The following is a 1,060,093-nucleotide window of genomic DNA, read 5'->3' as shown; positions in this document are numbered from 1 at the left end:
AACTCTTATTCTAAACTCCAATGAGTATAGGCCCAAACCTGCTCAAACTGACAACTCCTTCATCCCAGGAATTAGCCAAGTGAATCTTGTCTGAACTACTTCCAATGTTTTAAGCAAGAAAAACTGTATACAATACTCAAGGTACAATCTCACCAATGTTGTAGCAAGACTTCCCTACTTTTATACTCCATCCCCCTTGCAATGAAGGCCAACACACCATTTGCCTTAATTACTTGCTGTACCTGCATACTAACTTTGTGATTCATGTACAAGGACACCAGGTCCGTCTGCACTGCAACATTCTGCAATCTCTCTCCATTCAGCTAATATTCTGCTTTTCTATTCTTCCTGCCAAAGTGGACAACCTCACTTTGCCACATAGTCCATCTGCCAAATTTTTTGCCCACTCACCTATACCCCTTTGCAGACTTTTTATCCTCCCATGACTTGGTTTCCGACCTATCTTTGGATCGGCAGCAAATTAGGCCACAGTCTGTGCCTCCATCCAAAGCTTTAAGATAATTCATGAATAGTTGAGGCCCCAACACCAATCCCTACAGCACTGCATAAGTTGAATTTGCCAACCTGAAAATGACCCGTTTATTCTGACTGTTTCCTGTTCATTAGCCAATCCACTATCCATGCTAATATATTACCCCCAACACCATGAGCTCTTGTCCACTAACCTATTATATGGCACCTTACTGAATGCCTTTTGGAAATCCAAATACACATCTACATCTATCCTCAAAGATCTGTAATAGATTTCCCTTTCACAAAACCATAATGACTCTGCGCCATTCTACTATGATATTCTGAAAGTCCGAACTACTAACTCCTTAATAATGGATTCTTGCATTTTCCTAATGACAGATGTTAATCTAACTAGCTTATAGTTAGTTTGCTCTTTTCTGTCTCCCTCCTTTCTTGAATAGTATGTTTTCCAATCCACTGGACCTTTCCAGAAACTAGAGAATTTTGCAAAATTACAACAAATCCATCCATTATCTCTGCAGCCATTTCTTTTAAGACCCTAGGATGCAGGCCAGCAGGTCAGGAGAATTGTGATCCTTTAGGAGCATTATCTTTTTTTAAACACTTTTTCCCTAGTAATAATGATTGTTTTATATCCCTCCCTCCCTTTTGTCTGTTTTCTACTTTTCCTGGGATGCTTATTTGTCTTCTACTGTGAAGACAGATACAATATACATGTTCAAAGTCGCTATTTCCTTATTTCTCAGTGTCTAAGGGACCAACACTAACTTTAGTTGTTCTCCCTTTTTATATATGTGTAAAGTTTTTACTGTGTGTTAATATTTCTTTCTGGTTTTCTCATATGCTCCAAATTCTCCCTCTACCACTTTTTTAGGTCATCCCTTTCTGGTTTCTAAAATTTTCCGAATCTTCTGGGTTACCATTAATCTTTGCCACTCTACATATTTCCTTTCAGTTTGACACCATACTCAATTTTCTTAGCCACAGATGGTGCACCCTTCTCATAGCATCTTTTTCTCAATTGAATATATTTTTCGTGAGAACTATGAAATAGTTCCTTAATTGTCAGCCACTGCTTCTCCACCATATTACCTTTTCACCTATTTTCCCATTCCACTTTAGGCAATTCGGTCTTCATATCTTGTAATTGCCTTTAAATTAAAACATTAGTTTCAGACCCAAATGTCTCACCTTCAAACTGAATATGAAATAGTATCACATTTTCAGAATCTCAGTGCAGAAGAGGCCCTTCGGCCTATTGAGTCTGCACCAAAATGAAAAACACCTGACCTACCTACCTAATCCCATTTACCAGTACTTGGCCCATAGCCTTAAATGTTATGACATGCCAAGTGCTCATCCAGGTACTTTTTAAAGGATGTGAGGCAATCCGCCTCCACCACCCTCCCAGAGAGTGCATTCCAGACCATCACCACCCTCTGGGTAAAACAGTTTTTCCTCACATCCCCCCTAAACCTCCTGCCCATCACCTTGAACTTGTATCCCCTCGTGACTGACCCTTCAACTAAGGGGAACAGCTGCTCCCTATCCGCCCTGTCCATGCCCCTCAATCTTGTACACCTCAATCAGGTCACCCCTCAGTCTTCTCTGCTCCAACGAAAACAACCCAAGTCTATCCAACCTCTCTTCATAACTTAAATGTTTCTTCCCAGGCAACATCCTGGTGAATCTCCTCTGCACCCCCTCCAGTTCAATCACATCCTTCCTATAATGTGGTGACCAGAACTGCACACAGTACTCCAGCTGTGGCCTCACCAAGGTTCTATACAATTCCAACATGACTTCCCTACTTGTAATCTATGCCTCGATTGATAAAGGCAAGTGTCCCATATGCCTTTTTCACCACCCCACTAACATGCCCCGCCACCTTCAGAGATCTATGGACACACACGCCACGGTCCCTTTGTTCCTCAGAACTTCATTAAATACTTCCTTGTCAAATTACTCCTTCCAAAGTGTATCACCTCACATTTTTCAGGGTTAAATTCCATCTACCGCATGTCTGCTGCCCATTTGACCATCCCATCTATATCTTCCTGTAGTCCAAGACACTCAACCTCACTGTTAACCACCCAGCCAATCTTTGTGTCATCCGCAAACTTACTAATCCTACCCCCCACATAGTCATCTATGTCGTTTATATAAATGACAAATAGGGGACCCAGCACAGATCCCTGTGGTACGCCACTAGACACTGACTTCCAGTCACTAAAGCAGCCTTCGGTCATCACCCTCTGTCTCCTACAACTAAGCCAATTTTGAATCCACCTTATCAAATTACCCTGTATCCCATGTGCATTTGCCTTCTTTATAAGTCTCCCATGTGGAACCTTGTCAAAAGGCTTTGAGAAATCCATATAAACTACATCAACTGCACTACCCTCATCTACACACCTGGTCATTTACTCAAAAAATTCAATCAAATTTGTTAGGCATGACCTCCCTCTGACAAAGCTATGCTGACTATCCCTGATCAAACCTTGCCTCTCCAAGTGGAGATAGCTTTTCTCCTTCAGAATTTTCTCCAATAGTTTCCCTACCACTGACGTGAGACTCACTGGTCTGTAGTTCCCTGGCTTAGCTCCACAACCCTTCTTAAATAGCAGAACCACATTAGCTGTTCTCCGGTCCTCTGGCACCTCCTCCATGGCCAGAGAGAGGAATAAAAAATTTGGGTCAGAGCCCCTGCGATCTCCTCCCTCAGCAGTCTGGGACACAAATCATCTGGACCGGGAGATTTGTCCACTTTTAAGCCTGCCAACACCTCCAATACCTTGTCACTCCCTATATCAATTTGCTCAAGAACCTCGCAGTCTCTCTCCCCGAGTTCCATACCTTCATCCTCATTCTTTTGGGTGTAGACAGATGTGAAGCATTCATTCACTGAATCACTCTTACTGCCTAGAGGATCCTTTACTATGAGGTCATTAATTAATCCTGTCTCATTAGACATTACCAGATCTAAAATAACCCATTTCCTGGTTGGTTCCAGAATGTATTGTACTGAGAAACTGTCCAGAATACACTCAATGAACTCATCCTCCTGGCTACTTTTTGCCAATTTGATTTGTCCAATCTATACGAAGAGGAAAATTAAAATCTCGAATGATTAATGCAATGCCTTTCTTACATGCCATATTTTTTGGTTTATACTCTGTTCTTATACTGTAGCTACTGTCAGGGTACTAAACTAGCGCATTCTTGAGTGCAACAGTCACCAACACACTACATAATCCCTGCCAACACAATCCATACAAACTCAATACCAACACAGTCAGAACTGGCACTGTGTCTGCAGACTTGGTCACCACCTGTACAAAATTTAACAGCATAAGTACTATCGACAGCAGAGTCTCTACTCTCAATCACAACAGAGACTCTGTCCCAATAGAAACTGTGCTGATAGACAATCTCCAGCAGCATTAAAATGAAAAAAAATACTGCTTACATAATAACATCCAGCACTGTCTGCCGAACAATATGTCAAGGAATCAACTATGGAACAGGCTATTTCATATCTATTATGTAATGAGACAGAGTTAATTAGTTACCTTATGGTACAAGATGCTGTGGGAAGAGTAATCATAATATGGAATTTCATAAGTTTGAGAGTTGTGACTAATTCTTAAACTAGGGTGTTATGTTTAAACAAAACCAATTATAACACGAGGGGCACATTGACCGAGGCGGATTGGAAATTTGGATTAAAAGATGTCTAAATAGCACTCTTCACAAACAGTATAAATTGTTGTTTTCCCCTTATATTGGTATTCTTGCAAATATCTTGAGTGCAAGTTGAAAAACATAGACATCTTTTTTCAGCAATACTCAAGTTCTGTACTACCAAACTACTATCCAATGAATTTGTCAAACATAATTTCCCTTTAATAAATTCAGCTTAATCATATTATGATTTTCTAAGTGCCCTGTTACTATGGTTTTAACAATAAATAGATTCTATCATTTTCCCTACTACTGTCAGGCCTACTGACAGTTCCCTGTTTTCTCTTTTCCTCCTTTGACATTTACATCAGGATTACATCTGCAATCTTCAAATCCACCAGGATCATTCTGGAATTAGGGAATTCAGGAAGATCAAAACCAGTGCATCTATTATCTCTGCAACCACCTCTTAAGTTCTGGGGATTGGTTGGCTCACAGTCCCATTAATTTCTCCAGTGCTTTGTCTTTACTAATATGGCACTTCTCAAACCATTGAAAAACTCTTGCTTCTTTCTTACTCAGGCAGGTGCTGTTCGCCCAACTATCTGCACAAACTTGCAGCTAAAAACCGGCTCCAGAAGCAGCAGCACTTTAAATCCTGCTGCTCTACAATGGTTCCTGCCAACTCTTCCCAATCATAAGCTCATCCCCATTGTGACTCTGACCTCAGGAAAGGTGCCTCAGAAGTTGTTTCACACTGGGTGGTGCTACCTGTGGAATATCAGCAGTGAGTGGTAGCCACAGCTTCCTTTCCTAATCCATTCACTTCAAACAACTCCACAACTGCAGGACATTTATTGTCTGGGTCCAGTTACTTTATAGCTGCAAAGTAAGAGGTAGTTTGAAATAAAAGAACCTTCTGCAGGTTGAATTGTTGGGTTTCAGTTTGGAGAGAGCAGAGTTTACAAGGAGAGGGGGGGGAAGAACACAAACTGCAGGGGCATTTGCACAGCAACATTGAAAACCTATAGCGAAACGTGAATGTATATAACCTCTAAATCCCTAATACTTTGGTAGTTTGAATTAGCCAGTGTTGCATGTGTCAATTTGAAACCCTGACTCTGCTGTTCATCAACTGCATTGGATAAAAGGCACTGTTCAGTCAGCAGTCTGCTGTGAACTGACATTGCCTGTCAGTCGCCTCTGTTGTCTCATGGATTTAAATGTGAAAACAAGGACTCTGCTTTGTTAAGTTTTATTTCTAGTGAAAGGCTGTTCATCTTGCTGAGCCTTTTGCTTCGGAGGATTTGGATATGGCAGCGCCTGCCCCTCATTAGCATAGCAGCTGTCAGGGCTGAGCCCAATGATGAGAAAGGGAAATGAGGGAAGCGCAGGCAGGCATCACAATCAGGACGGCCTACAGTGTTAGTTAGTCCAGGACAATCAGTCAACTGGAGAAGGCCAGACACCCAGGGAGAAGCATCTGAATACAGTCACCCACTCCCTTTAACTGGGATGATGGCCAGATGCCCAGAAAAAGGCCATCTGATGGCTGCTGCCACAGGGCAGGCTGATAAAATCAGAAATGCACCAAATCTCAGTCAGCTGACAGCACAGAAATAATGAGGATTGAGCCTGCCCTTTTAATAAATTAATCAGAGAATCACTAACCATTCTTAGCAATTAGAGAAAGGCATTAAGTTTACTAGGAGTGCAATTGAGGGTCAGATATTTATGAAGAGTATTATTAATTAAACAGACAGACCTTCCAGCCAGAAAATTCAGGGCTGCAGTTGTGTCCATCCAGGAGATTCACATCTGATTTAAAAGCTTTGCTTTGAAAATGATCTCAATTGACAGGAGATAATGGAACTAGACTAAGAACATGAGAACAGGTTTCAGCTCTTCAGATACAATATAGTGACATGGAGGATAGGAATGGGCACTTCATAGATTTCCCTAAACTCTTAATTTGGTCATAGCCAGTTTGAAATCCTGATGGAGTATCTCTCTCAAATAAGAATCACGTGGAGATAGGCAGCATGGTTTATGGAGCAATTTGTCATTCATAATCAGTGTGGCACATTTCTTTAAGATGATGTTGAGAAATAATGGGGAGAGTAAGGACGATCTAAACACTGAGACAGAGAGTGTGAAATGGTACCCGATGCATCTTAGTACACAGCTGACACCAAATGAAGGACATGCTAGATCAGCAGTTCAGTCTGCAGGGAAATGGCAGCACCAGTTTAATAGAGTAGGGAAACGTTTGGAAATGGTAGTGTTGACCATGCAGTAGTTTAAGGGGATATGGTACCACAGTGGTAACATCAATAGGACATAGTAACATGCACTCTGGGGCCTGGGTTCAAAACCCACCATGGCAGCAGGTGGAATTTAATTTCAATTAATAACCTCAGAATAAAAAAAAATCTGGAATTGAAAACTAGTCTCAGTAATGGTGGTGACAATGAAACCATCATTGATTGTCATAAAACCCATCTGGCTCACGAATATCCTTTAGGGAAGGAAATCTGCCATCCTTCCCTAGTCTGGCCTACATGTGACTCCAGACCCACAGCAATGTGGTTGACTCTTAACTGCCCTCAAATGGCCACTCAGTTCAAGGGCAATTAGGTATGAGCAACAAATGCTGGCCTTGCCAGTGACACCCACATCCCATGAAAGAGAGAGACTCAGCAAGTTATCAAACAGTTCAGGTCATTAAATGTAGAAATACAGGAGTTTACACAAAACAAGCACATAAGGGTACAGGCAACAAGGTAACCAAGGGCCATACATGCAGCCAAAGAAGGTAACAGCAGAGATACAGACAGCAGGGACAGTACATACAGCACAAAGAGAAAGGTGCCAGTACAGGCAGCACATGGGCAGAGTGTAGGTACAGACAGCATGCAAGGAGAAAGAGACAGTACACAGAGGGTTGGTACAGGCAACACTCATGGGGTACAGATGGAAGGCACAATACAGGCAGCAACGCTCAGGCAGACATGTGAGCAGAGTGGATAAAGGCAGAAACATAGAAACTAGGAGCAGGAGTAGGTCATTCGGCCCTGCTGCGCCATTCATTATGATCATGGCTGATCATCCAACTCAATAGCCTGCTCCCGCTTTCTCCCCATACCCTTTGATCCCTTTCGCCCCAAGAGCTACATCTAATTCCTTCTTGAAGGGGACAGGCAGCATATGTAGGTCCAGGGCAGCACATGCAGACAGAAGGAGCACAGGAGGCAGCTTAGTATATCCGACAGGGGAGTACAGGCAGCAACCCACACCCCACATGGACAAATACATGCAGACAGTGACATTACAGGAAACACCGGTGGAAAGAACAAGCAGGCTGTGTAGGCAGGAGGCATAATACAGACAGTATGTGCAGGCAGAGTGGGTAGCACACATGAACATAGGGAATATATGCAGCAGTGTTGGTGCAGGTAGCAATATTGGCAGGGGGTATAGATTGCACACAGATAGGGAGCATTAAAGGCATGCAAGGGCAGATGGGGCAGTTCAAGCAACCTGAGAGTGCGCGCATATACGGAGCTGGGGTGGTACAGACTTCGCATGCAGGCAAAGGGGTTTGGGGGTAGTGGCACCGGCAGCTGAGTAAGCATTCACAGATAGAAGGGGTTACAAGCTCTGTTACACTCTGGGGTACAGGGGGGGGTGGGGGGCACAAATACTCCTGGGTACGGGGGCGAGGGGTACAAGCAACACTCCCGGGTACAAGATGTTTAAAGCAGCACATGTTAGGAGAGTTGGAGGCAGCTCACGCTGCCAGAGCGGGATTCCGGATAGTGACAGTTGACAGGGAAGGAGTCTCTGTCCGGAATGGATTGAGAAACATTTGAGAGATGGGCTTGGGCACTAGAAGCAGAGGGGAATGGTCTGGAGCTGCTCGGCCGGACTGGACGCTAACACCGCTCACCGTGTTTTATAGAGTTTATTGTTACATTAGTGACCGCAGCTAAAACAACAACAACAAACCCACAGTGTCTATCCCGGGAGCCCCGAGCCGGGGCACGGGGAGAGGGGGGCCGCTCTGTCTCTCAAAGCCGGGAGTCCTGGCCCCTCTCCCGCGGCTCAGTCCGTGTCCTGCCCTCCGCCGCCAGGAGGCTCCGCTCCGGCCCAGTGAGGTAGATGGCGGCGGGCCGGCCCAGTCCAGTCCGGGGCCCAGCCCGGGGTCCGCTCCTCACCGGCCGCCGCTCGCCCCGTACTTGGCCTTGGTGATGAGGTAGAGGACGATGTCCTGGTGCCCGCCGAAAGCGGCGATGTGAAGGGCGCTCCAGCCGTCGCGGTTGGCCAGGCGGATGTCGGCTCCGAATTTGACCAGCAGCTTGACCAGCTCCAGGTTGCCGGCGATGACGGACTGATGGAGCGCGGTCTGGCCCTCGGGCCCGAATGAGTTCACATTGAAGTGACAGTCCGGCATGTTCTGCAGCAGCGACTGCAGCTCCCGGGTATTGCCGCGCCTCACCGCCTCCTGGAACATCCGCTGCGGGGCTGCGGCCGGCGACACCTCGGCCTGGCTCATGGCTCCGCACGGCCCCCGATCCACTCGCGCCGTGTCCGGGGCTTCCTCAGCCCCGGGGCTGCTGCGTCGCTGGCGGCCTCCCGCTCCGGCTTCCGGGCCGCCCTCTCGTTCCTCCCGGGGCTGCGGACTCTCTCTCTCTCTCTGTCTGTCCCCGGGGCTCCGGGCCTCCCGCTCTCTCTCTCTCTCCCCGGGCCTCCCGCTCTCTCTCTCTCTCCCCCCGGGGCTCGGGGCCTCCCGCTCTCTCTCTCTCTCCCCCCGGGGCTCGGGGCCTCCCGCTCTCTCTCTCTCTCTCCCCCCGGGGCTCGGGGCCTCCCGCTCTCTCTCTCTCTCCCCCCGGGGCTCGGGGCCTCCCGCTCTCTCTCCCCGGGCCTCCTGCTCTCTCTCGGTCTCCCCCCGGGGCTCCGGGCCTCCCGCTCTCTCTCTCTCTCTCCCCCCCCCCCCGGGGCTCGGGGCCTCCCGCTCTCTCTCTCTCTCTCCCCGGGGCTCGGGGCCTCCCGCTCTCTCTCTCCCCGGGCCTCCTGCTCTCTCTCGGTCTCTCCCCGGGGCTCCGGGCCTCCCGCTCTCTCTCTCTCCCCCCGGGGCTCCGCGCCTCCCTCTCTCTCTCTCTCTCTCTCTCCCCCCCCCCCCCCCCCCCCCCGGGGCTCGGGGCCTCCCGCTCTCTCTCTCTCTCCCCCCGGGGCTCGGGGCCTCCCGCTCTCTCTCTCTCTCCCCGGGCCTCCTGCTCTCTCTCGGTCTCTCCCCGGGGCTCGGGGCCTCCCGCTCTCTCTCTGTCTCTCCCTGGGGCTCGGGGCTTCCCGCTCTCTCTCTGTCTCTCCCCGGGGCTCGGGGCCTCCGGCTCTCTTTCTCTCCTCGGGGCTCCGGGCCTCCCGCTCTCTTTCTCTCCCCGGGGCTCCGGGCCTCCCGCTCTCTTTCTCTCCCCGGGGCTCGGGGCCTCCTGCTCTCTCTCCCCGGGCCTCCCGCTCGCTCTCCCCGGGCCTCCCGCTCGCTCTCTCTCTCCCCGGGCCTCCCGCTCTCTCTCTCTCTCCCCGGGGCTCCGGGCCTCTCTCTCTCCCCCCGGGGCTCCGGGCCGCTCTCCCCCCCGGGCTCCGGGACACTATATCTATCTCAGCTCCCTCGCTCTCTCTGTGAAGCGGCCGCGCCGCTGCTGCAGCTTTTGACCGCCGAGTAGGGTGGTTACCATGACAATGGAACGCTGGACTCTCGGTATTCTAAATAACTAGCCAATCACACTGCAGCACCCATCCCCCCATCGGACTGATTGGCTACCGACCCACGTGGCGCGGGGGCGGTGCTTTTTGACAGGTGGGCGGGGCCTCAGCTAATTCATTAAAATTCTAGAGCGTGGGAACCAAGAGAGCAGATCTTCCCAGAGAGAAATACAGACAGACGTATTCAGATAAAAACAGAGATATTCAGATAAAAACACCAGATATTCAGATAAAAACACCAGATATTCAGATAAAAACACCAGATATTCAGATAAAAAGAGATATTCAGATAAAAACACCAAATATTCAGATAAAAACAGATATTCAGATAAAAACACCAGATATTCAGATAAAAACACCAGATATTCAGATAAAAAACAAGGATATTCAGATAAGAACTGAAATATTCAGATAAAAACAGAAATTCAGATAAAAAGAGACATTCAGATAAAAAAAAGGATATTTCGATAAAAACAGAGATATTCAGATAAAAACAGTGTAAAGAACATATCTTTTTATTTCTGTTGGACTGTGGATTAAAATTACAATGGCTGAAGTTTGAAAGAAATATCCACTGGAATAGTGTGAGGGATATGTACGATATTGCTGTCCTGGGACAGAGTGTGCTGTGAAAGACAGGATGGTCCCAGGAGTCTGGTCTAATGGGGAACTGCCTGGCAACAACATTTTAATTGGCTCCTGACCAGGTGACCAGGGTCTGTGTGAGAGCAGTGCAGCAAAATAGCTCCTAGCCTGAAAGGAAAAAGACCTAAAACCTCTTGCTCCTGTATGTGTAAGATTCCAGTAATTCCACAATAATAGCTAACTAGCCTTTTCTCCTCTTATCTCTATAACCTGTTGTCTCTCTGAAAACCCCTGTCAAGAGGCAAAGGGGAAATTCACTGTTAGAGACATTGAAAGGCAAATGCTCAACCAGTGAGCTTAAGACTGAAAGTGCTGGAAGACCACCACACGTCATCAACAAAGAACTGAAAGGAATTTGGAAGACATCGATCAAAATCGACACATCGAATCCTGTACTCCAGAATTGGTGCTATTGAACTGTTCCATCCCACGCTTAAAATCTGTGTTTTTGTGTGTCTTGTCTGTGTGTGCATAAGGATTTAAGAAGGGTTATAGAGTTAGAAGTTAGCAGTTCATATTTCTTTCTCTTGCCACTGATTAAAACAAATTTATTCAATAAGCAGTTGTTTACTTATTAAGTTTACAAACCTGGTGCTCGTATTCTGTTAACCTAAATTAAACAATTAGGTGGGAGGGAAGCCCATGGAACTTATTGGAGTTCATAGGAGAGTCTGAAAAGGAAATTCAAAAAGAAAATGCCGCTGATGAAATTGTAGCTTTAACCACAAATAAGGATCTGGAGGTAAACACCGCTGTGAATGCAGGTGAAGTGAATAAGAGATGAGAGATATAAAGGGTTTTTGTCTAAAGGAAAGTTAACCACTTTTTCATCAAGTGATGCAGCCAAACCCATAACTATATTAATGGACACATGAGCTACTCAAACTCTTTTGCTGGAGAACGACCTAGTTTTCCCTCCAGAGAGTTCAATGAAAACTAAAGTATAGGTAAACGGGATAAGTGGAGAGTATATTCCAGTTCCATTATACAAAGTGCAATTGGAATGTGATTTGTTGTCTGGATCAGTGGTTGTAGGAGTGGTTAAGAAGTTACCCTTGGATGGAGTTGATTTACTCCTGGGGAATGATTTGGCAGGAGTGAAGGTTATAGATTTGCCCATAATTACAGAAAGTTCAAGAGAGGCTAAAAAGACGGAGCAGTCACAAGAACAGGTTCCTGGTATTTATCCATTATGTGTGGTGACCAGAGCAATGGCTAAACAAAGTCCATCACCAGAGGTCAAAGGAATACCACGAGCAGATGTTAGAGTAGCCGAAACCTTCTTTAAGGATGAGGATAATTCAAAGGAAGTGTTTGGCAGGTCTTCATTAATTGAGGCTCAGAAAGCAGATCCAGAGTTAACCAAGTTAGCACAGTCAGCTCACACTGAAGCAGAGGTGGAAGGAGATCCAGAGTGCTATTACCTTAAAAATGGAGTTCTGATGAGGAAGTGAAGACACCCTCTCAGACCTGTGGATGAGGAATGGACGGTTGTTCATCAGATAGTGGTACCGCCCAAATATCGTAAGGAGATATTGCGAGTGGCACATGAAATTCCTATGGCAGAACATAGAGGAACATGGAAAACACAAGCATCGATAAACAGGCATTTTACCTAGCCAAGACTTCGTAAGGACATTGTGCAATTTTGTAAAATGTATCATATATGTCAGGTAGTAGGTAACCTCAACATGTAATCAAACCAGCAACTTTAATACCCATACCAGTCTTTGAAGAACCATTCAGTCAGGTATTAGTAAGTTGTGTAGGAACATTACCCAAAATAAAAGCAGGACCATCAGTATATCCCTACAATCATGGATATGACAAACTGATTTCCAGAAGCTATTACTTTAAGGACAATTACAGCTAAGGTGGTAGTGGAAATGTTAACTCAGTTTTTTACTCGTTATGCCCTATTGATTTAAATACAGGGCTGAATTTTCTCAGAATTGCACTAAGTGCCTTAGCGGGTGGGTAAAATGGAGTCCTACCCGCAGATGAATATAGCAGTTTTCACACAGTACCTTCCCGAGCCCCGCCTCATTGTTTATTCACTCCCGCGAAACACTCTGTTTCCATGGCAGGCGGGATCTCATTTCCCGCTCACCATCACCCCGCTGTTACATCACACCAGCCGCTATTTTAAAAGGCAGCCGCCAGCAAAGCGCTCATCACCACCAGCTCACCACCGCTGCCCGGGAGACATGGCCAGCAAAGGAAAAAAGACTGCAGCCTCCCGCTTCAACGACGGGTCCCTTGAGCAACTGCTGGATGCTGTGGAGGCCACTGGGATGTGCTGTACCCTGCTCTAGGCGCAGGATGGGTAACAATGTCACCAACCCGGCTTTGGAGGTGGTGGCAGCGGTGGTCAGTGCCAATGCCCTTCAGAAGAGGGCAGCAACCCAGTGCCACAAAAGGATGAATGATCTCCTCCGTCCACCATCCACAACACTCACCTTCCACACAGACCAGATATACTTATCATCTGACCCGGCAGGCATCCTGATACACTCTCCCTATCTATCTCTATCCATGCAGAACAAGCTGAAACACAACAGGAGGGGAAGGTCACAGACAGGTGGAGGGATGCCGGAGATCAAAGTTCTGACAGAATTTGAAAACAGAGCCATCCAACTGGCCAGCGATGACTGGGACCTGTCCTGTGCTGACGGTGAGGTCGGTGCTGCTCTACCAAGTGACGATCCAGCAGTGCAACATCCATCAGACAACCATGCTGTGAGTGATACGCCCTCTTTCACAGGCCACTGCCGTGCACTAATAATCTCCCCTTGCTTTCTCAGGCACATCTGGGAAGCAGCCGAGAAGTCCACAATCCGGAGTCTCCAAGCAAGCTCCAAAGAAACTTCTGAAGAGGAATCTGAAGACACCTTCCCTGAAGTCATGTCGCAGCGCTCACCCACACCCTCCACCGGCACAGAGACTAACACCTCAGTGGGAACTAGCTTTAGAATAGCCTCGGGATCACAACCTGGTGAGCAAATCGCACTGTCTGATCCACAGCAGGTGCAGGCAGGGACTTCCCAGGTCCCCAGCACTTGGAGGACTGCTGGAGGGCAGAATATCGCTGAGCCAGAGTCAGATAACGAGCCTCTGGACTCGGTCATGTCACAGTAGCTGAAGCTGCGAAGGCAAGCTCAGGAACATCAGGAAGGGATGCCCACTGCACTCCTCAGATTGCAAAGCACGATGGAGGAGTCTGTCCGTCTTCACTCTGAGGTGGTAGTGCCGGCATGCCAATGCACCGAGGTCAACACTGGCAGGATGGCGGCTGCCATGGAGACCTTGGTCCAGGACATCACTCCTGCACTGCTGCGTGGGCTTAACTCCATCGCTGATGCCATAGTTGGCCTCCAACAGTGTGTATGCCAGAGGGGTGCTGGGCAGCTTGATCTCACTCCATCTACCCCTTCCGCATACAGAGTCAGCCAGGGGCCCTCAGGCACCCATAGGGAGGAGGATCAGCGGGTGCACGCTCCAGGGCCATCCGCCCAGGTGACTCTGGGAGTGACCAGCCCATCTGATTCCCCTCTTCCTGTGACCTCTGCAGATCCAGCTTCACAGGGCGAGGAGGGTGCCACTACCACACAGAAGGACCCCTAAAGCAGGCCAGGGCCCTCCAAGCCTTGGCCCTCCAGAGGACGCCTGCCAAGGTCATCACAGACAGGGCGTCACAGTCAACAGGCTGCCTCCACCTCCGCTGTGGATGTCCGGGGAGCACCAAGACATAGCAGCAGGGTCAGGAAAGTTAAGGAGAATTAATTGCATAGCCTGGGCACGTGTTAATCACTTGTACATAACGTTCTCTATTGTCATCAAACTCCTAAGAATGTCTTCCTGCCTATGGCTCCTTGTTCTGATGAGCAGTGTTCTTGTCACTCAGATGTGAAACCTTTCTGCACAAGATAAAAGGCAGGTGTCTCAGTCCAGGGCCTCTTCCATTGGCTCTGTGCAACCTTCAGACCACAGTGATGGTCCAGCCTCACACTCCCTGGAAACATTACTGATGCCTGCATCTCAGCAGTGCTTGTCATTGCTGCCAAAATGTAGTGAGTAGGCGCCACAGAGTTCTCTCATACTCTCTGTGTGCTCTCAGCACCTTTAAGGTAGGGCTGGCCCCCTTCACAACAGCATCTGCGACCAGTGATGCTGTGCACCAGCTCCTGAAGGGCTGAGGCGCTGAAGACAGACACAGCATCAGATGCGTCCAAAGTTTCATGGCTGCGTCTCTGAGATGGTCCTGATCATGGAGCGCAAGTGAGCTGCCCTCGGCCAGACAGGAGTCAGACATTCTCAGAGGCCATGTGAAGATCTATGGAGTGTCTTCACTGCATGTTGTCATCATCCTCCTGCAATCGAGTGACTATTAGGGCCCCTACTGCTTCTCCATGACAGGGGCATTCTCACAGAGGGTATTGGCACTGACATAAGCCAGACTGGAGACAAACATCCACAACTGCAATGTGAGGATCTATGGGACACCTCACTGCATGTCGTCATCATCCTCCACAAATCTGGCAGCTATGAGGGCCTCCTGAGTGCGCCTGCCTCATCTGGCCACTGCGAGAGACTCATCCCCATCATCATCACAACTGAGGACCCTCTCATCCTCATCCCCGTAAGCGTCCTCCTCATCATTTGTATTTACTTTTGGAAACTCATCCCGACCGTTAGGTTAAACGGGCAGTGAAAAATTCAGCACAATTGATAATTTAACGGCCTTAATAAGCCTTTTAATTGTCGGCGGGAGTGCTGCCAGCTCCGGCGCACGTCCGCCAACCAAACTATTGCACGACTGCGGATTGATGTTGGCATGCTCGGCCAACGTCATCGCACGTCATTTCACGTTCGGTTGGGTCGGGCATGCGCCCACCCACCGAGCTAAAAATCCTACCCTCCAGCATCGTTGTTGTCTCTTCAATACTTTGAAGTGTATGTCCAACATGATAGCAAAGAAACACTAATCTACACTGACCATAATCCGCTGGCGTTCATTGAAAAGTTTAAAACTCGAAATGTGAGACTATTTAGATGGAGTCTATTGTTTCAATCATTCGATGTAAAGGTGGTTCCCATTGCCGACAAAGATAATGTGATCATGGAGGCATTTTTCTGGGTGTAAAATACTGAATTAAGTTAAAGGGATAAGAAATGCTGAAAATTGTATAAGGGGAGAAAGGATGAATGGAAGTAAGTCTCATGTTTTGTTACCCATGTGTCACATACCTAGTGATGAAACACATCTTTGAAATGGCATTTCATCTCTGTTAAGGGTAGAGGCATGTAAAGAACATATCTTTTTATCTCTGTTGGACTGTGGATTAAAATTACAATGGCTGCAGTTTGAAACACATGTCCACTGGAACAGTGTGAGGGATATGTAGAATATTGCTGTCCTGGAACAGAACGTGCTATGAAAGACAGGATGGTGCCAAGGAATCTGGTACTGACCAGAAACTGAATGGGACCAGCCATATAAATACTGTGGCTAGAAGAGCAGGTCAGAGGCTAGGAATCCTGTGATGAGTAACTCACCTCCTGATTCCCCAAAACCTGTCCACCATCTACAAGGCACAAGTCAGGAATGTGATGGAATACTCCCCACTTGCCTGGATGAGTGCAGCTCCCATAACACTCAAGAAGCTTGACACTGTCCAGGACAAAGCAGCCCACTTGATTGGCACCCCATCAACACACATTCACTCCCTCCACCACCTGCACAGTAGCAGCAGTGTATACCATCTACAAGATGCATTGCAGGAATTCACCAAGGCTCCTTCGACAGCTCCTTCCAAACCCATGACCACTACCATCTAGAAGGATAAGGGCAGCAGATAGATAGGAACACCACCACCTGGAAGTTCCCCTCCAAGTCACTCACCACCCTGACTTGGAAATATATCGCTGTTCCTTCACTGTCGCTGGGTCAAAATCCTGGAACTCCCTCCCTAACAGCACTGTGGGTGTACATACACCACATGGACTGCAGTGGTTCAAGAAGGCAGCTCACTACTACCTTCTCAAGGGCAACTAGGGATGGGCAATAAATACTAGCCCAGCCAGCGAAGCCCACATCCCGTGGATGGATTAAAAAAAACAGCGATATTCAGATAAAAACAGGGAAATTCAGATAAAAACAGATATTCAGATAAAAAGCAATATTCAGATAAAAAGAGAGATATTCAGATTAATTCAGAGATATTCAGAGAAAATCGCATATACTTGATAAAAACATAGATGAAAAAAGGGATATTCAGATAAAAACAGATAGATTAAGATAAAAACAAGGATATTCAGTTAAGAACAAGGATGTTCAGATAAAAATAGAGATATTCAAGTAAATAGAGAAATATTCAGATAAAATCAGAGATCTTCAGATAAAAAGTGATAATCAGATAAAAACAGAGAAATTCAGATAAAAACAGGGAAATTCAGATAAAAACAGGGAAATTCAGATAAAAACAGACATTCAGATTAAAAAGACATCTTCAGATAGAAACAGATACTCAGATAAAAACAGAGATTCAGATAACAGCAGGGACATTCAGAGAAAAACAGAGATATTTAGGTAAAAAAAGGGTATTTAGATAAAAACAGATGTTCTGATAAAAATAGAGATATTCAGATAAATACAGAGATATTCAGATAAAAACAGTGATATTCAGATAAATACAGAGACATTCAGATAAAACCAGAGACATTGAGATAAAACCAGGGATATTGAGATAAAGACTGAGAGATTCAGATAAAAACAGAGATATTCAGATAAAAACAGAGATATTCAGATAAATACAGAGACATTCAGATAAAACCAGGGACATTGAGATAAAGACTGAGAGATTCAGATAAAAACAGTGATATTAAGATAAAAACAGAGATATTCAGATAAATACAGATATTCAGATAAAAACAGAGATATTCAGATAAAAACAGGGAATTCAGATAAAGACAGAGGGCAGAATATTCTCGTTGTGTGGGGCCCGGCCCCGCACGCCCGCACGTAAAATGACGAGCAGTGACGTCGGGCGAGCGTCCCGATGTCACCATGTGCCATCGCAATATTTCGCTGGGCGGGCACGCAATGATGTCCAAAGAGCGCCTGCCATTAATTAACGGGCCACCTAAGGCCCTTGAGCGACCAATCGAAGCCGATTTTTCGGCACCTGTGCAATCAACGGGTCGGCACACTGGTGCAACGGGCAGGTGGGTAGGACACTTTTGTATAAACCTCATCCACAGGCGGGATAAGAGGGCTCACTAGGGTCGCAAATGTGCACAGTCAAGTATTTATTTTTGAAAGTTTTTCAAACTTGCCTGTGTGATCTGCAGTACTTCAAAACGCATACCAGCTGCTTTTTCTGGGCTCTTAGCCTTCAGGTCAGTACTCTGCAGTGAGTAATCTTTTCTGGGGCTGCAGGTTTCAGGAAGCCTTCCCTTAGCCTGGGAATGGGAGCTGAACTGTCCACTGGAGGCAGCTCCCCTGAGGAGGAAGGGAGGGCTAGATGGGGGAGGAGGCCAGGAGTGCACATTCAACCTCCAGAGGAGCCACCTTTGGGAGGACAGGTGCGGGCACAAGGGGTGCAGGGCCAAGAGGTAGTCCAAGGTGGAAGGGGCCGCAGAAGACGCCACTATCTTGCTGCCAGTGTTTACAGGCGGCGAAGCAGCTACCTCAATATGTCTGAGGTGCAATGCCGAAGGAGGCTTCGTCTCTCAAGGGAGACAGTCAACTATATCTGTCAGATGATTGGCCCTGAGATCTCCCCTAACTGTGTGGGCAGACACCTCATGCCAGTGGCTCTTAAAGGTCACAGTTGCCCTCCACTTCTATACCTCTGTCTCCTTCCAGGGCTCAGTAGGTGATCTTTGCAGCGTCTCCCAATCAGATGTTCACACTTGTGTCAAGCAGGTCACAGACGCTCTGTTCAGGTGTGCATTGACCTTCATCCACTACCGCTGGGACCAGGCAAGCCAGGCACAGCGAGCCAGAGGCTTCGCAGCCATTGCTGGCTTCCCCCATGTCCAGGGTGCAATGGGCTGCACACATGTGGCCATCAAGGCGCCAGCAGGTGAGGCTGGTGCCTTCGTCAACAGGAAGAGCTTCCATTCCATGAACGTGCAGATAGTGTGTGACCACAGGATGCTGATTCTACAAGTCTGTGCAAGGTACCCAGGCAGCTCCCACAGCGCCTACATCCTCAGACGCTCCCAGGTGCCGAGGCTCTTCAGTGCTCCGGCTCGGCTTGATGGATGGCTGCTGGGTGACAAGGGCTATCCCCTCAGAAGGTGGCTCATGACACCTCTCCACCATCCAAGAGCAGAAGCTGAGCAGCGGTACAACAGGTTCCAGGGCACCACAAGGGCTGTGATAGAGAGAACCATCGGTCTTCTCAAGATGCGCTTCCGATGCCTGGACCGCTCAGGGGGTGTACTCCAATACCCCCCAGATCGTGTCTTGGTGATAGTGGATGCATGCTGCGCTCTCCACAATCTTGCGCTGGAAAGGGGGGATGCAGTGGACAATTAAGACGTCGACACAGTGGATGCGGCTGCACACAATGAGTCCAGCAGTGAGTCCGAGGATGAGCATGCACAGGGAAATGCTGAGGGGGTAGACGCTGACCCGGGCATACTCCAGGGGGGCAGGGACACCCGGGAGGCTTTAATCCAACAAACCTTCAGCTAGCACACCACATATGGTCCACCTGGGCTGTTGGCACGACACCTAAGTGCAAAATCTGCCAGGTTAGGAACTGTAACTAAGGGCCTTGTTAATAAAGCTGAATGTCCAACAAAACACTCGTTAGTTTTGGAAACCATACACATGCAGAAGAAAAGAGGCACCCTCAGCCATGGTGACATTTCTGAATTTAATGTGTCAAACAAAGCAGCTTATAACAAAAAAAGACAATAGTGTTACAAGTCAAATAAAATCATAAGGGCCTCATCTTGGGCCAACACAAAAGCACCAGTGAAAAACCCGTGGTGTGCCTAAGGTACCTTATGCTTTCGTTACTGAGTGCTACGTCTTGGTGCCACCCCATCGCTCAGAGTGGCATCTGAGACAGCTTGCAGACTCTGCTGTCCTGTTGGCCTCGATGACCTTGGCGGCTATCGTCTGGCCCGTGGAGCCTGTGCTGGCCCCGCCTGGGAGGGAGCGGCCAGTTCCACAGCTGGCATCTCCCCAGTCATCACAGCCTCATCGGATGATACGGTCACTGGGAGAGGGGCGGAGGAGCTGCCGCCCTCATCCAGAGCGCCCTGAGAGGTGCCCATAGAGACCAGGCAGCTGCTGCGCCAACGTGAGGTCACTTTGGACCTCGCTGCTCACAGTGGATGGATGGGCACCGAGCTGGGAAACTTGATGCCCACAGCACCTCCCACACTGGCACTGACCAGCTGAGGTCAATGCCGATGTGAGGGCTTGCTGGTCAGAGCGCATCCCCAGGAAGCCCTGATGAGTCTCCTGGAGGAGCCTCTCCATGAGAGTCGCCACTCTCTCCATGGAGAATGCATGGCACTCGGACATGTGGCTCATTGCTTCAGCAAGCGTCCCCGTAGACTCCTGCACCACAGAGACCAAGCCAAGCATAGCCTCATGTATCTCCTCCAGATGCTCCCACGCACCCGGCCGCATTTCCTGCACCTGCTGCGTTGCGGACAACTCCAGAGGCACATCATCAGGCACCGACTGAGCATGTGCCTGGTCCCCTGCAGTCCTCTGACTGCTGGTGCCATGGGCACTCTCTGTCTCTGCCAGCTCCTCCAGCGATTGCGAAGTGCCCTCACCACTGTGCCCTGGGACACCGGCCGATGTTCGAATTCCCACCGAGGTGCTAGTATCTGCGCTGGTGCCTGCCTCACAGAAATGGAGTGACGCAGGTGAGACTTCAGAGCCCTCAGGTGTGAGAGGGGGCCTCTGCTGCTCCCCCTCCCAGCCCTGCTCCGATGATGCTGAAAGGAAGATCAAGGACATTGGATAACTTAGCGTGGAGACAATGACAGATCCAGGGCCTCCTGCTCGAAGCAGCTAAGAATGGCGATCTGCACCCGGCCACTGCCAGTCCTCGCACGCTCTGCCGCGTTATGAGCATTCTTCTCCTGAAAATGAGAGACGAGCAGTGATTAGTGCAAATTGCACATGGACTCTGTTCGCGCACGGCCCAGCCCAATCAGAGTGAGACATATCAGTGCTCCAGAGCCTCCTCACCCCGCTGCTGCCAAACACTCACACAAAGACGCTAGGCCTGCTCCACACCCGCCCCCCCACCCCACCCCCCGCCACCCCAACATGCCACATGTGGAGCACAGAGTGTAGCAGATGCTTCATTGCCACGCCAGCTTGAAGCTCCCCTCCCATGTCATCACCCTGACTAGTACATGTGCAGCTCCCCCAGGTTGCCCCCAAACCAGTCATGTGGGACTCAGTGTAACACATGCTGCAGGGGCAAAACACATCTCCTCAACACCCTACCCTCTGGCCTGGCCTGGCCTGCCCCGCTGCCCTACCCTCTGACCTGGCCTGCTCCACTGGCCTACCCTCCGGCCTGGCCTGCCCCGCTGCCCTACCCTCAGGTCTGGCCTGCCCCGCTGGCCTACCCTCCGGCCTGGCCTGCTCACCAGAAGCCCTCTGCTGTGGCCTTGCACTTGCCATTGTGAGCAGCCTAGAAAAGACTGCCAGGCCTTCATCAAAACATTCTGCCGGGTCGCCATTGGACCCGGTGTGGTTTGTGCATGCCCGCCTCTGCCCGCCCACTCTCATTATCCTCGGGAGTCGAGAAATATGCTGAGCGGGCCTTAATTGGCCCACCCTCATAAAATGGCAATGTGGACCCGATCGCGGGCAGCAATCAGGTCCGCACCCGCCCATGCCCGCTCCCATTCCATCCACCCCCTACCAACCAGAAAATTCAGGCCAGAGACATTCAGACAAAAACAGAGGGCAGCATTTTTCCTGTGTTGTGGGGCGGGGGCAGTTGGGATCCTTACCCGCCGCCAGTGATTGGCTCCGCACTGCCATTTTAAGCGGGCTGGCCAATTAAGGGCCGCCAGCATAATGCGCACCTCTGGGATCAACGTGAAGCGGCGAGCAGGGGTGGGAGCTCAATGTCCGCCGAGTCCAATGGTGTCCCAGCGGCCTATTCAGAAATGGTGCAGGCAGCTGTGTGAGGGCTGCCATTGACTTTGCAGCACTGTAGCGATGCAGAACATCGTTGCAGAACATGGCAGGTGGGAGGGCGGGTCAGTGGGGCAGTTGGCCCCAAGGTTTTCTGACGAATGTCTCGCTGCCTTCCTGAAGGAGGGGCAGCACGCCAGGATGTACTTGTCCCCGGGGACGGGAGGAGGAGGCCCCCCCACCTCACCAAAAAGGCCTGGAAGGAGGTGGCAGCCAGCGTCAGCGGCCGTGATGTGGTGAGGCACACATGGGTGCAGTGCCCGGAAGCAGCTCAATGATCTGCTGCGCTTGGGAAGAGTGAGTACCGTGTTGGCATGGGTCACTTAGCACAGCAGTTAGGTGCGCCCCCCCTCCCCCCCCAAGACCTTAGAGGTGTTAGAGTGTGAGTGGCAAATGTCAGTGAGGCAGGAGCTGGCCAAGGGGGTGAGCCCTGGCTGCTTGGACTGAGTGTCTTGCGGCTCCAGGGTCACGAATCAGCTGAGCCCTGTGAGGTCTTCCTCAGGTGGGGTTGGCCAGGCTGCACTGGCGCTGCAGGTAGAGAGTGGACTAATCAATGTTCCTCTATCCTTTCAGGAGAAGACAGCCCACAATAATGCTGAAAGGTTGCAGACTGGCAGGGGACCCCACATCTTCTAATCTTGTCCAGATATGAGCAGGAGGCACTGGAGCTGGAGAGGCGCCAAGCGCCTAGGTCAACCAGCCGCGGTGAGGTTGGGATGCCACAGGGAGGTAAGAGTGCAGTGCACTGAGGTCAGAATGTCTATCATAGCGACCATTCCACTGTTGTCTCTACATTGAGGTGAGTCTCGAACATTGAATCCCCATTGAAATTGGAAAGATGAGGGCACCCTGATCCGGGTGCCAGGCATGCACAGTAACAGTGTAACGAATTTAAGGTGAGAGGAGAAAACTTTAGAGGAGATGTGCGGGACAAGTTTTTTACGCAGAGGGTAGTGAGTGTCTGGAATTCGCTGCCAGAGGAGGTGGTGGAAGCAGGTACGATAGTGGTGTTTAAGAGGCAGCTTGACAAATACATGAATAGGATGGGAATAGAGGGATACGGACCCCGGAAGTGCAAAATGTTTTAGTTTGACGGGCAATATGATCGGCGCAGGCTTGGAGGGCCAAAGGGCCTGTTCCTGTGCTGTACTTTTCTTTGTTCTTTGTTCTTTGACTTCAACTAATGACATGTCCTTGTTCTTCCTTTCAAGCTCACCGGATGCTCATCAGGGTGAGGAGCCTGAAGGCTCGCCGCTCACCCCAGAGGACACAGACGATAGAAACGCACCTGCATCACACCCTCTCAGCCAGGCAGGCACCAGTGCAGATACCAGCACCTCTGTGGCATTAGATTGTTGGTGCATAGTGATGAAAATACTTCACACTTGCTTGAGGTGCAGGCAGAGGCAGAGAGTGCCCAGAGCACCGGCAGCCAGAGGACTGCTGGGGACCAGGAACATGCTCAATCGGTGAGTGATGATGGGCCCCTGGAGTCGTCCATGAGGCAGCAGATGCTGGATGTCCAGCAGGGTGTGAGGGAGGGTCTGACAGAGATACATGAGGGAATGCGTGCCATGGTGTCTGTTGTGGAGGAGTCCCTGCGGAGCCTGAGCAATGCATTGACCCTCATGGACAAGCATAATACCTCCACCATGGAGAGAGTGGTGACTCTCATGGAGAGGCTCCTCCAGGGACAGAATCAGGGGTTCCTGGGAATGCCCTCGGACCTGCAAGCCCTCACATCGGCAATGACCCCAGGTGGTCAGTGTCAGTGTGGGAGATGGATTGGGCACCCAGTATCCCAGCTTGGTGCCCGTCTATCAATGGTGAGCAGGGAGGTTCAAAGTGACCTGATGTTGGCACATGAGCTGCCTGTCATCTCTATGGGCTCCTCTCAGGGCGCTCCGGATGGTGGCAGCAGCTCCTCTGCCCCTCTGCCAGTGACCGTGGCATCCAATGAGGCTGCGGCGATTGGGGAGATGCCAGCCGTGGCACTGGCTGCTCCCTCCCAGGCGGGGCCAGCACAGGCTCCACAGGCCAGTGGATACCCGCCAAGATCATCAAGGCCAACAGGACAGCAGAGTGAGCAGGCTGCCTCCAATGCTAGTGCCAGTGAGGGGGGAGTACCTGGACGTAGCACCCGCAATCAAAAATGCAAAGTACCTTAAACACAACATGGCCTGATCACGGGTGTTATCTTTTTGCCCCACTTTTAAGTTATTTATAAGTACGTGTGATGGAGAACACCTTTCCATTTAATTTGTATTATGTATGCCAGGCACCACAGCATTAAATGTGTTTGTGTTCAACAAGCTCTGGGTGCTTCATTAGTTCTGCAGGTGCAGGGTAACCCATGATGTTATGGGTGACTGTTTGTCATTGAGCTTTATTGAAATGGCACATAGTGCATGTTGTTCAGCAAGCAAATGTTCCTGTCAGGTATCGAGTATGGAGCCTGCAGCCCTGGCATGTGGTGGTGGTTCATCTTTGGCAGCCTAGTTGAAGGAGCATTGGGTCAAAGCCTCTTGGGTGTCCCGGCCTCCCTGTAGGTTACCTAGGTCTGCGTCTATCCCCTCAGCATTCTCTTGACCGTGCTCGTCCTCAGACTCACAACTGGACTGATGAGTGATGACCTGCTGCCAGAGCAGCTGCATCAAGATCTTCTTCCTCCACTGGGTCCCCCCTTTCCAGATTGTGGAGAGTGCAGCATGCAACCACTATCAGTGACACCCAATCTGGGGGCTATTGGAGTGCTCCCCCTGAACAATCCAGGCATCGGAAGCTCATCTTGAGAAGACCTATGGTTCTCTCTACCACAGCCCTTGTGGAGCTGTGGCTCCTATTGTACCGCTGCCCGGCCTCTATTCTTGGATGGCAGAGGGGCGTCATGAGCCATCTTTTGAGGAGATAGCCCTTGTCACCCAGCAGCCATCCATCCAGCCAGGCTGGAGCACTGAAGAGCCTCGGGACCTGGGAGTGTCTCAGGATGTAAGCGTCATGGGAGCTGCCTGGGTACCTTGCACAGACGTGCAGAATCTACATCCTATGGTCACACAATATCTGCACGTTCATGGAGTGGAAGCCCTTCCTGTTGGCAAACACACCCGGCTCACCCGTTGGCGCCTTGATGGCCACATGTGAGCAGTCGATTGCACCCTGGATGCGGGGGAACCCACCAATCACTGTGAAGCCTCTGGCTCGCTCAGCCTGGCTGGCCTCGTCCATATGGAAATGAATGAAAGTCAATGCGCACCTGAACAGAGTGTCTGTCACCAGCTTGATGCAACTGTGGACAGCTGATTGTGGAGTCTCCCAGAGATCACCCACTGAGCCCTGGAAAGAGCCAAAGGCACAGGAGTTGAGAGCCACTGTGACCTTCAGCGCCACTTGCATGGGATGTCCACCCACACAGTCGGAGCTGATCTCAGGGCCGATCCTCTGACAGATGGAAGTCACTATCTCCGTTGAGAGGCGGAGCCTCCTTTGGCATTACACCTCAAACATATTGAGGTAGCTGCATCGCCACCTGTAAACCCTGGCAGCAAGATAGTGGCGCCTTCTGCGCCCCTTCCGCCTTGGACTTCCTGCTGGCCCTGCCCCCCTTGTGCCTGCGCCTCTCCTCCCACAGGTCGCTCCCCTGGAAGCTGTAGTGGGACACGTGGCCTCCTCTCCCTTTTGCCCCTCTCTTCCTCCTCAGAGGAGGTGCCCCCAGCAAAGAGCACAATCCCCATTCCCAGGGTAAAGGAAGGCTGTCTGATACCTGGAAGACCCCAAGTGTTATGACTCCTTCGGAGTCCTGAGCCTGTTATTTCTGTCAATGCAGCTCGGAAGCGAAATGAAGTTGTCCTGTTCACACAAGCAAGAAGCAGCAAGCTTTAATCTAAAGTACTAACAACTCACATTAGAGAGCCCCTTCACCCCTCTTATCCCACCGTTGGATGAGGTTTTTGAAAATGTGGCCTACCCGCCTGCCCATTGCACCCATGTGACATCCTGAAAATCGCACGGGCTGCGCAAAATCGCTGTCAATTGCTGCCTCAAGGGCCTTAACTGGCCCGTTAATTAATGGCGAGTGTGCCTTCATCCTCATTGCACGCCCGCCTACCGAGATATCACGATGCTGCGCGGTGACGTCAGGAGGAACGCCCAATATCATCGCGTGTCGTGTTATGTGCTGGCGTGTCAGGCCCAATCCTGCACACACCTGGCCAGGGATATTCAGATAAAAACAGAGGGCAGAATTTTACAAACCTGCTGGCGGCGGGCGTGATAGGTGGCGTACGCAGAAAATGTGGCGGAACCCACTTAATGACGGCATGAAGACAGGTCCTGATCGTCCACTCAGCCCACTGATGGTGGGCCGCGTATCCTGCCATTGGTTGGCGGAAGCTAATTATAATACATTAGCATATAATTAAAAGGCCATCCCACCAGGCTCTTGGAACCCCACCGTATCGTCCGTCCATGTCAGCAGCCCACAGGCGACTGCACTTGGCGGCCTTCACTTTGGGGGAACTGAGGTGAGTGAGCAGCAGCGTTCTCCACAGCTCGACTGTTTTTTACAGGCCTCAGAGGCGCCGGAGGGTGGGGGCAGCTGAATCCTGGCCTGGGAGGAGACTGTTGAGAGGGCATGAGGGCGGGTGCTGGCCAGCCTTGGAGGCGACTGCTGAGTGGGGTGAGTACCATGTTGGCAGAGGTCACTTAACACAGAGGGTAGGCTTTTTCTCCCAGCAGCCCCCCCACCCTCCGCCCGCAACTCTGAGTGTAGTTACTGCATTGAATCCTTCACGGCATGTTTCCCTTGCTGGGTGGGCCAGCAGATATTGCCCATGCCTAGTTCACCCTGGGAGGGCTGTGCTGGGATGGGTTCTGCACCTGCAGCATGTGTGACAGTGACACCCAGAGTATAGAATTGGGGGCAAACTCAAGGATCCGCACCTCGGCACTGTGCTGGAACTGGGAAGCATGTCAAAGTCAGGGTGCTAATATGCTGGGAGGGGAGCTTCCAGGTGGCAGGGCACCCATTCATCTGCTTCCCTTGGCGTTCCACGTGCTTGTGCATCCTTGCTTTGCAAGGTGGAACCATGTGGGTGGCAAATGTGATGGAGGCAGCATGTGAGCAAGGGGGTCAGCCCTGGCTTCTTGGTGTGAGTGTGTGGCAGCTGTGGGGTCATGCTTCACTGGAGCCCTGCAATACTTCACTCTGGCTGGGTTGGGAATCCAGCTGCAGGGTGGACTAATCAATGCTCCTCTCTCCTTTTCAGGAGAAGACCGCACACAACACTGCCGAGCAGATGTGGACTGGCGGAGGCCAGGCCCATTTGGCCATAATCACCAGATACGAGGAGGTGATGGAGCTGGAGATGCGCCATGTGCCCAGGTCCATCGGTGGCGGTGAGGCTGGGGTGCCACGGGGCAGTAAGAATGCCGTGCACTGAGGTCACCATGTGTGTCCCAACAGCCATGGCATTGCTGAATGCTCAGTGATTGAAGTTTGCAACATGGGTTGGCCATTGATTATGGAAGGATGAGCGCATAATGATCCGGGGGACAGGGATGCACATTGACATTGTCTCCATGTTAAGTAGTCAAATGTCCTTGTTCTTCCTTTCAGCATCACCAGAGCAGGGCCAGGAGGAGGAGGCAGAGGGGCCACCTTTAACACCTGAGGGCCCAGAACAAATGGAATCACCAGCGTCACACCATCTCTGCCAGGCAGCCACCAGGCAGATACTTGCACTTCGGTGGGAGTTAGATCATTTGCTAGTGTCCCGGTGTACAGCGGTGAGGGCACTTCACACTCGCTGGAGGTGCAGGCAGAGACAGAGAGTGCCCATGGTGACGGCAGTCGGAGGACTGCAGGGGACCAGGCACGCACTCGGTCAGTGGCTGATGACGTGCCTCTGGAGTTATCCATGAGGCAACAAACTCTGGAAGTGCAGCAGGATATGCGGGACGATCTGGCGGAGATACATGAGGCTATGCGTGGCATGGTGCCCATGCTTGAGGAGTCTACGCAGAGCATCACCCATGCAATGATCTTCATGGCTGAGTGCCATGCTTCCTTCATGGAGAGAGTGGCAACTCTCGCGGATAGGCTCCTCCATGGGAACAATCAGGGCCTCTTGGGCTCGTGCTCGGACCTGCAAGCCCTCACAGCAGCATTGGCCTCAGCTGGTCAGTGCCAGTGTGGGAGATGGTTTGGGCACCAAGTATCCCAGCTCGGTGCCCATCCATCAATGATGGGCAGGGAGGGAGCAGCTGCCTGTTATCTCTGCGGGCTCCTCTCAGGGCACTCCAGATGAGGGCGGCAGCTTCTCTGCCCCTCTGCCAGTGACCATGGGATCCGATGAGGCTGCAGCGACTGAGGAGATGCCAGCCGTGGAACTGGCCACTCCCTCCCAGGCAGGGCCATCAAAGGCTCCACGGGCCAGAGGACCAAGGTCATCAAGGCCAACAAGCCAGCACAGTGAGCAGGCTGTCTCCAATACCGGTGCCAGCGAGGGGGAGCACCTAGACATAGCACCCGCAAACAAAAACTTAAAGCACCTTAGGCACAACACGGGCTTATCGCTGGTGGTTTTATGGTGCCCCGCTATTAGTTGATGACCACTTGCTGTGACGCGTAACACCTTTGCATTCATTTTATTTTCTGCTTCATTTTGTTAATTCATTAAATTGTGATATGTGAGCATGGCTCAGGGTGACTCCTTACTTCTGCAGGTGGACAGGAACCCATGATGTTATGAGTGACTCGTTTGTCATTGAGCTTTATTGACAAGGGCCTTAATCAATGTTAGTATCCAGGCAGATGTTGCTCTCAGGTATCGAGTATGGAGCTTGCAGCCCTGGCTTGCGTTGAAGGTCCATCGGTGGTGAGCAAGTTGAAGGTTTGTTGGATTAAAGCCTCCCAGGTGTCCCTGGAGTATGCCCAGGTCAGGGTCTACCTCTGACTCACTACTGGACTCATTGTCTGCAGCCAGAGCATCTGCGTCTAAATCTTCTTCCTCCACTGCATCCCCCCTTTCCTGCGCCATATTGTGGAGAGCGCAGCATGCAACCACTATCAGTGATACACGATCTGGGGGGTATTAGAGTGACTCCCTGAGCGGTCCAGGCAAGGGAAGCGCATCTAAAGAAGACCTCTCTACCACTGCCCTTGTGGAGGTGTGGCTCCTATTGTACCGAGGCTCAGCCTCTGTTCTTGGATGGCGAAGAGGCGTCATGAGCCACCTTCTGAGGGGAAAGCCCTCATCACCCAGCAGCCATCCATCCAGCCGGGCTAGAGCACTGAAGAACCTCGGCACCTCGGAGTGTCTCAGGATGTAAGCGTCATGGGAGCTGCCTGGGTACCTTGCACAGACTTGTAGAATCAGCATCCTGTGATCACACACTATCTGCATGTTCATGGAGTGGAAGCCCTTCCTGTTGACAAAGGCTCCTGGCTCACCCGCTGGTGCCTTGATGGCCACATGTGTGCGTCTATTGCACCCTGGACGCGGGGGAAGCCAGCAATCACCGCGAAGCCTCTGGCTCGCTCTGTCTGGCAGGCCTTGTCCCAGCGGTAGTGGATGAAGGTCAATGCACGCCTGAACAGGGCGTCTGTAACCTGCTTGACACAAGTGTGGGCAGTTGATTGGGAGACACCGCAAAGATCACCCACCAACCCCTGGAAAGAGCCAGAGACATAGAAGTTGAGGGCAGCCGTGACCTTCAGCACCACTAACATGGAGTGGCCACCCACACAGTTAGCACAGATCTCAGGACCTATCATCTGACAATGGAGGTTGCTGTCTCCCTTGAGAGACGGAGCCTCCTTTGGGACTGCACCTTGGGCATATTGAGGTAGCTGCTCCACCGCCTGTAAACCATGGCAGCAAGATAGTGGCATCTTCAGCGGCCTCTTCCGCCTGGGACTTCCTCTTGGCCCTGCACCCCTTGTGCCTGTGCCTCTCCTCCCAAAGGTGGCTTCCCTGGAGGCTGAATGTGCACTCCTGGCCTCCTCCCCTTCTGGCCCTCCCTTCCTCCTCAGAAGAGGTGCCTCCAGTGGAGAGCACAACTCCCATTCTCAGGCTAAAGGAAGGCTTCCTGAAACCAGTGGGGCCTCAGAAATGATCTTTACTGTAGATTCCTGACCTGACCTGAAGCCTGTTACTCCTGTCCAAGCAGCTGTGAAGAGATATGAAGTATTCCTGCTCACACAGGCGAGTATCAGTAACTTCCACAATTAAATATCTAACAGATACTACTTGCCACCCCACTCACCCCTCTTATCCTGCCCGTGGATGAGGTTAGTATAAATGTGGCCTACCTGCCTGCCCTTTGCGCCCGTGCGACGTCCTGAAGATCACATGGGCCCTGAAAAATTGCAGTCAATTGCTGCCTCAAGGGCCTGAAGTGGGTGATTAATAGCGGGTGCGCATCCGAAAACATCGCGTGCCTGCCCGCCTAAATATCACGAAGGCATGCAGTGAATTCGGGACACTCGCCTGACGTCACCGTGCATCATTTTCCTTGTCGGCATGGGGGGCCCACCCTCGCAACCCGACAAGAAAATTCTGGCCCCTGTTTTAATCTTAATATCCTAGTTTTTATCTGCATATCTCTGTTTTTACATAAGAACATAACTAGGAGCAGGAGTAGGCAATTCAGCCCCTCGAGCCTGCCCCGCCATTCATTACGATCATGGCTGATCTCATTTTGGCCTCTACTCCAATTTCCTGCCCTCTCCCCATAACCTTTCAACCCATTACTAATTAAAAATCTGTCTATCTCCTTAAATTTATTCAGCGTCTCAGCATCCACTGCACTCTGAGGTAGTGAATTCCACAGATTCACGACCCTTTGAGAAAAGTAATTCCTCCTCATCTCTGATTTAAATCTACTACCCCTTAGCCTAAAACTATGGCCTCTCATTCCAGAATGCCCCACAAGGGGAAACATCTGCTCCACGTCTACTTTGTCTAACCCCTTTAGCATCTTATATTCCTCAATTAGATCTCCTCTCATCCTTCTAAACTCTAGCAAGTATAGGCCTAAACTGCTCAATCTCTCCTCATAAGACAAGCCCCGCATCTCTGGAATCAATCTAGTGAACCTCCTCTGAACCGCCTCCAATGCAACTACATCCTTCCTCGAGTAAGGAGACCAAAACTGTGCACAGTACTCCAGGTGCGGTCTTGTACAGTTGCAACAACACTTCCCTATTTTAATACTCTATTCCTTTAGCAATAAATGCCAAAATTCCATTTGTCTTCCTTATTACCTGTACCTGCATACTAGCTTTCAGCGATTCATGCACGAGGACACCCAGATCCCTCTGCACTGAAGCATTCTGAAGTTTCTCTCCATTTAAATAATAAGTCGTCTTTTTATTCTTCCAACCAAAATGGATAACCTCACACTTATCCACATTAAACTCCATCTGTCAAATTTTGGCCCAATCACCTAACCTGTCCATATCCATTTGTAAATTTCTTATTTCTTCATTGCAACTTACTTTCCCACCTATTTTGGTGACATCTGCAAATTTAGCTATAGTACCTTCTATCGCTGAATCCAAGTCATTAATACAGATTGTAAATATTTGGGGCCCAAGGACCGAACCCTGTGGCACCCCACTAGTTACAGCTTGCCATCCAGAAAAAGACCCATTTATCCCGACTCTCTGCTTTCTGTTGGTTAGCCAATCCTCTATCTAAACTAATGTATTACCCCTAACTCCGTGTGATCTTTTCCTGTGTATTAATCTTTTGTGTGGCACCTTATCAAAGGCCTCCTGAAAGTCCAGATATACCACATCTACAGGATCCCCATTATCCACTTTGCTTGTCACATCTTCAAAGAAATCTAGCAAATTAGTCAAACACGATTTACTCTTCATCAAGCCATGCTGACTCTGATGGATTGCATTTTGACTTTCCAAATGCCCCATTACTACTTCCTTAATAATGGATTCCAACAATTTCCCAATGATAGACGTTAAACTAACTGGTCTATAGTTTCCTACTTTCTGCCTCCCCCACCTTTTTGAATAAGGGCATTATATTAGCATTTTTCCAATCCACTGGAACCTTTCTAGAATCCAGGGAATTTTGGAATATTATAGCCAATGCATCCATTATCTCCACTGTCATTTCCTTTAAGACCCTGGGATGTAGGCTATCAAGTCCTGGGGACTTGTCACCCTTCAATCCCAATAGTTTGCTCAGTACTTTTTCTCTAGTGATGGTGATTGTTCTAAGTTCCTCCTTCTCTATACCCTCTGCACTACCTGTTACTATTAGGGTGGCACTAGTGTCCTCCACCGTGAAATATGAGGCAAAATTTTGATTAAGCGTCTCTACCATTTCTGCGTTCCCCACTATTAACTCCCCAGTCTCATCCTCCAAGGGACCAACATTCACTTTGGCTACTCTCTTTATTTTTATGTACTTGTGGAAGCTTTTGCTATCAGTTTTTAAATTTTGCGCTAGTTTTCTTTCATAATTTACCTTTGCTCTTTTTATTATTTTTTAAGTAACCCTTTGTTGATCTTTAAAAGTTTCCCAATCTTCCAGCCTGCCACTGACCTTTGCAATTTGGTATGCCTTAATTTTTGCCTTTATGTTATCTTTAACTTCCTTGCTTGGCCATGGATGCTTTTTCCCCTCTTACCATCTTTCTTCCTCTTTGGAATATATTTTACTTGGGAGGAATTGAATATCTCCTTAAATATCTGCCACTGTTCATCAACTGTCCTACCTTGTCTTCCTGCCCAGTCCACTAGGGCCAAATCTGCCCTCATGCCTATGCAGTTACCTTTGTTTAACTCCAGAACACTAGTGTGGGACTCAAGTTTTTCATTCTCAAACTGAACTTGAAATTCTAGCATGCTATGATCACTCTTCCCTAGAGGATCCTTTACTATGAGATCATTAATTAATCCCATCTCATTACACCAAACCAAATCCAGAAAAGCCTGCTCCCTGGTTGGTTCCACAACATATTGCTCCAAGAGACAATCTTTAATACAGTCTATGAACTCTCCCTCAAGGCTACCCTTGCCAATTTGATTAGTCCAGTCTATATGCATATTAAAATCACCCATGATTATTGCCGTGCCTTTCTTACATGCTCCCAGTATTTCCTGGTTTACACTGTGTCCTGCTGCTGAACTGTTTGGGGACCCATAGATTACTCCCTCCAGGGACTTCTTTCCCTTGCTATTTCTTATTTTTACCCAGACTGACTCTACGTCTTGCTTTCCAGTGCCTATATCATTCCTCACTATAGCACTGATCTCCTCCTTTACTAACAAAGCTACACCACCTCCTTTTCCTTCCTGCCTATCCTTCCGAAACACCGAATACCTTTGGGTATTCAACTCCTAAACCTGTTCTCCCTGTAACCACGTCTCAGTAATCACCACCAAATCATACCTATTTATCTCTATTTGTGCTGTTAACACATTAGTTTTATTCCGAATGCTACGTACATTCTGATACAAAGCCTTTAAGTTTGCCCTATTGTCAATTTTCCCTACTCTTGAATGATTCTTTGGTGCAATATGGTGTTCACAGACTCTGTCCCTTCCTTTCACTTTTTGATAACAATCAGCCTCGTCACTAACCTGCACTCTTATCCTTTCCTTAAACTTTGATTTTTTATATTTCCATGCAACTGAACTCTCCCCCCAGCTATTTAGTATCTATTTATCTGAATATCTCTGTTTTTACCTGCATATCTGTGTTTTGTTCTGAATATATCAGTTTTTATCTGAATATACTTATTTTTATCTGAATACCCTGTTTTTATTTGAATAACTCTGTTTTGATCTGAATCTCTCTTTTTATCTGAATATCCTTGATTTGATATTAATATCCCACATTTAATCTGAATATCTGTTTCTCTCTGAATATCCTTGCTTTCATCTGAATCTCTCCATTTTTATCTGAATATCCTTGTTTTTATCTGAATATCTCTGGGTGGAATTTTCCCTGAATTGTGTTAAGTGCAGTAGCAGGCGGGTAAAATGGAATCCTACCCGCCGATGAAAATGGCGGGTTTCACGCTGTATCTTCCCGAGCCCCACCTCATTATTTATTCATTCCCGTGAAACATGCCATTTCCGTAGCATGCAGGCTCTCATTCGCCAGCCTGCCATCACCCTACTGTTGTATCACGCCGACCGTCAACTTTAAAAGTCAGTCGCCAGCAAAGCGCTCATCACCACCAGCTCACCTCCACTGCCCGGGAGACATGGCCAGCAAAGGAAAAAACACTGCAGCCCCCCTGCTTCAATGACGGGTCCCTCGAGCGACTGCTGGATGCCATGGAGGCCGCCGGGATGTACTCTGGCCGCAGGATGGGCAGTGGCATCACCAACCCAGCTTGGGAATAGTGGCAGTGGTGGTCAGTGCCAATGCCCTGCAGAGGAGGACAGCCACCCAGTGCCGCAAAAGGATGAATGATCTCCTCTGTTCCATCAGGGTAAGTCACTTTTTCATCACTCCCAACTCACACACTCACAAACCCATCCCACATCCACAGCGTCCTCACTCAGTGCCAGTACAAGGGACATCACTATTCACTCTTTCACACACACCGTCACTGTCTTCATCCCGCCCATGGGACCACTCACTACCCACACAGGCCAGGTATACTTATCATCTGGCCCGGCAGGCATCCTGATACATTCTCCCCATCTCTATCTATGCAGGACAAGTTGAAACACAACTGGAGGGGAAGGCCACAGACAGGTGGAGGGATGCCAGAGATCAAAGTTCTGACAGATTTTGAAAGCAGAGCCATCCAGCTGGCCGGCGATGACCGGGACCAATCCTGTGCTGACGGTGAGGTCGGTGCTGCTCTACCAAGTGAGGATCCAGCAGTGCAACATCCATCAGACAACCATGCTGTGAGTGATGTGTCCTCTTCCACAGGCCATTGCCATGCTCTAATTATCTCTCCTTGCTTTCACAGGCACATCTGCCAAACAGCCAACAGAGTCCATGACCCAGGGCCTCCAATCAAGCCCCGGAGAAACCTCTGAAGAGGAATCTGAAGGCACGCTCCCTGAAGTCCCATCTCAGCGTTGCTGGAGCTGCAAAGGCAAGCTCGGGAACATCATGAAGGGAAGCTTAACTCCACCACTGATGCCATAGTTGGCCTCCAACAGTGTGTACGTGAGAGGGGTGCTGGGCAGCTCGATCTCACTCCAACTACCCCTTCCGCTCTCAGAGTCAGCTAGGGGGCCTCGGGCACCCATAGGGAGGAGGATCAGCAGGTGCACGCTCCGGGGCCATCCACCCAGGTGACTCTGGGAGTGACCGGCCCATCCGAGTCCCCTCTTCCTGTGACCTCAGCAGCTCCAGCTGCACTGGCCGAGGAGGGTGCCACTACCACACAGCAGGACCCTGGAAGCAGGCTGGGGCTTCCTGCAAAAGCAAGGAGTGATAATTAGAGCACGGCAATGGCCTGTGAAAGAGGACACATCACTCACAGCATGGTTGTCTGATTGATGTTGCACTGCTGGATCCTCACTTGGTGGAGCAGCGCCAACCTCACCGTCAGCACAGGACCGGTCCCGGTCATCACCGGCCAGCTGGATGGCTCTGATTTCAAAGTCTGTGAGGACCTTGATTTTGGGCATCCCTCCACCTGTCTGTGACCTTCCCCTCCTGTTGTGTGCCAGCTTGTCCTGCATGGATAGAGATGGGGAAAGTGTATCAGGATGCCTGCCGGGTCAGATGATAAGTATGCCTGGCCTGTGTGGGTGGTGAGTGGTCCCATGGAGAGGGCAATGGCGGTGTGTGTGAGAGAGTGGCTGGTGATGTCCCTTGCATTGGCAGTGAGTGAGGGCCCTTTCGATGTGTGATGGGTTTGTGAGTGAGAGAGTTGGGAGTGATGAAAAAGTGACTTACCCTGATGGAATGGAGGAGATCATTCATCCTTTTGCAGCACTGGGTGGCTGTCCTCCTCTGCAGGGCGTTGGCGCTGACCACCGGTGCCACCACCTCCCAAGCCAGGTTGGTGACATTGGTGCCCATCCTGCGGCCAGAGCAGGAGTAGAGCACATCCCAGTGGCCTCCACAGCATCCAGCAGTCGCTCGAGTGACCCATCATTGAAGCGTGGGCTGCAACCTTTTTTCCTTTGCTGGCCATGTCTCCCAGGCAGCGGTGGTGAGCTGGTGGTGATGAGCGCTTTGCTAGTGGCTGGACTTTAAATGTGATGTAATAGCGGGGTAATGGCCAGCGGGCAAATGAGAGCTCGCTCGCCATGGAAAAGGCCAGTTTCCGGGAGTGAATAAATAACGAGGTGGGTTTGGGACAATACGGCATGAAAACATTTGGGGAACTGTATCACTTAGGGTAACTGTATCACTCAGGGTAACTAAATCACTGGGGGGTAACTGTATCACTCAGGGTAGCTAAATCACTGTGGGGTAACTGTATCACTCAGGGTAACTAAATCACTGGGGGGTAACTGTATCACTCAGGGTAACTAAATCACTGGGGGGTAACTGTTTCACTCAGGGTAACTAAATCACTGTGGGGTAACTGTATCACTCAGAGTAACTAAATCACTGGGGGGTAACTGTATCACTCAGAGTAACTAAATCACTGGGGGGGTAACTGTATCACTCAGGGTAACTAAATCACTGGGGGTAACTATATCACTCAGTGTAACAAAACCAGTGTGCAAGGTAGGGAGGGAGCAAAATTCTTAAGTTGCATCCAGAAGAACTCTCTTAGCCAGTACGTAGAAAACCCAACAAGTTGGGTGCAGTTCTGGACCTAATATTCAGAAATAAGCCTGGGCAGGTGGAAGGCGTATCAGTAGGGGAGCATTTTGGAGATAGTGACCATAACTCAGTTAGATTTAGGATAGTTATGGAAAAAGATAAGTTTGGCCCAGGAATAAAAGTTCTAAACTGTGGAAAGGCTAATTTTACTAAGATGATATGTTTTGTTCCAAATGGACTGGGAGCAGCTACTTGCAGATAAAACTGTGTCAGAGCAGTGGGAGGCATTCAAGGAGGAAATATCATGAGTACAGGGCAAATATATCCCATAAAGACAAAGGGGGGGACCAAGTCCGGAGAACCCTGGGTGCCAAGGGACATAAAGGTTAGGATTAAGAAAAAAAGAAAAGCTTATGGCAGATACAGAGGGCTCAATATGGCAGTCAGTAGAGGAGTATAAAAAGTGCAGGGGGGAGCTTAAAAAGGAAATTAGGAAAGCTAAGAGAGTGCATGAGAAAGCATTGGTGGGTAGATTAAAGGAAAATCTAAAGAGCTTTTTTAAATATATAAAGAGCAAGAAAATAATTAGAGAAAGAGTAGGGCCAATTAGGGATCATAGATGTAATCTGTGTGTGGACCTGGAAGACGTGGGTACAGTCCTCAATGAATACTTTGCATCGGTCTTCACAATGGAAAAGGACGATACAGGTATAGATATCAGGGTGGAGAACTGTGAAATATTAGACATAGAGAGAGAGGAGGTACGAGCGCATTTAGCGGCCTTAAAAGTGGATAAATCCGCAGACCCGGATGAGATGTAACCCAGACTGTTGAGGGAGGCAGGGAAGAAATATCAGGGGCCGTGGCAGTGATTTTCAAATCCTCTCTGGCCATAGGTGAGGTGCTAGAAGACTGGAGGACTGCTAACATTGTCCCATTATTAAAAAAGGGAGGAAGGGATAGACAAGGGGCAAAATTTTTAGCTTGGCGTCGGGCATGCACCCAACCCGCTTGATCATAAAATGATACGCATTGACATCGGGCGAGCGTCCTGACATCAACGTACATTTGCGCAATATTTCGGTCGGTGGGCACATGCAGGAATTGGCAGCGCGCCCGCCGACAATTAAAAGGCCTGTTAAGGCCATTAAAAAGACAATTGACTGACATTTTTCACTGGCTGTTACGGTTACCTCTTACAGTTGGCGGGCAGGTGAAAAGGCCAAGTAGCCTTTGCATTTTTTAGGAAACCTCATCCACGGGCGGGATGAGGTTTCCAACAGCAAATAACAATAAAATAGAAATCTTAAAAATTAATTAATAACATGTTCCGCAACTTTGTTAATTTTTTTGAAAATGCTTCATCTCCCTGAGGCAGCTCAGTGCTCACCCCACTCGCACTCCCCACCGCCCCACCAGGGGTGCTTGCACAGGCAGCGCTGAGCGCTGCTGCTGACGTTCCACACTGGGTGGGCCTTAATTGGCCCGCAAGCATGAAATCGCCTTCCAGCCTCGATCGCGGGCGGTTCCGTCAGCCCCTGCCGAGCCCACCTGACAAGGGCAAAATTCTGCCCCGGGAAATTACAGGCCAGTCAGTCTAACCTCAATGGTGGGAAAGTTACTAGAAAGAATTCTGAGGGGCAGAATATATCTGCACTTGGAGTGATACGGATTAATCAGGGATAGTCAGCATGGATTTGTTAAGGGAAGGCCGTGTTTGACAAATTTGATCGAATTTTTTGAGGAGGTAATCAGGAGTGTTGATGAGGATAATGCATTTGATGTGGTCTACATGGACTTCAGCAAGGCTTTTGATAAGGTCCCTCATGGCAGACTGATCAAAAAAGTAAGAGCCCATGGGATCCAAGGCAAAATGGCACATTGGATCCAAAATTGACTGAGAGGCAGGATGTAGAGGGTGATGGTAGAAGGAAGTTTCTGTGACTGGAAGTCTGTTTTCAGTGGGGTTCCGCAGGGCTCGGTGCTGGGACCTTTGCTGTTGTGGTGTACATAAATGATTTGGACTTAAATGTAGGGGGTATGATCAAGCAGATGACATGAAAATTGGTAGGGTGGTAAATAGTGAGGAGGATAGTCGTAAACTGCAGGAGGATATTAATGGACTGGTCAGGTGGGTAGAGCAGTGGCAAATGGAATTCAACCCAGAAAAGTGTGAGGTAATACACTTGGGGAGGGCTAACAAGGCAAGGAATTACACTATGAATGGTAGGACCCTGGAAAGTACTGAAGATCAGTACAGTAAAGATTGGTGTACATATCCACAGATCCCTGAAGGTAGCAGGGCAGGTGGATAAGGTGGTTAAGAAGGCATAATTGCCTTTATTAACCGAGGCATGGAATACAAGAGCAGGGAGGTTATACTGGATCTGTATAAAACGCTGTTAGGCCACAACTGGAGTACTGTGAGCAGTTCTGGTTACTACATTATAGGAAGGATGTGATTGCACTGGAGAGAGTGCAGAGGAGATTTACCAGGATGCTGCCTGGGCTGGAGGGTCTGAGCTATGAGGAAAGATTGGATAGGCTGGGGTTGGTTTCCTTGGAGCAACGAAGGTTGAGAGGGGACCTGATAGAGGTGTATAAGATTATGAGGGGCATAGATAGGGTGGATAGGAAGGCACTTTTTCCATTAGTAGAGGGATCAATAAACAGACGCATAGATTTAAGGTAAGAGGTAGAAGGCTGAGAGGGGAGTTGAGGAGAAATGTTTTCACCCAGAGTGTGGTGGGAGTCTGGAACTCGCTGCCTGAAAGGGCGGTAGAGTCAGAAATTCTCGTAACATTTAAGAAGTATTTAGATATTCACTTGTGTTGCCATAGCCTCCAGGGTTATGGGCCAAGTGCTGGAAAATGGGATTAGTGTAGTCAGATCTTTGTTGACCAGCGCAGGCATGATGGGCCGAATGGCCTCGCTATGTGCTGTAGACGTCTCTGAGTCTATGGTCAGAATTTTTAGCTCGTTGGGTGGCCATGCGCCCGACCCCAACAAACGTAAAATGACGCGCGATGACATCGGTTGAGCATTCTGACATTACAAGCACTCACGCAATATTTCGGTCGGCGAATGCACGTGGGAGTCAGCCGCACGCCCGCTGACAATTAAAAGGGCTGTTAAGGCCATTAAAGAACCAAATAGATTAAATTTTTTGCTGTCCGTCCAACCTTACGGTTGGCGGGTAGGCAAAAAGGCCAAGCAGCCTTTGCAATTTTTAGGAAACCTCATCGACAGGTGGGATGAGGTTTCTAACAACAAATAACAATAAAATAAAAATTTTAACATTTCATTAATAACATGTTCCTACTCATGTGACAAAGTCACATGAGGGGACAAGTTTTATAACATTTTAGAAGACTTTATTTTTCATTTTTAAATCTCCAGCTCCCTGAGGCAGCTCTGTGCCTCAGGGAACAATTCCTCCTCGCACCTGCCGCATGCGCGAACTTGCACGCTCGCCCTACTCCCCCTGCCGCACCACACACAAGCAGCGCTGCAGCATGTGTTTCATGCTGGGTGGGCCTTAATTGGCCCGCCAGCGTGAAATGCAATCGGGCGTCGATTGCAAGCGGCGGGCGGCTTCCCAACCGCCCCGCTCACCCCTGCCGCGCCCACCCGACAAGGTCAAAATTCTGCCCATTGTTTCACTTGGGCTGTAACTATCACTTGAGGGTAACTGTAACACTCCAGCATAACTGTTTAACCAGTAACACTATCACTCAGGTAACTGGATCATTCAGGGTAACTGGATCACTCAGCTAACTGGATCAAACGGGTTAACTGGATCATTCAGGATAACTGGATCATTCAGGGAACTGGATCGCTCAGGGTTATTTTATAATCAGAGTGCCTGTATCATTTGAGAGTTACCTTAACTCCTTAGTGGGGGAGCTGAATCACTTGAGGGACAACTCTATAACTTGGGTTGTAAATGTATCACTCAGGATTTAACTGGATCACTTAGCTAATGCTTTCACTTGGGCTAACTGTATCAGCCTGAATGTAACAGTATCAAATGGGAGTGGGTGGGTAACTGTATCATTCTGGAGTAAGGATAATGCTTGGAAGGTAAGCATCATTCTGGTGGAGGTAACTATCACTCAGGGATAGGTAACTGCATCACTCAATGGGGGAGAGGTAACTATCACTCAGGGGAGGGATATGTTTCTCTTGGGGGGCTAACTGCATTACTCTAGGTTAACTGTACCACTGGCTGTATTGTTCAGAAAGGTAGCTGTTCAACTTGGGGGGAGGGGAAGGGGTTCTGGTGGAGAACGGCAGTGAGTGTAAACACATCACTCGAAGTAACTGTATTAATTGGGAGTAACTGCATCAAATGAGGGTAACCAGATCACTTGGGTATAACTGTCTATTCAGAGAAGTAACTATATCACCTGTTGGAGTAGCTGAATCTCTTAGGGTAACTGTGTCAAACAGGGTTGACTGTCTATCTCTGTAGAACACTATTAATTGGGAGTAACAGTATCATTTGGGGCAACTATCTCTCAGAGTCACAAAAGTGTAGTCATTTTATTATAGATTTTTAAGGGCAACAGTTTGAAAAGCACGTGTTTACCAATGAAAACTTTTCAAAAACCTTTGTTCAGAAGAATGATGTATGGACAGACAACATGGCACCTTTTAGTGTTGGTTCAAAAATCTTATCAAACTGCCTATCCCAAGAAAGATCACAAAATACATTATTCAATGAGTGTTCCACAAGTGTAAATGAGATCCTTCCAATTGCTGGTCTTCTTTCAGAACATAAACAATTCACTAATGAGAACTTTAATGTAAAGCTGGAAAAGAACCCCAGGTGGGAGAAAGGCTGTTTGATTGGCCAATACCAAATGATTCATCAGCTTGGGAGCAGCCATCTTTGGGTTTCATTCTATAAGAAACTCTGGAAGCTGTCTAAAGGAAGAAACATCTTGAACACCATGAGAGAGACACCTTTAAACAGAAACTGCTTCTCAACAGGAAGAGATGTAGGAAAGTTTCCAGAAACAGCCACTCAGCCACTAGATCAGGCCACCAAGGGCCACCACCTGCAGTACTGTAAAATGAAAACAGGAGCCTTCACTTACTCCCAAGACCTGTTCTGCTTGTTGAATCCACCTGCAAAGGCAAACTCCAACTCTTCAACTACAGAAGTCATTGCAGCTGCTAAACTGAACCTGAAGGGATTTCAATATCTTCACTTCAGAAAGAAGGAATTCAAGCAACGGGCCCACAATAATATCTCACAGAGACATCTTTAAGTATCTTTTTATCTTTATCTGCTTTTAGTCTTTGTACCAGTATGTTAGTTTCCAAGTTTATCACTTTTATCTAAGTTATTTTCAGCAGTAGCTTTTCTAATAAACTAACCTTTATCTTGTTTAAGACAGAAGCTTGTCTGCTGGGTTATTTTCCAATTGAGTTACTTATAAATTAAGAGTTTTACAAACACACATACAAATCCTTAGCTGACAGACCACTTTAAGGAAACACCTTTTTCTTGGTTGTGACATTCAGGTTGCATCAATTGGATTGCAATTCTCGGTGGGGTGGCTGAACACTCATGAGTAACTGTTATCACCTAGGTGATAATCATGTCATTTGGGGGTAACTATAATCTGGGGGCTAGCTACTTAAATTGGGTAACAATGACAATGTAATAATTAATATTAATATAGACTGGACAAATCAAATTGGCAAAAGTAGTCTGGAAGATTAGCTTGCAGAATGCTATTATGACAGTTACTGGTATAATATGTTGTGCAACCAACTGGGGAGAAAGTTATTTTAGATCTAGAATTCTGCATTAGAATTGGTACTCTCATAGTAAAAGATCAATTGGGAAATAGTGATCATAATACAATTCTCCATATTAATTCCATATTAAGTTTGAAAGTGACAAATTTCACTCCCGAACAAGAATTTTAAACTTAAACAAAGTCAATCACATACGTATGAGTGGACAGCTGGCTATGGTTGTTTGGATAAATAGACTGAAAGGTATGGTGACAAATAAACAGTGGTAAATAGTAAAAGAAACAAATCAAAATGTTGAAGAAAATACATTTAAAAAAGAAAGTTCTACAACAACAATCAATCCATTACTTACTAAGGAAGCTAAGGACAGTATTAGAAGAGGCTTATAATGTTGCAAAGAATAGTGGTCAGTCTGAGGATTGGAAGTGTTTTAGAAACCAGAAAAAGGCAACTAAACAGTTAATAAAAAGGGCAAAAATAGAATGAGAGTAAACTAAACAAGAATCTAAACATAGGTCTAGGAGCTTTTATGAGTATATAAACAAGGAGTGTAGCTAAAGCTAATGTTGGTCCCTTAGTAGCAGAGACAGGAGAAATGATCATGGGGAATGAAGAAATGACAGAGGCATTGAACAAATATGTTGTGTCTGTCTTCACAGTAGAAGTCGTAAGTTCCATATCAGATATAGAGGGAAACCTAGGGGGCTAATAAGAATGAGGAAATAAAAGTATTTAATGTCAGCAGGGAAACAATACTGCAGAAACCCAAAGGGCAAAAAGCTAAAAAGAAAACCACCAGGACCTGATGGCCTATATCCTAGATTTCTAAAAGAAATAGCTGCTGAGATGTGAATGTGCTGGTTATGATTTTCTAAAATTTCACAGTTAATTGGAAGTTAGCAAACAAATTAGCGGTAGCACCGCTATAGCAGAAAGGAGAGAGAAAAAACACAGTGAACTACAAGCCAGTTAGTCAAGATATCTGTCATTGGGAAAGTGTTGGAATCTAGTACTAAGGAAGTCCTAACAATGCACTTAGAAAATCCTAGCATGATCAGACAAAGTCAACATGGTTTTAGCAAAGGGAAATCCCGTTTGACAAATTTATTGCAGCGTTTTGCGGATGTAGCTAGTAGGGTAAATAAAGAGGAACCAGTGGATGTAGTATACCTGGGTTTTCAAAAAGCATTCAATAAGGCCTCACATAAAAGGTTGATACACAGGCTACAGGGATCAAGCGGGAGAGTGGGACTGACTGGATTGCGCTACGGGAGTGATGTGATGGGGAGGTGGTAGCATAGTGGTATTGTCACTGGACTGTTATTCCAGAGACCCAACGCAATACTCTGGAGACCTGGGTTCAAATCCCAGCATGGCAGATGTTGGAATTTGAATTCAATAAAAATCTAGAATTCAAAGTCTGATAATAACTATGAAACCATTGCTCTTTGTCATAAAAACACATCTGGTTCACTAATGTTCTTTAGGGAAGGCTGTCCTTACCTGGTGGTCTACATGTGACTCCAGACCCACAGCAATGTGGTTGACTCTTAAATGCCCCCTGAACAAAGGCAATTAGGAATGGGCAATGAACAGTGATGTCCACATCCAATGAATAAACAAAAAGCTGGCATGTACTTGATGGGCCAAATGTCCTCCTTCAGTGCAGTAAATGACTTTATGACTCTAAGATAAGGGTTCATTGAGGTAGGGCTAAAATATTAGCATTGATCAAGGATTGGTTAACGGACAGGGTGGGGATAAATGGAGCATTTCCAAGTTGGATGTCTGTGACTATTGGAGTGCTGGGGCCTCAGCACTGATGACAAAGAGACAGAGAGTAACGTGTCTAAATTTGCTGGCTATACTAAGCTAGGTGGAAATGGGAGCCGTGACAAGGGCACAGAGAGGCTGCAAAGAGATAGAAACAGGTGAAGTGAGTGGGCAACAAGGAGGCAGATAAAGTATAAGGCTGAATTTTATGTTTGGAAATCAGGACTGCTGCTGTCTCGTACACGTGTAAAATCTGGAGTGATGACATCCGGTTGCGAACTCTACATCAACACACCAGTTTCCCATAATAGGGAAGCCTGACAGACATTGAAACTGGCAGCTTGCCTGCCATTTTGAAAAAAACAAACTAACAAGCTATTAAAAAGCCAATACACCCGAATAATATGTTGCCCATGCCAAAATGCGGTGGGTATGGGGGAAACACGGGCAGTGGGAGTTATGTTTTTATCAGGAAGTGCTGCAAAGATGGATATAAAGGCTGCAAGCAGGACTGGCTGACTTCAGTAAAACATGGCTGGGAGAGTGTGCTGGTGCTGTTCATTTTCTTTATCATTGCATTTGAAAATGCATTTAGACATTTCCTCAGGGAGAGGGCAAACAGCAGTGCTGCCAATAACATTGTGCACGACAGCATTTGTTCTGTAAATGACTGTCCCCTAGGGGGGGTTGCCTATTCTGCTGGAGGCTCCCCCTCCAGGGAGGAGCAGAAAGAGGAAGAAAACTGGCCAAGGACAGGGTGCTCTATGGTACAGGGAATTGCACAACCTGCTGCTGTGCCAGGGTCTGCAGAGGGGAGGCAACAGCAGCTGCCAGGAATCTGGAGAAAAAGGCAGTATCCTGCCAATAGAGTTTATCGGTCAAGGCTGACATACCTACAAATGTCAGTGTGCCAGTGCCCGAGAAGACTCTGTCTCCCCAGAGAGACAGTCACGTCAATCTGTGACATGCTGCCTGGGGAGACAACATCAAGTTGTATAGTTAGCTACCCGATGCCTGCGGCCTTGAAGGTCACAGTGGCCCTGAATATTTTCACCACAGGGTCCTCCCAGGTGTCATGTGTAGAGCCATTTGGGATAATGCAGCCAGCGTCGCATCACTGAATCACGGTGTTCACAGATGCTATGTTCAGGCACGCCCATGAATTTATCTCATTTAGTGAGGAAAACCAGTCAGGCAGAAAGATCCCAGATTTCCAAAGGTCCAAGGTATTATTGACCATTAAAATGCCTCAAAGAGAGCCAGCAGGACTCGTCAACAGGAAGGGATATTATTCGATTAATGTTCAGCTTGTGTATGAACATACGAACAGACGAATTAGGAGCAGGAGTAGGCCACTTGGCCCCTTGAGCCTGCTCTGCCATTGAATAAGATCATGGCTGATCTGATTGTGACCTCAGCTCCACATTCCCACCCACCCCCTATAACCTCTCACGGCCTTGCTTATCAAGAATTTATCTAGATCTGCCTTAAAAATATTGAAAGGCTCTGCTTCCATCACCTTTCGAGGAAGAGAGTTCCAAAGACATTCAACCCTCTGAGAGAAAAAAATTCTCCTCACCTCTGTCTAAAACGAGTGGCCCCTTATTTTTAAATAGTGATCCCTAGTTCTAAATTCTCCCACAAGAGGAAACATCCTCTCCACAACCACCCTGTCAAGACTCCTCAGGATCTTATATGTTTCAATCAAGTCACCTCTTACTCTTCTAAACTCCAGTGGGTACAAGTCTAACCTGTGAGAACTTTCCTCATAAGACAATCCTCCCATTCCAGGTATTAGTTTGGTAAACCTCCTCTGAACTGCTTCCAACGCATTTACATCTTTCTTTAAATAAGGAGACCAATACTGTACACAATACTCCAGATGTGGTCTCACTACTGGCAGTAGGCCCTGTACAACTGAAGCATAACCTCCTTATTTTTGTATTCAATGTCCCCTCGCAATAAACGATAACATTCTATTAGCTTTGCTAATTACTTACTCCACCTGTATACTAACCTTTTGCGATTCATGCACTAGGACACCCAGATCCCTCTGCATCTCAGAGCTCTGTAATCTCTCACCATTTAGATAATAAGCCTCTTTTTTATTCTTCCTGCCAAAATGGACAACCTCACATTTTCCCACATGATGCTCCATTTGCCAGGTCTTTGCCCACTCAACTAACCTATCTATGCCCCCTACTAGCCTCTTTACGTCCTCTTCACAACTTCCTTTCCTACCCATCTTTGTGTCATCAGCAAATTTAGCAACCATACCATCATTCCCTTCATCCAAGTCATTTATATAAATTGTAAAATGTTGAGGCCCCAGCACTGATCCATGTGGCACACCACACATTACATCACTTGTTACATCACTTATTACTTCACACCACTCTCTGTATTTCTTTTTATTCATTTACGGGATATGGATGTCGCTGGCTAGGCCAGTGTTTATTGACCATTCTTAGTTGCCTTTGAGAAGATGGTGGTGTGCCGCCTTCTTGAACCACTGCAGCCCATGTGGTGTAGGTACACCCACAGTGCTGTTAGGGAGGGAGTTCCAGGATTTTGACCCAGCGACAGTAAAGGAACGGTGATATATTTCCAAGTCAGGATGGTGAGTGGCTTGGAGGGGAACTTCCAGGTGGTGGTGTTCCCATGTGTCTGCTGCCCTTGTCCTTCTAGATGGCAGTGGTCATGGGTTTGGAAGGTGCTGTCTAAGGAGCCTTGGTGAGTTCCTGCAATGCATCTTGTAAATGGTACACACTTCTGCTACTGTGTGTCGGTGGGAGCAATGTCCTTGCAGGGAGGTTCACTAATGTGGTTAGGGAAGGTTTATTTACATTGGCAGGGGGAATGGACTGCAGCATATAGGAGTGGAAAAGAGGAATAAGGTGCATAAAGTGGGAGTGTTGGATTGTACTAGAGAAGGAAGTAGTTCCATATTAGGTAGCAGCAGACTACTAAGGACTACAAAATATTCAAAGACAGGATTGCAATGCATGTATGTAAACACAAGTGACAAGCGCAAATAGCTGTGTGGGAATGTGATATAGCAGAATAACAGAAACATGGCTTAAGGTTGATGAGGACTGGGTGCTTAATATTCAAGGATACAAAGGGGAAGATTTTACACCAGGCGGGTTAGTGAGACTGGCAGGGGTAGAAGCAGGCAATGTACCCCCTCCTGCCCAGTCTCGTGCTCCCACCGCAATTAGGCCCTGGGCAGCCAATTAACAGCCTAACAGCAGGACTGTCGACCAATAGGAGGCCCAGGGTGGGAGGCAGCGATGGAGGGGTGGGCACAGATCTGGGAGCAGCTGCTGTTGGGAAGGTTAAAGGCTCCTGGAAGTGGGCAGCAGGCTATCAGAGGGGCTGCATCAGGAGGGCAGTGTGAAGTTCAGGGGCACTGAGTGACAATCAACTGCAGAGGTGCCACCAGCCCAAGTCCTCCTGAAACACTCACTATCACTGCTGACTGTCTCCACTTCTTCACCCATTGGTAAAGCTAATGAAAAGGCCATCCGACTGCCCGCCTGGAGTAACGGCAGAGGCATGGACATGGGCAGCCCCAGGGTCCATTGCTGCTTCCCTCCGCTTCCCCCTCCAGGCTGTGGCTATCCTCACATGGGATGGGAAGAGGAGACATCCCTGTCTGAGCAAGCAAGCCTGGATTGTGGGGACAGAGGAGGTTGGAGCCAATGGGGCCATCCATAGGAGGTGACTACAATGCCACAAAAGGCTGAACAGCCTTCCCCATGCTACAAGGGTGAGTGAGGATCAAAACACTTCTTGTGAGTGCACCCCTATTGGAGAGTCTGTTGTTGGTGGGCGTTGCTAACCAGGGGAGTGGGTGAGTGAGTCGCACACATGCACTGGCAAGTCAAGGATCCTTGGCATTTTGTCAGGCTTAGGGGGGCTGGAATGTGGGGGTGGGGAGGGTTACATGGCACAGGGTGTGTGACGTGCACAGAGGTGAGAAGACCGGTGCTTGTGGGAGCTGCCCCCAGGGAAGGTCGGGGGTGGGGGGGGAGCAGTGGAGAGGAGGAAGGTTGATCCCTCCACATATGGAACTTTGCCCCATTGTCTTTGCAGGAGAAGAGAATTCACAACACGTGTGAGAGGATGGGGACTGGTGACAGAGTGCCCAATCTGACTGTCCTGACAAAGATAGAGGAAGATATCCTGGATCTAGCCACTCAAGGAGGGGCAGATTAGTTGGTTGTGATGAGGCCAGAGTGAGTGCTGGGGGCTGGTGAACATCTGATAGGATAATTATCAGCCCAGTGGTGTGAAAGAGTGTGTCTGGTACAGGGGAAGGGGCCATTGTGTGTCTGGCAGTGACTGGAGACAAACGCCTCTGTGACAAATGTCACTGTGGATCTTCTCTGTCTGAGATGCAGTGACCTTTGCAGAGTGTTAATATGTAGTGTTGAGTGTTACTCATCTTTGAGCTCTCTTCAACAGCTCAGTCACTGTCCCCAGCAGCCACTAGCCCTGAGAGGCTGGAGTTGGCCTCAGAGCAAGAGGAGGGCTCCTCAGAGCAAGAAGAGGGGTCCTCAGGGCAAGAGGAGGGGACCTCAGAGGGTGCACTGCCCCACCCTTACTCTGCACCTTCCACCAGCTGAGATACATGCACTTCAGCGTGTATTCACACATTGGCCAGTGCAGTAGCACCAAGTGGTTTGAGCACCGAACAATTGCTGGACCAACTATTGGAGGTTGTAACAGCCCAGGCCTCTGACTCTTGGAGGTTTGTCGGAGCCCAGGAAGATGCTGCGACCCTGGCAGATGACATCTCTGGAGTTGTCCGAGAGTGGCACACATTTGCTCTCTAACGGGAGATGCATGAAGATCTGGCAGATTTTCCAGAGGGTATGCATGCCTTGGCAAGGAGAGTAGAGGAGTCCACCCAGGCCATGAATGCTGCAATCACCCTCCCTTCTTCATGTGTGGTTTCTTCCATTGAGAGATTGGCGATTCTCATGGAGAGCCAGAACCAGCAGCACACTCAGGGGGTGCTGGATGTACATGCAGAACTGCAAGTCATTGCATTGACATTGAGGTCAATCAGGCAGTGCCAATGCTAGAGATCGAAGAGGCACCTGACGTCTCCACAGGTTCTCATCCCTCTCAGGTAAGCAGGGAGAGTCATTTGGACCTCATAATGGTGGACCTGGGGGCTCATCTCCTGATGCTCCTGATGGTGACAGGGTCTCCTCCACCCCTCTGCCAGTGACAACAGTGCATATGGGTTCCACAGCAGCAGTGGAGACCCCTGCCACTGGGCATGGCTCACTAAGAGTGCTGGGGCCCTCATGGCTTCAGGTAACCAGAGGGCACCTGTTAGAATCATCAGGGACAACCAGCTAGTAAAGGTGGGGGAAAGTACCATGGGGCAGCACATGCAAATAAATGAAGAAATCATAGTGGACACACACACATGGGTCATCATGGGTGCTCACTCAATATGTAAGACTGTGCGCAATGTTACATAGAAACATAGAAACATAGAAACTAGGAGCAGGAGTAGGCAATTCGGCCCTTTGAGCCTGCTCTGCCATTCATTATGATCATGGTTGATCATCCAACTCAATAGCCTGCTCCCGCTTTCTCCCCATACCCTGTGATATGTTGTTGTGATGCACTAGAGTGTGCGTTATGTTGCTGTGATCCATAGACTGTGTGTTATGTTGTTGTGATCCACTAGACTGAATGTCACGTTGTTGTGATCCACTAGGCTGTGCATTATGTTGTTGTGATCTACTAGATTGTGCGTTATGTTGCAGTTATCGACCATAGCATGTCATGTTGTTGTGATCACGAGACTGTGCCTCATGTTGTGATCCACTACACTCTGCATAATATTGTTGTGATCTACTAGACGGTGCATAATATTGTCGTGATCCACTAGAATGTGTGTTATGTTATTGTGATCCACTAGACTGCGTATTATGCTGTTCTGATCAACTAGGCTGTGTTATGTTGTTGTGACCCACTAGACTGTGCATTATGTTGTTGTGGTCCACTAGACTGTGTTATGTTGTGATCCACTAGACTGCGTAATGTTGTTGGGATCCAGTAGACTGCGCATAATGTTGTTGTGATCCACAATACTGTGTGTTATGTAGTTCTGGTCTAGTAGACTGTGTGTTATGTTGTTGTGATCCACTAGACCGTGCGTCACATTGTTGTGATCCATAAGAGTGTGCATTGTTGGTGGATCCACCATACCGTGTTCTGTTGTTGTGGTCACTAGACTGTATGTTATGTTGTTGCAATCCAATAGAATGTACATTATATTGTGGTGATCCACTAGGCTGTGTGTAATGTTGTTGTGATCCACTAGAATGTGCGTTATGTTGCTGTGATCTACAGACTGTGCATTATGTTGTAGTGATCTACTAGACTGTGTTATGTTGTTGTGAGCCACGAGACTGTTATGTTGTTGTGATCCACTAGACTGCGTGTTATGTTGATGTGATCCACAATACTATGTGTTATGTTACTGTGAACCATTAGACTGTGTGTTATGTGGTTGTCTTCCACTAGACTGTGTGTTATGTTGTTGTGACCAAGTAAACCGTGATTCATATTGTCGTGATCCACTAGACTGTGTGTTATGTTGTTTTGATCCACTAGACCATGTGTCATGTTGTTGTGAATCACTAGAATGTATGTCATGTTGATTCAACCCACTAGGCTATGCACCATGCTGTTGTGATCCACTAGACTGTGCACCATGCTGTTGTCATCCAGTAGACTGCGTGTCATATTGTGATCCACTAAACTGTCCGTTATGTGGTTGTGATCCGCCACCCTGTGTGTAATGTTGTTGTGATCCACTAGGCTGTGTGTTATGTTGTTGTGGTCCAGTAGAATGTGTGTTATTTGGTGTGATCCACTAGACTGTGTGTTATGTTGTTGTGACCCGCTAGAATGTATCCATCAGACTGTATGATATGTTGCTGTGATCCACTAGACCGTGTTATGTTGTTGTGATCCAGTAGGCTGTGTGTTATGTTGTTGTGAAACACTAGACTATGTGCTATGTTCCTGTGAACCACTAGAATGTGTGTTAAGTGGTTGTGATCCAATAGACGGTGTGTCTTTTTGTTGTGACCCACTAGACTGTGCGTTACATTGTTGTGACCCACAAGACTGTGCTATGTTCCTGTGAACCACTATCATGTGTTATTTTGTTGTGATCCACTAGACTGTGTGTTATGTAGATGTGATCCAGTCAACTATGTATTACGTTTTTGTGAACCACTAGAATGTGTTTTTTGTTGTTGTGATATACTAGACTCTGCTATGTTGTTGTGATCAACTAGACTCTGTGTTATGTTGTTGTGATTCTCTAGACTTTGTGTTATGTTGTTATGAGCCACTAGACTGTGTGTTATGTTGTTGTGATCCATAGACTGTGTGTTACGTGGTTGTGATCCTTTAGTCTCTGTGTCATGTTGTTGTGAGCCACAGGACTGCATGTTATGTTTCTCTGATCCACTAGTCTGTGCGTTATGTTGTTGTGATCCACTATACCTTGTGTCATGTTGCTGTGACCCATGGAATGTATGTTATCTTGTTGTGATACACTAGACTGTGCGCCATCATGATTTGATCCACTTGACTGTGCACAATGTTGTTGTCATACACTAGGCTGTGTATTATGTTTTTGTGATCCACTAGACTGTGTGTTATGTTGTTGTGATCCACTAGACTACGTGTTTGTTGTTGTAATCCACTATACTGTATTATGTTGATGTAATCCACTAGACTGTATGATATGTTGCTGTGATCCACTAGACCATGTGTCATGTTGTTGTGACCCACTGGACTCTGCATTATGTTGTTGTGATCCACTAGACTGTGTTATGATGTTGTTATCCACTAGACTGTGTGTAATGTTGTTGGGATCCACTAGACGGTGCACTATGTTGTTGTGATCCACTAGACTGTGGAAGTGAACCCCTGTGGAAGACATAAAAACAAAAAGCTAAAAGCTACTGCGGATGCTGGAAATCCAAAACAAAAACAGAATTACCTGGAAAAACTCAGCAAGTCTGGCAGCATCGGTGGAGAAGAAATCAGTTAACGTTTCGAGTCCTCATGACCCTTCGGCAGAACTGAGTATAGTTAGGAGAGAGGTGAAATATAAGCTGGTCTAAGGTGGGGGGGCGGGGGGAGAGAGAAGTTGAGAGTGGGTTGATTGTGGGGATAAGCAAGCAGTGATAGGAGCAGATAATCAAAAGATGTCACAGACAAAAGGATCAAAGAGGTGTTGAAGGTGGTGATATTATCTAAGAAAAGTGCTAATTAAGAATGGAAGGCAGGATACTCAAGGTACAGCTCTAGTGGGGGTGGGGTGGAAAGACTAACAAAGTTTTAGTTTTAGATTTAAAAATAATGGATTTAGGTGGGAAAAGAAGAATCTATATAAATTATTGAAAAAAAAGGGAGGGGGGAGAAACGGGGTGGGGATGGGGGGAGGGGGAAGTTTAAGATCTAAAGTTGTTGAATTCAATATTCAGCCCGGAAGGCTGTAAAGTGCCTAGTCGGAAGATGAGGTGCTGTTCCTCCAGTTTGCGTTGGGCTTCACTGGAACAATGCAGCAGGCCAAGGACAGACATGTGGGCAAGAGAGCAGGGTGGAGTGTTAAAATGGCAAGCGACAGGGAGGTTTGGGTCTTTCTTGCGGACAGACCGCAGGTCAGACACACTTTCTCATTCCCCTCCCCACACTCACAGACACACTTACTCATTCCCCCCCCTACAGTCACAGACACACTCTCTCATTACCCCCCCCACACTCACAGACACACTCATTCCACCCCCCAACCACATAGACACACTCTCTCATTCCCCCCGACACTCTCTCATTTCCATTATTTCCATTATTTTTAAATCTAAAACTAAAACTTTGTTAGTCTTTCCACCCCACCCCCACTAGAGCTGTACCTTGAGTGTCCTGCCTTCCATTCTTAATTAGCACTTTTCTTAGACAATATCACCACCTTCAACACCTCTTTGATCATTTTGTCTGTGACATCTTTTGATTATCTTCTCCTATCACTGCTTGCTTATCCCTACAATCACCCCACCCTCAACTTCTCTCTCCCCCCGCCCCCCCCCCACCCCACCCCCACCTTAGACCAGCTTATATTTCACCTTTCTCCTAACTATACTCAGTTCTGCCCTGTGGAAGACATCTGAGAGGAAGCATCAATTTGGGGGAAGATTCCAAGGCGAGTTCTTGGAGATTGGAGATTGGGATCCATTGTGTGAAGGACGGAGTACAGTGAGACTGATTGGCTCATGGTGTGATAAGCATCTGGGGGGAGTTGTGGAGAGATTCATAGCATCTGGTTGAGGTGGCATCTGTCACTTGGTTTCAGAGTGTGGTGTGTCTGACCACAGGGTGCCATAGGTTTACATGGAATGGGTACTTACTGTGAACATTAGAGTATAAAATAGCTTTTGTAACTTGTGTTATCCTTACAAATCTGTATCTATTTGTAAAGGTATAGTTGTGGATGAAGGAGTATTGTAATATAATTAATCTTTTCTTGTTTAATAAATGGTTTATTGTTTTGTTAAAAGTTCATCAGCTGACTCCTGTGACTCTGTTCAATAGCTACTCTCCACGTACCTAAACAAACAAATAAAAGTTAGGATCTATCAGGCTGAGTTCCACTCTGGAATCAGGTTTGTCCAGGTGTAACCTCAGCTGGGATCGTAGCACATGTTATGTTGTTGTGATCCACCGGATGGTGTTTTATGTTGTTGTGATCCACGAGATGGTGTGCTATGTTATGATGATCCACTAAACTGTGTGTTGTGTTGTTGTGATCCACTGGATTGTATGTTACATTATTGTGAACCATTAGTCTGTGTGTCATGTTGTTGTGATCCACTAGTCTGTATGATAGAGGGGAAGTGAAGAATCCAAAAAGTAAAGCAAAGAGACAGCATGAAAAGAGGCTGGCATCAAACATAAAAGGGAATCCCAAGGTCTTCTATAAACATATAAATAATAAATGGGTGGTAAAAGAAATAGTAGGGCCAATTAGGGACAATGAAAGGGGACTTACATGTGCAGGCTGGAGAAATGGCGGAGGTGTTGAACGTGTACTTTGCATCTGTCTTTACAAAGGAAGAACTTGCTACCCAGGCTGAGGGATGAGAGGAGGTAACTGGTGCACTGGAAGAACTTATAGTCGAGAGGAAGGAGGCATTGGAAAGGCTATCTTTACTTAAAATAGATAATGTACCAGAATTGAATGAGCTACTGATGGAAGTGAGAGTGGAAATTGCAGAGGCACTAGTTATAATCTTCCAGACTTCCTTAGACACAGGAGAGGTGCTAGAGGACTGAATAATTGTGAATGTTACACCCTTGTTCAAAAAGGGGTGCAAGAATAAAGCTGGTAACTACAGACCAGTCAGTTTGACATCAGTGGTAGGAAAACTTCTGGAAACTATAGTACAGGATTAAATCAATAGTCACTTAGATAAGAGCAGGATAATTAAGGAAAGCTAGCTTGGATTCATCAAGGGAAAATCATGTTTAACAAGCTTGCTGGAGTTTTTTGAGGAAGTAACAGAGAACGTTGACATTGTGTATATGGATTTTCAAAAGGCGTTTGATACAGTGCCACACAACAGACTTGAGCAAATTTCTAGGCCATAAGATAAAAGGGAAAGTAGGCACTTGGATAAGAAATTGGCTGAGTGACAGGAAACAGAGAATAGCGATAAATAGTTGTTTTTTCAGATTGGGGGAAAGTTTGTAGTGGAGTTCCCCAGGGGTCAGTGTTGGGACCCTTGCTTTTCCTGATATATATTAACGACCTAGACTGTGGAGTTCAGGGCATGATTTCAGAAATTGCAGATGATATGAAGATCGGATATGTTTTCAACTATGATGGGGATAATATTGAACTTCAAAAGGACATAGACACATTGGTGGATTGGGCAGACAAGTGGCAGATGAAGTTCAATGCATAGAAATGCGAGGTGATTCATTTTGACGGGAAAAGTATTGTGAGACAGTATAAAATAAAGGGAGAAACTCTAAAGAAGGTGCAGGAATAGAGGGACCTTGGTGTATACGTACATATGTCATTGAAGATGGCAGGGTATTTTGAGAGAACAGTTAATAAATCATATAGTATCAGGCTTTATTAATAGGGGCATTGAGTACAAGAGTAAGGAGGTAATATTGAACTTGTATAAGACACTAGTTAGTCCCATCTGGAGTACTGTGTCCAGTTCTGGGCACCATACTTGAGGAAGGCATTGAACAGAGTACAGAGGAGTTCCACAACAATGATTCCTGGGATAAAGAACTGTAGCTATGAGAATAGATTGGAGAGGTGGGACTGGTTTCCTTGGAGAAAAGAAGGCTGAGAGGAGACTTGATAGAGGTATTCAAGATCCTGAGAGGTATGGGCAGGGTAAATAGTGAGAAACTGTTCCCACTCAAGAAAGCATCAAGAACAAGAGGGCACAGATTCAAAATAATTGGCAAAAGGAGTAAATGTGATGTGAGGAAAAGTGTTTTCACCCAGAGAGCGGGTGGAGTCCGAAACAAACTTCCTGAAAGGGTGGTGGAGGCAGGTTCGATTGAGGATTTCAAAAAGGAATTTGATTGCTACCTGAAAAGAGAGGATGTGCAAGGTTACAGTGAGGAGAATGGGACTAGGTGGAATGCTGTTTCAGAGAACCAGTGCAGACTCTATGGGCCGAATAGTCTCATTACGCACTGTAAAGATACTGTGATATGTTGTTATGATTCACCGGACTATGTGTTACGTTGTTGGATCCACTAGGCTGCGTGTTATGTTATTGTGATCCACTAGTCTGTGCGTTAGGTTATTGTGACCCACTAGATTGTGTGTTACAGTGTTGTGATCCACTAGGCTGTATGTTATGTTATTGTGATCCACTAGACTGTGTGTTAGGTTATTGTGACCCACTAGATTGTGTGTTACAGTGTTGTGATCCACTAGGCTGCATGTTATGTTGTTGTGATCCACTAGGCTGCGTGTTATGTTGTTGTGATCCACTAGACTGTATGTTAGGTTATTGTGACCCACTAGATTGTGTGTTACATTGTTGTGATCCACTAGACTGTGTGTTACGCTGTTGTGGTCCACTAGATTGTGTTTTACGTTGTTGTGGTCCACTAGACTGTGTTATGTTGTTGTGATCCCTTAGATTGTGTGTTATGTTGTTGTGAGCCACTAGACTGTTTGTTAGGTTGTTGTGACCCACTAGATTGTGTGTCATGTTGTTGTGAACCACTAGACTGGGTGTTGTGTGGTTGTGATCCACTAGACTGTGTGTTATGTGGTTGTGATACACTAGACCACATGTCATATTGTTGTGACCCACGAGAATGTATGTTATGTTGTCGTGATCCACCAGACTATGTGTTACATTGCTGTGATCCACTAGACTGTGTTTTATGTTGTTGTGATCCACTAGACCATGTGTCATGTTGCTGTGACCCGCAAGAATGTATGTTATGTTGCTGTGATCCACTAGACTGTGCACCATGTTGTTGTGATCCGCTAAACATTATTGTTACGTTGTTGTGATCCATTAGACTGTGTGTTATAAAAGCAAAATACTGCGGATGCTGGAAATCCGAAACAAAAACAAAAATACCTGGAAAAACTCAGCAGGTCTGACAGCATCTGCGGAGAGGAACACAGTTAATGTTTCGAGTCCGTATGACTCTTCATCAGAACTAAGGAAATAGAGAAATGAGGTGAAATATAAGCTGGTTGAGAGGGGTGGGACAGGTAGAGCTGGATAGGGGGCCAGTAATAAGTGGATGCCAAGAAGAGATTGCCAAAGATGTCATAGACAAGAGGACAAAGGGGTGTTGATGGTGATGATATTATCTAAAGGAATGTGCTAATGGGACATTAAGGGTAGCAAACAGGACAAGCTAGTGGCAGATGGCCCTAGTGGGGGTGGGGTGGGGGGAAGGGATCGAAATGGGCTAAAGGGTAGAGATAAAACAATAGATCGAAATAAACTTAAAAAATAGGAGGGAAAGAAAATATGTTTTGTTAAAAATTACAAATTATTGGAAAAAGGGGATCGGAAAGGGGGTGGGGATGGAGGAGAGAGTTCATGATCTGAAATTGTTCAACTCAATATTAAGTCTGGAAGGCTGTAAAGTGCCTAGTCAGAAGATGAGATGCTGTTCCTCCAGTTTGCGTTGAGCTTCACTGGAACATTGCAGCAGGCCAAGGACGGACATATGGGCATGAGAGCAGGGTGGTGTTTGAAATGGCAAGCGACAGGGAGGTCTGGGTCATGCTTGCGGACAGACCGAAGGTGTCCGGCAAACCCGTCACCCAGTCTGCATTTGGTCTCTCCAATGTAGAGGAGACCGCATTGGGAGCAGTGAATGCAGTAGACTAAATTGAGGGAAGCGCTGCTTCACTTGAAAGGAGTGTTTGGGCCCTTGGACGGTGAGGAGGGGGGAAGTAAAGGGGCAGGTGTTGCACCTTCTACGGTTGCATGGGAAGGTGCCGTGGGAGGGAGTTGAGGTGTAGGGGGTGATGGAGGAGTGGGCCAGGGTGTCCCAGAGGGAATGATCCCTGCGGAAATCCGCCAAGGGAAAGCCGAAAGGGAAGATGTGTTTGGTGGTGGCATCATGCTGGAGTTGGCGGAAATGGCGGAGGATGATCCTTTGAACACGGAGGCTGGTGGGGTGATAAGTGAGGACAAGGGGGACCCTATCATGGTTCTGGGAGGGAGAGGAAGGTGTGAGGGCGGATGCACGGGAGATAGCCAGACATGGTTGAGTGCCCTGTCAACCACCGTGGGTGGAAAACCTCAGTTACGGAAGATGGAGGACATGTCAGAGGAACTGTTTTGGAAAGTGGCATCATCGGAACAGATGCTAGGGAGGTGAAGGAACTGAGAGAATGGGATGGAGTCCTTACAGGAAGCAGGGTGTGAGGAGCTGTAGTTGAGGTAGGTGTGGGAGTCAGTAGGCTTATAATGAATATTGGTGGATAGTCTATCACCAGAAATTGAGACTGAGAGGTCAAGGAAGGGAAGGGAAGTGATGGACCATGTGAAAATGATGGAGGGGTGGAAATTGGAAGCAAAATTAATAAATTTTTCCAGATCCAGACAAGAGCAAGAAGCAGCACCGAAGCAGTCATCGATGTACCGGAGAAAGAGTTGTGGGAGGGGGCCTGAGTAGGACTAGAACAAGGAATGTTCCACATACCCCATAAAGGGACAGGTATAACTGGGGCCCATGCGGGTACCCATAGCCACACCTTTTATTTGGAGGAAGTGAGACGAGTTTAAGGAGAAATTGTACAGTTAAGGAGAACAAGTTCAGCCAGACGGAGGAGAGAAGTGGTGGATGGGGTTTGTTCGGGCCTCTGTTCAAGGAAGAAGCGGAGAGCCCTCAGACCATCCTGGTGGGGGATGGAGGTGTAGAGGGATTGGACGTCCATGATGAAGAGGAGGCGGTTGGCCAGGGAATTGGAAATTGTTGATATGATGTAGGGCGTGAGAGGAATCGTGGATGTAAGTGGGAAGAGACTGGACAAGAGGAGAGAGAATGGAGTCAAGATAGCAAGAAATGAGTTCCATGGGACAGGAACAGGCTGACACGATCGGTCTGCCGGGACAGTCCTGTTTGTGGATTTTAGGTAGGAGGTAGAAGTAGGCCATCCAAGGTTGGGAGACTATGAGGTTGGAAGCTGTGGAGGGAAGATCTCCAGAGGAGATGAGGTCAGTGACAATCCTGGAAACAATGGCTTGATGTTCAGTGGTGGGGTCATGGTCCAGGGGGAGGGAGAAGGATGTGTCTGCGAGTTGACGCTCAGCCTCTGTGAGGTAGAGGTCAGTGCACCAGACAACAACAGCACCACCCTTGTCAGCAGATTTGATGACAAAGTCAGGGTTGGACCTGAGAGAACGGAGTGCAGCAAGTTCAGAAAGAGACAGATTAGAGTGGGTGAGAGGAGCAGAGAAATTGGGATGACTGGTGTCACGCCGACAGTTCTCAATGAAAAGATCAAGAGCAGGTAAGAATCCAGAGGGAGGGGTCCAGGTGGAGCCCACCAATATTTATTAAAGCCTATCGACTCCCACAGCTACCTCGACTACAACTCCTCACACCCCGCTTCCTGTAAGGACTCCATCCCATTCTCTCGGTTCCTTCGCCTCCGTCACATCTATTCTGATGATGCCACTTTCCAAAACAGTTCCTCTGACATGTCTTCCTTCTTCCGTAACTGAGGTTTCCAACCCACGATGGTTGACAGGGCCCTCAACCGTGTCCGGCCCATCTCCCGCACATCTGCCCTCACACCTTCCTCTCCCCCCCAGAAACATGATAGGGTCCCCCTTGTCCTCATTTATCACCCCACCAGCCTCCGTGTTCAAAGGATCATCCTCCGCCATTTCTGCCAACTCCAGCATGATGCCACCACCAAACACATCTTCCCTTCTCCCCTCCCGGCGGCTTTCTGCAGGGATCGTTCCCTCCGGGACACCCTGGTCCACTCCTCCATCATCCCCTACACATCAACCCCCTCCTAAAGCACCTTCCCATGCAACTGCAGAAGGTGCAACACCTGCCCCATTACTTCCCCCCTCCTCACCGTTCAAGGGCCCAAACACTCCTTTCAAGTGAAGCAGCATTTCACTTGCACTTCCCTCAATTTAGTCTACTGCATTCGCTGCTCCCAATGCGGTCTCCTCTACATTGGAGAGACCAATGTAGGGTCACTGGTTTGCGGAACACCTTCGGTCTGTCCGCAAGCATGACCCCGACCTCCCTGTCGCTTGCCATTTCAACACACCACCCATGCCCACATGTCCGTCCTTGGCCTGCTGCAATGTTCCAGTGAAGCCCAACACAAACTGGAGGAACAGCACCTCATCTTCCAACTAGGCACTGTACAGCCTTCCAGACTTAATATTGAGTTGAACAATTTCAGATCATGAACTCTCTCCCCAGTCCCCACCCCCTTTCCAATCCCCCTTTTTCCAATAATTTATCATTTTTAACAAAATATATTTTTCTTTTCCCACCAATTTTTTAAGTTTATTTCGATCTATTGTTTTATCTCCACCATTTAGCCCATTTCAATCCCTTCCCCCCACCCCACGCTGACTAGGGCCACCTGCCACTAGCTTGTCCTGGTTGCTACCTTTAATGTCTCCATTAGCACATTCCTTAGATAATATCACCACCATCAACACCCCTTTGCCCTTTTGTCTATGACATCTTTGGCGATCCCTTCTTGGCCTCCAACTATCACTGGTCCCCTATCGAGCTCTACCTGTCCCACCCCCCCTCTACCAGCTTTTATTTCACCTCATTTCTCTATTTCCTTAGTTCTGATGAAGAGTCATACGGACTCGAAACATCAACTGTATTCCTCTCCGCAGATGCCGTCAGACTGTGGGTTATGTTGCTTTGATCCATAGACTGTTATATTGTGATCCACTAGACGGTGTGTTATATAACAACAGTGATCCAATTGATTTTGTGTTAAACTAATGAGAGGTACAAGACTGTGCCATGTTGTTGTGATCCACTAGACTGTGTGTTATGTCCTTGTGATCCACAGACTGTGTTATACTGTGATCCAATAGGTTTTGTGTTATATTGTTGTGATGCATTAGATTGTGTTAGGTTGTTATAGTCCACTAGACTTATTACATTGTGGTCCACTAGGCTGTGTGCTACATTGTTATGATCCATAGACTGTATGTTATGTGGTTGTGATCCTCTAGAATCTGTGTTATGTTCCTGTGAGCCACTGGACTGTCTGTTATGTTGTTGTGATCCACTAGTCTGTGCATTATGTTGTTGTGATCCACTAGACCATGTGTCATTTTGTTGTGACCCACTATGATGTATGTTATGTTGTTGTGATCCACCAGACAGTGCGCCGTGGTGTTTTGATCCACAATATTGTGTGCCATGTTGTTGTGATCCACTAGACTGTGTTATGTTGTTGTGGTCCACTACACTGTGTGATATGTTGTTGTGATCCGTAGACTGTTATATTGTCATCCTCTAGACTGTGTGTTATGTTGTTGTGATGCACCAGATTGTGTTATGTTGTCTGGCTACAGGTGAGATCCCAGAGGACGGGAGAATGGCCAATGTTGTTCCATTGTTTAAGAAGGGTAGTAGGGATAATCCAGGAAATTACAGGCCGGTGAGCCTTACGTCAGTGGGAGGGAAATTATTGGAGAAGATTCTTCGTGACAGGATTTACTACCATTTGGAAGCAAATGGGCGTATTAGTGAGAGGCAGCATGGCTTTGTGAAGGGGAGGTCGTGTCTCACTAACTTGATTGAATTTTTCAAGGAAGTGACAAAGATGATCGACGATGGAAGGGCAGTGGATGTTATATACATGGATTTCAGTAAGGCCTTTGACAAGGTCCCTCATGGCAGACTGGTACAGAAGGTAAAGTCGCACGGGATCAGAGGTGAGCTGGCAAAATGGATACAGAATTGGCTTGGTCATAGAAGACAGAGGGTAGCAGTGGAAGGGCGCTTTTCTGAATGGAGAGCTGTGACTAGTGGTGTTCCACAGGGATCAGTGCTGGGACCTTTGCTGTTTGTAGTATATGTAAATGATTTGGAGGAAAATGTAACTGGGCTAATTAGTAAGACAACACTAAGATTGGAGGAGTTGCAGATAGTGAAGAGGATTGTCAAAGGATACAATGGGATATAGATCGGTTGGAGACTTGGCGGAGAAATGGCAGATGGAGTTTAATCCGGACAAATGCGAGGTAATGTATTTAGGAAGGTCTAATACAGGTAGGAATTATACAGTAAATGGCAGAACCCTGAAGTGCATCGACGGGCAGAGGGATCTGGGCATACAGGTCCATAGGTCACTGACAGTGACAACGCAGGTGGATAACGTAGTCAGGAAGGCATATGGCATGCTTGCCTTCATAGGCAGGGGTATTGAGTATAAAAGCTGGGAAGTCATGCTGCAATTGTATAGAACCTTGGTTAGGCCACACTTGGAATATTGCGTGCAATTCTGGTCGCCACATTACCAGAAGGATATGGAGGCGTTGGAAAGGGTGCAGAGGAGGTTTACCAGGATGCTGCCTAGTCTGGAGGTTATTAGCTATGAGGAGAGGTTGGAGAAACTCGGATTGTTCTCACTAGAGCGACGGAGATTGAGGGGCGACTTGATAGAAGTTTACAAAATTATGAGTGGCATGGACAATGTAGACAGTCAGAAGCTTTTTCCCAGGATGGAAGAGTCAATTACTAGGGGACATAGATTTAAGGTGAGAGGAGGAAACTTTAGATGTGCAGGGCAAGTTTTTTTACGCAGAGGGTAGTGAGTGTCTGGAATTCACTGCCAGAGGAGGTGGTGGAAGCAGGTACAATAGTGGTGCTTAAGAGGCAGCTTGACAAATACATGAATAGAATGGGAATAGAGGGATACGGACCCCGGAAGTGAAAAATGTTTTAGTTTGACAGGCAATATGATTGGCGCAGGCTTGGAGGGCTGAAGGGCCTGTTCCTGTGCTGTACTTTTCTTTGTTGTTCTTTGTAGACTGTGCACCATGCTGTTGTCATCCACTAGACTGTGTTATAGAAACATAGAAACTAGGAGAAGAAGTAGGCCATTCGGCCCTTCGAGCCTGCTCCGCCATTCATTATGATCAAGGCTGGTCATCCAACTCAATAGCCTGCTCTCGCTTTCTCCCCATACCCTTTGATCTCTTTCGCCCCAAGAGCTATATCCAACTCCTTCTTGAAAACATACAATATTTTGATCTCAATTACTTTCTGTGGTAACGAATTCCACAGGCTCACCGCTCTCTGGGTGAAGAAATTTCTCCTCATCTCAGTCCTAAATGGTCTACTCCAGATCCTCAGACTGTGACCCCTGGTTCTGGACTCCCCCACCATCGGGAACATCCTTCCTGCATCTACCCTGTCTAGTCCTGTTAGACTCTTATAGGTTTCTATGAGATCCCCCCTCATTCTTCTGAACTCCAGCGAATATAATCCTAATCGACTCAGTCTCTCCTCATATGTCAGTCCCGCCATCCCAGGAATCAGTTGGGTAAACCTTCGCTGCACTCCCTCTATAGCAAGTACATCCTTCCTCAGGTAAGGAGACCAAAACTGCACACAATATTCCAGGTGTGGTCTCACCAAGGCCCTGTACAATCGCAGCAAGACATCCCTGTTCCTGTACTCGAATTCTCTAACTATGAAGGCCAACATCCCATTTGCCTTCTTTACCGCCTGCTGCACCTGCATGCTTAGCTTCAGTGACTGGTGTACAAGGACACCCAAGTCTCATTGCACATTCCCCTCTCTCAATTTATAGCCATTCAGATAATAATCTGCCTTCCTGTTTTTGCTACCAAAATGGATAACCTCACATTTATCCACATTATACTGTGGATGCATTTGCCCACTCACTCAGCTTGTCCAAATCACACTGAAGCATCTCTGCATCCTCCTCACAGCTCACCCTCCCAACCAGCTTTGTGTCATCTGCAAATTTGGAGATATCACATTTAATTCCCTCATCTAAATCATTAATATATATTGTGAATAACTGGGGTCCCAGCACTGATCCCTGCGATACCCCACTAGTCACTGCCTGCCATTCGGAAAAAGACCCGTTTATCCCTACTCTTTGTTTCCTGTCTGCCAACCAGTTTTCTATCCATCTCAATACACTACCCCCAATCCCATGCGCTTTAATTTTACACACCAATCTCTTATGTGGGACTTTGTCAAAAGCCTTCTGAAAGTAAGCAAATAAACCACATCCACTGGCTCCCCCTCATCAACTCTGCTAGTTACATTCTCGAAAAATTCCAGTAGATTTGTCAAGCATGATTTCCCTTTCATAAATCCATGCTGACTGTCCGATTCTGCCACTGTTTTCCACGTGCTCAGCTATTAAATCTTTTATAATGGACTCTAAAATTTTCCCCACTACTGACGTCAGGCTGACTGGTCTATAATTCCCTGTTTTCTCTCTGCCTCCCTTTTTAAATAGTGGGGTTACATTAGTTACCCTCCAATCTGTAGGAACTGTTCCAGAGTCTATAGAACCTTGGAAGATGACCACCAATGCATCCACTATTGCTAGGGCCACTTCCTTAAGTACTCTGGGATGTAGATTATCAGGCCCCGGTGGTTTATCAGCCTTTAATCTCATCAATTTCCCCAACATCATTTCCCTACTAACACTGATTTCTTTCAATTCCTCCCTCTCACTAAACCCCGTCTTCCCCAACATTTCTGGTATGTTATTAGTGTCCTCCTTTGTGAAGACAGAACCAAAGTATGTATTTAGTTGGTCAGCCATTTCTTCGTTCCCCATTATAAATTCCCGTTTCTGACTGTAAGGGACCTACATTTGTCTTCACCAATCTTTTTCTCTTCACATACCTATAGAAACTTTTACAGTCAGTTTTTATGTTCCTGCAAGCTTACTCTCATACTCTATTTTCCCCTTCCTAATCAATCCCTTGGTCCTCCTTTGCTGAATTCTAAAACTGCTCCCAATCCTCAGGTCTGTTGTTTTTTTCTGGCCAATTTGTATGCCTCTTCCTCGCATCTAGTACTATCTCTAATTTCCCTTGTAAGCCATGGTTTGGCCACCTTTCCTGTTTTACTTTTGCACCAGACAAGAATAAACAATTGTTGCAGTTCACCCATGTGCTCTTTGAATGTTTGCCATTGCCTATCCACCCTTTAAGTAATGTTTCCCGATCTATGTTAGCCAACTCGCGCCTCATACCATCGTAGTTTCCTTTATTAAGATTCAGGACCCATGTTTCAGAATCAACTACGTCACTCTCCATCTTGATGAAGAATTCTATCATATTATGGTCGCTTATCCCCAAGGTGCCTCGCACAACTAGATTGCCAATTATTCCTTTCTCATTACACAATACCCAGTCAAGGATGGCCTGTTCTCTTGTTGGTTCCTCAATGTATTGGTCCAGAAAAACATTACACACAGGGTTGTGATCCGCCACCCTGTGTGTAATGTTGTTGTGATCCACTAGACTGTGTGTTATGTTATTGTGATCCACTAGACTGTGTGTTATGTTGTGATTCACTAGACTGTGTTATGTGGTTGTGATCAACCACCCTGTGTGTAATATTGTTGTGTTCCACTAGACTGTGTGTTATGTTGTTGTGATCCACTAGGATGTGTGTTATGTGGCTGTGATCCACTACCCTGTGTGTAATGTTGTGGTCCACTAGACTGTGTGTTATGTTGTTGTAATCCACTAGACTGTGTGCTATATTGTTGTGATGCCCTAGATTATGTGTAGTGTTGTGTTCCACTAGACTGTGTGTTATGTTGTTGTGATGCCCTAGATTATGTGTAGTGTTGTGTTCCACTAGACTGTGTGTTATGTTGCTGTGAACCAATAGACTGTGTGTTAAAAACAAAAACAGAATTACCTGGAAAAACTCAGCAGGTCTGGCAGCATCGGTGGAGAAGAAATCAGTTAACGTTTCGAGCCTTCACGGCCCTTCGGCGGAACTGAAGCATAGTTAGGAGAGGGGTGAAATATAAGCTGGTTTAAGGTGGGGGGGCGGGGGGGGAGAGAGAAGTTGAGGGTGTGGTGATTGTGGAGATAAGCAAGCAGTGATAGGAGCAGATAATCAAAAGATGTTACAGACAAAAGGGTCAAAGAGGTGTTGAAGGTGGTGATATTTGTCTAAGAAAAGTGCTAATTAAGAATGGAAGACAGGACACTCAAAGTACAGCTCTAGTGGCGGTGGGGTGGAAAAGACTAACAAGGTTTTAGTTTTAGATTTAAAAATAATGGAAATAGGTGGGGAAAGAAGAATCTATATAAATTATTGAAAAAAAAAAGGGGGGGGGAGAAACGGGGTGGGGATGGGGGGAGGGGGAGTTTAAGATCTAACGTTGTTGAATTCAATATTCAGTCCAGAAGGCTGTAAAGTGCCTAGTCGGAAGATGAGGTGCTGTTCCTCCAGTTTGCATTGGGCTTCACTGGAACAATGCAGCAGGCCAAGGACAGACATGTGGGCAAGAGAACAGGGTGGAGTGTTAAAATGGCAAGCGACAGGGAGGTTTGGGTCTTTCTTGCGGACAGACCGCAGGTGTTCTGCAAAACGGTCGCCCAGTTTGCGTTTGGTCTCTCCAATGTAGAGGAGACCGCATTGGGAGCAACGAATGCAGTAGACTAAGTTAGGGGAAATGCAAGTGAAATGCTGCTTCACTTGAAAGGAGTGTTTGGGCCCTTGGACGGTGAGGAGAGAGGAAGTGAAGGGGCAGGTGTTGCATCTTCTGCGTGGGCATGGGGAGGTGCCATAGGTGGGGGTTGAGGAGTAGGGGGTGATGGAGGAGTAGACCAGGGTGTCCCGGAGGGAACGATCCCTACGGAATGCCGTCAGGGGGGGTGAAGGGAAGATGTGTTTGGTGGTGGCATCATGCTGGAGTTGGCGGAAATGGCGGAGGATGATGCCACCACCAAACACATCTTCCCTTCACCCCCCCTGACGGCATTCCACTAGACTGTGCACCATGATGCTGTGATTCACTAGATTGGGCGCCATGTTGTTGTCAGCCACTAGACTGTATGTTATGCTGTGATTCACTAGACTGTGTTATGTGGTTATGATCTGCCATCCTGTGTGTAATGTTGTTGTGTTCCATTAGATGGTGTATTATGTTGTTCTGATCCATTAGACTGTGTGTTATGTTGTTATCCACGAGACTGTGTGTTATGTTGTTGTGATCCACCAGGATGTGTGTTATATGGTTGTGATCCATTACCCTGTGTGTAATGTTGTGTTCCACTAGACTGTGTGTTATGTTGTTGTGATCCACTAGGATGTGTGTTATGCGGTTGTGATCCACTACCCTGTGTGTAATGTTGTGTTCCACTAGACTGTGTGTTACGTTGTTATCCACTAGACTGTGTGTTATGTTGTGATCCACTAGACTGTGTCATGTGGTTGTGATCCACCACCCTGTGTGTGATGTTATTGTGATCCACTAACCTGCGTGTTATGCTGTGATCCACTAGACTGTGTGTCATGTTGTTGTGACCCACTACAATTTATGTTATGTTGTTGTGATCCACTAGACTGTGCACTATGATGCTGTGATTCACTAGATTGGGCGCCATGTTGTTGTCAGCCACTAGACTGTATGTTATGCTGTGATCCACTAGACTGTGTTATGTGGCTGTGATCTACTACCCTGTGTGTAATGTTGTTGTGTTCCACTAGACTGTGTGTTAGGATGTTGTGGTCCAATAGACTGTGTGTTATTTTGTTATCCATTAGACTGTGTGTTATGTTGTTGTGATCCACTAGGCTGTGCGTTATATTGTGATCCACTAGACTATGTGTTATGTGGTTGTGATCCACAACCCTGTGTATAATGTTGTTGTGATCCACTAGACTGTGTGTTATGTTGTTGTGATCCACTAGGCTGTGTGTCATGTTGTTGTGACCCACTAGAATTTATGTTAAGTTGTTGTGATCCACGAGACTGTGCACCATGTTGCTGTGATCCACTAGACTGTGTGCCATGTTGATGTCATCCACTAGACTGTGTGTTATATTGTGATCCACTAGACTGTGTTATGTGGTTGTGATCCACCACACTGTTTGTAATGTTGTTGTGATCCACTGGACTGCGTGTTATGTTGTTGTGGTCCACCAGGCTATGTGCTATGTTCCTGTGAACCACTAGAATGTGTGTTATGCATCTGTGATCCACTACTGCGTGTGTTATGTTCTTGGGATCCACTAGACTATGTGTTATTTTATTGCGATCCACTAGGCTGTGTCTTATGTAGTTGTGATGCAATAGGCTATGTGTTATGTTGTTGTGAATTACTAGAATGTGTTTTTTTTTGTTGTGATCCAGTAGACTGCTATATTGTGATCTCCTAGACTGTGTGTTAGGCGGTAGTGAATCTCGAGAGTCTGTATTATCTTGTTGTGAGCCACTAGACTGTGTTATGTTGTGATCCACTAGACGGTGCACCATGCTGTTGTGATCCACTAGACAGTTCGCCATGTTGTTGTCATCCACTAGACTGTGTGTTATGTGGTTGTGATGCACCACCCTGTGTGTAATGCTGTTGTGATGCCCTAGATTATGTGTTATGTTGCAATGAACCACGAGACTGTGTGTTATATTGTTTTGATCCACTAGACCATGTGTCTTGTTTTTGTGACCCGCTATAATGTATGTTATGTTGTTGTGATCCACTAGACTATGCACCATGTTGTTGTGATCCATTAAACTGTGTGTTATGCTGTTGTGAATCACTAGACTGTGTTAGGTTGTTGTGATCCACTAGACTGTGTATTATGTTGTTGTGATGCCCTAGATTATGTGTTATGTTCCTGTGAACCACTAGAATGTGTGTTATGTGGTTGTGATCCACTAGACTGTTTGTTATGTTGTTGGGATCCACTAGACTGTGTGTTATGTTGTTGTGATCCACTAGACTGTGTATTATGTTGTTGTGATGCCCTAGATTATGTGTTATGTTGCTATGAACCACTAGAATGTGTGTTATGTTGTTATGGTCCACTAGACCGTGTGTCATGTTGTTCTGACTCGCCACAATGTATGTTATGTCGTTGTGATACACTAGACTGTGCGCCATGTTGTTGGGATCCACTAGACTGTGTGTTATGTTGTCGTGATCCACTAGACTGTGTGTTATGTTGTTGTGATGCCCTAGATTATGTGTTATGTTGCTATGAACCACTGGAATGTGTGTTATGTTGTTATGATCCACTAGACAGTGTGTCTTGTTTTTGTGACCCGCTAGAATGTTTGTTATGTTGTTGTGATCCACTAGACTGTGTGCCATGTTGTTGTGAACCACTAGACTGCGTGTTATGTTGTTGTGATCCACTAGACTATGTGTTTATGTTCCTGTGAACCACTAGAATGTATGTTATGTCCTTGTGATCCACTACCCCGTGTGTTATGTTGTTGGGATCCGCTAGACTGTGCGTTATTTTGTTGTGATACACTAGACTGTTATGTAGTTGTGATTGAGTAGACTATGTATTATGTTGTTTTGAACCACTAGAATGTGAGCTTTTTATTGTTGTGATCCACTAGACTGTTATTTTGTTGTGATCCACAAGACTGTGTGTTATGTTGTTTTGATCCATAGACTGTAATATTGTGATCCCCTAGACTCTGTGTTATGTGGTTGTGATCCTCTAGACTCTGTGTTATGTTGTTGTGAGCCACTGGACTGTATGTTACATTCCTGTGATCCACTAGTCTGTATGTTATGTTGTTATGGTCCACTAGACTGTGTTATGTTGTGATCTACTAGACGGTGGTCTATTGTTGCGATACACTAGACTGTGTGTTATGTGGTTGTGATTCACTACCCTGTGTGTTATGTGGTTGTGATCCACTGGACTGTGAGCCATGCTATTGTGATCCACTGGACTGTGTATTATTTTGTTGTGAGCCACTAGAATGTGTGTTATTTTGTTGTGATCCACTAGATTTTGTGTTATATTGTTGTGAGTCTTTCTCTTTAATTTTTGTAAGTTCAGTAGTCTGGTTAAAAGGTTGGTAAGGTAGCTGACTGTCTGACAGTTAACTGTAAATCACCTGAAGCCTGATTAGGGCCTGAATAGGTGTTAATTACTATTTGAAGCTTAACTAGTGTGAGTCACCTCAGCTCTATTTAAGAAAGGGATTACTTAGAAGCATTCTACAGTGTGATTGCACACGAGAAGGGGAGAGAGCTCATCGTGAGTGAGATACAGCCAGAGTGAGTGTGGGTATTGGCAATTTGGTGAACAGTAGGAATTCAGTACACAGGGGAAGAGGTGCTCTTTGCATTTTTTCCTTGCTATCCAACTTCTTAAATCTTCAGAGCGTGGTCTTGCCCTGCTGCAGCAGCAGCGGCTACAAGGGAAAGGAATGACTGGTAAGTAGTGGGAAGGTCGGGTAAGTATTTACTACTTTTATCGCTTATAGTTTAAGGTCTTTTTGTGGTTTATAGTTTGTATATTTTACAGTAACGAAGATCAGGAAAGAAGGGCCCTAGAGTAAATGATTTAAAATGTTTAATTTAAAGAGATAAGTCATGGCAAGAGAGCTCAAAGCCGTGGTGTGCTCCTCGTGCTCCATGTGGGAAGCTGGGAACATTTCCAGTGCCTGGGACCGCATGTGTGCAGGAAGTGTGTCCAGCTGCAGCTGCTGGAAGCTCGGGTTTCAGAGCTGGAACGGCGGCTGGGGAAACTGTGGAGCATCTGCGAGTCTGAGAGCATTGTGGATAGCACGTTTAGAGAGGTGGTCACACCACAGCTGAAGGGACTTGAGGAAGGAAGGGAATGGGTGACCACCAGGCAGTCCAAGAGAAACAGGCAGATAGTTCAGGAGTCCCCTGGGGTCCCGCTTGCATATCGGTATTCCATTTTGGAGGCTGATGAGGGCGCTGGTTCCTCCAGGGAGTGCGGACAGAGCCAAGCTTCTGGCACCACAAGCAACCTGTCTGTACAGCAGGGGAGGAAGAGAGGAAGAGCAATAGTAATAGGGGATTCTATAGATAGACGCGACTGTGGCCGTCAACGTGACTCCAGGATGGTATGTTGCCTCCCTGGTGCCAGGGTCCAGGATGTCACTGAACAGCTGCAGGGCATCCTCAAGGGGGAGGGTGATAAGGCAGAGGTCATGGTACATGTTGGTACCAATGACATAGGTAGAAAGAGGGATGAGGTCTTGCATCAAGAATTCAGGGAGTTAGGCAGTAGAGTAAAAAGCAAGACCTCTCATAATACAGTAAAACAATCAAGTCAGAGGGAGTACAGCTGCATTAATTTTCAAGGGATTAAGGCAAGGCTGGATGGCCTACTTTAATGCCAGGATTATTACAGGTAAAACAGATGAGTTAAGGGTGAGGATTGACACGTGGAATCATGATATAATAGCCATCACTGAGACGTGGTTGAGGGAGAGGCAGGATTGGCAGCTCAACATTCCAGGATATAGAATCTTCAGGTGAGACAGAAGACGGGTTAAAAGAGGAGGAGGCATTGCATTATTAATTAAGGAGTCAGTTACTGCAGTAAGGAGAGATGATATCTTGGAGGGGGCATCGAATGAAGCTTTGTGGGTAGAGCTTAGGAATAAAAAAGGGGCAGTCACATTGTTATAGGTGTTTATTACAGACCCCCAAAGTCAGCGGGAAATTGAGCAGCAAATATGTGCACAATTTGCGGAGGTGTGTGAAAACAATAACAATAGGGTAATTATATTAGGTGATTTCAACTTTACCAACATTAATTGTGATAGACATAGTGTGAAGGGCTTGGATGGCGTGGATTTCTTGAAATGTGTACAGGAGAACTTTTTAGGCCAACAAGGAACGGCACAGTGCTGGACCTAATTCTGGGGAATGAAGCCGGACAGGTGGCTGAGGTGGTGGTGGGCGAGCATTTTAGTGATAGCGACCACAACATGGTACAGTTTAAGTTTGTTATGGACAAAGAAATAGAAAAGTTGCAAAAAAATATTTTGTATTGTGGGAGAGTGGATTTTAGTAAAATAAGGCAGGATCTGGCCAGAGTAGACTGGGAACAGCTACTTGTGGGGAAATCTCCAGAGGAGCAGTGGGGGGTGTTCAAAAAGGAAATGGGGAGGGTACAGGCTCAACATGTTCCCGTGGGGTGACAGGAAGGAGTAACAATCCCAGAGAACCATGGATGACCAGAGGTTACGATGAGAAGGAAAAGAGAGGCTGTTAGCAGGTACAAGGGAAGCAAATCAGCGGAGTCATGAGTGGAGTACAGAAAGTGTAGGGTGGAGCTTAAGAAAGCAATTAGGAGAGCAACGAGGGGATATGAGAAAGCTTTGGCTGGTAAAAGTAGGGAAAGTCCCAAGATATTCTATAAGTATATCAATGGGAAGAGGATAACCAGGGAAAGAGTAGAGCCCATAAGGGACCAAGGGGGCAATCTATGGGTGGAGCCAGAGGACATCGCTAGAGTGTTGAATGAATACTTCACATCCGTCTTCACCCAAGAGAATGAGGATGAAGGTATCGAACTCTGGGAGAAAGACTGCAACGTTCTTAAGCAAATTAATATAGGGAGTGACAAGGTATTGAAGGTGTTGGCAGGCTTAGAAGTGGACAAATCTCCCGGTCCGGATGATTTGTGTCCCAGACTGCTGAGAGAGGCAAGGGAGAAGATCGCAGGGACTCTGACCCAAATTTTTAATTCTTCTCTGGCCACCGGGTAGGTGCCAGAGGACTGGAGAACAGCTAATGTGGTTCCGCTATTTAAGAAAGGTTGTAGAGATAAGCCAGGGAATTACAGGCCTATCACGTCAGTGGTAGGGAAACTATTGGAGAAAATTCTGAAGGAGAGAATCCATCTCCACTTGGAAAGGCAAGGTTTGATCAGGGATAGTCAGCATGGCTTTGTCAGAGGGAGGTCATGCCTAACAAATTTGATTGAATTTTTTTGAGGAGGTGACCAGGTGTGTAGATGAGGGTAGTGCAGCTGATGTAGTTTATATGGATTTCAGCAAAGCCTTTGACAAGGTCCCACATGGGAGACTTATAAAGAAAGCAAATGCACATGGGATACAGGGTAATTTGATAAAGTGGATTCAAAATTGGCTTAGTTGTAGGAGAGAGAGGGTGATGACAGAGGGATGCTGTCCCAGTGTCCAGTGGCATACCACGGGGATCTGTGCTGGGTGCCCTATTATTTGTCATTTATATAAACGATATAGATGACTTTGTGGGGGGTAGGCTTAGTAAGTTTGCAGATGACACAAAGATTGGCCGGGTGGTTAACAGTGAGGTTGATTGTCTTGGGCTACAGGAAGATATAGACGGGATAGTCAAATGGGCAGATAAGTAGCAGATGGAATTTAACCCTGAAAAGTGTGAGGTGATACACTTTGGAAGAAGTAATTTGACAAGGAAGTATTCAATGAACGGTATGACACTAGGAAGTTCTGAGGAACAAAGGGACCTTGGCGAGTGTGTCCAAAGACCTCTGAAGGTCAAGGGACATGTTAGTGGGGTGGTGAAAAAGGCATATGGGACACTTGCCTTAATCAATCGAGACATAGATTACAAAAGTAGGGAAGTCATGTTGGAGTTGTATAGAACCTTGGTGAGGCCACAGCTGGAGTACTATGTGCAGTTCCGGTCACCACATTATAGGAAGGACGTGATTGAACTGGAGGGGGTGCAGAGGAGATTCACCAGGATGTTGCCTGGGATTAAACATTTAAGTTATGAAGAGAGGTTGGATAGACTTGGGTTGTTTTCGTTGGAGCAGAGAAGATTGAGGGGTGACCTGATCAAGGTGTACAAGATTATGAGGGGCATGGACAGAGTGGATAGGGAGCAGCTGTTCCCCTTAGTTGAAGGGTCAGTCACAAGGGGACATAAATTCAAGGTGAGGGGCAGGAGGTTTAGGGGGGATGTGAGGAAAAATTTTTTTACCCAGAGGGTGGTGACGATCTGGAATGCGCTGCCTGGGAAGGTGGTGGGTGTGGGTTGCCTAACATCCTTTAAAAAGTACCTGGATGAGCACTTGTAATTTCATAACATTCAAGGCTATGGCCCAAGTGCTGGTAAATGGGATTAGGTAGGTAGGTCAGGTGTTTCTCAAATGTCAGTGCAGACTCAATGGGCTGAAGGGCCTCTTCTGCACTGTGCGGTTCTGTGATTCTGATGCATTAGACTGTGTAGTATGTTGTTGTGATCCAGTAGACTGTGTTCCATGTTGTTGTGACCCACTAGAATTTAAGTTATATTGCTGTGATGCACTAGGCTGTGCTTTATGTTGTTGTGATCCACTATACTATGTGTTATGTTATTGTGAACCACTGGAAAGTGTGTTATGTTATTGTGATCCACGAGACTGTGTGTTATGTTGTTGTGATGCGCTAGATTCTGTGTTATGTTGGTATGGTCCACTAGGCTGTGTTCTGTTGTGATCCACTAGACTGTGCGTTATGTTGTTGTGATACACTAGATTTTGCCCTATATTTTTGTGATGCACTAGCCTGTGTTATGTTGTTGTGAACCACTAGAATGTGTGTTATGTTATGTTATGATCTACTAGACAACGTTATGTTGTTGTGATTCACTAGACCATGTGTCATGTTGTTGTGATCCACTAGGCTGTGTTACGTTGCGACCCGCTAGCCTGTGTTGTGTGGTTGTGATACACTACCCCGTGTGTTATGTTGTTATGACCCACTAGATTGTGTTGTATTGTTGTAATCAACTAGACTTTGTTATGTTGTTGTGATCCACAGACTATGTCATATTCTGGTCCACTAGATTGTGTGTTATATTGTTGTGATCCACTAGATTTTGTGTTATAGTATTGTGATGCACGAGACTGTGTTATGTTGTTGTGGTCCACTAGACTGTGTGTTATGTTGTTGCGATCCACTAAACTGTGTGTTATGTTGTTGTGATCCACTAGACTGTGTGCCATGTTGTTGTGACCCACTAGAATGTATGTTATGTTGTTGTCATCCACTAGAATGTGTTATATTGTGATCCATTAGACGGCGTGTTATGTTGTTGTGATCCACTAGACTGTGTGTTATGTTGTTGTGATCCACTAGACTGTGTGTTATGTTGTGATCCACTAGACTGTGTGTTATGTTGATTTGACCCACTAGAATGTATGTTATATTATTGTGATCCACTAGAATGTGTTATAATGTGATCCATTAGACTGCATGTAATGTTGTTGTGATCCACTAGACTGTGTGCTACGTTGCAGTGATCCACTAGAATGTGTGTTATTTTGTTGTGATGCACTAGGTTTTGTGTTATGTTGTTGTGATCCACTGGACTGTGTGTTATGTTGTTGTGGTGCGCTAGATTCTGTGTTATGTTGGTATGGTCCACTAGGCTGTGTTCTGTTGTGATCCACTAGACTGTGCGTTATGTTGTTGTGATACACTAGATTTTGCCCTATATTTTTGTGATGCACTAGCCTGTGTTATGTTGTTGTGAACCACTAGATTGTGTGTTATGTTGTTATGATCTACTAGACAATGTTATATTGTTGTGATCCACTAGACCATGTGTCATGTTGTTGTGATCCACTAGGCGGTGTTACGTTGCGATCCGCTAGCCTGTGTTGTGTGGTTGTGATACACTACCTCGTGTGTTATGTTGTTATGACCCACTAGATTATGTGTTGTATTGTTGTAATCAACTAGACTTTGTTATGTTGTTGTGATCCACAGACTATGTTATATTCTGGTCCATTAGATTGTGTGTTATATTGTTGTGATCCACTAGATTTTGTGTTATATTATTGTGATGCACGAGACTGTGTTATGTTGTTGTGGTCCACTAGACTGTGTTATGTTGTGATCCACTAGACTGTGTGTTGTTTTTGTGCTCCACTAGACTGTATTCTATATTGTTGTGATCCACTAGACTGTGTGTTATTTTGTGGCGATCCAGTAGAACGTGTGTTATTTTGTTGTGATGCGCTAGATTTTGTGTTATGTTGTTGTGATCTACAAGGCTGCATGTTATGTTGTTGTGATCCATGAGACTGCGTGTTATGTTGTTGTGATCCACTAGACTCTGTGCCATGTTTTTGTGACCCATTAGAATGTATGTTATGTTGTTGTGATCCACTAGACTGTGTTATGTTGTGATCCACTAGATTGTGTTATGTTGTGATCCACTAGACTGTGTTATGTTGTGATCCACTAGACTGTGTTATGTTGTGATCCACTAGACTGTGTTATGTTGTGATCCACTAGACTTTGTGTTGTTGTTGTGCTTCACTAGACTGCATTTTATATTGTTGTGATCCACTAGACTGTGTGTTATTTTGTGGTGATCCAGTAGAATGTGTGTTATTTTGTTGTGATCCACTAAGTTTTGTGTTATGTTGTTGTGATCTACGAGACTGTGTGTGTTATGTTGTTCTGATCCACGAGACTGTGTGCCATGTTGTTGTGGCCCACTAACATGTATGTTATGTTGTGATCCACTAGACTATGTGCTATATTGTTGTGGTCCACTAGACTGTATATTATGTTGCTGTGATCCACCAGACTGTGTGTTATGTGATTGTGATGCAACACCCTGTCTGTTATGTTGTTGTGATCCACTAGACTGTGTGTTATATTGTTGTGATCCACTAGACCGTGTTCCACGTTGTTGAGATCCACTAGAATTTAAGTTATATTGTTGTGACGCACTGGACTGTGTTTTAAGTTGTTGTGATCCACTATACTATGTGTTATGTTTTGTGAACCACTGGAAAGTGTGTTATGTTATTGTGATCTGCTGGACTGTGTGTTATGTTGTTGTGATCTGCTAGATTCTGTGTTATGTTGGTATGGTTCACTAGGCTGTGTTCTGTTGTGATCCACTAGACTGTGCATTACATTCTTGTGATACACTAGATTTTGCCCTATATTTTTGTGATGTACTAGCCTGTGTTATGTTGTTGTGAATCACTAAAATATGTGTTATGTTGTTATGATCTACTAGACAATGTTATGTTGTTGTGATCCACTAGACCATGTGTCATGTTGTTGTGATCCACTAGGCTGTGTTATGTTGTGATCCGCTAGCCTGTGTGTTGTGTGGTGGTGATATACTACCCCGTGTGCCATGTTGTTGTGACCCACTAGATTATATGTTGTATTGTTGTGATCATCTAGACTTTGTTATATTGTTGTGATCCACTAGATTTTGTGTTATATTGTTGTGGTGCACGAGACTGTGTTATGTTGTTGTGGTCCACTAGACTGTGTGATATTTTGTGGTGATCCAGTAGAATGTGTGTTATTTTGTTGTGATGCATTAGGTTTTGTGTTATTTTGTGATCCATGAGACTGCGTGTTATGTTATTGTGATCCACTAGACAGTGTGTTATGTTGTTGTGATCCACTAGATGTACGCCATGTTGTTGTGACCCACTAGAATGTATGTTATGTTGTTGTGATCCACTAGAATGTGTTATATTGTGATCCATTAGACTGTGTGTTATTTTGTGATCCATTAGACTGTGTGTTATGTTGTTGTGATCCACTAGACTGTGTGTTATGTTGTTGTGATCCACTAGACTGTGTGTTATGTTGTGATCCACTAGACTGTGTGTTATGTTGTTGTGATCCACTAGACTGTGTGTTATGTTGTTGTGATCCACTAGACTGTGTGTTATGTTGTTGTGATCCACTAGGCTGTGTTATGTTGTTGTGATCCATTAGACTGTGTGTTATTTTCTGGTGAGCCACTAGAATGTGTGTTATTTTGTTGTGATGCACTAGGTTTTGAGTTGTGTTGTTGTGATCTACGAGACTGCCTGTTATGTTGTTGTGATCCACTAGACTGTGTGCCATGTTATTGTGACCCACTAGACTGTGTGTTATGTTGTTGTGATCCACTAGACTGCGTGTTATGTTGTTGTGATCAACTAGAATGTGTGTTATGTTGTTGTGATGCACTAGACTGTGTGTTATGTGTTGTGCTCCACTACACTGTGTGTTATGTTGTTGTGATCCACTAGAATGTGTGTTATGCGGTTGTGATCCACTAGACTGTGTGTTATGTGGTTGTGATGCACCACCCTGTCTGTTATGTTGTTGTGATACACTAGACTGTGTGTTATGTGGTTGTAATCCACTAGACTATGTGTTATGTTGTTGTGATACACTAGACTGTGTGTTAAGTGGTTGTGATCCACTAGACTGTGCGTTATGTTGTTGTGATCAATTAGACTGTGTGTTATTTTGTGGTGATCCAGTAGAATGTGTGTTATTTTGTTGTGATGCACTAGGATTTGTGTTATGTTGTTGTGATCCACGAGACTGCGTATTATGTTGCTGTGATCCACTAGACCGCGTGTTATGCTGTTGTGATCCACTAGACTATGTGCTATATTGTTGTGGACCACTAGACTGTATATTATGTTGCTGTGATCCACCAGAATGTGTGTTATGTGGTTGAGATGCACCACCCTGTGTGTTATGCTGTTGTGACCCACTAGACCGTGTTCCATGTTGTTGTGACCCACTAGAATTTAAGTTATATTGTTGTGACGCACTAGACTGTGTTTTAAGTTGTTGTGATCCACTATACTATGTGTTATGTTATTGTGAACCACTGGAAAGTGCGTTATGTTATTGTGATCCACTGGACTGTGTGTTATGTTGTTGTGATCTGCTAGATTCTGTGTTATGTTGGTATGGTTCACTAGGCTGTGTTCTGTTGTGATCCACTAGACTGTGCGTTATGTTGTTGTGATACACTAGATTTTGCCCTATATTTTTGTGATGCACTAGCCTGTGTTATGTTGTTGTGAATCACTAGAATGTATGTTATGTTGTTATGATCTACTAGACAATGTTATGTTGTTGTGATCCACTAGACCATGTGTCATGTTGTTGTAATCCACTAGGCTGTGTTATGTTGCGATCCGCTAGCCTGTGTGTTGTGTGGTTGTGATACACTACCCCGTGTGTTATGTTGTTATGACCCACTTGATTATATGTTGTATTGTTGTGATCATCTAGACTTTATTATGTTGTTGTGATCCACAGACTGTATTATATTCTGGTCCACTAGACTGTGTGTTATATTGTTGTGATCCACTAGATTTTGTTATATTGTGATGCATGAGACTGTGTTATGTTGTTGTGGTCCACTAGACTGTGTTATGTTGTGATCCACTGGACTGAGTGTTGTTTTTGTGCTCCACTCGACTGTATTTTACATTGTTGTGATCCACTAGACTGTGTGTTATTTTGTGGTGATCCAGTAGAATGTGTGTTATTTTGTTGTGATGCATTAGGTTTTGTGTTATGTTGTTGTGATCCACGAGACTGTGTGTTACGTTGTTGTGATCCACTAGATGTATGCCATGTTGTTGTGACCCACTAGAATGAATGTTATGTTGTTGTGATCCACTAGAATGTGTTATATTGTGATCCACTAGACTGTGTGTTATGTTGTTGTGACCCACTAGACTGTGTGTTATGTTGTTGTGACCCACTAGACTGTGTGTTATGTTGTTGTGATCCATGAGACTGCGTGTTATGTTGTTGTGATCCACTAGAATGTGTGTTATGTTGTTGTGATCCACTAGAATGTGTGTTATGTTGTTGTGATCAACTAGACTGTGTTATGTTGTTGTAATCCACTGACCGTGTTATGCTGTGATCCACTAGGCTGTGTTATGTTGTGATCCACTAGGATGTGTGTTATGTTGTTGTGATCCACTAGACTGTGTGTTATGTGGTTGTGATCCACTAGACTGTGTTATGTTGTTGTGATTCACTAGACTGTGTGTTATGTTGTTATGATCCACTAGACTGTGTGTTATGTTGTTGTGATCCACTAGGCTGTGTATCATGTTGTTGTGATCCACTAGAATGCGTGTTATGTGGTTGTGATCCATTACCCCGTGTGTTATGTTGTTGTGATCCACTGGACTGTGTTATGTTGTTGTAATCCACCCACTGTGCTATGCTGTGATCCACTAGGCTGTGTTATGTTGTGATCCACTAGGCTGTATGTAATGTTGTTATGATCCACTAGAATGTGCATTATGTTTCTGTGATCCACTAGACTGTGTGCCATGTTGTTGTGATGCACTAGACTGTATTATTTTGTTGTGATACACTAGACTGTATTTTATGTTGTTATGGTCCACTGGACTGTATGTTGTGATGTACTAGACTGTGTGTTATATTGTTGTGATCCACTGAATTGTGTGCTATGTTGTTGTGATCCACTTTACGAAACTAACTAACATTATGGTATCACTTGGAGGTGGTGGGGGGTGTCTAGTAACTGCATCTCTGCAACTATAACTCAGTGCACCTGAATCAAATGGGATCACTATCACCTGGGGGTAATGGTACCAGTTAGGGATGGTAACTGTATCCCTCCATGGTAAGTATCTCACTCAGCAGGCAATGATCACTCAAGGTAACTATTATCACTTGGCAGATGACCATATCCTTCCCGGAGTTAACTGTTTCACACAGGGCTAAGTGTATCACTTGTGGGTGGGTGGGCTGCGTAATGGTCGTTGACCATACCTATCTGGGGTAACTGCGTGATGCAGTAGTCAGGGATGACTATCACTCAGGGGATAACTGTGTTACTCAGGGAAGTACAGGGGAACTGCATCACTCAGGATAAAGAACATAAAGCAGTGGTATACAGTCAGGAAAGGGTGCATTCCGGAGTCCTCAACATTGACCCCTGCTTATTACCAACTATTACCCTCCCTCAGCTGATGAATCTGTACTTCACCATATTGAGCACCATTTGGGAGAATTACTGAGGGTAGAATGGACAGAGAACATACTCTGGTAGGGATCTACAATGTCCATTACCAAGAGTGGCTGGGTAGCACCACTGCTGACCGAGCTGGTCAAGTCTTGAAGGATATATCTGCTAGACTGGGCTTACAACAGGAAAATGAGAAATGCAACTAAAGGGTGAATTATAATTGGCTTCATCCTCGCCAACCTACATGTCCCAGGTGCATCTGTCCATGACAGTATAGGAAGTTCTAAAGAAGAGTCATATTGCTCTCGAAACATTAACCCAGTTACTTTCTCCACAGATGCTGCCAGACCTGCTGAGTTTTTCAAACATTTTCTGTTTTGTTATTGTATAGGTGGGAGTGGCCGTGTCAGGAAGGGACAGGGGGTACAAATCTAAAGGTAACTCTGCAGATAAGGCTAGAAAAATAATAAAGGGACAAAACTAAAAGCTCTGTATCTGAATGCATGTAGCATTCAAAACAAAATAGATGAGCCGATAGCACAAATAGAAATAAGTAAGTATGATCTGATAGCCATTATAGAGACATGGCTGCAGGGTGACATAGATTGGGACCTGAATATTGAAGGGTACAGGATATTTGGGAAGGACGGGAAGCTAGGGAAACATGGAATGGTGGTTCTATTAATTAATGATGGTATTAGCGCAATAGAGTGGGATGACCTAAGTTTAGGAAACCAGGGTATAGAAACAGTTTGGGTAGAGATGAGAAATGATAAAGGCAAGAAGTCACTTGTGGGAGTGGTGTACAGACCCCCTAACAATAACCATACAATAGGATGGGATACAAAGGAAAAGATAATGGGAACTTGAGAGAAAGGTATGGCGCCAACCAGGGAGCAGGCTGTACTAGACCTGGCATTGTGCAACGAGGTAGGATCAATTAATGACTTTATAGTGAAGGCACCTCTAGGTATCAGTGATCATAATATGATCGAATTTAACATTCAGTTTGAGAGAGAGAAGACTAGGTGTTAGACTAGTATTTAAAACTTAAATGAGGGCAATTATGAGGGCATGAAAGCAGAGCTAGCTAAAGTAAACTGGCAAATGAGGTTAAGGGACAGGTCAATGACATTTAAGGGAATATTTCAGAATACACAGAATAGATACATCCAACGAGAAAGAACAGTTCCAAGGGGAGGACCAACCATCCATGGTTATCTAAAAAAGTTAAAAATAGTATCAAACTTAAAGAAAAAGAATATAATTATGCCAAGATGGGTGGCAGGTCAGAAGATTGGACAGAATAAAAAAAACAGCAAAGAATGACCAAAAGATTCATAAGGAAGAAAAAATTAGAATATGTGAGACAACTAGCTAGAAATATAAAGACAGATAGTAAGAGTGTCTATCAATATTTAAAAAAGAAAAGAGTTAACAAAGATGAGTGTTGGTCCTATAGAAAGTGAGTCTGGGAAATTAATAATGGAAAATAAGGAGATGGCAAGTGAATTGAATGGGCATTTTGCATTGGTTTCACTATAGAGGATACAAGTAACATCCCAGAAGCAGCTGTAGATCAGGAAATAGAAGGAAGGGAAGAACTCAAGAAAGTTACAATCATCAGGGAAGCGGTACTGAGCAAATTGTTGGGGCTGTGGGCTGACAAATCTCCAGGTCCTGATGGACTTCATCCTAGGGTCTTAAAAGAAGTGGCTAGTGAGATAGTTGTTACATTGATTTAATTTTCCAAAATTCCCAAGATTCAGGGAAGGCTCCATCAGATTGGAAAATAGCAAAAGTAACTCCTTTATTCAAAAAGGGAGGGAGACCGAAAGCAGGAAACTACTGGCCTGTTAGCTTAACATCTATCATAAGGAAAATGTTAGAAGATATTAGTAAAGCTGACATAGCACTTAGATAAATTCAAGGTAATCAGGCAGAGTCAACATGGTTTTGTGGAAGGGAAATCATGTTTAACCAATTTACTGGAGTTCATGGAAGAAGTCCATATGCTATGGATAAAGGGGAACCAGTGTCTTTGAATATTTTTAAATCAGAGCTAGATAGATTCTTGATAAGCAAGGGGGTGAAAGGTTATCGGGGGTAGGCAGGAATGTGGAGCTGAGGTTACAATCAGATCAGCCATGGTCATATTGAATGGCGGAGCAGGCTTGAGGAGCCAAATGGCCTACTCCTGTGCCTAATCCGATGTATGTATGTTCATAGAAACATAGAAACCTAGAAAATAGGAGCAGCACTAGGCCATTCGGCCCCTCAAGCCTGCTCCGCCATTCAATATGATCTTGGCTAATCCTCTCTCTCATTGCCATATTCCCGCGCTCTCCCCATACCCATCTATGCCTTTAGAATACAGAAATCTATTTCTTTCTTAAATATATTCAGTGACCCGGCCTCCACAGCCTTCTGTGGTAGAGAGTTCCACAGGTTCACCACCCTCTGTGTGAAGAAGTTTCTCCTCATCTCAGTCCTAAATGGCCTGCCCGATATCCTGAGACTGTGACTCCTTGTTCTGGACCCCCCCAGCCAGAGGAAATATCATCCCTGCATCCAGTCTGTCCATTGTGTCAGAATTTTATGCGTTTCAATAAGATCTCCTCTCATTCTTCTAAACTCCAGTGAATACAGGCCTCGTCGGCCCAATCTCTCCTCATACGACAATCCTGCCAATGCATCCACTATTTCCATGGCCACCTCCTTTAGTACCCTAGGATGTAGATTATTGAGCCCTGGGGATTTATCAGCTTTCAGTCCCATTCATTTCTCCAGCACTATTGTTTTAATAATACTAATTTCCTTCAATTTCTCCTGCTCACTAGACCCTTGATTCCCGGGTATTTCTGGGAAGTTATTTGTGTCTTCCTCCCTGAAGACACAACTAAAGTCGTTGTTTAATTCCTCTGCCATTTCCTTGTTTTCTATTATAAATTCTCCCATTTCGGACTGTAAGGGACCTACATCTGCCTTCACTAATCTTTTTCTTTTTACATACTTATAGAAGCTTTTACTATCTGCTTTTACGTTCCTTGCAAGTTTACTCTCATACTCTATTTTTCCTCTCTTAATCAATATCTTGGTCTTCCTTTGCTGAATTCTAAACTGCTCCCAATCCTCAGGCTTGTTGCTTTTTCTAGCAACTTTATATGATTCCTCTTTGGATCTAATACTATCCTTAATTTCCTTTGTTAGCCATGGTTGGGCTACTTCTCCTGTGGCATTTACGATCCAGAAAGGAATGTATAACTATTGCAACGTGTACATTCATTCCTTAAATATCAGCCATTGTCTATCCACCTTTTAATGAAATTCCCCAATCTATCTTCACCAACTCACGCCTCATACCTTCATAGTTTCCGTTGTTTAGATTTAGGATCCTATTTTTGGATCAGACTACTTCACTTTCCATCCTAATGGTATCCCTTGAGGGTCACTCTCGGGGGCAGGGGGGGTGGAGAGGAGGAGAGGTGTAACTGTATCACTCCGGGGTAATTGTATCACTCAGGGATGACTGTCACTGGGGGGTGACTATCACTGAGTAACTATATCACTTGGGATTAACTGCAGCACACAAGCTTAGTTTCATTTCTCTGTCACAACTCCATCAGTAGGGAGTAACTGCAGCTTGGGAAGTTAACAGCATCATGGTATGGGGGGGGGGTGGGGTGCGTAACTGTATCATTCTAGGGGTATCTTTGTTACTTGGGGTAACTTTATCATTCAGGGTTAACTATTACATGGAGTATCACTCGGAGGGTTACTGCATCACCCCAGGGAGCCACTGTACCTCCTCAGGTAACGTTTCAACAACGCTGGTGATCTGCTGAAGCACAGATTGCTAGGCTGATGCTAAAGCCTGTGTTGCCATGATCTGAGCTTGGTGGCAGCCCTGAGGTGTTTGGTGGTTTCTTCTGGTGCTGCAATGGAAGCTGAAACATTGGCAATCAGGCACTACATCATGGTTGGGTCTGCAAATGTCACTGAGTTGATCACCACTTCCATGCTGGAAAATATGGGCTCCAAGCTCTCCAAGGTGCCCTGTCCCAAGTTGAAGCTGGACTTCTCTATGCTCCTTGACAGTGACATCTGACTCTGTGGCAAACCTGCCAATGTGCCAAGTGTCTCTGTGTACATGTCCATCAGGATTCTCCTGGATGCCAACCCATAAACATCCTCAACCAAGTACCTTGTATTAGAACTCATCTGCAACCCTATGTTCTCCCTTCCCCCTGACCGGGCTGCAGCCCACTGATACACGGTGATTCACTGCCTGCTGATCCCATCTCTATAGCAGCCTCTGAAGTACATGCAATGCTTGTATCTGAACTGGTAACTGCAAGTCTTAGATCAAATGTTGGTGATTCTCTAAAAGTCTGCTTTTGCTCCCGTCTACAATGGTGAAGTTTATTTGCATGGCCAGGCATCAGGTCTTGAGTAATGAAAGCCTAAATACACAACTGTGGAAAGCAAGGGGTTGATAGACATACCATCTGCAGCTTGCTCACCATGCCAGATGGCAGGATGAGGGTGAAGTGGGAATTGAGAGGGTACAGAGGGCAGGAACATATCAGCATCCTGAAGAATTGTGCTCTAGAACTAGCCGAGCCCCTAGCCAAGTTACAATACCAGCATCTACCGACAATGTGGAAAATTGCCCTGTCCACAAAAAACAGAACAAATCAAATCTGGTCAATTGCAGTCCCATTGGTTACAGGTTGTAACTGTATAACTCGGGCATTAGTTCGTAACACGCTGGTGGTGGTGGTGGTGAGGTTTGGGGGGTTGGGGGGGGGGGGTGGGGCGGGGGGAGGTGGCGGGGAGTAGGGGTGGTCAGGGGAGTAACAAACATTCTGGGTGAACTGTATCACTCGGTGGGTAACTGTGGCATTCAGTGCACCTGTAACAATTGGGTATCTATATTGGGGGTAACTGTATCTCTTAGGTGTAACTAACACTCCAGTAACTGCATCACTAGGGGAGGGGAGAGGCTAACCGTATCACTGGGGGGATAGCTGCATTATGCCAGGGGTAACTTTATCACAATCCAAACTGGCCAAAAACCACCCCATCGTCTGCTCTCAAACATCAGCAAAGCAATGAAAGGTGTTGTCGATAGTGCAATCATCGAGTGGCACTTACATATCAACAACCTGCTAACTGATGCTCATTTTTGGTTCCACCAGGGCCACTTGGCCCCTGACCTCATTACAGCCTTAGTCCAAACATGGAAAAAAGAGCTAAATTCAAGAGGTGAGGTGAGAGTGACTGTCCTTGACATCGAGGCCACATTTGACCAATTGTAGCATCAAGGAGCCCTAGCAAAACTGGGGTCAATGGGAATCAAGGGGAAAACTCTCCACTAGTTGGAGTCATACCCAGCACAAAGGAAGATGGTTGTAAATGTTGGCGGTTAATCACCTCAGTCTCAAGTCATTGTTAAACATCGCCCCTTGACATTCAATGACATTACCATTGCTGAATCCTCCACAAGCAACATCCTGGGGGTTACCATTGACCAGAAACTGAACTGGACTAGCCATATAAATACTGTGGCTACAAGAACAGGTCAGAGGCTGAGAATCCTACGGTGAGTAACTCACCCCCTGACTCCCCAAAGCCTGTCCATCATCTACAAGGCACAAGTCAGGAATGATGTATCTGCAACAATGCTTAAGAAGTTCAACACCATCCAGAACAGAGCAGGCTGCTTGATTGGCACCCCATCCACCACTTTAAACATTCACTTCCTGAACAATGATGCACACTGGCAGCAGTGTGTACCATCTACAAGATGCACTGCAGCAACTCATCAAGGCTCCTTCGACAGCACCTTCCAAATCCACAACCACTACTATCTAGAAGGACAAGAGCACCATCAACTGGAATTTCCCCTCCAATCCTCTCACCATCTTGACTTGGAAATATATCGCCGTTCCTTCACTGTCGCTGGGTCAAAATCCTGGAACTCCCTCCCTAACAGCACTGAGGGTGTACCTACACCACATGGACTGCAGTGGCTCAAGAAATGCTGCCTTGATGTCAAGGGCAGGCATTCTCGCCTCACTTTGTTCATTTCATCTAGAACAAAGAACAAAGAAAAGTACAGCACAGGAACAGGCCCTTAGGCCCTCCAAGCCTGCGCCGATCACATTGCCCATCAACTAAAACATTTTGCACTTCCGGAGTCCGTTCTATTCATATATTTGTCAAGCTTCCTCTTAAACACCACTATCGTACCTGCTTCCACCACCTCCTCTGGCAGCGAATTCCAGACACTCACTACCCTCTGCGTAAAAAACTTGCCCCGCACATCTCCTCTATAGTTTTCTCCTCTCACCTTAAATCTATGTCCCCTAGTAATTGACTCTTCCACCCTGGGAAAAAGCTTCTGACTATCTACTCTGTCCATGCCACTCATAATTTTGTAAACTTCTATCAAGTCGCCCCTCAATCTCCGTCGCTCTAGTGAGAACAATCCGAGTTTCTCCAACCTCTCCTCATAGCTAATAACCTCCAGACCAGGCAGCATCCTGGTAAACCTCCTCTGCACCCTCTCCAATGCCTCCATATCCTTCTGGTAATGTGGTGACCAGAATTGCACGCAATATTCCAAGTGTGGCCTAACCAAGGTTCTATACAGCTGCAGCATGACTTCCCAGCATTTATACTCAATACCCCTGCCAATGAAGGCAAGCATGCCATATGCCTTCCTGACTACCTTATCCACCTGCGTTGCCACTTTCAGTGACCTGTGGACCTGTACGCCCAGATCCCTCTGCCCGTCGATGCACTTCAGGGTTCTGCCATTTACTGTATAATTCGTGCCTGTATTAGACCTTCCAAAATGCATTACCTCGCATTTGTCCGGATTAAACTCCATCTGCCATTTCTCCGCCCAAGTCTCCAACCGATCTATATCCCGTTGTATCCTTTGGCAATCCTCTTCACTATCTGCAACTCCTCCAACCTTAGCGTAGTCTGCAAACTTACTAATTAGCCCAGTTACATTTTCCTCCAAATCATTTACATATACTACAAACAGCAAAGGTCCCAGCATTGATCCCTGTGGAACACCACTAGTCACAGCTCTCCATTCAGAAAAGCACCCTTCCACTGCTACCCTCTGTCTTCTATGACCAAGCCAATTCTGTATCCATCCTGCCAACTCACCTCTGATCCTGTGCGACTTTACCTTCTGTACCAGTCTGCCATGAGGGACCTTGTCAAAGGCCTTAGTGAAATCCATGTATATAACATCCACTGCCCTTCCATCGTCAATCATCTTTGTCACTTCCTTGAAAAACTCGATCAAGTTAGTGAGACACGACCTCCCCTTCACAAAACCATGCTGCCTCTCACTAATACGCCCATTTGCTTCCAAATGGTAGTAAATCCTGTCACGAAGAATCTTCTCCAATAATTTCCCTACCACTGACCTAAAGCTCACCGGCCTGTAATTTCCTGGATTATCCCTACTACCCTTCTTAAACAATGGAACAACATTGGCCATTCTCTAGTCCTCTGGGACCTCACCCGTAGCCAGTGAGGATACAAAGATTTCTGTCAAGGCCCCAGCAATCTCCTCCCTTGCCTCCCTCAGTACTCTGGGGTAGATCCCATCTGGCCCTGGGGATCTCTTGTTCATTTTGAGTAATCTCAGTGAAGCTGTGTCTTGCTGTCCTTCTGAACTTTGAATGAAATCAGAGCAATGAAGAAATCCTCCTGACATACCTATTAAAATGTGTGTTTTGACCCTTGACTAAGGGCTGAGGACTCCTTTGACACTTTGTGTAGCAACATTAGAATCTGTTCTTTCACAGTTGAAAGCAGTGGCGGGGAGTCAGTGGGAGTCAGAGAGTGAGCGAATTTGTCAGTGTGATGTCAGAGAAAAGTGAATAAGTGATTGGTTGGGAAGTATTTATTTTTCTCTCTCTGGTCCTACGTTAAACAAGGAGCTGGGAGATTAAAATTGTAACTGGAATTTTCAAAAAGACCGGGAGCTGAGAGCCAGAGAGATCAGGCTGAACCAAAAGCAAAGTGACATCACAGAACAAGGAGTCACATACGGTGAGCTTTGTGGTCAGTTATTATTTTAATGAAAATTAACCAACGATAAAGTAAGGCTAAATTGATTGATCAATTAATTAATGCATATACTAAAAACTGAAACCATTTTAATACTACATCATATAATTACAATCAGTGTTCAATCAACTAATCAGATCTAGACGATAAAGTTATAATTAAATAATTAACAAGGGATAGAAACACTGGCTGAGTAATAGGAAACAGAGGGTAATGGTCGAAGGATATTTTTCAGGCTGGACGAAGGTTTGTATTGGAGTTCCCCAGGGGTCGGTACTGGAATCCTTGCTTTTTCTGATATATATTAATGATCTAGATCTTGGTGTGCAGGGGACAATTACCAAGTTTGCAGATGATACAAAATTTGGAAGCATTGTAAACTGGGGTGGACAGTGTAGAACTTCAAAAGGACATAGAAAAGTTGGGGGAGTAGTGTTATGACACAGTCGATGGTAAATGCTGAGTTGTTCAAATCCCAGAGGGAAACTTGAAACAACTGTCACAACTAATTTTCAATTTGTATAAATTTCGAGATGCGTGCTTTGAATTCACTAGTAATAGGACCACCAAGTCTTACAGCTTTTTATAAAACTAGATTAAACATTTATTAATAAGAGAAATGACTTTAAATACATACACAGATCTGCAAATTACTACTATGATAACTTCTAAATCCCCTAATCAATCTAACTCCTAGTTATACTTTCTTTAAGGCAACAGTAAGACATAGATTTTAAAAGACCCAGGCAAAGAAACATGATACCCTGGTCCTTTGAGGACAGCAGTTTGAGGCATAGATGCTGAAGGCTTTTTCACACGCTTGTAAGATCTTAAAAATGACTTCTCTTACACACAGCCCTTGCTCCTTCTTGATACATATCTCCCTCTTTGAATGCAAATACCCACTGTTTCACTATGTCTTTGGACTTTATACTCTTGATAATAAAACCGTCTCAAAGCACTGAGTTTTACCATTAATCTTTGGGAAAGATAAGCACACAGGCCGGAATTTTTCGGCCCCTCCATGGCGGGGCCTGCCACGGGAAATTCAGTCACCCAGCCAAAACTCCTTTGACTTTCAGCGGGACCAGAAAACTCCAGCCACTGTTTCTAAACTTCATTTGCCTAGGTGACACTTTCACCCCACCTTTGAAAACAATCTAGTCTGGTTTATTTCAAAATGCAAATGTTCCCTTAACACCTATGTTTTTAAACTTCCCTATGTTTGCCTAATTTACATTAAAGCCTTTAGACCAGCTGCCTTTAATCCAATCAAGTCTTACACACACATACACAGACACCTATAGACACACAGACACACCCCACTATTACTTTATTTTACAATAAATTCCAATAACATTATCAGAATTATTACATCTTTTTGACAGTGGACAGATAGGTGGCAGATGAAGTTCAATGCGAAGTGTGAGGTGATTCATTTTGGTAGGAAGAACATGGAGAGACAATGCAAAATAAGGGGTACAATTCTTATGGGTGTGCAGGAGCATAAAGACCTGGGTGTAGATCATTGAAGGTGGCAGGTCAGGTGGAGAGAGCAGTTAATAAACCATACAGTATCCTGGGCTTTATTAATAGAAGCATAGAGTACAAGAGCAGGGAAGTTATGCTGAGCTTATATAAGATGCTAGTTAGACCTCAGCTGGAGTATTATGTACAGTGCTGGGTGCCACACTATAGGAAGGATGTGAACGCATTGGAGAGAGTGCAGAAGATTGCACAAGAATGGTCCCAGGGATGAGAAACTTCAGTTATGAGAATAGATTGGAGAGGTTGGGACTGTTCTCCTTGGAGAGGAGAAGGCTAAGAGGAAATTTGATAGAGGTGTTCAAAATCATGAGGGGGCTGGACAGAGGAGAGAGGGAGAAGTTGTTCCTGCTCGTCAAGGGATCAAGAACGAGAGGGCATAGATTTGAAGTGATTTGCAAAAGGAGGAAATGTGATATGAGAAAAAACCACAGCGAGTGGTTCGGGTCTAGAATGTACTGTCTGGAAGTATAGTGGAGGCAGGTTCAATCGAGGCATTTAAGAGGGCAATAGATGATTATTTGAATAGAAACAATGTGCAGGGTTACAGGGAAAAGGCAGGAGAATGGCATTGAGTCATAATGCTCATGCGGAGAGCTGGTGCAGACTGGTGCGCTGGGAGTGACTGTAAACATGTTTCTGTAATGCTACATATCGGGCAGGAGTGTGGCAATGCACAAAAATGTTTCATAAGACATATTTCTGTTGTGTTATTGAATGAAAAACTTACCTTTTTCTTTAGTTTGATGTTTTAGTTGCCTGTTAATTAATGATGGATTGACGCTGATTTTAGGTTGTTTATTACAGTGAAAGTCTTAAAAGTGAAATTTTGTCCTTCACTTTATTTCCGTTTGGGAAATGTATTTCTTCTTAAAAGTTACTGGTCTATACATGGATCGTAGCATAAAAAATAATAAAGGTACAATTACATTGTTTGGTGTAGTCTATAAGCCATCAACTAGTGGAAAGGAAGCCAAGGAACAGATTTGCAAGGAGATTACAGAGAAGTGCAAGAATTATAGATTACTTATAATGGAGGGCTTTAATTATCCTAATATAGACTGGGATAGCGACAATATAAAGTGCAGAGAGGGGAAAGAAACCAAACATTTGTTTGCGGCATCACTTTGACCTCCGATAATGGACCTTGCTTAGCCATTGCTCGAGTCATCACACTAAAGGAAAAATTCCTGGAATCTTTTCCTGTAACTGCTCTGTCTCTTTAACCTCACTTGGGCTTTCCGTAATTATGGTAGAAGCTACTACCTTCACTCTGGCTAAATCATTTTCCAGGATTAAATCAACTCCATCTATGGGTAACTTCTGAACAACCCCTACTGTCTCTGTCTCAGACATTAGGTCACACTCCAGGTGCACCCAGTACAAAGGTACGTCTATATACTCTCCACCAAAACCGTTGGCTAACACTTTGGCTTTTAATGCGCTGGTGGAAAAGTTATGCCTTTCCTCAGCAAAAATGTTTGAGTGGCTCCCATATCTCTTATTTTGATTACGGGTTTAGCTATCTCATTTGAAGGATATGGGGTTACTTTTCCCCTCGACAAAGGTTCTTTATAACTCTCATGTATCTTATTCATTTCACCTGAACTCTCAGCATTGTTCACACTCGGTTTCATTGCTGCAGTTAGCACTACAACGCAATTTGTTGTACTTTCAGTCAGGGTTCCTTTTCCTGAATCGCCTTTACTTACCCCAATAAGTACCATGGATTTACCACGCAACTTCCAGCAATCAGTACAAACGTGTCCCACCTTGTTACAATGGAAACACTTAGGCCTTCGAATCTCACTTGTACCCTCAGCGCCTTCCTTTCAGGTCTGTGGAGGAGTTTCCGGGGAATTCCCAGCTGTCCCTTCTCTTCCCTGGCTACTTGCCTTCCTTTCACTTTCCCACCTTCTATCATTCTCAGGTTTGTGGGGATGACGGAAAAAAGGTTTAGATTTATGGAACAGCTCATAATCATCAGCAATCTCTGCTGCCTGTCTAGCTGTTACAACCCTCTGGTCTTCAACATGGGTTCTAACTAATGGAGGGAGTGAATTTTTAAATTCTTCCAGGAGAATTGTTTCCCTAAGAGCTTTATACATTGTCTCTATCTTTAATACCTGTATCCAACAGTCAAAATTACTTTGCTTTACCCTCTCAAATTCAATATAGGTTTGCCCAGGCTGTTTCCTTATGTTCCAAAATTTCTGCCTGTATGCCTCAGGGACCAACTCATATGCACTAAGAATAACCTTTTTCATGGCATCATAATCCACAGATACTGCTTCTGATAGTGATGCATATACCTCATGAGCTCTACCTATCAACCTACCCTGTGCAGGTAGTGCAGATTTCTTTTGGCCATTTCATTTGCTTAGCTACCTTCTCAAACAAAATAAAGAATGTCTCTATATCTCTTTCTTCAAACTTTGGAAGGCCTTGTACAAAGTTAAACACCTTCCCTCTGGGCTCTGGTTTGGAGGTAAGTTCTTCCCCAACATCTGGTGGCTCTTTTTCAAATTCAAGCCTTTCTCATTCCTTCTCCCTTTCCTCTCTTGCTAACTGCTCTCTGTACCTTTAATTTGAAAGTTTAATTTTCTCTCCTAAATAGCCAATTGTCCAGAATAAAAGAGTCTTCAACCAAGCTTCTTTTAATAAACTCAGAAACATTGTTTATTATAAAACAAAATTTTTTAAAAATTAGTTACAAGTACTGGTTAACACACAATTGTAATCGGGATGTATAACTATTTCTCTTCCTAAAGAATTCCTCCAGCACACACACAAGACAAACAAAGGGCAAACAGATAGAGTCTCTCTGCAGAGATGGGCTTTAGAGGATGGGCGTTATAAAATAAAGGATAAAGTTTGCAGGGTCTCAATGCTGCCGACCTGGAGTTCCTTCGTGTGAAGACGGACTGCTGGTAATGGTGGACATCTGGAAGTTCTCACCGATTGGTCTCAACCTTGTAGGTCCAAATAGGACCAGTCACACTCAAAGGAGGGTTCTCTGGCTTCAGGTTGATAGCCACACATAATTGCAGGCAAAGTGGAGAGAGAGAGAGAGAGCCAGTAGTCTTCCTTCCTCAGCTTCTTCCCCAAGACTGTCTTCAAAACCAGCAGGATCACAACTGAAGTTTTCTTTCTCTCCCATGTGACTTCCAGCAAGTCACCAACCTTTGCCTTTTCAGTTTTTTTCCCATCAATTAAAGTGACTGTTCAAAAAAAAACCAGATCTTCCTCAAGTACCCGAAAGGTCAGGTGATTTCTTGGAAGAGGCCTGCTTGTTGACAGTTCCGAGGTGAACTTATGAATACAGATGTACTGTCCTTCCATTTTGTAAAAGATAATTTCAGTCTTGTAAGATATGATTCTAACAAAGGTGATTGGCAAAAGTCAATGGATCAATGGCAACATTAGGAAAAGCCTTTTTTGATGTAGAGTGTGGTTTGGATCTGGAATGCACGTATGATCCTGAGGGTGTGGGGGAGGCAGGGTCAATTGTGGCTTTCAAAAGAGAATTGAGTCATTGTCTGGAGAGAAAAATTGCAGGGTTACGAGGAAAGGTTGGTGGAGTGGGATGTGGTGAGCTGCTCTTGCAACTCAGAGCACAGACATGACAGGCCGAATGGCCTCATTCTGTACCATAACAATTCTATGATTCTATGCAAATATAACATTCTTCATCTGCCTAGAATTTTTCAAGAAATATTTGAGGAAATCTTTAGCAACACAAGTTATTACATTGTGACAGAACCATTCTCTTATTTGACTAGCACCAGGCAGTACTACATCTTTGCAAGCATCCATTTTATTGATTTAAAATGTGATACAGTAACCCCATAAAAAAGAACTACCTGAACTTTGCAGAACCTCCCACAGGAGACTGGGAGAATTCCTGCAGAATGTCCTAGCCTTTGATTCAAAGCAGTCTTTGAGCCCATTAAAACAATAGTTAAAACAACTGAGGAGCCAATAGTAATACGCAGCAGCTTCAGAACAGGCTCCTTCTCACCTGCGGTGGGTAGGGTGGGTCAGTGGGATAGTGAGGGGTGGGTCAGTGGGATGAATAGTGGGTCAGTGGGATGGTGAGGGGTGGGTCAGTGGGATGGTGAGGGGTGGGTCAGTGGGATGAATAGTGGGTCAGTGGGATGGTGAGGGGTGGGTCAGTGGGATGGTGAAGGGTGGGTCAGTGGGATGGTGAGGGATGGGTCAGTGGGATGAATAGTGGGTCAGTGTGATGGTGAGGGGTGGGTCAGTGGGATGGTGAGGGGTGGGTCAGTGGGATGGTGAGGGGTTGGATGGGGCGGGTGGTAACTTGTACTACCCAACAGTTGCTGCAGGGAAGATCGTGTGTATTATAGGAACCCCTGGAGCTGTAGTTCAATCTGGCATTGTCAGCGAGCATATTGTAAAAGATGCAATGCATGGAGAGAGGTGGAGAAATAAAACACCAAAGCTGGGCAGTGCCTCACCGACAAGATACAAACTCTCATTTTCTGTACCTAATCTAAGGCTAGCATTGGCTTTCAGATGGAGGTTAAATATCAAGTGCAGCATTAAGAGTTGTTACAAATGGTAAAATGTCATATCATCGGTGACATGCAGAACCTCCTGGAATTGGGACACCACTCGGCTGAAATGGGAACCCTCCCAGAACACTTTGCCACACGATGTGCAGCAGTAAAACATGTCGACCCTGTCCAGGATCCCAGGTGGAATGGCCTCCACCTGCAAGGTCGCACCACTCGTAAATCTCAGAGTCTTCATGTTGAGTTGTGAACTCTCTGCCCAGTGACAGCTGGGATTGTATGAGCAGCTGCCAGTCTGACCCAGGCAGTTCCCAGTGTCTCTCTGTGAAAACATCTTGGGCTGGTTTGTACCAGGGAATCTTCTCACTGCAGTAGGCGGATCTGGAAAGAAGGGCACAAAAAACTTGAGAGTCACGATTCTCTCACCTCAGCACCATTTGACGCAAGAACCTCATACACGCTCCCAAATCTTACACTTCAAAACTATTCTATTCACAAGTCCAATAGAATCGAGGGCTCTGGGCATATTACGATAGTGTAAGTGCATCAGGCACGCTGCCCCAGTCGGCATGTACTTTCATGCTGTTCTGTTGAGTAATAAGGAGGACAGTTTGTTCAGTGTATCCCAAACAATGCCTTATTACGGGACTGAATCACACGCAGTTCCTGACTATATACTGAGATGATCACAGCTGGGTCAGTGATAAAGGCACTGTAATTGGCCTCTCAACCCTTGGATTAGGCAGCGGAATCACAGAATTGTTACAGGAGGTCATTCGGCCCATTGTGTCTGCACTGACTCTCCAAATGAGCAATTCACCAAGTGCCGTTCTCCCACCTTCTCTCTGTAACCCTGCACATTCTTCCCTCTCAGATAACAGTCTAATTTTCTTTTAATGTTTCAATTGGACCTGCCTTCACCATATTTTCAGGCAGCGCATTCTAGACCTTAACCAATCACTGCATGAAAAGGTTTATCTTCAGGTCGCTTTTGTTTCATTTACCAATTACTTTAAATCTGTGTCCTCTTGTTTTTGATCCTTTCACGAGTGGGGACAGTTTCTATTTCGAGGTAATGCATTTTGGAAGGTCTAATACAGGCAGGAATTATACAGTAAATGGCAGAACCCTTAAGTGCATTGACGTGCAGAGGGATCTGGGTGTACAGGTCCACAGGTCACTGAAAGTGGCAACGCAGGTGGATAAGGTAGTCAGGAAGGCATATGGCATGCTTTGTTCTTTCTTTCTTTCTCTCTATCTGCACTGTCCAGTCTCCTTATGATTTTGAATACCTCTATCAAATCTCCTCTCAGCCTTCTTTTCTCTCAGGAAAACAGTCCGAACTTCATAATTGAAGTTCCTCATCCTTGGAACCATTCTTGTGAATCTTTTCTGCATCCTCACCAATGCTTTTACATCCTTCCTAAAGTGAGGTACCCAGAACTGGACACAATACCCCAGCTAAGGCTGAACTAAAGACTTATACAAGTTCAACACAACCTCCATGCTCTTGTACTCTATGTCCCTATTAATAAAGCCTAGGATACTATATGCTTTTTTAACCACTCTCTCAACCTGCCCTGCTGCCTTCAATGATTGATGCGCATATACATCCAGGTCCCTCTGCTCCTGCCATCCCGTTAGAGTTGTACCCTTTATTTTATATCGTCTGTCCGTGTTCTCCTGCCAAAATGAATCACTTCACATTTCTCTGCATTAAATTGCATCTGCCACTTGTCTGCCCATTCCACCAACTTGTCTATGCCCTTTTGAAGTTCTACACTTTCCTCCTCAGTTCACAATGATTACAAGTTTCATAGTAACTGCAAATTTTGAAATTGTGCCCTGTATGCCAAGGTCTAGGTCATCAACATATGTCAGGAAAAGCAAGGGTCCCAACACTGACCCCTACAAACTTTCCTCCAGCCTGAAAAACATCCATTCACCGCTACTCTGTTTCCTGTCACTCAGCCAATTTTGTATCCATTTTGCTACTTTCCCTTTTATTCCACGAGCTCTAAGCCTGTTGTATCAAACACCTTTGGAAGTCCATGAACACCACATCAACAGCATTACCCTCATCAACCCTCTCTGTTACCTCTTCAAAATACTCCAGCAAGTTAGTTAAACATGATTTTCCCTTAAGAAATCCATGCTGGCTTTCTTTAATTAACTCCTATTTGTCCATGTGGCTATTAATTTTTCCCCTGGTTATTGATTTTAGAAGTTTCCCCACCACGGAAGTTAAACTGACTGGCCTGTGGTTGCTGGGCCTATCTTTACCCCCTTTTTTGAACAAGGGGCGAATGTTTGCAATTCTGCAGTCCTCTGGGACCATCCCAGAGTCTAAGGAAGACTGGAAAATTATGGCCAGTGCCTCTCCAATTTCCACTCTCACTTCCCTCAGTATCCCCGGATGTATCTCACCCAGCCCTGGTGTCTTATCAACTTTAGGTACAGCCAGCCTATCCAATACCTCCTCCTTATCAATTTTAAACCCTTCTAATATCTGAATTACCTCTTTTTTCACCATGGTCTGGGTAGCACCTTCTTCCTTGGTAAAGACAGATGCAAAGTATTAATTTAGTACCTCATCTATACACTCTGTTCCATGTATAAATCCCTTTCTGATCCCTAATTGACCCTACTCCTCCTTTTACCACCTTTATTTATTTGCCTATCAGAATTTGACTTTGGAATTTCCTTTTATGTTAGCTGCCAGTCTCTTTTCACATTGTCTCTTTGGTTCTCTTATTTGCTTTTTCAAGTCTCCTCTGATCAATGTTCAGTAACCCTTGGGTTAGAGAGATGGGAAAGCAGCCCGGGTTCCTGACCCTGATCAATGTTCAGTAACCCCTGGGTTAGAGAGATGGGAAAGCAGCCCGGGTTCCTGACCCTGATCAATGTTCAGTAACCCCTGGGTTAGAGAGATGGGAAATCAGCCCGGGTTCCTGACCCTGATCAATGTTCAGTGATCCCTGGGTTAGAGAGATGGGAAATCAGCCCGGGTTCCTGACCCTGATCAATGTTCATTAACCACTGGGTTAGAGAGATGGGAAATCAGCCTTGGTTCCTGACCCTGATCAATGTTCAGTAACCCCTGGGTTAGAGAGATGGGAAATCAGCCTGGGTTCCTGACCCTGATCAATGTTCAGTAACCCCTGGGTTAGAGAGATGGGAAATCAGCCCGGGTTCCTGACCCTGATCAATGTTCAGTAACCCCTGGGTTAGAGAGATGGGAAATCAGCCTGGGTTCCTGACCCTGATCAATGTTCAGTAACCCCTGGGTTAGAGAGATGGGAAATCAGCCCGGGTTCCTGACCCTGATCAATGTTCAGTAACCCCTGGGTTAGAGAGATGGGAAATCAGCCTGGGTTCCTGACCCTGATCAATGTTCAGTAACCCCTGGGTTAGAGAGATGGGAAATCAGCCTGGGTTCCTGACCCTGATCAATGTTCAGTAACCCCTGGGTTAGAGAGATGGGAAATCAGCCTGGGTTCCTGACCCTGATCAATGTTCAGTAACCACTGGGTTAGAGAGATGGGAAATCAGCCTGGGTTCCTGACCCTGATCAATGTTCAGTAACCCCTGGGTTAGAGAGATGGGAAATCAGCCTGGGTTCCTGACCCTGATCAATGTTCAGTAACCCCTGGGTTAGAGAGATGGGAAATCAGCTCGGGTTCCTGACCCTGATCAATGTTCAGTAACCCCTGGGTTAGAGAGATGGGAAATCAGCCCGGGTTCCTGACCCTGATCAATGTTCAGTAACCACTGGGTTAGAGAGATGGGAAATCAGCCTGGGTTCCTGACCCTGATCAATGTTCAGTAACCCCTGGGTTAGAGAGATGGGAAATCAGCCCGGGTTCCTGACCCTGATCAATGTTCAGTAATTCACGCTGGAAATTTACTGGATGTAATCATCAGATGACAATTAGGTTTGGAAATTACACCTGTGCTAGCTCAATATTCTGCAAACACTCACTTTTGAGGTAACCTGCGATGGTGGAAAATGCTAGACTTTTGTGGAGCTGTAGGCCAGCAAGAGTCCTCCCTCTTCAGAGAGGAGTAGAGACTACCCCTGCAAGGGCACAGTCCCTTAATAGGGGAGGAGAATACTCCAGCGTGAACACATTGCTGTGGGTCTGGAGTCACGTGTAGGCCAGGCTAGGTAAGGACGGCAGATTTCCTTCCCTAAAGGGCATAGTGAAACAGATGGGTTTTAACGACAATCATGGTCATCACTACACTTTTAATTCCAGATTGTTAAAATTGAATTCATGAATCTGCCGTGATGAGATTTGAACCCGGATCCCTGAAGCATTATCCTGGGTCTCTGGAGTACCAGTCCAGTGACAATACCACTATGCCACCACCTCCCCTGATCTGTGTACCTGGACTCCAAATCTTTTTGTACCTCTATTGTTTCAAGCTTTTCACCTTTTAGAGAGTGCCCTCCTCTATCCCTTTTAGATCCAAAATGAGTGACCACACATTTTCCCACACTGAAATCCATATGCCACAGTTCTGTCCATTCACGTAATGGAACACATCTTCCGTGGAGTGGCAAGCACCATCGGGCCTCCTATGAAACGCGCAGTACAGCTGCGCCTGGAGCCCCTTCAGTCCAGGGCAGCAGCATCAAGAGAAGTGAAGCCATGCCCCCTTTTTACTTAACTAGCTGTCATAAACCGCTAAGGTATAAAGGTCTCAGTCACTTTGACAGGCTACAGAGAGAAGGTAAGAGGGTGATAAAGCAGGATGTTAAGGGAGGGCAGGGTTGAGTGGGGTGAGGTGGATTTGGGTGGTCAGGAGAGTGGGGTTCATGTGGTCAGGGGGCAGTGGGGTGGGGATGGGGGAGGTCAGACGGTCAGGTGAGTTGGGGTGGCCTGTTTGGGGGGCAGGGGGGTTGGGTAAGGGGCATCAGGTGGTTAGAGGTGTGTAGGAGGGGGTTGGGTGCTCAGGAGGGTGCTCAGGGAATGGGGGTGAAGACTGTCCGGGGCAGATGAGGAAGCCAACATTGTTGGGAAAAAGGATGTGAATTTACTGTGGGTTCGACATTCTAGCTGATTTACTGAGTTTTGCTGGTGTATACCTGTTATGAAAAGCTCTAAGTAAATCCATCTTAAAACCAGGATAAATAAAGGGTAAACAGCCCCATAGCACGGGGGTGTTCTGGCCAATCACAGAGCAATCGGGTAAAACCAGCAATTGGAAATTTAAGCTTTCTGCTTAAGTACCGAGGATGTGCTTACATTGGGACTTCTGATGGGTTCTGTGCAATTCTTTCGGGGTACCTCCAGTCTCCGACTATCCAGGGGCCAGAGATCTGCACCAACATCTCTTTGTAATGTTACACTTCTACCTACACTCCTTACAATGCCGCCTGTCTTTGTGTCATCAGCAGATTTGGATACGTGGCTTTCCATTCCATCATCTGATTCATTAATGAATACAGGGAATAGTTGAGCTCTCAACACAGGTCCTTGCAAAACACCACCAGTCACATTTTACCCATTATCCCTGTACTTTGCCTCCTGCCACTCAGCGCATTTCCCAACCAGGTCAGTGCATTGCCTTCAATTCTATGAAATTCAACTTTAGCCAGCAGTCTGTTATGAGAGACTTTATGAAATGCCCCCTGGATGCCCATATAAATAACATCCACAGACATTCCCCTGTCCACAACTTTAGTCACCTCTTCAAAAGATTGAATCCCATTCATTAGGTGGGATCCATCCTTTACAAATCCATGTGGCTCACTGATCAGCTGAAAATGTTCAAGGTGCTCAGTCACCTGATCATTAATTATAGAGTCCAGTAATTTCCTGATAAATGTTAGGCTAACTGTCTATTTTCCTGGTTTCTCTATCCCACCTTTCTTAAATGGTGGAGTGTCATGCACAATTTTTCAATCCAAAGGAAAAACTCTGAAATGAAGAGGACTTTGGAAGATTATAATTAGGGCATCTGCAATGTTCTCACATCCTACATCCTTAAAACCCTGGCGTGAAAACTATCTGGTGCTGGGGATTTGTCACTCTTCAGTGCCATTATTTTCTTCCTTACTGTTATTGTACTTATGTTAATTTTGCTGAGTTCCTGAATTAAATATTATCTTCCTTGGGGTTTCCGACAAGCTGAATACTCCTCTACTGTAAATACACAAAGTAATTATTCAGCATGTCCACCATTTCCTTAATTTCATTGAAAAGTTGTCAAGGGACCCACATCGCTCTTCACCTCTCTCTTTTTCCTAACTTAAATGTAAAAAAATGTTTAATTTGATATCTCTTGCAAATTTCTTTTCATACTCCCATTTTGTAACTCTTACTATCTGTTTTGTCACTCTTTGCTATTCTTTGTATCTTTCTCATTTGCTATAATAACTATTTTTTTGCATTTTATATGCTTTTTTCTTTTAGTTTATGTCTCCTTCCATAGTTACCCATAGTTGTCATTTTTGGCAAGTAGATCCCTTGCCCCTTCAGGGTAGAAACTGGTTCTGTATCATCCTTTTTGAACATCTCCCACTGATCTTCCATTCTTTTACCCATTAACAGACTTGCCCAGTTTACTGTGGACAATTTCTGTCTCATCCCATTGAAGTCAGCCTTACCTAAATCTAGAATCTTAATAACTGTTTCTCCCTTTCAAATACTTTTGATCATATTATAATCACTTTTAGATAAATGTTCACACATCACTAGGGCTGTTAACTAAATTTTCCTCATTCTCACTATGAAAACTATTATGGCCATCCCCCTTGTTGCTTCGAGGACATATTGTTGTAGAAAACTATACAGAACACATTCAAAAAATTCACTACCTTTCTAACGTGCTAGTCTGCTTATCCCAATCTGTATGAAAGTAATGTTCTCAACTAAAGTCCTTGTGACCACCTTATATGTCCTTTCTACTACGACCCTGGTCCTAGCCCAATTCAGTCAAGCCCGCCCCAACAGTACAGCTCCTTCCTGTTCCAGTACTGGTGCCAGTGTTCCATTAAATGGAATCCCTCTTTTCCACACTACTACTTTAGCTGCAAGCTTACCAGCCTGGTCTACTTATCCCTATGCCAATTTGCATATGGCTCAAATAATAATCCAGAAATTATATGCCTCAAGTTTCTGAGTCATCTCCAAAAAGGACTTCTTGCCTACTTTTATGCTTTTATGCTGCACTCTTTTCATGGCCACACTGTGTTAGCAGATACTGCTTACTTTATACAATTTTTGCACCACACTCATGTTACAAGTGAAGATGATTTGGACCCTGTTTTCCCATTACCCATCCTGTCTTCCCCTCGATGTGACAGTTCCCAGGCTAAGGAAGAGAAACTCAGCCTGGGCTCCCATTTCAGGTCATCATCCCTGGAAAGTGCAGGAGTGCGGAGGTCAGAGGAAGGTATATGTGGCTTTGTAGTGATGCCCCTCATGTTATCGCCTGATGACACTTATGGAGTGGAACAACTGGCCTGGTTTCAGTGAGTATTTGATAGGAAAAGGTGGGGAAATGAAAGGAGTTGCTGGTGAGATTAGCAGTCCATGCGTACAGCATGGAAGTCTGCAGTGTTTTCAAGGGTTTCACAAGGAGTGTCCTGTAATGTGCCTGCATGAGGTGTAAGGGCACATGGGAACATCACAATATATAGCATTGTGAAGTGTCACCATTTACAAAAGCCTCAAAGATTTGAGAGAGGAGAGGCCCCATGTTCCTATTCAACACAGCTCACTACAATTAGAAGGTAGAGAATGAAGGATGAGTTTGGGAGCAATTTTGACACAAGTGTCTAGGCAGAACTTTGGAGAGGTTCCCTTCTCATGTAATATGAGCTAGACTTGAAGGAATGTTCTGTGCAAAATGACACACCTTTAATACCAGTGTAAATGCCTGTGAAATATTTGTGGTTTTACAGGGCTGTGAGAGAGTGCAGCAGACGAGTAGTGCCAGTACACAATGTTCCTGCCCACGCCAGCCTCTGACACTGAGAAACTGCAGCTCCTCCTAAACACAATAGACTCTCCTGTTAATAACCTTTCTAATACCTGTACTCCTGTCAGGATTGTCATATTATGCTGATGATCTCCAGCATTTCTCTTGCTACGGTGTGAAAGAACAAACTATTTCTGGCATGGACTTGATGGGCCAAATGGCCTCCTTCTGAGCCATAATGACTCTATTGGTATGCAATATCCCAGCATGCATAGCCATGTAGGGTCCTTGTTAAGAGTATTAGGCATTCAGATACAAATCCCACAGGTAGACTGAGAGCAGAGAACATAGGGCAGAATTTTCGGGTAGGCGGGCGGCCACGATCGTTGGGCCTAGTGCTCCGAGGGAACCGACCGTGATTTCATGTTGGCTGGCTAATTAACGGCTAACCAACGTGAAAGGCTCAGCGCTGCCGGGGTAGGGGCAGGGGAAGAGCGAGCGCTGAAGTCAGTCCGGGCATGGGGGAGCACAGAAGGAAAGTTCCCTGAAGGCAGAGAGCTGCCTCAGGGAACTGATGAATTTAAATTCGATAAAAACGGAACGTAAAACCAGGAAAAAATGTCCACGCGTCAGAATGAGACACCTCAACATATGGATGATAAAAATCTTTTCAAAACATTTAAATATTTTTAAAAATTTAATCACGGAAACTTCACTCCGCCCTTGGATGAGGTTTCCTCAAAAATGCAAAGGCCGTCTGGCCCATTTGCCAGCCTGCCAACTGTAACGCTGTATGGGCAGTGAAAAATCACTGTCAATTGCTACTTTAATGGCCTTAATAGGCCTCTTAATTGTCGGTGGACGTGCTGCCGACACGCACGCGCGCCCGCCCACCGACATGTAACACGAGTGCTCACCTGACGACATCACGCGCTATTTCACTATTTCAGGCGCGTGCCCGCACGTCTGCCCATAGGGAAAATACCAGGAAAACAACAGTATAGGTTATCTGGACAGTGCTGTAGTCTAGGAAACATATCCTATAACCTCCTTCATAAACCTCTCTCTTTAATTTACTGATAAATTAAGTTCTGAACTACAACCATGAACAGTTCCCACACACTCACCAGCCTCTGTTAGGTAGTTAAATCTGAACTCTCTGTTCAGTTTACCTCTCCCGAGATATTACCTGCGCCCTCTTGTAGAACCTATGACTCTAAGAAACATGCTGACGTTAACTTTTTCTCTGTACCATATAGGATCCTGAATCCATCTATAGATCGCCTCCTGAACCTTCTCTTACCCTGTTTAAACATGGCCAGCTTCTGTAGTCTCTCCCCATAACCCAGGTGCCTAACTTGAACTGTCAGTTTAGTTGCCCTGAGCTGACACTTACTGCAATGCTGGATATTCACATAATACCGGGCCCAGAATTGGACTCAGTTCCCAAGATGGGCCTGGGTGAACATTCTGTACAAGCTCAGTCTTTGAGTTCTAAGCTCAATCCCTAGGCCCAGGATCTTATTGGCTCTCTGTACTACTGCCACACTCTGTGCACCCTCACTATCACTGGGGGAATAATTCCACAGGCACTCAGCAGGCAGGGAGATAGTTTTAGTAGAGAAAAAGGCAGTTATACACAAGAAGGGGACAGTTACACTAGAGAGAGAGGTAAGGGCACTAAAGAGTGAGAAGACAGAGAGAGCTACGAAAGAGAATGTAAATTACATTAGAGAGAGAGAGAGACGCAGCTACAGTATAGAGGCAATTACACTAGAAAAACAGGTATTTACAGCAGAGAGAGAGAGCACCGGCAAAGAAATAACTGGTTATACTAGAGAACGACAGAGACAGTTACAGCTCAGAGAGCCTGTGACGGCAGAGAGAGAGAGAGAGGGCCTGTGACGGCAGAGAGAGAGAGGGCCTGTGACAGCAGAGAAAGAGGCACTCCCGGCAGAGGGAGAGGCACTCCCGGCAGAGAGAGTGTCAATCGCGGCAGAGAGAGAGGCAGTCGCGGCAGAGAGAGAGGCAGTTACTGTAGAGGGAGAGGATGTCACAGCAGAGGGAGAGGCAGTTACAGCACAGAGAGAGGCAGTCACGACAGTGGCTTTTACAGCAGGAAGAGTAGCAGCTGTAGGTAAGAGAGAGGCACTTACAGCAGAGAGTGGCAGTTACGGCAGAGAGCGAGAGGCAGGTAGGGCACAGAGAGAGAGGCAGGTACGGGAGAGAGAGAGAGAGGCAGGTACGGCACAGAGAGAGAGGCAGGTACGGCACAGAGAGGAGCAGGTACGGCACAGAGAGGAGCAGGTAGGGCACAGAGAGAGAGGCAGGTACGGGAGAGAGAGAGAGAGGCAGGTACGGCACAGAGAGAGAGGCAGGTACGGCACAGAGAGGAGCAGGTACGGCACAGAGAGGAGCAGGTACGGCACAGAGAGGAGCAGGTACGGCACAGAGAGAGAGGCAGGTACGGCACAGAGAGAGAGGCAGGTACGGCACAGAGAGAGAGGCAGGTACGGCACAGAGAGAGAGGCAGGTACGGCACAGAGAGAGAGGCAGGTACGGCACAGAGAGAGAGGCAGGTACGGCACAGAGAGAGAGGCAGGTACGGCACAGAGAGAGAGGCAGGTACGGCACAGAGAGAGAGAGGCAGGTTCGGGAGAGAGAGAGAGGCAGGTACGGGAGAGAGAGAGAGGCAGGTACGGCACAGAGAGAGAGGAGCAGGTACGGCACAAAGAGAGAGGCAGGTACGGCACAGAGAGAGAGAGGCAGGTAGGGCACAGAGAGAGAGAGGCAGGTAGGGCACAGAGAGAGAGAGGCAGGTAGGGCACAGAGAGAGAGAGGCAGGTAGGGCACAGAGAGAGAGAGGCAGGTACGGCAGAGAGAGAGGCAATCACAGCTGAGAGAGAGGCAATGACGCGAGAGAGAGAGGCAATTGCAGCAGAGAAAGGGGCAATTGCAGCAGAGAGAGAGGCAATTGCAGTAGAGAGAGAGGCAATTTCGGCAGAAAGAGAGGCAGTAACAGCATAGAGAGATGCAGTTACTGTAGAAGGAGAGGATGTCACAGCAGAGGGAGAGGAAGTTAAAGCACAGAGAGAGGCAGTCACGACAGAGTCTTTTACAGCAGGAAGAGTAGCAGCTGTAAGTAAGAGAGGCACTTACAGCAGAGACTGGCAGTTACATCAGAGAGAGCGGCAGGTACGGCACAGAGAGAGAGGCAGGTACGGCACAGGGAGAGAGGCAGGTACGGCACAGGGAGAGAGGCAGGTACGGCACAGAGAGAGAGGCAGGTACGGCACAGAGAGAGAGGCAGGTACGGCACAGAGAGAGAGGCAGGTACGGCACAGAGAGAGAGGCAGGTACGGCACAGAGAAAGAGGCAGGTACGGCACAGAGAAAGAGGCAGGTACGGCACAGAGAAAGAGGCAGGTACGGCACAGAGAAAGAGGCAGGTAAGGCACAGAGAGAGAAGCAGGTACGGCAGAGAGAGAGAGGCAGGTACGGCACAGAGAGAGTGGCCTGTACGGCAGAGAGAGAGGCAGTTACGGCAGAGAGAGAGGCAGTAACAGCAGAGGTAGAGACAGTTACTGCAGATAGACATGCGGTTACGGCAGCGAGAGAGGCAATTGCGGCACAGAGAGAGGCAGTCACGACAGAGAGGCTGTTACAGCAGGAAGAGTGGTAGCTGTAGGAAAAAGAGAGGCATTTACAGCAGGGAGTGGCAGTTACATCAGAGAGAGTGGCAGTTACGGAAGAGAGAGAGTCAGGTACGGCATAGAGAGAGAGGCAGGTACGGCAGAAAGAGAGAGAGGCAGGTACGGCAGAGAGAGAGAGGCAGGTACGGCAGAGAGAGAGAGGCAGGTACGGCAGAGAGAGAGAGGCAGGTACGGCAGAGAGAGAGAGGCAGGTACGGCAGAGAGAGAGAGGCAGGTACGGCAGAGAGAGAGAGGCAGGTACGGCAGAGCGAGAGAGGCAGGTACGGCAGAGCGAGAGAGGCAGTAACAGCATACAGAGAGGCAGAGCCTGCAGAGGGACAAGCAGTCAGGCAGAGAGAGGCAATTGTGGCAGAGAGAGGCAATTGCGGCATAAAGAGAGGCAGTATCAGCGTAGAGAGATGCAGTTACTGTAGAGGGAGAGGATGTCATAGCAGAGGGAGAGGCGGTTGCAGCACAGAGAGGGGCAGTCACGACAGAGAGGCTTTTACAGCAGGATGAGTGGCAGCTGTAGGTAAGAGAGAGGCAATTACAGCAGGGAGTGGCAGTTACATAAGAGAGAGAGTCAGGTACGGCAGAGAGAGAGTCAGGTACGGCAGAGAGAGAGAGTCAGGTACGGCAGAGAGAGAGAGGCAGGTACGGCAGAGAGAGAGAGGCAGGTACGGCAGAGAGAGAGAGGCAGGTACGGCAGAGAGAGAGAGGCAGGTACGGCAGAGAGAGAGAGGCAGGTACGGCAGAGAGAGAGAGGCAGGTACGGCACAGAGAGAGAGGCAGGTACGGCACAGAGAGAGGCGCAGGTACGGCACAGAGAGAGAGGCAGGTACGGCACAGAGAGAGAGGCAGGTACGGCACAGAGAGAGAGGCAGGTACGGCACAGAGAGAGAGGCAGGTACGGCACAGAGAGAGAGGCAGGTACGGCACAGAGAGAGAGGCAAGTACGGCACAGAGAGGGAGGCAGGTACGGCAGAGAGAGAGGATGTTATGGCAGAGAGAGAGGCAGTAAGAGCAGAGTGAGAGCAGATTACAGCAGAGAGTACAGTAACATTAGAGAGATTGTTAGTTACGGCACAGAGAGAGAGGCAGTTACGGCAGAAAGAAAGAGGGAGGTACGGCTCAGAGAGAGAGAGGGACAGGTACGGCAGAGAGAGGGACAGGTACGGCAGAGAGAGGGACAGGTACGGCAGAGAGAGGGACAGGTAGGGCAGAGAGAGGGACAGGTAGGGCAGAGAGAGGCACAGGTACGGCAGAGAGAGAGAGGCACAGGTACGGCAGAGAGAGAGAGGCACAGGTACGGCAGAGAGAGAGAGGCACAGGTACGGCAGAGAGAGAGAGGCACAGGTACGGCAGAGAGAGAGAGGCACAGGTACGGCAGAGAGAGAGAGGCACAGGTACGGCAGAGAGAGAGAGGCACAGGTACGGCAGAGAGAGAGAGGCACAGGTACGGCAGAGAGAGAGAGGCACAGGTACGGCAGAGAGAGAGAGGCACAGGTACGGCAGAGAGAGAGAGGCACAGGTACGGCAGAGAGAGAGAGGCACAGGTACGGCAGAGAGAGAGAGGCACAGGTACGGCAGAGAGAGAGAGGCACAGGTACGGCAGAGAGAGAGAGGCACAGGTACGGCAGAGAGAGAGAGGCACAGGTACGGCAGAGAGAGAGAGGCACAGGTACGGCAGAGAGAGAGAGGCACAGGTACGGCAGAGAGAGAGAGGCACAGGTACGGCAGAGAGAGAGAGGCACAGGTACGGCAGAGAGAGAGAGGCACAGGTACGGCAGAGAGAGAGAGGCACGGGTACGGCAGAGAGAGAGAGGCACAGGTACGGCAGAGAGAGAGAGGCACAGGTACGGCAGAGAGAGAGAGGCACAGGTACGGCAGAGAGAGAGAGGCACAGGTACGGCAGAGAGAGAGAGGCACAGGTACGGCAGAGAGAGAGAGGCAGTAACAGCAGAGAGAGAGGCACTTATAGCAGAGAGTGGCAGTAACATCAGAGAGAGAGGCAATTGCGGCAGAGAGAGAGAGGAAGTGACGGCAGAGAGAGGGGCAATTGCGGCAGAGAGAGAGACCGTTACGGAAGAGAGAGAGGCAATTGCGGCTCAGAGAGAGGCTGTTACGGCAGAGAGAGATCAGCTTCAGTAGTGAGGGGCAGTTATGGCAAGGAGACAGGCAGTGACGGCAGAGAGAGAGGCAATTGCGGCAGAGAGAGAGGCAGTTATGGCAGAGAGAGAGAGGCACAGGTACGGCAGAGAGAGAGAGGCACAGGTACGGCAGAGAGAGAGAGGCACAGGTACGGCAGAGAGAGAGAGGCACAGGTACGGCAGAGAGAGAGAGGCACAGGTACGGCAGAGAGAGAGAGGCACAGGTACGGCAGAGAGAGAGAGGCACAGGTACGGCAGAGAGAGAGAGGCACAGGTACGGCAGAGAGAGAGAGGCACGGGTACGGCAGAGAGAGAGAGGCACAGGTACGGCAGAGAGAGAGAGACACAGGTACGGCAGAGAGAGAGAGGCAGTAACAGCAGAGAGAGAGGCACTTATAGCAGAGAGTGGCAGTAACATCAGAGAGAGAGGCAATTGCGGCAGAGAGAGAGAGGAAGTGACGGCAGAGAGAGAGGCAGTTACGGCAGAGAGAGGGGCAATTGCGGCAGAGAGAGAGACCGTTACGGAAGAGAGAGAGGCAATTGTGGCTCAGAGAGAGGCTGTTACGGCAGAGAGAGATCAGCTTCAGTAGAGAGGGGCAGTTATGGCAAGGAGACAGGCAGTGACGGCAGAGAGAGAGGCAATTGCGGCAGAGAGAGAGGCAGTTATGGCAGAGAGAGAGGGAGAGGCAGTAACTGCAGGGAGAGTGGCAATTACAGCAGAGAGATGCAATTACAGCAGAGAGAGGCAGTTAGGACAGAGGGGGCGGTTGCAGCAGAGAGAGGTATTTACGGCAGTGAGACGCAGATATGGCAGGGAGGGAGGCAGTTACGACAGAGAGGGTGGCACTTACGGCAGAGAGAGCGGCATTTACAGAGAGCGGGCACTAACTGCAGAGAGAGTGGTGCTCTCAGCACAGAGAGAGGCAATTATGGAAGAGAGAGAGGCAATTATGGAAGAGAGAGGGGCAGTTGTAGCAGTGAGAGAGGCAGTTGAAGAAAGTAGGCAAGTAGTTGTAGCAAGAGAGAGAGGCAGTTCGGGCAGAGACAGGCAGCTCGGGCAGAGAGAGGCGGTCACGGCAGACGGAGAGGCGGTCACGGCAGACGGAGAGGCGGTCACGGCGGACGGAGAGGCGGTCACGGCGGACGGAACGGGCGGTCACGGCGGACGGAACGGGCGGTCACGGCGGACGGAACGGGCGGTCACGGCGGACGGAACGGGCGGTCACGGCGGACGGAACGGGCGGTCACGGCGGACGGAACGGGCGGTCACGGCGGACGGAACGGGCGGTCACGGCGGACGGAACGGGCGGTCACGGCGGACGGAACGGGCGGTCACGGCAGACGGAACGGGCGGTCACGGCAGACGGAACGGGCGGTCACGGCAGGGGCGGTCGCGGCAGGGGCGGTCGCGGCAGGGGCAGGGGCGGTCGCGGCAGGGGCAGGGGCGGTCGCGGCAGGGGCAGGGGCGGTCGCGGCAGGGGCAGGGGCGGTCGCGGCAGGGGCAGGGGCGGTCGCGGCAGGGGCAGGGGCGGTCGCGGCAGGGGCAGGGGCGGTCGCGGCAGGGGCAGGGGCGGTCGCGGCAGGGGCAGGGGCGGTCGCGGCAGGGGCAGGGGCGGTCGCGGCAGGGGCAGGGGCGGTCGCGGCAGGGGCAGGGGCGGTCGCGGCAGGGGCAGGGGCGGTCGCGGCAGGGGCGGTCCCGGCAGGGGCAGGGGCGGTCCCGGCAGGGGCAGGGGCGGTCCCGGCAGGGGCAGGGGCGGTCCCGGCAGGGGCAGGGGCGGTCCCGGCAGGGGCAGGGGCGGTCCCGGCAGGGGCAGGGGCGGTCCCGGCAGGGGCAGGGGCGGTCCCGGCAGGGGCAGGGGCTGTCCCGGCAGAGAGGCAGTTACGGCAGAGAGAGAGGCAGTTGGAAGTGCCTCCCTGTGTATTGTAGCAGAGAGAGAGGCAGTTACGGCAGAGAGAGGCGCAGTTACGGCAAAGGGAGAGGCAGTTACAGCAGAGAAAGAGGCAGTTACGGCAGAGAGAGAGGCAGTTACGGCAAAGGGAGAGGCAGTTACGGCAGAGAAAGAGGCAGTTACGGCAGAGGGAGAGGCAGTTACGGCTGAGGGAAAGCAGTTACGGCATAGGGAAAGCAGTTACGGCAGAGGGAAAGCAGTTACGGCAGAGGGAAAGGCAGTTACGGCAGAGGGAAAGCAGTTACGGCAGAGGGAAAGCAGTTACGGCAGAGGGAAAGGCAGTTACGGCAGAGGGAAAGGCAGTTACGGCAGAGGGAAAGGCAGTTACGGCAGAGGGAAAGGCAGTTACGGCAGAGGGAAAGGCAGTTACGGCTGAGGGAAAGGCAGTTACGGCTGAGGGAAAAGCAGTTACGGCAGAGGCAAAGGCAGTTACGGCAGAGGGAAAGGCAGTTACGGCAGAGGGAAAAGCAGTTACGGCAGAGGGAGAGGTAGTTACGGCAAAGGGAAAGGCAGTTACAGCAGAGAGAGCAGCAGTTACGGCAGAGAGAGAGGCAGAGAGACAGGCAGGGAGGCAGTTACGGTAGAGAGTTAGGCATTTACTGCAGAAAGGGGGCAGTTACGGCAGAGAGAGGGGGCAGTTACGGCAGAGGGAGAGGCAGTTACGGCAGAGGGAGAGGCAGTTACGGCTGAGGGAGAGGCAGTTACGGCAGAGGGAGAGGCAGTTACGGCAGAATGAGAGGCAGTTACGGCAGATGGAGAGGCAGTTACGGCAGAGGGAGAGGCAGTTACGGCAGAGGGAGAGGCAGTTACGGCAGAAGGAGAGGCAGTTACGGCAGAGGGAGAGGCAGTTACGGCAGAGGGAGAGGCAGTTACGGCAGAGGGAGAGGCAGTTACGGCAGAGGGAGAGGCAGTTACGGCAGAGGGAGAGGCAGTTACGGCAGAGGGAGAGGCAGTTACGGCAGAATGAGAGGCAGTTACGGCAGAATGAGAGGCAGTTACGGCAGATGGAGAGGCAGTTACGGCAGATGGAGAGGCAGTTACGGCAGAGGGAGAGGCAGTTACGGCAGAGGGAGAGGCAGTTACGGCAGAGGGAGAGGCAGTTACGGCAGAGGGAGAGGCAGTTACGGCAGAGGGAGAGGCAGTTACGGCAGAGGGAGAGGCAGTTACGGCTGAGAGAGGCAGTTACGGCTGAGAGAGGCAGTTACGGCAGAGAGAGGGGGCAGTTACGGCAGAGAGAGGGGGCAGTTACGGCAGAGGGAGAGGCAGTTACGGCAGACGGAGAGGCAGTTACGGCAGAGGGAGAGGCAGTTAAGGCAGAGGGAGAGGCAGTTACGGCAGAGGGAGAGGCAGTTACGGCTGAGAGAGAGGCAGTTACGGCAGAGAGAGAGGCACTTACAGCAAGGGGAGAGGCAGTTACGGCTGAGAGAGAGGCAGTTACGGCTGAGAGAGAGGCAGTTACGGCTGAGAGAGAGGCAGTTACGGCTGAGAGAGAGGCAGTTACGGCTGAGAGAGAGGCACTTACAGCAAGGGGAGAGGCAGTTACGGCAGAGGGAGAGGCAGTTGGAAGTGCCTCCCTGTATATTGTAGCAGAGAGAGAGAGGCAGTCACATCTGATAGAAAGGCAGTTTCATCAGCATGAATGAGTTTCACGGAGCAAAAGGCAGCTGCAGCAGAGAGAGTAACATCTTTAGTGTAGGTTTGATTTTAACTGGTTGGAGCTCACAAAGCTGTAAACATTACCTATCATACATTGTGAAATTGAGCTCACAGCGATCATTGGAAACAAAGAATTTAGCAATGTGGAGATCTGTTACTTTGCTGATTGATGTGGTATGCCTCTAACGAGGTTGAGTGGAGGAATGCACCTCTAGTGAGATTGAGTGAATGAGTGCGCTTCTAACGAGGTTGAGTGGAGGAATGCGCCTCTAGTGAGGTTGAGTGAAGGAGTGCGCTTCTAACGAGGTTGACTGTTAGAATGCGCCTCTAGCGAGGCTGAGTGAAGGAGTGCGTCTCAAACGAGGTTGAGTGGAGGAATGCGCCTATAACGAGGTTGAGTGGTGGAGTGCGCCTCAAACGAGGTTGAATGGAGGAGTGCGCCTCAAACGAGGTTGAATGGAGGAGTGTGCCTCAAACGAGGTTGAGTGGAGTGCGCCTCAAATGAGGTTGAGTGGAGGAGTGTGCCTTTAGCGAGGTTAAGTGGAGGAGTGCGCCTCAAACGAGGTTGAGTGGAGTGCATCTCAAATGAAGTTGAGTGGAGGAATGCGCCTCAAACGAGGTTGAGTGGAGGTGTGCACCTTTAATGAAGTTGAGTGGAGTGTACTTTTAATGAGGTTGCGTGGAGTGTGCCTTTAATGAGTGTGAGGGGAGGAGTGTGCCTTTACCGAGCCTGAGGGGAGGAGTGTGCCTGTGCCTTTAATGAGTGTGAGGGGAGGAGTGTGCCTTTACCGAGCCTGAGGGGAGGAGTGTGCCTTCAATGAGCATGAGGGAAGGAGTGTGCCTTTTACGAGGTTGAGGAGAAGAGTGTGCCTTCAGTGAGCATGAGGGGAGGAGTGTGCCTTTACCGAGCCTGAGGGGAGGAGTGTGCCTTCAATGGGCATGAGGGAAGGAGCGTGCCTTTTACGAGGTTGAGGAGAAGAGTGTGCCTTCAACATGGCTGAGAGATGAATCTATGGGGGAGGCAGTGGCATAGTGGTGTTTTCACTGGACTAGTATTCCAGAGACCCAGGATAATGCTCTGGGGACCCAGGTTCAAATCCACTATGGCACTTGGTGAAATTTGACTTCAATAAAAATCTGGAACTAAAAGTCTAATGATGACCATGAAACCATTGCTGATTGTTCATAAAAACCCATCCGGTTCACTCACTTTAGGGAAGGAAATCTGCCATCCTTACTTGATCTGGCACTCTGAAGGGCAATTAGGGATGGGCAACAAATGCTGGCCTAGCCAGCTATGCCCACATCCTTTGAACAAATTTTTAAAATCTCTATTTCCTCCTTTCGCAGAGCTTAGTAAGTGGCTGGTGGATAGCAGCATGATAGAACCAGGGCGGAGGAGGCTGAATGCAGCAAATATACCCCAGCCCTTTCATGTGGTGTGTGGAAGCACCAAGCAATTGCTTTTCACGTTAGTGAGTCTGTGACTGAGGTGAAGGTTCTCACAGTCCTGCTCAGACCCACAGATACACAGTTCTCAGCGGTTGCAGATTTTTAAAGAAGAACATTCTTTCACAGGGTGCGGGTGTCACTGGCTACACCATCTTTTACTGCCCATCCCTAATTATCCTTCAGAAGGTGGTGCTGTGCCGCCGCCTTAAACCACTGCAGTCCATGTGGTGGGACCACAAGTTTCAAAATTCCATCTTATTACCTCACAACTGGAGCTAATATCCTACACCAGTAATGGACTAGAAGGACAAATCAGAGATCTCACAGACCTACACAACATAGAAAGATGCTATTCGCCCATCTGTACCCTCTTAGATAGCTGGCTTTATTGGGATAAAAAGCCTTTCCTGTTCATAGGCATCTCCAGGTTTAGTGTTCTGCTGAGACTTGCCTTGAGGTACTGTGCCATTAGAATAAGAAAGATCCTCACCAAGGTACAGAAGTAAAATCTGGAGACTGGCCCTTCTAGCATGTGGTGCCACACGGTCTAGTAGCACAAATGACAAATGTTGAGTGAGGTATTGGTGTTGCCTGCAGCCACTAGAATTCATATCTCAGCATGTGTCAGGGAGAAGAGTGGCAAACGGGAAACATGGGTATATTAGGCAAGTACAGAGCAGAAACACTGGCATTGACTAGCTGGACAAATGGCCTGTTTCTGTGTACTTATTAAGGTACTACAACAACAGAACTCAGAGTGAAGCAATAGGTAATCCATGATCAAATACAAAGAACACACTGAGGCATGGAGAGAATACCCAGCAATTTACTTTGATCCCAGTGATGAGGAGAGTCCTGAGAAACTGGGGTTCTTTTCAGTAGAACTGAGAAGATGGAGGAGATCTGATAGAAGGGTTCAAAATGAGGGTTTTGATAAGGTAAATATTGTCAAACTATTACCATTTTGTGTGAAGTTTTTTCTCAATTCCCAGTTTACTACTTGTTTCCTTGCTCAATGGAAACAATATTCCTTGACTGGTTTTAACCATTCTACATTTTTGCTTTGATTTTCTTCCTTCACAGGAGGCATTGACTGAGGAAACCATACACATACAAATCTTATACGTTCTACTTCTACAGATGTCACTGGACAGAAACCACAAGCAGGGATGGACTGTCCCCATTTTCACACCAGGGATGTTGAAATCAGCTAACAGGCCAGGCCTCGGCTAGCAGGCCAGACCGGAGGCCTGGGTCTCGGCTAGCAGGCCAGACCGGAGGCCTGGGTCTCGGCTAGCAGGCCAGACCGGAGGCCTGGGTCTCGGCTAGCAGGCCAGACCGGAGGCCTGGGTCTCGGCTAGCAGGCCAGACCGGAGGCCTGGGTCTCGGCTAGCAGGCCAGACCGGAGGCCTGGGTCTCGGCTAGCAGGCCAGACCGGAGGCCTGGGTCTCGGCTAGCAGGCCAGACCGGAGGCCTGGGTCTCGGCTAGCAGGCCAGACCGGAGGCCTGGGTCTCGGCTAGCAGGCCAGACCGGAGGCCTGGGTTTGTTAACAGGCCAATCCAGAGGTTGGCCTTGGGGCTGATTTCCTGTACAGCTCCCATGAAGTGGACATTAATAACAGGGAGCAGGAGAGCACACCTCCCAGTGGCAAGAAAAATGTAGTGGGACTGCAATCAGGAGAGATCTGAGCATGTAAATGCATAATATTGGAGATACAGTTTGTGGGGTGTGAAACATAGTCAGTGACTCTCTGCTGTAGAAACAATACCGAATAACATAAGCACACCTTCAATTATGGACCTTGGTTTGACGAAAGGAAACTCAATCCTACCACTGTTACTTTGTTTCACGATTAAATTTCTCGGTCTTTTTGAAGGCATGGGGATTCCTCAAACCACCAGGAAAGCCCATATCCACCCACCAACCCCCTGAGAAACCCTAAGACCACCCCAATCCCTGACCCTTGGGAAACCACGCACACCCTCCACCACTGACCCTAGAAAACCCCTTAGCACCCCACCGACACATGGGAAACCCCATGGCCCCCAATCCTACCCCTGGGAAACCCCATGACCTCCCCCATCTTCCTTTCTCCATGGAATATTCCTTTGCTGAGAGTTATCAAATATCTCCTTAAATGTCTACCATTGCTTCTCTACCATAGAGTAGCATTATAGAATCATTACCATTTTTGCTTTTAACCTATTTTCCCATTCCACTGTAACCAACTCTGTCTTCATAACCTTGTAATTACCTTTTAGTTATTTAGTAGCACAGAACTTGAGAATTGCTGAAAAAAGAGACATGCTGTCGAAGCTTTCCATCCTGTACCCATCAGGAAAGATTCGCAACAATACCGTTGCCATGGAGAATGCATGGACATGCTCCTTATGTCTGCTAGCTACATATGTTCACATACACGGCTATGTCCTTCATTTAAACAAAAGCTTGGGGTACAGCCATTTCCTGGTTCATTCCCTATGGCAATGCCTTGACCAAATAAGAATCAACCTGCCTGGTTTGAATTTAAACAAAAGCCTAGCAGTTAATTGTTTCCTAGTGCATTCTCCATGGCAACGCCTCCACCGTTCTGAGTCCACCTGCCAACCAATCAGCACTCTCTTCTCACGCAGTGTAAGTTGTCGTTCCCTTTACAATTGGTATTTCTGTGAATCTTTCCTGATGAGTGCAAGACGAATGCTCCAATAGCATGTCTTCTTTCAGCAATACTCAAGTAATTGCCTTTATTTAAGCTTAAGGCTCTAGATCAACCCACATTTCTCACCCTCAAACTGAATCTGAAATTCTATCATATTATGTTCACTCTTACTTAGAGGATCCTTCACTTTGAGGATATTAATTAATCCTGTCTCATTAGACACTACCAGGTCTAAAATTGCCTGTTCCTTTGTTGGTTCCAGAATGTATTGTTATAAGATATTGTCTGGAATACAGTCTCTCATCTCATCCTCTTGGATACTTTTGCTAATTTGATTTGTCTAGTCTTTTTGAAGATTAAAATCTCCCACTATTATTGCAATAATTTTCTTATAACCACCCAATATTTCTTGATTTATACTCTGTTCTACTATGTAGCTACTGTCAGGGGGTCTATAAACTACTCCCCACCAGTGATTTATTTTCTTTGCCGCTTCCCTTCTCCACCTTATATGATTCTATATTTTGATCCTCCAAACCAAGATCATTTCTCACTACTGTACTGATCTCATGCACCTCCCTTTCCTTTCTTCCTGTTCTTTTGAAACGTCAAAAACCCTTGAATATTCAGCTCTTAGCCATGGTCATTTTGCAATCATGACTCTGTAATGGCTATTATATCATAGTCATTTATTTCTATTTGTCCTATCAATTAGTCCCTCTTGTTATGAAAGTTGAGTCTTGAGAATTGATAGTGGAAAACAAGGAAATGGCAGATGAATTGAACAGGTATTTTGCATCAGTCTTCACGATAGAGAATACAAGTAACATCCCAGAAGCAGCTATAAATCAGGAAATGGAAGCTGGGGGAAAATTACAATCACCACAGAAGTGGTACTGAGTAAATTGTTGGAGCTGAGGGCTGACAAATGCCAGGTCCGATTGATTTTCGTCTTAGGGTCTTAAAAGAAATGGCTAGTGAGATAGTTGGTGCATTGGCTTTAATTTTCCGAAACTCCTTGGATTCGGGGAAGGTCCTATTAGATTGAAAAGGTAACTCCATTGTTCAAAAGGGGAAGGTGACAGAAAGCAGGAAACTACAGGTCACTGAGCTTAACATCTGTTACAAGGAAAATGTTAGAAGCTATTATGAAAGAAGCTATAGCAGGGCACTTGGATAAGTTCAAGGTAATCAGGCAGCGTCAACATGGTTTTGTGAAAGGGAAATCATGTTTAACCAACTTATTGGAATTCTTTGAGGAAGTAAAATAAGCTGTAGATAAAGGGAAACCAGTGGATGTACAATACTTAGATTTCCTGAAGGCATCTGATAAAGTGCCACATCAAAGGTTACTGCTTAAAATAAAAGCTCATGGTATAGGGGGTAACATATTGGCATGGATAGAGGATTGACTGGCTAACAGGAAGCAGAGAGTAGGCATAAATGGGTCTTTTTCAGGTTGGCAAGATGTAACAAGTGGTGTGCCACAGGGATCAGTGCTGGAACCTCAACTGTTTACAATTTATATAAATGATCTGGATGAAAAGATGGATGGGATGGTTGCCAAATTTGCTGATGACACAGAGATGGGTAGGAAAGTAAGTTGTGAAGAGGCTACAAAAAGATATAGATAAGTTGTGAGAGGGCAAAGATCTGGCAAATGGAGTATAACGTGGGAAAATGTGAAATTGTCCATTTTGGAAGGAGAAATAAAGGAGAAGGAAACTACCTAAATGGTGAGAGATTGCAGAGCTCTGAGATGCAGAGGGATCTGGGTGTCTTAGGCATGAATTGCAAAAGGCTAGAATGCAGGTACAGCAAATAATTAGGAAAGGTAATAGAATGTTATCATTTATTTGAGGGGAATTGAATACAAAAGTAGGGCTCAGTTATACAGAGCACTAGTGAGGTCACATCTAGAGTACTGTGTATAGTATTGGTCCCCTTATTCAAGGAAGGATGTAAATATGTTGGAAGCAGTTCAGAGAAGGTTTACCAGACTAATACCTGGATTGGGTGGGCTGTCCTATGAGGAAAAGTTGGACAGGCTAGGCTTGTATCCGCTGGAGTTTAGAAGAGTAAGATGTGATTTGATTGAAACAAGAGCGGTCTTGACAGGGTGGATGTGCCAAGGATGTTTCCTCGTGTGGGAGGATCTAGAACTAGGGGTCCCTGTTTCAAAATAAGGGGTCACTGTTTAAAATAAGGGGTCACCCATTTAGGACAAAGATGAAGTGACATTTTTTCTCTCAGAAAGTCATGAATCTTTGGAACTCTCTTCCTGAAAAGGTGGTGGAAGCATACTCTTTGAATATTTTTAAGGCAGAGATGGATAGATTCTTGGTAAGCAAGGGGTTGATAGGTTATCGGGGATAGGTGGGATGCAGATGAGCTTACTATCAGATCAACCATGATCCTAATAAATGGCAGCGAAATCTCAAGGGGCCGAATGGCCTATGCTCTTTGTATGAATGCTGAGTACATTCTGTCTTTTCACCCTTTTTCCCTACTCTGACCTTAATTGCTGGTGCACTCATGTGCAATGCTCTGTCCCTCTTGTCACTCTCTGGTTATCATTACCTGTATCACTACCCTGCTCTATTGCCTTGACCTTTCTCTTTAACTTTCCAAAACTCCCCTCACTTGAACTCTCTACCCCATGACTTAATTTAAAGCCCTCTCTACTAGTTATATGATTCACTAGCACACCAGTCCCAGCACGGTTCAGATGAAGGCTGCCCCAATGGTACAGCTCTCTCTTTCCCTAGTACTGGTGCCAGCTCCCCATGAATTAATACCCATATCTCCCACAAATTCAACTCTCCAATCCTAATAGCTCTCTGCCAATTTGCTCGAGGCTCAAGTAGTAATCCAGAATTTCTTACCTTTGTGGCTCTGCTTTTTAATTTAGTCCTTAGCTGCTCATATTTCCTCAGTAGAACCTCCTTCTTAGTCCTACCTATGTCACTGGTATCCATGTGGACCAAGACAACTGGATCCTTCCCCTCCCAAGTTCCTCTCCAGCCCTGAGGAGATGTCCTTAACCCTGGCACCAGGCAGGCAACACAGACTTTGGGACTTACGCTCTTGGCTGCAGAGAACAATAACCATTCCCCCAAGCAATACTGACCCTACTACAGCTGCATTCCTTTTTACTCCCCCAACTTGAATGGCTCCATGGTCAGTTTGTTCATCCTCCCTGCAGTCCCCGCTCACTCAAACGGCAAGAACCTCAATCTTGTAGACAATCGCAAGGGCTGAGGCTCCACCATTGTTACTTCTGGATACCCATACCTGCCTCATTCACAGTCACACATCCTGTCTCTGACCATGGACCAAATCTGAAGTACCTAGCCTAAGGGGCATGACTGCCTCCTGGAACAAACTGTCCTGATGCATCACAGTGTCTGAAACTTGGACTCCAAATCATCAACTCAGAGCCGAAGTTCCTCGAGCTGCAGAAACTTACTGCAGATGTGGTTGCCGTGGATCACACTGGTGTCCACCAGCTCCCACATGCTACAGCTGTAACACATCACCTATCCTGACACTTAATTGTGTTATTTTAAATAATTAGGTTTTGAGTGTATAAGTGTAACTCAATTGTTATCTGTAGTTATACCAAGTAGTTTAACCAGTGAAGCTACAAATTAAATGCTTACTTATATTTCCCCAGTGCTGGTTTAAACTACTGCTCATGTATGAAGGGATAAAATCTTAAAAACTCATCAAATAATCACCTAGCTGGTCACCTAATTAAAGCCTTGAATAATCAATAATCTGGAGGCTAAAATAAAAGAAATAAGAAGTAGCACCTCTTTCCCTCTTTGCACTGAATTCTCAAGTCAGCACTAATACTTAGTCAGATTCAGGCCTCGGAAAACTGTGCTGCCATCTCTGAACCCTGGAAACTTCATGACAAATCCCCAACCCCACCACGCTGGAAACTCCTTGTCCTTTCCCCACCCCCTCTGCCTCAGAAAACATCATTCAACACCCCCCTCCTGCCACCATCACCAACCCCTCCCCACTGCCACCAATCCACCCCCCCAACCCCTCCACCAGTCTCTCCCCACAGCCACCAACTTCTCGCCACTGCCACCAACCCCTCCCTGCCCCCTCCCCACCGCCACCAACCCCTCCACACCGCCACCAACCCCTCCACACCGCCACCAACCCCTCCACACCGCCACCAACCCCTCCACACCGCCACCAACCCCTCCACACCGCCACCAACCCCTCCACACCGCCACCAACCCCTCCACACCGCCACCAACCCCTCCACACCGCCACCAACCCCTCCACACCGCCACCAACCCCTCCACACCGCCACCAACCCCTCCACACCGCCACCAACCCCTCCACACCGCCACCAACCCCTCCTCACCGCCACCAACCCTTCCCCATCCTCTCTCCACAGCCACCAACCCCTCCCCACCTCCACCAACCTCTCCCCACAGCCACCAACCCCTCCCCACCGCCACCTCCCCAACGCCACCAGCCCCTCTCCACACCCTCCAACCCCATCCCACCTCCACCAACCCCTCCCCACCCCCTCCTCACCTCCACCAACCTCTCCCCCTCCCCACAGCCACCAACCCCTCCCCACCCCCTCCTCACCGCCACCAACCCCTCCCAACCCCTCCCCACCTCCACCAACCCCTCCCCACCTCACCAACCCCTCCCACCCCCTCCCCAGCCCCACCACCCCTCCCCACCCCCACCCCACCCTCCACCACCCCTCCCCACCCCCCCCCCCCCCCACCCTCCCCCCCCCACCACCCCTCCCCACCCCCTCCACCCCTCCCCACCCCCTCCAACCCCTCCACCGCCACCAACCCCTCCCCGTCCACTCCTCACCCCCACCAACCCCTCCCCACCCCCTCCAACCCCTCCCCACCCCCTCCAACCCCTCCCCACCGCCACCAACTCCTCCCCGTCCTCTCCCCACCCCCACCAACCCCTCCCCACCCCCTCCAACCCCTCCCCACCCCCTCCAACCCCTCCCCACCGCCACCAACCCCTCCCCGTCCTCTCCCCACCCCCACCAACCCCTCCCCACCCCCTCCAACCCCTCCCCACCCCCTCCAACCCCTCCCCACCGCCACCAACTCCTCCCCGTCCTCTCCCCACCGCCACCAACCCCTCCCCACCCCCTCCAACCCCTCCCCACCCCCTCCAACCCCTCCCCACCGCCACCAACCCCTCCCCGTCCTCTCCCCACCGCCACCAACCCCTCCCCGTCCTCTCCCCACCCCCACCAACCCCTCCCCACCCCCTCCAACCCCTCCCCACCCCCTCCAACCCCTCCCCACCGCCACCAACTCCTCCCCGTCCTCTCCCCACCGCCACCAACCCCTCCCCGTCCTCTCCCCACCCCCTCCAACCCCTCCCCGTCCTCTCCCCACCCCCACCAACCCCTCCCCACCCCCTCCAACCCCTCCCCACCCCCTCCAACCCCTCCCCACCGCCACCAACCCCTCCCCGTCCTCTCCCCACCGCCACCAACCCCTCCCCGTCCTCTCCCCACCCCCACCAACCCCTCCCCACCCCCTCCAACCCTCCCCACCGCCACCAACCCCTCCCCGTCCTCTCCCCACCGCCACCAACCCCTCCCCGTCCTCTCCCCACCCCCACCAACCCCTCCCCACCCCCTCCAACCCCTCCCCACCCCCTCCAACCCCTCCCCACCCCCTCCAACCCCTCCCCACCGCCACCAACTCCTCCCCGTCCTCTCCCCACCGCCACCAACCCCTCCCCGTCCTCTCCCCACCCCCTCCAACCCCTCCCCGTCCTCTCCCCACCCCCACCAACCCCTCCCCACCCCCTCCAACCCCTCCCCACCCCCTCCAACCCCTCCCCACCGCCACCAACTCCTCCCCGTCCTCTCCCCACCGCCACCAACCCCTCCCCGTCCTCTCCCCACCCCCTCCAACCCCTCCCCGTCCTCTCCCCACCGCCACCAACCCCTCCCCGTCCTCTCCCCACCCCCACCAACCCCTCCCCACCCCCTCCAACCCCTCCCCACCCCCTCCAACCCCTCCCCACCAACCCCTCCCCACCCCCTCCAACCCCTCCCCTCCGCCACTAACCCCTCCCCACCTCCACCAATCCCTCCCCACCGCCAACAACCCCTCCCCACCCCCTCCAACCCCTCCCCATCCTCAGCCCACCGCCTCCAACCCCTCCCCACCGCCAACAACCCCTCCCCACCCCCTCCAACCCACTCTGAGTTACCTGAACACTCTGTTCTGTCTGAGCCAGCATTTAACTGCACAGCTTGTACCATCTCCTCCACTGGCAGCTTCAGGTACTCGGCTCCATTACAGACCTGGCAACAGAAAAACAACAGATGGGGGTTATTTGGATTTAGGGCCCTCCCCTGCTGACCACTGGTATCTTTAGTGAGCTGATCGTGGTTAACCAGCCACTGAAATGAAGGGACAGATGGTTATGAGCAATATGCTCGTGATCCCAACTACATTGAGCTCCCATCACTAATTTCAGGAAATTAGCACCGAAATCAGCTGCTTCCATCAATGGAATTGGGGAAGGTGTGGGTGGGCTGTAACAGGGTGATAATGTCACTCACTGGGGGGAACTTTACATCCAACTCATAGCATATTTGGAGATGGAGTGGGGATTTAATTGGGCAGGAAGGTGGCAAGGAACCAAAATTAAGTCCAGGGAGAGAAGGTCTGAGCTCAATTGAGACCCTTGAGTAGCCAATGAATGACCACTTAAGGGGCTGATCCTGCTGCCACTAATATTTTCTGTTTTTGTTTCTGTTCCTTAGCTATTGACTCCATCCTTCACCCTGGCAACAGTTTGAGATTAAGCCAGTGTTGTTTGCAACCTTGGTGTCATATTTGATCCTGAGATAAGATTCCGACCTCAAACTCGTGCCACCACTAAGACCACCTATCATTACCTTCATAGCATCACCTGACATCTCCCCTGTCTCAGCTCATCTGCTGCTGAAACCCTCATTTATGCCTTTGTTACCTTTTGGCTTGACAATTCTAACCAACTCCTGGCTGGTCTTCCACATTCTACCTTTCTCAAACTTGTGGTCATCCAAAACTGCTCTCTGTGTATTAACTTGCACCAAGTCCTGTTCACCTATCGCCTTTGTGTTTGTGGACCCACACTGGCTCCCAATCAAGCAACGCTTGGGTTTAAAATTTGCATCCTTGTTTTCAAATCCTCCACGGCCTCGCCCCTCCCTCTGTAATCTCCTCCAGCAACACAAACCACCAAGATATCTGCGCTCTTCTAATTGTGATCTTTTGATCATCCCCGATTTTAATTGCACCACCAATGGTAGCCACATCTTCAGTTACCTAAGCCCAAATCTCTGGAATACCCTCCCTACCCAGGTTTCTGCCTTTAACATGCTCATTAAAACCTAGCTCTTTGACCAAGCTTTTTACCATCTGGCCTAATATCTCCTTATGTGGTTTGAAGCACTTTGAGATTACAGTATAACCTGAACGTATAGAACATTTTTGAATGATGTCACTAAGGGGCAGCTTATGGATGAAAGTAGGGGTTGCCAAGTGTCACGTTAATATAATATCTTGGGCTTATTCACGGTACAAGACACAAGGCACCAATTGCTCAGAAGGGATTGGGTAAACATGTTGTGGGTTTATTTATTAAGACTAGGCACATGAGAACAGTTATACATAGGTATAAAGCTTGAAGACATCAGAGCTGTGTGTGTGTGTGTGTGTGTGTGTGTGCATGCTCTGCTCAAAGCAGAAGTGAAAATAAGACTGGAGTACATGACACACTTCCCTCCTAATGATAACATGCTGATATCCCTTAAACACATATTACAACACCAAGGATAGATTCTCTTGAGGCTCCTTGAGGTAACTGTGCAGGAATGGGAACAGAAGCTATAACAGGTGAGTGCCTGGCTACATTTAATGGCTAAGAATGGAATCAGGCAAGTGCCCACTCAATTGAATGATGGAGGAGAGGTGTTGGAGGAGAAAGGTGTGGTCAACTGAAGACTACAGATAGGTTGAACATAAAAAATAGGAATAAAAGTAGGCCAGTCAACCCCTGAAGCCAGTTCTGCCATTCACTAAGATCATGGCTGATCGGATTGTGGTTTCAACTCCACTTTCCTGCCTGTCCCCTGTAACCCTCGACTCCCCTTGAAGTTCAAACATTTGTCTAACTCAGCCTTGAATATATTAAATGATCCATGCTCCACTGCTCTCTGTGGAAGAGAATCCCAAAGACATACCTCTGAGAGAAGAAATTCCTCCTCATCTCCATCTTAAATGGGAGACCCCCTATTTTGAAACTGTGTCCCATAGTTCCAGATTCCCCCACAAGAGGAAACATCCTCTCAGCATCTATCCAATCTACAAAGCATAAGTCAAGAGTGTGATGGAATACTCTCCACTTGCCTGGATGAGTGCAGTTCCAACAACACTCAAGAAACTGGCAGGGCAAAGCGACCTACTTGATTGGCACCCCTTCCACAAACATTCCTTCCCGCCACCACCGATGCAAATCTACAAAATGCACTGCAAGAGCTTACCAAGCTTCCTTAGACAGCACCTTCCAAACCCACGTTCATGCCATCTAGAAGGACAAGGGCAGCAGATAGATGGGAATAACACCGCCTGGAAGTTAACCTCCAAGCCACTCACCATCCTGACTTGGAAATATATCGCCGTTACTTCACTGTCGCTGAGTCAAAATCCTGGAACTCCCTCCCCAACAGCCCTGTGGGTGTACATACACCACATGGACTGCAGCAGTTCAAGGTGGCAGCTCACCACCAGCTTCTGAAGAGCAATTAGGGATGGGTAATAAATCCTAGCCTAGCCAGCGACACCCATGAATGAAAAAAAAATCAAGCCCCATCAGAATCTTTTCAATAAGATCAACTCTCATACGTTTAAACACCAACAGCTGTACAGATGAAGCAAAACTTCCCTACTTATATATTCTATCCCCTTCCAATAAAGGTACTTGCTGTACCTTCAGGCTAACTTTTAGCAATTCATGTACCAAGTCATTCATCCGAGTCATTAATATAGATTGTAAATAGTTGAGGGCCGAGAAGGATGAGGAGAGATGGTTTACATCCATCACTGGTTTCTCACCTGCTCAACTCTATTACTGATGCACAGACAGTAAATGATGGATCAGAAGGCAGAAACACTGGCTAATTTCCACACTCTCTAACCCAGGGTTACGGAACAGACATCTGGAGCAGGAATCCAGGCAGATTTCCTCTGCCTAACACAAGGGTCACTGAGGCCGACTATATTTGAGGTCTTTAAAATTCAAAAAGTTTTTGATAGAATAGTGTGACGAATATCTAGTTTATCATTCATGTTAATATTTTAGAGGTAATGTTTAGTTCTGGCGAGATTATTGTTACGAAGTTAAAGTAACTAAAATGCCGGTTTTTAAAAATTCCAGAACACCTAAAAGAAAATGGCAGTTCAGTACGTTGCCCATAGTTGTTTAATAGAGTTAGAGTAGAAGAGATGGAGCCATCAAATAGCAGGTGGGCCTACTTAGCTGGAGAACTGGAGATGTGGTGTCTATACTGCTTGCAAAAGAGTGCAGTCCAGAGACATGTTTTATTTTGGGAGTTAGAGCTAAATTGGTTTAAAAACAGAATAACCCTGAAAGGCTACATCGTTATGGAGATGGGTGGAGCTTAAGAAGGTTCTCTGGTTCCAATTTACCTGAGTGTTCTGCAGCAGGGGAACAGCCTAAACTGAAAGGATGCTGCTGTTAGAAAGATCCAGGCAGTTAGTGCTCAGAGAAGTCCTGGGAGCCATTCATAGCTCGGTGCAGCCAGGAGACTGGAGTTCAGTGAAATGCAGGGGCAGTGCCAGCTTAGTGAAGCTAGTGGTCTGCGACGGAGTTGGAAGTGTGCTGGTGATTAGAGGTGGAGTACAGCTTTGTGAATCCCGTGGAATGCAGTCTCAGGAGAGACTGACCCATTGGGAGCTGAGTTGTTGAGGTAATCTGATTCTGGTGACTTTTGAGGGGATTCAGAGACTAAATCTTCAAAACTGAAGCGTTGAAATCCCTCATTGCAAAGACAGGATTTTAGCAAGAGATTGTGATTCGCAGTGGTTACTGACGTCCGGGTAGGTTGCTAAGAAATCCATGGGATCTGTCTTGGTCACATCAGTCATTTAATGTGTAATGTGGTGTGTTCAACCACAGTTTATCTGTTAACTAATATTTACCTTGTGTTAATTCTGAATGACAGAGTATAAGATAGATATTGTAAATTGTTTTACTTTTCTGACTATGTAAAGTTTATTTTGTGTGTTTAAAACTCTGGAATCTTGTGGCTTCATTCACCTAGTAGATAACTAGAATTTCAAACCTTGTCTACTTTAAACAAAAAGTTACTGGTCTCTAACCAGATCGGAACATTGGGCACAGAGAGAGTGTTTCCACTATGCGAAAGAGCCATCAGTATAAGGAAGTCACCAAGAAATCAAATAGGGGATTCAGAAGAAACTTTTTTAAGAACAAAATAAATAGGAGGAGGAGTAGACCATTCGGCCCATCGAGCCTACCCCACCATTCAGTACGATCATGGCTGATCTTGGGCTTCAACTCCAATTTCCCGCCCACTCCCCATATCCCTAGATTTCCTGAGACACCAAAAATATGTCCATCTCAGCCTCAAATGTATTCAATGATGCAGGATCCACAACCCTCTGGAATAGAGAATTCCAAAGATTCACAACCCCTTTGAGTGAAGAAATTCTCCTCATCTCTGTCCTAAGTGATAGGCCCCTTATCCTGAAACTGTGTCCCCTTGTTCTAGATTCCCCAGTCAGTCAGTGTCTACCCTATCAAGCCCCTTAATAATCTTTAATGTTTCAATGAGATTACTTCTCATTCTTCTAAACTACAGAGAATATAGACCCATTTTACTCAGTTTCTCATCATAGGGCAACCCTCTGTTCTTAGGAACCAATCTAATGAACCTTCTCTGCACTGCCTCCTATGCAAGTATATCCTTCCTTTAATATGGAGACCAAAATTGCATGCAGTATTCCAGGTGTGGTCTCACCAAAGTCTCGTCCAGTTGTAGCAAGACTTCTTTATTCTTGTACTCCAATTCCCTTGCAATAAAGGCCAACATGCCATTTGCCTTCCTAATTACTTGGTGTACTTGCATTTATTTTTGTTCTTTCATGGGATGCGAATGTCGCTGGCAAAGCCAACATTTGTTGGCCATCCATACGCTAACTTTTTGTGTTCTTTGTATGAGTACACCCAACTTTAAGTTTCATGCCTTTAAAAAAAAATCTGCTTTTCTATTCTTACAACCGAAGTAAATAACTTCACACTTCCTCACATTATACTCCATCTGCTTTCTTGTTGCTCACTCATTTAACCTGTCTATATCTCTTTGTGTCCTCCTCAAAGCTTGAATTCCTACCCAGGTTTGTATTGTTAGCAAACTTAGATACATGACTCTGTTTTTTCTGTTTAAGTCATTAATATAGATTGTAAATAGCTCAGGCCCCAGCACTGATCCTCGCAGCACTCCACTAATCACAGCTTGTCAATTTGAAAATGTTCCATTTATCACAACCCTCAGTTTCCTGTCCGTTAACAAACTTTCTAGCCATGCTACTGTCACCCCAACTCCATGAGCCCTTACCTTTTGTGAGGCACCTTATTGAATGCTTTTTGAAAATCCAGGTATACAACATCCACTGTTCCCCTTTCTCTACTCTACATCCTTAAAAAGCTAAGAAATTTGTCAAACAGGATTTGCCTTTTGTAAAACCATGTTGACTTGCACTATTTTTCTAAGTGCATTGTTAAGACTTGTTTAATAATAGATTCCAACACTTTCCCGATGACTGTTGTCAGGCTAGCTGGCCTGTAGTTCATTGTTTTCTCTCTCCCTCCTTTCTTGAATAGCGGTGTTACATTTGCTAACTTTCACTCTGCTGGGATTATTCCAGAAACTATGGTAAATTATAGCCAGCACGTCTACTATCACTGCAGCTATCCCTTTTAGAACCTTGGAAGTGGTCAATCAGGTCCTGGGAATTTATTTGATTTTAGTCCCTTGAGTTTGTCCAATACTTTTTTTCTGCTGGTATTAATTACCTGAATTCTCTTACTCTTATTAGCTCCTAAGTTATTTTCCATTTCTGATATATAACAGGTATATTCTACTGTGAAGACAGACACAAAATATTTGTTCAATATCTCTGCCATTTCCTCATTCCCCTTGATAATTTCTCTTGTCTCTGCTTCTAATGGAAAAATGTTTATTTTAGCTACTCTCTACCTTTTTATATACTTGTAAAAGCTCACACTGCATCCCACTGGGGTACAGTTCCACAGACACTGACTCTCACTGGGGTACGGGTTCCACGCACACTGACTCTCACTTGGGTACAGCTCCACATACACTGACTCTCACTGGGGTACAGTTCCACACACACTGACTGTCACTGGGGTGCAGTTCCACAGGCACTGACTGTCACTGAACCACAGAATCACACAGTGCAGCAGAGGCCCTTCGGCTATTCGAGTCTGCACCGACATGTGAGAAACACCTGACCTAACTACCTAATCCCATTTACCTGCACTTGGCCCATAGCCTTGAATGTTATGATGTGCCAAGTGCTCATCCAGGTACTTTTTAAAGGATGTGAGGCAACCCGCCTCCACCACCCTCCCAGGCAGCGCATTCCAGACCGTCACCACCCTCTGGGTAAAAAGGTTTTTCCTCACATCTCCCCTAAACCTCCTGCCCCTCACCTTGAACTTATATCCCCTTGTGACTGACCCTTCAACTAAGGGGAGCAGCTGCTCCCCATCCACCCTGTCCATGCCCCTCATAATCTTGTACACCTTGATCAGGTCGCCCTTCTGCTCCAACGCAAACAACCCAAGTCTATCCAACCTCTCTTCATAACTTAAATGTTTCATCCCAGGCAACATTCTGGTGAATCTCCTCTGCACCCCCTCCAGTGCAATCACATCCTTCCAACTAGGGTGCAGTTCCACAGGCACTGACTGTCACTGGGGTACAGTTCCACAGGCACTGACTGTCACCATTCAATTCAAGAAACTGACTCATACTGGGGTAAAGTTCCACACAAACTGACTATCATTGGGGTTCAGTTTCAAAACCAGCTTATATTTCTATCTGTCCCACCCCCCTCAACCAGCTTATATTTCACCACATTTCTATATTGCTTTAGTTCTGATGAAGTCATACGAACTTGAAACGTTAACTGTGTTCCTCTCTGCAGATGCTGTCAGACCTGCTGAGTTTCTCCAGCTATTTTTGTTTTTGTTTCAGATTTCCAGCATCCGCAGTATTTTGCTTTTATCACAAATCCTGAATCCCACTGAGATTCTGTTCTGCACTTGACATACTGGGATACAGGGTGCTGACAGCCCTTTGGGATCTCTCTCAGGAGAATATTTGCTTATTTGCTGTAGGAGTCAGACAGTGAGTGACAGCAGGGCACTGGTAACCAAAAGTTACGTTGCATTTCAATCGGGGATTTAAATAACAGAACTAAGCAGTCTGGTGTAAATATCATTTGACACATCCCAGGTGCTGGGCTCAGAAAGCCAGTGAACTCGCAGAGAAAGGAGTAAACTACCCGACCTGTGAGAATAGCTGAAAGGGCTGTTTTCTCTCAACAATTGACAAATGCTGGCCCTCTCCTCACATCTCTCCATTTATACAGGAGTGGAGGGGAGCGGGGGTGGGCAGGGTGTGATGGTCTCACCAGGCTGTATATTTTCCCAGCCTGTTTGAGAACCACATTCGAAGCCTTGTTGGAGCAGCACCCAGGATAAAGCTCACCACCATCACAAGGCCTAGCCTCACACAATGAACCTCACTCGGAATAAAAGCTTATAAGAAGGCCACAGCCCACGCTCTAAACTCTGATTCCTTTCCCAGGACATGGGCTCTGTAGTCGCTCCCTGTGAATGGAACATTATTGGGGCCTGGCATTTCATGACAGGGCAAAAGTTCAAGGGTTCAGCAATTGGAGTCAAAGGTTAACATGCAAATGTTGGACTCCAATCAGTGCAGGTTTGCAATTCCTCTCAAACAATGGGACTTAGATGGCGATCTAATTTACAGTCATATACTCAGTGCTATCTCTCATTAACAACGTCTCCATTTATACACAAACTGCTCATTCATTTTGCATTCTCATCAGTGGTCAGTTTGCATTGAACAACGAAGTTGTGGCTGCTGTGCTTCATTATCCAGCCACTTTGGTTGCAAGCTGATTCACGTGCAGATGGTGTGATCCTTCCATCTGTGGGCCAATGTGCCCAGCATTGCCACTGTCCTTAACTCAGCCCTGCTGCCCTCGACATCATGACAGGGTACGCGAGAGAGCTGATGATTGGGGGGTCGTTTTCCAGCTATAATTTGCTGCCCTCATTTCCTGAAGGGGTTCATTCATGCAGGACATATCTGGTGCAGAACATTTGATCTTTGATGAGCTAAATAGCCACTGTCAGGTGGATTGTAAAGAGAATGGGGGCGATCACACACCCTGCTTGATGTTGGTCCGGATGTGAAAGATTTCCCACTTAAGACTGTTGCAATTATATCATCATGAAGCCATTGCAGGATTGTGAAGAAGTTACCTGCACATCCAAGGGTGGAATCGTCCCAGATTTGCACTGTGTGATAATGGGCAGGTAAGACAATGGCGGCTTTTCATGCTGTATCGTCCCAATCACGCCGCATTAATTATGTATTCCTGGGAAACAAGCCATTTCCATGGCGGGCAGGCTTTCATTCGCTTGCTGCGCCATGACCACACTGCTTCATCATGTCAGGCGCCATATTTAAAGTCCAGCCCCAAGCACACCTCTTGGTGCTTCCAGCCCAGGACTGCTGCAAAATAGACATGGCCCCAAAAGGCAAAAAGACTGCAGCCCCCAGGTTGAATGGTGTGTTCCTCAAGTGCCTTTTGGATGCCATGGAATCCCACTGTGACGTCCTTTACCTCTGCTCTGGCCGAGGATGGGCAGCAACCACTCTAATCTGGCTTGAGAGGCGGTGGCAGTGGTCGTCAGCGCCAATGCCCTTCAAAAGAGGACAGCCACCCAGTGCTGCAAAAGGATGAATGATCTCCTCCATTCCGCCAGGGTAAGTCACTCATCTCATCACTCTCAACTCTCAAATCCGTCACAGATCCACAGGGCCCTCACTCACTGCCGATGCAAGGGACATCACCATTCACTCTCTCGCACATGCTTGCAATGTCCTCATTCCGTCCCTGGAACAACTCACTACCCATACAGGCCAGGAACACTTATTATCAGCCCTGGCAGGTGTCCTGCTTACACTCTCTCCATCACTATTCATGCAGGACAAGCTGGCACACAACAGCAGAGGTCGCAGATCAGTGGAGGAATGCCTCAAGTCGAGGTCCTCACAGACTTTGAAAATAGAGCCAATCAGCTGGCCAGAGAGGATTTGGACCATTCATGTGTTGATGATGAGGTCGGCAATGCTCTACCAAGTGAGGATCCAGCAATGCAACATCCATCAGACAACCATGCTGTGAGTGATGTGTCCTGTTTCACAGGCCACTGCTGTGCGCTAATTATCACTGGGAAACAGACGACTGAGTTCACCTGGGAAACAGCCGACGAAGTTGATAACCCAGGGCCTCCAATCAAGCCCCGAAGAAACCTCTGAAGAGGAATCTGGAAGCACCCTCCTTGAAGTCCCATCACAGCATTCACCCACACCCTCCACCAATGCAAAGACACACACCTTGGTGGGACCTAGCTTTACAGTAGTCTCAGGATCACAACATGGTGAGTACATTGCACTGTCTGATCCACAGCAGGAGGTGGTGAGGACTTCTCAGGTGTCCGGCACTTGGAGGACTGCTGGAGACCAGAAATTTGCTGAGTCCGAATCAGATGACGAGCCTCTAGACTCAGTCACGTCACAGTTGCTGGAGCTGCAAAGGCAAGCTTGGGAACACCAGGAAGGGATGTCGCTGCACTCTTCAGATTGCAAGGCACGATGGAGGAATCTGTCTGCCTTCATTCCGAGGTGATAGTGCCAGCATTACTACACACCGAGGTCAACGCTGATAGAATGGCAGCCGCCATAGAGACCTTGGTCCAGTTCGTCACTCCTGCACTGCTGCACGGGCTCAACTCCACCACTGATGCAATAGTTGATCTCCAACAGTGTGTATGCGAGAGGGGTGTGGGACCGCTCGATCTCACTCCAGCTACCTCTTCTCAGGTGACTCCGTGAGTGCCCAGCCCATCCAACTCCCCTCTTCCTGTGACCTCAGGAGTTCCAACTCCACAGGCTGAGGAGGGTGCCACTGCCACACAGCAGGACACCGAAAGCAGGCTGAGGCCCTCCAGGTCTCAGACCTCCAGAGGACACCCACCAAGGTCATCACAGACAGGACGTTGCAGTCAGCAGGCTGCCTCCACCTCTGCCGTGGATAGCTGGGGAGCACCAAGACATAGCGGCAGGATTAGGAAAGAAGAAGTAGCTGCACAGCCTGGCCATGGGTGTTAATCACTTGTACATAAATGTTCACTATTGTCATAAACTCCCAAGAATGCCTCCCTGCCTATGGCTCCTTGTTCTGATGAGCACTGTTCATGTCACTCAGATGTGAAACCTTTCTGCACAAGGTAAAGGCAGGTGTCTCAGTCCAGGGCCTCTTCCCTGTGCTTTGAGCAGCCTTCAGACCACAGTGATGGCCCAGCCTCACACTCCCTGGACACATTACTGATGCCTGCATCTCGATTGTGCTGGTCATTGCTGCCAGAATGACCAGTTGTGAGCAGGCGTCACAGGGTTCCATTATTCTGTCTGTGTGCTCTCAGCCTCTTTAAGGTGGGGCTGGCAGCAGATGACAAAGATGCGTGACACCCTCTGCGGACTGTATTGCTGGGCTCCACCAGACCGGTCCAGGCACTTGAACCTCATTTTCAGCATCCCGATGGTCTGCTCCATCAAGTTGCAGCATGAGCCTTGTTACAGCTTCACTCTGCTGCAGTCTGAGGCTGCTGCATGGGTGTCATCAGCCACGCCCTCTGCGGGTAGCCCTTGTCCCTACGAAGCCATCCCTGCAGCCTCTTTGGACTATGGAAGACTTCAGGGAACTGTGACTGACTGAGAATGTAGGAATCGTGCACACTCCCTGGAAACCCTGCGCACCCACCTGCAGGATGTGTTGGTGGTGGTCGTACACCAGCTACACATTCAGCGCATGGAATCCCTTGCGGTTGACATAGTGGACTGCATGTTGCGATGGAGATCTGAGCAAATGAGTGAGTGAGCGCAGTCGATCGCACCATTCACCTGTGGGAAACCCGAGATCTGGGCAAATCCAATCGCTCTTGCATCCTGGCTGTCTTGGTCCCAGGCAAAATGCACAAAGTCATGTGCCCTCGCGAAGATGGCATCCGTGACCTCATGGATGCATTTGTGGATGGAAGCTTGTGAGATCCCACAGAGGCCACCTGTGGAGCCCTGAAAGGAGCCACTGGCGTAGAAATTGAGCATCGTGGTCACTTTCATGGCCACAGGCAGTGGATGCCCTACATGTCCCCGTGGCGCCAAATCCTGCAGTAGCTGGCAGATGTGACTGATCATTTCTCTAGATATGTGCAGTCTTCGGCGACACTGGTTCTCGGTCATCTACAGGAGCAAAAGGCGGCGTCTATGGACCCTGGGTCTAGCTAGGCAGCGACCAGCGATGGCTCGCTGTAGCTCTTCAGAGGTGTGTGCAAGAGCCCTAGCTGCCCCTTCTTCCAGAGGGAGACACTCCTCCCTTTGTGCAGCCAGGCGCCTCAGACGCTCTCTTTTCAGTCATCTTTGCTCTCTCTCTCTGTAAGCCACGAGGCATACAGCTAGATCACCAGGCTCCATGATCCTGATGTACACCTACTGCAGGATGAAAGAGAGAGATGCGTAGGTTAGCATGGGTGTACTAGGAACCTGTCTTGGTTAAGTCTGAAGACCCCTTAATGCATCCCGGAGAGTGCTGGCCACCACTTGGATGGTCAGAGATTAGTGTGCTACATGGCTAACCCCGCCTACCGCTGTCCCACTCCATCAGACCGATTGACGGCAGCTTTGCCCACTGGACTGCATGCTGTGCTCTCAGCTCAGGCTCATGCATTCTCCTAAGCCACGCTGCAAGGCTGCGCTGTTAGCTTGAATCAAATACTTTGGTCAAGTCGATGAATGCAATCACAGAATTTTTACAGCACTGAAGGAGGTCATTTGGCCCATCATGTCGTAACTGACTCTCCAAATGGGCAATTCACTTAGTGCCATTCTCCCATCTTCTCCCCATAACCCTGCACCTTCTTCCTTTTCAGATAACTGTCTAATTCCCTTTTGAATGCTTCAGTTGAAGCTGCCTTCACTACACTCCCAGATCTTAACCAACAGTTCCCAATGTTGTTCTCAATATTTTTTTGTGGAGTTGTCTGGCAACAAGGATCATATCAGAGGTTCCTCTGGAAGGTCCAAAGCTGCACTGTGTCTCTGGGAGGATTTCATCAGCCACAGGAAGTAGGCGATTCAGGAGAATGTGTCAGGATTGTCCCTACTGTGGGAAAGAGGGAAATACCTTGATACTTTCCACAGCATGATTTATTGCCCTTTTTCACCACACCACACTGAAGTATCAGTGATACGTAAGAGTGCTAGAGAAATTCCATCAATATGCCTCTGCTGCATCCTTTGGATTCATGGGAGGGTCACTTAACAAATGCTAGTTTCTTTATTGAAGCCAAGTCAATAAGCATACAGGAAAATCTCCTGCACAATCAACTTTGATGAACTGGACACTATGTCCAGATGGCCGAAAACCAGATTTTGTTTTCTCAAATCTCAGGTGGCCAATGTTCCAGAGGAGGATAAAGAAAACACTTAATGACACTCTGAAGCTTTCCTTGAAGCATTGACATTAATGACTGGGACAAATTTGCTACCAATCGTTTAAAATAGCAACACCTTGTCCATGAAGCTACATCAATGCTTTGAGTCCAAGTGCCTTAACAATGAGACAGAGTGGCGGCAATGAAAGAAAGAAAAGGAAGCAAATCCTGCACTCCGGACCCCATGACCCCGTGGGACGTCCTATCCCATGTGCCCAAAGATCTGTGGTAGAAAATGAGTTCAGTCACATGAAGATCCATGGCAGAAACTCATGATCCTGAATTGACATCCTTGGATGGTGCAGGGACCTCTCATGTTTTTCATGTGTAGTAATATTTTTTGTTTATAAGTCCCATAGTGTGTCACTGACAACAGAAGAATTTAGTCTTTAAAGCAAAGGAGATAGTGGAGGATCAAACAAGTAGGTGATAAGGAGAAGGAAGAAGAGTCATACAGACTCGACTGACAAGCCTGCTGCGTTCTTCCAGCATTTTCTGTTTTATTTCAGATTTCCAGCATCCGCAGTGTTTTGCTTTTACCTTAGGTTATAAGGAGGGTTGTACAGCAGGTGAGGGAGTTGGAGATTTATTGGAAAGCAATTCCAGAATGTGGGGCCAAGGTGTTGAAAGCACAATTACCAAGTGGGAGACAAAGGGAGGACACAAGAGGTTAGAATCAGAAGAAAGGAGAGTTTGTGAGTAGGTTGTAGAACTGAGGAGATTACAGAGATAGTGAAAGACAAAGCAATAAAAGGATTTAAGCATTGGGATGGTAATTGTAAATTTGAGCTTTATGAGGAGCGTGAATTATTCAAATTGACAGCACAGGGGTGATGGGCAAATTGGTACTTGGTGGGAGTTAGGAGACGGGCAGTAAGATTTTGGATGAGTTGACATTTACAAAGAGTGCAAGGCGGGGCCAGTCAGGAGAGCATTGGAATTGTCAAAAACAAGAAACTACTGCGGATGCGAATTGTCAAGTCTGGAAGGAACAAAGGAAGAAGAAAGAACTTGCACTTACAGAGGCTGAGGGCTTCAGATGGGCTGAGGCAGGGATACAGATGGCAATATTACAAAACATTAGTTTGTGAAGTTCAAACAAGGAGTTGTGGAAAACGTGGGCACAGATCTTTGGAGGCATCAACACATTCAAGGACTTTGGAGAGAAAAGAAAGGTTAGTGATTCAAGGGGAAAGGGTGAAGGCTAGGTTTTTTGGAGCATACTTTTGAAAAGAGGGGGTCAGGTACCAGCTGTATGTTGATGGAATTGTAGGACGATTATATTCCTGAACCAGTTTATTCTTGAAAAACTCAGAATCCGTACTGGGATTTTGTGAAGTTCCGAACCTCTTAAAAGAAAACTAAATGCAAAGAGACTCTCACACAGCAGAGCTAAAAATGTGAAATTGAGGAAGCTTGAAATCACAAAGGTTATAAACCTATTCAGGGGCCAGCCTACAAAGTAGACAGATGGGACAAATGTAGACACATTGGTGTGAAATAAACATAAGGGCTTTTAAGGAGACTTCAAAGGTGGCACAATGACCTCCAGTTGTGGCTAGTTGCAACGGAATGTTAAAAGGTGTAAACACAAATTGAATGTCTGGCCTCAGTCAAAACATACACAAGTTGACCATCAGAATTGTGACAAATGGCCATCAAAATTGGTACATTGGAACAGAGTCACAATACCCAGTTACCTGTTGTAACTGGGTTTTGAGACTTTATCCCAGAAATTAGTTTATCTCAATGAGCTTTTACATATTAAAATATAAAAAATCTTTTCTCAACCAAAAGGGAACTGAGAAGAAATTAGGGAGGAAGGAAGGGAGGGAATGATGTAAAGCAAGAAAAGAGGGGAAAACACCAGAAGTTAGAGTATTAGGGAATTTCTAAAGGGACCAAAGTATTTAATTAATGCCTCAAACTCCTGAGACAATAGAAGATTTTAAGAGTTCAAATTGTAAGTTTATGTTAACCTCCTCTGTCATCCAGCTGGGTGCAACTTTACTCACCTGGTTTCATTCTTGTCTATTCAGTCCTAGTCGGAGAATCACCTGCATTGACTTCTCTCCCTGTTCCCGCACCATTACATCTGGAGGCCCTGAAGGATCTATTTTTGGCCCCCTCCTATTTCTCATCTATATGCGACATCTCCCAGGAACACAAAGTCAGGTTCCACGTGCTGATGGTACCCAGCTTTACCACTACTTCTCTCAACCTCTCCACTGCCTTCGATATATCGTGCTGCTTGTCCAATATCCAGTACTAGACAAGCAGAAGCTTCATTACAAACAATAGCACAAAATCACAGAATTTTAATGGCACAGAAGGAAGCCATTCGGCCCATCGTGTCTGCACCGGCTCTTCAAATGAGCATAATGACCTAGTGCCATTGTCCTGCCATTTCTTCGTACCCCTGCACATTGTTTCTATTTAAATAATCATCTAATGCCATCTCGAATGCCTCAATGGAACCTGCCTCCACCACACTTCCAGGCAGTGCATTCCAGACCTGAACTACTCGCTGTGTGAACAAGTTTTTTCTCACATCACATTTGCTTTCTTTGCAAATCACTTTAAACCTGTGCCCTATCATTTTTGATCCTTTTACGAGTGGAAACAGCTACTCCCTATCTACTCTATCCAGTCTCCTCATGATTTTGAACATCTCTATCAAATCTCCTCTTCGGGAAGAACAATCCCAACTTCTCCAATTGATCTTTGTAATTGAAGTTTCTCATCCCTAAAACCATTCTTGTAAACCTCTTCTGCACTTTCTCCAACGTGTTCACATCCATGTAGCGCCCAGAACTGTACTCCAGCTGAGGTCTAACGAGTGTCTTATATAAATTCAGCATAACTTCCTTGCTCTTGTACTCTATGCCCCTATTAATAAATCCCAGGATACCATATGCTTTATTACTTGCTAACTCCACCTGTCCTGCCACCTTCAATGATCTATGCACATATACACCCAAGACTTTCTGCTCCTGCACCCCCTTCTAAATTTCGCCCCTTATTTTATGTTGTCTGTCCATGTTCTTCCTGCTAAAATGCATCACCTCACACTTCTCCGCATTAAACTTCATCTGCCACCTATATGCCACTCCACCAACTTGTCTATGTCCTTTTTAAGTTCTATATAGTCCTCCTCGCAGTTTACAACACTCCCAAGCTTTGTATCAACCGCAAACTTTGAAACTGTCCCCAAACACCAAGATCTAGATCATTAATATATACCAGAAAAAGCAAGGGTCCCAATACCGACCTCTGGAGAACTCCACTACAAATTTTCCTCCAGTCCGAAAAATATCCATTGACCATTACTCTCTACTTCCTATTTTTCAGCCAATTTTGTATCCACGCTGCTATTGTCCCTTTTATTCAATGAGCAATAACATTTCTCACAAGTCTGTCATGTGGCACTGTGCCAAATGCCTTTTGAAAGTCCATGTATACCACATCAACAGCATTACCCTCATCGACCTTTTCTGTTCCCTCTTCAAAAAACTCCAGCAAGTTAGTTAAACACGATTTCCCCTTTAGAAATCCATACTGGCTCTTCCTCATATACCCATATTTTTCCATGTGAAAACTAATTCTATCCCAAATAATTGTTTCTAGAATCTTGCCCACCACTGAAGTTAAACTGACTGGTCTGTTATTGCTGGTTTTATCCTTACAACCTTTTTTGAACAAGGGCGGAATGTTTGCAATTCCCCAGTCCTCTGGCACCTCCCCTGAGTCTAGGGAAGACTGAAAAACTATGGCCAGTGCCCCTGTAATTTCTACTTTCACTTCCTTCAATATCCTTGGATGCATCTCGTCTGGTCCCAGTGCCTAGTCAACTTTAAGTACCGACAGTCTATTCAAAACTTCCTCCTCATCAATTTTGAACCCTTCTAGTGACAGAGTTTCCTCGTCTATCACCATGGCCTGGGTAGCATCTACCTCCTTGGTAAAGTATTCATTTAATACCTCAGCCATGGCCCATCCGTCCATGTGTGAATTCCCTTTTAGGTCTCTAATTGGCCCTACTCCTCCATTTACTGCCCTTTTACTATTTATATACCTACGGAAGACCTTGGGATTCCCCTTTATGTTGGCTGCCAATCTTTTTTCATAATCCCTCTTCGCTTCTCTAATATGCTTTTTCACCTCCCTTCTGAACCTTTTGTATTCTTCTCAGTTCTGAATTGTATTTTCTACCTGACACCTGTCATAAGCGCATATTTTCTTTTTTATCTCAATTTCTATCTCCTTTTTCATCCAGGGAGCTCTGGATTGGTTTGCCCTACCTTTCCCTTTCGATGGAATATACCTTGATTGTACCCAAACCAATTCTTTTTTGAAGGTAGCCCCTTGTTCAGCTACAGATTTTCCTGCAAATCATTCGCTCCAGTCTATCTGGCCCAGCTCTGATCTTGCCCCATTGAAGTCGGCTCTTGTCCAGTTAATTATTCTTACTCTGGGTTGCCTATCGTCCTTTTCTATCATCATCCTAAAATGTACAATACAATTATGAGGGGAATAGATAGAGTGGACAGGATAAAATTGTTTCCCTTGATGGAGAATTCTAGAACCGGGGACATAGATTCAAGATAAGTGGCAGAAGGTGTAGGGGGGACATGAGGAAGAACTTTTTTACGCAGAGGGTAGTGGGTGTCTGGAATTCGCTGCCCAAGTTTGTGGTAGAGGCAGAAACTTTAAACTCTTTTAAAAAGTACCTGGATCTGCACCTAAAGTGCTGTAAGCTGCAGGGCAATGGGCCGGGTGCAGGAAGGTGGGATTAGAAAGGGCACCTGGGTGTCCTCGGGCTGGCATGGACAAGATGGGCTGAATGGCCTCCTTCTATGCTATAACTTTTCTATGGTTCTAATGAACAACCTCATTTCCAAGAACCAGGTCCAACAGTGTTCTTTTCCTGTTGGATTGGACACATACTGCTGTAGAAAATTCTCCTGAACACAATCTAGGAACTTTTGCCCCTCTCTGTCCTTTATACTACCACTGTCCCAGTCTACATTCAGGTAATTAAAGTCCCCCATTATAGCTACTCTATGACGCTTGCACCTCTCTGTAATTTCCCTGCAGATTTGTTCTTCCATGTCTTTCTCACTAGTTGGCGGTCTATAGACTACACTGAGCAATGTAACTGCATGCTTTTTGTTCCTTAGCTCTAGTAAAATTGATTCTGTCTTTGAACCCTCTGGGACATTCTCTTTCTCCAGCACTGCAATGCTCTCCTTAACCAATACCACCAGCCCTCCTCCTTTCCTTCCTTTCCTATCTCTTCTGAACACTTTGTACCTGGGAATATTTAACACCCAGTTCTGCCCCTCCTTGAGCTAGGTCTCTGTATTCGCCACAACATCATATTTCCACATGGCAATTTGCGCCTGTAACTCCCCAATCTTATTTACTATATTCAGTGCATTCACATACATACATAGGAACACTGATTTAGATTTTGTTACTTTCTCCCTTACCCCGACTTTACCTATCAACTTACTATTCTCTATACTAGCGCTATCTGTCTCTCCCAGTATTTTGTGCACCTAGGTATTCCTCTCTAATATTTTCTCTTGGCTCCCATACCTCTGCCGAGTTAGCCCTCCCAACAGCACTAGCAAAGCGCCCTGCATAGAACTCAGTCCCAGTTCTATTCAGGTGTAACCTGTCCGGCTTGTACAGGTGCCATCTCCCCCAGAGCCAGTCCCAGTGTCCCAGGAATCCAAAGCAACTCCCTCCTGTACCATCTTTCCAGCCATGCATTCATTTGTCTTATCTTCTTATTTCTGTACTCATTGGCATGTGGGACTGGGGGTAAACTGGAGATTACTACATCTGAGGCCCTGCTTGTTAATTTTCTACCTAGCTTCCTAAATTCTGATTGCAGGACCACATCCTCCTTCCTACCTGAGTCATTGGTACCAATGTGGACTATGACCTCTGGCTGTTCACCCTCCCCCAGAAGAATGTCCTGCAGCCTCTGTGACATTCTGGAGTCAAGACTACGGCCACAGAAACGCCTGTCTGCTCCCCTAATCAATGAATCCTCTATCACTATTGCTCTTCCTTTCCACTTCCTCCCCTCCTGTACAGCCGAGCCACTCGTGGTGCCACACACCTGGCTCTGACTGCACTCCTCTGAGGAACCAGCGCCCTCACCAGCTTCCAAAATGGAAAATCGATTTGTGAGTGGGACCCCAGGGGCCTCCTGCACTACCTGCCTACTTCTCTTGGACTGCCTAGTGGTCACCTATTCCCTCTCTGTCTCCTGGCCGTTAAGCTGTGGCGTGACCACCTCTCTGAACGTGCTATCCATGTAGCTCTCAGCCTCATGGATACGCCACAATGACTCCAGCCGCTGCCTGAGCTCTGAAACCTGGAGCACAAGTTTCTGCAGCTGGCAGCACTTCCTGCACATGTGGTCGTCTAGGACACTGGTAGCGTCCATGACTTCACACATATTACAGGACACACATTCCACTCAACTGGGCTGCGCTGCCATGTCTTAACTCTACTTCCCTTACGTTAACTTTATTCTACTTTGGATTATTTATTTAACTTTATTATATTGGCCCTAAATTTCCTTTATTCCTGGCGCTTCTCAGTTAAACCCAAGTATATTTAAAATATTTTCTAATTTACTCATCAATTCCTACTTACTAAGGCCACTGCTCTTCTTTCTGAGGAAAGGTAGAAAAGGAAAGGAGCATCTCCTCCCTTCTCACCGAACTCCCTCAGTCACCTCTGCTCTCGAAATCTCGCCGCTTCATGCGCTGTTTTATAGCTCTTCTGCTCTCCTCAAGGTACTGTTGACTGCCTGTCCCAGGGTCCTCCTCCCCCACTCTCCTCTAGGTGCTGCTGACTGCCTAGCTCAGGGTCCTCCTCTCACACTCTCCTCTCTTGGGGCATGGTAGTGTAGCATAACTGTTGTGTTACTGGACTACTAATCCAGAGGCCTGGATGAATGAACTAGAGATATAAGTTCAAATCTCACCACAACAAGGCAGTATAATTTAAATTTAATGTATGAAATAAAACCTGGAATAAAAAGCTAGCATCAGTAACCATCATAGTAACCATGAAATTACCGGATTGTCACAAAAATCCATCTGCTTCACAAATATCATTTAGGGATGGAAATCCGCTGTCTTTACCTGGCCTGTATGTAAACTAGGACTATTTAAATGCCCACTGAAAAAGCCTAAATAGCCACTTAGTTCTATTCAAGAAAATGGCTCACCATCATCATCTCAAGGCAAATAGGGATGTGTGATAAATGCTGGCCTTGCCAGCAGCACCCACGCTCCACAGGTGATGAAAAAAACCTAAATATTGAGAAGATCAAAGCCATTGTTTTCAGTTCCTGTCACAAGCTCTGCTCCCTTGCCACCAACTCAATTCCTCTTGACAGCCTCTTGGTACTTTTGGTAATTTCCCTAAACTTGAGACATCAAAAATGTGCTGTCCATATCCTAACCTGCACTAGGTCCTGTTCACTCATCACCCCTATGCTCCCAGTCCAGCATCACCTTGATTTTAAAATCCTCAAACTTGTTTTCAACTTCCACCAGGCCTCAACCCTCCCTATCCCTAGCTTCCTCCAACTCTGTAACTCTAAGATATTTTTCTTTTAATACGAACTTCTTGAGCATCCTAGATTTTAATCGCTCCACCATTGGTGGCTGTAACTTCAGATGCTAAGGCTCTAAGTGCTGGTATTCACTCCCTAAGCTTCTCCATTTCTCTACCCCACTTTCCTCCGTTAAGGCGCTCCTTAAAACCTCCTTATTTGACTCGTGTCATATTTTGTTTGATGGCATTCCTATAAAGTGCATGAATATATTACTATATTGAAGACACCCTATAAATGCAAATTGTTCTCATTGGCTGACGTGAAGTGTATCACCATTGTAGGTGATTGCTCTCATCTCAGGACAGTATGAGAGCATGGCATACAGGCATAGCAAAGCAGAGAAATACATGTGTGTAAGGTTAGCTAAGCCAACAGGGGAACAGCGTTCAGATATCCAAGGGGTCAGATGTCTGGGATCAGATGTCCAAGGTGTCAGATGCCTGAGGCAGAGTGTACACAGCTGCTACATGAACTCCTCTTCCCTGCAATCACTAATGATTGTTGGGAACCCAGTGGAGTTGCCATGCTACACACTGGGTTTAGAGCAGAGTTTGCCAGAACATGTATCCATAGGTCCATGCAAATAAATCAGCAGAAAATATAGAACAAAAAGAGAAAGAATAAGGGAGAAATGGCAACAACAGGCACCACTCCAAACACTGACCAGACTCAACTTGAAGAATAAAGCTTCTGCATTGAACACTGTGAAACGACCAAATGTAGCAGCACCCAGAGTGAGCCACTGAACACATTGATGGGGGAGTCACTGTGTGACAACTTAAAATAAACACCCAGACTAAACTGAGGCTGGACTGTTGTGTTTTTCAAGCACAACACTCTGGAGTCTACTGTTAGAGTAATATTTTGGCAGTGATGCTGAGAGATGGAACTTTTGCTGCTCTGTAGTAACCCAGACTTTGAAGCATTTTGTGTCTCTGCTGCTTCCACTCCATAGGCCATCTGACCTTGATGAGCACAAGCATAACAAAACATGGACAGGAACTCAATGAAGTGTGATAACTCTGCCAGGCTTCACTTCACCAGCTCAAAGCTTCATCCTGTTTATCAAATAATGTCTAGTACAGGTGTACAGTCAGATCATTCCAGTAAACTGGGGCATTCCAACATGAGACCATAGCCCACACATCTTGCTCCCTGCCCCGTAAACCTGAGGCGACATTGGAAGGTGAGTCCATGAGATTCAAACCCAGATTATTTGATGAGTATCAGAATTTGTGTTATGGGTGTTACGATGGGGATATTAGGATCGGGTGTTTGTATGGGGGTATTAGGGTCAGGTGTTTGTATGGGGGTATTAGGGTCGGGTGTTTGGGGTTATTAGGGTCGGGAGTTTCTCTGGGGGTATTAGGATCAGGCGTTTCTATGGGGGTATTAGGGTCGGGCGTCATTCTGGTCGTATTAGGATCGGTTGTTACTAAATAAAGACTTTCATTTATATAGTGCCTTTTACAACCTCAGAATGTTGAGCACTTTACATTTAATGATGTACTTCTTGGTTAAGTGTGGTCACTGCTACTATAATGTAGAAAATCGCAGGAAAGAGACAGCCTTCTGTCTCGTAGGATGATGGTTTGCACCATGGTGGTCCACTCTGTGTTAGCCTCAGCTGGTGTGACTCAGCAGCCCAATCTGGTACAGCAGTCTCTGCTGTATTTAGCTGAGTCTTAAGCACCCTCTTAAATTGCCTAGCAAGAAACTCAGTTGTATCAAACCGCGAAAATGACTCAAAGGAGTGAAACTGGACGGACCACCCAGCATTGACCAAGGCACTGAAAATGACAACTGCATCTCAGTTTCAGGACTTCACTGCAGGAGTTCCTAGGCACAAGCGTCTTCAGCTGCTTCATCACTGACCTTCTTTCCATCATAAGATCAGGAGTGGGGATGTTCACTGATGATTGCACAATGTTCAGCACCATTCACGACTCCTGAAGCAGCCATGTCCAAATGCAGCAAGACCTGGACAATATCCAGGCTTGGGCTGACAAGTGGCAAGTAGCATTCACGCTCACATTTGCCAAGTAATGACCATTTCCAACAAGAGAGAATCTAACCATCACCCCTTGATGTTTAATGACATTACCATCACTGAATCCCCCACTATCAACATCCTGGAGGTTACCATTGTCCAGAAACTGAACTGCACTAACCATATAAATACTGTGGCTACAACAGCAGGTCAGAGGCTAGGAATCCTGTGGCGAGTAACTCATCTCCTGACTCCCCAAAGCTTGTCCACCATCTACAAGGCACAATTCAGGAGTGTGATGGATTCCACTTGCCTGCATGAGTGCAGCTCCCACAACATTCAAGAAGCTTGACACCATTCAGGACAAAGCAGCCCACTTGATTGGCACCATATCCACAAACATTCACTCCCTCCACCACAGACACACAGTAGCATCAGTGTGCACTATCTACAAGATGCACTGCAGGAATTCACCAAGGCTCCTTAGGCAGCACCTTCCAACTCCATGACCACGACCACCTAGAAGGACAAGAGGCAGCAGATAGATGGGAACACCACCACCTGGAAGTTCCCCTCCAAGTCTCTCACTATCCTGACTTGGAAATATATCGCCTTGCCTTCACTGTCGCTGGGTCAAAATCCTGGAACTCCCTCCTTAACAGCACTGTGGATGTATCTACACGACATGGACTGCAGCAGTCCATGAAGGCAGCTCAACACCACCTTCTCAAGGGCTTGAAAATTCCAGCTATGAGGAGAGATTGGATAGGCTAGGGTTGTTTTCCTTAGAACAGAAGAGGCTGAGGGGTGATCTAATTGAGGTGTACAAAAATTATGAGGGGCCTAGATAGGGTAGACGGGAAAGTCTTGTTTCCCCTAGCTGAGGGGTTAATTACCAGGGGATTAGATTTAAGGTGATTGGTAGAAGGATTAGAGGGAACATGAGGAAAACTTTTTCACCCAGAGGGTGGTGGGCATCTGGAATTCACTGCCTAAGTTGGTGGTTGAGGCTGGAATGCTCAACTCATTTAAACGGTACCTGGATCTGCATCTGAAGTGCTGCAACCTGCAAGGCTATGGACCAGGGACTGGAAAGTGGGATTAAAAATGAGCGACTAGTTTCTTTTTCCTCTCTTTTGGCCTCTTTCTGCACCATAACTTTTCCGTGGTTCTTTGGTTCAAGGGCAATTAGGGGTGGCCCAACCAGCACTGCCCACGTCCCATGAATGAATAGAAAAAATAACTTGCTGCAGGTGAAGACAGTGTGCTGAGAAGGTGCACAATTCACTGGCCTCTGTTTTCTCTGGGCCCTCTTCTTGGCCAATTGAGGTTTCTCTTTCTGCACGCCTCTTCAATGCCCTTCCAAACAGTCAGCCTCCAGAGGTCACGGCCATCAGCAGCTGTCTCCCAGTTGTCAATGTCAATGTCCGCCATCTTCATATCTTGCTTGTAGGTGTCCTTGTAGCGGGGGTATGGATGCTCTGAAGATTGTGACCCAGTTACCAGCTCTCCATACAGAAGGTGTTAGGGTATACAGCTGTCATGAATCCAATGAAATAAAAGCAAAATACTGAGGAAGCTGGAGATTTGAAACCAAAACAGAAAATGCTGGAAAAACTCAGCAGGTCTAACAGCATTTGTGGAGAGAGAATCAGAGTTAACAGCATCTGCGGAGAGAGAAACAGTTAACGTTTCGAGTCCGTATGACTCTTCTTCAGAGCTAAAGAGAAGTAAAAATGGGATGAAATTTATACTGTTTAAGTGAGGTGGAGCAGGTAAAGCTGGATAGAAGGCCAGAGATAGGTGGGGGCAAAGGAGAGATTGACAAAGATGTCAGGAACAAAAGGACAAAGGAGTGTTAATGGTAGTGGTAAGGGCTAAAGGAGGTGCTGGTAGTGGCATAAAGGTAAGAAAGCAGAATGTGATACTAGCAGTACAAGGGTAAGGACTCTGAAAAGAACAACATGAACAAGTAACAGGTGGCCCTTGTGGGGGTGGGGTGGTGGGGAAAAAGGATCGAAAATGGGATAAAAAGTGGGGATAAAAAAATGAATAAATGAATAAAAATGAAAATAAAGAAAAATAAAAATGTGGGTAAAAAATAAAAATGAACTTTGAAAAAAGGGGTGAGGAAAGAGGAGAGTTCATTGTCTGAAGTTGTTGAATCAATTTTAAGTCCAGAAGCCTGTAAAGTGTCTAATCAGAAGATGAGGTGCTGTTCCTCCAGTTTGCGTTCTGCCTTCTATTCAGCTTCACCTTCTCCACCCCCTTAAACAGTGTAAATTTCTTCACATTTTTACTTCTCTTTAGCTCTGAAGAAGTCATACGGACTCAAAACATTAGCTCTGTTTTTCTCTTCACAGGTGCTGTTAGACCTGCTGACGTTTTCCAGCATTTTCTGTTTTTATTGCAATAATCCAATGAGCGTGACCAACGTCATTGTCTTAGTAATGAATGTGTGCTGATGGAATTAGCACACTCCAGGATCTCTGTGTTGATGACCTTGTCCCACCAAAAGAAGCTGAAGATATGTCTGAGATAGCCATAGTGGAAACTGTTCAGCATTTTCTCCTGCCTAGCTGTCCATTTCTCACCACTGCAGAGGAATGCACTGATGACACAGGCTTGTTAGACTCACAGTTTGGGTTTCTAGTCAAGTTTCACATTCTCTTTACTCAACTTGGACATGACAGTCAAGTGACAGATTGCTGGTGATTGTGGAGCCGAAATACGTGAAGCTATCAACAATCTCCAGTGTCAGGTTGTCAATGCTGATAGCTGGTGGTATGGCAATATCCTGGATGCTGATGGTCAAATCAAACTCTTTACAGGTGAGAGTGTCTGTCCATTTGCTGCTGAAGGTGTTGCTCAGTGTGGAATATTAGTGCAGCATCATCAGGTTAGAGCTGATGATGAGGACTTGGCACACCTTTGTCATGGATCTCAGGCGAGTAAGGCTGAGCAGCTTTCAGTCAGTCCTGATATGTAAGTAGACCCTCTCTGTTGATGACCTGAAGACATATGACAGCAGCAAAGAGAAGAATATGCCAAAGGCTGTCAGTGCCAGAACACAACCCTGTTTGACCCCACTGCAGGTCTCAAACGATTCCGCTGTTGCCCCATCATAGCTGACCTTACCTATCATGTTGTCATGGAAAGAGGACATACAAGCATGCGAATTAGGAATAGCATAGGCCACTCGGTCCCTCGAGCCTGCTCCACCATTCAATAAGATCATGGCTGATCTGATTGTGACCTCAACCCCGCGTTCCTGCCTACCCCAGATATCCTTTCAAGAATCCATCTAGCTCTGCCTTGAAAACATTCAAAGACTCTGTTTCCACTGCCTTTTGAGGAAGGGGGCTCCAAAGACTCGCTATCGTTTGAGAGAAAAGATTTCTTCTTATCTGTCTTAAAAGGGTGACCCCTTATTTTTAAACAGTGACCCCTAGTTCTAGATTCTCCCACAAAGGGAACACCTTCCCACATTCACCCGGTCCAGACCCCTCAAGATCTTATATGTTTCAGTCAAATCACCTCTTACTCTTCTAAACTCCAGTGGATACAAGCCTATCCTGTTCAATCTTTCCTCATAAGACAAGCTGCCTATTCTTGGGGTATTAGTCTAGTAAACCCTCTCTGAACTGTTTCTAATGAATTTACATCCTTCCTTACATAAGGAAACCAGTACTGTACACAGTACTCCAGATGTGGTCTCGCCATGACCCTGTACAATTGAAGCGTAACTGCCCTACTTTTATATTCAATTCCCTTCACAATAAACAATAACATTCTATTAGCATTCCTAATGACTTGCTTTACCTCCATATTAGGCTTTTGTGATTCATGCACTAGGACACCGAGATCCCTCTGCATCTTAGAGCTGTAATCTCTCACCATTTAGATAATATGCTACTTTTTTATTCTTCTTGCCAAAAATGAACAATTTCACATTTTCCCACATTACACTCCATTTGCCAGGTCTTTGCCCACTCAATTAAACTTTGTAGCCTCCTTACATCCTCTTCACAACTTACTTTCCTACCTAGCTTTGTGTCATCAGCAAATTTAGCAACCATTATTCTAGTCATTTATCTCAACCCTTCGTCCAAGTCATTTATCTAAATTGTTAAAAGTTGAGTCCCCAGCACTGGTCCCTGTGGCACACCACTCATCACATCCTGCCAACCTGAAAATGACTCATTTATGCCCAATAAGATAAAAGCAAAAAACTGTGGATGCTGGAAATTAAACCAGCTTATATTTCACCTCTCTTCTGTTTTTCCTTAGCTCTGTTGAAGAGTCATACGGACTCAAAACTTTAACTGTATTCCTCTCCGCAGATGCTGTCAGACCTGCTGAGTTTTTCCAGGTATTTTAATTTATGCCCACCCTCTGTTTCCTGTTGGCTAGCCAATCTTCTATCCATGCCAATATATTTCCCCCTATACCATGAGCTTTTATTTTCCACAATAACTTTTGATATGGTACCTTATCAAATGCCTTCTGGATATCTAAGTACAGCACCTCCGCTGGTTCCCCTCCTTTACCCACAGCACATGTGCCTCCTTCAAAGAACTTCAATAAATTGGTTAAACATTATTTCCCTTTTATAAAACCATGTTGACTCTGCCTGATTGCTTTGGAATTTTTCTAAGTGCCCTGCCATAACATCTTTAATAATAGCTTCTAACATTTTCCCTATGACAGATGTTAAGCTTTGTGTCTCCATCCCTTTTTGAATAGAGGTGTTACATTTGCAATTTTCCAATCTAATGGCATCTTCCCTGACTCCAGGGAATTGTGGAAAATTAAAACCAATGCATCAATTCTTGGCCACTTCAATATCCCAGGATGAAGTCCATCAGGACCTAGGGATTTGTCAGCCCACAGCTCCAACAATTTACTCAATACCACTTCCCTGGTGTTTGTAATTTTCCTGAGTTCCTCCCTCCCTTCCATTTCCTGATTTACAGCTATTTCTGGGATGCTAATTGTGTCTTCTATAGTGAAGACTGATGAAAAATACCTGTTCAATTCATCTGCCATCTCTCTACTTTCCATTATTAATTCTCCAGACTCACTTTCTATCGGACCAACGCTCACTTTGTTAACTCTTTTCTTATTTCAGTATCTATAGAAACTCTTATTATCCATCTTTATAGTTCTAGCTTTCTCTCGTACTCTAATTCTTCCCTCCTTAGTAATCTCTGTCTTTCTTTAATGGTTTTTGTATTCCCCCAATCTTCTGACCTGTCACCCATCCTTGCGCAATTATATGCTTTTTCATAAAGTTTGATACTATCTTTAAGTTTTTTATTTCACCACAGGTAACGGGTTCTCCCCTTGGAATTTTTCTTTCTCATTGGAATGTATCTATTCTGAATGTATTCTGAAATGTCCCCTTTAAAATCTGCCACTGCATCTCTATTGACCTATCCCTTAACCTCATTTGCTAGTTCACTTTCTGTTTTCATTCTCACAGAATTGCCTTTATTTAAAATACTCGTCTTGGACCCACTCTTCTCTCCCTCAAACTGAATATAAAATTAAACCATATTATGATCACTGCTACCCAGGGGTGCCTTCACTATGAGGTTATCAATTAATCCTATCTTGTTGCACAATACCAGGTCTAGTATAGCCTGCTCTCTGGTTGGCTCTAGAACTTGCTGGTCTAAGAAACTATCCTGAAAACTTTCTATGAATATATCATCTAGGCTACCTTTACCCATCTGATGTTTTTCCAGGCTATATGTAGATTGAAATCCCTCACGATTACCACCATACCTTCCTGACAAGCTCCTATTATCCCTTTATTTATACACTGTCCTACCATGTAGTTACAATTCGAGAGCTTGTACACCACTCCCACAAGTGACTTCTTGTCTTTATCATTTCTCATCTCAACCCAAACCATTTCTGGTTTCCTGAACTTAGATCATCCCTCTCTATTGCACTAATACCATCATTAATTAGCAGAACCACCTCTCCACATTTTCATGGCTTCCTATCCTTCCTAAAAGTCATGTAACCTTCAATATTCAGGCCCCAAGCTATGTCATCCTACAGCTATTTCTCTATAATGGCTATCAGATCATACTTATTTATTCTATCTGTGCTATCAGTTCAACTGTTCTGTTTAGAATGCTTTGTACATTCAGATACAAAGCCTTTAGTTTTGTCCTTTTATTATTTTTGTAACCTCTAGCTTTAACTGCTGCTTTATTCTTAGATTTGTACTCTTTATCACTTCCTTTCACATTCTGTTCATCATTTCCCATATTAATACCTTTCTCTCTTGCCTTGTCTCTACTCTTTGATTTACCACATCTTCACAAATTTGATCCCTTGCCCCCACTATTCAGTTTAAAACCCTCCCTTCTGCCCTATTTATGCAGCTCCCTAGAACACCAGCCCCAGCACGGTTCAGATACAGACTGTCCCAATGGTACAGATCCCATAGTCCCCAATACTGGTGCCAGTGCCCCACAAACCGGAACCCACTTCTCCCACACCAGTCTTTCAGCCACGCATTCATTTCTCTAATCTTATTTGTCCTTTGCCAATTTGCACGTGGCTCAGCCAATAATCCAGAGATTATTACCTTTGAGGTTCTGCTTCTTAATTTAGTGCCTAGCGCCTCATACTGACTATGCAGAATCTTTTTCCTAGTTCTACCTTGTCATTGGTACCTACGTGGTCCGCAACAACTGGGCCCATCCTATCCCACTGCAAGTTCCTCTTCAGCCCTGAGTAAAGCAGTCCATGTCCAAATGCAACAAGACCTGGGCAATATCCAGGCTTGGGCTGACAAGTGGCAAGTAACATTCGCACCACACAAGTGCCAGGCAATGGTCATCTCCAACAAGAGAGAATCCAGCCATCACCCCTTGACATTCAATGGCATTACTATCGCTGAATCCCCCACTATCAACATCCTGGGGGGTTACCATTGACCAGAAACTGAACTGGACTAGCCGTATAAATACGGTGGCTACAAGGGCAGGTCAGAGGCTAGGAATTGTGCGACGAGTAACTCACCTCCTGACTCCCCAAAACCTGTCCACCATCTACAAGGCATAAGTCAGGAGTGTGATGAAATACTCTCCACTTGCCTGGATAAATGCAGCTCCAACAACACTCGAGAAGCTTGGCACCATCCAGGACAAAGCAGTCCGCTTGATTAGCATCCCACCCACAAACATTCACTCCCTCCACCACCAACGCACAGTGGCAGCGGTGTGTACCATCTACAAGATGCACTGCAGCTACTCACCAAGGCTCCTTAGGCAACACCTTCCAAACCCACCACTGCTACCATCTACAAAAGGCAAGGGCAGCAGATAAATGGGAACACCACCATCTGGAAGTTCCCTTCCAAGTCACTCACCATCTTGACTTGGAAATATATCACCGTTCCTTCGCTGCCGCTGGTTCAAAATCCTGGAACTCCATCCCTAACAGCACAGTGGGTGTACCTACATCGCATGGCGGTTGAAGGCGGCAGCTCACCACCACCTTCTTAAGGGCAATTAGGGATGGGTAATAACTGCTGGCCTAGCCAGCGATGCTCACATCCCATGAATAAGTAAAAACAAAAAAGATGTCCCAAACCCTGGCACTGGTCAAGCAACATAGTCATCTAGACTCTCACTCTTTGCTGCAGAGAACAATGTCAATCCCCCTCACTATACTATCCCCTACTACTACTACATTCCTTTTTGCTCACTTGAATGGCTAATTGTACCACAGTGTCATGGTCAGTCAGCTCATCCACCCTGCAGCCCCCCACCACCCCGCCCCACGCTCTCATTTAAACAAGCTGAGAGAACCTCAAACCTATTGGACAATTGCAAAGGCTGTGGCTCCTGCACTCCTGCCCTCTGGGTCCCCTTAGATGCCTCACTCGCAGTCACATCCTCCTGTCCCTGACCACTAAACAAATCAGAAGGCCCTAACTTAAGTGGTGTGACCTACTCCTGGTACAAGGCCTCCAGGTAACTTTCCCCCTCCCTGATGTGTCACAGTGTCTGCAGCTCAGCCTCCAACTCAATGACTCTGAGCTGAAGCTCCTCAGGCTGCAGAACCTTTCTGCAGATGTGTTTGCCCTGGATCACAATGGCATCCAGGAGCTCCCACATGCTGCAACTCTGACACATCACCTGTCCTGCCATCCTTAGGGTGTTTTATTGCTGAAAAAAGAGACATGTCGAAGCTTTTCATCTTGCACTCATCAGGACACTTCGCAAGAATACTTGCCCTCATCAAGACACTTGTGAAGTGTCCTGATGAGTGCAAGAGGAAAAGCTTCGATGTCTGTTTTTTCAGCAATACTCAAGTTCTGTGCTACCTAGCGATTATTAACGTGTTTTAATTAATTACTTAACTATATTATTCATAGGTTGGGTGTTGCTATGGGGGTATTAAGGTCAGGTGTTACAATGCGGGTGGATATTAGGGTTGGGTGTTACCGTGGTGGGGTATTAGCGTCAGGTGTTACTACAGGGGTATTAGAGTTGGGTGTTACTGTGAGGGGGATATTAGGGTCGGGTGTTGCAATGTGGGTATCAGGGTCTGGTATTACAATGGGGGGCATTATGGTCAGGAGTTACTGTGGGGGTATTAGGGTCGGATGTTGCTCTGGGGGGCATTAGGGCTGGGTGTTACTGTGGGGCTATTAGGGTTGGGCATTGCTATTGGGGGTATTAGGATCAGGGGTTGCTATGAGGATATTAAGGTCTGGTGTTTCTGTGGGGGCATTTGGTTGAGTGTCACTGTGAGCGGTATTTGGGTCGGGTGTCACTGTGAGGGTATTAGTGTCGGGTGTCACTGTGAGGGTATTCGGGTCGGGTGTCACTGGGAGGGTATTAGGGTCGGGTGCTACTGTGACGGCATTAGGGTTAGGTGTCACTGTGAGGATATTAGGGTTGGGTGTAACTGTGAAGGTATTAGGGTCGGGTGCTACTGTGAGGGTATTAGGGTCAGGTGTCACTGTGAGGATATTAAGGTCGGGTGTCACTGTGAGGGTATTAGGGTCGGGTGGCACTGTGAGGGTATTAGGGTCGGGTGTCACTGCGAGGATATTAAGGTCGGGTGTCACTGTGAGGGCATTAGGGTCGGGTGCTACTGTGAGGGTATTAGGGTTGGGTGCTACTGTGAGGGTATTAGGGTTAGGTGTTTCTGATGGTCTGGTCCCTGCGAGGGTATTCAGTAAATGTAAAATAACATGGGTCAGAATATATCTGCGGGGAGTGGTCTGGTCCCTGCGAGGGTATTCAGTAAATGTAAAATAACATGGGTCAGAATATATATGCGGGGAGTGCCTGGCTGCGGGGAGTGCCTGGCTGCAACTTGGCTGCGGGGAGTGCCTGGCTGCAACTTGGCTGCGGGGAGTGCCTGGCTGCAACTTGGCTGCGGGGAGTGCCTGGCTGCAACTTGGCTGCGGGGAGTGCCTGGCTGCAACTTGGCTGCGGGGAGTGCCTGGCTGCAACTTGGCTGCGGGGAGTGCCTGGCTGCGGGGAGTGCCTGGCTGCGGGGAGTGCCTGGCTGCAGCTTGGCTGCGGGGAGTGCCGGCTGCAGGGAGTGCTGGCTGCAGTGAGTGCCTGGCTGCAGCTTGGCTGCGGGGAGTGCCTGGCTGCAGCTTGGCTGCGGGGAGTGCCCGGCTGCAGCTTGGCTGCGGGGAGTGCCGGCTGCAGCTTGGCTGCGGGGAGTGCCGGCTGCAGCTTGGCTGCGGGGAGTGCCGGCTGCAGCTTGGCTGCGGGGAGTGCCGGCTGCAGCTTGGCTGCGGGGAGTGCCGGCTGCAGCTTGGCTGCGGGGAGTGCCGGCTGCAGCTTGGCTGCGGGGAGTGCCGGCTGCTGCTTGGCTGCGGGGAGTGCCGGCTGCAGCTTGGCTGCAGGGAGTGCCGGCTGCGGGGAGTGCCTGGCTGCAGCTTGGCTGCGGGGAGTGCCGGCTGCAGCTTGGCTGCGGGGAGTGCCGGCTGCAGCTTGGCTGCGGGAAGTGCCGGCTGCAGCTTGGCTGCGGGGAGTGCCGGCTGCAGCTTGGCTGCGGGGAGTGCCGGCTGCAGCTTGGCTGCGGGGAGTGCCGGCTGCAGCTTGGCTGCGGGGAGTGCCGGCTGCAGCTTGGCTGCGGGGAGTGCCGGCTGCAGCTTGGCTGCGGGGAGAACCGGCTGCAGCTTGGCTGCGGGGAGTGCCTGGCTGCGGGGAGTGCCTGGCTGCGGGGAGTGCCGGCTGCAGCTTGGCTGCGGGGAGTGCCTGACTGCGGGGAGTGCCTAGCTGCAGCTTGACCGTGGGGAGTGCCGGCTGCAGCTTGGCCGCGGGGAGTGCCGGCTGCAGCTTGGCTGCGGGGAGTGCCGGCTGCAGCTTGGCTGCGGGGAGTGCCGGCTGCAGCTTGGCTGCGGGGAGTGCCGGCTGCAGCTTGGCTGCGGGGAGTGCCGGCTGCAGCTTGGCTGCGGGGAGAACCGGCTGCAGCTTGGCTGTGGGGAGTGCCTGGCTGCGGGGAGTGCCTGGCTGCAGCTTGACCATGGGGAGTGCCGGCTGCAGCTTGGCTGCGGGGAGTGCCGGCTGCAGCTTGGCTGTGGGGAGTGCCGGCTGCGGGGAGTGCCTGGCTGCGGGGAGTGCCGGCTGCAGCTTGGCTGCGGGGAATGCCTGGCCGCAGGGAGTGCCCAGCCGCGGGGAGGCCTGGGCCGCGGGGAGTTCCAGGCTGCGGGGTATAACTGGACAGTAAGCAGTTACAGTGGCTGGAATTGGGCTGGTGTGTGGTATCTGAAGAGATGGATTGCTGCTTATGGAAGCAGCTCTCCTGACCCTCTGTTTGTTTAGCAACCCTGGGAAAGTAGTGTCCAATTTTGGTATCTTCACATTGCCTGAACCAGTTGAATAAGATTGGAATATTGAAGGAGTGCTTGCGTAACACAGCTCCAAAGTCCATCTTGTTAACTCTTTTTTGTTGATATCCTTTCATCCTTTCCTCATCTGACAATGAGATACAGCTCTTTGAGTGGAATGCTGCCAATAGGAACATTTAGAACAGAGGTGCTCCAACTACTGAGATTGGTTAACCCCTTGCAGACCAGGGACAGGGCCTGTGATCTTACCATTCTGCACAGCTCTGTTATACTGTGTCGATCATGTAAAATGATCTGCTCAGTTACAGGAATGTCCACAGGATGTTTCAGGGACAGGAGCAGGGGCATAAGGGACAGGAATAGGGACAAGCTGAAGTCACAATCCAAATTGTACTCGACAGAACTAAACTGCTCTAAGTATTAGCTGCTGTGTGAACCAGTCACGTCAGATTCTTCCCCTCAGATTGTGGTTCAACTCCCTGCATTTATATACCACCTTTCACAATCTCAGGGGGGTCCAGTCAATTAGGTATTACTGAAACGTAGCCATTGTTGCCAAGACGGCACCTCTGACAGCACAGCATTCCTTCAGTACTGTACTGAAAGTGTCAACCTGGGGTATGTACACAAATCTCTTGAGGGAAACTTGAACCCACAACCTTCTGACTCAGAGGCGATAGAGCCTCAGTCACTGCTGACACCTGATCTCCCTGGAGCAGAAATTCCTGGATAAGGAGCATCTGTTCCCAAGTCTGAAGAGACTGAGCTGTCAGCTTCTTAGGACCATTCTCTGGGCTTGGAATGATTGCTGGTTTATTTGAGCTGAATGACCCAGACAGTGTGAAATTCACACGCTTGCAATTACTGGCCAATGTCCAGGTCTGTTCTGGCACCAACACTTGATGTGTCCGTGAGTAACAACCAGGCATTGCATTTCAACTGACACACACTTAGAACATTCCGTAATGATGGCATTTCCTAACGTCATTTATGATTGGTCACCTGCTGCTCTCTCAAACAGAGGCAGATAAATCAGTGAAGCTCCAAATACCACTCAAAACATAACAGTGTGCAAGTATGACAGCAGCAAAATAGAAAGGATAGAGGAGCTCAAATAATACACCACAGACAGTGATACCAGAGAGCTCCCAGTGAGTCAGTGATACCAGAGAGTGCTCAATGAGTTGGTGAGACCAGACAGCTCCCAGTGAGTCAGCGATACCAGAGAGCACCCAGTGAGTCAGGGATATCAAGTAGCTCCCAGTGAGTCAGTGATACCAGAGAATGCCCAGTGCGTCAGTGAGCTCCCAGTGAGTCAGGGATACCAGAGAGCTCACTGTGAGACAAAGATGCCAGAGAACTCCCAGTGAGTCAGTGATATCAGGGAGCTCCCAGTGAGTCAGTGATACCAGAGAGGTCCCAGTGAGTCAGTGATACCAAAGAGTGCCCAGAGATTCAGGGATACCAGAGAGTGGCCTGTAAGCCAGTGATACCAGAGAGCTCCCAGAGAGTCGGTGATACCAGAGAGCTCCCAGAGAGTCGGTGATACCAGAGAGCTCCCAGAGAGTCGGTGATACCAGAGAGCTCCCAGTGAGTCCGTGATAACAGAGAGCGCCCAGTGAGTCAGCAATGCCAGAGAGCGCCCAGTGAGTCAGTGATACCAGAGTACCCACTGAGTCAGTAATACCAGAGCTCCCAGTGAGTCAGGGATACCAGAGAGCTCCCAGTGCGACAGTGACACCACAGAGCTCCCAGTGAGTGAGTGATACCAGAGTGTGCCCAATGAGTTGCTGAGACCAGGCAGCTCCCAGTGAGTCAGTGATACCAGAGAACGCCCAGTGCGTCAGTGAGCTCCCAGTGAGTCAGGGATACCAGACAGTGCCCAGTGAGTCAGGGATACCAGAGATCTCCCAGTGAATCAGTGATACCAGAGAACGCCCAGTAAGTCAGTGATACCAGAGAGCTCTCAGCGAGTCAGTGATACAAGAGAGTGCCCAGTGAGTCAGTGATACCAGAGAGCTCACGGCGAGTCAGTGATATCAGAGAGCGCCTAGTGAGTCAGGGATGCCAGAGAATGCCCTGTGAGTCAGGGATGACAGAGAGTGGCCACTGAGTCAGCAATGCCAGAGAGCGCCCACTGAGTCAGTAATACCAGAGCTCCCAGTGAGTCAGGGATACCAGAGAGCTCCCAGTCCGTCAGTGATACCAGAGAGCTCCCAGTGAGTCAGTGATACCAGAGAGCTCCCAGTGAGTCAGTGATACCAGAGAGCTCCCAGTGAGTCAGTGATACCAGAGAGCTCCCAGTGAGTCAAGGATGCCAGAGAATGCCCAGTGAGTCAGGGATGCCAGAGAGTGCCCAGTGAGTCAATGATGCCAGAGAGCTTCCAATGAGTCAGTGATACCAGAGAGCACCCAGTGAGTCAGTGATAACAGAGAGCTCCCAGTGAGTCAGTGATACCAGAGAGCTCCCAGTGAGTCAAGGATGCCAGAGAATGCCCAGTGAGTCAGGGATGCCAGAGAGTGCCCAGTGAGTCAGTGATGCCAAAGAGCTCTCAGAAAGTCAGTGAAACCAGAAAGCTCCCCGCGAATTGGTAATACTGGAGGGTGTCCAGTGAGTCAGGGCTACCAGAGAGCTCACAGTGAGTCAAAGATGCCAGAGAATGACTAGTGAGTCAGGGATGCCAGAGAGTGCCCAGTGAGTCAGTGATACCAGAGAAATCCCAGTGATGAGTGATACCAGAGAGCTCCCAGTGCGTCAGTAATGCCAGAGACCACACAGTGAGTCAGTGAAACCTGTGAGTGCCCAGTGAGTCAGTGATACCAGAGTGCTCCCAGTGATGTGATACCAGAGAGCTCCCAGTGATAAGTGATACCAGAGAGCTCCCAGTGAGTCAGTGATGCCAGAGAGCTCCCAGTGAGTCAGTGATGCCAGAGAGCTCCCAGGGTGTGTCAATGAAACCAGTTTGTGTCCAGTGAGAGTCAGTGATTCCAGATGGTGCCCAGTGAGAAAGTCAGTGATGCCAGAGAGTGCAGTCAGTGTTAATGATACCAGAGACCCCACAATGAGTCCATGATAGCCAGAGAGTTCCCAGTCCATTGAGAGCCAATGATACTACAGAGCGTTCGGTGTGAGTGTCAGTGATACCAGAGAGCGTTCAGTGAGAGTATCAGTGATACCTGAGAGCATCAGTGAGAGTGTCAGTGATACCAGAGAGTGCCCAGTGAGTCAGCAATACCAGAGAGCTCCCAGTGAGTCAGTGATATTGGAGAGCTCCCCGTGAGTCACAGATACCAGAGAGCTCCCAGTGAATCAGTGATTCTAGAGAGCTCCCAGTGAGAGTCAGCGATACCAGACAGTGTCCAGTGAGGTTCAGTGATACCAGAGAATGCCCAGTGAGAGTCAGTGATATCGGAGAACGTCCAGTGAGAGTCAGTGACAACAGGGAGCGTTCAGTGAGAGCATCAATGATGCCAGAGAATGCCCAGTGCAACAGTCAGTGATACCAGTGAGCACCAATGAAAGTGTCAATGACACCAGATTCTGTCCAGTGAGAGCGTCAGTGATATCAGGGTGCAGGCAGTGAATGTGTCAGTGATACCAGAGTGAGTCCAGTGAGAGCGTCAGTGAAACCAGGGAGCACACAGTGAGAGTGTCAGTGATACCAGAGTGTGTCCTGTAAGAGTCAGTGATACCATAGAATGTCCAGTGAGGGTCAGTGATACCAGAGAGTGTCCAGTGAAAGTCAGTGATACCAGAGAATGCCCAGTGCGACAGTCAGTGATACCAGAGAGCACACAGTGAGAGCATCAGTGATACCAGAGTGTCTCCTGTGAGAGTCAGTGATACCAGAGAGCGTTCACTGAGAGCATCAGTGATACCAGAGGGTGCCCAGTGAGGGATTCAGTGATACCAGAGAGCACCTAGTGAGAGAGTCAGTGATACTAGGGAGCACCCAGTGAGAGTCAGTGATACCAGAGAGCACCCAATCAGAGAATCAGTGGTACCAGAGAGCACCTTGTGAGAGCGTCAGTGATTTTAGCGAGCACCTAGTGAGAGAGTAACTAGAGATCCTTTAATTCAGATTTATTTTGGCAGTAGCTGCAATTTGTACAAAAGATAAGAAATAAGATCACTTTTGGATAAAAACAAGAAAGTTCTTCCCACAGTAGCCTGCTGTTTCCTCAGGAGCTGGGCAAGCTGGAACTAGTGGTGTCGGAACGTTGACAGGCTTCAGCCTGACTAGGAGGTGGAAACCATGTCTCACCTGCAATTGAGGAAAGCAACTGTGTCTGTGGCAGAAACAGATGGTGATAAAATGATTTGCTCGTGATTCCCACACTCAGGGCTGAGATTGATCTTGGATCCAATCCAGGGAAAATGGCCTCTGGCCAGGGGAACCAGATAAGGCCTATAGGTTGCATCATGAGATTAGAGAGCGGGAGGATCAATGTTAAAATAAGAGAACAGCTACTAGTAAACTAACATTACAAGGAGTTGTTACTGTAGGCCATACAATCAGCTAGAAATATAAATTAATGCAGGAATAGAGTTGCCAACTTTGGTTGGACTACTTCCAGGAAGTTTCATCACAAGGCCTCCAATCGCCCTAATCCTGCACCACCATCCTTTCAGTGGCTCACCTCTACTCTCCTGCCATTGGTCACACTGACCTGCTCATCCTTATGGTTCCCCATCCCCTTCCTCGTGGTGCCCAGCCCCCACTCTCACAAAACTGATTGCCCAACATATCAATCCCCACAGTGCCCCTCATTCCTGTGCCATGGAAAGTAACAAACTCTTTGCTCCTGAGTGGAGAGTCTTGACTGTTGGTCAAACAGCCTTTTTCCCATCTTCAATAACTTTATAACTAATCGATGAAAGTACTGAAAAAACATTTTTTTAAAATTGGATGACAGGAAGACAGAGCTTTGGTTTAACCTGTCAATTGGATGTAAAAGATCCCATGGCAATACTTAAATGAAGGGCAGGGGAGTTCTCCCTGATGCCCTGGTCAATATTTATCCCTCAATCAACACCATTAAATTATCTGCTCATTATTTCATTACAGTTTGTGGGATCTTGTTTTGAGCAAATTGACTACCATGTTTTCTCCATTACAATGATTATACTTCAAAGGTACTGGAGTGGATGTAAAGATCAATCTTTAACTCCTGGAGTGTTGGTAATCCTATGCAGGAACTAAGTATTCAACTTCAAACAAGGAATAACCAGGGCCTCTTCCTTTAAATATGTCAGCTGATAGTCCAACTGCCAGGCCTGGTCTTTTAAATGTAGGGGTACAGTGTGACACCTCACTCCACCCAACAATTGCCCGATTTATCAGATTACTTATTTGACATCCAGCACTGGATGAGCAGAAATTTCCTACAACTAAATATTGGTACGATCGAAGCAGTTGTCTTCTGTTGCCACCACAAATTCCATTCCCTAGCTACCAACTCCATCCCTCTCCTTGGCAACTGCCTTCGGCTGAACCTGACTGCTCACAACATTGGTGTCATATTCAATCTCAAAATTAGTTTCTGACCACATATCCATGTTATCACTAAGACTGCTTATTTTCAACTCCATAACTTCAGCCAACTCTGCCCCTGACACAGCTCACCTGTTGCTGAAACCTTTGTTGCTTCTATATTTAATTACTCAAATGCCTTCCTGGCTGCGCTCCCATTCTATTCTCCATAAACTCAAGCTCATCCAAAACTATAGGAGCAAAGCTACAGGAAAATTACAGCAAGATGCAAAAACTATAGAATAGTTATAATGGGGGACTTCAATTATACTGATATAGACTGCAATATTAATAGCATAAAGGGCAGAGAAACAGAAGAGTAGAAGTATATTCAAGACAATTTTCTTGATCAGTGGATTAAGAGTCAGTTATGTGACAGAAGATTTTTGGACTCCTTTTTATGTTAATTGCCAAGTCTTTACCCCACTCTTTGCCTCTCTGATATCCTTCTTCACTTCCTCTTTGAACTTTCCATATTCAGCCTGCTTCCCTCTTGTATGATCAAACTGGCCTCTGTCATATTCTGCCTTTTACTACATCATCTTACTCTTTTTTTGTCATCCAGGGAGCTCTAGATTTTCTTGCTCAGCCTTTCCCATGGTGGGAAGGTACCTTGACTGTACCCAAACCATTTCCTCTTTAAAAACAGCCCTTTGTTCCATTATAGATTTGCCTGCAAATCTATGATTCCAATTTACCTGGGAACAGATCCATTCTCATCCCACTAAAATTGGCCCTTCTCAAATCTTTTATTTTTTACTTTAGATGGCTCTTTTTCCATGGCTAACCAAAACCTTATTTTACTATGATCACTGTCCCCTAAAAACTCCCCTCCTGACGTGTAATCCACTTGACCCACCTCATTGCCCAGAAGCAGTTCCATCAATGCCTCCTCCACTTTTAGGCTGGAAACATACTGATCAAGAAAATTCCCTTGAACCGCTTAATGAAATTACAGTGAGGGCTGATGAGGGTGATGTGGTTGATGTAATGTATATGGGCTTTCAAAAGAATGAAAGGAAAACTCACTGCATCAATATGTAGTTAGCTAAGTGATAAAAATAGAGAATTTATTTTTAGGACGAGTCCATGGAGTTTGGCACTTGGACCACTGCTTTCCTTGATATACTTTAATGACTTGACATAGGTGTGCTGGGCACAATTTCAAAATCTGCAGATGACACAAAACCTGAAAGTGTAGTAAACTGCGAGGAGGATAGTGATAAACTTCAAGAGAACATGGACAGGATGGTGAAATGGGCAGATACGTGGCGGAGAAATATGAAGTTGTATTTTTTGGTAGGAATGACAAGGAAAAGAATATAAAGGCACAAATCTAAAGGAAGTGCAGCAACAGAGAGACCAGGGGGTGTGTGTGCACAAATTGCAGAAGGTGGCAGGCAAGTTGAAAAAGTGATTGAAAAGGCATATGGGATTGGGATGTTATAAATAGACGCACAGAGCACAAAAGCAACGTGACAAAAGAATATGTTGGACCTTTATCAAAATTTAGCTCAACCTCAACTAGAGTATTGCGTCCAATTCTGGACACCACACTTTAGGAAAGATGCAAAGGCATGAGAGCAGATGCAGAAAAGAATTCCGAGAAAGATTCTAAAGACACAGGGCCGGCTATTCTCTATAACATAAACAGGAGCTGCTTATCTGTATAATACACACAGGAGCTGTGAATCTCCATAAAATACACTGGGACTCCTAATGTTTTAATGTACACAAGGGCACCTTATCTCCATGACATACAAAGGAACTGCTAATCGCAGTTATGTAGCCAGGGACTGCTCATCTCTGTAATATACAGAGGGGTTGCTAATCTCTTTAATATAAAGAGGGTCTGCTATACTTTGTACTATACACAGGGGCTGCTAATCTCTAATATACACTAGGGCTGCTCATCTCTGTAATATACACAGGAGCTGCCAATCTCTAATGTACACAGGGGCTGTTATTCTCGGTAATATACACAAGGACTGCAAGTTTCTAATATACACAGGGGCTGCTCATCTCTGTAATACACACAAGGACTACTAATCTCTGTAATACACACAAGGACTGCTAATCTATGTAATATACACAGGGGCTGCTAATCTCTGTTATGTACACAGGGGTGGCAATACTTTGTAATCCAAACAGAGGCTGCTAATCTCTAATATAAACAGGGGCTGCTAATCTCTGTAATATACACAGGGGTTGCTAATGTCTGTAATACACACAGGAGCTGCTATACATTGTAATATAAACAGGGGCGGCTAATCTCTAATTTAACCCAGAGGCTGCTGGTCTCTAACATACATAATCTTTGAAATATACACAGGGACTTCTAATCTCTATAATATACACAGGGACTTCTAATCTCTGTAATATACACAGGGACTTCTAATCCATGTAATATAGACAGGGGCTGCATATCTCTGTATTACACACAAGGACTGCCAATCTCTGTAATATAGATAGGGGCTGCGATTTCGGTCAAATACACAGGGACTGTGATTCTCTGTAATATACGTAAGAGCTGCTAATCTCTGTAATATACACAGGAGCTCCGATTCTCAGTAATATACATAGTGACTGCTAATCTGTGTAATATACATAGGGGCTACGATTCTCTGTAATATACATAGGGACTGCTAATCTGTGTAATATACACAGGGGCTATGATTCTCTGTAATATACACAGAGACTGTTCATCAATGTAACAAACACATGGGCTGTGATTCTCTAATATACACAGGGTCAGCGATTCTCTGTAATATACACACGGGCTGCTAATCTCTGTATTATGCGCAGGGATAGCTAATATATACTGGAGCTGCCATTCTCTGTAATATACACAGGAACTAATTTCTGTAATATACATAGGGGCTGCCATTCCCTGTAATATACAGAGGAACTGAGAATTTCTAATATACACAGGGGATACGATTCTCTGTAATATACACAGGAGCTGCTAATTTCAGTAATATATATAGGGCTGCCATTCCCTGTAATATACAGAGGAACTGAGAATTTCTCATATACACAGGGGGTGCGATTCTCTGTAGTATACACAGGAGCTGCTAATTTCAGTAATATATATATATATAGGGCTGCCATTCCCTGTAATATACAGAGTAACTACTAATTTCTAATATTCACAGGGTATGTGATTCTCTGTAATATACACAGGGATTGCTAATCTCTAATATACACAGTGACTGCTAATTTCTGTAATATACACAGGGACTGCGACTCTCTGTAATATATATATACACAGGGTCTGCTAATCTCTGTATTAGACACAGGGGCTGCGATTCTCAGTAATATACATTGTGACTGCCAATCTGTGCAATATACACAGGGGCTGTGATTCTCTGTAGTATACATAGTGACTGCTAACCACTGTAACACACAGGGGCTGCGATTCTCTGTAATACACACAGGGGCTGCGATTCTTGGTAATATTCACAGAAACTGTGAACTTCTGTAATATACAGAGGAAATGCTAATTTCTGTAATACACAGTTTTTTTTTATCCATTCACAGGATGTGGGCTTCGCTGGCTGGGCCAGCATTTTATTGCCCATCCCTATTTGCCCTTGAGAAGGTAGTGGTGAGCTGCCTTCTTGAACCACTGCAGTCGTTACACTTGCGATTCTCTGTAATATACACAGGGACTGCGATTATCTCTAATATACACAGGGACTGCTAATCTCTGTAATACACACAGGGACTGCAATTCTCAGTAATATACACAGTGGCTGCTAATCTCTGTAATATATACAGGGGCTGTGATTCTCTGTAACATTCACATTGGCTACTATTCCCTGTAATATACACAGAGGCTGCAATCCTCTGTAATATATACAGGGGCTGCTAATCTCCGCAATATATACAGGGGCTGCGATTCTCTGTAACATACACAGGGGCTGCAATTCTCAGAGTTTACACAGGAACTGCTAACTTCTGTAAAATACAGAGGATCAGTTAATTTCTGTAATATACACAGCGATTCTAAGGCCGTAAGACAGGGAGGAGCAGAAGTAGGCCATTTGGCCCATCGAGTCAGTGAGATCATGGCTGATCTGATAATCCTCAACTCCACTTTCCTGCCTTTTCCCCATAACCCTTGATTCCCTTACTGATTAAAAATCTGTCTATCTCAGCCTTGAATATACTTAATGACCCAGCCTCTACAGCCCTCTGAGAGAAGAAATTCCTCATCTCTGTTTTTAGTGGTCATCCCCTTACTCTGAGATTATGTCCTCTGGTCCTAGACTCTCCCACAAGGGGAAATAACCTCTCAGCATCTACCCTGTCAAGCCCCCTAAGAATCTTATATGTTTCAATAAAGTCACCTCTCATTCTTTTAAACTCCAATGAGTACAGGCCCAACCTACTCAACCTCTCCTCATAAGAAAATCCCTCCATCCCTGGGATCAACCCAGTGAACCTTCTCTGGACTGCCTCCATGCCAGTTTATCTTTCCTTAGATAAGGGGGCCAAAACTGTTCACAGTGTTCTAGGTGTGGTCTAATTAGTGCCTTGTATAGTTTTAGCAAGACTTCCCTATTTTTATACTCTATTCCCTTTGAAATAAAGGCCAACATTCCAATTGCCTTACCTCTATTGCCTGCTGAACTTGTACGCTAGCTTTTTGGGATTCATGCATGAGGGCCCCCAAATCCCTCTATGCTGCAGCTTTCTTCAGTCTTTCTCCATTTCAATAATATTCAGCTCCTCTATTCTTCCTGCCAAAGTGCATAACCTCACATTTTCCCACATTATATTCCATCAGCCACGTTTTTGCACACACACTTAACCTGTCTATATCCCTCTGTAGACACTTTGTGTCAACCTCACCACTTGCCTTCCCACCTATTTTGGTGTCATCCACAAACTTGGCGATAGTACATTCATTTCCCTCATCTAAGTCATTAATGTATATTGTAAATAATTATGGCCTCAGCACTGATCCCTCTGGCACTCCACTAGTTACAGGTTGCCATCCTGAAAATGCCCCCCGTATCCCAACTCTGTCTTCTATTAGTTAGTCAGTTAGACATCCATGCTAATACACTACCCCCAACACCATGGGTTGTTATCTTATTAAGTAGCCTTATATGTGGTACTTTATCAAATGCCTTTTGGAAATCCAAATAAATTACATCTACTGGTTCCTCTTTATCTATCTTGCTTGTTATCTCTTCAAAGAATTCTAATACATTTGTCAGGCATGATTTTCCCTTCATGAAGTCATGCTGACTCTGCTTGATTAAATTATGCATTTCTAAATGCTCTGCTATTACATCCTTTATAATAGACTCCAACATTTTCCCAGTGACAGATGTTAAGCTAACTGGTCTATAGTTATAAAAATAAAAAACTACTGCGGATGCTGGAAATCCAAAACAAAAACAGAATTACCTGGAAAAACTCAGCAGGTCTGGCAGCATCGGTGGAGAAGAAAAGAGTCGATGTTTCGGGTCCACACGACCCTTCAACAGAACTGAAGTATAGTTAGGAGAGGGGTGAAATATAAGCTGGTTTAAGGTGGGGGGCGGGGGGAGAGAAGTTGAGGGTGGGGTGGTTTTATATAGATTTTTCTTTTCCCACCTATTTCCATTATTTTTAAATCTACAACTGATGCCTTGTCAATCTTTCCACCACCCCACCCTCACTAGAGCTGTACCTTGAGTGTCCTGCCATCCATTTTTAATTAGCACTTTTCTTAGATAATATCACCACCTTCAACACCTCTTTGATTCTTTTGTCTGTGACATCTTTTGATTATCTGCTCCTATCACTGCTTGCTTGTCCCTACAACCACCCCACCCTCAACTTCTCTCCCCCCCGCCCCCCACCTTAAACCAGCTTATATTTCACCCCTCTCCTAACTATATTTCAGTTCTGTTGAAGGTTCGTGTGGACCCGAAACGTCGACTCTTTTCTTCTCCACCGATGCTGCCAGACCTGCTGAGTTTTTCCAGGTAATTCTGTTTTTGTTTTGGTCTATAGTTACCTGTTTTTTGTTTCTCTCCCTTTTTGAATAAGGGTGTTACATTGGCAGTTTTCCAATCCTTTGGGACTTATCCAGAAGATTACTACCAGTGCATCCACTATCTCTGTAGCTATCTCCTTTAACGTCCTAGGATGCAACCCATCAGGTCCAGGTGACTTATCGGCCTTTAGCCCCATTAATTTCCCTAGTACTTTTTCTCTAGTGATAGTTATTGTATTTGTTTCCTCCCCTACTTTTGCCCCATAGTTATTTAGTATTTTTGGTATGCTATTAGTGTCTTCTACTGCAAAGTATTTATTTAACTCCTCTGTCAATTTTTGGTTCCCCATTATTATTTTCCCAGCCTCATTCTCTGAGGGGCCTACATTGACTTTGGCCTCTCTCTTCCTTTTTATATATTTAAGGAAGTTCTTGTTGTTAATTTTTTATTACTTGCTAGTTTACACTCGAAGTTCATTTTCTCCTTTTGTATTTTTTTGGTCATCTGTTGGTTTTGAAAACTTGCCCAATCCTCTGGTTTACCACTAATCTTTGCCACATTGTATGTTTTTCTGTAATATATACAGGGGCTGTAATTCTCCATAATATACATAGTGACTACTAATCTCTGTAATATACTCAGGGACTGCTAATCTCTGTAATATACACAGGGACTGCTAACCACTGTAATATACACTGGAGCTGCTAATCTTGGTTATATAAACAAGGGCTGTTCATGTCTGCAATATAGACAGGTGCTGTTCATTTCTGTAACATACATAGGGGCTGCCATTCTCTGTAATATCCACAGGCGCTGCCAATCTCTGTAATAAACACAGGAACTGCTAATCTCTGAAATATACACAGGGACTGCTAATCTCTGTAATATACACAGGGGCTGTGATTCTCTGTCACATACACAGTGACTGCTAATCTCTGTAGTATACACAGGGCCTGTGATTCTCTGTAATGTAAACAGGGATAGCTAATCTCTATAATATAAACAGCCGCTGCCATTCCCTGTAATATACAGAGGAACTGCAAATTTCTAATATACACAGGGAATGCGATTCTGTAATATACACAGGGACTGCGATTCTCTGTAATATACACAGGGACTGCTAATCTGTGTAATATACACAGGGGCTGTGATTCTCTCAAATACACAGGAGCTCCGATTCTGTGTAATACACACAGGGCTGCGATTCTGTGTAATATACACAGTGGCTGCTAATCTCTGTAATATCCACAGGGACTGCTAATCTTTGTATAAAGGGGCAGCAATTCTGTGTAATATACACAGGGACTGTCAATCTCTAATATACACAGGAGCTGTGATTCTTTGTAATATACACAGGTGCTGTCATTCTCTGCAATATACACAGGAACTATTAATTTCTGCAATATACATGGGGGCTGCCATTCTTTGTAACATACAGAGGAACTGTAAATTTCTAATATATACAGGGGATACTATTCTCTGTAATATTCAGAGGATCTGCAAATTTCTAATATACAGAGGGGATGCGATTCTCTGTAACATACACAGCTGTAATATACAAGGGCTGCTAATCTCAGTTATGTACGCAGAAGTTGTTCATGTTTGTAATATAGACAGGTGGTATACATTTCTGTAATATACACAGGAGCTGCCAATCTCTGTAATATACACAGGAACTGCTAAGCTCTGTAATGTACATAGGGACTGCTAACCACTGTAATATATACTGGAGCTGCTAATCTCGATTATATACACAGGGGCTGTTCATGTCTGTAATATAGACAGGCGCTGTTCATTTCTGTGATATACATAGGGGCTGCCATTCTCCGTAATATCCACAGGGTTTGCTATTCCCTGTAATGTACACAGGGACTGCTAATCTTTGTAATATACATAGGGGCTGCAATTCTCTGTCAAATACACAGGGTCTGCAACTCTCTGTAATACACACAGGAACTGCGATTCTCTGTAATATACACAGGGACTGCTAATCTGTGTAATATACATAGCGACTGCTAATCTCTGTCAAATACACAGGGACTGCTAATCTGTGTAATATACACAGGGACTGCTAATCTGTGTAATATACACAGGGGCTGCGATTCTCTGTCAAATACACAGGGACTGCGATTCCCTGTAATATACACAGGGACTGCGATTAACAGCGCAAATAGAGATAAATAGGTATGATTTGGTAGCAATTACTGAGACATGGTTACAGGGAGAACAGGTTTGGGAGTTGAATATCCAAGGGTACTCAGTGTTTCGGAAGGATAGGCAAGAAAGAAAAGGAGGTGGTGTAGCATTGTTAGTAAAGGAAGAGATCAGTGCTATAGTAAGGAATGATATAGGCACTGAAGAGCAAGACGTAGTGTCAGTCTGGGTAGAAATAAAAAATAGCAAGGGAAATAAGTCCCTGGTGGGAGTAATCTATAGGTCCCCAAACAGTAGCTTAGCAGTCGGGCACAGTATAAACCAGGAAATACTGGGAGCATGTAAGAAAGGCACAGCAATAATCACGGGTGATTTTAATATGCATATAGACTGGGCTAATCAAATTGGCAAGGGTAGCCTTGAGGGAGAGTTCATAGAGTGTATTAGAGATTGTTTCTTGGAGCAATATGTTGTGGAACCAACCAGGGAGCAGGCTTTTCTGGATTTGGTTTTGTGTAATGAGATGGGTTTAATTAATAATCTCATAGTAAAAGATCCTCCAGAGAAGAGTGATCATAGCATGACAGAATTTCAAGTTCAGTTTGACAGCGAGAAACTTGAGTCCCACACTAGTGTTCTGGAGTTAAACAAAGGTAACTACATTGGTATGAGGGCAGATTAAGCCCCAGTGGACTGGGCAGGAAGACTACAAGGTAGGACAGTTGATGAACAGTGGCAGATCTTTAAGGAGATATTCATTTCCTCCCAAGTATGTGACCATATTATGATAGAATTTACCCTGCAATATGAGAGGAAAAAGCTGGAATCAGATGTAACGGTATTACAGTTGAATAAAGGCAACTACAGAGGCATGAGGGAGGAGCTGGCCAGAATTGACTGGGAGATGAGCCTAGCAGGAAAGACAGTGGAACAGCAATGGCAGGAGTTTCTGGGAGTAATTTGGGAGACACAGCAAAAATTCATCCCTAGGAAGAAGAAGCATGCTAAAGGGAAGACAAGGCAACCATAGCTGACAAGGGAAGTCAGGGACAGCATAAAAGCTAAAGAGAAAGCATACAATGCGGAGAAGAGCAGTGGGAAACCAGGGGATTGGGAAGCCTACAAAGACCAACAGAGGACAACTAAAAAAGAAATAAGGAGGGAGAAGATTAAATATGAGGGTAAACTAGCCAGTAATATAAAAGAGGATTGCAAGAGTTTTTTTTAGATATATAAAGGGTAAGAGAGAGGCAAAAGTGGGCATTGGGCCGTTGGAAAATGGCGCTGGAGAAGTAGTAGTGGGGAACAAAGAAATGGTGGAGGAACTGAATAGGTACTTTGCGTCATTCTTCACGGTGGAAGACATGAGTAACATCCCCAAAGTTCAAGAGAGTAGGGGGGCAGAGGTGAGTATGGTGGCCATTACCAAGGAGAAGGTGTAAGCAAAACTGAAAGGTCTGAAGGTGGATAAATCACCTGGACCAGATGGATTACACCCCAGAGTTCTGAAGGAGATAGCTGAAGAGATAGTGGAGGCGTTAGTGGTGATCTTTCAGGAATCACTGGAGTCAGGGAGGGTCCCAAAGGACTGGAAAATTGCTAATGTAACCCCCCTGTTTAAGAAGGGAGTGAGGCAAAAGACGGGAAATTACAGGCCGATTAGCCCGACCTCAGTCGTTGGTAAGATTTTAGAGTCCATTATTAAGGATGAGATTTCAGAATACTTGGGAGTGCATGATAAAATAGGGCAAAGTCAGCATGGTTTCATCAAGGGGAGGTCATGCCTGACAATTCTGTTAGAATCCTTTGAGGAGGTAACGAGGAGGTTAGACAAAGGAGAGCCAATGGATGTTATCTACTTGGACTTCCAGAAGGCCTTTGACAAGGTGCCGCACAGGACGCTGCTCAGTAAGATAAGAGCCCATGGTGTTAGAAGCAAGGTACTAGCATGGATAGAAGATTGGCTGTCTGGCAGGAGGCAGAGAGTGGGGATAAGGGGGTCCTTCTCAAGATGGCGGCCGGTGACTAGTGGAGTTCCGCAGGGGTCAGTGTTGGGACCACAACTTTTCACTTTATACATTAATGATCTAGATGAAGGAACTGAGGGCATCCTGGCTAAGTTTGCAGATGACACAAAGATAGGTGGAGGGACAGGTAGTATTGAGGAGGCAGGGAGGCTGCAGAAGGATTTGGACAGGTTAGGAGAATGGGCAAAGAAGTGGCAGATGGAATACAACGTGGGGAAGTGTGAGGTCATGCACTTTGGTAGGAAGAATAGAGGCATAGGCTATTTTCTAAATGGGGAGAGAATTCAGAAATCTGGAGTGTAAAGGGACTTGGGAGTCCTAGTCCAGGATTCTCTTAAGGTTAACTTGCAGATTGAGTCGGTAGTTAGGAAGGCAAATGAAATGTTGGCATTTATTTTGAGAGGACTAGAATATAAAAGCAGGGATGTGCTGCTGAGGCTCTATAAGGCTCTGATCAGACCACATTTAGAATATTGTGAGCAATTTTGGGCCCCGTATCTCAGGAAGGATGTGCTGGCCCTGGAGAGGGTCCAGAGGAGGTTCACGAGAACGATCCCAGGAATGAAAGGCTTAACATATGAGGAACGTTTGAGGTCTCTGGGTCTATACTCGATGGAGTTTAGAAGGATGAGGGGGGATCTGATTGAAACTTACAGAATACTGAAAGGCCTGGATAGAGTGGACATGGGGAAGATGTTTCCATTAGTAGGAGAGACTAGGACCCAAGGGCACAGCCTCAGAGTAAAGGGAAGACCTTTTAGAACAGAGATGAGGAGAAACTTCTTTAGCCAGAGAGTGGTGAATCTTTGGAATTCATTGCCACAGAAGGCTGTGGAGGCCAGGTCATTGAGTATTTAAGACCGAGATAGATAGGTTCTTGATTGGTAAGGGGATCAAAGGTTACGGGGAGAAGGCCGGAGAATGGGGTTGAGAAACTTATCAGCCATGATTGAATGACGGAGCAGACTCAATGGGCCGAATGGCCTAATTTCTGCTCCTATGTCTTATGGTCTTATAGTAAAATATATCCCAATGAGGAAGAAAGATGGTGAGAGGGGCAAAAAGCATCCATGGCCAAGCAAGGAAGTTAAAGATAATTTAAAGGCAAAAACTAAAGCACACCAAATTGCAAAGGTCTGTGGCAGGCTGGAAGATTGGGAAACTTTTAAAGATCAACAAAGGGTTACTAAAAAAATAACAAAAAGAGCAAAGGTAAATTATGAAAGAAAATTAGCACAAAATGATAGCAAAAGCTTCTACAAGTATATAAAAGGAAAGAGTACCGGAAGTGAATGTTGGTCCCTTGGAGGATGAGACTGGGGAGTTAATAGTGGGGAACGCAGAAATGGCAAAGACACTTAATCAATATTTGCCTCAGTTTTCACAGTGGAGGACACTAGTACCACCCCAATAGTAACAGGTAGTGCAGAGGGTATAGAGAAGGAGGAACTTAGAACAATCACCATCACTAGAGAAAAAGGTACTGAGCAAACTATTGGGATTAAAGGGTGACAAGTCCCCAGGACCTGATGGCCTACATCCCAGGGTCTTAAAGGAAGTGGCAGCAGAGATATTGGATGCATTGGCTATAAAATTCCAAAATTTCCTAGATTCTGGAAAGGTTCCAGTGGATTCGAAAAATGCTAATACAACACTCTTATCCGAAAAGGGGAGGAGGCAGAAGGCAGGAAACTATAGACCAGTTAGTTTAACGTCTGTCATTGGGAAATTGTTGGAATCCATTGTTAAGGGAGTAGTAATGGGACATTTGGAAAGTCAAAATGCAATCCATCAGAGTCAGCATGGTTTTATGAAGAGTAAATCGTGTTTGACTAATTTGCTAAAGTTCTTTGAAGATGTGACAAGCAAAGTAGATAATGGGGATCCTGTAGATGTAGTATATCTGGACTTCCAGAAGGCCTTTGATAAGGTGCCGCACAAAAGATTAATACACAAGATAAGATCACATGGAGTTAGGGGTAATACATTAGCTTGGATAGAGGATTGGCTAACCAAAGCAGAGAGTCGGGATAAATGGGTCTTTTTCTGGATGGCAAGCTGTAACTGGTGGGGTGCCACAGGGTTCAGTCCTTGGGCCCCAACTATTTACAGTCTATATTAATGACTTGGATTCAGGGGTAGAAGGTACTATAGCTAAATTTGCAGATGACACCAAAATGGGTGGGAAAGTAAGTTGCATGGAAGAAATAAGAAATTTACAAATGGACATGGACAGGTTAGGTGAATGGGCCAAAATTTGGCAGATGGAGTTTAACGTGGATAAGTGTGAGGTTAAAGAAGAATAAAAAGGCGACTTATTATTTAAGTTGAGAGAAACTTCAGAATGCTTCAGTGCAGAGGGATCTGGGTGTTCTCGTGCATGAATTGCTGAAAGCTAGTATGCAGGTACAGCAGGTAATAAGGAAGGCAAATGGAATTTTGGCATTTATTGCTAAAGGAATAGAGTATAAAAATAGGGAAGTGTTGTTGCAACTGTGCAAGGCATTGGTGAGACCGCACCTGGAGTACTGTGCACAGTTTTGGTCCCCTTACTTGAGGAAGGATGTAGTTGCACTGGAGGCGGTTCAGAGGAGGTTCACTAGATTGATTCCAGAGATGCGGGGCTTGTCTTGTGAAGAGAGATTGAGCAGTTTAGGCCTATACTCGCTGAAGTTTAGAAGGATGAGAAAGGATCTAATTGTGGTATATAAGATGCTAAAGGGGATAGACAAAGTAGACGTGGAGTGGATGTTTTCCATTCTGGGGCATTCTAGAATGAGAGGCCATAGTTTTAGGCTAAGGAGTGGTAGATTTAAATCAAAGATGAGGAGGAATTACTTTTCTCAAAGGGTTGTGAATCTGTGGAATTCACTACCTCAGAGTGCAGTGGATGCCGGGACACTGAATAAATTAAGGAGGAGATAGACAGATTTTTAATTAGTAACAGGTTGAAAGGTTATCGGGAGAGGGCGGGAAATTGGAGTTGAGGCCAAAACGAGATCAGCCATGATCGTAATGAATGGTGGGGCAGGCTCAAGGGGCTGAATTGCCTACTTCTGCTCCTAGTTCTTATGTTCTCTGTAATATACACAGGAGCTGCTATTCTCTGTAATATAAACAGGGATAGCTAATCTCTATAGTATAAACAGGCACTGCCATTCTCTGTAATATACACAGAGGCTGCGATTCTCTGTCATATACACAGGGACTGCTAATCTCTGTAATATACACAGAGGCTGCGATTCTCTGTTGTATACACAGGGACTGCTAATCTCTGTAATATACACAGGGATAGGTAATCTCTGTAATATACTCAGAAGCATCGATTCTCTGTAATTTACACAGCGACTGCTAATCTCTGTAGTATACACAGGGACTGATAATCTGTGTAATATACACAGGGGCTGCAATTCTCTGTAATACCCACAGGGACTGCTAATCGCTGTAATATACACAGGTGCTGCGATCCTCTGTAATATACACTGGGACTGCTGTTCTCTATAAGAAACACCGGGGCTGCGATTCTCTGTAACATACACCGGAGCTGCTGGTCTCTGTGATATATACTGGAGCTGTCAAATCTGTAACATACCCAGGGGCTGCTATTTTCTGTAATATACACAGGGGCTGTTAATCTCTGTAATATACACAGGGGCTGCTGTTCTCTGTAATATACACAGGGGCTGCTAATCTCTGTAATATACACAGGGGCTAATATTCGCTGTAATACACACAGGATCTGTTCATCTCTGTAATGTACACAGGGGCTGTGATTGTAATATACACAGGGACTGCTAACCTCTAATACATACAGGGACTGCTGTTCTATATATAGTATACACGGGCTGTTAAATCTCTGTAATATATATCGGGATTGCTAATCTGTACAATATACATAAGGGCTGCTGTTCCCTATAGTACACACAGGGGCTGCTAATCTCTGTAATTGACACAGACCAGTAATCTCTAATTGTCGTAGCATTTGCTAATCTTTATCGTAGGCACAGTGGCAGCTAATCTCTATAATATACGCAGGAGTTGCTTTTCTCTATCATACACGCAGTGTTGTGATCAGTTCTGCCAGAGTCAGTGTCAGTACTGTGCTGCACTAACAGGATCAAAGGCAGGTTGTGCAAGGTGCTTCTGCAGTGGGCGAGAGTTGGGTTTGTGGGGAGGTGGGTCTGTCCTCGGGGTTGATGTGTTGGATTGTGACGGGTGTTAAGTAAGAAAGACAGGGCCTCAATTGCTGACAGCTTTGGATATTTGATATGTTGTTTCTGACAATTTTCTGTTTGAAAGAACGGGCACAGCGCAACAGGAGATCTGCTGGGAGAGAAAGTGAGACAGGGGCAGCTGGTGAGAGAGCAGAGGCGAGTAGTTCACAGGCTCATAGAGAAGCAGACAGACCGGCATGCCCTCTTCCTGGCCCCATGGGAGGTGTGTGTGAGAACCTGCTGACTCTGAACCACTGTGGGAAAGTGGGGGGAAGGGCCTGAGCACAGCAGAGACGGGTTTACTCAAGAGTTGCACAGTGGGAAAAGTCTGCACTCCAAGGAGAGGCCAGTGCTGGGAAATGCTCTTTATAAAAGGCAGGCACATCACAGGAAACCAGAGTTTATATCAGGCAAGTGTTTGTAACACTGTTAAAAACAGAGTTTATGAGTCAGTCTCTAATACCTATTTTAACCAACTATTTTCTTAAAACTGACAATTTTCTCCCCTTTCCCCACAAGGTACTACTCTTGCTGGCTCTAAAGTCCACAGATGCTGACCATCTCCCATATTTCAGTCCGATGCACAATCTTCCTGTGGGGCTGACAGACTGGCTGACACTACAGTATTTGACATTCTTCCTGTTTCCAATAACTCATTTCTGTTTGACAGGGAGCACTGAAACCATTGTCTCTCACACTTGAGCTACCTGACAGCTTTGTCCAATCCCACAGTGATCAGGAGCAGGAACCCTGGCTGATTTCCCCTCTCTCTAACCCAGCGGTGACTGGACAGTGATCAGGAGCAGGAACCCTGGCTGATATCCTCTCTCTCTAACCCAGTGGTGACTGGACAGTGATCAGGAGCAAGAGGCTGCTTTTCCCTCTCCCTCTAAACCAGGATCACTGGACAGTCAACAGGAGCAGGAACTATTGCTGATTCTCCCTCTTTCTGCATTCTAAATCTATCCATCTTCATGATTTCCTATCCCTTTACCCTGCCTTGACTAGAAAAATCTATCATTCTCTGATTTTAAATTATTAATTGAAATTGCATGTACTACTACTTATGGGAGAGAGTTGCACACTGCTACCACCCTTTGGTGAATGCCTCTCCTGAATGGTCTGCTTCTGATTTTAAGGTTATGGTGCTTGTCCTAAACTCCTCCGCCAGTGGATAAAGTTTCTCTCTATCTATGCTATCAATTCTTTACAAAATTCTAAATATCTCAATTAAATGACTCATTAATTTTCAGTATTTCAGGGAAAACAGCCTAGTTTATGTAATTTCTCCCCATACTTTAACCCGTGGGGACCAGATATTATTCTGGTGAATCTGCTCTGCACCCCTTCCAAAACCACTATATTCTAAAAGACAGTGTCCAGGATAGTGCTCCGGATGTGATACAACCAGGGTTTTGTATAGCTGGAGCAAAACTTCCTCACCTTTGTATTCCAGCCCTCGAGATTCCACCAGCCTCTTTGATTACTTATTGTCCCTGACTAGTACATTTTAGTAATCAGGGTGCATGGACCCCAAAATCTCTTTGGACGTTAACTGTTCCTAGATTTTCACCATTTAAAAAAAGACTCAGATTGATCTTTTTATGGTCCAAAATGGATAACCTCACACTTATATTGAAATGTGTCTGTCATGCACATTTGTCTGTTTTGCACATTTAAACATTTTTATTAATTCACTAGTTGTAGGCATCGTTGGTAAAGTCAATATTAAATGGCCATCTCTCACTGATCTTGAGAATATACATCAGTAAAACTAAGTGGCTTGCTAGGCCATGTCAGAGTTGAGAGTCAACTACATTGTAGTGGGGCTGGATTCACAAACAAGCCAGACAGAAAAAAGATTGCAAATTTCCTTTCCTGAGGGACATTAGTGAATCAGATGGGTTTTTACAATAATCCAGTAGCTTCATGGTCATCAGTACTGGCATTTGCTTTTCATTACATTACATTATTTTGGGATTTGAACTCAAAATTCCATATCATTATTCCAGGCCTCTGAATTACCAGTTCAATGACATAACTACTTTGTTACATTGGAATACCGGGCACCATCCTGGACACTGGTTTCTGTAGTACTAGGCACAGGACTAGGCCTACTACCCACATCTAGAGTACTGGACACTGTTCTGGCCACTGGTACCCACATCTTGAGTGTCAGCTGCGGCTCAGTTAATAGCACCTTTACCTCCGAGTTGAAGGTTCAAGTCCCACTCCAGGGCTTGAGCACAAAGACACACCAGTGTAGTACTGAGGGACCACTGCTCTGTTGGAGGTGCCGTTCTTTGGACAAACTCTGCCTTCTCAGGTGAACATGAAAGATCCCACAACACTATTCTGAAGAATAGCAGAGGAGTTCTCCCTCAATCAACATCACAAAACGGATTATCCAATCATTACCACGCTGCTGTTTGAGGTACTTGCTGTGTGCAAATTAGTTGCCTGGTTTCCTACATTACAAGGATGTTACAGACAAGAGGGGGTTTAATTTAAAACAGCCCTGATTTCTCCTCTCGCTACACATCCATAAACAGAAAGGTGTTCTTGATTTTTGATTTCCCCTTTTATAAGTGGTGACATATTTCCTTCCTGGCACAAAGGAAGACAGTTGTGGTTGTTGGAGGTCAATCATTTCAGCTCCAGGACATCACTGCAGGAGTTCCTCAGGATAGTGTCCTTGGCCCAACCAGCTTCAGCTGCTTCATCAATGACCTTCCTTCCATCATAAGGTCTGAAGTGGGGATGTTCACTGATGATTGCACAATGTTCAACATCATTCGCGATTCCTCAGATACTGAAGCAGTCCATGCCCAAATGCAGCAAGACCTGGACAATATCCAGGCCTGGGCTGACAAGTGGCAAGTAACATTCGTGCCACACAAGTGCCAGGCAATGACCATCTCCAACAAGAGAGAATCCAACCATCACCCCTTGGCGTTCAATGGCATTACCATCACTGAATCCCCCACTATGAACATCCTGGGGGTTACCATTGACCAGAAACTGAACTGGACTAGCCATATAAATACTGTGGCTACAAGAGCAGGTTAGAGGCTAGGAATCATGTGACGAGTAACCCACCTCCCGACTCCCCAAAGCCCGTCCACCGTCCACAAGGCACAAGTCAGGAGTGTGATGGAATACTCCCCACTTGCCTGGATGAGTGCAGCTCCCACAACACTCAAGAAGCTTGACACCATCCAGGACAAAAGCAGACCGTTTGATTGGCACCACATCCACAAACATTCACTCCCTCCACCACTGACACACAGTAGCAGCAGAGTGTACCATTTACAAGATGCACTGCAGAAATTCACCAAGGCACCTTTGACATCACCATCCAATCCACGGCCACTACCATCTAGATGAACAAGGGCAGCAGACACATGGGAACACCACCACCTGGAAGCTCCCCTCTAAGTCACTCACCATCCTGACTTAGAAATATATCACCGTTACTTCACTGTCACTGGGTCAAAATCCTGGAACTCCTCCCTAACAGCACTGTGGGTGTACCTACACCACATGGGCTGCAGCGGTTCAAGAAAGCAGCTCACCACCACCTTCTCAAGGGCAGTTAGGGATGGGCAATAAATGTTGGCTCAGCCAATGAAGCCCACATCCCGTGAATGAATTTAAAAAAAATTCCCCAACACTTCAGTTTTTGGAGTGATCCAATCCTCTATTAATAAACCCACAGCAAACTCAAGATAGGGTAAAATTGGAGGGTTAGTTTATTTTACACACACTCAAAAAAAATGCGGAAATGGTGATTCGCGCATAGCCTCTGGTACATTCACACAATAAAAGAGGGATAAAGAAAAGAAAGCAGTACAGGGTAAAGACCACAGAGAAAATAAGGTTTATTGTTTCACGTCAGTCCAGAGTCCAGAATCAAAAGTCCAATGATGTATTCCTTCAGAGAGGTTAGCCAGCTGAAACTGATGGGGGCTGATCCACTTTTCTAGTACAGCTGACATCCACAATAGGAGAAGCATGTAGAGATGAATCAGTTTTGCAGTAGTCACTGGTATGGAAGTTCAGACGTTCCAGTAGAAAACAGTGTAGATGAGGGCCAGGCAATTTGAACCTGGACAGAGCTCTGTTAATGGAAGATGGGGGATTGCCTGGATTCAGCTCCATGAGGCAATATTACAAATTCTAGCAACTTTGGTGATACGATAGGGTGGTCAGGTAACATAACTCCCACTTCTTCCCTTTAGTTTGGACAAAGGATGTATATTCCCGGTCTGGATTCTTGAGATGGTTAATGTTGCATCCATTAATAAGTTTCAGCGGTTTCAGGGACCCTTTATCTTCGCAGACATATCGTCTCCATTGGCCAGAGATCTGCCTTAGAAACGTAAAGGGTCTTTGTGCATTTCCTTGGAATTTGATTCCTGCGGTCACAGGGGGCATTAGCATCTCTTTAGAGATAACAAGATCCTTGCTGTTTTCTGAAGGCTAGAAATTCCTTTTGTGAGAGCTGTAGCTAGTCAGGCTTCAGCCAGTGTAAAGCCTTTGCCGCTTAAAAAAAAATTATAAAGTAGCAAGGATGATATAGACATAAATATATATTTTATTCTTCATGTCTTCGGGGCATGACAAGCATGACTACACTTCATAAGTACTTGATTGGACACAGTGAGGTCTGGTGGCCATGCAAGGTGCTTTAGAAATGCAAGACTTTGTTTCTTTTCTGGTGTAACGAATAGAGCTCTGGGCACTGGTAGCCAAACGAGGAGCACTAGACACAGCTCTGGTCACTAGTAAACATCCACATCCAGAGCACTGGGCACAGCTCTGGACACTGGTACCCATCCACACCTAGAGTACTGGGCACAGATCTGGTCACTGGTACCCATCCACACCTAGAGCTCTGAGCACAGCTCTGGACACTGGTACCCATCCACACCTAGAGTGCTGGGCACAGCTCTGGACACTGGTACCCATCCACACCTAGAGTACTGGGCACAGATCCGGTCACTGGTACCCATCCACACCTAGAGCTCTGAGCACAGCTCTGGTCACTGGTACCCATCCACACCTTGAGCACTGAGCACAGCTCTGGACACTGGTACTCATCCACACCTAGAGCACTGGGCACAGCTCTGGACACTGGTACCCATCCACACCTAGAGCCCCGGGCACAGCTCTGGTCACTGGTAATCATCCACACACAGAACACTGGACACAGGTAGCTACCAACACCCAGGGCACTGGGCACAGCTCCGGACACTGGAAACCATCCACATCCAGAGCACTGAGCAAAGGTCTGGTCACTGGTACCCTTCCACATCTAAAGCACTGGGCACAGCTCTGATCACTGGTAACCAACCTCACCCACAGCACTGGGCACAGCTCTGGTCACTGGTACCCATCCACACCTAGAATACTGGGCCCCACTCTGGTCACTGGTAACCAGCCACATCCAGAGCACTGGGCACAGCTCTGATCACTGGTAACCATCCACACCTAGAGCACTGGGCACAGCTCTGGTCACTGGTAACCATCCACACCTAAAGCACTGGGCACAACTCTGGTAACTGGTAACCATCCACACCTAGAGTACTGCGCACAGCTCTGGTCACTGATACCCATCCACACTTAGAGTACTAGGCACGGCTCTGGTCACTGGTAACCAGCCACACCCAGAGTACTGGGCACAGCTCTGGTCATTGGTAACTACCAACACCCAGGGCACTGGGCACAGCTCCGGACACTGGAAACCATCCACATCCAGAGCACTGAGCAAAGCTCTGGTCGCTGGTACCCTTCCACACCAAAAGCACTGGGCAGAGCTCTGATCACTGGTAGCCCATCTACACCTAGAGCACTGGGCAAAGCTCTGGTAACTGGTAAACATCCACAGCCAGATCACTGGGCATAGCTCTAGACACTGGTACCCATCTACACCTATAGCACTGGGCACAGCTCTGGACACTGGTAACCATCCACACCCAGAGCACTGGGCACTGTTCTGGACATTGGTACCCCTACAAACCTAGAGCACTGGGCACAGCTCTGGTAACTGGTACCCATCCACACCAAAAGCACTGGGCACAGCTCTGGTAACTGATACCCATCCACACCAAAAGCACTGGGCACAGCTCTGGTCACTGGCAACCATCCACACCCAGATCACTGGGCACAGCTCTGGTCACTGATGACCATCCACACCCCGAGCACTGGGCACAGCTCTGGACACTGGTACCCATCCACACCTAGATCACTGGGCACAGCTCTGGTAACTGGTACTCATCCACACCAAAAGCACTGGGCACAGCTCTGATCACTGGGAACTATCCACACCTAGAGTACTGGGCACAGCTCTGGTCACTGGTACTCATCTACACCAAAAGCACTGGGCACAGCTCTGGTAGCTGGTACTCATCCACACCTAGAGTACTGGCACAGCTCTGGCCACTGTTAGCCATCCACACCTAGAGCACTAGGCACATCTCTGGACACTGGTACTCATCCACACCTAGAGCACTGGGCACTGCTCTGGTCACTGGTAAGCATCCACACCCAGAGCATTGGGCACAGCTCTGGTCACTGGTAACCTTCCACACCCAGAGCACTGGGCACAGCTCTGCCCACTGGTACCCATATATACCTAGAGTACTGGGCACAGCTCTGGTCACTGGTAACCACCCACACCCAGAGCACTAGGCACTGCTCTGGATACTGGTACCCATCTATACCTAGAGGACTGGACACAGCTCTGTCGCTGGTACCTATCGACACCTAATGCACAGGGCACAGCTCTGATCACTGGTACCCATCCAAACCAAAAGCACTGGGCACAGCTCTGATCACTGGGAACCATCAACACCTAGAGTACTGGGCACAGCTCTGGTGACTGGTACTCATCCACACCAAAAGCACTGGGCACAGCTCTGGTAGCTGGTATTCATCCACACCTAGAGTACTGCCACAGCTCTGGTCACTGGTAGCCATCCACACCTAGAGCACTAGGCACAGCTCTGGACACTGGTACTCATCCACACCTAGAGCACTCTGCACTGCTCTGGTCACTGGTAACCATCCACACCCAGAGCATTGGGCACAGCTCTGGTCACTGGTAACCATCCACACCCAGAGCACTGGGCACAGCTCTGGACACTGGTAACCACCTACACCCAGAGCACTGGGCACAGCTCTGGATACTGGTACCCATCATCACCTAGAGTACTGGACACAGCTCTGGTCACTGGCACCCATCCACACCTAGAGCACTGGGCACAGCTCTGGACCCTGGTAACCATCCACACGTAAAGCAGTGGGCACAGCTCTGATTACTGGTAACCATCCACACCCAGAGCACTGGGCACAGTTCAAGACATGGGTAACCATCCACATCCAGAGCACTGGGCACAGCTCTGTCGCTGGTACCCATCCACACCTATAGCACTGGGCACAGCTCTGGACACTGGTAACCATCCACACCCAGATCACTGGGCATAGCTCTAGACACTGGTACCCATCTACACCTAGAGCACTGGGCAAAGCTCTGGTAAGTGGTACCTATCCACACCTAATGCACTGGGCACAGCTCTGATCACTGGGAAACATCCACACCCAGATCACTGGGCATAGCTCTAGACACTGGTACCCATCTACACCTAGAGTACTGGACACAGCTCTGGTCACTGGTACCCATCCACACCTATAGCACTGGGCACAGCTCTGGACACTGGTAACCATCCTCACCCAGAGCACTGGGCATTGTTCTGGACATTGGTACCCCTACAAACCTAGAGCACTGGGCACAGCTCTGGTAACTGGTACCCATCCACACCAAAAGCACTGGGCACAGCTCTGGACACTGGTACTCATCCACACCTAGAGCACTGGGCACAGCTCTGGACACTGGTACCCATCCACACCTAGAGCCCCGGGCACAGCTCTGGTCACTGGTAATCATCCACACACAGAACACTGGACACAGGTAGCTACCAACACCCAGGGCACTGGGCACAGCTCCGGACACTGGAAACCATCCACATCCAGAGCACTGAGCAAAGGTCTGGTCACTGGTACCCTTCCACATCTAAAGCACTGGGCACAGCTCTGATCACTGGTAACCAACCTCACCCACAGCACTGGGCACAGCTCTGGTCACTGGTACCCATCCACACCTAGAATACTGGGCCCCGCTCTGGTCACTGGTAACCAGCCACATCCAGAGCACTGGGCACAGCTCTGATCACTGGTAACCATCCACACCTAGAGCACTGGGCACAGCTCTGGTCACTGGTAACCATCCACACCTAGAGTACTGCGCACAGCTCTGGTCACTGATACCCATCCACACTTAGAGTACTAGGCACGGCTCTGGTCACTGGTAACCAGCCACACCCAGAGTACTGGGCACAGCTCTGGTCATTGGTAACTACCAACACCCAGGGCACTGGGCACAGCTCCGGACACTGGAAACCATCCACATCCAGAGCACTGAGCAAAGCTCTGGTCGCTGGTACCCTTCCACACCAAAAGCACTGGGCAGAGCTCTGATCACTGGTAGCCCATCTACACCTAGAGCACTGGGCAAAGCTCTGGTAACTGGTAAACATCCACAGCCAGATCACTGGGCATAGCTCTAGACACTGGTACCCATCTACACCTATAGCACTGGGCACAGCTCTGGACACTGGTAACCATCCACACCCAGAGCACTGGGCACTGTTCTGGACATTGGTACCCCTACAAACCTAGAGCACTGGGCACAGCTCTGGTAACTGGTACCCATCCACACCAAAAGCACTGGGCACAGCTCTGGTAACTGATACCCATCCACACCAAAAGCACTGGGCACAGCTCTGGTCACTGGCAACCATCCACACCCAGATCACTGGGCACAGCTCTGGTCACTGATGACCATCCACACCCCGAGCACTGGGCACAGCTCTGGACACTGGTACCCATCCACACCTAGATCACTGGGCACAGCTCTGGTAACTGGTACTCATCCACACCAAAAGCACTGGGCACAGCTCTGATCACTGGGAACTATCCACACCTAGAGTACTGGGCACAGCTCTGGTCACTGGTACTCATCTACACCAAAAGCACTGGGCACAGCTCTGGTAGCTGGTACTCATCCACACCTAGAGTACTGGCACAGCTCTGGCCACTGTTAGCCATCCACACCTAGAGCACTAGGCACATCTCTGGACACTGGTACTCATCCACACCTAGAGCACTGGGCACTGCTCTGGTCACTGGTAAGCATCCACACCCAGAGCATTGGGCACAACTCTGGTCACTGGTAACCTTCCACACCCAGAGCACTGGGCACAGCTCTGCCCACTGGTACCCATATATACCTAGAGTACTGGGCACAGCTCTGGTCACTGGTAACCACCCACACCCAGAGCACTAGGCACTGCTCTGGATACTGGTACTCATCTATACCTAGAGGACTGGACACAGCTCTGTCGCTGGTACCTATCGACACCTAATGCACAGGGCACAGCTCTGATCACTGGTACCCATCCAAACCAAAAGCACTGGGCACAGCTCTGATCACTGGGAACCATCAACACCTAGAGTACTGGGCACAGCTCTGGTGACTGGTACTCATCCACACCAAAAGCACTGGGCACAGCTCTGGTAGCTGGTATTCATCCACACCTAGAGTACTGCCACAGCTCTGGTCACTGGTAGCCATCCACACCTAGAGCACTAGGCACAGCTCTGGACACTGGTACTCATCCACACCTAGAGCACTCTGCACTGCTCTGGTCACTGGTAACCATCCACACCCAGAGCATTGGGCACAGCTCTGGTCACTGGTAACCATCCACACCCAGAGCACTGGGCACAGCTCTGGACACTGGTAACCACCTACACCCAGAGCACTGGGCACAGCTCTGGATACTGGTACCCATCATCACCTAGAGTACTGGACACAGCTCTGGTCACTGGCACCCATCCACACCTAGAGCACTGGGCACAGCTCTGGACCCTGGTAACCATCCACACGTAAAGCAGTGGGCACAGCTCTGATTACTGGTAACCATCCACACCCAGAGCACTGGGCACAGTTCAAGACATGGGTAACCATCCACATCCAGAGCACTGGGCACAGCTCTGTCGCTGGTACCCATCCACACCTATAGCACTGGGCACAGCTCTGGACACTGGTAACCATCCACACCCAGATCACTGGGCATAGCTCTAGACACTGGTACCCATCTACACCTAGAGCACTGGGCAAAGCTCTGGTAAGTGGTACCTATCCACACCTAATGCACTGGGCACAGCTCTGATCACTGGGAAACATCCACACCCAGATCACTGGGCATAGCTCTAGACACTGGTACCCATCTACACCTAGAGTACTGGACACAGCTCTGGTCACTGGTACCCATCCACACCTATAGCACTGGGCACAGCTCTGGACACTGGTAACCATCCTCACCCAGAGCACTGGGCATTGTTCTGGACATTGGTACCCCTACAAACCTAGAGCACTGGGCACAGCTCTGGTAACTGGTACCCATCCACACCAAAAGCACTGGGCACAGCTCTGGTCACTGATGACCATCCACACCCAGAGCACTGGGCACAGCTCTGGACACTAGTACCCATCCACACCTAGATCACTGGGCACAGCTCTGGTAACTGGTACTCATCCACACCAAAAGCATTGGGCACAGCTCTGATCACTGGGAACTATCCACACCTAGAGTACTGGGCACAGCTCTGGTCACTGGTACCCATCCACACCCAGAGCATTGGGCACAGCTCTGATCACTGGTGCCCATCCACACCTAGAGTACTGGGCACAGCTCTGGTCACTGATAGCCATCCACACCTAAAGCACTGGGCACAGCTCTGGTAACTGGTGCTCATCCACACCAAAGGCACTGGGCACAGCTCTGATCACTGGTAACCATCCACACCTAGAGCACTGCGCACAGCTCTGGTCACTGGTACTGATCCACACCAAAAGGACTGGGCACAGCTCGGGACACTGGTACCCATCCACACCTAGAGCCCCGGGCACAGCTCTGGTCACTGGTAATCATCCACACACAGAACACTGGGCACAGCTCTGGTCACTGGTAAACACCCAAACCCCGAGCACTGGGAACAGCTCCGGACACTGGAAACCATCCACATCCAGAGCACTGAACAAAACTCTGGTCGCTGGTACCCATCCACAGCAAAAGCACTGGGCAGAGCTCTGATCACTGGTAGCCAACCTCACCCAGAGCACTGGGCACAGCTCTGGACACTGATACCCATCCACACCTAGAGCACTGGGCAAAGCTCTGGTAACTGGTACCTATCCACACCTAATGCACTGGGCACAGCTCTGATCACTGGTAAACATCCACACCCAGATCACTGGGCATGGCTCTAGACACTGGTACCCATCTACACCTATAGCACTGGGCACAGCTCTGGACACTGGTAACCATCCACACCCAGAGCACTGGGCACTATTCTGGGCATTGGTACCCCTACAAACCTAGAGCACTGGGCACAGCTCTGGTAACTGGTACCCATCCACACCAAAAGCACTGGGCACAGCTCTGGTAACTGATACCCATCCACACCAAAAGCCCTGGGCACAGCTCTGGTCACAGCTAAACATCCTCACCCAGATCATGGGGCACAGCTCTGGACATTGGTACCCCTACAAACCTAGAGCACTGGGCACAGCTCTGGTAACTGGTACTCATCCACACCAAAAACACTGGGCACAGTTCTGATCACTGGGACCATCCACACCTACAGTACTGGGCACAGCTCTGGTCACTGGTACTCATCCACACCAAAAGCACTGAGCACAGCTCTGGTAGCTGGTACTCATCCAAACCTAGAGTACTGGCACAGCTCTGGTCACTGGTAGCCATCCACACCTAGATGACTAGGCACAGCTCTGGACACTGGTACTCATCCATACCTAGAGCACTGGGCACTGCTCTGGTCACTGGTAACCATCCACACCAAAAGCACTGGGCACAGCTCTGGACACTGGTACCCATTCACACCTAGATTACTGGGCACAGCTCTGGTTAGTGGCACCCATCCACACCTAGAGCACTGGGCATAGCTCTGGACACTGGTAACCATCCACACCCAGAGCACTGGGCACAGCTCCAGACACTGGTAACCATCCACATCCAGAGCACTGGGCACTGCTCTGTCGCTGGTACCTATCCACACCTAATGCCCTGGGCACAGCTCTGATCGCTGGTAAACATCCACACCCAGATCACTGGGCACAGCTCTGGAAACTGGTACCCATCGACACCTAGAGTACTGAACACAGCTCTGGTCATTGGTACCCATCCACACCTATAGCACTGGGCACTGCTCTGGACATTGGTACCCATCCAAACCTAGAGCACTGGGCACAGCTCTGGTAACTGGTACCCATCCACACCAAAAGCACTGGGCACAGCTCTGGTCACTGGTAACCATCCACACCCAGAGCACTGGGCACAGCTCTGGTCACTGGTACTCATCCACACGAAAAGCACTGGGTGCAGCTCTGGTAACTGGTAACCATCCACACCTAGAGTACTGTGCACAGCTCTGGTCACTGGTACTCATCCACACCAAAAGCACTGGGCACAGTCCTGGCAACTGGTAATCATCCACACGAAAAGCACTGGTCGCTGGGAACCATCCACACCTAAAGCACTGGGCACAGCTCTGGTAACTGGTAACCATCCACACCTAGAGTACTGTGCACAGCTCCAGACACTGGTAACCATCCACATCCAGAGCACTGGGCACAGCTCTGTCGCTGGTACCTATCCACACCTAATGCACTGGGCACAGCTCTGATCACTGGTAACCATGCACACCCAGAGCACTGGACACAGCTCCAGACACTGGTAACCACCCACACCCAGAGCACTGGGCACAGCTCTGGATACTGGTACCCATCTACACCTAGAGTACTGGACACAACTCTGGTCACTGGTACCCATCCACACCTATAGCACTGGGCACAGCTCTGGACACTGGTAACCATCCACACCCAGAGCAATGGGCACAGCTCTGGACACTAGTGTCCATCCACACCTAAAGCACTGGGCACAGCTCTGATCACTGGTAACCATCCACACCCAGAGCACTGGGCACTGCTCTGGTCACTGGTAACCATCCACACCCAGAGCACTGGGCACAGCTCTGGACACTGGCACCCATCCACACCTAGAGCACTGGGCACAGCTTTGGTCACTGGTAACCATCCACACCTAGAGTACTGGACACAGCTCTGGTCACTGGTACCCATCCACGCCTAGAGCACTGGGCACAGCTCTGGTAACTGGTACTCATCTACACGAAAAGCACTGGGCGCAGCTCTGGTAGCTGGTACTCATCAACACCTAGAGCACTGGGCACAGCTCTGGTAACTGGTACTCATCCACACCAAAAGCACTGGGCACAGCTCTGATCACTGGTAACCATCCACACCCACAGCATTGGGCACAGCCCTGGGAACTGGTAGCCATCCACCTAGAGCACTGGGCATGGCTCTGGTCACTGGTAACCATCTACACCCAGAGCACTGGACATTGCTCTGGACACTGGTACCCATCCACTTAGAGCACTAGGCATAGCTTTGACACTGTATCTACATTTGGAATACTGGGCACAGATCTGGGCATTGGTATCTACACCTAAAATACTGGGATCAGTCACGTTGGGGAAAAAGTGGGATCCGAAGAGGTTACTCTAGCATTCAGGGTCTGAAACTACCATTAGTTCAGTGCTAGATGGCAAGAAACTGGCACTGAATGTTGCTGTCGGAAATACAAAGTATCAATATCACACCATCAGACAGGCTCAGTGCAGGCTGTTCCCTCCAGAGGTAAATTAACTGAGTGGGCAAAAATTTGCCAAATGGAGTATAATGTAGGAAAATGTGAACTTATCTACTGTGACAGGAAGAATAGAAAAGCAGCTTGTTATTTAAATAGAGAGATATTGCAGAACTCTGAGGTGCAGCGGGACCTGGGAGTCCTGGTACATGACTCACAAAAAGTTAGCATGCAGGAGCAGCAAGTGATTAGGATAGCAAATGGAATGTTGTCATTTATTGCAAGGGAAATGGAGTATGAAAGTAGCGGAAGGTTTGCTACAGTTCTACAGGATGTTAGTGAGCTGTGTACAGTTTTGATCTCCTTAGTTAAGAAAGGATACAACTGCATTAGAAGCAGTTCAGAGAAGGTTCACCCGTCTGATTCATGGGATGAGTCTTTTCTCATGAAGAAATGTTGGACAGTTTGGGCCTGTACTCATCTGAGTTTAGAAGAATAAGAAGAGATCTTATTGGAACATATCAGATACTGAGGGCACTTGACAGAGTGGATGCTGAATGTTTCCCCTTATGGGAGAGACTAGAATTAAGGGTCACAATTTAAAAATAAAGGGTCTCTCATTTAAAACTGAGATGAGGAGGTTTTTTTTCTTTCAGCAGGTCATTAGTCTGTGGAATTCTCTTTCCCAGAGAGCAGTGGGAGGCTGGGTCATTGAATACTTTTAAAGCTGTGTTAGATAGATTCTTGATAAACAAGGAAGTCAGAGTGTTTAGGGGTTAGAGAGGAAAGTAGTTGAGGCCACAGTCAGATCAGCCATGCTCTTATCGCATAGCAGAGCAGGCTCGAGGGGTCGAATGGCCTACTCCTGCTCCTAATTCGTATATTTGGATGTATGTTTGTATATAAGTTCATATGTTGGTATGAATGAATGTTGGCAACCTCCATGGGGAGGAAGGGCTTGTATACAACAACATGGAAATTCTGCTGCTTCTGCGCCAAGGCATACAGACCTGAACAGTGACACTGCTGTTGGCTGCCACTATTAAACAAGATTGGCGTTGAGCACTGCACTGACAGCGACATCAGCAAGAACTGGCACAGTTTATACAAGCTCCCCCATTGGTTAAGTACAGCACATGGAGATAGGTTAAACCCAACAGCTATCACCTAATAAAGGTTGTGCACAGCATTGTGAATTCCATGTTTCCATAATATTTAACACCTATTGTCTGCATGAAAGATTCAAATTCTGATTCTTGTCTTCAATTCCTCAAGGCCATTGGGAGATCATAGAGGCCATCTAGAGAGAAGTCCCAGTGCTTTACAAGCTTCTGAGATCTCTGCGCTCTTCTAATTCTGGCTTCTTAAGCATCCCCAATTTTAATTGCTCTGCTTTTGGTGATTGTGCCTTCAGCTGCTTGGGCCCTAAGCTCTGGGATTCCCTCCCTAAACCTCTCCGCCTCTCAATCCTTCTTTAGGGTGCTCCTTAAAATCTACCTTTTTGCCCAAGTTTTTGATCACCTACCCTAATATCTCATGCGAATGGGTGTAAAATTTTGTTTGACAATGTTTTTGTGAAGTGTTTGGGATGTTTTACTATGTTAAAAGTGCTATATAAATACAGGTTGTTGTTATTAATGGGTAAGATAAAGAAAGCTATTGGCTCCTGGGAAAACATCCTCCTGCAAGTCCCACCTTTGGGAAAGGAGCCAGCATTGAGAGAGATTAGGAAGCTGACTCTCAGTGATATGAATAACACTCAGGGGAATTCTAAACCAGCTGCTACATTTGACAGCACTGTAAGAGAGATTGCTCACACACATCGCACGCTACGCGTTGAGGAGAGAGGGGAAGGAAGCTGATAGAGAGCAGTTCCAGTTCACATTCTGCATCTGTAGGGAAAGAGCAACATGTGATGGAGCAGTTTTAAACTTCCAACCAGACCATAGAGATCCTGGCACCTTCACTAATTCGGTAACTAGCACTGAGAGTGGTTATGTCAACCTCTAGATGATGGGTCATCATTAAGATTACAGTACTGGGGTCACAAGTCAGCACCACCCTCTTGACCTCCCCAGTCTGATGTCATCAACTGCAGCTGAGGTGAGTCAAATATTTAGGGTCCAGGAGCAATGGACTTTCCTTTCTCTGGGGTTGCGGGTGGTGATTTTGTTTTAAAAAGAAACCAGTTAAAAAACCAAATGGGAAATCCAGATGTGAGTATGTGCACTGGACACGTGGGGGTGAAGGTCATCCCTCAACGGGGCCACGAGAGCCACCCCTTCCTCACCACCAACATAACCAAAATACAACTGCAGACAAGTTGTCATTGAGTAACATCACACAGTGATCTCGGAGTGAAAACAGGGATTTACTAAGAGAAAGCATCAGAGGGAAAGGTCAGCTATAGGCTGAAAGGAAAGGTACTGTGAGAAGAAAAGAGATTTAAAGAGGTTGCTGGGCACAGTGCTGCTGTCCCAGGGGAATACCAATGCTATTGTGTGTACTGTGACCCAGCAATTAACAGTGTGGGAAAGTGAGGCCTATCAGGCTCCATGTGTATGCACACTGCTGTATACAGCATCACGATCACAGTGAGAGCAATGATAGAGGCCTGGGAAATGCCGTGATGGGAACAGAACAGAGCTGCCTATATCAGTTTACACCTCACACTCTCACCCACTTTCCTACAGCTTTGTTTTGGAAATAAATAGCATTTTGGTTTTGGAATTGGCTCTGAGAAAATCTTATTTTGGGGGAGGGGTGGGGCTGACAGATGGGCGCAACCATACCAGCCTCTCTCACCCCCACGTCACAATAATCACAGCCACCAGGTGGCAACCATGCCCGCCAGACAGTAAACACGGCCGCCAGTTACCACACCCACCACAGTAACCACACCCGCCACACAATAACCGCACCTGTCTGTCACACAGTAACCGCACCCGTCGGACAGTAACCGCACCCGTCGGACAGTAACCGCACCTGCCGGACACAGTAACCGCACCCGCCAGACACAGTAACCGCACCCGTCACACAGTAATCGCACCCACCGGACAGTAACTGCATCCGCCGGACAGTAACCGCACCCGTCGGACAGTAACCGCACCCGTCGGACAGTAACCGCATCCGCCGCACAGTAACCGCACCCGCCGGACACAGTAACCGCACCCGCCGGACACAGTAACCGCACCCGCCGGACAGTAACCGCACCCGCTGGACAGTAACCGCATCCGCCGGACAGTAACCGCATCTGCCGGACACAGTAACCGCATCTGCCGGACACAGTAACCGCACCCGCCGCACAGTAACCGCATCTGCCGGACACAGTAATCGCATCTGCCGCACAGTAACCGCACCCGTCGCACAGTAACCGCACCCGTCGCACAGTAACCGCACCCGCCTCACAGTAACCGCACCCGCCTCACAGTAATCGCACCCGTCGCACAGTAACTGCACCCGCCGCACGGTAATCGCACCCGCCGCACGGTAACCGCACCCGCCGCACGGTAACCGCACCCGCTGCACGGTAACCGCACCCGCCGCACGGTAATCGCACCCGCCGCACGGTAACCGCACCTGCTGCACGGTAACCGCACCCGTCGCACAGCAACCACACCTACCATATAATAAACACGCAGCCCCCACCTCACCGCCTCACATACCCACCCACCCAGTCACGCACAGGCTGCTGTAGCTCACAGAGTGGTATTCCAAATCTTCTCCTCACAAAGTTAAAGAATGCTATATTTTGATTGAGGGCAGCGTGTTTGAAGTTGGGGATTAGTTATTCTCCTGCCCTTGGAGTGCCTCTTCCTGTCTCCCTATCACCGTGTTGGTGTAAGTGTCACTGCCGTCCACATGGCAGTGAAGTGTTAAAGACAAGAGATTCGCAGGAACAGCAGTGCCTGCTCAAACACTACCGCTGAAAGACCCATTTCATTGCTCCTTAGCATCTCCGTGACGTACCTGACCCGTGGCCAGACAAGACTGCAACTACATTATCCCTGATGAGAAGTGACACTGCCTTCTGCTGCTCACTGTGTTTTGAATGCACAGCCTGTATTTAATGCCAGGGCTTTTAGTGGTTACGAGTAGCAGAGGTTGCTCTGCAACATCAGAAAACAATGGTTTAACCAGTGTTCAACGTTTGAAGGCAGGTGTAAGTTGGATTATAGGGAATGCAGCAAAGAGACCAGCTTTGGCCCTTGCACATGTTGAAGGATAGTGAGGGTCTGGAGATGGTGCAGAACACCATGGGCTGAATTTTGCCCTTGACGGGTGGGCGGGCCCGACCGACTCGGTGGCGGGCGGGCAGCCGATCGCCGCTGCCAAAATGGGCCCCGCCGCCATTTTAAGTGGGCGGGCCAATTAAGGCCCGTCCAGTGTGATGTCCACCGGAAAGCGCTATGCGTTTCCTGTGCGGGCGGGGGGTGGGGTTCCCCAAATGCGAGAGTGCGTTCTTTTGCGCATGCACACGGAAGAGCGCACATCTCCCTGAGGCAAAGTGCTGCCTCAGGGAGATCACTGAAAGTTGTTCAAACATTAAAAATAGAAAAATAAAAAAATCATTAACTTGTCCCCCTCATGTGACAATGTCACACGAGATGAGATATGTTAATAAATTGCACAAAAACTTTAATAAACTTTTTTAAAACCGGCATGAAACCTCATCCCGCCAGTGGATGAGGTTTCATGTTTTTTCAGAAGCCCGCCGGGGCTCCTGGCTTGCCCACCAACCTTCAGGTTGGACGGGCAGGTCCTTTAATTATCTTGTCAATGGCCTTAATTGGCCCCCGCCTTCCTGAAGATTTAAATGGGGCAGGATAACATCATCCCATGTCATTTTCGCGTCGGTAAGCAGGCCCCGCCCTCTTCTCGCCGACGGAAAAATTCAGCCCCATGACTGAGTTAATACCATCCCACAGCTCTCCATGGGGGAGGACCGCAGGTTAGCAGGAGAAAAGATGTTGTGGACAATGGGTGTGTGGGGAGAGGGGGGAAATCAGCTGTAGGCGGAAAACGGGGTTGGGCAGGGAAAGGGATTGGATGGTGAGGCAGAGGAGGAGAGAAGGGAATGGGGGAGAAGGGACTGGATGGGAGGGCAGTGGAGTCATGGTGAGAGGAGTGGAGGAGGTGGTGGATGAGGGAAGGGAAGGGGGAGGAGAACAGGAAGGTTGGTGACAGTCTGGTTTCTTGGAATGTGCTGATGGAGTCTCAGTCTCAGGTTGCGTGTAAGGCAGTGGCTGCAAAGCCCCTACCCCAATGAGGCAAACTATCAGTGACAAGAATGAACAGACAACGACTGGAAATTTAAACTCAATGATTTAAACGTGACAGCCCGGCACGATGGCAACACAGAACATGCACTTGCAGCTGTAGTGTGTGGGAGCTGGTGGACACCAGTGTGATCCATGGCAACCACATCTTCAGTAATTGTCTGCAGCTCAAGGAACTTTGGCTCAGAGTTAACGAGCTAGAGTCCAACCTTCGGAAACTGTGATGCATCAGGGAGGAGAAAGCTACCTAGATACTTTATTCCAGGAAGCAATCACACCCTTTATGTACTTCAGATTTGGTCTGTGGTCTGGGACAGGAGTGTGCAAGTGAGGCAGTTATGGGGATCCAGGAGGTAACAATGAAGGAGTCATCCTTGTACTTCTCAGACAGGTTCAGGTTTCTTGCAGCTTGTGTGGGTGAGAGCAGTGACTGCCGTCTGTGAAAGAGTGAATGACTGAAAGTGTGCGTATATATATGTGTGTGTGTGTGTGTAAATGTGTGTTTGTAGGCCCGTGCGTGTGTCCGTGTGTTTCTAGTGACAGAGCACTGAGGGAGGAAGAAGAGAGTTGAGTGTCTTCCTTCTTTGCCTGGGAAAGGCTGGTGTTTAGTTTTTTGGGTGGGTGCTGGAATGGGACAGAGTGTGTGTATGAGGACCTGATTCCAGGACGATGGGAGCTGTGCTTTTAGCTATACTTGCTGTGTTGGACACAGTTAACATCTCCTGTTGAAGCTGGTGGGTAAGGGGCTGAGTGAAAGGCCTTTCAGTGTGGTATTTCCTGTTTTTCCCCAACCGTTTCATCCTGAAGTTTTTGATATTTTTGGCATTGAGCCATCACTGAAAATATCCCTTTTTTAATGATCTTCACAAGCTCATTCCTTCTCCGGTGATTCCAGGCTCTTTGACCTATGCACTTCTTCCTAATTTAAAGACACGGGACAGGGTAACAGTAGCTGACCTGCCATCTCATGGAAAACAGGGACCCATAGATCAGCTGTTATAAAAAGAATGGAGAATGCTCTGGGAAAAGCTTGGCTGGACTCCATGGACTAGATTCCCACAGAAACATTGCTGATCATTAACTCTCTGTGTCCTCTCTGCTTGGGCCTGGGTTTCAGTGCCATTTAGTCACCAAAATGATTCCTTCCCTGCTATTCTGAATGAAGGTCCTGACTTGCACTGGGCTACAAATCCCACATTGACTCCTTCCATTCCTTAGCAAATGGCCATTCTCCATGTGTGAGCCCACTAGAATGTGTCAGTAGTAGCATAACAGCTAAGCAGAAACTGATTCACACACACATGCTGACACTGGTGCACGCCAACACAGACCTACACACACACGCCCCATCACCTACACAAATGTGCACACGACCCTATGCCTACACACGCGCGCACATACATACCTACGCCTATGCGCAAATACACCTATGTCTACGCTCACACACACCTACCCCTACATGCACACACACCTACCCCTACACACATGCACACACGCACGCCCCTATGCCTACACAAATGCGCGCGCACCCCTATGCCTACAACATATGTACATGCCCCTACACCTACACACATACGCCTCTGCACACATATACACGCACATGCGCCTACGTCTACGCGCACACACACCTACCCCTACACGCATACACACCTATCCCTACAAGCACACAAACCTACGCCTACACGCACACACCTATGCCTATGCGCACACACCTATGCCTATGCGCACACACCTATGCCTACGCGCACACACCTATGCCTACGCGCACACACCTATGCCTACACACAAACACAGCTATATCTACACACATGCGCACACATCGCTATGCATACACACATGCGCATACACACATTCACCTACGCCTGAACACACACACACCTACAACTGCACACACAGCTGCACACACATATCTATGCCTGCACACACACTTGCACACGCATCTACACCTACAAACATGCACGTACACTTACACCTGCACAAGCACCTATGCCTGCATACACACACACCTGCAAACACACCAACACCTGCACACATGCGCACACACCTGCGACTATGCGCACGCACACACATGCCTATACCTAGACACAGTCACACACACCTGTGCCTGTGTGTGCACGCACAAACACACACACACCTGCACTCATACCTACACCTGCATACACACATACACCTGTACACACACCTATGCTGCACACACACAGCTACCCCTGGACAGACACACACACACACACAAACAAACACACCCACCTACACCTGCATACATACACACCTACACCTGCATACACACACACACCTGCTCCTGTGTGCACACACATACACACACCTACGCGTGCACGCAGCTACGCCTACATGCACACACAGCTATGCGTACACACATGCACACATCCCTACGCATACACACATTCGCCTATGCCTGAACAGACACACACCTGCACACACACACAGACACTTGCACACGCACCCCGACGCCTGGACACGCACACCCCGACGCCTGGACACGCACACCCCGACGCCTGGACACGCACACCCCGACGCCTGGACACGCACACCCCGACGCCTGGACACGCACACCCCGACGCCTGGACACGCACACCCCGACGCCTGGACACGCACACCCCGACGCCTGGACACGCACACCCCGACGCCTGGACACGCACACCCCGACGCCTGGACACGCACACCCCGACGCCTGGACACGCACACCCCGACGCCTGGACACGCACACCCCGACGCCTGGACACGCACACCCCGACGCCAGGACACGCACACCCCGACGCCTGGACACGCACACCCCGACGCCTGGACACGCACACACACACACCCCTACACCTGGACACAAACACACACACACACACCCCTACACCTGGACACACATACACACACTCCTACACCTGGGGACACACACACACACACACCCCTACCCCTGGACACACACACACACACCCCTACACCTGGACACACACACCCCTACACCTGGACACACACACACACACCCCTACGCCTGGACACAAACACACACACACACACCCCTACGCCTGGACACACGCACACACACCCCTACGCCTGGACACACGCACACACCCCCCTACGCCTGGACACACGCACACACACCCCTATGCCTGGACACACGCACACACACCCCTACGCCTGGACACACGCACACACACCCCTACGCCTGGACACACGCACACACACCCCTACGCCTGGACACACGCACACACACCCCTACGCCTGGACACACGCACACACACCCCTACGCCTGGACACACGCACACACACCCCTACGCCTGGACACACGCACACACACCCCTACGCCTGGACACACGCACACACACCCTACGCCTGGACACACACACACACCCCTACGTCTGGACACACACACACCCCTACGTCTGGACACACACACACCCCTACGTCTGGACACACACACACCCCTACGCCTGGACACACACACCCCCCTACGCCTGGACACACACACACCCCTACGCCAGGACACACACACACCCCTACGTCTGGACACACACACACCCCTACGTCTGGACACACACACACCCCTACGTCTGGACACACACACACCCCTACGTCTGGACACACACACACCCCTACGTCTGGACACACACACACACCCCTACGTCTGGACACACACACACTCCTACGTCTGGACACACACACACACCCCTACGTCTGGACACACACACACACCCCTACGTCTGGACACACACACACCCCTACGTCTGGACACACACACACCCCTACGTCTGGACACACACACACCCCTACGTCTGGATACACACACACCCCTACGTCTGGACACACACACACACCCCTACGTCTGGACACACACACACCCCTACGTCTGGACACACACACACCCCTACGTCTGGAAACACACACACCCCTACGTCTGGACACACACACACACACCTGTGCCTGTGCACACACAGCTATGCCTGGACGGACACCCACCCACCTACGCCTGCATACGTACATACACACACACACACACACACACACACATACATACCTACGCCTGCACACACACACGCCTATGCCTGCAGACACACCTGCACACAGACCTGCAAACACACACACAGCTACTCCTGGACACACACATACCTACACCTGGACACACATACACACACCCCCGTTTGCTTGCACGCACACACACACCTACGCCTACAGGCACGAGAGTGTGGAGACTTGTGCTCCAGGACTTGCCGCGCCCCTGGCCAAACTGTTCCAGTACAGCTACAACACTGGCATCTACCCGGCGACGTTGAAAATTACCCAGGTATGTCCTGTACTCAAAAAGCAGGACAAATCCAACCTGGCCAATTACCGGTCTACTCTCCACCATTAGTAAAGTGATGGAAGGAGGTCAGCAACAGTGCTATCAAGTGGCACTTGCTTAGCAACAACCTGCTCACTGATGCCCAGTTTGGGTTCCACCTGGGCCACTTAGCTTCTGACCTCACTACAGCCTCGATTCAAACATGGACAAAAGAGCTGAGCTCCCGAGGTGAGGAGCGAGTGACTGCCCTTGACATCAAGGCCACATTTGACCGAATGTGGCATCAAGGAGCCCTAGCAAAACTGGAGTCAGTGGGAATCAGGTGGAAAACTCACCACTGGTTGGAGTCATACCTAGCACAAAGAAAGATGATTGTGGTTGTTGGAGGTCAATCATCTCAGCTCCAGGACGTCACTGCAGGAGTTCCTCAGGGTAGTGTCCTTGGCCCAACAATCTTCAGCTGCTTCATCAATGACCATCATAAGGTCTGAAGTGAGGATGTTCGCTGATGGCTGCACAATGTCCAGCACCAGTCGCACCTCCTCAGTTACTGAAGCAGTCCATGCCCAAATGCAGCAAGACCTGGACAATATCCAGGCTTGGGCTGACAAGTGGCAAGCAACATTTGTGCCACACAAGTGTCAGGGAATGACCATTTTCAACAAAAGTGAATCCAACCAATGCTCCTTGACATTCAATGGCATTATCATCACTGAATCCTCCACTATCAACATCCTGGGGGTTACCATTGACCAGACACTGAACTGGACTAACTATATAAATGCTGTGGCCACAAGAGCAGGTCAGAGGCTAGGAATTCTGTGATGAGTAACCCACCTCCAGGCTCCCCAAAGCCTGTCCACCATCTACAAGGCACAAGTCAGGAGTGTAATGGAATACTCCCCACTTGCCTGGATGAGTGCAGCGTGAACAACATTCAAGAAGCTTGACACCATCCAGGACAAAGCAGCCCACTTGATTGGCGCCCCATCCACAAACACTCACTCCCTCCACCACCGACGAACAGTGACAGCATTGTGTGCTATCTACAAGATACACTGCAGGAACTCACCAAGGCTCCTTAGGCAGCACCTTCCAAACCCACGACCACTACCATCTAGAAGGATGAGGGCAGCATATAGATAGGAACACCACCACCTGGAAGTTCCCCTCCAAGCCACTCACCATCCTGACTTAGAACTATATCACTGTTCCTTCACTGTCGCTAAGTCAAAATCCTGGAACTCCCTCCCTAACAGCACTCCCTACTTACACTACAGGGACTGCAGCGGTTCAAGAAGGCAGCTCAACACCACCTTCTCAAGGGCAATTGTGACAGGCAATAAATGCTGGCCCAGAGTATCCTGTAAATGAATTTTTAAAAAACACACACACCTATCACCACACACACACACATACACACAAACCAGTAAAATTTTGGATATGACTGGTACGGTCTGAACTGGAGGCGTGGCTCTGCTATTTGATGCTAGTATTTGAGCATTAGTGAGGGATGACCTAAGTTCAGGGAACCAGGATATAGAAGCTTGAGATGAGAAATTACAAAGGCAAGAAGTCCCTCGTTGAAATGGATGGCTTCAATGCAATGGGACAGAGACTGAGTCACAGTAAACTGGATAGATCTGTCCCTGAGCAAAGTGACAGTAGGTGTTATAAAAATAATTTGTGATACCAAACCAATTCATACATTTAAGGGGCAAGAGTTCCACTTGCCAAAAAAAAGCAGCCGTGACTGACAAAAGAGGTTAAAGACAACACAAAACCCAAAAGAAAACCCTTCCAAAATACAAAAAAATTCACAGAATCTGACAAAAACAGGTGATACAAAGAACAACAAAAGGCGATAAGACAGACAATAGGAGCTACAAAAAGAGAGTGCGAAGAGAATGCTTACCAGGAATATCAAAATCAACACAATTTTTTTTCAATTATATTAGGAAAAAGAGGGTGGTCAGGAGCAATATGGGCCCCTTGAAAACTGATAGAGGTGATATTGTCAATGAAAATAAGGTAAAGACCGATATGCTGAATAATTACTTTACATCTGTATTTACAGTAAAGGAAGAGGTGAACGTGCTGGACATCTCAAGCAAACTAGGATTGAATCAGTGTCGGGATTTATCAAAATTACTGTAACCAAAATAAAAGCAATGACAAATTTCCAGGGTAAGATGGTTTTCACCCCATAGGTTTAAAGGAAGTCTATAAGAACATTGCTGATGTCCTAATTACAATCTTCCAAGATTCCCTTAGTTTGGGAACCATTCCTTTAGATTGGAAAATTGTGAATGTTATTCTGCTATTCGGGAGAGGGAAATGAAAAACAATACAGCATCTTTAAGGTGACAAGTGTACTCCAGGGGAGCCTTATAAAGCAAAAGTTGATAGCAAGCCACATAAAGAGAAATTAGGGCAGACGAACAAAAGCTTGGTCAAACAAGTACGTTTTAAGGTGTGTCTTAAAGGAGGAAAGAGAGGTTTTAGAAAGGGAATTTCAGAAGCTTTGGACCTCAGAAGCTGAAGCCACACCCACCAGTGGTGGAACAATTAAAATCAGGGATACTCAAGAGGTCAAAATTACAGAGATAGGGAGGGGTGAAGCCATGAAGCGATTTGTAAACAAGGATGAGAATTTTAAAATCAAGGCATTGCTTAACCATGAGTTAGTGTAGGTATGTGCACACAGGAGAGACAGTGAAAGGTCTTGGTGTGAATAGGGACATGGCCAGCAGATTTTGGATGATCGCAAGCTTATGCAGTGTAGAATATGAAAGGCTGACAAGCACTGTAATTCGATAACACAAGTCTAGAGGTAACAACGGCACAAGTCCCTTGCTGTTTGTGGTGTACATTAAATGATCTGGACATGAATGTAGGAGGTATGATCAGTAAGTTCGCAGATGACATGAAAATTGCTGGTGTGGTAAATAGCGAGAAGGAAAGCCTTAACCTACAGGACAATATAGACGGGCTGGTCAGATGGGCAGAGCAAACGGAATTTAATCCTGAAAAGGTGATGCATTTTGGGAGGGCTAACAAAGCAAGGGAGCACAAGATGAATGGTAGGACCCTAGGAAGTACAGAGGATCAGAGAGGCCTTGGTGTCCATGTCCACAGATCCCTGAAGGCAGCAGGACAGGTAGACAAGGTGATTAAGAAGTCTTATGGGATACTTGCCTTTATTAGTCGAGGCACTGATTACAAGAGCAGGGAGGTTATGTGGGAGATGTATAAAACACTAGTTAGGCCACAACTGGAATACTGCCAGACTTTAAGAACTGATTATCAATCCAGGGAGATGAATTGAGAGATCAGAATGCTGTATTGAAAGGTTGCAAAGAAGCCCTCTCTCTTGAAAGTATTATGCCAGGGTTTGTAAAGTAACCACCCTGAGAAGAGAAATTTCCTGCAAAACAAGATCTTTTGGGAATAAAATGTGGAAATTTGCTCTATACAATTACACCCAGGAGTACAACTGAACAACATGGCCACAACACGGAATCACCACATCAAGATCAGCCAAAGGACAATTAACCATATATTCTTTTGATTGTTTAATGTTCATGAGCTGTAAAAAAATCTTTAAGCCGATCCTTTTATTCTAACATCTATAGTAGTGCGTGACGTATGAATAGTGGTTGAGATTTATCTAGGTATTTTAAATGTTTACAACTTCATACATGGGATGTGGGCTTCGCTGGCTAGGCCAGCATTTATTGTCCATGCCTAATTGCCCTTGAGAAGGCAGTGGTGAGCTGCCTTATTGAACCACTGCAGTCCATGTGGTGTAGGTACACCCACAGTGCTGTTAGGTGGGGGGAGTTCCAGGATTTTGACCCAGCGACAGTGAAGGGATGGCAATATATTTCCAAGTCAGGATGGTGAATGACTTGGAGGCGAACTTCCAGACTCCTATGAGTCTGTTGCCCTTGTCCTTCCAGATGGTGGCAGTCGTAGGTTTGGAAGGTGTTGTCTAAGGAGCCTTGGTGAGTTCCTGCAGTGCATCTTGTAGATGGTACACACTGCTGCCACTGTGCGTCGCTGATGGAGGGAGTGAAAGTTTGTGGAAGGGGTGCCAATCAAGTGGACTGCTTTGTCCTGGATGGTGTCAAGCTTCTTGAGTGTTGTGGGAGCTGCACTCATCCAGGCAAGTGGAGAGTATTCCATCACACTCCTGACTTGTGCCTTGTAGATGGTTGACAGGCTTTGGGGAGTCAGGAGGTGAGTTACTCACTGCAGGATTCCTAGTCTCTGACCTGCTCTTGTAGCAGTGTTTATATGTTTAGCCCAGTTCAGTTTCTGGTTAATGGTAACCCCCAGGATGTTGATAGTGGGGTTTCAGTGATGGTAATGCCATTGAATGTTCAGGGATTATCTCTTGTTGGAGATGGTCATTGCCTGGCACTTGTGTGGCACATCCCCACTTCTGACCTTATGATGGAAGGGTCATTGATGAAGCAGCTGAAGATGGTTGGGTCTAGGACACTACCATGAGGAACTCCTGCAGTGGTGTCCTGGAACTGAGATGATTGATCTCCAACAACCACAACCATCTTCCTTTGTGCCAGGTATGACTCCAACCAGTGAAGAGTTTTCCACCTGATTCCCATTGACTCCAGTTTTGCTAGGGCTCCTTGATGCCACACTCGGTCAAATACTGCCTTGGTGTCAAGGGCAGTTACTCTTATCTCACCACAGGATTTCAGCTCTTTTCTCCATGTTTGAACCAAAGCCGTAATGAGGTCAGGAGCTGAGTGACCCTGGCGGAATCCAACCTGAATGTCAGTGAGCAGGGTATTGCTAAGCAAGTGCCACTTGATAGCAAAGTTGATGACCCCTTACATCACTTTACTGATCGAGTGTAGACTAACAGGGAGGTAATGGCCGGGTTGGATTAGCCCTGCTTTTTGTGTACAGGACATACCTAGGCATTTTCCACATTGCCATGTGGATGTCAGTGTTGTAACTGTACTGGAACAGCTTGGCTAGGGGCGCAGCAAGTTCTAGAGCACATCATAGAGTCATAGTTACACAGCACAGAAACAGGCCCTTCGGTCCATCGTGTCCGTGCTGGCCATCAAGCACCTATCTATTCTGATCCCATTTTTCAGCACTTGGCCCATAGCCCTGTATGCTATGGCGTTTCAAGTGCTCAGCTAAATACTTCTTAAATGTTGTGAGGGTTCCTGCCTCTACCATTCCCTCAGGCAGTTGTTCCAGATTCCCACCAGCCTCTGGGGGAAAAATTCTTTCCTCAAATCCCCTTTAAACCTCCTGCCCCTTACCTTAAGTCTATGCCCCTGGTTATTGACAGCCCTGCTAAGGGGAAAGGTTTCTTCCTATCTATGCCCCTCATAATTTTGTATACATAGAAACTAGGAGCAGGAGTAGGCCATTCGGCACTTCGAGCCTGCTCCGCCATTCATTATGATCATGGCTAATCATCTAACTCAATTGCCTGCTCCCGCTTTCTCCCCATACCCTTTGATCCCTTTCGCCCAAGAACCATATCCAACTCCTTCTTGAAAGCATACAATGTTTTGGTCTCAACTACTTTCTGTGGTAACGAATTCCACAGGCTCACCACTCTCTGGGTGAAGAAATTTCTCCTCATCTCAGTCCTAAATGGTCTACCCCATATCCTCAGACTGTGACCCCTGGTTCTGGACTCCCCCACCATTGGGAACATCCTTCCTGCATCTACCCTGTCTAGTCCTGTTAGAATTTTATAGGTTTCTATGAGATCCACCCTCATTCTTCTGAACTCTAACGAATTTAATCCTAATCGACTCAGTCTCTCCTCATATGTCAGTCCCGCCATCCCAGGAATCAGTCGGGTAAACCTTCGCTGCACTCCCTCTATAGCAAATACATCCTTCCTCAGATAAGGAGACCAAAACTGCACACAATATTCCAGGTGTGGTCTCACCAAGGCCCTGTACAATTGCAGCAAGACATCCCTGTTCCTGTACTCGAATCCTCTGGCTATGAAGGCCAACATACCATTTGCCTTCTTTACTGCCTGCTGCACCTGCATGCTTACCTTCAGCAACTGGTGCACAAGGACTCCCAGGTCTCGTTGCACATTCCCCTCTCTCAATTTATATCCATTCAGATAATAATCTGCCTTCCTGGTTTTGCTACCAAAATGGATAACCTCACATTTATCCACATCATACTACATCTGCCATGCCCACTCACCCAGCTTGTCCAAATCACACTGAAGCATCTCTGCATCCTCCTCACAGCTCACCCTCCACCCAGCTTTGTGTCATCTGCAAATTTGGAGACATTACATTTAATTCCCTCATCTAAATCATTTATTTTGTGAATAACTGGGGTCCCAGCACCGATCCCTGCGGTACCCCATTAGTCACTGCCTGCCTTTCAGAAAAAGACCTGTTTATTCCTACTCTTCGTTTCCTGTCTGCCACCCAGTTTTCTATCCATCTCAATACACTACCCCCAATCCCATGCGCTTTAATTTTACATGCCAATCTCTTATGTGGGACTTTGTCAAAAGCCTTCTGAAAGTCCAAATGAACCACACCCACTGGCTCCCCCTCATCAACTCTGTTAGTTACATCCTCGAAAAATTCCAGTAGATTTGTCAAGCATGATTTCCCTTTCATAAATTCATGCTGACTGTGTCTGATTCTGCCACTGTTTTCCACTATCAGTTTTCCACTGATACATCTATCAGTTCCCCACCTCAGCCTTCTCTGTTCTAAGGAAAACAACCCTAGCCTATCCAATCTCTCTTCGGTACTATTGCTGGAATATTGTCAGGGCCCATAGCCTTTGCAGTATCCAGTGCCTTCAGTCATTTCTTGATATCACGTGGAGTGAATCGAATTGGCTGCAGACTGGCATCTGCGATGCTGGGGACCTCCGGAGGATGCCGAGATGGATCATCCACTCGGCACTTCTGGCTGAAGATTGTTGCAAATGCCTTGATTTTTGCACTCGTGCTGGGCTCCCCCATAATTGAGAATGGGGATATTTGTGGAGCCTCCTCCTCCAGTGAGTTGTTTAATTGTCCACTACTGTTCATGACTGGATGTGGCAGGACTGCAGAGCTTAGATCTGATCAGTTGGTTATGGTCGCTTAGCTCTTGTCTATCATTTCTGCTTTTGCTGTTTGGCACACAAGTAGTTCTGTTTTGCAGCTTCACCAGGTTGTTTGGTATGCTGGTGCTGCTTCTGGCATGCCCTCCTGCACTCTTCATTGAACTAGGGTTGATCCCCTGGCTTGATGGTAATAGTAGAGTGGGGGATATGCCAGGCGATGAGGTTACAGACTGTGATTGAGTACACTTCTGCTGCTGCTGATGGCCCACAGCACCTCATGATTGCCCAGTCTTGAATTGGTGTTCAACATGGAGGAGCACTGATTCATCAACTGAGGGAGGGCAGTATGTGGTAAGAGGTTTCCGTGCCCATGTTTAACCTGATGCCATGAGACTTCATGGGGTCTAGAGTCGATGTTGAGGACTCCCACGGCAACTCCCTCCTGACTGTATACCACTGTGCCGCCACCTCTGCTGGGCCTGACCTGCCGGTGGGATAGGACATACCCAGAGATGGTGATGGTGGTATCTGGGACATTATCTATAAGGTATGATTCCATGAGGATGACTATGTCGGGCTGTTGCTTGACTAGTCTGTGAGACAGCTCTCCCAGTTTTGTCACTAGCTCCCAGATGTTCATAAGGAGGGCTTTGCAAGGTCGACAAAAGAATGTTTTGGATTGGGGGAGAGCGGATTTTAGTAAAATAAGGCAGGATCTGGCCAAGGTAGACTGGGAACAGCTACTTGTGGGGAAATCTACAGAAGATCAGTGGGGGGGGCGTTCAAAAAGGAAATGGGGAGGGTACAGGCTCAACATGTTCCCTCTAGGGTGATAGGAAGGAGTAACAAGCCCAGAGAACCATGGATGACCAGAGATATTCAGGATACGATGAGAAGGAAAAGAGAGGCTTTTAGCAGGTACAAGGGGAGCAAATCAGCGGAGGCATTAGTGGAGTACAGAAAGTGCAGGGTGGAGCTTAAGAAAGCAATAGGAGAGCAAAGAGGGGATATGAGAAAGCTCTGGCTGGTAAAATTAGGGAAAATCCCAAGATATTCTATAAGTATATCAATGGGAAGAGAATAACCAGGGAAAGAGTAGGCCCATTAGGGACCAAAGGAGCAATCTATGGGTGGAGACAGAGGACATCGATAGAGTGTTGAATGAATACTTCACATTCCTCTTCACCCAAGAGAATGAGGATGAAGGTATGGAACTCGGCGAGAGGGATTGCGAGGTTCTTGAGCAAATTGATATAGGGAGTGACAAGGTATTGGAGGTGTTGGCAGGCTTAAAAGTGGACATATCTCCAGGTCTGGATGATTTGTGTCCCAGATTGCTGAGGGAGACAAGGGAGGAGATCGCAGGGGCTCTGACCCAAATTTTTAATTCCTCTCTGGCCACGGGGGAGGTGCCAGAGGGCTGGAGAACAGCTAATGTGGTTCCGCTGTTTAAGAAGAGTTGTAGAGAGAAGCCAGGAAACTATGGACCAGTGAGTCTCGCGTCAGTGGTAGGGAAGCTATTGGAGAAAATTCTGAAGGAGAGAATCTATCTCCACTTGGGGAGGCAAGGTTTGATCAAGGATAGTCAGCATGGCTTTGTCAGAGGGAGGTCATGCCTAACAAATTTGATTGAATTTTTTGAGGAGGTGACCAGGTGTGTAGATGAGGGTAGTGTAGTTGATTTATCTGGATTTCAGCAAAGCCTTTGCCAAGATCCCACATGGGAGACTTATAAAGAAGGCAAATGCACATGGGATTCAGGGTAATTTGATAAGGTGGATTCAAAATTGGCTTAGATGTAGGAGACAGAGGGTGATGACAGAAGGATGCTTTAGTGACCGGAAGCCCATGTCCAGTGGCGTACCACAGAGATCTGTGCTGGGTCCCCTATTTGTCATTTATATAAACAACATAGATGACTATGTGGGGGGTAGGATTAGTAAGTTTGCGGATGACACAAAGATTGGCCGGGTGGTTAACAGTGAGGTTGAGTGTCTTGGGCTACAGGAAGATAGAGACGGGTTGGTCAAATGGGCAGATAAGTGGCAGATGGAATTTAACCCAGAAAAGTGTGAGGTGATACACTTTGGAAGGAGTAATTTGACAAGGAAGTATTCAATGAACGGTATGACACTAGGAAGTTTTGAGGAACAAAGGGACCTTGGCTTGTGTGTCCATAGATCTCTGAAGGAGGAGGGGCATGTTAGTGGGATGGTGAAAAAGGCATATAGGACACTTGCCATTATCAATCGAGGCATAAATTACAAAAGTAGGGAGGTCATGTTGGAGTTGTATAGAACCTTGGTGAGGCCACAGCTGGAGTACTGTGTGCAGTTCTGGCTGCCACATTATAGGAAGGATGTGATTGCACTGGAGGGGGTGCAGAGGAGATTCACCAGGATGTTGCCTGGGATGAAACATTTAAATTAGGAAGAGAAGTTGGATAGACTTGGGTTGTTTTCTTTGGAGCAAAGAAGACTGAGGGGCAACCTGATCGAGGTGTACAAGATTATGAAGGGCATGGACAGGGTTGTTAGGGAGTAGCTGTACCCCTTAGTTGAAGGGTCAGTCACGAGGGGACATAAGTTCAAGGTGAGGGGTAGGAGGTTTGGGGGGGTGTGAGGAAAAGCTTTTTTACCCAGAGGGTGGTGACGGTCTGGAATGTGCTGCCTGGGAGGGTGGTGGAGGCGGGTTGCCTCACATCCTTTAAAAATGATCTGGATGAGCACTTGGCACGTCATAACATTCAAGACTATGGGCCAAGTGCTGGTAAATGGGATTAGGTAGGTAGGTCAGGTGTTTCTCACGTGACGGTGGAGACTCGATGGGCCGAAGGGCCTCTTCTGCACTGTGTGATTCTGTGATTCTGATTCTGTAACAGGGCTGAGTTTGCCATTGTGGTTTCCAGTGCCTAGGTCGTTGCCGGGTGGTCCATCCGGTTTCATTCCTTATTGAGTGGCTTGCTAGGCCATTTCAGAGGGATTTTAAGAGTCAATCACATTGCTGTGGATCTGGAGTCACATATAGGCCAGACCAGGTAAGGATGGCAGATTTCCTTCCCAAATGGACATTAGTGAACCAGATGGGTTTTCACGACAATTAACAATGGTTTCATGGTCATCATTAGGTTCTCAATTCCAGATTTTCATTGATTACATTTAAATTTCACTATCTGCCATGGTGGCATTCGAACCCAGGTCCCCAGAGCATTACCCTGGCTCTCTGGATTAGTAGTCCAGTGACAATACCACTACACCACTGCCTCCCCTTAATAATGTCAATAAATTTAGTAGTGTCAATAAACTTATCTTGATCTTTGTTTAAACTCAGCAAACCTTCCTGACTATTTCTTTGTAATCTTGAAGCATACATAGTGAGACTCCTGTAGTACTAGAAAGCACATCCTTCTAAATTCACAAAAAAACACTGTTACCTTTGAGTGGTGGGATAGGGGAGTCATTTTTTACCCCTCCTCACGTGGTCATAAGAAAGGATATACAGGCCTTGGAGAGAGTGCAGCATAGATTTACCAGAGTGATACCTAGTCTCCAAGGGTTAAATTTCAAGGAGAGATTACAAAAATTAAGATTGTATTCCCTGAAATCCGTGGTTTCAAAGCTCATATTTTATGAGATAGACCCTAACTGGAACTGAAACAGAAACTTCAGCTTAGGGAAAATCAAACTTCAGCTTTCTAGGAAAGCTAGAATGGAAATGGCAACTTGATGCTTTCGGAGAAACTGACATTGAGTGAAACAAGATAAAAAGACACAGAGCCATTTGAGCTCAGATTCCAGTGGTGCAGTACAGGCAGGCTGACCATATGAATTAGTAGTAGGAGTAGGCCACTTGGCCCTTGAGCCTGCTCTGGCATTCAATAAAATCAAAGTTGGTCTCATTATAACCTCAGCTCCACATTCCCACCTACCCCAGATCCCCTCGTTAATCAAGAATCTATCTACCTTTGCCTTAAAGATATTCAAGGGCTCTGCCTCAATAACCTTTTGAGGAAGAGGTTTCCAAAAGCTCACAACCCTCTGACAGAAAAAAATTCTCACCTCTGCCTTAAATGGATGACCCCTTATTTTTAAAAAGTGACCCCTAGTTCTAGATTCTCCCACAAGAGGAAACATCCTTTCCACATCCACCCTGTCAAGTCCCCTCAGGATCTTATGTTTCAATCAAGTCACCTATTGTTCTTCTAAATCCTGTGGATACAAGCCTAGACTATCCAACCTTTCCTCATAAGACACCCCACCCATTTCAGGTATTAGTCTAGTAAACCTTCTCTGAACTGCTTCCAATGCGTTTACATCCTTACTTAAATAAGGAGACCAGTACTGTACACAGTACTCCAGATGTGGTCTCACTGGTATCCTGTATAACTATAGCATAACTTTCCTATTTCTGTAATCAATTCCCCTTGCAATAAATGATAAGATTCTATTAGCTTTCCTAATTACTTGCTGTCCCTGTAAACCAATCTTTTGTGATTCATGCACTAGGACACCCAGATTCCCCTGCACCACAGAGCTCTTCAATCTTTCACCATTTAGATAATATGCTTCTTTTTATCCTTCCTGCCAAAATGGATAATTACACACTTTCCCACATTATACTCCATTTGCCAAGTCTTTGCCCACTCATTTAACCTACCTATGCCCCCTTGTAGCCTCCTTACATCTTCTTCACAACTTACTTACCTACCTATCAGCAAATTTAGCAATCATGCCTTCAGTCCCTTCGTCCAAGTCATTTATATGAATTGTAAAAACTTGAGACCCCAGCACTAATCTCTATGGCACACCAGTCGTTACATCTTAGCTACCAGAAAATGACCCAATTATACCAACTCTCTGCTTTCTGTTAGCCAGTCAATCTTCTATCCATGCCAATATGTTACCCCAACGCCATGAGCTATTATTTTCAGCAATAACCTTTGATGTGGCACCTTATCAAATGCCTTCTGGAAATCTAAGTACAGTACATCCACCGGTTCCCCTTTATCCACAGCACATGGACTCCTGCAAAGGACTCCAATAAATTGATTAAACATGATTTCCTTCTCAAAAAACCATGTTGATTCTGCCTGATTAGCTTGAATTTATCTAAGTGCCCTATGATAATGTCTTTGGTAATAGCTTCTAACACTTTCCCTATGAAGATGTTAGGCTAACTGGTCTATAGTTTCCTGCTTTCTGTCTCCCTCCCTTTTTGAATAAAGGAGTTACATTCGCTATTTTCCAGTCTAATGGAACTTTCCCTGAATCTAGGAAATTTTAGAAAATTAAAACCAATGCATCAACTACCTCACTAGCCACTTCTTTTAAGACCCTAGGATGAAGACCATCAGGACCTGGGGAGTTGACAGCCTGCAACTCCAACAATTTGCCAAGTACCACTTCCCTGGAGATTCTAATTTTGACTTCCTCCCTCCCTTCCATTTCCTGATTTACAGCCATTTCTGGGATATTACTTGTAACGTCTATAGAGAAGACCGATGCAAAATACCTGTTCAATTTATCTGTCATCTCCGTATTTTCCATTATTAGTTCCCCAGACTCACTTTCTATAGGACCAATGCTTACTTTGTTAACTCCTTTTTTATATATCTATAGAAACTCTTACCTACCTCTCTCTATATTTCTAGCTAGCTTTCTTTTATACTCTAATTTTTCCCTCCTTATTAATCTTTTAGTCATTCTTTTCTGTCATTGTGGTCAGTTACCTGAGGTAGGTTGTTGCGGTTCGATGGTTTGGTGCAACTATGCATGAGGAAGAGATTAACAGCCTCAGGGAAGGGGATTGACAACAGCTCACAGAGAGTCAGCTCCATCAATGTCTTTAAACAGCTTCCTATCATCAGCACAGACAGGCGACCTACTCTTTGCTATGCCTTTCTCATGTGCTGAGGGGCAGTGTGTCCCGTGTGTTGAGGGGATGTGGATCCCGTGTGTTGAGGGGATTTGGATCCCGTGTGTTGAGGGGATGTGGATCCCGTGTATTGAGGGGGTGTGAATCCTGTGTTGAGGGTATGTGGATCCCATGTGTTGAGGAACTGTGTGTTAAAGCCTTTGGAATTTGAAGAAAAATCTGGATACTTTATTGAAATTGTATTGCTGAGTGTTGGCTGATATCAGACTGAGGCAATGGCAATACTGGTTAGTAAACTCAGCATATAGACAATGACTGAATAGTATCCATTGCCAATGCCCTAATGAGAACGTGGGCTTTGTTTTCCGTCTAAAATAAACTACTAACCTGTCAAAGGAAGGCTGGACCGTTTGTGCAATCATTCTAGTCTAAAAGGCACTAAGCTCCTAATACAGCAATTCCCATCCCCTGCAGTTCCAGTGTCACACCACACTGTCTTCCTCAGAGTCAGTGCCAGCTCCTTTCCCAGGACTGGGCTTATTTCACAGAAATAAAAAAATTAAATCATGCATTCTTTAATATCGCAACGTATGTACTCTCCCAGCATTCCCCTGAGCCCACTGCCAGACAGTACCCAATCCAATTTGTACGCTCACTGCCAGACAGTACCCAATCCAGATCGAACACTCACTGCCAGACACTACCCAATCCAGATTGAACACTCACTGCCAGACAGTACCCAATCCTGATCGAGCACTCATTGCCAGACAGTACCCAATCCAGGTCGTACGCTTATGCCAGACAGTACCCAATCCAGACTGAACACTCACTGCCAGACAGTACCCAATCTAGGTCGTACGCTCATGCCAGACAGTACCCAATCCACACTGAACACTCACTGCCAGACAGTACCCAATCCTGATCGAACGCTCACTTCCAGACAGTACCCAATCTAGGTCGTACGCTCATGCCAGACAGTACCCAATCCACACTGAACACTCGCTGCCAGACAGTACCCAATCCTGATCGAACACTCACTGCCAGACAGTACCCAATCCTGATCGAACGCTCACTGCCAGACAGTACCCAATCCTGATCGAACACTCACTGCCAGACAGTACCCAATCCTGATCGAACACTCACTGCCAGACAGTACCCAATCCTGATCGAACACTCACTGCCAGACAGTACCCAATTCAGATCGAGATCACTGCCAGACAGTACCCAATCAAAATCGAACACTTGCTGCCAGACAGTATCCAATCCAGATCGTACGCTCACTGCCAGACAGTACCCAATCTAGACTGAACACACACTGCCAGACAGTACCCAATCCTGATCGAACACTCACTGCCAGACAGTACCCAATTCAGATCGAAATCACTGCCAGACAGTACCCAATCCAAATCGAACACTCGCTGCCAGACAGTATCCAATCTAGATCGTATGCTCACTGCCAGACAGTACCCAATCCAGACTGAACACACACTGCCAGACAATACCCAATCCTGATCGAACACTCACTGCCAGACAGTACCCAATTCAGATCGAACTCACTGCCAGACAGTACCCAATCCAAATCGAACACTCGCTGCCAGACAGTACTCAATCCAGATCGTACGCTCACTGCCCGACAGTAACCAATCCTGATCAAACACTCACTGCCAGACAGTACCCAATTCAGACTGAACACTCACTGCCAGACAGTACCCAATCCTGATCGAACACTCACTGCCAGACAGTACCCAATTCAGATCGAACGCTCACTGCCAGATAGTACCCAATCCAGATCGTACGCTCATGCCAGACAGTACCCAATCCAGACCGAACACTCATTGCCAGACAGTACCCAATCCAGATCATCGCAACATAGGCAAAGGAGAAGGCCATTCAATTTATCGAGCTGCTCCGCCATTCAATACGATGATGGCTGATCATCCACCTCAATGCTTTTTTCCCCATACTATCCCCATAGGCCTTTATGTCATTGGTATTTAGAAATCTGTCAATCTTCGCTTAAAACATACTCAATGACTGAGATTCCACAGTCCTCTGGGGTGGAGAATTCCAAAGATTCACAACCCTCCGAGTAGAAAGCTTTCTCCTCATCTTGATCCAAAGTGGATTCCTCCTTATTCTGAAATTGTGTCCCCTGGTTCTAGACTCCCCAGCCAGAGGAAACATCTTACCTACATCTACCCTGTCTATCCCTTTAATTATTTTGTAGGTTTCAATGAGATCACCTCTCATTCTTCGCAACTCTAGAGAATACAGGCCCAGTTTCCCCAATCTCTCTTCACATGGCAGGCCCACCATCCCCAGAGCAAGTCTGGTGAACCTTCATTGCAGTCCCTCTATGGCAACAATATCCTTCCTAAGGTAAGGGGACCAAAACTGCACACAGTACTCCAGGTGCGATCTAACCAAGGTTCTGTAGAATTGAAGCAAGATTTCACTACTCCTGTACTCAAATCCTCTTGCGATAAAGGCTAACATACCTTGAGCCTTCCTAATTGCCTGCTGCACCTGCATGTTAGCTTTCAGTGACTTATGGACAAGGACACCAAGGTCCATTTGTACATCTACACTTTCTAATCTCTTACCATTTAGGAAATACTCTGCATATCTGTTCCTCCTACCAAAGTGGATAACCTCACATTTTTCCACATTATATTTCATCTGCCATGTTCTTGCCAACTCACTAAGTCTGTCCAAATCCTCTGAAGCTTCTTTGCATCTTCCTCACAACACACATTCCCATCTAGCTTTGTGTCAACCATGAACTTTGAAATGTTACATTTGGAACACACATCCAAAAATCATTGATATATATTGTGAACAGCACTTTCTGCCAGACTGTACCCAATCTAAGTCATTCACTGCCAAATCTGTTCCCAAGACAGACATAGGAGCAGAAGTAGACTATTCAGCCCATCGAGCCTGTTCCACCATTCAGTATGATCATGGCTGTCCTTGGGCTCCAACTCCACTTTGCTACCCCCTCCCCATATCCCTCAATTCCCTGAGACACCAAAAATCTGTCTATCCCAGCCTTAAATGTATTCAACCATGGAGCATCCACAATCCTCTGGGGTAGAGAATCCCAAAGTTTCACAAGTCTCTGAGTGAAGAAATTTCTCCTCATCTCAGTCCTAAATGATCGGCCCCCAGCCTGAAACTGTCTCCATGTTTTAGATTCCCTGACCAGCGGAAACAATTTCAGTGTCCACCCTATCAAGCCCCTTCGGAATTTTGTAGGTTTCAATGAGATCACCTCTCATTCTTCTGAACTCCTGAGAATGTAAACTCATTTTCTCAGCCTCTCACCATAGGACAATCCCTCATCCCAGGGACCAATTTAGTGAACTTTTGCTGTACTGTCTCCAATGCATGTATATCCTTTCTTAAACGCACAGTCCAAAATTGCACACAATACTCCAGAAGCGGTCTCACTGAAAACTTGTACGATTGTAGCAAGGCTTCTTTATTTTTGTTCTCCAATCCCCTTGAAATAAAGGTCAAAATGCTATTTGCCTTCCTAATTGTTGCTGCACCTGCAAGCTAACTTTTTGTGTTTCTTGTACAAGTACACCCATGTCTCTTTGAACATCAACACTTACAAGTTCCTCACCTTTCAAAAAATATTCTGCTTTTTTATTCTTACAATCAAAGTGAATAACTTCACACTTCCCCACATTATACTCCATCTGCCATCTTGCTGCCCACTCACTTAACCTGTCTATATCTCTTTGCAGTCTCTCTGTGTCCTCCCGACAACCTACCTTCCCACCTAGCTTGGTATCATCAGAAAACTTTGATACATTACTCTCTGTCTCTTCATCTAAGTCATTAATATAGATTTTAAATAGCTGAGGCTCAAACACTGATCCTTACAGCACTCCAACTAGTAACAGCCTGCCAATTTGAAAAAACCCTGTTTATGCTCACTCTCTGCTTTCTATCCATTAACCAATCCTCTATCCCTGCTAAATTATTACCCACAACTCCATGAACCTTATCTTGCCTATTAAATTTTGTGTGGCACGTTATCGAATGCCTTTTGGAAATCCAAGTATAATACATCTACTGGTTCCCCTTTATCTACCCTGCTAAGTACATATTCAAAAAACTCCAGTAAATTTGTCAAGCTGATTTCCCTTTAGTAAAACCAGATTGACTTATTCTAATCATGCTATGCCTTTCTAAATACATTGTTTAGACTTCTTAATTTTCCCAATGACTGATGTTGGGCTAACTCGCCTGTAGCTCACTGTTTTCTCTCTGACTCCTTTCTTGAAAAGCCATGTAACATTTGCCAACTTCCAAACTGATGGGAACATTCCCGACTCTAAGGAATTTTGGAAAAAATTTTGAAGAACGCTCACTGCCAGACTGACCCAATCCACATCAAACAGTCACTGTCAGACAGTACCTAGTCCATATCACACACTCACTGCCTGACTGTACCCGCTCCGCGTCAAACACTCACTGCCAGACTGTGCCCAGTCCACATCAAACGGCTACTGTCAGCCTGTACCCAATCCGCATTAAATATCCACTGCCAAACTGTACCTAGTCCACATCAAACATTCACTGCCAGGCTGTACCCAATCTGCATCAAACACTCAATGTTAGACTGTACTTAGTTCGCATCAAACACCCACTACTAGATTGTACCCAATCCGCAAACACTAAATGCTAGACTTTACCCAGTTCACATCAAACACTCAATGCCAGACTGTACCTAGTCCGCCTGAAACACCGACTACCTGACTGTACCCAACCCGCAGACACTCACTGCCAGAGTGTGCCCAATCCGCATCAAACACTCAATGCCAGACTGTACCCAGTCCGCATTAAATATCCACTGCCAAACTGTACCTAGTCCACATCAAACATTCACTGCCAGGCTGTACCCAATCTGCATCAAACACTCAATGTTAGACTGTACTTAGTTCGCATCAAACACCCACTACTAGATTGTACCCAATCCGCAAACACTAAATGCTAGACTTTACCCAGTTCACATCAAACACTCAATGCCAGACTGTACCTAGTCCGCCTGAAACACCGACTACCTGACTGTACCCAACCCGCAGACACTCACTGCCAGAGTGTGCCCAATCCGCATCAAACACTCAATGCCAGACTGTACCCAGTCCGCATCAAACACCCACTGCCAGACTGTATCCAATCCACAAACATTCAATGCCAGACTGTATCCATTCCGCATCCAACACTCACTGCCAGACTGTACCCAGTCAGCATCAAACACCCACTGCCAGAATGTATCCAATCTGCATCAAACACCCACTACCAGACTATACACAATCCGCAACATGCACCCACTGCCAGACTGTACACAATCCGCATTAAATACTCACTGCTAGACCGTATCCAGTCCGCATTAAACATCCACTGCCAGACTGTATACAAGTCACATCAAACACCCACTGCCAGACTATACCCAATCTGCAAACACTCAATGCCAGCCTGTCCCTTGTCCACATCAAACACCCACTGCCAGACTGTACCCAGTCCGCATCAAACACCCACTGCAGGACTGTACCCAATCCGCAAACACTCATTGCCAGACTGTCCCTTATCGCATTAAACACTCACTGCCAGACTGTGCCTAATCGTCATCAAGCACCCACTGCCAGACTGTACCCAATCTGCATCAAACACCCACTGCCAGATTGTACCCAATTTGCAAACATTCAATGCCAGGCTGTACCTAGTCCGCATCAAATACCCACTGCAAGACTGTACCCAGACTGCATCAAACACCCACTACCAGACTGTAACCAGTCCGCATCAAACACAGACTGCTAGACTATCCAATCCGCAAACATCCACTGCCAGACTGTACACAATCCATATCAAACACTCACTGCCAGACTGTACCCAGTCTGCATCAAACACCCTCTGTCAGACTGTACCCAGTCTGCATCACTCACTGCCAGGCTGTATCCAATCCGCATCACTCGCTGCCAGGCTGTACCTAGTCCGCATCACTCGCTGGCAGACTGTACCCAGTACGCATCACTCGCTGCCAGGCTGTACCAAGTCCGCATCACTCGCTGCCAGGCTGTACCCAGTCCGCATCACTCGCTGCCAGGCTGTACCCAGTCCGCATCACTCGCTGCCAGGCTGTACCCAGTCCGCATCACTCGCTGCCAGGCTGTACCCAGTCCGCATCACTCGCTGCCAGGCTGTACCCAGTCCGCATCACTCGCTGCCAGGCTGTACCCAGTCCGCATCACTCACTGCATGGCTGTACCCTGTCCGCATCACTCACTGCCAGGCTGTACCCTGTCCGCATCACTCACTGCCAGGCTGTACCCTGTCCGCATCACTCACTGCCAGGCTGTACCCTGTCCGCATCACTCACTGCCAGGCTGTACCCTGTCCACATCACTCACTGCCAGGCTGTACCCTGTCCGCATCACTCACTGCCAGGCTGTACCCTGTCCGCATCACTCACTGCCAGGCTGTACCCAGTCCGCATCACTCACTGCCAGGCTGTACCCAGTCCGCATCACTCACTGCCAGGCTGTACCCTGTCCGCATCACTCACTGCCAGGCTGTACCTTGTCCGCATCACTCACCGCCAGGCTGTACCCAGTCCGCATCACTCACTGCATGGCTGTACCCAGTCCGCATCACTCACTGCATGGCTGTACCCAGTCCGCATCACTCAATGCCAGGATGTACCCAGTCCGCATCACTCACTGCATGGCTGTACCCAGTCCGCATCACTCACTGCCAGGCTGTACCCAGTCCACATCACTCACTGCCAGGCTGTACCCAGTCCGCATCACTCACTGCCAGGCTGTACCCTGTCCGCATCACTCACTGCCAGGCTGTACCCTGTCCGCATCACTCACCGCCAGGCTGTACCCAGTCCGCATCACTCACTGCATGGCTGTACCCAGTCCGCATCACTCACTGCATGGCTGTACCCAGTCCGCATCACTCAATGCCAGGATGTACCCAGTCCGCATCACTCACTGCATGGCTGTACCCAGTCCGCATCACTCACTGCCAGGCTGTACCCAGTCCGCATCACTCACTGCCAGGCTGTACCTAGTCCGCATCAAACACCCACTGCAAGACTGTACCAAGTCTGCATCAAACACCCACTACCAAACTGTAACCTGTCCGCATCAAACACAGACTGCCAGACTATCCAATCCGCAAACATCCACTGCCAGACTGTACACAATCCACATCAAACACTCATTGCCAGACTTTACCCAGTCCGCGTCAAACACCCACTGCCAGGCTGTACCCAATCCACATACACTGACTGCCAGCCTGTCCGCAAAGAATCAATACCAGACTGTACCCAGTCCGCAAACACCCACTGCCAGATTGTACCCAAACCACAAACATTCAATGCCAGACTGTACCCATTCTGCATCCAACACTCACTGCCAGGCTGTACCCAGTCACCATCAAACACCCACTGCCAGAATGTATCCAATCTGCAACAAACACCCACTACCAGACTGTACACAATCCGCAACAAGCACCCACTGCCAGACTGTACACAATCCACATTAAACACTCACTGCCAGACTGTATCCAGTCTGCATCAAACACCCACTGCCAGACTGTATACAAGCCACATCAAACACCCACTGCCAGACTGTATAAAAGTCACATCAAACACCCACTGCCAGACTGTACTTAGTCCGCATCAAACACGCACGCCCATATTATACCCAGTCTCCAAACACCCACTGCCAGATTGTACCCAAACTGCAAACACTCAATGCCAGACTGTACCCAGTCCGCATCAAACACCCACTGCAAGACTGTACCCAGTCTGCATCAAACACCCACTACCAGACTGTAACCAGTTCGCATCAAACACAGACTGCCAGACTATCCAATCCGCAAACATCCACTGCCAGACTGTACATAATCCACATCAAACACTCACTGCCAGACTGTACCCAGTCTGCATCAAACACCCTCTGCCAGGCTGTATCCAGTCCGCATCACTCACTGGCAGAATGTATCCAATCCGCAGCACTCGCTGCCAGGCTGTACCCAGTCTGCATCACTCGCTGCCAGGCTGTACCCAGTCCGCATCACTCACTGCCAGGCTGTACCCAGTCCGCATCACTCGCTGCCAGGCTGTACCCAGTCCGCATCACTCGCTGCCAGGCTGTACCCAGTCCGCATCACTCGCTGCCAGGCTGTACCCAGCCCGCATCACTCACTGGTAGACTGTACCCAGTCCGCATCACTCGCTGCCAGGCTGTACCCAGTCCGCATCACTCGCTGCCAGGCTGTACCCAGTCCGCATCACTCACTGCCAGGCTGTACCTAGTCCGCATCAAACACCCACTGCAAGACTGTACCAAGTCTGCATCAAACATCCACTACCAGACTGTAACCAGTCCGCATCAAACACAGACTGCCAGACTATCCAATCCGCAAACATCCGCTGCCAGACTGTACACAATCCACATCAAACACTCATTGCCAGACTTTACCCAGTCCGCGTCAAACACCCACTGCCAGGCTGTACCCAATCCACAAACACTCACTGCCAGCCTGTCCGCAAAGATTCAATACCAGACTGTACCCAGTCCGCAAACACACACTGCCAGATTGTACCCAAACCACAAACATTCAATGCCAGACTGTACCCATTCCGCATCCAACACTCACTGCCAGGCTGTACCCAGTCACCATCAAACACCCACTGCTAGAATGTATCCAATCTGCAACAAACACCCACTACCAGACTGTACACAATCCGCAACAAGCACCCACTGCCAGACTGTACACAATCCACATTAAACACTCACTGCCAGACTGTATCCAGTCTGCATCAAACACCCACTGCCAGACTGTATACAAGCCACATCAAACACCCACTGCCAGACTGTATAAAAGTCACATCAAACACCCACTGCCAGACTGTACTTAGTCCGCATCAAACACGCACGCCCATATTATACCCAGTCTCCAAACACCCACTGCCAGATTGTACCCAAACTGCAAACACTCAATGCCAGACTGTACCCAGTCCGCATCAAACACCCACTGCAAGACTGTACCCAGTCTGCATCAAACACCCACTACCAGACTGTAACCAGTTCGCATCAAACACAGACTGCCAGACTATCCAATCCGCAAACATCCACTGCCAGACTGTACATAATCCACATCAAACACTCACTGCCAGACTGTACCCAGTCTGCATCAAACACCCTCTGCCAGGCTGTATCCAGTCCGCATCACTCACTGGCAGAATGTATCCAATCCGCAGCACTCGCTGCCAGGCTGTACCCAGTCTGCATCACTCGCTGCCAGGCTGTACCCAGTCCGCATCACTCACTGCCAGGCTGTACCCAGTCCGCATCACTCGCTGCCAGGCTGTACCCAGTCCGCAGCACTGGCTGCCAGGCTGTACCCTGTCCGCAGCACTCGCTGGCAGGCTGTACCCAGTCCGCATCACTCGCTGGCTGTACCCAGTCCGCATCACTCACTGCCAGGCTGTGCCCAGTTCGCATCACTCACTGCCAGGCGGTGCCCAGTCCGCATCACTCACTGCCAGGCTGTACCCTGTCCGCATCACTCACTACCAGGCTGTACCCTGTCCGCATCACTCACTGCCAGGCTGTACCCAGTCCGCATCACTCACTGCCAGGCTGTACCCTGTCCGCATCACTCACTGCCAGGCTGTACCCAGTCCGCATCACTCACTGCCAGGCTGTACCCAGTCCGCATCACTCACTGCCAGGCTGTACCCAGTCCGCATCACTCACTGCATGGCTGTACCCAGTCCGCATCACTCACTGCATGGCTGTACCCAGTCCGCATCACTCGCTGCCAGGCTGTACCCAGTCCGCATCACTCGCTGCCAGGCTGTACCCAGTCCGCATCACTCGCTGCCAGGCTGTACCCAGTCCGCATCACTCGCTGGCAGGCTGTACCTAGTCCGCATCAAACACCCACTGCAAGACTGTACCAAGTCTGCATCAAACATCCACTACCAGACTGTAACCAGTCCGCATCAAACACAGACTGCCAGACTATCCAATCCGCAAACATCCACTGCCAGACTGTACACAATTCACATCAAACACTCATTGCCAGACTTTACCCAGTCCGCGTCAAACACCCACTGCCAGGCTGTACCCAATCCACAAACACTCACTGCCAGCCTGTCCGCAAAGATTCAATACCAGACTGTACCCAGTCCGCAAACACCCACTGCCAGATTGTACCCAAACCACAAACATTCAATGCCAGACTGTACCCATTCCGCATCCAACACTCACTGCCAGGCTGTACCCAGTCACCATCAAACACCCACTGCCAGAATGTATCCAATCTGCATCAAACACCCACTACCAGACTGTACACAATCCGCAAAAAGCACCCACTGCCAGACTGTACACAATCCGCATTAAACATTCACTGCCAGACTGTACTTAGTCTGCAATAAACACCCACTGACAGACTGTATACAAGCCACATCAAACACCCACTGCCAGACTGTACTTAGTCCGCATCAAACACGCAGGGCCATATTACACCCAGTCTGCAAACACCCACTGCCAGATTGTACCCAAACTGCAAACACTCAATGCCAGACTGTACCCAGTCCGCATCAAACACCCACTGCAAGACTGTACCAAGTCTGCATCAAACACCCACTACCAGACTGTAACCAGTCCGCATCAAACACAGACTGCCAGACTATCCAATCCGCAAACATCCACTGCCAGACTGTACACAATCCACATCAAACACTCACTGCCAGACTGTACCCAGTCTGCATCAAACACCCTCTGCCAGGCTGTATCCAGTCCGCATCACTCACTGGCAGACTGTATCCAATCCGCAGCACTCGCTGCCAGGCTGTACCCAGTCCGCAGCACTCACTGCCAGGCTGTACCCAGTCCACATCACTCACTGCCAGGCTGTACCCAGTCCGCATCACTCACTGCATGGCTGTACCCAGTCCGCATCACTCACTGCCAGGCTGTACCCAGTCCGCATCACTCACTGCATGGCTGTACCCAGTCCGCATCACTCACTGCATGGCTGTACCCAGTCCGCATCACTCACTGCCAGGCTGTACCCAGTCCGCATCACTCGCTGCCAGGCTGTACCCAGTCCGCATCACTCGCTGCCAGGCTGTACCCAGTCCGCATCACTCGCTGCCAGGCTGTACCCAGCCCGCATCACTCACTGGCAGACTGTACCCAATCCGCATCACTCGCTGCATGGCTGTACCCAGTCCGCATCACTCGCTGGCAGGCTGCACCCAGTCCGCATCACTCACTGCCAGGCTGTACCTAGTCCGCATCAAACACCCACTGCAAGACTGTACCAAGTCTGCATCAAACATCCACTACCAGACTGTAACCAGTCCGCATCAAACACAGACTGCCAGACTATCCAATCCGCAAACATCCACTGCCAGACTGTACACAATCCACATCAAACACTCATTGCCAGACTTTACCCAGTCCGCGTCAAACACCCACTGCCAGGCTGTACCCAATCCACAAACACTCACTGCCAGCCTGTCCGCAAAGATTCAATACCAGACTGTACCCAGTCCGCAAAGACCCACTGCCAGATTGTACCCAAACCACAAACATTCAATGCCAGACTGTACCCATTCCGCATCCAACACTCACTGCCAGGCTGTACCCAGTCACCATCAAACACCCACTGCCAGAATGTATCCAATCTGCAACAAACACCCACTACCAGACTGTACACAATCCGCAAAAAGCACCCACTGCCAGACTGTACAAAATCCGCATTAAACATTCACTGCCAGACTGTACTTAGTCTGCAATAAACACCCACTGCCAGACTGTACTTAGTCCGCATCAAACACGCAGAGCCATATTACACCCAGTCTGCAAACACCCACTGCCAGATTGTACCCAAACTGCAAACACTCAATGCCAGACTGTACCCAGTCCGCATCAAACACCCACTGCAAGACTGTACCAAGTCTGCATCAAACACCCACTACCAGACTGTAACCAGTCCGCATCAAACACAGACTGCCAGACTATCCAATCCGCAAACATCCACTGCCAGACTGTACACAATCCACATCAAACACTCACTGCCAGACTGTACCCAGTCTGCATCAAACACCCTCTGCCAGGCTGTATCCAGTCCGCATCACTCACTGGCAGACTGTATCCAATCCGCAGCACTCGCTGCCAGGCTGTACCCTGTCCGCAGCACTCACTGCCAGGCTGTACCCAGTCCGCATCACTCACTGCAAGGCTGTACCCTGTCCGCATCACTCACTGCCAGGCTGTACCCAGTCCGCATCACTCGCTGCCAGGCTGTACCCAGTCCGCATCACTCACTGCCAGGCTGTACCCTGTCCGCATCACTCACTGCCAGGCTGTACCCTGTCCGCATCACTCACTGCCAGGCTGTACCCAGTCCGCATAACTCACTGCATGGCTGTACCCAGTCCGCATCACTCACTGCATGGCTGTACCCAGTCCGCATCACTCACTGCCAGGCTGTACCTAGTCCGCATCAAACACCCACTGCAAGACTGTACCAAGTCTGCATTAAACACCCACTACCAGACTGTAACCAGTCCGCATCAAACACAGACTGCCAGACTATCCAATCCGCAAACATCCGCTGCCAGACTGTACACAATCCACATCAAACACTCATTGCCAGACTTTACCCAGTCCGCGTCAAACACCCACTGCCAGGCTGTACCCAATCCACATACACTGACTGCCAGCCTGTCCGCAAAGAATCAATACCAGACTGTACCCAGTCCGCAAACACCCACTGCCAGATTGTACCCAAACCACAAACATTCAATGCCAGACTGTACCCATTCCGCATCCAACACTCACTGCCAGGCTGTACCCAGTCACCATCAAACACCCACTGCTAGAATGTATCCAATCTGCAACAAACACCCACTACCAGACTGTACACAATCCGCAACAAGCACCCACTGCCAGACTGTACACAATCCACATTAAACACTCACTGCCAGACTGTATCCAGTCTGCATCAAACACCCACTGCCAGACTGTATACAAGCCACATCAAACACCCACTGCCAGACTGTATAAAAGTCACATCAAACACCCACTGCCAGACTGTACTTAGTCCGCATCAAACACGCACGCCCATATTATACCCAGTCTCCAAACACCCACTGCCAGATTGTACCCAAACTGCAAACACTCAATGCCAGACTGTACCCAGTCCGCATCAAACACCCACTGCAAGACTGTACCCAGTCTGCATCAAACACCCACTACCAGACTGTACCCAGTCCGCATCACTCACTGCCAGGCTGTACCCAGTCCGCATCACTCACTGCCAGGTTGTACCCAGTCCGCATCACTCACTGCCAGGCTGTACCCAGTCCGCATCACTCACTGCCAGGCTGTACCCAGTCCGCATCACTCACTGCCAGGCTCTACCCAGTCCGCATCACTCACTGCATGGCTGTACCCAGTCCGCATCACTCACTGCATGGCTGTACCCAGTCCGCATCACTCACTGCATGGCTGTACCCAGTCCGCATCACTCACTGCATGGCTGTACCCAGTCCGCATCACTCACTGCATGGCTGTACCCAGTCCGCATCACTCACTGCATGGCTGTACCCAGTCCGCATCACTCACTGCATGGCTGTACCCAGTCCGCATCACTCACTGCCAGGCTGTACCTAGTCCGCATCAAACACCCACTGCAAGACTGTACCAAGTCTGCATCAAACACCCACTACCAGACTGTAACTAGTCCGCATCAAACACAGACTGCCAGACTATCCAATCCGCAAACATCCACTGCCAGACTGTACACAATCCTCATCACTCATTGCCAGACTTTACCCAGTCCGCTTCAAACACCCACTGCCAGACTGTACCCAATCCACAAACACTCACTGCCAGCCTGTCCGCAAAGATTCAATACCAGACTGTACCCAGTCCGCAAACACCCACTGCCAGATTGTACCCAAACCACAAACATTCAATGCCAGACTGTACCCATTCCGCATCCAACACTCACTGCCAGGCTGTACCAGTCACCATCAAACACCCACTGCCAGAATGTATCCAATCCGCAACAAGCACCCACTGCCAGACTGTATAAAAGTCACATCAAACACCCACTGCCAGACTGTACCTAGTCCGCAACAAACACACAGGCCCATATTATACCCAGTCTGCAAACACCCACTGCCAGATTGTACCCAAACTGCAAACACTCAATGCCAGACTGTATCCAGTCCGCATCAAACACCCACTGCAAGACTGTACCAAGTCTGCATCAAACACCCACTACCAGACTGTAACCAGTCTGCATCAAACACAGACTGCTAGACTATCCAGTCCGCAAACATCCACTGCCAGACTGTACACAATCCACATCAAACACTCACTGCCAGACTGTACCCAGTCTGCATCAAACACCCTCTGCCAGGCTGTATCCAGTCTGCATCACTCACTGGCAGACTGTATCCAATCCACAGCACTCGCTGCCAGGCTGTACCCAGTCCGCATCACTCACTGCCAGGCTGTACCCAGTCCGCATCACTCGCTGCCAGGCTGTACCCAGTCCGCATCACTCACTGCCAGGCTGTACCCAGCCCGCATCACTCGCTGCCAGGCTGTACCCAGCCTGCATCACTCACTGCCAGGCTGTACCCTGTCCGCATCACTCACTGCCAGGCTCTACCCAGTCCGCATCACTCACTGCATGGCTGTACCCAGTCCGCATCACTCACTGCCAGATTGTACCCAGTCTGCATCACTCACTGCCAGACTGTACCCAGTCTACATCAATCACTGCCAGACTGTACCAAATCCACATGTTGTTTGAGACAAGTACTCAGGCCTCTCCCAATCATCATCCTTACAAGCTGTGATTGAAGTCTTTTCTTTGGCTACTAAGATCCTCAGATTTCCTCCTTTTCTCCAAGATATACAACGGCTATACTCCCTGTGGAGAAGTGCTTCTGTTAGTGAGCTAAGTCCACCTTGAACACCACCACTCTGGGAGAGCTGTCAAGTGTCTGTGTGGAGATTTGAGATGAAGCAAGTTTTGTGTCAGTATCTCTCCCACGCTACACTGGCACCTGGCCCAATTGCAACGAATTTCACTTCAGGTCCTGTTCTCACTTCTCGTTCTTTGGTGTTTTTTGGATAAAAGACAAGAAATTAATTCAGAAAATATTCTGAAGATTAAGCCCAACAGACAGTTCGACAATTCAGATAATGGAGAAATTATCTCCTTTTATTTTAAGAATCCTGTCCCTTCCACAAGTTACAACACTTTACAGAGTTAAAATTTTACACATTTTTTTCCCATTAAACTGCCTGAAACCATGACGGGTAAAGTGATATTGAACCACACACAGCCGATATCCGGTTTGCATCTCAGTCTGTGCTTGGGGCTGCGGCTGAACGCTAGCCCGGCAGGACTCAGGGCCCTGCGCCCCGGCGGGACTCAGTGTTCTCACTGAGGATGAAATAGGGAAGTGTTGTTGCAACTATACAAGGCATTGGTGAGACCGCACCTGGAGTACTGTGCACGGTTTTGGTCCCCTTACTTGAGGAAGGATGTAATTGCATTGGAGGCGGTTCAGAGGAGGTTCACTAGGTGATTCCAGAGATGCGGGGCTTGTCTTATGAGGAGAGATTGAGCAGTTTAAGCCGATACTCGCTAGCGTTTAGAAGGATGAGAGGAGATCTAATTGAGGGATATAAGATGCTAAAGGGGATAGACAAAGTGGACGTGGAGCAGGTGTTTCCCCTTGTGGGGCATTCTAGAATGAAAGGCCATAGTTTTAGGCTAAGGGGTTTAAATCAGAGATGAGGAGGAATTACTTTTCTCAAAGGGTCGTGAATCTGTGGAATTCACTACCTCAGAGTGCAGTGGATGCCGGGACGCTGAATAAATTTAAGGAGAAGATTGACAGATTTTTGATTAGTAATGGGTTGAAAGGTTATGGGGAGAGGGCGGGAAATTGGAGTTGAGGCCAAAATGAGATCAGCCATGATTGTAATGAATGGCGGGGCAGGCTCGAGGGGCTGAATTGCCTACTCCTGCTCCTAGTTCTTAAGTTCTTATGAGGGGGGCAAATACTCACATCGGCTTTGAGGTAAAGTTGCACTCCATGTCAACCGTTGCTAGCTGGAATCATATTGTCAGGTCACTTCCAACCTTGTTAATGTCAGAAACCACGGTACCTCACATCCTGCCAATAGACTGCATGAATGCGAATGAGGATCAGAGACTGAACAGGACAGTGTGAAAAAACAATTAAGGAAATGAGGGCTGACCTCAAAGAACAAAGAACAAAGAAAAGTACAGCACAGGAACATGCCCTTCGGCCCTCCAAGCCTGCGCCGATCATATTGCCCGTCAACTAAAACATTTTGCACTTCCGGGGTCCGTATCCCTCTATTCCCATCCTATTCATGTATTTGTCAAGCTGCCTCTTAAACACCACTATCGTACCTGCTTCCACCACCTCCTCTGGCAGCGAATTCCAGACACTCACTACCCTCTGCGTAAAAAACTTGCCCCGCACATCTCCTCTATAGTTTTCTCCTCTCACCTTAAATCTATGTCCCCTAGTAATTGACTATTCCACCCTGGGAAAAAGCTTCTGACTATCTACTCTGTCCATGCCACTCATAATTTTGTAAACTTCAATCAAGTCGCCCCTCAATCTCTGTCACTCTAGTGAGAACAATCTGAGTTTCTCCAACCTCTCCACATAGCTAATAACCTCCAGACCAGGCGGCATCCTGGTAAACCTCCTCTGCACCCTCTCCAATACCTCCATATCCTTCTGGTAATGTGGTGACCAGAATTGCACACAATATTACAAGTGTGGCCTAACCAAGGTTCTATACAGCTGCAGCATGACTTCCCAGCTTTTATACTCAATACCCCTGCCAATGAAGGCAAGCATGCCATATGTCTTCCTGACTACCTTATCCACCTGTGTTGCCACTTTCAGTGACCTGTGGACCTGTACATCCAGATCCCTCTGCCCGTCAATGCACTTAAGGCTTCTGCCATTTACTGTATAATTCCTGCCTGTATTAGACCTTCCAAAATGCATTACCTCGCATTTGTCCGGATTAAACTCCATCTGCCATTTCTCCGCCCAAGTCGCCAACCGATCTATAACCCGTTGTATTCTTTGACAATCCTCTTCACTATCTGCAACTCCTCCAACCTTAGTGTCATCTGCAAACTTACTAATTAGCCCAGTTACATTTTCCTCCAAATCATTTATGTATACTACAAACAGCAAAGGTCCCAGCACTGATCCCTGCGGAACTCCACTAGTCACAGCTCTCCATTCAGAAAAGCACCCTTCCACTGTTACCCTCTGTCTTCTATGACCAAGCCAATTCTGTATCCATCTTGCCAGCTCACCTCTGATCCCGTGCGACTTTACCTTCTGTTACCAGTCTGCCATGAGGGACCTTGTCAAAGGCCTTACTGAAATCTATGTATATAACATCCACTGCCCTTCCATCGTTGATCATCTTTGTCACTTCCTCGAAAAATTCGATCAAGTTAGTGAGACACGACCTCCCCTTCACAAAACCATGCTACCTCTCACTAATACGCCCATTTGCTTCCAAATGGTAGTAAATCCTGTCACGAAGAAATCTTCTCCAATAATTTCCCTACCACTGACATAAGGCTCACCGGCCTGTAATTTCCTGGATTATCCCTGCTACCCTTCTTAAACAATGGAACAACATTGGCCATTCTCCAATCCTCTGGAACCTCACCAGTAGCCAGTGAGGATACAAAGATTTCTGTCAAGGCCCCAGCAATCTTCTCCCTTGCCTCCCGCAGTACTCTGAGGTAGATCCCATCTGGCCCTGGGGACTTATCCACCTTAATATTCTTCAAGGCGCCTAACACCTCTTTTTTGATCTCAACATGATCCAGGCTATCTGCACACTCTTCCCTAGACAAATCGACCGCTAAGTCCTTCTCTTTGGTGAATACTGATGAGAAGTATTCATTTAGTATCTCTCCCATTTCTTCTGGCTCCACACACAGATTCCCACCTCTGTCCCTGAGTGGGCCTACCCTTTCCCTGGCTACCCTCTTGCTTTTGACATATGTAGAAAAGGCCTTGGGATTTTCCTTAATCCTGGTTGCCAGTGACTTTTCATGACCCCTTTTAGCCCTCCTGACTCCTTGCTTAAGTTTCTTCTTACTTTCTTTATATTCTCCACGGGCTTCATCTGTTCCCAGCCTTCTAGCCCTTACGAATGCTTCCCTTTTCTTTTTGACAAATCTCACAATATCCTTCGTTATCCAAGGTTCCTGAAACTTGCCATGCTTATCCTTCATCCTAGCAGGAACATGCCGGTCCTGAATTCTTATCAGCTGACGTTTGAAAGCCCCCCACATGTCAGTTGTTGATTTGCCCTCAAACATCCACCTCCAGTCTAGATTCCTCAGTTCCTGCCTAATATTGTTATAACTGCCTTCTCCCAGTTAAGCACCTTAACCCGAGGACTCCTGTTATCCTTATCCACCAGTACCTGAATTATGGTCACTTTTCCCGAAATGCTCCCCTAATGAAACTTCGACCACCTGGCCGGGTTCATTCCCTAATACCAGGTCCAGTATTGCCCCTTCCCTAGTTGGACTATCTACATATTGTCTCAGGAAGCCCTCCTGGATGCACCTTACAGATTCTGCACCATCCAAACCCCTAGCACTAAGTGATTCCCAGTCAATATAGGGAAAGTTAAAATCTCCCACCACAACAACCCTATTGCTTTTACATCTTTCCAAAATCTGCCTACATAACTGTTCCTCAATCTCCCGCCGGCAATTGGGAGGCCTATAGTAAACACCCAACATTGTGACTGCACCCTTCCTATTCCGGAGCTCTACCCATATTGCCTCGCTACATGAGCCCACTGAGGTGTCCTCCTGTCGTACAGCAATTCTCCTTAACCAGCAGTGCAACTCCCCCACCTCTTCTGCATCCCTCTCTATCCTGCCTGAAACATCTAAATCCTGGAACGTTTATCTGCCAATCCTGTCCATTCTTCAATCAAGTCTCTGTAATAGCAATAACATCATAGTCCCTCTCTGTAATAGCAATAACATCATAGTGCCTCAACATCTCCTTCAAATCAGGATTTGCACAATTCTCTTCCCATCTCTTCTGAAGTTGTTGATTCTACAAATGTCCTCTGATAGCTCACTCAAGTGGCCATTGTTTATGATTGAATCTCGACATTGAGTATCATCAGGTTATTCAACTTGAATCATAGTCAAACACACTCCTGCCTGACGCTATACACAGAGAACTATTTCCCTGTTGGGGTCACTGGATGGTGATCAGTAATATACACATATTCTGTAAACCAATATTCTGTTAGACTTTCCATAGCCTGATCTAGTTGAGGTGCAGGTTTGATAGCAGTGCTGCAGGTTGTGTGTTCAAGTGCCATTCTGGACCTGGGTAGGGAATGTTACTTTGTCACAGGTGCTGTTCTTTAGGTGAGATGTTTGGCTAAACCTCTGTCTATCCAAACCTCTATCTATCGGTCTGACTGCAAGCATTACCCAGACCTCCCCGTCGCTTGCCATTTTAACACTCCACCCTGCTCTCACGCCCACATGTCTGTCCTTGGCCTGCTGCATTGTTCCAGTGAAGCTCAACGCAAACTGGAGGAACAGCACCTCATCTTCCGACTAGGCACTTTACAGCCTTCCGGACTGAATATTGAGTTCAACAATTTTAGATCATGAACTCTCTCTTCCATCCCCACCCGCTTTCCGATCCCCCCACTTTTTTTTCCAAAATTTATATAGATTTTTCTTTTCCCACCTATTTCCATTATTTTTAAATGTATTTCCATCCATTGTTTTATCTCTACTTTTTAGCCTTTTTCAATTCCTTCACTTCACCCCACCCCCACTAGGGCTATCTGTACCTTGCTTGTCCTGCTTTCTACCCTTAATTAGCACATTCCTTAGATAATATCACCACCTTCAACACCTCTTTGTCCTTTTGTCTATGACATCTTTTGGCTATCTCCACCTATCACTGGCCCTCTATCCAGCTCTACTTGTCCCACCCTCCCTTAAACCAGCTTATATTTCACCTCTCTTCTATTTTTACTTAGTTCTGTTGAAGAATCATTCGGACTCGAAACGTTAACTGTGTACCTCTCCGCAGATGCTGCCAGACCTGCTGAGTTTTTCCAGGTATTTTTGTTTTGGATTTCCAGCATCTGCAGTTTTTTGCTTTTATCTCTGTCTATTCAGTCTGGCTGAAAAGATGGGCTTTTTGCTTCTTTGGCTAACAACCCCCTCTCAGGTTTAATTGTGTTTCTGGAACACACTGGCCACAAAACAGCTTGCACATAACAACACTTAGAACAACGTAACAAAACTTAATAATTAATTGTAATTCATTCAGTGTGATCCAGGGCAAACACATCTGTAGTGTTTGTGGCTCGAGGAGCTTTGGCTCACAATCATTGAGCTGGAGGCCTAGCTGCAGACACTGAGACACATCAGGGAGGGGCAAAGTTACCTGGATGCTTTGTACCAGGGGGCAGTCACACAGTTAGGACAGGGTTTTCTGATTTGGTCAGTGGTCAGGGGCAGGAGGGTGTGACTGCGAGTGAGGCAGATAAAGGGACCCAGAAGGCAGAAGCGCAGGAGTGTCAGCCTCTGCAATTGTCCAACAGGTTTGAAGTGTTTTCAGCTTGTTTGGATGAGAGCAGGGGCTGCAGGGTGGATGAGTTAATTGGCCATGGCACTGTGGCACAGGAAGCCAACCAAGTGGGGTGAGCAAAAAGGAATATAGTGTACTAGGGGACAGTATTGTGAGGGAATTGACACTGTTCTCTGTAGCAAAGAGCGCGAGTCCAGACGGCTGTGTTGCCTGCCCAGTGCCAGGGTTCAGGACATCTGCTCAGGGATGGAGAGGAACTTGCAGTGGGAGGGGGAGGATCCAGTTGTCGTGCTCCATGTAGGTACCAACAACATAGGCAGAACAAGAAAAATGCCCTGCATAGTCAGAATGAGAAGCTAGTCACTAAATTAAAAAGCAATAATCTCTGGATTATTACTTGAGCCATGTGCAAATTGGCATAGGGTACATCAAATTAGAGAGATAAATATATGGCTCAAAGACTGGTGTGGGAGAAGTGGATTCGAGTTTGTGGGGCACTGGCACCAGTACTGGGGAAAGTGGAGGCTGTACTGTTGGGACGGTCAACACCTGAACCGTGCTGGGACTGGTTTTCTAGCAAGCTACATAACTAGGGAAGTAGAGAGGGCTTTAAACTTAATAGTGGGGGCAAGAGATCAAATTTGGGAAGATGTATTAAAACAAAGCATAGAGACAAGGCAAGAGAGAAAGGTATTAAATGTGGGAAATGATAAACAGAGTGTGACAGGAAGGGACAGAGACTACAAAGCTAACAGTAAATCAGCAGATAATGCTAGAGGTTGCAAAAATAATAAAAAGGCCAAACTAATGGCTCTGTATCTGAATGCACATAGTATTTGAAACACAACAGCATTAATGTAAATAAATAAGTACGATCTGATAGGCATTACAAAGACATTGTTGCAGGATGACATAGATTGGGACCTGAATATTGAAGGGCACATGACATTCAGGAAGGACAGGAAGCTAGGAAAAGGTGAAGGGGTGGCTCTGTTAATTAAGGATGATGTTAGCATAATAAAGAGGAATGACCTAAGTTCATGAAACCAGGATGTAGAAGTGGTTTGTGTTGAGAAGAGAAATGATAAAGGCAAGAAGTCACTTGTGGGAGTGGTGTACAGGCCCCCTAACAGTAATCATATGGTAGGACAAGGCACAATGGAAGAAATAATGGGAGCTTGTCAGAAAGGTACAGCGATAATCATGGGGAATTTTAATCTACATATAGACTAGAAATATCAGATGGGCAAAGGTAGGCTAGATGAGAAATTCATAGAATGTTTTCAGGACAGTTTCTTAGAACAGCATATTCTGGTGTCAACTAGAGAGCAGGCTATATTAGATCTGGTTTTGTGCAACAGGATAGGTTTAATTAATGACGTCATTGTGAAGGCACCCCTAGGTAGCAGCAATCATAGTGTGATGGAGTTTAACATTCAGTTTGAGGGAGAGAAGAGTGGGCCAAAGACTGATATTTTAAACTTAAATAGGGGTTGTGAGGGCGTAAAAGTAGAGCATGCTAAAGTGAACTGGCAAATTAGGTTAAGGGATAGGTTCATGTAGATACAATGGCAGACTTTTAAAGGGATATTTCAAAATACACAGAATAGATACATTCCAACGAGTAAGAAAAATTCCAAAGGGAGGGCCCACCATCCACAGTTAACTAAAAAAGTTAAAGGTAGCATCAAACGTTAAGAAAAAGCATATAATTGTGCAAAATGGGTGGCAGGTCAGGAGATTGGACAGAATATAAAAACAGCAAAGAATGACTAGAAGATTGATAAGGAAGGAAAAAAATAGAGTACAAGGGAAAGCTGGCTAGAAACATAAAGACAGATAGGAAGAGATAGACATTTAAAAGAGAAAAGAGTTAGCAAAGTGAGCATTGGTCCTATAGAAAGTGAGTCTTGGGGATTAATAATGGAAAATGGGAGATGGCAGGTGAACTAAACAGGTATTTTGCATCAGTCTTCATTGTAGAGGATACATGTAACATCCCAGAAACAGCTGTAAATCAGGAAATGGAAGGGAGGGAGGAACTCAAAATTAGAATCTCCAGGGAAATAGTGCTGCTAAAATTGTTGGAGCTGCAGTTCTGACAAGTCCTTGGGTCCTGATGGACTTCATCTTAGGGTCTTGAAAGAAGTGACTACTGAGGCAGTTGATGCATTGGTTTTAATTTTCCAAAATTCCCTAGATTGAGGAAGGTTCCATTAGATTGGGAAATAGTGAATGTAACTCCTTTATTCAATAAGGGAGGGGGACAGAAATCAGGAAACTATAGACCAGTTAGCCTAACATCTGTCACAGGGAAAATGTTAGAAACTAGAATTAAAGATGTTATAGTAGGGCACTTAGATAAATTTATTAATCAGGCAGTGTCAACATGGTTTTGAGAGCGGGAAATCATATTTAACCAATTTATTGGACTTCTTTGAAGTAACATATGCTGTGGATAAAGGGGAACTGATAGATGTACTGTAACTTAGATTTCCAGAAGGCATTGACAAGGTGATTGCAAAAAATGAATGCTTATGGTATAGGAGATAACTTTTTGGCATGGATAGAAGATTGGCTAGCAAACAGGAAACAGAGAATAGGCATAAATGGGTCATTTTCAGGTTGGCAAGGTGTAACAAGTGGTGTTAATGCTGGAGCCTCAACTTTTTACAATTTTTACAATTTATGTAAATTATTTGGATGTAGGGACCGAAGGTATTGTTGCTAAATTTGCTAATGACATAAAGATAGGTAGGAAAGTACGATGTGAAGAGGACATAAGGAGTACAAAGGGATATAGGTAGGTTAAGTGAATGGACATGGATCTGGCAAATGGAGAATAATGTCGGAAAATGCGAAATTGTCCATTTTGGCAGGAAAAATAAAAAAGAAATGGCGAGAGATTGCAGAGCTCTGAGATTCAGAGGGATCTATGTGACCTAGTGCACGAATCACAATAAAGGTTAGTATGTAGGTACAGCAATAAATTAGGAAGGCTAATTGAATGTTATCGTTTATTGTGAGGGAAATTGAATACAAAAGTAGGGAGGTTATGCTTCAATTATACAGGGCATTGGTGAGACCACATCTGGGATACTGTGTACAGTATTGGTCTCCTTATTTAAGGAAGGTTGTAAATGCATTGGAGGCAGTTCAGAGAAGGTTTACTAGTCTAATACTTGGAATGGGAAGGTTGTCTTATGAGGAAAGGTTAGATTGACTAGGCTTGTATCTGCTGGAGTTCTGAAGAGTGAGAGGCGACTTGACTGAAACGTATAAGATCCTGAGGAGTCTTGACAAGATGGATGTGGAGAGGACGTTTCCTCTTGTGGAAGAATTTAGAATTAGAGGGTCACTGTTTCAAAATGAGGGGTCACCCATTTAAGACAGAGCCGAGAAATTTTTTCTCTGAGGGTTGTGAGTCTTTGTAACTCTCTTCCTCAAAAGGCGGAGGAAACAGAGTCTTTGAATATTTTTAAGGCAGAAGTGCATAGATTCTTGATAAGCAAGGGGGTGAAAGGTTTTATGAGGTAGGTGGGAATGTGGAGTTGAGGTTACAATCAGATCAGCCATGATCTTATTGAATGGCAGATGGGGCTCAAGGGGCCAAGTGACCTACTTCTGCTCCTAATTCATATGTTCATATGTTGTATGTGAAACACACTGAGAGTCTAAGAGCCAGGAGTGGTGCAATCTAAATACAGAAACTTACAGCACAGGGTTTGTCTGATAGCACAGGAGGTTTCCTGTTTAGGATTAGGGTCCGAGTTAGGCCCAAGTTGGTGGTAGAGGCAGAAACTTTAAACTTTTTTAAAAAGTACCTGGATCTGCACCTTAAGTGCTGTAAGCTGCAGGGCTATAGGTCGGGTGCAGGAAGGTGGGATTAGAAAGGGCACCTGGGTGTCCTTGGGCTGGCATGGACAAGATGGGCCGAATGGCCTCCTTCTGTGCTGTAACTTTTCTATGGTTCTAAGGAGAATGATTTATCCTCAGGCACTGTCCATTCTCTGAAGTGGTTACCAAGAATTTGGTTGCGAAACTTCCATGTGATGGAGGGATTTTCACCAACCATTGTAAGGGCCCAGGAAGCCGAACACTAATATTTGTGTGAACAGCAAATGAAACAGTATTACAGATACAGGCAAGGTTCCAGACAGTCAAATGTCAATGGGCTGGAATCATGTTTGGAGGATTATCCCAGTTTCCCTGTGTGATCAGATCTTAGACACCTCTCCCTCTGCCCCTCGCACACCCAGAGCCAGCATCAGGTCCGTCTGAATGCCCTGGGTGGAAATCAGGCCCCTCCACACCCCATATCGCTTCTCACGTAGGACCAGACCCCCTGCCCCTTCCCTCAAGATTAGGCCCCTCACGCAAATGGAGACTGGATAGCACTGGAGAAAAAGCATAAGGAATTGTTACTTTTCAAACATAGATAGTTTACAGTAGCCTAAAGAGATCAGAACAGGAAAAATACAAACCTGCCAGGAAAGATGGAAGTTGTTTGGTAGCAAAAAAAAAAATCAGAATATTTTTGAATGGTGAGACTGGGAAATGTTTACACTCACAGCGACCTGGGTATCCTTGTATATGAATCATAAAGTGAACATGTAGGTACAGCAAGTAATTGGGAAGGCAAATGTTATACGTTAGCTTTTGTTGCAAAAAGATTGGAGCATAAAAGTAAAGAAGTCTTAATGCAATTGCACAACGCATTAGTGAGACCATAGTTGCAGTACTGTCTGCAGTTTGGTCTCCTTATCTAAGGAAGGACATACCTGCCCTAGAGGGAGTTCAGTAAAGGTTCACTAGACTGGTACCTGGAATGAGTGGCTTGTTATATATGAGATGGGAGTAGATTAGGCCTACATTCTCTGGAGTTTAGTTTAATTGAAACATCTAAAGTTCTTAAGGGGCTTGAGAGGATAGATGCTGAGAAAATGTTTTCCCTGGCTTAGAAATCTAGAGCACAGCATCACAGAATAAGGCGTCAGCTGTTAGGACTGAGATGAGGAGCAATTCCTTCACTTAAAGAGTTTTGAATCTTTGGAATTCTCTGCCTCAGAGAGTTGTGGATGCTTAGTTGTTGAGTACATTGAAGACAGAAGTCCATAATTTTTGGGTATTACAGGAATTAAGGGATATGGAAACAGTGTGGGAAGGTGGAGTTGTGATGGATGGTCAGCCACAAGCTTGTTGAATGGTGGAACAGCCTCGGAGGGTGAAATAGCCTGTTCGAGCTCTTATTTCTTATGTTATTTTGGTAAATTGGATTGTCAAGGTTGAGTCCACAGGTTAGATTCAATGGGGCTCTTTCAACTAAGGCCAAATGTTCTGTGGCAATGATTTGGAGTTGATTTGGATGTGGCTGATCTGAACAGTGTAACTTGAAGCTTCAATGGTTACATTCCTTAGTTTGAGCGGAGTTGGAGTCATTTGTGGGACCATGTTGTGTACAGGTTTACTGCTATGCTGGTTATGAAAAGTGATCCATAAATGCAAATTCTTCGTTCTTCCTAAATTAAACTTTTGGCTTAATCAAACAGTGAAACAATCAGTCTCTCGTCAGGTTATTCCAGGGCAAACCAGAGAGTGAACCTCAATGGCTCAGTTATGGCCTTTTAGCTGTTCTTAAGGGGGCTTAACTTTACATGATTCTATTTACACTTAACTTTGTCTGACATTGACTATTTTCCCATACAACACCCCATGGTTACCCTCACGCATTGACAGCCCACTCCACCACAGACTATCACACGCACACAGAACAAAAGCCACACCCACCTACATACTTAACACACACGCGCGCACGCACACACATACACAAACTCTCACAGACGTGCACACACAAACTCACACACATTCAGGTGCACACTCAGGGACGCACACTCACACAGGCACACACACACATACACAGATGCACACTCTCAAAAATACAGACACACATATCCACGTGCACATACCCATTCACACACAAACTCACATTCACACACACAAACTCAGACGCACGTTCACAGATGCGCACTCACAGACATGCAGACACTCATCCACACAAACTCTCAAAAACACAGGCACACACATCCACACACACACATCCATATAAAAACACACACAAGGACACACCCTCACATTCACACACACTCCCAAACACACATCCACACAAAAACACACACAAGGACACACAAGGACACATACTCACATTCACACACACTCCCACATTCATACTCTTAAGCAGAAACACACAAAAATACACTGACACACTTCCACATCCATGCACAAAAACATAAATGCACACGCCATGTGGAATTCTTGTTATTTGAGTGCCAGCAGCACAGCTCTTACTACACCTCACATGTTACACCTGCAATAGTCCCCAGGCAGCATTAGGAATGTGCCCAGTCCACCCATCACCATAATGGAATGCTGATTGTTTCACAACGAGCAGGATCGTGAACTCAGAGCGCCAGGGCAAAGGTCATGCCTCCAGCTGACAAAAAGATCACTGCATTGAGATATCTGTGAATGTAATGTGGAAATTAACCAGAAGAACAAAGCCCCATGGCATTGTTCACAGAGAAACTGTGCTTGTTGTTGGAGGCCTTGCTCATCCCAAGTTACAGTAACAACTTTGGAACTCAATGCAAACTGGTTATGTTTATCAATGACTCCAAATTAGGAGGGCAGCTGATTCTGGGGAAACAGCTCAGGAAAGGCAAAATGAGTGAGGTAAAACATGTAAATCATTGTGTCAGTGGTCGCTGAGAATTAGTTTCCTAAACTACACTTCAAAATTACTTCATTGGCTGTGAAGTACTTTGGGATGTTCTGAGGTTGTGAAAGGTGCTGTAGAAATGCAAGTTCTATTTTTGTTTAGATGAGCAGAAATTACTTCATAAAATAGATAAAACATATGGTAATTAACATAGGAAGGGACGTCCAAACTGTTTCTATTCATGGACCACTCACTTGTGCATCTTACACACCACAGATGGCACGAACGTCAGGATTTCCCGCACTTTCCACATTCTCTTGACACTTTGACACATCTCCTGCCATCCTCTCCCCACCCCCAATTCCAGGTGGCATTCATGATTGTATTACAACAACTTGCATTTAGAAAGAGTCTTCAGCAGAGTAAACTTACCAAGGCACTTCACAGGAGCACCAAACATAATTTGACACTGAGCAATATAAGGGGATATTGGGCCAGATGACTAAAAGCTTGACTACAGAGTTAGATTTTAAAGGGTATCTTAAAGGAGATAAGAGAGGTAAAGAGCCAGAGAGATTTAGGGAATGGATTCCAGGGCTTTGGGCCCAGGCCACCATTGGTGGAGTGATTAAAATTGAGGATTCTTCATCTATACAAAGCTCTAGTTAGACCACATCTGGAATACTGGCAGCAGTTCTGGGCACCACACCTTAGGAAGGATATATTGGCCAACTGGAGGGAGTGCCTGGATACCTCGACTCCAAGGGTTAAATTACGAGGACAGATTAAACAAACTACGTTGTATTCCTTAGAATTTAGAAGTTTAAGGGGTGATTTGATCAAAGATTTCAAGTTATTAAGGGGAACAGAGAGGGTAGCTAGAGAGAAACTATTTTCACTAGTTGGTGGTCTAGGATCAGGGGCTATAAAGTTAGAACCAGGCCTTTCAGGAGTGAAATTAGCAAACACTTCCACACACAGAGGGTGGGAGGAGTTTGGAGCTCTATTTTGCACACAGCTAGTGCTGCGAGACCAATTACAAATTTTAAATCTGAGATTGGTAGACTTTTGTTATCCAAAGGTATTTAAGGATATGGGGCAAAGCGGTATATGAAGTTAGGTAGTAGATCAGCCACGATCTCATTGAATGGCGAAAGAGGCTCAAGTGGCTAAAGGGCCTAATCATTTTCCAAGATGACTATCTAGCTTCCCCTCATGTACATGCATGCTATTCACCGTATTACTATCACCAGGGTCCACATTTCAGCCTCATTGGTATTCAATTTGTACCAAGAGGCAGTGCAGCTCGCTCCATGTATCATAAAGACCTGACTGTTGCATTCAGTTGCTGCGGTCAAAATCCATTTACCCAGTAGTGCAAACATAAAATGCAACACATCTCATCATTCAAAGAAATTGGCAAATAAATCCTCAGCAATGGGATGAAGCCTGGAGCAAAATGACCAAGGCTGAGCCAACATCCACCAGAGTTCTTAACAGCAGAAAGGCAATCTAACGCATGAACATGAAGCTCATTTAATCAAAGTGAAACCAGATTTGGAGAGTTAATTGGCCCACAAGCACAGTAAAGAAGGGTCAAGCCAAATGTATGAAGACAAAAACCAAGCTAGGAGGCAATTACCAAATCAATGACATCCAAAGAATGCTCATATAAATATATAAAGGTCTGGTTTCTCAATGAAGGAAAGCACTCTTGTTCCACAGTAATATCACCCAGCAATGCAGCACTCCAAGGTATCTTCCCAACTCCAATTCTGGACTATTAAGTATCCCCGATTTTCATGCTGCACCATTGGCAGCCTTACCTTCAGTTGCCTCAGTCATAAGTTCTGGAATCTCCTCCCTAAATTTCACTGCCTCTCAACCTCTCTCTTCTGCAAGATGTTGCTTAAAACGCAGCTCTTTGATCAAGCTTTTGTCCAATATTCGCTTATGCAGCTTGATTTCAAACTTTGAAAATGCTCCTATGAAATGTAGGGCTTCTGACTACATTGACTACAATAAAGATGCTAAATAAATGCAAGTTTCCATTGATCTATGAATAACATCTATGTACAACAGATCATCTGCCAAGAATGCCGCAGGAATAGGTGAGCAAGGAACGGATATCTGGAAATAATTCCGTTGAAGTAAAGCAACGCTCGGGGACTGGAACTGAGCACAGTGAATTGCACCGGATGGTACAGCGAGTCCTCGCAATGCTTTACTGCCATTTCTGAAATGAATCAGAGTAAATAACACAAGTGCAGACTGACTTGATCTAACTAGACACAGGCCAGGAATCAAACTGCACTTTCCAGCAGCTAGCACCTGTCAGAGCATATTAAAATCCACCAGAAGATTACTCTCACAAATTATTACTGTTTCATGTAAAATTGAAGGCTACAGTTACAAAATTTCTTTTTTTTAGTCTTGCGCTGCATTCCCTCTCTCTCTCTCGTCCCGTGCTACATTCTATCTCTCTCTCATTCCGTGCTGCATTCTCTCTATCTCCGTGCTACATTTTCTCTCTCTCCCCTGCTGCATTCTCTCGCTCTCCTCCTGCTGCATTCTCTCTCTCTCCCCGTGCTACATTTTCTCTCTCTCCCCTGCTGCATTCTCTCTCTCTCTCCCCGTGCTGCATTCTCTCTCTCTCTCCCCGTGTTGCATTCTCTATCTCTCTCCCCGTGCTGCATTCTCTCTCTCTCTCCCCGTGTTGCATTCTCTATCTCTCTCCCCGTGCTGCATTCTCTCTCTCTCTCCCCGTGTTGCATTCTCTATCTCTCTCCCCGTGCTGCATTCTCTCTCTCTCTCCCCGTGTTGCATTCTCTATCTCTCTCCCCGTGCTGCATTCTCTCTCTCTCTCCCCGTGTTGCATTCTCTCTCTCTCTCTCCCCGTGCTGCATTCTCTCTCTCTCTCCCTGTGCTGCATTCTCTCTCTCTCCCCTGCTGCATTCTCTCGCTCTCCTCCTGCTGCATTCTCTCTCTCTGTGCTGCATTCTCTCTCTCTCTCTCCCCGTGTTGCATTCTCTCTCTCTCTGCCCTGCTGCATTCTCTCTCTCTCCCCGTGCTGCATCCTCTATCTCTCTCCCCGTGCTGCATTCTCTCTCTCTCTCCCCGTGCTGCATTCTCTCTCTCTCTCCCCGTGCTGCATTCTCTCTCTCTCTCCCCGTGCTGCATTCTCTCTCTCTCTCCCCTGCTGCATTCTCTCTCTCCCAGTGCTGCATTCTCTATCTCTCTCCCCGTGCTGCATTCTCTCTCTCTCTCCCCGTGCTGCATTCTCTCTCTCCCTGTGCTGCATTCTCTCTCTCTCCGTGCTGCATTCTCTCTCTCTCCCCGTGCTGCATTCTCTCTCTCTCTCCCCTGCTGCATTCTCTCTCTCTCCCCGTGCTGCATTCTCTCTCTCTCTCCCCGTGCTGCATTCTCTCTCTCTCCTTTCCCGTGCTGCATTCTCTCTCTCTCTCCCCGTGCTGCATTCTCTCTCTCTCCCCGTGTTGCATTCTCTCTCTCTCTCCCCGTGCTGCATTCTCTCTCTCTCCCCGTGCTGCATTCTCTCTCTCTCTCCTCGTGCTGCATTCTCTCTCTCCTTTCCCGTGCTGCATTCTCTCTCTCTCTCCCCGTGTTGCATTCTCTCTCTCTCTCCCCGTGCTGCATTCTCTCTCTCTCCTCCTGCTGCATTCTCTCTCTCTCCCCGTGTTGCATTCTCTCTCTCTCTCCCCGTGCTGCATTCTCTCTCTCTCTCCCTGTGCTGCATTCTCTCTCTCTCTCCCCGTGCTGCATTCTCTCTCTCTCCCCGTGTTGCATTCTCTCTCTCCCCGTGCTGCATTCTCTCTCTCTCTCTCTCTCCCCGTGCTGCATTCTCTCTCTCCCCCGTGCTGCATTCTCTCTCTCTCTCCCCGTGCTGCATTCTCTCTCTCTCTCTCTCTCTCCCCGTGCTGCATTCTCTCTCTCTCTCCCCGTGCTGCATTCTCTCTCTCTCTCCCCGTGTTGCATTCTCTCTCTCCCCGTGCTGCATTCTCTCTCTCTCTCTCTCTCCCCGTGCTGCATTCTCTCTCTCCCCCCGTGCTGCATTCTCTCTCTCTCTCCCCGTGCTGCATTCTCTCTCTCTCTCTCTCTCCCCGTGCTGCATTCTCTCTCTCTCTCCCCGTGCTGCATTCTCTCTCTCTCCCCGTGCTGCATTCTCTCTCTCTCTCCCCGTGTTGCATTCTCTCTCTCTCTCCCCATGTTGCATTCTCTCTCTCTCTCCCCGTGTTGCATTCTCTCTCTCTCTCTCCCCGTGCTGCATTCTCTCTCTCTCTCCCCGTGCTGCATTCTCTCTCTCTCCCCGTGTTGCATTCTCTCTCTCTCCCCGTGTTGCATTCTCTCTCTCTCTCTCCCCGTGTTGCATTCTCTCTCTCTCTCCCCGTGTTGCATTCTCTCTCTCTCTCCCCGTGTTGCATTCTCTCTCTCCCCGTGCTGCATTCTCTCTCTCTCCCCGTGCTGCATTCTCTCTCTCTCTCTCCTCCTGCTGCATTCTCTCTCTCTCCCCGTGCTGCATTCTCTCTCTCTCTCCTCGTGCTGCATTCCCTCTCTCTCTCCCCGTGCTGCATTCTCTCTCCATGTGCTGCATTCTCTCTCCCCGTGCTGCATTCTCTCTCCCCGTGCTGCATTCTCTCTCTCTCTCCTCGTGCTGCATTCCCTCTCTCTCTCTCCATGTGCTGCATTCTCTCTCTCTCCCCGTGCTGCATTCTCTCTCTCTCTCTCCCCGTGCTGCATTCTCTCTCTCTCCCCGTGTTGCATTCTCTCTCTCTCTCCTCGTGCTGCATTCTCTCTCTCTCTCCCCGTGCTGCATTCTCTCTCTCTCCCCGTGCTGCATTCTCTCTCTCTCCCCGTGCTGCATTCTCTCTCTCTCTCTGTGCTACATTCTCTCTCTCTCCCCGTGCTGCATTCTCTCTCTCTCCCCGTGCTGCATTCTCTATCTCTCTCCCCGTGCTGCATTCTCTATCTCTCTCCCCGTGCTGCATTCTCTCTCTCTCTCCCCGTGTTGCATTCTCTCTCTCTCTCCCCGTGCTGCATTCTCTATCTCTATCCCCGTGCTGCATTCTCTCTCTCTCTCCCCGTGTTGCATTCTCTATCTCTCTCCCCGTGTTGCATTCTCTCTCTCTCTCCCCGTGCTGCATTCTCTCCGTCTCGCCCTGTGCTGCATTCTCTCTCTCTCCCCGTGCTGCATTCTCTCTCTCTCTCTCTCTCCCCGTGCTGCATTCTCTCTCTCTCTCCCCGTGCTGCATTCTCTCTCTCTCTCCCCGTGCTGCATTCTCTCTCTCTCCCCGTGTTGCATTCTCTCTCTCTCTCCCCGTGTTGCATTCTCTCTCTCTCCCCGTGCTGCATTCTCTCTCTGTCTCTCCTCCTGCTGCATTCTCTCTCTCTCCCCGTGCTGCATTCTCTCTCTCTCTCCTCGTGCTGCATTCCCTCTCTCTCTCCCCGTGCTGCATTCTCTCTCCATGTGCTGCATTCTCTCTCCCCGTGCTGCATTCTCTCTCTCTCTCCTCGTGCTGCATTCCCTCTCTCTCTCTCCATGTGCTGCATTCTCTCTCTCTCCCCGTGCTGCATTCTCTCTCTCTCTCTCTCCCCGTGCTGCATTCTCTCTCTCTCCCCGTGTTGCATTCTCTCTCTCTCTCCTCGTGCTGCATTCTCTCTCTCTCTCCCCGTGCTGCATTCTCTCTCTCTCCCCGTGCTGCATTCTCTCTCTCTCCCCGTGCTGCATTCTCTCTCTCTCTCTGTGCTACATTCTCTCTCTCTCCCCGTGCTGCATTCTCTCTCTCTCTCCCCGTGCTGCATTCTCTCTCTCTCTCCCCGTGCTGCATTCTCTCTCTCTCTCCCCGTGTTGCATTCTCTATCTCTCTCCCCGTGCTGCATTCTCTCTCTCTCTCCCCGTGTTGCATTCTCTCTCTCTCTCCCCGTGCTGCATTCTCTATCTCTCTCCCCGTGTTGCATTCTCTCTCTCTCTCCCCGTGCTGCATTCTCTCTCTCTCTCTCTCTCCCCGTGCTGCATTCTCTCTCTCTCTCTCTCCCCGTGCTGCATTCTCTCTCTCTCTCCCCGTGCTGCATTCTCTCTCTCTCCCCGTGCTGCATTCTCTCTCTCTCTCTGTGCTACATTCTCTCTCTCTCCCCGTGTTGCATTCTCTCTCTCTCCGTGCTGCATTCTCTCTCTCTTCCCCGTGCTGCATTCTCTCTCTCTCTCCCCGTGCTGCATTCTCTCTCTCTCTCCCCGTGTTGCATTCTCTCTCTCTCTCCCCGTGCTGCATTCTCTCTCTCTCTCTCCCCGTGTTGCATTCTCTCTCTCTCTCCCCGTGCTGCATTCTCTCTCTCTCTCTCCCCGTGTTGCATTCTCTCTCTCTCCCCGTGCTGCATTCTCTCTCTCTCTCTCCGTGTGTTGCATTCTCTCTCTCTCTCCCCGTGCTGCATTCTCTCTCTCTCTCCCCGTGTTGCATTCTCTATCTCTCTCCCCGTGCTGCATTCTCTCTGTCTCCCCGTGTTGCATTCTCTCTCTCTCTCCCCGTGTTGCATTCTCTCTCTCTCTCCCCGTGTTGCATTCTCTCTCTCTCTCCCCGTGCTGCATTCTCTCTCTCTCTCCCTGTGCTGCATTCTCTCTCTCTCCCCGTGTTGCATTCTCTCTCTCTCTCCCCGTGTTGCATTCTCTCTCTCTCTCCCTGTGCTGCATTCTCTCTCTCTCTCCCTGTGCTGCATTCTCTATCTCTCTCCCCGTGCTGCATTCTCTCTCTCTCCCCGTGCTGCATTCTCTCTCTCTCTCTGTGCTACATTCTCTCTCTCTCTCCCCGTGCTGCATTCTCTCTCTCTCTGTGCTACATTCTCTCTCTCTCCCCGTGCTGCATTCTCTCTCTCTCCCCGTGCTGCATTCTCTCTCTCTCCCCGTGTTGCATTCTCTCTCTCTCCCCGTGTTGCATTCTCTCTCTCTCCCCGTGCTGCATTCTCTCTCTCTCTCCCTGTGCTGCATTCTCTCTCTCTCTCCCCGTGTTGCATTCTCTCTCTCTCTCCCCGTGTTGCATTCTCTCTCTCTCTCCCCGTGCTGCATTCTCTCTCTCTCTCCCTGTGCTGCATTCTCTCTCTCTCTCTCCCTGTGCTGCATTCTCTCTCTCTCTCCCTGTGCTGCATTCTCTCTCTCTCTCCCCGTGCTGCATTCTCTCTCTCTCGATGCTGCATTCTCTCTCTCTCGCCTTGTGCTGCATTCTCTCTCTCTTGCACTGTGCTGCCTTCTTTCTCTCTCTCACCCCGTGCTGCATTCTCTCTCTCTTTCCTCCTGCCTCGTGCTGCATTCTCTCTCTGCCCGCAATGCTCCATGCTCTCGCTCTCTTGCTCCGTGCTGTATTCTCCCTTCTACTCTTGCTTGCACTTTTCTTTCTGCTTGATTTTACCACTGAATAATTTAAATGCTCTCTATTCTAATCAGTTTATAATGTGATTGCTGTTTCAGAGCAAACTTTGAATGTCATACGGTGCCTGGCAATTTTCAAGGTGCAGGAAGTATTTCCACATCTGACGCAATGCTCATTGTGTCTGTCTCCCCCCCATTTTTGAACTTGAGCCATAACAATCCTACCCTCCAGTCAGGCTGAGTCCTGCTTCCCAGCGTTCCCAACACTCTGGCTTGCGCTGAGAAACAGTCACCCCTCTGCACTTCCTGTCCCCAACAGACACAATCCTGGCCCATAGCCATTTACAATTCAGCACAACCTGAATGGCAACATTATTTCTCAGGCTTACAGCCCCACCCATACACTAAAGGTCAGAATGAAGACTATTACTGTAATTACCGAGCTATTCCCTTTCTCACTCCCTCTCTATAAAACTTCAGAATAAATACACCATCAATAGGACATTAGAATGAGTGCAGATGGAAATGGGAACTTCTTGCAAACTGACAGCGTAGAAGGAGTAAAATTCTCAGAACTACAGCCTCTGTTAAAATAATAGAAGAATAATTACAGTCACTACATATGCCTGTATGATCATGCCATGCTCTCCCTCTGCTGGGTGCTGACTAATGCTGAGTGAGTCAATCACATTTAGTTTTTAAGTTCATTTAAAAGCTTCACCTGTATTTTGGACGCAGATTGTGCAATTATTCTCATCTTTCTGTGGGACACGTAAATCAATGGCCTTGTTAATAGTCATCAAAGAGAAAATCCTAAACCATCAATATAGTATTTCCCCCACATTGCACCTCTCTCAGATGAGAGGCCCAGTGGCCTGGATGAGTCTCCATGCACAGCATAATACTCCAGAGTATGACGAGTGTGCACTAAATAGCACAACTGAGGAATGGGGCAATGTGGCACACACACCGTTGTGCATCCATCACGTGCGGGAGCACCTGCCCTGTACTCACTGAGTCCCATTTGGCTGCTAAGAATAGCAAAGGTGAGAGGACACTACCATGTCCTGTACAACCATGCATTATAGGATATGCTGTTTGTATGCTATAGGATAGACTGTCCATACATTATAGCTTACACTGTGTGTATGCTATAGGATAGACTGTCCATACATTATAGGATACGCTGTCTGTATGCTATAGGATAGACTGTCCATACGTTATAGGATACGCTGTCGGTACGTTATAGGATGCGCTGTCCGTACGCTATAGGATACGCTGTCCGTACGCTATAGGATACGCTGTCCGTACGCTATAGGATACGCTGTCCGTACGCTGTAGGTTACACTGTCCGTACGCTATAGGTTACACTGTCCGTGCACTATAGGATACTTTCTGTATGCTATAGGATGCGCTGTCCACGTGCTATAGGATACACTCCCCGTGTGCTATGGATACACTCTCCGTACGCTGTAGGGTACACTGTCCGTACGCTGTAGGGTACACTGTCCGTACGCTGTAGGGTACACTGTCCGTACGCTGTAGGGTACACTGTCCGTACGCTGTAGGGTACACTGTCCGTACGCTGTAGGGAACACTGTCCGTACGCTGTAGGGTACACTGTCCGTACGCTGTAGGGTACACTGTCCGTACGCTGTAGGGTACACTGTCCGTACGCTGTAGGGTACACTGTCCGTACGCTGTAGGGTACACTGTCCGTACGCTGTAGGGTACACTGTCCGTACGCTGTAGGGTACACTGTCCGTACGCTGTAGGGTACACTGTCCGTACGCTGTAGGGTACACTGTCCGTACGCTGTAGGGTACACTGTCCGTACGCTGTAGGGTACACTGTCCGTACGCTGTAGGGTACACTGTCCGTACGCTGTAGGGTACACTGTCCGTACGCTGTAGGGTACACTGTCCGTACGCTGTAGGGTACACTGTCCGTACGCTGTAGGGTACACTGTCCGTACGCTGTAGGGTACACTGTCCGTACGCTGTAGGGTACACTGTCCGTACGCTATAGGGTACACTGTCCGTACGCTATAGGGTACACTGTCCGTACGCTATAGGGTACACTGTCCGTACGCTGCAGGATACATTGTCCATACGCTACAGAATACACTGTCCGCACATTAAAGAATACATTGTCCGTACATTATAGAATACACCGTCTGTATGCTATAGGAGAGACTGTCCATACATTATAGGCCTGGCATATCCCACACTCTACCATTACCATCAAGCCAGGGGATCAACCCTAGTTCAAAGAAGAGTTGAGGAGGGCATGCCAAGACCAGCACCAGGCATACCTAAAATGAGGTGTCAACCTGGTGAAGCTACAACACAGGACTACTTGCATGCCAAACAGCATAAGTAGCAAGTGATAGACAGGGCTAAGTGATCCCACAGCCGATGGATCACATCTAAGCTCTGCAGTCCTATCACATCCAGTCATAAATGGTGGTGGACAATCAAACAACTCACTGGAGGAGGAGGCTCCACAAATATCCCCATCCTCAATTACGGAGGAGCCCAGCACATCAGTGCAAAATATAAGACTGAAGCATTTGCTACAATCTTCAGCCAGAAGTGCCGAGTGGATGATCCTTCTTGGCTTCCTCTGGAGGTCCCCGGCATCACAGATGCCAGTCTTCAACCAATTCGACTCACTCCACGTGATATCAAGAAATGGCTGAAGGCACTGGATACTGCAAAGGCTATGGGCCATGACAACATTCCGGCAATAGTACTGATGACTTGTGCTCCAGAACTTGCCGAACCCCTCGCCAAGCTGTTCCAGTACAGCTACAACACTGGCATCTACCTGTCTACATGGAAAATTGTCAAGGTTTGTCCTGTGCACAAAAAGCAGGACAAATCCAACCCGGCCAATTATTGCCCCATCAGTCTACTCTCCATCATCAGTAAAGTGTGGAAGGGGTCAACAACAGTGCTATCAAGCAGCACTTGCTTAGCAATAACCTGCTCACTGACGCCCAGTTTGGGTTCTGCCAGGACCACTCAGCTTCTGACCTCATTACAGCCTTGGTTCGAACATGGACAAAAGAGCTGAACTCCCGATATGAGGGGAGAGTGACTGACATTGACATCAAGGAGCCCTAGCAAAACTGGAGTCAATGGGAATTGGGGGAAAACTCTCCGCTGGTTGGAGTCATACCGAGCACAAAGGAAGATGGTTGTGGTTGTTGGAAGTCAGTTATCTCAGCTCTAGGAGTTCCTCAGGGTAGTGTCCTCAGCCCAACCATCTTCAGCTGCTTCATCAATGACCTTCCTTCCATCATAAGGTCAGAAATGGGGATGTTCGCTGATGATTGTACGATGTTCAGCACCATTCGCGGCTCCTCAGATACTGAAGCAGTCCATGTCCAAATGCAGCAAGACCTGGACAATGTCTAGGCTTGGGCTGACAAGTGGCAAGTAACATTCGTGCCACACAAGTGTCGGGCAATGACCATCTCCAACAAGAGAGAATCCAACCATTGGTTCAATGGCATCACCATCACTGAATCCCCCAATAAAAACATCCTGGAAGTTCCCCTCCAAGTCACTCACCATCTTGACTTGGAAATATATCGCTGTTCCTTCACTGTTGCTGGGTCAAAATCCTGGACCTCCCTTCCTAACAGCACTGTGGGTGTAACTACATCACATGGACTGCAGCAGTTCAAGGGCAGTTAGGGATGGGCAATAAATGCTGGCCCAGCCAGCAAAGCCCACATCCTATGGATGAATGAGAAAACGGATACACTATCTGTGTGCTATAGGATTGACTGTCAATACATTATAGGATATGCTGTCCGCATATTAATGTATACACTGTCCATGCATCATAGGATATATGTCTGTATGCTTTAGGTTAGACTGTCCATACATTAAAGAATACACTGTCTGTACGTTATAGGATACGCTGTCTGTACATTAAGGAATACACACTCCGTATGTCAAAGAATACACTGACTGTATATTATGGAATAAACTCTGCACATTAAAGAATATACTGTCCATATGTTTTAGAATACACTGTACATTAAAGAATATATTGTCCATACATTAAATAATCCACTGTCTGCATGCTATAGGATATGTAACATATTATTATTAATGAATACACAGCCTGTACATTATTAGATACACTGTCTGTACATTAAAAAATACATTGTCCGTACAATAAAGAATATACTATCCGTACCCTATAGGATACGCTGTCCGTACATTAAAGAATACACTGTCCATATGTTATAGGATAACCTGCCCGTATGTTATAGGATACATTGTCTGCACATTAAAGAATACACTACTGTACATCAAAAAATACGCTGTCCATCCATTAAAGGATACACTGTCCGTCCATTAAAGAATACACTGTCCGTCCATTAAAGAATACACTGTCCGTCCATTAAAGAATACACTGTCCGTCCATTAAAGAATACAATGTCCGACCATTAAAGAATACACTGTCCATATGTTATAGGATAACCTGCCAGTACATTATAGGATACATTGTCTGTGCATTAAAGAATACACTGCTGTATATCAAAGAATACAAAAGCAGCAGGTTAGCGTGTTGGGGGCGGGAGGTGTGGATTCAACTTCATGGAAAATTATGAAAAAACTGAAAAGAAAGGAGAGCCCAGGAGAGGCTATTAAATTCTCCAGAACACAAAATAGGACAGTGTATTTGGAAAGGGCTAGGAATTTAACTTCAAGCACATCAGATAAAGGGACGACAATGAGAAAGGGGATGGGAAATACAGGACTGAAGGTGTTGTATCTGAATGCACGCGGTATACGAAATAAGGTAAATGAGCTTGTGGCACAGATTGAAATTGGCAGGTATGATGTGGTGGGCATCACGGAGACATGGCTGCAAGGGGATCAGGACTGGGAGCTAAATATCCAAGGATATACAACCTATCGAAAAGATAGGCAGGTTGGCAGAGGGGGTGGGGTTGCTTTGTTAGTAAGAAATTAAATTAAATCGATAGCGAGAAACGACATAGGGTCAGATGACGTAGAATCTGTGTGGGTAGAGTTGAGGAACCGCAAAGGTAAAAAAACCACAATGGGAGTTATGTACAGGCCTCCGAACAGTAGTCAGGATGTGGGGCACAAGATACACCAGGAATTAGAAAAGGTGTGTAAGAAAGGCAAGGTTAAGTAATCATGGGGGATTTCAATATGCAGGTAGACTAGGAAAATCAGGTTGGTAGTGGTTCCCAAGAAAAGGAATTTGTGGAATGTCTACGAGCTGGCTTTTTAGCAGCTTGTGGTGGATCCCACTAGGGCACAGGCAATTCTAGATGTAGTGATGTGTAATGAGGCAGATTTGATAAGGGAACTTAAGGTGAAGGAACCCTTAGGAAGAAGTGACCATAATATGATAGAATTTACCCTGCAATTTGAGAGGAAAAAGCTGGAATCAGATGTAACGGTATTACAGTTGAATAAAGGCAACTACAGAGGCATGAGGGAGGAGCTGGCCAGAATTGACTGGGAGATGAGCCTAGCGGGAAAGACAGTGGAACAGCAATGGCAGGGGTTTCTGGGAGTAATTTGGGAGACACAGCAAAAATTCATCCCTAGGAAGAAGAAGCATACTAGAGGGAGGACGAGGCAACCATGGCTGACAAGGGAAGTCAGGGACAGCATAAAAGCTAAAGAGAAAGCATACAATGCGGCAAAGAGCAGTTGGAAACCAGGGGTTTGGGAAGCCTACAAAGACCAACAGAGGACAACTAAAAAAGAAATAAGGAGGGAGAAGATTAAATATGAGGGTAAACTAGCCAGTAATATAAAAGAAGATTGCAAGAGTTTTTTTTAGATACATAAAGGGTAAGAGAGAGGCAAAAGTGGACATTGGGCACTGGAAAATGACGCTGGAGAAGTAGTAGTGGGGAACAAAGAAATGGCGGAGGAACTGAATAGGTACTTTGCGTCAGTCTTCACGATGGAAGACACGTGTAACATTCCCAAAGTTCAAGAGGTGAGTATAATGGCCATTACCGAGGAGAAGGTGCTAGGAAAACTGAAAGGTCTGAAGGTGGATAAATCACCTGGACCAGATGGATTACACCCCAGAGTTCTGAAGGAGATAGCTGAAGAGATAGTGGTGATCTTTCAGGAATCACTGGAGTCAGGGAGGGTCCCAGAGGGCTGGAAAATCGCTAATGTAATCCACCTGTTTAAGAAGGGAGTGAGGCAAAAGACAGGAAATTACAAGCCGATTAGCCTGACCTCGGTTGTTGGTAAGATTTTAGAGTCCATTATTAAGGATGAGATTTCAGAATACTTGGAAGTGCATGGTAAAATAGGGCAAAGTCAGCATGGTTTCATCAAGGGGAGGTCATGTCTGACAAATCTGTTAGAATTCTTTGAGGAGGTAACGAGTAGGTTAGACAAAGGAGAGCCAATGGATGTTATCTACTTGGACTTCCAGAAGGCCTTTGACAAGGTGGCACACAGGAGGCTGCTCAGTAAGATAAGAGCCCATGGTGTTAGAGGCAAGGTACTAGCATGGACAGAAGATTGGCTGTTTGGCAGGAGGCAGAGAGTGGGGATAAGGGGGTCCTTCTCAGGATGATGGCCGGTGACTAGTGGAGTTCCGCAGGGGTCAGTGTTGGGACCACAACTTTTCACTTTATACATTAATGATCTAGATGAAGGAACTGAGGGCATTCTGGCTAAGTTTTCAGATGATACAAGTATAGGTGGAGGGACAGGTAGTATTGAGGGGAGGCTGCAGAAGGATTTAGACAGGTTAGGAGAATGGGCAAAGAAGTGGCAGATGGAATACGACATGGGGAAGTGTGAGGTCACGCACTTTGGTAGGAAGAATAGAGGCATAGGCTATTTTCTAAATGGGGAGAGAATTCAGAAATCTGGAGTGTAAAGGGACTTGGGAGTCCTAGTCCAGAATTCTCTTAAGGTTAACTTGTAGGTTGAGTCGGTAGTTAGGAAGGCAAATGCAATGTTGGCATTTATTTTGAGAGGACTAGAATATAAAAGCAGGGATGTGCTGCTGAGGCTTTATAAGGATCTGGCCAGACCACATTTAGAATATTGTGAGCAATTTTGGGCCCCGTATCTCAGGAAGGATGTGCTGGCCCTGGAGAGGGTCCAGAGGAGGTTCATGAGAACGATCCCAGAAATGAAAGGCTTAACATATGAGGAACGTTTGAGGACTCTGGGTCTATACTCGAATGAGTTTAGATGGATGAGGGGGGGATCTGATTGAAACTTACAGTATACTGAAAGGCCTGGATAGAGTGGACGTGGGGAAGATGTTTCCATTAGTGGGAGAGACTAGGACCCGAGGGCACAGCCTCAGAGTAAAGGGAAGACCTTTTAGAACAGAGATGAGGAGAAACGTCTTTAGCCAGAGCGTGGTGAATCTATGGAATTCATTGCCACAGAAGACTGTAGAGGCCAGGTCATTGAGTGTATTTAAGACTGAGATAGATAGGTTCTTGATTGGTAAGAGGATCAAAGGTTATGGGGAGAAGGCGGGAGAAGGGTTGAGAAACTTATCAGCCATGATTGAATGGCGGAGCAGACTCGATGGGCCGAATGGCCTGATTTCTGCTCCTATGACTTATGGACTTATGGTCTTATAATACGCTCTCCGTACATCAAAGAATACTGTCCGTCCATTAAAGAATACACTGTCTATCCATTAAAGAATACCCTGTCCATCCATTAAAGAATACAATGTTCGTCCATTAAAGAATACAATGTCCGTCCATTAAAGAATACAATGCCAGTCCATTAAAGAATACACTGTCCATATGTTATAGGATAACCTACCCGTACGTTATAGGATACATTGTCTGCCTGCACATTAAAGGATACACTACTGTATATCAAAGAATACGCTCTCCATACATTAAAGAGTACTGTCCATCCATTAAAGAATACACTGTCCGTCCATTAAAGAATACACTGTCCATCCATTAAAGAATACACAGTCCGTCCATTAAAGAATACACTGTCCGTCCATTAAAGAATACACTGTCCGTCCATTAAAGAATACACTGTCCGTCCATTAAAGAATACACTGTCCATCCATTAAAGAATACAATGTCCGTACATTAAAGAAAACACTGTTTGCACATTAAAGAAAACGCTCTTTGAGATGTACACCTGCGGATTATTGAAGAAAGCTGACAGAGAAAAACCAGGGAATCATGGCCGAGTTTTCAGCTGGTCAGGGGGAACCGGCATGGATTTGTAATTTGTAATCACACCTTGTAATTTGTAATCACACCTGACGAACATGATTGAATTTTTTGAAGCAGTGACTGAAGTACTGCACAGTGGATTGTCTATGGACTATAGGAACATAGGAACAGGAGAAGGCCATTCAGCCTGTCGAGCCTGCTCCACCATTCAATATGATCAGGCTGATCATCTACTTCAATACTTTTTTCCCCACACTATCTCCATTACATCATGAATATTTAGAAATATGTCAATCTCTACTTTAAACCGACTCAATGACTGAGCTTTCACAGTCCTCTGGGGTAGAGAATTCCAAAGATCACAACCCTCCGAGTAAATAACTTTCTCCTAATCTCGGTCCTAAGTGGCTTCCTCCTTACTTTGAAATTGTGTCCCCTGGTTCTAGACTCCCCAGCCAGGGGAAACATCTTACCTGCATTTACCCTGTCTATTCCTTTAAGTATTTTGTAGGTTTCAATGAGATCACTTCTCATTCTTCGCAATTCTAGAGAATACAGGCCCAGTTTCCTCAATCTCTCTTCACAGGACAGTCCTGCCATCCCGGGAACAAGTCTGGTGAACCTTCGTTGCAGTCTCTCTATGGCAACAATATCCTTCCTAAGGTAAGGGGACCAAAACTGCACACAGTACTCCAGGTGTGATCTAACTAAGGTTCTATAGAATTGAAGCAAGACTTCACTACTCCTGTACTCAAATCCTCTCGCGATAAAAGCTAACATTGCATTAGCCTTCCTAATTGCTTGCTGCACCTGTATGTTAGCTTTTAGTGACTTATGGACAAGGACACCAGGATCCCTTTCCAAACTCTTACCATTTAGGATATACTCTGCACATCTGTTCCTCCTACCAAAATGAATAATCTCATATTTTTCCACATGATATTCCATCTGCCACGTTCTTGCCCATTCACTAAGTCTGTCCAAATCCCCTTGAAGCCACTTTGCATCTCCCTCACAAACACGTACTCCCATCTAGCTCTGTGTCATTGCAAACTTGGAAATATTACATTTGGTCCCCACATCCAAATCATTGATATATATTGTGAATAGCTGGGGCCCAAGTACTGATCCTTGCGGTACCCCACTAGTCGCAGCCTGCCAATGTTTTTTGTCCGTCTGAAAATCCAAGTATACTACGTCCACCCTTTATCAATTCTGTTAGTAACATCCTCAAAAAAACTCCCAACAGGTTCGTCAAACATGATTTCCCATTCATAAATCCATGCTGACTTTGCCCAATCAGATCATGTTATCTAACTGTCCATTTATCACATCCTTTATAATAGATGCTAGCATTTTCCCTACTACTGATGTAAGGCTCACAGGTCTGTAGTTCCCTGTTTTCACTCTCCCTGCCTTCTTAAACAGTGAGGTGACATTTGCTACCTTCCAATCTTCAGGAACCGTTCCAGAATCTATAGAATTTTGGAAAATGATCACCAATGCATCCACTATCTCCATAGCAATCTCTTTCAACACTCTGGGATGTAGATCATCAGGTTCCAAGACTTATCCACATTCAGTCCCATTAATTTCTCCAAATCAACCTTCTTACTAATACTAATCCTTCAATTTCTCATCCTCCCTAATCCCTTGGATCTCTAAATCTGGGAGATTTCTTGTATCAGTGAAGACAGACACAAAGTAATCATTTAGCTTCTCTGCCATTTCTTTATTCCCCACTATAAATTCTCCTGACTCTGCCTGTAATGAGCCCAGATTTGTCATAGCCAAATGTTTCCTTTTTATATACCTATAGAAGCTTTTACAGTCTGTTTTTGTTTTCGGTTAGGTTACATTCATATTCTATTTTCTCTCTCTTTTTCAGTTTCTTGGTCCTCCTTTGCTGTATTCTAAAATGCTCCCTCCTCACGTTTATTATTTCTAGCAATATGACCTTACATATGACCTTCACCTGGCATTTAATAATGCCCTTCAGAAGAGTCTGCTTTGCTAAAATTGAAGCTCTTGGAATTGAAGGCAAATTACTGATCTGTTTAGGAAATTGGCTGAGTGGCAAGAGTAGGGATAATGGTCTGGTACTCGAATTAGCAGATGTGGCTAGCATTGTCCAGGCAAAAATCTGCATTAGGGCACAACTAGTACTTACTAATGACTTAAATGATGGAGTAGAAAGCCACAGATCCTAATTTGCCGATGATAGATAGAGGGCAATGTAAGCAGTGTAGATGGAAGCATAAAATTACAGAGATATTGGCAGATTGAGTGAATGGCATATGAATTTTAACATGGGCAAATGTGAGGTTATCCACTTTGTTCTTTCCTTTGAGTACTTTCTGAATTGTGAAAAGCTGGATACAGTGGAGATGCAAAGAGACTTGAGGGTCCAGGTACATAGATCAGTAAAACATCATGAACAAGTACAGATAATAATCAAAAAGGCTAATGGAATGCTGGCCTTTATATCGAGAGGACTGTAATACAAGGGGGTAGAAGTCATGCTTCAGCTATACAAAGCCCAGCTAGACCACACCTGGAGTTATTGTGAGCAGTTCTGGGCACCACACCTTAGGAAGGATATGCAGGCCTGGAGGGAGCGCAGCATAGAATTACCAGAATGATACCTGAATTGCAAGGAGAAATTTCACAAACTTGGGTTGTGTTCCCTGGAATTTAGAAGGTCAACGGATGGATGCGATCAAGTGTCTTCAAGACATTACGCATAACTGTTGGGGTTGCTAGTTGGGGGCAGACAAAGTCTAAAAATTAGAGCTAGGTCTTTCAGGGATGAAATTAGGAAACACTTCTGCACACAGCGGGTTGTAGAAATTTGGAACTCTGTTTCATAAACAACAATTGACTCTAGGTCAATTTTAATTTTAAATCTGAGATTGATTTTTATTAACCAAAGGAATTAGAGTTATTGGGACAACGGTGAGTATATGGAGTTACATTGCAGATTAGCCATGATCTCATTGACTGGCAGAACAGGATCTACAGGTTACATGGCCCTCTCTTGAGCCTATAGGATATATTGTCCTCTACACTTTATTTTGTGTAAACTGTCTACTGGCCAGGACCACCCCAGTGTTACCAGAGCCAGGGCCATCAAACAGCCTCACTCACTGGCCCCTCGATTTTCTTCCAGTCCAGGCCTACAGACATGTTGAGAGCTATCAGCAGTTCATTAACACTAGAACACATGAACAGTTGTGCTCCAGTGCTGACAATCTTTTTCCCAAAGACATGTCCCTCTCTTGGCAAAATAGTTCTGGTGTTCATTATACTCATGACAGAAGTTACCTTACATTGCGCTTTGGGTGTTGTAATCTAGAGCCTTTGGACATAGTGAGCTCAGCACACCCAGGCTGTGTGTTCAGCTGAGCCTCTCCCATTGGTTGGTATGTGACAGACTCTGCTGACCTGCCTTCCCACCATTTCCCAGTGCTTTTTTAGAAATTCGTATCCTGCTTTAGGTTTAAAGGCCAACTAGTTAGGTCAGCCTGTTGCTGGTAGCCATCTTTTGTTTTGATTTCCTAGCTAGATATATTAGTTGGCAGATCGATTGTGGATAGAGTTCCCACACTGAAAATAAGGCAATGATAAGAAGCAACAAAGGGCTGGCACAGGGAGACACAATTTTCTGAGGCTCTGCCCTGAGAACAATCTCCATTTGGCACAACAGCAGGATTTTTCTGACTGCTAATTTGATCGTTACACATTCTTGCAGTCTCAATTCTGCAAATATCTAGTTCAGTGTGGGGAAAAAAATTCAGTCATGTTAAGGTTGCTGTATCTGTCAATATTTTCTGTTGGCAGTCAAGAACATCAGGGCACAGTCAACAATATTATCCAACAGGCAGGATATCACCCCTCATTCAGCCCACCACCAGCAGCCACGGCATTATTAAGTTAATAGAACAGCCATTTTCATATTTTTGTTTGTTTAACTTCTTTCCTCTTCACCCCATGGCTCCTGAAAGCAGTGAATCTTACTGAAGTACAAACTGCAGGCACATACATGAGGGACAAACCACAGGCAAACATGGTGGGGTACAAACTACAGGCAAACATGATGACATACGAATGACAGGCAAAGAAGCTTAGGTACAAACTGCAGGCACCGATTACCCTACTATAAAAGGAATAAGCACCAAACAGTCTAAAGTATACAATATACCCAGAGGACAGCTTAAGGTACAAATGACAGCCAGCCATCAAACAGAGAGGTACGAATGAGAGGCAAACATACTGATATACAAACTATAGGTACCAAAGATGTGGAGGTATGAAATACAGGCACCTAACACTTCAAGGTACAAACTGCAGGCACCAAACATATTGAATTAAAGGAACAGACAGCAAACAGCCAAAGATACAAATACAGCCATCAAACACCGTGAAGTACGAGCTACAAGCACCAAAAATGCTAAGGTACAAATTAAAGGCACTACACACTGTGAGGTGCAAGCTATAGGCACCAAACACCGTGAGATACAAACTACAGGTACAAAACATCGTTAGGTATAAACTAGAGGCATGAAGCACTGCAAAGTGCAAAGTAGAGACACATAAAATGCTGAGGTGCAAGCTAGAGGAAACAAACACAGGAGATGCAAACTAGAAGCACCAGTGCCAATAGGTACAAACTACAGGCACCAAATACTGTGCGCTACAAAGTAGAGGCATCAAACATTCTAATGTGCAAATTACAGGTGCCAAGCATGCTGAAGTGCACACTAAAGGCACCAAATATCATGAGGTATACACTACAGGCAACAAACACGCTGAAATACAAACTACAGATACCAAACATCACGAGGTTCAAAGCAAATGCACCAAACACTGCGAGGTAAAATCTACACAACTAAAGATGCTGAGGTACAAACTACAGGCCTAAAGCTTCACAAGGTTAAAAACTATAGACACCAAATATGCAGAGGTATAAACTACAGGCACCAAACATGTTGATGTACAAATTATAGGCCACAAACATCTCAAAGTACAAATTACAGGCACCAAACGTTGGAAGATTAAAATCTACAGACATGCTGATAACAAACTAAAGGCACGAAGCACGCTGAGGTATAAACAACACAAGGTACAAACAACAGACACCAAACGTGTTGAGGTACAATCTACAAGCACCAAACATGCTGAGGTACTACAGATACCGAAAAGCAAGAGGTACAAATTACAGGTACGAAGCACCACGAGGTATAATTACATGACAAAATACAACAAATTGGAAACTACAGGTACACGAGATGCTGAGGTACAAACTAGAGGCAGTAAACATATCAAGGCACAAACTACAGGCACTAAACACAACACTATGCAAACTACAGACACCAAACATGCCCACGAACAAACTATAGCTGCTAAACATGGTGATGTACAAACTATGGACACCCAACACCAAGAGGTCCAACCTACAGATACCAAATATGAGGACGTACAAACTATAGGCAATAAGCACTGTGAGGTAGAAAGCTGAGGCATAAAAGAGGCTGAGGTGTTCAACAGGTTGATATGATGTGTGTGGGTGAAAACAATTAGCATGCTTTCTGCTTTTAGTATGGTAGTATGCTTCTCTTCTTCATCTTACACCGCTGGCTAGCAGCAATGTGAAAAAGACACACAAATGCGTAAGTCTCTCCCTGTCAGTACACAGACTCTCCATGAACAAGTCCTCAACTGTGCCTCCACATGGAAACTGAATCCCTCACGGGCCCAGGCTAAAGCTTCAGAGGAGATTTGGCCCTCAGACATGCAGCGTGCAGAGCCACCGGCATGTGGACACACCTTGACACTCATGAGAGGGTGCAGATGTTTCCAGGGATAAGGAACTTCACTTACATAGATACATTGGAGAAGGTGAGGCTGTTTTCCTTGGAGCAAAGAAGGATGAGAGGTTAGAGATATTCAAAATGGGGTCTGGACAGAGTAGGTAGGAAGAAACTGTTCCCATTGGTGGAAGGATTGAGAACCAGAAGGCACAGGTTTAAAGTAATTGGCAAAAGAAGCAATGGTGACATGAGGAGAAACTTTTTAATGCAGCGAGTGGTTAGGATCTGGAATGTGCTGCCTAAGAGTGTGGTGGAGGCAGGGTCGATTGTGGCTTTCAAAGAAGATCATTACCCAAAGAGAAAACAATTGCAGGTCTAATGGAAGAGGGACTAGCTGAGTTACTCTTCCAGAGAGCTAGCACAAGCCCCATGGGCCAAATTGTCTCCTTCCGTGCAGTATCAATTCTACATCAATTCGACATCTGCACTCCTCTAATCTAATGGCTTCTTGACCATTCCCAATTTTAATTCCAATGGTGGGTGTGATTTTGCTTGCTTGGGCTATTGAAGCTAAGCTCTGGAATTCCTTCCCTAGACCTCTCTGCCTCCACATCTCACATACTCCTGCTCCTATTTCTTACATTCTTCAAGATATTCCTTAAAACCTACTCTTTGACCAAGCTTTTGGTCATCTGCCCCAATATCTCGCTAATGTGACTCAGTGTCAGACTTTGCTTTGTAACACACCTGTGGAGCACCTTGGGACATTTTATTACATTAAAAGTACTTTATAAATACAAGTTGTATCATCTAATCTGCTATTGAGGAATAGGTGACATTGAGTGGCAGGTGATCAGCACTGCTCCATTTTATTCCTTGGACTATGACTCCAGCAAATATTACTGTATTTCAATAGCCCATTGGTGGCTAGAAACAGGCTTGGCTCTGACCCTCTAGTTGGTTGGATTTGGGAGATATTCTTGGCCTAATCGTCGAACAGTGATGAGCCAGGGTCTTTCGGGATCAGAACACTTCTGAGGAATACATTTTCCTGCTGCGGTTGTCTGCTGATCTGATCTTAGGTTCCTTGGCTGCTGTAATGGTGGGGGTGGGGTGGGGTGGGTGGGGGGGAGCAGTGGGGAGTGTTTCCAGTTTCCAACAGCGACTCTGCTTTGGTCAGTGTCATCCATGGGACATTGTGGAATGAATGTTACGACTGGTCATTGTCAGATGGCAGGACACTGAGACACTTGGATAATTGTAGTGCCATAGTGAAGGATCAGAGTTCAATGGCAACGTAAGTGAATTCCAAACAATCTCTATGCAGCCATCAAGGAATTTCGCTTTCACCCTTCATCATTTGGTGAGCAATGAATCAGCCTGTGGCCATGGCTTAGTTCCTTGGAAAACTCAACACCACCTCAAGCTACAGTTACACAGAGACAGACAATGACAAATATTATTCGCATTATAGGATTACGCAAAAAAAAAAAATCTTTTTTTTTTTTACTTTCTCCTAAGTGTATCCAGAGGGCCTGTCATTTGATTGTGATCTAATGAATATTAAGTATCCACTACTAGAGCCAAGTAACTTTGGGCCGATGAGTAACCAAGAATAAAATAACTGTAATCCTGCACTGTGAAGAGGCACACACTGACTGAGTTGCCACAGTCAGCTACTTTAAAGCCTCAGATGTTGTTCCAAGTAGTGTCAGGGTTACCGAGCATTTTGAAGCTGTGGGAACAGGGAACAAATAATGGAATATTGCAGGGTTGGGGCAGGATCTGTAAGCGCTGAGGCAAAGGGAACTGGGATCACTGGGAGAGGTGTCCCGAAGTCTGGAAGCACTGGGAAAGGGCTTCCAGAGTCAGAGAACATTGGAAGAGGGGTCCTAGTGTCTGTGAGCACTGAAAAACGAATCCTAGACTCTTAGAGCACGGGGAAAGGGGTCCTATAGTCTGGGAGCACTGAAGGAGGAGCCTGAGTCCGGGGAGTCCAGATCATTTCCAAAGAAAAGTCATATTGGACTCAAAACATTAATTCTGCTTCTCTCCTCACAGATGCTGCCAGACCTGGAGTTTACCAGCACTTTTCTGTTTTTATTCTGAGCTTGGGAGCACTGATTCAAGCAGTCTATGCTCTAAGCAGCATGCATGTGTGCTTCTATTGGACAGCATTCTACATTCCCAAATAGGACCACCATGCTGTGATACATATTTCTTATTAAATGGTAAGTGTCTGGTGATATATATTAAAGGGGCAATGCCTGGTGTTTATGCATTAAAAGGGCAGGTTCTGGTGACATACCTACTGACATTATTGTATGTATTAATGGGCCAGTGTGGGCATCACTGGCTAGGCCAGCATTTGTTGCCCTTTCTTAATTGCCCTCATTCAGAGGGCATTTTTTTTTTAAGAGTCAACCACATTGCTGTGGGTCTGGAGTCACATGCAGGTCAGATCAGGTAAGAACAGCAGATTTCCTTCCCTAAAGGACATTAGTGAGCCAGATAGGTTTTTACAACAATCTTCAATGGTTTCATGGTCATCATTAGACTTTTATTTACAGATTTTATTGAATTCAAGTTTCACCATCTGCCGTGGTGGGATTTGAACTCGGGTCCCCAGGGCATTACGCTGGGTCTCTGGAATACTAGTCCAGTGACAATACCACTATGCTACTGCCTCCCCTCAAAGGATGTATCAAAGGGCAGAGTTTTGATGGTATATAGTATATATTAAAGGACCGTGCCTGGTGATATATGATTATTTTTAAAAAGGGCAGTGACTAGTGGTATATAAAGGAGAGTTTTTTTTATATTCTTTCCCGGGATGTGGGTATTGCAGGCAAGGCCAGCATTTATTGCCCATCCCTAAATGTAGAGTACAGAGTGATTGGGGGACAAAGTGCTTCATAAACTGAGTGCTAATGCCAGGAATTTGGTGCAAGTGGGGATTCGGGGCAGAGGGGGAAGGGGGTTCTATTTTTAATTCTTTTTGTTTTACCTCCAGTAGCTGGGGAATGTTCCTCTTTTGCTTCCAAGCTAGGAAATTAATAATTAGTTAACTAATGAAAAAAATAAATAGGGATAAACAGAGGTGGCAGAGCAGGTGCAACAGGTGGGAATTTTTGGAGAGCATTGTGATCCTGGACAACCATACCTGTGGTAACTGTCCACAGCACAAGCAACTTAGGCTCAGAGTTGTTGAACTGGAATCTGAGCAGCGAGCATTGTGGGGCATCAGGGAGGGGGAACAGTTACCTGGACACTTTGTTCCAGGAGGCAGTCACACCCCTTAGGTTAGCCAGAACCTTAGAGTTGGTCAATGGTCAGGGACAGGAAGATGTGACTGCAAGTCAGGCAGGTAAAGGGAACCAGCATGTAGTGATGAAGACGCCTCGGATCTTGACTTTGACCAACAGGCTCAGAAGATCAGGCCATAGGATCAAAATGGGCGAAGATTAAGAATAACAAGGGTCAGAAAACACTGGCAGGAGCTGTTTATAATCTCCTAACAGCAGTTATGGACCTTCTTACAGGGGAGGATGAAGAGCCGGGGGTCATAATCCACATTGGTACCAATGGCATAGACAGAAAGAGAGACAAGGCCCTGAAAGCAATTTTAGAGAGCTAGCAAAAGAGAAAGCAGGACTTCAAAGGTAGTAATCTCAGGATTACTCCCTGTGCCATGTGCTAGTGAGTACAGAAATAGGAGGATAGAACAAATGAAAGTGTGGTTGGAGAGATGGTGCAGTAGGGAGGAGTTTAGACTTCTGAGACATTGGGATCGGTTCTAGGGCAGGTGGGACCTGTACAATGAGGACAGGTTACACCTTAGCAAGACTGGGACCAATATCCTCACAGGGAGATTTGCTAGTGCTGTTGGGGAGGATTTAAACTAGATCTGCAGGGGTATGGGGACATGAGAGGGAATTCAGATTGGAGGGAAGCAAAGCTGGTAATGGTTGAAAGAATAGTTGTAAGCGAAATTGGAAGGCAGTGGAAACAAAGGGGAGAATTCTCCCCCCGTCAGGAGGGTTGTGAGAGGGTGGGTGGGGGCTGGTGCGGACCCGATCGGCGCCCCCGATCGGGTCCATGCCACCATTTTACATGGGTGGGCCAATTAAGGCCTGCCCAGTGTGACGTGTGCTGAGCACTCCCTGTGTGGGCTGGCGGGGGGGTTCCCTGAGTCGGGGCCTGCACTCTTGTGTGCAAAAGAGTGCAGAAGAGATTAGTTTAAGTTTTAAAAATCTAAATAAAGAAAAGAAAAAATTTTTAAGACATTTCCCCTCATGTGACAGTGTCACATGAGCTGGGACATGTCAATGAATTTTCATAAAAATTTTTATTCAATTTATAAATACTTCATGAAACCTCAGCCAGCCCGTGGATGAGGTTCCGTGAAAAATGCGAAGGCCGCCTGGGCTCTTCGCCTGCCCACCAACCTTAAGGTTGGGCGGGCAGCTCAGTTAAGCACGTTAATTAGTTTTTAAATGGCCCTAATAGGCCTTTAACAGTTCGGCGGGCGCGCAGCCGACTCGGCTGCACGCCCGTTGAACCGAAAATCTAAATGACATGCGGTGACGTCGGGACGCATGCCTGATGTCACCCTGCGTCATTTTACGCCTCGGTGAGCGGGCCCCGCCCTCGCTTGCCGAGCCGAAAATTCTGGCCAAAGGCTTGTATCAAATAGGGTCAAAATATGGAAAAAATGTTTAAAAGGCAAAATTAAAGACACTCTATCTGAATGTACTCAGCATTTGCAACACGGTAGATGAATTGATGCCACATAGAAGTAAATGGGTATGATCGAGTTGCCATTACGGAGAGGTGACTACAGTGTGACCTAGGCTGGAAACTGAATATTCAAGGGTATTCAACATTTTGGAAGGATAAGCAAAAAGGAAAAGGAGGTGAGGTTGCACTGTTAATAAAGAATGAGATCAGTACATTAATGAAACAGGATCTTAGATTGGAAGATCACATTGTAGAATCAGTTTAGGTGGAGCTAAGAAACAGCAAGGGACAACAAACGATGGTGGGAGTTGTTTATAGGCCACCAAACAGTAGTGGTAATGTAGGGCACAGAGGTGCATGTAACAAGGGTAATACAGTAATCATGGGGAACTTCAATCTACCGATAGGCTGGGTAAATGTAATTAGCACTAATGCTGTGGAGGACAAATTCCTGGAATGTATATGAGATGGTTTTCTAGAACAGCATGTTGAGGAACCAACTACAGAACAGGTTATTTTAGATCTAGTATTGTACAATGAGAAAGGGCTAATTAATAATCTCATTATACAGGAGCCCTTGGGAAACAGTGAACACAATGTAATAGAATTTTACATTAAGTTTGGAAGTGATGTGGTTCAAGACAAAACTAGGGTCATGAATCTAAACAACGGAAACTACGAAGGTATGAGGGGCGAGTTAGCTGTGGTAGATTGGGAAACTACATTAAAAGGTGTGACAGTAGATAGACAATGACTAACATTTAAATAATTAATACATGGATTACAACAAATATACATTCATTTATGGCACAAAAACCCAACCCTGGCTAACAAATGAAGTTAAAGATTGTATTAGGTCAAAGGAAGAGGCTTATAAAGTTGCCACAAAAAGTAGTAATCCTGAGGATTGGGAGCATTTTAGAATTCAGCAAAGGAGGACCGAGAAACTGAAAAAGAGAGAGAAAATAGAATATGCAAGTAAACCAGGCAAAACATTAAAATGGGCTGTAAAAACTTCTATAGGTATGTAAAAAGGAAAAGATGAGCAAAGACAAATGTGGGTCCATTACAGGCAGAGACAGAAGAGTTTATAATGGGGAATAAGGAAATGGCAGAGAAACTAAACAAATACTTAGTGTCTCTATTCGCGGAGGAAGGTTAAAAAAAACCTCCCAGAGGTACTAGAGAGCCAAGGGACGAGTGAGAATGAAGAACTGGAAGAAATTAGTACTAGTTAAAAAATTGTACTGGAGAAATTAATGGGACTGAAAGTTGGTAAATCCCCTGGACCTGGTGATCCACATCCCAGAGGTGCCTGTAGAGATAGTGGATCTTCCAAAATTCTATAGGCTCTGGAATGTTTCCTACAGATTGGAAGGTGGCAAATGCAACCCCGCTATTTAAGAAAGGAGGGAGAGAGAAAGCAGGGAACTACAGACCTGTTAGCCAGAAAGCATGCTGGAATCTATAATAAAAGATGTGATAACTGGATACTTAGAAAATAATGGTAGGATTGGGCAGAGTCAACATGGATTTATGAAAGGGAAATAATGTTTGACAAAACTCACGTTTGGAGTTTTTTTTGATGATGTAACTAGCACAATAGATAACGGGGTTCCAGTGGATGTGGTGTGTTTGGATTTTCAGAAGGCCTTCGATAAGGTCCTGAACAGGAAGTTAGTAAACAAAATTAGAACATGTGAGATTGGCAGTAATATAGATTGAGAATTGGTAAACAGACAAAAAACAGAGATTAGGAATAAAAGGGTCATTCCCAGGTTGGCAGATTGTGACTAGTGGACTACTACAAGGATCAGTGCTTGGGCCCCAGCTATTCACAATCTATATTAATGATTTGGATATAGGGACCAAATGTAATATTTCCAAGTTTGCTGATGAAGTAAAACTAGGTGGGAATGTGAGTTTTGAGGAAGATGCAATGAGGCTTCGAGGGGATTTAGACAAGCTAAGTGAGTAGGCAAGAACATGGCAGATGGAATATAATGTGGAAAAAATGCAAATTATCCACTTTGGTATGAGAGTGAGAGTTTGGGAAGTGTTGATGTCCAAAGGGACTTGAGTGTCTTTGTTCATTAGTCACTGAAAGCTAACATGCAGGTGCAGCAAGCAATTTGGAAGACAAATTGGCCTTTATCATAAGAGGATTGAGTAGAGGAATAAAAATGTCTTGCTGCAATTGTATAGAGCCTTGGTGAAAGCATTCAGTATTGTGTACAGTTTTAGTTTCCTTACCTAAGGAACTTGCCATAGAGGGACTGCACCAGGTTCACCAGACCTGGCTGTTGGGGTTGCCCTATGGGGAGAGATTGAGAAGACCGGACCTGTATTCGTTGGGTTTGGAAGAATGAAAGGTGATCTCATTGAAACATACAAGATTCTTACAAGGTAGATGCAGGGGGATTTTCCCTTGGCTGGAGGTGGGTGTCTAGAACCGGAGGACACAGTCTCAGAATAAGAGGTTGGCCAATTAGATGAGGAGGAATTTCTTCACTCAGAGGGTAGTGAATCTTTGGAATTCTCTATTCCAGAGGGCTGTGGAGGTTCAGTCATCCAGTATGTTCAAGACTAAGATTGATGGATTTCTAGATATTAAAGATACCAAGGGATATGGGGATAGTTTGGGGAAAATGGTGTTGAGGTAGATGATCAGCCATGATCTAGTTGAATGGCAGAGCAGGCTCAGGGGCTGAGTGACCTACTCCTGCTCCTATTTCCTATGTTCCTAAGTTATAATGTTGGATAGAGCATTAAACAAGAAATAGTTGGAGCTTGTTAACAAAGGCAATGTAATAATCGTAGGAGATTTTAATCTTCATATACATTGGACAAACCAAGTTGACAAAGGTAGTCAGGAAGGTGTGTTTGTGAAATGCAATTCACGGCAGTTTCCTGAAACAATATATGGTGGAACCAACTAGGAATAAAGATATCTTAGATCTAGTATTGTGCAAAGAGGCCAGGTAATTAGTAATCACATTGTGAAAGATCTGCTGTGAAACATTAAGCAAATACAACTGAATTCCATATTCAGTTTGAAAGCGACACACTTCAGTCCCAAACAAGTAGCTTAAATGTAACCGAAGTCAATTGTATGGGTGAGGGGAGAGCTGGCATAAATAACATTAAAGGTATGCTGGTATATAAACAGTGGGAAACATTGAAAGAAACAATTAAAAATATTCAACAGAAGTACATTTCATTAAAATTCAAAAATCCAGCAAGAAAGATCCAACATGCATCTGCATGTTAGCTTTCAGTGACTCATGAACAAGGACACCCAAGTCTCATTGGGCATCAACACTTCCCAGTCTCTCACCATTTAATAAATACTCTGCATTTCTCTTTTTCATAACAAAGTGGATAATCTGCATTTTTCCACATTATATTCCATCTGCCATGTTCTTGCCCACTCAGGTTACCTACTCGGGAAGTGAAGGATAGCATTAATATTAAAAGAAAAGGCTTAAAGTGTTTCCAGAATAGTAGTAAGTCTGAGGATTGGGAGTGTTTTAGAATCCAGAAAAGTGCAATCAAAAGTTAATTAAAAAGGGGGAAAAAAAGTCATCTAAAACACAGGGACAAAGCTTCAGGATAAGTGAATCAATCATTTAGAACTGAAATGGCGAGAAATTTCTTCACTTGAAGGGTTGTGAATCTTTGGAATTGTCTACCTGAGAGGGTATATGTCAGCATATTCAAGACTGAGATTGATAGGTTTATGATCTCTCAAGGAATCAAGGGTATGAAGAGTTGGCAGGAAGTGGAGGTGAAGTAGAAGATGGTCGCATGGTCGCATCGATTGGCACAGCAGGATCAAGGGGCCCTTCGGTCTACTCCTCCTATTTCTTGTGTTGTGTTCTTCATGTGATGTATATTAAATGGTAGTGCCTGGTGCTCTGAAGAAGAGTCATACGGGCTCAAAACGTTAACTGTTTCTCGCTTCACAGATGCTGTTGGACTTGCTGAGTTTTTCCAGCATTTTCTAATTTTGTGCCTGGGGTGATATTTATTAAGGAGGCAGTGACTGGTGAATTTTTTTTTATTCGTTCATGGGATGTGGGTGTCACTGGCTAGGCCAACATTTATTGCCCATCCCAAAAATCTCTTGTTCAGAGGGCATTGTAAGAGTCAACCACATTGCTGAGCTCTGGAGTCACATGTAGGCCAGACCAGGTAAGGTTGACAGATTTCCTTCCCTAAGGGACATTAGGGAACAACAATCGACAGACATTCTAATACCAGATTTTTATTGTATTCAAATTCTACCATCTGCCATGGCGGGATTTGAACCTGGATCCCCAGAGCTTTACCCTGGGTCTCTGGGTTACCAGCGCAGTGACAAAACCACCATGCCACCACCTGTCCCCTTATTAAGGGGGCAGTGACTGGCAGTAATTATTGAAGGGTTAGTGACTGGCGATAAATATTAATGGGGCAGTACCAGGCGATATTTATTAAAGGGTAATAACTGGTCATACTTATTAAGGGATTAGTGACTGGTGATATTTATTAAAGGGGCAGTGACTGGTGATGTTTATTAAGGGGGCAGTAACTGGTGATATTTATTAAGGGATTAGTGACTGGTGATATTTATTAAGGGATTAGTGACTGGCTTTGTGTTAAGGGGGTAGTGACTGGCATTATGTGTTAAGGGGCTAGTGACTGGTGACATTTATTAAGAAGGCAGTGACTGGTGATATTTATTAAGGGGGCAGTGACTGGGTGATATTTATTGAGGGGGCCGTGACTGGTGATATTTATTAAGAAGTTAATAACTTGTGATACTTATTAAGGGGTTAGTGATTGGTGATATTGATTATGAGGGCAGTGACTGGTGATATTTATTAACAGGGCAGTGACTGGTAATATTCATTAAGGGGCAGTGACTGGTGACATTTATTAAGGTGGTAGTGACGGGTGATATTTCTTAAGGGATTAGTGAATGGTGATATTTATTAAGGAGTTACTAACTGGGCATATTATTAAGGGATTAGTGATTGGTGATATTTATTAACAGGGCAGTGACTGGTGATATTCACTAAGTGGGTAGTGACTGGTGATATTTATTAAGTGGGCAGTGACTGGTGATATTTATTAAGGGGACAGTGACTGGTGATATTCATTCAGGGGGCAGTGATTGGTGATATTCATTCAGGGGGCAGTGACTGGAGTTATTCATTCAGGGGGCAGTGACTGGTGATATTCATTCAGGGGGCAGTGACTGGTGATATTCATTCAGGGGGCAGTGACTGGTGATATTTATTAACAGGGCAGTGACTGGTGATATTCATTAAGGGGCAGTGACTGGTGTTAATTATTAAGGGGGCAGTGACTGGTGATATTTATTAACAGGGCAGTGACTGGTGATATTAATTAAGAGAGGCAGTGACTGGTGATATTAATTAAGAGAGGCAGTGATTGGTAATATTTATTAAGGAGTTAATAACTGGTGATACTTATTAAGGAGTTAGTGACTGATAATATTTATTAAGGGGGCAGTGACTGGTGATATTTATTAATAGGGCAGTGACTGGTGATGTTCATTAAGGGGCAGTGACTGGTGTTAATTATTAAGGGGGCAGTGACGGGTGATATTTCTTAAGGGACTAGTGAATGGTGATATTTATTAAGGAGTTAATAACTGGGGATATTTATTAAGGGATTAGTGATTGGTGATATTTATTAACAGGGCAGTGACTGGTGATATTCACGAAGTGGGTAGTGACTGGTGATATTTATTAAGTGGGCAGTGACTGGTGATATTTATTAAGGGCCAGTGACTGGTGATATTTATTGAGGGGTATTGACTGGTGATATTTATTGAGGGGGTATTGACTGGTGATATTTATTGAGGGGGCATTGACTGGTGATATTTATTAAGGGGGCAGTGACTGGTGATATTTATTAAGGAATTAGTGACTGGTGATATTTATTAACAGGGCAGTGACTGGTAATATTTATTAAGGAGTTAATAACTGGTGATACTTATTAAGGGGTTAGTGACTGGCGATATTTATTAAGGAGACAGTGACTGGTGATATTTAATGAGGGGGCAGTGACTGGTGAAATATATTAATGGGGCTGTGACTGGTGATATTTATTAAGGGGTTAGTGACTGGTGATATTTAATGAGGGGGCAGTGACTGGTGAAATATATTAATGGGGTATTGGCTGGTGATATTTATTGAGGGGGCATTGACTGGTGATATTTATTGAGGGGGCATTGACTGGTGATATTTATTGAGGGGGCAGTGACCGGTGATATTTATTGAGGGGGCAGTGACTGGTGATATTTATTGAGGGTGCAGTGACTGGTGAAATATATTAAGGGATCAGTCAGTGGTGATAATTTTTATGGGTTAGTGGCTGGTGATATTGATAATGAAGGCAATAACTGGTGATACTTATTAAGGGGCTAGTGACTGGTAATATTTATGAAGGGGGCAGTGACTGGTGATATTCATTAAGGGGCAGTGACGGGTGATATTTCTTAAGGGACTAGTGAATGGTGATATTTATTAAGGAGTTAATAACTGGGGATATTTATTAAGGGTGCAATGACTGGTGATACTTATTAAGGAGGTAGTGACTGGTGATATTTATTAAGGAGGCGGTGACTGGTGATATTTATTAAGGGGGCGGTGAGAGGTGATAACTTTTAAGGGTTTAGTGGCTGGTGACATTTATTAACAGTGCAGTGCCTGGTGATATTTATTAAGGGGGAAGTGCCTGAGATATTTATTAAGGGGGCAGTGCCTGATGAAATATATTAAGGGGGCAGTGACTGGTGATATATATTAAGGGGGCAGTGACTGGTGATATTTATTCAGGAGGCAGTGACTGGTGATATATATTCAGGAGGCAGTGACTGGTGATATTTATTCAGGAGGCAGTGACTGGTGATATTTATTAAAGGGTTAGTATCTAGTGATATTTATTAACAGCGCAGTGACTGGTGATATTTATTAGGGAGGCAGTGACTGGTGATATTTATTGAGGGGGCAGTGACTGGTGATATTTATTACAGAGGCAGTGACAGGTGATATTTATTACGGAGGCAGTGACTGGTGATATTTATTACGGAGGCAGGGACTGGTGATATTTATTAGGGAGGCAGGGACTGGTGATATTTATTAAGGGGTTAGTGTCTGGTGATATTTATTAGGGAGGCAAGGACTGGTGATATTTATTAAGGGGTTAGTGTCTGGTGATATTTATTGAGGGGGCAGTGCCTGGTGATATTTATTGAGGGGGGCAGTGCCTGGTGATATTTATTGAGGGGGCAGTGACTGGTGATATTTATTGAGGGGACGGTGACTGATGATATTTATTGAGGGGGCAGTAACCGGTGATATTTATTGAGGGGGCAGTACTGGTGATATTTATTGAGGGGACGGTGACTGATGATATTTATTAAGGGGGCGGTAACTGGTGATATTTATTAAGGGATTAGTGAGTTGTGATATTTATTAAGGGATTAGTGACTGACGATATTGATTATGAGGGCAGTAACTGGTGATATTTACTAAGAGGACGGTGACTGGTGATATTTATTAAGGGGGTGGTGACTGGTGATATTTATTAAGGGGGCGGTGATTGATGATATTTATTAAGGGGGCGGTAACCGGTGATATTTATTAAGGGATTAATGAGTTGTGATAATTTTTAAGGGGTTAGTGGCTGGTGATATTTATTAAGGGGGCGGTGACTGGTGATATTTATTGAGGGGGCAGTGACTGGTGATATTTATTAAGGGATTAGTGACTGACGATATTGATTATGAGGGCAGTAACTGGTGATATTTATTAAGAAGACGGTGACTGGTGATATTTATTAAGGGGGTGGTGACTGGTGATATTTATTAAGGGGGCGGTGAGTGGTGATAATTTTTAAGGGGTTAGTGGCTGGTGACATTTATTAACAGCGCAGTGCTTGGTGATATTTATTAAGGGGGAAGTGCCTGAGATATTTATTAAGGGGGCAGTGCATGATGAAATATATTAAGGGGGCAGTTGCTGGTGATATATATTACAGAGGCAGTGACTGGTCATATTTATTCAGGAGGCAGTGACTGGTGATATTTATTCAGGAGGCAGTGACTGGTGATATTTATTAGGGAGGCAGTGACTGGTGATATTTATGGAGGGGGCAGTGCCTGGTGATATTTATTGAGGGGGCAGTGCCTGGTGATATTTATTGAGGGGGCAGTGACTGGTGATATTTATTGAGGGGACGGTGACTGATGATATTTATTGAGGGGACGGTGACTGATGATACTTATTGAGGGGGCAGTGACTGGTGATATTTATTAAGGGGTTAGTGACTGACGATATTGATTATGAGGGCAGTAACTGGTGATATTTATTAAGGGGACGGTGACTGGTGATATTTATTCAGGAGACAGTGACTGGTGATATTTATTAAGGGATTAGTGACTGATGATATTGATTATGAGGGCAGTAACTGGTGATATTTATTAAGGGAACGGTGACTGGTGATATTTATTAAGGGGATGGTGACTGGTGATATTTATTAAGGGGGCGGTGAGTGGTGATAATTTTTAAGGGGTTAATGGCTGGTGACATTTATTAACAGCGCAGTGCCTGGAGATATTTATTAGGGTGGAAGTGCCTGAGATATTTATTAAGGGGCCGGTGACTGGTGATATTTATTAAGGGGGCAGTTACTGGTGATATTTATTCAGGAGGCAGTGATTGGTGATAGTTATTCAGGAGGCAGTGACTGGTGATATTTATTCAGGAGGCAGTGACTGGTGATATTTATTCAGGAGGCAGTGACTGGTGATATTTATTAACAGCGCAGTGCCTGGTGATATTTATTAAGGAGGCAGTGACTGGTGATATTTATTAAGGAGGCAGTGACTGGTGTTATTTATTCAGGAGGCAGTGCCTGGTGATATTTATTCAGGAGGCAGTGACTGGTGATAGTTATTAGGGAGGCAGTGACTGGTGATATTTATTCAGGAGGCAGTGACTGGTGACGTTTATTCAGGAGGCAGTGACTGGTGATATTTATTAAGGAGGCAGTGCCTGGTGATACTTATTAAGGAGGCAGTGCCTGGTGATATTTATTACGGAGGCAGTGACTGGTGATATTTATTAGGGAGGCAGTGACTGGTGATATTTATTAGGGAGGCAGTGACTGGTGATAGTTATTAGGGAGGCAGTGACTGGTGATATTAATTAAGGGGGCAGTGCCTGGTGATATTTATTAAGGCGTTAGTGTCTGGTGATGTTTATTGAGGGGGCAGTGCCTGGTGATATTTATTGAGGGGGCAGTGCCTGGTGATATTTATTAAGGAGGCAGTGACTGGTGATATTTATTAAGGGGGCAGTGCCTGGTGATATTTATTAAGGAGGCAGTGACTGGTGATATTTATTAGGGAGGCAGTGCCTGGTGATATTTATTAGGGAGGCAGTGACTGGTGATATTTATTAAGGGGGCAGTGCCTGGTGATATTTATTAAGGGGTTAGTGCCTGGTGATATTTATTAAGGGGTTAGTGCCTGGTGATATTTATTGAGTTTGCAGTGCCTGGTGATATTTATTGAGGGGGCAGTGACTGGTGATATTTATTCAGGAGGCAGTGACTGGTGATATTTATTAAGGGGTTAGTATCTGGTGATATTTATTAACAGCGCAGTGCCTGGTGATATTTATTAACAGTGCAGGGCCTGCTGATATTTATTAACAGCGCTGTGCCTGGTGATATTTATTAACAGCGCAGTGCCTGGTGATATTTATTAAGGAGGCAGTGACTGGTGATATTTATTGAGGGGGCAGTGCCTGGTGATATTTATTGAGAGGGCAGTGCCTGGTGATATTTATTGAGGGGTTAGTGCCTGGTGATATTTATTGAGGGGGCGGTGACTGGTGATATTTATTAAGGGGTTAGTGCCTGGTGATATTTATTGAGGGGGCAGTGACTGGTGATATTTATTGAGGGGGCAGTGCCTGGTGATATTTATTGAGAGGGCAGTGACTGGTGATATTTACTAGGGAGGCAGTGCCTGGTGATATTTATTAATGAGGCAGTGACTGGTGATATTAATTAGGGAGGCAGTGACTGGTGATATTTATTAGGGAGGCAGTGACTGGTGATATTTATTAGGGGGGCAGTGCCTGGTGATATTTATTAAGGGGTTAGTGCCTGGTGATATTTATTGAGGGGGCAGTGCCTGGTGATATTTATTAAGGGGTTAGTGCCTGGTGATATTTATTAAGGGGTTAGTGCCTGGTGATATTTATTGAGGGGGCAGTGCCTGATGATATTTATTGAGGGGGCAGTGACTGATGATATTTATTGAGGGGGCAGTGCCTGGTGACATTTATTGAGGGGGCAGTGCCTGGTGATATTTATTAAGGGGTTAGTGTCTGGTGATATTTATTAGGGAGGCAGGGACTGGTGATATTTATTAAGGGGTTCGTGTCTGGTGATATTTATTGAGGGGGCAGTGCCTGGTGATATTTATTAAGGGGTTAGTGTCTGGTGCTATTTATTGAGGGGGCAGTGCCTGGTGATATTTATTAAGGGGTTAGTGTCTGGTGATATTTATTAGGGAGGCAGTGACTGGTGATATTTATTAAGAGGACGGTGACTGGCGATATTTTATAAGGGTGTGGTGACTGGTGATATTTATTAAGCAGGCGGTGAGTGGTGATAATTTTTAAGGGGTTAGTGGCTGGTCACATTTATTAACAGCGCAGTGCCTGGTGATCTTTATTAGGGGGGAAGTGCCTGAGATATTTATTAAGGGGGCAGTGCATGATGAACTATATTAAGGGGGCAGTTACTGGTCATATTTATTACAGAGGCAGTGACTGGTGATATTTATTCAGGAGGCAGTGACTGGTGATATTTATTCAGGAGGCAGTGACTGGTGATATTTATTAAGGGGTTAGTATCTGGCGATATTTATTAACAGCGCAGTGCCTGGTGATATTTATTAACAGCGCAGTGCCTGGTGATATTTATTAACAGCGCAGTGCCTGGTGATATTTATTAACAGCGCAGTGCCTGGTGATATTTATTAACAGCGCAGTGCCTGGTGATATTTATTAAGGAGGCAGTGACTGGTGATATTTATTAGGGAGGCAGTGCCTGGTGATATTTATTAAGGGGTTAGTGTCTGGTGATATTTATTAAGGAGTTAGTGACTGGTGATATTTATTGAGGGGGCAGTGACTGGTGATATTTATTGAGGGGGCAGTGACTGGTGATATTTATTGAGGGGGCAGTGCCTGGTGATATTTATTGAGGGGTTGGTGACTGGTGATATTTATTAAGGGGGCGGTGAGTGGTGATAATTTTTAAGGGGTTAGTGGCTGGTGACATTTATTAACAGCGCAGTGCTTGGTGATATTTATTAAGGGGGAAGTGCCTGAGATATTTATTAAGGGGGCAGTGCATGATGAAATATATTAAGGGGGCAGTTGCTGGTGATATATATTACAGAGGCAGTGACTGGTGATATTTATTCAGGAGGCAGTGACTGGTGATATTTATTAGGGAGGCAGTGACTGGTGATATTTATGGAGGGGGCAGTGCCTGGTGATATTTATTGAGGGGGCAGTGCCTGGTGATATTTATTGAGGGGGCAGTGACTGGTGATATTTATTGAGGGGACGGTGACTGATGATATTTATTGAGGGGACGGTGACTGATGATACTTATTGAGGGGGCAGTGACTGGTGATATTTATTAAGGGGTTAGTGACTGACGATATTGATTATGAGGGCAGTAACTGGTGATATTTATTAAGGGGACGGTGACTGGTGATATTTATTCAGGAGACAGTGACTGGTGATATTTATTAAGGGATTAGTGACTGATGATATTGATTATGAGGGCAGTAACTGGTGATATTTATTAAGGGAACGGTGACTGGTGATATTTATTAAGGGGATGGTGACTGGTGATATTTATTAAGGGGGCGGTGAGTGGTGATAATTTTTAAGGGGTTAATGGCTGGTGACATTTATTAACAGCGCAGTGCCTGGAGATATTTATTAGGGTGGAAGTGCCTGAGATATTTATTAAGGGGCCGGTGACTGGTGATATTTATTAAGGGGGCAGTTACTGGTGATATTTATTCAGGAGGCAGTGATTGGTGATAGTTATTCAGGAGGCAGTGACTGGTGATATTTATTCAGGAGGCAGTGACTGGTGATATTTATTCAGGAGGCAGTGACTGGTGATATTTATTAACAGCGCAGTGCCTGGTGATATTTATTAAGGAGGCAGTGACTGGTGATATTTATTAAGGAGGCAGTGACTGGTGTTATTTATTCAGGAGGCAGTGCCTGGTGATATTTATTCAGGAGGCAGTGACTGGTGATAGTTATTAGGGAGGCAGTGACTGGTGATATTTATTCAGGAGGCAGTGACTGGTGACGTTTATTCAGGAGGCAGTGACTGGTGATATTTATTAAGGAGGCAGTGCCTGGTGATACTTATTAAGGAGGCAGTGCCTGGTGATATTTATTACGGAGGCAGTGACTGGTGATATTTATTAGGGAGGCAGTGACTGGTGATATTTATTAGGGAGGCAGTGACTGGTGATATTTATTAGGGAGGCAGTGACTGGTGATAGTTATTAGGGAGGCAGTGACTGGTGATATTAATTAAGGGGGCAGTGCCTGGTGATATTTATTAAGGCGTTAGTGTCTGGTGATGTTTATTGAGGGGGCAGTGCCTGGTGATATTTATTGAGGGGGCAGTGCCTGGTGATATTTATTAAGGAGGCAGTGACTGGTGATATTTATTAAGGGGGCAGTGCCTGGTGATATTTATTAAGGAGGCAGTGACTGGTGATATTTATTAGGGAGGCAGTGCCTGGTGATATTTATTAGGGAGGCAGTGACTGGTGATATTTATTAAGGGGTTAGTGCCTGGTGATATTTATTGAGGGGGCAGTGCCTGGTGATATTTATTAAGGGGTTAGTGCCTGGTGATATTTATTAAGGGGTTAGTGCCTGGTGATATTTATTGAGGGGGCAGTGCCTGATGATATTTATTGAGGGGGCAGTGACTGATGATATTTATTGAGGGGGCAGTGCCTGGTGACATTTATTGAGGGGGCAGTGCCTGGTGATATTTATTAAGGGGTTAGTGTCTGGTGATATTTATTAGGGAGGCAGGGACTGGTGATATTTATTAAGGGGTTCGTGTCTGGTGATATTTATTGAGGGGGCAGTGCCTGGTGATATTTATTAAGGGGTTAGTGTCTGGTGCTATTTATTGAGGGGGCAGTGCCTGGTGATATTTATTAAGGGGTTAGTGTCTGGTGATATTTATTAGGGAGGCAGTGACTGGTGATATTTATTAAGTGGACGGTGACTGGCGATATTTTATAAGGGTGTGGTGACTGGTGATATTTATTAAGCAGGCGGTGAGTGGTGATAATTTTTAAGGGGTTAGTGGCTGGTCACATTTATTAACAGCGCAGTGCCTGGTGATCTTTATTAGGGGGGAAGTGCCTGAGATATTTATTAAGGGGGCAGTGCATGATGAAATATATTAAGGGGGCAGTTACTGGTCATATTTATTACAGAGGCAGTGACTGGTGATATTTATTCAGGAGGCAGTGACTGGTGATATTTATTCAGGAGGCAGTGACTGGTGATATTTATTAAGGGGTTAGTATCTGGCGATATTTATTAACAGCGCAGTGCCTGGTGATATTTATTAACAGCGCAGTGCCTGGTGATATTTATTAACAGCGCAGTGCCTGGTGATATTTATTAACAGCGCAGTGCCTGGTGATATTTATTAACAGCGCAGTGCCTGGTGATATTTATTAAGGAGGCAGTGACTGGTGATATTTATTAGGGAGGCAGTGCCTGGTGATATTTATTAAGGGGTTAGTGTCTGGTGATATTTATTAAGGAGTTAGTGACTGGTGATATTTATTGAGGGGGCAGTGACTGGTGATATTTATTGAGGGGGCAGTGACTGGTGATATTTATTGAGGGGGCAGTGCCTGGTGATATTTATTGAGGGGTTGGTGACTGGTGATATTTATTAACGGGGCGGTGAATGGTGATAATTTTTAAGGGGTTAGTGGCTGGTGACATTTATTAACATCGCAGTGTCCCGTGATATTTATTAGGGGGGGAAGTTCCTGAGATATTTATTAAGGGGGCGGTGACTGGTGATATTTATTAAGGGGGCAGTGACTGGTGATAGTTATTCAGGAGGCAGTGACTGGTGATATTTACTCAGGAGGCAGTGACTGGTGATATTTATTCAGGAGGCAGTGACTGGTGATATTTATTCAGGAGGCAGTGACTGGTGATATTTACTCAGGAGGCAGTGACTGGTGATATTTATTCAGGAGGCAGTGACTGGTGATATTTATTCAGGAGGCAGTGACTGGTGATATTTATTAACAGCGCAGTGCCTGGTGATATTTATTAAGGAGGCAGTGCCTGGTGATATTTATTACGGAGGCAGTGACTGGTGATATTTATTAGGGAGGCAGTGACTGGTGATATTTATTAGGGAGGCAGTGACTGGTGATATTTATTAGGGAGGCAGTGACTGGTGATATTTATTAGGGAGGCAGTGACTGGTGATATTTATTAGGGAGGCAGTGACTGGTGATATTTATTAGGGAGGCAGTGACTGGTGATATTTATTAGGGAGGCAGTGACTGGTGATATTTATTAAGGGGTTAGTGTCTGGTGATATTTATTAAGGGGGCGGTGACTGGTGATATTTATTCAGGAGGCAGTGACTGGTGATATCTATTCAGGAGGCAGTGACTGGTGATATTTATTCAGGAGGCAGTGACTGGTGATATTTATTAAGGAGGCAGTGACTGGTGATATTTATTAAGGAGGCAGTGACTGGTGATATTTATTAGGGAGGCAGTGACTGGTGATATTTATTAAGGGGGCAGTGACTGGTGATATTTATGACGGAGGCAGTGACTGGTGATATATATTAGGGAGGCAGTGACTGGTGATATTTATTAACGGGGTTAGTGTCTGGTGATATTTCTTGAGGGGGCAGTATCTGGTGATATTAATTGAGGGGGCAGTATCTGGTGATATTTATTGAGGGGGCAGTGCCTGGTAATATTTATTAAGGGGTTAGTGTCTGGTGATATTTATTAAGGGGTCAGTGTCTGGTGATATTTATTGAGGGGGCAGTGACTGGTGATATTTATTGGGGGGGCAGTGCCTGGTGATATTTATTAAGCGGTTAGTGTCTGGTGATATTTATTGAGGGGGCAGTGCCTGGTGATATTTATTAAGGGGTTAGTGTCTGGTGATATTTATTAAGGGGTTAGTGTCTGGTGATATTTATTAAGGGGTCAGTGCCTGGTGATATTTATTAACGGGTCAGTGCCTGGTGATATTTATTGAGGGGGCAGTGACTGGTGATATTTATTAACGGGTCAGTGCCTGGTGATATTTATTAAGGGGGCACTGCCTGGTGATATTTATTGGGGGGGCAGTGCCTGGTGATATTTATTAAGCGGTTAGTGTCTGGTGATATTTATTGAGGGGGCAGTGCCTGGTGATATTTATTAAGGGGTTAGTGTCTGGTGATATTTATTAAGGGGTTAGTGTCTGGTGATATTTATTAAGGGGTCAGTGCCTGGTGATATTTATTAACGGGTCAGTGCCTGGTGATATTTATTGAGGGGGCAGTGCCTGGTGATATTTATTAAGGGGTCAGTGCCTGGTGATATTTATTAGGGAGGCAGTGACTGGTGATATTTATTAAGGGGGCAGTGCCTGGTGATATTTATTAAGGGGTTAGTGTCTGGTGATATTTATTGAGGGGGCAGTGCCTGGTGATATTTATTAAGGGGTTAGTGTCTGGTGATATTTATTAAGGGGTTAGTGTCTGGTGATATTTATTAGGGAGGCAGTGACTGGTCATATTTATTAAGAGGACGGTGACTGGCGATATTTTATAAGGGGGTGGTGACTGGTGATATTTATTAAGCAGGCGGTGAGTGGTGATAATTTTTAAGGGGTTAGTGGCTGGTCACATTTATTAACAGCGCAGTGCCTGGTGATATTTATTAGGGGGGAAGTGCCTGAGATATTTATTAAGGGGGCAGTGCATGATGAAATATATTAAGGGGGCAGTTACTGGTCATATTTATTACAGAGGCAGTGACTGGTGATATTTATTCAGGAGGCAGTGACTGGTGATATTTATTCAGGAGGCAGTGACTGGTGATATTTATTAAGGGGTTAGTATCTGGCGATATTTATTAACAGCGCAGTGCCTGGTGATATTTATTAACAGCGCAGTGCCTGGTGATATCTATTAACAGCGCAGTGCCTGGTGATATTTATTAACAGCGCAGTGCCTGGTGATATTTATTAAGGAGGCAGTGACTGGTGATATTTATTAGGGAGGCAGTGACTGGTGATATTTATTAAGGGGGCAGTGACTGGTGATATTTATTACGGAGGCAGTGACTGGTGATATATATTAGGGAGGCAGTGACTGGTGATATTTATTAACGGGGTTAGTGTCTGGTGATATTTCTTGAGTGGGCAGTATCTGGTGACATTTATTGAGGGGGGCAGTGCCTGGTGATATTTATTGAGGGGGCAGTGCCTGGTGATATTTGTTGAGGGGGCAGTGCCTGGTGATATTTATTGAGGGGGCAGTGCCTGGTGATATTTATTGAGGGGGCAATGCTTGGTGATATTTATTAAGGGGTTAGTGTCTGGTGATATTTATTGAGGGGGCAGTGCCTGGTGATATTAATTGAGGGGGCAGTATCTGGTGATATTTATTGGGGGGGCAGTGACTGGTGATATTTATTGGGGGGGCAGTGCCTGGTGATATTTATTAAGCGGTTAGTGTCTGGTGATATTTATTGAGGGGGCAGTGCCTGGTGATATTTATTACCGGGTCAGTGCCTGGTGATATTTATTAAGGGGGCAGTGCCTGGTGATATTTATTGGGGGGGCAGTGCCTGGTGATATTTATTAAGGGGTCAGTGCCTGGTGATATTTATTAGGGAGGCAGTGACTGGTGATATTTATTAAGGGGGCAGTGCCTGGTGATATTTATTAAGGGGTTAGTGTCTGGTGATATTTATTGAGGGGGCAGTGCCTGGTGATATTTATTAAGGGGTTAGTGTCTGGTGATATTTATTAAGGGGTTAGTGTCTGGTGATATTTATTAGGGAGGCAGTGACTGGTCATATTTATTAAGAGGACGGTGACTGGCGATATTTTATAAGGGGGTGGTGACTGGTGATATTTATTAAGCAGGCGGTGAGTGGTGATAATTTTTAAGGGGTTAGTGGCTGGTCACATTTATTAACAGCGCAGTGCCTGGTGATATTTATTAGGGGGGAAGTGCCTGAGATATTTATTAAGGGGGCAGTGCATGATGAAATATATTAAGGGGGCAGTTACTGGTCATATTTATTACAGAGGCAGTGACTGGTGATATTTATTCAGGAGGCAGTGACTGGTGATATTTATTCAGGAGGCAGTGACTGGTGATATTTATTAAGGGGTTAGTATCTGGCGATATTTATTAACAGCGCAGTGCCTGGTGATATTTATTAACAGCGCAGTGCCTGGTGATATCTATTAACAGCGCAGTGCCTGGTGATATTTATTAACAGCGCAGTGCCTGGTGATATTTATTAAGGAGGCAGTGACTGGTGATATTTATTCAGGAGGCAGTGACTGGTGATATTTATTAAGGGGTTAGTATCTGGCGATATTTATTAACAGCGCAGTGCCTGGTGATATTTATTAACAGCGCAGTGCCTGGTGATATTTATTAACAGCGCAGTGCCTGGTGATATTTATTAACAGCGCAGTGCCTGGTGATATTTATTAACAGCGCAGTGCCTGGTGATATTTATTAAGGAGGCAGTGACTGGTGATATTTATTAGGGAGGCAGTGCCTGGTGATATTTATTAAGGGGTTAGTGTCTGGTGATATTTATTAAGGAGTTAGTGACTGGTGATATTTATTGAGGGGGCAGTGACTGGTGATATTTATTGAGGGGGCAGTGACTGGTGATATTTATTGAGGGGGCAGTGCCTGGTGATATTTATTGAGGGGTTGGTGACTGGTGATATTTATTAAGGGGGCGGTGAGTGGTGATAATTTTTAAGGGGTTAGTGGCTGGTGACATTTATTAACAGCGCAGTGCTTGGTGATATTTATTAAGGGGGAAGTGCCTGAGATATTTATTAAGGGGGCAGTGCATGATGAAATATATTAAGGGGGCAGTTGCTGGTGATATATATTACAGAGGCAGTGACTGGTGATATTTATTCAGGAGGCAGTGACTGGTGATATTTATTAGGGAGGCAGTGACTGGTGATATTTATGGAGGGGGCAGTGCCTGGTGATATTTATTGAGGGGGCAGTGCCTGGTGATATTTATTGAGGGGGCAGTGACTGGTGATATTTATTGAGGGGACGGTGACTGATGATATTTATTGAGGGGACGGTGACTGATGATACTTATTGAGGGGGCAGTGACTGGTGATATTTATTAAGGGGTTAGTGACTGACGATATTGATTCTGAGGGCAGTAACTGGTGATATTTATTAAGGGGACGGTGACTGGTGATATTTATTCAGGAGACAGTGACTGGTGATATTTATTAAGGGATTAGTGACTGATGATATTGATTATGAGGGCAGTAACTGGTGATATTTATTAAGGGAACGGTGACTGGTGATATTTATTAAGGGGATGGTGACTGGTGATATTTATTAAGGGGGCGGTGAGTGGTGATAATTTTTAAGGGGTTAATGGCTGGTGACATTTATTAACAGCGCAGTGCCTGGAGATATTTATTAGGGTGGAAGTGCCTGAGATATTTATTAAGGGGCCGGTGACTGGTGATATTTATTAAGGGGGCAGTTACTGGTGATATTTATTCAGGAGGCAGTGATTGGTGATAGTTATTCAGGAGGCAGTGACTGGTGATATTTATTCAGGAGGCAGTGACTGGTGATATTTATTCAGGAGGCAGTGACTGGTGATATTTATTAACAGCGCAGTGCCTGGTGATATTTATTAAGGAGGCAGTGACTGGTGATATTTATTAAGGAGGCAGTGACTGGTGTTATTTATTCAGGAGGCAGTGCCTGGTGATATTTATTCAGGAGGCAGTGACTGGTGATAGTTATTAGGGAGGCAGTGACTGGTGATATTTATTCAGGAGGCAGTGACTGGTGACGTTTATTCAGGAGGCAGTGACTGGTGATATTTATTAAGGAGGCAGTGCCTGGTGATACTTATTAAGGAGGCAGTGCCTGGTGATATTTATTACGGAGGCAGTGACTGGTGATATTTATTAGGGAGGCAGTGACTGGTGATATTTATTAGGGAGGCAGTGACTGGTGATAGTTATTAGGGAGGCAGTGACTGGTGATATTAATTAAGGGGGCAGTGCCTGGTGATATTTATTAAGGCGTTAGTGTCTGGTGATGTTTATTGAGGGGGCAGTGCCTGGTGATATTTATTGAGGGGGCAGTGCCTGGTGATATTTATTAAGGAGGCAGTGACTGGTGATATTTATTAAGGGGGCAGTGCCTGGTGATATTTATTAAGGAGGCAGTGACTGGTGATATTTATTAGGGAGGCAGTGCCTGGTGATATTTATTAGGGAGGCAGTGACTGGTGATATTTATTAAGGGGGCAGTGCCTGGTGATATTTATTAAGGGGTTAGTGCCTGGTGATATTTATTAAGGGGTTAGTGCCTGGTGATATTTATTGAGTTTGCAGTGCCTGGTGATATTTATTGAGGGGGCAGTGACTGGTGATATTTATTCAGGAGGCAGTGACTGGTGATATTTATTAAGGGGTTAGTATCTGGTGATATTTATTAACAGCGCAGTGCCTGGTGATATTTATTAACAGTGCAGGGCCTGCTGATATTTATTAACAGCGCTGTGCCTGGTGATATTTATTAACAGCGCAGTGCCTGGTGATATTTATTAAGGAGGCAGTGACTGGTGATATTTATTGAGGGGGCAGTGCCTGGTGATATTTATTGAGGGGTTAGTGCCTGGTGATATTTATTGAGGGGGCAGTGCCTGGTGATATTTATTGAGAGGGCAGTGCCTGGTGATATTTATTGAGGGGTTAGTGCCTGGTGATATTTATTGAGGGGGCGGTGACTGGTGATATTTATTAAGGGGTTAGTGCCTGGTGATATTTATTGAGGGGGCAGTGACTGGTGATATTTATTGAGGGGGCAGTGCCTGGTGATATTTATTGAGAGGGCAGTGACTGGTGATATTTACTAGGGAGGCAGTGCCTGGTGATATTTATTAATGAGGCAGTGACTGGTGATATTAATTAGGGAGGCAGTGACTGGTGATATTTATTAGGGAGGCAGTGACTGGTGATATTTATTAGGGGGGCAGTGCCTGGTGATATTTATTAAGGGGTTAGTGCCTGGTGATATTTATTGAGGGGGCAGTGCCTGGTGATATTTATTAAGGGGTTAGTGCCTGGTGATATTTATTAAGGGGTTAGTGCCTGGTGATATTTATTGAGGGGGCAGTGCCTGATGATATTTATTGAGGGGGCAGTGACTGATGATATTTATTGAGGGGGCAGTGCCTGGTGACATTTATTGAGGGGGCAGTGCCTGGTGATATTTATTAAGGGGTTAGTGTCTGGTGATATTTATTAGGGAGGCAGGGACTGGTGATATTTATTAAGGGGTTCGTGTCTGGTGATATTTATTGAGGGGGCAGTGCCTGGTGATATTTATTAAGGGGTTAGTGTCTGGTGCTATTTATTGAGGGGGCAGTGCCTGGTGATATTTATTAAGGGGTTAGTGTCTGGTGATATTTATTAGGGAGGCAGTGACTGGTGATATTTATTAAGAGGACGGTGACTGGCGATATTTTATAAGGGTGTGGTGACTGGTGATATTTATTAAGCAGGCGGTGAGTGGTGATAATTTTTAAGGGGTTAGTGGCTGGTCACATTTATTAACAGCGCAGTGCCTGGTGATCTTTATTAGGGGGGAAGTGCCTGAGATATTTATTAAGGGGGCAGTGCATGATGAACTATATTAAGGGGGCAGTTACTGGTCATATTTATTACAGAGGCAGTGACTGGTGATATTTATTCAGGAGGCAGTGACTGGTGATATTTATTCAGGAGGCAGTGACTGGTGATATTTATTAAGGGGTTAGTATCTGGCGATATTTATTAACAGCGCAGTGCCTGGTGATATTTATTAACAGCGCAGTGCCTGGTGATATTTATTAACAGCGCAGTGCCTGGTGATATTTATTAACAGCGCAGTGCCTGGTGATATTTATTAACAGCGCAGTGCCTGGTGATATTTATTAAGGAGGCAGTGACTGGTGATATTTATTAGGGAGGCAGTGCCTGGTGATATTTATTAAGGGGTTAGTGTCTGGTGATATTTATTAAGGAGTTAGTGACTGGTGATATTTATTGAGGGGGCAGTGACTGGTGATATTTATTGAGGGGGCAGTGACTGGTGATATTTATTGAGGGGGCAGTGCCTGGTGATATTTATTGAGGGGTTGGTGACTGGTGATATTTATTAAGGGGGCGGTGAGTGGTGATAATTTTTAAGGGGTTAGTGGCTGGTGACATTTATTAACAGCGCAGTGCTTGGTGATATTTATTAAGGGGGAAGTGCCTGAGATATTTATTAAGGGGGCAGTGCATGATGAAATATATTAAGGGGGCAGTTGCTGGTGATATATATTACAGAGGCAGTGACTGGTGATATTTATTCAGGAGGCAGTGACTGGTGATATTTATTAGGGAGGCAGTGACTGGTGATATTTATGGAGGGGGCAGTGCCTGGTGATATTTATTGAGGGGGCAGTGCCTGGTGATATTTATTGAGGGGGCAGTGACTGGTGATATTTATTGAGGGGACGGTGACTGATGATATTTATTGAGGGGACGGTGACTGATGATACTTATTGAGGGGGCAGTGACTGGTGATATTTATTAAGGGGTTAGTGACTGACGATATTGATTATGAGGGCAGTAACTGGTGATATTTATTAAGGGGACGGTGACTGGTGATATTTATTCAGGAGACAGTGACTGGTGATATTTATTAAGGGATTAGTGACTGATGATATTGATTATGAGGGCAGTAACTGGTGATATTTATTAAGGGAACGGTGACTGGTGATATTTATTAAGGGGATGGTGACTGGTGATATTTATTAAGGGGGCGGTGAGTGGTGATAATTTTTAAGGGGTTAATGGCTGGTGACATTTATTAACAGCGCAGTGCCTGGAGATATTTATTAGGGTGGAAGTGCCTGAGATATTTATTAAGGGGCCGGTGACTGGTGATATTTATTAAGGGGGCAGTTACTGGTGATATTTATTCAGGAGGCAGTGATTGGTGATAGTTATTCAGGAGGCAGTGACTGGTGATATTTATTCAGGAGGCAGTGACTGGTGATATTTATTCAGGAGGCAGTGACTGGTGATATTTATTAACAGCGCAGTGCCTGGTGATATTTATTAAGGAGGCAGTGACTGGTGATATTTATTAAGGAGGCAGTGACTGGTGTTATTTATTCAGGAGGCAGTGCCTGGTGATATATATTCAGGAGGCAGTGACTGGTGATAGTTATTAGGGAGGCAGTGACTGGTGATATTTATTCAGGAGACAGTGACTGGTGACGTTTATTCAGGAGGCAGTGACTGGTGATATTTATTAAGGAGGCAGTGCCTGGTGATACTTATTAAGGAGGCAGTGCCTGGTGATATTTATTACGGAGGCAGTGACTGGTGATATTTATTAGGGAGGCAGTGACTGGTGATATTTATTAGGGAGGCAGTGACTGGTGATATTTATTAGGGAGGCAGTGACTGGTGATAGTTATTAGGGAGGCAGTGACTGGTGATATTAATTAAGGGGGCAGTGCCTGGTGATATTTATTAAGGCGTTAGTGTCTGGTGATGTTTATTGAGGGGGCAGTGCCTGGTGATATTTATTGAGGGGGCAGTGCCTGGTGATATTTATTAAGGAGGCAGTGACTGGTGATATTTATTAAGGGGGCAGTGCCTGGTGATATTTATTAAGGAGGCAGTGACTGGTGATATTTATTAGGGAGGCAGTGCCTGGTGATATTTATTAGGGAGGCAGTGACTGGTGATATTTATTAAGGGGTTAGTGCCTGGTGATATTTATTGAGGGGGCAGTGCCTGGTGATATTTATTAAGGGGTTAGTGCCTGGTGATATTTATTAAGGGGTTAGTGCCTGGTGATATTTATTGAGGGGGCAGTGCCTGATGATATTTATTGAGGGGGCAGTGACTGATGATATTTATTGAGGGGGCAGTGCCTGGTGACATTTATTGAGGGGGCAGTGCCTGGTGATATTTATTAAGGGGTTAGTGTCTGGTGATATTTATTAGGGAGGCAGGGACTGGTGATATTTATTAAGGGGTTCGTGTCTGGTGATATTTATTGAGGGGGCAGTGCCTGGTGATATTTATTAAGGGGTTAGTGTCTGGTGCTATTTATTGAGGGGGCAGTGCCTGGTGATATTTATTAAGGGGTTAGTGTCTGGTGATATTTATTAGGGAGGCAGTGACTGGTGATATTTATTAAGTGGACGGTGACTGGCGATATTTTATAAGGGTGTGGTGACTGGTGATATTTATTAAGCAGGCGGTGAGTGGTGATAATTTTTAAGGGGTTAGTGGCTGGTCACATTTATTAACAGCGCAGTGCCTGGTGATCTTTATTAGGGGGGAAGTGCCTGAGATATTTATTAAGGGGGCAGTGCATGATGAAATATATTAAGGGGGCAGTTACTGGTCATATTTATTACAGAGGCAGTGACTGGTGATATTTATTCAGGAGGCAGTGACTGGTGATATTTATTCAGGAGGCAGTGACTGGTGATATTTATTAAGGGGTTAGTATCTGGCGATATTTATTAACAGCGCAGTGCCTGGTGATATTTATTAACAGCGCAGTGCCTGGTGATATTTATTAACAGCGCAGTGCCTGGTGATATTTATTAACAGCGCAGTGCCTGGTGATATTTATTAACAGCGCAGTGCCTGGTGATATTTATTAAGGAGGCAGTGACTGGTGATATTTATTAGGGAGGCAGTGCCTGGTGATATTTATTAAGGGGTTAGTGTCTGGTGATATTTATTAAGGAGTTAGTGACTGGTGATATTTATTGAGGGGGCAGTGACTGGTGATATTTATTGAGGGGGCAGTGACTGGTGATATTTATTGAGGGGGCAGTGCCTGGTGATATTTATTGAGGGGTTGGTGACTGGTGATATTTATTAACGGGGCGGTGAATGGTGATAATTTTTAAGGGGTTAGTGGCTGGTGACATTTATTAACATCGCAGTGTCCCGTGATATTTATTAGGGGGGGAAGTTCCTGAGATATTTATTAAGGGGGCGGTGACTGGTGATATTTATTAAGGGGGCAGTGACTGGTGATAGTTATTCAGGAGGCAGTGACTGGTGATATTTACTCAGGAGGCAGTGACTGGTGATATTTATTCAGGAGGCAGTGACTGGTGATATTTATTCAGGAGGCAGTGACTGGTGATATTTACTCAGGAGGCAGTGACTGGTGATATTTATTCAGGAGGCAGTGACTGGTGATATTTATTCAGGAGGCAGTGACTGGTGATATTTATTAACAGCGCAGTGCCTGGTGATATTTATTAAGGAGGCAGTGCCTGGTGATATTTATTACGGAGGCAGTGACTGGTGATATTTATTAGGGAGGCAGTGACTGGTGATATTTATTAGGGAGGCAGTGACTGGTGATATTTATTAGGGAGGCAGTGACTGGTGATATTTATTAGGGAGGCAGTGACTGGTGATATTTATTAGGGAGGCAGTGACTGGTGATATTTATTAGGGAGGCAGTGACTGGTGATATTTATTAGGGAGGCAGTGACTGGTGATATTTATTAAGGGGTTAGTGTCTGGTGATATTTATTAAGGGGGCGGTGACTGGTGATATTTATTCAGGAGGCAGTGACTGGTGATATCTATTCAGGAGGCAGTGACTGGTGATATTTATTCAGGAGGCAGTGACTGGTGATATTTATTAAGGAGGCAGTGACTGGTGATATTTATTAAGGAGGCAGTGACTGGTGATATTTATTAGGGAGGCAGTGACTGGTGATATTTATTAAGGGGGCAGTGACTGGTGATATTTATGACGGAGGCAGTGACTGGTGATATATATTAGGGAGGCAGTGACTGGTGATATTTATTAACGGGGTTAGTGTCTGGTGATATTTCTTGAGGGGGCAGTATCTGGTGATATTAATTGAGGGGGCAGTATCTGGTGATATTTATTGAGGGGGCAGTGCCTGGTAATATTTATTAAGGGGTTAGTGTCTGGTGATATTTATTAAGGGGTCAGTGTCTGGTGATATTTATTGAGGGGGCAGTGACTGGTGATATTTATTGGGGGGGCAGTGCCTGGTGATATTTATTAAGCGGTTAGTGTCTGGTGATATTTATTGAGGGGGCAGTGCCTGGTGATATTTATTAAGGGGTTAGTGTCTGGTGATATTTATTAAGGGGTTAGTGTCTGGTGATATTTATTAAGGGGTCAGTGCCTGGTGATATTTATTAACGGGTCAGTGCCTGGTGATATTTATTGAGGGGGCAGTGACTGGTGATATTTATTAACGGGTCAGTGCCTGGTGATATTTATTAAGGGGGCACTGCCTGGTGATATTTATTGGGGGGGCAGTGCCTGGTGATATTTATTAAGCGGTTAGTGTCTGGTGATATTTATTGAGGGGGCAGTGCCTGGTGATATTTATTAAGGGGTTAGTGTCTGGTGATATTTATTAAGGGGTTAGTGTCTGGTGATATTTATTAAGGGGTCAGTGCCTGGTGATATTTATTAACGGGTCAGTGCCTGGTGATATTTATTGAGGGGGCAGTGCCTGGTGATATTTATTAACGGGTCAGTGCCTGGTGATATTTATTAAGGGGGCAGTGCCTGGTGATATTTATTGGGGGGGCAGTGCCTGGTGATATTTATTAAGGGGTCAGTGCCTGGTGATATTTATTAGGGAGGCAGTGACTGGTGATATTTATTAAGGGGGCAGTGCCTGGTGATATTTATTAAGGGGTTAGTGTCTGGTGATATTTATTGAGGGGGCAGTGCCTGGTGATATTTATTAAGGGGTTAGTGTCTGGTGATATTTATTAAGGGGTTAGTGTCTGGTGATATTTATTAGGGAGGCAGTGACTGGTCATATTTATTAAGAGGACGGTGACTGGCGATATTTTATAAGGGGGTGGTGACTGGTGATATTTATTAAGCAGGCGGTGAGTGGTGATAATTTTTAAGGGGTTAGTGGCTGGTCACATTTATTAACAGCGCAGTGCCTGGTGATATTTATTAGGGGGGAAGTGCCTGAGATATTTATTAAGGGGGCAGTGCATGATGAAATATATTAAGGGGGCAGTTACTGGTCATATTTATTACAGAGGCAGTGACTGGTGATATTTATTCAGGAGGCAGTGACTGGTGATATTTATTCAGGAGGCAGTGACTGGTGATATTTATTAAGGGGTTAGTATCTGGCGATATTTATTAACAGCGCAGTGCCTGGTGATATTTATTAACAGCGCAGTGCCTGGTGATATCTATTAACAGCGCAGTGCCTGGTGATATTTATTAACAGCGCAGTGCCTGGTGATATTTATTAAGGAGGCAGTGACTGGTGATATTTATTAGGGAGGCAGTGACTGGTGATATTTATTAAGGGGGCAGTGACTGGTGATATTTATTACGGAGGCAGTGACTGGTGATATATATTAGGGAGGCAGTGACTGGTGATATTTATTAACGGGGTTAGTGTCTGGTGATATTTCTTGAGTGGGCAGTATCTGGTGACATTTATTGAGGGGGGCAGTGCCTGGTGATATTTATTGAGGGGGCAGTGCCTGGTGATATTTGTTGAGGGGGCAGTGCCTGGTGATATTTATTGAGGGGGCAGTGCCTGGTGATATTTATTGAGGGGGCAATGCTTGGTGATATTTATTAAGGGGTTAGTGTCTGGTGATATTTATTGAGGGGGCAGTGCCTGGTGATATTAATTGAGGGGGCAGTATCTGGTGATATTTATTGGGGGGGCAGTGACTGGTGATATTTATTGGGGGGGCAGTGCCTGGTGATATTTATTAAGCGGTTAGTGTCTGGTGATATTTATTGAGGGGGCAGTGCCTGGTGATATTTATTACCGGGTCAGTGCCTGGTGATATTTATTAAGGGGGCAGTGCCTGGTGATATTTATTGGGGGGGCAGTGCCTGGTGATATTTATTAAGGGGTCAGTGCCTGGTGATATTTATTAGGGAGGCAGTGACTGGTGATATTTATTAAGGGGGCAGTGCCTGGTGATATTTATTAAGGGGTTAGTGTCTGGTGATATTTATTGAGGGGGCAGTGCCTGGTGATATTTATTAAGGGGTTAGTGTCTGGTGATATTTATTAAGGGGTTAGTGTCTGGTGATATTTATTAGGGAGGCAGTGACTGGTCATATTTATTAAGAGGACGGTGACTGGCGATATTTTATAAGGGGGTGGTGACTGGTGATATTTATTAAGCAGGCGGTGAGTGGTGATAATTTTTAAGGGGTTAGTGGCTGGTCACATTTATTAACAGCGCAGTGCCTGGTGATATTTATTAGGGGGGAAGTGCCTGAGATATTTATTAAGGGGGCAGTGCATGATGAAATATATTAAGGGGGCAGTTACTGGTCATATTTATTACAGAGGCAGTGACTGGTGATATTTATTCAGGAGGCAGTGACTGGTGATATTTATTCAGGAGGCAGTGACTGGTGATATTTATTAAGGGGTTAGTATCTGGCGATATTTATTAACAGCGCAGTGCCTGGTGATATTTATTAACAGCGCAGTGCCTGGTGATATCTATTAACAGCGCAGTGCCTGGTGATATTTATTAACAGCGCAGTGCCTGGTGATATTTATTAAGGAGGCAGTGACTGGTGATATTTATTCAGGAGGCAGTGACTGGTGATATTTATTAAGGGGTTAGTATCTGGCGATATTTATTAACAGCGCAGTGCCTGGTGATATTTATTAACAGCGCAGTGCCTGGTGATATTTATTAACAGCGCAGTGCCTGGTGATATTTATTAACAGCGCAGTGCCTGGTGATATTTATTAACAGCGCAGTGCCTGGTGATATTTATTAAGGAGGCAGTGACTGGTGATATTTATTAGGGAGGCAGTGCCTGGTGATATTTATTAAGGGGTTAGTGTCTGGTGATATTTATTAAGGAGTTAGTGACTGGTGATATTTATTGAGGGGGCAGTGACTGGTGATATTTATTGAGGGGGCAGTGACTGGTGATATTTATTGAGGGGGCAGTGCCTGGTGATATTTATTGAGGGGTTGGTGACTGGTGATATTTATTAAGGGGGCGGTGAGTGGTGATAATTTTTAAGGGGTTAGTGGCTGGTGACATTTATTAACAGCGCAGTGCTTGGTGATATTTATTAAGGGGGAAGTGCCTGAGATATTTATTAAGGGGGCAGTGCATGATGAAATATATTAAGGGGGCAGTTGCTGGTGATATATATTACAGAGGCAGTGACTGGTGATATTTATTCAGGAGGCAGTGACTGGTGATATTTATTAGGGAGGCAGTGACTGGTGATATTTATGGAGGGGGCAGTGCCTGGTGATATTTATTGAGGGGGCAGTGCCTGGTGATATTTATTGAGGGGGCAGTGACTGGTGATATTTATTGAGGGGACGGTGACTGATGATATTTATTGAGGGGACGGTGACTGATGATACTTATTGAGGGGGCAGTGACTGGTGATATTTATTAAGGGGTTAGTGACTGACGATATTGATTCTGAGGGCAGTAACTGGTGATATTTATTAAGGGGACGGTGACTGGTGATATTTATTCAGGAGACAGTGACTGGTGATATTTATTAAGGGATTAGTGACTGATGATATTGATTATGAGGGCAGTAACTGGTGATATTTATTAAGGGAACGGTGACTGGTGATATTTATTAAGGGGATGGTGACTGGTGATATTTATTAAGGGGGCGGTGAGTGGTGATAATTTTTAAGGGGTTAATGGCTGGTGACATTTATTAACAGCGCAGTGCCTGGAGATATTTATTAGGGTGGAAGTGCCTGAGATATTTATTAAGGGGCCGGTGACTGGTGATATTTATTAAGGGGGCAGTTACTGGTGATATTTATTCAGGAGGCAGTGATTGGTGATAGTTATTCAGGAGGCAGTGACTGGTGATATTTATTCAGGAGGCAGTGACTGGTGATATTTATTCAGGAGGCAGTGACTGGTGATATTTATTAACAGCGCAGTGCCTGGTGATATTTATTAAGGAGGCAGTGACTGGTGATATTTATTAAGGAGGCAGTGACTGGTGTTATTTATTCAGGAGGCAGTGCCTGGTGATATTTATTCAGGAGGCAGTGACTGGTGATAGTTATTAGGGAGGCAGTGACTGGTGATATTTATTCAGGAGGCAGTGACTGGTGACGTTTATTCAGGAGGCAGTGACTGGTGATATTTATTAAGGAGGCAGTGCCTGGTGATACTTATTAAGGAGGCAGTGCCTGGTGATATTTATTACGGAGGCAGTGACTGGTGATATTTATTAGGGAGGCAGTGACTGGTGATATTTATTAGGGAGGCAGTGACTGGTGATATTTATTAGGGAGGCAGTGACTGGTGATAGTTATTAGGGAGGCAGTGACTGGTGATATTAATTAAGGGGGCAGTGCCTGGTGATATTTATTAAGGCGTTAGTGTCTGGTGATGTTTATTGAGGGGGCAGTGCCTGGTGATATTTATTGAGGGGGCAGTGCCTGGTGATATTTATTAAGGAGGCAGTGACTGGTGATATTTATTAAGGGGGCAGTGCCTGGTGATATTTATTAAGGAGGCAGTGACTGGTGATATTTATTAGGGAGGCAGTGCCTGGTGATATTTATTAGGGAGGCAGTGACTGGTGATATTTATTAAGGGGTTAGTGCCTGGTGATATTTATTGAGGGGGCAGTGCCTGGTGATATTTATTAAGGGGTTAGTGCCTGGTGATATTTATTAAGGGGTTAGTGCCTGGTGATATTTATTGAGGGGGCAGTGCCTGATGATATTTATTGAGGGGGCAGTGACTGATGATATTTATTGAGGGGGCAGTGCCTGGTGACATTTATTGAGGGGGCAGTGCCTGGTGATATTTATTAAGGGGTTAGTGTCTGGTGATATTTATTAGGGAGGCAGGGACTGGTGATATTTATTAAGGGGTTCGTGTCTGGTGATATTTATTGAGGGGGCAGTGCCTGGTGATATTTATTAAGGGGTTAGTGTCTGGTGCTATTTATTGAGGGGGCAGTGCCTGGTGATATTTATTAAGGGGTTAGTGTCTGGTGATATTTATTAGGGAGGCAGTGACTGGTCATATTTATTAAGAGGACGGTGACTGGCGATATTTTATAAGGGTGTGGTGACTGGTGATATTTATTAAGCAGGCGGTGAGTGGTGATAATTTTTAAGGGGTTAGTGGCTGGTCACATTTATTAACAGCGCAGTGCCTGGTGATCTTTATTAGGGGGGAAGTGCCTGAGATATTTATTAAGGGGGCAGTGCATGATGAAATATATTAAGGGGGCAGTTACTGGTCATATTTATTACAGAGGCAGTGACTGGTGATATTTATTCAGGAGGCAGTGACTGGTGATATTTATTCAGGAGGCAGTGACTGGTGATATTTATTAAGGGGTTAGTATCTGGCGATATTTATTAACAGCGCAGTGCCTGGTGATATTTATTAACAGCGCAGTGCCTGGTGATATTTATTAACAGCGCAGTGCCTGGTGATATTTATTAACAGCGCAGTGCCTGGTGATATTTATTAACAGCGCAGTGCCTGGTGATATTTATTAAGGAGGCAGTGACTGGTGATATTTATTAGGGAGGCAGTGCCTGGTGATATTTATTAAGGGGTTAGTGTCTGGTGATATTTATTAAGGAGTTAGTGACTGGTGATATTTATTGAGGGGGCAGTGACTGGTGATATTTATTGAGGGGGCAGTGACTGGTGATATTTATTGAGGGGGCAGTGCCTGGTGATATTTATTGAGGGGTTGGTGACTGGTGATATTTATTAACGGGGCGGTGAATGGTGATAATTTTTAAGGGGTTAGTGGCTGGTGACATTTATTAACATCGCAGTGTCCCGTGATATTTATTAGGGGGGGAAGTTCCTGAGATATTTATTAAGGGGGCGGTGACTGGTGATATTTATTAAGGGGGCAGTGACTGGTGATAGTTATTCAGGAGGCAGTGACTGGTGATATTTACTCAGGAGGCAGTGACTGGTGATATTTATTCAGGAGGCAGTGACTGGTGATATTTATTCAGGAGGCAGTGACTGGTGATATTTACTCAGGAGGCAGTGACTGGTGATATTTATTCAGGAGGCAGTGACTGGTGATATTTATTCAGGAGGCAGTGACTGGTGATATTTATTAACAGCGCAGTGCCTGGTGATATTTATTAAGGAGGCAGTGCCTGGTGATATTTATTACGGAGGCAGTGACTGGTGATATTTATTAGGGAGGCAGTGACTGGTGATATTTATTAGGGAGGCAGTGACTGGTGATATTTATTAGGGAGGCAGTGACTGGTGATATTTATTAGGGAGGCAGTGACTGGTGATATTTATTAGGGAGGCAGTGACTGGTGATATTTATTAGGGAGGCAGTGACTGGTGATATTTATTAGGGAGGCAGTGACTGGTGATATTTATTAAGGGGTTAGTGTCTGGTGATATTTATTAAGGGGGCGGTGACTGGTGATATTTATTCAGGAGGCAGTGACTGGTGATATCTATTCAGGAGGCAGTGACTGGTGATATTTATTCAGGAGGCAGTGACTGGTGATATTTATTAAGGAGGCAGTGACTGGTGATATTTATTAAGGAGGCAGTGACTGGTGATATTTATTAGGGAGGCAGTGACTGGTGATATTTATTAAGGGGGCAGTGACTGGTGATATTTATGACGGAGGCAGTGACTGGTGATATATATTAGGGAGGCAGTGACTGGTGATATTTATTAACGGGGTTAGTGTCTGGTGATATTTCTTGAGGGGGCAGTATCTGGTGATATTAATTGAGGGGGCAGTATCTGGTGATATTTATTGAGGGGGCAGTGCCTGGTAATATTTATTAAGGGGTTAGTGTCTGGTGATATTTATTAAGGGGTCAGTGTCTGGTGATATTTATTGAGGGGGCAGTGACTGGTGATATTTATTGGGGGGGCAGTGCCTGGTGATATTTATTAAGCGGTTAGTGTCTGGTGATATTTATTGAGGGGGCAGTGCCTGGTGATATTTATTAAGGGGTTAGTGTCTGGTGATATTTATTAAGGGGTTAGTGTCTGGTGATATTTATTAAGGGGTCAGTGCCTGGTGATATTTATTAACGGGTCAGTGCCTGGTGATATTTATTGAGGGGGCAGTGACTGGTGATATTTATTAACGGGTCAGTGCCTGGTGATATTTATTAAGGGGGCACTGCCTGGTGATATTTATTGGGGGGGCAGTGCCTGGTGATATTTATTAAGCGGTTAGTGTCTGGTGATATTTATTGAGGGGGCAGTGCCTGGTGATATTTATTAAGGGGTTAGTGTCTGGTGATATTTATTAAGGGGTTAGTGTCTGGTGATATTTATTAAGGGGTCAGTGCCTGGTGATATTTATTAACGGGTCAGTGCCTGGTGATATTTATTGAGGGGGCAGTGCCTGGTGATATTTATTAACGGGTCAGTGCCTGGTGATATTTATTAAGGGGGCAGTGCCTGGTGATATTTATTGGGGGGGCAGTGCCTGGTGATATTTATTAAGGGGTCAGTGCCTGGTGATATTTATTAGGGAGGCAGTGACTGGTGATATTTATTAAGGGGGCAGTGCCTGGTGATATTTATTAAGGGGTTAGTGTCTGGTGATATTTATTGAGGGGGCAGTGCCTGGTGATATTTATTAAGGGGTTAGTGTCTGGTGATATTTATTAAGGGGTTAGTGTCTGGTGATATTTATTAGGGAGGCAGTGACTGGTCATATTTATTAAGAGGACGGTGACTGGCGATATTTTATAAGGGGGTGGTGACTGGTGATATTTATTAAGCAGGCGGTGAGTGGTGATAATTTTTAAGGGGTTAGTGGCTGGTCACATTTATTAACAGCGCAGTGCCTGGTGATATTTATTAGGGGGGAAGTGCCTGAGATATTTATTAAGGGGGCAGTGCATGATGAAATATATTAAGGGGGCAGTTACTGGTCATATTTATTACAGAGGCAGTGACTGGTGATATTTATTCAGGAGGCAGTGACTGGTGATATTTATTCAGGAGGCAGTGACTGGTGATATTTATTAAGGGGTTAGTATCTGGCGATATTTATTAACAGCGCAGTGCCTGGTGATATTTATTAACAGCGCAGTGCCTGGTGATATCTATTAACAGCGCAGTGCCTGGTGATATTTATTAACAGCGCAGTGCCTGGTGATATTTATTAAGGAGGCAGTGACTGGTGATATTTATTAGGGAGGCAGTGACTGGTGATATTTATTAAGGGGGCAGTGACTGGTGATATTTATTACGGAGGCAGTGACTGGTGATATATATTAGGGAGGCAGTGACTGGTGATATTTATTAACGGGGTTAGTGTCTGGTGATATTTCTTGAGTGGGCAGTATCTGGTGACATTTATTGAGGGGGGCAGTGCCTGGTGATATTTATTGAGGGGGCAGTGCCTGGTGATATTTGTTGAGGGGGCAGTGCCTGGTGATATTTATTGAGGGGGCAGTGCCTGGTGATATTTATTGAGGGGGCAATGCTTGGTGATATTTATTAAGGGGTTAGTGTCTGGTGATATTTATTGAGGGGGCAGTGCCTGGTGATATTAATTGAGGGGGCAGTATCTGGTGATATTTATTGGGGGGGCAGTGACTGGTGATATTTATTGGGGGGGCAGTGCCTGGTGATATTTATTAAGCGGTTAGTGTCTGGTGATATTTATTGAGGGGGCAGTGCCTGGTGATATTTATTACCGGGTCAGTGCCTGGTGATATTTATTAAGGGGGCAGTGCCTGGTGATATTTATTGGGGGGGCAGTGCCTGGTGATATTTATTAAGGGGTCAGTGCCTGGTGATATTTATTAGGGAGGCAGTGACTGGTGATATTTATTAAGGGGGCAGTGCCTGGTGATATTTATTAAGGGGTTAGTGTCTGGTGATATTTATTGAGGGGGCAGTGCCTGGTGATATTTATTAAGGGGTTAGTGTCTGGTGATATTTATTAAGGGGTTAGTGTCTGGTGATATTTATTAGGGAGGCAGTGACTGGTCATATTTATTAAGAGGACGGTGACTGGCGATATTTTATAAGGGGGTGGTGACTGGTGATATTTATTAAGCAGGCGGTGAGTGGTGATAATTTTTAAGGGGTTAGTGGCTGGTCACATTTATTAACAGCGCAGTGCCTGGTGATATTTATTAGGGGGGAAGTGCCTGAGATATTTATTAAGGGGGCAGTGCATGATGAAATATATTAAGGGGGCAGTTACTGGTCATATTTATTACAGAGGCAGTGACTGGTGATATTTATTCAGGAGGCAGTGACTGGTGATATTTATTCAGGAGGCAGTGACTGGTGATATTTATTAAGGGGTTAGTATCTGGCGATATTTATTAACAGCGCAGTGCCTGGTGATATTTATTAACAGCGCAGTGCCTGGTGATATCTATTAACAGCGCAGTGCCTGGTGATATTTATTAACAGCGCAGTGCCTGGTGATATTTATTAAGGAGGCAGTGACTGGTGATATTTATTAGGGAGGCAGTGACTGGTGATATTTATTAAGGGGGCAGTGACTGGTGATATTTATTACGGAGGCAGTGACTGGTGATATATATTAGGGAGGCAGTGACTGGTGATATTTATTAACGGGGTTAGTGTCTGGTGATATTTCTTGAGTGGGCAGTATCTGGTGACATTTATTGAGGGGGGCAGTGCCTGGTGATATTTATTGAGGGGGCAGTGCCTGGTGATATTTATTGAGGGGGCAGTGCCTGGTGATATTTATTGAGGGGGCAGTGCCTGGTGATATTTATTGAGGGGGCAATGCTTGGTGATATTTATTAAGGGGTTAGTGTCTGGTGATATTTATTGAGGGGGCAGTGCCTGGTGATATTAATTGAGGGGGCAGTATCTGGTGATATTTATTGGGGGGGCAGTGACTGGTGATATTTATTGGGGGGGCAGTGCCTGGTGATATTTATTAAGCGGTTAGTGTCTGGTGATATTTATTGAGGGGGCAGTGCCTGGTGATATTTATTAAGGGGTTAGTGTCTGGTGATATTTATTAAGGGGTTAGTGTCTGGTGATATTTATTAAGGGGTCAGTGCCTGGTGATATTTATTAACGGGTCAGTGCCTGGTGATATTTATTAAGGGGGCAGTGCCTGGTGATATTTATTGGGGGGGCAGTGCCTGGTGATATTTATTAAGCGGTTAGTGTGTGGTGATATTTATTGAGGGGGCAGTGCCTGGTGATATTTATTAAGGGGTTAGTGTCTGGTGATATTTATTAAGGGGTTAGTGTCTGGTGATATTTATTAAGGGGTCAGTGCCTGGTGATATTTATTAAGGGGGCAGTGCCTGGTGATATTTATTGGGGGGGCAGTGCCTGGTGATATTTATTAACGGGTCAGTGCCTGGTGATATTTATTAGGGAGGCAGTGACTGGTGATATTTATTAAGGGGGCAGTGCCTGGTGATATTTATTAAGGGGTTAGTGTCTGGTGATATTTATTGAGGGGGCAGTGCCTGGTGATATTTATTAAGGGGTTAGTGTCTGGTGATATTTATTAAGGGGTTAGTGTCTGGTGCTATTTATTGAGGGGGCAGTGCCTGGTGATATTTATTAAGGGGTTAGTGTCTGGTGATATTTATTAAGGGGTTAGTGTCTGGTGCTATTTATTGAGGGGGCAGTGCCTGGTGATATTTATTAAGGGGTTAGTGTCTGGTGATATTTATTAAGGGGTTAGTGTCTGGTGCTATTTATTGAGGGGGCAGTGCCTGGTGATATTTATTAAGGGGTTAGTGTCTGGTGATATTTATTAAGGGGTTAGTGTCTGGTGATATTTATTGAGGGGTCAGTGCCTGGTGGTATTTATTAAGGGGTTAGTGTCTGGCGATATTTATTAGGGAGGCAGTAACTGGTGATATTTATTAAGAGGACGGTGACTGGCGATATTTATTAAGGGGGTGGTGACTGGTGATATTTATTAAGGGGGCGGTGAGTGGTGATAATTTTTAAGGGGTTAGTGGCTGGTGACATTTATTAACAGCGCAGTGCCTGGTGATATTTATTAGGTGGGAAGTGCCTGAGATATTTATTAAGAGGGCAGTGCATGATGAAATATATTAAGGGGGCAGTTACTGGTCATATTTATTACAGAGGCAGTGACTGGTGATATTTATTCAGGAGGCAGTGACTGGTCATATTTATTAAGGGGTTAGTATCTGGTGATATTTATTAACAGCGCAGTGCCTGGTGATATTTATTAACAGTGCAGTGCCTGGTGATATTTATTAACAGCGCAGTGCCTGGTGATATTTATTAACAGCGCAGTGCCTGGTGATATTTATTAACAGCGCAGTGCCTGGTGATATTTATTAACAGCGCAGTGCCTGGTGATATTTATTAACAGCGCAGTGCCTGGTGATATTTATTAATAGCGCAGTGCCTGGTGATATTTATTAATAGCGCAGTGCCTGGTGATATTTATTAACAGCGCAGTGCCTGGTGATATTTATTAAGGAGGCAGTGACTGGTGATATTTATTGAGGGGGCAGTGCCTGGTGATATTTATTGAGGGGGCAGTATCTGGTGATATTTATTGAGGGGGCATTATCTGGTTATATTTATTGAGGGGGCAGTGCTTGGTGATATTTATTACGGAGGCAGTGCCTGGTGATATTTATTAACGGGTTAGTGTCTGGTGATATTTATTGAGGGGGCAGTGCCTGGTGATATTTATTAAGGGATTAGTGTCTGGTGATATTTATTAAGGGGGCAGTGTCTGGTGATATTTATTAAGGGGTTAGTGTCTGGTGATATTTATTGAGGGGGCAGTGCCTGGTGATATTTATTAGGGAGGCAGTGTCTGGTGATATTTATTAGGGAGGCAGTGACTGGTGATATTTATTGAGGGGGCAGTGCCTGGTGATATTTATTAAGGGGTTAGTGTCTGGTGATATTTATTAAGGGGTTAATGTCTGGTGATATTTATTAAGGGGTTAATGTCTGGTGATATTTATTGAGGGGGCAGTGCCTGGTGATATTTATTAACGGGTCAGTGTCTGGTGATATTTATTGGGGGGGCAGTGCCTGGTGATATTTATTAAGGGGTCAGTGTCTGGTGATATTTATTGAGGGGTCAGTGCCTGGTGATATTTATTAAGGGGTCAGTGACTGGTGATATTTATTGAGGGGGCGGTGACTGGTGATATTTATTGAGGGGGCGGTGACTGGTGATATTTATTGAGGGGGCGGTGACTGGTGATATTTATTGAGTGGTTAGTGTCTGGTGATATTTATTGAGGGGGCAGTGCTTGGTGGTATTTATTGAGGGGGCAGTATCTGGTGATATTTATAAAGGGGTTAGTGTCTGGTGATATTTATTGAGGGGGCAGTGCTTGGTGGTATTTATTGAGGGGGCAGTGCCTCGTGATATTTATTAAGGGGTTAGTGTCTGGTGATATTCATTGAGGGGGCAGTGCCTGGTTATATTTATTAAGGGGTAAGTGTCTGGTGATATTTATTGAGGGGGCAGTGCCTGGTGATATTTATTGAGGGGGCAGTGACTGGTGATATTTATTGAGGGGGCAGTGTCTGGTGATATTTATGGTGGGGGCAGTGCCTGGTGATATTTATTGAGGGGGCAGTGCCTGGTGATATTTATTAAGGGGTTAGTGTCTGGTGATATTTATTGAGGGGGCAGTGCCTGGTGATATTAATTGAGGGGGCAGTGACTGGTGATATTTATTGAGTGGGCAGTGCCTGGTTATATTTATTAAGGGGTTAGTGTCTGGTGATATTTATTGAGGGGGCAGTGCCTGGTGATATTTATTGAGGGGGGCAGTGCCTGGTGGTATTTATTGAGGGGGCAGTGCCTGGTGATATTTATTGAGGGGGCAGTGCCTGGTGGTATTTATTAAGGGGGGCAGTGCCTGGTGGTATTTATTGAGGGGGCAGTGCCTGGTGATATTTATTGAGGGGGCAGTTCCTGGTGATATTTATTGAGGGGGCAGTGCCTGGTGATATTTATTAACAGCGCAGTGCCTGGTGATATTTATTAAGGAGGCAGTGACTGGTGATATTTATTAGGGAGGCAGTGCCTGGTGATATTTATTAAGGGGTTAGTGTCTGGTGATATTTATTAAGGAGTTAGTGACTGGTGATATTTATTGAGGGGGCAGTGACTGGTGATATTTATTGAGGGGGCAGTGCCTGGTGATATTTATTGAGGGGGCAGTGCCTGGTGATATTTATTGAGGGGGCAGTGCCTGGTGATATTTATTGAGGGGGCAGTGACTGGTGATATTTATTGAGTGGGCAGTGACTGGTGATATTTAACGAGGGGGCAGAGACTGGTGATATTTATTAAGGGGGCAGTGCCTGGTGATATTTATTGAGGGGACAGTGTCTGGTGATATTTATTGAGGGGATGGTGACTGATGATATTTATTAAGGGGGCGGTGACTGGTGATATTTATTGAGGGGATGGTGACTGATGATATTTATTAAGGGGGCGGTGACTGGTGATATTTATTGAGGGGGCAGTGACTGGTGATATTTATTGAGGGGGCAGAGACTGGTGATATTTATTGAGGGGGCAGTGACTGGTGATATTCATTGAGGGGGCAGTGACTGGTGATATTTATTAAGGGGGCAGTGCCTGGTGATATTTATTGAGGGGGCAGTGCCTGGTGATATTTATTAAGGGGGCAATGCCTGGTAATATTTATTCAGGAGGCAGTGACTGGTGATATTTATTAAGGGGTTAGTATCTGGTGATATTTATTAACAGCGCAGTGCCTGGTGATATTTATTAACAGTGCTGGGCCTGGTGATATTTATTAACAGTGCAGTGCCTGGTGATACTTATTAACAGCGCAGTGCCTGGTGATATTTATTAAGGAGGCAAAAACAGAATTACCTGGAAAAACTCAGCAGGTCTGCCAGCATCGGCGGAGAAGAAATCAGTTAACGCTTCAAGCCTTCACGGCCCTTCGGCAGAACTGAAGCATAGTTAGAAGTTTTTATTAAGGAGGCAGTGACTGGTGATATTTATTCAGGAGGCAGTGATTGGTGATATTTATTCAGGAGGCAGTGACTGGTGATATTTACTCAGGAGGCAGTGACTGGTGATATTTATTCAGGAGGCAGTGACTGGTGATATTTATTAAGGAGGCAGTGACTGGTGATAGTTATTCAGGAGGCAGTGACTGGTGATATTTACTCAGGAGGCAGTGACTGGTGATATTTATTCAGGAGGCAGTGACTGGTGATATTTATTCAGGAGGCAGTGACTGGTGATATTTACTCAGGAGGCAGTGACTGGTGATATTTATTCAGGAGGCAGTGACTGGTGATATTTATTCAGGAGGCAGTGACTGGTGATATTTATTAACAGCGCAGTGCCTGGTGATATTTATTAAGGAGGCAGTGCCTGGTGATATTTATTACGGAGGCAGTGACTGGTGATATTTATTAGGGAGGCAGTGACTGGTGATATTTATTAGGGAGGCAGTGACTGGTGATATTTATTAGGGAGGCAGTGACTGGTGATATTTATTAGGGAGGCAGTGACTGGTGATATTTATTAGGGAGGCAGTGACTGGTGATATTTATTAGGGAGGCAGTGACTGGTGATATTTATTAGGGAGGCAGTGACTGGTGATATTTATTAAGGGGTTAGTGTCTGGTGATATTTATTAAGGGGGCGGTGACTGGTGATATTTATTCAGGAGGCAGTGACTGGTGATATCTATTCAGGAGGCAGTGACTGGTGATATTTATTCAGGAGGCAGTGACTGGTGATATTTATTAGGGAGGCAGTGACTGGTGATATTTATTAAGGGGGCAGTGACTGGTGATATTTATTAAGGAGGCAGTGACTGGTGATATTTATTAGGGAGGCAGTGACTGGTGATATTTATTAAGGGGGCAGTGACTGGTGATATTTATTACGGAGGCAGTGACTGGTGATATATATTAGGGAGGCAGTGACTGGTGATATTTATTAACGGGGTTAGTGTCTGGTGATATTTCTTGAGGGGGCAGTATCTGGTGACATTTATTGAGGGGGGCAGTGCCTGGTGATATTTATTGAGGGGGCAGTGCCTGGTGATATTTATTGAGGGGGCAGTGCCTGGTGATATTTATTGAGGGGGCAGTGCCTGGTGATATTTATTGAAGGGGCAGTGCCTGGTGATATTTATTAAGGGGTTAGTGTCTGGTGATATTTATTGAGGGGGCAGTGCCTGGTGATATTTATTAACGGGTCAGTGCCTAGTGATATTTATTGAGGGGGCAGTGCCTGGTGATATTTATTAAGGGGGCAGTGCCTGGTGATATTTATTGGGGGGGCAGTGCCTGGTGATATTTATTAAGGGGGCAGTGCCTGGTGATATTTATTAGGGAGGCAGTGACTGGTGATATTTATTAAGGGGGCAGTGCCTGGTGATATTTATTAAGGGGTTAGTGTCTGGTGATATTTATTGAGGGGGCAGTGCCTGGTGATATTTATTAAGGGGTTAGTGTCTGGTGATATTTATTCAGGGGTTAGTGTCTGGTGCTATTTATTGAGGGGGCAGTGCCTGGTGATATTTATTAAGGGGTTAGTGTCTGGCGATATTTATTAGGGAGGCAGTGACTGGTGATATTTATTAAGAGGACGGTGACTGGCGATATTTTATAAGGGGGTGGTGACTGGTGATATTTATTAAGCAGGCGGTGAGTGGTGATAATTTTTAAGGGGTTAGTGGCTGGTCACATTTATTAACAGCGCAGTGCCTGGTGATCTTTATTAGGGGGGAAGTGCCTGAGATATTTATTAAGGGGGCAGTGCATGATGAAATATATTAAGGGGGCAGTTACTGGTCATATTTATTACAGAGGCAGTGACTGGTGATATTTATTCAGGAGGCAGTGACTGGTGATATTTATTCAGGAGGCAGTGACTGGTGATATTTATTCAGGAGGCAGTGACTGGTGATATTTATTAAGGGGTTAGTATCTGGCGATATTTATTAACAGCGCAGTGCCTGGTGATATTTATTAACAGCGCAGTGCCTGGTGATATTTATTAACAGCGCAGTGCCTGGTGATATTTATTAACAGCGCAGTGCCTGGTGATATTTATTAACAGCGCAGTGCCTGGTGATATTTATTAAGGAGGCAGTGACTGGTGATATTTATTAGGGAGGCAGTGCCTGGTGATATTTATTAAGGGGTTAGTGTCTGGTGATATTTATTAAGGAGTTAGTGACTGGTGATATTTATTGAGGGGGCAGTGACTGGTGATATTTATTGAGGGGGCAGTGACTGGTGATATTTATTGAGGGGGCAGTGCCTGGTGATATTTATTGAGGGGGTGGTGACTGGTGATATTTATTAAAGGGGCGGTGAATGGTGATAATTTTTAAGGGGTTAGTGGCTGGTGACATTAATCAACAGCGCAGTGTCCCGTGATATTTATTAGGGGGGGAAGTTCCTGAGATATTTATTAAGGGGGCGGTGACTGGTGATATTTATTAAGGGGGCGGTGACTGGTGATATTTATTCAGGAGGCAGTGACTGGTGATATCTATTCAGGAGGCAGTGACTGGTGATATTTATTCAGGAGGCAGTGACTGGTGATATTTATTCAGGAGGCAGTGACTGGTGATATTTATTAAGGGGTTAGTATCTGGCGATATTTATTAACAGCGCAGTGCCTGGTGATATTTATTAACAGCGCAGTGCCTGGTGATATTTATTAACAGCGCAGTGCCTGGTGATATTTATTAACAGCGCAGTGCCTGGTGATATTTATTAACAGCGCAGTGCCTGGTGATATTTATTAACAGCGCAGTGCCTGGTGATATTTATTAAGGAGGCAGTGACTGGTGATATTTATTAGGGAGGCAGTGCCTGGTGATATTTATTAAGGGGTTAGTGTCTGGTGATATTTATTAAGGAGTTAGTGACTGGTGATATTTATTGAGGGGGCAGTGACTGGTGATATTTATTGAGGGGGCAGTGACTGGTGATATTTATTGAGGGGGCAGTGCCTGGTGATATTTATTGAGGGGGTGGTGACTGGTGATATTTATTAACGGGGCGGTGAATGGTGATAATTTTTAAGGGGTTAGTGGCTGGTGACATTAATCAACAGCGCAGTGTCCCGTGATATTTATTAGGGGGGGAAGTTCCTGAGATATTTATTAACGGGGCGGTGACTGGTGATATTTATTAAGGGGGCGGTGACTGGTGATATTTATTCAGGAGGCAGTGACTGGTGATATCTATTCAGGAGGCAGTGACTGGTGATATTTATTCAGGAGGCAGTGACTGGTGATATTTATTAAGGAGGCAGTGACTGGTGATATTTATTAGGGAGGCAGTGACTGGTGATATTTATTAAGGGGGCAGTGACTGGTGATATTTATTATGGAGGCAGTGACTGGTGATATATATTAGGGAGGCAGTGACTGGTGATATTTATTAACGGGGTTAGTGTCTGGTGATACTTCTTGAGGGGGCAGTATCTGGTGACATTTATTGAGGGGGGCAGTGCCTGGTGATATTTATTGAGGGGGCAGTGCCTGGTGATATTTATTGAGGGGGCAGTGCCTGGTGATATTTATTGAGGGGGCAGTGCCTGGTGATATTTATTGAGGGGGCAGTGCCTGGTGATATTTATTAAGGGGTTAGTGTCTGGTGATATTTATTGAGGGGGCAGTGCCTGGTGATATTAATTGAGGGGGCAGTATCTGGTGATATTTATTGAGGGGGCAGTGCCTGGTAATATTTATTAAGGGGTCAGTGTCTGGTGATATTTATTAAGGGGTCAGTGTCTGGTGATATTTATTGAGGGGGCAGTGACTAGTGATATTTATTGGGGGGGCAGTGCCTGGTGATATTTATTAAGCGGTTAGTGTCTGGTGATATTTATTAAGGGGTTAGTGTCTGGTGATATTAATTAAGGGGTCAGTGCCTGGTGATATTTATTAACGGGTCAGTGCCTGGTGATATTTATTAAGGGGGCAGTGCCTGGTGATATTTATTGGGGGGGCAGTGCCTGGTGATATTTATTAAGCGGTTAGTGTCTGGTGATATTTATGAGGGGGCAGTGACTGGTGATATTTATTAAGGGGTTAGTGTCTGGTGATATTTATTAAGGGGTTAGTGTCTGGTGATATTTATTAAGGGGTTAGTGTCTGGTGATATTTATTAAGGGGTCAGTGCCTGGTGATATTTATTAAGGGGGCAGTGCCTGGTGATATTTATTGGGGGGGCAGTGCCTGGTGATATTTATTAAGGGGTCAGTGCCTGGTGATATTTATTAGGGAGGCAGTGAATGGTGATATTTATTAAGGGGGCAGTGCCTGGTGATATTTATTAAGGGGTTAGTGTCTGGTGATATTTATTGAGGGGGCAGTGCCTGGTGATATTTATTAAGGGGTTAGTGTCTGGTGATATTTATTAAGGGGTTAGTGTCTGGTGCTATTTATTGAGGGGGCAGTGCCTGGTGATATTTATTAAGGGGTTAGTGTCTGGGGATATTTATTGAGGGGGCAGTGCTTGGTGGTATTTATTGAGGGGGCAGTGCCTGGTGATATTTATTAGGGAGGCAGTGACTGGTGATATTTATTGAGGGGGCAGTGCCTGGTGATATTTATTAAGGGGTTAGTGTCTGGTGATATTTATTAAGGGGTTAGTGTCTGGTGATATTTATTGAGGGGGCAGTGCCTGGTGATATTTATTAACGGGTCAGTGTCTGGTGATATTTATTGAGGAGGCAGTGCCTGGTAATATTTATTAAGGGGTTAGTGTCTGGTGATATTTATTAAGGGGTCAGTGTCTGGTGATATTTATTGAGGGGGCAGTGACTGGTGATATTTATTGGGGGGGCAGTGCCTGGTGATATTTATTAAGCGGTTAGTGTCTGGTGATATTTATTGAGGGGGCAGTGCCTGGTGATATTTATTAAGGGGTTAGTGTCTGGTGATATTTATTAAGGGGTTAGTGTCTGGTGATATTTATTAAGGGGTCAGTGCCTGGTGATATTTATTAAGGGGTCAGTGCCTGGTGATATTTATTGAGGGGGCAGTGCCTGGTAATATTTATTAACGGGTCAGTGCCTGGTGATATTTATTAAGGGGGCAGTGCCTGGTGATATTTATTGGGGGGGCAGTGCCTGGTGATATTTATTAAGCGGTTAGTGTCTGGTGATATTTATTGAGGGGGCAGTGCCTGGTGATATTTATTAAGGGGTTAGTGTCTGGTGATATTTATTAAGGGGTTAGTGTCTGGTGATATTTATTAAGGGGTCAGTGCCTGGTGATATTTATTAAGGGGTCAGTGCCTGGTGATATTTATTAAGGGGGCAGTGCCTGGTGATATTTATTGGGGGGGCAGTGCCTGGTGATATTTATTAAGGGGTCAGTGCCTGGTGATATTTATTAAGGGGTTAGTGTCTGGTGATATTTATTGAGGGGGCAGTGCCTGGTGATATTTATTAAGGGGGCAGTGTCTGGTGATATTTATTAGGGAGGCAGTGCTTGGTGGTATTTATTGAGGGGGCAGTGCCTGGCGATATTTATTAAGGGGTTAGTGTCTGGTGATATTTATTGAGGGGGCAGTGCCTGGTGATATATATTAAGAGGTTAGTGTCTGGTGATATTTATTGAGGGGGCAGTGCCTGGTGATATTTATTAAGGGGTTAGTGTCTGGTGATATTTATTAAGGGGTCAGTGCCTGGTGATATTTATTAACGGGTCAGTGCCTGGTGATATTTATTGAGGGGGCAGTGCCTGGTGATATTTATTAACGGGTCAGTGCCTGGTGATATTTATTAAGGGGGCAGTGCCTGGTGATATTTATTAAGGGGTTAGTGCCTGGTGATATTTATTAAGGGGTTAGTGTCTGGTGATATTTATTAAGGGGTTAGTGTCTGGTGATATTTATTGAGGGGGCAGTGCCTGGTGATATTTATTAGGGAGGCAGTGTCTGGTGATATTTATTAGGGAGGCAGTGACTGGTGATATTTATTGAGGGGGCAGTGCCTGGTGATATTTATTAAGGGGTTAGTGTCTGGTGATATTTATTAAGGGGTTAGTGTCTGGTGATATTTATTGAGGGGGCAGTGCCTGGTGATATTTATTAACGGGTCAGTGTCTGGTGATATTTATTGGGGGGGCAGTGCCTGGTGATATTTATTAAGGGGTTAGTGTCTGGTGATATTTATTGAGGGGGCGGTGACTGGTGATATTTATTGAGGGGGCGGTGACTGGTGATATTTATTGAGTGGTTAGTGTCTGGTGATATTTATTGAGGGGGCAGTGCTTGGTGGTATTTATTGAGGGGGCAGTATCTGGTGATATTTATAAAGGGGTTAGTGTCTGGTGATATTTATTGAGGGGGCAGTGCTTGGTGATATTTATTAAGGGGTTAGTGTCTGGTGATATTTATTGAGGGGGCAGTGACTGGTGATATTTATTGAGGGGGCAGTGCCTGGTGATATTTATTAAGGGGTTAGTGTCTGGTGATATTTATTGAGGGGGCAGTGACTGGTGATATTTATTGAGGGGGCAGTGTCTGGTGATATTTATGGAGGGGGCAGTGCCTGGTGATATTTATTGAGGGGGCAGTGCCTGGTGATATTTATTAAGGGGTTAGTGTCTAGTGATATTTATTGAGGGGGCAGTGCCTGGTGATATTAATTGAGGGGGCAGTGACTGGTGATATTTATTGAGGGGGCAGTGCCTGGTTATATTTATTAAGGGGTTAGTGTCTGGTGATATTTATTGAGGGGGCAGTGTCTGGTGATATTTATTAAGGGGGCAGTGCCTGGTTATATTTATTAAGGGGTTAGTGCCTGGTGATATTTATTGAGGGGGCAGTGCCTGGTCATATTAATTGAGGGGGCAGTGACTGGTGATATTTATTGAGGGGGCAGTGCCTGGTTATATTTATTAAGGGGTTAGTGCCTGGTGATATTTATTGAGGGGGCAGTTCCTGGTGATATTTATTGAGGGGGCAGTGCCTGGTGATATTTATTAACAGCGCAGTGCCTGGTCATATTTATTAAGGGGTTAGTGTCTGGTGATATTTATTAAGGAGTTAGTCACTGGTGATATTTATTGAGGGGGCAGTGACTGGTGATATTTATTGAGGGGGCAGTGACTGGTGATATTTATTGAGGGGGCAGTGCCTGGTGATATTTATTGAGGGGGCAGTGCCTGGTGATATTTATTGAGGGGGTGGTGACTGGTGATATTTATTAACGGGGCGGTGAATGGTGATAATTTTTAAGGGGTTAGTGGCTGGTGACATTTATTAATAGCGCAGTGTCCCGTGATATTTATTAGGGGGGGAAGTGCCTGAGATATTTATTAAGGGGGCGGTGACTGGTGATATTTATTAAGGGGGCGGTGACTGGTGATATTTATTCAGGAGGCAGTGACTGGTGATATCTATTCAGGAGGCAGTGACTGGTGATATTTATTAGGGAGGCAGTGACTGGTGATATTTATTAAGAGGACGGTGACTGGCGATATTTATTAAGGGGGTGGTGACTGGTGATATTTATTATGGAGGCAGTGCCTGGTGATATTTATTAGGGAGGCAGTGACTGGTGATATTTATTAAGGGGGCAGTGACTGGTGATATTTATTATGGAGGCAGTGACTGGTGATATATATTAGGGAGGCAGTGACTGGTGATATTTATTAAGGGGGCAGTGCCTGGTGATATTTATTAAGGGGTTAGTGTCTGGTGATATTTCTTGAGGGGGCAGTATCTGGTGACATTTATTGAGGGGGGCAGTGCCTGGTGATATTTATTGAGGGGGCAGTGCCTGGTGATATTTATTGAGGGGGCAGTGCCTGGTGATATTTATTGAGGGGGCAGTGCCTGGTGATATTTATTAAGGGGTTAGTGTCTGGTGATATTTATTGAGGGGGCAGTGACTCGTGATATTAATTGAGGGGGCAGTATCTGGTGATATTTATTGAGGGGGCAGTGCCTGGTAATATTTATTAAGGGGTTAGTGTCTGGTGATATTTATTAAGGGGTCAGTGTCTGGTGATATTTATTGAGGGGGCAGTGCCTGGTGATATTTATTAACGGGTCAGTGCCTGGTGATATTTATTGAGGGGTCAGTGTCTGGTGATATTTATTGAGGGGGCAGTGCCTGGTGATATTTATTAACGGGTCAGTGCCTGGTGATATTTATTAAGGGGGCAGTGCCTGGTGATATTTATTGGGGGGGCAGTGCCTGGTGATATTTATTAAGGGGTTAGTGTCTGGTGACATTTATTAAGGGGTTAGTGTCTGGTGATATTTATTAAGGTGTCAGTGCCTGGTGATATTTATTAAGGGGGCAGTGCCTGGTGATATTTATTGAGGGGGCAGTGCCTGGTGATATTTATTAAGGGGTCAGTGCCTGGTGATATTTATTAGGGAGGCAGTGACTGGTGATATTTATTAAGGGGGCAGTGCCTGGTGATATTTATTAAGGGGTTAGTGTCTGGTGATATTTATTGAGGGGGCAGTGCCTGGTGATATTTATTAAGGGGTTAGTGTCTGGTGATATTTATTAAGGGGTTAGTGTCTGGTGCTATTTATTGAGGGGGCAGTGCCTGGTGATATTTATTAAGGGGTTAGTGTCTGGTGATATTTATTAAGGGGTTAGTGTCTGGTGATATTTATTGAGGGGTCAGTGCCTGGTGATATTTATTAAGGGGTTAGTGTCTGGTGATATTTATTAGGGAGGCAGTAACTGGTGATATTTATTAAGAGGACGGTGACTGGCGATATTTATTAAGGGGGTGGTGACTGGTGATATTTATTAAGGGGGCGGTGAGTGGTGATAATTTTTAAGGGGTTAGTGGCTGGTGACATTTATTAACAGCGCAGTGCCTGGTGATATTTATTAGGTGGGAAGTGCCTGAGATATTTATTAAGAGGGCAGTGCATGATGAAATATATTAAGGGGGCAGTTACTGGTCATATTTATTACAGAGGCAGTGACTGGTGATATTTATTCAAGAGGCAGTGACTGGTCATATTTATTAAGGGGTTAGTATCTGGTGATATTTATTAACAGCGCAGTGCCTGGTGATATTTATTAACAGCGCAGTGCCTGGTGATATTTATTAACAGCGCAGTGCCTGGTGATATTTATTAACAGCGCAGTGCCTGGTGATATTTATTATCAGCGCAGTGCCTGGTGATATTTATTAACAGCGCAGTGCCTGGTGATATTTATTAACAGCGCAGTGCCTGGTGATATTTATTAACAGCGCAGTGCCTGGTGATATTTATTAACAGCGCAGTGCCTGGTGATATTTATTAACAGCGCAGTGCCTGGTGATATTTATTAAGGAGGCAGTGACTGGTGATATTTATTGAGGGGGCAGTGCCTGGCGATATTTATTGAGGGGGCAGTATCTGGTGATATTTATTGAGGGGGCATTATCTGGTTATATTTATTGAGGGGGCAGTGCTTGGTGATATTTATTACGGAGGCAGTGCCTGGTGATATTTATTAAGGGGTTAGTGTCTGGTGATATTTATTGAGGGGGCAGTGCCTGGTGATATTTATTAAGGGATTAGTGTCTGGTGATATTTATTGAGGGGTCAGTGCCTGGTGATATTTATTGAGGGGGCAGTGCCTGGTGATATTTATTAAGGGGGCAGCGCCTGGTGATATTTATGAAGGGGTTAGTGACTGGTGATATTTATTAAGGGGGCAGTGCCTGGTGATATTTATTAAGGGGTTAGTGCCTGGTGATATTTATTAAGGGGTTAGTGTCTGGTGATATTTATTAAGGGGTTAGTGTCTGGTGATATTTATTGAGGGGGCAGTGCCTGGTGATATTTATTAGGAAGGCAGTGTCTGGTGATATTTATTAGGGAGGCAGTGACTGGTGATATTTATTGAGGGGGCAGTGCCTGGTGATATTTATTAAGGGGTTAGTGTCTGGTGATATTTATTAAGGGGTTAGTGTCTGGTGATATTTATTGAGGGGGCAGTGCCTGGTGATATTTATTAACGGGTCAGTGTCTGGTGATATTTATTGGGGGGGCAGTGCCTGGTGATATTTATTAAGGGGTTAGTGTCTGGTGATATTTATTGAGGGGGCAGTGCCTGGTGATATATATTAAGAGGTTAGTGTCTGGTGATATTTATTGAGGGGGCAGTGCCTGGTTATATTTATTAAGGGGTTAGTGTCTGGTGATATTTATTGAGGGGGCAGTGCCTGGTGATATTTATTGAGGGGGCAGTGACTGGTGATATTTATTGAGGGGGCAGTGACTGGTGATATTTATTGAGGGGGCAGTGCCTGGTTATATTTATTAAGGGGTTAGTGTCTGGTGATATTTATTGAGGGGGCAGTGCCTGGTGATATTTATTGAGGGGGCAGTGCCTGGTCATATTTATTGAGGGGGCAGTGCCTGGTGATATTTACTGAGGGGGCAGTGCCTGGTGATATTTATTGAGGGGGCAGTGCCTAGTGATATTTATTGAGGGGGCAGTGCCTGGTGATATTTATTGAGGGGGCAGTAACTGGTGATATTTAGTAAGGGGACGGTGACTGATGATTTTTATTAAGGGGGCGGTGACTGGTGATATTTATTAAGGGATTAGTGAGTTGTGATAATTTTTAAGGGGTTACTGGCTGGTCATATTTATTAAGGGGGCACTGACTGGTGATATTTATTAAGTGGGCACTGACTGGTTATATTTATTAAGGTGGCAGTGACTGGTGACGTTTATTAAAGGGACAGTGACTGTTGATATTTATTGAAGTGGTTGTGAATGGAGTAAACTATTCAGGAGGTAATGAGTGGTGACATATTAAAGGGGTGGTGTCTGGTGATAAACATAATATACTAAAGGGGCAGTGTTGGATGATAAGCTGAATTGCAGATTGTCCTTGAACAATCTAATTAAATCTTTTGATAAAGGAACAGAGAAGGCTGTAGGGAATGCAGTAGATGTTGTTGGCATGGATTTCAAGGAAGCCTTTGACAAAGTGCCACATAAAAGGCTGGTTAAGAAAGTTGAGGCTCATGGAATAGGAAGGGCAGTGGCCTGGATAAAAAAAATTGGCTTAAGGAAAGAAAACAGTAAGCTCTTGTAAATTTCTCTTTTTCAGAAAGGAGGATGGTATACAGTATTGTTCCCCAAAGGGTCAGTACTGTGTCCCGGCCATAAAACTGGAAAGAATATATATGTATCTACATCAACGTGGCTACTTGATAAAATTATTGTTTTTATTTTAAAAATGGACAAGGCTTTACCCTGACTAGCCATAACTCATACCAGAGGAATGTCTAACCTTCAGAAACCAGCAGGGACCTCGTTATCTTTAAAGAGGTGATACTGCCCTCTGTGACAGCCAACAATCAAATTCCAAAGAAATGCACCAACCCCTTTTGCATTTCTAAGGCAGAACTCCAGCCAATGGAGATAGTATGTCTGCAAAGGACCAAAGGGGCCCTCACTCTTCTATCAAACACCTCAAGATTCCAGACCTGGGAAAATACATCCTTTGACCAAGACCCAGGAGAAGAAGGCTGGAAGATAGTTTGCAGTGGAGTTCTGCAGGAGTCCATATTAGGACCCTTGCTTTTTCTGCGATATATAAATGACCTAGATCCTGGTGTGCAGGGGACAATTTCAAAGTTTGCAGATGACACAAAACTTGGGAGAATTGTAAACTGTGAGGACAGTGTAGAACTTCAAAAGGACTGACATATAGGTGGAGTGGGCAGATATTGATGAAGTTCAATGTGGGGAAGTGTGAGGTGATACACTTTGGTACAAAGAACATGGAGACACAGTATAAGATAAAGGATACTAATCTGAAGCAAGAGCAGAGAGGCCTGGGTGTATATGTACATAAGTCATTAAAGGTGGTAAGACAGGTAGAGGGAGCTGTTTCTAAAACATACAGTATTCTAGGCTTCATTAATTGGGGCATAGAGTACAAGAGCAGGGAGGTTTTGATGAATTGATATAAGACACTGATTAGACCTCAGCTGGATTATTGTGTACAGTTCTGGGCGCCACACCACAGGATGGATGTGAACGCATTGGAGAGAGTGCAGAAGAGGTGTGCGAGAATGGTTCCAGGGATGAGACACTTCAGTTATGAGGAAAGTTGGGACTGTTTTCCTTGGAGAGGCGAAGGGTAAGAGAAGACTTGATAGAAGTTTTCAAAATCATAAGGGACTGGAGTGGTGTTTTGCTGCAGTAGAGAGCTTCAGTTGGAGATTGGTGACTCAGGGAGTTTAAGGGTTAAATTCTATCTAAAGTATAGTCTTTCTTTAATTTAGCAATTAACCAAAAGTTGCTGTTAGGGTTGGAAGAAGGTGAGTTTTAGACTGGAGAGGAGTGGCCAGTGAGAACGGTACAAAAGGGTGTGAAAAACAGAGCCAGAGACCAGAGAGGAGAGGTGTACCCTCAGGACCTTCAGGCAGTGGAGTTTGATGTCACGATTCAAAAAGTGACGTGGCGCAGGGGAGGCAGCTGATTGGTAAGTAAGGTCAGGCGAGCACTTCCACTTCTTTTTCTACTAATTAAACTGCTGCAGTCCATTAGCTTAAACAAAATAGGGAGAGGACTTTGGACTGTAGTGGGAGTGTTTGGAGTGGAATAAGGCCCCTAGCCTAGTTAGCATTCTTTAAAGGGAGTAACTAATGAGCTTAATTCAAAGGGAAGTCATGGCAGCAGAGCTCACACCCGTGATATGCTCCTCCTGCACTATGTGGGAATCAACGACGTGCAGAAATATGTCCAGCTGCAGCTACCGGCTAACCGCATTTGGGAGCTGGAGCTGCAGATGGATTCACTGTGGAGCATCCGCGATACTGAGATTGTCATGGACATCACGTTCAGTGAGGTGGTCACGCCCCAGGTAAAGACTGAACAGGCAGAAAGGGGATGGGTGGCCACCAGGCAGAGTAAAGGAAGGTAGGTAGTGCAGGAGTCCCCTGTGGCCGTCCCCCTCTCTAACAGATACACCGCTCTGCATACTGTTGGGGAGATGACTTCTCAGGGGAAAGCAGCAGGAGCCAAGTCCATGGCACCATGGGTGGCTCTGCTGCACAAGAGGGGAGGAAGAAGAGTGGCAGGGCTATAGTGATGGGTGATTCAATAGTAAGGGGAACAGACAGGCATTTCTGTGGCAGCAAAAGAGACTCCAGGATGGTATGTTGCCTCCCTGGTGCCAGGGTCAAGGATGTCTCAGAGAGGCTGCAAGGCATTCTGAAGGAGGAGGGTGAACAGCCAGTGGCCCTGGTACATAATGGCACCAACGACATAGATTAAAAATAGGGATGAGGTCCTACAAGCTGGATATTGGGAGTTAGGACGTATATTAAAAAGTAAGACCTCAAAGGTAGTAATCTCAGGATTACTACCAGTGCCATGTGCTAGTGAGAGTAGAAATGACAGGATATATCAGATGAATACGTGGCTGAAGAAATGGTGTAGAGGGGAGGGATTCAAATTCCTGGGCCATTGGGACCGATTCTGGGGAAGGTGGGACCAGGGCAAACAGGATGGATTGCATCTGGGCAGGACCGGGACCAATGTCCTCAGTTTTTGGAGGGGGGGTGGGGGGGGAGGTGGTTGGGTGTTTGCTAGTGCTGTCGGGGAGGGTTTAAACTACAATGGCAGGGGGTTGGTAACCTGAGCAGTGAGACAGAGGAGAGGGAAACATGGATAGAAATGAAAGACAGAAAAGGAGCAAAAATGGAAGGCAGAAAAAACGAGGGCGAAAAACAAATGGGGTCATAGTGCAAAATAAATCTAATAAATGACTAAGAAGGTTAAAAAGACAAATCTAAAGGCATTGTATCGCGGAGCATTCACAATAAGGTAGATGAATTAACAGCGCAAATAGATATAAACGGTTATGATATAGTTGCAATTACGGAGGCATGGCTGCAGGGTGGCCAAGGATGGGAACTGAACATCCAGGGGTATTAAATATTTAGGAAGGACCGACAAATAGGGAAAGGAGGTGGGGTAGCATTGTTAGTAAAGGAGGAAATCAATGTAATAGTAAGGAAGGATATTGGCTCGGAAAATCATGATGTGGAATCTGTTTGGGTGGAGATAAGAAACACCAAGGGGTGGAAAACATTGGTTGGGGTTGTCTATAGGCCCCCAAACAGTAACAGAGATATAAGGGAAGGCAATAAACTGGAAATTAGAAACGCATGGAATAAGGGTACAACTGTAATCATGGGTGACTTTAATCTGCATATAGATTGGACAAACCAAACTAGCAATAATTCTGTGGAGGAGGATTTCCGAGAGTGGGTATGTGATAGTTTTTTAGGTCAACACATTGAGGAACCAACTAGAGAGCAGGCTATCCTAGACTGGGTATTGTGCAATGAAAAAGGATTAATTAACAATCTTGTTCCCTTGGGGTAGAGCGACCATAAAATGATAGAATTTTCCATTAAGATGGAGAGTGAAGAAGTTGAATCCAAAACTAGGGTCCTGAATTTAAATAAAGGGAACTACGAGGGTATGAGGTGTGAGTTGGCAATGATAGATTGGGGAACCTTACTAAAACGTTTGATGGTGGATAGGCAATAGCTAATATTTAAGGAATGTATGCATGAATTACAACAATTATTCATTCCTATATGGCGCAAAAATAAAACAGGAAAGGTGGCTGAACCATGGATTACAAAAAAAATTAGGGATAATATTAGATCCAAAGAGGAGACATATAAAATTGCCAGAAAGCCTGAGGGTTGGGAGAAGTTTAGAATTCAGCAAAAGTGGACAAAAAGATTGATCAAGAAGAGGAAAATGGAGTACGAGAGTAAACTTGCAGAGAACATAAAAACTGACTGTAAAGGCTTCTATAAATATGTGAAGAGAAAAAGATTAGCAAAGACAAATGTAGGTCCCTTACAGTCAGAAACGGGCGAAATTATAATGGGGAACAAAGAAATGGCAGAAGAATTGAACACATATTTTGGTTCTGTCTTCACAAAAGAGGACACAAATAATTTCCTGGAAATGTTAGGGAACCAAGAGTCTAGTGAGTGGGAGGAATTGAAGAAAATCAGTATTAGTAAAATAATGGTGCTAGAGAAATTAATGGGGTTAAAGGCTGAAAAATTCCCAGGGCCTGATTATCTACATCCTAGAGTACTAAAGGAAGTGGCCCTGGAAATATTGGATGCATTGGTGGTCATCTTCCAAAATTCTATAGGCTCTGGAGCAGTTCTTACAGATTGGAGGGTGGAAAATGTAACCCCACTATTTAAAAAAGGAGGGAGAGAAAAACAGAGAATTACAGACCAGTTAGCCTATCATCAGTAGTGGGGAAAATGCTAGTGTCTATTATAAAAGATGTAGTAACAGAACACTTGGAAAGCATTAACAAAGTCAGCATGGGTTTATGAAAAGGAAATCAAACTTAACTAATGTACTGGAGTTTTTTTGAGGATGTAACTAGTAGAATAGAAAAGGGAGAACCAGTGGATGTGGTGTATTTGGACTTCAAGGAGGCTTTTGATAAAGTACCACATAAGAAGCTAGTGGGCAAAATTAAAGCAAATGGGATCGGGGATAATATTCTGGCATGGATTAAGAATTGGTTGACAGAACCAGAAACAGAGAGTGGGAATAAATGGGTCTTTTTCCGGATGGCAGGCGGTGACTAGTGGTGTACTGCAGGGATCAGTGCTTGGGCCCCAGCTATTCATGATATATATAAATGACTTGGATGAGGGAACCAAATGTAATATTTCCAAGTTTGCTGATGACATAAAAGTGGGCGGGGTTGAGAGTTGTGAGGAGGATGCAAGGAGGCTTCAGGGCGATTTAGACAAGTTGTGTGTGGGCAAATACATGGTTGATGCAGTATAACGTGGATAAATGTGAAGTTATATGCTTCGGTGTGACAAACAGAAAGGCAGGGTATTTAAATGGTGATATATTGGGATATGTGGGTGTACAAAGGGATCTGGGTATCCTTGTACACAAATCAATGTAAGTAAACAGGCAGGTGCAGCAACCAATTAGGAAGGCAAATGGTATGTTGGCCTTCATTGCAAGAGGACTTGAGTTCAGAAGTAGAGATGTCTTACTGCAGTTACATAGAGACTTAGGGAGACCACACCTGGAGTATTGCATGCAAGAAGTGGGAGGTATGTCACATGATCTCTCCCAAGCTGCTAGAACCTGTAAAATTGCCATGTGGAACTGAGCCCAGGCAGTCTACCGTTTTATCATGTAACAGCAGATAGCAGCAGGTAGCAGCAGGATGAGCTCTGCCCAGGTGAAGTGCCTGGCCCTCATCTACACTGTGAACTACTGGAACATTGGACCTTCTGCATCTTGCCTTCAAGACGAATTCATCTCTAAGTGCCTCCTCCCATCATGGAAGCCCTTGCTTCTGGAAAGTTGGATCACCCTGCAACAATTTCAGCCTGCTAACCTCTGAAGGAATATGCATTAGACCTTTGATTCTGGACTCTGAACGCACGTGAAACAGTAACTTATTTTTTATCATGGTCTTGCCCTGTACCTCTTTCTTTCCCTCTTTTATTGTGCAAAAAAAGGCAGGCATTGCAAAACCCCTTTCTTGGGTTTTGTGTGTGTGTAAAATAAACCAACCCTTTTATATTACCTTATCGCGAGTTTGCTGTGGGGTTATTAATAGCGGATTGGATCACCCCAAAACTTAAAGATTATGGAAAACTTGAAAAGGGGGGAAATCCAAAATCAAAAACATCTTTCTGTTTATGATGGGTGGTGAAGGGGGAAACCTGGGCTGTTCAAATTAATCCCCCTCCAGTCTAAGAGAAATGGGGACCTCAAGCCCAGAAAAACCCAATTTGGCCAGTGTCCAAAATTTTAACATGAGTCTGAATTGGATACTGAAAGAAACCAATTGAAAGCCAGAGGGAAAATTTGGTGGCAGGAACTAATTTTAAGACAAGTAACTTACCACAGTAATTTCCTTGTCCTAACACTCAGAAAATGGCGCCCTTTGATGCCCAAATGTTTGTTCAGCAAGAAAATCCAAGTGGCGAAAGTTTGGAGACCCTTAGCACCAATCAATTGAAAGCTGTAGCTGGGGAGATATTGTTCAAATTGCCCAGCAAAATCAAAAGAAACAAACTAATCCTGGCATTGGTAGAAAATCTGGGTCTGACGTCACCAGTTCAGCAGTTAGATGGAGGGCTCAATCATGACTCGAATCCCCATCCCTCACCAATTTCAAGGAGAAAAAGCTTAAATTGGAGCTAGGATTTCAGAATAAGGAAAGAGAGAAAGAAAGAGAGGCTCAGGAAAGGGAAAAAGAGGGAAGAGAGCATGGGAACAAGAAAAGGAAACAGAATTCCAGCTCTGAGAATTGGAAACGGAGCTCAAAGGGAGAGAGAAAGCAGACAATTAGCCCTGCTAAGGAAAATCTCTCTCTACCCAACAGCATCCTCTATCTCTCTAACCCGGAAACACACTCTGAGGCCTTCAAGATTTCTTCCCAAATTTGAAGAGAGTGATGTGGAGTCAATTTTTTTACCACCTTCCATTTTTTACCTACCCGTCCCAAAATGTGAACAAGTCCGTGGTACTGCAGGGGCCACTCAATCCTTAATGTTGGAGGGAAACTTAAACCTACCCCCTGAGTCCTTCCTGAAGGCCAAAGCACTGACCAGTGGAGTGGGAGGATCATCTGTGTTTGCCCCCCTACCTACAGTGTAACCTTGTCTCAGGCCCTGTCACAGTAGCGATTGTCTTTAAGCTACAAACAGCAGGAATCAATTTCCTCCTTGGGAACGATTTGGCTGGCAGCAAAGTGCTAGCCAGCAAAAGAAGAGGCCAAAGTCAACCAGCAAAAATCTGCTGAAGGGCAGAAAGCTGGAGAAGGTCCAGAAGCCCAAAATGGTGGGCTAGCACCCACAGTTTTCAAGCAGGAGCTGTTCGAAGGTAGCAAGGCCGAAGCCAGGCCAGTAAAGCTAAACAGAGTCCAGAGAAGACCCCTAGAATCTAAAATAGATTTCCCAAATTAAATAGGGACCAGAGAAGTCCTAAAGCAGGGAAAGAAATACTAAGGGAGATGCCCCACCTAGCCAAAGAGCCCAAAAGAAGACAGCAATTAAGCCCAGAAAGGAAAAGGGTAAGGACTTGCCTGAATATGGCTGGCAGAAACCTTCTTTCTGGCATTAAATAGGGACAAAGGGAGTTTTCAAACCAATAAGTAGATAGGGAGGGAGATGCCTTCCCCAATCAAAAAGCCACCAGGGAGGGTAACTGGAGCTGCACCTCCACTTGAGGGCAGTGCTGTTCCAAAGGAAATGGAACATGTTAGGAGAGCCAAAAGTCGTGGCCAGGAAGTCAGTAATTGATTTTGCTGACCACTTTATGGCGAATTTAAATGTGGACCAGAAAAGTTCCCACATTGGCCCAGAATGAGTGAGGGTGATGCCTCACCCAGTTGATAAGCCTCCCAGACTTACAGCAAAAGTTGATCATTCCTCAGAGGGCAGTGGTGTCCTAAAGACACTGAACCTATCAAGCAACTGGTCAGTGGAGCGACCCCAACCAGATTGGACCCCACGCTCACCCACCATCACGCAGAATTGCAAGTGGATCGGATAGAGTTAACCGCCCCCTTTAAAGTGATCTGTAACCCACCATCAGGCTACAGCCCTGTAACCATATCCGGTATGGATGTGGGAGAGGCCCCTGCAAAGGTTATCTTGCTGTCATTCCGGCCCAGAAAGGCTGGCCCAAGTTCAGGGGCTGACTCCCTGCCTGTTGCTGTGCCAACCAAAAGCACCTAGCACCAGAAGCTGAAACTCTCCAGTTGTGCTAGTGCCCAAGCTGGACTCCGAACCGGAATCCCCTAAAGAGGTCAAGGTCCCTTTAAAACACCCCATTCTCCTGACACTCAGCTGAACCCCAGTCTCTGGGTCCGAACACTGGAGCCCACAGGTTACCAAAGTGGACAAGCAGGAACTAAACTGGACAGGAGCTGCTCAGTTCTAAGAGTCCAGGGCCGGGCACCCACAAAGTGAGATGTTCAGCACTCCCGGCGGATCACCTAGCGAAGCTTGACCATCACTCACCCCTGAGTGCTAACCACTCTGTAAAACCCATGGACCCTTTCTGAGGATACTTAATCAGGAAATTGGAATGCCTGACCTCCCCGCCTCTGCTGCCACAAACAGAGGGGAGTCAACTTCAGCACTGAATAGATTTCCCCATGCAGCAGGGAACTGCCATTTCCCCTGCTAACTCCGTGTCTGATGTGCCAGTATGAATGAGAGAATGCCTGTATACTTTTACACTCCCTATCCTTCCTTCCCTCAGGCCACATTAAAAACAAAAAAAATTGAAATGAAATGGAATTAATTTCATTTTCTTCCAAAGGGGGAGGCATGTCCTGGCCAGAGGACAGGAAGAAAAATATACATACATATCTACGTCAACCTGACTACTTTATAAAATTATTTTTATTTTAAGAATGTACAAGGCTTTATCCTGATTAGCCATGACTCATACCAGAGGAATTTCTAACCTTCAGAAACCAGCAGGGACCTTGTTATCTTTAAAGTGGCATTAATGCCCTCTGTGATTGCGACAATCAAATTCCAAAGAAATGCACCAACCCCCTTTGCATTTCCAAGGCAGAGCTCCAGCCCAGGCAGTCTACCATTTTATCATGTAACAGGTAGCAGCAGAAAGAGCTCTGCCCAGGTGAAGTGCTTGGCCCTCATTTACACTGTGAACTACTGGAACATTGGACCTTCTGCATCTTGCCTTCAAGACGAATTCATCTCTAAGTGCCTCCTCCCATCATGGAAGCCCTTGCTTCTGGAAAGTCGGATCACCCTGCAACAATTTCAGCCTGCTAACCTCTGAAGGAATATGCATTGGACCTTTGATTCTGGACTCTGAACGCACGTGAAACAGTAACTTATTTTTTATCATGGTCTTGCCCTGTACCTCTTTCTTTCCCTTATCCCTCTTTTATTGTGCAAAAAAAGGGCAAACGTTACGAAACACCTTTCCTGGGTTTTGTGTGCGTGTAAAATAAACCAACTCTTCTACTTTACCTTATCGCGATTATGTTATGGGGTTATTAATAGAGGATTGAATCACCCCAAAATTAAAGGGTTATGGAAAACTTATAAAGGGGGAAATCCGAAATCAAAAACACATTTCTGTTTACGGACAGGTGCTGAGGGCTGTTCAAATTAAGACACCCTCCAGCCTGTAACAGCTGGGGTTAATTTTTTTGCTATATACAAATGACTGGGATATTAGAATACTGAGTAAAATTTCAAACTTTGCCAATGATACAAAACTTGGAGGAGTTGCAAACAGTGAGGATGATACCAATTGACTGCAATAGGTCATCGATAGAGCAGAAGATTGGACAGACAAGTGGCAAATAGAATTTAATACAGAGAAGTGCAAGGTGATGCGTTATGGCAGGGGGGATGGGGAGAGGCAACACAGACTTCGTGGCACAGTTCTAAAGAGTGTGCAGGTACATGGGGGTCATATTGAGGGAAAAATTAGCGAAGCAATGGAATCTTGTGCTTCTTAAATAGAGATACTGAGTACAAAAGCAGGGAAGCTTCAGGGATGCTGAACCTTTCTCAAACTCTGGGTAGGACACAACTAGAGTATTGTGTCCAATTCTGGTCACCGCACTTTACCCTTGTAAAGGTGCAAAGGAGATTTACCAGAATGGTTCCAGGGATGAGGGAATTTAGCTACAAGGTTAGACTGGAGAAGCTGGGGTTGTTCCTCTTGGAGCAAAGGAGATTGAGGGGAGGTTTGACAGAGGTGGACAAGATTATGACAGGTTTAGAAAAGGTAGACACAGGCTTAAGGCTCAGGGCAAGAGTTATGGGGGGTTACGAGGAAGAACTTTTTTATGCAGTGAGTGGTAAAGATCTGGAACTCACTGCCTACGAGGGTGGTGGAAGTGGAGATGATCAATGATTTAAAAAACAAATTTGATGGGGAGAATTGAAGGAAGTAAATGTGCAGGGCTGTGAGGATAGAGCAGGGCAATGGGTTTACAGAGAGCTGACATGGATTCAGTGGGTTGAATGCCCTCCTTTGTGCCATAATGACTCAATGACTCTGGCCCAGAGCTTCCCAGCTCTGGATGGTCGTACCTCAGACATGTGCTGGGGGATTCTTGAAGTCCCCATGCACTGACCACATGGGAATTGCCTGGGAAGTCTGCACTTCCGATGGGCAACTACCCTGAGGCTGGAACCCTATGAAACTCTGAGTTAGAATTCGAGACTTTAGATGGTTCCACCTTACTTACCAGAATAGTTACCCAGGAAAAATTAAAACCAGTTCTAACTCCTGGGTAACTAGACTACTGACCCCCAACTCCAGGCTGGACTCCCCAACTACCCTGGAAACTCCCGACAATTCCCCTGAGCCAACTATCCCCCCAACACATGACTACACCCCCTGACCCAACTATCCCTAACTCCCGACTACCCCAATTCCCCCACTCATCCATTTACCTGCCACCTTACCCCCTCGCCCACCTGCCTGCCACCCTACCACCTCACCCACCCGCCAGCTGCCCTACACCCTCATCCACCCATCTACCACCCCACCCACCCATTTACCTGCCACCCTACCGCCCCACCCACCTGCCTGCCACCCTATCACCTCACCCACCCTCCTGCCACCTCCCCGCCTGCCACCCCACCCACCCATTTACCCGCCACTCTACTGCCTCACCCACCCGCCTGCCACCCTGCCACCTCCCCCACCCACCCGCCACCCCACCTGCTACCCGACTCCCTCACCTATACACCCACCACCCTACTTCCTCATTCATCCATCCTCCACCCCACCCTCACCCACCAGCCACCCTACCTACTCACCCATTTACCTGCCACCCTACCCCTCACCCACTTACCCAAATTCCTACTCCCTCGCCCACTTACCTGCCATCCTACCCCCTCACCCATTTACCTGCCACCCTACACCCTCATCCACTTAGCCGCCACACTAGCCCCCCACCCACTTACCTTTCACACTTACCTTCTCTCTGTAGCCTCTCAAAATGGCTTTGGGACTTTTAGACTTAATACAGCAGCTAGTGCTGTAAAAAGAGGGCGTGGCTTGGCTTCCCCCGATACTCCTGCGCCACACAGAAGGACTCCCAGAACAGGTATGCTCCACATTTTGGAGGAGGGTCAGTTTGGAAGTCGGGGTGAGAAATGCAGAGCTGCAGTGCAAGGTAAGTAAACAGGAGCGGAATGGCAATCCAACGGTGACTGTCACTCCACGGAAGATTCAGCCTTCTATGTATTAAAAGGGCAGTGTCTGGCGATATGAATTAAAGGGCCATTATCTATTGATATATATTAAAAGGCCAGCGCTCCAGTAAATCTACAACTAAGCAACATGATCCCCCACACTACCAAAATACAGCCTACTTATTAGAAGCCATTTAAAAATTGAAGTGTTAGACACCATTCAGAGAATACAGTGCTGAAATCCATCTCAGGGCCAACAAAAAAAGAGTCCCTATAATATCTCTGCAGTGTTCTCTGTCTGTCTGATAATTACCACCTCACAAAACTCACTCCTTATCTCTCTCACAGCCTGGAGATCAATGGTTTATTTGTTTTGTGCCCTTCACGGAGTTCTATTGATATTGAAATGATTATTTCCATTTACAGTTAAGGAATCATTTATGGAGCTCATATTTTTGCAAATATTTCAATCTCCTGCTCAGCCCTTCCAAGGTTGCAGAATTCCAAACATTTAAATCAGCTTAGGAGGGAATAGAAACTCACTGTGCACTTTACATTGTAAATTTGTGAAGATGATGTGAAATTGCGACAGTTGTCAGCTTGCACCTGCTGCAATTGCACAGCGCGGTGTCCTGAACCCTCAGGCATGGGCTGGTTGGTGTTTCAGAAATGGTTACCCCTGCCGTCCTGTGACACAGAACTGACACTGGTTGAAGCAGCATTGCGGGGCATTGGCTGAGGACAGGATTGGCCTTAGCGAGACTGTCCTCCACATCTCTAGCCAAGCTGTTCCAGTACAGCTACAAAACTGGAATCTATCTGAGAAAGTGGAAAATTGCTCAGATATGTCCTGTCCACAAAAAGCAAGATAATCCAATCCGACCAATTGCTGTCCCAGCAGTTTACTCTTAATCATCAAAGTAATGGCATGCGTCATTGATAGTGCTATCAAACGGCACTTATTCACCAATAACATCCTTTTCAATACTTAGTTTGGTTCTGCCATGACCATTCAGCTCCTGGCATTGTTTTAGCCTTGGTCCAGTCTAGGACAAAAGAGTTGAATTCAAGAGGTGCTACTTGGGTGCGGAACTGAATGCTGGCCATCCCCAAGGACTGTACGCCCAGTAAGTCAGCAAGAAAGAAACAGAAACAAGGAGGAGTAGGCCATTCGGCCCTTTGAGCCTGCTCCGCCATTCAATATGATCATGGCTGATCCTCTATCTCAGCACCATATTCCTGCTGTCTTTCCATACCCCTTGATGCCCCTAATATCCAAAAAATTATCAATTTCTTTCTTGAATATACTCAGTGACCCAGCCCCCACAGCCTTCTGTGGGAGAGAATTCCACAGGTTGACCACCCTCTGAGTGAAGAAAGTTTTCCTCATCTCAGTCCTAAATGGCCTGCCCTGTATTCTGAGACTGTGGCCCCTGGTTCTAGACTCCTCAACCAGGGGAAACATCCTCCCTTCATTCAGTCTGTCTAGCCCTGTTAGAATTTTACAGATCCCCTCTCATTCTTCTAAACTCCAGTGAATACAGGCCCAATCGAACCAATCTCTCCTCATACGGCAGTCCTGCCATCCCTGGTATCAGCCTAGTGAACCTTCGCTGCACTCCTTCTATGGCAAGGATATCCTTTCCTTGGTAGGGAGACCAAAACTGCACCCAAAACTCCAGGTGTGGTCTCAGCAAGGCCTTGTATAACTGCAGTAAGACATCCCTACTTCTGAACTCAAATCCTCTTGAAATGAAGGTCAACATACCATTTGCCTTCCTAATTGCTTGCTGCACCGGCCTGTTTACTTTCATTGACTGGTGTACAAGGACACCCAGACCCCTTTGTACACCCACATTTCCCAATATATCACCATTTAAGTAGTACTCTGCCTTTCTGTTTTTCACACTGAAACGTATAACTTCACACTTATCCACGTTATACTGCATCTGCCACGTGTTTGCCCACACACACACAAAACTGTCAAATCGCCCTGAAACCTCCTTGCATCCTCCTCACAACTCTCAACCCCACCCACTTTTGTGTCGTCAACAAACTTGGAAATATTGCATTTGGTTCCCTCATCCAAGTCATTTATATTTATCGTGAATAGCTGGGGCCCAAGTACACCACTAGTCGCTGCCTGCCATCCGGAAAAAGACCCACTTATTCCCACTCTCTGTTTCTGGTTCTGTCAACCAATTCCCAATCCATGCCAGTCTATTATCCCCAATCCCATGTGCTTTAACTTTGTCCACTAGCCTCTTATGTGGGACCTTATCAAAAGCCTTCTTGAAATCCAAAAACACCGCATCCACTGGTTCTTCCTTATCTACGCCACTAGTTACATCCTCAAAAAACTCCAGTATATTAGTTAAGTTTGATTTCCCTTTCATAAACCCATGCTGACTTTGTCTAATCCTGTTAATGCTTTCCAAGTGTTCCATTACCATGTCTTTTATAATAGACTCTAGCATTTTCCTCACTACTGATGTTAGGCTAATTGGTCTGTAATTCTCTGTTTTTCTCTCCCTCCTTTTTTAAATAGTGGGGTTACATTTGCCACCCTCCAATCTGTAAGAACTGCTCCAGAGTCTATAGAATTTTGGAAGATGACCACCAATACATCCAATATTTCCGGGGCCACTTCCTTTAGTACTCTGGGATATAGATTAACAGGCCCTGGGGATTTTTCAGCCTTTAACCCCATTAATTTCTCTAGCACCATTATTTTACTAATACTGATTTTCTTCAATCCCTCCCTCTCACTAGTCCCTTGGTTCCCTAACATTTCAGGGAAATTATGTGTGTTCTCTTTTGTGAAGACAAAACCAAAATATGTGTTCAATTCTTCTGCCATTCCTTTGTTCCCCATTATAATTTCTCCTGTTTCTGACTGCAAGGGACCTACATTTGTCTTCACCAATCTTTTTCTCTTCACATACCTACAGATGCTTTTACAGTCAATTTTTATGTTCTCTGCAAGTTTACTCTCATACTCCATTTTCCCCTTCTTGATCAATCTTTTTATCCACTTTTGCTGAATTTTAAACTGCTCCCAATCCTCTGGCTTGCTGCTTTTTCTGGCAATCTTATGCTGCCAGTTCCTGTTCTGGGACAATCAACTTTTGTTCCTCTTCATTACAAGATCTTCAGACTTCTTTCTGCCTAACTAATTATTTTAAATGTTCTCCCATTGGAGGCCATTTAGCAGACGGAGAAGGGAGGAGATGTTCTTGGAGTGGGGGGTGAGACATTCTATTAGACGACAGAGGGGAGAAGGAAGCAGATGTGCTGGGAGTGGGGGGCACCCTATCGTGGCATAGGAGGGTGAAAGCGGAAGAAAAGAGGGAGCCTGTGGGGTTCAGGGAAAATGGAAAATCTCTATTGTTTTGGGGAAATGTTCTTGGGAGTAGGATGTGACCTTGTGGTAAGGGTTAACAGGTCCATATTATAACCCCCAACTGGGTCTGATTCATTATGAGGAGCACTACACTCAGTAAGAAACTCATTTCATACTAAAGAAAACAGAGACTGTGTCAATCATACATAGCTGTGTTTATGTCATAAAGATTTATGGGAATTATCCCCATCTAAATTACAAGCAGTTCAGTTTGCTTGACAGAGCTGTGCTAAATTTAGAAAGAAGTAGTCGTGTGGTGTAAATTGGGTGTTTAGTCAGGGATTTACAACACTACACAACTGTTTTACACAAGATAATGAACGGGAATGTTTGTCAAAAGCTGCAAGTGATTGTAATGAATGTGATTATCTCAAACTAACTTTCCACATGAGGAAGTAACGATCTTTCGATACGTTTGCAGCGTGAGCTGTCAGTGGCTGGGTTCAGGCTGACTGGAGCTGAGCTAGCTATTTCTCCCAGTTGAAGTGAATGGTATTTTAATTGTTTGTCATTGAATACTGTCTAAAACCAGCCTGACAATGGGATCTGGGGCCTGTATTGTTCCTCAGCAATGCCTCATTATTGCCTTTCGAATTTCTCACCGTCTGCTCCTAAAGTTCCCTTTGGTTTTCCATCCAGAACATTCGCCTTCAAATCTCCTGAGTGCGCAGTAGCCCGGCCCAGCTTCCTGCCTGCTCCCTGCCTCGTTTGCATACCAATTGGCCTCAGGGCTCTTTCTCACCAGCCCACTCTGCAATTACAAAGTTTCAAGTGAGGTTTCCACCCTTTCACACACACCAGCACCCTGACCCTATTCAAAGGAAGTCCTGGAATAGGACATAGCTCACATTAAGTATTCATCTTTTTCACTGATCAAACTCACCAATCAAACCCTGCCCTGTTTATCGGAATCTTCTGTCTTTGCGTGGGCACAGGGTGACAACAAGCTATGACCAACCCACACTAATCATGGGAACAGCATTACACTGCATTTATTTGCTCTTGTACTAATCTGTGCCGCAACAAGCAACCTGACACTGATCCTCACATAGGAGTTAACTTTTTAATTGCTCCTTAACTGTTCAGCAAACAATCATCAGCAAAACCTACTGTTTACTCTCCATTCTCTGCTGCTCACATCAGGGATGGACAACTTTTGGATGCACATTGTAGGTGGGGCGGGGTCATAAATACTCAAGAATCAAGAAACTAATAATTATAATAAAGATAAATTTTGATACAAATAAGCATAAACCCTTTTTGATAACTATACCACCATAACAGTGCATTACATACAGTAACAAAACAAAATGTACTTCTTTTTCATGTCCTCTTGCCTTAATGTCACCCCTCTTTACAATGGCAGCAAAGACTCTTTTTCCTTCTCCACAGATGCTGCCTGGCCTGCTGAGTACTTCCAGCATTTTCTGTTTTTATTTCAAGTTTGCAGCATCTGCAGTATTTTGTTCTTGTCTTGCCAATATAAGCTGCTTTACTGTGATCTACAGTAAGCTGCTGCAAGAACCACCAAGGAAAAATCAGTAAAGAAAAGGGAAAGAAAATTTGGAGAGGCCAGAAGACATCTCAAAGGCAGTGACCTCTTGGGAAGGACAGTGATCTGTGTCCTCTCTTATTCCTAGAGCTGGGATTTAACAACTGCACGGCAGCTTTTAAAAGAGGCACTGCCAAATGCATCTGTAATCTGTTCCACACCTGTGAGGGAACACATTCCTCATATTCAATTTTCTCAAAACACAAACCTAAAACCACACACTCCTTACTTTCAATTATATTCATCAACCTTCTTCTAAAAATCTAAACTTTAGCTGCACCTCCGACAGGAATGAAAAGATGCTTGTTCAACTCTAATTTTTGGAAGTGCATTCGTAATTAGTGAGAATGAAAAGCAAAATGCTGCAGATGCTGGAAATCTGAAGTAAAAACAGAAAATGCTGGAATTATTCAGCAGGTCAGGCAGCGTCTGTGGAGAGAAATAGAAACAGGGTTAACGTTTCAGTTTGATGACCTTTCATCAGAGCTGGGAGAAGTTAGTGATGTAATAGGTTTTGAGATAGTAGTGGGTGGGACAAGGGCAAAAGGAAGATCTGTGATAGGGTGGAAGACAGGAGAGATGGAATATCAGAAGAGTTAGTCTGACAGGGCCAAAGGGAATGGAGATGATTAGCCAACTCCAAATTACTTTGAAGTACTTCCCTTGAAGCTCTCCATAAGATCTTAACATTTTTTTCACATCTTCTCATTGTGAACAGCCTGTTCCAAGGAACAGTTGCATATGCACACTCAGATGGCACTGTGTCAGCCTGCACAAGCTTGCTTCCTCACACTGCTGGTCAGGGTATGGCAGTGGTGTGACCTGCCTGCTTTCCCTGGTGTAACCACAGGTGGATTAGAAGCTTCTGTGGGCCGGGTATGGCCTAAGGGTTGTAGTTTGCCCAGGTCTGGTTTATACAGAACGTACAGCATAGAAACACCATTCAGCCCAACTGCTCCATACAATGCTTATTCCCCAAAGAAGCCTCCTCCTATTATATAAGCATATCCATCTATTCCTTTCTCCCCATGTATGACTCAAGCTTCACCTGAAACGCAGCAATGCTACTTACATCAATTACTTCCTGCAGTCGCAAGTTCCACATTCTCATCACTCTTTGAATTCCCTATGGGTTTTATTGGTCACTATCTTATTTATACTTATGCTCCCAAGTTTTCTCCTCGTCCACAAGTGGAAACATTTTCTCTACGAGATCCTGTTTGAAAGCCTCTATCAGGATAACCCTCAGCCTTATATTTTTAAGAGGAATGAACACCAGCTTGACCAATCTTTCCCAATAGTTATAATCTCTTAAATTCTGGTATCATCCTTGTAAATCATTTTTGCACCTTGTGCGGTGCTTCGACAATGTTTATATGATATGGAGGTCAGAGCTGTGCACATTACTCCAAGTGTGGTCCAACCAAGGTTTGATACAAATTTGCCATAACTAGTGATTGTCCGTGGTATAGGGATCCATGGGTGTTGGGGGCACACAGCTACCTGTTCCTGGTATAGGGGTCCACGGTGCTGGGGGCACTCGGCTACCTGTTCCTCATATAGGGGTCCTTGGGTGCTGGGGGCACTGGGCTACTTGTGCCTGGTATAGGGGTCCATGGGTGCTGGAAGAACTCAGATACCTGTCCCTGGGATAGAGGTCCATATGTGCTGGGGGCACTTGGCTACCTGCCCCTGGTATGGGGGGGTCCATGGGTGCTGGGGGCACTCGGATACCTGCCCCTGGTAAAGGGGGGGGGGGGGGTCCATGGGCGCTGGAGGCACTCGGCTACCTGTCCCTGGTTTACAGAACCATGGGTGCTGTGGGCACTCCAATCCTTACCCCTTGTGTCAATTGTAAATTAAGATCTAAATCCTTCTGAGCAGCATTTGAAAAAGATTTTTTGTTCTTCCTTTCAAAGTGAAGAATCCCACTTTATACTCCATCTGCTATCCTTTGTCTCATCAGTGAATCTGAATACTTGGTCTGTTAATCAAAGTCACTTCCATCGATTGTAAATAGCCGAGGTCCAAATGCTGATTCTTGGGGCATTCCACTAGTTACAGCCTGCCATCCGGAAAATGACATGTTTACTGCACTTTCTGTTTATAATCCTTTAATGAATCCTCTATCTGGGTGCTTTTATCTTACACAACAACAACAACTTAAATATAGCACCTTCACTGGAGCATTCCGAAACAAAGTATGACACTGCAGCATTTAAGATACATTAGGCCAGATACTTGGTCAGAGAGGTCGTTTTAAGGAGTGTACAAGTGGAAAGCGAGGTAGAGTGGCAGAGAGGCTAGGTGGGGGGAACTTCAGAGCTTGGGGCTGAGGCAACCAAAGGCACGGCCACCAATGGTGCAGTGATTAAAATTGAGAATGCACAAGATTAGGGGAGCACAAATATCTTGGAAGGTTGTTTGGGAAGGAGGGGCAAGGTCATGGAGGGATCTGAAAACAAGGTTGAAAATTTTAAAGTCAAGATGTTGCTTGACTAGGAGCCAGTGTAGGTCAGCAAGCACAGAGGTGATAAGGGAACAGAACTTGCAAGTTAAGACATGGGCAGCAGAGTTTTGGATGATTTCAAGTTTACAGGGAGTAGAATATGGGACACCAACAACCTTTCCGCGAGGCACCTTATTGAATTGCTTTTGTAAATCTAAATAAACTACATTTACTGATTCCCCTTTATTTACCTGGCTAGTTGCACCCTCAAAAAACTCTTAACAGATTTCTCAAACATGATCTCCCTTTCAGAAAACGATGTTAGCTTTGCTTAGTCATATTACAAATTTTATCAGTGCCATGTTATCACTTCCAAAGATTGATTTCAGGTCAACTGGCCTGAAGTTCAGTTTTCTCTCTCCCTCCTTTCGTGAATGGTGGTGTTACATTTGCTATCTTCCAATCCACTGGGTCCACCCTAGAATCTAGGGAATATTGCAAGATCACAACTCATGAATCCACTATCTCTACAGCCACCTCTTATGTGGCCCTGGTGATTTGGCAGCTTTTAGACTCATTAATTTCTCCAGTACTTTTTCTTTGCTAATATTAATTACTTTAAATTCATAATTCTCAATAGACCCTTGGTGTCAATTATTCTAACAGTTTATATGCGTTATATTATGAAGACAGTTTCAAAATATCTGCTTGATGTATCTACCTTTTCCTTATTCCCCATTATAATTTCTCCAGTCTCAGACTTCAAGAGACCCACGTTTACTTTTCCTACCCTCTTCCTTTGTACATATTTTAGATTTTTTATTTCTTGCTGGTTTATTCTAGTATTCTATTTTCTCCCTTTTCATCAATATTTGGCAATCCTTTGCTACTTTTTAAGACTCTTTTTGGCAATATTGTAAGTCTTTTTTTTTCATCTAATTCTATTCTTAACCTTTTTAGTTAGCCACCTAGACAGCCCCTTTTTCCTGGCCTCTTTCTAAAATAATTCATGAGTGGTACCAATAACTTCAACCTCAATTCACCAACAGTCCCACACTCTTTACCTTCTCTCTGTCACTGACCATCACATTCTCTTCTTTCCCAGAATGCAAAAATAACCTAATACAAACTACACATTCTAATCCAAATTTTTAAGTTACATTGTGCTTTATTATGCATTCCCTCTCATCTCTTCGGCATGCCTTTGTTTGTCCTAGTGCTCTCAAATTGCTTCCCTAGTGGCTGCAGCATCGTTGGTGGAAGGTTGCTGATCTTCAGTTTTCAGGCTGCAGATGGCTCGACTTTGGACTGTATCACCTTGGCCCGGGCTGTAGCAGTCCGGGCTGGCTGGCTGGCTAACACAGATGGATCACTTTGCCCGGAGAGTTTTTATTTCTCAATAGAATGTATATTCATTGAGAATTATGAAAAAATGATCTAAATGTTTGCCATTGCCTTTTAATCTAATTTCCCAGAGTACACTGCTTTAAACATTGAGGCTCACCAGTTCTTCGAAGGGACCCTTTTAAGGCAGTAACTGCTCTTTTCAGAGCAAATTTTACATGTTGTAACCATAAAATCGTCTTACTTAATGATGGTTAGACGCTCCACTATTTCCTCCCTGGCTTCTTTTAACAGTCTGGGGCACATTTCATCTGGCCCTGGTCATATATCCTCTTTCAAGGATGCTAATCCCATTAACACTTCCTTTCTCCCTATGTTTATTACATCCAAGACCGGGCTGTAATAGTTTTTCAATTCATCAGAACACTGATCCCAGCTTGATTTAAGTGGAACCTGTGCCAATGGAACAGCTTCCTTTTTCCTGAGTACTGGTGCCAGTGCCCCATGAATCAAACATTAGTGTCTCCCACACTAATCTTTAAAGCACACATTCAACTCTCAGATCTTAAGCCAATCTTCATGTGGCTGTGGTGGTAACCATGAACCTTTGAGGTTCTGCTCTTTAATTTGGACCCTAGCTTCGCAAGCTCTCTCAGCACAGCCTCATTCCTGGTTCTATGTTGTTGATTCCTACATGAACCACAACAAATGGGTCCTCCACCCATCCACTCCATGTTCATCTCCAATGATGAGGACATGTCTTAATCCTGGCGCTAAGTAACTACACAGCTTTCCTGGTCTCGGCTGCATAGAACAATATCTATCTCTCTGAAAATACTGTCCCCTATTACTACTCTATTTCTTTTAATTCCATCCGCTTGAACATACCACAGTGCCATAATCAGTTAACTCAACAAGAGGGGGGTGTTTCAGGTATTGTAGTTAACGGGGGGGTGGGGGGGGGGGGAGTGTGAAGACGAAACGCACCCCTGGCTGTTAAAAGGAGCCATGGAGGAAATTGTGGAGGGTCTGCCCATCATTTTCCAATTCTCACTGGATATAGGTGTGATGACGGAGGATTGGAGGGCTGCTAACATTGTACCTTTGTTTAAAAAGGGAGCGAGGGATAACCGAATAATTACAGGCCAGTCAGTCTGACCTCAGTAGTGGGCAAACTATTGGAATCAATTCTGAGGGGCAGGATAAACTGTCACTTAAAAAGGTGTGGATAAATCAAGGACAGTCAGCATGGATTTGTTAAGGGAAGGTCGTGCCTGGCTAATTTGATTGATTTTTTGAGGAAGTAACAAGGAGGATTGGTGAGGATAGTGCAGTTGTTGTGGTCTACAAGGGTTTTAGTGAGGGTTTTGACAAGGTTCCACATGGCAGACTGGTTAAAAAAAATAAAAGCCCGTGGGATCCAGGGGAATGTAGCAAGCTGGGTACAAAATTGGCTCAGTAGCAGGAAACAAATGGTAAGTATTGATGGGTGTTTTGGCGACTGGAAGGCTGTTTCCAGTGGGGTTCCGCAGGGCTCAGTACTGGATCCTCTGCTTTTTGTGGTTTATATTAATGACTTGGATGTAAATATAGGGAAACTGATCAAGCAGTTTGCAGACGACACAAAAACTGGCCGCGTGAGGAGGGAGCTGTAGACTAGAGGAAGATATCAATGGGCTAGTGAGGTGGGCAGAAAAGTCGCAAGCGGAATTCAATCCAGAGAAGTGTGAGGTGATGCATTTGGGGAGGTCAAGCGAGGCAAAGGATTACACAATAAATGGGAGGACACAGAGGTGTAGAGGAAGTGATGGACTTCGGAATAAATGCCCACAGATCCCTGAAGGTAGCACGGCAGGTCGAGAAGGTGGTTAAGAAGGCATATGGAATCCCTTCATTTATTAGCCGAGGTATAGAATATAAGAGCAGGGAGGTTATGCTGGAACTACAAAAAACACTTGTTAGGCCACAACTTGAGTACTGTGTGCAGTTCTGGTTACCTCATTACAAAAGTGATGTAATTGCATCAGAGAGGGTGCAGAGGAGATTTACAAGGATGTTTCCAGGACTGGGAAATTGTAGCTATGAAGAAAGATTGAATAGGCTGGGGTTGTTCTCCTTGGAACAGAGGAGGCTGAGGGGAGTTCTGATTGAGATGTACAAAATTGTGGCGGGCCTGGATAGAGTAGATGGGAAGGGTCTATTTACTTTAGCAGAGAGGTCAGTGACTAGGCGGCATAGATTGAAAATGATTGGTAGAAAGGTTAGAGGGGAGATGAGGAAAAATATTTTCAACAGAGGGTAGTGGGGTATTGGAACTCTCTGCCTGAAAGGATAATAGAGGCAGAAACCCTCAACTTATTTAAAAGGTGTCTGGATATGGACCTCAAATGCCGTAACCTGCAGATCAAATGCTGGAAAGTGGGATGAGGCCGGGTGGCTCATTTCTCGGCCGGCGCAGACACGATGGATCAAGTGGCCTCTTTCTGTGCCATACGTTTTCTATGATTTCTTTCTATGTTTTCTAACCAACTTGCAGTCTTTGCTCTCAGGCAGCAAGAACCAAGGCAAGGTCTCAGGCTCCTCCAACACTGCATCTGGAAAACCTTTGCCTACATGACTTGAAATTACACCCTCCTGTTCATGATCATGAACTAGACCCACATCACTACATAACCTAAGGGGTTTGACTGCCTCCTCCTGGGTCCAAGAGTGCCTATCTGATGCCCCACAATGTTTGCATCTCAGGCTCCAGCTTAACAACTCTAAACTGACTCAAGATGAAGGCACTTACTGCACGTGGAACTACCCGAGATCACATTGCTTTCCACAAACTCCCACAAACTGCAGTTGTGGCACCTGTACTGTCATCCCTATATAACCCTGTTCTAGTTATTTAATTGAAATTTATGTATGCATCAACCTCGTTTTGAGATTTTTAAATAATGCTTGATCTAGTTTAAGTTACAGGTATATTAAATCAAATATAGAAACATAGAAACTAGGAGCAGGAGTAGGCCATTCGGCCCTTCGAGCCTGCTTCGCCATTCATTATGATCATGGCTGATCATCCAACTCAATAGCCTGCTCCCGCTTTCTCCCCATAACCTTTGATCCCTTTCACCCCAAGGGCTATATCTAACTTCTTCTTGAAAACATACAAAGTTTTGGTCTCAACTACTTTCTGTGGTAACGAATTCCACAGGCTCACCACTCTCTGGGTGAAGAAATTTCTCCTCATCTCAGTCCTAAATGGTCTACCCCATATCCTCAGACTGTGACCCCTGGTTCTGGACTCCCCCACCATCGGGAACATCCTTCCTGCATCTGCCCTGTCTAGTCCTGTTAGAATTTTATAGGTTTCCATGAGATCCCCCCTCATTCTTCTGAACTCCAGCAAATATAATCCTAGTCGACTCAGATGTCAGTCCTGCCATCCCAGGAATCAGTCGGGTAAACATTCGCTGCAATCCCTCTATAGCAAGCACATCCTTCCTTAGATAAGGAGACCAAAACTGCACACAATATTCCAGGTGTGGTCTCACCAAGGCGCTGTACAATTGCAGCAAGACATCCCTGTTCCTATACTCGAATCCGCTGGTTATGAAGGCCAACGTATCATTTGCCTTCTTTACTGCCTGCTGCACCTGCATGCTTACCTTCAGTGACTGGTGTACAAGGACACCCAGGTCTCGTTGCACATTTCCCTCTCTCAATTTATAGCCATTCAGATAATAATCTGCCTCCCTGTTTTTGCTATCAAAATGGATAACCTCACATTATACTGCATCTGCCATGCATTTGCCCACTCACCCAGCTTGTCCAAATCACACTGAAGCATCTCTGCATCCTCCTCACAGCTCAACCTCCCACCCAGCTTTGTGTCATCTGCAAATTTGGAGATATTACATTTAATTCTCTCATCTAAATCATTAATATATATTGTGAATAACTGGGGTCCCAGCACCGATCCCTGCGGTATCCCACTAATCACTGCCTGCCATCCGGAAAAAGACCCGCTTATTCCTACTCTTTGCTTTCTGTCTGCCGACCAGTTTTTTATCCATCTCAATACACTACCCCCAATCCCATGCGCTTTAATTTTACACGCCGATCTCTTATGTGGGACTTTGTCGAAAGCCTTCTGAAAGTCCAAATAAACCACATCCACTCGCTCTCCCTCATCAACTCTACTAGTTACATCCTCGAAAAATTCCAGTAGATTTGTTAAGCATGATTTCCCTTTCATAAATTCATGCTGACTCTGTCCGATTCTTCCACTGTTTTCCACGTGCTCAGCTATTAAATCTTTCATAATGGACTCTAGAATTTTCCCCACTACTGATGTCAGGCTGGCTGGTCTATAATTCCCTGTTTTCTCTCTGCCTCCCTTCTTAAATCGTGGGGTTACATTAGCTACCTTCCAATCTGTGGGAACTGTTCCAGAGTCTATAGAATCTCGGAAGATGACTACCAATGCATCCACTATTTCTAGGGCCACTTCCTTAAGTACTCTGGGATGTAGATTATCAGGCCCTGGGGATTTATCGGCCTTCAATCCCATCAAATTCCCCAACACCATTTCCCTACTAATACTGATTTCTTTCAGTCCCTCCCTCTTATTAAATTCTGTGTTCCCTAACATTTCTGGTATGTTATTAGTGTCCTCCTTTGTGAAGACAGAACCAAAGTATGTATTTAGTTGGTCAGCCATTTCTTTGTTCCCCATTATAAATTCCCCCGTTTCTGACTGCAAGGGACCTACATTTGTCTTCACTAATCTTTTTCTCTTTGCATACCTATAGAAACTTTTACAGTCAGTTTTTATGTTCCCTGCAAGCTTACTCTCGTACTCTATTTTCCCCTTCTTAATCAATCCCTTGGTCCTCCTTTGCTGAATTCTAAACTGCTCCCAATCCTCAGGTCTGTTGTTTTTTCTGGCCAATTTGTATGCCTCTTCCTTGCATCTAGTACTATCTCTAATTTCCCTTGTAAGCCATGGTTTGGCCACCTTTCCTGTTTTACTTTTGCGCCAGACAGGAATAAACAATTGTTGCAGTTCACCCATGCGCTCTTTGAATGTTTGCCATTGCCTATCCGCCGTCATCTCTTTAAGTAACGTTTTCCAATCCATCACAGCCAACTCACACCTCATACCATCATAGTTTCCTTTATTAAGATTCAGAACCCAAGTCTCAGAATCAACTACGTCACTCTCCATCTTGATGAAGAATTCTATCGTATTATGGTCGCTCATACCCAAGGGGCCTTGCACAACTAGATTGCCAATTATTCATTTCTCATTACACAATACCCAGTCGAGGATGGCCTGTTCTCTCGTTGGTTCCTCAACGTATTGGTCCAGAAAAACATCCCGTATACACTCCAGGAATTCCTCCTCTACGGTATTGTTACTAATTTGATTTGCCCAATCTATATGCATATTAAAGTCACCTGTAATTACAGACATTCCTTAATTACATGCATCTCTAATTTCCTGTTTAATGCCATTTCCAACATCACTACTACAGTTTGGGGGTCTATATACAACCCCCACTAACGTTTTTTGCCCCTTAGTGTTTCTCAGCTCTACCCATACAGGTTCCACATCGTCGGAGCTAATATCTTTCCTCACTATTGCGTTAATTTCCTCTTTAACCAGCAATGCAACTCCACCGCCTCTTCCTTTTTGTCTGTCCTTCCTAAATACTGAATAACCCTTGTTTTTTCTCCATAGTCCTGTAAAGTTTTCCCCTTTAAGTATTTATCTAATTCCCTTTTGAATGTTATTGTTGGATCAGCTTCCACCACCCTTTCTGGTAGTGCATTTCAGATCACAAGTCACTAATAAAATTCTCATCTCCCCTTTGGCTCTTTTGCCAGTTAGCTTACATCTGTGTGCACCGGTTACCGACCCGACACCACCCCCACCAGCCACTGGAAACAGTTTCACCTTATTTCAAAAACCCTCCATAACTTTGCACATCTCTATTATGTTTTCCCTTAACCTTCCCTCCTCGAAGGAGAACAACCTCAGCCAACTCTAGTCTCTCTGTGTAATTGAAGTCCATCATCCCTGGTACCATTCGAATGTGAGGCTGTAGAAGGCTGGGTGATCTTTGCTGAAATTAGCATTAGTCAGTAGTCACCATCCCATAACCTGCAGCATCTCATCTATCATACTGACCTGAATCCTGCAGCTCAGACCTGTTATAAATAAACAGCATTCTTGTACAAGCCAGTTTCAAGGAGTATAGAGCTCAATTGATAATAGATCAGAAAGGCCCACAGTCTGTGAAGGGACCCTTTCACTCTAGGCCAGAGCCGACAATAAACTAATGGTGAATTCTTCAGCTCCAGATCATTGTGCCCTGGAAGGCTATTACAACTTCCAGCTCAGAACCAGGGAATGAGTGGTTGGCAATATAGGGTTCACCTTTAAGCCACCATCATGATAGAACATTTACTTTCACAATGGTGGAACAAAGGAACGTTTTCAGTTGGCACATACTTTAGCTGAGAGAAAGAAATGGATTATTGCAGCCCAACTCAGCTGCCCTTTACAGTCGCCATTAACCCCAGCTCCAAACTCCCTGCAGCAGCATGTTACTTCAACATTGAGAAATAAGACAGCTAAAAACTGTTCCCTCACTGTGAAAGGACAGGTGGGGCTTTTCACAATATAATAACTAGTCCTGTTCTGCTCAGACAGCCTGACAGTAACAACAGCATCATAACAGCACAGGGTGGCTGCAACAGTGACAGCATACCATGATAGCAGACTCCCCTCAACAAATTATTAAACCAGCAATAACTCATGAAAAGCCCAAACCATGTTCAAAACACATCAAAAAGAACACTGCGTCTATCAATTTTTTTTACTCATTCACAGGATGTGGGCATCGTTTCAAGGCCAGTATTTATTGCCCATCCCTAATTGGCCTCGAGAAAGTGGTGGTGAGCCACCTTATTCAACACAACGGAGTAGCTTGCTTGGCCATTTCAGAGAGCAGTTAAGAGTCAACTACATTGATATGAGTCTAGAGTTACATATAGACCAGACCAGGTAAGGAACCTGATGGTTTTTTTTTACATCAATGCAGTCATTTCATGGTTGTCATTACTGCTACTAGCTTTTTAATTCCAGATTAATTGAATTTAAATTTCTTAGCGGTCATGGTGAGATTTGAACTCACCTCTCTGGATCATTAGTCTAGGCTTCTGGATTACTTGTCTAGTACCATAACCACAATGTTACCTTACCCCTAGGTTCCCCTAGGTATAGGTACCAAAAATGGGTACTGAGTACCAAAAATGTTCCCTTCATGAACAGCCTGTGATTGTCACTCAGCCAAAGTGCTTCTTCCAGCCTCATGTTGTACATTGTTTTTTTACATTCAGTACTTGGAAGCATGAACAGTATTCATGGGCACTCTGTTCCTGTAACATGCGCTGTCGACAGGCGATGTGGTGAAGGATCTCTGTGATACCAAAACTTAGACCTGAGAAATTCTTGAGGCTCCTTGATTTTCTCAGGATATAGTAAGTCTGAGCTTCCACTGTAACTAATGCTGGTTTCTGGGATAATATCCACTCACTCACTCTTGCTTACAGCCAAACTTTGGTTAAAACATGGTTCAGTCAAAAAAAAAATTGAGGCCTATACATTCACAGATACCATTCACCAGTCAGTCCCTCCTGCTCCTCACCCAGAACATTCTTCCCTACCTGACAGCGGCTGAAGATGTCTTTAGGAGTGACGCGCACATTGAAGTGTTTCAGCACAGTAACCGCCTGATCCTTAGCCTTCTCGGAGCAATTCAGAGAGAGGCAGCGGTCTTCCCCCACCTGAGAACGCAGCTGAAGAGAAGATAAGAACATCAGCAACTGTGCAAGATCGCACAAAGGCTACACCCCATCATTTCGCTCCTCCTGTCCCTCTCGTCACAACTCTCTCCTTCTCTGCAGTGCTTTCTCTTCTTTCACTGAGTTTGGAGATACCCGGCCCAAATTCTTCAGGTGCAAATACAAACAGTGAGAATATAATCCTCCCACTGAGCACAACTGACTCCAGGAATCAAAGCTGAGGCCTGACGGCTCTGCACAGTTCAGCTCCCCACTGGGACATTTTCCTCAGCCTTTGTGAGAAGCCTGACGTGTTATCGCAGAACCAGACACCATCTCAGACCTCATTCAAAACTCCTGTCTGAAACCATGTTCGTACTCTGGAACCACACATTGCCCCCTGCCCACACACTAATTACAGTCTGCATGTTGAATGCATGCATGCTGCCCGCACATTGCCCCATGCACACATGGTAACCACAGACCACATGCTGATCACAGACCGCACACTATACACATGCTGAATGCACACTTCATGGCATGCTGTCTGCTGCTGCACGTTGGCTGTGCACTGCCTGCACCCTGCCCACTGCTGACCATATGCTGCCAGTATCCTGTCCACTGCCCGCACAACACTCCATAACTTTTGTAGTGCGATAATATGTGCACTCACCGTCTGGTAGGGTAAGCCACAGGTCAGAATAAATCTGTTTTCTTCACGAGAAATCTGAAATAAAGAAAGGAGCACAGGCTAATGATGTTTCAGAGCATAGCTATTGTCATAAAATGGTATGTCACACTTCATGTGATACGCTTACATCGCACTAAGCTGAAGGCAGAGTTCTTGCAGTTGATTAGATCATCCTCCAATCCTGTATGCTGTCTCTATATAGCGCATCTTACAAAATATTACCAACTATTTACAGCACAGAAATAGGCCATTTGGCCCAACAGGCAAACAGTAAGCAACGGTTTGAAGCACTGATCCTTGAGCAACACGACTTCCCAACATTTACTAATTAGAGAAATACTTTTGGCCCCAACTGTAGCCATGTAGCCAGGTTGCTCCCCATTTTGCTACAGTATATCCTTTACCCTCCTATATACTGTTCTCTATAGTGTGACCGTTACCCTCCTATATACTGTTCTCTATATGGTATATCGTCCTATATATTATTCTCTGTACATTATATCCTTTACTCTCCTATATACTGTTCTCTATATTGTATATCCTCTTCCCTCCTATATATCATTCTCTGTACAGTATATCCTTTATCCTCCTAAATACTGTTCTCTAATGGTATATCCTTTACCCACCTATATACGGTTCTCTATATGGTATATACTTTACCCTCCCATTTACTGGTCTCTGTTATACCCTTTACCCTCCTATATACTGTTCTCTGTCATATCCTTTACCTTCCTATGCACTGTTCTCTATACAGTGTATCCTCTACCCTCCTATATACTGTTCTCAATACAGTATATACTTTACCCTCCTATACACTGTTCTCGATACAGTATATCCTTTACCCTCCAATATACTGTTCTCGATACAGTATATCCTTTACCCTCCTATATACTGTTCTCGATACAGTATATCCTTTACCCTTCTATATACCGTTCTCGATACAGTATATCCTTTACTCTCCTATATACTGTTCTCGATACAGTATATCCTTTACCCTTCTATATACTGTTCTCTATACAGTACATCCTTTAGCTTCCTATGTACTGTTCTCTGTCCAGTATATCCTTTATCCTCCTATATACTGTTCTCTATATGTTATATCCTTTACCCTCCTATACACTGTTCTCGATACAGTATATCCTTTACCCTCCTATATACTGTTCTCTATACAGTATATACTCAATCTTCATTTATATCATTCTTTACATGATACATCATCCTAACAGTATTGGACGACATTTAACGGTCTCTGCTCCAGTGGGAAAACCCCAAATATCTCAACTCTTGTTCCACAACTGCAACTACTCATCACTGACAGCAGCCCAGTGAAAAGATTCAATTTCAACTTCTTCTCTATCCTTTCTATAGTGGGGGTGGGGGGGGGGGAGACGTCTAAAGCTGTATGCAATGTCCTAACTGCAATTTCAAGCAACTGTACAGCTTTGAGCAACATTCCTACTTTTTTATTCTGTGATTCTGGGTACAAAATTAAGTTTTGTTTGTCTTTTCATCGCCTTATCTATTTATACTGTCACCTTTAATGACCTGAAGATTCCTTAACTTTTTATTCCATAAAAATCTTACCATTATGTGTATTTCCTTCATTTATCCCGTAACAGAGACCACACTTCAAAGTACTTCATTGGCTTTAAAGCACTTTGAAGCATCCTGAGGTTGTGCAAGGCGCGATATCAATGTAAGTCATTCATTTTTCTTTCCCTTTAAGGGGATCCTGGCTGGTCTCCCACATTCTACCCTCCACCAACTTGAGGTTATCCAAAATCCTGCTGCCCATGCCTTAACTTACTGCAAGTCCCATTCCGCTATCACCCCGGTGCTCGCTGACCTACAGTTGACTCCTGGTCAAGCAACGCCTTGGTTTTAAAATTCTTATCCTTGTTTTCAAATCTTTCCATGGCCTTGTCATTCTCTATCTCTGTACTCTAACCCCACAACTCTCCATGATATCAGTGCTCCTTTAATTCTGGCCTCTTGTGCATTTCCAATTATAATTGCTCCGCCATTGATGCCTAGGAGCCTAGCTCTAGAATTCCCTCACTACACCTCTCTGTCTCGCCTTCCTCATTTAAGACACATTTTAAAACCTTCCTCTTTGACCAAGCTTTTGGTCATCTGACCCAATATCTCCTTACGTGGTTTGGTGTCATACTTTGTTCAGCAATGATCCTGTGAAGCCTCTTGAGGTGTCTCATTATGGCAAAGTTGCTATATAACTATAAGTTTTTGTTGTTCTAACCTGAACCCTTTCCTTTTACATCATCTCTCTAACCTCCACCCATCCGGTCCAGACTATTCCAGCCCCAGAACTGGACCCAATATCCCAAAACCTAAAACCTTCCCTCATGCATCTTCTCTCCAGCCCCCATGCTGGCCCCAATATCCCAGAATCTGAAAACCTTCCCCCTACACCAATTCCCCAGTCACACACTTGCCTCCCATATCTTACTCTCCTTATGTTAATGATCACCTGGCACCAGGAGTAAATCAGTGATTCATACCCTTCTTTAGTTTCTATTTGCTGGAACTCCCTTTGCAGTACTCCAGTTATATGTCTACCTGATCTTCTACCCGTTTCCCTCCTTTTCAAAACTTTTTTGCTTCAACTCTGTTATATCCTTTACCCCTGCACCTGGGGGGCAACACTTCATTCAGGACTCTTGGCTACAGTCATCCTTCCAGGGCCCAATCTTCTGAGCAGCATTGTTGTGGACCCAGAACAATTCCACTGTGCATGTTAGCAAATTCCATGTAGCCCCAAGGTCCATGAGTCACTGACTCATTCACGATCTCACCTTAGAATGTATTGTGTGGCGTCTGTAATGACAGCTCAGGAAAGAGCAGTTCATTCACAGCTTCCAGTGTAGACAGTGACCGAAAGCCTCGAATGAGTGTCCGACACAGGATGCTAGAAAAGTCCATACATGCCAGGTACTTTCAGCTTCGAGTGAAGGCTGGAAAAGCTGACTGCTCACATATAAAGTGGACATCTCCTTTAACAGTGAATGGACACATAAACAGTGTCACAGTATCTTTACAAATTGCTCTGGATCCAACGGGCTCTTACCTTCTTGACCAGTCTCCGATATGAGACCTTGTCAAAAGTCTTACTGAAGTCCATGTAGACTACATCAACTGCACTACCCTCACCTACACACCTAGTCACCTCCTCGAAAAATACAATCAAATTTGTTAGACATGATCTCCCCCTGACAAAGCCATGCTGACTATCCTTGATTAATCCCTGCCTCTCCAAGTGGAGATTAATTCTGTCCTTCAGAACTTTTTCCAAAAGTTTCCCTACCACTGATGTTAGACTCACTGGCCTACAGTTCCCTGGTTTATCCCTACTATCCTTCTTGAATAATGGTATCACATTAGCTGTCCTCCAGTCCTCTGGTACCTCTCCTGTGGCCAGAGAGGATTGAAAATTAATGTCAGGGCCCCTGCAATCTCCTCCCTTTCCTCCCACAGCTGCCTGGGATACATCTCATCTGGGCCTGGGGATTTATCCACTTTTCAGCCCGCTAAAACCTCCTCCCTCTCAATGCTAATTTGTTCAAGTAGATCACAGTCCCCCTCCTTGATTTCTATACCTACATTGTCCTTCTCTACAGTGAATACAGATGCAAAGTACTCATTTAAAGCCTCACCTACGTCTACCAGCTCCTCACACAGATCACCACTGTGGTCCCTAATGAACCCTATTCTGATGGAAAATGATACGTTGGCCTTCATTGCGAGAGGAGTTGAGTACAGGAGCAAGGATGTCTTACTGCAGCTGTACAGGGCCTTGGTGTGACCACGCCCAGAGTAATGTGTGCAGTTTTGGTCTCCTTACCTAAGAAAGGTTACACCTGCCATAGAGGGAGTGCAGCAAAGGTTCACCAGACTGATCCCTGGAATGGCAGGATTGTCGTATGAGGAGAGATTGGGCCTATATTCACTGGAGTTTAGAAGAATGAGAGATCTCATTGAAACATATAAAATTCTGACAGGGATGGACAGACTGGATGCAGGGATGTTTCCTCTGGCTGACGTGTCTAGAACAAGGGGTCACAGTCTCAGGATACGGGGTATACCATTTAGGACTGAGATAAAGAGAAAGTTCTTCACTCAGAGGGTGGTGAACCTATGGAACTCTCTACCACAGGGCTGTGGAAACCAAGTCACTGAATATATTTAAGAAAGAAATAGATTTCTGGACTCTAAACGCATCAAGGGGTATGGGGAGAGAGCGGGAGTATGGTGTTGAGATAGAGGATCAGTCATGATCATATTGAATGATGCAGCAGGCTTGAAGGTCCGAATGACCTACCCCTGCTCCTATTTTCTATGTTTCTATGATTATGTAGGACCCCTTCCTAAGACTAAAAGTGGGAACCAGTATTTACTGACAATGACTGATGTGTCCACAGGATTTCCAGAAGCAATACCTTTAAGGAAAATCACAGCAAAGGTGATTGCAGAAGAGTTGACCAAATTCTTTACAAGATATGGGTTACCAAAAGAAAAGCAGTCGGATTGGGTTTCAAATTTTATGTCACAGCTGTTTAAAGAAGTAATGAACAGCCTAGGAATAAAGCAATTTAGGTCATCAGCCTATAACCCTGAATCACAAGGTGCTTTAGAAAGGTGGCATCAAACATTAAAGATCATGATTAGAACATATGGTCAAGACTACCCATGTGAATGGGATCGAGAGATTCCATTCTTGTTGTTTGCTATTAGGGATGCCCTTCATGAGTCAACAGGGTTCAGTCCTTTCAAGATAATTTATGGTCATGAAGTAAGGGATCCACTCAAATTGATTCAGGAGAAATTAGTCAAAGTTCTGAAACAACTCTCCTGGATTATGTGACGAAATTCAAAGAAAGATTGAGTAGGGCATGTGAGCTAGCTAGGGAACATTTAACAAGTAATGAAGGCAAATGCTGATAAAAGGGCAAAGGCTCATAGTTTTGTGGCTGGGGAAAAAGCATTAGTATTGTTGCCAGTGTCAGGCAAAGCATTGAAGGCAAGGTTTAATGGGCCTTAGCAGATCGAAAAGAGACTGAGTGAGGTAAACTATGTAATAAAGATCCCAAATGGAAGAAAGAGTCAGCGAGTGTGCCATGTAAACATGCTAAAAAGGTACTTTGACAGGGAGGATAACAGAAAGAGATACTGGTAGTGGTAGATAAGGAGGGGGAAAACAGAAATCAAAGATTATGAAATTGACTTTCCTCTAATTAAATTGGACAATGAGGAAGTACTTAAGAATCTAAATGTGATGTTAAGTTACTTTCCAGAAAACTGTCAAACTGATTTACAAGAGTGTTATAAGTCACAAAACAATTTGTGGAAATAGACCAAGGAAGACAAATTTGGCTTTGCATGATGTGGATGTGGCAACTTCAGTTTCAATAAGATTATAGATTAATAATATAGATTAAATCCAGTAAAATTGGCTCAAGTGTGGAAAGAAATTGAATTTATGCTTGAAAATGACATCATAGAGCCCTGTCACAGTAATTGGAGTTTACCCATTGTAATGGTACCAAAACCGGATTATCGAAAAGTGAACACAGTAACAAAGGTGGATTTGATACCCTATTCCACGATTGCAGGATTGTATGGAAAAAGTGGGACAGTCAGCATTTATCACAAAAATTGACTGGCTGCAAGGATATTGGCAAGTACCCTTATTAGGAAGGGCAAAAGAGCTTTTGTGACACCAGATGTTTATATCAATGCAAAATGCACCAGCAACATTTCAGAGACAAACAAACAAAGTAATTGAAGGACAAGACAATTGTGTTGTCTACATTGATGACTTAGTGGAATTCAGTCAAACCTGGGCATTTAATGCAACTGTTTGACCAACTACAGGAACGGAATTTGGTTCTAAGTTGGCTTAAGGTGAATTTGCGAAAACAAATATTTAGGTCATACTGTTGGATGTGGTTGTGTGGCCCAACGAGATGCAAAAGTAGAAGCTATTGTAGAGTTCCCAGTGTCTACAAAAAAAACGGGAAGTTTTGAGCTTTCTGGGCCTGAGTGGATTTTGTTGGAAATTCGTGCCAAATTTCAGCAGTGTAGTTGCTCCACTGACTGGATTATTGAAAAGGAACAGGAGGTTCCAATGGACACAGGAGTGTCAGGCTGCAATTGACAGTTTGAAAGTTGTATTACCATTACACCTATTCTATTGTACAAAGCAGTTTAAAATGGCTGTTGACACCAGTGATGTGGGTTTTGGTGCTGTGTTGCTGCAGGAAGATGAACTGGGGCTTGAGAATCCAATGAGGTATTTCTCACAGAAGTTGAAGTACATCAGAAGAAATATTCAAATATAAAAAAAGAGGCTTTAAGTTTGGTTTTATCTTTGCAGCATTTTGAAGTGTATGTTGCAAACAACTCTTCAGAGACAGCTGTATATACGAATCACAATTCTTTGAAGTTTCTGGAAAAGTTTTTTAAAAATGCCAGTCTGTTTGGATGGTGTTTGTTATTGCAACTGTTCAATTAAAAAATTATACATGTGGCTGGAGGAGAGAATTTAATTGCAGATGTATTGTCAAGAGCTTAAATTCAAAAAGACTTGGATGTTAGGAAATTGAGAATGGACTGGAATGACATTTATTCTTACAAGAGAATTTTATTTATATATATATATATATATATATATATATATCTTCATAGTTGATGCAAGTACACCATAATGTAATTTTGTTTGTGTATAGATAAGGATAATAAGTGATAAGAAACGGGTTGAGAAAATGAAAAGTCTTTTTCAAATATGACGTTTCATTTTATTCCGTTAAGGGAGGTGTGAAGATGGATGTTATTATTTTAATATTATTGGGAAACAGGTGGCATTCTGTAAAGAAGGCTGTGTGTGTGTATGCGTGTGAAAAATGATTTAATTAAGCTGGAGCAAGGTTAGTAAAGATAGCCTGTCTGTGGGAACTAAGATGAAAGGTAAAAGAGCTAGATGCATGCATTAGTAATGAGAGGTTATGGTGAAGTTGGAATTACAAGTAAATAGGTTAGGTTTCGAAATCTGCATTAAGAAATAGAGACTTGCCTATTCAGCTGTTAAATTTCAACGGGTGTCAAAGGGACTTTTACAATTTACAAATGTTTCATAAGTAAACAAGCGAATGTTATTAAAATTTATTTGGCCTGAAAGTGGAGGCAATAGGGAGGCATGAAAGATTTTTATATTTTGGAAAAGTGGAATTCAATGGGTTTCTTAGGACAATGGAGTCTAGCATGAATAGAAAAAAAGATATTTACAGAGAGAGTTTAGTTGAGTAAGGGTGGTTGTGTGGGGGAGATGTCCTGAAAGCAGCTCTGTGCTGAGGATTGTGAATTTGAAGCAGCCAAGTACATTTTTATAAAATATATAGATATCCCCATGACTATGTTCTAAAGTTTTAAAAACTGGGCAAAGACTTTAAAATGACTGAAGCCATGTCTGGCTGTGACTTTTAAAGAAAAGGAACTTTCTGGCAATATCAGAGAATCTGACAGCTTTCTATCTCTGAAGAGACGCTACAAAGCCCGGAGGGCTTCAGAGACCAAATTCAAAGGGAATTATACAAAAGCCATCTACATTTTATAAGCCAGGCCTGGACATTGGAGTCTACTAGCCTGCTGGGGCAAAGGAACCTGCAACATCCTTTCAAATTCTTAATAGTTGGAACTTTAACAATCACAGGAACCCAAGGTGGAGAGGTGGGTGTCATATGACATGCCCCCCCACCCCGCACTCCCCCACTCCACTAGCTGGAGGAATCAGTTATACTGTCCTGCTGCACTGCAAATCAGACTGCAATCTTCCATCTATCAAGCAGCAGCACAGAAAAAGGGCTCTGTCCAGGTTTGAATGCCTGGCCCCATCTACAAAGTTTCTACTGGGACTTCTGAACTTTTATGCCATCACCTACAAGGTGCACTGTCAGCGAGGAGAGACTGCAGCCTGAGAGAGAAAGACCAAGTGAGTACATTTGGAAATTTGGTTTTAAGTGGGAATTCAGTGCATGAGGGAAATAGGTGCTTTGGGTAAGGTTTACTGCAGGAAGTAAAGTGTGCTAAGTGCAGAGTTTGGTGAAGGGCAGGGAAGAGCTGCTTTTTCTTCTACTTTTTTTCAGCTTCCAATATTCGATTTCCACTTGGTGCAGCAGAAGGAGCAGATAAACCAGTAACTGGTATTATTAGTTTTATCAGTATTGAAAAGTTCACTGGCAGTGCCGAAACCTATTGGGATGTACAGGCTTTATTGATTAAATTAATTAATTAGCAATTATTAATTAATTAACACATATTGGAGATGGCAGGGCAGTTGATGTGCTGCGACTGCAGGATGTAGGGGCTTTTGGATATTGGTGTGATCCCGGGCAAAGACATCTGCAATAAATATTTGCAGCTGCAAGGACCTTGGCTCCAAGGTATTGAGCTGGAGGCCGAGCTGCAGACACTGCGGCATATCAGGGAAGGGGAAAGTTACCTGGACACTTTATTCCAGGAGGTGGTCACGCCCACTTAGGGTAGGAACTTCTGATTTGATCAGAGGTCAGGGACAGGAGGGTGTGACTGCAAGTGAGGCAGATAAGGGGACCCAGAGGGCAGGAGCACAGGAGCCTGTGCCTTTGCAATTGTCCAACAGGTCCGAGGTTTTTTCATCTTGTTTGGATGAGAGTGGGGGCTGCAGGGTGGTTACAAGGAATGTAGGGGTAGTAAGGCACAGTATAGTCAGAGGGATTGACATCGTTCTCTGCAGCAAATAGCGCAAGTCCAGAGGGCTGTGTTTCCTGCCCTGTGCCAGGGTTCAGAACATCTGCTCGGAGCTGGAGAGGAACTTGTGGTGGGAGGGAGAGGAACTTGTGGTGGGAGGGGAGGACCCAGTCATCGTGGTCCATGTTGGTACCAGCTACATAGGCAGGACAAAGGAGGAGGTTCTGCTTAGTCAGTATAGGAGCCTGGCACAAAATTAAGAAGCAGAACCTCAAAGGTTATAATCTCTGGATTAATACATGAGCCACATGCAAATTGGCATAGGTCAAATCAGATTAGGGAGATGAATGCGTGGCTCAAAGACTGGTATGAGTGAAGTGGGTTCCAGTTTGTGGGCACTGGCAACAGTACTGGAGAAATTGGGATCTGTACCGTTGGGACGGTCTAAACCTGAACCGTACTGGGACTGGTGTTCTTGAGAGCCACGTAAATAGGGAAGTAGGGAACTAAGTAGTGGGGGCAAAGGATCAAATTTGGGAAGATGTGATAAATCAAAGAGTAGAGACAAGGCAAAAGAGAAAGGTATTATTACGGGAAATGAAAAACAGACCGTGACAGAAAGGGATAGAGTGCGCAAATCTAACAGTAAATCAACAGATGGGACGAGAGGTTATAAGAAGAATAAAACCTGGTCACTGACGCCCAGTTTGGGTTCCGGCAAGGCATGAAGCATTCGAAATAAAACAGATGAACTGAGAGTGCACATAGAAATAAATAAGTACAATATATGCTCACCAATCGGTTTTCCAATTTGGATACCGGTGAGGGCATTGGTTCCTTGGAGGAGTGCAGTCAGAGCAAAGTTTGTGGCTCCACAGGCAGCTCTGCTGTACAGGAGGGGAGAAAGAAGAGGGAAGAGCAGTAGTAATAGGGGATTTGTTAGTTAGGGGAAGAGACAGGCATTTCTGTGGCAGTAGAGGTGACTCCAGGATGTTATGTTGCCTCCCTGGTGCCAGGGTCAAGGCTGTCACGGAGTGGCTACAAGATTTATGGAGGAGGGTGATCAGCCAGATGTTGTGGTCCACGTTCATACCAATGGCTTGGGTAGGAAAGGGGATGACATCTTGAAAGCAGACTAGGGAGCTAGGAAGGAGATTGAAAAGCAGGACCTCTAAAGCAGCAATCTCAGGAAACGACATAGATGACTATGTGAGGGGTAGGATTAGTAAGTTTGCGGATGACACAAAAATTGGCTGGGTGGTTAACAGTGAGGTTGAGTGTCTTGGGCTACAGGAAGATATAGACAGGATGGTCAAATGGGCAGATAAGTGGCAAATGGAATTTAACCCTGAAAAGTGTGAGGTGATACACTTTGGAAGGAGTGATTTGACAAGGAAGTATTCAATGAATGGCATGACACTAGGAAGTTCTGAGGAACAAAGGGACCTTGGTGTGTGTGTCCATAGATCTCGGAAAGAGGAGGGGCATGTTAGTGGGGTGGTGAAAAAGGCATCTGAGACACTTGCCTTTATCAATCGAGGCATAGATTACAAAAGTAGGGAAGTCATGTTGGAGTTGTATAGAACTTGGTGAGGCCACAGCTGGAGTACAGTGTGCAGTTCTGGTCGCCACATTATAAGAAGGATGTGATTGCACTGGAGGGGTGCAGATGAGATTCACCAGGGTCTTGCCTGGGATGAAACATTTAAGTTATAAAGAGAGTTTGGATAGACTTGGGTTGTTTTCGTTGGAGCAGAGAAGACTAAGGGGGCGACGTGATTGAGGTGTACAAGATTATGAGGGGCATGGACAGGGTGGATGGGAGCAGCTGTTCCCCTTAATTGAAGGGTCATTCACGAGGGGACACAAGTTCAAGGTGAGAGGCAGGAGGTTTAGGGGGATGTGAGGAAAAGCCTTTTTTACCCAGAGGGTGGTGACGGTCTGGAATGCGCTGCCTGGGAGGGTGGTGGAGGCGGGTTGCCTCACATCCTTTAAAAAGTACCTGGATGAGCACTTGGCTTGTCATAACATTCAAGGTTATGGGCCAAGTGCTGGTAAATGGGATTAGGTAGGTAGGTCAGGTGTTTCTCACGTGTCAGTACAGACTCGATGGGCCTCTTCTGCACTGTGTGGTTCTGTGATTCCCAGTCCCAAGTACAAGTGAGTATTGAAAGAGGAGGATTAAATGAATAAACACGTGACTGGAAAGCTGGTGTAGGAGGCATTGGGACCAGTTCCGGGGCAGGTGGGGCCCGTACAAGCCAAACGGTCTCCACCTGAACAGGACTGGGATGAATATCCCTGCAGGAAGATTTACTGGTGCTTTGGGCCAGGGTGGGGGCGGGGTTCAAACTAGATTGGCAGGGGCTGGGAACCTGAGGGCAGGGAACAGGAGATGGAGAATTAGTGAGTGACTGAAAGAAAGAAAAAGCACAGGTTAAAAAGTGCACAGCACAGGAATTTGACAGTGTTAAAAGGTATATTTGTAAATGCAAGGAGCTTAGTAAATGAAGCCGATGAGCTGAGGGCACAAATAGTCACATGGCAGATGATATCATCACTGTAACAGAAACTTGGCTTAAGGAGGGGCAAAAATGGCAGCTCAACATCCATGGATATAGAGGCTTCAAGCAGGATAGGGAGGGGGATGAAAAAAGGTGGGGGTGTAGCGTTATTGGTTAAAGAATCAATTACAGCTGTGAGGAGGGATGATATACTAAATGAAGCATCAAATGAGGCCATATGGGTTGAGCTCAGAAATAAAGGGGGTATGCCACGCTACATGGAGAGCTCTTTGGACCCCCAAATAGTGTGAGGGAGTTAGAAGAGCAAATATGTAGGAAAATTTCTCAGTGTAAAAACAATAGGCTAGTATTCATTGGAAACTTCAACTACCCTAATATCAGTTGGGATACAAACAGTGTGAAGGGCACAGAAGGCACAAAATTCCTGAACTGCATTCAAGAGAACTTTCTAAGCCAGCACTTAACAAGCCCAATGAGGAGGGGGCATAATTCTAGATTTAGTCTTAGGAAATGAAGCTGGGCAAGTGGATGAAGTAGCAGTGGGGGAGCATTTGAGAGATAGTGGCCAAGATATAGTTAGATTTAGCATCATTATGGAAAAGGGCAAAGATGGAACAGGTGTAAAAGTTTTAAATTGTGGGAAGACACATTTTACAAAGCTGAGAGGTGAGCTGACGAGAGTGGACTGGATACAGCTATTAAAAGGAAAAACGGTGTCAAATCAATGGGAGGCATTCAAAGGTGAGATTCTACGGGCACAGTGTAGACATGTCGCCACAAAAGAAAAGGGTGGCACTGCCAAATCTAAAGCCCCCTGGTTATAAGAAGCATACAGGCCAAGGTAAAGCAGAAAAAGAAAGCTTATGACAGTCACAAAAGACTTAATAACGTAGAGAGCCTAGAGGAGTATAGAAAGTACAGGGGTGATGTAAAAACGGAAATTAGGAAAGCAAAGGGAGGATACGAAAAAATATTGGCAGGCAAAATCAAAGAAAATCCTAAGATGTTTTACCTGTACATTAAGAGCAAGGGAATAACAAAGGAAGAGGCAGGGCCCATCAGAGATGTACATGGTAACTGTGGGTTGATGCTGAAGATGTTGGCAGAGTTCTCAATGAGTACTTTGTCTCTGTTTTCACTAAGGAGCGGGATGATGCAGACGTTCTAGTTAAAGAGGAGTGTGAAATATTAGATACAATAAGCATAGTGAGAGAGGGAGAACTGAAGGGACTGGCATCCTTGAAGGTGGATAAATCACCAGAGCAAGGTGGATTGTATCCCAGGCTGTTGGAGGAAGCCAGGGAGGAAATAGCGGATGCTCTGAGGATCATTTTCCAACCTTCACTAAATACAGGTGAGGCCTCAGAGGATTGGAGGTCTGCGAACATTGTACCATTATTTAAAAAGGGCGAGAGGGAAAGGCCAGAAAATTATAGGCCAGTCAGTCTGGGCAAATTATTGGAAACAATTCTGACAGACAGGATAAACTGTCACTTAGAAAGGCACGGATTGATCAGGAATAGTCAGCATGGTAAAACAAAAACAGAATTACCTGGAAAAACTCAGCAGATCTGGCAGCATCGGCGGAGAAGAATAAAGTTGACGTTTCGAGTCCTCCCTTCAACAGAACTGAGTAAAATTAGGAGAGGGGTGAAATATAAGCTGGTTTAAGGTGGGGGGGGAGAGAGAGAGAGAAGTGGAGGGGGGGTGTGGTTGTAGGGACAAGCAAGCAGTGATAGGAGCAGATAATCAAAAGATGTCACAGACAAAAGATCAAAGAGGTGTTGAAGGTGGTGATATTATCTAAGAGAATGTGCTAATTAAGAATGGATGGCAGGACACACAAGGTACAGCTCTAGTGAGGGGTGGGGTGAAATACGACTAACGGCATAAAAGGTATAAATTTAAAAATAATGGAAATAGGTGGGAAAAGAAAAATCTAGATAAATTATTGGAAAAAACAAAAGGGAGGGGGAAGAAAGGGAAAGGGGGTGGGGATGGAGGAGGGAGTTCAAGATATAAAGTTGTTGAACTCAATATTCAGTCCAGAAGGCTGTAAAGTGCCTAGTCGGAAGATGAGGTGCTGTTCCTCCAGTTTGCGTTGAGCTTCACTGGAACAATGCAGCAAGCCAAGGACAGACATGTGGGCAAGAGAGCAGGGTGGAGTGTTAAAATGGCAAGCGACAGGGAGGTTTGGGTTTTTCTTGCGGACAGACCGCAGGTGTTCTGCAAAGCGGTTGCCCAGTTTGCTTTTGGTCTCTCCAATGTAGAGGAGACCGCATTGGGAGCAACGAATGCAGTAGACTAAGTTGGGGGAAATGCAAGTGAAATGCCACTTCACTTGAAAGGAGTGTTTGAGCCCTTGGACGGTGAGGAGAGAGGAAGTGAAGGGCCAGGTGTTGCATCTTTTGCGTATGCATGGGGAGGTGCCGTAGATGGGGGTTGAGGAGTAGGGGGTGATGTAGGAGTGGACTAGGGTGTCCCGGAGGGAACGATCCCTACGGAATGCTGCCAGGGGGGTGAAGGGAAGATGTGTTTGGTGGTGACATCATGCTGGAGTTGGCGGAAATGGCGGAGGATGATCCTTCATGCTCCCGTCGGGACCTGGAAAAATTTATTAATTTTGCTTCCAATCTCCACCCCTCCATCATTTTCACATGGTCCATCTCTGACACTTCCCTTCCCTTCCTTGACCTCTCTGTCTCAATTTCTGGTGATAGACTGTCCACCAAAATCCATTACAAGCCTACCGACTCCCACAGCTACCTCGACTACAGCTCCTCACACCCCGCTTCCTGTAAGGACTCCATCCCATTCTCTCAGTTCCTTCGCCTTCGTTCTGATGATGCTACCTTCAAAAACAGTTCCTCTGACATGTCCTCCTTCTTCCTTAACCGAGGTTTCCCCACCCACGGTCGTTGACAGGGCCCTCAACCGTGTCCGGCCCATCTCCCACGCATCCGCCCTCACGCCTTCTCCTCCCTCCCAGAAACATGATAGGTTCCCCCTTGTCCTCACTTATCACCCCACCAGCCTCCGCATTCAAAGGATCATCCTACGCCATTTCCGCCAACTCCAGCATGATGCCACCACCAAACACATCTTCCCTTCACCCCCCCCGGCAGCATTCCGTAGGGATCGTTCCCTCCGGGACACCCTGGTCCACTCCTACATCACCCCCTACTCCTCAACCCCCACCTATGGCACCTCCCCATGCATACGCAAAAGATGCAACACCTGGCCCTTCACTTCCTCTCTCCTCACCGTCCAAGGGCCCAAACACTCCTTTCAAGTGAAGCAGCATTTCACTTGCATTTCCCCCAACTTAGTCTACTGCATTCGTTGCTCCCAATGCGGTAACGTTGGCTAACATAAAAGGGGAGTCCAAAGATCTTCTACAGGCATACAAATAGTAAAAAGGTGGTCAGAGAAGGGGTGGGGCCGATTAGACATCAAATGCGGGATCTATGCCTGGATGGAGAGAGCATGACTGAGGTGCTAAATGAAGACTTTGCTAAGGAAGATGATGTGAAAGTTGTAGGAAAGGAAGAGATAACTGAGAAACTGGATGGGTTAAATCACCAGGATGGAATGCATCCAATGATGCTGAGGCAAGTGTGTGCGGAAATTGTGGCAGCACTGGCCACAATCTTCCAATCCTCCTTGGACATGGAGTTGGTGCCAGAGGACTGGAGAATTGCAAATGTCACACCATTGTTATAAAAAACGGTATAAGGATAATCCCAGCATCTTCAGATAATTCAGTTTAGCTTCAGTGGTGGAAAAACCTATAAAAACAATAATGTGGGACATTAACAGTCACTTCGACAGTTTGGATTAATTAAGGAATACAAGGGTAAATTTGTTATAAGAAAATTGTGCTTAACAAGCTTGATTGAGTTTGTTGATGAGGTAACAGAGAGGGTTGATGAGGGTAATATGGTTAATGTGGTTTATATGGACTTTCAAAGGCATTTGGCAAAGTGCCAAATAATAGGTTTGTCAGCAAAGTTAAGGCCTATGGAATAAAAAAGGACAGTGATAGTATATGTATGAAGTTGGCTGAATGACAGGAAAGAGTAATGTTAAACAGGTGATTTTCAGACTAGGGAAAGGGTCCCTAGGTGTTCAGTATGAGGACCACCTTTTCTTGATATATATACATATATTTATAACTTAGTTTTTGGCACAATTTTAAAATTTACAGATGACACAAAAATAGCAGTAAAAAGGTTATCAGTTAATAAATAAAGAAATGGCAGGGCTGCTCCAACCTCGAGTGCTCGCATCCTGTGCTATGTGGGAATTCCAGGGTGCTTCCCGTGTCCTGGAAAACCATTTGTGCAGCAAGTGTTGTCAGTTGCAACAGCTTGAGCTCCAGGTTTCAGAACTTGAGCAGCAGCTGTCTTCACTGCAGTACATCCATGAGGTTCATGGCGTAGTGAATAGCACATTTATAGATGTGGTTACCACCCTGCAGCTTAAGAGTATGCAGGGAGAGGAGAAATGGGTGACCACTAGACAATTAAAAAGGAATAGGCAAGTAATACAGGAGTCCCTTGAGAGCATTCCACTCTCCAAACAGTATTCAGTTCTGAATATTAATGAGTGTTATGGTTCACCTGGGGAGTGTCACCAATAGCGACAAGTGATTTATTAGTTAGGGGAATAGATAGGTGTTTCTGCAGCCACAGATGTGAATCCAGGATGGTATGTTGCCTTCCTGGTGCTAGGGATGTCATTGAGCACTTACAGATCAGAGGAGGGAGGGTGAACAGCAGCAGTCATGGTCCACATTGGTACAAGTGACATAGGCAGAAAGAGGGATGAGGTCCTGCAGTCAGAATTTAGGGAGCTAGGTAGGAAATTAGCTAGCAGGTGCAGATTGTCATGTATGATGTTGTGGCTATAATAGGGAGCTGGCTCAAAGGAGGGCAGGACTGCATGTTAAATATTCCCGGATACAAGGTGTTCAGAAAAGGAAGAAATGGGGGACGTGTAGTGGTATTGATTAAGGAGAGCATTGAGTGCTGGAGAAAGAGGACATCTGAGAGGGGTCAAGGACAGAACTGATTTGGCTAGACTTAAGGAACAAAAAAGGAACAATAACATTGCTCCGTGTAGTCTATAGGCTACCAATTAGTGAGGAGGATGTAGAGGAACAAATTACAAGGAAATTACAGAGAGTGTTTCTCACATGTCGGTGCAGACTCGATGGGCCGAAGGGCCTCTTCTGCACTGTGATTCTGAGTTGCAATAATTATAGAGTAGTTATAATGGGGGACTTTAATTACCGATATATAGACTGGGATAGTCATAGTGTAAAGGGCAGAGAGGGGCAAGAGTTTCTAGATTGTGTTCAGGAGAATTTTCTATAGCAGTATAGTCTAGTCTAACGAGAAAGGAGGCACTGCTAGACCTGGTTCATGGAAATGAGGTGGGCCAAGTGGATCAAATGTTAGGAGGAGAACATTTAAGGGACAGTGATCATTGTATCATAAGGTATAGGTTGGCTATGAAAAAGGACAAAGAACAATCCAGAGTAAAAGTAATTAACTGGGGGAAAGCCAACTTCAATGGGGTAAGAACGGATCTGGGTTGGGCAAACCGAAGTCAAAAGTTGGCATGAAAAACAGCAGCTGAACAGTGGGCTACCTTCAAAGAAGAGATAGTTCAGACACAGTGAAGAGGAAAAGGTAGGGCAGAAAAATCCAGAGCTCCCTAGATGACAAAAGAGATAGAAATTAAGATAAGTAACAAAATGTATGCTGATGACAGACATCAAGTAGAAAGTACAACTGAGAACCAGGCTGAATATAGAAGGTTCAGAGAGGAGGTGAAAAAGCAAATAAGAGAGTCAAAGAGGGGGTATGTAAAGAGACTGGCAGCTAACATAAAAGAGAATCTCAAAGTCTTCCACAGGCATACAAATAGTAAAAAGGTGGTAAAAGGAGGAGTAGAGCCTATGAAGGACCAAAAAGGGATTTACACATGGAGGCAGAATGCGTAGCTGAGTTATTAAATTTGTGCTTTGCATCTGCCTTTACCAAGGAAGAAGATGCTACCCAGGCCAGGGTGAAAAAGGAATTAATTCAGACACAAAAGGGTTTAAAATTAATAAGGAAGAGGTATTGGATAGGCTATCTGTACTTAAAGTTGAAAAGGCACCGGGACCAAATGAGATACATCCAAGGTTACTAAGGGAAGTGAGAGTGGAAATTGCAGAGGTACTGGCCATAATTTTCCAGTTTCCTTCGACTCAGGGGTGGTGTCAGAGGAGAATTTGTTCAACAAAGGGTGTAAAGCTAAGCCCAGCAACTATGGGCCAGTCAGTTTAACTTCATGGGTGGGAAAATTTCTAGAAACAATAATTTGGGACAAAATTAATAGCAACATGGATAAACGGGGGTTAATTAAGGAAAGCTAGCATGGGTTTCTTAAGGGAACATCATGTTTAACTAACATGCTGGGGTTTTTTGAAGAGGTAACAGAGAGGGTTGATGAAGACGATGCTCTTCATGTGGTGTACATGGACTTCCAAAAGGCATTTGATACAGTGCCGCACAACAGAATTCTGAGCAAAGTTATAGCTCACAGAACAAAGGGGACAGTAGCAACATGGATACAAAACTGGCTGAATGACAGGAAACGGTGAGCAATGGTTAATGGATGTTTTTGTGCTGGAGGAAGGTATGTTGTGGAGTTCCCAGGGGTCAGTGTTTGAACTCTTACTTTTCCTGATATATATTAATGACCTAGACCTTAGTGTACAGGGAACAATTTCAGAATTTGCAGATGATACGAAACTTTAAAGCATTGTGAACTGTGAGGAGGACAGTGTAGAACTTCAAAAGGACATAAACAAGTTGGTGGAATGGATGGACAAGTGGCAGATGAAGTTCAATGCAGAGAAATGTGAAGTGGTTCATTTTGGTAGGAAAAATGTGGAGAGGCAATATAAAATAACATACAATTCTAAAGGGGGTGCAGGAGCAAAGGGTCCTGGGTGTATATGTGCAAGACATTGAAGGTCAGGACAGGTTGGGAGAGTGGTTACAAAAGCATACAGTATACTAGGCTTTATTAATAGGGACATAGAGTACAAGAGCTAGGAGGTTATGTTGAATTTGTATAAGTCTTTAGTTTGGCCTCAGCTGGGATATTGTGTCCAGTTCTGGATGCCTCACTTTAGGAAGGATGTGAAAGAATTGAAGAGAATGCAGAAAAGATTCAAGAGAATGGTTCCAGGGATGAGGAACTTCAGTTATGAAGTTAGATCGGAGAAGTTGGGACTATTTTCTTTGGAGAAAAGAAGGCTGAGAGGGGATTTGATAGAGGTATTCAAAATCATGAGGAGTCTGGACAGGGTGGATAGAGAGGAACTATTCCCACTTGTGAAAGGATTGAGAATGAGAGGGCACAGATTTAAGGTAATTTGCAGAAGAAGCAAAAGCAATATGAGAAAAAGGCTTTTTCACACAGCCAGTGGTTAAGGTCTGGACTGCAGTGCCTGAGAGTGTGGTGGAGGCAGGTTCAATCGAGGCATTCAAAAGGGAATTAGACTGTTATTTGAAAAGGAAGAATGTAAAGGGTTATGGGGAGAAGCCGAGAGAATGGCACTTAGTAAATTGCTTATTTGGAGAGCTGGTGCAGACGTGATGGGCTGAATGGCCTCCTTCTGCATTGTAACAATTCTGTGATTCTGCGAAAATATTCTGAACTGTGATGAAGATAGCAGTAGACTTCAAGGGGAGATAAGCAAGTGAAATGTGCAAACATGTGGCAGATGAAATTTAATGCAGAGCAATGTGAAGTGGTACAATTTGGTAGGAAGAATGAGGAAAGTCAAAGTAAACTAAGGGAGCAATTCTAAAGAGGGTGCAGGAACAGAGAGACCTGGGGGATATATATCACAAGTTGTTGAAGGTGGCAGGTTGAAAAAGTGATTAAAAAGGCATGCGGGATCCTGGTCTCTATAAATAGAGATATAGAAAATAAAAGGGAGGAAGCTCTGGAGAACCTTTGTAAAACGCTGCAACCTGAACTGGAGTATTGTGCCCTGAACATTTTAGGATGGATGTGAATGCTTTGGAGAGGGAGAAGAAAAGATTTATGAGAATGGTTGCAGGGATGAGGGACTTCAGTTACGAGGATAGATTGGAGAAACTGGGGTTGTATGCTTTGAAAAGAGAAGGTTAAGAAGAGATTTGATAGAGGTGTTAAAATCATAAGGGTCCAGACAGTATATAGAAAGTAACTGTTCCCATTGGCAGAGGTCAAAAGCCAGAGTACACCATTATGAGGTGGTTGGTAAAGAATGAAACTGTGACATGAAAATATTTTCTTATGCGGCGAGTGATTCAGGTCTGCAATTACTGCCTGAAAGTGTGATGGAGGACAGATTCAATTATGGCTGAAGATAAAAATTTTGCAGGGTTACGGGGAAAGGATGGAGGAGTGGAATGAACTGAATTGCACTTGCAAAGAGCTGGTGTGGGCTCAACAGGCTGAATGGCCTTCTTCTGTGCTGTAACAATTCTGTGATTGCTTTTACTAGCAACTTCAATGATCAGATAGAAAGCCCATATGCAAATTTTCCAATGACACAAAGATGGGCAGCATTAAAAGTAGTACAGGTGAGGACATAAAATTACAGAAAGATATGATAGATTAAGTGAATAGGCAAAGCTAACAAATGAATTTCAATATAGGTAAGTATGAGGTCATCCACTTGGGACCTAAAAAGGACAGAACATAGTACTTTCTAAAAGGTGAAAATCAAGAAATAGTGGAGGTCCAAAAAGCCATGGGGTCCAGGTACATAGATTATTAAAATGACATGGACAGGGGTAGGAATTAATAAACAGAGATAAGGTGGTAGAATTCATGCTTCAGCTATACAAAGTCCTGGATAGATACAGTTGGAGTGCTGTGGGCAGTTCTGCGCACCACACTTTAGGATTGATATATTGGCCTTGAAGGGAATGCAGAATGATACCAGAATGATACATGTACTCCAAGGAGAGAATATACAATCTAAAGTTGTATTTCCTGGAATTTAGAAGCTTAAGCGTTGATTTGATTGAAGTTTTCAGGATATTAAGCAGAACAGATAGCATAGATACAGTGAAACGATTTCTGCTGGTTGGAGAGTCTAGGGCTAGGGGGCATAGTCTAAGAATTAGAGCCAGACTTTTCAGGGGTGAAGTTAGGAAATACTTCTATAGACTGAGGGTGGTAAAAGAGTGGTGAATCCTTTTCCACAAATGGCATTTGATCCTAGATTAACTGTTCATTTTAAATCTGTGATTGATAGATTTTTTGTTAACCAAAGGTAATGGGACACAAGCAGTGGAGTTAGATCGCAGATCTTCCATGCTATTATTGAATGATAGAATATAATATCATGTCTCATCTGATCTTGGCCTTAACTCCATTTTCTTGCTGGTTCCCCTGACTCACCTGGAAAAACTCAGCAGGTCTGGCAGCATCGGAGGAGAAGAAATCAGTTAACGTTTCGAGCCTTCATTCGGCAGAACTGAAGCATAGTTAGGAGAAAGGAGAAATATATGCTGGTTTAAGGTGGCGGGGGGGGCAGGGGGAGAGAGAAGTTGAGGGTGTGGTGATTGTGGAGATAAGCAAGCAGTGATAGGAGCAGATAATCAAAAGATGTCACAGACAAAAGGATCAAAGAGGTGTTGAAGGTGGTGATATTTGTCTAAGAAAAGTGTTAATTAAGAATGGAAGACAGGACACTCAAAGTACAGCTCTAGTGGGGTTGGGGTGGAAAGACTAACAAGGTTTTAGTTTTAGATTTAAAAATAATGGAAATAGGTGGGGAAAGAAGAATCTACAGTCCCTACGGAATGCCGTCAGGGGGGGGTGAAGGGAAGATGTGTTTGGTGGTGGCATCATGCTGGAGTTGGCGGAAATGGCGGAGGATGATCCTTTGAATGCGGAGGCTGGTGGGGTGATAAGTGAGGACAAGGGGGACCCTATCATGTTTCTGGGAAGGAGGAGAAGGCGTGAGGGAGGATGCGCGGGATATGGGCCGGCCACGGTTGAGGGCCCTGTCAACGACCATGGATGGAAAACCTCGGTTAAGGAAGAAGGAGGACATGTCAGAGGAGCTGTTTTTGAAGGTAGCGTCATCAGAACAGATGCGACAGAGGCGAAGGAACTGAAAGAATGGGATGGAGTCTTTACAGGAAGCGGGGTGTGAGGAGCTGTAGTCGAGGTAGCTGTGGGAGTCGGTAGGCTTGTAATGGATATTGGTGGACAGTCTATCATCAGAAATTGAGACAGAGAGGTCAAGGAAGGGAAGAGAAGTGTCAGAGATGGACCATGTGAAAATGATGGAGGGGTGGAGATTGGAAGCAAAACTAATAAATTTTTCCAGGTCCCGACGAGAGCATGAAGCAGCACCGAAGTAATCATCGATGTACCGGAGAAAGAGTTGTGGGAGGGGGCCGGAGTAGGACTGGAACAAGGAATGTTCCACATACCCCATAAAGAGACAGGCATAGCTGGGGCCCATGCGGGTACCCATAGCCACTCCTTTTATTTGGAGGAAGTGAGAGGAGTTAAAGGAGAAATTGTTCAGTGTGAGAACAAGTTCAGCCAGACGGAGGAGAGTAGTGGTGGATGGGGGTTGTTCGGGCCTCTGTTCAAGGAAGAAGCTAAGGGCCCTCAGATCATCCTGGTGGGGGATGGAGGTGTAGTGGGATTGGACATCCATGGTGAAGAGGAAGCGGCTGGGGCCAGGGAACTTGAAATTGTTGATGTGACGTAAGGTGTCAGAGGAATCACGGATGTAGGTGGGGAGGGACTGGACAAGGGGAGAGAGAAGGGAGTCAAGATAACGAGAAATGAGTTCCGTGGGGCAGGAACAGGCTGACACGATCGGTCTGCCAGGACAGTTCTGTTTGTGGGTTTTGGGTAGGAGGTAGAAGCGGGCCGTCCGAGGTTGGGCGACTATCAAGTTGGAAGCTGTGGGAGGAAGATCTCCAGAGGAGATGAGGTCAGTGACAGTCCTGGAAACAATGGCTTGATGTTCTGTGGTGGGGTCATGGTCCAGGGAGAGGTAGGAGGAAGTGTCTGCGAGTTGACGCTCAGCCTCCGCGAGGTAGAGGTCAATGCGCCAGACAACAACAGTACCACCCTTGTCAGCGGGTTTGATGACAATGTTGGGGTTGGACCTGAGAGAACGGAGTGCAGTGAGTTCAGAGAGAGACAGATTAGAATGGGTGAGAGGAGCAGAGAAATTGAGACGGCTAATGTCACGCCGACAGTTCTCAATGAAAAGATCAAGAGAAGGTAAGAATCCAGAGGGAGGGGTCCAAGTGGAGGGAGAATATTGGAGGTGGGTAAAAGGATCCGTTAAACGGGGAGAGTTTGTTAGTCTTTCCACCCCACCCCCACTAGAGCTGTACTTTGAGTGTCCTGTCTTCCATTCTTAATTAGCACTTTTCTTAGACAAATATTACCACCTTCAACACCTCTTTGATCCTTTTGTCTGTGACATCTTTTGATTATCTGCTCCTATCACTGCTTGCTTATCTCCACAATCACCACACCCTCAACTTCTCTCTCCCCCCGCCACCCCCCCCACCTTAAACCAGCTTATATTTCTCCTTTCTCCTAACTATGCTTCAGTTCTGCCGAAGGGTCGTGAAGGCTCAAAATGTTAACTGATTTCTTCTCCACCGATGCTGCCAGACCTGCTGAGTTTTTCCAGGTAATTCTGTTTTTGTTTTGGATTTCCAGCATCCGCAGTAGCTTTTAGCTTTTTGTTTTTACCCCTGACTCACCTAATGGTTCAAAAATCTGTCTAACCCAGCCTTGAAAATATTCAATGTCTCAGTCTCCACTACTCTCTGGGGTAGAGAATTCCAAAGATTCACAACCCTCAGAGAAGAAATCCCTCTTCATCCCATCTTAAATGGGAGAGATCTTGTTCTGAAACCACACCCTGAGTCTTAGGTTCCCACGAGGGGCAACATGTTCTCAGCCCCCTGTCAAGCCACCTCAGAATCTTATATATTTCAATAAGATCACTTCTTATTCTTCTAAACACCAATAAGTATAGGCCCAATCTGCTAAATCTTTCCTCATAAGGCAACCTCTTCATCCCAAGAATCAACCTAGTGAACCTTCTCTGAACTACAATGCAAGCATATCCCTCCTTAAATAAGGAGACCAAAACTGTATGCACTACACAGCGATGCACTACACAGCTGTAGCAAGACTTCCCTACCTTTTTTTTTTAAACTCCATCCCCCTGCAATAAAGGTCAAAGTTCCAATTGCCTTCATAATTACTTGCTGTACCCTCCTTGACTTCAGCCACATGCCACCCTGTCTCTACTGTGGTGGCCCGGCTACAAAACCCATTGTTTATTTGAAGTTTTAAAAAGGTTTGTGAAAGGGCACCTCCAAGTGAAGCATCCTCTTCCTTACTTACCCTCTATTGCAGCCTGCTGCTCATATCAAGCTGGAAGGCACCTGATTGGTCCTCCAACTTCTGCAGCCCTCCCAGAATCGGTCTCCAAGACAATTAAGGGAGGGCCTCTATCAAAATCCCAATGAGTGACAGTTACCCCTCAGAAGCTGAGTTGGGACCAGGAGACATTTCTGATTTCTGTTTCCTGCCCCTGAAGGGAAAATCCAGCCCTTTGTATCCTCCTCATAACTTGCTTTCCTACCTATCTTTGTATAATAAGCAAATTTGGCTACAATCCACTCAGTCCCTTCATCCAAGTCATCAATCTAGATTGTAAATAGTTAAGTCCCAAGCATTGATCCCTGTGGCACTCCAATAATTACAGTTTGCTAAACTCTCTGTTTTCTGTGAGCCAATCTTCTATCTATTACCTCCAATACCATGAGCTCTTATCAATAATCTTTTATGTTGCAATTTTTTGAATGCCTTTTGAAAATCCAAATACACTACATCTGTTGGTTCTTCTTGTTTGTTATATAGAACTTTAGTAAATATGTCAAACATAATTTCCCCTGCATAATACTATGCTGACTCTGCTTGATGTTATTATAAATTTCTAAATGTCCTGATACTAGTTCCTTAATAATGTGTTCCAGCATTTTCCCAGTGACAAATGTTAGGTTAACTGGCCTAGCTTCCTGCTCTCTGCCTCCCTCCTTTCTTGAGTAGGGGTGTTACATTTGCAGTTTTCTAATGGAATCTTTCCATAGTCTAGGGAATTAAATTCTTGCCTCCCTTTTGCCGCCCTATTTTCTACTATAATTGTTTTTGCTGTCTTCTACCATGAAGACAGAATATTTGTTCAAATTCTCTGCCATTTCCTTGTTTACCACTATTAATTCCCCAGTTTCATCTAAGGTATCAAAATTACTTTAGCCACCCTCTTCCTTTTTAATTTACTTATAGAAGCTCTTACTTGCTGTTTTTATATTTCTTGGTAGTTGGTAGTTTACTCTCAAACTATTTTATACCTTTTTTAAGTCATCCTTTGCTGGTTTCTAAAATTTTTCCAATCTTCTGGCCTGCCAACAATTTTCACAACACTGTATACCTTTTCTTTCAATTTTATTTCATCCTTAAACTTCCTTACTAAGCCATCTTTCTCAGAGTCTCTCTCAATGGAATGTATCTTTGTTGAGGGTTATGAAATATCTCCTTCAATATCTGCCACTGCTTATCTACTGATTTATCTTTTAACTTATCTTTCCAACTCTGTCTTCATATCCTTGTAATTGCCTTTATTTAATATTAAGGTGCTAGTTTCAGGCCTAAGCTTATCACTCTCAAACTGTGTGTGAGATTCTATCATGTTCTGACCATTCTTCCCTGGAGGATTCTTTTCTAGGAAGTTATTACACATTATCAGATCTGAAAATTCCCTGGTTGGTTTCACAATGTATTGTTTTAAGAAACTGTCTTAATACACTCTATGAACTTGCCCTCAAGACCTACCTTTGCCAATTTGATTTGTCCAATCTATATGAAGGTTGAAGTCGTTCATGATTATTGCAGTACCTTTCTTACAAGCCCTCATTATTCTGTTAAATAGCAGGGCTCCTGTTCCTAAATGCTATTTACCCCAGCAAGCATCTGTATCAGCTGGAGAGGAGGGAGAAGCTAGGAAAGGTCTGTAGCTGTAGTCCAAATATCATCACTGTAGGCATCTGGTGATACCAAAAATATAGCTTTAAATGTTTCCATTCAGCCACTTCACTATTGTACTTGTACTGAGAGTGATTATCCATCAGTACATGATCCCGATACAAAATATTTGAGGATTGCTCTGTCGTACTATTGCGGGTAATGTGTTAGGCACCTCCCCTGAAATTTATACGGCCTATGTTCCTAGATTGGTGGTCAGGGAGGAAGGGTGAGGATACAGGAATAGTTTCTCCCTGGGGTGTAAGACCTTCAAGAGTGTATTTTTGCTCTCCAAGAGGTTCTCAGTACAGTGCCCTCCTGCCTTTTCATCATCTGCGTCATGTCTGGCAGTTTATCTCTTCCTCTCCTCTGTTGAAGATGTTCTGTCTTCAGAGAACACTGCCATGGAGGTTCTCTGGTAACAGTCCTTGTGAGGAACTGGACAGTGAATGCTATTGGATTACTCGTTGTGCAGGGAATCACAACCAAAATTAATCCTGCCTTCACTCAAAATCTCTATGCACACACACACACACACGCACACATATTATTTCCAGAAATCACGAGTGAAAGTTCTGGCTTGCCTTCTCCTCTCTAGGTCAGGGGAACTGTGCACCTTTATCACAACCATAGCTGTGACTCACAAACTCTTCAGAGCAGAACTCAAAACTGGGACTTTGCTGATGGGATATGGCTCAGGTAAGCAATGTCTAAACCAGCTGAGATCCAGTGTATGAGATGCCCCACACCCATGCCTGTGTACAATTACAGCAATCTACAGAAATCTGAAAGGTGAAGATTATTCAAATATATCATACTTTCTGCATCAGTAAAAGGAGAATTTAGGATCACTGAAGTCATTTATTAGCACTAGGTTATTGATATCAAACACGCTGTGCCAAACCTCAGAACATACAGGCACAAATTAAGAATGGAGGATCTTCCTGGAACAAACAGTTCTCTCCCAGCACAATGCAGTCAAGATCACTGTGGCTGAAGACCTCTATCTGCTCTGTGTTTCTTAGTATTTGCTGATAATACAATATCTAAACAGACCAAAAACAACAAGGTCATTTTCAAAGGCCTTTTTTTTTTGCAGCTATTGACTTGTGCCCCCTCTGGGACTGGTTATACCCAGTCCTCAAGACAGGCCAGGTTTCAGGAAATGCCTTTGTTGCTATGAGATAGCATTCCCCGCCAGATGGCTGGGCTCTATCAGTCACATACAACAAGGCATCGGTCCAACAGCACAGCAAGCATGTTATTTACTGAGAGCTTGCGGAGGGGGCAATGCAGCTGACAGATCCACAATCCAAATCTTTCAAATAAACACTTAACATCAATCCTGGCTCTCTGGTTTCTCAAAATGGCCATTGCTTCCTACGTCTCTCATCAATTTCTAAAAGCAACACTTTCTGCTCTGCAATGAATTGAACGCTGATACAACTTTGAAGCGGAATTTGGTACTTGAGCTGATAACCCACAGGCTAGAAATAGGCACTGAGTTCACTGGTTCTGGTTTACTACACTCCCCAGGTGAGGACCCATTCCCAAATGACAGGGGTGTGTTCAGCTCCACTGCAGTAGAATTGAATCTGGGACCAGCAGCAGCCCATGTTGTAGAGGCTGCTTGTGCAGCATTAAGGAGGGAGCGGGGAGATCACCTGAAATGGCGCACGGTGATTTAACTAACCCAGAAATACAAGAGACAGGAATGGGTCAATACAGAACCTAAAGTAGGCAATTCAACAACAATGCAGGCAGGTAACACAAAAAGTATATGTACAGGACTGCCACTTGCCAGTCCCCACACTCCATCCTCCTCTCCCACCACCCTACAGCACCCACTTCACTCCCCATTTCCGTCCTTCCACCTACCACTACATCCCATCTCTGCCTGTCCTCTTGCATTTCTGACACCTCTTTTACCCTTCTTGAACTCCTGACTGTAAAATGCGCCCCCTCCGCACCCATCACCAACACTGCCCTGCCATGAAGCCCAGTCTATAGGAGTGTTGGACCCACAGTGCCCAAGATCCGCACATACCCCTTCATTTTGCACTCCAGCACAGTTATGGAAGGACGTAGATTTCAGTCATGCATCAGCCAATACCCCACAAGCTTGTGTGTGGATCTGCAGTGGTACATCCTTCACCTGTAATCATAGCTGTGTAATGCACACACACCCTGGCAGAAAAAGAGCAAGTATGAAAAATAAACACAAACAAAACTGAAGGAGTCAGTCACCCCTGGCACACAACTGAAATCAGGCTTCTGTTTAGTTAGTGGCTAACTACAGGCGTTAAACAGGTGGCATGACTGAAGCAGGTACCCAGAGAGGTCAGCCCAAGGAGCACCCAAAACTGATCTTAGAGCCTTGCCTCAATAATCAGCTCAAGCTGCCAGGGCTTGTCACCCCTCCACAGCATGTTCATTTCCCACTCAAGTCACTTGGACCACCTGCCTCAAAATGTGGCCATCACCCAAGTCCTGGGGAAGGGTGTGGGAGAGGGCTGGGGGAAGGAGTGGGCAAGAATGGTGGTCAATCATGGATCAAAAACCCAGTGTCTGTGGAACTGGAAGGGACAATTCTGCTCAGAATCTGGGAAAACTAGTTGGAGCTTCTGACAAATATTGCATTTACATACCACTCCCATATCCTTCAAATGCTCAAAGCACTTTACATCCAGTGAGGTGCTTTATAAGTGTGGTTATTATTGTAATGCTGCATTACTCCTGAAATAGGCCCTGCCCATGTGGTACTGAGCTCCACACACCAACACATCAAGTTCCACACCCTGTCTGAGTGGGTAAGAGAGCTGGGGGCATCATTTCAGCTGTTACAATTGATCAGAGCCTCTCTGGATTATTGTTGCAGATCCTGCTCCTGATTGTTACCCATCACTCCAGCTGGGAAGTGCATGTTCAGGCCTGGCGCAAAGCCAGGACTGGGCTTGACTATGTCCAGTAATGTATAAATGTTCTACATTAATCCTTGCACTAGAGCAGCAAGACTTTGCCAGCCAAACCATTAGTGCCAGTCACTGATACTTTAGCAAATGGTTCCACTTCACTCCTGAATCATTATACCATGGTGAAGTGTAACCAGTTAAAATTAGGAAATGTTTTTCCCAATGCCCAATTTAAACAGTGGTATGTTAGCACTTGTAACATGAACCACTGAGTACTGAATGTTCTTTGTCACTTTCACAGTCTGTGCAAATATTCATTTTGTTATAATGCATCTTCTATATCAGGCTGAGAGGGGCACACACACAGTGGGCTCTGATTAAATCACGAGGTGCAGTAAACTCAAAGCCCTATTACGAGCATCAAACACACAGCCACAATCTTTATACAATTCCAGTAGATACAAATACTGCCTTCTAATTCACTCCTATCTCTTCCTGGATGAGTTTCGATTCTACAGGCACTTCTGCTCACTTGTGCAGTGTTCACTCTTCATGTCCGATTCTAAACTCGATGGGTCCAAAGGGAATTCTAACTATCACAGCTGAGCATGTTCCTAACCTCATTTGTTCACACATTAAGCAGCACCAGGCATACCTAAAAATGAGGTGTTAACACAGGACTACTTGCGTGCCAAACAGCATAAGCAACAAGCATTAGACAGCTAAGCGATCCCACAACCAATGGATCAGATCTAAGCTCTGTAGTCCTGCCACATCCAGTTGTGAATGGTGGTGGACAATTAAACAGCTCACTGGAGGAGGAGGCTCCACAAATATCCCCATCCTCAATGATGGGGAGCCCAGCACATCAGTGCAGTAGATAAGGCTGAAGCATTTGCTACAGTCTTCAGCCAGAAGTGCCGAGTGGATGATCCATCTTGGCCTCCTCCGGAGGTCCCCAGCATCACAGGTGCCAGTCTTCAGCCACACCACGTGATATCAAGAAACAGCTGAAGAAACTGGTTAGTGCAAAGGCTATGAGACCTGACAATATTCGGCAATAGTATTGAAGGCTCTTGCTCCAGAACTTGCCATGCCCCTAGCTAAGCTGTTTCAGTACAGCTACAACACTGCCATCTACCCAGCTATGTGGAAAATTGCCCAGGTATGTCCTGTACTCAAAAAGAAGGACAAATCCAACCCGGCCAATTACTGCCCCATCAGCCTACTCTTGATCATCAGTAAAGTAATGGAAGGGGTCATCAACAGTGCTCGCAAGCGGCACCTGCTTAACAATAGCCTGCTCACTGATGCCCTGTTTGGGTTTCGCCAGGGCCACTCAGCTCCTGGTGTCATTATAGCCTTGGTTCAAACATGGACAAAAGAGCTGAGCTCCCAAGGTGAGGTGAGAGTTACTGCTCTTGACATCAAGGCAGCATTTGACCGAGTGTGGCATCAAGGAGCCCGAGCAAAACTGGAGTCAATGGGAATCGGGGGGAAACTCTCCACTGGTTGGTGTCATACCTAGCACAAAGGAAAATGGTTGCAGGTGTTGGAGATCAGTCATCTCAGTTCCAGGGCATCACTGCAGAAGTTCCTCAGCTGCTTCACCAATGACCTTCCTTCCATCAGAAGGTCAGAAGTGGGGATGTTCGCTGATGATTGCACAATGTTCAGTACCATTCGCAACTCCTCAGATACTGAAGCAGTCTTTGTGCAAATGCAGCAAGACCTGGACAATATCCAGGCTTGGGCTGACAAGTGGCAAGTAACATTCGTGCCACACAAGTGCCAGGCAATGACCATCTCCAACAAGAGAGAATCTAACCATCGCCCCTTGATGTTCAAAGGCATTACCATCACCAGATCACTCACTATCAACATCCTGGGGGTTAGCATTGACCAGAAACTGAACTGGACTAACTATATAAATACTGTGGCTGCAAGAGCAGGTCAGAGGCTAGGAATCCTGCAACGACACTCAAGAAGCTTCACACCATCCAGGACAAAGCAGCCCGCTTGATTGGCACCCCTTCCTCAAACATATATTCCCTCCACCATCTTTGCACAGTAACAGCAGTGTGTACCACCTCCATGCAGGAATTCACCAAGGCTCCTTCAACATCACCTTCCAAACCCATGACCTCTACCATCTAGAAGGACAAGAGCAGCAGATGGATGGGAACACCACCACCTGAAAGTTCCCCTCCAGGTCACTCACCATCCTGACTTGGAAATACATCACCGTTCCTTCACTGTCGCTGGGTCAAAATCATGGAGCTGCCTCCCTAACAGCACTGTGGGTGCTACACCACATGGACTGCAGTGGTTCAAGAAGGCAGCTCACCATCGCCTTCTCAAGGGCAACTAGGGGATGGGCAATAAATGCTGGCCCAGCCAGCGAGGCCCACATCCCTTGAATGAATAATTTAAAAAAACACAATTGTCCTTTGCAAATCCATTCTGGCTTTCCTTAACAAATCCATCTTTGTACTGGACTGCCATTGTCTTTCCCACCATGAAGGTTAAACTGACTGGCCTATAGTTGCTGGGCTTAGCTTTACACCTTTTTTGAACAAGGATGTAATATTTGCAATTCTCTAGTCCTCTGGCACCCTGTACCTAAGGAGTATTGGAGGATTATGGCCAGTGCCTCCACAATTTCCACCGTTACTTCTCTCAGTATCCTTTGATGCATCTCATCTTGCCCTGGTGACATAGTTAATAAGTCATATTATAGTTAATAAAAGGGCAGCTAATCTATCCAATACCTCTCCTTTATCAAATTTTAACCCATCCAGTGTCTCAACTACTTCCTCTTTCACTATGACTCAGGCAGAAAGGGAAGGGAAGAGTCAGAGGTGGACTAGGTGAAGTTGTGAGAAGGGTGGAAATTGCAAACCAAAGTTAATGAAACTGTTCAGTTCAGCATATGATACTATGATCACTGTCCCCTAAATGTTCCCCTAATGCCACTTGAGTTACTTGACCCACCTCATTTTTCAGAGCCAGATCCTTTTTGCTCATTGAGTTAGGAACATATCGATCTAGAAAGTTCTCCTGAAAATACTTTATAAACTCTTCCTCCTCTCTGTCCTTTATATTATTAATATTCAAGTCCATATTAGGATAAATTCAAGTCCCCCATTATAACTACTCTATAGTTCTTGCACCTCTCTGTAATTTCCCTACAAACTTGTTCCTCAATTTCTTTTCCACTAGACTAGGCCTATAGAATGTACCCAGTAGTGTAATGGTTTCTTAGCTCTAACCAAATAGTTTCTATCCATGTCCCTATAGGACAACCATTCGCACTATCACTGTAATGTTCACCTTAATCAGCACTGATATCCCTCTTCCTTTCTCTCCTGAATATCCAGGAATATTAAGTACCCAGCTTGGCCCTATCTTGAGTTAGGTCTCTGTTCTTGCTACATCATATTTGCATGCGGCTATTGTGACAGTCATGACATGCCTGCAAGGATATTATATTCCTTATTTTCAAAATAGAGACAATGCAGACTTTTAAAAATTGATTTTACAAAGTGGTCAAAATGCTGCCCAAGATAGCCACCAAGGATCAAGTGGTTACTCTTTGTAATTTCTGCACAAAGAATTAACTCATGTCTGAGCCTGCTTCTGGAAAGTTCTCAAATGCAAATGAGTTCCCCAGGTGAAAATTGACCACCCTTATCAGCTCAATAGAAGAGATTTAGCAGACAGTGACTACCAGATCTGCTGGGGCTGTGAAGAGGGAATATCAAATAAGGCCTTCCAGAGAGCTAATCATAGCTGGTATGTTGATGGGTTATCATCACCCTGGCTCCAATGCATTATGTTAGACAATGAAACTTGCCATCATGTGACCGAAGCTGGCTTAATAAAATAATGGATCTTATTACTCCAAAAGGGAACCCAGCAAGTCATCTGTACACCAACAGGACAAGAGGGACCATCCTCCAGCAAGAAGAGAATCCTGCCCAACAACCAGTCAACCCAGGCAGTGGAGAGGGGAGCTAATTTGTTTTCACTGCAAAGTTTTGCCTCTAAAAAGACATGGCCACAACTTTATCTAGAGACCCAGAGGCTTCCAACATTCACCCAAAGAACCACAAAGTAAAAGCCATCCAAGCCTGCTACATGTGCATTTTTAAAGAACTTAATTTGGACACATGACTTACTTCTTGTATTTTCTTTTATTAATAACCTAAAACATAGGCTTTGTCTCTAGAATTATCTTTACCTGTGTGTATGCCTGTCTGCATGAGGGAGTGAGTGTGTTTTGTTGCATACATCTCAGGGCGCTGTGTGTGAATAAATATCATTTAAACATGCAAACATCAATAAACATCCACAGTAAATTTAATTTAGATCTTATTTCATTCCCCTTTCCTTTGACCCCACCTAATATCAAACTATTTCCTACACAAGTGCTATCTGTCTCTCCCAATTCTCAGTGCACCTTGTTTTCCCTCATTAAAATTTCCTGGTTCCCTCACCACTTATAAAATAGTTTAAACTCTTCCCATTAGCACTAGCAAACTGCCCCACAAGTGATATTGGTTTTGATTATATTCAGATGCAACCCATCTTGCCTGTAAAGGTCCCATCTTCCCCAGAACCGGTCCTAATGTCCCAAAAATCTAAAGCTCTTCCCTACTGCACCATCTCTCCAGCCACACATTCATCTGCTCTATCCTCCTATTTCTATACACACTTAAGCATGATACCGAGAGCAATCTGAAGATTATTACCTTTGAGGTCCTGCTTGCTAGTTGTTATCAATATGGACCATGACCATTGCCTGTTCACCCTCCCCATCAGTGCTCTGGAGTTGCTTAGTGATCTTGGCACCAGGGAGGCAACATACCATCCTGGTTTCATGATTGTGATCACAGAACACCCTGTCCGCTTCCCTAAGAATTGAATCCACTATCACTATTGACTTCCCAATCTTACTCCTGCCCACCCTGCATAACTGAACCAGCCATGGTCTAGGCTCTGGTTGCATTCAGAACAGAATATTGGTTGGAGAGTGAGATGCATGCAGGGGACTGCTGCACTACCTCCCTGGTCCTCCTTGACTGTCTGGTGGTTACCCATTCTGGCTGCATATCTTTAAGCTATCTATAAATTCGCTATCCACAATTTTTTTGTTCCAATTCTACATAAGCCCCCTCCCTCAACTGCCATTTCCTGCTCTCACTTTGAACTGTAAAACTTTACCAATTTTGCTTTCAATTTCCAGCCTTCCCTCACCTTCACATGGTCTATCCTTGACTCTTTGCTTCTTAAATACTCCTGCTGGGTGAAACATCAATTTATAGGTCCTTCTTTCAATTTGATGCATTTCATTTGCTGCTAAAAATGCTGTCTGATGATCCATAATAACAAAAGCAAAATACTGCGGATGCTGGAAATCTGAAATAAAAACAGAAAATGCTGGAAAAATCTTCAGAGCAGACCTGCTGAGCTTTTCCAGCATTTTCTGTTTTCATTTCTGTCCGATCCATATTGGGCTCACTAAACACAGATTGGGTCACCGCTTTACTGAACAGCTGCATTCATTTCGCAAGCCTGACCCCAAGCTTCAGTCAACCTGTTATTTTAATTCTTCATCTTACATTCACGTTGACCTCTCTGTCCTTGACCTCCTGAACTGTTCCAATGAAGCTCAACATAAGCTTGAGGAACGGCACCACATCTTTCAATTATGTACTTTACAGCTTTCTGGACTCATAACTGAGTTCAACAATTTCAGATCCCATTTTGTTTTCTCTTTCTTTGCAGGCTTTGATTTTATTCTTGTTTTTCTCATGTTTTTGCTTTTGGACAATAGCTGTTCAACATTCTGCCATTCATCCTCCTGTTTGTTTTTACACTTCTTCCAATACCACTCCCTTTGGCCTTGCATCACCAACTCTTTTGTCATTTAATCTCTCCTGCTTTCCACCGCGTCACAGACCTTTCCTGCTGTTCGATTTCCACCCTCCCTCTTTCACTTGCTCATAACCTGTTACATTTCTAACATGTCCCAGTTTGAATGAAAGGTGCTTGACTTAAAACATCAGTGTTTCTCTCTCCACGGATGCTGCCAGGCCTGCTGAGTATTTCCAGCATTTTCTGTTTTTATTTCAGACTAGCAGAGAATCAAAATATTTGGGTCAAAGGAATATCTTTATTGCAACAGTATTTCTTTAAAAACAGTATTTCTTGTTACTCTTTCACCAAAGAATTTAACAGAACCAGGACTTCTCACTCTGGTAACAGCTACATAAAATTGTTCATGTGTTAAAACAGGCCTCAGAATAGACATGTAAATTTGTCAAGAGTCTGGGCTTGTGAATTGTTTGTAGTCAAAGAATCTAGAAGTCTAATTGGGAATTGATTTCTTCCAAGTTGTAAAAGCAGATTTCCATCGAATAGGCACAAAATTGTTCAAGCAATAAACACTCTGTATCCTTGAAATCTGCTGATTATAATCTCGTCATCCATCAATGAAGAAAACGGCTTCTTAACTACCAATCTGGCTCCACGACAAAATCCCATGTTTACGATTCAGGTTTCATAGCAACATTGTACCCAGGACGACCAACAATCCTTTATGTTATGGGATTGTCCCGTATCTGAGTCCACTGTCCTGGGCTGCATGGTGCCGGAATACGGCTTGTCCCACAATTCAGATCTTTAAACAGTACACGCTCTCCCCTGTTTATACAGTCTCACTGCTCTGGCAGCACCCCTCCCCTCGCCCCCGACCCCGGCTCTCACAGCTCTGGCAGCAACCCTCCCCTCACCCCCGCTCTCACAGCTCTGGCAGCACCCCTCCCCCACAGCTCTGGTAGCACCCCTCCCCCACCCTCCTGCTCTCACAGCTCTGGCAGCACCCCTCCCCCCACCCTCCTGCTCACAGCTCTGGCAGCACCCCTCCCCCCACCCTCCTGCTCACAGCTCTGGCAGCACCCCTCCCCCCACCCTCCTGCTCACAGCTCTGGCAGCACCCCTCCCCCCACCCTCCTGCTCACAGCTCTGGCAGCACCCCTCCCCCCACCCTCCTGCTCACAGCTCTAGCAGCACCCCTCCCCCCACCCTCCTGCTCACAGCTCTGGCAGCACCCCTCACCCCTCCCCACACCCTCACAGCTCTGGCAGCACCCCTCCCCACACCCTCACAGCTCTGGCAGCACCCCTCCCCACACCCTCACAGCTCTGGCAGCACCCCTCCCCACACCCTCACAGCTCTGGCAGCACCCCTCCCCGCACCCTCCTGCTCACAGCTCTGGCAGCACCCCTCCCCGCACCCTCCTGCTCACAGCTCTGGCAGCACCCCTCCCCCCACCCATGCTCTCACAGCTCTGGCAGCACCCCTCCCCTCACCCTTGCTCTCACAGCTCTGGCAGCACCCCTCCCCCAACCCTCCTGCTCACAGCTCTGGCAGCACCCCTCCCCCACCCTCCTGCTCTCACAGCTCTGGCAGCACCCCTCCCCTCACCCCCCTGCTCACAGCTCTGGCAGCACCCTTCCCCCCACCCTCACAGCTCTGGTAGCACCCCTCCCCCCCACCCTCCTGCTCACAGCTCTGGCAGCACCCCTCTCCACACCCCTGCTCTCACAGCACTGGCAGTATGCCACCCCCCCTCCCCCTCCCACTGCTCTGGCAATACCCCTCCTCCTCCTCCCACACCCCCACTCTCACAGCTCTGGCAGCAACATCCCCACCTCCCCACGTGTACAGATCCAAATGGCTTTGCCTTAATTTTCTCTATGAGAGTTCGTCACCTAGATTCCTCCTTCAGTCTAAGTTTTGCAGTGGCTTGTGCATTGAAATTAGACTGTGTAGAAACACCGGATGGTACAGACAGTTATCATAATCATCCAGAGAATTAACACCAACGCATTCTTTAAATTCATCAGAAAGATGTTAGAACCATAGAACACTACAGCACAGAAAAACAGGCCATTCGGCCCTTCTAGTCTGTGCCGAAATATTATTCCACTAGTCCCATTGACCTGCACCCAGTCCATAACCCTCCAGACCTCTCCCATCCATGTATCTATCCAATTTATTCTTAAAACTTAAGAGTGAGCCCGCATTTACCACGTCAGATGGCAGCTCGTTCCACACTCTAACCACTCTCTGAGTGAAGAAGTACCCCCTAATGTTCCCCCTAAACCTTTCCCCTTTCACCTTAAAGCCATGTCCTCTTGTGTTTATCTCTCCTAATCTAAGTGGAAAGAGCCTACTCGCATTTACTCTGTCTATGCCCCTCATAATTTTGTAAACTTCTATCAAATCTCCCCTCATTCTTCTACCCTCCAAGGAATAAAGTCCTACCTGTTTAATCTTTCCCTGTAACTCAACTCCTTAAGACCCGGCAACATCCTAGTAAATCTTCTCTGCACACTCTCAATCTTACTGATATCCTTCCTGTAGTTAGGCGAACAGAACTGCACACAATACTCCAAAGTTGGCCTCACCAATGTCTTATACAACCTCACCATAACATCCCAACTCCTATACTCAATACTTTGACTTATGAAGGCCAGTATGCCAAAAGCTTTCTTTACAACCCTGTCTACCTGTGACGCCACTTTCAGGGAATTATGTATCTGAACTCCCAGATCCCTTTGTTCTTCCGCACTCCTCAGTGTCCTACCATTTACTGTGTATGTCCTACCTTGGTTTGTCCTTCCAAAATGCAACACCTCACACTTCTCTGCATTAAATTCCATCTGCCATTTTCTGGCCCATTTTTCCAGTTGGTCCAGATCCCTCTGCAAGTTTTGAAAGCCTTCCTTGCTGTCCACAACGCCTCCAATCTTAGTGTCATCAGCAAACTTGCTGATCCAATTTACCACATTATCATCCAGATCATTGATATAGACAACAAACAACAATGGTCCCAGCACAGATCCCTGAGGCACACCACTAGTCACAGGCCTCCAGTCTGAGAAGCAATCATCCACTACCACTCTCTGTCTTCTCCCACACAGCCAATTTCGAATCCAGTTTACAACCTCTCCATGGATACCAAGTGTCTGAACCTTCTGAACTAACCTCCCATGTGGGACCTTGTCAAAGGACTTACTAAAGTCCATGTGGACAACATCCACAGCCTTTCCTTCATCTACTTTCTTGGTAACCTCCTCAAAAAACTCTACAAGGTTCGTTAAACACGACCTACCACGCACAAAGCCATGCTAACTATCCTTAATCAGCCCTTGGCTGTCCAAATAATTGTATATCTGATCTCTCAGAACACCTTCCAATAATATACCTACTACTGACGTCAGGCTCACTGGCCTGTAATTACCTGGTTTACTTTTGGAGCCTTTTTTAAACAACGGAACAACATGAGCTACCCTCCAGTCCTCCGGCACCTCACCCGTAGCTAAGGACATTTTAAATATTTCTGCCAGAGCCCCTGCAATTTCTACACTAGTCCCCCTCAAGGTCCGAGGGAATATCATGTCAGGCCCGGGGGATTTATCTACCTTTATTCGCTGTAAGGCAGCAAGCACCTCCTCCTCTTTAATCTCTATATGTTCCATGACACTACTGCTTGTTTCCCTTCCTTCCTTATACACCATGCCAGTTTCCTGAGTAAACACTGATGCAAAAAAACTGTTTAAGATCTCCCCCATCTCGTGAGGCTCCACACATAGATGACCACTCTGATCTTCAAGGGGACCAATTGTGTCCCTTACTATCCTTTTACTCTTAATATACTTGTAGAAACCCTTCGGGTTTACCTTCACATTATCTGCCAAAGCAACCTCATGTCTTCTTTTTGCCTTCCTGATTTCCTTCTTTAGTATTTTCTTACATTTTCTATACTCTACAAATATCTCATCTGCTCCTTGTTGCTTATACCTGCTATACACCTCTCTCTTCTTCTTAATCAGATCGCCAATATCCCTTGAAAACCAAGGTTCCCTATGCCTGTTAACTTTGCCTTTAATCCTGATAGGAATGTGCAAACTCTGCACTCTCAAAATTTCACCTTTGAATGCCTTCCAGTTACTGAACACATCCTTGCCAGAAAACAACTTATCCCAATCCACTCTTCCTAGATCCTTTCTCATTTCCACAAAATTGGCCTTTCTCCAATTTAGAATCTCAACTCGAGGACCAGACCTATCCTTATCCATAATTAACTTAAAACTAATGACATTGTGGTCACTGGACCCAAAATGTTCACCTACACATACCTCTGTCACCTGACCTGTCTTGTTCCCTAATAGGAGATCAAGTATTGCATCCTCTCTCGTTGGTACCTCTATATATTGATTTAGAAAACTTTCCTGAACACATTTGACAAACTCCAAGCCATTCAGCCCTTTTACAGTATGGGAGTCCCAGTCAATATGTGGAAAGTTAAAATCTCCTACTATCACAACTTTCTGTTTGTTACATCAGTCTGCTATCTCTCTACAGATTTGCTCCTCCAATTCTCTCTGACTATTGGGCGGTCTATAATACAACCCTATTAGTGTGGTCACACATTTCCCGTTCCTCAGCTCCACCCATATGGCCTCTGTAGACAAGCCCTCCGGGCTGTCCTGACCACGCACAGCTGTGATATTTTCCCTGACTAGTAATGCCATTCCTCCCCCTTTCATCCCTCCCCCTCTAGCACGTCTGAAACGTCGGAACCCCGGAACATTGAGCTACCAGTCCTGCCCCTCCTGCAACCAAGTCTCACTAATAGCAATAATGTCGTAATCCCACGTGCCAATCCACGCCCTAAGCTCATCTGCCTTTCCGACAATACTCCTTGCATTGAAATGGATGCACCTGAGAACATTTCTATCATGTACAAACCTTTGATATCTGTCTATACATGCATTCCTCGCTTGACCTTTATCCTCCTCCATCTCACTATCTGCTCTAACATTCTGGTTCCCCTCCCCCTGCAAATCTATTTTAAACCCTCCGGGGCAGCACTAGCAAACCTACCCACAAGGATGTTCGTCCCCCTCCAGTTCAGGTGCAAACCGTCCCATCGGAACAGGTCCCACCTTCCCTGGAACAGAGCCCAATTGTCCAGAAACATGAAGCCCTCCCTCCTACACCATCTCCTTAGCCACGTATTTAGCAGCATTATCTTCCTATTTCTAGCCTCACTAGCACGTGGCACGGGTAGCACTCCTGAGATCGCAAACCTGGAAAATATTTTCATTCAAATCTCGTGAATCTCCTTTTTTAACATGTAAAATAGCTTTCAAATAATAAGTTGTATCGAATAATTGTCCCTGCCATTTTGTCACTCAATCAATTGCATCGTCTCATTCACCCATCCTGGCTCAACCCTCCACATGGCACTCTCTTGCTCCCACACCATCACTATTCCATCACTACCATCAACTCCATCCCATCCCTCATGGAAACAATCTCTCCAACCAGACTAACTTTGTTGCTGGGCTGCCCTTACCTTCTGCTGTTTTTGTTCTCCATCAAAGATTCCCCCTTCTCCACCCTGCCACCGCCACAGCCATAGGAGGCAGCAGTTGTATCATGCACCCAATAAAACCATGCATCCCATGTGCCTCCACATGTTCCAGGCACCGCACACCAAACAAACCCACCAAAAGATACGCCCCTTGAACTGACCAATTAAAACAGTCCAGATAGAAAAAAATACAGTATTTTTATTATAGATTTCCAGCAACTGTAATTTTGCTCTTGTATGAAGAGGAAAAACACTGGCTGATTGCCTAACCCAGGGACACTGAGGCCAAAATGTTCTTCCACCTGAGCTCAGTGGACTCAGCACAAAGCAATGCTCGAGTCTGGGAGCTCCCTGGTCTGCTCCAGGGAGCCAGGCTCCAGAATCAAAACTAAAAGTATTTGTAGAATGCGATGACACATGAGTCTGCATGAACCCCTAGACAAAGACTTTCAGCCAATATTTTCAAAAGGGAACATTAACATTCAGATACACACAAATACAAATGGCAATTGGGAAACTGAAAGTTTTACTCCTTGCAAAGAAAGAGAGATTAATGTTAACATCGAGTCTTTAACATTTTAACAGTCTAAGGATGTCCCAAAGCATTCCACAGCCAGTTAAGTACTTTTGAAGCATAGTCACAAATGGAATATCGGAAATGCAGCAGCCAGTTGGCACATAGCATGCTCCCATGAACAGCAATGAGATAGTAACCAGATGATCGATTTTAGTGACACTGGTTAAAGGATAAATGTCGACCAAGGATACTGGGGAAGTGGTGGCGAAGTGGTATTGTCGCTGGAATGATAATCTAGAGACCCAGGGTAATGCACTGGAGATGGTGGAATTTGAAATCTGGAATTAGAAGTCTAATGATGACCATGAAAACCCATCTGGCTCATTAATGCCCTTTAGGGAAATCTGCCGACCTCACCTGTTCTCCAGATTTGCAGAAATGTGGTTGATTCTTAAAGTGCCCTCTGCAATGGCTGAGAAAGCCATTCAGCTGTGTCAAATAGCTAAAAAGTCAATAAAAAGGAATGAAACCAGACGGACCACCCTAGGCACTGGAAATGACAATGGCAATCTCAGCCCTGTCGACCCTGCAAAGTCCTCCTTACTAACATCTGGGGACATATGCCAAAATTGGGAGAGCTGTCTCACAGACTAGTCAAGCAACAGCCTGACTCACAGGTCATAATCACAGAATCATACCTGACTGATAATGTCTCAGACACCACCATCACCATCCCTGGGTATGTCCTGTCCCACTGGCAGGACAGGCCCAGCAGAGGTGGCGGCATAGTGGTATACACTCAGGAGTGAGTTGCCCTGGGAGTCCTCCACATGGACTCCGGATCCCATGAAGTCTCACAGCATCAGGTCAAAAGGAAACCTCCTGATGACAACCACATGCCGCGCCACCACCTCCCCCACCCTTCAGCTGGTGAATCAGTGTGTGTGCTTGTGCTTGGGTGTGTGTAAATGATTTAATTAAGCTGCAGAAAGGTTGGTAAAGACAGCTTGTCTGTGGGAATTGAGAGATGAAAGGTAAAGGTGCTACATGCATGCATTTGTAGGAAACCTCCTGCTGATTACTACATACTGCCCACCACCATGCTCCCCCCCATCCCCAGCTGATGAATCAGTGCTCTTCCATGTTGAACACCACTTGGAAGAAGCACTGAGGGTGGCAAGGACACAGAATGTAGGGGACTTCAATGTCCATTACCGCATGCCAAGCTGGCTGAGTTCTAAGGATAAAGCTGCTAGACTGGGTCTGCGGCAGGCGGAGAGAGAACCAACAAGTGGGGAAAATATACTTGACTTCATCCTCACCAACCTTCCTGCCACAGACACATCTGTCCATGACGGTATCAGTAGGAGTGACAACCGCATAGTCGTTGTGGAGACAAAGTCCCATCTTCACATTGAGAATACCCTCCATTATGTTGTGTGGCATTACCACCATGCTAAATGGGATAGATTTTGAACAGATCTAATAACTCAAGACTGGGCGTCCATGAGGCGCTGTGGGCCATCAGCAACAGAATTGTACTTGAACACTATCTGCAACCTCATGGCCTGGCATATGCCCCACTCTACCACTACCACCAAGCCAGGGCATCAATGAAGAGTGCAGGAGGGCATGCCAGGAGCAGCACCAGGCTTACCTAAAAATGAGGTGTCAATCTGGTGAAGCTACAACACAGGTCTACTTGCATGCCAAAGAGCATAAGCAGCAAGTGATAGACAGAGCTAAGCGATTCCACAACCAATGGTTTAGATCTAAGCTCTGCAGTCCTGCCACATCCATTTGTGAATGTTGGTGGACAATTAAACAACTCACTGGAGGAGGAGACTGCACAAATATCCCCATCCTCAATGATGGAGGAGCCCAGCATATCAGTGCAAATGATAAGGCTGAAGCATTTGCAACAATCTTCAACCAGAAGTGCTGAGTGGATGATCCCTCTCAGCCTCCTCTCGAGGTCCCCAGCATCACAGACGTCAGTCTTCAGCCAATTCAATTCATTCCACGTGGTATCAAGAAGGGGCTGAAGGCACTGGATACTGCAAAGACTTTGGGCCCTGACAATATTCCGTCAATAGTACCAAAGACTTGTGCTCCAGAACTTGTTCCTGTACAGCTACAGCATTGGCATTTACCTGGCAATGTGGAAAATTGCACAGGTATGTCCTGTACACAAAAAGCACAAAAACACACAAATCCAACTCAGCCAATTACCGCCCCATCAGTCTACCACAGAATCACAGAGTCGTAAAGGCATAGAAGGAGGCTATTCGGCCCATCGTGTCTGCACCGGCTCTCATAATGAGCATTATGACCAAGTGCCAGAGCCTTGCCTTTTCCCCGTACCCTTGCACATTGTTTCTATTCAAATTATCATCTAATGCCCTCCTGAAAGCCTTGATTGAACCTGCCTCCACCACATTTCCAGGCAATGCATTCCAGACAAGAACCACTCGCTGTGTGAAAAAGTTTTTCCTCACGTCACATTTGCTTCTTTTGCAAATCACCTCAAATCTGTGCCCTCTCGTTCTTGATCATTTTACGAGAGGGAACAGCTTCATCGTATCTACTCTGTCTAGCCCCCTCATGATATTGAAAATTTCTATCAAGTCTCCTCTCAGCCTTTTCCTCTTCAAGGAGAACAGTCCCAATCACTCCAATCTATTTTCATAACTGAAGTTTCTCATCCCTGGGACCATTCTTGTAAACCTCTTCTGCACTCTCTCCAATGTGTTCACATCCTTCCTATAGTATGGTGCCCAGAACTGTACACAATACTCCAGCTGAGATCTAATGAGTGTCTTATATAAATTCAGCATAACCTCCTTGCTCTTGTACTCTATGCTCCTGTTAATAAAGCCCAGGGTACAATATGCTTTATTAACTGCTCTCTCCGTCTGTCGTGCTACCTTCAATGATCTATGCACATATACACCCAAGTCTTCCTGCTCCTGCACCTCCTTCTAAATTTCAGCCCTTATTTTAGAATGTTTGTCCATGTTCTTCCTATCAAAATGCATCACCTCACACTTCCCCGCATTGAACTTCTCCTGCCACCTATTTGTCCACTCCACCAACTTGTCCATGTCCTCTTGAAGTTCCACACTATCCTCCTCGCAGTTCACAACACTTCCAAGCTTCGTATCATCCGCAAACTTTGAAATTGTCTCCTGCACACCAATATCTAGAACAAAGAACAAAGAAAAGTACAGCACAGGAACAGGCCCTTCAGCCCTCCAAGCCTGCGCTGATCATATTGCCTATCAAACTAAAACATTTTGCACTTCCAGGGTCTGTAGACCTCTATTCCCATCCTATTCATGTATTTGTCAAGCTGCCTCTTAAACACCACTATCGTACCTGCTTCCACCACCTCCTCTGGCAGCGAATTCCAGACACTCACTACCCTCTGCGTTAAAAACTTGCCCCGCACATCGCCTCTAAAGTTTTCTCCTCTCACCTTAAATCTATGTCCCCTAGTAATTGACTCTTCCACCCAGGGCAAAACATTGGACACATGCTGCTGTAGAAAATTCTCCTGAACACAATCTAGGATCTTTTGCTCGTCTCCGCTCTTTACACTACCACTGTCCCAGTCTACATTCGGGTAATTAAAGTCTCCCATTATAACTACTCTATAATGCTTGCATCCCTCTGTAATTTCCCTGCAGATTTGTTCTTCTACGTCCTTCTCACTAGTGGGCGGTCTATAGGCTACACTGAGCAATGTAACTGCACGCTTTTTGTTCCTTAGCTCTAGCCAAATTGAATCTGTCCTTGAAGCCTCTGGGTCCTCCTCTTTCTCCAACACTGCAATGCTCTCCTTAACCAATATCGCCACCTCTCCTCCTTTCCTATCTCTTCTGAGCACCTTGTACCCGGGAATATTTAACACCCAGTTCTGCCCTTCCTTGAGCCAGGCCTTTGTTATCGCCACAACACCATATTTCCATATGACAGTCTGTGCCTGTAATACCCCAATCTTATTTACTATGCTCCGTGCATTCACATACATACATAGTAACCCTGATTTAGGTTTTGTTACTTTCTCCCTTGCCCCAACTTTACCTATTAACTTACTATCCTCTATACAAGTGCTATATGTCCCTCCCAGTATTTTGTGCACCCTGGTATTCCTCTCTAATATTTTCTCTTGGCTCCCACACCCCTGTCAAGTTAGTTTAATGCCCTCCCAACAGCACTAGCAAAACACCCCACATGGAACTCAGTCCCAGCTCTGCTCAGGTGCAATCCATCCACTTGTACAGGTTCCATCTCTCCCAGAGCCAGTCCCAGTGTCCCAGGAATCTAAAGCCATCCCTCTTGCACCATCCTACCAGCCACGCATTCATCTGCCTTATCCTCCTATTTCTGTATTCACTGTTACGTGGCACTGGGAACAATCCAGAGATTACTACACTCGAGGCCCTGCTTGCTAATTTTCCACCTAGCTCCCTAAATTCTGATTACAAGGCTACATCCCCCTTCCTACCTAAGTCATTGGTCCCAATGTAGACCATGACCTTTGGCTGATCACCCGCCCCCTTGAAAAGTGCCCTGCAGCCGCTCTGTGACATCCTTGGCACCAGGGAGGCAACATACCATCCTGGTGTCATGCCTACAGCCACAGAAACACCTGTCTGCTCCCCTAACCAATCCCCTATCACTATTGCTCTCCCTTTCTTCTTCCTCCCCTCCTGTACACCTCATGGTGCCACAAACTTGGCTCTGACTGCACTCCTCTGAGGAACCAATGCCCTTACCAGCTTCCAAAATGGAAAACCGATTTGTGAGCGGGACCCCAGGAGTCTCCTGCACTACCTACCAACTTCTCTTGGACTGCCTGGTGGTCACCTATTCCCTCTCTGTCACCAGGCCCTTAAGCTGCGGTGTGACCACCTCTCTGAACGTGCTATCTACGTAGCCCTCAGCCTCACGGATGTGCCACAGTGACTCCTCTCGAGCTTTGAAACCCAGAGATCAAGTTTATGCTGCTGACAGCACTTCATGTACATATGGTTGTCTGGGACACCGGTAGCATCCATGACTTCGCACATAATGCTGGACACGCATTCCACTTGACTGAGCTGCCCTTATATGCCTTATCTCTACTTCCCGTACATTCACCTTATCCTACTTTGGATTATTTATATTAGTTTATTTATTGGCCTTAGATTTCACTTATTCCTGTGGCTTCTCAGTTAAATCCAAGTATAGGAACCTTAAAAATATTACACTTTTCTCATTTACTCACCAGGGCCTATTTACCAAGGCCGCTGCTCTTCTTTCTGAGGAAAGGTAGGAAAAGAAAGGAGCACCTCCTCCCTCCTCACCAAACTCCAACTGAAGCTCTCTACTGCAGCCAAAGTTAGCACTATAAGATATCCTGCCTTTATACACTCTGAACCTAGCCTCTAAAAACCTGATTATGCCAGTTATCTAATTAACTAGTTGCAGCTGCAAGCAAGCCGGTATCAGCCCTGTTTTAAGGCTGGACTAAATCTCACCTCCACCCTAACAGCAACTTTTAGTTTTAGTCTACTCTTGATCATCAGTAAAGTAATGGAAGGGTCATCAACAGTGCTATCAAGTGGCACTTGCTTAGCAATAGCCAGCTCACTGACGTTCAGCTTGGGTTCCGCCAGTGTAACTCAGCTTCAGACCTCTTTATAGCCTTGGTTCAAACATGGACAAAAGAGCTGAATTCCAGAGGTGAGGTGAGAGTGACTGCCCTTGATATCAAGGCAGCATTTGACCGAGTGTGGCATCAAGGAGCCCTAGCAAAACTGGAGCTGATGGGAATCGGTGGGAAAACTCTCCACTGGATGGTGTCATACTAGCACAAAGGAAGATAGTTGTGGTTGTTGGAGGTCAGCTATCTCAGCTCCAGAACATCACTGCAGGAGTTCCTCAGGGTAGTGTCCTTGTCCCAACCATCTTCAGCTGCTTCATCAACGACCTTCCTTCCATCATAAGGTTAGTAGTGGGGTTGTTCACTGATGATTGCACAATGTTCAGCACCACTCGCGATTCCTCAGATACTGAAGCAGTCCATGTCCCAATGCAGCAAGACTTGGACAATTTCCAGGCTTGGGCTGACAAGTGGCAAGTGCCTCACAAGTACCAGGCAATGACCGTCTCCAACAAGAGAGAATCTAACCATCGCCCCTTGACGTTCAAAGGTATTACCATAGTTGAGTCCCTGACTATCAAATTCTGGGGGTTAGCATTGGCCAGTGACTGACCTGGACTAGCCATATATAAATACTGTGGCTACAAGAGCAGGTCAGAGGCTAGGAATCCTGAGGCGAGTAACTTACCTCCCCCCAAAGCCTGTCCACCATCTACAAGGCACAAGTCAGGGGTGTGATGGAATACTCTCCACTTGCCTGGATGAGTGCAGCCCCAATAACACTCAAGAAGCTTGACGCCATTCAGGACAAAGCAACCCACTTGATTGGCACCCCTTCCACAAACATTCACTCTCTCCACCACCAGTGAACAGTAGCAGCAGTGTGTACCATCTACAAGATACACTGCAGGAACTCACCAAGGCTCCTTAGGCAGCACCTTCCAAAACCAACGACCACTACCAACTAGAAAGACAAGGACAGCAGATAGACGGGAACACCACCACCTGGAAGTTCCCCTCCAAGTCACTCACCATCCTGACTTGGAAATATATCGCAATTCCTTCACTGTCGCTGGGTCAAAATCCTGGAACATCCTCCCTAATAGCACTGTGGGTGTACCTACACCACATGAACTGCAGCGTTCAAGAAGGCATCTCACCATCAAAGGCAATTAGCGATGGACAACAAATGCTGGCCCAGCCAGCGACGCCCACATCCCGTAAATAAATAATTTTAAAAAAGGAATCCGGGAGAAGTTACCTACTCTTCTTTTGAACAGTGTCATGAGATTTTACAACTCCTCTTGATGATGTTAACCTCAGCAAGATCATAGTCAATGGAGATCTATTCACAGTATGCCCATAGAATCAGACTCATTGCAAGAGTGACGACTGCCCATAGAATCTTACTTACAGTAAGGGAGAAGGAAAACCAAATGCAGGTAAAATGCCAAATGTCCCTAAATAATGAGAGATTGGTCAGTTTTCACCAGAGACTCAGTCATCACATTAAACAACTTCATCAGCTGCAGGTTTGTGCATTGAACCAGGTCAAGGTCTACACTCTGCTTGTAACTGGGTTCCAAGCTCAATGAGCGTATGTTCAAAAACACATGGGACAATAACAGCTGCTAAAATGCTGGAAAACTTGGAATGGAATCGAGGAACAATGGATTCCCTTGCAGCTTTACCAATTTGCCCTTTTTCTTACCAATGTTTTCTGGCATTTTTTTCATCTCCCTGGATGTGTCTTGCATTTAAGCTCTCCTATATTGGAACCCTAGCTAAGACAAACAGTGACCTGCAGTCGGACACTTAGCATTGGATGAATAATTGAAACGACCCCACTTGATGCATGAGAGTGACCAACACCTATTGACTCCCGCAAGGGCAATCCATATTGAGGACAGCAGCCTGCTATCAACCTTAATCTACACACTGCGATTTCATACCTGACTCATCTATAGCCAGAAGGGATCAAATTACATCCATACTCTCCCTTCACCCCCACTTCCCCTCTCTCATTCTCCCACCCCCTCACCCTCTCTCTCTTCCTCCTTTCCCCACACCCTGTCCCCCCTCTCTCCCCTCTCCCTTTCTCCCCTTCCACTCACCATTTTGCCTTCCCCCAATCTCTCTTTCTCCCTTTGCCCCTCACCTTCTACCTCTCCCTTCCCCAACCCTCTCTCTGCTTTCTCCTTCATGCTCCTTGTCCCTCTCACCCTCTTTCACCTTCGCCACTCATCTCTGACCTTTCCTCCTTACCCTCCTTCCCCCTCTAGCTCCTCATTCCGGATCCTTCTTTCCCCGCCTCACTGTCTCCCTTTCGCCTCACCCTTTCTTTTCTACCCTTCACTCTCTCTCCCTTCCCCCTCACCCTCTATTCTCGTCACTCCTGCTCCCCCTTTTCTCCCTCACTCTCCCTCCCCCTTACCCTCTCTCCCCATCCCCATTCACTGACCTCTCCCTCCTCACCCTCTTCTTCCCCCTCACCCTTCCTCCCCTCCCTTTTGCCCTCACAATCTCTCACCTTCCTCCACTCACTCCAAGCTCTGACTCACCTCTGCTGCCTTCCTGTGATCATCTTCATTCTCCAGAATCTTCACATCCACTCCGAGACAGCGGAGGTATCGGCCCAGCCCCTGCAACATGTTGTCACAGATGACACTGAATTCTGAGGGTGATATTGGAGGGAAGGATGATATCTTTCTCGGTGCTGGCTGAGGAGTCTGCACACTCTGCATAAATAAAGAGCATCAAAATGTGGCTGAGAAGAAACTCAATATCAGCAGCGCATTTTAAAATTAAGCAAGGCAGAATTAACGGGAGATGGTGGCGTAGTGGTAATGTCATTAGGCTAGTAATCCGGAGTCCCAGTCTCAAATCCTACCAAGGCAGTGGGTATAATTTAAATTCAGTTAATGAAATATAAAAAGCCAGTCTCAGTAATAGTGACCATGAAACTATCATCGAGTGTTGTAAAAACCCATCTGGTTCACTAACTAATGTCCTTTAGGGGAGAAAATCTGCCATCCAGACCCAAAGCAATGTGGTTGACTCTTAACTCTGGCCCTCTGAAATGGCCCAGCAAGCCAAGGGCAATTAGGGATGGGCAACAAATGCTGGCTTTGCCAGCAATGCCCACATTAAGTGAAAGAATAAAAAAAGAGTTACTGACCCAAACCCTGCTCTTTGACCCTTGCTAGAACTACCTCTCTGAAAAACATGACAACACTCCCAATGCCCTGTTCAAGCCACAGCTAAGCATCAGGACCCATAATCTATCCAGCAGCAAAACCGTTTCTTTAAACACTGCAACATTAACTGCATCCAGACGCCATTTCTGAAATCTCAATCTATTTCACTCTGTATCAAACCCATGTGGAACCAGCCCACCAAGGCTCCACACCACCCTATCCATCATTGCATCTCTCCCTTTCCACTCCCCTCCCCCTCTGCCTCCTCCCTCTGCATCACTACAACTTCTCTGATACTTCACCCTCCCTCTCCCTTAAGGAATCCCAGATGTTCATTCCATCAATATTCATGTCCTCCAATGAAACACACATATTTAGTGATAGTTGATGGATTTTAAACAGCTGTGCTGTCTCCTACCTGAAATGGGAAGGTGGGACTGCTCTTGTTTTTCTTTGCCTTCTTTTCCCTTCCCCTCTTTTCCATTTTCAACACCATACACTCTTCAAGGCTGCAGCTCAGTCCAAAACGTTGTGGTTCCTGTTGCAAGGCATCATAAACATCCAACAGGCAGTAGGCATCAGCCGCTGCAGAGAAAGCACACAGCAAAAGGCAACAATTTATTTACTCTTCCTCTCTCCATTTGTTTCCCGTCTCTTCATCTCTTGAAGGCACTGACTCTCACTGGGGTACAGTTCCACACACACGCACTCTCACTCGGGTATGATTCCACAGGCACTGACACTCATTGGGGTACAGTTTCACACACACACACTCTCACTCGGGTATGGTTCCACAGACACAGACTCTCACTGGGGTACAGTTCCACACACATTGACTCTCACTGGGGTACAGTTCCACACTGATTCTCATTGGGGTACAGATGCACAAGCACTGACTCTCACTGGGGTACAGTTCCACAGGCACTGATCTCACTGGGGTGCAGTTCCACACACACTGACTCTCATTGGGACACAGTTCTACATGCACTGACTCTCACTGGGGTACAGTTCCACACACACTGACTCTCACTGGGGTACAGTTCCACACACACTGACTCTCACTGGGGTACAGTTCCACAGGCACTGACTCACTGGGGTACAGTTCCACAAGGACCAAGTCCCCTCTAATATCTCACCCAGTACGGCTAGTTTCATGTGGGTACATGATGACAGGATTTTCATGCACGGCTATCACAGCTGAGCCCAAAACTCCACCTCCACATGTGCAATTTCCAGCAGACATCATGGGAAATGTTCCCTTTAAAATTTAGTTCTTGTGCATGGCTATATTTTTCAGTGCACAGTTCCTTCAGCATTCTTGGCGCAGCCAAACTCTTGCTCAACTTAGCAGAGGTGTTGGTAAAGGGTGGTAGTCAGGTGTGAGAAGCTGGAATGATTTTCCCCCACCTGGCTAGTGCTGTGACCTGTGACTTTCTGATCAGAACAACCAACACTATGCTGAGCCTTTTGGCCAGTCACATCCTGCGTACTGCCAAACTGGGATACGGTTCCACATACATTGACTCTCACTGGGGTACAGTTCCACATGCACTGACTCTCACTGGGATACAGTTCCACACACACTGACTCTCACTGGGGTACAGTTCCACATGCATTGACTCTCACTGGGATACAGTTCCACACACGTTGACTCTCACTGGGATACAGTTCCACATGCACTGACTCTCACTGGGATACTAAGTTCAGTCATAAAGGTCACAAGGTTATGGTTGCAGGGCAAGGAAATATGAAGCTGGACAGCCATTTTGTGACTCCCACAAACAACAGTGTGAAAATAATGTTGGTTGAGGGATAAAGATTGGCCAGGGCATAGGGAGAAGTCCCCTGCTCTTCTTCAAATAGGAAAACAGAGCGAGACTTCCGGGGAGACTCGGGGCTGATAGCGGCGCGAGGACAGAGCGAGAGTTCCGGGAAGACTTGGGGCTGAAAGCGGCACGAGGACAGAGCAAAAGTTCTGGGGAGACTCGGAGCTGAAAGCAGCATGAGGACAGAGTTCCAGGGAGACTCGGGGCTGAAAGTGGCATGAGGACAGAGCGAGAGTTCCGGGGAGACTCGGGGCTGAAAGCGGCGCTAGGTCAGAGAAAGAGTTCTGGGGAGACTCGGGGCTGAAAGCAGCGCAAGGGCAGAGCGAGGCTTCCGGGGAGACTCGGGGCTGAAAGTGGAGCGAGGACAGAGCGAGAGTTCCGGGGAGACTCAGGGCTGACTGGAGAGGAGAGGCCAACAAGAGCGGTATAAAAGGGCATGAAAAACAGAGGCCGAGACTGGAGGAGTGGCCAGCGAGAGCAGTATAAAAGCGCGCGAAAAACAGAGGCCGAGACTGGAGAGGAGAGCCGTACCCTTGGGGCTTTCAGGCGGTGGACTTTAAGGGACGTCATGATTCAAAAAGTGGCGCGACGCAGGGGAGGCAGCTGATTGGTGAGTAAGGTCAGGTGAGCACTTCAACTTCTACTTCTTCTACTAATTAAACTGCCGCAGTCCATTAGCTTAAACAAAATAAGGTGAGGACTTTGGACTGTAGTGGGAGTGTTTGGAGTGGAATAAGGCCCCTAGAGTAGTTAGTATTCTTTAAAGGGAGTAACTAACGAGCTTATTTAATCTAAAGGGAAGTCATGGCCGCAGAGCTCGCGTCCGTGATATGCTCTATGTGGGAAGTCATGGACAATTCCAGTGCCCTTGGTGACCATGTGTACAGGAAGTGTGTCCAGCTGCAGCTACTGGCTAACCGCGTTTCGGAGCTGGAGCTGTGAGTGGATTCATCTGTGGAACATCTGTGATGCTGAGATTGTTGCGGGCAGCATGTTCAGTGAGGTGGTCACACCGCAGATAAAGACTGAACAGGCAGAAAGGGGATGGGTGACCAACAGGTAGAGTAGAGGAAGGCAGGTAGTACAGGAGTCCCCTGTGGCCGTCCCACTCTCTAACAGATATATTGTTTTGGATACTGTTGGGGGAGATGACTTCTCAGGGGAAAGCAGGAGCCAAGTTCATGGCACCACGGGTGGCTCAGTTGCACAAGAGTGGCAGGGCTATCGTGATAGGGGATTTAATAGTAAGGGGAACAGACAGGCGTTTCTGCGGGTACAAAATAGACTCCAGGATGGTATGTTGCGTCCCTGGTGCCAGGGTCAAGGATGTCTCAGAGAGGCTGCAGGGCATTCTGAAGGGGGTGGGTGAATAGCCAGTGTTCGTGGTACATATTGGTACCAGCGAGATAGGTAAAAAAAAGAGATGAGGTCCTACAAGCTGAATATAGGGAGTTAGGACATATATTAAAAAGGACCTCAAAGTAGTAAGGATTACTACCAGTGCCACGTCCTAGAGAGAGTAGAAATAACAGGATACATCAGATGAATACATGGCTGAAGAAATGGCGTAGAGGGGAGGGATTCAGGTTCCTGGGACATTGGGACTGTTTCTGGGAAGGTGAGACCAGTGCAAACAGGACAGGTTGCATCTGGGCAGGACAGGGTCCAATGTCCTTGGGGGGGTTTTTGCTAGTGAGGTTGGGGAGGGTTTAAACTAGAATGTGAGGGGGATGGGAACCTGAGCAGGGAGACAGGAGGGGGAAACAAGGATAGAAATGAAAGACAGAAAAGTAAGAAGCAAAAGTGGAAGGCAGAAAAAACAAGGGCGAAAAACAATTGGGGTCATTGTGCAAAATAAAGCTAAGGTGACTAAGGAGGTTAAAAAGACAAGCCTAATGGCATTGTATCTTAATGCGTGGATCATTCGCAATAAGGTAGATGGATTAACAGCGCAAATAAATATAAACGGTTATGATATAGTTGCAATTACGGAGACATGGCTGCAGGGTGACCAAGGATGGGAACTGAACATCCATGGGTATTCAATATTTAGGAAGGGCAGTCAAGTAGGTAAAGGAGGTGGGGTAACATTGTTAGTAAAGGAGGAAATCAACGCAATAGTGAGGAAGGATATTGGTTCAGAAAATCGTGATGCGGAATCTGTTTGGGTGGAGAAACACCAAAGGGCAGAAAATGTTGGTGGCCCCCAAATAGTAATGGAGATGTAAGGGAAGGCATTAAGCAGGAAATTAGAGACGCATGCAATAACGGTACAACTGTAATCATGGATGACTTTAATTGACATAGATTGGACAAACCAAACTAGCAATAATATTGTGGGAGGAGGATTTCCGGGAGTGTGCATGTGATGGTTTTTTAGACCAATACGCTGAGGAACCAATTCGAGAGTAGGCTATCCAAGACTGGGTATTATGCAATGAGAAAGGATTAATTAACAATCTTGTGCCTTGGGGAAAAGCTACCATAAAATGATAGAGTTGTTCATTAGAATGGAGAGTGAAGAAGTTGAATCCAAAACTAGGTCCTGAATTTAAATAAAGGGAACAACGGGGCTATGAGGCGCGAGTTGGCAATGATGGATTGGGGAACCTTACTAAAAGGGTTGACAGTGGATAGGCAATGGCTAATATTTAAGGAACATATGCATGAATTACAACAATTATTCATTCCTATCTGGCGCAAAAATAAAACAGGAAAGGTGGCTCAATCATGGATTACAAAAAAGTTAGGGATAGTATTAGATCCAAAGAGGAGACATATAAAATTGCCAGGAAAAGCAGCAAGCCTGAGAATTGGGAACAGTTTAGAATTCAGCAAAAATGGACAAAAAGATTCACAGAATCACAGTGCAGAAGAGGTCCTCGGCCCATCAAGTCTGCACTGACATGTGAGGAACATCTGACCTACCTACCTAATCCCATTTACCAGCACTTGGCCATAGCCTTGAATGTTATGACGTGCCAAGTGTTCATCCAGGTACTTTTTAAAGGATGTGAGGCAACCCTCCTCCACCACCCTCCCAGGCAGCGCATTCCAGACCGTCACACCCTCTGAGTAAAAACGTTTTTCCTCATATCGCCCCTAAACCTCCTGCCCCTCACCTTGAGCTTGTGTCCCATCATCAACTAAGGGGAACAGCTGCTCCCTATCTGCCCTGTCCATGCCCCTCATAATCTTGTGCACCTCGATCAGGTCACCCCTCAGTCTTCTCTGCTCCAACGAAAACAGCCCAAGTCTATCCAACCTCTGTTTCATCCCAGGCAAAATCCTGGTGAATCTCCTCTGCACCCCCTACAGTGCAATCACATCCTTCCTATAATGTGGCTACCAGAACTGCACACAGTACTCCAGTTGTGGCCTCACCAAGGTTCTATACAACTCCAACATAACCTCCCTACTTTTGTAATCTATGCCTCGATTGATAAAGGCAAGTGTCCCATATGCCTTTTTCACCAACCCACTAACATGCCCCTCCGCCTTCAGAGATCTATGAACACACACACCAAGGTCCCTTTGTTCCTCAGAACTTTCTAGTGCCATGCCATTCATTGAATACTTCCTTGTCAAATTAATCCTTCCAAAGTGTATCACATCACACTTTTCAGGGTTAAATTCCATCTGCCACTTATCTGCCCATTTGACCATCCCGTCTATATCTTCACCTCACTGTTAACCACCCAGCCAATCTTTGTGTCATCTGCAAACTTACTAATTCTAACCCCCACATAGCCATCTATGTCGTTTATATAAATGACAAATAATAGGGGACCCAGCACAGATCCCTGTGGTATGCTACTGGACACGGGCTTCCAGTCACTAAAGCAGTCTTCTGTCATCACCCTCTGTCTCCTACAACGAAGCCAATTTTGAATCCACCTTATCAAATTACCCTGTATCCCATGTGCATTTACCTTCTTTATAAGTCTCCCATGTGGGATCTTGTCAAAGGCTTTGCTGAAATCCAGATAAACTACATCAACTGCACTACCCTCATCTACATACCTGGTCACCTCCTCAAAAAATTCAATCAAATTTGTTAGGTATGACCTCCCTCTGACAAAGCCATGCTGACTATCCCTGATCAAACCTTGCCTCTCCAAGTGGAGATAGATTCTCTCCTTCAGAATTTTCTGACGTGAGACTCGCTGGCCTATAGCTCCCTGGCTTATCTCTACAACCCTTCTTAAATAGCAGAACCACATTAGCTGTTCTCCAGTCCTCTGGCACTTCCCCCGTGGCCAGAGAGGAATTAAAAATTTAGATCAGAGCCCCTGCGATCTCCTCCCTTGACTCCCTCAGCAGTCTGAGACACAAATCATCCGGACCTGGAGATTTGTCCACTTTTAAGCCTGCCAACACCTCCAATACCTTGTCACTCCCTATATCAATTTGCCCAAGAACCTCACAGTCTCTCTCCCCGAGTTCCATACCTTCATCCTCTTGGGTTCAAGATTGATCAAGATGGGGAAAATGGAGTATGAGAGTAAGCTTGCAAGGAACATAAAAACTGACTGTAAAAGCTTCTAAAAATATGTGAAGAGAAAAAGATTAGTGAAGACAAATGTAGGTCCCTGACAGTCAGAAATGGGGGAAATTCTAATGGGGAGCAAAGAAGTGGCAGAAGAATTGAACACATATTTTGGTTCTGTCTTCACAAAAGAGGACACAAATAATTTCCCAGAAATGTTTGGGAACCAAGGGTCTAGTGAGGGGAGGAATTGAAGAAAATCAGTATAAGTAAAATAATGGTGCTGGAGAAATTAATGGGGTTAAAAGCTGAAAAATCCCCTGGGCCTGATAACCTACATCCCAGAGTACTAAAGGAAGTGGGCCTGGAAACATTGGACACATTGGTGGTCATCTTCCAAAACTTCTATAGACTCTGGAGCAGTTCCTACAGATTGGAGGGTGGCAAATGTAACCCCACTATTTAAAAAAGGAGGGAGAGAAAAAACAGAGAATTACAGACCAGTTAGCCTAACATCAGTAATGAGGAAAATGCTAGAGTCTATTATAAAAGACGTGGTAATAGAACACTTGGAAAGCATTAACAGGATTAGACAAAGTCAGCATGGGTTTATGAAAGGGAAATCATGCTTAACTACTGTACTGGAGTTTTTTGAGGATGTAACTAGTAGAATAGTTAAGGGAGAACCAGTGGATGTGGTGTATTTGGATTTCAAGAAGGCTTTTGATAAGGTCCCACATAAGAGGCTAGAGGGCAAAATTAAAGCAAATGGGATCGGGGGTAATATACTGGCATTAAGATTAAGAATTGGTTGACGGATCGGTAACAGAGAGTGGGAATAAGTGGGTCTTTTTCCGGGTGGCAGGCAGTGACTAGTGGTGTACCGCAGGGATCAGTGCTTGGGCCCCAGCTAGTCATGATATATATAATGACTTGGATAAAGGGACCAAATGTAATATTTCCAAGTTTGCGGACAACACAAAACCGGGCGGGGTTGTGAGTGAGAAGGATGCAAGGAGGCTTCAGGGTGATTTAGACAAGTTGTGTGTGTGGGCAAACACATGGCAGATGCAGTTTAACGTGGATAAATGTGAAGTTATACCTTTCAGTGTGAAAAACAGAAAGGCAGAGTATTATTTAAATGGTGATATATTGGGAAATGTGGATGTACAAAGGGATCTGGGTGTCCTTGTATACCAGTCAATGAAAGTAAACAGGCAGGTGCAGCAAGCAATTAGGAAGGCAAATGGTATGTTGGCCTTCATTGCAAGAGGATTTGAGTTCAGAAGTAGGGATGTCTTACTGCAGTTATACAGGGCTTTGGTGAGACCACACCCAGAGTATTGTGTGCAGTTTTGGTTTTCCTACCTAAGAAAGGATATACTTGCCATAGAGGGAGTGCAGCAAAGGTTCACTAGGCTGATACTGGGGATGGTAGGACTGGCGTGAGGAGAAACTGGTTCGACTGGGCCTGTATTCACTAGAGTTTACAAGAATGAGAAGGATCTGATTGAAATGTATAAAATTCTAACAGGGCTAGACAGACTGAATGCAGGGAGGACGTTTCCCCTGGTTAGGGAGTCTAGAACCAGGGGCCAGTTTCAGGATATGGGGCAGGCCTTTAGGACTGAGACAGGGAAAGATTTCTTCACTTAGAGGGTGGAATTCTCTACCACAGAAGGCTGTGGGAGCCGGGTCACTGAGTATATTCAGGAAAGAAATTGATACATTTTTGGATATTAAGGGCATCAAGGGGTATGGAGAGAAAGCGGGAATATGGCGTTGAAATAGAGGATCAGCCATGATCATATTGAATGGTTGAGCAGGCTCGAAGGGCCAAATGGCCTATTCATGCTCCTCATTTCTATGTGTCTAGTACCATGGAGTCTCTTACAGCCACCTAAATTAGATGTTTGCTATCTCTTCTGTACCTCTGACAGTGCAGAACTCCTTCAGTTTTGCATTCATGCGTTTGCCTACATTATGTGCTAAAGTCTCTGGAGCGGGATTGGAACTCTTCTAATTCAGAGGTGAGCGGGACCACAGCTGACACCACAGGTTGTGTATCCCAGCATCAGGCACTAGGCTCCCCTCAGGAAGCTCAGTCTCACATTCGGGATATAACCAGACAATGGACAGACCTGGATTTCTGTTTCTATTAGTCTCCAATTTCTAAAGGTTCAAAAATATTTCTTGTGTCAAATCATCACAATCCTCTTGTCTGAGTTGTAAAGAGGTACAAGGGGTTTCTGGGCACAAACGCATGCCAGTGCGGGTATTTTCCACAAGGAGCAGTTAACAAGCTTACAGGAGCTGCTCACCTGCGTAGAGGATCTGTTGAAGTCGGAGAGGCCGTTTCTCCCAGTTAGATAACTGTTCTGTTTTATCCAGCGGTTTCCCCAGCACACACTGCACAAGGAGACTGAGCCCCTTTTCACACTGTCTGTTTCCCAAGTTTGCATCATCCTCTACTGACAGCAGCACATCCAAACCTCTTCTTTTGTCTTGTCTTCGAACTGGCACTCTCTGCAGCTGAACACAGAATTCATACATTTCAATTATTCAGTAAGGGTGGCTTCTGTACAAACTCTCACTTCAGAGCTGGGTGCAGGCTCCTTGCGCTCACTCACTAATTCAGCATCAAATGACAATCTCACTCAGATTGAGCAAGGGCACCCCTGACAGGGGAAATGCAGAAAGCTTGGGGCTGTTCCACTTATTGTTCCTTTTCCTATTTTTCTGTTTCTTTCCATTTTGTGGTTGTTTCCACGTACTCGAGGAATATCAAGTTTACAGATTCACAGAATGGTTACAGCACTGGAGGCCATTCAGCCCATCATATCTGCACCAGCCATCCAAACGAGCAAGGCACCTAGTGCCATTTCACTGCCTTCTCCCTGAATCCCTACACATTCTTCCTTTTCAGATAATAATCCAATTCCCTCTTGAATGCCTTGAATGAACCTGCCTCCACCACACTCACAGGCAGTGCATTCCAGATCTTAAACACTCGCTGTGTGAAAAAGTTTCTCATGTCTCCATTGCTTCTTTTGCCAATCACCTTAAATCTGTGTCCTTTTGTTCTTGATCCATTCACCAGTGGGAACATTTTTCCCTATCTACTCTGTCCAGACCCCTCATGATTTTGAACTCTATCAAATCTCCTCTCAGCCTTCTCTTCGCCAGGGAAAGTAGCCCCAGCTTTTCCAATTTATCTACGTAACTGAAGTCCCTTATCCCTGGAACCGTTCATGTGAATCTTTTCTGCAATCTCTCCAATGTCTTCACATCTTTTCTAAAGTGTGGCACCCAAAATTGGATGCAGTTGAGGCCGAAGCAGTGTTTTCTACAAGATTAACATAGCTTCCTTGCTCTTTAACTCCATGCCCCTATGAATAAAGCCCAGGATACTGTATACTTTATTAACTACTCTCTCAACTTGTCCTACCACCTCAATAACTTATGTACATTTTTTTTATATTACTTGTTCATGGGATATGGGCATTGCTGGCTAGGCCACCATTTATTGCCCATCCCTAATTGCCCTTGTTCAGAGGGCACTTAAGAGTCAACCACATTGCTATGGGTCTGGAGTCACATGTAGACCAGACCAGGTAAGGACGGCAGATTACCTTCCCTAAAGGGCATTAGTGAATTAGGTAAGTTTTTACGATAATAGCCAATGGTTTCGTGGTCATCCTTAGACTTTTAATTCCAGATTTTTTTATTGAATTCAAATTCCACCATCTGCCGAACCTGGGTCCCTAGCACATTGCCCTGGGTCTCTGGATTACCAGTACAGTGACAATACCACTACACCACAGCCTTCCCAGGTCCCTCTGCTCTTGCACTCCCCTTATTTTATATTGTCTCTCTGTGTTCTTCCTACTGAAATGAATCACTTCACACTTCTCTGCATTGAATTTCATCTACCACTTGTCCACCTATTCCACCAACCTGTGTTCTTTTGAAGTTCTTCACTATCCTCTTCACAGTTCACAATACTTCAAAGTTTCATATCACCACCAAATTTTGAAATTGTGCCCTGTACACCAAAGTCTTGGTCATTAATATATATCAGGAAGAGCAAAGTTCCCAACATCGCCCCTTGGGCAACTCCACTACAAACCATTCTCCATCCGAAAAACATCCATTAAGCACTACTCTGTTTCCTGTCGCTCAGTCAATTTTGTATTTATGTTGCTGCTGTCCCGTTTATTCCATGAACTCTAACTTTGCTCACAAATCTGTTGTGTGGCACTTTATGAAGTACCTTTTGGAAGTCCATGTAAATCAGAACAACAGCATTGCCCTCATCAACCGTCTCCGTTACCTCTTCAAAAAACTCTAGCAGGTTGGGAATACACGATTTGCCCTTAACAAATCTGTGCTGGCTTTCCTAACCTGAATATGCCCAAGTGATGATTAATTTTGTCCCAAATTATTGTTTCTAGAAGCTTCCCCACCACCAAAATTAAAACTTAATATACAAACTACAGAGGAGATCTTAAAAAATGGAATAAGAGCAGCAATGAAGCAATATGCAAATAGTGGTTAACATAAAATGGAATCCAAAAGTCTTTAATAAACATAGAAATAGTAAAACAGTAGTCTAAGGAAGAGTGGGGCTGTTTTGGGACCAAAAAGGAGGTCTTCTCATGAAGGCAGGGGGCATGGGCTGAGGTATTAAATAAATACTTTGCATCCGTCTTCACCATAGAAGAGGATACTGTCAATATAGCATTAAAATAGAGGGCAATATAGGTATTGCATAGGATAAAAATAAAGAGAAGGTTGGCAGAACTCAAAATAGAAAACTCAACCTGGTCTGGATGAGATGCATCCTGGGTTACTGAAGAAAGTAAGGGTAGAAATTGCAGAGGTGCTGGCTATAATTTCCCAGTCCTCTTTCGATATGGGAGCAATGATGGAGGACTGATTGATTGTAAATGTTACACCCTTGTCCAAAAAAGGTAGAGGATTCAATCCAGCTAGTGCAGACCAGTCAGCTGGTGGGAAAACTTTTAGAGACAATTACTTGGGACAAAATGAACTGGCAATTGCAAAAGTGTGAGTTCGTAAACTAAAGTCAGCACAGGTTTGAAAGGCAAATCATATTCGACTAACTTAATTGAGCTCTCTGAAGTAACGTAGAGTTGATGAAAGTTGCGTGATAAATGTTGTCCATGTGGACTTACAAAAGGCATTTGACAAAGTACCAAATAAAAGATTTGTCAACAAAATTAAGAACCTTGGAATTAAAGGGAAAAGGACAGCACGGATACAAAACTGTCTAAGGGACAGAAAGCAGAGACTTTTGGTGAATAGTTTTTCAGACTGGAGAGATGTATTCAGTAGTGGTCTCTAGTATTAGGGTCGCTGCTCTTTTCATATAAATCAATGACTTGGACTTGGGTATACAAGACATCATTCCAAAGTTTGCAGATGGTATGAAACCTGGAAATGTAGTAAAAAATATGGCAGACAGTAACAGGCTTCAGGGGGGCACAGACATGAAATTTAACACAGAGCAATATGAAGTGACACACTTTCATAGAAAGAAAAAGAGGCAATGTGGACTAAATGGTACAATTTTATAGGGAGAGAATAGAGACCTGAAGGTTTATGTACACAATTATCTGAAAGTGGCAGGACAAGTTGAGAAGCATGTTAAAAAGCATATGGGATGCTTGGTTTTATTACAAGAGGATTACAGTGTGAAAGTAGGGAAGTTATGATAAACCTTTATAAAGCACTGGTTAGGCCTTAGTTGGAACACTGCATCCAATTCTGGGCACCAAACTTTAGAAAGGATGTTAAAGCCTGAGAGAGGGTGCAGAGGAGATTTACTAGAATGCTATCAGCGATGAGGGACTTCAATTATGCTAAGACACTAGAGAAAATGGAGTTGTTCTCCTAAGAACAGAGAAGGTTAAGAGGACTAAGTTCTGATGAAAGGACATCAGTCTGAAACATTTACTCTGTTTCTCTCTCAACAGATGCTGCCTGACCAGCTCAGTATTTCAAACATTTTCTGTTTTACTTTAAGATTAAGAGGAGATTTGATAGCCAAGGAGTAAATAAGGAGAAACTCTTCCAAGTGACAGAAGGGTTAATAACCAGAGGACACAAATGTAAGTTGATTGGCAAAAGAACCAGAAATGAAATGACAAAACATTTTTCTTTTACACAGTGAGGTGTTGTGACCTGGAATGCACTGGCTGAAAGGATAGTCGAAGCAGGTTCAATAATAACATTCAAAATAGAATAGGAAAATACTTGAAGGGAAAGGAAAAAAATTACAGGGCTTTGGCAAAGGGGCGATGAGTGGGAGTAATTGAATCGCTCTACCAAAGAGCCAGCACAGGCACAAAAGGCTGAATGGCTTTCCTCTGTGCTGTATCACTCTATGATTCAATGAAATGAAAGAATTTGCAATTCTAGAGCCCCTTTCACAACCTCAGGACAACCCGAAGTGCTTCACAGCCAATGGAATACTCCTGAAGTGTAGTTACTGCCGTAATGTAGGAAACATGACAACCAATTTGTGCATAGCAAAACCACACAAATAGCAATGCAATAATGATCAGATGGTCTGTTTTCATAATGTTGGTTGAGGAATAAATATTTTACAGGACAGTGAGGAGAACTTACCACATGTTACAATTGTGAGGTTTATGATGTTCTAGGACTATATATTTTAGTTTATAAGAATGTTATAGTTTGGGACTGTACCTTTAAATTTAGGTAAAAGGAAAGGAGTCATGTGTTAGAGTCTGTCTGACAGTAAGCCTGGTTGGTTTAATTGTTAGAGATCAGAAGAAAACTCCAATTGTTTTGTTCAGAGGGAGGTGTAAGTTATTTACATTTGGAGATAATGCAAGCAGTTATTGATTATACCTTAAAGTCTCCAAAGTTCCTGAAAGGTGTCATAGCTATTAAGCTGTAAACAGTGGTGTTGTAAACTATTGCTTTGCTTCTAAGATGAAAGGAAAACTGGGATTAGAGGTAACTGATTAGTATTTCTACTGAGATACAAAGGCAATAAGAAAGGTGGCAGAGAAAGCCATTTTGAGGTCAGATTACAGGCTTCCCTATAAATCCAGAAATACCACAGACAGAAAGGGTTGCAGCTTTGATCTCGTATGTAGGATGACCAGGCTTTCAAAAGTCAAAACCAGGACACATTGAAAAGCCTTGGGAAGGCAGGACTCCATGATGATGACATGTTGGACAACTAATGGCAGGAAGCGAGGTGTGATGACATGTCCTGGAATATGTCCAGCCAGAGTTGGCAACCCTATTAAGACACCCAATTATTGAAGACAGCAGTCACAAACCACATTCTTTTGTTTCAATTATATTCCTGCCTCGTTTTCTTAAAAAAAGCAGAACCATGGTTCAGTTGTCACAAGATACCAGCCAGAATCCTCTATCCCACTGTAACTTTACTGTGTAAATGCACAATGATAAGGCCAATCTCCATTCAAAAGCCTAATTTATTTTCAAACTTGATGGGTTTGAACAATAAAATAAACATTTTGTGGGTTTTTTGAAGAAGGCTGTGATGATGGTCTGACAACACAGAGGCATTGAAGGGGGTCAGGCTGGATGTTGTGAGCATATATGCCGTAAACTTACTGTCTTCCAACAGGCAGTATTGTTAGAATCGTATCTCACAAGACTGAAGTTTTCCTTTACAAAATGGAAGGACCTGGCATTTGAATGCTAACCTCGGATTTTTTTTTAAGTGAAGGTCATAAGTTCACTTTGAAACTGTGAACAAGCAGTTCTCTTCACCTGGCCTTTCTGGTAGTTGAGGAGTTGTTTGTTTGAACTGCAAAGCACTTAATGAAAAGCTAGGAGACAAAAAAGGACAGTCACATGGGAGAGAGGGAAAAAACTTAAGTTGTGAACCTGCTTGTTTTGAAGGCAGTTTTGTTGGAGAAAATGCTAAGGAAAGAAGGCTACCTTGACTGGCTCACTCTCTCTCTACCTTGCCTAAAATTGCGTGTGGCTATCAATCTGTGGCGAGAGAACCCTCTTTTAGCTTTTTGTTTTTATCTCATCTGAGTGTAACCAGCCTGTATTTTGACCTGCAAAGCTAAGACCAGTGGTGAGAATGTCCAGGGAAGACCAAGTTCACAAGAGAACTCCAGGTCGACAGTGTCGAGATCCTGCGGACTTTATCCTTTGTTTCATAACGCCCATCCTCCAAAGACCCTCTCTGCAGCGAGGTTCTAGGAGGAATTCTTTAGGAAAAGATAGATAGTTATACTTCCCAGTTACAACTGTATGTTAACCAGTACTTGCAACTTGTCAAAAGAAGTCATGTTTTAAAATAAATTAATCATTCTGAATTTTTGAAAGAAGCCTGGTCAAGTCTCTTTTCTCCTAGGTACTACAGGTATAGGTACACAATTGGCCTTTTTGGTAAGAAAATTAAACATATAAATTAATGGTACAGCCTGCGGAGTAGTGAGGCTTGACAATTCATTCACTCCTCTCATCCTGGTCGTAACAGTATGAAGATGCAAAATATTGTTACACATGAGAACTGCTCGTTAGCTCATCTAAATTCATCCATGTCAGTTAATCTGTTATTTGATGGCGCTGGTAAGGAAGGAATGTTGGCTCAGACAAGGGAATGTATAAGACTAAAAAATCCAGCCAGTCTCCTTGTCTCGGAATGATCATCCTTATGCATCTTTGAACAATATTATGTGATCTTTTACCTCCACCCAGAAGAACAGGTGTAAAAACAGAAGAAGACCTTGATTTAATATCTTATCTGCAAAATGGCACACAAAGTGCTTACGATCACAAAGAAAATGTACTCTTACTTATGGACCAGCTAAAGGAAAGGAATGTGAAAAGATATACTTATGCAGCTGCCCAATGACCAGAAATAAAAGGGAGCTTTTATTTAAAAGCTACTCACTTGGAAAGTAAAAAGATAAAAGCCAAAACCTTCTTTATACGAAAACCTGCCTTGAATTGAAGTGTAAACCCAGATTGAATGCTAAAACCTGGGTTCAAAACACAACTTCCTGACGTAGGCAAATGTCACCATATATATATATATATATATATATGTATGTATATATGTATACATATAAGGCATGGTATTAATCAGGAGATTAGGGAAGCAAGTAGCATGGGTAATACAGTATTCAAGGGGGACTTCAATCTGCATATAGACTGGGTAAATCCAATGAGCACTAATGCTGTGGAGGACAAGTTTCTGGAGCGTGTTAGGGATGGTTTTCTAGAGCAGTGTGTTGAGGAACCAGCTAAAGAGCAGTTTATTTTAGATCTAGTATTATGTAACGAGAAAGGGCCAATCACTAATCTTGTTGTGAAAGAAATTTTAGGGGTGAGTGACTATAATATGATAGAATTTTACGTTATGTTTGAAAGTGAGATAGTTCAATCTAAAGCCAGGGTGTTAAGTTTGAACAAAGGAAATTATGAAGGTATGAGGGGTAAATTGGCGGGGTGGGTCGGGAAAATACATTAAAAAGGTATGATGGTACACAGGCAATGGATAGTCTTTAAGAATTAACATAGTTAAAAGCAATAACAAGGCACAAAAAGCCAAAAAGAAAAGTCAGTCAACGTGGCTAACAAAGGAAATTAAGGATAGTATAAGATTAAAAGAAAAGTTACCAGAAATAGTAGCAAACCTGAGGATTGGGAGGATTTCAGAATATAGCAAATGAGGACCAAGAAACTGATAAAGGGAGAATAGAATATGAATGTAAACTAGCAAAAAAACATGAAACAGGCTGTAAATGCTTCTATAAGTATGTAAAAAGGAAACATTTAGCTAAGATAAATGTGGGTCCATTACAGGCAGTCAGGAGAATTTATAATAGGGAATAGAGAAATGGCAGAGAGGCTAAATGATTACTTTGTGTCTGTCTTCACTGAGGAAGATATAAGAAATCTCCCAGAATTAGAGATCCAAGGGACTAGGGAGAATGAGGAACTGAAGGAAATAAGTATTAGTAAGAAAGTTGCACTGGAGAAATTAATAAATCTCTGGGACCTGATATTCTACAGCCCAGAGTGTTGAAAGAGGTAGCTATGGAGTTGGTGGATGTATTGGTGATTATCTTCTAAAATTCTACAGATTCTAGAATGGTTCCTGAAGATTGGAAGGTAGCAAATCTCACCCCACTATTTAAGAAGGGAGGGAGAGGGAAAACAGGGAACTACAAGCCTGTTAGCCTCATATCAGTGGTAGGGAAAATGCTAGAATCTATTAAAAAGGGTGTGATTAATGGACAATGAGAAAAAATGATCTGATTGGGCATAGTCAACATGGATTTATGAATGGGAAATCATGTTTGATGAACCTGCTGGAGTTTTTTTAAGGATGTTACTAACAGTATTGATAAAGGAGAGTCGGTGCACTTGGATTTTCAGAAGGCTTTTGACAAAGTCCCCCAGAGGAGGTTGGCCAGCAAAATTAAGGCACATGGGATATGAGCTAATATACTGGCATGGATTAAGGATTGGTTAACAGGCAGAAAACAGAAAGTAGGAATAAATGGGTCATTCTCATGTTGGCAGGCTGTGACTAGTGGGGTACCACAAGGATCATTGCTTGGGTCCCAGCTATTCACAATATATATCAATGACTTGGATGTGGGGACCAAATGTAATATTTCCAAGTTCACGGGTGACACAAAGCTAAACAGGAATGTGTGTTATGAGGAAAATGTAAAGCGGCTTCAAGGGAGTTGCACAGGCTTAGTGGGCTGAATTTTTCCATTGGCGAGAAGCGGGCGGGGCCCGCTCGCCGACGCGAAAATGACACGGGATGACGTTGGGGGCAATCCCTGACGTCATCCCGTCCCATTTAAATCTTCAGGAAGACGGGGGCACAGCGTGATCAGTTGTCCGCCTGCCGACCTGTCAATGGCCAATTGAGGCCATTGACAGGATAATTAAAACAATTAAAGGACCTGCCTGTCCAACCTGAAGGTTGGTGGGCAGGCCAGGAGCACCGACGGGCTTCTGAAAAAAAATAAAACCTCATCCACCGGCAGGATGAGGTTTCATGTCAGTTTTTTAAAAGTTTATTGAAGTTTTTGTGCAATTTATTAACATGTCCCATCTCGTGTGACATTGTCACATGAGGGGGACATGTTAATGATTATTTTATTTTTCTATTTTTAAAGTTTGAAAACCTTTCAGCGATCTCCCTGAGGCAGCACTTTGCCTCAGGAAGATGTGCGCTCTTTCGTGCGCATGCGCGAAAGAGCGCACTCTCGCATTTGGGGAATCCCCACCCCCCCCGCCCGCACAGGAAGCGTATAGCTTAAAATGGCAGCGGGGCCCGCTTCTCCGGCGGGGATCGGCTCCTAGCCTGCCGGAGATTGGGTCAGGCCCGCCCGCCCAACAGGCAAAAAATTCAGCCCAGTGAGTGGGCAAGAACATGGCAGATGGAATTTAATGTGAAAAAATGTGAAGTTATCCACTTTGGTAGGAGGAACAGATGTGCAGAGTATTTCTTAGATGGTAAGAGATTAGAAAGTGTAGATGTACAAAGAGACCTGTGTGTGCTCATCAATAAGTCACTGAAGGCTAGCATGCAGGTGCAGCAAGCAATTAGGAAGGCTAATGCAATGTTAGCCTTTATCGCAAGAGGATTTGAGTACAGGAGTAGTGAAGTCTTGCTTCAATTGTATAAACCTTGGTTAGATCACACCTGGAGTACTGTGTGCAGTTTTGGTCCCCTTACCTTAGGAAGGATATTGTTGCCATAGAGGGAGTGCAACGAAGGTTCACCAGGCTTGTTCCCAGGATGGCAGGACTGTCCTATGAAGAGAGATTGGGGAAATGGGGCCTGTATTCTCTAGAATTGTGAAGAATGAGAGGTGATCTCATTGAAACCTACAAAATACTTAAAGGAATAGACAGGGTAGATGCAGGTAAGATGTTTCCCCTGGCTGGGGAGTCTAGAACCAGGGGGCACAATTTCAAAATAAGGGGGAAGCCACTTAGGACTGAGATGAGGAGAACTTTTTTTACTCAGAGGATTGTGAGTCTTCGAAATTCTCTACCCCAGAGGGCCGTGGAAGCTCAGTCATTGAGTATGTTTAAAGCAGGGATTGACAGGTTCCTAAATATCAATGACATAAATGGACGTTGGGATAGTGTGGGGAAAAAAGCATTCAAGTGGATGATCAGCCATAATCGTACTGAATGGCAAAGCAGGCTCAATGGGCTGAATGGCCTACTCCTGCTTCGATGTTACATAAACCTACAAGCATTAAACCATGCTAGAAATTAAGCTGGAATGTTTTTAAGGCCATGCTGCTGTGGATCCTCAGCTGACATCTACAACATAGGCAACTGAGACTTCTCTCCATCATAACGTTGCAAAGCACCAGGGCCCCTCTGACAAGAGACTTCAGTCCAGACCAGAAATCAATAAGGTTGAGTTGACAGACACACATATCAAACTAAGCAGAACATTCCCAAATTGCCAACCTGAGTCACAGGGCTCTCACCAAGTCTTTTAACACACAAAAAATGGCCCAATGTAATTCAAAATATTTTCCCATATACAATATTAGTGGGAGACAGTGTGTAGTGATAATGTCACTGGACTAGTAATCCAGAGGCCCAGGATAATGCCCTAAGGACATGGGTTCAAATCCCACCATGGTAGCTGGTGAAATTTAAATTCTATTAATAAAATCTGAAATTGAAAGCTAGCATCAGTGATGGTGATTGTGAAACTATCATCGATAGTTGTAAAAACCCATCTGGTTCACTAATGTCCTTCAGAGAAGGAAATCTGCCATCCTTACCCGGTCTGGCCTACATGTGACTCCAGACCCACAGCAATGTGGCTGACTCTTAGTTAACCACAGATAGGCCCTCTGACGTGGCCTAGCAAGATACTCAGTTCAAGGGCAATTAGGGATGAGCAGCAAATGCTGACCTTATCAGTGACACCCACATCCCATGAAAGAATGAATTACAAAAAACAGAAACTAGATTCATCTAGAAGGTGGAGGAATGGAAGGTTTAACAAATGGAACAATTGGGAGTACTTCACTCACTTATCACCAAAGTCCTTCTACCAGTAGTCACTATACGGTTCACAACCAGCCCAGGGGCAAGCTTGCACTCTTCCCGAGTTGTAAGCTATGCAGTGTGGGGGAAATTCCTTCCATCCAGAAGCTGGAAATTAGTGAATGTACCTCAACTGTGGGAGAATTGTACCCAGAGCTGCAACCAGAAAAGCACACGATCTTCCAAATGAGAAGTTTGCTTGTGTGCCATGGCTCAACCAAACTTACCTCCCGCCTCTCTCAGCACTGATTGGCAGACACTGCTGCCAATCTTCTTTGGTCACCCAGTTGATTCCCTCCTGGGTCTGGATGCCAGGAAGGATTTCTGCACATGCGGGAGCATCTCGGCGTAGCCGCTTAACAGCCAGCGAGTGGGCCACATTCCAATTGGCAGGGTCCAGTACGAGAGGGGTATTTTGCTGACAGTAAATGGAACATAATGGGGTAAAGGGGCGGGGACTCAGGGGAGAGAAAGTGTAGAGAGACACGCTGGTGCTGTGCGAAAGCCAGGCAAGGTGAAAATCAAGGCATCTGAACAATTCAGAGAAAACTAGTAGGATACTAAGACCTTTAACAAAAAAATCCAGGACTGTCCCAACAAAACCAGGACATCTACTCAACATACTTCTGTGGTCTGCAGTCAAATGAGTGGTAGAGAGCAAGATGATTGAATTTGTCAGGCGACCTTAAGCAGAGAAACTCTATGATTCACCACACACAATGAGGGTGGGAGCTTGCATTCAGTTTTAAAACTGAGTTCGTGAAAAATTAAAATGGGCTGGAAGATTTGCCTAGCTTGGATCTAGAGGAAGAAATCTATAGCATTACCCTCACAGTTCAGAGATTAGAAGTTACCAAACTGGCAAACTGGAAGTGAAGCAACCCATTGAAAGCTGGGAGCAACTGTGAACTGTTTGCTGTCAGACTTGTAATTCTAGGGAAAGTGATAAGGAACAAGAAACGCTTCATTTGTATACTTTAAGTTGCCTTCATAAGAAAATGGTGTTTAGTCAAGAGTGTTTTTTACTCATTTGGTAGTCGAGATTTAAAATGTGAAATCATGACGTCCAGCTAATAACTGCAATTTTGAATTTCTCTTTCAAAGTGATCAGTCTCTACCCAGGTTGTAACACTTCATTAGAATAGCGTCATATCACAGAATCACCGAACTTTAATGACAAAGAAGGAGGCCATTTGGCCCATCGTGTCTGCACCGGCTCTCATAATGAGCATTATGACGAAGTGCCGTTGCCCTGCCTTAACCCCTACCCTTGCACATTGTTTCCATTCAAATAATCATCTAATGCCCTCTCGAATGTCTCGATTGAACCTGCCTCCACCACACTTCCAGGCAGTGCATTCCAGCCCCGAGCCACTCGCTGTGTGACCAAGTTTTCTCTCACGTCACATTTGCTTCTTTTGCAAATCACTAAATCTGTGCCCTCTTGTTCTTGATCCTTTTACAGGCAGGAACAGCTTCTCCCTATCTAGTCTGTCCAGCCCCCTCATGAATTTGAACATCTCTATCAAATCTCCTCTTAGCCATCTTCTCTCCAAGGAGAACAGTCCCAACCACTCCAATCTATCTTCATAACTGAAGTTTCTCATCCCTGGAACCATTCTTGTAAACCTCTACTGCACTCTCTCCAACGTGTTCACATCCTTCCTATAATTTAGCGCCCAGAACTGTACACAATACTCCAGCCGAGATCTAACGAGTGTCTTATATAAATTCAGCATAACCTCCTTGCTCTTATACTCTATGCTCCTATTAATAAAGCCCAGGATACTATATGCTTTATTAACTGCTCTCTCCACCTATCCTGCCACCTTCAATGATCTATGCAGATATACACCCAGGTCTTTCTGCTCCTGCACCTCTTTCTAAATTTCAGCCCTTATATTATGTTGTCTGTCCATGTTCTTCCTACCAAAATGCATCACCTCACACTTCTCTGCATTAAACTTCATCTGCTACCTATCTGCTCACTCCACCAAAACAAAAATAAAAATAAAAATACCTGGAAAAACTCAGCAGGTCTGACAGCACCTGCAGAAAGGAACGCAGTTAACGTTTCGAGTCCGTATGACTCTTCAACAGAACTAAGTAAAAATAGAAGAGAGGTGAAATATAAGCTGGTTTAAGGGGGGGTGGGACAAGTAGAGCTGGATAGAGGGCCAGTGATGGGTGGAGATAGCCAAAAGATGTCATAGACAAAAGGACAAAGAGCTGTTGAAGGTGGTGATATTATCTAAGGAATGTGTTAATTAAGAGTAGAAAGCAGGACAAGCAAGGTACAGATAGCCCTAGTGGGGGTGGGGTGAAGGAATCGAAATAGGCTAAAAGGTAGAGATAAAACAATGGATGGAAATACATTTAAAAATAATGAAAATAGGCGGGAAAAGAAAAATCTATATATATTGGGAAAAAAAAGGGGGGGGATCGGAAAGGGGGTGGGGATGGAGGAGAGAGTTCTTAATCTAAAATTGTTGAACTCAATATTCAGTCCGGAAGGCTGTAAAGTGCCTAGTCGGAAGATGAGGTGCTGATCCTCCAGTTTGTGTTGAGCTTCACTGGAGCAATGCAGCAGGCCAAGGACAGACATGTGGGCGTGACAGAGGTTGGAGTGTTGAAATGGCAAGCGACAGAGAGGTCTGGGTCATGCTTGCGGACAGACTGAAGATGTTCTGCAAAGCGGTCACCCAGTCTGCGTTTGGTCTCTCCAATGTAGAGGAAAATGCAGACTGGGTGACCGCTTTGCAGAACACCTTCGGTCTGTTCGCAAGCATGACCCAGACCTCCCTGTCGCTTGCCATTTCAACACTCCACCCTGCTCTCACGCCCACATGTCTGTCCTTGGCCTGCTGCATTGCTCCAGTGAAGCTCAACGCAAACTGGAGGAACAGCACCTCCTCTTCCGACTAGGCACTTTACAGCCTTCCGGACTGAATATTGAGTTCAACAATTTTAGATCATGAACTCTCTCCTCCATCCCCACCCACTTTCCGATCCCCCCCCCCACTTTTTTCCAATAATTTATATAGATTTTTCTTTTCCCGCCTATTTCCATTATTTTTAAATGTATTTCCATCCATTGTTTTATCTCTACCTTTTAGCCCATTTCGATTCCTTCACCCCACCCCCACTAGGGCTATCTGTACCTTGCTCGTCCTGCTTTCTACCCTTAATTAGCACATTCCTTAGATAATATCACTACCTTCAACAGCTCTTTGTCCTTTTGTCTATGACATCTTTTGGCTATCTCCGCCTACCACCTATCTATCCAGCTCTACTTGTCCCATCCCCCCTTAAACCAGCTTATATTTCACCTCTCTTCTATTTTTACTTAGTTCTGTTGAAGAGTCATACAGACTCGAAACATTAACTGTGTTCCTCTCCGCAGATGCTGCCAGACCTGCTGAGTTTTTCCAGGTATTTTTATTTTTGTTTTGGATTTCCAGCATCCGTAGTTTTTTGCTTTTATTTTTGCTCACTCCACCAATTTGTCTATGTCCTTTTGAAGTTCTATACTTTCCTCCTCGCAGTTTACAAAACTCCCAAGCTTCGTGTCATCCTTTGAAATTATCCCCTGCACACCAAGATCTAGATCATTAATATATATCAGGAAAAGCAAGGGTCCCAATACCCCTGGGGAACTCCATGACAAATCTTCCTCCAGCCCGAAAAGCATCCACTGACCATTACTCTCCGCTTTCTATTCTTCAGCCAATTTTGTATCCACGTTGCTACTGTCCCTTTTATTCCATGAGCAATAACTTTTCTCATGTCTGTTGTGTGGCACTGTATCAAATGCTTTTTGAAAGTCCATGTACGCCACATCATTTTTTGCGGCCTTGTGGAGTCCATGGACCACGCATATGTAGGATGATATAGGCTGCAATCCCTTTATAGATTCTTGAAAAATCTTTTGCCGTTGTTTTGTTTGCACCTCAGTCCCATGCTCCTGATCTACGGGGGCCAGGAGGGAACAGGGCCTCCTCGTAAACCTGCTCCTGGGCTTGGCCAAGTTGGCAATCAACAGCTCCAGGCAGCGGGTGATCGAGGGGTCACCCGACCCAAATGTATGCGCCTCTTTCGCAGCCGGGTGTCCCTGGAGACGGAGTGCGTGGTGTCGGCTGGCACCATCGGGACCTCCTTTGCTCAGTGGGTGCCATGGGGACTGGGGTGCTTTATTGACTCTTTTGATCACATTTTGGTTTAATGTTTGTAAATTTTCTTTAAATTGTCTTTTGTTTTTGCAGTTTCTCTTTAAGGGTCTGCCTTCTACTTGTCCCTGATTTTGTTAATTTAGTTTATTTGTTTGTAACCTGAAAGAGTTACACCACATCAACAGCATTACCCTCATTGACCATTTCTGTTACCTCTTCAAAAAACTCCAGCAAGTTTGTTAAACACAATTTCCCTTTTAGAAATCCATGCTGGCTCTTCCTTATCAACCAATATTTTTCCACGTCATTACTAATTCCATCCCAAATAATTGTTTCTAGAATTTTGCCCACACTAAAGTTAAACTGACCGGTCTGTAATTGCTGGGCTTATTCTTACAACCTTTTTTGGACAAGGGTGTAATGTTTGCAATTCTCCAGTCCTCTAGCACCTCCCCTGAGTCTAGGGAAGACTGAAAAATTATGGCCAGTGCCCCTGCAATTTTCGCTCTCACTTCCTTCAATATCCTTGGATGCATCTCATCCGGTCCCGGTGTCTAGTCAACTTTAAGTACCAACAGTCTATTCAAAACTTCCTACTTATTAATGTTGAGCCCTTCCAGTGTAAGAGTTTCCTCATCTGTCACCCTGGCTTGGGTCGCACCTACTTCCTTGGTAAAGACTGATGCAAAGTATTCATTTAATACCTCAGTCATGGCCCCTTCGTCCATGTGTAAATTCCCTTTTAGGTTCCTAATCAGCCCTACTCCTCCATTTACCACCTTTTTACTATTTATATGCCTATAGAAGACTTTGGGATTCCCCTTTATGTTGGCTGCCAGTCTTTTCTCAATCCCTCGTCTCTTCTCTAATATGCTTTTTCACCTCGCTTCTGAATCGTCTGTATTCCTTTTGTTTCTCAATTGTATTTTCAACTTGACACCTGTCATAAGCGAATTTTTTCTTCTTTATCTTAATTTCAATCTCCTTTGACATCCAGGGAACTCTGGATTTGTTTGCCCTACTTTTTCCTTTCGATGGAATATACCTTGACTGTGCTCTAACTAATTCTTTTTTGAAGATGACCTAGTTTTTCAGCTAGTTTTTCCTGCCAACTTTTTGTTCCAGTCTATCTGGCCCAGCTCCGATCTTGCCCCATCGAAGTTGGCTCTCATCCAGTTAATTATTCTCACTCTGGATTGCCTATCGTCCTTTTCTATCATCATCCTAAAACGTACAATACAATGATCATTGTCCCCTTAATGTTCCCCCACTGACACTTGATCTACTTGGCTCGCCTCATTTCCAAGAACCAGGTCCAACAATGCATCTCTTCTTGTTGGATTGGACACATGCTGCTGTAGAAAATTTTCCTTAACACAATCTAGGAACTTTTGCCCCTCTCCACCCTTTACACCACCACTGTCCCAGTCTACATTTGGGTAATTAAAATCTCCCATTATAACTACACTATAATGCTTGCATCCCTCTGCAATTTCCTTACAGATTTGTTCTCCTACGTCCTTCTTACTAGTTGGCAGTCTATAGACTACACTGAGCAATATAATTGCACCCTTTCATTGCTTAGCTATAGCCAAACTGGTTTTGTCCTTGAACCCTCTGGAACATCCTCTTTCTCCAGCACTGCAAGCTCTCCTTAACCAATACCACCACCCCTCCTCCTTTCATATCTTTTCTGAACACCTTGTACCCAGAAATATTTAACAACCAGATCTGCCCTTCCTTGAGCCAGGTCTCTGTTATCGCCACAACATCATATTTCCACATGGCAATCTGCGCCTGTAATACCCCAATCTTATTTACTATACTCAGTACATTTACATACATACATACATAGTAACCCTGATTACTTTCTCCCTCACCCTGACTTCATCTATTAACTTACTATTCTCCGCCTGAGCTCTGAAACCCAGAGCACAAGTTTCTGCAGCTGGCAGCACTTCCTGCACATGTGGTCGTCTAGGACACCGGTAGCGTCCATGACTTCGCACATATTACAGGACATGCATTCCACTTGACTGAGCTGCCCTGCCATGTCTTAACTCTACTTCCCTTACGTTAACTTTATTCTACTTCGGATTATTTATATTACTTTATTTTATTGGCCATAAATGTCCTATATTCCTGGCGCTTCTCAGATAAATCCAAGTATAACTACTTGTTTAAAAATATTACACTTTTCTAATTTACTCAGCGCTGTCTGTCCCTCCCAGTATTTTGTGCACCCTGGTATTCCTCTCTAATATTTTCTCTTGGCTCCCACACCCCTGCTGAGTTAATTTAAAGCCCTCCCAACAGCACTAGCAAGATGCCCCGCAAGGAAATCAGTTCAGGTGCAACCCGTCCGGCTTGTACAGATGCCATCTCCCCCAGAGCCAGTCCCAGTGTCCCAGGAATCTAAAGCCCTCCCTCCTGCACCATTTTTCCAGCCACGCATTCATCTGCCTTATCCTCCTATTTCTGTACTCACTGGCACGTGGCACTGGCAGTAGTCCGGAGATTACTACATTAGAAGTCCTGCTTGCTAATTTTCTACCTAGCTCCCTAAATTCTGATTACAGGATCACATCCCCCTTCCTACCTAAGTCATTGGTCCCAATGTGGACCATGACTTCTGGCTGTCTACCCTCACCCAGAAGACGCCCTGCAGCCGCTCTGTGACATCCTTGACCCTGGCACCAGGGAGGCAACATACCTGGAGTCACATACAACATCCTGGAGTCACAACTACAGCCACAGAAACGCCTGTCTGCTCCCCTAACCAATGAATCCCCTATCACTATTGCTCTTGCTTTCTTCTTCCTCTCCACCTGTACAGCCAAGCCGCTCGTGGAGCCATAAACCTGGCTCTGACTTCACTCCTCTGAAGAGCCAATTTCCAAAACGGAAAACCAATTTGTGAGCAGGACCCTAGGGGACTCCTGCACTACCTGCCTTCTTCTCTTGGACTGCCTGGTGGTCACCTATTCCCTCTCTGTCTCCAGGCCCTTAAGCTGTGGTGCGACCACCTCTCTGAACATGCTATCCACGTAGCTCTCAGCCTCATGGATGCGCCACAGTGACTCAGCCACCGCCTGAGCTCTGAAACCCGGAGCACAAGTTTCTGCAGCTGGCAACACTTCCTGCACATGTGGTCGTCTAGGACACCGGTAGCGTCCATGACTTTGCACATATTACAGGACACGCATTCCACTTGACTGAGCTGCCCTGCCATGTCTTAACTCTACTTCCCTTTTGTTAACTTTATTCTACTTCGGATTATTTATATTACTTTATTATATTGGCCATAAATTTCCTTTATTCCTGGCGCTTCTCAGATAAATCCAAGTATAACTACTTGTTTAAAAATATTACACTTTTCTAATTTACTCACCAGGTCCTACTTACCAAGACCGCCACTTTTCTTTCTGAAGTAAGTTAGAAAAGGATCCTCACCTCATAGGATCATTTACATCCACCTGAGAGAGCAGACAGCGCCTCAGATTAACGAAATACTGCCTCCTGATGGTGCAGTACCCCCTCAGTACTGCACTGGAGTGTCAGCCCAGATTATCTGCTCAAGTATCTGGTGTGGGCCATGAACTCATGTGTCCATTCTTCACTTGAGCGTAGGCATTGAAAGACAATGGGGTGCGTTACCCAAGCTCAATCCCCTCCCCATCAATGTTCCCACCCACCCACTTTCCAGAAAGAGTTAGGAACCCTGACCATGGAATGCTGTGGTCAAATGTCAGCCCTGGGCTGAAACCAACCATCAATGCAGGAATTGCTGTGCATGCCTCAGTCCCTTAAATACCGTGTACTTACGCAACAAACCCAAGGTTCCCAGTCTGACCTGGAGTGTCAATGACATAAGGCTGGATTTTCACTACCAAAGCAGGTAGCTCAAGGGGGCAATTTCCCAACTCAGCAGACCCATCTCACTATAAAGGGCCCCATCACACTTATTTTTCACTTTGGGAGGGCAAGGGTACGATTGAATCAGGCCTGCAGATGCTGGAGGCAGTTCGGAGGTGGGCAAGTGCCAAGTTGAGCTAGTTAGAAAGCCTGCCTCTGTTCTCTGAGACTTCAGCCCAGTTTAATAATAGGCTAATAGGCCCTCTAGCCCTCACCCATCCCCATGCTACCTCATACCTTCTATTCCACATCATACCACAGATGCCAACTCCATGCCACTTCATACTCCCCAGTGGGACTTCCATAGTGATTCATGCAGTATGCGCCATGGTCAGACCTCAGGGGCCATTTGGAGGTGAAAAATAAACATCTAACAAGCTAATAGAGTTCTCACTCATACACAATTGATTCTGAGAAAAAAAACTCTCATTCATTAAACCCATTCAAAGATTTTAAATCCCCTCAAGTGGGGAATCTGCTATAAAGACGAATAAACTTTTATTCACAAACTACATCAAAGACAGCTAATCCTTTAGTAGCCTCTTAAAACTGTCAAACAAAATGCGAACTCAGCCCCCTGCCCGGCTAAGTGCTTTTGGAATGCAACCAAGCATTCCTAATGGGCTCAGCTGTAATAACAGCCCTTGGGAAAGGTCAACAATGAAGTCCACTGAAACTGCTGGAATAAATGCCTAATGGTTTTTTTCTAAGCTACACCAGATGGCCTATCATCCAATGCATTACAGCAGTGTGTTCTTTTAACTCTAACTTACAGCTGCAGCCTCGATTTTTTTTTTGTTTTTAAAGGGCTAAGGATTTAAATAACTTCAGATCATAACATTTAAACAGACCTTATCTGCCCATCAAGAGCATTTACGTTTTCTCCATAAATTCATGACTTCCACATGGTGGGTTAAGACTCTTGGAACACCGTAAAAGGAGTCTGTTCAAACTCAGCGCTAATTTAAAATGGCCCAGATGAGTTTGGGTTTCCCACCTGTAAGATTTACCTCCTAGCCCCTTTCCCCGCCAGCAAAAAAGGAATCTGCCAGAAATGAGGGTGGGACTTCCACATCCAGGTCCCAACCACCATTTCTGAAGGCCTCTGGAGTTGACCCAACTCCATGAAAATCCAGCCCATAGTATCAGGCCAAATGGAAGGCGAGAATGGTGAGCAGACTGCTCTCAAGCTCCCTAGTATAGAACAACATGGCCATAAACAGGGGCAGCCAGATGTCTCTCAGTCAAGGGCCATGTGAGCTGTAGGGGCTAAAAGGAAGAATATGATCAAAATCAAACTCTAATCTAAACAAGAAGTCTGACCAGCAGACCATAAACAAACCTCTTTGTGCACATTTAAAAGGTCCAAAACTCCTGCTGTGAACTGCACCACATTCTTTAACATGGGGTAGGCTGTAGATAGAGTCCGCAGATCCCCAGCTGTAGCATAACCTGTAAAAACAAACAGGTAGTCAAAACAAGATTACAAACCATTCCGAATCAACTGGCTCGGCCTCAACTAGAAAGGTGAGGTCTTTCTGAGCTGTCCGTCTACAGCTGGTTCTGGAATGAAGGAGCATTGGGATTTGTGTCCCAGACCTGTTGTGTAAAGTGTCTGCTCAGGAACCACTCTGGGTTATGAGTTCAGCTCGCTATCCGGAATCTGCACCTATCAAAAGGGCAGATAATGGGGCCTGACAAAGCGTCTGAGCAAGCCAAGTTCAACTGTGATACTTTCCTCTAAATACTACAATGGATTGGGGGGACACTCACAGATACACACAGCAACATTACTCCAGCTGGGAGTGTAATAGGAACTGGATGCCAGCCTGAGCCTCAGAGAATAAAAACATTGTACACATCCTCAGGCAGTACTTCTGTTTAATATTTACCTAGTTTAGTTATAGTTTGGTCAGTGAATAAAGTCTGTATGAAGTGGATAAGTTCAGCTTGCCGGCTCTCAGACTCTGACTCTTTTACAAGTTGAGGCAAGTCCAGGAGGTACACACAGTCTTTCATCGCAATTTGTATGACGGACACCCGTGTATTGGTCAGCACTCCAAACGTGGGCCTCCATTCCATGTCGATTCCTACAACATGACCAGCCTGCAGCGGAGACACAGAATTCACCCGTGTCATAGCATGGGTACAGGCAGCATTATTTATTCACAGGTACAAGCAGCATCATTCATTCATTAACTACAGGTTCTGTGTCGAGTTCACTGATCTCACTCAAGACATTAACAGGTTGCTTTTATTGCCCTCAGTGTATCTGGGTTAGATGGAGGCAATAAAGTAGTATTTCCATTCCTGATCGTCAACTGGTGATTCCTATTTGACCCTGCTAGGCTGGGAGGCTCTGGGTAATGACAGGTTTTGGATTATTGGGATTCAATAACCCTTTGATTCCCACTGTCTGAGATTTACTGGGACTCAGTAAGAGTTGGGGGCAGGAATAGAGAGGAGGTCAAAGAGAGTGTAAGAGAGGTTGGGGGTAGATTCTGAGGGGCACGGGAGGAGGATGGGGAGAGGAGAAGTTAAGGAAAGCAGGGGGGTTGGTTGGGAGGGGCGTTATGGACAGAGAAGAGGATAGAGCGTGGGGAGGATAGCGCACAGAAAAGAGGCAAGGGGATATTGTCCCGACTCACGGGTCAGCGCGCTATGATATCAAGCCTAACTGTTCCCCGAGCTGCGACAAATGTGAAAAGGTTTGATCAAACCACCAGAATGCCCCGATTCTACCTAACTGTTTAATTTAAGTTAATTTAGAGCACCAGATTTGTAAACTTAATAAGTAAATAATTGTTTATTGAACAAATTGTCTTTAACTAGTGGAAAAAAAAGAAATATGAACTGCTAACTTCGAACACTATCACTTAAACTCTACCTCTCAATGGGTTGATTTTGATCGATGTCTTCCAAATTCCTTTCAGTTCTTGTTGATGACATGAGGTGGTCTTCCAGCACTTTCAATATTTAGTTCACTGGTTGAGAGCTTACTTTTCAATGTCTCTAACAGTGGTTTTCCCCTTTGCCTCTTGACGGGGGTTTTCAGAGAGAGCAGGTTATAAAGATATGCAGAAAAGAGATTTCAGATGTTTTCTCTTTGCAGGCCAGGAGCTTTCTGCTACACTGCTACTACACAAAACCCTGGTCACCTGGTCAGGATCCAATTAAAATGCTGTTGCCAGGCAGCTCTCTTGGTCCAGAACTCCTTCCAGCACCATCCTGTCTTTCATGACACACTCTGTTCCAGGACTGCAACATTGCATATATCTCTCATCCTGTTCCAGTGGACATGTCTTTCAAATTGTAGCCATTGCAATCCCAATCCGCAGTTCAACAGCAAATAAAAATATATGCTCTTTACAACAGTCCAACAGAAATAAAAAGATATGTTCCTTACAATATAAAAATAAAACCTGGATCTGGAAAAAATGTTTACATGAGATGTCTCTTCAAAAGGTTGATCCGAAACTCTACTAATTTTTGAACTTCTTCCAATGCACAGCATTATAGAGGGCGGTGGGGAGGGGGGGATAGGGTGGTCAATGGGACAGGGTCAGATAGTCGGGGGCAGGGGGGGGTCAGGTGGTCAGTGGAGGAGGTTGGATTGTTGAGGAGCAGGAAAAAAAAATCAGATGGGGGGTTGAAGGGAGTGGTTGGTGAGGTTACTCATGGAGGTGGGAGTGTGGTTGGGAGGTCGGAAGGCAGTCGGGGATCCCTTGGGGAGGGGGGAGGGTAATCGAGGGAGTGGTCAGGAAAACAGTTGGAGGGTGTGGGGGGGTGGTCGAGGGTCCGGTGTGGAGGTCAGGGTTTGTGGGGGGGTCAGTATTACAGTTACCCAGGCATTAGAAGTGGTTTTGATTCTTCTAACTTTTCCTGGGTAACTATTCTTGTAAGACAGTTGGAACCATCCGAGGGCTGCGATTTAAATCAGTATCAGATGGTTCCCAGTGCGGGGCAATTGCCCAAAGGAAGTTTAAACTTCCCGGGTAATTGCTGTGCAATCCCTTACATGGGGACTTCCGGGCAGGGTCCCCCAGCACATCTTTGGGGTATCACCAGATACAATGCCTCTGAGATTGGACGTTATGGGCTATGATGTTATATTTAGCAGCTTTGTCAAAAGCAATAGTATTTCAAATGTGGAATAGAATATTCATTTTGCTTCTGCAGGTTGAAGTAGGTGGACACACACAGAACCCTTTGGATCCATCAATGACATCATAAATGAGCTGTGATTTAGCACTACTGTTTTGTTCTATTGCTTGAGCACCCTCACAATGTGGATGAGAGAGGACAGACTGTAGGGAAGAGTGAGAAAGGGAAGGGGGAGACAAGAGAGGGTCTGGCAGACACTGACACACTACCAGAACATCTCTAAGTCCTCCTCTGTTCCTTGCTACACCAAGTTGTTCACCATGGCAGGGATTGTATAAACATTTTGTGCTGCTGACCTGTAATACACGAGTTGCACAGCTCTTTAATTGATCCAGGTGGTCCAGGAAGTGAATACTCTCTGTCGGAATCGGTAGCTGATAGTAGAACTTCCTCTTGCTCTCTCTCTCTTCTAGATTCTCCTCTGCACATCTGCTCTTTAAACCTATCCTGTAACAGTGAGCGGCTTCTTTTAAAACCTGGGACATAGACACCAGAACAAGCAACAACAGTAACAACATAATCCAAAGCAAAATACTGCAGATGCTGGAAATCTGAAATAAAAACAGGAAACCCTAGGAAAACTCAGCATGTTTGGCAGCATCTGTGGAGAGAGAAATAGAGTTAATGTTTCGAGTCTGTACAACTCTTTCAAAAGAGTCTTACGGACTCAAAACATTAACTCTATTTCTCTCTCAACAGTAACAACATGACCGGCTCACACAAAGCATGTGCACAGAGGAAAATTACTCTTCAGTGTAACTCATCGCATACCTGTAGTGGAAGCAGGGTCCTTCCTTTACCCAAAAGGACACCGTTAGTTTTCGCATGTAGACAACCAGCTCTCCCTCACCACCAACTTTCTTGACTCATCCACTATTGCTAAATTATCAGACTGTTTATCCAACATCCAGTACTGGATGAGCAGAAATTTCCTGCAATTAAATATTAGAAAGACTGAAGCTGTCGTCTTGGGTCCTCGCTCCAAACTGCATTCCCTAGCTACCAACTCCAACCCTCTCCCTGGCAACTGTCGAGACTAAACCAGACCGTTCGCAACCTCGGCATCATATTTGAACCAGAGATGAGCTTCCGACCACATAGCCATGCCATTACTAAGCTCGGCTATTTCCATCTCAATTATATTTTTGCCCCTGTCTCGGCTTATGTGTTGCAGAAGTCCTCATTTGTGTCTTTGTTACCTTTAGGCATGACCATTCCAATGCTGTCCATGCCAGCCTCCCCCAGTCTAACTTCTGTAAACTCAAAGTCATCTAATCTTTGATATCCATGTTCTTACTCGCACCAAGTCTCATTCACCTATCACCCCAGTGTTCGCTGAGCTTTATCAATACTCCAGAAAACCATTTGATGGAGGATATAACCAGAGCTAATCTTTACACACTTCTATGTCACTGGACTAGTATTCCAGAGACCCAGGGTAATGCTCCGGGAACCCAGGTTCGAATCCTACCATGGCAGATGGTGAAAACTAAATTCAATAAAAATCTGAACAGAAAAATCCACGAAACATTACTGATTGTCATAAAAACCCATCTGGTTCACTAACGTCCTTTAGGGAAGGAAATCTGCCCTCCTCATCTGGTCTGCCTACATGTGACTCCAGACCCACAGCAATGTAGCTGATTCTTAAATGCCCTCTGAACAAGGTCAATTAGGGATGGGCAATAAATGCTGGCCTAGCCAATGACGCCCACATCACATGAATGAATTAAAAAAATTACAAGCATGCACCTAGCCCAACAACCAGTCTATTTATAGGGGCAAAAGTGAATTCCCAATTATTGCCCACCACCTGCATACAATTAAACACAATTAATATACAATTAACAGATTTCCTTCTTTCTTTAAATAAAAATTAAAGTTTATATGTACAACTGAAATTTCAAAACAAATTGAATCAAAAACCTCCCTATTCGTAGAAAGCATTACACTGAGACACCTGGCCTCTAGGATACCCCCCTATGAATTCTTTGTATATCCATTTCTTTTTATAAAAGAATCAGTCAGTTGATGATTTGCATCGACCTATTTATTTTTAGAGATTTCCTTTCTCTTCAGTATCTGTTTTAAACCAGTGAGGTCAATGTGTGACATATACTCATTGATACTTTTGGTTACAGTGCATATTATCCCACAATGAAACATTATCTAAAGAACATTCAATAAGTATACCATCTTCAATATGCCCATTGCACAGGATCAGAATTAAAATTTATGGCAACTAGAATCCCATATCCACTGCCTCCAGAAGAGCCAATGTTTCAGAAACCGAAGTACTTTTGACAAATTATCTGATTTTCTTCGCTTCCCAAGCTGAATGCCAACATTTCCAATTCTCATCATTAAGAAATTTTATGAAACCAGATGAAGATGAAGATGAAGATGAAGATGAAGAAGAACTCAGCAGGTCTGGCAGCATCTGTGGAGAGGAGCACAGTTAACGTTTCGACTCCGAATGACCCTTCAACAGAACTAAGTAAAAATAGAAAAGAGGTGAAATATAAGTTGGTTTGGGGGGGTGGGGGGAGGGACAAGAAGAGCTGGATAGAGGGCCAGTGATAGGTGGAGATAACCAAAAGATGTCACAGACGAAAGGACAAAGAGGTATTGAAGGCGGTGATATTATCTAAGGAATGTGCTAATTAAGGGTAGAAAGCAGGACGAGCAAGGTACAGATAGCCCTAGTGGGGGTGGGGTGGGGGGAAGGGATCGAAATAGGCTAAAAGGTAGAGATAAAACAATGGATGGAAATACACTTAAAAATAATGGAAGTAGGTGGGAAAAGAAAAATCTATATAAATTATTGGAAAAAACAAAAAGGACGGGGAAAATCGGAAAAGGGGTGGGGAGATAGAGGAGAGAGTTCAGGATCTACTTCCATTATTTTTAAGTGTATTTCCATCCATTGTTTTATCTCTACCTTTTAGCCTATTTCGATCCCTTCCCCCCACCCCACCCCCACTAGGACTATCTGTACCTTGCTCGTCCTGCTTTCTACCCTTAATTAGCACATTCCTTTAGATAATATCACCACCTTCAATACCTCTTTGTCCTTTTGTCTGTGACATCTTTTGGTTATCTCCACCTATCACTGGCCCTCTATCCAGCTCTTCTTGTCCCCCCCCCACCCCCACCCCAAACCAACTTATATTTCACCTCTTTTCTATTTTTACTTAGTTCTGTTGAAGGGTCATTCGGACTCGAAACGTTAACTGTGCTCCTCTCCTCAGATGCTGTCAGACCTGCTGAGTTTTTCCAGGTATTTTTGTTTTTGTTTTGGATTTCCAGCATCCGCAGCTTTTTGCTTTTATCCATCTGAACAGCCATCAGCAAGATTAGCATGTGAAGCTTCACTAAAAATGACTAGTTTCATGTTCTTTGGGTTACCTAAGTATGGGAATTTAAGTGTACATTTCTGCAGATATAATTTTTTTAATGCTTTATTTCCCTTAAAGCATTCTTAATTTTCGGGTGTTTCATCACAGTACTAAACTCTAACATATCAAAATGAGCGTCTAATCTAGTCTGAGTGCACAACCAGTTTAACTGATCAGTCAAGTTTTACAATTGCTGTGTCTCTTCTGTGGATTGTCACGAGGCTATGTCCCTCTAATTTTGAAAATATGATTTTCAAACCTTCAACTGACCAGGAGTTTATAATTTGAAATGAGACAGAACAAAGTACTTAAAAATGCAAGGCCACCTCCGAAGGTGAAGGTGAAAAACAAAAGTCACCCTCGGGGGCCTGCAAAGAAAGAGACATTGCCTATAATTCTGAGACCAATCAAAACTCATCACTGTCCAAGGAAGAGACATTAAGATGCAAAGTGCTGGATATTGAAACAATGGCTGCCATAAACAGACCCACCCAAAATCCCTTGGAAATCTACAATGGGTTGAAGTATAACAGGTCAGGCTGCGTTCACTGCAGAGAGATTGCAAGAAAGACTTCAGCAGAAGAGACAGGCTGAAAGCTCTCTCTCTCTTTTAGAACAAGTGTATTAACAGGTTCAGAAGGCAACTTTACTAAAAATCTACCAGTGAACTGAGATCTTACAATAGTTGCAACATCTACATCTGACCACATCCAAGACACCAGTTAATCCAAATCGGCCGCAACGTTTTAAAAAATCTATGCTTCCAGGACAATCAGAGGACACTTAACTGCATATTCTTTTATTTGGACTCTAAATTCCCTTATTTATGATACCACTGTGTACGGCGTCGCATTTTTGTTATTTTTTCTCTCAGGTTTAGTGGTTAATAAATTTGCTCTTTCTTTAATTCAAGAAAACCTTGTTGGATTAGCTCCTTATTGCTCACAGCTTCAATAGTTGAACACATTTGAATTCGGAAAAGGCATGTCATTGTGAAAAAGAAACCCAAACCTTTGTGACCAACCAAGGAAGCTGAATAGAGGGAAGCCAGTTCACCCCTTTTCACCCGGTCATTACAGATGTATCATATTTTTGTGATGATTTAGTAAAATTAGCTGGGGTGGGTGTAACACTCTCTCACTAGAATTGTTCATTTCAAGTTTTACCAGGCCTACTTTCCTAATATCTTAAACAATATATTTAAAGGCCTCAATGGCCTGACACCCAATTGCAAACTTCATTCGAATCTTATTCATAATACATTTATCAAATTCCACAGTACCATCCTTAAGTGATCATCAACATGCATCATGAAGGCGCTTAAAAATTTACCCTTATAATAACAATAATGCTTGTAGGATCTGCTTTTAGTGAAAAACAACCTACTTCCAGCAAAACAGATTTCACCGAAAAATATCAATCCTAGAAGCATCATTCAGGCCACAGATGCATTTGTTTAGTTTCCATAGTTTTCCTTCTATATCTGCTGCCTCTTTGAGCAGTTCAGAAACATCTCTCTGAACAGTGGAAGCCCGCATAAAGCGTATTTTCTGTTGATTGATCTACACTCCCATGAATATGCAGCCAAATGAGCTAAAAGGATTTTCAACATTACTTTTCCCACCATGAGAGAGCCCAGTCTGACATCGGTTTCAGCCAACTGCTCTTCAAAAGCAGAAACAACTTCAGCCTTAAAAGGCCCATCTGCCAGGACTCTTTCAGTACAAATCCACCTATGTGACAAAGATAGTTACCCCTTATTTGGAACCTCAGAATAAACTCCAAGCTCTCTAAAACTATCTAATTCCCTCTTCTTTGTTTCTCTTATTAATTTTTATTATCAGCCACCAAAACTTCACAATAATGAGGACTTCTGTTCAGACACTGTTCTCTGGCCTTTATTTCATTGTTTATGTATTCAAGCTATGGCCTCTACTTGCACTTTTTTTTAAGTCTGTTCGGAACTACTGCTGCTAGGTCTCCCTCTTGCACTTTGAGGGTCTTTCTCCGATAAGTGATCATTTCCTGATGCAAGAGTCATTTCCAGATCCACTATCATTACTTGCACTGCGTTTTCTTACTCTCCAGTCTTCCACCCAACTCTGCCAGTCCATGGAGTTTGCTGCTTCAGGTATCATCCTGAAAATTCAATATTTAAACTTAGTAGCTTTTCCTGCACCTCCCATGTCCCTCTGTTCATTGGACCACTCTGGAATATGTGTCAGAGTATCCACGCTGAGCAACTGGCCTGTGAATGTGATAGCTCTGTCCTGTGTGTCATGATTGCTCACATTACCACTGTAAAGCCCTTGATCCACAGGAACTTCATCACAAAACACTAAGCCTTTGAAGTACAAAGTGCCTCGTTTACTTTGATCAGCTCCTCAGAGTGCGAGATTTTGTATATAATTCTGATTAATCATGAAGAATGAACCATAACAGTTTGATATGCCCTGTTTGATAAGTACAGTGTTATCATAATGGCCCATTATCTTACCAGGGCCTTTCAGTCCTTATGATCCTTTCTTTTATAATAAACCAATATCCCAAATTAGAATCTTATCCAATGCCTCTGTGGTCTTGTACGATGTCTCAGAGCTCTCCAAATTTTCTCTAAGGCCTCAGCCTTATCTCATTGCACGCGAAGCATTCAAAAATGCAGAAAAAAATGGAGCTGACTGTAGTACTTTCTAGAGTAGGAGGGCAATTACAGAGCACAGAAGGCAGTTTGGGATTTTGCCCATAGACTAATTGATAGGAATTATATCTTCCAACCATCTGGAGTGTATATTTTGCATGAACCATCCATGCCAGCGTGATTGTCAACTTGCAGTCTGATTGATCAGCTAAAATTTTATACAGCACTTATTCCTTTCATAGAGTCTACTGCATACTTTCAGCTGTGGTATTCATGGCCATAATGTTAATCTTGTCACACCTCTCTAAATTCGTCATTGGCAAATTTCACTCCATTATCAGTCAGAAATTTTGTCTTAGTCCCAAGTCCAGCTCCAAGTCCAGTTTCTCCATGATTTTGTCTATAATTATCCGAATGTCCTCATCAAGTATTATTGTACAAAGACTAAATCTAGTTGTCAGGTCTACAAAATGTAGAATGAATGTTTAAGTCACATGCTAATGGAAGGTTAACAACAGCTATGACAGTGTCCTCCTGTGTCCTGGTATGCTCTTCATTAACCTTTTAGCAGGTTTTTTAACTTTTGACACAGAGGGTAAGCAAATTGTCCGTGTAATTTTAAGACAATTTGCTTTTTTCTCTGATTCTGATCACCTGATGCAATTAATATTTGTCTAACACTCTGATGACAACTATCAGGATTTGATAAGGAGAAACGATAATGTCCCATCTGGATAAACTGCAGATCCATTGACTTTCTAAAAATAATTATCCTATCATGTTCCATGTCAAGTCTCATTTGTGCCATTTTCATAGAATTTACTCAATAGCATAGGTAGCTCACCACAGATTACATCAGTATCTATAAAATGGCTCATTACAGCTATTTTACATGAAATTACAACTCCCTTTAGTCACCTCAATGTGCTGTCATCACCAAACCTAATGCGTGGCACTTTTGTATCAATCCTCACTGAGTGAATCAAGGTGACATTTTAACCAATTTGTTCCACATACAGTCAAAGTGCAAGCACTACCTAGTGCTGCACAGTTAAAGGAGTCTATGAGTAACACATTCATTACAGGTCTATGACTCCTTGTGATCAGTATAACCTGTTTGGATTCATCATTATCTTCATGCTATCACATGAAGTCTGAAGGAAATGACTGTTTCCCCAGAAAACAAGTTATGGCATTGCCGTGAGATGGATCCCCATTAGTTGAATTCCCATTGGTTGAATAGTGAGTAAGGTTTGGACCTTCTATTAGAGTTTTTAGGTGAACTGTACAAGAAACATAATCTGTTACATGTCTATGAATTTTGATCAAAATTTGATCAATTTCATAAAATAGATGGTCAATCCATGGAAGAATAAACCATGGGCTTTAAGAGATTATAATAAAAGACTGAACCAATTCAATTAGGGAATCCCTGGATTAGTACTAGCATTTATATGGCTAGATTTTGGCCAAGGGGTCTTGCATATTCTGACTATTTACACGTTCATTCCACCATTTTCCACAATGGCCTCTAGGATTTTAATTTTCTATCTGAAAAAAATTTCTTGGGTCACAAACTGCACCGTTAGGCAAAAATCTTCTGGTACCATGTTAATACTCCAGAAAATCAGTTAGCGAAGGATAGAACTGGAACCAATCTTTACATACATTTAGAAGCATTTATTTATATTGCTGAACATTACAAGCATACATCTTCTAACCCAACAACCACAGTTTCAGTATGTGTCCATTCATCGGATCACAAGTGAATCTCCAGTTAATGCCCACAATCTGCATATAGTTAACCACAGTTAATATATAACTAATAATGAACGTTAGCCTCCAGTCAAGCAACACCTCGATTTTAAAATCCTCAACCTCGTTTTCCAATCACCCTTTGCGATCTCTATAATCACCTCAAGGCCTAAGACCCCTGGGGTTATCTGTGCTCATCTAACTCTGACCTCTTAAGCACTCCAACTTTTACCACTGGTAGCTGCGCTTTCAGCTGCCCAGGCCTTAAGCTCTAGAATTCCCTCTCTCAACTTCTCTGACTCTCTACCACTCTTTCTTCCTTTAAGACATTCTTTAAAAGCTAGGCTTTATCCCTCAACCGTGTCCGGCCCATCTCCCGCGCATCCGCCCTCACGCCTTCTCCTCCCTCCCAGAAACATGATAGGGTCCACCTTGTCCTCACTTATCACCCCACCAGCCTCCGCATTCAAAGGATCATCCTCCGCCATTTCCGCCAACTCCAGCATGATGCCACCACCAAACACATCTTCCCTTCACCCCCCCGGCGACATTCCGTAGGGATCGTTCCCTCCGGGACACCCTGGTCCACTCCTCCATCACCCCCTACTCCTCAACCCCCACCTATGGCACCTCCCCATGCCCACGCAGAAGATGCAACACCTGCCCCTTCACTTCCTCTCTCCTCACCGTCCAAGGGCCCAAACACTCCTTTCAAGTGAAGCAGCATTTCACTTGCATTTCCCCTAACTTAGTCTACTGCATTCGTTGCTCCCAATGGGGTCTCCTCTACATTGGAGAGACCAAACGCAAACTGGGCGACCGCTTTGCAGAACACCTGCGGTCTGTCCGCAAGAAAGACCCAAACCTCCCTGTCGCTTGCTATTTTAACACTCCACCCTGCTCTCTTGCCCACATGTCTGTCCTTGGCTTGCTGCATTGTTCCAGTGAAGCCCAACGCAAACTGGAGGAACAGCACCTCATCTTCCAACTAGGCACTTTACAGCCTTCCGGGCTGAATATTGAATTCAACAACTTTAGATCTTAAACTCCCTCCCCCCATCCCCACCCCGTTTCTTCCCCCTCCCTTTTGTTTTTTTCAATAATTTATATAGATTTTTCTTTTCCCACCTATTTCCATTATTTTAAAATCTACAACTAATACCTTGTCAGTCTTTCCACCCCAACCCCACTAGAGCTGTACCTTGAGTGTCCTGCCATCCATTCTTAATTAGCACATTTTCTTAGATAATATCACCACCTTCAACACCCCTTTGATCCTTTTGTCGGTGACATCTTTTGATTATCTGCTCCTATCACTGCTTGCTTGTCCCTAAAACCACCCCCGCCACCTCAACTTCTCTCTCCCCCCGCCCACTTTAAACCAGCTTATATTTCACCCCTCTCCTAACTATATTCAGTTCTGTTGAAGGGTCGTGAGGACTCGAAACGTCGATTCTTTTCTTCTCCACTGATGTTGCCAGACCTGCTGACTTTTTCCAGGTAATTCTGTTTTTGTTTTTATCCAAGCTGTTAGCTATCTGCTCTAATATCATCTCACTTGATTCGGTGTCTAATGTTGCTTTATAATGGTCCTGTGAAGCTCCTTGGGATCTTATTATGTTAAAGGCACTATATAGGAACAGATAGGAACATAGGAAATAGGAGCAAGAGTGGTCCACTTGGCCCCTTGAGCCTGCTCCACCATTCAATTAGATTATGGCTAATCTTCTACCTCAGTGCGAGAAAATGGCATTATCCCCAGAAATCTTTAATATCTAGAAATCTATCGATCTCAGTATTAAATATGGTCAATAACTGAGCCTCCACAGTGCTCTGGGCCAGAGAATTCCAATGATTCACTACCATCTGAAGAAATTCCTCCTCATCTCAGTCCTAAATGTCTAACCTCTTATTCTGAGATGATGTGCCCTGGCTCTAGACCTTCCCAAGCCAGGGGAAGCATCCCCTGCATCTACCCTGTCGAGCCTTGTAAGAATTGTGTATGCTTCAGTGAGATAACCTCTCATTCTTCTAAATTATAGGGAATATAGGCCCGGTCTCCTCAATCTCTCCTCATAGGACAATCCTGCCAATCCTAGAATCATTCTAGTGATCCTGCATTGCACTCCTTCATTGGCAAGCATATCCCTCTTTAGGTAAGGAGACCAAAACTGCACACAACACTCCAGGTGCGGTCTCAGCAAGGCTCTATACAATTGCAGCAAGACATCTTTAATCCTACACTTAAATCCGCTTGCAATAAAGGCCAACATACCATTTGCCTCCCTAATTGTTTACTGCACCTGCATGTTGGCTTTCAGTGACTTATAAGTAAGGACACTCAGGTCCCTTTGGACATCAGCATTTCCTAATGTCTCTGTTTACTCTGGTTCTCTCTCCACAGATGCTGCCAGGCCTGCATTTTCTGTTTTTATTTCAGATTTCCAGCATCTGCAGTATTTTGCTTTTATCTTCCTAATGTCCCATTTAAGAAATACTCTGCATTTCTGTTTTTCCTACCAAAGTGGGTAACTTCATATTTTTCCACATAATATTCGATCTGCTAAGTTCTTGCCCACCCATTTAGCCTGTCTAAATCCCCTTGAGACCTCTTTGCATCTTCCTCAATATTCACATTCCCACTTAGTTTTGTGTCATCAGCAAACTAAATAATAAGTTGTTGCTATTGTTCCTACTGTGAAAGCATCACTGCCATGAGGTAGTGGAGTGCCTCCAGCAAAGGAGCGCATGTTACCATTTACCTAGTGTGTGTCACGTGTTCCTTGATGGTATGCAAGGATGCAATTAAGTGACATTCAATACTTTTAAGCAGTTATAGGTCATTAGAACAGCAATAATTACAACTAAATTAAATTTTCATTGAATGCAAGACAGGAAATTCTTTGTAATTTTTGAGGAGTGCTAATGCTTGTTTTGTTTTGGGCTCCTATTGTCCTGTCAAAACCCCTGGGCAAATGAAGTTCCCGCTATACTGTGCCATCAAACATGCCCACAAGAGATAAAAGTACCAGCTAGATACAGGGAAAAGCTGTCCCGTGTGTCTCAAACGGATCTCTAGAAGAGTACTGGGATGAAATTCGCCCTATTCAATACTAGTTTCTGTGTTCTCTCTCTGATTCTTATTTTACTGGCAGTAAGTGGTAATTTGAGGGAATTCTGTGATATGGCTCTGAGACTAGGAGATTTGGAATACAATTTTATAACCATATTTGTTTAACACAGCATTCATTCATCCTATATAGTTGGTGTGGATTGAGGGCTGGGCCAACAGCAGATAAACCTCTTAACATAAGAAATAGGAGCTGGAGTAGACCACACAGCCTGTCGAGCCTGCTCCACTATTCAACATTATCATGAAGGATGGCATGCTTCAGTTATGCAGGGCATGGGTGAGACCGCATCTTGAATAGTGTGCGCCGTTTTGGTTTCCTTGTTTAAGGGAAGATGTAAATGCGTTGGAGGCAGTTCAGAGGAGGTTTATTAGGTTGATACCTGGAATGAGTGGGTTGTCTTATGAGGAAAGGTTGGACAGACTGGGCTTGTTTCCACTGGAGTTTAGAAGAGTGAGGGGTGATTTGTTTGAAGTATATAAGATCCTGAATGGTCTTAACAAGGTGGACGTGGAAAGGATGTTTCCTCTTGTGGGTGAGTCCAGAATTAGGGGGCACTGTTTTAAAATTAGTAACCACCCTTATAGGACAGAGATGAGGAAATTATTTTCTCTCAGAAGGTTGTGTGAATTGGGAACACTGTCTCAGAAGGCGGAGGAGGCGGGGTCACTGAGTATTTTTAAGGCAGAGGTAGAAAGATTCTTGTTAGGCAAGGGAAGCAAAGATTATCAGGGGCAGATGGGAATGTAGAACTCAAAATACAAACAGATCAGCCATGGATTTTATTGAATGGCAGAGCGGGCTCGAGGGGCCGAAAGGCCTACTTCTGCTCCTATTTCATAAGTTTGTAAAGCTCATCTTGAGCTTCAACTCCACTTTCCCAACTGCTTCCCATATCCCTCGATTCCCTGAGGCACGAAAAACCTGTCTATCTCAGCCTTAAATATATTCAATGATGGTGCTTCCACAATCCTCTGGGGTAGAGAATTCCAAAAATTCACAGCCCTTCGAGTGAAAAAATGTCTCAGTCCTAAATAATTAGCTGTTTATCCTGAAACTATGCCCCCATGTTCTAGGTTTCCCAGCCAGGGGAAACAATGTTTCAGTATCTATCCTATCAAACTCCTTCAGAATCTTGAATGTTTCAATGAAATTGCCTCTGATTCTTATAAACTCCAGAGAATATAGACCCAATTTACTTAGCCTTTCATCACAGGACAACCCTCTCATCCCAGGGATCAATTTAGTGAACTTTCGCTGTACTGCCTCTAATGCCACTAAATCCTTCCTTAAATATGTAAACCAAATTTGCACTCAGTATTCCAGGTGTGGTCTCACCCAAGTCCCCTACAATTGTAGCAAGACCTCTTTATGCTTGTACTCCTGTCACATTGCAATAAAGGCCAACATGCCATTTGCCTTCCTAATTGCTTGCTGTACCTGCATGCTAACTTTCTGTGTTGCTCGTTGAGAACAACCAAGTCTCTCTGAACATCAACATTTAAGTTTCATACCTTTAAAAAGATATACTGCTTTTCCATTCTTATCATCAAAGTGAATAATATCACACTTGCTCACATTATACTCCACCTGCCACCTTGTTGCCCACCCACTTAACCTGTCGGCATCTTTGTGTCCTCCTCACAGCTTATGTTCCCACTTTGCTTTGCATTGTCAGCAAACTTAGATACATTACTCAATCTACTTGTCTGTCACTAATATAGATTATAAATAGCTGAGGCCCCAACACTGATCCTCAAGGCACTCCACTAGTCACAGCTCGCCAACTTGAAAATACTCCAATTATCCCGACTCTCTGCTTCTTGTCCATTAACCAATCTCCTATCCATGCTAATATACCTCCCATATATCCATGAGTCCTTATCTGTGTAGTAACCATTTCTGTGGCAGCTTACCAAATGCCTTTTGGAAATCTAAGTCCACTGAATCTGAATGAGTCCACTGGCTCCCTTTTCTCCACCTCATACATCCTCAAAAAAAATCAAAACATGTTTTTTTTTAAATGCTCAGCCAGCATTTATTGCCCATCCCTAATTGCCCTTGTTCAGAGGGAATTTAAGAGTCAGCCACATTGCTGTGGGTCTGGAGTCACATGTAAGACAGACCAGGTAAGGACAGCAGATTTCCTTCCCTAATGGACATAAGTGAACCAAATGGGTTTTCATGACAATTGGCAATGGCTTCACAGTCATCATGAAACTTTTAATTCAAGATTTTTATTGGATTCAAATTCCACCATCTGCTGTGGTGGGATTCGAAACCAGGTTCCCAGGCCATTACACCTGGGTTCCAGGTTGCTGATCCAGTGGCAATACCACTACACCACCGCCTCTACTTTTGGAAAACCATGTTGGTCTGCTCTAATCATACTATGCTTTTCTAAGTGCAGTAAGACCTTCTTAGTAATAGGCTTCAGAACTTTCCTGATGACTGATGTCCTGGCCAGAAGCCAGGAAGGAAATATATATATACAAATATATCTATGCTAGCCTAGCTACTTTATGAAATTTTTAAAATGTTTTCCAAAGTGGACAATTGCTGGACTGATAAAATGGCCGCAGGTGACCACATAGTGGTAGTTCTGGAAGCTCCTGAGCAGTTTAAACATGGACAAAAGCTAACACATCAAAGCCCTGGAATGTAACATGCCTTGCGTCACACAAACAATCCAGTTAACCCAACACAAAGGATTCGCAGGTGATACGTCTGTACTATCCAGCTCTGGGCAGAGTTGTTTGGGACTCGTCATCTTCAATGTTGTATTAATGGTTCTTCAGTTAGCTGCTCAAAACACAATGGGTTTAACAAGGGTGCCTTAATAGTTCGATCCAAAACCACCCTGTCACATGACTGAGAATTGAGCTTTTGAATTTTACCTTCTGTTGAGGTTTAACTTCTGAAGAGAACTGGATTCCAGGCGAGCAGCCTGCCTTTGACCTCCATCTCTCTGAATCTGATTTCCAGAAAGAACCCAGTATTTCCCCTTCAGAGTGAACTAATACCCAGGGTATAAGAATGCTTTGCTGCATCTTCAACAGATTCAACCTGCAACCGAGTTACTAGGACCAAGGCCAGCAATTCTGCCAGACAAAGCCACCTAAAAGTCGCCACTGGACTTTTGATTCCAGAGTCTGGATCCATGTGAAACCATAACTCTTATTTTTATCATGGTCTTCGCCCTGAACCCCTTTCTTTCCCTTTTCTGTCTTTTATTGTATGAATGCAAAAAAGGGCTAATGTTGTGAAACCCTTTCCCGCATTTTTTGTGTGTGTAAATAAACCAACCCTCTTATTTTACCTTATCTCAAGTTTGCTGTGGGGTTATTAATAGAGGATTGGATCATTCCAAAACTGAAGGGTTGGGGAAAATACAACACCACTAATAAAGGGGGAAATCAAAAATAAAAAATATCTTTCTATTTACGGACAGGTAGTGTGTGGAAAAATCAGGGCTATTTAAATTAACCCCCCCTCTGATCCGTAACAGAAATTTGGAGTTCACATCTGGGATTTGATCCAATCTGAATTTGACCAGAGTCCAAGTTGAGAGACGAGCCAACTTAGATATAAAGAAGTCAATTGGAAGCCAAAAGAGGGAAACTTCAGTGGCTGAAATTATCTGTAAGATAAATACGCATATCGCAGTAAACTCTTTCATCTCACATTAGAGCAATGTGGTAAATTATACCACAAAGATGAGTATGGAAAAGGAAGTACTGACTTTAGCCTCCCTAAGTCTGGGTACAGGGCAAGACCACGATTAAAAAAAATTATGGTTTCACGTGAGTCCAGAGTCCAGAAACAAAAGTCTAGTGGCGTCTTTTAAGCAGGATTGCTGGTCTTGATCCTAGAAACTCAGTTGCAGGTTGAGTCCCTTGAAGATGAAACAAAGTATTCTTCTATCCTGGGTATTAGTTCACTCTGAAGGTGAAATACAGGATTCTTTCTAGAAGTCAGACTCAGAGATGGAGGTCAAAGGCAGGCGGCTGCTAGCTTGAAGTCCGGTTTTCTCTTCTGAGGCTACATCCTTCCTTAAATAAGGAAATCAAAACTGCACACAATATTCGAGATGTGGTTTCACCAATGCCCTGTATAACTGAAGCATAATATCCTTACTTTTAATGTTCAATTTCTCTTGTAATAAAGGAAAGCATTTCATTAGCCTTCTTAATTACTTGGTGTACCTACATACTAACTTCTTGTGACTCGTACTAGAACACCTAGATCCCTCGGCACCTCAGAATTCTGCAGCCATTCTCCGTTCAAGTAATATTCTGCTTTATTATTCTTCCTGCCAAAGTGAACAATTTCACATTTGCCTACATTATACTCTATCTGCCAGATTTTTGCCCACTCACTCAACCTATCTATATCCGTCTGCTACCTCCTCATGTCCTCTTCACAACATACTTTCCTACCTATGTGTCATCTGCAAATTTAGCTACCATACCTTCACTACCCTCATCTAAGTCATTGATGTAAATTGTAAAAAGTTGAGGCCCCAGCACAGACCCCTGCAGGGCTCCACTCGTCACATCCTGCCAATCAGACAAAGACCCATCGATGCATACTGTTTTCTGCCAGCCAGCCAATCTTCTATCTATGCTAATACATTACCCCCTACACCCATGCACTTTTATTTTCCTCAATAACCTTTGATGTGGCACCTTAACAAATGCCTTCCGGAAATCCAGGTACAGCGTCCCCTTTATGCACAGCCCATGTTACTCCTTTAAAAACTCCAATTGATTAAACATGGTTTCCCTTTCACAAAACCATGCTGACCCTTCCTGACTACCATGAGTTCTCTAAGTGCACAGCTATAACCTCCTTAATTATTGATTCTAATACCTTGCCCACAACAGAGCTAACTGGCCTATAGTTTCCTGTTTTCTGCCTCCCACCCTTCTTGCTACTTTCCAGTCTGATGGAACTTTTCCAGAATCTCACTAATTTTGGAAAATCAATACCACCTCATTATCCATCTCCTTTAAGACCTTAGGATGAAGTGCATCAGGACCCGGAGACTTGTCTGCCCGCAGCTCTATCAGTTTGCTCAGTAGTGCTTCCCTTGTGATTGTAATTTCATCAAGCTCCCCTCTGCCTTCCACCTCCTGATTTACAGCTATTACTAGAATGTTTTTGTATCCTTTATAGTGAAGACAGAAGCAAAATATTTGTTTATTTCATCCGCCATTTCCTTATTATCGTAGGCGCAATCTTCAACTGCTTCATCATAAAGTCAGAAGTGGGGATCTTCAATGACGGCTGTACAATGTTCAGCACCATTCACAACTCAACAGATACTGAAGCAGTCCATGTCCAAATGCAGCAAGACCTGGACAATATCCAGGCTTGGGCTGACAAGTGGCAAGTAACATTTGTGCCACACAAGTGCCAGGCAATGACCATCTTCAAGAAGAGAGAATCCAGCCATTGCCCCTTGACATTACCATCACTGAATCCGCCACTATCAACAGCCTGGGGGCTTAACATTGGCCAGAAATTGAACTGGACTAGCCATATAAATACTATGGCTACAAGAGCAGGTCAGGGGCTAGGAATCTTGCTGTGAATAACTCACCTCCTGACTCCCCAAAGCCTGTTCATCATCTACAAGGCACAAGTCAGGAGTGTGATGGAATACTCTCCACTTGCCTGGGTGAGTTCAGCTCCAACAACACTCAAGAAGCTCGACACCATCCAGGACAAAGCATTCCATTTGATTGGCACCCCATCCACAAACATTCACTCCCTCCACCACAACAGTGGCAGCAGTGTGTATCATTGACAGGATGCACTGCAGGGATTCACCATGGCCCCTTGAGACAGCACCTTCCAAACCCACGACTGCTACCATCTAGAAGGACAAGGGCAGCAGACACAGGGAACACCACCACCTGGCAGTTCCCTCCAAGCCACATACCATCCTGAATTGGAAATATACTGCCATTCTTTCACTGTCGCTGGGTCAAAATCATGGAACTCCCTCCCTAACAGCACTGTGGGTGTACCTACACCTCAGGGACTGCAGCAGTTCAAGAAGGCAGCTCACCACCGGCTACTCAAGGACAATTAGGGATGGGCAATAAATGCTGGCCTAGCCATGAATGAATAGAGGGCCAACACTCACTCTACTTACTCTTTTCCTTTTTAAATACCTGTAGAAACTCTTGCTATCCGTTTTTACATTTCTAGCTAGCTTCCTCTCATACTCTAATTTCTTTCTCCTGATTAACCTTTCAGTTATTCTCTGCCGTTCTTTACATTCTGACTGATCATCTGACCTGCCATTCATCTTTGCACAGTTATATGCTTTTCCTTAAGTTGGATTCTTTAGTTAAGCACAGATGGTGGGTCCTTGCCTTAGAATTCTTCTTTATATTAGGAATATACTTATTCTGAGTATTCTGAAATATCCCCTTAAATATCTGCTACTGCTTCTCTATTGATCTATCCCCTAGCCTAGTATCCCAGTTCACTTCAGCTAGCTCAGCTTTCACGCCCACATAGTTGCCCTTATTTAAGTTTAAAATACTAGTCTTAGTCCCATTAACTTCACACTTATCCACATTATACTGCCTCTGCCATGTATTTGCCCATTCATTCAACTTGTCTAAATTGCCTTGAAACCTCTTAACATCCTCCTCACCATTCACATTCCCACCTAGTTTTGTGTCGTCAGCAAACTTGGAAATATTACATTTGGTTCCCTCATCCAAATCATTGATATATATTGTGAATAGATGGGCCCCAAGCACTGATCCCTGCGGTACCCCACTAGTCACTGCCTGCCATTCCAAAAAATACCCATTTATTCCTACTCTCTGTTTCCTGTTTGCTAACCAATTCTCAATCCATGCCAATATATTGCTTTTGCACCTCTTATGTGGGGCTTTATCAAAAGCTTTCTGAAAATCCAAATACAGCACATCCATTGGTTCTCCCTTGTCTATTTTGCTAGTTATGTCCTCAAAAAATTCCAATAAGTTTGTCAGACATGATTCCCTTTCATAAAACCTGTTGGCTTTGTCAAATCCCATTGATATTTTCTAATTGTTCTGTTATCACATGCTTTATTATAGGCTTAAGCATTTTCTCTGCCACTAATGTTAGGCTAACCGGTCTATAATTCCCTGTTTTTCCCCTCCCTCCTTTTTTAAATAGTGGGGTTACATTTGCCACCCTCCAATCTGTTGGGACTGTTCCAGAATCTACAGAATTTTAGAAGATGACAACCAACACATCCAATATTTCCATGACCACCTTTAGTACCCTGGATGTAGATTATCAGGTTCTGGGGATTTAGTGGCTTTCAGTCCCATTAATTTCTCCAGCACTATTATTTTAGTAATACTAATTTCCTTCAATTCCTCCTTCTCACTAAACCTTTGGTTCCCTAGTATTTCAGGGAAGTTATTTGTGTCTTCCTCCGTGAAGGCAGAACTAAAGTTGTTGTTTAATTGCTCTGCCATTTCCTTGTTCTCTATTATAAATTCTCTTGTTTCGGATTGTAAGGGACCTACATTTGTCTTCACTAATCTTTTTCTTCTTACATACTTATAGAAGCTTTTACAGTCCGCTTTTATGTTCCTTGCAAGTTTACTCTCATACTCTATTTTTCCTTTCTTAATCAATCTCTTGGTCTTTTGCTGAATTCTAAACTGTTCCCAATCCTCAGGCTTACTACTTTTTCTAGCAACTTTATATGACTCCTCTTTGGGTCTAATACTATCATTAATTTCTTTTGTTAGCCATGGTTAGGTCACTTTTCCTGTCGTGTTTATGCGCCAGGAAGGAATATATAACTGTTGCAATGCATACATTAGTTCCTTAAATATTAGCCATTGCCTATCCATTGCCTTTTAATGAAGTTCCCCAATCTATCTTAGCCAACTCAAGCCTCATACCTTTGTTGCTTCCTTTGTTTAGGTTTAAGACCCTATTTTCGGATCGGGCTATTTCACTTTCCAACCTAAGGAAGAGTTCTATGATGTTATGGTCACTGTTCCCTAATGGACGCCGCACATCATGATTATTAATTAACCCCTTCTCATTGCATAATGCCAAATCTAGGATAGCCTGTTCCCTAGTTGGTTCCTCAATGTACTGGTCTAAAAAAAACCATCTCGTACACACTCCAGGAATTCATCTGCCACAGTATTATTGCTAATTTAGTTTGCCATGATTACTGTAGCACCCTTGTTACATGCATCTCTAATGTCCTGTTTAATACTGTTCCCAACCTTACCACGACTGCTTGGAGGTCTACATACAAACCCCGCTAATGTTTTCCGCCCCTTATTGCTTCTTAGCTCCACCCTGACTGATTCTACATTTAGATTTTCTGAGCCAATATCCTCTCTCACTACCACACTGATTTCATCCTTAACTAACAACACAATGCCAGCTTCTTTTCCTTTTTGCCTGTCCGTCCTAAATATCGAATACCCTTGATATTCAGTTCCCATCCTTGGTCACCCTGCAGCCATGTCTCTGTCATCGCAATCATATCATACCCGTTTACATATATTTGCACTGTTAGCTCATTTACCTTATTGTGAAAGTTCCATGCATTCAGCTAGTGCCTTTATACTTGTCTTTTTACACATCATTTTTTTTTGTACTATGGCCCTATGCTAGCCCCCGTTTCCTCTGCCTTCCACTTTTGCTTTTTACTTTTCTGTCTTTCATTTCTATCTTTGTTTCCCTCTCTGTGCCTCCCCACTCAGGTTCCCATCCCCCTGCCACCCTAGTTTAATCCCTCCCCCACAGTACCAGCGAATACCCCTGTGAGGATATTGGCCCCAGTCCAACTGGGATGCAACCCCCGTTCAGCTATACAGGTCCCATCTTCCCCAGAATCGGTCCCAATGCCTCAGGAATCTAAATGTTTCCCTCCTACACCATCTCTCCAGCCACGCATTCATCTGGTCTATTCTCCTATTCCTGATCTCACTAGAGCGAGGGACTGGGAGTAATCCTGAGATTACTACCTTTGAAGTCCTTTTTAATTTATTTCCTAGCTCCCTATGCTCTGCTTGCAGCACCTCATCCTTCTTCTTACCTATGTCATTGGTACCGATATGGACCAGGACTTCTGGCTGTTCACCCCGCCCAACTTCAGAAAGTCCTGCAGCCGCTCACTGACATCCTTGACCCTGACACCAGGGAGGTAACATCCCATCCTGGTATCACTTCTGCAGAAACATCTATCTGTTCCCCTTTCCATAGAATCCCCTATCACTATTGCGCTCCCACTCTTTTTTCTCCTCATCTGTGCAGCTGAGCCACTCGTGGTGCCACAGACTTGGCTTTTGCTGCATTTCCCTGAGAAACCATCTCCCCCAGCAGTATCCAAACCCGCAAATCTGTTCGAGAGGGAGATGGACGCAATGGACTCCTGAACTACCTGCCGAGTGCTTTTACTCTGTCTGGCAGTCACCCATTCCCTTTCTGTCTGTGCACTCTTTACTTGTGGTGTGACCACCTCACTGTATGTGCTATCCATCAAGATCTCAGCCCTGCAGATGCTCCACAGTAACTCGAGCTGCTGCTCCAGATCCGAAACACGGATTTCAAGTAGCTGCAGCTGGAGACACTTCCTGTACACCTGGTCACCATGGGCACTGGAAGTTTCCCTGGCTGCCCACATTGCACAGGAGGGGCATTCCATGTGATCAAGCTGCCCTGCCATGGCTTACCCTTAAATTACTCCCTTTACTTTTACTTCCTCTACTTTAGAGGCTATTAAGGACAGTAGAATTGCTCACTAAGTCCTACTTACCAAGGCCGCTGTTCTCCTTTCTGAGGAAAGGTAGAAAGTGAAAGGGTATCCTCCTTTCTTTGTCGCCAAACTCCCTCACTCACCAAACTCCAACTGTAGCACTCTAATGCAGCCCAAAAGCAGCACTCCAATGAAGACAAAAGCAGCACTGTAGATGGCTTGCTTTTACGCCGTCTGTATCTAGCTTCTGAAAACCTGTTTAAACCAGTTAACCAATTAACTAGCTGCAAGCAATTGCAAAGTCTGAGGCTCCTCCACTACTGTCTGCTCGTTCCCATTACCTGCCTCACTGATGAACACATCCTCCTGTCCTTCACTGCTGACCAAAACAGACAACCCTATTCTAAGAGGTGTGACCTTCTTCTGGAACAAAATGTCCAGGTATTTCTCCCCCTCCCTTATGTTGCGCAGTGTCTGCACCTCAGCTTCCAGATTAATAATCCTGGTCCAGAATTCCTCTTGATGCTTACACTTTCTGCAGACCTGTTTGTCACGGATTGCCTTGATTTCCAAAAGCTCCCAAATTCCACAGCTGCAATATAACACCTGCTCTGCCATGTTACTTATGTTAATTAGTTAACTTAATTACTCAATTAACTTAGAATAATTCCCATGCATGCGACACCTCTTCCCCGTGCACCAAATTCCCATGTGAACCTAATTCACTACTCACTCAGTCGCTTGTCTCCTCGCGCGCACCCTACAGACCATGCGGTTTGAAAACCCTGTCTCTTTTATAGGCCTTCTGATGACTCACTAGCTAGTTTAGATTCCTGCAACAGTAATTAACACCACTGCAACCAACTGCTTTCAGGTAATTGACAGATAACTGCCACTCCAGGCAGTTCTCTGCTAACCCAACTTACTTGAAGGTTAGTACTATGTCAGATCTTAATTCTTAATCTATAGTTAAAACCTGAAAATGACATAGCAGAAACACATCCCCGCAGTTATTTAATGTTTCAACAAGCGTTAAGTGGCAGGAGGCGGGGTTTCCGTCCCTCACTTGTGAGGAAGTCCCACCTCGGAGAGCTGCCAGCCCACCTGCAGCAGCAGAAGCTGCAGTGGACAGGACTGGGACTGCAAACAGTCTCCAGAGCAGAAATCTCGGGAGTCCAGGACCAAGTTAGTTTGGGGAACTCAGGTGAGGTGGGGAGGTGAGGCCCAGGGGGGTGGGCAGAATGGGTTGGTGGTGTTGGTGGAGAGGTCAGGGGGAAAGGAATGAGGGGGAAAGGAGGACCTGCATGAGATCAGTCATCTTGGGTGGGGGGCATCTGGTGTTAAAAGGGGGCTGAGGCCTGAACAAGGTGACTTCTCGGGCTTAGCCTTGCCCCTGAGCCCCTCCAGCCAGCCTGAAAATTGAGGCTGGATTGGAAATGGCCTTTAAGTGGTCACTAATTGGCCACTTACAGGCCTTAATTGGGGCAAAGGCGGGCCAAGGCCTCACCTGTCCTAGTTAAAAATTGCGGTGAGGTCAGGGCAGGCGGGAACTCGATGGGAAGGCCATCTGAGAAATTTTATGGCCACCCTGCCTACAAACCCGCTGGTGGGTGGAAACATAAAATTCTGTCTCAAATCTCAAAGCGAGCAACAATTTATACTGCATAAATAGAAGATGCTAATTGGTTGGCAAGTAGACTCTGATTGGTGCATTTTCCATGGCAACATCTTTACCAGGGAACAGTTAACTACCAAACTTGGTTTAAATTTAGATCAGGTAGTTTGACTCTGGTTGGTAAAGGCATTGTCATGGATAATGAATCAGGGAATGGCTGTCCCCCCACGCTTTTGTTTTGTTGAGAAAGGCGCAACGTATGCACATGTCTGTTTGCACAAGACAAGGCCTTGTGTGTGAATATATGTAGTTTCTAGCAAGCGTGAGTGAGCCACGCTGTGGGCCTGACTGATCATCTTATATTGGTTGGCACAATCAGGGGTGTTTGGCAAGTATTGTCCAATTGCAGAATCACATCTAATACCAGACATTATGTTCTAAATTTTGCAAGTAAGGGCTGGTTGAGTACAGTCAGTACTTTGCCTGTTGCGAACAGTTGAAGGGACATGCTGTTTGATATGATCCCTTAGTTGTTGGGATGTATGACCTACGTACCTGCCGCACTGAAATTCATATACCACATAACTCATTTGTACGGTAGGCAGGTGGTGTTTCCGGCTTGAGAAACCACTCATGTTGCTACTGCATAGTTAGCAGCGTGAAACAGCTAGCTTCACCTGTTGCTCAAAGTTTTGAGACACCTCATCCTTCCAGGGTAATCTGAGGTAGACTGGGCACTTTTCAGGACCAAAGGTGGCAGCCTTAGGCTCATTCATGAGTTTGCACAATATACAGCAAGCAATGATCTGATTAGGGTAGCCATTATCCCAGGGTAGCTTTGATGCACCTTATTTCAGTATCAAGCTTGCATAGTGAGCAAATGCTTGGGCCCTATTTGAGGTTGTCGATAAGGCAAATCTTATAGCACATGGAACTGTAGGAATCCCAATGCATATACTGACCAGTGAAAGTTAGCTTGCAGTGGACAGTAGTAGAGAATCCATTGGCATAATTTTGATCTTGCATGTCAAGGAAAGGGAGCTCATTTGACTGCTCCATTTCAAAGGTGAATTTGAGTGCAGGATGGAGCCCATTAAGGTGTGTAAGAAGTTCTTACATGCAGCTACGTATTCAAATATGGCAAATGGATCATCCAAATATCAGAAATATGCAACGGGTAGGTGGTTAGGGGTCATTCTATTAAAGACTCGTTTCTCGTGTAAACCGACAAAGATATTGGCGTCAAATGGCCTAGAGGGGATCCCATGGCTATACTGTCTATTTGGACATACACAGTTGCATGAGTTGCTGAGTTCATAAGTTCAATTAATACAGATTTAGACAACAACAGCGTATCTAGATCGCCATGATAAAGTGATACGGTGCAAATGTCTATGGCTTCCTTGAGCGAAATAGTAGTGAATAGGCTAGCAATGTCAAATGAGCACATGGAAAAGGCATTGCTATCGATATGCAAGTCTTGTATGGTCTTTGCAAAGTGAATGCTGAGAGGAGACTTAATAGAGGTATTAAGATCCTGAGGGGTATGGACAGGGTAAGCAGTGAGAAACTGTTCCCTCTCAAGAGTATATCAAGAGCTACAGGGCACAGATTCAAAATAAAGGGCAAAAGGAGTGATGTGAGGAAAAGTTTTTTCTCACTTTTGAGAGTCACAAAAATTTAGTATGCAGGTACAGCAAATAACTAAGGTGGCTAATGGAATGCTATCCTTTATTACAAGAGGGATTGAACATAAAAGTAAGGATAAAGGCAAAATACTGTGGCTGCTGGAAATCTGAAACAAAAACAAAAATTGCTGGAAAAACTCAGCAGGTTTGACAGTATCTGTGGAGAGAAAGGCAGAGTTAATGTTTCAAGTCGAGTAAAAGTAAGGATGTTATGCTTCAGTTATGGGCATTGGTGAGACCGCACCTTGAATACTGTGCGCAGTTTTGGTCTCCTTATTTAAGGAAGGATGTAAATACATTGGAGGCAGTCCAAAAGAGGTTTACTAGATTGATACCTGGAATAAGTGGATTGTCTTATGAGGAAAGGCTGGACTGACCGGGCTTGTTTCCACTGGAGTTTAGAAGAGTGAGGGGCCATTTGATTCAAGTATACAAGATCCTGAACGGCCTCGACAAGGTGGACGTCGAAAGGATATTTCCTCTTGTGGGTGAGTCCAGAACTAGGGGGCACTGTTTTAAAATTAGGACAGAGATGAGTAATTTTCTCTCTGAGGGTTGTGCGACTTTAGAATTCTCTGCCTCAGAAGGTGGTGGAGACGGGGTCATTGAATATTTTTAAGGCAGAGGTAGATAGATTCTTATTAGGCAAGGGAATCAAAGATTATTGGGTTTAGATGGGAATGTGGAAATCAAAACACAAGATGATCAGCCATGATCTTACTGAATGACGGAGCAGGCTCGAGGGGCCAAATGGTCTACTCCTGTTCCTATTTCTTATGTTCTTTTTCACCCAGAGGGTGCTTAGAATCTGGAACAAACTTCCTGAAAGGGTGGTGGAGGCAAGTTCAATCGAGGTTATTCAAAAGGGAATTGGATTGATATCTGAAAAGTGAGAATGTGCAAGGCTAAGGGGATAAGGCAGGGAAGTGGGATTAGGCAGGATGCTCTTTAAGCAAGCCAGTGCAGACTTGATGGGCTGAATGGCCTCCTTCTGCACTGTAACGATTCTGTGATTTTGTGAAGGAATCCTTCATCGTGTTATGTGGAAAACTTGCTCAGAACTGGTTGTAGCAATTCACTGAACCATTTGGCCAATTCATGTTGTACAGAACTAGTCCTAGATAAGATAGGGTGCAAAGGGACATCACTTTTCTGTGTCCACATATGTATGGGCCGCTCAAGACACAATGAACTGTGCCATTTGCTCACCGTGCAAGCTTGATGCTGAACTAGGGCACATCAAAGCTATCCTGCGTGATAATAGCAACCCCAATCAGATCACTGCTCATTGTATATCACACAAACTCATGAATGGGCCAAAGGCGCCACTTTTGGACCTGAAAAGTGCTCAGTCTACCTCAGATTACCCTGGAAAGGAACAGTGTGTCATGTTACGGACAGGAGAGAGACAGACAAACTGCACTGATTTCCTCTTAACACCTACCTATCCGTAAAGCAGAAGGTGTTTTAAATTAGATTTTAAAAATAGGCTGCGGCATGTTTACCCAATCCTTTCATTTTTCTGATCGAATTTACTAATAATCTGCAGTAAACTCGAGTTAAGAGTAAGTCAAGAAGTTTAGTTTATTTTCTACGGTCAAAACCAGGAGGAGTGTTCATAACATTCCACTATAAACACACGCACACAGCAAAAAGGGGATAGAGAAAAGGAGTTTTAAAGTTACAAAAATCGCTGAAATGAATATTAGTTCACATAATTTCCAGAGTCCAAAGTCAGAATTCAATGAGGAATTCTTTCAAGTAGGCACTTGAGTTCAACTGGCTTAACACCAAAGTTATAGTATTCACTTTTCAGTTGGTGCTGACTGCAAGATGAAGTAGGTACACAGCAACTGGGTCAGTTATGTAGGCAATGGTACGAAATATTCCAGCAGAGACAGGTTTCAAGGTACAGGCTGTTGTAGTGCCGGTGGGGGGTGTGGGTGGGGGGGGGGGGGAGGGGGCTGCTTCTTGGTGGCTCACTAATTGGATGTTAAAACAGCAGACTGACTAGTTCTTAGTTCCCAGTTCCCAAAGGCATATAAGGGATTTCAAAATGGTCACTTCAGTCATGTGACCTTCCTTCTCTACCATGATTTCAAAAGCGATCTTTCTCCAGCATCTGAAATTGACTTTATTTCAAGGTTGATAATGTCCCAGTTATTAGTGGTGGAGTTATCATCTATGTTGAGGGTCCAGTGTTTGGGAAGCCATTGTCTAGGCAGACCCACTGACTCCACCAGCAAGGTGAGCTTATCAGACGCAAATGACATCCCTTTTCAGCCGGGCCTGGTAAGTCCCAAGTGTGATATGAATCGGTTAGCAGCTCTGTAGACATAACGAGTTCTGATGTGCAAGTCTCCTGGCCTTTTGCGATTATAAGGGGTCTGTACAATGAAGTGCAAGATTTCAGAAGCTGAGCAAAGAATTATTTTGTTCTTGAAATTCCTGGTGGTGGTTCTCAGACGAAGGGCCAACCCTGCGGTCAGGCAACTTGTCATCTTTTTGGTTCAGCAAAAAGTCCATTTTTAAAAATAGCAATAAGGATAAAGTTTTGAACACAAGGTGTTAGAGTTCTTCTCATGTCGTAGGAACTCACTCAAAAATCTGTGCAGCAGGTTTCATGCTACGACTATGTGGTAGTAGCACGAGTGTTTTCTCCACTAACAGGATGTTGCTGTGAAACCAAAACCTACCACATGAATGAGTAATGTGGTGCAGGTATAGAACCCCTTATCCATCATCTCAAGAACCAGAACCCAAAAACCAGCTATGCCTGGCGATGGCGCCATGAGTAGCAATTTGAAAATGGCGCACAGTATACTTCAAGCTCCTGCTTTATTTGGTGGTGCCACACAGTTTGAACAAGTGTCTCTCTGTAATTTAAGTCTTTACTGCATCATCATGTTGAAGAAGCCAGCAGGCAGTCCTGTGGCTAGCAGGAATGCCAAAAGGAAACATTTGTCACTGAGTATTAAGCAGAAAGTGGAGTTTCTTATGTGTCTAGAGAGGGCAACTCAGTGAAATGATTAATGAAGAGTATGGTGTTGGTACATCAACAATGATTTGAAGAAACAACAGAAGTTACTTAAATAGTGACGTGCCCAAATTAATAGATAATAGGAAAACACTCCATCGGTCAAAGATTGTCCACGTAAACAGTGTTCCTCGAGTGGATCAGGCAGCATCGGAGTGAGAAATATTCATTGGATTGCTTCATTATTATAGCCCAAGCGAAAGTGTTCCATGAAGAGCTAGGCCTAACAATACAGTCCAAATACTCCTCAGGATGGTGTAACAAACTTAAAAAATACCATGGTGTATGTCTGCTAAAGTATGTGGTGAAAAAGCTTCAGCTGACCATGAAGCTGCTGAGACATACTTGGATGAATTTTGCACGATAATATCAGAAGGTCTGCCGCCAGAAGAGGTGTACAATGCTGATGAGATTTCATTACATTGGAGGTATGTTCCCAGGAAAACCTACATAACTGCAGATGAGACAGCACCAATGGGATTCAAAGATTCTAAGTAACAGCTTACTGTACTCAGATGTTCAAATGCAACAGGTACCTACAGGTGTAAATTGCCTGTCATTGGTAAAAGTCAGAATCCTAGGTCTTTCAAGGGGATCAGGGTTGTTCCAGCTGTTTATGAGGCCAATAAGCTTGCATGGATGACTCGACCAATTTTTCTTGATTGGTACAATAACCATTTGTCCCCAAGGCCAGGGCTTATTGTTGGTGTGTGGGTCTTCCAGAGGGATGCAGAATTATGTTACTCCTTGATAATTGTTTTGCATGCCCCCAAAGCAGAACTCCTCATCAGGGACAATGTTTTCTGAATTGATTTGCCCCCCAAACTGCATATCCCTCATCCAGCCCATGGATCAAGGCATTCTGTGGGCATTCAAGACCAGGTTAAGGCTGAATTCATGCATAAAATGCTCACTGCGTGCAATAGAGGCTTGGGATTTAATGAATTCCAAAAAGAATTCAATGTGAAAGAAGTACTCTGGAGCGCTGCGAAGGCCTGGGCCAATCTACCCAAGATAATTTGATAAATGGATGGCACAATGTGTAATCAGTTATCGTGTTCCTAAATGGTGATGGTGCAAATGAGCCTGATTTTAGTGGCTTCCATGTGTCTGAGGAAGGAGTTGTTGTTGCAGATTTATTGGCATATGTGAAAGGCTTGCCATGCGCTGGAGCCAAGTTATTGGATGAAGAAGCTATCGAGGATTGTCTGAATATTGAAAATGGTGCTCCGGTTCATCTCCAGCTCAGTGAAATATGCGACATGGTCATGAATAAGAAGAGGAAGAATAAAGAGAATGAGAGTGATAATGATGAAGATGAAAATAGTGTGTTGGATAAATGGGGGGAAAAGTATCCATTGTCATGTGCATAAACATTAGGGGGGAATTGATTCGCGGGATGGAGCAGAAGAGTCCAAGAGGTGTTTCTGAAAGGAAGGCTCACATGTTTGAAACAACTTAAGCTGCAGGACATGTCTAAAAGAGGCACAACAGGGCCTGAACCTTCAACTTCCACAGTCCGTTCCTGTGCAACAGCTGACTCTTCTTCGGTCGAGATGTGAAATAATAAAATAAAAAATAATAAAACAGTAAAAATGAATAAAAGCCTTTTTAGTCTCTCATTTTTCAAAAATGTTTTATAAGTGCATCGTGCATGACGCAAAATCTGTAAAATCCCCGAATCCAGAACACATCAGGTCCCGAGCATCCCAGATACCGGTTTGGTACCTGTATATGAATTTCAGAGCCCGTATGATGCCAGATATGTAGGTCATACATCCTAACGGCTGGCAGATCATACCAAAGAGCCCTTCAACTGTTCGCAACTGGCAAAGTACTGACCGTTCTCAATGAGGCTGTGCTTGCAAAACTCAGAACATAACGTCTAACATTAGATGCGATTCCCCTATTTGACAACACATGCTAAACAATCCTGATTGTGCTAAGAATTACACTGGCAGCCAATTTAAGATTCAGTCAGGCCCGCAGTGTGGCTCACTTACGTGCGTTAGAAGCTACATATATTCATACACAGGGCTTTGTCTTGTGCAAACTGACCATGTGCCTCTCTCAACTAAGCAAAAGCTTGGGTGACAGCCATTCCCTGGTCCATTCCCTTTGGCAATGCCTTGACCAGAGTTGAACTTCCTGATTTAATCTTAAAGCTGGGCAGTTAATTGTTCCCTAGTGCATTCTCCATGACAACGCCGCTACCAGAGTCTACTTGCCAACCAATTAGGCACCCTCTTTTCATGCAATATAAATTGTTGTTCCCCTTGAGATTTGGTAATCTTGCAAATCTGTCGTAAGGAGTTCAAGACAAAAAGCTTCAACAGCATGTCTCTTTTCAGTGATATTACCTTAATTTTCTCTTATTAGCCCCTTATTACCCTCCTGCATAACTTGTGTCTTCTACTGTGAAGACAGACACAAAATATTTGTTCAGTGACTCTATTTTCCTCACTCCCCATGATAATTTCTCCTCTCTCTGTTTCTAAGGGACCAACTTTAGCTGCTCTCTTAATTTTTATATATTTGTAAAAGCTCTTACAATCTGTTTTTATACTCCTGGCTAGCTTACTCCCATTCTATTATCTTTCCTTTTTAATCAACTTTTTAGTGTCCGTTTGCTGTTTTCTAAAACATTCCCAATCCTCAGACATACTATTATTCCTTGCAACTTTATAAGCTTCTCATCAAATAACATCCTTGACCTCCTTACTAAGTCATGGGTCGATCTTTCTTACTAATTTTTGTTTTGCAATGAAACATTTTTCTTGAACATTTTGAATTGATTTTTAAAAAATGTTTCCCACTGTTTCTTTACTGCCATACCTTATAACCTGTTTCCCAATCAACCATAGCCAGCTCCCCACCTCATATCTATGTAATTGGTTTTGTTCAAGCTTCAGATTCCTGTTTGTGATAAGTTTGACAATGGCAAATTCCAATGCAGAATTCAATTGTATTATGATCACTATTTCCCAGTGGCTCTTTTACTATGACATTACTAATTAACCCTGCCTCATTGCATAATACTAAATGTAAAATAGCTTTATCCCTAGTTGTTTCCACAATATATTGCTCCAGGAAACTGGCATGAAAGCATTCTACAAATTCATCTTCCAGCCTGCCTTATCTAATTTGATCGGTCCAGTCTATAAGAAGACTAAAGTCCCACACAACTATTGCATTGCCTTTGTTATAAGCTCCAATAATATTTTATTTAATGCTTTCCCCAACAGTATAAGTACTGTTAGGAGGCTATAAACCACTCCGTGTTTTCTGACCCTTGCTAGTTCTAATCTCTAACCATACTAATTCTATTTCATGATTTTCTGTGCCAAGATCCTTTCTCACTAATGGCCTTATGTCAAACTTTAATATCAGGACTAGCCATCCTCCTCTTCCATTCTGCCTGTCTTTTCAAAATATTGTTATTTCCCAACCTTGGTTACCTTGTAACCATGTCTCTGTAATGGTGATTCAATCTAAACCATTTATCTCTCTCTGTGCCAATAGTTCATCCATCTTATTGTGGATGCTCCCCGCATTCAGATAAAGTGATTTCAATTTTATTGTTTTACTACCAATCCCAGCATGAACCTTACTCTTTGAATCGTAGTAAGTTTACAGGGCAGAAGGAAGCCACTTGGCCTATCACGTCTGCGTCGGCTGAAAAATGAGCCACCCAGCCTCATCCCACTTTTTAGCATTTTATCCGTAGCCCTGCAGGTTACGGCACTTGAGGTCCGTATCCAGGCACCTTTTAAATGAGTTGAGGGTTTCTGCCTCAACTACCCTTTCAGGCAGTGAGTTCTAGACCCCCACAACCCTCTGGGGGTTTTTCCACATCTCCCCTCTAATCTTTCTGTCAATCACTTTAAATCTATTCCTCCTTATCACTGACCTCTCTGCTAAAGTAAATAGGCCCATTCCATCCACTATCCAGGCCCTTCACAATCTTGTACATCTCAATCAAATCTTCCCCCAGCCTCCTCTGTTCCAAGGAGAACAACCCCAGCCTATCCAATCTTTCCTCATAGCTGCAATTTTCCAGTCCTGGCAACATCCTTGTAAATCTCCTCTGTACCCTCTCTGATGTAATTACATCCTTTATGTAATGAGGTGACCAGAACTACACACAGTACTTAAGTTGTGGCCTAACTAGTGTTTTATATAGTTCCAGCATAACCTCTCTGCTCTTATATTCAATGCCTCGGCTAATAGATGAAAGAATTCCATATGCCTTCTTAATCACCTTTTCAACCTGTTCTGCCACCTTCAGGGATCTGTGGACGTCCACTTCAATGTCCCTCACTTCCTCTACATCTCTTAGTATCCTCCCAATTATTGTGTATTCCTTCACCTCGTTTGACCTCCCCAAATATATTGCCTCACATTTCTTTGGGTTGAATTCCATCTGCCACTTTTCTGCCCTCCCGACAGTGCATTGATATCGTCCTGCAGCCTACAGCTAACCTCCTCGCTATCTATCACACGGCCAATTTTTGTGTCATCTGCAAACTTCTTGATCATTCCCCCTACGTTTACATCCAAATCATTAATATATACCACAAAGAGCAGGGGACTCTGTACTGAGCCCTGTGGAACTCCACTGGAAACAGCCTTCCAGTCACAAAAACATCCATCAACAATTACCCTTTGCTTCCTGCTACTGAGCCAATTTTGTATCCAGCTTGCTACATTCCTCTGGATCCCATTAGCTTTTTTTTTAACCAGTCGTCACTTCTAACCTGAAGCACTATCACCGTTAAACTCTGTCCCTTCCTGTCCCACTCAGCTTGTCATTACCTACATGGATAAACATTTCTATTGCCTCAATTTTTAGCATTGAATTTCTAAATCTCCCTTTGCCTAAACTCTCTTCCCCACTCTGTTGATTTAAAACCATATTTCCCTACTCTGACTATATTTGCTGTGCACTCATGCTCTGACCCTTCCCGTTACAGTCTAGTTACCATTATCCGGATCTCTACTATCTACTATTGCCTTGTTTTTTCTCTTTAACTTTCCAAATCTCCCTTCACAAGAGCCTTCCACATCACTATTTGTTTAAGGTCCTCTCTACAGTCCTAGTTACATGACTAGCCAGGACACTGGTCCCAACACAGTTCAGGTGAAGACCATCCTAACAGTACAGCTCTCACTTTCCCCAGATGCCTGCGCTCCATGAACTCTTCACCCAGGCTAATCTTTTAAGGCATGCATTTAACTCTGATTTTTTTTACCCTATGTCAATTTGCTCATGGGTCAGGTAGCAATCTAGAGATTATTACCTTTGTGATTTTTTTTTAAATGTAGTCCCTAGCTGCTCATACTTCCTCAGCAGAACCTCCTTCTTAGCCCTACCTATGTCATTGGTATCCATGTGGACCACGACAACTCGATCCTTCCCCTCCCACTGCAAGTTCCTCTCCAGCCCTGAGGAGATGCTCTTAACCCTGGCACCAGGCAGGCAACACAGCCTTTAGGACTTGTGCTCTCCACTGCAAAGAACACTATCCAACCCCCAACTACACTGTTCCCGACAACAACTACATTCAGAGTAAGGGGAAAAGTAAAAAAGCCTAAATCAGGGTTATTGTGCATATATATTAATAAGATTGGTGAACTACAGGCACTGGTTGACAAATGGAATTATGATATTATTGTTATAACAGAGGAGCCCTGGCTGAAAGAAGGGCAGGGCTGGGCGTTAAATGTTCCTGGATACAAGGTGTTTAGGAGAGACAGGAAAGGAAGGAGGGCGGGGGGGGCCGTGGCATTGAATAAAGACAGTAATGCCTTTATAAACAGCAAATTTATTTATTAACAAATCCCTGTAAGCTGTAGACCCTGAAGCTCATCATCAACCGCATCCATTTACATCCCTTCACTGTTTCTTTACTCCCTTCTGTCCCTCTCACTCAGGCCTCATGCCTTTGTAAAGTGTTTGGTGTCTGATCTGCTCACGGAACATTCAGCTGTGGGACACATTACTGAGTGGGAATGAGTAGGAACGGGTGGGTTTAGGACAGAGGTCGGTTAGGAACAGGACCCAGAGCTGACAAGCAAGGGAGCAGGCCAGTGTCTGGGAAGTTTCCAAGGCAAATAATGGCAAATCACAAAAACATTGCTAGCTGTTACGTGCTGGGCCAAAATTGTGACAGGCAGGGCAAAAATTGCGGCATGTGGAGAGTACTGTGAAACAAAGAAAATATGAGAAACAACTTGCAAACCAGCTGTAAGTTTACATGTATATTTAAATATTTATCTATTGTGATGAAGCTTACAATTTGACTTTCTCCAGCTCCTTTAATCTTTCAGCAACGTGATGGGACAATATTTCCTGGGGCACACTGAGCCTCAGGGCCCAGGCAGCGACTGTGTCCACATCTGTGTACCTCGCCAGCAAGCTCACAAATTGCGCCTGCAGCTGCGGGTTCTCTCCCACTACAGCCTGAAAGACAAACAGTTACATAAAGTGAAGTCCACAGCAAGGCAGCAGAGCTGGAACTTGTTAACTGGGAGCCCTGCACAAATCACTTCAAATCTTGGGCATGTATCTAACATGTGGCTTTTTAAAGGAAGAGAATTGATTCAAGTTGTTCTAAAAAAAGCCTATACCTCCTGCAATGCCACCAGAGGAACATAAAGAACAGACATTCACACAATGCTGTAAAAGTAGAGAGTATGTAGTCTTAGTGTAACTCTGAGTCAGACAGAAAATATTTCAATATATACCTAGAGCTATTTATTTAATAGAATCATTGAATATTTCAGCTCCAAAAGGCAGCCCATTCAGCCCATCAAGACTGTCCTAGCTCTTTCCAAGAGCAACCCACTCTCTCCTCAACGCTGCAAAGTTTTCTCCTTCAAGTATTTATCAAATTCTCCATTTAATGCTATCAATGAATCTTTATCCATCACATTATTATATTCCAGTGTATTCCAAATCCTAAACACGCACTGCATAAAAAACATTCTTTCTCACATTGGCAAATAAACCAGAGACAATTACCTTAAATCTGTGCCCTCTCATTATCAATCTTTAAGCCACTAGAAACAGTCTCGCTTTATTTACTCTCTGTTCATGATTTTAAACACCTCCATAAAATTTCCTCTTACCTTCTCTGCTCTAAGGAGAACAACCACTGCATCTCCAGTCTATCCATGTAAATATCCTTGTTACCATTCTCAAAGCTTTTCTCTACACTCTCCAGAGCCTTCATTTTTTTTTTTAGGAGCAGCACCCAAAATTGGAGACAATATTCCAGCTGGGACTGAACTTTGTATAGGTTTAGAATATTCCTGCCTTTTTACTCTATGCCTCTATTTCTAAAGCCCAATAACTCATATGCCTTATTAACCACTTTGTTAACCTGTCTTTCTACCTTCAAAATACTGCAAATGCTGGAAATCTGAAACAGAAAATGCTGGCAATACTCAGGTCAGGTAGCATCAGTGGAGACAGAATAAGAGTTAATGTTTCAGGTCAATAACCTTTCATCCAACAGGTTAACTCTATCTTCCTCCACAAGTGCTGCTTTGCCTGCTGAATATTTCCAGCATTTTCTACCACCTTCAAAGATTTATGCACAAACACCTCTAGATCTCTCTTTAAAACTGAACCATTTCACATGTATGTGTCTCTGCTCATTCACTTTGCTGTACTGAATTTCATCTGTCAAGTGTCCACCCATTTCAACCTGTTTGTGTCCTTGAGGTGTATTACTATCTTCCTCACTGTTTACTGCACTTCCAGGTTTCATGGCATCTGCAAATTTCAACCCATCTCACCCCCTCCCCCCCCCCCCCCCCCCCATAAACTGTACAAGATGTGACTGTACAAGTGTGAAACTCGTTGAAGACAGGAAAACTAACCTCAGTGTGTTCCGACCAGTTCTCTTCGCTCATACTCTTCTGCGAGGATGAAGAACATGGTGTTAGAGAAGGCAACACATGACCCTCTGGCCTCCCCCCATACCGCCCTTCTGAGCTCACACCCAGCCCATCGTTAGTCTCGGTACCAACCAACTGTCACTATAGTCAGTGATCAACTTCCACTGCAAGATCTCCCAATGATCTGGGGGCAAAGTGATCACTCACTCGGCGCAAAGGGAGCATCTGGTATGTAATTTAGCCAATGTGAACAAACTGTCAGGATTGCGTTGCCAGACTCTAGAATCTACAAATTGGCAGTTGGGTCTTTATTATAATAAAAACAAAACACTGTGGATGGTGGAAATCTGAAATAAAAACAGGAAGTTCTATAAAAACTCAGCAGGTTTGGCAGCATCGGTGGAGAGAGAAACAGGGTTAATGTTTCAATTCTAATGCAACATGGCTTTGGCATTTTACAATTGGATAAGGAGTAAAATCAATCAGTGTTCCTGCTCCTGATGGAAAAGTCTACACTAGGAAAAGGCAGCATGTGATGTCCAACACAGTCAAAAAAATTCTCCTGAGAATGTGTAGACTCACAAAAAAGAGCCAGTTTAGTATGTAACTGCACCTGGTTAGTAGTCAGTTTTGAGCAGAGGTGGAGGAATATTGAAGTGTAATTTGAAAGGAAAAACAGGATAAAAGGGGGAAAGAAAGAGTGCATAGGATTCAACCAGAGGTAGAGAAGCTTAGACCGAGGGTACAGAGGGTTAGACCAAGGGTAGAAGAGCGGGTTAGACTGAGGGTAAGAGGATAAAGAGGTAAAGACAGAGGGTAGAGAGGGTAAAAGTCTTTAATAATTTTATCTGTTACAGACTGGAATATCAGGGGAGCTACACCAGTGAGTATTAGCAGTCCAAGTGGGAGCTGATTGATGGGGTTGCTATTTCAGATCACCAAGCTCAGAGCAGAGTGCAAACTGACATCCTGGACAAGCCAAACACTTGATCCCCACCCTTCCACCAACCCATAATCGGCACAAGAATGAATGGGACTTACCTCCAGAAAACGTTTATACAAGAGGTATTTGATGGAAGCCAGGTAGCGCTGGTTCACAACATTTGGGCAGAGCACTGCAGACAGCAAAAATACAAGATCCTTTCAGCAATTTACTCAAAATTTCCCTGCTCTTCCCTCTTTTCCATTTTGCAACTCTTGGTTTTTGCTGGGATATAATTCCACAACACCAGCCACTGTCCATCATCTGGACATTCCCCATACATGTGCCCAGGCAAGGAGTCTCAACGGCTATACACCTGAGGGGCTTTGCTGCAGAGTCCATATTTCAACCCGTTTTCAATCAACACAAACATTTTGGCAGGGCCAGTGGATGGTGATCAGCTATATCTTATGCAATAAAGGTGATAAATCACTGTCAGAAATATGGGAACATGAAGCATGGAAAGGCTCAGATAAAAAGTGTAAATACGGTGAACATCTGTCTGGCAAAGGCAGAAACTGGAGAAGTCTTAGACAAAACCCAGTATAATGCATGTCCAGACTACTTTTCCCACACAGGTGGGAACTGGTTCTTTTTTTCTGTGCCCTAACTTTTCCCTAAATAGTATCAGCTGCTCTGATATAATTATAGCATGCACTCAATTATCACAAAAATCCTGGAACTCCTTCCCTAACAGCACTGTGGGTGTACCTACACCACAGGGACTGCAGCGGTTCAATAAGGCAGCTCACCACCACCTTCTCAAGGGCAATTAGGGATGGGCAATAAATACTAGCCTACCTAGCCCACATTCCGTGAATGAATTTAAAAAATCTTTGTGAAGTGGCTTGATCTCATCAGTCTGTGTTCTTTCCCTCTGGATACCAGAGATACTAAGTCTCATGGTAATCCATCTGGATTCAATATATCGATTCCCTTCTGGGTCTCAAATGGTTTGTTAATCCATCCACAAATTTTATTTGCATGTATAAAATGGATAAGCCAAAGCAGGATCTGATCCCAGAGTATTCACTTTACCCTGAAGGATTATACTTATCAGGATTCATTCTGTCACACTTCCACTAACTGGCCCACATCCATGTAGCCTGGTTCAATTACTGTGAGGGGAATGTGTCCCCACTGGTCACAGATTGCAACTACAACCTGACAGGTTTAAATGCAGTTACAAGAATTTAGAATGGCAATACAAAAACAGTCTGAATGTGAGGCTAACATTGGGTCTGATGTCTGTGTTCACTGTTCCAATTCCTAACCTGCCCCCAAAGCACCTTGACAAGCACTGCACTCAGTCGACTGTGCAATGCCACAGGACATTGGTTAGTATGTAAAGAAAGTATATTCAGCAACCCACTGCAAGGATTGTCACAGGCAACTTACTCAAAAATGCCTTTCATCACTTGGGACAATGTTAATACTCAGTCTGTAAAACTTGGATTTCCCTCCTCTCCAATTTGCTGCTCTAGAGCGGGGATCTGGCGATCCTGGGCTGGGGAATGATCCACGGGCAATAGTCACTGCTCACAATCTCACCTGAATGGTCATCCTTCATTGCATGATCAAATAATCACATTTCACAGAAGATTCAATAACTAAGTGGCTTAATAGCCCCATCAGTGCACATCTGCTTTCCATCAGGGCCAATGGATTGTGATCAGGACCACCAGTACAAAGTCTATTTAACCTTCTGTAGCCCAGGAACGCAAAGGTAAATAGTAGCACCCAAATGCATAACAGTCCAACGTGATTGTGGCAGGGTGTGTCTCTCTCAGAGGGTCATTAGTCTTTAGAATTCTCTCCCATAGAGAGCAGTGGAAGCTCGGTCACTAAATATTTTCAAGGCTGAGTTGGACAGATTTTTGATTTACAAGGGAGTCAAGGGTTATGGGGGGCAGGCAGGAAAGTGGGGTTAAGGTCACAATCAAAACAGCTATGATCATATTGAATGGCGGAGCAGGCTTGATGGCCTACTCCTGATCCTAATTCTTATGATTTTATAGTTCAATAAGAAGCCCAATAGAGCAATTTCCCACCAAGACATCTATGAGGCTTTATTTTGTGATTTAAAAATGGCCTTCTCCCAATTACAGGGACCCTGATTAAAAGTAGCAGCCCCGCCTTTGTGTATAGAATGGAGAGCCCCACTGTGCACCTTGGATTGTTTTTATAACAGACATTCCCACTCACCAGAAATTCCTCCTCTAAATTATTTGCATTTTCTACAAATGTGCTGTCACATTTTAATCCAAGTGAACAGACGTAGCAAAATTGATGAGAAAACTGGATGGTGTGTTTACTTAAACCATGAGGAGCTGTCAATGTGGGAAACATTCTGAGTGTATCCGATGGGTCTAACTGCCTGCCCGTGGCATATGTACTTGCAACACAAACTTTCTGGAATGCAGTCAGAGACATCCCTGCAGGGTAAGGTTCAGCTGTGGAAATGTACAACACATTTCACCAGCACCTGGAGTTCTTAAATAAAAACATAGCCCAGGGTGTTCTCAATCCGGCCCTCCTCCTGACACTTTCCAGGGAAGTACAACATCTGAATCAATGGAAAAGTGAGTACATTGTATTCCAGACGACAAAATGAAAATCTTCTCCCAGATTTGATTCCTGGTCTGTGCTGAGTTTGCTGATCGCAACCAAGTCATAGTGGGACTTTATAACTGGATTCAGTACCCTCAGGACCAACCGCAGTTCTTGTTCCCATCATCACCCGTCAGAAGCTGGTGTGATTGAGATTTGAGAAACAGTTAAATAAGCTGGCAGCACTCACCCTGAGCTCACACAGTGGGGACTGACAGTGTCTTAGATTACAGTTCAACACCTTCAGAGAGGACACACTGCCATCTATCTGTATTTGAAATGACAAACAGCAGCTGCAGATTGAAACACATACCATCACCATATAGACAACAGGGGAAGTTCATTTCCAAAGTATGGTGCAGCCATGAATGGTACCACACTCCTAACTATTAACTTGCAATCAGACCAAACTACATTCTAATAACGATTAAACTTCAAAGCGCTAAATTGGTTGTAAAGCACTTTGGGGCAAGCTGAGGCGGTGAAAGATTTTGTAGAAATGAAGGTTTCTCTCTTTCTTACTACTTTCTATGATGCATAGAGGTTAATTAAGTTAATGCATTCTACAAGCAGTGCATCAGTGGATCAGCAATCAAGAAAAGAACAGAAATGTGTCCCTATGCCAAACATCCTGCTTTCCTGGACAGCATTTCCTTGTTGAACTTGATAAAGTCCCAAAACCTGCTTGACAATAAGATAAAGACCAAGACTGGCTTCTTCAAACAGAGTTTTATTTTGGTGCATAAAACTCAACAGGATCCTTGTCTCATCTGTTTTCCCTTTTTACTCTTTTAATTAAACCAGTTAAACTAAAATTAGTAAAAATGAGGAGCAAATTAAGAAGCAGTCCCTTAAAGGGATATTGCAAAGGCAAACCTTAAGAGAAACTTACAAAACTCAAATCAAAATGTGATTAAGCGGGTCAATAAAGTACCCCATTCCCGAGGTGCCCATCGGGCATGGAAGGCCGCGATCACGTTGGCAGATACCATGTGCTCCCTTTCCAAGGGCACCCGGCCACGAACACAGCCGCAGAAGAGGGGCAGACAGTCAGGCCGGACGACCTCCCTCAGGCGCCCACTGCCTGGACCTGTTTGATGGCCAACTTGGCCAGGCCCAGGAGCAGGTTCACAAGGAGGTCCTCCTCTCTCCCCACCGCCTGTGCCTGAAGATCACGACCATGGGACTGAAGTGCAAAAAATACAAGAGCAATGAGCAAAAGGTTTTAAGAAACTAAACAGGGAGTGCAGCCTATAACACCCTACATAAAAAAATGCAGGTGTCTTGGGAGCCCGTGAACCAAACCAACCTATGGTTGTACGGGACGTTTTCTCTTTTTATACATAACAAATGGGTACTTAGCTTGTTAACTAATAATTACCAATTGAACTCCTTGTGAGTCAACTGTTCCTTCCCCAACAGATTCCCCTCTTCTTAAGATGAAATTAACCCTCAAGTATATATCAAAAAAATAATAAAGATGGATCTTCTTTTCCATTCAATAAATCCTCCTTATTCCCCCTTAAAAAAAAAGAATGGAACTGTCTAAGAAAAAAATATATTCATTTTTGTCTACTCAAAGGAAAAGATGTCCCTCTTTGAGGATCGCCAATAACATTTTGGAGTTTGGTCCTCTTTTCGTGAAGCAGTCGGACAATTGGTAGCTGCCATCAATCCATCTGATCTTGGCAATCTCCTCATTCTCTAGGATAAAAGCAAAATACCGCGGATGTTGGAAATCTGAAACAAAACTCAGCAGGTCTGACAGCATCTGTGGAGAGAAAGACTGAGTTAATGTTTCGAGTCTGTAAAGCTAAAGGGAGGTAGAAATGTGGTGAAATATATTCTGTTTAAGGGGGGTGGGACAGGTGAAGCTGGATAGAAGGCCAGCGATAGGTGGAGGCAAAGGAGAGATTGTGAAAGACTACATAAACAAAAGGTCATGGGGTTGTTAATAGCGGTCACCATTAGCATCTCCTTTAGCCAGTACCACCTCTATTAACAACCCGTTGACCTTTTGTTTATGAAATCTTTCGCAATCTCTCCTTTGCCTCCACCTATCGCTGGCCTTCTATCCAGCTTCACCTATTCCACCCCTCTTAAACAGAATATATTTAATCACATTTCTACCTCCCTTTAGCTCTGAAGAAGAGTCATACGGACTCGAAACGTTAACTCTGTCTTTCTCTCCACAGATGCTGTCAGACCTGCTGAGTTTTTCCAGCATTTTTTGTTTATGTTCCTTACTCTCTACCATCTGTTTTATGCTTGCAATGTAAATTTGCAATCTCCTTTTGTTAACACACTTTGTAGAGTGAACATTTTCCTGAAGTGATTTATCATCTATAAGACATTCCTGAATACTCTTTTCCATTTAAAATTTTTGCCAGCATCTTTGATATAAAGAATGCCATATCTACCGCCTCAACAAGGGCAAATCTCCACTGCAAATGTACTTTTTACAACTCTTATCTTTTTTAGCTTCCCATGCCAAAGGGCAACATTTACCTTTTTTCATGAGAAATAAATCCTCCCACACTTAAACTGATCACAGAGGTTTGCATAAGGTGCATCACTAAACACAATCAGTTTCATTTTTCTAACATCACCCATTATCAGTGAGGAATTTTGCTGGTGGTCCCAATCTGGTCCCTATCCACTTTTCCATTACCTGATCCACAATTATTTTCTTTTCGTTACTGTGTATGATTAGCGACTGGCTAAACCTTGTGGCCAAATCTACAAAATGTGAAATAAAAATGTTCTTTTCTTTGTCCCACAACTTTAAATCTATAGCCACAACTTCACTGAAATCCCTAAGGGTAGACTCACTATTGGCTGTGACGGTGTCCTCCTGTATTTCTTACATATATTGCATCTATCGCTTATCTCCTGCATAAGATTAGCGTACTCTCCATCCCTTAGCAAAATTCTTAATCTTTGGGAAGAAGGGTGGGCAAACTACCGATGCAATTTCAACACAATCAGCTTTTTGCCTTCTAAATTCCTATCCCCTGACACCAATAGCACTTCTTTAATCACCTCATTATTTCTAGTTACTAATCTCCTTCCGTACTGACGCCTGTGTCCTGTTTCGAGATGATCTCGCCATCCCGTTAACATTGTATCCTCCATTTTCTGTCTTACCACCAAATGACCCACTTGCGTCATGGACGCTGCCGGGAAGGAATATTTTCCAAGGAATTTTTTTTTTTAAAGAGCTTCTGACATCAGTTCTAGCAGTGTGTCTCTTTCCGTAAATTTAACTCCGATCAAAACTAGAAGTCTGCCCATATTCAATACTTTGGCACAATCTAGTAACTTAAATGCCAGCACTGATTTCAAAAATTCTGTCTAGAGGTTCCCCAATCTTGCATATAGTCTACTGAATTCCATTATATAATCTGCTACTGAACTAATCTGCTTCCAACTTCCTAAATTTGTCAAAATCTGACCACGCTTTAAGTCATCCTTCTGGTAGATCTTATCCATAAAACCAAATAATATTTCCAAACCTTCATTAATGTTCAAATGCTCAGGCTCCAACTCCGAAAATACTTTGCATCTTATTTTGCTTTTGTATATTAATGAAAGTGCTAAGGCCATGTCTTGTTCCTTTCTTCAGCAAGGACGCAGACGGTGTCCACACAGTTACTTTGTTCTTCCATTGCTCATAGGGCTCACTCTCAGAAAACATCAGTAGGTACCCTGAAACTCTACATTTTGATTCAGCCATTTTCCAAAGTTACTCCAAACCACTCTTCTCAAAGTTAACTCCAAATACAGTCTTTTGTCTGAAGAAAGTTTAGTTTCCACCCTTTAACTTACAAGCAGGAGCCATCCTCTGCTGCCACTGATAAAATACCAATACCTGCTTGACAATAAAGATAAAGACCAAGACTGGCTTCTTCAAACAGAGTTTTATTTTGGTGCATAAAACTCAACAGGATCCTTCTTTTACCTGTTTTCCCTTTTTATACATACCAGATGGGTACTTAGCTTGTTAACTAACAATTAACAATTGCACTCCTTGTGAGTCAACTGATCCCTTTCCCAACAGAACTCACATTATTTAAACAAATTATTAAGGTGTAGCATTGAATCAGGAAACAATATGCAAGTTGGATATCTGGTTAATTGAAGGAGTCAGACAAGGAGCTCCGCTCGTCATTCAGGGGATTCTATATACAGAGTATACATCAGTGCTGTTCCTATCAGTAATGTAAAAAATGTATGTAATTTTCATAGATTCCAACCAGGCAGTATAATTATTAACAAAAGTTATACATAATGAGAGTATTTGGAACTATATGACACATGGTTGAATTGCTGGTGGATACATTAGTCAATGATGGGAGCCATGTGAGGGGAAATACAACAAGCACATATAACATGTGGCACAACACATATTGGCTGAAATAATTATTGTTATAATGAATGGAGTGGTGAGAACACTGACCAGGCTCCTGCTGAACATCTGTCATAGAGAAAATGTTAGAAGCTATTATTAAAGATATTATAAACAGGGCACTTAGAAAAATTCAGGGCAATTAGGCAGAGACAACATGGTTTTGTGAAAGGGAAATCATGTTTAACCAATTTATTGAAGTTCTTTGAAGGAATCACATGTGCTGTGGATAAAGGGGAACCGGTGGATGTACTGTATTTAGATTTCCAGAAGGCATTTGATAAATTGCCACGTCAAAGATTATTGTGGAAAGTAAAAGCTCATGGCGTAGGGGGTAACATACTGGACAGAAGGTTGGCTAGCTAACAGGAAACAGAGAGTTGGCATTAATGGATCTTTTTCTGGCTGGCAGGATGTGACGAGTGGTGCGCCACAGGGATCAGTGCTGGGGCTTCAACTTTTTACAATTTATATAAATTACTTGTATGAAGGGACCGAAGGAATGGTGGCTAAATTTGCTGACGACACAAAGATAGGTAGGAAAGTAAATTGCGAAAAGGACATAAGGAGGCTACAAAGCGACATAGATGGGTTAAGTAAGTGGGCAAAGATCTGACAAATGGAGTATCATGTGGGCAAATGTGAAATTGTTCATTTTGGCAGGAAGAATAAAAAAGCTTATAATCTAAGTGGTGAGAGATTGTAGAGCTCTGAGATTCAGAGGGATCTAGGTGCCCTAGTGCATGAATCACAAAAGACTAGAATGCAAGTACAGCAAGTAATTAGGAAAGCTAATAGAATGTTATCATGTATTGTGAGGGGAATTGATTACAACCGTAGGGAGGTTATGCTTCAGTTGTACAGAGCACTGGTGAGACCACATCTGGAGTATTGTGTACAATATTGGTCTCCCTATTTAAGGAAAGATGTAAATGCATTGGAAGCAGTTCAGAGATGGTTTACCAAACTAATACCAGGAATGGGCGGGTTGTCTTATGGGGAAAGGCTGGACAGGTTAGGCTTGTATCCACTGCGGTTTAGAAGAGTAAGAGGTGACTTAATTGAAACATGTAAGATCCTGAGGGGTCTTGTCAGGGTGGATGTGGAGAGGATGTTTCCTCTTGTGGAAAAATCTAGAACTAGGGGTCATTGTTTAAAAATAAGAGGTCACTCATTTAAGACAGTGATGAGGAGAATTTTTTTTCTCTTGGGGGAAGTGAGTCTTTGGAACTCTGTTCCTCAAAAGGCAGTGGAAGCAGAGCATTTGAATATTTTTAAGACAGAGCTATATAGAATCTCAATTATCAAGGGGCTGAAAGGTTATCGGGGGTAGGCAGGAATCTGGGTTTGAGGGTACAATCAGATCAGCCATGATCTTACTGAATGGCAGAGCAGGCTCGAGAGGCCGAGTGGCCTACTCCTGCTCCTAATTCATATGTTTGTATGTATCATACACACCTGGGTCAATGTCATAAAGCTCCATCAGTCTGAGCACCAGTTTACTTAAGGCTTTGCGATTCAATTTATTCCATCTCAGATGTGATAGCCTTCCATAACGTCTGCAAGAAAGTAATAAGATTACTGAATAATAAAATAAATACAGCAAAACAAATCCTAAACACTGAATTCCCAATCTCAGCCTGGCTCCATGAAATATTTAAATTCTTTTTATAGCAGTATGCCTCTGGTCCAACAAGGACCATTGATTCATTTGGTTCTGGGAAATGAACAACAGCTTGTATTTATATAGTGCTTTTAATGTAAAATGTTCCAAGGTGCTCCACAGGAGTGTTCTCAAACAAAATGCAACATATAAGGAGATATTAGGTCAAATGACCAAAAGCTTGGTCAAAAAGGTAGGTTTTAAGGAACATCTTAAAGGAGCCGTGAGAGATATAGTGATGGAGAAGTTTAGGGTGTGAATTCCAGAGCTTAAGGCCCCAGCTGCTGAAGGCACAGCTCAGTATAGCACTACGCCATATCCTTCCATAGTTATTACTGTTTCCAACTCTTCAATTTTGCTTTTGTACTCCTCATTCCAATTAATCCTGATTCCAATTTGTTTGAAATGCTAATATTTATTATTTTGTTTTCTTATTTCAGTTTGTTGGGTTTTTAACTCTTGTCTTGCTCAAAGCTTTTTCTATTCCCTTTCTCCTCTGATAAAATAATAGAATGATGCAGCACAGAAATGGGCCATTTGACCCATCCTGTCTGTACTGGCTCTTTGGTAGAGTTATCCAATTAGTCCCACTCCCTGGGATTAGTCCCATTCCCAAAGTCCTGCAAATGAATATTATTATAGGTATTTTCCATTTTATTTCAGCAAAGCTCTCCACTTCTATTCAAACAGCTTTGTTAACCCTGTTCTCCTTCTTTAATCCCAAACCATGACCTTCCCTGAACCCCTTCCACATTAGTTTAAATCCATCTACCTACTTCTCTATCTATTTCTCTGCAATGGTTTTGGTTGAGTTGAAGTCTGTCCCTTGTGTTTAGCCTCTCATTGGACCACAATGTACTCCAATGCCCCAAGAAGGTGAATCCTTCACTTCTATGCCAACCCTCTACATTCACAGACGCACTAGAGAGAAGGACAATAGCATGACTGCAGTATTGTGTGCAGTTCTGGGCATCTCAATACAGGCCAGAATTTTCCCTCATTGGGCGGGCTCAGCGAGAGCGGGCGGGGGCGGTTGGGAAGCCGACCGCCACCCGTGATGGGCTCTGCTCCGCAATTTTACGCAGGCAGGCCAATTAAGGCCCACCCTGTGTGGATCATGAACGGCAGCGCTCAGTGCTACCTGTGCGGGCGGGTAGAGGAGGGAGAGCAGGCCTGGCATGCAGTCTACGTATGCATGCGAAAGAGCGCTTCAATCACCCTGAGGCACAGAGCTGCCTCAGAGAGATTGAAGCGCTTGTTAAAAAAATTAATAAAGAAAGATAGTAAAAATTTTTAAAAACATGTCCCTTCATGTGACTGTCACATGAGCTGGGACATGTTTTTAATTCAAAAATGAAGTTTTTAAGCTAATGTTTATTTGCTTTAGGAAACCTCATCCCGCTCGTGGATGAGGTTTCCTAGAAAATGTAAAGGCCGCTTGGCCTTTTTGTCTGCCCACCAACCGTACAGTTGAATGGGCAGCGTAAATTTGATTTTAATTAGCTTGATAATGGCCTTAATAGACCTTTCAATTATCGGTGGGTGCACAGCCGACTCCGGCACATCCCTACCGAACGAAATATCACACGTCATTTTACGTTCGGGCGTGTCAGGCACGCGCCTGCATGCCAAGTGTAAAATTCTGCCCATAGGATGGGAAAGGAGACAGTGAAGATTCACTAGAATATCATTAGGAATGAGAAGCTATACTGATGGAGGCTTGAAAAGATGGGGCTTCTAAATGGGTTTTTATTAAAATTTTCAAAATTAGGAAATATTTTTAGAGGATAACCCTAATTCCCTCTGTACAATATACTTTTAAGTCAGTTAACAGATTAATGATCGTACTAAATTAGTCCACAGAGGAATTTACACAAACATTAATCGTCATGCCAACACAGTGCACAGGAAGTAAATTCACACGAAGGCAATGAAGTCAGGCTTTGATGACAGCTTTGAAGTGCTTAAGAAAATCATTCTAATACACTTGAGACGCTTCCAGACAAACACAATCTTTCTCTGAGCCCCATACCCTATAACACACTCGCACATCCATCAGTTGGAGTGCAGCTCTGTTATGATGAGTTCTCAAATAGAATTGCCTCAGGAGCTCTGCTCTCGATGTAGAATGTAGCATCAAAGTCAATGGCTGTCCCTTAACGAATGCTACTTTACAACACCATAAATAAATGCTACTAAACAAGGTTACCAAACATTTTGTTAAAAACAAAAAGAGCAGAACACTCACGCTCCATGGTCTAGTCTTAAAATCATTGGCTGACACACCAGGAGATGTAGATCACAGGTTCAATTCCTGGTCTATGTATCAGCCTGCCAACACTCACTGCCTCACACCAGATTAGCCGTTTAGGGAGGTTGGAACTGTATGCCATCAAGATCAAAACCTTAGCAGCTTTGGAACAGAAGAAGGGAGTGAAAGAAAAATAAAGCAGGACAATTGGAAAAAGTATTAGAGCAACAGGTGGAGAGGGGAAGGTGCAGAGAAATTTTTTAATATAATTTATTGATTCACAAGATGTGGGTAGCAATGACAAGGCCAACATTTATTGTCCATCTGCATTATTATTTTATGTAGTGAGTTATGATGACTTGGAATGCACTGCCTAAAAGGGCGGTGAAAGCAGATTCAAGACAACTTTCAAAAGGGATTTCGGTAAATACTTGAAAAAAGAAAATCTGCAGGGCTCTGGGGGAAAAGCAGGAGAGGGGATTAATTGGATGGCTTTTTCAAAGAGCCAGCACAGGCACAACGGACCACTAAGCTTCTTAAGCTTCAAAATCCAGTACTGGATGAACAGAAATTTCATCCAACTAAATATCGGGATGCCCAAAGCCATTATCTTTTGTTCCCATCACAAGCTACAGCCCGTAGCCACTGACTCCATCCCTCTCACTGGCATCTGTCTGAGGTTGAACCAGACTGTTCACAACTTGTGTGTCATATTTAACCTCAAGGTGAGCTTCTGACCACATACCCACACTATCACTAAGACTGCCTCGATCTACCTCAGTAACATTGCCCAACTCTGCCACTGCTTGAGCTTATCCGTTGCTGAAATCTTCATTCATGCCTTTGATACTTCTAAACTTGGCTATCCTAATGCACTCTGGCTGGCCTCCTCATTCTACCCTCTGCAAACTTGAGGTCATTCAAAACTCTGCTGCCTGTGTCCAAACTCACATCAAGTTCTAGTCACCCATCTCTCCCCTGTGCTCGATGACCTACAAATGGCTCCAGGTTAAGCCACACATCAATCTTCACATTTTCATTCTTCTTTTCAGATCCCTCCTTGGCTTTGCTCCTCCCTATCTCTAGAATCTCCTCCAACCTCACAGCTCCCAAGGTCTCTGCCTTCCACCTGTTCTGGCATCTTGGGTATTGCCAATTTAAATCGCTCCACCATTGGTGGCCATGCCTTCAGCTGACAAGGCCCTAAAGTTCTAGAATTTCCCTCCCTAAGCACTCTGCTTCTCTACCCTCCTCTAAGCCATTCCTAAAAACTTACATCTTAGACCAAGCTTTCGCTCATCTGGCCAAATATCTCGGAGATAAAAACAAAAAGCTAAAAGCTACTGCGGATGCTGGAAATCCAAAACAAAAACAGAATTACCTGGAAAAACTCAGCAGGTCTGGCAGCATCGGTGGAGAAGAAATCAGTTAACGTTAACTGATTTCTTCTCCACCGATGCTGCCAGACCTGCTGAGTTTTTCCAGGTAATTCTGTTTTGTTTTGGCCAAATATCTCCTTGTGTTGCTTAGTGTTAAAGTTTTGCTTGATAATTCTAGTGAAGCACCTTTTGATCTTTGGACGCATTACAGGCACAATATAAATGCATGTTGCTTTTGTTTTAAGATTCGATGAAAGCTGCATCGACAGGTAGTGAATGTGATTAATGTCATGGGAGATCAGTATCGCCGAGAGTGACTTCTGACCCATCAGTCTAAACTGAAATTTATAATCCCCCACTTTAGCAACAGTTGGACTCTTGAATATTCAGGTTTTCCCCTCCATCATCTTCCTCAAGACATTCCAGATACCAATCACTGTGTGAAGACATCAGCACTCATTCTGCTTATTTCTAATCTCTGTGTGTGCCGCCTTGACCTACAGTTGAGGTTTAATCTCAAACAGTCACTCTGGTTCACCCATTCCTATTCACTTAGTACCTGAAGCTGCACTGACCATTGTTGTCAGTGTGTTGTTGGAAAGTGGACTCAATACCATCCTCTTCCCAACCACTGGCTTTAGCTAAACACCAGCTTCTATTTGCAGTTGGTGTGGCCTCGTTGGGAACTGGCAGCCATCAGTTTGCATCTATATGTAACATAAAAGCAGCTGCTTCCACTCACTCTCTGTGCCTTTTTTTTCAGGGTTGAGGTTTCCAATCAATTTCCCTTTGAAATTCAGTGAAAATCTGTATAAATAAGCTCCGTGCAAATCAGTTAATTGTGCAGCACTGACTCAATTCCTTTGTCTCAGGCATCAGATGAGATCAAAGACAGTCTTTATCCTGAGCTGTCACACACAGGCTTCAGGAAAGGCTGTGCTGCCCTCTGATCACCAGCCAGCAGATCCTCTGCATGAATGCACTCAGCATTTCATTTGAAATCATACAGACAGAGGTTGCCAGCTCCAGAAGCTCACTAGGATTAAGAGCTATGACAGTGAAAATCTCAATTCTAGTCACACACATGCAAATGGTTTAAATGAATGTCATCTTTATCCTTTTTTTGAATAAATATTTCCAAAACTCCACTGATGGTGAATGTGGCTTACAGCATGTGACAAAAAAACAAACAGAACAGGTTCCTTCTCGGCTCTGACACGAGGTGCACAATTGCAAAAGGAGAGACACACTAGAACCAGAAAAAGTGGCACAGAGAGGACCAAAGAGACAGAGAAAACCAGAGTTAACGACGGGAAACAGAGGCAGACAGTGCAGAATGGACAACGGAGAAAGAAACAGGACCGGAGATAGAGAGAGACAGGACCGGAGAGAGAGAGAGACAGGACCGGAGAGAGAGACAGGACCGGAGAGAGAGAGAGACAGGACCGGAGAGAGAGAGAGACACGACCGGAGAGAGAGAGAGACACGACCGGAGAGAGAGAGAGACACGACCGGAGAGAGAGAGAGACACGACCGGAGAGAGAGAGAGATACGACCGGAGAGAGAGAGAGACACGACCGGAGAGAGAGAGAGACACGACCGGAGAGAGAGAGAGACACGACCGGAGAGAGAGAGAGACACGACCGGAGAGAGAGAGAGACACGACCGGAGAGAGAGAGAGACAGGACCGGAGAGAGAGAGAGACACGACCGGAGAGGGAGAGAGACACGACCGGAGAGGGAGAGAGACACGACCGGAGAGGGAGAGAGACACGACCGGAGAGGGAGAGAGACACGACCGGAGAGAGAGAGAGACACGACCGGAGAGAGAGAGAGACACGACCGGAGAGAGAGAGAGACACGACCGGAGAGAGAGAGAGACACGACCGGAGAGAGAGAGAGACACGACCGGAGAGAGAGAGAGACACGACCGGAGAGAGAGAGAGACACGACCGGAGAGAGAGAGAGACACGACCGGAGAGAGAGAGAGACAGGACCGGAGAGAGAGAGAGAGAGAGACAGGACCGGAGAGAGAGAGAGAGAGAGGCAGGACCGGAGAGAGAGAGAGAGAGAGGCAGGACCGGAGAGAGAGAGAGAGAGAGGCAGGACCGGAGAGAGAGAGGCAGGACCGGAGAGAGAGAGGCAGGACCGGAGAGAGAGAGGCAGGACCGGAGAGAGAGAGGCAGGACCGGAGAGAGAGAGGCAGGACCGGAGAGAGAGAGGCAGGACCGGAGAGAGAGAGGCAGGACCGGAGAGAGAGAGGCAGGACCGGAGAGAGAGAGGCAGGACCGGAGAGAGAGAGGCAGGACCGGAGAGAGAGAGGCAGGACCGGAGAGAGAGAGGCAGGACCGGAGAGAGAGAGGCAGGACCGGAGAGAGAGAGGCAGGACCGGAGAGAGAGAGGCAGGACCGGAGAGAGAGAGGCAGGACCGGAGAGAGAGAGGCAGGACCGGAGAGAGAGAGACAGAGAAACAGGGCTGGAAGAAAAGTCTACACGGGAGAGAGACAGAGACAGACAAGACCATAGAAATAGACTGTGCCAGAGAGTGAGAGAGAAAGTGTGTGCCGGAGAGCGAGAGAGAAAGGGTGTGCCGGAGAGAAGGACGGGCAGTACCAGAGGGAGGGACAGGCAGTACCAGAGGGAGGGACAGGCAGTACCAGAGGGAGGGACAGGCAGTACCAGAGGGAGGGACAGGCAGTACCAGAGGGAGGGACAGGCAGTACCAGAGGCAGGGACAGGCAGTACCAGAGGGAGGGACAGGCAGTACCAGAGGGAGGGACAGGCAGTACCAGAGGGAGGGACAGGCAGTACCAGAGGGAGGGACAGGCAGCACCAGAGGGAGGGACAGGCAGCACCAGAGGGAGGGACAGGCAGCACCAGAGGGAGGGACAGGCAGCACCAGAGGGAGGGACAGGCAGCACCAGAGGGAGGGACAGGCAGTACCAGAGGGAGGGACAGGCAGTACCAGAGGCAGGGACAGGCAGTACCAGAGGCAGGGACAGGCAGTACCAGAGGCAGGGACAGGCAGTACCAGAGGGAGGGACAGGCAGTACCAGAGGGAGGGACAGGCAGTACCAGAGGGAGGGACAGGCAGTACCAGAGGCAGGGACAGGCAGTACCAGAGGGAGGGACAGGCAGTACCAGAGGGAGGGACAGGCAGTACCAGAGGGAGGGACAGGCAGTACCAGAGGGAGGGACAGGCAGTACCAGAGGGAGGGACAGGCAGTACCAGAGGGAGGGACAGGCAGTACCAGAGGGAGGGACAGGCAGTACCAGAGGGAGGGACAGGCAGTACCAGAGGGAGGGACAGGCAGTACCAGAGGCAGGGACAGGCAGTACCAGAGGGAGGGACAGACAGACAGTAAGCGATTAGGAAGAGCAAAGAGGGGATATGAGAAAGCTTTGGCTGGTAAAAGTAGGGAAAATCCCAAGATATTCTATAAGTATATCAATGGGAAGAGGATAACCAGGGAAAGAGTAGGGACCAAGGGGGCAATCTGTGGGTGGAGACAGAGGACATTGGTAGAGTGTTGAACAAATACATCACATCCGCCTTCACCCAAGAAAATGAGGATGAAGGTATCGAACTCGGGAAGGGAGACTGCGAGGTTCTTGAGCAAATTGATATAGGGAGTGACAAGGTATTGGAGGTGTTGGCAGGCTTAAAAGTGGACAAATCTCCAGGTCCAGATAATTTGTGTCCCAGACTGCTGAGGGAGGCAAGGGAGTAGATCGCAGGGACTCTGATCCAAATTTTTAGTTCCTCTCTGGCCACGGCGGAGGTGCCAGAGGACTGGAGAACAGCTAACGTGGTTCCGCTATTTAAGAAGGGTTGTAGAGAGAAGCCAGGGAACTACAGGCCAATGAGTCTCATGTCGGTGGTAGGGAAACTATTGGAGAAAATTCTTAAGGAGAGAACCTATCACCACTTGGAGAGGCAAAGTTTGATCAGGGACAGTCAGCATGGCTTTGTCAGAGGGAGGTCATGCCTAACAAATTTGATGGAATTTTTCGAGGAGGTGACCAGGTGTGTAGATGAGGGTAGTGCAGTTGATGTAGTTTATATGGATTTCAGCAAAGCCTTTGACAAGGTCCCACATGGGAGACTTATAAAGGCGGCAAATGCACATGGGATACAGGGTAATTTGATAAGGTGGATTCAAAATTGGCTTCGTTGTAGGACAAAGAGGGTGATGACAGAAGGATGCTTTAGTGACTGGAAGATCATGTCCAATGGCGTACCACAGGGTCCCCTATTATTCATCAGTTATATAAACGACATAGATGACTATGTGGGGGGTAAGATTAGTAAGTTTGCGGATGACACAAAGATTGGCCGGGTGCTTAACAGTGAGGTTGAGTGTCTTGGGCTACAGGAAGATATAGACAGGATGGTCAAATGGGCAGATAAGTGGCAGATGGAATTTAACCCTGAAAAGTGAGGTGATATACTTTGGAAGGTGTAATTTGACAAGGAAGTGTTCAATGAATGGCATGACACTAGGAAGTTCTGAGGAACAAAAGGACCTTGGCGTGTGTGTCCATAGATCTCTGAAGGCGGAGGGGCACGTTAGTGGGGTGGTGAAAAAGGCATATAGGACATCTGCCTTTATCAATTGAGGCATAGATTACAAAAGTAGGGAGGTCATGTTGAAATTGTATAGAACCTTGGTGAGGCCACAGCTGGAATACTGTGTGCAGTTCTGGTCGCCACATTATAGGAAAGATGTGATTGTACTGGAAGGGGTGCAGAGGAGATTCACCAGGGTGTTGCCTGGGATGAAACATTTAAGTTATGAAGAGAGGTTGGATAGACTTCGGTTGCTTTCGGTGGAGCAGAGAAGACTGAGGGGTGACCTGATCGAGGTGTACAAGATTATGAGGGGCAAGGACAGGGTGGATAGGGAGCAGCTGTTCCCCTTAGTTGAAGGGTCAGTCACGAGGGGACACAAGTTCAAGCTGAGGGACAGGAGGTTTAGGGGGGATGTGAGGAAAACGTTTTTACCCAGAGGGTGGTGACGGTCTGGAATGCGCTGCCTGGGAGGGTGGTGGAGGCGGGTTGCCTCACATCCTTTAAAAAGTACCTGGATGAGCACTTGGCATGTCATAACATTCAAGGCTATGGGCCAAGTGCTGGTAAATGGGATTAGGTAGGTAGGTCAGGTGTTTCTCACGTGTCAGTGCAGACTCAATGGGTTTCTGCACTGTGTGATTCTGTGACAGTACCAGAGTGGGGGACAGACAGCACCGGAGAGAGAGAGACAGGCAGCAGCGGAGAGAGAGAGAGACAGGCAGCACCAGAGAGAGAGAGACAGGCAGCATCAGCGAGAGAGAGAGACAGGCAGCACCGGAGAGAGAGAGAGAGAGAGAGACAGGCAGCACCGGAGAGAGAGAGAGACAGGCAGCACCGGAGAGAGAGAGAGAGAGAGAGAGAGACAGGCAGCACCGGAGAGAGAGAGAGAGACAGGCAGCACCGGAGAGAGAGAGAGACAGGCAGCACCGGAGAGAGAGAGAGAGAGAGAGAGACAGGCAGCACCGGAGAGAGAGAGAGAGAGAGAGAGACAGGCAGCACCGGAGAGAGAGAGAGAGAGAGAGAGACAGGCAGCACCGGAGAGAGAGAGAGACAGGCAGCAGCCGAGAGAGAGACAGGCAGCAGCCGAGAGAGAGACAGGCAGCAGCCGAGAGAGAGACAGGCAGCAGCGGAGAGAGAGACAGGCAGCAGCGGAGAGAGAGACAGGCAGCAGCGGAGAGAGAGACAGGCAGCAGCGGAGAGAGAGACAGGCAGCAGCGGAGAGAGAGAGACAGGCAGCACCAGAGAGAGAGAGACAGGCAGCACCAGAGAGAGAGAGAGACAGGCAGCACCAGAGAGAGAGAGAGAGAGAGAGACAGGCAGCACCGGAGAGAGAGAGAGAGAGAGACAGGCAGCACCGGAGAGAGAGAGAGAGACAGGCAGCACCGGAGAGAGAGAGAGAGACAGGCAGCACCGGAGAGAGAGAGAGAGACAGGCAGCACCGGAGAGAGAGAGAGAGACAGGCAGCACCGGAGAGAGAGAGAGAGACAGGCTGCACCGGAGAGAGTGAGAGAGACCGGCAGCACCGGAGAGATAGAGACAGACTGTAGCGGACAGAGAGAGAGACAGGCTGCAGCGGAGAGAGGGACAGACAGTGCCGGAGAGAGAGAGACAGGCAGCACCGGACAGAGAGAGACAGGCAGCACCGGACAGAGAGAGACAGGCAGCACCGGAGAGAGAGACAGGCAGCACCGGAGAGAGAGACAGGCAGCACCGGAGAGAGAGAGAGAGAGACAGGCAGCACCGGAGAGAGAGAGAGAGACAGGCAGCACCGGAGAGAGAGAGAGAGGCAGGCTGCAGCGGACAGAGGGACAGACAGTGCCGGAGAGAGAGAGACAGGCAGCACCGGACAGAGAGAGACAGGCAGCACCGGACAGAGAGAGACAGGCAGCACCGGACAGAGAGAGACAGGCAGCACCGGACAGAGAGAGACAGGCAGCACCGGACAGAGAGAGACAGGCAGCACCGGAGAGAGTGAGAGAGACCGGCAGCACCAGAGAGAGAGAGACTGTAGCGGACAGAGAGAGAGAGACAGGCTGCAGCGGAGAGAGGGACAGACTACAGCAGGGAGAGAGAGCAAGACAGGCTATAGCGGAGAGAGAGAGAGAGACACAGTGCCGGAGAGAGGGACAGACAGCACCAGAGAGAGAGAGAGACCAACTGTAGCAGAGAGAGAGACAGCACCAGGGAGAGAGAGATTGTAGCGGAAAGAGAGGGAGACACACAGACTGTAGTGGAGAGAGAGAGGGAGCGACAGCGCCCGGAGAGAGAGGGGGAGCGACAGCGCCCGGAGAGAGAGAGGGGGAGCGACAGCGCCCGGAGAGAGAGAGGAGGAGCGACAGTGCCCGGAGAGAGAGAGGGGGAGCGACAGCGCCCGGAGAGAGAGGGAGCGACAGCGCCCAGAGAGAGGGAGCGACAGCGCCCAGAGAGAGAGGGGGAGCGACAGCGCCCGGAGAGAGAGGGGGAGCGACAGCGCCCGGAGAGAGAGAGGGGGAGCGACAGCGCCCGGAGAGAGAGAGGGGGAGCGACAGCGCCCGGAGAGAGAGAGGGGGAGCGACAGCGCCCGGAGAGAGAGAGGGGGAGCGACAGCGCCCGGAGAGAGAGAGGGGGAGCGACAGCGCCCGGAGGGAGAGAGGGAGCGACAGCGCCCGGAGAGAGAGAGGGAGCGACAGCGCCCGGAGAGAGAGAGGGGGAGCGACAGCGCCCGGAGAGAGAGAGGGGGAGCGACAGCGCCCGGAGAGAGAGAGGGAGCGACAGCGCCCGGAGAGAGAGAGGGGGAGCGACAGCGCCCGGAGAGAGAGAGGGAGCGACAGCGCCCGGAGAGAGAGAGGGAGCGACAGCGCCCGGAGAGACAGAGGGGGAGCGACAGCGCCCGGAGAGGGAGAGGGGGAGCGACAGCGCCCAGAGAGAGAGAGATACAGTACCGGAGACAGAGACAGGGTGAGAGAGCCAACCAGACTGAAAGACAGTCAGTACCAGCGAAAGAGACAGAGTGTACCAGTGGGAGAGACAGACAGCACTGGAGAGAGCGACAGGAAGACAGTACCGGAGAGGCTGCGGGACAGACAGTGCCAAACAGAGGGAGACAGACAGTATCGCAGAGAGAGACAGACAGTATTGCAGGCAGAGAGAGACAGACAGTACTGGAGAGAGAGAGAGACAGAGAGAGAGACAGATGGTACCGGAGAGAGAGCGAGAGACAGATGGTACCGGAGAGAGAGCGAGAGACAGAAGGTACTGAGAGAGAGAGAGACAGACGGTACCAGAGAGAGAGAGAGACAGACGGTACCGGAGAGAGAGACAGGTTATATCAGACAGGGAGATACAAACAGACAGTACAAGAGAGAGACAGACAGGCAGACTGAACCAGAGGGAGAGAGGAGAGGCAGACAGACGGGGCCGACAGGGCCGGGAGGGAGGGGCCGACAGGGCCGGGAGGGAGGGAGGGGCCGACAGGGCCGGGAGGGAGGGAGGGGCCGACAGGGCCGGGAGGGAGGGAGGGGCCGACAGGGCCGGGAGGGAGGGAGGGGCCGACAGGGCCGGGAGGGAGGGAGGGGCCGACAGGGCCGGGAGGGAGGGAGGGGCCGACAGGGCCGGGAGGGAGGGAGGGGCCGACAGGGCCGGGAGGGAGGGAGGGGCCGACAGGGCCGGGAGGGAGGGAGGGGCCGACAGGGCCGGGAGGGAGGGAGGGGCCGACAGGGCCGGGAGGGAGGGAGGGGCCGACAGGGCCGGGAGGGAGGGAGTGACAGCACTGGAGGGAGGGAGGGACTGACAGCGCCGGAGGGAGGGAGGGACTGACTGACAGCACCGGAGGGAGGGAGGGACTGACTGACAGCACCGGAGGGAGGGAGGGACTGACTGACAGCGCCGGAGGGAGGGAGGGACTGACTGACAGCACCGGAGGGAGGGAGGGACTGACTGACAGCGCCGGAGGGAGGGAGGGACTGACTGACAGCGCCGGAGGGAGGGAGGGACTGACTGACAGCACCGGAGGGAGGGACTGACTGACAGCGCTGGAGGGAGGGAGGGACAGCGCCGGAGGGAGGGACTGACAGTACTGGAGGGAGGGACAGCCGTAGTATCAGAGAGATAGGCAGACAGTGTCGGAGGGACAGGCAGAAAGCACCAGAGAGAGAGACAAACAGACAGTACCAGAGAGAATGAGAGGAGAATGGACAGACAATACTGGAGAGAGACACTGAGGGTACTGGAGAGAGGGACAGATTCTACGGGGCAGGGAGATACATAGAGACAGTACAGGAGAGAGACAGACAGATAGACAGAACCAGATAGTAGGACAGACACTACCAGAGGGAGAGAGAACAGAGAGACATACAGACAGTACCAGCGGGAGGGGCAGACAGTACCGGAGAGAGAGACAGACAGCACCGGAGAGAGAGACAGACAGCATTGTTGAGAGAGATGCATACAGAAAGTACAGGACAGAGATGGACAGACAGTAGGACAGGCAATACCAGAGGGAGAGAGAAGAGAGAGACAGACAGACAGTACCAGAGATGGGGCAGCCAGTGACGGAGAGAGAGAGAGACAGAAGGACTGTAGCGGAGAAAGACACATAGACAGTGTGCTGGAGAAGGACAGGCAGACATTAGTGGAGAGAGACAGAGAGAGGCAGACAGTGCCGGAGAGAGAAAGAGAGCAAGAGAGAGAGAGAGAGCGAGACAGACAAACAGACAGTACCGGAGGGAGAGAGACCGACAGTACCGGCGGGAGAGGGACAGAACCGGAGAGTGAGAGACAGACACTTTACACTTTAATGCTTGACGATGATTGAAATCATGGAAAATTTAAGAAGGGATGTCTAGACAGGGCCGGGAGGAAGCGGGAATGTTAGATAGGGCCAGGTGGAGGCAGGAACATTTAGACAGTGCCAACAAATGCGGGAATGTTAGAAAGGACCGAGAGGAAGCTGGAATGTTAGGCAGGGCCGAGAGGAAGAGGGAATGTTAGACAGGGTAGAGTGGAAGGAATGTTGGCCAGGGCCGAGAGGAAGAGGGAATGTTGGACAGGGCAGAGAGGAAGTGGGCATGTTGGACAGGGCAGAGGAAGCGGACATGTTGGACAGGGCAGAGAGAAGGCGGGAATGTTTGACAGGGCTGAGAGGAAGTGGGAATGTTAGGGAGGGCCTCCCGAATAATAGGCAGGTTTGGGAAGAAACAGGAATGTGAGACAGAGCCGAAAGAAGGCAGGAATGTTAGACAGGGTAGAGTGGAAACAGGAATGTTGGACAGGGCAGAGAGAAGGTGGGAATGTTTGACAGGGCCGAGAGGAAGTGTGAATGTTAGACAGGGCCGGGAGGAAGTGGGAATGTTAGGGAGGGCCGGGAGAGAGCAGGAATGTTAGGCAGGGTTGGGAGGAAACAGGAATGTGAGACAGGGCAGAGAGGAGGTGGGAATGTTAGACAGGGCAGAGAAGAAGTGGGCATGTTGGACAGGGCAGAGGAAGCGGGCATGTTGGACAGGGCAGAGAGAAGGGGGGAATGTTTGATAGGGCTGAGAGGAAGTGGGAATGTTAGACAGGGCCGGGAGGAAGCAGGAATGTTAGGGAGAGCCAGGAGGGAGCAGGAATAATAGGCAGGGTTGGGAGGAAACAGGAATGTGAGACAGGGCAGAGAGAAGGCAGGAATATTAGACAGGGTTGAGCGGAAGCAGGAATGTTGGATATGGCAGAGAGGAAGCAGGAATGTTAGACAGGGCAGAGAGGAAGCGGGAATGTTAGACAGGGCAGAGAGGAAGTGGGCCTTGCCACTATTATTCCTGCTCCCTTCACAGTTGTCCTGAACGTCTTCGCAATGAAAAAATTTCCCAACCTCCTAGGCTCAGGGGTGAGAGAGTTTGTGATAGTGAGTGCATATGTAAGTGAGTGAATGTGTGTAAGTGAGTGGGTGAGAGTGACAGTGAGAGTCAGTGTGAGTGAGAGTATGCATGCGTGAGAGTGAGCGTGTGAGAGAATGTGTGTGAGAGTGCATGAGAGAGAGTGAGTGAGTGAGAGGGTGTGCTTAAGAGTGTGTGTGTGAGAGTGTGTGTGTGTGAGAGTGTGTGTGTGTGTGAGAGTGTGTGTGTGTGTGAGAGTGTGTGTGTGTGTGAGAGTGTGTGTGTGTGTGAGAGTGTGTGTGAGAGTGTGTGTGAGAGTGTGTGTGAGAGTGTGTGTGAGAGAGTGTGTGAGAGAGTGTGTGTGAGTGAAAGTGAGTGAGTTTGTAAGCGTGTGTGTGTGTGAGAGTGTGTGAGAGAGAGTGCGTGTGTGAGAGTGCATGAGTGAGTGAGTGAGAGGGTGTGCGTAAGAGTGAGTGCGTGAGCGTGAGTGTGTGTGAGTGTGTGTATGTGAGTGTGTGTGTGAGAGTGTGTGTGTGAGAGTGTGTGTGTGTGAGAGAGAGTGTGTGTGTGTGTGTGTGTGTGTGTGTGTGAGAGAGTGTGTGTATGAGAGAGAATGTGCGTGTGGGAGAAAGCGAGCGTGTGGGAGAAAGCGAGCGCGTGGGAGAGAGCGAGCGCGTGGGAGAGAGCGAGCGTGTGGGAGAGAGCGAGCGCGTGGGAGAGAGCGAGCGCGTGGGAGAGAGCTAGCGCGTGTGAGTGAGCGAAAGCGTGTGAGTGAGCGAGCGCGTGTGAGTGAGCGAGCGCGTGTGAGTGAGCGAGCGCGTGAGTGAGCGAGAGCGTGTGAGTGAGCGCGTGAGAGTGAGCGAGCGCTTGAGAGTGAGCGAGCGCTTGAGAGTGAGTGAGCAAGCGCGTGAGAGTGAGTGAGCATGCAAGTGAGTGAGCGTGTTTGTGAGTGAGCATGTGCAAGTGAGTGAGAGTAAGTGAGTGAGCGTGTGAGTGAATAAGAGTGAGTGAATGAGTAATTGTGTGTGAGAGAGTGAGCGGGTGAGTGTGTGTAAGCAAGTGAGTGTGTGTAAGCAAGTGAGTGTGTGCGAGTCAGTGAGTGAGTAAGTGTGTGTAAGTAAGCGAGTGGGTGTGTGTGAAAGTGAGTGAATTTGTAAGTATGTGAGTGAGTATGTGAGCATGTGTAAGAGTGTGTGTGAGAGTGTGAGACAATGTGAGTGAGTGTGAGCGAGTGTGTGAGAGTGAGTGAGTGGGCGTATGTGAGTGTGAGCATGTGGGCGAGTGGGCGTGTATGTGAGCGAGCAGGCGTGTGTGTGAGCGAGCAGGCATGTGTGAGAGTGAGCGGGCATGTGTGAGAGTGAGCGGGCATGTGTGAGAGTGAGCGGGCATGTGTGTGGGCAAGAGGGCGTCTGTGTGGGCAAGCGGGCGTGTGTATGGGCGATTGGGCATGTGTGTGTCTGTGAGTGAGTGAGCGCGTGAGATTGAGCGAGCGCCTGAGAGACTGAGCGAGCGCCTGAGAGACTGAGCGAGCGCCTGAGAGACTGAGCGAGCGCATGAGAGACTGAGCGAGCGCGTGAGAGACTGAGCGAGCGCGTGAGACTGAGCGAGCGCATGAGACTGAGCTAGCTTGTGAGGGATGGAGCGAGCGCGTGAGAGTGAGCGCGCGCGTGTGAGAGCGAGCGAGCGCGTGTGAGAGCGAGCGAGCGCGTGTGAGAGCGAGCGAGCGCGTGTAAGAGCGAGCGAGCGCGTGTGAGAGCGAGCGAGCGCGTGTGAGAGCGAGCGAGCGCGTGTGAGACTGAGCGAGCGCGTGTGAGACTGAGCGAGCGCGTGTGAGACTGAGCGAGCGCGTGTGAGAGTGAGTGAGCTTGCGTGTGTGAGGCAGAGAGAGAGAGAATGAGTAATTTTGTGAGTGAGAGTGAATGTGTGTGTTAGAGAGAGTATGTGTGTGAAAGTGCTTATGTGTGAGCGTGTGTAAAACATAGAAACAAAGAAAATAGGAGCAGGAGTGGGCCATTCGGCCCTTCGAGCCTGCTCCGCAATTCATTATGATCATGGCTGATCATCCAACTCAATAGCCTGCTCCCGCTTTCTCCCAATATCCTTTGATCCCTTTCGCCCCAAGAGCTATATCTAACTCCTTCTTGAAAACATACAATGATTTGACCTCAACTACTTTCTGTGGCAGCGAATTCCACAGGCTCACCACTCTCTGGGTGAAGAAATTTCTCCTCATCTCGGTCCTAAATGGTCTACCTCGTATACTCAGACTGTGACCCCTGATTCTGGACTCGCCCACCATCGGGAACATCCTGCCTGCATCTACCCTGTCTGGTCCTGTTAGAATTTTATAGGTTTCTATAAGATCCCCCTCATTCTTCTGACCTCCAGCGAGTATAATCCTAACCGACTCAATCTCTCCTCATATGTCAGTCCTGCCATCCCAGGAACCAGTCTGGTAAACCTTCGCTTCACTTCCTCTATAAAAGAGTAGTGTGTGTGAGAGTGAGTGAGTGAGTGAGCGGGCATGTGAGAGAGTGAGCAGGCATATGTGAGTGAACAAGTGTGTGAGAGAGTGTGCGAGCTTGTGTGAGAGTGAGAGTGTGTGTTTGTGTGTGCGTGTGCGTACATGAGTGAGCGAGCGTGTGTGTGAGCGAGCGATCATGAGAGTGAGCGAGCATGTGTGTGAGTGAGCGAGCATGTGTGTGAGTGAGCAAGCATGTGTGTGAGCGAGCAAGCATCTGTGTGAGCGAGCATCTGTGTGAGCGAGCATCTGTGTGAGCGAGCATCTGTGTGAGCGAGCGAGCATGTGTGTGAATGAGCATGTGTGAGTGAATGAGTGAGTAATTGTGTGTGAGTGAGTGTGATTGAGAAATCGTGTGAGCGTGAGTGCATATGAGAACGATAGTGAGAGTGATTGAGTAATTGTGAGTGAGCGAGTGAGTGTGTGTGACAGCGGTCACGTGTGTGAGCGAGTGAGCATGTGCGAGTGGGTAAGAGTGAGAGAGAGAGTAATTGTGTGCGAGTGAAAATGATTGAGTAATTGTGTGAGTGAGTGAGTGTGTGTGTGTGAGTGAGCAGGCATTTGTGCAAGTGAGCTGGCATATGTCTGTGTGAGTGTGTTTTATTTTATTCATTCACGGGATGTGGGCTTCGCTGGCTGGGCCAGCATTTATTACCCATCTCTAGTTGCCCTTGAGAGTGAGTGAGTGTGTGAGAGTGAGTGAGTGAGTAATTGTCTGTGAGTGAGAGTGAATGACTAATTGTGTGTGTGTGTGCATGAGAGGGAGAGTGTGAGAGTGTGAATGTGTGAAAGAAAGTAGGCATGTGAGTGAGTGAGTGTGAGTGAGTGAGCGAGCGTGAGTGAGCCTGTGCAAGCGTGTGCAAGTGAGCGAGCATGTGAGCGTGTGTGAGTGAGTGAATGAGTGAGTAATTGTGTGTGAATGAGAGTGAGTGAGTAATTGTGAGAGTGAGTGTGTGTGAAAGAGTGGGCATGTGTGAGTAGGTGTGAGAGTGAGTGAGCGTGTTTGAGTGAACGAGCATACTTGTGAATGAATGACCATGTTCTTGAGTGAATGGGTGTGTGTGAGAGTGAGTGGCTGTGTGAGAGAGTGAGTGGGCGTGTGTGTGAGTGAGCAAGCATGTGTGCGAATGAGTGGCTGAGTGAGCATGTGAGAGAGTGACTGAGTGAGCATGTGTGTGAGTGAGTGAATGTGTGTGTGTGAGTGAATATGTGTGTGCGTGAGCGAATATGTGCGTGAGTGAGTGAGCGTGTGTGAATGAGTGACTGAGTGAGCATGTGTGAGTGAATATGAATGAGTGAGTAATTGTGTGTGAGCGAGTGAGTGTGTGCGTGCGCGAGTGAGCGGGCATGTGTGAGAGAGCGGGCATGTGTGTGAGTGAGCGAACGTGCGTGTGTGTGTGTGTGTGTGTGTGTGTGAGAGAGCATGTGTGAGAGTGAGTGAGTGAGCACATGTGAGTGAATGAGAGTGAGTGAGCAAATGTGTGAGACAGTGAGTGACTAATTGTGCGTGAGAGTGGGAATATGAGCGTGCATGAGAGAGTGAGCGAGTATGTGTGACAGAGTGTGTGTGAGAGTGAGTAAGTGTACATGAGAGTAAGTGTGCATGAGAGAGATTGGGTGAGTACGTGTGAGCAAGTGCGCGCGTGTGAGCAAGTGCGCGCGTGTGAGCAAGTGCGCGCGTGTGAGCAAGTGCGCGCGTGTGAGCGAGCAAGAGTGAGAGTGAGTGAGTAAGAGAGAGTGAGTGAGTGAGCAGGCGTGTGTGTGAGTAAGTGGGCATGTGTGAGAGTGAGCGGGCGTGCGTGAAAGTGAGAGGGTGTGTGTGAGAGTGAGCAGGGGTGTGTGTGTGCGCGCGGTGGTGTGTGTGTGAGTGAGCGTGTGTGAGCGCGGGTGAGTGAGCATGTGCGAGTGAATGAGATTGAGTGAGTGAGCGTGTGTGAGATAGTGTGTGTGAGAAAATGAGTGTGTGAGGGAGAGTGGGCGTGTGTGAGAGTGAGTGGGCGTGTATGAGAGTGAGTGGGCGTGTATGAGAGTGAGTGGGCGTGTATGAGAGTGAGTGGGCGTGTATGAGAGTGAGTGGGCGTGTTTGAGAGTGAGTGGGCGTGTTTGAGAGTGAGTGGGCGTGTTTGAGAGTGAGTGGGCGTGTTTGAGAGTGAGGGGTATGCTTGAGAGTGAGAGGGCGTGTGTGAGAGTTTTAGTGGACGTGTGTGATTGGGCATGTGAGAGTGCGGGTGGGCGTGTGCGTGAGTGAGCATGTGAGTAAGCATGTGCGTGTGTGTGTGAGTAATTGTGAGTATGAGTGAGTGTGTGTGTGAATAAGTAATTGTGTGTGAGTGACAGTGTGAGTAATTGTGTGAGAGTGAGTGAGTAATTGTGAGTGTGAGTGAGTGAGTGAGCATGTGCGAGTGAATCAGTGAATGAGTAATTGTGTGTGTGAGAGTGAGCGGGTGTGTGTGTGAGTGAGCGGGCATGTGTGTGAGTGAGCTGGTCTGTGTGAGAGTGAGCTGGTGTGTGTGAGAGTGAGCTGGTGTGTGTGAGAGTGAGCGGGTGTGTGTGAGAGTGAGCGGGCATGTGTGTGAGGGTGAGCGGGCATGTGTGTGAGTAAGCAGGCATGTGTCCGAGCGTGTGTGAGCGCAAGTGAGTGAGCATGTGCGAGTGAATGAAAGTGGGTGAGTAATTGTGTGTGGGTGAATGTGTGTAAGATAGAGTGGGCGTGTGAGAGTGAGTGGGCGTGTGAGAGTGAGTGGGCGTGTGAGAGTGAGTGGGCGTGTGAGAGTGAGTGGGCGTGTGAGAGTGAGTGGGCGTGTGAGAGTGAGTGGGCGTGTGAGAGTGAGTGGGCGTGTGAGAGTGAGTGGGCGTGTGAGAGTGAACGGGCGTGTGAGAGTGAGTGGGCGTGTGAGAGAATGAGTGGGCGTGTGAGAGAATGAGTGGGCGTGTGTGTGTGTGAGTGGGCGTGTGTGCATGTGTGTGAGTGAGTGGGTGTGTGTGCATGTGTGTGTGAGTGGGCGTGTGTGCGTGTGTATAATTGGGCGTGTGCGTGTGTGTGAGAGTAAGTGGGCGTGTGTATGTGAGTGAGTTGGCATGTGCGAGTGAGTGAATGTGAGTGAGTGAGCATGTGCAAATGAATGAGTGAGTGAGTGTGTGTGTGAGTGCTTGTGTGAGATAGAGAGTGAGAGGGTGATTGTGTGAGTGAGAGGGAGAGTGTGAGAGAGTGTATGTGTGAGTGTATGTGTGAGTGAGAGTGAGTGTGTTTGTGTGAGCATATGTGTATGAGAGAGGGTGAATGAGTGTGTGTGCGTCAGTGAGAGTGTGTGAGAGAGTGTGTGTGTAAGAGAGACAGAGTAAGCATATGAGAGAGTTTGTGAGAATAAATGTATGTGAGATTGAGTGTGAGAGATTGAGTGTGTATGTGAGAGTGAGAGATTGAGTGTGAGTGAGTGAGAGTAATGGTGTGTGAGCGAGTAATTGTGTGTGTGTGTAAGACAGTGAGCATGAGTGATAGAGAGTGAGCGTGCGTGAGAGCGAGAGCATGTGTGTGAGCCTCAGTGTATGTGAGAACGTGTGCATGAGTGAATGAGAAATAAAGTGAGTGAGAGTGTAAATGAGTATGTGTGAATAAGCATCTGTGCCAGTGAGTGAGCATGTGTGAGAACGAGCATGTGCAAGTGAATGGGAGTGAGTGAGGGAGTAATTGTTTGTGGGTGAATGAGAGTGAGTAATTGTGAGAGTGTGAGTGAGTGTGTGAGAGAGCAAGTGAGTAAGTGTGTGACTGAGTGAACGTAAGTGTGTGAATGAGTGTAAGTGTATGAGTGAGTATCTGCGTGTGTAAGTGGGTGAGTGTGTTTGAAAGTGTGTGACTGAGTTTTAGTGAGAGTCAGTATGAGTGTGTGTAAAAGAGAGTGTGTGTGAAAGTGAGTGTGCGTGAGAGAGTGTGTGAGAGAAACAGTGAGTAAATGTATGTGAAAGTAAGTGTGCATGAGAGAGTGTGTGTGAGATTGTGTGAGTGAGTGTGCGCGTGTGAGTGAGCGAGTTTGTGTGTGTGTGACAGTGTGAGTAAGTGAGCATGTGTGTGAGTGAGCGTTTGTAAGTGTGAAAATGAGTAAGAGTGAGTGAGCAAGTGAGTGAGCATGTGCGAGTGAGTGAGTGAGAGAGAGTCTGTGTGAGAGACAGAGAGAGACAACCTTGATACTGGGAGTGAGCTGGATGCACGCACGCACGCACACCCTCCCTCCCTCCCCAAAAACCTATCCACACCCCAGGCCAGGTGAGGGGGAAAACCCAGGCCAAAAAGCAACCCACTTCCAACCCCCACTTTTGCATGAATTCCGCCAAGGTCAGCTCAGAGTGTGTGGCGAGTGCAAGGTTGGTTTTAGTTAAAAACAACTCCTTAGCTCGGTCCCGGTCCCCTTCCCCTTCCTTGGTGACCAGGGCTTGAGGCCCCGTCTGTCTGTCTCTCTCTCTCTACCTCCGCTTCTTAAATGAAAAGGCAAAAGAGATTTTATTTAAAAAGGTGATTGATTGACGCCGATGGTTGTATTGGCAATAGAGGGATAGTTTGGAACAGAGAGAGACGATGGTATTTACAAGAGGGATTTTTTTTTGCTGGGGTAAGTTTTCAGGCAAGCTGGAACCCCTCCAGTACCTTAACCTACTGGTTATTTTCAAGCCTGATTTTACACATTGAGTGTGGGTAAACTATTGGAATGTAGCATCATTGTCAATTCCAAACCTGACCTCCTGACATCCATGCATGTGCAGTCTGCAGCAGAGGTCACTAGACACTAGTAATGATAAAGACCCTGGCTGACTTAAGTCTGCATGACTTAGTGCTAGTACCACACCAGGCACTGTGTTTACCGAGCAGACGAAGCGGAGGAGCTGTTAAGCATCTCTCAGTGATGTCTCTTGAGCTGACCATACCTTTGGATGTCAGCAGTGTTGACCGCTGGATGGCACCACGAATCCAGCAGCTGCAACAAACAATGCTGTAGCTCTGGATAATCAGATACATAGGCCTCTACCAGGCTCACTTTATCCTGAAGGAGCAATGGAATGCACACCTGCATCAAGAGAATTAAATTGTTAGTGAGGGTTCCTTCTATTGTATTGTGAATGAAGAATGATGAGAGGTCAGGTCCTGGGATTGAATGGAGAAAAGACAGTTTGTCCACTTCTACCTCCATATAATTCTCCTGCCCTGAGTTCACAGACAGCAGCACTCTCATTTTCCCCTTGGCAGATACCTCCCAATTTGAATCTTGGATGGTAATTTGCATTTAAATTGTGCTCCTGAAGGAACAGAACATCTTACAGAGGTGTACAGAGGGGCAGGACACTGAGCAGGCAGTGTAGGGAGGAAGGGGGTGAAGTAGGGATAGATTATTCAAAACCAGCATAGGCAAAGTGACGTGTGGGAGTTCCAGAGGGCAGAAGAAAACAATAGAAAGTTGGGCCTCGTGAGGAAGCAGTGCAGGCCAGGCACTGGAGTGAGTTCATATCATCATATGGTACAGGAGGCCATTTGGTCTGTCATGTCTGTGCTGGCTCTTTGAAAGAGCTATCTGATTAAACCCACTCCCTCTGCTCTTTCCCCACAGCCATGCACATTGCTCCCCTTCAGAATTTATCCAATTCTCTTTGACAGTTACTATTGATTTTGCTTCCACCTCCCTTTCAGACAGCACATTCCAGATCACAGCAACATGCTGCATTAAAAAAATTCTCATGTCCTGTCTGGTTCTTTTGCCAATTAACTTAAATCTATGTCCTCTAACTATTGACCCTCCTGCTAGTGGAAACAGTTTCTCCCTATTACTTCATTAAACCCCCTCATAATTTGAACACCTCAATTAAATCTCTCCTTAAACTTCTCTGCTCGAAGGAGAATGACCTCAGCTTCTCTCACCCTGCAGTTAGCGAGACGGTTTGTGTCATCTGTATCACAGGGATAGACAACAGTACTGGGCAGGACCATGGAAGAAAAGTACAGTGAGGAGCCTGAAATCAATTCACTGAATTAACGTAGTTTGGTGAGAGTGCAGTGCTAGTATCTGGGGCTTTGGCCGGGATTTTCCGGCCCTGTCGTGGGTGGGACCCACCGCGGGCGAGGTGACGCCCCAGCCAGAAGTCCATTGACTTGCGGCAGAACCGGAAGATCCTGGTGGGTGGGTGCGGAAAATCCCACCCTTTGTGTGGGGCGGGCTCTGGTTGCAGAGTTCAAAACCAGCTAAGGTTCAGGAGAATGAGAAAAATCAGTTCAATGATTGTTTGGATTTCAGCCATGTAGTGAGTGATAGAGGCATCGCAGGCTGGAGAGTGCCAGAGTGATAGAGGCATTGCAGACTGGGGAGTCCCAGAGTGATAGGGGCATCGCAGGCTGGAGCATCCCAGAGTGATAGAGGCATCGCAGGCTGGAGGGTCCCAGAGTGATAGAGGCAACGCAGACTGGAGAGTCCCAGGGTGATAGAGACATCGCAGACTGGAGGGTCCCAGAGAGATAGAGGCATCGCAGACTGGAGTGTCCCAGAGTGATAGAGGCATCGCAGACTGGAGAGTCCCAGGGTGATAGAGACATCGCAGACTGGAGAGTCCCAGAGTGATAGAGACATCGCAGACTGGAGGGTCCCAGAGTGATAGAGGCATCGCAGACTGGAGGGTCCCAGAGTGATAGAGGCATCGCAGACTGGAGGGTCCCAGAGTGTTAGAGGCATCGCAGACTGGAGGGTCCCAGAGTGATAGAGGCATCGCAGACTGGAGGGTCCCAGAGTGATAGAGGCATCGCAGACTGGAGGGTCCCAGAGTGATAGAGGCGTTGCAGACTCGAAAGTCCCAGAGTGATAGAGGCATCACAGACTGGAGAGTCCCAGAGTGATAGAGGCATCGCAGGCAGGGCAGACCTTGGGCGGAATTTTATGAAGGCTACAAGAGCCGAAAAGTTATGTGCTTAATTAGGCGGAATGCGGGATTTCAATTTCCCAATGGAGGGTTGAGATGCAGAGATAAAGTCAGCAGCATGCCAAAGTTATGCCGGCCTGCGGCAGGTTCATACTTGTAATACATTTGTATGCCATATATACTCATTAACCTGAAACAACTTTCAATGAAAACTGAACCTCAGGATTAAGTCAGTGGTGTACGAGAATCTCAAGGCACCCAGTTCACAATCATTTAAAGGTAGTGTGCAGCAGTCAGCTCTATATAATTGTGACAAAGGTAAGTAGGTTTCCACGGTGAACTCTGTGGCACAAGGCAGTGGGTGTTGAAAGGTTGGTTCTCAAGGGCAGGGAGGTACGATGGAGGGAAGAGAGCGTGGGCAGAGATTGGTATTCGGGTGCAGGAAGGTGCGATGGAGAGAATAGAGTGTGGGCAGAGATTGATGTTCGAGAGCAGGGAGGTACGGCAGGGGGAGGAGAGTGTGGGCAGAGATTGGCGCTCGAGAGCAGGGAGCTACGATGGAGTGGGGAGAGTGTGGGCAGAGATTGGTGCTCGAGAGCAGGGAGCTACAATGGAGGGAGGAGAGTGTGGGCAGAGATTGGCGCTCGAGAACAGGGAGCTACGATGGAGGGAGGAGAGTGTGGGCAGAGAAGGCAGGTGAAGGATGTTGGACGGAGGCTCCAAGATGACAGCAGAAAGGTTGAGGGTGACAGATGGAAGGTTGAGGGTCAATGGCTCTGGGTCAAGGTAGATGGTAGGATGGTCCAGAATGATGAGGGGGAGGAGCAGAATAATGTTGGGAAGGTCAGGCGAAATGAGAGGAACCTCGAGGGTCACAGTGTTAGAGTTTCTCAACATGACTGCTGAGAAACTGTTACCTCGCAGGAGGTCAGGCTATTGTGGGAGGCAGACATTGTAGAATGGGAGGAATTCTGAGGGTGGCCCATGGGAGGGCCATGCATTCTCATTGGTCAACTGCAGGAATGAAAGCCAAGCCAACAGAGGTGCTCACATCTTTTCCTGCCTTCTTCACATAATTCACTTTGTGGATTTGCAATGGGTCTCTTACACCCCATCTTTTGCAATCAAGAGTGGCGGAGAAGAGGATTCACCACAGGAGGGCCTTGGTCACACAACAACATAGGCCACAAGGCCATCAGCCAGCACCAGCCGAGTGGGAAGGTCAGGAGGAAGCCAACCAAGGCCATCTTCATCACCAAGGAGCACTGGTGGGTCAACGCATATTCAGAACATGCACCAACTACATCCAGATACGTGAGAAGCATTTGCCAAGATGGCTAAGCCTTTCTCGGGAGGTGGTTACACACCTGGGTGCGCTCCTACAACAAGACCTGCAGCCCTGTAGTTTAGCAGGGAACTGTATGCCAGTTGTCTTCAAGGTAACTGTGGCCCCAAACTTCAACTCCAGGGGCTCATTTCGGGGCTCCACAGGAGACGTGTGGCATTTCTCAGGCTACAATACATTGGTGCATATGGGAGGTAACAAATACCTGTTCAGAAGGGCCAACAAATTCATCAGGTTCTCAACAATAGCCAGGCTAATAGCCAGGTCGTGAGAATAGTTGGCTTCAGGGCTATCACGCAGTTCCCACAGTGTTTAATCGACTGCACTCACGTGGCCATTAGAGCTCCCCGGGAACAACCAGCTATATTTGTAAATCGGAAGGGGGTTTCACTCCCATAACATTCAAGTTGTCTGTGACCACCAAGAAACAATTATGCAGGAGTGTGCTCATTTCCCAGAGAGCTCCCATGATGCATACATCTTAAGGAACTCCCAGCTGCTATTTGAGGCCCCGGCTGAAGTGCAGGGTTAGATCCTGGGTGGCGAGGGCAATGTTCTCAGAACGTGGTTCATGACACCATGTGTCATCCCCAAAGCCCTGTGGAGCAGTGTTACAACACTGCACATTGCTCAACAAAGGCAAACATAGAGAACAACATTGGATTGCTTAAAATCCATTTCTGATGCCTTAACCGGTCCAAGTGGAGCTTTACAATATTCGCCACAGAGGATTGCTGCCATTTGCTGTGCCTTGCACAATGTGGCATTGCAAAGGGGAGAAGAATTGCCAATCAAGGAATAGAGGAGCTGCTAATCTCCTCAGGTGAGGATGACAGGGAGGAATATAAGAACAAAAAAAATCGAACAGCCACTCTTCCAGATGCCATGGCCAAGCAGAGGTGTGTCAGGGCTGTCAGAGACAACCTCATCTTCAATCATTTTGACCAAGAGTGATGCAACTACCTGACCATCATTTTCTCACCTGCAAACCTTTGCCTGCTCCGATTGTGCGGACACCTCTGCCAGCCTCCATTTGGAGTTACCTCACTACAACATGACCTCTACCCCACAGATTACCAAGGAGGGTGGGCCATTCTCAAGTGGGGTGAAAAGATATGACTCCTCCCGAGGATACCAGCTTTGCACCGACACTCAAATCAATGAAGCTATCACAAGGCATCTCTCTGCTCCTTGCCCACATTGTCAAAGGCACGTTGCACGAGCAGCACATCGATTCTCATGCTTGTCAGTGACCTCGGCTAATGTGTTTGGGGAGACAAGCCGATGCTGCATATTCAGCTATGTCGCATTGCCTTGGGAATAGAAATCATGCCACACACATTACCATCCAATGAAGACAAACTTCGAACACAGTGCCACATTGTTACCTACACAGATGAGATGTCCCTCACTTTGTCACAGAATCACAATCAAAGAAATGAGCACCAGCTCAAAGAGGGTATTAAGAGGGTATTATAAAATCCAATTAGGATTTTAAAGTGTGTCTAAAAGGAGAAAGAGACAGAGGTAGAGAAGTGGAGAGGTTTAGGGAGGGAATTTCAGAGCTTAGGGCTTATGCAGCTGAAAACATGACCACCAATCATAGAACAATCAAATTCAGGGATGCTCAAGGCGGCCAGAATTACTGCCGTGTAGAAATAGCGGAGTTTGTAAGGTGAGAGGAGAGTACAGAGATAGGGAGGAGTGAGGCCATGGAGGGATTTGAAACAAGGATGAGAATTTTAAAATTGAGGAGTTGCCAGTAGGTTAGCGAACAGAGTGATGTTGGGTGAATGGGACTTGGTGCGATGAAGGACATGGGCAGATTTTGGATGATCTCAAGTTTCGAGGGTAGAAAATAGGAGGCCAACAAAGTAGAGTGTTGAAATAGTCAAGTCTGAAGATAACAAAGATATGGATGAGAGTTTCAGCATCAGATGAGCTGACCAGAGGAAGAATCAAGCAATGTTATGACAGTGGTTTCAATTTAGTCAATGATGGTGCGGATATATGGTGGGAAGCTCATCTAGAGTTCAAATACAACACCAAGGTTTTGAACAGTCTGATTTAGCCTCAGGAGTTGTCAGGATCAGGAATGGAGTCGGTGGCTAAGAAGTGGAGTTTGTCTTCATTGGATGGTAATATGTGTGGCTTTCTATTCCCAAGGCAATGTGACATAGCTGAATATGCAGCATCGGCTTGTCTCCCCAAGCACATTAGCCGAGGTCACTGACAAGCATGAGAATCGATGTGCTCCTCGTGCAACGTGCCCTTGACAATGTGGGCAAGGAGCAGCGAGATGCCTCGTGATACTTCATTGACATGATAATGTCTTCAGTCTTCCTAATATTTAGCTGGAATAAATTTCAGCTTATCCTGTATTGGATGTCAGATAAGCAATTTAGAAACGGTGCAGGGGTTTAGAGAGGTGGTGGAGAGGTAGAGCTGGGTGTCAGTGTACATGTGGAACCTGACCCATATATACATCCCAATAGCCTGAGCTGAAGTCAACCTCAGTTGTCAGAGATGAAGGCATTGTATGTTAAACCCATCCATTGCTGCATAGCTCACATCATGCAAAGCATAAAGGCACATTGACCTAGAAGTGTGTCTAGGTGCTGCCAGTGTTTTGTAAACATCAAACTTATCAACAGCATCTTCTCACTCCCTCCCCAAGCACAAAACTCTCCACTACACTCCAGTTCATTCTTCCTGAAGCCCTAACCCCAATGGAAAGTAATGATAAGATTTGGATTTTTCAGTATGCTTGGAATTTAGTTAAGCTGTACTTTCCATTATTCTAAGCCTGAAGATTCACTGGGACCAACTGGCAGTTACTGGGATTTGTAGGCGTTTTTTGCTCTCTTCTTCCTAACTCTGCCATTTCCTAACACAAATGCAGCAGTTTGCTTACCTCTTCCATATCCAGGTGTGGCTGCAGGTTCAACTTTATACTCAGTAACACAGCCTGTGAATTAATAGAATAAACACATTCAGGATCTCAAAACAAAGCCATTGATCAGTTATCAATAAATGGTCTGTATTGGAATGCCCCTTGTTTAAGTCAGAGGTGCCTAGCGTTTTCTCCTTGGTGTGACAGTGTGGATGTCTTAATAAAGGTTGTGGGCATGTGCCAGAGAGGCTCCAGTTAGGTGGTCCCATTCACTCAATTCTGAATCAGGGGCTGGGGAGGGATCAATAACCTGCGGGCAGAGGAATAAACCGGAGCATGAGCTACAAGCAACTACTGGTGCACCCATCCCAGTGACTCAAAGGACAGTAGGACTCACAAGCTTGGAAAATGGAGAAAATTATTGATTTGCCCATTTTTTTAAATACCAGCAGCTTATTAATTTATACATCATTGCACGAACCCTTTCATTATACACCTCCGTTGTAACACATTGTTACATTCTTGATAAAATCTTTGCATTCACTGGTCAGCCACTAGATCACACTGGATTTTTAATTTCAATTTAGGCAAAAACAACAAGTATTCAAAAGCTTTGACTAAGATGTAGAGTTCAGTGTGACATGAAGCTCCTGACTTTTCCAGGTGGTGAACGGCAGGATGCCAAGCAGAGATGGGCATTTTGGAGTGATGGGAAAGCTCCTGCATCCAGTGTCCAAGCAGCTCCTGTCTAAGAGTGAATTGCAGACCAGGCAGCTCCTGTCTAAGGGTAAATCGCAGACCAGGCAGCTCTTGTCTAAGAGTGAACCGCACCAGGCAGCTCCTGTCTAAGAGTGAATTGCAGACCAGGCAGCTCCTGTCTAAGAGTAAATCGCAGACCAGGCAGCTCTTGTCTAAGAGTGAACCACACCAGGCAGCTCCTGTCTAAGAGTAAATCGCAGATCGGGCAGCTCCTGTCTAAGAGTAAATCGCACCAGGCAGCTCCTGTCTAAGAGTAAATCGCACCAGGCAGCTCCTGTCTAAGAGTAAATCGCAGATCGGGCAGCTCCTGTCTAAGAGTGAATCGCACCAGGCAGCTCCTGTCTAAGAGTAAATCGCACCAGGCAGCTCTTGTCTAAGAGTAAATCGCACCAGGCAGCTCCTGTCTAAGAGTAAATCGCACCAGGCAGCTCCTGTCTAAGAGTAAATCGCACCAGGCAGCTCCTGTCTAAGAGTAAATCGCACCAGGCAGCTCTTGTCTAAGAGTAAATCGCACCAGGCAGCTCCTGTCTAAGAGTAAATCGCACCAGGCAGCTCCTGTCTAAGAGTGAATCGCACCAGGCAACTCCTGTCTAAGAGTAAATCGCACCAGGCAGCTCCTGTCTAAGAGTGAATCACACCAGGCAGCTCCTGTCTAAGAGTAAATCGCACCAGGCAGCTCCTGTCTAAGAGTGAATCGCACCAGGCAACTCCTGTCTAAGAGTGAATCACACCAGGCAGCTCCTGTCTAAAAGTAAATCGCAGATCAGGCAGCTCCTGTCTAAGAGTAAATCGCACCAGGCAGCTCCTGTCTAAGAGTAAATTGCACCAGGCAGCTCCTGTCTAAGAGTGAACCGCACCAGGCAGCTCCTGTCTAAGAGTAAATCGCACCAGGCAGCTCCTGTCTAAGAGTAAATCGCACCAGGCAGCTCCTGTCTAAGAGTAAATCGCAGATCAGGCAGCTCCTGTCTAAGGGTGAACCGCAGATCAGGCAGCTCCTGTCTAAGAGTGAACTGCACCGGGCAGCTCCTGTCTAAGAGTAAATTGCACCAGGCAGCTCCTGTCTAAGAGTAAATCGCACCAGGCAGCTCCTGTCTAAGAGTGAATTGCAGACCAGGCAGCTCCTGTCTAAGAGTAAATCGCAGACCAGGCAGCTCTTGTCTAAGAGTGAACCACACCAGGCAGCTCCTGTCTAAGAGTAAATCGCAGATCGGGCAGCTCCTGTCTAAGAGTAAATCGCACCAGGCAGCTCCTGTCTAAGAGTAAATCGCACCAGGCAGCTCCTGTCTAAGAGTAAATCGCACCAGGCAGCTCTTGTCTAAGAGTAAATCGCACCAGGCAGCTCCTGTCTAAGAGTAAATCGCACCAGGCAGCTCCTGTCTAAGAGTAAATCGCACCAGGCAGCTCCTGTCTAAGAGTAAATCGCACCAGGCAGCTCTTGTCTAAGAGTAAATCGCACCAGGCAGCTCCTGTCTAAGAGTAAATCGCACCAGGCAGCTCCTGTCTAAGAGTGAATCGCACCAGGCAACTCCTGTCTAAGAGTAAATCGCACCAGGCAGCTCCTGTCTAAGAGTGAATCGCACCAGGCAACTCCTGTCTAAGAGTGAATCACACCAGGCAGCTCCTGTCTAAAAGTAAATCGCAGATCAGGTAGCTCCTGTCTAAGAGTAAATCGCACCAGGCAGCTCCTGTCTAAGAGTAAATCGCACCAGGCAGCTCCTGTCTAAGAGTAAATCGCAGATCAGGCAGCTCCTGTCTAAGGGTGAACCGCAGATCAGGCAGCTCCTGTCTAAGAGTGAACTGCACCGGGCAGCTCCTGTCTAAGAGTAAATTGCACCAGGCAGCTCCTGTCTAAGAGTAAATCGCACCAGGCAGCTCCTGTCTAAGAGTAAATCACACCAGGCAGCTCCTGTCTAAGAGTAAATCGCACCGGGCAGCTCCTGTCTAAGAGTGAATCGCACCAGGCAGCTCCTGTCTAAGAGTAAATCGCAGATCAGGCAGCTCCTGTCTAAGAGTAAATCGCACCAGGCAGCTCCTGTCTAAGAGTGAATCACACCAGGCAGCTCCTGTCTAAGAGTAAATTGCACCAGGCAGCTCCTGTCTAAGAGTAAATCGCAGATCAGGCAGCTCCTGTCTAAGAGTAAATTGCACCAGGCAGCTCCTGTCTGAGAGTAAATCGCACCAGGCAGCTCCTGTCTAAGAGTAAATCGCACCAGGCAGCTCCTGTCTAAGAGTAAATCGCAGATCAGGCAGCTCCTGTCTAAGAGTAAATCGCACCAGGCAGCTCCTGTCTGAGAGTAAATCGCACCAGGCAGCTCCTGTCTAAGAGTAAATCGCACCAGGCAACTCCTGTCTAAGAGTAAATCGCACCAGGCAGCTCCTGTCTAAGAGTAAATCGCACCAGGCAGCTCCTGTCTAAGAGTGAATCGCACCGGGCAGCTCCTGTCTAAGAGTGAATCGCACCAGGCAGCTCCTGTCTAAGAGTAAATCGCACCAGGCAGCTCCTGTCTAAGAGTAAATCGCACCAGGCAGCTCCTGTCTAAGAGTGAATCGCACCAGGCAGCTCCTGTCTAAGAGTAAATCGCACCAGGCAGCTCCTGTCTAAGAGTGAATCGCACCAGGCAGCTCCTGTCTGAGAGTAAATCGCACCAGGCAGCTCCTGTCTAAGAGTAAATCGCACCAGGCAGCTCCTGTCTAAGAGTAAATCGCAGATCAGGCAGCTCCTGTCTAAGAGTAAATCGCAGATCAGGCAGCTCCTGTCTAAGAGTGAACCGCACCAGGCAGCTCCTGTCTAAGAGTAAATCGCACCAGGCAGCTCCTGTCTAAGAGTGAATCGCACCAGGCAACTCCTGTCTAAGAGTGAATCACACCAGGCAGCTCCTGTCTAAGAGTAAATCGCAGATCAGGCAGCTCCTGTCTAAGAGTGAACCGCACCAGGCAGCTCCTGTCTAAGAGTAAATCGCACCAGGCAGCTCCTGTCTAAGAGTAAATCGCACCAGGCAGCTCCTGTCTAAGAGTAAATCGCAGATCAGGCAGCTCCTGTCTAAGAGTGAACCGCAGATCAGGCAGCTCCTGTCTAAGAGTGAACTGCACCGGGCAGCTCCTGTCTAAGAGTAAATTGCACCAGGCAGCTCCTGTCTAAGAGTAAATCGCACCAGGCAGCTCCTGTCTAAGAGTAAATCGCACCAGGCAGCTCCTGTCTAAGAGTAAATCGCACCGGGCAGCTCCTGTCTAAGAGTAAATCGCACCGGGCAGCTCCTGTCTAAGAGTGAATCGCACCAGGCAGCTCCTGTCTAAGAGTGAATCGCACCAGGCAGCTCCTGTCTAAGAGTAAATCGCACCAGGCAGCTCCTGTCTAAGAGTGAATCGCACCGGGCAGCTCCTGTCTAAGAGTAAATCGCAGATCAGGCAACTCCTGTCTAAGTGTAAATCGCAGATCAGGCAGCTCCTGTCTAAGAGTGAACCGCACCGGGCAGCTCCTGTCTAAGAGTAAATCGCACCAGGCAGCTCCTGTCTAAGAGTAAATCGCAGATCAGGCAGCTCCTGTCTAAGAGTAAATCGCACCAGGAAGCTCCTGTCTGAGAGTAAATCGCACCAGGCAGCTCCTGTCTAAGAGTGAATCGCACCAGGCAGCTCCTGTCTAAGAGTAAATCGCACCAGGCAGCTCCTGTCTAAGAGTAAATCGCACCAGGCAGCTCCTGTCTAAGAGTAAATCGCAGATCAGGCAGCTCCTGTCTAAGAGTAAATCACACCAGGCAGCTCCTGTCTAAGAGTAAATCACACCAGGCAGCTCCTGTCTAAGAGTAAATCGCACCAGGCAGCTCCTGTCTAAGAGTGAATCGCACCAGGCAGCTCCTGTCTAAGAGTAAATCGCACCAGGCAGCTCCTGTCTAAGAGTAAATCGCACCAGGCAGCTCCTGTCTAAGAGTAAATCGCAGATCAGGCAGCTCCTGTCTAAGAGTGAACCGCACCAGGCAGCTCCTGTCTAAGAGTAAATCGCACCAGGCAGCTCCTGTCTAAGAGTAAATCACACCAGGCAGCTCCTGTCTAAGAGTAAATCGCACCAGGCAGCTCCTGTCTAAAAGTGAATCGCACCAGGCAGCTCCTGTCTAAGAGTAAATCGCACCAGGCAGCTCCTGTCTAAGAGTGAATCGCACCAGGCAGCTCCTGTCTAAGAGTGAATCGCACCAGGCAGCTCCTGTCTAAGAGTAAATCACACCAGGCAGCTCCTGTCTAAGAGTAAATCGCACCAGGCAGCTCCTGTCTAAGAGTAAATCGCACCAGGCAGCTCCTGTCTAAGAGTAAATCGCACCAGGCAGCTCCTGTCTAAGAGTGAATCGCACCAGGCAGCTCCTGTCTAAGAGTGAATCGCACCAGGCAGCTCCTGTCTAAGAGTAAATCGCACCAGGCAGCTCCTGTCTAAGAGTAAATCACACCAGGCAGCTCCTGTCTAAGAGTAAATCGCACCAGGCAGCTCCTGTCTAAGAGTAAATCGCACCAGGCAACTCCTGTCTAAGAGTGAATCGCACCAGGCAGCTCCTGTCTAAGAGTAAATCACACCAGGCAGCTCCTGTCTAAGAGTAAATCGCACCAGGCAGCTCCTGTCTAAGAGTGAATCGCACCAGGCAGCTCCTGTCTAAGAGTAAATCACACCAGGCAGCTCCTGTCTAAGAGTAAATCGCACCAGGCAGCTCCTGTCTAAGAGTAAATCGCACCAGGCAGCTCCTGTCTAAGAGTAAATCGCACCAGGCAGCTCCTGTCTAAGAGTAAATCACACCAGGCAGCTCCTGTCTAAGAGTAAATCGCACCAGGCAGCTCCTGTCTAAGAGTAAATCGCACCAGGCAGCTCCTGTCTAAGAGTAAATTGCACCAGGCAGCTCCTGTCTAGGAGTGAATCGCAGCAGGCAGCTCCTGCATGAAATGTCAGAGTAGTTCCTGTCTTAGAATGAATCATTTGAATGAGTATTGCATGCAGTTCTGGAATCTGCATTATAGGAAGGATGTGATTGCACTAGAGAGAGTGCAGAGGAGGTTTACCAGGATTCTGCCTGGGCTGGGGAGTTTTAGTTATGAGGAGAGATTGGATAGACTGGGATTATTTTCGCTGAAGCAGAGGAGATTGAGGGGGGACATGATTGAGGTGGGTGTATAAAATTAAGAGGGGCAGACTTTTCCCCTTGGTGGAGGGATCCATAGCCAGGGGGCATAGATTTAAGGTAAGGGGCAGGAGGTTTAGATGGGATGTGAGGAAGAATTTTTTCACCCAAAGAGTGGTGGGAATCTGGAACACTCTGCCTGAAAGGGTGGTAGAGGCAGAAACCGTCATAACATTTAAGAAGTATTTGGATGTGCACTTGCGATGTCATGGCATACAAGGCTATGGGTTTAGTGTTGGAAAATGGGATTTGAATAGTTAGGTACTTGTTTGACCGGTGCAGACTCGGTGGGCTGAAGGGCCTTTTTCTGAGCTGTAGACCTCTATGACTCATTCCAGCTGTCCTACACCATTTCAGAGTAGCAGGAGATAGAGGGACATGATAATCCCAACATCTTCCTGTGATGAGGAGCAGCTCCAAAGCTAGGTATTAGCAACATGCTACAGGTTCAGAAAATATAACCCGCCTGTACACAATGTTACTCTGGTGCATCTCCAGTCATTGAAATAACCCTGTCTAATTCCTTCTTGAATTTCTTTAAAGTTTTTTGTTCCTGCCCTGGTGCCAATAATCTGTTCCACAGACTCACCATAAAAAAATTTCCTCTGAGATTTCCTAATTTCTTCTTGTGCTAAATCTGAACACAACAGAAAAATGTTATTGGATCTAATCTATTGAAACATTTCATAATTATAAACGGTTCCATCATTTTGTGTCATTACAAATAATCAAGGGTCATCAATAGGGGAGACAATGGCGTAACAGTAATGCCACTGGACTAGTAATACAGAGGCTCAGGCTAATGCTCTGGGGACACGGGTTCAAGTCCCATCACGGCAGCTGGTGGAATTTAAATTCAATTAATAAATCTGCAATTTTTAAAAAAAGGTAATGGAGACCTTGAACCCATTGCTCATTGTCATAAAATGCCATCTGCCATCTTTACCTGGTCTGGCCTACATGTGACTCCAGACAGCAATGTGGTTGACTGTTAACTGACCTCTGAAATGACCTAGCAAGCCACTCAGTTGTATCAAACGCTATGAAGTGTTGAAAAAGAATGAAACCAGACAGACGACCTGGCATCAACCTAGGCATTAGAAATGACAACAGCAAACTCAGCCCTATCGACCCTGCAAAGTCTTCCTTGGTAGAGCTGTCCACATATTAATCAAGCAACAGCCTGACATCATACTCTCAGAATCATACCTTACAGACAATGTCCCAGACACCACTGTCACAATCCCTATCGGTGGAACAGGGCACACATGGCGACACAGTTGTATACAGTCGGGAGAGAGTTGCCCTGGGAGTCCTCAACATCGACTCCGGACCCCATGAAGTCTCATGGCATCAGGTCAAACATGGACAAGGAAACCTCCTGCTAATTATCACGTACCACCGTCCCGCCCCCTCAGCTGATGAATCAGTGCTCCTCTATGTTGAACATTTGGAGGAAGCACAGAATGTACTCTGGATGGGGAGCTTGAACGTCCATCACAAGAGTGCCTCAGTAGCACCACTACTGGTCCGCAGCTCAGTCGAGTTGGCTAAGTCCTAAAGGACATAGCTGCTAGACTGTATGTGGCAGGTAGTAAGGGAACCAACAAGAGCGAAGATCCTCATCCTCGCCAATCTACCTGTCATAGGGTCATCTGTCCATGATAATATTGGCAGGAGTGACCACTGCACATTCCTTGTGGAGATAAAGTCCTGTCTTCACATTGTCCATCGTGTTGTGTGGCACTACCAACATGCTAAAGGGGATAGATTTCCAACAGATTCAGCAATTCAAAAATGGGTATTCACGAGGCACTGTGGGCCATCAGCAGCAGCAGAATTGTATTCAACCACAATCTGTAATCGCATGGTCCGGCATATCCCCCACTCTACTATTACCACCAAGACAAGGGATCAACCCTGGTTCAATGAGCAGTGCAGGAGGACATGCCTGGGGCAGCATCAAGCAAACCTAAAAATGAGGTGTCAACCTGGTGAAAATACAACGCAGGACAGAGCTAAGCGATCCGACAACCAATGGATCTGATATAAGCTCTGCGGTCCTGCCACATCCAATCATGAATGGTGGTGGACAATTAAACAACTAACTGGAGGAGGCGGCTCCATAAGTGTCCCCCATCCTCAATGATGGGGGTGCTCAACACATCAGTGCAAAAGGTAAGTCTGAAGCATTTGCAGCATCTTCAGTCAGAAGTGCCAAGCAGATGATCCATCTTGGCCTCCTCCTGAGGTCCTCAGCATCATAGATGCCAGTCTTCAGCCAATTCGATTCACTCCACATGATATCAAGAAATGCCTGAAGACACTGGATAGTGCAAAGTCTATGGACCCTGACAATATTCCAACAATAGTACTGAAGACTTGTGCTCCAGAACTTGCTGCGCCCCTAGCCAAGCTGTTTCAGTACAGCTACAACACTGACATCTAGCCGGCAATGTGGAAAATTGCCCAGGTATGGTCCTGTACACAAAAAGCAGGACAAATCATCAGTCTAATCTCAATCATTAACAAAGTGATTGTGTCATCAACAATGCTATCAAGTGGCACTTACTCAGCAATAACCTGCTCACTGACACTCAGTTTGGCTTCCGCCAGGGCCACACAGTTGCTGACCTCATTACAGCCTTGGTCCAAACATGGACAAAGGAGTGAACTCCCAAGGTGAGGTGAGGGTGACTGCTTGATATCAAGGCAGCATTTGTCCAATTGTGGCATCTAGGAGCCCTAGCAAAACTTAAGTCAATGGGAATCAGGGGGAAAATTCTCCACTGGTTAGAGTCATAGGAGCAAAGGGAGATGGTGGTGGTTGTTGAAGGTCAGTCATCTCAGTTCCAGGACATCACTGCAGGAGTTCCTCAGGGGAGTGTCTGAGTCCCAACCATTTCTGAAGAAGGGTCATACAGACTCAAAACGTTAACTCTGTTTCTCTCTCCACAGATGCTGTCAGACTTGCTGAGGTTTTCCAGCATTTTCTGTTTTATCCCAACCATCTTCAGCTGCTTCATCAATGGCCTTCCTTCCATCATAAGGTCAGAAGTGGGGATGTTTGCTGATGATTACAAAATGTTCAGCACCATTTGCGACTCCTCAGGTGCTGAAGCAGTCCATGTCCATACGCAGCAAGGCCTGGACAATATCCAGGCATGGCCCTATAAGAGGCAAGTAACATTTGTGCCACACAAGTGCCAGACAATGACCATCTCCAACAAGAGAGAATCTAACCATCTTCCCATGCCATTCAATGGCATTACCATCACTGAATCCCCCACTATCAACATCCTGGGGTTTACCACTAACTAGAAACTGAACTGAACCAGCCATATAAATACTGTGGCTACAAGGGCTGAGTAACTCACCTCCTGACTCCCCAAAGCCAGTCCACCATCTACAAAGCTACAATCTACAGTCAGGAGTGTGGTGGAATACTCTGTAGATGCACTCTGAATACAATCAAATCTTCCCAAATTTCAGAGGGGCTTTCAGCATTGTGAGGAAAGACCCCAGGGTACTGCCTGGGAATAGACTTGTACTTTAAGTTGAGCACTCCACGAGAAGATAGACAATTAAGAGTCTGCAACCTTTGCTCTGATGAATTTGACCTACTAAGGTCCACATTAAGAAAAAGGAATATAATTAACTCCGTGGTGGTCACATAATTTGAGAGACAGGAAAGCACGTTGTTACAATGCTCTGATTGATGCTATGTCCTGGTGAATCGAAGGCAACCTACATTATGTATTGGTGTCAGTGGGTCAGATGGTCATGGATTCAATCCCACTCCAGAGAACTGAACACACAAAGCTGACTGAAGGAGCCACTCCATTGTCGGAGGTGACATTAAATCGAAGCTTGTCCATTTGTTGTTTTCAACACTAAACAACTAATGTGAAGAGGAGAAGGAAGTTCTCCCTGTGTGCTGGCCAATATTCATCCCTTAACCAAGATCATTAAAAGCAGATGTCAGGTCTCAGATCTCCCAGCTGTGTGTGGAACAATGGTGGTGTAAGACTGGACACCACACTATCCCAAACAAAACAGTAAACATACTTCAAAATAAAGGCCCATGAACAAGTTTCAACATGAAAGGCACTAGCTGTTGCAATATTATTACTGTCACAGGGTCAACCACGTTTCATGTAATCAGTAGACACAGAAACAACGGCTGTTTCACTAATTTTTCACAATTTTTTAGCAGCAGAGTAACAGGCAAGAAAACTGGAAGTATCTTTTTTATTCTTATTTTTACGGGATATGATCATCACCAGCAAGGCCAGCAATTGTTGCCCATCCCTAATTGCTCTTGAGAAGAGCCCCTTCTCAAACCCCTGCAGTTCATGTGGTGCAGATATGCCCACAGTGCTGTTAGGAAGGGAGTTCCAGGATTTTGATTCAGATTTTTAACTAAAACAAAGAAGGGAGATTTAATGAAGGTTTGTTAAATTATGAACGGTTATGAAAGAGCATATCGTGCTTCGTGAATTGGTAATAAGCAGTAGGGGGTGAGGATTGTAAGTGGAAGAATGGATGGTATTGAAGTTTTTTTAAACACAGAGTGTTATTAGGACAGGGGATGATTGCTATATCACAGATGGCTATTGAAGTAGAGATCCTAATATTAAGTCCAAATGGGTTCCAAGTCAGGATAGTGAGTGGCTTGGAGGGGAACATACAGGTGGTGGTGTTCCCATGCGTCTGCTGCCCTTGTCCTTCTAGATGGTAGAGGTCACGGATTTAGAAGGTGCTGTCAAAGAACCCTTGGTGAGTTGCCGCAATGCATCTTGTAGATGGTACACTGTCACTGTGTGCTGGTGGTGGAGGGAGTGAATGTTTAAGGTGATGGATGGGGTGTTGATCAAGCATGTTGCTTTGTTCTGGATGGTGTTGAACATCTTGAGTGTTGTTGGAGCCACATTCTTTCAGGCAAGTGCAACATTATGCCATGGTGGTGTGTCTGTATCTTCATTAGGCCAGAGAGAATATTACACACACATCACAACAACATGAGATGGAAGGTACTTGTATTCTCATTTTCTCTCGTATTTCGTGTCCACTTAATACCTGGTGGGAACACATCTGGAGCAGTGGGCGCAAGCTGAGTCTCCCTATTTAAGAAAGAATATGCAGTTATTCTAGACGGGGAATGAGACAGGATATTCAGTTATTGGAGGGGATGCATAAAAAGGCCACATGATTAATGCTCACATTTAAGGGAATAGCATAGGAGAGATTGATTTTTTTAAATATTCACTTATGGGATGGGGGCATTGCTGGCTAGACCAGCATTTATTGTCCATCCCTAATTGCCTTTGAGAAGGTGGTGGTGATCCACCTTCGAGAAACGCCACAGTCCATGTGTTGTAGGTACACCCACAGTGCTGTTAGGGAGTTCCAGGATTTTGACCCAGCAACAGTGAAGGAACGGCGATATATTTCCAAGTCAGTATTGTGAGTGATTTGGAGGGGAACTTCCAGGTGGTGATGTTCCCATTTATCTGCTGCCCTTGTCCTTCTAGATGGTAGTGGTCGTGGGTTTGGAAGGTGTTGCCTAAGGAGCCTTGGTGAGCTGCTGCAGTGCACCTTGTAGATGGTACATGTTGCTGCTACTGTGCGTTGGTGGTGGAAAGAGTAAATGTTGAAGATGGTGGATAGGGTGCCAATCAAGTGGGCTGCATTTTCCTGGATGGTGTCAATTTTCTTGAGTGTTGATTGAGAGCATTTCATCACACTCCTAACTTGTGTCTTGTAGATGGTGGACAGACTTTGGGAGTCAGGAGGTGAGTTATCCTCTGCAGAATTCCCAGCCTCTCTTGTTGGGGATGGTCATCAACTGGTACTTGTGTGAGTTGAATGTTACTTGCCACTTCTCAGCCTAAACCTGAATGTTGTCCAAGTAGCTGAAGTCACTGCGGAGCATCAGGGAGGAAGGGAGTTTCCTGGTTCTAAGTGGTGGTCACCCCACAGGCAGTGAAAGTTCAGGACAGTAGATAGTAGGCCATGTGAAAGAGTAAGAAGTGCAGGAGGCCTCAGGGTATGTGCCTCTCTCAAACAGGTATTCAGTATTGGAGACTGCGAGGAATGAGGACACCTTGAAGAAGTATAGTTCAGATCATCACTCTAATAGCCAAGGGACTGCACAGAGGAGAACAGCAAAAAATGCAGTCCCTCCTCCATCGTTACCCCTTTTTTAATCCTTTTTTAAAGTTTTATTTATTTTTATTCCCACACACAAAGAGGGCCATCTGTCACTTGTTTCTATGTTTTGCTTTCACAGAGTGCTGTCCTGCTATTAACACATTCTGCTATCTTACCTTTATGTCACTATCAGCACCTTCTTTAGTCTTTAACATTACTATCAACACTCTTTGTCTTGTGTCCATGACATCTTTATCAATCTATCCTGAGCTCCCATCTAACCCTGGCTTTCTATTTTGCTCCATCCCCTCTTAAACAGTATGAAATCCATTACATTTCTATTTCTCTTTAGCTCTGAAGAGTTAACTGTTTCTCTCTCCACAGATGCTGCCAGACCTGCTGAGTTTTTCCAGCATGTTCGTTTTTATTTCAGGATTCTAGCATCCGCAGTATTTTGCTTTTATATTATTTCAGAAATGCAGTCAATGTAGGAGATTCCATAGTTAGTGAGAGGCAGGTATTTCTGTAACTGTCATCATGAATACCACAAGGTATGTTGCCTCATTGGTGCCTGGTGTTAACTGTATATTAATTGTCTTTAACTATGTGTAGATAGTGGGCATTAACTAAAGTTTCACTTGAGCAGAAATAAAAAGACACTTATTGAAACTATGCGGTAAGTTAGAAGGTATATCCTTGTAATATTTAACTCGGTAAATAAATGTCAGACCATGTGAAGGTTGGCTCCAGTATAATCCTTCACCAGCTGGCATATTATAAAATACACTAGGGCATTGGACATCAGGGAGGCAATGGCATAGTGGTATTGTCGCTAGACTAGTAATCTAGGGATCCAGGGTAACGCTCTGGGGATCCGGGTTTGAATCCCGCCACGGCAGATGGTTGAATTTGAACCCATCTGGTTCACTAATGTCCTTCAGGGAAGGAAATCTGTCTCCTTTACCCAGTTTGGCCTACATGTGACTCCAGACCTACAGCAATGTGGTTGACTCTTAAATGCCCTTTGAAATGGCATCAAAGTCAAAAAAAAGAAATGAAACCGGACAGACCACCCAGCATCGACCTAGATACCAGAAGCGACAACAGCAATCTCAGCCCTGTCGACCCAACAAAGTCCTCCTTACTAACATCTGGGGGCTAGTGCCAAAATTGGGAGAGCTGTAAAGCAACAGCCTGTCATAGTCATCCTCATGGAATCATGTCTTATAGATAATGGCCCAGACACCACCATCACCATCCCTGGAAATGTCCTGTCCCACCGGCAGGACAGACCCAGCAGAGGTGGTGGCACAGTGGTATACAGTCGGGAGGGTGTTGCCCTTTGGAGTCCTCAATATCGACTCCAAACCCCATGAAGTCTCATGGCATCAGGTCAAACATGGTCAGGCCAAACATGGACAAGGAAACCTCCTGATCACCACGTATTGCCCTCCCTCTCTCAGCTGAGGAATCAGTGCTCCTCCATGATGAACACCACTTGGAGGAAACACTGAGGGTGGCAAGGGCGCAGAATGTACTCTAGGGGACTTCAATGTCCATCATCAAGAATGGCTCGGTGACACCACTACTGACCGAGCCCTAAATGACACAGCTCCTAGGCTGGGTCTGCGGCAGGTGGTGAGGGAACCAACATGAGGGGAAAAGCATACTTGACCACATCTTCACCATACCGCCTGCTGCAGATGCATCTGTCCATGACAGTATCAGTAGAAGTGACCACTGCACAGTTGTGGTGGAGACAAAGTCCTGCCTTCACACTGAGGATACCCTCCTTCGTGTTGTGTGGCACTACCACTATGTGGCATGTAACATTTGTGCCACACAAGTGTCAGGCAATGACCATCTCCAACAAGAGAGAATACAACTATTGCTCCTTGATGTTCAATGGCATTACCATCACTGAATCCCCACTGTCAGCATCCTGGGGGTTACCATTGACCAGAAACTATGCTAATCCCCAGCCCCTGCCAGTTTCGTTTAAAATCACCCTAAGCGCACTAGCAAACCACCCTGCAAGGACATTGGTCCCATCATGTTGAGGTGCAAACTGTCCCTTTTGGATAGGTGCCTTCTGCCCCAGAACTGGTCCCAATGTCTCAAGAATGTGAAGCCCTTTTTGATACTCTTTATCTTCCTATTTATCTATTTATATTTGGCTAGCATGTGGCACTGGGAGTAATCCAGTAATCTAGAAATTACTACCTGCGAGGTCCTGTGTTTTAACATCCTCCCTAGCTCCTGAAAGTCTCACCCTCGGATGCCAATACCTGCTCTCTCTATTGGTACCGACGTGTACCATAACTTCTGGCTCACCCTGAAGAATATTCTGCACCCTCTCCGTGATTTTTTTTTTATTCATTCACGGGATATGGACTTCGCTGGCTGGGCCAGAATTTATTGCCCATCCCTAGCTGCCCCTTGAGAAGGTGGTGGTGAGCAGCCTTATTGAACCGCTGTAGTCCATGTGGTGTAGGTACACCCACAGTGCTGTTAGGAAGGGAGTTCCAGGATTTTGACCCAGCGACAGTGAAGGAATGGCGATACATTTCCAAGTCAGGATGGTGAGTGACTTGGAGGGGAACTTCCAGGTGGTGGTGTTGCCATCCATCCGCTGCTCTTGTCCTTCTAGATGGTAGCAGTCATGGGTTTGGAAGGTGCTGTTGAAGGAGCCTTGGTGAATTCCTGCAGTGCATTTTGTAGATGGTACACAGTGGTGGAGGAAATGAATGTTTGTGGATGTGGTGCTAATCAAGCGGGCTGCTTTGTCCTGAATGGTGTCAAGCTTTTTGAGTGTTGTGGGAACTGCACTCATCCAGACAAGTGCGGAATATTCCATCACACTTCTGACTTGTAGTGCCTTGTAGATGGTGGACAGGCTTTGGGGAGTCAGGAGGTGAGTTACTCGTCGCAGGATTCCTAGCCTCTGACCTGTTCTTGTAGCCACAGTATTTATATGGCTAGTCCAGTTCAGTTTCTGGTCAATGGTAACCCCCAGGATGCTGATAGTGGGAGATTCAGTGATGGTAATGCCATTGAATATCAAGGAGCAATGGTTGTATTCTCTCTTGTTGGATCAAGGGGCTTGCTGGGCCATTTCAGAGGGAAGTTAAGAGTCAAGCACATTGCTATGGGTCTGGAGTCACATACCAGATAAGGACGACAAAATTCCTTCACTGAAGGACGTTAGTGAACCAGATGGGGTTTTACAACAAGCCGGTAGTTTTATGATCATCGTTAGGGAAACTAACATCTTATTTGAACTCATCTCTCTAGAGAATTAGCCTGGGCCTCTGGATTACTCGTCCAGTAACATTATCACTGCACTGCCAATCACATTTGACCTTAGCCCTTGCTATAGGATGTATCTCTCAGAACTAGTCACTGAAGATACACCTATATCTGAGGATGCATGTTTTTATGCTACATTAAAAAAGCAGCAGCACATGGACCACAGGGCAACACGTGGGTCAAAGGGCAGACAGCAGTTCATGTTGCAAAGGGAAGGGGTCAACACATGGGTCAAATATGGCTAACAGTAAACATATGGCTGAGTCTGATACCCGGTTTGAGAGGAATCTTCAGAAACCAAGGTTTTCCATTGAAATAAGGAAACATCAAAAGAATGGGAAATGAACTGACTGCAGTAAAGCGGGATGAATTGTTAATGGACAAAGCTACAAACAATGGGAAACATTCAAAGAATTATTGGGTACAATACAAAACCTGCCCATAACCTGCTAAAAGGCAAAGGACAGAGTCATCCCAGATTTGCACTAAGTGCGGTGGCGGGTGGGAAAAAGGGCGTTTTACCCGCTGGCTGCAATGGCGGCTTTTCACAACATATCGTCCCATTCCCGCCTCAATAATTATGCTGCCACAGGAAACACGCCGTCTTGCTGGCAGGCAGCCTCTCTTTTGCCCACCACACCATTACCTCGCCGCTTCCTCATGCAGGGCAGCATATTTAACCAGCAGCTGCGCGCACACTTCTCAATGCTTGCGGCCCAGGAGGCCAGCGGTGAAGACATGGCCCCAAAAGCCAAGAAGTGTGTTGCCTCCCAGATTCAGTGGCATATCCCTGGGATGCCTTCTGGATACTGTGGAGGCCCACCACGATGTCTTCTACCCATGTTCTAGCTGCAGGAGGCCCATCAGTCTCACCACTTCAGCTTGGCAGAGGTGGTCAGTGCAAACACTGCACACAAGAGGTTGGCCATCCAGTGCAGAAAACAGATGAATGATCTCATCTGTGCCACCAGGGTAAGGCAACCATCTCATCACTCTAAACTCTCACATTCACTGGCATCTTACTCACGGTCAGCTCAAGGCACATCACCACTCACTTTCTCACACAAACCCTCGCATCACCATCTGACTTCATCTCCTCTGGAGACTGCCTCCTCAGCCCTTACCATCTTGAGGCTACTTGCACAGAACAACATGTGCCCCCACACACACCTTGGGATACCCCCCGCACCCCCCCCCAACTTCCCCAGTACAGCCCTCGCCTTGTAGCCTCTTCCCTTGCCTGAGGTCACTTCGCCCCCTTCCCCAAGCAAGCCCTAGCCCTGCAACCGTTGAAACAGCTGGCCTGGTAGGTAGAGAGCTGCCCGTGAACCTTTTTAAAAGTGATGTGGTGCTGCCTGGTTGCTAATGACCGCAAGTGCTGCCTGAAGAAAGGTAGGCAAACAAACCTTGAAATCCCGAGTGAAGTGCAGTTTGCCAGGTGCACTTCGCTTATGTACAGTTGTGAAACACGTCGGTGTGATAGTGTCAGGGGATGATTCCGGCGAGCAGGGCTTATAATGATATGCATATATATTACAGAGAATACAGAGAAAGTGAGAAGAGGCTTAAAAAGAGAATATGCAAAAAAACTTGCAAGGGAAACAAAGCAAACAGTGAAAGTTATGAAGATACAAAATAGGAGCAGTAGGTCATTCAGCCCCTCCAGCCTGCTCCACCATTCAATAAGATCATGGCTAATCTGTTAGTGTTCTGAATTCCACTTTCCCACTTACCCCCAATAATCTTTGATTCCCTTGCCTATCAAGAATCTATCTATCTCTGCCTTAAAAATATTCATCTTTGGCAATCTCTTCTTTGCCTCCACCTATCACTGGCCCTTTATCCAGCTTCACCTGTCCCACCCCGCTCAACTCATCTCATTTCTATTTTTCCTTAGTTCTGATGAAGAGTCTTACGGACTCGAAACGTTAACTGTATTCCTCTCCACAGATGCTGTCAGACCTGCTGAGTTTTTCCAGCTATTTTTGTTTTTGTATCAATCTAGTTAACCTCCTTTGAACCGCCTCCAATGTGTTTACATCCTTCCTTAAATAAGACCACCAAAACAGCATTAATTTTTGAGATGTGATCTCACTAATGCCCTGTATAACTGAAGCATAACATCCTTACTTTTATGTTCAATTCCTTTTGTAATAAAGGACAGTATTCCATTAACCTTCTTAATTACTTGCTATTTTTATAAATCTATCAAGAGATAGAGATTGGTTAAAGAGAACGTGGATCTGTTAAAGAAATATGCAGCTGAGGATATATTGGATATTGCAGACTTGATGAATGAGTTCTTAAATCCTTGTTCACAGTGGATGAAGAAAACAAAATAATAATGGCACACAGGAACCTAAAATTAAATCAAGGAGAGGAATTTAGTGGATTTAATATTTTAAAAAGTTAATGGAGAAAATATTGGGACTTAAGATAGACAAATCTCTAGGGCCTGAAGTTTTCCAACCCAGGATATTTTTTAAAAAGTAATTAGTCATCATTTTCCAAAATGCTCCAGATTCAGGAATTCTTACCTCCAGACATGACAATTCTAATGTTCCCCTGGCCAGCCTCTCATCTTGCACCCCCCAGAAACCTGAGATCATCCAAAACCCAGTTTGCACTAAGTCCAATTCACCCGTGACCCCTGTGTTTGCTGATCTACATTGGCTCCCAGCTAAACAAGGCCTCAAAATCCTCAAATTTAAAAATTTCACCTTGTTTTCAAATTCCTCCAAGGTCTCGCCTTTCCGTATCTCTGTAGCCTCCAGTCCTATCCATGGTCCTCCAATTCTGACCTCTTGACTGTTATAAATTTAAATCGCTCCACCATTGGTGGTCATGCCTTCAGCTGCCCAGGCCCTAAGCTCTGGAATTCTCTCCCAGAACCTTTCTACCTTCTTCTTGTTATGCAAATTATTCCTCAAATGCTACATCTTTGACCAAGCATTTGGTCACTTGCCCTAATATCTCATGTTGCTCAGTGTCAATTTTAATAATCTCTTTCATTGCCATTACGACAACTTTGCAACATTAACGGCGTCATGCAAACCCAAGCTTTTGTTGCTGGTGTTTGTTGCCCATCCCTAATTGCCTATGAACTGAGTGGACACTTCAGAGGGTACTTAAGAGTCAACCACATTGCTGTGGGTCTGGTGGATGAGAGTTCCCCTAAACTTTGGGAAGGACACTCCTGATGGTGCAGGAGTGTTGTGATATTATACAATGCTCTTGTACATACAACAGATTTTAGGCCAGCCTTCAAAGCTGTGCAGAATACACACACACAATATACCCCAGTGATAGGCTCCTGACCTGAGCTGTACTCTCCTTCTAAAATCTGCCCCTCTATTCCTACTGTCACAAGATGTAAAGCTGAGAATGGAGAGATTCATGCAGCAACAACATCTAGCATTTATATAGCACCTTTAATGTAGTTTAAAAACCCAACATGCTTCACAGGAATAAAACAAAATTTGACCCAAAGACACATTAAGAGATATTAGGACAAACGGCCAAAATCTTGTTCAAAGAGGTAGGTTTTAGGGAGTGTTTTTAAGAAGGAAAGAGAGATAGAGAGTAGTTGTTTAGGGAAGAATTCCAGGGTTTAGGGCCTTAGCTGTTGAAAACACAGCCACTAATGGTGGAGTGATTAAAGACGGGGATGCACAAGAGGCCAGAATCAGAGAAGCAATTATATCTCAGAAAGTTGTGGGGCTGCAGAAGATTACATAAATAGAGAGGGGCAAAGCCATGGAGGGAGCTGAAAACAAGATGGGAATTTTAAAATTGTCTCTGGTTTAAAATCAAGGCTCTGCTTGGCCAGGAGGGAATGTTGGTCAGCGGGCACAGGGGTGATGGGAGAACATGACTGGTGTGAGTTAGGGCACAGGCTGCAGAGTTTTGAATGACCTCAAGTTCACGGAGGGTTGAACATGTGGAGCTGGCCAGGAGAACATTGGAATAGTCATGTCTGGAGGTAACAAAGGCATAAATGAGGGTTTCAGCAGCAGGTCAGTCAAGGGAGGGTCAGAGTCAGGCAATGCAACAGGAGTGAAAGTAAGGTGATTTTGGTGAAGGCGCAGACGTGTGATTGGAAGCTCAATTCAGGGTCAAGTACGAGCTGTCAAACAGTTGCCAAGGAGAGGGATAGAGTCGGTGGCTCGGTAACAGTGTTTATGGATGGAACCAAAGACAGTGGCTTCAGTTTTTCTAAATTTTAGTGAGAAGAAGTTCCTGCTCATCCTGCACTTGATGTTAGACAAGCTGCCTGATAATTTAGAGACAGTGGAAGGGCTGAGAGGGGTGGCAGGGAGGTACAGCTGGGTGTCATCAGTGTACTTGTGGAACCTGATGTTTTCCAAATCATGACGCCAAGGGGAAGAATGTGGATGAGAAACAAGAGGGGATCAATGATAGATCTTAGGGACACCAGAAGTAACTGTGCAGGAGGTGGAAGAAAAGTCATTGCAGTTGATTTCAAAATTTGCAGATGATATGAAGATTGGAAATGTTGTCAACTGTGATGAGGAGAGTCTTGAACTTCAAAAGGACATAGGCATGTTGGTGGATTGCGCAGGCAAGTGGCAGATGAAGTTCAATATAGAGAAGTGTGAGCGCTTCATTTTGGCAGGAAGAATATGGAGACACAGTATAAAATGAAGGGAGAAAGTCTAAAGGAGGTGCAGGAACAGAGGGACCTTGGTGTATATGTACATAGGTCATTGAAGATGGCAGGGCATGTTGAAAGAACAGTTAATGAAACATATGGTATCTTAAGCTTTATTAATAGGGGCATTGAGTACAAGAGTGAGGAGGTCATGTTGAACTTGTATAAGACATTAGTTAGTCCCACCTGGAGTACTGCGTCCAGTTCTGGGCGCCATACTTGAGGAAGATGTGAAGGCATTGGAGACACTGCAGATGAGATTCACAAGAATGATTCCAGGGATAAAGAACTGTAGCTATGATTGGAGAGGTGGGGCTGATTTCCTTCGAGAAAAGAAGGCTGAGAGGGGACTTGATAGAGGTATTCAAGGCCCTGAGGGGTGTGGAGAGGGTAAATAGTGAGAAACTGTTCCCATTCAAGATAGCATCAAGAACTAGCAGACACAAATTCAAAATAATTGGCAAAAGGAGTAAAAGTGATGTGAGGAAAAGTTTCTTTCACCCAGAAGGTGGTTGCAGTCTGGGACAAACTTCCTGAAAGGGTGGTGGAGGTGGTCTCAATCGAGGATTGCTACCTGAAAAGAGAGAACATGCAGGCTTACGGGGATAAGGCAGGGGAGTGGGACTAGGCTGAATGCTGTTTCAAAGAGCCAGTGCAGACTCGATGGGCTGAATGGCCTCCTTCTGTACCATAGAGATTTTTTCATTCTGTGATATTCTGGCTACAATTAGATAGATAAGAATGGAACCAGGTGAATGCAGTCCCACCCAGGTGGATGATAGGGGAGAGGCATTGGAGATGTGATCAACCATGCCAAAAACTACAGACAGGTCAGAAGGACGAGGAGGAATAGCTTACAAATCACAATCACACAGGATGCCATGTGTGACTTCAATAAGGGCCATTTCAATACTGTGGCAGAGGCTGAAGCTGATTAGAGGGATTCAAACATGGGGCAGAATTTTGCCCTTGTCAGGCAGGCTTGGCGGGGGCCGGCGGGGGTGGCCGGGAAGCCGCCCACCGCCCGCGATCGGGGCCAGACTGCGATTTCACACTGGCATGCCAATTAAGGCCTGCTCTGCGTGAAACGCGAGCGGCAATGCTCAGCGCTGCCTGTGCAGGCGGGGGAGGGCGGCGAGCGAGGAACTTCATGCATGCGTGCGAGCAAGCGCTTAAAAATCTCCCTGAGGCACAGAGCTGCCTCAGAGAGGTGGAGAGTTTTGAAAATTGAAATAAAGATTTTAAAAATGTTATAAAATATGTCCCCTCATGGGACTCTGTCCCATGAGTAGGGACATGTTATAAATGAAATTCAAAAAATTTTATTTTATTTTTATTTGATGTTGGAAACCTCAACCCACCCGTAGATGAGGTTTCCTAAAAAATGCAAAGGCCTCTTGGCCTTTTTGCCTGCCCTCCAACCGTAAGGTTGGACGGGCAGTGAAAAATTTAAGTTAATTGATACTTCAATGGCCTTAATAGGCCTTTTAATTGTCAGCAGGCGCGCTACCAATTCCCGCGAGCGCCCTCTGACCAAACTATCGCGCGATTGGGCATTGATGCCCGGATGCTCGTCCGACATCATCACATGTCATTTCACAGTTGAACGGTCAAGTGCGTGCCTGCTCGCTGAAGTGAAAATTCTGCCCATGGAGTTCAGGAAAGATGGATATAGGTTTGTGAAGCAACAGCACATTCAAGGCCTTCGGAGAGAAAAGCGAGGTTAGAGATAGACCGGTGGTTGCGAAAAAAGGCTAGTACCCTGAATCTATCAAATATTCCATCAGTAGCACCAACAGGTGGTTATTACCCAAGGGCAGGAGTAAACTTCTGCCCCATTCTGATCTCATTTGAATACTTTATAAATCCATTTAAATGCATCCCTATATACTTATAAACAAAGCTCCATAATAATATCCTCGATGGTACCATTTAAGTCTCTCCATCTCCTAGCTGGCACGTGGGCTAAAACGTGCATCCAAAATTCTGAAACTGATGGTTGTAAGGTGGATGGCCAAGTCCACACTGAGATTTCACTGCACTCCCAGGCAAATCAGTGACAGTGTGCTGCCACCTCACCACATACCAAAGCTTTGCTTCTCCTGTGGCTGCTAACTCTGGCAGGGTTCCTGTCACATTAGCACAGCACCTTCTGTATCTCATGATAGTGCCCATTCTTTAGGTGAGACTAAAATCAAAGAATTATACAGCACAGGAGGCCATTCTTTGAGTGAACTGTCTAATTAGTCCCACTCCACAGGTCCTTCCCCATAACTTTACATGTTCCTCTTTTTCGAGTATTTATTCAATTCCCTTTTGAATATTATTACTGAATTGTTTCCACCACGTTTTCATCTATCACAGTCCAGGTCATAACACATCACCGTGTAAAACAAAAATCCCCCATCTCCTCAATTCTTTTGCCAGCTTTCTTAAATCTGTGCGTCCTACGGTCACCGACCTTCCTATCAGTGGAAACAGGAGACAGTGAGTGTCAGCAGGCTTATCAACAATGGGGTGTATCACAGCCCTGTCCAGTTCTGTGCATGTGTTTCCCAGCAGAGTTCACTCAAGAGCAATAGGGAGCAGGAACCCTAGGTTCTGGCTTATTTTCCCACCCTGTAGCCCAACCATTTGTAGCTTCAGCTGAAATCAACCGACTGAGCTGAAGCCAGGGCCCTTCGTCAGCAGAGTTCTTCCTTACCCAATATCTACATCCACATACTTCCCAAAAGGGGCAAGTGAGGGAACAGGAATCCTGGCTGATGCAAAAAGTGTGGGAAAGATTTACTGCGACGATACCAGAATTGGGAAGATGCAACTGTCAGGAAAGATTGATCAGGCTGGGGCTCTTTTCTCTGGAAAGAAGGCTGAGGAGTGACTTAATGGGGGTCTTTGAAATGATGACAGAATTCAATAGGGTAGATGTGGCAAACAGTTTCTATTTGTGGGGGAGCCAGAACCAGGGCACAAAAAGGTAAAATAGCCACTAACATATCAACATACAAAAGCAGGGATGTGACGCTGGAACTATAAAAAACGCTGATTAGGCCACAGCTGGAATTTGTGTATTGTTCTGGTCACCACATTACAGGAAGGACATAATTGTTCTGCAGGGAGTGCAGAGAAGATTTACAAGAATGTTGCCTGGGCTGGAAATTTGCAGCTATGAGGAAGGATGGGATAGGGTAGGGTTGTTTTCCTTAGAAAAGGGTGCTGAGGGGTGACCTAATTGAGGTGTGCAAGATTATGAGAAGCCTAGGTAGGGTAGACAGGAAAGACCTGTTTTCCCTAGCTATAGGGTAATTACCAGGGGCGATAGATTTAAGGTGATTGATAGAAGGGTTAGAGGGCACATAAGGAAAATCTTTTTCACCCAGAGGGTGTTGGGGTCTGGAATTCGCTGCTTAAATTGGTGGTTGAGGCTGAAACGCTCAACTCATTTAAAAGATACCCGGATCTGCACCTGAAGCGCTGTGACCAGCTGCTGGAAAGTGGAATTAAAAACGAGCGGCTAGTTTCTTTTTTCAGCCGGCACAGACAGAGGCTGAATGGCCTCTTTCTGCACCATAACTTTGCTATGGTTCTAAAGAATTTAGAGGAAATTAATTTACACAAAGGGTGCTGAGAAGATGAAACTCACTGCTTTGTGGAAGAAGACAGCACTGTTGTACCTAAGGGGAAACTTGCAGCAAACATGAGAGAAAAGGAAATAGAGAGGAAGATGGATTGGGAATAGAGTGGGAGGAGCGTTGTGTGGAGTGCAAACACTAGCATAGACCAGTTGGACCAAATGGCCTAGTTCTGTGCTGTAGATTCTGTGTATTTTATAATTCTTTCCATTCCCTTTATGGGGAAACATAGGCTAACTCTGAGACCACAGCCACTAGCATAGGTGAGACCAGGTAACTTAGCACAGCCTGGCCTGCAGTGCTCAGTACCACACTGAGCAGCGCACTTAATCACTGAGCCACGCACTTAATCACTGAGCCATCAGGTCAGTTATTTTATCATAGAATGAGGCAATGCAGAAGGTGGTTATTTGATCCATCATGTCTGTGTTGACCGTTTGTGAAAGAATTATCCAATTAGTCCCACTCCCCCTGCTCTTTCCCCATAGCTCTGCAAATTTCTCTTTTTCAACTATTTATTCAATTCCCTTTTGAAAGGTCCTATTGAATCTGTTTCCACCATCCTTGGCAGTGTTTCCCAGATTGTAATACCGTGCTGTGTTAAAAACATTCTCATCTCCCCTCTGGTTCTTTTGCCAGCTCAAATCTGTGTCCTCTGGTTACTGACACTCCTGCCACTGGAAACAGATTTTCCTTATTTACTCTGTCAAAACCCTTTGTAATCTCCAACAGCTGTATTAATTCATTAAATAAAATGTCACAAAGAAAGTTCTACCCAGAGTTAATGAACATTTCCCCCAAAACACAGCAATATGATTCTGGCAGTGCCAGAAACAAAGAGTGGAACGTAGACTGTGTGAAGGGTTAATGCCCAGCTCTGATAGATTGGACTATAACAGGGTGCAGATAGAAACAAAGCAAAATAATTGACGGGGGCCTTTAGCACACGCTGCCAGATTTTTCTGTTCTAATAATAACATTTGTGAATAAATTCCCAGCGTACATAAAAATCACTGCAAAGAAAACACTTGGGTCAAATTAAGATACTTTTCTCCTCTTGGAGACTCACAAAAGCAGGGGAGGAGCAGGGAAATGAGAAAGGCTTTTGTGTTCTCTTCCCTCTAGGGTTCGTTAGGTCAGGGTGATGCAGCATTGACTAACGATCCCAGCCACAGCACACAATGCTGAGCATTGAGTCCAGGGGGAGGTCGCCACTGCTGGCTATAAAATATCACAGCTAATTGCATTGTGATACCCTCAAATCAAAAGTGACAAGGCCTGAATGTGGATTCTCGGCAGACTCAGCGATATCATGGGGCAGTGAACCATGCCCTGTCTGCCAGGCTGCCCTGCTCATGTGACAATAGCCTCTTTTCCCTCTCCGATAGCTGACAGTGACAACAGACTCTTTTCTTCTCACAGGAATGTATAGAAAGAGCTGGAGAGTCTCATTTATTCACAACCAGACACCCTTTCAGAGCCTGAAGTGCAGCAGATGACCGTGACACACTAGCTGCTCTGTCAATCATCCCCCTATTCTCCCTGGCACAGTTTGGCTTGCTCAGATAGTTGTTAGGAAATATCACAAGAGCAGCAACACTCCTTACACTGGCTCTATCCCAGTTATAACTTGAATGAACCATAAACAGCCAGGCTATCTCCATAATTTGCATTGAAAACAGACTGAGTATGTGTGATGACAAAGTGCCAAAGTCAGTGACACCAAAATGTTCAACCATCTGGGAAGTTGTATGTTGGAGGAGGAATGCAGCAAAGCTCTTGATTGGATTCAACACTGCAGGTAAAAGAGAACCAAGCACACAAATGTTGCCATTTACTACAGTGGAGAAAGGCAAAAAGGAGTACAACACCTCAGGCATCGACTGAAAGAACTGATCTTTCCATTTTGCTGTGAAATGTCACTTGGTGACTGTTGCAAAATACACGCAGCTCCAAACTGCAACGCATAATATTCCTTTGGAAAAAATGGAGGGTGCAATTGAAGAGAGGATTCAGGCCATGCTGATGAGGATTACGAACTGTCCAGCTAAATGTGCCCAGCCACAAGAGAGGAGTAAAATTACTGAACATCTGCATACTGTGAAACAAAACCCACTGTGGAAAAATACAATTTCCTGCAAAAAGCAGGATCCTTCTGAATATTCTCCAGGTTTATCAAGCTACCAGATATCCTTGAAAAACTCAGCAGGTCTGGCAGCATCGGCGGAGAAGAAAAAAGTTGACGTTTCGAGTCCTCATGACCCTTCAACAGAACTGAGTAATATTAGGAGAGGGATGAAATATAAGCGGGTTTAAGGTGGGGGGGTTTAACCCTCCCCTAATATTACTCAGTTCTGTTGAAGGGTCATGAGGACTCGAAACGTCAACTTTTTTCTTCTCCGCCGATGCTGCCAGACCTGCTGAGTTTTTCCAGGTAATTCTGTTTTTGTTTTGGATTTCCAGCATCCACAGTTTTTTGTTTTTAACCAGATATCCTTGGCCTCTTTCAAACTTGTCCCCCAAAGGGGAGCTACAAGAAGACATTGGAGACTGGCAAAGAGAATCACCACATATTTATAAAAGACAAATGACAATGGTCAGCTGAGTTTCCCCAACAATCCACACATTCCAGGATACACCTCACCTCTTTGTACTTGCCCTTGACGCACAGATCATTGATCAGACCAAGCTGGGAGGATGGGTCAGCCTTGTCCACTTCATACAAGCTGATCAGCTGATCCAGCATGTTAGCAGGAACCTCAGTGAGCAAAGAGAAGACTCTCGCTTGCTGTGTGGCTGGGTTCAGGAATGACTGTTAACAGGAAAACATGATGAAGGGCAGGAACACTGGAGAAAGGGCACAATGCCATTGTTACATCAGTTAAATTATGTTAGTTACATAAATCTGGAATATAAGCTAGTGTCAATAATGGTCAACATAAAACTACCAGATTGTCATTAAAAACCCCACAGATTTACTAATATTCTTTAGGGAAGGAAATCTGTTGTCCTCACCCAGTCTGGCCTACGTGTGACTCCAGACCAACAACAACGTTGTTTGCATTTAACTGTCCTCTGAAACGGTTTAGAAAGCCACTAATTTTTATCAAAACTGTTATGACAAACTGCAACAATTCAAGGTGGCGACTCACCACCACATTCTCAAGTGGAATTAGGATAGGCAATAAATACCGACCTTACTAATGATGAGTAAAGAAACAAAAATTGAACAAAACAGCTTGCACATGACTATTTATCATCACTGAACAAAACTACTCATACAATTAATGATCATTATCGAGTAGAACTATTCACACGGTTTCATGAACCATACATATTTACTGGCAAACGTTGGGGTACAGTTCCATCAGCCTCATTCTATTTATTGACAGATGTTGGGGTGCAGTTCCATCAGCCCCAATATGTCTATTGATAGATGTCGGGGTATAGTTCCATGACTCTCACTCTATCAATTGATGGATACCTGGGTACAGGTCCAAGACCCTCATTCTATTTATTGATGGATATCAGGGTGCAGTTCCATGACCCTCATTTGATTTATTGATGGATGTTGGGGTGCAGTTTCATGACCCGCATTCTATTTATTGATGGGTGTTGGGGTGCAGTTCCATGAAGTTCTCTCTATTTATTGATGGATGTTGGGGTGCATTCCATCAGCCTCATTTTATTTATTGATGGATGTTGGGGTACAGTTCACTGGCCCTCATTTTATTTATTGATGGATGTTGGGGTGCAGTTCCATGACCCTCATTCTATTTATTGATGGATGTTGGGCTACAGTTCACTGGCCCTCATTCTATTTATTGATGGATGTTGGGCTACAGTTCACTGGCCCTCGTTCTATTTATTGATGGATGTTGGGGTGCAGTTCCATGAAGTTTACTCTATTTATTGATGGATGTTGGGGTGCATTCCATCAGCCTCATCTATTTATTGATGAATGTTGGGCTACAGTTCCATGAGCCTCATTCTATTTATTGTTGGATGTTGGGGTGCAGTTCCATGAAGTTCAGTATATCTGTTGACAACTTTGTGTTTATTCATACTGTGGTTTGGGTGTCAATAGTGAGGTGAATGGGGGGGCTGCAGAAGAGGAGTTTACAGAGATAGGGAAGGGGCTAAGCCATGGGGGTTTCAAGCAGAAGGGTTCTAATGTTGCCTTAGCACAGGGCACCGTCTTCCTTTTTTCTTGGTTTGTTGGGGAAGTTGGGACTGTTCTCCTTGGAGAAGAAAAGGCTGAGAGGAGATTTGATGGGGGTATTCAAAATCATATGGGGTCTGAACAGAGTAGATAGGGAGAAACTGTTCCCACTCATTGAAGGATTGACAATGAGGGGGCACAGAATTAAAGTAATTGGCAAAAGAAGCAAAATCAACATGAGGAAAAACCTTTTCACGCAGCGTGTGGTTAAGGTCTGGAATGCCTCCACCACACTGTCAGGCAGTGCAAGTTCAACTGAAGTATTCAAAATGGAATTAGACAGTTATATAAAAAAGGAAGAATATGCATGGTTACAGGGAGAATTCTGGAGAACTGCTCATTCAGCGAGCTAGTGCAGACACAATGGGCTGAATTGCCTCCTTCTGCACTGTAACATTTCTGTGTTTCCCTTAAACTGGTGTTCAGAGATAGAGAAACACAGAGGCAGGGACAGACACACAAACAGAAAGACATAAATATTTTTTAAATGGTGTATTTATTTATGAAGCTACCAGAGGAAATGCATTACAGGAGACAGAATGAACTCCCAAACGTAGTATTTTTCAGTCCAGTTTGATAGGTTTCCTTCAATATAACTGACCAATAAGTTGCAATATTGACCACCCCCTCACTGATGCTAGAACTCCCTATGACCCGATGTTCAAGGTAGTACAGAATTCAATGTGCAGGACTATTTGCTCCTTTGCCAACCTGCTGGATTCTGGCATCCTCTTTAATCCAATTGCTGAACTGGTCGATGATGTAATGTGCCAGGGACTGCGCCTTTCCCTTTCTCCAGTCGTGGCTGTTCTCCAACATGACCAGGAGCCCTTCCAGTGGGTCAGTGAGGGAAGCAAATCCTCGCCTTGCTTCTTCTGGGAGCTGAGGAGACAAAGGGAGGGTGAACAAAAAGAGGGAGGCCCCTAATCTGCAAGTAGACAAAAGGAGCCTGCTAATTTATTCAGCGAAGTAACTGTTGCTCTCTGTCACCCATCCCACTTGCTGTGACAGTGTACGGCAATCCAGATTCCTTAACACTTCATTTCACCGCAACAGCAGCCTGTGAAAAGGCAATTGTCTGCACTAATTATCCCGTAAACATGCAAAATGTCACAATGCCCTGCACCACCAAAGACAAAAGGTGCTTTCAGTGCCTGGCAATCACAGGGCAGACAGATGCTTTTTAGGGAGCTGCTTTGCAAAGGCCACATTCCTTCAAACTTCCCTTCCATCAGACTGTAAGGAAACAAAGAATGAGGACAAGTGAAGCACTCACACTCGCTAACCACCTTCCCGTAGTCAAAACAGGCAGTGTGCACACTGGGGCATTTGAGAAGCAGGGATGTAGGTGATGAGGGATTATGCGTGGCAGTCTTTATTGCCCTTATATTCCGCCACAGTTTTTCCCCAATTATTCTTTTGTACATCATTACAAGTTATAATTCGTCACACACACAATCCCAACCAAGCGCCCCGAGGGAGAAATCCCCAATCATACAAACCTCACAGGGAGACAAACCCCTGATACAACACACTGATGGAGTTTGAATTCTCTAACTACTGCCCCCTGAGGTGAGGTAAGGCAATGCAAACAAGTAATGGAAGCTCATGCCTCTGGTCCCTCAGTGCCACACTGTGTAAGTGGGCTTCATTCTTTGAATCTAGGGGAAAGGGAAAGGGAAAAAAGGGGAAACTAAGATTGTGTTTCATTCATTTTATCGTTCTGAACGTTGATGAACATTTGATAATTACTAGAACCACAAAATGGACAAAGAAAGAGGCTATTCAGCCCACTGCACATTTACATTCCTCCTTGCCAAATACATATTCAATTCCTTTTTTAGGCATCAGTAACATCTCAGGATTTAGAAACTCTTGCCTCTGAGTTAGAAGGTAGTGAGGGAGTACGCCTGAGCTGCCATCTTTCAGCTGAAACATATGGTTTGTCCTCTTAGATCCCACAGCCACTATTCAAAGAAAAGTAGAGGCATTCTCTCCAGCGTCTTGGCCAATATCATCTAAAAACAAATATCTGGTCATTATCACACTGCAGCTAGTGGGATCTAACTGGGTGCAAATTGGCTGCCTTGTTTCTTACATTACAACTGTGGCTACACTTCCAAAGAACTTCAATGGCCCCCGCTAACTCATAGGAATCTCTGGCTTGTGACCAATTAAAATGGCTTATTTGGAAAGGCGCCAAACACACAGAGACTTTATCGGCAATGTGCAGAGTTACAGTCAAGGCAGCAGAGGGAACACACAATCTCCAAACAACCCACCTAACTAATCCTTCAAGCACCACCTGTCCCGCAGGTGGCAGAGTCTGTAGATCTTCAATTGGGCTTAATCAGCCATCTCAGAACTCATCAAATCATCCTCAATCCTGAGGTTTGCTTAAGAAGAGTGGACTTCATTGGTTTTAAAGTGCTTTGGATATCCTGACATTGTGGAAAGGGATACAGAAGTGCAAGTCTCTCATTCTAATTGATATTCTGATCTCTGCTTAAAGAGCCAATTGTGGTAAAAGCATCATCCTGTTCTAATCGCCCTCTGTGTGAAATAAACTTCAATACTGTCTATTCTTCCACTTAGAATCCTCACTCTCTGCCCCTTATTACCAATTCACAGGACTCTATTACTTTCTCATATGAGATGTCCCATGTGCTTTGTGGGGGAAAAAAAGCTATATTTTATGTTGGGTGATGGTCCCTTTAAGAACTCAGTTTCTCTGAAAGAAGAGTTTTTGTAAAAAAAACAGCTTGCCTCCAGTAACTGATCATAGAGTCATAGAGATCTTACAGCACAGAAAAAGGCCCTTCGGCCCATCAAGTCTGCACTGGTCAAACAAGTACCTAACTATTCTAATCCCATTTTCCAGCACTAGGCCCATAGCCTTGTATGCCATCCAAATACTTCTTCAATGTTATGAGGGTTTCTGCCTCTACCACCCTTTCAGGCAATGAGTTCCAGGTTCCCACCACCCTCTGGGTGAAAAAACTCTTCCTCACATCCCATCTAAACCTCCTGCCCCGTACCTTAAATCTATGCCCCCTGGTTATTGATCCCTCCAGCAAATGGAAAAGTTCCTTCCTGCCTACCCTATCTATGCCCCTCATAATTTTATACACCTCAATCGTGTCCCCCCTCAATCTCTTCTGCTCCAGGGAAAATAACCCCAGTCTATCCAATCTCTCCTCATACCTAAAACTCTCCAGCCCAGGCAACATTCTGGTAAATCTCCTCTGCACTCTCTCTAGTACAATCACATCCTTCCTATAATGCAGATTCCAAAACTGCACGCAATACTCTAGCTGAGACCTAATCGGCGTTTTATACAGTTCCAGCATAACCTCCCTGCTCTTATATTCTATGCCTCGGCTAATAAAGGCAAGTATCCCATATGCCTTATCTTAAGGGGCCAGTGGACATGCACACCAAGGTCCCTCTGATCCTCGGTACTTCCCAGGGTCCTACCATTCATCGTGTATTCCCGTGCCTTGTTTGTCCTGCCCAAGTGCATCACCTCACACTTATCCAGATTAAATTCCATTTGCCACTGATCAGCCCATCTGACCAGCCTGTCTATATCCTCCTGTAATCTAAGGCTATCCTCCTCACTATTTACCACCCCACCAATTTTTGTGTCATCCGCGAACTTACTGATCAACCCTCCTACATTCAAGTCTAAATCATTTATATATAGCACAAACAGCAAGGGACCCAACACTGATCCCTGTGGAACTCCACTGGACACAAGCATCCAGTCACAAAAACACCCCTCAACCATCACCCTCTGCTCCCTGCCACTCAGCCAATTCTGGATTCAATTTGCCAAATTGCCTTGGATCCCATGGGCTTTTACCTTCGTAATCAGTCTCCCATGCGGGACCTTATCAAAAGCCTTGCTGAAGTCCAAGTAGACTATGTCATATGCATTGCCCTCATCTACGCACCTGGTCACCTCTTCGAAAAATTCCATCAAATTAGTCAGACATGACCTCCCCTTAACAAAACCATGCTGACTGTCCTTGATTAATCCCTGCCTCTCCAAGTGTAGATTAATTCTGTCCCTCAGAATTGCTTCCAATAGTTTCCCCACCACTGAGATTAGACTGACTGGCCTGTAGTTCCCTGGTTTATCCCTTCCTTCCTTCTTGAATAACGGTACCACATTGGCTGTCCTCCAGTCCTCTGGCACTTCTCCTGTGGCCAGAGTGGTATTGAAAATTATTGCCAGCGCCCCTGCTTTCTCTTCCCTTGCCTCAACTCAACAGCCTGGGATACATTTCATCCAGGCCTGGAGATTTATCTACTTTTAAACCTGCCAGACCACTTAGAACCTCCTCCCTTTCTATGCTAATTTCTTCAATTATATCACTGTCCTTATGCCTGATTTCCATACCCACGTCGTCCCTCTCACTTGCGAACACCGACACACTCAAGTATTAATTTACAACCCTATCTATCATGTGACCAAATGCCTGGAAGATAAACAATAAGAAAAAAAGGGTCAACCAGAAGTTAGTTATAGGGGTGAGTAGGTCCCTGGATGTGATTCTGTGTTCAAGCAGTTTTGGGTTTAGTTTAGAATGAACTGGCCAGAAGGAACATTTCTTTCCAGCAGGATTCAGTTGAAATTGTGTGTGTTGGCTAAAAGAGCTTTTAAAAACCTGGTTAACTGAAGGACTATACTAACTGTGGATTGAACTTCTGGGATAACCAAGATGAGAAGAGCGAGGGAGAGAGAAAGAGAGAGAAGTAGAGAGAGAGTTCATGGATACAAGACTCCAGAGTTAATCAACATTTAGAACCAGGAGAGTTCTGATCCGAGCTGGCTATGCTTAAGACACTAGCAATACGCGTGTTGAATGAGGAGTCTAAAACTGTATGACAGATTGAGGGGATTTGAAGGGAGAACCTTGTCAGAAGTAAATGGAAGGTCCAAGAAATCTCAAACCTTATACAAACCTTTGAAGCAGTACTAAGACCAAGTGGTTAATCTTCCAATTTTGATAAGTATCTGACTTGAGTTTTTAGGGTGGAAGTCAAATGGGTGTAGAAGGAAATTTGAGTTAAGAAGTTCAGTTTAGAGTATAAGTAACTGTGCTCATTGTACTTTTAATATTTTTAATGTAATGGGCTAGTTTAGATAGAATGTAGTCATTAGTATTCTCATTATTTGAGTTTTTGTGTAGTAAGATGCTTTTGTTTTAAACCGTGAACCTTGGGGCTTCAATTCTTTTAGTAAAAGCCTGGGTTTTCAGATTTTCAAAAAAGTAATAAACATTTTACTGGGCTGTACTGAGATCATAAAACATAACCATTCATTACTTGGAAAACCTTCATTAAATCTCCCTCATCCAATCTAACATCTCCATCAGCCTTGTCCCCAAACAGCAAAGGCAACAAGAGCAATGTTGCAAGAAAATTAACATTGAAATCCTCACAGATCCCACCAACACAGCCCTTCTCAGTCAGCAGTTCACTGCCAACCTCTCAATCTCCAGCCAAAAGGAGTTACAGTGTGCCCATAGTGCCTGGTCAACCCTAAAAGTCCACCATAACAAGCACCTGTGAAGAGGTCCTTGGTCTCTCTACAGGAAACATCATGACTGATTTTTTGCATTTTATATAGTGCCTTTAAAGTCCTCCATGATCCTTCAAAGGAACATTTTTTTACAAAACCTGACACTAAACCACATACAACTGAGGCAGATCTTACAGGTGAAGTGAGACTTAGAGAGCTAGAGAGGTTTAAGGAGGGCTTTCCAGAATTTAGGGCCCAGGCAGCTAAAGGCACGACCAACAATGATGGAGCAATTAAAATAGGTAACATGCAAGCAGCCAGAATTAGAAAAGCGCAAATATCGCAGAGAGTTGTGAGGCTGGAGGAGTTTACAGCAATAGGGAGGGTGAGTCCATGGAGGGATTTGAGAACAAGGATGAAAATTCTTAAATTGAGGTGTTGGCAGGGCATGACCTAATGTAGAGCAGAGGGGTGATAGGTGAACAGGATACTGACAGCAAATTTTTGGATGACCTCATGTTTATGGAGGATGGAAGACAGGAGGTCAGCCAGGAGAGGATTGGAAGAGTCAAATCTAGACATAAATAAGGAATAGGTGAGGGTTTCAGCTGCAGAGAAACCAAGGCTAGGGCAGAATAGGAGACAATTACGGAGGTGGAAATCTGTGTCTGCATGGACATGTGGTCTGTGGCTCATCTGAAAGTCAAATACAACACAAAGGTTGCAAACTGCCTGGTTTCATCTCAGACAGTTGCCAGGGATAGGGATAGAGTTGTTAGCTAGGGAATGGAGTTTGTGATGAGATGCCTGCACATGGAGGTGTCACATCTTGCCCATCCTCAAGTCGTCTTTCCTGTAAACATTGTGGCTTGGAGCATAGTCAGTGGCACATCACCTTGTTTGGTGTGTCACTTGGCACGCATGCAAATGCCTATCATTGCATGCCATTGATGTGGGTGTGTCACCGTGGGCGTATCGCCTTGCACATGCATTAATGCAATTGTCGCCTGGCACAAGCATAACTGAGTGTCCACTTCTAAGCACCTTACCACAGGTGTCTCACGTTGCATACTCATGAATGTGAGCCTGTCAATTTGTACATGAGCCATTCTGAGTGCAACGCGTTGCACATGCATTAGCTCGAGTGCACGTTGTGTGTATTGCCTTGGATGAATATTCATGTGGGTGTGAGCTTGCATATACGCTAATGTGGCTGTGTCATGTTGCATGCCCGTTGACATGAGCGAATCGATTTGTGTGCGCCTTTTGAACATGCGTTAATGTGAGTATGAAATTGCGTATTTGGGTTCATGAGTCTGTTGCCTTGTATGCGCTTTGTTGTGAGTCTGTGACCTCACATACACATGTGTACTAGTGGGGGAAGATGCCTTGCTTATAAGCACTAGCAGTGCACAATGACTTGTGCCAGTGGGAGCAGTCAGATTGCCTGCACACACACGAATACACAGGAGGGAGGTGTGGAGGAGGTGGAGAGGGAGTCGCTTCTGTTGAAGAGTAATGAGGACTCGAAACGTCAACTCTTTTCTTCTCCGCCGATGCTGCCAGACCTGCTGAGTTTTTTCAGGTAATTCTGTTTTTGTTTTGGATTTCCAGCATCCGCAGTTTTTTGTTTTTATCAAGGGAGTCGCTTTACATGCTTGAGAAAGGTTCTTGGGAATGAGCTGGGTCAAGTGGATCAAGTATCAGTAGGGGACATTAAGGGGCCAATGATCATTGTACCATAAGGTTTATGTTAGCTATGAAAAAGAACAAGGGGCAACATCGAATAAAAATAATTAAGTGAGGGAGGATAAACTTCAATAGGCTGGAAACAAATTTGGCTCAGATAAATTGGAATCAAAGATCGGCAGGCAAAACTCGAATGAATAATGAGTTGCCTTTAAAAAGTAGATAACTCGGATGCAGTCAACTTGTACATGAACTGTTGTGAGTGCAGCACGTTGAACATGCATTAGCTCGAGTGCACGTTGTTCCCTACGAGGGGAAAGGTAGGGAAAACAAATCCAGAACTCCCTGGCTGACTAAAGAGTTAGAGAGTAAGATGAAGCAGAAAAAGGGTAGATATTACAAATATCAGGTGGATAATAAATTGAGAATCAAGTTGAATATAGAAGGTGGGTAGGGGAGTTAAAAAAGGATATAAGAGAAGCAGAGAGGCAGTATAAGAAGAAACTGGCGGCTAACAAAAAAGGGAATCCAAAAGTCTTCTATAAGCATATAAATAGTAAAAGGGTGATAAAAGGGCGAGCGGAGCTGCTTCTGGACTTAAAAGGGGATTTACACGTTGAAGCAGGGGACATGGCTGAGGTACGAAATGAATACTTTGCATCTGTGTTTACCAAGGAAGAAGATGCTGCCCAAATCATGGTGAAAGAGGAGGTAATTGAGACACTTGATGGGTTTAAAAGTGATAAGATGATTAGATGGGCTGGCTGTACTTCAAGTTGTTATGTTACCAGGACTGGATGAGATGCATCCAAGGAGACTAAGGGAAGTGAGAATGGAAATTGTTGAGGCACCGGGAATAATTTTCCAACCTTCCTTAGGTACAGGGGTGGTGCCAGAGGACTGGAGAATTGCAAATGTTACACCTTGTTCAATAATGCTGTAAAGATAAGCCCAGCAACTCGAGGCCAGTCAGTTAGTTTGCCAACCTCAGTTGTGTGGAAACTTCTAGAAATGATAATTTGAGACAAAGTTAAAAATCACTTGTACAAATGTTGGTTAATTAAGGAAAGCCAGAGCAGATTTGTACAGGGAAAATTAAGTTTAACTAACTTGAGTTTTTTGAAGAGGTGGATGCGGATAATGCAGTTGATGTGGTGTACATGGATTTCCAAAAGGCATTTGCACAACAGAATTGTAAGTAAAATTAGAGCTTATGGAATAAAAGGGACAGGAGCAACATGGATAAGAAATTAGCTGTGTGGCAGGAAACAGAGTAGTGGTGAATGGTTGTTTTCCAGGACTGGAGAAAGGTTTGTAATGGGATTCCTCAGGGGTCGGTGTTAGGACCCCTTCTCTTCTTGATATATATTAATGGCCTAGACTTTGGTGGAAGGGCACAATCACAGAATGGTTAAAGCACAGGAGAAGGCCATGTGGCCTGTCGTGACTGTGCTGGCCCTCTAAAGGAACAATTCACCTAGTGCCACTCCCCTGCCTTCTGCCCATAGCCCTGCACATTTTTCCTTTTCAGATAATAACCAAATTCTCTCTTGAATGCCTAGACTGAAGCTGCCTCCACCACACTCTAAGGCAGTACATTCCAAATCCTAACCACTCGCTGTGTGGAAATGTTTTTCCTCATGTGGCCATTGATTCTTTTGCCAATTGTCTTAATCTGTGCCCGCTGTTTCTCAATCTTTCCACCAATGGGAATAGTTTCTCCTTATCTATTCTGTCCAGACCCCCTCATGATTTTGAATACCTAATCTCCACTTAGCCTTCTTTTCTCCAAGGAAAACAGTCCCCGCTTCTCCAATCTATGTAACTGGAGTTTGTCATCCCTGGGAATAACTCTCATGATTTTTTTCTGCACTCTAATGCCTTCACATCCTTCCAAAAGTGTGGTGCCCAAAACTGGGTGCAGTACTCCAGCTGAGGCCGACTCAGTATTCTACACAAGTTTAACATAACTTCCTTGCTTTCATACTCTGTGTCCCTATTTATGAAGCCTAGGATGTTGTATGCTATATTCGCCGCGCTCTCAACCTGTCCTGTCACCTTCAATGATTTATGCACATATACACCCACATACTTCTGCTCCTGCACCCCGTTTTAGTGTTTTATCCTTTGTTTATATTGTCTCTCCAAGTTATCCTACCAAAATGAATCACTTCATACTTCTCTGCATTAAATTTCATGTGCCATTTGTCCACCTATTCCACCAAACTGTCTATGTCTTTTTGAAGTTCTATACTTTCGTCCTCACAGTTCACAATGCTTCCAAGTTTTGTATCGCCTGCAAACTTTGAACCTGTGCCCTGTACACCAAGGTCCAGGTCATTGACATATATCCCAGCACCAAACCCTGGGAAACCCAATATAAACATTCCTCCAGTCCGAAAAACATCCATTAACCGCTACTCTTTTTTTCCTGTCACTCAGCTAATTCTGCATTCATGTTATTACTGTACTTTTTATTCCATGTGCTATAACTTTGCTCACAAGTCTATTGTGTGCCACAGTATCAGGTATTTTGGAAATCCGTGTATGCCACATCAACAGTATTGCCCTCATCAACCTCACTGTTACCTCAACAAAAAACTCCAGCAAGTTAAACACGATTTACCCTTAACATATCCGTGCTGGCTTTCCTTAATTAACCCACATTTGCCTAAGTGACTATTAACAAAATTTAGTCAAAATAAATAGAAAAATAAAAAGCACAAGTGCAAGGGTCACCATAAGAGTGCGGGTGCTTGTGAGGAGGTCACCATGAGAATTTGGGCATAGTGCGGGGGTCACCGTGCAAATTCATGTGCTTGTGCAGAGGTCACCATGAGTGCGCAGGCATTTGTGTGGGGGTCACCATGAGAATTCGGGTACTGGAGCAAGGGTCAGCCTGAGTGTGCAGGCACTAGTGCGGGGGTTACCATGAGAATCTGGGTGCTAGTCTAGGGGTTCATCATGAGAATGCAGGCACATGTGCGGGGGTCACCATGTGAGTGCGGGCCCTGGAGCAAGGGTCAGCCTGAGTGTGCAGGCACTAGTGCGGGGGTTACCGTGAGAATCTGGGTGCTAGTCTAGGGGTTCATCATGAGAATTCGGGCGCATGTGCCGGGGTCACCATGAGAATTCGGGTGCTAGTGCCAGGGTCACGATGAGAGTTCGGGGGCTTGTGCTGGGGTCACCGTGAGAATTCGGGCACTTGTGCAGGGGTCACCGTGAGAATTCAGGCGCTTGTGCCGTGGTCAACATGAGAATTCAGGTGCTAGTGCCGGGGTCACCATGAGAATTCAGTCGCTTGTGCCGGTGTCAGCATAAGAATTCGGGTGCGGCGGCCCGGGGTCACCATGAGAATTCGGCTGCTAGTGCCAGGGTCACCATGAGAATTCGGGCGCTTGTGCCAGGGTCACCATGAGAATTCGGGCGCTTGTGCCAGGGTCACCATGAGAATTCGGGCGCTTGTGCCAGGGTCACCATGAGAATTCGGGCGTGTGAGCCAGGGTCACCATGACAGCATGGGCGCTAGTGCCTGAGCCACCATGATAATTCGGGCACTTGATTGGGGGACACCATGAGACTGTGGGCCCTTGTGCTGGTGTCACCATTAGGATTCTGGCGCTTGTGCGCATGTCACCATGAGAATTCGGGCACTAGTGCGGGGCTCAGCATGCGAATTCGGGTGCCAGTGTGGGAGTCACCATGTGAGTGCTGCCATTAGTGTGGGCGTTAGTGGGCCCTTGTGCCAGAGTCACCATTGGAATTCTGGCGCTTTTCCGGGAGTCAGCATGAGAATTCAGGCACTAGTGTGGGGGTCACTGAGAGAACTCGGGTGCTAGTGCGGGGGTAACCATGGGAATTCAGGTGCTAGTGTGGGGGTCACCATGAGAATTCAGGTGCTAGTGCAGGGGTCGCTATGAGAATTCAGGCGCTAGTGTGGGGGTCACCATGAGAATTCGGGTGCTAATGCGGGGGTCATCATGAGAATTCAGGCGCAGCTGCCGGGGTCACCGTGAGAATTCGAGCGCTCATGCGGGGGTCACCATGAGAATTCGGGCACTAATGTGGTGGGTACCATGAGAATTCGGGCACTAGTGTGCGGGTCACCATGAGAATTCGGGTGCTAGTGCGGGGGTCAGCATGAGAATTCGGGTGCCAGTGTGGGAGTCACCATGTGAGTACGGGCGTTAGTGCGGGGGTCACCATGACACTGTGGGCCCTTGTGCCAGAGTCTCCATTGGAATTATGGCGCTTTTGCGGAAGTCAGCATGAGGATTCGGGCATAAGTTCGGGGCCACCATGTGAATGAGGGCACGAGTGTGGTGGCCACTGAGAGAACTCAGGTGCTAGTGCGGGGCTTGCCATGAGAATTCGGGCACGAGTGCAGGTGTCACTATGAGAATTCTGGCACGTGTGCGGAGTTGACCATGACAACACAGGCGCCTGTGCTGGAGTCACCATTGAAATTTGGGCACTAGTACAGGGGTTAACATGAGAGTGTGGGAGGCTGTGTGGGGGTCACCATGAGTGCACGTGCCTTTGTGTGGGGGTCACCTTGAGAATTCGGGCGCTAGTGCTGGGGTCACCATGAGAATTCTGGTGCTTGTGAGGGGGTCACCATGAGAATTTGGGCGCTAGTGCGTGGGGCACCATGAGAATTCGGGCGCTAGTGCGTGGGGCACCATGAGAATTCGGGCGCTAGTGCGTGGGGCACCATGAGAATTCGGGCGCTAGTGCGTGGGGCACCATGAGAATTCTGGCGCTTGTGCGGGGGTCACCATGAGAATTCGGGCGGTAGTGCAGGGCCAGGATCACCATGAGAATTCGGGCGCTGCTGTGGGGGTCACCATGAGAGGGCAGGCTTTAGTGCAGGGTTCACCGTGAGAGCGCGGGCGTTAGTGCGGGTGTCACCATGAGAATTCGGGTGCTTATGCTGGGTCACCATGAGAATTCGGGCGTGTGCGCCAGGGTCACCATGACAGCATAGGTGCTAGTGCCGGAGTCACCTTGATAATTCGGGCACTTGACTGGGGGTCACCATGAGACTGTGGGCCCTCGTGCCAGTGTCACCTATGGAATTCTGGTGCTTTTGTGGAAGTCAGCATGAGGATTCGGGCACTAGTGTGGGGGCCACCATGTGAATTCGGGCACTAGTGTGCGGGTCACCATGAGAATTTGGGTGCTAGTGCGGGGCTCGCCATGAGAATTTGGGCGCTAGTGCAGGTGTCACTATGAGAATTCTGGCACGTGTGCAGGGGTCACCAGGAGAATTTGAGTGCTTATGCTGGGTCCTCCATGAGAATTCGGGTGTGTGCGCCAGGATCACCATGACAGCATGGGCGCTAGTGCCTGTGCCACCATGATAATTCGGGCACTTGAATGGGAGCAGCATGAGACTGTGGGCCCTTGTGCTGGAGTCACCATTAGGATTCTGGCGCTTGTGCACATGTCACCATGAGAATTCGGGCACTCGTGCAGGGGTCAGCATGAGAATTCGGATGCCAGTGTGGGAGTCACCATGTGAGTGCGGGCATTAGTGAGGGCGTTAGTGGCCCCTTGTGCCAGAGTCACCATTGGAATTCTGGTACTTTTGCGGGAGTCAGCATGAGGATTCCGCACTAGTGTGGGGGTCACAGAGTACTCGGGTGCTAGTGCGGGAGTAACCATGAGAATTCAGGCACTTGTGTGGGGATCACCATGAGAATTCAGGTGCTAGTGCAGGGGTCGCCATGAGAATTCAGGCGCTAGTGTGGGGGTCACCATGAGAATTCGGGCGCTCATGCGGGGGTCACCATGAGAATACCGGCACTAGTGTGATGGGCACCATGAGAATTCGGGCACTAATGTGGTGGGCACCATGAGAATTCGGGCGGTAGTGTGCGGGTCACCATGAGAATTCGGGTGCTAGTGCGGGGGTCCGCATGAGAATTCGGGTGCCAGTGTGGGAGTCACCATGTGAGTACGGGCGTTAGTGCGGGGGTCACCATGACACTGTGGGCCCTTGTGCCAGAGTCACCACTGGAATTATGGCACTTTTACAGAAGTCAGCATGAGGATTCGGGCACAAGTTCGGGGGCCACCATGTGAATGAGGGCACTAGTGTGGTGGTCACTGAGAGACTCGGGTACTAGTGCGGGGCGTGCCATGAGAATTGGGGCACCAGAGCAGGTGTCACTATGCGAATTCTGGCACGTGTGTGGAGGTGACCATGACAACACAGGCGCCTGTGCTGGAGTCACCACTGAAATTTGGGCACTAGTACTGGGGTCAGCATGAGAGTGTGGGAGTCTGTGTGGGGGTCACCATGAGTGCACGTGCCCTTGTGTGGGGGTCACCTTGAGAATTCGGGGGCTAGTACGTGGGGCACCACGAGAATTCGGGCGGTAGTGCAGGGCTGGGATCACCATGAGAATTCGGGCGCTACTGTGAGGGTCACCATGAGAGGGCAGGCGTTAGTGCGGGGTTCACCGTGACAGCGCAGGCGTTAGTGCGGGGGTCACCATGAGAACTTGTGTGCTTATGCTGGGTCACCATGAGAATTCGGGCGTGCGCGCCAGGGTCACCATGACAGCATGGGTGCTAGTGCTGGAGTCACCTTGATAATTCTGGCACTTGACTTTGGGTCACCATGAGACTGTGGGCCCTCGTACCAGAGTCACCATTGGAATTATGGTGCTCTTGTGGAACTCAGCATGAGGATTCGGACGCTAGTGTGGGGGCCACCATGTGAATGCGGGCACTAGTGTGGAGGTCACTAAGAGAACTTGGGTGCTAGTGCCGGGGGCACCATGAGAATTCGGGCGCTAGTGTGGGGAGCACCATGAGAATTCGGGCACTAGTGCCGGGGTCACCATGAGAATTCGGGTACTAGTGCCGGGGTCACCATGAGAATTCGGGCGCTAGTGTGGGGAGCACCATGAGAATTCGGGCACCAGTGCTGGGGGCACCATGAGAATTCTGGCACGCGTGCAGGGGTGACCACGACAACGTGGGCGCCTGTGCTGGAGTCACCATTGGAATTTGGGCACTTGTACAGGGATCAGCATCAGAGTGTGGGCGGTTTTGTGTGGGTCACCACAGGAATTCCTGTGCTTGTGCAGGTGTCACCGTGAGAATTCGGGCGCTAGTGCGGGGGTCACCGTGAGAATTTGGGCGCTAGTGCGGGGGGCACCGTGAGAATTCGGGCGCTAGTGCCGGGGTCACCGTGAGATTTCGGGCGCTAGTGCCGGGGTCACCGTGAGAATTCGGGCGCTAGTGTGGGGAGCACCTTGAGAATTCGGGCGCTAGTGCCGGGGGCACCATGAGAAATCGGGTGCTAGTGCGGGGGTCACCATGAGAATTCTGGCACGTGTGCGGGGGCGATCACGACAACGTGGGCGCCTGTGTTGGCGTCACCATTGGAATTTGGGCACTTGTACAGGGGTCAGCATCAGGGTGCGGGCGTTTTTGTGGGGCTCACCACAGGAATTCCTGTGCTTGTGCGGGTGTCACGGTGAGAATCCGGGCGCCAGTGCGGGGCTCACCGTGAGAATCCGGGCGCCAGTGCGGGGCTCACCGTGAGAATCCGGGCGCCAGTGCGGGGCTCACCGTGAGAATCCGGGCGCCAGTGCGGGGCTCACCGTGAGAATCCGGGCGCCAGTGCGGGGCTCACCGTGAGAATCCGGGCGCCAGTGCGGGGCTCACCGTGAGAATCCGGGCGCCAGTGCGGGGCTCACCGTGAGAATCCGGGCGCCAGTGCGGGGCTCACCGTGAGAATCCGGGCGCCAGTGCGGGGCTCACCGTGAGAATCCGGGCGCCAGTGCGGGGCTCACCGTGAGAATCCGGGCGCCAGTGCGGGGCTCACCGTGAGAATCCGGGCGCCAGTGCGGGGCTCACCGTGAGAATCCGGGCGCCAGTGCGGGGCTCACCGTGAGAATCCGGGCGCCAGTGCGGGGCTCACCGTGAGAATCCGGGCGCCAGTGCGGGGCTCACCGTGAGAATCCGGGCGCCAGTGCGGGGCTCACCGTGAGAATCCGGGCGCCAGTGCGGGGCTCACCGTGAGAATCCGGGCGCCAGGGCGGGGCTCACCGTGAGAATCCGGGCGCCAGTGCGGGGCTCACCGTGAGAATCCGGGCGCCAGGGCGGGGCTCACCGTCCGAATCCGGGCGCCAGGGCGGGGCTCAGCGCCCGAATCCGGGCGCCAGGGCGGGGCTCAGCGCCCGAATCCGGGCGCCAGGGCGGGGCTCAGCGCCCGAATCCGGGCGCCAGGGCGGGGCTCAGCGCCCGAATCCGGGCGCCAGGGCGGGGCTCAGCGCCCGAATCCGGGCGCCAGGGCGGGGCTCAGCGCCCGAATCCGGGCGCCAGGGCGGGGCTCAGCGCCCGAATCCGGGCGCCAGGGCGGGGCTCAGCGCCCGAATCCGGGCGCCAGGGCGGGGCTCAGCGCCCGAATCCGGGCGCCAGGGCGGGGCTCAGCGCCAGAATCCGGGCGCCAGGGCGGGGCTCAGCGCCAGAATCCGGGCGCCAGGGCGGGGCTCAGCGCCAGAATCCGGGCGCCAGGGCGGGGCTCAGCGCCAGAATCCGGGCGCCAGGGCGGGGCTCAGCGCCAGAATCCGGGCGCCAGGGCGGGGCTCAGCGCCAGAATCCGGGCGCCAGGGCGGGGCTCAGCGCCAGAATCCGGGCGCCAGGGCGGGGCTCAGCGCCAGAATCCGGGCGCCAGGGCGGGGCTCAGCGCCAGAATCCGGGCGCCAGGGCGGGGCTCAGCGCCAGAATCCGGGCGCCAGGGCGGGGCTCAGCGCCAGAATCCGGGCGCCAGGGCGGGGCTCAGCGCCAGAATCCGGACGCCAGGGCGGGGCTCACCGCGAGAATTCGGGCGCTAGTGCGGGGCTCACCGCGAGAATTCGGGCGCTAGTGCGGGCCTCACAGCGAGAATTCGGGCGCTAGTGCGGAGCTCACTGTGAGAATTCGGGCACGTGTGTGGGGGTGACCATGACAATGCAGGCGCGACCATGACAACGCGGGCGCCTGTGCTGGAGTCACCATTGGAATTTTGGCACTAATACGGGGGTCAGCATGAGAGTGCGGGCATCTGTATGGGGGGGGGCACCATGAGAATTCGGGCGCTAGTGCAGAGGTTACCATGAGAATTCAGGCACTAGAGTGAGGGGCAGCTTGAGAGTGTGGGTGGTTGTGTGGGGTCACCATGAGAATTTAGGTGCTCATGCAGGGGTCACCGTGAGAATTTGGGTGCATGTGCAGGAGTCACCATGAGAATTCGGGTGCTTGTGCCGGGGTCACCATGAGAATTTGGGCACTAGTGTCGGGGTCAGCGTGAGAGCGCGGGCACTTGTGCAGAGGCCACTATATGCCTCACATTAATTTGGTCAGGTCACATTGCATGGGCACACGTTAGTCTGGAGGGTTAGCCTGTATGTGCGCATTACTCGCGGGGTCAAGTTGCAGGTGCACATTAGCCGGGGTTGTTCAAGGAGGTCACATTGCACGGGCACGCGTTAGTTAGACCATAAGACATAGGAGCAGAAATTAGGCCATTCGGCCCATCGAGTCTGCTCCATCATTCAATCATGGCTGATAAGTTTCTCAACCCCATTCTCCCACCTTCTCCCCGTAACCTTTGATTCCCTTACCAATCAAGAACCTATCTATCGCGGTCTTAAATACACTCAATGACCTGGCCTCCACAGCGTTCTGTGGCAATGAATTCCATAAATTCACCACTCTCTGGCTAAAGAAGTTTCTTCTCATCTCTGTTCTAAAAGGTCTTCCCTTTACTCTGAGGCTGTGCCCTCGGGTCCTAGTCTCTCCCACTAATGGAAACATCTTCCCCACGTCCACTCTATCCAGGCCTTTCAGTATTCTGTAAGTTCCAATCAGATCCTCCCTCATCCTTCTAAACTCCAGACCCAGAGTACTCAAACGTTCCTCATATGTTAAGTCTTTCATTCCCTGGATCGTTCTCGTGAACCTCCTCTGGACCCTCTCCAGGGCCAGCACATCCTTCCTGAGATATGGGGCCCAAAATTGCTCACAATATTCTAAATGTGGTCTGACCAGAGCCTTATAAAGCCTCAGCAGTACATCCCTGCTTTTATATTCTAGTCCTCTCGAAATAAATGCCAACGTTGCATTTGCCTTCCTAACTACCGACTCAACCTGCAAGTTAACCTTAAGAGAATCCTGGACTGGGACTCCCAAGTCCTTTTGCACTCCAGACTTCTGAATTCTCTCACCATTTAGAAAATAGTCTATGCCTCTATTCTTCCTACCAAAGTGCATGACCTCACACTTCCCCACATTGTATTCCATCTGCCACTTCTTTGCCCATTCTCCTAACCTGTCCAAATCCTTCTGCAGCCTCCCCGCCTCCTCAATACTACCTGTCCTTCCACCTATCTTTGTATCATCTGCAAACTTAGCCAGGATGCCTTCAGTTCCTTCATCTAGATCATTAATGTATAAGTTGGGAGGGTCAAGCTGCGCACGTGTTAATCATGGGGTCAAATTTCACACGCACATTAATCAGGGTGCTCAAACTGAGCGTATGCTTATCTGCGGGGGTCAAGTTGTGCACGAACATTACTCGTGGGATCAGATTGCACACATATGTTAATTGGGGGGGACGAGCTGCGTGCACGGACACTAGTGGGGGTGACTCACTGTCCTCAGATGCCATATTGTTTGACACCTTGCGTGTATACTGTTGCATGTCGCCTTGCATGAAGGTTGTTAAATCTTGTGCATACATTATAGAGTCAGAGTTATTTTTGGCACATAAGCAGACCATTCAGCCCATCAATTTATGCAGACTCTTCACGGAGCCCAATCAGTCCCTTTTCCCCTGCTCCATCTCCATAGCCCTGCAAGTTTATTTCCCTGACGTGTCCATCCAATTCCAATTGAAATCAATCATCTCTGCTTCCACCACCCTCGTAAGCAGTGAGTTCCAGGCATCCACCACTAGCTGTGTAAAAAAGTTCCCTTGCCCAAAATCTTAAATCTGTGTCCCCTTGTCCTAGTGCCATCAGTTAATGGAAGAGTTTTTCCTTTTCTATCTTAACAAGCCTGTCATAATCTTGTACACTTCTATTAAATCTCCCCTCAATCTTCTTTGGTCCAAGAAGAACAATCCCAGCTTCTCCAACCTAACCTTGTAGCTAAAATCCCTCATCCTTGAAATGATTCTGGTTAATCTCCTCCGCACCCTCTCAAAAGCCCTCACATCCTTCCTAAAGTCTAAATTGTTTCTCTCTATCCCTTCTGCCAAAATGCATCACTCCACGCCTCTCTGTAGAAAATTCCATCTGCCACTTGTCAGCCCATTCTGTTAGCCTAAATAGGTCCTGTTGTAGTTGATTCATATCATCCTCACTGTTTGCCACACTTCAAAGTTTGAAGTCATCAGCAAATTTTGAAATTCTACTCTGTACTGCACATGCATCAATATTGCATGCCTATTAATGTGAGTGTTGCCTTGCACGCGTGTTAATGTGAGTGTGTCACTGTGTACACCGGTTAATGTCACCTTGTATGCACATTGCACATCTGTGGCCTTGCAAGCACATTAATGTATGTCACCTTGCACATGCACTCTGGTGAATGTGTCACCTTCTTTTCACATTAATGCAATTGCATCGCCAAGTATATGTCCACAGTCCTTGGAATCAAAGAAAAGACATATCCCAGCCTGTTTTTATTCCTCGAAGAGAACTTGGATACTCTCCCCCACCCTTCAGAAGCCAGAATGTTCCTTTCATAACTAGATAAGTGACCATTCCAGCCTGATTCAATCACAAATCAGAACCATTATCCAACCTGGAGCCAAGATAATGAGTTGAACAATTTAGTGAGCTTCAGTTTTGTGACATCCCCCTTTTCTGAAATCTCACCTTGCTCCTGCCAGCTCCACCCTCTGCCTCAGTTACACTTACCAGTGCAAACCCCTAATGCAACTCAACATGAACTTGCATAAATAATGGTTCCCCATGTTAGCGCTGAAGACACGCACTGCATAAATCCCAAGGCCTATTATGAGATTCTATCAATAGGGGACTTACCTCATGAATCTCTTTCTTTGTCCAATGTGCTTGCAGGATGTGCAACAAGCGGAGAGGGTCCAGGCCTGGGGAGAAGCAGATTGATCGCCTGTGACAAGATGCACTTGAAACACTGTGGTATTGTTACTGAGTACAGAATGGGCACTTTGTGCCACCTTGAAAACTGTTAACCTTCGAGCTGTCACTCAAGATTAGCAACTGAACCTCATTCACAATCCAAACAAATCTCCAACAAACATCACTATGTCAGTGTTTTTATTAATAGTCGCAGAACTGTCCCCACTCACTAATGCCAAGGGTGTACTCCCAACATTTAAACAAATTGCCACCCTGCACAGCAGTTTTGTGTGTTAAGCACATCACTGGAGAGATAGCTTGGCACAGTTTGTGTAGATGGAGAGGAGGATAGGTTTATTTAATCGATTTTTTATTTAACATTATTCCCCCTCTGCCTTTGTCTTTTCCATCTGTTGTCCCTGACCCTCCACCATATTTCCTGTTGGAGAGCAACATCATCAGAAGACAAGATAGCCCAGATCAACACTTCAACCATCAGCCAACAGTATACTGGGTGTTCCAAGGCAGGCTCAGTGCAACCAGTGCCCCCTTTCACCCTTTTCCCATCTACCACTCACCTCACCCTCCTCCCCTCCACCATGCACCTTCCTTCCTCTCTTTCCTGCCCATCTCCCTCCCTTCCATCCTCCCTCTCCCACCCTCCTCTACCTCTTCCCCCGCCCCCCTCACCCCAATCCCTTCCCTGTGTGAGAGTTCAATGTCCTATAAACTGTTTTCTGGACCTCTTGATGTCGAGGGATATTGAAATCAGATTGTTGGAGTGGATTGTCATGTCATTAATGCAGACTTGGTCACTCAGTGAGTGTTGCTTATTTCCATCACCATGGGATTAGGGGTCAATGCTGCTGTCCAGTCATGTAATGATACAGGGATAACGGATCCAACGCACCATCTCACTGATTAAAATGAGGATTTGAACTTGGCTGTGCTGCCAAGGGAAAGCAGCAAGGGAGGCTGGGTATCTCCCCACATGGAGGGGCACTCCTCCTAGTGACTCGCTCAGAACCAATCATGCTAAAACCCTGGGAAGATGCTGTCCCTCAGCTGTGAACAGTCTCACATTAATTGGAGCTTCCTGTAACACTCCTGTGAAGCACCTTGGGACATTGTATTATGTAAAGATGGTATATAAATACAAGTTGTTGGTTTTGTTCTTGAAGTCACTTTTTGAAGTCACTTTTGTAGGAAATGCAGCCATTTTGTGCATAGCTCCCCCAAACTGCATTCTGACAATGACCAGACTATCAGTTTGAGTGATGTTGATTGAAGGAAAAATATTGATCAGGGTACTGGGGAGAACTCCCGTGCTTTTCTTTGAATAATGCCATGGAATCTTTTGCATCCACCAGAGTGGGCAGACAGGACCTCGGTTTCACAAGTCATTTCAAAGATGGCAACTCCAACAATGCAGCATTCTCTCAGAACTGCACTGGAGTGTCAAGCTGGATTATGTACTCGGGTTTCTGGAGTGGATCTTCAGCCCACAACCTTCTGATTCAAGCTACATGGTCATTTTGACTGATAACTGACATTCATAAATTTTTAACACGAATCAAATTCTCAAACTGCCATGGTGAAATTTGAATTAACCATCTTTGCACTCCTAGTCAGGAAACATAATCACAACAGGACAGATTCACAAGAATACCAAACCTCAAAGGGAACAGCAATTTATATTGCATAAGAACAGGGTGCTGAGCGGTTGGCAAGTGGACTCTGATTAGTAGAGGCATTGTCATGGAGAATGCACCAAGGAACAGTTAACTGCCAGATCTTTGTTTAAATTCAAACCAGGCAGGTCAACTCTGAATGGTCAAGGCATTGCCATGGGGAATGAACCAGGGAATGGCTGTTCCCCCAACCTTTGTTTAGTTGAAAAAGGTGCAATGCATGGACATGTTCTTTATGTATACAAAGGACAGGGTCCTGTGTGTGAATATATGTAGCTTCTAGCATGTGTAAATGAGCCACACTACGAGCCCGACTGATAATCTTAAACTGGTTGTCAGTGCAATTCTTAGCACAAACAGGATTGTTTAGCAAGTGTTGTCCAATTGCAAATCATTTCAAATGTTGGACATTATGTTCTGAGTTTTGCAAGTACAGTTGATTGAGTACAATCAGTACTTTGCCTGTTGCAAACAGTTGAAGGGACGTGCTGTTTGATATGAACCCCCAGTTGTTGGGACTTATGATCTACATGCACGCCGTCACACTGGCACTGAAATTCATATACCATATCACTCATGTGTGTGGTCGACAGGAGGTCTTTTTGGCTTGAGGCAGCATCCTATTAGTGGAGTAACCACTGATGTTGCTACTGCATAGTAGCAACTTGAAACAGCTCAAATATTTGAGGCACCTTCCCTTCCAGCATAATCTGAGATAGACTGGGCACTTATCAGGACCAAAAGTGGCAGCCTTAGGCGCATTCATGAGCTTGCACAACATGTAGCAAACAATGATCTGATCAGGGTAGCCATTATCCCACAGGATAGCTTTGATACACCCTATTTCAGAGTCCTAGGCACTTGGCTAGTGACAGAATGTAACTGAGGCAGAGACCAGGGAAGTGCTAGGAGCAATCTTCAATCTGGCCCAAGATAGCAGATCTCACCCAGGGCAGTAGTAAGAAGAAAATAAATGCCTGCACAGGGTTGGAAAGCGGGCCATCATCCAGGGTAGCCCCTCCAACTCATTATCCAGAAGCTTTACTGGAAGTATCTCAGCATAAATAATAGCAGGACCAGCTATGATGATGATCCTTGTTATCAAATAGCTTGCAGTTGCTCAATACTGAAGTGCACACATCAAGTACAATAACTTGGGAGGAGTACTAGCATCTCTACTGCAGTACAAAGACAATCAATAAGAGCCAATCTCACTGTATAATATTGTGGTGCATTGCTGTCTCTCACTATATAATACACTGGGACATAAGAACAAGAGTAGGTCATTTAGTTTCTCGAGTCAGTTCGGCCAATGAGATCATGACTGATCTGTGACCTAACTCCATATACTTCTCCTTTGCCGCACATCCTTTAATGTCTTTGGACAACAAAAATCTATCAAACTCAGTTTTAAAATTAACAACTGAGCAAGCATCGATTGCAGTTTGTGGAAGAGAGTTATATGTTATATAGTGATAATTTGTGCAAGAGAATTCCAAACTTCCACCACCATGTGTGTGTAGGAGTGTTTACTAATTACACTCCTGAAAGGTATAGCTCTAATTTATTGATTATGCCCCCATTACCTAACTCCCCAATTAGCGGAAATAGCTTTTGCAATCTACGTTATCTGTTCCCTGTACAACTCTTGTACCTTAGGGATATAAACTGGTTCTGTATCACATTAAATTCCTTTTTGAACACCTCCCACTGATCTTCTGTCATTTTACCCATGAACAGATTTGGCCAATTTATTGTGGACAGTCTCTGTCTCATCCTATTGTAAGACAGCCATACGTAAATCAGGAGACAGTAGCATAGTGGTAAAGTTATTGGACTAGTAATCCAGTGACCTGGACAAATGCTCCAGAGTAAAGTTCAAATTCTGTCACACTGGCTGGGGGAGTTTGAATTCAATTAATTAATAAATCTAAAGGCTAGTCTCATTAATAACTATACTGTTCCCAACTACCACTACATTTCTATTAACTTCTCCCTCTTAAATAGCTACCTGTGCCATGGTGTCATGGTCAGCTTGCGATACTACCTTTTCCACCTGAGTCTCCTTCATCAGTTTATACTGATTTTGACTGCCTTATTTATACTTGCCGCTTAGGGCCCTGGTGCCAGCCTGGTTCAGGTGATGCCTGCCTGAATGATACAGTTCCTTCCTGCCCGATACTGGTATCAGTGTCCCATGACGTGGAATTCCTCTTTCCCACACCACCCCTTCAGCCCCTTACTCCAAAGTGCCATGGTTTACATGCTGGCTGTCTTTCTAACAGTCTTTACCCTTACCCTCACAGGCAGCCAACACATTGTACCTGTTTGGATAAGATCAGTTTCTGAGAGTCCTCATTCTCTTTAGTACCTTGGTTCCCCTTACTCTGTACACTTGTTTGTCCTTCAAAAAGATTGCACGGCATCATCATCTGGGGTGTTTGGTTGGGTTCCGTTGGGAAGGCAGGGGACTGCTAAGGCCGATTGGTGCCCAGCAGGTTCTGCTGGAAATAGAATAGCATGCAACAGACAACTGAGTTTTGGACGAGTTTTGGCTTGGAATCTTCTCGCCTTGCCTTTTGTCTCTGCCTTTGCTACATGCTTGCTTTCGAAGGAGGCTGTACTGTTTTTCATTTGATTGTGCCAGGCACAGCAATCATGGGTACGCTTCTCCCAGGACTCAAAGTCATTATCAAGCTCCTAAGTGAAACCTTCAGAGTGTCCTTGTCAAGCTTCCTTTGACTGCCATCCCAGACTTAGGCTCTCCGAGGAAGATTGGCTTGATAAGCGAGTGTCAGGCATTCAGGTTGCATGATGAGCCCAACTCAGTTGTGACTGTCTCAATATGGTGTGGATGCTTGGCATGCCAGCTCCGGTGAGCACCTCACTGTCTGGTATTTTGTCCTGCCATCTTATCTTCAAAAGCTTCTGAGTGCAGTTCAACTGAAAGTGGTTGAGCTTCTTGGCATGCCACTGTTACACAGTTCAAGTCTCGAATGTGTAGAACAGAGTGTGGAGGGCTATTGCTCTACAGGTTTTCAGTTTGGTATACGGACTTACTCCTCTTTGTTCCCACACTGATGTTCCAAGTCTGCCAAAGGCTACTTTTGTTTTGGCAATTCTTCTATGTGTCCGTCATCAACATAGACAGCTCGAAAGCGTGTGCTGCGAGATAAGTGAACTTATCCACGGGAGACAGGTTCTAGACATGGACTGAAACTTTGGGCTCATGATAGGGCTTTCCTGGAGCAGGATGGCACATCACTTCAGTTTCCTTCATGCTGATCGTAAGGCCAATGCTACATTACATGTCCAGCTCTGAAGCAGCAGCTAGTGCACAGTCATTGCAAAAGAGGAAATCGCAAGCTATGTCCTTGGAGATCTTGGTGTTTTCCTGGAGTCGCCTCAGATTGAGCAGCTTCCCATCCATGCGATATCTGATTTCAATGCCAGGATCACCATCATGGAAGGCATCGGGCAACATGGCAGAGAAAGCCATGCTGAAGAGGGTTGGGACCAGCATGCAGTCCTGTTTAACTGGAAATGGTTCAGGAGACTCACCACCATCAAGGACACGTATGAGCATGCCATAATGGAACTGTCAAGCCATTGTGATCTGGACACCATTAATCACACCAACACCATTTTGAGCCTGTACATTTCTACAAGATGTGATCGAAGACAAGAGCCAACTGTCCTGATACCACTCTCCCTCCCTCATGTGTCAAGAGTGTCTCCAACTCGCACTTGAGCTCAATGACTCTGAGCCAGAGAGATTTGAGACAAAAATGTCCACTGTAGATGTGTTCACTCAGGACTGTCTCTCTGTCTATAAACGCCCACATACTGCAGTCCAGACACACAATCTGCTGTCATATCTTAGTCTAGATTATTCCACCCCTCTTTACCCCACCTTGTCCACACCTAACCCCTACCGCTCCTCTCTTGCCCCTTCCCACTCCTCCTGCCACTCCTCTCCCCTCATCTCCCCCCTCCCGCCATGATCCTCTCATCTGTCATTCCCTCCCCTCCACCCAGTCCCTCTGCCTCACCTCGCCCATCCCACATACCTCTTCCCCACCTCTACCCTATCTCCTTCACATCTCCCAACCCTACCCCCCTCCTCCCATTTCTCACTCCTACTGCTCTCCACTCCACTCCCCCTTCAAATCCTAACAACTTCCTCCCCACACCTATCCCTTCACCCAGCCTTAACACCCTTCGCCTCCCCTCTCCCACCCTTTATCCTCTTCTCCTCCCACCTCCATGCTCCCTCCCCACTGCCCCCTCGTGCTCCACTCCCTTCATCCTCCGCCCCTCTTCCATGTCCCCTCCACTTCCTTCCGCCCTTCTCGCCTCTCTTCTATCCCCTCCGCCTCCTCCCCCTTACCCTGTCTCACCCCCTTCCTTCTACCTCCACTCTACCCCTCTATCCCCCTCCCTCCTTTCCTCCCTCTACACCCTCCCTTTTTCACCTCCCTCCCCCTCTTCTCTCTCTCTCCCTTCCCCCCTTCTCTCCCTGTTCCCTCCCACTCACTCCCCTGTTAATTCACCCACCCATTCCTCATTCCCCCCCCACTCCTCTCTCCCGCTGGATCCCACTCCTCCCCCTACCTCCCTCCCTGTCCCATCTCCCCCACTTTCACCCTTCCCCCTGCCTCTCCCCAACTCACCATCCTTTCCCCCAACAAATCCAATTCTAATGGATTAACTGGGCCCTTCAACTAGCCACATCAGGCAGTATTTAATGGAGGCAAAGGGGAGGTGGTGGCATAGTGGTATTGTCACCGGACCCAGGGTAATGCTCTAAATTCTACCATAGCAGAAGGTGAAATTTGAATTCAATAAAAATCTGGAATTAAAAGTCTAATGATAACTATGAATCCATTGTCGATTGTCATAAAATCTCATCTGGTTCACTAATGTCCTTTAGGGTAGGAAATCTGTCATCCTTACCTGGTCTGGTGCCGGGTCCGCAGTAATGTGGTTGACTCTAAAATGCCCTCTGAATTGGCCTCGCAAGCTACTCAATTGCATGAAGTCGCTAATCAGTCAAAAAAAAAAATGAATGAAACCAGATAGACCAACCAGCATCGACCTCTGGGTCTTTTTCGGAGTGGCAGGCAGTGACTGGTGAGGTAGACCCTAACACCTACCGCTCCTCTCTTGCCCCTTCCCACTCCTCCTGCTACTCCTCTCCCCTCATCTCCCCCCTCCCGCCATGATCCTCTCATCTGTCATTCCCTCCCCTGCACCCAGTCCCCCTGCCTCACCTCGCCCAGTGCTTGGGCCGCAGCCATTCACAACGTACGAGGGAACCAAATATAATATTTCCCAAGCTTGCTGATGACATGAAACTTAGTGGGAACGTGAGCGGTGAGAAGGGTGCTAAGAGGCTTCAAGGCAATTTAAGCAGGTTGAGTGAGTGGACAAGTACATGGCCGATGCAGTATAATGTGGATAAGTGTGAAGTTATCCACTTTGGTAGGAAAAACAGAATGGCAGAGTATTATTTAAATGGTGATAAATTGGGAAATGTTGATGTACAAAGGGACCTGGTTATCCTTGTACTCCAATCACTGAAAGCAAGCATGCAGGTGCAGCAAGCAGTTAAGAAGGCAAATGGTATGTTGGCCTTCATTGCAAGATGACTTGAGTAAGGATGTCGTTCTGCGGCTGTACAGGCCTTGGTGACACCACACCCAGAGTATTGTGAACAGTTTTGGTCCCCTTACCTAAGAAAGGATATACTTGCCATAGAGGGAGTGCAGAGAAAGTTCACCAGACTAATTCCTGGGATGGCAGAATTGTCATATGAGGTGAGATTGGGTCGGTTAGGCCAGTTAGAGGGGATCTCATTGAAATGTATAAAAGTCTGACAGGACTGGATGCAGGGATGATGTTTCCACTGGCTGGGGGGTCTAGAACAAGGTCACAGTATCAGGATACAGGGTAGGCCATTTAATATGAGATGAGGAGAAACTTCTTCACTCAGAGATGGTGAACCTGTGGGATTCTTGACCACAGAAGGCTGTAGAGGCCAAGTCACTGAATATATTTAAGAAACAGATAGATTTTTAGACTCTAAAGGTGTAAAGGGGTTTGGGGAGAAAGCGGGAGTACAGTATTGAGATAAAGGATCAGTCGTGATCATACTGAATGGCGGAGAAGGCTTGGAGGGCCAAATGACCTCCTACTGCTCCTATTGTCTATGTTTCTATGTGGTCATTGGAAATAACAAAGGCAAAGCTAGCCCTGTCGACCCTGCAAAGTCCTCCTTGACTGGGGGCTAGTGTTAAAATTGGGAGAGCTGTCTCACAGACCAGTAAAGCAACAGCCTGACATTGTCATACTCATGGAATCATGCCTTACAGATCATGTCCCAGACGCCACTATCACCATCGCTGGGTATGTCCTGTCCCACCGGTAGGATAGATCCAGCAGAGGTGGCGGCACAGTGGTATACAGTCGGGAGGGAGTTGCCCTGGGAGTCCTCAACATCGACTCCAGACCCCATGAAGCCTCATGGCATCAGATCAAACATGGGCAAAGAAACCTCCTGCTGTTGACTATGTACTGCCACTCCCCCCACCCGACGCCAATCCTCAGCTGATGAATCAGTGCTCCTCCATGTTGAACACCACTTGGAGGTAACACTGAGAGTAGCAAGGGTGCAGAATGTACTCTGGGTTGGAGACTTCAACGTCCATCACCAACAGTGGCTCAGTAGCACAATTACTGACTGAGCTGGCCGAGTCCGAAATGACATAGCTGCTAGACTGGGTCTGCGGCAGGTGGTGAGGGAACCAACAAGAGGGAAAAACATGCTTCACCTCATCCTCACCAACGTGCCTGCCGCAGGTGCATCTGTCCATGACAGCATCGGTAGGAGTGACCACCGCACAGTCCATGTGGAGACAAAGTACCGTCTTCACATTGAGGATACCCTCCATCATGTTGTGTGGCACTACCATTATGCTAAATGGGGCAGGTTTCGAATAGATCTAGCAACTCAAGACTGGGCATCCATGAGGCGCTGTGGGCCATCAGCAGCAGCAGAATTGTACTTGAACACAATCTGTAACCTCAAGGCCCGGCATTTCCCCACGCTACCATTACCACCAAGCCAGGGGATCAACCCTGGTTCAATGAAGGGTGCAGAAGGGCTTGGCAGGAGCAGCACCAGGCATACCTAAAAATGAGGTGTCAACCTGGTGAAGCTGCAACACAGGAATACTTGCATGCCAAACAGCGTAAGCAGCAAGTTTTAACAGAGCTAAACGATTCCACAACCAACGGATCTGATCTAAGCTCTGCAGTCCTGCCACATTCAGTTGTGAATGGTGGTGGACAATGAAACAACTCACTGGAGGAGGAGGCTCAACAAATATCCCCATCCTCAATGATGGAAGAACCCAGCACATCAGTGCAAAAGATACGGCTGAAGCAATCGTAACAATCTTCGGCCAGAAGCGCCGAATAAATGATCCATCTCGGCCTCCTCCAGAGGTCCCCAGCATCACGGATGTCAGTCTTCAGCCAATTCGATTCACTCCACATGACATCAAGAAACAGCTGAAGGCACTGGATACTGGGCCCTGACAATATTCCGGCAATAGTACTGAAGACTCATAGATGTCTACAACACAGAAGGAGGCCATTCGGCCCATCGTGTCCATGCCAGTCAACAAAGATCTGACTACACTAATTGCATTTTCCAGCGCTTGGCCCATCACCCTGGAGGCTATGGCAATGCAAGTGAATATCTAAATACTTCTTAAATGTTACAAGAGATTCTGACTCAACCACCCTTTCAGGCAGTGAGTTCCAGACTCCCACCACCCTCTGGGTGAAAAAGTTTCCCCTCAACTCCCCCCTTAGCCTTCTACCTCTTACCTTAAATCTATGCCCTCTGGTTATTGACCTCTCTACTAATGGAAGAAGTGCCTTCCTATCCACCCTATCTAGACCCCTCATAATCTTATACACCTCTATTAGGTCCCCACTCAACCTTCACTGCTTCAAGGAAAACAACCCCAGCCTATCCAATCTTTCTTCATAGCTCAGGCCCTCCAGCCCAGGCAGCATCCTGGTAAATCGCCTCAGCACCCTCTCCAGTGTAATCACATCCTTCCTATAATGTGGTGACCAGAACTGCACGCAATATTCTAGCTGAGGCCTAACCAGTGTTTTATACAGTTCCAGCATAACATCCCTTATCTTGTATCCTATGCCTCAGCTAATAAAGGCAGGCATCCCATATGGCTTCTTAACCACCTTATCTACCTGCCCTGTTACCTTCAGGTCCCTCTGATCTTCAGTACTTTCCAGGATCCTACCATTCATAGTGTAATCCCTTACCTTGTTAGCCCTCCCCAGGTGCATTACCTTACACTTTTCCGGCCACTGTTCTGTCCACCTGACCAGTCCATTAACATCCTCTTGCAGTTTACGTCTATCCTCCTCACTATTTACCACCCTACCAATTTTCATGTCATCCGTGAACTTCTTGACAATACCCCAAACATTTAAATCCACATCAATTATGTACACCACAAACAGCAAGGGCCCCAGCATCAGGCCCTGCGGAACCCCACTGGAAACAGACTTCCAGTCACAGAAACATCCCTCCACTTCATGCCTCAGCCAATTTTGAATCCAACGTGCCACTTTGCCTTGGATCCCATGGGCTCTTACTTTCTTGACTAGTCTGCCTTATCAAAAGCCTTACTAAAGTCCATGTAGACCACAGCAAATGCATTACCCTCATTAACACTCCTGGTTACCTCCTCAAAATGTTCAATCAAATTTGTCAAACACAGCCTTCCCTTAACAAATCCATGCTGACTATCCCTGATTAATCTGTGTCACTCCAAGTGCAGATATATTCTATCCCTCAGAATTCTTTCTAGTAAATTCCCCACCACCGAGGTTAGACTAACTGGCCTGTAATTTCCTGGTCTATCCCTTCCTCCCTTTTTTAATAATGGGACAACGTTAGCAGTCTTCCAGTCCTCTGGCGCCTCACCTGTGGCCAGAAAGGATTTGAAAATTACTGCCAGGGCCCATGATATCTCTTCCCTGCCTCCCTCAACAGCCTGGGAGACATCTCATCCAGGCATGCGGATTAATCCACTTTTAACGCCGCTAAACCCGCTAGTACTCCTCTCTCTCGGGGTTAATTTCCTCTAATATTTCACAGTCCTCCACCCTGGTGTCTATACCTGTGTCGTCCTTTTCCATTGTGAAGGCCGACGTAAAGTATTCATTGAAAACTGCACCCATGTCTTCCAGGTCCACCCACAGATTACCTCCCTAATTGACCCCACTCTTTCACCAGTTATTCTCTTGTTCTTTATATATTTAAAAAACCCCTTTGGGTTTTCCTTTAATCTACCCACCAATGCTTTCTCATGCACTCTCTTAGCTTTCCTAATTTCCTTTTTAAATTCCCCCATGCACTTTTTATACTCCTCTAGGGACTCTGCTGTATTGAGCCCTTGGTTTCTGCCATAAGCTTCTCTTTTTTTCTTAATCCTAACCTTTATGTCCCTTGACATCCAGGGTTCTCTGGACTTGGTCCCCCACTTTGTCTTTACGGAACATATTTGCCCTGTACTCTCGCTATTTCCTTCTTGAATGCCTCCCACTGCTCTGACACAGTTTTATCTGCAAGTAGCTGCTCCCAATCCATTTGGAACAAAACATATCTCATCTTAGTAAAATTAGCTTTTCCGCCGTTTAGAACTTTTATTCCCGGCCAAACTTATCCTTTTCCATAACAATCCTAAATCTAACTGAGTTATGGTCACTATCTCCCAAATGCTCCCCTACTGATAAGCCTTTCACCTGCCCGAGCTCATTTCCGAATATTAGGTCCAAATCTGCCCCCTTCCTTGTTGGGCTTTCTACATACTGGCTGAAAAAGTTCTCTTGGATGCAACTTAAGGATTTTGCTCCCTCTCTATCTTGCACACTAAAACTATCCCAGTTATTATTTGGGTAGTTAAAATCCCCTACTATTACTGCCTTATTGTTATTATTCTTGTGCTCCAGAGCTTGCTCCCCCCCCCACGTGAAGCAATATCCAAACCCAGTTATGTGAAAAATTGCCCAAGTATGCTCTAAATACAAAAAACAGGACAAATCCAACCCGGCCAATTACCTCTCATTTGATCTACTCTCCATCATCAGTAAAGTGAAGGAAGGGGTCACCAACAGTGCTATCAAGTGGCACTTGCTTAACAATAACCTGTTCATTGATGCTCAGTTTGGGTTCTACCAGGGTCACTCAGCTTCTGACCTCATTACAGCCATGGTTCAAACATGGACTAAAAACCTGAACTCCAGAAGTGAGGTGAGAGTGACTGCCCTTGACTTCAAGGCAGTATTTGACTGAGTGTGGCATCAAGGAGCCCTAGCAAAACTGGAGTCAATGGGAATTGGGGGAAAACTCCGCTGGTTGGAGTCATACTTAGCACAAAGGAAGATAGTTGTGGTTGTTGCGGGTCAATCGTCTCAGCTCCAAGACATCACTGCAGGAGTTCCACAGGGTAGTGTCCTCAGCCCAACCATCTTCAGCTGCTTCATCAATGACCTTCCATCCTAAGGTCAGAAGTGAGGATGTTCACTGATGATTGCACAACATTCAGCACCATTTGCAACTCCTCAGATACTGAAGCGGTCCATGTCCAAATGCAGCAAGACCTGGACAATATCCAGGCTTGGACTGACAAGTGGCAAGTAACATTCGCGCCACACAAGTGCCAGGCAATGACCATCTCCAACAAGAGAAAATCGCCCCTTGACGTTCAATGGCATTACCATTGCTGAAACCCCCACTATCAATATCGTGGGGGTTACCATTGACCAGAAACTGAACTGGACTAGCCACATAAAAAGTGTAACTACAAGAGCAAGTCAGAGGCTAGGAACTCTGTGGCAAGTAACTCACTTCCTGACCCCCCAAAGTCTCTTCACTATCTACAAGGCACAAGTCAGAAGTGTTATTGAATACTCTCCACTTGTCTGGATGGGTGCAGCTCCAACAACAATCAAGAAGCCTGACAACATCCAGGACAAAGCAGCTCGCTTGATTGGCACCCCTTCCACAAACATTCACTCCCTCCACCACCGACGCACAGTGGCAGCAATGTGTGCCATCTGCAAGATGATTAACAATAACCTGTTCACTGACGCTCACCAAGGCACCTTGGGCAGCACCTTCCAAACCCCGGATCTCTACCATCTCGAAGGAGAAGGGCAGCAGATAGATGGGAACACCACCACCTGGAAGTTCCCGTCCAAGTCACTCACCTTCCCGACTTGGAAATGTATTGCTGGATCAAAATCCTGGAACTCCCTCCCTAACAGCACAGTGGGTGTACCTATGTGGCAGGCACTGCAGCGGTTCAAGAAGGAAGCTCACCACCAGCTTCTCAAGAAAAATTAGGGATAGGTAATAAATGATGGCCTAGCCAGCGACATTCACATCCTGTAAATTAATTTTTAAAAAAGGATCACCGAGGGACCCAGGTCACAGGTGACTGATGGAGGGATGGGGGTGGTTCCCAGCAGGGCCCCCTCTTCCCAATGCTGGGTCCCTCGATCAGGTACTGAATGCCTCAAATGTGGGACATCCCCTGAATGCCCGCAAGCAACCCTGAAAGGATTTGCCTTTCAGGCTTCCTCCACAGTGAGTTCCCCCATCCACCGCCGGGTGAATACCAGGGGCAACAGGATGAGGCTTATAAGTGGACATAATTGCCCACTTAAGGGCATCAATTGGTGGTCTTAATCGGTGAAGAGGCAGGAACATAACTGAATCTGCACCCTGCCCTCCTCCCCCGATTAACTGCCCACCCTGCCACCAAACTCACCTCAGGAGAGGGCATTAAATTCCGCTGATGAAAACACCAGCCTCCCCACATATGGGAGCGAAATCCTCCAAACTCCACTGTCACGAATAAACCAACAAACAATCCTCCATTTAGCACAGGCCAGTGTCACAAGCAGCACACTCCAGCACTACAGAAGCAAACTGTATGTAACATAAATAAGCTCAGGGAAAAACTGACAGCAACCTTCCCTTTGTCAAAGTACATTATGTGGAGAGCGAACACTCTGGCATCTCCGTCCCACCGACCTGTAACCTGAAAAACTAAGGCAGTGTCAGCTCAGCAACTCTTGTGTAACCAGGAGCTCCAAGTAGTTCAAGGTTCAGATATGGAATCTACTCAAACCTGTTCTCTATTTAGGGCACAATTTTCTTCGAATTTCCTTTTGTGCACATTTTTATTCTGATCCTAAACCCTGTTGCAAGTTGCAGTCGTGAACAGGAGCTTGTCAGTTCAGCTGCTGGCCAGGATTCCTGAATGAAATGGTCAACAAGTTTCAGAATTTGTATCCAGTTTAAGAATGCAGTCAGCCACATGAAGATATCCAAAGTGATAAATTATTGCTGCAGTGTAGGGGGAGTGGAAAGGATCAGAGAAAAATATCACTATCATCTCCTCAATGGAGCTCTTACAGAAAATAATTAATTTGATTAATAAGAGTAATCCAGCAGAAATAATGTATGGCATTTCATGTGAATTAAATGGTACAATTTTAAAATGGGTGCAAGAGAGACCTGGAAATGTATCTACACAAATCTTTGAAGTTGGCTGCGCAAATTGAGAGAGCTGTTGTTTTCCTTAGAGCAGAGACGATTAAGAGAGATTAAATAGAGATGTTCAAATTTATGAGGAGTATTGATAGACTGAATGATTAGTAACTGTTTACAGTGACAGGAGGTTCAGTAGCCAGATGACACTGATTTAAGATGATTAGCAAAAGAACTAGTAGGGACATTAGGAATAGTCTTTTTAAAGCAGCGATCTGGTGTGCAATCCTTAGTGGGAGCAGATTAAATAGTAAATTTCAAAAGGAAATTGCATAAGCAAAATGCACTGAGCAGTCTATCTTGTAACTTATGACTGTAATGTACAATTCTATGAATTAATTGTATGAAGTTCCATACAAAAGGCTCAGAAAGAAAGTTACAGTTGTTGCAAATTAACAACAGTGTGTGCACCCCAGAGTTAACTAGCACCTGTGCAACTGTATTCCAGCGAGAGTCAGTGTGGAACCCATATCCAAGGGAGGGTCGGTGTGCAGGGAACTGTATCCCAGTGAGAGTCAGTGTGTGTGGGACTGTACCCCAGTGAGAATCAGTGTGTATGGAATTGTACCCCAGTGAGAGTCAGTGTGTGTGGGACTGTAACCCAGTGAGAATCGGTGTGTATGGGATTGTACCCCAGTGAGAGACAATGTGTGTGGAACTGTACCCCAGTGAAATTCAGTGCATGTGGAGCTTGTAGAAACACTCTCTGGGAGGCTTCTTAGTCAAACAAAACAAACTTTATTTACACAAGAGCTTCGGTGACTGCTTGTATCCAGCCAGCCCCTCATACAGCCAATTTCTTCCGAGGGAACCCCTCCATAGAATTTATTCCCCCACACTAGCCACATATTGGTTGAACAAATCACGTGACTCCCTCCTCAGTTGAACTGATCTTAAAGTGATGGCATAACAGAAATATTTTAAAATTTTTTTTATTTTATCGTGTCCATGGACAGCTTATACATGGCCCAGCCAGAACTGGACACATTTTTGCGCCTTGTTGTTGAATTCGGCAAGATCTGCAACAGTGCAGGGTCCCTCTAGCGATAGGCATTGCAGGAGATGTTGCATAGTCTGTGCCTCAGTTCCACATTCACAAGTTATCGGGCTGGTTGTATATCCCCATTTGCTTAGTGACACCTTTGAACGACCTACACCAGTCCTATACAAAAACAGAATTACCTGGAAAAACTCAGCAGGTCTGGCATTTTCCAGGTAATTCTGTTTTTGTTTTGGATTTCCAGCATCCGCAGTAGTTTTTTGTTTTTATCACCAGTCCTATGTCTGTTAAGGCACTTCCAGGTTGCCCAGTTGCAATTAGCTCCAGGGGGAAGGCTTTCATCTGGTAGAATTTTCATCGCTGAGGATTATTCGAGACTGGCGAGCCGGTCTTTCCACAAGGCGATGCGGGCTTCAGATGGAGTTGATTGTAATGGAACAACACTGTTCATGAAGCTCTTCCTTGACTTTAGGCAGCTGAACAGAACATAAATATAACTCAGTGAGAGTCAGCGTGTGTGGAACTGTACCCCAGTGAGAGTCAGCATGTGCTGAACTGTACCCCAGGGAGAATCAATGCATGTAGAACTGTATCTCAGTGAGAATCAATGCGTGTAGAACTATATCTCAGTGAGAGTAGTGCGTGTGGAACTGTACCCCATTGTGAGTGGTGCATGTGGAACTGTACCCCAGTGAGAATCAGTGCATGTAGAACTGTATCTCAGCGAGAGTAGTGCGCGTGGAACTGTACCCCATTGAGAGTCAGTGTGTGTGGAACTGTACCCCAGTGAGAGGCAGTGTGTGTGGAATTCACCCCAGTGAATGTCAGTGCCTGTGGAACTGTGGAATCATGCTAGCACAAGAATACCTTCAGTAACATTGTGGGGGAGTGAAAAGCTGCGAGAATCAGATGAGAAAGATGTGAGAGTGCAGTTTAGAATGCAAATGTAGTAACATTTGCTTTTATTGCAGGGCTGGAGTGCCCTCAACTGGTGTGTAAAAACTGCCCATGCTCTCCTGTTTCATCTGCCTCAGGCATAGAGTGGGCCTGTGCTGTTCTATGAGCATTTGCTGGGAGATTGTACAGTGGCCTCAGGGACACCCATTCTTCCCACAGGGTTAAAAACAAAAAACTGCGGATGCTGGAAATCCAAAACAAAAACAGAAATAACTGGAAAAACTCAGCAGGTCTGGCAGCATCGGCGGAGAAGAGCAAGGTTGACGTTTCGAGTCCTCATGTTCTGTTGAAGGGTCATGAGGACTCGAAATGTCAACTTTGCTCTTCTCCGCCGATGCTGCCAGACCTGCTGAGTTTTTCCAGATATTTCTGTATTTCTGTTTTTGTTTCCCACAGGGTGCTTGAGATCCAGTAACTGGCCACATGCAGACTCATTGCTACAACTGCACGGCCCACAGAGCAGGCCCCAGGCACACACAACTTAAATAACTAACCACCTCGATTGCAAGAAGTGTAGCAAAAGCTTTGGATAATATTATTCTGTGCAAGAGCTACTTCTGACCCCCTACTCACCTGAAGTCCCTGCCCAGCCCTGATATTTATTATGTGAATCACACCAAGTCTGGCCTGACAATCCAATCAGTATTCACAGCAGCCCAGTTCCTGCTGGTTTACAATTCCTTTAAATGGAGAGAGGGCTTGCTACATCCTTGCAGCACAATGTGGTCATCGAAGTCATCCCATACATTTGGCTTAGTCGTTGTAAAACACTGCTCGTTTATCTCATGTTTATGCAAGAGGCTTTCTTGCATTTAAATAGAGTGTTTTAGTCCTCTGGCGCATATCCTGGGGATGACAAGTGGGGCAGGGAGTGTCAGCAAAGAGCTTCACACATACTAAATGGCAGACCCAGACCATTGTGTGCACAACTTGCTCTGCCATTTGTTAGGTATAGTGGGATGGACATTATATCATTGACTTGTGACCTGGCATGAATGCACCATCGTTCCAAGAAGAGAAAGGCCAGGGTGGCTGTCTCTGCTAAAACCTCTGAGTGAGATTAACCGTTTATGTTGGGTTGGCTGCACTATTGTTTGATCCAATAGTCCCAGAATGTAGCTTGCAGTGCTGGGACAGGACGGGCTGCTGAGAGATGAAAGAAAGACAGGCAAAGTCCGTGCCAAGCCAAACAAAGCCCTACTTGACTGATACCATCTGTTGGAGCCTGTTACACTGGAGGCCTCACTGCTGCTCTGGCTCACCCACTTTATGCTCCCTGCTGAATTACATTACACAGCATTTCAGCATATAGACAGCAAACTACTCCACCGACAACTAACAATTTCACATTCACTAGCCACTCTCAGTCAGCAACAGGGAGCAGCTCATCAATAGACAATATTGCAGCAAACAAACCAACCAGGGCTCCTGCTCCAGATCATCATCCAGAGGCTGGTGGGAAAGAAAGAGAGAATATATGTGTAAATGTGGCTTAGTGGTAGCTTTCTCTCTCTCACCCAAGTCTGTAAATTCAAGTCCAAGTTCCATTCCAGAGGCTTGAGTATGTAATCCAGGATAACATTCCAGTGCAGTACTGAGGGAGTGCTGCACTGCCGAAGGTGCCGTATTTTCAAATGAGACCGTAAACCGAGGTCCCGCATGCCCTCTCACGTACCAGATCTCTCAGCCACTCCTGGAAGAAGAGCATGGGATCTCTTCCCAGTGTCCTGGTCATTAATTATCTGTAAACCAAGATCACTAAAATAGATTGTTTGCTCATTATCACACTATTATTTGTGCATAAATTGTCTGCATAAACATTATTTGTGCATAAATTGTCTGCTGCATTTCCTACACTACAACAGTGGCTCCACTTCAAAAATATTTCATTGGCTGTAAAGCGCTTTGAGACGTCCTGAGGTCATGAAAGGCTTGACATAAATGCAAGTCTTTTATTAACGAAGGAATGTAGCCTGCTGACAGTATGGGATCTCCATTCCCACACACTCAGTGTGAGAGCATCATGACAGCTGAACTTTGGCCCCTCTGCAAAGTCAACACAATGGCAAGGAGGATGCTGGTCCTCCCTGGGGCCATCAACTGCAGTGAGACATCGCAGTGTTGAACTGCAGGTCACTTGTTGCTTGGGACCCACTTCTGTCGTCCTACATTAAGATATAGGCCAAGGGAAAGGCTTCCCCTCACACACAGGAAGGAACCCAAGCAAAGAGCATCTCCTTCCTGCCCACCAGTTCCTCAACCCAACACAACAAACTATTCTCACAAAGAAGGGAAGAGCACACATATCACAGGGCCGAGGGAACATTGCAATAATAGGACCGACAGCTTCATCCTGCTGTATCCCTGCCCTTAACCATTTCAGCCCCAATAATAGCTCAATAACCAATCACTGCAGCAACTTCGCCTAGTGCTATTTTTGCACCGAATGTTTTGAATTGTCCAATATGCTGAATAAGCAAAAATACAGCAAAGTGGAAACTTAAGCACCTCAAAGAAAGACAAGTAAAATATGAAGATTTTATTCTGCAATATGAAACAGGAAGAGCTCAGTTCTTTCTTTGTGACGTGATCCCTGCTGAGAGTGAGACATAACTATGAGCTGATATACTGTGGCCTGGCTCCAAGGCCTGTCTATGCTTTGGAACGGGAACTCATCTGTTCGTTGCAGGAAATGGTGTTGTTGGTGGGTGTTTGAAACACCTCCAGCAGATGAAGAGGGTGAGGAGTCACTGCTAAACTCACAGCAACAAAGCAGGTCTCTTCTCTGAGTGCCAGAGGTTGTTAAAGGGGCTGCGCACTCAAGCAAAACACTTTCTGGTCACAGAGTTATTACTACACAGAAGGAGGCCTTTCAGACCATTGAGTCCATGCCAATATTTGAATAAATTGTTGCTCGTACCTGAAATATACTGAGGGATAGAGAGGGATAGAGGAGTATAGTGCTCAGTCAGTGATTCACAAGGCATTTAGATACTACACTGGGGTTTGCAGCTATCCATAAACTGATGAGTTAGATGGTTGAATGGCCTTTCTCAAGTGGCTAAGGGGATGTGTTACTGGCCATCTAATGTTCAGCCTGAGCATCGAAACAGACACACAAACATAGAAACAGCTGTTAAATATTAGACAAATGAAACCTTTTTATACAACAGTTCTATAGAGACATCTGAGAGAGAAGATTCAATCCAAAAAGTGACAGAGCTGATCTTTTGCTCTGAAATGTATATTATTTCTCTAAAGCACTGGACTCTCTAGGGTCTGTTGTGTGGGGTGTTTTCACTTTCCAACATTGGTAAAAAGCTCAATCTTAAACAGGCTGAATCACATCACTCAATACGATCTGTTAGCGTCCCACAAAGGAACGGTTTTAAGCTCACACATGACTTCAACATGTACTGCCACACGAACAGGGCATTTTTAAAATTCATTTATGGGATGTGGGTGTCGCTGGCTGGGCCAGCATTTATTGCCCATCCCTAATTGCCCTTGGGAAGATGATGGTGAGCTGCCTTCTTGAACCGCTGCAGTCCATGTGGTGTAGGTACACCAACAGTGCTGTTAGGGAGGGAGTTCCAGGATTTTGACCCAGCAACAGGGAAGGAACAGCAATATTTTTCCAAGTCAGGATGGTGAGTGACTTGGAGGGGAACCTCCAGGTGGTGGTGTTCCCATGTGTCTGCTGCCCTTGTCCTTCCAGATGGTAGCGGCCGTGGGTTTGGAAGGTGCTAAGGAGCCATGGTGAGTTCCTCCAGTGCATCTTGTAGATTGTTCACACTGCTGCCACTATTCGTCAGTAGTGGAGTGAGTGAATGTTTGTGGAAGGGGTGCCAATCAAGCGGACTGCTTTGACCTGAATTATGTCAAGCTTCTTGAGTGTTGTTGAAGCTGCACTCATCCAGACAAGTTAAGAGTATTCCATCACACTCCTGACTTGTGCCTTGTAGATGGTGGACGGGCTTTGGGAATTCAGGAGGTGAGTTACTTGCCGTGGGATTCCTAGCCTCTGACCTGCTCTTGTAGCCACAGTATTTATATGGATGGTCCAGTTCAGTTTCTGGTCAATGGTAACCCGCAGGATGTTGATAGTGGGGGATTCAGTGATGATAATGCCATTGAATGTCAAGCAGCGATGGTTAGATTCTCTCTTGTAGGAGATGGTCATTGCCTTGTGTGGCATGAATGTAACTTGCCACTTGTCAGCCCAAGCACTGAACAAGAATATATAAAAAACACTAAGTTTACAGAGCTACTTGGCTGAGGTTGGGATGGGGAAGCTCAGCTTTGCTCCCTGCCATTCTCCTGATCCTGATCATTGTGCATGACCCCGACAGACTGTGAGGCGAGAATGAGGCTAGTTGTGATATCTCCTGCACTCATCAACTTGCTCACACCCGGTGTCCTGGGCTCAAACACAGAGGTAACTAAAGTCAGCCACAGCCCATAGAACTGAGAGTCAGCGAGAGATCAAAAAGGGAAAGCAGATGAACAAAATGTCATAACTATGAGCAACATGTAGTAACCCTGTACTGGTTACCTCACTGCACTAACATATCCCATTGCTATGCGCAACATGTAGCTGCTGATTGTATGCATGTACCTGTACACCTATCACTCATCATCAGGCTGGCTCCACAAATCCAGGAAACACACCAAATCCTGCAACAAAACAACACAGGCTGAGATAAGCAGAGCAAAGAAAGGCACACATTACAGCCCCAGCAGTCCCAATCCGCTCAGACACATTTACACACTGGAGAATATATTTTAAAGGCATAATGGTCAGACAGCTTTTTGACGAAGTAACAAAGAGAGTTGATGAAGGCAATGCAGTTGATGTGGTGTACATGGACTTCCAAAATGTGCTTGATAAAGGGCCATATAACAGGCTTGTCAGCAAAGTTAAGCCCATGGAATAAAATGGACAGTGGCAGCATGGATATGACATTGGCTGAGTGACAGAAAACAGACAGAAGTGGTGAATGTTTGTTTTTCGGACTGGAGGAAGATTTATAGTGGCGTTCCCTAGGGGATGGTCCTAAGACCTCTGCTCTTCTCGATATATATCATTAGTCTAGTCCTAGACTTTGGTGTGCAAGGCACAATTTCAAAATTTGCAGATGACAGGAAACTTGAGAGTATTGTGAACTGTAAGGAGGTTATAAGATAACTTCATAAGATATAGGAGCAGGATAGGCCATTTGGCCCCTCGAACCTGCTCTGCCATTCGATAAAATCATGGCTGATCTGATTATTCCACTTTCCTGCCTGCCCTCCATAACCCTTGTCAATCAAAAATCTGTCTCACTCAGCCTTGAATATATCCAATGACCCAGCCTCCACTGCTCTCTGGGGGAGAATTCCAAAGATTAATGGCCTTCTCAGAAGAGGAGGAATTTCTTCTCTCTGTCTTAAATGGGACACCACATATTTTAAACAGTGGCCCCTAGTTCTAGACTCCCCAATAAGGGGAACATCCTCTCAGCATCTACCCTGTCTAGCCCCCTCAGAATCTTAAATGCCTCAATAAGATCACCTCTCATTCTTCTAAATTCTAATGAGTATAGCCCAACCTTTCTTCATAAGATATTCCCTTCATCCCAGGAATCAGCCAAGTGAATCTTCTCTGAACTGTCTCCAATGCAAGTATATCTCTCCATAACTAAGGAGGCCAAAACTGTACACAGTACTCAAGGTGTGGTCTCACCAAAGCCTCACATGTCGCAAGACTTTCCAACTTTTATACTCCATCTCCCTTGAAATAAAGGCTGACATTCCCTTTTTTCCTAAATACTTGTTGTCCTGCATGCTAACTTTTTGCGATACATGCACAAGGACACCCAGGTCCCTCTGTACTGCAGCACACTGCAGTCTCTCTCCAAATAAATAATGTTCTGTTTTTCTATTTTTCCTGTCAAAATGGACAAACTCACATTTTCCCACATTATGCTCCATTTGCCAAGTTTTTACCCACTTGCATAACCTAGCTATATCCTCTTGCAGGCTCTTTGTATCCTCCTCACAACTTGCTTCCCTACCTATCTTTGTATCAACAATAAATTTGGCTGCAACACACACAGTCCTTTCATCCAGGTCATTAATATAGATTGTAAGTAGTTGGGGCCCCAACACTGATCCCTGCAGCACTCCACTAGTTAGTCTGCCAACCTGAAAATGGCTCACTTACCCCATTCTGTTTCCTGTTAGTTAGCCAATCCACTATCCATGCCAATATATCACCCCCCCAACACAATGAGCTCTTAAGCAAAGAGGATAGTGATAGGCTTCAAGAGGACATAGGCAGTCTGGTGGAATGGGTGGACACGTGGCAGATGAAATTTAATGCAAAGAAGTATGAAGTGTTACATTTTGGGAGGAAGAGTGAGGAGGGGCAATCTAAAATAAATACAGAATTTTAAAAGATGTGCAGGAGCAGAGGGACCTGAGGTTTTGTGTGCACAGATCGTTTATAGTGTTAGACTTCACCTCATTGACACGGTGCTGTCATTAAAAAGGCTTAAGGTATCAAATTGTACTGCACATAAGCTTAGTGATGAAAAGCCATAATTTGTGTGTATTATTGGATGTTGTTATTAAGTTTGTTACAGCCAGGTGAGGAAGGGTGGAGGGGCTCCCCTTTTTCCTCACTCCTTGGTTGATTGCAGCAAGGTTTTTAAAAATTTATGAGGATGAATGTGTCAATTCAGTGTATGTACTTAACTGTTTATGTGCTGATTGCAAAGAACTCAGTCCAACAGGCCTTCTTGAGTTCTAAACAAATAAAGGGTTAGTTCTTATTGTGCTAAAAACCCACCCAGGTAAAGGTATTAAAACATTAAAAAAACAGGTAAACATACATATCGACCATCGCAACACATACACACACGCACGCAAAAATACAAGTTTTTTCCAAATTGATTCATGGGACATGGGCTTCGCTGGCTGGGCCAGCATTTATTGCCTCACCATACTTGCCCTTGAGAAGGTGGTGATGAGCTGCCTTCTTCAACTGCTGCAGTCCATGTGGTGTATGTACACCCACAGTGCTGTGAGGAAGGGAGTGCCAGGATTTTGACCCAGTGACTGTGAAGGAATGGCGATATATTTCCAAGTCAGGATGGAGAGTGACTTGGAGGGGAACTTCCAGGTGGCAGTGTTCCCATCTATCTGCTGCCCTTGTCCTTCTAGATGGTGGTGGCTGTGGGTTTGGTAGGTGCTGTCGAAGGAGCCTTGGTAAATTCCTGCAGTGCATCTTGCACATGATACACACTGCTGCTACTGTGCGTCGGTGTGGAAGGAGTGAATGTTTGTGGATGTGGTGCCAATCAAGCTGGCTGCTTTGTCCTGGATGGTGTCAAGCTTCTTGAGTGTTGTGGGAGCTACACTCATCCAGGCAAGTGGGGGGTGTTCCATCATATTCCTGACTTGTGCCTTGTAGATGGTGGATAGGCTATGGGGAGTCAGGAGGTGAGTTACTTGTTGCATGATTCCTAGCCTCTGACCTGCTCTTGTAGCCATAGTATTTATATGGCTAGTCCAGTTCAGTTTCTAGTCAGTGGTAACCCCCATGATGTTGATATCGGCAGAATCAGCGATGGTAATGCCATTGAATGTCAAGAGGCGATGGTTAGATTCTTTCTTATTGGAGATGGTCATTGCCTGGCACTTGTGTGGCGTGAATGCTACTTGCCACTTGTCAGCCCAAGCCTATATATCGTCCAGGCCTTGCTGTGTTTGGACATGGACTGCTAAGGTTAGGTTGTTGAAGGGAAGCCAGGACCACTCTTCGCATTGGTCAAGAATTGCAAATATTTGGTTAGACGTTATTAGTTGTGTCAACACAAGTACACAGACTTGAGCTGAATGTTGCAAAAGCTGCCTGCAAAAGTATAAAAATAAAAAAGCATCACTAGGGTCCTTTGCACTTGCCAGAGGATAGTCTTTGTCAGAGGGCACTTGCTGAGGGAATTTGTCGAGAGAGAAAGTTAGGCGTAAGCAGTAGAGCACTTGCTAGAAAGTTAGTACTTGCATGGGTCATTGCGAGTCAACGAGTAATTGTCATAGGTTGGGGCTTGCCGTAAGAACGCAGATCAGAATTAGAATCCAGTATTGGGATTAAAGATAATTGCCTTGAGAAAATAAGCAGTCTTTTTTAGGACACTGCTTTCAGCTTGAGTGAAACACTCAGCAGCAGCTGTAAAACGTGCAGCTTGAGAGAGAGAAAGAGAAAAACATTCAGCAAACAGCTGTGAAATGTGCAGCTTCTGGAGTAAGGAGGACAGAAAGCTACAGCAGTTAATACATCACTGTGCTTGCACACGAGCAGAGGAGAGACCTCATCCTGAGTGAGACACAGCCTGAGTGAGTGTGGGTATTGGCAATTTGGTGCACAGTGGGAATTTGGTGCAGAGGGGAATAGGTGCTCTTTGCATTTTTCCTTTGATTCTGTGCTATCCAACTTCTTAAATCTTCAGAGCGTGGTCTTGCCCTGCTGCAGCAGTGGCGGCTACAAGGGAGAGAAATGACTGGTAAATAGTGGGTAAGGTCGGGTAATTATTTACTACTTTTACCGCTTATAGTTTAAGGTCTTTTTGTGGTTTATAGTTTGTATATACTGTAGTAACAAGGATCATGAAAGAAGGGCCCTAGAGTAATTGATTTAAAAGGTTTAATTCAAAGGGATAAGTCATGGCAAGAGAGCTCAAAGCCGTGGTGTGCTCCTCGTGCTCCATGTGGGAAGCCAGGAACATTTCCAGTGCCTGGGACCGCATGTGTGCAGGAAGTGTGTCCAGCTGCAGCTCCTGGAAGCTCAGGTTTCAGAGCTGGAACGGCGGCTGGGGACACTGTGGAGCATCCTCAAGTCTGAGAATTTTGTGGATAGCACGTTTAGAGAGGTGGTCACACCTCAGCTGAAGGGACTTGAGGGAGGAAGGGAATGGGTGACCACAAGGCAGTCCAAGAGAAACAGGCAGGTTGTTCAGGAGTCCCCTGGGGTCCCGCTCGCAAATCGGTATTCCATTTTGGAGGCTGGTTCCTCCAGGGAGTGCAGACAGAGCCAAGCTTCTGGCACCACAAGCAGCCTGTCTGTACAGGAGGGAAGGAAGAGCAATAGTAATAGAGGATTCTATAGTCAGGGGAACAGATAGGCGCGACGGTGGCCATCAACATGACTCCAGGATGGTGTGTTGCCTCCCTGGTGCCAGGGTCCGGGATGTCATTGAACGGCTGCAGGGCATCCTGAAGGGGGAGGACAATCAGGCAGAGGTCATGGTACATGTTGGTACCAATGACATAGGCAGAAAGAGGGATGAGGTCTTGCATCAAGAATTCAGGGAGTTGGGCAGTAGACTGAAAAGCAGGACCTCTCGGGTTGCAATCTCTGGATTACTCCCAGTGCCACGTGCTAGCGAGCACAGAAATAGGAGAATAGTGCAGATGTATACGTGGCTTAAGAGTTGGTGCAGGAGGGAGGGTTTTAGATTCTTGGATCATTGGGACCGTTTCTGGGGAAAGTGGGACCTGTACAAGCGGGACAGTCTACATCTGAACCAGAGTGGGACTAACATCCTTGCAGGCAGGTTTTCTAGTGCTGTTGAGAGGAGTTTAAACTAATTCGGCAGGGGGAGGGGACACAGAATGTTAGCAGAATAGAGACACATCATAATACAGTAAAACAATCAAGTCAGAGGGAGTACAGCTGCATTAAGTTTCAAGGGTGTAAGGCAAGGCTGGATGGCCTCTACTTTAATGCCAGGAGTATTACAGGTAAAAAGGATGAGTTAAGGGTGAGGATTGACATGTGGAATTGTAATATAGTAGCCATCACTGAGACGTGGTTGAGGAAAGGGCAGGATTGGCAACTCAACATTCCGGGATATAGAATCTTCAGGCGAGACAGAAGAGGGGTTAAAAGAGGAGGAGGCATTGCATTGTTAGTTAAGGGGTCAGTTACTGCAGTAAGGAGAGATGGTATCTTGGAAGGGGCATTGAATGAAGCTTTGTGGGTAGAGCTTAGGAATAAAAAAGGGGTAGCCACATTGTTAGGTGTTTATTATAGACCCCAGATAGTCAGCGGGAAATTGAGGAGCAAATATGTGCACAATGTGCGGAGGTGTGTAAAAACAATAACAATCGGGTAATTATAGTAAGTGATTTCAACTTTCCCAACATTAATTGGGATAGACATAGCGTTAAGGGCTTGGATGGAATGGATTTCTTGAAATGATACAGGAGAACTTTTTAGGTCAATATGTAGAGGGTCCAACAAGGGACGGCGCAGTGCTGGACCTAATTCTGGGGAAAGAAGCCGGACAGGTGGCTGAGGTGGTGGTGGGGGAGCATTTTAGTGATAGCGACCACAACATGGTACAATTTAAGCTTGTTATGGACAAAGAAATAGACAAGTTGCAAAAAAAATGTTTTGGATTGGTGGAGAGCAGATTTCAGTAAAATAAGGCAGGATCTGGCCAAGGTGGACTGGGAACAGCTACTTGTGGGGAAATCTACAGAAGAGCAGTGGGGGGCATTCAAAAAGGAAATGGGGAGGGTACAGGCTCAACATGTTCCCTCTAGGGTGATAGGAAGGACTAACCACCCCAGAGGACCATGGATGACCAGAGAAGGAAAAGAAAGACTTTTAGCAGGTACAAGGGAAGCAAATCAGCAGAGGCATTAGTGGAGGACTGAAAGTGCAGGGTGGAGCTTAAGAAAGAAATTAGGAGAGCAAAGAGGGGGTATGAGAAAGCTCTGGCTGATGAAAGTAAGGAAAATTCCAAGATATTCTATAAGTATATCAATGGGAAGAGGATAACCAGGGAAAGAATAGGACCCATTAGGGACCAAGGGGGCAATCTATGGGTGGAGCCAGAGGGCATCGGTAGAGTGTTGAGCGAATATTTCACATCCTTCTTCACCCAAGAGAATGAGGATGAAGGTATGGAACTCAGGCAGATGGACTGCGAGGTTCTTGAGCAAATTGACATAAGGAGTGACAAGGTATTGGAGGTGTTGGCAGGCTTAAAAGTGGACAAATCTTCAGGTCCAGATGATTTGTGTCCCAGATTGCTGAGGGAGGAAAGGGAGAAGATCACAGGGGCTCTGACTCGAATGTTTAATTCCTCTCTGGCCACGGGGGAGGTGCCAGAGGGATGGAGAACAGCTAATGTGGTTCCACTATTTCAGAAGGGTTGTAGAGATAAGCCAGGGAGATTCACGTCAGTGGTAGGGAAACTATTGGAGAAAATTCTGAAGGAATCTATCTCCACTTGGAGAGGCAAGGTTTGATCAGGGATAGCCAGCATGGCTTTGTCAGAGGGAGGTCATGCCTAACAAATTTGATTGAATTTTTTGAGATGACGACCAGGTGTGTAGATGAGGGTCGTCCAGTTGATGTAGTTTATATGGGTTTCAGCAAAGTCTTTGACAAGGTCCCACATGGGAGGCTTATAAAGAAGGCAAATGCACATGGGATACAGGGTAATTTGATAAGGTGGATTCAAAATTGGCTTAGTTGTAGGAGACAGAGGGTGATGACAGAAGGATGCTTTAGTGACTGGAAGCCAGTGTCCAGTGGCATGCCACGGGGATCTGTGCTGGGTCCCCTATTATTCGTCATTTATATAAACGACATAGATGACTATGTGGGGAGTCGGATTAGTAAATTTGCGGATGACACAAAGATTGGCCGGGTGGTTAACAATGAGGTTGAGTGTCTTGGGCTACAGGAAGATAGAGACGGGTTGGTCAAATGGGCAGATAAGTGGCAGATGGAATTTAACTCTGAAAAGTATGAGGTGATACACTTTGGAAGGAGTAATTTGACAAGGAAGTATTTAATGAAAGGCATGGCACTAGGAAATTCTGAAGAACAAAGGGACCTTGGCGTGTGTGTCCATAGATCTCTGAAGGCGGAGGGGCATGTTAGTGGGATGGTGAAAAAGGAATATGGGACACTTGCCTTTAACAATCGAGACATAGATTACAAAAGTAGGGAGGTCATGTTGGAGTTGTATAGAACCTTGGTGAGGTCACAGCTGGAGTACTGTGTGCAGTTCTGGTCACCACATTATAGGAAGGATGTGATTGCACTGGAGGGGGAGCAGAGGAGATTCACCAGGATGATGCCTGGGATGAAACATTTAAGTTATGAAGAGAGGTTGGATAGACTTGGTTTGTTTTCGTTGGAGCAGAGAAGACTGAGGGATGACCTGATCGAGGTGTACAAGATTATGAGGGGCATGGACAGGGTGGATAGGGAGCAGCTGTTCCCCTTAGTTGAAGGGTCAGTCACGAGGGCACACATGTTCAAGGTGAGGGCAGGAGGTTTAGGGGGAATGTGAGGAAAAACTTTTTTACCCAGAGGGTGGTGACGGTCTGGAATGCGCTGCCTGGGAGGGTGATGGAGGCGGGTTGCCTCGCATCCTTTAAAAAGTACCTGGATGAGCACTTGACACGTCATAACATTCAAGGCTATGGGCCAAGTGCTGGTGAATGGGGTTAGGTAGGTAGGTCAGGTGTTTCTCACGTGTCGGTGAAGGCTCAATGGGCCGAAGGGCCTCTTCTGCACTGTGTGATTCTGTGATTCTGTAATGTAGACTGGGAAACTAGAGTTGAAGTCTTAAAGCTGAAAAGGGATTTATATGTATGTTAGAGTTAAGCTGACTAAGTTAAAATCTCAAAAGATGTCGTGAATCAAGAGACCAAGGAGAAGAGAAGACTCCATAAGTCCCACAATCCACGGAAAAACAGACATGTTGAACTTGTGTATTATGCCATGCCTCGACGAGTAGAATGTTAAATATTAATCTTTGCTGTTCAACAAACCTCGGTCGTTTGCATGCTAAATTTATCAGCCCTTTTTGCTGATAAAGTTATTCCTCGATAAGAATTTTCTTACTCTGGGGTTTAGTATAGAGTCCAAATCCCTACAAAGGTCATAGTCATAGAGTCACAGATGGCCGCCTTTTGGCCCATCAATTCCATGGCAGCTCTCTGAAGAACAATCTAAAGCTTTTTGTCTTGCACTTATCAGGGCAACGCAAGAATGTCATGTTTCAAATGATCACAACAATATGTCCTGCCAACTTCAAAGGTGGCAGGGCAGGTTAGGCAAGCAGTTCATAAGGCAATGGGATCCCGGGCTTAACAAATAAAGGCATAGAGTAGAAAAACAAGGAAATTATGGTGAACATTTCTAAAACACTTGTTTGGTCTCAATGGGAGTATTGTGCCCAGTTCTGGGCATCACACTTTAGGAAGGATGTGATGGCATTAGAGAGGGTGCAGAAAAGGTTTATGAGAGTTCTCCCAGGGGTAAGGAACTTGTTTGTTACAAATGCAAGATTTTACATGATTGTTACATTTTGGGACTTTCTCTTTAAAGGTAAAATGGAGGGATGAAGGAGGTCATGTGACCTTTTCTGAATTCTGGCTGGCAACAAGCCTAGGTGGCTTGGTCGTTAAATATTAAAGGGGAGCCCAGGTTGTTTTACTGGTAAGAAGATGCAAGATATTCACACCTGTAAACAATGATTAGGACAGCTATGCTCATGGAGGATAGACTGTTAATCTCCAAATCCCTGAGAGATGTTAGGGATGTCAGGTTTCATAAAGGGTTATGCTTTAAACTGTCTATTTCATTTCAAGATAGAATGGAGTTGGGAGTCTAAAGGATAGCTAATTATTATTTCTACCTGGAATAGAGGCCTACGTGATCCATGTTACCATGAAGATGGGCTTTGAACGCAAAGAGGTCAAATATGGTATCTGGACTGAGATTAGGCCCATGGTCAGATACAGTAGCTGCAGGCTGGGATTAGAGATATGATTCAGATACAGTAACTATTACAACTGCAATTTATATTTATATAACACCTTTAAAATTAAAAAAATCTCAAGGTGCTTCACAGCAACATTATAGAACAAAGTATGACACTGAGTCAAAGTATAAAGAGACAGAACAATTCACAATAATGGTTAACGCATGTACCAGAAAGGGAAGTTGGGTGATCAGCCGTTTAGTGCAAACAGGGTCAAGGGAGGGGGAGGCAAGACTTCTGGACAAGATGAGCTCAGAAAGAGCATGAAGGGAGGTAGGAGAGAAACCTAAAGAAAGAAGCCAGTTCAGGACTAGGGCAGGGAGACAGATTTTTGTCATAGGTCAGGTACAGTAACTGCAGGCTCGGATTAGACATGGGTCAAGTACAGTTACTTGCCTGAGGTTAGTGACAAGGGTCAGGTACAATACCTGGAGACTAAGATTAGTGACATGTTCATTGAGAAAGACAAACTGTTTGACATTCATTCTGACCTTGAGTCTGGTGTTACATCAAGGTTCCATTCACAGTGTCTGGTGTTTCAGGTGGGCTTTGAGAAGATGCCATGGCATTCTCTATAAAGCTAGGAGTTTCCCTACTCACTGATTAGCATGCTTCCTTCAATCAACATCGTCAAATACCGCATAAGTGGTCATTTTTGTCATAGAATCTTGTAGAGCACAAGATGGCTGATGCAATGATCCACGTAACAGTCATTACAAGTCCAGCAATGTCTTACAGATAGTCTCCTATTTTACATGTTTATGTAGTAAATGTTAATATAAATGAAAATGTCCCGAAAGCCAATTTCCAACCTCCTGGAGCCTGGATGCTCCACAGCCTAAACTCTCCAAATTCTCTTTACTTCTGTGAATTGTCACTGAATCAGTCCAGTTCTCAGCTGTATGCACCCTTTGTATAGAATTTAAATATTTCTGACCCTGCCTTTCTGTAATCATGCCTATACAATGTGAAAATCCACAACAAGTACAATGATATCAGCTGTTGTTGCTTAAAACACATGGGAATATAAAACGGTCAGCATTCCAGAATTGGGAAATTTTTTAGATTGCTGTTTGTGATTACATGGAACAATGTTTTCTGTGGATTACTAGCCCTCCAGGATTCTCCTTTCGGGAGGGAACACATGCAAACTGGCAACACACACACACCAAATATATTAAACTCTCCAGTACCCACTGTGAGATGAGACAATTTCAGCATGCGACAAGATGTCCTTAACAATCTCTCCAACAGAGTTATTGATGAGGGAATAAAAGGCACCAAAGTCTATGTCAAATAGAATTTTGCAATACAGCAGAAAGCCTTTCAGCTAATTGTACATGTCCTACTGCCCAATCTTGTCCCCAAGTCCTTTTTCAATTTGTTGTCATCAAAGATTTATCCACTTCCTTTTTTAAAATCTGCTGTAGCTCTGCCCCTATCTGTTATCCAAAATCCTGTGGCATAGAATATATTTCTTCATATATACATATAGAATATATATACCTTCAGCTATAGGGAGAGAGTGTGGCAGTAGGATTAGCTTTAGATTAATAGAGGACAACATGAAGGGAATGAGGCAGTGGCATTAGTTTGAGATTGGACTAGCAAAAAGCAGTAATAGTCCAACATTGACCTGTCAGAGTAGCCAATTCAACCCCTGGTCCATATTCACCTGATTGGGAATCATCCAAGACTGGGATGTTGTTGCTGAGACATGTTCAGGGACACAGGCACAGTACGGTGATGGACTGTTAAGCAACTATTGGGAGGAGGCAACTTCTCAAACATTCCCAACCTCAGTGAAGGCACAACCCAGTAATCAGTGCAAAAGACAAGGCTGAAGCATTTGCAACTATCTTCAGTCAGAAATGCCAGGTAGATGATTCATCTCAGCCTCTTCCCGAGGTCTCCACCAACACTGGGGCCAATTTCATTCACTCCACACAATATCAAGAAATGGCTGAAGGAACTGGATACTGCAAAGGCTATGGGCCCTGACGATATCCCAGATGTAGTGCTGAATACCTGTGCTGCAGAAATAACCATACCCCTAGCCAAGCTGTTCCAGTACAGCTATAACACTGGCATCCACCTGACAATGTGGAAAATTGTCAAGGTATGCCCTGTCCACAAAAAACAGGACAAATCTGAACTGGCCAATTACCACTCATCACTCTACTCTCAGGCATCAGCAAAGTGATGGAAGGTCTTGGCAACAGTACTTTCAATCAGCACTTTGAGAGCAACAACCTGCTCACTGATGCTCAGTTTGTGTTCCACAGAGATACTCGGCTCCTGACCTCATTAAAGCCTTGGTCCAAACATGAACAAAGCAACTGAATTTCAGCGACAAGGGGAGGGTGACTGCCCTTGACATCAAGGCAGCATTTGACAGTGTGGCGCAAGAGAGTTTGGATAAAATTAAGGCCAATGGGAATCGGGGGGAAAATTCTCCACTGGTTGGAGTCATACCCTGCACAAAGGGAGATGGTTGTGGTTGTTGGAGGCCAATCATCTCAATCCCAGGACATTGCTGTAGGAGTTCCTCAGGGCAATAACCCAGGCCCAACCGTCTTCAGCTGCATTAATAACATTCCTTCTAGAAGATCAAAAACGGGGATGTTCGCTGATAATTGCAGAGTGTTCAGTACCATCCGGGTACTGATGAAGCAGTGTTGTCTACGTGTAGCAAGACCTGGGCAACATTCAGGCCTGGACTGATAAGTAGTAAATAACATTCGCATCACACAATTGCAAGGCAATGATCATCTCCAACAAGAAAGTATCTAACCATCTTCCCTGACAATCAATGTCATTACCATCGCTGAATCCTCCATCAACAACATCCTGAGGGTTACCACTGACCAGAAACTTATCGAGCCCAGACACTGATGTCAGTGTGGCTACAAAAGGTCAGAGGCTGAAAACTCTGCTGTGAGTGACTCAGCTATTAATTCCTCAAAGCCTTTCAGCCACTTACAAGGTACAAATCAGGAGTATGATTCAGTTGCCTGTTTGCATGCAGCTCCAACAACACGCAGAAACTTGGCACTATCCAGGACAAAGTTTGTTTAGCACCCCATCCACCACTTTGAACATTCACTTCCTGTACCACCGGCGCACCATGGTTGCAGTGCATTCTATCTACAAGATGCACTATGGTAACTTAACAAGGTCTTCAACAGCACCTCCCAAACCTGCATACAGACACAGCCATACAAGTGCACTCACACATACAGGTATTGTCACGACAGTGGATTACAGCCCCAAATTACTTACGGGCATGTTGAACTTTTTAAGGAAGCGTGTTTAATTTTTAAAAAGACGTACAAGACACTGAGCAAAAGACAGCTGAAAATGTAAAGTAACCACCCTCTGGAAAATTCTCATGTGGATTAGACTTGTCCTGAGAACACATGGAATGTCACATCTAAAAAGGTGTCAAGGCCTACTTCAGACAGAGACACTTGGAAGGAAGAGATGAAATGCAAAAAACTAAACTTTGATCTCCTGTGGTGCATAGACAATGTAAACTGATTACCACATCTCAGCAGTCATCGAAAACCCATCTCCCGTTGATTCATATCTCAGAACGTGGAAATGGTCTGAGTTGAAAGGAAACAGACTCCGGGCAAAAGACAAGTTTGTTTCTTTCCTTCCAGGAATGCACAAGAAAATGGGTTAAGAAGCTAGCTGCAGACCTGATCTATGTGTGCTAGTGTGCTGTGACATCAGAAGATGATCAACTAGGCACCCCCGCAGATTGCAGGCAAAGGCTCTCTCTCTCTCTCTGCTGCTGGAAGCAAGTCAGCAAGGCCACAATTAAAATGGAAATAGGACAGATTCTTCAGCTAATCTGCAGAACCAAGCATCTCCAAACCAACTGCCAAAGTCAGCTCTACCGGAATCATCCAACTTAATGGCCGCAACATTCTGCCATCTACACCTCATGGACAAGCCAAAGACTGATTCATTTATCCTTTTTAACTTTTATTTGGACTCAACTTCTCATTTCTGATCTGTGTATATGTGTGTTGCATTTTTATTATTTTTTCTTGGGATTTTAGTAACTAATAAACTTACTCTTTTTTTGACTCAAGAAAGCCTGGTGAAATTGGATCTTTCTAAAACATAAATACATTTGGACAGGAAAAGGAATCCACGGGTGAAGGGGTCCTTTTTAAATTAACCTTGCTGCGACCATCCGAGGGGATTGAAAAAAAAGGGGGAGCCAGCTCACTCCTCTTCACCTGGGAGCATAACAAAGTTGGGATCCCATTCAGGAAATTAACAAATTGGGGAACCTCATCTGTGGACTGGTCGTAACAGTATTTATTGACTGCACGTTGAGTTTTGGGTATTTATAATTCAAAAATGAATTACAGCAGCTGTTTAATTAGTTAATTCTCTCATTTTTATCACCCTAACAAATACACTACATTTAAAATTTTACCTGAATAAAGCTCTTGAAGTTGTTGTCTAGCTTTTCAAGTACCTGTAAAAAAGCACTGAGTCTGTCAGAGGCTATGAGAGATGTCAATTGTTAATTTGGCAAGTTAAATATTACAAATGCATTCTGAAAAATTGTGTAGGTTACAGACACTTAGCACTGTGTCATTTTATTAGTTCATTAACAAACCACAACAAGGCAATGGAGGAATATATATTATAAAAGATTTACACAGACAGTTTCAATTGTAAATCTGGCCCAGATGCATTGGAATCAAAGATTAGCAGGTAAAAGAGTCAATGAGCAATGGAATGCCTTCAAAAAGATGATCATTCAGGTACAGACTAAACACATTCCTAGGAAGGGAAAAGAAATTACATCAAAAGCTGGAGCACCATGGATGACTCAAGATATTGAGCCTAGAATTAAACATGAAAATAAAGCTTACATTAAAGACTTAGCAGAGAATCAAACTGGATAAAGTATGTTCAGAGGCAAACTGAGGAAGGAAATAAGAGAGGAAAAGAGGTGTGAGACAAGAATAGGGGGTAACATAAAAGGGAACGCTAAAGTCAACAGCAATAACTTGCATTAAATATAGTAAAACATGGGAAGGTGCTGCACAGGAGCATTATCAAACAAACATTGGAACTGAGCCACATAAAGAGATATTAGATCAGGTGAGGTAGGTATCAAGGAATGTCTTAAGGAAGAGAGGTGGAGAGGTTTGGGGGGGGCAATTCCAGAGATTAGAACCTAGGCAATGGAGGGCACAAGTGCCAATGTTGGAGCAATTAAAATCAAAGAGGCTCAAGAGGTCAAAATTAGCGGACTATTGAAAGTAAGAATGGAGGAGATTACAGAGAAAGGGAGGGGCAAGATTATGTCTTTTGATAGAGAGCAAGAAACTGTTGCCACTGGCAGAACAGCCTGCAACCAGAGGCCATTGATTTAAGAAAGCTGGCAAAAGAACCAGAAGGGAGGTGAGAACTTTATCTTAACACAGCAAGCTGTTGTGATCTGCACTGCCTGACACATGGTAAAAGCAAATTCAATAACAACTTTCAGAAGTGCTTTGAATAAGTACTTGAAGACTATGGGGGCAATAGCAGAAGAGTGGGGCTAACACGATGGCACTTTCAAATAGCCAGCACGGGCGCAATAAATCCAGCAGGGAAAAAATTAAGGGGCACTTTGGTGTGGTAAACTGTACAAGGGGGCAGGGGGTTCTGCTGAATCTGTAAGGGTGGGGGTGGGGCAGGTGTGGGGGTGGTACTGTGGAATATGTCATATCAGGCAGCTGGGGGTAGATGCATACTGCACATTCATGAAAGTTAAAAGTCTGAAATACGGGAAAGACAGCATCCGAGCAACATACAACCTGGGATGTGGGACAATCACCTCAAGTACAGGACGATCCCATAAAATCTGGGACGATTGGTCACCTTGATTGGATTGTTCAGCCTCATTCTGTGCTTTGTGACTCTAAATCATGACAAGTTTGTAGACAGGATGTCAGCGCATATACCTAAAAAAATAAAGCTGCAAATCGCAATAGAGTGAAAAAGTGAAAATACAACACTAGTGTAGTGCAAGGTAAGGAGATGAGGAGTGGAGCTCAGGGCAGAGAGAGTGGATAGATTATCAGGCAGAGACATGGACAGAGACTCCCTAAAGGGAGGTTGTGTTGAAAAATTCACCTTTAGGCAATTTTAGAAAGAGATAGACACTCTTCTCCTGAAATTATCCTTATGGCCATGTGAGGACTCCCTCTCTTTTTCTCACTCCTCGGTTGATCATAACAGTTTTTTTGAAATTTAAAAGGATGAATGTGCCAATTCAGTACGTTCCTGGCTGGGTGCAGTTTGTAAGAACTAAGCCAGAGAGATATTCTTGAGTAAAACATGTAAAGAGTTATTAGTTTTATTGCTAAAACCCACTCAGGAAAAAGCGTTAAAAATGTACAAATATGTCCTACTTCCCACTGATGCCCAAAAACACACTGTAAGGAACATATCTTTTTATTTCTGTTGGACTGTGGATTAGAATTACAATGGCTGTGGTTTAAAGGACATGTCCACTGGAACAGGATGAGAGGTATATACAATGTTGCAGTCCTGGAACAGAGTGTGCCATGAAAGACAGGATGGTGCCGAAAGGAGGCCTGAACCAAGGGAGCTGCCTGCCAACAGCATTTTAATTGGCTCCTGGCCAGGTGACCAGGGTTTTGTGTGGTAGCAGTGTGTAGCAGAAAGCTCCTGACCTGTAAAGAGAAAACATCTAAAATTGCTTTTCCTCATATCTCTATAACCTGCTCTCCTTCTGAGGAACCGCTGTAAAAAGGAAAAGGGGAAATCCACTGTTAGAGACATTGAAAAACAAGTTCTCAACCAGTGAACTAAATGCTGAAGCTACTAGAAGACCACCTCGTGTCATCAACAAGAACTGAAAGGAATTTGAAGACATCAATTAAAATCAACCCATTGAATCCTGTACTCCGGAATTGGTGCTATTGAACTGTTTTATCCCACCCTTAAAATTGTGTGTGTGTGTGTGAGATTGATATATGCCTGGTGCTCGTATGTGCCTGGTGCTCGTATTCTGTTAACCTAAATTAAATAGTTAGGTAGAACTGGGGCAGTCTGGTGGTTTGCTCAGACTTTTCACATTTGTTGCGGCTCGGGGAACAGTGGGGCTTGATATTACACACACTCAAACTCTCAAGCATGCAGAAATACAAATTACAGAATAGAGGAGGGTGTTTACTGAAGTTTATTAGTTCCATCCCACATACCGTGAATTATACTCTCAAATCACAATTCAAGAGACAGTGACAGCCTGTCTCATCTGCAGCACAGAAGTGGCCCACATAGCACACCCTACAAAGAACAAAGAAAAGTACAGCACAGGAACAGGCTCTTCGGCCCTCCAAGCTTGCGCCGATCATATTGCCCGTCAACTAAAACATTTTGCACTTCTGGGGTCCGTATCCCTCTATTCCCATCCTATTCATGTACTTGTCAAGCTGTCTCTTAAACACCACTATCGTACCTGCATCCACCACCTCCTCTGGCAGCGAATTCCAGACACTCACTACCCTCTGCGTAAAAAGCTTGCCCCGCACATCTCCTCTGCAGTTTTCTCCTCTCACCTTAAATCTATGTCCCCTAGTAATTGACTCTTCCACCTTGGGAAAAAACTTCTGACTATCTACTCTGTCCATGCCACTCATAATTTTGTAAACTTCTATCAAGTCGCCCCTCAATCTCCATTGCTCTAGTGAGAACAATCCGAGTTTCTCCAACCTCTCCTCATAGCTAATAACCTCCAGACCAGGCAGCATCCTGGTAAACCTCCTCTGCATCCTCCCCAATGCCTCCATATCCTTCTGGTAATGTGGCGACCAGAATTGCACGCAATATTCCAAGTGTGGCCTAACCAAGGTTCTATACAGCTGCAGCATGACTTCCCAGCATTTATACTCAACACCCCTGCCAATGAATGCAAGCATGCCATATGCCTTCCTGACTACCTTATCCACCTGCGTTGCCACTTTCAGTGACCTGTGGACCTGTACACCCAGATCCCTCTGCCCGTCAATGCACTTAAGGGTTCTGCCATTTACTGTATAATTCCTGCCTGTATTAGACCTTCCAAAATTCATTACCTCGCATTTGTCCGGATTAAACTCCATCTGCCATTTCTCCGCCCAAGTCTCCAACCGATCTATATCCCGTTGTATCCTTTGACAATCTTCTTCACTATCTGCAACTCCTCCAACCTTAGTGTCGTCTGCAAACTTACTAATTAGCCCAGTTACATTTTCCTCCAAATCATTTATGTATACTACAAACAGCAAAGGTCCCAGCACTGATCCCTGCGGAACTCCACTACTCACAGCTCTCCATTGAGAAGAGCACCCTTCCACTGCTACCCTCTGTCTTCTATGACCAAGTCAATTCTGTATCCATCTTGCCAGCTCACCTCTGATCCCGTGCGACTTTACCTTCTGTACCAGTCTGCCATGAGGTACCTTGTCAAAAGCCTTACTGAAATCCATGTATATAACATCCACTGCCCTTCCATCGTCGATCATCTTTGTCACTTCCTCGAAAAACTCGATCAAGTTAGTGAGACATGACCTCCCCTTCACAAAACCATGCTGCCTCTCACTAATACGCCCATTTGCTTCCAAATGGTAGTAAATCCTGTCATGAAGAATCTTCTCCAATAATTTCCCTACCACTGACGTAAGGCTCACTGGCCAGTAATTTCCTGGATTGTCCCTGCTACCCTCCTTAAAGACACAACACAATTCTGCTTTCATCTAGATTCCAACAGTCATACTCAATAAATGTGTGGCACTGACTCCCATGCAGTTACTTCACAGATATCCACGAGGAAGGACAATAATAAGACACTACAACTCAACTCAGTGCCCCTGAGTTAGGGAGGGGAGAAAAACAATCAGCCAGGGTGTTCCTCTTTCTTGATGATCCCTCTCCCAATCACTTACAAGTGATCCATGCTGGAAAGGCTAGACCTACCTGAGCTCATCTGCTGCTGAAACCCTCACCCATACCTTTATGATGTCCAGACTTGACTATTTCAATGCATTCCTGGTCGATCTCCCATCTTCCACTCTACATAAACTTCAGGTCATCTTCTGCAACCATATCCTAACTTGCACCAAATCACATTTGCCCATCATCTCTGTGCTCACTGGCCTATATTGGCTCCCCATTGCCCGATTAATTAAATTTAAAATGCTCATCTTTGTGATTAAATTCTATGGACTTGTGCCTCCTTATCTCACGCACCTCTTCCAACCTTACAATCCTCTAAGATCTCTGCATTCCTCCAATTCTGGCCTAATTGTCCAACTCCCACTTTTCTTCAACTCACCAGTGGCAGCCATGACCTAAGTTACCTGGACACCAAGTTCTGGAATTATCTCCCTAAGCCTCTTTGCCTCTCTAGTTCCTTCTCTTCCCTTAAGACACTATTTAAAACTTAACCCTTTGACCAAGCTATGTATCATCTGCCCCAATGTCTCCTTTTCTGGCTCAGTGTCAAATTTCTGTCTGACAACTCTCCAGTGAAGCGCCTTGGGACACTTTAGGGATATAATTGCATTTTGCCACTGTTCGTTTTTTTTCTTTATCCTTTCATGGGATGTGGTGTCACTGACAAGGCCAGAATTTGTTGCCCATCCGTAATTGCTCTTGAGCTGTGGCTTGCTAGGTCATTCCAAAGGGCATTTAAAAGTCAACCACATTGTTGTGGGTCTGGAGTTACATGATGGCCAGGCTAGGTAAGGACATCAGACTTCCTTTCCTAATGGATATTAATAAACCAGATGGGATTTTAATGACAATCAGTGACCGTTTCATGGTCACAATTATGGAGAACATCATTATATTCCAGATTTTATTAATTGAGCTCAAATTCCACCAACTGCCGTGTCCCCAGAACATTAGCCAGGGCCTCTGGATTTTAGCTATGAAGAAAGCTACAAGAAACTCTCTAAATATCAGGCTATTTCCCTTAATTTTGAGAACAGGAAGTGAGACCCTGTATTAATCTATGCTGCAGGTTCCTGGAGAATAACAATCTCAGTCACCAGAATGCATTTACATTGCACACTGCAATCTGAGAACAAGTCACTTGAATTCTCTGCCTGCTGGGCAGGTGATTTACACTGACTCTACCCTTCTCAGTACTGCTTCATAAAGTTTAATCAACACTTTATGACACAATGTCACATTACAAAGAATGATAAGATTAGACCACAAGTTGTTCAAGACTACAATCTATCTGCAGCTGGAAGTTGTAATTTCAGTATTTCACTCAAGTTGCCAGAGTACGGCTCAGATTGGGGGCTTCATTCCAGCTTCAGAGGTAGTGACTTCTCATTGTCAGGCCAGCAGGAAAGGCCAAGAGCACAGAGCTGTACAACGGTTGCTGAGGGGCAGTGCTTCTTTACCATGTGGGGAATAGAGAGTCCATTACCTCACCTACCCATCACTATCTAAAGAGGCATTATACCCTTTGGATGCAGGCAGGTTGTCACCATGGATACCAGCAATACAACCAACCAGAAACCTCACAAAGCTGACCTCCAAAGAAATTATTCAAACAACATGAATATAGGCAACATTTATCACTCAGTCAAAATCATAAAAAATTTATCTACTCATTAATCATGTTGGTGTCTGTGTGATCTTGCTGCCTGCAAATTGTCTGCTGTGTTTCCTTCCCATAGAAACAGTGACTACACTTCAAATTTTCTTCACTTTGAGGTGCCCTGAAAACACCATCTAAATACAAGTTCTGTCTATCATAAGGGCTCAGTGGCTTAGGAAGTTAAACCCTGTTTTATTACTTGGCATTTCAGGATTCTTACCAGGGTTTCAAGATCACCATTCACTTTTTTGTCTGAAATGAAATGAGTTTTTCCAGGTAATTCTGATTTTGTTTTGGATTTCCAGCATCCGCAGTAGCTTTTTGTTTTTATCTCTGTGTTTAATTGACTGCCACTTCTCTTCAAGAAATGCCTTCCTTGAAGAAGTATTGCTCTGTTCTCCGACAGGATTTCCGCCTGTCTCTTCTGCCCTGTTCACCTTCATTGCTATCCATTTCTCTCCTGGTGTTTGACAAGGTGTTTACTAAAACCCACTTTCACAGCCATATTTCCTTTCTCAGTGAGTGTCCTGCCATCCATTCTTAATTAGCACTTTTCTTAGATAATATCACCACCTTCAACACCTCTTTGATCCTTTTGTCTGTGACATCTTTTGATTATCTGCTCCTATCACTGCTTGCTTGTCCCCACAACCACCCCACCCTCAGCTTCTCTCCCCCCGCCCCCCACCTTAAACCAGCTTATATTTCACCCCTCTCCTAACCATACTTCAGTTCTGTTGAAGGGTCATGTTGGACTCGAAACGTCAACTCTTTTCTTCTCCACCGATGCTGCCAGACTTGCTGAGTTTTTCCAGGTAATTCTGTTTTTGTTCTGTAAAAGAACTTGCCTGTTATGTGAAAACAAGTAGTTAAGTTGCGAGTGCAACAGGACAGGAGCTGGTTGTAACAATTTCCAATGTATTGAACACTTATACTACTGGAAATAGACAGTGAGTGTAGACATTCATGAATGGGATGTGAGCACTGGCTCAATTCCCTGGGGCTTGGCCCTGACAAACGATGTTTGGAATTTTTCTATATTCACCAGATAAAGGCACCGACAGTTAATTCCCACAAATGGACTGCAGATTTGCACTTGGTAAACTTGGGGATCCCCTTACAATCATCAGATACATTAAAAGGGAAGAGAGCATATGCTTACATTCAAATCAACCCCAGCATAGTTTTGCAACTCCACTAGCCTGTCACGTACAATTGTTTAGCATGGAGCCACGATGGAAATACTGAGATCTTGCCTGGCGTGTGGGTGAGCTGATCCAATTTTGAACCTTTCAAAAACTCAGAAATCCACCTTCCCCTTTAAGTAGGCAGTTCCCACAACAACCACTGGCTGAAAAGGAAAATGTTTAAAGTTCACATTACGTGGTACAAAAACACCAGATAAGAGAGTGATTGCAGGAAAATGATCTCATATCAGGATCAGGAATGGCTTGAAACTGCTCCAACATTTTCCTCATGCTCCATAACATCATCTAAGTCCTGGCTGGAATTTCTGCTCAGGCATCCTCCCAATCCGATAATGTGAAAAGTGCTCTCAGAAATGATCTCTATCTGCAGTTTAATGCTTGAATCATTCACACACAGGCTCCAAAACTAATTTATACTTCCTCCCTCCTCTGCCAACATTCTCTCATGCACTCTGCTCTTTTTGAAGCAGACTCCGAGAGCTGACTTTCTTCAGTTGCTTCGCAATTCCAACATCGGACTCATTTTCGGGTCAGGAACCTGGAAGTGACTGGAAGCAGAACGCTGGTCACAGTCTTCCTGGAGGTGGCCAATTAAGAAACCACCTCCAGGAGCTCCATCCAAACTAAGAAGGGCTTACAGGTCAGGGAACCAGGTGGCCTAATGGACCAGCAGCCACACAGGGAGAGCAGGGCACTGCAGATGTAGGTATCAAGATGGAAAGCATCCTATTTAATGTCCCCAAAAATGTTGCATCTTACTGACTGACCCCATTTCCCTTCCCAGCTGACTGTCCATCATTATGTTCAGCCTTAATAATCTCAGTGTGCTTCTCTCAAGATGGAGGCAGCCTCTGAAGAAATATTAATGTGTGGCCACAGTTGCCAGGCCATCATTGTGGAGGGAAACTACTTCATAGGATGGCTTGCAGCCGCAACTCTGGTGCCAATGTCTCTGAGGGGCTTGGTGTGGGGGAGGGGTGGATTTAAAGGAGACATTATCCAGGCTTGGGCTGAGAAGTGGCAAGTAACATTCGCGCTACACATGTGCCAGTGTTATGACACAGCGATTGGAAAAAGCTGTTTAAAAGCTATTTAAAATCCCAGAGGGAAACTTTAAAAAAAACTGTCATAACCTATATTTTTAAGTGGTATGTTTCAGATGCAGCTCTAAATTCAGAAATAAGACCACCAGTTCTCAAGAGGTTCTTATATCAAACGACACGAGACATATATTAATTTACACAAGTTAAACATACACACATGACTACAAATTGCTACTAGCAAAACTTTTTAACAAATTCCCAAACCAATCTCCACTAAGGCAACAACAACCCATAGGCCAGGATTTTCCCCTCGGCGATTTGGGGGCGGGGCCCGCTCGCTGAGGGGAAAATGATGCGTGATGACGTCGGGAGGAATCCCCGACGTCATCCCAGTTCCTTTAAATTTTTAGGAAGGCGGGGGGACAGCGACATCAGCTGTCCGCCTGCCGACCTGTCAATGGCCAACTGAGGCCATTGACACACTAGTTAAGATAATTAAAGACCTGCCAGTCCAAGCTTAAGGCTGGCGGACAGGCCAGGAGCCCCAGCGGGCTCCAGATTATTCATGAAACTTCATCCACTGGCGGGATGAAGTTTCATGTCCGTTTTTAAAATATGGAATAAATTTTAAGTGTTTATTATTAACATGTCCCATCTCGTGTGACATTGTCACATGAGGGGGACATGTTAATAATTTTAATATTTTTCTATTTTTAGCTGTCGCGAATCTCCCTGAGACAGCACTTTGCCTCAGGGAGCAGTGCGCTCTTTCGTGTGCATGCGCTAAAGGCGCACTTTGACAGATGGGGAAATCCCTCCCCCCCACACAGGAAGCGCATAGCACATGACTACAAATTGCTACTAGCAAAACTTTTTAACAAATTCCCAAACCAATCTCCACTAAGGCAACAACAACCCATAGGCCAGGATTTTCCCCTCGGCGATTTGGGGGCGGGGCCCGCTCGCTGAGGGGAAAATGATGCGTGATGACGTCGGGAGGAATCCGAGGGCAAAATTCTGCCCATAGACTTTAAGCAGACACTAAGCAAAGCATTTTCACCTTACAAAATCAAAATAAGATTCCTTTGCAGACAGTTGTAGGCTTACAGCTGATTTTATGATCCATGCCTTTGCCCTGCACACACAAAACTATCCTTCTGTTACGCCCAGCACTTCTCTTTGAATGTAAATTCTCATTGTATCATCAGGCCCTTTGAACTCCACCTCTTCTAACAATATAACCCCTTTCATAGTGCCAATTTTATTAGTAACATAAACATTGATTGGTGTCTCCTAGCTAGGTGCAAGATTTCACCCCCAGTCTTTGAATGCTCCATTCGACAAATGCAAATGTCCTTTACCTCTGTGTTTACATGTCAAAACTACTATACATAAAAACACCCAGACTAGCTGGCTTTAATCTAATTAAGACGCACAGAAACAGCCACAGACTAAATCTCTATTTAGAAAAAAAAAATTTCCAATAACATTATATGCATTAATAGCTTCATGCCCATCTCCTACGAGAAAAAATCTAATCATCACCCCTTGATGTTCAATGGCATTACCATCACTGAATCCCCCACTATCAACATCCTGGGGGTTACCATTGACCAGAAACTGAACTGGACTAGCCATATAAATACTGTGGCTACAACAGCAGGTCAGAGGCTAGGAATCCTGTGGCAAGTAACTCACCTCCTGCCTCTCCAAAGCCTGTCCACCATCTACAAGGCACAAGTCGAGAGTGTGATGGAATACTCCCCACTTGCCTGGATGAGTGCAGCTCCCACTATACTCAAGAAGCTTGACACCATTCAGGACAAAGCAGCCCGCTTGATTGGTACCACTTCCGCAAACATCCACTCCCTCCTTCACCAACGCACAGTAGCAGCAGTTGTGTACCATCTACAAGATGCACTGCAGGAGCTCACTAAGTCTCTTTAGGCAGCACTTTCCAAACCCACAGCCACTACCATCTGGAAGGACAAGGGCAGCAAACACATGGGAACACCACCACCTAAAAGTTCCCCATCCTGACTTGGAAATATATCGCCATTCCTTCACTGTCACTGGGTCAAAATCCTGGAACTCCCTTCCTAACAGCACTGTGGGTTTACCTACACCATATGGACTGCAGCGGTTCAAGAATACAGCTTACGACCACCTTCTCAAGGGCAATTAGGGGTGGGCAATAAATGCTGTCTTAGTCAGTGATGCCCACATCCCGTAAAACAAATAAAAAATATGGACTCTGGTCCGCCACTGGGAGGCTGCGTCCAGGCGACAGCCAGGCTTTGGCCTCAGCAGGGAGCTCATCTGCTGTTGGGAAAAACCCAGCAGCATTATCAACTTGAGTCTAATTAACTTCCCACTGGTGCCAGGGATGTAGCTGATACTGGTCAAAACATGCTTCCAGTAAAATCATTTGGTGGTGGGATCAAACAGGGGAGCCACCCCAACATGAGATTCTTTAATTTTGCTCCTGATGTCATCTCCAAGCCCACCTCTACTGGACCCGGAAAATTCATCCCCTTGTTTCATTGTCACTGGCATCCCTCACAGAGCGGTTCATGGTTATATCTTTCTAGTGCAGGTCTTGCAGTATGAGGTGACGGAACTGCAAGCTGTTGAAGCTTAGGCTCTCTCTCAACACACTCTGAAGTAAATCCCACAGCCCATACAAAATTCTGTGTATGATGTTTCTCCTTGCTCTGTTCTAAATCTCTTCCATTTAATTTTATATCTTGGCCCTCGTTCTTCGCCCCTTGACTGCTGGAATGGTCTGCTTCTTTCTACTCTGTCCCACCGTTACATAATTAAAAACAATTCCATTACATTCCATTGTAGAGCTGGGGTGTTTTATCCTAGTTCGAAACAGAGCCCCCAGACAGGTCTCTGGCCACCAGGTTCCTGGCACAGGCTGGTGAGGGGCAGCAAGAATTGAGGGATTGACCCAGCTGGGCAAAGTCAGAGGATGTTTAGTTAGTCGGGGGAGGCTCAGTGTATGACGGAGAAGGCCCCTGGCTCCATCAGTACACATGTCTCTGCTGCCTGTAAACACTGGGAATGGAGCATGTTATGTAATGGTCTCTGGAGCCTCCTACTGTTCCTTTAAATTAAGGAGCTGAATGCCCGAGATTCCAAGAAATGGTCCTCACATCCTTACGACAGCAAGGAACATGAGAAGCTACACCCTCAGGCATTAAACAACGAAGTGCCCTATAAACATTACAGCATTCTACACATCCTCGGACATTTTCTAACATTAAGGCCATAAAGTAACAAACAGAGTGTATTTAACCCAAAGCTTAAACCCCAAGCTACGACATTACCGATAACCTTTCACATTTATATAGCACCTCAGACATAAGACTTCCAAAGCACTTTACAGGAGTGTTACTTTGATACTGAACCAGGTAAGGGAAATTAGGTCAGATGAACAAAGGTTTGGTCAAAGGTTTTAAGGAGCAATTTAAAGGAGGAAAGGGAGGTAGAAAGGCTGAGAAAGTTAGGAAGGGAATTCTAGAGCTTAGGGCCGAGGCAGCTGAAAGCACAGCCACTAATTGTTATCCTGTTCTGCCTCTTAAACTGTGATTATGCAATGAGATATACCAGTTGGAGGGGGAATATCATATATTTAGCAGAACTTGTTAGGATCCAAGCCCTTCTCTTCTACTCTGACTCTATTAAAATTGTATTGCTCAAGAAGCCAGATTCCGAGGTGCGCAGAGATCTAGATGGATTGGAGGAGGAAATTACAGAGATAGGGACCTGAGGTCATGGAGGAATTTGAACACGAGGAATTTGAACACAAGGGTGAGAATTTTAAAATCTAGACATTGTTTGACCAGGATCCAGTGTAGGTCAGAAAGCACAGGGCAATGGGTGACTGGGACTTAGTAGAAGTAAGGGAATAGAGTTTTGGATGACCTGAAGTTTCTGGGGAGTAGAATTTGGGAGGCCAGCCAGGAGTGTGTTAGAATAGTCAAGTCTAGAGGTAATAAAGGCATGGATTACGGTTTCAGCAGCAGGTAAGTTGAGGCAAGGGCAAAATCAGGAGATGATACAGAGGTGAAAATAGGTGACCTTGGTGTTGCTGTGGATGTGTGGTAGGTAGTTCATCTCAACTACTGATGTCTATCGGATGGATCTGACTAAAATGCAAATAGATGAGCATCGAATGGGTGCAGTCAGGGGAATCTTCATCTTTTTAAATGTTATCGTCAATTTTCTCTCTAATTGACGAGGTTCAGTTCTAGGGGCACAAAGCTCCAGTATCTTAACTAAAAAAACATTGTACATCTATTAGTCTCACCACAGAGAAATCACAGACTAGCCAATTTTGTCCTTACTCAATGTCCATATACAGAATTGCCAGTCACTATCCAGATGCACGTGACCCCAAGTGAAATTGGATCCTAACAAGTTCTGCTAAATATATGATATTCCCCTTCCAACTGGTATATCTCGTTGCATAATCACAGTTTAATAGGCAGAACAGGATAACAATTACCCCTGGATTACAACTGGAAAAAGGATCTATTCATATACTAAAAATGTTACATCCACTTCCTGTCAACTGCTTTTATTATAAATTTCTAAGTCCCAATTTAGAATGGGAACTGCCCATGAAAACTTGTCACACTGAAATTACATCCTCCTACCACTAGAAACACTGTAATGTCACAGATGATCAATTCATATTTCAAATAAAGGCCAGGCAATTACAGTGTATTCCAGAATGGGCAGAGTTGAGAGTTCAACCTCAAATTCACCAACATAAAATTTCAAAATACCACCAATAAAATCCGACTTATTCAGGCTGTAAATCAGAGGCCTTGATGTGAGCTTCCACCTATACAAACACCCCTATCATTATGAAATAGTGAGCCCTCCCATCTACAATGAGAAGAACCACAGGAGTCTACTAGCACATCAAAACTCTTGCATGTAGCGCACACTTGTTGCAAGTATCCTGTTATGAACATATGATTCATGTTAATATTTTAGAAATAATGTTTTGTTTTGGGAAGATTATTGTGAAAGTGAGGTCACTAGAATGCTGGGATTTAGAGATTACCAGAACACCTAAAAGAAAATGGCAGCTCAGAAGGTTACCCATGCTTGTTCAATAGAGTCAGAGTAGAAGAGAAGGACCATAAAACAGCAGGTGGACTTAGTTAGATGGAGAGATTGTAAAGGAGAGATAATTAACTTGGAGGTCAGTTTGAGGATTGGCCAAAGCAGACTGTGTCGTCATGGAGATAGGTGGAGATTAAGGTGGTTCTCTGGTTTCAATTTATCTGCATGTTTTCTGGGGGAGGGTGGTTAGTTGCAGTTTAACCTGATATGGTTTGCAGTTCACAGAGAAGCCCTGGGATACTGAAAAGGGGCTGCTGTTCACGGGGTCCAGGCAGTTAGGGCTCAGGTAAGTCGTGGGGAGCTGACAAGGTGGCAGACAGTTCCGTTGAAGGGTCATGAGGACTCGAAACGTCAACTGTGCTCTTCTCCACCGATGCTGCCAGACTTGCTGAGTTTTTCCAGGTATTTCTGTTTTTGTTTTGGCAGACAGTTGCTGGCTCCATTTTGGTAAGCGTTAGGGCTTAGAAGCCCTGGGAGCCACTTATAGCTCAGTGCAGCTGGGAGATTGAAGTTCAGAGAAACCCAGGGGCAATGCCTGCTTAGTGATGCTAGCGGTCTGCGAGTGAGTTGGAAGTGTGCGTGTTATTAGAGGTAGGAGTGAATCCTTTGGAACATAGTCATAGGGGAGGAGATTGAACCATTGGGTAGTGAGCAGTCATTGAGGTACTCCAAGTTAGAGCAGCTTTTGAGGGCAGTCAGAGGCTAGATCTTTGAAAGTGAAGCATTGAAATCCCTTGTGAGGTGGACAGTTTTAATAAGATTTTGTGACTCACAGTGGTCACGGACATCTAGGTGGGTGGCTGAGAAATCTGTGGGATTTGCCTTGTTCACATCTGTCATTTAATATGCAGCGTATTTAAAGATTTGTTCAAGGGATGTGGGCATCGCTGGCTAGGCCAGCTTTTATTGCCCACTCCCAATTGCCCTCGAGAAGGAGGTGGTGAGCTGCCTTCTTGAACTACTGCAGCCCATGTGGTGTAGGTACATCCACAGTGCTGTTAAGGAGGGAGTTCCCAGGATTTTGACCCAGTAGTGTGTCAGACCACATTTTACCTGTTAATTCATATTTACCTCCTGTTAATTCTAAATGTTAGTGTATAACATAGATTGATTTATTTTTTGACTTTATTTTGTTTGATTAAAACCATGGAATATTGTGGCTTTATTCTCCAGTGGAAAACTGGGATTTCAAACTTTGCCTACCTTAAACAAAAAGTTACTGATCCCTAACCAGGTCATAACAATCCCATTTCTCTCATATTTCTGTCACATTAAATACTCACCATGAGTAGTGGCACAGGAAATCTGCTTATTTGTGTATTTAAAACAAGTCGAATATACATCTGTCAGGCATCACATGCACATTTCTGGATCACACTTGCTTTTAATTGGATCAAACTGTACGTTCATAAAACAGCAACAAACAGCTGAAAAGGTCAGAAACCTACTTATGAAAACAACTACCAAAACTGATCAGCTGCCTGAATACAGGTGCAGATGATTTTAGGTTCAAGCCCCACTCCAAAAACTTGAACCTTTAATCCCAGCCAACACTCTAGTGCAGCACTGGTGACCCCAGACTGTCTACCCTCTCAGGTGGATGTAAAAGATCCCACAGTCAGTGTTTGAAGAAGAGCAATGGAGTTCTCCTTGGTAGCCTGGCCCACTGTTCATCCCTCAATCAGCATCACTAAAACAGATCATCTAGTCATTGTCACATTTGTGGGAGCTTGCTTGGTATGCTTTATATACACAAGTTCTTTCTTTTCCTAAGAGGTCTCCCTTCTGACACAGCAAGATTATTTTTAAATATAGCAAGGCAGGTATTCACAAGCTCTGAAGAAGAGTCATACGGACTCGTAACGTTAACTCTGTTTCTCTCACCAAAGATGCTGCCAGACCCGCTGAGTTTTTCCAGCATTTTCTGTTTTTATTCAGACTTCCTGTTTCATTGGTTAATTCTTCTTTATACGAAGAGAGATTTAAACCAATCTCTGCAAGGTTGATAAAACAATACAACTCCCTTGCTCTTCTTCAAACAATGACTGTGGGATCTTTTACATTCGCCTGAGAGGGCAATTCAAGAGGCCCATAAAGGTAACTGATGAAAGTTGCCACTTTGTACACCACAATCTGTACAATCATTTCTGACAATTTAATCTAAAAGAATTGTATTTTGTTAAGAAACAGAGAAAGCTTAAGTAAGTTATATTTGTATTTGTGGGTGTTAAGAATAAGTTTTAGCTTTAATGTTTAAGTTTGATTTGTATTTCTGTACCTGTATTTTAAGAAAAGGTCAAATTGAGTTTTAGTTTCACTTTAAAAGGTGCCTGCATTTCTAATGAGAGTTTTGTGACCATTGCAGCTAAGTTAACTAAAAAAGACAACTAAAAAAGAAATAAGGAGGGAGAAGATTAAATATGAGGGTAAACTAGCCAGTAATATAAAAGAAGATTGCAAGAGTTTTTTTTAGATATATAAAGGGTAAGAGAGAGGCAAAAGTGGACATTGGGCCGCTGGAAAATGACGCTGGAGAAGCAGTAGTGGGGAACAAAGAAATGGCGGAGGAACTGCATAGGTACTTTGCATCAGTCTTCACAGTGGAAGACACGAGTGACATCCACAAAGTTCAAGAGAGTCGGGGGGCAGAGGTGAATATGGTGGCCATTACCAAGGAGAAGGTGCTAGGAAAACTGAAAGGTCTGAAGGTGGATAAATCACCTGGACCGGATGGATCATACCCCACAGTTCTGAAGGAGATAGCTGAAGAGATAGTGGAGGCGTTAGTGGTGATCTTTCAGGAATCACTGGAGTCAGGGAGGGTCCCAGAGGACTGGAAAATCGCTAATGTAACCCCACTGTTTAAGAAGGGAGTGAGGCAAAAGACGGGAAATTACAGGCCGATTAGCCTGACCTCGGTCGTTGGTAAGATTATAGAGTCCATTATTAAGGATGAGATTTCAGAATACTTGGAAGTGCATGGTAAAATCGGGAAAAGTCAGCATGATTTCATCAAGGGGAGGTCATGCCTGACAAATCTGTTAGAATTCTTTGAGGAGGTAACGAGTAGGTTAGACAAAGGAGAGCCAATGGATGTTATCTACTTGAACTTCCAGAAGGCCTTTGACAAGGTGCCACACAGGAGTAAGATAAGAGTCCATGGTGTGAGAGGCAAGGTACTAGCATGGATAAAAGATTGGCTCTCTGGCAGGAGGCAGAGAGTGGGGATAAGGGGGTCCTTCTCAGGATGGCGGCCGGTGACTAGTGAAGTTCTGCAGGGGTCAGTGTTGGGGCCACAACTTTTCACTTTATACATTAATGATCTAGATGAAGGAACTGAGGGCATCCTGGCTAAGTTTGCAGATGATATAAAGATAGGTGTAGGGACAGGTAGTATTGAGGAGGCGGGGAGGCGGCAGAAGGATTTGGACAGGTTAGGAGAATGGGCAAAGAAGTGGCAGATGGAATACAACGTGGGGAAGTGTGAGGTCATGCACTTTGGTAGGAAGAATAGAGGCATAGGCTATTTTCTAAATGGGGAGAGAATTCAGAAATCTGGAGTGCAAAGGGACTTGGGAGTCCCAGTCCAGGATTCTCTTAAGGTTAACTTGCAGGTTGAGTCGGTAGTTAGGAAGGCAAATGCAATGTTGGCATTTATTTCGAGAGGACTAGAATATAAAAGCAGGGATGTACTGCTGAGGCTTTATAAGGCTCTGGTCAGACCACATTTAGAATATTGTGAGCCATTTTGGGCCCCATATCTCAGGAAGGATGTGCTGGCCCTGGAGAGGGTCCAGAGGAGGTTCAAGAGAACGATCCCAGGAATGAAAGACTTAACATACGAGGAACGTTTGAGGACTCTGGGTCTGGAGTTTAGAAGGATGAGGGAGGATCTGATTGGAACTTACAGAATACTGAAAGGCCTGGATAGAGTGGACGTGGGGAAGATGTTTCCATTAATAGGAGAGACTAGGACCCGAGGGCACAGCCTCAGAGTAAAGGGAAGACCTTTTAGAACAGAGATGAGGAGAAACTTCTTTAGCCAGAGAGTGGTGAATCTATGGAATTCATTGCCACAGAACGCTGTGGAGGACAGGTCATTGAGTGTATTTAAGACCGAGATAGATAGGTTCTTGATTGGTAAGGGGATCAAAGGTTACGGGGAGAAGGCGGGAGAATAGGGTTGAGAAACCTATCAGCCATGATTGAATGGTGGAGCAGACTCGATGGGCCGAATGGCCGAATTTCTGCTCCTATGTCTTATGGTAAGTAGTAAAGAGTAAAAGAGTAAAAGAAACTAGGCTGTTGCCTAGCAACAGGGTCCAGAGAGGCAGGTCCCTCCCACAGATGCACGCAGAAGAAACTAGAAACAGCAGTTTGATTTGGAAGCTGATTAAGTTGGTTTTGAAAGTAGCTACCAGGAGAGACTGGAGAAAAGGGAACAGATAGCCAGCCCCAAGCTAAAGAAAAGACCCCAAAATCCAGGGGAACAGGAGACAGTCGCAAGAAGACCTTCTAGTCAAAGGGAAGGACAGGAACCTGGAAGAGGTCCTGTTAAGTGAAGTTAAGAGAGAGGGGCAGAGATAAAGGCTCCAGGCTTAGATTTAAATAGACAAAAGCTGCAGAAAGCAGATTTAAAGCAAAAACAGTTTGCAAAAGGCCAGAAGGTCCAAAGAGACAACTGAAGGTCTGTAACTCTTTGCTCTGGGCATGTGAAGCAGTGGTACTGTTGACAGCTGAGTCAATGAGAGAGAGTGCGTGGAAGACAGCTTGATTGCATGTGGTGACCCAGAGGAGAGGAACATCGGAAGGAGAGTTTGAAACCCTAGAGGTGAACCCTTGCGGAAGGTGTCTGAGAGAAAGCATAGGTTTGGGAGAAGATTCCAAAGTGGTTCTTGGAGATTGGCTCACGGTGTGACAAGCCTCTGGGGGGAGTTGAGGAGAGATCCATAACATCTGTGTGGGGCGGCATCTGTCACTTCGTTTCAGGGTGTGGTGTGTCTGACCACAGGTTGCCATAGGTTTACATGGGCTGTGTACTTACTGTAAACATTAAAGTATAAGATAGCTTTTGTAACTTGAGTTATCCTTACACATCTGTATATATATATCTGTAAAGGTATAGTTCTGGGTGAAGGGGTATTGTAATATAGTTCATCTTTTCTTGTTAAATAAACGTTTTATTATTTTGTTAGAAGTTCATTAGCTGACTCCGGTGACTCTGTTCAGTAGTCCCTCTCCACGTATCTAAACAAACAAATAAAAGTTAGGATCTATCAAGCTGGGTTCCACCCTGGGATCAGGCTTATCCAGTGGTAACCTCAGGTGGGAGTCATAACATTTATATGGACAGTTAAACTCTCTCATAAGTTAGCCTAGTATTTTCTATTAACCTCTCATGATTCCCAGTTTTATAGCCCCGAGTGATACGTGCCACTTGCCAATGTCAATCCTTAATACACCAACTAGCACTACAGAAACAGACCTGCTGAGAGTAATCTTTTTATCTCCTTATATGAATTTCATTGATCTCGATTCCAAATTTCCTCTTATTATTGAGATTTGGAAGACTGAAGCAGTTTCTATCTCTCCCCTTAAGTCCGTATCCTACCACTAATTCCATCTCCCTCTATGGCCACACTCAGGCTCAGCCAGACTGTTCACAAAATCACAGTGCAGAAGAGGCCCTTCGGCCCATCGAGTCTGCACCAACATGTGAGAAATATCTGACCTACCTACCTAATCCCATTTACCAATACAAATCTCTGTGTATTGTTCAGAATTAAGCTTCAATAACTCCTAGCTACATCCACCTCCATAACATCATCCAGTTCCACCCCTATCTCAGTCTCACTGCCACTGAGACCCTTGTTACTGCTGTCTCCCACCAGTGCTGTTCATCACTGCTGTCTCCCATCCTCCACTATACATCAACTTTATGCACCTCATGTCTTAGGGCCAAATCACATTCACACTCGCCCGTCCTTGCTGATCTCTCCCTCAGTGCCTCAAATTTATGACCAGTCTTTAAAATTTTTTTCTCAACCCACCCTACCACACTGCTCCAGCCCAATAGCCTCCGTGACATGCTATTTCTTTGTATTCCCTCCTTCATTCCATCTCCAACAGCCACTTCTTCAGTCACCTAGGTCTCACTCTCTACAATTTCCTTGCCTAAACCCTTCTCTCACCTCCTTTAAAAACCTTCTCAAAAGCCATCTGTTTGACTGATTCTGAGCACTAAAGAACAGAAAGGGGTGGTGGTTGGGGGGAAACAGATCAACAAGGGTCAGGATTTCACATTGACGATTATGGTTGGTTCATGGATTTGGAAAGTGAATGGGGAGTGGATTGTTTACTGTAATTCTAAGCTTGGCCCGGATTCAGGTCTGACAGACGCACTGGGTTATGTATTCTAAACAACAGTACTGCTACTGGCCAGATTTACTTGAACCAGCATGAAAGGAGCTGAATGATGTGGGAAATGAAACCGCCTGCACGTCCAATATTTATAGTAATGAGTTTTCCTCGCTACATTGTCCTGGATTCAACTTGCTCCCATTGCAAACAAATTTATATTACTATGAATATTCTCATATTCTCCAGTTTACAATAAGAGAATCAAGCTGAAAATAGAGAACTGAAAAAGGGAATAAGAGGGGCAAAGGCAGTATATGAGAAAACATTAGCAGTTAACATATATGGAATACTAATGTGTAAATAGTAAAAAGGTAGTCCAAGGAAATGTGGGGCTGCGTAGGGCAAAAAAGATCATGTGGCTGTAGAGGGCCACTGAATGAATACATCTTCACTAAAGAACAGGATGCTGTCAATTGTACAGTCGCAGAAAGAGGAGGTAGTAGAGAAATTGAATAAAATAGATAAGGAGGAGTTACTAAAAGGATTGGTAGCACTCACAGTAGAAAAGTCACTGAGTCCAGGTTTTTTTTAAACTCATTGATTATGGGTATCGCTGGCTAGGTCAGCATTTATTGCCCATCCCTAATTGCCCTTGTTCAGAGGGCATTTAAGAGTCAACCACGTTGCTGTGGGTCTGGAGTTACATGTAGGCCAGACCAGGTAAGGACAGCAGGTTTCCTTCCTTAAAGGACATTAGTGAACCAGATGGGTTTGTACAACAATCAACAATGCTTTCATTGTCACCATTAGGCTTTTAATTCCAGATTTTTATTGAATTCAAATTCCACCTCTGCCATGGCGAGATTCGAACCCAGGTCCCCACAGCATTACCCTGGGTCTCTAGATTACTAATCCAGCGACAATACCACTGCACCATCACCTCCCCAGATCGGATGCATCTTAGGCTGTTAAAAGAAGTAAGGCTGAAAATTGCAGAGGCTGTGGTTGCAATCTTACAAAACTTTTTTGCCTATGGACTGTTTAACAAAAAGGGCAAGGGATAAGCTCAGTAACTATAGACCCCTCAGCCTAATGTCTGTGGTGGGAAAGCTTGGAGAGATAATGCCAGACAAAATTATCACTTGGAAAAACACAGGTTAATAAATGAAAGCCAAAATGGATAGGTTAAAAGACAAATCATGTCTGTCAAACTTGACTTAGAGCTCTTTGATGGAGTAACAGGGTCATGAGGGTCACGTGGCTGACATGCATAGGGACTTTCAAAAGAGGTTTGATAAAGCACCACATTATAGACTTATTAGCAAAATTGAAGTCCATGAGATTAAAGGGAGACTGGAATGCATGGATATGATGTTGTTTAAGAGGCAAAAAGCAGAATAGTGGCGAACAGTTGTGTTTCATACCAGAGGGGGTTTTACAGCACTATATGAATTTAAGTTGTTGTTGTTTTACTTTGATGCAGAATCAGTGTCTGTCAAGAGTGACCTTACTGAGTACAGGTCACAGGAAAGAATGGCTTAATGGCTCAAGAGCCAAGCCTCAGTCCATGGTGAAGGCACCAATCCTAGATCGCACCTACACATCGCCAACTGCTCCATTAGAAACAGAGTGTTCCCAATAGTTCCTTCACAATTGCTGTGATGCCATAAGCATAACATTTCCTTCAGTCAAGCTGCACACATTGAACTTTCTAAATCTGAAGCCTCTGTCTGCAAAGTAAATTTCAAGTCATTTCTGATTGTAAGGAAATTGTTCCACCAGATGGCTCTTGCTTTTTGATATTTCAACAGTGACTATAAGTTCAAAACTACTTCACTGGCTGAAAAATGTTTCAAGATGTCCTGAGATCATGAAAAGCATTACATAGAAAGAAAGAATTGTATTTCCATAAAGCCTTTCATGACCTGAGGAATGTCCCAGAGCACTTAACATCAGTTGGCCTTTATTGCAAAGGGATTGGAGCAGAGGAATAAATAAGTCTTGTGACAATTGTACAGGACTTTGATGAGACCGTATCTGGAATACTGTGCGTAGTTTTGGGTCATATATTTAAGGAAGGATATACAGTACTTGCCCTGGTACAGCGAAGGTTCACTAAATTGGTCCTTGGGATGAGGGGTTCATCCTATGACGAGGGTCTGAATTGGGCCTATATTCTCTGAAGGTTAGAAGAATGAAAGGCAAATTCATTGAAACATACAAAATTCTGAAGGGGCTTGATGGGATAGATGCTGAGAGATTGTTCCTGCTGGTCAAGGAATCTAAAACATGGAGGCACGTTTTCAGGGTGAGGGCCGATAATTTAGGACTGAGATGAGGAGAAATTACTTCATTCAAAGGGTTGCGAATCTTTGAAATTCTTTATCCCAGAGGGTTGTGGATGCTCCATCATTGAATACATTGAAGGCAGGGATAGACAGATTTTTGCTCTCTCAGGGAATCCAGGGATATGGGAGTGGGAAGGGAAGTACATGATCATACTGAATGGTGGGGCAACCTCAAGGGGCCATTTGGGCTACTCCTGCTCCTATTTTTGTGTCCTCGTAAAGTGCTTTATGAAATGCAGTTACTGTTCTAATACAGAAAAGACAATAGGTAATTTATGCGCAGCAAGCTCCCACAAACAGCAGAATCACTGAATTGTTACAGCGCAGGAGGAGGTCAATCGACCCATCATGTCTGGGCTGGCTCTCTAAATGGGCAATTCACTTAGTGCCATTCTTCTGCCTTCTCCCCATAACTCTGCAAATTCTCCCTTTTCAGATAACTGTCTAATTCACTTTTTCTTTCGAGTTATCAACAGTCACAGATTGCAACTCTTTCGAGTACAATCACAGTTCTTGGTTTCCGGGAGTGGGACACGAACCCACAACCCTCTGATTCAAAGGCGAGGGTGCTATGAACTGAGCCACAGCTGACACCTCTAATTCACTTTTTAATGCTTCAATTGAACCTGCCTCCAAAAACACTCTCAGGTGGTGCATTCCAGACCTTAACCACTTGCTGTGTGAAATTTTTTTTCCTCGTGTCATTTTTGCTTCTTTTACCAATTACTTTAAATCTGCGGCCTCTCATTCTCAATACTTTCACAAGTGGGAACAGTTTCTCCCTATCTACTCTGTTCAGACCCGTCATGATTTTGAATACCTCTATCAAATGTTTTCTCAGCCTTCTATTCTCCAGGGAAAAGAGCCCTTACTGCTCCAGCCTGTCTTCAAGACTTGAAATAATAACCAGATTATCTGTCTTAGTGATGCTGGTTGAGAGGTAACTATTGGCCTGGACATCAAGCAGAACTTTAAATACATAAGAACATAAGAAATAGGAACAGGCGTAGACCATTCGGCCCCTCGAACCTGCCCTGTCATTCAATAGAATCATGGCTGATCTTGTGTTTCAACTGTCACATTCCCATCTAACCCCGATAATCTTTGATTCCCTTGCCTAACAAGAATCTATCTACCTCTGCCTTAAAAATATTCAACGACCCCACCTCCACCACCTTCTGAGGCAGACAATTCCAAAGTCGCACAACCCTCAGAGAGAAAAAAATTCTCATCTCAGTCCTAAAAGGAACATTTGTAATTATGGGTGACTTTAATATGCATTTAGATTGGGCAAATCAAATTAGTAACAATACCGTAGAGGAGGAATTCCTGGAGTATTTACGGGATGTTTTTCTGGACCAATACATTGAGGAACCAACGAGCGAACAGGCCATCCTCAACTGGGTATTGTGTAATGAGAAAGGAATAATTGGCAATCTAGTTGTGCGAGGCCCCTTGGGGATGAGCGACCATAACATGATAGAATTCTTCATCAAGATGGAGAGTGACGTAGTTGATTCTGAGACTTGGGTCCTGAATCTTAATAAAGGAAACTACGAGGGTATGAGGCTCGAGTTGGCTATGATGGATTGGAAAACGTTATTTAAAGGGATGATGGTGGATAGGCAATGGCAAACATTCAAAGAATGCATGGGTGAACTGCAACAATTGTTTATTCCTGTCTGGCGCAAAAGTAAAACAGGAAAGGTGGCCAAACCATGGCTTACAAGGGAAATTAGAGATAGTACTAGATGCAAGGAAGAGGCATACAAATTGGCCAGAAAAAACAACAGACCTGAGGATTGGGAGCAGTTTAGAATTCAGCAAAGGAGGACCAAGGGATTGATTAAGAAGGGGAAAATAGAGTACGAGTGTAAGCTTGCAGGGAACATAAAAACTGACTGTAAAAGTTTCTAAAGGTATGTGAAGAGAAAAAGATTGGTGAAGACAAATGTAGGTTCTTTACAGTCAGAAACAGGGGAATTTATAATGGAGAACAAAGAAATGGCTGACCAACTAAATACATACTTTGGTTCTGTCTTCACAAAGGAGGACACTAATAACATACCAGAAATGTTGGGGAACACATGGTTTAGTGAGCGGGAGGAACTGAAAGAAATCAGTATTAGTAGGGAAATGGTGTTGGGGAAATTGATGGGATTGAAGGCCGATAAATCCCCAGGGCCTGATAATCTATATCCCAGACTACTTAAGGAAGTGGCCCTAGAAATAGTGGATGCATTGGTGGTCATCTTCTGAGATTCTATAGACTCTGTAACAGTTCCTACAGATTGGAGGGTAGCTAATGTAACCCCACTACTTAAAAAGGGAGGCAGAGAGAAAACAGGGAATTATAGACCAGTCAGCTTGTCGTTGGTAGTGGGGAAAATTCTAGAGTCCATTATAAAAGATTTAATAGCTGAGCACGTGGCAAACAATGGCAGAATCAGACAGAGTCAGCATGGATTTATGCTTGACAAATCTACTGGAATTTTTCGAGGATGTAACTAGCAGAGTTAATGAGGGGGAGCCAGTGGATGTGGTTTATTTGGACTTTCAGAAGGCTTTCAACAAAGTCCCACATTAGAGATTGGTGTGTAAAATTAAAGCGCATGGGATTGGGGGTAGTGTACTGAGATGGATAGAAAACTGGTTGGCAGACAGTAAACAAAGAGTAGGAATAAACGGACCTTTTTTCAAATGGCAGGCAGTGACTAGTGGGGTACTGCAGGGATCGGAGCTGGGACCCCAGTTATTCGCAATATATATTAATGATTTAGATGAGGGAATTAAATGTAATATCTCCAAATTTGCAGATGACACAAAGCTGGGTGGGAGGGTAAGCTGTGAGGAGGATGCAGAGATGCTTCAGTGTGATTTGGACAAACTGAATGAGTGGGCAAATGCATGGCAAATGCAGTATAATGTGGATAAATGTGAGGTTATCCATTTTGGTAGCAAAAACAGGAAGGCAGGTTATTATCTGAATGGATATAAATTGAGAGAGGGGAATGTGCAACGAGACCTGGGTGTCCTTGTACACCAGTCGCTGAAGGTAAGCATGCAAGTGCAGCAGGCAGTAAAGAAGGCAAATGGTATGTTGGCCTTCATAGCCAGAGGATTGGAGTACAGGAACAGGGATGTCTTGCTGCAATTGTACAGGGCCTTGGTGAGACCACACCTGGAATATTGTGCGCGGTTTTGGTCTCCTTATCTGAGGAAGGATGTACTTGCTATAGAGGGAGTGTAGTGAAGGTTTACCCGACTGATTCCTGGGATGGCGGGACTGACATATGAGGAGAGATTGAGTCGATTAGGATTATATTCGCTGGAGTTCAGAACAATGAGGGGGGGATCTCATAGAAACCTGTAAAATTCTAACAGGACTAGACAGGGTAGATGCAGGAAGGATGTTCCCAACGGTGGGGGAGTCCAGAACCAGGGGTCACAGTCTGAGGATATGGGGTAGAAAATTTAGGACTGAGATAAGGAGAAATTTCTTCACCCAGAGAGTGGTGAGCCTGTGGAATTCGTTACCACAGAAAGTAGTTGAGACCAAAACATTGTATGTTTTCAAGAAAGAGTTGGATATAGCTCTTGTGGCGAAAGGGATCAAAGGGTATGGGGAGAAAGTGGGAGCAGGCTCAAAGGGCTGAATGGCCTGCTCCTAGTTTCTATGTTTCTATGTAAAAGGGTGACCCCTAATTTTAAAACACTGCCCCCTAGTTCTGGACTCACCCACAAGAGGAAATCCACCTTATCAAGGCTGTTCAGGATCTTGTATACTTCAATCAAATCACCCTTCTTCTAAGCTTCAGTGGAAACAAGCCCAATCTGTCCAATCTTTCCTCATAAGACAACCCACTCATTCCAGGTATCAATCAGTAAACCTCCTTTGAACCGCAAATGCATTTACATCCTTCCTTAAATAAGGAGACCAAAACAGCACACAGTATTCAAGGTGTGGTCTCACCATTGCCCTGTATAACTGAAGCATACTTATTATGTTCAATCCCTCTCGTAATAAAAGATAGCATCCCATTTGCCTTAACTACTTCTGTACTTGCATACTAACTTTTTGTGACTCATGTACTCGAACACCTAGATCCCTCCGCACCTCAGAATTATACAGCCGTTCTTCATTTAAGTAATACTCTGCTTTTATGTTCTTCCTGCCAAAGTGAACTTCATATTTTCCAAAATTAAAATCCATTTGCCAGTCCTCTGCCCACTCACTCATCTTATCTATATCCATAACTCATGAGAACCTCATGTCCTCCACAACATACAACAACAAGAGAAATCTGTGGATGTTGAAAATCAAATAAAAACAGAAAGTACTCAAGGTACTCATCAGGTCCAGAAGCATCCGTGGAGAGAGAAACAGAGTTAATGTTTCAGGTTGATGACCATTCTTCAGAACTGAGTACTTAAAAGTTTTTAAGCAAGGTAGGGAAAAGAGTGGAGGGATAGGGATGGACAGAGGAAAAGGGAAGATCTGTGATAGCTGGAATGTAGGAGAGATTAAATGACAAAAAGGGCAAAAAGCTAATAATGGGACAATTAAAGGAACAAAAGATGTTTCTAGAGGTGAAATAGGAAAAGTAGAAGTAATACCAACAACTGCCATCTGAAAAAAACAAATTGGATGCAAAGGTTATGATCTGAAATAGTCTTTTCTTTAATTGTCCATTAACAATTCTTTTTGCCTTGCACTATAATTCTTTTTGTCATTTAATGTCTCCTGAATCTATCTATCCATCCTATCACAGACTTTCCCCCTTTGTTTTTACCCCTCACCCACTGTCCATGTCTTGTTACATCTCCAAGTATTCTCAGTTCTGACAAAGGGTCACCTATCTGAAATGTTAACACTGTTTTTCACTCCAAAGTGACCTCCCCTGCTCTTGCCTGTCTCTTTATGGGGTATGTGGAACATTCCTTGCTCCAGTCCTACTCCGGCCCCCTCCCACAACTCTTTCTCCGGTACATCGATGATTACTTCGGTGCTGCTTCATGCTCTCGTCGGGACCTGGAAAAATTTATTAACTTTGCTTCCAATCTCCACCCCTCCATCATTTTCACATGGTCCATCTGACACTTCCCTTCTCTTCCTTGACCTCTCTGTCTCAATTTCTGGTGATAGACTGTCCACCAATATCTATTACAAGCCTACCGACTCCCACAGCTACCTCGACTACAGCTCCTCACACCCCGCTTTCTGTAAGGACTCCATCCCATTCTCTCAGTTCCTTCGCCTCCGTCGCATCTGTTCTGATGATGCCGCTTTCATAAACAGTTCATCTGACATGTCCTCCTTCTTCCTTAACCGAGGTTTTCCACCCAAGGTGGTTGACAGGGCCCTCAACCGTGTCCGGTCCATCTCCCGCGCATCCGCCCTCACGCCTTCTCCTCCCTCCCAGAAACATGATAGGGTCCACCTTGTCCTTACTTATCAACCCCACCAGCCTCCGCATTCAAAGGATCATCCTCCGCCATTTCCACCAACTCCAGCATGATGCTACCACCAAACACATCTTCCCTTCACTCCCCCTGGCGGCATTCCGTAGGGATCGTTCCCTCCGTGACACCCTGGTCCACTCCTCCATCACCCTCTACTCCTCAACCCCCTCCCACAGCACTCTCCCATGCGACCGCAGAAGATGCAACACCTGCCCCTTCACTTCCTCTCTCCTCACCGTCAAAGGGCCCAAACACTCCTTTCAAGTGAAGCAGCTTTTCACTTGCACTTCCCTCAACTTAGTCTACTGCATTCGTTGCTCCCAATGCGGTTTCCTCTACATTGGAGAGACCAAACGCAGACTGGGTGACCACTTTGCAGAACACCTTTGGTCTGTCCACAAGCATTACCCAGACCTCCCTGTCGCTTGCCATTTCAACACTCCACCCTGTTCTCTTGCCCACATGTCTGTCCTTGGCTTGCTGCATTGTTCCAGTGAAGCTCAACGCAAACTGGAGGAACAGCACCTCATCTTCCGACTAGGCACTTTACAGCCTTCCGGACTGAATATTGAGTTCAACAATTTTACATCTTGAACTCTCTCCTCCATCCCCACCCCCTTCCCATTTCTTCCCCCTCCTTTTTGTTTTTTCCAATAATTTATATAGATTTTTCTTTTCCCACCTATTTCCATTATTTTTAAATGTACTCCACCCATTGTTTATTTCTACCTTTTAGTATTCCCCCACCCCCACTAGAGCTATCTGTACCTTATCTGTCCTGTGTTCTACTCTTAATTAGCACATTCCTTTAGATAATATCACCACCTCTTTGTTCTTTTGTCTGTGACAGCTTTTGGTTATCTCCACCCATCACTGGCTGCTTGTCCCAACAAACCCCCCCCCCCCCCCCACAAAACCAGCTTATATTTCATCCCTTTCCCATTTTTACTTAGTTCTGTTGAAGGGTCATGAGGACTCAAAACGTCAACTGTGCTCTTCTCCGCCGATGCTGCCAGACCTGCTGAGTTTTTCCAGGTATTTCTGTTTCTGTTTTGGATTTCCAGCATCCGCAGTTTTTTGCTTTTACCTCCCCTCCTCTTCTTTGAAATAGTGTCATGAGATCTTTCATGTCCACGTGAGGGAGCAGACAGGGCCTTGGTTTAATATCTCACACAAAGATGACACCCGCAAATGTAGAGCTCCCTCAATACTGCACCAAAATGTCAGCCTAGATTATAGGCTCAGGTCTCTCAAGGACTTCAACCCATAACCTTCTGACTCAGAAACAAGAGTGCTACCCTATTGACAATGTTTTCTCCCTTTTCCATTTCAAAGTTTTGCTGAGAGACAGCATCCTCCATTTTAAAATCAATTATTAAAAAAAAATTAAGAGTGACAGATGCTCCTGAGTTTGTCACACTGTATTGCCCACATGTTTCTGCTGACAGCTCTTTGACTTATGAGATCATTCTCAGTAATTTTCTAGTGGGGAAAATGCTAGAGTCTGTTATAAAAGACATGGTAACAGAAAACTTGGAAAGTATTAATGGGATTAGACAAAGTCAGCATGGGTTTATGAAAGGGAAATCATGCTTAACTAATCTACTGAAGTTTTTTTGAGGATGTAACTAGTAGAATAAGGGACAACCAGTGGGTGTGGTATATTTGGATTTCAAGGAGGCTTTGGATAAGATCCCACATAAGAGGCTAATGGGCAAAATTAAAGCACATGGGATTGGGGGTAATATACTGGCACGGATTGAGAATTGGTTGACAGACCGGAAAGAGAGAGTGGGAATAAATGGGTCTTTTTCCAGGTGGCAGGCTGAGACTAGTGGTGTACCGCAGGGATTAGTTCTTGGGCCCCAGCTATTCACGGTACATATAAATGACTTGGATGAGGGAACCAAATGCAATATTTCCAAGTTTGCTGATGACACAAAACAGGGCAGTGATATGAGAAGGATGCAAGGAGGCTTCAGGGTGACTTAGACAACTTGTATGTGTGTGTGGGCAAACACACGGCAGATGCAATGTAACATAGATAAATGTGAAGTTATATGCTTTGGAGTGAAAATCAGAAAGGCAGAATGTTATTTAAATGGTGATATACTGGGAAATGTGGATGCACAAAGGTCAACTTTTCCAGTCAAGTACACCAGTCAATGAAGTAAACAGGCAGGTGCAGCAAGCAATTAGGAAGGCAAATTGTATGTTGGCCTTCACTGTAAGAGGATTTGAGTTCAGAAGTAGGGATGTCTTACTGCAGTTATAGCAAGACCACACATGGAGTACTGCGTGCAGTTTTGGTCTTCCTACCTAAGAAAGATATACTTGCCACAGAGGGAGTACAGCAAAGGTTCACTAGGCTGATACAGAGGATGGCAGGACTGTCGTATGAGGAGAGATTGGTTCAACCGGGCCTGTATTCACCAGAGTTTAGAAGAATGAGAGGGATCTGATGAAATGTATAAAATTATTACAGGGCTAGACAGACTGGATGCAGGGAGGATGTTTCCCCTGGTTGGGGAGTCTAGAACCAGGAGTCACAGTCTCAGGATATAGGGCAGGCCATTTAGGACTGAGATGAGGAAAGATTTCTTCACTCAGAGGGTGGTCAACCAGTGGAATTCTCTCCCACAGAAGGCTGTGGGGGCTGGGTCACTGAGCATAATCAAGAAAGAAATTGATAATTTTTTGGATATTAGGGGCATCATGGGGTATGGAGAGAAAGTGGGAATATGGCGTTGAGATAGAAGATCAGCCATGATCATATTGAATGGCGGACCAGGCTCAAAGGGCCTAGTTTCTGTTTCTCACAGAAGCAGGGATCCTGCTAGGTTGGTTACTCAATAAAGGAGGAATGTACTGTGTATTGGCACAAGCCCTAAAGTCACAAAACTTACACACATCAGTGGCTTTCAGCTCTCTTGTACTTTATTAACTCCTGGGTAGTGCCACCTGGGAGGGCATTTTGCACACAATGCCTCTGTAGCAACATCTGAAACCATGTAGAGGTTGTGAGCAGCACATTCTAAACAGGATATAATGCCAAGGGTGTTCAGTGCGAGATAAGCAGGGTTTTCCTGAGGCTGTGAGGGTGCCAATTCCTTTAGCCGAAGACGGAGGTGGTCAGCAAGTTAGAACAGGAGCCACTAAAAGGAGGGATAAACGCAGGAGTGCATAGTAATCAGCAAAGACCCTCAGCTCTTCAGGGTTCCACTCGCCTGCCTCAAATTTTAACAGCAGCTGGGCAAACGAGAAACTTGGTTCCACCGAGATTTGAACTTGGATCGCTGGATTCAAAGTCCAGAGTGCTGACCGTTACACCATGGAGTGGCTCCCCTCCAGTTGTGCCTGGAGTCCAGTCACAAACATAGCATTGTATGCACCCATGGTTTACAGCAACCACCACTCGTTTCTTCACCCTTTGGCAGCAAGCAATAAATCCTGGCATACAAGACAATTAGCATATCACATTTACACTGGCAAACAAACTTAGGCTGCAGTGTCTCCCAGACTTCAAATCCAGAGCCAGTCAACGCCTGAAGGTAACATGGAAATTTGACTCACAAGCCTCTTTTAAACGCATGCTGAATGTTTGCTAACTCTTGAAAATCAAATGCCTGTGAGTGGCCAGCAGAGGTGCATGATCCAACCCACAGGGGTTTCCTTTCTAAGTGCCTAAAGAACTGCCAGATATAACTGCCACGTTATGTAAAGTACAAGGTTTACCTACTCCTCACTAAAATACTCCCAATATTGTCCAATAAGACACTAACCATTCACTGCAATGAGTCAGTGCTAAGAACAGACTGGGTGCAGGGGTGATACTTCTCTAGGCTGGTGGGTCCAGAACAAGGGGGTCACATATGGGTTAGACCATTTAGGACTGAAATGAGGAGAAACTTCTTCACTCAGAGGGTGGTGAACCTGTGGAATTCTCTACCACAGAAGGCTGTGGAGGCCAAGTCACTGAATATATTTAAGAAGTAAATAGATTTCTGGACTCTAAAGGCATCTACAGGTATGGGGAGAGCACGGGAGTACAGCTTGAGATAGGCAATCAGCCTGATCATAGTGAATGGTGGAGCAGGCTCAAAGGGCCTACTTCTGCTTCTATTTTCTATGTTTCTAGAACATCCCACCTCAATTTCTTCTTGCTTGTCCTCACGCCTGCATGGGCATCAAGAAATGTGCAAATTGGCACAGGGGCAAGCAGATTAGAGAGGTGAACAAGTGTCTGAAGGAGTGCTGTAGGAAACAGGGGTTCTATTCATGGACACTGGTGCCAGTATCAGCATAGGAAGAAATTGTACCTTTGGGATAGGCTCCAGTTGAACTGGGATGGGGCCATGATCCGAGCAGAAAGGTTAGAAGCATAGAACCATAGAAAAGTTAAAAAATAGGGCAGTCACAAGGACTTGAAGCCAGAGAATATTAGGGGGCATGGTCTCTGGTAGAAAATATGTAGCAGTAATAATAGTTCAAAAGCAAACAAAAGAAAAGACAAGAGTAACAGTCAGAAATTGTGCTTCAGTCTATGCAGATTAAAGGAAATCTACAAGATGTAAACTAATTAAAACAGGAAAGTGAAGTAAGAAATATGAACGCAAAACATGGAGGACTGGTCAGGATATGTAGTCCAAATAAACATTCTTTATACAAAAGCATAGAATATAACAAACAAGTTGAATGAAATGCAGTCACAGATATGAGGGTATGACATGTTAGCCATTACTCAGACATGGCAGAAAGATGGTCAAGACAGGGAACTAAATATACCAGGTTGTCAGGTCATAGGATCACAAGAAATAGGAGCAGGAGCAGGTCATTGCGGCCCTCAAGCCTGCTCTGCCTTTCAATAAGATAATAGTTAATCTGATTGTGGCCTTAACTCCACTTTCCTACCTGCCCCCATAACCCTCGACTCCCTTGTCGATCAAAAATCTGACTAACTCAGCCTTGAATATATTCAATGACCCAGCCTCCACTGCTCTCTGGGGAAGAGAATTCCAAAGACTAACAACCCTCAGAAGAAATTCCTCTTCATCTCCATCTTAAATGGGAGATCCCTTTTTGTAAACTGCGCTGCTCAGTTCTAGACTCCTCCACGAGAAGAAACATCTCTCAGCATCTACCCTGTCACACCTGTTAAACTCCTGACAACTAGCTGGTAAAGTAGCAAACCAGGAGTCAATATTTACTCAGTTTTAGATTTATTCACAATGAGGCATTACAAATGTATAGTTCCTAACTCCACAACACAACACCTATGTCAATATGTGCACAAGTAATTACCCAATGATTGCCTCAAACCTGTCTACAGTCAACCTTAATTTATACTCAACAGATTCCCTTTTAATAAAACTTTAAAATAATATTTACAACAATGTTTCAAAACAAATTAAAGAAGAAAAAAATTATTCTCCACATTCACTATAAAGTATTGCATTACAAGATGTCCCCCTTCTAGGACACACCAAAATCATTTGGAACAAGCACTTCTTTTTGTGAAACAATCAGATAATTGATGATTTGAATCAACCCATTTGATCTTGGAGATTTCCTTTTTTTCTAACATTTGTTTCATGCCAGCAAAGTCAATCCTTAATCTTTTCTCACTAACACTTTTTGTAGGGTATACATTATCCCACAATGAACGGTTATCGACGTAACGTTCAATGGACAAACTGTTTTCAGTAGACCCTGGTATAGATTTTCCCCTAAAAAAATAGTTGACAAATACAATCCCATATCCACTGCTTCCGCAAGAGTCAGTGTCGCCACAGCTAAAGTACTTTTAACAACCCTTTTTACTTCCTTAGCTTTCCAGGCTAAAGGGCAACATTTCCCCTTTTCACCCACCAAAAATATTATGAAACCAGCTGCACTCAAATACCCATCAAGAAGATTAGCTTGAGAAGCATCACTAAAAATAACTAATTTCATTTTCTTTTCAATCATCCAAGAATGGAAGCTTTTCTCTATATTTAATTTTTAAAATGTCTTATTTGCCTTTAAAACATCCTCAACTTTCGGAAACTCATCATAGTGCTTCGTTCAAATACATCAAAACTAACACCTGGCCTAGGGCGGAGTTTTCCGTGCCTGCTGGCGTTGGGTGTGTTTAGCGGTGTGAGCAGACAATATGGTGAGAAGGCCAAAATCGGTTTCTCAACATCATGAAACCAGTTTGCAATCATTCGCTCTGCCTGTCAACGGCAGGCCGCGTTTCCCGCCATCGGATATCAGGAACCTCATTGTAATATGTCTGCATAAGCACAGCCAGAGTGAGCCCCCAGGTTGGATCATCCAAGCATCACACCAACATGTTTCACAGCAGCATATATAAGGCGTACACTCGGCGGGCTGTATTTTGAGGGGAACTCGGAGGTGAGTGCACAGTAACTTTGCACAGTGTTCGCGAGGATCACCTGTTGGACTTCAAGGTTGAGGCGCCGCGCACTCAGGCAAGGGCACAGGCAAATCACTTTTTCCTGGATGGCTGACAGTGCAAGGGCTTCCCTGCAGTTGAGGTGACTTGGGGAGGGGGGGGGGGGGGTAGGGTGGTACACCCAAGCTAGCCCATGCATCCGTCTCTTTCATCCTGCAGGAGGAGTATATCAGGAGCATGGAGCCTGGTGACCCAGTTGTATGCCTTGTGGCGTACAGAGAGCAGAGAAAGCAGAGAAGAGAGCGACACAGGTGCCTGGCTGTGCAGATGGAGGAGCAACACCCTCAGGAAGAAAGGGACAGCCAAGGCTCCCGCACATGCCGATGGAAAGACAGAGGGCCACTGCTGGTCAGCATCTAGCTAGACCCAGGGTCTACAGAGGCTGTCTTTCATTTCTGCAGAAGACCGAGAACTAGTGTCACCGAAGACTGCGCATCTCTTGGGAACTGGTCGGTCGCATGTGCCAGCTGCTGCAGGATTTGGCGCCACGGAGACATGGAGGGCATCCAGTGCCCATGGCCGTGAAAGTGACCACAGCGCTCAATATTTACACCAGTGGCTCTTTCAGGGCTCCACTGGTGACCTCTGTGGGATATCACAAGCCTCCACCCACAAATACATCCATGAGGTCACAGACACTATCTTTGCGAGGGCACACAACTTTGTGTATTTTGCCCAGGACCAGGAGAGCCAGGATCCAAGAGCGATTGGATTTGCCCAGATCTCGGGTTTCCCACAGGTGCAGGGTGCCATCGACTGCACTCATATGACGCTCAGATCTCCATCACAACATACATCAGCCACAAGGGGTTCAATTTGCTGAATGTTCAGCTGATGTGTGACCACCACAAATGCATCCTGCAGGTCTGCGCTTGGTTCCCAAGGAGTGTCCATGACTCCCACATTTTCAGTCAGTCACTGATCCCTGACATCTTCCACGTGGACCACAGAGGCTGCAGGGACGGCTCCTCGGGAACAAGGGCTACCCGCAGAGGACGTGCCTGATGACACCCATGCAGCAGAGAGAAGGTACAACTAGGCTCATGCTGCAACTCGCACCTTGGTGAAGCAGACCACCGGGATGCTGAGAATGAGGTTCCGGTGCCTGGACCGGTCTGGTGGAGCCCTGCAATATAGTCCACAAAGGTTGTCATGCACTGTTGTTGCCTGCTGCGCCCTTTAAAACCCGGTGCTGCAATGGGGTAAGCAGCTGGCTGAGGAGGAGATGGAGGACCTGGAGGTCTCCTCGAGTGACGAGGGTGAGGAGGTCCTCGAAGGCGATGATGACAGCGATGAGGCCATCACACTGGCCAGACACAACAGGTGTGCTCAGCAGTCCCTCATTGCTGCTATATTTGTGGAGGATGTTGACGACATGCAGTGAGGAGATCCAACAGATCCTCACATTGCATCTGTGAATGTCTGACTCCTGTCTGGCCGAGGGCAGCACTCTGTGATCAGGGTCATATCACGAAACAGCCATGAAACTTTAAATTCACCTGATCCTTTGTCAGTCTTCAGCACCTGACCCCTTAAGGAGCACAACATCACTTGTCACAGGTGGTCACAGATGAAGAGATGGGGGTGCTGGCCGCCCCACCTTAAAAGGTGCTGAGAGAACACAGACAGAATGACTGAGCTCTGTGATGCCTGCCCACAACATTCTGGCAGCAGTGACAAGCACCATTGAGGTGCAGGCATCAATTATGTGTCCAGTGAGTGTGAGGCCAGACCATTACTTTGGTCTAAAGGCTGCACAAAGCACAGGGAAGAGGCCCTGGACTGAGACACCTGCCTTTACCTTGTGCACGAACCAAGGTTTCACATGAGTGACATGAACACTGCTCATCAGAACAAGGAGACACTCTTGGGAGTTTATATACAATAAAGACAATTATGTGCAAGTGATTAACACCCATGCCCAGGCTGTGTAACAACATCTTCTTAACCTTCCTAACCCTGCCGCTATGTCTTGGTGCTCCCCCGACATCCACAATGGAGGTGGAGGCAACCTGCTGACTGCCATGCCCTGTCTGTGATGACCCTGCCAGGCATCTGAGAGCCCCATCCTGCTTCTGCTATGGGGCAGTGGCACCCTCCTCAGACTGTGGAGCTGGAGCTGCTGGGGTCACAGGAAGTTGGGATTCGGCCGGACACTCCCAGAATCACCTGGGTGGATGGCCCCAGGGTGTGCACCTGCTGATCCTCCTCCCTATGGGTGCCCAAGGGCGCCTGGCTGTCTCCTTGAGGAGAAGGAGCAGCTGCAGTGAGATCGAGCTGCCCCATATCCCTCTCACGTACACACTGTTGGAGGCCAACTATGGTTTCGGTGATGGAGTTCAGCCCACACAGCAATGCAGGACTGATGTCCTGGACCAAGGTCTCCATGGCAACTGCCATCTACCAATGTTAACATCAGTGTGTTGGCATGCCGGCGCTATTACCTCAGCCTGAAGGCAGACCGACTCCTCCATCATGCCTTGCAATCTAAGGAGTGCAGCGTACATCCCTTCCTGTTGTTCCTGAGCTTGCCTTTGCAGCTCCAGCAACTGTGACGTGATTGAGTCCAGAGGCTCCTCATCTGACTTGGACTCAGCAACGTTCTGGCCTCCAGCAGTCCTCTGAGTTCCAGAGACCTGGGAAGTCCCTGCTGCCGCCTGTTGTGGATCAGACAATACGATGAGCTCACCAGATTGCAATCCCGAGGCTACTCTAAAGCTAGGTCCCACCGAGGTTGTCTCCCTGCGGTAGTGGAGGGTGTGGGTGAGCACTGTGATGGGTCTTCAATGAAGATGCCTTCAGATTCCTCTTCAGAGGTCTCTTCGGGGCTTGATTGGAGGTCCTGGGTTGTGGGCTCTGTTGCCTGTTTCCCAGATGTGCCTGCAAAAGCAAGGAGAGTTAATTAGTGCATGACAGGCCTGTGAGAGAGGGCACATCACTCACAGCATGGTTGTTTGATGGATGTTGAACTGCTGGATCCTAACTTGGTAGAGCACCACCAACCTCACCGTCTGCACAGGATCAGTCCAGATCGTCACCTGCCAGCTGGATGGCTCTATTTTCAAAGTCTATGAGGACCTTCATTTCAGGCGTTCCTCCACCGCTTTTGACCTCTCCCTGTTGTTGTGTGCCAACTTGTCCTGCATGAATAGAGTGTAAGCAGGATGCCTGCCAGGCCAGATGATAACTATGCCTGGCAGACATGAGTGGTGAGTGGTCCCATGGACGGGATGGGGGAAATGAAGATGAGAGAGTGAATGGTGATGTTCCTTGAACGGTCAGTGAGTGAGATCCCTGTGGATGTGTGTTGGGCTTGAGAGTGAGAGTTGAGAGTGATGAGAAGAGTGGCTTTCCCCGGCAGAACAAAGGAGATAATTCATCCTTTTTCGGCATTTGGTGGCTGTCCTCTTTTACAGGATGTTGGTGCTGACGACTGCTGCCACCACCTGCCATGCTGGATTAGTGATTTTGCTGCCCCTCCTGCAGCCAGAGTGGGGGTAGAGGACATCACAGCGGGCCTCCACTGAGTCCGAAAGGTGCTCGAGGGACACCAGGGGGCTGCAGTCTTCTTGCCTTTCGGGGCCATGTCTTCCCTGCAGCAGTCGTGGCCTGGAAGCACTGAGAGAAGCGCGCACGGTTGTACTTTAAATATGGTGACTGGTGTGATCAAGCAGCGAGGTGATGGTGTGGCGGGTGAACGAAAGCCGGCCCATCATCGAAATGGCATGTTTCCCAGGAGTGCTCTATTAATGAGGCAGGATTGGGATATGGCGTGAAAAGCTGCCATTGTGGCCAGCGAGTAAGACATTCTTTTTCCCGCCTGCTAACACATTTAGTGCAAATCTGGGATGATTCCAACCCTTGTCTGAGTGCATAGCCAATTCGACTGACCAGTCAAGCTTTGCAACTGCCCTGTATCTACTTTAGATGTGACATCATCTTTTTGCAATTACCTTGCACGATTAACTGGGATAGGAGGAACATTCTCTGAACAGGATTGCTGACTATTCCTCACCTACTCTGCTTAATTTCTAAACCAATATACTTAAAAATCCCTGAAGCCTGACTTCCATTTTAATCTTACAAATAACACATTCCTAAAATTCCACAATATCACCCCGTAGGAATCAGTTATCATGAAGATTCCTGAAAGTTTCCCTTTTTGATAACAATAAAACTTTATGGGATCTGCTTTTAGTTGAACACAGTCTACTTTCAACGAAACACCACAACATTGATGCATCATTCAGGCCATAAATACAGTTGTTTAGTTTCCATGGTTTCCCTTCTGCATCGCTGCCTCTTTAGGCAGTTTCAGAAACACTTCCCTCTGAAATTTTTCACCCTGCAGAAACATGGTTTTTACGTCAATTGATCTACAATCCCATGAATATGTGGGATTAAAGAATTAAAAAGATTTTCAGCATTACTTTTCCCACTGTGGAAGAGTCACTTTAACACCTGTTTCCACCCAGTCGCTCTTCAAAACCCTGAGCAACTGGCCTCACTTTAGCCTTATAAGTCTCATCTGCAAGTACCTTTTCTGCAAGGCTGGCTGTCTGGTACTTCAGAATAAACTCCAAATTCCTTCCAACTATCGAATTCCTTTCTGTTTTGCTTCTCACATTAGTTTACCCTCTAGTTTACTGGCAGCTACTAAAGCTTCACAATCATGAAAATTTCTGCTTCTCGTCCTATCTCAAGACTGTTCTGTAACCCTCCTTTCATTCTGTAATCTATTCAATCTGTGGCCTCTATTTGCACTTCAATGTCTCTTGGGACTACTACTGTAAGAACTCTTTCTCGCATTCATCCCAACAGTGTTTCTTGTTGACTAGCCAATCCTCCATCCTCGAACGTTAACTGATTTCTTCTCCACCGATGCCGCCAGACCTGCTGAGTTTTTCCAGGTAATTCTGTTTTTGTTTTGGATTTCCAGCATCCGCAGTAGCTTTTAGCTTTTTGTTTTTATCTCTGTGTTTAATTGACTGCCACCTCTCTTCAAGAAATGCCCTCTCTGAAGAAGTACGGTTCTGTTCTCCGACAGGATTTCCGCCTGTCTCTTCTGCCCTGCTCACCTTCATTGCTTTCCATTTCTCTCCTGGTGTTTGACAAGGTGTTTACTAAAACCCGCTTTCACAGCCATATCTCCTTTCTCAGTGACTGTCTCCGTCTCCGACTCACCTCACGTGGATTTCAACTGAAATTCCATCCCTCTTGTTTCGAACCCACCCAGGATTACAGGTATCTCCGGGACATAAAACGTTTCTCGGACTGCTGTTCCCGTCGCATTCTGAGATCCACACTCAGTGCCATGCGCCGCCATATGAACACACTCGACCTCTCCCTCCAGCAGCACCGCCGCACCCTTTTTCAAAGCTGCGCGTGCCCCCAGTTACTCCCCCTCCCCTTTTTTTTCAATAATTTATATAGATTCTTCTTTCCCCACCTATTTCCATTATTTTTAAATCTAAAACTAAAACCTTGTTAGTCTTTCCACCCCACCCCCACTAGAGCTGTACTTTGAGTGTCCTGTCTTCCATTCTTAATTAGCACTTTTCTTAGACAAATATCACCACCTTTTGTCTGTGACATCTTTTGATTATCTGCTCCTATCACTGCTTGCTTATCTCCACAATCACCACACCCTCAACTTCTCTCCCCCGCCCCACCCCCCCACCCCCACTTAAACCAGCTTATATTTCACCCCTCTCTTAACTATGCTTCAGTTCTGCCGAAGGGCCGTGAAGGCTCGAAACGTTAACTGATTTCTTCTCCACCGATGCTGCCAGACCTGCTGAGTTTTTCCAGGTAATTCTGTTTTTGTTTTGGATTTCCAGCATCCGCAGTAGCTTTTAGCTTTTTGTTTTTACCTCCATCCATGCTACTATATCACCATGAGTTCTTATCTTGTGTAGTAACCTTTTATGTGGCACCTTATCGAATGCCTTTTGGAAATCCAAATACACAGCTACTTGTTCCTCTTTATCCACCCTGCTCATTGCTTCCTCAAAGAACTCTAATAAATTTATCAAACACAATTTCCCTTCCACAAAACCATGTTGACTCTGCGTAATTGTATTATGGTTTTCTAAATATCCTGCTATTACTTCCTTAAAAGTAGATTCTAGCATTTTCCCAATGACACATGTTAGGCTAACTGGCCTGTAGTTTCCAGCGTTCTCCCTCCTTGAATAGAGGTGTTACATTTGCAGTTTTCCAATCCCTTCAATCATTTCCAGGACTTTTGGAAGATTGTCACCAATGCAGCCATTAACATTGCAGCTACTTCCTTTAAGACCTAGGATGCAGGTTATGAGGTCCAGGAGACTTGTCAGCCTTTAGTCCCATTAGTTTTCCCAGTACTTTTTCTCTAGTGATCATGATTGTTTTAAGTTCCTCTTTCCCTTTTGCCTCTTGATTTTCTACTATTCTTGGGATGATTTCTGTGTCTTCCACTGTGAACTCAGATACAAAATACTTGTTCAAAGTGTCTGTCATTTCCTTGTTTCCTGTTATTAATTTCCCAGTCTCACTCTCTAAGGGACCAACACTTACCTTAGCTACTCTTTTCCTTTTTATATATTTGTAGATGCTTTTACTGTGTTTTTATATTTCTTGCTAATTTTCTCATACTCCAGTTTCTCCCGCTTCATTATTTTTTAGTCATCCTTTGCTGGTTTCTAAAAATCTCCCAATCTTCTGGCCTACCACTAACCTTCGCAGCAATGGAATGGAATGTTGGCCTTTATTGCAAGGTCAATGAAGAATAAAAGTAGGGAAGTCTTGCTATAACTGTACAGGGCATTGGTGAGGCCGTAACTAGAGTACTGTATACTGTTTCAGTCTCCTTACTTAAGGTAGGATATTGCATTAGAAGCAGTTCAGAGAAGGTTCGCTAGGCTGATTCATATGATGTTGTCTTATGAGGAAAGGGTGAACATGTTGAGCCTATACTCAGTGGAGTTTAGAAGAATGAGAGGTGATCTTATTTAAACATATAAGATTCTGTGGGGCTTGACAGGGTAAATGCTGAGAGGATGTTTCCCCTCATGGGGGAATCTAGAACTAAGGGACACAGTTTTAAAATAAGGAGTCTCCCATTTAAGATGAAAATGAGGAGGAATTTCTTCTCTCAGGGGGTCATTAGTCTTTCGAATTCTCTTCCACAGAGAACAGTGGGTCATTAATTATGTTTGAGGCTGAGTTGGACAGATCGACAAGGCAGTCGAGGGTTATGGGGGGCAGGCAGGCAAGTGAAGTGAAGGCCACAATCAGATCAGCCATGATCGTTTTGAATGATGGAGCAGGCTCGAGGGGCCGAATGGCCTACTCCTCGTCCTATTTTTCGTGTTCTGATATGTATGTTATTTGCCTTCCTAATTAGGAAAGGTACGGAAAATTGTAGATGGGAAAATTGTAGCCGGGAAGTGAAGCCTGAGTGATTAAGGGTGAAATCACTTCAGTGATAAGAATGTTAGCAAGCATTCAAGACTTCATGAATTAAGAAATAGAAAATGATTTAAGAGTATAGTGTATAGACTCCCTGGTAGCTGTGAAATGGTAGATTGTATAAACACAGAGATTTCATGCATTTCTAAAGGCAGTGTGCTTTAAAAGAGGGGTTTGAATTTGCATGAAGATTAGGTTACGCAGACTAGCACATGTCATAAAGGGAGTGAATTTTGTGAGTATGTTCAAGGGATTGTTCTGCAACCATATCTTCTAGAACAAGCAAGGGCTATGCCATATATTTTGGATTGATCGATCAGTAGAAAAAAAAGGGTGGTCAGGAGAAATGTGGGCCATTAACAGCTGGTAACGGTGATATTTTCAATGAGAATAAGGAAATGGTAGACACACTAAATAATTACTTTGCATCAATATTTACAGTGGAGGAAGAGGTCAGGATGCCGGAAATTCCTAAGAAACTAATATTAAATTAGGGACAGGCACTCAACAAAATTAACATAAGCAAAATAACTGGAGTGAAAAAATAATGGCACTAAAGAGTGACAAATCCCCAGTATCTTAAAGGAATTGGTGAGAACATTGCAGATTCCTGAATTACAGCTTCCACATTCTTTCAATTCAAGAATCATTGCTTTATATTGGGAAATTGCACCCATCACTCCACTATTTGACAAAAGTGAAAAGGGAAAAAAAGCACGGAATTATACGGCATCTGCTGTCAGGAAATTACTACAGTCAATAATCAAGGATCGGGTGACTGAACACCTTGAACATTTTCAGTTGATCAGTGATCCAGCATGGATTTTTAGGGAAAAATAATGCCTGGTGAAACCGATTACATTTTGTGAAGAGGCAACAAAAGTAACAGACAGGGAATGTCTATGGAAGTTATTTGTATGGACTTCCAGAAGGCATTTGTTATAGTCCCTCAGAAGAGACAGTCAGCTCAAGTTCAAGCCCATGGGAAGCCCATGAAATTGAAGACAAATTATTGACTGTTTGGGAAATTGGCTGAGTGCAAAGAAACAGCGAGTAGAGATAATCAGTAAGTACACTAACTAGTAGTCTCCCACAAGGATTTGTGTTGAAGTCTCATTGCACATATTAATTACTCAGATGATGGAATAACCATATTTTCAAATTTGCTGATGACACAAAAGTAGGTGGCATTGTAAGCAGTGTAAATGGAAACGTAAAATTACAAGATGTTCATAAATTAAGTGAATGGGTGAAACTGTGGCAAATGGAATTCAATATAATGTCATTTACACTAAACTTTACAAGATAGTTATGTTTTGAAATGTACCTTTAAATCAAAGTAAATAGAGAAGCCCAAATAAACACTTCAGCGCGGAGACATGCCAAACACAAATTCATTAAGGCTGGGTGGCAGTTTTAACACCTTTTCAAAGTACCTTACAGAAAAAGGACCACTGCTGTCTGAGACACAGGAAACAAATGAGATACTGCTGTGGGAAAGTGAGAAGAACTGTTTTGTGTCTACAGCCAATTAGGATGCTTGAGAGAGTTCTGTTTCTGCTCAAAAGGAAGTGAACAGAACAGACAGGCTGTTGAAGATTTAAGGAACAGGGAGTCGCCAAGGTGTCCCTTGAAACATAGAAAATAGGAGCAGGATGAAGTCATCCAGCCCTTTGAGCCTGCTCTGCCATTCAATATGATCATGGCTGGTCCTCTATCTCAACACCGTACTCCTGTTCTCTTCTCCACATACCCCTTGACACCTTTAGAGTCCAGAAATCTATCTATTTCCTTCCCAAATATATTCAGTGATTTGGTCTCCACAGCCTTCGGTGGTAGAGAATTCTATAGGTTTATCATCCTCTGAGTGAAGAAGGTTCTCCTCATCTCAAATGGTCAACCCCCTATCCTGAGACTGTGACCCCTTGTTCTAGACCCCACAGTCAGAGGAAATATCATCCCTGCATCCAGTCTGTCCAACCCTGTCAGAATTTTATACGTTTCAATCAGATCTTCTCTCATTCTTCTAAACTCCAGTGTGTACAGGCGTAGTCAGCCCAAGCTCTCCTCATACGGCAAGCCTGCCATGCCAGGAATCATTCTGGTGGACCTTCACTGCACTCCTTCTAGGGCAAGTATATCCTTCCTTGGATAAGGAGACCAAAGCTGCACACAGTACTCTAAGTGTGGTCTCACCAAGGCCCTGTACAGCGGCAGTAAGACATCCTTGCTCCTGAACTCAAGTCCTCTCTCAATGTAGAATAACATACCTTCTTAAGCATGCCTTAACTGCTTGCTGCACCTGCATGCTTGCTTTCAATGACTAGTGTATAAGGACACTCAGGTCCCTTTGTATATCAACATTTCCCAATCTATCACCATTTAAATAATACTCTGCCATTCTGTTTTTTCTACCGAAGTGGATAACTTCACACTTATGCCCGTTATACTGCAACTGCCATCTCACTGAACCTGTCTTTATCGCCTTAGAGCCTCTTAACACCCTCCTCATTGCTCACATTCCCGCCAAGTTTCATGTATTCAGCAAACTTGGAAATATTACATTTGGTTCCCTCATCCAAATCATTGATATATATTGTGAATAGCTGGGGCCAAACCACTGTGGTTTGATCCCTGTGGTACCCTACTAGTCACCGCCTGCCTCTCCAAAAAAGACCTATTTATTCATACTCTGTTTCCTGTCTGCTAACCAACTAATCCATGCCAATAAATATTATCCCCAATCCCATGTGCTTTCATTTTGCACACTAACCTCTTATGTGGAATTTAATCAAAAGATTTCTGAAAATCCAAATACACCACATCTACTAGTTCTCCCTTATCTATTCTGCTAGTTACGTCCTCAAAAAACTCCAGTAGGTTTGTCAAACATGATTTCTCTTTCATAAATCCAAGTTGACTTTGTCTAATCCCGTTGTTATTTTCTAAGTGTCCTGTTATCACATCCTTTATAATAGACTCTAGCAGTTTAGACTCTAGCAGTTGATAATTGAACAACAAGTGGAACAATTGTCGAAGGACACTGGAAGTCTCAGCCTGGTGTGGTGGGGAGAAATGAACCTCTGCTGGGGAGCTGAGAATGACTGTGACTTTAATGCTTCACATCTGCCAGAAGCGAGGTGTCCAGTGAAAGCATTTTGGAAGGCCTATTTCGGTTGATTTGTTAGTTAGCTAATGCAAAAGCACTTTTTCTTTAGTTTGATGTATTAAAATGTCCATTAATTAATGATTAATTTGATTTTAGCTTGTCTTAAGAAGTGAAATTTTGTCTTTCAGTTGGTTGCTGAGAAATTCATCGCTTGTCTCTATGGGAATTGTACAATAGGCTAATGTGAGGTCATCCACTTGCAACCTAAAAGGAATAGAACAGAGTGCTTCCCAAATGAAGAAAATCTAGAAACAGTGGAGGTCCAAAGAGAGGTGGGGTCCAGTTCCATATACAGTGGTATTAAAATGTCATGACAAGGTAAGGAAAATAATCAAAAGGCTAATGAAATGCTGGCCTTTACATCTAGAAGACTGGAATACAAGGGGGTAGAAGTCAGGCTTCAGCTATACAAAGCCCTGGTTAGACCATACCTGGAGTTACTGTGAGCAGTTCTGGGCCTGACACCTTAGGAAGGATATACTGGCTTTGGAGAGAGTGCAGTGTAGATTTTTACCAGAATTATATCTGGATTTCAAGGGTTAAACTATGAGGAGAAGTTACACAAACTAGGTGTGTATTCCCTGAAATTTAGAAGGTTGCAGGGTGATTTGATCGAAGTTTAAGATATTAAAGGTGTAACGGGGCTAAGACCTCACTATATTGGACAATGACCTTCAGGGATGTCTAAAGTTATGCTGAAATTATACAGGGCCTTGGTGAGACCACACCTGGAATATTGTGTGCAGTTTTGGTCTCCTTATCTGAGGAAAGATGTTCTTGCTAGAGAGGGATTGCAGCGAAGGTTTACCTGACTGATTCCTGGGATGGCGGGACTGACATATGAGGAGAGATTGAGTCAGTTAGGATTATATTCGCTGGAATTCAGAAGAACGAGGGGGGATCTCACAGAAACCTACAGAAACCTATAAAATTCTAACAGGACTAGACAGGGTAGATGCGGGAAGGATGTTCCCGATGGTGGGGGAGTCCAGAATCAGGGGTCACAATCTGAGTATATGGGGTAGACCATTTAGGACTGGGATGAGCAGAGTTTTCTTCACCCAGAGAGTGGTGAGCCTGTGGAATTCACTACCATAGAAAGTAGTTGAGGCCAAATCATTGTATGTTTTCAAGAAGGACTTAGATATAGCTCTTGGGGCAAAAGGGATCAAAGGATATGGGGAGAAAGCGGGAGCAGTTGGATGATCAGCCATGATCATAATGAATGGCAGAGCAGGCTTGAAGGGCCGAAATGCCTACTCCTGCTCCTAGTTTCTAAGTTTCTATGTTTTTAAAATGGCTGAAGCCATGGTCTGGCTGTAACCTTCAAACAATAGGAGCTAATCTGGCAGTATCGAAGATATTTGCACCCTGTAATCTCTGAAGAGATGCTAACAACCCCTGTGAGCGGCAGAGACCAAATTCAAAGGGAATTACACGAAGGTCATCCACGTTTTGTAAGCCGGGCCTGGCCAACCGGAACCAAGTTGCCTGCTAGGACAAAGGACCATGCAATCTCCCGTTAAGGCTTAATGGTTAGAACATTAACAATCTCAGGGATCCACACTCTTTGTCAAAGTCAAAGTGGAGAGGTGGGATGCATGTGACATGACCTCCTACCACTCCCGCCCCCACCCCCACCCCCCGCCCCCCCAAACTCCCCGCCAGCTGGAAGAACCAGTTATACTGTCTTGCATACTGCAAATCAGTCTGCCATCTTCTAAGCAGCAGCACAGAAAAGGGGCTCTATCCATGTTTGAATGCCTGGCCCCCATCTACACTGTTTCTACTGGAACTTCTGAACTTCTATACCATTGCCTACAAGACTAATTCACCTCTGGGTGCCCATCTCATCATGGAAGTCATCTCTACTCGTAAAGTGAATTATCCAGCATCAGTTTCAACCTGCAAACCTCTGTGAAGGAATACGCCATTGGACTTTGATTCCGGACTTGCATGAAAACTTGCGTGAAACAATAATTCTTTTCTCTGTGGTCTTTGCTTGTAAATCTTCCTTTCTCTATTCCCCTCTCATATTAGTTTGAGTGAAAAGGAGGCAAAGTTGCTCCCCTCCTCCCATGTTTGAGTATGTGCAAATAAACTAACCCTCTGAGTTTACCCTATCTCAAGTTTGCTGTGAGGTTATTAATAGAAATTGGATCACACCAAGACTGAGGGGTTGGGAAATACAATACCACTTATAAAGGGGGAAGCAAATCAAAACACCTTTCTGTTTACAGAAGGGTAGAGAGAGGAGAAATCAGGGATCTTTAAATTAAACCCCCTCCTGTCCATAACATAAGGGAACAGATAGTTTCTCTCTATCCACCCTATTTCTACTGTCTGGGGAATTTAGGGTTAAAGGGCATTGTATAAAAATTGGAACCAGATCCTTCAGGAGTGATATTAGGAAACATATCAACAATGGCAAAAGTTTGGATCTCTCTCCCACAAATAGCAACTGATGCTACATTAGTTGTAAGTTTTAAAACTGAGATCAATAGATTTTTGCAAAAAGAGGTATTAAGGGTTATGGAGCAAAGACAGATATATGGAGTTTGGTCACTGATCAGCCATGCTCTCATTGAATGGTGGAACAGGGTCTAGGGGGCTAAATGGCCTCCTCCTGTTCGTATGAATTAGGTAGAACAGCCAATCCCAACTCAAGCTGTACCGAGTGGTTAGCAGTCATAGCAGCAACACTGCCAGATCTCATCCTCGTTCTGACCCAGCAATGGTCAGCCTGGGCACAGAAGTGAGTCAAACCTGGGAACTCTTATCTGTATGGCTTAGGGCCTTTGCTCTTTAATTCACAGAAAGACTGAACAAGTCAGCTCCACTGGAGAACATGTACTGCAGGATTGGCTACTCACAGAGCTCAACTAAACAAGGAGATTCAAACACCTCAAAAACTGAAGTACCTTCAGACTGCCTCAGGAGGGCACCAACACATCTTTTATGATAAAATATGTTCCAATGTACTGGAGCACCTCATCCACACAAAAAAATATAGATGGCCCAGGAAATGGGACACAAATTAAAATGATGTTCTGATCCAATGGAAAACACCAGCTGATTTAATTTGTTCTGCAGAGTCTCAGAGGGGCTTTCCCTACTCTGGAAAGAGGTAATTCTAACACACACTTTGATATTGAAAATTAACTCAACACCAACTTATGTTGGAGTTTGCAGCAGGGACTGAAAACAATGGCTTTAATCTTCCCAATATTTAATTGAAGGAATTTTCTACACATCCAATACTGAATGTTGGATAAGCAGGATTCAGCAACAGTGGAGGAGTGGAGAGAGATGGTGGTGAAGTAGAGCTGGGTGTCATCAGTGTATATGTAAAAACTAACACTGCTTTTGGATGATATTGCCCAGGGCAACATGTAGATGAGAAATAGGAGGGGGCCAAGGATAAATCTTTGGTGGACACCAGAAGTAACGATGTGGGAGCAGGAAGAGAAACCATTACAAGTGATTCTGTGGCTATGATATGGATAGATAAGAATGGAACCAGGTGAGAGCAGTCCCACCCAGCTGGATGACAGCGGAGAAGTGTTGGAGGAGGATGATGTGGTCAACTGTTTCAAAGGCTGCAAGCAGGTTAAGAAGGATGAAGAGGGAAAGTTTACCTTTGTCACAGTCACAGTGATGTCATCTATGACTCAGGACAAAATGTCCCAAAATTCACTAATTTTGCAGCAGACAAGAGCTCACCCCAAAAAATGGAAAATGTCATTGCTTGAGTGGGTGATGTTGGGATGTGATAAACTCCTCATAGGTTCGAGTTGGTTGTGTTTTGCAACTACATGACTTCGGCCCATTTACTGCAAAAGTGATGGAATTTATTTAGTAGGATGTAAGCATCACTAGAATGGCCAGCATTTGTTGCCCATCCGTAACTGCCCTTGAGAAGGTGGTGGTCAGCCACCGTCTTGAACTGCTGTAGGCACACCCACAGTCCTATTAGGAAACGAGTCCAGGATTTTTGACCACTAGACAGTGAACAAACGGCAGTAAATATCCAAGTTTTTTTTCTTTATTCTTTCACGGGATGTGGACGTCGCTAGCAAGGCTAGCATTTATTGCCCATCCCTAATTGCTCTTGAACTGACCTTGCTTGGTGGGTCTGGAGTCACATGTAGGCCAGACCAGGTAAGGATGGCAGATTTCCTTCCCTAAAGGACATTAGTGAACCAGATGGGTTTTTACAACTATCGATGATAGTTTCATGGTCTCCATGACTGAGACTAGTTTTATATTCCAGATTTATTAACTAAATTCAAATTCCACCAGCTGCCATGGTGGGATTTGAACCCTTACCACTATACCACCAGTCACAATGGCATGTGGCTTGGAGGGGAATTTGCAGGTGGTGGGGTTGCCATACATCTGCCTCCTTTGTCTTTCCAGGTAGAGGTTGCGGGTTTGGAAGGTGCTGTCGAAGGGACCTTGGCGAATTGCTGCCGTGCATCTTGTATGTGGTACACACTGCTGCCACTGTGCATTGGTGGTGGAGAGAGTGATTGTTTAAGGTAGTAGATGGGGTGTCAATAGATGGGGTGTCAATCAAGCGTCCTAGAGGGTGTCACACTTCTTGTATTGTTAGAACTGCACTCTTCAAGCAAGTGGAGAGTATTCCATCAGACTCTTGCCCTATGCTTCACAGATGGTGGACAGGCTTTGGGGAGTACTTTGCCACATAATTTCCAGCCTCTGACCTGCTCTAGTGGCACAGTATTTAAATGACCAGCCCATTTAACCTTCTGGACAATGGTGATCCACAGGATGTTGATGGTGGGGGATTCAGTGATGCTAATACCGTTTATTGCATGTCAAGGAGAGATGATTAGATTCTTTCTTGTTGGAGGTGCTCATTGCCTGGCATTTATGTGGTGCAAATGTACTTGCCACTTCTCAACCCAAACCAGAATACTGTCCAGGTCTTGCTGCATTTGGACACGGACCACTTCAGTGTTTGAGGAGTTGCAAATGGTACTGAACATTGTGCAATCATCAGTGAACAACCCCACTTCTGACCTTATGATGGAAGGAAAGTCATTGGAGCAGCAGCTGAAGATGGTTGGGCCAAGAACACCACCCTAAGGAACTCCAGCAGTGATGTCCTGGAACTGAGATGATTGACCAACAATCACAACCATCTTCCTTTTTGCTAGGTCTGACTCCAAACAGTGGAGAGTTTCCCCTCTGATTATCATTGACCTCACTTTTGCTGGGGCTCCTTGATGCCACACTCAGACAAATGCTGCCTTGATGTCAAAGGAATTCACTCTCACCTCATCGAGTTCAACTTTTTTGTCCATGTTTGGACCCAGTCTGTAATTTGATCAGAAACCCAGTGGCCTGGCAGAACCCAAACTGAGTATCAGTGAATACATTATTGGTGTGTAAGTGCTGCTTGATAGTATTATCATTGATACCTTCCATCATTTTGATGATGATTGAGAATAGGTTGATGGGGCAGTAATTGGTCATATTAGATTCGTCCTGCTTTTTGTGGGCAGGACATACTGGGGCAATTTTCCACATCGTCAGGTAGATGCCAGTATTCGGTAGGGCGCAGCTAGTTCTGGAGCACAAGTCTTCAGTACTATTGCTGGAATGCTGTCAGGGCCCATTGCCTCTGCTGTATCCAATGCCTTCAGCTGTTTTCTTGGTATCAGGTGGAACAAATCCAATTGGCTGTAGACTGACATTTGATGCTAGGGACCTCAGAAGGAAGCCAAGATGGATCATCTACTCTGCACTTCTGGCTGAATATGGTTGCAAACATTTCAGCCTTATCTTTTGCACTGATGTGTTGGATACCCCCATCATTGCAGATGAGGAAGTTTGTGGGACCTCCTCCTGTTAGTTGTTTAATTGCCATTCATGACTGGGTGTGGCAGGATTACAGATCTTTTATCTGGTCCGTTGATAGTGGAATCGTTTGGCTCTGTCTATCGTATGCTGCTTCCAATGTTTCACATGCAGGTAGTCCTATGCTGTAGCTTCACCTGGCGCTGTTCCTGGCATGCCCTCTTGCACTCTTCATTGAACCAGGGTTGATCCCTGGCTTGATGGTTACATGAGGTTAGAGATTATGATTGAATGCAATCCTGCTGATGGCTCACAACACCTCATGGATGCACATTTTTGAGCTGCTAGGTCTATGCTGAATCTATTGTGATTGTACAATGCAACATGGTGGAGAGTATCTGCAGTCTGAAAACAGGAATTTGTCTCCTCAAGTACTTTGCGTGGTCACCAATACTGTTATGGACAGATACATTGGTGACAGGTAGATTGGGAAGGACGAGGTCAAGTAAGTTTTTCCCTCTGTTGATTTCCTCACTGCCTGGCACAGGCCCAGACTAGCAGATACGTAACTCAGGGTTCAGCCAGCTTGTTCAGTTCTGGTGATACCGAGCCACTCTTGATGATAGACATTCCACCCAAAGTACGTTCTGTGCCCTTGCTACGCTGACTGCTTCTTCCAAGTGGTGTTCAACAATCAGGAGCAAAGATTCATCAGCTGACAGAGGGCAGTAAGTGGTAACCAGCAGGTTTCCTTGCCCATGTTTGACCTGATGCCATGAAACTTCATGTGGTCTGGTGTTGATGCTGAGTTCTCCCAGGGCAACTCCCTCCTGACTGTATACCACTGTGCCATCACCTCTACTGGGTCTGTCCTGCTGGTGGGACAGGACATACTCTGGGATGGCAATGGTGGTGTCTGGGACATGATCTGGAAGGTATGAGAGTACGTATGAGTATGTCAGGCTGTTGCCTTGACTAGCCTGTGGAACAGCTCTCCCAATTTTGGCACAATCCCCCAGATGTTAGTAAGGAGGACTGGGCTGGGTGTGCTGTCATTGTTTTCGATGCCTAGCTCAATGCTAGTTGATCTGCCTGGTTTTATTCCTTTTCAAATTTTCTATACTGTTTTGAGATAACTGAATGGTTTGCTAGGCCATTTCAGAGAGCAGTTAAGAGTCAACCTCATTGCTGTGGGTTTGGAGTCACATGTAGGTCAGACCAGGTAAGGATGACAGATTTCCTTCCTTATAGGGCATTAGTGAACCAGACATTAGTGAACTAGATAGGTTTTTACAACAATCCCATGGTTTCATGGTCACAATTATTGAGGCTAGATATTTGATTTACTAATTAGTTGAATTTAAATTCCAAAGCTCCCATGGATCTGAACTTGTGTCTTCAGAATATTAGTCCTGGTCTCTAGATTATTCGTCCAGTAATGTTATCACAATGCTACTGTGCCTGTTGTGACACAGATGTGAAATACGAAGTGTGCAGCAACTCACTCTTCCAGTGGGAGTCACTCCGCACTAGGAGAGGTCATTTTATAAGATCAGAGTGATCAGCCATTGGAATTCACACAAGCTGCACTCTCAGAACAAGGAATTCTGCCACTCTCTGCTGCTTCAGCAACAAATCACTCAACTCCATTTCAGAATGACAGACAATAGGGCAGAACTGAGGTTTCTGGGGTCTTCCTACCTCTCAAAAGACCCCTCTGTCCCGCATTCATCCCCCCCCAGTCCCTTCGCCCCACCCTCCCCCACCCTTCCAGCAGCGGCCTATACCATGTGCATTTGCAGGTCTGGGATGGGTTATGTGCAGTGCTGAAGGGTTCTCAAAATTCCCACATTTTTCATATCATCAACAAGGATTTACTTTTGGACTTTTATGGCAGAGGACCCAACTGCTGGGTTAAGACAGGAGGCTATGATGAGAGGAGACAGAATATGCATTCTTCCCTTTAAAACAATCAACCCAGAGAAAGACTTCATCTTACACAAACCTAAAGCCCATCAAAATCTTGCATAAATAATCGCTACTAACTACTAAGGCAGGAAAGCCGCAATCAATGCAATTATGCAAACCCATCAATACTCCACATATACAATGGCTTTCAGTTCAAAACTAGTTACGGGGACAGGAAGACAGTGATAAACATCATGCGAGCCCATTAAAAACAACGAGACAACAATCACCTGGGGAAGCCCACCAAAATCAAACAAAGAACTAACCTTGATTTGAATTGAGATAAGAAATTCGAAAAAACAGTATAACTGGACCACCTGTTACAAAAGTGGGTAGATCTGAAGTGAGCAGTTTTGGAGGGTGAGCAGTTTTTGGAGCGGCTTAAGCAGAGTTTAAGCAGGGAGCTGAGCCAAGCAGAGGAAGGAGATCTGGAGGTTTGCAGGCCCGCAGGCAACATCACAGCGAAGGGCACGGGGTGGCAGGCTCAACCGAAGACAACAAGGCCACAACCGCAGCCCTCCACGAAGACCACCCACAACCGCGCCCTCCACCCAACTGAAGAACCTTCGCAAATTCCACAGACCAGGACCATGTGGGGACGGCAGGCCCCAGAGGACACAAAGAACGTACCCCAAAACTGCAACCGGCTTACCTGAGATTTCGAACTGTCAAGGAACCCTGGTTGGTGAGCATGATCCCTGACCTCTCCTAGTTCAATTTAGTTAGGTTTTGGGGGTGGGACAAGGGTAAGGGGATTAGTAGCGTGATTTTCCCTCGTTATGCCGTGTGTTCCCCATTCTTAACTAAGTGTACTTTGTAGGTCTGTATAATCTCAGTGTAATCCTAATGTTAAAAGCTCATTTGTGACTTCAATAAACACAATTTTGTTTTTCTTGCACCAAAACCAGTTGTCTGCTGCACTTTGTCACAACCCCCAAATAAGTCCAAGATCTAGAACCCAGGGAGTGGGAGCGATTCGGACCGCTCAGAAGTCAGAGGTGAAGCTGACACACCACCAGAAACACTCACTTTTGCAGCTGGTTAGAGACCCTGTTGTTGTTTGTCCTTCAAACTCCGAGTTCATTAAATGTGAAGCCAGGGACCTGCAAGAGTACATATACAGGGTGAGCAGAAAACCACAGCAACAGAAGCCTCAACTCGAGCCAACACAACACCCACACTGTAATTTGCCAACATTGTACACAGCGACTGCAACAACAGGTCGAAGATCACATCACTCCAGTTTGGCAAATACAGGGAAAGGCCTCTTGTATGGAGAGGGAGTCTGAATGCAAGGGCAACTCTACAGAATCACAGTCCCCAGGTTTTCTCACCAAGACCCCATACGCAACTCCAGGAAAGCGACATAGCCGACAGCTGCCCAGAGATTTCAAAATGCTGATAAGACTGCAGATTGCATCATTTCATTTCAGGTAAAATAAACACGTTCCACACACCCAATTTCTGGTGTCCCATAGACACTGACTCTGACCACGAGGAGTTCAGGGAGGACCTGTTACCATGTTGAACCCTCCAGATCATTTTATTGCCTGTACTCTTTGTTGTTTGGGTCACACACTGTAACCTGTTTTTCTGCTTGATTTTCCCCACATCTTTCTTATTTCTCTCTTCTGCCTTAATTACTTCACATCCTTTAGTTTTCTCTTTAGTATATTGCTTAAAGCACAATTTCTGATGATCAATCTACTCCCTTCCCTTACATTTGAAAAAAATATTCACATTAATATAAAAACAGAAAATACGAGAAATACCCAGTAAGCCTGTCAGCATCTACAGAGAGAAAACAGAGTCAATGTTTCAGGTTGATGAATTTTCATCAGGACTGGGACAAGTTAGAGATGCAATAGGTTTAAAACAAGAAAAAGAAGATGGAAAAAAAAATCAAAAAGGAAAGTCTGAGAGAGAAACATAGAAAATAGGAGCACGAGTAGGTTGTTCAACCCTTCAAGCCGGAGCATTCAATATGATCATGGCTGATCCTCTATCTCAAAGCCATACTTCCGCTTTCTCCCCATACCCTTTGACACCTTTAGAGTCTAGAAATCTATTTCCTTCTTAAACATTTTCAGTGACTTGGCCTCCACAGCCTTCTGTGATAGAGAATTCCACAGGTTCACCATCCTCTGAGTGACAAAGTTTCTCCTCATCTCAGTCCTAAAAGGCCTACACATAACCTGAGATTGACCCCTTGTTCTAGACCCCACAGCCAAATATCATCCCTGCACCCAGTCTGTCCATCCCTGTCAGAATTTTATACTTTTCAATGAGATCTCTCATTCTTCTAAACTCCAGTGAATACAGGCCCAGTCGACCCAATCTCTCCTCATACGACAATCCTGCCATCCCAGGAATCGCTCTGGTGAACTTTCACTGCACTCCTTCTATGGCAAGTGTATCCTTTCTTAGGTAAGGAGACCAAAACTGCACATATACTCCAGGTGTAATCTCACCAAGGCCCTGAACAGCTGCAGTAAGACATCCTTGCTCCTGTACTCAAGTCCTCTCTCAAAGAAGGACATCATACCATTTGCCTTCCTAAATGTTTGCTGCACCTGCATGCTTGCTTTCAGTGATTGGTGTACAAGGACACCCAGGTCCCTTTGTACATCAACATTTTCCAATCTATCACCATTTAAATAATACACAGCCATTCTGTTTTTCCTACCAAAGTGGATAATTTCATACTTATCCATGTTATACTTCATCTGCCATGTATTTGCCCTCTCACTTAACTTGTCTTGGAAGGCAAGAGGGGTTAAATGAGAAGAGAGTTAGTGGTGCAAGGCTGAAGAGAGTGGTAATGGGTGAGGTAAAGAAACAAAAAGATGTGTCTAGAGGGGGAGTGAATAGCAGAATGATGAACAGTTGCCATCCAAAAGCAAAAACAATTGGTCGACATGAGTGAGACCAAAACATGCAAAGAGAAAGGAAACAAAATTGGGACAAAGATTGAAATTGTTGAACTCAATGTTGAATCAGGGAAGTTGTAAAATGCCTAATTGAAAGCTGAGATGTTGTTCTTATGTTGAGCTTCATTGGAACAGTGCAGGGGCCCAAGGACAGAGAGCTCAGTGTGAGTACAGGGTGGAGAACTAAAATGACAAGTGAAGGAAGCTCAGGGTCATGCTTATGAACTAAACAGCGGTGTTCACAAAGTGGTCACCTAATCTGCGTTTGATCTCCGTAATGTAGAGCAGGCTGCATTGTGAGCAGGAAATACAAATCACAAGCTCAAAGAAGTAAGAAAATTCCTGTTGCACCTGGAATTAGTGTTTAGGGCCCTGGACAGTGTGAAAGGAGGAAATAAGTTACATGGAAAGGTGCCAGAAGAAGGGGAGGGTATATTGGGGGTGATTGAGGAGTGCACCAAGATGTTGAAGGGGGAACGATCCCTTCAAAATGCTGAAAGAAGAGGGCAGGGGAAGATGAGGGAAGGCGGCATCATGCTGGATGCAGTGGAAATTGTGGAGGATGATCTGTCGAATATGGAGGTTGGTGAGCAGGCAAAAAGAGGACCCGGAGGCAGTGACCACCACCTAGAAGAGCAGGTGAAAGGGGGACCCGGAGGCAGTGGTCACGGACAATGTTAGAAATGCAGGTCCCTTTAAGAGTAAACCAGGACAAACTTCAGAGTGAACTGAGAGCAGGTGATGCTTATTAAAGCCTGTACTAAAGAGCTGGGTTTTTCCCCCAGTAAATGGGTTTTACTTCTGGACAGGGAAAGGATCCGGAAGGGCATAGTGGAAACTGGTATTTGTACCGAACTATAGATTAACAATAAAACAGTTGTGATTCACAGAATGTCTTCCGCTGCCTGATTCGGTAAATGGATATCCACCTATTAAACAACCGTCTAGAAGAGTGGGTGAAAGGAGGGCCTGGAGGCAGTCAGAAGCACCTCGAAGAGCCATCCAATTCAATCCAATCCAGTCTAGTCTGAGGCTCCAGAATGGAGCAGCTGCATTCTGAAAAAAGTCAAAGCGTGACATCACAGCAAAAGAGATGTGATTGGTTGGTGAATATTTTGCTCGATTACCTTCAAAACTCGTTTAATTTATAAGTAATTGTAAGGTTTTATTAGTTGTAGTAAGGTTTACTAGCTATATTAAAGGTTATTGGGAGTAGAGGTGTTTATTAAATATAAATTAAGAAAAATAAATTAACACATAATAAAGATGGCAGGGCAGATGATGTGTTCTGAAGAATGTGGGATTTCCTGGAAGCTGGTGTGATCCAGGGCAAACACATCTGCAGTAAGCGTCTGCGGCTTAAGGAGCTTTGGCTCAGAGTCACTGAGCTGGAGGCCGAGCTACAGACACTGCGATGCATTAGAGAGAGGGAAAGTCATCTGGATACATTGCACCAGGAGCCAGTCACACTCCTTAGGTTAGGGAATTCTGACTTGGTCATTGGTCAGGGATAGAAGAGTGTGACTGTGGTGAGGCAGGTATGGGGACCCAGAAGGTAGAAGTGGAGGTGCCTCAGCCTTTGCAATTGTCCAACAGATTTGAAGGTCTTGCAGACTGGATGGATGAAAGCAGTGGCTGCACGGTAGATAAGCAAATTGACTATGGTACAGAAAGCCATTCAAATGGGAGAAGCCAATTGGAATGTAATGGTTGTAGGAGACAGTATAATCAGTGGGATCTACACAGTTCTCTGCAGAAGAGAGCAGGAGTTCAGGCGGCTGTGTTGTCTACCCAATCCCAGGGTTTAGGACATCTATTTTGGGCTGGAGAAGAATTGGAATGGGAGGGGGAGGATTCAGTGATCGTGGTCCACATAGATACCAATGACATAGGTCGAACTAGGAAAGAAGTTCTGCTGAGGGTGTATGAACAGCTAGAGGCTCAATTAAAAAGCAGAGCCTCAAAGGTTATAATCTCTGGATTACTACCTGAGCCATGAGCAAATTGTCATAAATTAAATCACATTAGAGTTAATGCATGGCTCAAAGATTGATGCGGGAGAAAAGGCTTTCGATTCATGGACACTGGCACGAGTACTGGGGAAAGTGGGAGCTGTACCATTGGGACGGTCTACACCTGAACCTTGCTGGGATGAGTGGTCTGGTGAGTCATATAACTAGGCCAGTAGAGGGAGCTTTAAACCAAATAGTAGGGGCAAGTTTGGAAAGATGTGATAAATTAAATAGAGAAAACAAGGCAATAGAGCAAGGGAGGGATAAAGGAAATGCTGATCAGTGTGGTAGGAAGGGACAGAGTGTACAAACCTAAATACACCAGTAGGTAAGGCTAGAGGTTACAAAAAATAGTAAAATAGACAGAACTAAAGGCTCTGCATCTAATTGCATGTAGCATTCATAACAAAACAGATGAATTGACAGTGCAAATAAAAATAAGTATGTATGATCTGATTGTTATCCTGCAGCCATGTCTCATAATGGCTGAGATTGAGACCTGAATATTCAAGGGTACATGTCATTTAGGAAGTATAGGAAGCTAGGAAAAGGTGGAGGGGTAGCACTGTTAATTAAGGATGACATTGGTGCAACAGAGAGAAATAACCTTAGTTCTGGAGATCAGATGTAGAATCAGTTTGGGTAGAGATGAGAAGTAAAATTATGAAGTCACTTGTGGGAGTGGTTTATAGGCCCCCTAACAGGATGAGGTATACAGGAAGTAATATTGGGGGCTTGTGATAAAGGCACGGCAATAATCATGGGTGATTTTAGTCTATATATAGATTGGACAAATCAGATTGGCAAAGGTATCCTGGATGAGGAGTTCATAGTGTGTTCGGGACAGTTTCATGGAGTAGCACATTCTAGCACCAACCAGAGAACAGGCTACACTAAATCTGGTAATGTGCAATGAGACAGGATTAATTAATGGCCTTCTAGTGAAGGCACCTCTAGGGAGCAGTGATCATAATATGTTTCAATTTCCCATTCAATTTGAGGAAGAGATGAGTGGATCTACGACTAGTGTTTTAAACTTAAGTAAAGGCATTATGAGGGCGTGAAGACAAAGCTGGCTAAAGTGAACTGGGAAATTAGGTTAAGAGATAGCTTAGTAGAGATGCAGTGGCAGACATTTAAAGAGATATTTTGGAATACTCAGAAAATATACATTCCAGTGAGGAAGAATGACTAAATGAAGGACTTACCGTCCATGGCTAGCTAAGGAAGTTAAAGATATCAAATTGAAAGAAAAAGTGTATAATTCTGCAAAGATGAATAGCAGGTCAGAAGATTGGACAGAATATAAAGAACAGCAAAGAATGACTAAAAGATTAATAAGGAGGAAGAAATTGGAATATGAGAGAAAGCTAGCTAGATATTAAAAACAAATAATAAGAGTTTCTACAGTTATTTAAAAAACAAATGAGTAAAGTGAGTGTTGGTCCTTTAGAGTGAGAATGGGGAATTAATAATGTAAAATAAGGAAATGGCAGATGAATTGAACAGATATTTTGTCTCCCTTCATTGTAGAGGATACAAATAATATCCCAGAAATAACTGTGTATCATGGATGAAAGGGAGGGAGGAACTTAAAATAATTACAATCACCAGGGAAAGGGCACTGACAAAATTATTAGAATTAAAAGCTAACAGGCCCCCAGGTCCTGATGGACTTCATCCTAGTGTCTTAAAAGAAGTGGCTGTTGAGATAATAGTTGCATTGGTTTTAATTTTCCAAAATTCTCTAGATTCTGGAAAGGTCCCATCAGATTGGAAAATGTGACTCCTCTATTCAAGAAAGGAGGGAGACAGAAATCTGTAAACTACAGGCCAGTTAGCTTAACATCTGTCATAGGGAAATTGCTGGAATCTGTTATTGAGGTTATAGTGGGGCACTTAGAAAATCTCAATGTACTCAAGCAGAATCAATATGGTTTTATGAAAGGGAAATCATGTTTGTCTAAGTTATTAGAGTTCTTTGAGGAAGTAACAAGCAACGTGGACAAAGGGGAACCTGTGGATGTGCTGTACTTAGATTTCCAGAAGGTATCTGACAAGGTGCCACATTAAAGGTTACTACGCAAAATAAGAACTCATGGCTTGAGAGTAACGTAATACATGGATAGAGGATTGGTTAGCTAACAGGAAACAGTAGGCATAAATGGGTCATTTTGGGTTGGCTAGATGTGACGAGTGGAGTGCCACAGGGTTAAGTGCCAGGGCCTCAATAATTTACAATTTATATTAATGTCTTGGATGAAGGGACTGAATGTATGGTTGCTAAATTTGCTGTTGACATAAAGATAGGTAGTTGTGAAGAGGACATAAGGAGTTGGCAAAGGGGCATAAATAGTTGAAGTGAGTTGGCAAAAATTTGTCAGATGGAGTATAATGTGAACATGTCCACTTTCGCAGGAAGAATAGAAACGCAGTATGCTAATTAAATGATGAAAGATTGCAGAACTCTGAGATACAGAGATCTGGGTGTCCTGGTACATGAATCACACAGTTTGTATGCAAGTACAACAAGTGATTAGGAAGGCAAATGAAATGTTATCATTTATTGCAAGGGAATGGAATAGAAAGGAGGGATACAGTTGTACAGGGTGTTGATAAGACCCACATTTGCAGTACTGTGTACAGTTTTGGTCTCCTTATATAAAAAAGGATATAAATGCATTAAAAGCAGTTCAGAGAAGGTTCTCTTGATGTCCGGTGTTTCATTGCTTAGAAAGAAAAGAAATGCTTGCGTTTATCTGGTGCCTTTCATGACCACAGGATGTCCCAAGGTGCTTTATGGCCAATTATGCACTTGCTTTGAAATGCAGTCTCTGTAATATGGCAAAAGCAGCCAGTTTGTGCTTGGCAATGTGGTAATGACCAGAAAGCCTGTTTTGTGAAGTTGATTGAGGGACAAATGTTGGCCAGGACACCAGTGATAACTCCCCTGCTCTTCTTTGAAAGAGTGCCATGGAATCCTTTACATCTACCCAAGGTGGCAGATGGAGTTTAACATTTCATATGAAAGGTGGTACCTCTGGCAGTGCAGCACTCCTTCAGTGCTAGACTGGAGTGTCAGTATTGATCGGTGTGGGCCTGGAGCCCACAGGTTAACTTATGTTATTTAGGATGGGGGGGTTAACTTATGAAGAAAGGTTGGGCAGGCTGAACCTATATCCATTGGAGTTTAGCAGAATGAGAAGTGATCTTATTGAAACATACAAGATCCTGAGTGGACTTGACGGATGCTGAAAGGATGTTGTCCCATGTGAGAGAGACTAGAACTAGGGGACACAGTTTAAAAATAAGGGGTCTCCCATTTAAGACAGATGAGGAGAAATGGTTTCTGTGTTGCAAGTCTTTCGAACTCTCTTGTCTGGAGAGCAACGTAGGGAGGTTCACTGAATATTTTTAAGGCAGAGGTAGATTGACTTCCTTGTTAGTCAAGAATCTAAGATTATCGGGGGAGGCGAAATGTGGAGTTGAAGCCACAATCAGATCAGCCATGATCTTAATGGTGGAAAAGGCTCAGAGGGCTGAATGGCCTACTCCTGCTTCTATGTCATATGTATGCTTGTATGTGAAGTCAAGGGGAACCATATCATGGTTCTGGAAGAGAGGGGAAAGGGTGAGAGCAGAAGTGCATGAAATGAGATGAACACAGTGGAGTGCCCTGTCACCCACGGTGGCGTGGAATCCTCTGAGGAGAAAAAAGGATAACATATCAGAAGCACAGGTATGGAAGGTTGCATCATCAGAACAGATGCGACACACAGAGAAATTGGGAAAATAGAACAGAGTCCTTACAGGAAGCAGGATGTGAGGAAGTGAAAATGAAGTCGTGGAGTCAGTGGGCTTATAGTGAATATTTGTTGATAGCCCATTCCAAGAAATTAAGATAGAGATAGGGGAGAGTTGAGGATGACCCATGTGAAGGTGAAAAGGATGGAAATATCTGAAGTGTCACTGACCACTAACTCCTACATAATGCAGCCCAGACACACAACCTGCTCTGCTGTATCTTAGACTCCATTACTTATATTATTTGACTTTTTGGTTTGTTGCAAGTTCTTTTTCAGCACACTAATTTGCACTAAGTGTCCACTGTGGTTCAGTTGGCAGCACTCTCTCCTCTGTCAGAAACCTGTGGGGGTCAGAGGGTTGTGGGTTCATGTCCCACTCCCGGAAAACCATAACTGTGATCGTACTCGAAAGAAGTTGCAATCTGTGACTGTTGGTAACTCGAAAGAGTTTCCAGGCCCACGCCAATCAATACTGACACTCCAGTGTAGCACTGAAGGAGTGCTGTACTGCCAGAGGTACCATCTTTCACATGAAATGTTAAACTCCATCTGCCACCCTGGGTAGATGTAAAGGATTCCATGGCACTCTTTCAAAGAAGAGCAGGGGCGTTATCACTGGTGTCCTGGCCAACATTTGTCCCTCAATCAACTTCACAAAACAGACTTTCTGGTCATTACCACATTGCCAAGCACAAACTGGCTGCTTTTGCCATATTACAGAGACCGCATTTCAAAGCAAATACATAATTGGCCATAAAGCACCTTGGGACATCCTGTGGTCATGAAAGGCACCAGATAATTGCAAGCATTTCTTTTCTTTCTAAGCAATGAAACACCAAACAAAATTTTAAATACTTATTGTCTGAAGCTTACACAACGACATTACAAATATTGGAGGCAAAAAGCAGCACCTCCTTCCCTCTATGAAGCAAATTCCCACTCTCACCAAGTTCTGAACTTCTACACTTTGTTCAATGTGTACTCCATTTTAGATCTCTGTGTATCAGTAGATACTGTTTACTGTACACACACCCCTTGCCAAAAACACGTTTTTTTACTTCAGCTCCACCCCATGTACCCTTTATGGGCTGTACCCACCCACTAAAGAACCAATGAGTAAGCTTATAGAAATACTCCCTGATCGCCAATATAAATCAAATAGGTCCCCAGAGTATCCAACCCACCCACACCTCAAGGCTTCAGCCAAGGACTGACTGTTTGCATGCAAGATTCCTCCCTGTTATGGAAGCTCAGGAACTTATCAAGAATGGTGAACTTTATCATTTCATAATTTTCAACACTGCAAGGTGGGAAATGTTAGCTCTCGATAGTTAATAGCCTGTAAAATGTTCTCACTACATACATCTCAAAAAGATTCAGCACCAATGGAGCTGTTCCAATGTTCTCCTGCTGGATCTCCTCTTCTAACCTCCCTAACTTCAGTTCACCCAGAACTTTGCTGTCAGTATCCTGACCGAGAACCAAGACCTGCTCACCCATCGTGTCTGTCCTTATGGACCTGCATTAGCTCCTGGCTCCCCACTGCCTCCACTTTAAAATTCTCATCCTTATTTTAAAATCTTTCATGGCCTCCCCCCTCCCTAACTCTAATTTCCTCCAGTCCTATAATTTGCTTCACATCCAAACTCTCCATTCCTTCAATGCTAACCTCTTGTGCATCCTTCTCCCTTTCCTTCACAGCTGTAATTCCACCTGTCTAGGTCCTGTGATTTATAATTCCCTCCATAAATCCTTCAACTTCACCACCACCCTCTCCTTCTTTGTAACTCTCCTTAAAACTCATTTCTTTTACAAGCCTTTGGTCAGCAACGTTTTTCTTGTCTCATCCCCGTTTTGTTCGATTAAGACTGTGCAGCATCTTGAAATGTTTTACTACATTAAAGATGCTATATAAATGCATTGTTCTTGGGAGGGTTTTTGAGGCCTCCTTGTTTCCTTCATAAGCACTTGAATTTGTGCATTTCATTACTATTGTCCTATGAAGATGGTTAATATTAAATTGTAGTTATATTCTGACTGCCCGACACCCTATCGTCATCTGACTCAGGTGGTGCTCTCATTGCTGGGTCAGAGATTGTGCATTCAACACCATTCCAGCATTTGACTGCATAACCAACACTGGCATTTCAGTATAGTGTTGAGAGGGTTGCAGCAGTATCCCAGGGAGAGGGCCAGCACCCATAGAATGTAGTGATGAAAATTGGACAGTAAATGTTCTTGGTTTCTGGCCATGTTCGCAATAGATCAATAGTTGAGGCAAGATTGCACCAAAAGTACAAAGGAGGACATGCAATGCCTCTGTTGTAACTATGTAAACTACAAAGTGTGTGTGTGCTGGACAGCTCATTAAATAAATAATCCAAGTGAACATTGCTCTTCCTCCTTAACATACTGAAAAATCCTTCAGATTCCAGACTTTCTGATTTTTCTTTGTTTTCCACCATGTCTGTTTTTTTAACACTAGTATTCAAGCTGTACCCAGAGTGTTCCCCCACCCCCAACACCAGCCTGGCTGGGCCCAGGGCATAGTGTACCAAAGTGAGGGTATGTCAGGCACTCACCCTCCAACTGGGACAGCACCAAGCACCAACAGTTCTGGTGACACACTGCATTCACTCATTGTGAGGAGGTCACCAGACATCTCCTTTCACAGGAGGTCCCCTCGTCGCCATCCCCTGTGAAGGGTTCAAACTTCTGGGGGTCCACAAGCTCACAGTGGGCACAGACAGGGTTGACTGAGTCCAGCCACCTTCACTTGCATCCCTTCCTACTTCTTGTGAACCCGGGTTTCTGCCTCAGGTGGAACCTTCAGGTCACACAACTGTACTGTTCACCAGCACATCTCATTGCTGATTCGCAGAATAGACACCAGCCTAGAACCAGGCCTTTTCCTATCAACTGAATCATGCGCTTTGAAAAAAAACTGTCTTCCTGTTCAATACATTATTGCTTCCACTGGCTCGCTGACGATTAGATATGCAGTAACATTGCAGGTCAGCAAGGATGATTGCAGAATTGAGTGCATTGGAATTAATTGTTGAATAAAGACTTTATCTTAGTCTTAATTAATGTAATTAGTTATAGCAGAGTAGTGTTGTATGTCTGGACTGTGGAATGTGGGAGTTTGAGGTGAGACCATCCCAAACAAACACATCTGCAGCAGCTACCTCCATTTTGAATCTCCCCAGCTCAGTCACTGAGTTGGAGACACTCTGACATATCAGGGACAGGTAGGAGCTTCTGAACAGTTTTATTCAGAATACAGTCACATCCCAGAGGAAAGGAAGAATGTGACTGGAGGGAGCTAGTTGGCAGAGATTGAGGTTGAGAAGGAGGTCCCACAGACACTGGTCCTGTCCAAAAGGTACAATGTATTCACTATCTGTGAGGAAAAGGTGAAAGACTCCAGACAGGACAGTCACAATGCCGACCAACACAGCATGGCTCAGAAGTCTGTCGCCAAGCAAAGACCAGGATAGAAATGCGATAGTAATAGGGGACTCAATAATTAGGGGGATAGATAGTGTATCCTGCAGCCAAAAATAAGAAACCCAAAGAGCGTGTTGCCCACCCGATGCCAGGATAAGGGGTATCTCATGGCAGCTGGAGTTGAACTTGGAAGGGTGGGGGGGATAAATCCAGTTGCTGTCCAGGTCAGAGCAAACGATATAGGTAGAAACAGGGAGGAGGGCTTGCTGAAAGAGCATCAGGAGTTAGGCTCCAAATTAAAAAGCTGGACCTCAAGGGTAATAATTGCTGGATTACTGCCTGAGGCACATTGAACATGGCAAAGGAGCAGACAGATCAGGAGAATTAAGCAGTTCTGATGGAAGATCACAGACCTGAATCATGAACTCTGTTTCTCTCCACAGATGTTGCCATAACCTGCCAAGTATTTCCAGCATTTTCTGTTCCTATTTCAGATTTCCAGCATCTGCATTAGCCTGCTTTTTGATGAGGAAAAATTCGCTATTGCATCTAGTTCTTTTTAATTCATTCATGGGATGTGGGCTTTGCTGGCTAGGCCAGCATATACAGCCCTTGAGTAGGTGGTGATGAGCTGCCTTCTTGGATCATTGCAGTCCATGTAGTGTAGGTACACCCACAGTGAGGGAGTTCCAGGATTTTTACCCCCAGCGACAGTGAAGGAACAGCAATATATTTCTAAGTCAGGATGATGAGTGACTTGGAGGGGAACTTCCAGGTGGTGGTGTTTCACCACATGTAATTGGAAATGAACCAGAGTAGATAAGATAAGTAAAAGGGAATATGTAGTTAATAGTTAACATAATATACTTTAAGATGATAATAGAGGACGACATAAGTATGACTAAAACCAAGTTAATAGATTGGAGAAAAGATGATGTTGAAGCGCTGAGAATAGAACTTTGGAAAATAAAAAGAACAATAATATTGTCAAACGATGATGTAGAATAGCAATGAGAAACATTTAAAATGGTGATCAGAGTGCAGGAAAAATATCCCACTAACTGGAGAGAACAAACTAAACACTAATGGGACTCTATGGATGGCCAAAGACATCAGGGAAGAACTGAGGGTTAGGAAAAATTAACTATCTAGACAGCAGAGGAGTACAGGATAAGAGAAAATGAAGAGATTAGAAGAGAAATCAAAAAAACAATTAGGAAGGCAGAGAAACTATGAAATCAAACTAACAGGGAACATAAAACATACAGTAAAATATTTTACTGGTTGCCATGCAATAGGGCTATTAAGGGGTAGAATAAGATAATGGGGTAACAATAGGGAGATGGCAAAAATAAAAAATCATTATTTTGCTATGGTATGTACGAGGGTGATAGAATAGGTGAAAATTACATTGAATAATGAAGTGGCCAATGAGATAAGTGCATTTAAAATAAAAACAGGGACGTATTGAATAAATTAAACAAATTCTGAGGGTAAACCTCTGGGTGGGGTAGATTGCATCCACACTCACTCTGAAAGAATCTAGGGAGGGGATAGCAGAGACATCACTACACATATTTAATAATTCGTTAGAAAAGGTGTAGTACCAGAGGACTCATGGCTAGATAAAGTAATTCCTATATTTAAGGGGGACAGAACATGCCTAGAGAATTAGTCAGCAAATTTCTATTTGCTATTTAAAAAACAGACTAATAAATAGCATAAATTTCAAAAGGGAAAATCTTGCTTGATCAACCTTAATAAATTTTTTGAGAACGGTGGTAACGTAGTACTTGTAATTCATCTGGATTTTCAAAAGGCCTTTGACAAGATGCCCAATAACAGACTAATGAATAAGGTCAGAGAATGTGGAGTCATAGAGGTCTACAGTGTAGAAAAAGGCCCTTTGGCCCATCAAGTCTGCACTGGTCAAACAAGTACCTAACTATTCTAATCCCATTTTCCAGCACTAGACCCATAGCCATGTATGCCATGGCATCGCAAGTGCACATCCAAATACTTCTTCAATGTTATGAGGGTTTCTGCCTCTACCACCCTTTCAGGCAGTGAGTTCCAGATTCCCATCACCCTCTGAGTGAAAAAATTCTTCCTCACATTCTCCCTAAACCTCCTGCCCCTTACCTTAAATCTATGCCCTTGGTTATAGATCCCTCCACCAAGGGGAAAAGTTCCTTCCTGTCTACCCTATCTATGCCCCTCAATTTTATACACCTCAATCATGTCCCCCCTCAATCTCCTCTGCTCCAAGGAAAATAACCCCAGTCTATCCAATCTCTCCTCATAAATAAAACTCTCCAGCCCAGGCAACATTCTGGTAAATCTCCTTTGCACTCTCTCTAGTCCAATCACATCCTTCCTATAATGCAGATTCCAGAACTGCACACAATACTCTAGCTGTGGCCTAAACTTACTGATCATGCCTCCTACATTCATGTCTAGGTCATAAATGTACACTATAAACAGCAAGGGGCCCAGCACCGAACCCTATGGTACACCACTGGTCACAGGCTTCCAGTCACAAAAACAACCTTCGACCATCACCCTCTGCCTCTTGCCACTAAGCCAATTTTGGATCCAATTTGCCAAATTGCCCTGGATCACATGAGCTCTTCTTGACCATTCTCCCATGTGAGACCTTGTCAAAAGCCTTAATGAAGTCCAGGTAGACTACATCAACTACACTACCCTCATCTACACCCCCTAGTCACCTTCTCGAAAAATTCAAACAAATTTGTTGGACATGATCTTCCCCTGATAAAGCCATGCTGGCTATCCTTGATTAATCCTTGCCTCCCCAAGTAGAGATTAACTCTGTCCTTCAGAATTTCTTCCAAAAGTTTCCCTTCCACAGATGTTAGACTCACTGGCCTATAGTCCCTGGGTGGGTTTATCCCTCCCACCCTTCTTGAATAATGGTGCCACATTAGCTGCCCTCCAGTCCCCTGGCACCTCTCCTGTGACCAGAGAGGATTTGAAAATTTATGTCAGGGCCCCTGCAATCTTCTCCCTTGCCTCCCACAGCAACCTGGAGTATATCTCACCTGGGCCTGGGGATTTATCCACTTATAAGCCTGCTAAAACCGCTAATACCTCCTCCTTCTCAATGCTAATTTGTTCAAGAATATCACAGACCCCCTCCCTGGTTTCTATACCTACATCGTCCTTCTCTATAGTGAATACAGATGCAAAGTACTCATTTAAAACTTCACCTATGTCTTCTGGCTCCTCACGCAGATTGCCATTTTGGTCTCTAATGGGCCCAACTCTTTCCCTGGCTATCTTCTTGCCCCTAATATACTTATAAAGCGCCTTTGGATTTTCCTTTATTTTCCCCGCCAGTGTTTTTTCATGCTCCTTCTTCACTCTCCTAATTTCTTTTTTAAGTAACCCCCTGCACTTTCTATGCTCCTTTAGGGCTTCCGTTGGTTTGAGCCCTCGGTATCTACCATAAGCTTCCTTTTTTTCCCTTATCCAATCCTGTACATTCCTCGACATCCAGGGTTCTCTGGGCTTATTGGTCCCACCCTTCACCTTTACGGGAACATGTTGGCCCTGCACTCTCACTATTTCCTTTTTGAATGACTCCCACTGCTCCGATGTAGATTTTCCTACAAGTAGCTGCTCCCAGTCCACTTTGACCAGATCTTGTCTTATCATATTAAAATCGGCCTTCCCCTAATTCACAATCTTTATTTCTAGTCCATCTTTGTCCTTTTTCATAACTACCTTAAATCTTACCGAGTCATGGTCACTATCACCGAAATGCTCCCCCACTGACACTTCTACCACTTGCCTGGCTTTGTTCCCTAAAACTAGGTCCAGCACCACCCCCTCTCTTGTCGGACTTTCTATGTGCTGGCTTAAAAAGCTCTCCTGGATACATTTTAAGAATTCTGCCCCCTCTAAGCTTTTCACACTTTGTCTATCCCAGTTAATATTGGGGAAGTTGAAATCCCCTATTATCACTCTGTTATTTTTACACTTCTCTGAGATTTGCTTACATATCTGCCCCTCTATCTCTCCCTGATTGTTTGGGGGTCCATAGTACACTCCCAGCAATGTGATTGCCCCCTTTTTGTTTTTAAGTCCTACCCATATGGCCTCATTCGAGGAACCTTCTAAGATATCATCCCTCCTTACTATATTAATTGACTCCTTGATCAATATTGTGACACCACCTCCTCTTTTACTCCCCCCCCACCTCCTTACATTAAATCTATGTCTCTTGGTTATTGACCCCTCCACCAAGGGGAAAAGTTTCTTCCTATCTACCCCCCCTCATAATTTTGTACATCTCAATCAGGTTCCCACCTCAGCCTTCTCTGCTCTAAGGAAAACAACCCAGCCTATCTTGCCTCTCTCCATAGCTGAAATGCTCCAACCCAGGCCAGGCAACATCCTGGTGAATCTCCTCTGCACCCTCTCCAGTGCAATCACATCCTTCCTATAATGTGGTGATAAAGTTCACAGGACGTGGGCATGGCTGGCTAGACCAGCATTTATTACCCATCCTAGGGCATTTAAGAGTCAACCACATTACTGTGGATTACAATACCAGACCAGGTAAGGACAGCAGATTTCCTTCCCTAAAGGGGCATTAATGAACCAGATGTTCATCATTAAACTTAATTCCAGATTTCTTTTTATTGAATTCAAACTCCATCATCTGATGGGATTCGAACCCATGTCCCCAGAGTATTATACTGGGATCTGGATTACCAGTCTAGTGACAATACCATTATGCCACCATCTCCCCAGATGTGGCCTAATTAATGCTTTATACAGCTCCAACATAACCTCCCTGCTCTTATATTCTATGCCTAGGCTAATAAAGGCAAGTATCCCATATGCCTTCTTAATCATCTTATCTACCTGCCTTCAAGGATCTATGGATTTGCACACCAAGGTCCCTCTGATCCTCTGTACTTCCCAGGGTCCTACCATTCACTGTGTACTCCCTTGCCTTGTTAGTCCTCCCAAAATGCATCACCTCACACTTTTCAGGACTAAATTCCATTTGCCACTGTTCTGCCCATCTGACCAGCCCGTCTATATCGTCCTGTAGTCTAAGGCTTTCCTCCTCGCTATTTACCACACCACCAATTTTCGTGTCATCTGCAAACCTACTGATCATGCCTCCTACATTCATGTCTAGGTCATAAATGTACACTATAAACAGCAAGGGGCCCAGCACCGAACCCTGTGGTACACCACTGGTCACAGGCTTCCAATCACAAAAACAACCTTCGACCATCACCCTCTGCCTCTCGCCACTAAGCCAATTTTGGATCCAATTTGCCAAATTGCCCTGGATCACATGAGCTCTTCTTGACCATTCTCCCATGTGAGACCTTGTCAAAAGCCTTAATGAAGTCCAGGTAGATCACATCAACTGCACTACCCTCATCTACACCCCCTGGTCACCTTCTCGAAAAATTCAATCAAATTTGTTGGACATGATCTTCCCCTAACAAAGCCATGCTGGCTATCCTTGATTAATCCTTGCCTCCCCAAGTAGAGATTAATTCTGTCCTTCAGAATTTCTTCCAAAAGTTTCCCTACCACAGATGTTAGACTCACTGGCCTATAGTCCCTGGGTGGGTTTATCCCTCCCACCCTTCTTGAATAATGGTACCACATTAGCTGCCCTCCAGTCCCCTGGCACCTCTCCTGTGACCAGAGAGGATTTGAAAATTTATGTCAGGGCCCCTGCAATCTTCTCCCTTGCCTCCCACAGCAACCTGGGGTACATCTCACCTGGGCCTGGGGATTTATCCACTTTTAAGCCTGCTAAAACCACTAATACCTCCTCCTTCTCAATGCTAATTTGTTCAAGAATATAACAGACCCCCTCCCTGGTTTCTATACCTATATCGTCCCTCTGATGCTTGGTACTTCCCAGGGTCCTACCATTCATCGTGTATTCCCGTGCCTTGTTTGTCCTGCTCAAGTGCTTCACCTCACACTTATCCAGATTAAATTCCATTTTCCACTGATCAGCCCATCTGACCAGCCCGTCTATATCATCCTGTAATATAAGGCTATCCTCCTCACTATTTACAACCCCACCAATTTTCATGTCATCCGTCATATCGTATATCATATCATATTGACACATATCGTGTCATCTCACTTCCTCTACCCCTCCAAATATCCTCCCATTTATTGTGTTGTCCCTTGTTTTGTTTGTCCTCCCCAAATGCATTACCTCACACTTTTCTGGATTGAATTCCATCTGCCACTTCTCTGCCCACTCAACCAAACCATTGATATCATTCTGGTGACAACAGCTATCTTCTTCACTATTAACTACATGGCCAATTTTTGTGTCATCTGCAAATTTTCTAATCATGCCTCCCTCATTTAAGTCCAACTCATTAATATATGCAACAAACAGCAAGGGCCCCAACACTGAGCTCTGTGGAACACCACTGGAAACCGTTTTTTCATCTCAAAAACATCCATCAACCATTACCCTTTATTTCCTGTCACTGAGCCAATTTTGAACACAATCTGCCACCTTCCCCTGTATCCCATGAGATCTCATTTTCCTGACCAGTATGCCATGTGGGACCTTGTCAAATGCCTTACTGAAATCCACGTAGACAACATCCACTGCACTACCCTCATTAATCTTCCTTGTTACTTCCTCAAAAAATTCTATTAAGTTAGTAAGACACGATTTTCCCCTAACAACCATGCTGACTATCCCTGATCAACCCATGCCTTTCTAAGTGACAGTTTATCCTGTCTCTCAGAATTGTTTCCAATAATTTGCCCACCACCGAAGTCAGACTGACCTGCCTATAATTTTATGGCCTATCCTGCGCATCCTTTTAAAATATTGGTACAACGTTTGCAGACCTCCGATCCTCTGTATCTAGTGAGGATTGTAAAATGATCATCAGAGCATCTGCTATTTCCTCCCTGGCTTCCTTTAACAAACTGGGGTACAATCCATCAGGCCCTGGTGATTTATTCACTTTAAAAGAATGCCAGTACCGCCAGTACTTCCTCTCTCACTATGCTTATTGTATCTAATATTTCACATCCCTCCTCCTTAACTAGAATGCCTGCATCACCACTCTCCTTAGCGGAGACTGAGACAAGTACTCATTGAGAACCCTGCCCACATCTTCAACATCAACCCACAAGTTACTATCTACATCTGACACGTCCAGCCTTCCCTTAGTTATTCTCTTGTTCTTAATGCACTTGGAAAACATCTTTAGGTTTTCTTTGATTTTACCTGCCAATATTTTTTCATATCCTCTTTGCTTTCCTAATTTCCATTTTTACTTCATCCCTGTACTTTCTATACTCCTCCAGGCTTTCTACAGTATTAAGCTTTTTTGTGACTGTCATAAGCTTTCTTTTTCGACTTCATCTTGGCCTGTATGCTTCTGGATAACCAGGGTGCTCCAGATTTGGCAGTACCCCCCTTTTCCTTTGTGGGGAAATTTCAACACTGTGCCCATAGAATCTTGCTTTTGAATGCCTCACACTGATTTGACAGTTTTTCCTTCTAATAGCTGTATCCAGCCCATTCTTGCCAGTTCACCTCTCAGTTTTGTAAAATTTGTCTCCTCCCAATTTGGCACTTTTATGCCTGTTCTATCTTTGTCCTTTTCCAAAATGGTGCTAAATCTAACTGTATTATGGTCACTATCTCGAAATGGTCCCCCACTGCTACTTCATCCACTTGCCCAGCTTCATTTCCTAATACTAAATCTAGAATTGCGCCTCCTCTCGTGGGCATGTTATGTGCTGGCTAAAAAAGCTCTCTTGAATGCAGTTCAAAAATTTTGAGCCCTTCACACTGTTCACAATTGATATTAGGGTAGTTGAAGTTTCCAATGAATGCTACCCTATTAATTTTGCACTGAGAAATTTTCCTATATATTTGCTCTTCTAACTCCCTTGCACTATTTGGGGGTCTATAGAACTCTCCTAGTAGTGTGGCTACCCCCTTTATTTCTGAGCTCAACCCATATGGCCTCATTTAGTATATCATCCCTTCTGTAATTATTTCTTCAACCAAAACTGCCCTTTTTTATTCTCCTCTCTATCCTGCCTGAAAACTCTCTTCAGGAATGTTGAGTTGTAATTTTGGCCCCTGTTTAAGCCAAGTTTCCGTTATAGCACTGATATCATGCTGCCATGCATCTATCTGTGTCTTCAGCTCATTGGCTTTATTTACTATACTCCTTGTATTTACATACATACCTTTTAACACTGCCAAATTCCTGTGCTTTTTAACCTGTGCTTTTTCTGTCTTTCAAAGTCACTCACTAATTCTCCATCTCTAATTCCCTGTTCTGAATTTGCCCTCTGGTTCCCATCCCCTTGCCAATCTAATTTAAACTCCCCGCAACAGCACTAGCAAATCTCCCTGCGAGGATATTCATCCCAGTCCTGTGCAGGTGTAGACCGTCCAGCTTGTACAGGTCTCACCTTCCCCAGAACCGGTCCCAATGCCTCAGAAATCTGATGCCCTTCCTCCTACACCAGCTTTCCAGCCACGTGTTTATTCGCTCAATTCTCCTATTTCTATACTAACCTGCATGTGGGGCTGCGAGTAATTCTGAGATTACTGCTTTTGAGGTCCTGCTTTTCAATCCCCTTCCTAGCTGCCTTAAATCTGCTTTCAGGACCTCATCCCCTTTCCTACCTAAGTCATTGGTACCAAGGTGGAGCCTCTGACTGATCACCCTCCCCCAGAAGAATGTCCTGTAGCCACTCCGTGACATCCTTAACTCTGCCATCAGGAAGGCACATACTGTCCTGGAATCGTGTCTACGGCCACAGATATGCCTGTTTGTTCCCCTAACTAACAAATCCCCTATTACTACTGCTCTTCCCCGCTTCTTCCTCCCCTCCTGTACAGCAGAGACACCTGTGGTGCCACAAAACTGCCTCTGACTGCATTCCTCCAAGGAACCAATGACTTCCCCAGTATCCAAAACAAAATTTGTGACAAGCAGGATCCCAGGGGACTCCTGCGCTACCTGCCTAGTTCTCTTGGGCTGCTTATCGGTTACCTATTTTCTTTCTGCCTCCAGGCTCCTAAGTTGCGGTGTGACCACCTCTCTGAACATGCTATCCACGTAGCTCTCAGCCTCGTGGATGTGGCATAGTGACTCCAGCCGCTGCTCGAGCTCCAAAGCCCGGAGCTCAAGGTTCTGCAGCTGGTGACACTTTCTGCACGTGGCCAGAGGACACTGGCAGCATCCACAGCTTCCCACATATTACAGGACACACATTCCACACAACTAAGCTGTCCTGCTATGTCTTCAATTTACTTCACTTATGTTAACTTTATTTTACTTTGGTTTACTTATACTACTTTATTTTACCTGGCCTTGGCTTAACTTTACTTCCCTATTGCTTGTGTTTCTTACTGAAATCTAAGTAGCTCCTTTTGAAAAGAATGCATTTTTTAAAATTTTCAGCTACTTGAAGACCCTCCCTAACAGCAGTTTCTCACCAACCAATGAATTTATGTTTCTCCTGTGATGTCACTCTTGGATGTTTTCAAAACTCAGCCCTCTCGTGCAGCAATCACACAGTAATTCCACTCTGTACCAGTGCACTCTCTAACGGTGGCTCAGGAGGATCTATGTTGGAGCCTCAACTATTCACTGTATTTCTTAATGACTTTGAGACAGAGCCACATTTTCAAATTTGCAGATGACACATATATAGGCCGTATTATAAGCAATATAGATGAAATAAAATTACAAAGAGGTATTCATAGATTAAGTGAATCGGTAAAACTGTGACAAATTGATTTCAATATCGGCAAATGTGAAATCATCCCCTTTGGACCTGAAAAGGGTAGAACAGAGTCTTAGATAAATGGTGAAAAGCTAGATACACTGGCGGTCCAAAGAGACTTAGTTACATAGATCATTAAAATGTCATGTATTCAAACATCATGAACAGACACAGAAAATAATCAGAGGCAAATGGAATGCTGGCCTTTATATCTAGAGGGCTGGAATATAAGGTCATGCTTCAGCTATACAAAGCCTTGGTTAGACCACACCTGGAGTAAAGTGAGCAGTTCTGGGCACCACACCTTAGAAAAATTGTTTTAGCCAATATAAAACACAAACTGACATTTAATTTGTAATGCAGGGGCTGAGAGGAGTAATATTTGTTTCTTTACACAGGCCTTGACATTATAATCATAAGAAATAGGAGCAAAAGTAGGTCACTCAGCCCCTCGGGCCTGCTCCACCTTTTAATAAGATTGTGACCTTAGCTCCACTTTCCTGTTGCCCCACCCCCGTGATCCCGAACTCCCTTGAAGATCAAAAATCTAACTCGGCCCTGAATACATTCAATGACCCAGCCTCCACTGCTCCATGGGGAAGAAAATTCCAAAGACTAATGACCCTCAGAGAAATTCCTCCTCATCTCCACCTTAAATGTGGCCACGACTGTTCACCCTCTCCACTCAGGGTGCTCTGCAGGCACTCAGTGACATCCTTGACCCTGGCACCAGAAAGGCAACACGTTATCGTGGATTCACTTCAGCTGCAGAAACACCTGTCTATTCCCCTAACTATCAAATCTCCTGTCACTACTGGTCTTCCGGTCTTCTTGTAGCCCACTGTACAGCTGAGCTTGGACTTGGATGGACATGGACTGGGCTCTGGCTGCACTCCCCAGATGAACCATCACTCTCATCGGTATTCAGAAATGAGTACTGGTTGGAGAGTGAGATGTACTCAGGGGACTCCTGCATTACCTACCTATTTCTTGACTGCTTGGTGGTCACCCATTCCCCCTCTCACTGTATACAATTAAACTGTGGGGTGATCACATCTATAAACTTGCTGTCCATGAAGCTGTCAACCTCAGAGTGCCACAGTGACGCCAGCTGCTGCTCAAGCTCCAAAACCAGGAGCCCGAGTGGCTGCAGTTGACGACACTTTCTGCACGTGATTATACAGGACACAGGAAGCACCCTGGAGTCTAGGATTTGCATTCCATGGATCCGAGCTGCCCTGCCATTCCTTTATTTATTAGATAATACATTTTACTACTTAAAAAAAATAAAGACTCCCCAAACAGCTGCTTCTCTTCAGCAGATGTCAATTAAATATAGGTAGGGTAACTGAAATGTTTTACTGCCCTGGTAATCTAGAAACCTTCGATTTTCATTTACTCAAAATTTCAAACAGTGTTACTGACCTTTGTTATTTAATTCTAAATTTATCCTCTCGATCTGATTGGGCACTGCTTGTAATTATGATACTTTGGCTACTCTTTTCCTTTTGATATGCTTGTAGAAGCTTTTATTGTTTTTATATTTCTTGCTAGTTTTCTCTCATTCTCCAATTTCTCCCTCTATCCTTTTTTTTTGGGTCATCCTTTACTGCTTTCTAAAATATTCTCAATTTTCTGGCCAATCTTAAATCCTCACAGCATTGTAAGCCTTTCCTTTCCGTTTGATACCAGGCTTCACTTCCTTAGTTAAACATGGATGGTGCATCGTTCTCATGGAGTCGTTCATTCTCAATGGAATGTATCTTTGTTGTGAGTTACTCAAAGCAGCTAGAATGAGGGGGAATCCTCCAGTCTCACTGCCAATAAGAAAATACTCATTGATTAAATTCACTCGGACTAGCATTGGTTGTCTGACATTTTTAGGAACATAGGAGCAGGAGGAGGGTTAGGAGGAGACCATTCAGCCTATCGAGCCTACTCCACCATTCAATACGATCATGGCTGATCATCCACTTCAATGCTTTTTTCCCCACACTATCCCCATATCCTTTTACATCATTGATATTTAGAAATCTGTCAGTTTCTACTTTAAACATACTCAATGATTGAGCTTCTGTCCTCTGGAGTAGAGAATTCCAAAGATTCACAACCCTCCGAGTAAAATGTTTTCTCTTAATCTCGGTCCTAAGTGGATTCCCCCCTATTTTGAAATTGTGTCCCCTGGTTCTAGACTCCCCAGCCAGGGGAAACATCTTACCTGCATCTACCCTGTCTATTCCTTTAATTATTTTGTAGGTTTCAAAGAGATCACCTCTCATTCTTTGAAACTCTAGAGAATACAGGCTGTTTTCCCAATCTCTTTTCATAGACAATCCTGCCATCCCAGGAACAAGTCTGGTGAACCTTCGTTGCACTCCCTCTATGGCAACAATATCCTTCCTAAGGTAAGGGGACCAAAACTGCATCAGTACTCCAGGTGTGATCTAACCAAGGTTCCATAGAATTGAAGCAAGATTTCACTACTCCTGTACTCAAATCCTCTTGTGATAAAGGCTAACATACCATTAGCCTTAATTGCTTGCTGCACCTGCATGTTAGCTTTCAGTGACTTATGGACAAGGACACCAAGGTTCCTTTGTACATCTAGAGTCGAATTTAACAAAGAGTTACACTTTCCAATCTCCCAACATTTAAGGAATACTCCGTGCACCTGTTGCTCCTACCAAAGTGGATAACCTCACATTATCCCACTTTTTATTCCATCTGCCATGTTCTTGCCCACTGACAAAGTCTGTCCAAATCCTCTTGAAGCCCCTTTGTATCTCCTTCACAACACGCATTCCATGTAGCTTTGTGTCACCCACAAACTTGGAAATATTACATTTGGTCCCCACATCCAAGTCATTGATATATATTGTGAATAGTTGGGGCTCAAGTACTGATCCTTGTAGTACCCCACTAGTCACAGCCTGCCAACACAAGAATGACCCATTTATTCCTACTGTCTGTTTTTTGCCTGTTAACCAATCCTTAATCCATGCCAGTATATTACCCCCTTTCCCATGTGCTTTAATTTTGCTAATCAACCTTCTGTGGGGGGGAACTTTATCAAAAGCCTTCTGAAAACCCAAGTATACTATGTCCACCAACTCCCCTTTATCAATTCTGTTAGTAACAACCTCAAAAAACTCCCAACAGGTTCATCAAACATGATTTCCCATTCATAAATCCTTGTTGACTATGCCCAATCAGATCATTTTTTCTCATTGTCCATTTATCACATCCTTTATAATAGATTCTAGCATTTTCCCTACTATTGATGTGAGGCTAACAGGTCTGTAGTTCCCTGTTTTCTCTCTCCCTCCCTTCTTAAACAGTGGGGTGACATTTGCTACCTTCCAATCTGCAGGAACCATTCCAGAATCTATAGAATTTTGGAAGATCACCAATGCATCAATTATCTCCTTAGCCACCTCTTTCAACCCTCTGGGATGTGGAATATCAGGTTTCAGGGACTTATCAGCCTTCAATCCCATTAATTTCTCCAATACAACCTTCTTACTTTTACTAATTTTCTTCAGTTCCTCATTCTCCCCAAGTCCCTTGGATCTCTAATTCTGGGAGATTTCTTGCATCTTCCTCAGTGAAGAAAGGCACAAAGTGATCATTTAGCTTCTCTGGCATTTCTCTATTCCCCATTATAAATTCCCCTGACTGCCTGTAATGAACCCACGTCTTAGCCACACGCCTCCTTTTTACATACTTAAAGAAGCTTTTACAGTCCATTTTTTGCTACTTTACATTCATATTCTATTCCCCCTTTCATTATCAATTTCTTGGTCCACTTTTGCTGTATTCTAAAATCCGCCCAATCCTCAGGTTTGCTACTATTTCTGGCAACTTTATAGGCCTTTTCTTTTAATCTTATACAATCATTAATTTCCTTTGTTAGCCAAAACTTTTCGTTTTGAAATTTGTGCCTTGAAGGAATGTTATTGCTGTAAGCTATGCAATAATTCTTGAAGACCATCCATTGCCTGTGTACCATAATGCCTTTTTAATGTATTTGCCAACCCACCTCGCCAATTTACCCCTCATACCTTCATAATTTCCTTTGTTCAAACTTAACACCCTGGCTTCAGATTGAACTACCTCACTTTCAAACATAATGTAAAATTCTATCAAATCCCTAAAGTTACTTTCACAACAAGATTATTGATTAGCCTGTTCTCATTACATAAGACTAGATCTAAAATTGCCTGTTCTCTAGCTAGTTCCTCAACATACTGCTCTGGAAAACCATCCCTAACACGGTCCAGAAACTCATCCTCCACAGCATTAGTGCTCATTAGATTTACCCAGCCTGTACGCAGATTGAAATCCCCCATGATTACTGTGATACACCTAAGAATTGGAAAAAAATCCAAAGAACAATGTACAGGTTAATTCTAATGAGTCATATTCAACTGGACATGTTAACTCTGTTTCTCCTCCAGCGATGCTGCCAGAGCTGTTGCATTTTTCCAATACCTTCTGAATTTATTAATGTTCAAATTAGAAAGTGACTCGGGGCAAATGTTCCAAACTTCAGGTTTACACAAAGCAATTCAATTATTTTGCAACAGCAAATGGATTTTGCCACCAAAAATTAAAGATGTCATTGGTTGAGCAAGTGATATTGTCATGTGATCTGCTCCCCCACTTGGCACAGCAGGTGACCTTTGACAACTGTGTGACTCAGGCCCATCAGCAGCAAGTCTGAAGAAATCTGTACAGCGGGTGTGTGAAGCCTGAGATGTGAAATACGAAGTATGCAGCGACTCACTCTTCCAGTGGGAGTCACTCCTCACTAGGAGAGGTCGTTATATAAGATCAGAGTGATCAGCCGCTGGAGGTCACATAAGCTGCACTCTCAGAACAAGGAATTCTGCCACTCTCACTGCTGGTTCAGCATCAAATCACAACTCCATTTCAGAATGACAGAATAGGGAAGAACTGAGGTTTCTGGGGTCTCCCTACCTCTCAAAAGGCCCCTCTGTCCCGCATTCATCCCCCCAGCCCCGTCGCCCCACCCTTCCAGCAGTGGCCTAGACCTTGTGCATTGCAGCTCTGGGATGGGTTATATGCAGTCACCAGAAACACTCACTTTTGCAGCTGGTTAGAGACCCTGTTGTTGTTTGTCCCTCAAGAACTCCGAGTTCATTAAATGTGAGGCCACGGACCTGCAAGAGTACATATACAGTGTGAGCAGAAAACCACAGCAACAGAAGCCTCAACTCGAGCCAACACTACACCCACTTATTTGCCAACACTGTACACAGCGATTGCAACAACAGGTCGAAGATCACAATACTCCAGCAGGGAAAGGTTTCTTGTACCGAGAGGGAGATTGAATGTAAGGGCTATGTGGAAACAACTCCAAAGAATCACAGTCCCCAGGTTTTCTCACGGAGACCTCACACATAACTCCAGGAAAGTGACATGGCCGACAGCTGCCCAGAGATTTCACAACCCCACAAAACCCCTGGTCACCCACACACACTGACTCTCTCACTGGGGTACAGTCCCACACACACTGACTCTCTCACTGGGGTACACTCCCACACACACTGACTCTCTCACTGGGGTACACTCCCACACACACTGACTCTCTCACTGGGGTACACTCCCACACACACTGACTCTCTCACTGGGGTACACTCCCACACACACTGACTCTCTCACTGGGATACACTCCCACACACACTGACTCTCTCACTGGGGTACACTCCCACACACACTGACTCTCTCACTGGGGTACACTCCCACACACACTGACTCTCTCACTGGGGTACACTCCCACACACACTGACTCTCTCACTGGGGTACACTCCCACACACACTGACTCTCTCACTGGGGTACACTCCCACACACACTGACTCTCTCACTGGGGTACACTCCCACACACACTGACTCTCTCACTGGGGTACACTCCCACACACACTGACTCTCTCACTGGGGTACACTCCCACACACACTGACTCTCTCACTGGGGTACACTCCCACACACACTGACTCTCTCACTGAGGTAGATTAATTCATCTATGTGGGACCCCTCACATTAACTAACTGAAAGGTGAAGTCCTGGGACATTTTCCTGTTCACATCAAAGTACAAACCATTCATTTTGTGGTGAATACATGTTAAAAAGATGGGGAATAAACCTGAGCTGTATCCGTGCCTCTATTGGACAGTTTAATTCGCTGGAACCTGGCGACCCTCTTCTTTAGTAACGAGAGATCAACCCACCGGAACAACTTCTCTCACCGACTCGCGCACCCTGTGCCCCATTTCCGTTTTACTGCCGTTAAAGACCTCTCCGGCCGCCATGTTGGTGAGGGCTCTTTGACCGCCATGTTGGTGAGGGCCGTTTTCGAACTCTTTGGCCGCAATGTTGATGAGGGCTGATCACCGTGTCTGCGTCCGCCATGGTGGTGAGTCATAGAGAGTGATAGAGTTACACAGCACAGAAACAGGCCCATCGTGTCAGTGCCAGCCATCAAGCACGAATCTATTCTGATCCCATTTTCCAGCACCTGGCCCATAGCCCTATATGCTATGGTGTTTGAAGTGCTCATCTAAATACTTCTTAAATGTTGTGAGGGTTCCTGCCTCTACCACCCCCTCAAGCCGTGTGTTCCAGATTCCCACCACCCTCTGGGTGAAAAAATGTTTCCTCAAATCCCCTCTAAACTTCCTGCCCCTTACCTTAAATCTATGCCCCCTGGTTATTGACAGCTCTGCTAAGAGGATAAGTTTCTTCCTATCTATGCCCCTCATAATTTTGTGTACCTCTATCAGGCCCCCTCTCAGCCTTCTCTGCTCTAAGGACAACAACCCTAGCTTAACCAGTCTCTCTTCATAGCTGAAACACTCCAGCCCAGGCAATATCCTGTTGAATCTCTTCTGCACCCTCTCCAGTGCAATCACATCAATGGTGTAGCAATCAGAACTGCACACAGTACTCCAGCTGTGACCAAACTAGCGATTTACACAGCTCCAACATAACCTCCCTGCTCTTATATTCTATGCCTCGGCAAGTATCCCATATGCCTTCTTAACCACCTTATCTAGCTGTGCTGCTGCCTTCAGGGATCTATGGACATGTACAACAAGGTCCCTCTGACCCTTTGTACTTCCTAGGGCCCTACCATTCATTGTGAATTCCCTTGTCGTGTTAGTCCTCCCAAAATGCATGACCTCACACTTCTCAGGATTAAATTCCATTTGCCTCTGCTCTGCCCATCTTACCAGTCCATCTATATCGTCCTGTAATCTAAAGCTTTCCTCCTCACTATTTACGACTTCACCAATTTTCGTGTTACCTGCGAACTTACTGATCATACCTCCTATATTCACGTCTAAATCATTAATGTACAGTACAACAGCAAGGGTCCCAGCACTAATCCCTGCGGTACACCACTTGCTTCCAATCGCAAGAACAAACTTCGACCATCACCCTCTGCCTCCTGCCACTAAGCCAATTTTGGATCCAATTTGCCAAATTGCCCTGGATCCCATGGACTCTTACCTTCTTGACCATTGTCCCATGCAAGACCTTGTCAAAAGCCTTGCTGAAGCCTTACTGTAGAGTACATCAACTGCACTACCCTCATCTACACAACTAGTCACCTCCTCAAAAAATTCAATCAAATTTGTTAGACAGGATCTCCCCCTGACAAATCCATGCTGACTATCCCTGATTAATCCCAGCCTCTACAAGTGGAGATTAATCCTGTCCCTCAGATTTTTTTTCCAATAGTTTCCCTACCACTGGTGTTAGACTCAGGGGCCTGTAATTACCTGGTTTATCCCTACTACCCTTCTTGAATAATGGTACCACATTCACTATCCTCCAGTCCTCTGGCACCTCTCCTGTGGCCAGAGAGGATTTGAAAATTAGTGTCAGAGCCTCTGCAACCTCCTCCCTTGCCTCACATAGCAGTCTGTGATACATCTCATCTGGGCCTGGGGATTTATCCACTTTTAAGCCTGCTAAAACCACTAATTCCTCATCCCTTTCAATGCTAATTTGTTCAAGTATATCACAGTCCTCTTCCCTGATTTCTATGCCTATATCGTCCTTCTCTGTAATGAACACAGATGAAAAGGAATCATTCAAAACCTCACCTACATCCTCCAGCTCCACGCACAGATTGCCACTTTGATCCCTAATGGGCCCTACTCTTTCCCTGGTTATCCTCTTGCCCTTAATATATTTATAAAATGCCTTGGGATTTTCCTTTATCTCGCCCACCAGTGTTTATCCATACCCCTTCTTCACTCTCCTGATTTCCTTTTTAAGTTCCCCCCTACACTTTCTATACTCCTCTAGGGCTTCCGCTGTTTTCAGCCCTCTGTATCTGCCATAAGCCTCCGTTTTTTTTCCCTTATCCAATCCTCTATATCCCTTGACATCCAAGGTTCCCTGGACTTGTTGGACCCACCCTTCACCTTTACAGGAACATGTTGGCCCTGAACTCTCACAATTTCCTTTTTGAATGACTCCCACTGGTCTGATGTAGACTTTCCTACAAGTAGCTGCTCCCAGTCCACTTTGGCCGGATCCTGCCTAATCATGTTGAAATCAGTCTTTCCCCAATTCAGGATCTTTATTTCCGGTCCATCTTTGTCCTTTTCCTTAAATCTTACAGAGTTATAGTCACTATGCTCGAAATGCTCCCCCACTGACACTTATACCACTTGCCCAGCTTCATTCCCTACGATTAGCTCTAGTACTGCCCTTTCTCTTGTAGGGCTCTATACATGCTGGCTCAAAAAGCTCTCCTGGATGCACTTTAAGAATTCCGCCCCCTCTAAGCCTTTCACACTAAGACTATCCCAGTTAATATTTGGGAAGTTGAAATCCCCTGCTATTATTACCCTATTATTTTTACACTTCTCTGAGATTTGCCTACATATCTGATCCTCTATCTCCCCCTGACTGTTTGGAGGCCTATAGTACACTCCCAGCAAATTGATTGCCCCCTTTTTGTTTTTAAATTCTACCCATATGGCCTCATTTCAGGATCTCTCCTTAATGCAGTAATTGACTCCTTGATCAATAGTGCAATGCCACCTGCTCTTTTACAACCCCACTCCACCCCCCATCATACCTGAAGATTCTATACCCTGGAATACTGAGCTGCCAGTCCTGCTCTTTCCTCGACCATGCCTCTGTGATAGCAACAATATCATATTCCCATGTGTTAATCAACGCCCTCAATTCATCCAACAGGGTTTTAAATCTTATTTTTGTATTAACTTTATTAGCAGCCCAATAAAAAGAAGTGTGGCTGGGCATCTCAGTTGTGTCTTCTCTGAACTGCTTCCAATGCCTTTATACCCTTCCTTAAATAAGGAGACTGATACTGTACACAGTACTCCAGACGTGGTCTCACTAGTGCCCTGTACAACTGAAGCATAACCTCCCTACTTTAATATTCAATTGCCCTTGCAATAAACAGTAACATTCTATTAGCTTTCCTAATTACTTGCTGTACCTGCATACTAGCCTGCATTTGAGCTGTGCAATCTCTCACTATTTAGATAAAAGCTCCTTTTTTATTCTTCCTGCCAAAATGGACAATTAAGCAAACCAGCAAATTTAAGGTATGACCCCAGGACACTTCTTTTGTCATGGTCAAGCACATGGGCAGGAATGTTGACAGCTGGAGGAGCACAAGCTCAGTGACACTGAGAGTTTTGTGGATGCCAGGTTTGTAGTGATGGTTACCCCACAGCATTTGGAATAAATAGGCAAAGGGAGAGTGAGTGACTGCCAGACAGTCAGAGAGGATCAGGCAGGTAGTGCTGGCATCCCCTAAGTGCATCTCACCCTCCAGCCAGTATTCAACTCTGAGTACTGGTGAGAATGATGTTTCCTCTGGGGAGTACAGCTACAATTAAGTCCATGACACTACAACTGGCTCAGCTGTACACAGGGGCAGGAGGAACATTGGGAAAGCAATAGTGATTGGGGCTCTATAGTCTGGGGAAAGACAGGAGTGTCTGCGGCCACATGTTAAACCCCTGACAGCCAGTTGGTCAAGGAGGAGACTAGAAGTCAATACTTACCCAGTTTTAGATTTATTCACAATCAATAGCTCCTAGCTCTACAACCCACCGCCAGTATCAATAAGTATCACTTTCTATCTATTTTGAGTACAATCAAATAAACAAATTAATTGATGAACCATCCCTTAAAGGGGCACTGTAACAAAAGACAAAAACTTTAATGGAAATTTATAAAATTAAAATAACATTCCTGGGGCTGATGATGCACTCCAACCCTTGCACCTCCCACCGATCACGGAAGGCCTCAAGCATGCCAGTGCACACTGTGTGTTCCCTTTCCAAGGAGACCTGTGCACAGGCGTAACCACAAAAGGAAGGCAGACCATCAGGTCAAACAACCCTCTCAACCGCCCACTGCCTTGACCAGTTCATCACCACTGTGGCCAGGCCCAGGCGCAGGTTAATGAGGAGATCTTCCAATCTTCCTGCCCCTTTCCACACCGGGTGGCCGAATGTGGGGCTGAAGTGCAACCAAAACCTTGAAGAGCAGCCAAAGATATTGAAACAGGGCTGCAACCTCACACCTTCAAAATTGTCATAAAAAGCCAATTACAGCCACAAATTACTTACAGGCATATTGAACTTTTTAAGGAAGACGTGTGTGTTTTTAAAGGAATATAAGCAAGGACACTGAGCAAAAGATGGCTGATAATGTATAGTGACCACCTTCTGGAAAAATCCTTATGTGGATTATACCAAGACCTGTCCTGAGAGAACATGGAATGTAGCACCTGAAAAGGTGTTATGACCTTCCTCAAAGGGAGACACTTAAAAGGGAGGTAGGAAGGATGCAAAAGACTGAAATTTAAATTCCTGGGGTTGCAGGTACAAAAGACTGATTATCACATCTCAGCAGTCATCTAAAATCCATCTCCTGTTGATTCGTATATCAGCATGTGTAAAATGGTCGGCGATCAAAGGATACAGGCTCTGGGCGCAAGACCTGGTTTTTTTTTTTCCCTTACAGGAATACACAGGGAAAATGGGTTAAAAAGCTCGCTGCAGAGCAGAGCAGTGTGTGCTAGTGTTCTGTGTGTGTGACAGCAAGAAGACTAACTAGTCACTCCTGCAGTTGTAGGTGAAGTCTCTCTCTCTCCCCCTCTCCCTATTGCTGGCAGCAAGGCTCAGCAGAAGTCACAATCAAAAAGGAAATAGGACAGCTTCTTTAGCAATCCTGCAGAACCAAGTGTCTCCAAACCCACTGCAAAACTGCCAAAGTCAACTCCACTGGATTCACCCAATTTAACAGCTGCAATGTACTGCCATCTATACCTCACGGTCAAACCAAAGACTGATTTGTATATCTTTTTGAACTTTTATTTAGACTCTTAACTTCTCATTTCTGATCTGTGTGTATGTGTTTTGCGTTTTTCTAAATTTTCTCAAGTTTTTAGTCATTAATAAACTTACTCTTTCTTTGACGCAAGAAAACCTGGTTAAATTGGTTCCTTCTAAAAAAAAATATTTGGAGTGCGAAAAGGTATCCATGGGGGGAGGGATCCTTTTTAAATTAATCTTGTTGTGACCAACTGAGGGTGTTGAATAAAGAAGGAGAACCAGCTCATTCCTCTCTCACTCAGGGGAAAAACAAAATTGGGGTCCCATTCGGGAAGGTAACAAATAGGGGAACCTTGCCCGGGCACTGGTTGTAACAGCATATACCTGCAACGACCCCTCAAGGTGGCAGAAAATACAGGAAGTGTCTCTTTATATCCTCTTTTTGAGAACAAATAAAATGAACTAATTCACAAATAAATTAATTAACTAATTGAAAGCCCCTTAAAGGGGCACTGTAACAAAAACAAAACTTTCAAAGGAGCCTTAATAAATTAAATGAAAATGTTGCTTCCAGAGTTGATCATGCACTCCAGCCCCTGAGGTGTCCACTGGTTGTGGAAGGCCTCAAGCATACCGGTGGACACGACATGCTCCCTCTCCAGGGACACCTGGGCACTTACATAGCCACAGAATAGGGGAAAACAGCCAGGTCTAACAACCCCCTCCACAGCCCACTGCCTGGATGGCTGCCTTGGCCAGGCCCAAGAGCAGACCCATGAGGATGTCCTCCAATCTGCCCATTCCCTTCTACACCCGGTGGCCAAAGATCAGGAGAGAGGGAGCTGAAGTGTAGCCAAAATTTGAAGAGCAAACCTTTCAGATAATCAAAAAGGGGCTGCAGCCTCTGGCAACCTATGTACACATGGACTTCTCAAGGCTGCCAAAAATACAGGCGGGCTGAAAGTGTTTGTTTTTACTCTTTTAAAACCAAACGTATACAAATTAACTAATAATAAAAAATAACAGCCCCATAAAGGAGCACTGTAACAAAAAGACAAAACTTTAAAAGAAACTTAACTAACCAAATTAAAATGTTTTGGGGGCCAATGAAGCACTCCAAGCCCTGCAGTACCCGTCAGTCGTAAAAGGCCTCAAGTGTGTCAGCGAACTCCTCAAGGCCACAGAAAGTACAGGTCGCTTTATATGCTATTTTGAAAGAATGTAAATCAATAAAATAAACTAATAGAAAGAGTGATAGCCCCTGATGAGACATTGTAACAAAAAATAAAACTTTCAGGGGAAACTTAATTAATTAAATTAAAATTGTGTTCCCGGGACTGACGAAGAACTCCAGCCCCGCGGTGCCCACCAGTCATGGAAGGCCTGAAGCGTATCATTGAACACCCTATGCTCCCTCTCCAGGGACACCCAGCCATGAACATAGCTACAGGAGAGGGACAGACAGTCAGGCTGGGCAATCCCCTCAACTGCCCTCTGCCTGGACCTGTTAATGGCCACTTTGGCCAGGCCTAGGAGCAGGCTTACAAAGTGGTCCTCCTCCCTCCTCCCCCCACCCAACTGGGTGACCAAGACCAGGAACTTGGAGCTGAAGTGCAACCAAATTTGATGAGCAGCCCCTTCAAGTAATTAAAATGGGGCTGCAACCCCTGACAACCTATATACACATGGAACACAGACTCCTCAAGGCCACAGGAAACAAGGAAGTGTATCTTTATATATGCTCAAATCATCATCCAAAGAATGCCCGCCACCTATATACTCTTAACCTTAATTTATGTAATTAACAGATTCCCTTATTTTCTTAAAGTAACAGTTAACAATTTATATTTACAAACAATATTTCAAAACAAATCAAAGTGGGAAAAATGATTTTCCATATTCTAAACAAAGCATTACATTACAAGCACCCCTTTTCTAGGACTCTATCTCTTGGTGCGAGCAGTTCTTTTTGTGAAACAAATGCATTGACTTGCATCAACCCATTCAACTTTGGTAATTTCCTCTCTAATACTTGTTTCACTTACACTTTTTGTGGAGTGTATGTTATCGCACAACAAACAATTATCTATGTAACATTCAGTGGGCAAACCGTTTTCAGTACACCTCTTGTATAGAATTTCCCCATGAAAAGCATCACTAAAAATAACAAATGCCGTGTTCTTTTGGTCATCCAAGGATAGAAACTTAAGAATGCATTTCTCCATATTTAATTTTCAAAAGTTTTATTTGCCCTTGAAACATCCTTCAATTTAGGGTGCTTCATCTTAGTACTTAGTTCAAATACATCAAAACTAACATCTGGTCTTGTCTGAGTGCATAACCAATTGACTGACCAGTCAAGCTTTGCAACTGCCCTGTTTCTACTTTAGATGTGACATCATCTTTTTGCAATGACCTTGTACGATTAACCGGGGTAGGAGGAACACTCTCTGAACAGGATTGCTGACTATTCCTCACCTACTCTGCTTAATATCTAAACCAATGTACTTAAAAACCCCTGAAGCCTGACTTCCACTTTAATCTTACAAGTAATACATTCCTAAAATGCCACAATATCACCCTGTAGGAATCAGTCATCATGAAGATTCCTGAAAGTTTCCCTTTTTGATAACAATAAAACTTTATGTTGAAGGGTCATGAGGACTCGAAACATCAACTCTATTCTTCTCCGCCGATGCTGCCAGACCTGCTGAGTTTTTCCAGGTAATTCTGTTTTTGCTTTGGATTTCCAGCATCCGCAGTTTTTTGTTTTTATAAACTTTATGGGATCTGCTTTTAGTTGAACAGTCTACTTTCAGTGAAACAGATTGTGCAGAGAAACACCACAACATTGATGCATTATTCAGGACATTGCTATGACCAGGTTAGAGGGGTGAACTGACTCCTCTCTCTGTCCCATTCCTCAGCTGGTCGTAACAGAGTTTGTATTTAACAGGGAGGTGGCATTGCCAATTTAATATTCATTTAACTGTGTATAGCTTGATGCAAGAAATTAGCCAGCCAGGTTCCTTAAGTTAACAAATAAAGATTTAGTTTTATTGTTAAACTCACCCAGGTAAAGATACAGAAAATATTAACAAAAGATTTAAAATGTACAAATATGTCCAACTACCTACCAATGCAAAAATGACACCCATGCAATCCACCCTAAGCATGCAAATAAGAAGTAAAACTCTGCAGAGTATCAGATCTTCAAAACTTGACCAAGTAACAAATAAAGTCACAAAAATCAAATATTCATGGATTGTCCAGAGGCTTTTTTACAGCTGAAAGGCCCCAATCCACAATAGCTGCTGGTTCTTGGGGTTTCTCCTGAAGTATCTATTGATTCGGAATTCTTCTTTAAGAACTCTTAGTTCGCAGCAATGAGGTCTTCTGGTGCATTTTTCAAATCACAAACACCTCAGCCTTGATGAGAGAGGTTTCCAGAAGAATTGGAAATGGGGAAAGGTTATTGCCCCTGTGGCAGTCTCTCTGACTATATAAAAATCCAGTATCTTTTTACACCTAAAAGTTGAATCACGTGACCTCTCTCTGAAAGTTCCATAATCTCTGTGTCTCCATAAAGCAGCTTGTATTCTTCGCAAATGCAACATAGTAGCTGCTGTAGGCCAGTGTCCTTTGCTAAGGGAAAGTGTCCATTTCAAAAATGTTCAATGCATATATATGTCCAGCCAATGGCATTATAAGGTAATATTTTATATAACACATCATCATAACAACACAAATACAGTTGTTTAGTTACTAAAGAACTTTCAGCTACGGTATTCATGACCACAATGTTCATGTTTTCTCACATGTCTCTTAACTCAGCAATAGCAAATTCCCCCCATTATCTGTCAGAAACTTAGTGTCGATGCAAGTATGTGTTAACTTTATCTACAATCAGCTTTTTGTCCTTGCCATGTATTGCTGCAGAAAGCCTAAATCTGGTTGCTATGTCTATTGTTAAGACCAGTCCCCGGGCGAGGTCCCTCAATTTGTTAACTTCCCGAACGGGACCCCAATTTTTTTATGCTCCTGGTTGAGGAGGAATGAGCTGGCTCCCCTTCTTTATTCAACTCCCTCGGTTGGTCGAAACAAGGTTAATTTAAAAGAGATCCCTCTCCCCATGAATACCTTTTCCCAGTTCAAATACATTTATTTTTTAGAAGGAGCCAATTTAACCAGGCTTTCTTCAGTCAAAGAAAGAGTAAGTTTTTTAGTTACTAAAACCCGAGATAAAATAATAAAACCGCAACACAAATACACACAGATCAGAAATGAGAAGTTATAAGTCAAATAAAAGTTTTAAAATATATACAAATCAGTCTTTAGTTTGTCCATGAGGCATAGATGATGATATGTTGTGACTGTTAAGTTAGGTGACTGGTAGAGCTGACTTTGGCAGTTTTGCAGTTAGTTTGGAGAACTTGGTTCTGCAGGGTGGCTGAAAGTCTGTCCTATTTCCTTTAGATTGTGGCTCCTGCTGAGCTTTGCCCCCAGTAACAGAGAGAGAGAGACAGAGAGAAACCCTTGGCCTGCAAACTGCAGTGGGTGACTAACTTATTCTTCTGCTTACTGTCACACACCTTCACACACCAGTACCTCAGCTTTTTAACTGATTTTTCCCTGTGTATTCTGAAAGGGAAAAAAAACTATGACTCATACCCAGAGTCCATATTCTTTCATCCCAGGCCATTTACACATTCTGAGATGTAAATCAACAGAAGATGGGATTTTGGATGTCTGCTGAGATGTGCAAATCAGTCTAATGTCTCTGCAACCACAGGAGATTAAAGTTCAGTCTTTTGCATCTTTCCTATCTCCCTTTCAAGTGTCTCTGCTTGAAGAAGTTCATGACACTTTTCAAGTGCAACATTCCATGTCCTCCCAGGACCAGATAGGAATTTTTCAGAAAGTGTTCACTTTACATTATCAGCCATTTTTTGTTCAGTGACTTTACTTGTATTTCTTAATTTCTTAAAAATCACAGGTCTTCCTTAAAAAGTTCAAATTGCCCATCAGTAATTGGTACCACTAGTCTGCTGTCATAATGCTATGAAGTGTAAAATGAAAATATTTCTGTCATTGTCCCATGCCTTTAGATCCATTGCAACCACCTCATTAAAGTCACATGCTAATAGAAGGCTGATAATAGGATGTCGTGATGTCCTCCAACACTTCATACATATTTCACATTTTGCACTAATCTCTTCGATGGACCTTGGATATTTCTCATCAACCACACCTGCATCCTTTAACAGGACTTTTAATCTTTGACAAAAAGGGTAAGCAAATTGTCTGTGCAGCTTTAGGACAATTTGTTTTCTTTTCTCTCTGATTCTTATCACCTGATTCCATTAACACTTCTTTAACACTCCAATTAGAACTATCAGGTTTTGTTTAGGGGATACAATAATAGCCTGATTGGGTCAGATTCACTGAATTTCCAAAAGGAATTGTTTTATCACGCTCCATGTCCAGTTTCATTTGTGTTTTTTTCATGGAAAGCTGATTTAACAGAAAAGACATCTCACGAGAGATTACATCAGCATTAATAAAGTAGCTTACTCCAGCTATTTTGCATAGACTCATTGCTCTTTCTAGTGACCTCAATGTGTTGTCATCCCCAAATCTAAAACAAGTTGAATGTTCATACTCCCTGACCTTACATTGATCCTCACTACTGAGAAAATCTAGATGGCATTCTAGCCAATCTGTTCCACACATTGTCAAGGTGCAACCACTATCTAACACTGCACAATTCAATGAATCCAAAACTAATAAGCTCATCACTAAACTATAGCTTCTTGTGACTAGTACAATTCCTGATTATTATCATTACCTTCATTATCATTACCAAATCCGCTGTGTCATGCATCATTTCAAGAACACTGTTGTTCTGCTTTGGGCAGTTCATCATGTAATTATATTTTGAGTCACACCTGAAGTACCTATTAACTGTTCCCTGGTTCATTTGTCGACTGTTGCTGCTCCAATTTTGTCACCTGCTGTGCTTTTGAAATCTGCTAAAAGTGCTTTTGTCTTCATTCCTTCTGCCTGTGACTCTTCCTCTGTACTGGTGCCTGTGTCTAGTATCTGGATGATCTCAAAATGCCATGATCATTGAGTCCTCCTGCCTTTGTGACACTTTGGAATGTCCCATTTGCGCCATCAAGGTTGATGTCTGCTTCCCCAAGAGTTTTTTAAGGCAGCAGACATCTGCTCCAAGAGGGAGTCTCTTTCTGAGAACCGAACCCCAGGAGCCTGTCCATAGGCAACACCTTAGCACAATCCCGCAATTTAAATGTGAGCACTGAACAAGGAATCTCCAAATAGAATCATCATCTTTTATACAGTTCATTAAAGTTCATGATATATTCATTCATGTCCATCTTTCAAAATGTACCAAAGTCTGACCATGCCTCATAAGTATCCAATAGATCATGTTTCTTGTACATTTCATCCATGAAACCTAACAGCAGATCCCAGCCTTTCTCAGTATCTGAGAAGGTAAAAACAGTTTGACCAGTACTTTTATTTCCCAGTTTTTACTGTTTTTTCCTTCTGGAATCCCATTGATGGGCTTCCAGCTTCTAATTTTACTCTTGTTAGGAGGTGACAATGCCAAGGCCATGCCTTGTTTCCTCTATGGTTGGGACATAATCTGTGTCCACATTCCTTAGTCACAAGGTTTGGGCTCTGAGAACATCAGCGCATAATCAGACCCTGACAATTTACACTTGCTTTCAGCCATTCTTCACAAAAGTACTCGGATTGTTATCTTCTGTCTGAAAAAAATGTTCCAGTTTTCAACCTTCACTTTGAGGCAACCATTCCCTACTATCATGTTAAACGTCTGATAGCCCCAATGCCCCCTCCATGTCCTTTCCATGTTCCCATTCCGTGCTGCATTCAGAAAACTGCTTTGAAAAAAACTGTTCTTACAACCCAATAAAAGTGTCAGTCAGATAGAGCCATTCATAGTATCAAGAACAGGAGCTTTCCTTTACTTCACACCTTTCGATCTTATCCAAATAAACACGCAAACATTGACAAGACAAAACAAAGAAATAATATTATATTATAACCTCATAAACATGTGAATCAATCAAAGAAAACACCCCACTTCCAGTTGTAATATGGAACCTCTGCTGAACTAACCCATTTATGAATATTGGAGCCCAGCCAAACATTCATAATGAGGCGTTTGAGAACTACTATCAACAGAGACAGATGGCCATACATCTGTTTCTCCAAGTGATTGATTGACATCTTTATGAGGTTGCAAAAGCATTTCCTTTCAAAGCAGATTTCTGAATGGATGTTTTTTTCCCCCTCAGCATTTCAGGCTAGCCATCATTATTATATGGCTGACTGGTTCCATAAAGAGTGCAGACTGGATGAGTGGGCATGCAGGAGGTTTAGAAGGACCATGGAGGGCATGGAAAGGGCATATCAAATCAAAGAGTTCCTGAATCCAGACTGTGGTTCACAACTCCTGAGGGGCCATGAGTCTTGCAGGCCCAGCTCCCAGAACATTGCAAGGGGTTTGAGATGTACATCTCCACAATGGAGCCGGCCAGGTCAAGGGTGCAGAGTGCAGGCTCACTACCTGCACCCTTATCCCAGGCCAATGAAACTTGCCAGCGCTGGGAATGGGGACAGAAATCCCAGAATTGGATCCCACTCACCCATTTTTGAATTCCACTGGAGACGGCCCAACCCTGTGAAAATCCAAGCTAAGGTGTTCAGGAACAAAAGGAGGAGGGGTGGTGGTAATGTTTAAGGAGAATATTACAGTGCTGGAGAGAGAGGATGTCCCGGGGAGATTGTGGATAGAATCAGGTTGGTTAGAGTTAAGAAAAAATAGAGGTACCATTACACTATTGGGTGTATTCTGTATGCAACCAATAAGTGGGAAAGATAAAGAGGAGCAAATATGAGAGAAATTGCAGCGATGTTCAAGACCTATACAGTAGTGATAATGGGAAACTTAAATATAGTCTGGGATCACAATGGTGGAAGAGGCAGCGAGGGGGCAGAGTTTCTGAAGCATTGCGAACACTAGTTCTGGAGAATGAGGCGGATAAATTGTCAGCAGCAGAACATTTAGGGAGCAGTGGTCATTGTGTAATAAGGAGAATCAATCATGGGTTTCAAAAGGCAATTGGATAAGGACACGAGAAAAAAATGTGGAGAACTAGGGGACAAGGTTTGGGGGGGTGGTACTAGCCAAGCTGCCCTAGTAATGAGAGGAGAGCGGGAGTTTCAAAGTTAGAAACAGTGAGAGGAGAGCCGGGAGTTTCACAGTTTGAAGCAGCTAGAGGAGAGCCGGAAGATTCACAGTTTGAAACAGTGAGAGGAGAGCCAGGAGTTTTACAGTTTGAAACAGTGAGAAGAGAGCGGGAGTTTCACAGTTTCAAACAATGAGAGAAGAGTGGGAGTTTCATAGTTTGAAACAGAGAGAGGAGAGCTGGAGTTTCACAGTTAGAAGCAGCAAGAGGAGTGTGGGAGTTCCACAGTTTGAAACAGTGAGAGAAGACCCAGGAGTTTCACCATTAGAAACAGCGAGAGGAGAGCGAGAGATTCACAGTTTGAAACAGCGACAAGAGAGTCGGGGTTTCACAGTTTCCAACAGTGATAGGAACGTGGGAGTTTCACAGTTTGAAACAGCAAGAGGAGAGCTTGAGTTTCACAGGTTGAAACAGTGATAGAAGAGCGGGAGACTCACACTTTGGAACAGCAAGAGTGGAAAATGAGTTTCACAGATAGAAACACCAAGATGAGAACTGAAGATTCCCACATTGAATCACTGAGAGAAGAGCAGGAGTTTCACTTTCTGAAGCCAAGGGAGTAGAGTGGGAATTTCAGACTTTTAAATGGTGAGAGGAGAGCAGTGTTTCACAGTTTGAAACAGCGAGAGGAGGACAGGAGTTTCACAGCTTGAAACAGCGAGCAGGGAGCATGAGTCCCTTAGTTTGATTCAGCGAGAGGAGAGCGGGATTTTTCACTGATTGAAACAGCGATAGGAGAGCCACAAGTTTCACCATTTGAAACATGGAGAGGGAAGCAGGAACTTCAGAGTTTGAAAGATTGAGATCAGAGCAGGAGTTTCACAGTTTGAATCAGCGAGTGTGGAAAGTGAGTTTCACAGAATGAAATAGCGAGAGGAAAGCGGGGGTTTCACAGTTTGAAATAGGGAGAGGGGAGTTGGGGGTTTCACATTTTCAAAAAGCGAGAGGAGCGTGGGAGTTTAACTCATTGAAACAGTGAGGGAGAGCTGGAGTTTCACAGTTTGAAACAATCAGAGGAAAGCCAGGAGTTTCACTGTTTGGAACAAGGAGAGGGGAGCAGGAGTTTCACAGTTTGAAACAGAGAGGAGAGCGGGAGTTCGACAGCTTGAATCAGTAACAGGAAAGCGGGAATTTCACAGTTTGGAACAGCAAGAGGAGAACGGGAGTTTCAAAGTTTGAAATAGGGAGAGGGGAGCCGGGGGTTTCACATTTTCAAAAAGCGAGAGGAACGTGGGAGTTTAACTCTTTGAAACAGTGAGGGAGAGCTGGAATTTCACAGTTTGAAACAATCAGAGAAAGCCAGGAGTTTCACTGTTTGGAACAAGGAGAGGGGAGCAGGAGCTTCACAGTTTGAAACAGCGAGAGGAGAGCGGAAGGTTCACAGTTTGAATCAGCAAGTGTGGAAAGTGAGTTTCACAGTTTTAAACAATCAGAGGAAAGGCAAGAGTTCCACAGCTTGAATTGATGACAGGAAAGCGGGAATTTCACTGTTTGGAACAGCCAGAGGAGAGCAGGAGTTTCAGAGTTTGAAACAGTGAGAGGAGAGTGTATTTTCACAGCTTGTAACAGCAAGTAAGGAGAGGAAAATTTCAAAGATTGCAATAGCGAGAGGAGAGTGGGAGATTCACAGTTTTCAACAGTGAGAGTAGAGTCGGGGTTTCACAGTTTGAAACAGCGAGAGGAGAGCTGCAGTTTCACAGTTTGAAATAGTGAAAGCAGAGCGTGAGTTTCACAATTTGAAAGAGAGGGAGGAGAGTGAGAATTTCACAGGTTGAAAGAGGGAGAGGAGAACGGGAGATTCACAATTTGGAACAGCAACAGGAGAGCACAAGTTTCACAGTTTGAAACAAGAAGCGGGCACCAGGCGTTTGACACTTTGAAACAGTGAGAGCAGAGCAGGAGTTACACAATTTGAAACGGCGGAGAGGAGAGCGGGAGTTTCACAGTTTGAATCAGCAAGAATGGAAAGTGAGTTTCACAGATAGAAACACCAAGATGAGAGTGGAAGATGCCCACACATTGAAACACCAAGAGAAGAGTGGGATTTCCACATTCTGAAACCAAGGGCGTAGAGCGGGAGTTTCAGAGCTTTAAATGGTGAGAGCAGCTCTGGGGTTTCACAGTTTGCAACAGCGAGAGGAGAACAGGATTTTCACAGTTTGAAACAGTGAGAGTAGATGTGGGAGTTTCACAGCTTTAATCAGTGACAGGAGAGTGGGAATTTCACAGTTTGAAACATCGAGCGGGAAGCGTGAGTTCCACAGTTTGAAACAGTGGGAGGAGAGCCAAGGGTTTCACAATTAGAATCAGCAAGAGGAGAATGAGAGTTTCTCAGTTTGAAACAGGGAGAGGAGAGCCAGGAATTTCAGTTTGAAAGAGTGAGAGGAGAGCGGGAGTTTCACAGATTAAATCAATGACAGGAAAGTGGGAATTTCACAGTTTGAAAGAGTGAGAGGAGAGCGGGAGTTTCACAGCTTAAATCAATGACAGGAAAGTGGGAATTTCACAGTTTCAAACAGTGAGTGGGGAGTGGGAATTTCACAGTTTCAAACAGTGAGAGGAGAGCGGGAGTTTTACAGATTAAATCAATGACAGGAAAGTGGGAATTTCACAGTTTGAAAGAGTGAGTGGGGAGCGGGAATTTCACAGTTTGAAACAGGGAGAGGGAACCGTGAGTTCCACAGTTTGAATAAAAATAGAGAGCCAAAGTTTTCACAATTAGAAACAGCGAGAGGAAAGCGTGAGTTTCTCAGTTTGAAACAGGAGGAGAGCCATGAATTTCAGGTTGAAACAGTGAGAGGAGAGCGAGAGTTTCACAGATTAAATCAATGACAGGAGAGTGGGAATTTCACTGTTTGAAAGAGTGAGAGGAGAGCGGGAGTTTCACAGATTAAATCAATGACAGGAAAGTGGGAATTTCACAGTTTGAAAGAGTGAGAGGAGAGCGGGAATTTCACAGTTTGAAACAGGGAGAGGGAAGCGTGAGTTCCACAGTTTGGAAAAAAATAGAGGAGAGCCACGGTTTTCACAATTAGAAACAGCGAGAGGAAGGCAAGAGTTTCTCAGTTTGAAACAGGAAGAGGAGAGCAGGAGTTTCACAGTTTAAAAGACAAGAAGGAGAGCAGGAGTTTCACAGTTTGAAACGGCGAGAGGAGAGCGGGAGTTTCACAGTTTGAAACGGCGAGAGGAGAGCGGGAGTTTCACAGATTAAATCACTGACAGGAAAGCGGGAGTTTCACAGTTTGAATGAGAGGGAGGAGAGCGGGAATTTCACAGTTGGAAACGACGAGTGGGGAGCCTGAGTTTCACAGGGAGTGGAGAGCCGGGGGTTTCACAGTTTCAAACAGAGAAAGGAGCGTGGGAGCTGCACAGTTTGAAACAGGGAGCGAGAGCTGCAATTTCACAACTTGAAACTGTGTGAGGAGAGCCGGGAATTTCAGTTTGAAAGAGAGGGAGGAGGGCAGGAGTTTCACAGTTTGAAACAACAAGAGGAGAGCAGGAGTTTCACAGTTTGAAACAACAAGAGGAGAGCAGGAGTTTCACAGTTTGAATCAGTGACAGGACAGAGGGAATTTCACAGTCTGAAACAGCGAGCGGGAAGCGTGCGTTCCACAGTTTGAAAAAGATGAGAGGAGAGCCACGTTTTTCACAATTAGAAACAGCGAGAGGAAAACGAGAGTTTCTGAGTTTGAAACAGGAAGAGGAGAGCCAGGAATTTCAGTTTGAAACAGTGAGAGGAGAGCCGGGTGTTTCCCAGATTAAAAGAGTGAGAGGAGAGCGGGAGTTTCACAGATTAAATCAATGACAAGAAAGTGGGAATTTCACAGTTTGAAAGAGTGAGAGGAGAGCAGGAATTTCACAGTTTGAAACAGAGAGAGGTGAGTGGGAGTTTCACAGTTTGAAGATGTGAGAAGAGAGCGAGAGTTTCACAGTTTGAAACATTGATAGGAGAGGGGGAGATTCACAATTTGGAACAGCAACAGGAGAGCACAAGTTTCACAGTTTGAAACAAGAAGCAGGCAACAGGCGTATGACACTTCGAAACAGTGAAAGCAGAGCAGGAGTTACACAATTTGAAACGATGAGAGGAGAGCCGGGAATTTCACAGTTTGAAACAGTTAGAGGAGAGCCAGGAGTTTCACAGTTTGAAACAGCGAGAGGAGAGCGGGGGTTTCACAGATTGAATGAGAGGGAGGAGAGCAGGAATTTCACAGTTTGAAACAACAAGTGGAGAGCCTGAGTTCTACAGTTTGAAACAGGCAGTGGAGAGCCGGGGTTTCACAGTTTCAAACAGTGAAAGGAGCATGGGAGTTTCACAGTTTGAAACAGGGAGCGAGAGCTGGGATCTCACAGTTTGAAACGGCGAGAGGAGAGCGGGAGTTTCACAGATTAAATCAATGACAGGAAAGCGGGAGTTTCACAGTTTGAATGAGAGGGAGGAGAGCGGGAATTTCACAGTTTGAAACAACGAGTGGGGAGCCTGAGTTTCACAGTTTGAAACAGTTAGAGGAGAGCCAGGAGTTTCACAGTTTGAAACAGCGAGAGGAGAGCGGGGGTTTCACAGCTTGAATGAGAGGGAGGAGAGCAGGAATTTCACAGTTTGAAACAACAAGTGGAGAGCCTGAGTTCCACAGTTTGAAACAGGGAGTGGAGAGCCGGGGTTTCACAGTTTCAAACAGTGAAAGGAGCATGGGAGTTTCACAGTTTGAAACAGGGAGCGAGAGCTGGGATCTCACAGTTTGAAACGGCGAGAGAAGAGCGGGAGATTCACAGATTAAATCAATAACAGGAAAGTGGGAATTTCACAGTTTGAAAGAGTGAGAGGAGAGCGGGAATTTCACAGTTTGAAACAGGGAGAGGGAAGCGTGATTTCCACACTTTGAAAAAAATTAGAGGAGAACCACGGTTTTCACAATTAGATACAGCGAGAGGAAAGCGAGAGTTTCTCAGTTTGAAACAGGAAGAGGAGAGCCAGGACTTTCAGTTTAAAACAGTGAGAGCAGAGCAGGAGTTACAGAATTTGAAACGGCGGAGAGGAGAGCAGGAGTTTCACAGTTTCAATCAGCAAGTGTGGAAAGTGAGTTTCACAGATAGAAACACCAAGATGAGAGCAGAAGATGGCCACATTGAAACACCAATAGAAGAGTGGGATTTCCACATTCTGAAATCAAAGGAGTAGAGCAGGAGTTTCAGAGCTTTAAATGGTGAGAGCAGCGCTGGAGTTTCACAGTTTGCAACAGCGAGAGGAGAACAGGATTTTCACAGTTTAAAACAGTGAGAGTAGATGTGGGAGTTTCACAGCTTTAATCAGTGACAGGAGAGTGGGAATTTCACAGTTTGAAACAGCGAGTGGGAAGCGTGAGTTCCACAGTTTGAAACAGTGAGAGGAGAGCCCAGGGTTTCACAATTAGATTCAGCAAGAGGAGAGTGAGAGTTCCTCACTTTGAAACAGGGAGAGGAGAGTCGGGGTTTTCACTGAAACAGTGAGTGAGAGCTGGAGTTTCACAGTTTGAAACAATGAGAGGAGAGCCGGGAATTTCACAGTTTGAAACAGTGAGAGGAGAGCCGAGTATTTCACAGTTTGAATGAGAGGGAGGAGAGCAGGAATTTCACAGTTTGAAACAACAAGTGGAGAGCCTGAGTTGCACAGTTTGAAACGGGGAGTGGAGAGCCGGGGTTTCACAGTTTCAATCAGTGAAAGGAGCATGGGAGTTTCACAGTTTGAAACAGGGAGCGAGAGCTGGAATTTCACAGTTTGAAACAGTGAGAGGAGAGCAGGAGTTTCACAGTTTGAAACAGCAAGATGAGAGTGGAAGTTTCACAGATTGAATCAATGACAGGAAAGTGGGAATTTCACAGTTTAAAACAGTTAGAGGAGAACCAGGAGTGTCACAGTTTGAAACAGCGAGAGGAGAGGGAGAGTTTCACAGATTGAATCAGTGACTGGACAGCGGGAATTTCACAGTTTGAAACAATGAGCGGAGAGCCTGAGTTCCACAGTTTGAAACACGGAGTGGAGAGCCGGGGGTTTCACAATATCAAACAGGGAAAGGAGCGTGGGAGCTTCACATTTTGAAACAGGGAGCGAGAGCTGGAATTTCACAGTTTGAAACAGTTAGAGGAGAGCAGGAGTTTCACAGTTTGAATCAGTGACAGGGAGAGCGGGAATTTCACAGTTTGAAACAGCGTGCGGGAAGCGTGCGTTCCAAAGTTTGAAACAGTGAGAGGAGAGGCAAGGGTTTCACCATTAGAATCAGCAAGAGGAAAGTGAGAGTTTCTCAGTTTGAAACAGGAAGAGGAGAGCCAGGAATTTCAGTTTGAAAGAGTGAGAGGAGAGCGGGAGTTTCACAGATTAAATCAATGACAGGAAAGTGGGAATTTCACAGTTTGAAAGAGTGAGAGGAGAGCGGGAGTTTCACAGATTAAATCAATGACAGGAAAGTGGGTATTTCACAGTTTGAAAGAGTGAATGGAGAACTGGAATTTCACAGTTTGAAACAGGGAGAGGGAAGCGTGAGTTCCACAGTTTGAATCAAATTAGAGAGCCACGGTTTGCACAATTAGAAACAGCGAGAGGAAGGCGAGAGTTTCTCAGTTTGAAACAGGAAGAGGAGAGCCAGGAGTTTCAGTTTGAAACAGTGAGAGGAGAGCCGGGTGTTTCCTAGTTTAAAAGAGAGGGAGGAGAGAAGGAGTTTCACAGTTTGAAACAGCGAGAGGAGAGCGGGAGTTTCACAGATTAAATCAATAACAGGAAAGTGGGAATTTCACAGTTTGAAAGAGTGAGAGGAGAGCGGGAATTTCACAGTTTGAAACAGGGAGAGGGAAGCGTGATTTCCACACTTTGAAAAAAATTAGAGGAGAACCACGGTTTTCACAATTAGATACAGCGAGAGGAAAGCGAGAGTTTCTCAGTTTGAAACAGGAAGAGGAGAGCCAGGACTTTCAGTTTAAAACAGTGAGAGCAGAGCAGGAGTTACAGAATTTGAAACGGCGGAGAGGAGAGCAGGAGTTTCACAGTTTCAATCAGCAAGTGTGGAAAGTGAGTTTCACAGATAGAAACACCAAGATGAGAGCAGAAGATGGCCACATTGAAACACCAATAGAAGAGTGGGATTTCCACATTCTGAAATCAAGGGAGTAGAGCAGGAGTTTCAGAGCTTTAAATGGTGAGAGCAGCGCTGGAGTTTCACAGTTTGCAACAGCGAGAGGAGAACAGGATTTTCACAGTTTAAAACAGTGAGAGTAGATGTGGGAGTTTCACAGCTTTAATCAGTGACAGGAGAGCAGGAATTTCACAGTTTGAAACAGCGAGTGGGAAGCGTGAGTTCCACAGTTTGAAACAGTGAGAGGAGAGCCCAGGGTTTCACAATTAGATTCAGCAAGAGGAGAGTGAGAGTTCCTCACTTTGAAACAGGGAGAGGAGAGTCGGGGTTTTCACTGAAACAGTGAGTGAGAGCTGGAGTTTCACAGTTTGAAACAATGAGAGGAGAGCCGGGAATTTCACAGTTTGAAACAGTGAGAGGAGAGCCGAGTATTTCACAGTTTGAATGAGAGGGAGGAGAGCAGGAATTTCACAGTTTGAAACAACAAGTGGAGAGCCTGAGTTGCACAGTTTGAAACGGGGAGTGGAGAGCCGGGGTTTCACAGTTTCAATCAGTGAAAGGAGCATGGGAGTTTCACAGTTTGAAACAGGGAGCGAGAGCTGGAATTTCACAGTTTGAAACAGTGAGAGGAGAGCAGGAGTTTCACAGTTTGAAACAGCAAGATGAGAGCGGAAGTTTCACAGATTGAATCAATGACAGGAAAGTGGGAATTTCGCAGTTTAAAACAGTTAGAGGAGAACCAGGAGTGTCACAGTTTGAAACAGCGAGAGGAGAGGGGGAGTTTCACAGATTGAATCAGTGACTGGACAGCGGGAATTTCACAGTTTGAAACAATGAGCGGAGAGCCTGAGTTCCACAGTTTGAAACACGGAATGGAGAGCCGGGGGTTTCACAATATCAAACAGGGAAAGGAGCGTGGGAGCTTCACATTTTGAAACAGGGAGCGAGAGCTGGAATTTCACAGTTTGAAACAGTTAGAGGAGAGCAGGAGTTTCACAGTTTGAATCAGTGACAGGGAGAGCGGGAATTTCACAGTTTGAAACAGCGTGCGGGAAGCGTGCGTTCCAAAGTTTGAAACAGTGAGAGGAGAGGCAAGGGTTTCACCATTAGAATCAGCAAGAGGAAAGTGAGAGTTTCTCAGTTTGAAACAGGAAGAGGAGAGCCAGGAATTTCAGTTTGAAAGAGTGAGAGGAGAGCGGGAGTTTCACAGATTAAATCAATGACAGGAAAGTGGGAATTTCACAGTTTGAAAGAGTGAGAGGAGAGCGGGAGTTTCACAGATTAAATCAATGACAGGAAAGTGGGTATTTCACAGTTTGAAAGAGTGAATGGAGAACTGGAATTTCACAGTTTGAAACAGGGAGAGGGAAGCGTGAGTTCCACAGTTTGAATCAAATTAGAGAGCCACGGTTTGCACAATTAGAAACAGCGAGAGGAAGACGAGAGTTTCTCAGTTTGAAACAGGAAGAGGGGAGCCAGGAATTTCAGTTTGAAACAGTGAGAGGAGAGCCAGGTGTTTCCTAGTTTAAAAGAGAAGGAGGAGAGCAGGAGTTTCACAGTTTAAAACAACGGGAGGAGAGCGGGAGTTTCACAGATTAAATCAATGACAGGAAAGCGGGAGTTTCACAGTTTGAGTGAGAGGGAGGAGAGCGGGAATTTCACAGTCTGAAACAACGAGTGGGGAGCCTGAGTTTGACAGTTTGAAACAGGGAGTGGAGAGCCGGGGGTTTCACAGTTTCAAACAGAGGGAGGAGAGCAGGAGTTTCACAGTTTGAAACAGCGAGAGAAGAGCGGCAATTTCACAGATTAAATCAATGACAGGAAAGTGGGAATTTCACAGTTTGAAAGAGTGAGAGGAGAGCGGGAATTTCATAGTTTGAAACAGGGAGAGGGAAGCGTGATTTCCACACTTTGAAAAAAATTAGGGGAGAACCACGGTTTTCACAAGTAGATACAGCGAGAGGAAAGCGAGAGTTTCTCAGTTTGAAACAGGAAGAGGAGAGCCAGGACTTTCAATTTAAAACAGTGAGAGCAGAGCCGAGTGTTTCCCAGTTTAAATGAGAGGGAGGAGAGCAGGAGTTTCACAGTTTGAAACAGCGAGAGGAGAGCGGGAGTTTCACAGATTAAATCAATGACAAGAAAGTGGGAATATCACAGTTTGAAAAAGTGAGAGGAGAGCGAGAATTTCACAGTTTGAAACAGAGAGAGAAGAGTGGGATTTTCACAGGTTGAAGAAGTCAGAGGAGAGCGAGAGTTTCACGGTTTGAAACATTGATAGGAGAGGGGGAGATTCACAATTTGGAACAGCAACAGGAGTGCACAAGTTCCACAGTTTGAAACAAGAATCAGGCACCAGGCGTTTGACACTTTGAAACAGTGAGAGCAGAGCAGGATTTACAGAATTTGAAACGGCGGAGAGGAGAGCAGGAGTTTCACAGTTTCAATCAGCAAGTGTGGAAAGTGAGTTTCACAGATAGAAACACCAAGATGAGAGCAGAAGATGGCCACATTGAAACACCAATAGAAGAGTGGGATTTCCACATTCTGAAACCAAGGGAGTAGAGCAGGAGTTTCAGAGCTTTAAATGGTGAGAGCAGCACTGGAGTTTCACAGTTTGCAACAGCGAGAGGAGAACAGGATTTTCACAGTTTGAAACAGTGAGAGTAGATGTGGGAGTTTCACAGCTTTAATCAGTGACAGGAGAGCAGGAATTTCACAGTTTGAAACAGCGAGTGGGAAGCATGAGTTCCACAGTTTGAAACAGTGAGAGGAGAGCCCAGGGTTTCACAATTAGATTCAGCAAGAGGACAGTGAGAGTTCCTCACTTTGAAACAGGGAGAGGAGAGTCGGGGTTTTCACTGTTTGAAACAGTGAGTGAGAGCTGGAGTTTCACAGTTTGAAACAATGAGAGGAGAGCCGGGAATTTCACAGTTTGAAACAGTGAGAGGAGAGCCGGGCATTTCACAGTTTGAATGAGAGGGAGGAGAGCAGGAATTTCACAGTTTGAAACAACAAGTGGAGAGCCTGAGTTCCACAGTTTGAAACGGGGAGTGGAGAGCCGGGGTTTCGCAGTTTCAAACAGTGAAACGAGCACGGGAGTTTCACAGTTTGAAACAGGGAGCGAGAGCTGGAATTTCACAGTTTGGAACGGTGAGAGGTGAGCAGGAGTTTCACAGTTTGAAACAGCAAGATGAGAGCGGAAGTTTCACAGATTGAATCAATGACAGGAAAGTGGGAATTTCACAGTTTGAAACAGTTAGAGGAGAGCCACGAGTGTCATAGTTTGAAACAGCGAGCAGAGAGCGGGAGTTTCACAGATTGAATCAGTGACAGGAGAGCGGGAATTTCACAGTTTGAAACAGCGAGCGGGAAGCGTGAGTTCCACAGTTTGATACAGAGAGAGGAGAGCCAAGGGTTTCACAATTAGAATCAGCAAGAGGAGAATGAGAGTTTCTCAGTTTGAAACAGGAAGAGGAGAGCCAGGAATATCAGTTTGAAAGAGTGAGAGGAGAGCGGGAGTTTCACAGATTAAATCAATGACAAGAAAGTGGGAATTTCACAGTTAGAAAGAGTGAGTGGAGAGCTGGAATTTCACAGTTTGAAACAGGGAGAGGGAAGCGTGAGTTCCACAGTTTGAATACCATTAGAGAGCTTCAGTTTTCACAATTGGAAACAGCGAGAGGAAGGCCAGAGTTTCTCAGTGTGAAACAGGAAGAGGACAGCCAGGAATTTCAGTTTGAAACAGTGAGATGGGAGCCGGGTGTTTCCTAGTTTAAAAGAGAAGGAGGAGAGCAGGAGTTTCACAGCTTGAAACAACGAGAGGAGAGCGGGAGTTTCACAGTTTGAAACAACGAGAGGAGAGCGGGAGTTTCACAGATTAAATCAATGACAGGAAAGCGGGAGTTTCACAGGTTGAATGAGAGGGAGGAGAGCGGGAATTTCACAGTTTGAAACAACGAGTGGGGAGCCTGGGTTTCACAGTTTGAAACAGGGAGAGGAGAGCCGGGGGTTTCACAGTTTCAAACAGAGAAAGGAGCATGGGAGCTTCACAGTTTGAAACAGAGAGCGAATGCTGGAATTTCACAGTTTGAAACAGTGACAGCAGAGCCGGGAATTTCAGTTTGAAAGAGAGCGAGGAGAACAGGAGTTTCACAGTTTGAAACAGCAAGAGGAGAGCGGGAGTTTCACATTTTGAATCAGTGACAGGACAGCGGGAATTTCACAGTTTGAAACAGGGAGAGGGAAGCGTGATTTCCACAGTTTGAAAAAAATTAGAGGAGAACCACGGTTTTCACAATTAGAAACAGCGATAGGAATGCAAGAGTTTCTCAGTTTAAAACAGGAAGAGGAGAGCCAGGAATTTCAGTTTGAAACAGTGAGAGGAGAGCCGGGTGTTTCCCAGTTTAAAAGAGAGGGAGGAGAGCAGGAGTTTCACAGTTTGAAACAGCGAGAGGAGAGCGGGAGTTTCACAGATTGAATCAGTGACAAGACAGCGGGAATTTCACAGTTTGAAACAATGAGTAGAGAGCCTGAGTTCCACAGTTTGAAACAGGGAGTGGAGAGCCGGGGGTTTCACAATTTCAAACAGTGAAAGGAGCACGGGAGTTTCACAGCTTGAAACAGGGAGCGAGAGCTGGAATTTCTCAGTTTGAAACAAGATCAGGAGAGCCAGGAATTTCAGTTTGAAAGAGTGAGAGGAGAGCGGGAGTTTCACAGATTAAATCAATGACAGGAAAGTGGGAATTTCAGTTTGAAAGAGTGAGAGGAGAGCGGGAGTTTCACAGATTAAATCAATAACAGGAAAGTGGGAATTTCACAGTTTGAAAGAGTGAGAGGAGAGCGGGAATTTCACAGTTTGAAACGGAGAGGGAAGCGTGAGTTCTACAGTTTGAATAAAAATTGAGGAGAGCCACGGTTTTCACAATTAGAAAGAGCGAGAGGAAGGTGAGAGTTTCTCAGTTTGAAACAGGAAGAGGAAAGCCAGGAATTTCAGTTTGAAACAGTGAGAGCAGAGCCGGGTGTTTCCCAGTTTAAAAAGGAGGAGAGCGGGAGTTTCACAGTTTGAAACAGGCAGTGGAGAGCGGTAGTTTCACAGATTAAAACAATGACAGGAAAGCGGGAGTTTCACAGTTTGAATGAGAGGGAGAAGAGCGGGAATTTCACAGTTTGAAACAACGAGTGGGGAGACTGAGTTCCACATTTTGAAACAGGGAGTGGAGAGCCGGTGGTTTCACGGTTTCAAACAGTAAAAGGAGCACGGGAGTTTCACAGTTTGAAACAGGGAGCGAGAGCTGGAATTTCACAGTTTGAAACAGCGAGAGGAGAGCAGGAGTTTCACAGTTTGAAACAGCAAGATGAGAGCGGAAGTTTCACAGATTGAATCAATGACAGGAAAGTGGGAATTTCACAGTTTGAAACAGTTAGAGGAGAGACAGGAGTGTCACAGTTTGAAACAGCGAGAGGAGAGTGGGAGTTTCACAGATTGAATCAGTGACAGGACAGCAGGAATTTCACAGTTTGAAACAGGGAGTGGAGAGCCAGGGGTTTCACAATTTCAGTGAAAGGAGCGTGGGAGCTTCACAGCTTGAAACAGGGAGCTTGAAACAGGAAGAGGAGAGCCAGGAATTTCAGTTTGAAAGAGTGAGAGGAGAGCGGGAGTTTCACAGATTAAATCAATAACAGTAAAGTGGGAATTTCACAGTTTGAAAGAGTGAGATGAGAGCGGGAATTTCACAGTTTGAAACAGGGAGAGGGAAGCGTGAGTTCTACAGTTTGAATAAAAATTGAGGAGTGCCACTATTTTCACAATTAGAAACAGCGAGAGGAAGGTGAGAGTTTCTCAGTTTGAAACAGGAAGAGGGGAGCCAGGAAGTTTAGTTTGAAACAGTGAGAGGAGAGCCGGGTGTTTCCCAGTTTAAAAGAGAGGCAGGAGAGCAGGAGTTTCACAGTTTAAAACAGCGAGAGGAGAGCGGGAGTTTCACAGATTAAATCAATGACAGGAAAGCGGGAGTTTCACAGTTTGAATGAGTGGGAGGAGAGCGGGAATTTCACAGTTTGAAACAACGAGTGGGGAGACTGAGTATCACAGTTTGATACTGGTAGTGGTGAGCCGGGGGTTTCACAGTTTCAAACAGTGAAAGGAGCACGGGAGCTTCACAGTTTGAAACAGGGAGCGAGAGCTGCAATTTCACAGCTTGAAACTGTGAGAGCAGAGCCGGCAATTTCAGTTTGAAAGAGAGCGAGGAGAGCAGGAATGTCACAGTTTGAAACAGCGAGAGGAGAGCGGGAGTTTCACATTTTGAATCAGTGACAGGACAGCGGGAAATTCACAGTTTGAAACAGTGAGCGGGAAGCCTGAGTTCCACAGTTTGATAAGATGAGAGGAGAGCCACGGTTTTCACAATTAGAAACAGCGAGAGGAAAACGAGAGTTTCACAGTTTGAAACAGGAAGAGCAGAGCCAGGAAGTTTAGTTTGAAACAGTGAGAGGAGAGCTGTGTGTTTACCAGTTTAAAAGAGAGGCAGGAGAGCAGGAGTTTCACAGTTTGAATCAACGAGAGGAGAGCGGGAGTTTCACAGATTAAATCAATGACAGGAAAGTGGGAATTTCACAGTTTGAAAGAATGAGAGGAGAGCGGGAATTTCACAGTTTGAAACAGGGAGAGGGAAGCGTGATTTCCACAGTTTGAAAATAATTAGAGGAGAACCACGGTTTTCACAATTAGAAGCAGCGAGAGGAAAGCGAGAGTTTCTCAGTTTGAAACAGGAAGAGGAGATCCAGGAATTTCAGTTTGAAACAGTGAGAGGAGAGCCGGGTGTTTCCCAGTTTAAAGGAGAGGGAGGAGAGCAGGAGTTTGACAGTTTGAAACAGGGAGTGGAATGCGGGAGATTCACCGTTTGAAGAGGTGAGAGGAGGGCGGGAGTTTCACAGTTTGAAACATTAATAGGAGAGCGGGAGATTCACAATTTGGAACAGCAACAGGAGAGCACATGTTTCACAGTTTGAAACAAGAAGCGGGCACCAGGCGTTTGACACTTTGAAACAATTAGAGCAGAGCAGGAGTTACACAATTTGAAATGGTGGAGAGGAGAGCGGGAGCTTTGCAGTTTGAAACAGGGAGCGAGAGCTGGAATTTCACAGTTTGAAACAGTGAGAGCAGAGCTGGGAATTTCAGTTTGAAAGAGAGCGAGGAGAGCAGGAGTTTCACAGTTTGAAACAGCAAGAGGAGAGCGGGAGTTTCACAGTTTGAATCAGTGACAGGACAGCGGGAATTTCACAGTTTGAAACAGTGAGAGGAGAGCAGGAGTTTCACAATTTGAAACAGCAAGAGGAGGGCAGAAGTTTCGCAGATTGAATCAATGACAGGAAAGTGGGAATTTCACAGTTTGAAATGGTTAGAGGAGAGCCAGGAATGTCACAGTTTGAAACAGCGAGAGGAGAGCGGGAGTTTCTTAGATTGAATCAGTGACAGGACAGTGGGAATTTCACAGTTTGAAACAGCGAGCGGGAAGCGTGAGTACCACAGTTTGAAAAAAATTAGAGGAGAGCCACTGTTTTCACAATTAGAAACAGCGAGAGGAAAACGAGAGTTTCTCAGTTTGAAACAGGAAGAGGAGAGCCAGGAATTTCAGTTTGAAAGAGTGAGAGGAGAGCGGGAGTTTCACAGATTAAATCAATGACAGGAAAGTGGGAATTTCACAGTTTGAAGGAGTGAGAGGAGAGCGGGAGTTTCACAGATTAAATCAATAACAGGAAAGTGGGAATTTCACGGTTTGAATCAGTGAGAGGAGAGCGGGAATTTCACAGTTTGAAACAGGGAGACGGAAGCGTGAGTTCCACAGTTTGAAAAAAATTAGAGGAGAGCCACGGTTTTCACAATTAGAAACAGCGAGAGGAAGGCGAGAGTTTCTCAGTTTGGAACAGGAATAGGAGAGCCAGGAATTTCAGTTTGAAACAGTGAGAGGAGAGCCGGGTGTTTCCCAATTTAAAAGAGAGGGAGAAGAGCAGGATTTTCATAGTTTGAAACAACGAGTGGGGAGACTGAGTTTCACAGTTTGGAACAGGGAGTTGAGAGCAGGGGGTTTCACAGTTTCAAACAGAGCAAGGAGCATGGGAGCTTCACAGTTTGAAACAGGGAGCGAGAGCTAGAATTTCACAGTTTGAAACAGGGAGAGGAGAGCCGGGAATTTCAGTTTGAAAGAGAGCGAGGAGAGTAGGAGTTTCACAGTTTGAAACAGCAAGAGGAGAGCGGGAGTTTCACAGTTTGAATCAGTGACAGGACAGCGGGAGTTTCTCAGTTTGAAACGGGAAGACGAGAGCCGGGTGTTTCCCTGTTTAAAAGAGAGGGAGGAGAGCAGGAGTTTCACAGTTTGAAACAGCGAGAGGAGAGTGGGAGTTTCACAGATTAAATCAATGATAGGAAAGTGGGAATTTCGCAGTTTGAAAGAGTGAGAGGAGAGCGGAAATTTCACAGTTTGAAACAGGGAGAGGAAAGTAGGCATTTCACAGTTTGAAAGAGAGAGAGGAGAGCAGGAGTTTCACAGTTTGAAGCAGGGAGAGGAGAGTCGTGGTTTCACAGTTTCAAATAGTGAGAGGAGCATGGGAGTTTCACTGTTTGAAACAGTGAGAGCAGAGCAGGCGTTTCACAGTTTGAATCAGTGAGAGTGGAAAATGAGTTTCACAGATAAAACACCTAGATGAGAGCGATAGATTCCCACATTGAAACATCGAGAGAAGAGCTGGAGTTTCAAATTCTGAAGCAAGGGAGAAGAGCGGGAGTTTCAGTTTTAAATAGTGAGAGGAGAGCAGGAGTTTCACAGTTTGATGCAGGGAGAGGGGAGCCAGGATTTTCACAGTTTGAAACAGCGATAGGAGAGCCATGTGTTTCACAGTTTGAAACAGAGGGAGGAGAGTGAGAATTTCACAGGTTGAAACAGGGAACGGAGTGCTGGGAGTTTCACAGTTTGAAAGAGAGGGAGGAGAGTGAGAATTTCACAGGTTGAAACAGGGAACGGAGTGCTGGGAGTTTCACAGTTTGAAACTGTGAGAGGAGAGCAGGAGTTTCACAGTTTGAAGCAGTGATAGGAGAGCCAAGAGTTTCACAGTTTAAAAGAGAGTGAAGAGAGTGAGAATTTCACAGGTTGAAACAGGGAAAGGAGAGCTGGGAGTTTCACAGTTTGAAACAGCGAGAGGAGAGCAGGAGTTTCACTGTTTGAAACAGCGAGAGGAGAGCCGGGAGTTTCACAGTTTGAAAAAGAGAGGGAGGAGAGTGATAATTTCACAGGTTGAAACAGGGAGAGGAGAGCAGAAGCTTGACAGTTTGAAACAGTGAGAGCAGAGCAGGAGTTTCACAGTTTGAAGCAGCGAGCAGACAGCAGGAGTTTCACAGTTAGAAACAGAGAGGGGAGAAAGAGTTTCTCAGCTTGAAACAGGGAGAGGAGAGTCGGGGCTTTCACAGTTTCAAACAGTCAGAGGAGAGCCAGGTATTTCACATTTTGAAACAATGAGAAGAGAGCGGGAGTTTCACAGTTTGAAACATTGAGGGGAGAGCGGGATTTTCATAGTTTGACACAGGGAGAGGAGATTTGGAATTTCACAGTTTGAAACAGCGAGAGGAGAACGGGGGTTTCACAATTTGAAGTGAGAGGGGAGTGGGAGTTGCACAGTTTGATGCAGGGAGAGGAGATTCGAGGTTTCACAGTTTCAAACAGTGAGAGGAGCGTGGACATTTCAAACTTTGAAAAAGCAAGCGAGAGCTGGAGTCTCACAGATTGAAACAGTCACAGGAGAGCCAGGAATTTCACAGTTTGAAATAGTGAGAGGAAAGCGTGAGTTTCGCTCTTTGAAACAGTGAGAGGGTAGTGGGATTTTCACAGATTATTACAAGGGGAGGAGAGCGGGAGTTTCACAGTTTGAAACAGTCAGAGGAGAGCCGGGAATTTCACTGTTTCAAACAGTGAGAGGATAGTGGAAGCTTCACAGTTTGTTACAGGGGGAGGAGAGCAGGAGTTTCACAGTTAGGAACAGAGAGAGGAGAGTGGGGGTTTTAGTTTGAAACAGCGAGGGGAGAGCGGGAATTTCAAAGTTTGAAACAGCGAGAGGAGTGCAGGAGTTGTAAAGTTTCAAACAGTGAGATGAGAGCCAGGAGTTTCACATGTTGAAACGACAAGAGGAGCACGGGCGTTTCACAGTTTGAAACATTGAGAGGAGAGCCGGGAGTTTCAACATTTGCAACATTGAGAGGAGAGCAGGAGTTTCACAGTTTGTTATACGGGGAGGAGAGCGGGAGTTTCACAGTTAGGAACAGTGAGAGGAGAGTGGGGGTTTCACAGTTAGAAACAGCGAGGGGAGAGCAGGGGTTTCACAGTTTGAAACAGCGAGGGGAGTGCAGGATTTTCATAGTTTGACACGGAGAAAAGATTACATTGCAAGCCTACCAACTCCCACAGCTACCTCGACTACAACTCCTCACACCCTGCTTCCTGTAAGGACTCCATCCCATTCTCTCAGTTCCTTCGCCCCCGTTGCATCTGTTCTGATGATGCCAAAAACAGTTCCTCTAACACGTCTTCCTTCTTCTTTAACCGAGGTTTTCCACCCACGGTGGTTGACAGGGCCATCATCTGTGTCCAGCCCATCTCCCGCGCATCTGCCCTCACACCTTTCTCTCCCTCCCAGAACCATGATAGGGTCCCCCTTGTCCTCACTGATCACCCCACCAGCCTCCACTTTCAAAGGATCATCCTCCGCCATTTCCGCCAACTCCAGCGTGATGCCACCACCAAACACATCTTCCCTTCACCCCCCCGCCGTCAGCATTCCATAGGGACCATTCCCTCCGGGACACCCTGGTCCACTCCTCCATCGCCCCCTACACCTCAACCCCCTCCCATGGCACCTTCCCATGCAACTGCAGAAGGTGCAACACCTGCCCCTTTACTTCCCCCCTCCTCACCATCCAAGGGCCCAAATACTGCTTTCAGGTGAAGCAGCGCTTCACTTGCACTTCCCTCAATTTAGTCTACTGCATTCACAGCTCCCAATGTGGTCTCCTCTACATTGGAGAGACCAAACGCAGACTGGGTGGCCGCTTTGTGAAACACCTTCGGTCTGTCCGCAAGCATGACCCAGACCTCCCTGTCGCTTGCCATTTCGACACATCACCCTGCTCTCATGCCCACATGTCCCTCCTTGGCCTGCTGCAATGTTCCAGTGAAGCTCAACGCAAACTGGAGGAACAGCACCTCATCTTCTGATTAGGCACTTTACAGCCTTCCAGACTTAACATTGAGTTCAACAACTTAGATCATGAACTCTCACCTCCATCCCCACTCCCTTTCCGATCCCCCTTTTTTCTAATAATTTATCATTTTAAAAAATATATTTTTCTTTTCCCACCTATTTGTATTATTTTAAAATTTATTTTCATCCATTGTTTTATCTCCAACTTTTAGCCCATTTTGATCCCTTCCCCCACCCCACCCCCACCAGGGCTATCTGTCACTTGCTCGTCCTGCTTTCTACCCTTAATGTCACCATTAGCACATTCCTTAGCTAATATCACCACCATCAACACCCCTTTGTCCTTTTGTCAATGACATCTTTGGCAATCTCTTCTTTGCCTCCACCTATCACTGGCCCCCTATCCAGCTCTACCTGTCCCAAGCCCCTCAACCAGCTTATGTTTCACCTATTTCTATTTTCCTTTAGTTCTGATGAAGAGTCATACGGACTCGAGATGTTAACTGTGTTCCTCTCCGTCAGATCTGCTGAGTTTTTCCAGCTAGTTTTGTTTTTGTTTCAGATTTCCAGCATCCGCAGTATTTTGCTTTTATCTTAGAGGAGAATGAAAGTTTGACAGTTTGAAACAGGGAGAGGAGATTCAGGGTTTTCAGTTTCACACAGTGAGAGGAGCGGGAGGGCTTCACAGTTTGAAACAGAGAGAGGCAGAGCAGGAATTTCATTGTTTGAAACTGCAAGTGGGGACCGGGAGTTTCACAGTTTAAAACAGCGGGAGGAGAGCGGGAGTTTCACAGTTTGAAACAGTGGGAGGAGAGTGGCAGGTTCACAGTTTGAATCAGTGACAAGAAAGCAGGGATTTCATAGTTTGAAACAATGAGAGGAGACTGGGCGATTCACAGTTTGAAACAGCGAGAGTAGAGCAGGGGTTTCACACCTTGAATGGGCGAGTGTGGAAAGTGAGTTTCACAGATAGAAACACTGAGCTGAGAGCGGGAGATTCATTGTTTGAAACACCGAGATGAGAGCGGGAGATTCACAGTTTGAAATGATGAGAGGAGAGCGGGAGTTTTACAGTTTGAAAGAGAGGGAGGAGAGCGGGAGTTTCACAGTTTAAAATGATGAGAGGAGAGCGGGAGTTTCACAGCTTGAAAGAGAAGGAGGAGAGCGGGAGTTTCACTGTTTGAATCAATGACAAGAAAGCGGGGATTTCATAGTTTGAAACAATGAGAGGAGAGCGGGCGATTCACAGTTTGAAACAGCGAGAGTAGAGCAGGGGTTTCACACCTTGAATGGGCGAGTGTGGAAAGTGAGTTTCACAGATAGAAACACCGAGCTGAGAGCGGGAGATTCACTGTTTGAAACACTGAGATGAGAGCGGGAGATTCACAGTTTGAAATGATGAGAGGAGAGCGGGAGTTTCACAGTTTGAAAGAGAGGGAGGAGAGCAGGAGTTTCACAGTTTGAAATGATGAGAGGAGAGTGGGAGTTTCACAGCTTGAAAGAGAGGGAGGAGAGCGGGAGTTTCACAGTTTGAAACAGTGACAGGAGAGCTGGGGAGTGTCGCAGTTTGAAACAGCGAACGATAGCTGGAGTTTCACAGATTGAAATAGTGAGAGGAGAGCCGGTTTCACAGTTTGAAACAGAGGGAGGAGAGTGGCAGCTTCACAGTTTGAGTCAGTGACAAGAAAGTGGGGATTTCATAATTTGAAACAACGAGAAGCAGAGCAGGACTTTCACAGTTTGAAACAGCAAGAGGAGAGCTGGGAGTTTTACAATTAGAAACAGTGAGAGGAGAGCGCGTGTTTCACAGTTTCAAACAGTCAGAGGAGAGCGGGAGTTTCATAGTTTGAAACAGTCTTGAGTGCGGCAACATCACAGATTGAAACAGCGGGAGGAGAGCGGAAGTTTCACAGTTTGAAACAACGAATGGAGAGCTGGGAGTTTCACAGTTTGAAACAACGAATGGAGAGCTGGGAGTTTCACAGTTTGAAACAACGAATGGAGAGCTGGGAGTTTCACAGTTTGAAACAGTGAGAGGAGAGCTGGGAGTTTCACAATCAGAAATAGCAAGAGTTTGATGGTTTGAAACAGGGAGAGCAGATTTGGGGGCTTCACAGTTTGGAACAGTGAGCGAGAGCTGGAGCTTCACAGTTTGAAATGGTGAGAGGGGAATGGGAATTTTACAGTTTGAAGCAGCGAGAGGAGAGTGGGAATTTCACAGTTTCAGCAGTGACAGGAGAGCCGAGAGTGTCACATTTGAAACAGTGAGAGGACAGCGGGACTTCCACAGTTTGAAACAATGAGAGGAGAGGCGGGAGATTCATAATTAGAGACAGCAGGAGGAGAGCCCGGGGTTTCACAATTAGATGCAGCGAGAGGAGTGCGAGAGTTTCACAGTTTGAAACAGGAAGAGGAGAGTTAGAGTTTCACAGGTTAAAAGAGCGAGAGGAGTGCAGAAGGCCCAGAGTTTGAAACAGTGAGAGGAGATCCGGGGGTTTCACAATTAGAAACAGGGAAAGGAGAGTTGGATTTTCACAGTTTGAAACAGGGAGAGGGGGGGCGGGAGTTTCACAGTTTGAAACAGGGAGAGAGGGGGCGGGAGTTTCACAGTTTGAAATAGGGAGAGGAGTGTGGCAGCTTCATAGTTTGAAACAACGAGAGGAGACTTGGAATTTCACAGTTTGAAACAGCAAGGGGATGGCCAGGAATTTCACAGTTTGAAACAGAGAGAGGAGAGCGGCAATTTGACTGTTTAAAACAGTGAGAGGAGAGCTGGAGTTTCACAGTTTGAAACAATGAGAGGAGTGCCGGGAGTTTCACAACTAGAAACAGCGAGAGGAAAGCTGGTGTTTCACAGTTTAAAACTGGGAGTACAGAGTTGGAGTTTTCACAGTTTCAAACAGCCAGAGGAGTGTGGCGACTTCACAGATTGAAACAGCGAATAGAGGGCTGGAGTTTCACAATTTGAAATGTTGAATGGAGAGCTGGAGTTTCACAATTTGAAACAATGAGAGGAGTGTAGGAGCTTCACATTCTGAAACAGCGAGCAAGAGCTGGGGTTTCACAGGTTGAAAGAACGAGAGGAGTGCAGAAGGCCCAGAGTTTGAAACAGTGATAGGAAAGCATGGGTTTCACAGTTTGACACAGCGAATGGAGAGCCAGGAACTCACAGTTTAAAAAAGCGAGGGGAGAGCTGGAGTTTCACAGGTTGAAAGAGTGAGAGGAGAGTGAAAGGTCCAGATTTTGAAACAGTGAGAGGAGAGCCAGGGGTTTCACAATTAGAAACAGGGAGAGGGGAGCCAGGTGCTTCACAGTTTGAAAGAGAGGAAGGGGAGTAGGAGTTTCACAGTTTGAAACAACGAGAGGAAAGTATGAGTTTCACACTTTGAAACAGCAAGGGGAGAGCAGGAGGTTTACAGTTTGAAACAGTGAGAGGAGACCCGAGAGTTTCACAGTTTGAAACAGCGAGGGGATAGCCAGGAATTTCACAGTTTGAAACAGAGAGTGGAGAGCGGCAATTTCACTGTTTAAAACAGCGAGAGGAGAGCTGGAGTTTCACAGTTTGAAACATTGAGAGCAGAGCTGGGAGTTTCACAATTACAAACAGCGAGAGGAGAGTGGGTGTTTCACAGTTTGAAAGAGCAGGAGGAGAGCGAGAGTTTCACAGTTTGAAACAGTGACAAGAAAGTGAGGATTTCACAATTAGAAACAATGAGAGGCAGAGCGCGAGTTTCGTAGATTGAAACAGCGAGAGGAGACCCGGGAGTTTCACAGTTTGAAACAGTGAGAGCAGAGCGGGTGTTTTACAGATTGAAACAGCGAGAGGAGAGCTGGGAGTTTTATCATTTGATACAGTGAGAGGAGAGCCAGGAGTTTCACAGATTGAAACTGGGAGAAGGGAGTCGGAGCTTTCACAGTTTCAAACAGTCAGAGGAGAGCTGCAGCTTCACAGCTTGAAAAAGCGAATGGAAAGCTGGGAGTTGCACAGTTTGAAACAGTGAGAGGAGAGCCGGGTGTTTCACAGTTTGAATGATGAAGGAGGAGAACGTGAGGGGAGAGCAGGAGATTCACAGCTTGAAACAGCGAATGGATAGCCAGGAATTTCACCGTTTGAAACAGAGAGAAGAGAGCGGCAATTTCACTGTTTAAAACAGCGGGAGGAGAGCTGGAATTTCACAGTTTGAAAATGGGAGAAGAGATTTGCAGGTTTAACAGTTTCAGATCGGCAGAGGAGTGTGGCACGGATTGAAACAGCAAGAGGAGAGCTGGAGTTTCACAGTTTGAAACAGTGAATGGAGAGCTGGGAGTTTCACAGTTTAAAACTGAGAGGAGAGCTGGAGTTTCACAGTCTGAAACAATGAAAGGAGAGGCGGGAGTTGCAGTTTGAAAGAGAGGGAGGAGAGCGGGAGTTTCACCGTTTGAAATGGTGAGAGGAGAGCCGGGAGTTTCACAGTTTGAAAGAGAGTGGGGAGAGAGTGGAAGCTTCACAGTTTAAACAGCGAGAGGAGAGCGGGAGTTTCACAGTTTAAACAGCGAGAGGAGAGCGGGAGTTTCACAATCTGAATCAGCGACAAGAAAGTAGGGATTTCACAGATTGAAACAGCGAGAGGAGAGCGGGAGTTTCATAGATTGAAACAGCGAGAGGAGAGCCAGGAGTTTCACAGTTTGAAATAGTGAGAGGAGTGTGGGAGCTTCACGGTTTGAAATGGCGAATAGAGAGCTGGGAGTTTCACAGTTTAAAACAGCGAGAGGAGAGTTGGAGTTTCACAGTTTAAAATAGTGAGAGGTGAGTGAGAGTTTGACAGTTTGTAACAGGGAGAGGAGATCCTGAGTTTTCACAGTTTCATACAGTGAGTGAAGTGTGGGGGCTTCAGTTTGAAACAGCGAGTGAGAACTGGAGGTTCACCATTTGAAACAGTGAGAGGAGAGCCGGGAGTTCCACAGTTTGAAAGAGAGGGTGGAGAACGTGAGTTTCACATTTTGTAACAGAGAGAGGCAGAGCAGGAGTTTCACTGCTTGAAACAGCGAGTCGGGTGTGGGAGTTTTACAGATTGAAACAATGAGAGGAGTGTGGATGTTGCACTGTTAGAAACAGGGAGAGGAGAGCCGGGAATTTCACAATTAGAAACAGCAACAGGAGAGCCAAAAGTTTCACAGCTTGAAACAAGGAGAGGAGAACAGGAGTCTCACAGCTTGAAACAGTGAATGGAGAGCGTGAGTTTCACAGTTTGAACCATTGAGAGCAGAACAGGAGTTTCACAGTTTGAACCATTGAGAGCAGAACAGGAGTTTCACAGTTTGAAACAGTGAATGGAGAGCAGGAGTTTCACAGCTTGAAACCAGGAGAAGAATGCAGCAGTTTCACAGCTGAAACAGAGAGACGAGCGGCAATTTTGCAGTTTATAGCAGTGAAAGGAGAGCTGAAGTTTCACAATTAGAAACAGCGAGAGGAGAGCAAGAGTTTCACGGTTTGAAATGGGGAGAGGAGAGTTGGGGCTTTCACAGTTTCAAACAGAGAGAGGAGCGTGGGCATTTCAAAGTTTGAAACAACAAGCGAGAGCGGGAGTTTCACAGTTTGAAACAGTCAGAGGAGAGGCGGAAGTTGCACAGTTTGAAACAGTGAGAGGCGAGTTGGAAGTTTCACAGTCTGAAAGAGAGGGAGGAGAGTGGAAGTTTCACCATTTGAAACAGCGAGAGGAGAGCGGGAATTTCACAGATTCGAACACCAAGAGGAGTGGCGGGGTTTCACAATTTGAAATTGCGAGTGAAGCTGGAGTATCACAGTTTGAAACAGTGGGAGGAGAGTGGCAGCTTCACAGTTTGAATCAGTGATAAGAAAGCAGGGATTTCATAGTTTGAAACAATGAGAGGAGAGCTGGGAGTTTCACAATTAGAAACGATGAGAGGAGAGCACGTGTTTCACAGTTTCAAACAGTCAGAGGAGAGCAGGAGTTTCACAATTTGAAACATTGAGAGGAGAGCCCGAGTTTCACAGTTTGAAACTGCGAGTGAGAGCTGGAGTATCACAGTTTGAAACAGTCTGAGGAGAACCGGGAGTTTCACTGTTTGAAACAGTGAGAGGATAGTGTGAGTTTCACACTTTGAAACAGTGAGATGGGAGCGGGAGTTTCACAGTTTGAAACAGGAAGAGTAGTGCTGCAGCTTCACAGATTGAAATAGCGTTAGGAGGGCCGGGGGTTTCACAGTTTGAAACATTGAGAGGAGAACCGGGGGTTTCATTGTTTGAAGCAGCGAGTGAGAGCTGGACTTTCACAGTTTGAAACAGAGAGGGTAGGGTCGGGGCTTTCACAGTTTCAAACAGTGAGACGAGTGTGGGGTTTTCACAGTTTGAAACAGTGAGAGGAGAGCCGGGAGGTTCACAGTTTGAAAGAGAGGGAGGAGAGCTGGAGTTTCACAGTTTGAAACGGCGAGAGGCAGAGCAGGAATTTCACAGTGTGAAACAGCGAGGAGAGCGGGAGTTTCACAGTTTGATACAGGGAGTTGGAGTGCGGCAGCCTCACCGATTGAAACAATGAGAGGAGAGCCAGGCGTTTCACAGTTTGAAACATTGAGAGGAGAGCGGGATTTTCACAGTTTGAAACATTGAGGGGAGAGCAGGATTTTCACAGTTTGATTCAGGGAGAGGAGAATGGGTGTTTCACAGTTTGATACAGTGAGAGGAGAGCGGGTGTTTCCTTGTTTGAGACAGGGAGTGGAGTGTCGGGAGTTTCACAGTTTGAAACTGTGAGGGAGAACTGGAGGTTGAAACAGTCAGAGGAGAGCCGAGAGTTTCACAATTAGAAAGAGGGAGAGGAGAGTGGGAATTTCACAGTTTGAAACAGGGAGAAGAGCCTGCGAGTTTTACAGCTCGAAGCAGCGAGTGAGAGGAGAGCCGGGAGTTTCACTGTTTGAAACAGTGAGAGGATAGCAGGAGATTCACAGTTTGAAACAGCGATAGGCAGAGCGGGAGTTTCACAGTTTGATACAGGGAGAGAAGTGCGGCATCTTCATAGATTGAAACAAGAGGAGAGCCGGGGGAAATCACAGTTTGAAACAGCGAGAGGAGAGTGCAAGTTTCACAGCTTGAAATATTGAGAGCAGAGCCATGAATTTCACAGTCTGAAACAGCAAGAGGAGAATGGGAGTTTCACAATTTGAAACAGTGACAGGAGAGTGGGTGTTTCCCAGTTTGAAACAGCGAGTGGGGGGTGGGAGTTTCACAGTTTGAAACAGTCAGAGGAGAGCTGGGAGTTTCACAGCTTGATACTGGGTGAGGAAAGTCAGGGGTTTTAAGAGTTTCAAAAAACGAGAGGAGAACTGGAGTTTCACAGTTTGAAGCAGTCAGAGAAGAACTGGAGTTTCACAGTTTGAAGCAGTCAGAGGAGAGCAGGAGCTTCAAAGTTTGAAACAGCGAGAGGAAAACTGGAGTTTCACAATTTGAAGCAGTCAGAGGAGAACTGGAGTTTCACAATTTGAAGCAGTCAGAGGAGAACTGGAGTTTCACAATTTGAAGCAGTCAGAGGAGAGCGGGAGTTTCACAGTTTGAAGCAGTCAGAGGAGAGCGGGAGTTTCACAGTTTGAATCAGTGAGAGGGGAGTGGGATCTTCAAAGTTTGAAACAGCGAGAGGAGAACTGGAGTTTCACAATTTGAAGCAGTCAGAGGAGAACTGGAGTTTCACAATTTGAAGCAGTCAGAGGAGAGCGGGAGTTTCACAGTTTGAATCAGTGAGAGGGGAGTGGGATCTTCACAGTTTGAAACAGAGCGAGGAGAACGGGTTTTTCATAGTTTGACATAGGGAGAAGAGAATGGGAATTTCACAGATTGAAACAGTGAAAGGAGAGCAGTTGTTTCCCAGTTTGAGAAAGGGGTTGGTGGGGTGGGGGGGTATGGGGGCGTGAGTTTCACAGTTTGAAACTCTGAGGGAGAGCTGGAGTTTCACAGTTTGAAACAGTCAGAGGATAGCTGGGAGTTTCCCAATTTTAAACAGTGAGAGGAGAGCGGGAGTTTCACAATTAGAAAGAGGGAGAGGAGAGTGGGAATTTCACAGTTTGAAACAGGGAGAGGTGCCTGTAAATTTCACAGTTCAAAACAGTGAGGGAGACTTGGAGTTTCACAGTTTTAAACAGTGAGAGGAGCTTTGGAGATTCACAGTTTGAAACAGTCGTAGGAGAGCCGTCGGTTTCCCAGTTTGAAACAGTGAGAGGAGAGCTGGGAATTTCACAGTTTGAAACAGCGGGAGGAGAGCAGGAATTTCACATTTGGACAAAATGAGAGGAGAGCAGGAGATTCACTGTTTGAAACAGTGAGAGGCAGAGCGGGAGTTTCAGAGCTTGAAACATCGAGAGTATAATGAGCGTTTGACAGTTAAGAACAGCAAGAGGAGAGCGGGAGTTTCACAGTTTGAAACGGGGAATAGAGTGCGGCATCCTCACCGATTGAAACGAGAGGAGAGCTGAGCGTTTCACGGTTTGAAACATTGAGAGGGGAGCCATGAGTTTCACAGTTTGAAACATTGAGAGGGGAACCAGGAGTTTCACAGTTTGAAACATTGAGAGGAAAGCCGGAGTTTCACAGTTTGAAACATTGAGAGGGGAGCCAGGAGTTTCACAGTTTGAAACATTGAGAGGGGAGCCAGGAGTTTCACAGTTTGAAACATTAAGAGGGGAGTCAGGAGTTTCACAATTTGAAACAGCGAGAGGAGAGTGGGATTGTCACAGTTTGACACTGGGAGAGGAGAATGGGAGTTTCACAATTTGATACAGTGAGAGGAGAGCGGGTGTTTCCCAGTAAGAGACAGGGAGTGGGCGGGAGTTTCACATTTTGAAACAGTCAGAGGAGAGCGGGAGTTTCACAGTTTGAATCAGTGAGAGGGGAGTGGGATCTTCACAGTTTGAAACAGGGCGAGGAGAATGGGTTTTTCATAGTTTGACATAAGGAGAAGAGAATGGGAATTTCACAGATTGAAACAGTGAAAGGAGAGCAGTTGTTTCCCAGTTTGAGAAAGGGGTTGGTGGGGTGGGGGGGTATGGGGGCGTGAGTTTCACAGTTTGAAACTCTGAGGGAGAGCTGGAGTTTCACAGTTTGAAACAGTCAGAGGATAGCTGGGAGTTTCCCAATTTTAAACAGTGAGAGGAGAGCGGGAGTTTCACAATTAGAAAAAGGGAGAGGAGAGCGGGAATTTCACAGTTTGAAACAGGGAGAGGTGCCTGTAAATTTCACAGTTCAAAACAGTGAGGGAGACTTGGAGTTTCACAGTTTTAAACAGTGAGAGGAGCTTTGGAGATTCACAGTTTGAAACAGTCATAGGAGAGCCGTCGGTTTCCCAGTTTGAAACAGTGAGAGGAGAGCTGGGAATTTCACAGTTTGAAACAGCGGGAGGAGAGCAGGAATTTCACAGTTGGACAAAATGAGAGGAGAGCAGGAGATTCACTGTTTGAAACAGTGAGAGGCAGAGAGGGAGTTTCAGAGCTTGAAACATCGAGAGTATAATGAGCGTTTGACAGTTAAGAACAGCAAGAGGAGAGCGGGAGTTTCACAGTTTGAAACGGGGAATGGAGTGCGGCATCCTCACCGATTGAAACGAGAGGAGAGCTGAGCGTTTCACGGTTTGAAACATTGAGAGGGGAACCAGGAGTTTCACAGTTTGAAACATTGAGAGGAAAGCCGGAGTTTCACAGTTTGAAACATTGAGAGGAAAGCCGGAGTTTCACAGTTTGAAACATTGAGAGGAAAGCCGGAGTTTCACAGTTTGAAACATTGAGAGGGGAGCCAGGAGTTTCACAGTTTGAAACAGCGAGAGGAGAGTGGGATTGTCACAGTTTGACACTGGGAGAGGAGAATGGGAGTTTCACAATTTGATACAGTGAGAGGAGAGCGGGTGTTTCCCAGTAAGAGACGGAGTGGGCGGGAGTTTCACATTTTGAAACAGTCAGAGGAGAGCCGGGAGTTTCACAATTAGAAAGAGGGAGAGGAGAGTGGGAATTTCACAGTTTGAAACAGGGAGAGGAGCCTGGGAGTTTCACAGTTCAAAACAGCAAGTGAGAGCTGGAGATTCACAGTTTGAAATAGAGGGAGGAGAGTGGGAGTTTCACAGTTTAAAACAGCGAGAAGAGAGTGGGAGATTCACCGTTTGAAATAGCGAGAGGCAGAGTGGGAGATTTACAGTTTGAAACAGTGGGAGGAGAGTGGGAGATTCACAGTTTGAAACAGCAAGAGGCAGAGTGGGAGCTTTACAGATTGAAACAGTGAGAGGCAAAGCGCGAGTTTCACAGTTTGAAACATTGAGAACAGAGCCATGAATTTCTCAGTTTGAAACAGCAAAAGGAGAACGGGAGTTTCACAATTTGAAACAGTGACAGGAGAGTGGGTGTTTCCCAGTATGAGGCAGCGAGTGGGGGGTGGGAGTTTCACAGTTTGATACAGTGAGAGGAGAGTCGGGTGTTTCACAGTTTGAAACAGTGAGGGTGAGCTGGAGTTTCACAGTTTGAAACAGTTAGAGGAGAGCCGGGAGTTTCACAGTTTGAAACAGTGAGATGAGAGCAGGAGTTTCACAATTAGAAAGTGGGAGAGGAGCCTGGGAATTTCACAGTTCGAAACTGCGAGGGAGAGCTGGTGTTTCACAGTTTGGAACAGTCAGAGGAGAGCAGGTGTTTCACTGGTTGAAACAGCGAGAGGAGTGTTGGGAGTTTCACTGTTTTAAACAGTGTTAGGAGAGAGGTAGATTGACAATTTGAAACAGCCACAGGAGAGCCACAAGTTTCACAATTTGAAATAAAGAGAGGGGAGCAGGGGTTTCACAGTTTGGAACATTCAAAGCCCAGCAGGCGTTTCGTAGTTTGAAACAGCGAGAGGAGTGCGGCAGCCTCACAGATTGAAACAGCGAGAGGAGAGCAGTAGTTCCACAGTTTGAAACAATGAGAGGAGTGTGGCTGCACTATAAAAAAGAAGAGAGAGGCCAAAGTGAACATAGGCCCCTTAGAGAATGAAGCTGGGGAAATAATAATGGGGAACCAAGAAATGGCAGAGGAGTTAAACAAATACTTTGTCTTCATGGAGGGGAAATCATGCCTGACAAATTTATTAGAATTCTTTGAGGATGTAACAAGTAGGATAGATAAAAGGGAACCAGTAGATGTAATATATTTGGATTTCCAAAAGGCGTTCGATAAGGTACCACACATAAGATAAGAGCCCATGGTGTTGGGGGTAGTATATTCGCATGGATAGAGGACTGGCTAACTAATAGAAGACAGAGAATTGGGATAAGGGAGGCATTTTCAGATTTGCAACCTGTAACTGGTGGAGTGCCACAGGAATCAATGCTGGGTCCACAATTATTTACAACATACCTTAATGACTTGGATGAGGGAAAGGAATGTAATATTGCCAAGTTTATGGATGACATAAAAATAGGTGGGAAGGCAAGTGGTGAGGATGACACAAAGAGTCTACAGAGGGATATAGACAGGTTAACTGAATGGGCAAAAACTTGGCAGATGGAATATAATGTGTGAAAATGTGAGGTTATGCACTTTGGCAGGAAGAATAGAGGATATGAATATTATTTAAATGGAGAAAGACTGCAGAAGGCTGCAGCATAGAGGGATTTGGGGGTCCTTGCGCATGAATCACAGAAAGCTAACATACAAGTTCAACAGGTATTGGTAAGGCAAATGGAATGTTGGCCTTTATGTCAAAGGGAATGGAGTATAAAAATAGGGAAGTCTTGCTAAAACTATACAAGGCTCTAGTTAGACCGCACCTAGAATAATGTGAACAGTTTTGGTCCCCTTATCTAAGATATACTGGCATTAGAGGCAGCCCAGCGAAGGTTAACTAGATTGATCCCGGATATGGAAGGCTTTTCTTATGAGGAGAGGTTGAGTAGGTTGGGCCTGTACTCATTGGAGTTTAGAAGAATGAGAGGCGACCTTATTGAAACATATAAGAATCTTAGGGGGCTTGACAGGGTAGATGCTGAGAGGTTGTTTCCCCTTGTAGGAGAATCTAGGACCAGAGGGCATAATCTCAGAGTAAGGGGGTCACCCATTTAAGGCAGAGATGAGGAGGAATTTATCCTCCCAGAGGGTAGTCAATCTGTGGAATTCTTTACCACAGAGGGCTGTAGAGGCTGGGTTGTTAAGTATATTCAAGGTGAGATAGACAGATTTTAACCAGTAAGGGGATTAAGGGGTATGGGGAAAAGGCAGGAAAGTGGAGTTGAGGATTATCAGATCAGCCATGATCTCATTGAATGGTGGAGTGGACTCGATGGGCCTAATGGCCTACTTCTGCTCCCCTATCTTATGGTCTTGCAGAGATCCAGCACAGACATGATGACTAGAATGGCCTCCTTCTGTGCTGAAACCATTCTATGATTCTGTGATTTGAGGTGCTGTAGAAGGATGGCTGATACATATCTCAACCCCACCTAATCCATATTCTTTGAGGCCCTGGCCTATTGAACACCTATCAATCTCAGTCTTGAAAGCTCTAATGGACCCACAGCAACTGCAGCCTTTTGTGGGAGAGTGTGCAGAATCTCCCATTTTGAAATAGAAGCATCAGGTCAGCGGCCTGGGACCTTCCCTCCTCCAGGTGATCTTCCAGGAGGCAGGTCAGCACTTGCAAAGGCTACCTGTCCAACAGTGGTAAGCCTGCGAGGTGCCTGGTGATGGCTTACCAGTGGTAGGCCTTGGAGGCCCTCGAGACCTCGGATAGAATCTAATGTTCCCCCAACAGGAGGTTTGAAGGGATGGGGCGGCTGTAAAATTCTTCAGATGGCCTTTGCATTAGGCTCTCGTGTGCTCTGACCTCTCTGCAATTTTTATGGTGGGATGGGCGAAGCCTAGGTCAGCCTCCCCCACCCTTGCCCTTTTTGAGGCCCTTAAATGGCATTAATAACCACAGAACTCATCCCAAAACTTACCTGGTGCTGAACTCCTGGGGCATAGACTCTGGGGACTACTTGCAGTCCCCATCCTGTCCATTGCAGCTTCTGGTGCTGCTGGGAATAGAGAACCTGCTGGCCAATCAGATTAGTCAGCAGGTCTTGGTGGGATTTCCTCTTGGTGAGGGGCGGAAGTCCTACCTCCAGCCAATTAATACTTGTTGGTGCGTTAAATGGCCATGGGACAGCAAGTACTGGAGGCGATGTGCTCGCCGCCAGCTCCTCGGATGGTGGGAAGGGAAACTCTGCCATCTGAAAAATTCCATTTTAACCCCCTCACTGGAGCTGCAGCCATCAGTGGGCCACCAGCTGCTGTCACCGAACATCCTGTTGAGGAGTTTGCCCTTCAAAGGGTTGCCTCACAGCTGTGGCCAGAGATTTTATCATTTATATGCTGGGAAGAGTGTCCTCTGCAGGTACCGACGCTGTCAAGCAGTCTGGGTAGAGTGTCCTCTGCAGTCACCGTCGCCAGGAAGCAGTCTGGGAACAGCATCCTCTGCAGTCACCGTCGCCGGGAAGCAGCCTGGAAAGAGCGTCCTCTGCAGTCACCGTTGCCGGGAAGCAGTCTGGGAAGAGCGTCCTCTGCAGTCACCATCGCCGGGAAGCAGTCTGGGAACAGCATCCTCTGCAGTCACCGTTGCCAGGAAGCAGTCTGGGAACAGCATCCTCTGCAGTCACCGTCGCCGGGAAGCAGTCTGGGAAGAGTGTCCTCTGCAGCCACCGTTGCCGGGAAGCAGTCTGGGAAGAGCGTCCTCTGCAGTCACCATCGCCGGGAAGCAGTCTGGGAAGAGCGTCCTCTGCAGCCACCGTTGCTGGGAAGCAGTCTGGGAAGAGCGTCCTCTGCAGTCACCATCGCCGGGAAGCAGTCTGGGAACAGCATCCTCTGCAGTCACCGTTGCCGGGAAGCAGTCTGGGAACAGCATCCTCTGCAGTCACCGTCGCCGGGAAGCAGTCTGGGAACAGCATCCTCTGCAGTCACCGTCGCCGGGAAGCAGCCTGGAAAGAGCGTCCTCTGCAGTCACCGTTGCCGGGAAGCAGTCTGGGAAGAGCGTCCTGTGCAGTCACCATCGCCGGGAAGCAGTCTGGGAAGAGCGTCCTCTGCAGTCACCATCACCGGGAAGCAGTCTGGGAAGAGCGTCCTCTGCAGCCACCGTTGCCGGGAAGCAATCTGGGAAGAGCGTCCTCTGCAGTCACCATCGCCGGGAAGCAGTCTGGGAAGAGCGTCCTCTGCAGCCACCGTTGCTGGGAAGCAGTCTGGGAAGAGCGTCCTCTGCAGTCACCATCGCCGGGAAGCAGTCTGGGAACAGCATCCTCTGCAGTCACCGTTGCCGGGAAGCAGTCTGGGAACAGCATCCTCTGCAGTCACCGTCGCCGGGAAGCAGCCTGGGAACAGCATCCTCTGCAGTCACCGTCGCCGGGAAGCAGCCTGGAAAGAGCGTCCTCTGCAGTCACCGTTGCCGGGAAGCAGTCTGGGAAGAGCGTCCTGTGCAGTCACCATCGCCGGGAAGCAGTCTGGGAAGAGCGTCCTCTGCAGTCACCATCACCGGGAAGCAGTCTGGGAAGAGCGTCCTCTGCAGCCACCGTTGCCGGGAAGCAGTCTGGGAAGAGCGTCCTCTGCAGTCACCATCGCCGGGAAGCAGTCTGGGAAGAGCGTCCTCTGCAGTCACCATCGCCAGGAAGCAGTCTGGGAAGAGCGTCCTCTGCAGTCACCGTCACCGGGAAGCAGTCTGGGAAGAGCGTCCTCTGCAGTCACTGTCATCGAGTGAAAAAAAACAAAGAGTGAGCTCACAGGAAAACACTAAGTTCATTGGTTGGTAAGTAACTGCTAGTTTGAACTACCTATTCTCAGTTGATTTCAGATTAAAGATGACTACTGGGGCCCAGGATCGGAGGCCTAACACTTCAGCTTCAACTCAGCAGAGGGAGTGAGTTCCAGTTGATTTTAATAAGTGTATTTTGAATCTCTATTCTAACTTGCTTTCAGATTAAAGGTGAATAGCAAAAATCTTTTACAGATTTTTACCCAAGATATTTTACCTAAAGACCAGTAGGAAATTTAAAAACAAATTGAAAAACTAATTAAATAAAATAGAGATGTAGGGCCAGGCGATGTGTTGTAGCTGCATGATATGGGAGCTGGTGGACCCCATTGTGGTTCCTAGTGACCACATCTGTAGCAAATGTTGGTTGCTCGAGGAACTCCGGCTCAGAGTTGCTGAGCTGGGGTCTAAGCTTCGGACACTGTGACACATCAGGGAGGGGGAGAGTTGCCTGGGTGCTGTGTTTCAGGAGACAGTCACACCCCTTAGATTAACTACCTTAAATTCAGCCAGTGGTCAGGAACAGGAGGGTGTGACTATGAGTGAGGCAGGTAGAGGGATCCAGGAAGTAGCACTGCAGAAGCCTCAGCCCTTGCCCTTATCCAACAGGTTCGAGATTCTTGCTCCCTGTGTTGTCGAGAGCGGGGACTGTAGGGAGAATGAGCAAACTGACCATAGCACCGTGGTACAGGGAGCCATTCAAGTGGGGGGAGAAAAGAGAAATGTAGTTGTAATCGGGGATAGTATAGTTAGGGGATCTAACTGTTCTCTGTAGCTAGGATCGAGAGCCCTGAAGGCTGTGTTGCCTGCCTGATGACAGGGTTAAGGATATCTCATCTGGGCTGCAGAGGAACTTGGAGTGGGAGGGGAAAGATCCAGTTGTCATAGTCCACGTAGGTACCAATGATATAGGTAGAATGAGGAAAGAGGTTCTGCTGAGGGAATACGAGCAGCTAGGGGCTAAATTAAAAAGCGGAACCAAAAAGGTAATAACCTCCGGATTACTACCTGAGCCACAAGCTAATTGGCACAGGGTCAATAAGATTAAAGAGGTAGCTGTGTAGCTCAAAGATTGGTGTGGGAGAAATGGGTTCGAATTCATGGGACATTGGCACCAGTATTGGGGAAAGAGGGAGCTATTCCGTTTGAACGGGCTCCATTTGAATCACGCTGGGACCAGTGTCCTGGCGAGTTGCATAACTAGGGTTGTAGATAAGGCTTTAAACTAAATAGTGGGGGGGAGGGTTCAGTTGCATAGAAATATAAAAAATCAAAGTTTAAGGAGAGGGTAAGAGTGGAGGTTAGTGACGAGGCTGATTGTTCCCAAAAAGTGAAAGGAAGGGACAGAGTGTGTGAACGCCATATTGCACCAAAGAATCATATAAGAGTAGGGAAAATTGACAATAGGGCAAACTTAAAGGCTTTGTATCCGAATGCACATAGCATAAAACTAATGAGTTAACAGTGCAAATAGAGATAAATAGGTATGATTTGGTGGCGATTACTGAGACGTGGTTACAGAGAGAACAGGTTTGGGAGTTGAATATCCAAGGGTACTCTGTTTCGAAAGGATAAGCAGGAAGGAAAAGGAGGTGGTGTAGCTTTGTTAGTAAAGGAAGAGATCAGTGCTATAGTGAGGAATGATATAGGCACTGGAGAGCAAGGCACAGAGTCAGTCTGTGTAGAAATAAGAAATAGCAAGGGAAAGAAGTCCCTGGTATAATATAATATAATATAATCTATAGGTCCCCAAACAGTAGTTCAGCAGTAGGGCACAGTATAAACCAGGAAATACTGGGAGCATGTAAGAAAGGCATGGCAATAATCACGGGTGATTTTAATATGCATATAGACTGGACTAATCAAATTGGCAAGGGTAGCCTCGAGGGAGAGTTCATAGAGTGTATTAGAGATTGTTTCTTAGAGCAATATGTTGTGGAACCAATCAGGGAGCAGGCTATTCTGGATTTGGATTTGTGTAATGAGATGGGATTAATTATTGATCTCATAGTAAAGGGAAAAGTGATCATAGCATGATAGAATTTCAAGTTCAGTTTGAGAGCGAGAAACTTGAGCCCCACACAAATGTTCTGGAGTTAAACAAAGGTAACTACATAGGCATGAGGGCAGATTTGGCCCTAGTGGACTGGGCAGGAAGACTACAAGATAGGACAGTTGATGAACAGTGGCAGATATTTAAGGAGATATTCAATTCCTCCCAAGTAAAATATATTCCAAAGAGCAAGAGGGATGGTAAGAAGGGGAAAAAGCATCCATGGCTAATCAAGGAAGTTAACGATAACTTAAAGGCAAAAACTAAGGTACACCAAATTGCAAAGGTCAGTGGCAGGCTGGAAGATTGGGAAACTTTTAAAGATCAACAAAGGGTTATTAAAAAAATAATAAAAAGAGCAAAGGTAAATTATGAAAGAAAATTAGCGCAAAATGTAAAAACTGATTGCAAAAGCTTCTACAAGTATATAAAAGGAAAGAGAGTGGCTAAAGTGAATGTTGGTCCCTTGGAGGGTGAGACTGGGGAGTTAATAGTGGGGAACACAGAAATGGCAGAGACACTTAATCAATATTTTACCTCAGTTTTCAAGGTAGAGGACACGAGTACCACCCCAATAGTAACAGGTAGCTCAGAGGGTATAGAGAAAGAGGAACTTAGAACAATCACCATCACTAGAGAAAAAGTACTGAGCAAACTATTTGGATTAAAGGGTGACAAGTCCTGAGGACCTGATGGCTAACATCTCAGGGTCTTAAAGGAAGTGGCAGTGGACATAGTGGATGCTTTGGCTATAATATTCCAAAATTCCCTGGATTCTGGAAAGGTTCCAGTGGATTGGAAAAATGCTAATATAACACCCTTATTCAAAAAGGAGGGGAGGCAGAAAGTAGGAAACTATAGACCAGCTAGTTTAATGTCTGTCGCTGGGAAATTGTTGGAATCCATTATTAAGGAAGAAGTAATGGGACATTTGGAAAGTCAAATGCAATCCATCAGAGTCTGCATGGTTTTATGAAGATTAAATCATATTTGACTAATTTGCTAGAGTTCTTTGAAGATGTGACAAGCAAAGTGGATAATAGGGATCCTGCAGATGTAGTATATCTGGACTTCCAGAAGGCCTTTGATAAGGTGCCATACACAAGATAAGATCACACGGAGTTAGGGGTAATATATTAGCTTGGATAGAGGATTGGCTAACCAACAGAAAGCAGAGAGTCGGGATAAATGGATCTTTTTCTGGATGGCAAACTGTAACTGGTGGGGTGCCACAGTGTTCGGTCCTTGGGCCCCAACTATATAAAAATAGGGAAGTGTTGTTGCAACTGTACAAGGCATTGGTGAGACCGCACCTGGAGTACTGTGCACAGTTGAGGAAGGATGTAGTTGCATTAGAGGCGGTTCAGAGGAGGTTCACTAGATTGATTCCAGAGATGCGGGGCTATACTCACTAGAGTTTAGAAGAGTGAGAGGAGATCTAATTGAGGTATATAAGATGCTAAAGGAGATAGACAAAGTAGACGTGGAGTGGATGTTTCCCCTTGTGGGGCATTCTAGAATGAGAGGCCATAGTTTTATGCTAAGGGATGGTAGATTTAAATCAGAGATGAGGAGGAATTACTTTTCTCAAAGGGTTGTGAATCTGTGGAATCTACTACCTCAGAGTGCAGTGGATGCCGGGATGCTGAATAATTTTAAGGAGGAGATAGACACATTTTTAATTAGTAATGGGTTGAAAGGTTATGGGGAGAGGATGGGAAATCGGAGTTGAGGCCGAAATGAGATCAGCCATGATTGTATTAAATGGCGGGGCAGGCTCGAGGGGCTGAATTGCCTACTCCTGCTCCTAGTTCTTATGTTCTCATATCTAACCCGACAGTGACAGCACCTGTCCTTCAAAGGCTGCCTCAGAGACCCATCCACAATCCTTCATTGGATGGCAAACCAAGAGATGGCCTCTTAATTGGCCAACCTCAGGAAGATCTCGCAGGCAGGGAACCTGACAGACAGAGCAGGATCGGGACCAGGGAATGATCCTGACTCACGTTCATAGCCTCTATTGGAAATGAGGAACTGAAAGAAATGAATAATAGTAAAAAAGTAAAACTGGAAAATTTAATGGGACTGAAAGTTGATAAATCCCCTTGGCCTAATGATCTACACCCTAGAGCATTGAAAGAGCTGGCTGTAGAGATAGTGGATGCATTGGTGATCATCTTGCAAATTTCTATAGATTCTGGAATGGTTCCTGCAGATTGGAAGGGAGCAAATGTAACCCCACACATTAAGAAAGGAGGGAGCAAGAAAATGGGGAACCACAGGCCTGTTAAGCTGACATCAGTACTAGGGAAAATATTGAAATCTATTATAAAGGATGTGATAACTGGACACTTAAAAAATAATGATTTGATTGGGCAGAGACAGCATGGATTTATGAAAGGGAAATCAAATTTGACAAACCTGTTAGAGATTTTGGAGTATGTAACTAGGAGCTAGTGATGAGGGGGAACCAATGGATGTAATATAATAGGATTTTCAGAAGGCTTTTGATAAGATCCCACTCAAGAGGGAAGCAAATTTAGAGCACATAGAATTATGGGTAATGTACTGGTATGGATTGAGAACTGGTTACTGGGCAGGAAACAGAGAGTAGGAATAAACAGGTCATTCTCAGGTTGGTAGGCTGTTACTAGCAGGGTACTGCAAGGCTCAGTGCTTGGGCCTCAGCTATTCACAATCTATATCAATGATTTGGATGTGGGAACCAAAACTAGGTGGGAATGTGAGTTGTGAGAAGGATGCAAGGAGACTTCAAGGGGATTTGGACAGGCTAAGTGAATGGGCAAGAACATGGCAGATGGAATATAATATGGAAAAATGTGAAATTATCCACTTTGTTAGTAAAAACAGAAATACAGAATATTTCTTAAGTGGTGAGAGTTTGGGAAGTGTTGATGTCCAAAGGGAACTGGGTGTCTTTGTTCATAAGTCACAGGGTATACAGGCAGCGAAGCAGCTACCTCACTATGACTGAGGTGCAATGCCGAAGGAGGCTCCGACTGTCAAGGGAGACAGTCAACTACATCTGTCAGATGATTGGCCCTGAGATCTCTCCTAACTGTGTGGGCGGACACCCCATGCCAGTGGCTCTGAAGGTCACAGTTGCCCTCAACTTCTATGCCTCTGGCTCCTTCTAGGGCTCAGTGGGTGATATTTGCGATGTCTCCCAATCAGTTGTCCACACTTGTGTCAAGCAGGTCACTGACGCTCTGTTCAGGTGTGCATTGACCTTCATTCACTATCTCTGGGACCAGGCAAGCCAGACACAGCGAGCCAGAGGCTTCGCAGCCATTGCTGTCTTCCCCCGCGCCCAGGGTGCAATGGGCTGCACACATGTGGCCATCAAGGCGCCAACAGGTGAGCCCAGTGCCTTCATCAACAGGAAGGGCTTCTACTCCATGAACGTGCAGATAGTGTGTGACCACAGGATGCTGATTCTACAAGTCTGTGCAAGATACCCAGGCAGCTCCCATGACACCTACTTCCTCAGATACTCCCAGGTGCCTAGGCTCTTCAGTGCTCCGGCTCGGCTTGATGGATGGCTGCTGGGTGACAAGGGCTATCCCCTCAGAAGGTGGCTCATGATGCCTCTCCGCCATCCAAGAACAGAGGCCGAACAGCGGTACAATGGGAGCCACGGCTCCACAAGGGCTGTGATGGAGAGAACCATCGGTCTTCTCAAGATGCGCTCCGATGCCTGGACCACTCAGGGGGCGCACTCAAGTACCCCCGAGATCGTGTTTCGGTGATAGTGGATGCAAGCTGCGCTCTCCACAATCTTGCCTTGGAAAGGGGGGACGCAGTGGACGATGAAGACGTTGACACAGTGGATGCGGCTATACACGATGAGTCCAGCACTGATTCAGAGGATGAGGAAGCACAGGGGAATGCTGGAGGCTAAACGCTGACCCAGGACTACACCAAGGAGGCAGGGACACCCGGGAGGCTTTAATCCAACGAACCTTCAGCTAGCACAACACAAATGGATCAGCAGGACCAGCCTTGCCTGGCGCTTCCATACCTGGCACCTAAGTGCAAATCTGCTAGGTCGCCAGCAGGAACTAAGGGCCTTGGACATAAATTTGAATGTCCAAACAAACACTCATGACATTTTTCTTAAACATACACATGCAGAACAAAGGAGCCACCCTCAGCCATGGTCACACATCTGAATTTTATTTTAAACATCAGATGTTCTCACAATTGCAAAATAATACTTTAAGCAAGCAGAAAAAAATATAAGGACCTAATCTCGGGCCAACCAAAAAGCACCAGTGAGAAACCCATGGTGTGCCTAAGGTGCCTTATGCTTTCGTTTACAGGTGCTATGTCTTGGTGTCGCCCCATCGCTTGGAGTGGCATCTGAGACAGCTCGCTCACTCTGCTGTCCTGTTGACCTCGATGACCTTGGCAGACGTCCTCTGGCCCGTAGAGCCTGTGCTGGCCCCACCTGGGGGAGGGATCTGCCAGTTCCACAGCTGGCATTTCCCCAGCCTCGCCTGATGAAGCGGTCACTGGGAGAGGGGTGGAGCAGCTGGTGCCCTCATCTGGAGCACCGTGAGATGAGCCGGTAAATATGACAGGCAGCTGCTCCACCGACGTGAGGTCGCCCCAGACCTCCCTGCTCACCATCGATGGATGGGCAACGAGCTGAGTAGCTTGAAGCCCACACCATCTCCCACATTGGCAATGACCAGCTGTGGCCACTGACGCTGTGAGGGCTTGCAGGTCCGAGTGTAACCTCAGGAGGACCTGATTGTTCTCCTGGAGGAGCGTCTCCACGAGAGTCGCCAGTCTCTCCACGGAGGAAGCATGACACTCTGCCATGGGGCTCATTGCATCAGTGATGCTCCGGGTGGACTCCTCCACCACGGACACCAAGCAAAGCATGGTCTCATGCAACACTCCCAGATGCTCCCGCACACCTGGCCGCATTTCCTGCAGCTGCGCATTGGCCCCCCGCTGGCCTACCCTGCAGCCTGCCCTGCTCCTCTGTCCTTCCCTCAGCCCGGCCTGCTCAGCCGACCCCTATGGTGCCCCCTCGAATTGGCCATTGTCACTAGCCTACAGGAGGCTGCCAGGCCTTCCTTTAAATAGACTGCTGGGCTGCCATTGGACCCAGCGGTCTGTGCACGCCCGCCGCCGCCCACACACTCCCGCTATTCATGGGAGTTGGCAAATATGCTGGGCGGGCCTTAATTGGCCCACCCACGCAAAATGGCGGCACAGACCCGATCGCGGGCACCGAATGGGTCCACGCCTGCCCGCGCCCAATCTCCCCCCCCAACCAAAAATGGAAAATTCTGCCCAATGTGTTAAATAAGAAAGTGTCTAAGGATATTATTTATGTGGTCTTTTGGGAGACATTTGGCAAGGCTTCACATTTTGGACTCTTATTAACAAAGATGAGAGGGCATGGAATTGGAGGCAAGCTGTATGCCCCACCCCATGTACGACACAAACCCCATAACCCCAAAGTAAACCCAGCCCACTTCACAGCCCCCCTCACAAACCCCATAACCCCAAACTAAACCCACCCCACTCTACATCCCCCTCACAAACCTCATAACACCAAACTAAACCCACCCCACCCCCTCCTCACAAACCCCATAATCCCAAACTAAAGCCACCCCACCCCACACCCGCCTCACAAACCCCATAACCCCAAACTAAACCCACCCTACTCCACACCCCACTCACAAACCCCATAACCCCAAACTAAACCCACCCCACTCCACACCCCCCTCACAAACCCCATAATCCCAAACTAAACCCACCCACCCCACACCCCCCTCACAAACCCCATAACCCCAAACTAAACCCACCCTACTCCACACCCCACTCACAAACCCCATAGCCCCAAACTAAACCCACCCCACACCCCCCTCACAAACCCCATAACCCCAAACTAAGCCCACCCCACTCCACACACCCCTCACAAACCCCATAACCCCAAACTAAACCCACCCCACCTTCACCCCCCTCACAAACCCCACCCCCACAACACCCTGCCCAAAGATATTCAATTCTTTCATGGGATGTGGTCACTGTTAACTCGGCCAGTATTTATTGCCCATTCTTAATTGTCCTTGAGAAGGTGGTGGTGAGCAGCCTTCTTTAACCGCTGCAATCAGTGTGGTGTAGGTACACCCACAGTGCTGTTAGGGAGGGTGTTCCAGGATTTTGACCCAGCGACAGTGAAGGAACGGTGATATAATTCCACGTCAGGGTGGTGCGTGACTTGGAGGGGAACATGGTGGTGTTCCCATGCTGCTTTTGTCCTCGTAGGTGGGAGAGATTGTGGCTTTGGAAGGTGCCCTCGAAGGAGCCTTGACGAGTTGCACCTTGTACAATGTACACACTGCTGCCACTGTGGATCACTACAGAATAGGCAACCTTTAACCTGTTCTTGCAGCCACAGTATTTATGTGGCCGGTGCAGTTACATTTCTGGTTCGTGGTGGTTCCCAGGATGTTGATGGTGGAGGATCCAGTGATAGTAATACTGTTCGATGTTCAAGGAGAGATGATTAGATTCTCTCTTGTTGGAGATGGTCATAGCCTGGCACTTGTTTGTTGCAGATGTTACTTGCCACTTATCAGTGCAGGCCCCAGCTGTTCATCTATAGCAATGATTTGAATATGGGGACCAAGTGTAATATTTTAGTTTGTGGATGACACACAACTAGTTGTGTTGTGAGGATGATGCAAAGAGGCTTCAAGGGGATTTGGACAAGCTGAGTTTGTGGTGAAGGACATGGCAGGCAGAATGTAATGTGGATATGTGTGGGGTTATCCACTATGGTATTGCAGAGTATTTCTTAAATGGTGAGAGATTGGGAAGTGTTGATGTCCAAAGGGACCTGGGTGTCCTTGTTCATAAGTCACTGAAAGTTAACATGCAGCAAGCAATTAGGAAGGCATTAGTACATGTTGGCTTTTATTGCAGGAGTAGAGATGCCTTGCTTCAATTGTATAGAACATTGTTTAGACCGCGAATATGAATATACGAAAGAGGAGCAGGTGTAGTCCACTCGGCCCCTTGAGCTTGCTCTGCCATTCAATAAGATTATGGCCTGACCTAATTTTAAGCTCGATTTCGCATTTCTGCCTACCCCGATAACCTTTTATCCTCTTGCTTATCCAGAATCTATCTACTTCTGTCTTAAAGATATTCAAAGACTCTGCCTCAACCACCTTTTGTGGAAGAGAATTCCAAAGTTTCACAACCCTCTGAGAGAATTTTTTTTTCCTCATCTCTGTACTAAATGGATGAACTCTTATTTTTAAACAATAACCCCTAGTTCTAGATTCTCCCACAAGAGGAAACATCCTTTCCACACCCAGCCTGTCAAGTCCCCTCGGAATCTTATATGTTTCAATCAAGTCATCTCTTACTCTTTTAAACTCCAGTGGATACAAGCCTAGTCTGTCCAGCCTTTCCTCATAAGATAACCTGCCTGTTCCTGGTATTAGTCTGGTAAATCTTCTCTGAACTGCTCCAATGCATTTACATCTTTCCGTAAAAAAGGGGACAAATACTGTACACTGTACTCCAGATGTGGTCTCACCAATGCTCTGTACAACAGAAGCATATCCCCCTGCTTTTATATTCAATTCATCGCACAATAAACAATAACATTCTATTAGCTTTCCTAATGACTTGCTGTATCTGCAAACTAACTTGTGATTTATGCACTTGGACACCTAGATCCCTCTGCATCACAGAGCTCTGTAATCTCTCACCATTTAGATAATATGCCTCTTTTTTATTCGTCCTGCCAAAATGGACAACCTCACATTTTCCTACATTATAATCCATTTGCCAGATCTTTGCCCACTCAACTAACCTATCTATATCCTTTTGTAGCCTCCTTGTGTCCTCTTCACAATTTACTTTCCTACCTATCTTTGTGTCATTAGCAAATTTAGTAACCATACCATCAGTCCCTTCATCCAAATAATTTATATAAATTGTAAAGAGTTGAGGTCCCAGCACTGATCCCTGTGGCACATCACTCGTTACATCCTGCCAACCAGAAAATGACCCATTTATGCCTACTCTGTTTCCTGTTAGCGAGCCAATCTTCTATCCATGCCAATATGTTACCCCCTACACCATGAGCTTTTATTTTCTGCAATATCCATTGATGATGCACCCTATCAAATGCCTTCTGGAAATCTAAGTACAATACATCCACTGGTTCCCCTTTATCCACAGCACCTGTTACTTCTTCAAAGAACTTCAATAAATTGGTTAAACATGATTTCCCTTTCACAAAACCATGTTAATTCTGCCTGATTGCCTTGAATTTTTCTAAGTACTCTGCTTTAACATCTTTAATAATAGCTTCTAACATTTTTCCTACTACAGATGTTAAGCTAACTGGCCTGTAGTTTCCTGCTTTCTGTCTCCCTCCCTTTTTGAATAAAGGAATTACATTCACTATTTTCCAATCTAATGGAACCTTCCCCGAATCTAGTGAATTTTGGAAAATTAAAATCAATGCATCAACTATCTCACTAGCCACTTCTTTTAAGACTCTAGGATGAAATTCATCAGGACCCGGTGACTTGTCAGCCCACAGTTCCAACAATTTACTCAATACCATAAGACCATAAGACATAGGAGCAGAAATTAGGCCATTCGGCCCATCGAGTCTGCTCCGCCATTCAATCATGGCTAATAAGTTTCTCAACCCCATTCCTCAGTTCTAGGACATCACTGCAGGAGTTCCTCAGGGAAGTGTCCTTGGCCCAACCATCTTCAGCTGATTCATCAATGGCCTTCCTTCCATCATAAGGTCAGAAGTGGGGATGTTCGCTGATGATTGCACAATGTTCAGCACCATTCGCGACGACTCAGATACTGAAGCAGTCCATGTCCAGGTCAGCAAGACCTGATCAAAGAACAAAAAACAAAGAAAAGTACAGCACAGGAACAGGCCCTTCGGCCCTCCAAGCCTGCGCTGATCATATTGCCCGTCAACTAAAACATTTTGCACTTCTGGGGTCCGTATCCCTCTATTCCCATCCTATTCATGTATTTGTCAAGCTGCCTCTTAAACACCACTATCGTACCTGTTTCCACCACCTCCTCTGGCAGCGAATTCCAGACACTCACTACCCTCTGCGTAAAAAACTTGCCCTGCACATCACCTTTATAGTTTTCTCCTCTCACCTTAAATCTATGTCTCCTAGTAATTGACTCTTCCAACCTGGGAAAAAGCTTCTGACTATCTACTCTGTCCATGCCACTCATAATTTTGTAAACTTCTATCAAGTCGCCCTTCAATCTCCGTTGCTCTAGTGAGAACAATCCGAGTTTCTCCAACCTCTCCTCATAGCTAATAACCTCCAGACCAGGCAGCATCCTGGTAAACCTCCTCTGCACCCTCTCCAACGCCTCCATATCTTTCTGGTAATGTGGCAACCAGAATTGCACGCAATATTCCAAGTGTGGCCTAACCAAGGTTCTATACAGCTGCAGCATGACTTCCCAGCTTTTATACTCAATACCCCTGCCAATGAAGGCAAGCATGCCATATGCCTTCCTGACTACTTTATCCACCTGCGTTGCTACTTTCAGTGACCTGTGGGCCTGCACACCCAGATCCCTCTGCCCGTCGATGCACTTCAGGGTTCTGCCATTTACTGTGTAATTCCTGCCTGTATTAGACCTTCCAAAATGCATTACCTCGCATTTGTCCGGATTAAACTACATCTGCCATTTCTCCGCCCAAGTCTCCAACTGATCTATATCCCGTTGTATCCTTTGACAACCCTCTTCACTATCTGCAACTCCTCCAACCTTGGTGTCGTCTGCAAACTTACTAATTAGCCCAGTTACATTTTCCTCCAAATCATTTATGTATACCACAAACAGCAAAAGTCCCAGCACTGATCCCTGCGGAACTCCACTAGTCACAGCTCTCCATTGAGAAAAGCACCCTTCCACTGCTACCCTCTGTCTTCTATGACCAAGCCAATTCTGTATCCATCCTGCCAGTTCACCTCTGATCCCGTGCGACTTTACCTTCTGTACCAGTCTGCCATGAGGGACCTTGTCAAAGGCCTTAGTGAAATCCATGTATATAACATCCACTGCCCTTCCATCGTCGATCATCTTTGTCACTTCCTTGAAAAACTCGATCAAGTTAGTGAGACATGACCTCCCCTTCACAAAACCATGCTGCCTCTCACTAATACGCCCATTTGCTTCCAAATGGTAGTAAATCCTGTCACGAAGAATCTTCTCTAATAATTTCCCTACCACTGACGTAAGGCTCACCGGCCTGTAATTTCCTGGATTATCCCTGCTACCCTTCTTAAACATTTGAACAACACTGGCCATTCTTCAGTCCTCTGGGACCTCACCCGTAGCCAGTGAGGATACAAAGATTTCTGTCAAGGCCCCAGCAATCTCCTCCCTTGCCTCCCTCAGTATTCTGGGGTAGATCCCATCTGGCCCTGGGGACTTATCCACCTTAACCACTGAACAATATCCAGGCTTGGACTGACAAGTGGCAAGTAACACTCACACCACACAAATGCCAGGCAATGACCATTTCCAACGAGAGAGAATCTAACCATCGGCCCTTGACATTCAATGGCATTACCATTGCTGAATCCCCCACTATCAACATCCTGGGGGTTACCATTGACCAGAAACTGATCTGGACTATCCATATAAATACTGTGGTTACACGAGCAAGTCAAAGGCTAGTAATCCTGCGGCGAGTAACTCACCTCCTGACTCACAGAATCACAGGATCACAGAATCACAGTGCAGAAGAGGCCCTTTGGCCCATCGAGTCTGCACCAACACGTGAGAAACACCTGATCTACCGACCTAATCCCATTTACCAGCACTTGGCCCATAGCCTTGAATGTTATGACGTACCAAATGCTCATCCAGGTACTTTTTAAAGGATGTGAGGCAGCCCACCTCCACCACCCTCCCAGGCAGTGCATTCCAGACTGTCACCACCCTCTGGGTAAAAAAGTTTTTCCTCACATTCCCCCCTAAAGCTCCTGCCCCTCACCTTGAACTTATGTCCCCTCGTGACTGACCCTTCAACTAAGGGGAACAGCTGCTCCCTATCCATGTCCCTCATAATCTTATACACCTTGATCAGGTCGCCCCTCTGTCTTCTCTGCTACAACGAAAACAACTCAAGTATATCCAACCTCTCTTCATAACTTAAATGTTTCATCCCAGACAACATCCTGGTGAATCTCCTCTGCACCCACTCCAGTGCAATCACATCCTTCCTATAATGTGGCGACCAGAACTGCACACAGTACTCCAGCTGTGGCCTCACCAATGTTCTATACAACTCCAACGTCACCTCCCTACTTTTGTAATCTATGCCTCGAATATTAAAGGCAAGTGTCCCATATGCCTTTTTCACCACTCCACTAACATGCCCCTCCGCCTTCAGGGATCTATGGACACACACGCCAAGGTCCCTTTGTTCCTCAGAACTTCCTAGTGCCATGCTGTTCATTGAACACTTCCTTGTCAAATTACTCCTTCCAAAGTGTATCACCTCACACTTTTCAGGGTTAAATTCCATCTACCACTTATCTGCCCATTTGACCATCCCGTCTCTATCTTCCTGTAGCCCAAGACACTCAACCTCACTGTTAACCACCCGGCCAATCTTTGTGTCATCCGTAAACTTAGTAATCCTACCCCCCACATAGTTATCTATGTCGTTTATATAAATGACGAATAATAGGGGACCCAGCACAGATCCCTGTGGTATGCCACTGGACACTGGCTTCCAGTCACTAATGCATCTTTCTGTCATCACACTGCCTCCTACAACTAAGCCAATTTTGAATCCACCTTATCAAATTACCCTGTATCCCATGTGACTTTGCCTTCTTTATAAGTCTCCCATGTGGGACCTTGTCAAAGTGTTTGCTGAAATCCATATAAACTACATCAACTGGACTACCCTCATGTACACACCTGGTCACCTCCTCAAAAAATTCAATCAAATTTGTTAGGCATGACCTCCCTCTGACAAAGCCATGCTGACTATCCCTGATCAAACCTTGCCTCTCCAAGTGGAGATAGATTCTCTCCTTCAGAATTTTCTCCAATAGTTTCCCTACCACTGCCGTGAGACTCACTGGCCTGTAGTTTCCTGGCTTATCTCAACAACCCTTCTTAAATAGCAGAACTACATTAGCTGTTCTCCAGTCCTCTGGCACCTCCCCCGTGGCCAGAGAGGAATTAAAAATTTGGGTCAGATCCCCTGCGACCTCCTCCCTTGCCTCCCTCAGCAGTCTTGGACACAAATCATCTGGACCTGGAGATTTGTCCATTTTTAAGCCTGCCAACACCTCCAATACCTTGTCACTCCCTATATCAATTTGATCAAGAACTTCGCAGTCTCTCTCCCTGAGTTCGATACCTTCATCCTCACTCTCTTGGGTGAAGATGGATGTGAAGTATTCATTTAATACTCTAGCGATCCCCTCTGGCTCCACCCATAGATTGCCCCCTTGGTCCCTTATGGGGCCTACTCTTTCCTTGGTTATCCTCTTCCCATTGATATACTTAAAGAATCTCTTGGGATTTTCCCTACTTTTACCAGCTGGAGCTTTCTCATATCCCCTCTTTGCTCTCCTAATTGCTTTCTTAAGCTCCACCCTGCACTGTCTGTACTCCACTAATGCCTCTGCTGATTTGCTTCCCTTGTACCTGCTGAAAGCCTCTCTTTTCCTTCTCATCATAACCTGTAATACTCCTGGCATTAAAGTAGAGGCCATCCAGCCTTGCCTTACTCCCTTGAAGCTTATTGCAGCTGTGCTCCCTCTGACTTGATTGTTTTACTGTATTATGATGTGCCCCTATTCTGCTAACATTCTGTGTCCCCTCCCCCTGCTGAATTAGTTTAAAGTCCTCCCAACAGCACTAGAAAACCCACCTGCAAGGTTGTTAGCCCCGCTCTGGTTCAGATGTAGACCGTCCCATTTGTACAGGTTCCACCTTCCCCAGAAACGGTCCCAGTGATCCAGGAATCTAAAACCCTCCCTCCTGCACCAACTCTTAAGCCATGTATTCATCTGTGCTATTCTCCTGTTTCTGAGCTCACTAGCACGTGGCGCTGGGAGTAATCTAGAGATTACAACCCGAGAGGTCTTGCTTTTTAGTCTACGCCTAACTCCCTGAATTCTTGATGCAAGACCTCATCCCTGTTTCTACCTATGTCATTGGTATCAACATGTGCCATGACCTCTGCCTTATCACCCTCCCGCTTCAGGATGCCCTGCAGCCGTTCAGTGACATCCCGGACCCTGGCACCAGGGAGGCAACATACCATCCTGGAGTCACGTTGACGGCCACCTATCTGACCTATTTGTTCCCCTGACTATAGAATCCCCTAATACTATTGATCTTCCTCACTTCCTTCCCTCCTGTACAGACAGGCTGCTTGTGGTGCCAGAAGCTTGGCTCTGTCTGCACTCCCTGGAGGAACCAGGGTTACTGTTACTGGGGTTCCTTGATGCCACACTCGGTCAAATGCTACCTTGATATCAAGGGCAGTCACTTTCACCTCACCTCTGGAGTTCAGCTCTTCTGTCCATGTTTGGACCAAACTGTAATAGGACTGGAACGGAGTGGCCTTGGCGGAACCCAAACTGAGCTTCAGTGAGTAGGTTACTGGTGTTTAAATGCAGCTTGATAGCAATGACGTCTTGCATTACTTTACTATTACCATTGCCGGAATATTGTCAGGGCTCATAGCCTTTGCACTATCTAGTCCCTTCAGTCGTTTCTTGACATCATGTGGAGCGAATCGAATTGGCTGAAGACTGGCATCTGTGATCCTGGGGACCTCTGGAGGAGGCCGAGATGAATCATCCACTCGGTATTTCTGGCTGAAGATTGTAGCAAATGCTTCAGCCTTATCTTTTGCACTGATGTGCTGAGCTCCCCTATCATTGAGGATGGGGATATTTGTGGAGCCTCCTCCTCCAGTGAGTTGTTTAATCGTCCACCACCATTCACGACTGGATGTGGCAGGACTGCAGAGCTTAGATCTGATCCGTTGGTTGTGGGATCGCTTCGCTCTGTCCATCACTTGCTGCTTATGCTGTTTGGCATGCAAGTAGTCCTGTGTTATAGCTTCACCAGGTTGACACGTCATTTTTAGGTATGCCTGGTGTTGCTCCTGGTATGCCCTCCTGCACTCTTCATTAAACCAGTGTTGATCCCCTGGCTTGATGGAAATGGTGGAGTGGGGGATATGCCGGGCCATAAGGTTACAGATTGTGGTTGTATACAATTCTGCTACTGCTGATGGCCCACAGTGTCTCATGGATGCCCAGTCTTGAGTTGCTAGATTTGTTCAAAATCTCTCCCATTTCGCACGGTGGTAGTGCCACACAACACGATGGAGGGTATCCTCAGTGTGAAGGTGGGACTTCGCCTCCACAATGACTGTGTGTTGGTCACTCCTACCTATACTGTCATGGACAGATGCATCTGCGGTAGATAGGTTAGGATGAGGTCAAGTATGTTTTTTCCTCTTATTGGTTCCCTCACCACCTGCCGCAGACCCAGTCTAGCAGCTCTGTCCTTTAGGACTCGGTCAGTAGTGGTGCGACCGAGCCACTCTTGGTGATGGACATTGAAGTCCCCCACCCAGAGTACATTCTGCGCCCTTGCCACCCTCAGTGCTTCCTCCAAGCGGTGTTCAACATGGAGAAGTACTGATTCGTCAGCGAAGGGAGGGCGGTATGTGGTAATCAGCAGGAGGTTTCCTTGCCCATGTTTGGCTTGATGCCATGAGACTTCATGGGGTCCAGAGATGATGTTGAGGACTCCCAGGGCAACTCCCTCCCGACTGTATACCACTGTGCCGCCACTTCTGCTGAGTCTGTCCTGCTGGTGGGACAGGACATACCCAGGGATGGTGATGGTGGTGTCTGGGACATTATCTGTAAGGTATGATTCCGTGAGGATGACTATGTCAGGCTGTTGCTTGACTAGTCTGTGAGACAGCTCTCCCAATTTTGGCACTAGCCCCCAGATGTTAACAAGGAGGACATTGCAGGATCGACAGGGCTGTGATTGCCATTGTCACTTCCAGTCGATGCTGGTTGGTCCGTCCAGTTTTATTCCTTTTTTGTGACTTTGTGGCAGTTTGATACAACTGAGTGGTGTCCTGGCCACTTCAGAGTTAACTACACTGCTGTGGGTCTGGAGTCACATCTAGGCCAGAACAGGTAAGGATGGCAGATTTCCTTCCCTCAAGGGAATTAGCGAACCAGATGGGTTTTTACAACAATCGACAATGGTTTCATGGTCATCATCACATTTTTAATTGCAGGTTCTTATTGAATTCAGATTCTACCATCTGCCATGGTGGGATTCGAATCCGGGTCCCCAGAGCATTATCCTGGGTCTCTAGATTACTAGTCCAGCAACAATACCACTACGTCGTCACCTCCCCCTGACAGGATGACAGGACTGCAGATCTTTGATAGAATCTGTGGGTTGTGAGATTATTTAGCTTGTCAATTCCACTGTTTAGTATGCATGCAACCCTGTATTGTAGCCTCACCACATTGGTACCACATGTTTAGGTAAAGTTGGTGCTGCTCCTGGCATGATCTTCTGCAATCCTCATTGAGCTAGGGTTGGGTCCCTGTTTTGATAATGAGGGATTTTCCAAGTCACGAGGTTACAGATTGTGTTGGAATACAATTCTGCTTCTGCTAATAACTTTGTTTTGAATTGCTGGATCTGGTTTGAATCTGTCCCATTTTAGCACGGTGGTACTGCCACATGACATGAAGGCGGGTGTCTCAGAGTCTCATTATAATAAAAGAATTCAATCATAGACACAAAGCAATATTTCTGGGGAGGTGGTGGCATAGTGGTGTTATCACTGGACTAGTATTCCAGAGACCCAGGGTAATGCCCCAGGGACCTGGGTTTGAATCCCTACCATAGAAGATGGTGAAATTTGAATTCAATATAAAGCTGGAAGTTTAAAGTCTGATGGTGACCATGAAACCATTGCTGATTGTTGTAAAAACCCTTTAGGGAATGAAATCTGCCATCCTTACCTGGCATAGGGGTTCCCCTTTTCCCTCAAAGACGCTCAAGTTTGCCACACCAGATTCACGTGTGTATGGCTTGAACAGAATGAAGGATGAGACAATTTTTTTCTGATAATTGACAATCGCTTTACTGAATCACCCACAACCCCAAAGTACAAAACTCTAAAATTTAAAATAACCCCTTCCCTGTACGCGACACACAATCACCACGATTCGGGCTTAAACTTACAACAATGCTAACTCCACACAAAGTGCCCACAACTCGGTTAAAAGTTACAAAAACACAAGCAAAACACCACGTCTTGTCCTGAAACCTTAAGAAAAAACCCTCAGACCAATATCACCAAGGTATGGCTGAAACAAGTTACAAGGTACCAGCCAAAAACACCAAATTTTCGTCCCAAACCTTCACAAAGCCCTCAGGCCAATATCTCTGTGATTTGGCTGAAACGTACAATTCCCAACATGGCTGGTCTGTCTGGTGTAGAATATAGGCCTGAGTCCAGGTGACCCTCCTGACCCTCCTTCCAATTGCAGCCCAGATACTCTGATCTGTTCTTCTTTTATAATAACTTTACTCAGACATGTCAAAACATATTTCTTGTTGTTCCAATATCCATTTAGTTAATTCCACACAAAGTCCACACAAATGTCATCAGCTCCTGCTGCTTGAAACAATACTGGGTTTTCCATGGAAGATGCATCCAGATGAATATTATCAGCTCTCATTGTATGAACAATTCTCTTGCTGTTTGAGGTGGCACAGTAACAGCACCTGGCTCCAAAGTTAGTGAGGACTTGAATGACCCTATTTCCAGTACTAGTGTTTGTGGTGCAGACCTTAGTTGCATAATTCCTTGAGTGTATTGTATTGATGGTATGTCTTTTGTGCCATTGTATTGGGTAATCAGACTTCTTGATTGTATTTGTTGATGGCATATAATGGCATTTCCCTGGTATTATTGTTCCCTGATAGCAGTCAGTCAATGTCCAAACCCTTTTGATGAGTCACTGTATTTTTACTAAATGTCCGAGTTAACCCCTTGCTGCTCAGTCCTGTACTGCTGACTGTAGCTTATATTTTGTAATTTATAGTTCCAGTCATGATTTCCCAGTTGGAGGGGATTCCGATCCTACACTGCTCTGGCCTACATGTGACTCCAGACCCACAGCAATGTGGTTGACTCTTAACTGCCCTCTGAACAAGGGCAATTCGGGACGGACAATAAATGCTGTTCTAGCCAGTGATACCCACATCCCATCGATAAATTAAAAAATACAGTCAGAGGACCTGGGAATTCCTTGTGTAAAACAGAACATTGCACATTTAACAATCCACATTCTGGAGACAAATGATTTAATTGATCATGTAGTTTTATTGATCAATATATTTGAAAGCATCATCACAACATTGAGCCTGAATTTGTGTAAACTCCCTTCTGCCTTTAGGATCAGGCCCATATGATGTGTCTAATGAATGGCATTAAGTCATCACTTTAATGACTATTTCCATCATTGCTCTCAATTTTTTCTTCTTTTATTTCCAGCTACACTTTCTTTGGAACAGCCAGAAGCTTATCCTCTCCTGGAAAAGAGAATAGGAACAGTTATCTCACGTCCGTTACAGGTTAGTGCCACAGTGTAACAATACATGAAGCATAGAGCAGTTTCTCTCTGTACTCTCCTCTCTAGCTCTCAGGGATACTCTGTCCTTTTCACAATATTTAGCCCCCATCCCGTCAAAGGTAAGAAGCTTCTGATTTCTGTCTCGATTTCTTCCCTTGGACACGTGTGCTCTGACTATCCTACTTCAGCCACCAGCAGAACTTTGATTGGTCGCTGTGAGTTCTACCATGTCCAAGCTTGTGAAATGGAAGTGATCAGGAGATGGAGTTACTCCCAGTAGAAATATATCAGGGTTCAGCTGGGACAGACAGTCAAAGGAATATATGCAGTACCTTCTGGGACAACGTCACAGCTTTGCAGCACTCCTCTGTTCAAACACCTTCCAAATGTACCCAGTGCTGTAACTACTACTGAATCCAATGCTGTAACTGCTGTATCCTGTGATTTATTTAATACTGTACCCATGCTGTACTCCTGCTACATCCGGTGGCAGTCCTAGTGTTGTTCATGTGGTGTTCCCAGTGTCATGCTCAATATTCTGGGCTGTACCTTGTACTGTAACTAGTGCTATGCCCACCTTCACTGACTTGTATTAGTGAGGCATCTGAAAGCAAACTCTCCCTTACCCTGTGCTCCAGGTACGGTCCTTGTCTGAGCAAGAGCCTGGTACAGAGAGAGCGGTGGAGAAAACATATCAGTAAATCACATAATGATCAGAAACATGTCTGACAAAAATGAAGCATTTCTTGTGTAGCTTAAGCTTGTAGCGATTCTCTAATTCAGTTACAATAAATGTATTTAATTAGGATTTAAAAAGCAGCTGCACTTATAATCGAAGCCCGACAAACTTCACTTAAAAGTTACTAGAATTTATTTCAGTCTCTTGAATTGATGAAAGGGTCAAAGCAAACCAATTCAAATACAAACCAATTATATGATCTGTTCAGTTTTCAGTCTGACTGAAACAGAAATGACAGCACTGATCTCTGGGACACCCACTCCACACATCTGCCCAGCACCAAATCCTGGGAACACGCTGCTCTATATTCAGGATACGAGAAGGAAAAGAAAGGCTTTAAGCAGGTACAAAGGAAGCAAATCAGCAGAGGCATTAGTGGAATACAGAAAGTGCAGGATGGTGCTTAAGAAAGCAATTAGGAGAGCAAAGGGGGGATATGAAAAAGCTCTGGCTGGTAAAAGTAGGGAAAATCCCAAGATATTCTATGAGTATATCAATGGGAAGAGGATAACCAGGGAAAGAGTAGGGCCCATTAGGGACCAAGGGGGCAATCTATGGGTGGAGCCAGAGGACATCGGTAGAATGTTGAATGAATACTTCACATCCGTCTTCACCCAAGAGAATGAGGATGAAGGTATGGAACTCGGGGAGAGAGACTGCGAAGTTCTTAATCAAATTGATATAGGGAGTGACAAGGTATTGGAGGTGTTGGCAGGCTTAAAAATGGACAAATCTCCAGGTCCGGATGATTTGTGCCCCAGACTGCTGAGAGAGGCAAGGGAGGAGATCGCAGGGGCTCTGACCCAAATTTTTAATTCCTCTCTGGCCACGGGAGAGGGGCCAGAGGACTGGAGAACAGCTAATGTAGTTCTGCTATTTAAGAAGGGTTGTAAAGATAAGCCAGGGAACTACAGGCCAGTGAGTCTCACGGCAGTGGTAGGGAAACTATTGGAGAAAATTCTGAAGGACAGAACCTATCTCCACTTGGAGAGGCAAGGTTCGATCAAGGATAGTCAGCATGGCTTTGTCAGAGGGAGGTCATGCCTAACAAATTTGATTGAAATTTTTGAGGAGATGGCCAGGTGTGTACATGAGGGTAGTACAGTTGATGTAGTTTATATGGATTTCAGCAAAGCCTTTGACAAGGTCCCACATGGAGACTTATAAAGAAGGCAAATGCACATGGGATATAGGGTAATTTGATAAGGTGGATTCAAAATTGGCTTAGTTGTAGGAGACAGAGGGTGATGACAGAAGGCTGCTTTAGTGACTGGAAGCCAGTGTCCAGTGGTGCACCACAGGGATCTGTGCTTGGTCCCCTATTATTTGTCATTTATATAAATGACATAGATGACTATGTGGGGAGTAGGATTAGTAAGTTTGCGGATGACACAAAAATTGGCCGGGTTGAGTGTCTTGGGCTACAGGAAGATATAGACGGGATGGTCAAATAGGCAGATAAGTGGCAGATGGAATTTAACCCTGAAAAGTGTGAGGTGATACACTTGAAAGGAGTAATTTGACAAGGAAGTGTTCAATGAACGGCATGACACTAGGTAGTTCTGAGGAACAAAGGGACCTTGGTGTGTGTGTCCATAGATCTCTGAAGGCGGAGGGGCATGTTAGTGGGGTGGTGAAAGAGGGATATGGGACACTTGCTTTTAACAATCGAGGCATAGATTACAAAAGTAGGGAGGTCATGCTGGAGTTGTATAGAACCTTGGTGAGGCCACAGCTGGAGTACTGTGTGCAGTTCTGGTCACCACAATATAGGAAGGATGTGATTGCACTGGAGGGGGTGCAGAGGAGGTTCACCAGGACGTTACCTGGGATGAAATATTTAAGTTATGAAGAGAGGTTGGATAGACGTGGGTTGTTTTCGTTGTAGCAGAGAAGACTGAGGGGCGACCTGATCGAGGTGTGCAAGATTATGAGGAGCATGGACAGGGTGGATAGGGAGCAGCTATTCCCCTTAGTTGAAGGGTCAGTCACGAGGGGACATAAGTTCAAGGTGAGGGCAGGAGGTTTAGCGGGGATGGGAGGAAAAATTTTTTTACCCAGAGGGTGGTGACGGTCTGGAATTCGCTGCCTGGGAGGGTGGTGGAGGCGGGTTGCCTCACATTCTTTAAAAAGTACCTGGATGAGCACTTGGCACGTCATAACATTCAAGGCTATGACCCAAGTGCTGGTAAATGGGATTAGGTAGGTAGGTCAGGTGTTCCTCACGTGTCGGTGCAGACTTGAAGGGTCGAAGGGCCTCTTCTGCACTGTGTAATTCTGTGATTCTGTGATTAGAGTTTTTTTGAGGAAGTAACAATCATGGTGGATAAAGAAGAACCTACAGATGTGGTGTACTTGGATTTCAAAAAGGCATTTGATAAGGGACCACATCAAAGGTAAGTACACATGGTGTAGGGATAGCATATTAGCATTGATAGCGGATTGGTTATCTAACATGAAGGGTTCTCAAAATTCCCACATTTTTCATATCATCAACAAGGATATGACTTTTGGACTTTTATGGCAGAGGACCCAACTGCTGAGTTAAGTGTAGAACCCTGCAGACAGGAGGCTAGGCCCATGAAGGCCTGGGACTGGACATGCCTGGACTTGTTGAGTGCAGTGTGGATTGTTGCCTGAAACCAGACAACGAGAGGAGACAGAATATGCATTCTTCCCTTTAAAACAATCAACCCAGAGAAAGACTTCATCTTACATGAAACTAAAGCCCATTAAAATCTTGCATAAATAATCGCTACTAACTACTAAGGCAGGAAGGCAGCAATCAATGCACTTATGCGAACCTATCAATACTCCACATATACAATGGCTTTCAGTTCAAGACTAGTTACGGGGACAGGAAGACGACGATAAACATCATGCGAGCCCATTAAAAACAACGAGACAACAATCACCTGAGGAAGCCCACCAAAATCAGACAAAGAACTAACCTTGATTTGGATTGAGATAAGAAATTCAAAAAACAGTATAACTGGGCTACCAGTTACAAAGGGGAGGAGAGTGAGCAGTTTTGGAGCAGTTGAAGCAGAGTTTAAGCAGGGAGAGGTAGCTGAGCCAAGCGGAGGAAGGAGATAAGGAGGTTTTCAGGCCCGCAGGCAACATCACGGCGAGGGGCACGGGGTGGTAGGCTCAACCGAAGACAACAAGGCTGCAACAGCAGCCCTCCACGAAGATTGACCACCCACAACCGCGCCCTCCACCCAACTGAAGAACCTTCGCAGATTCCACAGACCAGGACCACGTGGGGACAGCAGGCCCCAGAGGACACAAAGAGCGTACCCCAAAACTGCAACCGGCTTACCTGGCTGGATTTCGAACTGTCAAGGAACGCTGATTGGTGAGCATGATCCCTGACCTCTCCTAGTTTAATTTAGTTAGGTTTTGGGGGTGGGACAAGGGTAAGGGGATTAGTAGCGTGATTTTCCCTCGTTATGTCGTGTGTTCCCCATTCTTAACTAAGTGTACTTTGTAGGTCTGTATAATCTCAGTGTAATCCTAATGTTATAAATTCATTTGTGACTTCAATAAACCCAGTTTTTTTTTCTTGCACCAAAACCAGTTGTCTGCTGCACTTTGTCACAACCCCCAAATAAGTCCAAGGTCTAGAACCCAGGTAGTGGGAGCAATTTGGACCATTCAGAAGTCAGAGGTGAAGCTGACACACCACCACCCCCTACATAATGGCGACCACGGCAGGACCTTGGCAAAAGGGATGCGATGCAGTGGACACTGATTTGGAAGGGAGAACTGTAATGGAAGAGAGGATTTTAAATTATGTGTTCAGTAAGGTGAATATGGAAATAAAATGGGTCACTAATCTGTTAAAGGCTGGGCGCCGGGTAGATGCTGCAGCTAAATGGACGGAAGGGAAGGATCATAAAAAATCCATAGAAAAGGCAGTCTGGCTGATGTGCTTCAAGAAACAGATCCAGCTTTTGGACAGGCTCGTTGAAGCACAGGCAGCTGAGATTCGGGAGTCAGCCCTGGAAGTCCAAACAAAGGCCCTAGCAGGGGAGAAGTTACTGAGAGCATTGCAGGCTCTGAACCAGGAAAGGGTGCAGTTAGTGGGGAAGCATATGACCCAGCAGGAATATTTACAGTGTCAGGTCACCGAGGCCAAGAACAATGAGCTGGGGTTGCGGGAAAAGAATGCCCACCTAGCAAGACAAGTAAGAGAGCAGGAGGAGAAAATAAAAGGCTTACAGGCAGCCTATAAGATAGTGAGCACACAGGGGTTTGAGGATGCAAACCATGGCCCCTGCCAGAAGCAGATAGAAAGTCTGAACCTTGCTCTAAGGACGGCAAAAGGCATGGTGTGCCTCATAAGCCCTAGGGCAGCCCAGGTCGACTTCACAGGGAACCTGGGGAAGACGGTTCAGACACCACAGTTAGTGCCAAGGGACTACCCGGTTGAGGAGCAGGAGGGCCCACGACCACCACCCGTAGCGCCAAGCTTTAGCAAAATCTGGCAGGAGGGGGGGTGGAATTAGGGGCAGAAGCTGAGGAGGAAAACCCTCAGCGAGAGAGGCTGGGACTGGGGCCGATGGGCCCGGCCCGGCAGTAAAGGTTCGGCCCGCCTGCTGATAACGGGGATGAGGGACCCCTCCAAAACCAGTTCGTAGTTCCCCACGGCAACCAACAGCTTAGGGCCATGGTAAGCCATTTAACTAAACTTGTGGCAAATGGGGATCCCTCGGTCCACTTCAGGGAAGTGGAACAAGCAGCAAGCATCAACGAGTGCAATGATGCTGAACAGGCCAAAATGCTGCTATTCTCCCTAGAGAGTGAGCTCTTCCAGTCCCTCTCTGACCAATGTAAGATGGGACAGTGTGATTATGGGGAGCTCAAGGAGGAAGTTCTTGAGGTCATGGGGATGAATGAGAGAAGTCCTTTCTCCCGGGTGGAAAAAACAGTGCAACTCGTAGGAGAACCCCCACAGGCTTTTGCAGACAGGTTGTGGCCGGTGTATAGGAGCGCATGCAGTGGGACGCCTAACCGGGCTAACCTGGACCAGGATCAGTGGGCCCACTGGCTCTGTTGCCTGGTGACAAACAGCTTGCCACAGGTCAGGGCCGCGGCAGGAATGTGGCTTGACCCAAAGAATCCCCTGACTACCGAACTCACAGTGATCAGACAATTCATAATGGTAAAGGAACCGATGCACACTCACCTAAAGGGAAAGTGCATGAAATGAAACCCGGCCAGGGTAGGAAGGAGTGGCATCAGGAAGGGAATAACCCTTCCAGCACAAAGCTCAACTGTTATGGGTGTGGGAAGAATGGACACTGGAGGAAGGAATGTAAGAATCCTTGGAAAGATAACAAGGGAAAGAATTCCTCAACCCCAGCCCAAAAGGCAGAGACAGGAATCCCTTCCGCCACGGTTGAGTCATTTTTGGACACCATGAGAACCCTATTGACTGGCCCAGGGAAGGTAGCAGCCACCACCCCGTCAGCCCCATCTAACCCACAACCCTGACTAGAGCCAGCGCAACCTGTTTACCTGTGTTCCCTTACCTACGACTTATGGAAGAGACCCCTCATTGAGTTGGAGGTAGAAGAGGTAAACGGGACCTATCTGTTAGACACGGGAGCATCATGTATCGTGATCCATTCAGCTAACCCCACTACCTCACCTCTATCTAATGGGGTCCCATACAGTCTGTCGGGATTCACAGGTAAAGAACAGGTTGGCTCATTTTCCATCCCGCTGACCATTCGTTTAGGAACACTCCGCTCTAAGTGGACCTGTATCCTAATGAAGTGGGAAGTGGAGGGTGGAAAAGGGATCCTGGGAGCCGACTTTATTGTAGGTCACGGGATCCTAGTGGATTTGAGGAATCACTGCCCATAGGGGGCAAAAACAGGAAAGGAAGACGGAGTAGTAGTCATCCCAGGGAAACAGGGGAAGGGGACCCTGTGCACCATGAAGCCTAAAGAGGGTTATAACCTCGAACTCATGGTCAGCAACACCCCAAGGGAGTTCCAGGCATTTGTGCGAGCCCACCTAGCCATATTTGCCATACACAAACACGACTGTGGGAGGGTCAAAGGGTTCGAGGTCAGTGTAGATGGGGACCCTATGGCCCGACCACAAAAGCAATATAACTTCCCCAGGGAAGCGGAGCCAGACATGGAAGCAGCCATGTCCTCCTTAGTGCAACAGGGGGTCCTGAGACCGATAGCCACCCACGTGAACTCTCCACTGTGGCCGGTTAGAAAACCGGACAACTTCTGGAGGGCCATAGTGGACTATCGGGTGCTCAACAGTAACATCCCAGCCTGTGCACCCATGGTAGCAGCAGTTGCCGATCTGATAGGAAGTATCCCAGCATCCACGACCACTTTCACAGTGCTGGATATCTCCAATGGGTTTTGGTCCATCCCTTTAAGGAGAGAGGATCAGTACAAGTTTGCCTTTACCTTTAAAGGGCAACAGTACACCTGGAACTGTCTGCCTCAGGGCTTCCACAATAGCCCTAGCATTTTCCACCAATGCATTGCAAACAGTTTAAAGGGCTTCAGCCAGCCCAGGCGGCTGGTACAGTACGTGGATGACCTGCTCCTATTCACCGATTCTAGAGAGGAGCATGGCCCACTTGTGGCCGAACTGCTGGAACTGCTCGGGCAGGAAGGCTTTAAAGTGAACCCAAAGAAAGCGCAGATCAGCCAGCAGGAGGTGAAATTCCTGGGCCTGACAATATGTGCTGGGGAAAGGGCCACAGATAAAGCTAGACAGGAAGCAGTACAGGAGTTACCAGTCCCCAACACAGTCACGGGAGTGAGATCGTTTCTAGGGCTAACCGGGTACTGCAGAGACTTCATTGAGGACTATGCGGCCACAGCAGCCCCTCTGCTCCGACTCCTGCATAAGGGAGTGGAGTGGGTTTGGGATGAGGGGTGCCAGGCAGCATTTGTCAGGCTCAAGAAAGATCTGCAGACCGCACCAGCTCTAGGGGCCATAGATGGAGGGAAAGAGTTCTTCCTGGAGGCAGCAGTCAGCGGGGACAGCCTGAGTGCTGTGCTGCTCCAAGAGCGGCATGGCAAGCTGAGACACCGGTGGTCTACTCTTCCAGGATACTCACAGATGTGGAGAAGAGCTACTCCAATTGTGAAAGGCACCTCTTGGCCACACATTGGGCTGTGAAAAGATCACTGATCTTCACAGGCACCTCTCCCATTACCCTCCTCATCCATCACAAGCCCACCCAGATGCTCCTGGATGGGAGAATCAAGAATGGGACAGTGAGCAGTGCCCGCATTGCTCGCTGGACCCTGCTTCTCTCACAGATGGACCTAAAAGTAAAAGGGCTCTGTGAGCCAAAGCTCGCAGCTAATCTGGTATATCCTGTAACAGCCCACCGGTGTTCCATAGAAGGGGTTTGGGAAGTAGACATAGGTTTACAGGCCGGGATACACCCCACGGGCCGTGAAATCTATGTGGATGGCTCCAGCACAGTATCTGCTGGTGAACGACTCATGGGGTGTGGAGTTTATGACCCAGCGGCAAACCTTGCCCTGGCAATTAAGCTCCCCAGCACCATGAGCGCCCAGCAGGCTGAACTGTCTGCGATAGTGTATGTGGTTACACACCCCGAGATCTTTCCCACCCCATACAAGATTTGCTCGGACAGCATGTTCACATGCAATTTGTGTACGGAGTACCTGGCCATCTGGTCCCGCCGCGGATACACCTCCGTTGATGGGAGACCCCTCACAGTGAAACCCTTGCTGGAAAAAATCTTAGCAGCAGTGGGGGAGGAAGGGGAGGTTTTCATCCATAAGGTGAAAGCCCATTCCTCCGCAGAACCCCGGAGTGAGGGCAACTGGCAGGCCGATGTGCTAGCTAAGGACGGTGCCCGCACAGGCATTTTCTGGGGCCCATATGGGTCCCATCCTATAGCAGCAGTCACGGGTAGGAATGGGACACAGGGGAGCACAGGGGTAGCTTTAACCCCGGACCTTAAGACAATCCAAACCCAAGACCCCGTCCTCAAGGCAGTCCTCAGTGCAGTGGCAGAAGGGAAAAGGGTAGAGGGCCCTTACAACACAGCAGCCTTCTCTATAAAGGGAGGCATGCTGTTTAAGGGAGAGCAATAGGTAGTACCGCAGCAGCACAGGGGGGAATTCCTTCAACTGGCCCATGAGGGTCCAGGAGCGGGGCATCCCGGGCCTGAGACCACCTGGCAGTGGGTGGAACAGGCAGGATGGTGGCCAGGACTCAGGGAAGATGTCCGCGAGTTCTGTGCCAGCTGTCTGGTGTGTGCTGCTAACAACCCTGACCCGCACAAAAGGAAGGTACCTATGGGACACATCAGGAGGGTAGAGGGACCATGGCAGTCGATCCAGGTCGACTACATCAGGCCCCTACCCACCGCCCAGGGTACTATCTAGTCCTGGTGGATGTGTTCACAAAGGGGGTAGAAGCCTTCCCCTTCCGAACAGCCACGGCTCTGAGTACAGCCAGGATCCTGGTCAGGGAGGTGTTCTCACAATGTGGGCTACCACAGTACGTGGAGTCCGACCAAGGGAGCCACTTTACCGGGCAGGTCATACAGAATACCCTTATGGTACTCGGCATAGAGGAGAAATACCACGTTGCACACAACCCACAGTCCTCAGGGATTGTAGAGAGGAAAACAGAACCTTGAAAGAAAGGCTGAGGAAAGAGACGGTAGACTCACCTAGAAAGTGGGTAGAAGTCTTACCGTTGGTCCTAATGGGGATCCGAGCCAGCCAGTCAAAAAACACGGGGTATTCCCCACACAAGCTCATGACTGGTAGGGTTATGCGGACCCCCACCCAGGTGCTAGCCCCAGTGCTCATGGAGGGCCAGCTCAGAGAGGTGAACCAGGACAGCTTCATCAGGATAAAAACAAAAAACTACTGCGGATGCTGGAAATCCAAAACAAAAACAGAATTACCTGGAAAACCTCAGCAGGTCTGGCAGCATCGGCGGAGAAGAAAAGAGTTGACGTTTCGAGTCCTCACGACCCTGCAACAGAACTGAGTAATATTAGGAGAGGGGTGAAATATAAGCTGGTTTAAAGTGGGGGGAGAGAAGTTGGGGGGGTGGGGGTGTGGTTGTAGGGACAAGCAAGCAGTGATAGGAGCAGATAATCAAAAGATGTCACAGATAAAGGAACAAAGAGGTGTTGAAGGTGGTGATATTATCTAAGAGAATGTGCTAATTAAGAATGGATGGCAGGACACTCAAGGTACAGCTCTAGTGGGGGTGGGGTGGAAAGACTAACAGGGCGTTACAGGTATAGATTTAAAAATAATGGAAATAGGTGGGAAAAGAAAAATCTATATAAATTATTGGAAAAAACAAAAGGGAAGGGGAAGAAACGGAAAGGGGGTGGGGATGGACGAGGGAGTTCAAGATCTAAAGTTGTTGAATTCAATATTCAGTCCGGAAGACTGTAAAGTGCCCAGTCGGAAGATGAGGTGCTGTTCCTCCAGTTTGCGTTGGGCTTCACTGGAACAATGCAGCAAGCCAAGGACAGACATGTGGGCAAGAGAGCAGGGTGGAGTATTAAAATGGCAAGCGACAGGGAGGTTTGGGTCTTTCTTGCGGACAGACCGCAGGTGTTCTGCAAAGCAGTTGCCCAGTTTACGTTTGGTCTCTCCAATGTAGAGGAGACCGCATTGGGAGCAACGAATGCAGTAGACTAAGTTGAGGGAAATGCAAGTGAAATGCTGCTTCACTTGAAAGGAGTGTTTGGGCCCTTGGACGGTGAGGAGAGAGGAAGTGAAGGGGCAGGTGTTGCATCTTCTGCGTGGGCATGGGGAGGTGCCATAGGTGGGGGTTGAGGAGTAGGGGGTGATGGAGGAGTGGACCAGGGTGTCCCGGAGGGAACGATCCCTACGGAATGCCGTCAAGGGGGGTGAAGGGAAGATGTGTTTGGTGGTGGCATCATGCTGGAGTTGGCGGAAATGGCGGAGGATGATCCTTTGAATGTGGAGGCTGGTGGGGTGATAAGTGAGGACAAGGGGGACCCTATCATGTTTCTGGGAGGGAGGAGAAGGCGTGAGGGCGGATGCGCGGGAGATGGGCCGGACACGATTGAGGGCCCTGTCAACGACCGTGGGTGGAAAACCTCGGTTAAGGAAGAAGGAGGACATGTCAGAGGAACTGTTTTTGAAGGTAGCGTCATCAGAACAGATGCAACGGAGGCAAAGGAACTGAGAGAGTGGGATGGAGTCCTTACAGGAAGCGGGGTGTGAGGAGCTGTAGTCGAGGTAGCTGTGGGAGTTGGTAGGCTTGTAATGGATATTGGCGGACAGTCTATCACCACCCCATGTCCCATTCCTACCCCTGACTGCTGCTGTAGGACAGGACCCATATGGGTCCCATATGGATGTACATAGCTTCTGTTATTTAATTTTGAGATTGTTAAGTTTGGGTGTTTTATTTAAATTTTAAATAAGATGGTTGGTAGTTTAAGTATTATTGTTTTAAATCCGAGGGAAGGGAACAGTCAGTTGGGGCAAGGTCTGAGGATAAAAATCCTCAATCTGCAGCAGGAGCAAACTCACAGACTGCACAAGCAGGTGCAGTGGGTTGTTTTAAGGGAAGGGCCATCCCACCCACCGTTTGGGACACTCCACCGCTCATCTGGGACTCAGACGAGGTGGGACCTGAGGGCAGAGAGTTACCTGCCCCTGACACAGGTTTAGAAGAGGTAAAACCTGAGGATAGAAATCCCCAGCCAGCGGCAATGGAGATTCCACAGACCGTACAAGAGGGGACAGTGGCTCGGGTTGAAGACCCACCAGCCAGAAAACCCCCACCAGCCAGAGTCCCTAGAAGGTCCCCATGAACGCCACAGCCAAAGAAACCTTGGTCACCAGCTCCCCAGTTTAAAAGGGCAGCCCCTCAAGTCAGGGATCGACCTGAGGACAGAGGTCCCCAGCCAGCAGCTGCAGACTGCAAGGGACCAAAGGTACAGGACAGGGCGGCCACACCGAAGGGAGTAGTGTGCTGTAGCCTGAACAGGGATTAACCTGGCCGCCTGGGGACAGATGTACATAGCTTCTGTTATTTAATTTTGAGATTGTTAAGTTTGGGTGTTTTATTTAAATTTTAAATAAGGTGGTTGGTAGTTTAAGTATTATTGTTTAAGAGTGTTTGTATTGAGTCGAGGTCACAAGACTCGACTATACTTTACCCAAGCCAGCGAATCAGTTCGGGACCTGGCTATATGCTCTTATGTCTCGCTACAGAAAGGATTTTGATAGGATGGGGGGCATACTCCTACTCGCCCTGATAGGAATGGCCACTGGGAGGCAAGGTGGCGTGGAGGACTCCCACATTTTTGGGTGCTCAGGGAAGAGAGCACCGGTGGTGACTGCGAGGGGCAGCGAAGGTAACGTGGAGGAGATCACTACCTATTCCCATGTGGGAAGATGGCCAGGGTGGCTGGGATCTAACTCCACCCGATACTCCAGTCAGACCGGGTTCACCTACGGGGGGGCCTCCCTCCCCTGCCCCAGCATACAGGCTGTGGCCACACGGGTCAGGGTCACTGAGGGGAAACGCATGTGCCTGACCTGCAGAGGACAGATTCCCCTGGAAAGGTGGTGGTGGCTCAGGAAGCTGAGCAGAGACATGGGGGACGGTACAGCTGACTGGGAGCGACTGGGGAACGACACCCATCGGACCAATACCGGGAACCATGGGGGGTGAGCGTGTGCCTGGACAAGTGGTGGAAATCAGAACAGGGAATCTATGTCTGCATGGGGGGATCGCGGAAGACCTGCCCCACGGGCGTATCCATTATCTTTTCCGCAGCATGGCTGGACAAGGGGAAGGGGGTGAAATGGGATTCCCACCTACACACTTGCATAACCCCATCCTCTCCAGCCTCAGTTAAGGCCACTGAACTCGTGGCACGTGCCCAAAAGCCCCTGCCCACAGCCCCAGCAGTAAGGACACATATGGAGAAGAGCCCTGCCACCACCAAGGGACCAGGGAATTGGCTGGTACTAGTGCCGACCGAAAAGGTGCCATACCAGGGGGTACACTACGCAGTGGCTTCCGTGATTCTAAACCTTACAGAGGTACACTTACCTGAGTGATGCCCCAAGGAGACAGAACAGCTATACCAGGCCCTGTTGAGAGAAATGTTCAGGAAATTCTACGAGTTCGATTTTGCCAATGTAGACAAAACAGAACTGTACACTACCCACACTGAGTACTTTAGCAATGCGGGGAGACAAAGAAGAGGAACCTGGAATGATGTTTTCACAGCATACAATACCGGATTCTCTGTGATGACATAGAATTGCAGACACAAATAAATGGTTTAAAAACACAATTACGAAAAATCTGAACAGAGGAGAACACAGTGATAGGCTCAGAGCTACACGAGGACCAGGCCATGATGGTCCATTTAAAGGAGATTATTGCTGAGTTGGAAAGGCACGCTAAAACAGTGAATGCACTCATTCGAGAGGATAGGAATGCATCAGACCAGGCTGCACAGAATGAGGTGTGCGTGCTGTACGGGGCATGGTTGCTGGGCGAGGGCCGCAGCAACCTGGAGGATTTAAAGCAAGGTTTAGTCTCCTCCTGGATCAGCAACAAGCACCTCACAGCCCTCCACCCATTTGAGAATTCACTAAGCCTGTGTCAGTTCCGCCTAGCCGCTGAAGCTTACCCTGTCTCAGTAGATTGTGGGCACTCCAACCACACCATGGGTATAGTAGTGAGGATGCCGGTCACGGGTGGGACAGCCCGACCTGCACCGGTATATAGGGTGGAGAACATTGGAGTCATTCAAGGGGGTGCACACGTCTGTTTCGCAGCGGCCCCACCTTACGTCATAAAGTGGGAGCACATGTTGACAAGTACAGACCTCTCTGGGTGCCGGAGCCGGGGTGCACACGTAGTACTGTGTCCCCAGCACTTGAATGCCTATTCCAGACCACAGTGCGGGTTTAAAACTGCTGGTGCACGGCCTATAAACTGTACCATGTAGGTAATGGCACAAGGCCATGTTCCCCCACAGGTAGCATATATAGGTATATATATATATATACAAGTGCGCCCCACTACCAGCTTGGACAGCACATCCGGTGTCGAGTAAGTGACAGCAGTTTTTGTTTTAAACCCGAGGCAGAAGTTCAAGTGGCCCAGGAACGGATTGTCCCCCTTCCTGAACCCTCCACTGTTCACCTCACTGTTAGGGAAAACATTACCAACCTGCAGAGCTCTGTCACACATTTCGGTTACGAAATTCCCCCTCTCCCAGAACATCTTACTAAACTACTAAAAGCTGTAGAATTATCACAAAAGTATTTCTATACTTTGGAACAGAAAACACACGAGATAGAGGGAGAGATTCAAGGTATCAGTCCCACCCTGGTGGGACATTTTCGAAAACATAGAGGTCCCTTCATGGGTCAGAATGGCTTCCCACATCCTCGTGGTTTGCCAGCTGGGAATAGTGTTGTACCTGTTGTGCTCTCAGTGCAAAAGAAAAGGCAAAATCCTAGAGTTCCAAAATGAAAGGACCTGGAAGAAGCATTATGCTAAGGTGGAGAGAGATACACCTGTTTGAACCTTTCATATATTTTTTTTTGTGTTCCTGAATAAAGATTGTTGTTTTCTTTTGCGTTCGGTTATTTTTAAGAAAGACTTTTACATGTTGTTTTCTTTTAATAAAGATGTATGTGCACCAAGTGGGGTGTTGGACCCCCTAAATGTTTGGATGTATGTAAATAACTGTATTTTGCCTATGCATGCTTAAGTACACCACATTTTAAAGAATGGGGGATGTATGTGTCATGGGATCTTAGATAGGTAATTACAGTAGCAAATTGACTATGGGAATTTTGCTTTTTTTTCCCAGTATGATATTTGAAGCAAGGTTTAAGTATCAAAGGGGGGGCTGAAGGGTTCTCAAAATTCCCACATTTTTCATATCATCAACAAGGATATGACTTTTGGACTTTTATGGCAGAGGACCCAACTGCTGAGTTAAGTGTAGAACCCTGCAGATAGGAGGCTAGGCCCATGAAGGCCTGGGACTGGACATGCCCGGGCTTGTTGAGTGCAGTGTGGATTGTTGCCTGAAACCAGACAACGAGAGGAGACAGAATACGCATTCTTCCCTTTATAACAATCAGCCCAGAGAAAGACTTCATCTTACATGAAACTAAAGCCCATCAAAATCTTGCATAAATAATCGCTACTAACTACTAAGGCAGGAAGGCAGCAATCAATGCAATTATGCGAACCTATCAATACTCCACATATACAATGGCTTTCAGTTCAAGACTAGTTATGCGGACAGAAAGACAACGATAAACATCATGCGAGCCCATTAAAAACAACGAGACAACAATCACCTGAGGAAGCCCACCAAAATCAGACAAAGAACTAACCTTGATTTGGATTGAGATAAGAAATTCCAGTTACGAAGGGGAGGAGAGTGAGCAGTTTTGGAGCGTTGAAGCAGAGTTTAAGCAGGGAGAGGTAGCTGACCCAAGCGGAGAAAGGAGATAAGGAGGTTTTCAGGCCCGCAGGCAACATCACGGCGAGGGGCACGGGGTGGCAGGCTCAACCGAAGACAACAAGGCCGCAACAGCAGCCCTCCACGAAGATCGACCACCCACAACTGCGCCCTCCACCCAACTGAAGAACCTTCGCAGATTCCACAGACCAGGACCACGTGGGGACGGCAGGCCCCAGAGGACACAAAGAGCGTACCCCAAAACTGCAACCGGCTTACCTGGCTGGATTTCGAACTGTCAAGGAACGCTGATTGGTGAGCATGATCCCTGACCTCTCCTAGTTCAATTTAGTTAGGTTTTGAGGGTAGGACAAGGGTAAGGGGATTAGTAGCGTGATTTTCCCTCGTTATGTCGTGTGTTCCCCATTCTTAACTAAGTGTACTTTGTAGGTCTGTATAATCTCAGTGTAATCCTAATGTTATAAGTTCATTTGTGACTTCAATAAACCCAGTTTTTTTTCTTGCTCCAAAACCAGTTGTCTGCTGCACTTTGTCACAACCCCCAAATAAGTCCAAGGTCTAGAACCCAGGTAGTGGGAGCAATTCGGACCACTCAGAAGTCAGAGGTGAAGCTGACACACACCACCACCCCCTACAAACAGGAAGCAGAGTTGGGATAAATAGCTCTTTTTCATGTTGGCAAGCTGTAACTGAGTGCCACAGGGATCAGTGCCAGGGCCTCAACTATTTACAATCTATATAAATGGTTTGGATGAAGGGGCTGAATGTATGGTGGCTAAATTTGCTGATAACACAAAAGTAGTTGGGAAAGGAAGTTTTCAAACTGAGGCAGAGACTCTGCAAAGAGATATAGACAGGTTGAGCAAGCAAACATTTGGCAGACGGAGTATAATGTGGGAAAATGTGAACTTGTCCACTTTGGCAGGAAAAATAGAAAAGCAGCTTGTTATTTAAATACAAGGTACAGAGGGACCCGGGTATCCTGGTACATGAATCACAAAAGGTTAGTTTGCAGGTACAGCAAGTGATTAGTAAGGCAAATGGAATGTTGTTGTTTATTGCAAGGGGCATGGAATATAAAAGTAGGGAAGTTTTACTGCAGCTGTACAGGGCCTTGGTGAGACCACATCTGGAATACTGTGTACAGTTTTGGCCTCCTTATCTGAAATGGGATATTATTGCGTTAGAAGCAGTTCAGAGAAAGTTCACTTGACTCATTCCTGGGATGAAGGTGTTATCTAATGAAGGAAGGTTAAACAGGTTGGGCCTAAACCCGTTGGAGTTTAGAAGAATGGGAGGTGGGACTGAATAATACACTGCCAGATCAGGAGTGTTCACTGCTTTGTGGGGAATAATAAGGGGCAAGATGACTTTGGGCACCGTTTATGACATCATCATGCCAGTTGCAATAAAACGGTAGGCGGCCGGTCAAAAAGTCAGAAACCTGCCCACATTATTTAAATTGCAAACGAGAAGGCAATTAACATTATTAATGACCCAATTCACAGCTATAATATGCTCTGAAGTCAATAATACACCTTCAGGGTGAGAATCACGACAGCGTGGGAATCGGTGCCTTAATGGGCAAGCTGGTGTGGGCAGGTTTAAAACTTTAGAGCTGTTCGATTGATTCTTTTCCTGTCCGTTAGCCAGGAGTGAAAAGTCTCAGAGGCAGAGGGGCATTGTGGTCTCTGTTGTAAATACAACCTCTAGTGAGGAGGAGAGAAGGGTTAGGAGGAGGGGGAGAAGGGTGAGAGGAAGAAGGGGACACAGGAAGGATCAGGATGCTGTGGTTTTTCAGGAAGGAGACAGAACAGCGCGGGACCCCAAGGATCAGGGGGAACCCAGAGACCAGCGGAGGTGCAGATGATCTTATGCTGCTCCAAGAGTATATAGGCAGAGATTTAGCCACCTGTAACTGAATGAGACTCAGGGCAGGAGAAAAGCCAGGCCTTCAGTAGTCACTGTGGCATCACTTTGTGAGATACTCACAGGGGAGGTCGCATCCAACTGCATTGGGGCCACCCGATGCCTGTTGCATTGAAGGTAAGAGTGGTGCTGAGCTTTCTTGTAACAGGCTCATTGCAGGCAGCCTGTGGAGGCCTCAGTGGGACACCGCAGTCTGCTGCACTCCATTGCATCAAGGTGTACACAGATGCAATGTTCCAAAAGGCCAGGAATTACACCTCTTTCATGCAGGATGGCCAGAGTCAAATGGATAGAGACTGAGGATTTGCAGCAATTGCAGGTTTCCCTGGGATGCAGGGAGCCATTGATTGCACACAAATAGCCACAAAAGCTCCTGCTGGACAGACATGCACCTTCATAAACCAAAATGGCTTCCACTCGACCAATATGGTGCAGCTGGTGTGTGACCATAATGGACGGGTCATGTAGGTGTGTGCCAGGTACCCAGACAGCAGTGACAACTCAGCTTAGAGACGTGGACTATGTACAGCAGGCACCTCAAAACTCTGGAGAAGTACCACCAGCACTGCCTCCGCAAGATCCTGCAAACCCATTGGCAGGATAGATGCACCAATGGCAGTGTTCTCACTCAGGCCAACATTGCCAGCATCGAAGCATTGACCACATTCAATCAACTCCGCTGGGCGGCCACATCGTCTCCATGCCTGACATGGGACTCCCGAAACAAGCGCTCTACTCGGAGCTTTGACACGTCAAGCGAGCCCCAGGAGGGCAGAGGGAACACTTCACGGACACCCTCAAAACCTCCTTGAAAATATGCAACATCCCCACCAACATCTGGGAATCCCTGGCCCAAGACTGCCCGAAGTGGATGGAAAGCATCTGGAAAGGAGCTGAATACTGCGTCTCATCGCCGAGGGTGAGCTGAAGCCAAGCGTCAACAGCGAAAGGAGCACATGGCAAACCAGGCACCCCACCCACCTGTTCCCCTATCACCGTCTGCCCCACCTGTGACAGAGGCTGTAGGTCATGCATTGGACTCTTCAGTCACCTGAGAACTCATTCTTAACGTGGAAGCAAGTCATCCTCAAACCCAAGGGACTGGGTAAGAAGAAGAAGATGATCCTTAGAAAGACACGGATTCCAGACCTTTTCACCAGCCTGGATTCCTTGGAGGGATGGCTACTAGGTGATAAGGGATGACTATTGACGCCTGTGAGGTGCCCAGATCTGATGCAGAGAGGAGGTATAGTGAGAGCCATGCCAGCACCAGAGCCATAGTGGAGCAGACCATTGGTCTCCTAAAGTTGCGAATCCGATGCCTGGACAGATCTGGAGGTGTCGTAAAGTACTCCCCCTCATGTGTGTCCCTGATAGTCATAATTTCATGTGCAGTCCATAACATCACCACCCTCGCTCTGATGGCACTGATATCTATGTATAGAAACGTAACAAATGTTCAACTCCTCAGTGCCAAAAGGTGGGAAACTTGCTGATTTTTAACATTTCTGGCACCTATGAAGGTTGACACGGTTTGCAGAGATTAACTACAATTTAAATGCACTTCCCTGGCCAGATTACACGAAAATGCACAAATCTCTCTGTATAGTACATCCATTCGATTATTCATCTGCTGGGTTCCCTCACACTATCCCATGCCATATCCAGTGCAGGCTGTGACCTTGTTCCGGGTCATAGAAACAGAGAAACATAGAAAATAGGAGGAGTAGGCCATTCGGCCCTTCGAGCCTGCTCTGCCATTCGTTATGATCATGGCTGATCATCCAACTCAATAGCCTGCTCCCGCTTTCTCCCCATATCCTTTGATCCCTTTCGCCCCAAGAGCTATATCTAACTTCTTCTTGAAAACATACAATGTTTTGGCCTCAACTTCTTTCTGTGGTAACAAACTCCACAGGCTCACCACTCTCTGGGTGAAGAAATTTCTCCTCATCTCAGTCCTAAATGGTCTACCCCGTATCCTCAGACTGTGACCCCTGGTTCTGGACTCCCCCACCATCGGGAACATCCTTCCTGCATCTACCCTATCTAGTCCTGTTAGAATTTTATAGATTTCTATGAGATTCCCCCCTCATTCTTCTGAACTCCAGCAGATATAATCCTAATCGACTCAATCTCTCCTCATATGTCAGTCCCGCCATCCCAGGAATCAGTCAGGTAAACCTTCGCTGCACTCCCTCTATAGCAAGTACATCCTTCCTCAGATAAGGAGACCAAAGCTGCACACAATATTCCAGGTGTGGTCTCACCAAGGCCCTGTATAATTGCAGCAAGACATCCCTGTTCCTGTACTCGAATCCTTTGGCTATGAAGGCCAACGTACCATTTGCCTTCTTTACTGCCTTCTGCACCTGCATGCTTACCTTCAGCGACTGGTGTACGAGGACACCCAGGTCTCGTTGCACATTCCCTTCTCTCAATTTATAGCCATTCAGATAATAATCTGCCTTCCTGTTTTTGCTACCAAAGTAGATAACCTCACATTTATCCACATTATACTGCATTTGCCATGCATTTGCCCACTCACTCAGTGTCCAAATCACATTGAAGCATCTCTGCATCCTCCTCACAGCTCACCCTCCCACCCAGCTTTGCTTGGGTCCCTGCCTGCAGCCTCTGAGAATGGACATTCCACCCTCCAGCACTCATTGGGTGGGATGATGGTCTGTAACCCACCCTTGCTACTAATTGGTGGCAATTAATGTATTATCGGGCGTGCTCCAACTGCAGGCCCGGACGTTGGAATGCCGCCAACTTCCGGATGCAGAACCCAGTTCCGGCGCATGACCATATTATTCAGCCTGTGATCTTACTGAAACATATAAGATCCTGAGAGGATTTGATAGGGTGGATACTAGGAGGATGTTTCCTCTTGTGGGGGAGACTAGAACAAGGGGACACAGTTTAAGAATAAGAGCTCTCTCTCCCTTTTAAGATGGAGATTAGAAGAAGTTTTTTCTTTCAGAGGGTGGTTAGCCTGTGGAATTCTCTTCCCCAGAGAGCAGTGGAGGCTGAGTTAGACAGATTTTTGTTAGACAAAGGAGTCAAGGGTTGTGGGGGCAGATAGGAATGTGGAGTTGAGACCACAACCAGATAGGCCATGATCGTATTGAATGGCAGAGCAGGCTCGAAGGGCCAAATAGCCTACTCCTGCTCCTAAGTCCTATCTTCCTATGTACTCCAGTCCACTTGCAATTAAGGCTAACATACCATTTGCATTCCTACTTGGGTTCTGTACCTGTATATTAACTTTCTGTGTTTTTTGTACCCAAATCCCTCTGAACACCAACCTTTCATAGTTTCTCACTATTTAATTTTTTTTTCTAGTCTTCCTACCAAACTGAATAACCTCATATTTCACACCCTATACTCAATTCGTCAACTTCTTGCTCACTCACTTAACCTGTCTATATCCCTTTGTGGACACTTTGTGTTATCCCCACAGCTTATTTTCCCATCAAGCTTTGTATCATCAGCAAACTTAGATAATTACAATTAGCCCCTCATCTAAGTCATTAATATAGAATGTGAATAGCTGAGGCCCCAGCACTGATCCTTGCAGCACCTGATTAGTTACAGCCTGGCAACCTGAAAATGCCCTCTTTGTTTTCTGTCCTTTAACCAATCATCAATCCATGCTAATATTCTATTAGCTCTTTGGTGCAACAGTGTTTGGTGGCGCCTTATCAATTGCCTTTTGAAAATCTAAATATTCTACATCGACTGGTTCTGCTTTATTTATCCTACCGGTCACATCACCAAAAACCTCTAAATTAAGCCATATCCTAGATACCGGGGCCTGGCCTGTTTTCTGTGAGGTTCATTTCACACATTAACCTTCATCTGCCCCAAACACAGCTCCCTGTTCAGAGGTGACATGGTCACTGGGAAGAAATACAGTCTGCATAATTCCTTCAACCTACATGAGATCTATCACCTAGCCCAGTATGTAAATAAAGGAGGCTCAATAGCTTCCTAGAAGCCTTAGCTGAAACCCACTAGACTCCAATCACAGCACTCGGGCTGGGCTCAGGCCCCAGCTCTCAATACGGGCTCAGACCCTGGCCCTCAGTCTGGGCTCAGGCCCTGGCCTACAGTTTAGACTCAGACTCCAGCCCTAAGTCTGGGCTCAGACCCTGGCCCGCAGTCTGGTCTCAGGCCCTGGCCCATGGTCTGGGCTCAGGCCCCGTGCCGTGGTCTGGGCTCAGGCCCTGGCCTTCAGTCTGGATTCAGATCCTGGCTTGTGGCCTGGGCTCAGCTTCAGGCCCCAGTGGAGGTTCCTGGATATCCCATGCTTGACCTTATGCTGGAATCAATGGTTCCCAGGCATTCAGGTCCCAATCTTCAGTTAGCTCCTGTGAATAATTTGCAAAATTCCACCTGAAGGAAAATAACAACAATAATGCGCATTTATTTTGGATCTTTAATGCAGCAAAACTGCCAAGGTGCCTCACAGGAGTGTTATCAAACAAAATTTGACACTGATCCATCTAAGTTTGGTCCATATATGCCCAAAAGCTTGGTCAAAGAGATAGGTTTGAAGGAGTGCCTTAAAAGAGGAAGGAGGTGAATAGGTTTAGAACGGGAAGATTAACTCTCGTTCCTTAAGCAGCACATCTTCAATAGAATCCCAAACTCAAGGATTCAGTTAAAACTCTGTCTCCTTGTGAACTTACCTTTACCATAGCCTTTGACTTCTTCAATCTTGACACTGCATCTGCAACCCCTCACTTTCCAGCATTCAGCTTGTATAAGTTGTTTGATTGTAAAAGGAATCCAAGTTGACAAATGCTATCATGTTTCAGGCTGTCACCCCTCTCCATGCCCGATTGTTACTCTCCCCACAAGTCCTGTCTGCTCCAGGAAGGTTCCAAGTTAAATGACCAATCATATTAAAATTCCCCCCGCCCCAACACCCCACCCCCTGCCGTCCCCCCATTCTCAGGCCCTCAGGTCCTCAATGTGCTCACCTCGTTCAGGCAGAAATAGAATCAGGTCTTCTGGAATCCCTTGTTTCAATGCAAACTGTTTGAATTGTTCATTGATTTCCTTTCTCAGCTTCCTTGTCCTTCCTGGGAGATGAGCATTCAGTTAAAACTCCAGAATCAAACTTAGAAAACGATGTGTGAAAGAGCAGGTGTAGAATCTCTTACCGTACAGGGCCACTGATTTTGTCTTTCTTCCTTGTATCTGACTTTCGTAGATTAGAATAGCATATTCATGATAGTTCATGTGAGTCACTTTAATAGCAACATCGATATCGCAGCCTGCAAAACAATATATTTGGCTGTTTAACCACTTGCTTTGTCTGGTTTAAAGTTCTCTCTTTTCTGCCCAAGAACATGCCACTCTGTTGAGGGTGACAGTACACCAGGCAGAAAGGATGCAGAGGATGGGGCGTCTGAGACAAGCTTCATATGATCTGCCAGCCAATGAGCGCCTCTCTTTGTGTTGAGAAGGTGTGAGGCCTGACAGAAGGCAACCGCATCCATGAGCAGTGACATGTGGCTTAATCAGAAATTAATGAATGCCCAAATTAACCTATGACTGATACATACTGACCCTGTGCTGTACCTGCACTGGGAGTGTTTGATGGGGACAGTGTAGAGGGAGCTTTACTCTGTATCTAACCCCGTGCTGTACCTGTCCTGGGAGTGTTTGATGGGGACAGTGTAGGGAGAGCTTTACTCTGTATCTAACCCTGTGCTGTACCTGCCCTGGGAGTGTTTGATGGGGACAGTGTAGAGGGAGCTTTACTTTGTATCTAACCCCGTGCTGTACCTGCCCTGGGAGTGTTTGATGGGGACAGTGTAGGGAGAGCTTTACTCTGTATCTAACCCTGTGCTGTACCTGCCCTGGGAGTGTTTGATGGGAACAGTGTAGAGGGAGTTTTACTCTGTATCTAACCCCGTGCTGTAACCGTCCTAGGAGTGTTTGATGGGGATGGTGTCGAGGGAGTTTAACCCATCCTATCAGGGCCCATAATATTCTAATCGGATGACAGCATGTTTCCTGGGCTTCGTGAAATGGATTGAGAACAATTGCTGGTCACTCCTGATTGAATTGGTAATGGGGCTGGTCTGGGAGAGCTACATGCTGATATGGGAAATATCCATTTTAAAAAAAATCGATTTAGAGAGGGAATTCCAGAGTTTAGGTTCTAGGCAGCTGATGTCAGAACCAAGAATGATAGTGCTATTAAATTGTATGAGGCTACAATTGTAGGAGCTTAGAGAGCAGAAAGACTTGGAGGACTAAAGGAGGTTACGGTAGTAGGGAGAGGTGAGGCAATGAAGGAATTTCAAAACAAGGATGAGGATTTAAAAGTTGGGGTGTTGTTGGGCCAGGAGCCAATGTAAGTCAGCGAGCACAGGTGTGATGGGTGAACGGAATTTGGTGCGAGTTAGGATACAGGCAGCAGAGCTTTGAATTAGCACAAGTTGATGTAAGTTTATGTCTGTGGGAGGCTAGCCAGGTGAGCATGGTCAGATAAATCAATGAAATGAGAGGTGCTAACCCTTTGGGAAGCAATTTTATATCTAGTTTTAGGTCTTACCTGGAGGGGGATATATTTGAAGTGTCCTTGACTTCCCAGATACTCATATTTCACTGTCATATTAACACATGTTCCATTCCTAAGAATAAAATAAAACAAGATTTTAATTTTTTGGGTGAAAATCATGAAGGATGATCAGCAGTGTGATATTCCCCAATCAAACTACACAGGAATTAGGCCCTGGGGGCTGGGACCCCCTGAAACAGATGATTGGGGGACCCACAAAAACACATTAATGTGGAGCTTCAGATGTTTTTTGGCGCAGTGGGCAGTGTCCCTGCCTCTGAGCCAGAAGCTCCAGGTTCAAGTCCCCCTCCAGGTCTTGACAGCTGAAGAAGGTGCATTCAGAATGTGGCCAATTGAGTATCAACCTGTAAATCCATCCAACACATGCCAATGGCAGGCAATGAGAGCAGGATAGATTCCTTCACAGCCATGTGATGGATAAAATTTGGAGCCTTTAATACCACTGTCCATAGTTCTGGTCCATGCATGTAAAAGTTTATGTTGCCACAACAACTCAGTCACTTTGGGGGGCTGGTTGGCTCAGTTGGCTGGATGGCTAGTGTGGATCAGGTTGGTATCAAAAGCACAGGATTCAATCCCTGTTCTGGTTGGGATGGATTCAGGACCTGCCTCCTCTACCTGTGGTGAAGGGTGTGATGCTGTGAGTCAGACCTGCTGCAGATGAAAAACTCCTGTTTTAGGGCCTCCCTGATAAACTGGGCTGCCCTGGGTCCCCAGGCTCTAATGCATGTTGTAGGCAGTTGCTAATGTCAAATGTGTGTTTGAAGGGATTCCTCTTTCAGGCCTCAATGAAACCCAGCCAGCAAGAGTTTATAAATTTTTATCTTCTGCTTTGAGGTGGAGCCACAAGGAGGTAGCTACCTCCCAGACCATTGTGGCCCTCATGGCAGTCCACAAGAAATTTCTATTCTAGGATTGGAAAAGTTTGGAAAAAAAGAGAAACAGCTCCATCCCCCATTAACAATGTTAGTTCTCTGGGAATTTGATTGGGGCTCCAGCCCATCGTGTCTTCAACTCCACAGTCAACCAGAGTCATAATCCCTTGAATCTTGTTCCTTTCCAATTAAGTCCTGCTCCAGGATTGAGTTACGCTCTGGGATTGAGTCCTGGTCCGGGGTTAATTCCTGCCCCGGGATAACTCCTGCCCTGGAATTAAATCCTACTGTGGGATTAAGTCGCACTCTGGATTAGCCCCTGCTCAAGGATTAACTCCTGTTGCAGGAATAATTGCTCACATGCCACTAAACTATTGTTTTGGGCTTTTTTAAGGCCCTGTCATGGTCTCTGGCTGCACAGTGAAGATTGCTAGGATATTCAACAAATGGGGAGGGCATGAGCTGCATACCCATTGACCCCTCACTGGTACTTTGCACTGGTCATTGAATAGGGATCAGGGGTGCATCACTGGCCTTGCCTTACCTCAAACAAGTGCCACTGAGGCCCTTGTTTCCAGTCCACAGAGCTCGCCATCATGCTGAACATCTCCATTTCAGCAGGATGGGGAAATTACAGCACTGTATCAAATGTAATTGCAGCCTGTTGAAGTCAAAATGTAAGTAAGGAAATCTCACCATTGATGTATAAGAATGGCAATGAATTTATTTGCTTCTTCAGTTGCTGATAGTACAAATTTGAGCATATTCAAGGAACCCAACAGAGTGTCAAACCAGAGACAATCGGCAGCAGATCCGATTGAGAACCAAGGTCCAAGAGTCTGAAAAAAAAGAAAGGCATAAAAAACGACATCTGGAGATTTTGAAACCAATTACAGACCAAGTCGTCTCCTGTTAGAGTTCAGGGTTGCTGCATTAACCATAGACCCAAACTCAGGAACACAGAGATACTGCAATAACTTTGTTGCTTGGGTTTTAACAAGGCTTTTGACAAAGTCCCAATGTGGCAGACAGGTCTGAAAAGTCAAAGTCCTTTGGACCCAAGTGGCAAGTTGGATTCAAAATTGGCTCTGGCAGGGACCACCGGCAATGGCTAATTTTGCTTTTACCATAGAACTATAGAAAAGTTACAGCACAGAAAGAGGCCATTCAGCCCATCGTGTCTGCGCTGGCTGAAAAAAAACAACTAGCTAACCCCACTCTAACCCCATCTTCCAGCACCTGGTCCGTAGCCTTGCAGGTTACAGCACTTCAAGTGCAGATCCAGGTGCCTTTTAAATGAGTTGAGGGTTTCTGCCTCCACCACCAAACCAGGCAGTGAATTCCAAACCCCCACCACCCTCTGTGTGCAGAAGTTTTTCCTCATGTCCCCTCTAATCCTTCCACCAATCACCTTAAATCTGTACCCCCTGGTAATTGACTCCTCTGCTTGAGGAAACAGGGCATCCCTGTCTACTTAGTTGCTTCAAACAGCACTCCAGTTTGGCTTACTCCCCCATATCCCTGCAATTTTTCTCCAAGCAAGTATCTTTTTGAAGGATATGATTGAATCTGTATCCACCACTTCACCAGACTGTGCATTCCAAATCCAAGCCACTCATTATGTAAATCTGGTCAGCTGCCCTTTAAGCTACTGTAAACAATTTCTCTTTATTTACTCACTTCTATGTCCTCCCCAAAGCCTTTATGCTCTTCCTAAAACATGGTGCACCAAATTGGACACAATACTCCAATTGGGGCCAAACCAGTGTTCTATATAGGTTTAGCATAACTTCTTCCCTTTTGTGCTCTATGCTTCTATCCATGGTATATATCACTTTTATAAACTTGAATGTGAGAAGTTTGCAAATTGGTCATGTGGTTGAAAGTGAGGAAGAAAGCTGTAGACTGCAGGAAGATTTTGATAGACTGGTCAAATGGGCAGAAAATTGACAAATGGAATTCAGTCCAGAGATGTGTGAGGTAACTTACTTGGGAAAGGACAAACAAGGCAACGGAATACACAATAAATGGTAGAATACTGAGAAGTGTGAAGGAACAGAGGGACGGACGATGAGAGCATGGCCACAGATCCCTGAAGGTAGCAGGGCAGGGAGATAAGATGGTTAAGAAGGTATACGCATTACGATCCCCATAAGGGAATCCTAAACAAAATAATCAAATTTACTGAATGACCCCAAAATGAAGAAATTCCCAACAAGATTCCACTTTTTGTAGCTTTTACCTTAACACAAAATGGAACGAACGCAAATTAAACATGAATTAACAGGAAAATGAAACTTTGAATAAAAAGGTAAATTTCACTTTAAATAGTCTACAAAACAACAATACATCTTAAACAACCACAAGCATTCCCCTTCAGCATGTACGCCATTATGTAGCTACACAGTTCTACAATATTATGTTCTTTATTCACACAGGGTAGGTCAGACCTATCGGACAACATCTTTAACCCTGAGTTTCACAGGTACGATTATCATTAGAAAGGTGCACTTCTGTGAACCCTGTCTCCTTCGGGTCATAACAGTCCTGATGGTGTAGCTTTCCAGAATTCCTTTTCAACTGACCAATCAATAACACCCTGGTTCATGGTTTGGACACTTCTGAGAAAACACCCGTCTCTTCAATGTCTCTGAGCTATTCTTTTTTTCTCTGCATCTGGACCTTCACCCTCCAGCTCCTCGGTTTGTAGCTTTCCTTTGTGTATACAGTTCTCCCTGTGTCTGGCTATATGGTGTCCATAGCTTAACTTCCTTCCTGTTTGTACTGCCTCCAGGTCAAGACTCACCAGGTCACATGGGCTAGTATTTCTTATTATTCAAGAAAGCTACAATTGATCCGTTTACAATTGATGCAAACTCTTAAAAGTCCTTTTCAAACATTCTTTAAAACAATTACAGGCTAGAGTCATCGACAGTGTGATCAACTGGCATTTGTCCACAGCAATAATCTGCTCATTGATGCCCAGTTTGTCGTCCGCCAGGGCCACTCAGCTCCTCACCTCCTAATAGCCTTGGTCCAAACATGGACAAAAGAGCTGAACTCCAGAGGTGAGGTGAGAGTGACTGCCCTTGACATCAAGGCCACATTTGACTGAGTGTGACATCAAGGAGCCCTAGCAAAACTGGAGTCAATGGGAATCGGGGGAAACTCTCCGCTGGTTGGAGTCATACCTAGCACAAAGGAAAATGGTTGTGATTGTTGGAGGTCAATCATCTCAGCCCCAGGACATCACTGCAGGAGATCCTCAGGTTAGTGTCCTCAGCCCAACCATCTTCGGCTGCTTCATGATCCTCACTCCATCATAAGGTCAGAAGTGGGGATGTTCGCTGATGATTGCACAATGTTCAGCACCATTTGCGACTCCTCAGATATTGAAGCAGTCCATGTCCAAATGCAGCAAGACCTAGACAATATCCAGGCTTGGGTTGACAAGTAGCAAGTAACATTTGCACCACACAAGTTCCAGGCAATGATCATCTCCAACAAGAGAGAATCCAACCATCGCCCCTTGATACTCAATGGCATTACCATCACTGAATCCCCCACTATCATTGCATGATGGAATTTCAAGTTCAAGTGATCATAGCATGATAGAATTTCAAGTTCAGTTTAAGAGCGAGAAACTTGAGTTCCACACTAGTGTTCTGGAGTTAAACAAAGGTAACTACATAGATATGAGGGCAGATTTGGCCCGAGTGGACTGGGCAGGAAGACTACAAAATAGGACAGTTGATGAACAGTGGCAGATATTTAAGGAGATATTCAATTCCTCCCAAGTAAAATATATCCCAACGAGGAAGAAAGATGGTAAGAGGGGGAAAAAACATCCATGGCTAAGCAAGGAAGTTAAAGATAACTTAAAGGCAAAAACTAAGGCATACCTAATTGCAAAAGTCAGTGGCAGGCTGGAAGATTGGGAAACTTTTAAAGATCAACAAAAAAAATAATAAAAAGAGCAAAGGTAAATTATGAAAGAAAATTAGCGCAAAATGTAAAAACTGATAGCAAAAGCTTCTACAAGTATATAAAAGGAAAGAGAGTAGCTAAAGTGAATGTTGGTCCCTTGGGGGATGAGACTGGGGAGTTAATAGTGGGGAACACAGAAATGGCAGAGACGCTTAATCAATATTTTGCCTCAGTTTTCAAGGTGGAGGACACAAGTACCACACCAATAATAACAGGTAGTACAGAGGATATAGAAAAGGAAGAAATAAGAACAATCACCATCACTAGAGAAAAAGTACTGAGCATACTATTGGGATTAAAGGGTGATAAGTCCCCAGGACCTGATGGCCTACATCCCAGGGACTTAAAGGAAGTGGCAGCAGAGATAGTGGATGCATTGGCTATAATATTCCAAAATTCCCTGGATTCTGGAAAGGTTCCAGTGGATTGGAAAAATGCTAATATAATGCCCTTATTCAAAAAGCGGGGGAGGAAACTATAGACCAGTTAGTTTAACGTCTGTCATTGGGAAATTGTTGGAATCCATTATTAAGGAAGTAGTAGTGGGGATTTGGAAAGTCAAAATGCAATCCATCAGAGTCAGCATGGTTTTATGAAGAGTAAATCGTGTTTGACTAATTTGCTGGAGTTCTTTGAAGATGTGACAAGCAAAGTGGATAATGGGGATCCTGTAGATGTCGTATATCTGGACTTCCAGAAGGCCTTTGATAAGGTGCCGCACAAAAGATTAATACACAAGATAAGATCACACAGAGTTAGGGGTAATATATTAGCTTGGATAGAGGATTGGCTAACCAACAGAAAGCAGAGTCGGGATAAATGGATCTTTTTCTGGATGGCAAGCTGTAGCTAGTGGGGTGCCACAGGGTTTGGTCCTTGGGCCCCAACTATTTACAATCTATATTAATGACTTGGATTCAGGGATAGAAGGTACCATAGCTAAATTTGCAGATGACACCAAAATAAGTGGGAAAGTAAGTTGCAAGGAAGGAATAAGAAATTTACAAATGGATATGGACGGGTTAGGAGAATGGGCCAAAATTTGGCAGATTGAGTTTAACATGGATAAGTGTGAGGTTATCCATTTTGGTCAGAAGAATAAAAAGGCGACATTATTTAAATTGAGAGAAACTTCAGAAGGCTTCAGTGCAGAGGGATCTGGATGTCCTCATGCATGAATCACTGAAAGCTAGTATGCAGGTACAGCAGGTAACAAGGAAGGCAAGTGGAATTTTGGCATTTATTGCTAAAGGAATAGAGTATAAAAATAGGGAAGTGTTGTTGCAACTGTACAAGGCATTGATGAGAACGCACGTGGAGAACTGTGCACAGTTTTGGTCCCCTTACTTGAGGAAGGATGTAGTTGCACTGGAGGCTTAGGAATAAAAAAGGGGCAGACACATTGTTAGGTGTTTAATATAGACCCCAGATAGTCAGCGGGAAATTGAGGAACAAATATGTGCACAATTTGCGGAGGTGTGTAAAAACAATAACAATAGGGTAATTATATTAGGTGATTTCAACTTTCCCAACATTAATTGGAATAGACATAGTGTTAAGGGCTTGGATGGAGTGGATTTCTTGAAATGTGCACAGGAGAACTTTTTAGGTCAATATGTAGAGGGTCCAACAAAGGACGGCGCAGTGCTGGACCTAACTTTGGGGAATGAAGCTGGACAGGTGGCTGAGGTGGTGGTGGGGAAGCATTTTAGTGATAGCGATCACAACATGGTCCAGTTTAAGTTTGCTATGGACAAAGAAATAGAAAAGTTGCAAAAAAATGTTTTGGATTGGGGGAAAGTGGATTTTAGTAAAATAAGGCTGGATCTGGCCAAGGTAGACTGGGAACAGCTAATTGTGGGGAAATCTACAAAGGAGCAGTGGGGGGGCGTTCAAAAAGGAAATGGGGCAGGTACAGGCTCAACATGTTCCCTCTAAGGTGATAGGAAGGACTAACCACCCCAGAGAACCATGGATGACCAGAGATATTCAAAATATGATGAGAAGGGGAGGTCATTTGAAAAAGAGGGCAGATCGTGAAGGCAGGTCAGTTGAAAAAGAGCGCGGAGAGTGTGGGGGAGGTCATTTGAAAAAGAGCGCGGATCTTGAAGGCAGGTCAGTTGAAAAAGAGCGCAGAGATTGAAAGTAAAAGGAGGGGAAGCAGAAGAGGAGTGGCCAGTGTGTGAGTGGCCCAGTGAAGGAGTGGAACTTTGAGGCTTTGCCTTGAGAGGCTTAGGCGAGCAGAGGCTGAGGACGAGCTTGCTCCCAGTGGGGTAGGGCCGGGTAAAGTCCTTTAATTAAATTAGGAGTAGGTAATGGAGGCAGCAGTTGGGGCAGTCGAGTGCTCCGAATGCAGCATGTGGGAAGTCTGGGACAGCACAATTGTCCCTGATGACTACACCTGCAAAAGATGCATCCAGCTGCAGCTCCTGAGAAGCCGAGTTAGGGAACTGGAGCTGGAGCTGGATGAACTTCGGATCATTCGGGAGGCAGAGGCAGTAATAGACAGGACTTTCAGGGAGACAGTCACCCCTAAAAGTCAGGAGGCAGGCAGCTGGGTGACTGTCAGGATAGGGAAGGGGAATAGACAGAAAGAGCAGAGCACCCCTGTGGCTGTTCCCATCAACAATAGGTATACCGTTTTGGATACTGTTGGTGGGGACGACCTACCAGGAACAAGTTGTAGTGGTCAAGTCTCTGGCACTGAGGCTGGACCCTCAGCTCAGGAAGGAGGGAGGGAAAAGAGGAGAGCAGTAGTGGTAGGGGATTAGATAGTTAGGGGGACAGATAAGAGGTTTTGTGGGAGAGATCGAGAATCCCGGATGGTCTGTTGCCTCCCTGGTGCCAGGGTCCGTGATATCTCGGATCGAGTTCTCAGTATTCTCAGGAGGGAGGGTGAGCAGCCAGATGTCGTGGTCCATGTAGGGACCAATGACGTGGATAGGAAGGAGGAGGAGGTCCTGCAAAGAGAGTTTAGGGAGTTAGGTGCAAAGTTGAAGGACAGGACCTCCAGGGTTGCTATCTCAGGAGTGCTACCCGTGCCACGTGCTAGTGAGGCTAGAAATAGGAGGATAATGCAGCTAAATACGTGGCTAAGGAGATGGTGCAGGAGGGAGGGCTTCATGTTTCTGGACAATTGGGCTCTGTTCCAGGGAAGGTGGGACCTGTTCCGACGGGACGGTTTGCACCTGAACTGGAGAGGGACTAACATCCTTGCGGGTAGGTTTGCTAGTGCTGCTCCGGGGGGTTTAAACTAGATTTGCAGAGGGAGGGGAACCAGAGTGTTAGAGCAGATAGTGAGGTGGAGGAGGATAAAGGGCAAGCGAGGAATGCATGTATAGACAGAAATCAAAGGTCTGTACGTGATAGGAATGTTCTCAGGTGCATCTATTTCAATGCAAGGAGTATTGTCGGAAAGGCAGATGAGCTTAGGGCGTGGATTGGCACATGGGATTATGACATTATTGCTATTAGTGAGACTTGGTTGCAGGAGGGGCAGGACTGGCAGCTCAATGTTCCGGGGTTCCGACGTTTCAGACGTGATAGAAGGGGAGGGATGAAAGGGGGAGGAGTGGCATTACTAGTCAGGGAAAATATCACAGCTGTGCATAAGCAGGACAGCCCGGAGGGCTCGTCCACATAGGCCATATGGGTGGAGCTGAGGAATGGGAAAGGTGTGACCACACTAATAGGGTTGTATTATAGACCGCCCAATAGTCAGAGAGAATTGGAGGAGCAAATCTGTAAAGAGATAGCAGACCGATGTAAGAAACAGAAAGTTGTGATAGTAGGAGATTTTAACTTTCCACATATTGACTGGGACTCCCATACTGTAAAAGGGCTGGATGGCTTGGAGTTTGTCAAATGTGTTCAGGAAAGTTTTCTAAATCAATATATAGAGGTACCAATGAGAGAGGATGCAATACAATCCTATTAGGGAACCAGACAGGTCAGGTGACAGAAGTATGTGTAGGCGAGCATTTTGGGTCCAGTGACCACAATGTCATTAGTTTTAAGCTAATTATGGATAAGGATAGGTCTGGTCCTCGAGTTGAGATTCTAAATTGGAGAAAGGCCAATTTTGTGGAAATGAGAAAGGATCTAGGAAGAGTGGATTGGGAAAAGTTGTTCTCTGGCAAGGATGTGTTCAGTAAGTGGAAGGCATTCAAAGGTGAAATTTTGAGAGTGCAGAGTTTGAATGTTCCTGTCAGGATTAAAGGCAAAGTTAACATAAGGAACCTTGGTTTTCAAGGGATATTGGTGATCTAGTTAAGAAGAAAAGAGAGGTGTATTAGCAGGTATAGGCAACAAGGAGCAAATGAGGTACTTGTAGAGTATGGAAAATGTAAGAAAATACTAAAAAAGGAAATCAGGAAGGCAAAAAGAAGACATGAGGTTGCTTTGGCAGATAATGTGAAGGTAAATCCGAAGGGTTTCTACAAATATATTAAGAGTAAAAGGATAGTAAGGGACACAATTGGTCCCCTTGAAGATCAGTGGTCGTCTATGTGTGGAGCCTCACGAGATGGGGGAGATCTTGAACAGTTTATTTGCATCAGTATTTACTCAGGAAACTGGCATAGTGTATTAGGAAGGAAGGGAAACAAGCAGTAGTGTCATGGAACATATAGAGATTAAAGAGGAGGAGGTGCTTGCTGCCTTACGGTGAATAAAGGTAGATAAATCTCCCGGGCCTGACATAATATTCCCTCGGACCTTGAGGGAGACTAGTGTAGAAATTGCAGGGGCCCTGGCAGAAATATTTAAAATGTCCTTAGCCATGGGTGAGGTGCCAGAGGATTGGAGGGTAGCTCATGTTGTTCTGTTGTTTAAAAAAGGCTCCAAAAGTAAACCAGGTAATTACAGGCCAGTGAGCCTGACGTCAGTAGTAGGTAAATTATTGGAAGGTGTTCTGAGAGATCGGATATACAATTATTTGGACAGCCAAGGGCTGATTAAGGATAGTCAGCATGGCTTTGTGTGTGGTAGGTCGTGTTTAATGAACCTTGTAGAGTTTTTCGAGGAGATTACCAAGAAAGTAGATGAAGGAAAGGCTGTGGATGTTGTCTACATGGACTTTAGTAAGGCCTTTGACAAGGTCCCACATGGGAGGTTAGTTCAGAAGGTTCAGGCACTTGGTATCCATGGAGAGGTTGTAAACTGGATTCGAAATTGGCTGTGTGGGAGAAGACAGAGAGTGGTAGTGGATGATTGCTTCTCAGACTGGAGGCCTGTGACTAGTGGTGTGCCTCAGGGATCTGTGCTGGGACCATTGTTGTTTGTTGTCTATATCAATGATTTGGATGAGAATGTGGTGAATTGGATCAGCAAGTTTGCTGATGACACTAAGATTGGAGGCGTTGTGGACAGCGAGGAAGGCTTTCAAAGCTTGCAGAGAGATCTGGACCAACTGGAAAAATGGGCCAGAAAATGGCAGATGGAATTTAATGCGGAAAATTGTGAGGTGTTGCATTTTGGAAGGTCAAACCAAGGTAGGACATACACAGTAAATGGAAGGGCACCGAGGAGTGCGGAGGAACAAAGGGATCTGGGAGTTCAGATACATAATTCCCTGAAAGTGGCGTCACAGTTAGACAGGGTTGTAAAGAAAGCTTTTGGCATACTGGCCTTCATAAATCAAAGTATTGAGTATAGGAGTTGGGATGTTATGGTGAGGTTGTATAAGACATTGATGAGGCCAACTTTGGAGTATTGTGTGCAGTTCTGGTCGCCTAACTACAGGAAGGATATCAGTAAGATTGAGAGTGTGCAGAGAAGATTTACTAGGATGTTGCCGGGTCTTAAGGAGTTGAGTTACAGGGAAAGATTAAACAGGTTAGGACTTTATTCCTTGGAGCGTAGAAGAATGAGGGGAGATTTGATAGAAGTTTACAAAATTATGAGGGGTATAGACGGAGTAAATGCGAGTAGGCTCTTTCCACTTAGATTAGGAGAGATAAACACGAGAGGACATGGCTTTAGGGTGAAAGGGGAAAGGTTTAGGGGGAACATTAGGGGGAACTTCTTCACTCAGAGAGTGGTGAGAGTGTGGAATGAGCTACCATCTGACGTGGTAAATGCGGGCTCACTCTTAAGTTTTAAGAATAAATTGGATAGATACATGGATGGGAGAGGTCTGGAGGGTTATGGACTAGGTGCAGGTCAATGGGACTAGCGGAATAATATTTCGGCACAGACTAGAAGGGCCGAATGGCCTGTTTTCTGTGCTGTAGTGTTCTATGGTTCTATGGTTCTAAGGAAAAGAAAGGCTTTTAGCAGGTACAAATCAGCGGAGGCATTAGTGGAGTACAGAAAGTGCAGGGTGGAGCTTAAGAAAGCAATTAGGAGAGCAAAGAGGGGATATAAGAAAGCTCTGGCTGGTAAAAGTAGGGAAAATCCCAAGATATTCTATAAGTATATCAATGGGAAGAGGATAACCAGGGAAAGAGTAGAGCCCATAAGGGATCAAGGGGGCAATCTATGGGTGGAGCCAGAGGACATCGTTTGAGTGTTGAACGAATACTTCACATCCGTCTTCACCCAAGAGAATGAGGATGAAGGTATCGAACTCAGGGAGAGAGACTGCGAGGTCCTTTAGCAAATTGATATAGGGAGTGACAAAGTATTGGAGGTGTTGGCAGGCTTAAAAGTGGACAGATCTCCAGGTCAGGATGATTTGTGTCCCAGACTGCTGAGGGAGGCAAGGGAGGAGATCGCAGGAGCTCTGACCCAAATTTTTAATTCCTCTCTGGCCACGGGGGAGGTGCCAGAGGACTGGAGAACAGCTAATGTGGTTCCACTATTTAAGAAGGGTTGTAGAGATAAGCCAACAATAAGAACTAGAGGCCAGTGAGTCTCATGTCAGTGGTACGGAAACTATTGGAGAAAATTCTGAAGGAGAGAATCTATCTCCACTTGGAGAGGCAAGGTTTGATCAGGGATAGTCAGCATGGCTTTGTCAGAGGGAGGACAGGCCTAACCCCAAATTTGATTGAATTTTTTGAGGAGATGACCAGGTGTGTACATGAGGGTAGTGCAGTTGATGTAGTTTATATGGATTTCAGCAAAGCCTTTGACAAGTTCCCACATGGGAGACTTATAAAGAAGGCAAATGCACATGGGATACTAGGTAATTTGATAAGGTGGATTCAAAATTGGCTTAGTTGTAGGAGACAGAGGGTGATGACAGAAGGATGCTTTAGTGACTGGAAGCCAGTGTCCAGTGGCATACCACAGGGATCTGTGCTGGGTCCCCTATTATTCGTCGTTTATATAAACGACATAGCTAACTATGTGGGGGGGTAGGATTAGTAAGTTTGCGGATGACACAAAGATTGGCCAGGTGGTTAACAGTGAAGTTGAGTGTCTTGGGCTACAGGAAGATAAAGACGGGATGGTCAAATGGGCAGATAAGTGGCAGATGGAATTTAACTCTGTAAAGTGTGAGGTGGCACACTTTGGAAAGAGTATTTTGACAAGGAAATATTCGATGAACGGCATGACACTAGGAAGTTCTGAGGAACAAAGGGACCTTGATGTCTGTGTCCATAGATTACTGAAGGCGGAGGGGCATGTTAGCGGGGTGGTGAAAAAGGCATATGGGACACTTGCCTTTATCAATCGAGGCATAGATTACAAAAGTAGGGAGGTCATGTTGGAGTTGTATAGAACCTTGGTGAGGCCACAGCTGGAGTACTGTGTGCAGTTCTGGTCACCACATTATAGGAAGGATATGATTGCACTGGAGGGGGTGCAGAGGAGATTCATCAGGATGTTGCCTGGGATGAAACATTTAAGTTATGAAGAGAGGTTGGATGGCTTTGGGTTGTTTTCGTTGGAGCAGAGAAGACTGAGGGGTGACCTGATCGAGGTGTACAAGATTATGAGGGGTATGGACAGGGTGGATAGGGAGCAGCTGTTCCCCTTAGTTGAAGGGTCAGTCACGAGGGGACATAAGTTCAAGGTGAGGGGCAGGAGGTTTAGGGGGATGGGAGGAAAAACCTTTTTACCCACAGGGTGGTGACGGTCTGGAATGCACTGCCTTGTAGGGTGGTGGAGGCGGGTTGCCTCACATCCTTTAAAAAGTACCTGGATGAGCACTTGGCACGTCATAACATTCAAGGCTATGGCCCAAGTGCTGGTAAATGGGATTAGGTAGGTAGGTCAGGTGTTTCTCACATGTCGGTGCAGACTCAATGGGCTGCACTGTGATTCTGTGATTCTGAGGCGGTTCAGAGGAGGTTCACTAGATTGATTCCAGAGATGTGGGGCTTGTCTTATGAGAAGAGATTGAGCAGTTTAGGCCTATACTCGCTCAAGTTTAGAAGGATGAGAGAAGATCTAATTGAGGTATATAAGATGCTAAAGGGGATAGACAAAGTAGACGTGGAGCGGATGTTTCCCCTTCTGGGGCATTCTAGAATGAGAGGCGATAATTTTAGGCTAAGGGGCGGTAGATTTAAATCAGAGATGAAGAGGAATTACTTTTCCCAAAGGGTTGTGAATCTGTGGAATTCACTACCTCAGAGTGCAGTGGATGCCGGGATGCTGAATCAATTTAAGGAGGAGATGGACAGATTTTTAATAAGTAATGGGTTGGAAGGTTATGGGGAGAAGGCGGGAAATTGGAGTTGAGGCCAAAATGAGATCAGCCATGGTCATAATGAATGGTGGGGCAGGCTCGAGGGGCTGAATTGCCTACTCCTGCTCCTCGTTCTTATGTTCTTCTGTTGTTATGTTATCAATATCCTGGGGGTTACCATTGATCAGAACTGAACTGGACTAGCCATAAAAATACTGTGGCTACAAGAGCAGGTGAGAGGCTGGGAATCCTGTGGCGAGTAACTCACCTCTTGACTCCCCAAAGCCTGTCCACCATCTACAAGGCACAGTTCAAGAGTGTGATGGAATACTCGCCACTTGTCTGGATGAGTGCAGCTCCCGCAACACTCAAGAAACTTGACACCATCCAGACTGAAGCATCCCGCTTGATCAGCATCCTGTCCACCACCTTCAACTCCCTCCACCTCCGAGGCACAACAGCAACTCATCAAGACTCCTTAGACAGCACCTTCCAAACTGGCAAACACTACCACCTAGAAGGACAAGGGCAGCAGAGACACGGGAACACCACCACCTGGAAGTTCCCCTCCAAGCCACTCACCATCCTGACTTGGAAATATATTGGCGTTCCTTCACTGTCGCTGGGTCAAAATCCTGGAACTCCCTCCCTAACAGCACTGTGGGTGTACCTACACCACATGCACTGCAGCATTTCCAGAAGGTGGCTCACCACCGCCTTCTCAAGGGCAATTAGGGGTGGGAAAGAAATGCTGGCCTAGCCAGCGACACCCACATTCTGTGAATGAATACCAAAAAGATTCCATAGTGATTTTAAAGAAATTACAAATTTTCCTTACTGTACTGTTTCTGGGTCAAAAGTCATTACATATAGGATACTTTCCCTTATTAGCCGAGGCATAAGGAAAGAGAGGTTATACTACAGCGATATAAAACACTTAGGCTGGAATTTTCCAGTCCCTTTGGCGTTGGGCATTATGGCGGACGGGCGGAGGACAATATGGCGAGAAGGCCAGGAATCAGCTTCACGCCATCACGAAGCCAGTTTGTGATTGTCCGCTCCACCCGTCAATGGCAGGGCATATTTCACACCATCACATATCGGGAATCTAATTTCAACACTTTAGCATCTCAATATAAGCCCTGCTTGCAGGAATCACCCCCCCTCGCTGGATCATCCGGGCACATTGGCATAATCATGTAATCACATGGCATGTGTTTCACAACTGTACATAAGTGATATGCACCTGGTGGGCTGAGCTTTGTTTGGGACTTTGAGGTTTGTTTGCCTACCTTGCTTCGGGCAGCACTCACAGTCATCAGCGGCAGGCCTCGCAGGCAGCACCACGTCACTTTCGGGAGGCTCGGGGGAGGTCTCTACCTACCAGACCAGCCGTAAGGCGGGGGTGGCTTTTCAATGGCTGCAGGGCGAGGGCTTGCTTGGGGGAGGAGGAGAAGTGGCCTCAGGCAAGGAAAGAGGCTGCATGGTGAGGTTTGTACTGGGGAAGGGGGGGTATCCCAGGGTGTGTGTGTGGACACATGTTGATCTGTGCAAGTGGCCTCAAGATGGTGAGGGCAGAGGAGGCAGTCTCCAGAGGAGATGAGGCCAGTTGGAAACGTAAGGGTGTGTGAGAGAGAGTGAGTGGTGATGTCCCTTGAGCTGGCAGCGAGTGAGATGTCAGCGAATATGTGATGGCCTTGTGAGCGTGTGAGTTTAGAATGATGAGATGGTTGCCTTACCCTGGCACATGGATGAGATCATTCATCCTCTTTCTGCACTGGATGGCCAACCTCTTCTATGCAGCGTTGGCACTGAGCACCACTGCCACTACCTCTTAAGCCAGAGTGGTGAGACTGATGGGCCTCCTGCAACCAGAGCGGGGGTAGAGGACATCGTGGCGGGCTTCCACAGCGTTCAGACGGCATCCCAGGGATGCGCCACTGAATCGGGGAGCTGCGCTCTTCTTGGCTTTTGGGGCCATGTCTTCACCGGTAGCCTCCTGGGTTGCAAGCAGTGAGAGGTGTGTGCACAGGTACAGTTTAAATACGGAGCCCTGTGTGAGAAAGCAGTGAGGTAACAGCATGGTGGGCAAATCAGAGGCTGCCCGCCAGCAAGATGGCATGTTTTCTGTGGCTGCATAATTGATCAGGGATTGGGACCATATGGTGTGAAAAGCCACCATTGTGGCCAGCGGGTAAAACGGCTTTTTCCTGCCCGCTACCACACTTTGTGCAAATCTGGGATGATTCCGCCATTACGGTGCTGCATATGGCTCTGGTCACCGCATTACAGGTAAGATGTGATCACACTAGAGAGGGTACAAAGGAGATTGACAAGGATGTTACCAGGAATGGAGAATTTTGGCTATGAGGAATGACTGAATAGGTTGGGTTTGTTTTTTTTTTGGATTGCAGGAGGTAGAGAGGATTTAATTGAGGTGTTTAAAATTATGAGGGCCCTGGATACAATGGATAGGAAGGAGCTATATCCTTTGACAGAGAGTTAACAATAACAAGGGGGCGTAGATTGAAAGTAATTGGAAGAAGCTTTAGAGAGGAATTGGGAAGAAATGTTTTTCACCCAGAAGGTGATGGGGATCTAGAACTCACTCCTTGAAAGAGTGGTAGAGGCAGAAACCCTCATCACGTTTAGAAGTTTCTTGGATATTTAAGTATCAAGCCCTAATGTACAAGGCTACAGATCAAGAGCTGGAAAGTGGCATTAGATTGGATTGCTCGCTTTTGTCTGCCACAGACACAATGGAACTGTACATGAATTTTCTAAATTTCCGTATTAGGTTACAGTCCCTAATCCCAGGAACCCGGAGTTGCTGCATCCAAAACAGTCCCCAGGCCTAGGAACCCGGAGTTGCTGCATCCAATACAGTCCCCAGGCCCAGGAACCTGGAGTTGCTGCATCCAATACAGTCCCCAGGCCCAGGAACCCGGAGTTGCAGCATCCGATACAGTCCCCAGTCCCAGGAACCTGGAGTTGCTGCATCAAATCCGACATTGATTACCTGATTCAAATCCATGTTTTCCTGAACTTGAACATTGTCGGTTGCATTCAGGGGGACGGCAGCTCCAGTCCACAGGGAGATTACAGCAAAGAGCAGCACCACACCACACCTCATTTTCTCTGCTTCTCTATGGTCTGTTCAAGATTAATAGAATTGACTGACCATATGGAACAACAAGGAGCTATCTGCCTTGAGATTTCCCAATCCCAGGTTATATAGATGGAGAGTTAATCAAATATCCACTGTTCATATTTCTTGTGGTCTGTAAATCATTCACTATATTATCAGTGAGCTGTGGCTCCATATGTAGCACTCTCACCTCTGAATGAGCTCAAAACACACTCCATGATTTGAATACAAAAGCCTAGTCAGGATAATAGCTGATTGTGGTAGTGGACTCCAGTGTTAGATACTATACAGTACTCTGTACTGGATAGGGGGGTCACCTGATCTGGGGGTTGAAGGTCAGGTAGCACAGGTTGGATTCTATTTTGATACAGTTCAGATACTGCCGATATGTGTTCATGTTAGCAAAATGTGTTATCAACAAAGTTAGCTGAGCTACAATGTCGATGGCCTGTGTGCGTCATTGAAACAAAATAAAAGACATGGGGTGGAATTTTCCCAGAATTGCACTCATGAGCTGTAGCAGGTGGGTAAAATGGAGTCCTACCCGCTGATGAAAATGGCGGGTTTCACGCTGTATCTTCCCGAGCCCGCTTCATTATTTATACATTCCCGTGAAACATGCCGTTTCCATGGCAAGCAGGCTCTCATTCACCCACCTGCCATCATCCCACTGTTGCACCACACCGGCCGCCATCTTTAAAAGGCAGCCACTAGCAAAGCGCTCATCACCACCAGCTCACCACCGCTGCCTGGGAGACATGGCCAGCAAAGGAAAAAAGGTTGCAGCCCCCTGCTTCAACGATGGGTCCCTTGAGTGACTGCTGGATGCTGTGGAGGCCGCTGGGATATGCTCTACCCCCACTCTGGCCGCAGGATGGGCAGCAAAGTCACCAACCCAGCTTGGGAGGCGGTGGCAGCGGTGGTCAGCGCTAACGCCCTGCAGAGGAGGACAGCCACCCAGTGCCACAAAAGGATGAATGATCTCCTCCGTTCCACCACGGTAAGTCACTCTTTTCATCACTCCCAACTCTCACACTCACAAGCCCATCACACATCCACAGGGCCCTATCTCACTGCCAGTGCAAGGGACATCACCATTCACTCACACACACCGCCATTGTCCTCAACCCATCCATGGGACCACTCACCACCCACACAGGCCAGGCATACTTATCATCTGGCCCAGCAGGCATCCTGATACACTCTCCCTATCTCTATCCATGCAGGACAAGCTGAAACACAACAGGAGGGGAAGGTCACTAGAGGGATGCCAGAGATCAAAGTGCTGACAGAATTTGAAACCAGAGCCATCCAGCTGGCCGGTGATGACCGGGACCGGTCCTGTGCTGACGGTGAGGTCGGTGCTGCTCTACCAAGTGAGGATCCAGCAGTGCAACATCCATCAGACGACCATGCTGTGAGTGATGTGTCCTCTTTCACAGGCCATTGCCGTGCACTAATAATCTCTCCTTGCTTTCGCAGGCATATCTGCCAAACAGCCAACAGAGTCCATGACCCAGGGCCTCCAATCAAGCTCTGAAGAAACCTCTGAAGAGGAATCTGGAGGCACTCTCCCTGAAGTCCCATCACAGCGCTCACTCACACCTTCCACCAGCGCAGAGACACACACCTCAGTGGGACCTAGCTTTAGAATAGCCTCGGGATCACAATCTGGTGAGCACATTGCACTTTCTGATCCACAGCAGGTGGAGGCAGGAACTTCCCAGGTCCCCGGCACTGGGAGGACTACTGGAGGCCAGAACGTTTCTGAGTCCGAGTCAGATGACGAGCCTTTGGACTCGGTCATGTCACAGTAGCTGAAGCTGCAAAGGCAAGCTCTGGAACATCAGGAAGGGATGCCCACTGCACTCCTCAGATTGCAAAGCACGATGGAGGAGTCTGTCTATCTTCAGTCTGAGGTGATAGCGCTGGCATGCCAATGCACCAAGATCAGCACTGGCAGGATGGCGGTCGCCATGGAGACCTTGGTCCAGGAATTCGCTCTTGCACTGCTGCACGGGCTTAACTCCATTGCTGATGCCATAGTTGGCCTTCAACAGTGTGTACGTGAGAGGGGTGCTGGGCAGCTCGATCTCACTCCAGCTACCCCTTCTCCTCACGGAGTCAGCCAGGGGTCCTCGGGCAACCATAGGGAGGAGGATCAGCAGGTGCACGCTCCGGGGCCATCCACCCAGGTGACTCTGGGAGCGACCGGCCCATCTGACTCTCCTCTTCCTGTGACCTCAGCAGCTCCAGCTGCACAGGCCGAGGAGGGTTCCACTACCACACAGCAGGACCCTGGAAGCAGGCCGGGGCCCTCCAAGCCTCAGCCCTCCAGGGTTCGCCAGCCAAAGTCGTCACAAACAGGGCGTCACAGTCAGCAGGCTGCCTCCACCTCCGCTGTGGATGTCCGGGGAGCACCAAGACATAGCAACAGAGTTAGGAAAGTTAGATAAAAGTAGTTGCACAGCCTGGGCACGGGTTTTGATCACTTGTACGTAATGTTGACTATTGTCAATAAACTCCTAAGAATGTCTCCCTGCCTATGGCTCCTTGTTCTGATGAGCAGTGTTCTTGTCACTCAAATGTGAAACCTTTCTGCACAAGATAAAAGGCAGGTGTCTCAGTCCAGGGCCCCTTCCCTGTGCCCTGTGTGGCCTTCAGACCAGTGATGGTCCAGCCTCACACTCCCTGGAAACATTACTGATGCCTGCACCTCGACAGTGCTGGTCATTGCTGCCAGAATGTAGTGGGCAGATGCCACAGAGTTCTCTCATTCTCTCTATGTGCTCTCAGCACCTTTAAGGTGGGGCTGGCCCCCATCACACCAGCATCTGCGACCAGTGACGCTATGCACCAGCTCCTAAAGGGCTGAAGTGCTGAAGGTGGACACAGCATCAGATGTCTCTAAAGTTTCATGGCTGCATCTCTTGTTTCATGGCTGCATCTCTGAGATGGCCTTGATCATGGAGCACAAGCGAGCTGCCCTCGGCCAGACAGGAGTCAGACATTCTCAGAGGCCATGTGAAGATCAATGGAGTGTCCTCACTGCATGTTGTCATCATCCTCCTGCGATCGAGCGACTATTAGGGCCTCCACTGCATCTCCATGACAGGAGCATTATCACTAAGGGTATTGGCGCTGCCATAAGCCAGACTGGAGTCAAACGTTCACAACTGCAATGTGAGGATCTATGGGAACACCTCACTGCATCATCATCCTCCACAAATCTGGCAGCTATGAGGGCTTCCCGAGTGTGTCTGCCCCGTCATCATCACAACTGAGGACCCCCTCGCCCTCATCCCCTTCAACATTCTCCTCTTTGGAGGAGACATGCAGCTCCCCCATCTCCTCCTCAGCCAGCTCCTTTCCCCGTTGCAGCGCCGGGTTGTAAAGGGTGCAGCAGACGATGATGATGTGTGACACCCTCTGTCGACTGCATTGCAGGGCTCCACCAGACCGCTCCAGGCACCAGAACCATATCTTCAGCATCCTGATGGTCTGCTCCACCAAGTTGTGAGCTGCTGCATGAGCTTCATTATAGCATTGCTCTGCTGCAGTCTGAGGCTGCTGCATGGGTGTCATCAGCCCTTGTCCCCAAGGAGCCAACCCTGCAGCCACTGTGGACCCTGGAAGACTGCAGGGATCTGCAAGAGACTCAGGATGTAGTCGTGCACATTCCCTGGAAACTGTGCGCATACCTGCGGGATGCGTTTCTGATAGTTGCCTACCAGCTGCATGTTCAGTGAGTGGAAGCCCTTGCAGTTGATGAAGTCCACAGAGTGTTGTGATGGAGACCCTGAGTGCCACATGAGTGCAGTCTATCGCATCCTGCAGGAATCCCGAGATCAGGGCAAATCCAATCACTCTTGCATCCTGGCTGTCCCGGTCCCGGGCGAAATGCACAAAGTTGTGTGCCATGGAGAAGATGGCATCCGTGACCTCATGGATGTATTTGTGGGTGGCGGATTGTGAAATCCCACAGGGTTCACCTGTGGAGCCCTGAAAGGAGCCATTGGCATAGAAATTGAGCGCCGAGGTCACTTTCACAGCCACTGGCAGTGGATGCCCTCCGTGTCCCCTTGGCGCCAAGTCCTGCAGTAAGTGGCAGATGTGAGCCACCAGGTCTCTAGACATGCTCAGTTGTCAGCGACACTGGTTCTCAGTCATCTGCAGGAATGCAGGCGGTGTCTATAGGCCCTGGGTGTCGCTAGGCGCCAACCAGCCAAGGCTCGCTGTCGCTCCTGGGCAGCGTGTGCAGGAGCCCCAGCTGCTCCTTCTTCATGAGGTTGCTGCTCCTGCCTTTGCGCGGCCAGGAGCCTCAGTCACCCTCTCCTCCGTCTTCTGTGGTCTCTGTAGGCCATCAGGCATACAGCTAGGTCACCAGGATCCATGATCCTGATGTGGTCCTCCTGCAGCATGAAAGAGAGAGAGATGTGGTTATCATGGCTGTACTTAGCACCTTTCCTGGCCCTGTGTGACTGCCCCTTAATGCTTCCCGGAGAGTGCTGGTCACCCCTCGGATGAGTGCGCTGCATGGCTGCCCTGTTAACCTGAGACATGGGGGACATTGGTCCAAACCAGGATGCTGAGATTGCAAGGGGCTGTGAGCGCCTCCAGCAGTGACTGCTACATGGCCAACGTTGGCGAGGAGATTGTACAACGTGTGCAGCCCAATTGCTCCACGGTCCAATAAAGTGGTGGCGGACTCAAAGTCTGTGCCGGGGGGCTGGAGGCATGAGGTGGGGTATGGAGCGCTTGGTGGCCCTTTGGTGCCTCCGCGATGCTTGCATGGGTGGGCAGGCTAGGAGTCTGACCCCAATCATATCACTGTGTCCACGCCTGATCTGTCTTAGTTGCAGAGACATGGTCAGTTTATACAGGTGTCCGTAATGCGTGGCCACTCCCCTCGCTTACCCTGCCCCATCTCCACCTCCAATTGCCTGTGTGCGGGATGCAGCACCAGGGCAGCACTTGACCCCACCCCCACCACCCTCAGCAGTCGTCTCAATGGCTGGCCATCACTTGCCCCCAGAGACCGCCACCCGCTCCCCCCCAGAAGTCGCCTCCGAGGCTGGCCAGCACTTGCCCCCAGACACCCCCACCCCTCAGCAGTTGCCTCTGAGGCTGGCCAGCACTTGCCCCCGGACACCATCCTCCCGTTCAGCAGTCGCACCTGGAACCAGGCATCAGACCCCCCCACTCCCGGTGCCCCTGAGGCCTGTAAACAACAGGTGAGCTGTGGAGAATGCTGCTGCTCACTTACCTCAGTTCCCCCAAAGTGAAGGCCGCCAAGTGCAGTCACCTGTGTGCTGTTGTGAAACACGTTGGCGTGCTTTCCCGCTGACATGGACGGACAATATGGCGGGCTTCCAAGTGCCTGGCAGGATGGCCTTTTAATTATATGCTAATGTATTATAATTAGCTCCTGCTGACCGATGGAGGGAAACGTGGCCCACCGTCAGTGGGCTGAGCGGACGATCACTACCTGCCTTCACGCTGTCAGGAAGTGGGTCCTGCCATATTTTCTGCGCATGCACGCCACCAGTAGGCTCGGAAAATTCCGCCCATGGTGTCAGAAGTGAATTAAATGCAACAATTAAGGTTCTGAAACCGCCAACAAAGCTCAGTTTGGAGGGAAATCTCGCCGATAACTGGAGGAGGTTCCAGCAGTGATTCGAGCTGTACCTCACAGCGACGGGCATCTTTCTTCATGTAGCAGGGGATGCAGCCCTCAAAGTCTACAACACATTCACATTTGAAAGTGTGAGAAACTTTGAGAAATGAGAAACTAAATGACTTGAAAGAAATTATGGAAAAATTCGAAGCCTGCTGCAGCCCTAAGAAAAACATAATGCATGAAAGATATTGATTTTTTATGCATATGCCAGGCAGTGACAACTTTAGTCAGTACGTAAATATGCTGATAAAACAAGCTAAATTGTGTGAATTTGGAGAGCTTGATGAATCACTAGTCCAAGTTAGAATAATTTGCCCAATCGTAAATGACTCTCTAAGAGAACAGCTTTTGAGAGAAATTGATCTCACGCTGGAGAACGAAATAAATATCTGCAGATCGGCAGAGACAATGAAATGCCAGATTAAACAGATGACAGAAGATGATAAGTTGCACACGGTCAAGCAGTTAGATGCCGTTAAAACAGAAACAGTCCTGGGAAAGAACAGTCTGAATGTAAAAAGAACAAAACTGCTATTAAAACATTTAAATGCAGCCGATGTGGAACAGAGCATTTACCATGCAGTTGTCCAGCCGACGGAAAGGAGTGTAAGAATTGTGATAAACTAAATCACTTCGCTTAGATGTGGAAATGGAAAAAAATGCACAGGATTGACACAGACACTGAAACTGAACTTTTTGTTGGTGCAGAAACAACAAATTCCAAAGAAGATGAATGGAAGGTTGATTTAATAATTGCCAACGTGATGATGAATTTCAAGCTTGTCACAGGTGCACAAGCAAATGTCATTCCCATCAGCCTGTATCGTAAGATAAGCAAAGAAAAACAGCTAACTAAAACAAAAGTGAAGCTGTCTACTTATACAGATGAAAAAAGTGCAGTAGAAGGCTAATGCACACTTAAAGCGAACTACAAAGAACAGTCTCAAGCGCTTCCATTCATAGTGGTGTAAACTGATGCAAAACTCATTCTCGGAATCAAAGCTTGTGAAAACCTGAAGCTAATTAAGAGAATAATGACTGTCACCACTGATGACATCCTGAGCGAGTATAAAGAGTGTTCCAGAGGATTGGCTGCCTAAAAGGAGAACACACCATCAAGATTGATGAACACCCAAAATACACCCGCCCAGGAAAATACCAGTAATGCTGAGAGACCGACTGAAAGCAGAGTTGGACAGAATGGAGAAACTTCACATCATCAAGAAAGTTGAAGAACCCACAAAGTGGGTTAATCCAATTGAAATTGTAGAAAAATCAGATGGGAATCTGCGAGTCTGTCTGGGACCTAAACCAGGCAGTACAAAGAGAGCATTAGCAGCTGCCCACAGTAGAAGAGATCGTGTGTAAGCTAGCCGATGTTAACTACTATTCAGTCTTCGATGTGAGTTCAGGCTTCTGACAGGTCAAGTTGGATGAATGCAGCTCCTATCTCTGTACCTTCAACACACCACATGGGCAATACAGGTTTTTACACTTACCTTTTGATATTAATTCAGCTCCGGAGGTATTCTACAGAAGAGTGAAGCAGCTGTTTGAAGGGTTAGAGGGCATGGAAACCTATATCGATGATGTGCTGGTCTAGGGAGACTCACGAGAAGAATACGACCACAGACTGTGGCAGGTGGTGGTCAGAGCTAGAGAAAGGAACCTCAAGTTGAAGAAGGAAAAGTACAAAATAGGTCTTCATGAAATCAAGTACTTGGGACAAGTGTTAACAAGTGAGGGACTGAAGCCGGACCCGAGTAAAATCGAAGCAGTCGTGAACATGCTACTCGTAGAATATAAGAAAGACTTGGAGAGGTTTTTGGGAATGGTGACCTATCTTGGGAAATTCATTCCGAACATGTCAGACCTGACAGCACCTCTCAGAGAACTTCTACAAAATGACGTGGAATGGCACTGGGAACAAAGTCACCAGGAAGCTTTGACCAGTATGAAGAGAACATTGGCCCAGGCACTAGTGTTAAAGTATCACGATGTCAGTCATCCGGTCAAGATCTCAGTGGACGCTTCAAACACTGGCCTGGGAGCTGTCCTCTTGCAAAATGAGGCACCAGTGGCATATGCTTCAAAGACAATGGCTGAAACACAGCAGTGGTCTGCCCACATGGAGAAAGAAATGCTAGCAATTGTGTTTGGCCTAGAGCGCTTCCACCAGCTTCCCTAATGGAAAGACATGGAGGTAGAGTCTGATCATAAGCCTTTGGAAGCTATACTTAAAAAGCCCCTGAACTGTGCACCTCCAGGAATCCAAAGATTACTAATGTGTCTACAGAAGTACCAGGTCAGAGTTAAATACAAATCGGGCGGAGAAATGTACATCGCAGACACTCTGTCATGTACATACCTACCCATCATGGAGGAAGAGGATAAAGAAACAGAAGCACAGGTTCACATGCTGACAAAGAACTTACTGTAACCAAACTGGATGAGATCAGTGAAGTGACCAAGAACGACACCACCCTGAGAAAACTGCAGCAGATTGTGCAAACTGGCTGGTTCACACAACGGAGCGGAGCCCCTTCTTCTGTACAAGAGTACTGGAACTTCCGTGAGGAACTTCATGTAGCAGGAGGAATACTTTTCAAGGGAGAAAAGATCATAATTCCTGCAACACTGAGGAAAGATACTGCAGTGCATACATGAAAGTGACCTCAGCATAGAAACATGCAGAAGAGCTCGAGAGGTAATGTATTGGCCTGGAATGGGAGCACAGATCAGGGAAATGGTGCATGCATGTGCAGTGTGCCAAAAGTACAGTAACTCGCAACAAAAAGAACCACTTCAGCCACACACTGTTCCAGAGAGGCTCTGGCAGAAAATTGGAGTGGACTTATTCACATTTGACAGCATTGAGTACCTACCAGCAGTAATTACTTAAGACCTTAAAACTTCTGTTGAAGAAGTCAAAGGCGGATGGAAGAGATCTCTAACTGGCCCTGCTGGATTTCAGGAATACTCCATCAGACAGCATTGGATCATCTCCAGCACAGTTCCTGATGGGGAGAAGACTAAGAACTAAGCTTCCAACTGTGGCCCAACTGTTATTTCCACAGTCAGTGAGCTACAGCGCGCAGGACCTGCTCAAACTGAGACAGCAGAAGCAGAAACAGCACTTTGATCAAGGCACCCGACCTCTGCCTGACCTGAACATGGGAGAGACAGTGAGGATTCAGCATGAAGGGATCTGGAATCCTGCTGTTGTCACAGGAATCACAGGAGAACCAAGGTCTTATATAGTGCAGACTTCAAACGAACAACAATACAGGAGAAAATGGAAATTCTTAACGGAAAACAAATGAAACACAACCCTGCTCTGAACCAGAAAGTGTAGCTGAAGATCAAAAACCACAATGTACCAGTGAAGCAACAGATAACCAGACAAAGCCTGAGAGTCCTGAAAACTATCCAAAGGATGATAGTGACAGAGCTGGCAAAGGCCCTTTGTCCTTCAAAATCACCTCTGGCACCTTTCAGAACATCCAGTGGAAGAATTGTGAAAAAACCACAGAGATACAGAGATGAGTATAAGACAAAACAGACTGATCAAAACAGAGTGAGAAAGGATAAGAGAGTTTGTGTACTTGTTGTATAAAAATGTTTTAAAAAAAGGAAATGTCGTGATAAAAGTTGATTGTGGTAATGGACTCCAGTATTAGATACTATATGGTACCAGGAATGGGGTCACCTGACCTGGGGTTGAAGGTCAGATACCACATGTTGGATCCTGTCTTAATAGAATTCAGTTACTGCAGATATGTGTTCATGTTAGCAAAATGTGTTATCAATAAAGTTAGCTCAGCTACAATGCCGATGGCCTGTGTGCCTCATTGAAACAAAAAACAAAACACCTTTCAGTGCAGTAATGACAGAGTGCTGGACTGTCCGAGGTGCCATCTTTTGGATGAGACATCAAACTGAAGCTCAGTCTGCCATCTAAGGTGGGTATTAAAGATCCCATGGCACTACAGTGAAGAAGAGCAGGGACATTATCCACAATGTCATGGCCAATATTTATCCATCAATGAACATACACAAGAACAGATTATCTATATATTATCATACTGATGTTTGAGGGAGATTGCTGTGCCTAAATTAGCTGCAGTGTTTCTGACATTACAACACTGACGACACTTCAAAAGTACTTCATTTAAAGAATTTTAGGACATCCTGTGTTTGTGAAAGGCATTGTATAAATGCAAGCCTTTCTTTCCCTGTATTACCAAAGAGCTATAAATCAATCATTATATTATCTGAGATCTGTAATTCAATCTCTACATTATCAGTGAGTTAAAAATCTTTCTTTGTATTATCAGTGACCTGTACATACGTTTCTATGTTATCAATGACCTGTAAATCAGTGTCTATCTTGTTAGGGTGCAGGGAATCAGTCCCTGTATTATCCATGAGCTGTAAACCAACCCCTATGTTATTACTGAGCTGAAAATCAGTCAATATGTTGTCCACAAGCTGTAAGTTGTTAACTATATTATAAATGTTTTGTATTGGGGTTAGTGAGATACAAGGTAGTCCCTTTAAAATGAGCTAAAATTCAGCCCCTAAGTTATCAGTGAGCCATAGCTCAGTGACTATATTGTATGAGACTTGTAAATCATTCTTCATATTGTCGGTTAGCTGCATATTGGTCCCTATATTATCTATGAGCCATACATTAATCCCTATATTACCGGAAAGCTGTTAATCAGTCCCTATTGTTTCAATGAGCAGTAAATCAACCCCTATATACTGTGTACACTATACTGTAGTACTGTGCACAGTGTACACAATATCAATATATTGTCATTGAGATGTAACTGAGTCTTTGTGTTATCAGTAAGCTGTAAATAATTCTCTATTTTCAATGAGGTTGTATATCGGTGAACTTTAAACCAGGCCCCGTGGTATTAAATTATTATGAAATAGTTGCAGGAGAGTTCAGGTGAGGGGAATTTAGAAAGTTAACAGATAAGGCAATAATGCAGGCTGGTGACATGGATAATGATAATCAGAGTGCAACAGGAAGAGACAGAGTCTACAAACAAAAGAGTGCACCAGCAAATAAGGTCAGAGTAGGGAAAATTGTTTAAAAAAGACAGAATTAAAGGCTCTTCATCTGAATGCATGCAGCATTTGTAACAAGATGAATCAATTGTTGGCGCAAATAAAAATAAATAGGTATGATCTGACAGACATTACAGAGGCATGGTTGTAAGGTGACCAAGGCTGGGAATTGAATATTCCATGTTCTTGACATTTCAGAAGGTTAAGTAGAAAGGAAAAGGATGTGGAGTAGCTCCATTAATAAAGGATGAGGTCAGCATTATAGTGAGAAACAGTCTTGATTTGGAAGGTCAAGATGTAGAATCAGTTTGGTTGGAAATAAGAAATAGCTAGGAAAAGGAGTCACTGGTGGGAGTAGTCCATAGGTCCTAATAGTAGCTACACTGCAGGACAGAGGATACATCAAGAAATAATGGAGGCCTATTAAAATAAGACACTGCAACAATCGCGGATAATATCAATCTTCATGTAGATTGGATAATTCAAATTGACAAAGATAGCTTTGAGTACCTTTCATAGAATGTATTCAAAACTATTTCTTAGATCAATACATTGCAGAACCAACTAGGGAGCAGGCAATTTTAGACCTGATAATGTATAATGTGACAGGATTAATTCATGGCGTCAGAGTGAAGGATGCTCTAGGCAAAAGTGGGTTCCTAACATGATAGAATTTCACATTGAGTTTGAGAGTGAGAAGGTTGGGTCTGAAACTGGTGTCTTAAACTTAAATAAAAGTACAAATGTATGATGATAGAGTTGGCTAAAGTGGAATGGAAAAATAGATTAAAAAGTGAGATAGTAGATAAATGGTGGCAGACATTTAAGGAGATATTTAATAACTTTCAACAAAGATATATTCCATTGAGAAAGAAAGACTATATGAGAAGGATGCACCACCTATGGCTAATTAAGGAAGTTAACAATGGTATAAAATTGAAGAAAGGGCATAAAATGACGTGAAGATTAGTGGTAGGCTGAGATGATTGGAAACATTTTAGAAACCAGGAAAGGATAAAAAAAGGATAAAAAGGACTTAAAAAGAGAGGGAGAAATTAGAATATGAGAGTAAACTAACAAGAAATATAAAAACAGACAGTAAGAGTGTTTACAAATATATGAAAAGGACGAAAGAGGAGTAAAGTTGGTCCCTTAGAGGATGAGACTGGGGAATTAATAATGGGAAACAAGGAAATGGCAGAGACTTTGAACATGTATTTGTATCTGTCTCCATGGTAGGAGACACAGAAATCATCTCAAGAGTAGTAGAAAAACAAGAGGCAAAAGGAAAAGAGGAATTTAAAACAATCACGATCACTAGAGAAAAAGTAATGGGAAAACTAATGGGACTAAAGGTTGACAAGTCTCCTGGACCTGCAGGCCTGCATCCTAGGGTCTTAAAGGAAATGGCTGCATAGACGCATTGGTTGTAATCTTCCAAAATTGTCTAGGTTCTGGAAAGGTTCCAACAAATTGGAAAACTGCAAATGTAATGTAGTTCCTATTCAAGAAGGGAGGGAGACAGAAAGCAGGAAACTACAGGCCAGCTCATGGTTTTGTGGGTGATACATGAGCATAGAGGACTGGCTAACTAACAGGAAACAAAGACTCAGGATAAATGGGTCATTTTCAGGTTGGCAAACTGTAACTAATGAAGTGCCACAGAGATGAGCACTGGGGCCTCAACTATTTACAATCAATATTAATGACTTCGATGAAGGGAGCAAGTGCCTTATTGCTAAATGCACTGACGATACAAGACAGGTGGGAAAACATATGTTGAGGAGGAAACAAGTCCTCCTGGACTTTTTATGTGGAGGTGGGAAATAGGAGCCTGGTCTGTTTTTTGGGTTTTTGGGTCAGAGACCTGCTTCTGGGAGGTGGGGGTGGAGGGAGGTTCTGATTAAAGTTCAGACATTTGCGTGGGGAATCCCTTAATTGGTACGGAGACAAGTTTCCTTTCCCTTCCAGTCAGTGCACGTGGGAATGGAGGCTAGTCAGGCGAAGGGTGGAACTCAGTCAGACCCCATCACTGAGGGTCCTGGTTTTCCTGAAGGGAGGATCTGTGGTTTGTGCTAAAGACTTCCACAGACAGGAGAGCTAGACCTGGCACCTGATGTTAGAGGAGAGCTAGATCTGGCACCTGATGTTAGAGGAGAGCTAGATCTGGCACCTGATGTTAGAGGAGAGCTAGATCTGGCACCTGATGTTAGAGGAGAACTAGACCTGGCACCTGATATTAGAGGAGAGCTAGACCTGGCACCTGGTATTAGAGGAGAGCTAGACCTGGCACCTGACGTTAGAGGAGAGCTAGACCTGGCACCTGATGTTAGAGGAGAGCTAGACCTGGCACCTGATGTTAGAGGAGAGCTAGACCTGGCACCTGGTATTAGAGGAGAGCTAGACCTGGCACCTGGTATTAGAGGAGAGCTAGACCTGGCACCTGGTATTAGAGGAGAGCTAGACCTGGCACCTGATGTTACAGGAGAGCTAGACCTAGCACTTGAGCCAGGACAGCTACTTGCTTCATTGATACCTACCTGGATCTAATGCTGGAATACATGAGGGAGAGGAGGAGGTTTGTCCGGTGAGTGGCAGGAGGATACCACCTCATGGGACAGCAGAGGCACCTCTCTTTTCAGAATCACCTCCCTCCACCTCCTCTTTCAACCAGAGGATCTGTGTCCTTCCAAAGCCTCACCATCCTCCAGGTCCACATCAATCTGGAAAGTCACATTATGGAGAGCACTGCACGCCACCACAATGACCGAATCCCTTTCAGAGGGGTATTAGAGGGCACCAGCCAACCGGTGCAGGCACCAGATCTGCTTCTTCTGAAGCCGATGGCCTGCTTAATGGCTGTCCTACTGAACAGGTGGAATTGGTTACATCACCTCTGTGCCTTTACTTAGGTCTCACTCAAGGAGTCAGTAGCTATCTCTTCAAGGGATATTCTTTGTCCACTGGAATCCAACCATCCACTTTGGGGTTTGGAGTGAAGATCTGAGGCAGCAAGCACTGAGCATGAAGGAGTTATAGTAGCTGCCAGGAAAACGAGTGCACCCATACAGGAAGCTCTTATTGAGGTCAACATCCAGTTGGACATCGTGGGGGTGGAAGCTGTTCCTGTTGATAGATCTGATTGGCCAGTGGCTGAGTGCCTTGATGGTCACATGGGTACAATCAATGATGCCCTACAACTCAGTGGTGGCGGCAAAACCCACTGCCCTCTGTCCCTGCAAGGCCAGGTTGCATTAACAGAATGTGCTGCCAGCTTTGGCAAAGAGGGTATCAATAACCAGCGAGATGTAGTGATGCACAGCCAATTTGGAGATGCCATTATGGTCTGTAGCTAATACTTGGAGGAAGCCAGGAGTGATGAAATTCAAGGCCACAGTTAGCTTGATGGCCACTAGCAGGGCATGGTGACCAGTTCTGCATGGTGCAAACTCTTTGGTGACGACGGCACAGATTTATGGAACCATTTAACTGGAATATTCACAGTCTCCCGCAGCACCAGTTCTTGGTCATTTCCAGATAGCTATGCCTTTGGCAGCAGATTCTGTGTAAATGGCTTGGCCACCATTGCCTTCCTAGCCCTCTTTTCTCTCCTGTGCCCTCCTGAGGCCCAGGGTTCTGCTCTTCCTGTGGATGGTGTTGCCCCTCATCACCACTGGGCCCAAAACCTGACAGTCATGCCCCATTGCCAGATAGCATCTTCCTTCTGGCCTGATTGTCCTTGGCAACCTTGCACCCTTGCTCTTCTACCCCCAAGATGCCAGGGGCTGCTGACACCATTCAAAACCTGGGCATTGTTCCCACTTTGCCACCTGCGCAGCACCAAAGGCACACCCTCACCAAGTGCCCAGGCCCCTCTGACCATCTCATGGGTTTGAGGTGATGATCTGGGGCATGACTGCCTCCCCACTCTGTTTCTGAAGGCACGGGTAACTTGCCCACCCCTTTAAAAATTTGAACTTCAAACGTTGACAAGCTCTTAATGAGATCCTCAACAGATACAATTGGCCTCATTCAGGAGGAGAAGAGGCTGCCTGTTGCTTCCTCTGCCCTCCCTGATGATTATTGCCAGCGCTGGAATTGGCACCTTGATATTAACAAAGCCTTTTTTTTATTCATTCATGGGATGTGGGCATCGCTGGCTGCGCCAGCATTTATTGCCCATCCCTATTTGTCCATGAGAAGGTGGTGGTGAGCTGCCTTCTTGAACCGCTGCAGTCCATGCAGTGTAGGTACACCCTCAGTGCTGTTCGGGAGGGAGTTCCAGGATTTTGACCCAGCAACAGTGAAGGAACGGCGATATATTTCCAAGTCAGGATGGTGAGTGGCTGGGAGGGGAACTTCCAGGTGGTGGTGTTCCCATATGTCTGCTGCCCTTGTCCTTCTAGATGGTAGTGGTCGTGTAAGGAGCCTCCTGGCACCAGTATTTTCGGGGTATTCCTGCCTTTGCTTCCGACTTTGGGGCTGGCCCTGAAAATTCAGCCCATGCAGTCTGAAAAGGGATATAGCTAGGAATAAACAAGTGGGCAAAAATATAGCAGATGGAGTATAATGTCCACTTTGAGAGGAAGAATAGAAAAGCAGAATATTGTTTAAATGGAGAGACTGCAGATTACTGCAATATAGAAGGATCTGGGTGTTGTCGTGTATGAAACACAAAATGTTAGTCTCCAGGTACAGCAAATGGTTAGGAAGGCAAGTGGAATGTTGGCCTTTATGCAAACTGGATGGAGTATCAAAGTAGGGAGGTCTTGCTACAGCTGTACAGGATGTTGGTGATAATAATTAAGTTCTGTGTGGGAAGGCCTACGGTTGACTTTTCTGCTCCGCTGCCAATTAAGCTCATTAAGTGGTCAATTAATGACCATTTAAGGGCTTCGTCCCACCACTACTGGCATTAACCCAGCGGCAGGTGTGCCTGTCACCATGTGGTGGGCATGGCAGCTAAAACCGTACAGCTAACTTATCATCTCTGGTGGGAGGGGCTGCGGGGACAGGGGGGTGGGTGGTGGTGTTCCTTGGTGTAAGGTACTCAGTGTCTGATTGAGGGACTGGACATTGGGAAGGGGGCCCACTGACAGCCAAGCCCCTGCCCTTGCTGCTGACCACTCCCGGCCATTTAAATCACCAACTGCCCACATTATATACCTGTGGTTGCTCTGCGATATTGGGACTCCTTGCCTGTCCTTCCAGCAGCAGCCAGTAGGCAAAACTACCGCCCACGGGGTCATGGTTCGAGGGGAAGGTCCATTGCAGGCCATGCCACTGCCTGATTGACTTGTGGTTTAGCAGGCCTGCCCAGAAAAAGGAGGCATGGCTCTCTCGCCAGCTCTTCAGCCAGCAGGCAAGATCCTCAACACCTTAACAAGGTTCTGCCCATTGTGTCTATATTAGCACTGAGCTGTAAAACACACCCTATATTTGTTGTTGGCTGTTTTCGATTCGAGGGTGATGTTTACCCAGTGAGTTTCTGCCGTGGGTCTTCACGTGACTGAACAGGCCGATTCTCAACCAACAGATCTGTGGGCACATGGGGCAGGACATCCCAGTTGGATCTGGAGTGCAGGATTTACTTCCGTTTCTTTCCTTCTCTGCCTCCGCTCTGACTCATCATTAAGGCGCTGGGAGTCAAAGCATTGATGGAGCTTGATGGACAAGTTGTTGCCATTTTGCCATTTTGAATGATTGGTAGCAAGCTCATTAATGTCAGTGACAATGCTGCTGTGCTTCAAAGAGATCTTCACAATGTCTTTGAAGTGTTTTCTTTGTTCTCACCTGGTACATTAGCCATTTGAGAGTTGGGAAAATGGGATCTGGTGGGGGAGACAGTTTCCAGCCATCTGGACAAGTTGATTTTGCAGGAGATTTTCCTGAATGCTTGTGGAGCTGGCTTCAAGAAGGACACTAATGTATGTTCAATGGCTCTTTCATTGAATTCGGAGGATGCGGCAGAAGCATTGCTGATGGAATTTCTTTATGTGTCACTGATACACAGTCCTGATCTCACTGCAGTAACTGCTCTGTATACCAGAACTTTAATTTTTTGACTTTTGGAGTCTTTGCTATCAAACATTCACTGATATAGTTTGTAAGAGGCTGAGATGGTGCAGCTGATCCGGTGTTGGATCTCCTCATCAATGGTGGTCTCCATTGCATTCATCGACCTGACCAAAACTTTTGACTCAGTGAATCGCGAGGCTCTGTGGATTGTGTTCCAGAGATTTGGATGCCCAAGAAACTTCATCACAATCCTGCAATTACTTCATGTTAATATTAGTTTGTTATGGACAGGGGAGAGGGCAAACTGAATTCCTTTATTTTTTGTGCCGTCTGTCCGTGAACAGAGTTGTTTTAATTTTTGAAATGGCATGTTTCCCCCAAACCTCTGTTTGTGAAATCAATTTTAAAGTGACTCATAGCAAACTCTCTTTTGGGTTAAATCAGAAGTATTGTTTATGGATACATTCAATCCCAGGGGATGGTCATCGCAACTACATACACACACACACAAGCACACAAGAAGGGGATAGGAAAGAAAAATGTTTTACAACCAAGAATAACTTAGAACAAAAAACACAAAGATAGGGATATTAATTCATGTGAATGTTTGAGGCCAGAATGTCAGTCCGGTGAGGGTTCCTTCACATAGGAGTTAAGTTCAGCTAGCTGAAAACAGGAGTTGCCGAATTCCTTTAAAGTTGGTGATGACGCAGTGAGATGAGGTTGGTGCACAGAGACTTGGTCTGGTCTACAGGCGAAGGTAGGAATCTGTCAGGGAATTTCGAGGAGGTTTAGATTTGAGACAGGCTTTGTTGTCAGCCTGGTGTCGACAGGCTGGATGTTAAACAGCATACTGACTTGGGAGTTCCAGAATGTAACATTAAAACCTTCCAAAGGCCAAAGAAGCTTAGGTCATGTGGTGTTGCCCATTCATGGGTTAGTTTCAGGTTAACAATCAGCTTCTGAGAGTGGAATTTTACGACCCCTGCCATCGACGGAATTTTCTGGTCCCGCTGATGTCAATGAACTTTTGAACACCTTGCCACATTTTATGGCCCCATGCCTGCCATGATGGGGCTGTAAAATTCCACCTTATGTCTCTGGTCAAAATCTATTGTTCAACTTAGGAGATAGATAGTGGCAATTAGCACCTCCACAGGTATGACGAGTTCGGATACCTTTCTTTGTTATAAGTCAGGCCAAGGGGACAGACTACCTTATGCTCCCTAGTCTTGTTGATTGTAATGGGTCCACACAATAATAGGTGTGAGATTCCACAAGGATGAGCATTGAGCTTTGCCCTGTAATTACTGTTGGAAATTTCCAGAACTGTAGCCAACTTGAAAATCATGTGACCCATAGCAGCCATGTTTTGGTCTTTCAAAGTCCATTTTTAAATAGGTAGAAAGTAAGTTTTGATTTAAACATTTTATGATCTATTTCATGCCTTATGGGCGTGATATTTGCAATTATCTTGAGTGGGAGATCTGAAACAAATGTCTTCAAAATCCAGACTGGTGTTAAGCAAGGCTGTGTGATAGCCCCCACATTATTTACAATCTACCTGACAGTGTCTAATCACCTCATCAAAGATCAACTACCCTCTGGTGCCAATATTGAATACCATTCAGATGGAAAACACTTTAACCTCAGTCATCTCCATGCCAAAACTAAACTGATTACCATAGATACACGTGATCCATAGTTTATGGAGACCCACATTATGAGTAGTGCATACAGTATACCTCCACACTGGGGAGACCAAACACAGATTGGGTGGCTGCTTTGCGAAATTCCTCCATTCAGTCTGCAAACATGACCCCGAGCTTCTGGCTGTTCACCATTTTCATTCACCACCTTGCTCGCACTCATGCTTCTGTCCTTCGCTTGCTGCAGTTTTCCACTGAAGCTCAATGCAAACTCAAGGAACAGCATCTCATCTTTCGATCAGGCACTTCACAGCCTTCTGGACTCAACATTGAGTTCAGCAACTTCAGATCATGAACTCTGTCCCCCAATTTTGATTATTATTTTTGCCTTATGCCGGTTTGAATCTTGTTTTTGATGTTCTTGCTTTTAGACAGAGCTGTTCATTATTCTGCCATTTACACTCACTCTGGACAAATGTTTCGTACCTTTACTACAACCATTACCACTTCCTTTGCCTTCTGTTCCATGACATCTTTGACATTTAATCTCCCTTGCCCTCCAACCTCTCCCAGCCCTTACATTTTGTTCTTCCCCCTCCCCCCTTTCAATGGCATAAAACTCATCACATTTTTACCCTCCTTCAGTCCTGAAGAAGAGTCATATTCAAATCAAAATGTTAACTCTGTTTCTCTCTCCACAGATGCTGCCAGTGTATTTCCAGCACTTTCTGTTTTTATTACAGTTGAATGTAACTGCCTCTTTTAGTGTCCTATGAATTAGCCAACCTCTCATTTTTATCAACACCCTCAGAAAGGAATTTGAAGAATGAAACCCCACCGAGAAGTGGTTTGGACCGAGGCATTGAATTCAGACTCGACAAAGGCACTCGGGCATTTGATCCTGTAAACTCCATCTCAGTAGCATCTCGGGATTTGTGCTAAAATTGGGAGAGCTGTCCCACAGACTGGTCAAGCAACAGCCTGACATAGTCATCCTCACCAAATTATAGCTATCAGCCAATGTCCCAGACTCCTCCATCACCATCACCACATGATCTCCCCAGATCCCTCTGTCCCTGCACATTCTTTGGAACTGGGCCATTAAACCTATGTTGTTTCTCCCTATCCCTTCTTCCAAAATGCATCACCTCACACTTCCCTGTATTAAATTTCATCTAACAATTGTTTGCCAATCTGCTAGCTTGTCCTGTTTTAGTTGATTAGCATCATCTTCACTGTTTGTCACAAACAGCTTTGGTATCATTGGCAAAGTTTGTATTTTACCCTGTATTCCAATGCCCAAGTCATTTATGTATATCAGAAAAAGCACTGTTCCAGCATTGACCACATTGTCTCCAAACCTCCAGTCTGTAAACAACCATTTACCACACTTGCTGTTTTCTATCCTTAATCCGATTTTTTATCCAAACTGTTACTGATCCTCCTATTCCATGAGCATCAACTTTGTTAACATCCTTTTATGTGGTACTTTGTCAAACTATTGACCAGAAACTGAACTGGACTAGCCATATAAATACTGTGGCTACAAGAACAGGTCAGAGGCTGGGAATTCTGCTGTGAGTCACCTCCCGACTCCCAAAAGCCTGTTCACCATCTACAAAGCACAAGTCAGGAGTGTGATGGAATACTTCCCACTTGCCTGGATGAGTGCAGCTCCCACAACACTCAAGAAGCTGGACACCATCCAGCTGCTTACTTGATTGGCAACGCATCCTCTTTAAACATTCACTCCCTCCACCATTGGTGCACATTGGTTACAATGAGTACCGTCTACACGATGCACAATGGCAATTTGCCAAGGATCCTTCCACATCACCTTCCAAAGCTGCTACCTCCACCAAGGAGAAAGGACATGAACAGCAGGTGCGTGGGAACACTGCCACTTGCAAGTTCCCCATCAAGTCACACACCATCCTGGCTTGAAAATATATTGCCATTCTTTCACTTCCACTGAAAATCCTAGAATTCTCCCAAGGCACACTGTTGGAGTACCAACACCACACAGTCTGCATAGTTCATGAAGAAACCGCACTACCTTCTCAAGGGCAAGTAGGGATAGGCAATGAATGCTGGCCTTACCAGTGATGATCACATCCCATTATTGAAGAATAAAAAAATGAAATAGCAGAACCAAAACAAAATGTAAAGAGAAAATGGGGTTGTTCTCTTTACAGCAGAGAATGTGAAGGGAGATTTAATAGAGGCATTCAAATCATGAAGGTTTTGGATTGAGGAAACAGGAGACACTGGCAGACAAGCATTTAAAATAATTGGCAAAAGAACCAGCGGGAACATCAGAAGATTTTTTTTTAAACACAGGCAGTCATTATGACCTAATTATGCACGACTAGAAAGCATGGTGCAGGCAGATTCAATAATAACTTTCAAAAGGAAATGACAAAATATTTGAAAGGAAATAATGGAAGGATCATGGGGATAGAGCAGGTGAGTGGGACTAGTGGAATTGCTCTTTCAAAGAGCTGGCAAAGGTACAATGGGCTGATTGGTCTTCCTCTATGAGGTAGAATTTCCGCTTTGGACTAATCACCAATTTCAGTGTAAATTGTGCTCATAATTGCACTTGTTTTTCCTTGGGATTCTGCTCAAGCTTATCTGCATTTTAAATCACAATGTTGGTTCAACACTTTTGAAAAACTTAAATTGCGGAAAAAGACTTTTACAAAGTATACAAAACTATTTTCTAGTTAAATTGGTGTACAATGGTCAGTTTCCCAATAAACTGTAAAAATAATTTGATTCAAACCTCTCACAACATTGAGCTTAGGCTCCAAGCATCCAAAATATCCAGTTTAACCACTGGAGCCTCCTCAAAGGCCCACAGATAGTTAGCAGACACTCAGCAGGTGTACTGCAGCAGTACAGGAAGGTAGCCCAATAACACCTTCTCAAGGGCAATTAGGAAGTGACAACAAATGTTGGCCTTACCTGCAACACCCACATCCTTTAAAAAAATAAAAAAACACAACTTGTACTTAATATTTCATGTTCTTTTTTTGCTGATGAGAGCAATATCATGCAAAATTTACCAAAAGAATCAATGCAATCGAGCAATAATTTGAGGCCTATGAAAGGACCTGGGAATTCCTTGTGTAAAACAGAACATTGCACATTTAACAATCCACATGCTGGAGACAAATGATTGATTATGTAGTTTTATTGATCGATATATTTGAAAGCATCATCACAATATTGAGCCTGAATTTGTGTAAACTCTCCCTTCTGCCTTTCGGATCAGGCCCATATGATGTGTCTAATGGATCGTGTTAAGACATCACTTTAATGACTTTTCATCACTGCTCTCAATTTTTTCTTCTTTTATTTCCGGCTACACTTTCTTTGGAACAGCCAGAAGCCCATCCTCTCCTGGAAAAGAGAATAGGAACAGTTATCTCACGTCCGTTACAGGTTAGTGCCACAGTGTAACAATACATGAAGCATACAGCAGTTTCTCTCTGTACTCTCCTCTCTAACTCTCAGGGATACTCTGTCCTTTTCACAATATTTAGCCCCCATCCCATCTAAGGTAAGAAGCTTCTGATTTCTTCCCTTGGACACGTGTGCTCTGACTATCCTACTTCAGCCACCAGCAGAACTTTGATTGGTCGCTGTGAGTTCTACCATGTCCAAGCTTGTGAAATGGAAGTGATCAGGAGATGGAGTTACTCCCAGTAGAAATATATCAGGGTTCAGCTGGGACAGACAGTCAAAGGAACATATGCAGTACCTTCCGGGACAACATCACAGTACTCCTCACATTCCTTCTGGGTATAGAACTTGTTGCCATTTCCTTGACACCCACTGTACTGGAAGGCAGCACATTTACCAATTACCGAGTCAAATGCCCAGAGATTAATAATCGCTTTGCATGGGCCAGCTTCTATAGGCAATCTACAGGCAGCTGCAACAGAGGAACAGAGACATGTTGGAAATTGAGTCACGAAGACTAGTTAAACAGAGTGAAGCTTCCATGGTGGAATGGCACGCTGACATATTCACTGTCAAGACATAGACATAAAGATTAACTGAGCACAAGGTTGTTGTAATAGCCTCCAAGGGGTTGCAGCATGACATCACTAGAAAGGAAGTATGTCATGCAATCTAGTTTTAGTTTCACTTTTGCTTTTGAGTGCACACACACACACACACCTCTGCTGCTGATGTGTCTTCCAGTTTTATACCTTTGTAAATATATTCCCGTGTGCCTAGTCTAGAGAAATGAATGCACAGTGTGTTTACCCAATCCCCCTTATGAGTGATTGGTGCCTTTACATCATTAGAAAAGCACGACAATGTCCATGAGGAGCAACAGGGCAGAAATTGGAGGAAATTTTTAACCTGCCCCCACCCATTTGTGTTGTGTAGCTTTTTTCCCCCATTTGTTTGGAGCAGTCACTCTGTCCATTGAGTTGTAATGCATCTGCTCAGAGGTGCACCCCACCCAAGGGTGTTCACAGATTGGTGTGCCCTGACTGAGGGTGCACAGATTGGTGTACCCTGGTTGATATACAATAAGTCTTTGTTTTAAGATGCCCCGATTTAGGTGGATTCGCTATAAAGTGGTATTTGTTTAATGTCCTGTTTCCTTGTTATTAGTGCTGATCTCTGCCATAACATGTTCTCCTGTTTCGCGTGTCATCGCGTCTTGTGGCATTGTTCTGTAGCCTGGTCCTGTATTCAAGGCAACATTGATGATGTATTTAAGAAACAGAGGCATCCAAAGCCAGGGTTTTGGATGAGACTTTTAAATCACTTATAAAGTTGTTTTATTCAAACAAAAATTTGGAAGATTTTAATTTAATTTAAATTTGGAGTTTTGTTGTGGGTTTTAGGAAAGGAAATTAAAATCATTTTTAAACATGAGTGAGTAACGGCCAGTAGGCGGTGGTAGTGTGCCTACTGCTGTAAAGAAAGCAAGAGAAGCCATCAGCCTAGCCGTGAAATTGGATGTTTTAGGAAGTCTTGAGGCAGGAGAGCGAGCAGTCCATATTACTCGAGTGCTTGGGCTACGTCCTACGGTGCAACAGCTGGGTCTTCCCCCAAGCCAACATGCCCAACATTGAGGCTCCAAATTGTCATGGTGATAGCTGACTGTGGTAGTGTAGATACTATACGGTACTCTGTACACAATAGGGGGTCACCTGACCTGGGGGTTGAAGGTCAGGTAGCACAGGTTGGATCCTGTTTTGATACAGTCCAGATACTGCCGATATGTGTTCATGTTAGCAAAATGTGTTACCAACAAAGTTAGCTCAGCGACAATGTCGATGGCCTGTGTGCATCATTGAAACAAAAAACAAGACACAAATCACTCGAAGCCAACTCCATTGAAACACTTTAGGGATTGCCTCAAAGCATCTCTGAAGGGGTAAAACATCTCCCCAACCCGTTGAGCTGGAGTGGCAACAAGTCACCCAGGCGACTGCCTAAAAAGAGATAAAAGCAGAACACTGCAGATGCTGGAAATCTGAAGTAAAAACAGAAAGTGCTGGAAAAACTCAGCGGGTCTGGCAGTATCTGTGGAGAGAGAAACAGAGTTAACGTTTCGAGTCTGTATGACTCTTCTCCAGAGTTGAAGACTCAAAATGTTAACTCTGTTTCTATCTCTACAGATGCTGCCAGACCTGCTGAGTTTTTCCAGCATTTTCTATTTTAATAAGAGAGAGTGAGAGACTGTTGAGTGTTATCTAATTTGAATTTTTACAGCTTTTCTTTTATATTTAGTGATTTATGATATTTTGCTAATTATTTCAGTGAGGAATGCAGAATCCTGCACACATTTGGTACAGTTTTAAAGATTGTACGTTGTTTTTTTCTGGGCAAGAAACATCCAGTGGAATCTAACTCCAGCTTTTGATTCCTATGGGAAACCATGATTCACATCAAGTTGATTCACTTAAAGTGGCGATTTTCAGGAATGCACATAGTGAGGACTTACTGTATAGCGAACCAGATACAGACTGTGCCCTGGTAGAGATATTCATGAATTGGTGTAACCCAATTGAGAATAAACACAGACTAGTGCACTCCAGCCAATATACACACAGATTGCTGTCCCCCCGATCGATATACACACAGATTGGTGTGCCCCGATCGATATACACACAGATTGGTGTGCCTGGGTCGATATACACACAGATTGGTGTGCCCCGATCGATATACACACAGATTGCTGTCCCCCCGATCGATATACACACAGATTTCTGTGCCCCGATCGATATACACACAGATTGGTGTACCTGGGTCAATATACACACAAATTTGTGTCCCCTAATCGATATACACGCAGATTGGTGTGCCCTGATCGATATACACACAGATTAGTCTGCCCCGATCGATATACACACAGATTGGTGTGCCTGGGTCGATATACACACATATTTCTGTGCCCCAATCGATATACACGCAGATTGGTGTGCCCCGGTCAATATACACAGAGATTGGTGTGCCCCAATCGATATACACACAGATTGGTGTGCCCCGGTCGATATACACACAGATTGCTGTGCCCCGGTCAATATACACACAGATTTCTGTGCCCCAATCGATATACACGCAGATTGGTGTGCCCCGATCGATATACACACAGATTGTTATGCCCCGGTCGATATACACACAGATTGGTGTGCCCCGATCGATATACACACAGATTGGTGTACCCAGGTCGATATACACACAGATTGGTGTGCTTGGGTCAATATACACACAGATTTCTGTGCCCCGATTGATATACACACAGATTAGTCTGCCCCGATCGATATTAACACAGATTGGTGTGCCTGGGTCTATATACAGACAGATTGGTGTGCCCCGATCAATATACACACAGATTGATGTGCCTGGGTCGATATACACACAGATTGGTGTGCCCCAATCGATATATACGCAGATTGGTGTGCCCCGGTCAATATACACACAGATTGGTTTGCCCCAATCGATATACACACAGATTGCTGTACCCCGGTCAATATACACACAGATTTCTGTGCCCCAATCGATATACACGCAGATTGGTGTGCCCCGATCGATATACACACAGATTGTTATGCCCCGGTCGATATACACACAGATTGGTGTGCCCTGATCGATATACACACAGATTGGTGTGCCCCGGTCGATATACACACAGATTGGTGTGCCCTGGTCAATATACACACAGATTGGTGTGCCCCAATCGATATACACGCAGATTGGTGTGCCCCGGTCAATATACACACAGATTGGTGTGCCCCAATCGATATACACACAGATTGCTGTGCCTTGGTCGATATACACACAGATTGCCGTGCCCCGATTGATATACACACAGATTGGTATGCCCCGATTGATATGCACACAGATATGTGTTCCCCGATTGATATACACACAGATTTGTGTGCCCCGGTCCATATACACACAGATTGGTGTGCCCCAATTGATATACACGCAGATTGGTTTGCCTGGGTCGATATACACACAGATTGATGTGCCCCAATCAATATACACACAGATTGCTGTGCCCCGATTGATATACACACAGCTTGTGCCCCTTGATTGATAGGTACATACCTGTGATGGAGATAAAGAATATGATGAAACATGAAAAAAGGGTGTATATTTTTTTTTCATAGGGCGTGGGTGTCACTGGCGAGGCCAGCATTGGTTGCCCATCCCTAATTGCCCTAGGGAAGGTGATGGTGTGACTCTGTTTTGAAACTTTCTGTAGTGATTTGGGACAATTGAGCTGGGCTAGGCCATTGCAGAGGGCATTTAAGAATGAATCACATTGTTGTGGGTCTGGAGTCACATGTAGACCAGATCGGGAAAGGATGGCAGATTTCCTCCCCTAAAGGACATTAGTCAACCAGATGGGTTTTTACAACAGCCGACACTAGTTTCATGGCCACCATTACTGAGACTAACTTCATATTGCAGATTTATGAATGAATTGAATTGACATTCAGCTGCCATGGTGGGATTTGAACCCATGCCACCATGTGATGTTACCACTATGTCAATGTCTCTCCACTGTGTGTGATGTATGAGGGATGTCAGATGAATTCTTCTAGTGAGAGTCAGGCCAAATACAATAATGTAAAAAGGGAAGTGAAGAGGGAAATAAGACTGGCAAAGAGATAATAAAGAGAATAGAATGGCAGTAAATGGAACCAAAAAACTCTAGCAGCATGTAAATAGTAAACAGGCAGTAAGAGATGGAGTGGGTCCTATTAGGGACAAGGAGGGTGAGACATGCTTAGAGACACAGGGTAAGGTTTGAATGCATAATGAGTACTTTGTCTCAACGTTTACTAAGGAAGAGGATGCTGACAAAATATTGGTAGAAGCAGAGATGGTAGTGGCAATGGATGGAGTGAAAAATTGAAAAGAAAGATTGATAGGAAAGGATGGATATGCTTAGAATGGATAAGTTAACTGGTACGGATGGTTTGCATCCCAGTTTGCTAAGGAACTGGGGGTGAAGATAGTGGAAGGGCTTACCATAATCTTCCAAACTTCCCTGGATATGGGAGAGTGGCAAATGTGACAGCCCCTTATCCTGAGACAGTGTTCTAGATTCCCCAGCCAGGGAAACAACCGCTCAGTGTCTACCTTGTCAAAGCCTTTCAGAATCTTAAACAAAAACAGAAAATGCTGGAAGAACTCAGCAGATCTAGCAGCATCTGTGGAGAAAGAAACAGAGTTAACGTTTCGAGTCCGTATGACCCTTCTTCAGAGCTGAAGAGAAGTGTAGGACCACAACTTTTTTGACATATATAAATGACTTGGATTTTGGAATACAGAGTAAAATTTCATAATTTGCCAATGATACTAAACTTGGAAATGTGGCTGATGGTGAGGATGATATCACTCAACTGCAATGGGATATAGATAGGGTAGCAGAAAAGTGGAGGATTGAATACGTGAGTGTGAGGTGATGCACTTAGACAGAAAGGATTGGGAGAGACAATGTTGACTTCATGGCACAGTTCCAAACAGTGTGCAGGAACAGGGGGACCTGGGGGCTGATGTGCATGGATCTTCAAAGGTGGCAGTTAACAAAGTATATGGAATAGAGTATTGCATCCAATTCTGGTCACCACACTTGAGGAAAGATGTGAGGCCCTTGAGATGGTGCAGAGGAGATTTAGCAGAATGTTCCAGGGATGAGGGATTTTAGTCACAGAGTTAAACTGGAGAAGCTGGAGTTGTTCTCCTTGAGACAAAGGAGATTGAGGGGAGATTTGATAGAGGTGGACAAAATTATCACAGGTTTCGATCAGGTAAACAAAGAAAAACTCTTCCCATTAGCTGATGCTAATAGGGTTAGGAAACACAGATGAATGGTCTTGGGGAAGAGATGTAGAGGGATGTGAGGGAGAGCTGTGTTATGCAGCAAGTGGTAATGAGCTGCAGTTCGCTATCTGTGAGGCTGCTGCAAGTGAAGATGATGGATGATTTCAAAAGGAAATTGAACAGGTACTTGAGTGAAATAAACTCACATGGTTACAGGGATCAAACAGGGGAATGGGACTCATTGGATTGCTCTACAGTAAGCTAGCATGAAACTGGTGAGCTGAATGACTATCTTCTGTGCGGTAATTGATCCATGACTCACTGTCTGGAGGCATGAATGTACACCGACTGTAGAAACACAGGAATGTACACTCGCTGAAGAAACACAGGAATGTACACTCGCTGCAGGAACACAGGAATGTACACTCACTGCAAGAGCACAGGAATGTACACTCGCTGAAGAAACACAGGAATGTACACTCACTGCAAGAGCACAGGAATGTACACTCACTGCAAGAGCACAGGAGTGTACACTCGTCGCAGGAACACAGGAATGTACACTCGCTGCAGGAACACAGGAATGTACACTCACTGCAGGAACACAGAAATGTACACTCAGTGTCGGAGCACAGGAATGTACACTCACTGCAGGAACACAGGAATGTACACCCACTGCAGGAACACAGGAATGTACACTCACTGCAAGAACACAGGAATGTACACTCACCGTAGGAACACAGGAATGTACACTCGCTGCAGGAACAGAGGAATGTACACTCACTGCAGGAGCACAGGAATGTACACTCACTGCAGAGGCACAGGATTGTACACTCACTGCAGGAATACAGGAATGCACACACTCTGCAGAGGCACAGGAATGTACACTCGCTGCAGGAACAGAGGAATGTACACAGACTCAGAGACACAGGAATTTACACACGATGTAGGAATAGAGTAATGTATGCACAATGTAGGAATGAGGGAATGAACACTCACTGCTTTAGTTTGTTACCTCACCTACAGTTCTGCAGGTCTGCAAACATTCCCGCTCCGTTTTAAAATTGTTCCCGTTTCCAAGACAACCTCCATAATTAAGCTTCTGACAGGTCATCGAGGTGTGGTTGTAGTAGAATCTGGATACACGACCAAAGCAGGGACCAGCATCAGGGATCAGTTTGCAGGATTCTGTAGAAAAAGATAGAGACAAGATTAATTTATCGATGGTTACATAAAACCTCCAAAAGCATAACTGGTCAGTTAGGACCCCAACCACTCAGACTCCAGTAAGCCAGGGATCAGAAGTGATCCTCACACAGTTACTCTCACAGTGCTGTATAAAATATTTCACTGAGTACTGTATTCCATTCTGCTCTCAGTAATACCGCCAGTGTTGTACCCATTGCTGTACTCAGTACTGTATCCCATACTGTTCCCACCTGCACTGCGAGTTGTGTTCATGAGGAACCCAAAGGCAGACCCTTCCTCATCTTCTGCTCCGAGTGTTCTCCGTGCACGATCCTTATACAGAGAGAGGGGTGGAGAAAACATATCAGTAATCATATGGGCACCGTAAATGTGAAGAAAGTTTTGTTTAGTCTAAGCTCATAGTGCTTCTGGATTCAGTTGCATAATATACAACCTGGTGTTCAAAAGCAGCTGTAATCAGAGCACCGACAAACTTCATAGAAATGTTATTAGAATTTCTTTCAGACAATTGGATTAAGGAAACGTCTGAGACAAACAAATTCAAACACAAACTAACCATGTGATCTGTTCAGTTAAACTGCTTTTCATAGCATTGGTTCCTGGGACACCTCACTCAGTTCACCTCACTGCACTATTCCTGTTTCTGTTCTTTATTCCTCTAGTGATAAACCAAACCGCTCCCATATGCTTTTTAAACAACATTCTCACCTTGTTCTGCTACCTGGGAATATTTGTGTACATACAGCCCCTGGTCTCTCTGTCCCTGCACCCTCTTTAAAATTGTGAGAGTTACTTCATATTGCCTTTCTTCATTGTTCCTTCCAAAATGTATCACCAATTGTTCACGTGTTAAACTTCATCCAGTGTGTCTGCCCATTTCACCAGTCTGCCTGTGTCCTCCTGAACTCTGCTCCTGACCCTCCTCATTTCATTTACAAGCTTCATTCCATTGCAAACATGGAAATGCTGCCCTGAAAACCCAAGTCCAGGTCATTAATAATAATCAAAGAGAGCGGAGCTTCCAACACCAACCCCTGGGGACCAGCGCTGTTTACTTCCTTCCAGTCCAAACGCACAGCCATTCACCAGCACTATTTGCTTCCTGTCCCTTAACCAATTACTAGGGGATATAGATTTAAGGTGAGAGGAGAAAACTATAGAGGAGATATGTGGGGCAAGTTTTTAATGCAGAGGGTAGTGAGTGTCTGGAATTCGCTGCCAGAGGAGGTGGTGGAAGCAGGTACGATAGAGGTGTTTAAGAGGCAGCTTGACAAATAAATGAATAGGATGGGAATAGAGGGATACGGACCCCAGAAGTGCAAAATGTTTTAGTTGACGGGCAATATGATTGGGGCAGGCTTGGAGGGCCGAAGGGCCTGTTCCTGCGCTGTACTTTTCTTTGCTCTTTGTTCTTTGTTCAATATTGTAGAGGAGATCTTGTGTTGCTTGGCCTCTGACACCAAATCTGAGTTCAAGTCCTACTCCAGGACATGATGACCCAGGCAGATGTGTTCATAATGCCGCCAAACAGGTTGAGTATCAACCTGTAAATCCATCCAACACACGCTAGTGACAGGTGGTAAGAGTGGGAGAGATTCCTGGTCAGCCATGGAAAGAACATTGGAGCCCCTACCATCACTCTCTGGATTATAATATTCATGTAAAAGTGCATGTTGCCGCAGCAACTCAGAATTCTTGGGCAGCCAGTGTGGATCAGATTGGTGCTAACTGTATGGAGTTTGATTCCCCTTCCAGCTGTGTGGATTCAGGAGCTGCCTGTGCTGGAGATCGTGGTGCTGTGGGTCGGAGCTACCTTTGGGCAGAGAACTGGAGGAGAAGAGCGCAAAACTGTATCCATGATGCTACCATTTCCTTAATGCAAATGGTTTTAGTTTTTGTCACCTATTATAATGAATCATGGAATCATAGGGCAGAATTTTGCCGTCAGCGAGCAGGGGGCGGGGCCCACTCGCCGACACGTAAAATGACGCGGGATGACATTGGGGGGAACCCCCGACGTCATCCTGCCCCATTTAAATTTTCACAAAGACGGGCCCGCAGTAAGATCAGCTGCGGGCCCGCTAACCTGTCAATGGCCAATTGAGGCCATTGACAGATCAATTAAAGTACTTAGTGTACCTGCCCGTCCAACCTTAAGGTTGGTGGGCAGGCCAGGAGCCCCGGCGGGCTTCTGAAAAAACATGAAACCTCATCCACCGGCGGGATGAGGTTTCATGTAGGGATTTAAACGGTTTAAAAAAGTTTTAGTGTAATTTATGAACATGTCCCAACTCATGTGACATTGTCACATGAGGGGGACATGTTAAGGATTTTTTTTCTCTAATTTATAAAGGTTTTAAAAGTGTCAGCAAAAGAACGCACTCTCACTTTTGGGGAACACCCCCCCCCCCCCCCCCCCCCCGCCCACACAGGAAGCGCATAGCACTTCCCGCCAGACGTCACGCTGGGCGGGCCTTAATTGGCCCGCCGATATAAAATGCCGCTTCTCCGGCAGGGTCGTCTCCCCGCCTGCCAGAGATTGGGTCGGGCCCGCCCGCCCGGCAGGTAGAAAATTCTGCCCATAAAGTGGTTACTGTTGGTCATTCAGCCCATCAGGGCTCTGGCAGCTCTCTGCAAGAATAATTCACTCCTCTGAAGGTGCTAATCCAATGTCCTTTTGAAAGCCATACTTGAATCTGCCTCCACCACATCACCGCAGAGCAATTACAGACCTAACCACTCACTGCATTAAAAAGATTTCCTCATGTCTCCATTGCTTCTTTTGCCAATCGCCTTGAATCAGTGTTCCCTGGTTCTCAATCCTTCTACCAATGGGAACAGTCTCTATCTATCCTGTCTACACCCCTCATGATTTTGAATACCTCTATCAAATCTCCTCTCAACCTTCCTTTTTTATGGAGAACAACCTTCGTTTCTTCAATCTATCAATGTAACTGAAGTCCTTCATCCCTGGAACCATTCTAGTTAATCTTTTCTGCACCTTCTCTAAAGCATTCATATCCTTCCTAAAATCCGGTGTTCATAATTGGACACAATTGGCAGAATTTAGTTAAGGTGACATGGTTAGAGAACTGACATTTACCTAGACTGCATCGGGCTCCCACTCAATCAGGATCCAGCCCCCAAAATTTGCCATCCAATCAGAGGCCAGCATCTTTCCTGTACCAGCAGTGCCACTGGGAGTAGTAGTGGCTGCTGCCGGTAATTCAGAAAGGCCTTCACCAGGGATCGTCACTGGAGGCCTGGAGAGAGATTAAGTGAGGGTGGGGTGGGGTGGGGGTCTCAGGAAGGGGAGTAGGGGAGTAGGATGCAAGGGCAGGGATTGGCTTCAGCAGCCCCTGACTGCCTGATGCTGGGTTCCTCAATCAGGCACTGAGTGCCTGTGAGTATGGGACCACCTGGTAGGCCGCTGGCAAACCTGTTTGCTGAGCAGCTCTGAGAGCATGGGAGACCCCATCTGAGGCCAGCTAAATCTCTGAGCACCATTAAGGCGCAGTGGCTCAGTGATAGTTGGTCTCAGTGGATCTTTAACAAGCCTAATTGACATTCTATCTCCAGTGGGTGGAGTTCCCAAGACGGGCCCCTCCGGCCCCTCACTAAATGCGGGAGGGACACTTCTCCGAGAGTCAGGCTCGGGGCATCCCGCCTATTTCTCCCGGCCCACCCCTGCCAACATGTCGCTGCAAGAGGCTCTGTTAAATTCTGCCCAATATTCCAGCTGAACCAGATTTTTATAAAGATTCATCATCATTAACTTGCTTTGTACTCTGTGACTCTATATATAAAGCCCAGGACCCCTGGTACCTTTTAAACCACTTTCTCAACCTGCCCATGCACCTTCAGCCTCTGTTCCTGCACCACATTTAGAATTGTGTCCTTTGTTTAATGTTATCCCTCCTCATCCTTCCTAGTAAAATGAATCACTTTGCACTTCACCATCACTTGTCCACCCATTTCACCAGCCTGATTATATCTTCTTGAAGTCCATCATTATCCTCCTCAAAGTTGCTAAAACTTCCAAGTTTTGTGTTATCTCTAAATGTTGAACTTTTGCCCTGTAAACCCAAATCTAAGTCATTAATACATATCATGAAAAGTAGTGGCCCTAGTGCTGACCCCTCGGAAACCCTACTGTATACCTTCCTCCAGTCCAAAAAACAACCCTTTACCACCATTCTCTGTTTCCATCTTCATAGCCATGATGGCATTGTCTCTTTCATTCCATAGGCTTCAACTTTGCTGGAAAGTCTATTATGTGGCACTTCATCAGATACTTTGTGGAAGTCCCTATATACCACATCCACCACATTATCCTCAACAATCCACTGTGACCTCATCAAAGAAGTCAATCAAGTTAGTTAACCAGAATTTGTGTTTAACAAATCCATGCTGATTTTCCTTAATTAATCCATATTTTTGTAAGGGAATGTTAAATTTTTCCTGGATCATCATTTCAAAAAGCTTCCCCACCACTGAGCTTAAATTGATTGCCATTTTGCTGTGCTTTATCAAGTTCCTTTTGAAAGTCTAAATACGCAACATCAACCATATTACCCTCATCAAACCTCTTTTTTACATCTCCACAGTACCAGTCACAGGACCAGTCTGCCCGTTCAGTACAACTCCCATCACTAATCCCTTGGACACTCTACTTAATATATCATCCAGCAACTATCTGTGGGACACTCCACTCAGTACATATGCCATGCACTGAATCCTGGGATACTCAACTTGTAACACCCTCTGTCATCTCGGCCTATTATTTAGGAAGAGAATGAAGGATTGACTCACCTTGACGGGTGAGGCTGGGATGGGCTCCCATGGAACACACGCTCCTGTTAGGATAGACAAACAGTTAGAAGCATGTCTGTAAACACAATCCAACATCAGCCATTCATAATGTTCACTAAAATCCAGGGAGGTTCTGGGGCGATAAAAGGCCTGAATTAACCTCCTCATCTAACTACAGTGTAATAATCAGATCTCAAAGATTCCAAATAATGTTAGAAACAGATGAACTGATGTCAAATGTTTTCATTTCTTTCTGTCTCTTTTCTTCTCATTTATATCTCTCTCTCTAACTCTACCTCCTTTTATATCTTTTTTTCACTGGCAGTGTTAAAGACTAAAGAAGGTGCTGATTAAGGTAAGATGGTAAAATGTGTTAAGAGCAGAACAAGGGTCAGCACTCTGTGAAAGCAAAGCATAAGAACAAGTGACAGATGGCCCTGGGGGGGTGGGAGGAGGGTGGGTGTGGGCCATTGTGGAAAAACAAATTGGATTGAAAACGGGGTCAAGATGGAGGAGAAGGTTCATGGTCTGAAGTTGTTGAACTCAATGTTAAGTCCGGAAGGCTGTAAAGTGCCTAATCGGAAGATGAGGTGCTGTTCCTCCAGTTTGCGTTGGGCTTCACTGGAACAAGGGGACCCTATCATGGTTCTGGGAGGGAAGGGAAGGAGTGAGGGCAGAGGTGCAGGTGGTGGGTTGGACACGGTTGAGGGACCTGGCAACCACAATGGGAGGGATCCCTTGGCTGAGGAAAAAGGAAGACATGTCAGAAGCGCCGTTTTGGAAGGTAGCATCATCAGACAGATGCGACGGAGGTGGAGGAACTGGGAGAATGGGATGGAGTCCTTACCTCAAAGGCGACATATTTCCACGTCAGGACGGTGAGTGGCTTGGAGGGGAACTTCCAGGTGGTGATGTTCCCATCTATCTGCTGCCCTTGTCCTTCTAGATGGTAGTGGTCGTGGGTTTAGAAGGTGCTGTGTAAGAACCTTGGTGAGTTTCTGCAGTGCATCTTGTAGATGGTACACACTGCTGCTACTGTGCGTCAGTGGTGGAGGGAGTGAATGTTTAAGTTGCTGAAAACCAAACAAGTGGTTTGGGATATCTATTTATCGAATAGTGTATCACTGAGAATGAATTACAGGTTATAATGAGGCTCAGGGCCTCAATGTGTTCACCTCGTTCAGGCAGAAGTAGAATCATGTCTTCTGGAATCCCTTGTTTCAATGCAAACTGTATGAATTGTTCATTGATTTCCTTTCTCAGCTTCCTTGTCCTTCCTGGGAGATGAGCATTCAGTTAAAACTCCAGAATCAAACTTAGAAAACGATGTGTGAAAGAGCAGGTGTAGAATCTCTTACCGTACAGGGCCACTGACTTTGTCTGGTTGATCCCCTTCATTCTGTCGTACAATATAAAAGCATACTCATGGTAGTTGGTTTCGATTATTCGAATATCTGCAGTGACTTCAAAAACTGGAAAACAAATTCACTGACTGTTTAATCATTTCTTTGTTTGGTTACACGCCTCTGTCCTTACAAATTACCAACCTCCCTTTCCTCTCCCAAATCCTTGTCAACTCCCAAACCCGTACACATCTTTCCTGGATTCCATTGGCGGCATTTTCTAGAACGTGACTAAGTCCCGTGGCGGGTGTGGGAACAGGGAGAGCTTCCCACCATGGAGGCTGCTGAGAATTTGCGCCATTGCGCATGGCATTGGCATAATTAGTGATGTAGTTGGGGGTTTCCCGATGTTTAGCGCGACAGGGTCAGGCTGGATGGCTCGCAACCCACCATCATTTCCAGGCACCCTGTTTAAAAGGTGTCGGGCATCAGACGATCCACCACTGAAATCAGAAGATCCAGTTCCGGAAAGCCCCTGAAGATGGAAACCGAACCTCCGGAAAGGCCCTGAAGATGGAAACTGAACCTCTGGAAAGGCCCTGAAGATGGAAACCGAACCTCCGGAAAGGCCCTGAAGATGGAAACTGAACCTCTGGAAAGGCCCTGAAGATGGAAACCGAACCTCCGGAAAGGCCCTGAAGTTAGAAGATCCACGTCGTAGATACTCCATTCAGCCAATGCTGCACATGGTGGTCCAGGCTCTGCTCGCTAAAGGCCTCCATCTTCCCTTCCGATCTCCGTGAAGTGTCCCAGGCCTCCTTGCTCGTAAGTCTGACAGTGGCATTGGTCCAGACGTCTTCTGGGCCGGTGTGAAAACCTGCTGGCGGCATAGATGATTGGGCAGGGCCTCCATCTGCCCATTAACAGGATACAGAACTGATTCATGCCAGCCTCTGGGGGAATGGTGACCTCCCATGACAGGCGAGAGCGCACTTTCCCGCTGTCATTGTACGCCAGTGGCAAACTGACTTTTCATCTCCTGTTGCATTGCCCTTCCCGCCGCCTGCTATTAAACCCACCACAGTGGGGTGGGGAACAGGAAGATTCACCCCATGTTTAAATCCCTCCAATCCCTCCAACCACTCCTGCCACACTACTGAAACGCTCTTATCAAAGTCATAAATGACATCCTATGTGACTGTGACCAAGATAAACGTTCCCTTCTCATTCTTCTCCACCTGCCTGCAGCCTTTGACAGTGTTGACCACTCCATCCTCCTCCAACGCCTCCCCACTGTTGTCCAGCTGAGTGGGACTGCACTCATCCAATTCCAATCTATCTAATCGTAGCTAGAGAATCACTTGCAATGGCTTCTCTTCCTGCTCCTCTGGTGTCCCCCATGGATCTTTCCTTAGCCACTCTGCATTGAAACATGTAAGACCCTGAGGGGGCTTGACAGGGTGCATGCTGAATGGATGTTTCCCATTGTAGGAGAGACTAGAACGAGGGGACACAGTTTCAAAATCAGGGACTCCCATTCAAGACTGTGATGAAGGGAATTCTTTTCTCTCAGAGGTGCATTAGCTTCTGGAATTCTCTTCCCCGGAGAGTGGTGGAGACTGGGTCAATGAATACATTTAAGGCACAGGTTTGACTATATTCTTGACTAACAAGGGAGTCAAAGGTTATCGGGTGGAGGTGGGATGTGGAGCTGAGGTTACAATCAGATCAGCCCTAATCCTATTGTATGGCGGAGCAGGTTCGAGGGGCTGAATGGCCTGCTCCTGCTCCTGATTTGTATAATTATATGCTTTGTTCATCTACACGCTGCCTCTCTGTCACATCTCCAGAAATATAACGTCAAATTCCACTAGTGGAATAATATTTCGGCACAGAATATAAGGGCCGAATGGCCTGTTTTCTGTGCTGTAGTGTTCTATGGTTCTATGGTTCTATGTACATTTGTTTTCACATGTACGCCGACAACACCTAGCTCTATCTCACTACAACATCACTCGATTTCTCCAATGTCTCTAAATTGTCAGACTGTTTGTCCAACATCCGTTACTGAACATGCAGAAATTTCTCCAATTAAATATTGGAATACTGAAGCCATTGTCTTTGGTCACCACCACAAACTCCACTCCCAGCCACCAACTCCATCCCTCTCCCAGACAACTCTGTAAGGCTGAACTCAATTATTTGCAAACTTGGTGTCATATTTGGTCCCTACATGAACTTCCAAGTACATATCCGCACCTTCATTGAGACCACCTGTTTTCAGCTCTATAACATCATCTGACTCCATCAGCTTCAGCTCATCTGCTGCTGAAACCCTGATGAATGCTTTTGTTAGCTCTAAACTTGACAATTCCAACACAGTCTTGGCCAGCCATCCATCTCCCACCCTCCATAACATGAGCTCATTCAAAACTTTTCTGCCCACATCCTAACCTGCCCTAAGTCCTATTCACCCAACACCCCTGTGCTCACTGACCTACATGGTTATCAATTGAGCAAAGTCGGAAAGGAAAATTCTCATCCTTGTTTTCAAATCACTCCATGGCCTCACCCCTCCCTATCTCTGTAACCTTCTTCCACCCTTCAACCCCCAAAACTACCGACATTGCACCAAATCAGATAGTTCCCCGTGGTGTTAATCAGAACTTTGCTGTTTCAATTCCCATTATTTTCCTGCTTTCTCCATTTGCTAATGGATATTGTTTGGGGATTTATCCACCAATGAGGGAACTGCATTAAGATCACGCCCATCCAATCATGGCCAAAGATTCTTACCAGGGTGAGACATTGGTACAAATGAGCAAAGGCTTTGTTCCTGAGGTTCATGAGCTGTATTCAGAATTATTGTTGGTGAGTCCTGATTGAATCTGGACTGGAACTAGTTTGCATGATCAACATGAATCTGGGGTGGAACTGGTTTGTGTGATCAACATGAACCTGGAGTGGAACTGGTTTGCGTGATCAACATGAATTTGGAGTGGAACTGGTCTGTGAGATAGAAACATAGAAACTAGGAGCAGGAGTAGGCCATTCGGCCCTTCGAGCCTGCTCTGCCACTCATTATGATCATGGCTGATCATCCAACTCAATAGCCTGCTCCCGCTTTCTCCCCATATCCTTTGATCCCTTTCACCCCAAGAGCTATATCTAACTCCTTCTTGAAAACATACAATGTTTTGGTCTCAACTACTTTCTGTGGTAATGAATTCCACAGGCTCACCACTCTCTGGGTGAAGAAATTTCTCCTCATCTCAGTCCTAAATGGTCTACTCCATATCCTCAGACTGTGACCCCTGTTTCTGGACTCCCCTACCATCGGGAACATCCTTCCTGCATCCAGAGGAATCTGGAGTGGAACTGGTCTGAGGAATCTAAAAGAATGTGGAGTGGAACTGGTCTGCGAGATCAATATGAATCTGGTGTGGACCTGACCTGTGAGATCAACGTGAATGCAGAGTGGAACTGGCCTGCGAGATCTACCTGAGTCTGGAATGGAACACGTGTGCGAGATCAACATGAACCTGGAGTGGAACTGGTCTGGGAGATTAACATGAATCTGGAGTGGAATTGGTCTGCGAGATTGACATGAATCTGGAGTGGAATTGGTCTGCGAGATTGACATGAATCTGGAGCAGAACTGGTCTGCAAGGTCAACATGAATCTGGAGCGGAACTGGCCTGAGCGATCGACATGAATCTGGAATGGAACTGGCCTGCGAGATCGACATGAATCTGGAGTGGAACTGGTTTACAAGATCAAACATATATCTGGAGTGGAACTGGTCTGCGAGATTGACATGAATCTGGAGTGGAACTGGTCTGAGGGATCTACATGAATATGGAGTGGAACTGGTCTGAGGGATCTACATGAATATGGAGTGGAACTGGTCTGAGGGATCTACATGAATGTGGAGTGGAACTGGTCTGCAAAATCAAAATGAATCTGGAGTGGAACTGGCCTGAGTGATCTACTTGAATCTGAAATGGAACTGGTCTGTGAGATCAACATGAATCTGGAGTGGAACTGGTCTGAGGGATCTATATGAATCTGGAGTGGAACTGGCCTGAGGGATCGACATGAATCTGCAGTGGAACTGGTCTGCAAGCTCTAGATGCGAATATGGGAAACATCCCTTTCACAAAAAGCAACAAGGAAACAAATAATTAAATTAAATAATGTACAAGAGAGACTTGGATTTGCCAACATTAGGGCATCCCAAAGCAGTTGGCAGTCAGTAAACCATTTTTGAAGTGTAGTCAATGTTGCAATGAAGTAAATACCTTCCCAGAGCAACAGCCTGAGCCTCTGGTTACTAGCCCGGTGACATTAGCACAATGCGTGGACTGAAATCAATGTTGTAATGAGGGAAGCACAGCAGCAACGTTGCGAACAGCAAGATCCCACAAAGAGCAATGAATATTCATTTCATAGGAGCAACAAATGTTAGTTGCATTATGGGAAACACAACAACCAATCCACAAACAGCAATGTGAAAATGAGCAGATAATCTGTTTTTGTGATGTTGATAAATACTGGTCAGGACACCAGGGAGAATTCTCCTGCTCTTCTTTGAATTAGAGTCGGAGGATTGTTTACACTCACATTAGAGACCACATAGGATCTTGATTTAACATCTTTTCTGAAAGACCGTATCTCTGATAGGGCAGCACTGAAAAATCAGCCTCTATTGTTTTGAGCTAAAGCCTCTGGAGTGGGACTATCCTGATCAGAATCCCATCCTTCACAAACTTCTGTTTCTTCAAAACTCTGCTGCAACAATTTGATTGCATATCAAGTTCCAACTGCCCCTCACAGCCCCAAGCTAGCCTAAATTGGCACCAGTTCCTCAAAGACCCATTTCAAATAATCACACTTGTGTTTTAATTCCTCCATGACGTTGACCTTCCCCATGTTGTAACCTTCTCCAGCCCGCTATAAAAGCCCCTCAATTTCTTCCAGTTCTTCCCTCGCTAGCCTTTTCTCTAACCCACCTTCCTTCGGCCCAAAACGGGCAGCCAATGGCCCAGAAACCTCGGTCCTTCCCTTTGGAATCACCTCCTTGAAACTGTCTGATTTTTCAGTTTCCTCTACTGGTTAAAAGCCTCCTTACTAACTGCCCAGTAACTAATCTTTTCAACATCTCCCCTGTTTCTTTCTCTTCACATCTCGGTGAAGTGTCTCAGGACAAGGATGACAGCTGATGGAATTCCATATCTATTTTCAATGAGTGTTTTGCCTCTACCTGAAGTAGGGACAAATATAAAGTACATCCATTTTAATTAAAACGATTTTAATTCATTTTTGCCTTACCTGAAGAAGGGATAAACACAAAGTGTCCTGAACTACGCTGAATCTCGTATTGTCCTGTCAGGTTAACACATGTTCCATTCCTAAGAATAAAATAATAAATGACATAGAGAATGCTAAAAATTTGTTTAACTTTAGCCAGCGGCAAGTCACGGGATCTGGTGGTGAGTCAGCATTGCCTAAGGATCTAGTGGTGAGTATAAATGTTTGGGGATCTGGTGGTGATTCTGTAATGCAGAGGGATCTGGCTGAGCATGCAACACAGGGGAATTGGTTGAACCTGTAATGCAGGTGGATCAGGTTGAATCTGTAATGCAGGGGAATCTGGATGACTCTGTAATGCAGGGGTATCTGGTGGTCAGTCCTGTAATGCAGGGGGATCTGGTTGAGTGTGTAATGCAGGGGGATCTGGTTGAGACTGTAATGCAGGGGGTCTGGTTTTGAGTCTGTAATGCAGGGGGAACTTGTTGAGCCCGTAATACAAGGGGATATGGTTGAGTCTGTAATGCAGGTGAGGCTGGTGTTGAGTCTGTAATGCGGGGCGAACTAGTTGAGTCTGTAATGCATGGGGATCTGGTTGAACCTGTAATGCAGGGGGATCTTTTTGAGTCTGTATTGATTGGGGATCTGGTATTGAGCCTGGTTGAGCCTGTAATGCAGACTCTGGTTGAGCCTGTGATGCAGAGGGATTTGGGTGAGTATGAACACAGGGGGATTGGTTGAATTAGTAATGCAGAAGGGTCTGGTTGAGTATGTAATGCAGGGGAATCTGGTGGTCGGTCTGTAATGCAGGGGGATCTGGTTGAGTCTGTAATGCAGAGGAATCTGGTTGAGTCTGTAGTGCAGGTGGATCTGGTGGTCAGTCGGTTAATGCAGGGGGATCAGCTGGAGTCTGTAATGCAGAGGGATCAGGTTGAGTCTGGAGTGTAGGGGGATCTGCCTGAGTCTGTAATGCATGGGGATCTGGTTTTGAGTCTGTAATGCAGGGGGATCTTGTTGAGTCTGTAATATAAGGGGATCAGGTTGAGTCTGTAATGCAGGGGCATCTGTTGAATCTGTAATGCAGAGGGATCTGGTGGTCAGTCGGTAATGCAGGGGGATCTGGTTGAGTCTGTAATGCAGAGGGACCTGGTTAAGTCTCTAATGCAGGGAGTTCTAATTGAGCCTGGTTTGTAGGGGGATATGGTTTTGAGCCTGTTATGCAGGAGGTCTGGATTTGAGTCTGTAATACAGAGGAATCTGGTTGAGCCTCTAATGCCGGTGGATCTGGTTGAGTCTGTAGTGTCGGGGGATCTGGCTGAGTCTGTAATGCAGGGGGATCTGGTTGTGTCTGTAATGCAGGGAGATCTGGTTCAGTCTGTAATGCAGGTGAGGCTGGTGTTGAGTCTGTAATGCGGGATGAACAGTTTGATTCTGTGATGCAGGGGGGTCTGGTGGTCAGTCGGTAATGCAGGTGGGTCTAGTTGAGTCTGTAATGCAGGGGTATCTGGTTGAGTCTGTAGTGTAGGGGGATCAGGCTGCATCTATAATGCATGAGGATCTGGTTTGAAGTAGTAATGCAGGGGTATCTTGTTGAGCCCATAATACAAGGGGATCTGGTTGTGCCTGTAATACAGGGGGATGTTGTTGAGTCTGTAATGCAGGGGGATCTGGTTGTGAGTCTGTAATACAGGGCGATCCTGTTGAGTCTGTAATACAAGGGGGTCTGGTTGAGTCTGTAATGCAGGGGATTCTGGTGTTGAGCCTGTAATGCAGGGTGATCTGGTTGAGTTTGTAATGCAGGGTGATCTTGTTGCTCCTGTAGTGCAGAGGGAACATTTTGAGTCCCTATTGCAGGGGGATCTGGTATTGAGTCTGTAATTCAGGGGGATCTAGCTGAGTCTGTAATTCAGGGGTATCTGGTTGAATCTGTAATGCATGTGGATCTAATATGAGTCTGTAATGCAGGGAGGTTTGGTTGGGTGTGTAACACAAGGGATTTGGTTGAATCTGTAATGCAAGGGGATCTGGCTGAGTTTTGAATGCATGGGGATCTGGTTTTGAGGCTGTAATGCAGGGGGATCTGGTTGAACCTGTGATGCAGGGGTATCTGGTGGTCAGCCTGTAATGCAGGTGGGGCCTGGTTGAGTCTGTAATGCAGAGGGCTATGGGTGAGTATGTAACACAGAGTGATTGGTTGAATCTGTAATGCAGGGGGGTTTGTTTGAGTCTGTAATGCAGGAGGAATCTGATGGTCAGTCTGTAATGCAGGGGGATCTGGTTGAGTCTGTAATGCAGAGGAATCTGGTTGAGTCTGTAGTGCAGGTGGATCTGGTGGTCAGTCGGTTAATGCAGGGGGATCAGCTGGAGTCTGTAATGCAGAGGGATCAGGTTGAGTCTGGAGTGTAGGGGGATCTGCCTGAGTCTGTAATGCATGGGGATCTGGTTTTGAGTCTGTAATGCAGGGGGATCTTGTTGAGTCTGTAATATAAGGGGATCAGGTTGAGTCTGTAATGCAGGGGCATCTGTTGAATCTGTAATGCAGAGGGATCTGGTGGTCAGTCGGTAATGCAGGGGGATCTGGTTGAGTCTGTAATGCAGAGGGACCTGGTTAAGTCTCTAATGCAGGGAGTTCTAATTGAGCCTGGTTTGTAGGGGGATATGGTTTTGAGCCTGTTATGCAGGAGGTCTGGATTTGAGTCTGTAATACAGAGGAATCTGGTTGAGCCTCTAATGCCGGTGGATCTGGTTGAGTCTGTAGTGTCGGGGGATCTGGCTGAGTCTGTAATGCAGGGGGATCTGGTTGTGTCTGTAATGCAGGGAGATCTGGTTCAGTCTGTAATGCAGGTGAGGCTGGTGTTGAGTCTGTAATGCGGGATGAACAGTTTGATTCTGTGATGCAGGGGGGTCTGGTGGTCAGTCGGTAATGCAGGTGGGTCTAGTTGAGTCTGTAATGCAGGGGTATCTGGTTGAGTCTGTAGTGTAGGGGGATCAGGCTGCATCTATAATGCATGAGGATCTGGTTTGAAGTAGTAATGCAGGGGTATCTTGTTGAGCCCATAATACAAGGGGATCTGGTTGTGCCTGTAATACAGGGGGATGTTGTTGAGTCTGTAATGCAGGGGGATCTGGTTGTGAGTCTGTAATACAGGGCGATCCTGTTGAGTCTGTAATACAAGGGGGTCTGGTTGAGTCTGTAATGCAGGGGATTCTGGTGTTGAGCCTGTAATGCAGGGTGATCTGGTTGAGTTTGTAATGCAGGGTGATCTTGTTGCTCCTGTAGTGCAGAGGGAACATTTTGAGTCCCTATTGCAGGGGGATCTGGTATTGAGTCTGTAATTCAGGGGGATCTAGCTGAGTCTGTAATTCAGGGGTATCTGGTTGAATCTGTAATGCATGTGGATCTAATATGAGTCTGTAATGCAGGGAGGTTTGGTTGGGTGTGTAACACAAGGGATTTGGTTGAATCTGTAATGCAAGGGGATCTGGCTGAGTTTTGAATGCATGGGGATCTGGTTTTGAGGCTGTAATGCAGGGGGATCTGGTTGAACCTGTGATGCAGGGGTATCTGGTGGTCAGCCTGTAATGCAGGTGGGGCCTGGTTGAGTCTGTAATGCAGAGGGCTATGGGTGAGTATGTAACACAGAGTGATTGGTTGAATCTGTAATGCAGGGGGGTTTGTTTGAGTCTGTAATGCAGGAGGAATCTGATGGTCAGTCTGTAATGCAGGGGGATCTGGTTTTGTGTCTGTAATGCAAGGGGATCTTGTTGAGCACATCATACAAGGGGATTTAATTGTGTCAGTAATTCAGCAGGACCTGGTGGTCAGTCTGTAATGTAGGTGGATCTGGTGGTCAGTCTGTAATGCAGGGGGATCTGGTTGAGCCTATAATGCAGCGAGATCTGGTCGAGTCTGTAATGCAGTGGGACGTGGTTTGGATCTGTAATGCAGGGGGATCTTGTTGAGCCCATCTAACAAGGGGATCTGGTTGTGTCTGTAATGCAGGTGGATCTGGTGGCAGGTCTATAATGCAGCAAGATCTGGTTGAGTCTCTAGTGTTGGGGGATATGGCTGAGTGTGTAATGCATCGGGATCTGGTTTTGAGTCTGTCAAGCAGGGTGGATCAAGTTGAGTCTGTAATGCAGGGGCATCTGGTTGAGTCTGTAATGCAGGGGGATCTGGCTGAGTCTGTAATACAGGGGCATCTGTTTGCGCCTGTAATGCAGGGGGATCTGGTTGAGTTTATAATGCAGGGGGATCTTGTTGAGTCTGTAATGCAGGGGTATCTGGCTGAGTCTGTAATGCATGGGGACCTGATTTTGAATCTGTAATGCAGGGGTATCTTGTTGAGGATGTAATACAAGGAGATTTGGTTGAGTCTGTAATGGAGGGGGATCTGGTGGGGTCTGCAGTCCAGGGGGGTCTGGTTGAGTCTGTAGTGTAGGGGGATCTGGCTGAGTCGGTAATGCAGGGGGATCTGATTTTGAATCTGCAATGCAGCGGGATCTTGTTGAGTCTGTAATACAAGGAGATCTGGTTGAGTCTGTAATGCAGGGGGATGTGGTTGAGTCTATAATGCAGCGAGATATGGTTGAGTCTCTAGTGTTGGCGGATATGGCTGAGTGTGTAATGCATCAGGATCTGGTTTTGAGTCTGTCAAGCAGGGTGGATCAAGTTGAGTCTGTAATGCATGGGCATCTGATTGAGTCTATAATGCAGAGGAATCTTGTTGAGTCTGTATTCCAGGGGGATCTGGCTGAGTCTGTAATGCATGGGGATCTGATTTTGAATCTGTAATGCAGGGGGATCTCGTTGAGTCTGTAATAGAAGGAGATCTGGTTGAGTCTGTAATGCAGAGGAATCTGGATGAGTTTGTAATGCAGGGGGATGATGAGTCTGTTAAGCAGGGTGAAACTGCTTGAGTCTGTGCTGCAGGGGGATCTTGCTTTGAGTCTGTAATGCAGGGCGATCTAGTTGAGTTTTTAATGCAAGGGGATATAATGGTCAGTCTGTAAAGCAGTGGGAACTGGTTCAATCTGTAAAGCATGGAGATCTGGAGGTCAGTCTGCAATGCAGGGGGGTCTGGTTGAGTCTGTAATGCAGGAAAATCTGGCTTTGAGGCTGTAATGCATGGGGATCTGGTTGAGTGTAATGCAGGGGGATCTGATGGTCAGTTTGTAATGCAAGGGGAAGTGGTTGACTCTGCATTGCAGGTGGATCTGGCTGTGAGTCTGTAATGCAGGGGGATCTTGTTTTGAGTCTGTAATGCAGGGGGTTCTAGTTGAGCCTGTCATGCAAGGAGATCTGGTGGAGTTTATAATACAGGGGGATCTTGTTGAATCCCTAATACAAGGGGTTCTGGTTGAGTCTGTAATGCAGGGGCATCTAGTTGAATCTGTGATGCAAGGGAAGCTGACTTTTAGTCTGTAATTAAGGGGGGTCTGGTTGAATCTGTAATGCAGGAGGATTTGGCTGAGTCACTAATGCATGGGGATCAGGTTTTGAATCTGGTTGAGACTGTAATGCAGCAGGCACTGATTAAGCTTGTAATGCAGGTGAATGTGATTGAGTCTGTAATGCAGGGGGATCAGGTTGAGTCTGCAATGTAGGTGGATCTGGCTGAGCCTGGTTGGGTCTTTAATTCAGGGAGTCTGGATCTGAATGTGTAATGCAGGTGAATCTGGTTGAGTCTTTAATGTAGGGGAGTCTGGTTGAGTCTGTAATGCAGGGGGGTTTGGTTGATTGTGTAACACAGTGGGACTGGATGAATCTGTAATTCAGGGGGATTTGGCTGAGTCACTAATGCATGGGCATCTGGTTTTGAGTCTGTAATGAATGGGGATCTTGTTGAGCCTGTAATACAAGGTGATCTGATTGCATCTGTAATGTATGGGTATCTGGTTGAGTCTGTTATACAGGGGGATCTGGTTGAGTCTATAATGTAGGGGGATCTGTGTTGAGGCTGGTTGGGTCTTTAATTCAGGGGGGTCTGTTTGTATGTGTAATGCAGGGGGATTGGTTGATTATGTAACACAGGGTTATTGGATGAATCTGTAATGCAGGAGGATTTGGCTGAGTCACTAATGCATGGGAATCTTGTTTTGAGTCTGTAATGCAGGGGGAATCTTGTTGAGTCTATATTGCAGTGGGGTCTGGTTTTGAGTCTGTAATGCAGATGGATCTGGTTGATTCTTTAAAGCAGTGGAGTCTGTGTCTGTAATGCAGGGTGTCTGGTTGAGCATGTAACACATGGTGATTAGTTGAATCTGTAATGCAGGGGGGTCTGGCTGAGTCTGTAATGCATGGGTATCTGGTTGAGTCTGTTATACAGGTGAATCTGGTTGAGTCTTTAATGTAGGGGGGCCTGATTGAGTCTGTAATGCAGGGGGTCTTTTTGAGTCTGTATTGCAAGGGGATCTGGTATTGAGCCTGGTTGAGCCTGTAATGCAGTGGGGATTGGCTGAGTCTGTAATGCAGGTGGAAGTGGTTGAGTCTGTAATGCAGGGTGTCTGGTTGAGCATGTAACACAGGGGGATTGGTTGAATCTGTAATGCAGGGGTATCCGCTTCAGTGTGTAATGCATGGGAATCTGGTGGAAAGTCTGTAATGCAGGGGGACTGGTGGAGTCTGCAATACAGAGGAATCTGGTTGAGTCTGTAATGCAGGGGTACCTGGTTTTGACTCTGTAATGCAGGGGGATCTTGTTGAGTCGGTAATAGAAGGAGATCAGGTTGAGTCTGTAATGCAGGGGTATCTGGTTGATTCAGTAATGCAGGGGATCTGATTGTGAGTCTGTAATTCAGGGGGAACTGGTTGAGTCTGTATTGCAGGGGGATCTGGCTTTGAGCCTGTAATGCAGGGGGATCTGCTTGACTCTGTAATGCAGGGGGTTCTAGTTGAGCCTGTATTACAGGGGGATCTGATATTGAGTCTGCTTTTGCCTGAGTTTGCAACGCAGGCAGATCTTATAGAATCCCTAATACAAGGAGTTCTGGTTGAGATGTAATGCAGGGGGATTTGGTTGAGCCTGTAATGCAAGGGAAGCTGGTTTTGAGTCTGTAATGCAGGGTGATCTGGTTGAGTCCGTAATGCAGGGGGACCTGGTTGAGCCTGTAATGCAAGGGGTACTTTTTGTGCCTGTATTGCAGGGGGATCTGCTACTGAGTCTGGTTTTGTCTGTAATTAAGGGGTGTCTGGTTGAATCTGTAATGCAGGAGGATTTGGCTGAGTCACTAATGCATGGGGATCTGGTTTTGAGTCTGTCATGCAGGGGGATCTGGTTGTTCCTATAGTGCAGGGTGTCCTTTTCAGTCTGTATTGCAGGGGGATCTGGTATTGAGCCTGGTTGAGTCTGTAAGGCAGTGGGGACTGGCTGAGTCCATTATGCAGGTGTAATTGGTTGAGTCGGTAATGCAGGGGGTCTGGTTGAGCATGTAACACAGGGGGATTGGTTGAATCTGTAATGCAGGGGTATCCATTTCATTCTGTAATGCAGGGGGACATGGTTGAGTCTGCAATACAGAGGAATCTGGTTGAGTCTGTAATGCAGCGGTATCTGGTTTTGACTCTAATGCAGGGGGATCTGGTTGAGTCAGTAATGCAGGGGGATCTGGTTGAGCCTTTAATGCAGGGGAATCTGGTTGAGTCTGTAATGCAGTGAGATCTGATGGTCAGTCTGTAATGCAGAGGGAAATGTTTGAGTCTGTATTGCAGGGGGATCTGGCTTTGAGGCTGTAATGCATAGGGATCTGGTTGAGTGTAATGCAGGGGGATCTGATGGTCAGTTTGTAATGCAAGGGGAAGTGGTTGAGTCTGCATTGCAGGGGGATCTGGCTGTGAGTCTGTAATGCAGGGGGATCTGGTTTTGAGTCTGTAATGCAGGGAGTTCTAGTTGAGCCTGTCATGCAAGGAGATCTGGTGGAGTTTGTAATACAGGGGGATCTTGTTGAATCCCTAATACAAGGGGTTCTGGTTGAGTCCATAATGCCGGGGGGATCTGGTTGAGTCTGTAATGCAAGGGAAGCTGACGTTTAGTCTGTAATTAAGGGGGGTCTGGTTGAATCTGTTATGCAGGAGGATTTGGCTGAGTCACTAATGCATGGGGATCAGGTCTTGAGTCTGGTTGAGACTGTAATGCAGCAGGCACTGATTGAGCCTGTAATGCAGGTGGATGTGATTGAGTCTGTAATGCAGGAGGATCAGGCTGAGTCTGTAATGTAGGGGGATCTGGCTGATCCTGGTTGGGTCTTTAATTCAGGGAGTCTGGATCTGAATGTATAATGCAGGTGAATCTGGTTGAGTCTTTAATGCAGGGGGTTCTGGTTGAGCCTGTAATGCAGGGGGGTTTGGTTGATTGTGTAACACAGTGGGACTGGATGAATCTGTAATGCAGGGGGATTTAGCTGAGTCACTAATGCACGGGGATCTCGTTTTGAGTCTGTAATGCATGGGGACCTGGTTTTGAGTCTGTTAAGAAGGGGGATCTTGTTGAGCCTGTAATACAAGGTGACCTGATTGCATGTGTAATGCATGCGTATCTGGTTGAGTCTGTTATACAGGGGGATCTGGTTGAGTCTATAATGAAGGGGGATCTATTATTGAGGCTGGTTGGGTCTTTAATTCAGGGGGGTCTGGTTGTATCTGTAATGCAGGGGGATTGGTTGGTTATGTAACACTGGGGACTTTGGATGAATCTGTAATGCAGGGGGATTTGGCTGAGTCACTAATGCATGTGAATCTTGTTTTGAGTCTGTAATGCAGTCGGCCTTTTTGAGTCTGTATTGCAGGGGGATCTGGTATTGAGCCTGGTTGAGTCTGTAATGCAGTGGGGACTGGCTGAGTCTGTAATGCAGGTGGATGTGGTTGAGTCTGTAATGCAGGGGGACTGTTTGAGCATGTAACACAGGGGGATTGGTTGAATCTGTAATGCAGGGGTATCCATTTCAGTCTGTAATGCATGACAATCTGGTGGACAGTCTGTAACGCAGGGGGACCTGGTGGAGTCTGCAATACAGAGGAATCTGGTTGAGTCTGTAATGCAGGGGTATCTGGATTTGACTCTGTAATGCAGGGGGATCTTGTTGAGTCGGTAATAGAAGGAGATCAGGTTGAGTCTGTAATGCAGGGGCATCTGGTTGAGTCAATAATGCAGGGGATCTGATGGTCAATCTGTAATTCAGGGGGAACTGGTTGAGTCTGTATTGCAGGAGGATCTGGCTTTGAGCCTGTAATGCAGGGGGATCTGGTTGAACCTGTAATGCATGGGAATCTGATGGTCAGTCTGTAATGCAGGGGAAAGTGGTTGAGTCTGCATTTTAGGGGAACTGGTTTTGAGTCTGTAATGCAGGGGGTTCTAGTTGAGCCTGTAATGCAAGGGGATCTGGTTGAGTTTGCAATGCAGGCGGATCTTGTAGAATCCCTAATACAAGGAGGTCTGGCTGAGTTGTAATGTGGTGAATCTGGTTGAGCCTGTAATGCAAGGGAAGCTGGTTTTGAGCCTGTAATGCAGGGTGATGTGGTTGAGTCCGTAATGCAGGGGGATCTGGTTGAGCCTGTAATGCAAGGGGTGCTTTTTGTGCCTATATTGCATAGGGATCTGCTAGTGAGTCTGGTTTTGTCTGTAATTAAGGGGTGTCTGGTTGAATCTGTAATGCAGGAGGATTTGGCTGAGGCACTAATGCATGGGGATCTGGTTTTGAGTCTGTAATGCAGGGGGATCTGGTATTGAGTCTGGATGAGTCTGTAATGCAGCGGGGACTGATTGAGTCTGTAATGTAGGTGGATCTGATTGAGTCGGTAATGCAGGGGCATCAGGTTGAGTTTGTGATGTAGGAAGATCTGGCTGAGCTTGTATTGCAGGGGGATGTGGTATTGAGTCTGGTTGAGCCTTTAATTCAGTGGGGTCTGGTTGAATGTGTAATGCAGGGATATCTGGTTTTGACTCTGTAATGCAGGGGGATCTTGTTGAGTCGGAAATAGAGTCTGTAATGGAGGGGGATCTGGTTGAGTCTGTAATGCAGATGTGGCAGTTGTTGAGTCTGTAATGCAGATGTGGAAGGTGTTGAGTCTGTAATGCAGGGCGAACTAGTTGAGTCTGTAATGCAGGGGGATCTGGTTGAGCCTGCAATGCAGGGGGATCTTTTTGAGTCTGTATTGCAGGGGGCACAGGGTGAGTAGGTAACACAGGGGGATTGGTTGAATCTGTCATGCAGGGGGATCTGGTTGAGAGTATAATGCAAAGGAATCTGGTTGAGTCTGTCATGCAGGGGGATCTGGTTGAGCCTGTAGTGCGGGGTGTCTTTTTGAGTCTGTATTGCAGGGGGATCTGGTATTGAGCCTGGTTGAGTCTGTAATGCAGTGGGGACTGGCTGAGTCCATTATGCAGGTGTAACTGGTTGAGTCTGTAATGCAGGGGGTCTGGTTGAGCATATAACACAGGGGGATTGGTTGAATCTGTAATGCAGGGGGGTCTGGCTGAGTCTGTAATGCATGGGTATCTGGTTGAGTCTGTTATACAGGGGGATCTGGTTGAGTCTATAATGTAGGGGAATCTGTTATTGAGCCTGCTTGGGTCTTTAATTCAAGGGGCCTGGTTGAATGTGTAATGGAGGTGAATCTGGTTGAGTCTGTAATGCAGGGGGATTGGTTGATTATGTAACACAGGGGGATTGGATGAATCTGTAATGCAGGGGGATTTGGCTGAGTCACTAATGTATGGCGATTTTGTTTTGCATCTGTAATGCAGGAGGATCTGGTTGAGTCTGTATTGCAAGGGGGTCTGATTTTGAGTCTGTAATGCAGGTGGATCTGGTTGATTCTTTAAAGCAGGGGTATCTGTTTGAGTCTGTAATGCAGGGGGTCTGGTTGATCATGTAACACAGGGTGATTGGTTGAATCTGTAGTGCAGGGCAATCCGTTTCAGTCTGTAATGCATGGGAACCTGGTGGTCAGTCTGTAATGCAGGGGAACCTGGTTGAGTCTGCAATACAGAGGAATCTAGTTGAGTCTGTATTGCAGTGGGTGCTGGTTTTGAGTCTGCAATGCATGGGGACCTGATTTTGAGTCTGTAATGAAGGGGGATTTTGTTGAGCTTGTAATACAAGGTGATCTGATTGTGTCTGTAAAGCATTGGTATCTGGTTGAGTCTGTTATACAGGGGGATCTGGTTGAGTCTATAATGTAGGGGAATCTGGTATTGAGTCTGGTTGAGCCTGTAATGCTGGTGGGTATGGTTGAGAATGTAACACAGGGGGATTGGTTGAATCTGTAATGCAGGAGGATCTGGCTGAGTCACTAATGCATGGGGATCTGGTTTTGAGTCTGTAATGCAGGGGGATCTGGTATTGAGTCTGGATGAGTCTGTAATGCAGCGGGGACTGATTAAGTCTGTAATGAGGGTGGATCTGATTGAGTCTGTAATGCAGGGGATCAGGTTGAGTTTGTAATGTAAGAAGATCTGGCTGAGCCTGTATTGCAGGGGGATGTGGTATTGAGTCTGGTTGAGCCTTTAATTCAGGTTGGTCTGGTTGAATGTGTAATGCAGGGATATCTGGTTTTGACTCTGTAATGCAAGGGGATCTTGTTGAGTTGGTAATAGAAGGGTATCTGGTTGAGTCTGTAATGGAGGGGGATCTGGTTGAGTCTGTAACGCAGATGTGGCAGGTGTTGAGTCTGTAATGCAGGTCGAACTCGTTGCGTCTGTAATGCAGATGTGGCAGGTGTTGGGTCTGTAATGCAGATGTGTTAAGCATGTATTGAGCCTGTATTGCAGATGTATTAAGCCTGTTTTGAGCCTGTATTGCAGGGGGACCTGGGTGAGTAGGTAACACAGGGGGATTGGCTGAATCTGTAATGCAGGGGGATCTGGTTGAATCTAAAATGCAAAGGAATCTGGGTGAGCCTGTAATGCAGGGGGTCTTTTTGAGTCTGTATTGCAGGGGGATCTGGCATTGAGCCTGGTTGAGTCTGTAATGCAGTGGGGACTGGCTGAGCCTGTAATGCAGTGCGAACTAGTTGAGTCTGTAATGGAGGGGGATCTGGTTGAGCATGTAACACAGGGTGATTGGTTGAATCTGTAGTGCAGGTCAATCCATTTTAGTCTGTAATGCATGGGAACCTGGTGTTCAGTCTGTAATGCAGGGGGACCTGGTTGAGTCTGCAATACAGAGGAATCTGGTTAAGTCTGTAATGCAGGGGTATCTGTTTGAGTCTGTATTGCATGGCGGTCTGATTTTGAGTCTGCAATGCATGGGGATCTGGTTTTCAGTCTGTAATGAAGGGGGATCTTGTTGAGACTGGAATATAAGGTGATCTGATTGTGTCTGTAATGCATTGGTATCTGGTTGAGTCTGTTATACAGGGGGATCTGGTTGAGTCGATAATGTACAGAAATCTGGTATTGAGTCTGGTTGAGCCTGTAATGCTGGTGGGTATGGTTGAGTATGTAACACAGGGGGATTGGTTGAATCTGTAATGCAGGGGGATCTGGCTGAGTCTGTAATGCATGGGGATCTGCTTGTCAGTCTGTAATGCAGGAGGATCTGTTTTTCAGCCTGTAATGCAGTGGAATCTAGTTGAGTCTATAATATAAGGGGATCTGGTTGAGTCTGTAATGGAGAGGGATCTGGTTGAGTCTGTAATGCAGGGGATCTGGTGTTTAGTGCGTAATGTAGGGGTATCTGGTTGAGCCTGTAATGCATGGAAAGCTGATGTTGAGTCTGTAATGCAGATCGATCTGGTTGAACCTGTAATTCAGTGGGATCTGGTTGAAAGTGTATCGCAAGCAGGTATGGTTTTGAGTCTGTAATGCATGGGGATCTGCTTTTGATTCTGTAATGCAGGAGTATCTTGTTGAGCATATAATACAAGGGGAGCTTGTTGTGTCTGTAATGCAGGGGGATCTGGTTGAGTCTGTAATGCAAGGGAAGCTGGATTTGAGTCCGTAATGCAGGGTGATCTGGTTGAGCCTGTAATGCAAGGGGTGCTTTTTGTGCCTATATTGCATAGGGATCTGCTAGTGAGTCTGGTTTTGTCTGTAATTAAGGGGTGTCTGGTTGAATCTGTAATGCAGGAGGATTTGGCTGAGGCACTAATGCATGGGGATCTGGTTTTGAGTCTGTAATGCAGGGGGATCTGGTATTGAGTCTGGATGAGTCTATAATGCAGCGGGGACTGATTGAGTCTGTAATGTAGGTGGATCTGATTGAGTCGGTAATGCAGGGGCATCAGGTTGAGTTTGTGATGTAGGAAGATCTGGCTGAGCTTGTATTGCAGGGGGATGTGGTATTGAGTCTGGTTGAGCCTTTAATTCAGTGGGGTCTGGTTGAATGTGTAATGCAGGGATATCTGGTTTTGACTCTGTAATGCAGGGGGATCTTGTTGAGTCGGAAATAGAGTCTGTAATGGAGGGGGATCTGGTTGAGTCTGTAATGCAGATGTGGCAGTTGTTGAGTCTGTAATGCAGATGTGGAAGGTGTTGAGTCTGTAATGCAGGGCGAACTAGTTGAGTCTGTAATGCAGGGGGATCTGGTTGAGCCTGCAATGCAGGGGGATCTTTTTGAGTCTGTATTGCAGGGGGCACAGGGTGAGTAGGTAACACAGGGGGATTGGTTGAATCTGTCATGCAGGGGGATCTGGTTGAGAGTATAATGCAAAGGAATCTGGTTGAGTCTGTCATGCAGGGGGATCTGGTTGAGCCTGTAGTGCGGGGTGTCTTTTTGAGTCTGTATTGCAGGGGGATCTGGTATTGAGCCTGGTTGAGTCTGTAATGCAGTGGGGACTGGCTGAGTCCATTATGCAGGTGTAACTGGTTGAGTCTGTAATGCAGGGGGTCTGGTTGAGCATATAACACAGGGGGATTGGTTGAATCTGTAATGCAGGGGGGTCTGGCTGAGTCTGTAATGCATGGGTATCTGGTTGAGTCTGTTATACAGGGGGATCTGGTTGAGTCTATAATGTAGGGGAATCTGTTATTGAGCCTGCTTGGGTCTTTAATTCAAGGGGCCTGGTTGAATGTGTAATGGAGGTGAATCTGGTTGAGTCTGTAATGCAGGGGGATTGGTTGATTATGTAACACAGGGGGATTGGATGAATCTGTAATGCAGGGGGATTTGGCTGAGTCACTAATGTATGGCGATTTTGTTTTGCATCTGTAATGCAGGAGGATCTGGTTGAGTCTGTATTGCAAGGGGGTCTGATTTTGAGTCTGTAATGCAGGTGGATCTGGTTGATTCTTTAAAGCAGGGGTATCTGTTTGAGTCTGTAATGCAGGGGGTCTGGTTGATCATGTAACACAGGGTGATTGGTTGAATCTGTAGTGCAGGGCAATCCGTTTCAGTCTGTAATGCATGGGAACCTGGTGGTCAGTCTGTAATGCAGGGGAACCTGGTTGAGTCTGCAATACAGAGGAATCTAGTTGAGTCTGTATTGCAGTGGGTGCTGGTTTTGAGTCTGCAATGCATGGGGACCTGATTTTGAGTCTGTAATGAAGGGGGATTTTGTTGAGCTTGTAATACAAGGTGATCTGATTGTGTCTGTAAAGCATTGGTATCTGGTTGAGTCTGTTATACAGGGGGATCTGGTTGAGTCTATAATGTAGGGGAATCTGGTATTGAGTCTGGTTGAGCCTGTAATGCTGGTGGGTATGGTTGAGAATGTAACACAGGGGGATTGGTTGAATCTGTAATGCAGGAGGATCTGGCTGAGTCACTAATGCATGGGGATCTGGTTTTGAGTCTGTAATGCAGGGGGATCTGGTATTGAGTCTGGATGAGTCTGTAATGCAGCGGGGACTGATTAAGTCTGTAATGAGGGTGGATCTGATTGAGTCTGTAATGCAGGGGATCAGGTTGAGTTTGTAATGTAAGAAGATCTGGCTGAGCCTGTATTGCAGGGGGATGTGGTATTGAGTCTGGTTGAGCCTTTAATTCAGGTTGGTCTGGTTGAATGTGTAATGCAGGGATATCTGGTTTTGACTCTGTAATGCAAGGGGATCTTGTTGAGTTGGTAATAGAAGGGTATCTGGTTGAGTCTGTAATGGAGGGGGATCTGGTTGAGTCTGTAACGCAGATGTGGCAGGTGTTGAGTCTGTAATGCAGGTCGAACTCGTTGCGTCTGTAATGCAGATGTGGCAGGTGTTGGGTCTGTAATGCAGATGTGTTAAGCATGTATTGAGCCTGTATTGCAGATGTATTAAGCCTGTTTTGAGCCTGTATTGCAGGGGGACCTGGGTGAGTAGGTAACACAGGGGGATTGGCTGAATCTGTAATGCAGGGGGATCTGGTTGAATCTAAAATGCAAAGGAATCTGGGTGAGCCTGTAATGCAGGGGGTCTTTTTGAGTCTGTATTGCAGGGGGATCTGGCATTGAGCCTGGTTGAGTCTGTAATGCAGTGGGGACTGGCTGAGCCTGTAATGCAGTGCGAACTAGTTGAGTCTGTAATGGAGGGGGATCTGGTTGAGCATGTAACACAGGGTGATTGGTTGAATCTGTAGTGCAGGTCAATCCATTTTAGTCTGTAATGCATGGGAACCTGGTGTTCAGTCTGTAATGCAGGGGGACCTGGTTGAGTCTGCAATACAGAGGAATCTGGTTAAGTCTGTAATGCAGGGGTATCTGTTTGAGTCTGTATTGCATGGCGGTCTGATTTTGAGTCTGCAATGCATGGGGATCTGGTTTTCAGTCTGTAATGAAGGGGGATCTTGTTGAGACTGGAATATAAGGTGATCTGATTGTGTCTGTAATGCATTGGTATCTGGTTGAGTCTGTTATACAGGGGGATCTGGTTGAGTCGATAATGTACAGAAATCTGGTATTGAGTCTGGTTGAGCCTGTAATGCTGGTGGGTATGGTTGAGTATGTAACACAGGGGGATTGGTTGAATCTGTAATGCAGGGGGATCTGGCTGAGTCTGTAATGCATGGGGATCTGCTTGTCAGTCTGTAATGCAGGAGGATCTGTTTTTCAGCCTGTAATGCAGTGGAATCTAGTTGAGTCTATAATATAAGGGGATCTGGTTGAGTCTGTAATGGAGAGGGATCTGGTTGAGTCTGTAATGCAGGGGATCTGGTGTTTAGTGCGTAATGTAGGGGTATCTGGTTGAGCCTGTAATGCATGGAAAGCTGATGTTGAGTCTGTAATGCAGATCGATCTGGTTGAACCTGTAATTCAGTGGGATCTGGTTGAAAGTGTATCGCAAGCAGGTATGGTTTTGAGTCTGTAATGCATGGGGATCTGCTTTTGATTCTGTAATGCAGGAGTATCTTGTTGAGCATATAATACAAGGGGAGCTTGTTGTGTCTGTAATGCAGGGGGATCTGGTTGAGTCTGTAATGCAAGGGAAGCTGGATTTGAGTCCGTAATGCAGGGTGATCTGGTTGAGTCTGTAATGCAGGTGAATCTGTTGGAGCCTGTAATGCAAGGGGTACCTTTTGTGCCTGTATTGCAGGGGGAACTGCTATTGAGTCTGGATTTGTCTGTGAGTAAGGGGTGTCTGGTTGAATCTGTAATTCAGGAGAATTTGGCTGAGTCACTGATGCATGGGGATCTGGTTTTGAGTCTTTAATGCAGGGGGATCTGGTATTGAGTCTGGTTGAGTCTGTAATGCAGCGGGGACTGATTGAGTCTGTAATGCAGGTAGATCTGATTGAGTCTGTAATGCAGGGGCATAAGTTTAAGTTTGTAATGTAGGGTGATCAGGCTGAGCCTGTATTTCAGGGGGATGTGGTATTGAGCCTGGTTGGGCCGTTAATTCAGGGGGTTCTGGTTGAGTCTGAAATGCAGGGCAGTTTGGTTGATTGTGTAACACAGGGGGATTGGTTGAATCTGTAATTCAGGGGTATCCGTTTTAGTCTGTAATGCATGGGAATCTGGTTGTCAGTCTGTAATACAGGGGGACCTGGTTGAGTCTAAAATACTGAGGAATCTGTTTGAGTCTGTAATGCAGGTGTATCTGGTTTTGACTCTGTAATGCAGGGGGATCTTGTTGAGTCGGTAATAGAAGGGGATATGGTTCTGTCTGTAATGGAGGGGGATCTGGTTAAGTCTGTAATACAGGGGGATATGGTTCAGTCTGTAATACAAGGGGATCTGGCTGAGTCTGGAGTGTAGGGGGATCTGTCTGAATCTGTGAGGCATGGGGACCTGCTTGTCAGTCTGTAATGCAGGAGGATCTGGTTTTCAGCCTGTAATGCAGGGGGATCTAGTTGAGTCTGTAATGGAGGGGATCTGATGTTCAGTCTGTGATGTAGGGGGATCTGGTTGAGCTTGTAATGCATGGAAAGCTTATGTTGAGTCTGTAATGCAGATCGATCTGGTTGAGCCTATAATGCAGGGCGATCTGGTTGAGTAAGTAATGCAGGGGGATCTGGTATTGAGTCCGGTTGAGTCTGTAATACAGGTGGGTCTGGTTGAGTCTGTTATGCAGGAAGATCTGTTGTTGAGTCTATAATGCAGGTGGATCTGGTGTTGAACCTGTAATGCAGGTGTACCTGGTTGAGCCTGTAATGCAGTGGGATCTTGTTGAGTCTGAAATGCAGGTGGATCTGGTGTTGAACCTGTAATGCAGGTGTACCTGGTTGAGCCTGTAATGCAGCGGGATCTTGTTGAGTCTGTAATGCAGGTGGATCTGGTGTTGAACCTGTAATGCAGGGGGATACGGTTGAATGTGTACTGTTTGGGGAGGGAGTGATCTGGATTAGTCTTTAATGCGAAAGGATCAGCTTGAGTCTGTAATGCAGGGGGATATGGTTGAGTCTGTAATGCAGGGGGATATGGTTGAGTCTGTAATGCAGTGGGATATTGTTGAGTCTGTAATGCAGAGGGATCTTGTTGAGTCTGTAATGCAGGTGGATCTGGTGTTGAACCTGTAATGCAGGTGTACCTGGTTGAGTCTGTAACGCAGGGGGATATGGTTGAGTCTGTAATGCAGGGGGAACTGGTTGAGTCAGTAATGCAGAGGGATCTGGTTGAGCCTGTAATGCAGGGGGATACGGTTGAATGTGTGCTGTTTGGGGAGGGAGTGATCTGGATTAGTCTTTAATGCGAAGGGATCAGCTTGAGTCTGTAATGCAGGGGGATATGGTTGAGTCTGTAATGCAGTGGGATATTGTTGAGTCTGTAATGCAGAGGGATCTTGTTGAGTCTGTAATGCAGGTGGATCTGGTGTTGAACCTGTAATGCAGGTGTACCTGGTTGAGTCTGTAACGCAGGGGGATATGGTTGAGTCTGTAATGCAGGGGGAACTGGTTGAGTCAGTAATGCAGAGGGATCTGGTTGAGCCTGTAATGCAGGGGGATACGGTTGAATGTGTGCTGTTTGGGGAGGGAGTGATCTGGATTAGTCTTTAATGCGAAGGGATCAGCTTGAGGCTGTAACACAGGGGGATATGGTTGAGTCTGTAATGTTGGGGGGGTTTGATTGATTCTCTAGTTCAGGGGGTCTGGTTTAGTTTGAAATGCAGGAGATCCAATTGAGTCTGTAATAAAGGGCGATCTGGTTGAGTGCATGTTGTAGCATCAGTTTCATAGGATGCACGCGGTAAAATTAGTTCCACATGCTGCACTCTCTGACATCAGTTCTACATGCTGCACACTGTAACATCAGTTCCATATGCTGCAGACTGTAACATCAGTTCAACAAGCTGAACAATGTAACATCTGTTCCACAGGCTGCACACTGTAACATCAGTTCCACAGGCTGCACACTGTAACATCAGTTCCACATGCTGCACACGGTAACATCAGTTCCACAGGCTGCACACTGTAACATCAGTTCCACAGGCTGCACACTGTAACATCAGTTCCACAGGCTGCACACTGTAACATCAGTTCCACATGCTGCACACTGTAACATCAGTTCCACAGGCTGCACACTGTAACATCAGTTCCACATGCTGCACACTGTAACATCAGTTCCACAATCTGCACACTGTAACATCAGTTCCACAGGCTGCACACTGTAACATCAGTTCCACATGCTGCACACTGTAACATCAGTTCCACATGCTGCACACTGTAACATCAGTTCCACATACTGCACACTGTAACATCAGTTCCACATACTGCCCACTGTAACATCAGTTCCACATACTGCACACTATAACGTGAATTTCTGGGGCTGCACACAGCAACATCAGTTCCACATGCTGCACACTGTAACATCAGTTCCACATGCTGCACACTGTAACATCAGTTCCACATGTTGCACACTGTAACATCAGTTCCACAGGCTGCACACTGTAATATCAGTTCCACATGCTGCACACAGTAACATCAGTTCCACAGGCTGCACACTGTAACATCAGTTCCACATGCTGCACACTGTAACATCAGTTCCACAGGCTGCACACTGTAACATCAGTTCCACATGCTGCACACTGTAACATCAGTTCCACATGCTGCACACTGTAACATCAGTTCCACAGTCTGCACACTGTAACATCAGTTCCACATACTGCACGCTATAACGTGAATTCCAGGGGCTACACACAGCAACATCAGTTCCACAGGCTGCGCACTGTAACATCAGTTCCACATGCTGCACACTGTAACATCAGTTCCACATGCTGCACACTGTAACATCAGTTCCACAGGCTGCATACTGTAACATCAGTTCCAAACACTGCACACCGTAACATCAGTTCCACATACTGCACACTATAACGTGAATTCCAGGGGCTGCACACAGCAACATCAGTTCCACAGGCTACGCACTGTAACATCAGTTCGACAAGCTGCGCATTTTAACATCGGTTCCACATGCTGCACACTATAACATCAGTTCCACATGCTGCGCACTGTAACATCAGTTCCACATGCTGTGCACTGTAACATCAGTTCTACAGGCTGCACATTGTTACATCAGTTCCACAGGCTGCACACTGTAACATCAGTTCCACAGGATGCACACTGTAACATCAGTTCCACATGCTGCACACTGTAACATCAGTTCCACATGCTGCACAGTGTAGCATGAATTTCAGAGGCTGCACACAGTAACATCAGTTCCACATGCTGCACACTGTAACATCAGTTCCACATGCTGCACAGTGCAGCATGAATTCCAGAGGCTGCACACAGTAACAGCAGTTCCACAGGCTGCACACAGCAACATCAGTTCCACATGCTGCACACTGTAACATCAGTTCCACATGCTGCACAGTGTAGCATGAATTCCAGAGGCTGCACACAGTAACATCAGCTTCACATGCTGCACACTGTAACATCAGTTCGACAAGCTGCGCAGTTTAACATCAGTTCCACATGCTGCACACTGTAACATCAATTCTACAGGCTGCACACTGTAACATAAGTTCCACATGCTGCTCATGGTAACATCAGTTCCACATACTGTACACTGTAACATCAGTTCCACATACTGTACACTGTAACATCAGTTCCACATGCTGCTCATGGTAACATCAGTTCCACATGTTGCACACTGTAACAACAGTTCCACAGGCTGCACTCTGTAACATCAGTTCCACATACTGTACACTGTAACATCAGTTCCACATACTGTACACTGTAACATCAGTTCCACATGCTGCTCATGGTAACATCAGTTCCACATGCTGCACACTGTAACATCAGTTCCACATGCTGCACACTGTAACATCAGTTCCACATACTGTACACTGCAACATCAGTTCCACATGCTGCTCATGGTAAAATCAGTTCCACATGCTGCACACTGTAACATTAGTTCCACATGCTGCACACTGTAACATCAGTTCCACATGCTGTACACTGTAACATCAGTTCCACATACTGTACACTGTAACATCAGTTCCACATGCTGCGTACTATAACACCAACTACACAGGCTGCACACTGTAACATCAGTTCCACAGGCTGCACACTGTAACATCAGTTCCACAGGCTGCACACTGTAACATCAGTTCCACAGGCTGCACACTGTAACATCAGTTCCGCAGGCTGCACACTGTAACATCAGTTCCACTGGCTGCACACTGTAATATGAATTCCAGAGGCTGCACACTGTACCATCAGTTCCACAGGCTGCACATTGTAACATCAGTTCCGCAGGCTGCACACTGTAACATCAGTTCCACAGGCTGCACACTGTAAAATCAGTTCCACAGGCTGCACACTGTAACATGAATTCCAGAGGCTGCACACTGTAACATCAGTTCCACGTGCTGCACACTGTAACATCAGTTCCACAGGCTGCTCACTGCAACATCAGTTCCACATGCTGCACACTGTAACATCAGTTCCACAGGCTGCATACTGTAACATCAGTTTGACTAGCTGCACACTGTAACATCAGTTCCATGTGCTGCCCACTGTAACATCAGTTCCACATGCTGCACACTGTAACTTCAGTTCCACATGCTGCACCCTGTAACATCAGTTCCATATGCTGCACACTATAACATCAGTTCCACATGCTGCACACTGTAACATGAATTCCAGGGGCTGCACACAGGAACATGAATTCCACATGCTGCTCACTGCAACATCAGTTCGGCAAGCTGTGCACTTTAACATCGTTTCCACATGCTGCACACTCTAACATCAGTTCCAGAGGCTGCACACGGTAACACCAGTTCCACTGGCTGCACACTATAACATCAGTTCCACATGCTGCACGCAGTAACATCAGTTCCACATGCTGCACACTGTAACATCAGTTCCACAGTCTACACACTGTAACATCAGTTCCACAGGCTGCACACTGTAACATCAGTTCCACATGCTGCACACTGTAACATCAGTTCCACAGGCTGCACACTGTAACATCAGTTCCACATGCTGCACACTGTAACATCAGTTCCACAGTCTGCACACTGTAACATCAGTTCCACATGCTGCACACTGTAACATCAGTTCCACATGCTGCACACTGTAACATCAGTTCCACATGCTGCACACTGTAACATCAGTTCCACATACTGCACACTGTAACATCAGTTCCACATACTGCACACTATAACGTGAATTTCTGGGACTGCACACAGCAACATCAGTTCCACAGGCTGCGCACTGTAACATCAGTTCCACATGCTGCACACTGTAACATCAGTTCCACAGGCTGCATACTGTAACATCAGTTCCACATGCTGCACACTATAACGTGAATTCCAGGGGCTACACACAGCTACATCAGTTCCACAGGCTACGCACTGTAACATCAGTTCCACAATCTGCACATTGTAACATCAGTTCCACAGGCTGCACACTGTAACATCAGTTCCACATGCTGCACACTGTAACATCAGTTCCACATGCTGCACACTGTAACATCAGTTCCACATACTGCACACTGTAACATCAGTTCCACATACTGCACACTGTAACATCAGTTCCACATACTGCACACTATAACGTGAATTTCTGGGGCTGCACACAGCAACATCAGTTCCACAGGCTGCACACTGTAACATCAGTTCCACATGCTGCACACTGTAACATCAGTTCCACATGCTGCACACTGTAACATCAGTTCCACAGGCTGCACACTGTAACATCAGTTCCACATGCTGCACACAGTAACATCAGTTCCATAGGCTGCACACTGTAACATCAGTTCCACATGCTGCACACTGTAACATCAGTTCCACAGGCTGCACACTGTAACATCAGTTCCACATGCTGCACACTGTAACATCAGTTCCACATGCTGCACACTGTAACATCAGTTCCACAGTCTGCACACTGTAACATCAGTTCCACATACTGCACGCTATAACGTGAATTCCAGGGACTACACACAGCAACATCAGTTCCACAGGCTGCGCACTGTAACATCAGTTCCACATGCTGCACACTGTAACATCAGTTCCACAGGCTGCACACTGTAACATCAGTTCCACAGGCTGCACACTGTAACATCAGTTCCAAATACTGCACACTGTAACATCAGTTCCACATACTGCACACTATAACGTGAATTCCAGGGGCTGCACACAGCAACATCAGTTCCACAGGCTACGCACTGTAACATCAGTTCGACAAGCTGCGCATTTTAACATCGGTTCCACATGCTGCACACTATAACATCAGTTCCACATGCTGCGCACTGTAACATCAGTTCCACATGCTGTGCACTGTAACATCAGTTCTACAGGCTGCACATTGTTACATCAGTTCCACAGGCTAGACACTGTAACATCAGTTCCACAGGATGCACACTGTAACATCAGTTCCACATGCTGCACACTGTAACATCAGTTCCACAAGCTGCACAGTGTAGCATGAATTTCAGAGGCTGCACACAGTAACATCAGTTCCACATGCTGCACACTGTAACATCAGTTCCACATGCTGCACAGTGGATCATGAATTCCAGAGGCTGCACACAGTAACAGCAGTTCCACAGGCTGCACACAGCAACATCAGTTCCACATGCTGCACACTGTAACATCAGTTCCACATGCTGCACAGTGTAGCATGAATTCCAGAGGCAGCACACAGTAACATCAGCTTCACATGCTGCACACTGTAACATCAGTTCGACGAGCTGCGCAGTTTAACATCAGTTCCACATGCTGCACACTGTAACATCAATTCTACAGGCTGCACACTGTAACATAAGTTCCACATGCTGCTCATGGTAACATCAGTTCCACATACTGTACACTGTAACATCAGTTCCACATACTGTACACTGTAACATCAGTTCCACATGCTGCTCATGGTAACATCAGTTCCACATGTTGCACACTGTAACAACAGTTCCACAGGCTGCACACTGTAACATCAGTTCCACATACTGTACACTGTAACATCAGTTCCACATACTGTACACTGTAACATCAGTTCCACATGCTGCTCATGTAACATCAGTTCCACATGCTGCACACTGTAACATCAGTTCCACATGCTGCACACTGTAACATCAGTTCCACATACTGTACACTGTAACATCAGTTCCACATACTGTACACTGCAACATCAGTTCCACATGCTGCTCATGGTAACATCAGTTCCACATGCTGCACACTGTAACATTAGTTCCACATGCTGCACACTGTAACATCAGTTCCACATGCTGCGTACTATAACACCAGCTACACAGGCTGCACACTGTAACATCAGTTCCACAGGCTGCACACTGTAACATCAGTTCCACATACTGTACACTGTAACATCAGTTCCACATGCTGCGTACTATAACACCAGCTACACAGGCTGCACACTGTAACATCAGTTCCACAGGCTGCACACTGTAACATCAGTTCCGCAGGCTGCACACTGTAACATCAGTTCCGCAGGCTGCACACTGTAACATCAGTTCCACTGGCGGCACACTGTAATAGGAATTCCAGAGGCTGCACACTGTACCATCAGTTCCACAGGCTGCACACTGTAACATCAGTTCCGCAGGCTGCACACTGTAACATCAGTTCCACAGGCTGCACACTGTAAAATCAGTTCCACAGGCTGCACACTGTTACATGAATTCCAGAGGCTGCACACTGTAACATCAGTTCCATGTGCTGCCCACTGTAACATCAGTTCCACATGCTGCACACTGTAACTTCAGTTCCACATTCTGCACCCTGTAACATCAGTTCCATATGCTGCACACTATAACATCAGTTCCACATGCTGCACACTGTAACATGAATTCCAGGGGCTGCACACAGGAACATGAATTCCACATGCTGCTCACTGCAACATCAGTTCGGCAAGCTGTGCACTTTAACATCGTTTCCACATGCTGCACACTCTAACATCAGTTCCAGAGGCTGCACACTGTAACACCAGTTCCACTGGCTGCACACTATAACATCAGTTCCACATGCTGCACGCAGTAACATCAGTTCCACATGCTGCACACTGTAACATCAGTTCCACAGTCTGCACACTGTAACATCAGTTCCACAGGCTGCACACTGTAACATCAGTTCCACATGCTGCACACTGTAACATCAGTTCCACAGGCTGCACACTGTAACATCAGTTCCACATGCTGCACACTGTAACATCAGTTCCACAGGCTGCACACTGTAACATCAGTTCCACGGGCTGCACACTGTAACATCAGTTCCACATGCTGCACACTGTAACATCAGTTCCACATGCTGCACACTGTAACATCAGTTCCACATACTGCACACTGTAACATCAGTTCCACATACTGCACACTATAACGTGAATTTCTGGGGCTGCACACAGCAACATCAGTTCCACAGGCTGCGCACTGTAACATCAGTTCCACATGCTGCACACTGTAACATCAGTTCCACAGGCTGCATACTGTAACATCAGTTCCACATACTGCACACTATAACGTAAATTCCAGGGGCTACACACAGCAACATCAGTTCCACAGGCTACGCACTGTAACATCAGTTCGACAAGCTGCGCATTTTAACATCGGTTCCACATGCTGCACACTATAACATCAGTTCCACATGCTGCGCACTGTAACATCAGTTCCACATGCTGTGCACTGTAACATCAGTTCCACAGGCTGCACACTGTAACATTAGTTCCACAGGCTGCACACTGTAACATCAGTTCTACAGGCTGCACACTGTTACATCAGTTCCACAGGCTGTGCACTGTAACACCAGCTCCACAGGCTGCACACTGCAACATCAGTTCCACATACTGCACACTGTAACATCAGTTCTACAGGCTGCACACTGTTACATCAGTTCCACAGGCTGTGCACTGTAACACCAGCTCCACAGGCTGCACACTGCAACATCAGTTCCACAGGCTGCATACTGCAACATCAGTTCCACAGGATGCACACTGTAACATCAGTTCCACAGGGTGCAAACTGTAACATCAGTTCCACAGGCTGCACACTGTAACACCAGCTCCACAGGCTGCACACTGCAACATCAGTTCGAAAAGCTGCACACTGTAACACCAGCTCCTCAGGCTGCACACTGTAACATCAGTTCCACATGCTGCACACTGTAACATCAGTTCCACATGTTTCACACTGTAACATCAGTTCCACATGCTGCACACTGTAACATCAGTTCCACAGGGTGCAAACTGTAACATCAGTTCCACAGGCTGCACACTGTAACCCCAGCTCCACAGGCTGCACACTGCAACATCAGTTCGAAAAGCTGCACACTGTAACACCAGCTCCTCAGGCTGCACACTGTAACATCAGTTCCACATGCTGCACACTGTAACATCAGTTCAACATGTTTCACACTGTAACATCAGTTCCACATGCTGCAAACAGTAACATCAGTTCCACAGGATGCAAACTGTAACATCAGTTCCACAGGCTGCACACTGTCACATCAGTTCCACAGGCTGCACACTGTAACATCAGTTCCACATGCTGCACACTGTAACATCAGTTCCACAGGATGCACACTGTAACATCAGTTCCACATGCTGCACACTGTAACATCAGTTCCAAAGGCTGCACAGTGTAGCATGAATTTCAGAGACTGCACACAGTAACATCAGTTCCACATGCTGCGCACAGCAACATCAATTCCACATGCTGCACACTGTAACATCAGTTCCACATGCTGCACAGTGTAGCATGAATTCCAGAGGCTGCACACAGTAACATCAGCTTCACATGCTGCACACTGTAACATCAGTTCGACAAGCTGCGCAGTTTAACATCAGTTCCACATGCTGCACACTGTAACATCAATTCTACAGGCTGCACACTGTAACATCAGTTCCACATACTGTACACTGTAACATCAGTTCCACATACTGTACACCGTAACATCAGTTCCACATGCTGCTCATGGTAACATCAGTTCCGCATGCTGCACACTGTAACATCAGTTCCACATGCTGCACACTGTAACATCAGTTCCACATGCTGTACACTGTAACATCAGTTCCACATACTGTTCACTGCAACATCAGTTCCACATGCTGCTCATGGTAACATCAGTTCCACATGCTGCACACTGTAACATTAGTTCCACATGCTGCACACTGTAACATCAGTTCCACATGCTGTACACTGTAACATCAGTTCCACATACTGTACACTGTAGCATCAGTTCCACATGCGGCGTACTATAACACCAGCTACACAGGCTGCACACTGTAACGTCAGTTCCACAGGCTGCACACTGTAACATCTGTTCCGCAGGCTGCACACTGTAACATCAGTTCCGCAGGCTGCACACTGTAACATCAGTTACACAGGCTGCACAGTGTAACATCAGTTCCACTGGCTGCACACTGTAGCCTGAATTCCAGAGGCTGCACACTGTAACATCAGTTCCACAGGCTGCACACTGTAACATCAGTTCCGCAGGCTGCACACTGTAACATCAGTTCCACAGGCTGCACACTGTAACATCAGTTCCACAGGCTGCACACTGTAACATGAATTCCAGAGGCTGCGCACTGTAACATCAGTTCCACATGCTGCTCACTGTAACATCAGTTCCACCTGCTGCACACTGTAACATCAGTTCCACAGGCTGCATACTGTAACATCAGTTTGACTAGCTGCACACTGTAACATCAGTTCCACGTGCTGCCCACTGTAACATCAGTTCCACATGCTGCACACTGTAACTTCAGTTCCACATGCTGCACCCTGTAACATCAGTTCCATATGCTGCACACTATAACATCAGTTCCACATGCTGCACACTGTAACATGAATTCCATGGGCTGCACACAGGAACATGAATTCCACATGCTGCTCACTGCAACATCAGTTCGGCAAGCTGTGCACTTTAACATCGTTTCCACATGCTGCACACTCTAACATCAGTTCCAGAGGCTGCACACTGTAACACCAGTTCCACTGGCTGCACACTATAACATCAGTTCCACATGCTGCACGCAGTAACATCAATTCCACATGCTGCACACTGTAACATCAGTTCCACAGTCTACACACTGTAACATCAGTTCCACAGGCTGCTCACTGTAACATCAGTTCCACATGCTGCACACTGTAACATCAGTTCGGCAAGCTGTGCACTTTAACATCGTTTCCACATGCTGCACACTGTAACATCAGTTCCACATGATGCACACTGTAACATCAGTTCCACATGCTGCATACTGTAACATCAGTTCCACAGTCCGCGCACTCTGACATCAGTTCCACATGATGCACACTATCATCAGTTCCACAGGCTGCACACTGTAACGTCGGTTTCACAGGCTGCACACTGTAACATCAGTTCCACAGGCTGCACACTGTAACATCAGTTCCACATGATGCACACTGTAACATCAGTTCCACATGCTGCTCATGGTAACATCAGTTCCACATGTTGCACACTGTAACAACAGTTCCACAGGCTGCACACTGTAACATCAGTTCCACATACTGTACACTGTAACATCAGTTCCACATACTGTACACTGCAACATCAGTTCCACATGCTGCTCATGGTAACATCAGTTCCACATGCTGCACACTGTAACATCAGTTCCACATGCTGCACACTGTAACATCAGTTCCACATACTGTACACTGTAACATCAGTTCCACATACTGTACACTGCAACATCAGTTCCACATGCTGCTCATGGTAACATCAGTTCCACATGCTGCACACTGTAACATTAGTTCCACATGCTGCACACTGTAACATCAGTTCCACATGCTGCGTACTATAACACCAGCTACACAGGCTGCACACTGTAACATCAGTTCCACAGGCTGCACACTGTAACATCAGTTCCACATACTGTACACTGTAACATCAGTTCCACATGCTGCGTACTATAACACCAGCTACACAGGCTGCACACTGTAACATCAGTTCCACAGGCTGCACACTGTAACATCAGTTCCACAGGCTGCACACTGTAACATCAGTTCCGCAGGCTGCACACTGTAACATCAGTTCCGCAGGCTGCACACTGTAACATCAGTTCCACTGGCGGCACACTGTAATAGGAATTCCAGAGGCTGCACACTGTACCATCAGTTCCACAGGCTGCACACTGTAACATCAGTTCCGCAGGCTGCACACTGTAACATCAGTTCCACAGGCTGCACACTGTAAAATCAGTTCCACAGGCTGCACACTGTAACATGAATTCCAGAGGCTGCACACTGTAACATCAGTTCCATGTGCTGCCCACTGTAACATCAGTTCCACATGCTGCACACTGTAACTTCAGTTCCACATTCTGCACCCTGTAACATCAGTTCCATATGCTGCACACTATAACATCAGTTCCACATGCTGCACACTGTAACATGAATTCCAGGGGCTGCACACAGGAACATGAATTCCACATGCTGCTCACTGCAACATCAGTTCGGCAAGCTGTGCACTTTAACATCGTTTCCACATGCTGCACACTCTAACATCAGTTCCAGAGGCTGCACACTGTAACACCAGTTCCACTGGCTGCACACTATAACATCAGTTCCACATGCTGCACGCAGTAACATCAGTTCCACATGCTGCACACTGTAACATCAGTTCCACATGCTGCTCACTGTAACATCAGTTCCACATGCTGCTCACTGTCACATCAGTTCCACATGCTGCTCGCTTTAACATCATTTGCACTTGCTGCATAGTGTAACTTGAATTCCACAGGCTGCACACTGTAACATCAGTTCCACAGGCTGCACACTGTAACATCAGTTCCACAGGCTGCACACTGTAACATCAGTTCCATAAGCTGCACACTGTAACTCCAGTTCCACAGTCTGCACACTGTAACATCAGTTCCACAGCCTGCACACTGTAACACCAGTTCCACAGTCTGCACACTGTAACACCAGTTCCACAGTCTGCTCACTGTAACATCTGTTCCACAGCCTGCACAGTGTAACACCAGTTCCACAGTCTGCACACTGTGACATCAGTTCCACATGCTGCACACTCTAACATCAGTTCCAGAGGCTGCACACTGTAACACCAGTTCCACTGGCTGCACACTATAACATCAGTTCCACATGCTGCACGCAGTAACATCAATTCCACATGCTGCACACTGTAACATCAGTTCCACAGTCTACACACTGTAACATCAGTTCCACAGGCTGCTCACTGTAACATCAGTTCCACATGCTGCACACTGTAACATCAGTTCGGCAAGCTGTGCACTTTAACATCGTTTCCACATGCTGCACACTGTAACATCAGTTCCACAGTCCGCGCACTCTGACATCAGTTCCACATGATGCACACTGTATCATCAGTTCCACAGGCTGCACACTGTAACGTCAGTTTCACAGGCTGCACACTGTAACATCAGTTCCACAGGCTGCACACTGTAACATCAGTTCCACATGATGCACACTGTTACATCAGTTCCACATGCTGCACACTGTAACATCAGTTCCACATGCTGCTCACTGTAACATCAGTTCCACATGCTGCTCACTGTCACATCAGTTCCACATGCTGCTCGCTTTAACATCATTTGCACTTGCTGCATAGTGTAACTTGAATTCCACAGGCTGCACACTGTAACATCAGTTCCACAGGCTGCACACTGTAACATCAGTTCCACAGGCTGCACACTGTAACATCAGTTCCATAAGCTGCACACTGTAACTCCAGTTCCACAGTCTGCACACTGTAACATCAGTTCCACAGCCTGCACACTGTAACACCAGTTCCACAGTCTGCACACTGTAACACCAGTTCCACAGTCTGCTCACTGTAACATCTGTTCCACAGCCTGCACAGTGTAACACCAGTTCCACAGTCTGCACACTGTGACATCAGTTCCACATGCTGCACACTGTAACATCAGTTCCCCATGCTGCACTCTGTAACATCAGTTCCACAGGCTGCACACTGTCACATCAGTTCCACAGCCTGCACACTGTAACATCAGTTCCACAGGTTGCACACTGTCACATCAGTTCCACAGCCTGCACACTGTAACATCAGTTCCACAGCCTGCACACTGTAACACCAGTTCCACAGTCTGCACACTGTAACATCAGTTCCACATGCTGCACACTGTAACATCAGTCGCACAGGCTGCACACTGTAACATCAGTTCCACAGCCTGCTTACTGTAACATCAGTTCCACAGCCTGCACACTGTAACATCAGTTGCACAGCCTGCTCACTGTAACATCAGTTCCACAGCCTGCTCACTGCAACACCAGTTCCACAGCCTGCACACTGTAACACCAGTTCCACAGCCTGCACACTGTAACATCAGTTCCACAGGCTGCAATCTGACATCAGTTCCACATGATGCACACTGTAACATCAGTTCCACATGCTGCTCACTGTAACACCAGTTCCACAGTCTGTACACTGTAACATCAGTTCCACAGGCTGCACACTGTAACATCAGTTCCACAGGCTGCACACTCTTACATCAGTTCCACAGTCCACGCACTCTGACATTAGTTCCACATGATGCACACTGTAACATCAGTTCCACATGCTGCACACTGTAACATCAGTTCCACATGCTGCGCACTGTAACATCAGTTCCACATGATGCACACTGTAACATCAGTTCCACATGCTGCACACTGTAACATCAATTCCACATGCTGCACACTTTAACATCAGTTCCACATGCTGCATAATGTAACTTTAATTCCACAGGCTGCACACAGTAACATCAATTCCACATGCTGCTCACTGCAACATCAGTTCGGCAAGCTGTGCACTTTAACATCGTTTCCACATGCTGCACACTGTAACATGAATTCCAGAGGCTGCACACTGTAACATCTGTTCCACATGCTGCACACCCTAACACCAGCTCCACTGGCTGCACACTGTAACAACAGTTCGACTAGCTGCATACTGTAACATTAATTCCAGAGGCTGCACACAGCAACATCAGCTTCACATGCTGCTCACTGTAACAGCATTTCGACAAGCTGCGCACTTTAACATCGGTTCCTCATGCTGCACAGTCTGAAATCAGTTCCACAGGCTGCACATTTTACCATCTGTTCAACAGTTTGCACACAGTCTTATCAGTTCCACCTGTTGCACCCTATAAAATCACTTCAGTCTGCACACTGTCCCATCAGTTCAGGCTGCACACCATCACATCATTTCCACAGGCTGCACAGTATAACATCAATTCCATAGGCTGAGCGCTGTAACATCAGTTCCACAGTCTGCCATCTGCAACATCAGTTCTCCAGTCTGTACACTGTGTTAGGAAATAGAGGGCGTTTAAGTATGTTATATTTGTATTTGTGGGTGTTAGGAATGAGTTTTAGCTTTGAAGTTTAAGTTTGATTTGTATTTCTGTATCTGTGTGTTAAGAGAGGTGAAATGGAGTTTTAGTTTAACTTTGAAATGCAACTTGCATTTCTAATGTGAAGTTTATGACTCAGATAAAGTAAAAGTAAACACACAAGAGTAGAAAGAACTGTGCTGTTCGCTAGCAACAGGGGGCCAGATAGGCAGGTTCCTCTCAAAGACACACACATAGAAGAAGAAAGACAGCAGTTTGTTGTGGAAGCTGTTGGGGTTCAGCTGGTTTTGGAGTTGCTGCCAGAGAGAGACTGGAACAAAGGGGACAGATAGAAGTCCCAAGCTAAAGAAAAACCCCAAAAATCCAAGGGAGTGGAAGAGGGGATATTCCAAAGGAGATCTTGTAGTCAAAGGAAGGACAAAAACTGGGAAAAGGTCCTATTAAGTGAAGTTAAGAGTGAGATGCAGTGAGAAAGGCTCCAAGGTTCAGATCTAAAGTCAGAATAACTAGCAAGAAGCAAGGAGGTTCAAAGAGACAACCGAAGGTCTGTAGCTCTTTGCTGTGGGCATGTGAAGCAGTGAAGTAATGTTAAGGCTGAGCTGGTGAGGGAGAGTGCATGGAAGACAGCTTGAGTGCATGTGATGACCCAGGGAAGAGGAGCATCAGAAGGAGAGTTCAAAACCCTGGAGCTGAACCCCTGTGGTAAGTGTCTGTGAGAAAGCATCAATTTGGGAGAAGATTCCAAAGCAAGGTCTTGGAGAGTGGAGATTGGGATCCCTTGTGTGAAGGACGGAATTTAGTGAGGTTGGTTGGCTCACGGTGACAAACGTCTGGGGAGAGTTGAGGAGAGATCCATAGCATCTGGTGGAGGTGGCATCTGTCACCTGAGGTCTGAGTGCGGTGTGTCTGACCACATGGTGCCATAGGTTTACATGGGCTGGGTTCTTACTGTGAACATTAGAGTATAAGATAGCTTTTGTGCCTTGTGTTATCCATACAAATCAGTATATATCTATAAAGTTATAGTTATGCATGAAGGAGTATTGTAATATAGTTCATCTTTTCTTGCTGAATAAGTGTTTTATTCTCTTGTAACATGTTCATCAGCTGATCCTGTGACTTTGTTCAGTCGTCCCTCTCCACATATTTAAACAAACAAATAAAAGTTAGGATCTATCAGGCTGGGTTCCACCCTGGGATCAGACTTGTCCAGGGGTAATCACAGCTGGGATCATAACAACTGTAACATCAGTTCCACATGTAGAATATTGTAACATTAGCTCCACATGCTACACACTGTAATATCAGTTCAGGCTGTACACTGTAACATCAGTTCCACCGGCTGCACACTGTAACATCAGCTCCGTCTGGTGTGCTGTTTTTGCCTGCAGTCCAATGCTTCAGTTGAGTGTGACTGAAGGAGTTTAAGGCTTAAATTCTATCTAAAGTCTAGTCTTTCGTCAATTTAACAATTAATTAAAAGTTGCTGTTAGGGCTGGAAGAAGGTAAGTTTTAGTCCAGCTTTAAAACAGGGCTGATACAGGCTCTGCTTGCAGTTGCAACTAGTTAATTAGATAACTGGCTTACTTAGGTTTTCAGAGGCCAGGTTCAGAGAGTATAAAAGTAAGATATCTTATAGTGCTGATTTTGTCTGTCGTGGAGTGTTGTTTTGGATTTCAATAGGGCTGCTTCAGTTGGGGTGTGGTAACTCAGGGAGTTCGGTGAGAAGGGAGGAGGTGCTTCTTTCTTTTTCTACCTTTCCTCAGAAGAGCAGCCGCCTTAGTGAGTAGGACCTGGTGAATAAATTAGAAAAGCGTAATATTTGTAAAGAAGTAGCTTTACTTGGATTTAACTGAGAAGTGTCAGGAATAAGGGAAATTTAGGGCCAATATAATAAAACAATATAAATAATCCAAAGTAGAATAAAGTTAACGTAAGGGAAGTAGAGTTAAGACATGGCAGTGCAGCTCAGTCGAGTGGGATGCGTGTCCTGCAATATGTGTGAAGTCATGGGCGCTACCGGTGTCTTAGACGACTACATGTGCAGGAAGTGCTGCCAGCTGCAGAAACTTGACCTCTGGGTTTCAGAGCTCGAGCAGCGGCTGGAGTCACTGTGGCGCATCTGTGAGGTTGAGAGCTACGTGGATAGCACGTTCAGAGAGGTGGTCACACCACAGCTTAAGGGGCAGGAAACAGAGAGGGAATAGGTGACCACTAGGCAGTCCAAGAGAAGTAGGCAGGCAGTGCAGGGGTCCCCTGGGGTCCTGCTCACAAATCGATTTTCCATTTTGGAAGCTGGTGAGGGCGCTGGTTCCTCAGAGGAGTGCAGTCAGAGCCAGGTTTGTGGCGCGGCTGTACAGGAGGGGAGGAAGAAGAAAGGAAGAGCAATAGTGATAGGGGATTCATTGGTTAGGGGAGCAGACAGGTGTTTCTGTGGCCGTAGACGTGATTCCAGGATGGTACGTTGCCTCCCTGGTGCCAGGGTCAAGGATGTCACAGAGCAGCTGCAAGACTTTCTTCTGAGGGAGGGTGATCAGCCAAAGGCCGTGGTCCACATTGGTACCAATGACTTAGGTAGGAAGGAGGATGTGGTCCTGCAATCAGAATTTAGGGAGCTAGGTAGAAAATTAGCAAGCAGGACTTCTAATGTAGTAATCTCCAGATTGCTCCCAGTGCCACGTGCCAGTGAGTACAGAAATAGGAGGATAAGGCAGATGAATGGGTGGCTAGAAGGATGGTGCAGGAGGGAGGGCTTTAGATTCCTGGGACACTGGGACTGGCTCTGGGGGAGATGGCGCCTGTACAAGCGGATGGATTGCACCTGAATAGAACTGGGACTGAGTTCCTTGTGGGGCGTTTTGCTAGTGCTGTTGGGAGGGCTTTAAATTAACTCCGCAGGGCTGTGGGAACCAAGAGAAAATATTAGACAGGAATATCAGGGTGCACAAAATACTGGGAGGGACAGATAGCACCAGTATAGAAAATAGTAAGTTAATAGGTAAAGTCAGGGTGAGAGAGAAAGCAACAATATCTAAATCAGGGTTACTATGTATGTATGTGAATGCACGGAGCATAGTAAATAAGATTGGGGAGTTACAGGTGCAGATTGCCATGTGGAAATATGATGTTGTGGCGATAACAGGGACCTGGCTCAAGGAAGGGCAGAACTGGGTGTTAAATATTCCCAGGTACAAGGTGTTCAGACAGGATAGGAAAGGAAGGAAATGAGGAGAGGTGGTGGTATTGGTTAAGGAGAGCATTGCAGTGCTGGAGAAAGAGGATGTCCCAGAGGGTTCAAGGACAGAATCAATTTTACTAGAGCTAATGAACAAAAAGCGTGCAGTTACATTGCTCAGTGTAGACTATAGACAGCCAACTAGTGAGAAGGACGATGAGGAACAAATCTGCAGGAAAATTACAGAGAGATGTAAGCATTATAGAGTAGTTATAATGGGGGACTTTAATTACCGGAATGTAGACTGGGACAGTGGTAGAGTAAAGGGCGGAGAGGGGTAAAAGTTCCTCGATTGTGTTCAGAAGAATTTTCGACAGCAGTATGTGTCCAATCCAACAGGAAAAGACACACTGTTGGACCTGGTTCTTGGAAATGAGGTGGGCCACGTAGATCAAGTGTCAGTAGGGGAGCATTTAGGGGACAGTGATCGTTTTATTGTATGTTTTAGGATGATGATCGGAAAGGACGGTAGGCAATCCAGAGTGAGAATAATTAACTGGATAAGAGCCAACTTTGAAGGGGCAAGAATGGAGCTGGACCAGATAGACTGGAACGAAAGATTGGCAGGAAAAACTGTGTCCAAACAATGGGCTGCCTTAAAAAAAGAATTGGTTCGGGCACAGTCAAGGTATATTTCATTGAAAGGGAAAGCTAGAACAAACAAACCCAGAGCTCCCTGGATGAAAAAGGAGATTGAAATTAAGGAAAAAAGTGTGCCTATGACAGGTGTCAGGTCGCAAATACAGTTGAGAACCAAGAGGAATACTTTTATGACTTGAGTCTGTGAGTTCACAAGTTGAGTAAACTCGAATTGCATGCCTTCATATACACTTGTTAGTTGGTGCTCACTATCAATAACGGAGAGAGACCAACATAAGAACAAACTGTGATTGTTTATTGCAACAGAAGGCAGAGCACTAAATCCTTGTGCACTCCCACAACCATCTCCAGCTCTAGACTTCCAGTTAACTGGTAGACCGCACTGTACAGCTATTGGACGAACTGTCACATGGTTAGCCCACTTGCATTCTCTTAAAGGTACATGGTACTCCACTTTACCACAAATACAGAAGGTTCAGAGGGGAGGTGAAAATGCATATTAGAGAAGCGAAGAGGGATTATGAGAAAAGACTGGCAGCCAACATAAAGGGGAGTCCCAAAGCCTTCTATAGACATCTAAATAGTAAAAAGGTCGTAAAAGGAGAAGGGCCGATTAGGGGCCTAACAGGGAATTTACACATGGATGAAGGGGCCATGGCTGAGGTATTAAATGAATACTTTGCATTTGTCTTTATCAAGGATGTAGATGCTACCCAGGCCATAGTGACACATGAGGAATTTCTGTCAATAGAAGGATTCAAAGTTGACAAGGAGGAAGTGTTGAATAGACTGTCAGTACTTAAAGTTGACAAGGCACCAGGACCAGATGAAATGCGTCCAAGGATATTGAAGGAAGTGAGAGTAGAAATTGCAGGGGCACTGGCCATTATCTTTCAGTCTTCCCTAGACTCAGGGGAGGTGCCAGAGGACTGGAGGATTGCAAACATTATGCCCTTGTTCAAAAAAGGTTGTAGGATAAGCCCAGCAATTTCAGACCAGTCAGTTTAACTTCAGCAAAAACAAAAATACCTGGAAAACTCAGCAGGTCTGACAGCATTTGTGGAGAGGGATACAGTTGACGTTTTGAGTCCGTATGACCCTTCATCAGAACTAAGAAATTTGGAAATGAAATGTAATATAAGCTGGTAGAGGGGGGGTGGGACAGGTAGAGCTCGATAGAGGGCCAGTGATAGGTGGAGGCCAAGAAGAGATTGCCAAAGATGTCATAGACGAAAGGACAAAGGGGTGTTGACGGTGGTGATATTATCTAAAGGATGTGCTAATGGGGACATTAAGGGTAGCAGTCAGGACAAGCTAATGGCAGATGGCCCTTGTGGGGGTGGTGTGGGGGGAAGGGATCGAAATGGGCTAAAAGGTGGAGATGAAACAATAGATCGAAATAAATTTAAAAATAGGAGGGAAAAGAAAAAAATATAGTTGTAAAAAAATTATAAATTATTGGAAAAGGGGGGATCGGAAAGGGGGTGGGGATGGAGGAGAGAGTTCATGATCTGAAATTGTTGAACTCAATATTAAGTCCGGAAGACTGTGAAGTGCCTAATCGGAAGATGAGGTGCTGTTCCTCCAGTTTACATTGAGCTTCACTGGAACATTGCAGCAGGCCAGTTTAACTTCAGCAGTGGGTAAACTTGCAGAAAGAATTATTCGGGATAGAATTAGTAATCACATGGAAAAATATGGGTTGATAAGGAAGAGCCAGCATGGATTTTTAAAGGGGAAATCGTGTTTAACTAACTTCCTGGAGTTTTTTGAAGTAAAAGAAAAGACCATTGAGAGCAATGCTGTTGATGTGGTGTACATGGACATTCAAAAGGCATTTGATACAATGTCACGTAACAGACTTGTGAAAAAAGTTATTACTCATGGAATAAAAGGGACAGTTGCAACGTGGATACAAAATTGGCTGAAAAATAGGAAGCAGAGAGTAATGGTCAATGGATATTTTTTGGGCTGGAGGAAGGTTTGTAGTGGAGTTCCCCATTGGTTGGTAATGGGACCCTTGCTTTTCCTGATATATATCTTGGTGTGCAGGGGACAATTCCAAAGATTGTGGATCATATGAATCTTGGGAGTGTTGTGAACTGCGAGGGGGATGGTGTGGAAATTCAGGAGGACATAGACAAGTTGGTGGAGTGGGCAGATAGGTGGCAGATGAAGTTCAATCAGGAAAAGTGTGAGGTGATGCATTTTGGTAGGAAGAACATGGACAGACAATAAAAAACAAGGGGTGAAATTTTGAAGGAGGTGCAGGAGCAGAAAGACCTGGGTGTATATGTGCATAGATCATTGGAGGTGGCAGGACAGGTGGTGAGCAGTTAATAAAGCATATAGTGTCCTGGGCTTTATTAATGTGGGCATAGAGTACAAGAGCAGGGAGGTTATGCTGAATTTATATAAGACACTTGTTAGACCTCAGCTAGAATGTTGTGTACAGTTCTGGGCACCATACTATAGGAAGGATGTGAACCCATTGGAGAGAGTGCAGTAGAGGTTTACAAGAATGGTTCCAGGGATGAGAAAGTTCAGCTATGAGGATAGATTGGAGAGGTTGGGACCGTTCTCTTTGGAGAGAAGAAGGCTAAGAGGAGATTTGATAAAGATGTTCAAAATCATGAGGACGGAGTAGATCGGGAAAAGCTGTTCCCACTCGTAAAAGGATCAAGAACGAGAGGGCACAGATTTAAAGTGATTTGCAAAAGAAGCAAATGTGACGTGAGAAAAAACTTTTTCACACAGCGAGTGGTTTGAGTCTGGAACACATTGTCTGGAAGTGTGGTGGAGGCAGGTTTAATCGAGGCATTCAAGACGGCATTAAACGTTTATCTGAATAGAAACAATGTACAAGGATACGGAGAAAAGACAGGGCAATGACACTAGGTTATAATGCTTACTTGGAGAGCCGGTGCAGGCACGATGGCTCAAATGGCCTCCTGTGTCATTAAAATACTGTGATTCTGTGATTAGCTCCACAGGCTGTGCACTGTAACATCAGTTTAGGCTGCGCACATATGGCCGCAGTTCCAATGAAAAGTCTGGGAGCTGTAATGTTAACTCTGATTGTCTCTCCAGATGCTGCTGAGCTGTTCCTACAGTTTTTAATTATATTTCTAATGCCCCCATAGCTGAATGAGGGTCAGGTTGACATCATGGTGATATCACTGCACTCTTTATCCCTAGGCCAGGATTATCCTGTGGGGACATGGTTTCGAATCCCACTGTGACAGCTGATGGAATTTAAATTCAATTAATGAACCTGGAATATAAAACAATCTCAGTGAGAGTCACTATGACAACCATTGTTGATTGTTGTAAAAACCCATCTGCCCTTGGGGGAAGGAAATCTGCCGTCCTTACCTGGTCTGACCTACATGTGACTCCAGACCCACAGCAATGTGGTTGACTCTTAAACGCCCTCTGAAATGATCAGGAAACCACTCAGTTCAAGGGCAATTAGGGATGGGCAGCACCTTGCCAGTGATGGCCACATCCCATGAAAGAATACAAAAAGCCAACATAGCACCTTATGCAATGTTAATGCTGAATGCATTGTCAAGTTGTAAATCATAGATCTCACCGATCATATACAAAGTTGCCGATGAGTTTATTCAGTTGCTCATTGGTTGATAATATTAGCTTGCTAATTGAAAACTCTTCCTTATATTTCTCAATGAACCAGCGACAATCGCAGCCATTTCCAAGCGAAAACCACGTCCCGAGGAACTGTGAAAGAAAACAACATGGTTAAAACTACAGTCCATAAAGCCAGGATCGCGAGTTGTTGCATTAACTTCCAAATTCCATGAAATTCTAAAAGAGGAATTTGTATTTAGCACCTTTAACGTCATTAATGTCCCAAGATGCTTCACAGGAGTGTGAAAAAGCAAAGTTTGACACTGAGTCACATAAGGAAATGTTAGGGCAAATGACCAAAAGCTTGGTGAAAAAGGAGGTTTTAAGGAATATCTTCACGGAGAAAAGAGAGGTAGGGAGGCAGAGTGGTTTAGGGAGGGAATTCCAGAGCTTAGGGCAAGGCAGCTGAAGGCACGGCCACCAATGATGGGGAATTTAAATTGGGGACGCTGAAGAGGCCAGAATTAGAAGAATGTAGGTATCTCGGAGGGTAGTGGGCCTGGAGGAGATTGCAGAGATAGGGAGGGGCAAGGCCATGGAGGGATTTGAAAACAAGGATGAGAATTTTGAAAGTGAGGTGTTGCTGACCCACAAGCATAGGTCAGTGAGCAGAGCAATAATGGGTGAAAGGAACTTGGTGCGAGTAAGGACACAGCTCAAAATATTTTGGATGACCTCAAGCTTACCGAGGGTAGACTCTGGGAGTTTGATCAGGTGTCCGTAGGAATAGTCCAGTCTAGAGATAACATGAGGGTTCCAGCAACAGAGGAGCTGAGGCAAAGATGAAACCGGGCAATGTTAAGGAGGTGGAAATATGCAGACTTAATGATGGTGAGAAGATGTGGTTGGAAGCTCATCTCAGGCCAAATAGACACCAAGGTTGAGAACAGTCTGGCTCACCCTGAGACAATTGCCAGCAAGAGGAATGGAGTTGGTAGCGAGGGAATGAAGTTTGTACTAGCCACTGAAAACAATGGCTTCAGTATTCCCAATATTTAATTGGAGGAAGTTTCTGCTCACCGGGTATTGCATGTTGACCATAAGGTGATAAGAAATAGGAGCAGGAGTCGGCCATTCACTAACCAAGCCTGCTACACCATTCAATAGGTTCATGGCTGGCCTGATTGTGGCCAAAACTCCACTTTCCACAACCCTGACTCCTTGTCCATCAAACATCTGTCCAACTCTGCCTTGAATTTATTCATTGACCCAGCCTCCACTTCTGTCTGTGGAAGAAAATTCCAAAGAATAACAATACTTGAGAGAAGGAATTCCTCCTCATCTCTGGGAGAATGTTTAGTTTTAATCTGTGTCCTGTGGTTCTAGATGCCCCTTGAGAGGATCACCTGCCCCCTCAGAATCTTATACCTTTCAGCACATGGTCATGTAGGTGAGAAATAGAATAGATTCTTGGGATACCGGAGCTAATGGTGCAGGAGCAGGAAGAGAAGCTGTCACCAGTGATACTCTGGTTATAATTAGATAGGTAAGAATGGAACCAGATGAGAGCAGTTCTACCCAGCTGGATGACAGTGGAGAGGGGTTGGAGGAGGATGGTGTGGTCAACAGTGTGAAAGGCTGCAGACAGTTTGAGAATGATGAGGATAGTTAATTCTTCTTGCTCACAGCCACATTGGATGCCATGTGTGGCATTGATAAGAACTGTTTCAGTCTTGTGGCAGGGGTGGAAACCTGATTGGAAGGATTCAAGCATGGAATTCCTGGAAAGACAAGCACGGATTTGGGAGATGACAACACACTTAAGGTCTTTAGAGAGCAAAGGGAGGTTGGATCTGAGGGCTGCTGTATTAGCTACAGTCCCCGAGTCCAACATTCAGTACGATTCACCAACTCCTCAGATACTGCAGCAGTCCATGTCCACATGCTGCAAAACCTGGACAATATTCCAGTTTGGTCTGATACGTGGCAAATAACATTTGGTGCCACACACGCGCAATAACCATCGCCAACAAGAGATAATCTATTCATATCCCCTGGGTATTCAATGGCATTACCATTGCTGAATCCTCACCATCAATATCCTGGGGGTTACCATTGACCAGAAACTGAACTGGACCAGCCATATAAATACTGTGGCTACAAGAGCAGGTCAGAGACTGGTAATTCTACGGAAAGTAACTCACTCTCCAAAGCCTGTCTACTATATACAAGGCGCAAGTCAAGATTGTGAGGAAATACTATCCACTTGCCTGGATGAGTGCAGCTCCTAAAACGCTCAAGAAAGTCGACACCATCCAGGACAAAGCGGTCCGCTTGATTGGTGCCCCATCCACCACCTTCAACATTCACTCTTTCCAAGGCCGACATACAGTGCTAGCAGCATCTACCATCTACAAGATGCACTGCAGCAACTCAGCATTTTGCTTTGATAGCTCCTTTCAAACCCACAGTCCACCACTTAGAAGGACTAAAGGCAGCAGAGACATGGGAACACCACCACCTGCAAGTTCCCCTCCAAGTCACTCACCATCCTGACTTGGAAATATATCGCTGTTCCTTCACTGTCGCTGCGTCAAAATCCTGGAAACCCCTCCCTAACAGCTCTGTGGGTGTACCGACTGCAGAGGTTCAAGAAGGCAGCTCACTACCTTCTCAGGAGCAAATATGAATAGACACAAAGCACTCTCACCCCACGAGTGATTAACAAAAGAACTACAGTCCCCAGTCCCAGGAACCCGGAGTTGCTGTTTCCAATACAGTCCCCAGTCCCAGGAACCCGGAGTTGCTGTATCCAATACAGTTCCCAGTCCCAGGAACCCGGAGTTGCTGTATCCAATACAGTCCCCAGTCCCAGGAACCAGGAGTTGCTGCATCCAATACAGTCCCCAGTCCCAGGAACCCGGAGTTGCTGTATCCAATACAGTCCCCAGTCCCAGGAACCCGGAGCTGCTGTATCCAATACAGTCCCCAGTCCCAGGAACCCGGAGTTGCTGTATCCAATACAGTCCCCAGTCCCAGGAACCCGGAGCTGCTGTATCCAATACAGTCCCCAGTCCCAGGAACCCGGAGTGCTGCATCCAATACAGTCCCCAGTCCCAGGAACCCGGAGTTGCTGTATCCAATACAGTCCCCAGTCCCAGGAACCCGGAGTTGCTGCACCCAATACAGTCCCCAGTCCCAGGAACCCGGAGTTGCTGCATCCAATACAGTCCCCAGTCCCAGGAACCCGGAGTTGCTGCATCCAATACAGTCCCCAGTCCCAGGAACCCGGAGTTGCTGTATCCAATACAGTCCCCAGTCCCAGGAACCCGGAGTTGCTGCATCCAATACAGTCCCCAGTCCCAGGAACCCGGAGCTGCTGCATCCAATACAGTCCCCAGTCCCAGGAACCCGGAGTTGCTGCATCCAATACAGTCCCCAGTCCCAGGAACCCGGAGTTGCTGTATCCAATACAGTCCCCAGTCCCAGGAACCCGGAGTTGCTGTATCCAATACAGTCCCCAGTCCCAGGAACCCGGAGTTGCTGTATCCAATACAGTCCCCAGTCCCAGGAACCCGGAGTTGCTGTATCCAATACAGTCCCCAGTCCCAGGAACCCGGAGTTGCTGTATCCAATACAGTCCCCAGTCCCAGGAACCCGGAGTTGCTGTATCCAATACAGTACCCAGTCCCAGGAACCTAGAGTTGCTGCATCCAATACAGTCCCCAGGCTCAGGAACCCGGAGTTGCTGTATCCAATACAGTCCCAAGTCCCAGGAACCCGGAGTTGCTGTATCCAATACAGTACCCAGTCCCAGGAACCCGGAGTTGCTGTATCCAATACAGTACCCAGTCCCAGGAACATGGAGTTGCTGCAGCCAATACAGTCCCCAGGCTCAGGAACCCGGAGTTTCTGCATCAAATACAGTCCCCAGTCCCAGGAACCCGGAGTTGCTGCATCCAATACAGTCCCCAGTCCCAGGAATCTGGAGTTGCTGTATCCAATACAGTCCCCAGTCCCAGGAACCCGGAGTTGCTGCATCCAATACAGTCCCCAGTCCCAGGAACCCGGAGTTGCTGCATCCAATACAGTCCCCAGTCCCAGGAACCCGGAGTTGCTGCATCCAATACAGTCCCCAGTCCCAGGAACCCGGAGTTGCTGTATCCAATACAGTCCCCAGTCCCAGGAACCCGGAGTTGCTGTATCCAATACAGTCCCCAGTCCCAGGAACCCGGAGTTGCTGTATCCAATACAGTCCCCAGTCCCAGGAACCCGGAGTTGCTGCATCCAATACAGTCCCCAGTCCCAGGAACCCGGAGTTGCTGCATCCAATACAGTCCCCAGTCCCAGGAACCCGGAGTTGCTGTATCCAATACAGTCCCCAGTCCCAGGAACCCGGAGTTGCTGTATCCAATACAGTACCCAGTCCCAGGAACCTAGAGTTGCTGCATCCAATACAGTCCCCAGTCCCAGGAACCCGGAGTTGCTGCATCCAATACAGTCCCCAGGCTCAGGAACCCGGAGTTGCTGTATCCAATACAGTCCCCAGTCCCAGGAACCCGGAGTTGCTGTATCCAATACAGTACCCAGTCCCAGGAACCCGGAGTTGCTGTATCCAATACAGTACCCAGTCCCAGGAACATGGAGTTGCTGCAGCCAATACAGTCCCCAGGCTCAGGAACCCGGAGTTTCTGCATCAAATACAGTCCCCAGTCCCAGGAACCCGGAGTTGCTGCATCCAATACAGTCCCCAGTCCCAGGAATCTGGAGTTGCTGTATCCAATACAGTACCCAGTCCCAGGAACCCGGAGTTGCTGTATCCAATACAGTACCCAGTCCCAGGAACATGGAGTTGCTGCAGCCAATACAGTCCCCAGGCTCAGGAACCCGGAGTTTCTGCATCAAATACAGTCCCCAGTCCCAGGAACCCGGAGTTGCTGCATCCAATACAGTCCCCAGTCCCAGGAACCCGGAGTTGCTGCATCCAATACAGTCCCCAGTCCCAGGAACCCGGAGTTGCTGCATCCAATACAGTCCCCAGTCCCAGGAACCCGGAGTTGCTGCATCCAATACAGTCCCCAGTCCCAGGAACCCGGAGTTGCTGCATCCAATACAGTCCCCAGTCCCAGGAACCCGGAGTTGCTGCATCCAATACAGTCCCCAGTCCCAGGAACCCGGAGTTGCTGCATCCAATACAGTCCCCAGTCCCAGGAACCCGGAGTTGCTGCATCCAATACAGTCCCCAGTCCCAGGAACCCGGAGTTGCTGTATCCAATACAGTCCCCAGTCCCAGGAACCCGGAGTTGCTGTATCCAATACAGTCCCCAGTCCCAGGAACCCGGAGTTGCTGTATCCAATACAGTCCCCAGTCCCAGTAACCTGGAGTTGCTGCATCAAATCTGACATTGATTACCTGATTCAAATCAAAGTTTTCCTGAACTTGAACATTGTCGGTTGCATTCAGGGGGACGGTAGCTCCAGTCCACAGGGAGGTTACAGCAAAGAGCAGCACAACACCACACCTCATTTTCTCTGCTTCTGTTCAAGAATAACAGAATTGACTGACCACATGGAACAACAAGGAGCTGTCTGCCTTGGGATTTCCCAATCCCAGGTTATATAGATGGAGAGTTAGTCAAACATCTACTGTTGATATTTCTTGTTAATAATTAGTCACAGCTCGATGGAGCGACTGAGAAAGGAACCAAATCCCAGAGGGCAGATCAGACAATCTGAATTCAGACCGATCAGACAGTGTATGTGGAGTGTGCAGGGGAGAGGCATTAGAATAGGTGGATAACATCCATTGGTTAGTTATTTCTTGGTATGGTATGTACCATCTGGGAATTTCAAATTCGGAATATTCCATCATTTAGAAAAGTTTGTGAGATTATTGGATTCATTGGGGTTCTGGTGGAAAATGGATCTAGACTTCCATGGAAACATAGAAACATAGAAACTAGGAGCAGGAGTAGGCCATTCGGCCCTTCGAGCCTGCTCCACCTTTCATTATGATCATGGCTGATCATCCAACTCAATAGCCTGCTCCCACTTTCTCCCCATACCCTTTGATCCCTTTCGCCCCAAGAACTATATCTAACCCCTTCTTGAAAACATACAATGTTTTGGTCTCAACTACTTTCTGTGGTAATGAATTCCACAGGCTCACCGCTCTCGGGGTGAAGAAAGTTCTCCTCATCTCAGTCCTAAGTGGTCTACTCCATATCCTCAGACTGTGACCCCTGCTTCTGGTCTCCCCCACCATCGGGAACATCCTTCCTGAATCTACCCTGTCTAGTCCTGTTAGAATTTTATAGATTTCTATGTGATCCCCCCTCATTCTTCTGAACTCCAGCGAATATAATCCTAATCGACTCAGTCTCTCCTCATATGTCAGTCCCGCCATCCCAGGAATCAGTCGGGTTAGCCTTCGCTGCACTCCCTCTATAGCAAGTACATCCTTCCTCAGATAAGGAGACCAAAACTGCACACAATATTCCAGGTGTGGTCTCACCAAGGCCCTGTACAATTGCAGCAAGACATCCCTGTTCCTGTACTCGAATCCTGTGGCTATGAAGGCCAACATACCATTTGCCTTCTTTACCGCCTACTGCACCTGCATGCTTACCTTCAGCAACTGGTGTACGAGGACACCCAGGTCTCGTTGCACATTCCCCTCTCTCAATTTATAGCCATTCAGATAATAATCTGCCTTACTGTTTTTGCTACCAAAGTGGATAACCTCACATTTATCTATATTATACTGCATCTGCCATGCCTTTTCCCACTCACTCAGCTTGTCCAAATCACACTGAAGCACCTCTGCATCCTCCTCACAGCTCACCCTCCCACCCAGTTTTGTGTCATCTGCAAATTTGGAGATATTACATTTAATTCCCTCATCTAAATCGTTGATATATATTGTGAATAACTGGGGTCCCAGCACCAATCCCTGCGATACCCCACTAGTCACTGCCTGCCATTCGGAAAAAGACCCGTTTATTCCTACTCTTTGTTTCCTGTCTGCCAACCAGTTTTCTATCCATCTCAAGACACTACCCCCAATCCCATTCGCTTTAATTTTATACGCCAATCTCTTATTGGGACTTTGTTGAAAGCCTTCTGAAAGTCCAAATAAACCACATCCACTGGCTCCCCCTCATCAACTCTGCTAGTTACATCCTTGAAAAATTCCAGTAGACTTGTCAAGCATGATTTTCCTTTCATAAATCCATGCTGACTCTGTCCAATTCTGCCACTATTTTCCACGTGCTCAGCTATTAAATCTTTTACAATGGACTCTAGAATTTTCCCCACTACCGACGTCTGGCTGACTGGTCTATAATTCCCTGTTTTCTCTCTGCCTCCCTCTTTAAATAGTGGGGTTACATTAGCTACCCTCCAATCTGTAGGATTGGTATCTAGAACGGATACTTCATTTCCAACTGAAATTCACTAGCAATAGATTATTCTTCCAGTATATGACTACACCTTCCAATACTTAGCACCTTTAGCACAGTGCAACATCCCAAAGTCCTTCATGTGAGAATCGATGTTTTTTTAAACCTCCTGGTATCGACCTAGGGACCAGAATGGACAATGGCACCCTCAGGCTTATCGACCATGCAAAGTCCTCCTTACACCTGGGGGATTGTGGGTTAGAACAATGGTCCCACAGATTAGTCATAGTGGTACTCACCAAATCATACCTTATGGAAAATGTCCCAGTCATCACCATCAGCATCCCGGGCATGTCCTGTTCTAGAACAGACCCAGCAGAGGTGGCGGCACAGTGGTATACAGTCAGGAATTGCCCTGGGAGTCCTCAAGATTGACTCTTGATCTCATGCAGCCTTGATGTGTCAGGTCAAAGATGGGCAAGGAAACCCCTTGCTGATTATCTCCTACCACACTGTGCGCCCCACACACACCCTATAATCTCAAACTAAACCCACCTCCCTCACCCCCCAAAACACCCTGCCCAAAGATACTCAATTGTCTCATGGGATGTGGTCACTGTTAACTTGGCCAGCAGTTGTTGCCCATTCCTAATTGCCCTTGAGAAGGTGGTGGCGAGCTGCCTTCTTTAACCGCTGCAGTCAGTGTGGTGTACGTACACCCACAGTGCTGTTGGGGAGGGAGTTCCAGGATTTTGACCCAGCGACAGTGAAGGAATGGTGATGTATTTCCACGTTAGGATGGTGAGTGACTTGGAGGGGAACACGGTGGTGTCCCATGCTGCTCTTGTCCTCCTAGGTGGGAGAGGTTGTGGCTTTGGAAGGTGCCCTCGAAGGAGCCTTGGCAAGTTGCTGCTTGTACAGTGTACACACTGCTGCCACTGTGGATCACTGCAGAATAGGCAACCTTTAACCTGCTCTTGTAGCCACAGTATTTACGTGGCTGGTGCAGTTACATTTCTGGTTCGTGGTGGTTCCCAGGATGTTGATGGTGGAGAATCCAGTGATAGTAATACTGTTTGATGTTCAAGGAGCGATGATTAGATTTTCTCTTGTTGGAGATGGTCATTGCCTGGCACTTGTTTGTTGCAGATGTTACTTGCCACTTATCAGCCCAAACCTGAATATTGTCCAGGTCATGCTGTATGTGGGCAGAGACTGCTTCAATATCTGAGGTGTTGCGAATAGCACTGAATACTGTGCCAACATCAAAGAATATCTCCACCTTTAACATTGTGATGGAAGGAAGATCATTGATGAAGCAGCTAAAGATGGTTGGACCTAGGTCAGTACACTGAGGAACTCCTGCAGTGATGTCCCATAACTGAGATCACATCATTCCTACAGCGCAGAAGGAGGCCATTCAGCCCAACACGTCTGGACTGGCTCTCTGAATTTGCAGTTTACTTAGTGCTGTTCACCAGCTGTCTCCCCGTAACCTTGCACATTCTTCCTTTTCAGATAACAGTCTAATTCCCTCTTGAATGCCTCGATTGAACCTACCTCCACCACATTCTCAGGCAGCACATTCCAGACTCGCTGTGTGAAAAGGTTTCTCTCACATAAATTTTGCAAATTACTTTAAATCTGTGCCCTCTCGTTCTCGATCCTTTCACAAGCGGGGACAGTTTCTCTCTATTTACTCTGTCCAGACCCTTCATGATTTTGGATACCTCTATCAAATCTCCTCTCAGCCTTCTTTTCTCCAAGGAGAACAGTCCCAACTTCTCCAATCTATCTTCATAATTGAAGTTCCTCATCCCTGGAATCAGTCTCGTGAATCTTTTCTGCATCCTCACCAATGCTTTTACATCCTTCCTAAAGTGAGGCACCCAGAACTGGACACAATACCCCAGCTAAGGCTGAAATAAAGACGTATACAAGTTCAACACAACCTCCATGCTCTTGTACTCTATGTCCCTATTAATAAAGCCTAGGATACTATATGCTTTTTTAACCACTCTCTCAACCTGCCCTGCTGCCTTCAATGATTGATGCGCATATACATCCAGGTCCCTCTGCTCCTGCCACCCCGTTAGAGTTGTACCCTTTGTTTTATATCGTCTCTCCGTGTTCTCCTGCCAAAATGAATCACTTCACATTTCTCTGCATTAAATCACATCTGCCACTTGTCCACCCATTCCACCAACTTGTCTATGCCCTTTTGAAGTTCTACACTATCCTCCCCAGTTCACAATGATTACAAGTTTCATATTAACTGCAAATTTTGAAATTGTGCCCTTTACACCAATGTCTAGGTCATTAACATATATCAGGAAAAGCAAGAGTCCCAACACTGACCCCTGGGGAACTCCACTACAAACATTCCTCCAGCCTGAAAAACATCCATTCACCACTACTCTGTTTCCTGTCACTCAGCCAATTTTGTATCCATGTTACTACTTTCCCTTTTATTCCACGAGCTCTAAGCCTGTTGTATCAAATACCTTTGGAAGTCCATGTACACCACATCAACAGCATTACCCTCATCAACCCTCTCTGTTACCTCTTCAAAAAACTCCAGCAAGTTGGTTAAACATGATTTACTCTTAAGAAATCCATGCTGGCTTTCTTTAACTCCCATTTGTCCACGTGACCATTAATTTTTCCCCGAGTTATTGATTTTAGAAGTTTCCCCACCACGGAAGTTAAACTGACTGGCCTGTGGTTGCTGGGCCTATCTTTACCCCCTTTATTGAACAAGGGGCAAATGTTTGCAATTCTGCAGTCCTCTGGGACCATCCCAGAGTCTAAGGAAGACTGGAAAATTATGGCCAGTGCCTCTCCAATTTCCACTCTCACTTCCCTCAGTATCCCCAGATGTATCTCACCCAGTCCTGGTGTCTTATAAACTTTAGGTACAGCCAACCTATCCAATACCTCCTCCTTATCAATTTTAAACCCTTCTAATATCTGAATTACCCCCTTTTTCACCATGGTCTAGGTAGCACCTTCTTCCTTGGTAAAGACAGATGCAAAGTATTAATTTAGTACCTCAACTATACCCTCTGCTCCATGTGTAAATCTCTTTTTGGTACCTCAGAGGCCCTCTTCCTCCTTTTAGCGCCTCTTTACTATTTATATGCCTATAGAAGACTTTGGGATTGCCTTTTATGTTAACTGCCAGTCTCTTTTCATACTCCCTTCTTGCTTCTCTTACTTGTTTCTTCACCTCCCCTCTGAACCTTCTATATCCAGCCTAGTTCTCAATTATATTTTCTACCTGACATCTTCATAAGCACATTTTTTCTTCTTTATCTTAATTTCTACCTCTTTTGTCACCCAAGGTGCTCTGGATTACTTTTGCCCTACCTTTCCCTTTTGAGGGATACCTTGGCTATCCCTGAACTATCTCTTCTTTGAAGATAACCCACTGTTCAGCTGCTGCTTTTCCTGTCAACCTTTGACTTCAGTTTGCCCAACCCAGATCTGTTCTTACCTCATTGAAGTTGGCTTTCCTCCAGTTAATTATTCTTACCCTGGGTTGTTCCCTGTCGTATTCCATAGCCAACCTATACCTTATGATACAATGATCACTGTCCCTTAAATGTGCTCCTACTGACACTTGATCCACTTGACCCACCTCATTCCCAAGAGCAAGGTCTAGCAGTACCTCCTATCTCATTGGACTGGACAGATACAGCTGTAGACAAGTTTCCTCAACACACTTGTCCAACTTACGTCCCACAAGCCAGTTGTGGCCTGTAAAGCTGGCAATGCTGCCCCTGACCCCGTTTTCAAAATTCTGGTCAAACAGGTGAGTCTCAATGGAAGATTCTACATGGTGATGCTCCTCCAATCAGCGGCCCTCTCGCTCCCACATTTGCCGGCTGATAGGCATGCCAGGGAAGCACAGGTACGTCGAGGCTGGAGCCCATGGAGCCAGGTACGTTGAGCGCATGGAGGGGAAAGTTTTGGCAGCCAAGAAGGGCGAAGTTGCGTCAGGACTGTGGAGGAGACGCTGCTGTGGTGAGGGCATGTGGGAGTGAGAGTGATTGAGGGGGCTTGCGGGAGGGGGGCTGCCGAATGAGAGAGTGTGTCTGTGAGTGTGGGGGGGGGGGGATGAGAGAGTGTGTCTGTGAGTGTGGGGGGGGGAATGAGAGAGTGTGTCTGTGAGTGTGGGGGGGGTGAATGAGAGAGTGTGTCTGTGAGTGTGGGGGGGGGAATGAGACAGTGTGTCTGTGAGTGTGGGGGGGGGGGAAATGAGAGAGTGTGTCAGTGAGTGTGTGGAGGGGGGGGTGAATGAGAGAGTGTGTCTGTGAGTGTGTGGGGGGGGAATGAGAGAGTGTGTCTGTGAGTGTGGGGGCGGAATGAGAGAGTGTGTCTGTGAGTGTGTGGGGGGGGTGGGTGAATGAGTGAGTGTGCCTGTGAGTGTGGGGGGGTGGAATGAGAGAGTGCGTCTGTCAGTGTGGGGTGGAATGAGAGAGTGTGTCTGTGAGTGTGGGGGGGGTGAATGAGAGAGTGTGTCTGTGAGTGTGGGGGGGGGAATGAGAGAGTGTGTCTGTGAGTGTGGGGGGTGGGGGGGAATGAGAGAGTGTGTCTGTGAGTGTGGGGGGGGGAATGAGAGAGTGTGTCTGTGAGTGTGGGGTGGGGGAATGAGAGAGTGTGTCTGTGAGTGTGGAGGGGGGGAATGAGAGAGTGTGTCTTTGAGTGGAGGCATAGAGAAAACAGGAAATTATAGACCAGTCAGCCAGATGTCGGTAGTGGGGAAAATTCTAGAGTCCATTATAAAAGATTTAATAGCTGAGCACGTGGAAAACAGTGGCAGAATCGGACAGAGTCAGCATGGATTTATGAAAGGGAAATCATGCTTGACAAATCTACTGGAATTTTTCGAGGATGTAACTAGCAGAGTTGATGAGGGGGAGCCAGTGGATGTGGTTTATTTGGACTTTCAGAAGGCTTTCGACAAAGTCCCACATAAGAGATTGTTGTGTAAAATTAAAGTGCATGGGATTGGTGGTAGTGTCTTGACTTGGATACAAAACTGGTTGGTAGACAGGAAACAAAGAGTATGAATAAACGAGTCTTTTTCCGAATGGCATGCAGTGACTAGTGGGGTATCGCAGGGATCGGTGCTCGGACCCCAGTTATTCACAATATATATTAATGATTTAGATGAGGGAACTAAATGTAATATCTCCAAATTTGCAGATGACACAAAGCGGGATGGGAGGGTGAGCTGTGAGGAGGACACAGAGATGCTTCAGTGTGATTTGGACATGCTGAGTGAGTGGGCAAATGCATGGCAGATGCAGTATAATGTGGATAAATGTGAGGTTATCCATTTTGGTAGCAAAAACAGAGAGGCAGATTATTATCTGAATGGCTATAAATTGAGAGAGGAGAATGTGCAACGAGACCTGGGTGTCTTTGTACACCAGTTGCTGAAGGTAAGCATGCAGGTGCAGCAGGCGGTAAAGAAGGCAAATGGTATGTTGGCCTTCATAGCCAGAGGATTCGAGTACAGGAACAGGGATGTCTTGCTGCAATTATACAGGGCCTTGGTGAGACCACACCTGGAATATTGTGTACAGTTTTGGTCTCCTTGTTTGAGGAAGGATGTACTTGCTATGGAGGGAGTGCAGCGAAGGTTTATCCGTCTGATTCCTGGGATGGCGGGACTGACATATGAGGAGAGACTGAGTCGATTAGGATTATATTCACTGGAGTTCAGAAGAATGAGAGGGGATCTCATAGAAACCTATAAAATTCTAACAGGACTAGACAGGGTAGATGCAGGAAGGATGTTCCTGAAGGGAGTCCGAAACCAGGGGTCACAGTCCGAGGATATGGAGTAGACCATTTAGAACTGAGATGAGGAGAAATTTCTTCACCTAGAGAGTGGTGAGCCTGTGGAATTTGTTACCACAGAAAGTAGTTGAGACCAAAACATTGTTTTCAAGAAGGAGTTAGATATAACTCTTGGGGTAAAAGGGATCAAAGGGCATGGAGAGAAAGCGGGAGCAGGCTATTTAGTTGGATGGTCAGCCATGATCATAATGAATGGTGAAGCAGGCTCGAAGGGCCGAATGGCCTAGTCCTATGTGAGTGTGTTGAGGGAGTGAGAGAGTGTGGGCGGGGGAATGAAAGTGTGTGTCTGTGAATGTGGGGTTATGAGAGAGTGCATCTGTGGGGGGTGGGGAATGAGAATGTGTGTCTGTGTGGGGGTGAGGAATGAGAGTGTGTGTCTGTGGGGGATGGGGAGTGGGAGAGTGTGTCTGTGGGGAGTGGGGAATGAGAGAGTGTGTCTATGGGTGAGGGAGTGAGAGAGTGTGTCTGTGGGGAGTGGGGATTGAAAGAGTGTGTGGGGTGGTAAGGAGTGAGAGAGTGTGTCTGTGGGGGGAGGGGAATGAGAGAGTGTGTATATGGGCGAGGGAGAGAGAGAGTGTGTCTGTGGGGAGTGGGGAATGAATGAGTGTGTCTGTGGGGTGGTGGGGAGTGAGAGAGTGTGTCTATGGGCAAGGGAGTGAGAGAGTGTGTCTGTGGGAGTGGGGAATGAAAGAGTGTGTCTGTGGGGTGGTGGGGAGTGAGAGACTGTGTCTGTGGGGAGTGGGGAATGAAAGAGTATGTCTGTGGGTGGAGGGGAATGAGAGAGTGTGTCTATGGGCGAGGGAGTGAGAGAATGTGTCTGTGGGGAGTGGGGAGTGAGAGAGTGTGTCTGTGGGGTGGTGGGGAGTGAGAGTGTTTCTATGGGCAAGGGAGTGAGAGAGTGTGTCTGTGGGAGTGGGGAATGAAAGATTGTATCTGTGGGGTGGTGGGGATTGAGAGACTGTGTCTGTGGGGGGAGGGGAATGAGACTGTGTGTCTGTGGGGAATGGGGAGTGAGGGTGTGCAATAAATGCTGTCCTTGCCAGCGATGCCCACATCCCATCGACAAACAAAAAAATTGTCAAAGGATCTGGGAATTCCTTGTGTAAAACAGAACATTGCACATTTAACAATCCACATTCTGGAGACAAATGATTTATTTGATTATGCAGTTTTATTGATCAATATATTTGAAATCATCATCACAATATTGAGCCTGAATTTGTGTAAACTTCCTCCCTTCTTCCTTTAGGTTCAGGCCCATTTGATGTGTCTAATGGATCGTGTTAAGTCATCACTTCAATGTCTATTATGGAAATGATGGACATTGCTCTCAATTTTTTCTTCTTTTATTTCCGGCTACACTTCCTTTGGAACAGCCAGAAGCCCATCCTCTCCTGGAAAAGAGAATAGGAACAGTTATCTCACGGTCCGTTACAGGTTAGTGCCACAGTGTAACAATACATGAAGCATACAGCAGTTTCTCTCTGTACTCTCCTCTCTAGCTCTCAGGGATACTCTGTCCTTTTCACAATATTTAGCCCCCATTCCGTCTAAGGTAAGAAGCTTCTTATTTCTGTCTCGATTTCTTCCCTTGGACACGTGTGCTCTGACTATCCTACTTCAGCCACCAGCAGAACTTTGATTGGTCGTTGTGAGTTCTACCATGTCCAAGCTTGTGAAATGGAAGTGATCAGGAGATGGAGTTACTCCCAGTAGAAATATATCAGGGTTCAGCTGGGACAGACAGTCAAAGGAACACATGCAGTACCTTCCGGGACAACATCACAGTACTCCTCACACTCCTTCTGGGTATAGAACTTGTTGCCATTTCCTTGACACCCACTGTACTGGAAGGCAGCACATTTACCAATTACCGAGTCAAATGCCCAGAGATTAATAATCGCTTTGCATGGGCCAGCTTCTATATGCAATCTACAGGCAGCTGCAACAGAGGAACAGAGACATGTTGGAAATTGAGTCACGAAGACTAGTTAAACAGAGTGAAGCTTCCATGGTGGAATGGCACGCTGACATATTCACTGTCAAGACACAGACATAAAGATTAACTGAGCACTCACTGCAGGAGCACAGGAATGTACACTCACTGTCGGAGCACAGGAATGTACACTCACTGTCGGAACACAGGAATGTACACCCACTGCAAGAACACAGGAATGTACACTCACTGCAGGAACACAGGAATGTACACTCACTGCAGGAGCACAGTAATGTACATGCACTGCAGGAACACAGGAATGTACACTCACTGCAGGAACACAGGAATGTACACACACTGCAGGAGCACAGGAATGTACACACACTGCAGGAGCACAGGAATGTACACACCGTAGGAACACAGGAATGTGCACTCACTGCAGGGACACAGGAATGTGCACTCACTGCAGGGACACAGGAATGTACACTCACTGCAGGGACACAGGAATGTGCACTCACTGCAGAAACACAGGAATATACACTCACTGCAGGAACACATGAATGTACACTCACTGCAGGAGCACAGGAATGTACACTCACTGCAGGGACACAGGAATGTACACTCACCGTAGGAACACAGGAATGTACACTCACTGCAGGAACACAGGAATATACACTCACTGCAGGAACACAGGAATGTACACTCACTGGGGAACACAGAAATGTACACTCGCTGCACAAGCACAGGAATGTACACTCACTGCAGGAGCACAGGAATGTACACTCACTGCAGGAGCACAGGAATGTACACTCACTGCAGGAACACAGGAATGTACACTCACCATAGGAACACAGGAATGTACACTCACTGCAGGAACACAGGAATGTACACTCACTGCAGGAACACAGGAATGTACACCCACTGCAGGAACACAGGAATGTACACTCACTGCAGAAACACAGGAATATACACTCACTGCAGAAACACAGGAATGTGCATTCACCGTAGGAACACAGGAATGTGCACTCACTGCAGGGACACAGGAATGTGCACTCACTGCAGGGACACAGGAATGTACACTCACTGCAGGGACACAGGAATGTGCACTCACTGCAGAAACACAGGAATATACACTCACAGCAGGAATACAGGAATGTGCACTCACTGCAGAAACACAGGAATGTGCACTCACACAGAAACACAGGAATGTACACTCACTTGCAGGAACACAGGAATGTACACTCACTGCAGAAAGACAGGAATGTGCACTCACACAGGAACACAGGAATGTACACTCACTGCAGGAACACAGGAATGTGCACTCACTGCAGGAACACAGGAATGTGCACTCACTGCAGGAACACAGGAATGTACACTCACTGCAGGAACACAGGAATGTACACTCACTGCAGAAAGACAGGAATGTGCACTCACACAGGAACACAGGAATGTACACTCACTGCAGGAACACAGGAATGTGCACTCACTGCAGTAACACAGGAATGTACATACTGCAGAAACACGAATGTACACTCACTGCAGGAACACAGGAATGTGCACTTACTGCAGGAACACAGGGATATATACTCACTGCAGGAACCCAAGAATGTGCACTCACTGCAGGAACACAGAAATGTACACACACTGCAGGAACACAGAAATGCACACACACTGCAGGGACTCAGGAATGTACACACTGCAGGAACACAGGAATGTACACACACTGCAGGAACACAGGAATGCACACACACTGCAGGGACACAGGAATGTACACACACTGCAGGAACACAGGAATGCACACATACTGCAGGGACACAGGATTGTACACTCACTGCAGGAATGTACACACACTGCAGGGACACAGGAATGTACGCACTGCAGGAACACAGGAATGTACACACACTGCAGGAACACAGGAATGCAAACACACTGCAGGGACACAGGAATGTACACACACTGCAGGAACACAGGAATGCACACATACTGCAGGGACACAGGATTGTACACTCACTGCAGGAATGTACACACACTGCAGGGACACAGGAATGTACGCACTGCAGGAAGACAGGAATGCACACGCACTGCAGGGACACAGGATTGTACACTCACTGCAGGAATACAGGAATGCACACACTCTGCAGAGGCACAGGAATGTACACTCGCTGCAGGAACAGAGGAATGTACACAGACTCAGAGACACAGGAATGTACACACGATGTAGGAATAGAGTAATGTACGCACAATGTAGGAATGAGGGAATGAACACTGCTTTAGTTTGTTACCTCACCTACAGTTCTGCAGGTCTGCAAACATTCCCGCTCCGTTTTAAAATTGTTCCCGTTTCCAAGACAACCTCCATAATTAAGCTTCTGACAGGTCATCGAGGTGTGGTTGTAGTAGAATCTGGATACACGACCAAAGCAGGGACCAGCATCAGGGATCAGTTTGCAGGATTCTGTAGAAAAAGATAGAGACAAGATTAATTTATCGATGGTTACATAAAACCTCCAAAAGCATAACTGGTCAGTTAGGACCCCAACCACTCAGACTCCAGTAAGCCAGGGATCAGAAGTGATCCTCACACAGTTACTCTCACAGTGCTGTATAAAATATTTCACTGAGTACTGTATTCCATTCTGCTCTCAGTAATACCGCCAGTGTTGTACCCATTGCTGTACTCAGTACTGTATCCCATACTGTTCCCACCTGCACTGCGAGTTGTGTTCATGAGGAACCCAAAGGCAGACCCTTCCTCATCTTCTGCTCCGAGTGTTCTCCGTGCACGATCCTTATACAGAGAGAGGGGTGGAGAAAACATATCAGTAATCATATGGGCACCGTAAATGTGAAGAAAGTTTTGTTTAGTCTAAGCTCATAGTGCTTCTGGATTCAGTTGCATAATATACAACCTGGTGTTCAAAAGCAGCTGTAATCAGAGCACCGACAAACTTCATAGAAATGTTATTAGAATTTCTTTCAGACAATTGGATTAAGGAAACGTCTGAGACAAACAAATTCAAACACAAACTAACCATGTGATCTGTTCAGTTAAACTGCTTTTCATAGCATTGGTTCCTGGGACACCTCACTCAGTTCACCTCACTGCACTATTCCTGTTTCTGTTCTTTATTCCTCTAGTGATAAACCAAACCGCTCCCATATGCTTTTTAAACAACATTCTCACCTTGTTCTGCTACCTGGGAATATTTGTGTACATACAGCCCCTGGTCTCTCTGTCCCTGCACCCTCTTTAAAATTGTGAGAGTTACTTCATATTGCCTTTCTTCATTGTTCCTTCCAAAATGTATCACCAATTGTTCACGTGTTAAACTTCATCCAGTGTGTCTGCCCATTTCACCAGTCTGCCTGTGTCCTCCTGAACTCTGCTCCTGACCCTCCTCATTTCATTTACAAGCTTCATTCCATTGCAAACATGGAAATGCTGCCCTGAAAACCCAAGTCCAGGTCATTAATAATAATCAAAGAGAGCGGAGCTTCCAACACCAACCCCTGGGGACCAGCGCTGTTTACTTCCTTCCAGTCCAAACGCACAGCCATTCACCAGCACTATTTGCTTCCTGTCCCTTAACCAATTACTAGGGGATATAGATTTAAGGTGAGAGGAGAAAACTATAGAGGAGATATGTGGGGCAAGTTTTTAATGCAGAGGGTAGTGAGTGTCTGGAATTCGCTGCCAGAGGAGGTGGTGGAAGCAGGTACGATAGAGGTGTTTAAGAGGCAGCTTGACAAATAAATGAATAGGATGGGAATAGAGGGATACGGACCCCAGAAGTGCAAAATGTTTTAGTTGACGGGCAATATGATTGGGGCAGGCTTGGAGGGCCGAAGGGCCTGTTCCTGCGCTGTACTTTTCTTTGCTCTTTGTTCTTTGTTCAATATTGTAGAGGAGATCTTGTGTTGCTTGGCCTCTGACACCAAATCTGAGTTCAAGTCCTACTCCAGGACATGATGACCCAGGCAGATGTGTTCATAATGCCGCCAAACAGGTTGAGTATCAACCTGTAAATCCATCCAACACACGCTAGTGACAGGTGGTAAGAGTGGGAGAGATTCCTGGTCAGCCATGGAAAGAACATTGGAGCCCCTACCATCACTCTCTGGATTATAATATTCATGTAAAAGTGCATGTTGCCGCAGCAACTCAGAATTCTTGGGCAGCCAGTGTGGATCAGATTGGTGCTAACTGTATGGAGTTTGATTCCCCTTCCAGCTGTGTGGATTCAGGAGCTGCCTGTGCTGGAGATCGTGGTGCTGTGGGTCGGAGCTACCTTTGGGCAGAGAACTGGAGGAGAAGAGCGCAAAACTGTATCCATGAAGCTACCATTTCCTTAATGCAAATGGTTTTAGTTTTTGTCACCTATTATAATGAATCATGGAATCATAGGGCAGAATTTTGCCGTCAGCGAGCAGGGGGCGGGGCCCACTCGCCGACACGTAAAATGACGCGGGATGACATTGGGGGGAACCCCCGACGTCATCCCGCCCCATTTAAATTTTCACAAAGACGGGCCCGCAGTAAGATCAGCTGCGGGCCCGCTAACCTGTCAATGGCCAATTGAGGCCATTGACAGATCAATTAAAGTACTTAGTGTACCTGCCCGTCCAACCTTAAGGTTGGTGGGCAGGCCAGGAGCCCCGGCGGGCTTCTGAAAAAACATGAAACCTCATCCACCGGCGGGATGAGGTTTCATGTAGGGATTTAAACGGTTTAAAAAAGTTTTAGTGTAATTTATGAACATGTCCCAACTCATGTGACATTGTCACATGAGGGGGACATGTTAAGGATTTTTTTTCTCTAATTTATAAAGGTTTTAAAAGTGTCAGCAAAAGAACGCACTCTCACTTTTGGGGAACACCCCCCCCCCCCCCCCCCTGCCCACACAGGAAGCGCATAGCACTTCCCGCCAGACGTCACGCTGGGCGGGCCTTAATTGGCCCGCCGATATAAAATGCCGCTTCTCCGGCAGGGTCGTCTCCCCGCCTGCCAGAGATTGGGTCGGGCCCGCCCGCCCGGCAGGTAGAAAATTCTGCCCATAAAGTGGTTACTGTTGGTCATTCAGCCCATCAGGGCTCTGGCAGCTCTCTGCAAGAATAATTCACTCCTCTGAAGGTGCTAATCCAATGTCCTTTTGAAAGCCATACTTGAATCTGCCTCCACCACATCACCGCAGAGCAATTACAGACCCTAACCACTCACTGCATTAAAAAGATTTCCTCATGTCTCCATTGCTTCTTTTGCCAATCGCCTTGAATCAGTGTTCCCTGGTTCTCAATCCTTCTACCAATGGGAACAGTCTCTATCTATCCTGTCTACACCCCTCATGATTTTGAATACCTCTATCAAATCTCCTCTCAACCTTCCTTTTTTATGGAGAACAACCTTCGTTTCTTCAATCTATCAATGTAACTGAAGTCCTTCATCCCTGGAACCATTCTAGTTAATCTTTTCTGCACCTTCTCTAAAGCATTCATATCCTTCCTAAAATCCGGTGTTCATAATTGGACACAATTGGCAGAATTTAGTTAAGGTGACATGGTTAGAGAACTGACATTTACCTAGACTGCATCGGGCTCCCACTCAATCAGGATCCAGCCCCCAAAATTTGCCATCCAATCAGAGGCCAGCATCTTTCCTGTACCAGCAGTGCCACTGGGAGTAGTAGTGGCTGCTGCCGGTAATTCAGAAAGGCCTTCACCAGGGATCGTCACTGGAGGCCTGGAGAGAGATTAAGTGAGGGTGGGGTGGGGTGGGGGTCTCAGGAAGGGGAGTAGGGGAGTAGGATGCAAGGGCAGGGATTGGCTTCAGCAGCCCCTGACTGCCTGATGCTGGGTTCCTCAATCAGGCACTGAGTGCCTGTGAGTATGGGACCACCTGGTAGGCCGCTGGCAAACCTGTTTGCTGAGCAGCTCTGAGAGCATGGGAGACCCCATCTGAGGCCAGCTAAATCTCTGAGCACCATTAAGGCGCAGTGGCTCAGTGATAGTTGGTCTCAGTGGATCTTTAACAAGCCTAATTGACATTCTATCTCCAGTGGGTGGAGTTCCCAAGACGGGCCCCTCCGGCCCCTCACTAAATGCGGGAGGGACACTTCTCCGAGAGTCAGGCTCGGGGCATCCCGCCTATTTCTCCCGGCCCACCCCTGCCAACATGTCGCTGCAAGAGGCTCTGTTAAATTCTGCCCAATATTCCAGCTGAACCAGATTTTTATAAAGATTCATCATCATTAACTTGCTTTGTACTCTGTGACTCTATATATAAAGCCCAGGACCCCTGGTACCTTTTAAACCACTTTCTCAACCTGCCCATGCACCTTCAGCCTCTGTTCCTGCACCACATTTAGAATTGTGTCCTTTGTTTAATGTTATCCCTCCTCATCCTTCCTAGTAAAATGAATCACTTTGCACTTCACCATCACTTGTCCACCCATTTCACCAGCCTGATTATATCTTCTTGAAGTCCATCATTATCCTCCTCAAAGTTGCTAAAACTTCCAAGTTTTGTGTTATCTCTAAATGTTGAACTTTTGCCCTGTAAACCCAAATCTAAGTCATTAATACATATCATGAAAAGTAGTGGCCCTAGTGCTGACCCCTCGGAAACCCTACTGTATACCTTCCTCCAGTCCAAAAAACAACCCTTTACCACCATTCTCTGTTTCCATCTTCATAGCCATGATGGCATTGTCTCTTTCATTCCATAGGCTTCAACTTTGCTGGAAAGTCTATTATGTGGCACTTCATCAGATACTTTGTGGAAGTCCCTATATACCACATCCACCACATTATCCTCAACAATCCACTGTGACCTCATCAAAGAAGTCAATCAAGTTAGTTAACCAGAATTTGTGTTTAACAAATCCATGCTGATTTTCCTTAATTAATCCATATTTTTGTAAGGGAATGTTAAATTTTTCCTGGATCATCATTTCAAAAAGCTTCCCCACCACTGAGCTTAAATTGATTGCCATTTTGCTGTGCTTTATCAAGTTCCTTTTGAAAGTCTAAATACGCAACATCAACCATATTACCCTCATCAAACCTCTTTTTTACATCTCCACAGTACCAGTCACAGGACCAGTCTGCCCGTTCAGTACAACTCCCATCACTAATCCCTTGGACACTCTACTTAATATATCATCCAGCAACTATCTGTGGGACACTCCACTCAGTACATATGCCATGCACTGAATCCTGGGATACTCAACTTGTAACACCCTCTGTCATCTCGGCCTATTATTTAGGAAGAGAATGAAGGATTGACTCACCTTGACGGGTGAGGCTGGGATGGGCTCCCATGGAACACACGCTCCTGTTAGGATAGATAAACAGTTAGAAGCATGTCTGTAAACACAATCCAACATCAGCCATTCATAATGTTCACTAAAATCCAGGGAGGTTCTGGGGCGATAAAAGGCCTGAATTAACCTCCTCATCTAACTACAGTGTAATAATCAGATCTCAAAGATTCCAAATAATGTTAGAAACAGATGAACTGATGTCAAATGTTTTCATTTCTTTCTATCTCTTTTCTTCTCATTTATATCTCTCTCTCTAACTCTACCTCCTTTTATATCTTTTTTTCACTGGCAGTGTTAAAGACTAAAGAAGGTGCTGATTAAGGTAAGATGGTAAAATGTGTTAAGAGCAGAACAAGGGTCAGCACTCTGTGAAAGCAAAGCATAAGAACAAGTGACAGATGGCCCTGGGGGGGTGGGAGGAGGGTGGGTGTGGGCCATTGTGGAAAAACAAATTGGATTGAAAACGGGGTCAAGATGGAGGAGAAGGTTCATGGTCTGAAGTTGTTGAACTCAATGTTAAGTCCGGAAGGCTGTAAAGTGCCTAATCGGAAGATGAGGTGCTGTTCCTCCAGTTTGCGTTGGGCTTCACTGGAACAAGGGGACCCTATCATGGTTCTGGGAGGGAAGGGAAGGAGTGAGGGCAGAGGTGCAGGTGGTGGGTTGGACACGGTTGAGGGACCTGGCAACCACAATGGGAGGGATCCCTTGGCTAAGGAAAAAGGAAGACATGTCAGAAGCGCCGTTTTGGAAGGTAGCATCATCAGACAGATGCGACGGAGGTGGAGGAACTGGGAGAATGGGATGGAGTCCTTACCTCAAAGGCGACATATTTCCACGTCAGGACGGTGAGTGGCTTGGAGGGGAACTTCCAGGTGGTGATGTTCCCATCTATCTGCTGCCCTTGTCCTTCTAGATGGTAGTGGTCGTGGGTTTAGAAGGTGCTGTGTAAGAACCTTGGTGAGTTTCTGCAGTGCATCTTGTAGATGGTACACACTGCTGCTACTGTGCGTCAGTGGTGGAGGGAGTGAATGTTTAAGTTGCTGAAAACCAAACAAGTGGTTTGGGATATCTATTTATCGAATAGTGTATCACTGAGAATGAATTACAGGTTATAATGAGGCTCAGGGCCTCAATGTGTTCACCTCGTTCAGGCAGAAGTAGAATCATGTCTTCTGGAATCCCTTGTTTCAATGCAAACTGTATGAATTGTTCATTGATTTCCTTTCTCAGCTTCCTTGTCCTTCCTGGGAGATGAGCATTCAGTTAAAACTCCAGAATCAAACTTAGAAAACGATGTGTGAAAGAGCAGGTGTAGAATCTCTTACCGTACAGGGCCACTGACTTTGTCTGGTTGATCCCCTTCATTCTGTCGTACAATATAAAAGCATACTCATGGTAGTTGGTTTCGATTATTCGAATATCTGCAGTGACTTCAAAAACTGGAAAACAAATTCACTGACTGTTTAATCATTTCTTTGTTTGGTTACACGCCTCTGTCCTTACAAATTACCAACCTCCCTTTCCTCTCCCAAATCCTTGTCAACTCCCAAACCCGTACACATCTTTCCTGGATTCCATTGGCGGCATTTTCTAGAACGTGACTAAGTCCCGTGGCGGGTGTGGGAACAGGGAGAGCTTCCCACCATGGAGGCTGCTGAGAATTTGCGCCATTGCGCATGGCATTGGCATAATTAGTGATGTAGTTGGGGGTTTCCCGATGTTTAGCGCGACAGGGTCAGGCTGGATGGCTCGCAACCCACCATCATTTCCAGGCACCCTGTTTAAAAGGTGTCGGGCATCAGACGATCCACCACTGAAATCAGAAGATCCAGTTCCGGAAAGCCCCTGAAGATGGAAACCGAACCTCCGGAAAGGCCCTGAAGATGGAAACTGAACCTCTGGAAAGGCCCTGAAGATGGAAACCGAACCTCCGGAAAGGCCCTGAAGATGGAAACTGAACCTCTGGAAAGGCCCTGAAGATGGAAACCGAACCTCCGGAAAGGCCCTGAAGTTAGAAGATCCACGTCGTAGATACTCCATTCAGCCAATGCTGCACATGGTGGTCCAGGCTCTGCTCGCTAAAGGCCTCCATCTTCCCTTCCGATCTCCGTGAAGTGTCCCAGGCCTCCTTGCTCGTAAGTCTGACAGTGGCATTGGTCCAGACGTCTTCTGGGCCGGTGTGAAAACCTGCTGGCGGCATAGATGATTGGGCAGGGCCTCCATCTGCCCATTAACAGGATACAGAACTGATTCATGCCAGCCTCTGGGGGAATGGTGACCTCCCATGACAGGCGAGAGCGCACTTTCCCGCTGTCATTGTACGCCAGTGGCAAACTGACTTTTCATCTCCTGTTGCATTGCCCTTCCCGCCGCCTGCTATTAAACCCACCACAGTGGGGTGGGGAACAGGAAGATTCACCCCATGTTTAAATCCCTCCAATCCCTCCAACCACTCCTGCCACACTACTGAAACGCTCTTATCAAAGTCATAAATGACATCCTATGTGACTGTGACCAAGATAAACGTTCCCTTCTCATTCTTCTCCACCTGCCTGCAGCCTTTGACAGTGTTGACCACTCCATCCTCCTCCAACGCCTCCCCACTGTTGTCCAGCTGAGTGGGACTGCACTCATCCAATTCCAATCTATCTAATCGTAGCTAGAGAATCACTTGCAATGGCTTCTCTTCCTGCTCCTCTGGTGTCCCCCATGGATCTTTCCTTAGCCACTCTGCATTGAAACATGTAAGACCCTGAGGGGGCTTGACAGGGTGCATGCTGAATGGATGTTTCCCATTGTAGGAGAGACAGAACGAGGGGACACAGTTTCAAAATCAGGGACTCCCATTCAAGACTGTGATGAAGGGAATTCTTTTCTCTCAGAGGTGCATTAGCTTCTGGAATTCTCTTCCCCGGAGAGTGGTGGAGACTGGGTCAATGAATACATTTAAGGCACAGGTAGATATATTCTTGACTAACAAGGGAGTCAAAGGTTATCGGGTGGAGGTGGGATGTGGAGCTGAGGTTACAATCAGATCAGCCATAATCCTATTGTATGGCGGAGCAGGCTCAAGGGGCTGAATGGCCTGCTCCTGCTCCTGATTTGTATAATTATATGCTTTGTTCATCTACACGCTGCCTCTCTGTCACATCTCCAGAAATATAACGTCAAATTCCACTAGTGGAATAATATTTCGGCACAGACTATAAGGGCCGAATGGCCTGTTTTCTGTGCTGTAGTGTTCTATGGTTCTATGTACATTTGTTTTCACATGTACGCCGACAACACCTAGCTCTATCTCACTACAACATCACTCGATTTCTCCAATGTCTCTAAATTGTCAGACTGTTTGTCCAACATCCGTTACTGAACATGCAGAAATTTCTCCAATTAAATATTGGAATACTGAAGCCATTGTCTTTGGTCACCACCACAAACTCCACTCCCAGCCACCAACTCCATCCCTCTCCCAGACAACTCTGTAAGGCTGAACTCAATTATTTGCAAACTTGGTGTCATATTTGGTCCCTACATGAGCTTCCAAGTACATATCCGCACCTTCACTGAGACCACCTGTTTTCAGCTCTGTAACATCATCTGACTCCATCAGCTTCAGCTCATCTGCTGCTGAAACCCTGATGAATGCTTTTGTTAGCTCTAAACTTGACAATTCCAACACAGTCTTGGCCAGCCATCCATCTCCCACCCTCCATAACATGAGCTCATTCAAAACTTTTCTGCCCACATCCTAACCTGCCCTAAGTCCTATTCACCCAACACCCCTGTGCTCACTGACCTACATGGTTATCAATTGAGCAAAGTCGGAAAAGAAAATTCTCATCCTTGTTTTCAAATCACTCCATGGCCTCACCCCTCCCTATCTCTGTAACCTTCTTCCACCCTTCAACCCCCAAAACTACCGGCATTGCTCCAAATCAGATAGTTCCCCGTGGTGTTAATCAGAACTTTGCTGTTTCTATTCCCATTGTTTTCCTGCTTTCTCCATTTGCTAATGGATATTGTTTGGGGATTTATCCACCAATGAGGGAACTGCATTAAGGTCACGCCCATCCAATCATGGCCAAAGATTCTCACCAGGGTGAGACATTGGTACAAATGAGCAAAGGCTTTGTTCCTGAGGTTCATGAGCTGTATTCAGAATTATTGTTGGTGAGTCCTGATTGAATCTGGACTGGAACTAGTTTGCATGATCAACATGAATCTGGTGTGGAACTGGTTTGTGTGATCAACATGAACCTGGAGTGGAACTGGTTTGTGTGATCAACATGAACCTGGAGTGGAACTGGTTTGCGTGATCAACATGAATCTGGGGTGGAACTGGTTTGTGTGATCAACATGAACCTGGAGTGGAACTGGTTTGCGTGAGCAACATGAATTTGGAGTGGAACTGGTCTGTGAGATAGAAACATAGAAACTAGGAGCAGGAGTAGGCCATTCGGCCCTTTGAGCCTGCTCCGCCACTCATTATGATTATGGCTGATCATCCAACTCAATAGCCTGCTCCCGCTTTCTTCCCATATCCTTTGATTCCTTTCGCCCCAAGAGCTATATCTAACTCCTTCTTGAAAACATACAATGTTTTGGTCTCAACTACTTTCTGTGGTAACGAATTCCACAGGCTCACCACTCTCTGGGTGAAGAAATTTCTCCTCATCTCAGTCCTAAATGGTCTACTCCATATCCTCAGACTGTGACCCCTGGTTCTGGACTCCCCTACCATCGGGAACATCCTTCCTGCATCTACAGGAATCTGGAGTGGAACTGTTCTGAGGAATCTACAAGAATGTGGAGTGGAACTGGTCTGCGAGATCAATATGAATCTGGTGTGGACCTGCCCTGTGAGATCAACGTGAATGCAGAGTGGAACTGGCCTGCGAGATCTACCTGAGTCTGGAATGGAACACGTGTGCGAGATCAACATGAACCTGGAGTGGAACTGGTCTGCGAGATTAACATGAATCTGGAGTGGAATTGGTCTGCGAGATTGACATGAATCTGGAGCAGAACTGGTCTGCAAGGTCAACATGAATCTGGAGCGTAACTGGCCTGAGTGATCTACATGAATCTGGAATGGAACTGGTCTGCGAGATCGACATGAATCTGGTGTGGAACTGGTTTACAAGATCAACATATATCTGGAGCGGAACTGGTCTGCGAGATTGACATGAATCTGGAGTGGAACTGGTCTGAGGGATCTACATGAATATGGAGTGGAACTGGTCTGAGGGATCCACATGAATATGGAGTGGAACTGGTCTGAGGGATCTACATGAATGTGGAGTGGAACTGGTCTGAAAAATCAAAATGAATCTGGAGTGGAACTGGCCTGAGTGATCTACATGAATCTGGAATGGAACTGGTCTGTGAGATCAACATGAATCTGGAGTGGAACTGGTCTGAGGGATCTATATGAATCTGGAGTGGAACTGGCCTGAGGGATCTACATGAACTTGGAGTGGAACTGGTCTGAGGGGTCTACATGAATCTGGATTGGAACTGGGTTGTGAGATCGACATGAATCTGCAGTGGAACTGGTCTGCAAGCTCTAGATGCGAATATGGGAAACATCCCTTTCACAAAAAGCAACAAGGAAACAAATAATTAAATTAAATAATGTACAAGAGAGACTTGGATTTGCCAACATTAGGGCATCCCAAAGCAGTTGGCAGTCAGTAAACCATTTTTGAAGTGTAGTCAATGTTGCAATGAAGTAAATACCTTCCCAGAGCAACAGCCTGAGCCTCTGGTTACTAGCCCGGTGACATTAGCACAATGCGTGGACTGAAATCAATGTTGTAATGAGGGAAGCACAGCAGCCACGTTGCGAACAGCAAGATCCCACAAAGAGCAATGAATATTCATTTCATAGGAGCAACAAATGTTAGCTGCATTATGGGAAACACAACAACCAATCCACAAACAGCAATGTGAAAATGAGCAGATAATCTGTTTTTGTGATGTTGATAAATACTGGTCAGGACACCAGGGAGAATTCTCCTGCTCTTCTTTGAATTAGAGTCAGAGGATTGTTTACACTCACATTAGAGACCACATAGGATCTTGATTTAACATCTTTTCTGAAAGACCGTATCTCTGATAGGGCAGCACTGAAAAATCAGCCGCTATTGTTTTGAGCTAAAGCCTCTGGAGTGGGACTATCCTGATCAGAATCCAATCCTCCACAAACTTCTGCTTCTTCAAAACTCTGCTGCAACAATTTGATTGCATATCAAGTTCCAACTGCCCCTCACAGCCCCAAGCTAGCCTAAATTGGCACCAGTTCCTCAAAGACCCATTTCAAATAATCACACTTGTGCTTTAATTCCTCCATGACGTTGCCCTTCCCCATGTTGTAACCTTCTCCAGCCCGCTACAAAAGCCCCTCAATTTCTTCCAGTTCCTCCCTCGCTAGCTTTTTCTCTAACCCACCTTCCTTCGGCCCAAAACGGGCAGCCAATGGCCCAGAAACCTCGGTCCTTCCCTTTGGAATCACCTCCTTGAAACTGTCTGATTTTTCAGTTTCCTCTACTGGTTAAAAGCCTCCTTACTAACTGCCCAGTAACTAATCTTTTCAACATCTCCCCTGTTTCTTTCTCTTCACATCTCGGTGAAGTGTCTCAGGACAAGGATGACAGCTGATGAAATTCCATATCTATTTTCAATGAGTGTTTTGCCTCTACCTGAAGTGGGGACAAATATAAAGTACATCCATTTTAATTAAAACGATTTTAATTCATTTTTGCCTTACCTGAAGGAGGGATAAACACAAAGTGTCCTGAACTACGCTGAATCTCGTATTGTCCTGTCAGGTTAACACATGTTCCATTCCTAAAAATAAAATAATAAATGACATAGAGAATGCTAAAAATTTATTTAACTTTAGCCAGCGGCAAGTCACGGGATCTGGTGGTGAGTCAGCATTGCCTAAGGATCTAGTGGTGAGTATAAATGTTTGGGGATCTGGTGGTGATTCTGTAATGCAGAGGGATCTGGCTGAGCATGCAACACAGGGGAATTGGTTGAACCTGTAATGCAGGTGGATCAGGTTGAATCTGTAATGCAGGGGAATCTGGATGACTCTGTAATGCAGGGGTATCTGATGGTCAGTCCTGTAATGCAGGGGGATCTGGTTGAGTGTGTAATGCAGGGGGATCTGGTTGAGACTGTAATGCAGGGGGTCTGGTTTTCAGTCTGTAATGCAGAGGGAACTTGTTGAGCCCGTAATACAAGGGGATCCGGTTGTGACTGTAATTCAGGGGGATCTGGTTGAGATTGTAATTCGGGGGATCTGGTTGAATCTGTAATGCAGGGGGTGGTTGTGCCTGTTATGCAGGGGTCTTGTTGAGTCTGTAATGCAGGTGGATCTGGTGTTGAGTCTGTAATACAAGGGGACCAGGTTGAGTCTGTAATGCAGGGGCATCTGGTTTTCGTCTGTTATGCAGGGGGATCTCGTTGAGCTTGTAATGCAGGGGAATCTGGTTGAATCTGTAATGCAGGGGGATCTGGCAGAGTCTGTAATGCAGGGTGGAACTGGTTGTGTCTGTATTGCAGGGGGAAATGGCTTTGAGTCTGTAATGCAGTGGGATCTGGTTGAGTTTTTAATGCAGGAGGATATGATGGTCAGTCAATAATGCAGGGGTAACTGGTTGTGTCTGTATTGCATGGGAACCTGGTGGTCAGTCTGTAATGCAGAGGGATCTGGTGGTCAGTCGATAATACAGGGGGATCTGGTTGAATCAGTAATGTAGGGGGTCCTGGTTGAGTCAGTAGGGTAGGGGGATCTGGCTGCATCTGTAATGCATGGGGATCTGGTTTTAAGGATGTAATGCAGGGGGATCGTGTTGAGTCTGTAATACAAGGGGATCTGGTTGAGTCTGTAATATAGGGGGATGTGGTTGAGTCTGTAATGCAGGTGAGGCTGGTGTTGAGTCTGTAATGCGGGGTGAACTAATTGAGTCTGTAATGCATGGGGATCTGGTTGAACCTGTAATGCAGGGGGATCTTTTTGAGTCTGTATTGATTGGGGATCTGGTATTGAGCCTGGTTGAGCCTGTAATGCAGACTCTGGTTGAGTCTGTGATGCAGAGGGATTTGGGTGAGTATGAACACAGGGGGATTGGTTGAATTAGTAATGCAGGGGGATCTGGTTGAGTATGTAATGCAGGGGAATCTGGTGGTCGGTCTGTAATGCATGGGGATCTGGTTGAGTCTGTAATGCAGAGGAATCTGGTTGAGTCTGTAGTGCAGGTGGATCTGGTGGTCAGTCGGTTAATGCAGGGGGATCAGCTGGAGTCTGTAATGCATGGGGATCAGGTTGAGTCTGGAGTGTAGGGGGATCTTGTTGAGTCTGTAATATAAGGGGATCAGCTTGAGTCTGTAATGCAGGGGCATCTGTTGAGTCTGTAATGCAGAGGGATCTGGTGGTCAGTCAGTAATGCAGGGGGATCTGGTTGAATCTGTAATGCAGAGGGACCTGGTTAAGTCTCTAATGCAGGGAGTTCTAATTGAGCCTGGTTTGTAGGGGGATATGGTTTTGAGCCTGTTATGCAGGAGGTCTGGATTTGAGTCTGTAATACAGAGGAATCTGGTTGAGCCTCTAATGCCGGTGGATCTGGTTGAGTCTTTGGGGAAGGGGGATCTGGCTGAGTCTGCAATGCAGGGGGATCTGGTTGTGTCTGTAATGCAGGGAGATCTGGTTGAGTCTGTAATGCAGGTGAGGCTGGTGTTGAGTCTGTAATGCAGGGGTATCTGGTTGAGTCTGTAGTGTAGGGGGATCAGGCTGCATCTATAATGCATGAGGATCTGGTTTTAAGTATGTAATGCAGGGGTATCTTGTTGAGCCCATAATACAAGGGGATCTGGTCGTGCCTGTAATACAGGGGGATGTTGTTGAGTCTGTAATGCAGGGGGATCTGGTTATGAGTCTGTAATACAGGGTGATCCTGTTGAGTCTGTAATACAAGGGGGTCTGGTTGAGTCTGTAATGCAGGGGATTCTGGTGTTGAGCCTGTAATGCAGGGTGATCTGGTTGAGTTTGTAATGCAGGGTGATCTTGTTGATCCTGTAGTGCAGAGGGAACATTTTGAGTCCCTATTGCAGCGGGATCTGGTATTGAGTCTGGTTGAGTCTGTAATTCAGGGGGATCTAGCTGAGTCTGTAATTCAGGGGTATCTGGTTGAATCTGTAATGCATGTGGATCTAATGTGAGTCTGTAATGCAGGGAGGTTTGGTTGGGTGTGTAACACAAGGGATTTGGTTGAATCTGTAATGCAAGGGGATCTGGCTGAGTTTTGAATGCATGGGGATCTGGTTTTGAGGCTGTAATGCAGGGGGATCTGGTTGAACCTATGATGCAGGGGTATCTGGTGGTCAGCCTGTAATGCAGGTGGGGCCTGGTTGAGTCTGTAATGCAGAGGGGTATGGGTGAGTATGTAACACAGAGTAATTGGTTGAATCTGTAATGCAGGGGGGGTTTGTTTGAGTCTGTAATGCAGGAGGAATCTGATGGTCAGTCTGTAATGCAGGGGGATCTGGTTTTGTGTCTGTAATGCAGGGGGATCTTGTTGAGCACATCATACAAGGGGATCTAATTGTGTCAGTAATGCAGCAGGATCTGGTGGTCAGTCTGTAATGTAGGGGGATCTGGTGGTCAGTCTGTAATGCAGGGGGATCTGGTTGAGCCTATAATGCAGCGAGATCTGGTCGAGTCTGTAATGCAGTGGGACGTGGTTTGGATCTGTAATGCAGGGGGATCTTGTTGAGCCCATCTAACAAGGGGATCTGGTTGTGTATGTAATGCAGGTGGATCTGGTGGCAGGTCTATAATGCAGCGAGATCTGGTTGAGTCTCTAGTGTTGGGGGATATGGATGAGTGTGTAATGCATCGGGATCTGGTTTTGAGTCTGTCAAGCAGGGTGGATCAAGTTGAGTCTGTAATGCAGGGGCATCTGGTTGAGTCTGTAATGCAGGGGGATCTGGCTGAGTCTGTAATACAGGGGCATCTGTTTGCGCCTGTAATGCAGGGGGATCTGGTTGAGTTTGTAATGCAGGGGGATCTTGTTGAGTCTGTAATGCAGGGGTATCTGGCTGAGTCTGTAATGCATGGGGACCTGATTTTGAATCTGTAATGCAGGGGTATCTTGTTGAGGATGTAATACAAGGAGATTTGGTTGAGTCTGTAATGGAGGGGGATCTGGTGGGGTCTGCAGTCCAGAGGGGTCTGGTTGAGTCTGTAGTGTAGGGGGACCTGGCTGAGTCGGTAATGCAGGGGGATCTGATTTTGAATCTGCAATGCAGCGGGATCTTGTTGAGTCTGTAATACAAGGAGATCTGGTTGAGTCTGTAATGCAGAGGGATGTGGTTGAGTCTATAATGCAGCGAGATATGGTTGAGTCTCTAGTGTTGGCGGATATGGCTGAGTGTGTAATGCATCAGGATCTGGTTTTGAGTCTGTCAAGCAGGGTGGATCAAGTTGAGTCTGTAATGCATGGGCATCTGATTGAGTCTATAATGCAGAGGAATCTTGTTGAGTCTGTATTCCAGGGGGATCTGGCTTTGAGCCTGTAATGCAGGGGGATCTGGTTGACTCTGCAATGCAGGGGGTTCTAGTTGAGCCTGTATTGCAGGGGGATCTGATATTGAGTCTGCTTTTGTCTGTAATTAAGGGGTGTCTGGTTGAATCTGTAATGCAGGAGGGTTTGGCTGAGTCACTAATGCATGGGGATCTGGTTTTGAGTCTGTCATGCAGGGGGTCTGGTTGAGCCTGTACTGCAGGGTGTCTTTTTAAGTCGGTATTGCAGGGGTATCTGGTATTGAGCCTGGTTGAGTCTGTAATGCAGTGGGGACTGGCTGAGTCCATTATGCAGGTGTAACTGGTTGAGTCTGTAATGCAGGGGGTCTGGTTGAGCATGTAACACAGGTTGATTGGTTGAATCTGTAATGCAGGGGGACATGGTTGAGTCTGCAATACAGAGGAATCTGGTTGAGTCTGTAATGCAGCGGTATCTGGTTTTGACTCTAATGCAGGGGGATCTGGTTGAGTCAGTAATGCAGGGGGATCTGGTTGAGCCTTTAATGCAGGGGAATCTGGTTGAGTCTGTAATGCAGTGAGATCTGATGGTCAGTCTGTAATGCAGAGGGAAATGTTTGAGTCTGTATTGCAGGGGGATCTGGCTTTGAGGCTGTAATGCAGGGGGATCTAGTTGAGTGTAATGCAGGGGGATCTGATGGTCAGTTTGTAATGCAAGGGGAAGTGGTTGAGTCTGCATTGCAGGGGGATCTGGCTGTGAGTCTGTAATGCAGGGGGATCTGGTTTTGAGTCTGTAATGCAGGGAGTTCTAGTTGAGCCTGTCATGCAAGGAGATCTGGTGGAGTTTGTAATACAGGGGGATCTTGTTGAATCCCTAATACAAGGGGTTCTGGTTGAGTCCGTAATGCCGGGGGGGATCTGGTTGAGTCTGTAATGCAAGGGAAGCTGACGTTTAGTCTGTAATTAAGGGGGGTCTGGTTGAATCTGTTATGCAGGAGGATTTGGCTGAGTCACTAATGCATGGGGATCAGATTTTGAGTCTGGTTGAGACTGTAATGCAGCGGGCACTGATTGAGCCTGTAATGCAGGTGGATGTGATTGAGTCTGTAATGCAGGAGGATCAGGTTGAGTCTGTAATGTAGGGGGATCTGGCTGATCCTGGTTGGGTCTTTAATTCAGGGAGTCTGGATCTGAATGTGTAATGCAGGTGAATCTGGTTGAGTCTTTAATGCAGGGGGCTCTGGTTGAGTCTGTAATTCGGGGAGGTTTGGTTGATTGTGTAACACAGTGGGACTGGATGAATTTGTAATGCAGGGGGATTTAGCTGAGTCACTAATGCACGGGGATCTCGTTTTGAGTCTGTAATGCATGGGGATCTGGTTTTGAGTCTGTAATGAAGGGGGATCTTGTTGAGCCTGTAATACAAGGTGATCTGATTGCATCTGTAATGCATGGGTATCTGGTTGCGTCTGTTATACAGGGGGATCTGGTTGAGTCTATAATGTAGGAGGATCTGTTATTGAGCCTGGTTGGGTCTTTAATTCAGGGGGATCTGGTTGTATGTGTAATGCAGAGGGATTGGTTGATTATGTAACACAGGGGGATTGGATGAATCTGTAATGCAGGTGGATTTGGCTGAGTCACTAATGCATGGGAATCTTGTTTTGAGTCTGTAATGCAGGGGGATCTGGTTGAGTCTGTATTGCAGGGGGATCTAGTTTTGAGTCTGTAATGCAGGTGGATCTGGTTGATTCTTTAAAGCAGAGGTGTCTGTTTGTGTCTGTAATGCAGGGTGTCTGGTTGAGCATGTAATACAGGGTGATTGGTTGAATCTGTAATGCAGGGGAATCTGGCTGAGTCTGTAATGCATGGGTATCTGGTTGAGTCTGTTATACAGGGGGATCTGGTTGAGTCTCTAATGTAGGGGAATCTGGTATTGAGTCTGGTTGAGCCTGTAATGCTGGTGGGTATGGTTGAGAATGTAACACAGGGGGATTGGTTGAATCTGTAATGTATGGGGATCTGCTTGTTAGTCTGTAATGCAGGAGGATCTGGTTTTCAGCCTGTAATGCAGGGGAATCTAGTTGAGCCTGTAATATAAAGGGATCTGGTTGAGTCTGTAATGGAGGGGGATATGGTTGAGTCTGTAATGCATGGGGATCTGCTTGTCAGCCTGTAATGCAGGAGGATCTGGTTTTGAGTCTGTAATGCATGGGGATCTTGTTGAGCCTGTAATATATTGGGATCTGGTTGGGTCCGTAATGGAGGGGGATCTGGCTGAGTCTGTAATGCAGAGGGATCTGGTTGAGTCTGTAGTGCAGGGGATCTGGTGTTCAGTCTGTAATGTACGGGGATCTGGCAGAGCCTGTAATGCATGGAAAGATGATGTCGAGTCTGTAATGCAGATTGATCTGGTTGAGCCTGTAATTCAGTGGGATTTGGTTGAAAGTGTATCGCAGGCAGATAAGGTTTTCAGTCTGTAATGTATGGGGATCTGCTTTTGATTCTGTACTGCAGGAGTATCTTGTTGAGCCTGTAATACAAGTGGAGCTTGTTGTGTCTGTAATGCAGAGGGATCTGGTTGAGTCTGTAATGCAAGTGAAGCTGGATTTGAGTCTGTAATGCAGGGTGATCTGGCTGAGTCTGTAATGCAGGTGAATCTGTTTGAGCCTGTAATGCAAGGGGTACTTTTTGTGCCTGTATTGCAGGGGGATCTGCTATTGAGTCTGGATTTGTCTGTAATTAAGTGGTGTCTGGTTGAATCTGTAATTCAGGAGGATTTGGCTGAGTTACTGATGCATGGGGATGTGGTTTTGAGTCTTTAATGCAGAGGGATCTGGTACTGAGTCTGGTTGAGTCTGTAATGCAGCGGGGACTGATTGAGTCTGTAATGCATTGGTATCTGGTTGAGGCCATTATATAGAGGGATCTGGTTGAGTCTATAATGTAGGGGAATCTGGTATTGAGTCTGGTTGAGTCTGTAATGCAGTGGGGACTGGCTGAGTCCATTATGCAGGTGGAACTGGTTGAGTCTGTAATGCAGGGGGTCTGATTGAGCATGTAACACAGGGGGATTGGTTGAATCTGTAATGCAGGGGTATCCATTTCATTCTGTAATGCAGGGGGACATGGTTGAGTCTGCAATACAGAGGGATCTGGTTGAGTCTGTAGTGCAGCGGTATCTGGTTTTGACTCTAATGCAGGGGGATCTGATTGAGTCAGTAATGCAGGGGGATCTGGTTGAGTCTTTAATGCAGGGGAATCTGGTTGAGTCTGTAATGCAGTGGGATCTGATGGTCAGTCTGTAATGCAGAGGGAAATGGTTGAGTCTGTATTGCAGGGGGATCTGGCTTTGAGGCTGTAGTGCAGGGGGATCTAGTTGAGTGTAATGCAGGGGGATCTGATGGTCAGTTTGTAATGCAAGGAGAAGTGGTTGAGTCTGCATTGCAGGGGGATCTGGTTTTGAGTCTGTAATGCAGGGAGTTCTAGCTGAGCCTGTCATGCAAGGAGATCTCTTGGAGTTTGTAATACAGGGGGATCTTGTTGAATCCCTAATACAAGGGGTTCTAGTTGAGTCTGTAATGCAGGGGGATCTGATTGAGTCTGCAATGCAAGGGAAGCTGACTTTTAGTCTGTAATTAAGGGGGGTCTGGTTGAATCTGTAATGCAGGAGGATTTGGCTGAGTCACTAAAGCATGGGGATCAGGTTTTGAGTCTGGTTGAGTCTGTAATGCAGCAGGCACTGATTGAGCCTGTAATGCAGGTGGATGTGATTGAGTCTGTAATGCAGGGGGATCTGGCTGAGCCTGGTTGGGTCTTTAATTCAGGGAGTCTGGATCTAAATGTGTAATGCAGGTGAATCTGGTTGAGTCTTTAATGCAGGAGGGTCTGGTTGAGTCTGTAAAGCAGGGGGATTGGTTGATTATGTAACACGGGGGATTGGATGAATCTGTAATGCAGGGGGATTTGGCTGAGTCACTAATGCATGGGAATCTTGTTTTGAGTCTGTAATGCAGGGTGATCTGGTTGAGTCTGTATTGCAGGGTGGTCTGGTTTTGAGTCTGTAATGCAGGGGGTCTGGTTGAGCATGTAACACAGGGTGATTGGTTGAATCTGTAGTGCAGGGCAATCCGTTTCAGTCTGTAATGCATGGGAACCTGGTGGTCAGTCTGTAATGCAGGGGGACCTTGTTGATTCTGCAATACAGAGGAATCTGGTTGAGTCTGTAATGCAGGGGTATCTGGTTGAGTCTGTATTGCAGGGGGGTCTGGTTTTGAGTCTGCAATGCATGGCGACCTGGTTTTGAGTCTGTAATGAAGGGGGATCTTGTTGAGCCTGTAATACAAGGCGATCTGATTGTGTCTGTAATGCATTGGTATCTGGTTGAGTCTGTTATACAGGGGGATCTGGTTGAATCTATAATGTAGGGGAATCTGGTACTGAGTCTGGTTGAGCCTGTAATGCTGGTGGGTATGGTTGAGTATGTAACACAGGGGGATTGGTTGAATCTGTAATGCAGGGGGATCTGGCTGAGTCTGTAATGCAAGGGGAGCTGGTTTTGAGTCTGTAATGCAGGGTGATCTGGTTGAGTCCATAATGCAGGGGGATCTGGTTGAGCCTGTAATGCAAGGGGTACTTTTTGTGCCTGTATTGCAAGGGGATCTGCTATTGAGTCTGGTTTTGTCTGTAATTAAGGGGTGTTTGGTTGAATCTCTAATGCAGGAGGATTTGGCTGAGTCACTGATGCATGGGGATCTGGTTTTGAGTCTTTAATGCAGGGGGATCTGGTATTGAGTCTGGTTTAGTCTGTAATGCAGCGGGGACTGAGTGAGTCTGTAATGCATTGGTATCTGCTTGAGTCAGTTATATAGAGGGATCTGGCTGAGTCTATAATGTAGGGGAATCTGGTATTGAGTCTGGTTGAGCCTGTAATGCTGTTGGGTATGGTTGAGTATGTAACACAGGGGGATTGGTTGAATCTGTAATGCAGGGGGGTCTGGCTGAGTCTGTAATGCATGGGTATCTGGTTTTGAGTCTGTCATGCAGGGGGATCTTGTTGAGTCTGTAATACAAGGTGATCTGGTTGAGTCTGTAATGCAGGGGGATCTGCTTGAACCTGTAATGCAGGGGTATCTGGTTTTGACTCTGTAATACAGGGGGATCTTGTTGAGTTGGTAAAAGAAGGGAATCAGGTTGAGTCTGTAATGCAGGGGCATCTGGTTAAGTTAGTAATGCAGGGGATATGATGGTCAGTCTGTAATTCAGGAGGAACTGGTTGAGTCTGTATTGCAGGGGGATCTGGCTTTGAGCCTGTCATGCAGGGGGATCTGGTTGACTCTGTAATGCATGGCGATCTGATGGTCAGTTTGTAATGCAGGGGGAATTGGTTGAGTCTGCATTGCAGTGGGATCTGGTTTTGAGTCTGTCATGCAAGGGGATCTGGTTGAGTTTGCAACGCAGGTGGATCTTGTAGAATCCCTAATACAAGGAGGTCTGGTTGAGTCTGTAATGCAAGGGAAGCTGGTTATGAGTCTGTAATGCAGGGTGATCTGGTTGAGTCCATAATGCACAGGGATCTGGTTGAGCCTGTAATGCAAGTGGTACTTTTTGTGCCTGTATTGCAAGGGGATCTGCTATTGAGTCTGGTTTTGTCTGTAATTAAGGGGTGTCTGGTTGAATCTCTAATGCAGGAAGATTTGGCTGAGTCACTGATGCATGGGGATTTGGTTTTGAGTCTTTAATGCAGGGGGATCTGGTATTGAGTCTGGTTGAGTCTGTAATGCAGCGTGGACTGAGAGAGTCTGTAATGCATTGGTATCTGCTTGAGTCAGTTATATAGAGGGATCTGGCTGAGTCTATAATGTAGGGGAATCTGGTATTGAGTCTGGTTGAGCCTGTAATGCTGTTGGGTATGGTTGAGTATGTAACACAGGGGGATTGGTTGAATCTGTAATGCAGGGGGATCTGATGGTCAGTCTGTAATGCAGGGGGACCTGGTTGATTCTAAAATACTGAGGAATCTGGTTGAGTTTGTAATGGAGGGGGATCTGTTTGAGCCTGTAATGCAAGGGATACTTTTTGTGCCTGTATTGCAGGGGGATCTGCTATTGAGTCTGGATTTGTCTATAATTCAGGGGTGTCTGGTTGAATCTGTAATTCAGGAGGATTTGGCTGAGTCACAGATGCATGGGGATCTGGTTTTGAGTCTGGTTGAGTCTGTAATGCTGTTGGGTATGATTGAGTATGTAACACAGGGGGATTGGTTGAATCTGTAATGCAGGGGGCTCTGGCTGAGTCTGTAATGCATGGGTATCTGGTTTTGAGTCTGTCATGCAGGGGGATCTTGTTGAGTCTGTAATACAAGGCGATCTGGTTGAGTCTAATACAGGGGGATCTGGTTGAACCTGTAATGCAGGGGGATCTGATGGTCAGTCTATAATGCAGGAGGACCTGGTTGAGTCTAAAATACTGAGGAATCTGGTTGAGTCTGTAATGCAGGGGTATCTGGTTTTGACTTTGTAATGCAGTGGGATCTTGTTGAGTCGGTAATATAAGGGGATCAGGTCGAGTCTGTAATGCAGGGGCATCTGGTTGAGTCTGTAATGCAGAGGTATCTGGTTGAGCCTCTAATGCAGGGGTATCTGGTGGAGCCTGTAACGCAGGGGGTACTTTTTGTGCCTGTATTGCCGGGGGATCTGCTATTGAGTCTGGTTTTGTTTGTAATTAAGGGGGCCTGGTTGAATCTTTAATGCAGGAGGATTTGGCTGAGTCATGAATGCATGGGGATCTTGTTTTGTGTCTGTAATGCAGGGGGAACTGGTTGAGTCTGTAATGCAGATGAGGCTGGTGTTTAGTATGTAATGCTGTGTGAACTAGTTGAGTCTGTAATGCTGGGGGATCTGGTTGAGCCTGTATTGCAGGGGGCCCTGGGTGAGTAGGTAACACAGGGGGATTGGTTGAATCTGTAATGCGGGGGGATCTGGTTGAATCTAAAATGCAAAGGAATCTGGTTGAGTCTGTCATGCAGGGAGATCTGGTTGAGACTGTAATGCAGGGGGTCTTTTTGAGTCTGTATTGCAGGGGGATCTGGTATTGAGCCTGGTTGAGTCTGTCATGCAGTGGGGACTGGCTGAGTCTGTAATGCAGGTGGATGTGGTTGAGTCTGTAATGCAGGGGGTCTGGTTGAGCATGTAACACAGGGGGATTGGTGAATCTATAATGCAGGTGTATCCGTTTCTGTCTGTAATGTATGGGAATCTGGTGGACAGTCTGTAATGCAGGGGGACCTGGTGGAGTCTGCAATACAGAGGAATCTGGTTGAGTCTGTAATGCAGGGGTATCTGGTTTTGACTCTGTAATGCAGGGGGATCTTGTTGAGTCGGTAATAGAAGGGGATCAGGTTGAGTCTGTATTGCAGGGGTATCTGGTTGAGATAGTAATGCAGGGGATCTGATCGTCAGTCTGTAATTCAGGGGGAACTGGTTGAGTCTGTATTGCAGGGGGATCTGGCTTTGAGCCTGTAATGCAGGGGGATCTGGTTGAGTCTGTAATGCATGGCAATCTGATGGTCAGTTTGTATTGCAGGGCGAAGTGGTTGAGTCTGCATTGCAGGGGGATCTGGTTTTGAGTCTGTAATGCAGGGGGTTCTAGTTGAGCCTGTGATGCAAGGGGATCTGGTTGAGTTTGCAATGCAGGCGGATCTTGTAGAATCCCTAATACAAGGAGATCTGGTTGAGTTGTAATGCAGGAGGATCTGGTTGAGTCTGTAATGCAAGGGAAGCTGGTTTTGAGTGTGTAATGCAGGGTGATCTGGTTGAGTCCGTAATGCAGGGGGATCTGGTTGAGCCTATAATGCAAGGGGTACGTTTTGTGCCTGTATTGCCAGGGGATCTGCTATTGAGTCTGATTTTGTCTGTAATTAAGGGGTGTCTGGTTGAATCTGTAATACAGGAGGATTTGGCTGAGTCACTAATGCATGGGTATCTTGTTTTGAGTCTATAATGCAGGGGGATCTGGTATTGAGTCTGGATGAGTCTGTAATGCAGCGGGGACTGATTGAGTCTGTAATGAAGGTGGATCTGATTGAGTCTGTAATGCAGGGGATCAGGTTGAGTTTGTAATGTAAGAAGATCTGGCTGAGCCTGTATTGCAGGGGGATGTGGTATTGAGTCTGGTTAAGCCTTTAATTCAGGGGGGTCTGGTTGAATGTGTAATGCAGGGGTATCTGGTTTTGACTCTGTAATGCAGGGGGATCTTGTTGAGTTGGTAATAGAAGGGTATCTGGTTGAGTCTGTAATGGAGGGGGATCTGGTTGAGTCTGTAATGCAGATGTGGCAGGTGTTGGGTCTGTAATGCAGATGTGTTAAGCATGTATTGAGCCTGTATTGCAGATGTATTAAGCCTGTTTTGAGCCTGTATTGCAGGGGGCCCTGGGTGAGTAGGTAACACAGGGGGATTAATTGAATCTGTAATGCAGGGTGATCTGGTTGAATCTAAAATGCAAAGGAATCTGGTTGAGTCTATCATGCAGGGGGATCTTGTTGAGCCTGTAATGCAGGGGGTCTTTTTGAGTCTGTATTGCAGAGGGATCTGGCATTGAGCCTGGTTGAGTCTGTAATGCAGTGGGGACTGGCTGAGCCTGTAATGCAGTGCGAACTAGTTGAGTCTGTAATGCAGGGGGATCTGGTTGAGCATGTAACACAGGGTGATTGGTTGAATCTGTAGTGCAGGTCAATCCATTTTAGTCTGTAATGCATGGGAACCTGGTGTTCAGTCTGTAATGCAGGGGGACCTGGTTGAGTCTGCAATACAGAGGAATCTGGTTAAGTCTGTAATGCAGGGGTATCTGTTTGAGTCTGTATTGCATGGCGGTCTGATTTTGAGTCTGCAATGCATGGGGATCTGGTTTTCAGTCTGTAATGAAGGGGGATCTTGTTGAGACTGGAATATAAGGTGATCTGATTGTGTCTGTAATGCATTGGTATCTGGTTGAGTCTGTTATACAGGGGGATCTGGTTGAGTCGATAATGTACGGAAATCTGGTATTGAGTCTGGTTGAGCCTGTAATGCTGGTGGGTATGGTTGAGTATGTAACACAGGGGGATTGGTTGAATCTGTAATGCAGGGGGATCTGGCTGAGTCTGTAATGCATGGGGATCTGCTTGTCAGTCTGTAATGCAGGAGGATCTGTTTTTCAGCCTGTAATGCAGTGGAATCTAGTTGAGCCTGTAATATAAGGGGATCTGGTTGAATCTGTAATGGAGAGGGATCTGGTTGAGTCTGTAATGCAGGGGATCTGGTATTTAGTGCGTAATGTAGGGGTATCTAGTTGAGCCTGTAATTCAGTGGGATCTGGTTGAAAGTGTATCGCAGGCAGGTACAGGTATGGTTTTGATGTTGAGTCTGTAATGCAGATCGATCTGGTTGAACCTGTAATTCAGTGGGATCTGGTTGAAAGTGTATCGCAGGCAGGTATAGTTTTGAGTCTGTAATGCATGGGGATCTGCTTTTGATTCTGTAATGCAGGAGTATCTTGTTGAGCATATAATACAAGGGGAGCTTGTTGTGTCTGTAATGCAGGGTGATCTGGTTGAGTCTGTAATGCAGGTGAATCTGTTGGAGCCTGTAATGCAAGGGGTACCTTTTGTGCCTGTATTGCAGGGGGAACTGCTATTGAGTCTGGATTTGTCTGTAATTAAGGGGTGTCTGGTTGAATCTGTAATTCAGGAGAATTTGGCTGAGTCACTGATGCATGGGGATGTGGTTTTGAGTCTTTAATGCAGGGGGATCTGGTATTGAGTCTGGTTGAGTCTGTAATGCAGCGGGGACTGATTGAGTCTGTAATGCAGGTAGATCTGATTGAGTCTGTAATGCAGGGGCATAAGATTAAGTTTGTAATGTAGGGTGATCAGGCTGAGCCTGTATTTCAGGGGATGTGGTATTGAGCCTGGTTGGGCCTTTAATTCAGGGGGTTCTGGTTGAGTCTGAAATTCAGGGCAGTTTGGTTGATTGTGTAACACAGGGGGATTGGTTGAATCTGTAATTCAGGGGTATCCGTTTTAGTCTGTAATGCATGGGAATCTGGTTGTCAGTCTGTAATACAGGGGGACCTGGTTGAGTCTAAAATACTGAGGAATCTGTTTGAGTCTGTAATGCAGGTGTATCTGGTTTTGACTCTGTAATGCAGGGGGATCTTGTTGAGTCGGTAATAGAAGGGGATATGGTTCTGACTGTAATGGAGGGGGATCTGGTTAAGTCTGTAATACAGGGGGATATGGTTCAGTCTGTAATGCAAGGGGATCTGGCTGAGTCTGGAGTATAGGGGGATCTGTCTGAATCTATGAGGCATGGGGACCTGCTTGTCAGTCTGTAATGCAGGAGGATCTGGTTTTCAGCCTGTAATGCAGGGGAATCTAGTTGAGTCTGTAATGGAGGGGATCTGATGTTCAGTCTGTGATGTAGGGGGATCTGGTTGAGCTTGTAATGCATGGAAAGCTTATGTTGAGTCTGTAATGCAGATCGATCTGTTTGAGCCTATAATGCAGGGCGATCTGGTTGAGTAAGTAATACAGGGGGATCTGGTATTGAGTCCGGTTGAGTCTGTAATACAGGTGGGTCTGGTTGAGTCTGTTATGCAGGAAGATCTGTTGTTGAGTCTATAATGCAGGTGGATCTGGTGTTGAACCTGTAATGCAGGTGTACCTGGCTGAGCCTGTAATGCAGTAGGATCTTGTTGAGTCTGTAATGCAGGTGGATCTGGTGTTGAACCTGTAATGCAGGTGTACCTGGTTGAGCCTGTAATGCAGTGGGATATTGTTGAGTCTGTAATGCAGAGGGATCTTGTTGAGTCTGTAATGCAGGTGGATCTGGTGTTGAACCTGTAATGCAGGTGTACCTGGTTGAGTCTGTAACGCAGGGGGATAAGGTTGAGTCTGTAATGCAGGGGGAACTGGTTGAGTCAGTAATACAGAGGGATCTGGTGAGCCTGTAAGGCAGGGGGATACGGTTGAATGTGTGCTGTTTGGGGAGGGAGTGATCTGGATTAGTCTTTAATGCGAAGGGATCAGCTTGAGTCTGTAACGCAGGGGGATTTGGTTGAGTCTGTAATGGGGGGGTTTGATTGATTCTCTAATTCAGGGGTCTGGTTTAGTTTGAAATGCAGGAGATCCGATTGAGTCTGTAATAAAGGGCGATCTGGTTGAGTGCATGTTGTAGCATCAGTTTCATAGGATGCACGCGGTAAAATTAGTTCCACATGCTGCACTCTCTGACATCAGTTCTACATGCTGCACACTGTAACATCAGTTCCATATGCTGCAGACTGTAACATCAGTTCCACAGGCTGCACACTGTAACATCTGTTCCACAGGCTGCACACTGTAACATCTGTTCCACAGGCTGCACACTGTAACATCAGTTCCACAGGCTGCTCACTGTAACATCAGTTCGACAAGCTGCGCATATTAACATCAGTTCCACATGCTGCACACTGTAACATCAGTTCCACAGGCTGCACACTATAACATCAGTTCCACAGGCTGCACACTGTAACATCAGTTCCACAAGCTGCACACTGTAACATCAGTTCCACATGCTGCACACTGTAACATCAGTTCCACAGGCTGCACACTGTAACATCAGTTCCACAGGCTGCACACTGTAACATCAGTTCCACATACTGCACACTGTAACATCAGTTCCACATACTGCACACTATAACGTGAATTTCTGGGGCTGCACACAGCAACATCAGTTCCACAGGCTGCACACTGTAACATCAGTTCCACAAGCTGCACACTGTAACATCAGTTCCACAAGCTGCACACTGTAACATCAGTTCCACATGCTACACACTGTAACATCAGTTCCACAGGCTGCACACTGTCACATCAGTTCCACATGCTGCACACTGTAACATCAGTTCCACAGGCTGCTCACTGTAACATCAGTTCCACATGCTGCACACTGTCACATCAGTTCCACATGCTGAACACAGTAACATCAATTCCACATGCTGCACACTGTAACATCAGTTCCACAGGCTGCACACTGTAACATCAGTTCCACATGCTGCACACTGTAACATCAGTTCCACATGCTACACACTGTAACATCAGTTCCACAGGCTGCACACTGTAACATCAGTTCCACATGCTGCACACTGTAACATCAGTTCCACATGCTGCACACTTTCACATCAGTTCCACTTGCTGCACGCTGTCACATCAGTTCCACATGCTGCACGCTGTAACATCAGTTCCACATGCTGCACACTGTAACATCAGTTCCACATGCTGCACACTGTCACATCAGTTCCACATGCTCCACACTGTCACATCAGTTCCACATGCTGCACACAGTAACATCAGTTCCACATGCTGCACACAGTAACATCATTTCCACAAGCTGCGCACTGTAACATCAGTTCCACAGAGTGCACACTGTAACATCAGTTTGACTAGCTGCAGACTATAACACCAGTTCCACAGGCTGCACACTGTCATACCAGCTCCACTGGCTGCACACTTTATCAACAGTTCGACTAGCTGCAAACTGTAACACGAATTCCAGAGGCTGCTCACAGTAATATCAGTTCCATAGGCTGCCCACTGTAACATCAGTTCCACATGCTGCTAACAGTAACATCAGTTCCACATGCTGCACACTGTAACATCAGTTCCACATGTTGCACACTGTAACATCAGTTCCACATGCTGCACACTGTAACATCAGTTCCACATGCTGCACACTGTAACATCAGTTCCACAGGCTGCACACTGTAACATCAGTTCCACATGCTGCACACTGTAACGTCAGTTCCACATGCTGCACACTGTAACATCAGCTCCACATGCTGCACACTGTAACATCAGTTCCACAGCCTGCATACTGTAACATCAGTTCCACAGGCTGCATACTGTAACATCAGTTCCACAGGCTGCACACTGTAACATCAGTTCCACAGGCCGCACACTGTAACATCAGTTCCACAGCCTGCACACTGTAACACCAGTTCCACATGCTGCACACTGTAACATAAGTTCCACATGCTGCACACTGTAACGTCAGTTCCACAGGCTGCACACTGTCACATCAGTACCACAGGATGCACACTGTAACATCAGTTCCACAGCCTGCACACTGTAACAACAGTTCCACAGGCTGCACACTGTCACACCAGTTCCACAGCCTGCACACTGTAGCATCAGTTCCACAGGCTGCACACTGTCACATTAGTTCCACAGCCTGCACACTGTAACATCAGTTCCACAGCCTACTCACTGTAACACCAGTTCCACAGACTGCACACTGTAACATCAATTCCACATGCTGCACACTGTAACATCAGTTCCACATGCTGCACACTGTAACATCAGTCGCACAGGCTGCACACTGTAACATCATTTCCACAGCCTGCTCACTGTAACATCAGTTGCACAGCCTGCACACTGTAACATCAGTTGCACAGCCTGCTCACTGTAACATCAATTCCACAGACTGCACACTGTAACACCAGTTCCACAGGCCGCACACTGTCACACCAGTTCCACAGCCTGCACGCTGTAGCATAAGTTCCACAGGCTGCACAGTGTCACATCAGTTCCACAGCCTGCACACTGTAACATCAGTTCCACAGCCTACTCACTGTAACACCAGTTCCACAGTCTGCACACTGTAACATCAATTCCACATGCTGCACACTGTAACATCAGTTCCACATGCTGCACACTGTAACATCAGTCGCACAGGCTGCACACTGTAACATCAGTTCCACAGCCTGCTCACTGTAACATCAGTTGCACAGCCTGCACACAGTAACATCAGTTGCACAGCCTGCTCACTGTAACATCAGTTCCACAGCCTGCTCACTGTAACACCAGTTCCACAGCCTGCACACTGTAACATCAGTTCCACAGGCTGCACACTGTAACATCAGTTCCACGGGCTGCACACTGTAACATCAGTTCCACAGGCTGCACACTGTAACACAAGTTCCACAGGCTGCTCACTTTAACATCAGTTCCACAGCCTGCTCACTGTAACATCAGTTCCACATGCTGCACACTGTAACATCAATTCCACATGCTGCACACTGTAACATCAGTTCCACAGGCTGCACACTGTAACATCAGTTCCACATGCTGCACAATGTAACATCAGTTCCACATGCTGGACACTGTAACATCAGTTCCACATGTTGCGCACTGTAACGTCAGTTCCACAGGCTGCACACTGTAACATAATGTCCACATGCTGCACACTGTAACATCAATTCCACATGCTGCACACTGTAACATCAGTTCCACATGCTGCTCACTGTAACATCAGTTCCACATGCTGCTCACTGTAACACTAGTTCCACATGCTGCGCACTGTTACATCAGTTCCACAGTCCGCGCACTCTGACATCAGTTCCACATGCTGCACACTGTGACATCAGTTCCACATGCTGCATACTGTAACATCAATTCCACAGTCCGCGCATTCTGACATCAGTTCCACATGATGCACACAGTAACATCAGTTCCACATGATGCACACAGTAACATCAGTTCCACAGTCTGCACACTGTAACATCAGTTCCACAGTCTGCTCACTGTAACATCAGTTCCACAGCCTGCACACTGTAACACCAGTTCCACAGGCTGCACACTGTAACACCAGTTCCACAGCCTGCACACTGTAACATCAGTTCCACAGGCTGCACACTGTCACATCAGTTCCACAGCCTACACACTGTAACATCAGTTCCACAGGCTGCACACTGTCACATCAGTTCCACAGCCTGCACACTGTAACATCAGTTCCACATGCTGCACACTGTCACATCAGTTCCACAGCCTGCACACTGTAACATCAGTTCCACAGGCTGCACACTGTCACATCAGTTCCGCGGCCTGCACACTGTAACATCAGTTCCACAGGCTGCACACTGTAACATCAGTTCCACATGCTGCACACTGTAACATCAGTTCCACAGTCCGCGCACTCTGACATCAGTTCCACATGATGCACACTGTAACATCAGTTCCACATGCTGCACACTGTAACATCAGTTCCACATGCTGCTCACTGTAACACCAGTTCCACAGGCTGCACACTGTAACACCAGTTCCACAGGCTGCACACTGTAACATCAGTTCCACAGGCTGCACACTGTAACATCCGTTCCACATGCTGCACACAGTAACATCGGTTTCACATGCTGCACACTGTCACATCAGTTCCACAGCGTGCACACTGTAACATCAGTTTGACTAGCTGCACACTATAACACCAGTTCCACAGGCTGCACACTGTCATACCAGCTCCACTGGCTGCACACTTTATCAACAGTTCGACTAGCTGCAAAGTGTAACACGAATTCCAGAGGCTGCTCACAGTAACATCAGTTCCATAGGCTGCCCACTGTAACATCAGTTCCACATGCTGCACACTGTAACATCAGTTCTACATGCTGCTAACAGTAACATCAGTTCCACATGCTGCACACTGTAACATCAGTTCCACAGGCTGCACACTGTAACATCAGTTCCACATGCTGCACACTGTAACATCAGTTCCACATGCTGCACACTGTAACATCAGTTCCACAGGCTGCACAGTGTAACATCAGTTCCACATGCTGCTCACTGTAACATCAGTTCCACATGCTGCACACTGTAACATCAGTTCCACAGGCTGCACACTGTAACATCAGTTCCACAGGCTGCACACTGTAACACCAGTTCCACAGTCTGCACAATGTAACATCAGTTCCACAGTCTGCTCACTGTAACATCAGTTCCACAGCCTGCACACTGTAACATCAGTTCCACAGGCTGCACACTGTCACATCAGTTCCACAGCCTGCACACTGTAACATCAGTTCCACATGCTGCACACTGTAACATCAGTTCCACAGCCTGCACACTGTCACATCAGTTCCACAGCCTGCACACTGTCACATCAGTTCCACAGCCTGCACACTGTAACATCAGTTCCACAGGCTGCACACTGTAACATCAGTTCCACAGGCTGCACACTGTAACATCAGTTCCACAGGCTGCATACTGTAACATCAGTTCCACAGGCTGCACTCTGACATCAGTTCCACAGGCTGCTCACTGTAACATCAGTTCCACAGTCCGCGCACTCTGACATCAGTTCCACATGATGCACACTGTAACATCAGTTCCACATGCTGCACACTGTAACATCAGTTCCACATGCTGCTCACTGTAACACCAGTTCCACAGGCTGCACACTGTAACATCAGTTCCACAGGCTGCACACTGTAACATCAGTTCCACAGGCTGCACACTGTAACATCGGTTCCACATGCTGCACAAAGTTACATCGGTTCCACATGCTGCACACTTTCACATCAGTTCCACAGCGTGCACACTGTAACATCAGTTTGACTAGCTGCACACTATAACACCAGTTCCACAGGCTGCACACTGTCATACCAGCTCCACTGGCTGCACACTTTATCAACAGTTCGACTAGCTGCAAACTGTAACACGAATTGCAGAGGCTGCTCACAGTAACAGCAGTTCCATAGGCTGCCCACTGTAACATCAGTTCCACATGCTGCACACTGTAACATCAGTTCCACATGCTGCACACTGTAACATCAGTTCCACATGCTGCTAACAGTAACATCAGTTCCACATGCTGCACACTGTAGCATCAGTTCCACAGGCTGCACACTGTAACATCAGTTCCACACGCTGCACACTGTAACAACAGTTCCACAGGCTGCACACTGTAACATCAGTTCCACATGCTGCTCACTGTAACATCTGTTCCACATGCTGCACACTGTAACATCAGTTCCACATGCTGCTCACTGTAACATCAATTCCACATGCTGCACACTGTAACATCAGTTCCACAGGCTGCACACTGTAACATCAGTTCCACAGCCTGCACACTGTAACATCAGTTCCACAGGCTGCACACTGTAACACCAGTTCCACAGTCTGCACACTGTAACATCAGTTCCACAGTCTGCTCACTGTAACATCAGTTCCACAGCCTGCACACTGTAACATCAGTTCCACAGGCTGCACACTGTCACACCAGTTCCACAGGCTGCACGTTGTAACATCAGTTCCACATGCTGCACACTGTCACATCAGTTCCACATGCTGCACACTGTCACATCAGTTCCACGTGCTGCACAATGTAACATCAATTCCACATGCTGCACACTGTCACATCGGTTCCACATGCTGCACACAGTATCATCAGTTCCACATGCTGCACACTGTCACATCAGTTCCACAGGCTGCACACGGTAACATCAGTTCCACAGGCTGCACACTGTAACATCGGTTCCACATGCTGCAGACAGTAACATCGGTTCCACATGCTGCACACTGTCACATCAGTTCCACAGCGTGCACACTGTAACATCAGTTTGACTAGCTGCACACTATAACACCAGTTCCACAGGCTGCACACTGTCATACCAGCTCCACTGGCGGCAAACTTTATCAACAGTTCGACTAGCTGCAAACTGTAACACGAATTCCAGAGGCTGCTCACAGTAACATCAGTTCCATACACTGCCCACTGTAACATCAGCTCCACATGCTGCACACGGCAACATCAGTTCCACAGTCTGCGCACTGTAACATCAGTTCCACATGCTGCTCGCTGTAACATCAGTTCCACATGCTGCTCACTGTAACATCAGTTCCACATGCTGCTCACTGTAACATCAGTTCCACAGGCTGCACACTGTCACATCAGTTCCACATGCTGCACACTGTAACATCAGTTCCACATGCTGCACACTGTAACATCAGTTCCACAGGCTGCACACTGTAACATCGGTTCCACATGCTGCACACAGTAACATCAGATCCACATGCTGCACACTGTCACATCAGTTCCACATGCTGCTCACTGTAACATCAGTTCCACATGCTGCACACTGTAACATCAGTTCCACAGGCTGCACACTGTAACATCAGTTCCACAGCCTGCACACTGTAACATCAGTTCCACAGGCTGCACACTGTAACACCAGTTCCACAGTCTGCACACTGTAACATCAGTTCCACAGTCTGCTCACTGTAACATCAGTTCCACAGCCTGCACACTGTAACATCAGTTCCACAGGCTGCACACTGTCACATCAGTTCCACAGCCTGCACACTGTAACATCAGTTCCACTTGCTGCACACTGTAACATCAGTTCCACAGCCTGCACACTGTCACATCAGTTCCACAGACTGCACACTGTAACATCAGTTCCACAGGCTGCACACTGTAACATCAGTTTCACAGGCTGCACACTGTAACATCAGTTCCACAGGCTGCACACTGTAACATCAGTTCCACAGGCTGCACACTGTAACATCAGTTCCAGAGGCTGCTCACTGTAACATCAATTCCACAGTCCGAACACTCTGACATCATTTTCACATGATGCACACTGTAACATCAGTTCCACAGGCTGCACACTGTCACATCAGTTCCACAGCCTGCACACTGTCACATCAGTTCCACAGCCTGCACACTGTAACATCAGTTCCACAGGCTGCACACTGTAACATCAGATCCACATGCTGCACACTGTAACATCAGTTCCACAGTCCGCGCACTCTGACATCAATTCCACATGATGCACACTGTAACATCAGTTCCACATGCTGCACACTGTAACATCAGTTCCACATGCTGCTCACTGTGACACCAGTTCCACAGGCTGCACACTGTAACATCAGTTCCACAGGCTGCACACTGTAACATCAGTTCCACAGGCTGCACACTGTAACATCGGTTCCACATGCTGCACACAGTAACATCGGTTCCACATGCTGCACACTGTCACATCAGTTCCACAGCGTGCACACTGTAACATCAGTTTGACTAGCTGCACACTATAACACCAGTTCCACAGGCTGCACACTGCCATACCAGCTCCACTGGCTGCACACTTTATCAACAGTTCGACTAGCTGCAAACTGTAACACGAATTCCAGAGGCAGCTCACAGTAACATCAGTTCCATAGGCTGCCCACTGTAACATCAGTTCCACATACTGCACACTGTAACATCAGTTCCACATGCTGCACACTGTAACATCAGTTCCACATGCTGCTCACTGTAACATCAGTTCCACATGCTGCACACTGTAACATCAGTTCCACATGCTGCTCACTGTAACATCAGTTCCACATGCGGCACACTGTAACATCAGTTCCACAGGCTGCACACTGTAACATCAGTTCCACATGCTGCACACTGTAACATCAGTTCCACAGGCTGCACACTGTAACACCAGTTCCACAGTCTGCACACTGTAACATCAGCTCCACAGTCTGCTCACTGTAACATCAGTTCCACAGCCTGCACACTGTAACACCAGTTCCACAGGATGCACACTGTCACACCAGTTGCACAGCCTGCACACTGTAACATCAGTTCCACAGGCTGCACACTGTCACATCAGTTCCACAGCCTGCACACTGTAACATCAGCTCCACAGGCTGCACACTGTAACATCAGTTCCACAGTCCGCGCACTCTGACATCAGTTCCACATGATGCACACTGTAACATCAGTTCCACATGCTGCACACTGTAACATCAGTTCCACATGCTGTACACTGTAACATCGGTTCCACATGCTGCACACAGTAACATCGGTTCCACATGCTGCACACTGTCACATCAGTTCCACAGCCTGCACACTGTAACATCAGTTTGACTAGCTGCACACTATAACACCAGTTCCACAGGCTGCACACTGTCATACCAGCTCCACTGGCTGCACACTTTATCAACAGTTCGACTAGCTGCTAACTGTAACACGAATTCCAGAGGCTGCTCACAGTAACATCAGTTCCATAGGCTGCCCACTGTAACATCAGTTCCACATGCTGCTCACTGTAACATTAGTTCCACATGCTGCACACTGTTACATCAGTTCCACAGTCCGCGCACTCTGACATCAGTTCCACATGCTGCACACTGTAACATCAGTTCCACATGCTGCACACTTTAACATCAGTTCCACATGCTGCATACTGTAACATCAATTCCACAGTCCGCGCATTCTGACATCAGTTCCACATGATGCACACAGTAACATCAGTTCCACATGCTGCGCACTGTAACATCAGTTCCACATGCTGCACACAGTAAGATCAGTTCCACAGGCTGCACACTGTCACATCAGTTCCACATGCTGCACACTGTAACATCAGTTCCACATGCTGCACACCTTTACATCAGTTCCAAAGGCTGCACACTGTCACATCAGTTCCACAGGCTGCACGCTGTAACATCAGATCCACATGCTGCACACTGTCACATCAGTTCCACATGCTGCACACTGTCACATAAGTTCCACGTGCTGCACAATGTAACATCAGTTCCACATGCTGCTCACTGTCACATCGGTTCCACATGCTGCACACAGTAACATCAGTTCCACATGCTGCGCACTGTAACATCAGTTCCACAGCCTGCACACAGTAAGATCAGTTCCACTTGCTGCACACTGTAACATCAGTTCCACAGCCTGCACACTGTCACATCAGTTCCACATGCTGCACACTGTCACATCGGTTCCACAGGCTGCACACTGTAACATCAGTTTCACAGGCTGCACACTGTAACATCAGTTCCACAGGCTGCACACTGTAACATCAGTTCCACAGGCTGCACACTGTAACATCAGTTCCAGAGGCTGCTCACTGTAACATCAATTCCACAGTCCGAACACTCTGACATCATTTTCACATGATGCACACTGTAACATCAGTTCCACAGGCTGCACACTGTCACATCAGTTCCACAGCCTGCACACTGTCACATCAGTTCCACAGCCTGCACACTGTAACATCAGTTCCACAGGCTGCACACTGTAACATCAGATCCACATGCTGCACACTGTAACATCAGTTCCACAGTCCGCGCACTCTGACATCAATTCCACATGATGCACACTGTAACATCAGTTCCACATGCTGCACACTGTAACATCAGTTCCACATGCTGCTCACTGTGACACCAGTTCCACAGGCTGCACACTGTAACATCAGTTCCACAGGCTGCACACTGTAACATCAGTTCCACAGGCTGCACACTGTAACATCGGTTCCACATGCTGCACACAGTAACATCGGTTCCACATGCTGCACACTGTCACATCAGTTCCACAGCGTGCACACTGTAACATCAGTTTGACTAGCTGCACACTATAACACCAGTTCCACAGGCTGCACACTGCCATACCAGCTCCACTGGCTGCACACTTTATCAACAGTTCGACTAGCTGCAAACTGTAACACGAATTCCAGAGGCAGCTCACAGTAACATCAGTTCCATAGGCTGCCCACTGTAACATCAGTTCCACATACTGCACACTGTAACATCAGTTCCACATGCTGCACACTGTAACATCAGTTCCACATGCTGCTCACTGTAACATCAGTTCCACATGCTGCACACTGTAACATCAGTTCCACATGCTGCTCACTGTAACATCAGTTCCACATGCGGCACACTGTAACATCAGTTCCACAGGCTGCACACTGTAACATCAGTTCCACATGCTGCACACTGTAACATCAGTTCCACAGGCTGCACACTGTAACACCAGTTCCACAGTCTGCACACTGTAACATCAGCTCCACAGTCTGCTCACTGTAACATCAGTTCCACAGCCTGCACACTGTAACACCAGTTCCACAGGATGCACACTGTCACACCAGTTGCACAGCCTGCACACTGTAACATCAGTTCCACAGGCTGCACACTGTCACATCAGTTCCACAGCCTGCACACTGTAACATCAGCTCCACAGGCTGCACACTGTAACATCAGTTCCACAGTCCGCGCACTCTGACATCAGTTCCACATGATGCACACTGTAACATCAGTTCCACATGCTGCACACTGTAACATCAGTTCCACATGCTGCTCACTGTAACACCAGTTCCACAGGCTGCACACTGTAACATCAGTTCCACAGTCTGCACACTGTAACATCAGTTCCACAGTCTGCACACTGTAACATCAGTTCCACAGGCTGCACACTGTAACATCAGTTCCACAGTCTGCACACTGTAACATCAGTTCCACAGTCTGCACACTGTAACATCAGTTCCACATGCTGCACACTGTAACATCAGTTCCACATGCTGTACACTGTAACATCGGTTCCACATGCTGCACACAGTAACATCGGTTCCACATGCTGCACACTGTCACATCAGTTCCACAGCCTGCACACTGTAACATCAGTTTGACTAGCTGCACACTATAACACCAGTTCCACAGGCTGCACACTGTCATACCAGCTCCACTGGCTGCACACTTTATCAACAGTTCGACTAGCTGCTAACTGTAACACGAATTCCAGAGGCTGCTCACAGTAACATCAGTTCCATAGGCTGCCCACTGTAACATCAGTTCCACATGCTGCTCACTGTAACATTAGTTCCACATGCTGCACACTGTTACATCAGTTCCACAGTCCGCGCACTCTGACATCAGTTCCACATGCTGCACACTGTAACATCAGTTCCACATGCTGCACACAGTAAGATCAGTTCCACAGGCTGCACACTGTCACATCAGTTCCACATGCTGCACACTGTAACATCAGTTCCACATGCTGCACACCTTTACATCAGTTCCAAAGGCTGCACACTGTCACATCAGTTCCACAGGCTGCACGCTGTAACATCAGATCCACATGCTGCACACTGTCACATCAGTTCCACATGCTGCACACTGTCACATAAGTTCCACGTGCTGCACAATGTAACATCAGTTCCACATGCTGCACACTGTCACATCGGTTCCACATGCTGCACACAGTAACATCAGTTCCACATGCTGCGCACTGTAACATCAGTTCCACATGCTGCACACAGTAAGATCAGTTCCACAGGCTGCACACTGTCACATCAGTTCCACATGCTGCACACTGTAACATCAGTTCCACATGCTGCACACCTTTACATCAGTTCCAAAGGCTGCACACTGTCACATCAGTTCCACAGGCTGCACGCTGTAACATCAGATCCACATGCTGCACACTGTCACATCAGTTCCACAGGCTGCACACTGTAACATCGGTTCCACATGCTGTACACAGTAACATTGGTTCCACATGCTGCACACTGTCACATCAGTTCCACAGCGTGCACACTGTAACATCAGTTTGACTAGCTGCACACTATAACCCAGTTCCACAGGCTGCACACTGTCATACCAGCTCCACTGGCTGCACACTTTATCAACAGTTCGACTAGCTGCAAACTGTAACACGAATTCCAGAGGCTTCTCACAGTAACATCAGTTCCATAGGCTGCCCACTGTAACATCAGCTCCACATGCTGCACACTGTAACATCAGTTCCACAGTCTGCACACTGTAACATCAGTTCCACATGCTGCTCACTGTAACATCAGTTCCACATGCTGCACACTGTAACATCAGTTCCACATGCTGCTCACTGTAACATCAGTTCCACATGCTGCACACTGTAACATCAGTTCCACAGGCTGCACACTGTAACATCAGTTCCACAGGCTGCATACTGTAACATCAGTTCCACAGGCTGCACTCTGACATCAGTTCCACATGCTGCACACTGTAACATCAGTTCCACAGTCCGCGCACTCTGACATCAGTTCCACCTGATGCACACTGTAACATCAGTTCCACATGCTGCTCACTGTAACACCAGTTCCACATGCTGCTCACTGTAACACCAGTTCCACAGCCTGCACACTGTAACATCAGTTCCACAGGCTGCACACTGTAACATCAGTTCCACAGGCTGCACACTGTAACATCAGTTCCACATGCTGCATACTGTAACATCAATTCCACAGTCCGTGTACTCTGACATCAGTTCCACATGCTGCACACTGTAACATCAGTTCCACATGCTGCACACTGTAACATCAGTTCCACATGCTGCATACTGTAACATCAATTCCACAGTCCGCGCACTCTGACATCAGTTCCAAATGATGCACACTGTAACATCATTTCCACATGCTGCACGCTGTAACATCAGTTCCACATGCTGCATACTGTAACATCAATTCCACAGTCCGCGCACTCTGACATCAGTTCCACATGATGCACACTGTAACATCAGTTCCACATGATGCACACTGTAACATCAGTTCCACATGCTGCACACTGTAACATCAGTTCCACAGTCTGCACACTGTAACATCAGATCCACAGTCTGCTCACTCTGACATCAGTTCCAAATGATGCACACTGTAACATCAGTTCCACGTGCTGCACACTGTAACATAAGTTCCACATGCTGCACACTGTAACATCAATTCCATAGTCCGCGCACTCTGACATCAGTTCCACATGCTGCTCACTGTAACATCAGTTCCACATGCTGCACACTGTCACATCAGTTCCACATGTTGCACACTGTAACATCAGTTCCACATGCTGCACACTGTAACATCAGTTCCACATGCTGCACACTGTAACATCAGTTCCACATGCTGCATACTGTAACATCAATTCCACAGTCCGCGCACTCCGACATCAGTTCCACATGATGCACACTGTAAGATCAGTTCCACATGCTGCACACTGTAACATCAGTTCCACATGCTGCATACTGTAACATCATTTCCACAGTCCGCGCACTCTGACATCAGTTCCACATGATGCACACTGTAACATCAGTTCCACATGATGCACACTGTAACATCAGTTCCACAGGCTGCATACTGTAACATCAGTTCCACAGGCTGCACACTGTAACATCAGTTCCACAGGCTGCACACTGTAACATCAGTTCCACAGGCTGCACACTGTAACATCAGTTCCACAGGCTGCACACTGTAACATCAGTTCCACAAGCTGCACACTGTAACTCCAGTTCCACAGTCTGCACACTGTAACATCAGTTCCACAGCCTGCACACTGTAACACCAGTTCCACAGTCTGCACACTGTAACACCAGTTCCACAGTCTGCTCACTGTAACATCAGTTCCACAGCTTGCACAGTGTAACACCAGTTCCACAGTCTGCACAGTGTAACATCAGTTCCACATGCTGCACACTGTAACATCAGTTCCACAGGCTGCACACTGTAACAACAGTTCCACAGGCTGCACACTGTAACATCAGTTCCACAGGCTGCACACTGTAACATCAGTTCCACAAGCTGCACACTGTAACTCCAGCTCCACAGTCTGCACACTGTAACATCAGTTCCACAGCCTGCACACTGTAACACCAGTTCCACAGTCTGCACACTGTAACACCAGTTCCACAGTCTGCTCACTGTAACATCAGTTCCACAGCCTGCACAGTGTATCACCAGTTCCACAGTCTGCACACTGTGACATCAGTTCCACATGCTGCACACTGTAACATCAGTTCCACATGCTGCACTCTGTAACATCAGTTCCACAGGCTGCACACTGTCACATCAGTTCCACAGCCTGCACACTGTAACATCAGTTTCACAGGTTGCACACTGTCACATCAGTTCCACAGCCTGCACACTGTAACACCAGTTCCACAGTCTGCACACTGTAACATCAGTTCCACATGCTGCACACTGTAACATCAGTTCCACAGTCTGCACACTGTAACATCAGATCCACAGTCTGCTTACTGTAACATCTGTTCCACAGCCTGCACACTGTAACATCAGTTGCACAGCCTGCTCACTGTAACATCAGTTCCACAGCCTGCTCACTGCAACACCAGTTCCACAGCCTGCACACTGTAACACCAGTTCCACAGCCTGCACACTGTAACATCAGTTCCACAGGCTGCACTCTGACATCAGTTCCACATGATGCACACTGTAACATCAGTTCCACATGCTGCTCACTGTAACACCAGTTCCACAGTCTGTACACTGTAACATCAGTTCCACAGGCTGCACACTGTAACATCAGTTCCACAGGCTGCACACTCTTACATCAGTTCCACAGTCCACGCACTCTGACATTAGTTCCACATGATGCACACTGTAACATCAGTTCCACATGCTGCACACTGTAACATCAGTTCCGCAGGCTGCACACTGTAACATCAGTTCCGCAGGCTGCACACTGTAACATCAGTTACACAGGCTGCACACTGTAACATCAGTTCCACTGGCTGCACACTGTAGCCTGAATTCCAGAGGCTGCACACTGTAACATCAGTTCCACAGGCTGCACACTGTAACATCAGTTCCGCAGGCTGCACACTGTAACATCAGTTCCACAGGCTGCACACTGTAACATCAGTTCCACAGGCTGCACACTGTAACATGAATTCCAGAGGCTGCGCACTGTAACATCAGTTCCACATGCTGCTCACTGTAACATCAGTTCCACCTGCTGCACACTGTAACATCAGTTCCACAGGCTGCATACTGTAACATCAGTTTGACTAGCTGCACACTGTAACATCAGTTCCACGTGCTGCCCACTGTAACATCAGTTCCACATGCTGCACACTGTAACTTCAGTTCCACATGCTGCACCCTGTAACATCAGTTCCATATGCTGCACACTATAACATCAGTTCCACATGCTGCACACTGTAACATGAATTCCATGGGCTGCACACAGGAACATGAATTCCACATGCTGCTCACTGCAACATCAGTTCGGCAAGCTGTGCACTTTAACATCGTTTCCACATGCTGCACACTCTAACATCAGTTCCAGAGGCTGCACACTGTAACACCAGTTCCACTGGCTGCACACTATAACATCAGTTCCACATGCTGCACGCAGTAACATCAATTCCACATGCTGCACACTGTAACATCAGTTCCACAGTCTACACACTGTAACATCAGTTCCACAGGCTGCTCACTGTAACATCAGTTCCACATGCTGCACACTGTAACATCAGTTCGGCAAGCTGTGCACTTTAACATCGTTTCCACATGCTGCACACTGTAACATCAGTTCCACATGATGCACACTGTAACATCAGTTCCACATGCTGCATACTGTAACATCAGTTCCACAGTCCGCGCACTCTGACATCAGTTCCACATGATGCACACTATCATCAGTTCCACAGGCTGCACACTGTAACGTCGGTTTCACAGGCTGCACACTGTAACATCAGTTCCACAGGCTGCACACTGTAACATCAGTTCCACATGATGCACACTGTAACATCAGTTCCACATGCTGCACACTGTAACATCAGTTCCACATGCTGCTCACTGTAACATCAGTTCCACATGCTGCTCACTGTAACATCAGTTCCACATGCTGCTCGCTTTAACATCATTTGCACTTGCTGCATAGTGTAACTTGAATTCCACAGGCTGCACGCTGTAACATCAGTTCCACAGGCTGCACACTGTAACATCAGTTCCACAGGCTGCACACTGTAACATCAGTTCCACAAGCTGCACACTGTAACTCCAGTTCCACAGTCTGCACACTGTAACATCAGTTCCACAGCCTGCACACTGTAACACCAGTTCCACAGTCTGCACACTGTAACACCAGTTCCACAGTCTGCTCACTGTAACATCTGTTCCACAGCCTGCACAGTGTAACACCAGTTCCACAGTCTGCACACTGTGACATCAGTTCCACATGCTGCACACTGTAACATCAGTTCCACATGCTGCACTCTGTAACATCAGTTCCACATGCTGCACACTGTAACTTCAGTTCCACATGCTGCACCCTGTAACATCAGTTCCATATGCTGCACACTATAACATCAGTTCCACATGCTGCACACTGTAACATGAATTCCATGGGCTGCACACAGGAACATGAATTCCACATGCTGCTCACTGCAACATCAGTTCGGCAAGCTGTGCACTTTAACATCGTTTCCACATGCTGCACACTCTAACATCAGTTCCAGAGGCTGCACACTGTAACACCAGTTCCACTGGCTGCACACTATAACATCAGTTCCACATGCTGCACGCAGTAACATCAATTCCACATGCTGCACACTGTAACATCAGTTCCACAGTCTACACACTGTAACATCAGTTCCACAGGCTGCTCACTGTAACATCAGTTCCACATGCTGCACACTGTAACATCAGTTCGGCAAGCTGTGCACTTTAACATCGTTTCCACATGCTGCACACTGTAACATCAGTTCCACATGCTGCACACTGTAACATCAGTTCCACATGCTGCATACTGTAACATCAGTTCCACAGTCCGCGCACTCTGACATCAGTTCCACATGATGCACACTGTATCATCAGTTCCACAGGCTGCACACTGTAACGTCAGTTTCACAGGCTGCACACTGTAACATCAGTTCCACATGCTGCACACTGTAACATCATTTCCACATGATGCACACTGTAACATCAGTTCCACATGCTGCACACTGTAACATCAGTTCCACATGCTGCTCACTGTAACATCAGTTCCACATGCTGCTCACTGTAACATCAGTTCCACATGCTGCTCGCTTTAACATCATTTGCACTTGCTGCATAGTGTAACTTGAATTCCACAGGCTGCACGCTGTAACATCAGTTCCACAGGCTGCACACTGTAACATCAGTTCCACAGGCTGCACACTGTAACATCAGTTCCACAAGCTGCACACTGTAACTCCAGTTCCACAGTCTGCACACTGTAACATCAGTTCCACAGCCTGCACACTGTAACACCAGTTCCACAGTCTGCACACTGTAACACCAGTTCCACAGTCTGCTCACTGTAACATCTGTTCCACAGCCTGCACAGTGTAACACCAGTTCCACAGTCTGCACACTGTGACATCAGTTCCACATGCTGCACACTGTAACATCAGTTCCACATGCTGCACTCTGTAACATCAGTTCCACATGCTGCACACTGTAACTTCAGTTCCACATGCTGCACCCTGTAACATCAGTTCCATATGCTGCACACTATAACATCAGTTCCACATGCTGCACACTGTAACATGAATTCCATGGGCTGCACACAGGAACATGAATTCCACATGCTGCTCACTGCAACATCAGTTCGGCAAGCTGTGCACTTTAACATCGTTTCCACATGCTGCACACTCTAACATCAGTTCCAGAGGCTGCACACTGTAACACCAGTTCCACTGGCTGCACACTATAACATCAGTTCCACATGCTGCACGCAGTAACATCAATTCCACATGCTGCACACTGTAACATCAGTTCCACAGTCTACACACTGTAACATCAGTTCCACAGGCTGCTCACTGTAACATCAGTTCCACATGCTGCACACTGTAACATCAGTTCGGCAAGCTGTGCACTTTAACATCGTTTCCACATGCTGCACACTGTAACATCAGTTCCACAGTCCGCGCACTCTGACATCAGTTCCACATGATGCACACTGTATCATCAGTTCCACAGGCTGCACACTGTAACGTCAGTTTCACAGGCTGCACACTGTAACATCAGTTCCACAGGCTGCACACTGTAACATCAGTTCCACATGCTGCTCACTGTAACATCAGTTCCACATGCTGCTCGCTTTAACATCATTTGCACTTGCTGCATAGTGTAACTTGAATTCCACAGGCTGCACGCTGTAACATCAGTTCCACAGGCTGCACACTGTAACATCAGTTCCACAGGCTGCACACTGTAACATCAGTTCCACAAGCTGCACACTGTAACTCCAGTTCCACAGTCTGCACACTGTAACATCAGTTCCACAGCCTGCACACTGTAACACCAGTTCCACAGTCTGCACACTGTAACACCAGTTCCACAGTCTGCTCACTGTAACATCTGTTCCACAGCCTGCACAGTGTAACACCAGTTCCACAGTCTGCACACTGTGACATCAGTTCCACATGCTGCACACTGTAACATCAGTTCCACATGCTGCACTCTGTAACATCAGTTCCACATGCTGCACACTGTAACTTCAGTTCCACATGCTGCACCCTGTAACATCAGTTCCATATGCTGCACACTATAACATCAGTTCCACATGCTGCACACTGTAACATGAATTCCATGGGCTGCACACAGGAACATGAATTCCACATGCTGCTCACTGCAACATCAGTTCGGCAAGCTGTGCACTTTAACATCGTTTCCACATGCTGCACACTCTAACATCAGTTCCAGAGGCTGCACACTGTAACACCAGTTCCACTGGCTGCACACTATAACATCAGTTCCACATGCTGCACGCAGTAACATCAATTCCACATGCTGCACACTGTAACATCAGTTCCACAGTCTACACACTGTAACATCAGTTCCACAGGCTGCTCACTGTAACATCAGTTCCACATGCTGCACACTGTAACATCAGTTCGGCAAGCTGTGCACTTTAACATCGTTTCCACATGCTGCACACTGTAACATCAGTTCCACAGTCCGCGCACTCTGACATCAGTTCCACATGATGCACACTGTATCATCAGTTCCACAGGCTGCACACTGTAACGTCAGTTTCACAGGCTGCACACTGTAACATCAGTTCCACAGGCTGCACACTGTAACATCAGTTCCACATGATGCACACTGTAACATCAGTTCCACATGCTGCACACTGTAACATCAGTTCCACATGCTGCTCACTGTAACATCAGTTCCACATGCTGCTCACTGTCACATCAGTTCCACATGCTGCTCGCTTTAACATCATTTGCACTTGCTGCATAGTGTAACTTGAATTCCACAGGCTGCACACTGTAACATCAGTTCCACAGGCTGCACACTGTAACATCAGTTCCACAGGCTGCACACTGTAACATCAGTTCCATAAGCTGCACACTGTAACTCCAGTTCCACAGTCTGCACACTGTAACATCAGTTCCACAGCCTGCACACTGTAACACCAGTTCCACAGTCTGCACACTGTAACACCAGTTCCACAGTCTGCTCACTGTAACATCTGTTCCACAGCCTGCACAGTGTAACACCAGTTCCACAGTCTGCACACTGTGACATCAGTTCCACATGCTGCACACTGTAACATCAGTTCCCCATGCTGCACTCTGTAACATCAGTTCCACAGGCTGCACACTGTCACATCAGTTCCACAGCCTGCACACTGTAACATCAGTTCCACAGGTTGCACACTGTCACATCAGTTCCACAGCCTGCACACTGTAACATCAGTTCCACAGCCTGCACACTGTAACACCAGTTCCACAGTCTGCACACTGTAACATCAGTTCCACATGCTGCACACTGTAACATCAGTCGCACAGGCTGCACACTGTAACATCAGTTCCACAGCCTGCTTACTGTAACATCAGTTCCACAGCCTGCACACTGTAACATCAGTTGCACAGCCTGCTCACTGTAACATCAGTTCCACAGCCTGCTCACTGCAACACCAGTTCCACAGCCTGCACACTGTAACACCAGTTCCACAGCCTGCACACTGTAACATCAGTTCCACAGGCTGCAATCTGACATCAGTTCCACATGATGCACACTGTAACATCAGTTCCACATGCTGCTCACTGTAACACCAGTTCCACAGTCTGTACACTGTAACATCAGTTCCACAGGCTGCACACTGTAACATCAGTTCCACAGGCTGCACACTCTTACATCAGTTCCACAGTCCACGCACTCTGACATTAGTTCCACATGATGCACACTGTAACATCAGTTCCACATGCTGCACACTGTAACATCAGTTCCACATGCTGCGCACTGTAACATCAGTTCCACATGATGCACACTGTAACATCAGTTCCACATGCTGCACACTGTAACATCAATTCCACATGCTGCACACTTTAACATCAGTTCCACATGCTGCATAATGTAACTTTAATTCCACAGGCTGCACACAGTAACATCAATTCCACATGCTGCTCACTGCAACATCAGTTCGGCAAGCTGTGCACTTTAACATCGTTTCCACATGCTGCACACTGTAACATGAATTCCAGAGGCTGCACACTGTAACATCTGTTCCACATGCTGCACACCCTAACACCAGCTCCACTGGCTGCACACTGTAACAACAGTTCGACTAGCTGCATACTGTAACATTAATTCCAGAGGCTGCACACAGCAACATCAGCTTCACATGCTGCTCACTGTAACAGCATTTCGACAAGCTGCGCACTTTAACATCGGTTCCTCATGCTGCACAGTCTGAAATCAGTTCCACAGGCTGCACATTTTACCATCTGTTCAACAGTTTGCACACAGTCTTATCAGTTCCACCTGTTGCACCCTATAAAATCACTTCAGTCTGCACACTGTCCCATCAGTTCAGGCTGCACACCATCACATCATTTCCACAGGCTGCACAGTATAACATCAATTCCATAGGCTGAGCGCTGTAACATCAGTTCCACAGTCTGCCATCTGCAACATCAGTTCTCCAGTCTGTACACTGTGTTAGGAAATAGAGGGCGTTTAAGTATGTTATATTTGTATTTGTGGGTGTTAGGAATGAGTTTTAGCTTTGAAGTTTAAGTTTGATTTGTATTTCTGTATCTGTGTGTTAAGAGAGGTGAAATGGAGTTTTAGTTTAACTTTGAAATGCAACTTGCATTTCTAATGTGAAGTTTATGACTCAGATAAAGTAAAAGTAAACACACAAGAGTAGAAAGAACTGTGCTGTTCGCTAGCAACAGGGGGCCAGATAGGCAGGTTCCTCTCAAAGACACACACATAGAAGAAGAAAGACAGCAGTTTGTTGTGGAAGCTGTTGGGGTTCAGCTGGTTTTGGAGTTGCTGCCAGAGAGAGACTGGAACAAAGGGGACAGATAGAAGTCCCAAGCTAAAGAAAAACCCCAAAAATCCAAGGGAGTGGAAGAGGGGATATTCCAAAGGAGATCTTGTAGTCAAAGGAAGGACAAAAACTGGGAAAAGGTCCTATTAAGTGAAGTTAAGAGTGAGATGCAGTGAGAAAGGCTCCAAGGTTCAGATCTAAAGTCAGAATAACTAGCAAGAAGCAAGGAGGTTCAAAGAGACAACCGAAGGTCTGTAGCTCTTTGCTGTGGGCATGTGAAGCAGTGAAGTAATGTTAAGGCTGAGCTGGTGAGGGAGAGTGCATGGAAGACAGCTTGAGTGCATGTGATGACCCAGGGAAGAGGAGCATCAGAAGGAGAGTTCAAAACCCTGGAGCTGAACCCCTGTGGTAAGTGTCTGTGAGAAAGCATCAATTTGGGAGAAGATTCCAAAGCAAGGTCTTGGAGAGTGGAGATTGGGATCCCTTGTGTGAAGGACGGAATTTAGTGAGGTTGGTTGGCTCACGGTGACAAACGTCTGGGGAGAGTTGAGGAGAGATCCATAGCATCTGGTGGAGGTGGCATCTGTCACCTGAGGTCTGAGTGCGGTGTGTCTGACCACATGGTGCCATAGGTTTACATGGGCTGGGTTCTTACTGTGAACATTAGAGTATAAGATAGCTTTTGTGCCTTGTGTTATCCATACAAATCAGTATATATCTATAAAGTTATAGTTATGCATGAAGGAGTATTGTAATATAGTTCATCTTTTCTTGCTGAATAAGTGTTTTATTCTCTTGTAACATGTTCATCAGCTGATCCTGTGACTTTGTTCAGTCGTCCCTCTCCACATATTTAAACAAACAAATAAAAGTTAGGATCTATCAGGCTGGGTTCCACCCTGGGATCAGACTTGTCCAGGGGTAATCACAGCTGGGATCATAACAACTGTAACATCAGTTCCACATGTAGAATATTGTAACATTAGCTCCACATGCTACACACTGTAATATCAGTTCAGGCTGTACACTGTAACATCAGTTCCACCGGCTGCACACTGTAACATCAGCTCCGTCTGGTGTGCTGTTTTTGCCTGCAGTCCAATGCTTCAGTTGGTGACTGAAGGAGTTTAAGGCTTAAATTCTATCTAAAGTCTAGTCTTTCGTCAATTTAACAATTAATTAAAAGTTGCTGTTAGGGCTGGAAGAAGGTAAGTTTTAGTCCAGCTTTAAAACAGGGCTGATACAGGCTCTGCTTGCAGTTGCAACTAGTTAATTAGATAACTGGCTTACTTAGGTTTTCAGAGGCCAGGTTCAGAGAGTATAAAAGTAAGATATCTTATAGTGCTGATTTTGTCTGTCGTGGAGTGTTGTTTTGGATTTCAATAGGGCTGCTTCAGTTGGGGTGTGGTAACTCAGGGAGTTCGGTGAGAAGGGAGGAGGTGCTTCTTTCTTTTTCTACCTTTCCTCAGAAGAGCAGCCGCCTTAGTGAGTAGGACCTGGTGAATAAATTAGAAAAGCGTAATATTTGTAAAGAAGTAGCTTTACTTGGATTTAACTGAGAAGTGTCAGGAATAAGGGAAATTTAGGGCCAATATAATAAAACAATATAAATAATCCAAAGTAGAATAAAGTTAACGTAAGGGAAGTAGAGTTAAGACATGGCAGTGCAGCTCAGTCGAGTGGGATGCGTGTCCTGCAATATGTGTGAAGTCATGGGCGCTACCGGTGTCTTAGACGACTACATGTGCAGGAAGTGCTGCCAGCTGCAGAAACTTGACCTCTGGGTTTCAGAGCTCGAGCAGCGGCTGGAGTCACTGTGGCGCATCTGTGAGGTTGAGAGCTACGTGGATAGCACGTTCAGAGAGGTGGTCACACCACAGCTTAAGGGGCAGGAAACAGAGAGGGAATAGGTGACCACTAGGCAGTCCAAGAGAAGTAGGCAGGCAGTGCAGGGGTCCCCTGGGGTCCTGCTCACAAATCGATTTTCCATTTTGGAAGCTGGTGAGGGCGCTGGTTCCTCAGAGGAGTGCAGTCAGAGCCAGGTTTGTGGCGCGGCTGTACAGGAGGGGAGGAAGAAGAAAGGAAGAGCAATAGTGATAGGGGATTCATTGGTTAGGGGAGCAGACAGGTGTTTCTGTGGCCGTAGACGTGATTCCAGGATGGTACGTTGCCTCCCTGGTGCCAGGGTCAAGGATGTCACAGAGCAGCTGCAAGACTTTCTTCTGAGGGAGGGTGATCAGCCAAAGGCCGTGGTCCACATTGGTACCAATGACTTAGGTAGGAAGGAGGATGTGGTCCTGCAATCAGAATTTAGGGAGCTAGGTAGAAAATTAGCAAGCAGGACTTCTAATGTAGTAATCTCCAGATTGCTCCCAGTGCCACGTGCCAGTGAGTACAGAAATAGGAGGATAAGGCAGATGAATGGGTGGCTAGAAGGATGGTGCAGGAGGGAGGGCTTTAGATTCCTGGGACACTGGGACTGGCTCTGGGGGAGATGGCGCCTGTACAAGCGGATGGATTGCACCTGAATAGAACTGGGACTGAGTTCCTTGTGGGGCGTTTTGCTAGTGCTGTTGGGAGGGCTTTAAATTAACTCCGCAGGGCTGTGGGAACCAAGAGAAAATATTAGACAGGAATATCAGGGTGCACAAAATACTGGGAGGGACAGATAGCACCAGTATAGAAAATAGTAAGTTAATAGGTAAAGTCAGGGTGAGAGAGAAAGCAACAATATCTAAATCAGGGTTACTATGTATGTATGTGAATGCACGGAGCATAGTAAATAAGATTGGGGAGTTACAGGTGCAGATTGCCATGTGGAAATATGATGTTGTGGCGATAACAGGGACCTGGCTCAAGGAAGGGCAGAACTGGGTGTTAAATATTCCCAGGTACAAGGTGTTCAGACAGGATAGGAAAGGAAGGAAATGAGGAGAGGTGGTGGTATTGGTTAAGGAGAGCATTGCAGTGCTGGAGAAAGAGGATGTCCCAGAGGGTTCAAGGACAGAATCAATTTTACTAGAGCTAATGAACAAAAAGCGTGCAGTTACATTGCTCAGTGTAGACTATAGACAGCCAACTAGTGAGAAGGACGATGAGGAACAAATCTGCAGGAAAATTACAGAGAGATGTAAGCATTATAGAGTAGTTATAATGGGGGACTTTAATTACCGGAATGTAGACTGGGACAGTGGTAGAGTAAAGGGCGGAGAGGGGTAAAAGTTCCTCGATTGTGTTCAGAAGAATTTTCGACAGCAGTATGTGTCCAATCCAACAGGAAAAGACACACTGTTGGACCTGGTTCTTGGAAATGAGGTGGGCCACGTAGATCAAGTGTCAGTAGGGGAGCATTTAGGGGACAGTGATCGTTTTATTGTATGTTTTAGGATGATGATCGGAAAGGACGGTAGGCAATCCAGAATGAGAATAATTAACTGGATAAGAGCCAACTTTGAAGGGGCAAGAACGGAGCTGGACCAGATAGACTGGAACGAAAGATTGGCAGGAAAAACTGTGTCCAAACAATGGGCTGCCTTAAAAAAAGAATTGGTTCGGGCACAGTCAAGGTATATTTCATTGAAAGGGAAAGCTAGAACAAACAAACCCAGAGCTCCCTGGATGAAAAAGGAGATTGAAATTAAGGAAAAAAGTGTGCCTATGACAGGTGTCAGGTCGCAAATACAGTTGAGAACCAAGAGGAATACTTTTATGACTTGAGTCTGTGAGTTCACAAGTTGAGTAAACTCGAATTGCATGCCTTCATATACACTTGTTAGTTGGTGCTCACTATCAATAACGGAGAGAGACCAACATAAGAACAAACTGTGATTGTTTATTGCAACAGAAGGCAGAGCACTAAATCCTTGTGCACTCCCACAACCATCTCCAGCTCTAGACTTCCAGTTAACTGGTAGACCGCACTGTACAGCTATTGGACGAACTGTCACATGGTTAGCCCACTTGCATTCTCTTAAAGGTACATGGTACTCCACTTTACCACAAATACAGAAGGTTCAGAGGGGAGGTGAAAATGCATATTAGAGAAGCGAAGAGGGATTATGAGAAAAGACTGGCAGCCAACATAAAGGGGAGTCCCAAAGCCTTCTATAGACATCTAAATAGTAAAAAGGTCGTAAAAGGAGAAGGGCCGATTAGGGGCCTAACAGGGAATTTACACATGGATGAAGGGGCCATGGCTGAGGTATTAAATGAATACTTTGCATTTGTCTTTATCAAGGATGTAGATGCTACCCAGGCCATAGTGACACATGAGGAATTTCTGTCAATAGAAGGATTCAAAGTTGACAAGGAGGAAGTGTTGAATAGACTGTCAGTACTTAAAGTTGACAAGGCACCAGGACCAGATGAAATGCGTCCAAGGATATTGAAGGAAGTGAGAGTAGAAATTGCAGGGGCACTGGCCATTATCTTTCAGTCTTCCCTAGACTCAGGGGAGGTGCCAGAGGACTGGAGGATTGCAAACATTACGCCCTTGTTCAAAAAAGGTTGTAGGATAAGCCCAGCAATTTCAGACCAGTCAGTTTAACTTCAGCAAAAACAAAAATACCTGGAAAACTCAGCAGGTCTGACAGCATTTGTGGAGAGGGATACAGTTGACGTTTTGAGTCCGTATGACCCTTCATCAGAACTAAGAAATTTGGAAATGAAATGTAATATAAGCTGGTAGAGGGGGGGTGGGACAGGTAGAGCTCGATAGAGGGCCAGTGATAGGTGGAGGCCAAGAAGAGATTGCCAAAGATGTCATAGACGAAAGGACAAAGGGGTGTTGACGGTGGTGATATTATCTAAAGGATGTGCTAATGGGGACATTAAGAGTAGCAGTCAGGACAAGCTAATGGCAGATGGCCCTTGTGGGGGTGGTGTGGGGGGAAGGGATCGAAATGGGCTAAAAGGTGGAGATGAAACAATAGATCGAAATAAATTTAAAAATAGGAGGGAAAAGAAAAAAATATAGTTGTAAAAAAATTATAAATTATTGGAAAAGGGGGGATCGGAAAGGGGGTGGGGATGGAGGAGAGAGTTCATGATCTGAAATTGTTGAACTCAATATTAAGTCCGGAAGACTGTGAAGTGCCTAATCGGAAGATGAGGTGCTGTTCCTCCAGTTTACATTGAGCTTCACTGGAACATTGCAGCAGGCCAGTTTAACTTCAGCAGTGGGTAAACTTGCAGAAAGAATTATTCGGGATAGAATTAGTAATCACATGGAAAAATATGGGTTGATAAGGAAGAGCCAGCATGGATTTTTAAAGGGGAAATCGTGTTTAACTAACTTCCTGGAGTTTTTTGAAGTAAAAGAAAAGACCATTGAGAGCAATGCTGTTGATGTGGTGTACATGGACATTCAAAAGGCATTTGATACAATGTCACGTAACAGACTTGTGAAAAAAGTTATTACTCATGGAATAAAAGGGACAGTTGCAACGTGGATACAAAATTGGCTGAAAAATAGGAAGCAGAGAGTAATGGTCAATGGATATTTTTTGGGCTGGAGGAAGGTTTGTAGTGGAGTTCCCCATTGGTTGGTAATGGGACCCTTGCTTTTCCTGATATATATCTTGGTGTGCAGGGGACAATTCCAAAGATTGTGGATCATATGAATCTTGGGAGTGTTGTGAACTGCGAGGGGGATGGTGTGGAAATTCAGGAGGACATAGACAAGTTGGTGGAGTGGGCAGATAGGTGGCAGATGAAGTTCAATCAGGAAAAGTGTGAGGTGATGCATTTTGGTAGGAAGAACATGGACAGACAATAAAAAACAAGGGGTGAAATTTTGAAGGAGGTGCAGGAGCAGAAAGACCTGGGTGTATATGTGCATAGATCATTGGAGGTGGCAGGACAGGTGGTGAGCAGTTAATAAAGCATATAGTGTCCTGGGCTTTATTAATGTGGGCATAGAGTACAAGAGCAGGGAGGTTATGCTGAATTTATATAAGACACTTGTTAGACCTCAGCTAGAATGTTGTGTGCAGTTCTGGGCACCATACTATAGGAAGGATGTGAACCCATTGGAGAGAGTGCAGTAGAGGTTTACAAGAATGGTTCCAGGGATGAGAAAGTTCAGCTATGAGGATAGATTGGAGAGGTTGGGACCGTTCTCTTTGGAGAGAAGAAGGCTAAGAGGAGATTTGATAAAGATGTTCAAAATCATGAGGACGGAGTAGATCGGGAAAAGCTGTTCCCACTCGTAAAAGGATCAAGAACGAGAGGGCACAGATTTAAAGTGATTTGCAAAAGAAGCAAATGTGACGTGAGAAAAAACTTTTTCACACAGCGAGTGGTTTGAGTCTGGAACACACTGTCTGGAAGTGTGGTGGAGGCAGGTTTAATCGAGGCATTCAAGACGGCATTAAACATTTATCTGAATAGAAACAATGTACAAGGATACAGGGAAAAGACAGGGCAATGACACTAGGTTATAATGCTTACTTGGAGAGCCGGTGCAGGCACGATGGCCCAAATGGCCTCCTGTGTCATTAAAATACTGTAATTCTGTGATTAGTTCCACATGCTGTGCACTGTAACATCAGTTTAGGCTGCGCACATATGGCCGCAGTTCCAATGAAAAGTCTGGGAGCTGTAATGTTAACTCTGATTGTCTCTCCAGATGCTGCTGAGCTGTTCCTACAGTTTTTAATTATATTTCTAATGCCCCCATAGCTGAATGAGGGTCAGGTTGACATCATGGTGATATCACTGCACTCTTTATCCCTAGGCCAGGATTATCCTGTGGGGACATGGTTTCGAATCCCACTGTGACAGCTGATGGAATTTAAATTCAATTAATGAACCTGGAATATAAAACAATCTCAGTGAGAGTCACTATGACAACCATTGTTGATTGTTGTAAAAACCCATCTGCCCTTGGGGGAAGGAAATCTGCCGTCCTTACCTGGTCTGACCTACATGTGACTCCAGACCCACAGCAATGTGGTTGACTCTTAAACGCCCTCTGAAATGATCAGGAAACCACTCAGTTCAAGGGCAATTAGGGATGGGCAGCACCTTGCCAGTGATGGCCACATCCCATGAAAGAATATAAAAAGCCAACATAGCATCTTATGCAATGTTAATGCTGAATGCATTGTCAAGTTGTAAATCATAGATCTCACCGATCATATACATAGTTGCCGATGAGTTTATTCAGTTGCTCATTGGTTGATAATATTAGCTTGCTAATTGAAAACTCTTCCTTATATTTCTCAATGAACCAGCGACAATCGCAGCCATTTCCAAGCGAAAACCACGTCCCGAGGAACTGTGAAAGAAAACAACATGGTTAAAACTACAGTCCATAAAGCCAGGATCGCGAGTTGTTGCATTAACTTCCAAATTCCATGAAATTCTAAAAGAGGAATTTGTATTTAGCACCTTTAACGTCATTAATATCCCAAGATGCTTCACAGGAGTGTGAAAAAGCAAAGTTTGACACTGAGTCACATAAGGAAATGTTAGGGCAAATGACCAAAAGCTTGGTGAAAAAGGAGGTTTTAAGGAATATCTTCACGGAGAAAAGAGAGGTAGGGAGGCAGAGTGGTTTAGGGAGGGAATTCCAGAGCTTAGGGCAAGGCAGCTGAAGGCACGGCCACCAATGATGGGGAATTTAAATTGGGGACGCTGAAGAGGCCAGAATTAGAAGAATGTAGGTATCTCGGAGGGTAGTGGGCCTGGAGGAGATTGCAGAGATAGGGAGGGGCAAGGCCATGGAGGGATTTGAAAACAAGGATGAGAATTTTGAAAGTGAGGTGTTGCTTACCCACAAGCATAGGTCAGTGAGCAGAGCAATAATGGGTGAAAGGAACTTGGTGCGAGTAAGGACACAGCTCAAAATATTTTGGATGACCTCAAGCTTACCGAGGGTAGACTCTGGGAGTTTGATCAGGTGTCCGTAGGAATAGTCCAGTCTAGAGATAACATGAGGGTTCCAGCAACAGAGGAGCTGAGGCAAAGATGAAACCGGGCGATGTTAAGGAGGTGGAAAGATGCAGACTTAATGATGGTGAGAAGATGTGGTTGGAAGCTCATCTCAGGCCAAATAGACACCAAGGTTGAGAACAGTCTGGCTCACCCTGAGACAATTGCCATCAAGAGGAATGGAGTTGGTAGCGAGGGAATGAAGTTTGTACTAGCCACTGAAAACAATGGCTTCAGTATTCCCAATAATTAATTGGAGGAAGTTTCTGCTCACCCGGTATTGCATGTTGACCATAAGGTGATAAGAAATAGGAGCAGGAGTCGGCCATTCACTAACCAAGCCTGCTACTCCATTCAATAGGTTCATGGCTGGCCTGATTGTGGCCAAAACTCCACTTTCCACAACCCTGACTCCTTGTCCATCAAACATTTGTCCAACTCTGCCTTGAATTTATTCATTGACCCAGCCTCCACTTCTGTCTGTGGAAGAAAATTCCAAAGAATAACAATCCTTGAGAGAAGGAATTCCTCCTCATCTCTGGGAGAATGCTTAGTTTTAATGTGTCCTGTGGTTCTAGATGCCCCTTGAGAGGATCACCTGCCCCCTCAGAATCTTATACCTTTCAGCACGTGGTCATGTAGGTGAGAAATAGAATAGATTCTTGGGACACCGGAGCTAATGGTGCAGGAGCAGGAAGAGAAGCTGTCACCAGTGATACTCTGGTTATAATTAGATAGATAAGAATGGAACCAGATGAGAGCAGTTCTACCCAGCTGGATGACAGTGGAGAGGGGTTGGAGGAGGATGGTGTGGTCAACAGTGTGAAAGGCTGCAGACAGTTTGAGAATAATGAGGATGGTTAATTCTTCTTGCTCACAGCCACATTGGATGCCATGTGTGGCATTGATAAGAACTGTTTCAGTCTTGTGGCAGGGGTGGAAACCAGATTGGAAGGATTCAAGCATGGAATTCCTGGAAAGACAAGCACGGATTTGGGAGATGACAACACACTTAAGGTCTTTAGAGAGCAAAGGGAGGTTGGATCTGAGGGCTGCTGTATTAGCTACAGTCCCCGGGTCCAACATTCAGTACGATTCACCAACTCCTCAGATACTACAGCAGTCCATGTCCACATGCTGCAAAACCTGGACAACATTCCAGTTTGGTCTGATACGTGGCAAATAACATTTGGTGCCACACACGCGCAATAACCATCGCCAACAAGAGATAATCTATTCATATCCCCTGGGTATTCAATGGCATTACCATTGCTGAATCCTCACCATCAACATCCTGGGGGTTACCATTGACCAGAAACTGAACTGGACCAGCCATATAAATACTGTGGCTACAAGAGCAGGTCAGAGACTGGTAATTCTACGGAGAGTAACTCACTCTCCAAAGCCTGTCTACTATATACAAGGCACAAGTCAAGAGTGTGAGGAAATACTATCCACTTGCCTGGATGAGGGCAGCTCCTAAAACACTCAAGAAAGTCGACACCATCCAGGACAAAGCGGTCCGCTTGATTGGTGCCCCATCCACCACCTTCAACATTCACTCTTTCCAAGGCCGACATACATTGCTAGCAGCATCTACCATCTACAAGATGCACTGCAGCAACTCAGCATTTTGCTTTGATAGCTCCTTTCAAACCCACAGTCCACCACTTAGAAGGACTAAAGGCAGCAGAGACATGGGAACACCACCACCTGCAAGTTCCCCTCCAAGTCACTCACCATCCTGACTTGGAAATATATCGCTGTTCCTTCACTGTCGCTGCGTCAAAATCCTGGAAACCCCTCCCTAACAGCTCTGTGGGTGTACCGACTGCAGAGGTTCAAGAAGGCAGCTCACTACCTTCTCAGGAGCAAATATGAATAGGCACAAAGCACTCTCACCCCACGAGTGATTAAAAAAAGAACTACAGTCCCCAGTCCCAGGAACCTGGAGTTGCTGTATCCAATACAGTCCCCAGTCCCAGGAACCCGGAGTTGCTGTATCCAATACAGTCCCCAGTCCCAGGAACCCAGAGTTGCTGTATCCAATACAGTCCCCAGTCCCAGGAACCCGAAGTTGCTGTATCCAATACAGTCCCCAGTCCCAGGAACCCGGAGTTGCTGTATCCAATACAGTCCCCAGTCCCAGGAACCCGGAGTTGCTGTATCCAATACAGTCCCCAGTCCCAGGAACCCGGAGTTGCTGTATCCAATACAGTCCCCAGTCCCAGGAACCCGGAGTTGCTGCATCCAATACAGTCCCCAGTCCGAGGAACCTGGAGTTGCTGCATCCAATACAGTCCCCAGTCCCAGGAACACGGAGTTGCTGCATCCAATACAGTCCCCAGTCCCAGGAACCCGGAGTTGCTGCATCCAATACAGTCCCCAGTCCCAGGAACCCGGAGTTGCTGTATCCAATACAGTCCCCAGTCCCAGGAACCCGGAGTTGCTGTATCCAGTACAGTCCCCAGTCCCAGGAACCCGGAGCTGCTGCATCCAATACAGTCCCCAGTCCCAGGAACCCGGAGTTGCTGCATCCAATACAGTCCTCAGTCCCAGGAACCCGGAGCTGCTGCATCCAATACAGTCCCCAGTCCCAGGAACCCGAAGTTGCTGTATCCAATACAGTCCCCAGTCCCAGGAACCCGGAGTTGCTGCATCCAATACAGTCCCCAGTCCCAGGAACCCGGAGTTGCTGTATCCAATACAGTCCCCAGTCCCAGGAACCCGGAGTTGCTGTATCCAATACAGTCCCCAGTCCCAGGAACCCGGAGTTGCTGCATCCAATACAGTCCCCAGTCCCAGGAACCCGGAGCTGCTGCATCCAATACAGTCCCCAGTCCCAGGAACCTGGAGTTGCAGCATCAATACTGACATTGATTACCTGATTCAAATCAAAGTTTTCCTGAACTTGAACATTGTCGGTTGCATTCAGGGGGACGGTAGCTCCAGTCCACAGGTAGATTACAGCAAAGAGCAGCACAACACCACACCTCATTTTCTCTGCTTCTGGTCAAGAATAACAGAATTGACTGACCACATGGAACAACAAGGAGCTGTCTGCCTTGGGATTTCCCAATCCCAGGTTATATAGATGGAGAGTTAGTCAAACATCTACTGTTGATATTTCTTGTTAATGATTAATCACAGCTCGATGGAGTGACTGAGAAAGGAACAAAATCCCAGAGGGCAGATCAGACAATCTGAATTCAGACCGATCAGACAGTGTATGTGGAGTGTGCAGGGGAGAGGCATTAGAATAGGTGGATAACATCCATTGGTTAGTTATTTCTTGGTATGGTATGTACCATCTGGGAATTTCAAATTCGGAATATTCCATCATTTAGAAAAGTTTGTGAGATTATTGGATTCATTGGGGTTCTGGTGGAAAATGGATCTAGACTTCCATGGAAACATAGAAACTAGGAGCAGGAGTAGGCCATTCGGCCCTTCGAGCCTGCTCCGCCTTTCATTATGATCATGGCTGATCATCCAACTCAATAGCCTGCTCCCACTTTCTCCCCATACCCTTTGATCCCTTTCACCCCAAGAACTATATCTAACCCCTTCTTGAAAACATACAATGTTTTGGTCTCAACTACTTTCTGTGGTAATGAATTCCACAGGCTCACCGCTCTCGGGGTGAAGAAATTTCTCCTCATCTCAGTCCTAAGTGGTCTACTCCATATCCTCAGACTGTGACCCCTGGTTCTGGACTCTCCCACCATCGGGAACATCCTTCCTGAATCTACCCTGTCTAGTCCTGTTAGAATTTTATAGATTTCTATGAGATCCCCCCTCATTCTTCTGAACTCCAGCGAATATAATCCTAATCGACTCAGTCTCTCCTCATATGTCAGTCCCGCCATTCCAGGAATCAGTCGGGTAAGCCTTCGCTGCACTCCCTCTACAGCAAGTACATCCTTCCTCAGATAAGGAGACCAAAACTGCACACAATATTTCAGGTGCGGTCTCACCAAGGCCCTGTACAATTGCAGCAAGACATCCCTGTTCCTGTACTCGAATCCTGTGGCTATGAAGGCCAACATACCATTTGCCTTCTTTACCGCCTACTGCACCTGCATGCTTACCTTCAGCAACTGGTGTACGAGGACACCCAGGACTCGTTGCACATTCCCCTCTCTCAATTTATAGCCATTCAGATGATAATCTGCCTTCCTGTTTTTGCTACCAAAGTGGATAACCTCACATTTATCCACATTATACTGCATCTGCCATGCCTTTTCCCACTCACTCAGCTTGTCCAAATCACACTGAAGCACCTCTGCATCCTCCTCACAGCTCACCCTCCCACCCAGTTTTGTGTCATCTGCAAATTTGGAGATATTACATTTAATTCCCTCATCTAAATCATTGATATATATTGTCAATAACTGGGGTCCCAGCACCAATCCCTGCGGTATCCCACTAGTCACTGCCTGCCATTCGGAAAAAGACCCGTTTATTCCTACTCTTTGTTTCCTGTCTGCCAACCAGTTTTCTATCCATCTCAAGACACTACCCCCAATCCCATTCGCTTTAATTTTATACGCCAATCTCTTATTGGGACTTTGTTGAAAGCCTTCTGAAAGTCCAAATAAACCACATCCACTGGCTCCCCCTCACCAACTCTACTAGTTAAATCCTCGAAAAATTCCAGTAGATTTGTCAAGCATGATTTTCCTTTCATAAATCCATGCTGACTCTGTCCAATTCTGCCACTGTTTTCCACGTGCTCAGCTATTAAATCTTTTACAATGAACTCTAGAATTTTCCCCACTACCGACATCTGGCTGACTGGTCTATAATTCCCTGTTTTCTCTCTGCCTCCCTTTTTAAATAGTGGGGTTACATTAGCTACCCTCCAATCTGTAGGATTGGTATCTAGAACGGATACTTCATTTCCATCTGAAATTCACTAGCAATAGATTATTCTTCCAGTATATGACTACACCTTCCAATACTTAGCATGTTTAGCACAGTGCAACATCCCAAAGTCCTTCATGTGAGAATCGATGTTTTTTTTTAAACCTCCTGGTATCGACCTAGGGACCAGAATGGACAATGGCACCCTCAGGCTTATCGACCATGCAAAGTCCTCCTTACACCTGGGGGATTGTGGGTTAGAACAGTGGTCCCACAGATTAGTCATAGTGATACTCACCAAATCATACCTTATGGAAAATGTCCCAGTCATCACCATCAGCATCCTGGGCATGTCCTGTTCTAGAACAGACCCAGCAGAGGTGGCGGCACAGTGGTATACAGTCAGGAATTGCCCTGGGAGTCCTCAAGATTGACTCTTGATCTCATGCAGCCTTGATGCGTCAGGTCAAAGATGGGCAAGGAAACCCCTTGCTGATTATCACCTACCACACTGTGCGCCCCACACAAACCCTATAATCTCAAACTAAACCCACCTCCCACACCCCCCAAAACACCCTGCCCAAAGATACTCAATTGTCTCATGGGATGTGGTCACTGTTAACTTGGCCAGCAGTTATTGCCCATTCCTAATTGCCCTTGAGAAGGTGGTGGCGAGCTGCCTTCTTTAACCGCTGCAGTCAGTGTGGTGTACGTACACCCACAGTGCTGTTGGGGAGGGAGTTCCAGGATTTTGACCCAGCGACAGTGAAGGAATGGTGATGTATTTCCACGTTAGGATGGTGAGTGACTTGGAGGGGAACACGGTGGTGTCCCATGCTGCTCTTGTCCTCCTAGGTGGGAGAGGTTGTGGCTTTGGAAGGTGCCCTCGAAGGAGCCTTGGCAAGTTGCTGCTTGTACAATGTACACACTGCTGCCACTGTGGATCACTGCAGAATAGGCAACCTTTAACCTGCTCTTGTAGCCATAGTATTTACGTGGCTGGTGCAGTTACATTTCTGGCTCCTGGTGGTTCCCAGGATGTTGATGGTGAAGAATCCAGTGATAGTAATACTGTTCGATGTTCAAGGAGAGATGATTAGATTCTCTCTTGTTGGAGATGGTCATTGCCTGGCACTTGTTTGTTGCAGATGTTACTTGCCACTTATCAGCCCAAACCTGAATATTGTCCAGGTCATGCTGTATGTGGGCAGAGACTGCTTCAATATCTGAGGTGTTGCGAATAGCACTGAATACTGTGCCAACATCAAAGAATATCTCCACCTTTAACATTGTGATGGAAGGAAGATCATTGATGAAGCAGCTAAAGATGGTTGGACCTAGGTCAGTACACTGAGGAACTCCTGCAGTGATGTCCCATAACTGAGATCACATCATTCCTACAGCGCAGAAGGAGGCCATTCAGCCCAACACGTCTGGACTGGCTCTCTGAATTTGCAGTTTACTTAGTGCTGTTCACCAGCTGTCTCCCCGTAACCTTGCACATTCTTCCTTTTCAGATAACAGTCTAATTCCCTCTTGAATGCCTCGATTGAACCTACCTCCACCACATTCTCAGGCAGCACATTCCAGACTCGCTGTGTGAAAAGGTTTCTCTCACATAAATTTTGCAAATTACTTTAAATCTGTGCCCTCTCGTTCTCGATCCTTTCACAAGCGGGGACAGTTTCTCTCTATTTACTCTGTCCAGACCCTTCATGATTTTGGATACCTCTATCAAATCTCCTCTCAGCCTTCTTTTCTCCAAGGAGAACAGTCCCAACTTCTCCAATCTATCTTCATAATTGAAGTTCCTCATCCCTGGAATCAGTCTCGTGAATCTTTTCTGCATCCTCACCAATGCTTTTACATCCTTCCTAAAGTGAGGCACCCAGAACTGGACACAATACCCCAGCTAAGGCTGAAATAAAGACTTATACAAGTTTAACACAACCTCCATGCTCTTGTACTCTATGTCCCGATTAATAAAGCCTAGGATACTATATGCTTTTTTAACCACTCTCTCAACCTGCCCTGCTGCCTTCAATGATTGATGCGCATATACATCCAGGTCCCTCTGCTCCTGCCACCCCGTTAGAGTTGTACCCTTTGTTTTATATCGTCTCTCCGTGTTCTCCTGCCAAAATGAATCATTTCACATTTCTCTGCATTAAATCACATCTGCCACTTGTCCACCCATTCCACCAACTTGTCCTTGCCCTTTTGAAGTTCTACACTATCCTCCCCAGTTCACAATGATTACAAGTTTCATATTAACTGCAAATTTTGAAATTGTGCCCTTTACACCAATGTCTAGGTCATTAACATATATCAGGAAAAGCAAGAGTCCCAACACTGACCCCTGGGGAACTCCACTACAAACATTCCTCCAGCCTGAAAAACATCCATTCACCACTACTCTGTTTCCTGTCACTCAGCCAATTTTGTATCCATGTTACTACTTTCCCTTTTATTCCACGAGCTCTAAGCCTGTTGTATCAAATACCTTTGGAAGTCCATGTACACCACATCAACAGCATTACCCTCATCAACCCTCTCTGTTACCTCTTCAAAAAACTCCAGCAAGTTGGTTAAACATGATTTACTCTTAAGAAATCCATGCTGGCTTTCTTTAACTCCCATTTGTCCACGTGACCATTAATTTTTCCCCGAGTTATTGATTTTAGAAGTTTCCCCACCACGGAAGTTAAACTGACTGGCCTGTGGTTCCTGGGCCTATCTTTACCCCCTTTATTGAACAAGGGGCAAATGTTTGCAATTCTGCAGTCCTCTGGGACCATCCCAGAGTCTAAGGAAGACTGGAAAATTATGGCCAGTGCCTCTCCAATTTCCACTCTCACTTCCCTCAGTATCCCAGATGTATCTCACCCAGTCCTGGTGTCTTATAAACTTTAGGTACAGCCAACCTATCCAATACCTCCTCCTTATCAATTTTAAACCCTTCTGATATCTGAATCACCCCCTTTTTCACCATGGTCTAGGTAGCACCTTCTTCCTTGGTAAAGACAGATGCAAAGTATTAATTTAGTACCTCAGCTATACCCTCTGCTCCATGTGTAAATCTCTTTTTGGTACCTCAGAGGCCCTCTTCCTCCTTTTAGCGCCTCTTTACTATTTATATGCCTATAGAAGACTTTGGGATTGCCTTTTATGTTAACTGCCAGTCTCTTTTCATACTCCCTTCTTGCTTCTCTTACTTGTTTCTTCACCTCCCCTCTGAACCTTCTATATCCAGCCTAGTTCTCAATTATATTTTCTACCTGACATCTTCATAAGCACATTTTTTCTTCTTTATCTTAATTTCTACCTCTTTTGTCACCCAAGGTGCTCTGGATTACTTTTGCCCCACCTTTCCCTTTTGAGGGATACCTTGGCTATCCCTGAACTATCTCTTCTTTGAAGATAACCCACTGTTCAGCTGCTGTTTTTCCTGTCAACCTTTGACTTCAGTTTGCCCAACCCAGATCTGTTCTTACCTCATTGAAGTTGGCTTTCCTCCAGTTAATTATTCTTACCCTGGGTTGTTCCCTGTCGTATTCCATAGCCAACCTATACCTTATGATACAATGATCACTGTCCCTTAAATGTGCTCCTACTGACACTTGATCCACTTGGCCCACCTCATTCCCAAGAGCAAGGTCTAGCAGTACCTCCTATCTCATTGGACTGGACAGATACAGCTGTAGACAAGTTTCCTCAACACACTTGTCCAACTTACGTCCCACAAGCCAGTTGTGGCCTGTAAAGCTGGCAATGCTGCCCCGACCCTGTTTTCAAAATTCTGGTCAAACAGGTGAGTCTCAATGGAAGATTCTACATGGTGATGCTCCTCCAATCAGCGGCCCTCTCGCTCCCACATTTGCCGGCTGATAGGCATGCCAGGGAAGCACAGGTACGTCGAGGCTGGAGCCCATGGAGCCAGGTACGTTGAGCGCATGGAGGGGAAAGTTTTGGCAGCCAAGAAGGGTGAAGTTGCGTCGGGACTGTGGAGGAGACGCTGCTGTGGTGAGGGCATGTGGGAGTGAGAGTGATTGAGGGGGATTGCGGGAGTGGGGCTGCCGAATGAGAGAGTGTGTCTGTGAGTGTGGGGGGGGGGGGAATGAGAGAGTGTGTCTGTGAGTGGGGGGGGGGGGGGGAATGAGAGAGTGTGTCTGTGAGTGTGGGGGGGGGAATGAGAGAGTGTGTCTGTGAGTGTGGGGGGGGGGGAATGAGAGAGTGTGTCTGTGAGTGTGTGGGGGGTGGGAATGAGAGAGTGTGTCTGTGAGTGTGGGGGGGGGGAGGAATGAGTGTGTCTGAGAGTGTGGGGGGGGTGAATGAGAGAGTGTGTCTGTGAGTGTGGGGGGGGGGAATGAGAGAGTGTGTCTGTGACTGTGGGGGGGGGGAATGAGAGAGTGTGTCTGTGAGTGTGGGGGGGAATGAGAGAGTGTGTCTGTGAGTGTGGGGGGGGGAATGAGAGAGTGTGTCTGTGAGTGTGGGGGGGGGGAATGAGAGAGTGTGTCTGTGAGTGTGGGGGGGGAATGAGAGAGTGTGTCTGTGAGTGGTGGGGGGGGGGAATGAGAGAGTGTGTCTGTGAGTGGGGGGGGTGGGGAATGAGAGAGTGTGTCTGTGAGTGTGGGGTGGAATGAGAGAGTGTGTCTGTGAGTGGGGGGGTGGAATGAGAGAGTGTGTCTGTGAGTGTGTGGGGGGGGGAATTAGAGAGTGTGTCTGTGAGTGTGGGGGGTGGGAATGAGAGAGTGTGTCTGTGAGTGTGGGGGGGGGAATGAGAGAGTGTGTCTGTGAGTGTTGGGGGGGGGAATGAGAGAGTGTGTCTGTGAGTGGGGGGGGGGGAATGAGAGAGTGTGTCTGTGAGTGTATGGGGGGGCGGAATGAGAGAGTGTGTCTGTGAGTAGGGGGGGGAAATGAGAGAGTCTGTCTGTGAGTGTGGGGGGGAATGAGAGAGTGTGTCTGTGAGTGTGTGGGGGGGGGGGAATGAGAGAGTGTGTGAGTGTGGGGGGGAATGAGAGAGTGTGTCTGTGAGTGTGTGTGGGGGGGAATGAGAGAGTGTGTCTGTGAGTGTGGGGGGGGAATGAGAGACTGTGTCTGTGAATGTGGGGGGGTGGAATGAGAGAGTGTGTCTGTGAGTGTGGGCGGGGGGGGGGGAATGAGCGAGTGTGTCTGTGAGTGTGGGGGGGGAATGAGAGAGTGTGTCTGTGAGTGTGGGGGGGTGAATGAGAGAGTGTGTCTGTGAGTGTGGGGGGGGAATGAGAGAGTGTGTCTGTGAATGTGGGGGGGGAATGAGAGAGTGTTTCTGTGAGTGTGGGGGAATGAGAGAGTGTGTCTGTGAGTGGGGGGGGGGAATGAGAGAGTGTGTCTGTGAGTGTGTGGGGGGGGGGAATGAGAGAGTGTGTCTGTGAGTGGGGGGGGGAGAGAATGAGAGAGTGTGTCTGTGAGTGTGGGGGGGGGGAATGAGAGAGTGTGTCTGTGAGTGTTTGGGTGCTGGGGGAATGAGAGAGTGTGTCTGTGAGTGTGGGGGGGGGGAATGAGAGAGTGTGTCTGTGAGTAGCGGGGGGGTGGGAATGAGAGAGTGTGTCTGTGAGTGTGGGGGGGGAATGAGAGAGTGTGTCTGTGAGTGCGGGCGGGGGGAATGAGAGAGTGTGTCTGTGAGTGTGGGGGGTGGGGAATGAGAGAGTGTGTCTGTGAGTGTGGGGGGGTGCGGAATGAGAGAGTGTGTCTGTGAGTGTGGGGGGGGGGAATGAGAGAGTGTGTCTGTGAGTGTGGGGGGGGAATGAGAGAGTGTGTCTGTGAGTGTGGGGGGGGGGGAATGAGAGAGTGTGTCTGTGAGTGGGGGGGGGGGAAAGAGAGAGTGTGTCTGTGAGTGTGGGGGGGGGAATGAGAGAGTGTGTCTGTGAGTGTGGGGGGGTGGAATGAGAGAGTGTCTGTGAGTGTGGTGTGGGGGGGGGAATGAGAGAGTGTGTCTGTGAGTCTTGGGGGGCGGAATGAGAGAGTGTGTCTGTGAGTGGGGGGGGGGAATGAGTGTGTCTGTGAGTCTGGGGGGCGGAATGAGAGAGTGTGTCTGTGAGTGTGGGGGGTGGGAATGAGAGTGTCTGTGAATGTGGGGGGGGAATGAGAGAGTGTGTCTGTGAGTGTGGGGGGGGGGGAATGAGAGAGTGTGTCTGTGAGTGTGGGGGGGGGGAATGAGAGTGTCTGTGAGTGTGGGGGGGGAATGAGAGAGTGTGTCTGTGAGTGTGGGGGGGGGAATGAGAGAGTGTGTCTGTGAGTGTGGGGGGGGAATGAGAGAGTGTGTCTGTGAGTGTGGTTGGGGGAATGAGAGAATGTGTCTGAGAGTGTGGGGGGGGGGAATGAGAGAGTGTGTCTGTGAGTGTGGGGGGGGGGAATGAGAGAGTGTGTCTGTGAGTGTGGGGGGGAATGAGAGAGTGTGTCTGTGAGTGTGGGGGGGGGAATGAGAGAGTGTGTCTGTGAGTGTGGGGGGGGGGATGAGAGAGTGTGTCTGAGAGTGTGGGGGGGGGGAATGAGAGTGTGTGTCTGTGAGTGTGTGGGGGGGTGGAATGAGAGAGTGTGTCTGTGAGTGTGTGGGGGTGGGGAATGAGAGAGTGTGTCTGTGAGTGTGGGGGGGGGAATGAGAGAGTGTGTCTGTGAGTGTGGGGGGGGGGATGAGTGTGTCTGTGAGTGTGGGGCGGGGAATGAGAGAGTGTGTCTGTGAGTGTGGGGGGGGGAATGAGAGAGTGTGTCTGTGAGTGGGGGGGGGAATGAGAGAGTGTGTCTGTGAGTGTGTGGGGGGGGGGAATGAGAGAGTGTGTCTGTGAGTGTGGGGGGGGTGGGGATGAGAGAGTGTATCTGTGTGTGGGGGGGGGGAATGAGAGAGTGTGTCTGTGAGTGTTGGGGGGGGGAATGAGAGAGTGTGTCTGAGAGTGTGTGGGGGGGGGAGAATGAGAGAGTGTGTCTGTGAGTGTGGGGGGGGGAGAATGAGAGTGTGTGTCTGTGAGTGTGTGGGGGGGGGAATGAGAGAGTGTGTCTGTGAGTGTGGGGGGGGAATGAGAGAGTGTGTCTGTGAGTGTGGGGTGGGGAATGAGAGAGTGTGTCTGTGAGTGTGGGGGGGAATGAGAGAATGTGTCTGTGAGTGTGGGGGGGGAATGAGAGTGTGAGTGTGGGGGGGGAATGAGAGTGTGAGTGTGGGGGGGGAATGAGAGTGTCTGTGAGTGTGGGGGTGGAATGAGAGTGTGAGTGTGGGGGGGGAATGAGAGTGTGAGTGTTGGGGGGGGAATGAGAGTATGAGTGTGGGGGGGAATGAGAGTGTGAGTGTGGGGGGGGAATGAGAGTGTCTGTGAGTGTGGGGGGGGAATGAGAGTGAGTGTGGGGGGGGAATGAGAGTGTGAGTGTGGGGGGGGAATGAGAGTGTCTGTGAGTGTGGGGGGGGAATGAGAGTGTGAGTGTGGGGGGGGGAATGAGAGTGTGAGTGTGGGGGGGGAATGAGAGTGTGAGTGTGGGGGGGGAATGAGAGTGTCTGAGAGTGTGGGGGGGGAATGAGAGTGTCTGTGAGTGTGGGGGGGGAATGAGAGTGTCTGTGAGTTGGGGGGGGGGGAATGAGAGTGTGTGTCTGTGAGTGTGGGGGGGGAATGAGAGTGTCTGTGAGTGTGGGGGGGGGAATGAGAGTGTCTGTGAGTGTGCTGTGAGGAATGAGTGCGTCTGTCAGTGTGCGGTTCCTGATGGTGGTGGAGTCCAGAACCAGGGGTCTCAGTCTGAGGATATGGAGTAGACCATTTAGAACTGAGATGAGGAGAAATTTCTTCACCCAGAGAGTGGTGAGCCTGTGGAATTCGTTACCACAGAAAGTAGTTGAGACCAAAACATTGTTTTCAAGAAGGAGTTAGATATAACTCTTGGGGTAAAAGGGATCAAAGGGTATGGAGAGAAAGCGGGAGCAGGCTATTTAGTTGGATGGTCAGCCATGATCATAATGAATGGCGAAGCAGGCTCAAAGGGCCGAATGGCCTAGTCCTATGTGAGTGTGTTGGGGGAGTGAGAGAGTGTGGACGGGGGAATGAAAGTGTGTGTCTGTGAATGTGGGGGGTATGAGAGAGTGCATCTGTGGGGGGGTGGGGGATGAGAATGTGTGTCTGTGTGGGGGTGAGGAATGAGAGTGTGTGTCTGTGGGGGATGGGGAGTGAGAGAGTGTGTCTGTGGGGGGAGGGGAATGAGAGTGTGTGTCTATGGGCGAGGGAGTGAGAGAGTGTGTCTGTGGGGAGTGGGGAATGAAAGAGTGTGTCTGTGGGGTGGTGGGGAGTGAGAGAGTGTGTCTATGGGCGAGGGAGTGAGAGAGTGTGTCTGTGGAAGTGGGGAATGAAATAGTGTGTCTGTGGGGTGGTGGGGAGTGAGAGAGTGTGTCTGTGGGGAGTGGGGAATGAAAGAGTGTGTCTGTGGTGTGGTGGGGAGTGAGAGTGTGTGTCTGTGGGGGGAGGGGAATGAGAGAGTGTGTCTGTGGGGGATGGGGAGTGAGAGAATGTGTGGGAGTGGGGAATGAAAGAGCGTGTCTGTGGGGTGGTGAGTACTGAGAGAGTGTGTCTATGGGCGAGGGAGTGAGAGAGTGTGTCTGTGGGAGTGGGGAATGAAAGTGTGTGTCTGTGGGGTGGTAGGGAGTGAGAGAGTGTGTCTGTGGGGGGAGGGGAATGAGACTGAGAGTCTGTGTGGAATGGGGAGTGAGGGTGTGCAATAAATGCTGTCCTTGCCAGTGATGCCCACATCCCATCGACAAACAAAAAAATTGTCAAAGGATTTGGGAATTCCTTGTGTAAAACAGAACATTGCACATTTAACAATCCACATTCTGGAGACAAATGATTTATTTGATTATGCAGTTTTATTGATCAATATATTTGAAATCATCATCACAATATTGAGCCTGAATTTGTGTAAACTTCCTCCCTTCTTCCTTTAGGTTCAGGACCATTTGATGTGTCTAATGGATCGTGTTAAATCATCACTTTAATGTCTATTATGGAAATGATGGACATTGCTCTCAATTTTTTCTTCTTTTATTTCCGGCTACACTTCCTTTGGAACAGCCAGAAGCCCATCCTCTCCTGGAAAAGAGAATAGGAACAGTTATCACACGGTCCGTTACAGGTTAGTGCCACAGTGTAACAATACATGAAGCATACAGCAGTTTCTCTCTGTACTCTCCTTCTCTCTAGCCCTCAGGGATACTCTGTCCTTTTCACAATATTTAGCCCCCATCCCGTCTAAGGTAAGAAGCTTCTTATTTCTGTCTCGATTTCTTCCCTTGGACACGTGTGCTCTGACTATCCTACTTCAGCCACCAGCAGAACTTTGATTGGTCGCTGTGAGTTCTACCATGTCCAAGCTTGTGAAATGGAAGTGATCAGGAGATGGAGTTACTCCCAGTAGAAATATATCAGGGTTCAGCTGGGACAGACAGTCAAAGGAACATATGCAGTACCTTCCGGGACAACATCACAGTACTCCTCACATTCCTTCTGGGTATAGAACTTGTTGCCATTTCCTTGACACCCACTGTACTGGAAGGCAGCACATTTACCAATTACCGAGTCAAATGCCCAGAGATTAATAATCGCTTTGCATGGGCCAGCTTCTATAGGCAATCTACAGGCAGCTGCAACAGAGGAACAGAGACATGTTGGAAATTGAGTCACGAAGACTAGTTAAACAGAGTGAAGCTTCCATGGTGGAATGGCACGCTGACATATTCACTGTCAAGACATAGACATAAAGATTAACTGAGCACAAGGTTGTTGTAATAGCCTCCAAGGGGTTGCAGCATGACATCACTAGAAAGGAAGTATGTCATGCAATCTAGTTTTAGTTTCACTTTTGCTTTTGAGTGCACACACACACACACACCTCTGCTGCTGATGTGTCTTCCAGTTTTATACCTTTGTAAATATATTCCCGTGTGCCTAGTCTAGAGAAATGAATGCACAGTGTGTTTACCCAATCCCCCTTATGAGTGATTGGTGCCTTTACATCATTAGAAAAGCACGACAATGTCCATGAGGAGCAACAGGGCAGAAATTGGAGGAAATTTTTAACCTGCCCCCACCCATTTGTGTTGTGTAGCTTTTTTCCCCCATTTGTTTGGAGCAGTCACTCTGTCCATTGAGTTGTAATGCATCTGCTCAGAGGTGCACCCCACCCAAGGGTGTTCACAGATTGGTGTGCCCTGACTGAGGGTGCACAGATTGGTGTACCCTGGTTGATATACAATAAGTCTTTGTTTTAAGATGCCCCGATTTAGGTGGATTCGCTATAAAGTGGTATTTGTTTAATGTCCTGTTTCCTTGTTATTAGTGCTGATCTCTGCCATAACATGTTCTCCTGTTTCGCGTGTCATCGCGTCTTGTGGCATTGTTCTGTAGCCTGGTCCTGTATTCAAGGCAACATTGATGATGTATTTAAGAAACAGAGGCATCCAAAGCCAGGGTTTTGGATGAGACTTTTAAATCACTTATAAAGTTGTTTTATTCAAACAAAAATTTGGAAGATTTTAATTTAATTTAAATTTGGAGTTTTGTTGTGGGTTTTAGGAAAGGAAATTAAAATCATTTTTAAACATGAGTGAGTAACGGCCAGTAGGCGGTGGTAGTGTGCCTACTGCTGTAAAGAAAGCAAGAGAAGCCATCAGCCTAGCCGTGAAATTGGATGTTTTAGGAAGTCTTGAGGCAGGAGAGCGAGCAGTCCATATTACTCGAGTGCTTGGGCTACGTCCTACGGTGCAACAGCTGGGTCTTCCCCCAAGCCAACATGCCCAACATTGAGGCTCCAAATTGTCATGGTGATAGCTGACTGTGGTAGTGTAGATACTATACGGTACTCTGTACACAATAGGGGGTCACCTGACCTGGGGGTTGAAGGTCAGGTAGCACAGGTTGGATCCTGTTTTGATACAGTCCAGATACTGCCGATATGTGTTCATGTTAGCAAAATGTGTTACCAACAAAGTTAGCTCAGCGACAATGTCGATGGCCTGTGTGCATCATTGAAACAAAAAACAAGACACAAATCACTCGAAGCCAACTCCATTGAAACACTTTAGGGATTGCCTCAAAGCATCTCTGAAGGGGTAAAACATCTCCCCAACCCGTTGAGCTGGAGTGGCAACAAGTCACCCAGGCGACTGCCTAAAAAGAGATAAAAGCAGAACACTGCAGATGCTGGAAATCTGAAGTAAAAACAGAAAGTGCTGGAAAAACTCAGCGGGTCTGGCAGTATCTGTGGAGAGAGAAACAGAGTTAACGTTTCGAGTCTGTATGACTCTTCTCCAGAGTTGAAGACTCAAAATGTTAACTCTGTTTCTATCTCTACAGATGCTGCCAGACCTGCTGAGTTTTTCCAGCATTTTCTATTTTAATAAGAGAGAGTGAGAGACTGTTGAGTGTTATCTAATTTGAATTTTTACAGCTTTTCTTTTATATTTAGTGATTTATGATATTTTGCTAATTATTTCAGTGAGGAATGCAGAATCCTGCACACATTTGGTACAGTTTTAAAGATTGTACGTTGTTTTTTTCTGGGCAAGAAACATCCAGTGGAATCTAACTCCAGCTTTTGATTCCTATGGGAAACCATGATTCACATCAAGTTGATTCACTTAAAGTGGCGATTTTCAGGAATGCACATAGTGAGGACTTACTGTATAGCGAACCAGATACAGACTGTGCCCTGGTAGAGATATTCATGAATTGGTGTAACCCAATTGAGAATAAACACAGACTAGTGCACTCCAGCCAATATACACACAGATTGCTGTCCCCCCGATCGATATACACACAGATTGGTGTGCCCCGATCGATATACACACAGATTGGTGTGCCCCGATCGATATACACACAGATTGCTGTCCCCCCGATCGATATACACACAGATTTCTGTGCCCCGATTGAAAAACACACAGATTGCTGTCCCCCCAATCGATATACACACAGTTTGGTGTGCCCCGATCGATATACACACAGATTGGTGTGCCCCGATCGATATACACGCAGATTGGTGTGCCCCGATCGATATACACACAGATTGGTGTGCCCCGATCGATATACACACAGATTGGTGTGCCCCGATCGACATACACACAGATTGGTGTGCCCCGATCGATATACACACAGATTGGTGTGCCCCGATTGATATACACACAGATTTCTGTGCCCCGGTCAATATACACACAGATTGGTGTGCCCCGGTCAATATACAGACAGATTGGTGTGCCCCGATTGATATACACACAGATTTCTGTGCCCTGGTCAATATACACACAGATTGGTGTGCCTGGGTCGATATACACACAGATTGGTGTGCCCCGATCGATATACACACAGATTGGTGTGCCCCGATTGATATACACACAGATTCCTGTGCCCTGGTCAATATACACACAGATTGGCGTGCCTGGGTCGATATACACACAGATTGGTGTGCCCCGATCGATATACACACAGATTGGTGTGCCCCGGTCGATATACACACAGATTGGTGTGCCTGGGTCGATATACACACAGATTTCTGCGCCCCGGTCAATATACACACAGATTGGTGTGCCTGGGTCGATATACAAACAGATTGGTGTGCCTGGGTCGATATACACACAGATTGGTGTGCCCCGATCGATATACACACAGATTGGTGTGCCTGGGTCAATATACACACAGATTGCTGTGCCCCGATCGATATACACACAGATTTCTGTGCCCCGATCGATATACACACAGATTTGTGTGCCCCGATTGATATACACACAGATTGGTGTGCCCCGATTGATATACACACAGATCGGTGTGCCCCAATCGATATACGCACAGATTGGTGTGCCCCGATCGATATACACACAGATTTCTGTGCCCCGGTCGATATTTACACAGATTGGTGTGCCCCGGTCAATATACACACAGATTGGTGTGCCTGGGTCGATATACACACAGATTGATGTGCCTGGGTCGATGTACACACAGATTGATGTGCCTTGGTCGATATACACACAGATTGATGTGCCTGGGTCGATATACACACAGATTTCTGTGCCCCAATCGATATATACACAGATTGGTGTGCCCCGGTCAATATACACACAGATTGGTGTGCCTGGGTCGCTATACACACAGATTGATGTGCCTGGGTCGATATACACACAGATTGATGTGCCTGGGTCGATATACACACAGATTTCTGTGCCCCAATCGATATACATACAGATTGGTGTGCCTGGGTCGATATACACACAGATTGATGTGCCTGGGCCGATATACACACAGATTGGTGTGCCTGGGTCGATACACACAGATTGATGTGCCTGGGTCGATATACACACACATTGATGTGCCTGGGTCGATATACACACAGATTTCTGTGCCCCAATCGATATACACGCAGATTGGTGTGCCTGGGTCGATATACACACAGATTGGTGTGCCTGGGTCGATATACACACAGATTTCTGTGCCCCGATCGATATACACACAGATTGGTGTGCCTGGGTCGATATACACACAGATTAGTGTGCCTGGGTCGATGTACACACAGATTGGTGTGCCTAGGTCGATATACACACAGATTTCTCTGCCCCGATCGATATACACACAGATTGGTGTGCCCCGGTCAATATACACACGGATTGGTGTGCCCCGGTCAATATACACACAGATTGGTGTGCCTGGGCCGATATACACGCAGATTGGTGTGCCTCAATCGATATACACACAGATTGATGTGCCCCAATCAATATACACACAGATTGCTGTGCCCCGATTGATATACACACAGCTTGTGCCCCTTGATTGATAGGTACACACCTGTGATGGAGATAAAGAATATGATGAAACATGAAAAAAGGGTGTATATTTTTTTTCGTAGGGCGTGGGTGTCACTGGCGAGGCCAGCATTGGTTGCCCATCCCTTATTGCCCTAGGGAAGGTAATGGTGTGACTCTGTTTTGAAATTTTCTGTAGTGATTTGGGACAATTGAGCTGGGCTAGGCCATTGCAGAGGGCATTTAAAAATGAATCACATTGTTGTGGGTCTGGAGTCACATGTAGACCAGATCGGGAAAGGATGGCAGATTTCCTCCCCTAAAGGACATTAGTCAACCAGATGGGTTTTTACAACAACCGAGACTAGTTTAATGGCCACCATCTCAGTTACTGAGACTAACTTCATATTGCAGATTTATGAATGAATTGAACTGACATTCAGCTGCCATGGTGGGATTTGAACCCATGCCACCATGTGATGTTACCACTATGTCAATGTCTCTCCGCTGTGTGTGATGTATGAGGGATGTCAGATGAATTCTTCTAGTGAGAGCCAGGCCAAATACAATAATGTGAAAAGGGAAGTGAAGAGGGAAATAAGACTGACCAAGAAATAATAAAGAGAATAGAATGGCAGTAAATGGAACCAAAAAACTCTAGCAGCATGTAAATAGTAAACAGACAGTAAGAGATGGAGTGGGCCCTATTAGGGACAAGGAGGGTGAGCCATGCTTGGAGACACAGGGTAAGGTTTGAATGCATAATGAGTACTTTGTCTCAACGTTTACTAAGGAAGAGGATGCTGACGAAATATTGGTAGAAGCAGAGATGGTAGTGGCAATGGATGGAGTGAAAAATTGAAAAGAAAGATTGATAGGAAAAGATGGTTATGCTTAGAATGGATAAGTTAACTGGTACGGATGGTTTGCATCCCAGTTTGCTAAGGAACTGGGGGTGGAGATAGTGGAAGGGCTTTCCATAATCTTCCAAACTTCCCTGGATATGGGAGAGTGGCAAATGTGACAGCCCCTTATCCTGAGACAGTGTTCTAGATTCCCCAGCCAGGGAAACAACCGCTCAGTGTCTACCTTGTCAAAGCCTTTCAGAATCTTAAACAAAAACAGAAAATGCTGGAAGAACTCAGCAGATCTAGCAGCATCTGTGGCGAAAGAAACAGAGTTAACGTTTCGAGTCCGTATGACCCTTCTTCAGAGCTGAAGAGAAGTGTAGGACCACAACTTTTTTGACATATATAAATGACTTGGATTTTGGAATACAGAGTAAAATTTCATAATTTGCCAATGATACTAAACTTGGAAATGTGGCTGATGGTGAGGATGATATCACTCAACTGCAATGGGATATAGATAGGGTAGCAGAAAAGTGGAGGATTGAATACGTGAGTGTGAGGTGATGCACTTAGACAGAAAGGATCGGGAGAGACAATGTTGACTTCATGGCACAGTTCCAAACAGTGTGCAGGAACAGGGGGACCTGGGGGCTGATGTGCATGGATCTTCAAAGGTGGCAGTTAACAAAGTATATGGAATAGAGTATTGCATCCAATTCTGGTCACCACACTTGAAGAAAGATGTGAGGCCCTTGAGATGGTGCAGAGAAGATTTAGCAGAATGTTCCAGGGATGAGGGATTTTAGTCACAGAGTTAGACTGGAGAAGCTGGGGTTGTTCTCCTTGAGACAAAGGAGATTGAGGGGAGATTTGATATAACTCTTTCGAGTTATCAACAGTCACAGATTGTAACTCTTTCGAGCACATTCAAAGTTCTTGGTTTCCGGGAGCCACGAACCCACAACCTTCTGATTCAAAGGAGAGGATGCTATGATTAGGCGGACAAAATTATCACAGGTTTCAATCAGGTAAACAAAGATGAATGGTCCTGGGGAAGAGACGTAGAGGGATGTGAGGGAGAGCTGTGTTATGCAGCAAGTGGTAATGAGCTGAAGTTCGTTATCTGTGAGGCTGCTGCAAGTGAAGATGATGGATGATTTCAAAAGGAAATTGAACAGGTACTTGAGTGAAATAAACTCACAGGCTTACAGGGATCAAACAGGGCAATGGGACTCATTGGATTGCTCTACAGTAAGCCAGCATGAAACTGGTGAGCTGAATGACTATCTTCTGTGCGGTAATTGATCCATGACTCACTGTCTGGAGGCATGAATGTACACCGACTGTAGAAACACAGGAATGTACACTCGCTGAAGAAACACAGGAATGTACACTCGCTGCAGGAACACAGGAATGTACACCGACTGTAGAAACACAGGAATGTACACTCGCTGAAGAAACACAGGAATGTACACTCGCTGCAGGAACACAGGAATGTACACTCACTGCAGGAACACAGGAATGTACACTCACCGTAGGAACACAGGAATGTACACTCGCTGAAGAAACACAGGAATGTACACTCGCTGCAGGAACACAGGAATGTACACTCACTGCAGGAACACAGGAATGTACACTCACTGCAGGAACACAGGAATGTACACTCACCGTAGGAACACAGGAATGTACACCGACTGTAGAAACACAGGAATGTACACTCGCTGAAGAAACACAGGAATGTACACTCGCTGCAGGAACACAGGAATGTACACCGACTGTAGAAACACAGGAATGTACACTCGCTGAAGAAACACAGGAATGTACACTCGCTGCAGGAACACAGGAATGTACACTCACTGCAGGAACACAGGAATATACACTCACCGTAGGAACACAGGAATGTACACTCGCTGAAGAAACACAGGAATGTACACTCGCTGCAGGAACACAGGAATGTACACTCACTGCAGGAACACAGGAATGTACACTCACTGCAGGAACACAGGAATGTACACTCACCGTAGGAACACAGGAATGTACACCGACTGTAGAAACACAGGAATGTATACTCGCTGCAGGAACACAGGAATGGACACTCACTGCAGGAACACAGGAATGTACACTCACTGAAGAATCACAGGAATGTACACTCACTGCAGGAACACAGGAATGTACACTCACTGGAGGAACACAGGAATATACACTCACTGCAGGAGCACAGGAATATACACTCACTGCAGGAACACAGGAATGTACACTCACTGCAAGAACACAGGAATGTAAAATTACTGAAGAAACACAGGAATGTGCACTCACAGCAGAAACACAGGAATGTACACTCACTGCAGGAACACAGGAATGTACACTCACTGCAGGAGCACAGGAATGTACACTCACTGGAGGAACACAGGAATGTACATTCACTGCAAGAACACAGGAATGTACACTCACTGCAGGAACACAGGAATGTGCACTCACTGCAGGGACACAGGAATGTGCACTCACTGCAGGGACACAGGAATGTGCACTCACTGCAGGAACACAGGAATGTACACTCACTGGAGGAACACAGGAATATACACTCGCTGAAGAAACACAGGAATATGCACTCACTGCAGAAACACAGGAATATACACTCACTGCAAAAACACAGGAATGTGCATTCACCGTAGGAACACAGGAATGTGCACTCACTGCAGGGACACAGGAATGTGCACTCACTGCAGGGACACAGGAATGTGCACTCGCTGCAGAAACACAGGAATATACACTCACTGCAGGAACACAGGAATGTACACTCACTGCAGGGACACAGGAATGTGCACTCACTGCAGGGACACAGGAATGTGCACTCACTGCAGAAACACAGGAATATACACTCACTGCAGGAACACAGGAATGTACACTCACTGCAGAAACACAGGAATGTGCACTCACACAAGAACACAGGAATGTACACTCACTGCAGGAACACAGGAATGTGCACTCACTGCAGGAACACAGGAATGTACATACTGCAGAAACACGAATGTACACTCACTGCAGGAACACAGGAATGTGCACTTACTGCAGAAACACAGGGATATACACTCACTGCAGGAACCCAAGAATGTGCACTCACTGCAGGAACACAGAAATGTACACACACTGCAGGAACACAGAAATGCACACACACTGCAGGGACACAGGAATGTACACTCACTGTAGGAATACAGGAATGTACGCATACTGCAGGGACACAGGAATGTACACACACTGCAGGAACACAGGATTGTACACTCACTGCAGGAATACAGGAATGCACACACTCTGCAGAGGCACAGGAATGTACACTCGCTGCAGGAACAGAGGAATGTACACAGACTCAGAGACACAGGAATGTACACACGATGTAGGAATAGAGTAATGTACGCACAATGTAGGAATGAGGGAATGAACACTCACTGCTTTAGTTTGTTACCTCACCTACAGTTCTGCAGGTCTGCAAACATTCCCGCTCCGTTTTAAAATTGTTCCTGTTTCCAAGACAACCTCCATAATTAAGCTTCTGACAGGTCATCGAGGTGTGGTTGTAGTAGAATCTGGATACACGACCAAAGCAGGGACCAGCATCAGGGATCAGTTTGCAGGATTCTGTAGAAAAAGATAGAGACAAGATTAATTTATCGATGGTTACATAAAACCTCCAAAAACATAACTGGTCAGTTAGGACCCCAACCACTCAGACTCCAGTAAGCCAGGGATCAGAAGTGATCCTCACACAGTTACTCTCACAGTGCTGTATAAAATATTTCACTGAGTACTGTATTCCATTCTGCTCTCAGTAATACCGCCAGTGTTGTACCCATTGCTGTACTCAGTACTGTATCCCATACTGTCCCCACCTGCACTGCGAGTTGTGTTCATGAGGAACCCAAAGGCAGACCCTTCCTCATCTTCTGCTCCGAGTGTTCTCCGTGCACGATCCTTATACAGAGAGAGGGGTGGAGAAAACATATCAGTAATCATATGGGCACCGTAAATGTGAAGAAAGTTTTGTTTAGTCTAAGCTCATAGTGCTTCTGGATTCAGTTGCATAATATACAACCTGGTGTTCAAAAGCAGCTGTAATCAGAGCACCGACAAACTTCATAGAAATGTTATTAGAATTTCTTTCAGACAATTGGATTAAGGAAACGTCTGAGACAAACAAATTCAAACACAAACTAACCATGTGATCTGTTCAGTTAAACTGCTTTTCACAGCATTGGTTCCTGGGACACCTCACTCAGTTCACCTCACTGCACTATTCCTGTTTCTGTTCTTCATTCCTCTAGTGATAAACCAAACCGCTCCCATATGCTTTTTAAACAAAATTCTCACCTTGTTCTGCTACCTGGGAATATTTGTGTACATACAGCCCCTGGTCTCTCTGTCCCTGCACCCTCTTTAAAATTGTGAGTGTTACTTCATATTGCCTTTCTTCATTGTTCCTTCCAAAATGTATCACCAATTGTTCACGTGTTAAACTTCATCCAGTGTGTCTGCCCATTTCACCAGTCTGCCTGTGTCCTCCTGAACTCTGCTCCTGACCCTCCTCATTTCATTTACAAGCTTCATTCCATTGCAAACATGGAAATGCTGCCCTGAAAACCCAAGTCCAGGTCATTAATAATAATCAAAGAGAGCGGAGCTTCCAACACCAACCCCTGGGGACCAGCGCTGTTTACTTCCTTCCAGTCCAAACGCACAGCCATTCACCAGCACTATTTGCTTCCTGTCCCTTAACCAATTACTAGGGGATATAGATTTAAGGTGAGAGGAGAAAACTATAGAGGAGATATGTGGGGCAAGTTTTTTACACAGAGGGTAGTGAGTGTCTGGAATTCGCTGCCAGAGGAGGTGGTGGAAGCAGGTACGATAGAGGTGTTTAAGAGGCAGCTTGACAAATACATGAATAGGATGGGAATAGAGGGATACGGACCCCGGAAATGCAAAATGTTTTAGTTGATGGGCAATATGATCGGGGCAGGCTTGGAGGGCCGAAGGGCCTGTTCCTGCGCTGTACTTTTCTTTGCTCTTTGTTCTTTGTTCAATATTGTAGAGGAGATCTTGTGTTGCTTGGCCTCTGACACCAAATCTGAGTTCAAGTCCTACTCCAGGACATGATGACCCAGGCAGATGTGTTCATAATGCCGCCAAACAGGTTGAGTATCAACCTGTAAATCCATCCAACACACGCTAGTGACAGGTGGTAAGAGTGGGAGAGATTCCTGGTCAGCCATGGAAAGAACATTGGAGCCCCAACCATCACTCTCTGGATTATAATATTCATGTAAAAGTGCATGTTGCCGCAGCAACTCAGAATTCTTGGGCAGCCAGTGTGGATCAGATTGGTGCTAACTGTATGGAGTTTGATTCCCCTTCCAGCTGTGTGGATTCAGGAGCTGCCTGTGCTGGAGATCGTGGTGCTGTGGGTCGGAGCTACCTTTGGGCAGAGAACTGGAGGAGAAGAGCGCAAAACTGTATCCATGAAGCTACCATTTCCTTAATGCAAATGGTTTTAGTTTTTGTCACCTATTATAATGAATCATGGAATCATAGGGCAGAATTTTGCCGTCAGCGAGCAGGGGGCGGGGCCCACTCGCCGACACGTAAAATGACGCGGGATGACATTGGGGGGAACCCCCGACGTCATCCCGCCCCACTTAAATTTTCACAAAGACGGGCCCGCAGTAAGATCAGCTGCGGGCCCGCTAACCTGTCAATGGCCAATTGAGGCCATTGACAGATCAATTAAAGTACTTAGTGTACCTGCCCGTCCAACCTTAAGGTTGGTGGGCAGGCCAGGAGCCCTGGCGGGCTTCTGAAAAAACATGAAACCTCATCCACCGGCGGGATGAGGTTTCATGTAGGGATTTAAACGGTTTAAAAAAGTTTTAGTGTAATTTATGAACATGTCCCAACTCATGTGACATTGTCACATGAGGGGGACATGTTAAGGATTTTTTTTCTCTAATTTATAAAGGTTTTAAAAGTGTCAGCAAAAGAACGCACTCTCACTTTTGGGGAATCCCCTCCCCTGCCCACACAGGAAGCGCATAGCACTTCCCGCCAGACGTCACGCTGGGCGGGCCTTAATTGGCCCGCCGATGTAAAATGCCGCTTCTCCGGCAGGGTCGTCTCCCCGCCCGCCAGAGATTGGGTCGGGCCCGCCCGCCCGGCAGGTAGAAAATTCTGCCCATAAAGTGGTTACTGTTGGTCATTCAGCCCATCAGGGCTCTGGCAGCTCTCTGCAAGAATAATTCACTCCTCTGAAGGTGCTAATCCAATTTCCTTTTGAAAGCCATACTTGAATCTGCCTCCACCACATCACCGCAGAGCAATTACAGACCCTAACCACTCACTGCATTAAAAAGATTTCCTCATGTCTCCATTGCTTCTTTTGCCAATCGCCTTGAATCAGTGTTCTCTGGTTCTCAATCCTTCTACCAATGGGAACAGTCTCTATCTATCCTGTCTACACCCCTCATGATTTTGAATACCTCTATCAAATCTCCTCTCAACCTTCCTTTTTTATGGAGAACAACCTTCGTTTCTTCAATCTATCAATGTAACTGAAGTCCTTCATCCCTGGAACCATTCTAGTTAATCTTTTCTGCACCTTCTCTAAAGCATTCATATCCTTCCTAAAATCCGGTGTTCATAATTGGACACAATTGGCAGAATTTAGTTAAGGTGACATGGTTAGAGAACTGACATTTACCTAGACTGCATCGGGCTCCCACTCAATCAGGATCCAGCCCCCAAAATTTGCCATCCAATCAGGCCAGCATCTCTCCTGTACCAGCAGTGCCACTGGGAGTAGTAGTGGCTGCTGCCGGTAATTCAGAAAGGCCTTCACCAGGGATCGTCACTGGAGGCCTGGAGAGAGATTAAGTGAGGGTGGGGTGGGGGTCTCAGGAAGGGGAGTAGGATGCAAGGGCAGGGATTGGCTTCAGCAGCCCCTGACTGCCTGATGCTGGGTTCCTCAATCAGGCACTGAGTGCCTGTGAGTATGGGACCCCCTGGTAGGCCGCTGGCAAACCTGTTTGCTGAGCAGCTCTGAGAGCACGGGAGACCCCATCTGAGGCCAGCTAAATCTCTGAGCACCATTAAGGCGCAGTGGCTCAGTGATAGTTGGTCTAAGTGGATCTTTAACATGCCTAATTGACATTCTATCTCCATTCTATCCCCTCCAGCCCCTCACTAAATGCGGGAGGGACACTTCTCCGAGAGTCAGGCTTGGGGCATCCCGCCTATTTCTCCCGGCCCACCCCTGCCAACATGTCGCTGCAAGAGTCTCTGTTAAATTCTGCCCAATATTCCAGCTGAACCAGATTTTTATAAAGATTCATCATCATTAACTTGCTTTGTACTCTATGACTCTATATATAAAGCCCAGGACCCCTGGTACCTTTTAAACCACTTTCTCAACCTGCCCATGCACCTTCAGCCTCTGTTCCTGCACCACATTTAGAATTGTGTCCTTTGTTTAATGTTATCCCTCCTCATCCTTCCTAGTAAAATGAATCACTTTGCACTTCACCATCACTTGTCCACCCATTTCACCAGCCTGATTATATCTTCCTGAAGTCCATCATTATCCTCCTCAAAGTTGCTAAAACTTCCAAGTTTTGTGTTATCTCTAAATGTTGAACTTTTGCCCTGTAAACCCAAATCTAAGTCATTAATACATACCATGAAAAGTAGTGGCCCTAGTACTGACCCCTCGGAAACCCCACTGTATACCTTCCTCCAGTCCAAAAAACAACCCTTTACCACCATTCTCTGTTTCCATCTTCATAGCCATGATGGCATTGTCTCTTTCATTCCATAGGCTTCAACTTTGCTGGAAAGTCTATTATGTGGCACTTCATCAGATACTTTGTGGAAGTCCCTATATACCACATCCACCACATTATCCTCAACAATCCACTGTGACCTCATCAAAGAAGTCAATCAAGTTAGTTAACCAGAATTTGTGTTTAACAAATCCATGCTGATTTTCCTTAATTAATCCATATTTTTGTAAGGGAATGTTAAATTTTTCCTGGATCATCATTTCAAAAAGCTTCCCCACCACTGAGCTTAAATTGATTGCCATTTTGCTGTGCTTTATCAAGTTCCTTTTGAAAGTCTAAATACGCAACATCAACCATATTACCCTCATCAAACCTCTTTTTTACATCTCCACAGTACCAGTCACAGGACCAGTCTGCCCGTTCAGTACAACTCCCATCACTAATCCCTTGGACACTCTACTTAATATATCATCCAGCAACTATCTGTGGGACACTCCACTCAGTACATATGCCATGCACTGAATCCTGGGATACTCAACTTGTAACACCCTCTGTCATCTCGGCCTATTATTTAGGAAGAGAATGAAGGATTGACTCACCTTGACGGGTGAGGCTGGGATGGGCTCCCATGGAACACACGCTCCTGTTAGGATAGATAAGCAGTTAGAAGCATGTCTGTAAACACAATCCAACATCAGCCATTCATAATGTTCACTAAAATCCAGGGAGGTTCTGGGGCGATAAAAGGCCTGAATTAACCTCCTCATCTAACTACAGTGTAATAATCAGATCTCAAAGATTCCAAATCATGTTAGAAACAGATGAACTGATGTCAAATGTTTTCATTTCTCTCTGTCTCTTTTCTTCTCATTTATATCTCTCTCTCTAACTCTACCTCCTTTTATATCTTTTTTTCACTATCTGTTTTGAACTGAAATTATTATAAAAGTTTGTGGAATAGGGTAAATGCAAAATACTGCAGTTGCTGGAAATCTGACATAAAAACAGAAAGTGCTGGAAATATTCAGCAGGTCTGGCAACATTTCTGGAGAGAGAAACAGTGTTATAATTTCGAGTCCTAATGACTTCTTCAGAGCTGAAGAGAGGTTGAAATGTGATGGATTTTATACTGTTTAAGAGGGGGGTGGAGCAAAGTGGGTCAGGAATAGGTAGGAAGCTCAGGAGAGTTTTGACAAAGGTATCATGGCACAAGACAAAGGAAGTCTTAATGGCAGTGTTAAAGACTAAAGAAGGTGCTGATTAAGTTAAGATGGTAAAATGTGTTAAGAGCAGAACAAGGGTCAGCACACTATGAAAGCAAAACGTAAGAACAAGTGACAGATGGCCCTGGGGGGGTGGGAGGAGGGTGGGTGTAGGCCATTGCGGAAAAACAAATTGGATTGAAAACGGGGTCAAGATGGAGGAGAAGGTTCATGGTCTGAAGTTGTTGAACTCAATGTTAAGTCCGGAAGGCTGTAAAGTGCCTAATCGGAAGTTGAGGTGCTGTTCCTCCAGTTTGCGTTGGGCTTCACTGGAACATTGCAGCAGGCCAAGGATGGACATGTGAGCATGAGGGCAGGGTGGTGTGTTGAAATGGCAAGCGACAGGAAGGTCTGGGTCATGCTTGCGGACAGACTGAAGGTGTTCCGCAATGCGGTCACCCAGTCTGCGTTTGGTCTCTCCAATGTAGAGGAGATCGCATTGGGATCAGCGAATGCAGTAGACCAAATTGAAGGAGGCACAAGTGAAGCACTGCTTCACCTGAAAGGAGTGTTTGGGCCCTTGGTTGTTGCAGAGGGAGGGGGTAAAGGGACAGGTGTTGCACCCTCTGTGATTGCATGGGAAGGTTTCATGGGAAGGGGATGTGGTGTTAGGGGTGATGGAGGAGTGGACCAGGGTGTCCCGAAGGGGACGGTCCCTATGGAATGCTGACAGGGGTGGGGTGAAGGGAAGATGTGTTTGGTGCTGGCATCATGCTGGAGTTGGCTGAAATGGCGGAGGATGATCCTTTGAATGCGGAGGCTGGTGGGGTGAAAAGTGAGGATAAGGGGGACCCTATCATGGTTCTGGGAGGGAAGGGAAGGAGTGAGGGCAGAGGTGCAGGTGGTGGGTTGGACACGGTTGAGGGACCTGGCAACCACAATGGGAGGGATCCCTTGGCTAAGGAAAAAGGAAGACATGTCAGAAGCGCCGTTTTGGAAGGTAGCATCATCAGACAGATGCGACGGAGGTGGAGGAACTGGGAGAATGGGATGGAGTCCTTACCTCAAAGGCGATATATTTCCAAGTCAGGACGGTGAGTGGCTTGGAGGGGTACTTCCAGGTGGTGATGTTCCCATCTATCTGCTGCCCTTGTCCTTCTAGATGGTAGTGGTCGTGGGTTTAGAAGGTGCTGTGTAAGGAACCTTGGTGAGTTTCTGCAGTGCATCTTATAGATGGTAAAAACTGCTGCTACTGTGCGTCAGTGGTGGAGGGAGTGAATGTTTAAGTTGCTGAAAACTAAACAAGTGGTTTGGGATATTTACTTATAGAATAGTGTATGACTGAGAATGAATTACAGGTTATAATGAGGTTCAGGGCCTCAATGTGCTCACCTCGTTCAGGCAGAAATAGAATCATGTCTTCTGGAATCCCTTGTTTCAATGCAAACTGTTTGAATTGTTCATTGATTTCCTTTCTCAGCTCCCTTGTCCTTCCTGGGAGATGAGCATTCAGTTAAAACTCCAGAATCAAACTTAGAAAACGATGTGTGAAAGAGCAGGTGTAGAATCTCTTACCGTACAGGGCCACTGACTTTGTCTGGTTGATCCCCTTCATTCTGTCGTACAATATAAAAGCATACTCATGGTAGTTGGTTTCGATTATTCGAATATCTGTAGTGTCTTCAAAAGCTGGAAAACAAATTCACTGACTGTTTAATCATTTCTTTGTTTGGTTACACACCTCTGTCCTTACAAATTACCAACTTCCCTTTCCTCTCCCAAATCCTTGTCAACTCCCATACCCGTACACATCTTTCCTGGATTCCATTGGCGGAATTTTCTAGAACGTGACTAAGTCCCGTGGCGGGTGTGGGAACAGGGAGAGCTTCCCACCATGGAGACTGCTGAGAATTTGTGCCATTGCGCATGGCATTGGCATAATTAGTGATGTAGTTGGGGGTTTCCCGATGTTTAGTGCGACAGGGCCAGGCTGGATGGCTCGCAACCCACCATCATTTCCAGGCACCCTGTTTAAAAGGTGTCGGGCATCAGACGATCCACCGCTGAAATCAGAAGATCCACTTCCGGAAAGGCCCTGAAGATGGAAACTGAACCTCCGGAAAGGCCCTGAAGATGGAAACCGAACCACCGGAAAGGCCCTGAAGTTAGAAGATCCATGTCGTAGATACTCCATTCAGTCAATGCTGCACATGGTGGTCCAGGCTCTGCTCGCTAAAGGCCTCCATCTTCCCTTCCGATCTCCATGAAGTGTCCCAGGCCTCCTTGCTCGTAAGTCTGACAGTGGCATTGGTCCAGACATGTTCTGGGCCGGTGTGAAAACCTGCTGGTGGCATAGATGATTGGGCACGGCCTCCATCTGCCCATTAACAGGATACAGAACTGATTCATGCCAGCCTCTGGGGGAATGGCGACCTCCCATGACAGGCGAGAGCGCACTTTCCCGCTGTCATTGTACGCCAGTGGCAAACTGACTTTTCATCTCCTGTTGCATTGCCCTTCCCGCCGCCTGCTATTAGACCCACTACAGTGGGGTGGGGAACAGGAAGATTCACCCCATGTTTAAATCCCTCCAATCCCTCCAACCACTCCTGCCACACTACTGAAACGCTCTTATCAAAGTCATAAATGACATCCTATGCGACTGTGACCAAGATAAACGTTCCCTTTTCATTCTTCTCCATCTGCTTGCAGCCTTTGACAGTGTTGACCACTCCATCCTCCTCCAACGCCTCCCCACTGTTGTCTAGCCGAGTGAGACTGCACTCATCCAATTCCAATCTATCTAATCGTAGCTAGAGAATCACTTGCAATGGCTTCTCTTCCTGCTCCTCTGGTGTTCCCCATGGATCTTTCCTTAGCCACTCTGCATTGAAACATGTAAGACCCTGAGGGGGCTTGACAGGGTGCATGCTGAATGGATGTTTCCCATTGTAGGAGAGACTAGAACGAGGGGACACAGTTTCAAAATCAGGGACTCCCATTCAAGACTGTGATGAAGGGAATTCTTTTCTCTCAGAGGCGCATTAGCTTCTGGAATTCTCTTCCCCGGAGAGTGGTGGAGACTGGGTCAATGAATACATTTAAGGCACAGGTAGATATATTCTTGACTAACAAGGGAGTCAAAGGTTATCGGGTGGAGGTGGGATGTGGAGCTGAGGTTACAATCAGATCAGCCATAATCCTATTGTATGGCGGAGCAGGTTCGAGGGGCTGAATGGCCTGCTCCTGCTCCTGATTTGTATAATTATATGCTTTGTTCATCTACACGCTGCCTCTCTGTCACATCTCCAGAAATATAACGTCAAATTCCACTAGCGGAATAATATTTCGGCACAGACTATAAGGGCCGAATGGCCTGTTTTCTGTGCTGTAGTGTTCTATGGTTCTATGGTTCTATGTACATTTGTTTTCACATGTACGCCGACAACACCCAGCTCTATCTCACTACAACATCACTCGATTTCTCCAATGTCTCTAAATTGTCTGACTGTTTGTCCAACATCCGTTACTGAACATGCAGAAATTTCTCCAATTAAATATTGGAATACTGAAGCCATTGTCTTTGGTCACCACCACAAACTCCACTCCCAGCCACCAACTCCATCCCTCTCCCAGACAACTCTGTAAGGCTGAACTCAATTATTTGCAAACTTGGTGTCATATTTGGTCCCTACATGAGCTTCCAAGTACATATCCGCACCTTCACTGAGACCACCTGTTTTCAGCTCTGTAACATCATCTGACTCCATCAGCTTCAGCTCATTTGCTGCTGAAACCCTGATGAATGCTTTTGTTAGCTCTAAACTTGACAATTCCAACACAGTCTTGGCCAGCCATCCATCTCCCACCCTCCATAACATGAGCTCATTCAAAACTTTTCTGCCCACATCCTAACCTGCCCTAAGTCCTATTCACCCAACACCCCTGTGCTCACTGACCTACATGGTTATCAATTGAGCAAAGTCGGAAAAGAAAATTCCCATCCTTGTTTTCAAATCACTCCATGGCCTCACCCCTCCCTATCTCTGTAACCTTCTTCCACCCTTCAACCCCCAAAACTACCGGCATTGCTCCAAATCAGATAGTTCCCCGTGGTGTTAATCAGAACTTTGCTGTTTCTATTCCCATTGTTTTCCTGCTTTCTCCATTTGCTAATGGACATTATTTGGAGATTTATCCACCAATGAGGGAACTGCATTAAGATCACGCCCATCCAATCATGGCCAAAGATTCTCACCAGGGTGAGACATTGGTACAAATGAGCAAAGGCTTTGTTCCTGAGGTTCATGAGCTGTATTAAGAATTATTGTTGGTGAGTCCTGATTGAATCTGGACTGGAACTGGTTTGTGTGATCAACATGAACCTGGAGTGGAACTGGTTTGTGTGATCAACATGAACCTGGAGTGAACTGGTTTGCGTGATCAACATGAACCTGGAGTGAACTGGTTTGCGTGATCAACATGAATTTGGAGTGGAACTGGTCTGTGAGATAGAAACATAGAAACATAGAAACTAGGAGCAGGAGTAGGCCATTCAGCCCTTCGAGCCTGCTCCGCCATTCATTATGATCAAGGCTGATCATCCAAGTCAATAGCCTGCTCCCGCTTTCTCCTCATACCCTTTGATCCCTTTCGCCCCAAGAGCTATATCTAACTCCCTCTTGAAAACATACAACGTTTTGGTCTCAAATACTTTCTGTGGTAACAAATTCCACAGGCTCACCACTCTCTGGGTGAAGAAATTTCTCCTCATCTCAGTCCTAAATGGTCTACTCCATATCCTCAGACTGTGACCCCTGGTTCTGGACTCCCCTACCATCGGGAACATCCTTCCTGCATCTACAGGAATCTGGAGTGGAACTGGTCTGAGGAATCTACAATAATGTGGAGTGGAACTGGTCTGCGAGATCAACATGAATCTGGAGCAGAACTGGTCTGCAAGATCAATATGAATCTGGAGTGGAACTGGTCTGAGCAATCTACATGAATCTGGAATGGAACTGGTCTGCGAGATCGACATGAATCTGGAGTGGAACTGGTTTACAAGATCAATATGAATCTGGAGTGGAACTGGCCTGAGTGATCTACATGATTCTGGAATGGAACTGGTCTGCAAGATCGACATGAATCTGGAATGGATCTGGTCTGTGAGAGCAACATGAATCTGGAGTGGAACTGGTCTGAGGGATCTATATGAATCTGGAGTGGAACTGGCCTGAGCGATCTACATGAATCTGGAATGGAACTGGTCTGCGAGATCGACATGAATCTGGAATGGATCTGGTCTGTGAGATCAACATGAATCTGGAGTGGAACTGGTCTGAGGGATCTATATGAATCTGGAGTGGAACTGGCCTGAGGGATCTACATGAATCTGGAGTGGAACTGGTCTGAGGGGTCTACATGAATCTGGATTGGAACTGGGTTGTGAGATCGACATGAATCTGCAGTGGAACTGGTCTGCAAGCTCTAGATGCGAATATGGGAAACATCCCTTTCACAAAAAGCAACAAGGAAACAAATAATTAAATTAAATAATGTACAAGAGAGACTTGGATTTGCCAACATTAGGGCATCCCAAAGCACTTGGCAGTCAGTGAACCATTTTTGAAGTGTAGTCAATGTTGCAATGAAGTAAATACCTTCCCAGAGCAACAGCCTGAGCCTCTGGTTACTAGCCCGGTGACATTAGCACAATGCCCCCACCTCCCCACGTGGACTGAAATCAATGTTGTAATGAGGGAAACACAGCAGCCACTTTGCGAACAGCAAGATCCCACCAAGAGCAATGAATATTCATTTCATAGGAGCAACAAATATTAGTTGCATTATGGGAAACACAACAACCAATCCACAAACAGCAATGTGAAAATGAGCAGATAATCTGTTTTTGTGATGTTGATAAATACTGGTCAGGACACCAGGGAGAATTCTCCTGCTCTTCTTTGAATTAGAGTCAGAGGATTGTTTACACTCACATTAGAGACCACATAGGATCTTGATTTAACATCTTTTCTAAAAGACCATATCTCTGATAGGGCAGCACTGAAAAATCAGCCGCTATTGTTTTGAGCTAAAGCCTCTGGAGTGGGACTATCCTGACCAGAATCCCATCCTCCACAAACTTCTGTTTCTTCAAAACTCTGCTGCAACAATTTGATTGCATATCAAGTTCCAACTGCCCCTCACAGCCCCGAGCTAGCCTAAATTGGCACCAGTTCCTCAAAGACCCATTTCAAATAATCACACTTGTGTTTTAATTCCTCCATGACGTTGCCCTTCCCCATGTTGTAACCTTCTCCAGCCCGCTATAAAAGCCCCTCAATTTCTTCCAGTTCCTCCCTCGCTAGCTTTTTCTCTAACCCACCTTCCTTCAGCCCAAAACGGGCAGCCAATGGCCCAGAAACATCGGTCCTTCCCTTTGGAATCACCTCCTTGAAACTGTCTGATTTTTCAGTTTCCTCTACTGGTTAAAAGCCTCCTTACTAACTGCCCAGTAACTAATCTTTTCAACATCTCCCCTGTTTCTTTCTCTTCACATCTCGGTGAAGTGTCTCAGGACAAGGATGACAGCTGATGGAATTCCATATCTATTTTCAATGAGTGTTTTGCCCTACATGAAGTGGGGACAAATATAAAGTACATCCATTTTAATAAAGTAGGATTTTAATTCATTTTTGCCTTACCTGAAGAAGGGATAAACACGAAGTGTCCTGGATTATCCTGAATCTCATATTCTCCTGTCAGGTTAACACATGTTCCATTCCTAAGAATAAAATAATAAATGACTTCGAGAATGCTAAGAACTTGTTTAACTTTAGCCAGCGGCAAGTCACGGCATCTGGCGGTGAGTCAGCATTGCCTAAGGATCTAGTGGTGAGTATAAATGTTGGTGGATCTGGTGGTGATTCTGTAATGCAGAGGGATCTGGCTGAGCATGTAACACAGGGGGATTGGTTGAATCTGTAAAGCAGGTGGAACAGGTTGAATCTGTAATGAAGGGGAATCTAGTTGAGTCTGTAATGCAGGGGGATCTGGTGGTCAGTCCTATAATGCAGGGGGATCTGGCTGAGTCTGTAAAGCATGGGGATCTGGTTTTGAGTATGTAATGCACGGGGACCTTGTTGAGTCTGTAATACAAGGGGATCTGGTTGAGTCTGTAATGTATGTAGGACTGGTTGAGTCTGCAATGCAGGTGAGGCTGGTGTTGAGTCTGTAATGCAGGGTGAACTAGTTGAGTCAGTAATGCAGAGGGATCAGGTTGAATCTGCAATGCAGGGGAATCTGGATGAGTCTAATGCATGGGGATCTGGTTTTGAGCATGTAATGCAGGGGGAAATTGTTGCATCTGTAATACAAGGGGATCTGGTTGAGTCTGTAATGTAGGGGGATCTCGTTGAGCCTGCAATGCAGATGAGGCTGATGTTGAGTCCGTAATACAGGGGGATCTGGTTGAATCTGTAATGCAGGGGAGTCTGGTTGAGCCTGTAGCGTAGGGGGATTGGGCTGAGTCTGTAATGCATGGGGATTTGGTTTTGAGTATGTAATGCAGGGGGAAATTGTTGAGTCAGTAATACAAAGGGATCTGATTGAGTCTGGAATGTAGGGGGATCTGGTTGAGTCTGTAATGCAGGGGGATCTGGTTGAGCCTGTAATGTAGGGGATCTTTTTGAGTCTGTATTGCAGGGGGATCTGGCATTGAGTCTGGTTGAGTCTGTAATGCAGGGGGCTCTGGTTCAGTCTGTAATACAGGTGGATCTGATTGAGTCTTTAAAGCAGGGGGATCTGGTTGAGTCTGTAATGCAGGGGGGTCTGGATGATTATGTAACACAGGGGGATTGGTTGAATCTGTAATGCAGGGGGATCTGTTTGATTTTGTGATGCAGGGGAATGTGGTGGTAATTCTGTAATGTAGGGGGATCTGGCTGAGTCTGTGATGCAGAGGAATCTGGTTGATTCTGTAATGCAGGGGGATCCGATGGTCAGTCGGTAATGCAGGGGGATCTGGTTGAGTCTGTAATGTAGGGGTATCTGGCTGCATCTGTAACGCAGGGGGATCTTGTTGAGTCTGTAATACAAGGAGATCTGCTTGAGTCTGTAATTTAGGGGGATATGGTTGAGTCTGTATTGCAGGTGTGGCTGGTGTTGAGTCTGTAACGCAGGGTGAACTAATTGAGTATGTAATGCAGGGGGAAATTGTTGAGTCTGTAATACAAGGGGATCTGGTTGAGTCTGTAATGTAAGGGGATCTCGTTGAGCCTGCAATGCAGATGAGGCTGATGTTGAGTCCGTAATACAGGGGGATCTGGTTGAATCTGTAATGCAGGGGAGTCTGGTTGAGCCTGTAGCGTAGGGGGATTGGGCTGAGTCTGTAATGCATGGGGATCTGGTTTTGAGTATGTAATGCAGGGGGAAATTGTTGAGTCAGTAATACAAAGGGATCTGATTGAGTCTGGAATGTAGGGGGATCTGGTTGAGTCTGTAATGCAGGGGGATCTGGTTAAGCCTGTAATGTAGGGGATCTTTTTGAGTCTGTATTGCAGGGGGATCTGGCATTGAGTCTGGTTGAGTCTGTAATGCAGGGGGCTCTGGTTCAGTCTGTAATACAGGTGGATCTGATTGAGTCTTTAAAGCAGGGGGATCTGGTTGAGTCTGTAATGCAGGGGGGTCTGGATGATTATGTAACACAGGGGGATTGGTTGAATCTGTAATGCAGGGGGATCTGTTTGATTTTGTGATGCAGGGGAATGTGGTGGTAATTCTGTAATGTAGGGGGATCTGGCTGAATCTGTGATGCAGAGGAATCTGGTTGATTCTGTAATGCAGGGGGATCTGCTGGTCAGTCGGTAATGCAGGGAGATCTGGTTGAGTCTGTAATTCCGGGGATCTGGGTGAGTCTGTAATGCAGGGGCATCTGGTGAAATCAGTAATGCAGTGGGATCTGGTTCGATCTGTAATTCAGGGGGCACATTTTGAGTATTTATTGCAGGGTGATCTGATATAGAGTCTGGTTGAGTCTGTAATGGAGGATGGTCAGGTTGAGTCTGTAATACAAAGGGATCTGGTTGAGTCTGTAATGCAGGCGGATCTGGTGGTCAGTCTATAATGCAGGGCGATCTTGTTGGGTCTGTAATGGAGCTGGATCTGTTTGAGCCTTTAATGGAGGGAGGTCTGGTTGAGTGGGTAATACAGGGGAATTGGTTGAATCTGTAATGCAAGGGGATCTGGCTGAGTCTCTAATGCATGGGGATCTGGCTTTGAGTTTGTATTGCAGGGGGATCTTGTTGAGTCTGCAATACAGGGGGATCTGGTTGGACCTGTAATGCAGGAGGATCTAGTGGTCAGTCTGTAATGCAGAGGATTCAGTTGAGTCCGTAGTGCAGGGGGATCTGGTTGAGTCTGTAATACAACTGAGGCTGGTGGTGAGTCTGTAATGCAGGGGGGCCTGGTTCAGTCTGTCATGCAGGAGAGTTTGGTGTAAAGTCTGTAATGCAGAGCGAGCTGGAGGAGTCTGTAATGCAGAGGGGTCTGGTTGAGTAGGTAACACAGGGGGATTTTTTGAATCTGTAATGCAGGGGGAACCATGTGAGCCTGTACTGCATGGGAATCTGGTGGTCGGTCTATAATGCAGGGGGATCTGGTTGAGTCTGTAATGAAAATGGATCTGGTTGAGTCTGTAGTGTTGGGGGTGGTGGTTGAGTCTGTAATGCATGGGGATCTGGATTTGAGTGTGTAATGCAGGGGGATCTTGTTGAGTCTGTAATGCAGGGGCATCTGGTTGAATCAGTAATGCAGGGGGATCTGGCTGAGTCTGTATTGCTGGCAGATCTGGTGGTCAGTTGGACCTGTAATGCAGGGGGATCTAGTGGTCAGTCTGTAATGCAGGGGATTTGGTTGAGTCTGTAATGCAGGGGGATCTTGTTGAGTCTGTAATGCATGGCAATCTCCTTTTGATTCTGTAATGCAGGAGGATCTTGTTGTGTCTGTAATACAGGGGAACTTGTAGAATCCCTAATACAAGGGGGTCTGGTTGAGTCTGTAATGCAGGGGGATCTGTTTGAGTCTATAGTGCAAGGGAAGCTGGTTTTGAGTCTGTAATGCAGGGTGATCTGGTTGGGTCTGTAATGGAGGGGGATATGTTTGAGCCTGCAGTGCAAGGGGTAGTTTTTGTGCCTGTATTGCAGGGGGATCTGCTATTGAGTCTGGTTTTGTCTGTAATGCAGGGGTGTCTGGTTGAATCTGTAATTCAGTAGTATTTGGCTGAGTCACTAATGCATGGGGATCTGGTTCTGAGACTTTAATGCAGGGGGAGCTGGTATTGAGTCCGGTTGAGTCTGTATTGGAGGGCGGTCTGGCTGAGTCTGTAATGCAGGTGGCTCTGATTGAATCTGTAATACAGGGAAATCTGGTTGTGTGTGTATTACAGGCGGATCTGGTGGTCAGTCTATAATGCAGGGCGATCTGGTTGAGTCTGTAATGGGGGTGGATCTGTTTGAGTCTTTAATGGAGGAAGGTCTGGTTGAGTCTGTAATGCAGGGAGGTCTGGTTGAGTGGGTAATACAGGGGAATTGGTTGAATTTGTAATGCAAGGGGATCTGGCTGAATCTCTAATCCATGGTGATCTGGCTTTGAGTTTGTAATGCAGGGGGATCTTGTTGAATCTGCAATGCAGGGGGACCTGATTGGACCTGTAATGCAGGGGGATCTAGTGGTCAGTCTGTAATGCAGGGGATTCGGTTGCGTCTGTAATGCAGGGGGATCTGGTTGAGTCTGTAATGCAGCTGAGGCTGGTATTGAGTCTGTAATGTAGGGAAATCTGGTTGAGTCTGTAATGCAGGCGGATCTAGTGGTCAGTCTATAATGCAGGGCGATATGGTTGCGTCTGTAATGGAGGGGGATCTGGTTGAGTCTTTAATGGAGGAAGGTCTGGTTCAGTCTGTAATGCAGGGATGTCTGATTGAGTGGGTAATACAGGGGAATTGGTTGAATCTGTAATGCAAGGCGATCTGGCGGATTCTCTAATGCATGGGGATCTGGCTTTGAGTTTGTACTGCAGAGGGATCTTGTTGAGTCTGTTATGCAGGTGGATCTAGTTGGACCTGTAATGCAGGGGGAACTATTGGTCAGTCTGTAACGCAGGGGATTTGGTTGAGTCTGTAATGCATAGTGATCTGCTTTTGATTCTGTAATGCAGGAGGATCTTGTTGAGCCTGTAATACAAGGGGAGCTTGTTGTGTCTGTAATGCAGGGGGACCTGTTTGAGTCTGTAATGCAAGGGATGCTGGTTTTGAGTCTGTATTGCAGGTTGATCTGGTTGGGTCTGTAATACAGGAGGATCTGTTTGAGCCTCAAATGCAAGGGGTATTTTTTGTGCCTGTATTGCAGGGGGATCTGCTATTGAGTCCGGTTTTGTCTGTAATTAAGGGGTGTATGGTTGAATCTGTAATTCAGGACGATTTTGCTGAGTTACTAATGCATGGGGGTCTGGGTTTGAGACTTTAATGCAGTGGGATCTGGTATTGAGTCTGGTTGAGTCTGTAATGGAGGGCGGTCTGGCTGAGTTTGTAATGCAGGTGGATCTGATTGAGTCTGTAATGCAGGGCAATCTGGTTGAGTCTGTAATGCAGTGGGATCTGGTTGTGTCTGTAATGCAGGGGGTACTTTTTGTGCCTATATTGCAGGGGGTCTGCTATTGAGTCTGCCTTTGTCTGTTATTAAGGGGTGTCTGGTTGAATCTGTAATGCAGGAAGATTTGGCTGAGCCACTAATGCATGGGGATGTGGTTTTGAGTCTGTAATGCAGGGGTCTGGTATTGAGTCTAGTTGAGTCTAATGCAGTGGGTACTGATTGAGTCTGTAATGCAGGTGGGTACAGTTGAGTATGTAACAAAGGAGGTTTAGTTGAATTTGTAATGCAGGGAGATCCGGCCTAATCTGTAATGCATGGGTATCTGGCTTTGAGTCTGTAATGCAGGGGGATCTTGTTGAGTCTGTAATAAAAGGGGATCTGGTTGAGATGTAATGCAGGGGGATCTGGTTGAGTCTGCAGTTCAGGGGGATCTGGCTGAGTCTGTAATATGAGGGGATCTGGTGCTCAGCCTGTATTGCAGGGGGATCTGGATGAGTCTGTAATACAAGGGCACCTGGTGGTCAGTCTGTGATGCAGGGGGATCCGGCTGAGTCTGTAATACAAGGGGATCTGGTGCTCAGCCTGTAAAGCAGAGGGATCTGGATGAGTCTGTAACACAAGGGGACCTGGTGGTCAGCCTGTAATGCAGGAGGATCTGGATGAGTCTGTCATACAAGGGCACCTTGTGGCCAGTCTATAATGCAGGGGGATCTGGTTGAGTCTGTAATGCAGGGGGATCTAGTTCAGTCTGTAATGCAGGGGGGCATGGTGGTCAGTCTTTAATCCAGGGGGATCTGGCTGAGTCTCTAATGCATGGGGATCTGGCTTTGAGTTTGTAATGCAGGGGGGATCTTGTTGACTCTGCAATGCAGGGGGATCTGATTGGACCTGTAATGCAGGGGGATCTAGTGGTCAGTCTGTAATGCTGTGGATTTGGTTGAGTCTGTAATGCAGGGGATTTGGTTGAGTCAGTAATGTAGAGGGATCTGGTGGGCAGACTGTAATGCAGGGGGATCTGGATGTGCCTGTAATGCAGGAGGAACTGGTGGTCAGTTTGTAATGCAGGGGGATCTGGTTGTTCCCGTGATGCAGAAGGATCCTGTTGAAGCTGCAATACCAGGGGCTCTGGTTGAACCTGTAATGCAGGGGTCTGCTTGAGTCTTTAATACAAGGGGATCTGGTGGTCAGTCTGTAATGCAAGGGGGTCTGGTTGAGTCTGTAATACAAGTACATCTGGTGGTCAGTCTGTGAATCTGGAGGAACTGGCTGAGTCTGTATTGCTTGGGATCTAGTTTAGAGCCTGTAATGCAGGGGGATCTAGTTGAGTCTGTAACGCAGGGGTATATTGTGCTCAATCTGTAACGCAGGGTGATCTAATTGAGTCTGTAATGCAGGGGGATCAGGTTGGAACTGTAATGAAGGGGGATCTAGTGATCAGTCTGTAATGCAGGGAGATCTGGTTGAGTCTGTAATGGGGGTGGATCTGTTTGAGTCTTTAATGGAGGGAGGTCTGGTTGAATCTGTAATGCAGGGGGATCTGGTTGAGTCTGTAATGCGTGACAATCTGCTTTTGATTCTGTAATGCAGGAGGATCTTGTTGACCCTGTAGTACAAGGGGAGCTTGTTGTGTCTGTAATGCAGGGGGCTATGGTTGAGTCTGTAATGCAGGGGAACTTGTAGAATCCCTAATACAAGGGGGTCTGGTTGAGTCTGTAATGCAGGGGGATCTGTTTGAGTCTGTAATGCAAGGGAAGCTGGTTTTGAGTCTGTAATGCTGGGTGATCTGGTTTGAATTGTAATGCAGGTGGGATCTAGTGGCCAGTCTGTAATGCAGGGAGATCTGGTTGAGTCTGTAATGCATGTCAAACTGATTTTGATTCTGTAATGCAGGAGGATCTTGTTGAGCCTGTAGTACAAGGGGAGCTTATTGTTACTGTAATGCCGGGTGAAAAGGTTGAGTCTGTAATGCAGGGGAACTTGTAGAATCCCTATTACAAGGCGGTCTGGTTGAGTCTGTAATGGAGGGCGGTCTGGCTGAGTTTGTAATGCAGGTGGATCTGATTGAGTCTGTAATGCAGGGCAATCTGGTTGAGTCTGTAATGCAGTGGGATCTGGTTGTGTCTGTAATGCAGGGGGTACTTTTTGTGCCTATATTGCAGGGGGTCTGCTATTGAGTCTGCCTTTGTCTGTTATTAAGGGGTGTCTGGTTGAATCTGTAATGCAGGAAGATTTGGCTGAGCCACTAATGCATGGGGATGTGGTTTTGAGTCTGTAATGCAGGGGTCTGGTATTGAGTCTAGTTGAGTCTAATGCAGTGGGTACTGATTGAGTCTGTAATGCAGGTGGGTACGGTTGAGTATGTAACAAAGGAGGTTTAGTTGAATTTGTAATGCAGGGAGATCTGGCTTAGTCTGTAATGCATGGGTATCTGGTTTTGAGTCTGTAATGCAGGGGGATCTTGTTGAGTCTGTAATAAAAGGGGATCTGGTTGAGATGTAATGCAGGGGGATCTGGCTGAGTTTGTAATACGAGGGGATCTGGTGCTCAGCCTGTATTGCAGGGGGATCTGGATGAGTCTGTAATACAAGGGCACCTGGTGGTCAGTCTGTGATGCGGGGGATCCGGCTGAGTCTGTAATACAAGGGGATCTGGTGCTCAGCCTGTAAAGCAGAGGGATCTGGATGAGTCTGTAACACAAGGGGACCTGGTGGTGAGCCTGTAATGCAGGAGGATCTTGATGAGTCTGTCATACAAGGGCACCTTGTGGCCAGTTTATAATGCAGGGTGATCTGGTTGAGTCTGTGATGCAGGGGGATCTAGTTCAGTCTGTAATGCAGGGTGGTATGGTGGTCAGTCTTTAATCCAGGGGGATCTGGCTGAGTCTCTAATGCATGGGGATCTGGCTTTGAATTTGTAATGCAGGGGGGATCTTGTTGACTCTGCAATGCAGGGGGATCTGATTGGACCTGTAATTCAGGGGGATCTAGTGGTCAGTCTGTAATGCTGTGGATTTGGTTGAGTCTGTAATGCAGGGGGATCTAGTTCAGTCTGTAATGCAGGGAATTTGGTTGAGTCAGTAATGTAGAGGGATCTTGTGGGCAGACTGTAATGCAGGGGGATCTGGATGTGCCTGTAATGCAGGAGGAACTGGTGGTCAGTTTGTAAAGCAGGGGGATCTGGTTGTTCCCGTAATGCAGAAGGATCCTGTTGAAGCTGCAATACCAGGGGCTCTGGTTGAACCTGTAATGCAGGGGTCTGCTTGAGTCTTTAATACAAGGGGATCTGGTGGTCAGTCTGTAATGCAAGGGGATCTGGTTGAGTCTGTAATACAAGTACATCTGGTGGTCAGTCCGTGAATCTGGAGGAACTGGCTGAGTCTGTATTGCTTGGGATCTAGTTTAGAGCCTGTAACGCAGGGGGATCTTGTTGAGTCTGTAACGCAGGGGTACATTGTGCTCAATCTGTAACGCAGGGTGATCTGATTGAGTCTGTAATACAGGGGGATCAGGTTGGAACTGTAATGCAGGGGGATCTAGTGATCAGTCTGTAATGCAGGGAGATCTGGTTGAGTCTGTAATGGGGGTGGATCTGTTTGAGTCTTTAATGGAGGGAGGTCTGGTTGAATCTGTAATGTAGGGGGATCTGGTTGAGTCTGTAATGCATGACAATCTGCTTTTGATTCTGTAATGCAGGAGGATCTTGTTGACCCTGTAGTACAAGGGGAGCTTGTTGTGTCTGTAATGCAGGGGGCTATGGTTGAGTCTGTAATGCAGGGGAACTTGTAGAATCCCTAATACAAGGGGGTCTGGTTGAGTCTGTAATGCAGGGGGATCTGTTTGAGTCTGTAATGCAAGGGAAGCTGGTTTTGAGTCTGTAATGCTGGGTGATCTGGTTGGAATTGTAATGCAGGTGGGATCTAGTGGCCAGTCTGTAATGCAGGGAGATCTGGTTGAGTCTGTAATGCATGTCAAACTGCTTTTGATTCTGTAATGCAGGAGGATCTTGTTGAGCCTGAGTACAAGGGGAGCTTGTTGTTACTGTAATGCTGGGGGAAAAGGTTGAGTCTGTAATGCAGGGGAACTTGTAGAATCCCTATTACAAGGCGGTCTGGTTGAGTCTGTAATGGAGGGCGGTCTGGCTGAGTTTGTAATGCAAGGGGAGCTGGTTTTCAGTCTGTAATGCAGGGCAATCTGGTTGAGTCTGTAATGCAGGGAGATCTAGTGGCCAGTCTGTAATGCAGGGAGATCTGGTTGAGTCTGTAATTCCGGGGATCTGGGTGAGTGTGTGATGCAGGGTATATGGTGGAGTCAGTAATGCAGTGGGATCTGGTTGGCTCTGTAATTCAGGGGGCACATTTTGAGTATGTATTGCAGGATGATCTGATATAGAGCCTGGTTGAGCCTGTAATGGAGGATCGTCTGGTTGAGTCTGTAATACAAAGGGATCTTGTTGAGTCTGTAATGCAGGCAGATCTGGTGGTCAGTCTATAATGCAGGGCGATCTGGTTGGGTCTGTAATGGGGGTGGATCTGTTTGAGTCTTTAATGGAGGGAGGTCTGGTTGAGTGGGTAATACAGGGGAATTGGTTGAATCTGTAATGCAAGGGGATCTGGCTGAGTCTCTAATGCATGGGGATCTGGCTTTGAGTTTGTATTACAGGGGGATCTTGTTGAGCCTGCAATGCAGGGGTATCTGGTTGGTCCTGTAATGCAGGGGGATCTAGTGGTCAGTCAGTAATGCAGCGGATTCAGTTGAGTCTGTAATGCAGGGGGATCTGGTTGAGTCTGTAATGCAGCTGAGGCTGGTGTTGAGTCTGTAATGCAGGGGTGGCTGGTTCAGGCTGTCATGCAGGAGAGGCTGGTGTAAAGTCTGTAATGCAGGGCAAGCTGGTAGAGTCTGTAATGCAGAGGGGTCTGGTTGAGTAGGTAACACAGGGGGATTTTTTGAATCTGTAATGCAGGGGGAACCATGTGAGCCTGTATTGCATGGGAATCTGGTGGTCGGTCTGTAATGCAGGGGGATCTGGTTGAGTTTGTAATGAAAATGGGTCTGGTTGAGTCTGTAGTGTTGGGGGTGGTGGTTGAGTCAGTAATGCATGGGGATTTGGCTTTGAGTATGTAATGCAGGGGGATCTGATTGAGTCTGTGTTGCTGGCGGATCTGGTGGTCAGTTGGACCTGTAATGCAGGGGATTTGGTTGAGTCTGTAATGCAGGGGGATCTGGTTGAGTCTGTAATGCACGGTGATCGGTTTTTGATTCTGTAATGCAGGAGGATCTTGTTGAGCCTGTAATACAAGGGGAGCTTGTTGTGTCTGTAATGTAGGAGGGATATGGTTGAGTCTGTAATGCAGGGGGATGTGTTTGAGTCTGTAGTGAAAGGGAAGCTGGTTTTGAGTCTGTAATGCAGGGGGATCTGGTTGGGTCTGTAATACAGGGGGATCTGTTTGAGCCTGTAGTGCAAGGGGCACTTTTTGTGCCTGTATTGCTGGGGGATCTGCTATCGAGTCTGGTTTTGTCTGTAATGCAGGGGTGTCTGGTTGAATCTGTAATTCAGTAGGATTTGGCTGAGTCACCAATGCATGGGGATCTGGTTTTGAGACTTTAATGCAGGGGGTTCTGGTATTGAGTCCGGTTGAGTCTGTAATGGAGGGCGGTCTGGCTGAGTCTGTAATGCAGGTGGATCTGATTGAATCTGTAATACAGGGGAATCTGGTTGAGTGTGTATGACAGGTGGATCTGGTGGTCAGTCTATAATGCAGGGCGATCTGGTTGACTCTGTAATGGGGGCGGATCTGTTTGAGTCTTTAATGGAGGGAGGTCTGGTTGAGTCTGTAATGCAGGGAGGTCTGGTTGTGTGGGTAATACAGGGGAATTGGTTGAATTTGTAAGGCAAGGGGATCTGGCTGAGTCTCTAATCCATGGGGATCTGGCTTTGTGTTTGTAATGCAGGGGGATCTTGTTGAATCTGCAATGCAGGGGGACCTGGTTGGACCTGTAATGCAGGGGGATCTAGTGGTCAGTCTGTAATGCAGGGGATTCGGTTGAGTCTGTAATGCAGGGGGATCTGGTTGAGTCTGTAATGCAGCTGAGGCTGGTGTTGAGTCTGTAATGCAGAGAAATCTGGTTGAGTCTGTAATGCAGGCGGATCTAGTGGTCAGTCTATAATGCAGGGCGATATGGTTGAGTCTGTAATGGAGGGGGATCTGGTTGAGTCTTTAATGGAGGGCTGTCTGGTTGAGTCTGTAATGCAGGGAGGTCTGGTTGAGTGGGTAATACAGGGGAATTGGTTGAATCTGTAATGCAAGGGGATCTGGCTGATCCTCTAATGCATGGGAATCTCGCTTTGAATTTGTAATGCAGGGGGATCTTGTTGAGTCTGTTAGGCAGGGGGATCTAGTTGGACTCGTAATGCAGGGGGAACAAGTGGTCAGTCTGTAATGCAGGGGATTTAGTTGAGTCTGTAATGCGGGGGGATCTGGTTGAGTCTGTAATGCAGGGGGATCTGGTTGAGTCTGTAATGCATGGTGATCTGCTTTTGATTCTGCAATGCAGGTGGATCTTGTTGAGCCTGTAATACAAGGGGAGCTTGTTGAGTCTGTAATGCAGGGGAACTTGTAGAATCCCTAATACAAGGGGGTCTAGTTCAGTCTGTAATGCAAGGGGATCTGTTGAGTCTGTAATGCAAGGGAACCTGGTTTTGAGTCTGTAATGCAGGGTGATCTGGTTGGGTCTGTAATACAGGAGGACCTGTTTGAGCCTGCAATGAAAGGGGTACATTTTGTGCCTGTATTGCAGGGGGATCTGCTATTGAGTCTAGTTTTGTCTGTCATTAAGGGGTGTCTGGTTGAATCTGTAATTCAGTAGGATTTGGCTGAGTCACTAATGCATGGGGATCTGGTTTTGAGACTTTAATGCAGGGGGATCTGGTATTGAGTCTGGTTGAGTCTGTAATGGAGGGCGGTCTGGCTGAGTCTGTACTGCAGGTGGATTTGATTGAGTCTGTAATGCAGGGGAATCTGGTTGAGTCTGTAATGCAGGCGGATCTGTTCATCAGTCTATAATGTAGGGTGATCTGGTTGACTCTGTAATGGGGTCGGATCTGTTTGAGTCTTTAACGGAGGGAGGTCTGGTTGAGTCTGTAATGCAGGGAGGTTTGGTTTAGTGTGTAATACAGGGGAATTGGTTGAATCTGTAATGCAAGGGGATCTGGCTGAGTCTCTAATGCATGGGGATCTGGCTTTGAGTTTGTAAAGCAGGGGGATCTTGTTGAGTCTGCAATGCAGGGGGATCTGATTTGACCTGTAATGCAGGGGGATTTAGTGGTCAGTCTGTAATGCATGGGATTTGGTTGAGTCTGTAATGCAGCTGAGGCTGGTATTGAGTCTGTAATGCAGGGGGATCTGGTTCAGTCTGTCATGCAGGAGAGGCTGGTGTAAAGTCTGTAATGCAGGGCGAGCTGGTAGAGTCTGTTATGCAGAGGGGTCTGGTTGAATAGGTAACACAGTGGGATTGTTTGAATCTGTAAGGCAGGGGGATACATGTGAGCCTGTATTGCATGGGAATCTGGTGGGTAGTCTGTAATGCAGGGGGATCTGGTTGAATTTGTAATGAAGATGGATCTGGTTGAGTCTGTAGTGTTAGGGGTGAAGCTTGTGTCTGTAATACATGGGGATCTGGCTTAGAGTATGTAATGCAGGGGAATCTGGTTGAGTCTGTAATGCAGGGGCATCTGGTTGAGTCAGTAATGCAGGGGAACCGGTTGAGTCTGTATTGCAGTGGGATCTGGCTTTGAGTCTGTAATGCAGGGGGATCTGGTTGTGTCTTGATGCAGGGAAATCTGATGGTTAGTCTGTAATGTAGGGGGAAGTGGTTGAGTCTGCATTGCAGGGGGATCTGGCTGTGAGTCTGTAATGCAGGGGGATCTTTTTGAGTTTGTAATACAAAGGGATCTATTTGAGTCTGTAATTGAGGGGGGTCTGGTTGAGTCTGTAATTCCGGGGGATCAGGGTAAGTCTGTAATGCAGGGGGATCTGGTTGAGCCTGTAATGCAGGAGGCACATTTTGAGAATGTATTGCTGGGTGATCTGGTATTGAGTCTGGTTGAATCTGTAATGGAGGGCGGTCTGGTTGAGTCTTTAATTCAGGAGGATCTGGTTGAGTCTGTAATACAGGGCAATCTTGTTGAGTCTGTAATACAAAGGGATTTGGTTGAGTGTGTAATGCAGGGAAATCTGGTTGAGTCTGTAATGCAGGCGGATCTGGTGCTTAGTCTATAATGCGGGGCGATATGGTTGAGTCTGTAATGGAGGGGGCTCTGGTTGAGTTTTTAATGGAGGGAGGTCTGGTTGAGTCTGTAATGCAGGGAGGTCTGGTTGAGTGGGTAATACAGGGGAATTGGTTGAATCTGTAATGCAAGGGGATCTGGCGGATTCTCTAATGCATGGGGATCTGGCTTTGAGTTTGTAATGCAGGGGGATCTTGTTGAGTCTGTTATGCAGGGGGTCTAGTTGGACCTGTAATGCAGGGGGAACTAGTGGTCAGTCTGTAACGCAGGGGGATATGGTTGAGTCTGTAAAGCAGGGGCATCTTGTAGAATCCCTAATACAAGGGGGTCTGGTTGAGTCTGTAATGCAGACGGATCTGTTTGAGTCTGTAATGCAAGGGAAGCTGGTTTTGAGTCTGTAATGTAATGTGATCTGGTTGGGTCTGTAATGCAGGGGGATCTGCTATTGAGTCTGGTTTTGTCTGTAATTAAGGGGTGTCTGGTTGAATCTGTAATTCAGGAGGATTTGGCTGAGTCACTAATGCATGGGGATCTGATTTTGAGTCTTTAATGCAGGGGGACCTGGTATTGAGTCTAGTTGAGTCTGTAATGCAGCGGGGACTGATTGAGTCTGTAATGCAGGTGGATCTGATTGAGTCTGTAATGCAGGGGCATCAGGTTGAGTTTGTAATGTAGGGTGATCTGGCTGAGCCTGTATTGCAGGAGGATGTGGTATTGAGACTGGTTGGGCCTTTAATTCAGGGGGGGTCTGGTGAAGTGTGTAATGCAGCGGCATTTACTTGATTGTGTAACACAGGGGGATTGGTTGAATCTGTAATGCAGGGGGATCCATTTCAGTCTGTAATGCATGGGAATCTGGTGGTCAGTCTGTAATGCAGGGGGACCTGGTTGAGTCTGCAATACAGAGGAATCTGGTTGAGTCTGTAATGCAGGGGTATCTGGTTTTGACTCTGTAATTCAAGGGGATCTTGTTGAGTCGTTAATAGAAGGGGATCTGGTTGAGTCTGTAATGCAGAGGAGTCTGGCTGAGTGTGTAATGCAGGGGCGTTTGCTTGATTGTGTAACAGAGGGGGATTGGTTGACTCTGTAATGCAGGGGGATCCATTTCAGTCTGTAATGCATGGGAATCTGGTGGTCAGTCTGTAATGCAGAGGTATCTGGTTTTGACCCTGTAATGCAGGGGGATCTTGTTGAGTTGGTAATAGAACGGGATCTGGTTGAGTCTGTAATGCAGGGGGATCTGGTTGAGTCTGTAATGCAGATGAGGCTGGTGTTTAGGCTGTAATGCAGTGCGAACTAGTTGGGTCTGTAATGCTGGGGGATCTGGTCGAAACTATAATGCAAAGGAATCTGGTTGTGTCTGTCATGCAGGAGGATCTGGTTGAGCCTGTAATGCACGGGGTCTTTTGAGTCTGTATTGCAGGGGGATATTGTATTGAGCCTGTTTGAGTCTGTAATGCAGTGGGGACTGGCTGAGTCTGTAATGCAGGTGGATCTGGTTGAGCCTGTACTGCAGGTGGTCTGGTTGAGCATATAACACAGGGGGATTGGTAGAATCTGTAATGCAGGCGGATCCGTTTCAGTCTGTAATGCATGGAAATTTGGTGGTCAGTGTGTAATGCAGGGGGAACTGGTTCAGTCTGCAATACAGAGGAACCTGGTTGAGTCTGTAATGCAGGAGTATCTGGTTTTGACTCTGTAATGCAGGGGGTTCATGTTGAGTCGGTAATAGAAGGGGATCAGGTTGAGTCTGTAATGCATTGGCATCTGGTTGAGTGTGTAATGCAGGGGTATCTGGTTGAGCCTGTAATGCAGGGAGTACTTATTGTGCCTGTTTTGCATGGGATCTGCTATTGAGTCTGCTTTTGTTTGTACTTAAGAGGGGTCTGGTTGAATCTGTAATGCAGGAGGATTTGGCTGAGTCACTAATGCATGGGGATCTGGTTTTGAGTCTGTAATGCAGGGTTAGCTGGTATTAAGTCTGGTTGATTCTGCAATGCAGCGGGGACTGATTGAGTCTGTAATGCACGTGGATCGGATTGAGTCTGTAATGCATGGGTATCTGGTTGAATCTGTTATACAGGGGGATCTGGTTGAGTCTATAATGTAGGAGGATATGGCATTGAGTCTGGTTGGGTCTTTAATTCAGTGGGGTCTGGTTGAATGTGTAATACAGGTGGATCTGGTTGAGTCTTTAATGCAGAGGTGTCTGGTTGAGTGTGTAACGCAGGGGGATCTGGTTGAGTCTGTATTGCAGGGAGTCTGGTTTTCAGTGTGTAACGCAGGTGGATCTGGTTGAGTATTTAAAGCAGGGGTGTCTGTTTGAGTCTGTAATGCATTGGTATCTGGTTGAGTCAGTTATATAGAGGGATCTGGTTGAGTCTATAATGTAGCGGAATCTGGTATTGAGTCTGGTTGAGCCTGTAATGCTGGTGGGTATGGTTGAGTATGTAACATAGGGGGATTGGTTGAATCTGTAATACAGGGGGGTCTGGCTGAGTCTGTAATACAAGGGGATCTGGTTGAGGCTGTAATGGAGGTGGATCTGGTTGAGTCTGTAATACAGGGGGGTCTGGTTGAGTCTGTAATGCAGGAGGATGTGTTTGAGCCTGTAAAGCAGGGGGAACTGATTGTCAGTCTGTAATGCAGGGGGACTTGGTTGAGTCTGCAATACAGAGGAATCTGGTTGAGTCTGTAATGCAGGGGTATCTGGTTTTGACTTTGTAATGCAGGGGAATCTTGTTGAGTCGGTAATAGAAGGGGATCTGGTTGAGTCTGTAATGGAGGGGGATCTGGTTGAGTCTGTAATGCAGATGAGGCTGGTGTTTAGTCTGTAATGCAGTGTGAACTAGTTAAGTCTGCAATGCTGGGGGATCTTTTTGAGCCTGTATTGTAGGGGGCCCTAGGTGAGTAGGTAACACAGGGGGATTGGTTGAATCTGTAATGCAAGGGGATCTGGTTGAATCTAAAATGCAAAGGAATCTGGTTGAGCCTGTAATGCAGGGGGTCTTTCTGAGTCTGTATTGCAGGGGGATCTGGTGTTGAGCCTGGTTGAGTCTGTAATGCAGTGGGGGCGGGCTGAGTCTGTAATGCAGGTGGATGTGGTTGAGTCTGTAATGCAGGGGCTCTGGTTGAGCATGTAGCACAGGGGGATTGGTTGAATGTGTAATGCAGGGGTATCCGTTTCAGTCTGTAATGCATGGGAATCTGGTGGTAAGTCTGTTATGGAGGGGGACCTGGTGGAGTCTGCAATACAGAGGAATCTGGTTGAGTCTGTAATGCAGGGGTATCTGGTTTTGACTCTGCAATGCAGGGGGATCTTGCTGAGCCAGTAATAGAGGGGATCAGGTTGAGGCTGTAATGTGGGGGCATCTGGTTGAGTCTGTATTGCATGGGGATCTGGTTGACTTTGCAATGCAGGGGGATCTTGTTGAATCCGTAATACAAGAGGGTCTGGTTAAGCGTCTAATGCAGGGGTATCTGTTTGAGTCTGTAATGCAAGGGAAGCTGGTGTTGGGTCTGTAATGCAGGTGGATCTGGTTGAATCCGTAATGCAGGAAGATTTGGCTGAGTCACTAATGCATGGGGATCTGGTTTTGAGTCTTTAATACAGGGGGACCTGATAGAGAGTCTGTTTGCAGGTGGATCTGATTGAGTCTGTAATGCAGGGCAATCTGGTTGAGTCTGTAATGCAAAGGAATCTGGTTGTGTCTGTCATGCAGGAGGATCTGGTTGAGCCTGTAATGCACGGGGTCTTTTGAGTCTGTATTGCAGGGGGATATTGTATTGAGCCTGTTTGAGTCTGCAATGCAGTGGGGACTGGCTGAGTCTGTAATGCAGGTGGATCTGGTTGAGTCTGTAATGCAGGTGGTCTGGTTGAGCATGTAACACAGGTGGATTGGTAGAATCTGTAATGCAGGGGGATCCGTTTCAGTCTGTAATGCATGGAAATTTGGTGGTCAGTGTGTAATGCAGTGGGACCTGGTTGAGTCTGCAATACAGAGGAACCTGGTTGAGTTTGTAATGCAGGAGTATCTGGTTTTGACTCTGTAATGCAGGGGGTTCATGTTGAATCGGTAATAGAAGGGTATCAGGTTGAATCTGTAATGCAGGGGCATCTGGTTGAGCCTGTAATGCAGGGGTATCTGGTTGAGCCTGTAATGCAGGGAGTACTTATTGTGCCTGTTTTGCAAAAGGATCTGCTATTGAGTCTGGTTTTGTTTGTAATTAAGGGGGGTCTGGTTGAAACTGTAATGCAGGAGGATTTGGCTGAGTCACTAATGCATGGGGATCTGGTTTTGAGTCTGTAATGCAGGGTTAGCTGGTATTGAGTCTGGTTTATTATGCAATGCAGCGGGGACTGATTGAGTCTGTAATGCACGTGGATCTGATTGAGTCTGTAATGTATGGGTATCTGGTTGAATCTGTTATAAAGGGGGATCTGGTTGAGTCTATAATGTAGGAGGATATGGCATTGAGTCTGGTTGGGTCTTTAATTCAGTGAGGTCTGATTGAATGTGTAATACAGGTGGATCTGGCTGAGTCTTTAATGTAGGGGTGTCTGGTTGAGTCTGTAATGCAGGGGGGGTTTGGTTGATTATGTAACAGAGGGGGATTGGATGAATCTGTAATGCAGGAGGATTTTGCTGATTGACTAATGCATGGGGATCTTGTTTTGTGTCTGTAATGCAGGGGGATCTGGTTGAGTCTGTATTGCAGGGAGTCTGGTTTTGAGTGTGTAATGCAGGTGGATCTGGTTGAGTATTAAAAGCAGGGGTGTCTGTTTGAGTCTGTAATGCATTGGTATCTGGTTGAGTTTGTTATACAGAGGGATCTGGTTGAGTCTATAATGTAGGGAAATCTGGTATTGAGTCTGGTTGAGCCTGTAATGTTGGTGGGTATGGTTGAGTATGTAACACAGGGGGATTGGTTGAATCTATAATACAGGGGGTTCTGGCTGAGTCTGTAATGCATGGGTATCTGGTTTTGATCTGTCATGCAGGGGGATCTTGTTGCGTCTGTAATACAAGGGGATCTGGTTGAGGCTGTAATGGAGGTGGATCTGGTTGAGTCTGTAATACAGGGAGGTCTGGTTGAGTCTGTAATGCAGGAGGATGTGGTTGAGCCTGTAATGCAGGGGGAACTGATAGTCAATCTGTAATGCAGGGGGACTAGGTTGAGTCTGCAATACAGAGGAATTTGGTTGAGTCTGTAATGCAGGGGTATCTGGTTTTGACTCTGTAATGCAGGGGGATCTTGTTGAGTCGGTAATAGAAGGGGATCAGGTTGATTCTGTAATGGAGGGGCATCTGGCTGTGTCTGTAATGCAGGGGTATCTGGTTTTGACTTTGTAATGCAGGGGAATCTTGTTGAGTCGGTAATAGGAGGGAATCTGGTTGAGTCTGTAATGGAGAGGGATCTGGTTGAGTTTGTAATGCAGGGGGATCTTGTTGAATCCGTAATACAAGAGGGTCTGGTTAAGTCTCTAATGCACGGGTATCTGTTTGAGTCTGTAATGCAATGGAAGCTGGTGTTGAGTCTGTAATGCAGGTCAATCTGGTTGAATCCGTAATGCAGGAAGATTTGGCTGAGTCACTAGTGCATGAGGGTGTGGATTTGAGTCTGTAATGCAGGGGATGTGGTATTGAGTCTAGTTGAGTCTGTAATGCAGCTGGGACTGTTTGAGTCTGAAATGCAGGTGGATACGTTTGAGTATGTAACAAAGGGGGATTAGTTGAATCTCTAATGCATGGAGATCTGGCTGAATCTGTAATGCATGGGTATCAGGTTTTGAGACTGTAATGCAGGGGGATCTGATTGAGTCTGTAATGCATAGGGATCTGCTTGAGACTGTATTGTAGGGGGTTGTGCCTGTGTCTGTATTGCATGGGGATCTGGTTTTGAGTCTGTAATGCACGGGGATCTTGTTGAGTCGGTAATAGAAGAGGATCAGGTTGAGTTTGTAATGCTGGGGGATCTGGTTGAGTCTGTATTGCATGGGGATCTGGTTGAGCTTGTAATGCAGGGGGATCTTGTTGAATCCCTAATACAAGGGGGTCTGGTTGAGTCTCTAATGTAGGGGTATCTGTTTGAGTCTGTAATGCAAGGGAAGCTGGTGTTGAGTCTGTAATGCAGGGTGATCTGGTTGAGCCTGTAATGCAGGGGGTACTTTTTGTGCCTGTATTGCAGAGTGTCTGGTATTGAGTCTGGTTTTATCTGTAATTAAGGGGTGTCTGGTTGAATCTGTAATTCAGGAGGATTTTGCTGAGTCACTAATGCATGGGGATCCGGTTGTGAGTCTGTAATGCAGAGGGATCTGGTGTTGAGTTTGTTTGTGTCTGTAACACAGCGGGGACTGATCCATTCTGTAATTCAGGGCGATCAGGTTGAGTCTGTAATGCAGGGGGATCTGGCTAAGCCTGCAATGCAGGGGGATCTGGTGGTCAGTCTGTATTGCATGGGGATCTGTTATTGGTTCTGGAATGCAATGAGGACTGGTTGAGTCTGTAATGCTGGTGGATCAGGTTGAGTCTTTAAAGCAGGGGTGTCTAGTTGAGTCTGTAATGCAGGGGGTCCAGTTGAGCATGTAACACAGGGGGATTGGTTGAATCTGTAATGCTGGGGGATCCATTTCAGTCTGTAATGCATGGGAATCTGGTGGTCAGTCTGTAATTCAGGGTGACCTGGTTGAGTCTGCAATACAGAGGAATCTGGTTTAGCCTGTAATGCAGGGGTATCGGGTTTTGAGTATGTAATGCAGGGGAATCTGTTTGAGTCTGTAATAGAAGAAGATCAGGATGAGTCTGTAATGCAGGGGGACCTGGTGTTCAATCTGTAATCCAGTGGGGTCCAGTTGAGAATGTAACACAGGGGGATTGGTAGAATCTGTAAGGCAGGAGGATCTGGTTGAGTCTGTAATGCAGCAGAATCTTGTTGAGTCTGTAATGAAGGATGATCTGGTAGTCATTATGTAATGCAGGGGTATCTTTTTGAGTCTGTAACAAAAGTACATCTGGTGGCCAGTCTGTAATGTAGAGGGATCAGCTTGATTCTGTAATGCAGGGGGATCTGGCTGAGCCTGTATTGCTGGGGATCTGGTTTTGAGCCTGTAATGCAGGGGGTTCTTGTTGAGTCTGTAATATAAGGTGCTCTGGTTGAGCCTGTATTGGAGAGAATCTGGTGGAGACTGTAATGCAGGGGGATCTGGTTGAGTCTGTAGTGTATGGGGATCTGGCTGAGTCTGTGATCCAGACGAATCTGGTTGAGCCTGTAATGCAGGGGGGTCTGGTTGAGTAGGTAGCACAGGGGGATTGGTTGAATCTGTGTTGCAGGGGGATCTGCGTGAGTCTGTATTGCATGGGAATCTGGTGGGTAGTCTGTATTGCAGGGGGATCCAGTATTTCGTCTGGTGGAGTCTGTAATGCAGTGGGTCTGGTTGAGCATGTAACATCGGGGGATTGGTTGAATCTGTAATGCTGGTGGATCCATTTCAGTCTGTAATGCATGGGAATCTGGTGGTCAGTCTGTTATGGAGAGGGACCTGGCGGAGTCTGCAATACAGAGGAATCTGGTTGAGTCTGTAATGCAGGGGTATCTGGTTTTTACTCTGTAATGCAGGGGAATCTGTTTGAGTCTGTAATAGAAGAAGATCAGGTTGAGTCTGTAATGCAGGGGGACCTGGTGTTCAATCTGTAATCCAGTGGGGTCTGGTTGAGAATGTAACACAGGGGGATTGGTAGAATCTGTAATGCAGGGGGATCTGGTTGAGTCTGTAATGCAGCAGAATCTTGTTGAGTCTGTAATGCAGGAGGATCTGGTAGTCAGAATGTAATGCAGGGGGATCTGTTTGAGTCTGTAACAAAAGTACATCTGGTGGTCAGTCTGTAATGCAGAGGGATCAGCTTGATTCTGTAATGCAGGGGGATCTGGCTGAGCCTGTATTGCTGGGGATCGGGTTTTGAACCTATAATGCAGGGGGTTCTTGTTGAGTCTGTAATACAAGGTGCTCTGGTTGACCCTTTAATGGAGGGGATCTGGTGGAGACTGTAATGCAGGGGGATCTGGTTGCGTCTGTAGTGTATGGGGATCTGGCTGAGTCTGTCATCCAGACGAATCTGGTTGAGCCTGTAATGCAGGGGGGTCTGGTTGAGTAGGTAGCACGGGGGGATTGGTTGAATCTGTATTGCATGGGAATCTGGTGGGTAGTCTGTATTGCAGGTGGATCCTGTATTGAGTCTCGTTGAGTCTAATGCAGTGGGTCTGTTGAGCATGTAACACCGGGGGATTGGTTGAATCTGTAATGCTGTGGGATCCATTTCAGTCTGTAATGCATGGGAATCTGGTGGTCAATCTGGAATGCAGGGGTATCTGGTTTTGACTCTGTAATGCAGGGGGATCTTGTTGAGTCAGTAATAGAAGAGGTTCAGGTTGTGTTTGTAATGCAGGGGGATCCTGTTGAATCCCTAATACAAGGGTTCTGGTTCAGGCTGTAATGCAGGGAGATCTGGTTGAGCCTGTAATGCAGGGGGTACTTTTTGTGTCTGTATTGCAGGGTGTCTGCTATTAAGTCTGGTTTTGTCTGTAATTAAGGGTTGTCTGGTTGAATCTGTAATGCAGGAGGATTTGGCTGAGTCACTAATGCATGGGGATCCGGTTTTGAGTCTGTGATGCAGGGAGATCTGGTATTGAGTTTGTTTGTGTCTGTAACACAGCGGGGACTGATTCATTCTGTAATTCAGGGGGATTAGGTTGAGTATGTAGTGCAGGGGGATCTGGCTGAGCCTGTAATGCAGGGGGCACTTCTTGTGTCTGTATTGCAAGGGGGGGGGGGTGGTGGGGGGGTGGTAATAAGTCTGATTGGGTCTTCAATTCAGGGAGGTCTGGTTGAATGTGTAATGCAGGGGGTTCTGGTTGGGTCTCTAATGCAGGGGGTTCTGGTTGAGTATGTAACACAGGGGGATTGGATGAATCTGCAATGCAGGGGGATTTGGCTGAGTGACTAATTCATGGGGATCTTGTTTTGAGTCTGTAATGCAGGGGGATCTTGTTGAGTCTGTAATGCAAGTGGATCTGGTTTGAGTCTGTATTGCAGGGGGATCTAGTTTTGAGTCTGTAATGCATGGGGATCTGGATTTGAGTCTGTAGTGATGGGGGATCTCGTTGAGTCTACCATACAAGGGGATCTCATTGAATCTAATGCATGGGGATCTAGTTGAGTCTGTTCTGCAGGGGGATCTCGTTGAGGCTGTAATGCAGGGGGATATTGTTGAGTCTGTAGTACAAGCAGATCTAGTTGAGTTGTAATGCAGGGGCATCTGGTTGAGCCTGTAATGCAGGGGTATCTGGTTGAGCCTGTAATGCAGGGAGTACTTATTGTGCCTGTTTTGCAAAAAGATCTGCTATTGAGTCTGGTTTTGTTTGTAATTAAGGGGGGTCTGGTTGAAACTGTAATGCAGGACGATTTGGCTGAGTCACTAATGCATGGGGATCTGGTTTTGAGTCTGTAATGCAGGGTTAGCTGGTATTGAGTCTGGTTTATTATGCAATGCAGCGGGGACTGATTGAGTCTGTAATGCACGTGGATCTGATTGAGTCTGTAATGTATGGGTATCTGGTTGAATCTGTTATAAAGGGGGATCTGGTTGAGTCTATAATGTAGGAGGATATGGCATTGAGTCTGGTTGGGTCTTTAATTCAGTGAGGTCTGATTGAATGTGTAATACAGGTGGATCTGGCTGAGTCTTTAATGTAGGGGTGTCTGGTTGAGTCTGTAATGCAGGGGGGGTTTGGTTGATTATGTAACAGAGGGGGATTGGATGAATCTGTAATGCAGGAGGATTTGGCTGATTGACTAATGCATGGGGATCTTGTTTTGTGTCTGTAATGCAGGGGGAGTTGGTTGAGTATTTAAGCAGGGGTGTCTGTTTGAGTCTGTAATGCATTGGTATCTGGTTGAGTCAGTTATAGAGAGGGATCTGGTTTTGTCTATAATGTAGGGGAATCTGGTATTGAGTCTGGTTGAGCCTGTAATTTTCGTGGGTATGGTTGAGTATGTAACACAGGGGGATTGGTTGAATCTGTAATACAGGGGGTTCTGGCTGAGTCTGTAATGCATGGGTATCTGGTTTTGAGTCTGTCATGCAGGGGGATCTTGTTGCGTCTGTAATACAAGGGGATCTGGTTGAGGCTGTAATGGAGGTGGATCTGGTTGAGTATGTAATACAGGGGGGTCTGGTTGAGTCTGTAATGCAGGAGGATGTGGTTGAGCCGGTAATGCAGGGGGAACTGATAGTCAATTTGTAATGCAGGGGGACTTGGTTGAGTCTGCAATACAGAGGAATCTGGTTGAGTCTGTAATGCAGGGGTATCTGGTTTTGACTTTGTAATGCAGGGGAATCTTGTTGAGTCGGTAATAGGAGGGGATCTGGTTGAGTCTGTAATGGAGAGGGATCTGGTTGAGTCTGTAATGCAGATGAGGCTGGTGTTTAGTCTGTAATGCAGTGCGCACTAGTTGAGTCTGCAACTCTTTTTGAGCCTGTATTGCAGGGGCCCCTGGGTGAGTAGGTAACACAGGGGGATTGGTTGAATCTGTAATGCAAGGGGATCTGGTTGAATCTAAAATGCAAAGGAATCTGGTTGAGCCTGTAATGCAGGGAGTCTTTCTGAGTCTGTATTGCAGGGGGATCTGGTGTTGAGCCTGGTTGAGTCTGTAATGCAGTGGGGGCGGGCTGAGTCTGTAATGCAGGTGGATGTGGTTGAGTCTGTAATGCAGGGGGTCTGGTTGAGCATGTAGCACAGGGGGATTGGTAGAATCTGTAATGCAGGGGTATGCATTTCAGTCTGTAATGCATGGGAATCTGGTGGTCAGTCTGTTATGGAGGGGGACCTGGTGGAGTCTGCAATACAGAGGAATCTGGTTGAGTCTATAATGCAGGGGTATCTGGCTTTTACTCTGTAATGCAAGGGGATCTTGTTGAGTCGGTAATAGAAGGGGATCAGGTTGATTCTGTAATGGAAGGGCATCTGGTTGAGTCTGTATTGCATGGGGATCTGGTTGAGTTTGTAATGCAGGGGGATCTTGTTGAATCCGTAATACAAGAGGGTCTGGTTAAGTGTTTAATGCAGGGGAATCTGATCGAGTCTGTAATGCAAGGGAAGCTGGTGTTGAGTCTGTAATGCAGGTTGATCTGGTTGAATTTGTAATGCAGGAAGATTTGGCTGAGTCACTAATGCATGGGGTGTGGATTTGAGTCTGTAATGTTGGGGTTCTGGTATTGAGTCTAGTTGAGTCTGTAATGCAGTGGAGACTGATTGAGTCTGTAATGCAGGTGGGTGCGTTTGAGTATGTAACAAAGGGGGATTAGTTGAATCTGTAATGCAGGGAGATCTGGCTGAGTCTGTAATGCATGGGTATCTGGTTTTGAGTCTGTAATGCAGGGAGATCTTGTTGTGTCTGTAATAAAAGGGGATCTGGTTGAGACTGTAATGCAGGGGGATCTGATTGAGTCTATAATGCATAGGGATCTGCTTGAGACTGTATTGTAGGGGGTTGTGCCTGCATCTGTATTGCATGGGGATCTGGATTTGTGTCTGTAATGCAGGGGTATCTGGTTTTGACTTTGTAATGCAGGGGAATCTTGTTGAGTCGGTAATAGAAGGGGATCTGGTTGAGTCTGTAATGGAGGGTTATCTGGTTGAGTCTGTAATGCAGCTGAGGCTGGTGTTTAGTCTGTACTGCAGTGCGAACTAGTTGAGCCTGTAATGCTGGGGGATATGGTTGAGCCTGCAATGCAGGGGGATCTTTTTGAGCCTGTACTGCAGGGGCCCCTGGGTGAGTAGGTAACACAGCGGGATTGGTTGAATCTGTAATGCAGGGGGTCTGGTTGAGCTTGTAACACAGGGGGATTAGTTGAATCTGTAATGCAGGGGTATCCATTTCAGTCTGTAATGCATGGGAATCTGGTGGTCAGTCTGTAATGCAGGGGGACCTGGTGGAGTCTGCAAGACAGAGGAATCAGGTTGAGTCTGTAATGCAGGGGTATCTGGTTTTGACTCTGCAATGCAGGGGGATCTTGTTGAGTCGGTAATAGAAGGAGATCAGGTTGAGTCTGTGATGTTGGGGCATCTGGTTAAGTCTGTAATGTTGGGGCATCTGGTTGAGTCTGTATTGCATGGGGATCTGGTTGAGTCTATTATGTAGGGAACCTGGTATTGAGTCTGGTTGGGTCTTTAATTCAGTGGGGTTTGATTGAATGTGTAATACCGGTGGATCTGGTTGAGTCTTTAATGCAGGGGTGTCTGGTTGAGTCTGTAATGCAGGGGGGTTTGGTTGATTATGTAACAGAGGGGGATTGGATGAATCTGTAATGCAGGAGGATTTGGCTGAGTCACTAATGCATGGGGATCTTGTTTTGTGTCTGTAATGCAGGGGGATCTGGTTGAGTCTGTATTGCAGGGAGTCTGGTTTTGAGTGTGTAATGCAGGTGGATCTGGTTGAGTATTAAAAGCAGGGGTGTCTGTTTGAGTCTGTAATGCATTGGTATCTGGTTGAGTTTGTTATACAGAGGGATCTGGTTGAGTCTATAATGTAGGGAAATCTGGTATTGAGTCTGGTTGAGCCTGTAATGTTGGTGGGTATGGTTGAGTATGTAACACAGGGGGATTGGTTGAATCTATAATACAGGGGGTTCTGGCTGAGTCTGTAATGCATGGGTATCTGGTTTTGATCTGTCATGCAGGGGGATCTTGTTGCGTCTGTAATACAAGGGGATCTGGTTGAGGCTGTAATGGAGGTGGATCTGGTTGAGTCTGTAATACAGGGAGGTCTGGTTGAGTCTGTAATGCAGGAGGATGTGGTTGAGCCTGTAATGCAGGGGGAACTGATAGTCAATCTGTAATGCAGGGGGACTAGGTTGAGTCTGCAATACAGAGGAATTTGGTTGAGTCTGTAATGCAGGGGTATCTGGTTTTGACTCTGTAATGCAGGGGGATCTTGTTGAGTCGGTAATAGAAGGGGATCAGGTTGATTCTGTAATGGAGGGGCATCTGGCTGTGTCTGTAATGCAGGGGTATCTGGTTTTGACTTTGTAATGCAGGGGAATCTTGTTGAGTCGGTAATAGGAGGGAATCTGGTTGAGTCTGTAATGGAGAGGGATCTGGTTGAGTTTGTAATGCAGGGGGATCTTGTTGAATCCGTAATACAAGAGGGTCTGGTTAAGTCTCTAATGCACGGGTATCTGTTTGAGTCTGTAATGCAATGGAAGCTGGTGTTGAGTCTGTAATGCAGGTCAATCTGGTTGAATCCGTAATGCAGGAAGATTTGGCTGAGTCACTAGTGCATGAGGGTGTGGATTTGAGTCTGTAATGCAGGGGATGTGGTATTGAGTCTAGTTGAGTCTGTAATGCAGCTGGGACTGTTTGAGTCTGAAATGCAGGTGGGTACGTTTGAGTATGTAACAAAGGGGGATTAGTTGAATCTCTAATGCATGGAGATCTGGCTGAATCTGTAATGCATGGGTATCAGGTTTTGAGACTGTAATGCAGGGGGATCTGATTGAGTCTGTAATGCATAGGGATCTGCTTGAGACTGTATTGTAGGGGGTTGTGCCTGTGTCTGTATTGCATGGGGATCTGGTTTTGAGTCTGTAATGCACGGGGATCTTGTTGAGTCGGTAATAGAAGAGGATCAGGTTGAGTTTGTAATGCTGGGGGATCTGGTTGAGTCTGTATTGCATGGGGATCTGGTTGAGCTTGTAATGCAGGGGGATCTTGTTGAATCCCTAATACAAGGGGGTCTGGTTGAGTCTCTAATGTAGGGGTATCTGTTTGAGTCTGTAATGCAAGGGAAGCTGGTGTTGAGTCTGTAATGCAGGGTGATCTGGTTGAGCCTGTAATGCAGGGGGTACTTTTTGTGCCTGTATTGCAGAGTGTCTGGTATTGAGTCTGGTTTTATCTGTAATTAAGGGGTGTCTGGTTGAATCTGTAATTCAGGAGGATTTTGCTGAGTCACTAATGCATGGGGATCCGGTTGTGAGTCTGTAATGCAGAGGGATCTGGTGTTGAGTTTGTTTGTGTCTGTAACACAGCGGGGACTGATCCATTCTGTAATTCAGGGTGATCAGGTTGAGTCTGTAATGCAGGGGGATCTGGCTAAGCCTGCAATGCAGGGGGATCTGGTGGTCAGTCTGTATTGCATGGGGATCTGTTATTGGTTCTGGAATGCAATGAGGACTGGTTGAGTCTGTAATGCTGGTGGATCAGGTTGAGTCTTTAAAGCAGGGGTGTCTAGTTGAGTCTGTAATGCAGGGGGTCCAGTTGAGCATGTAACACAGGGGGATTGGTTGAATCTGTAATGCTGGGGGATCCATTTCAGTCTGTAATGCATGGGAATCTGGTGGTCAGTCTGTAATTCAGGGTGACCTGGTTGAGTCTGCAATACAGAGGAATCTGGTTTAGCCTGTAATGCAGGGGTATCGGGTTTTGAGTATGTAATGCAGGGGAATCTGTTTGAGTCTGTAATAGAAGAAGATCAGGATGAGTCTGTAATGCAGGGGGACCTGGTGTTCAATCTGTAATCCAGTGGGGTCCAGTTGAGAATGTAACACAGGGGGATTGGTAGAATCTGTAAGGCAGGAGGATCTGGTTGAGTCTGTAATGCAGCAGAATCTTGTTGAGTCTGTAATGAAGGATGATCTGGTAGTCATTATGTAATGCAGGGGTATCTTTTTGAGTCTGTAACAAAAGTACATCTGGTGGCCAGTCTGTAATGTAGAGGGATCAGCTTGATTCTGTAATGCAGGGGGATCTGGCTGAGCCTGTATTGCTGGGGATCTGGTTTTGAGCCTGTAATGCAGGGGGTTCTTGTTGAGTCTGTAATATAAGGTGCTCTGGTTGAGCCTGTATTGGAGAGAATCTGGTGGAGACTGTAATGCAGGGGGATCTGGTTGAGTCTGTAGTGTATGGGGATCTGGCTGAGTCTGTGATCCAGACGAATCTGGTTGAGCCTGTAATGCAGGGGGGTCTGGTTGAGTAGGTAGCACAGGGGGATTGGTTGAATCTGTGTTGCAGGGGGATCTGCGTGAGTCTGTATTGCATGGGAATCTGGTGGGTAGTCTGTATTGCAGGGGGATCCAGTATTTCGTCTGGTGGAGTCTGTAATGCAGTGGGTCTGGTTGAGCATGTAACATCGGGGGATTGGTTGAATCTGTAATGCTGGTGGATCCATTTCAGTCTGTAATGCATGGGAATCTGGTGGTCAGTCTGTTATGGAGAGGGACCTGGCGGAGTCTGCAATACAGAGGAATCTGGTTGAGTCTGTAATGCAGGGGTATCTGGTTTTTACTCTGTAATGCAGGGGAATCTGTTTGAGTCTGTAATAGAAGAAGATCAGGTTGAGTCTGTAATGCAGGGGGACCTGGTGTTCAATCTGTAATCCAGTGGGGTCTGGTTGAGAATGTAACACAGGGGGATTGGTAGAATCTGTAATGCAGGGGGATCTGGTTGAGTCTGTAATGCAGCAGAATCTTGTTGAGTCTGTAATGCAGGAGGATCTGGTAGTCAGAATGTAATGCAGGGGGATCTGTTTGAGTCTGTAACAAAAGTACATCTGGTGGTCAGTCTGTAATGCAGAGGGATCAGCTTGATTCTGTAATGCAGGGGGATCTGGCTGAGCCTGTATTGCTGGGGATCGGGTTTTGAACCTATAATGCAGGGGGTTCTTGTTGAGTCTGTAATACAAGGTGCTCTGGTTGACCCTTTAATGGAGGGGATCTGGTGGAGACTGTAATGCAGGGGGATCTGGTTGCGTCTGTAGTGTATGGGGATCTGGCTGAGTCTGTCATCCAGACGAATCTGGTTGAGCCTGTAATGCAGGGGGGTCTGGTTGAGTAGGTAGCACGGGGGGATTGGTTGAATCTGTATTGCATGGGAATCTGGTGGGTAGTCTGTATTGCAGGTGGATCCTGTATTGAGTCTCGTTGAGTCTAATGCAGTGGGTCTGTTGAGCATGTAACACCGGGGGATTGGTTGAATCTGTAATGCTGTGGGATCCATTTCAGTCTGTAATGCATGGGAATCTGGTGGTCAATCTGGAATGCAGGGGTATCTGGTTTTGACTCTGTAATGCAGGGGGATCTTGTTGAGTCAGTAATAGAAGAGGTTCAGGTTGTGTTTGTAATGCAGGGGGATCCTGTTGAATCCCTAATACAAGGGTTCTGGTTCAGGCTGTAATGCAGGGAGATCTGGTTGAGCCTGTAATGCAGGGGGTACTTTTTGTGCCTGTATTGCAGGGTGTCTGCTATTAAGTCTGGTTTTGTCTGTAATTAAGGGTTGTCTGGTTGAATCTGTAATGCAGGAGGATTTGGCTGAGTCACTAATGCATGGGGATCCGGTTTTGAGTCTGTGATGCAGGGAGATCTGGTATTGAGTTTGTTTGTGTCTGTAACACAGCGGGGACTGATTCATTCTGTAATTCAGGGGGATTAGGTTGAGTATGTAGTGCAGGGGGATCTGGCTGAGCCTGTAATGCAGGGGGCACTTCTTGTGTCTGTATTGCAAAGGGGGGGGGGGGGGGGGGGGTGGTGGGGGGGTGGTAATAAGTCTGATTGGGTCTTCAATTCAGGGAGGTCTGGTTGAATGTGTAATGCAGGGGGTTCTGGTTGGGTCTCTAATGCAGGGGGTTCTGGTTGAGTATGTAACACAGGGGGATTGGATGAATCTGCAATGCAGGGGGATTTGGCTGAGTGACTAATTCATGGGGATCTTGTTTTGAGTCTGTAATGCAGGGGGATCTTGTTGAGTCTGTAATGCAAGTGGATCTGGTTTGAGTCTGTATTGCAGGGGGATCTAGTTTTGAGTCTGTAATGCATGGGGATCTGGATTTGAGTCTGTAGTGATGGGGGATCTCGTTGAGTCTACCATACAAGGGGATCTCATTGAATCTAATGCATGGGGATCTAGTTGAGTCTGTTCTGCAGGGGGATCTCGTTGAGGCTGTAATGCAGGGGGATATTGTTGAGTCTGTAGTACAAGCAGATCTAGTTGAGTCTGTAATGCAGGGGGGTCTGGTTGAGTCTGTACTACATGGGTACCTAGTTCAGTCTGTAGGGTAGCGGGATCTGGTAATGTCTGTAATGCATGTTGATCTGGTTCTGAGATTGGTTGAATCTGTAATGCAGGGGGATTTGGTTCAGTCTTTAGTGCACGGAAATCTGGTTGAGCCTGTAATGCAGGAGGATCTGGTGGTCAGTCTGTAATGCAGCGGAATCAGGTAGGGTCTGTAATGCAGGGCGATCTGGTGGTCAGCCTGTATTTCGGGGGGTCTGGTTGTGCCTGTGATGCAGGGGGATCTGGTCAGTCTGTAATGCAGGGGAATCTGGTTGAGTCTGTAATACAAGTGCATCTGGTGGTCAGTCTGTATTGCAAGAGGATCTGGTTGAGTCTGTAACGCAGGGGGACTTGGTGGTCAGTCTGTAATGCAGGGGGATCTGGCTGAGCTTGTATTGCTGGGGATATGGTTTTGAGCCTGTAATGCAGGGGCATTGTGTTGAGTCTGTAACATAAGGGGTCTGGTTTTGAGCTTGTAATGCAGGGGGTTCTTGTTGAGTCTGTAGTGTATGATCTGGTTGAGTCTGTAATACAGGTGAATCTGGTTGAGTCTGTAATGCTGGGTGGTTTGATTGAGTAGGTAGCACAGGGGGATTGTTGAATCTCTAATGCAGGGGTATCCGTGTGAGTCTGTATTGCATGGGAATCTGGTGGTCAGTCTGTAACGCAGATGGATCTGGTTGAGTCTGTATTGGGGGATGTGGCTGAGTTTGTAATGCATGGGGGTCTGGCTTAGCGTATGTAATGCAGGGGGATCATGTTGAGTCTGTAATGTAAGGGGATCTGGTTGAGTCTGTAACACAGATTAATCTAGTTGAGTCTGTAATGCTGGGTGATTTGGTTGAGTAGGTAGCACAGGGGGATTGGTTGAATCTCTAATTCAGGGGTATTTGTGTGAGTCTGCATTGCATGGGAATCTGGTGGTCAGTCTGTAATGCAGATGGATCTGGTTGAGTCTGTATTGTAGGGGGATGTGGCTGAGTTTGTAATGCATGGGGGTCTGGCTTAGCGTATGTAATGCAGGGGGATTATGTTGAGTCTGTAATGCAAGGGGATCTGGTTGAGTCTGTAACACAGATTAATCTAGTTGAGTCTGTAATGCTGGGTGGTTTGGTTGAGTAGGTAGCACAGGGGGATTGGTTGAATCTCTAATTCAGGGGTATTTGTGTGAGTCTGTATTGCATGGGAATCTGGTGGTAAGTCTGTAATGCAGGGGGATCTGGCTGAGCTTGTATTGCTGGGGATCTGATTTTGAGCCTGTAATGCAGGGGGTTCTTCTTGAGTCTGTAGTGTATGGGGATCTGGCTGAGTCTGTAATACAGGTGAATCTGGGTTGAGTCTGTAATTCTGGGTGGTTTGATTGAGTTGGTAGCACAGGGGGATTGGTTGTATCTCTAATGCAGGGGTATCCGTGTGAGTCTGTATTGCATGGGAATCTGGTGGTCAGTCTGTAATGCAGGGGGATCTGGTTGAGTGTGTAATGCAGATGGATCTGGTTGAGTCTGTATTATAGGGGGATGTGGCTGAGTTTGTAATGCATGGGGATCTGGCTTAGCATATGTAATGCAGGGGGATCATGTTGAGTCTGTAATGCAAGGGGACCTGGTTGAGTCTGTAATACAGATGAATCTAGTTGACTCTGTAATGCTGGGTGGTTTGGTTGAGTAGGTAGCACAGGGGGATTGGTTGAATCTCTAATTCAGGGGTATCTGTGTGAGTCTGTATTGCATGGGAATCTGGTGGTCAGTCTGTAATGCAGGGGGCTCTGGTTGAGTGTGTAATGCAGATGGATCTGGTTGAGTGTGCATTGTACGGGGATGTGGCTGAGTTTGTAATGCATGGGGATCTGGCTTAGCGTATGTAATGCAGGGGGATCATGTTGAGTCTGTAATGCAAGGGAAGCTGGTGTTGAGTCTGTAATGCAGGGGGATCTGGTTGAGCCTGTAATGCAGGGGGGTCTGGTTGACTAGGTAGCATAGGGGGACTGGTTGAATCTGTAATGCAGGGGGATCCGTGTTAGTCTATATTGCATGATAATCTTGTGGTCAGTCTGTATTGCAGGGGGATCTGTCATTGAGTCTGTAATGCAGGTGGATCTGGTTGAGTCTTTAAAGCAGGGGTGTCTAGTTCAGTCTGAAATGGAGGGGTCCGATTGAGCATGTAACACAGGGGGATTGGTTGAATCTGTAATGCTGGGGGATCCATTTCAGTCTGAAATACATGGGAATCTGTTGGTCAGTCTGTAATGCAGGGGGACCTGGTTGAGTCTGCAATACAGAGGAATCTGGTTGAGCCTGTAATGCAGGGGTATCTGGTTTTGAGTATGTAATGCAGGGCAATCTGGTTGAGTCTGTAATAGAAGATGATCCGGTTGAGTCTGTAATGCAGGCAGATCTGGTTATGTCTGTAATGCAGGGGGACCTGGTGTTCAATCTGTAATCAAGGGGGGTCTGGTTGAGAATGTAACACAGGGGATTGGTAGAATCCGTAATGCAGGGGGATCTTTATCAGTTTGTAATGCAGCGGAATCTTGTTGAGTCTGTAATGCAGGTGGATCTGGTAGTCAGAATGTAATGCAGGGGGATCTGTTTGAGTCTGTAACAAAAGTACATCTGGTGGTCAGTCTGTAATGCAGAGGGATCAGCTTGATTCTGTAATGCAGGGGGATCTTGCTGAGCCTGTATTGCTGGGGATCTGCTTTTGAGTCTGTAATACAGAGGGTTCTTGTTGAGTCTGTAATACAAGGTGCTCTGGTTGAGCCTGTAATGGAGTGTATCTGGTGGAGACTGTAATGCAGGGGGATCTGGTTGAGTCTGTCATCCAGACGAATCTGGTTGAGTCTGTAATGCAGTGGGTCTGGTTGAGCATGTAACACCGGGGGATTGGTTGAATCTGAAATGCTGGGGGATCCATTTCAGTCTGTAATGCATGGGAATCTGGTGGTCAGTCTGGAATGCAGGGGTATCTGGTTTTGACTCTGTAATGCAGGGGATCTTGTTGAGTTGGTAATAGAAGAGGATCAGGTTGAGTTTGTAATGCAGGGGGATCTGGTTAAGTCTGTATTGCATGGGGATCTGGTTGAGTTTGTAATGCAGGGGGATCTTGTTGAATCCCTAATACAAGGGGGTCTGGCTGTGTCTCTAATGCAGGGGTATCTGTTTGAGACTGTAATGCAAGGGACGCTGGTGTTGAGTCTGTAATGCAGGGTGATCTGGTTGAGTATGTTATGCAGGGGGGTCTGGTTGAGCCTGTAATGCAGGGGGTACTTTTTGTGCCTGTATTGCAGAGTGTCTGCTACTGAGTCTGGTTTTGTCTGTAATTAAGGGTTGTCTGGTTGAATCTGTAATTCAGGAGGATTTGGCTGAGTCACTAATGCATGGGGATGTGGTGTGAGTTTGTAATGCACGGGGATCTGGTATTGAATCTGGTTGAGTCTGTAATGCAGTGGGGACTGATTGAATCTGTAATGCAGGTGGATCTGATTGAGTCTGTAATGCAGGGGCATCAGGTTGAGTTTGTAATGTTGATCTGGCTGAGCCTGTATTGCAGGGGGATGTGGCATTGAGTCTGGTTGAGTTGTAATGCAGGGGGGTCTGGTTGAGCCTGTAATGCAGGGGGCACTTTTTGTGTCTGTATTGCAGGGGGATGTGGTAATAAGTCTGATTGGATCTCTAATTCTGGGGGGTCTGGTTGAATGTGTAATGCAGGTGGATCTGGTTGGGTCTTTAATGCAGGGGGTTCTGGTTGACTCCGTAATGCAGGGGGCTTTGGTTGCTTATGTAACACAGCGGGATTGGATGAATCTGCAATGCAGGGGGATTTGGCTAAGTGACTAATTCATGGGGATCTTGTTTTGAGTCTGTAATGTAGGGGGATCTTGTTGAGTCTGTAATGCAGGTGGATCTGGTTTGAGCCTGTATTACAGGGGATCTGGTTTTGAATCTGTAATGCATGGGGATCTGGATTTGAGTCTGTAGTGAGGGGAGATCTTGTTGAGTCTACCATACAAGGGGATCTGGTTGAATCTAATGCAGGGGCATCTAGTTGAGTCTGTTCTTCAGGGGGATCTCGTTGAGCCTGTAATGCAAGGGGATATTGTTGAGTCTGTAGTACAAGCAGATCTAGTTGAGTCTGTAATGCAGGGGGATCTGGTTGAGTACGTACTACACGGGAACCTGGTTCAGTCTGTAGGGTAGCGGGATCTGGTAGTGTCTATAATGCATGTTGATCTGGTTCTGATATTGCTTGAATCTGTAATGCAGGGGGATCTAGTTCAGTCTATAATGCATGGAAATCTCATTGAGCTTGTAATGCAGGAGCATCTGGTGGTCAGCCTGTATTTCAGGGGGTCTGGTTGTGCCTGTGATGCAGGAGGATCTTGTTGAATCAGCAATACCAGGGGATCTGGTGGAGCCTGTAATGCAGGGGGATCTGGTTGAGTCTGTAATACAAGGGGATCTGGTGGTCAGCCTGTATGGCAAAAGGATCTGGTTGAGTCTGTAATGCAGGGGGACCTGGTGGTCAGTCTGTAATGCAGGGGTCTGGCTGAGCCTGTACTGCTGGGCATCTGGTTTTGAGCCTGTAATGCAGCGGCATCTTGTTGAGTCTGTAATATAAGGGGATCTGGTTTTGAGCCTGTAATGCAGGGGCTTCTTGATGAGTCTGTAGTGTATGGGGATCTGGCTGAGTCTGTAATACAGATGCATCTGGTTGAGTCTGTAATGCTGGGTGGTTTGGTTGAGTAGGTAGCACAGGGGGATTGGTTGAATCTCTAATGCAGAGGTATCCGTGTGAGTCTGTATTGCATGGGAATCTGGTGGTCAGTCTGTAATGCAGGGGGATCTGGTTAAGTGTGTAATGCAGATGGATCTGGTTGAGTCTGTATTGTAGGGGGATGTGGTTGAGCTTGTAATGCATGTGGATCTGGCTTAGCATATGTACTGCAGGGGGATCATGTTGAGTCTGTAATGCAAGGAGATCTGGTTGAGTCTGTAATGCAGGGCAAACTGGTTGAGACTGTAATGCAGGGGGTCTTATTGAGTCTGTATTGCAGGGGGATCTGGTATTGAGTCTGGTTGAGTCTGAAATGCAGTGGGGAATGGTTGAGTCTGAAATGCAGTGGGGAATGGTTGAGTCTGTAATGCAGTGGGGACTGGTTGAGTCTGTAATGCAGGTTGATCTGGTTGAGACTTTAAAGCAGGGGTGTCTGTAATGTAGGCTGTCTGGTTGAGCATGTAACAGGCGGATTGGCTGAATCTGTAACGCTGAAGGATCCATTTCCGTCTGTAATGCATGGGAATCTGGTGGTCATTCTGTAATGCAGGGGGACCTGGCTGAGTCTGCAATACAGAGGAATCTGGTTGAGTCTGTAATGCAGGAGTATCTGCTTTTGACTCTGTAATGCAGTGGGATCTTGTTGAGTCGGTAATAGAAGAGGATCAGGTTGAGTCTGTAATGCAGGGTGATCTGGTTGAGTATGTATTGCATGGGATCTGGTTGAGCTTGTAATGCAGGGGGATCTTGTTGAATCCATAATACAACAGGGCCTGGTAGAGTCTCTAATGCAGGGGGATCTGGATGAGTCAATATTGCATGGGGATGTATTGCAGGAGCATCTGGTTGAGTCGGTAATAGAAGAGGATCAGGTTGAGTCTGTAATGCAGGGGGACCTGTTGGTCAGTCTGTAATGCAGGGGGATCTGGCTGAGCCTGTATTGCTGGGGATCTGGTTTTGAGCCTTTAATGCGGCGGGGGGGGGGGGGAGGGGGGGGGGTTCTGCTTGAGTCTGTATTGCAGGGGGATCTGGTTGAGCCTGTAATGCAGGGGGTATTTGAGTCTGTATTGCAGGGGGATCTGGTATTGAGTCTGGTTGAGTCCGAAATGCAGTGCAGAATGGTTGAGCATGTAACACGGAGTTTTGGTTGAATCTGAAAAGCTGGGGGATCCATTTCAGTCTGTAGTGCATGGGAATCTGGTGGTCAGTCTGTAATGCAGGGGGACCTGGTTGAGTCTGCAATGCAGAGGGATCTAGTTGAGTCTTTAATGTAGTGGTATCTGGTTTTGACTCTGTTATGCAGAGGGATCTTGTTCAGTCGGTAATTCAGGGGGGTATGGTTGAGTGTGTAATGCAGGGGGACGTGGCTGAGTCTGGAGTGTAGGGGGATCTGGCTGAATCTGTAACGCATGGGGATCTGATTGTCAGTCTGTAATGCAGGAGGATTTGGTTTTCAGCCTATAATGCAGGCAAATCTAGTTGAGTCTGTAATGCAGGGGATCTGGTGTTCAGTCTGTATTGCATGGGGATCTGGTTGAGTTTGTAATGCAGGGGGATCCTGTTGGATCCGTAATACATGAGGGTCTGGTTGAGTCTCCAATGAAGGTGGATCTGTTTGAGTCTGTAATGCAAGGGAAGCTGGTGTTGAGTCTGTAATGCAGGGTGATCTGGTTGAGTCTGTAATGCGGGGGATCTGGTTGTGTCTGTAATGCAGGGGGTATTCTTTGTGCCTTTATTGCAGGGGTTGAGTCTGGTTTTGTCTGTAATTAAGGGGTGTCTGGTTGAATCTGTAATGCAGGAATATTTGGCTGAGTCACTAATGCATGGGAATGTGGTTTTGAGTCTGTAATACAGGGGATCTGGTTTTGAGTCTAGTTGAATCTGTAATGCAGGGTTTTCTGGTTGGGTCTGCAGTGCAGGGGGATCTGGATGAGTCAGTAATGCATGGGGATCTGGTGCTCAGTCTGTAATGCAGGGGGATCCGGATGAGTCTGTAATACAAGTGCACCTGGTGGTCAGTCTGTGATGCAGGGGGATCTGGCTGAGTCTGTAATACAAGTGCACCTGGTGGTCAGTCTGTAATGTAGGAGGATCTGGCTGAGCCTGTATTGCTGGGGATCTGGTTTTGAGCCTGTATTGCAGGGAGATCATGTTGAGTCTGTAATACAAGGGGTGGAGTCTGAAATGGAGGGGGATCTGGTGGAGACTGTAGTGCAGTGGGTTCTGGTTAAGTCTGGAGTGTATGCAGATCTGGCTGAGTCTGTAATGCAGAGGAATCTGGTTCAGTCTTTAATGCAGGGGGATCCGTGTGAGTCTGTATGGCATGGGAATCTGGTGGTCAGTCTGTAATGCAGCGGGATCTGGTTCAGCATGTAATGCAGATGGAATTCGTTGAGTCTGTATTGTAGGGAGATGTGGCTGAGTCTGTAATGCATGGGGATCTGCCTTAGAGTATGTAATGCAGGGGGATCATGTTGAGTATAATACAAGGGGATTTGGTTGACTCTGTAATGCAGGGTATCTGGTTGAGTCTGTAATGCAGAGAGATCTGGTTGAGCTTGTAATGCAGGGGGTCTTTTTGAGTCTGTATTGCAGGGTGTCTGTTGAGCATGTAACACAGGGGATTTTGGTTGAACCTGTAAAGCTGGGGGATCCATTTCAGTCTATAATGCATGCGTATCTGGTGGTCAGTCTGTAATGCAGGGGGACCTGGCTGAGTCTGCAATACAGAGGAATCTGGTTGAGTCTGTAATGCAGGAGTATCTGCTTTTGACTCTGTAATGCAGTGGGATCTTGTTGAGTCGGTAATAGAAGAGGATCAGGTTGAGTCTGTAATGCAGGGTGATCTGGTTGAGTATGTATTGCATGGGATCTGGTTGAGCTTGTAATGCAGGGGGATCTTGTTGAATCCATAATACAACAGGGCCTGGTAGAGTCTCTAATGCAGGGGGATCTGGATGAGTCAATATTGCATGGGGATGTATTGCAGGAGCATCTGGTTGAGTCGGTAATAGAAGAGGATCAGGTTGAGTCTGTAATGCAGGGGGACCTGTTGGTCAGTCTGTAATGCAGGGGGATCTGGCTGAGCCTGTATTGCTGGGGATCTGGTTTTGAGCCTTTAATGCGGCGGGGGGGGGGGGGGGAGGGGGGGGGGTTCTGCTTGAGTCTGTATTGCAGGGGGATCTGGTTGAGCCTGTAATGCAGGGGGTATTTGAGTCTGTATTGCAGGGGGATCTGGTATTGAGTCTGGTTGAGTCCGAAATGCAGTGCAGAATGGTTGAGCATGTAACACGGAGTTTTGGTTGAATCTGAAAAGCTGGGGGATCCATTTCAGTCTGTAGTGCATGGGAATCTGGTGGTCAGTCTGTAATGCAGGGGGACCTGGTTGAGTCTGCAATGCAGAGGGATCTAGTTGAGTCTTTAATGTAGTGGTATCTGGTTTTGACTCTGTTATGCAGAGGGATCTTGTTCAGTCGGTAATTCAGGGGGGTATGGTTGAGTGTGTAATGCAGGGGGACGTGGCTGAGTCTGGAGTGTAGGGGGATCTGGCTGAATCTGTAACGCATGGGGATCTGATTGTCAGTCTGTAATGCAGGAGGATTTGGTTTTCAGCCTATAATGCAGGCAAATCTAGTTGAGTCTGTAATGCAGGGGATCTGGTGTTCAGTCTGTATTGCATGGGGATCTGGTTGAGTTTGTAATGCAGGGGGATCCTGTTGGATCCGTAATACATGAGGGTCTGGTTGAGTCTCCAATGAAGGTGGATCTGTTTGAGTCTGTAATGCAAGGGAAGCTGGTGTTGAGTCTGTAATGCAGGGTGATCTGGTTGAGTCTGTAATGCGGGGGATCTGGTTGTGTCTGTAATGCAGGGGGTATTCTTTGTGCCTTTATTGCAGGGGTTGAGTCTGGTTTTGTCTGTAATTAAGGGGTGTCTGGTTGAATCTGTAATGCAGGAATATTTGGCTGAGTCACTAATGCATGGGAATGTGGTTTTGAGTCTGTAATACAGGGGATCTGGTTTTGAGTCTAGTTGAATCTGTAATGCAGGGTTTTCTGGTTGGGTCTGCAGTGCAGGGGGATCTGGATGAGTCAGTAATGCATGGGGATCTGGTGCTCAGTCTGTAATGCAGGGGGATCCGGATGAGTCTGTAATACAAGTGCACCTGGTGGTCAGTCTGTGATGCAGGGGGATCTGGCTGAGTCTGTAATACAAGTGCACCTGGTGGTCAGTCTGTAATGTAGGAGGATCTGGCTGAGCCTGTATTGCTGGGGATCTGGTTTTGAGCCTGTATTGCAGGGAGATCATGTTGAGTCTGTAATACAAGGGGTGGAGTCTGAAATGGAGGGGGATCTGGTGGAGACTGTAGTGCAGTGGGTTCTGGTTAAGTCTGGAGTGTATGCAGATCTGGCTGAGTCTGTAATGCAGAGGAATCTGGTTCAGTCTTTAATGCAGGGGGATCCGTGTGAGTCTGTATGGCATGGGAATCTGGTGGTCAGTCTGTAATGCAGCGGGATCTGGTTCAGCATGTAATGCAGATGGAATTCGTTGAGTCTGTATTGTAGGGAGATGTGGCTGAGTCTGTAATGCATGGGGATCTGCCTTAGAGTATGTAATGCAGGGGGATCATGTTGAGTATAATACAAGGGGATTTGGTTGACTCTGTAATGCAGGGTATCTGGTTGAGTCTGTAATGCAGAGAGATCTGGTTGAGCTTGTAATGCAGGGGGTCTTTTTGAGTCTGTATTGCAGGGTGTCTGTTGAGCATGTAACACAGGGGATTTTGGTTGAACCTGTAAAGCTGGGGGATCCATTTCAGTCTATAATGCATGCGTATCTGGTGGTCAGTCTGTAATGCAGGGGGACCTGGTTGAGTTTGCAGTACAAAGGAATCTGGTTGAGTCTGTAATGCAGGAGTATCTGGTTTTGACTCTGTAATGCAGGGGGATCTTCTTGAGTCAGTAATAGAAGGGGATCTGGTTGAGACTGTAATGCAGGGGGTATTTTTGAGTCTGTATTGCAGGGGGATCTGGTTGAGTCTGTAATGCAGGTTGATCTGGTTGAGCATTGGTTGAATCTGTAATGCTGAAGGATCCATTTCCGTCTGTAATGCATGGGAATCTGTTGGTCAGTCTGTAATACAGGGGGACCTGGCTGAGTCTGCAATACAGAGGAATCTGGTTGAGTCTGTAATGCAGGAGTATCTGCTTTTGACTCTAATGCAGTGGGATCTTGTTGAGTCGGTAATAGAAGAGGATCAGGTTGAGTCTGTAATGCAGGGTGATCTGGTTGAATATGTATTGCATGGGATATGGTTGAGTTTGTAATGCAGGGGGATCTTGTTGAATCCGTAATACAACAGGGCCTGGTTGAGTCTCTAATGCAGGGGGATCTGTTTGAGTCTGTAATACAAGTGCATCTGGTGGTCAGTCTGTATTGCAGGAGCATCTGGTTGAGTCAGTAATAGAAGAGGATCAGGTTGAGTCTGTAATGCAGGGGGACCTGGTGGTCAGTCTGTAATGCAGGGGGATCTGGCTGAGCCTGTATTGCTGGGGATCTGGTTTTGAACCTTTAATGCGGGGGGTTCTGCTTGAGTCTGTATTCCTGGGGGATCTGATTGAGCCTGTAATGCAGGGGGTATTTTTGAGTCTGTATTGCAGGGGGATCTGGTATTGAGTCTGGTTGAGTCCGAAATGCAGTGCAGAATGGTTGAGCATGTAACACAGGGAGTTTTGGTTGAATCTGCAAAGCTGGGGGATCCATTTCAGTCTGTAGTGCATGGGAATCTGGTGGTCAGTCTGTAATGCAGGGGGACCTGGTTGAGTCTGCAATGCAGAGGGATCAAGTTGAGTCTTTAATGCAGTGGTATCTGGTTTTGACTCTGTTATGCAGAGGGATCTTGTTCAGTCGGTAATGCAGGGGGGTATGGCTGAGTGTGTAATGCAGGGGGACGTGGCTGAGTCTGGAGTGTAGGGGCATCTGGCTGAATCTGTAATGCATGGGGATCTGATTGTCAGTCTGTAATGCAGGAGGATTTGGTTTTCAGCCTATAATGCAGGCAAATCTAGTTGAGTCTGTAATGCAGGGGATCTGGTGTTCAGTCTGTATTGCATGGGGATCTGGTTGAGTTTGTAATGCAGGGGGATCCTGTTGGATCCGTAATACAAGAGGGTCTGGTTGAGTCTCCAATGAAGGTGGATCTGTTTGAGTCTGTAATGCAAGGGAAGCTGGTGTTGAGTCTTTAATGCAGGGTGATCTGGTTGAGTCTGTAATGCGGGGGATCTGGTTGTGTCTGTAATGCAGGGGGTACTCTTTGTGCCTTTATTGCAGGGGGTCTGCTATTGAGTCTGGTTTTGTCTGTAATTAAGGGGTGTCTGGTTGAATCTGTAATGCAGGAATATTTGGCTGAGTCACTAATGCATGGGAATGTGGTTTTGAGTCTGTAATGCAGGGGATCTGGTTTTGAGTCTAGTTGAGTCTGTAATGCAGGTGAGTACGGTTGAGTATGTAACAAAGGGGGATTAGTTGAATCTGTAATGCAGGGAAATCTGGCTGAGTCTGTAATGCATGGGTATCTGGTTTTTAGTCTGTAATGCAGGGGGATCTTGTTGAGTCTGTAATAAAAGCGGATCTGGTTGAGACTGTCGTGTAGGGGGTTGTGCCTGCATCTGTAATGCATGGGGATCTGGTTTTGTGTCTGTAATGCAGGGTTTTCTGGTTGGGTCTGCAGTGCAGGGGGATCTGGATGAGTCAGTAATGCATGGGGATCTGGTGCTCAGTCTGTAGTGCAGGGGGATCTGGATGAGTCTGTAATACAAGTGCACCTGGTGGTCAGTCTGTGATGCAGGGGGATCTGGCTGAGTCTGTAATACAAGGGGATCTGGTGGTCAGCCTGTGATGCAGGGGTATCTGGTTTAGTCTGTAATACAAGTGCATCTGGTGGTCAGTCTGTAATGCAGGAGGATCTGGCTGAGCCTGTATTGCTGGAGATCTGGTTTTGAGCCTGTATTGCAGGGAGATCATGTTGAGTCTGTAATACAAGGGGTGGAGTCTGAAATGGAGGGGGATCTGGTGGAGACTGTAGTGCAGGGGGTTCTGGTTAAGTCTGAAGTGTATGCGGATCTGGCTGAGTCTGTAATGCAGAGGAATCTGGTTCAGTCTTCAATGCAGGGGGATCCGTGTGAGTCTGTATGGCATGGGAATCTGGTGGTCAGTCTGTAATGCAGCGGGATCTGGTTCAGCATGTAATGCAGATGGAATTTGTTGAGTCTGTATTGTAGGGAGATGTGGCTGAGTCTGTAATGCATGGGGATCTGGCTTAGTGTATGTAATGCAGGGGGATCATGTTGAGTATAATACAAGGGGATTTGTTTGACCCTGTAATGCAGGGGATCTGGTTGAGCCTGTAATGCAGAGGGTCTTTTTGAGTCTGTATTGCAGTGTGTCTGGTTGAGCATGTAATACAGGGGGTTTTGGTTGAACCTGTAAAGCTGGGGGATCCATTTCAGTCTATAATTCATGCGTATCTGGTGGTAAGTCTGTAATGCAGGGGGACCTGGTTGAGTTTGCAATACAAAGGAATCTGGTTGAGTCTGTAATGCAGGGGTATCTGGTTTTGACTCTGTAATGCAGGGAGATCTTCTTGAGTCGGTAATAGAAGGGGATCTAGTTGAGTCGGTAATGCAGGGGATCTGGTTTAGTGTGTAATGCAGGGGAAATGGTTGATCCTGTAATGCAGGGGGATCTGGCTGAGTCTGAAGTGTAGGGGGATCTGGCTGAATCTGTAATGCATGGGGATCTGATTGTCTATCTGTAATGCAGGAGGATCTGGTTTTCAGCCTGTAATGCAGGGGAATCTAGTTGAGTCTGTAAGGCAGGGGATCTGGTGTTCACTCTGTATTGCATGGGGATCTGGTTGAGTTTGTAATGCAGGGGGATCCTCTTGAATCCGTAAAACAAGAGGGTCTGGTTGATTCTCTAATGCAGGGGGATCTGTTGAGTCTGTAATGCAAGGGAAGCTGGTGTTGATTCTGTAATGCAGGGCGATCTGGTTCAGTCTGTAATGCGTGGTATCTGGTTGTGTCTGTAATGCAGGGGGTACTTTTTGTGCCTGTATTGCCGGTTGTCTGCTATTGAGTCTGGTTTTGTCTGTAATTACGGGGTGTCTGGTTGAATCTGTAATGCAGGAATATTTGGCTGAGTCACTAATGCATGGGAATGTGGTTTTGAGTCTGTAATGCAGGGGATCTGGTTTTGAGTCTAGTTGAGTCTGTATTGCAGTGGGGACTGATTGAGTCTGTAATGCAGGTGGATATGGTTGAGTATGTAACAAAGGGGGATTAGTTGAATCTGTAATGCAGGGAGATCTGGCTGAGTCTGTAATGCATGGGTATCTCGTTTTTAGTATGTAATGCAGGAGGATCTTGTTGAGTCTGTAATAAAAGCGGATCTGGTTGAGACTGTAGTGTAGGGGGTTGTGCCTGCATCTGTAATGCATGGGGATCTGGCTGAGTCTGTAATACAAGGGGATCTGGTGGTCAGCCTGTGATGCAGGGGTATCTGGTTTAGTCTGTAATACAAGTGCATCTGGTGGTCAGTCTGTAATGCAGGAGGATCTGGCTGAGCCTGTATTGCTGGGGATCTGGTTTTGAGCCTGTATTGCAGGGAGATCATGTTGAGTCTGTAATACAAGGGGTGGAGTCTGAAATGGAGGGGGATCTGGTGGAGACTGTAGTGCAGGGGTTTCTGGTTAAGTCTGAAGTGTATGTGGATCTGTCTGAGTCTGTAATGCAGGGTGATCTGGTTGAGTTTGTAATGCAGGGGGTTCTGGCTGTGCCTGTAATGCAGGGGGTACTTTTTGTGCCTGTATTGCAGGGGGTCTGCTATTGAGTCTGGTTTTGTATGTAATTACAGGGTGTCTGGCATGAAGATTTGGCTGAGTCACTAATGCATGGGGATGTGGTTTTGAGTCTGTAATGCAGGGGATCTGGTATTGAGTCTAGTTGAGTCTGTAATGCAGCGGGGACTGATTCTCTAATGCAGGTGGGTACAGTTGAGTATGTAACAAAGGGGGATTAGTTGAATCTGTAATGCAGGGAGATCTGGCTGATCTGTAATGCATGGGTATCTGGTTTTACGTCTGTAATGCATGGGGATCTTGTTGAGTCTGTAATAAAAGGAGATCTGGTTGAGACTGTAATGCAGGGGGATCTGATTGAGTCTGTAATTCATGGGGATCTGGTTGAGTCTGTAGTGTAGGGGGTTGTGCCTGCATCTGTAATGCATGGGGATCAGCTTTTGTGTCTGTAATGCAGGGTTTTCTGGTTGGGTATGCAGTGCAGGGGGAGCTAGCTGAGTCAGTAATGCGCGGGGATCAGATTTGAGTCTGTAATGAAGTGGGATCTTGTTGAATCTGCAATACCGGGATCTGGTTGAGTCTGTAATGCCGGGGGATCTGGCTGAGTCTGTAGTACAAGGGGATCTGGTGCTCAGCCTGTAATGCAGGGGGATCTGGATGAGTCTGTCATACAAGGGCATCTTGTGGTCAGCCTGTAATGCAGGGGGATCTGGTTGAGTCTGTAATGCAGGGGGATCTGGTTGGAACTGTAATGCAGGGGCATCTAGTGGTCAGTCTGTAATGCAGGGAGATCTGGTTGAGTCCTGTAATTGCGGGGGATCTGGGTGAGTCTGTCATGCAGGGGTATCCGGTGGAGTCAGTAATGCGGTGGGATCTGGTTGAATATGTAATTCAGGGGGCACATTTTGAGTATGTATTGCAGGGTGATCTGGTATAGAGTCTGGTTGAGTCTGTAGTGGAGGGCGGTCCAGTTGAGTCTGTAAAACAAAGGGATCTGGTTCAGTTTGTAATGCAGGGGAATCTGGTTGAGTCTATAATGCAGGCAGATCTGGTTGTAAGTCTATAATGCAGGGCGATCTGGTTGCGTCTGTAATGGAGGTGGCTCTGTTTGAATCTTAAATGCAGGGAGGTCTGGTTGAGTCTGTAATGCAGAGAGGTCTGATTGAGTGGGTAATACAGGGGAATTGGTTGAATCTGTAATGCATGGGGATCTGGCTTTGAGTTTGTATTGCAGGGGGATCTTGTTGAGTCTGCAATGCAGGGGGATCTGGTTGGACCTGTAATGCAGGGGGAGCTAGTGGTCAGTCTGTAATGCAGGGGATTTGGTTGAGTCTAATGCAGGGGGATCTGGTTGAGTCTGTAATACAGCTGAGGCTGGTGTTGAGTCTGTAATGCAGGGGGATCTGGTTCAGTCCGTCATACAGGAGAGGCTGGTGTAAAGTCTAATACAGGGCGAGCTGGTTGAGTCTGTAATGCAGAGGGGTCTGGTTGAGTAGGTAACACAGGGGGATTGTTTGAATCTGTAATGCAGGGGGATCCATGTGAGCCTGCATTGCATGGGAATCTGGTGGTTGGTCTGTAATGAAGGGGGATCTGGTTGAGTCTGTAATGAAGATGGATCTGGTTAAGTCTGTAGTGTTGGGGTAGTGGTTGAGTATGTAATGCATGTGGATCTGGTTGAGTCTGTATTTCCAGGGCATCTGGGTGAGTCTGTAATGCAGGGGGATCTGGTTGAGCATGTAATTCAGGGCAAGCTGGTGTTGAGTCTGTAATGCAGGGTGATCTGGTAGAGTCAGTAATGCATGGGGATCTGGCTTTGAGTATGTAATGCAGGTGGATCTTGTTGACTCTGTAATGCAGGGGCATCTGGTTGAGTCAGTAATGCAGGGGGATCTGATTGAGTCTGTAATGCAGGGAAATCTGATGGTCAGTCTGTAATGCAGGGGGAGGTGGTTGAGTCTGCATTGCAGGGGGATCTGGCTGTGAGTCTGTAATGCAGGGGGATCTGGTTTTGAGTCTGTAATGCAGGGGGATCTTGTTGAGTCTGTAATACAAGGGGATCTGTTTGAGTCTGTAATTCAGGGGGGTCTGGTTGACTCTGTAATGCAGGGGGATCTGATGGTCAGTCCGTAATGCAGGGAGATCTGGTTCAGTCTGTAATTCTGGGGTATCTGGGTGAGTCTGTAATGCAGGGGGATCGGTTTGAGTCTGTAATGCAAGGGAATCTGGTTTTGAGTCTGTAATGCAGGGTGATCCGGTGGAGTCAGTAATGCAGGAGGATCTGGTTGAGCCTGTAATGCAGGAGGCACATTTTGAGAATATATTGCAGGGTGTTCTGGTATTGAGTCTGGTTGAATCTGTAGGAGGGCGGTCTGGTTGAGTCTTTAATTCAGGAGGATCTGGCTGAGTCTGTAACGCAGGGCAATCTTGTTGAGTCTGTAATACAAAGGGATCTGGTTGAGTGTGTAATGCAGGAGAATCTGGTGGTCAGTCTATAATGCAGGGCGATATGGTTGAGCCTGTAATGGAGGGGGATCTGGTTGAGTCTTTAATGGCGGGAGGTCTGGTTGAGTCTGTAATGCAGGGGGTCTGGTTGAGCATGTAACACAGGGGGATTGGTTGAATCTGTAATACAGGGGTATCCATTTCAGTCTGTAATGCATGAGAATCTTGTGGTCAGTCTGTAATCTAGGGGGACCTGGTGGAGTCTGCAATACAGAGGAATCTGGTTGAGTCTATAATGCAGGGGTATCTGGTTTTGTCTCTGTAATGCAGGGGGATATGTTTGAGTAGGTAATAGAAGGGGATCTGGTTGAGTCTGGAGTGTAGGGGGATCTGGCTGAATCTGTGATGCATGGGGATCTGATTGTCAGTCTGTAATGCAGGAGGATTTGTTTCTCAGCCTGTAATGCAGGGGAATCAAGTTGAGTGTGTAATGCAGGGGATCTGGTGTTCAGTCTGTAATGCAAGGGGATCTGGTTGAGTCTGCAATGCATGGAAAGCTGGTGTTGAGTCTGTAATGCAGATCGATCTGGTTGAGCCTGTAATTCCCACTGGATGTTGTTGAATCTGTATTACAGGCAGATCTCGTTTTGAGTCTGAAATGCATGGGGATCTGCTTTTGTTTATGTAATGCAGGAGGATTTTGTTGAGCCTTTAATACAAAGGGAGCTTGTTGTGTCTGTAATGCAGGGTGATATGGCTGACCTGTAATTCAGTGGGATTTTGCTGAGTCTATAATACAAGGAGGTCTGTTTGAGTCTTTAATGCAGTGGATCTGGTTGAGTCTGTGATGCAGGGTGACCTAGTTGAGCCTGTAATGCAGGGGGTGCTGGTGTTGAGTCTGCAATGCATGGCAATCTGGTTGAGTCAGTAATGCAGGGGTATCTGGTATTGAGTCTGGTTGAGTCTGTAATGCAGTGGGGACTGGCTGAGTCTGTAATACAGGTGGATGTGGTTGAGTCTGAAATGCAGGGGGTCTGGTTGAGCATGTAACACAGGGGGATTGGTTGAATCTGTAATGCAAGGGTATCCATTTCAGTCTGTAATGCATGAGAATCTGGTGGTCAGTCTGTAATGCAAGGGGACCAAGTGGAATCTGCAGTTCGGAGGAATCTGGTTGAGTCTGTAATGCAGGGGTATCTGGTTTTGACTGTAATGCAGGGGGATCTTGTTGGGTCGGTAATAGAGGGGGATCAGGTTGAGTCTAATGCAGGGGCATCTGGTTGAGTCAGTAATGCAGGGGATCTGATGGTCAGTCGGTAATGCAGGGGGAACTGGTTGAGTCTGTATTGCATGAGGATCTGGCTTTGAGCCTGTAATGCAGGGGGATCTGGCTTTGAGCCTGTAATGCATGGGAATCTGATGGTCAATCTGTAACGCTGGGGGAAGTGGTTGAGTCTGCATTGCAGGGGGATCTGGTTTTGAGTCTGTAATGCAGGGGGTTCTAGTTGAGCCTGTAATGCAAGGAGATCTGGTTGAGTTTGCAATGCAGGGGGATCTTGTAGAATCCCTAATACAAGGGGGTCTGGTTGAGTTGTAATACAGCGGGATCTAGTTGAGCCTGAAATGCAAGGGGTACTTTTTGTGCCTGTGTTGCCGGGGGATCTGCTATTGATTCTGGTTTTGTATGTAATTAAGGGGTGTCTGGTTGAATCTGTAATGTAGGAGGATTTGGCTGAGTCACTAATGCATGTGGATCTGTTTTTGAGCCTGTAATGTAGGGGGATCTGGTATTGAGTCTGATTGAGTCTGTAATGCAGGTGGATCTGATTGGGTCTGTAATGCAGGGGCATCAGGTTGAGTTTGTAATGTAGGGGGATCTGGCTGAGCCTGTATTGCAGGGGGATGTGGTATTGAGTCTGGTTGTGCTTTTAATTCAGGGGGCTCTGGTTAAATGTATAATGCAGGGGCATCTGGTTTTGACTCTGTAATGCAGGGGAATCTTGTTGAGTCGGTAATAGAAGGGTATCTGGTTGAGTCTGTAATGGAGGGGGATCTGGTTGAGTCTGTATTGCAGATGTGGCACGTGTTGAGTCTGTAATGCAGGGGGATCTGGCTGAGCCTGCATTCTTTTTGAGTCTGTATTGCAGGGGTCACTGGGTGAGCAGGTAACACAGGGGGATTGGTTGAATCTGTAATGCAGGGGGATTTGGTTGAGTCTATAATGCAAAGGAATCTGGTTGTGTCTGTCATGCACGGGAATCTGGTTGAGCCTGTAGTGCAGGGGGTCTCTTTGAGTCTGTATTGCAGAGGGAGCTGGTATTGAGCCTGGTTGAGTCTGTAATGCAGTGGGGACTGGCTGAGTCTGTAATGCAGGTGGATGTGGTTGAGTGTGTAATGCAGGGGGTCTGGTTGAGCATGTAGCACAGGGGGATTGGTTGAAGTTGTAAAGCAGGGGTATCCATTTCAGTCTGTAATGCATGAGAATCTGGTGGTCAGTCTGTAATGCAGGGGGCCCTGGTGGAGCCTACAATACAGAGGAATCTGGTTGAGTTTATAATGCAGGGGTATCTGGTTTTGACTCTGTAATGCAGGGGGATATGTTTGAGTAGGTAATAGAAGGGGATCTGGTTGAGTCTGGAGTGTAGGGGGATCTGGCTGAATCTGTAATGCATGGGGATCTGATTGTCAGTCTGTAATGCAGGAGGATTTGTTTTTCGGCCTGTAATGCAGGGGAATCAAGTTGAGTGTGTAATGCAGGGGATCTGGTGTTCAGTCTGTAATGCAGGGGGATCTGGTTGAGTCTGTAATGCATGGAAAGCTGGTGTTGAGTCTGTAATGCAGATCGATCTGGTTGAGCCTGTAATTCAGTGGGATCTTGTTGAATCTGTATTGCAGGCAGATCTCGTTTTGAGACTGAAATGCATGGGGATCTGCTTTTGTTTCTGTAATGCAGGAGGATTTTGTTGGGCCTGTAATACAAGGGGAGCTTGTTGTGTCTGTAATGCAGGGTGATATGGCTGACCTGTAATTCAGTGGGATTTTGCTGAGTCTATAATACAAGGAGGTCTGTTTGAGTCTTTAATGCAGTGGATCTGGTTGAGTCTGTAATGCAGGGTGATCTAGGTGAGCCTGTAATGCAGGGGATTCTGGTGTTGAGTCTGCAATGCAGGGCAATCTGGTTGAGTCAGTAATGCAGGGGTACCTGGTATTGAGTCTGGTTGAGTTTGTAATGCAGTGGGGACTGGCTGAGTCTGTAATGCAGGTGGATGTGGTTGAGTCTGAAATGCAGGGGGTCTGGTTGAGCATGTAGCACAGGGGGTTTGGTTGAATCTGTAATGCAGGGTATCCATTTCAGTCTGTAATGCATGGGAATCTGGTGGTCAGTCTGTAATGCAGGGGGACCCGGTGGAGTCTGCAATACAGAGGAATCTGGTTGAGTCTGTAATGCAGGGATATCTGCTTTTTACTCTGTAATGCAGGGGGATCTTGTTGAGTTGGTAACAGAAGGGGATCAGGTTGATTCTGTAATGGAGGGGCATCTGGTTGAGTCTGTATTGCATGGGGATCTGGTTGAGTTTGTAATGCAGGGGGATCTTGTTGAATCCGTAATACAAGAGGGTCTGGTTAAGTGTCTAATGCAGGGGGATCTGTTGGAGTCTGTGATGCAAGGGAAGATGGTGATGAGTCTGCAATGCAGGGCAATCTGGTTGAGTCAGTAATGCTGGGGTATCTGGTATTGAGCCTGGTTGAGTCTGTAATGCAGGGGGTCTGGTTGAGCAGGTAACACAGGGGGATTGGTTGAATCTGCAATGCAGGGGTATCCGTTTCAGTCTGTAATGCATGGGAATCTGGTGATCAGTCTCTAATGCAAGGGGACCTGGTAGAATATGCAATTCAGAGGAATCTGGTTGAGTCTGTAAAGCAGGGCTATCTGGTTATGACTCTGTAATGCAGGGGGATCTTGTTGAGTTGGTAATAGAAGGGGATCAGGTTGAGTCTAATGCGGGGGCATCAGGTTGAGTCAGTAATGCAGTGGATTTGATGGTCAGTCGGTAATGCAGGGGGAACTGGTTGAGTCTGTATTGCAGGGGGATCTGGCTTTGAGCCTGTAATGCAGGGGGATCTGGTTGAGTCTGTAATGCATGGGAATCTGATGGTCAGTCTGTAATGCAGGGGGAAGTGGTTGAGTCTGCATTGCAGGGGGATCTGGTTTTGAGTCTGTAATGCAGGGGGATCTAGTTGAGCCTGTAATGCAAGGAGATCTGGTTAAGTTTGCAATACAGGGGGATCTTGTAGAATCCCTAATACAGGGGAGTCTGGTTGAGTTGTAATGCAGCGGGATCTGGTTGAGCCTGAAATGCAAGGGGTACGTTTTGTGACTATATTGCCGGGGGATCTGCTATTGATTCTGGTTTTGCATGTAATTAAGAGGTGTCTTGTTCAATCTGTAATGCAGGAGGATTTGGCTGAGTCACTAATGCATGGGGATCTGGTTTTGAGTCTGTGATGCAGGGGGATCTGGTTGAGTCTATAATGCAGGGGCATCAGGTTGAGTTTGTAATGTAGGGGGATCTGCCTGAGCCTGTATTGCAGGGGGATGTGGTATTGAGTCTGGTTGAGCTTTTAATTCAGGGGGGACTGGTTGAATCTGCAATGAAGCGGTATCTGGTTTTGAATCTGTAATGCAGGGGGATCTTCTTTAGTCGGTAATAGAAGGGTATCGGTTTGAGTCTATAATGGAGGGGTATCTGGCTGAGTCTGTATTGCAGATGTGGCAGGTGTTGAGTCTGTAATGCAGGGTGAACTTGTTGAGTCTACAATGCAGGGGGATTGGTTGAATCTGTAATGCAGGGGATTCTGGTTGAGTCTATAATGCAAAGGAATCTGGTTGATTCTGTCATGCAGGGGGATCTGGTTGAGCCAGTAGTGCAGGGGGTCTTTTTGAGCCTGTATTGCAGAGGGATCTGGTATTGAGCCTGGTTGAGTCTGTAATGCAGGGGGTCTGGTTGAGCATGTAACACAGGGGAGTTGGTTGAATCTGTAATGCAGGGGGATCCGTTTCAGTCTGTATTGCAGTGGGTCATGGTTGAGGCTGCAATACAGAGGAAATTAGTTGAGTCTGTAATGCAGTGGTATCTGGTTTTGACTCTAATGCAGGGGGATCTGGTTGTGTCAGTAATGCAGGGGGATCTGGTTGAGTCTTTAATGCAGGGGTATCTGATGGTCAGTTTGTAATGCAGGGGGAAATGGTTGAGCCTGTATTGCAGGGGGATCTGGCTTTGAGGCTGTAATGCAGGGGAATCTGGTTGAGTCTGTAATGCAGGGGGATCTGATGGACAGTTTGTAATGCAATGGGAAGTGATTGAGTCTGCATTGTGGGGGGATCTGGCTGAGACTGTAATGAAGAGGGATCTCGTTTTGAATCTGTAATGCAGGGGGTTCTAGTTGAGCCTGCCATGCAAGGGGATCTGGTGGAGTTTGTAATGCAGGGGGATCTTGTTGAATCCCTAATAAAAGGGGATCTGGTTGAGTCTGTAATGCGGGGGGATCTGGTTGAGTCTGTAATGCAAGGGGTGCTGATTTTGAGTCTGTAATGCAGGGTGATCTGATTGAGTCTGTAAGGCAGGGGGGACTTTTTGTGCCTGTTTTGCAGGGGGATCTGCTATTGAGTCTGGTTTTGTCTTTAATTAAGGGGGGTCTGGTTGAATCTGTAATGCAGGAGGATGTGGCTGAGTCACTAATGAATGGGGATTAGATTTTGAGTCTGGTTGAGTCTGTAATGCAACGGGGACTGATTGAGTCTGTAATGCAGGTGGATCTGATTGAGTCTGTAATGCGGGGGAATCAGGTTGAGTCTGCAATGTAGGGGCATCTGGCTAAGCCTGTATTGCAGGGGGATGTGGTATTGAGTCTGGTTGGGCCTTTAATCCAGGGGGGTCTGTTTGAATGTGTAATGCAGGGGGGTCTGGTCGAGTATTTAATGCAGGGGTGTCTGGTTGAGTCTGTAATGCGGGGGGTTTGGTTGATTGTGTAACGCAGTGGGACTGGATGAATCTGTAATGCTGGGGGATTTGGCTGAGTCACTAATGCATGGGGATCTTGTTTTGAGTGTCTATAGCATGGGGATCTGGTTTTGTGTCTGTAATGAAGGGGGATCTTGTTGAGCCTGTAATAAAAGGTGATCTGATTGCATCTGTAATGCATGGGTATCTGGTTGAGTCTGTTATACAGGGGGATCTGGTTGAGTCTATAATGTCGGGGGATCTGTTATTGCATCTGGTTGGGTCTTTAATTCAGGGGGTCTCGTTGAATATGTAATGCAGGTGAATCTGGTTGAGTCTTCAATGCAGAGGGATTGGATGAATTTGTAATGCAGGGGGATGTGGCTGAGTCACTAATGCATGGGGATCTTGTTTTGTGTTTGTAATGCAGGGGGAAATGGTTGAGTCTGTATTTCAGGGGGATTGGTTGATTATGTAACACAGGAGGATTGGCTGAATCTGTAATGCAGGGGGATTTGGCTGAATCTGTAATGCAGGGGGATTTGGCTGAGTCACTAATGCATGGGGATCTTGTTTTGTGTCTGTAATGCAGTGGAATCTGATGGTCAGTTTGTAATGCAGGGGGAAATGGTTGAGTCTGTATTGCAGCGGGATCTGGATTTGATGCTGTAATGCAGGGGGGTCTGGTTGAGTCTGTAATGTAGGGGGATCTGATGGTCAGTCTGTAATGCAGGGGGAAGTGGTTGAGTCTGCATTGCAGGGGATCTGGTTTTGAGTCTGCAATGCAGGGGGTTCTAGTTGAGCCTGTCATGCAAGGGGATCTGGTGGAGTTTGTAATGCAGGGGGATTTTGTTGTATCCCTAATAAAAGGGGATCTAGTTGAGTGTGTAATGCACGGGGATCTGGTTGAGTCTGTAATGCATGGGGATCTGGTTGAGTCTCTAATGCAGGGGGATCTGGTTGAGTCTGTAATGCAAGGGATGCTGATTTTGAGTCTGTAATGCATGGTGATCCGATTGAGTCTGTATTGCAGGGGGATCTGGTAGTGAGTCAAATGAAGGGGGATCTGGTTTTGAGTCTGTAATGCAGGGGGTTCTAGTTGAGCCTGTCATGCAAGGGGATCTGGTGGAGTTTGTAATGCAGGGGGATCTTGTTGAATCCCTCATACTAGGGGATCTGGTTGAGTCTGTAATGCAGGGGGATCTGGTTGAGTCTGTAATGCAAGGAAAGTTGATTTTGAGTCTGTAATGCAGGGCGATCTGATTGAGTCTGTAATGCAGTGGTATCTGATTGAGCCTGTAATGCAGGGGGTACTTTTTGTGCCTGTTTTGCAGGGGGATCTGCTATTGAGTCTGGTTTTGCCTTTAATGCAGGGGGTCTGGTTGAATCTGTAATGCAGGAGGATTTGGCTGAGTCACTAATACATGGGGATCAGATTTTGAGTCTCTTTGAGTCTTTAATGCAGCAGGGACTGATTGGGCCTGTAATGCAGGTGGATCTGATTGAGTTTGTAATGCAGGGGAATCAGGTTGAGTCTGTAATGTAGTGGGATCTGGCTGAGACTGTATTGCAGGGGGATGTGGTATTGAGTCTAGTTGGGCCTTTAATTCAGCGGGGTCTGGTTGAATGTGTAATGTAGGGAGATCTGGTCGAGTATTTAATGCAGGGGGTTCTGGTTGAGTCTGTAATGCAGGGGGGTTGGTTGATTGTGTAACACAGTGGGACTGGATGAATCTGTAATGCAGTGGGATTTGGCTGAGTCACTAATGCATGGGGATCTGGTTTTGTGTCTGTAATGAAGTAGGATCTTGTTGAGCCTATAAGACAAGGTGATCTGATTGCATCTGTAATGCATGGGTATCTGGTCGAGTCTGTTATACAGGGGGATCTGGTTGAGTCTATAATGTCGGGGGATCTGGTATTGAGTCTGGTTGGGTCTTTAATTCAGGGGTTCCGGTTGAATGTGTAATGCAGGTGAATCTGGTTGAGTCTTTAATGCAGGGGGGTCTGGTTGAGTTTGTAATGCAGGGGGATTGGTTGATTATGTAACACAGGGGGATTGGATGACTCTGTAGGGGGGACCTGGTTTTGAGCCTGCAATGCAGGGGGATCTTTTTGAGTCTGTATTGCAGGGGGCACTGGGTGAGTAGGTGACACAGGGAGATTGGTTGGATCTGTCATGCAGGGGGATCTGGTCGAGCCTGTAGTGCAGGGGGTCTTTTTGAGTCTGTATTACAGGGGGATCTGGTATTGAGCCTGGTTGAGTCTGTAATGCAGTGGGGACTGGCTGAGTCCGTAATGCGGGTGGAACTGCTTGAGTCTGTAATGCAGAGTTGAGTGTCTAATACAAGTGCATCTGGTGGTCAGTCTGCAATGCAGGGTGATCTGGCTGAGCCTGTATTGCTGGGGATCTGGTTTTGAGCCTGTAATGCAGCGGGATCTTGTTGGGTCTGTAATATAAGGGGATCAGGTTGAGGCTGCAATGCAGGGGGATCTGGTGGAGACTGTAATGCAGAAGGATCTGGTAGAGTCTGTAATGCAGGGGAATCTGGGTCAGTCTGTAATGCAGGGGAATCTGGTGTTGAATCTGTCATGCAGGGGGGTTTGGTTGATTGTGTAAGACAGTGGGACTGGATGAATCTGTAATGCAGGGGGATTTGGCTGAGTCACTAAAGCCTGGGTATCTTATTTTGAGTCTGTATATCATGGGGATCTGGTTTTGAGTCTGTAATGAAGGGGGATCTTGTTGAGCCTGTAATACAAGGTGATCCAATTACATCTGCGCTGCATGGGTATCTGGTTGAGTCTGTTGTACAGGGGGCTCTGGTTGAGTCTATAATGTCGGGGGATCTGGTATTGAGTCTGATTGGGTCTTTAATTCAGGTGGTCTGGTTGAATATGTAATGCAGGTGAATCTGGTTGAGTCTTTAATGCAAGTGTGTCTGGTTGAGTCTGTATTGCAGGGGGATTGGTTGATTATGTAACACAGGGGGATTGGGTGAATCTGTAATGCAGTGGGATTTGGCTGAGTCACTAATGCATGGGGATCTTGTTTTGTGTCTGTAATGCAGGGGGATATTTTTGAGTCTGTATTGCAGGGGGCACTGGGTGAGTAGGTAACACAGGGATTGGTTGAATCTGTGTTGCAGTGGGATCTGGTTGAGCCTGTAGTGCAGTGGATCTTTTTGAGTCTGTATTGCAGGGGCATCTGGTATTGAGCCTGGTTGAGTCTGTAATGCAGTGGGGACTGGCTGAGTACGTTATTCAGGTGGAACTGGTTGAGTCTATAATGCAGGGGGTCTGGTTGAGCATGTAATATAGGGGGATTGGTTGAATCTGTAATGCACGGGGATCCATTTCAGTCTGTAATCCAGGGGGTCATGGTTGAGTCTGCAATACAGAGGAATCTGTTTGAGTCTGTATTGCAGCAGTACCTGGTTTTGACTCGAATGCAGATGGATCTGGTTGAGTCAGTAATGCAGGGGGATCTGGTTGAGTCAGTAATGCAGGGGGATCTGGTGGACATTCTGTAATGCAAGGGGAAGTGGTTGAGTCTGTATTGCAGGGGGATCTGGCTGTGAGTCTGTAATGCAGGGGGTTCTAGTTGAGCCTGTCATGCAAGGGGATCTGGTGGAGTTTGTAATGCAGGGGCATCTTGTTGAATCCCTAATACAAGGGGATCTGGTTGAGTCTGTAATGCAGGGGGGTCTGGTTGAGTCTGTAATGCAAGGAAAGTTGATTTTAAGTCTGTAATGCAGTAGTATCTGATTGAGCCTGTAATGCAGGGGGTACTTTTTGTGCCTGTTTTGCAGGGGGATCTGCTATTGAGTCTGGTTTTGTCCTTTATTAAGGGGGGTCTGGTTGAATCTGTAATGCAGGAGGATTTGGCTGAGTCACTAATACATGGGGATCAGATTTTGAGTCTGGTTGAGTCTTTAATGCAGCAGGGACTGATTGAGCCTGTAATGCAGGTGGATCTGATTGAATCTGTAATGCAGGGGGATCAGGTTGAGTCTGTAATGTAGTGGGATCTGGCTGAGCCTGTATTGCAGGGGGATGTGGTATTGAGTCTAGTTGGGCCTTTAATTCAGGGGGGTCTGGTTGAATCTGTACTGCAGCAGAATCTAGTTGAGTCTGTAATGCAGGAGGATCTGGTGGTCAGTCTTTAATGCAGGTGGAAATGGTTGAGCCTGTATTGCAGGGGGATCTGGCTTTGAGGCTGTAATGCTGGGGGACCTGATGGTCAGTCTGTAATGCAGGGGGATCTGGCTCAGTCTGTAATGCAGGGGGAAATGGTTGAGTCTGTATTGCAGGGGGATATGGCTTTGAGGCTGTAATGCAGGGGGATCTGATGGTCAGTCTTTAATGCATGGAGAAGTGGTTGAGTCTGCATTGCAGGGGGATCTGGCTGTGAGTCTGTAATGCAGGGGGATCTGGTTTTGAGACTGTAATGCAGGGGGTTCTAGTTGAGCCTGTCATGCAAGGGGATCTCGTGGAGTTTGTAATGCAGGGGGTATGGTTGAATCCCTAATACAAGGGGATCTGGTTGAGTCTGTAATGCAGAGAGATCTGGTTGAGTCTGTAATGCAAGGGAAGCTGATTTTGAGTCTGAAATGCAAGGGGATCTGGTTGAGCCAGTAGTGCAGTGGGTCTTTTTGAGTCTGTATTGCAGAGGGACTGGTATTGAGTCTGGTTGAGTCTGTAATGCAGTGGGGACTGGCTGAGTCCGTTATGCAGGTTGAACTGCTTGAGTCTGTAATCCAGTGGGTCTGGTTGAGCATGTAACAAAGGGGGATTGGTTGAATCTGTAATGCAGGGGGACATGGTTGAGTCTGCAATACAGAGGAATCTGGTTGAGTCTGTAATGCAGCAGTATTTGGTTTTGACTCGAATGCAAGTGGATCTGGTTGAGTAAGTAATGCAGGGCGATCTGATTGACTCTGTAATGCAGGGGTATCTGATTGAGTCTGCAATGCAGGGGGTACTTTTTGTGCCTGTTTTGCAGGGGGATCTGCTATTGAGTCTGGTTTTGTCTGTAATTAAGGGGGATCGGGTTGAATCTGTAATGCAGGAGGATTTGGCTGAGTCACTAATGCATGGGGATCAGATTTTGAGTCTGGCTGAGACTGTAATGCAGGTAGATCTGACTGAGTCTGTAATGCAGGGGGATCAGGTTGATTCTGTAATGTAGTGGGATCTGGCTGAGCCTGTATTGCAGGGTGATGTGGTATTCTGTCTGGTTGGGTCTTTAATTCAGGTGTGTTCGGGTTGAATGTGTAATGCAGGGGGATCTGGTCGAGTATTTAATGCAGGGGGGTCTGGTTGAGCCTATAATTCAGAGGGGTTTGGTTGATTGTGTAACACAGTGGGACTGGATGAATCTGTAATGCAGGGGGATTTGGCTGAGTCACTAATGCATGGGTTTTTTTTTTGAGTCTGTATAGCATGGGGATCTGGTTTGGAGTCTGTAATGAAGGGGGATCTTGTTGAGCCTGTAATACAAGGTGATCTGATTGCATCTGTAATGCATAGGTATCTGGTTGAGTCTGTTATACGGGGCGATCTGGTTGAGTCTATAATGTAATATAAGGTGCTCTGATTGCATCTGTAATGCATGGGTATCTAGTTGAGTCTGTTATACAGGGGGATCGGGTTGAGTCTCTAATGTAGGGGGATTGGGTATTGAGTCTGGTTGGGTCTTTAATTCAAGAGGTCTGGTTGAATGTGTAATGCAGGGGGATCTGGTTGAGCCTGTATTGCAGGGGGACCTGGTTTTGCGCCTGTAATGCAGGTTGATCTGGTTGATTCTTTAAAGCAGGGGGTGTCTGTCTGAGTCTGTAATGCAGGGGGTCTGGTTGAGCATGTAACATTGGGTGATTGGTTGAATCTGTAGTGCAGGGCAATCCGTTTCAGTCTGTAATGCATGAGAACCTGGTGGTCAGTCTGTAATGCAGGGGGACCTGGTTGAGTCTGCAATACAGAGGAATCTGGTTGAGTGTGTAATGCAGGGGTATCTGATTGAGTCTGTATTGCAGGGCGGTTGGATTTTGAGTCTGCAATGCATGGGGATCTGGTTTTGAGTCTGTAATGAAGGGGGATCTTGTTGAGCCTGTTAATACAAGGCGATCTGATTGTGTCTGTAATGCATTGGTATCTGGTTGAGTCAGTTATACAGGGGGATCTGGTTGAGTCTATAATGTACGGGAATTTGGTATTGAGTCCAGTTGAGCCGGTAATGCTGGTGGGTATGATTGAGTCTGTAACACAGGGGGATTGGTTGAATCTGTAATGCAGGGGGATCTGGCTGAGTCTGTAATGCATGGGGAACTGCTTGTCAGTCTGTAATGCAGGAGGATCTGGTTTTCAGCCTGTAATGCAGGGGAATCTAGTTGAGTCTGTAATATAAGGGGATCTGGTTAAGTCCGTAATGTAGGGGATCTGGTTGAGCCTGTAATGCAGAGGGATCTGGTTGAGTCTGTAATACAGGGGGATTGGTTGATTATGTAACACAGGGGATTGGATGAATTTGTAATGCAGGGGGATTTGGCTGAGTCACTAATGCATGGGGATCTTGTTTTGTGTCTGTAATGCAGGGAGATCTGGTTGAGTCTGTATTGCAGAGGGACCTGGTTTTGAGCCTGCAATGCAGGGGGATATTTTTCAGTTTGTATTGCAGCGGGCACTGGGTGAGTAGGTAACACAGGGGGATTGATTGAATCTGTAATGCAGGGGGTTCTGGTTGAGTCTATAATGCAAAGGAATCTGCTTGATTCTGTCATGCAGGGGGATCTGGTTGAGCCTCTAGTGCAGGGGGTCTTTTTGATTCTGTATTGCAAGGGGATCTGTTATTGAGCCTGGTTGAGTGTGTAATGCAGTGGGGACTGGCTGATTCCGTTATGCAGGTGGAACTGCTTGAGTCGGTAATGCAGGGGGTCTGGTTGAGTCTGTAATACAAGTGCATCTGGTGGTCAGTCTGCAATGCAGGGGGATCTGGCTGAGCCTGTATTGCTGGGGATCTGGTTTTGAGCCTGTAAGGCAGCGGGATCTTGTTGGGTCTGTAATTCAAGGGGATCAGGTTGAGTCTGCAGTGGAGGGGATCTGGTGGAGACTGTAATGCAGGGGGTTCTGGTTGAGACTGTAATGCAGGGGGATCTGGGTCAGTCTGTAATGCAGGGGGATCTGGTGTTCAATCTGTAAAGCAGGGGGGATCTGGTTGATTCTGTAACACAGGGGGGTTGGTAGAATCTGTAATGCAGGGGGCTCTGGTTGAGTTTGTACTGCAGCAGAATCTGGTTGAGTCTGTAATGCAGGAGGATCTGGTGGTCAGTCTGTAATGCAGGGGGAAATGGTTGAGTCTGTATTGCAGGGGCATCTGGCTTTGAGGCTGTAATGCTGGTGGATCTGGTTGAGTCTGTAATGCAGAGGGATCTGATGGTCAATCTGTAATGCAAGGGGAAGTGGTTGAGTCTGCATTGTAGGGGCATCTGACTTTGCGGCGGTAATGCAGGGGGAACTGGTTCAGTCTGTAATGCAGGGGGATGTGATGGTCAGTCTTTAATACAAGGGGAAGTGGTTGAGTCTGCATTGCGGGGGGATCTGGCTGTGAGTCTGTAATGCAGGGGCATCTGGTTTTGAGACCGTAATACAGGGGGTTCTAATTGAGCCTGTCATGCAAGGGGATCTGGTGGAGTTTGTAATGCAGGGGGATCTTGTTGAATCCCGAATACAAGGGGATCTGGTTGAGTCTGTAATGCAGGGTGATCTGGTTGAGTCTGTAATGCAGGGGTATCTGATTGAGCCTGTAATGCAGGGGGTACTTTTTGTGCCTGTTTTGCAGGGGGATCTGCTATTGAGTCTGGTTTTGTCACTAATTAAGGGGGGTCTGGTTGAATCTGTAATACAGGAGGATTTGGCTGAGTCACTAACACATGGGGATCAGATTTTGTGTCTGGTTGAGTCTGTAATGCAGCGGGGACTGATTGAGCCTGTAATGCAGGTGGATCTGATTGAGTCTGTAATGCGGGGGGATCAGGTTGAGTCTGCAATGTAGGGGGATCTGGCTGAGCCTGTATTGCAGGGGGGTGTGGTATTGAGTCTGGTTGGGCCTTTAATTTAGGGGGGTCTGGTTGAATGTGTAATGCAGGGGGATCTGGTCGAGTATTTAATGCAGGGGTGTCTGGTTGAGTCTGTAATGGAGTGGGGGGTGGGGGGGTTGATTGATTGTGTAACACAGTGGGACTGGATGAATCTGTAATGCAGTGGGATTTGGCTGAGTCACTAATGCATGGGAATCTGGTTTTGAGTCTGTAATGAAGGGGGATCTTGTTCAGCCTATAATACAAGGTGATCTGATTGCATCTGAAATGCATGGGTATCTGGTCGAGTCTGTTATACATGGGGATCTGGTTGAGTCTATAATGTAGGGGGATCTGGTCTTCAGTCTGGTTGGGTCTTTAATTCAGGGGGTCTGGTTGAATGTGTAATGCAGGTGAATCTGGTTGAGTCTTTAATGCAGGGGGTTATGGTTGAGTCTGTAATGCAGGGGGTACCTTTTGTGCCTGTTTTGCAGGGGGATCTGCTATTGAGTCTGGTTTTGTCTGTAATTAAGGGGGATCGGGTTGAATCTGTAATGCAGGAGGATTTGGCTGAGTCACTAATGCATGGGGATCAGATTTTGAGTCTGGCTGAGTCTGTAATGCAGCGGGAACTGTTTGAGCTTGTAATGTAGTTAGATCTGATTGAGTCTGTAATGCAGGGGGATCAGGTTGAGTCTGTAATGTAGGGGGATCTGGCTGAGCCTGTATTGCAAGGTGATGTGGTATTGAGTCTGGTTGGGCCTTTAATTCAGGGGGGTTCTGGTTGAATGTGTAATGCAGGGGGATCTGGTCGAGTTTTTAATGCAGGGGCGTCTGGTTGAGTCTGTAATTCAGAGGGGTTTGGTTGATTGTGTAACACAGTGGGACTGGATGAATCTGTAATGCAGGGGGATTTGGCTGAGTCACTAATGCATGGGGATTTTTTTTAAAGTCTGTATCGCATGGGGATCTGGTTTGGAGTCTGTAATGAAGGGGGATCTTGTTGAGCCTGTAATACAAGGTGATCTGATTGCATCTGTAATGCATGGGTATCTGGTTGAGTCCGTTATAAGGGGCGATCTGGTTGAGTCTATAATGTAATATAAGGTGCTCTGATTGCATCTGTAATGCATGGGTATCTGGCTGAGTCTGTTATACAGGGGTAGCGGGTTGAGTCTCTAATGTAGGGGGATTGGGTATTGAGTCTGGTTGGGTCTTTAATTCAAGGGGTCTGGTTGAATGTGTAATGCAGGGGGATCTGGTTGAGTCTGTATTGCAGGAGGACCTGGTTTTGCATCTGTAATGCAGGTGGATCTGGTTGATTATGTAACACAGGGTGATTGGTTGAATCTGTAGTGCAGGGCAATCCGTTTCAGTCTGTACTGCATGAGAACCTGGTGGTCAGTCTGTAATGCAGGGGGACCTGGTTGAGTCTGCAATACATAGGAATATGGTTGAGTGTGTAATGCACGGGTATCTGGCTGAGTCAGTTATACAGAAGGATCTGGTGAGTCCATTATGTAGGGGAATCTGGTATTGAGTCTGGTTGGGTCTTTAATTCAGGGGGTCCGGTTGAATGTGTAATGCAGGTGAATCTGGTTGAGTCTTTAATGCAGGGGGGTCTGGTTGAGTCTGTAATGCAGGGGGATTGGTTGATTATGTAACACAGGGGGATTGGATGAATCTGTAATGCAGGGGGATTTGGCTGAGTCTGTATTACAGGGAGACCTGGTATTGAGCCTGCAATGCAGGGGGATCTTTTTGAGTTTGTATTGCAGAGGGCACTAGGTGATTAGGTAAGACAGGGGGATTGGTTGAATCTGTAATGCAGGGTGTTCTGGTTGAGTCTATAATGCAAAGGAATCTGCTTGATTCTGTCATGCAGGGGGATCTGGTTGAGCCTGTAGTGCAGGGGGTCTTTTTGAATCTGTATTGCAGGGGGATCTGGTATTGAGCCTGGTTGAGTCTGTAATGCAGTGGGGACCGACTGAGTCCGTTATGCAGGTGGAACTGCTTGGGTCTGTAATGTCTGGGGTCTGGTTGATCATGTAACACAGGGGGATTGGTTGACTCTATAATGCAGCGGGATCCATTTCAGTCTGTAATGCAAGGGGACATGGTTGAGTCTGCAATACAGAGGAATCTGGTTGAGTCTGTAATGCAGTGGTATCTGGTTTTGACTCTAATGCAGGGGGATCTGGTTGAGTCAGTAATGCAGGGGGATCTGGTTGAGTCAGTAATGCAGGGGGATCTGGTTGAGTCTTTAATGCAGGGGTATTTGATGGTCAGTTTGTAATGCAGGGGGAAATGGTTGAGTCTGTCTTGCATGGGCATCTGATGGTCAGTCTGTAATGCAATGGGAAGTGGTTAGGTCTGTATTGCAGGGGGTCTGGTTTTGATTGCGTAATGCAGTTAGATCTGGTTGAGTATTTAAAGCAGGGGTCTCTGTTTGAGTCTGTAATGCATTGGTATCTGGTTGAGTCAGTTATACAGAGGGATCTGGTTGAGTCTATTATGTAGGGGAATCTGGTATTGAGTCTGGTTGGGTCTTTAATTCAGGGGGTCCGGTTGAATGTGTAATGCAAGTGAATCTGGTTGAGTCTTTAATGCAGGGGGGTCTGGTTGAGTCTGTAATGCAGCGGGTCTTTTTGAGTCTGTATTGCAGGGGGACCTGGTCTTGAGCCTGGTTGAGTCTGTAATGCAGTGGGGACTGGCTGAGTCCGTATTGCAGGTGGAACTGCTTGGGTCTGTAATGCAGGGGGTCTGGTTGAGCATGTAACACAGGGGGATTGGTTGAATCTGTAATGCAGGGGGATCCATTTCAGTCTGTAATGCAGGGGGACATGGTTGAGTCTGCAATACAGAGGAATCTGGTTGAGTCTGTCATGCAGCAGTATCTGGTTTTGACACGAATGCAAGTGGATCTGGTTGAGTAAGTAATGCAGGGTGATCTGGTTGAGTCTTTAATGCAGGGGAATCTGACATTCAGTCTGTAATGCAGGGGGAAATGGTTGAGTCTGTATTGCAGGGGGTCTGGTTTTGATTGCGTAATGCAGTTGGATCTGGTTGAGTATTTAAAGCAGGGGTGTCTGTTTGAGTCTGTAATGCATTGGTATCTGGTCGAGTCAGTTATACAGAGGGATCTGGTTGAGTCTATTACGTAGGGGAATCTGGTATTGAGTCTGGTTGAGCCTGTAATGCTGGTGGGTATGGTTGAGTACGTAATACAGGGGGATTGGTCGAATCTGTAATGCAGGGGGGTGTGGCTGAGTGTGCTATGCATGGGTATCTGGTTTTGAGTCTGTCATGCAGGGGGATCTGGTTGAGCCTGTAATGCAGCGGGTCTTTTTGAGTCTGTATGCAGGGGGATCCGGTATTGAACCTGGTTGAGTCTGTAATGCAGTGGGGACTGGCTGAGTCTGTAAAGCCGCTGTATGTGGTTGAGTCTGTAATGCAGGGGGCCTGGTTGAGCATGTAACACAGGAGCATTGCAGGGCTATCCGTTTCAGTCTGTAATGCATGGGAATGTGGTGGTCAGTCTGTAATGCAGGGGGACCTGGTGGACTCTGCAATACAGAGGAATCTGGTTGAGTCTGTAATGCAGGGGTATCTGGTTTTGACTCTGTAATGCAGGGGGATCCTGTTGAGTCGGTAATAGAAGGGGATCAGGTTGAGTCTGTAATGCGAGGGCATCTGGTTCAGCCAGTAATGCAGGGGTTCTGATGGTCAGTCTGTAATGCAGGGGGAAGCGGTTGAGTCTGCATTGCAGGGGGATCTGGTTTTGAGTCTGTAATGCAGGGGTTTCTAGTTGAGCCTATAATGCAAGGAGATCTGGTTGAGTTTGGAATGCAGAGGGATCTTGTAGAATCCCTAATACAAGGGGGTCTGGTTGAGTCTGTAATGCAAGGGAAGCTGATTTTGAGTCTGCAATGCAGGGCGATCTGATTGAGCCTGTAATGCAGTGGGTACTTTTTGTACAGGGGGATCTGGTTTGAGTCTATAATGTCGGGGGATCTGGTATTGAGTCTGGTTGGGTCTTTAATTCAGGGGGTCTAGTTCAATATGTAATGCAGGTGAATCTGGTTCAGTGTTTAATACAGGGGGGTCTGGTTGAGTCTGTAATGCAGGGGGATTGGTTGATTATGTAACACAGGGAGATTGGGTGAATCTGTAATGCAGTGGGATTTGGCTGAGTCACTAATGCATGGGGATCTTGTTTTGTGTCTGTAATGCAGGGGGATCTGGTTGAGTCTGTATTGCAGGGGGACCTAGTTTTGAGCCTGCAATGCAGGGTGATGTTTTTGAGTCTATATTGCAGGGGGACCTGGTTTTGAGTCTGTAATGCAGGGGGTCTGGTTGAGCATTTAACACAGGGTGATTGGTTGAATATGTAATGCAGGGCAATCCGTTTCAGTCTGTAATGCATGGGAACCTGGTGGTCATTCTGTAATGCAGGGGGACCTGGTTGAGTCTGCAATACAGAGGAATCTGGTTGAGTCTGTAATGCAGGTGTATCTGGTTGAGTCTGTATTGCAGGGGGGTCTGGTTTTGAGTCTGCAGCGCATGGGGATCTGGTTTTGAGTCTGTAATGAAGGGGGATCTTGTTGAGCCTGTAATACAAGGCGTTCTGATTGTGTCTGTAATGCATTGGTATCTGGTTGAGTCTGTTATACAGGGGGATCTGGTTGAGTCTATAATGTAGTGGAATCTGGTATTCAGTCTGCTTGAGCCTGTAATGCTGGTGGGTATGGTTGAGTATGTAACACAGGGGGATTGGTTCAGCCTGTAATGCAGAGGGATCTGGTTGAGTCTGTAATGCATGGGGAACTGCTTGTCAGTCTGTAATGCAGGCGGATCTGGTTTTCAGTGTGTAATGCAGGGGAATCTAGTTGAGTCTGTAATATAAGCAGATCTGGTTTAGTCTGTAATGGAGGGGGATCTGGTTGAGCCTGTAATGCAGAGGGATTTGGTTAAGTCTGTAATGCAGGGGGATCTGGTTGAGTCTGTGATGCATGGGAATCTTCTTGTCAGTCTGTAATGCAAGAGGATGTGGTTTTCAGTCTGTAATGCAGGGGAATCTAGTTGAATCTGTAGTGCAGGGGATCTGGTGTTCAGTCTGTAATGTAGGGGGATCTGGTTGAGCCTGTAATGCAGGGGGATCTGGTTGAGTCTGTAATGCAGGTGGATCTGGTTAAGCATGTAACACAGGGTGATTGGTTGAATCTGTAGTGCAGGGCAATCCGTTTCAGTCTCTAATGCACGGGAATCTGGTGGTCAGTCTGTAATGCAGGGGGACCTGGCTGAGTCTGCAATACAGAGGATGATTGGTTGAGTCTGTAATGCAGGAGTATCTGGTTGAGCATGTAAATCACACACAGTGTGATTTGTTGAATATGTAGTGCAGGGCTATCCATTTCAGTCTGTAATGCAAGGGGATCTGGTTGAGTCTGTAATGCATGGGGCATCTGGTTGAGTCGGTGATGCATGGGGATCAGCTTGTCAGTCTGTAATGCAGGAGGATCTGGTTTTCAGTGTGTAATGCAGGGGAATCTAGTTGAGTCGGTAGTATAAGCAGATCTGGTTGAGCCTGTAATGCAGATGGATCTGGTTGAGCCTGTAATGCAGAGGGATCTGGTTGAGCCTGTAATGCAGAGGGATCTGGTTGAGCCTGTAATGCAGGGGGATCTGGTTGCGTCTGTGATGGAGGGGGTCTTCCTGTCAGTTTGTAATGCAGGAGGATGTGGTTTTCAGTCTGTAATGCAGGGGAATGTAGTGGAATCTGTAGTGCAGGGGATCTGGTGTTCAGTCTGTAATGTAGGGGGATCTGGTTGAGCTTGTAATGCAGAGGGATTTGGTTAAATCTGTAATGCAGGGGGATCTGGTTGAGTCTGTGATGCATGGGGATCTTCTTGTCAGTCTGTAATGCAGGAGGATGTGGTTTTCAGCCTGTAATGCAGTGGAATCTAGTTAAATCTGTAGTGCAGGGGATCTGGTGTTCAGTCTGTAATGTAGGGGGATCTGGTTGAGCCTGTAATGCAGGGGGATCTGGTTGAGTCTGTATTGCAGGGGGACCTGGTTTTGAGTCTGCAATACAGGTGGATCAGGTTGAGCATGTAACACAGGGTGATTGGTTGAATCTGTAGTGCAGGGCAATCCGTTTCAGTCTCTAATGCATGGGAATCTGGTGGTCAGTCTGTAATGCAGGTGGACCTGGTTGAGTCTGCAATACAGAGGATGATTGGCTGAGTCTGTAATGCAGGGTATCTGGTTGAGCATGTAACAGTGTGAATTGTTGAATCTGTAGTGCAGGGCTATCCATTTCAGTCTGTAATGCAAGGGGATCTAGTTGAGTCTGTACTGGAGGGGGATCTGGTTGAGTCCGTAATGGAGGGGGATCTGGTTGAGTCCGTAATGGAGGGGGATCTGGTTGAGTCCGTAATGGAGGGGGATCTGGTTGAGTCCGTAATGGAGGGGGATCTGGTTGAGTCCGTAATGGAGGGGGATCTGGTTGAGTCCGTAATGGAGGGGGATCTGGTTGAGTCCGTAATGGAGGGGGATCTGGTTGAGTCCGTAATGGAGGGGGATCTGGTTGAGTCCGTAATGGAGGGGGATCTGGTTGAGTCCGTAATGGAGGGGGATCTGGTTGAGTCCGTAATGCATGGGGGATCTGGTTGAGTCCGTAATGCAGGGGGATCTGGTTGAGTCCGTAATGCAGGGGGATCTGGTTGAGTCCGTAATGCAGGGGGATCTGGTTGAGTCCGTAATGCAGGGGGATCTGGTTGAGTCCGTAATGCAGGGGGATCTGGTTGAGTCCGTAATGCAGGGGGATCTGGTTGAGTCCGTAATGCAGGTGGATCTGGTTGAGTCCGTAATGCAGGGGGATCTGGTTGAGTCCGTAATGCAGGGGGATCTGGTTGAGTCCGTAATGCAGGGGGATCTGGTTGAGTCCGTAATGCAGGGGGATCTGGTTGAGTCCGTAATGCAGGGGGGTCTTGTTGAGTCTGTAATGCAGGGGGATCTGGTTGAGTCCGTAATGCAGGGGGATCTGGTTGAGTCCGTAATGCAGGGGGATCTGGTTTTCAGCCTGTAATACAGAGGAATCTAGTTGAGTCTGTAATGCAGGGGATCTGGTGTTCAGTCTGTAATGTAGGGGGATCTGGTTGAGCCTGCAATGCATGGAAAGCTGATGTTGAGTCCGTAATGCAGATCAATCTGGTTGAGTCTGTAATTCAGGGGGATGTGGTATTGAGTCTGGTTGCGCCTTTAATTCAGTGGGGTCCGGTTGAATGTGTAATGCAGGTGGATATGGTCGAGTCTTTAATGCAGGGGGTTCTAGTTGAGTCTGAAATGCAGGGGGGCTTGGTTGATTGTGTAACACAGATTGGTTGAATTTGTAATTCAGGGGGATCCATTTTAGTCTGTAATGCATGGGAATCTGGTGGTCAGTCTGTAATACAGGGGGACCTGGTTGAGTCTGCAATACAGAGGAAACTGGCTGAGTCTGTAATGCAGGGGTATCTGGTTTTGACTCTGTAATGCAGGGGGATCTTGTTGAGTCGGTAAAAGAAGGGAATCTGGTTGAGTCTGTAATGTAGGGGGATATGGTTGAGTCTGTAATGCAGGGGGATCTGGCTGAGTCTGGAGTGTAGGGGGATCTGGCTGAATCTGTGATGCATGGGGACCTACTTGTCAGTCTGTAATGCAGTAGGATCTGGTTTTCAGCCTGTAATGCAGGGGAATCTGGTTGAGTCTGTAATGCAAGGGATCTGTTGTTCAGTCTGTAATTCAGGGGGATCTGGTTGAGTCATAATGCATGGAAAGCTGGTGTTGAGTCTGTAATGCAGATTGATCTGTTTGAGCCTGTAATTCAGTGGGGTCTGGTTGAATCTGTATTGCAGGCAGATCTGGTTTTGAGTCTAATGCATGGGGATCTGCTTTTGATTCTGTAATGCAGGAGGATCTTGCTGAGCCTGGAATACAAGGGGAGCTTGTTGTGTCTGTAGTGCAGGGTGATATGGTTGAGTCTGTAATTCAGTGGGATTTTGTTGAGTCTATAATACAAGGGTGTCTCTTTGAGTCTTTAATGCAGTGGATCTGGTTGAGTCTGTAATGCAGGGTGATCTAGTTGAGCCTGTAATGCAAGGGATGCTGGTGTTGAGTCTGCAATGCAGGGCGATCTGGTTGAGTCAGTAATGCAGGAGGATCTGGTATTGAGTCTGGTTGAGTCTGTAATACAGGTGGGTCTGGTTGAGTCTGTTATGCAGGAGGGTCTGGTGTTGAGTCTATAATGCAGGTGGATCTGGTATTGAACGTGTAATGCAGGTGGACCTGGTTGAGTCTGTAATGCAGGGGGATCTGGTTGAGTCTGTAATGCAGGGGGATAAGGTTGAGTCTGTAATGCAGAGGGATAAGGTTGAATGTGTGCTGTTTGGGGAGGGAGGGATCTGCTTTAGTCTTTAATGCGAAGGGACCAGGTTGAGGCTGTAACGCAGGGGGATATGGTTGAGTTTGTAATGCGGGGGGTTTGATTGATTCTGTAATTCAGGTGGTCTGGGTGAGTTTGAAATGCAGGGGGATCCAATTGAGTCTGTAATAAAAGGCGATCTGGTTGAGTGCATATTGTAGCATCAGTTTGATAAGATGCACGCGGTAAAATTAGTTCCACATGCTGCACTCTGTAACATCAGTTCCATATGCTGCAAACTCTAACATCAGTTCAACAAGCTACACAATGTAACACCAGTTCCACAGGCTGCACACTGTAACATCAGTTCCACAGGCTGCACACTGTAACATCAGTTCCACAGGCTGCACACTGTAACATCAGTTCCACAGGCTGCACACTGTAAACACCAGTTCCACAGGCTGCACACTGTAACATGAGTTCCACAGTCTGCACACCGTAACATCAGTTCCTCTGGCTTCACACTGTAACATCAGTTCCACAGGCTGCACACTGTAACATCAGTTCCACAGGCTGCACACTGTAACATCAGTTCCACAGGCTGCACACTGTAACATCAGTTCCACAGGCTGCACACTGTAACATCAGTTCCTCTGGCTTCACAATGTAACATCAGTTCCTCAGCCTGCACACTGTAACATCAGTTCCAAATGCTGCACACTGTAACATCAGTTCCACAGGCTGCACATTGTAACATCAGTTCCACTGGCTGCTCACAGTAACATCAGTTCCACAGGGTGCACACTGTAACATCAGTTCCATATGCTGCACACTGTAACATCAGTTCCATATGCTGCACACCGTAACACCAGTTCCAAAGGATGCACAAAATAACATCGGTTACACAAGCTGCTCAATGTAACATAAATTCCAAATGCTGCACACTGTAACATAAATTCCAAATGCTGCACACTGCAACATCAGTTCCTCAGGCTGTTCAATGTAACATCAGTTCCTCAGGCTGTTCACTGTAACATCAGTTCCTCAGGCTGTTCACTGTAACATCAGTCCCTCAGGCTGTTCACTGTAACAGCAGTACCACAGCCTGCACACTGTAACATCAGTTCCACAGGCTGCTCACTGTTACATCAGTTCAACAACCTGCACACTGTAACATCAGTTCCTCAGGGTGAACACTGTAACATCAGCACCATGGGCTGCACACTGTAACATCAGTTCCACATGCTGCGCACTGTAACATCAGTTCTACAGGCTGCACACTGTAACATCAGTTCCACAGGCTGCACACTGTCACATCAGTTGCACTGGCTGCTCAAGTAACATCAGTTCCACAGGCTGCACACAGTGACATCAGTTCAGACATGCAGCACACAACAACATCAGTTCCACATGCTGCACACTGAAACATCAGTTCCACAGGCTGCTCACAGGAACATCATTTCCACAGGCTGCACACTGTAACATCAGTTCCACAGGCTGCACACAGTGAAATCAGTTCAGACATGCAGCACACAACAACATCAGTTCCACATGCCACACAGTGAAACATCAGTTCCACATGCTGCACATTGTAACACCACGTCCACAGGCTGCACACGGTAACATCAGTACCACAGGCTGCACACTGTAACATCAGTTCCACAGGCTGCACACATTAAGATCAGTTCCATAGGCTGCAAACTTTAACATCAGTTCCACATGCTTCATACTGTAACATCAGTTCCACAGGCTGCACACTGTAACATCAGTTCCACAGGCTGATCACAGTAACATCAGTTCCACAGGCTGCACACTGTAACATCAGTTCCACAGGATGCAAACTGTAACATCAGTTCCACAGGCTGCACACTGTAACATCAGTTCCACAGGATACCGTCTGTAACATCAGTTCCACAGTCTGCACACTGTATCATCAGTTCCACATGCTGCACACTGTAACATCAGTTCCACAGGCTGCACACTGTGACATCAGTTCCACAGGCTGCAAACCTTAACATCATTTGCACAGGCTGCACACTGTAACATTAGGTCCACAGGCTGCACACTGTAACATCAGTTCCACACGTTGCACACTGTAACATCAGTTCCACATTCTGCAGACTGTAACATCAGTTCCACATGCTGCAGACTGTAACATCAGTTCCACATGCTGCAGACTGTAACATCAGTTCTACATGCTGCACAATGTAACATCAGTTCCACATGCTGCACACTGTAACATCAGTTCCAAATGCAGCACTGTAACATCAGTTCCACATGCTGCACACTGTAACATCAGTTCCACATGCTGCACACCGTAACATCAGTTCCACATGCTGCACACTGTAACATCAGTTCCACATGCTGCACACTGTAACATCAGTTCCACATGCTGCACACTGTAACATCAGTTCCACAGGCTGATCACAGTAACATCAGTTCCACAGGCTGCACACTGTAACATCAGTTCCACAGACTGCACACACTAAGATCAGTTCCACAGGCTGCACACTGTAACATCAGTTCCACATGCTGCACACTGTAACATCAGTTCCACAGGCTGATCACAGTAACATCAGTTCCACAGGCTGCACACTGTAACATCAGTTCCACAGGCTGCATACTGTAACATCAGTTCCACAGGCTGCACACTGTAACATCAGTTCCACAGGCTGCACACTGTAAACACCAGTTCCACAGGCTGCACACTGTAACATCAGTTCCACAGTCTGCACACCGTAACATCAGTTCCTCTGGCTTCACACTGTAACATCAGTTCCACAGGCTGCACACTGTAACATCAGTTCCACAGGCTGCACACTGTAACATCAGTTCCACAGGCTGCACACTGTAACATCAGTTCCACAGGCTGCACACTGTAACATCAGTTCCTCTGGCTTCACAATGTAACATCAGTTCCTCAGCCTGCACACTGTAACATCAGTTCCAAATGCTGCACACTGTAACATCAGTTCCACAGGCTGCACATTGTAACATCAGTTCCACTGGCTGCTCACAGTAACATCAGTTCCACAGGGTGCACACTGTAACATCAGTTCCATATGCTGCACACTGTAACATCAGTTCCATATGCTGCACACCGTAACACCAGTTCCAAAGGATGCACAAAATAACATCGGTTACACAAGCTGCTCAATGTAACATAAATTCCAAATGCTGCACACTGTAACATAAATTCCAAATGCTGCACACTGCAACATCAGTTCCTCAGGCTGTTCACTGTAACATCAGTTCCTCAGGCTGTTCACTGTAACATCAGTTCCTCAGGCTGTTCACTGTAACATCAGTCCCTCAGGCTGTTCACTGTAACAGCAGTACCACAGCCTGCACACTGTAACATCAGTTCCACAGGCTGCTCACTGTTACATCAGTTCAACAACCTGCACACTGTAACATCAGTTCCTCAGGGTGAACACTGTAACATCAGCACCATGGGCTGCACACTGTAACATCAGTTCCACATGCTGCGCACTGTAACATCAGTTCTACAGGCTGCACACTGTAACATCAGTTCCACAGGCTGCACACTGTCACATCAGTTGCACTGGCTGCTCAAGTAACATCAGTTCCACAGGCTGCACACAGTGACATCAGTTCAGACATGCAGCACACAACAACATCAGTTCCACATGCTGCACACTGAAACATCAGTTCCACAGGCTGCATACTGTAACATCAGTTCCACAGGCTGCACACAGTGAAATCAGTTCCACAGGCTGCACACAGTGAAATCAGTTCAGACATGCAGCACACAACAACATCAGTTCCACATGCCGCACAATGTAACAACAGTTCCACATGCCACACAGTGAAACATCAGTTCCACATGCTGCACATTGTAACACCACGTCCACAGGCTGCACACGGTAACATCAGTACCACAGGCTGCACACTGTAACATCAGTTCCACAGGCTGCACACTGTAACATCAGTTCCACAGGCTGATCACAGTAACATCAGTTCCACAGGCTGCACACTGTAACATCAGTTCCACAGACTGCACACACTAAGATCAGTTCCACAGGCTGTAAACTTTAACATCAGTTCCACAGGCTGCACACTGTGACATCAGTTCCACAGGCTGCAAACCTTAACATCATTTGCACATGCTGCACACTGTAACATTAGGTCCACAGGCTGCACATTGTAACATCAGTTCCACAGGCTGCACACTGTAACATCAGTTCCACACGTTGCACACTGTAACATCAGTTCCACATCCTGCAGACTGTAACATCAGTTCCACATGCTGCAGACTGTAACATCAGTTCCACACGTTGCACACTGTAACATCAGTTCCACATTCTGCAGACTGTAACATCAGTTCCACATGCTGCAGACTGTAACATCAGTTCCACATGCTGCACACTGTAACATCAGTTCCACATGCTGCACACTGTAACATCAGTTCCACATGCTGCACACTGTAACATCAGTTCCACATGCTGCACACTGTAACATCAGTTCCACATGCTGCACACTGTAACATGAGTTCCACATGCTGCACACTGTAACATGAGTTCCACATGCTGCACACAGCAACATCAGTTCCACATGCCGCACAGTGTAACATCAGTTCCAAGTGCTGCACACTGTAACACCACGTCCACAGGCTGCATACGGTAACATCAGTTCCACAGGCTGCACATTGTAACATCAGTTCCACAGGCTGCACACAGTAAGATCAGTTCCACAGGCTGCAAACTTTAACATCAGTTCCACATGCTTCATATGGTAACATCGGTTCCACAGGCTGCACACTGTAACATCGGTTCCACAGGCTGATAACAGTAACATCAGTTCCACAGGCTGCACACTGTAACATCAGTTCCACAGGATGCAAACTGTAACATCAGTTCCACAGGCTGCACACTGTAACATCAGTTCCACAGGATACCGTCTGTAACATCAGTTCCACAGTCTGCACACTGTATCATCAGTTCCACATGCTGCACACTGTAACATCAGTTCCACAGGCTGCACACTGTGACATCAGTTCCACAGGCTGCAAACCTTAACATCATTTGCACAGGCTGCACACTGTAACATTAGGTCCACAGGCTGCACATTGTAACATCAGTTCCACAGGCTGCACACTGTAACATCAGTTCCACACGTTGCACACTGTAACATCAGTTCCACATTCTGCAGACTGTAACATCAGTTCCACATGCTGCAGACTGTAACATCAGTTCCACATGCTGCACACTGTAACATCAGTTCTACATGCTGCACACTGTAACATCAGTTCCACATGCTGCACACTGTAACATCAGTTCCAAATGCAGCACTGTAACATCAGTTCCACATGCTGCACACTGTAACATCAGTTCCACATGCTGCACACCGTAACATCAGTTCCACATGCTGCACACTGTAACATCAGTTCCACATGCTGCACACTGTAACATCAGTTCCACATGCTGCACACTGTAACATCAGTTCCACAGGCTGATCACAGTAACATCAGTTCCACAGGCTGCACACTGTAACATCAGTTCCACAGACTGCACACACTAAGATCAGTTCCACAGGCTGCACACTGTAACATCAGTTCCACATGCTGCACACTGTAACATCAGTTCCACAGGCTGATCACAGTAACATCAGTTCCACAGGCTGGACACTGTAACATCCGTTCCACAGGCTGCACACTGTAACATGAGTTCCACAGGCTGCACACTGTAACATCAGTTCCACATGCTGCACACTTGAACATCAATTCCACAGGCTGCGCACTGCAACATCAGTTCCACATGCTGCACGCTGTAACATCAGTTCCACAGGGTGCACACTGTAACATCAGTTCCATATGCTGCACACTGTAACATCAGTTCCATATGCTGCACACCGTAACACCAGTTCCAAAGGATGCACAAAATAACATCGGTTACACAAGCTGCTCAATGTAACATAAATTCCAAATGCTGCACACTGTAACATAAATTCCAAATGCTGCACACTGCAACATCAGTTCCTCAGGCTGTTCACTGTAACATCAGTTCCTCAGGCTGTTCACTGTAACATCAGTTCCTCAGGCTGTTCACTGTAACATCAGTCCCTCAGGCTGTTCACTGTAACAGCAGTACCACAGCCTGCACACTGTAACATCAGTTCCACAGGCTGCTCACTGTTACATCAGTTCAACAACCTGCACACTGTAACATCAGTTCCTCAGGGTGAACACTGTAACATCAGCACCATGGGCTGCACACTGTAACATCAGTTCCACATGCTGCGCACTGTAACATCAGTTCTACAGGCTGCACACTGTAACATCAGTTCCACAGGCTGCACACTGTCACATCAGTTGCACTGGCTGCTCAAGTAACATCAGTTCCACAGGCTGCACACAGTGACATCAGTTCAGACATGCAGCACACAACAACATCAGTTCCACATGCTGCACACAGGAACATCATTTCCACAGGCTGCACACTGTAACATCAGTTCCACAGGCTGCACACAGTGAAATCAGTTCAGACATGCAGCACACAACAACATCAGTTCCACATGCCGCACAATGTAACAACAGTTCCACATGCCACACAGTGAAACATCAGTTCCACATGCTGCACATTGTAACACCACGTCCACAGGCTGCACACGGTAACATCAGTACCACAGGCTGCACACTGTAACATCAGTTCCACATGCTTCATACTGTAACACCAGTTCCACAGGCTGCACACTGTAACATCAGTTCCACAGGCTGATCACAGTAACATCAGTTCCACAGGCTGCACACTGTAACATCAGTTCCACAGACTGCACACACTAAGATCAGTTCCACAAGCTGTAAACTTTAACATCAGTTCCACAGGCTGCACACTGTGACATCAGTTCCACAGGCTGCAAACCTTAACATCATTTGCACAGGCTGCACACTGTAACATTAGGTCCACAGGCTGCACATTGTAACATCAGTTCCACAGGCTGCACACTGTAACATCAGTTCCACAGACTGCACACACTAAGATCAGTTCCACAGGCTGTAAACTTTTACATCAGTTCCACAGTCTGCACACCGTAACATCAGTTCCTCTGGCTTCACACTGTAACATCAGTTCCACAGGCTGCACACTGTAACATCAGTTCCACAGGCTGCACACTGTAACATCAGTTCCACAGGCTGCACACTGTAACATCAGTTCCACAGGCTGCACACTGTAACATCAGTTCCTCTGGCTTCACAATGTAACATCAGTTCCTCAGCCTGCACACTGTAACATCAGTTCCAAATGCTGCACACTGTAACATCAGTTCCACAGGCTGCACATTGTAACATCAGTTCCACTGGCTGCTCACAGTAACATCAGTTCCACAGGGTGCACACTGTAACATCAGTTCCATATGCTGCACACTGTAACATCAGTTCCATATGCTGCACACCGTAACACCAGTTCCAAAGGATGCACAAAATAACATCGGTTACACAAGCTGCTCAATGTAACATAAATTCCAAATGCTGCACACTGTAACATAAATTCCAAATGCTGCACACTGCAACATCAGTTCCTCAGGCTGTTCACTGTAACATCAGTTCCTCAGGCTGTTCACTGTAACATCAGTTCCTCAGGCTGTTCACTGTAACATCAGTCCCTCAGGCTGTTCACTGTAACAGCAGTACCACAGCCTGCACACTGTAACATCAGTTCCACAGGCTGCTCACTGTTACATCAGTTCAACAACCTGCACACTGTAACATCAGTTCCTCAGGGTGAACACTGTAACATCAGCACCATGGGCTGCACACTGTAACATCAGTTCCACATGCTGCGCACTGTAACATCAGTTCTACAGGCTGCACACTGTAACATCAGTTCCACAGGCTGCACACTGTCACATCAGTTGCACTGGCTGCTCAAGTAACATCAGTTCCACAGGCTGCACACAGTGACATCAGTTCAGACATGCAGCACACAACAACATCAGTTCCACATGCTGCACACTGAAACATCAGTTCCACAGGCTGCACACTGTAACATCAGTTCCACAGGCTGCACACAGTGAAATCAGTTCCACAGGCTGCACACAGTGAAATCAGTTCAGACATGCAGCACACAACAACATCAGTTCCACATGCCGCACAATGTAACAACAGTTCCACATGCCACACAGTGAAACATCAGTTCCACATGCTGCACATTGTAACACCACGTCCACAGGCTGCACACGGTAACATCAGTACCACAGGCTGCACACTGTAACATCAGTTCCACAGGCTGCACACTGTAACATCAGTTCCACAGGCTGATCACAGTAACATCAGTTCCACAGGCTGCACACTGTAACATCAGTTCCACAGACTGCACACACTAAGATCAGTTCCACAGGCTGTAAACTTTAACATCAGTTCCACAGGCTGCACACTGTGACATCAGTTCCACAGGCTGCAAACCTTAACATCATTTGCACAGGCTGCACACTGTAACATTAGGTCCACAGGCTGCACATTGTAACATCAGTTCCACAGGCTGCACACTGTAACATTAGGTCCACAGGCTGCACATTGTAACATCAGTTCCACAGGCTGCACACTGTAACATTAGGTCCACAGGCTGCACATTGTAACATCAGTTCCACAGGCTGCACACTGTAACATCAGTTCCACACGTTGCACACTGTAACATCAGTTCCACATCCTGCAGACTGTAACATCAGTTCCACATGCTGCAGACTGTAACATCAGTTCCACACGTTGCACACTGTAACATCAGTTCCACATTCTGCAGACTGTAACATCAGTTCCACATGCTGCAGACTGTAACATCAGTTCCACATGCTGCACACTGTAACATCAGTTCCACATGCTGCACACTGTAACATCAGTTCCACATGCTGCACACTGTAACATCAGTTCCACATGCTGCACACTGTAACATCAGTTCCACATGCTGCACACTGTAACATGAGTTCCACATGCTGCACACTGTAACATGAGTTCCACATGCTGCACACAGCAACATCAGTTCCACATGCCGCACAGTGTAACATCAGTTCCAAGTGCTGCACACTGTAACACCACGTCCACAGGCTGCATACGGTAACATCAGTTCCACAGGCTGCACATTGTAACATCAGTTCCACAGGCTGCACACAGTAAGATCAGTTCCACAGGCTGCAAACTTTAACATCAGTTCCACATGCTTCATATGGTAACATCGGTTCCACAGGCTGCACACTGTAACATCGGTTCCACAGGCTGATAACAGTAACATCAGTTCCACAGGCTGCACACTGTAACATCAGTTCCACAGGATGCAAACTGTAACATCAGTTCCACAGGCTGCACACTGTAACATCAGTTCCACAGGATACCGTCTGTAACATCAGTTCCACAGTCTGCACACTGTATCATCAGTTCCACATGCTGCACACTGTAACATCAGTTCCACAGGCTGCACACTGTGACATCAGTTCCACAGGCTGCAAACCTTAACATCATTTGCACAGGCTGCACACTGTAACATTAGGTCCACAGGCTGCACATTGTAACATCAGTTCCACAGGCTGCACACTGTAACATCAGTTCCACACGTTGCACACTGTAACATCAGTTCCACATTCTGCAGACTGTAACATCAGTTCCACATGCTGCAGACTGTAACATCAGTTCCACATGCTGCAGACTGTAACATCAGTTCTACATGCTGCACACTGTAACATCAGTTCCACATGCTGCACACTGTAACATCAGTTCCAAATGCAGCACTGTAACATCAGTTCCACATGCTGCACACTGTAACATCAGTTCCACATGCTGCACACCGTAACATCAGTTCCACATGCTGCACACTGTAACATCAGTTCCACATGCTGCACACTGTAACATCAGTTCCACATGCTGCACACTGTAACATCAGTTCCACAGGCTGATCACAGTAACATCAGTTCCACAGGCTGCACACTGTAACATCAGTTCCACAGACTGCACACACTAAGATCAGTTCCACAGGCTGCACACTGTAACATCAGTTCCACATGCTGCACACTGTAACATCAGTTCCACAGGCTGATCACAGTAACATCAGTTCCACAGGCTGGACACTGTAACATCCGTTCCACAGGCTGCACACTGTAACATGAGTTCCACAGGCTGCACACTGTAACATCAGTTCCACATGCTGCACACTTGAACATCAATTCCACAGGCTGCGCACTGCAACATCAGTTCCACATGCTGCACGCTGTAACATCAGTTCCACAGGGTGCACACTGTAACATCAGTTCCATATGCTGCACACTGTAACATCAGTTCCATATGCTGCACACCGTAACACCAGTTCCAAAGGATGCACAAAATAACATCGGTTACACAAGCTGCTCAATGTAACATAAATTCCAAATGCTGCACACTGTAACATAAATTCCAAATGCTGCACACTGCAACATCAGTTCCTCAGGCTGTTCACTGTAACATCAGTTCCTCAGGCTGTTCACTGTAACATCAGTTCCTCAGGCTGTTCACTGTAACATCAGTCCCTCAGGCTGTTCACTGTAACAGCAGTACCACAGCCTGCACACTGTAACATCAGTTCCACAGGCTGCTCACTGTTACATCAGTTCAACAACCTGCACACTGTAACATCAGTTCCTCAGGGTGAACACTGTAACATCAGCACCATGGGCTGCACACTGTAACATCAGTTCCACATGCTGCGCACTGTAACATCAGTTCTACAGGCTGCACACTGTAACATCAGTTCCACAGGCTGCACACTGTCACATCAGTTGCACTGGCTGCTCAAGTAACATCAGTTCCACAGGCTGCACACAGTGACATCAGTTCAGACATGCAGCACACAACAACATCAGTTCCACATGCTGCACACAGGAACATCATTTCCACAGGCTGCACACTGTAACATCAGTTCCACAGGCTGCACACAGTGAAATCAGTTCAGACATGCAGCACACAACAACATCAGTTCCACATGCCGCACAATGTAACAACAGTTCCACATGCCACACAGTGAAACATCAGTTCCACATGCTGCACATTGTAACACCACGTCCACAGGCTGCACACGGTAACATCAGTACCACAGGCTGCACACTGTAACATCAGTTCCACATGCTTCATACTGTAACACCAGTTCCACAGGCTGCACACTGTAACATCAGTTCCACAGGCTGATCACAGTAACATCAGTTCCACGGGCTGCACACTGTAACATCAGTTCCACAGACTGCACACACTAAGATCAGTTCCACAAGCTGTAAACTTTAACATCAGTTCCACAGGCTGCACACTGTGACATCAGTTCCACAGGCTGCACACTGTAACATTAGGTCCACAGGCTGCACATTGTAACATCAGTTCCACAGGCTGCACACTGTAACATCAGTTCCACAGACTGCACACACTAAGATCAGTTCCACAGGCTGTAAACTTTTACATCAGTTCCACAGGCTGCACACTGTGACATCAGTTCCACAGGCTGCAAACCTTAACATCATTTGCACAGGCTGCACACTGTAACATTAGGTCCACAGGCTGCACATTGTAACATCAGTACCACAGGCTGCACACTGTAAAAGCAGTTCCACACGTTGCACACTGTAACATCAGTTCCACATTCTGCAGACTGTAACATCAGTTCCACATGCTGCAGACTGTAACATCAGTTCCACATGCTGCAGACTGTAAGATCAGTTCTACATGCTGCACACTGTAACATCAGTTCCACATGCTGCACACTGTAACATCAGTTCCACATGCTGCACACTGTAACATCAGTTCCACATGCTGCTCACTGTAACATCAGTTCCACATGCTGCTCACTGTAACATCAGTTCCACATGCTGCACACTGTAACATCAGTTCCACAGGCTGCACACTGTAACATCAGTTCCGCAGCCTGCACACTGTAACATCAGTTCCACAGGCTGCACACTGTAACACCAGTTCCACAGTCTGCACACTGTAACATCAGTTCCACAGTCTGCTCACTGTAACATCAGTTCCACAGCCTGCACACTGTAACATCAGTTCCACAGGCTGCACACTGTCACATCAGTTCCACAGCCTGCACACTGTAACATCAGTTCCACATACTGCACACTGTAACATCAGTTCCACAGGCTGCACACTGTAACATCAGTTCCAAATGCTGCACACTGTAACATCAGTTCCACATGCTGCACACTGTAACATCAGTTCCACATGCTGCACACCGTAACATCAGTTCCACATGCTGCACACTGTAACATCAGTTCCACATGCTGCACACTGTAACATCAGTTCCACATGCTGCACACTGTAACATCAGTTCCACAGGCTGATCACAGTAACATCAGTTCCACAGGCTGCACACTGTAACATCAGTTCCACAGACTGCACACACTAAGATCAGTTCCACAGGCTGCACACTGTAACATCAGTTCCACATGCTGCACACTGTAACATCGGTTCCACAGGCTGCTCACTGTCACATCAGTTCCACATGCTGCTCACTGTCACATCAGTTCCACATGCTGCACACTGAAACATCAGTTCCACAGGCAGCACACAGTAACATCAGTTCCACATGCTGCGCACTGTAACATCACTTCCAGTCTGCACACTGTTACATCAGTTCCACAGGCTGCACACTGTAACATCAGTTCCACATGCTGCACACAGCAACATCAGTTCCACATGCAGCACACAGTAAGATCAGTTCCACAGGCTGCTCAGAGGAACATCAGTTCCACATGCTGCACAGTGTAACATCAGTTCCAAGTGCTGCACACTGTAACACCACGTCCACAGGCTGCATACGGTAACATCAGTTCCACAGGCTGCACATTGTAACATCAGTTCCACAGGCTGCACACAGTAAGATCAGTTCCACAGGCTGCAAACTTTAACAGCAGTTCCACATGCTTCATACGGTAACATCGGTTCCACAGGCTGCACACTGTAACATCGGTTCCACAGGCTGGTAACAGTAACATCGGTTCCACAGGCTGCACACTGTAACATCAGTTCCACAGGATGCAAACTGTAACATCAGTTCCACAGGCTGCACACTGTAACATCAGTTCCACAGGATGCCGTCTGTAACATCAGTTCCACAGACTGCACACTGTAACATCAGTTCCACATGCTGCACACTGTAACATCAGTTCCACAGACTGCACACTGTGACATCAGTTCCACAGGCTGCAAACGTTAACATCATTTGCACAGGCTGCACACTGTAACATTAGGTCCACACGTTGCACACTGTAACATAAGTTCCACAGGCTGCACACTGTAACATCAGTTCCACATTCTGCAGACTGTAACATCAGTTCCACAGGCTGCACACTGTAACATCAGTTCCACACGTTGCACACTGTAACATAAGTTCCACAGGCTGCACACTGTAACATCAGTTCCACATGCTGCACACTGTAACATCAGTTCCACATGCTGCACACTGTAACATCAGTTCCACATGCTGCTCACTGTCACATCAGTTCCACATGCTGCTCACTGTCACATCAGTTCCACATGCTGCACACTGAAACATCAGTTCCACAGGCAGCACACAGTAACATCAGTTCCACATGCTGCGCACTGTAACATCACTTCCACAGTCTGCACACTGTTACATCAGTTCCACAGGCTGCACACTGTAACATCAGTTCCACATGCTGCACACAGCAACATCAGTTCCACATGCAGCACACAGTAAGATCAGTTCCACAGGCTGCTCAGAGGAACATCAGTTCCACATGCCGCACAGTGTAACATCAGTTCCAAGTGCTGCACACTGTAACACCACGTCCACAGGCTGCATACGGTAACATCAGTTCCACAGGCTGATAACAGTAACATCAGTTCCACAGGCTGCACAGTGTAACATCCGTTCCACAGGCTGCACACTGTAACATGAGTTCCACAGGCTGCACACTGTAACATCAGTTCCACATGCTGCACACTTGAACATCAATTCCACAGGCTGCGCACTGCAACATCAGTTCCACATGCTGCACACTGTAACATCAGTTCCACAGGCTGCACATTGTAACATCAGTTCCACTGGCTGCTCACAGTAACATCAGTTCCACAGGCTGCACACTGTAACATGAGTTCCACAGGCTGCACACTGTAACATCAGTTCCACAGGCTGCACACTGTAACATCAGTTCCACAGGCTGCACACTGTAAACACCAGTTCCACAGGCTGCACACTGTAACATCAGTTCCACAGTCTGCACACCGTAACATCAGTTCCTCTGGCTTCACACTGTAACATCAGTTCCACAGGCTGCACACTGTAACATCAGTTCCTCTGGCTTCACAATGTAACATCAGTTCCTCAGCCTGCACACTGTAACATCAGTTCCAAATGCTGCACACTATAACATCAGTTCCACAAGCTGCACATTGTAACATCAGTTCCACTGGCTGCTCACAGTAACATCAGTTCCACAGGGTGCACACTGAAACATCAGTTCCATATGCTGCACACCGTAACACCAGTTCCAAAGGATGCACAAAATAACATCGGTTACACAAGCTGCTCAATGTAACATAAATTCCAAATGCTGCACACTGTAACATAAATTCCAAATGCTGCACACTGCAACATCAGTTCCTCAGGCTGTTCACTGTAACATCAGTTCCTCAGGCTGTTCACTGTAACATCAGTTCCTCAGGCTGTTCACTGTAACATCAGTCCCTCAGGCTGTTCACTGTAACATCAGTTCCACAGGCTGCTCAATGTTACATCAGTTCAACAACCTGCACACTGTAACATCAGTTCCTCAGGGTGAACACTGTAACATCAGCACCATGGGCTGCACACTGTAACATCTGTTCCACATGCTGCGCACTGTAACATCAGTTCTACAGGCTGCACACTGTAACATCAGTTCCACAGGCTGCACACTGTCACATCAGTTCCACTGGCTGCTCAAGTAACATCAGTTCCACAGGCTGCACACAGTGACATCAGTTCAGACATGCAGCACACAACAACATCAGTTCCACAGGCTGCACACTCCAACATTACTTCCACAATCTGCACACTGTAACATCAGTTCCACATGCTGCACACTGTAAAATCAGTTCCACAGGCTGCACACTGTAACATCTGTTCCACAGGCTACACACTGTAACATCAGTTCCACAGGCTGCACACTGTAACATCAGTTCCACAGGATGCAGACTGTAACATCAGTTCGAAAGTCTGCACACTGTAACATCAGTTCCACAGGCTGCTCACTGTAACATCAGTTCCACAGTCTTCACACTGTAACATCAGTTCCACAGTCTGCACACTAACATCAGTTTGACATGCTGCACACTGTAACATCAGTTCCACAGGCTGCACACTGCAACATCAGTTCCACTGTCTGCACACTGTAACATCAGTTCCACATGCTGCACACAGTAACATCAGTTCCACAGGCTGCACACAGTAACATCAGTTCCACAGGCTGCACACTGTAACATCAGTTCCACAGGCTGCGCACTGCAACATCAGTTCCACATGCTGCACACTGGAACATAAGTTGTACAGGCTACACACAGTAACATCAGTTCCACAGCCTGTTGTCTGTAACATCAGTTCCACAGGCTGCACACAGCAACATCAGTTCCACATGCTGCACACTTTGACATCACATCCACATGCTGCACAGGGGAACATCAGTGCCAACATGCTGAACACAGTCACATTAGTTCCACATGCTGCACATTGTAACATCAGTTCCACAGGCTGCATTCTGTAACATCAGTTCCACATGCTGCACATTGTAACATCAGTTCCACAGGCTGCACACTGTAACAACAGTTCCACAGGCTGCACACTGTAACAACAGTTCTACAGGCTGCACACTGTAACAACAGTTCCACATGCTGCACACTGGAACATAAGATCCACAGGCTGGACAATGTAACATCAGTTCCACAGGCTGCACACTGTAACATGAGTTCCACAGGCTGCACATTGTAACATCAGTTCCACAGGCTGCACACTGTAACATGAGTTCCACAGGCTGCACACTGTAACATCAGTTCCACATGCTGCACACTGTAACATCAATTCCACAGGCTGCACACTGTAACATCAGTTCCTCTGGCTTCACAATGTAACATCAGTTCCTCATCCTGCACACTGTAACATCAGTTCCAAATGCTGCACACTGTAACATCAGTTCCACAGGCTGCACATTGTAACATCAGTTCCACTGGCTGCTCACAGTAACATCAGTTCCACAGGGTGCACACTGTAACATCAGTTCCATATGCTGCACACTGTAACATCAGTTCCATATGCTGCACACCGTAACACCAGTTCCAAAGGATGCACAAAATAACATCGGTTACACAAGCTGCTCAATGTAACATAAATTCCAAATGCTGCACACTGTAACATAAATTCCAAATGCTGCACACTGCAACATCAGTTCCTCAGGCTGTTCACTGTAACATCAGTTCCTCAGGCTGTTCACTGTAACATCAGTTCCTCAGGCTGTTCACTGTAACATCAGTCCCTCAGGCTGTTCACTGTAACAGCAGTACCACAGCCTGCACACTGTAACATCAGTTCCACAGGCTGCTCACTGTTACATCAGTTCAACAACCTGCACACTGTAACATCAGTTCCTCAGGGTGAACACTGTAACATCAGCACCATGGGCTGCACACTGTAACATCAGTTCCACATGCTGCACACTGTAACATCAGTTCCACATGCTGCACATTGTAACATCAGTTCCACAGGCTGCATTCTGTAACATCAGTTCCACATGCTGCACATTGTAACATCAGTTCCACAGGCTGCACACTGTAACAACAGTTCCACAGGCTGCACACTGTAACAACAGTTCTACAGGCTGCACACTGTAACATCAGTTCCACATGCTGCACACTGGAACATAAGTTCCACAGGCTGGACACTGTAACATCCGTTCCACAGGCTGCACACTGTAACATGAGTTCCACAGGCTGCACACTGTAACATCAGTTCCACATGCTGCACACTTGAACATCAATTCCACAGGCTGCGCACTGCAACATCAGTTCCACATGCTGCACGCTGTAACATCAGTTCCACAGGGTGCACACTGTAACATCAGTTCCATATGCTGCACACTGTAACATCAGTTCCATATGCTGCACACCGTAACACCAGTTCCAAAGGATGCACAAAATAACATCGGTTACACAAGCTGCTCAATGTAACATAAATTCCAAATGCTGCACACTGTAACATAAATTCCAAATGCTGCACACTGCAACATCAGTTCCTCAGGCTGTTCACTGTAACATCAGTTCCTCAGGCTGTTCACTGTAACATCAGTTCCTCAGGCTGTTCACTGTAACATCAGTCCCTCAGGCTGTTCACTGTAACAGCAGTACCACAGCCTGCACACTGTAACATCAGTTCCACAGGCTGCTCACTGTTACATCAGTTCAACAACCTGCACACTGTAACATCAGTTCCTCAGGGTGAACACTGTAACATCAGCACCATGGGCTGCACACTGTAACATCAGTTCCACATGCTGCGCACTGTAACATCAGTTCTACAGGTTGCACACTGTAACATCAGTTCCACAGGCTGCACACTGTCACATCAGTTGCACTGGCTACTCAAGTAACATCAGTTCCACAGGCTGCACACAGTGACATCAGTTCAGACATGCAGCACACAACAACATCAGTTCCACATGCTGCACACTGAAACATCAGTTCCACAGGCTGCTCACAGGAACATCATTTCCACAGGCTGCACACTGTAACATCAGTTCCACAGGCTGCACACAGTGAAATCAGTTCAGACATGCAGCACACAACAACATCAGTTCCACGTGCCGCACAATGTAACAACAGTTCCACATGCCACACAGTGAAACATCAGTTCCACATGCTGCACATTGTAACACCACGTCCACAGGCTGCACACGGTAACATCAGTACCACAGGCTGCACACTGGAACATTAGTTCCACAGGCTGCACACTGTAACATCAGTTCCACAGGCTGCACACTGTAACATCAGTTCCACAGGCTGCGCACTGCAACATCAGTTCCACATGCTGCACACTGGAACATAAGTTGTACAGGCTACACACAGTAACATCAGTTCCACAGCCTGTTGTCTGTAACATCAGTTCCACAGGCTGCACACAGCAACATCAGTTCCACATGCTGCACACTTTGACATCACATCCACATGCTGCACAGGGGAACATCAGTGCCAACATGCTGAACACAGTCACATTAGTTCCACATGCTGCACATTGTAACATCAGTTCCACAGGCTGCATTCTGTAACATCAGTTCCACATGCTGCACATTGTAACATCAGTTCCACAGGCTGCACACTGTAACAACAGTTCCACAGGCTGCACACTGTAACAACAGTTCTACAGGCTGCACACTGTAACAACAGTTCCACATGCTGCACACTGGAACATAAGATCCACAGGCTGGACAATGTAACATCAGTTCCACAGGCTGCACACTGTAACATGAGTTCCACAGGCTGCACATTGTAACATCAGTTCCACAGGCTGCACACTGTAACATGAGTTCCACAGGCTGCACACTGTAACATCAGTTCCACATGCTGCACACTGTAACATCAATTCCACAGGCTGCACACTGTAACATCAGTTCCTCTGGCTTCACAATGTAACATCAGTTCCTCATCCTGCACACTGTAACATCAGTTCCAAATGCTGCACACTGTAACATCAGTTCCACAGGCTGCACATTGTAACATCAGTTCCACTGGCTGCTCACAGTAACATCAGTTCCACAGGGTGCACACTGTAACATCAGTTCCATATGCTGCACACTGTAACATCAGTTCCATATGCTGCACACCGTAACACCAGTTCCAAAGGATGCACAAAATAACATCGGTTACACAAGCTGCTCAATGTAACATAAATTCCAAATGCTGCACACTGTAACATAAATTCCAAATGCTGCACACTGCAACATCAGTTCCTCAGGCTGTTCACTGTAACATCAGTTCCTCAGGCTGTTCACTGTAACATCAGTTCCTCAGGCTGTTCACTGTAACATCAGTCCCTCAGGCTGTTCACTGTAACAGCAGTACCACAGCCTGCACACTGTAACATCAGTTCCACAGGCTGCTCACTGTTACATCAGTTCAACAACCTGCACACTGTAACATCAGTTCCTCAGGGTGAACACTGTAACATCAGCACCATGGGCTGCACACTGTAACATCAGTTCCACATGCTGCACACTGTAACATCAGTTCCACATGCTGCACATTGTAACATCAGTTCCACAGGCTGCATTCTGTAACATCAGTTCCACATGCTGCACATTGTAACATCAGTTCCACAGGCTGCACACTGTAACAACAGTTCCACAGGCTGCACACTGTAACAACAGTTCTACAGGCTGCACACTGTAACATCAGTTCCACATGCTGCACACTGGAACATAAGTTCCACAGGCTGGACACTGTAACATCCGTTCCACAGGCTGCACACTGTAACATGAGTTCCACAGGCTGCACACTGTAACATCAGTTCCACATGCTGCACACTTGAACATCAATTCCACAGGCTGCGCACTGCAACATCAGTTCCACATGCTGCACGCTGTAACATCAGTTCCACAGGGTGCACACTGTAACATCAGTTCCATATGCTGCACACTGTAACATCAGTTCCATATGCTGCACACCGTAACACCAGTTCCAAAGGATGCACAAAATAACATCGGTTACACAAGCTGCTCAATGTAACATAAATTCCAAATGCTGCACACTGTAACATAAATTCCAAATGCTGCACACTGCAACATCAGTTCCTCAGGCTGTTCACTGTAACATCAGTTCCTCAGGCTGTTCACTGTAACATCAGTTCCTCAGGCTGTTCACTGTAACATCAGTCCCTCAGGCTGTTCACTGTAACAGCAGTACCACAGCCTGCACACTGTAACATCAGTTCCACAGGCTGCTCACTGTTACATCAGTTCAACAACCTGCACACTGTAACATCAGTTCCTCAGGGTGAACACTGTAACATCAGCACCATGGGCTGCACACTGTAACATCAGTTCCACATGCTGCGCACTGTAACATCAGTTCTACAGGCTGCACACTGTAACATCAGTTCCACAGGCTGCACACTGTCACATCAGTTGCACTGGCTGCTCAAGTAACATCAGTTCCACAGGCTGCACACAGTGACATCAGTTCAGACATGCAGCACACAACAACATCAGTTCCACATGCTGCACACTGAAACATCAGTTCCACAGGCTGCTCACAGGAACATCATTTCCACAGGCTGCACACTGTAACATCAGTTCCACAGGCTGCACACAGTGAAATCAGTTCAGACATGCAGCACACAACAACATCAGTTCCACGTGCCGCACAATGTAACAACAGTTCCACATGCCACACAGTGAAACATCAGTTCCACATGCTGCACATTGTAACACCACGTCCACAGGCTGCACACGGTAACATCAGTACCACAGGCTGCACACTGGAACATTAGTTCCACAGGCTGCACACTGTAACATCAGTTCCACATGATGCACACTGTAACATCAGTTCCACAGGCTGCACTCTGTAACATCAGTTCCACAGGCTGCACAATGTAACATCAGTTCCACATGATGCACACTGGAACATAAGTTCCACAGGCTGCACTCTGTAACATCAGTTCCACAGGCTGCACAATGTAACATCAGTTCCACAGGCTGCATACTGTAACATCAGTTCCACATGATGCACACTGTAACATCAGTTCCACAGGCTGCACACTGTAACATCAGTTCCACATGATGCACACTGTAACATCAGTTCCACAGGCTGCACACTGTAACATCAGTTCCACAGGCTGCACACTGTAACATCAGTTCCACAGGCTGCACACTGTAACATCCGTTCCACAGGCTGCACACTAACATCCGTTCCACAGGCTGCACACTGTAACATCCGTTCCACAGGCTGCACACTGTAACATCCGTTCCACATGCTGCACAGAGGAACATAAGTTCCACAGGCTGCACACTGTAACATCTGTTCCACAGGCTGCACACTGTAACATCAGTTCCACAGGCTACACACTGTAACATAGGTTCCATAGGCTGCACACTGTAACATCAGTTCCACAGGCTGCACACTGTAACATCTGTTCCACAGCCTGCACACTGTTACATCAGTTCCACAGCCTGCAAACTGTAACACCAGCTCCACAGGCTGCTTACAGCAACATCAGTTCCACAGCCTGTACTCTGTAACATCAGTTCCACAGGCTTCACACTGTAACATCAGTTCCACAGCCTGTACTCTGTAACATCAGTTCCACAGGCTGCACACAGCAACATCAGTTCCACATGCTGCACACTTTAACATCACTTCCACATGCTGCACACGGCAACATCAGTTGCACATGCTGCACATTGTAACATCAGTTCCACAGGCTGCACACTGTAACATCAGTTCCACACGCTGTACATTGTAACATCAGTTCCACAGGCTGCACACTGTAACAACAGTTCCACAGGCTGCACACTGTAACAACAGTTCTACAGGCTGCACACTGTAACATCAGTTCCACAGGCTGCACACTGTAGCATCAGTTCCAAGGGTTGGACACTGTACCATCAGTTCCACAGGCTGCACACTGTAACATCAGTTCCAGGGGTTGCTCACTGTACCATCAGTTCCAGGGGTTGCACACTGTAACATCAGTTCCACAGGCTGCACACTGTAACATCAGTTCCACAGGCTGCACACTGTAACATCAGTTCCACAGGATGCAGTCTGTAACATCAGTTCCAAAGTCTGCACACTGTCACGTCAGTTCCAAAGTCAGGCTCACTGTAACATCAGTTCCACAGGCTGCACACTGTAACCTCAGTTCCACATGTTGCACACTGTAACATCAATTCCACAGGCTGTACACTGTAACACCAGTTCCACAGGCTTCACACTGTAACACCAGTTCCACAGGCTTCACACTGTAACATCAGTTCCACAGGCTGCTAACTGTAACATCAGTTGAACAGGCTGCGCACTGTAACATCAGTTCCACAGGCTGCGCACTGCAACATCAGTTCCACAGGCTGCGCACTGCAACATCAGTTCCACATGCTGCACACTGGATCATAAGTTCCACAGCCTGCACACTGTAACATCAGTTCCACAGGCTGCACACTGTAACATCAGTTCCACAGGCAGCACACTTTAACATGAGTTCCACAGGCTGCACAGAGTAACATCAGTTCCACAGCCTGCTCACTGTAACATCAGTTCCACAGGCTGCTAACTGTAACATCAGTTCTACATGCTGCACACTGTAACATCAGTTCCACAGGCTGCTCACTGTAACATCAGTTCCACAGGCTGCACACTGTAACATCAGTTCCACAGGCTGCACACTGTAACATCAGTTCCACAGGCTGCACACTGTAACATCAGTTCCACAGGCTGCACACTGTAACATCAGTTCCACAGGCTGCACACTGTAACATCAGTTCCACAGGCTGCACACTGTAACATCAGTTCAACAGGCTGCACACTGGAACATCAGTTCCACATGCTGCACACTGTAACATCAGTTCTACATGCTGCACACTGTAACACCAGTTCCACAGGCTGCTCACTGTAACATCAGTTTCACAGGCTGCACACTGTAACATCAGTTCTACATGTGGCTCCCTGTAACATCTGTTCCACAGGCTGCGCACTGTAATATCAATTCCACAGGGTGCACACTGTAACATCAGTTCCACAGGCTGCTCACTGTAACATCAGTTCCACTTGCTGCTCACTGTAACATCAGTTCCACAGGCTGCACACTGTAACATCAGTTCCACATGCTGCACACTGTAACATCAGTTCCACATGCTGCACACTGTAACATCAGTTCCACAGGCTGCACAATGTAACATCAGTTCCACAGCCTGCACACTGTAACATCAGTTCCACAGGCTGCACACTGTAACATCAGTTCCACAGCCTGCACACTGTAACAACAGTTCCACAGCCTGCACACTGTAACATCAGTTCCACATGCTGCACACTGTAACATCAGTTCCACAGTCTGCACACTGTGACATCAGTTCCACAGGCTGCACACTGTAACATCAGTTCCACATGCCGCACACTGTAACATCAGTTGCACATGCCGCACACTGTAACATCAGTTCCACATTCTGCACACTATAACATAATTTCCACAGTCTGTACACTGTAACATCAGTTCCACAGTCTGCACACTGTCACATCAGTTCCACATGCCGCACACTGTAACATCAGTTCCACATTCTGCACACTATAACATAATTTCCACAGTCTGTACACTGTAACATCAGTTCCACAGTCTGTACACTGTAACATCAGTTCCACAGTCTGTACACTGTAACATCTGTTCCACCCCCTGTACACTGTAACATCAGTTCCACAGTCTGTACACTGTAACATCAGTTCCACAGTCTGTACACTGTAACATCAGTTCCACCCCCTGTACACTGTAACATCAGTTCCACAGTCTGTACACTGTAACATCAGTTCCACCCCCTGTACACTGTAATATCAGTTCCACAGTCTGTACACTGTGCTATTGGTTCCTCAAGCTCCACTCTGTAACATTAGTTCTGATGCGATGTTAGGGAGCTGTATTGTTAACACCTGCTGCTGAGCTTATCCAGAATTTTTTCATTTTCTGATCCCTATCATTGCAGTCTTGGGTGATTCTCTTTGCAATGGAATGGTATGCAGTCACTGCTTTGCAAACATTTAATAATCCACACTCCATGCGCTGTGCAGTGATTTCGCCAAGTGGTTTGAGTCTGGCCTGACGCCAACGTGTGAAAGGTCAATGAGTAACCTGATGCTCATTCCGCAATGCCCCCTGCTTACTCTGCACACACCGAGCTCCCTCTCTCAGATTGCATGTCACCCTACGCCTCCTGGCCTGTCTGTATTGCAGCAACATGGTGAGACATTGCAGTACAACGCACAGAGCCAAGGTTTCCCATTCATATTTCTTAAGTCCCCATTTGCAACACAATGCAGCACCTTATGCAATGTAAATGCTCAATGGATTGTCAAGTTTGTAAATAATAGATCTCACCGATCATATACAAATTTGCCGATGAGCTTTGCCTGTTCCTCATTGATTGATAAAGTTATCTTGCTAATTGTCAAAATTTTCTTCAAGTTAACGATCCAGGACTCCTTGCTTCCAACTCCAATCGAAAACCATGTCCCGAGAAACTGTGAACGAAAACAACATGTTTAAAACTATGGTCCACAAAGTCAGGATCCCGAGTTGTTGCATTAACTTCCAAATTCCATTCAGTTCTAAAAGAGGAATTTGTATTTATGTAGCACCTTTAACATCATTAATATCCCAAGATGCTTCACAGGAGCGTGAAAAGCAAAGTTTGACACTGGCCAGAATTTTGCCCTTGACAGGCGGGCAGCCGATTGCCGCCACCGAAACGGGCCACGCCGCTATTTTCCACGGGCGGGCCAATTACGGCCCACCCAGCAGGTTAGCAACTCCCGTGGAGAACGGGAAAATAGCCGCGGAGGCGGGCGTGCTCAGACCGCTGGTTCCAATGGGGAGCCGGCAGTCTGTATAAAGAGTGGCCAGGCAGCCTCGTTAAGGCAGTGCACCATGGCCACTCGGAGAGAGAGAGAGAGGCAGCTGTCACAGGACAGGAGCAGGAGCAGGAGGAGGGGGGCAGACTGCAGGAGAGGCCAGTGGGGGCCAGCAAGTGTGCCCCTCGATTCTCTGATGCATGCCTTGCTGTCCTCCTGCAAGAGGTTTCCAGCCATCAGGATGTATTGCATCCGGATGATGGGAGGAGGGGCCCCCCATGTCACCAGGCAGGCGTGGGAGGAGGTGGGTGATGCTGTAAGCATCCATGATGATGTGCGGTGCACTGGCATGCAGTGCCGCAAGAGATTCAATGATTTGCTGCGCTCTGGAAGGGTGAGTACCATGTTGGCCTTGGCCATTTGACCCAGCAGGTAGCCTTAGCCTTTGAGCCCTACGCCCCCCACGTCTTGCTGTCGTTACTGCATTGGGCATTTGGCGCACGCTGGGTGAGAAAACAGATAGTGACCATGCTTACATCAGCCTTAGTGGTTGAGGAGAAGATGGGTTCTCCCCGCAGAATATGTTGGTGTTTGTCGCATTTGAGTAGTCTGGGGGCAACCTGCAGGGGAGGCCGCTAGACACATACTCAGAACTCCAACACATGTCTTATTGATGATGATGAGATGGTGGAAGGGGAGCCTCAAGGTATCGTGGCCAAGAGCCATCTGCTGGCCTCAGCACCGCACCTAGTTGCGCCTCCTTGCCATGGACGCTAAGATCCATGTGTTATTCAGTGATGGATGCCGAATGTGTCCAAGGTGGCCATTGGGGGAGGGGGTTGGGACCAGCCGTACTATCTTCTGGGGACTGATCACCAGTAGTGTGGACAGGAGCCGCTGGAGGCCTCAGATGGGCCACTGTGGTTGGGGTGCGGCGTGTGCGTGCAGAGTAAATGAGTGATCAACCCCAACAAATCCTCTTCTCTGTTCTGCAGGCAAAAACTGAGCACAATCAAAGGGAGTGCCAGAGGACTGGCGGTGGGCACGCCCTGCTCCAGCACCTAACCACCTTTGAGGAGCAGGCCATGGAGCTGGGGAGGAGGCAGGCTGCCAGGGCGGCAGGTGGCGGCGAGGCTGGGGTCCAGCGGCCAGGTATTTGAGGTCCACAGTCCCATCCACTCTGTCTCCCCACCGTCCAAACCACTGATGGTTGCTGTAATCGTTAATGCTGAAACAATGCTCATTCACAGACTGAGAGATTCTGACATGTGGGTCATACAGAAGGGACCCTCATCCCCTTGAGGAATCGCGTCTCCACCACCTTCCGAAGTCACCTTATCCCATTTGTGACCATTATCACCATGGTCTAACATGCCATTGGATCGCTGCTGCACAGCCAAAGACTTATTGCATCTTAGGGGGTTTGTACCTCCACCACCCTTTCAGCCAGTGCGCCCCACATTACTTTGTCGAAAAGGTCCTCAGCACCTCACCTGTGAACCTCATGGCACTCAACTTAAATAAATGCCACCACGTACTCATCCCTGCGCCAAGGGGAAATATTGCCTTCTGCCCACCCAGTCTATGCCCCTCCTAACGGTATGAAGGTCAATAATGTGACCTCTCAATCTCCTGTGATCCACGGCAAATGTCACAAGTGTTTGCAATGTTTCCTCAGCCACGCAGCTATCCAGGCCAGCATGCATCCAGGTCAGGTAACCCTGCACTCTCCCCACTCCAATGGTACATAACATGCCATGTGGCATTCCTGAGGCCATCTGACCAGCCTGTCTGTATGCGCGTGTAATGTTTGGGCCTCCTCTTGACTCTTTTCCACCCCACCAATGCTCGTCTCCTTAGGGTCTTGAAGGGTGAGCGACTTATGAGGCTGGAGGGGAAAGGGATAAAAGGTTTAACTGACTGAACGCTAACTGATGCACTGTCCTTGTTGTTAATTCCAGCATCACCACTGCATGGCCGCGCCCAACGACACCGGAGCCGCCCCTCCACACCTGAGGGCCAAGACGTGCAACTTGCAGCACATCATTTCAGCCAGCCAGGCACCAGCGCAGACACAAACACTTCGGTGGGGAATTTACCATTGGCTAGTGTCCCGGGTCACAATGGAGAGGGCACTTCACAATCGCTGGAGGAGATGGCAGGCACAGAGAGTGCCGATGGTGCCAGCAGCCGGAGGGCTACAGGGGACGAGGCACACGCTGAGTCCGGCACTGATGATGTGCCTCTGGAGTTGTCACCAATGCAGCAGCTGCAGGACAAGCGGCAGGAATCGCGTTTGCATCTGTCAGGGTTGCATGAGGGTATGCTTCAGTTGGTCTTTGCGGTGGAGGAGTCCATGCAGAGTGTAAGTGAAGGCATGAACCTCAGGACAGAGCTTCACGCTTCCTCCACTGAGAGTTTGGCAACTCTCATGGAGATGGGCTTCAATCGGATGGAGACTCTTCCGATTGGGTTACGCTCTGACCTTTAAGCCCTCACAGCGGTACTGGGCACGGGTGGTCATTCCCAATGTGGGAGATGTTCTGGGCACCAAGTGTCGGTGCTCGATGCCCATGCATCTGCAGTGAGCAGGGAGGTCCAATGGGACCTCACGTGGCACAGCAGCTGCCTGTCGTCGCTGCGAGCTCCTCTCAGGGCGCACCGGATGAGGGCAGCAGCTCCTCCGCCCCTCTGCCAGTCAACGTTGCTTCTGCTGAGGCTGCGACAACTGGGGAGGTGCCAGTTCAGGAGCTGGCCACTCCCTCCCAGGTGGGGCCATCACATGATCTACAGGCAGAGGACGCCTGCCAAGGTTATCGAGGCCAACAGGACAGCAGAGTCAGCAGGCTGTCTCACAAGCCATTCCGAGCAATGGGGCAGCACCTAGACGTTGCACCCGCAAATGAAAGCATAAGGCACGTTAGGCACTCAACGGGTATATCACTGGTGATTTTGTGTTGGCCTTAGAATAGGGAACAATATACTTATGTTTGCAATGGACAAGTTTCTGTTATATTTTGGACATAATAAAGTCCACTTTTCTGACCATGGCTGAGGGTGTTTCCTTTGTGCTGCATTTTTCTTTTTCACAGACATGAGCGTTTGAGTGGACATTGATGTTTCTGTACTAAGCCCTTAGTTGCAGCTGATGAGGTGGAAGATGTAGCACCTAAGTGCCACGTGTGGAAGTTCCAGGCAATGCTGGTCCTGCTGATCCATGTGTGTGGAGCTAGCTGCAGATTCATTGGATTAAATTGTCCCGGGTGTCCCTGCCTCCTTGGTGTAATAGCGGGTCATCGTTCTGCCCCCCATCGTTGCCCTGTGCTACCTCATCCTCTGAGGCACTGCTGGATTCATCATGTGCAGCCTCATCCAGTACATCAAGGTCTTCATCGTCAACTGCATCCCCCCTTTCCAGCGCAAGATTGTGCAGAGCGCAGCAGACTACCACGATCAGAGAGACGTGATCTGGGGGGTACTGGAGTGCGGTCCAGGCAACGGAAGTGCATCTTGAGAAGACCGATGGTTCTCTCCACCACAGCCCTTGTGGTGCCCTGGCTCCTATTGTACCAATGCTCATCTTCTGTTCTTGGATGGCGGAGAGGCGTCATGAGCCACCTTCGCAGGGAATAGCCCTTGTCACCCAGCAGCCAACCATCCAGCCGAGCCAGAGCACTGAAGAGCCCCGGCACCTGGGAGTGTCTGAGGATGTAGGTGTCGTGGGAGCTGCCTGGATGCCTTGCACAGACTTGTAGAATCATCCTGTGATCACACACTATCTGCACGTTCATGGAGTGGAAGCCCTTCCTGTTGACGAAGGCACCGGGCTTACCTGCTGGCACCTTGATGGCCACATGTGTGCAGTCTATTGCACCCTGGAAACGGGGGAAGCCAGCAATGGCCGTGAAGCCTCTAACTCGCTGTGCCTGACTTGCCTGTCACAGCGGCAGTGGATGAAGGTCAATACTCGTCTGAACGGAGCGTCTGTAACCTGCTTAACACAAGTGTGCACAGCTGATTGGGAGACACCGCAAAGATCACCCAGCGAGCCTTGGAAGGAGCCAGAGGCATAGAAGTTGAGGGCAACTGTGAGCTTCAGAGCCGCTGGCATGGGGTGTCCACCCACACAGTTAGGGGAGATCTCAGGGCCAATCATCTGACAGATATAGGTGACTGTCTCCCTTGAGAGACGGAGCCTCCTTCGGCACTGCACCTCAGACATATTGAGGTAGCTGCTTCACCGCCTGTAAACACTGGCAGCAGGATAGTGGCATCTTCTGCAGCCCCTTGCACCTTGGACAACCTCTTGGCCCTGCACCCCTTGTGCTTGCGCCTGGCCTCCCAAAGGTGGCTCCCCTGGAGGCTGATTGTCCACACCTGGCCTCCTCCTTATTCTATCCCTCCCTTCCTCCTCAGAGGAGCTGCCTCCAGTGGAGATGTCAGAACCCATACCCTCAGGCTAAATGGAGGCCTCCGGAAAGCTGCAGGCCTGAGAAAGATTACTGTCTGCATACAAAGTACACAAGAAGCTCTTGGAAATCGATGTGAACTGCTAACAATCAAACAGACAAGTTTTAAACACTTGCTGCAATTAAAACTTCGTGTAAAACATGAACAACCCCTCTGAGTCCACATATCCCAACATTGCATGACTTTTATCAAAATGTCTCCTACCCGCCTGCCCATTGGGCCCATGCGCCGACCCAAAGTTCACACGGGCCCCTCAAAATCCTCGATAATTGGCAAGTTAAGGGCCTTAATGAGGCCTTTAATTAATGGCGGCCGCACATCCCACAGCTGAGCGTGCCTGCCGACCAAAATGTCGCGATGCCGCGCGCTGACGTCGGGACGCTCGCGCGACATTTTAAGCGCTGACGTGCGGGCTCCGCCACCTGCACGTCAGCCAGAAAATTCTGCCCACTGAGTCACATAAGGAAATGTTAGGGCAAATAACCAAAAGCTTGGTGAAAAAGGAGGTTTTAAGGAATATCTTCACGGAGAAAAGAGAGGTAGGGAGGCAGAGTGGTTTAGGGAGGGAATTCCAGAGCTTAGGGCAAGGCAGCTGAAGGCACGGCCACCAATGATGGGGAATTTAAATTGGGGACGCTGAAGAGGTAGGAATAGTCCAGTCTAGAGATAACATAAGGGTTCCAGCAACAGAGGAGCTGAGGCAAAGATGAAACCGGGCGATGTTAAGGTGGTGGAAAGATGCAGACTTAATGATGGTGAGAAGATGTGGTCGGAAGCTCATCTCCGGCCAAATATGACACCAAGGTTGAGAACAGTCTGGCTCACCCTGAGACAATTGCCAGCAAGAGGAATGGAGTTGGTAGCGAGAGAATGAAGTTTGTACTAGCCACTGAAAACAATGGCTTCAGTATTCCCAATATTTAATTGGAGGAAGTTTCTGCTCACCCGGTATTGCATGTTGACCATAAGGTGATAAGAAATAGGAGCAGGAGTCGGCCATTCACTAACCAAGCCTGCTACTCCATTCAATAGGTTCATGGCTGGCCTGATTGTGGCCAAAACTCCACTTTCCACAACCCTGACTCCTTGTCCATCAAACATCTGTCCAACTCTGCCTTGAATTTATTCATTGACCCAGCCTCCACTTCTGTCTGAGGAAGAAAATTCCAAAGAATAACAATCCTTGAGAGAAGGAATTCCTCCTCATCTCTGGGAGAATGCTTAGTTTTAATCTGTGTCCTGTGGTTCTAGATGCCCCTTGAGAGGATCACCTGCCCCCTCAGAATCTTATACCTTTCAGCACGTGGTCATGTAGGTGAGAAATAGAATAGATTCTTGGGACACCAGAGCTAATGGTGCAGGAGAAGGAAGAGAAGCTGTCACCAGTGATACTCTGGTTATAATTAGATAGATAAGAATGGAACCAGATGAGAGCAGTTCTACCCAGCTGGATGACAGTGGAGAGGGGTTGGAGGAGGATGGTGTGGTCAACAGTGTGAAAGGCTGCAGACAGTTTGAGAATGATGAGGATAGTTAATTCTTCTTGCTCACAGCCACATTGGATGCCATGTGTGGCATTGATAAGAACTGTTTCAGTCTTGTGGCAGGGGTGGAAACCAGATTGGAAGGATTCAAGCATGGAATTCCTGGAAAGACAAGCACGGATTTGGGAGATGACAACACATTTAAGGTCTTTAGAGAGCAAAGGGAGGTTGGATCTGAGGGCTGCTGTATTAGCTACAGTCCCTGAGTCCAACATTCAGTACGATTCACCAACTCCTCAGATACTACAGCAGTCCATGTCCACATGCTGCAAAACCTGGACAACATTCCAGTTTGGTCTGATACGTCGCAAATAACATTTGGTGCCACACACGCGCAATAACCATCGCCAACAAGAGATAATCTATTCATATCCCCTGAGTATTCAATGGCATTACCATTGCTGAATCCTCACCATCAACATCCTGGGGGTTACCATTGACCAGAAACTGAACTGGACCAGCCATATAAATACTGTGGCTACAAGAGCAGGTCAGAGACAGGTAATTCTATGGAGAGTAACTCACTCCCCAAAGTCTGTCTACTATATACAAGGCACAAGTCAAGAGTGGATGAGTGCAGCTCCTAAAACACTCAAGAAAGTCGACACCATCCAGGGACAAAGCAGTCCGCTTGATTGGTGCCCCATCCACCACCTTCAACATTCACTCTTTCCAAGACCGACATACAGTGCTAGCAGCATCTACCATCTACAAGATGCACTGCAGCAACTCAGCATTTTGCTTTGATAGCTCCTTTCAAATCCACAGTCCACCACTTAGAAGGACTAAAGGCAGCAGAGACATGGGAACACCACCACCTGCAAGTTCCCCTCCAAGTCACTCACCATCCTGACTTGGAAATATATCGCTGTTCCTTCACTGTCGCTGGGTCAAAATCCTGGAAACCCCTCCCTAACAGCACTGTGGGTGTACCTACACCACATGGGCGGCAGCGGCTCAAGAAGGCAGCTCACCACCACCTTCTCAGGATCAAATATGAATGGGCAAAAAAACGATCTCACCCCACGAATGATTTAAAAAAGAACTACAGTCCCCAGTCCCAGGAACCCGGAGTTGCTGTATCCAATACAGTCCCCAGTCCCAGGAACCCGGAGTTGCTGTATCCAATACAGTCCCCAGTCCCAGGAACCCGGAGTTGCTGTATCCAATACAGTCCCCAGTCCCAGGAACCCGGAGTTGCTGCATCCAATACAGTCCCCAGTCCCAGGAACCCGGAGTTGCTGTATCCAATACAGTCCCCAGTCCCAGGAACCTGGAGTTGCTGCATCCAATACAGTCCCCAGTCCCAGGAACCCGGAGTTGCTGTATCCAATACAGTCCCAAGTCCCAGGAACCTGGAGTTGCTGCATCCAATACAGTCCCCAGTCCCAGGAACCCGGAGTTGCTGCATCCAATACAGTCCCCAGTCCCAGGAACCCGGAGTTGCTGTATCCAATACAGTCCCCAGTCCCAGGAACCCGGAGTTGCTGTATTCAATACAGTCCCCAGTCCCAGGAACCCGGAGTTGCTGTATCCAATACAGTCCCAAGTCCCAGGAACCCGGAGTTGCTGTATCCAATACAGTCCCCAGGCCCAGGAACCCGGAGTTGCTGTATCCAATACAGTCCCCAGTCCCAGGAACCTGGCGTTGCTGTATCCAATACAGTCCCCAGACTCAGGAACCCGGAGTTGCTGCATCCAATACAGTCCCCAGGCCCAGGAACCCAGAGTTGCTGCATCCAATACAGTCCCCAGGCCCAGGAACCCGGAGTTGCTGCATCCAATACAGTCCCCAGTCCCAGGAACCTGGAGTTGCTGCATCAAATCTGACATTGATTACCTGATTCAAATCAAAGTTTTCCTGAACTTGAACACTGTCGGTTGCATTCAGGGGGACGGTAGCTCCAGTCCACAGGGAGATTACAGCAAAGAGCAGCACAACACCACACCTCATTTTCTCTGCTTCTGGTCAAGAATAACAGAATTGACTGACCACATGGAACAACAAGGAGCTGTCTGCCTTGGGATTTCCCAATCCCAGGTTATATAGATGGAGAGTTAGTCAAACATCTACTGTTCATATTTCTTGTTAATGGTTAATCACAGCTCGATGGAGCGACTGAGAAAGGAACCAAATCCCAGAGGGCAGATCAGACAATCTGAATTCAGACCGATCAGACAGTGTATGTGGAGTGTGCAGGGGAAAGGCATTAGAATAGGTGGATAACATCCATTGGTTAGTTATTTCTTGGTTTGGTATGTACCATCTGGGAATTTCAAATTCGGAATATCACAGAATTGTTACAGAAGGAGGCCATTTGGCCCAAGATGTCTGCACTGACCCTCCAAATGAGAAATTCACTTAGTGCCATTCTCCCACCTTCTCCCCATAACCTTGCACACTCTTCCTTTTCAGGTAACCGTCTAATTCCTTTTGAATGCTTCAGTTGAACCTGCCTTCACCACATTCTCAGACAGCGCATTCCAGGCCTTAACCAATTGCAGTGTAAAAACACTTTTCCGCATGTTGCTTTTGCTTCTTTTACCACTTATTTAGAATCTGTGCCCTCTCGTTCTTGATCCTTTCATGAGTGGGAACAGTTTTTCTCTATCTATCCTGTCCAGCCCCTTCGTGATTTTGAATACCTCTATCAAATCTCCTCTCAGCTTTCTCTTCTCCAAGGAAATCCCTACTTCTCCACTCTATCTTCACAACTGAAGTTCCTCATCCCTGGAATCATTCTCATGAATCTTTTCTGCACCCTCTCCAATGCCTTCACATCCTTCCTAAAGTGCGGTGCCCAGAATTGGGTGCAATACTCCCGCTGAGGCCAAACCAGTGACTTATACAGATTTAACATAACCACCTTGCTCTCGTACTCTATGCCCCTGTTAATAAAGCTTAGGATACAGTAATTGTGTTCTCAACTTGTCCTACCACCTTCAATGGTTTCTACACATATACACCCAGGTGCAGTAGAGATGTACCTCTCATTTTATATCGTCTCCATTTTCTTTGTACTAAAATCAATCACTTTGCGTTTCTCTCCATTGAGTTTTATCTACCACTTGTCCGCCCATTCCACCAACTTGTCAATGGGTGAAATCTTCCCCTCCCACCTTCAGCAGGATTCATGGCGGGTGGGGACGGAAGATTTGGCAGAGAGCAAAAAATCGGTTTCCCAACGTCAGGAAATCAGGTCCGGATTTTCCTCTCCCGACGTTCACAGAAGGTTGATGGCGGGTTGGGTCTCCCGCTGGATCTCAGGAGGAACCCATTTTGCATCTCTTGCATGCTCATTAAAACCCCAACAGGACAAAGTCGTCAATTCTTCCACCCGCCTGTGGGAGTTTACACCATTCTATAACCCAACAGGACACTCGTGGAATGAACCCGGTGAGGGAGAATTTGAAAACACTGACCTTCCAGTCGATGCTGGCTACACCACAAGGGGGCGGTGGGCTGGAGGAGATGAATGGGGTTGGGTGTCCGGATGAGAAGAGAGTGTGTGGATGCAGTGAGGGGGCAAGGAATGAATGAAGGGGAAGGGAGGAGGGGATTGGGGTGGGGCCAGAGTGTTTCCGAGGGAGGGGTTGGTCGAGTAAATGTTGGAATCCTGCGGGGAAAGCTGAGGGTACTGGAGATAGGAGGGGATGATGACTGTGAGAGGGGGAAGTGGGATGTGGTAGGGTGGAAGGGTCAGGGTCCGGATCTGGCAGATATAGTTCTCATTTGGGACTCCATTGTGGGGGACAAGGATGGTGGCTCAGAATATAGGAATGATGAGGATCAGGGTGGGCATAGGAATGGTGACTAGGGTGGGCTCAGTGGGGAGGGAAGGCAAATTCACAGTGATAGCAGCCGAGGTGATGAGGGGACACTCAAGGGTTACTGAGTGGAGAGTGAAGATGGCATTGTGGGGTGGGGCTCGACAGTGATGGGAAGAAGTTGGTGGTTGACAGGAGGAGGGTAAAAGATGGTGGAGATAGCCTGATACATGGCACACACCATACTGAGACAGAGGCAGCTCCAGATCAAGGCAATGCCCTCCATGGTCCAAGTGCAAAACATCGAGGTGGGGGGAGGATCTACTCGAGTGGGTGGAGCTGAAGGTCAGCACAACTGGACAACGAGACAGAAACCCTAATGCTCGTGTGGAAACTGTCTGAGAGCTTTTGGCTTTGCACATCTTCACGGCAGCCGGTCTGACCAGAGGGTTCTCACTACAATGAGATCCCAGCAAGGTGTAGAGTGGCCATTCACTCTGAGCCATTGGCCATTCACTCCAGTCAGAGTTAGGGGGGAAGGGAGGGCAATGCCTACAAGGGGCATGCAGGTGAATGGCAGCTAGGTCATAGCCATAAGCCTCCATCCTCTGTGGGAATGGAGCTGCCTGACAGGGGCTCATGTGGATAGTCTTTCCCTTGTGACAAGGTGTCTCTATCGAGTCTCCAGGGAAGTGGAGGCAAGTGGAATAGTGTGAGTGGGAGGCCTCTTGCACATATCAGCTATCACCCTTGTCAAAGAGCGATGTCCCCATGCACAGCCATGTATTAGGGGCAGGAAGACCCATCCTTGGTCCTCCCTCTGGAAGGTGTGGAGTGCGTGTTACCATTAAAACAACAAGCAGCAGGAATGAGCCCAGGAGACTTCCAAACTGTGCAACATAACATTTATTTGGAAGTGCAAAAACTATATACAATGATTGTACATCTGGGCCACCAGTGCTAATTCAATACTAATTTTCCTTACCCTCCCTAGGTGCATCCTCGACATCTGCAGCAGAGGTGGAGGCAGCCTGCTGACTACCATGCCCTGTTGACTTTGGCGGGCGTCCTCTGGATGACCAAGGCCTGGAGGGTCTCCTGCCCAGGGGCAGGTGCATCCTCCTCAGCCTGAGTAGCTGGAGCTGATGGGGTCACAGGCAGAGGGGTTTGGGAACACCTGGACACCCTTGGAGATTCCTGGGTGGTTGCCCCTAGGGTGTCTGCCTGACGTGCTTCCTCCCTTTGGGTGTCCGAGGGCCCCTCCCTGACTCCTTGAGGAGAAGGAGCACCTGGA

The 1,060,093-nt window shown here is 46.1% G+C and overlaps 4 protein-coding genes across 13 annotated transcripts; all 4 read right to left on the bottom strand.

The window, feature by feature from the left end:
- Positions 1-8,127: 8,127 nt before the first annotated feature.
- nrarpa (NOTCH regulated ankyrin repeat protein a) lies at positions 8,128-8,965 on the bottom strand. Its single transcript, XM_078550488.1, has one exon. It carries the CDS (start codon positions 8,732-8,734, stop codon positions 8,393-8,395), a length of 342 nt encoding a protein of 113 aa, XP_078406614.1. The 5' UTR covers positions 8,735-8,965; the 3' UTR covers positions 8,128-8,392.
- Positions 8,966-92,673: 83,708 nt separating this feature from the next.
- On the bottom strand, positions 92,674-660,147 carry exd3 (exonuclease 3'-5' domain containing 3). 10 transcript variants are annotated; one of them, XM_078550476.1, is made up of 24 exons: positions 660,078-660,147; positions 658,935-659,010; positions 632,861-632,934; positions 579,210-579,251; positions 565,537-565,595; positions 544,550-544,614; positions 525,992-526,162; positions 523,703-523,870; positions 497,402-497,455; positions 491,169-491,308; positions 469,493-469,593; positions 461,076-461,149; positions 460,017-460,055; positions 458,426-458,592; positions 425,416-425,566; positions 422,848-423,061; positions 422,298-422,407; positions 402,098-402,308; positions 393,880-394,046; positions 392,826-393,002; positions 344,310-344,363; positions 343,520-343,651; positions 122,292-122,385; positions 92,674-94,945 (listed from the first exon to the last, which is right to left on the bottom strand). In XM_078550476.1, the coding sequence occupies exons 5-24, from the start codon at positions 565,556-565,558 to the stop codon at positions 94,602-94,604; spliced, it is 2,655 nt and encodes an 884-aa protein (XP_078406602.1). In that variant the 5' UTR covers positions 565,559-565,595; positions 579,210-579,251; positions 632,861-632,934; positions 658,935-659,010; positions 660,078-660,147; the 3' UTR covers positions 92,674-94,601. The 10 variants fall into 10 exon arrangements, with proteins under 10 accessions (XP_078406602.1, XP_078406601.1, XP_078406607.1 ...); XM_078550475.1 differs by having other exon boundaries at positions 659,993-660,117; XM_078550481.1 differs by lacking the exon at positions 579,210-579,251.
- A 66,159-nt stretch (positions 660,148-726,306) lies between these two features.
- LOC144685321 (protein AMBP-like) lies at positions 726,307-752,859 on the bottom strand. The gene is made up of 8 exons (XM_078549731.1): positions 751,732-752,859; positions 750,134-750,212; positions 748,731-748,844; positions 748,548-748,649; positions 739,221-739,261; positions 736,069-736,139; positions 726,963-727,048; positions 726,307-726,344 (listed from the first exon to the last, which is right to left on the bottom strand). The coding sequence occupies exons 3-8, from the start codon at positions 748,807-748,809 to the stop codon at positions 726,307-726,309; spliced, it is 417 nt and encodes a 138-aa protein (XP_078405857.1). The 5' UTR covers positions 748,810-748,844; positions 750,134-750,212; positions 751,732-752,859.
- Positions 752,860-788,445: 35,586 nt separating this feature from the next.
- LOC144685320 (papilin-like) lies at positions 788,446-1,048,683 on the bottom strand. Its single transcript, XM_078549730.1, has 30 exons — positions 1,048,545-1,048,683; positions 955,574-955,653; positions 950,442-950,555; positions 950,259-950,360; positions 948,264-948,307; positions 943,726-943,807; positions 943,307-943,474; positions 934,674-934,847; positions 934,260-934,296; positions 926,197-926,272; positions 923,220-923,348; positions 919,534-919,679; positions 875,976-876,055; positions 870,532-870,645; positions 870,349-870,450; positions 869,174-869,217; positions 864,594-864,675; positions 864,175-864,342; positions 861,720-861,893; positions 861,312-861,345; positions 852,094-852,220; positions 846,685-846,830; positions 807,185-807,264; positions 801,869-801,982; positions 801,686-801,787; positions 800,511-800,554; positions 795,929-796,010; positions 795,510-795,677; positions 788,947-789,120; positions 788,446-788,585 (listed from the first exon to the last, which is right to left on the bottom strand). The coding sequence occupies exons 3-30, from the start codon at positions 950,479-950,481 to the stop codon at positions 788,548-788,550; spliced, it is 2,871 nt and encodes a 956-aa protein (XP_078405856.1). The 5' UTR covers positions 950,482-950,555; positions 955,574-955,653; positions 1,048,545-1,048,683; the 3' UTR covers positions 788,446-788,547.
- Positions 1,048,684-1,060,093: the final 11,410 nt, after the last annotated feature.

The sequence above is a fragment of the Cetorhinus maximus genome, chromosome 10, assembly GCF_964194155.1.
Source record: "Cetorhinus maximus chromosome 10, sCetMax3.hap1.1, whole genome shotgun sequence".
NCBI classification, from domain to species: domain Eukaryota; kingdom Metazoa; phylum Chordata; class Chondrichthyes; order Lamniformes; family Cetorhinidae; genus Cetorhinus; species Cetorhinus maximus.
The sequence above is the reverse complement of the archived record's forward strand: the minus strand, read 5'-3'. Positions and strand labels throughout refer to the sequence as shown.

Coding starts and splice junctions, on each gene's coding strand:
- exd3 (XM_078550476.1), bottom strand. CDS start 565,558: ATGATGAGTGATAGGTGTACAG. Junction 423,062..425,415: donor GTGCAACTCGTGTATTACAG/GTCAGCAGCACA, acceptor TCTCCGCTGCAG/GCTGGTCATGTTGTAGGAAT. Junction 394,047..402,097: donor TCAACAGATCCTCTACGCAG/GTGAGCAGCTCC, acceptor CTTTCTCTGCAG/CGGCTGATGCCTACTGCCTG.
- LOC144685321 (XM_078549731.1), bottom strand. CDS start 748,809: ATGAACTATCATGAATATGCTATTCTAATCTACGAAAGTCAGATACAA. Junction 748,650..748,730: donor AAAATCAGTGGCCCTGTACG/GTAAGAGATTCT, acceptor CTCATCTCCCAG/GAAGGACAAGGAAGCTGAGA. Junction 739,262..748,547: donor TCTATTTCTGCCTGAACGAG/GTGAGCACATTG, acceptor TTCTCTCAACAG/GGCCTGGTATAGCTGTTCTG.
- nrarpa (XM_078550488.1), bottom strand. CDS start 8,734: ATGAGCCAGGCCGAGGTGTCGCCGGCCGCAGCCCCGCAGCGGATGTTC.
- LOC144685320 (XM_078549730.1), bottom strand. CDS start 950,481: ATGAAGGGGATCAACCAGACAAAGTCAGTGGCCCTGTACG. Junction 943,475..943,725: donor GAACACAACTCGCAGTGCAG/GTGGGGACAGTA, acceptor CTTTTTCTACAG/AATCCTGCAAACTGATCCCT. Junction 864,343..864,593: donor GAACACAACTCGCAGTGCAG/GTGGGAACAGTA, acceptor CTTTTTCTACAG/AATCCTGCAAACTGATCCCT.